Consider the following 1050087-nt stretch of genomic DNA (forward strand, 5'->3'; position numbering starts at 1 on the left):
ATCTCTTTCAGGATAGAAATATCATCTCTGATAGGTTGGTATCTTGTCTAAAGGAGTGTCATTAACTTCTTTGAGAAAGTAGTATTTTATGGGGGCTGGTTTTTGGCTCTTGGTATTACAGTCTATAATTATTAATTAATTTATGACTTGCAGTAAAAATCTTCCATAAATATTCTATGTAGAAGACAAAAGGATCTAACATGAATGTGGTTCAAAACACTGTATGAAAGAGGATGTAACAGCATGGTAAAAAGAAATAGCATCATAAAGCTGCATTCCAGAATCTGTGCAAATGTCCTAAGCAATAATAAATAGGATTTTGTGGCCGAGGGATGGTCATTGTATCCTTTTTATCATCTCTGAGAGAAATGAGCTGTTTCTGCAATTATCTTGCCTATTTCATCATGCCTGTTAAAACAACCTTTCATTCTGAATTTTAAGAATGGGTTTTGGCTGAAAGAAAAGGGCAGATTTGTGATTATCTAAATCATGAAAAGACATAATATTTTATTAGCAGCCTTGGCAGCAGTACTCGTGTATGCAAGCCGTAGCACAATCCATGGTATTTGTTACAGTAAAATCTAATTAAAAATTAAACTAAGCTGGTGGCATTCAGACTGCCATTGGAGAGGGGGGACTGGATTCTGTGGGTCTCTTTGTGCATATGTGAGCTGCTGCCTTTCTGTGGTGTGGCAGCCAAACAGCTCCTGCCTGAGCTCAGCAATCTCAGCAGTGTGTGAGCCTGCAGTTGGCTCGTGAGCTGCTGTCAGACAGCAGACACACAGCCTGGCGTTTGTGTGATCCTGGGTAACTCCTGTGATCCTGGACAGCATCCCTGCCCAGGCATTTCCAGTGCTCCAACACTGGAGCCCTCTTTTGCTCTGCAGTTTTACTCAGCACCGTCTTATTGGAGGTTTAGGCATGCAAAATGGGGTTTGTGGGAGTTTCCTAGATAAGAGCTCAATCAAAACAGCTGAACTGTCGGTTTCTCGGCTGTTTGGGTGGCCTGGAAAGGCCCGGGGTGGCCTTGGACAGCCCGGTGCTTCAAAGGACGAGGAGAGACTTCTGATCTTTTCTCGGTCTCGGTGTTTATTAATTGTTTATCTACAAGATTTTCTTTCAGCCCAACAGAGGTCTGCACAGCAAGCCAGCCATGAGCACACTGAGAGCCCCTGGGGCGGTCACCTATCTTTATACCCGAAGTTACGTATACAATATTTATCATTTTTCCCCAATACCTTTTACCCTTATTAACCAGTGCACTTCTAGTAATAACCAATCCCAAAGTGCCACCACCACCACAGAAGATGGAGGCCAAGAAGAAGAAGAAGAAGAAGGACAGGACACGCCCCAATTCCTCCATCTTACTTCTTTAGACTCCCCTGTACAGAAATCCTAAACCCTGTGTCTTACACTCTAATTAACTTATCCCTTCACCATTCACCCCAGTGAAATCCTCCCATCCTCATACAGGTGTCGTCTCCTGTGTAGGATCAAAGTCCAGCCACCAGACACTTCTGGCAACGTTCCAGGACTCCCGAGCCCCCCAAGGGTGTTCTTGGCCACTCTGCACCTCCATCCTGAGGTGCTGAGATCCCACACTGAACCACCTGCTCCACTCCAGGTCACTGAGAATGGCAGTGGTAAATCTCGTGTTTCATTTTTGCATATGAAGAATGACAGCTCAGTGCAATGTTTTCCTGTGCAACGTGTTGGTCTGGCATATAAATGCTCTTCTCTTCTTGAGACAGGATTACAGGAGCTGAATGCAGAGCAGGATGTGCCGTGGTTTGCTTGCACTGACAAATGTGGCTTGTGCTGACTGTCAGCAGGGCTTAGAGAAAGCTACTTTTTAAGTCAGGACTCTCACACATATATAGTGAGCCACCTGCCCTTTTGAAAATTAAGTTATTCTATGCAAGTTTCCGTGCTGCCACTTTGCTGGATTCAATTCCTACACTTTGGGCTGGATGTGATCAGGACCTTGTCCATTTCTTTCTCTGTTTTCTATAATATCTCTTTTGAAAAACATACCAATTAGGGTGGAAGGTCTATTTCTTTGTGATGTTTATTCCTTTTTTTTGATATTTAACCAGAGAAGACTAACCCAAATATATGAGATGGTGAATTCCAAATATTAAGTCAAGGTAAACTGTGCAGAAAAATAAGTGAATTGGTAAAGGATAGATTGCTCAATCATTTTATGTAGGTGCTTACCACACTTGTTTTTCTTAATTCAGATACGTAATTGAATCAATTAACACTTTTTTTCTTATTTTTTTCTATGTGTAAATCTTAGAAGGAAAAGAAAAAACTGTAAAAATTTCCATGATTCTATTAAATTCAAAACACTGTGGTAGTGTCCGTAACATTGTTTGAATCTCATATCCCTGGTTTCAGTATATGTAGAGATACAAGAAAAATAGTGGTTCTGTAGTTGGTGAAAAGTGTCCTCTAGACAATGAAAAAGTGAAGATTGACCAAAGACTTGGAACAGTTTTATACCAGGGATATTGTAAAGAAATAGTGAAATGTTACAGGCAATCTCTTTTTTTTTTTTTTTTTTTTTTTTCTGCTGTGATTGTCTCCACATCAGGGAAGTTTTCATGCTACAGAATTCTTAAAGTGTTTTCATTCAGAGTAGGTTTGTGTTTAGATTTTAATGTTTTCCTGTGCTCTATAATATAATAATGGTTGTAATAATTAGCAGTATGATTGGGAGCAGACATGGAGTCTAATGGAGTTTAATAAAATTTTGGTGTAGCCTGAAATTTCTTTTCAATGGAAACAAATAGAGTGAAGTTCTTTCTGGTGTCCCACAGGACTATCTCCTGTGATTTTTGCATCTATTAAGGTGATTGGCAGCATTTTCAATCCATTTTCCAATTATCTCTCCAAACACTTTGGAAAATTCAATTGCCTAAAGCTCCTTCCCCTCCCTGTCTCTGCCCCCCACCCTCTTCAATTTATGCTACTCCTTATATAAATAAATTGAAGAAAGAAAAAAAAAAAAAGCTTGGTAACGTTTGCTATGGAAAATGCAAGAGGTCAGATTCGTATGGTGAATAAACTGAATTTGGTGAAACTATGAAAATACTTTTCCAGTCTTAATATACCTTGATGATTTTACCAAAAACTGTTATGGAGTATAACATACTGCTGTGCTCTCTTGCACTTTTTCACAATAGAGTGCACTGACAGTTTCTTGTGCAAGAGACTGTTGTATGTGTTTTGAGTTGAGAATTCACATCCTTAATATTTTAGAATTATTTACTTCATATTACTTCATACAAAGTAGAAGTTATTATTTACTTCATACAAAGAGGAAGTTTTGTAGAGAAGTTTCCTCCCCCTCTCCCTGCTAGGACTTAATTTTACATAGACACCCATGCTAATAGTCACTGAAAAGTTATTGTACTTAAGGAGAAATAAGGTGGTTGGGGTTTGTTTGTTTGTTTGTTTTGTTTTGTTTTGTGTTTTTTCCTTTTGTGGATGGAAATGAAATTCATAACTTGTTAATATCTGTTTTATTCCCTCACTAATCACCATTTTCCACCCTCCTCCCTGTCCATACGATGGTTAATGGCTTAGCTGCAAAAATTGGTGGTGGATGGGAAAAGAGAACAGAGACATTAGTAAATCTAAATATGTAAATGCATTTCAAAAATGATCTACATAAATCTGTAGAAGATCCTCACTCAGTCTTCACATCATGCTGCTGCCCAGCATCCTACCTAAGCCTATTACTGCTCATACTTGCTGCCAGAATATTCATTAGCTCTTTAATCTTTTAATTCCTATGTGACAGAGAAATAATGTTTGGCTGTAATTATGTGTGTGCACATGGATTGTACGCCCATGCAACCCAAATTTTATTTCTGTTCTTCCTTTTGTTGATGTGCTTCCCTTTCTATGTCTTTACAAAGGGCACAATCAAACTTCTGATTCTGAGTCTTGACACTGGGCAAACAGATGTGCTGCCTGGAGAAACACCTCTGAGGCTTTGGCAGGTCATCTGGGAAGGTCCCTCACCTCAGGAGATGTTTCTCTCCATCTTAAATGTCCTGTTGTCTGGTGGACACTGAAAATAAGTCCTCACTGTGTCCTCAGCTGGCAGGACACTGGGCCAGGATAATGAACTCAGTCCTGGGGATGTGGGGAAAACAGCAGAGTGTAGAACTTCAGGCTAAAGAGCCCAGTCAATGCTGTCTCCTGTGAGCTGGCACCAGAGCTGGAGCATCATAAGATTGCATCATAAGATGCAATTCCATTAATCACAGACTTTAAACCCAGTCTTCAGGGTTTAAAAGATTGGTCCTACAGAGCACAAGAAACCACCACTCCCAGTGGTCAGTAGCCAATTACTCTGTGATGAGCAGTTGTATCATGGGAGAAGTCTGGCCAGAGTCTCCAGAAGACATCCACAAGTCCACAGTGCTCAGAGAGTGTGTGCAAGTGCTGACTGCACCTCTGCTCCTCACGGTTTTCTGAGCTGTGTACTGAAATTGTCCATGCCTGGACCTAGCCATGACTATTTGGCCAGCCAAATGGGCTTTTTTTGTATTTAATTCTGAAATGGAATCAGATTGTTGTTGCCTTTCTGTGAGACACGATGTCTGTGACAATGTGCCAGCAGCCTCTATGGATGGCTGGATTTGAATGTTCCTTTACTGGCCGAGCTCTTCACACCTTTCTCCCATGCAAAGACTAAAGACATCTATTTGGAAAGTGATTCTGCTGTGGCAGCCTCGTGACAGCCCATTCCATTTCCCCAAATCCTCGCTACTCCATTACAAAGAAAACACCTGCTTGCTAAGGAGAAAAGGCCAAAATATGATTGGGAGAATCTGGTCAGCAAAACTGTTCAAAGGAAAACTTTATTTCCTGCAAGAGCCAGCATGATTCTCAGTATGTGTGGAATTGAGCAGAGACAGGGCACAGGAGGTAATGGGATGTGTGAAGAGGGATACATAAAAATAGTGTGTGAAGCAAACAGCAAAACACAAACATTTCCATGGCTGTAATGACCTGGCTGCCGCTTCACCTTTTTTCCATTGTGTATAAAATACTTTGGGATGCTGCATGAGGTCAGCTGTGTGTGCTGGAGCAGAGCTGCAATTCCCTGGCTGTGCTGGGCTGCTGTGGCTGTGCTGTGCTCTGCCAAGTGTTGTCCTGACTGAGAACAGTGAGGGTCACTGTTAGGATTGCTCAGGGCTGAGCTTGTGGAGTTACCTGCGGTGTAGGAGACCCCAAAGCTCCATTAACTCCATTAATGTCCATTTTGGATTGACCAACAGATGGCACCATCAGCCCCCTTTTCTCCTGTGGCTCAGAAACAGCTCCTAATGCAAACTCTTGTCCAGACCTCTCTGCTGCTAAATCCAGTAAATGCTTTCTAATTAATATTTCATTTGAATTTCTGGTGTCTTATAATAGCGCTTATGATCTGTGCATGCCTACATGTGCAGTGAAACAAATTATAAGGATACACATTTATAATTTAACCTGTAATATTCCTGCTAGGGTATTAAATGACTCTTGATTTTCAAGGGGTTTCTAAGTCAATGCTGAATTTGAATAATTTAAGCAGAAAAGGCACAGATGCATACAGTAATGAAGAGGTAAAATGCTCTTTGAAAATTGGTGTAACGAGGTAGATTGCATGAAAAGCATACTGCGCTGGTTTCTGGAAAGTCTATCTTTCTCTGCTGTCAGATTTACAGTAACTTTTTGTTGTATTCTGCAGCTTTAAGATACATCCTCAGGGTCTGTAGAGCACCCCATCAACTGATAACAATAATGACATAGCAGCTACCTTTTCCTGTATTATCTGAATTGCTAATTAGATTTTCAGAACGAGACACTGCTGAGAATGTGTCAGGAATAAGAGCTGCTTGGAGAGAAAGCCAAAAGTCACAAGGAAACAAAGTTCAACGTACGATTTAAGGAACCATTATATATTTTTGAAGGGATAGATGCTAAGCCATGCAGATATCCAGCTTTGATTAGGTAGTGTGGAAGAGAGAGAAAACTCAGCTTATGCTGGGTTTACCATCCTTGCAATGCAAAGGGTTTTTTACTTCTGTTTAAGTGAAATTTCCTGTATTTCAATTTGTGTTACTGAGAGGTGTCTCCTCCATCACCTCATTTTTACACATTGATAATATCCCCATTGAGCATTCTGCAGCCTGAGCAGTCCCAGCTCTCACAGCCTCTCCTCATAGGAGAGATGCCCCAGTCCTTTAGTCATCTTTGCTGGGCTTGAGCCATGTGTGGGGAGCTTTTATTACCAGCCATGGTATAAAGATGTTTATCAGCCTGAGTGCTTTGGAGAGCCCAAGGTTGTCTTCCCTGCATGATCCATGCAAAGAGCCTCTAAAGCACTACTACTGAATTGCTTGGGTTCACCAGTTGTTGGCTGATTATCTACAAAAATATGTGACTAAATAAAATGTCTGTAAAATTTGGACCCAGAATTTTTTCTTCTCATAGGAGAACAGCAGTGTTATTCCAATTTCTTTGTGGTGACTGAGTACAAACACAAGCTTAAGTTGCAGAACATTAATGAAAACTCTGCTGTTAGGGTGCAAAAAGCAGAGGGAGGGTCTAGTAGTAAATGTAAAGTGAACTTCCTTTACACTCAATGCTTCTTTTTCCTTTATTTCCTGGAGGTATTTTTATCACCTCAGGTATTTCAGTTATGTTTTAATTAAGCTGTATGATTATAAGTGCTTGTCATTGAGGATATGTAGCTGGGTAATTAGAATAATAGTGTAAGGGAGAATTGGAGAATATGAAAAGTAGCTAAAAATGAGTCTGTTGTGATGCAGCTGAGTTCTGCACAGCTGCTCTGCTTTCCCCACCTCACTGAGTTCTTAAGTCACTGGCTTGCTGTCCATTCACACTACATTACTTTAAACTGGATTAGGGAAGGGTTTGAAGTGAAAACTTAATAAGATGGAAATCCAGCAGGGGTGTGAATGGGGGGACAGCAATCAGAACACCATCCAAAGCCTCTTGTGGATCATAATGAACTGTGTTCCACAACAGACAAATCTTTCCTCAGCAGAAGTGAAATAAATATATTGTTCCATAATAAATCCTGTTTAGAGATCCCCAAGGCCTGTGTCAAGATGCTGCTTAAGCATGTGCTCAAATCCAGTCTGATTTCATCAAGTACTTAAGCTTTAGTCAGGCTAGCTTATGTGCAAGGAAAGGTTGAAAAATCAGAAACTGTTAATAAATACCCACTTTATCAAGCTAAGATTTGTTAGCCCTTTACCATCAATGCTTTGCTTAGATAGAGTTTGATTTAAAATTATAGATATTTTGTTTGACTTTGTTTCAAGCTGCTGGAGATCATCAGTAGTGCAGGAACAAATTATTCTTCATTTTAGGTCTGATTTCAAAGAGACAATGAAAGCTGATGGAATTTTTCCTCTAAGTCAACAGGGAGCAGCATCAGGCCTTTGCATTCTTAAAAGTTTTTCTTAGATTTCATTCAGCACACACATAATTACAATTTGAGTCCCTAGGAACACCACTGAAAAAGTCCAAAAGGAGTGAATGTGAATCCAAATTTTTATGCAGAATTCTGAAATCTAGTACTTCTTAATGATGCTGTTCATGGAATAAAAAGCTAAGGGTCAGAGTGAAAGCTTCAGAAAAAGAAACATCATTTCTAAAATCTAGAAGAAAAAAACCAAAACCCAAACTTTGCAACTCTCAGTATATTTTGTAGGTTTGTGAGGTGTCCTTGATTTTTATGCCACAGCTCTTTTCTTTAATGAGACCTTTTGAGAAGGAAAGAAGCCAGCAGTTCTCTTGCCTGCACTCCTTTACTATTTGAGAATATTTTGGGAGAAAAAAGGTGCAGCTGTTCTTGTTCCTCTGAATCTAAAGGAAAGTTTCTGAGTTAAGGGCTTGCTTTGTAACCCCAGGAAGGCAGGGGTAATTTTCTGATTAGCTTTGCTGCGTCTTACATGAACTTCATCCTCTATTGATTTATGATGAGCATAGATAATTCTATGGGATACAAAAGATTGTATCTTAAATTGTGTGCTGGAACCTCTCTATAAATTTGTTGTCCAAGATGTTTCCCTTTCATAATTAAATTGCAGTACCTGGTTTTATTGCTGTTCCCAGGGATAAATCTCTGATCTGAGAGCTTTCACACTCTGTGTCTTTATTGCTTTCATTTTTATTACAGGTAAGGGATTATTTTTTACTATCTTCTTCATGATCTTGACAGAAAGTTAACATATATTGGTCTGTTCCTTTTAATTTATTCATTGAGTGGAGAAACCTTGTATTAATAAGGTTTTTACATATTGCCCCATACTCCTATGTTCTCATGTTATGTGCACGTACCATCTGATTTTCTATAAAATTTTTAAGCTTGTAGGTCTCTGTTCTTTAGGACACCCATTTTGATGGGTGTATAACTGCTGTTGCAATTAAAAGAATGTGTGTGACATCATATATAGTAACAAAATCAGAAATTCTGGAAAGCAGAAGATTTTAGTTATAGCAGCAAACCCTGAACCCCCCTTTTGGAATTTCTGTCTAGACCATATGGGGTTTTTAGAGCTTTTCCAGAGAAGAACTTGAGTGGCTGAAACATTTGTGAAAATGCCATCATAGCCTTGTCTTTAAAAATAAGATGAAGCTCCAGGTGTGGTAATTAGAACAGAAGATGAAAGCAGTGCACAAGAATTAAAAACAGCATAAAATCTAATTGCAGCATTTAACATTTATGCTGTAATGTCATAAATGTCAACCAGTGGTGCCTTCAGCAGAGATTAAATGGCTTCACTTCACCAGTGGGACAGGCATGAGTAGTAAGAATTCCAGTTGTTCCTTGTGCACAGCTGTCCCAAGATCTCTTTTGGCAGAGAGTCCTACCTTTGCTACCTTTGAAATGCTTCTTTTGGGATTTGTCAGAATGTTACCCAGTATTTATGTAAATTGGGGAGCCAAGGTGTTGCCATGGCAATCTCATCTGTTTATAGCTTTTTTGATACATGAGCACCATTTGTTGTGGCACAGTTTCTAAAAATTTGTATTAGGAACGGTTAAATACATGATGGAGGGTGCTATCTTTCTGCTTTTGCAGGAAAGGAAAGAATACATGAAATCTCATTTCTCAAACACCTTAGATTGTATAAACAAAGGTCAGAGTGCACCTCTGTGCATTAAAGTATGGTAATGTTTAAATGCGTCGAGCTCCTGGCCAGACTTTGTTGGGTTGGATCACATTTATGGAGCTGGAGACACTCCCTCTGGTGGCTCTTGTACCATTTGGCATTTCTGCATTTTTAAAAGCTGTTCTTGGTGTATTCTGGTGGGTGAAACTCTGACAAGTGTTGGCTCAAACGATTTTGGAAATGCAGCAATGTATTTCAATTTACATTCAGCCAACAGTGATTACTGGGCTCTGTTAGAGGTGCTGTGTCAATCGTGCACAAACTTTATTACAAATTTGCCTGCACATCTCAAACATAGGCTTTGACCCCTGAAAATCAAGTTGGCCATTTCTTGACAGGGATTGCTAACATTGCTGAAGTTTAAGAAAAGACTATTTTTCCCATACTAAAGAAGTTATTTTTATTATATATGTTTTTTCATCTTTGAGCAAAAAGTAAGCACTATGTTTATTTTATGTTGTGAAGTAAAGGGAGAAGCTGCATATCCTTTTGATTTAGCATATATTTTATCACATTTTGTGATGGGGAAAAATACTATTTCTAGAAGAAGCAAAACAAAACCACATGGATTTCAGCAATAAAGGCTCTTAACATCATCTCTTGTTTAAGACCTTTGGAGCTGAGGGTTTCATTCAGATAAGACATTTTTATGGACTGTCTACAACAGTGACTGGGCATTTAGGAATATATAGGACTTGCAAGGAGGTTTTCCAGTATTTTGAAGCGGCAGTAGCATTTTCCTTTTCCCATTCCAAACAGTTGAATTCAGCATAATTAAAATATTGTCTCTATGAGGTGTAACTTAAAAAGAAAGTGTAACAGCTTATAGAGCTCGTAGGAAGGATATTTTCAGGGATATTCAAGTTAGTTGGAAAGAAACCTTAATTTCATATGCAAATGCAGGTGCTCTGGAAGCAGTTTCTCTAATAAGTGATAAGTCTGGGATCAGTTTTCTCTAATAAGTGATAAAAACCACAATATCCAATGATGTCCAGCTTTTGGCAGAGATAGCCTTGTAATCAGTTCAGTCTCCCTCTTGTGATTTGATTGACATGATGTTAAATCTTTGATGGTGTCAACTTGTACTTTGTGGAAGCGTTTATAAAACCAAGTATTTTAAGTTCCCCCAAATCTGTAAGTGTTCTTTTCAGCTTTGTTCCTAAGTTATGTGATTTGAATGTTTCCCCTAAAGGCTCTGGAATCAATAAATTGCACTGAGAACATTGTATTTGATTAAAGTTAAATACTGTAAGATATAAATACTGTCTGCAGTCTGCCTTTGCAGAGGAGCTCTTTAAATATTGAATAGATTGTGTTGTGTTGATTCAAAAGTCAGAAGTGAAAACTCAAAGCTAAAGAATCACAAAATTCATGACATTGAAACTTGTCTAAGAGCTTTGGAAGCTAGGTTGCTGTTTTTCCTTGAATTTCAAAATAGTGAGATTCTGAACAACCAAACATCTGCTGAAAATAAAAACATGTTATGTTTTCAGTAACCAAGAAATTAACTGCTCCAGAAAGTGCTCCAGTTAGTTTAGAAATGCTTATTGACCAAAAATTAATTTCTTTCCTGTTTTTGATGAAATTCCATGCCTCTACTTTCAGTCTTAATGAATGTGTGTTTTTTTATCTGTCAAGTGAGTGACAGCATTCCAAATTTAATCTTTTCATGTGCTTGGTACTTCTAACTATGGCCATTCAGAAATTAGGTCTTGTTTCTACTCCCTTTCCTGAGGGAAATTGGTCACTTGGCCGTACTATTATGATTTGAGAAACCAAAATCTATTAATCTTCAAAAGTCAGTTTGTTTTTTAAGGGCGTTTTTGCATTTCTTAGTGATAGAAACTTCCTTTTCATGTGGCAAGAAATACACATAGTTCTTAATGTTCTGATTCAAACGGTTAAGTATCTTGTTAGATTTATTTAAAAAGCCATGCCAGCTAGGAGTGATGTGCAGTTTCAGTCTGTAGTCTGGTTTTCTTATTGTCCTGGGACAGTCGAATAGTCTTTCACATTTTTTTTGCACAAAACACTGTTAGCCCGATGCAACCTCTGCATTCCTGATGGTGAAAGGCCTTGGGGGAAGCTGTTTCAGGAGCAGCTGAGGGCACTTGGTCTGTTCTGCCTGGGGAAGAGGAGGCTGAGGGGAGGCCTCGTTGTGGTCTCCAACACCCTCATGAGGGGAAGAGGAGGGCAGGCCTCTGCCCTGTGGTGACAGTGACAGGACCCAAGGGAATGGCCTGAAGGTGTCAGGGGAGGTTTAGGTTGGATATTGGGAAAATATACCAATATCACCCAGAGGGTGCTTGGGCACTGAACAGGGTCTCCAGGGCAGTGGTCACAGCACCAAGACTCACAGAGCTCAAGAAGTGTTTGGACACTGCTCTGAGGCACATGGTGTGACCCTTGGGGTGTCCTGTGCAGGGCCAGGAGTTGGACTTGGTGATCCTGATGGGTCCCATCCAACTCAGCATATTCTGTGATTCTCTGATCATGTCTGAGGCTCCTACCTCATGTTTTCAGTCTATTGTTGACATTAACAAATTTTGACAAAAGGTTAGATGTTTCAGAATCTGCATATTTACAGTTTCCAGCTTAGCTTAACCTGAAGAGAAACCTGAGCTGTTCCCAGAGAGAAGAGGCCATGCATTGTGCTTCCTCCTTTATGCTGCTCTCACAGTCCTGTGGCTCTGTGGTCACCAGAGCCATCTGCTAACCTGGGTCAAAATGAATCATTTCTAGGCCAGGCCAACTCAGATGTGGATAAATAAGATGAATATGTGGCCACAAGTTTCTTGTCATGGCCAAAGAGTGACAACAAGCAAGTAAGAGCGAGCTGTTGGGGACACTGGCAGGGAGGAGGACAGGGAGTTGGGGATTGCCTGGTTCATTATGAGCCAGTTGTTAGATTGAACCACAAATCTTTACAGGGTCAGGCCTCCTTGGTTTGATTTACACACAAATTTACTTGGTTTTCTGAGCTTTGTGCACCATGGTAGGAGCAAAGATAAAAAGAGGGCTGGGGAAGCATCTCCAAGTGCAAATTTCCCCCTTGTGGACTATAACTAGGAGATTAATTTTTATTGTTCCTTTTTTCTATTATCTTTGCATTCCCACATGAGACCAGCTCAGTGAGGCTCATGTAGCAAAAGAATAAGTTGCTCTGAACTATGGCCTCTTGTGCTTCAAGAAGGAAGGACAGTGTGGAGGAGGGATGAGGAGGAGAAATCTATAAAACAACCTTGTGCCTCAGTCTTATGTGAATTTTTCTTTAAGTATGCAGTAGGCAGCATAGAAATGTTTCCCTGATGCTCAGTGTATAACTATGCGCATGAAAGCAGCCTGTAATTTAATTAAACAGATTAAAAAATTAATTCAGACTAACATTAGTGGTTTAAGCATTCAACTTGGTTTTCCAGAAGTCTCCTAGAGCACTTTATAGTGCTCTATATAGAACTGTCTCTGTAGTTTCACAGATTGTAGAGACACTTCAGGTTCAATTTTGATTTAATAAGTCTTCCAGCAAAATAATAGCAGTAGAGTAGCAGAAAAATTGCCTTACAAGGTGCCTTTCACTGATAACACAGCATAAGCAGCCCTGACTTGCCTTATATAGGGATGTTAAATTTCCTTGTCCTATAAAGAGCTTCAGCCTCCATAGAAATGAATGTGTACTTCCACTGCCTGACTACTCCTGTGAAAGGAGACCTCAGAGGGTAAAAACAAATATTGTCTATTATACAGGTTTTCCTTTGGTTTAGGCACTCAGAATCCATGTCACAATGAAAACAAGTCTAAATTGATCCATTGTGAAAACTTCCAGACTGGAAGAATGTGTCTTTAGATGTGCATGTTGCCTTTTTAAAATAATATTTTATATTCCTTCAGAACTTTTTTCTTTTAAATGGAAAAAAAGTCCCAATAACTGAAGTGTTATCCTTCATGTAGGTCACTGAAGAAATCCTTCTGGGTCATGGATACCTGTGAAATTTTGAATTTGATAGTTCTCTACCTATTGTGGGAAATTTATAAGGTATTTTTGTGAAGGTCCCCAAGCAAACATCTACCAGCCTTGCCCATGATACCTTTGGTTTTTTGCTTTTTCAACTAAATCTGAGCCTACTGAGGGCAGCTGCTAAAGGTACAGGCAAAGGCCAAGATTATTCCTGTTGTATTGGCTTATTGTAATTGAGGATGAGGTTGATAAATTCAGCTTAGCAAGCAGGCTGCTTTGCTTGTGCACTGCTGGGAAGTATCCAACTAAACTGCTCAATCGAAGGCAAATATTTCTATTCATTTGGGCACTGATTGCTGTTAACAAGTGCCACACACAGCTCCTTCTGTTTCTTGTGATCTCAGAATCACCTGTACTCTCTTGTTCCCACAGTGCTCAATGCTGCTTCAGAGCTTTCCTAGGGAATTTATTGTGGTCACAGATATTTGTGCATAACTTTTAAATCTATTTATGGCTATCTGATGATCTTAAAGTATTTGGAATCTGCCATTTGTTAAGTAGTGACTAACTCCAAAAACATTTTTGCTGTTGCATATCTGAGTGTTGCGCAGCAAATGAGAAAAAGTTTACATGTGTTGTCTTACAGGCAAATAAAAAGGGAGAATTTCAAATATTCTTTTCTACTACTGCTGATGAGTAACACATGTTCTGTGTTTTTAAACCTCTGCACTTCAGAAAAATAAGAGATCCTTGTCTTCTAAAAGTCACATGCTTTGATTTTGTGAATAAACAGAATGCACAGCACAAATCAGTGAAAATCTAAGTGCTGAGAGAACATGCAAGGAGGTGAAATAATCCTTGTTATAAAATTTGAACAATTAGTAGCAATTAGATGCTGCATTGAATAATTTATTATGGTTCTTCTTTCATATCTAATGTCTGAAAATGACAGACTGATCTGGGTCCTTGTGTAAAACATGGACGTGTGCATGTGCAGAATTGCAGAGGGACTTTTTACTTGCTCTGGACTTTCTCTTAGGCGTTTTACTGGATTTGAATTTTGGTTTTTGAAGGCTCAGCACTCAGTAACTGATTTTGGTGTCTTTAATAAGCTGTATGAGGAGACAGAATGCAGAATAAAAGAATAAGAACATGACAAATGTATCAAGAAACTAAATATTTATTCTTAATAATCATGAATATATGCCCAAACCACCCTTCCACTGGTTCTAAGGCTTATCCATTATTATTGAAGGGACATTTTTATACAACATCTCTTACAGTAAACATTCTTCTCATTTGACTGTAGATAACTTTTTGCCTTGATTTTACCTGTTATTCAGAGGCTGATTTAAAAACCCAATTCTTCTTCTAATGCTGCGAGTCTGAAATTAGCATTGGAAATTGCTTTTTTTTTTGTTTGTTTTTTAAATAAAAATTGCTTTTTGCATAATTTTCCTGTACTTTTTCTCAGTACAAAAGAGATGAAGCTATGGGAGAGAATCCAGTAAAAGGCCACTTGGATTAAGGATCACCATTCTGTGATACTTCTTCTGTACTTGTACTTTTGTGCCCTTGTTATGATTTGGACTAAAAGCAAATCCTGCACAAATTCACATTTAATCGGTGCCACTGCAATTCCCTTGCCATCCTGCATGGTGACAAGCACATTGATAGCAAAACTTCATTTTCTTTGTGGCATCTCTTGGACTTAGATGGCATATCCTTGAAAATACTAATGAGCTGGATAATAGCAGTTTTTGGATCAGATTTCTGAAGTTTGGTCACTTAGCATTAGATATTTTATTGCAAAGACAACAAGTAATAGGTCAACTCATTATTCTGAAAATGGCCTCAAAATGGTTGCTGAATAGAGCAAAACTATGCCTGCAATTACTTTTCTGTGTAAAATTTTGTATCAAAAATTATCCATTATGAAAATCAGACCTTCTAAAAAATACTGTGAATTGGTAGGCTACTGTACTAGGAATGGGAGGTCCTTAATCCAGAGTGTTGTATGGAGAAGAGAAAGTATAACTCACTCTGTCAAGCATTCTAATTTGCAGGTTCCTGTTCTGTTATAATTAAGGGATAGGAGCAATAAATAGAATGATAGCATTCCATGAAGGAAAGAAGATAGAAGAATGAATATATCACTTTTACTTCTTCTGTAACTTCTCCTCGATTTATTTCTGTAATTTTGTTTTTGAGAGATTGTTAGTGTTGATCACCCTCTAGCTCAGATTTGATAAAATAATAAAGAAAATATTGTTCCCATAGGTGCTATTACTACTTCCATATCACAGACATCACTAAAAAAGTCCACCTTTTTCCCCCCATAAATAACGTTTAAGACACAGGGTTCTTGGAGTGGAGAGAGAAAAGAGATAAGGAGGAGGTTGGCCAGTGTCACTTTATTGTTGTTTAAGTGTTTTGCATGCCTCCAGTATGCAAAAGATAATTGAGAGGAAGGTAATGTTAATAGATGATAATGCTCAAAGATAATTAAGAGGAAGAGATGTCTGGTACTGCCTGAGACTGAGAAAATAAAGGCTGGTAACATTTTCAGATGGACTGTGCATGTTTATAAATGAGAAGGCAGGGCAGGTATAATCTTAGATTAAGATTTTTGATGTATGAAGATATTTGAGGCATCACTGAGTTATATAAACATGCTGTGCATACAAGGGCTCATTATACAATATGGAAACAATCTCTTGAAAGACATAAATGGTGGAAAATTTTAGGATCCTATTTTGTATTCAGTATTTTCACTCCAGTGACGTTATTCTCTACCTCCAATCTGCTGATTTTATACCAACAGCTCAGCACCCTGTAAGTCACACCACTATTTCCAATTTCTGGCTATAGGTCTCATTGTGATGACAACTCCCTCAACCTATTCAGGTATTGCACATCCAGAAAACAAAGGGCTTTATTGGTAGTTATTCTCCACCAGATGAACGCACAGCATGTTGGATAACTACCTACTCCTCCAAAATGAATATGTTGAAAGAGTTATATTCAGAATGTATTTTTTTCCCTCTTCTGCTGACAAATTGTTGAGCTGGCTGCTCGTCACAGCAAGCTGTCAGCCATATGGATGCCATTCAGCCATTTTTGCTCCTCACAATGCTGTTGAGCAGGGCCCACACAGCCAAATGTCCGTGAGTCCTGCGACTCAGAGTGACTCAACAGAGCTGAGAGAAAGGCCACAATTTTCTCAAGTGGCAGCAGGCACCTGTGTCTCTGCTTTACTCATCTTCCTATCATAAAAAAATAATAAAAAAAAAATAATTCCAAAGGGCCCTCAAGTACATAAATTTAAGTTCTTTCTGCTGGGCCGCACAGTTGCATAGCTGTCTGCTTTACTGATGTGGCTTTGCAGCTGTAACAGATGAGTAATATTAGATAAGATGGATGTAAAAATAAAATAAGAAGAGAATGGCAGTTTGCAATAACCTTGGTCATGTTGCAACAGACAGGGGAAAAATAAAACATGTGAAAGTTGTCAGCTGGTGTGGAGACGCTGTTATTAAAATAGAAATGGTATGGAAAAATCATGCCTCAGATGAGGCACTAAGAGGTTTTCAAGAAGCCATAAAAATGTGCAGTTACATTACACTAAATGTTAGTTTACCATTAGACTTCATAACAATAATAGCTGCTAACCAGCAAAATCTTCCTAAATATGTTGTCATTGACTTAGTTAGGCAGAAATGCCCAGGGAGTAAACGGGCTGCTCATGATGGCTTTTTAAAGTTGAAAGAGGGGACAAAGGGACATGCACTGTGTCCCTTTTACTTTGATATCATGGTCCTGAATGCTTAGAGATTTAGATCCTAGGGGATAAAGGGAAACGAGCTATGTAAAAATGAAACACAATTTTGAATTTTCTCATTAGATTGACATTTTCTGACAAGGTCCAATGCAAAGAGAAACACCAGCCCCGGTTTGATCCCTAATCCTGGATCGCATGGTTGCTCTGAGCCCTCTTTGTGTTTTGGCCGTCCATTGGCCTCCCTCATGACAATAAGAATATTTTAAACCATTCCAAATGATCACGGCTTTGCTTGCTGCCCACACTTTGCCATGGTTACGCGAAGCAGTAACTCCATGACACATGGTTGGCATTTCTGGAGTTTGTTTGTTTGTTCGAGCTCTAGGAGGGTTATCAGTGATCCACATCCGAGAGAGGAGGCTGAGTTTACATCCCTGCAGCCCCCAGGCTGTTAATTTTAACAAAGCTGCCAGAATTTGCACATTGGATGTGTTTGGGGCGTGCCAGGGAGGAGGTGGTGCAAGGGGGATGTGCTACCAAACAGCAGGTGAAGGTGGCCTCACTGCCATGGGAACCAGATCTCCTGAGGGGAAGGGGGCACAGAGAGGTGTTGTGTGGTAGCTGTGTTTATTTTTGAATTGTTTGTGGCATGGAAATGTCTCCAGTGAAGGCTGTGGCTCTCAGAGGCCTGGCAGTGACCTTGGTTTAAAGCATCTCCAGCTCTGCATTGGCCAGGATAACCCTTGCTGAGTTCCTGGCTGAAATGTTTTATGTTAAAATTGGTGACCTTGTAGATATGTGTTCTTGACAGCAGCTTCATCCACTGGGCATTTCACTGGTGGATCCTGCCTGAAAAACTAGGCCTCAGGAACGTTAAGATTGGATCAAAGGCTGAGCGTCTTTGGTGTTCCCCAGTCCAAGCTTGTGTTGGCCTGTAGCTCCCAAACCAAAATGATCTTCTGATCATCTCTGGTCTGACCCTTTCAGTTTCTTGAGTATTGGGATTTGGCACAGGTGAGTTACAAACATGATGTCTCCACACTGCGATGTCTCAGCTGTGACTCAAGCAACAGTGCTTGCACTGCAATAAAACCTGCAAAGGTTCAACTTAACTCATGTTTTTACTGATGATTCTATTCAATCAGAAGACTAAAATCAAATAATAGTTCTAAACTTGCCTTGATCATTTCTCTAGTAAATCTAGTCAAGTAGGTTTCCTCTCTCTTGCAGCCATTAAAGATTTCAATGGAAATTGAACGAAGCTCACTAAGGGAAATATTCAATGGGAAATATATTAATATTTTAAAAGAAATTATGAAATACAGTAGATGCCTTTTGCCTATTTTTTTCATTTAATTTTATTAGACAATTGTGAATGGCCATTGAGAATCACCAATAAGAACATTGACCACTGAAAGGGTACCAGCTTGACTTCATTTCCACCCAATTATACATTCATTCAAAAGTGGATTCCATGAAAATGTAGAGAAAACATTGAAAAATAACATCAAATTTCTAAAACTTTAAAAAGTGCTGTTGAATTGCAACTTCTTTGCTCTGCTTCTACCCCAGAGGAAACATTATATGTGATTAGTAAACAGACATATTGTGGTTTACTGTATTTGTCCATTTTCTGAATTGACAGAACCTCTTACTACAGTTTTTAGAGTAAAAAAGAAACTAATTTACCAATTAGCTCACAAATTTGTATGAGATGAGTATTGAAATAATTGCATTAGAGGAATGTTCTTTACACCGGGAAGTGAGGCAGCTGCTGCCAAAACCTCAGAAATATCACTTCAGTAAAGTCTCAGTCTACTTAATGACTTTGCCCATTGATGCTGAGGTTTGGCCTATAACACAAACATGAGCTGCTCAAGATGTTAAATCTCAGTTATGTTTTGAGAATTTGAATAAATTTTGTTAAAGTTAGAGCTTAATGTATGTTGTCCTGCTTTAAATAAAATAAATAGACTTATTCTATAGGAAGTATAAAAGAACACAACAAATTAAAAATTAATTTATACAGCTTTTGGAATTTTGAATTATCTGGTTTTGCACTTTATTATGTTTGCAGATTTCAAATGGCATTAGACTGGGCTTTGTGTACGCCCTAAGCCAGAATTTTCAGTGACTATTTGTATCTATGAAAATACAGATGAAATCCTTGTTAACAGAAGGAAATTATTTTCAGATTTTTAGTAGGACTGATAAGATAACATTATTGCTTTCCAAGTTACATGGAAGAATTTTTCAGCCAAGGACACAACTGAAAGCTAAGGACCTATGGCAGAATTATCTGATTTTACTTGGCATTTGTTTAACTGTTGTGTGTATTGCTGAAGGCCATTTACTCTGACAAGAAATGTCAAATAAACCAGTAATAAATCAAAACAGGAGATGGAATAGAGTTCTCTTTCCTTTTTTCATACTTTGGCAAGGTAAGGAAGGGTTTAGAGACTACTGAAATTCAAAGGATTGCTCACATATGGAAAAGTATTTTTTCATTGGGACAATTCTGTAAACTTAAGCCTCTGGAAGTGTTACAGAAGTTGTTCCCAATTACATATTTTAATGGTATCTAACTAGTAGAATGTACAGTCTTTTGTGTATGACCAGCAGTAACTATTTCTTTTAAATAAGCATTTCTCCCCCTTCTCTAGTTCTCTAATACAGTAAAATATGTGGCATGAGAAGATATATACATCTGATGCATGTGCCTTTTAAAATAGGGTACATTTCCCTGCTATAGATTTTAAAAATAAATTCTGGTCAGTAAGTGGACTTATATTTATAAACCCTGAAGCTTGTTGGTGCCTGCAGTGGATGATGGCCACTTTACATCAAGGAGAGTTAATTTTTTTTATTACTAAATGTATTTATTTGAAGATTACTTGCTACCTTTTGTTGCCCTTCTTTCCTTTACCAAAATAAATCTATTCATCTAAAGACTAGAATAACTATTTAGAAATTGACTTTTTTCAAATCCCTCTTTACCAAGGGGGCTGTGGGATTCAGTACAGGATAATTCACAGCTTTCACAATGTCTTATTCATAAGGAGCAACATCCATAGCAAGTTAGAGAAGATGAAGGAAAATGAATCAACTGCTTAAAAATCATCAGCATTTTTGATCTGCTAATAAGATCCTGAATATTTAAAAACCAGAGAGGAAGGATTAATACAGGTGGAACAGTTCAAACAAAGGCAAGAAGTTTTGGAAGTGAAAAGTCATCCCAGCCTCTAAGCAGAAAAAAAATCAACTTTATTTAAAATGCAAAACGAAAGAGAATCCTTTAAAATATATTGATGTAATAAAACTCTATGGGAGCTTTGACTCATTTGCGTATTTTAATGGTGTTTAGGGTTTTTTGTGCCAAAAAAAGGGAAATGCACAGTAGCTTGAATTTTGGAAGGAATAGAAAATTGAAGTCATATTTAGCTGAATAGAGAATAATAGACTCTACAAATGTCAATTAATAATATCAAGTCAATTTTTATATTGTGGTTTGTTCTGGTTTTGGGCATTCACTTTTCATAAGCAATCATTTGTTTTTACCTCAGCTTTGTCATCTATTTCTGTGTTGATTAACTCATGTATCATATAAATACATTTTTAATTAAGTAATTTTTGTTTAAAATTGCTGATAAATAGTGGGGGCAAAAAACCCCAAGAAAACATTTCTAAAAAGCCAATTCTGTTAATATATAGTTTTCATCATATATTTCCATTTGGTTTTAATTACTGAGTACATTTTCCTGAAAATTATGAACCCTTATGGGTTAAAGGTTGCTATGCTCCTGCTGCTTATTTCTTTCACACAGACATCCTTCCCTGTTTCTGGCAGCCAGACTATCTTTAAAGCAGCACATGGTAACACTGAAAACTCTGGCTTCAGTGAGAAACAAGAAGCTTTTGAACAACAAAAGCCTGGATCAAATCTTGAGGTAACTGATTCAGTTCTGACTTGGGCCAGACACTCAGGTTTCCACTATCTGAGCATCTTATCTGTGGATATCTCCACATAAAGGTCTGCAAAAACCATCAAGAGGTAAAAACTGAAAATACTTAGTGGCACAATCTCTGTAAATAATAAAATCTCAAGCTTGCCATACAGCATTCCTTTGGCTTTTGTGGTCAGCTTTGTACATATATTATAAATATAATGAGCATACAAGATGGGTTTCAATGAGAGCAGGATCTGTGTTGCGTGAATTAACAGTAGTTTTATCAGGGCTGAATGAAATCTTCATCCAAAGAGGAATGCTGCTCAGCTGCATAGTTGTGACCATGTCATCTGTGAGGGAAAAATGTATTTTACTCAACAATGCTAGTAAGTCTGGAAGGGAGAATTAAAGCATCTTCACTCATCTATAAGATCTATAAATTATATTTTCCACTTAACTTTATTAATGTCTTCCATTTCAGACTTTAAGGTAGTGTTATTAGAGAACAAGCTTTCTCCCAAAATAAAAAAGAAAAAAAACAAAGGCAGTAAAATGATTTTCAGGACAAAATGTTAGGCAATGTTAGGCAGCCAGCTTCCCAACTTGCTCCCACTGCTGTGGCACAGACCTCATCCCTTCCTTCAAGCTGTTTGTGGGACAATCCTGTGACCTGCATTAAAATAAAGCAGAATAGATGATTTGAAATTGTCACCTCACCACATACTGCCCTGCCAGAAAGTGACCATGCTTCAATGGCAATCTTAGGTACAATTCAGAAGAGGTGAGCCACATGGTGCTGCTTTATTCTTTATCAGCATCCAGTTAATTTGTATCAAAAAGCTGCCTAGATAGCTGGGAGTATTGGGAAGCCTGTATGCTAATTGCTTTTAAAAATAAATGCATCAGAGCCACTGGGGCATTTCTGTTGTGGTTTTAGATTATTCATTTAAATTATGAGGTTATCAAATGCGAATGTGAAATTGTCGGGCATATGCTCAAATATCATCTTCCTAAGCTGTGCAATTACTCAGGGTGTCATCTCAGTCTTCAAGCAACCAGAAACTTCTGCTTCCACATAAAACATCATCAAGGTATTACAAAGCCTTTGGCAATAGAACACAATTAAAACTCCTCAAGCAGTGAAAGCCATTAATATAAAGCAGGCGAAGTTCAAGAGGAGCGGTTCGGGCGTGCCTCCTTGGCAGTGACAGGAGCACAGAGCCCTTGCAGATTAAATCTCCCTGCTGAGGAGCCAGGGCTCTGCATTGTCGTGTCTCTGCTGCAGTGCCAGAGCTGCGACACTGAAAGATAATTTGGGCACCTCTGTGCCATGCCTTGGTGCCTACAGGCAGCAGTGGTCCTCCTTTTGTGAGTTCCAATCATACTAAAGCGGGAATAGCCCAGCATAAGACAGATGTTTGTGTTACTAGCTTCATCTGCAGCTGGGTTAGACTGTCCTATTCTCCTCCTGAAACCCTCTGGTGCTGTGGCCAAGTCCTCACAGCCCATCCATGAGGGCACAACCAGTTTGAGCAGCTTGGATGCAAGCTGCCTCTGCTTGGACACTCAGTGAAGTTATTATGGGGCCAAACCTGCTCCAATGTGTTCTGCAGGACCAGTGAAACTGAGGAAACATCCCCTCAGCCCACAATTAATCATATCCTTTGAGACCAAGAATGCTCTGTCAACACTGTTTTGTTACAAACACAAATTATACAGGCAGCTTCTTAGCACTTATGCAGTGCTTTTACAGCAAACCTATAATGTTTTCATCTTTTCAGCATTAAAAGAATGAGGTTCACTGCACCATAGTCAATCAGCTTTCCTTGCAGACAGTTTGCTATGTTATCTTCATAGGTGTTTTTTGAAAATAATAGTTAAAAGAGTTTAGAATAGTCACATAGAAAAATTATGTGCTGGAAACTTTCACTTCACTGTTACTGCATTTACACAATGTAGAGTTTACATTATGCACATAAAGAAAACATCTGTATTCTCTAATTATAGAAGCTTTAATAAACACCAGCTTTGAACCATGACTTTCTCTCTATCCATACAGTCCCAGTATACACAACTGAGAGGCATTTCCCTGTGCTACCTTTCTGATGCCCCCAAGCAAGTACCTCTGTGCAGATAAAGCTGGGGTCTGCATACAGTTACTTTTTAAACTCTACTGAAGTTGCCAGCTGTGAGGATTTCTGTATGGCAACACCCCATCCTTGGAAAGAGAAAAAATTAATTTATGTAAGCATGTAAAGAGCCCTCAGATGAAAATCACTCTCAGTCATTGCTTGTATGGCCTGTCCTTGAAAGGATCATCAGTTTTCCCTGTTTTTATACATCATTACTGAGTTACTCATCTCTCAATTGATGTACTGCAACCTTAAAAAAAGGGTGGGCCATATCCTTCATCCCACTGTAATCCCACCTGATGCCACTCTGCTTTTCAAGAGGGCAGCATCTCTTCCCACCACAGCAGTCCTGAAAAGGTAGAGCTATCAGTGGTGCTGTCCAGATGTACACCCTACAGGTTTGCCAGGCAAGCAGTGCTACATTTCCTTTTCTACTGAAATTTTGTCTTCTAACTTAGAATTAACTTTTCATTTTTTTCTGCCAGGGGTGTCTGTCTGCTGTGGGCAATCCAGTTATTTTTTTAAATGATCACTCTAGCAATAATAATTATACCCATAAACCTTCCCTCTGCTAGCTTCTGTCATTAAATGAAAAATATGTTTTTACATATAAAGGTGTGATTACCTGTACCAGGTACTTTAATGACATCAACATACAATATGTGCTATGCTTCCATTTCATAAATTTTTATGATTCGTTCAAGTACTTAATCAGGGTCTCTGGCATGATTTATTAGCTGCTTAAAATTCCTAAGTGTCATTTCCTTTAAGTGGTTACAAACTTTCTCATTAATACCTGTACAACCACCACCATAGACATTGCACACCAGGTGACACTTGCCAAAACCATCCTGCCCCCTGTACTGTCACCTGGCTCCAGACTTGCACTGCAGTGAATGTTCTGGAAGCTGCCTCTTCCATCCTGATTCCTTGTGCCCTGACTGAGGGCTGACATCACCAGCCATGCCCTGCAAACTGCTTTGTAGTGGTCACTGTACAGGTTTTGGCTCTTTTAAATTCATCAAGTAATTCCTACCCATCCATTTCTACTAAAAGCATTTCATTTGTAAAGTGTGAAGACTGACATGCTAAATAAGCAGTATAATAAATGAATGCTTGAAATAATATGGTAATGATTTGAATGGCTCAAAACTCCTCTCATGATTTGTATGCAATCTATGTGGGAAATAGCATTTACAGCTTCACTGAGGAAGGTTTCTGTTTGCTTGAAGGCTCTCACTGTTTGTCCCAAAATAAACTCAGGGAAAGAAATTCATCTTCCAGCACGTTTCTAGGAATCTAGAAAACATTTATGCTCCTGTGTCTTCTTTATCTTGTGCCACTCCTTGACAGAGCCCTTGTCTTGCAGGTTTAGCTCTCAAAGCTGGACACCAGGCTGCCTGCAGCAATGGAATTCCCTGCTTCCTAACCTGAGCAGGGACAGAGGTGAGCAGGAGGGGAAAAATGCTTCTGGCTAATCTCTGTGAATTGTAAACTTTCTTTGTAGCATTCTGGGTTTGTATTGACTGAAATCTGTTGCTTTGGTTGGAATTTGTTCTGATTATATAAAAAACCACAATTATTATGATGCTTAGATTTGTGAAAGTGAATAGGAAACTGCCACATATCGTTAAAAGTGTGTCATTTTAATTTTATGCTTGCATGATCTCAATTTGGTAAAAACACTGATGCTTAGCAAGTACAGCAGAGAGTAGAGGATAAAAGGACAGGGTGTGAATGCTTTGTCTTTGTGTCCTGGGTCCTACAGGGAGGATGACCCTGAGCCCTGAACTGCATTTAGCCGGACTGGAAATGTGATTGGAAATGTGTGATGGGCAAGCAGATGCCCGTGGCAGGGCAGCATTAAACACACAAGTATTTACAGGACCTGTGCCCTAGGAGGCCTCAGGCTGGAGGAATGCTTGGCCAAAGCAGCCCCTTGCCAGCTTGTTTTCAGGTGCTGCCACACAGGCAGGAGCAAGCGAGCTGAGCACGTGAACCAAATCTGTGCTTTGCTCACAAGCCAGGCATGCTCCATCCCACCCATGGAATCATTCCATGCACTGAGAAAGTCCATGGGAAATCAGGCCCTGCTGTGTGTGCATGGCAGGCATGGACACAGCTCATGAAAGAAGGCACTTAGGGCCCTAAGTGGCCCTGTGTTTGCAAAAGCCAGTCCACAGAGGGCTGCGTGTGAGGGGAATTGGTTGCTTTATACTCCTCCTTCCCACATAAAAACGCAGCTGTGTTGTTGTGCTCCCAAAAGGCAGCTGAGTTCTTGTGCATTGGAAAAATCAGCTGTGAAATGACTGGGAAAAATTTAATTGTGTTTCCCAAAGGCAAAAGTAGTGGTGTGTTTATACAGTGTGTTTATAGACTGACTGGATCCAGCACTTTGCAGGGCTTGGAACCAGTTGCATTTTGATGAGGAATTCTGTTGTTGAAGGAAACATTTAATTTCTTTCAAGATATGGATTTTTATGATTAGGTTATCACTGACTAGGCTATGATGAACTGTATGAAAACACAGCCTGTAATATGTCAGGCAAGGTAGAAAATTGTGCTCTCTTCCCCACAAAGGACAGCTCCTGTCACTGATATCAGGTAAGTAAGGCATGCACACCACAGGGAAGCAAAATTCATGAACTAATCTTGAATCTGCTGTTGATGTTCTGCTTGACTTTTTAGAAGACTCCTCACATCTCCTGGGTTCTGTAAAACAGAGTGATAATGTGATAGGCTTTGATCTTGTGGATTTAAATGCTTTTTGTTCCACCAAATCCTTTAATATTTTGTTTTTATGCAGTAAATATACTACCTAACTTCTTTAAAACCACAGCCAGCTGACTGGTTATATTCCTGCCAGGGTTAGTCACTAGCCTGACTTATGACTTATTACACTTCTGACTGATCTCCTCTTATGTGCCACTTTACCTGAATTCCTCTTCTGAAATTGCCATTAGTGCTTAGGTAATAAAAGCCCAGCATCCTGTACATACTTCAGTACTTCACATCACTCAGGAATCTACCTGTCAGGATTGCCATTCTTCTCAGTAGCTTTTCTACAGATAAAATTAGCAACATGGTAGAGGCTTTTATCAACAATTAGCTTATTGTAGAGCATATTTCATAGACCAAGAAATGTGTTGTGTGCCATTTTGGATTGGTTTTGTGGTTTCATAACATCCTGTCAGCATGTAGGCACTGCAGGATTCTGACTTTGCTCTGACTCTGTGCTGGAATAGCTCCATTGCTTCAAAGGGACAGAAGTGAAATCACAGTCAGGTTCAGTAGAGTTTGCTGATGGGCAAAGCAGAAATTCCAAGAGACTGGACAATTAATGGTTAATGACTCAAAATATTCTGCGCTTCATTGGCAGCTATAACAATTCTTAAATCTGCAGGTAAAATTTAATTAATCTTCCTTGCCCATAAATGTGTTTGTAGGCCTAAAGTTTTCTGTGTGGCAGAGTTGTTGGGTTCCAAGTGTCCTCTTCCCCAGGACAGGAAAGTGAGGAGTGGCACAGTCCCAAACAGCACTCTGCTATTTCATGATGTTACTGCTGCTCACATGGCTTCTCCCAAATTAGCTTTTGACTAATTGCTGGGTCCCTCTAAGAAATAGCTGCTGCTGCACAGAGCCCTTGCAGCTGCCAGGGAGGTTTGGTTCCTCTCCAGCTGAGATCCATGCCCCTGCAGCTACACAGCTCTTACACCTGACCTACTTACATCACTTTGGGCTGCAGTCTGGCCCTTTTGTTTAGGGTAGATGGAGTCTCAGGTCCAAGTGCCTATCATTGCTGTGCAAAATACAGTGTTACCCATGTGCTCATCAATTTCTATGCAATTATTTGCATAATGTCCTCTCTGTAGTATGGCTAGTGTTAAGTCTTAGTTAATGAGATGATTCCACATTGGCAGTGGTTCACAGGTATTAACTTTTTTTTAGAAATAGAAAATCTTGCTTTCTTAAACATAGTTTTTAATTTTGTAAAGAATAGTGATGTTGTATATACTAAGTTTTTATGGGCTACTCCTCCTTTCTCCTGGCTAATCCATTGTATTATCCACTTTGGGCTCCCACTCTGCACTTCATGGAGTCTTGTAGACCTCATCAGAAGGAACAACTAACACTGCCATGAGGGTTTTGAGCATAAAGTCTGACATAGCTTTTGACATGTCTGCTCACATCCTGAGATTCATTCCCTCCCTGCTGTCCCTGAGCCCAAACTTTTGGGTTTAGGGATATCAAGGGAACATTCCTGCCTGTTCCTCTTATTATCCATTTATGGGCCTGTTGTCCATGATTTATGTGCAGCTGCTTTTTGAACCTATTGATACTCTTTGTTATCACAAACTCTCATGGCAAGGCTGAAATGGAAACAATCAGCTTAAATACCATGGTTACACAGAGAATGTTTTTTGAATGTTTTATAAAAGGGAATTTCTACCATAAATATAAGTCAATAGTTTGACTTTTTAGTGTAGCAGATAGCTGAAAACATGAAAAATAGGAAAAGCAGAATGGTACTTCTCTGTCATAAGACACTGACACACAAGAGAGGCAGAAGTGGGCCAGATAAGGGTATGACCAATTGTGGTTTTCATTCAGTCACCTCTTTCCAAGACTTACCTTGCTGCTTAAGGTAGATGATAAGCAGAGGGAACACCTATAATACTACTACTTTTACAGCATTTTTCCAAAGGTTTCAGTGATTTGGAATTCAAAGATCCCAAAGTCTTTGGGTTTAATAGAAACTTGTGGTGGTTTTCCTTCACAAAGTTATCTAGCTGCTTTTTGAATCCCTACAGTCTCAGCTCCCAAATCACTTTGTGACAGCCTGTTCCCTTCACAGGAATTCTGAAGCTCTGATATTTGCATGGGGTTGCTGTGAGCACCTTGTGTGCATGTGGAGAACTGCACAGACAAATGCAAATGTATTTCGAGCAGCAAATTCAAAGTGTGTTTATGAGCTGGGAACAGAAAAGAGAGTTTGATTTGATTTGATTTATTCACTTGAATTTTTTAGTAGGGCTATTGGCATGATGGGCATGGACCTGCTGCCTGGTTCCTGACTGTAATAATGAAAGACAAACAAAGGAATGAGTGGTGTATGTAACCAGGCAAGTTGTATAAGTTGGGAGCTTACATACTTACACATATATGTGGAATCAAAGATCATTTTTATAGTCAGAGCAGCTTGTTTGGGTGGATCCAAAGCTATAGCAGCGCACTAAACTTCTGAGAAAAACAGTCCTGGTTCTGCTGGGCTCTTCAGAATGTGATGTTTTAAACAAGGCCTGCTGCACTCCATGGTGTGGCTTATCTCACAAAGCCAGGCCCGAGCCTTCAGTCCCAGCATTGGGCTGGAGCATGCTGGAAAAGATGGGAGGAGAGGGGAAGGTTTGTACCCAGCTGAAGTGGGGCCTTCTGGGTTTAATGTGTTCCATAACCAGTTCAAACAGGGCAGCAACTGAAAACCCCAGATGTCAGAGTTACACAACAGCTCCTTCAGGAAAGCAGCTTCAAGTTTTCAGTGGGCTTTATAATAAAGAGCACGCATGAGATGTTCACCCACAGAGAGTGAAGTGTTTGCTTTGCTAGCAGTACACACCCACCATCGACTCTCAGCTCATCCTTTCATAGGGGGAGAGAGGGATCTTCATCCCTAATGCATGTTTTTACATTACCCTTATGTTACTGTGTGTGGGCTGTGTATAGCAGACTTAATGCAGCAATCTGTGGACCTGCATCAATTTTGTGCCTTTTTTTGTTCTTCAAGAAATGCTGTATTGAATGCAAGTTTGAGGCTTTTTTTTTTCCACCTATGCTAAGGTTGAGTACTTTGAATGAAAGAGGGTTTATTTTTGAAACTTACAGAAGTTTGGCATTTTCTATTCATACCTGTATCTTCATATCCCAGCAGTGTTCAATTATATCAAATCTATTTTAGCCACCTACCATAGGATGTGAGTAGCTACATCCTACAAGCAACCATTTCTCCCCTCCTATGAAGGGAGTCAGGACTGCAATCTCTTGTACTGAAGCTGTTTAAAGAACCTCATTTCAGCTGTCCTGGTTTTAAACATTTGATATTTCTAACATTTTCTTATGGAGCTCTGCAAATTTAGTGTTTCTAATGGTCAGGACACTTTCACATGGCACTTTTTTACCATTTTATGGGGGTATAACAGCACTGTTATTCATTTTTCTGTCTTGCAATGCCTGAATTTAAAACCTTCAGTCTTTTTAAGCAGAAGATTGTTTTCATTGTGAGGAATGACTTAAAAGAGCCAACACTGACCCTCTTCAGGCTGCCTGGAAGGGTTTGGCACAGTCAGGGCTTAGCTGAGCACTGTCTCACCTGCCTTGATTTGTATTTCTCACTGGATTTTCTTTCCCCCTCTTTGACTCTCTCTGTCATTTACCATCAGCATGCTGATGTGTTCCCACCTGTGCTGAGCAGTCTTCTCATGGGATCAGAGTAAAAAAGATGGAAGTTACTCAAGGTGTTCCATCTCTCATTCTCACACCTCAGTGTTTACCTTTACCTGACCTCTGCCTCACTAAATAAATATTATACCTCTAAACAACTTTTCCACCAGAAAAAATCTTCTGATGAGAACTGTCTGTGATTGCTGACTCATCTCCACTGGAGTGCTGTAAGAGGATTTTAATAGATGTTTTTTTTTCCTATCAGTGCTTGATCAATAAGGCTTGACTCAATATTATTAATGAGGTGTCCGACTGTTTCATAGACTTTGTTTTTCATATTATACTCAGTGTAGTACCCTAAAAAATGAGAAGACACATCAGATGCTGATTTGAACTTATTGTATAATTATTTCTTATACATTTATTATTTATGGTGATTGTCTTATTATCTTACCTTATTTTTCCAGAGAAGGAGAAAAATAGAAAGAAATACAAGTTCTGTTTCTTCAAGTTCATTGAATGATGATTTCTTAGGTGACTTTTCACCTTCCATATTTGATCAGTGGCCTGGATTCAGAGTGGGAAGAGCAGAAGAATCTAATCTAAAATCTGTTCCTAGCTAGCAACAAACCTTGATGTAACAGCACAGGAGGAAAGCAAATAGCTGGGACCTGTTCCTGCAGTGCTCCAGCAGGTGAGGAGGGTGCAGTAATTCCTGCAGAGGCTTTCTGAACCCTTTTTTGGTGTGTGCTGGTGTGAGGCCATTCACTGGGGTTCTCCACAGTTTACTGGGTCCTACTGCATGCCCATGCATCGACAGAGGCAACACAGCAGGGTGAAAGCTCCTCTGGGGACTTCATGGCACAAAGTCAGAATGAGCCTCTGCAGCCCACTAAAACTTCACATTTTTAGTATAATGAAAGGGCTTCCATGTATTGCAGGGTCAAAATCTTGTACTGTGTCATCAACAAAATCCTACCCATTGACCTGAAAATGTCACTCATTTGGGGACTGAATTTAAATTGAGTCTGTCAGTTATCCAGGGATGATGCAGAGGCTGATGAAGAGTTGCAGAGGGGGTGATGCAGTTTCCTGTGTTTAATGTCTCAATACCTCGTGTGCTTAGAACAAAATCATCAGTTTGTACTTGCAGAAATGAGAAGTCTCTAGCACAGCCCAAAGGGTGAGCCTGGGTGAGGAGTACCCAAGTTATCCTGGCTGCTACTAGGAAAACCATGAATGCTTTACTTGTTTTCAATGAATTTTACTTATTCTATCATCTCTCTTTCCTACTTCAAATTGTAGCAAATAGAACATAGGTAAGAAAATTTAAAAGCAAGTTCATTTTTCCTCCTAATAAGACCAATAATTTTTCTGTATAGAGTTGCCTTCAGTGTCCTTGATGCAGGAATGTGAAATGTTTCTTTTGGGTAGCTTGGTTTAGCTCAGCACTGTGGTATCCTGATATGGTGGGTGCTTTTTCCTGGTGGTCAGAACCCCCTTCTCTGGAGGAGACTTGTGACAGCAGATGATGCTGGTGTAAACTTAAAATTATTGAGAAATGTGATGAGTTGTCCATCCTGTTCCCTCCCCTTGTCCTCTGGGCAAAAGGCTGTGGTGCAGGATGAAGCAGGTCGGTGCACTACATTTTATTCCAGTCCCTGTTGGCAAGGTCCAAATGGTCCCTGCATGAAAATTATCCAGACATTCTTGCTCTGACTGAACTGGAAGAACTTCTTTGCTGGAATAGAGATAGAAGTAGGCTCGGAGTCACTTTTGGTTTTGGACAGCACCTGCCTCTTCATGCTGGGGCAGTGTAGATGCTCCAGCATGTTTTGAGTGCACAGTCCTTGTGCTGAGTGTGTCCTCTTCCATCCCCTTTCAGATGGGAGGGGCAGATACACTGAGTTTGTTGCTATTACATATTTTTCTGGTGACTCCATGATTTATCACAAGCTTTCTCTCATGGTTTTTCTCGTATGGAGAGAGCTGTTTAATATAACTGCAGGAATGACTGGATCGTGGTAAGGAGCACGTAGAGCTTGCACCATAGGGTATTTTGAAAGAGTGGACTTTTCCAAGAACTCCTAAAGGTAGTGAGGACTGACTTGGCTCTGACTTTAAATAATGTAAATCTTGTCTTTTGTAATAATTTTCTGATAAGCTACAGCCTCATTCAGTTAGCATGGTAAGCAGTCCTATTTTGTGAACTCTGTATTATTTGAAGGTTCAACTTTCATGTAATTATGCCAAATACATGAAAATAGCATCCTCTCCTTATTAGCATGCAGGTTTCTTTTTTTTTTCTTTTTTTTTTTTTTAATTTGTGTGAAATAGAAATAGAAGGTAAAAGAAGTGACAGAATTAATGTAGTACATAACTCTGGAGGCATCACTATCTGGCGGAACATTTCCTAATGAAATCATCATTCAAAGGAAACCTTGCTCCTAGTTACAGAATGAATATGAAAATGATAGATGAATATGCTTAAAATAAAAGTAGGTAAATAGACAGAAGGCATGATTGAATAAGATGCAGCTAACTTGGGTAGTTTGCATTTCATTTTGTACTTATAAATCCACGTTATAGATGCCTAGCAGAGACTTGGTGTTTTCTCTGGGCTTTCCATCACTAATTCATCCCTGTGGATTTCTCTGCTGCACCCTGACTGATGTCATATCACTGACTGTCCTGTGGCAACTACTCCCCAGCAATTTGGCATGCCCTTATCACTCACTTTTAATCAGATAAGATATTTTCTTCAGCACCTGCTCTTATCCTCAGTAGGTTTTCTTAATCTTGCATGAATGTTACTGACAACTGATTAAGGCCCAGTGTGGTTATAGAGGTGTCCCCTTAAAAAAAAAAATTATTGCAATGTACAATAAAACTTACTCACAGTTTCAATATTTAAGAGACTTTTTTATGATCATATTTGATGGGATCCATCAGGAATTCAGATCTATTTCAGCTGAAGTGACTTTATCTCCCTATGTCAAAGAAGGCAGAGACTCATTTTTGAATTCTGCTTCCTCCTGCAATTCAGGCTGTCTTATCAAGGCTGAAATCAGACAATTTTCAGGTGTTTCCTGCAGTTTTTCAGAGAAGAATACTTTAGTAGTTCGCCTTTCTGTGTTTCTTGTAGTTTCTGTGCTCGCAGAAAAATGCAGTTTTGCCTTGGGAGGCTGAGGAGTCAGGATCAATTACTCCACAGCTCTGCTGGACTCTGGGGTGTAAGGTCACCATCTGAATTTCTCCTCCCATGATGAGCAACTTCCTCTCACCAAGCATGGAAAGGCATATTCAGTATAACTCTGGACCAGAGTGAGGAGTGGTATTTCTATTTCCCTTGAGGAACAGTGGTCACATAACCCACTTAAAATAGCCCAGGTTTTGGTTTTTCATTCTAGAAACAAAATTATTTATAGCTAGCGTGAGTTATGAAAGATTTACTTTGAAGAACAATACAAAGCTGCTGATGGAATTATAATGAAAATATTAAGGTAAGGCTATAGCATGAAAAAGGAAATATAAAAGCAATTTAATTTCATGAGTTTTGGAAGTCTTGCCCTTTATCTATTTAAGATGTAATTTTATTAAAATTTTGCAGCCTGGATGTTAATTCATTTTTAATGCATGTTTGTCTATCAGAGTATTAATGATTTAAGCAGCAGGTTGCATGACTGTGGTCTAGAAACAGGAAGTGGTGTGCACAGTATTTATATTTCCTCTTCAAGGAACAAAAATGACCTTTTTGTTAAAGCTCCTTGTTTGGTTTTTTTGCAAACCATGCTAAATGCAGGTTGGTTCACTAATGAATTGTCCCATGATCCTCAGGATTATGAAGTTTGTCCCACAAAAACCAGCAAGTGTCCCCACAGGCATTGTGTTCTTTTTCCAGCCTGCTGGCAGAGCCAGAGTTGGGCTGAGAAGCTGCTGAGCACCTTGCTAGAAAAAGAGATTTCTCCAGTCAGAGATGCTCTGTGGTGTTCCCTAACAGGGAGTTCAAACCAGAACCTGATCCTGAAGGTGGAAGTAGTAGTAGTAGTAAATTTTCATAAAGTGAATTTATCACTTCTCTGATCCTGCAGTTTTCCATGTGCTGCTGTATTAACTCATTCCTACCTCGAGCCTGGCCTGCATTTCCATGCTGCTGTTGCAAAATGCCCCTTTCAGAGGTTCAGTGTATTCCAGGATTTCTTGGAGAAATCCACTGGTGAGTTTAGTTCTGATTTTGAAATCAGGTGGCACTGAGATTCAGACAAAACTAAGGTTATCTTGCATGTTGTGCAAAAGGGACTTTTGTAGCTCAACCCTGGGTTTAGAAATATATTTATTTAGAAATAATTCTTGCAGGGCTATACATTTCCATATATTTACCAAAGAGCCTGAGTGTTAATGCCAAATATGAACCTCAAACATTAAGAATATTTGCTTCTAACAGTTTTACAAAAAAATTTTATTCTTGTTTCAAATCACACAACATTTGCTGGGTTTGCACATCTATTCTTTGAGTCACATTATTTGTTTTTTATATTCCTTACTTTTTATTTAAAATGCAAATGAATTTTTTTTTGTCACAGTTACTGAGGAAACATCACAGCAGTGTTTTCCAAATGATCCAACCCAAATAAAGCTCAAACCACAATGAACCTAAAGGCTCAGAAGCCCTCAGAATTCTAACAAAAAATTCAGATAGGCTCAATCTTAAAAATAATAGTTTAAAGCTCTCCATTTGTTTTAGGAGACATCACACCAGAAAAGATTCCTGAGAGACTGAAATGCATCTTTTTACTCTTTACTCAACTAGATCTTGCTGCCTAGGAGATGGACAACTGGCATATGTAATTGCAGTGTACCTGAGCTGTATTTAAAAATAGGAGCCCTGTGAAACAGAGAGGTGAAAGCTTGAATTAGCATGATTAACAGACAGCTCTATATCAATTTTATTTATGATGAATAATTCAGAGCATCCCAAGTCCCTCATCAGGTTGGCTACCATAATCCATGGAATGAAACAGGGATCACAGAACAAGCAAAAAATTACAATATCCTCTTGAAAATGTCACATTGTTTTGAGGCCATCTAATCAAAACCATCCCAAAGTGTAGTGCAGGACCAAACCCAAGTGTTGGACTGCCAGGAATGGGAATCCTGCTGCATTTCACATCCCCCCCTCATGCCAGCATGGAAAGGTCGCACTGTTGATGCCTGTAAGCTGCAGTCCTCTCTTCTCCCCGGAGCCTCTCCTCACTGGTGCTGACTGAGCTGATCCATGTTCCTGAATCCCAGCCAGCACAGTGATCACTGTCTTCAGCTGTTTAACACAAGGGCAGGAACCTCAGAGTAACTGGAGCGTGGTTGTGAGTCCTGCTTTGATGGCCCTGAGTCCTGAATGTCCTGCTGTGTGTGTTTTCTCCCTCAAGTACCAACATCAGGCTGATTTCTTACCCAGTGAGCTCTGCTGGCCCTAATGCTCTGCAGAACGAGTAGAGCAGCTTCCCCAGCCATTCACTACTCTTAACAATTGATGGACAAGACATTTTCCTCTTGTGCTGTTTTGTACTCTTGCTAGAGCAAGGAGCTTCCTCTGAAATGGGAATCTTTACCCAGAAGCTTCATGGTTTCCATCTTGGCAATTGTCTGTGAGAAATGCTCACTGCTCTCAAGAAATTTTAATTCTAACAATGTTTAAAGAGTGCTTTAAACAGAGAAAATAAGTAAAACCCTACTCAAGGTGTCATTTGGACATTTCAAAAGCCAAATAAATAGTGAGATAATTGGTAAGTGATGTGTTGGTGCTTAGCTATATGCAATGGATTAACTTCTTGATTTGACTAATTTAAAATTCATTATGTGCACTCAGCTTTTTTAATTTTTTGAGAGGAAGCCAGGAATGAATGCAACTTCATTCTCTTTAGCACATTAAAAATATAAATTACTGAAGTTAATACTAGTATTCATAGAACACCTTTTCTATTCCTTGTATACAGAAATATAAAAATGACAATAATGTCTGAGCAACTTTCAGCTGTGCATGGTGATGGTTTTATTCCCTTTAAAGAGGTAAAGGTGGGGAGGGAAAGAGTTGGTTGAATTACCAATATAGCTATATTTGTCTCTGTGAATGTTTTTGAGAAAACAATTTCTCATCTCTGATGGAATCATTATTGACATTTGCAAGGACTCTGGTGCAGCCTTTCCCCTTTTTATCTGCAGAAAGTTCTGTCTTCTGTAGAGAATTTATGTCCCCTTCATTCTGGAGCTGTGGGAGCTCTCCCCTCACTCTGAGGAGGCAGAAACCTCATGGCACACAGGCTTTGCTTCCAAGCAGTTTTCATTATGCAGCAGTAGTATTTCCATTATCCTGGAGTCACCTCCAGGCACTGGCCATGACAACAGGTAGGACATAGAACAAAATGACTCCTGGACCCTAAGAATTATTTTGTTGTATTTTTTAGCTCTGTAGATGCTATTCACAACAAGGGGAGTATCTTTGTCAAGGTTAAATATTCTGAGAACAGAGAAATTACCTTTAGAAATACTGCAATGGGCCTAAGGGACATTTTTTTTCCTTACACAATATTAATTTTAAAAGTAATCAAATCTCCTAGGAGAGCAATGCCACATGAAGTTATTTAAAGTGTGTCAGAAGATGAACAGAAAAGTTAACATCGCCACTTCATCTCTGCCATTCTTTCTGTTATGCCCAAACTTGACAGCATCCAATAATGCATGCAAGAGATCTGGCTGGCTGACGTCTGTCCGTCCTGAGGCACAATGAAAGGAATCAAGAATAGAGCAGCTGCTTGAGCTCTGAACCATCTTGTTTTTATAGGCTCTTACATAAGCCTTTTTTCCTTCTGACTCGGTATTTACCAAGTCAAGGGTCTCTCTCATTGTTCCATTAGCGCAGTACCTGAACTTACAGCAAAGCAAGGAAATATGGCAATAAATCTTATTAGCTGTTGTTGTAGATGGAACACAGTCCCAATGGCTCTCCTGAGTGAGCTGCATCCCTCTCAAGCAGATATCATCAAAGAGAATAAGATTATGTTCAACAAAAGAGAACAACAAACTTTTTTTCAAAACGGTGATTTCTAAACTGCATGGCACGAATGCCATTCTTTGGGAAAGCGAGGTTTTTCAAATGATCTGTGTATAGAACCACTGATAGGATATGTGAGAAGAGGGGACAAAGTGCTCCTGCTCTCATTCCTGTCTCTCTCTCCACGTTCCTGGCAGCAGCCTGAGTGGGCCAAGGCTACAGGGGCTGCCTCATTGTTTTCAGACCCCACAGATGATGAACTTCAAATATTAGTCTGACTTCAATGCAACTCATTTAAAGGATCAATGTTCCCACAGTTCAGTCTGAAGAGAGAAGTTGCAGTGTTTTAAAAGCTTGTTTCTTGCTTGCTATGGATGAAGTACCTGGCTCATTTGTTCCTCATAAGTTGCAGCTCTGAATATTTCTGAGAATATTGAGATTGCCTCTCTGCTGCTTTGTTTTCCTTTGTGTACCTGCTGCATCTGTGATGTGTCTTTGAGCAGGCCTGTCTGCTGGCCACATTTTAACTGATAGTTATGTTGAGATTATTTATTCAAGAGACACAGGTAGGCTTTCAGGTGCTTCTGTCCACCAGCTGAATGTTCATTGGGACTGAAACCTCTTGGGTTGCTCCTGGCTCTCAAGAGGTTCAGCACTGAGCCAACGCGAGCTTCCTCAGCACTGTCAAGAATGAAATGTTTGTTGGCACATGCAGGAGCTGAATGTTGGGCACCTGGAGAGCTCTAAAATTGAAACAGACACCTACTTAGGTTTAAGAGCCTTCTGAGCTGGGCAGCAGCTGAACAGAAGTTTTTAGTGTCACTGTTTGTAATTGCAGCTGACTTCTGCCTGCCTTGGATACCTCAATACCTTTTTGGGATCTGGCCCTAAATGCGTTAAATAATAAAGGACTGGCAATTAAGAAGTCTTGCTTAACTGGCTCAGCCTCTTGAAGAGAGCTACAAATCAGCCTTGTTTCCTCCTCCTGAGAATCATTAGATCATTTGTTACAAGGGCACGGGGAGCCTCTGCAGTGTTTCATGGCAGAAAGTGCACAGGGCTGCTCTGTGGAGTGCTCTGTGCTGTTGTTTACAAACCCAGTGTGCCGCTGAGCATCCCAGCTGCATGTTTAGTTTGAAAAGCAATATGTCAGTTGCTATTTAATTAGGACCCTGCAGCCCACCTTTCTCAGATGCAGCAGCTTATTAAAGCATTCCCTGATTGGGAATATGCAGATGCCATTGATGGAAGAAATAGCTGCTTTTAGTTAGAGTGAAAGGAGTTTGCCACCTCTAGCCTGGACTTAGAGCAGCACACTTGGACCCCAGGGTTTAGGAGTAAGGAGGAGACAAACAGGCTGCTATTCTCCTTCCAAGGAAAATGATGTTGGAAAGGGTGTTGCTGTGCTCCCTGTCCTGGGAGAGGAAATTCTCCTCCCCTGCTGCCTGTGTATCCTTCTCACATGGCTCTCCTCTGCAAGAATTTCCACAACAGGTGAGCAACTTCTCTTTACTGCTCGCTCGTTTGGGCTGGGATGGAGGGCAATAGGAGGCAAAAAAAGTTGGTGCTTGGAACCTCTGGGAGAGGCCTGCAAAGAATAAGCTGCTTCCAGAAAAAGAGCATGGCACTGTTGAAGGCCAGGCTGGATGGGGCCTTGAGCAGCCTGGTCCAGAGGGAATAGGAGATCTTCAAGGGCCCTTCCAACCCAAGCCAGGCTATGATTCACCAGTGTGCAGCCTTCTCTCATTTGGAAGGCAATTAGTTATTCTTTAAATTAAGGGAATTGAGGCTGCAAAGAGACTCCCCAGTTAGCTCTACCAAAATTGTAAAGATAACTAAAATAAACTATAGTGTGCTATTCAAATGCTGGGTTTATTCTTAGTGTTGTTAACCACTTCCCATTTCTCTATTGCTGCAAGCTTAAAAAAAAAAAACACCCAAACCCTCAAACTCACCAAAAACTGATGGTATGTATGTGAACTCTGGTACTGATACACTTGGAGAATTACATATTTTATTTATGCTGAGCTACAAGGGTTATTCCAGAGCTCTTAGCCTATTTGTTTTTTGGTTTAAATGTACCTTTCCAGAGGTGATAATTCTCTGTCTCACTTTGAAATACGAAAGATGAGTTTAGAAGAAAGTGTTTAATATATTTTTTTCTTCTACAAAAGTTTACAGTAACAAAGTATCCATGTCCTCCAGAGAACCTTTGTCTGTACTTTTAAGATGGGCACAGCATTTCCTGCAGATGTTAATGTGTGTGTGTATAGAGGCAAGGGCTGTTTAACTGGTGAGAAAATTCCATTATGGAATAAGAAGATGGAGCTCAATCTTCAGCTCTCTTACCCCTGACTTTGGGATTATTATCTCTATTTGATAGTGTGCTCTGGCTTTTGTTCAAGCAAAATTCTCCTGCATTTCCCACCTCCTCTGGCTTTTTGTGAAGTGACAAATCATTGTAAGCAATATCTTCCTTCTAAGTTAATTTTTGCGGTTTCACGATGCTGGTTTTGCTCACTTAAAGACTTCCTTTTTTTCTTGTTAAGGCAATCACATCCTAAAGCACAGAGGTACCCATAGAGTAGGAAATAATCATGACAATGAATCTTGCTCCCTACAAGAAGCTAAGCAAGTTGCATGATTGAAGCCCATGCCTGAATGACAAAAAGTTCTGGCCATGATTTGAGCTAATTAAGCCCACAGCTTCTGTATGTCCAGCTCTAGGAGAAAAAGTGGTGATAGCTCACCACGGTAATTGTGAGAATTAGTGCAATTATATAAATATTTTACACATTTTACTATGCCACATGCTATTTCACCTAGGAATGAATGACTTGCTTTCCCACTGTGATGGGAAAGGAACAATGTCACAGAAAAAAGAGAAGCAAGAAGAGCTGGCTAAGTGTTACTGATGGCTGCATTTTATTTACCAAGAGATGGGTATTATTCTAGCAATGTATTTCTAGCCTTTTCCTTCATCAAACACACAAGTTCTTTTGATGAGCAAGGAAAAGCTAATGAAAAGCCTATGATAACAAAATCACAAGAGCAATACGAAAAGAAACGGGGAAATGCTGACAGTCTCAATTATTATAATTGTGATGGTGTTTACAGGGTTTTAGGATGAGGGAAGAGATGAGAATGTTGACTTTATGTTTTAGAAAGTTTGAGTTATTATTTTATGATATATATTATATTAAAACTGTACTAAAAGAATAGAAGAAAGGATTTCATTAGAAGGTTAGCTAAGAATAGAAAAAGAAAAAGATAACAAAAGTTTGTGTTTTGGACAGAGAGTCTAAGTTAGCTGACTGTGATTGGCCATTAATTAGAAACAATTACATGATACCAATCACAGATCTTCTTGTTGTATTTTACAGCATCAGATAACTTGTTTACATTTTGGTTTTGAGGCTTTTTAGCTTCTTAGGAGAAAAAATCTTAAGGAAAGGATTTTTCATAAAATGTATCTGTGACATATAATAATCTAGAATAGAAGGAAATTATATTATTACTTTAATACGCACTCTTGGCAAAAGGAGTAAAAAAAAACCACACCCCAAAAAACCACCAAGCAATTGTTAAATTTTTAAAGGCATTTATGAAACTGCAGCAAAACAACTTTTCACTCCCATTTAACATCTATTTAGAGTTGGGAAATGGTATGTGGTATTAAAAACATGGCAGTGTTCCTTGTAGTAAATGCTTTCTGTCCTGTAAGCCAAAGAAAGGGTTGACACTGCCCTGTTTCTGCAAACCAGAGTGTTCATCAAACGTTTCTACAGTCGCTGCTCACACCCAATAAACCATAAGGAGGGTTATTAGCTGAAATATTATTGAAACCACTTATGTCAAGCAAAGGGGGAAGGAGAGGAAGTGAAGTGAATGCAGCTCCACTGGACACAGCACTGCAATTCCCTTGTTTCGTGAGGAGTTACTTGGGAAGGATGGACATTCAGTGTTTGGTGACAAGCTGTTGGAGTGTGATATTGGTCTGAGGGTGAAGCAGGAATGAAAAATCACTCCTGTCCTGAAGACTGCCATGTTGGAATGCAAGACAGGGGCGGGGATGGTGTAGGAGGGACATTTAAATACTGTTTGACCATAGGGGAGCAAGACTCTAAGACTGTGAGTTTTTTTTTTCAAAGTAAGAATTAGTCCAAGATCAATATTTCACTGCATTAGTCTTGGTTTGTACTGCTGTCTCTGTCCTGCTAACCATTTAGACACTTATGCATAAAACTGGCAGACATTCTGTGTCATATTCTGGCTACTCCATCCAGAAGGTGTCCATAAACATCATTCCCCAGTTACAGGGCTGTGCCAAAGCCTGGAGGGGTTGCTGGGATATTCTGAGTGGCCACACTGACAACAGGACTGATGCCAGGTGTCAGTCAGTGCCCTGACTGATCACCAGAGCAGGAAAACCAGTTCTCCCAGGCTTTTCAGCAGCCAGGAGCTGCTGGGCAGCATCCTCAATCCTCCACATCCACCTTTGCTGCAGCCTGAGAGCTCCATCAGGAAAGCAGGGATGGAGTCTGTGCTCAATCTGTGGCCAGGTAGGGAGCAGAGAAACCCTTGGGGTGACTGTGAGCAGCACTGAGGCTGCCCTGCACTGGGTCAGATGCTGCTACTGCTCCAGCTAGAACTTTTGGGATCACCCCAATGTGATTTTCTTTTTCTATGGGGAGAAGGATGGAGGAGAGCAGCATCATCCAGCATATGAGGGTTTCAATCAGTTTTCTGCTTCTCCTTCAGTTACTTTCCAGCTGCTTTGCACTTCCCTCTCAGATGCAACAGGGCCCCAGATTTCAGCTGCTGAGATGGAAATATGCTTAATAATAGATTATGAAAAAGACGTGGTGAAAAATTCCAGTTTAGATGGAGGATTTTAGTGCCAGATTGTGCCCTGGGATTCCAATGCATATCTTCCATTAAAGCCATTAAAAATGTTTGCATTTTAAGGAAGAATTTGGACTTTTGACACAATTCCCTCCTTTTCTTTGGGAGCCAAACATTTTCTGTGGTAACAGAACATATTATAACAAGAATAAATATAATACATTCAGGCATTAAAATGAATAACAGTCCTTGATCTATTTGCTGAAGATTACAGGCATGAAATGTGAAAGCTGTTAGTGGTTTGAAGAAAGATATTTTGCTGTAATTGGCACTGCAGCTTTGGTTTTATTACAAAATATGAAGGAGCTGACCAGAGAGGTGTCCAGATCCTCACATTCTGTGGAGAGATCACAGTGCATCTCAAGTTCATAACTTTGGCCAGCGGTTTGTGCTTTTTGAATCAAGAAATCCTAAAATCTCAGGGTAATGTGTTTGTCACACACAAGCTGCTGCCTCCTATTCCAGTGTGATCAAAACCTTGGTGGTGAGGGTGTATGGCTACAGGTGTAAGGAAAATGTTTCCTGTATTCACGAGGTGCTGTATGAATTAAAATGGCTTTGCACGAATGGAACACTTTGCTTTAAACACTCAACCCTTCAGTTTCTGTATAGCTTCAAACAGGAGCAATATAAGGATGTACAGAGAGAAGGTTTGTCCTGCAGCATGGAGGTAACTCTCATCCTTCTCTCCCTCTTCAAGTGTTTGAAGCAGGCTGTTTCCATTCCTTTCCTTCAGAAATGAAAGCAAGTGCCTACAACTTGTGCTTATTCCTTGGGGAATGAGGAAAGACAGAGCTCAGCCCAGGAGCTTCTGAGCTCTCTGTTGCCTCCTGCTCTTGTGGGAGGCTCTTCTTCTTCCCTGAGTCCTGAGGTCAAGACAGACTTCACAACTGGCCTACCCAGTACAATGCAGTTTGGTGTGAAACCTTTAGAAATTTGTGTGATGGTAGATTTCACCAGAAATTTAACTTGCTTTACAGACTGTTTGTTTTTTCCAAGATTGATTGTTCTCCACAAAAAAAATAAGCTGTTTCATCAAAGTTGACCTCTTGAAAAAAGAAAAATCATTGTCCATCCCATCAGAGAATCCCCAGCTAGCTGTGAACAAACATTGTTTTTAACCTTATTCCTTTATACATAAGGCATAAGTAATGCCTAGTGTGAATTTCCTTGGCATGCCATGTGTATCTTCCAATTTGGTCTCCTTGAGGAAAAATTAGTACGTTATATTTTTGGCTGTTGGGCAGGCCATAACAGCAAAGCCAAGGGGATTTGCCTGCAAACACCAACCACAGTTGGGGTGTGGTTTCCAATGATTTAAATACTTACAGAATGCCACCAGAGGGTGAAACAAGGAGGAGGGGGGATAGGATACAGCAGTGGAGGGGTTGTTTTGGTGCCTGTACCCTCTGGGGGACTGCTCACTGTACAGAGCTGTCTCCTCAAATAAATATTTGGGAATAACTGTATAGTGGTGAGAAGAGAGGGAAAGGCCCTTACTGCTTATATTGTTCAAAAGGTTTGAGATGCTTGCAACTGTTTCCAGAATTGATTTAGACCTCTAGATAACTTTTCTGATCTGTGGAAGGGGCAAGGGCACCTCTAAATGCAACAGTAAAGCTCATCTGGGAGCAGACAAGTAAATGAATGCTTGAAGAGCCTGTGCAGATTGCTTTGCCTCGTTGCTGTGCTACTCCTCTCTCCTTCAGATCTCCAGAGTATCAGACAAGCCATTTTCCCTTGATGCTACAACCCACATAGCTGCTGTACCAAGCCGTGTTTCGTGGTGGCATTTGCTGAGTGCTTTCTGAGGCTTTTCTGGTCTTTATTCCTTCTGGTTACTCTTAGCATCACTGAAGTTCAGCTGGTCCAAGAATCAGTTGTTCCCTGATGGATATAAGAAGCCAGAACACACAGCAAACATGAATGAACTTTATTTAAAATAGAACCAATCAGTCCTTTTCCTCACTAAAGAAATAGACTGAGGCAGAAAGCTGGGATGTTTCTGTTCTATAAAGATCTCACACCACTCATACCTTAGCTGGTTCCCCTCCTCTTCTTTTGTCAGTGTTAGGCATCTGCATTAGCAAGCTGTGCTTTTCATTCCAGAGTGATGAAAGGGAACAACAATAAATTACAATGCCTTTTAAGAAGTCTCCAAATCTTATCAGATCTCACATTTCATCCTGGTTGCTTTTTCATGTCATTCTTTTACTGTCACTCTAATTGGCACTCAAAGTTTATTTTGCTGCTGTTGTGCACCTAGCACTTGCAGCTACTGTGGAGAAATATTATGGAAGCAGAAAGCAGGGATCCTCTCTCCTCCCTTTTTGTAAATTCCTGTTGCTTGTGAAATTCCCAAACTCCAACCTCCCAAGTTTCTTGAAAAGAGTGGCCCTCTATGTACTCTGAGGTATTGTTACACTGTTAAAAATGGAAATCTGATGCAGCTTCTTGTGGGGTGGAGGGGAAGGAGCTGAGAAAGGTGGCGCTTTCACCCCAGCTGTCTCATGATGCTTGAATGCTGGGAGTAGAAAACAATATAACAAATACCTGAAAATGCAGCCACCTACCACTCCTTTATATAAATTTGTGAGCCAAACTCACTGTTGACATAAGCAGATGCAAATCAAATGAAGTCACTGCAGTTCCTTCTGCTTATGCCAGAGGTGAATTTGTCCCTATTTTTGGAACGTGCTGGTTTTGTGCTACAGCACTGGCACACTGTATCATGTCAAAATCCTCTTGAGCAATGGCAGTGTGCCACTGGCTGAGTAACATGATGCATGGAGTCAAACATCTGCCTGATAATGGTCCTGATCTGCTTTTTGACAGGATGCATCATGCCACTGTACCATGCCCGAAGGCATCTGATAGGAATCCTGTCAGGATCTGATAATAAGAAATGTGTGCTAACTGAATATTGGAGGATTTCAGCATTCTGTGGAAACAGTGATCTCTGTGTTAGTGCATTTATAAATCTCTTCCAAATGCCTCATGTACTTGGGTGAAAAATGATCACTAATGTACTCCCACTTCAATGTGTCACGTTAACATAATAAACGATAAATCATTTTCTATTTTAGTCCATTATGCTTTAAGGACCGATATTGGATTTTTTCCTAAAAATGATCAATTGGTATTGAAAGAATTTGTTTCTATTTGTGATTTTACAGGCTTGTTTTCTCAGTGTTATCAAGCATAAGAGGGATTTGTTCTGGGTTTCTCTAGCAAGAACAGGCTGTCAGAGTGCTGGTTAAAAAGCATCCAGCTACCTTAAAATCTGTATGCACAAAACATGAAAAAAAAAAAAAAAAAGAACTAAACATGTATGCAGGAAATTGGATCATTGCTCACAGTATTGCAGTTTGAATGTTTTGAAGATACACTTTCTACAAACAGGGGATCCTCCTGGGGTCAGACAGAGCTATTTTAAACTTGTGTATTCATCTAACTGTTCTGGCCAAGGGGATGTATCTGTGTTTGTGTGTATATATATGCAAAGAGAGGGAGAGAGTATAAATGTAGAATTTTTGATCAAAAGCTTCAATTTCTGGCCACTATTAAATATACGTAAACTTCAAAACAAATTTTGTGAAAAAGAAAAATCAGATAATTCACTTTAGACCTGATGAGAAGAATACAAGAGCAAACAAGTGTAAATCCCTCCCAGGCTCATAAGCAGGGATAATGCTAACAAGGCATACTCTTTTCCATGTGAGGAATGGCATCGAAAGCCTCCAAGCCCAGCACTGCAGCAGAGCAGCTCACTGGCAGAAATGTGCACACAGAGGTAGGCCAAGAAAATATTTGAATACAACTGAAGTCATTACCACCAGATCCAAGTCTTCCATCTATTTTTCAAGCTGAGAAGTACACTTCAAAAAAAAAAATTTTTTTTTAAACATACAAATGTGGGGAGGGAAGAGACACTCCGGGCTAGTTCAGCCGGCATCCAACACGCTCCTGTGGAACACGGAGGTTCCTCCTGTGGAACACGGAGGTTCCTCCTTCCTCCCAGAAGAATTTCCATGCTGGATGCTGGCGAGCTGGAGCGCGGCCCGTGCAGGTGGCACCTACTCCAGCGGCCCCGGCGGAGCTCACCGGAGCGCCCCCCGCTCGCAGCCGGCAGCGCGGGCAGCCCGCGGCTGGGGCTGGGGCCGGCGGCGGGCGGGGCCGGGCAGGTGCTGCGCGCCCGCGGGCCGGGCGGGCGGGGCGCGGAGCCGTCCCCGCCCCGCGGCGCTGCCGCCGCCGCCGCCGCGGCCGCCGTGGCGCCCCGCGCAGCCCCGCCGCGCTATAAGTGCGGGCGCGGGGCGCGGCGGCCGCCGAAGATGCGCTGGCAGCCGGGGCTGCGCGGCGCCCGACCGCGGCCGCCCCGCGCCGGGGAGCGGGAGCAGCGGCAGCAGAAGAAGAAGGAGGAAGAAGAGGAAGGGGGAGACGGCGGTGGCGCGGGGCGGCCGCGGCCATGAGCTGCTCGGACGTGGCCATGCAGCAGCCCGGCGCGGCGGCGTGCGGGGCGCCCCGCTATCTGGCCGCGCCCGCGCAGGTGAGCGGCGGGGAGGGCAGCGCTGGGAGGTGCGGGGTTTTTTGGGGAGGCCCTCCCTCAGCGGGTGCATGGCGCATCGCCGGCTGCCCTGGGCGGAGACCTCCGCTCCGGCCAGCCCGCGATGCGCTCCGCAGCCCCCGGCCTGATTTGGAGATGCGGGGAGCTGCTGAGGGTGCCCCGGAGCAGCGGAGCCTGGTAAGAGCTTTCCTAACCAGAAAAAGGCATTTCCCCCTCCAAATTCTTGCATCTGGCAGATGGATGTTGGCTCGCTCAGCTGGCGTGGGGCAGGAGGGAAAAGTTATTTCCTTACTCCTCTCTACTTCTGTCCGCCTTCCTTGCTGGGTCTCCCTTCTCGCCGCGTTTGCGGGCGCGGAGCGGCGCTTTAGCCCGGCCCGGCCCGGCCCGGCGCGGTCCGCGGGCGCGCACACCGGCGGAACCCGCGCTGCTCCCCGCGGACCGCGCCGCGCCGCCGCTCATCCCCCGAAGGATCGTCTGCGTTGAGTTTCCACCAGCTGAATTTGGTGATCAGATGTTGTCTTTTTTCTTTTTTTTTTCTTTCTTTTTTTTTTTTTTTAAGTGAATCAGGAAATTCTTATCGGGCTGACAGCATTTTTAGACTATGCAGTGCGTGGGTGAAGTGGGACTAATATTGACTTGGCCCTAATGTAGTCATCTGAGAATACATTTTTTGGTTGTTGCTGCATTCCATAAGGTTTTATCATTATTATCCATGAAGATTGTTTTCTCCGTACATGGGAAGTGACCCCTAGTATCAACTTGCCTGGGAGACACGAGTATGGGCTAAAACATTAAAATTCCAATCGTCTGTTGCTGATTTTTTTTCTTTTTTTGTTGGGAGACGGAGCCCATTTGCAAAAATGATACCCCAGTGAACTTGTCCAGGTTGCTCATGTTCACTCTAAGCTCGAGCTCTGGAAAACTTGTGAGCTCTGCCTCTTGAAGAGTGCCTTTGCTATTATTTCTTCTCTAATCTTGGTCAGAGCTTGCAAATCTTCCATGTGTGCAGTGATTTTACTTAGGAAGTTTGTATTTGGGTATCTGGAGGTCCAGTTCACAGCCTGTGTGCTTTGGAAGGAAAATGAATAGATAAAAACGAATAGCCTGATTCTCTGACTGAGAGACCTAGAAGTAGAAAACGGCAATTGAAACTCTGGTGAACTTCCTGACATTTAACTCTGAAAGTGGATTCTCTTCCAGAACTGTAGAACACTTAGTATGGGGAAATCTCTTAAATGACCGTGTCACGTTCAAGTGCTGTGCTTTTTATTTTTAAGCAGAGGTATGAAATTTCTTCCTCCAAAAGCAGGGCCATGTATTAAATGTTCTAGGGGCACCCTAATGATCACTGAAGTTTCTTGAAATTTTATTTTAAACAGGCTGAGTTCTTGGGGGTTATGCTGTTTAAGAGGAGGTAGATAAGCAAGGCAAGAAACGTAGATAGCTCTGATAAGCCAGTGCACGTCCTGAGCTGGCCATATATCACATTTCCATCTAAAAGCTTTCTAAACATGGCTATCCTAGATGTTATTGACAATTTAATTTGATGAATCCTGGTTGCACTGGTTTTCCTGACACACTTGGAGCTGAAGGGTCTTCACAAGCTGCTCGGATGCCAGACTGAAAAGCCAAGCTGTTGTTGCTGAAGTGTTGCACCCTCTGCTTCTAACAGCTGCTAACTTTAGAGTGGTTTGTGTATTTTTTCTGAATCCAATGTTTTCTAAATTAAAAAAAAAAAGTAAACATACAATGAACTCCTCAAGCATCAAAATTATTGTTTAGGTAACGAATGACATTTTGCAAGTCTCTGTTCCTTCAGAATTGTCCTGTCAGAGATGCTTAATCAACTGGTAGAGAACGTAACAAAAAAAGATGAAGGATCTGTTGCCAGGTTTTTGGTTCTTACACATGTGTTCAACATGTAGAACGCTCTTGCACTCTTTGTGAGGATGATGACCATTGTAAAGAATGTTCCTCTTTGCTGGAATTAAAACTGTGGTTTAAAAATAACAGTGAGGGAAGATGAATTAGTGGGATACCTTAAAAATAAGTCTCTGCATTGGGGATGATAAAACGGAGCTCATCCTCAAAATATCCGAGGACTCCACCAAGGCATTTTTCAGTGGTATTGTACTACTCTGGTGTCTTTCAGTTTGTTTTCTGAGAGAGAAGGCTCTTCCATGCTCTGCTGCTGTTGGCTTGCCTTTTCTTCTCATGGCAAGGAGGTGTATGTGTGTCACTCTAACTAAAGCCTGTGCATCTCCACTGCAGGTATTTGTAGTAAAGCCATCTCAAATGTGTAATTGGTTGTGCCTTGGACATCAGTTTTGTGAGCTTTAAAGAGCAAAGCAGCTCTTCAGCTGTGGAGCTCAAGTGTCTGGGCTCTGGGATCTCTCTGGAGAGCCAAACCCATCGCGTTTCCTTGGGTCAGGGGAAGTGCCTGCAGCAGGACAAAGTGGGTTCTAATGCTTGTTCTCCTTTTTTATTTTTAATGGAAAGTCTCAGACTGCTTTTATATGATGAACTAGCGTGCACCTGGGTTGTGCAGGTGTTGTAGCTTTAGGGGGTGGTCCATCGTGCCTTTTTAAATTTTCCCCACACTAAAGTTATTCCCGCGTTTCTGTGTCTGTGTTTTTTCCGCCCTTAAAATCAGCACGGGATTGATTTTTGCCTTGCCCAGAAAGGCAGAATTTCTGGAAATGTAGCTTTCACCCATCCTTAGCCAGGAAAGGACTTACTGGCAAATTGATTTAGATGGGTTTTTTTTTTTTCTTTTTTTAAAGCTCTTAGTGGACTGAAGCCTGAATTCCTCTTGAATGTTAATGGGAGCGGAGGCTTAGCACCTTAGCTCTTTGAGATTGCTCAAGTCCAGGGTGTTTGCTGGAGGGAAGTAAGCGAAACACGGATATACACATGTTCATATGGTGCCAGAATGAACTGATGGAAATGGGGTGTGGCCCTGATTTTACAGATAACTCGGGATTTCCGTGCTCCTTTGCCAAAAGACGGAGCGAGCGTGTGCCGGTGTTAGCACACGAACGTGTTGCTGTGTCTGGTGGGGAGTGTGCAGGCGTCAGGGTGAAACCCTGCATAGTGGCACCATTGAAATGCTCTTTGCTGTCCACTCTGCTGAGGGGCTGTGCAGCTGGAACAGTGAGCTTCGGCTTTCCTGTTGGGTGAGGGATGGGTGTAACGGGATTCGGAGAGGCTGCGGGAACACATAATTGGAGCAGAATCCCATCGTGTTCCCGGCACACAGGGATGGCCTGTCCTGTCACAACAGGCTGGGCACAGCAGGCTGCAGGGCTGAGGCTCAGGTGGGGCTCAGCCAGGCTCACTAACACACTGCCTTTGGAAGGGGAACTTACACTAAGTGGTAGTTTTGGAATTTCTCCATGGTATGTAGAGGCAAGCCAGCATCTAAGCCAAAGCTGTCCTTGCTAAATCCAGTCTTGCATAAGGAGTTGTGATATGCTCAAGTCAGACTTTCTGCTGGCAGTGCTGTAGACAGGCTTTGTCCAGATAAGGCCTTGTCTTCATTAGCAATTTAGGTCACTAACTGGGCTCTTCCTTCCAAACTGACAGAGTTGCAGACAAGGACAGGTCACATTTGATGCTGTGTCAGCTGGCTGTGGCTAAACCCCAATTCATATACTATCACTTGTTTTTTCAGTGAAATTCTTTGCACCATGTGTCCCCAGCTTTTGAGGATGGGCTCGTTATGCTGCTGCTTATGTCTGCAGTGTCTAATGGCAGGTAACAGCAGAGCATGGCTTCACATCCAAGTTTTGCAGTTCAGATTCTTTCTCAGGGCTGTTCCTTTGCTGTTTGCTCTACTAATTTCTCTGGAAGCTGTATAACCTATATAACTCATCTCCTCTCACAGTCAAAGGGTGTCAGACCTGGGTTAGGTCCTGCCCTATGTGTGAGGTTTTGTTGGTTGGTTTTGTTTGGTTCAATCCCACAAGACATCACTGATTTAAAAAGTTTGGCTTGCTTTACTCCATCATTCTGACTGGGACCAAATTCTACTTGATCTTCCTCTAGCTACATAAAATTAGATTTATGGTACACCTCTGTTTACATGTACAGCAAAAGGTGTATAAATTCATTATTTTTTCATCACCTCCCTCCATCAGCACAGCACAGCACAGCAAGACCTCCAGGCTCTCTGCCTCTACAAATCCAGTGGCTCAGCTGAAAACAAGCTCTCACCTTGCTCATTTATGTGGGTAGAAGTTACTGTTTCATGTTTTTAGGGCAGTGCCACAAACACATCTTTCAGGCCCAGCATTCAGTGCCCTGATTGCTTGGAATTGTCTCCTTCCTTGAATACTTTCTGTGTTATCAGGAGGAGCCTGCTTGGCAGACAGCTCCAGAAAAGGAGGGCTGTCTGAGGATTTGCCTCGAGTTTGTTGCTGGAATTCCTTCTCAGAAGCTTATGTCAAATGACAGCCTTTTTCTCAGGGTAGGGTCATATAGTGTTTCCTCAGCGTAGTTGTTCTTTATTTTTGGTTCCTGTTCTTTTTCTCATAATGGAAAATCTGTAACAGGTGGCCACAGGCACACCAGACTTTCATGCTTGGGAGCATAAAGGACCATATGCTGTATGGTGGCATGTATGGAGATAATAAATTGTAGGAAAAGGCAACCAGTTTATGTGAAAAGTAAGAGCTGGCCTGAATTTTTGATTCAAACTTGGCTGAAGTAAAACCTTCTCTGCTCTCAAAGTATGGTTGTTTTTATGTTGTTGTTTTGCTGGCTACTAACTGGTCTGTGCTGGAAGTGAATTTTTTTGGATTTGCAAAGAGGAATGTTCTGACATTTTTACCAGACACTCTGGGTGAGACCCGGGACCCTTGAAGTCACTTGGACTTTTGCCACAGGCTTTAATGTGGCCAACATTTCGCTGCATGAGAACAATTTTGCTTGGTTCTGGGTAGAGTATGTCAGAAAATAACAGGAATCTTCAAGGCAAGGATTTTGTGTGAGATTTTGGACAAAATGTTTTCTTGTTTTTTCTTTCTAATTTTTTCTTGTTTTCTTGCTCAGAAAGACAGGATTATGATTGTTTAGAATAAACTTCCTTTTTAATATTCCCATATCAGCAGTGGTATGGTGTTGGCCTTCAGTTTCCTTTTGTTGTACAATTTGAGGTGAAAGTTTTAAATTTTCTTTGGAATTGCTTGTTTGTGAATATATGAAATAAAAATAATGTAACGTTGGTTGAAGCTGAATTCAGCCTGGGCTGTACAGCTCAATTTATCCAGAGATCGTGCTGTTTCAGCCATGAACTAGGGTCTGTTATCTAAGGTATATAGACACTGGATTTCCCTGTTTTCCACTTAAATTCTGTATTCTGAATTTAAATACTGTATCCTGTGTCTTGGGCAAGAGAAGATTTTGGATGTTTGTTTTGTTTTTCAGAGGCTATTTAATATCAGTCTCTAGTGTAAGGGAGAGGTGTATTTCATGAATATATTCAAGTACTGAACCTTGACCAGAGATAACACTGTGTTTGGTCAGAAACACTTTGTAAACAACTTACATATGGAATTGGCTGCTAAAATATATGCTAGAACTGTTCAAATGAAAAAGTACAAGTTAAACTGGGCTAGATGAGGTTAGTGACCATAAACCTACCCCGGTGTTTGTGGGTTTTTTTGTTTTTGTTCCCTCACACCCCATGATTGTGGGACAAATTCATTTCGCAGCTGATGGTCTTGCATAGTTTTCCACTCACAAAACTGCAGTCAAAAATACCGCGAGAGGGTTATTCTTAAGGTCAGAACAAAAATTAGGGAATTTATATGCAAACAGAGTATTTTAGGTGAGTTGGGGGGAAAAAAAACCCCTCACATTGTCAAAGGATGTATACAGTGTAAAGAATGTATTTACATTGCATACAAGGAAAACTTGTTGAATAACTTTCTCTCACTGTAGTGTCTCACTTAAAGAGTTTTGCAATTACAGGCTGATAATTTCTTCCTGAAATGCAAATTAATTAGATCTGTGTCTGATTACAGGCTTGCTGTTTTGAAAAATCTTTTAATTTGGAACTCTCATCCTTTGCTGCAAACCACAACTTTGCACTGTACATAATCCTCACATAAGGCCTTGTTCTTCTCCATCAGTCCTATCTATTTTTTTTAGTGCATTAGAAATTTTTTTTTTACATTAAAAAGGTCAGATTTGGTGGTTTTGAAAGGAGCAAGCGCTCAGAGCATCTTGTAATGACTGTCCGTGGACTGGAGGGGAGGGAAGAGAGTTGAAATGGAAAACGAATTAGATTCTTAAGCTGTGGAAGGGGGAACATTCCTGCGCAGAGAAGCCACTCTGGAGATAAGTTTTAATTTCCTGAGCTCCAGTCCCTGTATAGGAACATTGGAAGACTTCCTTCCTGATCACCAAGTCAAGCCAGGGGCTGTGTTAGCGGTGTGTGTCTGTCTGTAATTGCGTGCCTGTGTCTGCATCTGCATGACTGCAGCATCAGTGCCAGCACCTGTAGGGATGGGAGTCAGCTCCGAACCTCTGCTGCCTCCGTTCGGGGTCTGGCATGTCGAGATTGCTCTAGAGGATCTCTCTCATACTTTGTCTATACTTAGGAAAAAAAGCCTAAGAGAAACCAAAAATGAGAAAATTAGCCTCCCCAGCCACTTGTCCTGCATTTTTAAGAGGATCTGAGTGGTGGTGCAGTTTCAGGAATGGCCGAGTCGCCGAGGTGGATGCCTTGCAGGTTTCCAGTGCACGTGTCTGCTGTATGTGCAGTGTTGCTAGAACTGTTTTTGTCTTACTGAGGTCTCAGGGGTCTATGATTACTCAGGCAATACCATGAAGTTCAATTTGAGTGATATCCTAGTAAGCATTTGGGTAACAAATATTAGGAGAACTTTCCTGAGATGTTTGTTTGTTTACAGGAGGCACGAAGCACTTCCAGAAAAAGCATAGGTTACCCCAAATTCTGCTTTTTCAAAAATATGTTTACAGCCTCAGACTGTTCCATTTTAGCAGTTCTAGTTTTACTAGAGACTGCTTTATTCTGCTGTTTCTGTATTTTTGTTTATTTTATTTACTTTTATAAGTGAATCCCAATGGTTCTCCCAAAAGTCTAAGTAATATTGTGCTAAACTGAGCCACAGTATAACTTTGCTTTGTGAAGCACAGATTTACTGGAAATCCAGGCTATTGCCTGGGTATCCCCAGCTGAAATGAAATTTCATGTGTCCCTCACTGCAGTTTGTGCAACAGCATCTGAATTAGTGGTATCACTGAGCTGCTTCACATTTATCAGTTAACCCATTGGAATGTCAGATACGTTGCTTAAGTTGCCTTGAGCTTTAAGTATAGTAGATTTTAATTCCACTTGTCAATAGCTCTTTCTTACAGTTATTTTTTAAAATAACCATTCATAATTAAGACTTTGCCCCGGAGCATTTATTTTGTACTGCAGTGAGAGAATTTGTGTCAGATTGTATGATTTTTAGAAAGCACTGAATTTAAATGTACTGATGGTACACAAAGTCAGAAAATTACTTTCAATTATTTCTAAATTGTACAAGCACATTTATTGTAAAAATGAAACTTTATAGAGTGTGTAGTTGTTTGACTTTTTCTATACAACTATTTCAGAAAAAGGGTAAAAAAGCCATAAACTTAAAGAGATTCTGATGGCGCTAGAGTGTTGCCAAGCAAGCCATTAAAGATAAGTCAAACTGTAATTCTATAGGAATGCTATGAAATACTTCTGCATATGGACTGTAGTTGTTTTTGGGTTCCTGAAAGTGCTTGTGTGTAAAGTCAGCTGTGGAAATGGCTGGCTAGCTAAAAGCTATGATTGCTGCAGCTTGACTGTTGAGGGGAGAGGTTTTTTCCCTGTGAAAACAGTTGTAAAGTGGAACATCTGAAAAATATGTTCCATGCAAAATGGATCTTCACACACATTTATTTTGACATTTAGGTTTGATTTGAGAGAGAGAGGGAGAATATTCTGAAATAGCCATTCACAGATGGCTTGTGAGGGTTTTAGTTTTTTTATATGCTTCTCTGTGTTTTTGGTTTGGGGTGGATTTTTCTGCATGTGTTTGCGGACTTGTCAATCCCCCTCTTCCCCCAGATCGCATGTTTAATTTTTTATGACTTGAAATTTTTTTTCCCTTTTCCCAAAAGTGGGTGTTAAAAAAAAAAAAAAAAAGAAGAAAGAAACCCTTTCCACCCCAACCTCACCACAACAACAAACCACCCCATACCAACCAAGAAACCAAGTTCTCAAATCCTTGACCAGCCCAGCCCCCAGTCACCACCCCAAGCTATAACTTCCTGTGATAAAATTCTGTCGTCAGTGAGTGAAAATTTATGCGTTTTGTGGATTTTGGTGATACAGTAGAAAATTTCTCAGGAAGCAGGAAACTCTCCCACCTTTACAGCTTCAGCAGTAAGTGTGGGGAACCCAGAGGGCTCAGCTAGAGGAGTGTGCCCAGAGAAACCTGGTGCTTGCCCAGCTGGATGTGTGAAATGCACATGCTGTGTATCTGGCCACTCTTCCGCGGGGCTGGGCTTGATCTCTGCAGCCTTTATTGATGGAATATCCTCCCCAGGTGGGAATCAGGAGGGAATTGTTAGAGCCTGTCTGCTTTCTTTTGAAAGTATTGAGTGAAAGCTGGTGCTGATAAATTGTGGCTGTGAAACGTGCCTGAGAAGCAGGTCCATCTGTGTGAGAGGAATAGAGACTCTTAAGTGGGTGCTGGTATTCTCTTCTTTGTGAAATGAGAGTGTGAAGTATCCAGGTAGTCCAAATTTATTTACAAAATGAGTAATCTGTGTATTCAGTTATTTTTTGTTAAGGAAACTATAAGTTGAGCTTCTGCTGAATGCCATGGCACTGATGCATCTCTTGTTTGTCTTGTTTCTAATGCCAGAAGAAGTTAGCTGTGTACAACAAGATGCAGGAGTCTCTGGAAGTGAGCCTTCCCAGCAAGCAAGAGGAGGATGAGAAAGACCAGCCTGCCGAGATGGAGTACCTGAACTCTCGCTGTGTGCTGTTCACTTACTTCCAGGGGGACATTGGTGCAGTGGTGGATGAACACTTCTCCCGAGCTTTGAGCCAAGCCAGTAGCTTCAATTCAGAGACTGCCCTTTCCAAGAGCAAGGCAGGGCTGAATCCTCTGTGGAGAGGTAAGAGGGGCAGGAACTCGCTCTCTGTGGCGCGGCTTACTCGGGCTGCATTGCAGTAACACACATTGCATTGCAGCTGAAATTCTACTGCTCTCTGGAAGTGGAAGAGCTTCTTGGGTTGAGTGTTAAAGGGGAGAAAGCAGCCAAAGGCATGAAAGGAGCAGGCATCTCCAGCTCCTGCCATATCCTGTCTCTGCCAGGGGCTGGGAGGGAGAGGGCTTCACAAACGTCTGCTGCAAGGTTGGAGGCTTTATTTTTTTTAGCTCCAAGTGTGAAACTTGGCCTGTGAGGCAAGAGCAAAGCTGTTTGGGGTGCTGGCCTTGGATGTGAAGGAAACCTATGCAGCCTTCTCGAGTGGCTTTGCCAGGTGATCAGGATTTGTCCACGGCTGCTTTCCAGGCGGGGAGGAGCCAGCGCGCGATGGAGTGGGCTGGGGGGCAAGCCCTGGCTCCTGTGGCTGCAGCCATGTGGTGTTTTCCTTTGCAGCCTGCTTGTGGGAGAGGTACAGATGATGTTATGGCTTGCTGGGTGTAAAATGGCCATGACATTACTCTGCCTCCACGCAGGGAGCAGAAATGGGGTAGGTTCTGCGAGGCATTTACTCGCTGTCCTAACACAGTGAGTAACAACGCTGTCCTCTTGGTATGCACGTAAATGCTTAAATACTTTATATATATTGGTGTGACAAGAAGCAGAACTTGCCAGAGACAACTAGGTAGCCCTTACAGACAAGACTTCCAAATTGGAAAAAGCGTGGCAATAAGATGCTGTTTCCATTTTGTTGGATGTGCCAGTCTGGGTGTTTTTTAAAATCCCCACAGCTGCATTGTTTCTGATCACATCCTTACGTGGACTGGCAGAGGGGTGCTGCCTAAGCAAATGAGTAACGGTGAGCAATGGCCTTACACTGGGTTGATGAGAGAGGTACTGGTGGGTTCTGAGCAGGAGCAGTGGTGTTCCTAATCAGTGATGTGGAGGTGAGACTGCACTGATGATAGCCACAGATATTTAAGAGAGATGGGATATTTGGAAACAACTGTGAAGAGAAAAATAGCACAGAAGAACTTGCTTTCCAGAAGGATGATGACAAATCCGAGGAAGTTTAAGCAAAGGTCAGCACAAGTGGCTGGGGAGCTGGAGGAATTTATGGCTTGAGCTGGGACCATTAACGTTAATGGGAAATTTTCCGTTGACTCGACTGAGAGCAGGATTGAACCTATACTTACTAAAAAGGAGATTGGAGCGTTTATAAATGGCCCAGACAGGCTATAAATGTTTTAGCAACAGGATCAAGGCAGTCCCCAGAGACCCCATGCCCACAGCAAGCCCTCCTCAGCGAGCCTGGGGATGTTCCGTGGGTGCGGTCGCGTGTCTTCCCTTTGGCCTCAGACGTACCCTGTTGTTTTTCCCTGTCCCCCTCTGTGGTTTCACAGCCATCCCCAGAGGGCTCTGAGTGGCCTGGTGTGAGGATTCTCCAGCCAGGCTGCCCCCTGACCCCGTGTGCCCCATGCCCTCAGTGGGGAATGGAGGTCGGCATGTCCTGAACATCTTCTGGGAATAGAGTAAGGAGATAGCCCTGTGCCATCCCTGCACCTGCTGGAGGGGCATGGAGGTCCCTGGGAGGCTGCTGGAGCTGACAGCATTTGCTGCTCCAGAGGAGAGAAGCTGACAGGAGCTTTTGTCAGCCCCAAATGGGTTTCTGAAATATTCCTGCTTGAAAGCAAGGTGGAAGGAGCAACACTGTCAGCTTGTTCTTCTGGTTTATGCACAATATCAGAGATGCTCAGTTCCAGCACATGAATATGAGCTTGTGTCCCATTACCTAAAGAAGTTAAATTACCATTAGCTTGAGGTTTGTCCATAAATAACCTTCATGGGTAGGCAGAATTGCTGTCAATTTCTTACTCAGAGATAAGCTAGAAAGTATTTCATTTTGCAATAGCTGTTTTGGGAGATGCGGGTTTCAGTGGAAAGTGTGTGAGCATGAACTGGCTCCCCAGCTCACTGCATTTTCTCCTTTATCTATAAGAAAGGAGGGATTAGCAATGTTTTTGACTTTTTTTCATATTTTTTTGTTTTCTTATTTATTTTTAAGGTGTTCTGATAAAAATGCAAACTCTGATTTTATCATTAAGGCGATATTGCAGGGGGGTTTTTGCTTGTTTTGAGGAGGGATTTTGTTTATATATAAAAACAGAACCTGTTGTTCTGAAAAGAGGGATTTTTTATCATTTGCATGTTGATCAGGCTGGGCTAAAATTATTTTGAAAACTGATTTTTTATAAAATACAATTCTATATGACAGGCTTGAGTAATGTGAATTTGAATTTTAGGTGTAGCTGCCTGAATTCTTGTGCTGGTGCTAATGATACCTTGACACTAATATTACTTTAATGGTGTTTTTATCAACATGATTTTCCTTGCTGAAAGTGTTGGGTTGTTTTTCTATCTTACTTTCTTTCCTCTTGCCTTAAGTGAGAGCTGATGTTGTGCTACAGAAAGCTCCATGTGTTGTCTCCTTTCCAGTGTGTGCGCTTCTGGTGTGTTTTCAGTGTGTGCTGTGAACATTTGGGTCGGCCACCGTGAACATTTGCATCAGCCACAGCTTTGTGGTCCCTGGGATGCTGCCTTGTCCCTGCTTCCCTGTATTTGGGGTAGGAAATTGTGGTGACTGTTAAATGCAGTATTTGTTTGCAGTATTCGACTGCAGTAGTTAAATGACTCCTGAAAGGCCATGGAAAGCAGAGAGATTTTTGAATTTTTATTTTTTTCTTTCTCAAGAGCAGTGTGGACGTGGCTGTTTCTCCATGTTCCATAGAGGCCAGGTATCCCTGGGCACTTGGGGTGGGTGAAATTTTCCTGCATGTTTGTGTGACATGAGCTGAGCCTTTATGTGACATGGGCTGAGGCTTTGGGACTGACCTTTCCCAGTGGGAATGGCCACACTCAGTGGTGCCAGGGGGTGCTGGCCCCTGGCAGTGTCAGGCAGCAGTGATGGCTTTGTGAAACATGCACGGGTTTGAAAAATGGAGGTGACCAAACCTGTTTGCTGTGGCCTGGACCTCCTGCATGACTGGTGAAGCCAAGCTGTTATGCAATCTGGGATGAATTCACGTTGGCAGATTCTGTGGTTTAAAGTGCTCTCTCCTGTTACTAAAGCTGTCCTGCAGATACTTTGTGGTTTTCTGTGCTTTTTTGAAGTGCAGGGCTTTGGATTTAGGGCTTTTCCATGCAGATAACAGCCAGATAGTTTTCAAAAACTCGATTACAGAGGTTAATTTTCCAGAATACTGGCCGAGCATTGTCAGGCTATGCTCTTCTGTTAAGTAGTGTGGAAAACAACAGACTGGACATGAAGTTTGCTTTTTTTTTTGTATCAGCCCTGCTGCCAACAGCACAATCCATACATACTCTCCATCTCAGTGTAATCCCTTTTTACAAGGAATGGTTTACAAACAAGGAACAATACCAATTTTGGAGGAGTGCTGAGGCTTCTGTAATATGCTTGAAGCTCTCTGTAGTCTTCAAGCATGAATTGCAATAAAAATACATTGCTAAAAGCAGCCCAGCCTTTTGAAGAAACCCATGGAGTGCAGCTTGCCAGATAAGTTTGCAGCCTCTGAAGCATTTTGGCACGAAGCATCCACAACGTTTGTCTGTGGTATGTTTGCAAAGTTTGTTTCCAATATCGGAAGTTAATCAGACTCAAAAAACTGCCTAAATCAAAGCCAACTGATGTGTGGAAAAATTTCTATGATTTTAATGGATTTTAAAACAGAGACACGAGTGTCCTAGTGATGCAGTCAGAAAACGCTTTCAAGTTTTTTACTTCCAAAATATTTTTGTATAAGCAAAGTTCAGAGGCAGGAGTGTTTGAAGAATCTGTTCATTCTCAATGGTGTCTTCACCCAAGTCTCATTCCAGCTGCTTATTAAACAAAGCAAAACAAAAGGTGATTTAAAAAAAAAAAAAACTCTTACAAAAGTTACGAGGAACAGAGGATTCCTCGCCTCATCAAATGCTAAACTTCCCTGGCTTTATTTCTCCATAGGCTGTTTTTATGACTGTTCTTTCATCAGAGGTGAAGTTCTGTATTTTTATGTTTCCATCTTTCACTAAAAAAAAATCCTATTGGAGTTGAGAAATATTGCATGAAGCAGTACTTTCTAGCATGAGCTGGCAAGAGGATTGTGAGAATGGAGAAGCCAATACTTTGCTACACATCAAAAACACTAACTGCTCCTTCAAAAGAGGAATTTTTAGAATGTGATTTCATAATGTAGAGGTATTGGAATCCATTTAAATATAGTCTGAGCCCTAGCTGTAAGAAGCAGCTTTTAGTTCTTTTAGTTTTGTCAGAACTAAAAGAAGAAGTCTTTTAGTTCTGACAAAAACCTTTTTGAGCTACTTAGATGGTTCTGCTTGTAGGATCCTATTGGGTAGAGGGCGTCATGATATATTCTATGAAGGTATAACATAAGCTGTGTTAGATATGACCTTTATCCCATCAAAGCATGCAATTAGTTTGAGAAAATCAGGTATTTTTTAGCCAAATGTTTCCTGTTCTGCAGTGTGAGCTGGTTCTCTTTCCTCTGCAGCATTTGCAGCCACAGCGGCTGCCTTTCCAAATGATGTGCTCTAGTCTGGGCAGGAGTTAGCATCTGCTCACAATTTCTGTACCAAGATCCTCAGAAGGCTCTGACTCTACAGCCTGAAGAAGAAAAATCTTCTTGAGGGGGGAATCTTATGTATGTGAAAACCTGATGGGAGGGAATGAAGATGGGGGGAGCCAGGCTCCCTTCAGCAATGCTTGCTGACACAACAGGAGGCAATAGGCCGAGATTAGAAAACAGGAAATTCCATCTGAATACAAGAAAACTTTTTGTTTTGTTGGATTTTTTAGGCTGGTTGTTGCTTTTGGGGATTTTTTTTTTTTGAAAGGCTGCAAAAAAAAAAATCTGACTCGACATGGTCCTAGACAACTGCTCCACTTGAACATGGGAATTGGACTAGGCAATCTTTGTCACTATAGGACATGAAACAACACGAGCATACACACCTCTGCTCTCAAGGTGAAGGAAAAGGGATGTTTGTTTTCTGACTCCAACATTTATAGATTTCCAAAAGTGACAGTGGATTGGAGGGTGACAGTGCCACCTCTCCAATGACACTGGACAAACCAACAGTCCATCGAATTTCTCCTCCTCCATAAAAGAATGCAAAACAACAAGTTATTTCCATGAAGCATGTGAGAAAGTTCATTACAAGAATGTAAACATCAGAAGGCTTAGAAAATCTTAAAAAAATCAGAGCGACAAACCTTCCTACCTCAAATGTCCAGTGATTCTGTATTTACTTTAGAAAACCTTAAAAAATCAGAGCGACAAACCTTCCTATCTCAAATGTCCAGTGATTCTGTATTTACTTAGGAAGACTTAAAAAATCAGAGCGACAAACCTTCCTATCTCAAATGTCCAGTGATTCTGTATTTACTTAAAAAATCTTAAAAAAATCAGAGCGACAAACCTTCCTACCTCAAATGTCCAGTGATTCTGTATTTACTTAGGAAAACTTAAAAAATCAGAGCGACAAACCTTCCTACCTCAAATGTCCAGTGATTCTGTATTTACTTGGGAAAACTTAAAAAATTGGAGCGACAAACCTTCCTAACTCAAATGTCCAGTGATTCTATGTTTACTTAGAAAATCTTAAAAAATCGGAGTGACAAACCTTCCTACCTCAAATGTCCAGGGGTTCTGTATTTACTTAGAAAATCTTAAAAAAATCAGAGCAACAAACCTTCCTACCTCAAATGTCCAGTGATTCTGTATTTACTTAGGAAAACTTAAAAAATTGGAGTGACAAACCTTCCTACCTCAAATGTCCAGTGATTCTGTTTTTTCTTAGGAAACCTTAAAAAATCAGAGCGACAAACCTTCCTACCTCAAATGTCCACTGATTCTGTATTTACTTAGGAAAACTTAAAAAATTGGAGTGACAAACCTTCCTACCTCAAATGTCCAGTGAGTCTGTATTTACTAAGGAAGCTTGAGTTCAGCCAAACTTCAGAGAGCGGCAAATCGTTGTGGGGTTTTTATTCTGGGGTGTGTTGTTCATTGTGGGGTTTTTATTCTGCGGCGTGTCGTTCAGCTTCAGTCACGCTTCCCTTCTTTTCTCCCCACCAGAGAGCTCCACGATTTCAAGCCAAAGGAGCGGATTCCCCACCTCCTTCTGGACCAGCTCTTACCAGCCTCCTCCTCCCCCCTGCTTGAGCGGCGTGCACCCCGATTTCCCCGTGACTGCACCAGGCACCTTCCCAGCAGCAGCAGCAGAGCCCGGCAGCTGGCCGGGACACGGCCTGCACCAGACTGCCCCAGCCCCTGCCCCGGCCGCCGCCGAGGCCTGGCCCTACCCCTTAGCGTCTCAGGTGAGCCCCTCGTACGCACACATGCACGACGTGTATGTGCACCGCCACCACCCTCACCATGCCCACGTACACCACCATCACCATCCTCACCACCATGCCCAGCACCGGGAGCCGCGCTACGGCTCGCTGCTGGTGCCCTCGGTGCGCGCCGCCGCCGCCGCCAGGATCCCCGCGGCCCAGCCCGACGGCGCCAAGGCCGAGCCCGCCGCTGCCGGTGCTACCTCAGCCTGGGCCGGAGCCTTCCACGGAACCGTGGACATCGTGCCCACCTTTGGGTTTGATACAGGTAAGATGGCTTGGGTTTTGTATTTTTTTTTAATTTTTTTTTGTAATTTTTGTTGTTGTTGTTGTCATGGTCTGTGACTTGTTTGAGCAGACACGAACTCCCTGCAGCTGAAGCAGGGCTGGCTCTCAACAAGAAGACATCTTCAATGATTAAAGAGCCTCTGAACATGTTTTATATAGCTGAGGGATATCCCAGTTTTTCCAGTCTGTAGAAACAGGGACAAGTGCATGTGAAATGGAGGAGAAAGCACTAAACAAAAACGTGTCCAAATGATTCCCACACATGTGGGAATCCCTCCTGTAATTGCTGTCAGGGCAGCTCTCCCTGCCTTCTGCTGAGAGACCTTGGTCCCATTCAAGCTAGATGAGTTGTGGAACAATCCACAATTTTTTTTTGTTCCTTTCTATTTAAATATTGTTGGAAAATGTTAGTTATGCTTCCATGAGGAAGTTCTCAGTTTGTTCAGCTGGTTCATATGTGCATCTACCAGTATTTAGCTCCAATGAACTAACAACTTGCAGTGCATGAGGACTGCATCTTGAGGTGGAACATCTCGGTGTTTCCTTCCAGTTGTCACATGGAGAACAGAGGTGCTGATTGAGCTGAGCTTTCCATCAATCTAAACATCTTTCTATAGGGTGTAGGCAGAGGTGTGTGAATTAAATCCTTTTTACTGCAGAATCTGTAGTCTGAAGTGCAGAGCATGAACTCCATCTGTGTCTGTGAGCTTTGAGTGGCAGTCTCTCGCCTCAGCATCTGAAGCAGTCTGGCAGCCCTCAGGGTTTGAAGTTTCTGGCCATCAGGTGACTGACAGTTCCCAGTGCATCCATCCTGGACCTCATGGCCCCCACTGAGGGCTCCTTTTTCCATTTGATATTTATCTCACCAGCAGCAATCCTTGCAGATCAGTACTTCTTAAAGACAGTATGTTATCTGATTAAAGAAACACTAGGTTTGTATCTTAGTTCCCTTTTCCTTAAAGTATCTGTTTGTCTCCATTTTTGATAGCTCTCTCTGACTAGTTCAGTGTGTGAGAAGCACTTCTTTGCCTGACTGATTAGTGGGCAGAGGAGCAGATAATGGATGCATAAAAAGGGCTGTTTCTTAAAAATTAAATACTATGAATCTAATTCAAATCTGTCTCTTCCCTTTAAAGCAACTTGTAACCAGTAATCTCATCTAAATACTACCACTTGCTGTGTTGATGTCAATAAAACTAAGAAAAAGCTTATCAGTATTCTTAACAATTTATATATAAATAACATTTCTAGCTAAACAAGCAAAACAACAACAATTATATTTTATGCTTTTGGGTACAGAATGATAAACTAACCAGGCTGGGATCTTGAGCTTTTCCTTTGTGACAAACCCCATAAGGGGAGTGAGCTTCTTTCTTTGCAGAATGAGCAGTGTCACTGTCACTGGTGTAAGGGACAAACCCTCCTGGACCCAGCCCACCTGCAGGGCCCTGGTGTTTGGCTTCACCTTTTGGGGATGGAACAGAGAACTGTGTGAGGAATTGTTAGTCAGGAGAAGCCTCTGCCTGGCTTAGGTACAAGTCCAGCCTAGACTGTGAGTTGTTTTTTAAGAGCAAACACCTCAAAAAGGACTGGGTCCTAGCACTGCCTTAGAGAGCAGACACAGCTTTGGCTTGGTGCTGCCTGCTCCTTGTGAAAGTCCCTGTGGGGGGGTACAGTTTGGTGCTGATTTTGTCAGGATGCTGATTTGGTAGTGCCCTGCATGTCACTTGGTTCCTCAGTGTGGGAGACAGTGGGAAGGATCTGAGCTGTTCACTTCTGACCTGTGCTTGGTTGTGTGGGTTTTAGTCTGAGTTCCTGTGGGGGGAAAAGAAAGAGGGGAGATGTGTGACTGGTTTGAAGAAACAGAGTATCTCAGCAGACCACTGTCTCACTAGTTTGAACTAGTTGTTCCAAAGGGCCACAAGACTGAAACACAGCAGCAAAACCCTGTTAGGCAGCCCCAGTTTTGGAAACAAGGGTGCAAGCATTGGTACACAGCAGGCAGTGGAAACCTGTGACATTGCAATTACTTGCTCTCTTGCCCTGCACACTCATCTTTCCCATGCTTTTCACCCTTTGCTGGGAAGGGCAGGAAGGCTGAGCTCCCCTTTCAGCCCTGCCTTTAGCTTGTGCAGTTGAGACAAGTGCTTTGGTTACAGGCACTCGAGGCTGTGTGGAGAGAAGAGGGAGCTTAATTGCCTCAGGGTTTTGTGTGCACATCCAGCAGAGTCATCCCAGGGAAAGTGTGGGGAGAGGAGGGGTTGCTCGAGTGCCACATGGAGTCACATGCAGCACTTGCTTCATGTGCACTTGAGGGAAAGCAGATTATACTGGATAAATCTCCACATCACACAGCATTTCATTACATTCAACTCCAATGTCAAAGAGCAATCTCAAGTGAGAGGGTACAAACTCAAGAGCCTGGAAGAGTGAATTGGCTTTTAGTGACATAAAGTGCTTTCTCCAGAGGAGGGTAAGGACATAGTGGCAAGAATATGTCAGTTCTGAAAGTGTTTGCTCATATATCCCTGGAGAAAATAACCTGTGGAGCTGTCAATATGTCAGATTCCACGAGCTTCAGGTGATTTATGTCAAAAAAGTTCATTTGGTCTATACCTGGACATTGCCTTTTGGAGTCCTTCACTCACAAACTGATTCTCCCTCTTCTTACCACGGGCCACATTTCTTGTGCTACTGTCACATGGATTGTAGGAACATCTGCAGAATTCCTCACGTTGAATTATGTGGCATGATGGTGTTGGGATCAGGGCAGGCTGGCTGTAATCTTACCCTCTTCCAGCTACATTGTTGCATCTCTGCCCTGCCAAGTCAAATAATCCATCTCAAGAATGGATGATGCCAAATCACTCCAGAGGTTAGGAGGAGGTTCCCACTGCATGCCCGGTGTAGTTTGGGAATTTATGGCTCAGAACACATTGTGTGGGACATCAGCACAGAGCTGACAAACTATTGATCTGTCTGGCACATCTGTTTGAACTTACATGGTCCTGTTTTAGGGGATGAAGGAGGATTTAGCTACCTGATTGCCGTTAAATGTGGCTTAATCCTCACGTTGTAGGCTGCAAATTAACCCTTTGGGAAGCTTCTGTGTCAGTCCAAGTGCAATTAAAGAAAGTGCTGGTCTGCATCAAGAGCTGTTAAAACCTGCTAGGTTTGTGTCTGCTGGTGTGTAGTGTCTTTCCAAAGTGCACAAGCTACAGTGCTCAATAAAAGAGTACATTTCATGTCAAGCATTGATATAAACATGTTGGAATAAGCAGAGATTGTTTGGATTTATACCTCAGTTCCTTGTCCTGCTGGTGTGAAGCAAAGCAAGGCTGGGCTGTCCCCAGCTCAGCCTGTGGCTCAGGGCTGCAGCTGTAATGCAGTGTCGCCACTAAAGCTTGTGCCAAAGCCACATCCAGCACTTCAGACCTGGGGCTGGGGAGGGGAATTCCTGTCTCTCAGTGCTGCTGGTGGTTGTAACCATCAGTGGTTCTCTCAGGAGCAGGTGGGAGGTGTCCTGCACCCCAGGTGAGCAGTGGGGTTTGGCTGTGCTGCAGGCAGCCCACGGGAGGAGAGCAGAGCATCTTGCCTTGCCAGGGATATCCTGTCCTGCTGTGGGACACCTGTGCTGGAGGAGGCTCCCTGCAGCCTCAGCACACTAAAAGCAGAGCAAGACTGGCATGAGTGATGGCTGTAAATCTATTAAAATTGACGTGTGTGTTCTTCATACTAGAAAGTTACGCACACTGCGGGGAATAACTTCAAATTTAGGTGAATTAATCAGCATCCTTTAGTCCTGGTTTACTGGAAAATCCCCCTTTGGAAATGCCTGTCAGTGGCATGTGTTGAATTTGGAGTTTGAGGGGCCTATCCAATCCCCTCTGCCCATTTGTCTGTGTTCACACACATCCCACAAGTTTGTCACAACTCATTAAATTTGCCTAGATGTTCCCACAGAACCTGCATAATGTTTGTGAACAATTAGCTCTGATGTAGGTGGTCCAGGGAAGGGGATTTTGCTGGAGTGGCAGTGCTGGGTCATGCAGTGCAAGGGAGGATTTCCTTGCTGAAGGGAAAGCACTGCAGGTGGGAGCTCTGGGTGAGCAGCCAGCCTTGGATTCTGTGTTAGGACTGCAGATGGCCTTGCCTTGAAGGAGATGGGAATATAGTGAGGAGAAGGCATGGAAAGTGTTCCACATTCAGTTCTGTAAATAGGACAGTTTGGTTTTTTGGATTGTTTTCTCTTGCTTTTTAGAGTCTGTAGCTGTACCTTAAATCTCCTTGTTACAGCTATTTGTGCCTTGCAAAGACACCTGCCTGTTCAGCTAGGCATTCCCTTTCTACCACTTGCTGTTGTCAGGTGGAAGATCTCTTAAACACGTGTGTGTGTCATTTTTTTTAAGCTGCTGGGAGCCACATAACCTGTTCCTCTTCTTAGAGGCTTCCATGGCCTCTGGTGTCCTTTAGTGGCCCACTGGTGAACTTAAATGGCTTCTTTATGCTCTGAAAGTTTTCTGCTGTCTAACTTTTTTGTTTGTTTTTCCTTTTTTTTTTGGTGGGGGCCATCTTTGTTTAAAAAAATTGTAAGTAGCAAGAGAAAAATAGCTCCAAATTGTCATCACTAGCTTTGAGGGAGCTTTGAAGGGAGCAGCAGTTCATTGTGACTGTGTATGATGCTGCCAGGGAAACAAATAGCTCTTAAGCAACAAGGAGACATCTTCATTGAATAAAGAGCCTCTGAACATGTTTTTATAGGCATGCTCTAGCTGAAGGATATCCCAGTTTTTCCAATCTGAAGAAACAGGCACAAGTGCACACAAAATGGAGCAGAAAGCACTAAACAAGGTTTGGGCACCACAACTGTGGGCTCTGCTTTCCCTTTTTCTTCCCTGCTGGACACACAAGTGTTTCTACCCTGCTTGGGAATCCTCACAAGGATAGAGCCATATGCTCTCATTTTTTATGTGAGTGCTAATTGCTGTGCAGCTCAGCTCTGAAATGTTGATCATCATTAAGTGTTTAATTGCTTATAATCTTAAAGCAAGGAGGTAGTTGTCAGATCTGAACCCTCCATGCTTGCCTGTAAGTTTTCAGAAAACTTATGGGTCTTCCTTCATATTCAGTGAGTGATTGGATTTTGGAAATGAGATCCATGCTTAGCACGTGGTTAAACATCATATGAACACGGAGCTCTGGTGGTTACAACATCACAGAGCACCTATTTACATTAGTGGTGAAATTAACCCAAAAATTCTTAGCAAGTCAGGTGTCTGGGTACACTGCATAGCAAGAATGATGACTTGTAGTGGGAAATGTGCCTTCAGTTCATGGAATGTGATTTACTCCCCTCAAAACATCAAAGGACCAGTTTTAAATCATTGAGACTTGAGTGCCTTTCTACCTCTGAAAATATGTGCCTGCATCTCTGTCCTTTACTTTCCCTATAAATGAGCAAGAATGCATCTTCTTTGAGACATTTAATCTGCACCTGCCCTTCTGTTGTCTGCATTTGGGGTTTATGCCCTCTTAGGTGTGAACAGAGAGATTGGATCCCTCTGGAGCAGAGAAATCCCAGATTATAGTGCAGGTTCCAAGTCTATAATGCTGGAGCCACAGCATAGCACCACATTTATTAGATAGTCCTCACTTTTTTACAAAGGAAAATGTTAGAGGAACTCATAACAAATGCAAGCTGAAAACCATTAATTTTTCCCATGTGGAAGCACTAGCCATTCTTGGCTGGAAATCTTGCACTCTGTAGGTGAAATTATTTGGGATTTTTTGCCTGCTGCAGGAACATTTTCTCTCTCTCCTCTGCGAGGTGAAATACCACAGAAACTGTGAAATCCTGAAGTGTCCCAGGTATTTTCTAGAGGAGATGGTGTCTGTGGCTGGACCCTGCCTGGAAATTCTGCTCTGCTGCCAACTGGATAATTGATGCAGACCTTTATGGGGGGTTTGTTCACTCCATGCCATGTTCCACATGAGCTCAAGCCAAGGAAGCGCATGCAGGAATTTTATCACCATTTCTGAAATGCTTGAGCCAGAATGAAACTTCAATATGGTTTAATTTTACCCCTCATAAACCAAAAGGCTTGGAGCAGTAACCCTGTTGCTAACAAGTCCTTTAAACTGTTAAATTGTCATTTGGTGGAGTTTGTTTGTTTTTTTTTTTTTTGTTTTTTTGTTATTTTTTAATTCAAAACTTGTTTTTCTTTAGTTGCTTGGGGAAGGGGAAGAAGAAACCATCTGATTTATTAATCTAATATTTATTGATATTAATTATTTTCTTTTTCTTTTCTGCAATATAGGTCTACAGCATCAGGACAAGAGCAAGGAAACTGCTTGGTTCTGAGGTGCAGAGAAATTCAGACCAGCTAGAGCTGGAGTCAGCAGAGCTGGGTGGGTGATACAGCAGTGGTTGACTCCTTCTGCGTGGAGCAAAGGACACACATGAAGATGAAGAGCCAACTGTTCTGGTTTTGCTATTGAGCCTTTTATTTGTAAGGCTGTTTATGGGTCCCACAGAGTTGGAAGAAAACCAGAAACCTAACTTTTCTTTCTTTCCTCATCTGAGCCTGCTGCAGCTGGGCAACCTAACTCCTTTCTGCTCCTTTAACAGTGTTTTGTTTTGTTCAGCTTGATATTTTTATGAACAGTCTCAATAGTCAGGAAAAAAGACTCTCCCTTGACTACAGTGCGCCTTCTTTCAGGAATACAGTATTTTGTAGCTCTTTGTGCATCTATTTTTGTAGAAATACAGAAAGTTTGGGTAAGGATCGATGGGCTATTTTAGGATGACATATTTTTTTAAAAAAAATTGTAAAATTGTTAAGTTCTGTTTAAAGAACTTGCTCTCAGAGAAGCACTGGCAAAAATGTATAAAATGCTATTTTTAGATGTCTGTGATGTGTTTGTGCATTTTGGTTTTTTTTTTTTTTTGTTTGTTACCTCAAATGTCTATCTTTCTTTTCTTTTTAAAGAGCTAAACTCCTTTGTTTCCACATTACTAGATTCTGATGCTTTTGTCCTTTTTGTTCTAGCTTAAGCAAGTATAATTCTCACCTGAAGTTTCAGCCAAATATTTTTTTCCTGGTGTTAGATTGTAGTAAAAGTGGTTCTGTTTTTCTTGCTTCTGCAGGTGGCTTTGTGCTGTGCTGACTGTCAGAAGCTTGCAAACACCTTTAGCATAGAGCAAAGCTTGAGGTTACAGCAACTGCATTTCCCACCCATCCATTCTTTCAAAATGGACCAAATACTCTTAAATCAGACACGAATATGGGCCTCATCTATGATCCACTGAAGCTGTTGAACACAGTTCTCTGTGGGTTATGGGGCTCATAAATATCAGTGAAATCTTACAGGCAGGACTTTCAGCTAAGCCATTTCAAGGTGGTCACTTACAACATCAATATTCAGGGAAAATGAACAACAAAAAAAAATAAATCCAGGTTTATAAAAATGTGTGGCTTGTGGAAACAAAAGGTTGTCACAACAAGGAGAGCACAAGGAGAGCTCCTGTTGCTTTCAGGCTGTGTTTGCCTGGGCTGGGCTGTGCCGTGGGGCTCGCAGGACCCAACTGCAGCCTTGCATTTCATACCCAGCTGAGCCTGCATGCACTGGGGCCACGTGGAGCCACAGCCCCCCTGCTTGGGCGCCCCCCTGGCCTGGGCCTTGGCTCTGACTGGGTAATAAAGGCTTTGGTTGGAGCCAAGGTGGGTGCCATCAATCCTGAGTGAGGGTGGTGAGGGCGCCGTGCGCCCCAATGGGTTCAGTCTCTGTGCCCAGCCCTTGGGGACTCCAGCTTAGGAGGGACTGAGGGGGGCCCAGGGTCAGCACCTGCCTTGTTGGGTCCTGGCTGTGCCTTGGAGATGTTGCCCTTCTGCTCTGTGCACCAGGGTCCCTGTGCAGAGCCTCATTTCCTAAGGCTCTTACAAAGCATTATGTTTATGTCACTCAGACATCCCTGTTTGAGAGACACGCTGGCCAACAAGATACAAACACATGGCTGAGATAAGAGTTTAATTTTAAGGCACTGAGCATTGTAAATGTAGTTTGGTCAGGTGGAAACCACATGGATCTGTGTGTGAAAGGGGAGGGGGGTGTTGGGAAGTGCCTGCCACTCCGAGGTTCCCTGCACTGCTGCTTCCCTCCAGGCTGTTTGAACTTGATCCTACGAGGTGTTGAGCATTCTCCCTTGTCAAGGGAGAGGGCTTGACATGCTGGCACTGGAGGCATTAGGATTATATCACAATTTGGCAAGACCCTTTAGTCTCTACCTTGCTGATTTGAAGTTTGAGACAGTGTATAAATGCTGAATGGACTATGCTTAAATATTGCTTCAAAGTAATAAGGTTGTAGTCTCTGTGTTGGGATGATGAATTAAATGTGGTGGGGTTTTTTTCCTCATCTTTGTAGTCCATCAGTATTTCTTTCTCTCAATAAATTTCACTCTCATGACAGTTCTCTATATTATTGCTGCTCTGGTGGAGCTAGCTCCTCAATTTGCCAATAAATTCATAATGTATGGGAGGGAATGGAGTACCAGCTGCCACAGTTCACTTTCTTATGAGGACAGTACAGTTCAGGGAATATCTCAAGAAAAAGAGTTCTGACTTAGGAATGTTGATAGTATTAGAAATACTGGGAGGAAAAAAAATCTTAAAAAAATCTTAAGGTTTTTTTTTCTTCTTTTTTTTTTTTCCTCTTGGACTTGGCAAAAGTGGAAATTAAAGAAGACAGTGTGTCCTCTTTGAACTTCAGGGATGGAGATTCTGGGTGGCAGGGGATGCAAAAGAAAAGACAGCATTTCTTTTTGAGGTGTGTTTGACTTCCTGAAATAGTTTAAAGCCTAACCAGAGCGGTCTGCTCACTGCCTTCCCCTTCACAAGCTCACACAGTGAGGAGCCTCCTCTGGTTCCCTATAGATGTCAAAGCAGAACAGGACAGGAGCAAAACAGGCCCACAGTTTGCACTGGAATTTCTTTCTGGATTGTATCTCTGAGTTGTTGGTTAGTGGGGATGAAGAAGTGGGGAAGCTGTTGCCTCTTCCCCTCCAGGACTGCTGTTCTGCACAGAGTTTCTGCTGCTGAACCTGGGACTGAGCTGGTGGAACTTCTGCAAACTCTGGGTGACAAGTGCCAATAAAAACCTGCTGTTGTCTGTAGCCATCCATGCACCAGTCTGTCAACTCCAAAAAAAAAGTGAAATAAATTCTTCTTTTTCCCCTAAGTCACTGGTTGTCCCCTGTGCTAACAAGTGAGAAAGGAAAAACCAAAGTGTGTAGCAGCAGCCCTGCTTCTACAATTCGAGGGATGGAAAAGGAAAGAAAAAGTTCTGCAAACTCTGTGTGACAAGTGCCAATAAAACCCTGCTGTTGTCTGTAGCCATCCATGCACCAGTCTGTCAACTTCAAAAGTGAAAGAATTTTCTTCTTTTCCCCCTCAGTCACTGATTGTCCCCTGTGCTAACAAGTAAGAAAGGAGAAGCCTAAGTGTGTAGCAGTAGCCCTGCTTCTACAATTCGAGGGATGGAAAAGGAAAGAAAAAACCAAACCCACCCTTCCCTGTGACAAAGTTTTGAGTTCAATTCAGCAGATTTCCTTCTCTGCCTCTCTGCCCTACACGCACACTCACACACACGCACAGAGGTGCTTATGAGAAGCAGATGCTGCCATGGTTTTGCTCTTGGAAGAGGAGAGGAGCGCTCGCCTGCGGTGGTGGGGGATCGATGGCAGCCAGAAGGAGCAGAAAGGTTGAGCCTGCTCGTGTTTCTGCAGATAGGAAAAAAAAAAAAAAAAAAGGCCCTTGAAATCAGGTCACAGATAAGTTGTGTGTCTTAATGCATTACCAAAGGAGTTGTTTCATTCTTTTTATGTGTGGTGTGTTCTGATGCTGTCCCAAGAAAGTGGATGATTCATTTTGAGAGGGCTTATAAAACATGTTGTACTCTGTCACTGTTTCTGGGAGAACATAGGGAAATTATTGTTTTATTTCAAGAAACTCAAAATACTGACCTCCTTAAAGTTGTCCAGGATTTTATTTTATTCCTGTTAATGTTGAGAAATCTGACATCAACTTTTATGTCTCCATTTGAAGACTGGAAGGGTTCAAGTTGTCCACCAGTTTGTCAGAGGCAGATGCCAGTTTTTTCCAATGGCCCATTTCCATCCCAACAAGAAGATGGAATAGTGCAGCCCAGGAGATTGGAATTTTGGAATTTCTGGAGAGCTGAATAAGCTGCACTTGGCAATAGTAAAATGGACTCTGTTCTGATTCCTTCCCTCACTAGCCACAGTGAATGACAGCTTTGTCTCAATCATCCACACCTGCATCAAAACATCTGGAGATCAGATCTCTCATCACAGCATGCACAGGGGGAAGGGAATGTCACATTTCCTCCAGCCTGCCCTTATAGGATTGCCTTGCCTCACCCAGCCTTTCTGCTTCCAGGCTGTTACATGTCTTGCTGTCCCTCTCCCAAAATTCTTCATGTGTATGGATATATTTCTTCACAAATATATCTATGCACATTCACATGTAGCCACACCTGGTTCCCTTTGTTCCACTTTTGTGCCTCGAATGCATGTTCTGTGAAATGAAGTGAATGACTTTGTCAAATCTCATCTGAGATGGAAAATGTAGGCATTTTATTGCATCTTATTCTCTGTTAACTCAGGAGTGAATTTTTTCCCTACTTGTTAAAAAACCCGAACACAACAAAACACATTAAAAAAGCCCTTTCAAATCACCTGATTTGTATCTAAAAAGATGATAATGAAATCAGCAGTTATGTGGAGAGGTGCAATATATTGTTTCTGCAGACAAGCCTATGTCTGAATATGATTATTTTAATTAATTTCAGGTACAAGCTTTTGCTCCATATCAATGGACCGGCAACATATATATTTCCTTATAAACAAATTAGAAATACATATATTTTTCAAGTGGAATTCTTGGTTTTAGTATGTCAGCCTCTGAGCTTCTAAAGGGTATTTGGATGATAAATATTGTTTGTGTGTGGGTTTTTAAAAAAAGTTGATGCATGTTGTTTGGAACTAAAATCTCATGTAAAGTGGGAAAGTATTTAAAAATAAATTCTGCTTTTACATATTAGCCCTATGGGCACCATCTGAGAGTTGTGGTGCAGGAAGATTCCCCTTTAAAAATTGAGGTTGTCTTGCTTGAGCAAGTTCAAAATCCAGGAGAGGTGGGAGTGGTCTTGGAAAGGAGCTGGTGGAGCTGAGAAGATCCTCTCCAGAACTGTAGGTACATGGTTGGGCAGTCACTGCTCAGTACACTAAATTTAGGCTGTGATAGCAGGTTTATACTTATGGGGTGAAATGGTTGCCAAGGGGAACTGTAGATGTCCCTGGAAAACCATGTTTTAGCCCTTTTAGCCATGTTTTAGCTGCCCTTGGTCTGCTCAGTGCCTGTGACCCTCTCCCACTTCTTGCTCTGCAATCTCTATGCCACCCTGTGAGACCTCTGAAATCTCGACTGGAATTCCCTGGGAAATGCACGTTGTTTTTTTTTTTTCTTTTTTTTTAACTCCCAATAAAGAAAATTTAGGTATGGGGGTCATTAAAACACTCCAGTTATTTCATGCACCTGCTCAGAGGCTCAGGCCTCCAATATAAATCAGCTGTGCCCTGTGGCTGTTTGCCTGCAGAAGCCTGGGTGCTGTTTCCTCCTCTCAGTGAAACCTCCAGTGGCATTGGGATGGTTGGGAGCAGCCTTGGATGCCTGAATTTCAGTCCTGTGGTGGCCAGGGCTGGTCCAGCCTTGATTCAGGTGAGCTGGGGCTCAGGATTTTGGTACTATAGACAAGCAGTGTTTGTAGGAGTTTGAGGTTTACAGTAATGAGTGAAGGATCTGCAGAACTGTCCTGCACTTTCCCTGCTGGCTCTTTGGAGCTGTTGTTTAAAACCATCAGTCAAATCAGGGTTCCTCTTCCCCCCCCCCCCCCCCCCCCCCCCACCTGTTTTACCACCTTGTTTCCCTCAAAAATCCATTAGAACTGTTTCCCCTCTCATCAAAACTGATGGGGGGGTTTGTGGGGAGGCTTTGTATAAAGAAAAGTGTCAGTGTTTATTACTGAATAAATAATTTAATGTGAATTTTACTGTTATATTTGTTATGTAGCATTTTCAGTTTTGTCTGTATTTCTCAACAATTAGCTAATTCTTTCTTTTTATTCTTATGCAACTAAAGAACTCATAAATCTCTTTGTAAATTCCTGCATCCTGAGATTCTATAATTTGCATGAGATTAATTTTTAGAGCCAAGGATTTGTCTTCTGTTGAAAATGTTGTAAAACAAGTGTTCTAAACTGGTTCTGTACTAAAATTAAACAGAGTGAAAGCCTTGCATTGAAGGGATTTCAAGCAGAGATCTCATGAAGGCACAGGTTTGCCTTCTCAGACACTGTCAAGTGCTTGTGCTACAATGTCCTATTTAATTCTTAACATCTTTCTTTAAATTACATTAATGCCATTTTACAATCAGACCTAGTGGAATCACAACCTTAGTCTACGACCCCTTTTCTTATTTTTATCTTTTCCTGGCAGTTTTGACAGTCATCAGATGGAAATTTTCCAAGCAATTTATCTACCTCAAATTGATTTTTTTTGGCAAAGTTCAGCAATTCCCACTAAGGAGGTAACTGCCCTTGCTAAAATTATTTTACAGCTGTTTAATTAAGAAATGCTTGCATGTCTGTATTCTGGCTGGAGGGCTGAAGGTTTGGTGTTTTGGTCGCAGATACATCATTTACTGCTCCAGCAGTGGGGGGAAGAAAAACCTCCAAGCTCTGGCCAAGCACTCAGCTTTTGAAAAATTGCCACTTGCACGCAATCAGCAGGGAGCTGTTAAGAATTTAGTTGCAAAACCCTCTGAAGATCCTGACCATATGGGATGTACTGTGTTTCAGAGCACAGGGGGATGAGCAGGGTTTTTCCCATACGTCCTGCTCCGGAGCAGACAGCGAGCAGGGCTCTGTGCAGAGTCACTGTGTTCTTCTCTCTCAGGCTGTGAGGAAGGGATGGAGAGAGCTGGCAGCCAAAAACTCCAGGAGAAGGAGCCCAGGAAGGGGAGAGAGAGGGTTCAAAAATCTTGGTGTAGGAGAGAATGGGATTGAGAGCTCCTGGGACAGGAGCAATCTCAACAATGGAGATGGAGATGGGATGTGGACTGCTGGAAAATAAGCAAATAATGCCTTGTGATGAATGATCCAGAGTGTGGGATGTGGCAGCTATCAGAAAATACCGGAATAATGTGGGGACTTAGAAATTTGGAAGGAAAACACAGGATAAACATTGCAGAAAATGTCTTGCTTTGAAGTAAGGTGTGGTTTAGTCAGTGAGAAGAGGCATGGGATCCCTTTGCTTTAAGACAACCACCCAAAGAGAAATGTACTTAAGGAAGCAGGAGGGTGTTCAGCGGGGGAATGAGATACCTGAAGTGCTTTCTCTTCTCCCTGTAACTTCTGCTCCAGCTGCACTGCCCCACACCTGGCTTGCCAGGTGCTCACAGGGGTTATTTCTATGCTCTCATTGCGTTAAGAAATGAAAGTAGGGGAAGTGATACGTTGTTTTGTGACTGATTTTATTAATGATGATCCACGTCCTCCATTAATGTGAATCACTGGTGCTCCGTTGGTTTTAGTGAATTTAACACCCATCGAGAATCTTACCAGTTACATCTGGATAAATCGTGTTTTGGGTGCTGTCAGCTGGAAAGTGGGTCCCAGATGGGTGCGTGGGACTGTCCCTTTTAGCCAGGGTCTAACTGGGCTGCTCAGCCCACCTGGAGCAGGGCAAGGTCACAGAAAGGAGAGCAGTGGGGCTGCGCTCTGTGCTGGAGGAGCAGGGACGCGTGGCCTGGGGCTGGGGCTGTGTCTGGGTGTCCCTGGTGGCACAGGGGTGTCACCAGCCTGTGCTGGACGCTGCAGGCGTGGCGGGGCTGGCCATCCCAGCAGGAGCTCAGGCTCGGAGGGGTTATGCTGCCTGCGTGACGTGGGAGGCCGGGTGGGGACCGAGACATCTGGTGAGAATTCCTCACGGCTGAGCTGTGCCTTGGGCTGGGATGCCGAGTAATTTAGCTGAGTTCTTTTTTGGGGTTGCTGGGAGGAGGAGGAGGGGGGGTTTGGATGCCACAGCCTTCCAGTAACTGTCTCTCCTTCAAAATATCACTTTTGCTTTCTTTGAAGACAAGAAAGAAATTATATTTTAAAAAATAGAACAACAAACCGGGAACTGCCCCGATGTGTTTGCCTTGACAATAACTGTACATCTGCAACAGTTTATCACTATGGGAAAATGAGTGGGTAATAAAGTTTTGATGTCGGCTGTTGCATGTACAGAGGTATCACAGGCTTTGAAAATGATTTGTTATGTGAATGCCCATAGTAGCACCGAGGTTCAAAGGGAGGTGGTTTGTTTTTTGTGCCCATTTAGTTATGAATAACACCAGCTCTAATTTCCTCCTCCCACCAGCAAGAAGAGAGTCCTGCATTGGAAGCCAAATATAGCAACAAAGATTTCTATCTCTGGCCAAAACCAAAAAAATCTGTTCCCTTTTAAGAATAGCACTCCATTCTTTTCTGAAGGAGATGGATAAAGAGAAAAGTCAACTTTAAGGAAGCCAGTTTCTCAGTGGGAAACTCCCTGGTCTCTCTCAAATGGCCAGTGCAAAAGGTATGCACTTATTTTTTGGCATCAGTGTAGAAGCCAACGAGGAGGCTTCTGTAGAATGCCATCAGTGAAGCCCTTTTGGGGTTGCAGTCTGGGTAAATCTTCCCTACTTGCTGGTGTGTTTTTCCTGCACTGCCCTGTCTTGTGAGCAGCAGGGCCCATGCAGAATGGGAATGCCATGAATTGCACAACTACCCCTGCTCTCTCTGCACCCTTTTCTTCCTGGTTTGCTCTTGTGGAGAAGTTCATCCCTTGGCTCTGAGGGACAGAGCCCTGCTCCACCTGACAAGGCAGCTTGGGGAGGTAATGTGAGAAGTGGCAGCCAGCCCATGATCCCTCCTGCCCCCTTGGTTTTCTCATTTGGGAGGATGTGGGAAGTCATCCCTGTGCTGTTTCCCGTGACTTCCCAGCTGTGTTGTACCCTCAGAGAGTGACTGTGGCCTGTGGGGCTGCCCAGAATTGTGGCTGGATGGGCTGGGAGAGAAAGGATGCTGTGAAAACAAAAAGCAGAAATGTTTGTGGTAAAGCTCTTCCTCAGGTGGTGATGTGACCTTTTCTGGATGGGAATTGATATTCCCTGAAGATGAGCGTGCACATGGGTGTCACTGCCTGGTTTTAAGTAGGATATGGTTTTAGGAGGAGGCACACACCTACACCCACACACCCTTTCTGATCTTGAACTTGGATTTTTGTAACATCTCTCCACCATCTGAGGAGGGCTATTCAGCCTTTCCTTCGAAGGACTCATTCCCATTCCAGCCCACCCCCACCACCCACCCGTGAGCAGCTGGCATGTGTGACATGTGAGCAGAAAAAGCCCTTTCTCTGGTGGAGCAGCTGTCCTTGTTTCAGAAGTGTTGCTTCATTCATTTGCAGACTGTCTGGCTGAAGGCCTTTGCTGTAAGGTGAATGCTGAAGGATTACAGAGTTAGCTCTTCCTCATTTGGAAAACCGTGACTCCTTTTCTTTTTGTTTTTTTTTTTTTTTTTGAGCCTTGGACCCCTAATGCATTTTAAGAGCAATGCAGGGAAGTGTCATCCAGTAAATATATTTGCACTGGATCTGTTCTACCAGACATGTTTCTGATGGAGTTTTAAATAAACACAAGGATGTTTGGAAATATCTTGTGTATGTAAATATGTAAAATATGCAAAACAAAGCTGACAGCTGTGGGGTGTACTCATTGCTCACGTGAGGAGGCTTTTTGTAATGTTTTTTTCCATCATCCTGTCTTCTCTTTGAGCATCTGTGTCTGTTCCAAGACAATCTGTGATTCCCCCTGGACAGAGAGGGAGGAGGCTGGATGGGCCGGAGCGATTGCCCTGAAGTCAGCCTGAAACCCTGTGAAGAACCTCCTGGTGAACAGTGGAACTGCTTTCCATGGAGCAGCACACAGGAATCCCTTCTCCCTGGAGGTGGGACAGTGCTGGGTCTGGCTGGGCTTGGCCCTTGAGGGGAGAGCAGAGCTGTGTCAGGAGCGTGACAGCAGCTTTAGTCACTGTGATGGTGTTCACAGGGGTTCTTGGATGAGGGATGAGTCAGACAAGGACCTGACTCCATGTTTCAGAAGGCTTGATTTATTATTTTATCATATATATTACATTAAAACTATACTAAATGAATAGAAGAAAGGATTTCATCAGAAGGCTGGCTAAGAATAGAATAACAAAGAATGATAACAAAAGTTTGTGGCTTGTCTCTCTGTCCGAGCCAGCTGACTGTGACTGGCCATTAATTACAAACATCCAATGGGGGCCAATCAAAGATCCACCTGTTGCATTCCACAGCAGCAGATAATCATTGTTTTTATTTTGTTCCTGAGGCTTCTCAGCTTCTCAGGAGGAAAAATCCTAAAAAAAGGATTTTTCATAAAAGTTGTCTGCAACAAGTCACCAGCGCACCAAGCTCCATTTCCTGAGCTGAGCCTGTTGCTTAGGAAAGGATGACACTTTTGCAACCTCAATTTAGCCTCTATTTAGCCAGGGAGAGCTGAAGCCTACAACCCCATGTCAGGCATAGGGAGCACTGCAGTGAAAAGGAAAAAAAATCACCAAAAATCTTAAGATATTTTCTTTAATTTTAATTGAGCGTTATGCTGCTTTTTAGACACCCTTCCCGAGGGTAATTCATCCTCTATGCGTAGTAATTGTACCACTTCCAAGTTCTACAGGATATTTGGTGTGACTTAGCCACCTGTTGTTTTTGCTGATATTTTTTTCCCTCCACCTCTTTCCTTGCTCTTGTTTTCCAGTCCCACTGCTTTAAGGGCAGTGTTCCAAACTCCTGGCTGTGTGCCACTGTGGATGTCCAGGCCCGTGGGGCAGCAGCTCTGTGTGCACACTGAGTTTGTCCTGTCCATCAGCTGGGAACTTGGATGTGCAAGTGTCCAAAGGTGTAGAACAAGTGCAAGCTCCTTCTGTTTGCGTGGTGGTGTCACTCCCAAAAAATGGAAGGGCTTGGCAGGAACAGCAGCCTGGGTGAGGGACAAAATGGAAGCACAGCAGCTCAGGAGACCTTCTGGCTCCCTTGGGAAAAGTCTCATTTATTCTCTCCAGGGAAATAGCTTGAGCGCATCAGGTTTGCGCTGCTTGTTCTCCTTGCTCCCAGGCGGTTTTTGCTTTGCCGTTCCTGACATTTCTCTGTGAGCATCCTTGAGGAGATCTGTGTGAGATCTAGCACTGAACCTCAACATCACCTGACTGGGTTGTGGTGTCACCTTACCTGTGTCCCCATCACCGTGGGGATGGACACTGGCAATCTGTAGCAATTCTTCATTTTTAATGCCACGTTCTCATAGTTTAGAGTTTTCAAGTGAACTCATTTCCTCATCTCTTACCCCAGATAAAATCTCCCAGTGACTGCATATATTCCACCTCCAGTTTCACCTGGAAATGACCAGAAATTGCCACCAGTCTGGATGATGCAGAAGAGTCTTTGAAATCACTGTTAAAATCTGTGGCTCACAAAAATGTTAATGCTTTCTTGCTCGTATGTGGCCAGGTTTTCTATTCTCATCTGTGATAGAAAAGTAGTTGCTTTTGCATGAAGGTAGACACCAAAAGACCAGAATACCCTACTTGTGCCAGGTTTGGGTGAGCCAAACAGAGAGGCAGAAACACTCAAGAATGGGACACTGAACTTCTTTCTTTCCCCTTCCACCCAACACCTGGATGTTGTGGTGAGAGCGGCACAACAAGACATGGCATTTCATCCTTCCTCCCCCCTGCCCAGATCCTTGGACAGAAAGGAATTTATTTTATTTGCTTTGTGTCTGTGATACTTTGCAGTGTGTGCTGGTCCTGTCAAACAGGCACTGGAACCATTTGGACAGTGCCTGACCAGCAAAGCCTTGATGTTCTTCATGGACAAACTCATCATTCACAGTGGGCACTGGAAAAACAGTGTTTGTGGTGCAGGGAATTGATGACAAACTGGCAATCATATCAATGTTTTTATTTGGATTTGAAACATGGAGAATTTTAACATTGAAAGTGGATGGGTTCCCCAAGCTTCAGATCTATGCCTTAGAAATTCTCCTCTAATATCTTGGGCTCTATTTCTGTGGTGCCTAACAAAAGTTCTCCCTAGTGAAGGAGAAGATGCAGCTGTCACCCATGACAGACATTGCTGGTTATTTTTCATGTTGCTGTTTGCTAGTTTGCAGAGGTCTGAGAGAAAGCATAGAGAACCCAGATCAACTGATAAAACCTCCAGTTCTCCTGTGCAGAGCTTAATTCACCATTACAAAGACTCTTATGCAAATCTTAGACCCGAATTTTCATGTGTTCTTTATATGAAATCAGTAATCGTTATAATTTCATTTCAGCTGGAATATTATTTTTCCTTTTTTTTTTTCTTCTTTGCTGTTTGATGGGTCAGATTTAAACCATCTGCAGGCAGATGGAAAGGAAAAGTGGAATTATTGTTTTCACCAAAAAATTTTGCAGCTGTCAGGGTGTGTTTGACACAAGCCTGATGGCTAAAAACAAAGACAGGACACGTTGTCCCTGCTGGATATCAGAGAGCGCAAGAACTCTCCATGGCCAGCTCTTACTTGGAGAACTTGGGGCTAAATGAGGTAAACAAGGTCATTATTTAGCCATACTCAAGGGCTTTTCAGAGGGAATTATTCACTGAATTATGTGCTGCTTCTGCTGGGGCTCTGTTGGTTTTGGCATGAGGGGGTGGCTCCCCAGCTGACAGTCACAATTTGTCACCTTGGCAGGGCTTTGTGACTGTCACACCCCATGCCAGGGGCTGCAGTACCTGTCAGGATGCATTGCTTTTATAACCTGGGTTAATTTGTGGCTCCATCATTGAAAAAGGGCTGGAAGCAGAGCTCTTTAGGAGGGACACCAGGAGCTGTGGCTCAACCCCTCCCAGCAGGGGTGAGATTGTTGCCTCGTGTCCAGCGCTAGTGGCTCCTCAGGGATACCAACGCTACTGCTGCTTTTTAAAGCAGTCCTTCCCACAAGGATTCAGCCTGGGAGAGCTGGATCCACCCCTGCTGCTGGTGCTTTTGTTGTTAGCCTTTGTAAGAGTGGCATTTCTTCTGCTTGCACCAAGCAGGGAATCTTCAGGAACCATAAATGAGTTCCCAAAATGGTCTAAAACTCAAATCTTCTTACACACACGTCAGTGTGTTTGCATGAAGAGTGCAATTCTTTGTTGTCAATGTGAAGTTTATGGCTGCTAGGCCTTCCTGATATCTGGGTTTTTTCCCATTTAATGGGAGATTTCTGCTAGGGTGGTGTTTGTTGTTTGGGGGTCTTTCAATATCAACGTCAGCAACATGGGCTAAGACAGTTAAAAACAAAGCTTTTGTCCTTTTCATCATCAGTTTTGTGAGTGCTAATATTATGTAGTCATTGGGAGGAGAATTTTTCTGCTCTGAAGAGACAGCCCTGTATCATTTCCACCTCCTGTGCTGACACTGTCATGTTGGTGTTTACCCATGTTGTATTTTTTTCCCCCCAAATAATTTGACTGTGTAGACAGAATGTTCTTGAGCAGAGCTAAACCTAAGAGAATCAGACATTTGTGAACTGTGAGCTATTATCCATCATTAAGCCATCTGAACCCTTGCAGTGCACAAGAATTGAGTTGCACTCTTGTTATTCTGTGGTTACTGGACATGTTGTACAACAGCACAAATTGGAAACAATTTTAGAAATGGTTCATGGATACTTGTCCTCCAAAATAGCTCAGAGGATCCAGCTTTACATCCATCTCTGGACTGAGGTAAAATGGAGCTGTGCTGCTGCAGTTGTCATAATTTGGCTGCTGTGGGAGAAGGGGAAAGGTCTGGAGATGTTTAAGTTGTTTTGGGTTTTTCCCCCTCACCTATTTTGGGGGCCAAGATGCTAAATTCAACAAGAAACCCAGGAAATCAGAGCTGTATTGGCAATGTTATCACAGGGAGCCTGGAAAGCACAGAACAAAAAGAACAGAGGCCAAATCCAGCTCTTGTCACTCTCATTAATCTGGGATGTACACTCCTGTTGGAAAGAGTGAAAAAGATTTAGGTTTAAATGCATCAGAACTCCCTCTCAGCAAGGGATTGTTCAGCAGGATTGAGTGAGGGGTGTGCTGTGCTCCCTGCTCTGCGCTTTGCACAGTTCTGTGCACCTGCCCCACGTGGGTGTGAGATGTTCCCACTCAGCGCTGGTTATGCTCATTCTCACTCACTCAACGCTGAGGTTAAGGAGCCTGAAAGTGGCCAAAAGGCAGAAAATCATCCCCAGCATCCTGCTGGCTCCTGGGGACAGACGTGCCATTGCTGTGGATCACATCCCTGTCACCTCCCACACTGAGCAGTGTGAGTGAGGTGAGGGAGCTGCATCCAGCCAGCCCAGCAGGACACCTGCTTTATGCACTGCTTCTTTCAGGGTCTGAAAAAAGGAAAAAAAGGCCAATATTCACTTTTATTCCTTTGCTGCCCAGCTATCTTTGTAAATTTTAAATTAAAAAAATGCTCTCAGTGAGGTGAGGCTGGCCTGGTCTCTCAGAGCCATAAGTTTTCATGTGTTTTTCTGCTGTTTGTAGGTTTAAGGGATTGATTCCCACATGGGAAGCAGCAAGTGCCTTGCTGTGATCTCTGAGCAGGTGCATCCCTAGCATTGCCTGTCCCTCCCTGAAAGGAGCACCACAGGCTCAAGGAAGGAGAGAACTTGAAATAAATCCCAGAAAAAAAAAAAAAAAAAGTGGTTTAAGAGAGAGCAACTTACTGAGCACTGAAATGATATTTTAAGGAGAGAAAAATGTGATACCATCCAAAGGCAAATGGTAAAGGAAGCGTTGTGGGATCCAAACCCAATTTGTGTCTGCTACAAGCAGAGCTCAGCCTCTGGAAAAGACACAGCTTTACACAAGCCCTGCACAGAGCCAGGAGCTGCACAGGAGGGCAGCTCTCTCTGTCAGTGCTGCTCCTCAGCCACATGTGCTTCTCTCCATGTTCCTGCCCCAGTCATGGCTCATAAAACTTCAAATGGGTAGAAAAAAGCAGGTTTTAGATTATGTTTTTTCCCCCTCAGCCCATAAACTGACTCACTAAGGGGAAGCTGTCTATGAAATCTTCCCAGAAGTTCAGCAAAACAATTCCTCTACTTTGTTCTTTCTGTCCTATTGTGGAAGTGCTTTAATACCCAAAAGTTATTTTAAAAAAATATCGGTACCACCCTTGATTCTGGCTGTTTTGTGCACATCAGAGCCCTGAAACAGGTGTTGCCTTTTTCAGTACACAGCTGAAGGTGGACAGACTCCTTAGCACCCTGATGTAATGTCTGCAGGGAGGAAACACAGAGTGAGGGATGCTGCTCTGGTTTTGTAGGTGTTGGCTCACTGAATGAACGTTAGTCAAGGAGAGATCAGTTCCAGGATAGAAATTAACATTGTACTTTGTGAGCAGTGTATTATAATATAAGGAAAAGCTTAATTTTTTAATTGAAGGTCAGGGTAATTACAGAGAAACATACAGCTGAGCTGACTGCTGACCAAGTTGAAGGAAGAGACAAGCAATTTAATGGCATTTCACCTGGGTCTTCCTGAAAAGTGCTTACAACTCAGGTAAGTTGTCATCTATTTTTCACCAGTAAAATTGCCTTTGTTTTCTGTAGGGTCTTGTCAGGAGCACTGAAATCAGCTAAAGCTGATAAGTGGATCTTATGTTTTCTGTGGTTCTGTTGCTGAAGTTGATGTTCTTTGGCTTTACAGTAACTTTCCAGCTGATTTAGTGAAACTTTTGAAAGTTGGCTGAAATTGTTAAGTAGGAGGAAGCTTAGAGGCATAGCATGATATGTTTCATGTATTTTGTTTTACTTATGTGTGTAGTTTCTTTACTGAGGGAATTGTGCAGTCTTGTGGATTAAAGGTTCTCCCCACCATTTTTGGAATGTTTTTTTTTTTCCTCTGGGCAATTTTTAGAGAAGATTGTGTTTGAATTGAACTCTTTAAAGGGTGCAGTCTTTTATTTTGTTCGATGCACAATAATAGGTGTGCTTCTTGGAACTGAGATAGCACAAAATCTGCTGCTGCCAGAGTCCTTGAGTAAAATTATAGCTCAGCTGAAGGCAAACATCATTTTGATATCAATTTTGATCTGCTTTCTCAAACTACTCCTATCTAATTGTGAGATGTGTGCAGATTCTGTCCACCTCTTCAGAAAACACTACACAGAACTTAAGGCTTTAAGCTTGTTATGGAGATGAGTGTCTATTTTTTTTTTTTCATGTGGACAACATGTACCAGTTACCTGATGATATATTTTATTTATATAAAATATATAATCAAGCAACTATATATATAATAATATATATATTATATATAATATTAATATATAACATAATTATATATTAGTATTTTATTACATATTACATATTTATATAATATATTATATAACACAATATATAATATATTATTTATTTATATATGAATTCTATATATTATACATTGTATCTATAAATTATATATATAATTTATAAATTTATATATAATATATAAATATATATATAAATAATATGTACATTATATATTTGTATATAATTTTATATATTATAGATAAATTTATATATAATATATAAATTTATATATAAATAATATGTACATTATATATTTGTATATAATTTTATATATTATAGATAAATTTATATATTATATATATAATTTTATATCTATATATAAGTATAGATATATTATAAATATAATATATAAATATATATAATATAAATATAACACATATAATATATATAATATAAATATATAAAAGATCTTATATTTATATAATTATAAATTATATATTTATATATATTAATATATTTATAAATATATGTTTATTATTAATATATTATAATATATATATTTATTATATATTTAGGCTATTAATAGTGACTGCACAGGCAAAAAGGAAGTTTAAATGCGTCAGTAGATGATATTATGAATTAGTTCTCAGAGTGTAGTGGTACATTTAGGGCTGCGGTATGCCCAGAGTTTCTGTGTTAGCTGCTGCCTGTAAAAGCAGTGTTTTTGTGCTGGGAAAGCTGCCCAGAGAGCGGCTGGGAGAACAGGGACGTCCCCCTGCTGTCCGCGCAGGTGAGCACAGGCGGGGATGCTGTGCTGAGCCTGGCAGTGCCCCGTGGGTCCAAAGCCTTGCTGGCAGGTGAGGATGGATAACGTTAATTACGAAGGCAGGAGGTGTAAACCGAGTGAGCAGGTTGAAATCCTGAGAAGGGGTTGTTTAGAATTTACCTCTGTCAGTTTTTGTGTGGATGGTTGTGATTGTAACCACCAGGCACAGCCTGTGCAGCAGCTTGGCTGTTGCCATTTACAAGCAATTATTAATAACACTGTTAAATTACGAGCTAATTTCCTCTAAGGCAGCTTATGCTTGAAGCTTCTGTGATTTAAATGTGAAACGACCCCATTATTCCTTTACTTGATTGATACTAACTGAGAATAATTAACATACAAAAGTTAACTCTGCTTTAATTAGAAAACCCTTGCTGCCACCTCTCTAATTATTATTGAAGGCATTTTTGCTGAATTTATTATGAAAAGTACCTGTATAACCACCGTGAAAGGAAATGGCTTTAGACTGAATAGAAGTTTTGTCTTCATTTTTTTAAGGTATATATTATACCTTAGGTATAATATATAATGTAATATATACCCTAGGTATCATATACACCTTCATTCTTTTAAGGTATAATAAATACCTATAGAGGTTTTGTCTTAATTTTTTTTTAAGGTTTAGTGATTTTAAACTGTAGATCTACCATTAAAAACGACGTACAGGCTCTCATATTTACCAGCTATTTCAAGGACACCTGTGTTTGTATTTAGCTTTCATGGTGAGCTATTACGGCAGGCTATTTATCTGTCCTTAGTAGAGGAATTAAGATTGAGCTAATTCTCCTGAATTAGTATTTGAATTGACACAATTCAAAGTTTCCTTCACAGCAGAGTAAATCTCTCCAGCTTTTTATGAACTGGGTATGAGCAGCTGGTCTCATCTCAAGGCAGGGGAAAGCTGTAGGGCAGGAGGTGAGAGGGACAGTGATGTACCTTACAATCAAACTGGTCGTTCAGCAGAGCTGTGTGCTTTACCTCTATCTGCTTTTACAGCTCTCTTTGGTTTGCTCTGAGATTTTGTTCTTTTAACACTGCAGAATAAATGGGTGCTATTATAACCAGCTTGTTATGCTGAGAGAGGTGCGCGGCGCGGTCTCAGAGGTGCCCTTGAAAATGAAAATTTTTATGTTGGTCAAAAACTGCATGTGTGTGCAGGAAGGGGAACACAACAGGGGAAAGAAGGAAAGTTGTATGGCTTTTCAAGTGAGAGGAAAGCTTCCCTGAGCTAGACCTGCACACCAGGAAAGGCGCCTGGGAGCGGCTTGGGCACAGCTCTGCTGCTGCTGCTGGGGACGGCTCGAGGGGCAGCTCAGCCCCAGCGCCGTCATTGTGGGCTGTGGGTCACCACCACCCCTTGCAGGTGCTCTTTGAAATATCAGCCTTTTCTGGCAGAAGTTTTGCAGAATGTGTTCAAACCCTCCCTACACTGTCATTTCTATCGGTGTTGTTCTTCTGGAAAGATCCTTATTTGAGCCTCTTGATTGGCTGCAGCACTATTAGAGAAGGCCAGCAGACCAGATTTCCTCTCTGACGTGTTTTCTGTGTTGTTGTTTTTGGTTTTTAATCTTTTTTTCTTGCATCTCCATCTGTGTGAAACAAGTAGAAACCGTGATTTAACTAGTTGCATGGAAATATCTGATGTATCAGTCCACCTCCAGGAGGTTTAGTGGAAATATCCAGTCCTGCATGTTTGAAAAGAGGAAAAAATACCCTTTGCTTATCTGTCTCTTTTTGAGCCTTGCATTTTGTTCATGTTGGGCAGTAACCTCTTGCACCAGGGCTTGGTTTGGAGCTCAGGAAAGGCTTGTGAGCCTTTGGGATGGAGCATTGTCTCCATTGTCAGGAGACAAGCATTTTCTGTTTACACTTTAGATTAAAATTATATGTCATGTGAATATCTGCTTCAGAAGCAGCTTCCTTTGCAATCAAGGCCTTAATAAGACCAAGGTATCTTTTGATAAAGGAAAGGGTTTTGCTGCTGTTCCCCACAAATCTTTTTTTGTCAATCACTGTCACAGCTCTGCATGGGAGCAGGAAAGAAGCTGCAGAGTGTGGGAGGATGCAATGTTGGTTTTTGACAGTAATTTCAGTCTGTTCAGTGGAACAGTTAATGGAAAAACTGCATTAACTAATTGACTGCTTTCACAAGCTGGACTTGCAAAAGCACACGGACTTGAACCTCACAACAGAAACTGGAAAGAATGTTGCAGTGTAGGAACACATCCTGATACGGTTTGAGATTCTTGCAGAGCTTTCTGAGTGCCTGCTGCAATGTTGGAAATAATAGGAAATACACATTAGAGCAGTGTCAAGGAAGCATTCTCCATATGCCTATTATGTGCAATGGTAAGAAAATAGTGAGTCATTAAAAATTAATGCTCTTTTAAATTTCTGTGGCTTCTCTCAGGAAATGTCTGTAATAATTGCTGATATAAATACAAAAAATTTGGTGACCAAAGGTATGCCATGAAGAGAAATGGAGCAATTGAACATTTGTTCCATGCTAATAACTGGTGAGACAATCTAACTGATGGGGCTTTTATAGCATCTTCTAAATTGTAGCAGGTATTCAAGATGACATTCTCATCTCTTTATACCTTCTCTCTTTTAATGCAAATACTGAAAGCACTGAAAACAACCCTGTGCACCTTCAAGAGGCCATTACTTTTGATTTTCATTGCAAGGCATTCAAAGATGTGTGGACTTTATCATATGTAGACAAAATGGAGAAGGAAGTTGAGTGGAAAATGGGAGCCTTAAAGAACTGAAGGAAATGTTAGTAGAAAACTCAATTTGATTATTCCCTATACATTTTTTCACATGTATTTGAGTATAAACTATTAAGTGTATTTTTTTTTTCTGCAAATTCACAGCTTTTCAGCCCATCATCTAAACTTGGGACAACTTTACAGCTTATATGAGTGCTGATATTTAGACATGAGTCCTTGGCTGAATCAGGGTCTTTGCTCTTAAGTAAAGTTGGATTGAGCAACTGAGTAACCAATCAACCCCCAACCAAAAAAGATGCACCTCTCCCATCAAAAGCTATGTTTCTAAATGCTAAATTAAAAGGAATTTTTTGGGTATGAGGACAAAACTCCTTGCATGCCATGTGTGTTTATAGATAAGTGGTTCTAGCTAGAACCATCTCCCATTGAAATGGGAGACAATACCAGCAAAACCCTTCCTCCAGCTGAGGCTCTCATTGTGCTGCTGTCATTGAGCAGAGCTCCTGGGTACAAATAACCTCAATGGAGGGGTTTAAAAATAAAAAATATGCCTGTTCAATCTTGGCTTTCTTTGAACTTCCTAGGCAAGTCTTGTCTGTGGAAAAACATTCTGTGCAATTTCAAAACAGAAAATTGAATTGCCAAGTATTGTGGAATAGACTCAGACAAGCACCAAAACCGAGATCTGAAAACATTTGAAAAGCTTTATTTGCCTTCACTTAAATGAGTTTTGAATTCACATACTATTATGCTTGTACATTGGAAATGTAATTTTATTTTAAAATGTCAACAGCAGAGTGGTGGAAAAGACAAGATATGGAAGCTACAGAGCAGCAGCAAAAGAAATGCAGCAGAGGCAAAAAGCCCTTTTCATTACAGAGAAAGTACTTTAGGCCAAATCCAGCTGCATTGGAGTGAGGAGAAAGATGCCCATTAACCTCTGTGCAGCTGGATTAAACTCACCCTGGGATAAGTGACTTCCTTAGTGGAGCGTATTCCACATTTCCTTCTGTGTGTTAAGCTTTTTCATGCTGCCTTAAGTAACACTGATCAGCATTACTGTGTATGTTATATAGTTTATATATTTGGGGTTTTTTCCTGAAGTGTGAAAGGTGTCACTGAGCCTGAGAGAAAATAAATTTTCACTGTTGGTTAGAGGTTGGATAAGTGTGTTGTAAAACTGTCCTCTGAATGCTGTGGCACGTGGATCATTCTGTTCAAATTTACACAGAACCACTGACTAAACCCCTTCAGACTGATCATGAACTTCTGGAAATCAGAATGTTCTTCATTCATCATCAGGAACTCACTTTTAGGTTCATGACAGGTTTTGCGTGTTTATAGAAACCAGGGGATATAATTGAAAAAACAGAGGAGAAGTGTTGACTGACAAAAAGATCTTTAATTTTGTTTATATATCATGAACGTGACCTAAATAAAGTTGCTGTAGCTAAAGGAGGCTAGATTTATTGTAGGGGGAAAAAAAAGAACTTTTATAACAAAAATAGGCCTATATCCCATTGCTGAGCAGTCATTAGTTTTTATAAGTTCCTTCCTTTTTCCAGGTTCTAATTGGTGGCCTGTTGGGAGCCCTGAGTGCAGAGCTGTCAAAGCAACCCCCCTTTTCGACTTTTTTTTTGTCACATTCCACTATAATTAGAGAGATGATTACAGTAACAAACACAGTACCAGCTGTTTGAAGCTTAATACTATTTAAGTATTACCATGCCTTTATTTAAAAGGTACCAAAACATATGGAAATCATAAAGCATTTCTCTCTCTTTTCTCTGTTAAACTAAAGTTTTGTATTCAGATGCTAAGCCTGTGTTTGAAGAAAGGGGAGGGGGGGAAAGAGAATATTAGAAAGGGGGAAGAAAGAGAGAATATTTCTGAAATACCCTGCAATAACTCCAACTCATCTGTACCATTCATGCAACTCCAATTCCCCTTTCTGTTCCTTCTCTGTTCTGACATTATTTCTCTGGACACAGAAGAGTGACAATAATACAGATTAGTGCAGCTCTGACAGCTTCAGAATCAATTAATGACAATAAAAATAGCAATAAAACGAAAAAAAATATTTTGAATGCTTCTTTCCTTAAAAAAAATCCTTGCTTTTAGGCAGATATATCCTTTCTAGATGGGGCTGCTTGGGCAGCTACTGGAACTAATTTCCCTCCCAGGATTCAAATTTTCTGTAGTAGAAGATGTTTTCAGACAGATAATTTTTTTTCTCACTTCTCCTGTATGTTTTAGAAGAAAGCTCATATAGAAAAAAGAAAGGGCCATGCACCAGTAAGTAATTTAAAGATACATAAAAAAAAAAAAATTACAGCCAAACTTGCCCTGTGCAATATTACTCAGAAATCTGCAGAGCTCTTCCAGGGATTAAAGTAACCACAGAGCTTGCATTCTTGGTTATTCAGAGCTAGCTTTCTGCCAAAGCACTTTAAGACTTTGGCATCTTTTGCTTTCATGTCGTGGGGTATTGGGTCCTAGGGCTTTATCCCCTGCACTCAGAGCCCTGCTCGCAGAAATCCCCGGGCTTTGCTCGTGACAGGAGGGAGGAATGCGTGCAGGGAGGGTCCAGGGATGAGCAAAGCCAGGGCTGAGAGCTTTGGAATCGGCTCTGGCACCGCTGGGACACGGAGGAGTCCCTGTGGTGGAGCAGAGGGATGTGCTCAGGGTGATCCCACTGCTCCCATCTCCCACAGCAATTCATTTCCCGCTGCGTGCGAAGCCCGTGGGTGATTTATTCTCCTCAAACACCATCCATGCTCACGCAGGAGCCAGGAAAATGTCACTGCGCTTGGAACTGAGTGCCTGGGCTTGTCCGCAGGGGTTTTGTGGCGCAGGTTTGGCTGCACCTTTAGCAAAGCTGCCTTTGCCCAGGCCTGGGTGACAACACGGGCTGCACGGCTGGGAATGCGCAGCAGGAGCAGCCGCTCCTCATCCTCCCAACACGGCTCTGGTTTGGCTTGAACTGGAGTCAAATCTCACTGAATGATCTCTGTTTTCATTTCTATCAGAGTATTGGGAGGCTAAGTCTGGTTTCTTTTTAAATATAAGCTGAAAATAAGCGTAGAAGCTGCTGCTGCTCCAGTCAATGCAGAGCTCAGCTCCTGCTGGCTCTCAGAGGAGCCTGGATGCAGATGGTGTGATGAGCATTGCTCCTGTAAATTGTAATTAAGCCTGATTGTATCAACAACTGCTTTATAAACATTAGCCAGGAAGATGAAAGAGAAATTCAAGATAGCAAGAAAATATTTTGCTTTATTTTGGAGGTAAAGAAGTTGTCAGTGTTTTCAGCAGAGCATTATAAATGGATATTGGCTGTGAAAAATTAAGTGGTTTTTTTCTTTTCTCTCTCCTCACCTCCTTATTACTTTGGGTTTTTGAAATTAATCCTTTCCATGAAGCTGGTGTTTTTTGGTTTTTTTTGATGTAAAGTCAGTAGACAACTGAGCTATTTCACACTTGGGGAGCCAAATTTTGTCTCCTATTGCACATGTTCCAGCGTAAATTTGGGCCTCAGATGTTTCAACAGGAGTACTGCAGGCACAGGGTGTAGAAAATTACACTGGGGCTTGTGTAGGTGCTCTAGGGAGGTAATACTTTCCAGAGTGGGAAATCATTTCACCTTCAGTGACTCAGTGACTTTTTTTGGAGAAATAAATCTGTTTAAAACATCCAACCGATTTAGAGCACAGAAGATGTGGTTTAATTGCTTAATGGAAGGCTGAGTGGAACTTTTAAAGCCACGCTCTTCAAAGGCAAACCAAGGCTCTGGCATAAATCAGAGCAGCTTAAAAAGTGCTGGAGTTGTTGCTGAGGGTCACCAGTGTCCCAGTGTCACTCCTGTGCTCTGGCCTGGCCCTCCCTTGCCCCCAGGATCCATCATTTCAGGATGAGAAATCCAACTCCAAGCACCATTTCAGGATGAGAAATCCAACTCTTGCTCCACAGAGACAGAAATGAGGGGAGGCAGGGAGCTGAGTGGGGCAGGAAACTTTCAGAGATTATGTATTTATGGATAGTAAATTCATGAATATATTTGAATTCATGAATATAGATGAATTCTTGGATTTAATTATGAGCTAAATGCCTTTAAGTTGTAGTTTGGCCCAAAGCAGCCACTTTCATGGGGGTGGTGCAGAGACACCTTTCAGACAATTCCATCTGTCCCTTGGTGCTGGGCAGGGCTCATGCACAGCCCAAAGCAAGCAAGGAAATGCTCTGGGGATGCTGGGGAGGACCCTGAGGTTTTCTCTGCATAACCTGGCTCCCACCAGACAGCATCCAGCAATGGATGAATAGATGGACCCCAGTGTAAAGCTTTATCTGGGTAACAGTGCCTTTGCCAGCTTGGAGGGTTTTTTTTTCATTTTTTAAATTATTTTTCGCCTTTTATTTTATTTCCCTTGAAGCTTTTCTGCTAGGAATAAGACGGTCTCCTACTGGGATGATTAAAACCAGTTGGCTGCCTCTGAAGTGGGCACACCATATAGTGCAGCACAAGACATGAGATGCTCTGAGAAAGCTTTTGCTCATCTATCTGCTCTACTCTTGCACCAATTAAAAAAACAAAGAAACAAAAAAAAACCTGCAGCTCCCCCTCCCCAGCCATGTTGACCTGGAGAAAGCCATGCTGAATATTGAAACTCTTGAATTTTTTAGACATCAGTCTTAAAGCTCAGCTGTGGTCATTTTGGTTTGGCTTCTTTCAATTGTGCTAAAATATTTTTTTTTGTTGTTATTAAGGCTTAAAAATCAAAAGCAAAACACAGATTGCAGAGAGAGGATGGATTTTAGTCCAAGTGGACTAGAATGGTGACTGTACCAGAGGAGTATAAGATTCAATATTTATTTATTTACTTTAGAAAAATTCCTTGTTTTGAGGCTCTGCAAATTATAATTTAATAACAAATAAAATAAAAATAAATATATAAATAATAGAATAAATATGTATACTTATATATAAAATATATATATAAATATCTATATAAATATAAAATATATAATGTAAATAAATAAATAATAAATATATTGTAAACATATATTATGAATATTTACTTATATATAAATATAGATAAATAAACAAAATATATAAATAAATAAAAATAAAATATAATCTCCAAATTATAATTACTACACAAATCCATGAAGGACTGTACTTGGAGTAATATCTGCCTATTAAAAGTAAGCAGACTGCACATTCTCTCCTTCTGGAGCTGAATTCTGGCACCTTTTACTATGGAATGGAGTGAAAATCACAGCCAGCTATTCAACACTAGGATTGCAGGGAGATGAGGTGCCAAAACAGAAGTCAACGCCACGTGGTTGATGCAAATACTTTTAATTAAAGTTGTCCAATGTCTCCTTGTGAGGAACCTTTCAAAATGTGACCTGTCTGTATGAGGGGGATCAGCCAAGTGCCTTGTGGCACCCCTGACTCTCAGGGACAATAAATTATTTCCAGTTTGGTGCACAAAATACAAAAGTCATTGCTGCTTGCTTGAGCACCCAGCTGCATTTGATGCTTTAGGTTATCTTATGGAGGATACCTGGGAACTTAAAAAGTATCCAGGCCGTTTTCATAGCAGGAATTGCTAATACCAGTGTGAATCGCTCAGCTTTCTCTTACTGAAAGACAGAGGCTGGGTGATGAACCAGAGAGACCAAATTTAGGTCTTAAATATGAGCCTAAGGGGTTAAAATCCCCTCTCTGGGGGCTGATCACTATGTAGTCAGGGCACTGGAAGCCCCCCAGACTGGTTTAGTGGGATCAGGTCCAAGTACCAGCGAGTTTTGGCCAGCACTGAACTCTGTGATATTCAAATATCTGTACCTGAGATAATCTGCTTGTGTTCTGAGCCAGCACATCGTGCAGCTGCACCTGTTTATTGCTTGGTTTGAGAGGAAAACTTGACCTTTTAAATTTGCTTGGAATGGACTCTGGTCAGAACTCAGAGATGTTTTCTCCTCTCCCTGTCCCTGAATGCTGTTAAAATGCATGATGTTGTGCATAATATAATGCTATGAGCATGATGATAGAATTTACTATGAGGCTGTTTGTCAGACATCTGAGGAGAGGCAGCAGTGCAGCTCTTCCATTTCAAAGGTATTTGGAATTTTCTGTGGATTAGCTTTGGTCTCAAAACTCTCTGTTTAAAAGACCAGCATGGTTTCTTCTCTGTGCTTCATAGCATGACAATGGCTCATAACACAATATATTTTAACCACGAGAGGAAAGAAAAAGACCACTTTTGCTACGCCACAAGCATTTTGTACAGAGATATGTTTTGATTCAGCTTCCTTCATCCAGCCCAGACCATAATTTGCTTTGCTGCAAGCTCTGTAGGGCTATGCACAACATGTGTATATTTTTGGACAGTTATTTCAAAACAATCTTTAAAGCTCATAGGAGGCAACTTTGAATTTTGGTGGGGGAGAGAAAAAGGAGACAGTGATTTGGAAATAATCACAGTACATGCCCAGTTAATGCTTTTGTTCTGAATATTAGAGGTGGCTCCAAAGACCCATATGGACTTGGGCTAAGTCACTTTTTCACAGAATGCTTGGCATTAGAAAGGAGCCCTGAATGTCACCTCGCTCAGCCTTCCTGCTCAAGCAGCATCCCCTGGCCTTGACTGCTTGGGACAACTTCTGAATATCTCCAAGGCAAAAACCTCCACAACCTCTCTGGGTTGCTCAGATCAGAAGGCAGCTGGCCAAGGTCTTCTTTATTTTTCCAATGTTTGGGGTTTTTTTTCTTTTTATTGCTTTTAAAATGTGTCCTTCTGTTAGGCACTCAAGCTCTTCCTTACTCTTAAGGAATGTGTCGGAGATGCCCATTGTGAGGCACACAGGCCATATCCAGGAGTAGCATCAGCAGTTCAAGTCTCTGTATTTAATAGCTGGTGGTTGTTTTCTTTTTTCTTTCCCTTTTTTTCCCTTTTCCCCATCTTTTTTTTTCCCCATCTTTTTTTTTTCCCCATCTTTTTTTTTTCCCATCTTTTTTTTCCCCATCTTTTTTTTCCCCATCTTTTTTTTTCCCCATCTTTTTTTTTCCCCATCTTTTTTTTTCCCCATCTTTTTTTTTCCCCATCTTTTTTTTCCCCCATCTTTTTTTTCCCATCTTTTTTTTCCCCATCTTTTTCTTTCCCCATCTTTTTTTTCCCCATCTTTTTTTTTCCCCATCTTTTTTTTCCCCATCTTTTTTTTTCCCCATCTTTTTTTTTCCCCGTCTTTTTTTTTCCCCGTCTTTTTTTTCCCCCGTCTTTTTTTTCCCCATCTTTTTTTTTCCCCATCTTTTTTTTCCCCATCTTTTTTTTCCCATCTTTTTTTTTCCCCATCTTTTTTTTTCCCCATCTTTTTTTTCCCCTTCCTTTTTTCCTTCTTTTTTTTTCCTTCTTTTTTTTTCTTCCTTCTTTTTTTTCCTTCTTTTTTTTTTCCTTCTTTTTTTCCTTCTTTTTTTTCCTTCTTTTTTTTTCCTTCTTTTTTTTTTTCCTTCTTTTTTTTTCCTTCTTTTTTTTTCCTTCTTTTTTTTTCCTTCTTTTTTTTCCTTCTTTTTTTTTCCTTCTTTTTTTTTTTCCTTCTTTTTTTTTTCCTTCTTTTTTTTTCCTTCTTTTTTTTTCCCCTTCTTTTTTTTTCCTTCTTTTTTTCTTCATTTTTTTCAAGTCCTGACTTTGTGGATTAGCAGAGAGCCCTTGCAAAGGGGAGCTGGAGGGCTCTGTGTGCATGCTCAGGGGTGATGGGCACAAATTAGGAGGAGTGTGGGAAAGGAGGGCCCCGACCAACAGCTGCTGTGCCATGTGCATGGTTGGGCTGGGAAAGGGGAAGGCAGGTGGTTTTCTGATCAATAAATGCTCTCCTGGCCAGAGCCATCTTGTGGATGCACTTATGGATTATGTCCCTTTCACATAATGTGAATTTATGCCTCTATCCCCATAGGAGGCTGGGGCTGCAGTGAATTATGCTTGCATAGCTACAGTATGGTTCAAATTATCTGAGTAGACAAGACTTATTTCCAGTTTTTAATGAAACAATAGGGACAGGTCCAAACCCTGTCAAAATTAATGACAGGAATCCTGTGGGCTCCTTTCCATTTATTCAAGAGCCACCTAAGAGGGCACTTTACCCTCTAGAAGGAATTTTAAATATAATTTTCTATGACTTGTGGGCTTATTTTCCCTCCCAGGCCAGTGGAGAGGACCCCTATTATTACTTCTGGGAGGGGGTTCAGATGCTAGCACTGGATGTGGATTCTTTGAGAATCTAATTAGGAAATACATCACTTCAGCATTCTTTTATTGTAAACATACATCACTGTAACATGGCACTGTTATGAGATAAATACCCCATATTGTGGAAATATGGAACAATCCCATTTGTTTTAAGAACAGAAGGCAGGCAGCTTTTCCTCAGGATCACAGAAATATGCTGGAAGCATGCTTTGCATTGAATTCTAGAGCCAGTGGGTCTGTGCCCAGGGATGTGGAGCTGCTGGATGTGCAGCCTGTGGAGATGGCAGCAGTTCTGGCAGCCTGATTAATGTTACAGAGAAGCAACACCTTGAGAAGCAAAGCCATCCTTTCCCCTCACAGTCTGGTAGATTCTCTTTTTAAAGACATCTGTACAACTTGCCTGTGGGCAGTGATTTGTCCTACCTGTGTGGGTACTAGAAATACCTTAATAACAAGTGGCCTTTAGCAATACCTGTCCTTGTCGTGTCCCAGAGTAGCTGATAATGTTGCTGGTGCATTATTTGCTCTCCATAATCTGGTTTGCTGTTCCAACCCCTTCTAGTGCAAAAGAAATCACTGCCCAGGTCAGGAATCAATGGCTTTTTGCATAAAGGCTTAATTGTCTGTCACCCTGAGTCCTTTGGTGAGCTAGAAGTTTAAACTATTATTTGCCTGACCTGAGACTCCTTGAATCTGAGTGTAGCAGATTTACTTGACCTAGTGTTTCCTCTTTTGCTGTTTTTTGCCTCTGATTTTCTGCTTTTTGCTTATTTCAGTGCTGGGTACCAGTGTAGGAATTATTTCTGGCAGTGGGTCCTGTGAATACAGTTCTGCACAGCTGGTGGCTGTGGTCTCCTAGAAAAGGGTCATTTGTCAAAATAAAAGCACTTAGTAGAGATAAGTTTCAGACCTTGTTGGGGGTGGGTGGGTTGTATAGCATTTTTTGGCTAAAATACTCAATTTGTTTGCCCAAAATACACATCCACAATTTCTTTCTTCTTTCCTTCTTCCCTTTGTTAACCTGTCTCTAATTGGAAAAGTAGTCACAATTCAGCATAAGTCGGCTTTGCTTGAACCAAATGAATATTTAATTCAGATGGGGCCAGACTAATTATTTTCAGGATTTCCTTTTTGTGAAAAATTGGATTTCTTTCAGTCTAGAACCCACACTAATGGCCAATGTCAAAATGTTTGATCTGACATGCATGCCAGCTTCTCTAGGTGCTTTTTTTCCCTGAAAGCCATTTGTCTGGTGCCATGGTGATTCACTGAGGCAGCAGCCAGGCTGGGATCCTGCACAGCACAACAAATGGTGCCCTCCACACTGCCATGACAATGGATGGCTGCAGAAAGTTTGGGAAAAAACACTCAAAAATCTGCTCCTGTCCACTCTGGAGCTCAGGTGGACTCAGGGATGCGCATGATCCTGGAAAGGTGTTGGTTCAGGCTGTCCTACAAAACCTGCTGTGGCATCTTGCCTGGTGCAGAAGGATGTGCTGAAAAGTTGTGAGACCCAGCTACAAAAACCATGTGGTGTCCTGTGGTAAAGCCACAGCCAGGACACTGTTTCCTGCTGAGAAATTGCAGATTATGGCAAAAACCAGAGCTGTCTCGGGTTGTAGCCTCAGCTCCTGCATGATATCTGAGCACCAGCATTTCTGGGTCTGCCTCCAGGCTGGTTTTTTTTCCCCCTTCTTTAGGAGTAGGATGAGGCTCAAAAATGAGCAAAGAAGGTGAATTTATTCCTGATTTAACTCCACACACAGTCTGCTGGGCAGGGGCACACATGGTGGTAGTGGCCTTTGGTCAGGAGAAAGGTTTAAATGTAACCACAGCCTTTCCCAAGCACTTTAAAATCCCATTTGAAGTGAGGGTTATCACTCAGAGTGTTAGGAACTCTCTTGTGCCACCTCCTCCTCTTGCCTCCTCACTCTGCAAAAATGGGAGAATCACAGGGCAATGAAGAAACAAGTAAATGTACAAAGTGTTTCTTCCCCTGAGGGGTCATGTGTTGGGCAAAGGGGCCACACTGAGATTTCCAGAAAGCAATATGGAGAAAAATACATTAAAAAATTCCCCTCTGAAGTGACAGATGAGAATTGAGCTGTACAATAAAGCAACTGCACAGGTATCTTAAAATGGTGTTTGGTTATAGCAGGAGTGGTTTATTTTTACATCAGTCAGTCCCTCACTTGTTCAATCCATGTGCCTTCTCATTAACTTGACTATTGTGGAAAAAAGAACCCAAACAACTAGTGCATAGTTGATTCTTTCTAATTAATTTTGGGTATGATTTTTATATTGATTTTGTCAAGGTCCTTCAAGTGCAGGCTTGGAGTCCCCGCTTTTTGTTATGATTTTCTTAGCAGCTGGAATTTTTAAAGCAGTCAATTGGGAATTAGATCTTCATCTTCCAAATTTACAAATAAAAATTCTTGGGATCCCAAGGAAGTTCTTTCCTGGAATATGTGGTTAATGTGCATTCTTTTCTTCCCAAGGCCTGTGCTTTAGGGTGGGTGAAAAATCTGTGTAAAGATTACACATTATTTTATTATTTCACACATGTTGTACAGTCATGGATGCACCTTTACTGCATGTATGGCATTGACAGCTTTGTCAGGCAAATCTGACTTTTGTTAGTGGTTCCTTTGTGCTCTTAAATCTCAGAAAGTGAGCATGCAACAAATTAAACACTGGAGTCCTGGGTTTCTGCTGCCACCTGCTATGAAATTCCTCAGAGAAACTACTTGGTGTTCAACAAAAATAATGTGATTCAGCCTGACAGGCAAGCACCTGTAGTTAAAAATCCTGACCTGTGCAATGTCTTGTCTTTGCCATGGAAGCATCTGAGTGCTCTGCCCTGCTAGAGATGAACCAGATGACCTCTGTCGGTCAATTTAAAGTCAGCACAGTTGATAAAGTTCTGTTGCCATCTCTTTCCTTAGAAAAGTTGCAGAGGCATTTGCTTACCTGATTGTTCAAGATCTGGCTGTGTGTCTGTCCAGACCCACCAAAGTGTCAGTGCCTTAGGGCTGACACTGAATTCCCTGGAATTTTGTCCTCAGCCTGGCAAATATGAAGCACCTCTATTCCAGTGCTGTCAGTGCCAAATAGAATTTCTGATGGCAAATGAAAAACTCGAGTGCATAGGAGGACCCAGGCCTAACTGTGAAGGCTGTCACGAAAGGGAAGATCTAAACTTCAGGATTCTTGGAGAAGCAACAGGAGGCAATCTCAGGTTTTGCAGTTTGTTTTGAGGTCACTGATTTCTCGTTCTGTTAAATTCCACATCTGTAGTGTTGTAAGGGAAGGCAAGAACGGGTGTAATTGCAGTCAGATCATTGCTGGTGAGGAGCTGATGGGCTCTCTGACCTTCCATGGTCTCCTGCAGGAAGTGCAGGAATCAGACAGGAATGCAGGTCCTGAACTTGTGTTCTGTCCTTCAGGATCTCTTGGTGCACGCCCTCAGCCACAGGGTACAGCTCTGCAGCAACTGCTTCCCAGAAAGGATATTCTCTTTCTTTTGCAAGCATAACGTAATTTCTTTATTCCTGCTTGGGTTTGATTCTGGCCAATTATTTCTGTTCATTGTGATGATCTCAACCTGGCACCTGTGGGTAATGGGGATTAAACTCTGAGCCAAGGCGCTGCAGAATTCCAGTAACATCCTTGAATCACTGTTCTTCTCCCAGTTCCCCTGAAACAGAGCTGTAAAGTCATTGAGGAAACCAAGAGGGGCTTTGAGACCTCATTCCATGGCTCTTGTGATCCTGAACCAGAGCAAAATGAGCATGCAACAATCTGCTCCTCCTCCTCCTGTTATTGCAAAGGGAATAACTTTTTGCAATGCTCAGCCATCCTCTGTGGTGCAGGTGTTATTTAGGGACACCAGAGCAAGCCAGAGTTACTCTATTGGCTGCCCACATTTTAGTATGTATTTGCATTTCAACCCTGCAATTAACCCAGGATTAACCCAGCCTTAGGAGCCAGTTTTTTCCACCTTTGCTCATGTTGACTCGTATTTTGTAATATATAGGAACTACTCAGGAGGAGGAAATTCAATAGAAACAGGTCTAGCTATCTAGACACAGTAATTTATGTGGGAGATTTGGCTTTAGGCATTGCCTGTGTCCTGGAAATGTGAAGAAAATGCTTGCTTTCCTTTAAATAAAAAGCATGTTTATCAATTACCGCAGTTTAAAGCCAGTCATTAACTTTCCCTGGGATCACAGAGGAGCAGCTGCTTGTTTTAGACTGATTTGATGGGAATTCTGAAAATTGTAGCTGCAGAGCAGGAAGGAAAAGGCAGGAGGTGGTTCTGCCTTTACTGGGTTAGCTCCTGGTTGCTGCTTTTATGTTGGTATCCTTGAGTGACATTGCTTGTTATGTAGGGATGTGTAAAATACTAATGAAATAAAGTAAAATATTCATATTTCAATGATAATTTTTCCCATTGTAAGTGGTGAGATTCCTGGGCTGAAGCACCTGGTACAACTCACAAGACTTGTTTAATGGAGACATCTTTTTTTCTTTTTTTAATTTTAACTAGCAGCCAGTCCTTGGTATGTCCATCAAAGAATTACTTCCCTTTTTTTCCCTGATTCACTGCCACCACACAGGAAGAATAGATGGTTCAGGGGACCAATAGTGACATCTTAAAAATTAGCAATCTTTCCCTAGCCTGTAACTAGAGACCACAGTGGTATTAGAGACAAAACACTGCTTTGTCTAGATCTAAAGTTTGATGCTTTTTGGCAAACCAGACATCTGTCTGAAAGAGCTGCAGAATTTTTCTCTGTATCATCTCTGCTGCATAAGTGGAAAAGATTTTGCAATAATTCTTTTTTTTTTTTTTTTCTTTTTCCAATGAACTAGGATAACTAAGTTAAATACTTTTGGGAGAATATTTATTAATATTGGAAAGAGTGTCTGGAAGTCCTCAGGCTATAGTATCCACTTGCATTTTGGTAAGAGATTCTTCCCTAGCTGCATTGAAATAGTATTCACTAAAAAGGGTGAGTCTGAGTAGTAAAGCTCATTACACCAGTGCAAGAGAAGAATGGGTTTTTCTGGAAACCATTCATATTATTCCAGGCTACAAATCTAACAAATTAATATAGGATCTACAAGGTCACGTGAAATTTAGGGCTTTTAGAGAAGAAAGGTTTACTTTATGGTATTATAAAGTAAAAAATTTACTGTCACTTTAATATTCTGTAAAAGTAACCTCAAGATTTACAGCAGAATGAAAGTTAAATATTGCCTTTGCTTATAAAATATATATAAATATGCATATACAAAGGAAATGGAGAAATTGGTGTTTGGAGTTTTTTAATCAATGCGTGTGTGTTTAAAGATTACTGTGGGATGGGTATACATTGTGTGCATATGTGTTTTGATACATATTTTTAAAAGATATTATCCCCAAAAGCATTTTTGAATCATGTTCTTATACTACTAACTGGTTTTCTGACTTCTGTAACTCTCAGGATTAGTTTTGATTGCTGAGAGTTACAGAAGCCAGAATTTGTGGACAGCTAAAAATAATATGGAGAATTCATAGCTCCATAATGCCTCCAAATTATAAATACAGGAAGCTGAGTGTGGCCAATATTGCAATATGTAATATTACTGTATACAAAGACCTTGCAATAATCTGATTTGCAATAATTTGATATATTATTTCTTGACAAATGGGAACCCTGTAGTTTTTATTCACCCAAACTTTGCACACTCATTTCTTGATTTGTCTTTCAAGAAATTTCACCTCTGGAATATTAAGACAAACTTAAACCGTCACATATCTGAATTGCTCTCAGTTCAGAAGAATTGTTGAATATATATTCAATCAACGTAAGCACTTCAGGAAATTTGGGTTAGGTATGCTCACAGGGTTTGGGAAATTTTACTTTTTTCTTCAAACTGTATGCCAGCACCATACAGTGATGGTCTAGGATGACTTTTTGGTAGACAAGAGTTGCCCTGAGTGCAGGAGCTCCTTTGGAGCAGCTCTTACCCTCTTGCCAGACCTGGACACCAGCAGTGACATTGCCCAGAAGTGCAGTGCAGTGAATGGGTGCTCTGTGAATTTGAATGGTTCTAGGAATAAGGATTATTGATTTGTTTTTGGGCTTGCTCATACCATGGAAACATTTTGCAGACCCCAGCAATTATTCCCTCATCCTTTAATCTGCAGGGATTTACTCTTTGTTTGTCCTTTATGCTTATTTCCTCTTCAATCCCCTACTTAAACAAGTGCTGTAGGTTCAGTGGCACTTTTTGGTTACAATTATCCCAATCAGAAGACAAATAGGAAAATAAGAATGTGGAGTGGCTCCTTTTGTGCTTATGAGGACTTGGGACTCTCATACATGGAGGCTTGTCCGACTCAGAACAGGTCACTTCATGTTACCAGATGTGTTAAAATAACAATCTCAAAGATGTTTATTTAACAATCAAAGTTAGTTCATTATTTTGGGTTTGCTTTAGTAAGTCCTTAAGTAGTCTTTACTTTTAGTGGGTCTTTAAGCAAGCCAGGCTGCTTATTTTGACTAAAGTATCCAACTTTCACCTCTCCTTGAGAGAATGAAGGGCAATCATGCTGCAGCAACGCCAAGCAAGGTCACAATATGCTTTCAGAAGGACTTTGTTATTTAGAACATTTGGGAACAGGGTCTGAGCCAATGTTTAGTTTTGCTTTTAAAGTGCCTGTCCTCAAACACCAGATACTTATACAAATGATTATAAATACAGGAAAAATATAAATAATGGCAAGGCCTTTCAGATTACGCCAGATTCCCAAACATGAGTAACCAGCAAGAAGACAAATCTCTTCTAGCAGTTTTATGATTTACCTTGTTTTCCCCCCAGTTTTCCTCTTTCCAAGAGTTTTAGCAGGTGAAGTTGTTTGGCAGGGTTCCTTGAGAGTGGATGGATTTTGGTGAGGACCTGGGTTGGCTGAGGAGGGGATGAGTGACCCTGGATGGAAACAGCACCCCTACCATTGTCCTCTCTGCAGCAGGCACCCCAAAACCACTGGTATTCCAACCTGTTTGGACTGTAACAGTAACTCCAAGATAATTTCACAGGCTGCCAAGCTCCAGATCACAGCAAAATTGCCAAATCACATCTTCAGGGTATGATTTCATCCCCCAGAATTTTTTTCCTGTGTTAACCCTGCCTCTGGAAGGGAAGAGAGTCCTCCAGATATGATTTGAAGCATTTTGTACTGGGAGGTTTAACTCTGGCTGTTGTCACAGGGGAAAGCCAGTGCCCAGGTAGTGCAGTCTGAATATGCAACAGCTTCAGGGTGAAGCACCAGTGTGTTACCTGATTCAATCCATGTGAAATACATCCTTCAGCAGTGAATTTCTTCCTGGTTTCCATGGAGATGGATGATCTATCTTCTTATTTTTAACTGCAACTCTTCCTGAGAGGGGGAACATGAACAAAAATGCACAATCACCACGATCTTATTTTTTACTTAATTAAAGAGATGTGCCCTGTTCTTGAGACAAACTCAAGGGATCACACTGATGATAAACAAATCATGGCAATGGTTGTTTTCTTAATTCTGAATGTGCAGCAAAGGGCTAAGTTTGTGTGTCTTTCCTTCAATGAAATAGTCACAAATTGTGATTGTTGGCTCCACTGAAGTCAGTGGCATTGCCCACAATGGGTGGACAAACTGCACTGATGTCACAGCAGTTGGGTTTTGCCCAAACTGCAGCTCAAGGGATTTCTCACAGTGAACCTGAGGATGAAAATAAACATCTCCCTGGTGTGTCTTACACTTCAAGCAACCTCTTTGAGGTGGATCAACTGTGATAGGGCTGTGAAAGCCATCTCAGATGTAGAAGCACTGAAATGGGAAAAAAAAAAATCACAATGACTTCCTCAGCAGTGGACTTGCACATGTTGTCTGTATTCAGTAATAAGGCACAGCAAAAATACACTTTAATTTTCAGCTAAATGAAGTTGTGCTTTAAAGTCTTTTCTTTCTGGGTTTCTTGTCCTTTCTGAACCAGGAAAGTCACAAAGAGTTTTTTATAATTTTGGACAGCAATGTATATAGTACAAATTTTCTCATACAATTACCACTGAGTAATAGCATCTTGTGGTCTTAGTATTTCATGTCACTTGTGACAATAAAAGTGTGTTTATAAAGATCAGATGTTTTAGGATGTAGGTCATTGAGTTGTTTGTCTGACAAAGTTGAGAAGCTTTGTTAAAATTGGCAGTTTTCTGGTTAGTGTCTCTGGTCATGGAATACAAGAATTAGATGTGGAGAATATGGATTGACATGCTGAATTCAGGTAGGAATCTTATGAAAAATAAATATTTTAAATATATTTTTTAATTTATTATCCAAAATACTAAGGCAAACTTGGGATAAAATGTGCCTTTAGTTTTTGCTAACATTTCTCCAAATGACAAATTAGGCAGCTTAATTTGTGAAATCTGCAGGAAAGCCAAGGCTCTGCAACCTTTATACCTGCTACTTGAGCCTCACCAAACCATCACCTACAGCAATGTGGGATGTTCATGCCTGCAAAGCTGGCAGGGAGGTTGTCTATATTTACAGTTCTGAAATATTGACTTAAGGATCTTCATTGGTTTTTTTGGGGTTTTTTTGGTAGTTGTTCATTCTGCGTGTGAACGTGTATGACTGTTTCTTAAGTTGAAGGAAGCAGATCAAAATTAGAAAGGAAAAGGTGTTTTTAACTGCAGCAGGGAGATTATTTGGAGGAGGAGGGGGAATCCCTCATTCTCCTGGGACAGGGATGGAAAGCTTTGCTTTGCCAGCCAGTGAAACTGTTTGTCTATTGTGGCTCTCCTTGGAGTCAAGCACCTTGCCCTGTTTCCATGAGATCCAAGTAAAAAAAAAGAAATGTAATTGCATGGTTAAATTTCACTGCACCTGACGTGCTATTCCTGTGCTATGTGAAATGAAAATTCTTTGACTGGGACAAGGCAGGAGTTCAGCATTCAGTAGTAGGGACCTGCCAAATCTGAAACCTTAGAAAAAGGGAGAGAGGAGAGAAGGGAGGATGATTTGTTCCATCTCAATAAAGAATTTAACCATATATAACAGTTGGACTACCTATGCTTTTTTGCACGTGGATGTGTTCAGACGTGGCCAGAAATAATAAAGCACTTTGGGCATTCAGTGAGAATAAGAAATTTTTGCCCAAAACAGTAAAGAAGGAGGGGAAGCTACACGTTTTTTTTTAATTGAGGTTTTGCATGAAAATACTGTCCCAAACAGCTACTGCATGGCAGCAGTGACAAACTAATGCTAGGGAACAGCCATTGGGAGCATCACAATAACCTCTGCAGGTGCCAAATGAAATCTCTGAATCAGCTTCTGCTTTCAGAGGCTGTGCGTTCCCAAAAGGAAAATTCCCACTTCTGCCCTTCTCTCCTGCTCCATCTTCTTCTACCTGCCAACAGCTGTGAGGGCTGGGGAGCTGTCTAGAAGGCTCTTTGCAGCCTAAATTAAAGAAGCATGTTGATTTGGGAAGACTTCTTCAAAATTTGGGAGGTGGCGGAAATGCCATAATTCTGTCTCATTCATGTTCTTCTTTCAAAACTTATATATGTTGGGGCATAGCTGGTGGGCCAGGGTTGATATATATTTTTTCTCCTGTTTCCCAGTCTAATTCCCTATTTTCTGACCAGATGCTGGCAATCTGGCACCCAGGATTGTACTGATGCACTAATTAATTTTTCTTTATTTTTCTGGCACATAGTTCTATTAAGAGCATTGAAACAAAGTAGTTTTAGAAAGGTGGGGATGGCTGCTCCCATTTGGGGGAATATGTCTGGAGCTGGAGAAGGTGCAGCCAGGATGGGAATGACAGTCCTTAGTGAGCAAGAAGTCCTCTGGGCACGATTTAGAGCAGCCTTGACATGGTTCTAACCTGTAGCATGGAAAGGTAAAATGTCTTCCAGCTGTCTGCTGGATCTGGAATCAAGAAACCTCAGCAGCCTTCCCCTGTGAGGCCCTGCAGAAATTATGTGCAGTAGCAGAGAGAGCAGCTTAAAGGAAGAAAATATGGAAATTAAAAAAAATGTTTCAGAAATGAATTGCTTTGGGTTCTGAGGTTCAGAAGAAAGCAAGGGATGGAAACTCTTTGGGAAAAAAAAATAAAAATGAAAAGGGATCGTGCGAGCCTCAGTTAACTTTCCAAAATTACAGGGCCTGCCAGGGAGGTCTATGCAGAATTGCAGACCCAAGGGAGCAACAAACCCAGTTGGATTAAACTGGCTTTCCTGCCAGCTCACTAAGACAAGTGGGAAGTCCGAGGTTTGTAATCTCCTTTCAAGTTTTCTCTGGACTTGAGCTGCTTGGAGCTTGTTTGCTTGTTCCCTTCCCCCTGCCTTCCTGCCATTTAATAGGAAAACCAAGGTTAAAACGCTGAGTCTCTCCTCTCCTATTAAAACACCCCAAAACAAGCATGGAACAGAGCAGAGAGAAATAACCCCAGTGACCAGTGGCCAAAACTCACAAGCAGTGTGTGCATATCTGGAATAGTTGGTGCGCTCGCGTAGGAAATCGCTGGATATTTTACACCTCTTGCAGCGGTTTAGTAACTGGCTGTGGAAGCTCATTCCCCACTTGAGAAAGTCATGAATTATACAGTTTTTACATCTGTTGAGCATGTTGTGCTTCTCAATCATCCAGCTATACTGAGCCCTGAGTTTTCAGCCTTCACAATGAGATCACTGTTTTCAAGCACGTTCTAGTGGCATTTTGTCAAGCCATGTGTGTTTTCAGCATGGGGGCAGGGAGGGAGGAACAAAAGTATGCTGCTGTTTCACAGAATTGCAATCTACTTTGCAGCCTACATAAAACTGTGGCTGACCCATCAGCAAGAAATATTCTTTGTTTACTACTTCTTCCCCCTTGAAATAGTCTGACTTTTGTTAACAAGAAGAGTGTAAAAGGGAGGAATATATTTTTCACTTTTGATTTCAATACCTGAATATCTTAGAAAAACACCAACCAAATAAAACAATCACCATCAAAAATAACACCCAAAAAACAAACAAACAAACCAAAACCAAAAACCACCAAACCAAAACCACAAACACTGTGCCATCCTTAGTCTTCTTCTTAATGCATTTATTTCACTCTGTGAAGATTCATTTCTGCTTCAGCTGTGTGTTATGAGTTAAACTCTGCTATTGAATGAGAGCTGACCATGCTGTCACTGAGAATAAGGGAGATGTAGCATTTTAATTTTGTTTAGGTATAAGGAAACCACATTCAGTAATTGGCACATGTTAAATCAAACTACTCCAGGTTGATAGTAGCAGGAGGTTGATTCCATAAGAATAAACAGCTTGGGAAGGGCCAAGGAGGGAAAACCTCTGCAGAAATTATCCACAAATAATCTTTCCAGTAGAAGCAAAAAGAGAAATTAATACATCTATCTTCAGTCACCCAGGACTCATGGAGACCCCTCCAGGCTGAGCAATTCACAGGCAGACAGTAATTCCTTGCACTGAATGCATTTGATCATTGCTGTATTAAGATTCTTTTTGAAGTTTTTTTTTCCTGGAGATGGTCACTCCTCACTTAAAAATTGGTCAACCATGGTAACACTTCTGGTTTAAATTCAGGTGCAAATAACACAAAACCAATTGATTTAATGAAGGCTGATCACTTGGTGCATAGGGGTAGCTTAAGATTTATGCATCTTTTGTACCACTTTTTTTGGATTTGGAATAAAATCCAGTTGCTTGTATAGTTTTTACATTGTTTGAAAAATATGAACAGGCATTCCTATCTAAGTAGATAACAAGCACTTGTAGAAAGGCACTGAAAATTATAGCCCCATGTAAAATAAGCTGGACTAGCAGTTGGATCAAAAATGTTCTTGCTGAGAAATGACGGGCAGAGAAAAGCACTCCAAAGGCAAAACTGCTCTAAAGCACTTGGACCCTCAGTGCTTAATTCAGGTAGTCTGAGTGACTGTAACTCATCTCTTTTCCCAGTGCCGTGAGCGTGCAGGGCCAGCTGGGCCCAGCTGGGCTGTGGGAGCACGAGGAAGGCAGGAAAAGCTCTGCTGCTCCCTGCCGTGTCCTGGGACAGATGTCAGACCTGCCTGATGGTGCTGATGCTTTCCCCACTGCCCAGGGCTGTGCAGAGCAATGGGCAGGGAAGGAATTGGGTTAAACAGGACCAAGGACGCCGCTGCGCAATCCCCATTCCCCCACTTAGCCCAAGCTGCTTTTCCCTGAGTGTGCCCTAAGCCCCTCCTGAAATGCCCAGATCAGCTGCTGCTCTGTGGCTCTGCTAACATGCCCAGAGAAGTGTCCTGGCTGTGAGTTTAATCTTGACGGGCTGATCTGGCTTAAGTTTGGCTGAGCAGAGCCCACATCCCCTCCTAAACCTGACCCATTTCATCAGTTTTCTCCTTTAAGCACATGATAGTCCTCACTCTGCATAGACTGGGGAAACTGCACTGCCATCTCTTAGCCCATGCATGGAATACACTTAATTTGCTCTTCTTTTTCATCTCATTATTGTAATTTGGGTAAGGTCAGCAACATCTCAGTAAAATTTTTAGGAGGATCAAAAAATGAGTTGTCTGTGCCCTGCTCTGGGAGGTGATTTTGTGACCCTGAGATGGGCTTAGCTGGTTAGAGCATGGTGTCAGTAACACCACGATTGGGGGTTCAGTGCTGGCCTATTCACTTGTGGGTTGGACTTGATGATTTTTGAGGGCTCCTTCCAACTCTGATACACAGAGGGTCCTGGTAAACCATGTTATTGACCCTTATAGAGACCCCACACCAGCAGTTTCCACAGAAGCCCTAAAGAGAGGTGACTTTTTATCACCCAGTATTGTTTCTGTTGAAGAGCAAGGGCAAGGTATAGGAAAAAAAAAATCCCACTTTGGGCACAATATGGCTGTGGTTGATGTTCCTAAAAATGCTCACCCGCCTGCAGTTAAATGCAATCTGCATCTTTTTTATATTCTAATTAAATAAATCCCTTTCCATCCAGAACATACCAAGGCTGAGGTCTGCTGCACCCAAGTGTCCTCAAGCTGGGTTTTTAAGTTTTAGCTACATAAGCTCTCTAAGAGACTCTGATTAAACTTTAACATCTGCAGGTGCCTCTGTCCCTTCTGTTTAGATCATCACATTCAGTGTTTCCATTATATGTATGGACAATACCCTGACCCTTGTAGGATTTCTTTACCTGCAAAAAAACGTTCTATGCAGCCAGTTTTGCCAGGATGCAGAAATATTATTAAAAGTAGGGAAGAATAGTCTGTGACTGGAATTCTACTTGGCACATATCAACTGAATGTAAATGGATGTGTAAAAAAATCAAAGCTGTCTGGAAAAAAATATCTGAAAGGGGATGAAGCTCACCAAAGAGAATTGTTCACTATGAATTAGTAAACTATATTTTAATTTTATGGTGTTTACGCTGAGCTCAGTCACAACAGAAGTTAAGAGAAGGAGCGCAGACTGGAGGAGGGCAGCTTACGGGTTAATATTAGCTGCACTGTTTGCTTCAGGACCCTGTCCCAGGGAGGATGAGAAGCTGAAGCATCTCTGGTATCAGCACCTGCATGTTAAATGGGATTCCCTCCTTGAAGATATTTTTTGCGTTGTCAGAGGAAGGAGGCAGCAGCTGCGAAGCCGTGCTCGTCTCACGCCGACCGCAGGGCCCGCCCCACCCCCTGGAAATCTATGCCAGATGCAGCAAAGAATGAGCAAGGGTTTCAAAGTGGACACTCAGCATATGGCAGGGAATATTTTAGCAAGCAGAGAGCCTCGGATAATTTCAACAACTCCCGGTACTTGAAGCGGTTCTTGAAGACAACGCGGCCCGAGTCCCGCGGTTGGGTAAAATAAAGAGCTGAATGACTTCTTCCCATCTATGTGGAAACCAAGCTCGAGAGCAGGCTGCTGAAAGCCTCTTTTGATACGCTGTCTGCATGCTTGCTCTGAAGCAGAGCTGCTAAGAGCTGGCTTTGGAGGAGCAGCAGGCTGAGGCCAGCAGGGATCTATGAGAGTGCAAGGATCTTTGGCCAGCCCCTGAGACAATTTGGCCTTTTTGGGCTCAGTGTCTCCAGAAGGTTCCTTGATTCCTCAGCCCAAAGGCCTAGCTCTTAGAACTGGGATTGATTAGAAAAATGGTAAGAAAATGCAATGGAAAAACTTAGGAAATGCTTTGCTTGCAAATATCAACAGGTTCAGGGAGAACAGATGAGCACTGAGAAATCCAGCTTTATTTTCCAATTACTTTAAATGTTTCCATAAAATCCTGTCTTTTAGGAACGCAGTGGAAATATTTTGGGCTCCTTTACCTATGCAGAAAAGAGAAAAACTGGAACAAAACATGTCTCCAAAAGGAACCATTTCAGGAGAGGCCTTTCCCTTCTTTTGCAGAAAAGTGCTTTGGTTGAACAAGTGCATTATTGAACTTTCTATTGAGTATAGAAAGCTCACAAAGGACATCTTGGCTCTCTTGGTGAAAGGATTCACTCTATCCCTCACTCTGGACCAAACCCACCCAGTGAACTCAGCCTCTGGTGTTTTGCACAGCCAGTAGTGGATACAAGTTGAAGATGAAAAAAATGGAACAGGAGTATAAGGAGGCAAAGAATAAGGGCACACATTGGGACAAGGTTATAGATCTGCTGAGATAGAAGATGATTCTTCAGCTGGGATCAGCAAATTGCAAGATGAAAGGAGAGAGAAAACAAGTGTATATTTTCTGGTTCCTTCCTGGGTTTCAGTAATAGACTTGGGTTCTCTGGTCCTCCACCACAGCCATGTTTTTAGAGCCTTAATTTCTTGAATCACTAACTGAAAAACATTTTAAAGACATAATACTAGGGATGTTTTCTGAAGAGCTTTTCAAATTTTCTATCTTCCAATGTTGTAGCAAATTGCAGTTATTTAGACACAGCTGCTGCCTTCTCCAAGCGTGTTTGTAGTGTCAAGGTAGGCTGGATGTTCAAATCTGAAGGCTGGGTCAGAGAACTCCTGCCATCAGTAATACACTTGTTTTTCTCTTGTATGATGTGCACCTTAGTCTTCTTCATGAATAATGGGTTGAAGCTATACCCTTATTCCAATTTACGTCAGCATTGGATGTAAGTGGAAATATTATATATATATACCATTGTGGGTTGAGACATTAATTCTTATATTTGGTCATCTGTCTTTCATGGATATATTTCATATCTGAGCTGAAGACAATATAGGGAATTACATTAGGAATATCTCTTTCCTTGGGTTTCCCAAGGGACACCTTTAATCTTTTTCTATAAACCATACCCAGGGCTGATCCTGGGCACTCAGAATTAAGAGGGTATTGCAGCCCTCTGGTTGCAAAATTTGTCTTCACAGGAAAATTTTCCTTTGCCTTTCACAGTTAACAAGGTCATGGACTGCTTTTCTGAAAATTGCCCAGTCTAAAATGTGTATTAAAAACTCTTGCCCAAATAGCTCCTAACAGAGTTTAAATACAGTGCTCAGCAAATTGTGTTTGAACTCTAGTGCTGTGTAACTTGCTCTAGTGCTGTGGCCTGCTGGCTGAGAACTGCACTCCCAACAATCATTTCAACAGAAGCTTAAACAGAGGCATTCCCTCAGTCCAACACAAAAACATTTAATATTGTAATTATTATAATGACAGAAAATGGTGTGCAGTCTGGGGAAAATAGCTGTGATCATATGTTTGAGTGCATTAGTGAGCATTAAGCATTTAACTTCTCTGCCTCTCCTTCTCTTTGTTGCCATGGCCATTTCTAATTTGGGTTGTACTTGGTACAAAACTTTTCAGCACCTTCTTGTGGATCTGTGGTTTTGTGGATCTTTGTGGAGCATCGTTGGTCTTCCTTCGGGAAAACTTAGTTCTGTAATGTCAGGTGGTGGGAAAAACAATAATACCAGCAACTAATCTGTAAAGAGTGTGTTTTTAAAAGACAGAAATTTAAGGGCATCACATTCAGGATTATGCTGTTATTTGATCCATTTTTTTCTCAAGTCCTGTTTCTTCTATGTCTTTTGAAATCCCCACTTTGTTGTCACAAGGCTGAATTAAGGGACAAAAAGAAACATTTTTTTTTTTCTGAGGAACTTTAACCCTGCAAGATCTAGGTTCTGGAAGTAATAAAAATTCTGCATGGAAACAGTACAGTAGTATAACAGTACATTTTGTTATATCTAAATATTGTATTTCTCTGAGTCTTACTTATTTGACTCTCAGATATAGAGGACAAGGCAATTAAATTGAAGCAATGAAAGGTCTAGAAATAAAGACTGTGTTGGACCAATAGCATCTAAGTATAGAATGATTCTAGTAAAAAAGGAGAAAGATATCCCAGAGAAAGAGCTGTTTCTCTTTATTTTTAATTCTTTGAGTTTTCTCTTTTTTCCCCTTTTGGTAGTTTTAAGTACAAAAACTTAATACCTTTTGCAGAAAAAAAATACACAATATTACAATAGCAAAAACACCATGCCCTTTATAATGGAACACCTATTCAGGATATCAATAAGTTAGATGAGCCTTTCATAAAAGCATAACAAAAGAAAAGGAGAGCTGTGCTTATCATCTATAGGAACACCTCCCAGCCAAATTACAAATAAGGGCAGCTCTGATACTGCATTCCATTTCACTGGCTTCTACCAAATATATAGAAAAGAGTGTTGAGCATTCTCATGATCTGGATTAAATCAGGAAGGTCATCTAAAGGCACATTTAGATCTGAGGAGAACTAGGATTCAGAAAATTCCCTTTAATCTGGCCTCTGGTACTGTAACAGCTTTATAAAGCACGTAATCTGAGTGACTTCTGAATGCTGCTGATCAGGAAAAAAAACTTCTTTGGAGTTCTTTAATTCTGCTAAGAGGAGTGCCCCCTTCTTTTTATTAGATGGTTTAAAAGAAAAATTGTTTTGCAAACCACAGCCTGTAGGCGATAGAATATTTCCATGAAAACTATTCATGGAAAAAAAAAAGACAATTTCCATATTCTTACTTCATTCTCCTCTGCCTTTAAGAGAAAAGGAAAATCTCACTAACAGTCTCTGATTTAAATAATTCTTCAGGGCAAAAAAGTAGATTCTGCATTGAAGGAGGCCTTGCATTACTTTTAATATAAAAATTGCATCAAATTGTGACAGGGATGGAGTAGAGACAGTGAATTCAGCAGATGTAACACTTTTTCTTGGACTGAAGTGATATTTGGCATAAAATCAAAGGGCTGGAAGTTCTTGTGTGTGGTACTAAAACCTTGAGGACAATATATTCAAGTAAAAACAAATCAGAACCAAAACCCAGAGCCCAGAACAAGCTGGAAGGGTTCTTTCAGTCATCAGCTGGAGGAAAGATGGTCATCGTGATCTGGTTTGGGTTTTTACCCAGTTGATGTGTAATTAATCCTCTCTGCACCTCCTTGCAAGTCTCCCTTTTCAGGATACTTGAAGAACATGACAAATCAGGCCAGGTGGAAAGCAGACCGCTTTCTTCACACTCTGCCTACAGAGTTACTCCTATGTGTAACTTCCTCGTGTGTGACAAAATTAACCTTCAGATGGTGAGCTGAGCTCTCTCCATAGCCCTCCATGGCACTGCAGTGCTCCAGATGGAGCTGTGTAGGGCCCAAGGTTTTGGTATCACTTATTTCCTCTTTACTTCAAAACACTTCTGAGCATTCCCACTTTTGTGTCTGCATTAATGTCCCAGGAATCACTTCTGGCTGGAGCCTCGTGCTCAAATCTCCTTAGCTGTGGGATCTGCTCTTCAGCACGTTGGATTCAGTGTGAAATAAGCACAAACTGAAGAGCTGCTATGAGTGGGCCCTTTTCCAGAGGAGAGGCCTTCCCTTAACATCCAGAGCAGCTTCTCTAGCTGGCCCCTGTGATTATTCTCTGAGCACAAATAGCTCTCCTTATAAAATTGCCAAAATCGTGGATAGCGCAAGTTTTTCCTCACATACTGTTAAATCAGTCATGCAAGTGAAACTGAAGTTCTGCATTCACATCTGAAGGAAGTTCGAAGCACAAACTGAATAGAACTTACTTGGATTTAGATTTTCTTTTCTTCCTGGTCTTTTGGACTCACACGTGCTCTCACGTGTGCCATATGGGTATGGCAAAGCAGAGCAAACATTTCAAGTGGTAGTTAGTGTGCCTTTTATTTTTTCTGCCAAAATTGAAATTGTTTGGCCCAACACATGCTTACACAAGATGTTACAGCTTTTAGTTTAGGTCCTCATTGTAGTAATAACTTATCTCTGATAGATAATTCATTTCTGAGGGTATTGAAAGCAGGACTTCCACAGAGAAATGGTCTCAGTCAGAGGAAAGGTAAAGGGTTGATTTAGGAATTAGGTGATGCAAACCTGTATCATCTGTTAGCCTGTGATGAGTGTGAGATGTTCAATGTGTTTTCTCATGTAAACAGCAGTGAATCTATGCAAGCAAACTCACTTGCATTTGAATTTTACATGTCTCAGTCTTTGTATTTATCCTGCCTAACTAAATGCTGACTTTCTGTTAGAAATGAAACAACTTCATCAATCTGCTGGCAAACTGCTGCCACATTTTGATTGTACTTGCACTGGTAGCTCTCCTGAGGAATGCCCCTTAATACCTCACAGGGTATTCTCTCTGTTTAAACTTTAAATGATAATCACCAGGAAGAACATCAAGTGCTCCATTAACAACACTGATTCAACTCCATAAATCCTATTTCCCAAAACCTTCTGAGGCTACCTGAGGGTTTTTACAAGCCTCATCAGGCTCCAGATGAACCTAAGCAGGTTTTGATCTCAAAAAAGAATAATACCAGTCAAAATCACTGTATGACCCAGCTACCTTTCAGGTATCATTGGTGGGCAAGGGGAGGGACAGAAAAGCTGTCTGCTTCTTGGGCCAGCTGAGAGCTTTAATTAGATAAATATAATTTCTGAATTATACTGAAAAGTTGCGCTTTGTAACACCCTTGGTGATTTCACTGGAATTAGTGTGTTTTCATTAGGCATCAAATAAGTTGCTGTCTTCTATCAGCATATTCATCTCTCAACAATATCTCCCCAGCAGCCTCAAACAAGTTTTAGTTTCACAGCAAAGGTGTTTTAAAAAGGAGAAAAAAATCCCACCCCACAAAGGAGTACTAACTTTGCTAAGACTGGCCTGGCTGAGGGGTAAAACTTGATGATCAATAACAACAGAAAACACAGAGTGGGGGGAAAAGCATGACACATATCCCAAGAGGAATAAGAAAATATGCCCTGCTTATATGGTTAATCTTCTCTGTAGGCTTGCTCTGCAAATTTAAGGAAGATTAAATTTCAGATATGCTGTTTCTTGTTTTTTCTGGCAACAATAAACTTAAATTTGAGGGAGGTGGGGGAGGGAGAGGCTGAGAGGGGAGAAAGAGCCACAGTAAAGTGTCTGCTGTCCATGTAGTTTTGCCAGACTGCTGTCTCAATTGAGAGCTGTGATCGAGATTTATTGGGCTTAAAATATGAAACAGACCTTTCATGTTGGAATTCTAAATATCTTCTTAAGCAGTAGTGAGTACCACCAAATGCTTAAAGGCAGCACACTAGAGTTCAAATCCACACAATAGTTTCTTTTCTCTTGTGAGCCAGCAGATTGTAGGAATCTTGCTCCATCTTACATTTGAACTGGGCAAGGAGTATGTTGAATGTTATTATCATTGTCTGAAAATCACTTTGTCTTTTTATATTAGATTTTGGCTCAGATGGTTGAGATTGCTTGCATTTGAACATGTGCATTGAATGGGCAGGTTTATCACTTAAGTTAATAAAGAAAACGCTTGAATGCGTGCAAGATGTTTGCATCTTGGTAGCACATTTTATTAAACCCTTGGTTGTGCAGTGGGAGCAGGAACAGCTTGGGAAAGGTCTGGGCTGTTTGTTTCATGCCACTTTGCCAGCCTCCTGTTCTTCTGTTATGCCAACAGCGATGTTCCATGGGAAAAACAAAGCTGCCTGCTGGAGAAATAAACCCAGAGCCAAAGTTTCCTCTGTGGACCTCAAGGCTTGGAGAGCAAAACTGCCCTCTCTCAGTATCATTATGTTTTATAAGTGCATTCAGAACCATCTTCTTTAGTAGGAATTTGTTTAGTTAGGAACAGCAATAAGAATATATTTAGGATTGTTAGGCTGTGAAGCATTGTTTATGAGATCTGACTAGGCTGCAGGTCAGGTAGAAGTTACATTGAACTTCTGGTACCAAATATTTGATTATTTCAGATTTAATATTTGAATGGGTTCCAATCAGCAATTAAAGCCTGGCCAACAGTTTTTTAGTAGCATGTAAGAAATGGATCTTCAGTAGCACCCCTATCAATGACGTGTGGACCAAGTGACCTGTTGAGTGTCCACTGCACCTGTGCTCATGGTTTGCTGCAGAGTAAATAATAAATAAATTGCAAAGAAAAGGAAAAAAAATAGAGAAAACTCCATGTGTGCTGGATTTATTCTCTGATTTGATATGCACAACTGAGTAGCTGGTGGTCCAATTATTGGGCCAAAATGTTAGGTCTGGGATAATGAACATACTTTGGACTCATTGCATTCCCCATGCAATGACCCTGATCCACTTCTCATTTTTGTGTAATGTATGCTCGTGGCACTATAGCTCCACAGTGGTCTGGCATTTGCATTGGCAGCAGTAGGATTCCTGGATATAGGAAGAATGACAATAGCCAGTGTGGGAAGGAATGGGTGACAGTCAGGACACCAAACAGATGTAAAATATCTTGTCATTCCCCTTAACAGCTGTCAATCACAGGCCCTTACTAAATCAGACACCCCTGAGGGTGAGAGTCTCTGTTGTCTTCTGATTTTCACAGAAGCTTCTCAGCAGGAAGCATGGTGGGGCAGCTTACCTGGGAAACCCAGGCTCCTGCAACCTATATCTTTTTTAGACAAGTCTAAAAACAAACAAGCATGGAAAGTGGGAGCTCCTTGCTCTTTGGGAAGGCCTCACTGCAGGACTGGGCACAATGGAATTAGCACCCAATTTGTATCAGTTCCCATTAGGGTCAGATCAACTCGTGTTATCCTGTTAGCTTGCAGCAGCTAGAGAGACACACACAGATGGGGCTGTGTTCTGAGGACCAGGACAAAGCCTTGTTATGCTTTTTTTTCCCCCCCCTCTCCCCTCCAATGGGATTACAATGGTCCCTGTTGTCTGCCTTTGTTTGGGCACTCCTTGATTGACAATACCCTGGGAGATGTCACTGTCCCTGCTCCGTGCATTGCAATAGCCTGGAGTGCCAGGGGTGCTTCAGGACCTTGGTCCCCTCCTTTTCTTCAGGTGTTGTAAACATCTGTCACTGCTCCACAATGACGACCTCTTGTTGAGCTTACACGTCTGCTGCTCTATCACTCAGTGTCTGAGGAGGATGCAAGAGAAAACTTTAGGTAGTGACATGAATAGAGGGCAAAGAAATAGGGCAACTTTATTATGGACTATCATCTCAAAGTAGCATGCGTGGAATGTCAATTTAATAATAGAATTGACAGCTTTTCTCTGGTTTCCGCCATGCCACAAGTGTTTCTTTGACAGTTTAAAAAATAGGCCCTTTGTGGCAGGCAGTGAGTGGCACCACATACATTTGTGAATGCCCTGCATAACTGAGATTCCCCCAAATGCCACTGTCCTCAGAGCAGCCCCAAGAATCCTTCTGCATTGACTCAGGGAAGCAGTGCATGGCAATCTGGTGAAGCTAAACAGTGTAAAATATATATGGTGTACAGTAGCTGGGAGGATTCCGGCCACCTAAAGAGATGCTGAGTTCCCATTCTGTCAGGAGGGGGTTTCTAAATCAAAGAGGATGCATGTGCCATGGCAAAAGTATTGCTAAATAGCTGGCAATAAATTTTTGGATGATTGGTGACAATTTTTTTCCAATTTTTCATTCGATGAGCCTTCAGAGAAAGCTTTCAGTTTCTTGCCATAGAAAAATACTAGTGACAAAACTAGAGGTTCACAACTTTTTTCCATTTTTCAACCAAAAGGTGAAAGAAATAAAAAGGCAGAAATTTACATGATTTTTCTCTGGTTTGTTTTTTATCTGGGGAAGAAATTCCAACTAGTTCCTCCAGTGTTGTGTTTATGAATACAGCTGTTCTAGAAAACAAGGGACACAGTCTGGGAAATAATACTGCTCCTCTACAGGCTGAAAATACAAAAATAAATCAGAGATCTCTCTTTTTTTAATGTCTTCTTTTCAGTGTTGGATCTGACATGAATTATCTTAGCAGAGTGCAAAGCACACTCTGACTTTATAATTAATTTTTTTTTGCCTCAAAGTTTGGACAGTTTATTTGTCTGTAAATCCCAGGAGAGAGCCATCCAATTAGCTTTTACTCATTTTCATGTAACAGTTTTCCAACATTTACTGACAAATGTATGGGAAACTTATAACTATACGAAAAAGAAAAACCCCGTTTCCTCACCTTTTGGTGCTTGTAAAATTGGTTCTCCTTCAAAGATGCAATTTACAGTGACTGGTGGAAATTGAAAAGAAGCTAAGTCAAGGGAAACACATCAAAACGGAGAGCCCTTATACCTCCACACAGCAAAGCAAAGCAAACAATCTCTGTTTATTCCCTGTGATGTGTTGGGAGAAAGCAATAATTGTGTCTGAATGAAAATTCATTTGTTCAAATGATCTGCAAAATAGCCTTAAGTTTTCCTCCTGTGGCAATTTCATGAGGAAAGCAATTACTTGTGTCTGTTATGAGATTTGTCCCATTTCTCAAATGCCAGACACGTATACTCTAAATCAGACTATTTGGTAACTTTTAAAATTTTGAATTGAGCAGCATTTGGACTTATGACAGAAAGATAGCTCAAGGATGTGTTCATTCTTCTGGAAGGAAGGGATTTTAAGGCTCTTGTGCTGTCAAAATTTACTAATAGGTGCATTTTTTTTCTTTATTTTGTGTGTGAAGGTTTTATACATTATGAAAGAGAAATTTTCCTTTACCTGGTTCTCAGAGGTTAACATGAATGTTTCTTCTCAGATTCTTTCATTTATCATAGTTTAGAATTAGATCATTATTGAACTTGTAATTTACAAATTTGTTTCCCTTTTAAACAGTCAACATCTTTGAAGTGAAAGTTCAAGTCAGACAAGCTTAGCTCAAAAAAAAGGCATAGCTTTACAGTGCTGTCACTACAAGGAGCTGAACCACAGCCAGTTTAGGCAGTATTATATCATTGGAATTAAACTGGTTTCCTGTCCTCTTGAGAGAAAGTCTTTAAAAAAGAGAGAGGAGAAGAAAACAATATTCTTCTTGTTTGCCTTTTGAGCTTTATGGCCCTGTGCAGCCCCCTTGTCACTTCCATTACCCAAGGAAGCATGTTTCTTTGTTTGGGCATCCAGGGCTCCTCGTTGGATGTGGTCTCTGTTGAGATCTTTATGGCTACATTACATGGGGCAGTTGTGATGTGTTTAGAAGGAAACTCATTCCCACATAAGGGGTTCTGTCACTGGTGGAAGCAAACTCCCTCAGAGCAGATTTTTTTTATTTTTTTTCTTTTTTGCTTTTTCCTGGGCCATAAAAGTTGGTGCAGAGTGTGCGCCCAAGCCCAACCCAACGTGCTCGTAGCGCAATCTATTCCTGCCAAGGGGTTAAGATCAAAATGCCCTGTACTGTCTGGATGGATACAAATGCTCTCCAAATACTTTTTTATTTTTTTGAGTCTAGAAAGACAGAGAAGGCATGAATTAACTTTTGGATCTGATCATGTTTTGGGGGGCTGACAGGACAAAGAAAACCAGACAGTCTAGCCCTTACTCATTCCTCTCTGGTCACAAAAAAAATCGGTTTAAGGAACAACTAAGAACACATTTTTGAGAGTTTTAGTCTGCTTCCTGTGTGTAAACAGAAGAAAAAGGAGACTTTATCAGAAATGTTGCTCACAAAACAGTTTGTCTATATCTAATTTGGAGACAAGGTTTCAGTCAGCCTGACCTCACAGTTAAATAAGGCTGGTGGTCTCAATCTGACACCTAATTAGTATTTCCCCACCTTGCCATTATACTGCTTGCAGTTTGGCACGATCTGTGATTTCTCCTCAGGAGACCCCAAGTTGTGCAAGGCTGAGGCTCCTTTGGGCTGGGAGAGGAAGCTCAGCTGAGCTCCAAAGGGTAGTTTACAGAGCCTCCATCCACACTCAGCCACCACCATCAGCCTCATATTTTCACCACTAAACTGGAAAACAGCTGATGAAAGCCTGGAGCTTGCAGCTCAGCTCCAGTGAGAGGGAACACAAGAGAAATGTGAGGAGCTTCCAGGGTACAGCTGCTCCCCCAGCACCCATTTGTTCCATGGGAGGTTGCTGGACCCCTCACAAGTGTAAATTGGAAATGATAGCCCAGCAAGCAGAGCAGGGAGCTTGTGCTTTTGTAAAGCTCTCCACCAGTGCCACTAAAGCCACTCTGGGGTAAAGGGCTTGGTGTCCCAGTTTGCAGAATTAATTTTGCACATTTTATCTATGGGGAGAAAACAAAGTTTTCCAGACTAAAAGTAGTGTTCGTGACCTTATTCTTTAGTTTTTGTGGGCTTTTTTTCTTTTGATTTTATTTTAACCTCATTCTTTTTCTTTACCTGAGTAAAATTTGAGCTTTTGCTGAAGCATAAAAAATTCTCTCTAAATGCTTAAAAGTTGTATGTGGGCAAAATGTTAGCACTTGTCACTTCGTGATATAAATTTGATATAATGAATGAAAGGAAAAAGTCTCATTCAAATAGAGAAATTTCTGTGATCTATCACTAATGGGCTTGTATAGTACATGTTTCCGGCACAGGGTGAGGTGATGATGATTGGAAGTTATTGGGAAATTAGAGAAAAGCTTACCTGAACTAGCACAATGAACAAAATAGTCACCAAAGGCTTGCAGTTCTAGCCACTGACTAGTCAAAAAGGTGCTGTCCCTGATTCATCCAGTCTTAGCCCTTGTTTCCTGACAAGAGGGCCAAGAAATCATCCCTTTTGGCCAGACTCAAACAGTGATCATTTTGTCTCAGAGATTATAAAAATTTTGGTCATTTTTACCCTGAAAGAAACCTTTCCTGTCTTATCCTGCATTCCCTCTGCTGTGAGGAAAGCCATGCTCAATTCTTCCTTTACCTTCTAGGCCAACATGAATTCAGTTCTTTCTACAACCTTGGAAAATACACGCTTTCTGTGCAGATTCTGCCATTATATCCCTTAAAATTCTTCTTCTCCTCTTACAGATCTTCTAATCTCTTGCCAGTAATATAGAATCAGAGTTGTTTAGGTTGGAAAAAACCTTTAAGATCACTGAGTTCAATTGTAAACCTCACATGGCCAACTCCACCACTAAGCCGTGTCCCCCAGTGCCATGTCCATGCTGGTTTTGAGCACTTCCAGGCCTGAGCCTCCTTTACTCTCCAGATTAAACACCCTCAGCCACTCCTAATCAGATTTGTGCTCCAGAGCCTTCCCCAGCTCTGTTTCCTTCTCTGGACTCATTTCAGTCCCTCAAGGCCTTTCTTGGCCCAAAAACAAACACAGGACTTGAGTTGTGGCCTCACCAGTGCTGGGCACAGAGGAACAATCCCTGCCCTGCTCCTGCTGGTCACTCCATCCATGATTCAGGTGTCAATCCCTGCCCTGCTCCTGCTGGTCACTCCATTCATGATTCAGGTGTCAATCCCTGCCCTGCTCCTGCTGGTCACTCCATTCATGATTCAGGTGCCATTGGCCTTCTAGGCCACCTGGGCACACTCTGGCTCATGGTCAGGCCCTGCTGACCAGCATCTCCAGGTCCTTTTCTGCCAGGGAAAGATCAGGTCTGACAATTTCTAGCTGGTGTTATCAAGAGACAGCAGATTGAAGATCCAACAGGGCCACCAGGTCACTAAACCATCATGGCCTGACTTGTCATCCAAGGTCCGTGAGGGAGGAACAGGCTGGGGACACACAGCACTGTCCTCACAGCAGCAAATGCCTTGAGCAAGGAAGATCACCTCTTACAGCTCATAAACACTCACCTGCCCTGTGCTCCCACTCAATCCCTCCATGCCTTTTAAATCCCTTAGGTTGGAAACCTTGAGCATTTGCAGACACCGGGCCCTGTTGGCAGCCAGTGATCACCATGTGGCCTTCCACTGTCACCAGATTCGCTCCTTGCCTCTGACACTCCCACTGGAGTGTGATGGGTTATTTCTGTCTGCTTTCCTGTACCCTTTGCTGAGACCTCAGCTGTTTTCCCCCTCTGCAGCTGATAGCCCAAGTGCTGGGGGCACTCCCAGCTGGGGACATTGCTGTGTGTGAGGAAGGCCAGGCTGGGGTGCAGCCCCTGCCATGGCCACGCTGCAGAGCCCTGTGCCTCCTCCTTGGGGCCCTCCTGCAGCAGGAGCAGCTGGTGAGCAGATCACAGATGGGAGAATCAGCATAACATATGAGGTTAGAGAATGAGAGGGTGTCTGCCTTGCTGCAGCACGAATGCTAAATGCCAGGATGGCTTTTTCTGAGGGAGGAGGGATAAGATACTTCAGGTGGTGATAGGTGAGGATGTCTCTAGAGCAACACATATGGTTTGACACAGACTTTTCTTGTACCAAATTCTTTGGAAAGAGGTGCTTATCTCTGAAAATTAAACCCTGAGCAGTGTTACATGTGCAAGCCTCTTGCTTCTGATAAATGCTAAATCTTCTGAAGCATCATGGAAAACAACTTGGAGGTAGAACTCCAGCAATGTCACGAAAAACTAACCAAGATGATGAATTCATGTACAAACTCTCCTATATAAAACAGGGCATACCAGTGCAGTAAAACAATTTGTCCAGTGGCTGTGTAGGGCTCCTGTACTTGTAGCAAGTGCACTGTGACCCATGGCATGTTTATCCTCAGAAAGTCCCCACAAATTATTAAATGCTCACAGAGGCTCAGAGAGTCAAAGTAAGGTACCAAATTTGGCCACCTGGTAACTTGGTGCTTTGTGAAAATCATCTCCCCACTTCCCCTGGGCTGGTATTGGGGTTCATCTCACACCATGATGAGTTCAGGAGATTCTGCTCTCTAAACTGATAGAAATGTGTTCCTCTCTCTCCTGCTTATTGATTTTCTGTCAGTGGGGTTCAGGAAATAGCTAGGGTGAGGGCAAGAGAGGTGATGGCAACTTGAAGCAAAAAATATGCAAGAAGTGGGGATATTTCTGTTAGAGAAAGTGAATCTTCGTTTAGTAACAGGTAATGATTTTCTGAAGTGGGCCTTTTCTTAGCAACACTCCCACTTGTTCAAAAGAAAAAAAGGAAGAAACCATGCTGCAAAACTTCTCCTGAAGTGCCTTAGCTCAGGTTACAGCAGGACAGTGGCTGAACAGAAAGGGTTTGAGATTGAGTGCAAGTCTTGAAGGGTGAGGATGACACGATGACACTGTACATTTGGGATCATCCTTCCTCCCTCTCCTAAGCTTTTGTTCCATTTTGTTGTTCTGAATTCCATAAAAGGAGACTACAGGAAGAGAGAATTTTTTGATTATAGTTCCATTAAACACACATGCTCCCAAACATACTCAGTTCCTTCTACAGTAGTGACTCATCAAGCATTACAGTAGAAAATAGTTATGTATTACATAGGGCTGCTGTGGAGAGCAGAAAAGAATGTGATTGTGCAATTAAAGTCTCTGTATTCGAGCACTTGAGATGGGGAGCTAAGCTAAAATTACATATAAACCATTAATTTATCCATTTCCTGACTATAATTCTTTGACTGTCCAAGCAGATGGTTGCATTAACATGGGGTGGGTGGGTTTTTCTCATGTAAAATAGCAATTTTTAAGTTGTTCCTAATAATTTGATTATTACTGTATCCTTAACCACAAATAATTTCATTCATTAACTTCAGTCTTGTCTTTCCCTAGGGTATGATTATTATGAAGTAGATAATGTTTTAATCTGGTCAAATGTTCTGCACATTAAAATAATCTGGGTATTTGCTTACAATATAAGTTATAGGTTTGAGTCAAATTTAAAGTGACTTATCCAAATTTTCACATTTGGGTGAGATATCCATGTTTTGGGAAGGAGGGAGTCTGATTTGAGAGCAGCTGTTTGGAAATAAACACCCTCAGATGTTGTCTAATCAGAAATTTCTGCTCCAAGACAGGCTTCTTTCTCACTAAAAGAAACATATTGTCTGAAGAAGAATTTTTCTTAGCAACATTGCCATTTGTTAAAGAGCAGAACAAAAATATTTAAGTGATTTTAAATTAATTTCACGTTTACCTAGACAAAAACTTCAGCCCAACCATCTGCAGGAAAAGGCCACTATAATTCACGTTTCTATAAACATGCTGTGATGACAGGATTTTTAATACTGCACCTGAAGGAGAAAGACAGTGTACAAATGTAGTGCACCTGCTGGCTTGGGTGTTTATATGATCAGCTAAGCAGGAGCTCTTAATACTTCCCAGCAGATCTCTGCCAGTGGGCCTGCTATAAATCCCTCCACAGCCAGACAAGTTGGCCTTTATTTTTTTCATATTGCTCTGGGCATCTCACATGACATTCCCAAAAAAGGAATTGTACTACAAGCCTGCTCTGATTGCTAGTAATGACTTAACTGCAGAGGAATTATAACAGTATGAATAACAGTGGTTTGCACTGTGAATGCCTGAGCTACTCCAAAAATGCCAGAGCAACCAATATAATGTGCTTCTCACTCATAACTTTGAAATGGGGAGAGAAAGTCAGGGCACTTTACAACTGCTGCTAATCTGTAAACATGGGTTGTTCATTCAACAGCAGGAAGCAAAAACAAATGGAGAGCAAATAATATTATTCGCTGTTGTTGGGTGTTATGGCAGCAAAATTATGCAGATAATTAAATTAAAATATATAGGAAGGGAAATAAAAATCTATCCCATTTAAAAAGGACAATTTGAATGGACAGAAAGTTTTTCTGTGCATGTAGATCCTATTAAAGAGCATTAGATTTTTGACTCCTAGCTCCAAATAAACCAACACTGTTTGTGTATGAATGACCCTGCAAACTCCCTGAGGACAGAATCCTGCTAATTGTTTTGCTTTACAGCATGTTTAAACTGTCCTGTAAGTTTGGGCTGCACTTGTAAGCTGTTTCTACAGAGGTATCTCATAAAAGATACCAACAAAAAGACTATAGGGTTGAAGTATTTAAAAAGGCAACAAATATATGAAAGAAATGTAACATGTGGGTCTCTTCAGCAAGGCCAGTGAATCCCATGTAGAGCAGGGAGGTGCTTACAAATGGGCACTGCCTCTCAGTGCTTGTTCATGGAAAAAGCTGGAAATTGCTGATGTGTGTGGAGGGGACCAAAAAGCAATTTGTGAATCGAGCACGGGGAAGTAAGGAAAGCTTGGGTCTAAGCTCAGCAATTCACAAGCAATTTCAGCCACTCTCCAAGCATGATTTAAGCAAATTCTTTGGAAGGGTTTCACCTGCAATTGCTACTGTGCTGGTAATGAGCAAAGCAGTTTCCCTAGCTGTGCTGGCGCTGCCTGGCAGCTCTGGAGGAGCGAGAGCCAGAAAGGGCAGAGGGACAGAGAGGGGATTTTGGAAAGGCTTTGTGGGACTCTGAGGTGGTTTAGAGCTTCTTGTAGCAGCATTCTATCTGGTGGGAACTGTGATGGGCCAGTGATACCCAAAACCAGCCCCCTAAGGATGGGCTTGGCCCCTCTGGCAGAGGATGATATGTGGTGCTTCCTGCAGCACAGCGCAGGGATAAATCACCCCGCTGAGAGAGATGGTGTGCCTTGGTGAGCAGCTCTGGGCCTGGCAGGAGCAATTCTGTCCCTGCAGGGCTGATTCATCCCCAGGACAGCTCCATGGATGGTGCTGTGGCACCCTGGATAGCCCTGGGGGCACCTATCCTGCCACCACGGAGCTATGCTATTTGGAGCTCCAGTGAGAAACCAAAAGAATTCCTCCTTCCATGCTATAAAAACCTGCATTCCTTCCTTTGGGCAGAGCAGGCTGGATTGCTGCTCGTCTGAATTCTCTGACTTAGCTGTGCAATTTGCCAAGAAGTCTGCCTCCCTGGAAAAGAGCAGCTACCACTGATTGTTTTGCCTGAGAATCACTCTTACGAGTTGTCAACCAAAGCTGCCTCCTGGCAGCTGCCCAGGTTGCCATAGCTGTAGACAAAATGAAAATTTTATTCAGTGAGGCATCTGTATCAAAGCTAGGGTTGATGGAAATATCAGTCAGCAAAACCTGTGATGTTCTGCCTGGGAGTGGCTGTGCCTCAGTGCTTTACACCATTGTGAGAATGGTGCTTGCAAAGAGGGTGAAACTGTGAGAGAGAGCTGCCCATGGATTCATAATTCCATATAAGGAAGAATTCCATTTTTCAGATTTTGTTTTTCTCAAGATGAAGCGTGCCCTGGGTTAGAATCACTGTTTTCTCATCTACTTGCCTACCTGAGCAGAAACACCAGGGAAGAAAGATCAATACTTCATAACTTACACATTAGCCTTCAAAAACTTATTTCTTTGGAGATTTTATCAAAGCCCCTAAAATAAAAATCTTTACTGTTATGAGCAAAAATTAGAAAAAAGAAAGCTTGCAAATCTGGGAAGTGCCTTCTCTGGGTGACACTCTGCTTCAGCATTTTAAATATTGCCAACTAATTGCTAAGAATTTTTAGAGAAGTTCACCATGGTGTGGTAGGATATTCGGTAACTTGATAATTTTGCCTTTAAGAAAGGAAAATTACTTCCAAAAAAATCCTCCTGAAATGATGGGAATATTTTCAACATTAAAAAGCAATTTTGAAAGGAGAATACAAAGTTGAACTTGGATTGAAAAATCTTTTTTTTAATCACAGAGGAAGATCAGCTGATACTCCTCTTTTTCACTGTGGTGATTTTCTTTCTAATGGCTGACATGAAAAGCATTTTGCCAAGAAAAAAAAATAATTGTGATTTAGTGTAGTTTGACTCTTGGTGCAGCTACACATTATCAGAGGAGAGAAGGATGGGCTGAGTTCGCCTCCAGCTCACATCCAGGATTCTCCTACAGCGTACCCATGGCCACATTTCTGGGTTTTTTGCAAGGCAGACTGGATGGTTTTAGTCACCTCCTTAACATTTAGGACTAGGAGATTCTGGGCCCTGTGATAGAGTCACACAGATGGGTTGATCTGTGGGTGTTGGAGGAGTGAGAGCTCCTGGTGAATCCAGCCAGTATCCAGGCCTGTGTGCTGGGAACACAAAGAAATCATGGGTGTGAGGGAATGAGCATTGTTTGTACATTTGTTTTTTATTTTTTTATAATTAAAATCTGGTTTGATACATATGATCTTTGGTACTTGTTATTATTTTGGTGGTTCCGTGGTTCCTACATCTTAGTTATGTTTCCTGCCATATGTGAAATAATAATTTATCAACCTTGTGCCTCACAAATAAATTTTGCCACAGCTTCATCCCTGAGCTGGGCTTCTTCTTCTGCTGTAGGTTATTGTTTGAATGATGTGGTGTACCTCAGGATTTTGGACTAGAGGGGAAATTGTACAGTGAATAAGACACTCTTAGTTGGATGCTTGCATGAGTAGGTAAACCTTCTAATAGCTCCTAGGGCCCAAGACAGCTCCACGGCAACTCTGCAGGCTATGAACATAAAGTGATAGAAATATTTTTGATCATATCCAGTTGTTTATAAAAACAAAATTGAAAAAAAATGGTAATTCCCAGTCAGTTTCTTTTTCTGTATCATTCTTGCTAATCTGATAAGCATTTCTATCTCTCTCTAGAATTTTACTATTTTTTTTTCATAATAGCAATTGTGTGCAGTGCAGTCACAGATAATTTGCATTTGGGTTTTTCGATGTGCATTCTTCAGAGTCCCAGGGCAATAGTGGGATGCAGAGCCTTGTTGGACTATTGGCTTTATTATCCAGCTCATGATTCACAGGAAAATGTTGTAATGACCTCTTACACCAGCAACTAATTCTTTTAAAAGATGAAAGTTATTTCTCCTCCTGGCACAGATATCAGAATCTGCCTTCAAAGAATGATATGGCATTAAAAGTACAAGCTGCCCAACACTTCTAAAGGAGTAAAAACAGCAAGAGCATTTTTTTTTTCAAGTGTATACACAAGCCAGCTGTACTTTTTTTCATCCTGTGCTTCAGAGACAGAACTGTTTCCTCCTGCTACTCAGACACAGCACATGTTAGCAATAAGTGAATCATATTTAAGATGGAGAAGAGAAGAAAAACAACTCTGAACAGAAGATTGACCCAACTCCCAAATCAAAATTAACCTACAAAACTTGGATTTGTTCAGAGAACTTTTCACAACTATGCTGGCTGTTCTTAACACAAAAGAGCACAGGCTCTTATTCCAATCTGGAGTGTGCCCCCTAAAAGAGCACCTAGGCAAAGAAATTTTTTTTTTTTCTGCCATGGGCATTCATGTAATTTATCTCTTTTATGAACCATACTACTGTAATTTCTTCTCCTGAGTGCTTTTGATAAATACTTCCTTCAAATTATCACTTTCCTTGTGTCTTGACCTTTTTCAAGTTTGTTATAATTAATTGATGGTCTTCTAAAGCTTATGGGGTGATGCTGCTCCTTAGCTTAAATGAGTTTCCTTCTTCCCTGGTGGTTCTACTTCATCAGGATAGGCAGCAAACATTTCATCTTAGCAGGCCTAGTGAATCACTCTGTCCTGCACATTTTCTGATTATAGAGCCAGTGGTCCAAGAGGTTTACAGCCCTGTTTTGTTTTGGGTTACCTTGATCATGGTTCAGGTTTTTTATATCTGTAAGAAAGAGCTCAAGAGTGTTTTGTGCTTTCTTATTTCTGTGGGAAATGTAGTCTGATATGTCATATTTGTCCTTTCACAGGGGTACATCACTGGTGGATTCACCATTCTCTAGGGCTTCCTCCTTCTTGGTCTATTTTGGTTCGTGAGCTTAAATTTGTAAGAAATATTCTTATCAAATGCTAAGTGAATGATCTTTGATGTAATTTTCTGTTTCATTTCACTTACGTCAGTCCTGGAGTATTCCATACCTTTTTGCATTTGACAATTAATTTTATACATTTTGTGCTTGTTAGACCAGATCCAAAAGACTGAGCATATTTGACTTAAAACAGCTCATTTTCTGGTCAAACTGATATCTTAATAAAATAGAAGTTGCTTATCAACAATAACTTTAGTGAACACATGCTTCATTTTCACCCTTTTTGTTTATCCCTGTTTCTCATTATCTCCTGCAAGACTTTTTCATAGCTCTGGAATATTACTGTCCTTTTTATAGGCAGGTATTATTGGCCCTTGTTTTTCTTAAGCTGCCTTTAGTCTGACATCTTTTAAAGCACCAAATCCCATCTCTCAAGCCCTTTCTAGAGGATCTGGGATTTCAAACATAAAATCTGTCAGCATTTTAAGAGGAAGGGATCCAAGCCTTCTGATGGGAATGTGTTGCATGGCAATCTGGCAGTCTTTGGCTTCTCTATTACACAGAATGACTTTTCATCTTGTTAGCTCCTCATCTTGCATTCTGCATTACAATTACTTCATTGAAAATGGAGGCAGAATATTAATCTTTCCTTAGAATTTGAGTGGATTAATTTATGTTTTAAACTCTCCCTTCTGCTATATGATAAACTTCTTTTTAGCAGTTTTTCCCCAGTGTACAGCTACTGAACCATTTGTTTTTGCTAGTAATTTGCTTCATAAGTTCTGATTCTACTTCTGGAAATTCTTGCGTTGTTCCCTCACTTAAAGGTCTCCCTAGTGATTAGTTTCTTTGCTGATCTTCATAGCTGTATCCTTATTTCTGCTATCCCAACCCTTTTCACATTTTGGTGGTAATTGCATTTGGTCCTGTACTGAGTTTACACGAGGTTGGGGCCACATCACTGATCCCCTTCCTCAGGGTGCACTTGGTTAAGTTCTCAGTTACCTGTTTGAGTTTTCAGTCCAGGTGAATTCCTTGACTTTTTAGATTTGCCTTTTTGAAATAATAGGCTTGGTTATATGATCTATTATGTTATAAACTTGTGGTTGCCCTATTCAGGACCATTTTTATAGTCAGGTTTTCTCTGAGGTCCATGCTATGCTACCTTTCAGAAATGTTTCTAAACCTGCATTATCTTAACCTAAAACATTGTTTCCTTACTGAATGCCCAAAGATCACTTCCCATTATGCTCAAATGCTTTTGAGCATTTTATTACTTACATTTGCTCTCCATTCTGCCTAGAGGAAGCCAGTGCCTTTTAATGATAGAATTTTAACTATTGTCTCTGAAGTTATGAGGGAAGTTTGTAACAGACCCTAACCTATATTATCTTAGATGTGCAACACATTGCTGATCTAGCACGAGGGATCCACACTTTTCTGCTTTAATGCCTCAATGTGGCAATATAGCATTGTTAAAACCATTCTGTATCTGAAGATTTAATACACTTAATAAGCTTAATACACTTCTCCTAAGAGGAAAAGGAAAAGTGTTGATCTTTTTTCTTAAATATTTTTTCTATGCCTGTAATAGTTATCAAACCTCTTCTTTAATATATCTCCATTATTTTTTAAGCAAGATGTTGAAACCTACGTAGCACAGGCTGTGTCAGTTCAGGATAAAATTGAAGACTTACTGTATGAGACTATTAGAGTTTCTGTTTCTATATCTCAGGGTTTGTTTGCTTTGTTTGGGGAGTGATCTTGTTTTGTTTTATTAGGTAATCTGCTCTAATACCAGGTCATCTTCACCAAAGCTGTTTCCTGACCAGTCTCCCATCCTGTTTTGTGTACTTGCTGCTCCTTGCCCAAACACAACGTCCTGTGGTTGCCATTTGGAGGAATTTTGAAGTTTTGCACTGCATTTTGAAGCTTTCCCCCTCTGCCACTTGACTTAGTGCCACTTTTATATTCTTGTATTTGAAGTCCTTGCAAGGGTGGTCAGGTTCCAAACTAAGGACACTGTCTCACCTTATTCAGCTTTCTGTAGATAACTACTACCTGCACCACACCCACACCAGCTCCCTGCACAGTCCTTTCCCCTCCATTTGGAAAATAAATCACTGATAGCTCTTTTAAGTGATTTGGTTGAGGGATTTTTTGTGATTTTTTTGTGTTTCTTTTTTCTTTTTTTTTTCATACACCACTTCAGACCTGCCACTCAGTTCTCATTCCCAATAAGAAGGTGACCCAGGCCACCATTGTGTCTTTCCAGCATCCAGACACAAAATTCCCTTCTCTGAGAGGGCAGTTAGCTGGGGCTGATATGGTTTGTTCTGTACCCAACCAGGGAGCAGCTGCAGAGAGCTCTCCCATGGACACAAGGGCTGGGGGAACTTCAGATGTGGCCACCACTCCTGTGCTGAACACAGGTTAATTTATGGGCTCTCTGCTCTGCTGGAGTACTGAAATTGCATGCTTTTAAAGTTAATGGCAAAGCAAAACAGTTTACCCTTTAGTGCATCCTGTTCTGATGCAAGTGGAGAAAATACTGCAGAGACAACACTTTTGGCTAAAAATTAATACTTCATGACCTCCCTCCCCTCTGAAACTGAGTTTAGCTACTGGTGTCATTAGGAGACCAAAGCAGCATAGTCTGAGGCTGAGCTCTTGTCTTCCTAAGGATCATTAGTAAATTAATGATAGGGAAAAACCCAAGATTTTTAATATTACAGAATATTAAGACGGCTCTGCCTTTGCTTGGGATCAAAGGGCTGCACTGTGAGCATGCAGTAAATGGCAAACACATCTCTGTGCACTGCAGATCTGGCACTTCCAGAGCTGCACTCCTCAGACAGCCCAGTGAAATGAGAGAATTAAATCCATCTGATTAGCAAAGCACCAATGATGCAATAAATGAAGCATCTGATGACCTGAAGATGAGGCTGGGCTAGGGAAAGAAAGTTACAACTTCTGCTCTGGATGTCAGGCTTGCTGCCATCTCTGCCTTCCCTGCCTCTGCTTTTCCCCTCTCACAAGTGCTCAGCACTGAGTTTTCACTCTGGCTGTGAAGCATTCCCAGAGCTGAGGAGTGGGAATCCACCTGGATGCTCTGCTTTGGTTAAAGTTGTGTCTCCTGCCCTTGTGACCTCATCACACCCAGTGCTTCTGCCCGTGGATGTGCATAAGATGACCAGCAGGATTTTATTCCTGTTTCCCAGGATGGATTGTTAATATTGAAGGAGATAAAATCTGATTTCAGGGCTGTTGTTCCTAAGCTGCATTTTTCTGTTGTTTTGTGGGTAAAGCTGACCCTGCAGTGCCTTGGTGAGGTCTCTGTGCCACCTTGTACCTGTCGTGCAATGACAGAGGTGCCAGCACTCCCTTTGACAGGCTACTGGAGAGCTCAGCAATTCTGTGAACTACACTGGAGGGAGAACCCAGGGAAATTCCTCATAACTTCCCTACAAAACCTCATCTTTCTGAAGAAAATGCCTTTATTTTGTTTTAATTCCTTTTCCCCAAACTGAAAACGTGAGGGGAATGTTTGAGAGAATGCCAGGCAGATGAATTCTCCATCATTTAACTTGGGTGAGAGTTTCTAATTGCTAGGGCACCACCATCTAACAAGTTTTCTCTTGCAAGGGCACACAGAAATCTGCAGTGGAGCTCTGTCACAGCCTTCCTGTGGCATTCTTTGATCTGCCATCATAGGAGCTTGATATTTCCTAAGGCTTTTGGCTTCTTAAACTGCTCTCTGCGCGTTGGGGGCAGCGTTTCTGTGCTGCATGTCACTAAAGAGAACTTGTTTGCTTCATGCTTCTTCTTCTGCTGTCACATGCACACCACACTATCTATGCTTCTAGAAACAAACAAAAAAATTAACATCACTTAAATATCTGGTAAATATTAATTTTAAACATTCTCATGCCAAGCTGTCCATTTATGGGTTACCAACTTATATAAGGCATTTTTCTGTGTAATTTTTTTTCCTCAAGGCTGGTATTTTGCCTAAATTTGAATAATTTCTCTAAATTTGCTTATTGTTCTACTGGAGCAAGAAAAAAAAAAAAAAAGTGCTGCAAAGTCAGAAAAGTTGATTCATTTTAATTAGTGGCTGGTGTCTGACCAATATAGACATCCCAAGAGACTGGTCCTTTTTCTCGTGCACAGTGGTTGTGAAAGGAAAGGAAAATGCACTGAGTGACAAATAGGGTTTGAAGTAATTAAAAGAGGATGAACAAAGCACAGATTCTAGGAAATATGGGCAGAGGCTGATTTTTGCATTACTCATTCTTTTTATTTTTAACTCAAATTGGGGAATGGCTTTTTCTGTACCAAATCTAGTGTTGTGGCTTGGGCTCCCCTTGTTGCTGCAATGTGGCTAAATATAAAAGCACTAATGAGGTTTCTCAATAAAAATACTTGGTGTTCCAATGTTCCAGCTACAAAGTGTGAACATCGGTGATGGATGGTTTTCAGTTGGGCCACTGATTTTTCTTTTTATTCTCTTTTTCTTTTTTGTTTTGTTTTGCCGCTGGATTCCTTTAAATTGTCTCCTTTTGGGTAAATTGAGTGTTGCAAGAGCTCTTTCTGTAGAGCGGAGCAGAAATGAAATTGGAATAAAAATGAAATTGTACTCCAGGTATTAATTACAGCGCTGGAATGCTGCTGCAAATTGGATTTCCTTTAAAATGCAGTGTGTTTATAACTGGACAAATTACCCAGGCACAGATATCAGATTCAAGGGAGAAATAGTCAGCAAGAGGCTTTTCTGTTTTTCAGCAACCAGACTTTATTACCTTTCCTTGTGGTAACTCCTGGCTCATCATGGTTCTGTGAATTAGGGCACGACAGGAGGGGTTGGTTAATATTGGTTAACTTCTCCTGCCACCTTCTGGACGAGGCTCTGAACAGCTTTTCCCGACCTACAGATATAAAACCTGAGGCAGCACAGCCCTCTCACTTACAGCCATCCACTTGTGAAATTGTCTCAGCCTCCCTGCTAGCACCTTTCCAGCATAAAGTAATAAGAAGCATGTCATAAATTACGTTTCTTCCCCAGGAAACTTCTCCCAACCCCCTGAGTCGAATATCAAAAAGTTAAATGAAATGTTTTAACTCCTATGAAAACAAAGTCCCTCAGGACAAGGCTTTCAAGGCTTTCAAGTCTTTCAAGCAAATTTTCCAGCTGAGATAGTGCTGCCTTTCACTGGTACCAGGGTAAGGGAAGAGCCACATAGACCTTGAGTAGTCTTTGTAATAAATATCTTAAATGTGGGGATGATCAGGTTTTGAAACACATCCTGAGTGTGTGTTTGGCTGTAAATCCTTCTGCTGATGTTATTTGCAATGGCATCACCAGAGATACTCTGTGTTCTGAAGTCACACCAGGAAATAAACAAGCACTGTTCCCTGTGCCTTCTGAATGCATTGATCTTCTTGGTTTGAATCTACTTTACTGAATTTATCTACCTCAATTCCTATTCACATTTTCTTTTAAAATTTAAAATTCCTCTAGCATGATGGTTTGCTTTGTTTAAACTCCTTGATGTGTGTCTCCAATGCTGTTATATTCCAGAAAAACAATTTATTGGTTCGTACCAGCAAAAAATTTCCCTATTTATCAACAGGTTACTATGTAATTTAAAAATTGTACTTTCTAGTGCTTAGCTTCTACTAAATAGTGAAATGTAACCAGTGGCTGCCTTATCTTCTAGAATATTCCCCTGGTTTGGATATTCTTAATTTGCATGGATAGGATGTTGCCTTTTGTGACAGACTGGGTTGACAGAAGCTTTGAGAGTGAAACCTGAAATGAACTAACATAATTGTTTTATAATATTTTATGTCCTGTCTGACTCAGACCATAGCACCTTGTAATTCCTTCACCAGACTTGTAATCTATATTTGAACTGTGCTCCATCTCAGAGAAAAATAGCCAGACATGAGTGTGGAGCTTTCCTTTGTCCTGTGTCCCAGTGACTGATGAGCTTTGCTTCAGGAATATTGATAGAGAAGTTGATTCGCTTTTAGGCCAATGTATCTACTGCTGAGGTGGAAATGGAGTGGTGGAAACTGCATTACACAGAAATGGTAGATTTACCTCTTAAAATTGCTGCTCTCAGAGCAGCTGAGTACTATTTCAACTCAGATTAAACTTGGTAAATAGTTCAATGGCAAAGAAAAGCCTGAAGTTCTCTTTATGTGATACTGCCAAAGTGAAAAGTTACAATTCTTCCTCATGAAGATTTTTAAAGGGCAGGAACAAAACTCCATCAGATTTTTAACTAATCTAAAATTTTAGTTTCTCTTTCAGTAAGCAGAGGAGGGAAGTAACCTATTTTCCCTCCATTCTTTAGGGACGTGACTTCACATTTTTTCCTGTTTCTGTAGCATGTAGCAGTTTTACACGTGGAAGAGCAGTCACCTGTACATTCAGGCAACTGGGAGGTATTCTGTCAACTGGGGAGGTTTTCTACAGCTTCAGAAACACTACTTTAGGTAGCATTCCACTTCTTATCCCTCAGTGGGTCAGTTTACAGGCTTTGGTGTCAAGCACTCTCTTAAAAGAGAGTTTGGCCCATAGTTTAATGGCTCACATCACGAGAATTCACTTGGTGAAACACATGGGAGGAGATGTGCTGAGCAGAAGTGACCCTCTTCATGAAGCATTTCTAAAAGAAAAACAATTTTGAGGCACAAAAAGGAAGTATCAAATCTGCTTTCCTCATCAGGACACAGAGATGGGCAGTGTGGCAGAAAAAGGGAATAGAAAAAATACTGGCTGACATAAAATCAGAGAGGAGTGGGAGTGAGCTTGAAACCCATCTCAGATCTTGATTTCTACAATTTATTGGTTCCTTTGCAATTTAAAGGTCCTGCTTCAGCATCAGACCCTTTATATCTGTCATGAGGAGCCCCAAGCACAGTTTTGTAGCCTTTTATACCTTTCCACAACATTCCTTAATAAACTTTTCTCTGTCCTAATGTTCACATTTGTGTGAACCAAGCCTTGGCACAGAGGAGAGGGAAATTCCTTTTCTGGCTTTTAGCTGTCAAGAACAACTAAAGAGAGACTGAGAGACTTCCAATTCTGTCATTAGAAAATTAATTTTTAAATGAAATCTATAACTTTCTCTTTGTGAATACACTGAGGTTAAGAGTTATTGTAATGACAATAAGGGTTGTAATAATTGTGATAACCAGTGTAAGGGTGGTGAACCTGAGCATTTCACAGTACCTTGGAAAAAATCACACTTGGGGGTTACAAGGCCAGAACTGAACCTGAGGGACTGAGAGATACCCTGAATTCTTTGCAGTGCTTTTAAAATATTTTTCCCCTCTGTAAGATATAATAATTGCATTTTTGTAAGAAACTGATATTTAATTGTGCAGCAGAGTTCTTTTTGATATATGTTCTGTTTGTGTTGTATCATTTGTAGCAGTAATACAGAAATTAATAGAAATAATATTTGAAAAATGCCAGATTGCTGAATATTTTTGTGAGATCAAAACTTGGGGCAGGAAAGAAATAAACTGGAGAATTCTCAGGAGGTCATTAAAATTTTTATCAAGTTAAAGTTGCTTTTCTCTGTGTAAAGATAACCTTTTTTTGCTGGTTCCCCATTAATTTACAGAGAAGTAATATGAAAATGGTAGAAATCACCACCATCCTTGGCTCTCCCTCTGAATCTGCAGTCTGGGTATCTGCACTGCTCATATTTAACTGTGCCACATTTAAAGAATCTGGATTCAAAATTTCAGTTTCTACTGAGGCTGGCATCATTGCTGGCTTCCACCTTCCAAATTTAAATTTTCTCACCTCAGATGAAATGTATTTATTGCCTTGGAGCTTTACATCCCCAAAGCCTCCAGGTGCTGTGCTCAAGTGCTGTGAGAGAACATGTGCACTATTTTAGTGTGTGGCACAGTGCCCCAGTGTCTGTGGCATTATCCTGTCACCACATAAAATTTGTCAGAGTCAGTAAAGAAGGAGACTGGGGAAATGTTCCATGTAGTTGGGCAGGTTTAGAAGATTTGTCTCCCAGCAAGAGCCGCTTGAAATTAGAATTGAGATTTACAGCTCTTCCTTTATATTGAAAGCACAGAAACCAAGATGTACTTCTTAGAAACACTCTGAGATATGAATTTATAACAGCACTTGGTCTTAAAATCAGACAGCATTCCAGGTTAGGTCTCACCTGTGAATATTTAGTGGGTATGAAAGGTTTGTTCAAGTAATTAAAAAAAAAAAATCACCTCAAATTTCCAATTATGTCTATTACTTGTACTGTCTACATCTTTTCCTGTTTTACAAATATATTTGTAATGTACTGTGTTAGTGTAACTGGAAGAAAATACATGGAAATCTTTCAATATTCCAGTAGCCAGTATGTTGGTACAATTCTTGTGCCAATTCACTAAGATGTTTTGTTTACCATAGCTTGGGTTAGAGGAATTTCCAAGGGGCTTGGGTATGGATTATTGCAGTTAAAGGTGTTGGTTTTTATGGTTTTTGATAATGCAGATAAAACAATGCAATATGTCAGGGGTATTTATTATACCAGTCTAGAAATGCTTTATTTCATTGCTCTTAACATACTTGCTGTGTTTTACTGCTGCTTTTTGGAAGCCAGTCAGACCAGGTATTGCCAAATCTGATTTATCTGGGCACCACGAGGCAGGCAGTCCCTGCTGCAGCTCCAGCAATGGCTGTGTCACAACCTAGCAATGTAAGAAAAGGCTCCACTTTTTCTCCCCTCTCATCAAATCTCTCCAGCAATTCCAAATCAATGGCCCTATATATAAAAAAATATACTCTCTCTCCCTATATATGCACACACACCTATGTAGAGTATATTTATTAACATAAGTAAGATTGGGATTTGATTTGCCATGGGTGATGGAGCAGCAAACCCCAGTTTTGTTTATTCTTTATAATTTTACTAAAATATCTCTTTGTCCCGCTCTACTAGCTGCAAATTTAAAGTGTAATATACCTCCCTTTTCCCCCTTTTCATTAAGGGCAAAAGGAGTTTCTCTTATTGTCCCTAACAATAGGATCTATGATAGAAATTCTCAGGCTGTTGCATGGATGGCCTCCAACTTCATTTACTCTTTCATCCCTACCTGAGCCTGACATTACCAACATCCTGCATTTCCAGTGCAGCTGAACAAAAAATAATCTCAGTGCATTACTGAGCCAAGAAATAAAACTTGGAGGAGCAGGAGAGGGAGGGAAGGAGACAGATAAATGCAGGGAAGCAGGAAAGGGGAGAGAACAGACAGAGAGCAAGAGCCACCTATGTCCAGGTCCTGTGTTTTTTCCTGATAGCACCTAAAGCAGTGCAGAGCTGGAGGGGCAGCAGCTCTGTGCCCTCTAAGAAGTTGTAGCTGAAATAGCCAGGTGGTTTTGCCCAGCTCTTGTACTTTATTTTTTGGCTCTGGGGTGATCCAGCTGCTCCTTTCTCTTCCACCACTGACTCCAGCACAGGTTGTGGCAGCAGGGAAGATTCCCCCTCTCTGTGTGCTTCCAAATGGTGGCTCTGCCATCCAAATGATGGCTCTGCCACTCCCTTTTGAGTTTTCCCCTCCACTTTGTGCATTGTTATCCTTGCTGTGGCTGCGTTGTTTGGCAGCCGGTGAACTCCATACCTGTATTTCAGAATGTCCTGAAAGTACACGCCTCTTCTCCTGGGGTGTTGCTGGTGTAGTGACCAGCAGAAGGAGAGGTCAGACTGCTTTTAATTATGATTTTCTAATAATTTTAAGTATTACATTGTCCTTTTAATAATGAGCTTGCTTAGGGAGATCCGTTTTGAATGGGTTTTAGCACAGAAACCTTTGTTGCCAACCCAAAGGTTCTTGGAAGTGTCCCTCCTGTTCAGTGAAGTACAGTGTCCCTTGGAAGTGTACCTTGGAAGGACTTCTAAGTTGGTACCTACAGAATGCAGCTACTTTTTATTAATGTTTATGCCTCAAGGGATCAAGGAGGGAGAGACAGATTTTCAGTTATGTGTTGCCAGAATGCCACATGAACATGTACTGAATGCAGTTAGTTTCTTAGATTAGCAGCATTTGATAAATCCCAGTTTTCATTAGCTATCTTGGCTGAGGATGGATTATTGCACATTTCCTGTGAGCAGCTTAATTTTTATTGTTATGTGACATTCCTTGCTTAGCATAAAAAATGAAAAACTGAACGGCATTTTCAAAAGCTGAGAAGCCTCATCAGAAACTGTGGGGGAGTATTTCAATCCTAACATGACAAAGATGCCATATACATGAAATCATCTGGAATTTTTTTCCATAAAACAAACTTCCCTCCAACCAATAGCTTCAAGAGCCACTATGCTGCATTAAGGGAGAAAAATCCTAAGGGGACAGTGATTGGAGAGAGAGACACTATGTGATTCTTTATTAATATAATGAGCCATCTATAAAAAGGAAAACATCAACAGCTTGCTGTTCTGCAGCAAAAGGAGGCATAACATAACCTTTGTGGCATTGATTTGCTGCTCTGGATTAGCCTAGAAGGGAAAATAATTCCTGTTAAAGTGCTAAGAGAAACTGTCCTTTTCCTCAGAAGCTAATCTAAGATTACAGATGTCCCAGAAGTTTTCTAACTTGTGGCTGACCATGAAAGAATAATATACTTTGTTTGAAGTGTAATTACTAGCTAAGAAAGAAATATGTAGATAATCTTATCTCATCTCATCTCATTTCATCTCATCATGTTGGACTAGTTTTTGATGTGACCAAATAAATCAGGGTGAGAAATGACTCACTTTGGCTTTTATTTTTCTGCTTGTGGTATACAAATGGCCAGGTCAGATTTTAATTTACTCTTGTTAGCAGCATCTGATGGAGATGGTGAATTATTTTAATTGCATTATTGTCTAAAGACAGTGCAGGGGAAGCGTCACTCTGTGCATTATCTGCAGATATCCCCTACTTGTTGCCTTCAGAATCTGCAGGCTGAGCAGATGGATCTTTGATCTGGCCTGGTGTAATTGTTCTTTTTCTCTTACATGGCTGTGAACAGAGTGTATTTTACAGAGCTTAGATAAATGTGCCAGAATTTCTGATGCATGAATAAGATTTTCCTGTTTTGTCTGCAGGAAGTCTTCTGGAAGGGGCACAGAAAGTTGCACTTAGTGAATTTTAGTAGTAAAATTAAATGAAGAGATTCATCTTTCTTTAATTTTCCTTCATTGAGAAAGAAAGAGGAAGAATTGCAATTCAAGGAAGCTTAAACTGTGGCGTACATTTTCCCTTTGTAAGCATTCTGGCCAAAATACCCCACCCCAAACCTGTTTGGATAGATGTGACAGTTTAAGCTTTTCTCAGAATTATAATCCTCATGCCAAGTGAGCTGGATCCATGGATTTTCCCACTCAAAGCAAATCCATTTTCAGATGAGATAAATTTTCTCACTCTTCTTTGCAGGGAGTGTCTGTGAAACTATTAAATAAGGTGTCCAATAGCAACTTGTCACCAGGGAGAAAAGATGAATAAGAAATATGTTTGTCTTTAACATATTCTAGTTCTTAGAAGAGCAGAATATAGAGATTCCACCTCTTAATGAGCAATCCCTTATACCCATGTTGATTTTACTGGTGTTAGGAATGCTCTGTTTGACATAAAAAAAAATCCATTTGCACATATCTCTTTCCAAGGAATCTGTTTTAGAGCTGATTGTTTCATTAGAGAAGGGAGAGGGAAGGAAAAAGAGTTATTGGTGGCTTATGGACCAGACCTGCTGTTCAGACAGCATCAAATTCACAAAATCTAATTTGAACAGATGCTGTCTGGCTAGGAATGTGAAGAAATGCTGTCAATTACTCCTTTTCCATGATTCTCTTGGTCCCATTACTGGGGCATGTGGATTAATCTGTAACCTTACAGAGGAAGGTGCACTGAAATTCCCAGCTGGAATTCCCAGCTGAAGGAGGTGCAGACATAAGGCAGGAGCACCCTTGGAGGGCAAATATTGCAAGCAATGTGTCAGGAATCAGGATCCCAATGTGGGCTCCTTTGCTGCCACACTCAGCCTCTTATGGACTCAAATTCACACTGAATTAAAGGCTGCCAGTGTGGTGGAGGTAAACAACAACAGCATCAACCAAATTCTAGTCTGGCATTTGAAAAATACCTTTTCTTTCTGGTTGTTCTGTGCAAATGAAAGGAAGGCAGAGTGCTCCTGTTGCACTCACCTTCCTCTGTGACCTGTGTATATGAGAATATAATTTAGGTATTTGCTTTGCTTATTTTGACTGTCTGAGTTCAATCCTAGTTTTGGTTCTGTATCTGGACCTGTGGTGTTGGGCCAGATCCACCAGTGAGTTTGGGAGTAGTTCTGCTTGTAGGAATCTACAAAATCAAAAGGTTTTGGGAAAGATGCAAAAGGCAGGTTTTGATAAAGTAGAACTATGATTAGAGCTAAGCAGCTATGAGTTAGGTGAGCAGAAAATTTATTTAAAAGTAGAAAAGCAAGGGCAAATAGAGCAATGATCTGTGTATTAATGCTTGTCTAGAATAAACCTCTAAGCTACAGAAAAGTTTATCTAGCAAGATATTAAGAAGTTTGAAGCTTAATAATGGAGCTCTGAGTGTTGTGTTTTAAGGCTTACAAGTAGGTATTGTATTCAAAATAAGCAAGGACTGTTTAACCAAAGGTATGTGTGCTTATAGTGATTGGATCAAACTACTGTCAATGTGCTTTTTCTTTGTGTGATTGCTCAAAAAACTTATCAAGTAAGTTGTAACATTAAGTTCATGGTCTGCTGCCTGGGATGTGAGCTGGTGGCATCTTCCCATTGTCATAGCCATGCAATGAGACTGATGCTGGAAAATGAACCAGCTCAAGGCACGTTCCACAGCAGCCCTGTCCCGTTTGTGATTTGTACATAGCCCCCAGCTGCTGATACTGCTGACTTAAATTTTAAGGAGCCAAAATTCCAGGAGTGAAATTTGAAACAGCTTCATGCAGGTGCTCAAAGTGCACAAGGGCAGGTTCTTGCCCCAAAGGACAACTGGGGACAGCTCCAGACAGCAGGAGCAGGCCAGGCAGGGAAGTCCAGCTGTGCATTCTGTGAGTGCAGGAAACATGGCCCAGGTGTGTTCTGTGCTCATGGGTTTATTTTCAGGGCAGTCCCAGGCTGTGTGAGCGCAGCAGCATCCCAGGCAGCTGGTCTGTGGATGCCAGAGCTGGGGAATCTTGGGTTTTCTCCCTAAAGCCAAGGAGGTCGATATTTCCTGGTGTGTGGTGCATCACAAGTCACCTGCAGGCTGTGAGCAGAGTCTCTCCTCTGCAATTGCCAAAAGTGGCACCTTCAGTGCTTCTCTGAGGCGCAGTCCTCACTTTAGTCAGACTTTGGTTCACTTGTCCATAAAGAGTACATATTATTCTCTTATTCTTATCTCCGGGATCCCAGGAGCAATCTAGGAAGGATATTATATATAAAAAATAATTTTTATTTGTTCACCATCCTCCCACTTAGAAAAATACCAGATTTAGAGTTGTTACATTTTTTAAATGCTCAGTACAAGAGATGAGCCTCCTTCCAGCAAGAAAATATGAACTGCTAGGGTAACCAAACAGTTTTGGAGTGTGCAGTTTCTGCTGTGGCAGATTGCCAGCGAGTGATGACATGGGGTTGGCATGGTGCTCCTGACTCTGGCCTTTTCCCAGACCTGAATTTATGCTGGGAATCCTGGGCGGAGGGGTTGCTGCAAACTCAAACAATTAGAAAGGCATACCCTGCTTCACTCCAGCAGCTCAAAAAAAGGATGATTGCCAACATTTCTTTCATCGCCAATTCCCTCTTCTGCAGTTCAAACCAAGAGTTTAAATCTGGTTCCAATACAGCTAAAACAGTAAAAAATCTTGAAGCAAAAATTCAGCAAAGTAGGAAACCAGGAACTCAGTTTGCTGAGAGGACATTGAAAGGAAATGCTCTGTGCTGTGCTGATGATGAGGAGGAATCCCTCTATCTCCTCACAGCCATCTGTTTTGTGGCACATCTCCCTTGCATTCACCTACATGACAGGGATTTAAACTCTGTGACTTTACCCAGCCAAACCCTTCCCCTGTGCTCCCCAAGGCTTTCTCTACCCAGACAGACACAAAAGCTCCAGCTCTGTGCTGATCAGGATGTGTCACTATTGTTTCCTGCCCCTCTGAAATCATGCATGCACCAGTCTGTCCATCACACATCAAAAAATCCTAGCTAGGTTAGAGCTGTAGGGCACTTCCAAAGCAGTGAGTGAAAATAAAATACAAGTGCTGATGAAAACATAATGGAATAATTTAATAATTTTTTTTCAAGATTTGAGTTATTGTTTGCTTGCTGTAGAACAGTTTACAATTAGTTTACAATTTAAGCAATTGTCTTGTTTAAGCCTCTCCTTAATTTCCTCTCAGCTGTCCTGAGTCGGAATCCAGGAGGTCATTGCATCACTCATATGAGAAAGATGTAACTGCAGATTCTTTATCACACATGTGCTTGTCCTCCCCCTGTGCCCATTTTGGCTCTAATTGTTAAAAATACCTGTCAGAAGGACTGTGTGTTTTGATGGGGTGGATTCTCAGAAGCTGTGTGTGAACTGTTCTCTGGATTACTGCTCATGAACTTCTGCTAAACTCAGCTGGTCTGCACTCTGGGCAAATAAATCCTTTTATTTGGCAGACTTTAAAAATAGAGAAAGAGAAAGGGAGGGGGAAATAGAGGCCATCAGACTTTTCCTGAACAGGAACATTCAGAACAGTAACAAAAAATGTTGCTGCTGCTTTGCACAATTATTAGAATTGCTCCCCATCAAAGGTCAAAAGCATTAACCACGTTGGCAACATTTATAAATAGACCCTTTATGGAGCTTTACCTAAAGTGGGATGGAGAAACACTTTGACTCAGGAAGACCAATTAGAACCAGTCTTTTAATTTAATAGCTGCATTAGGCAAGATTGAATGGATGTTGGTACAGACATGGAACACCAGACAATTTCACTACTTATGGAGTCTGAAATAAAATGCAATTTCAGCTCCATCACTGAAGGCCACAGAATGAGTGGTTCTGGTGTGGCCATGTAAGAGAATGAAATGAGGGAAAGTTCTTCTAACCCCAACAGGGCCCTCTGACAAGCCTTGCAACTCTTGCCATTAAGGTCTGGAGTGCTGATCTCTGGCACATCCAGTGGGGTCCAGCAAGAGCTGCCACCACAAACTCCATGTGTGGAGGCCAAGGATGCCTGTGACTGAGTGCCTCCTGCAGGGCCAGGCTGCCCTGAGCCTTTTGGGACACCCAAGATCCCCCATGGGGGATCAGGCACAGCCTGCACTCCCTGATCCTCCAGGTCTTTTCCAGCCTGAATGGTTCTGGGGTTCCAAGAGGTTCCTGGGGAGCAGAGGCACGGTGCAGGTGCCCAGATGTGAGTGCTGCTGCCCCAGGATGGCTCCAGCAGCTTTCCCTGCACTCCCCAGCTTTGTGCACCTCTCTTGAAGCAGCCAAGGGCAGGGATGGTCCTGGCACCCATCAGGAGATGGAGTTTGTGGGGCAGGGGATGTGTGCAGGGCCATGAAGCGCTGCCTGTGCAGTGTCAGGCCTGGCACCCATCAGGAAATGGAGTTTGTGGAACAAGGGATGTGTGCAGGGCCATGAAGCACTGCCTGTGCAGGGATGGGCCTGCACCCATCAGGAAATGGAGTTTGTGCACCAAGGGATGTGTGCAGGGCCATGAAGCGCTGCCTGTGCAGGGATGGGCCTGCACCCATCAGGAAATGGAGTTTGTGGAACAAGGGATGTGTGCAGGGCCATGAAGCGCTGCCTGTGCAGTGTCAGGCCTGGCACCCATCAGGAAATGGAGTTTGTGCACCAAGGGATGTGTGCAGGGCCATGAAGCGCTGCCTGCCCAGCCCTGCCTCAGGGATTTCCTCTGCTGGGCTCCCCACAGCCAGCAGGGCTTGTGTGACACCCCAAACCTGTTTGCACGTTTGGAAACCCTCCCCATGGCAAACTGGGTGAGCTCTGTGCCCCACTGCCTTCACAGGGCACTGCAGGCCAGTGCCATTCACACACACAGAGCCAGAACATCCCTGCAGCCCTGGGATGGCACAGAGCCACAGGGATGGCAGGGCTGGCACAGAAATGCTCTGGCTGTTCCCCTACACCCCGAGGAGGGTGAAGTCAGGGGTTACTGCAGCCCCTGGAAAGGTCCTTGCTGTCACCAGCTGATCTTTAAGGGTCACAAGTGTCAGCCCCAGTTGGAGTTACCCTGGGGCAGCTGCCAGGAGCCCTGGGGATGTTTGGCTGCTTGTGAGGGGATGGACAATGCCCTGCAGCCCTGGAGATGTTTGTGAGGGGATGGACATTGCCCTGCAGCCCTGGAGATGTTTGTGAGGGGATGGACACTGCCCTGCAGCCCTGGAGATGTTTGGGCACAGACAGAGCAAAAAGGCAACATTGCTTGCTGTGTGAAATGCCGGCCAGAGGTGCTGAAAATCAGGTATAAATCCAGGGAATCCGGACAGGGAAAGCAGTTTGGCACAGCAGAATTAAGCTTCCCTAACATGTCCTAGACATAAATCCCTTAGAGGTGGGGGGTGCAGAATGAAGTTTTGTGCCTCTGAAACAATTCTATTCCTGCTTGCTTAGCGTGCATGTGAAACATTGGAACCATTAAAACATTGGTGGATGTAGGTGTTTCCCAGTGAAACCAGTGACTGGAGGAGCCTGACCTTTCCCAGGGTGGGCAGGGATTAGGTTCAGGTACCCTGTAGCACTCTCCCACAGGTGACTGCCCAGCCTGTGACAATGACATCAGGTGTAGGGGGATGGAGAGGGGATGGCAGGGGCCAACTTCACTATGTGGAAAAAAAACCAACTTTGATTATGACAATGTGAATTTTGATGCTTTAAAAAGCACCACCCAAAATCAATTGCATCTCCCCCAGGTATTTATGAGTGTAAGTGGAATAAGCCCCTCCTCTTACCTTCCCCAAATCCTGTCCTTCTCCATGGTACTCTCCAGTCCCTGAAATGCAGCGTGTCTTGTTCTGCAGAACTGCAAGATTAGGTGGATTTGAAGGTATTTTGAGAACGAAGTTGCTTCTCCCTTTGATGTGGTGCTGCTCTGAACCATTCCTGGTGGATTGTCATTGCCAAGTGAGAGATGCTGTTAAACCTCAGCATCTGTTGGTGATCACCTGCATGTTCTGTTTCTATCCTTGGAGATGACTTGATTGAAAGGTTCATTGCTTAAAAGCTTGGAAATGATAAAAGCAAACCAAAAAAGAGTTGTTTTTACAATTAACTTTATTTTTTTTTAAACTAGACCCAACTTTTATGCATAATGCACTGACTGTTATTGTCCTGAATATTTGCTACCTTTTTTTTTTTTTTTTTTTTTTTTTTGAAAAAAAGCAGAGGAAGAGACTTTTTTGATGAGACTAGAGCTAGAACAAAATAAACTCTGCATTGCTCTGTGAAATAAACTGTCAGTATTCCCCTCCAGTCTGTCATTGTTTTGTGTTATGGCACTACACAGAGACTACCACTGCCCAATCCAGAGAGTTCTCCCATGATTTTCTGTCATGCTGAGCAGCTCATTTTAACCCCAGAGGTTTAAAATCCCTGGGAGCAGTTGGAATCAAGAGCAAATCACACAAAAATCAGGCTGGGAGAGAATATGAAACCTTCCAGGGCTTTACTTTTCCTAGTGCTTTTTTAATTGAACACACAACCCCTCTCTTCCCCTTAGACCCCATATCTTTTAACTCGGTTTTTTTTTTCCTCAAAAATAATTTTCTGCCTAGGCTGGGAAAAAAACCCCTCCAAATTATTCAGGGGGTTTGGGATGGGTTCAGTTGGTCAGTACGAGCAAAAAATTGGCAAGAAATTCCTTATCTCTTGGGTTCAGCGAGAGGCTCAACGTGAACACGAGTGAAAATACATTAAAAATAAAAATAAGAATAAAACAAATAAAAATACCCAATAATGATATAAACAGTAATAAAAATAAAATAAATTTTAAAATAAAAATAAAAATTAATTTTATTTATGGAAGCCCCAGTCGCGCCGCAGTCCCGCCGCCGCCCACCGGAGGGCGCTGCTCTGCACCGCCGCACTGTGTCCGCCAGGCGGCGCCCGCGGGGCTTGGCGGGTCCCGGGGCCCCGCCCGTTCCCAGCCGCGATCCCGGTCCCGATATCCCGGTTCTGATGCCGGTCCCGGTTCTGATGCCGGTCCCGATATCCCTGTTCTGATGCCGGTCCCGATATCCCGGTTCTGATCTCGGTCCCGGTTCTGATGCCAGTCCCGGTTCTGATGCCGGTCCCGGTTCTGATGCCGGTTCCGATATCCCGGTTCTGATGCCGGTCCCGGTTCTGATCCCGGTGACAGGGGAGCACGGCACAGGAAGGGGGGACATGGCCGGGCGCCATCCCTGTCCCTGCCGCGTCCAAGCCCCGGCCCTGCCCACCCTCACACAACGTCCCGTGCCACCCCGTGGCCGCCTTCGGTGCCGGGTTCCGAACCACGGCGGTGGCGTCGCCGGCGGACGTGGTGAAGACGCGGTCCATGAACGGCAGCCCCGGGCAGCCCCGCAATGCCCTGAGCTGCCTGCTGGCCCTGCTCATGCAGGACGGCCCCGCCGGCCTCTACAAGGGGTGAGTTCAGCTCCTGCGGACCGGCTGCGGTCACCGCCCGGGCCGCGGCACGGAGCCCCAAACACCCCGACCCGCGGGCAGGATTTGGGGGATCCCCGCTCTGGGGATGTCCCCGCACGTCCCCTGAGCCCCGCTTGTGCCGGCACAGCTTCGTCCCGTCCTTGCTGCGGCTGGGCTCCTGGAACGTGCTGATGTTCGTGTCCTACGAGCGGCTGCAGCGCCCGATGGTGCTGGCACGGCCGGCGCTGGCCTGAGCCCCGGCGCCCCGGGCCGCCCGGCGAGGTTCACACCGATTACATTCATCGCATCCATTCTGTTCATTGCCGGGGAGCAGCGGAGCCGCGGGCCCGGGCAGGGACGCGAGGAGGAGGATGCTGCAGGAGGAGAAGCGCGGGAGAACAGAGGTTTTCAGAGAAGAGTTTTGAGGGACGGAGGAAAAAATGTTTGTTGGCTTTCCAGCCGGGAAGAGCAGCGCTTCCCGAGGGCGGTGGTGTGGGCAGGCGAGACCAAGCTGAGCGCCGGGGAATTCCCGTTGTTCCTCACTGGCGCTTCCAATAAATCGCCCCTGTGGGGTCTGATCACAGCGTGGCTCAGGGTTTCTTTGCCTTTTTGGGGTGTTCAGGGTCATTGTCCAGCTCTGCGTGTGACACAAGTCCAGCACATTCTCTGCCATTCCTGGTGCACTGAACAACTTCCCACTGATCTCTAATTGTTCAGGCCATTGTCACAATCACCAACAGCAGCTCCACCTTCTGCCCTGCCGAGGCAGCAGATCCTTGACCCACGGCAATCTCTCTAAAGCCTCAAATGGTCCCTTTATAGGACAGTGAAGATGTGTATCCTAAGGAGGTGAGGACACAGAATTCCCTTCCCCTGTTTCCCAAGCAAAAACGCTGGGAATTGCTTTCTTCCCATGGTACTGGCAGGAACAAGGTTCCCTCTGCTGTCACTCCATCTTTAGCACCCTCATTTGTCACAGACACTCAGCTCTATTTCAGGGACTCCCGTCAGACACCTGCTGGCTGTGATCAGAAGCAATTCCCCAGGCGGGTTTTACCCCGGGAGCAGCAGGAATGACCGAGGACAGCTGCTGTCCCGGGACAAGGCGGCCGGGCTGCGGTTCCGTGCCCAGCCCCGTGCCCGCCCTGTCCCTGTGCCGCAGGGGATCGGGACAGTTCCCCTGGCTCGGGCAGGGACGGTGCCCTCGGGTGCGGCCGGAGGGGACAGGGGCGCGCAGGGTCCCCGGGCGGGTGGCGCCCCCAGGGCCGTGTGTGCGGCGGCGCTGCTGCCGGAGCCGCTGCCGGGCGGGCCGGGTCTGTGCCGGCACTCGCGGCTCGCTGCGATCCCGTTCCATGGAGCGAAACCCGCGCCGCGCCCCAGCTGCGGTGTGATGGGATGGGCTCCGCTCTCGGGAGGCAGCGGGACCGGGGTCCCTGTGCCACCCCACGGGTCCCAGAGAGAAGCTGCTCCTGTGGCCGAGGAACAGCGGGGAAACTGAACAGTCCTGAGGGAAACCGATGGAAAAACAACTTTGGTTTGGGTTTGGACTTAACATTTTCCCCCTGGCCCCCGCCTGATCCGGGTGTTTTGCCTTAGGGAACAGGAGACAGAACGGGGAATGGGGCAACAGATAATTTGTTACCCCAAAAGGGACGAGCTTATTTCTGTTAATTCCCGAAACACCTGGAATGATTTGGGTCTGGGAAGCACCTGGGAGCCTCCCTTTGAATCCTGGGTGGAGCCGTGGTTATAAAAGGAGGAAAGGATGGAGGCAGGGGGGGTTCGGGGGGGAGAGGAGCAGCGCTGCCTTGCGGATTTGCATCTGGAAGCGGCCACCAGTTTCCTGCTGGGAATCCTGGAAGGAGAACTCGGTGAGAAATGGGAATGCTGCAGCTGGAGCGCTGAGAGGGGAGAGTCTGCAGGGAATGTGTCTGGTGAGTCTCCTCATGCCCCACATCTGATGCTGGGCTGGCACCAGGGCACCTCATTCCCATTGAAACTCTCTGGAAATGCACTTCAATTACAAACTGGACTGCACAAGGCACGTGGGAAGCTTTGCGTGCCTAAGGGAATGCTCTGGGGCTGTGCAGCCTCTGACCTGCACAAATAACTCCTGCTCCCACAGAAACCTGCTGGCTCTGGGGCAGGAGTGCCAGCAAAGTGGCAGCTCCAGAGCCACCCCAATGAGTGACTGTCCTTGGGGCTCTCGGGGCCGGGAGGGAATGCTGTCCCTGCCCCTCTGGGAAAGCAGGAGCAGGATCAGCGCTGCAGCCGGGCCTGTTCCTGCTCTCTGTCTCCAGGGTGCCCCGGAGGGCTCTGGCTCGGGATAATCTGTGTGTGAGAACTTCCCGCGCCCGTGCCAAACCCTCTGGGGACAGAACGTGCCCAAAAGCTCCATTAACCCTTTCTCTGTGTGTGAGAGCTTGCCGTGCCTGTGCCAAACCCCTCTGGGGACAGAACGTGCCCAAAAGCTCCATTAACCCTTTCTCTGTGTGTGAGAGCTTGCCGTGCCTGTGCCAAACCCCTCTGGGGACAGAACGTGCCCAAAAGCTCCATTAACCCTTTCCCTGTGTGTGAGAGCTTCCCGTGCCTGTGCCGAACCCCTCTGGGACAGAACGTGCCCAAAAGCTCCATTAACCCTTTCTCTGTGTGTGAGAGCTTCCCGTGCCTGTGCCAAACTCCTCTGGGACAGAACGTGCCCAAAAGCTCCATTAACCCTCTCTCTTCTGCTGGCAGGGCAGCGTGTGAGCCCAGGCCCTCCTCCCTGGAGCAGGGACGGCTGAGGATGAGCCCCAGGGACTCAGCCATCAGAGCAGGTGAGGATGGATCTCTTTGTGCTTGGCAATTGCTTTTTTTGGCTTTAATGTCACACTGCAGGGCTCCTCCAGCCCCTGTGCCCTGCAGCAGCACCCACAGCCCCTGGGCTGGCCAGGGAACAGCTCTGGGAGGGAAATGGATGTGTAGGAAATTTCCAGAGTTTGACAGAAGGCTCACATAGTGTGGATCTGTATGGAAATTCTGAGATAAGAAATGCTGACTTAGAAATGCCACGGAATAGGACAGACATTGCTGAGAGAGAACTGGAGCTAGAAACAAGTTTTACAGGATGACTTTGTAAATAAAACTGGATACCTTAGAGAAATAGAACTATGAGAGATGCATTGTAATAAGATTCACAAGGGGTAATTTTAGATGATTGGCTTTAATGCATTTACAGCATGGTGTGACAAAAGCTGATAGGCCAAGAAACACTTACAGTGTATTGGAATCAGGAAATGGTTGGCTGCTGATTGTGATGGTGAATTGTAACATCTGCATTGTCTCACCCTTCACATGAGACTGAACATGGAATCCAAGTTTTTAAAATGCCTCAGTTTCTCCATGCCTGGGTCAGAAAGGAGCATAATCTGATAAACTGGTGCTTTGTGTGAGGAAGATTTATCAGACTCCTCCCAACCTTCTCTGGGGTTTTTGTGCCAAAGGGGCTCTGACCCCAGAGCCACACAGGGTGTCTGTGCCTGCATAAGTGTCAGTGACATTTGCCAAGTCTGGCAGGAAAGCAGAACCATCCTGGGGCTGTTTGGCCAGAGATGGAACATGGAGATGTCTGTGCCAGCAGGGTGTGAGTGCTGCCAGCCTGGGCTCTGTGCTGCCTCTGTCCCTCAGCAGTCAGGGCAAGGGGGGAAGCTGCAGCTGAGGCAATTTTGGCTCTTTCAGACTGCTTGGGCCAGACCTGGCAGCACTGGAGGAACAGCTTTCCTCCTCCTTTCTGTCCATCCCTGAGCAGAACATTGAGATGGTGCTGCACTGAGCCCTCTCTTTTGTGGTTGTTGTTTGGTTGGTTTGTTTGGGTTTTTTCTGTTTTTAATGTATTTCTAAGTGGTGCAGTGAGGAGCAAGGTGCTGGTGACATGATTTCTGACTGACACATGACAGAAATGGGCACAGGTCAGTGCATGTGCTTCCTGGCACATCCAGTGTGCAATCCTGAGTGAGGATTTCCAGCCCCAGCTGCCCGTGGCACAGCTCCTCACTGCTCAGTCACTGTGAACAGCTCCCTCCTTTCCTGGGCACATTCCTGGAGTGGGAGCAAAGTCCCCTGACCCTGCAGGAATTCCCCGCTCCTCTGGAGAGGGGTGAGGCCAAAGCTTGGGGGCAAAGGACAACAACCAAACCAGGCCATTGTGTCCCTGATGCATCCAGGACAGCGTGTTCTCCTTGTTCCCAGCACTGGTGAATCTAAACAAGATTTATTTTTGACAAGATTGCCTGTTCTTCACTTCTCCAGCTCTGCCCCACACCTGGCCCTGCAGCTGTAGCTCACCCTGCCCTGGCTGTGGCTGATAAATTATCATTTTTGTAGCAGCAATCCGTTCTTTTAAAGAGCACAAAGAGTGTACAGTGCAGAAGAGACTTTGGGAAATCCATCCAAATGAGGGACTCTGCCTTCCTGCTGTTCCTGTAGCTCTCCTTCCTGCTTTCACCTGGGCTGGCAGGATGGGCAGGGCCCATATTTATCACATGAAAGTGCTGTTACTGAATTTGTCCAGAAGCTCTGATTACAGACACTCATTTTCTGACAGAAACCATTTTCATTTTGCCTTTCCCCTGTTGTTCCCAGGTGCTGCCCAGGCTGTCTCCCTGTGCTCCCAGGAGGAAGGGCAGCCCCTGCCTGGCCTGCCCAGCCCAGCTGGATGGGACAGGGTTGTGTGGCCTGGCAGGGCAGGAACAGCTGGCTGTGCTCTGGAGTGCCTTGGAACCTTGCCCTGGCAGCTTTGGAGGGGTTTCTCTTTGGGATTGCTTGTGATGCACCCTCCCTTTGTACAAAGCCCAGTGCTAAAGGACTGACAAGTGAGATGGGAGATAAAAATGGTTCTGTTCAAATGAGGCAAAGAATGCAACAAGAAAAATGAGCTTGCTTTTAATGTCTGAAATAGTTAGGAATGAAAATGCTGGCAAAGGGCACTGTTATGTTTGTATTGGTGTCACCTCCCATGGATAAAACCCCACAGTGAGCCATCAGAGCAGAAGTGAAAGCTGGATCCTTTGACTTCCACAGTGCAGTATTTTTCTTTTCCTCCTCTCTTTCAGGCCAAGAAAAATCACCAAACTCCTGCCACCTTTGCCAAAAGCTTTGGTGTTTGAGCAGCCACAGGCAAGAGGCCCCAGCACAGGCTCTGCCCTGGAGGGCTCAGGCCCTGCCCTGCTGTGGGTGAGTCAGGGGCACACAGGGCTCCTCTTGTCCTCTGTGCTGCATTCACTGCCTGGGGATGCCATTGCTGCCAGCCCAGCCTGGGACTGCTCACAGGGGCCAGGGTGAGGGAAGGGACCAGGGTCTGACTCCATGGTTCACAGGGCTGATTTATTATTTTACTGTATATATTACATTAAACTATACTAAAAGAATAGAAGAAAGGATCTCATCAGAAAGCCAGCTAAGAATAGAATAGCACAGAATGATAACAAAGGCTTGTGGGTGGGACAGAGAGTGTGAGCCAGCTGAGTGTGATTGGCCATTAATTAGAAACCATCACAGTTCTACCTGCTTTATGTATTATTTTCCTGTTAATGCCTGTGTGTTGTATTTTGACATCAATCCAAGCTTCTTCCCAGGCTGCAGATCCAATCTTTGGGTGTCTCTGGAAGTTTCTGGTTTTCCAATTCCCACATCTCCCCTCTCACTCTGTATTAAGAAATTTTTATTAATATATTTATATGGATAATTTGTAATTGGTATATTGATTAGGTAAGTAAAGAACAGATTATTTTGAGTAGCGACAAATACAAAGTATTTCAAATTGAAACTTTATTTGAAGTTATTTAAATGTTTGGTTTAGGCTGGTTAATTAGTAAAGTTGTATACTTAAAAATAAACAAACTAAATAGAGGCATAATATTTGGTTGAATTTTATATTTTTAAGTTATTATGTAATAAGAATTTTATACTATTGATTTTTATATTTATAAAGACACTTAAAGTTAATAGTTTTTGGTGGGCATAATACAAGATGTTAGGTGTAAATTGGAATTTCTGTGTAATTTCCATTTGTATTTCCATTGATTTTTTAGTGCTGGAGTGGTCAGTGTGGTTGTTTGTGTGATGTTGTTTTATGTTTTCTATTGAAACTTACCTGGGTTTTTGTACCTGCTGAGATGTAAGTAAACTTTATGTTTTCATATGAGAAATAAACTGTTGATACATCTTGGTTTATAAAATTGCATAGAGATTTGTGAGATACTTATTTAAGATGCTATTATTATTATAATTTTTTTTGTTATAAGTATGGAGAAATATTAGATTAAAATAATGTATGCCGTAAAGAAAAAATAATTAGGAATTTTTTCGATTATATATAATTAGTAATGTGTGAAATTATATATTTATTAAGTATTAAAATATTGTATATTATTTTAGAGTTAGTAACAGTTGATAAATTTTAAATTAGTGGAAGGTTACACAATAGTTAAAAATAGGTTAAGTTGTTATATTGATAAAGTTAAATTGTTAAGTTAAAACTATTTGAAATTTATTTTTGATATAGCAAACATTTGGGATTGTTGTTAATGATTTTATTTAGGTAGTGCTAGTGTTTGATTATAGTTTAAATTGTAATTTCTGCATGTTACTTAATACATTTTTATGTAGTGTTTTTAAAAATAGCAGTTATGAGTAAAAAATTTAGGATTAAAGATTAATTAAATCATATAATAATTGGGTTTTTAAAAGTATTTTTAGAATAGAGATGTTTTGAGTACAGTAAACTTATTTTTTAAAGATTTGAAAGTGGTTATAGACAGGATTGTGAATTTGGATTTGGATATTGAGAGTGTGAGGGTGGAGGAAATGTAGTTGTAGGGGAGAGGCTGAATACTTAGTATGGAACTTAGAAAAATAAATTAATGTTGTAGTCGGATTTTTTTATAGAAGTGTTTATGTAATAATAACTGAGGAAAGTTATAAAATTAATAGTTTGGAGGAGGTTTTTAATAAAGTTTTTTTCACTTTGAAAAATATTTAAAATTATGAGATATGTTAAATTACAGTTAGTGTAGAGATTAGTTAGGGAGTTCACTTGGTTTCAGAGATGTATAAGTAAAGAATAAAAAAGTGGGATTTTGAAATTATGTGGTTTTGGTAATTATATAAAGAGATGGTGAAGTATGTGAAAGTCTGTTGTAAATACTCTAATAATATGTTATAAATAATGTTTATTATAAACTTAATTTTTTATAATTAGTCTATTAGTACTAAGTGTTTGGAGAACCTAAGATAACTTTCTAAAAAGATTTATGTATTAGGGAAATAGGGTAAAAAATTTAAAACAGTATGATATTAATAGTAATTGCTATTTTTTGGTGTTCTTTATAAAAGATAAAAACTAGACATTGTAATGAAGAATAGATTTTTTTATGAAATGGATGATGTAATAATGAGTAGGTGTTTGTTAGAGTTTTATTGTAGTTGTTTTAATTGGAGTTGTTTTACTTTTTTAAGAAAATTAACTACATACTTTATAGTTTGGAAAAATTATTTATAATAAAATTTAGGGTAAGTTTCATTAAATAAGATTTAGAATTAATTAATTCTGATAGTAAGGAATAATAAACCTTATTTTATTAGACCATTACAGCAATAAAATGAAATTTAAGACTATTTAGACTTAAATGTAGTGAAATTTAATTGTGTTTGATTTCATTAATACTTGAGTTACTGAAGGTTGTTATTTATAAATATTGAAGTTTTGAAAGTGTTTTGGAGAAACCTTAGATTGTTGGGTTACTATTACTACCTATATCTTTACATGGTGGTTTTATTTATTGGGAGCTATGTTTCTTGGTAAAAGATTTTTATTTATGTTCTATTTAGAATGGTACTAATTTTTAAAGTGAGTTTTTTTTTTGTATTTAGGATATTGATTAGAATGTTCTATATTTTTGTGGGCTTTGAGTAATATTTATTTATAGGTTTTCAATATTTGAATAATTTTTAATGGGTTTTGTTACTTTTTAAAGAGTTTTTGATTTAGAATTTGAAGAGTATTTGGTCTTTGGAGGAAATAAATTTGGAGTTATTTTTGGATATGGTTGAATTATATTTTTAATGTTAATAATGTCTACTTTTGGTACATTAGTTTGATTTTTTTGTTTCATTATGGGGCAGGTCTCTTGTGTAAGCCTGGGACTGGTGTTAGGACTTTTGTCTAATGTTTTATGAGTCAGCTAAGGAGGAGGTGTTGTTTTAAGTTCTATAAAATGTACTGAGAATCAGTTAAAATCAAGGAAGAAACATTATGGTAATTGAAGGGTGTTGTGTTTAAAGAGTTCTAAATCTTTTTTAATAACTTGAAATAAGGTGAGCTCAATCTACTTTTTCTGCCCCCACGGATGGCATGACCTGTGCCCATTGCTCACGATTCACTCAACCAAAATCAAGTGCAAATGTTGGCTGGGCTCTAAGAACCTGAAATAACTTATAAGCAAAATAAATCACATTTTTCTCCTGTGTTTTGTTTTTTCCTTCAGATGCTGGACTTACCTCTGTGGACGTGCGCTGAGCTCTCACTGCAGGAACCTGTCAGGCCTCGGTGGCTGTGAGTTCATGTTCTTCTCACTGGGGAGTTGGAAATAATTAATTAATTGCAGAATTAATTAAATTAATGACCCCTTTCCCCTTTTGTGCCCCGCTGTGTGGGACAGGGGCAGAGAGAGCGAGCAGAGGAGCGGCCGGGGCTGGAGAGGGGCAGGAGAAAGGCAGAGGGACCTCCCTGGTGTCACCAGGGCACTGTGGGGAACAGAAGGGACACCCTGAGGGCAAGGGCAGGTGAGCAGGGGACAGCCTGGGGCCAAACCCGGGTTCACCTGCAGGGAAATGAGTCAGGGATGTTTTGGAGGGAAGAGCTGAGGGGATGAGTCCGCCCAGCTCGGCCCAAGGGGGAGCAGAGGTGAAGGCCAATCCAAAGCCAGCCCTGCTCAACCCCGGAGTCCCAGAATAAATACTACAAACTGCCCATTGAGGGACTAAAAATACATAAAAACAGACCCAGGAGCAAACTAGAAGGTTCCTGGGAATCCCATTACAGTGTTGTCACAGCCTTTTTAACAGAATTTTTATCACAACACTGCATTTCTCTGTTGGGATCGTTCACTCTGTGGGCTGTGGGGTTTTTGGGTCTGAGCTCCCTCACGGTGGCCCTGACACCCTCAGGAGCTGGGAGGGAAAGCAGAGTCAGGGCTGCTGGCAGGGCAGGGGGTTCTACCCCAGAGCAGACCCAGCAGCTGCCCCCCAGCCTGGCCAGGAGGGATCTGCTCTGGCTCCTGCAGGGAAGGAATGTTCCCAGCTGATTCAGCCGGCACTGCAGCGGCCTCATCTCCCGATTCAGGTGACATTCCAGCGGCCTCATGTCCCGATTCAGGTGACATTGCAGCGGCCTCATCTCCCGGCACTTCCCCATGCCGCTCCCACCCCTCCTGCTCCCAGCCCCTGCCCATTCTGAGGGGAATTTGTCCCACCAGCAGCAGGGGAAGGACACCAGCTGCCACCCTGGAACTCGGATTGTACGCCTGGGGAATGCTGGCTGCTGGGATTTAGAGCATTTCATGTATTTGGCTGCTGAAATTTCCCAGCCCAGGGGTTTTAGCTGACAGGGCAGCACAGAGACTGTTCTCTATGTGGTGTCTGGATTTGGGGTTTGGTATCAGCTTTGCTAGTTCAGGTGAGTTACACCCACAGCCCCACATTCCCTGATGAATTCCTCCTGGAATAACCTGACAGCAACTCATGGAGAGTGGAAATTCCCACACAGAGCTACCACTTTTACACCAGCTGTATTAGGAGCCAGCAGAGGTTCCAGGGAAGCTGAGTGGGATCAGGACAAGGACAGGTCTATATTCCATAGAACTTGCTGTTTAAAACCCTCATCCCCCAGCTCCACTGATGTCCCTGGGGTCACTTGGCAGAGTTCCCTGTAACCCAGCTGATTTCACCCCCCACCCCTGGAGCTCAGGCTCCAGCTGATATTTTAAAGCAGGACAAGGCAGTGGCTGGATGCACTCCCAGCCTGTGCTGAGGCAGCACACCTCTCCCTGAAAAAGCCCAGCTCTTTTCAGAGCTTCAGCAGCAGCCTCTGCACATTTTTTTCCCTCAGGAAAGGGATGCACATCCCTGCCTTCAGCACACCTCCAGTGGGACCCACCTGCAAAAGTTTTCCTTCACTTCTGCACTTCAGCTGGCTCCCTGGGAAGTTCCAAACTTCATCCTGCTTGAACCTCTGATTTTGAGGCATCTCCCAGGTATACTGCTTGGGATTCAATATCTGTGAGGGAAGATGGCTTTGGTGTTAGCGCTGCTGAGGAACAATGGCCTCAGGCTGGAAAGGAGAGAGGAGATTTGGGTTGGCCGAGACATACCTGGGAGCTGTGTGGGAGCTCTGGGAGGTCAGAAACGGGAACTGCTGTCTGAGCCCCTCTGCAAACGGCCGGTGCCTCCATTCCAGGCAATACCCACTGCTCCTTGGGGTCCTTCTGGGCTGTCGGTGGTGTCTGTCCGGGCTGAGGCGTTTCCACATACCTGTTCAGAGCAGCCCCTGGCTGAGGGGCCACAGGCAGCGCTTTAGCCGTGTCTGTGCCAGCGCTGTCCCAGTACCCCGGTGCCCACACCGGAACGTGTGTTCGGCACGCTGCAGGCACAGCTCCTCCCGCAGCTCCCAAGGGGTGTGAGGGCTGCCAGCCCTTCGGGGGCTTCTGGCCTCCTCCAGGCCCACACCGGGCACAGCCGCAGCGAGAGCAGCGGCCCCAGCGCTACAGCCCCGCTCGTTCGGCGGGGATCCCCCGGGGATGCGGAGACGGAGCGGGGGGATGCGGGCGCTGTGGCTCTCACAGGGGAGTGCGGTGTCCCGGTACAGGGGAGCGCGGTGCCCGCGGTGCTGCCGGGCCGGGCTCGGTGTCTCCACAGGGCTGAAGAGCGGTGCCGTGTCCGCCAGGGGGCGCCCTGCGGGACGGGCGGCGGCGCTGAGGGAGCGGCGATGCCGATTCGGTCACTGGGCTGCCACAGGCGATTCCCCTGCTTTACCCGTTTCCAGCCGTGATCCAGCAGCTGCTCCAGGGAAGCGCCGTCTTCCTGGCGGCCCGGCACCACCAGAGCCCCGGCTCCCCACGGCCCAGAGCCCAGGCGGGACCCCAGCCCCGCACCGGCCGGAGCAGGAGCGGCGGCTCAGTCCCAGCCCCCGTCCCAGAACAGCTCTTCCTACCTGTAGCGATGCCGGTCCGGTCCTGGTCCCAATCCTACCGCGATCATTCGGCCCCGGCGGGACCCCAGTACCGCACTGGCCGCAGCTGGAGGAGCAGCACCAGGCACGGTCCTAGCAGCCATACCGGAGTGGCTCTTCCCACCTGCAACGATACCGGTCCTGATCCCAGCCCCAGTCCCGCCTCGACCATCCAGCCCCAGTGGGACCCCAGCCCCGCAATGGCCGCAGCCGGAGTGGCAGTGCCGGGTTCGGTCCCAGCGTCTGTCCTGGAGCGGCTCTCCCTACCTGCAGCAATGTCGGTCCGATCCCGGGCTCAGTCGCGCCTCGTCCATCCAGCACTAGCACCCACACCCTGCCTACCTCCCACAGCAGACACCGGCAGGACCAGGACCCGAGCCCCCGGACCCAGATCCCGATTCCGGTCTCACCTAGCACCCACACCCTGCCCGCCTCCCACAGCAGACACCGGCAGGATCAGGACCCGAGCCCCCGGACCCAGAGCCCGATCCCGGTCTTACCTGAGCACCTCGGGCTCTACGCAGCACCAGCCCCCGATCCGGATCTCCTGTAGCGCTCCGACCGTCGCTCCCGCAGCATCCCGAGCCGAGCATCCCCCGAAGAAAGCGGGACAGACGCGGATTGGCCGGCTTTTATGGGCGGGAGAGGGGGCGGGGAGGAGGTGTGTCCCCAGGGGCGGGGCCGGCACAGGTGTGAGGGGCGGGGCGTGCACAGGTGTGAGCGATCCCAGTGCGGCTGCGCGGGGCGGGGCCTTGGGGGATTTAAGGCGCGGGGAGGGCCGGGCAGAGCCATTTGTTCCTCGGAGGTCGGCGGGGTAGGTTGCTGTCGGTCGGCGCTCTATATCTCTGTTCCTCTGTATTTTTTCTGCATTTCTTTTCTTTTGTGTTTCTGTTTCTCTACACCTCTCCTTTCTCCCCTCCCTTCCTCCCCTCCCCCACCCCCCCACACCCACCCCCCCCCCCAACCCCCCCCCCCTCCCTCTCCCCCCTAGCCCTCCCCTCCCTCCCCCCCTACGGCCGCCCCTCGCCCTCTTCCTCCCATCCCACCTCCTATTCCCCTACTCCCCCCTACCCTACTCATCCCTACCTTATCCTACTCCTCCATCGTTTTCCTTCCCTCCCCACCCTGCCTTCCCGCCAGCCCCGTCCCCTGCTGCCCTGCACACCCCGACCTCTCCCCGCCTTCCCCTCACGTACCCTCCCGCTCCCCTATTCTCGTTCTGTATTCCCCGCTCTCCTTCTTTCCTCGCAGCCGCGGGGCGCGGGGTGCCGGGCAATAATAAAGCCCTGAGGGCCGGAGCCCGGCGCCCCCGCCCTCGCTGGGGTCCCCACACGGGGCCGGAGCCGCTCTGCGGGTCCCCCCATTGCAGTTCAATGCACCGCCCCACACCGCCGGGGTTCCGGCTGTCCCTACATCACACTGGGGGGTCCCGGGGTGGGGGTTACAGCGGCCCCCTCATTAGGAGGGGGTCCTTGGGGGGTGGTGGGGGGGTTAGGAAGGGCCCCCTCGTTAGGAGGGGGTCCTTGGGGGGGGGGGTAGGTAGGTAGGGCCCCCTCCGGAGGAGGGGGTCCCGGGGGGGGGGCGGGGCGGGCCCCCTCCGGAGGGGGGGGGTCCGGGGGAGGGGGGCGGGGCGGAGGGGGCATTCCCCCCTCCTGGCCCCGCCCCCTCCCCCGGGCCCCCTCCTCCGGACGGGGTCCCGGCCCGGCCCCCTCCCGGGGACCCTCTCCTCCGGACCGGGGCCCGGGCGGGGAGGGGGGCGGGTGGGGTGGGGTGGGGGGGCCGGGCGGGGAGGGCGGTTCGTGTGTGTGTTTTTTTTTTTTACACGTGTACATGAGTTTCACGGCGCGGAGTGACGTGCCCCCCTCTGCTTCCCCCCCACCCCACCCGCCCCCCTCCCCCCCTGGGCCCCGGTCCGGAGGAGGGGGTCCCCGGGAGGGGGCCGGGCCGGGACCCCGTCCGGAGGAGGGGGCCCGGGGGAGGGGGCGGGGCCAGGAGGGGGGAATGCCCCCTCCGCCCCGCCCCCCTCCCCCGGACCCCCCCCCCTCCGGAGGGGGCCCGCCCCGCCCCCCCCGGGACCCCCTCCTCCGGAGGGGGCCCTACCTACCTACCCCCCCCAAGGACCCCCTCCTAATGAGGGGGCCCTTCCTAACCCCCCCCACCACCCCCCAAGGACCCCCTCCTAATGAGGGGGCCCCTTCCTAACCCCCCACCAAGGACCCCCTCCTAATGAGGGGGCTCCTTCCTAACCCCCCACCAAGGACCCCCTCCTAATGAGGGTGTCCCCCACCCCGGGACCCCCGCCAAACAAGGGGGTCCCCAAACCCGACCCCCCATCCCGGGACCCCCTCCAAACGAGGGGCCCCCGTGGGATGGGGGAAGCGGAGCCCCGGCGGCGCCCCCTGCGTTCAACAATGGAACTGCATGGGGACACCAGCGGGGCTCCAGCGGGGCCGGGGGCGCCGGACTCCGGCCCTCTGGGCTTTATTATTGTCCGGCACCCCCAGCCCCGCGGCTGAGGGGAAAGAAGGAATGGACAGAACGGGAAGAGAGGAGGAATAGCAGGGAGGAAAGCGAAAGGGAAGGGAAAGGCTGGAAAGGGACAGAGGGACAGCGGACAGAGAAGAGAGAGAGGGGGAATAGAAAGGAGTAGCGGCATAGGGACAGGACAGGAAAGAGGAGAGGGGGGTCAGGTTTAGGGGAAGAGGAGGGGAGGGTCTGGGGGACAAAGAAGAAGAATACGGGGAGAAGAAGGAAGAGTAGAAGAGGGCACAGGAGGGGAGGCCGAAAGGGGAGGAGAAGGAAAGGGGGCAAGAGAGAGAAGGGAAATACAAGTAGGAAAAGGAACGGTAGAGGGAGAGACAGGAGGGGAGGCCGAAAGAGGAGGGAGAGAAGTCGGCTTTGAGGAGGAGAGAAGAGGGGAGAGAGAGAAAAGCAGAGAAAGAAGGGGAATACAAGCAGGAGAAAGGAAAGGTAGAGGAGGAAACAGGAGGGGAGAAAAAGCTGCGGAGCGGGGACAGCAGCCACCCGTCCGCAGCGTGCTCCGAGTGAGCAAATGGCGGTTAACGAGATTACCGGATCTTAAATAACCTCGGCCCCGCCCCGCGCAGCCGCGCTGGGGTCCCGCACACCTGAGCCGGTCCCGGGCCCCAAGCACGCACACCTGAGCCGGAGGCAGGACCCGCCCCTGAAGTTCCACCCCGGCCCCGCCTCACGTAGCTTTGGTCCCGCCCCCGGCCCCGCCTCACGTAGATTTGGCCCCGCCCTCGAGCCCCGCCTCACGGAGATCTAGGCCCCGCCCCTGGCCCCGCCTTACGTAGTCCCGCCCCCGCCCCCGGCTCCGCCTCACGTAGGCCCTGGTTCCGCCTTTGAGCCCCGCCTCACGGAGCCCCGGGCCCGCCCCGCCCTGCCCGGGATGGGGGCGGGGCCATCGCTCGCGGCCCCGCCAGTTCCCCCCATACCGGCCCGGCCCGTGTCCCCCATACCGATCCCGCCCGTGTCCCCCATACCGGCCCGGCCCGTGTCCCCCATACCGATCCCGCCCGTGTCCCGCATACCGATCCCGCCCGTGTCCCCCATACCGGCCCGGCCCGTGTCTCCCACACCGGCCCGGCCCGGGTCCCCCAGACCGATCCCGCCCGTGTCCCCCATACCGATCCCGCCCGTGTCCCCCACACCGGCCCCGCCCGTGTCCCCCACACCGGCCCCGCCAGTCGCACCGGGCCGAACCGGGGCTGCTCCCGGCGCTGCGCGGAGCCCCGAGCGCTGAGGCGGGGTCGGGATGGGCCGGGGTTCTGGCTCGGCTCCTGTCGGTGTCGGCTGCCGGGGGGTCCCGAGCGGTGCCGCCTCTCCCGCGGCGGGCGCGGTGTGGGGCGGGGATCGGGACCGGGACGGCCGCGGGCGGCGGGAGCTCCAGAACGGAGAGGCTCCACACGGACCGAACCGGGAACCGGCCGGGGCGGGGGGAGCCCCGTGCCGGCCCCAGGACCCCCAGATCCCGCCGCTCCCCCGGTGCCACGGAATCATTTCCCAGTGTAGGCCGAGGAGTCTTTATGAGAAAACTCAAAACTAAAGGATACGGGATCTGAGGGGAGGGGAGAGATTCTGGTATAAATTCAAAACACATTGTGAAAAATAAATCTGTGGAGCAGCCCACGTCCTCTCCCAGCCTGGTTTCTGTGTGCTCGTCTGTGATTCCAACTGCTCCGATGGGATTTGCAGCCTGTGGGGCTGTAATGCCTTGCCCGGTGCTAAGCACGACAGGAAACAATGGGAAAACCCTCGGGATCAGGCCGTGGAGCCTCTCAGTCACCGTGTCCCAAAAGTCTGCAGTGCCCAGCGCCTCTGGCTGCAATTTGAGGGGTCCCAGCACAGGGCCTCGGGCACAGGGCCCCTTGCTTCCCCAAGTTCCCTTAGCCAGGATGATTTTTGGGGTAGGAACACCCAAAGCCAGCAGAACTGGCCTTCACCACTTTTTGTGAGACCTCTCCTCTCTCTTCCTCACCAAATTCCCACTGTCAAAAGCCATCCCCTCAGTCTCTGCAAGGAATTGGGCTTGGATTTCCCAATCCAGCAGGGCAGAAATGCTGCTGTCCTTATTGTATATCCTAATTGCAGTAATTGCTTAAGAAATTATTGAAAGGAATTAAAGGAATGAAGAGAAAATAAAGAAGAGATGCCAGCTCCATCTAAGGGATGCTCAAGCCCCTTATCAATAATTTGCTTTAATTAACCAACTCAAACAAAGTCATTCACACCACATTGATACAGTATGAGTCTTTTTAATGGAGTTACAGATAAATATTGCAGAATGTAAAAACCTTTATAAAGCCAGAAACTCTTTTAAGAGATAGACAGTGTACAGCTGCAGAGAGTCTTGGGATTCAGGAGAAAAATCCCCAAGTTTTCAGTCTTTAGCATCTTCCACTCTGTGGTCACTGACAGCAAACGTGGCTTCAGCCTCAGGAAGGCACAGGGAGTCAGGGGTTTCACAGATCCTGGTGTCACCTCAGCCTTTCAGCACGTACAGTCTGCAGGGAGAGAGAACAAACGAGTCAGAATGGACAGCCTAATTCCAGAAAATCATCCCAATCCATACAGCACTGGGCAGAGCTGTAAGAACTTCTCAAAGGTTCATTTCCCTGAGGACTGAGGGCTCCAAGCTAAAGACACAGGCTGGACCTGCCATGGACAGACTACAGGAAGCCCAGAAGGAAAAGCTACTGGGCCAATTCCATCAAACATTCCAAAATCAGGCTCCTCACCAGCAATACCGAAAACCACTCTGGGGCAGAGCAGCAGAAAAAGCCACCTCTGCACTTCCCAGAGATATAACAGGAGAGCCCTCAGTGCAATCCTGGGGCTGGCACACAAACATTCTGTACTCACCTTTCAATGGAGTCAATAGTGAAACAGAACAAATCTCTCTCGTAGTCCAGGCTCCTTGAGATGCACCTGTAGATGCTGCCGAGGCTCTTTGAGCAGCCACAGCAGAATAAGGTTTCCACTAAGCTGTAAGTGAGAAATAACATTGATTCAGGAGAAAAGAAAAGGAAGCAGCTCGCCCCATCCCTTTCCTTAAAAAAAAAAAAAAAAAACAAAAACTAAAAAGAAAAGCCCCAAACAGTCATGCATTATCATTTTTTCAGGCATTCATTCTTGCTTTACACAGTGTAAATTATGAGCACTCATCTTTCAGCCTGAATTTGCAGCAGCTCCTCAGGATGACTGACCTCAGCAAGCCCAGAGCAGAATCACTAAAGATCAGAATCACTAAAGATCAGAATCATACAGATCAGAATCACTAAATTGTGGAAGGGACCTCAAAGCCCATCCCATCCCACCTGTGCCATGGAAGAGACACTGCCACTGTCCCAGCTGCTCCCAGCCCCAGTGCCCAGCCTGGCCTTGGGCACTGCCAGGGATCCAGGGCAGCCACAGCTGTGCCAGGGCCTGCCCACCCTCACAGGGAAAACTTCTTCTGATACTGAATCCAAACCTGCCTTCCTTCATGCTGAGGCCATTCCCCTTGTCCAGCCTTGCCTGTCCCTGTGAGGAATCCCTGTCCCTCAGGCCACACAGCACACCCCACACAAATGAGAGTTCCAGGCCCACACCGGCACTGCGGGCCCTGCACCGGGGCTGTCCCGGGATCCCCCGACCTCCCCGGGGCTGTGTGAGCAGCAAAGGCTGGGTGTGCGGTGTGAGGGACAGGACAGGCTCTGGTGTGCGGTGTGAGGCACAGGGACAGGCTCTGGTGTCCGTGTGAGGCACAGGACAGGCTCTGGTGTGCACTGTGAGGCACAGGGACAGGCTCTGGTGTGCGGTGTGAGGCACAGGACAGGCTCTGATGTCCGTGTGAGGCACAGGGACAGGCTCTGTGACCGTGTGAGGCACAGGGACAGGCTCTGGTGTCCGTGTGAGGCACAGGACAGGCTCTGGTGTCCGTGTGAGGCACAGGGACAGGCTCTGGTGTCCGTGTGAGGCACAGGACAGGCTCTGGTGTCCGTGTGAGGCACAGGACAGGCTGTGCTGTATGGCACAGGGACCATTTTTGTGTACCCTGTAAGAGATAATGTGTCACCAAAGCCTGGCCTGACACACAAAGGGTCTCCAGGCCTGCCTGCAGCTGGAGCTGACAGCTGTGGGCACACCTCTGTCACCCACAGCCCTGGGCTGCTGAAACAGCTTGGACACAATAAACTGCATTTTGGAGAGCTGCCTGGGGCCCTGCATCCCTCATTTCAGCTCTTACAGCACTCATCAGTGAGATTTGCCAAAACCCTTCCTGCCTGTCCCTCAGTGCCCGCTCTGGACATGCATGTGCTCCTTTCTGTGCCTGCCCCTGGCCCCCATGTCCCCTCTCCTGTGTCCTGGGCAGCCTCAGGTGCCCCGTGCACCTCCAGGTGCCAGCAGCACCCAGGGGAGCTGGGCCCCAAACTGGGGGCACCAAACTGGGCCAGGCACCCCCAGCCCCTCCGGCCACAAGCTGGAGCTGGGCAGTGCCAGGGTCCCAGAGAATTCCCCACCTGTCAGGAAATGCCACAGCTTTGTCCCAGAAAGGAGAGAGTCCTGCAGCTTTAGTCCAGTAAAGGGAGAGGCACTGGGGAACGTGCCCAAGGGGTTTTTCCTTCTCCCTTTCTTTCTCTCCCTCTCTCTCCTGGTTTTGTCTCTCATTCTCTCTCCCATTTTTTTTCCTCTCTTTCTCTCTCTCCCTCCCTCTCTGTCCCTTCCTCTCTCACCTCTTCTATTTTTTTCTCTCTTTCTCTCTCTGTCTCCCATTTTTTCCTCTCTCTCTCTCTCTCTCTCTCTCCCATTTGATTCTCTCTTTGCCTCTCTGCCTCCATCTCCCTCAGTTTTTTCTCTTTTTCCCTCCCTTCCTGTCTCCTCTCCTATTTTATTCTCTCTTTCTCTATCTCTCTTCCCCCTCCTGTTTTTTTTTTCTCTCTCTCCCTTTTTTCTCTCTCTCTCCCTCCTTCCCTCATGTTTTTTCTCTCTTTTTCTCTCTCCCTCTCTTTCTCTCCCGTCTTTTTCCTTTCTCTTTCTCTCTCTCTCCTGGGTTTTCCTCTCTTTCTCTCCCCCGTTTTATTTCTCTCTCTGTCTGTCTCTGTCTCTGTCTCTGTCTCTCTCTGTCTCGGTCTGTCTCGGTCTGTCTCTGTCTCTCTGTCTCTCTGTCTCTCTGTCTGTCTGTCTGTCTGTCTGTCTGTCTCTCTCTCTCTCTCTCTCTCTCTCTCTTTCTCTCTCTCTCTCAGGGCTGCAGCCTCCTTTAATCCCAAACTCCCAAACCTTCCCAAACCACCTGCCCCATTTCCCCCCTGACTCCTCTCAGCTGCCCTGAATTGCCAGAGGTGATGAGCCCGGCAGCACCAGGGACTGGCAGGGCAATGCTGCTGCTCTGGAGTTTCCAAAGGCTGCTGGGGGCAGGAATCACCTCCAGAGCCCAGCAAACACTGCCTCACACACTGGCACATCCAGTGGGGTCCAGCAAGAGCTGCCAACACAAACTCCATGTGTGGAGGCCAAGGATGCCTGTGACTGAGTGCCTCCTGCAGGGCCAGGCTGCCCTGAGCCTTTTGGGACACCCAAAATCCCCCATGGGGGATCAGGCACAGCCTGCACTCCCTGATCCTCCAGGTCTTTTCCAGCCTGAATGGTTCTGGGGTTCCAAGAGGTTCCTGGGGAGCAGAGGCACCGTGCAGTGTCCAGATGTGAGTGCTGCTGCCCCAGGATGGCTCCAGCAGCTTTCCCTGCACTCCCCAGCTTTGTGCACCTCTCTTGAAGCAGCCAAGGGCAGTGATGGTCCTGGCACCCACCAGGAAATGGAGTTTGTGGGGCAGGGGATGTGTGCAGGGCCATGAAGCACTGCCTGTGCAGGGATGGGCCTGCACCCATCAGGAAATGGAGTTTGTGCACCAAGGGATGTGTGCAGGGCCATGAAGCGCTGCCTGCCCAGCCCTGCCTCAGGGATTTCCTCTGCTGGGCTCCCCACAGCCAGCTGGGCTTGTGTGACACCCAAAGGTCGGAAGTGTCAGCCCCAGTTGGAGTTACCCTGGGTCAGCTGCCAGGAGCCCTGGGGATGCTTGGCTGGTTGTGAGGACAGAGCCCTGCAGCCCTGGAGATGTTTGGTTGGGGTAGACCTGGAATTCAGTGGCATTCCTGATATCCTCATGCTCCTCCCAGAGTTCATTTCTGTTGGAACACCTTGGCAATGTGTCCATCACACTCCATCTCTAAGAAAGATAGCAAAACTGTGAGCAAAGATGGAAATGTTTAGCTTTAAAAGGTTAAATGTGGTGCATGAAGCTGCAAAGCTCACCTTTGAAGGAATGTGAATATAATCCCCCTACCCCCTGAGCTTTGTTATGGATTTTCTTTTTTTTTGTATTTAGGGTGTGGAGATGCCCAGCAGGGATCAGGGTTTAGTGCTCTGGGCACAGACAGAGCAAAAAGGCAACATTGCTTGCTGTGTGAAATGCCAGCCAGAGGGGCTGAAAATCAGGTATAAATCCAGGGAACCCAGACAGGGAAAGCAGCTTGGCACAGCAGAATTAAGCTTCCCTAACATGTCCTAGACATAAAATCCCTTAGAGGTGGGGGGTGCAGAATGAAGTTTTGTGCCTCTGAAACAACTATTCCTGCTTAGAGTGGATGTTTCCCAATTAAAATATTGGTGGATGCAGGTTTTTCCCTGTGAAACCAGTGATTGGAGGAGCCAGACTTTTTCCAGGATGGGCAGGGATTAGGTTCAGGTGCTTTGTACCACTCTCCCACAGGTGACTTGCCCAGCCTGTGACAATGACATCAGGTGTAAGGGGATGGGATGGCAGGGGGGATCCAGCTCTGCTCTAGTGGTGGCTGGGTTTTGAAAGGCTGAAATGTAGAGGTGAGCTCCAAACTGGAGGCAGAGCATGTTCAGACTGATTTCTTTCTTTTTTTTTTTTTTTTTTTTTTTTTTTTTTTTTTGAGTGTAATTTTTCCAGGGCATGAGTGGAAATACTGTGTTCATTAAATCCTCAATCTTATGGCTGAAGTTTTTGGATCTTGATGTGAGAGCCTGAGTCCCCTTCTGGGGGGGGGGGTTTGGGAGCAACGTGTTGGACCTGTGTCCCATTTCTCCTCCTTCCCAATCCAGTCCTTCCCCCGGTGCAGTGACTGTGTAGCTGAATGTTGTGGTGTTCTTGGGAAGTGTTGATTTTGTTATGGTTTCTTTCTTTTGTTTTCCCCCATTCCCCTTTTCCTGGGCAATGAAATTGTAGCTCTGATGCAACAGGAGGCTGTTGGGAGAAGAGAAGCTTGCCCAGGAGAGGAATTCTCGCTGCTCTTCCCTGCTGAGGTTCAGAGCCAGGGAAGGGCTTGCACTGGCTCTGTCACTTGGGCACCTGCTCCTTGTCCCACCCTCCTTCCCCAAAGCCTGACTGCTCCATGGGGAATGACCTTCTTGCAATGTCCTGCCAGACTTTTGAAGGCAAATCCTGAGCACTGGCTGCAGATTGGTCTCTGCTGGCAGCAGTTCTTGATTTCCATTTTTTTTCTCTCTTCTCCCCAGGCTGGGCTCTGCTGGGATCTGGCTGAAGTGCCTGCCACTCCAAGGGGCATTTGCAGTCACTCCTTGCTTCCCTTCTGGGAGAGGAGCTGGTGGTGCACTGGGAGCTTCCCTCTCTCTGGGCTGAGGAGATGCCCCTGGGTGAAGAAGTTGCAAATAGTCTGGAAGGCAAAGCAGCCCTGGGATATAATTTATTCCTGCAAAGAGACCTTTGCTCCTTGCTGTACAAGCAGGATCTTTAAAGCTGCACACTCATGTCCTCCAAAGGAGGGATGGTCTTGCAGCAGATGCTGATGGGCTCTCCAGGCAGAGGCTCCCATCAGCAAGTGTCCAATGCAAAAGGCTTTAACCCAAAATCTTACATCATAGGTTAAAAGTGAAAAAAAAAAAAGGTAAAAAATGAAAAAAAAAAAAAATAGAGGAGAATGCAGTCTGGGGAATGCTGATGTACATCACATTCCACACCTAAAGCCATGAGAGAAACAGCCCTGAGCAGTTTCTTCTTGTTTTGGAACTGCTCTGTCCTTTTAAGCTGAAATCCACTGGCATTTTGAAACCCTGAAGTTTGGGCTTAGTGTCTAAGAGTTGGGGGCAAAAGTGGCCAACTTAACCAAGTGAAAAGAACATGTTGATAATGACAGTGTGAATTTTGGTGCTCTAACTTGTTTTTTTCATTTGTAAAGTTCATCAGCAGGAAAATCTGTCTGATTGCCCTGACAGAACAAAAGCTTCCAGGTAAAAGCTGCATGTGCTGTTCCCACAGGGAACTTTGCCCAAGAAAACCCCTTTTCCCTCAGATGCTGCCATCCCTGGAATAAACAAAGAATAATATTTATCCTCTACCTCCCCCAGCACCAATTTCAAGTGAAAGTAACCCAAAAGCCTGCAGCTGGAATCTATATCTATATCTTCAAGAAAACTGAACAATCTTCAGTATTCTCTTGAGTGAGTTTTGATGAGTGTGGTGCAGTTACTTTAATACTTCATTGATTTTTAATATGCAATCTCACATAACAGCCACACATTCAATATACTTATCCCCCTTTTTTGGCCATTGGAAAAGAAATATTTTACAGGAATGTGCTCAACATCTGCTGAAAACTATTTGGTTTGTTTAAAAAGAATCCAACCAGCAAAATGTTTCTCCGGAAAAGTTTTATACAGTTAAAATATACATGCTTTAGCAATTTACATTCAAGGTCTCTTAAGTACAAAAGCCTGCTTTACTTTGTTATGTAACACTGAGACACCAAGTATGATTTAGTCATTCTTCACTTAAAAAACTACAACTTTTTACACAGGCTTTTAAAATTTCATATGGAAAGTCACATGCAGAACACTTGATGTACTGACTTATATGGAAAAAAGCTTAACAAGTGCTTCAGTTGAAAAAATATATACATACATTTGAGGATCTTACTCAAACAGCAGATTTATGATAATTTTAGAATGTAAAATAGTAGGTGCAAGTAGATTTTTCTTTTTTAAATAGTACTATATAGACCTCCATTTCATACAAAAATAGACATCCATATATTTTATTTCTGTGGCAAACTTAGAGTTATGTCTTTGTTTGGGGATGATCCTGTTTGAGTGCCCAGCAGGCACAGCTTTTGGAATCTCAAATACCTGTCTTCAGCTAACCTGAACTCTTTAAATAGTCCTAGAAATACATGCCCTGAATGTACAAATGCTGGAAAAAATGAAGATTAATTTAGTGCTGCTGAAGCTGGGGAGCTCAGGGACTTCTCTTCCCCATCAGGAGTTCACAGCCTTCCAAGGGGCTGTGGCTGAGCCAGGAAAATCTTTTCAAGCACCACCTGCAGTCAGTGAGGTCTGGCTCTGCTGGAGCAATGGCTGTGGTTGCACAGTGTGGAAATGGAGGAGAGCCCTGGCACTCCAAGCTCTGCCCATCAGTTGTCCTTGGTGCCACCACGGTGCCCCTGATGTCCCCAAGCCGCTCTGGGACCGTGAAGCCAGCCCTGGAGTGCAGCTGCTGGCACCTTTGGCAACACATGCCAAGGTGAGCTGGTTTTGGTGCTGCTAAAAGCAGAGAAGACAAAGGCTTACCAGTGTCACTTGGGGGGTGAAAGGCCCCTGTATTGCCTCATCTCACATGCTGAGCTGGAATTCCAGTTCAAATGAACTTTTTGAACAAAACTAATTGCATTTTGATGAGAGACATGATTCAGGATCGCTTGGAGCCTAAACAGTTTCACTTGGGACACAAAAGCCCAACTCAAGTTCCTTGAAGCTCACCAGTGCATTCACTGCTCAGTGAGCTTCCAGCAGGGTGAGAGGAAGGCAAAGACAGCATTTCTGAAGAGCCCTTCCCCTCTTATCTCCTGCACTTCCCATGCTGCAGATCCTCTGCCTGCTCTTTTGCATTGACCTTTCATACTTCAGAGGAAGAGGAATGCTGACTTTCACAGGAGCAGCCCCTGCAGAATCAGCTTTCCTGCATTGGATCAACCTCCCATCTTCCAGATTTGTGCAAAATTCAGTTCTTTTAGGAGCCGGTGCTTGGCACGAAGGAAAATAGAGAGGAGTTGCTGCTTATGGTTCCAGTGGTGTGTGACTTCAGTAGTTGGGTTCTTTTTTCCCCTCTACTTGTTGGTAGCCCACAAAAAGTCCATCTGTGGGGTGAATTTTACTCACAATATTTCAATATCCCATTTCTGTGAAGGTCTGTTTTCTATTGGCTGATTCATAATGATGTGATTCTTGTCGTAGTAATTTCCTCCTTAAAAACAAAAGAAAGTCATGAAGGAAAAGCTTTTGAAAGAAATACTCATAAAAATTACATACAAGCTTTGAGAAGTGTTACTAAGTAGAAAAATCAGCTGAAAAATAGGAATTCCATGAGGTAGGGGGCTGGTTTCTGCAACTGAGCAATGACAATTTTAACCAGCCTTCTTTTTCCAACTCCTTTTCCCTTTCTGAGCTGTTTTGTGGTTGATTTTCCTTCACCACTTTGTCTTCTGTAACTTGCACTCCTTGCCATCGGCACTCCTTAACTCCCCAAAGCACAACAGTTCATCTGATCAAAATAAACCTCTGGAATCCAAAGAGAAAGGTTCCTCCCTGCCCTGCTGTTTCTTGTCCCACTGTCAAGCAACTGGGCAGGAAATGTAGGATTCAGTTTCTGACCTTAAGTACAAAGGGGAAAAAAAAAAGCTGGACTATGGAAGTTAACCTTAATCAAAAAACCCACTTAAAACCTGTTAGTTTGAGAGTTTTTGTTTTTAAATAGCTTCAATATCAAGCACCAGTTGCTCACTGAGGTATGCACTGATGGTTCCATCCTCGTTGAGCCTCCACTTTTGCCTGTCCCTCCCGTGTTCTGTCTTGTCCTGGGTTGACTATGTGATGCTTTTATCCCCAATCATCTCATTCTGTTTATGCTGAATAATAAATTTTGTACCTTTAAGAGCATTCCAGAGGGTGAAGGTGGGGAGAGAAGAGGCAGCAGTTGGTTTTCAGACACTGTACTCCACTCCTCCACATTCCTGCTCCTGACTGTGTTGTCTGTGGACAAACAGACAGCGGGACAGAGCTCTTCTTTTGCTTTTTAGTTAGTGTTAGCTAGCTGAGGCAAAGAAGTTCCCTGGACTGTTTTTTTTTTTTTTTTTTCTCTTTTCTTTGGACCTCTTGAAACTGCTCTGGCCTGAACACCCAGGGGAGCACCGGCAGCTGCACCTGAGGCCCACCAGGCCGGGCCTGGCCTGTGACAATTCCAGCACTGAGGGAATGATCAGAGACTGAGTGAGCTGAGCTGCAACCCGGGGTTTTCTCAGTTTGTCATCTCTTTTAGAGTGGCAAGGGGTCTCATTGTTTGATATTGTTTTGGTTTTATTGTTTAATAAACAGTTTTTTTCCACCTTTCTCCAAGGAGATATTTTTTCCTCCCGGACCAGTTGGGAGAAGAGGCCGATTGGATCTGCTTTTCCCACCGGAGCTCCTTTGGGGGATTCTTCCCCAAATTTGCTCTAAACCTGGACAAGGCAGATCAAAATGTTGAACAGTGTGGTCATGGTCCAGAGACACAATTATCCATTAACATCAAGTCCACCACCCTCCAAATTATCTTTTTAATATTTTTTTCTTTGAAAGAACTATGCTAAAGGAATATGCAAATTCCAGGTGACAACCACAGCTTCTAATTGAATCATCTAAAAGTTTTAATTTTTGAAGTGATGCTGAAAACCTTTCAGACACCACATATTAATTTTAAACAGTGAATAAATTTTTTTGAAAGAACTCTGTTTTGAGTCTGAAGGAAAAAAATATTTGTTGCCTTTTTTTTTTGTGTGTGTGGAAATGATGACTTTTTTTTGGGTCAGTGCTGGAAATGATGACTATTGAGTGACATCTAGTGGATGTGAAGATGCTGAACAGCAGCTTTTCAGAAGCACAAAACCTTTTGGAATACATCAGAGTTGAGGTGCTCGCAAAGGGACCGCATAATTAAAACGTTGTGCATTGTAAAAAGGTGTAGGTAACAAGTCAGAGAGACAGATTCCAGCTCTTCAAGGAAACAGAAAATTAACAAACCAAAACAAAAAAATGTCAGATTTCTCTTTTTCACATTACTCCAATTCTGATGTAAAAAAAAAAAAAAAAAAAAAGCCCCATCCTACTGCCTGCTCATTGTCCTGCTTCCAGCTGTACTTTATAAAACCTCTATACAGAGAGCATTTACCAGCACACTCCCTGGAAACCACAATCTGTCTCACAGTAGCCCTGGTATGATGGCCAGTGCTCCCTGATATGTTTTGGATGGATATTTTCCCTTTTTCATTTCTGTTTCATATTTTACAATTGAACATCTACTTATCCTTGAGGCTTACTGGCCACAATAAATCCAGAGTTGCTTTATAAGTGAGTCAATGACAGAAAAATTGTAGTTTTTCATGAGAGATTATTGAAGCAGAATACCTGAAATGCTTGCCTGCCTTAACTCTCTTTTTGGGAAAATGTATTTCTGAGAAGACCACATTTAAGAAGCTGAGATACAGAGACTTCAATTTTTGGAGCTGAAGGGAAAAAATGTCAACAGAAAGCTTTTATATTCCGAGGGCATGATGCATCAGGTGTCTTAGAGTACATGTAAATTTATTGATCTTTAAGTGTGTAATTATGAACTCTGGATTTTTCACTGTGACCATAGAACCTCCACAGGGCTCTGTAGGAACTCTTAAGCTCCCACTTATTGTTTCCCAAGTTCATAAATGTAATTTCTTCTTTTTTTCTTTTTCTTTTCATTTTTATCAGACACAATTTAAACAAGTCCCTGGGTACAAAAATCCCCACTGAAAGTCTATTGATAAGCTAAATCCAAAAGTCTAGCCCAAAGCTTTTTAATTCTCTTCCTCCTGCTCCTCATCCACCCCCTCCCCAGAAGAACTACAGTGGCAGTTTATCTTTGAAATTGATTTTATTTGATTTAATTTTGTCTTTCCACATAACCTGCACTATATTTCCATACAGATATACCTTTTCATATCTACAGATATATCTTTTCACCTCCTGGTTTTTCTGTGACAGTTATGCTTTTGTGTAGGCCAGGGCTATACTTTTAATTTAGAAGAAATTACATTTTTAACATTCAAAGCTGCTTTCTCTCTCATTGCATATTATGTTCAGTTCACTAAATAGCTAAACTTAGTAACAAAGAATAATTTAAGTTGGAACAATCTTTTTAAGATCATCAAGTCTCATCTTTGACCTGTTATCAGCTGGACCACAACACCTGCTGCCCCTCCCTCTGCACTGACCTGGCTCTGCAGAGCTGTTCCTCTCACATGTTCTCATCCTGCTCTTCTCTGGCCACAATTACATCTGTTCCACAACTTATTTCTTCTTCTCAAATCTCTTATCAGAGGCATTCCCACCATTCCTGCTGGGTTTAGCCCTGGCCAGCAGCGTGCTCATCTTTGGAGCCACCAGGGCCTGGATCTGCTGGACATGGAGAAAGATTTTGGCAGTTCCCCTGCAGCCTCCCTGCTACCAAAACCTGCCCCTGCAAAGCCTTCTGGTTCCTCTTGGTGCTGCAGCTGAAATGCTTCTGCAGTGTTTTAATGAAATAAACCTGGCAGAACTAATTGAGCCTTTCAGCTCAGCCACACGACGTGTCCCTCTCAGACTGCTGAGCTTTAATGGCAATTTCATTCTTTCTCTCCCTTCTTCCCCTTTCTTTCCATCCCAACATTGAGCTCTGGAAACCGACAGACTTATCAGATATAAATCTGATAAATAATAATAACAGATATATCTGTTAAATATATTTTGCACAAATGGGACAGGACTGCTGGGATAAGTTCCTTGAGCTTTACTGCAGCATCAGCCTCATTACAGGATTGAGACAATTGGAAGATGGCAGCAGCTCACCTTCTACCAAAGATTTCTTTGTTACAGAGCATTTTTAAAACTTTCTAGCCAATAACTTATTGTTAAGCTTACAGACAATTGTTCAAACTAATCACTAAAGGTAAAAGTACATTGTTTCACACAATACTTGCTTGTATGCCTTCTATTAACAATACACAATACTCCATTATTAAGCTTAAAACCTTCTACTACCTTGCCAGGCATATTTTTCTACAGTCTTAAGGTCTATCTTAGCCAAGCCTAAAACTCAAGCTATTGTTTCATGGCCTTGCTTGCTGTACTATTGTAACTTCCCTGCTTTCAGACATTGCAGCTCTAAGTTCCCTGCTCTTTCTGTTTGTCAGGCCTGCTTTCACAGCTCTCTGAAAGTCTTCTTACCTTTTCTATGCTTCCCAAAATTCCCCCTCTTGGTACAAATACAAAGAAACTCTCTTAACTCTCTTGTTTATTAACTACTTTGTGTTACATAGCTCTACTATAGTACATATTTCTTTATTTAGCAAAACAACTCTAGCTCTGCTATAGTACATACTTCTTTATTTAGCAAAATTGTTTTTCTAAATAAGTTTTCTACACAAAGGCACATCAGCAAAATTAAAATCTCCCACTACTCAATGTATTTCTTTTTGCTTGTTTAAGGCAGTTTTCTTGCTTGCTTTAAGGGTGGCTATTTTACACTACAGCAATTTAGAAAAACCCAAAAATCTTTCAAAAGAAAATTATCACAGCAGTTTTCATTTTTCTGCCACGCTAGAAGGACTGTGGCCACAGCCACTGCAGCAGAAAGCACAGTCACATGTTTGATGGATACTGATTGAAAAACACTGCAGAAGTTCACAAAATAGGATGAGTTAAGTCACCTTGAATGACCATCTTTGTATGAGGCCTGCAGAGTTCATATATACAAATAAGAAGCAAAAACTTAAAGCGTTCATTCTATCAACAGATTCGACTTTGTAAACACAATGATCAAACTTACTGAGACAATGAGACTTCAGCATTTGAACTTTAGCCTTCATTCTGCGTTTTGATTTCTGTATTTCTTTTATGAACCCAGAATTCTGACTACTCATGTAAGGTCTGCAAGCTCATCAACACACATAAAGACACATTTCTAAGTCATTTACTTTATTGCTTTAAAGTTTACCCAAAAAAGCAAATGCCTTGGAACCTACATAGCGTGTATATATATGTTTTACTGCAATTGTTCTGATTTTGAGAACTCCACATATGTGGAGACATTTCTGCTCACCTGGGGTTTGCTGAGCCCTTGGGGCAGGAATGAAGCAGAGGGCAGCTGTGACCCTCAGGGCTGTTGGATCCTGGGTTTCCAATCAGAGCTGCTGCTGATTCCAAACCTGGCTGCGAGCTGAGTTGTTGCACACAAACTCTGTGTGAGCAGTGGGATCCTGCAGAGGAATCATAAAAATGCAAATAAAAGTGCTGCTGCCACGAGCCAGGGCAGCTGGGTGCCAGCAGCTCCTCTTGAGCTGGGAATGTGGAGCTTGGTGTGGGGCACAAAATGCAGCTGCAAGGTAAAGGACACCAGCTTGGGGCTTGAGCACATGTTTGTGGTTGGTGGGCTGGAGCTGACTCACAGCTGGAGAGCAGGGAGTGTGCAGATCTGCTGTCAGTCTGAAAGCATCTCCTCATTGCTCTCACCAAGTGTGTGCTACCAAATTAACAGTGTTCAGTTCCCAGGAACAGTCCAGAGGAAGGGCTGAAACTCCAGCCTGAGTGAGGTTTGCTGCAGGGTTGGGATTTTTTTTTTAAATTTTATTTAAAATTTTTTAAATTGCTATTTTAGTAGCCAGTCTGGACACTGACTGCAGATTTTTTAACATCCATCTTTGTTTGTTAGATTGGTCTGACCTGGATCCCAAAGCCCAGGAACCACTCCTGAGGTTGGGCACTTTTTCTCCAGCCATGCATGCTGCTGTCCTCATCAAGGAAAAGTGACAGAAATCTTTTTACATGGCAATTGTATAGAAAGGATTTCTTTTGTTATCAATTTTCTAAGCGTGAAATTGTTAACTTTGCAGATAGTTTTGAAGTTTAAAATGGTTGGGCATTTGAATTTATTTATTTATTTTGAGGAATCAATATCTCATCTACTTCAAATACTGTTAGACTCATACTTGTCAAAAAAGTTTCCACTCCAAATCTATTTTTTCTCTGCATGCACACAAAGAATTTCTACTTCCAGCTACTGATGATTCAGAATAATTTTTTTTTTCTAAGCCTGAAATACCTGTGGTTTTAAGTTTTGTCTCAAATAGTGCACATGAATCAGTAGCCCAATTCTCAATATCCCAGTGTAGATTTGTGATGGGAAAAATACTCTTAATGTGACAAATTCCAGTGTTCAGAATGGGAATAATTGTCATCTTTCTTTTCATTAGGCACAGTTTGGGAAGCAGAAGTAGATGAGCTATAAAAAAATTTCCCTAATCTTAGTTTTTTCTCTTTATTTTTGGTCAGAAAACTCGGATCCTATAAATGAAGCATTGCAGGAGAATTCCCATTGCTGTGCCAGTTCTTGCTAGCATTAAAACCAGAAGTTGGTCACCCTTTTCTGATTTTAGCAAACCTACCTTTAGCTGCAAATGCTTTGTTAAAAGCCACTTTTCTAAATCTCAGGACCCCCCCTGGCATTGCTGAGCTGAGCTTTGCAGGTACCCAAGCACACCCAGTAGAACACTGAGAAAAATATTGCCCACCAAAAATGCCACGGGGGCAGCTGGTGCAGGGTTTGATTGTTCTGCTGTGCTGCTTTCTTTATCAATATCATCATGACCTACACCCACAATTCCAAAAAAAATACCTGAAGGAAGGAAGGGGCTGCTCTTGAAATCCTGACTGATCCCTTATCTGGGGGTCACAGAAGGTCAAAAACCTCCTCCCTTTCACTCTCAGTGACTGGGGGGACTCTAGTTCTCTACAGGATGGAGAATTCTTGGAAAAATTTGATACCTAAAGCCAAGAAAAAGCCACACTTAACCAGCACAAAGGATAATTAAAAAAAGCATTAATATTGTTCTCCCTATGAAAGTCAGAAATATTTTCCTTATTAGTCAGTGAAAGGTATCTTCTAGTGAATGTATTTATGTTTTGTGGTACGGTTTTATGGTCTTTCAGTGGTTACTCAAGTGAAATCTTCCCATTTAACTATGTTTTACAAGAACATAGTGACCATTTCTATTTAGCAAGGGTCCATGCAAAGCAAGACAGGCCTGTAAGACCTGAAAATGAGACAGAAGTTAGTAATGCTTGTTTTATTCTGTACAAAATCTTTGGAGAATGCTTCTTTCTTTCATTTCAATATACTTCAAAAGGTCATCATTCAAATACCCAAATAAAACAAAGCTGGATATTTTTGCTTGTTCATGGTAAAGACTCCTTGCTCTCTTTCAAAATTTTACTACAGCTGCAGGTCAGGCAGGCTCAGACCCTCAGCTTTCTCAATTATTAATAAAAATAGCTTGAACATCTTTTAAAATGTATGCCATAAAGAAAAGGAGAATTAGAAACTTTGGGGCTGAGCTGTACACAACCATCCTGGTCCCAGTTCAAGGTCTTGTGCATGTGAATTTACTTACATGATTTAATTGGGTGGGCAAGGCTGCTCACAAAGAAAGAGAATTTGCACTTCTGGAGCTGTAGTTCTGCACTGCAGAGAGAAACAGAAAAAGGTTGGTAACTTTGGCTATGGCTGTAAAAAGTGCTAAAAGCAAAAATGTGTTATTTGCACCCTGATCAATGATAATAAATCATCACAAGAAAATCAATTGTTTCTTTGAGTCAGGATTAAGAGCAGCTAGAGTTACCTGCAAAAGTGCCATGAGCAGGCAAGAAACACCAACAGCATAAGCAGATGAACAAATTAGCATCAACTCCTGTAACATCCTTCCCCTCTTCTGATGGGCAGAAAATAAAAGTGCAGGAGCAACACAGCAACTAGTTTTTCTGTGTCATGCCTCCCCAATGTTTAAATTAGGTTCATAAATTAAATTAGACATGTTATTCTATACTAGTTGCTGTTAAAATCGAATGCTGTTTACTGCTGGTATCAATATATTATCCAATTCCATTTGCAGCTCCACCAGTGGTCATTAGTTTGCCTTTGGCACAGCCTGCAGGGATTTTACACAAAAGCTATTTAAAACATGCACCTTTGCCCATAAAGCCCAGCCATGAAACCAGTGATTTGAAAGCCTAACACGACTGAATTGCTTTTAAGAATAGTGTCCTGAAAATTTACAAGCTGTCAAGGTCAAATTACAAAGTTGCAATAAATGAATGTGGGACTCGACGAGACACTGTCTAGTGGAGGGAGAACACTTGCACATCCAACTCCCATCCATATGCACTGCTCTGGCACTCACTGCAGCTTTCTCCACCTGGTTCCCACTGTGATCTCCAGGAGATTCCATAGGAATTTATTGCAGCAGTACAAGGTGATCGTGGGAAAAACTCCATGGCAAATGCCTGGCTGCTTTCCCTCTTGGTATTTTGGCAATTTTCAGAATGGTTGAAAAAGTTAAATTGCTATAATCAGAATTAAAAATAAAATAAAATAATAAAATAAGCAGTTTTCTTGCTTGGCTGTATTTACTTTTTCCCACTTTCCCTTTCCTTGTCCTCTTCCTTTCCCCCTTTTTATAATTTCCCCCTTTCCCTGTATTTTCGCTTTATTCTTTTACCCTTTCCCTTTTGTCCTTTTCATCTTTTTCCTTTCTCTTATTTTCTCTATTTTTTTAATGTTGACTCTTTTCCCTTTTCCTTCATTTACTTTTACCATAGCAAAGGACAAACCAAATTCTGGGGGAGAGGCTGTGGGATCTTTGTCTCTTGTAGCAATGATCATCAAGGAGGGAAAGTTTCCTGCAAGGACTCACACTGCAATTGATGAAGGTTGGCGAGGTATTGGCAAAGACAATCTTTATCTTTGGCATTCATTATTTAGTGAAGTTAAACATGTTTTAACAATGTTAAGCAAAAGGTTAGAGGTTAGAAAAAGTTTCTGATGTTAGAAAAAGTGGGCAAGGCATATAAAAGGCAAGGGAGTCCATCTAGGCAAACACACACTTAACCATACACAGTTTCTTAGTCCAGACAAAAGGCATAGTTAAAGAGGCAGCATTTTATTTCATTTTATACTTTAGTTTAGCCTCCTGCTTTGCTGAGGTTCTTGTAACAACTTCACCTGCATTGTTTCTAGACTTCAAATCCCTGCATATCTATAGCTGTGATTTTTTTTCTCTCATCATTTCCTCAGGGGAAAAGAACTCCTCAGTATGGAGGAGTATTTATTCAAGTATATATTTTTTGAAAGGTCTGGAGTCCATTCTGTGTTTATTTTAAAATGTATGTGTTTTTGTGTATTTATGTGAAAGAAGGCAAGGACAAAGAAAATTGTGGGTTGCATTAGCAGCACTAGATGGTGCTGTGAAGAAAAGGATCCAAGCAAAGTCTCAGCAGCCTAACCTGGGTGCTGAGATTTGGACAGGCACCTCTGTTAGCTGAACAAAGCAGGGATGCATCACTGGTTAGGATTGCACTCTGTTCCCTTTAGGATTGCAGAGTGGCGGGAGCCAACCTCTGATCAGCACATGGAACAGGTCAGGTCCTCCAGGCAAACACCAGAAAATGGAGATGTCTTGTGTGACCTTTAGCTCAGTCCCAGGTGGCTGCTGAGACCTTCTCAGATGAGAACCAAGGGTAGGACAGGACTTTAAAATCGATGGGGCATCACCAGAGGGAGGGGAGCAATGCTCCTACAGGTCTGTAGCAGGCCAAAAGATGCAGAGCACTGTTCTGAACTAATTAAGGCATCAATGATTTGTTACAGAAGCTAGGAAAGTGGTGCTTACAGTTGTTGCCAGCAGAGAGTTTCACACCAGGAGGGAAAGCACTCCCCTAGCCATGTTTTATCCTCCTTCCTGACTGATCTGCTCAGATCCAGCCTCTGGGCTTTGTCTCCTTTTGAGATGTTCCCTTTGTTCCACCCATCAGCAAAGGGAAAGGTCTGAAACTGCAGCTGGTGCTCCTGCCTGGGCTGCCGTGGCTCTGTGGGCAGTGGTGCTGAGTGCCCTCCTTCCCCACTGGAGCCAAGTGCTGCCTCACATCTTCAAGCCAAAAACCTTGAAAGTGACCCAGTGCTGATGGCTCCGGAGATGTTTGTACTCACCACTCTCAAATTTGCAAATATTCAATTCCTCAATTTACCCAATCAATTATTTTTCCCCCAGAACAAATGATGAGACAAGGCTCAACCCCTCTGTCACTGTATTAGACATTTCCAGTGCCACTTGTCCCTTCCTCATCACCATCCCTTCCTTCAGAACAATCCCCTTTTACTCTTCCTCTCCCTCCCTCGCCAAAGTCCCAATCCATAAAAATGAATTCACACAATTTTATTTTATGTTGGTGGTATTCCTAAACTTCAAGAGCTGTAATTTATTTTGCCATCTTTATGGTGTTCCCACTTATTCTTAAAACACTTCAAAGCACGGCAGATATACAGAAGGGAACTTGAAGGTCTGGTGAGTGGGGTTTTTAAGTTAAAATTATAGTATTTTAATACTTCACATGCAATGATCTCTTTGTAAAGTTTTCATAATGTCAGAGAAGTTCACAGAGTAAATTAGTTTGACTTCACTCAGAGTGCTAACATTTATAAATCTACAGTGCTGCCTTTCTGAATATATTTATTGCTGCAGAGAGGAAGGGGGATCAAAGGGCTCTAACACTTATTTCTGCCATCATTTCTCATCTCCAGCACAGTTTGAATTTTGTATACATAGCAGTTTCTTGCTCCAGAGATGTCAGAAATTACCTGGAGACTGTTTACAGGACATTAGAATAGAATATGGACAAACCTGCAGAAGAGGAGATGCTGCATGCATTAAATATTAATGGCCCCCATAAGTCACAAATCCAGATTTGCTTGCAGATTTGTTGTGTGCTGTATTTTGCAGTGTGAGCAGAGGAATAAAACTAAAGTCTGTCTTTTCTGACTGCATCTCTCTCCCACATATTATTTTAGCCTTGACAATAATAAAAGCAGAGAAATAAACAGTGCAATATTAGTGATCAAAAGCATAAAAACACACGAGGAAAATGTCTAATTGTAAAAGATCACAGAAGTAACAACAGTAATTTCTAGTTCGGCAAGGACTAAGGACTTGAGATGTTAAATTCCCAGAACCTGGGAGGAGTACTGAGTTCTCAGCTTATCACACCTATGAAGCACCAAGCCACCCAACAATATGCTCTTTTTCTCCTCAGCAAAAAGGGAACAACTTTTTAAATTTTTCAGAAGCATGGCTTATTCTAGGATAATGCTGTTTGAAAAGTTCCACCAGACTGAGTTACACAAACTCAGGAGAACTTCATGGTTTTTATCAAAAATGTTGATGTGACATCTAGGCGTTTAACCCCACCACCCCAAGCAAAAAAAGAAAACTCACAACTTCTGAACTGCTGTTTCTTGGCATGGAGTTAATAGATTTTTTAGTATTTTGGGATGGCAGTACCCTGGAGCCTACACCTGAGACATCTCATTGTCCCAGTTATTTCCTGTGTGATTGAACAAACCACACCACAGCCATTTGAGGAATCACAGATGCCGTAATCTGGGTGAGAGGGGATGGATTGAAGATGTGCCAAACCCATGGTGTCTGCTTTTGGGCAATATTAAGTACATCTGTAGTATAACAATGAATAAACAACTGCTGTGATGTATTCTTTGAATCTGGAATTGTTTGGGATAATTGCAGCCATGGGGCTTGACCTTTTCTGTAGCACAGAACAAAAATCTCCTCAGGAGAGATATAATATTCCTTCTGGAACATAGCTGGCCTTGGCTTAAATGCTTCCCATAGTTGCACTAAAAAGGACAAATCTTTTAATGCAATTATTACCAAATGCTATTAATAACGTTAGAGATCTAATGGCAGGAGTGAGACCAGGATTTTTGGGTTCCTTTGTCTTACAGCAAGCTTGCCTGCAGATGTCACTCCAGACAGCTCTGCCTGATCTGTTTCTTTAGAGATTTCCAGTGCTGAAGGCTCCATAGCCTCGACAGGAATGTGGCACTTAGGACAGAGTTGGGCCCTGGGGACAAACAAACCTTCCACTTCTATTTTTTAAATGTCAGAAGTCAGTTTCACCTGAGAATGAACTGGGGGAAGGTTTAGATTGCAGCTTTTTCTACAGGTGTCCTCCATTTCTATGTTTCACAATGTCTAGAAGTACCCAGTCCTCTCCAAATTGTCTAGTTTGCTGTAATTGAGGATTTCTTAGGAAGTGCATTTCTTAGCGTGGCTAAAGATTTTTGTAGGAATCAGAACTCAGTCATCTACCAGAATGTAAAATTTGCTGTTTCCTCAAAGCCAGAGAAAGGGTGCTCCAAAGTGATCTCAAGATCTATTTTCTTTTGTAGGAGCTATGGAATAGAATTGATGCAATCACCCACACAATCAGCTAAACTTTTTATACTACAAATAGCTGTTAAACAAATGTTATTTGCTTTCCTCTGACCTTCCACAGCTCTGAGCTGCCAGTTTCAAGCCTTCAGTCAAAAGAGGCCACCGGGAAAGCAAATGAACAAAGTGTGGGTACTTGTTGTGAAAATCATGTTCCAGAAAGTCACTGTGCATATATTTGGGGAGGTGGGAATTTCACTTTCAAGCACAGCTCCCTGCACAATCTGGCATTGTCAGGGAGCAAAGGAGATATTAGGGGTCGTCTCACACAACTGCTACGTTCCTTTAGTCACAGAAGTACCCACAAATCAGCAGAACCCTGGCATTTACAAGCAGCCTACCACCTTCTGTAGTGCTGTCCTCGTTAGCAGGGAAGGCAGAAGTGAATTTGTTAATCCTCAAAAAATGGGGGAGGCATGACTTTGTAACTAAAATTTGCAGCATGAGGAAATCAGCAGATACACTTCTGAAACTGCAGCATGGTGGGGTTTGTTCCTTCCTCTTTTTAATTTGCCTTTTTATTTTGAGGTAAATTTTGACAAGTAATTAAGTAGAGCATTCTGATTTTTTATTTGTTACTGAATTGTGATCCCAACAACAGTGCTACATCATCATCATCATCATTATTATTATTATTATTATTATCATTATTATTATTATTGTATTTTCCTTTATCTTCATGACCACACAATGCAGCTTCTGGATAATAAGTGAATGCTGGCACTGCACCAACAGCAAAACAAATACAGAGAAGCGTGACTAATATTTAAACATATTCACCTATTTTCCATGCAACACTTTAATACCATTTGCTTTACTGCTTTATGTGGCAATTTTATTTCCACCCACTGATAATTTAGAATTGCTTTCTACTTGGGTTTTGAAACTCATCCTGAATTATGCAACTCGAGTCTGAGATCACCAGTATTCTCACTTTACAGTTTTACTGACACTTCTTAAAATATCAACATATTTCCAAGGAAGGAGTATGAAATATTTACTTGTAACCTCACTTGGCACCTTTGGGAAAGGAAAGAAAGTAAAAAAAATATAGAAAAGTGGATAATATAAAAAAAAATGCTACCAGGAATATTGCTGTGGCTAAACAGCCATACAGAGGAGACTGGAACCACTAAAATGTGAAATTTAATATCAGAATTGTAATTTAGTTCTGAAAAAATGTTTCTCAGTCTCTGGGTATCGGGAAATAGTTACCAAGCAACACTGTAGATATTGGTAATGCAGGCAGATCTATTCAAATAAAAATGATTCCAAACATTGTCATTATCAGCAGAGCTATGTTATTGCTGGATTCATAACCCTTGGTATCTGGACCCTTTCATATTCTATTTCTTGAGCAAAAATCTGCTTTTCCCTAAAGTTGCCTCTGTTAGATGAAGCTTGCCACCATCTGCTGTGGTTGCACCTGTGCCTTGCTGGGCTGAATGCAGCAAAATCTGCCAAGCACTGAAGGGCAAGTAGATGGTGAGTGCATGCACAGTGTGTGTGAGGAGCAGCAAAGGAATCAGAACACTCTTTCAGCTTTTGAAATGGGATTTCAGCGAGAACCTTTGCATTGAATTCAAATTGTTCAGCCATTCCTCAGGAAAACAGCAAAGAAATGGTTTAAGATCCAAAATTATCTCCCTGTTACCCAGAATCAGCCTACATTGTTTAAGAAATAGCCAGCCCAGCCAGGTGCAAGGAATTGCCATTTCCTTACCATATGGCTTTGGGGACATGCACCACAGATGTTGCTGCAGACTGGGGCAAAATGGTGGGAAAGATCATTGTCCTGGGCTGCAAGAAGCTCTAGAGCAGGCAGCTGAGCTAATTGTCATCTCCAGAGGCCAGGAAGGAGCCTCATCCCTGTTCAAACCAGAGATGTGAGCACCTGGAACCCCGCTGGCCAGAACAATGGGCTTACATTTCAATTCTGTGAGGAGCTGGAGTGTTTGGGTGACACACAGACATCACAGGCACTCAGTGATTGTTGTACCAGCACTGCCCAGGTGTGCAAAGTGAGTCTGGCCCAAGGAAAGGCCCTTTCAGAAAGGAGATTTGAGTGTATGGTTTTCAATTCCCCTAAAGAGGTAGAAAAGAAGACCTTGCCTTTCCTTGAGAAGGTGCACAATTATCTCCAAGTTATCTGATGCCCTCATCAATTTCTTCTCCTGGGTGAAATAGACTGTGAGACCCTGAATCTTTGCTTGACCACTTGGACCAAGCATAGAAATGGTCCTGAGACCAGCGATAAATGCAGGAAAAAGTGTCAAGAGCTCAGGGCAGAGCTGTAAAGAAACAGAAGCTGCTTGGAAGGTCTGATTTACAGCAATAACACCCATTCACCTCAACCTGTGCTCTGAAGACACCTGGAGCACTCTCTGCACCTCAAAGGAGGCCCTTCTGTGCAGTGCTTTTTTCTACATGAAATGGCACAAGGAGTTTGGGACATCCCATCTCCAGCTGGCATCTGGCTCATCAAAGCAGGCACTATCTGGCACAAGTTAGAAAGAATTGAGTTTGAGCTAAACCAGCAAGGTGGAACTGAGAGCTTCTGCCAATTGTTTTGGGGGACACTCATGAAAGGCTGGGGGAGACAAGAGGGGTGTCTGCTCTGCTCTTATCAGACTCCTGATCCAACAAACCAGCACTGCTGGACCTGCCTCAGAGGTGCAAAAAGCAGAAAACAGCAAAAGCCAGCAGGGCAGGGATATTTGGTTTCTAGCTCCTCTCTCCTGTGAGGACAAAGGAAGCTGGGGAAGCCTGCAGCCTCTTAGTTCCACTTTTAAATTTAGGCTTTTTAACATGTACATCTTCTCAAATGATAGTGACATCTTTCCTGTCTTGGTGTAAATTCTTGCAAAGCCGCACTTGTTTAGCTGCTCAAGGATTGCCTGCTGTGGGCAATTAAAAGGTTCTGATAAACATAAAGACAATCTTTTATCCCAGACACCTCTCTCTTCATAGGCAGTGGTAAGAGTATCCTTCTCAAGGGGTGATAAACATTCTGAGCTGATGATTGCAATTTTTAAAGGCAAACCCTGTGACAGAAAGCCACAGTGCTGATCTTATCTTGTAAAGATGCTACATGCTGTATGTTTCTGAACTTCTGTCTGTGCCTATCTTCTTATAATGTAGAGAGAAAATTATTTGTTACAGTGTTTGTACCCAATTTAATTTAAGATGAGAAATCAGTGAGTAGGAGGAGAGGGTGGAAGGAGGGGAGCAAGACCTGCTCCATTTACAGCTCTTAAAAATAGCATGTGAAGCCAGAAACACATAGAAAGCTGAACTAGCCCCATCCACACGCAATGCATTTCCAAACAGAGGAGATCTACAGTGCTTCCCAATTATGTTCAGTTCACTGCAGCAGGTGACCCCAATTTCTCTGAAAAATCTTTATAACAGTCCTTTTTCAGAAAAGCTGCATGGGGTGCTCAGAATAAAAGCCGAGGCCATAAGAGTTTCACTTACTTGGGCTTCCTTCAGATGGAAGTGTGTGCATTGCATGACCAGGGGAGAAAGCTGGAGGAGGATGAGGATGTTTCTCCTGCACGTGGGCACTTCAAGCCAGGGGCAAGACGAGCTGAAGACCATCAGAATGAGAAGCTGAGACATCTGTTGTGTTCACCTCCTGCAGGATCTCTGCTTCCTTCTCTGGCTGCTCCCATGGGCCCGGTGGCTGCTGTGGGTTGGCCCTGGCCATGGCAGCCAGGTGGGGTTGATGATGCTGGGTCACACCAGAAATGGGGATGCTGGTGGATCTGTAAGGGTTGGATCCCAGCTGGATCTGCGATGGCCCTTGTAGGGATGTCTGTATTTGGCTAAATTCTCTTCCTGCTCAACATCCTTGTTAAAGGAATGGACTCGCTTTAGTTTCATGTTAATAATTTCCTGGTTTGCTGTTAATAAAGCAGTGACAGAGCATGTCTGGTTTTATTTTATATATATATATATATATATTTAGGTCTGGTTTTATTTAATATATATATTTTTAATATTTGTTTTAGTATTTATTTCATGGCCACAAAGGGCACAAATGGAACTGGCTGATGGCACCAGGAGGAGGCACCAGTGTAAAGAGAAGTCCTTGTAGGGATGTCTAGGATGTCTATACTTGGCTAAATTATTTTCCTGTTCAACATCCTTGTTAAAGGAATGGACTCGCTTTAGTTTCATGTTAATAATTTCCTGGTTTGCTGTTAATAAAGCAGTGAGAAAGCATGTCTGTTTTTATTTAATATATATATATATTTAATATTTAGGTCTGTTTTTATTTAATATATATATATATTAATATTTAGGTCTGGTGTTATTATATATATATTTATTTATTATTTAGGTATGGTTTTATTTAATATATTTTAAAATATTTTATGTATATACATTAAATATATATTAATATATAGTATATATAATATATAATTGTATATATTAACATACATATTTATTTAATATTAATATTAAATATATATTTAATATTAATATTAAATATATATTAATATTTAAAATTAATATATATATATTTAATATTTAGGTCTGGTGTTATTTAATATATTTTTTTTAATATTTACGTCTGGTGTTATTTAATATTTATTTATTTATTTATTTATTATTTAGGTGTGGTTTTATTTAATATATATTTTAAAAATATTTATTTTAATATTTATTTCATGGCCACAAAGGCCACCAATGGAACTGGCTGATGGCACCAGGAGGAAGCACCAGTGTAAAGAGCATCAGGCTGGCACTGGAGGAAGAACTGCATAGCCTCAGGGGGAAAAGTAATAGAAGTGGAATTAAATTTTATAGTGCAGAGGGTAAATGGGCTCGGGCTTGGGGACCATTATCACTTTTCTGCTCTGTAGTGGGAGATCATTAGCTAGGGATGGCTGATGCTGAGAAGGATCAGGGGGTTTTTGCCATGGGACAACTGAGAGCCACCAGAGCTGTGAAAAGGCAATGACTGTCCAAAAATGCCTCTGACAGGTTCCTTGCAGGAAGGATGAGGGAGAGTTCATGCCATTTTACTGCTTAGACCTCATCTGCAATGCTGTCTCCAGTTTTAATCAGCCATAGCTAAGAAAGATGAATTCAAATATGAATAGCAGTTTGCTATGAAATGTTAGAATGTGTCCAAAAATGAAGGAAAAAAAGTGCTTTAAAATCATCATGCTGGAGGAAAATGCCAATCTAGCATGTTAATTTGTTACCTCAGTTTTTTTTTTTTCTTTTAACACTGGACATTTAAACACTAGATAAACAAAATACAATTTGCTTTACAATGGAGAATGACTCCTCTACACATATGCAGTAACAAAAGTGTGTAGCTTTGTGCTAAAATGGCCAATTTAAATTGGATTCCAAAGCTATAGTTTGGTCATCAACTGGCAGTTTGTAGTAATATGGGCTTGAATATCTAAAATAATTTCCAGTGGTGCATAAATGACTTTATGGCATTTGGAAGTGTGTACAGGAATGGCTCCCAAGCCGGCAGAAGTTAATGAACACAAAATTAAAAAAAAAAAAAAAAAAAAAGAGGAGAAATTATGCATTTTCATTGCAGCCTTAATTCATTGTTATGCTTACTAGAACATCTACCATTATTGTGCAGCCATGGTTGTATTTCATCATCTGTGTTATGCCACCACACACTTTGTGGGTGCTTTATCCCCTTTTCCATCTGCATGGCATGGTGGGCTCCAGGAAGTTGGACCAGCACATCTTGGCCATAAACTGAGCACCAGCAGGACCAGAGCAGCACAGCTGCCTCCTCCCTCTGCCCTGGGCCTCTCGGAGGGTCTGGGGCCAATGCTGGTGTTGGGAGGGGTCCCAGCAGTGCCCAAACCACTCCCCAGCTGTGTTTAGTGCAGGGCCTGGGCAGTTTATGGCTGTGCCTCTCATCCCCAGCTCCTGCAGAGCCAGCCTGGGCTGTTATCAGTGGGTGATGCTCAGGTGTTCAGCTCTGCTGGATCCAGGGGCCTGGGGGCAGTTGAACTGTTCCTGCTGCCTACACTTCCTATTTCCTAGAACTTCCATCCATTTTCCATAGGCTGGTTGAGGAGGGAAAGTCCCTGAGGATGCTGTCACTGTTTTCCTTTTCATGGGAAGTGTGAATTTCACTTTTGGCACACAGATCCAAATTTGGAAAGTGGATGCACTCCCTTCTAAATTAAGGGAGGATCTGGGACTGGGCCATCTGTTTAGGATAAGAAAGTTAATGGATAATAAATCCATCTGTGATCTCTTGGTTTCCCCAAATTTGCATCCCCCTCTCTCCTCACCAGCCTTGGAGGTGAGTGATGGTTCCTGTGGGACACATCCCAGTCACTGCTGCTTTCACTTATGGACTAAATACTGTTCTTTAAAGGAAGTCTGGGTGATTTTGATGGAAAGCCTAAATAAATGAAAGGTCTGAAAGTTTTATTAAATAAACAATGCATGAGCAAACATTTTCTTACAGGCATCTCAGGTCAGGGAGCAGGCTGCAGCCCATGAGCAGCCCCATATCCAGCTTTCCTCTCTCCTTTTCCAAAGGAAAACTCACAGCCTCTCCCACTCACATCATCGCTTGATGAACACCAAAATTTGGATATTCCACTTTTGTGACAGGTAAGACCATGGTTATTTTTAAGAATTGTCAATATGCTTCAAAGCATGTAGCAGATGTTATCACCTGTCCAGGTGCCCAACCCAAAATTGCTGGGGTATCAGCACATCTGCAGTTAGACCAGCTAGAAACTGATATTCTCTCCTTTGAGAGAAGCTTGGAATAGTCAGACAATCTTTCTATACCTTCTTACCAGAATATAAACCCTGTCTCAGTCAAAATGTTGGGCTCCAGTGGCCAAATGTGACAGCACTGCTGTTTGTCTAAGACAGAAAAAACCTTTCAAGGCTTTAGCTAGGGGATACATGGAAATATTTGCATTGAGCACCACTGTGCAAAGACTAGAAAGCACCTGCTGCAACATTTTGTAAAATATACTTTGAGACTGAAGGGACAAATGATGTAGAGATGTTAATCAGCTAAACCCATCAATATCTGTTTTCTGAGCATGGGCCAGAGAACAGTATCTTGGATACAGCACAAACTGACAGACAATATTATTGTCAAGCAGAGAAACTATCAGGTCATACTGTAATTCTTCTCAGCTGTCCAGGGAGTTTATTTAATCTCCAGTGCAAAGGGAGGATTCACAGATATATCTAGCTGAGGCAGAATAGACGTTGTAAAGGCATATTTAATGGCATGTTGTTAAGATTTTATCATGCCCACATGTGAGCTTGGAAATGTGGCAGGTTCAACCATTCTTTTGGCACAGCAAAGAAGATACCCTTTTTAGCATAGATTTTAATCTGAAATATATAATCTTTACTGCAGATAGCATCCTGAAGATTACTGGTTTTATCTATGTCTTGATCAGTTTGAACTCTTTTTTATAGTCTGTAAAAATACCTGCATGCACTTTTGTACATGTCATCCAAGAGAGCTTATAAAGTGCAGGTCTGCTTTCTTTTTTTTTTTTTTTTTCCCTCCTCATTTCTTCAGGGATGCTTCTGTACTACCAAATGAGTTTAAAGTGGTTCTAGTCTGAAGTATCCCCATGTAACCAGGCTCAAATAACCTCACAGATGGAGCCCTCAGGAAAATATGCAGATGCCAAAGTCTCAGGCTGCAGGCAATGCCAGAACCTGGCAGTGGCACTGGGCAGCAGGAGAGATGAGGGCTGTGTAAGATGTGAGCAGGTGAGTGATGGGGGAGAAAGGTGAGGCCAAGGAGAGGGACCAGTGGAACAAAGCTCTGACCTCCCCAAACAGCAGCAGAGACCAGGAAGAAGCAGCCCACGAGTCTCAGTCATTGACCAGGATAGCACAGAACAGCTACAACAAAAAGTTTACTTTCAAGTAGTTTGAACTCTGCAAATTTAAATTTCTGTCCCTTCTCACATAAGAAGGGACAGAAATTTAAAGTGTGGCCTTCTGGATGTTTCTCTGACTTGGGCTTTTCATTCCACCCCCGTGCAAGCTACATCAGGTGTAGCAAACCCCACAGTTCTAAAGGTGTTCTGTTAGCACTTTTTATTTAAACAATTCCAAAGGGCAGGCATTGCTTGGTATTTGTTTACCTGTCTAGGTTTGCCTGTTTGCTTAAGCCTTTGATAAAGCATCAAAGGTAGGATGGGCAAGCTGCTGTCACTGCTCCCCAAGTCACATTTGTTACATCACTTTTTAAATCAGCAGCACACTTACCACTGTTACTCTTTCTTTGCCTTGGAGGTGATTATCCAAAATTTCAACTCCTAAACCAATGAAACAAGTTAGCCCATCTCATACTCAGTTTAAATTTCACAGATTCTTCTTGGCTAAAACTAAAGAAAGAAACCCCAACCCATATTCACAAGAATTTTATCTATGTCAAGTCATCATGTTAAGCATAAATTGTTTCACTAGCATCTCTAATAATTCACAAATCTCAAGAATTATAATGCTAACAAAAAATAAACTAAAAATTAAAATTAAAATCTACAGACAGCACCTTTGTGGGGAAGCCAAGCCCAACAAAAGTCATGTGTATTTGAGGAGTGCTCCCAGACCATAAGCAGGACCAGCATTAAAGCTGGGTGAGACAGCATTCTCTCTGCTTCTGTATTTGTTAAATATCTGATGTGCATACAAAAAAAAATATATAAGGAAAAAATAAGGTCACAGGTGACAGTGCTATTGTGCTGGCTTCTTTCTCAAATCCTTGTGCTTGGGGAAGAAGAAAGCACAGAAAACACTGCTGACAGTTCCATTGCATAGTACTGAAAATGCTGTCCATAGCCTTTCTGCAATCACTTTTGCCTTTAAACGTGTGATTTAGCTACAAATTATCACTCTGACCACAAGCACTTTCTCCATAAACTCACTGAAAAGCAAATTAACCTTTTCTCTCTGGAATGAACTCTCCTATTAATATGAAAATCAATTCAGTCCTTTTTGCTTTGGTTACCCCAGCCTGTTTGCACTTCCCAAGCTGAATAGTGACTACCCAGTTAGTCGCTAAAGCAGAACTCATTTTAAGAGCCAATTAAAAAAACCCCAACCCAATAATACAGTAAGTGATCTTCTGGAAAGCTTTTCATTACTGTGTGGTTTCTAATTGAAAAACAGGATGTCTAATTATTGCCCTGATTCTTCCTTGCTGACCTTGGAGCAGCTCCACAGGTGGTGAACACCAGTTCAGTTTAGCACAGCAGCACAATTTAACAGCAGCCCATGGCGCCCACACAATTTCCAGCTGGCTGCAGATCCAGCATGTTCCTGGGCACGTCTCTGAGGTCATTTGTCCACCGGGTGACTTTATCAGGATCAAACATTCATTTTCTCCTTGTAACTATTATTTAGCACCTGTTCTGAGGGGGTACGCGTAAAATCTTACTCGTAGAAACGCGTGGGCTTTTTATTGCCCAAGGAAAGGATTGTTCAAAGAACAGAAATCCACCAAGATCAAAGAAACAAAGCCTTCACACAGTGAAGACAAAGCTGCAACAGGATCCAAGTGCTGGATGGACACACAGGGCAATGGGAAGGGATGCACAGGGTTTTCCTTTGTTCTCACTATCCTACAGTCACAGCAGATGCTAAGGAGTGTTTTCTCCTCTGCTTGTCAGGCTATCATCTCTCTCACCAAAACCCAAATAGGGTTAGTAGGAAGATATTTCTGCTTTCTGGGCTCTCTCTTTTTTTTTTCCTAGACTCGGTGGCACAGCTTTGGTTTTCCTATCCCCACCACCATCAATGTATTCTTCTTTGGCAGAGAAGAATATCTACATTCTGCAAGATGCAGCCATATCCAGTCTCACTCAAGAATGGGCTCTGAAAAGTTAATGTGTTCAGAGTTCTGATTGCAGCAAAATAATTAAATCTGCAGTAAAACACTGACTCATGTGGTACCTTAGCAAAATGTCAGATTTCATGGTGGCACAGCATTGCTCCTGTCCCCAGGCTCTCAGGAGTGTTGTTTCAAACTCTTTGATGACTCAAAGGAGATTAAAAGCATATGTTTTTAGGACGCTTTCAGAAACATATAAAAGGCAAAAAGAAAAAAAAAAAGCTGAGATTCTGTGGCAAAGGCTGAAGGCTCCTGCAGTGAGAAATGCTGATGAGAGCTCTCACACACAACTCCTGCCCACGTGCAAGCTCAGGGACATGATCCAAACCCACATCCAAGAGCAAACCCACTGATCAGCATCCCAATTCTGGCCCTGCCCAAACACCACTGGCAACTTGCTCACCTCTCTGTAGGTATATAAAGAATTGCTGCATTTCTCAAAGGCTCAAAGCAGAGCTCGTGTCAGCTGGGGCATAGAAACAAAACCTCTCTCCAAATGAGGACTGATCCGTGGGTCTTTGGAGGGCATGGAGAGGATATAGAGGCAACAGGTGGTTTTCTTTTAAAAGATGGCCAAAGGAGGAGGTGGGCCCCCTTTTCACATAGCAGCCTCGTTGTGTGGGCAGCCATCCAACAGCCAAGAAAATGGGAGCTGCTCCCAGGGCTGTAGCAGTGTTTTCTGTGCTTTGGAATAAGCCAACATTGGATAAACACCCTTGGAAATGAGGTGCCTTGTCTTTCTTTTGCGGCCCATTCTGCACCTTGGGTTAATTTAAGAGAAATGCAGCACACATTAGCTTTTGTGTCTGTGACCCAGCAAATATTTAACTATTTCTCACCCAGGGAAACGTGAGATCTCTTCCATTTCTCTGGCAATAATTGCCACATTGCAAACCCAGCAAAATCTTGAAGACTGCAAAGAAGAAAAAGGAATTGTGAGAGCTCTGCTGGTTCCTGGGGGATAATTGAAGAGCCCAATACTCACGTGGGCTCATCCTGGCTGCCATCACAGGTTCTTGCTGCCAAGGACATCAAACACTGCGTGCATGTAGGTCTGGATCAATTTACCTGGTGGTTGGGAGAAGGAGAGGGAATTTAGGTACAGAATGGAAAAGTTAACAGAGGCAGGGGAGGGGCAAAGTAAGGAAGAATTTTCCTGCCATTGCACATCCACATGCTGCAGAATTTTGGGCACAAATGCTACTAACAATGTCCATCTTATAACTGTCTCCTGAAAAAAAATCAGCCCATCTATGCACTGCTCAGAAATTAATCTTTACCTTTTTGCCAATGTGTACATTGAGAAGGGAACACAAAATACTTCCCAGAAGCATAACGTTAGTATCTGTAAATGTATTGCTGACCTCTTTATCTTCTTGTTCTAGCACTTGCCATGTGCCCCAGGCCAGTGTTGCTCTAACAGCTCTATTGAGTAGTACAAGCTGAGCTGGAGCTTTGAGGTATTTTTTTTTTTTTGTCTGTTCACTTGTTAAACGTGTGCTCTGCTTTTTCTAATGGTGTTAAACTGAACTCCCTGGATTAAGCAGTTAATACAGGTCAAAATTAGTCCTTCAGGGCCAGGCCAGCCTTGGCTTGTTGCTTCTCTCACCTGCAGAGAGAGGCTGTGGTGTTTGTCTCCTCATGTAATTTTGTGGTGTTGCTGGGTACTTCCCAGTCATTTCAAATACTGGTGGCTTTGCTAAAATCATCTGTCAATAAAGCTCCTTTTAAATAAGCTGCTGCTTAATTTCTAACTTTTTAAATGCTGCTTCAGACCTGCTTTGTTAAGGAATGCCCACATATTGCCTTTGCCCTGAGGAATGGAAATGCCTCCTCAAAGCTTCCAGAGTACTTAGCTGCCCTGCACAGTGTGGTGAAGAGGGTGAAATAGAATATATTATGAAATGTCACATCCGATTCAAACCAGATGAGCAATTAAGGGAATGAATAATAATTTTGCAGCACTGTTTCTTCATCAGAAACCTTTAATTTGGACATCAACAGGCATCATACATATCTCAGTGTGAAATAACTTTATAGCTTCGGTGGGTCCTGATGACAGCAGTGCTTAGGAAGCAAAATAGAGGCATCTATGGCACTGTTAATGGAATGATTAAAGCTGCAGATGAAAATGCACAGGAGAAGAAATGTTCTGTTAGCTAATTTGCTTTGTACTTTTACAGTGTCTCCTGTGGGAGATTGTGGGATTCTAGGCCTGGCTGCACAAATCCAGAGTGACTGCCAGCTGCACTCTGGTTGTGCTGGTCTCTGTGTTGCCACTCAGAATTGCCCTGACTCGTTAGGCAGAGTTTTGTGAATTAACCCTGCTTGTTCTAGGTTAAAGTTATTACAGCTCCTCCTCACTGCTTCCATTCCTGATAGCTGAAATTGAAAAGCTTTTTTAGCACCAACACCAACTCCTGCATTGACCTTCCTTGTTTTCTTTTGAAATAAAGAGAAAGGGGACTTTGTCCAAGTTTAAAGGCAGTTTAGCTTTATAGCCCTCAGTACAGAATCCATCATTAAAATTAAGCATGTACTTAATTGGTTTCCTGAATACAGATGGATTTAAGCACATGCTTAAATGCCTTGCTCACTTGAGGCCCTAATGGACCATGCAAATTTAAAAGTTCACTTCTCATTGAGATAAATGGAGTGGATAATCATAGATTCATCAGAACAGAAGCTGCTGCTCACTGTATGTGTTGGCAGCATCTTGCAGTATTGTCCTCTCCCTCTGCCTGGGATTTCTAGAACTTGCTGAAGGAGAGAAGTAGCAAGAGAATAAGAGCTGGTTTTCTTCACTCAGAATAGGTCACAAATACAGTATTTTATGGTAAGATATCTGTGCATCTGCCACAGAGAAATGCTTTCCAATATGAAATCTCGTAATTAAAAAAGCACTGGAAATTAGGTGGAAGCAAAAACCCCAAGGAAACAGAAGGGAAACTTGAGACTGAAAAGTCCACCAGCTACTTCATGGCTTTGCACTGTCTTTCCCAGTCATTTTTTTTCCATCTGGATAAGAGCTGTTACAATGGTTAGCACTGAACACTGCCCAGCAATCCATCAATCCCAGCAAGATGTGCCCTGAGAACATCCCAGCCAAAGACCAGAGAGATGCAGATTTGTGCCTGTTTTTTTTCTTGTATTTGATGGCATTTTCTTGTGTTTTATAGGGACTAAACCCATGTTTCCTCAGTAAGAAATTAGTAGTTTCTGGGGTGAGTTGCCCTGTTTTGAAATAGACAAAGTATGGGAAATAGTCCAAAAACTTACTGGAAGGAGGAGGAAACAGATGAAAACAATGTATTCATAGAGATACCATGCTTTCAAATGCCATTATTTAGGAAATAAGAGTATGAATTTTCATTAAATCTAATTGTGGTGGACATGTGGATAATCCAGTGATGGGATCTGGGCATTTGCTGCTTTTTAAAGTGCACAGAAGAGTCTCACCAGTTGTTGCCTTTACTTACACAACACTCAGCCCCTATCAGCTTTTCTATTTCCTTATATGTTACAACTTCTAGGTTTGTTTTGAGCCATATTGGATCACAGAATTAAAAATGCTAGAACCTAAAATAGCAAGAAACACTGTCTAGAAAGGTGACATCCAGGAAATTTAGCACCTTGTCCCTTATGATGCATTTCAGCAAGCTATGCTTTTTACATTACATAACTACTTTGTTATCACTGTCACTTTACTGAAGATCACAAAACAAAGTAAAGGATTTATGAGAACTGTTGAATTGCTTGGGGGGTGAAATTCATGTTTTACAATTAAAAGCATAAAGAAGGTAAACCTGCTTCATGTCTCTAAGAAAAGTGAAAGGATATTATGTAAGAACATGCTGTCATTATATAGATCTGTAATACTGCATTGCTGTGGCCATAAACTTTGCACTGAGTCTGCCAAGTGTCAGGACTTGCTCTGCCTGAACTTTCCTTGACCTGCCTGCAGCCTTTTCTCATTTGGTTTGGTTGTGACAGGAATTTCTCCAGCTCTTTAGGACTTCCTGAGGGATTTGCTTTACCTTTGTTCATCTTTCTGTGGTGCCACCATGGTTTCACCAGTTCTGGTCAATGTGGCCAGGCAGGATAAAGGAGACACAGAGTTCAATGTGGAGGGGCAGAGATTTGGGATGATGGAATATGGAACACAGACTTGACCCTAAAAGCCCCACAGCTAAAGCAATGCAGGCCTGGAGCTGGGCTGCTCTGCTCTTTAGGATAAGCAAGCAAAGAAAGAAACAGAATCCAGCACATGTAAATCGGCCTTTAAAAATGGCTGTAACTCAGAGCTGCAGGTGAGTGAAATAAAGCCTGGCTGTAAAAGAATGTTACAAGTGACCCCAAAAGAATCCAACACACTGATAGAGGAAAACCTCAAAGTGAACTTTGTATTCCTCCTGGCAAAGGATTTTGGGTGCTGACAACTCACTGGGAGCAAAACCACCATGAGAAATAAACCCCCAATCCCAGGGGTAAGAGGGACACCAGAAGGGTAAGCAGAACATCAGGAAAAGTGGCAGAAACTAAGTGCACGTGCAAAAATTTAACTGCATTATTATTATTATTATTATTATTATTATTATTATTATTATTATTATTGTTATTGTTATTGTTATTGTTATTATTGCTATTTTCATTCGTGAATATTTTCTGCACAGACTTATTCTTTCTCTTTCCATGTGGAATAATAACAATTCTTGGATGAGACTCTTAGGATTTCAATTGTACTAATGATAAATTTTGACTTTATGTATAAGGTATGTTTTCTCTTTGCCTGTAAACAAGATTTTAACTACTTCGGGGAGAAATTTTGAAATCATACAATTTTTTTACATTACCAGAAAGCAGTCTATTGAGATCCAGTGGTCAGAACTCGATATAATGAAATAATTTTTATCTGCTGCCAGCAATAATAAACACATACTAAACCAAAAAGCAAACTGTGCAAAACAGGAAAATGGGAAACGTTAAACAGGAATGTGCACACTGTTTTGGCTTTGTCCTTTTGCCAATGGCAAGCTTTAGGCAAGAAGGAAATAATACTGCAGTTCATGAGGATAGCCTGCCCTGCCTTGTACTGTTGCTGGGGTGTTGTTTCTGCACTGGCTGCCAGGATCCCTGTTTGTGCTCCCAAAATCTCTGCAGAAGAAGTGTGGCTTGCTCAGGCTCGTGGAGGTTTTCCATCAGGAGAGCAGAGCAGGATATCAGCTCCCTCCACGCTTCTGAACTACTCAAGCTCAGAGTAAAAAAAAAAAAAAAAAAAAAAAAAAGCTCCTTGCAGTCCTCACTGAAAGACCTTGGCTTTTCAGGGGCTTGGAAAGATGTACACAGAATAAATTTTTACTGCCAAAATGGAGCTTATTATTTGGAGTGGTTTGGGCTACATTTGTACAGCGTGGCACGTAACTGTTCTTTGGAGAGCGGCGGCGGGGTTTTATAAGAACATGGAATGGAAGCAAAGAGGTCGCATTAATTTGTGCTTTCATAATGTTGGGACTGTAAGGAAATATATTTTAAATAAGAATTGACATAGGAGACCTTCATGATAACAGCTTATATTGAAGGAAATCATTCTTATACAAAATATTTCTCGAGGCTCATAAAAGATAGCAATAACAAACACCATTATGCAGTATCTGGGAAATTCTATTTACTTAAAATGCTTTCTACTTTTATTATTATTCAGGCTTGTTCCTTCAGTGGAAGTTCTGATTGAAGCTTGAGCAATGTGTATGATCTCATTACACCAGGGCTGCATTAGAAAATCTGATAGTGATAGTTCCAACAATGGCACCTCTCACTTATTATCTGTCACTTGGCCACAACAAGAGCCGTGCAAATTTCCTGCCATCAAACCCTGGCAGGTGGCTGGAAACCAATATAATATTCCACATGCACCCTGTTGCACTCAGGGGGAAAAAAAACGTGTGTTCAATATCCTGAGTGTGGCTGGTTTGGAGGACAGGCTGCCCCACGGGCAGTGCTGGGTCACAAGCAGGGTTCTGCTCTGCTGGGGAGGCTACAAAAGGCCACCATGTAATATGGATGCACATCAACAGGAATCTGTTCACTGTACACCTGCAGGTAAGTCACAGACAGCTTTTAGGGCTGTCATTCATTGATTTCTAGCAAGTGATTCCTTGTCTCCTCATCGTCAGTTTTCTGCTGCATGCACATGCCCAAGGCCAGCTAGATTTTTGGATTTGAAAGATGCAAGAGGCTGGGCAGTGTCACTTGGCTACACATCTGCATATAAGCACAGATCTGCTTGCAGATTTTAGAGAAAGGAAGGGAGGAAGAGTTTCCTCTCCTTGTCCCTGTGCAGCCCTGCTAAAGTAATTCAACATTATTCCTTACCCATCCTCTGCTTTTGTGGGGTTTGTCAGTACTGGCAGCTACAACTGGTGGGGTAGGGTTACCTGCTCACAGGACCTGCACCTTGAAATGAAAAGCAAACCTTTCCTATTAATCTCAAATTATTAGTTTTGTACCCTTTTAAATTAGGATTAATTATGGGGAAAAGTTCTGAACACCTCACACAGAGTAAAGCAAGATAGCGGGCTGAGCAGGAAAAATTCAGAACCTTAAATGTGAGGAATAAAATATATGAAAAGCTGGAAAAGAAATATTCCTCTTGAGAAGCATGGGTCCTTTTCTCTGGGCTTTCTTTCAAATTTTTAGCAACTTTCAGTATTTCTGTGTTTGAGATAAAATGTCCCCTCCCCTGACTTCTCTTTGGAGTCCTCAAGGCCATTTTCTGCCATTTCTGAGGTTTCCTGTACATCTGCCCTCCTCTGCAGCAGCCTCTGGCTCCCTTCAGAAATTCTCCAGCACTCACTCCCTCAGACTTTCCCTGCTTTCCTCTTCTCCCACCACCTGTCCTGCCCTTCCCTCCAGAGGAATCGGGAGTCTGGCATGTTAGGATGCTCTAATGGAAGATGCAGCTCCCCTTCCTCTCTTATTTCTGGGGTGTTTCTCTCCAAACCACAGCACAGGCTCCAGCACCATTCTTTGTCTCTGCTCTCCCTCTTCACAGCATTCCTCTAATGGTATCACATGAAATAAATTCCATGTGCCATCGTGTAAGTGCCTGCTGAGGAACTAAAGCCACCTTAATCAGCCTGGCCTGCTCTAAAATCTGTTTTTGTGGCAAGGGCAGCACAAATCTCTGGCTGAAATGGGCACATTGTCTCCTCCCCTGCTCCTTTCTTACCTTTTCCTGGTTCCTGGTTCCATGATGTGGGGTTTTTCTGACTCATTTTGTCGATAAATCTTGGTGGAAGCCTCATGCTGGCCATCCTGAAGACATTTTCTGACAATCTGGTAGACAGGCTTGCTGAAATAGAAAATTTCCATATTGAGAACGTTACTTTTTCTTTTTTTTTTTTCCCTGAAGGACTTAAAGTATCAGAGCAATGTTGCTAAAGAAAAGCCAATTGCTTTCCCTTTGTTTATAAGTGCACATCTTGATGAAATTCTGTGACTAGTTAGCTGCCAAAACCACTTAACATTATGAATTAATAAACCCATGAATTTTGTATAAGATGTTTTCTGGATTGCCTTTCTTGCTGCTGATTGCCATCTTTCTTAGCAGAATAAAGCCTCCTGCTTGGGGTTGTTGCTGACACCTCAAAGTAGCTCATTTATCCAGGCACTAAAACAGATTTAATGAACCATGGGATACACAGGATTTTTCAGAAATGACCATAATGACAATGGTTGGTGGATAATAACAGGCTATTTACCTGTGCCTGAGTTGCTTCAAATTTATTTTCTTCGGACAATTTCCTAACCCTGGCCACAGTGACAATGTGATAGAGCTGTAGGTGTACAAGCAATTTGTTAATTAAAATTAATGCTGCCTTATTGAGCTGTTGCATTAAGCAGATAGGCCTTCTGAAGGAAGCATGATCAGCTAACCAAGCAAATCTGTGGCTCTGAGCAGTGTAAGAGATGAAGGATTTCTCTCATAAAGTGCCCTCAGCCTTCCTGGTGGCTGTGAGCACTTAGAATCAGCATTTCCTTGGGATTATTGATGCTCCCCTGTAAAGTGTAAAGCTTGTTTCTCTTGATGCCCAGGTCATTGGACTGATGTGTTTACCAAAGGGAATAAGAAAAAGTTCTTAGTTCTTATGTGAGCTAATCAGATTTACATTTAATCAGTTGGAGTATGATGGATTAGAGGGGTGGGTGATTACTGGAGATGGAATCAACACTTTTATGGATGACAAATGCTTCCTATCCAGAGTTACTGAGCTCCAGGAATGAAAAGAAGTTAGGAGTTTGGCCTCAAAACTTTATCAAAATTTGATTTGCCACAGAGTACATCAGCAGTTATGGGGTTAAAAATGCACACATGTAAGGAATATAAATATATATATATAAAAGTAATCAGGAAAAAGCAGTAGGAAACAAAATCAATTCAGCAGAGGCAGTTAGATTTCCTGGGTAGGTTTTATGTGAGATTTAGACATTGAATCCAAAAACACAATTCACAAAACCCTTTCTTAACTTTGCTGGCATCCAAAAGGATAAAGATACTTGGATGTTCACCAGAAAGTTCCCTGGTGTTCCTATCCTGCATCTGATCCTGCTCAGGAGTGACAAAAAGCAATCTCCCTCCTGATATTCCCTCCTGGATGAGGATTCTCCTTGCTTTGAAGGCTGTTTTGTGGTTTCATTTAACTGCCACAAATTCAAGACATGGGCTGAAGGACTGTGCTCCATTTTCTGTCTCTTCTCCTTGTCACCAAAATCAAATTCCTTTGTAACAAAATAGGTAGAATTGTCCATCTATAGATGGCAGATTTAGGTACCTAAATCCTTGACAATACTTGGGTGCCAAGATAATTTTATCATCACAGACCTTGGAGGGCTCCAGTGTCATTGGCTTTCATTGGGCAGGCAGGATTTAACCTTGGGCATCGCTTAAGTGCTTTGCTAATTCCTGTCTTAGATCTAATTATGGACCTGTGTCACAGACAACTTTTATGGAAAATCCTTTCCTTGGGATTTTTCCTCCTGAGAAGCTGGGAGGCCTCAGGAACAAAATGCAAACAATGATTATCTGCTGCTGTGGGATGCAACAGGAGCATCTGTGATTGGTCTCATGTGCTTGTTTCTAATTAATGGCCAATCACAGTCAGCTGGCTCAGACGGAGAATCCAAGCCACAAACCTTTGTTATCATTCCTTCCTATTCTATTCTTAGCCAGCCTTCTGAGGAAACCTTTCTTCTATTCTTTCAGTATAGTTTTAATGTGATATATATAATATAATAATAAATCAAGCCTTGTGAAACATGGAGTCAGATCCTCATCTCTTCCCCCATCCAAGAACCCCTGTGAACACGGTCACAGACCTGAGTTTGGATTTAGTTCATGTTAATATTTTTAGGTAGCACAAACACATGCATAATACAGCTTTCTCAGACAAGCTTGCATTCCAAAATAAACTCCAGCATCTACATGAGACAGAAGATGAATTCTAAGCATTTTGAGGAAACAATTTTGGCACTTGTGTAAAGAAAGAGAGGCAGGGAAAAGAGTTGCAGTGATAATTTCCGAGTAATCTCGATACTTTTTTCACGTGCATCCCACACCTTCAGAAGGACACATTCAGCCTCTTCTGTGAGAGGAGAGTTTTGAGATGTGCAACATTTCCTGTGTAACAACATATCAACTTCGGGTTGTGATGAGAAAAAAATTGCTTTCAAATATCACGAGTTCAAAACTGCAGCTGAAATTTGAAAGCATTACTTTCACATTCTGCTTAAGAAAAACTGTGAAAAGAGAAGCAGAGAGGAGACTGGGGATAAAATTCCAATAAAAATAAGATATCTATATCTAGCCAGACAGTTGGTATTATATATATCTATATAATACTGTGTGCATGACAAATATGGTAACAGAGCATTAAAGCTGCATGGTTAGGCAGTCAGAAGTTTGGAAACAGCCTAGTTAAGGTTGCTTGCTGTGCTGCTCTTCTCTCTCACATTGTGAACACATTATGACTTTTTTTTTTTTAACTCCAATACTTCTCTGCATAGTCTTTTTCGGATAGAATAAATATTTCTTTTATATAACCTCAGGAAACTTGAAATGTTGTTTATTCCTGTAAGCATTTGTGCATTTTCATTATTGGAGTGGTGCAGAGAGCAACACAGATGCTCAGGCTGTTTTTTAGCCTTTTGTACCATTCAGATGGCACAGAAGGGCCATAAAGCAGACACCACCAACCCACCTCCCCACCCTCCTCCCATATTTCCTTCTGTTGTGTCTGATATAGACGCTTTTCTTCTGCCTCCCTCCTTCTGCCACTTTTGCATTAAGTAAAATGAAACACAGCAGCACAGCTTTCCCCTCAAATGAGGGGAAAAAAGCTGGCAAGAGCCTTCCTCCATCATCACTCCCATGTATTAAAAGAGGTGCAAGGCACCATCCCCTGCAAGCCTCCGTGTGATTTTTCCTTGTCTGTCCCTCAGGCTGGGTGGAGACTGAGGGAATCTAGGTCTGACTCGTGTTTCAGAGCAGTCATGACCATGTTTTAACCCTCCCATCCTCCTCCTCCCTCAGACACATGGTGTCCTCTGTTTGGGAGCACCACTGTACCTGCAGGGAGCAGCTTTTGCCCGCCTGACTTGTGAGGTGTCCCCAGCTCATTGCTGTCAGCCAACAGGAAAGCTCCCCAGCTTCTGTGCAGCCTGGAGCCAGCTCACCTGAAAATTCATCTCCCGGAGAGACACACAAGCTTCAGCTGCTGCTCTCTGGATATTTTTTGTGGCACAGAACTGGATCTCTGAATTTGATTCCTTTCATTTTCACACTGGTGGCCTGTGTGTCTTCTAACCTCTCAATCTTGAGCCAGAGCACAGCATTGTAAACCTTGTGCCCACAGGAAAGGGGACAAGCCTATTTTCTCCTAAAAAAACCCTGATATCAATGGTGTCACAACTGAGTTGTGCTGATGAGAACCTGGACTATGAATTTCAATGACCATCTTATTCTGAGGGTCCAAATATTTGCCAGAGCGTCTGATGGAGAGGAAAAAATATTTGTGATAAACGTAGAGCTATCCAGTGCATTTGTGTTCTACACTGTCAGACAGTCTGGAGGGCAAGAGATCACAGCTGCCTCTGCATCCCTTCCCTTTCCAGGCAGGGGTGGGCAAACACCCAGTGCTGGATGTGGTTAAGGACTTTACTACTCCCAGAAGATTACCAGTTACTCCTGAAACTGAAGAACATGAATGTTCCTTCATTCCTTCTTGGAAAAAAAAAAAAACACAAGGTTATTTTGCATCACCCTCATCACCTGTTTAAGCTAAGGTAGAAATATCTAGGGGAGGAGCAGCACTTTCTACCAGGATTTTTGTCTGTGGGCAATGGTCAGTGGAAGAGAAGGGAAAGATGGGGAGGGGAGCACAGGCTTGCAGAGGAAAGGCATTTGTATGCCTTTATGGTGTCTGCTGAAGGCTTCTTATTCCTGTATTTATTTACTCAGAGCTGAGGCTCCAGCACTGCCCTGACTCTTACATGCTCTCTGTAATGAGTGTGCAGGGGATTCAAACCCATTTTACTGCTTGGCTGACTAACAGACTGAAGCAAAAGGGGCAAAATATAAACTGTCAGCATGAGGTGGAAGCAACACATAATAAAAAAAAATTTGTACTGTATCTTTTCAGCTTCTATTTCATTTTGGAAGATAGCATAAAATTCTTACCTGAAGTGATGTTTTTAAAGCTTAAGGAACACAATGTGATGCTGTTATGTGACTTCATGATCTTTTATAAACCTGTGCTTAGCTTAATAGATTTCTATTCTAAAGTTATGACAGGACAAAAAGAAAATATAATGTGTTGAAAACTCAGAGCAAGATCAGCAAGCTGTATGAAAGAAAGAAAAAAATGTTTAACTGGGAAAGTCAGCAACTCTTCAGCAATTTTATTACGAATAACTCAATTATATTGTATAATTCCCATGATTGCCAGAGACCTCATTGATTACTCACAATGGTACTGCATTAGGCTGCTCATAATGAGATGTTTATTTTAATAACTATTTTCTGTGTGGATGTACTAGTTTGCAGAAGCACTGGGTTAAGGATACTTCAGTTAAGTGACTCAAGAATGAATTTAACATAATAAGAAGGACAGATGGATGGGCTTTCAGCTCCACAGCAACAGTAAAGAAGACATCACTGCAGCACAGATCCTCTCATGCTGTTCTTTTTGCAAATAAAATCTACTGACATCGGCTATTTCTGCTTAGGCTGGTTATATCATATAAAGAACTTAGAATCTTAATCAATAAAGGCTCAACAGTTCTGACACTTGTGTTAAGCAGCCTGGGAAAAACAATTGTCCATGTTTCTTTGACACATACTGTAGTATATGGAATTGCACTGGGAACAAGATAATGGGTACCTTCAGCAATGGTTTCAGATCCTGGACTATAATTAGTGATGAAAATTATGGGGTTGGAGTTTTACTAGAACTTCTATGAGAAAATAGCTTCATTTTACCTGCTCTGGTTTCTGTGTAATCCCCATTTTGCAGGCCAATCTAGGTTCTCCTTGCTGCTTCCCTAACACCTCTTTGGTGAGCACATTTCAATATGTGAGCTATTACCCTGTGTGGAAAGCTCTCCTGGGAATCCAGCTGCAAGTCCATTTCTGTGCTCCAAGTCATTATCTCTCTGGCATGATCCAAAGGCATTCACAATACCTGCAAACAATCAGGGAACAGCTAAAGATGCAGTCTCAGCAATTGGAATTTGAAAATCCATTTCAAACACAGAGGCACTGTAATCTGTACAAAATTATTAGATTTCACACAACTACTGAGATATTTTGACAATTTAGTCCTCAAAAATCTGTACCAATAACTATATTGCAAAATACAGAGGCATCGGCACAGCGTGATGCGAGTCTCTGATCTCGAGTTAATCTTCAACAATAAAATGACCTAGAAAGAATTTATTTTTGTTTCTTATGTGGCTGAGGGATTTGAGCTGCACTCTGCAGACAGGAGAGGCCTGGACAAGACTTCATTTGATACTTCTTTTTGTCATTTCTGTTAAAGCTCTGCTTACCCTCATTAATCTCGCAGCAGACTCTGCCCAGCACCTTCCCGTGTAAGCACCACTTCCCTGCTGGGAAGGCTGAGCAGATGCTTGGTAAAACTTCCAAGATTTGGGCCAGCACATCCTATGTTATGGATGGAAATGTCTCTGGGCAGGTATCAGGGGTGTAGCTGCTCCCACTGAGGGCATGGCAAAGCCTTTTGGAGAGAGTGCCCAGGCTCCTGTAATCCCGGCTGGATCTGCACTGGGGCTTCAGGAAACTCCAGACTTTCCCTGCCCAGCACTCCCAGCTCCAACAGCAGAATGGAGCTCCATGGACCCTCCTCTTTCTGTTTGATTCACTGGTGCATGGGTGTACCCAAAGAAAGGATTGTCCCAAGAGTCTCATTCTATATTAATCAGTTTCATCCATCACAACTCCCTCTTAGACAATACAGCTCCATCCCTGCTCTGGATAGATCTGTTCATAATCCAGAAGTAATATTAGTTCCCAGCAGCAAAATTAAACAAATTCATTGAAAAATACACAAGTAAAATGTGATGTGTGTTCCTGCATGTGTATGATTGACACAGTGAAGGAAATTAGAGAAGATGCTGCTTTTATAAACTCTTGTGTCCGACAAACAAAGTAACTGCCACATTTGTGCCTCTCCTGTTCATGGAAAAGGGGTTATAAGGATTCTCTTCAGATTGCTGCAATCTGTTATGATTTCACATAAAAAAATGACACCTAACATAAATGGAAGTATTTTAGTGGATCTTTGTCACTTTGAACCCACTTGTCCATAATGCTTTGCAAACACAAGCTTCAGTACAGGGAAATGTTATCATCTTCTCTCCAGAAAAGATAAAGGAGCATTAAACCAAAGTTTGTGACAGTTCATCTTCTTTCACAAAGACAAAGGAATTAAACTGTACAAGGACTATTTCAGGTTCATGATATCTATTTTAATAACCCATGATCAAGGCTGAAATTTCAGTCAGTTTTTTACTTTGAGTTCTGAACTTTAACAAGTTCCCCAGAGACTCCATTTTAACATGCATTGTAGAATATAAAACATATACATGTATATATAAAATACTTAGTTTTAATAATTTTAACTGAAACTAATTGTCTGTGTCTAAAATTTTCCCTCCCTTTTGTATTAGATAAAAGCATTAACTCTTATTTGCTATATAATTCCTTTTAATCTCATCTAGGTCTTACTTTCTAAGATTAAGAATCCTATGGGGAGACTGGAAATCTCCATTTTAATCCATACACAGATTTGCTTTTTACCATACCCAAATCTCTCTCTCATTTGCCAGAAGACACTGTAGTGACAATTTTCAGGCAAAAGCACTACATGAAAAGTAAGGCTGGTTTTCATACAAGTTTAAAGGATAAGATACCATTTGTATTATTTATTAAAAATATTTTTAAAAGAACAGGGGAGACCAAATATAATTAAAAAAGCAGAAGCACCCGAAGAAAAGAAAATTCATCACTATTTTGCATAATTCCACATTTAACCCTTTAACAATGTTTCTACACAAATTTAAACTGCTTTGATATCTCTCTTCTATCTGCCTTCAATTTTTGCAGCTGTAGGTCCCTTAACAGTGAAATGAGAACCACAACACTTCTCTGCTTCACCAACCAGTCCAATTATTAATTACTAAGGGACAGAAAAAGACTTTCTAACTTTATGCCCAATATAATGTGTAAACATTTCTTCCCAGAAATTCTTCTTCACCTGAATAAGGTGAATAAGGTGAATAAAGTTCCTTGAATGTTTTCATCAGCCCTGCTATTATTTCCACATTTTTTTATAGTCTCCACAGCCAGCATTTTAACAAACACTTGAGCACAGAAAATTCATCCTCCATGGCCAGAAATATGGTTTAAAAAAAAGGTAAATGAAATTTATACTTGCCTCCCATCCTGCTTTCTGTACACCCCAGCAAGTGTGTGACATGGATGAGCGCATGCAAACAAAACTGCAAAATGAAATGGCTCCTGAAAAGTAGGAAAAGAAACTGCTTGGTGTTCACACAGTATCTGAAAGCTAAAAGCAAATTTGCCCTTGAAGAAAAGAATGGAAAGGAGAAAGATACTGGAAGAGATTCAAGCAGCTGAGTCAAAGTTTTCTTTTTAAGTTTCAACTTTGTGTGAAGCAGAGTTTGACTCTCAGCGCTGCTGACACTGCAGAAAGTGAACCCACCAGTGAGGCTTAGATGAAACCTGTGTAAACAGCAGCAGATTTCATGCTGTTCTAATACAGACCCCTGTGAAAGCACAACTGTTCAGAAAAATATGTAATATACTTGGAGTGTGTGCACCTACAAACCTCAAGAGGCACCACTGCAATGGTTCTGGCCGAATGACTTCTAATTTGACACTGAAGAGGCAACCTACCAAGTAATAACTGTGAAAACTGCACAGGGACAATAATTCAGCCACCATAGATGTGTTTTAAGCACAAGGAGTTCTTGCTGTATATTAGTGCTAGCCTCAACACAAAGCTTACGTTGCCATCAGATTATTCCTCTGTGTTTTAATGTGCCATCCAAACCAAAGAAAAAACCAAAAATCATAGAACCTGCAGCAGAGCACACACAGGCAGGCTTACTGGCCATGTGGCATATATTGGTAGAGGAAACAGAAGTATTTGCAGTGGAAGAAATAACACGAAAAATAGAATAATTATCCATCTGAGACAACTGGCAAACTACTCAGGATTTCACTGGACAGGGCTGGTGGTCTCACCTTAGCCAAGAATCATTACTGAAGCCCTGTTCCATTACAGCCACAAACCTTTCTTCCCATTTAGCACTTCTACACTCAAAAAACTTCCTGGGCAGTACCCGGTCAGCACAACAGCTCCATGATGAGTGCAAGTATTGTGCCCATTTCCCAGAGGCACAGAATTCAGCAGTACCAATCCAGGCCTGAGCAGGAATTAAAGATCAGGAGTTGCTTGTAGTCCCCCTGAATCTAAAAGTAGACATTAAAGGGGAGAATAGTCATTTACTGATGCTGTTCTGCACCAGTGTTCATAAGATGCACGCTTAATTCCCAGCCCTGTGCTCTGCAGAGACCACGAGCACTTAAACCAGAACGTCTCATCCCCTCAGCAGTGACACCTCTGGGGATCTCCAGTGTGGGGCAGATGGGCCACAAAACCTGAGAAAGTCACTGGGGCTGCCTTGCGTGGTGAGAACGCCGACTCCCTAAAATAGGAGCACAAGAAGCTGCTGCAATGTGGTGCTATTAAATTCTGAAATGAGGGTTTGTGAAAGAATATGGGGAGATTCATTAATCACCTCCACTTTGGTTTGGAGAAATCCTTTTTTTTTTAAAAATGTGAGACAACACGGGTGTGACAAATTAAGATGTTTAAAATAAAATAAAATAAAACAAAAATAAACAAGAAAATAAAAAATAAAATAAAATAAATATAATAATAGAAAACCAAACAAAAATAAAATAAAATAAATAAAAATAAAATAAAATTGTATGCTCTGCAACAACGTGGCACTGTTAAATTCTGAAAAGAGTGTTTATGAAAGAATATGTGAGATTCATTAATCACCTAGACTGCTCTGGTTTGGAGAAATCCTTTTTTTTTAAAAAAAAAGTAAGACAACACGGGTGTGACAAATCAAGATGCATTAAAATAAAATTAAATAAAAATAATTAAAATAAAATAACTAAAAATAAAATAAAAATAAGAATTAAAAAATAAATAAAATAAAAAATTAAAAATAAAATAAAATAAAAATAATTAAAACAAAATAACTAAAAATAAAATAAAAATAAGAATTAAAAAATAAATAAAATAAAAAATAAAATAAAAATAAAATAAAATAACTAAAAATAAAATAAAAATAAGAATTAAAAAATAAAGAAAAGAAAATTAAAAATAAAATAAAAATAAAATAAAAATAAAATAAAAATAAAGTGAAATAAAATAAAATAAATAAATGAAATGAAATAAAATAAAGTAAAGTAAAAATAAAATTAAAAATAAAATTGAAATAAAAATAAAATAGATTAAATTAAAAATAAAAAAGATAAAATAAAAAATAAAATAAAATAAAGTAAAATAAAATGAAATAAAATAAAATTGTATGCTCTGCATAGAGAAAGGGTAAGACATAGAGCACAGAACAGAGACACAGCAAAACCCAGAGACGCCTCTCTAGATAAGCGCTTTGCTGACCCAGCCACCAGGAGCGATGGGCGCTGTCCCCGTTTTGGCAGGGAAGTGCCGCAATCCGCTGGGCACCGTGTGCCAGCCCCGCGCTCCCGCCCGGCACTGCCCGCGCCCGCCGCTCCGCGGAGCCACAGGGCAGCGAAACGGGGAAACCCATCCCGCAGCCTCGGCATTTCCCTCGGACACCTGGGAAACTTCGGAAACGCTTAGCGCCTCTTGGAAGTCAGGCAAGAGCGTGTTTATCTCGCTAGGGAAAATCTGACCTGTCCTGAGTGCAGGTAGGGAATAATTTAAAACCCTGTTTGAGATCTGCGAGCATCCTTCAGCGATGCAGCAGCGCCCATCCCGGTACCCACCCCCGGCTGCAGCCCCTGGGTGCGGAATCGCCCCTGGAGGTGCTTTGTGCTCCTGCCTCTCTCTGCTGGGGCTGAGGAGGCCACAAGGGCCAGCTGGGCGAGCAAACATCTCAAACGGGATGTGGGGAAGGGGAGCAGCTCTGCCAGCTCTTGCCTGGCACGGCTGTCGGGCCACCTGGTGCTCGAGGGCACTGGAGCAGATCAAAAATAAAAATGTGCACCTGTGTATTCACCAGCTGTGACCCTAAACCGAGGGTTGAGGCAGCATCGTTGGCCCTCTCCTCAAGGAAATGATAGAAGGGACCAATCCCTCTATTGACTCTTGTATCAAAATCCCCATGGATTTTGATACAAGAGTCAATAGAGGGATTGGTCCCACCCTATAATTTGGATAGGTGGCTGTGGATCTCTTAGAATCAGCCCTTAGTCTGAGGAAGTTTTGTGCAGCTTCCATCAAAGACTTTGAAAATTTTCCCTGAACCCTGAGGTTTTGAGCTCTGGTTCTCTCAGAGGTGCCAGGTCTGTGCTGTGGCCGGGTGGGCACACAGGTGCTCAGGGTTTCTGTGGCTGTGCCATGCAGCTCTGAGGTGCTCAGGGTTTCTGTGGTTGTGCCATGCAGCTCTGAGGTGCTCAGGGTTTCTGTGGCTGTGCCATGCAGCTCTGAGGTGCTCAGGGTTTCTGTGGCTGTGCCATGCAGCACAGAGGTGCTCAGGGTTTCTGTGGTTGTGCCCTGCAGCTCTGAGGTGCTCAGGGTTTCTGTGGTTCAGCCATGCAGCTCTGAGGTGCCCAGGGTTTCTGTGGCTGTGCCATGCAGCTCTGAGGTGCTCAGGGTTTCTGTGGTCGTGCCATGCAGCACAGAGGTGCTCAGGGTTTCTGTGGCTGTGCCATGCAGCTCTGAGGTGCTCAGGGTTTCTGTGGTTCAGCCATGCAGCTCTGCTTGCCCAGGCCGTGTTTGCTGGATCTGCTGAGGGTGAGCTCGGTGTGTGATCCATCCCTGGAACATTTTCCCTGCTGTTTGTGCACAGAACAAGGGTTTGGCACGGAGCTGCACGCTTCTGCCTGGGAAATCCCTCGCAGATATAGAAGTGTGGAAAACAGAGAGAGCGAGCAGGATAGCAGATGTAGCAGGGAAAACAAAGCTTTGAAGGCAATTTGCCCCAGAAGGATGACTCAAGTGTGATGATTTCCTCATGTTTTCACAGATACTGTGCAAAAAGACCCAAACTTAGGAATTGGAGTGCAAGCCCCTCTCCCACACACACCTGCACGTCTTCAACACATACTTTCTATTATAAGTAACAACAACACCTTGCTTTTGAGGCAGAATTGCAAATAAAATCTCTCCTAAAACCAGCCAGCACTTGCAGACAGCTTCAGCCCCCTGCAATCAATAGTTTCTGGATAAGTTGATGCATACAGTCTGAAGAAAATGAAATTAAATGTACTGTGTCAGTTTACGTAATCCAAGAGCCCATAGCCTTCATTTTCTGAGCCACCAAAACCAAGATCTAAAATAAGGAGATTTGGAGACTGGAGTTTAATCTCTGCATGTTTTGCATGGTTTCTTTTTTCCCAAAAATGTCTCAAAACCTTTTTAAGGGGGGAAGAAACAACTTAAAGTGTCAGAGTGTTTTAGATACAGGCTGAGAAAATGATGTAAGTTGGGAAAAAATGCTGCATAAACACCTTTCTTTCTGTGTCATGCTGACTGCCTGACATATTAGATAAGTCAGAGAAAGGCAAAAGCTTTCAGGATCCATCATCTGAATTTGCCTCAGGAATTCAGTTTTCAAATTTATTTATGTTCCTGTAGCACCCAGAGAGAACAGGAAGGGAATCTTCCTGGGACGGTGGACAACAAGAGCCAAGCCCACGCTGGAAAATCGTGGTCTCACAATACCCTGCTCTCTCTGCCTCTGTGGCTGCTGCTTGTACCTGTGCAATTGCAAAATGTTTTGATCAGGACAGCTCTCCAGGAGCCCTTGTTCAAGCACCATGATTTCCACAGGCAGGTGATGCCTTCCATGGATCCTGTCATCCTCAGGCACTCGTTATTCACCTGAACGTGCACACAGGCACTCTTCTGTGTAGGGCTGGATGCATAAAACATTGAAAACTATTCTATTAAAGATGCAAATACTCCTTGTTTATGGTTTTCATCTATTGTTTGAAATAAATTTCTCTCAAGGGTCAGTTTCCTCCCATGGAATGATTTCAGAGAGTTACTCTGATAATGATTTATCAGATGCACGTATGCAACAGAGATCACTGGCAGCTACATGAAAAATAACTTAAGAAAAGGTATTTCCTATTAATTGTCACAAATATCATGGCAACTGCCATATGAATAGTTGTTTAAAAAGTATGAGACACAACAATTTCATTATTTTCAAGGAAACAAAAGCCACAACAAAACAAACCAGATGAAAACTTCCAGAAAAAAAAAGAAGAAACATGTTGTCTTTTATGCAGACACTCATTCCTTTGTTGAAATATTTACATATATACCTTTGCATTTGCAGATTTTCACATTTACTTTTTGCATTCCTGCACAGCTCTGCCAATTGCCGCGATTTTACAAGATGAAATGAAAAGTGTAAAAGATAAGGATAAAGCAAACACTACAAAATCCCTTGGCTTGAACACCAATACAACTGATTATTATTTTAATCTAGTGCTTCTTGGGCAGTATGTACTTATTATTTAATATTTTTTATTTAATATTTAATATTTGGTTTCATTTAAACAGGTAAGACCTCTAGAGAATGGATGCTGACTTGTCTCTTTCTAGCCCTGGGCATCAGCCAGGTTATCCTAAAGCCCCTAAATTTTCTGCAGGGTGTTGTTAGAAACCCTTCCCCATTGAGTGCACCCTAAAGAGATGGATGTCACCATTTGTGGACCCTGTGGCAAGGGCAGAGGACCTGCCAGGAAAGCAAAGTCAGGGTCTACATGCAAGGCCCACCTTCCAACTCCATGCAGCCAAGGTCTGGGGAAGAGGGAAGTGTTTCAGAGTAAATGGAAATATCAAAACTGACAAGGAGAAGTCAAAACAGAGCCCTCTGCAGCAATCAACGCAGCAGCAATTACTCTAGAGCAGGATCTGCTGCTGGTTGCTGGTCAGGGAGATAATGCATGCCCTGTCTGTCCTATTCTCATCTCCCCTGACAGCTTGGCCCTCTAAGTTATTTCTGTACTACTCTGTCTCCTTGCTTCAGTCTTCACTCTCCAGTTTTCATCACAGCGTCTCCCTGGAGCCTTTTCCTCATCCTGGGCTGCTAATCTGTGGTATGATAAACCCAGGAGACGAAGCTTTTTGTGCAGTAAGCTACATTTTGGGTTTTTTTGTTCCTGCTCTGTTTGTTCTGCCATTCTTACTGATCTCTCAAACACACGGGGCAGAGGACAGTAAAGAAGCACAGAGGGAGAGAAGTGTAAGTGAAGTTATTGCCCAATGCAGAAGAAGGCTCGAGTTACAACATCTTCAGATGGAAAAACTATCAGAAGTAAGGTTTTAGAAGACAAAATGTCTTCCCTGCTGACAGCACCGTGAGGAATAGCTGCAGGGCAGAATTTTAAAAACAGAGCTTGTCTTGACCTCTCTCCAGCCTTGCACGGTGTTCAGCATGATAGATCAGGGGGAAAAAAAATATTATAGTGGGTCAGACACAAAGACACATCACATTGCAACAGAGATGCAGCAGCACCCCTGATTTTTCCATGGCTCTGGATGACATGAACCAGGACACTGAATTTAATGAGACTACAAGGTTTGGAAAGAGAGAGTTCAGAAAAGAGCAACAAAATAATTAAGGGGCTAGAGGGATTTACCTGTGAGGAAGATTAAAAGAGCTAAATAAATATGTCTAGTTTGGCTAAGTGATACCTAAGGACAGGCATTCCAACCATCTACAAATATTTGACTGACAGAGACACTAGGGAAGGAAAGGAATTACTTAGCAGGAAACAAGCAGGGAGCAATGGGATAAAATTAAGAAATAGAGAATTGAGAAATCTGAGGCAAATCCTCCTGAAAATGAGTTCTAATAGTCTGCAGAAAACATATCAGCATATATGCAAGAGGGAACAACCTTGCATTGGTAAGGAGGGGGACTTAAGTGACTTGCTGGGCCTTTCCAATCTCAAATATTTATGATTTTATAATTACAAATGATTAAATTTAATGACATGTGCCAGTTTTTTTCTTCAGCAAGTTCTGACTGTTGCCTCAGGTCATAAGTGTGCAATTATTTCCTAACTAAAGGTCTTACATTTTGACTCATGCATCCTTATGAAATTAACTAGGTTGGTCTCTCTCTCTTTTTTTTTTTTTAACTTAAATTGAATTTCTATTAATGCATTTTCTCTTATTTCCAACTAGCAGCTATCTCCCCCTGCTCACAACTCATAATTCCCTCTTTATGCACACTCAAAGCTGGGTGGCTCAGTGCCTGAACCTGCTCAGCCTCAGGTTGGATGCCTGCTGTGTTCAAGGGAAATGCTGTTCCCAAGCCCAGATGAGCACAGGAGCTCTCCTTCCTCTGAGGATGAACTGCATGCAATAAAGGGGACAAAATGCTACATAGTATTTTCAGCTGAGAGCCGTTTGCAGGGCTTTGAAAGCAGATCAGGGCCATGTGAAAAGCCTCATGTCACTGCTCACCCCAGTGCCACAGCACCACTCAGCAAATGGAAACAGGTGTTGTGTGCTGCTGCCCAAGCTCCAGGCCAGCAGCACAGCTGGTGGGCAGCAAGCTTCCTCTCTCTCTCCTTGGCAAACTCCTGGGTTTTGATGTATATGCTTGCTTGTGCATCCAACACATGCTCCAAAACATCCCCTGAAATGGGTACAAACCCAGGGAGTGGTCACAAGGTTGTGCTCTCATGTGAGCAGTCATTTTGGGGATCCAGGTGTTTTGTTCTGCTCTGTCTCAGACAGCAGGTAGCTGCACAGCTTTTGCTGATATTTTACCATTGGCTCTGTTACATGCACAGCCCCTCAAGAGAGCTCACACAGCCTAGTTCTTTGTGAATTATAACCTAAATCTATCTTGTGTCCAGGTAAGAGTGCAGCTCACCTCCCACTGTGGAAGGCAATCTGTGATGCCTGTTGCTTTTGTGATGCATTCTTTTGGTTTCCCCCTGTGGTGCAGCTGCAGACTGGGCGCCCTGTGTCATCAATATCTGACACACTCACACTCCCTTCATCCTTGGCTGCTGCTGAAAGCTCCTTCCCATTGTGTGTGCCATTCTCCAGCCTCAGCAGTGGCAGTAAATGACAGCTGAGTTTCATCAGGATGTGGTGATGACAGCAGTGCCTGCAAACCCTCAGGACAGCAGCATGGGATCCTCCTGAAACAGGAGATAGGGCTGAAACAGGAGATGGGGCTGCACAGAGAGCCCCATCTTTGCTACCTGATCCTCAGTGAAAGGTGCTGGGTGCTGGAATCACAATATTCAGAGCACTAATTACCAGGAATCTGGCTCCCAAATCTTTTCACTTTCGAGATAACACTGCAGCAATCAGGCTGAAGTGGGATGATTAAACAAAGCACTGCCTCCTCTCCTCTCCCCTCCTCCCCCAGTCACTCTGCAGCCCTGTCTGTCATTTCCCAGCACGGAATGATAGCAAGATGAGATGCCTGATAGGAAAGCTCAGTTGCTGTGTGAATTTTACAGGAGGTGTGGCTTCAGCACAGCTTCCTCACCAGCAAAGAGCCACAAGCAGCCCTGGCTGCTCCTGTGGATGGTTTATCACTGAGCTGAGTCCAGCCAGAAGCAGGTGAAAAAGATGTAGGCAGAGAAAGGGAAGAAGGAATGAAAATATTTGCCCCTTTTCCCAAAGCAAGAACAGGCAAAATCTCACTCTCTTTTTGAAACCCGCTGATTGTAAATCCAGTTTTGGCAGCTGTGACAAATGTCCTGAAGCATCTAAATACTTGGGGTATAAGAACAGGATTACTGCCTGTCAGAACGTGTCTATCTTTTGAATATTCTGCCCAAAGCAGCAAAAAATTGAGTAATAACATGGTACTGACAGCTTTTCATTAAGGTACAGCAACTTCAGCCATTGCCTTAGTCCACAGTCTTCTCTCTGTCTCCACAGCTTACTAAAACAACTTTAAATGTTGCAGTTTTGGTCTTAAACCAAGGAGAGGAATTGTTCTTTTACATCTGACCAGGAAATAAAAGCATCCTTCTCCAGATTTGGACTTTTCAGGAAAAATATATTATATACGGCTTTTATATATACACACATATATACATATACGTATACCTTTCCCATTTGAGCAAGTCTTTGAGAGTATGTGATACCGTGAATGCCAGTTTAACCCATGTATTGCTGGATAAGTGGAAAATAAACTTCTGGTTTTAGATTAAAAATCTAAAGCCAAGACTTGTGGCTCCTGATTTCTTCAGGGCTTTGTATGGAATTTTATTTTGTGCGCATTTTTACATTCAATAGCTAGGATCTTTTACTTCCCTAAGAGTTTTCAGTTACAAAATGCTTTTCTGTAGAACTGTCCACTAGTCCACTGTGATTGTAGATTGTCCACTAGATAATCTACATTTTCACCCTTATTTTAGGCCCTATTTGCTTCTTGCACATGTCCAGCCCCTGGGAAAACAAAACTCCCACGTCACATATTTTTCCATCATTCTGCTTATCACTCACAGAAAATAAAGAGGGGGAAAACCACTTAGCATTTCCCATGTATTTTCTCCAGGCCGTTTGCTAAACATTTTTCATCAGTTAGATTTTTCTGAACTTCCCTGTGGTGGCTATTGTTCTTGTCTCTCTGGTTTGTTGATCACTTCCATAGCTCTCAGCATAGACACTGTTCAGAAAAAACAAACACACAAATAAAACCCAGCCCAAACCCCAAATATAAAACAAAGAGCATTTTTTCTCAGCCTTCTGAACTGTGGGTCAGGCACCCTGCATAGTTACTTTACAGAAGTAGAGGTAGTTAATATATTTGCTTTCACCCAGAGTTTCTGTTGAACAAGAAACAAAACATTCTTCTGAGGATGCACAAGAAGAAACAGCAGCTCTGCTTATGCACAGAACACAAATTACCTGTGGGTAGAATAAGAATATTACAGTCCAGGATTGATGTGGTTTTCATGTTATCTTAAAGAATGATGTGAAATCTTTCCTCTCTGCACTTTTTCTTTAATGAAGATGAGATAAAACTGCACCTCTGAGGCACTCAGATTCAGGACATTTGCACATCCTGTGACTCCTGGCTCACTTCTCTGAAGGTAATTTCACTGTGACAGCTGTGAGATAGCATCTATAGATTGTTCTGCAAAATGTAACTTTCCATTAGGAGCCAGGGGGACCATTCTCTAGCAATCAGAACCCTTTGATAAACATTTATTTTTGTCTTTTTTCACCTGAACAAGACTCTGCTACAGTGCTTGGAACAGCTGCCAGAGCAGATCTGGGTGCATTTCTTGTGGCTACTGGAAATCCATGCAGTGGCAGTGGTATCAGTGGTCAGACAAGCATTGCCATTCCTTAGTGCTCTGTTTGTATATCCCATCATTTCCATTCCTTGGTGTCCTGTTTGTATATCCCATCTCAGAGGGAAGCTTTTGTCTCCTCACTGCTCAGGCCTGGCCAAGGACAAGGGGACACATTTTTTTTTGGCTTTTGTATGACTTCCTTATTTATATCCAGGCTTACCATGACAGCAGTATTTTTTTTATTTTTAATTTTTGTGGAGTTTCAGACTCCATAATTTCCATTCTTCCCCTGCTGTTGCCTTTCTGCAGAGCAGCTAATTTTCATGCCAAGGATGGTGCAGAGAGCAGCCCGCCGGTTAACACAAGAGGCAGCCATCTGACAAAGGACTGGGAAAGGACTTGGGCTTTCTGTTCTAATCATCACAGGTGCCAGTAACAGGACAGGACGAGAGGCTCAAACAAAAATAAATTAATTAGCAAGGACATTATTTATGCACTGGGAATTCCTAGTGTATGTGGTGTCTGCTCCAATAACCTGTGGACAAATCACCTCCCTCTGCTGTGACACCTTAGGGAGAGGAAGGCAAATGTAAGATCCCATCTAAAGGGAAAAGGATAAGAAGCAGCTGGAAAATCCGAGGGGAAATGCCCTGCGTATAAAGAGCAGAGAGATCCATATGGACACCTGCCCCTCACCACAGCTCCTCTTGCCCCTGGCTAGACATGCTCCAGAGTGATCTGCACTTAACACCAACAGGATTGTGGCCCATGGGGGTCTGAGCATTCCAAGCTTGCTGTTTCCAGAGTGGTGAAACAGAGGTGAGCACAGAGCTTTTAGGAGAAAAGGAAAGAAATTTGAAAAAAAAAAAAAAAAAGAAAACTTTTCACAACACTTTTTAAAAAACAAATGGAACCATATAATTTGTCTTACATTGCAATTACTTCTCTGTTTGAGATGTTCACTATTTTCTGCCATTGTAATTTCACATACTGGATAATTAGCACCCTCTGCACAGAAACAACAGGAATGGCTGGGCAAGCAGGAGAACTCTTCCTGGATGCTGCTAGAATAAAATATTGTCTCATTTCTTCTCAGCTCATGACTCAAATCCAGGTGTGCAGAGGAGTAAAACTGAAAGGCCAGAATATTAAGTTAAAAACCAAAGAAAGATAGTTTGTTGAACAGTCCAGCAGAGCAAAGAAAAGCCATACTGTATAAAATTGATATGAACGTGAACATCGGTTCAAGAACTGATATGAACGTGAGCATGAAATTGGTGTTTTGAAACAATCCCCTGCAGATGACCCTTAGAATGCAGCCATTGACTCCATATGGAGGGAAAAGTCTGCCTCTTCTTCTTTCTGAGGCATCAGACACAGAAATTGAAATGACAAATCTGTGCAAGAGTATTGCCTGAAATACCGATTGTTAAACACTGTCTAATGACTCAGTGAAAGAATATCACAGCTTTATCCAAATTCCATTTCAGCTCTATGGAAGCAGGATATGATGTGCTAGGAAACAAATATTCAGGTTTCCCTCCTAAAATAAATCAATTGATTGAGAATGATATGACAGGATTTTGAAACTCTGAAGTGAATACATTGATATTAAGTTAGGTGACAACTTTAAAGCATTCATTAAACTCTGCTTTGTATCAGGCTTTAAATGATTTTACAAAACTCTGGGCTAAAAGCTGTTACACATATTCTTTGATATCATTGTAAGTTTCAGTTTTAAATAGGATAAGGAATTAAGATGTATATGGTGTGCCATTGCTTCCCTGTGTTACAGAATTTTTATAGCAGTGTGAACATGGGAAATATTGCCAACAGAAGATAAAAATGCTTCAGCAGGACATGGGCTTACTATGATGACAGAAAAATGTATACCAAGATATTCTTTGGGGAAAAAAAAGTTTCCATAACTTTTGAGTGATAAAATTTGCATTTACAGATCTGAATGGATGCCTCAGTTCTTTGACAAAGGTGCCTTTCACTGAGGTTGTTATAATTTTACTCAGTGTTTTAAACTGGGGCAAACACCTTTCCTCAAGGAATGCCCTGTCTGCTAAAACAAATGGCAAGGAAAATCAAAACCAGGCTATTCCTAAACAATATTATTGTTAGGTGAAAAACTTTTACAGTCTGTTTTCCAAAAGTAATACACAACTCCAGGCACAGGGAGGCAACAGCCCAGAATAGTAACTACAGCTGATCTCAGCCAAATTTGAGAAATAGTTTCTTGCACATAGCCAAGAGGAAATAAAAATTCCTCAAATCATACCAGCCAGAAATGGTACAATTCAGTCTTCTATGTGGTAAAAATCCAAATAGTAATATTTAAATGCAATGTTATTATCCTATTTCTAGGAATAGAATAATTTCTAGAGTTCATTAGAACATGATGAATTTCACTATATTGAAAATCGTTTTGAATTTAAACTGCAAGATAATTCTCAATACAAAGATAAAACCTAAAGAGGAAAAATAAATCTTACAGAATCCTCCTAGAATTAATATTGGATTCTCCAAGTTCAAATTACAATAATACCATCATCAAGAGGCTCCTCAATTAACCTCATCTGACATTCCAAGCAGAATATTTTAAGGGTTGTGAAGCATGCAAATAGAAACTTCAATTAAAGACAGACTTCATACATTGGACAGCCTGTGAGAATAATGTGAAACATTATGTAACCAACCTGGCGCTTTGGTAAACACCCACAGATGATGGAGAGGAGACTGCAAAAATTGAGGATCAGCATGCTAAATCCTTTCTCAGGTAGAACCTAGAGAGATTAAGAACTTGTTTACACAGGGGAGCAGGGACTCCCTTCCCATTCTTTCCCATTCTGCTTTCTGCACGTCTGGATGACCTGCATTCACACAGCACAAATCTCAGCACGCATTATCTGCTGGGAGGAAATATATTCTGTGCTTCTTCTGGAGCCGGGGTGGATTCAGAGCGCATTCAGTGACAGCATGCCAACATTCCTGGGGTGCAGCTGGGCCCCAGGCAGCTCCTGCCCGTGCCTCCCCACCAGGAGCTGCTCCCTCTGGAACGCTGGAAGGAGCCCTCGGATGGGAAACACAGCCCAGGCGTCCCCTTGGTGGCACCCCCAGTCCATACGGGCTCCTCTGGCACATCTCCTGCAGAGGAGAGAAGGGGAAGGTTCGGGCTGCTGGGTGAGCAAACCTGGCTCAAGGCTCTCTCTGCAGGTGGCTGATTTGCTGCACAAGGTCAGTGCAGGGTTTTTCTGCTCTTCTGCACTCAAGTGAGAGCCCAGCACGAATCTTTTTGCACCACTGGTGTAAAACCTGTCATCACTTTGCATAGGCAGCTTGTTAGTACCAAGAAACTGAGCTGGGCTTGTGGCTAATTTTTTTTCCTTTACTTTTCTTACTTTCAACTTTCCTTATGCTTCTATAAGTTGCAGCAAATATTAGATATTTTGACACACCTCCAGGACCTGTTTTTTCCATGCATCTGCTGGAGACTTGTAGCTGTTTGAAGTTTTAACCTTTCCTCAGTGACTGTGGCAGAGAAAACACTACTTAGACTCGCTGCTGGTTGTGTGCATTTAAAATTTCCTGCTCCCACTCTGACTATCAAATGGGTGTTCGTAGGGATTTTCACAAGCCCTGTTTTATTTCATGCATGATGATAACCCTTTCCCCTAAATGCTCAAAAGGGTAAGTATTTTCCCTGTTCAAACCCAGAAATAATGGTTAAAAAAAAAAGATTTTGAGAATGTAGTAGCTCAGTGTATCTCAGCTATCCATCTCTCAACTGGTCTGTTCCCCCCTTCTGCCATCTGACATATATTTTCTCCTTCCACTCATTTGGCTTCTCCCAGCAGGAAATCTTCTCTTACCAGAGCAGTTTTAAAATGTGACTGCTGGCTCCTGCTTTTTCATGCAATTAAAAAAAAAAATATATATATAAACACTGTCTCCCTACCCCCAAAAACTATTAATAGAAGTGTACTTACTGTGCACAGTTCAAACTAAGAATAGTGTTAAGTACTATATCCTAATTAGCAGAGTACAGTAATGCTCTCATTTTAATCAATGGGTTTTGAAGTTCCAGCTTTCATGGGAGGCAGTGAAGCACATTTCAGGATGCAGCACCATGCAGCTCCATGTCATATTTCATAGGCATTTTCCTCCCCAATTACAAAGGGCAGAATTGCTGTAGCAGAAACACATTTTTTTGAGGCTTTTTTCCCAGGATATAAAACTTAGCAGTGCAGCTGCAAATCAGCTCTGCATAAGAAATGCAGGGACTGGCGGAGCAGTGAGGCAGGAGGCTCCGGGCATCATTAACCCCTGGTGTTCTGACACTATTCCAAAGCACATTTGCTGCCCCTGTGTACCTTGTGCCTGTCCCTGAGAGGTGTGACACGAACTGTGTTGGACAGCAAATCCAAGGTGAGAAGGAGAAGAGTTCATGGCAGCAGGAGGTGTAAAGGCTGCACCTTTAGCGCCTTTTTTCTCTTTTTGTTGGGAATTGATCATTTTGAAATGTAGCACCCTTATGGGCCCCTGTGATCCTTTTTAACCTTCAGTGCTTTCCTCTGGAAAGGAGGCTCATCCAAGGAAATTTTCTCTCCACCTTCATATGTCTGTCCTTCCTCCTTCCCTTTCCACAGTCCTCAAACTGAGAGTAGCTGAAACAGGAAGGTTTCAAAACATGAGGTTTCAAAAATTGCAGCCAAATCTGACAAAGAGCATGAGGTTTCAAAAATGCAGAAACTTTGGGAAAATGCAGACTGAAACATGCTGGAGGACAGGGTGGCTCAGCCCACAGCCTTTGGGAAACCCAGGCTCATTTCTACCCATGGGTATGGAACAACACGGTGGTTGCAACCTGTGTAATTCTGCACAGTTTCTTGAAGCAGTTACATCTTCTAAATTGTTATGTCTTCCTAATTCTGTTTTGCAAAAATAAGTATTTTGTTTAGTCATCTGAGATGTGTCTTTTATGAGGCTCATAATAGTAGCTGCATAAAAGAAGAAGTACATTTCTCATACTTTGAACTTTTTCATGGTCCAATAGGCTAATATTAAAAGAAAATGGGATAACAGTGGGAACATAGCCACATTACACACAATGAAAACAGTATTCCCCCACTTTTAAAGGTCTTTTAAAGACCCTTTAAAACAGCCTGTGAACTCCTTAAGAAATAATGTACTAAAGTTTGATCAAATGCACAAGAAAATGCTGCACACAAAAAAGCAAATGAAAAGAAAAGGAGGGGAAATCATATAGATCTGAATTTTTTATCATCCTCCATATAGACCACAAGATTAAGTGATTGAGTGTCCAGGGAAAATGTGATTTTGAGTAAGGAGTTTCTCTTCATTTCTCTGCTTTCATAGCTGCTCACTCGACAGCTTTTTATTCAAAATAGCTTGCAAAGCCACCAAATCACCAAATGGGCAGATCTAGGAATGGATATGTGTGAATTTGGTCCCAGAATTGCAGTTGCAGACAGGAGGATTCACAGCACACCAATGAAAGAACAAAAAATATCACAATGCTTATCGCCTACACACAAAAAAATAGCTCAGAGTGGGTGGAGAGGTGGAAGCAAGTGCACAGAGACAGATACAGTGAAGAACTGAATGTGCAACTGCTAAAGGGGTCACACTCTTGTGCAAACCAAGCAGGTCATGTAGGCAGGCCTGGGAGAAGCTATTTCTGCTGATATTCAAAGCCAACTGTCCCTTTTTGAGCATTATTCCCTTGCTCTTCCCTGTACCCATTTGCACAGTGACTCTTCTCTCTCTTGTACTTGCGACTGTTTATTTTTTGATATCATCTGCTACTAACTAGAAATAATAATAAATTGAATGCATTGATTAAAAAGAAAAATCCAGAGTCTAAAATTTGCCATTTTAAATTAGGTTAAGAAGAAGGGTTCAAGATAAAGCACATTAGATGAAAACCAAGATGAAATCTCTGCCCAAGAGATTGCATCTACACACCAGAGAAACAAGAGCCAACTCTCTTCCCCAGATGAGGAATCAGCTCTTATGCAGTGGCCAATACCACAGAATTCTCCTTTTATCTGTCTAGTTCTGAGGAAGATCCTCACTGCATCCCACCAGGCACAGATGTAATCAGACAAGTTTTAATCTTTTCTTGCAAGCCAGTCCCCTCAGCAATCACCAGCACTGCATTTCTTTGATTTCCTTTCCAACTGCTCTGCAGCTTCAAGGTGAGGGCTTGTCCAGCCCCAAACTCTGTGTTTCAAAGGCCAGCTCCCTTCTGCATCAGAGGGACCCAAGGGCACTTAGAAGAAATATTAAAATCTTGCAGAATCAACTAAGATTTTCCATTTCACCATCCTCGAACAGAACAGAATTATTGTTCCTTCCTGAGTAGGAGTATGATGGTTTTTCATAGGCAAACTGAAAAAAATAGAAGTCAAATAAAATGCAAAAATGGCTGTTTTGCTGTGATGCTGCATTGCAGATTCACATCTAATTTCTGCCAATGTTATCCACTCAGTCTTTTTCAACAGTGCTGTTTTCCAAATTTTTCCTCCCACTGAATCTGTGTGTTTGATTAATGTTTTCCCAGATGTCTGAACCTGGGGAAAAAAGGCACTTTTGGTCTCATTTTGTTAAGTGTTAGGAATCACTTTGATGATCCATAACTAATTTTACTGTACTTGTCACAAAGCAGATGTGTGGCAATAGTCCCCCAAGCACGCTGCATTCAATCATTACAAACTCCAGAGTTCCCCTTTCTATTCCCCCCCCTTTTTTTGTGCTTATTTTTTTCATTAGTAATTAACCTTCACAGTATATCATATTCTCTTTCAATGGCTTATTGAACACATTTGACACAGGAGTTTTACTTTTGTTCCAAACACATTTCATCCTCTCTTTTTAGTTTCATCCCTTTGAAGAATGTCAGATTAGGATGCAGCTTGAGGAAGACAATTCCTCATTTTGGCTGTTTTGTTTCAATCATTTAGCACATTAACTCTCCCTATTTCTAATTTACCTGAAAGATTTTTGCATTCAATGGATGGAGAGTCTTTAAATATTAAGAAGAAGAACAACAAACACGAAAGTTTAAAAATTTCCCACTTTAAGAAGGAGTACTCTAACTCCACAGCCATAATTTGCAACAGCTTCACAGCTAATCTTTATTTCAGCCCTCTCCCCTGGAAAGGTAGAAATCACCTCTGAATTGCCCCTCTGATTTCTGATAAGCTCAGCTATCACAGCAACAGAGAGATGACTGATGCCATTGAATCTGACAACGGGAGGAATTTATGCAACAATCTAAAAAGAAACTACCCCTTTGTGGCTGTGCAGAAAACACAACTGTTTATATCCACAGAGCAGCTGAGGCTGGAGGGCATCTCTGGAAATTGTCAAGTCCAGCCCTGTGCTCAAAGCAGTGTCACCTACAGAGGCATTGCTTGGGGTCATGCCCAGCTGGGGTTTGAATATCTCCAGTGACAGAGACTGAACAGCCTCTCTGGGCAGCCTGTGGCAGTGTTCAAGCACTCCCAGAGGGGAAAAAAACCCAGAAGTGGTTTTCTTTTTGTTTAAAAAGAATGTTTTATATTTCAATTGGTGCCCGTTTACTACTTTTGAAAGTCACATCTCATTACACTCACAAAACAGACTTCTTGCCAAGGTATATTCTGCAGGAAAAATAAAACAGCTACAAAGAGTGCACCTGTTTTTCCTCAGAAGGTGACAAAGTGAACTTGTCACATCAACCTAGATATTTATACTACTGGACATATCAAAACCCTTATGAAACAAAAATAGCGTCTTATTCACTTTAATGAATATGACAGATACACCATCTATACACAGAAATAAAGGAATTATTTGCCAATGAAGGTTGAAATAAAAGCCATAGAATAATTGATATCATAGTGGATATTAAGAGAGAAATTACAGTATTGTTCCTGGGCCTTCTTCTAAAACTTTAGGAGAATTTACTTGTTTGGTTCCTACTCTTGGACTCCTTTACAGTGAGAGGTGTAGATGCATTTGTGTAGAGCTGTATCCACATTAGGTCTCTGGAAAAAAACACAGGTGAAACTTAGAAGAATTTTGTGTTCAAGTCTCAAAACTGAACACGGGAAAACCCAGGAGGAGTCTCTGGTAGAGCATTTGAACAGGAACATGGTATAAACTACCAAAAGATTATCACACTCAATAATGGCAAAACTAAAAAATGGCAAAACTAAAATTTGTTGAACGTCCATGTTTCACACCCATTGCTTCTGATCCCTTTCTCAGAAAGTCCTTAGGGTCTAGCTGACCCTGCACCTGGTATTCAAGGGGTTCTTTTTCCTTTCCAAAGGAGTTCTTCTTCCTTTAATGAAGATGAAATACAGAATACTGACCCCCTGTCTAATGAAGTGAATTGTACCTGAATTTTTATCCTTTTGAACTTCAGCAGGTGGATTGCATTGGGCAGATCTTTTGCAATAAAGGCCCAGAGACCCTGCTTGGTCAGAAGGTAAAGTTGGTTTTTATGTTTAAGCTGCAAGAGTTAACAACTCACTGGTCTCCCTGGGGCTGAATACCGATATTTGCTTCCATTGTCTGCAAACCTTTCTCTACCATGGCTTGTAAAGCTGTGTCCAACCTGGGGAGCACTGCAGCATTTCCAGCCCTTGGGGCTGACTGCTCCAAGCCCCTCATTTGGGTAATCCAACGTCCCCATCCTCTGCACACAGTGGTGCTGTGCAGGAGAGGAGCCAAGGAATACTGGCTGGCTTTCCCATCTGGATGACCAGGCAGGAGCTGGATTTGAAATATTTTAACATGTCCACCTTCCCTTCAGCCCAGACATAGCACTTAGCTGGAAATGAGTAATTAGTGTAATGGGCAATTTAATTTTGGCACCCAAAGTTGTTGCTCTGACAGGGACCAAGGTACCACCTTCACTTTGGAGGTCAGTCAGGTGCAGGATGGAATTTGTGTTCCAAAAAGGAGAGGCAAGCCCACAAAAATGGAAGAGGTTGGCTAATAGATGCTACCTTTTGCCAGAGAGCCACTTGAATTTTACCCTCATGATCTAAAATGTGGTTCTTCATGATATTTCAGAGATTATGACCCTCAGTGGTGCTCTGAACCTTTTAGATAAAACAAACCTTGAGAGGACATGTGGAAACAGGAGGTGTTAATAGGTTTTGCTGGTTTTCTTTCTTTTTTTTTTTCTTTTTCCTGTGGAGTTTGTTTTGTTTTGATTTTTTTGGCTGTTTTTCCCACCCATTTCACAGTGGGTGGAAAATGGCGACTGAGACATTGTCACAATGTTGAAGCTCATCTGTCTGGAAGGGTGTAACACCATGTGCTGTGGGAGAAGGAGATGGCATGAGGGAGGCAAGAGGAGAGAATGAGGTGCCATTCCTTGGATTGGAGCTTTCACAAGCTTCCAGGAGAGAGGAAATTCAGATGTTTAGCTGGCAGCAGTTGGTGGTGAGGGAAGAGCCCTGGCTCAGTTCCTTGCTGGGCTCAGGGAGCAGTTTCCCTCCATCTGTTAGGAGCTTCTGATTAGATGAGCTAGGTTAAATCCTTTTCCCCTCCGCTCTCCCTTCCCAATGGTTGGGAAATCACTTATTTGTGCTGCTGGGAGAAAAGAGAAGGGAAATGAAACCACAAAGCCAGTGCAGGGATTTTTAAACTCTTTGCAGGTTGCCGAGCTGGAAAGGGATGATTAGAGTGATTGAAGATTGATGAAGTGATAAGATTGGTGAAAGGGCACAGAAAGGAGCAAGGAATGATGTGTTTGCTTAATGGGATATCCATCTTAAGTTTCTCTGTCAGGCTGCCTTGTTTACAATCTGTTTAATATTTGCTCTTCTAAAAATGGTGGCTTATTGAACATTTTCTGAAACTATTTTCAGAGAGGGCAATTTTATATCTCCCAATGTGTGTGAATTGGTGCAGAGAAAGAGGAGTTGCTGCACACATTCCATGGGCCAGTGTGGCTTGTCTCAAGGCCATGCTGAAGTAAAACCAACTGCATCATGTTACAGTGATGTTTTCCACCTACAGGCACTTTCTGAGCTGACTGCCATAGTGATTAAATTGAGATTGTACAGGATTGGAAATAGAGGCCAGGACAAGCTCTTCGGGCAGCAATGCTCTGATATCAAGTTCTGGCATGTTTTAGAGCAATACAGCAGACACATGATTACAAAAATTAAAAAAAAAAAAAAACAAAAAACCAAAAAAACCCCCAAACAAACAAACAAACAAAAAAAAAAAACACCAAACAACAACAACAACAACAAAAAAACAAACCCCAAAAAACCCAAAAAAAGAATACTGGCAAAAGCTCTCCAGCAAATCCCAAATATATACAGGCACACAGGCCAAATCGAAGAGACAAAAAATAAAAAGGAATAATATTATTTCTGAAGGAAAGAAAGAACCTTTCTTCATTCCTCTTCTAGCCTCTTTTCCCTTTTCACCTTCTGTGACTATTCTTGGATTCCTTACCTCTCCTGCTATGATATTGATCCATCTCCTGTTAGGGCATTAAATCCCACAATAAACAATACAGCAGGCTGCTCTGTTTGTGAGGCAGCCCCTTGTTGATTCTCCAACCATTGTCTGGCCTGGCCAGACAAAACAGTAAAAGAAAAGACAGCCACAAGCAGCATCCCAGAGCCCAGGGCAGCCTCTGCTCTGCCAGCCCTGCAGTTGGCATTGCTGGCTCTCCCTGCTTCATCCAGGTGCCATCCCAGGAGCACAAGTGGCCGCAGCCTCTTCTCTGCGAGAGGGAAAATGAATTTTGTGATGTGGATTCCATATCACTAAACCAGCTTTCCCACTGGGGGCTGACCAGAAATTAAGCTGACATTATGGCCCAGTAAAGTTGGTTGCTTTTTTCAATTCAAATTTGCTATTAGGTTTTTTTTTCTTTTTCTTTTTTTTTTTTTTTTCTGTCTTAATCAGTGGAAAGAGGCAGCTATGAAAAGCCAAACATTTCTTTCTTGCTACCATAGAATCAAGGAAAATTTTGGGTTAGAAGGAGCCTTAGAGAGTATTCAGGGGCACCTTCCACTAGACCAGGTTGCTCAGAGCTCCATCCAACCTGGCCTTGGACACTTCCAGGGATGGAGCAACCTCAACTTCTTTGGTCAATCTGTTCCAATGTCTCACAGTAAAAAAATGTCATCCTTTCATCATCATCACAGTAAAAAAATTCTTTATAATATCTTATCTAAATCTACCTATTTCAATTTAAACCTGCTACCTCTTTTCCTATCAGCAGATTTTCTGATAAACCATCCTTCCCCATCCTTCCTGTAGGTTCCTGTTAAATACTGGAAGACCACCAAAAGGCCCCATAAGGTTTTTAAAATTAAATACTCCTCTATCCACAGGACTGGAAAACCAAGATGGCCAAGAAAGCTCCCATGAAGCATTTTTCTAACATGCTCATTTATAACCCAAAATACCTGATTTACATCTCAATTTGCATATATCCCACAGTGCTTCATTCCATTGATTAGACATCAGAGCATTTACATTTCCATCACTTCCACATAACAGCGGTGGTAGGTCACAGTGACCTTACAAATATCTTGTCAAAGCCTTTTGTGTCAAAACAGCACAACCTCAGAAATGCACTATCAAAACATCCCCATCATCCAGTGTCAAAACAGCCTCATCACGGAGCCTGAGCACACTCACATCCAGCAAATTAACATATCAAGGCTTTATGGCACTAATATCCAAGTAATAAACAAAAACCTAATGTCTTCCCTGAGAAAAGAAAATTGTTCTTGCTCCCATTTCCCACTGCTAATTAGTTCCTCTCTACTGGGGTGTCTCTGGGGTGACTTTTTTTTCATTTCCTGACACTGTCACTAAAGTGACCGACATTTTCATTTAGTCAAGCTCGCAAAAAGTGGCTGGAAGAAGTTTCTGGGAACTCGGCCTCAGTGATTGTCAAGGCAGTAACATTCCTGCTTAGGTACAAGACTATTCAACAAAGTGAACATCACAACAGAAAAAATTTTGCAAAACAAAGCCAATACACAGTTCTGGACCATCTCCTGTCGCATTTAAATCATCTCATTGTTCAATTTTCAGGCCAGACCTATCTTAGTGCTTGGTTTCACTGCAAGGGACTAAATAAATTGGAACACACTATTTTCTTTTTGTTTTTTTGGTAATTTTAAGGAAATCAGATAAACTCCAAAGGTTAAATCTAACTGTTTAAAAATCACAGTCTCAGTGCTTCCCTTGCCCTCCTGCCCACCTGCATACGAGGCAGAAAAAGTATGCACAACCACACAGTTTCACACCAGTGCAACTGAATCCATGTGAATCCCATAATTTGAAGTTTAAAGCCTCTCAGTCTCTGCTTTGTTTATGAGGGAGGTTTTTAGGAACTCATCCCATCACTGGACAGCATGCTTAAGTGTAAACATAAGTAGCATCCAAATATATGGGCAGTCTAATTCAAGAATCCAAAAGTATTGGCAGTCTAATTCCAGAATGCACCAAACAGCAATGTTTGGTGCATTCTTGAATTAGGACATGCACAGACAACCCACTGAAAATGCAATATTGCACTCAGCTAATCTGGTGAGCCAGCACTGCAAATATTCCTGTTCGAGCAGCACTCACAATTTCAGGCTATGACTTTCTTAATCGGTAAAACATTCAAATACAGAATAAATAAATATAAATCAGCTGGTTGCATCCTTTCCATTATTTTTTCTTCAGGACGTTAGCTAACAACCAAAGCAATTAAATTTGCAAGAAAGGGGAAGGTTAGAGGCACTCAGCTCTGAACTGACTGACCTTGTGGTGGAGACACCAGGTCACAGCCATCAGCACTGGGGCAGGGTCTGTTGCATTTTCTCTGTTTCCATGAGTCATCTCTGTGGAAGCACAGGGTGAGACCATGAATTCAGATTTATCGTATCAAGGCAGAACAAATCAGAAGCAGCAGTTGCAAATTTGTAGTGGTGCATTACTGTAACCTCCAAGAAAAGCAGCTGGGGGCATGACCACATACCTTGATCTTGTATAAACACCTTTTATTTAATTTTTCAGATTTGGCTAATTCCAAAATATAAATATAAATATAAATATAAATATATATATATATATATATATATATATATATATATATATATATATATTTCATTATACATGTACAGAAGTTCCCAGATAAGCTGCCCTTAAAAGTAAAATCTCAGTATACAGGAGATATTCCCTCTATTTTAAATGAGAAGACTTCTTCAGAATTCATGAACTTCTTGAGTGTGACAGATGTGATGAGACAGAAAAAAACTATTCACTCTGCTATAATTGTGGCCTTTAGTTTATACTTGACTATGCTTCGATGGATTGCTGCATTTATTCATACTTTACTTTAATTTTCTAAAGAGTAAAGCAGTGACTTGCAGTCTGTAGTCTGAGGACTAATCTCAGGATTTCTATGACCAGTACCACAGCAGTAAAATCTCTTAATGTTAATGCTTCTTATTTTCATCTGCTTCTCCAAGTTCTTCACTGAAAATAAGACATGCAAAACCAATTTAAAGTCAAGGGGGGGAAGTTATTCAGATCTCTCTGGCAGAAGCTCCTGGAAAGGGAACAGGAGCTGTTTTCATAGGTCAGCATGACCTGAGGGAGTTGGATGAAGTGACACACAGGTGTGTAAAAATTTATGTTGAGGAAGAAGAGCACTGTGGGGTGCTACAATTACAGAAGGGAATAGGAAAAAAAAGAAGTGAAGTGGTTGGGTGAGGAGTCAGAAGAGAGACATGTGTGAAGGAATAAATGGGCCCCATGAAATATAAAACAGGGCCAATTTGTTCCTACAGAGCTTTGATTCCACTCGGTTTTTGCTATCCAGAGAAGGATGGCTGAGAGATCTGAGCAAGCTTGGCAGGAGGAATGCAAGGAGGACACAGGGCTGCATCCCCAGGACTTACAAGGAATGAGGCTGAAATGGCTGCTAATGGTGAAATGCCAAAAAGCTGCTGATATCATGGGAGATCCCAGAGAAATACTGAGAGAAAACTGGGCAAAAATCCCCCTGGACAAAACCTCCATTATTAATAGATTTGGGCGAGAAAGAATATCAGGGACAGCAGAGGATGAGAAACATATTCAAAAATTACTTGATCACCTAAATTGTCAGCAAATACAGAGCAGGAACACCAGTACCCCTCTGGACCCAGGGTTTCAGCACTGTGGGAGTCACTCTGTCACAGCTCTGAGGCTGCTGCAGAAACATCAGCTACTCACTGGTGTAGAGTGCAGGATGAGTCATTGACATAATAAATCCTCTTGGCAGCAAGGAACCCGTGAATTGACGAGATATTTTCAGCATTCCTGCAATTCATGGCACAAATTACTTCTACCAGAGTTCATTCCAAGCAGCTGAAGGGTTCTAAACACAGGGCACCTGTGTGTGGCCCAAGGTGAGCATCAATGAACACTTTGGGATTTATGCTCCAACAAGAGGGCAGCTGCCTCTGTGACATTGTCACCATGACCAGAAAATGGGAAGTGACTCTCAGAATAAATGAACTTTCAAGATCCAGTTTGGGTACGTTGGTGCAAGCCACAACAGCTCCTTGATTTGATCATTAAACTGGAAACATAGCTGAGAAACTTGGTGCCACCTCTCTGACCATGCCATGGGAATTATTCCAGTGGAACACAAAGTTGAGCAGAATTCCTCATGGTAGTGGAACACAGTCCTCTTGTTTAGAGGTGTGCAATGAGCTCTTTGCTCTGGTTGGAAGCAGCAGTGATGACATTTCCACATGGCATCCCCAGCATGGGGAGCTGTGCTCGTGTGTGCCACTCTTGGAGAGCAAACCACACTTCACAAAGTCCCAAAATACTGGCAGTGGGGGACAGAGGTAAACTCTTTGGACTGTGGTAAAAAATAGGAAAAAAACCCTCAAAAACTTAAAACCTGAACATGTTCCAATGACATTCTGCCATTATAGCTGTTGCAGGCAATTTCTCCTCTGGTTTGATATTTCAGCTCAGCCTGCTTAAGTCTTCAGAGGCTGCGCTGACAAGCAAAAAGTCTAATTACCATGTTTAGTTTGCTCCTTTTAGCATGCTCTGCAGGCTCTGTCATCATTTCACTGTGACAAGAAGTTGGGTGGTTTTTTCCTTGTAGCAAGTTCTTCACTATTCTTGTTAAAGAAATACCGCACCAGAGATCCCTTTGATGGTTTGGTTATGTTTAACTTGCCATTAATGCTGTTCTCCTTTGAAACCTCCTCATCTGTGTTTACTTTCATACATCTGGTGGAGAAATATATTTGCTTTTTTTGTGCTTGTTTATTGTCACACATAAGAGAAGCATACATAAATCAAATGCTTTGTCCCTTAGGCTTTACTTGTCTTGTCTTTATGCTGTATCAAAAATTTCAATAAAAAAAGTTAAGTAATAATGCCATAAAGACATGAAAGTGCAATGTGGCACAGTGACAAATTGCTGGGACTTGTACATAAAACAATCTTTTGGAAAAAGAGATGAATTCCCATTTTAGGTAATTTCTTCCTTCCTTATTTCTTTTCCAGCTTGAAGCTTAAATAATTTTGATTTACAGAATCATAATGAAGAATCACAGTGAAGCAGAATCTCTTGAACCATGGTAAAGATGAATAAAACTTGTAAGGAATGTAAGAGACCCAGTTGTATCTAACATGTCCTCATTTTGAATCTGATTTCAGTTATTTCTTCTTATTGTTACAAAAGATATGACTTTTAAACATGGATGCTTGCAGTGGCAGTAGACAAAAATCATCATAAGACAGATATCTTACTACCAAAAAAATGGAGTAAAAAGTCACCTAATTGTATATTATTGCAGATTGCACATCAGTGGGGCACAGAACTGCAGTATGCAAAGTATTGTAAATGGAGAAAGGGATGATAAAGAAGGGAAGGAAGCAAAACAATCCTAAACTTGTAAAGATATGATGTGAGTGAGGTGGGAAATGAGAAGCACTGAAATAACTTTGCATTTTCTGCTGTGAAATCAAAAGACCAAAAGCCTAATCACATTGTCAGTCAGTAACCAGTCTAGTGCAACAGAGAAAATAAAGCAGAGATGAGAATGGAAACTTCAACAATGGCACAATATCTTCAAATTTTTGGACCCTTTCAATTCATCCAACTTTCACCTGACCCTGCTCCTTCTAGTGTCTCCCTTTTTTGGGGGGTGTTTTTCTGTGTTTGTAGGCATGGATTTATGTCATCCTGAGCATTTTTGGCTGAAAGGTGACATGGCTTTTCTACCCCTCTGTTGTCTTCTCCATCCTCTGCCTGCATCCTGTCTGCACAACTCCAAATTCTCTCCCTCTTTCATGGAGCACTGCGGCAATGGCTGAGGGTGACTGAATACTAACAGAGCAGATATGGTAATAGTGGTACTGGTGTTGGCCTTTGGGATAACAGCAACAAACCTTGCAGAGCTCCTACAGATAAATCCAGCCTCTTTTCTGTGATATTAAAACCAGAGTTGATCACCTGGTTCCTCTTTGTTTTTGTGTTCAGAGATAAAGGACTGATACCGAGATATTGTACCCTATACTGGATATTATGGGAACACTGGCTTCTTATCACTTCAGCCATGCCTTTGATCAAAACACTTAGATTTGTCTCAGTGTAGAGATTCTTATAAACTCCACATCTATTGCTTTACTGCCATGCTATACTCTTTGAAAAAAGGACTCAGCCAACCATAAAAAGGAAGGTTTGTATGAAAACATCTTGCACTAAATATATAAACAATCCAAATGCAACAAGAAGCTTCTAAGCAAAGTCACTGAATAATCAGCACCCATGGCTAAAAAGTTCTCACAAAATTTCACTCAGATATTTGCAATGAGTTTTCACTGATTTATGTATCCTTCTTTTTGATTCTCAATAGCAGGTAGGGGAAGTCTTTTTGGGTTTTTGATTGTTTGTTTGTTTTTAAACTACTAGAGATGTCTGAAGAGAACTCCCAAGTCCTCTCTGCACTGCTTGACACAGTTATTTATGGATTTGCTGTTTTGGATGTTTGCGCTTGGAGCGCTTGGTTGGCCATCCAGTTGTCACCAACAATGCAGTAGGAATAAAGTGTCAAATTCTCAGAAAGATTCATGTGTGTGTGTGTGTGTGTATTTTTAAATGCCTGAAATCTTATTTTTAAGCTTTCAGCTTCAAAGATCCACTTACCATTCAATGGTTGCATTCATATGAGCACAGTTTTAAGCAGAAGGGCTCATTCCTTATTTTGATGTAGGATCAGTCCTGCTGTTTCATCTAAACCTTATCCCCTGTCATGTAGTAGAGCTGACAGGATGACAAAAATAAAGGCTTTAGTGCTAACAAACTTTGTTTGTTCTCCCTCTTGACTTCCCGAGTGCCACTGCTATTTATTTAAAAGGAGAAGAGATCAAGCACATATACGATATTTAAAAATAACAAGCCGCAAAGAAAAATAAAACATACAAACAAACCAACCAACCAAAACTCCAGCAAAAGTGCTATTTGCAGCGCTGCTAAAGAGCAGGGATTCAGCTGGGCTGACCCTGTGCTGCTTGCAAACACCTTTACCCCATGAGCTATGAGGCTGGGCCTCAAAGGACAGCAAGGATAATGTGCAGTGATGGTGATGGGTATGGAAGGAATCAATCCCTGTTTCACATCAGCACTGCAGACTGGGGCTTACCTTTGGGAGCATTTCCTTTATTCTGTCCTAGGCTGGTTCAGGCTGTGCAGGCAGGCAGGCAGTTCAAAAGCAGAGAGTTTTACCAGAAGGAAAACATCCCATCATTTGTAATGTTACCTGTGATCTTAGGCACAGCTCCCAAATGGGAAGGTTGATGGCAGGAGCTGAGGGATGAAAGAAACTGCCACTAAAGGGGAAAGGAGCAGCTGGCCTTTTGTGGCTGGGTGCTGCAGCTATTTCTCAGGGCCCATTTTTCTGTACTTCACAGTATTTGAAAAGAGAATACTCTGAAGTTAATGGAAGTTTTGCCATTGACTTCAATGGGGCCAGGACTTCATAAATATGTTTGTTTCTCCTGTTGACTAAATTGTTATTATTGCTTTCAGCAGGGCATCTTCAGATTGATGCCTGCACCTCATAAGATTAAATTGGCCTCTGCATTGTAGAGAATACAACTTCTCCTTGCTAGCCACTCTGCTCTCTGACACTGATGATCAGAGGAGCAAGTCCTACTGCAGAAACTTATTTTGCCCAGAATAACTTGGCAGGATCTTATGAGAGAAGAGATTTGTTTTATCGGGGAAAGTGTTGTAGCAAAAAAGTGATCAGATTGTTAAAGTGCATAAGCTCTTCTGCTCTGATGAGAGCAGGTACCTCTCATCTCCTTAGGCAAAGATCATCACAGGTATTTACAAAACCACAGCATATAGGACTACACTCAGGATGGAGATGGTCCTATTAAAAAGTCCTATAATCAAATCACTGTAGATCTGTCAGAAGAATAAAGGGGGTAAAGTAGGGTTAAGATTGTGGAAAGGCCTTGCAGTCAGAGAAGTCTTAGGCTTAAATCTGTGAGCTGAATTTGGAGATCATCTTAAAGAGAGGCAGAAGACAAAGCAGATTAACCCTTAAATTATTGCTTGCTGTGAGGAGCAGTCTGCAGATCAAAGACTTCAAGTCACTGGAGAAGTTTTCTTTTGCAGACAGCCAGAGACTGAGACAGGGGTGAGCTGGTTCTAGCCCTAGTTAGCTCCAGTTCCCCAAGAAAATTGCTCAGTCCTAAGGACTGAGAGGCACTTGGCAGCAGCAATCAATATGATGCAGTGGTTCTTTGATTGCCAGACAAAAGTTCAACAACTAAACTTTAATGCAGAATCTCAGAGCAAATGTTTTAGAAATTCCAATTGTGCTAAAGAGGATTAACTAGAAACATTGCCTTAAATTTTAAAAGCACAGGTATGTAGTGGTAGGCTGGAATGTAGCTAAGTCAATGTTATTAAAGCTGCACTTACAGGCCACCCATTTTATTTGAAAATATTTTTGTGGTGGGACAATGTCCTAAGACACAGAATTTAATTACTAAGACACAATAGAAGTTTTCAATTTGCTTTTCTCTCCTATTACTCATATTATGTCTAGAACACAAATTGATTAGGCATTAGTATCAATTCCTGGAAAGGCTCAGATTCCCAATGCAGTCAGATTTCTTTAGCAGACAATTTATTACTTTACCTATACTGAGCATTAATATTGTATTTGTACCTCTGTGTCTACCAAAGGAAGTCCTCTCTTTTGTTTCTTGTACTTACTGGGGTCTCAATTATTTTAATGTGCTTTCTTTACTTTTAATAAATCAAAGACAATTGTCTACAACCACTAAACCCAGAACAAAGTCATCACCTTGGCCATTTCACCACCCATGCTGCACATTTCAACTCTGCTGACTTCATATTTGTTTCCATGGAACTCTCCCATGAGGAGAATCAAAAATTCCAAGGAAGTTATAAAGTAATAATTTATCAATAGTAAAAATTAAAATTTCCATCTGTGGCACTGTGCATGTCATGAAGTATTATAATGCCCAATAGTGTAATGTGATTATATTTTAAAGTAATTATATTTAAAACTTTTCATCTTTTTACCATCCTAACATGCTGCTGCTATCTATTCTCCTCATAGCATGGAATAGAAAATGACAGAAATTATTCCAGCTTTAACTGGTAATGATGCCAGCACCAAAATCAAACATGACTTCCTGCAAATCTAGGCTGAAATTCATAGCTGGATCTGTGCAAATATTTCTGCTGAAAGTTGATAGGAACTCCTTACAAAATAGTTATCCAAGAGCAGATTTTAGCCCCGGTATCAGTAGCTGTGCTGCTTTCACTATCTGGATTCTAATTAAAAGTTCTGCCTTTAGTTTCAGCCAATCTTCAACCTGCACAACATTTCTCATTTTTTTTATGTTGTCATCATCCTATCACTTAACATGAAACTTTCCAAACTGCTTGTGTCTCCTTTGGACTAATTTTTCATGTGGATTTGCATCTTTGGGATATGGGTGAGGGGATTTTCAGGCAAATTGCTTTAGCTGCTTTGAGGGGTTGGATAAGGCTTTCCCACTGTTGGGTTGAAAAGCTCTAACTTTTATTTGCTCTGCAGAAACTTGGCAAAGTGACAGCAGCAGCAGATGGTACAGAATGGGATAGGAGAGACAGTCACCTTCATGTAATGGGCACTTCAATGCTATTCCATGAGAAAGATTCATAACAAAACTTGTCTAGGTTTTAACTTCTGAAAAATCTCATTTTCATATGCTAGATGAGCAATTTTTGAGAGGATACAAGGAAAGAAAGCAGCAATAGAGACAAAAAGAACAAAGACCTTCAGAGGAAATAGCAGATTTTGGGTAACAGTGAAGACAGGGACAGAGCCTGGCAGCATGATGTCAGCACAGCAAAGGAGCACATACAGATTCTGAGAATCATCTAACAGCTTCCTTTAAAAGAATGAGAGAGCCAGGGAGGGGAACCATGGGAGGTTCTGCTGGGTGAGCTGTCTGATACAGGAAGGTGTGGATGAGATCACGTTTTACGGCCACATCCATTTGTCCGTGACTGATGCACCAAGTGGTGCAGGAGATCTCAGCATGGGAAGAAGCAATGCTCCTGAAACACCTTATCAAAACCCAAGTTTTCTGGTCTGAGTGGGAGGGAGATGTCCTCTGGAGTGTTTCAGTGCCTGATGACTCCTCTCAGCACACTTGATAAATCCCCATGCCCACCACACGTCTCCTCAAAGCATGAACACATTTTTGCTCCAGACAGAGGGACTGTTCAAATACCTCACTTTCTGGGCTCTGAACTTCTGTCCAGCTCCATCAGGAGCCCAAATATCTTAACAGGGTTCAACACTCTCAGGCAAGAGATCTGACATCTTGGGTGAAAAACATTGGAAAGGCTCCAGAAAGGTTTCCTCAGCTTCTACAAGCAATATAAACTCTATGTCCCGTGTTAAAAAAAGTGACAATATAGGGACTAATCAATCACTAACAAAAGTGACAATGTAGGGACTAACCACTGACCTTGGCAGCTTGATAATGTGCTGTACAGCACTACAGGACCAACTTTTGCCTGGGAGAACAGAGCAGCTCCCACCAACATGGTGTTTGCAGTGCTGGAAACCTCTGAAAGACACAGGCAGCAGTGCAGGGCTTTTTCTGCTTCATTTCATGTCGCAGACATTTTTTATGGAAAATCCTTAGGATTTTTCCTCCTGTGAAGCTGAGAGGCCTCAGGAACAAAATGCAAACATTGATTATCTGCTGCTGTAGAATGCAACAGGTGCATCTGTGAATGGCCCATGTTGAATGTTTCTAATTAATGGCCAATCACAGTGAGCTAGCTTGGACAGAGTCCGAGCCACAAACCTTTGTCATCATTCCTTCCTATTCTATTCTTACCTAGCCTTCAGATGAAATCCTTTTTTTTCTATTCGTTTAGTAAAGTTTTAATGTAATATATATGATAAAATAATAAATCAAGCCTTCTGAAACATGGAGTCAGATCCTCGTCTCTTCCCTCATCCTAAGACCCCTGCGAACACCATCACAATTTCCCTCAGTACCTTATAAGACCTCCTGGGATGCTCTCACGTGCACAGGTACCTGTCTCTCTTCCAGAAATCTTGCTGAAGACACAGATGTAGCACCATGAGATCCAAATGGCAGAGGTGCCTGAAGTCAGGCCTAAGGTTCTCCTGGAGCTCCTGTTCTTGAAGTTGAAATTGATCATCTGCTGGCAAGACTTCATGGTGTGCACTCATTTTTGTGCTATCAGGAAGTACACACTAACATTCGGTTATTTTCTATTAGCTGTTGATGTGAGGGATTTTGATTACACAAACTACTATCATTGTGCTGAAACCAGATATCTGACTCAATCAAATAAAACGCTCTTTCTGTTGTCTCTTAAAATGCAGGTTTTCCATTGCTAATTTTTGCTATATCTTTTCTCTGCTATTTTAATTTCCCCAAAAGCCAGTTTCTTGTAAGCGTAGCTCTTTGGGGTTATTAAAGTGGGACTTACCATTCGCAAATATTACTGTTAGAAGCCTTACAATAATATTTTTCAATATTATGGCTATCAAGTAGACTGAAATGGCTTCAAAACAGTCTAATTTACTTCCAAAAGAAGTTTAAAGTACGTTTTCAAACAATTGTCTGTGATTTTGTTTGCAGAATAAAGCAATAAAACCATGAAAAGAAAGCACAGAATCACAAAGCAGTCTACATCAAACTAAAACAGTTTTTAAGAACAACACAGTGAATTTCTTCCTGACTTTGAGTCCCAAACATGTCTCAGTGTTATAACTTTGATAACTCCTATCCATGGTCTGACTGTCATTCTTTGATAAAATATTAGTGTTGTACTGTCATTACACCTCTGTGGCAAGGAATCACACGTTGAAAAAGAGAGAAAAATGACATTATCAGGAGCCACTATCTCAGAATCTGTTTCAAATTTGTATACAAAGCCATTCTGACACCCTGCTCTGGCTGGTGCAGTAATGTTTTACAGCACAATTCCATCTGCAGATGTTGCCAAAGGACAATATTCTGCTACATTGACTAATGCATTTCCCTGTAAATAACCCTCTGATTTTTGTGGGACCTGATGCTGCCTCAGATGCCATTCAGCATGAATAAAGGTGTCAGAATATGGCCTGGAGTTATTATCTGTATAACCTAAACCTCAGTAAAGCAATGAGATACCCAGATTAATGGCTAATGCCTGGGATGATATTCCTATCTTAACCCTTGCTGTCTGACCAAAGTGAATAATAACATGCTCATGGTGTATCATCAGCCCCTGAAATGCAGTTGCAACAGCATGAAATTTCAGAATAAATATCTGCCTTCATTCTTTTTTATTCCCCTTGTGGATTTAAGTCAGTTCCCTAAAATATTGTTTAATATGATTTTAGAGATTTAATAGCATCTATTGACCAAGAAAGGACAAAAGTCAGTTCTCTCCCAGCTTTTTCTCTGTAGGATAAATTTGTTTGAGAGCACTTGTTATTTTTAGTCTTATGTTAAGAAACTTCTTCTCAATTATCTTTGAAACGATCAAAGAGCTTTTCCTCGTTAATGGAAGGTCTTTAATGATACCTAACAACAACATATTCTATATACTACTTTGGGATGATTTGAATATAATTGCATTACAACAAGCTGGATTGTATTTTTATTCAGTCTTGTATGGTTTTACACACAAGCTGAATTATTAATAACAACAAAGTCTAGCTCACTTATACACACCATAAAAAGAAATTAATAATAACTGATAATTATGTTATTGTATAATGTTATATGGTATAGGGACATAAAATAAGAATGTATTTAATGATTCCATGAAGTACTCCAGAATATTACTGAATATTCTAATGGAAAAGAGAATGAAATTAACTTCCATTCCTTTGGTACTTTGAGGTCTTTCACCATTGTCTCTATGGCTATTTTTTTCATGTTTGCATAATTATTTAATACAGCCCAATCAAGTCTGGCAGAGATGATGACCATGTCCATAGCTCAGCAATCTGGATTTCTGATTGCATTTGCAGCGAATGTGTGCAGATAAAAGGCCAGAGCAATCTAGTGCCAGATTCTGTGGTCATTAATTCAGTTTAGGGCCAAAATTCTCTCTTAAGTGAATAAAGACAACGAGACTTCCACCTAACAGGGAGATTCACAACACCCCAAACAGCACAAGTGTTCCCAAAAGAAATGTGCATTTGAAATGTTGATCCACGGCTATAGTCTGTACAATCTATATGGGAAATGCATTCCTGCATGCAGAACTCACACAAAGTGAATTTTTGAGGAGGATGACTGGCTTTTAGGACAATAGGATAACAATGCAACTCATAATTGCTAACCTACAATTATGCCAAGATAAAATTACCTGAGAGTAGAAGTACAATTCCTGATCTTCCTTGGTCACAAGAAGTTTAAGTTCACAGCTTTGCCCTTCCTGTGTGATGCTCTCTGCAGAGAGATGTTCACTGATCTGAGGAAAATAAACACTTCATTGCCACCATACTACAAAAATATCCAAGATTCAGAGAGCCAAACAGCCAATAAAGGGGAATTGAAGACAACTGTGATTCTAATAATTAATGAGGATGATTATCTTGTAGGAAAGCAATACAAGGTGATATTTAAGAAAGGAAGTCTTTCATTTCCTAGATGGGAGATGCGTTAAGTTGTTCAAAAATTAGAGACTGGTTAATTTCCTCTGGTTACGGTTTTTAAAGCCACTGCTGGATTGCAAAGGCAATACTCTGAATTTGCCCAGCAGAACAAACTTCTCAAAGCATAGAAAATGGTCCTAGGGCGTGAAATTGCTGCCATTAGCTCAGGTGTGATGGCTGCTGGCTATTCACAGAACTCAAACAGCTTAGAAGATAAAAGTTTGGGTGCCAAGGGGGTCTCCAGACTGAAATGGACATTTGGGGATTTGTGGCTCAGCTAACAAACGTTCTCATATGGCACTTGAGCCTGCCCAGCAGGGTACATGGCCAAAGCCAAAAGTACATTAAAAAAATTGTGAAGAACTCAAGAGAGAGAAAAAAATGAATTCACCTTTGAAGAAATGCGCATGTTGGCTCCTTTTCTTCTGCCACAAGTTTACAGGAGTCTAGCTCATGCAGAGGCAACTGGGATGTTTCCTTCACACTGGCTTAAAACCAGGGAGAGCTGCACTCAGGGGCTGAGAGTTCTTCTTTAAATATGACAAATATGCTGCAATAGGGTAAGCAAAGTGATACATCTAGTAAAGAGACATGTTGGAAGCAGAACCTTACAGATAAATAAATATACTCCATAATTACAAAACATAAGCAGCTCCATTGAAGAAAAAGAGCCAAAAATTTGCTGAATGTTTCTCATGTTGACAACAAACACTTGAAATCGCTCTTCAATTGAACACTACAGTAGGAAGAAAAATGCTCTTACACTGCAGATTTTAGCTACATCTGATAAGATCTGTAAAGCCTGAGGTGCATTGACAAGTCAATACCCTTAATTTGGTGGGAAAGTAACTCAAGGCAGTCTTCATTGACTTTTGCTCTAACACATTAATCACAGAAAGGAATATTTGGGGTGTCTGGGATCAATTTTTATGACTCCTCCGACTAGCTGGGATCACTGATTTGTTAGGGAATATTTCAAGTTTTTGGTTCCTTATTGTTATGGATTTTGAGTTGTTTGGTTGTTTGTTTTTTCTTTAATTGACTGACTGTTTGACAAGATAGACTATTCCTTGCAATTGAGATACAGAATGAGCTTTTGACATGCAGAACTCTGAGGTCTTGTTTTAATGTAATTATTTATCTTTTACTTGAATGACACTCTGTGAGGGATTATGGAAGAAAATCATTATAAGGTTGCACATCAGTCAGGATACTTTTCTGCCCCTTCTCTTTGATTTAGACATACACTGCCAAACAAATCAAAGATTACACTTGGGAGCTGCATGCTGCTGTGATGGATCTCTGGAGAGGAAGAGAGAAAAATGAAGTTTAAAAAAAAAAAGGTGAAAGGAAACGTGAGGAATGAAAAAAAAGTTACAGCAAGTGTTGGCTCTGCTGTCAGTCAAATGAAAGAGAAGGGACAATTTGATCTATTGCAAGATCACAGCCAAGGATAAAAAAGTAGAAGTTCTCCCTGACAGAAACAAACACACACACACATTAATTTTGATTCACTCAATTTTTTGGGTTTCATTGTTCTTTGATAGACAAGAGCTTTTCCCCTGTTCTGGTGACATGCCAATGCACCAGTACAGCCTCTTAAAGACATAATGCACACATTCCATGACACAAAATTATATCCTGATATCAATAAAGCTGAGAAATTAGAAGCAAAAATGATGTTTTTCATTAATTTCAGAGCTATTAAAGAATATAATCTCTTAATGCCTCAAAAGACTTAACTATAAGCACCATTAATTAGAGGTCTGCAGTGCCTGATATGTCTTCAGAGGAGAAAAAAAGAGTAAATTTCACAAACCAGCTCATTAAAACTGTGATGCTGGCTCACTGCAAACAGCTGTCAGGATGGGTAATTTGGGAGTACATGTGGGATGAGAGAAGAAAAGCTGCTGGAAATGCAATCCAAAGCAGGGGATGCATCAAAGCCAGCCCAGTGATTTACAATAGGGCGAGTTGGTGAAACTTCCATAGGTGGAAATACAGAAAACAGGCAGGACTCCTTGGGTCAGGAGTCACCTCTGATAATCCCATGACATTTTCCCCTTGGGTACAGTTTTATAGAGTGACAGGACAAGCATTAGACCAAGTTGTGCTCTCACAATTAGCTGACTTAATTGTATTGAGACTGTTTTTACCTGTGAATGTACACAGCCTAACTTGTACCACCCTCACCACTAAACGTTTCCTGCTGGAGTGAAGGGGCTGAGGGACAAATACAATTGCAGTCATTACAGTAGACTCAAAGCAAAGTTTTCTAGAAGGTATCCAAAGAACCTTTACAAGACCAAAAACTTTCATTAAATTACATTCCAAAACCAAAGCAAAAAACCAAAATGCTGTTAAAAAAAAATCTCTAAAAGTTTACTTTGCCCAAGTAGAGTTTGATGTTACAACATGTTCAGATTTATGGTGGAAGCATCTCAATTTAATTTTTAACAGGCTGCCTTATGTAAATCTCAAAGTGAGAGAACTCATTAAAAATTGTAGTGGAGAAAACTGTGGAATTAATCTATGAACTTTTATTCATGACTATCTGGCCCTAGAAAATTATTTGACATTGCATATGGATGTCAAATACTTGCAGACTGAACTCTGCTGGCTGCAACTCTTACTCCCAGCTTGCAGCAATGACAGGCTCACACTTGAACTTCACTAGTTCATTACATCTGCTCTTACATCTAATATCCCTGAAAAGTGATACATGCTCATAAATATGCATCAATTATAAAACTTTACCTGAGTACTCCTCACCTTGGAGATTTCACTCTTTTAGGTGAGATCTGTAGGATCCCTGCTCGTGAATCTGCAGGATTTTGTCCCAACAAAGGCTAGAAAGTAGGAAAGGATAAAACCATCGGTGCTTATAAGACATTCTGTATTTCCTGACTCCTGTTTCTCTCTCAGGAAGCCTCCCACCAGCTGCAGTCCCTGAAGAGTAGTGAGAGCTCCTGATGTCATACACCCTCTGAGATGGGTTGATGCATGAAGTGAATTCTGTCCTGAAACTGCTTGATGGCCACTTAAATTTAACCAGAATCTACTTCCTTGAACACAGAAAGTATATTTCTTCTTTTAAAATGAAAGTGAAAACTAATTTTAAAAGTTTCCCTTAAAAAAAATCAACTTGAGACTGTTTCCCACCCCTCCCTTTCCTTCTACCATAAAAAGTGAAGATTTCAAGAAGAATTTATGAACTTAGATAGTGTGCATTCTAATCTGAAGAAAACATTAACCCTCCTTTTCCTCAGATCTAGTCTGCATTCCTTGTCTCCTCAGAGGCATGGCATTGCACAGATTTGCTTTCTTTTGGATTTACAGTGACTTTTACAAAACTCAAATCAGGCTGGTAGGAGCCTTCTAGGAACTTGACTGGGATTTTAAAATGAGTTTTTGTTATTAATTGGCAGGTGTTTTGTTTTCATTTTTTGAAAGAAGATGGGGAAATACAATCTTACTATTTCTCCTGCATCTAGAAACAAAGTTTTTAGATATACATGGACTTAGCATTCTATTTGTTCCAACTAATGTCAGTAATGTGCAGATGTGAAAAAATCTATTTTACACATTTATATACATATAGTCCCATCTCTTAAAATAAATTTTACTGTGATTTATGAGTCTTTTCATTTTTAATCTAGTTTGCATGGAACAAAAAAGAACATTAGCTATTGATAAAAAGAGATTCAATCACATAAACATTTTATCTAAAAAAGCAGACAATTGGGAGCATTTTATTTACCAAATATGTGGCTTCATCACCAAAAGAAAATATTTTTCTTAAGATATCTGCATTGATTTTAATTAGGTCAGATCAGCATAAACCAGTTCATTTTCAATAGATACTGACGTTCCAATATTCCACATCATATTGATTCAAAATTGTTTTTTGAGAGTTATAACGAGAAAAGAAAATGCAACAGAGGCTTGCAATACAGCCTGCTCTATGGAACCAGGTAAATCACACTTTGCAAAATCATTTTCCCCTCTAATAGAGTCAAAAAATGGTTATTATTCTTTAGGGTTGCTGCACTTTAATTTATTCTTCAATTCCCAACTGCCTAAGCAGTTTTTTCAGACCTTGCACAGTCCATCATGTGTTGCATCTATTTTCTGTTTGAGAGAAATTGTCTTGATTTCCATAACAAAATAATACTTTGTGCTATTGTGATAACAATACTGCAACAATCTGAGATATCCACTAACATTTCCATCCCTGCCTTTGTGCCCAATAAACTGAGATTTCACCAGCACCATCTTAATCCGGTAAGCTTGGATTTGGCTGAAGCACAGGTCAAGCAGCATTTTACACATTAGCAATGATATTCATAAGATAATAATGCTAATAACAGAAGGAATTCTTTCCTTTTTGCACCAATAAAATTTTAGATCAGAAAGATGTGACAACTGATCTTGTAGGATTGGGCTGCTGCTCACCAGCCTAGAACAGCCTGGGGAGATTGTTGAGGCAGAATCTCCAGTTATTTTTCCCACTATTGCAGGGACCCTGTACCATTAGCTGGCAGCAAAGTGTTTTTCTGAGTTTGGTGTTGCCTCAAAGCTTGGAGTTTTTGTTGGGAGCTGAATCCCTAAAGTGGCCATCTCTATATCTCCCTAGCCAGACCTCTCCTTTGTACTCTGCCAGCCAGACTTTCCCCCCTTCCACTTATTTCTGCTGAAAACCTGCAGCCTCCGAAACTCCATCACCTTCTTAGGAACATCAAGTCACTTGGCAGGCTAATTGCTTTTCTGCTCGAAGAAGTTATCAAGTGAGTACACTATTTTCTGTAGTAATTACAGAGTGACCCCAGGGCAGACTGTGTACAACAACAAACCTCAGTGAGAAGGCAGATCTTTGCTATTGTAAGTGGATAAAACTCCTCCAGTGTCAATGGGGTTGTGGCTCTTTCTGTGGGCAGATAATTTGGCTTGCAATAGTTGGCTCTTGGTTGACCTCCTTTGTCTTTTTTAGGAACTATTTCTGTATGAACTCCACCTATAATTGCAGGAAAGCAATTACACCTCTTTTACCTCCAAGGTTACGATGACCAATAGTGTCTTAGAACCCAGAGTAGCAAATTTAATTCAAATCATTTTCTCCTTTGCCAACACATGGATCAGGCTGCTCACTTTCATTTTAGAATATTTCCAAGTGCTGCTCGATAAAATCCCCAGATGGCAGAGCATTTAGCTTTCCTCTCCCAGTCAATAACCAATGCATGCTCCTTTCATTGTCTCTATTAAAGAGCTCAGGTGCAATTACATCATGGAAAATTTGGTTCTCTTTTCCACATATTCAGTTAAAGATGAAACTTCTCTGTGTCCATTGCTATAAGGATTTTAAGGATAAAGACCACAAGGAATGGATCAGCCTGCTACTTGTTCAGACTTGACTGCTTGTACCAGAGTGAAGCAGTAGCTGTTACTGGCCATGAATATAGAAGGAACTAAAAAAAAAATAAAAGGAAGAGGCTAGAGGGAAATATTTTAAACAATTAGCCAGGAGCTCACAGCATGACACGTATCTGAAGACAAAGCAGGAAACAAGGTCTCAATTGTTTCACAGCTATTTACCTGCTCTGTATCATGCCTTGTTTAAAGATGCTTGTTTAATCATCTTGTTCTTAGCTTCAGTGTTTTTTTTTCCTTGCAGTTATTATTTCCTTACAGGAAAAACACTCGTGTGCTTTATGAAGGCTGCCATTAACTCTGTCAGCCCCGAGAGACAGCAGCAACCGCAAACAGGAACCTAAATTCAGAGTTGTTAAGCTGATTATGGCAAGGGGTTTAATGCATAAACTCATCTTCACAGCAATGGATGAAGGCCACGGGGATAAAGGAGATTGCTGGTGGTCAGGTGTCTGAGTGAGATACCTTGGAATAACCACTGTGGGAAGTCAAACACACAGTTAACCCTGGCCTGGTTCTATTTTTGAAATTCTTAGGAAAAAAAACCATCACCTGGCAAGATAAATGATGACAGAGCTGGATCTCAAAGCCTCAAAGTCATAATAATCAAATTAACCTTGTCATAACAAATAATCAAATTAGCTTACATGTATCTGTCTAGTTTATCTCCAGAAAACTGGGGAGTGCTTGGAAATCCCATGAGTGAAAACAGGAAGATCTGCTGTGTGAGCTCCTAGGCCTATAAACAATCAAATCCACTCCCTGAAGAAATAGTAGCCAATTCTTAAAGGGAATATGTGCTGACTGAGAGACCTGATGTGGCAGCATTATCACATCTTTTTTGGCAAGAACATTTAGAAAAATATAGCACTGCCAAGACAGGTCCCTGTAGTCACCATCAGAACTCTGACACATTCACACTTTGATGCTTTTTTTTTCCTAAATAATAAAGATAGAAAATAATTGCAAGGAAGACCCATGGCCTTATGTGAGGGTTAAACCAAGAGGTAAAAGAATCTTGGCTACTTGTGTTAAAAGAAATACTGAAACTGCACTCGTACATGTTCAAATCCATATTGTTCCAAATTCTAGATTCCACAGTATAGCTCTCACTGTTAAAAGTTAAAAATTTCCCATGTGTCAAAGAAAAGGAAATATTACTCCTGGGTGCTTGTCATTATATCTTAATATTGAAAAAAAAAATTGCAATTGTTTCTAATTATCAAGAGTAACGATTCTAAGCATTGTTTCAGAATTAATTTGTTGTAGTCAGCTGTCTGCATTTCTGTTCCTCTAAAACCAGGCCAAAAATAATCCTGTCATATTCATTTGTTTATGTTCAAACAAGGTTTCTTTTCTGTTCCACAAGGCAGGTGATGCTTTGTTAGTTTTATCTGCAGCATGTGTGATCCAATGCTTCAGGTGTACTATGTCTGTCTCTTTTTCGTTTTTAATTGGGATTTTTAAGTGACAACGCATTTTTATGCTGTGCTTGGGTTTTTTAAAGGTTCTCATGTCATTTATCTACTCTGTGGTGTTGCTCAAAGAAAACTGGCATTTATTTGGAAAGAAATGAGTCACTGTCAGCTACCTGAAAGACAAGTGAATCTGCCATCACTCTGACCAGACTTATTTGTTTAATTGCTTACACTTCAAGGGCCATCAGAAGTTGCAGATAAGTTTACAGGAAAAACACAACCATGCTCACCAGGAATGACAGAGTTTTAACAAGCACAAGAGAACATCAACAGCAAATCTGAGACTTGAGAAAAATAAAACAAAAAGGTGAGGAGAGAGACCTGGTAGGTTACCCAGAGAGCCAAATCCATACAGGAGGAAAATTCAGACTGCTAACCCTTGAGTTCCCATTGGCAGTGCCTGGTTTCTTCCCTTGGGAAGATAAATACTTTTACCTCAGCATTCCAGCTGCCTGTAGTCATGAAGTTAAAATCTGGGGAATGATTTGGTTGTCCACACCAAAGATTACAGCAGAAAATGAAGACAAAAATTGTGCTTACCAGAAATCCTGATGAGCCATCTTCAGAAGTGTGTTTCCACCATTTTTACACCTCCTTGACAATGTTTATAACATCAGAATCAAGTCCATCTAGCCAGCATACACATGCATTCATTTTTCATTATCCTGAGGTCACCTTCTAATCTCCAGGTCCTTCACCGCTCTGTCCATCCTGCAATGATGAGATGTTCTGAAAGAAATACAGCAGAGTATTTACCATTTTAATTTGGATTTTCTAAATGAATTTATTCATAAATAACCATTTTCTCTAAGGTATAAATACGTGGCTAATTAAGTCATGCTATGGTTTTTATGGTTTTATAAATACAAGGGTACCATGCCTTGCTATGTTGAAGCAAGCAAAGATTTCCAACTTGCCAATCACCTTGCAAGTTTTTAAGCATCCTCTGTAGCAGTATCCTCAAATATTTTGCACCATAAAGCATGTGTCTGTAAGCAGCACCTGAATTCCTAAGCAAAGTTTTCTTCCTTCCCCAGGGTACTGAAGCTTCACTTCAGAACAGCAGTAAGTCCTTTAATCTTAATAAACAAAATAATAATATAAAAGAATGGTCTAAATGGTTTCCTGCTATTTACATTAACCTTTGAAAAGGTCTTCTGTTTTCTATATTACTCAATACAATTTTTACCCTTTATCTGAAAAATTCAGATTGATACTAAAAGCTGCATGTTTCCAAAACAGCCCCACTCCTCATAAATTATCCTTTTCCGACCATACAGCAGTTTTAAAGGAACTGAAATTGCAGGAACCTTGCCATTTACACAAACCCCCCAAAAAACATTTTAAAAAAGAATTTGAGACACTGCAGTTACCAATATGTATATATCATGCCATTATAACTTACTCTTTGTCTCACCATCTACATTTAGATACAAAAGTTCCTGACAAAAATGCATTTGGGCAATATTTGCTTTCAGACTCCTGGGTTTAAAATGTGTCTGAGAGCAGATATTCCAGCAGATGGATGTAAAATTCAATTCGGTGCAGTCTACCATTTTGGAACCTGGGAATAAAATGCCTTTGAAGATTTTATCCATAATTTTTTGTTTCCACACTGGCCCTAATTCTGGGTCCATGCTTTTTTGATAGTTCTTCTTTAATACATTTCATACATCCTTTCCTTTTATTATATTCTTCCTGTTTTGTGTGGTCAGATTCAGTTTTCAGTAGAGGCTTTAGAAAATGCTCCTTTGAATAACAGAGACAAAAGAATGTGATCCTTAGTCACCTCATACATTTATATATATACATATATAAAAACATATTTATACATATGTTTGTAAAAGGATGCTCCAAGCACATGAATTAATTAACATTGCCTCATTATTGATTAGCCTAACTGCTTCTGAGATAGCGGACTCTTGACTTATCAAAACCTTGCAAAGAATTTAATTTGTATTCTGGTGCTCTCCCTACATGTCTAGAAGCAATTTCAACTTTTCCCTCTTATATCAAGAAGGAAACTTGAGCCAGGAAGTGAAGAGTGTTCAGAGTAAAAGGCATTACATCCAACACCACTTTAAAAACATTACACATGCAGTGAAAATGAAGCTTGGAGAGAGAATGCATGCTTTGAGCAATTATAGGTGAGAGATTTTTTTTTTTTTTCAGATTGCACTTTATTTGTGATGTCTCATTAAACTGACAGTTTCTTAGAGAGTGGAGAGTAATTTGAATTAATACAGTATGCATTACATATATATTGCCATATGGATACTGCAATTCTTTAATGAAATAGAATTAAAAATGTAAGTTATTTGTGGGCATAGCCAAAAGTGTATTTCCAGGGAGATGAATACATAGCAAATCCCTGTAAATTCATGAGATATCAGTGTAGGTGTCAGCAAGTAAGAAAACACATTACCAGTAATAGGAAATATTTTGGCCCACTAGTAATTAATTAAAAATTTTCATAGACTTCCAAGTGTCTAATGTGAAAGTTCAAGCATCAAAGTGAAATTTCAGTAATTAACTTGTTTGTTTTAAGAATGAAAGTAGCTTCTGTGGCCAGCACTAAACTGAAGTATTTAGACACATCTTCCAAAATTTGATAACTTAATTCCTTCTTAATTTCTTCGTCTGAATATACAAACTTCTGAAAAATGTCATACATCATGCTAATGTCTTACCTAATGTATGTTTATGCCATCATTTCTTAATTTTTTTACTCATTGTAAGCCTTTCCCTTCTGTAATAAACTTTTGTGCAATGCAATAAATTCCTGAGAAAAAGAAGAAGGTTCATTGTTACTTTAACTAAAATATGACATGATTTCAGAAGGCATGTGTCTCTCAGGATTCAAATGACACAGTTTTTAATTAGAAAAATCCCAATAGTAGTAGATATTATAGGCTAGAGGAAGAAGTTCATATTTTACCAGGATGTATTCACTAAATCTGTTGGAATACTAGGATGGAATATGCTTTATTTTTAACTTATTGATATGTTTTAAAGCAACTTCGACCTTCAGAAATAAAAGTTTAGGAAAAGGCCCGGAAGATCACAAAATGATGATGATGCTTTGAAAAAAACTGTGTTTAAGTTGTCTTTTAGTCTCAAAAATTCAAGGCTTAAGATGAGATGAATGAACATTTATAAAGATCAGCCATGTTATCCTTACATCCCTGCACACTCCTAACATGGAAATATTTTTAATGTCTCCAGAGAGGTCTGCTATCTTTTTTATGGAGGAAAAGTTAATTGGTGCTTTTTCTTTGTCAATCACACTAGTTTTGCCAATGTTCTTTTTCACAAGAGGGATTCCTCACTGGAGCATTGTGAGTAATTGCTGAGCAGGCCCTGCACACCCAGAAACTGTACAGAAGGTTTTGGGGAAGATCTTTTCCCTTCTTAAAAAGCATTATTTTCCCCATCTAGCCACAAGCAAACGAAATAATTTCACTGTTTTCACTTGGCCTCCTCTGTCCTTTTCTCTTCCATTCTCACACCTCATTTTTCAGTGCTGTGACTCCACTTTCTGTACTTCCCTCTCTGCTCACTTTCTTTATTACTCCCTCTTCCCATTTATCCCAAACCAAGGCAGGTGCTGTGTAACCCCCCAGGAGCACATTTCTCTATTCATCTTTTTCTAATAGATGTTTCTATCAATTCCTTATTTCTGTGCTGGACTTTCCCCATGTCAACAGTCCCACTGAGTTTAGTGCAGCCACACAAGCAAGAAAAGTCAGAAAAGAGGTTTTGAAGCTTTTGCTGGATGAGAGCCTGCAAGCAGACAGATCATTTTAGTGGAAATTCTTTGGAAATTTTGTGGAAAGTAACTGTGTTCCAGTCACTGCTTAAATATCCAGAGAGCCCACCCCAAAGTAGGGTTTGCTGGGCTGAAGTGATGCACAGACCTGTCCCAGGCCCTCTCTCCTTACGAAGGAAAATGGCAGGAATTGTTGAGCTCTGAGCTGTGCTTCATTGTATTGGAGTGAAAGCAATAATGACTCAAATATTCTTGGGCAAAATTTGTGAAGATTAATTCAGGACATTGAACATTCATTTATTAAAATGATAAAAAAGTACCAAAAATTACAGAAGTATGTGGTGCTTCTTTTTCCGTGCACTTCTGACGCATAGCATTATAGCAGAAAAGGGAAAAAGAAAGGGATAAGTTTTGCCCTTGAGAGCAATAATATGATTACAAGAAGACAGTTTCAGACCTATTGAATATTTCAAACCATACATTTTAATGTGTGTTTCATTAACTTTGGGGTGGCAATGAAAAGGAGGCTCCTTCATGTTTTTTTTCTCATACTGTTCCACTTCATTATTAAGCAATGATGCCAAGCTGTTCACCAGGATTGCTGCTAGCAGGCTTGAACAGCTTCTGCCAAGTGTGATTAATGCAGATCAAACAGAGTTTATTCAGTGGAAGAGATTGGCAGATAACATTTATCATCTCTTAAGAAAGTTGGGATTTCCAGACTGACGTCAGGCTGGCGATAAACTTAGAGGCTGAAGGATGTTTGACCAACTAGTTCTGCATATCCTTTAGAAGAAAGTTGAATTCCACTTTGATTAGATTTGAAACCTGAAGAGAGCCTCATTTACATGCAAAGCTTCCTCCAGTGGGTAACTTTGTTGTGGAAAGGACAAGGCATATCGAGAGGCTTATCAGTGACTGTACTTTTTTTTTATAAGTATAAAGACTATGTGTCACTCACCAATGCAGAGCAGCTGGCACTGGCCAAATCAGCATCCTCAGGCTGCATGGAGGGTGGGGGAATAACCCAGCATGGATTTAATTCCTGCTTTGTTAGCTGGAGCAGGCAGTTCCTTCCATTTTTTTTTTGTTCTTTCTGTCTGCTTTGCAGTATAAACTTTTCAGAGTTCAGAGGAAGTCTGAAGTACAAAACAGTATTTTGCTGTCTTAGGCGAATATCTTTCTAAATAATGAGAAGATTTTAATGAGAAAACCGAAAGTTATTTAGTCTTTACCTTTCTCAAAAGCCATTATCCTTAGGTTGTTTTCCTGGCTGCTGAGCAACACAAAAGCTGTGCTGAGAAACTCATTCAGTTTTCTAAGATCTATTGCCTGGCCTTGAACCTCTAGCACAGACCTCTGCACAAAGATCTTCTTAGAATAACAGTTTTCCACTTCCTCCACCTTCCCCACCAAACACAGCCCTAATGGCAGTCAGCATAATAAAAAGTCTCCAGCACAAGAAAGCAAGTTCCTAACTGCAGTCAGCTAATCTCTGAGACACCCTGAGCTGTCTCAGGTGTTTGGAGGCAGCAGAAAGCTCATTAGCACCAGATAAATCCCATCCCCAGGCTCAGCCAGCTCATCAAGGGGAGGTTATTGCCCATATAAAACTGTCTTGGGCACAAAGACCTTTGCTTCCCTCCCATTTTGCCTCGCACTGACATAACCTCTTCTGCCTGAGCAAGAATTTCTCTGCAGTGACAAAAGTCCCTTTTTGATATCACTGTGACCTACCTGAGGCCTCTGTTTGTCACCACCAATTCCCACAGACGACTTCTTTGGAACGTGCTGTGGTTCCCAAGGCTCCAAATTAGAAAGTTTACTTGGTTTGTCTTCTTACAGAAAGGATGCTTCATAAAAATAATAGTAATTGTTTATAATAAGCAGTTTTTTCTCTATGCAAGAAAAGTAAACTGAGAGATTATTTTAAAAATTTCACTCTATAGTTACTTTTAGCAATTGCAGGTAGTATTTTTTAGCATGGTAGTTTCCTCAATGTGGCTCAAGCCATGGCTCAGATTTTGCATCCCTTAACAAAAACCTCTTAAATGTGCTCTTTTATTTATTTGTTAATTTTCTGAAGCATTCTTTGTACATTCTTTGTACCCCTTTTGTACTTAGAAAAATCTGCTATTGCTAACTCACTTTCACATGGATAACACAAGTTTGGAAATATGTTCTCCCAGAGACACTGTGCTAGACATAATTACTTCATCTGGATCTTCACCCTCAGCACTGTCTTTGGCAAAGATTCATGGCTTTATAGGAGTCCAAACAGCAATTTTAAAAGAAAATAGCAACAAAACCCAACAGCCCAACACACATAATCTGACGCTGCAGCTTATGCCATGGCTCATCTGGCAGATGTTCTGAAGTGAGTGCCTCTGACTCTCAGAGCTCTGCTTTCTGTTCTGTTTGCAAATGATCATTTCTGCTTTCACTGGTGGTTCCATGCCAGATCCCTGAGGGCAGTGGCAATATGTTCCACTTAATTTCAGCTTTCACTAGACCAATATATTTTTAAAGTAATAGTAATTCAGAGTTATGACCAGAGTAGTAAGGCTGTGCCCAATCTATCCTTGGGGTTGTTTGCAGACGGCTTAGTCTGGTGCTTACTGCTGGAGAACATTGGCTCTGAGGCCTCCTTAGCATCTTCCCTCAAGCCAAACTGGAGGATTTTCAAGCCTTGTCCTCTGCCTGCCCTGCACAGCAGCAGCTCCAGGTTGCTGGCTCAGGCAGCACAAAGTTACTCACATTGCTTTGCAATGCTCATTGCTCTGCTTTACTTCAGACATGCTCCAGAGGCAGGGGGTGTGACTCTGGGCTGCCCCAGGAGCTCAGAACACAGCAATGCCAGCCCTCCACAGCAAAAAACCATCTACTTCTGTCTCATTTGGTGAGGTCCTTTCAGAGCTTGCAAATCGAATTTGCTTCTCCTTAGCTCTGTGCGATGCCACTCTGAGAATAGCTGCACCTCCTCTCTCCTCTGGAAAGTGCCCAAAGCTCCACAGTCCCCCTGAATCGCTGTCAGCTGCAGCAAAGCAGCTCAAGGATCTTCTGTTTGCACCTCAAGGTACACCTGGAGCCAATCCAGTTCAAGGCTGCCCAGCAGCACAGGCAAAGTCACTTTTGTCACCTGAAGAGTGAGTGACACGAGGCAAAGGGGCAGTTCCTGCTCTTGGTAAGGACAGCTCCCAAGGCTTGGGCAGGGAGGGGGTGTTAACCCCTGTTCTCTCCAGGGATTAGGGCATGATTGCCCCCCTGTCACCATCCCAACCTCTGCTGGGGCTGCTGGAGCAGCATCCTCCTCAAAGGAGGGAGCTGAGCCCATGACCAGCATTTGCCCCTTCCCTGCTCACCCACAACCCAGGGAAAGCCTGGTTCCTGTGACAACAGCCATGCCAAAGAGTGAACATTCCCCTCCCATCACTAAAGCTGCCCTCAGCCTCACCCCTCCTAATGAAAACCTGCACTGAAAGGCAATTTGAGCATTCATAATCTCCTATATCAGGCTCTCATGCCATTAATGCCACCAGTGCTGTGACCTTTTAGCAAGATATCAGGTACTAGCAGCAGGCTCAGAATTGCAAACTTTAATTAAAAACTGTATTTTAAAATAAAACTCGGTTTAGATGCACTGATAAGTGATTTTCACTATGTGAAATTTCAGATTTGCTTTCCTGGGGGGAAAAAAAATTCATTGCAAGCTTCCTATTAATTTCTGGCTAGCTGGGTTTCAAGGACAATTTTATTAAAAATGAGCAGAGCCTTCTGTAATAAAACCTTTGCAGTTGTTATGACCACCTGTGCTACCTCCCACCTTGATCCACCACATGACACAGCACAGCTAATTTTCCCACATCCTAGCAAGGAAATTGAGCTGTTACAATTTCAGACGATGGGGCTCACATACACATATTTTAGACTTCATTATTTTTCTGTTTGACATGCCTGGACCTGGCAGAGGTTGCCTAAACAGCTTTAAGATCTCTTTCTCTATGCTGCGCGGTATAAAAGCTCAGATAAAATCATTAAAGTTTCTGATTTGGTGCAAAACAAGAAACAAGAGGAAAATAAAACTGGGTTCCTCATCGAAGTGCAGAGCACTGACTGTACAGGAAAGGTCTCAAAGGAGATGATCTTAATGGATTACTGTTAATAAACATTACAGTTTATTAAACAGTTTATAAAACAAACAACAGGGTGGCACTCATCTGAACTGAAACAAACAGGGAAATGATGGCTCTTGAGGCTTACTCACCACAGATATATTGCTTCCTGCTCTCCCCGCAGCCCTAGGTCTAAGTTTTATGAAAACACTAATTGTTCCCCACTGCCACTCTTAACCACCGATGACTCAGTAGAAAATAAAAACAAACCTACAAAAAACCTACAAAAACACCCCATCCCCACACCAGCCCGATTGGGTCCCCACAGACCAGCCTTTTTTGGCTGTGCCCGTCTCCATTTAATTTCAGAGGGCAAAACCTCCTAATCTTAGCCACAAAGGAAGGGCAGGAGAATTCATTCTGGGGAGAGAGAGTTGGCAAGCTGAAAAATGGAAAGCAGGGGAGGAGATTATAATTAATGCATATGGGTAGTTTACATGCTGTCTCCTCTCCATGGTGAGAATGTAGCAAGCTGTCTAATTGGAGCCTGGTTTTTGGCTCCACTTAAATTCCTCAGAAAGCATTGCACTCCACAGGCTGCATAGTTAGATTTTGTAGGTTTTGGCCACAGCAGAAGCCTAATAAAAAATACTGGGATGAGGAGGGCAAGCTATTTCAGGCATAACATTCTGGAGCAATGCAAAGAGGTCGCAACTGGTGAGAATCTGCATGAAATTGCATTAGGCACAGATGAAGTGTCCGATCATCTTTCTGCCCAAATTCATAAATATATTAGCACACACAACCATCAGAGTCACATCTTGTTTTTATATCCAGCAACCATCCTCTTCACTGGTCCCTGACAATTCTGATAAATTGCTACTGCCCTTCAAAAGAACTTTTGATTTCCATTTCAAATCCTGCCCTGGGTGTTGCCAGCATATATGTGTTTAAAAGAGTGCAGTGACACTCTGGAAAGAGAGTGGATGCAAATCTTTCCTGCATTTGCTCAGAGACTTTGCAAGCCCTGTAAGCAAAAGCTTTACTGCCTAAACATTTTTGTTTTCAGCTATTAAGCTTTTCTGTTTTAAAAAAGTCTTTAAAAATTTAATTCCCATTATGCAAAAAATGAATGTTAAACAGCAACAATGCCTGCTAGTTTAGGCAAATAAAGTGGATAGCTATCCAGTAAATTATGCAGCAAATTGCAAGCTGGCTGAATCAGATCTTAAAGGTGCAAGTCTTGAAGCCCCCAAAATTTCATAGCTGACATCCAGGAGAGTGAATTTATTGAGTGAGGACAACACAGATGCCTGGCAGGGAAATGGAAACATTAGCCTAGAGCGGGGCATCAGCCCCACTCAGCTCATAAGTCTGTGCCTGAGGTGCTGCTGTGGCCAGCAACCAGTGAATATGAAGAATTTAAGTAAAATATAGACTAAATGAAAACTTCATATTTCAGTAAAATGCAGTAAGATATCTATTTCAACTCCAAAGGGATGCTTTAGCTAAGTGATGTGAGTTACCACTTTTAATTGAAGTTAGAAAGTAATTACTAATGAGGTTTAAGGAAAGACAATTTAAAATAAAATGGTGCATACAGAAGGGCAAAGCTGCAGCTTCCAACACTAATCTGGTAACCTGTATGCTCAGAAACTGTTTACTGAAGTCCCAACACTTATTAACTGCATCCCATTCCTTCTAAAAGACAAAACTCAACTACAAATTATTTGGAAAGGCCAGACTCCCTACATTAATTTACTGAGGCTTTCATCCTTCTGCACAGCACTGTATTTTTAATACTGCTCAAAAGATATCAAGTACCTTCTCTCCAACCTATTCACCAGCTCTAAATGGGATTTGACATTACGAGGTCAGCTTTGCTTTGCCTCTTGGATGACTCACAAATTTGCAGAGACACAGGTTCACTGTTCTCACATGGATCAATGTTCAACAGACCACTGGCTCTGATGGCAAACATTTAACTTTCAGCCATTAAGTAGAAGAGGAAATTCAGGGTGTAACAAATTACCTGGCATCTAAACAATGTTAAAGTTGTCCATTAGGAGTGCCTGTAGACAGTGCAACAGCACATTAGTTTTAAATTGCAAAGTTCAGTCAATGGAGTGATAGAGTTCAGATCTGAAATGTTTTACTGAGCTAGTTAAAGGCCTGAGCAGAGAAATGTATTTCAAGTGAACAAGAGCAGAATGGAAATACTTTTCTATGATCAGAAGAAGATTGCAATCCCCCCTCACAAGAGTAAAAAAAAAATCTGAAAAACACTGTAAAAGATAATGGTAGTAATAGGTGATTTTTCTATAAAATTGCCATACGAAACTGATTTCATTGTGTTTTAAACTGTGTGGACATCCTGAACAAAAGATATTTTTTAGCATTATATTACACTTTTTTTTTCCTACCCACTACAGCTCTTTCCTCCTGTATAGTCATGTGAAATGTCTGTTCACATCAGCTTCCCAGTTAGGAGTGTTTCCCACCTTGAACAGCACTGGAAACCTAAATAAGACAGAGGAACAAAAATAAGGAATATATAAAAGAGAAAGACAGATAGTGGTACTGTTTGGGACAAGGGTGTAGAAATGAGATATATTAACCCTTTGTAGTTTAAAAACGTTTCATTGGAAACTATTTTGGACTATGTGTCAAGCTCTATTTACCAGCTGCCTTTTACTGCATCATGGATGAGGAAGCACAGAAAGTATTTTCCTCATGAAAAGGTTGGTGTGAAAACAGTTAAAGATGCTGGTGAGAACAAGCTCCCATTCCAGATGGAATATGGGTGTGTTAGTGAACTATCTGGAAATGTAGGGAACTCTCAAACCTCTCAATCAGACCATTTATGGGGTTTTGTTTGGTTCTTGGTGTTTGCCTCCTCAGCCTGACTCCCTGCTTTGGGTTTCTCTACTCTGTACTTTCTTGGCCCTCAACAGAAATGTTTTGTGTTTATCTCCAGTTTAACCTGGATTGCAGTTCCTTGAATAATCACATCCTTCTGCCTTACCAGGGATCCTAAATGGAAGCAGACCTGAGTGGAGATGAATCTGAGAGGTTTTAAAACATAAATGGAACTCATAAAATCTGCAGAGACAGTGACAGTAAATTCTGCTTTTCTGTTTCTCATTGTATATGTTGAGAGTGTGTGCCCTGAGAAAATGATGGTTAAACATACAAAGGCTGTCCTTGGAGGAAACCTGAGAGGTGCAAAGGAGAAAAGAGACTGGTGGAGAAAGCCATTAATAAATGTAAGCTTTAAAAAGAAATGAAGGAATGGACCTCAAGGAACTGGAAGGACAGGCACAGCAGGAAGGGGAAACAGATTAAAGAAATCTGCGCAATTATTTATTTTATACTGATATTTGGTCAGCCCATCTAAACTCTCTTTAAATGATTCCACTTTGCTCACAAGGATTGCTGCAAATTAATCAAAATACTTGGGCAATATTTGGCTTATAGGGCTGATTACAGAGTGTTTTTGTAATAACCATCAGACATGTTACTTGTAAATGCATGAGACAACCTCTATGTGCTTTCAGTACTCAAGAAAACTGCCTAATTTAAAAGATATTTCTTTCAGTCATGAGTGTATGGATAAACAAATATCAGGCAAACAATTCTGTCAGCTTGGAAGACCAGGGGAACTCTGCCTACCTTATCACTGTTCCTTGTTGAGATTGTTAATTCTCCAGAATTATTTGTAACTCAGTAGAGAAATTTATTCATCTTCACGAGTCTAAAAGCCAGAGGAAATGAGTACCACTACTACAATCTCTCAATTTACAGACCTCATGATCAATTTCTACAATTGTCACGGCAATCAATGCATTAATATTGAAAACGTTATCATCACTTTAGATACCCAACATAAATGTTTATCGTTTTTGGAAATCAACTGAAAGAAGCTGCGTAAGAAAAAGAAAATTCTTAGAAAAAGAGAAGCCAAATGAGCAAACTCCAAGCATCCAAATGAGCAAATTCCAACCCAAAACATTAAAATTGAGCACCTTTTTAACACCTTTCAAAGTGAGTCAAAATAAATCCAAAAATATTCAAAAAGTGCAGCTATTAGTCACTGTGCTTGCTTGATATATTATCTTGGAGCATGAAACACTTCACAAAGAATGGCCATAAAATACTTACCTACAGGAAGAGTTCTGGCTCCTTACTGTTTGTGTGGGACTTATTGTGAGAGAGGGTTCTGCTCTTTTCTTGTACCCACTGAGGCAGTCAGTGCTGTTGAATTAGTGCTGTTTCTTTATGAAAAAAAAAAAAAAAAAAAGTTGATTTTTTTTCAGGAATGAGAACACAATTTCAAATTTAATGTATGTTAGCGCTGACCAACTCCTAACAAAGTAGAAGTAAAGGGAAATATACATCCTGATATCCCAAAGCTTCATTGCTATACATGAAGTCATTATTATTTGTACTTCATTTTTGACATTAAAAGATGATTAAGACATTCTTATTAAGATTATTTTATGCAATTAAAACAAAACCCATCTAACCTGAACGAGGCAATTCAAAGATTTTAGAATTATTAGCACAATAATGCCTAGAGTAAAACATAATCATGTCATGGACCAAATCAATGATCTGGGGGTTTTTTTCTGTATATCAAGTATTTTAAATAAAGGCATAAATTTTTTTCCTCTGTTAAAGCATAAAGTCAGAGAGTCTTCATAGGAATTTATGCTGCTATAAGCAGAAAACAACAATATGCCATCTAAATGGAGAACCGCCTGTATCTTTTTGTACTTGCTTTTACATCAATATCTCTCTGTTTATTCATCCTGGGCAACGAAAACCAAGGTTTATCACTATGAAAACCATAGTTTATCACTATGATACAAAAAAAAATGTACAAATTTTTATCAAATTTTATCTTGTAATTCTACTTTGTGTGACTTTTGTTTATTTCCCAATGAGTTTAGGATTTTCTACAGCTGTTTTTTAACAAGTAGCATGAAAACTATACAGCATTTGAGGTGAATAGCCAGCACTTACTAAGGGCATAAAACACTTTTCTCTATGTCACCAGATCTGTTTTCCTTTCCATATTTCTTAAGTCTTCTTATGATCGAGCTGTTCAGAAGAGCACTGAGGTCTTTTGCCCCAGTGGCTGCAGGGGAACAAGAAAGTTTAAAAGATTCTGGACCGTATTAGGATGTTCAGCAGAGAGCAGATGGACTTGGCCAGACCTGTAGGACAATTCTTTCAGACCTGTTCAAGGTCAGGTCTTCAGTACCTTAATTTTCAGTATAACTTTAAGTTATACTTCTGCTTTAACATTCTAGATAATGACACCATTTTCTCAAGAAACACTCCAGCAAAGAATGGGAAAACATTCACTGATTTCAGGATTTTTTTTTTCTTCATGTCTCCCTGCTCCACAAATGGAATTAGCATCAGTTCTGTGCAGAAGGTGGGAGCACTAAAGTCCTGGACTATGTTTTCACAGGTGATGCCAGTGATGAGGGAGAGTGATGGTAACAGATGCGTCAGGGTGCTATTTTTCCATCATACCTCACAAAGGTTGCATAAATTGGAGTTGTTTGACAGAGTGTTGTGTTGGGACTGGGTACATGACAGCCTGAGTGCTGGATCAGCTTTCACCTCCTGTTGTAAAATTTTAAGTTCAGTCTACTGGAAAATGTTGCCCTAGCACTTGAGAAATCACAGTTGATATAGGAGTAAAAACAACAATAACAACAGCAAAGCAAACATTTCTAGTGTACAACAAAAATGAGGGGAAAAAAAGACATCAGTAGTCAAAATCAATCAACCAGCAGCCAACAGGTGAGTTAAAGAAATAGCATATTTTCAATAGTACCTCAAGAAAATCTTATTTTTGCAAAGGCAGGGATGTCTCACCTGGAAACTCATCCCATTGCAAAAGTGTCACCAGCTAGGCTCAAAGTGTTAAACTTACCTTTAGTGACCTTGCTATTTGCCTTTTAAAAAGAAAAGTTGTCTCATATAAGAAACCCATTTTCCTCCTTCTCTTAAACTTTACTTCCCCTGTGGAAGCTTTATACCATAGCCCACTTTGACAAAATTTTCCACAGATATTTCAGCAAAATATCAAACATCGGGATATTTTGGTGGAAAGTGACATGGCATCAGTTTACAAAAGCCAAGGCACGAGCAACTTACTGAATAACATTAGCAAAACCCAAATCCCTCCGTGACCCCAGGAAAAATGCCTGTACTTGAATTTCTTTGTGAGATTTCTTATTTAAGCCAGTTGTTAATAGATTTCATGTGAGTTGGAGTGGGTTTTGTGCAGTGCTAACTTTCACACATAACACAAGGCCATATGTCAACTGTTGTGACAGCCCAGTGGGAAACACAACTTTTAAGAAACTTTCTCTATAATACAAGCATTTCCCACAAATTTAAAGTCAACCAGCTAAAATAAAGGAATATAATTTACAGCAGAAGTCTTTAGAGGTCAAAACTGACATTATTAGCGGTATTACCAAAGAAGCCAACACATAAGTAGCATAAACACCACCAAGCACTAAGTAAGGATGCAGAACTGCACAGCCAATATCTATTCATCATGCATCATCTTGAGAGGACAGGTGATACTTCCAGAAAAGCCTGCCAGGCTGTCACCTGTGTTTATAACACTCTTGCTTTCCTCACATATGCACTTTAGCATGGAGCATTATAGTTTTGCTGCTCAGCTTCAGAGAGAAATTCATCTAGTACACAGTGGTGCTGTCTCATCTGAGCTGAAGCCATATGGTGCTTCCTTACAGATAATAAGTTGTGCTGTCAGGAAGACAAGCCTGTGTAGAGTGGGGATGCACCTCCATTCCGTGAAGTCTCTTAAAACTTACTTGGATATCAATTTAAACCCACCGGGTTAAAACATCTGTGAGAAATTACAGCTGTAATCGATTGTCTTGGCTAACATGCTGCTGCCATGAAATCCTATTGCTCCTTTCCAGTGGAGTAATGCCTTCCAAGGAGAAGCAGAAGGGTGTAATGAATGACGTGACAAAACTATCAATGCTAAAAATCCGAAGCCGGCAAATAATGGGTTTCAGATTCCTCGAGCAGAAATGCACTAAGTTAAACCAGGATAATGCCAATATACTGGGAGAATATGTACAAAAGGAACATTTGACATGGATGCCTAATATTTAAACAGCATGCATTTTTGTCCTTCTGAAAAATGCCTGTGTTCAGAGATACAGAACAGTTGTATTTGTACTCAGCGTTAATCCAATCAAAAATGTCAGGAAAAAGTATAGTCTGCCTCTCATTCTATAAATCAGGACCTATACCTCAGCATGAAGTCAGCTGCAGTTTTAAATTCAATCCATAAAATAATGCATCTCCAAGCCTGAAATTTTTTCAGCTTCTGAATAAGTGTTTGAATAAATAACTCCTTAAACTGATTAGGTAGCTTGTCTAAGAAACACAAATGCAGGCATTTTTATGTCAAATACCATTCATGTTTATATACTGATATATTTGCAGGACTTGAGATGCAATAGTGTAAAAATAATTTTTAGAAAACATTTAGATGAAATGTCCTGTTTTGACCTGTAATAAAATAAATATTTTTTCCATAATGTCTCTCAGGTTAGAGAGAAAACTAGGCTGGGTATCATATCTTTCCTTTTCCCTGAAGGAGATGCCTAAGGAATGTGAAATGACACTGGAAAATGGTCTCAGTAACCCCTTAGGTTGTCAAACCTTTGGCTGCACAAGACTAACAGCTCTTTGTAAAGCATCTGTCTCAGCAACACTCCTGCAGCCCAAAGGCTCAGATCAAAAACTTTTTAAGGGAAAAGTGATAAAGGTTCATTAATGTTGATAAGCTGCATTTTGGTCCAGAAGCAAGTCACAGAACTCATTAGCAGGTAGAATTATAAAGATAATGGATGAGGACTCCTGCAGCTTGGTAAAATGCGAGCCTGAAGTATTTAAGTTCATTTTGCTTTATTACAGGTTTTATGGTAGTTTGCAGTCATGGTCTGAAGTTTTCCTTCCTCTCAACGCTGTTTCTCTGCAGAGAAACTAGAGAAAGGCACAAAGAGACAGAGGATTTATTTGAGCTCTCTGAGTTTAAAGCAGGAGTGACCATTCTATGTCTCACACACCACAAGGGATGCTGTACGTGCTCAGCTGTGACAGAGCTCACGTCTCAAAGAGAGAATTAGAAACCAGTGTGGCACCTCCAGAAAACAAATCTGTAAAAGAATAGAATTCAAGTAGAGAAATGAAACTAAAAATTACCAGTCTGCAGTCGTGAAGACACCCACTGCTGGAAAGTTCTGCATGTAGTCAAACAGGAGCAGAAATCCTGAACAGGTCTGGCACTGCAGAGTGCAAGGTTCACCTCATCTGTGACTGATGATGCCACAGAAAATTATAAAAGGCAAAAAGCCCTTGGAGAATGCAGGCAGGGTCTCACCTTCCTAAGTCCAAAAGTTACTTCAAATTTTGTTAGAAGTGGCTATATTGTAATCATGAACAGAAAGATCAAAACATCACCAAAATAAAAAAGAAAAAAGGATGATGTCACAGCAAGGAGTAAAATATGTAAAAGTATGCAAAAGCCATGTCTTATTTACAACATTTTTCAGCCTGTTTGGTTTGTAATAACACACTCACAAAGAGGTTAAATACAGGCAAGCCTTTCAAAGAACTCACAAAGAAATTATTCCACAGCATCTTGGCAAATGTGTTATGTGATCATCCCTTGTGCCAGAAAGAACAACAACCACACCATGAAACATTAATTTGAGGTTCATTCCTTCTGTACACACAGATACACACAGAGATTCTCTCTGTATAGATACTTCTACACACACACATGTATGTGGATGCAGAAATATAATGCATAGGATGCATACACACAAAGACAAACCTGTATGTATCATGCATAAGAACATAAAATGCAATATATGATGAAGATGACATGAATGATGTACATTGAAAAAGCAGATAAAAATTGATGGGACTTTACTTTCACATAATGGTGAAAAGAATGTCATGAGCTGCCAAATGATATATCAACTCAAATTACTTTGCAAGCAAGTGCATATAAATAATTTTCCCTTACATGTTATGAGATTTGTAAATCTATTTTACCATAGAGCTGAGTGGTTCTGCTTGCTGCATGCATGGAAACTTTATTTAAATTGAAGAACTGGCTTTCCTCGCTTTCTTCTACCAGAACTGCCCAGAGTTTTTTGAAAGAGTTGAAAAAATATCCCAGAGATCTGACAGCTATTGGAAATGGTAGACTTGTTCAAATGGGGTACCTACCTTCACTCTTGTGCTGTCATGCTAGAACATGCAAGGATAAATATTGGAGCTGCCAGAGAAAGATTTTCAGATATTATCCACCTAAAAGCCCGAGTCAAGGACTCGGCACCATTTGCCCATTATAAAAATTCAGCTCTTCACTGCCTCAGCCAGGCTGGTGCTCCTTAAGTCACCAAAGCTCTCATAACTGCTTCAATGAAGAAGAATGAGGCAATATTTTATTGAAGTGCTCATTGGCCGCAACAAAGTAAAGCCTTGCAGAGATTTCAGCTGTATCAGGCTAAAGTGTTTGTATGAGATTTTTGTAGGCTCGCTCATTAGCACTGCAATTAATTCAAAGACAAGAACTGCCTAAGCTTTTCTTACAAACTCATCTCAGCAGACTTACACAGTCATTGAAGCTTGGATATCACCACAAACACAAAAATCCTGTACTCCATTGATTTCTCTACACTGTAAAATCTTAGGTGAAGAAACACTGAATAGTTCTTACTTTTTCTTATATCTAATATTTCTTCCATAGCATTACCATGTCTTTGGAAGATTCATTGCCTTTCTTTCCTTCACTGTATTTTTTGGAGTAAATTATGTTCACACCTTAGTCTTTTTTTTTTTTTGACAGCATTAAAGAAGAGAAAAACCTCAGATCAGTACATCTTTCCTTCCCTAAAGGGAGGCATGGCTGGACATTGTAAAACAAAAAAGAGGGTAGATAATTGCAGCATTTTGGAAGGAATTCCAGAACTGTGTCATGGGTTACCTCTCATACATAGAAGTTAGACTGTAGATTCTGACTTGAAACCAGACTGCTGAAAGGTGAAATTGTCCAAACTGCTCTCCAGGCTCAGAGTGATTTGGAATATATTTTACAGAATGTCTTACAATAGCATTTTGGTTCAGGCCAGCAATTAAATCTTGGCATTTGCTGTTCACTGTGCCTTGGTCTGCATACCAAAGCAGACTCAGCGTGCACATTTCTGCATTCTGGATCAAATTAACCAAAGGACTGTGAGCTCTCCTTACATGCTTCAGCCACAGTGTTCAGTCCACGGGATCAGCCTGGAACCAGACCAAAGGCAAACACAAGAATGCTGAGTCTTCAGCTACATCTGCTTTGCCACACTGAGCTTCTCCATTTTGTGACTTACCCTGATAAAACACACACAACTTTGGGGAGGACTGTAATTTTCTGCTGTGCCTAAATGCACCTGCAGAGAAATGGGACCAGCTCCCAGCTGCAACTTGAATGCAATCCAGACTATGACTGCAAATCAGTGGGACAGCACTGGCTAGAATGGTTCAGGATCATCAAGGAAAAGGATGAAATTATAGACTTGATTCCGAAATATTGTTTGATTCTGAAATAATCAGGGGATTAAATAAGGACATCACAATGAAATCAATGGAGTTAAAGTTGACTATGCCATCTGTGAAGTTGGCTCACAGACTCGTATTGCTTGTCGATGTTGGAAATAAAATTGCAATGCACTAATTACCTGCTTCTTAGGATCCCCATAAACACACTGCATTTAGCTACAATATGTTTAAGCCCTTAGTCCATAGATAATATCAAGATAAACTATTTTCAGTCAGCTCTGGCTCATTATGGGTGTAAAATAGTTGTCAGCCCTGACAACCACAAAACATTTAAAATTTATGCCAAGTCCATGTGATTTAACCATGCACAAAAATTCTTAATTTAACCTTTGTCAGATTATTAGCATTTTCCATAATATTTTCAGAGGATCTAATCAAACTATTTAGTCATTAAAGTCATTGATCATAATTTTTTTTCACTGTGGACACTTAATTTGCAAACTTGGCAATTCTAACTCACATTTTAATAATTTTAATTATAAAGCATGGCAGATTAGGTTTTGCCAAAAAGTTCCAAGATTGATAACGGCAGAGTTAAAAACAAACCCTGTCACTTATTTCATTGCAAACAATACAAACAGAGAGTACAGACAAAATCATACTGTAGCTCCCATTACATTTGCAATGCCTCTAAAAAATAATTAGTGTTACTATAGAATTCAAGGAATTCCAGACTGTTGAAGTAACAGTGATTGTTTGCATTGAAAAATGAAGAGCTTTGTGCAGGCTAACCCTGCACAGCAGAAGGGTCTCACATTATCTTGTGGATCCAGCCAGCTCTTTGCTCCCTCCCTAATGTGTTTCAATCCAGAATGCTCTCAGCCCCCTCCATATTTGGTCTCCAAACCTTTATAGTGTTTGGGATGTTTCAAATACATCATTTCCATTCCATGGGGCCCACACTGCTCTGCCAGACTGAAGGGCCAGGGTAAACACATTTCCAATTTCAAAGCTGTTTGTTTTGGTAATTCCAGATAGAGAGGTTCTGAAATTGGTATACACTCATTTCTGTGTTTACCAGAGGCTGTTTCAGATGAGAGTTGCTCCCACAGCCCTCTACTTGCCAGAGCCCACATGTGTAGCATAATATCTAACAAGGAACCAAATTGAGGGACTCAAAATATTTACTAAAAAAAGAAAACTGAGAAAAATAGCGTTGCAAATCCACGAACTCCATCCCACTTAAGAAACAGCTCTTGCTGTATAATCATTTAATAGGAGTGAGGGGTAAAGTGTTGTCTCAGAGGTAATTTCAGCAAGAAAATTGAGAGAAAAAGGAGCTTTTGAGCTGTACAGAATGGTGATGGCTTTACTGTATTTTACATGAGGAGAGCCCTCAAACTGAAGGGCATTTGAGACACAGCGCTTTCACGTTACTGTGGTAAACTGAAGCACAATCAAGAAGGTACCTTGGGTTAGATATTTTGGTTACAAATTTTCAGGGCCCTGTCACGAGTTCTCTGAGGTTATTAATGCCATTATTAACTTGCCTGTGTGAGAGTGGTGCCTTGAAGACTCCGACGAGATCGAATCTGCTGTGGGCATTTGACGAGTGCTCTTGTACTCTCTGTCACATAAATACCAATGAAATGGAATGAATGATCAAAAAGGAAGAAAAGTGACAGAGAACTGCAGAAGTAGTTGCTGTGAGGCCATGAGCAAATATTTTCTGCAGAGCAGGCTTGGGCAGGCTGAAATCCTCTGCCCCCCATGCACTGTCAGGGCACAGCCTACACCCATGGCAAGGAATGGAAAACTTTGGGCAAGTGCTCAAGGCTCCCCTCTCACCAAGCTCCAGGACAACAGCAAGGTCTGCAGCTTGAAATGGGCTTCTCTCCAAAAAAACCTTGGATTTGAATGTCTTCTAGGTCGACTATCTATTTCTGGGAGAACAGCCAGAATGAATAAACCCAGAATGAATAAACCCAGATCCCTCTCAGCCCAATAAGCAACCATCCAGAGCACATTTTTTCCCCCAATAAATATATAATCCAGAGAAATTATTATCATAGCTCAATAACTTCACCATTATAAGGGAGTGAATTAACTCCCCTTCCAACATTTTTACATTATCATAAGCTCGTGCGAGCAGTTGTATTTTAGAGCTAGCAATATGAAATCTTCAGTGGGACCACTATCTTTATAAAAGTTATATACAATAGAAAGAAGTTTCATTCTCCAGGTAATTCATGTGTGACTTACAGTTTTTATCATCTCTTGGTAATTATTTTCCCTCATCACGATAAGTTTCACTGGGTATATCATGTATGATATTTTAAATAACAAATTTTAATGCATGATATCCAATACCATATTCATTATTCTTAGTAAGACCAGGGAATCTAAAACAATAGAGAGTCTTATTTACATCTGACTTGAGCACAACCCTTTTTAGATGTGAAAAGCCTCATCTGGTCTGTGAAGGCACATATAAGATTACTCATATTTGCATGATGTGCAAAACTACATGTAATAATTGTGTAAAAATATTGAGCTTTTCTGAGGGTACCCAGTTCAGCCAACACATGCATTTGCCATCAGCTGTGATCAACACATAATATAAAATTTAAAGATAAATCCTAAAACACGGTCTGAAATATTTTATGTATCTCAGATAATAGTCCAGTCAGTTTTTTCTGCAATACTTATCTCCATTTCTGGAAAAACAGAGCTGCTCATTTTAGTGTGGGAATCCATTAAGAAAAGTCATTTTTGCTTGCTGTTCATAGACTGTGAGCCTCAGTACAAGACATTTTGTGAGCTTCTCTCAAAGTCCTCTTCCACCAAAAGATGAAAGGTCTAACACTACTTCCAAAAGCAACTCAGAGGTATCCAAGTTCTGTATGAAGGAGGAAAAAGTGAACTCACTTCCTTTTGGATGAAAGGCACAAGATCAACTCAGCCACCTGTAGGACCATAAATTCCAGCCTTAGGCTGAATTTCCCAAACTTTAGACTCTTTTCTGTGTACTGCAATCCCCTGCCCAGAGTGAGGAGTATATGCAGGATGTTGGAAAAAATACACATTTATGCTTTTCCAAGACATACAGTGCATTATAATGAGCTGCAGAGAAGTATCTCTCTGGGATTAAGACTCTTTCCCTCATCTTGGAATTACAGGTGTCCAGATCTGCTGTTTGTCACAAGGTTGAGGCTGTGGTAATGGCTGCTCTCAATTTAATGATTGCATTTCTCTGCCAAAGTCCACCAGATCATCTGTCAGAGTCTTACACATATTTAACTCCTTGCATATGCAAAGTGAGGTTTTGGGCACGTTGAGAATAATTTTGCTTTTGAGTCAAACGATGCAAATTTTTTTTTTCAGAGAAATTATTTTCCATCCAGCATAACCTACGGATTTGGAACGTCTGAGCAATAAGTCTGGATGCCCCAAAGTGCCAGACAAATGCCACTGTAGATTCAGGATCAACTCAGAGCAAATGTGCTCTGAGTTCAGCATGCCTTAGACATGCTGGATGCCACACAGATGAAATCTGACACATTCTGGGATTGCTGGGCTCAGCAGATGCACAGCCTGGTTGGGTCTGCAGACATTTTCAAGTTTATAAACAGAAGTAGGGGGAATGCCATTTACGATTGTTTGAACTTGTATTCTCTAGCTTCAAGGAAGGTGTTCTAGCAGTGAGTGACAGCTATTCAGGAGTGATCAGAGGAGCTCACTGTCAGTACCAGAAATAGTTCAGTTTGTATTGAATAAATAACTAGGTCTGAAAGAGGGAGGGACAGAGGAAGCCTGAGAGGATGTTACTTTTTAGCCTGATAGTAAGAAAAAATAAAAAAGGAATAGTTTGTCTGCCATGATCTGCCATCTTTTGTGTAAGAAGGCTTCATGCAGATTTGCTTTGACACACAGTGGATTTGGCCACTAAGGCAAGAGAATGAAAAAACATTTCTTTGTTCAAAACACAGCTGATTAGAGCTAAATCCTCATCAGGATTAGGTTCTGTGAGGCAAGCTTGTAATAATCTAGACCTTCAATGAGCCATTCAATGCTTTCTGAAGGGCTCTACACGCACCTTGCTCTTACAAAAACAAATATGAATACAGAGATGCACAAATCCTGGTGACTATTCATTCACCTGAAAGAACAGAAAATTTCTACAGCTGGGACAGAGCACGGAGCTCAAGTGACTTGAATGCCAAAAAAAGCCATTAAGCAAGAGAACCAAATTATGGATCATCTCTACCTTTTGTAGATGGAGAAATAAATTCCAGGAACAAACAAGAACAATTCAGATTATATAGAAAAATTTTTAAAATCACACAATTTACATAAAGTGGCATCTACCTTAAAACATCCATATTCCCTGCAGATATACTTTGAGCATTTAAAGAAAAAAAAATCAATAGGAGTTAGGTGATTAGGTGCTTATCATGATATTAGTCTCTGATCCATAAAAGTATTTATTTTATCATAGACTTAAGTATTTTTGTAATTATTGTATTGAATGAAGATATTTTCCTAGAACAGCATACTGGTTTCCCAGAGACAATTTGAAGCCAGCCAAAACTTCCAGCCATATTTGGCTGTACACACCTTTTTGATCTTTTCAGTTATATTTTAAATCAGGCTAAAGATGCTGTTGTAAGAAATATTAGGGGTTGCAGTGTGAAAAAAAGGAAAGTCAAAGAGAATAACCTTAGGCCAGTTGTCCTTCCAGTTTTCCACAGACATGTGGCAGCAGGCATTTATAGTAGCTGCCCACTATACTCTGCATATTTAGCAAAAGCAGACCCACCAAAAGCTTTAAATCCAAGGGAAGAAATATAACAAGGGTAAAGGGAATTTTTATTCCCTTTCATCTGTCACATTTCTTCTTCACTAAAAATTTCTCCCATGATAAAAAAAAATTGAGGAGTAGGTTCTATACTGCATGTCAGTGTCCTGAAGAGACATCTCTGTAATTAGAATAAGCGAGTAGATTTTAGCAAGGGGATTTAACACATCATGCCCTATTCTTTTGGCTTTGAGCTATTAGCTGAGATCTCTGAGCTTTATTCCATACCCCACTTAAAAACTTATTTCACATATGAATCACTAAAAGCTGGATTTCAAATCTGATTCCTCCCTCAGCCTCTTTCACAGATGGGAAAGCTCAAGGCTTCTCAGCTACAAATTCAGCTTTGTCCTTCCAAAGACCCTTCAAGCAAATTCAATTCAGCAGCAGGAGCGCCAGGCTGGATGTGAAGGAGTCACCTGCTCACAGGGGTGTGTGTGGTGCTGAAGGGCAGTGCTTGGAGGGCCAGCAAGGGCAAAAGGAGCTAAAAATTATATCTATGTGGTAACAGGAATGCAATAAAATGCGAGCTTCTCAAATGTGGCAGGAAGGACTGCAGGTGAGTGAGAGAGAGCTGGATAAAGGAGAGGCATGGAAAGGTGGGAGAGTTCATTCTGTGTGGAGAAGAGTGAGTAGAGTAAGAAAGGGACAGAGGGTTGTTAGTAGAAGAACCAGATAATTGAGGGGACAAGAAAGACCAGCTTGGGAATATCACCTTCAACTTCTGTTAGGCTGTTCTTACTCAAAACCCAAAAAACCCTCTCACAATCCCTTGCCTACTGCTCCTCTGGGCCAGTGAGGAGGTGCAGAGCAGAGGTTCCAGGGTAGTAAAGCACAATCTGCCCTCAAACCTTATAGAAATTGGTGTCACCAGAGCCTGAGACTGTAGGAGCACATCCCCCTCATCCTCCAGTACAGTCAGAACAGCCTTCTCCTGCTCCAGCCTGCCTCCCCAAACTGGTGCCTGATTCCTGTGCCTTTGCTGCCTCTGCTCCCAGGTGTGAGCTCCAGCATCCACAAATAGACCCTCTGCAATCAGTGAGACTGCTCATGTGAGTAATGGCTCACAGCTGGATGCAAACAGAGCCATGAGCTCCCTGCATTTTTAGTTTTTGGATGTTAGTATTTTTCTTGTGCTTTTTTTTTTTTTTTCCCTGAGAAATTGGATAAGAAAATTGCTTTTCCTAAAATCTTCTGCATTTAGGATCACAGTGATCAGCACAGCTAGACAAGTAAAAAGGAATCTTAAGTGAGGTTATCCCAAAGTTCCTGCAACTCATAGATTTTTATTGTTGCTCTATAAAGATCTTTTGCTGATATGGTTTTTAAAAGCAGTGAACAATTCCCCTGTGATTTCAAAGCATCCCCAAGTCTAATAAACCCAGTTGTGGTAGTCAGAATCTACCAGTTCAGATAATTTTTGTGAGATCATGCTGAATTTACTTTTTACCTGGCATCCATTTCATTTTTGGTAGGATGGGGTTTGGGGTATGTACCAATAATCTCTAGTGGGAGTATTATCCCCTGAAGTCCCTGGGCAAAATTGATAATATTTCCTTAGCTTCTATTTTAATAAATTTGAAGTAAAAAAAAATCTCAGGAGAAAAAAGGAGATTGTTTTGGTAAGGAGCTGATTTTTATGGTGTGACTATTGCAGGGGACACTCAAAACCTGTTCGGTGTCCAACTATTGCATCTGCAAAAAATGATGACTTTGAGAGAATTCAAACAGCATGCTACTGGCTACTAAATTGATGCCTAAAAACATTTCAGATTCTCTTGAGATCTTGAATGTCAACAGGCAAACTGTCTTCTAAAAGTCCTTGTACTTCCTACAAACTAGGAAGTCACAATACTCCTCCCTCACAAGGATGGTGCAAGGAGCTTCCCCTTTCATCCTTAAAATAAAGCAAATATCTAAAGTAATTCTATCTGATCTGAACCATATCTGGAAAGGTATTTAAGGAAATCTTATTTTTACTGAATTCCTACTTAAATTCTTTAAACAGACATACTGCTTTGTGATTTACTTCTGTGTAATTATCTCTCCATCTTCCTTCCCCTCTGTGCAGCCTCCTCTGCCCAGCAGCTCTCTGTGGCTCTGGGTTGTACAGCTGATTATTCATCACTATTCCTACTGCTAAGGCTGCTCTTTGTCATGCAATGGCTACAATTCATCCTCATCCCACTTTCCCTGCTCCTCTTCTCTCCCTGCCTCCAGGACAAGTTCACATTCCTTCCTTGCTGTGGCTGTAGCAAGGCCACAGCCCTTTTCCCTGCTCTCCCTCTCACCTGTCCAGTTCATAAACTCTGACCTCACATCTCTATAAAGCTCCTCCTCTGTCCAGACTTCACCTCTTCTTTCCTTCTAGTCTCTTACTACACTTCAAGTTCAGTGAAAAACAAAGAAAACCACAAAGGCTGCACAGGACAGTCCCACACTGATTTTCAACCCTATTTTTGCTGGCATCTCCTATTTCAATGACTCTCTATTTCTGTCCAAAATCTGTTTGTGCCATGAGAAGTTTGATTAAAAAAATTTTCATCTTGGAAGTCCACGTGAAAAATTTGATTTGAAATTTGGTTTATGCCAATAAATCCACAATAAATCCATAAAACCCAAAAAGCATCTCTTGACAGATTCCTGAGCAAATGAACTTTCTGGCAAAATATAATGATGACTTTTAGATTTATCAGGCAGAAAGGTGACTATTTGAAAGTCTTGTGTCTGCCTGAGGAGGGAACATGTTTGAGGAGAGGATGTCCATCCAGCTGAAGACAGAGGTAGTAGTGTACCATAAATTCATTTTTGTGGCAGCCTTGCCACATAAAAAACAGGCAGGGTAGGCATATTGGCAGGATAACAGCTACCTTCTTTCAGAAATTGCCTGTACATATCAGGACTGTATTTTTGATGAAGTGATAAGGAAGCACAAGCTGCAAAGTTTTGCCCACTCCTTCAGCTGAAATAACTTCATCTTACCAATGCTTGGAGAACTTCAAAAAACACCCCAAAAGTATTAACACAAACATGCAAAGATCAGTTGTACTTATAAACTTATGTCATTTTCTCTAGACTGTTGGGTTTTTCCTTCATTTTTGTTCAGGCACAGCAAATAGATGTGTCAGCTTTTTGTTGGTTCAGTAACAGAAAAATCTCTCGAATCCGATTATCCCTATTCATATATAGACTTCAGTTATTTAAAAATAAGTAGTTGGGAGATTTAGTTTTGCTTCAGAAGGTAAAGTAATCTTATTGTTCTCTAATAAGTGTAGCATGAGTCACTTCACTGCAATAGTCCCTCCACATTCCAGTCTTTATTGTCTCCAAATTAAGGAAATTGTTAGATGCATCTTACTGTGAGGAAATGAATATTTCTGATCCCTGCTGCTAAATAACACGGCAGAAAATTCCTCTGAATGTACAACAGACCTATTTGCTAATATGAAAACTGTCCCTTGAATGCATTATTCAGTCATTTTTAATTTCAGCAATTATTTATAATTTGTTAAACCTGTAGACTAACATCACAGACAAAAAGTGAATGTTACTTCTTTATCAAGAGGGGTCCCCATGAGCTCCCAGCCTTCCTTAGTTCTTGACAGAAACTTGATTGTGATAATGAAGCATTATAGCCACAGGTCTGTTAAAAGCCCTGCTTTTGTTTTTGAAAGGAGTTGTGACAATTGCCTCCCATTTGAATCAATTTTGCACAACCCTCACAACAATTTTTTACTCCGTGATCATTTATTACACATCATTACCTGAGTGCTCGGTGACTCCCAGCACTGAGGAGGACTCAGCCTGCTGAGAGCAGCAGACAAATTGATGGGCAAACAGCCCTAAATATTCTCATTTAAGGCTCTGGAGAGGGTGTGGTGAGGACAGAGGTGCTCCATCACCCCACACAGCAGCCAAGGGACGCCGGGGCCATGAGTGTGGCACAGCCCCGGTGCTGATCCAGAGGGGCACAGGGCAGGGATGCTCACACTGGGCACCAAAGGAGCCCCTTTACACCTCCCACTAATAATTAGAGAAGGCAGGAGAGCCTAGCAAGGGTGATTCACTGCCCTGGGAGCAGGATTTGCACCCCACGCCAGCACAAAGTCAGACTTGGATGCACAGAGACTTTCACTTGTTTCAGTGGTGCAGGAGGGAGACCTAGATCTTTATGCAAATCCTTCTCCTCATTTCAAAGAACCCTGCTTTTTTGACAGGTTTTAAAGAAGAGACATGTTTTTCTTACATTAATGCAGTTTCCACCTCAGCAAAGCAATGTAGTTTAGGAAATGTCTTATTAAAAACAGGTTCTGTCTTTAAATATCTAAGAAACCCTGCTTAACAAAGCTGTGCTGTGTGCAGTTTCTTGTTTTCTTAGCTTATTCTGCATTATCTAACCTACCAAATATTTCAGAAAGATTCTTTTTATGTAAAACCTGCCAACAAAAATCAATGCATAAGTAGCAGAAAAGTAATTTTGACTAGTGCCTGCATTACCTCCAACACATGAAATTTAACCAACAGAGCTTGAATTCAATGAAAAACATACATATTAAAAATTAAAAATAGCAAGTACAGAAAATTGAATTGAATCAGGATTCTCCTGTCACTTGGGAAAACATATGTAAAATGGTTTATTGCACAGGAGAGTCCAGACAAAATTGACCAAGCTCCTCTTGACTTTCTCTAAAACATTTTTTGCATTAAAAACAACCAGTAAGAGCAGTGATTTATTTCTAAATTCCCTGTGTGTTCAGAGAGCCACAAAGGTCCTAAAACTGCTGACTAAGATAAATTGCAGGTTGGAATGTATTTAACAAATGATAATGAAAAATGCAGAAAAATATACAGAGGAACAGGAGATAGCAGTGGAATGGAGTACATGACCTGCCTGAGAAGTTACTACACACAGCCAAAGAGCAGATCCAAGTGCAGATAAATTCCCCCAGCTATCAATACCTACAGAATTAAACTGCTATTAAGAGAACACAGTGAATCCTTCAGCTGCTTAGCAAAGATGACTGGGAAACTGGTATTACAGTGGGAGAATCAAACTCCTTTTTTTTTGAGGCTAAGTTGGGAGAAAAGAATGTGCCAAAATTAAATTATTGAGTTGGAGAGAAGGAGTAGAAATAGAGAAGGAGCGGAAAAAGAGAAGAAGCAGAAAAAAAGATGAAACAGGTGAGTATTAATAGTGGCACCTCCTGCCAGCATGGCTGCCTGCTGCACTGTGCCTTGTTCCACGCTTTGGAGCATCTGGTGTTGGCTGGGATTTGGGGCTGGGCACGGGAGGCGATGGACCAGGGGTCCAAGAGGGCAGGGCAATCCCTGCCATCCTCTTTTGTACCCAGGTGCAGCCAGCCCTGGCTTTGCTTGGTCTGTTTGCTTTCCAAAGCTCCTCTCCCTGTTTCTCTCTGCAGGGGAATCTCATCCAGCTGTCCCTGCAAGGCCCTGGCAGAGCAGGTCCGACCCTGGGCCAGGGCTCTGCAGCAGCTACAGAGACTGAGAGCAGCTCATGGAGCAGAGCAGGTGAGAGAAAGCAGAACCTGCCACCCCCCTGAACCCACCTGCCTTCAGGATTTTCACTGTCCCTGCTCCCAGGCACTCCAGACACGAATGAGATGCACCAAAAATTTCCTCTGTCCACTTAAGAAAGAGCCAATATCAGAAAAGTCCAGTCCAGTATCAGAAAACTGACATGGAGAATTAAGAGGGGATATTAAAAGGGAACTTGTCTTTGGTGGATAGGAAATAAATTTAATAAAATCTTCATGCTTATAAATTAATCATGTCCTGTTGAGACTCCTTCATGGGCTTAATGTTGAATTGTTTGTATGACACTACCACAGTGTGGTGCACAAACACTGGAGATGGAAATAACTCCACAGGGAATTGAAGGAATTGTTCTGGACTGCAGACCTCAATTCACCACCACAGCATCCATGGTAAAGTAGGACTAACACCATTTTAAAAAACAACAATTAAAAAAAGAAACAGAAATATAATTTTATCTCCATGTGGGAACTGGCTTTACCATCTGGGCTGAAAAGAAAGGGAAGACACAACTAACTCCATGATGAGCAGATCCTTCAGGAGACAGGTTTCAATATCCCTCTGTTACCACCATCCTCCTAATTCTGCATATGACCTGAACCCCTACTCCCTGTGTCAGCAGGGCCTTATTATTTTCCTTCCCTGCCAAGTCAGCCTCAGCTCTTCTCCTAAGCCCTGGATTTACTCTGAGAAGAGGCCACCAGGCCAATCAACTCTTGACCTGCTGCTGTGAATTTTCCTCCACAGAAGCAACGACTCCAGTTTTTCTCCTGAATGAGTTTTCACAAAATAGGACTCTCATCTTTGAGATCCCCTAATCCATCTAAGTCTTGGCTGAACTGGGTTGCTGTTTCAGAAATAAGTGGAAGCAACACTGAGACAGAACAGGATCACATACTCTTGCTTGCCTGGAAAATCAACACTAAATTATGTGACTCTAAGCAAAATATATATTCTGAAATGGAACTATTTAATTCAAAGAAAACTGTATTGATGTCTTCATTCATTTTTCTATTTTTTCTAACTATAACAATATATATATAAAATCTGTTTTCCCACCCTGGGGAGGTTTGCTTTTTCCAAGGAAATCAGATGAGGAAAGGCTTTCTGATATCTCATCAAGGAAAAAATAACCAAACCAAAACCAATCCTCTATACCTAGCTGGATATTGCCACTGACTCATAGGACTGTGTTCCATTAATCCTCCTCTTTACTCTTTTTTTTATTGTGCTAAAAGAATTAATATTTTTAGCTAATTAAAGTCCCCATTTAGATGTGTCTATCATCAGATGGGAACATTCACTCCCACCTCACGATTTATATTTGCCAGGCTCTTCACCCACCCACCCACCCAGCAGACTGCCAGCCCTGCACAGCCTGCCACAAATCACAATTTCTGACTTGTTCTGCTCAGCAGTGACCCACTGCACCCCTGAAACACAGAACAGAAACTCTGCTGGTCCCCATCCCAAATCAGCTCTAATCCTGTGACAGGTGAGCACACAGAAATATTAAAGGCCAAGCTTTAGATTTGGTTCTGGTGCACAGCTGTATTTAGAAGGGCATTCAGTCATTTAAATCATGTTTATCTTGCTGTACTGAGTGACTTGTGGTTTACACCCCTCATATTACCCTGCTTAAGCTGGGCTTAACACCAGCAGCTTTATCTTGGCAGCCAGAAGGGCATCCAGTGGTGACATCCAGCTTTGCTTTTTTGGGACAGCACTAACAGGGATTTCTATGAACTCCTGGTACTACACAAAGCACTGTGGTGATGCTGTAGCCCACCAAAGGGTCTCCTCAGGGTGCCTGGCAAATACAGCACACACAAACTGATGTGTGATGGGGAAAGAGAGAAAAATTTGCGAGGATGCTATGGACTTGGTGGTCTCAAAGGTCTTTTCCAACTTAGTTCTGTGATTCTGTCTGCCTTCATCCCACAGATTCTTCCAGAGCTGCCACCTGATGGGTCCTTTTGCAAGGGAGAGGATGGGGTGGGGGTGGTGTGTGAAAATTTTGTGCTTCAAACCATGTCTCTGTTTTGGAAGAGGCAGAGACCAGGTTGGTCATTGTTGCACAAGGCAACTACAAGAGCTCTGCACTGTCAGATGGACATACAGAAAAACAACTGGCCTGCTAAAGGTGGGACACCTGAAAGCAACAGGATGAGGAAAAACAACTCTAAAACTACAGAAAATCCTGAGCTAAAAAAAAAAAAAAAAAAAAAAAAAGAAAAAAGAGAGAGGTCTGGTGAGATTGCTCCTGAGATTTTGATGTTTTTAATTTGAGCTGTACAGCCAAACAGTTTTCCCCACTACCTGCCTTGTTTCTAGATGAGTCATCTTTGTGCTGCCACTGCTCTCACCTCCTTCCTTCCCCACCTGTGGCATTTCTTCCATCCATGGTAAGATCTGCTATTATAATGCAATAGCAATAATGTAATATTGCTGTTACATTAAATATTACAGTGTCTGAGCAGTCCCAGCAGCTGATCAAATAACAGATTATGAAAAATAATCTATAACCAAAAGAGGATGCTAAAAACTACCTTGGTTTTGCTTCTCCCTCCTCATTTCTTCAAGCCTGTTTGCCTAACATGAACACCAAGGCTTCCAGTGCTTTTTGTAAAAGACCAGATCCTGGCTGCCTTTGGCAACATGCTAAAGAAATACTCATTATTTATTGGATATGACATAGCCTTTCCTACATCCCTGAGTCATTCTTTGATCTCTGCTGACAATTTATTTTAAAGAATTTTGCTATCTTAAAGGATTATAACTGGTACATGGTTTCCTTTCAAAAGGATTTAAGAAAAAAAAAGGAAAAAAAAAAAGAAAAAAAAAGCCTGAAACATCATTTATGTTTTTTCTACTTTTAAAAAGTTCAGCTAAGTTCACATTCACCAGTTAAGAACTATTTTCATTTGTTTCCTTTCCCTTCAGAAGCAAACCAGCACTGCCTCATGACACCATCATTACAGCATTTGTGAGTGAGTTTGTCCTTTCATTTCTTTGATCACGAGGCAGCAAAGTCCCTCAGTGTGTCACCTTGGGGTGCTCTGCATGCACTCTGAGCAAGGCCAGCACTTCCATTTTCCTGTACAAAGCCAGAAGGAAGCAGCTTCCTGAAGGGTGGTGCAGTCTGAGATAGGATCCATATCCTAATGAGATTTTTTTTTTTTCCTCCCTATGACTACATAAACAGGAGAGCTGTTAATTTTATTCAGTTATGTAAGCACCTGTCTCAAGTGGGAACATTTCACTGAATCTCTGTGCTGGCTGGTCAAAAGTGGTGTATAACACCACCTTCACATCCTTAGAAACATAAGTCATTTTCAGAAGATGCAAGTGAGAACCTTTTTTTTCTTGTTTTCAAGCTCTCCATATTTCCAAAATTGCAATATCAAGGGCAATTTTAGTTTTTGCTTCTCTCATTTTGGGCCCACAAAAGAGATATCTGAGTAATACCACAAATATTCAAAGATCTGGGAGCATGCACAGATCAAATTTAATACATTTTTAGCTTTCTGGAAGGATATTTTAATGTGTCTTGAGTCAGACTGATATTAGCAAAGTTAATGTTTCTGATTGCTGTGTACAGTGCAGTGAATCATCTCTGTAAGCTGAGGTGACAATTAGCAGCAGAGTTTAAAATTTCATTAAAACTAGAAAATTTTCTTGTTAGTTTTCAACATCCAGATACAAGGGCATTCATGAAAATTTACCAAGAGTCTGCTCAAATCAGAGAGGCCCTACAAGATCTTAAGAGTATATCTGCTACTGGACTGCCCACTTTTTTACAGTGTGATGGCCAGAATACTGCCATTAATTGCTATATAAACAAATTATATCAAGAGTTTGGGTACTATTTGAGCACCTACAATTCTGCTAATGTTTCTTAATAAATCTAAATATCTCATGGAAGGCAAGCATTAGAGGAGGAAGTGGTGCAAACAATCCACAACAAACAGGAGAAAAGCAATATATTCTGCAGATAGTAATTCATGACCTCACTGAGGACAGCACAGAGCTTGTACAGCATGATTTAGGGATACAGGGAATGTCACAGTTTTCCTGATTTCTCACTGCCATCCTTTTGAAATAGAGAAGGATGATGGACATGTATGTAGTACACAAAATAGAGAAGGATGATTGACATGGTAGTACACCCCAAAGAAAAGTGGTGAGATAATGGCTTTAGCTGATTTTAGCCCACAATAATCTGCAGAACTTCTATCCAGCACTTAAGAACACAACTTTTTTTTTGTCCCTTACCATTCTTCCCTCTCAGGCCAGCAAGAGTCTTTTCCCTAAGCGGCCTCTGGCTCTTGGTGAGCCTGACAGAAAAGAGAGGAGTTATTCCCTGCCAGCCCAACTGGGTAGAGAAAACACAAATTTTTACATTTCCATGGAAAGGAAAGAAAGCAAGTCCTAAAGTATTTTCTGAGAAATTATTTGAAGAGAAAGCAATTTTTTGGAACGTACCCCAGGAATTTGTCATGTCAGAGCGATGCCACAGGAAGGCCAAGCGTGCAGAGCAAAAAAGAAAATTTCTCAAGGGGCTTGGGTTATGGGGGGGACAGAAGAGAGGATCCAGACATGGAAATCACTCCAGACATGGAAATCACTCCAGTCATGCTGACTGGGGCTGACATATTGCTCTGAGGTTGAAAAAGGCCTGAGGAAGGCATGAGGGCCTCACTTTGACTCAGCTATTTGTGTGAAGGCCCATAGGAGCTAATGGAAAGATGAAGGAAGATATCTGATCAGGATGAAGAAAAGAAAACCTCTCTTCCCAGAAACCTCAGGAAGGGCTTTTGAGCTGTCTGGAAAATGATGATTTTTAACATGAAGCATAAAAGTGACATTTCTGTACACAGGAACACAGCTATCTCCCAAAGAAAGATGGGTTGGCCTTGGCACATAACAACAGAAGACAACAAAGCAGGAGACACGTATAAAGTACACTGATATTGCAACTGCTCCTTTACCCCTGCCAAAGTGCAGTGCAAGTGGGAGACATTTGGAACTGGCAAAATTGAATTTCTACATGGGACTACACCTTTCTTCACTTTTACATTTTCTGTGTTTGACTGGTTTATGAGAATTATTCTTAAAAGCTGGGACCTCAGACTGAATGGTCACTGCTGTTTGTGAAGCAGGTCTTGGTACAGCCTGTTTAATTACCTAGATCTCTAGATTTGTTTTTGTTGCCATGACCTTCATTTTCTGATGTTGTGGCTTTATGACAGCTGAAATTCTATCACTGATATTAAGATGTGGTGCATAACTAATGGCTCTAATATTCTCCTCCTTTATTGCTAGGCCTTTAAATGAAAATATTTTCAAAATCTACGCCAATACCATTGTTCATGACGTGAATACCATCTTTTGAAAAGTGTTTCCAATCTTTTTTTTGCTTGGAAAAATACTCAAATGTTTTATCTCTACGTTAACTTCTTCATTTATTGGCCTTTTTCTGGCTTTACTGTGTCTGAACCTGCTAAATTTCAGAGCACTGCATGTGCCTGAGAGATCCATTGCATAAATCCCTTTTCCTGGTCTCTGGTGATGTTACCTTTTTGTGGTACATTGGTGCTTTTATGGCCATGTCCAAGAGAAAGTATGCGTCTCCTTTTGCATGCAAGTAAATGTAGAGTTATATGTAACATATCCCTTGTTCACCTCTTTATTTATATTTTTCTATATAGATTTGGTAGGGTTGCCATAGACCTTTCACTTTAACTTGCTGCTACACCTCCTGTCCCTCATGGCCCTTGACTACTGCCTCTGCAATGCCATTGACCTGAATATTCCTGTTTTCATTTCTGCCTGGTGCAAACATCTGCTCAGCCCCTCAAGCCACGCAGGGAGCCTGGTTTCATTCAGGTGTCAGAAAGGCAGCAGGATTAAACCACTTCAATGGGTGGCATGCAAGCACTGACAACTTTTAGTGGAATAGAATAGGGAATAGGAATTAGTGCTTGGATCATAATGCTTTCTGTGCAGGCAACCACAGACCTCACTACCAAAGGAAAAGTGTTTGATATCAGGGCACCAACTGTGCATTCAAAATAGAAAAGGCAGCAGGCCTTCTCTTGCTGAGTTTAAGCATTCAGGGACACATTCTGTCTCCTTTTGTGCTCACTCTGATTAGTCTCTCACTTCCTTTATATTCCTGCTGTAACTGGGAGGGCAGAATGTGAGTTATACAGTAGTGACATGGATGGCAGAATGCAGTCTACAATAAGCCACAAAAAAAAGTACAATACCCCAAAAGAAAACAAAATTACTGGTATGGCCATGAGGAACACTGATGCTGCATAATTAAATGGCAGGATATTGGTTAAAAAAATAAAAATTAAAAAACCCCAATATTAGGTTACTATATTTATCCTTTATTTGCACTCCATTATTTTGCTGCACCTCCCTGACACATTTTACTTCTTAAGATTTTTGGTTGAAAGTGTAGATAAATAATCTCGATTTTATCACTAGAGACACTATTATCACAATAATAGAGACCTGAATTCCCTTTTCTTGTCTTCAGTGGGTGGCACAGAGTGTTTCCAAAGCTCATCTTTTCCACTGTGTCCCGTGCTTTTTCAATGCTAAATCTTTTGTTTTAAACACACAGAGCTGCATTGCCCAACTCCTGCACTGCGTGACTCAATGTGTTTAGGTCTTATGAAGAAAGAATTCTCCAGACTTAAGTTGAAAAGACACTTGCCTGAGTCTTGCCCAAATCTGCTACGAAATCATTATATCAAAATGGATTAATGTGACAAGAATGTGAATATTCAGGTCAGGGGGTGAGTTCAAACAATTTTTAAAGCTCACTCCAATTTAAAATTGTGTGAAAGTAGGTTACTCTCACAGTGACTAAAGCTAGGAAATACTGCTGTCCTTTTAAACATCACAGGGGATGGATGCCAGCGTGGCATCCCAAGGAATGGTAAATTCTTAATGTGAGGAATTGGATAATACATCACCTCCAAAGGTTGGGGGGAGAGATATGAAAGATTGAAAAGCCTTAAAGGACACAGCTGAAAGCTGGCTGCTGCCTATCCTTGAGATGCTCATGCAAGGACTCTGTGATGTACAACGCTGAAAGAAGAGGCAACCGTGGGCTCTGTGGAGACGAGGTACCTCTGTCAGTGTTAATAAAATGTCAGGTTATCTCACTGCCATGTTTGGGTCAGAAAAACACTGGAGCTCCTCTGAAGACACATGGCTAAAAAGATAATGAAAGAGCTGAAGAGCTACCACTTTTCACACAGCCTTTCCTCAGAGCGAGAAGATTAATGGTAGGCTGATATCACTCTGGAAGCTTTGCTAAGGCTCATGGAAAATGAGGAAGGGATTGGTAACTGCCAGCATGGTGCCACTAAGGGCCTAAATCATACCTGCCAAATTTAGTGGCCTGAACCAGCATGGGTGGGTAAATGAGGAACTAGAGGTGTCATTTACCTGGAGTTGTGCAGAACCTTTGACAGTGTCCTACATGACTGTTTGTCTATAAACTGTGGAGGCTTGGATTTGAACAATGGACCACCCAGCGTAGGAGGAACTGGCTGGATGGTTGCACCTAAAGTTGTGGTCAACAGCTCAACATCTCTGGAGGGAAGAACTCATTGTGGCCCTCCAGTGCCTTAAGAAAGCCTACAAGAAATATGGGGAGGGATTTTTCCACCAGCATGCAGGTTTAGATTAGCTGTTTGAGGCACTGGAACAGGTTGCCCAAAAAAGCTGCGGATGCCCCATCCCTGGAAGTGCTCAAGGACAGGTTGGATGGGGCTCTGAGCAACCTGGTCTAGTTGAAGGTGCCCTCCCATGGCAGGAGGGTGTGGAAATGTTGTATGTGGTCCCTTCCACCCAAATCATTCTGTAACAAATGGCATCTTCATCTCAAGAAAGTGACAAGTTCTCTTTTCTATTTCCCTTTTTCCTTTCTCTGTCTTACTTGCTTAGAATTCAGCCATTATTTTAGGAGACTGTAGAACTTTCTGATCTCATCAAGAACACAATCCTTATGGAGATGTGCAGTGTCCAGGCACTTTAAAATAACACTGTTTTTAAAAATCTAAGAAAGAACAACCCATCCCAAAACTTACATGGCTAGAGGGCTGAATTTAGACTTATTCAGGACTGAGGTTTCTGGTTGGGTCAAACCTGATCTCCATAAAAAGCATGTGCTGATGGCCCCATGTGTTTTACTATTATGTTTTTTACCCATCCTTACCCGGCTTGACAGTGATTTTTTTCTCTCTGAGCCATGGAAACAGCAGCATGGGACACAGATCAGTGGCACATTGCCAAACTGATACTTGGATGATCAATATATGCATAGTAAAAGAGAGTGCCTAACCCTTACAAAAGAAAGATGGTAATGAAGAAATCTCACAAGAGAAAGAGAGAGCTCCTAGCTGCAGCCACAGTCCAAATTCTCTCACTCACCATCCCAGCCAAAGTCCAAGATGGATACAGAAATTTTATCTCCTGTTCCCTCTTCCATCTCTCCTCCCAACCTTTATCTTTAACCTCTCTTCCTCCAGTCAACCAAAGAGTCAGAAATGTTTTGTTGCATCAGTCAGATACAGTTTTGCTTTTCTGAGTTTTTTGTGTTTTGTTTATCTCTGGTATTTTTCTGTTTTGCTCTGACAGTGTAACCTGAGGTTTTGTTTTCACCTCCTGACTTTGGTATTTGATCTGATCCAAGCCAAGACACAGATCATGATTTTTGAGTGGGATATAAAGGAAAGATGACATTTGCCTGGTCCTCTATTTCTGCCCACTGGGACTGGCCTTTCTCTCAGGGGACATCTACAAAGCAGAACAAAGGTGAAATTGGAATAAGTGTCAACATACACACCCTTGTGCAGTGACTACTTCTTTCAGTAGGATGTAAAAGTTGCCAGAGATTGGTCTAGTCCCTCCTAAGTGTCTTCAAGCTCCTAAGACTTCAAAAGCAGCACATTAATTCCTTGTCTTTTAAACCAGGGAGATGTTCAAAGAGAGTCTCCCCATAAACCTTTCACGTTTGCAATATAGCAGTATTCCTTCCTCAGCTGAGTTTCTTCTTCCTCTATAAATAATTTGCCCCTTATTTCTCTAGCTTTCCCAGTTAATTTAACTTAACAGGTTGTTCCTTGTCACATTTTCCTTTCTGTCACATTCCAAATTGCCAATACCCATATTCTACACATCCACAGAACTTAGCTGGAACTTTTATCCACCTGGGAAGATGGAGATTAACCATCCCACCTTCTTACTTGATTGCCAGTGGCATTATGCTGCCTTTTGCCTGATAAGCCAAACAATTCCTAATCCTCATTTACACAGTCAATAAACTCCTGAACACTTCCCCTTCTCAGAGTCCTCCTTATATTTCTGCATCTTCCAATAAATTGTGCTTACTTTGCTATGGCTGTAGCCCAGCACAGACTGGTAGTTTTAGCCCACAAGCAGGGAGAAGAGATCAATTTTTCCCCTCATTCCAGAAACATGAAAAAACATTTTAAAAAACATCTTCCTTTTTTTATTTTGGCTATGCAGTTTCAATCTGGTCTCTGAACTCAGATGACAGTTTCTAGGAATCTATTAACTCTTGGAACCTCCTGTTAAAATGTCTCCACCTGATCCAGATCTTTCTTTAAGCAAGTGCCCCAAATTCAGTATAACCCTTTAGCCCTGAGGCCCAGGGATCTTCATCAAAGTGCAGAGAACGGAATCAGTCCCTCAAGTGCCCTGCTGCCTCCCAGCGTGGCGTTTGGATTCACCACAGCAGCGTGACATTTTTAACTCATGACTCAGACGTATTTGCTGGTGGTTCAGCACAACCCCTGACCCTTTTCTGTAGAACAGCTTCCCAGCCAGCTGCTCCTCATACTTTATTTATGCAGTTGACTCAGCTTGCCTGCGTGAAGGATCGTGCACTTCCCCCTCTTCCATTTCAGCTCACATTGCCCAGGCTGCAAGGATCGTTCTGAATTCTGCTCTGGCTGCCCAGGGCACTCAGCCTCCTCCCTCCCAGCTTGCCCACACCTTGAGGGTGGGGATCATTAATGAAAAACCACAAGCACAGGGCAGCTCTAACACCACTCTTTTGATAGAAAATCTGGTAATTGCCTTCTGTGCAGAAGTTTCAAACAATTTTACACACACAGAGATGCTGTCACAGATCTCTGCAGACTGTGCTTTCTTTACTTTTGAGGATATCAGGAGAGACAGAGCCAGAAAACTTCCCAAAGTCAAAACACAAGGGATTCATTGCTTCTTCCCTGGCATGCTGTAGAAGCAAAGTAGGTTGGTGGAAACACTTGTTTCCTCCCAAAAAATCCATTCTTTAAATGCAACTTTGGTCTAACATCTTTCAATAATTTTTTTTTCATAGGCTCCTTCAGTTCCCAAAATAGGGATCTTGGTGTCCTTCATGATAACCAACATCTCTGATAACACCACACTGATCTCATTCCCACAAGTGGATTCAGATCTTGGATATTCTCTGTGGATTCACTTAGAGAGAGATTATCTGCAACATCACCTCAAATTATTTAGGGAAACGATACATACAAGTCTCCAAAATTACAATTCTGACCTGTCAGTAGTACTAGGAAACAGTGGGGAAAGTCTTGATTCCATGTCCTTTAATTAAAAATATTTTTTAATAAAAACCCCCTCAATTTCAGATGTACAAATCATCTCAATTTTTTTCCAGTTGGCCCCAAATTCATTATTATTATCTTTGTTGAAAAAAAGAGTTTTTTTAAAAAGTCTACCTTTAAGAAAAAAAGAGTGCCACTTTTCCTCTATCCTGCCTAGTCTCAGCACACACATAACTTAATTCAGCATGGATCCACTGTACAATCCAGGCCCATCAAGACAACTTTGCTCATAATGTGATTTTCAGTGTTTGTGAGAATAGGTTATTGGTTAAACAGATGGGGGAAGAAGGGAGCGAGGAGAGCTTTTGAAGTTATGAGATCATAGAAAATTTATTCTGATGGTCGAATCAAGGGACTTGAAAACTGGTGATAAAAAAAAGGATTTTGCAATTTCTCATGTCTAGTTAAATTTGTATCTACTCAGGGCATTGCCCTTATACTGCAGCTGAAAAACCTGTAAGACATCCAAGGTTATACTGCAGCAGGGCACCTTCCCTGGCTTCTAATAAATTTAAATTAAGAGAGCCCTGAGTTATTGAGACAAAAGCTGAAATAGTCTTCTGTCTGACAGGCTCAGAAAAAGCAAATGATCCCACCTGAAAGGATGCATTTTGCTGAATAGGCACTCTGGAGTCACTCTGCTAAAATACACTTAAAGCGATGTCAGGATAAATATCCTTATTTGTGTTTGCAATTATAATTTATACTCAATATACAGCACCAGATAGAACAGAAGAAAAATGACCTTTATAACACGAGGTATTCAGGAACAACAGCACCAGAGGATAACTAAAAGGTTCCCATCAGTTAGAAAACAGCTCAAAAAAGTAATTTTTTTGATTTTGACTCAGGAGCGTGGCAATAGGGATTTACTGGGGCTATCCATCCTTGAATCTAAAAACCTTTACAGGGATCAGCCCCACCTTGGTGTCCTGGCACAGGCCAAGTTCCCAGAGCAGGGACATGGAACAGGGACATGGAACAGGGACATGGGCATCACCCCCTGCCCTTAAGATGCTTCTGTTCCCCCTGTCTGGCTGCCCACCAGAATCTGCAGTTCTCTGACCCTGTAAGAGATGTCCTTTCTGCCTCAAAAGCTGCAGGGACTGATAAATTGCCTTTCCTTCTCATCCCAAGGATTTCTCTTCCTCCCCTGGCACACAGAACATAATTTCTATCATTCTGCATCTGCAGGAATTCTCATTAAAACTTCTGGAGCGCTGTCCTTGTGATTATCCTGTTTTTCTAAAACCGAGGGCACACTTAGGGGAAAACAAAGAGCGTTCGTGACTTTCTCAGAGCAATGCAATACATATGCAAATAAACAGATAAAACTCCCTCAGTTTCTCAGAAAATTTCCACAGCCCAAATGGGCATAATTCTACTTTTTTGCCCCCAGCTACAAGCAAAATGTCCCCTTTTTTCACAAGTTCAGTCTTCTGTTGTCATGAATGTTACCTAGAAATAGAGATACTGAAAACCAAGCTGCAGTTTCAAAACCACTGGTATATGCCAATAAATTTGCTTGTCAAAAGGAAGAGAAAAGGGGCTTTATAAGAGATGTAGAAGTTCAGTATTCAAATGCTGCTCTAGATATTTGAATAATTAAATGAGGAGATACATTATCTCCCTTTTATCATTTCAACAATTTTGAAATTATATTTCACCCCACTTCAAAACCCAGACTTGCAAATTTATTTGGCCTCACAAACCACCGGCCCAATGAAGAGCATCATGGACAGGACTTGCAGGTTGGGCAGGCATCCTAAACCAAACCTACAGATAAAACTCCTGCTTCTGTCCAAGGGGGTCACACCTCTCTGGAGTCTCTTTTTAGACAAAGAATTCTCTGTCTTGCAACCACAGCTTCACTTGGCCACACTAGCAGCAAAATAACAATAACAATGATAAAATTCAGCAAAGCATAAAAACTTGTAGAACAGCTATAGTGATGCTTCTGCCATTTTTATGGGGCACTAATCTGGTTGCCTCATATGGAAGCAGATTATGGGCTCATAAAGCAGCGCAAGGGATCTGGGGTGTAATGACTTTAGTACGTACAGCAGCAGCTTTGCTACAGCTCCCCTCTTGACAAGCTGTATGATGCAGGATGAGAAGTATAAATATAAAATCAATCTAAATTTTATTTGATTGTGATTTCCACCTTATCAGGACAGAAAGAGATCGAAGGAGAGCACAAAGTAGCAGAGACAAATGCAAAAGCCCAACCTATAATAAAAGCTAATGCTCTCTCAGCTGCCTAACTGTAAAAATATTTCTGCAGATGCACAGAACACTAAAAGTATTTACACAATTCATACAAATTAACAGGTTTAGAAGCAAGTAATCAGCTATACAATAGGAAAGAGTAAAAAAAAAAGGCAGAATTAAGTAAATTGAGGTATCCCTCCAGAAGCTGTCATTTGAGTTACATCAGCTCGTTTCATTTGTATGGAAGAATATCAAAACCATACCTCTGAAATGACAAAATTGTGCATTTTATGCCAGCCTAGAAAAAAAAGGTAAAATGATAATTTCGCTTGATTGCATATTTGTTCTGCTCTGTTTACAAAGGAGTAATTATACATATTTCATTTTACATATTCATACAAAATGGATACTAACAGAATAAGACTCAGCAGCTACAAAGTCTGATAAGACAGAGTGGCTGTATGTATCCAATGCTCAAAAAGTCTGCTGAACATCTTTTTGCATCAGCTACCAATATAATATCATAGAATTGTTTCTATTTCTTTGTGTCATTTTGAATTTAGAGATGAGACAAGGACCTGTTTTTATTTTAGTTGCTGTTATTTAGTGTGTAGCAGCATGAAATCCAGGCCTGCAATTGTAGCAGCTCATTTCTAAACACCACTGCACTTCTAAATAAAGCCTGAATCTCTCTGATCATCCATGATAGAGCTGTGAAAATGAAGCCACTCCCATAATATTTTTTTTTTTTAAAAAATCCTATTGGACTTCCAGTGTAGTTTCAGAACAGTTTGGACAGAAAAGTTGTTTATGTGCCATACTTCAATAGCAGTGCAATTTTTGACAGAGCCTTATGATGTACAATCTGGAGGTATTTGAATCTAGTTGCAAATTCAGCCCTACCTGGTTCCATTTAAATGCTGCTTGGGGTTTTGGACTCTCCTGCTGTCCCAGGGACTTGCTTGGACTCTCAAGGATGCCCCAGGGTTGTGTGGAAGGCCCTCATAGAAGATATAATCAAGAAGACCTCTCCACTCCTCCACACTGCTAAATTACTGCTGGTGTTCCAGAATTTAGACTTTCGGGCACCAGAAGAACAAATATCTGCTCTCTGGAGTCTGTAAACTGAAATCTAACTTGTGCAAATGTCCAGTGTATTTCTTGTTCACAAACCTGCTCTCTGTAAAGTCTCTCAAACCTCTGAAAGTGCTGCAAACTCTCCCACATATTCTCCTCCACCTCATCAGCCCAGAAACTCCATGAGTCAACTGTTACCTTGTCTGCTTTCACATACACAAGCAAAAAAATAATTCACCATTTCCCCCTCATACTGCCTGATTCTGTCTTCTGCCACAGGACTTTTTTTTTTAGTAGCAGCATGAAATTTTTCTAATAAATTAATTGAAACAGCAATCCAACAAGTGCTTTAGCTTACAGATGTTTGCAAGCCTTGCTTCCAAGTCTGTGTCTCCAAAACAGACACAGGCATACAGGAAGGAACTTGTCAGATATTTTGAGGGTTTCATATTGAGTAGAAAGAGATGTTTCTGGTAAGACTGGGGTAATGAAATACTTCTGTGTTGAAAGTGGGCTTGGTAACAGCTGCACGTGCAGACCTGGTGGAACATTATAAAATGCACCCCGAAAGTAAAGGCCAAACATGCAGGAAGTTAAAATGCACATGTCCACCAGAATCAGAGAAGTAAATAAAGGGATCTGTTTGCAAATAGAAATCCAGTTAAATGTGTGTAATAAACAAATAAAAATGTACCTAGAGGTCTTTGAGTTTCAGCTGCTGGATTGTCTCTACCCCTCAAAGAATGCCTTTCAGTGTCCTTCTCTTTTACATTATCACAAGTTGGGCTGTGTGGCCTGGGCAGCAAAATGCTATTGCAGGGGTTTGCATCAACCAAGGAGCTGTCTAGCACCAGGATAAACTGCCACAAAAGCAAAGTTATCTTACTTTTATGTAAATTCCATCTTTGACCTGCATGCAGCTGACGGTGCATATTTTATTGTGTTCACTGGGTTTTCATTAGACTCCTTGTCATTTGCTGAGAGGTTTTTTAACTTCATTTAAATCTCCTTGTGCCTCAGAAATGTCAATAAATGTCATTGTTATCATCAGTTTTGTCCTGGGTTGACTTTTCTGAGTTTTCTGTCTCTGGATTTGATTAAAATTGGGAAATAAATAGCGAATAACATATTGATTGCAGGCTGGGAAAGGTTGCAGATAATTTATTATCCGTGAGCATGATATCAAGGTTTTTCTACCACAATCTTCAGACTAACAAAATTCATTCTGATGGAAAAGTGGGGTTTATAGCTATTCTTTAGTGCAAAGTAGTTTTTCAAGTCTTTGCTTGGTCATCTATAGACCATAAATCAAGCTAAGATCAATGGTAGTTACCTCACACTGTTAGTTTAGCAGACCTTAAAAAGGAAGCTATTAGAGATTATTAAGCCTGAAATCACAATGCCTTTCTTACAGGGGAAACAAGAAAAAACAAACAAGGAAAACAAAAAAAAAAAAGAGAGAAAAATCCCACCAGACATTGCCTGTGAACATTAATCTAAACCATAATTCACTGTATTAGCAGTAATTTCATTATATTGCTTTATCCAGTCTTACAGAAGAGTAATTATTTGGAGCTATATGTCCTAAACTGACATTTTTACAATCTCCAATACTGCATCACTAGCCAAGAGAATGAAAACTTAACTCACCAGCATATGCTTCTGCACTTTTCATCATACCAATGAGCCCTCAAGAATGTTCCTGCTTTCAAATCTTCCCATGACTGGGAAAATCTGAGCATAACAATGGCAATGATTTAGAGACAGCAAAATGAGACAAAACCAGATAAGACATCAATCAGGCCCTTCAGTCTTTGCTGTTTACCTCTCAAAGAGTACCTGATCTAATGCCCACTTAGTCTGGAGGAGCTCATTTACAATTTCAATTGTAATTACAGTCAGAGCCTTTGCCTCTGACTGCTGTCACAAGAGGAGACTGCTGGTATTACAGCAAACTGAATTAATAATCAGAAAACATATTAATGTGTCTGCTGGGCTGAAGAATCACTGTTATATTTTATTCCCCTGAAATGCCAACAGTGCTGCTGTTTATTAAGGACAGCTCAGGTAATCAACTGTTCTATCACACACCAGGAAAGAATTCCAGAATGTCCAGAACTCCAGAAAACCTACAAGGAGAGCAGAACTCTTGGTGGAAACTGGACCCCAACAACAAACCCTGTCCCCACCTTTGGCCTGTCTGTGTCTGTGCCATACTTCAACATGAATTGAATCTCTGTGGCTCAGGCGAACCTGCAGACTGGATGCCAATGAACACCACTAATGCCAATTCCCAGTAGCACAAAAAAAACTGTATTACACTTTTCCAGAACCTTCTGAGACACCCCATTTCCATCATCCCTAAATCCCTGACAGCCTTTAATCTGCTCATTCTCACTCTGCTGAAGGGAAGGAATCCACATGTTGCCTCAGATGGGATCACTTGCTAAGCAGGTTAGAACTGGTGCTGTGATTACTGCAGCATCAAATTCAAAAGATCCTGAGTTATTCCAGCAGTTCTCTGGATTGAACAGACCTGGCTCCCTGTATGGCAAGTGCAGAGCAGCAGCAACACACAAACAACAAACTTATTCAAGGGCACCACCTCAGCAATGTTAGTGACAGAATACAGGAATACAGACTGGATACATTAATCATGCCATTTAAGAGACATAAATGAGCATTGATCAGCAATACTTGTACATATGTATGTACTGAGTATATATTTTGTGTATATATATATTAATAATACAATAATTTATATTATACAATATATAATAATACAATAATATATATTTCATACATATTTATGTATTATGTACATACATAAGTATATATATTATATATATTATATAATATATACAATATTATATATTATATATTACATGTATATTATATATATACAATATATATATTATATATATACACACACACAAAATATATATTATTATGTATGTACTATGTACCTACATAAGTATATATACAATATTTGCTAATGCACACACCTGCCCCCAGGTTCAGATCAGGTTTTCCATGTATGTCCACAGTCAGGAAAGCTGCCACTCTTAAGTGACACTGTCAGTCAAACAATGTATTAGCAGATGATTACTATTAATACAACACAAACCATTCTAGCAGTATTGAAAAGCCAGAATTTAGTACCTCTGGCTAAGAAAAAAAAAAAAAAAAACCAAAAAATAACAACCCCAAAAAACCCAATAAAAACATCAAGTGGCACGATATGAGAGGATTAAACTCGATATTATCTTCTGGGCATTTTTAAAGAGTAAACTTGTTCTCTACCACACTTCATTGTGAGCAGTTGGAGGACAGTTACCATTTATTACAGGGAAGGACTCCTGTAAAGAGAGAATGAGCCAGAAGAACTGTCTCAACAATAACAGAGCTGGAAATGAACTGTCTAGAGACAAGATGCCTCGTGTAAGGTATTGAGCTACACACACTTTGTTCTCTGTCTTATTCATTTGTAATATCAGGGGTCATGGTGCATTTACTGAGGGCCCAGATGCTGGTATTGCTCAAGCTATTGCTTTCTTACTAATGTGAAAACAGAAATATGAAGCATGCAGGAGAAATAGCCCAGGTCTGGAGGTGAGCAAAATGGCAAACAGAGCAGAGAGTCATCCCTGTGCTTCCATTTCAAGCTGAACCCTGGAATTAGCCTGTGAACCTTGCTTTCCAGCCACATTCCCTCTGTAGCCAGGACCCCTCTTCCACCAGTGACTCCTAATGGTGTTGCTGTAACAGAAGAAACACTCTTACGTAATTTACACTCCTATGGGGACAGATCCTATGAAGGTAAATGAAAAATAAACATTACTGCAGTTATTCTGCTTCCTGCCCCAAATTATTCTGACAGTGCCAACGACCCAAGCAGCAGAAGACTACTCATTGTCACTTGCAATAAACGTGAAAAGGTAGACTCTGCAGAGTTAGTTTGCATAGAAACATATCTAATGTTTAGTATTTCAATATTTTTAGTTAAGCTAGAGATGGATTGTCAAGAATTTCTGAGAGATTTCAGCAACATAAATTCCACTGAAATGAATGGGACTTTTTCTCCAAGTTGCTTTCCACTCTCCTCATTAAGTCCAAGACATTATTTTTACCGTTTCTCTACCTTTATTACAAATGTCTGCAGCATTTCCCAATGTACAATTAGACTGGTAGCTTCCTACACTGCCCAAATATTAATACAATCTAGAAGCTTGGGAAGATTAAGTTCAGCTGCAGCAGTTTCATGCCCTGCACACTGAGCTGCCCTCAAGCATTTGTCCATGGGAGAGGGATGTGTCGATGCCTGTGAGAATGAAACCTCCCTGGTACAGGCAATACACCTGGCTCATAAGAATACAGAGCATCATCACTGGAACCTCATTCCATAAAGCTCACCCATATCTGGAACTGCTGAAAATTAGTGTAGGACCCCTAATTGAAAAGATAAGCAAAGAAAAATCTTGGAATAAACACTTTTTAATGTATTATTATTCTGTTTCCACAGCAGCTTTTCATTGCTGTGTTTCAGGCAATGGCAAACCCTTTCACCTCAGAAACAATCAATGAATGGGATGTTTGAAGTGGTATGGTGGGCAGAGGGATGCACACATACAATTTTTTTTTCTGATTTCCCTGGTCACCCACTTACCAGAGATTCCACGACACCCCATCTGCACACTGGGCAGCATCTGTGCTTTGAGCTGCAGCACTGCATCCCTGCAGAGCTGGGATGGAATGCTCCCTGCACTCAGGATTCTGTGCTAATGCTGCTGCTGACACCGAGGCAATGCCCAATCAACCGCCTGAGCCAAGTGTTGACAGACCCCAGAGAGGCTCCTCTGCCCCCGCCGTGATGAGAGGGCAAAAGGAGAAGGAACAGAGTCCATTAACGACTGGAGGGGGATGTCAAGGGATTAAATATTGTTCTGAGTTTAGGATGAGATGTGGAGTGACTCACAGCTCCAGCTGATCCGCTGGGAAGGGAGGAGCAGGCTGCACACACAGATAGTGAGGAAGAGGCTGCAGAGGGAAGGTGAGCAAAGGATGCAGCACAGAAAGAGCAGAAATTTTGCCCAAACTTTGAGGTACAACCTCTGCTGAGAAGAAATATAGCTGTGTTGTCTCACACACTCTCCTGAGGCCTTTGAAGGATGCAATTTGTACTCTTGCAGCTGTCCCTGAGCCCAGCATCACAGAAGGGATGGATCAGAGATTTCAGTTTCTCCTGGTTTTCCTTTTGCCTGCTGCCAGAGGAAATACCCAGAGCATGGAAGGGCAGCACCTGCCCTGAAAGCAAAAGCAGAATCCATCTGCCCAAAGCCACAACTCAGTTCCTTGTGACCAGCTGAAAATTGATGTTCATCTCAGAAAAGGGATCTGGAAAGTCCCTCATCAGGACATTCTAAGGTCCACGTGAGACAGTGAGCAGAACAACTTTCCTAACACATTTCATTACAGTTAAATATCTAGTTTTTAGCCCTTCTCTGCCTCTCAGACCCCACTGCATCTTTTCATTGTTCATTTTACTAAAACACCTTATTTTTTCTTAGATAAATCACAGTTCAGAAAACCCTTCTGCAATTCTGAGCATTGTAAAGTTTGCTGAAATGGATCCAGTGCATTACTCGAGCAGAGAAAAACACATCATTCCTGTGCTGTTGCAGTGAATGTCACAGAGAGTGAAACAAAAGAAATGTTTAATTACACTGCCACTAAGGCTTACTCAGACCCCCACCATCCTCCTCATCCCAGTACAATAGCAATAATCAAGCTAATCAGGAAGCTGGTGTTTATAAATCAATTAATACATCAATTAATGCACTGCTTAATGTGCTGCCTGGAGCAGCTATTACTGGCAATACATGCCAGCTAATTGCTTCCTTCCTACTCCACGGGCTCAGTGGGAATCTGCTGGCAAGAGGCACCTCTTGTGCTCATTTTCCTGATACTGAGGAAGATGCTGGACCCTCACATCTGTGTGTTGTGGCATGCAACAACCCGGGTGCCTCTCTGTTCCTCTGCCTCAAGAAAAAGCCTTCCTCCCAGAGGCAGAGGAGGGACACACTGCTTTGCAACAGGAGATGTGGAATCAAGGACTCTGCACTGCTCTGCATCACACCCAGCCCCTTCTCCCCTCGATCCTGCACCACCTAGGCCCGCAGAGGGACTGAATAAATCACAGAGCCAGCCTAAAAACTGATGCTCTAGGATGTATGTGACACACATCAGCAGGGACCCTACACCTTTCAGAAACTGTTAAATGAGTATTTCGTGCAGGAGCTGTGAATAATTGCAACCTGTTTCGCCTCAGCACAGCAGCACAGCACAAATCAGAAATTAGCTTCAGAGGGGTGGTCACACAAGTCACAAAGAACTCGATGTTACAGGGAGGTGAAGGTGCTCACGTCCATCAGTGCCCTGCTTTAGCCCTGGTGCTTTTCCTTTAAAAGTCAGTGCATAAAACACAGACTTGCCTATAAAGAGCAAGCTTGATTGCTGCTGAAACTTGGCAGTACACCTTGGAAAATTTGTCCCTGCTATTTCCCATCCTTTCCCTTTCTCTGGTGCAAAGTACAACAATAACCTGTAGTTTTAACCACGATAGAAACAGGCTTTGAACAATGTATTTTTCACACCACCACACACTTGATTCTTCAGCCTGAGTTAGGGGAGCTGTCAGTGCCTATTAAGTACAGCCTTGCATTAAAAATGACACATGAAGTGAATTATCCACTCAGGTGACAGCTAAGGTTTTTGGATTTGGTTGCATCTTGGGCTTCAACTAGAATATTGGGGAAAAAAAATAATTTTTGGATTTTGTTTGGGGATTTTTTTTGAGGGTTTATGGTTGGTTTTGGGGGGTGGTTTTGTGGCTTTGTTTGTTTTGGTTTTATCTGTCCATGCAAACAGAGAAAATAAACAGCACTGGATAAAAAGAGATTTCTTGAGTTCAAATCTCCATCTTCCTTTCATTTTTTCCTATTCTGCTTTCCCTCCCTGAAATGTGAAAAAACCATCTTTACTTTCATTATTGCTTAAAAAAGGATAAATAAGAGATTTTTTCTGTTATGAGAGGTTATTATAGACTAGCAATCAAGTTCTAATTCTACTTAGCTGCATAATTGTTGTAGTTAAATTGTATTACTTTGAGTCTATGACATATCAATTCATTGGCTTTCTATACAATTAGACTGCAATAAATCAAAGTAATTTGCTGCCATATTACATGCAGACACTTATATGAGATCTCATTATCCTCAATCTGCCACAAAAGGTTTTGTATCTTTGTGCATGCAGGAAAAAAAATGGAAATAATTTGCTGAATTTTAAATTCTGAGACACTTGAGGTATCTGCACAAACCTTAAAAGAGTTTATGTCTTTAGAGATAACTGTTCAATAAAACGCAGCAAGTCAGAGACAAACATAAAGCAGAGTAGCAATGATATATTAATGCTGAATGTTCACCACAGAAAACCAAAGAAAAAACCTCAAAAAAGGAACCTCCAAACCAGCAAATGCAAAGAAGATAGTGAAGTTTAAAAAAATCAGGCCAGAAACTTCTCAGGTGTGGAGAAACCAACTCCAGTCATCATCTGATGAGCTGCTAACTCTGAACATCTTCCTTAAATAAGGCAACAAAGAAGATAAAGACACAAAAAAAAAAAAAAAAAAAAAAAAAAAAAAAGGGAAAAGGAGATATTCTGGAGCTGTGAAATGGTGGTAAATTTGGAATGGATGATGTGGATGATGCTTTCAAAGGCACTGTATTGACTGAGCACTGCCTCAAGTGAAATGGAAAAGGGCTCTCAGCAGCTGAGGGAGCTGAGCTAGCTCAGGGCTCAGTGCCTTTGAAAAGTTTTCTGTGTAACTCACAAACCCCAGCAGCTTTCAAGCCAACACACTGTTCACACAAACTCTCCACATGGTTGGGGTTCAGCACTGGTGCAGTTTGCAGCAGCACTCGAGTTTTTATTGAGATACCTGACAAAGAATCCTTTTTTTGTCTCTGGTTAGCCATGTAAATACAAAAACTTTTAAAAACCCAGCAGCCTATACAACCTCAGCACTGCAAACAGGGGAAATAGTAAAAAACTGAAGGATCATGAAGGATCATGCCATTCCCAGCTGCCTTGTTGGCCAGTTGATAGTTGGCTTCAGATTGCAATATTAGAAAATAGCTATAAAGCCCCAACACTCACTTAATAATGGGGAGAACTCCCTCTCAAGGATTTTTTTCCCTTGGCCACAAAAAACCAAGGTTATTTTAAATCTAAAATAAAACTTTTTCACTAGAATGGGCTGGTTTGTGTCATGTAGTTTAGTTTTCAGTTTCCAAGGGATTTAAAAATGGGAAGGAAAAAAAGAGTCACCTTTTGGAAATGCACAAGACATTTAAACAATATAAAAGCATCCCTCTGTAGAAAACAAGTCACAGCTATCCACGGATGCACGGCTTAGAGATGCAGAGTCTCAGGGGTTATGCTACCTGCTGTACAGTCCTGCTAATTCAGTTGAAGTATAAGTGGAGAAAAACATTACATAGACTTGCCTTAGATTTCTTGACCCTCTGACCATGTCTAAAAAAGAGTTCACTGCTCTTAAGCATGTGATTCAGCACAGAAACACAATCCTCTGGAGCACAAGGGAATACACAACCAGAAACCCCCTGCTCCTCTGTGAACTTTTCCTTAATGGACTTCATGGAAACAGAATTTGCCAGGTCTGGACATGTCACTGATACTCAAATACAACAAAGATTTATAGGCAGGGATTCTGGCATGATTCACCGTTTGCCTCTGAACTAAGATATAGAAGGCACATTTCTGGACAGGAATGTGAAATAGTGCTAGCCAGAGAGTGATGGAGGAGAGCAAACAGAGGAGAAAAGGAATTTCCATATACTATTTTTTAGGAGAAGGTGGAAAAGGACAGGAAAAAAAAAAACAAAAAAAACAACGAGAAAGAAAACTACATCCAGCAAGTGGTGAAAGAACAATAATCAAGGTTAAGGAAAGAAACAAAGAATAGCCACACTTAGCATGATTATGGACACCTCTTAGTACACCTGCCAGGAAGAGAAATGAAGGGACCATTAACTTTTTAAAGAGTACAGCTTTTTGCCACTCAGGGTTTAAAATTCACACATAATGCAAACAAGAAATTATTCATGCAGAATTTAGTCTTAAAAATGCTAGTGAAAGCTCATAATTTTATAAATAAAATTTATAAGAGAGTAAGAGATAGTGTATGCAGTAAAAAGCAGACTGATTGCTGTGCTCCACTGAGAAAGGGTCTCAGTGCTGAGGACAGGAGAAGAAATCACCAGACTGAAAATGAATGTGCCAGTTCCATACAGGAAAGATTTTCAGAGTCATGGACCATTATAGTGCCTCCTATGAAGAGAAGCTGAGATTACACTTTCTTATCAAGAAGAAAATGTACTGCTCTCCTCACTGAAGTAATACATTACTTCTGAACAGCTCCAGATCCTGCTTCAAATCTACCACATCCTTCTTACCAAGCAGCTCCAGATCCATCACAAGTTACCACTCAAGTGTGAAACCACAAGAGAAGTTTGTTGGTAGAACCCAGAAGACAGAAAAGAAGAAAAGAGTGACAAACTGAACTTTCCATTCACAAGAACCAGTCAACATGTTTCTATAAATGACTAATCCGACATGAGTGAAAAAATACTTCTGGTAAAATGGATCAAGATAATCATACAAGGTTATGACACTGCAATATTGCAAGGGAAAAAAAAACCCACCAAACCATCAAACAAAATAAAACACAACAACAACCTGTATTAACACTATCCAGAAGGCCCATGGGGAGTTAAAGACACTTTTATTAATACAGATTGTTCAGTATTTAGTGATTTATGCTTGTAAAGAACTTTATAAAAAGCTAAGAATAGATGACTGGTTGACTAAACTTTGACTATACCAAATTAGGTGGTTTTTTCTCCCACTCTCTCCTCTTACACAGGTAATTATGCAGACATGTTCTTCAAAAGTAACATCACCATGTCCTACAAAATGTCAGTTGAGCATGTTGAAACCACTAAACACTCACTATTACAATTGCCAGTGGGAAAAAAAAAAAGGTTTTTTTTCCTAGTCATTCTTATTACTTTTAATTCTCCAAGTATTTCTTCATATGCAGAAAGACACAAATGGGAACTCTCTCTGTACTTTTTATTATCTGCTGTTGTAACAAGTGCTGTGAGGATGTAAATTAAAGACTTTATAATGCCCCCTGTCCCTGACCAGGGTCATTAACCCAGCAGAACACACATTATCCTCTGTGTCTCAGAACTCTATTTTGTGAAGTTTAAAATAAAACCCTTAAAAGATCCTTGAACAAGGCTGCCTTTGACATCTTAATGCAATCTCTACTGTTAAGCCTCCTAGCTGATTTCCTATGTAATATGTGCAAGATTTTTATGCAATGCCAAGCTTGTTTCCTACAATACATAAATGACAGAATATCTCAAGTGCTATGTCTGCTCCGTGTAAGCCACAAAGTGTTTTTCAAGTAATCATGGAATCTAAAGTGGGTTGCTTACCATGACTGAGTAATGTATTTCAGAGATAGAAGTGCTTTTGTATATATAACATTATGATTTTCCCTTTGATCTCAGCTATCACATTCAGAAGTATCCTAATCTTGGAGTTTTATAGATCCTCTTGAAAGTTTATCAAACAAAGCTTTCATGAAACATACACATATTCTTGGGTATACCACATATTCTGATTTCTTCCTTTTGGTAATCATGAGCCTACTCCTCTCCATGATATTTTTGAGCAGAGGTCACACCTCTTCACTGTGCTTCATTTAGAAAACAGCCACTATCTCCTTACACTGTTGCGAATTTTTGAGTTTATTTAAGGTAATTAGCCAATAGGAGTAGACAAAAAGTATCCCCAAAAATATGACACATACTGCAATAAACTATGTGTCTCTATAGAAAACAAGATATTTACAACAGTTTCAAAATTTAATTGGCTCTAGAAAAACTAGATTAATTGTTTTTAATGAACAAAGCCAATGTCAAAAACATGGAAAATTCAGAGTGGCAGAATCCACATTTCAAACTTTTCTCTCTACTTCTTTTTTTAATGATAATGAGTTGATTGACATCCTCCCCAGAGGGGCAGACTTCTGAACACTGATAATATCACAAGCAGCTGAGCAGATTCTTTCACTAACCATTTGAAATTGCTGGGTATTGTAAGGTATTCCTCTGCTAGTGCTGACAGTAATGAATACCTAGTTTTGCACAGCTTCAACCACATGGGGGAATCACATTTTACTGTCTTCAATTTTCAGCTGGTAATCTCATACACCAGCATATTTAATACCCTTCTGATTTATAACAGAACACCCACTAATATCTTCTCAAGCACACATTTTCAAATCCTTGTACTTGAGGACTTCACAGGTGGGGGGTAAATTGCAAGGATTTGCCTTCTGAAGGTTTATCAGGAGTGCTGTTACCCCCTACCTGTGTGCCTCTCTGTCCCTGCCATATTATAGACCCAGAATTGCAGAATCCACCATAAATCTTAATTTTGTGGGCTTCCTCATGGGAACAGATTTTACATCTGGAATTGAACACACAGCTCCCTGCAAGAAATGAACATCTTTCCCTTCCCACCGTGTGTGTGTCCCCAGAGAAACAAAACAATTAAAGCTCACAATATCTAGGTGTTTAGCCACTCTCAAGTGTTCACTGCTGTTATCAATGAGCTGCCAGTCCAGGTGATTTTCAGTGACATTAATATAATTCCATAACGTCCCTGGAACTATGGGCATTCCTTTCTCCCACAGAACTGTGACGATGGGCTCTAGGATCTAGGTGACACTTTCAACTCCTGTCAAATCACCTTCAAAGAAGTCATGGGGTTTTATCCATTTCTCCAGATCTGTTTTGACAGCACTAATGCCTGATTGTTGCTCTAACTATCCACATAACATGTCATAACTCTGTTAGAACATCTGTTATTAATTTACATTGCTAAAGAGCCAGCAGGAGCTGCTTTGTTTATTTTCCAGCAGTTCTTGCTGTGGGGATGCTTGGGAGAAATGATGCAAACACTGCTCACCTGGTGCACGTTCAGGCCCTTTTCAGTGGCTGAGCTGAGAGTGTGGAAAGCATCTAATAGGAGAGGACAGCTCTGCTTCTTTAATTGCAGGCAACACGTGAAGCACACTCTCTGTGGAAGCAGATGGGTTCTGACAATAATTTTTCAAACCTTGCTGAAATGCCACGCTAGTCAACACGAGTGAGGTTGTGATCATTCAGCTTTCAGAACAATCTGACTTGTTCAGCTCTCTCTTTTGCAGCACAAAGTCCTGGTCTGATGTTAGTTGTGTTTGAAATAATTTCTATTGTCACTCAAGACACCGTGGCCCTAGAAGTTATGAAAGATACATCAGAAGCTTCTGATGTGCTTTTGGCCTTTGATTTCTATCCAGGCTCATAAAACATTTGCAAATGGTTCCTCTTGGGAATGCAACACTCGGACTGAATTTTATAGAGAAGCATGTAAATGCTTTTTTTCCATAGCTGAACAGAGAATAAAACACAGCCAAGGGTTTGTCTTTGTGATCAACTTCACAGTCCAGCTCTAAGTTCTGGTACCCTGCTTTTCCAAACTGAACACAAATAAATTCAATTCTAGATTCTTGAAGTCAACCAATCAGTTTCTACCAAAACAAAACTAAGTTGTTTCAAATATTTTACTCCAGGGACAGTTACCTGCATTTTATTATTTTATTATTGTAGATAAGACTGTGGTGCTTTGGTTCTCCTCACTATGTGTAGTCCTCCAATACTATATCACAGTATCCACTGCATCCTAAAATCTGCCCTTCCTGCTGTGCTCCAAAGCATGCAGTGCACACTTTTGGCTCTCATGCTAGGAAAAAACCAAAAATAACTTCATTTATAGTCTTTCACAATATTTCAGGCATTCTGAATTAGGCAAGAAGCCACTCACATACAAACAACCTTGTTTAAGGTGCAGCTGTGGGACCCAAGGGAGGTCTGGATCAACTTCTAAGCAGTGCTGAGACACTTGCCTTCCAGAGCAATCCCAATTCTTCTTTTCAGAGGCATCATTACTGCACTGCTGGCTTTTGAACTCATGTTGCCATAGCAAACACTGTGCATTGTCTCGTTATTATTTATGCTTTGAAGGATTCTGTAGGCAATTATTTCAAAACAGAGGTATTTGCATTCCTGAGGCTGAAACGAGGCTGTGCAGCTTGGAATTCATAATGCAGCTAAATCAGTGCTTGCATTTGACCACTGCAGGGTTATGCAGCTGCCCTGGGATGCTGCTGTTGGCAAGATACTGGAGGGTCATTTTTGGATAGGAGAGATGATGGGAGCTGGGGTCTCACAGGCCACTTTTGACAAAGAGCAAGGAAGGAGCTTTTGTCACCTCTGAGTGACAGCAGGAAACCTTGGGATATAGAACTGACTTGGTAAAAATGACTAAAACACAAAACAAAGGTACCCAGTTCAACGTTCACACAAGTGAACCCTCCTTAGCTCTGCAAGAGTCAATGAATTTAACAGGGGGTCACATATAATCAAGGGCGTTATCATCTGCTGAATAAACTGTGAACAGTGAAAAGTTTATCTGAAGCTCACAAAACTGCACAGATTTTAATGGCAGCAAACAAATGGGGGGAAAAGGGGGCTGTGCTTTAGGCTTCACTAACTTTCCAACTTGTACTGTCTAGAAAATTGTCACATTACCTTGTAGAGAGCCTCAGGATCTGCCAATTCTTTGTAACAAAAACATGGAAAGGTCTAAACATCAAGTATTTTCACCATCAGTGTGTGTTCATCTCCCTCAAATAGCTCTAATACTGAGAATTTTTCCAGTTACTCAACACATACTGTATGTACCACAAAACAAGTGGTCTCCATACATAAATGACAGCATAAACCTCACCTGTGTTTTGTTCCTGTAAATTGTGCTGTATTGAGCAGGAAAAAAACTTGGATCATAACACCTACATGCTATTTTCCAGAGCCAGACAATACCTTAGAGATGAACACAAGGCTGGGAAACAACATTTTTTCCCAATTCAGTGGTTTGGATGGTGGTGTGACACTGACATCAGATTTAAATACCAACAGTAAATTCTCCAAGAAGTAAAAGTGAAATCCTATCAGCCTGAGTTTACACCATGCATCACAGTAAAATCCTTTAGATGCCCTTCACTCTTTTTTTGGTTTATCTCCAAATTTTACCAGGGTGATTTTTCTACATAAATTGAAGTACAAACCCTATTTTTCATGACTGGATGTGGCTTAGGAGATATTGTGACTTTAAAGAACATCTTGCATTTTATCTTAAGTTGTTCATCTGATGTTCCTGGCTATTTCTGGAGGGATATTTGTTACACAGCTTTGCAAGTGACCCATAAGCATTTGTGTGTCTATCAGGACATGACATGGCCAAATGAAATTGCATTGACAGCTGCATACAAACACATTTTTTTGGCCTAAGAATGGATATATAAATGCCTGGGAGAGGTCATTAGTTGAATATTTATTAAAATAATCTAAATTATTGAAGAATTATTGTGGCGCACAAAAAATAAAGCTGCCACTTACAAACACTTATCAGATTTCTGGACAACTGAGAGTGAGATTTATTTTGTTATTGTATCTAATTTCTTGCTAATATTTTAAATTTAAATAAAGATACCCTTGCAGTAGAAACACAATTGCTGGGATTTTTCAAATCCTGGAAAGGCTTTGATGGCACTGTGATTACTTGAGTAGCCATAGAAATATGGACAAATTGAAGGCTGGTAGGCAACAGGAATAATCAAAGAAGAACAAAATAAATAACTCCTTAGCACTGACAGATTATTTGTTGGTAAAAAAAAAAAAAAAGCAAAGATATGGAGGGAAAACACAATTTTAATAGAAGGTTAGTTGAGTGCACTGCAGCAGGAATTTGAGAGCAATGCAAAATTGCATATTGTTTCACTTGGCTTCCACATGCTTTCCTGCCGTGCTAATGAGGAAAATGTCTTTAAAAGATCAACAAAGAAATATGAGTTTGTACCAGAGAATTAGATTTGGACGCAAGGTCATAAAATTTAGGTCACACAGTCCAGTGCACAGAGCAGTGCTGATAAATTCTGACAGAGGTGGTAATCAGTTAGGATGAAAGGAAAATAAAGAATTAAGGAAAACAACAGTTTTCACACGGCTGTGGTGCACTAAACAATTTCTATACTCAGATGCAATACAAATAGCTTGAAAGAAAAGGCAACCTGTAGTGTGATAGCCATTTAGCCAAATGCTCTGAAAGCTGAAGGGCAATGCTCAAATCCTTTGTTTTAATAAATAACACTGGTATGAAACCTGGGACAAAGGAGATAACCAGACGAGACCCATATAGCTTAAAACAAAGAGCTCAGATAGAAATCAAGTCACCACATTTTAGACTGCAGAGTTTTCAGAATTCAGAGGGTGCCATTTTCCATTATCCTGCCAGAGTCAAACTAAGACTGCCAATTACCAGAAAGTACATCTGAATTAAAATCCTCTGTAAAAATCTAATACAACTCATGTCCTTCTAATATTTTCCTTCCTTGTATGAGTCTTTGTCTTCTAGCCCTACAGCCTGGTCCATAGAAACTTAAACAAAATGCATAATTTCATGTGCTTATTAATGTATAATATAAGAATATGATGCAACATTGCCTAAAGCTGATGAAATTTTCCTCAAATAAGGATACTGCAAAAGACCAAAGTCTCAATCAAAACAAATATTAAAACCACATCATTTTCAGAATGAAATAACCACACATTCAAGTAATTCTAGTCTTTTAAGGTAATTCTTGCTAAGGAAGGGGAAAAAAGGAAGGGGGGAAAAAGGAAGGGGGGAAAAAGGAAGGGGGGAAAAAGGAAGGGGGGAAAAAGGAAGGGGGGAAAAAGGAAGGGGGGAAAAAGGAAGGGGGGAAAAAGGAAGGGGGGAAAAAAGGAAGGGGGAAAAAAGGAAGGGGGAAAAAAGGAAGGGGGAAAAAGGAAGGGGGAAAAAGGAAGGGGGAAAAAGGAAGGGGAAAATTAAGAAAAATTGTTTCATATTAAAAAAAAGTTGTCAGTGTGAAACTACTTTTTTCCTTTTTTAATCACGTAATGTAAGAACCTGTTGGGTGTTCACCATTGGCCTGTTGGCAGTGCACAGAAGCAAAGAGGCTGTGCTGAAGGCATATTTGTTAAATCCTGAAGTGATGTGATTAGAAAACTCAGCATTTTGATAGGGCTTAGTAAGACAAACAACAAATGCTCTCAGCCAGGAGTTTGCTCATTTTAGAGCTGGAATAAAGCTCTGCCTCAGTTTTCCTCCTTGCCAAAACAAGTTGAATTGGCAGGTTGTATTAAATGTCTCTTTGAAATGCCTTTTTCCCTAAAAAGTTCCATCAATTTTTATTTAATAGGCTTGGATGGAATTACTTACTGTTTCCAGGATCTAATTTGTTTATACAAAATAGAAGCTTATTTCAAAGTCAACACCATTCCGTGTCTATCCCTATTTTCATCAGTATCTAAGTCCCCCAAGGGTTGAACAGCTCCTGTACTCTTCACCAATCCTTCACAATCCTTTGGGAGCCCTTTTCAAAAACCTATTAAAAATGCTTCACTCAGAGGATAAACTCTGTGTAGCTTGTTTTTATTCCACCATGACCCTTCCAATTTCCATGTGAGGTTGGTATCTTCCCTGAATGCCCAGGGGTCTCTTATTGTGCCAGTGATTGAGATAGTCAGTTTGTCTTACGTGTACCCATAGGCACTCTGCCAGCACCATGAAATCCTCTCCTCCCAGACATCCACATATCCCACTGTGTTTTTCTCTCACAAAAATATAGCTTGAAACAGCCTGGCTGGTCCTCAGCTTCCACTATTCCCAGAATGGACAGGATACTCATTAACAACATTCAAATATCATTGCTTTTTGTAGCAATGATTTGGTGAACGTGTTACAGATCAAGCTGCCAAAAAAAAACCCATGATAAAAAGAAAAAAACAATATATTGCCATATATATATTTTAATAGATATATGGTAATACATATATATGTATTATTTTATATATATAATATATATTATTATATCTATAATATATGTGATTGTGTATATATAATATCTATTATTTTAGTATATTAATATATATTAATATACATATTTAAAAATATATATATTATCCATGGGTAAAGACATTCTGAAGTGAGTTAAATACAGGACATTCCCAGGGCCTGGAAACTGGAAAACAGAGGCCAAAAGTTTAAATGTGTGTTGTGCCAGGCAGCCAGCACTGGCCATGAATACAGCCAGGCTGCTGCCTTATTCTGCCTTGCCTCCTGCTCAGGGGGTAATTTCTGACACAAGCTGTGACTCACTGCAAAAGGTGCTATTTATGATAACTGTGTGTAGGAGACTGAGGATCCAGCTTGAATAAAAAGTCTGATTTGCATCTTTAATGTATGATAGTTTATATTTTAAGTTATTAATGAGTATGCTGATCTGAAGAAAGAAATTTGCTAAATATTTAATGTTAAACAAGCTTTACTTAAACAAACTGGAACGGAAGAAATTTCTCAAGTTGCAACCGCAGCATTTTCAAGCCACGAGTTTATCAATATTCAAATACTTATAGGAGATGTTTGGGAATCTAAAGCCACATAACAATCTCACATTTTTACAACACCTTTAAATCAAAAGGATGTCAAAGTGTTTAACAAACTGCAGGCAAGGATCATTTCACCTACAATTAAAGCACAGACATGGCTGCAATGAGCTTTGGAAGAGGTTTGGCAGCACAGGGGATCACTGAACAACAATACAGGAGAAGAATAAAGCTGCTGCAACTTCAGAGACTCAGCATCAGTGGGGATTTAATCCTCAAGGCTTATGAATTCATATCAGCATGTCTGCAAAGTTAGGTCCCCACACAATTAAAGAAAATAAAATCCATCATAAATTAAGCAGATTGAAACCAACTAATCAAATATACAGAATATTGTGGCGAGCCTACAAGTGTATTTTGAGCAGCAGGATGAGACCGAGCTTAATATTTCTTTATTGAAATACTGTTTTTTCTTCTCTGCTGAGGGGCAGCACCTTGGTTACAGACATATTCTGTGGTTTTGGTCACGGTGTAAAGTAAATAATAACCATCCAAAAAAATTACGCCTACCAATCATCAGCAGCTGGTCTCTCAACCATTTTTCCCCACAAAAAAAAGGGTAAAAAATTTGGAAAAAAATTTAAAAAATTTAAAAGAAAAACAATTTTAAAATAAAAAACTTAAAAATTAAAAAATGAAAATAAAATAATTTAAAACTAATAAAATATAAAAATTAAAAAAATTAAAATAAAAAATAATAAAAAAGTAAAAATACTAAAAAAATAAAAATGTTTTTAAAAATTAAAAATATTTTTAAAAATTAAAATTTTAAAAAAATTGGTTCTCTAGATCCCAAGTCCTGATGGACCAATGTCCCTTGCATAACAGTGCATAAATACTTCATTGCTCAGTGGCCCTCTGGCCCTGAGGTGCTGGAACACAGTCCTTAATGTCAGCTGGAAAAACAGGGACACAAAGGGCAAAGCCAGGAAGAACATTCCCAAACCATTGCTCAGAATGACTTGCACTGGATTTAGCTCAGTATCTAATTTAGTTTTTCCTTTCGCTGTTTGAGGTATTTTTGATCTTCACTGATTGGCACTACAGCTCCGTCTTTAAGGCTAAGTGGATTTTAAAACCACAAAAACACAAACCAACAGCAGTGATGAGGTAAAAGCACCCACTCCTTCAACCCTTGCCTCAAGGAACCCTGATGGGAAACCAAGAGAAGGCAATCCATCATAACACACTCCCACCTCAGTTGTGATTTTGGTCAGTCTATTTTTAACCTCGTTTAAAACAGGTTCAAGCAGAGCCATCCCTACTTCTCAGCATTGTAATTGGAGCAGTTCATGCATTTCACTCAATGATGCTCAATTTGAGAAATTCTGGTGCAGAAATTCCCCTGGGCACAGAGCACACCCCCAAACAGACTTCTGAGAGAGACCAGTCCTCACCAAGTTGTGATGTCGGGTCACTGTTTTATCAATATCTTTCCCTAAAATCCTGAATCTTTTTGTGTTGCATCCTGTGTCCCCTGCCTCAGGAGAACAAATTTCATGCTCCTATCTCAGCCCAGCTTCCCAAGTGCTGCCTTGTGGCACTCGCAGGAGAGCTAGACTGGTGAAAAATCATTCTCTTCAGGCTGAATTGGCCATGTAAGTGCTCTAAACAAAGCATTTCTTCATCAAATGCAGCCCTAACAGAAATCTGTCCATCTGCACACAGACACTGCCTGGTTCTCAGCTCGAACCAGCAAAAAGCAGGCAAAAACCATGTTCCACACTAAAGTTTTGTGAAGTTAAATGTGGTAGAGAACAGGAATTGTTCAGACACCATACCAATGATTTAGAGAGACCTACAGGGTTGTTCTTCCTTCTTAACTGCACACCTTCCTGTTCCAACTGGCAATGCTCACCAAGTACAACCCACGAGAAGGGCAGAGAAAGTGGCTGCAGAACTGGAAACAGGCAGCCCCCATCCTGCCCCCAGGTTTGTGATTTCATGATGAATTGGCGCTTTGGGCAGCCAGCTGAGGATGAGTCAGTGCTGTTCCCTAAGCATGACCTCGCAGGAAGCCAGAGTGAAGCATCCTGATGCAGTTTACAACTCAGACAGCTCAGATAAGAGTGATTCAGCCTTTTGCTCTGCCCTGCTGGGAAAGAATAAAACCAAAAAAAACAACCTACCAAAGAGTCAAAATGGAAAATTCCTTCCCAGCTGCACGCATGACTTTAGTTTTGTCCTTTACACAAGAAAGAAGGGCCACGTTCAAGTGCAAAATTCCATGTGTTGTTCCCAGGTGGAAAAGGGCAGGTCTTTCCTTGTGTGGAGATTTCTCATGTGTGTGTGCACACCCACATGTGCTCAAATGAACATTCCCAGGTGCCGGAGTGGCATTCATTATTGAAACTCTCAAAGGAGAAGAGTAAATTAAAGAGTCCACTTAGCCAGCCACCACTGGAATTTCACTGGAGGGCATCTTTCTCATGAAATTAAGGCCTCTGATGGTGATAGGTATTGGCTGGGCTGTTTATAGGATTTTTTACAGCTTTTAATTAGCAGGGTTTCTTTATAGGAACTATTTTACATCAGTCATCTCCAATGATTCTGTAGATTGCATATTAAAATTAAAATTTAATAAGTAAAGCTGTCAGACCTGAAAAGACCACCATATTTCCAATGGTTATCTCAATAGATTTCTGGCTGTAATTTTGAAAATCATTGCCTAATATAACAGGCTGATCACAAACAGATCCTCTTCTCCCAGCTGAAAATGTGTGACTTCAAAAAGTGCTTACTGATGTTGGAACTTGATCTTTCAGCAACATTTTTCCAGCATGTCAGTGATATGGTACAATTAATTCCTCATCAAAAAGAAATACAGCATCTCAGCCTTTCAATTTTGCTATTGCAAGGGTTTGATTTAACATCCTGAATGCCTAAACACTGCCAGGCAGCTGGGAGAGAATGGGATGCATTGAGATCTATCCTTTTTATTAAAAGCATATTATACCTTAAGGGAAGTGTGTTTTTCCATGGGGACTGCTGCACAATTTAATTACAGCAGACTGTGCTCTCCTTTTATGAGGTTTTTGGAGCTCAGGAAGCACACTGTGATTTGTATCAGCACATCCTGCCCTGTCACACTGGAAGGGGCAGTTATGCTCTGCTCAGAAAAATAGTATGGTTGGCAAAAACTCTCTGGACAAACTGCACAAATGACAGCACACTGTTGCCTCCACAAGGGAACATACATCATCCCACTAACAAACTATTACCCACTAGAAACATCTCAGAAACGTGGGCTGGCTGAGGGAATGCAGCACTCACTATATCTTTTTTTTTTTTTTTTCCCTATACAAGCCAGGCAACAGCTCTAAATTTCCAAAGTGGCGTTTCATTTTTTTTTTGGGTTTTCTGGGGGGATTATATTTCACAGAAACGCTCAAGACACCCTCAGGAGAAAAGAACCCCATGCATTTTGTATACTCAATATGCTTCTTTTCAAATGTCTTTAAACCCTTTAGTTGCATAACACAATATTCTCATTTTAACACAAAGAGGGTTTAAATACTGCTGGATAAACCAACACTTAGGAAATCAAACTACTGCAGCCCTCAACTAGGGACAGAAAATAGACAATTTAATCTCTCAGAAGTGCAGTGAAATCTGGATCAAAGTTTGTCGTTGCAGAAAATGTGCTTCTGCTCATCATGGCATCCCCATCTTATGAAAGGGAACTGACTACAGACTTATCTAAGTCCCAAGCTCATTAAGTAGAGCAAGGAAAAAGGGACTGGCTGGGAGTGGTAAGCAAGATTTTGTTAGTCACATGCTACTTCAAACAGTTGCTAACTAAAAAAAAAATCTCATTTTTCCTTTATTGCTGGGCAACACTTTCACTAAGACAGCAAAAGGTTCCAGAAATGTAAACTGAGAGGACTCGGGCAAGACTGACAATCTTGGAGACTTGGTAGTCTCATGGAGACCTGATAGTTCTGTTCCTCTTGGTTGGTTTTGTTTTTACCCCTCCAAGTGGTCCTCAGTGCCAGCATTATCTGAATGTGTGAATATGTCAGCTATCTTCTTTTCTCTAAGACAAATTTCCAGCCAAAAGATTTTTGAGAACAAGAATAAAACTCAATTATCATGCAAACTAACAACACAGAAATGAAGAGCAAAGAGAAAACAAAACAAAACAAAAAACCCCAAACCTCAAAGTATTATTTTTAAGGTATCACTCATGCTTTATGATATCCTCCAGATTTTTTAATACTTGGGATGTGTAAAATTGCTCATTATCTGCCATGTCCTATTGTCAGCTGTTTTTATTGTCAAGTAGTCATGTGTCAAGGAGGACTCATGTCCTTGCTCAAGCACATCACAGCTGACAGATGCTGCTGTCTCCCCAGCAATGGTGCACAAGGAAATGCTCTCCCATCCTTGCTTTCCTCAAACCAGGAATCCTTTCCTCAAACCAGGAATCCTGCAGCAGGATTGCAGGAGGGACTGCCTCTGCATGTCCTCCTTCTCCACACTGAGCACCTCAGACAGCATTTTAAGGAGGAATTGAAAGGAAGAAGGGTAAATGTGAGCCCCTCAGAAGCTCCTTCTGAAAGAAGAGAGGGTGCAGGAGGTTCCTCTATGGGCAGTGTTGGCATGGACAGTAAACAAGTGCAGAACATCCACAGTGGGTGAGAGAAAGCCCTGCTTACCCAGAATGCACACACATATTGTATGCCCTCAGCCTAGACACAGAAGGAACCCATGAACAATCCCAGTGTCCTTTGGCAGTGGGACACAGGGTGGATGGAGGAATTATCAGCTCAGAATTGTCAAGCTCAGAGCTTGTGACTGCCCTGACTAGGCCAACCTATCAGGTTAACATTACTTTCACACATTTGCTTCCCTCAAAGGACAGATAATGCCCAAAGGCAATCTGACAAACTTTTAAAGGCATCCTAGAGAAGAAGAGTAATTCCTGCTGAGAAGCTCCCATGATTTCCTTCCATGCAATAATAGCACCACTTCTCTGTATTGTTCCATGAGGGCTATCTGATCTGGATTCAGGTCTCCAAACAATTAAACTGACAGAGGAATAAATGACGGGGAAATTGCACACACAAAGAAAGGGAAACCTTGTGTCTGAGCAGCTGTGCTGGCAGCATAGGTGTTGAGCCACAGGCTACTCTCAGTGAGGCCTGTGACATGGGATTTCTCTGGGCAAAGACCATGAAATTATTTATAATTTAAACTTGCATTATTAAAAAGTGGCTTCTAAATAGTTGTGTCTATCAGTTGTTCTCTTGATTTTACAAGGTACTGGCCTAGTTGGAGGCCAAGTTATTAAAAAATAATCTTTGTTGTTGTAGTTATTGAACTGATGCTATCAAAAGGACTCTGATTTATAGCATGTGTCTCTAGGGAGGCTTTAGTCCATTTTTTTTTTCCCTCCTCTTGATATACATTGAAATTTGGCACTCAGTAAGATTCCATTTCCCTCTTTCCCTGTGTGAGTGCAGATTTTTAGGGTACTCTATTCTATTAACCCTATTCTCAAGTGAAGACATGTTGTCATCTTACTGCAAAAGTTCCATACCTTCTCAGTGATTGCTCATGGGCATCTCCTCACAGCACTGGCTCCTCCTTCTTCACAGCACAACCAACAAACTCCAACTCTCTCCTTGCCCAGCTACCCCACCCTTTTATAGCACCCTTGTTATTGGGTGCTAACAGCTGTGGCCTGTTAAGGGCCCGTCTGTTCCTAGTCTTTGGTGATTGGTACAGCTGCAATTCCTCAGGTGTGAGACTGCCTTCTGCACTATTTTCTTACTTTCTGTCCCTCCACAAAGATGAGTTTAGGCTGTGGTGCATCCTTCTTTCCTGTTTGGAATTTTCTAAGATCATTTTCACAATCAGCACTTTGGCCACAACACTTCAGCCTGGAAGCACTCGTATTCAAACTGCATGGCTGGTTACACAACATTCTGAAACTCTGAAAGCAATATTTGAGTGCTCCTGGATGTAATTGTGCCTTGTTTCCCTTTGCCATTCTGTGGGAATGTCACCCACAGCTGTGCTGGCACTGGCTGCTTCAGGGTCTGCAGCTGGAAACAGAATGACAAATCCTATTGGAACTGGAGAAGTTGGTTGGTCAGGGCACCTGTTACAGCCCCTTGGGTTTTGGGATCCTAATTAACACCTTTGCATGGTGCCAGCCAACATGATAGCTTTTTAAATCTTGCTCAGGATGAGGAGTGTAAGGCTGTTGAGATGTCCAAAGAACCTCAAACAACACATTGCATCCCCTCAGCCTAGATGCAGAAGGAGCTCAGCTGTCGCAGACATCTTTTATGGAAAATCCTTTCCTTAGAATTTTTCCTCCTGAGAAGCTGAGAGGCCTCAGGAACAAAATGTAAACATTGATTATCTGCTGCTGTGGAATGCAACAGGTGCATCTGTGATTGGCCCATGTTGGTTGTAATTAATGGATAATCACAGTCAGCTGGCTCAGACAGAGTGCAAGGCACAAGCCTTTGTTATTCTTTCTTTTTTTATTCTTAGCTTAGCTAGCCTTCTGATGAAACCTTTTCTTCTATTCTTTTAGTATAGTTTTAATGTAATATATATCATGAAATAATAAATCAAGCCTTCTGAAACATGGAGTCAGATCCTTGTCTCTTCCCTCAATATAAGACCCCTGTGAGCACGGTCACACTCAGCCTTTTGCAACCAACCTCAGTCTGCACTTGAGAGCACAGCAGGACTTTGAGCCAGATCAGGACCTAAAACACCTGCAAATTCAGCTCTTGCAGACCTCCACTTTGTTCAACACACACCAAGTAGAGAGGCACAGGCTACATGCTGAGAAAGAAAACAAACAAAAAGTATTAAACTTTTCCGGGAGCACTGCATTTTGAGGAGGAGAGGAACATGTGCAGAAACTCAGAGGGAGTTGCTGTCTCACACAGGCACAGGCAGGTAAGAGTTAGGGGCCTCCTGGGCCCGTCTGGGCACAGCAGAGACGCTGCCCAGAGCGCTGGTGATTAACAGCATTTTGCTCTGCAAGGGGCAGCCCCTCCTGGTTCCTGATGAGCTCCTGTACCTGGGGAGCTGTTGCCTTTCCTGATGGAAGCTGGCATGTGCTCCTGTGCTCCTGAGGTTCTTGTTAAACTGGTAATTATGCCCTCTGCCCTCCCCCCTGACTGCAAGCACAGATATTTGGCAATGGAGCACACCCTGATACAGGTCTGCATGGACATGGAATATTCACACTCAGTACAGAGAAGCATTTACTTCCAGGATGTGGCGCCTCTGATCCAGTTTCTGTCACTTAGAATGAGTCAAATAACTTCTTACACTGACATTTCTCTCCCCTGGTGATAACTGGGGTCTAGAAAACTAGCACAGATCTAGATACTGTAGAAATCTGCAATTTGATGAGGTGAAATCCTAATCCTCCCAAGCTTCCTACATAAGGCAGTAGAAAAAGTCATGCATCTTAAAAGAGTTTCCAAGTTAGGCTCATACACTGCCAAGCACAGCTAAATATTTCTATGGGAGGAAATAATCCAAGCCAAAGGAAAAAAAAGTGAAAATAATCTTTTTGGAAGGAAAACAGAAAATAGTATTACAGAAAAAAGTATTACAAAAAGAATAAATACTGCAAAACTATCAGAGCACTGTTAGCTCTGAGCCTTAGGAAGTTCCTCAGAAAACATTTTTCAAATAATTCTTGTGTCTTTGCCCTAGCCCCATATCTCTTAAAGTGTTACTGACTTAAAGACAAGCCCAAGATACCAGCATGAAAAGAAATCTCAGCAGCTCTTGACATATCAACAATTAACCCTGTAAACTATTTGGTTCAGATTTTCAAGATCAATTATCTTGATTAGAAACAACTGACTCATCCTGAAGATTTGTGTTTTAATCTATTTCATGGTGCTTGGAAATGCAGTGACTCTATGTGAAGCAGGGACCAAAACTTTTATCTCTTTTCTATCATGGAATGCCTAACAAATAGGCTGTACATGTCATTCTCTTCTTCTGCGTGGTCTAAGAAAGCTTCCAGTGTTTTCTGAAAATTGGAACAGCCTCACCATGAAGAGTATAGTGTGATATTTTTTTTCCCCCCAGAACAGCCTGTAATTGACTCTCCTCAAGGAGATGGGAAATACAGAATTGAGTTTGTTCAGGCTGAAACAGAATTGAAATTCTTCTACAAAGATGACAAAGCTCAGGAAGAGGTTTCCCAGCTTTCTTTGCTTGGGTATCACTGGCTGCAGCATGTTACACCATCACTGGCAGTGCTCACCCCCAGCTCTGTGTAAATGTGCAAAAAGGCAAACACCAGACCTTTGTTGCCTCGTTCTCTTTTTCCTACCTCACTTCTTCACAGTTCCTGCCACGATATCCCCTCTCCCTCCTGTTACACCCCACAGTGTGGCCCCAAGCTCACACCACCTCCTGCAGCTCAACTTAATTACATCCTGCTGAGAGGAGCTGGACTTCCATGATCCCCATGGGTCCTTCCAGCTTTGGATTTTGCACAATTCTGTGATTGTGAGCCATCATAGGAGAAGCCACAGAGTGAGGTGATGCTGCAGCCCACAACCAGAAAACAAGAGAAGTGCCACATAGATACAGCTGCTCTGGGGTGCAGCATTTTGTCCATAACACAGAGGAGAGGCTGAACAATGTGCCTGTGCAACAGGGATATTTCAGGCACAAGGGAAGTTTCTGCATGCAGGCAGATGCTTCCACAGTCCCCGACCCAGCACAGACAAAAAGAAGCTTCTCCATAACGCCTACAACTCTGAAAAGAAAATATTACAGCAACGGTAGGAGGCTGAGAATGAAAACCCTACAAAAGGCAGGTTTGGGCTTCATCAGTGAGAACCAACCCTCTCATCTGCTCAGTTAAACGAGCCCTGAGAGAGCTCCCATCCCTGGGGGTGGGTGAGGATGGGGAGAGCAGGGGCTGGCGAGGGTGGGGAGGTGAGCGCTGCCGTCCTCCCGCTGCGCTTTCTTCCACCCCATTCAAACCCCAGGGAACGCTCCCATTCCTGTGTGCCCACAGAAGCTGCTGCAGGAAGAGAGCCAGACTGCTCCTCAGCAGGAACTGTCTCTAACAAAGGCACATCTTCTCCTTACAATGCTCTCGCTTCAGGGTTATTTTAATCTGAAGCTTAACAGAATATAGAAGCTGTTTTGGTTAAAAAGCCTCAATGGACTAAAAGCACGACAAAGGACCCAAGAAAGATTTTTTTTGTCTCTTTGCTTCATCTAAAAACTTTTAAGCCTGCTTTTTTTCCTTCAATATATGTTTTAGATACCAGTGTCTGTATCTGAGCTATTAATAGTTGATGGGTTTGGGCTGGGTCCAAAACCTATATTCCTTCTCCTTGCCTAAGGTGAACAAGAAATCCTCTTCATACCAATTGCTCCACAGCAACAGCTTCAACAAGCTGATGCTAAGCTCTAATCAATTTAAATTATTAAAACAACAATTCAACAAAACCTAACAGAGTCTATTAAATATTCTTAGAAAACTCAGAAGTTTTTCAAAGACAATGTGGACAAAAGGCTGCTTGCAGCACAAAAATGATTTGTTATGCTTAAACAGGTTGTTTATGTTATCTGACATTGTAGAACTTGCAAAGAAAACCCAAACATGAGTTGTTCTTTATGTTAGGGCTTCCATAGTGACCTCTCTAAAATAATGGATGCAAATGGGCTAAGTACCACCTCTCCTTTCCCAACTAATTATTAAGTCTCATTTCTATCTGAATTAAAAATGCATTCACTACTGTGTAAATATATTTCCCCACCCTGTCATTCACAACAGCAGACAGAAATCACAAGGTCAGCACCCAACCCAAACCATTACAATTCATTGTTTTCAAGGAAAATTCTGATTTCTCTGCCTTCATTCTCTGTGTGAGCATGGCTGAGTGCCAGCTGAACCACAAGGATGCCCAGGAGCCAGGGAGATGCTGTGGGTAAGGCACGTACTGCAGCTGTGATGATATTCAGGAAGGGGCTGGAGCATGCTGAGAGTCACTTCTGCCACACAGGAAATCAGCAGAATAAACAAGCATCCTTTATCCTAAACTCTGTAAACCCACTGCTTTCACAGAGATTAGGGAATGGTTCTTTGGTGGGGTGGGGAGAGAAATCAGTTCATTTGAAATCAGGCCTGTCTGCATCATTTCTGGAAATATTTCTTGCAACAAAGCAGCTGTGCACTATCAGCACAAATCTGCAAAGCTTTTTTCAACAATCGTTGTATTTTTTCATGTTTTAAACTTTCTGATTTTTCCACTAGCACCTTCAGCAATGCATTGACACACTGAACAGGGAGCACAAACCCTCCTGTGGGTTTGTGAGCAGGAGGGGTGAGGGTTGCCCCTGAGAAGACATTCATCACACCACAGCTAATAAATGAAAGCAGGGGAGCTCTGAATACAGCAGCCACAGCCCACAAAGGGCCTGAAATGCAGGTACAGTGCAACCTTTCCAGGGGCTACAGGTGGCTGCTGGCACCTATAGAAGGAAACTCTCTGTAGAGAATCCACAGCATCGCTCACCACTACAAGATGCACCCACTAGTACCCAGGCTGAAGAAAAAACCATAGCTGGAAAAGATCTTTACATTATGACATTCATAAAAAGTAGGACTAAATTCAGAGTTGCCATTCACCATTCATTTGAAGGAAATAAAGATAATCTGAGCAAAGCTGGGAAGTTGCAAGACTTATGTACTAATGAAATGCCTAGCTATGAAAGATTCAGTCTAATTTAGCTGTAATTAACACTTATTTTGAAACAAAAATGATGCAAAATAAATAATTGAAAACCAATTAGACAAATACTTTTGAAATGCATAATACATTAAAAATTCACCCAGAAAGACACTTAATTTTGGATGAAGTTGCCAAAAAACCCAAAAATACATATATATATCTATCTCAGTCTCTGTTTTCACTAAGATTTGAGGAATTACTCATATGTCATCTTCATCAGTAAACTGGGCTGAGGGGGCATCTCAGTAGCCACGTTCTTGTAAAACACAAACATAGGGAATATTTGAATTAATAATAAATAGAAATTCTTTTGGAAAGAGGCCACACCTAGCCTTTAGATCTATGTTTTGAAGCTCTCCATTACACCCAACTTTGAACACTTTGAAGAAATAATATAGTGTAGAAGGATATAGGATTCCTACATTACAATAGAAAATTAAATAGCTACACTTTTAAAACATTATAAGCATCTATACTAATTATTGGACAAGGGCATAAACACTAGAATCTGCAGAGCACAGAAGGATTAATGGGTAACAATGAGATGCAGCAGAGTATTAAAGAGTGAAATGTAGCTCTTGGTTAAACAAAAGTCATCCATTAGTGTATATTTAAATCAGCCAAAAATTCAGAGTAATACCCAGATATGTGTACTGCAGGATGAGCTTTAAACATTTGGGGATCACAGCCATGAAAATAATTATTCAGTTGAAGATGAGGTCAGAGATTGCCTGTTCATTAACTGTGAACACAATATTGCTGCTAAAAGCACTGATGAAGTCCTTGGAGACAGGAGAAGATGAGTGGTCCCAGCATGGGTGAGGCAGCTGTTGGAATTCCTGCACCCAGCCCCAGTGCACTCCTCATGGCAGACACAGGAGTGCTGGAGAGCTCACAATGAAGATGTGTGGCTTGTGTGACAACCTCTCAAATTAACTGGCTAATGTGCTTCAAAAAGATTAATTCTTGAAATTTCTATGAAAACAAGGAAGCAAGGAATGCAATCCTTCTGATGATCCTGCTGAAAGGCTGAAGTTTGGGTTCAAGCCACAGTATCTTATAAGAATTCATATCTCAGTACCCCCTTATTATAGAAATTGTTAGAACATGGAAATCAAAGGATATGTGGGTGGTCAGAACAGGTGATAAAAAGGGATCTTGACTTCTAGCGCAGACCCTGAAGAAGAAAGTTCCAATGGAGCTGAATAAACCATTTGCTATCTGAATCTCTCCTCTGCTAAAAATTAACTAACTTCCTGGAAATTTACAAGTTTCTACTCACACCTCAAAGATTTGCTACAGAGTTCTGACACGACTGATATATCTGACAGATAAAAGTGTTTTGGATCTATAGGCTATCTTGAACTGCATTTTAAGATAAAATAAAAGCTTTGCTTGTTCTCTGTTCATCCAGAAAGTACCTGCTGCAGTGTTAGTGCTTCTCCACTGCCTTTATTTCACCAAGAACAAAAGATTGCTGCCCCAACAACAATAATAATAGTACCAGTAGTGATAATATTTATAGTCCATTAAGTTTCAGTTCTCAGGATGATAGATACTTTTTAATAATTACAAAGATAAGATTTTACTCCTCACTATTATCTACAACAACACAACAGTGCTTAAAGCTTTTTCCTTACCAATTTGGCTTCTCATATTGGATGCACACAGTGTTTGTTCGTTACAAGAGAGCTGCTCATTAGTGCTGAACTGTTGGCAATGATCACTGGAGCATTTGTGTTTTTACCAAAATAAATAATTAGCAACTGTGCGGAAGATATTGGATGGAGAGGAAAATGGAACAAAGAAGGATCAATATGTTAAATTTTTGAGAAGCTCATAGGCTGGTGAATGACCTCAGTGGTACAACACCATTAATTGCCTTATAATACAGTTTACACAGATGGGGACTTATTTATTTGTTCATGAAGAGAAGGAGCTTTTTAGGAGGGAGGAGCCCATACAAAGTCATGGACAAGTCCCCTTTAGCATTAGGCACGCCATTAATCAGACAGTGCTTATTTCTGTCATAAATATGTATGTCCTGTTTTCAGAGATGACAGCAGTAGTTTGAAATACTGTTTTTAAGATTAGCAAAACAAATCTCTTGGATTCATTTTCCAGCCAAATGTGTGAGATATGAGCTGAAATCAGTGCTGAGCCAAAGCACTGCTATACCCCAATCTATTTGTTTTAGATCTATGCTCACAGAATCACAAAACAGTTTGGGTTGGAAGGAACAGCAAAGATCATCCAGTTCCAATCCCCCTGCCATGGGCAGGATCACCCTCCACTAGATAAGGTTGCTCAGGGCCCCATCCAACCTGGCCTTGAACACTTCCAGGGATGGAGCAGCCAACAGCTTCTCTCTGCAGCCTGAGCCAAGGCCTCACCACCTCTGAGTAAAGAATTTCTTCACAACATCTAATCTAAACCTGCCCTCTGTCAGTTTAAAAACATTACAACCACTATCTGTCTGTTTAAAAGGTCCTTCTCCTTCCATTTTCTAAGACCCCTTGAGCATGATTTTCTAGACATGCACAAATGTAGTGTCTTTTCCTCCATTCAAGCCTAGACACTCCAATCTCTTATCCTTCTCTTTGCAACTGATAAGGAGCACAGTGTCCTCTAATCATATGCCAATCACCACAGCGATTCCCATCCACACCTCACTTAGAGGAAGCTTAGAAGATTATTAATCAATGATTATGTGTGCAATCTCCACATGAAAAGGAACGTCAATATTTTGGGGCTAATCCAACCGTATCCAATGATCCTTTTGGAAGGGGAAAGAGGAGAGCAAGTAAAAACTGCAATACACTGAGGCAAAGAGGACAAATCAAAGTCCTCTTAAAGAAGCAGAGAAAAACAAAGAAAAGGGAAAGTCAAAGGGCCTGCAAAGCAACTTTTTAATCCTTTATTCAATGGAAACCCACCATTTGGAAGCAAGTGAATCCATTTAGTTTTCTCAAAATAAGATTCCAGTACGTTATGAGGGGCAGTGTTCACAGGACCCATATAGCAGGTACACTAATCCTAGTAAGATTTAATGCAAGAAAGTTCAAAAAAAGACAGGCCACTCTTTTGATCCTGTATGAAAAGGAGCAATTTCCAATTGTAATTTGACACTGAAGATGTAAAAAAATTAGAGAGAGAGAGAAAATTTAAGGTGAAATATATCTACGCAAGGTTTTAATCAACTCATCCTCCAGAAGCAACCAGCAAGGCTTCTTGGCTATGATTAGTCTACCAGTCTTTCCTTATCAACAGTTTGTGTGAAGGTGACATGATAACTTTCTCCCACCCCTTTTCCTCTGCCACATCTCCAAAAATTTAGATTAGAATGAATGTGAAACTTGTTATATTTTGCTGGAGGAGTCAGCAAGCAGCTTCCTCTGAAGCCCATCAAGAGGCTGGGCAGGGGCCTACGTTTGAGCACAGACCCAGCACTGCCAGTGAAGCCTCAGAACTTGATTTTCATTGCTTCAGGCCATCCCAAAGCACGTGCATCCTGCCAGGCATGGGAGCCCCAGGGCCCTGCTCCAGCTGTGCAGCCTCCTCCACCAAAGCAGGGCTGCTTGCCAAGCTGCAGTGCCAGCAGAGAGCCCTGTGCAGAGGAGCTCTGGTGTTATCTCTGCAAGCTGCCAATTCTCTCAATTCATCATTATCTACACACAAAATCCAGTGGGTGCCTAATGCCAGCTTAAACCACAAACCAACACAGCACCAGCAACAGGGTGAGTAGGTGCCCTCAACGTATGCAAATACAGCATTGTGGGCAGGCACCTGTTGGTGCTACTGCACTTTTATTCCTCTTTTGCAGCTTTTTATTAAAAAAAGTTGGAAAATTCAGAGAAATCTCCTTTTCTGAGTAGAAAACTGACAGCCTGCCTGCTGCTGCCCCTGCACAAGTTGCACTATTCGTCTTCCAGACAGAAGCACCTCTCCATGGTATATTAATTAATCTTATGCTTCATATTCTTCAGGAGCTTTTGGAGCGCTCTGTTAACTTGAATAAATGTGGAATGACCTCGTTCTTTAACATAACCTTGCGAGAGGACTTTCCATTGAAATGGGACTCGCGCTTGCTCCTGTACATAAAGTTCCAAGGCACGTTACTCCCCTGGGTCTCTCTCCAAGCTGAATTTCAGCTCTTATCTCTTGAATAGCAGAGGAGGGAGAATTATTCTCTATGAAATATCTATATTTCTTCTGATTTTACAGTTCATATATGCACCCATATGTCTTAAAAATATATGTCCTCGAGATTAACCCACAGAAATGTAGTATACACACATACACAAGGCTTCCTTTTACCAATAAAATAAAATCAATGAAATGCTGTATCTTGTTCTATGTCAGCACTTAACTGGTGTTCACTTCACTGACTGCCTTGCGAATGATTTTGCTTGTCTCTGCTTGTCTTGCTTTCCTCATTTTACCTCATTTAAATTTTCAAATATCATAGAATCATTACAGTTGGTAAAAAACCTTAAAGATTATCAAGTCCAATTATTCAGCTTGCACTGCAAAGTTGCCACTACACCATGTCCCCAGGTGCCATGTCCAGTCATTTCTTGAACACTTTTGGGTTGGTGACTCAACCACTTCCTTGGGCAGCCTGTTCCAATGCCTGACCCTCCCTTTCAGTGGAGAATTTTCTTTTCCCCAATGTCCAATAGAAAAATTCCCCAGTGCAACTTGAGGCCATTTCCTCTCATCTCTGTCACCTGGGAGGAGAGATCAACCCTCAGCACACTACATCTTCCTTTCAGGGAGTTGTAGAGTGATAAGATCCTCCCTGAGCCCCCTTTTCTCCAGACTAAGCACCTCAGAATCTCCAGCAATGCATGGGGCTGCTGTTACCCAAGGTATGCTCCCAGTGTTCTCATTTGTATTTTTGTGGGTTTTTTTTTACTAGAAAACTTTGCTACTTCTTAGCACTTCTACTATTTAGGCTTCTAAATGATAATATTGCAAACGGAGAAACCCAGGAATGATCTTTCCCACAGATAGTTGGGAGAGAGAAATTAATAGCCTTGTGAACTTAACCAATGAATACCTATGTTTTTTAGGTTTTTTCTCATGCTAATTTAAAAGTTTGATACTAATGATGCTTAGCTTTTCTTCAGAGAGAAGGAAAAAATGCCCTGATAAGAATTAATTTTGATGTAGCTAGGACTAATTAAAGCCTCTATAGTTCAATTTGCAAAACTCAAAACACTTATAAGTGTTACTACACACAAAAATAACCCCAAAAAATTCAAACCAGAGTTAAAAAATGAAGCATTATGGCATTTAAGTATTCCTCAGCTGGGAGCTGCATTAATGATCTTTAGCCTTCTCCCATGTTGCAGAGGGAACACAGCAACAATTGACAATATTCTGCATGGGAATCTAACTCACTGCATGCCTGAAACTAAGACAATTATGTCTATTTTTAAAGGTGACATTTTATTAACAGGGCAGACCTGCTCATCCTCATGCCACAGTCAAAACTTTTGCATACCTGGGGGCTCATTAACCAACCTGATCCCAAAATGAGTGATTGATGCCATTGGTCACTCTGTAGAAGTTTAGGCATTCACTTCTCATTGAGTAATGTCCCTGTTCACAGCTTTCTGAGCTACCTTTATTCTGTTTAAGAGAAGAAGTCCAGTAAATGAACAAACTAAGCAAATCTCAGGTTGTGTTTGTGGAAGCATTTATATCTGGATTGAAAGAGACCCTCTGGATTTCAGATTTGTCCATTCAGATTAGGCAGGACTCATTAATTTGATTTGAGAGCTAAGAAGTGTGAACAACCAGCTCCTCTTTGAAGTGCTTTTCTGAGGGATGGCTGCAGATAACATGGGGTGGGTGCTGTTACCACATCCCCTCTCATCCCTTTCCTCATTAGCACTGCTGCTTTCAGGACTCTTGGCCCAGTTCTGTGTCTCTCCTTTGCCAGAGGGGATAGGAAAATCTTCCTTTCCATTTCACTTTTCCCTTAGCCCATCCCCTTCACAAGAGCTTTTCCTAAACCTCTGTTCCCACAACCTTGGGCTCTAGGGCTGCTTCCCATCTCTCTTCCCTGTTCTCTCTTTTGGAATCAAAATCAGAACACAATCCTATTTGCATTCCTGATAAATCATGTATAATTTCTGTAACTGACAATATAATGTGAAATTCCAATTGGAAATGGCCTCCCAAAACAGAGGGAAAGGCTGCCCACACCATGACCTCATTACACATCACACACCATACCAAAAACAATATTCTGTGGAGCTGCCAGAGGTGTTGAATAATTTTTCAGTTGTGACAAGACAGGAATTTAACCTTGACAATGTTTATCCTCTTTTCATCTTTTTTTTTTTTTTTAAGTTGCAATGAGATGGGTAAGCAACAGAGGGGGAAAAAATAGCATTTTGACTCTACTGAATTCTTACAGAACCTGCACAATGTTCAGGTTTCCATACATTATCTCCTGTGGGGGACCCCATCTGGAATCCCTCATGTTTACAGCAATCATAGAAGTCTCTGTGGGTCTCCCTCACTGAATAATTTCCATATCCCTTTTCATTTAAAGCTTGTTTATATACTGATTCAAATTAACAAGAAATCACCTGATTAGAATTCTAGATACTTCTCACTGTAGCTCTACTACAATTGGATTAATTTGAAAAAATACATAAACACCACTTATATAGAGGCTGCTCTATATATCTGATGAAAGAATTAACTGCTTGGGCAGATTTTGTCACAGATTACTCAACAGTCATGGCAACTGCATTTCAAGCAAACTGAACATCCCAGCAAGTACATAAAGTTTTCTGGAACATATATAAACCCTCTTAAAAAACATGTCTAAAAGAGCAGGAAGAAGGCAGTAGGGTTTGAGATAAGACTTCCTTCAAACAGGCTGAGCCCTGCTAATGAAAACACACACTCACACAAATCAAAGTGACAGACTCAATATAAACATGCTACAAAAATTAATAATAAATCCTTCCACCAGCAGGGAAATGAAATGAGCAAAATGACTGCATGACCAATTAATGATAAGGCAACAAAAAGTACATTCAACGAGGGTGCAAACATAGCAGAGAAACCAAATTCATTTTTAACACTGCCATTAATGTGGAATACACCCCAGACCACCATGGCCAAGTCCTTTTGACTGTGAGACTTGTCAGAGGGTCCACATGAAATTGGAATCATTGCAGAAAAAGTCAAGACACAAATGGACAGCATGAGCAGGAAGGGCTCACCTGGAGCAGATGGTGTCCACCCAGGAGTTTCAGGGGAACCTGAGGAGGAAGCAGACAAACAGTGGGTTATATTGTTATATAATTTAAATTGTTATAAAACTGTGCTAATATGTCAAGATAAAAATAGGGTGTCATTAGAAAATAAAACAAAATTAAGGCAAATAAAATAAGTTAAGGGAATAAGATGGGAGTTTGATGCCTGCACATGGCCAATTAGTAAAAACCTTAATAAAAGACAGGATTAACAGAGACTTGAACAAACATGATCTACTTGGAAAAAGGCAATGCATCTTTTCAAAGAGGCAGTGCCTTAAAGACCTTTTTAGGTTCTCTTTGTTGGATTTCAGCAGAAATCTAGATAAAGATCATATATGACCTATTTAGCCTTGCAAAATTTTTTCCAACAAAGTCTTTGAAAAAAATTTTTGATAACTATATGGACACATGCAAGGGAAGAATTCCTGGCTCAATAATAGGGTTAATGATGGGATGAAGAAGATGTAATAGGGCTGGGTCTCAAGCAGTGAAAGAAAACCATCAGTGAAATTTCCCTGGGACCCCTGCTGTTCTATATGGCCATAAATGCAGCCTCCCAGAGGGGGCCAGCAGTGAGCTGACAAAGTTTGCTGACAATACTGAGTTATTAAAGTAAGAAGGACAAGACTCATGAAAAATTGCAGGAGGATATTATGAGACTGAGCTGAGAAGAGGCCGAGCAATAAAATGTCAGATGCTGTTCAATATAGGTAAAAGTACAGTTAGTCAGACAGGAGAAAAATAATCTCAACTCCACATTTAAAGTGATGGCTGCTGAGCTGAGCAGTGCAGCTTCAGAGTGTGATCTTTCAATTGTGATAGACAATGCCCTGAAAATGCCTGCTCAGTGCTCAATAGCAGTTGAAAAAGACAAATCATAGTTACAAACTATTTCAAAATGGAGAGAGAATGAAATGGAGAACTCCATTATTTCATTGTATAAACCCGTGGTATCGCCATATCTTGAATGTTGGCTATTCTTTAACCTCAGAACAAATACAGTAATATGAAATGTGTGGAGGAAAAAAAATCAGCAGAAAACCAAAGGTGTAGGTCAGCTTTTGTATAGGGCGCGTTTAAGGTAAGAATCTCTGCCATGGAAATTAAGTGACTGAGGGAGGATATGAGAAAAATTTATACTATCATTGCTGGTAAGAAAAGAGTGGCTAGGAATAAACTGTTGAATTTCTTCTTAACAGAATCAGAACTAGGGGCACAAAATTAAGGTAGCAGGAGATTCCTCACACATGCTGTGGGATGGAAAATCTGGGTTCAAGAGGAGATAGACCCTAGAAGAGAAATCCACTGACAGCTACTAAGCAGAAGGAGATAGACTTGGCATACAGAGTTTTCTCACTGAGAACAATTCAATCAGAAATAGGGAATGAAAAAATTCCCCATCTTTACTCTGCTTTTACTCTTCCCTAAACATTCACTTAGAGGCTCCGACAGGGTCAGACTACAGAACTTTTGGTCTGACCCACTGTGATTGTCTTTATGTGTTTATGGCTTTAGGCTACAAGGCATGGAACCTGAAACATATTAATATTTTCCCCTGTGCATTAAATGTATCGTAAGTGAAGAATGAAAAGTTGTTTGTAACTCCCTACCACTCAGTATTGGGGTTTGTCCCATATCCAGTGCTCAGCCAGAAGGAGCACTGATCCCATCTGTTGGGCTGCTTTATGCTATAAAACCTGCTATATTTCTGTCCCAGAAACCTTAATAACACAACTGTCTCCATTTTTACAAGTAGCAGGAGCTAAATCTTTTATTTTTTGCATGGAGTAGTCAGGATGTTTCCTTTTGATTTTTTAGATAGTGTAATGGTTGTTTAGTACACTGCAAGGAAAGAAAATGCTAGAGATTATGGCTGAACTAGTTTTAAAAAACAGATTTGGACAAATAAAATATTTACATTGAATAGATTTCACATTGCAGTGCCTGGGAATTGGCAACAAACATTACAAATCATGAGCAATATAGAGAGTACAGAATTTAATTAACAAAACTAAAGATGGAAAAGAAAGCACACTGATATATGGAATGTAGCTCTCAGCTTCAATATTCAGCAATAATATAGCAAGTCAATGCTCCTAAACCAATCTGAAATGAGTGAAAAACAGAAGCAACATAGTTGGAAGGTTATATTTCAAAATGCAATTAGTGTCAGAATATTTCAGAACTACTAAAAGCAAATAAGTCACCAAGTTCAATAAAAAGGGAAACACACATGACAAAGAAGTAATTTAGGGAGGGAAACAACTCATTATTTTTATTATTTAAATCTAATCATCATTAGATTAATTTAGAGGAAATTAAATGAAAGCAAAATACTACATCTTCATATTGCCAAATAATTGGTGTCAAAGAAATTTTAATTTACTGGAAACAATCCCTTCTGTGCAATTACAGGGAAAAAAAAATCTTATTATGTATGTTAAATAGCAGCTTTCGCTGTAAAATATAGCTCTCCAAAGATTAACCATGGTTTAAATGAAGGACTACAGAACAGAATTTCCTACATTCTATTTTCATGAAATTAAAAAAGACTGAAAAAAGCCTTACATGTATATATTCAGTAAGAATACAATATTTTATCTATACTGTATTTTAAGGGATCTTTTGGACAAAACCAGTATTTTATTGTGCAAAATACTGGGACGCACTCCCAGAAAACACATGTTCCAGCACAACTGCCAGCTGGCTGCTCACTTTCCATCAGAATCCAGACATTTCCATGGTGCTCCCACAAAGCCACAGCGCTGAGTGTCACCAAAATATCATTTACAGCACTGAGCAAGAGGCTCCCCCTCCCCTGGGCAGTGACATGCCAAGTGCCTCCTGCATCCTGAGCACGTGGAGAACTGGCAAGGGCCCACATGGAAAATTTCAGTGCTCCAGCCTGTGATGGTGTTCACAGGGGTCTCAGGTTGAGGGAAGAGATGAGGGTTTGGCTCCATGTTTCAGAAGGTTTGATTTATTATTTTATGGTATATATTACATTACAACTATACTAAAAGAATAGAAGAAAGGATTTCATCAGAAGGCCAGTTAAGAATAGAATAGGAAGGAATGATAACAGAGGTTTGTGTCTCAGCTCTCTGTCTGAGCCAGCTGACTGTGATTGGCCATTAATTAGAAACAAGCACATGAGACCAATCCCAGATGCACCTGTTGTATTCCACAGCAGCAGATAATCAATGTTTGCATTTTGTTCTTGAGGCTTCTCAGGAGGAAAAATCCTAAGGAAAGGATTTTCCATAAAAGATGTCTGCGACACCAGCCCTGACCAACCTCCTCTACAGAAAATTCACAGACACTTCAAAGGAAAATCTGTCAGGGGTGGGGACTTTTCTCTCAACTGCTACAGGTTGAATATGATAGAAATGGGCAAATGCTCACATTTTTTGATGGGTGCTTGGGTTCAGAGTAAAACATTTCTTATCTAGAAACCTGTCTGGTGACAGAGGGACCAAATGATCCCTTTCTTTCCAGTCAGCCAAGAAATGCGCCATCCTTCCAGAGTCTTTCAGCTGTTCTGCTGCAGCTAGGAACTACAGACAAACAGCCAAGTGTAAGAATGAAAATAATAATATAAGCTTTGTATTGCTTTGACCATTCCAAATTCAGGCTCAGCTGCAGGACTGTGCACAGTCAGACCAGTTGCTGTTTTATCCAAACTAGCTCACCCATCTCTAACCAAGATGCTAGCAAGCAGCTGCATTGATCCTCTGGTATTCACACTGCATTTCTGTGATGCCTGTGAAGGCTGACCTAGAGCAGAGGCTGGACAGAGTTAAAGAATAAAGCAGGTATTTATTAGAAAGCCTCAATGGATAGACCTTGGACAGCACAAGAGCCCAGCCAGGGCTACACCCAAGGTGAGCCCAAAATGGTCACAGAATGGATGACTGGTCCACGATGACCAGATCCAGGTCTCATCCTTCTATAAGCTCTGGTCCACTAGCATGTTGGAGTTAATTGTTCAATTATGACTTTAACTTATGAAATCCCATCCTTGTTGTTTTTCTCTCTTCAGTCCACAATTGTTTATGCTCTTAAGCCTGAAATACATAATTTATCCTTAATCCCCAACTAGAGAAAGAACTGGTTTATCTACCTACTCTGTGGAGAGAGCTTACCATCCCCTAACATAAAGCTCGTAAGTATGCACTAAAGCAGTACAGAATCTGAAAAAAATACAAAAACTAAAACCTGAGGCATCATCTGTGCTCCACAGCTCATCCAAGTGGGTTTTTCCATCAGGAATCCACAGGTGTGAGCTCCTTGGCTCAGGCTGATGGTGCATCCCTTGGATGCCCACTCAGACCTGCGCAGTGCTGACGACCAGCCCTGTGTGCAGCATGGAGCAGGAGCAAACTCACCCAATGAGCCCCTCATGGTTCCTCCTGCAGTGACACCTCCCTAAGCACTGCTCCTTCCTTGAGGCTCAGCCTGCACTTTTGCTCCCAGGAGTGAAGGAGGGACATTTTCCCACCCAAAGGAGTCATTGCACGCTCCTCTCCTCGGGTCTCTCTCTTCCTGACCCTCCTGGGAAGTTTTCCAGGATAATTGAGGGCCAGTTCCTGTCCCAAGGCTCCAGACAAGTCAACTGAAGGAGATGAGTGAGAACCTGGGAAGAAGAGGAGAATCCAGAACCACAGCCTGTTCCAGTGTCCTGGGGATTTATCATATGGGTGAGAACCTGAGCAGAGCACAGCATGCCTGCCATTTGCTCCAGATATCCACATTTCTCTATTGTTGAGAAGTATTCAGAAGAACACTGCACACAGAGCCACAGCAAGGAGAATGCCCTCTCCCCCTCACCCTTGATTTAGGCTGACAAGTCTGGATTTAATGAACTACCTGGCTACACCTCACAGTGGAAACCCATCATGGATTCCCAGTCCCTTTGGAGGATGGATCAGGGTTTGCTTTGCTCTTGCATGCACACACACAGTCCTCTGCAGAAAAGGAAAATAAAAAGTCCTTACAACTTCTCTAAAATGATTCTTTTAGAGTTGCTGTCAGTAGGTACAGCAGAGTAAAAGGTGACTGTGGCCTCATCACCCTTTCAACTACAAAAACCAAGGCAAAGTTTCATTACCAGGCCTTTGCAGGAGACCATGCCACAGAAATGAAGAACTTGTTTGTTTTGCATATTTACACTGCTACAAAATTTGCTAAAATAGGCACAAAATACACTGATACAAAATTTGCTAAAAAACCACATTTCTTAGCAGCTATTAAGAAAACGTGACTATCAGAATGGTAATTGCCACAAAGCAAACGAGGCCAGGGGCCATGAGCATAGCTATGATGTACATTTTGTGATGGGCACCTATAATACAGGCAGAATTGCCAAACAACAGTAGATTAATTTTTTCTTAAAACATTAAAAACCAGAGAAGCTTTTCCAGGAAATATGCTGATGAAGGAAGTTCCCAGAGCTCTCACTGCTTGGTGGGATCTTTATGATATCTCCAGCAAAAGGATGCATTGCTTTAGTGCAGGGAAGATGGAAAGAATGAAAAACCAGGAAGCCACAAGGCTTCCTTGGAGATACAGACTCTCTGAAAGCAAAACCCTGGTGCATTTTCTGTTCTGCTGCAGAGCCCAGGGTGGATCTCCACTTGTGTTTCATTTACCTGACTTCATTTGGATGTCACAAGGAGCCCCTGCCCTCCAAGAGAGTCCATGTGACACACAGACCTGACAGCTTCCATGGCTGTCTGAAACTCATCCTGGAGCTCAGGCTCCTCCAGCAATTACACTGTGATAAGAAATCATCTCCTGTAAACTTCAGCCCCAAGTAGCTGCTCACAGTCCGTTTGTGACAGTGTTTGTTTTCCCTGCTGTAATTTTTCAGACACTGTCATACTCTATTTACTCACATTGCTGTGGCTTTTGGAAGATTTAGTTCTAATTGATATTTTACTGTTCTAAGGTAATCCTACACCATTATTCAACTAATGTATGTGCACACATTTCTGTTATAAATATCTTGTCAGATACATGTGTTATAATATTGACTCTTCTTGAATTAATTTTTAATGACAAAGAAACTACTAATATATATTTATGGATAGAAAGGTGGAGTGCAACCTCCACCCACCCAAAATAAATCATGATTTGTTCCTTAAAACCATCATTCTCCAACATTGCTGTTTAATTAATCACTCAGTGCCCATGCTCTGGGGATACATGTATTTCTCTCATTTGATTAAGCTCTGAGACCTCAAACAGTTTAGCACAACACCAGTAGGTGGAGTAATGGTAAAGCAAATGTCTGCTTCAGCTATTTATATTTATAAACAGCCATTTTTAATATCTTTTGCCGAGATTTGCATGAACTAGTAGTACATATATATATTTATATCTGCCAGAAACATCTATACATAGAAAGATACATTACTTACATGCACGTACTTAAAAACATATAGATTAAAAGACAATACTTAAGCCATGAAGCACTTCTTTGTCTTAAATCCAGCATTCTGTGCAGTTTCCTTTAATTTCTCTGTGTTGGGCGATGCATTTTGTGAATTGTGCCACAAGAAACCCTGCATTCCCACACACTCAGAGAGAGCTGATCAGCGCCTGGAGGGACTCGCTGCAAGCTCTGGTATTGGGGTCAGCTGGGATGTGAGAGACAGCTCTGGTTAACAGTGTCATGTCCTTGCCAACCTGAAGCTGTGCAGCGTGCCCAAAGCCTTCAGCACCCTGCACAGGAGCATCATTAGCAGGACCTTTGTCCCGTGCCAGGGTGGAGGGTGGCTCTCCTTACATGAAGTAAAAGTTTCTATGGATGCAGCTGCTATTTCTTTCCTCCTCTCCATTGCATAAAATCCTCCCAGCTACTCCCCAGGACTTGAGATAAACACTAGAAACTTGCAAGATTTCAAGTAGGCCACAGAGCAGAGCCTTAACGAAAGCTTAAGAGCTCAACAATCGCTGCAGCAGCAGCTTGGTCTCCTAGAACAGCAATTTCAAGCCTCAAATTAAAGCCACTCCCATAGGTGCTATCAAAATATAGATACTTCAGAAAATGAAACCAATGTGCACTGAAAGAAATCGTCTCATTTATTTTGGCTGCAACCTGTAGTTTTTGCTCAGGCAAAATTCCTACCAGTCAGTTGCAGGTGTTTTTTGGTGTTTTTTTTTGTTTTTGTTTTTTTTTTTTTTTTTAATTTTCTTTCTGATAGAACAAGCAGGCACAAGTCCCTCAGTCAGTATAAGAAGAAAACTTCTCAGTTATTATTAATGTCTTTTCTGAGTCACCACATTCAGATAAGAAGTGCAGTACACTTCTGTACAGCTGTCTCAGAATGATGTCTAAGATTCCCTAATATCAGCAGTCATTTTATCAGTAGAATGACTGAAACTGAGCTTTGATTGCATGCAAAAATTAAAAACTTGGTCAGGTTATCTCCATCATTCTTCAGCTAGGAGATTCACAAGAAAAACATATGTGCAGGAGTCTAATTTTGCTCTTAGTGATCATAATAAATTGCAAATACCAACACAAAGGGGAAAAAAAGGACAAGATTTCCTCTGTGAAATTAATATAGGTCTAAAGAACTGTAAATATCAGTCTCATTATATGCACTAGCAAGTATTGGTAAGGTTATTTCCCCTACCACCATTTGTTTTATGGAGCTATGTGGGGATTATTAATATTAAAGCATCTCATGCTCCCCACGAAATTCACAAGTTCAAGAAAACATTTTCTCACATTAATTTTAAAATACTGAATCCATCTGTGCTATCTTCTCTAGGATTGCTCAAGCTCATTACAATTTTACTCTGATTCTGTTTGTAAATTACTTAAGATTCATTTGGGGGTTTTCAATCCTTCCTGTATGCAGTATTCAGTAAACCAGGAGTACCTGTGCTCTCGCCCCTGCTAATGCAAGCACTGCAGTACAATCATCTTCCACCTCCCTATTTTCCTCAGGGAGAAAAGGGGGATGTTCAGAATTACAGATATTTCAGACTAACCACCCATTTTCTGTCAGACAAAATACAGTCATACCCCTGAAAACAAACATAACCTCGGCTTATACCAGAGAAAGCAAGTGAGCAAAAGATGAGGGTAAAATACACCACAATCATTCAATAAAAAGAGCTGGAATATTAAGGGAGTCAGGAATTAGCATGTTCTCAGGAGATCGCGCTCAAAATATCTGACATGTTTTGACACGTATGGGAAGAGCAAATGAGCTTGAAAGTTAAAGTGGGAAGGGTGGCTTTGCAGAGCTGATGCCTCATTTTAGGGGCTGTATTCTTCAAGCTCCTGTGCCCCTCTGGGAGCTCCTGCAGGGTGGAAGGAGCCAGGCAGGGCTCACCCTGCACAGGAGGGGAGGTGCCCTCCAGCACTGGCCCCCTTTGGCAGCCAACAAAGGAGATGACAAGAGGAAAAGCCTCCCCAATATCCCAGGCAGGTGCAAGGCAGCAAGGATGGGGCCAAGATAGAGGTGGATGTGCTGCACAGGGTTGTTGTGGCCTTTTCTCAAAAGCTAACCCCAGCTCACCCTCTGCACTGCTCCTTGCTGGCTGCTACGTTGGCTCTTCATTCCTTCTCTCTTTGAAGCAGCAAAAGGCATGACTGCCTGGGAGAGAAAACCCCACCTTTTCTAGCAGATGAGTGCATGAAATTCAGCTCACATCTGAGCATTTGGAAAAAGGGAGTGCAGAAGGGGTAAGCTCATATCACACACTGGCACTTATTCTTCTGCACATCCCACACCCCTGGCAGAACAGGACCTACTACCTGAGTTTCAGGCTTGTTTTTTCAAAAGAGACAAAAATGTCTTTCTTCTTCTTCTCCCTGTGTTTCCATCTTAATTGAGAGCAAAATTGTTTTCTGCAGAGGCTTTTATTCTCATCTCAGGAGGATTTAGACTGAACAGGAATTCCCCCAATTTTCAAAACGATCACCTACTGTTACTCCAAGGTTACAAATTGAGAGCTCAAAAACCAGAGCTATTTTGAGAAAAATCATACTATCTGCACTAATTTTCTAATCAATCCATGTACTTGTCCCAGTTTCATTTCTTTTATCTTCCCCTTTCTTTTTCAGGTAGTGATTTTCATAGATTGTGAAAAGGGCATTGACCCTACTGTAATCTCCTATCTTCTCCCAGGGAATCCTGTCCATGGGGGAAAAAGAAAAAAAAAATCCTGTAGCATTTATGGCAAGGGCCTTCTCCAATGATGACAGAAAAGATGAATCAGGTCAGTTTTACATTCCCTTAATCTGACTACAGAGTTTTCAGATTATCTCCTACCTTGCCATTCAGAGTTATACACAGCATGAGGTTGGGAGGTCTGACATGAGGAGCTAGGGGATGATTTAGTGTATGTATTTGCCCTTTTGATTTGTTTATTGATGTCTCCAAGTCCAGGGAGCCTCTTTGCATAAATCTTATCTGATATTGCCCAGAAAGGAAAGCCCACAATACAGCAGTTCCTTCTGCTGATGCTATTCCATAACGCTGCATCCCATTTCCGTGCCAAGAGGGGCTGGGTCTCTGTGTCATGATTTGCAGCATTTCATACATTTCATACTCCCTGAGCTCAGAGCCATGGAGAAAAGAGAGTTTGGAAACCAGAAGGGAAGTGGGTCTTAGTCAGATTTTCTATGAGGCAGAAATCAAGGGCAAAGCTCTTGGCAGAAAATGAGACGGGAGAAAGTAAAGTGGTGGCAGAGGGGCATGGATAAAGACAGACCTCTTCTGAGAACTTGAATATACTGCAGGTGAAATCCAACACTTAGCAGAAATATTTTTTCTTTCTTAAAAGAACTGTAAAAAACTAACAGAGACCTGCATGCAAATGTTAGGCTTATAGATTAATTCAGGTTGGAAGTGACCTTGGGAGGTCATCTGCTCCAACCTCCAGCTCCAAGCACAGTCACAACTGAATCCATTCCCCCTCTGCATGTGTGAACAGGCATGTAATAAATACCATATCCTCAAGCAAATGTCCTGGTCCAAGAAAAAAAAAAAAATCACATCCTGAAGTAGCTTGACATGTGCAAGGTAAAGGATGCATGCAGCAGTAGCTAACATAGGTATTCATTACACTATCACTTCAAAGCACAGCTTCCACATGTTAGCAGCAGCCTTCTTACAGCTTTGCCTTATCTGCAGCAGCACAAAATCTTAAGTAACATGCAGAAAAATGAGCTACAGCAATGCTTCAGTGGTAGGGGGATCAGAGGAAACCTCAAGAAAGATGTGAAGGAAACGTCCTTGGAGTCCTCCTAAATTTTCTATATAGAACTGCAAAATATGCTATAGCAAGAAGCAAGATTCCCCACAGAGCTCATGTAAATGAGAGCTCTAAAAATGTGTGCTAGATACCAGAGGATTTGTTCATTATTAAACTTATATTGTGTTTACCTGTGTAGTGAAGATTGAGGAAGACTTAATTGCATGCTATGTCCTTGCCCTCTGACCTTCATGTTAATTACATTTTGCTGTAGTGAGGAATAGATGCACCATTTTCTCTTATTTCCCTAGGACTGAGACAGTTATTAATTCCTAATAAGATAGCTTTGTCCATCTGCACAAGGCTATATTTCCTTTTCACTGCATGCACAGTACTCCCAGAAGCTTTTCATTTGCATATATTGGAGATCACTTCACCCATTTAACACTTGCAAAGTAAACTTGCTTAGAGCCACTGTGTGGCTCTGCTCTGGGGTTTAATCTCTTCCTGGTCTGTAATTATAACACCCACAGAAATCAGCCAGATGAGGATGTATGTGTATGTATATATATATATATAAATATATATATATATTTAATATATATATATAATATTATATATTTTATATATGTGTTATAGTATATATATGTGTTATAGTATATATATAAAATATGTAATATATATATGTCCTCACACATATAAGAATGCATGAGAAGCATGGCTGCGTGATGCCTTCACTGAGGTTCATTTTTTTGAACCGTAAAATGTAAAGACTGATCTTTAACATGCTTCCCACTCTTCCTGTGGAACTGTTATTGCCATGTCCTGTGGCTTAGTTTCCAACAAAGATGAGGCTCTGCTCTGCATAAGTAAAATTTCTTTTTTTTTTTTTCTTAAATCTTTAAGAATATTCTTTTTATTTCAGATGGGATATTAAATGAAATTATATTCTACTCCCATCTTCACCTACTAGCTTAATAGTCATCACATTGCACAAATTATTTTTAATACCTTGAAAAATTCATTAAGTGAACAAAAGATCCTGACATAAGTCATAAGATTTTTTTTTTCCTCAAATGTGAAGTTAATAAAAAAGGACTCTAGAATATTAAGGTCTACTTCTTAAGCCAACTTTCTTCCCATTTTAAAGAAGGGTCTTTCTGCTTATTTCCAGCAAATTTAGACACTAAGCTCTGACCAAAGATAATATTAAATCAGAGGATTTTAACGTGTGTGGGCCTTCCAGCAAATAAGGAGATTTTCAGAATGAGACTTGTTTTCTCTGTTAAGAGGCTGGGCACAGGAGGCAGCAGTTAAGCTCCTTCTTAGGTTTCAAGCAGGGAAAAGCTGCCATTTATGAGAGGACTTCAGTGCTCAGAAAAGTCTCTGCCACAGATGCAAACAAAATTGGATGGAGAGGCAAAGAGAAAGCACAGCCTGTGCGGTGCCAGGGGAAGCACCATGCCCTGCTGGAGCCTGCAGAGGGGCTGAAAATCACTTGTTGCCACCAGCACAGCTCATTTTCTCTGAACTGCCAAGCATGAAGGACATATCCTTGTTTTCCTCTAAGTTCAAGACGGTGCTGGTGTACCCAGGTGGGTTTATGTCCTTATGTGCTCTGACTCAGCACCCCAATGAACCAGAATTATCATCAGGCTTCCTCGTTGATAATGAAACAAACAAACAAACAAAATCTAGCAAAATCACAACCCCAAAAAAACTTTATGCCTTTTTTTTTAATTCCTATTTCCCTCACCTTACAACTCCAACAAGATTTGGCATTTGAAGGAATTGATCCAGTGAAAACCTGCAATAACATGGGTTTGGGATGAGAGGCAATTTGTGTTTTGTGGTAATCACTGAGAACCAAGCAGCAGGGCAATGGACAGATGCATCTATCCTCCCTCAAACCTATTTTCTCCAAGTTTTCCCGAGCTCAGAAGGTCATTTTTACATAATTTTCCACTCTCTGGTCAGTAACAATTCAGCTTGCCTTGCCAGGAGCTGTAGGGCAGGAATGGTGAGGGCAGGAGCACACCACACCCATTGTCACTACTCAAGGCCATTGTGAAATTACCAACAGGAATTTAGTCCATGCTAACATTTAACAGACTTGCCATAGCACAAAAAAAAAAAAAAAAGGGAATTACCTTTTTTAATGGAAAGCTCTTTCCTTTTACTGTTAAATCTGGTTTTGCATGCAGTGTAAATATCAAAACTGGTAGATGTTTACTTACAAAGCATTGGTTTTTTTCCTACCAATTTGGGATTTTCAAATATAACCAGATCAGTCAGAAATCAATAGAACTCCCCACAGCTGGGCATGAGTAACTCGTTATGTCATATCTTGCTTTTTCTCAAGTTGCTCTACATTCATACACTCCATTTGACTGGTGGGTAGAATTATCCTTTCCAGGGAGCCAGGGGGCAACTGGAACAGAAAACTGCTCATCCTTCCCAGGCTTGACTTGGAACCCAGTGGGACTGAGCCCATGTGTAAGTGCTGTTTCATGTGAACTGGCACCCTTCATGGCCCTTAAAGTTTCATGAGCATGCATTTGTCTGACTGTGCAGAGCAAAAGTGGTGGGAAGGTTAAATAAACCAAACACATCTGAAACTTCTTTTCCCTTGCTGCATTTCACTGCAACCAGAAAATGCCTCCACTTAGATGCAACCAAGCCTTTCATAAAAATATCACTGGTCGGCTGATTCTGATACAGCTGTGAAAATCCTTCTACAGCTCACTTTAGTAAAGGGCCCTCCATAGTTGAGGTATTTATCCAGCTTTGCTAAACATTCCTTCTTAACAGCAGCGGTTGATTAATCAAAACTGTTTGTAGCACAAAAACATAATAAATAATAAAAATAAATAATAATAAAAATTACTACTACTACTACTAATAATAATAATTCTACCCATCCCTTTAAAACACATGACCTATGTCAGGGCTTTTTAACTATTTGACTGCCTTATCCATATTTCATACTGTAGAGGAGCATCTAGCAACCTAATGTGGTAGGATCATGAAAATTAATTGAGTCTTTGGTCTTTCTACTCTGATTTCCAATTACTGTCCAGTGTAGTGATCATATTCTCAAATATGACTGAGGTAATTCACTATTTTTTCCACTAAAACAAATTTCTGCATTGCTAATCAAACAAGGTACACTATTAGCAATTTGTTTGGTTTAGCCCGAAGTCCATAAGATCTCTGAAAGATTTAATTCAAAAAAATTCTAATAGTCCACATAATTTCATCAAGGAAAATAAGCTAAAGCTACCAGTCCAAATAGGAAAGAGAAAACCACCAAGTTTGATATTTGATACAACAGCAGAACAAGAAATGAACATATTACACACTACTACCTTCATCATCTAAGATTTCAACCTTTTTTCTTGGCTTGGAGCTGGTTTTTTTTTAAATTCATGGATGGCATCACAAACTTTGCAGCTGCAGGCCTCAACACCAGGTTAAGAGCTGCATAATAAGTCCAAAACTGTTTCTACTTTTGTCATTTGGTGCACATAGCCTTAAATCCAAACAGGGTTGTTAAAGATTAAAAGCAAAATAAATGGTCTTAAAAAGCCAGATAAGCTAAATTGTTACAGATTATCCACGTCTCAGTTCAAAATCATTAATGGCTCTCAGAGCAAGAGATTAAAAGACAAAAATAACCTAATTAGAAAAGATTTACAGTGGGGAGTTGAATTATTTGTGCTCAGAGCAAGGCAGGATTTGATCTGAAGCACATGACAATGCATTGGCAGTGATGAGGATGACCAGGAATGTTAACTAGCACAGCTCTGCCCTAAACCAATCAAACTGTGTGGAGAAGAACTGAAAACAGTTTGGATATGGCACCTTGCATATAATGTCTGAGAACTTCACTCACTTTGCATTGTCTGAACAAAAGGAATGTTTAATTATGAGCTTTCAGAGATTTCTTTCACTATACCTGTAGTATGCAGAGCAGTGAATTTCAACAGCAATTTTCAACAAAAGCATGTATATTTATAAGCAACTCTTATGCTATATTTGTGAAGGGAATTCTGAATAAAAGGTAGCTACACTACTGGTGTTGGATGATTTCTTAGCCATCAGCAGGGAATCTGCAAAATAATTTTGACTGAACTGAGCACTCAAGGGTAAATTCAGATTTCAGTTACCCGTGTGTAATGCCAGCGATTTGCATTCAAGAAGCTGTGGCTAGAATCTGGCCTCAAGGAAATAGCTTGTGTTAGTGCCATAACCTTTGTTTTACAGGGAGTACAGCATTTGGCCCAGAGGAAAAATCCGCCTCTTGTAAACCAGGTAAGCAAATGGGCACAAACCTGCTCAAGACGCCACCAGCATAAATCAGAAATAATCTCATTTCCATTTAAAAAGAAACTAACACTGTATAAAAGAGAAGCCTGCATGGTTGTTCTGATTTTAGTATTAGAGGGGGATTTTGGATTGTACTCCTTCAGTGGGTGACTAAGGTCTGCCTTTTTCATTCAAATTCAATTGTAATTTACCCATTAGATGCTGATGGTTGGAATCCAAAGAACTTATTTCTAGATTTCTTCAGCTATTAAATTTTCCTGTAATCAGCTTCATCCATTCACAGCTACAGCGACACTGCTCAATACTAATATCATCAAGATCTCTGCCTTGGTTAAATACCTCAGAGTGGGGCCAGAACTTTGTGCCTTCCAACTCCTCAAAAATACCAAATTGTGACCCTGACAGACAGAAAACACTCGGGGAGGAGAATATAATATTCCTAAGAACAATGCATTAAATTAACAGATGTATTTTTACATCCTTTTTCAGTGCAAGATTGCTTACATTTCTGGTAGTGTTCATGCTTTCATTATTATCCTAATCTGTATTTTCATATGTTCGGTGGGTCACTTCCTGCCCAGCTCATATCTACTGCGTAAGACAATGCTGAGAAAAGCCTCAAGACCAAGGCTGAAGAATTTCAGTGTACTTTTTGCTCCTGCCAGTGGCCACTTGCTGGTCACAGGACAGCCAAGCTGCATTAAATCTATTGTGTATTTGTATTGCTGGTTCTGGCCAGGGGGCCCTGCATGAAGATGACACCCACTGCCTTCCTTAGCCAAGCTCCATTAGGAATGAGTAACAGAAATATCCCCATGGGCACACTTCCCTTTGCTAGCATGCTGCATAAAATTCCAACTCAAAATTTAGCTGGTATCTCTGTATTTCTCACTGTTAACTACAAGTGAAATGCTTATCTAATTATGCTAGCACTTCTTCTTTATTTCCTGTGGTTCAATCACCTGTAAAAAGAAGTTAAAAATAATTTGCTTATAATTTCCTAGTTTATTTTTAACACTGGTAATCTGTACAAGCATATGACTTAACTGCCACAAGGACTTTATGCAGCCCTAAATGCTGCTGTGAATATTTCTCCTCTTTCCCAACTCCTACCTGATCGACAGGTAATACTTCAGGTACTAACACAAGGAATAATTTGGTAACCCATTTAAAACACAAAGAGGATTATAACTTTTTCAAAGAGGTGTTACATTCAAACCAGTATGAAAAGAGTGAAAATAAATCTACAAATAACATAATTATTTTGTTTTAGAAACATCTTTGGACAGCAAACAAATGGACATTCTATATTTATAGAGATGGACAGCCACAATATAACGAAAAATAAAACCACATGAATTTTAGTTTAATTGGTCTCTCTGGACTACTGCATTAAAAAGGGAAAAAAAATAGACCAAAACTAAAAAGGAAAAAACCAAAACCCAACAAACAAAATATTTCCAGGCAACCAAAAAAAAAAAAAACCACCAACCAAAAAATAAACAACCCCAAAAAAACCCCCAACAAACAAAAAACCCACAAAAACAAAAAGCAAAAACTCCAAACCATAAAAAGCATTTAACAAAATATCAGTCCTTCTACTACAATGCTAGATAGAAAAACAACAGGGTATTTTTCAGTTACATTAAAAAAGACCCCAAACTCCCTCTGTTTCCATAGTACTTGTGTCAATATGACCACGAATGACTGAACTTAGGGTAAACAGAAATGAAGTCTGCATTTCAAAATCAAAACTAAAGCACAAAACAAATTTTGCATAAAATTTCAGCCTCAGAGGCTAAGTAAATGCATCTTCTGCTAAGTTTCATTCCTGAGCCAAGGACACATCTTGCTTTCAAACTTAAAGTACAAATAAGAAATATTTTTAATGAATTCAAATCATAACCATCCACTCCCTGAGGACTGGGGAAGAATCAGTTTTGTCTGGTTTAGTCTATTATAAAGTCATATTATTCCCATTTGAAGGGGATGCATGATCTGCGAGGACTCCATCTAGCTCATCCTTCCAGAACATGAGCATCTTTCCATTTTCACTAAGTTGCACAGTTTCTCACATATGCCATGTAATACATTTCCATGGGGGTTGGGGGGGAAACCAGAGACGTCTACCACCAAGAATCCTGTCCTGCTGACATGGTCACCTGTGCTCCACAAACCAGAGATCCTTGTGCTTGCAGAGGTACATAATTCAGCAGGTTTTCCTTTTGTGTACCTCCCCAAATCCCACACGCTTCACAAGCAAACAGAGCCTGTGGAAAACACTGTTTCAGCTGACAGGAGGGCTGCAGCTCACCAGGCTGGTCCCCTCAGCACACAGCCCTGATCCCTGGGTAACCAAACGTGAGTTTGGCTGCAGAAATGTCTCCGTGTGCAAAGAGGAAAAATCATGCGCTCGCTTTTTCCAGAGGGCCAGGAGCTAAATTAAACATTCAGTGCTCAGCTCCTGCCTGGAGAGCCCAGCATGGAGATGGCTGTGATGGCACACCTCAGCTCACCTCCTTCCCTGCTCTGCTGAGCGCTGGAAAATAGCAGGAAGTGGAGCTGGGTAACCTAAAACCAGCAGGGTACCTGTGCAACACACTCACTCTGAGCTCTGTGGTTTTCAGCATGGCTGCTCTTTCTCCATCCTGGTCATTGATAGTTAAGTGATAATTAAGCATGAGACAAATCACTTCAAGACCAGAAAGGAAAGCTGTATATCACTTTTATCCAATACAATAAATACAATTAAAAGGAACTACTGCTGTCTCTCTTAGTTTTCCTCCATATATATCAGCTGTCATTCCTTGAGCTTTAAAGTGCTTGAATAATAAACCTGCATGGAATTGAATTACTTCAGTAGCAAGTTGATTAGTTCCCACATCCAATAAAATGTCTGCACTGTCTCATATATTTGGCATTTAATGTTGTAATTAATAAGTCTTGATCATGTGCCTCTTACAGCCACAGGTCAGTGACAACAGTGACATTCCCCTTCTCAGCAGGAAAATGAGCCTCCAAGACATTTTCCTAAGACACTTTCAATTATGATAAATTGTCAGATTTGCTTCAGTCATTTTGAGAACTACTTGAAGTATATCTTTCCAGGTAAAGGCAGTGCAAAGATAGAAAGCAGAGCTGGTTGGAGTTTGTGCAAATCACATTTTGGGGAGTATTTCAGCTTTTTTTTTGGATCATTATAGATTCCCAAGTGAAAAGGTGTGCTTTTTCAAGTACGTGTCTTTCCAACTTAATCTAGCATTTCCAATAGAGTGCCAGGTACCAAATTGCTTTAAATCTGTGTAGCTCCATTGATTTCAATGGTACATGTTCAATTTATTCCATACAGGGATTTGTTCCTTTAACTTAATATGTTTTAAAGGCAATGTTCAAAGTCATTTATACTCCCTTTCTTTTTAATGATGTATGCAAGATATTATTTTTAACATTATTTTGTTAAATATCAGGTTGTTATTTGCTCCATTTTTCCAATTATGTTGACAGCATGACCATGAAAATACTGGCGGACATACAAGGATGGAGGCATTTTTCTGAGTTATCATCTAAAACATGTGAGATCTAGTCCAGACAGAGGGCTGGGGAAAAAAAAGAAAAACAAAAAGCAATGCTACGAAACCAACATTACTACAGCTACTTCTTTGGCACCCACAGTAAAGATACACTGTTTTTTTAACTATTTGCAAGGTTACCCAGGTCATAAAGATGCAGTTTTAAAATAGTGCTAAGCATATCAAAAAATGTAAATACTGAAGGCAAAATAAGCCTATGAATTTCTAATTGCTACTAAGAATAAAAAGTTGCATTAGAAAAGGAGAGAAAATATTGCACTTAACACCTCGGATACAATAAGCCAAGGGGATAGAGAGCCAGAGGGAAGAGGAGGGGGAAAAAGCATCCTTTGTGTTGCTTCCCTTTCCTGGATCTTTGTTCAGTTACACTCTCTGATCGAGAAATGCTTCCTCTGAATTGAAGACAAATTGCTGAGAACTCTCTAATTATCAGCCTGGCTGCACATACTTAACATTTACAGTCCCACCTTGCTGTTCATGTTTGTAATGCTGCCAGACCTGACACACACACACAGCTTAGACTCCCAATGTATTACTGATTTCAAGAAGGAACAGAGTTTGGGTCCTCTTTATTTCTGTCTAGCTTTTTCTTTTAGTCTTCAGGGACAGACTTTATCAAGGCTTCTGTTTCCTGACAATCAGAAGAGCTAGAAACTTATTTCAGCTAAAGCTGAAATTTTTATACAGCCATGTGTCTGGGATGTTAAGAGAAAAAGGAATCTGAAATATCATGAGACCTGGTGCTACTGCAGTAAACACTAAGAACTTACAAGACGGTCTGATACAACATAAAATAGTAATTTTCCTCAAAAAGAAGAATCCCTCAAGCTTTGGGAAGCTTGTTTTTTGTCCTCTAAGTTTTGCAGGGCTAAAACCTCAGGATAGTAACTCACTGCTTTGCCCAAAATCATGGAGTACATTAAAAAAAAAAACAAAAAAAAAACAACAACAACAACAAAAAAAAAAACACCAAACAACAAAGAAATAATAAAAACAAAACCCAATGGAATCAAAGAATTTTAGGTTTATCACCTGCTGAGTGGGAGTGAAAATGCTGCACCTTGCTTTAGACCTGCAGTGGATATTCCCTGAGGAAACCCTGTGTTTGTTGCTTTAGGAGGGCGATTGTAGGCATTGGAAATCCCAAGCACAGAGAAATGGCAAGGGGTGGAATCCTTTCTAGCAGAGAGAGAGTTCCTGCCCCTCTGCAGAGTTCTGAAGGACCTTCACACCCTTCTCCTGTGACCACCCCAGCAAGGTGTGCTGTGAGGACCTTGGAGTGTCACCTGCTGGTGGCATCAGCCCCAGGTGGCAAAAGCCAGGCTGGACACGTCAGCTCGGGCTCAGGGGCCATTGATCATTGCCCAGGGGACAAAGCTGCTCTGCTCTGGGCACGGGGCAGCACACACAGTGCTCCCCATCTCCTGGAACTTTGGAGCTCACCTGTGCAGAAGCCACTTGTGACAGTGCAGGTGTGTCCTCAGAGGGCACTAACATTTAACTCAGCAGCACCTATATTACAACCAGGGCTTATGCACCACTGAATAGAAAACAAAAACTTATTTCAGACTGAAGAGTGTCACCACAATTTCCTCACATGCTAAGTACAGGCAAACCATATTTTTTCCTGCTCTCAAGTCCTTCTCTCTATTTAAAACACTACACAGTGAAATTTGTTTTGATGCTGTGCTCTAGCAAACAAATTTAGCAGTTCTGAGAGTGTTTAAGATGACCTCTTCTCTCCTCCAGATTCCACAATATATTCACCCTTACTTCAGAGAGGCTGTCAAGGCACTTTATAAATGTGAACAGTAATTTATTTTGCAAATTAAAAAAAAAGTAAGTAGTCTCACAAAGCACTTTAAAAATAATTATGTTTGTATTACAAATTAGTAAGAAAAATCCGGAAAATTTGCGGGAGACTGAAACTAATTATCTCCTTGGAAACAACTAGTAAAGACCATGGACCAACATTAAATGATTCCAAAGAAATTAAAACAACAACAACAGGAATATTTAGGAGGACAATTGTTCAAATAATTAAAAAGGAAATGAGATAAATACTACAGAATGAATACAATAAAGAAACAATAAAGAGATGAAATTTAAATAAGGGTAAAATAATGCACAACCTATTTACTATAATAGCAGAAATACATGAAGCACCAGTGAAACCCTGATTCTCACAGGTAAACAGCCTGACTGATAAGATTCTGCTTTTCTTAACTGTAGGAATTGCACCCAAAGGTGCAATCAAAGGATTTCCTATCCTCTGGGTTTGTAATGTGCTGCTTCCTAATTTGTAAGGTTTTTATTAAATTCATATGTAATTTGAGCTTTTAATACTTTCTCTTTGTAATACATAGAACCTGGGAAACATTTTTTCCATGTAACTGAGAGAGTCTCTAGCAACTATCTGTAAGTATACTAGCTACCTTTTGTTTAAAATTAAAAAAAAAAAAAAACACCCACAAATAAATGATTTCTTGAAAATAAGAAAAGCCATTATATCAAAATTCACAAGGGTTAAAGTAAGTGTGGGAAGGAGCTACTGAAAAATATGAGCAGTCAAAATCTTTCCTGGCTGTTCACATGGACTGCCCTTTTTGTAAAAGAAAGGTTCCTGGTACCTCTTGGACAGACATCCCTCTCAAACAAACTTTGTCTACAACAAGTCATCTCGACACTCATTTCACCCACACCAGAGGTGCCTTCATCACACCAATCTTCACTCCCTGCTCTGTGATAAAACCCCAAACTCACCCCTATTCACCTCACTTGTCTGACTCACTCACTGACTATCAGGAACTCAGAATTTTAGGGTGACAAACCTATTCCATGGAAATCAAAGTGTCCTGCCTAACCCAGATGCTTTAGACAGGAAAATCTTTATGAAGTCAGTGTTTTATGTTTTCTATTTCAGGATGGAAGGAAGAAAGGAGGACTTTGGAGACAATTTGATCTGAAACAAAACACTGTTGTGTTTTAAACCAAACCATGCCCCTTCATTTTGGATTCACCAGTATTTGATTTCCCAGAGCTGCCAGGACAGCTCACCAGAGAAATTTGCTCATTCTAGAGTTCACCTTTTCCCTGTAGGTACCTTTATTGAGCTCCAGATACATTTACACACCACAGCAACCCCTCCAATTAAACTCTTAAACGCACTGTCTGACTCATAAGACTTTAGTGCCTGAGAGAGGATGTAGTTTGAGCCGAAATCTGAGCCAAAGTAGGCAAGGAGCTGAGTGTTACTAGTCATAAGGTGCTGGCCCTGCTCAGGCAAGCACAATGTAACATCCAGCCTAAAAACTTTTGCAAGTACAATTTTTTTGGGGCTTTTCCACTATAACAATAATAATTTCATTTTCCTCTTAAGCCAGGAAAAAACCAAGATTTTAAAATCACAGTTTTCAAGCTCCTTCAGATCACTTTGTGTACCATCCAACTTCTATGCCCCTATAGCCGTTCACAATGTCACCCATCCTTAACACACCCATTCTTTTCCATCCCTTGATCCTCTCCAAATGCACCCATCATCATGCACCATCTCTCCATCATCTCTCCCATCCCAGCAGGAGCTCCTGAGGCTTGAAGCAGCCACGGGAAGCAATGACAACTGCATCTCAGCCTGACTTAGGCTCTAAATCAGATATAGAGGCACAAATCTTGGTCCCAGCCTGCTGGGAGAGAAGGGAAAGCTGTCCCCCCGTGCAGATTTGGGAAGATGAGCATAAAGAAGGAGCTGGAGTGAAAAGCAGAGTTGGGGGGACTCACTCAGCAGGGAAGCAGATGTGCTTGGGGCTGAACCTCAGCTGGGTGCAGCACGAGGAGAAACCGGCACAAAGGAGAGGCAGGAAGGATGAAGTAATTGCTGATCTTTACAAGCCCTATGTAAAATACCATTCATAATGGTGATGACAGTCACTTTCTGCAGACAGGCACAAAGGGCTTTTTCTTCCATGGCACTCTGACAGTTGAGGCAGGAAGAGAGAGGTGGCTAGTGGAAGCAAATTGTCAGCGATCTGTCACCGAAGAGCAGATTGCTTTTCCCCTCCCGAATTTTCCCTCCTGAGTTGAGATTAGTCTCTATTGAAACCCAGGGTTCTGTTCATCGCTGGCCAGCACCCACAGAGATGAAATTTCTTTATCAGATCTCTCTAAATAACTAGTTGAAGCTCAAATCACTCTGACCTTAGGAAGAGGAGGAACGGTTGTAGCCAAATTCCAAAGAACAAAGCACGGTGTAAAATAAAGCTCCATAGCAAAAAAATCATTAAAGCTATTTTTCTGCATGCAGGCTGCTGTAGCACAAATTCAACCCAATGCAATCAACAAGGGAATTAAGGAAAATAAAATTATTGTAAATAAATTACTATACTTAAAACCGCTTCAATTATTCTATATTTAGCCACATGTCAACAACAGAAATTAATCTGAGAAGAAAAGATTCAGTTACACATGAAATGCTGCTGCAGAGTACCAGGAGTTTCTGAAAGCAAGGGAAATTCTCCTTTGTTTTATTTGACTTTGTTTTGATAATCACTTTGCTGTTTACCCAGGTATAATGTCAGCTTCTTTGCAGAATAGTGAGATCCATGTGGAAAACAGAAATGTCTCCTAATTATTTCCTTCTAAAAGCAAACAGGAGACTTTCATATCTTGTGTAATTGAATTTGAAAAATGCCAAGAAAGTTTGTTCTCTTTATAGCCGAAGTTAAAACAAATTACTTTGGTGAGGGCTGAGATAGGGGGTAGGAGGAACACAAGTTTCCATTTAATTTCCAGGTGCACACACACTTTGTCTTTAGCTGTCAAAAGGCAGCTTTTCCATGAGAGGCTACAACAAGCAGATGAAATAAAAGCAAATCCTCTGTCACGGGGGCTCTGCCTTTGTTCTGTATTTGTGCAATGCCCAGAACACTGAAGCTCTGGCTTCGAAGCCAGATATAAATAATCATGGAAGGAAATGAAAGAATAACACGAAAGAAATCAAATACATGGGTAACTTGAAAGAAGGGATAAAACTGTATTTATGCTGTTTAACCCTTGCTTATCTAGCTTGTGATGCTGCCTTAGGGAAAGAAGTTATTTTATTACAAGCCAGCAATATTTACAATGGTATTCTTTGCAGCATGTCAAAAGTAGCACCAATGGAATATTAAACTCATATATATTTATATAGCAATCACACTGCTGCAAAACAGCTCAGATTCTCCCTGTAGAGCAAGGCCCTCAGAGAGAGCCCTGTTCACACAAAGAGCCCTGTTCAATATGTAGATCAATATATTGACATGATCAAAATATTGACATGGTGACCATGGCAGCCTTTGATATCTATAAATAGGACCCAGAAACCCAAAATATCTCCTTGATCTCTAGGACAAGAACAGAGCAAGGTGCCAGCCCACCTGCAGGTCAGGTCCCTGTTGGTGGCCCATGAGCTGCTGCTCACCAAGCCCAGCCCATCAAAGGCTGTGCCTCAGTGCCAGGACCCTGCAAAGCTGGATCAGAACCTCATAGCACAGCACAACAGGGGACATCTCTCTCTCCAAAAAGTTACAGTTCTTATCCCTTTCAACAGAACCACAGCAGGCACCAAAGAAAATGCCAGCAGTTTTCCTGGATTGATAAAGCATCAGCAGCAGGAGCAGTGCTCTCTGGGAAGTGATCCACCACCCATGGAAACAACATTTGAACTTGGTGTCCTCTGTGCAGAGGTATTTGAGTGGTGCATAACAATGTGAGGCATTTAGACACAGCACTCAAGCACAGATCTGTGCAGTCTGCTCACCACAATGTGTGGTGATGAGGAAAGGAAAAGGTGCTCTAAGTGCAGTCACTTCCTTCCCATTGCACAGGGAACATCATGAACTGAACAAGATGAACTGAGTGAGATGGATAAACACGTAGTAGATTTGTATTTATTAGACTGCCACATCTCAATTGGAAGTAGCAGAAAGAGTTAATAGGACAGCCACAGTCTTCTGCATACTTTGTACCACAAGCAGCACTTTCAGACCTTGCTGGTGTTTTGCAGCTTTGCAGGAGAAATAACATGCAAAGGTAGACAAGAGAATGAAAGCTGGCTGCCTTCAGAGGGATGTGTAGACATTTTCTTGAAAGTACAGCAGGAAAACTTTGCCAGGCAATTGTACCAACATTGCTCAGAGCAGAGCTATAGAGTGAAAATATATTGGTATTGTGATGTTACAATGTCATGTTCCCTGACTGAGAAATGCATTCATGCCAACATGCAGAAGACAGGGAAAGAGACACAGTAATATCTCTGATTTCACCAGATGACTGGAAAACTACAGAAAGCAAAGGTTAAAATGTCACAGTGGCTATTCTTAATTTTTTTTTCCCTGCAGAGGAACCTGGCAGAGGCACCTCTTGCTGTTGGTACAATTGCTGATGTACAACTGACATGAGGTTCCAATGGAGTTATTCCCAGATCATCCATGTGCAAAGAAAGCATCTGTGTTCTGTTTCCACGAGCCCACAGCGTGAGCAAGCGAGACGCCAGAGGAAGGAAATGCTACAGCATCATCACTCTGCACTGAAGACAACAAGGCCATTTCAGGAGACAGCAAGCCTGATATTAGTTCATATTATAATCAAAACAAATCAGGCATGGGCCATTTGGATCACCTCACCAGGCTTTAGACACGCAGGAGGAAAATTTGGTGGTAGCCGGTGGTAGTATAATTCTGATGTGCTGTGCTCAATGGCTAAATTTGTCATTTAGCATTCAGAGTTCCCAGACTCAAATTCTGCAATGCCCTCTGATTGCTGATTGTTTCTGGAGAAGTAGTCAACAACTTAGCTAAATAAATGATAATACAGTGGCTTTTCAATCTACAGTTTGTATTGGATTTCAAGCATTTGAGATGGAAATATCAACCTGCTTGCAGCTGCTGCACTTGTTGAACAGCAGAGATCAACAAAGAATCAACACTGCCACTTGTAACCACACAGTAACAACACAAAAGTGAAGACATCCATTCAAGTGTTACATAAAAACAAAAGTCCTGCAGAAATAAAAAAAAGCCTAAAATTCCTGAATCACAAGAGAGTGCAACACAAATGGCTACATCAACACAGCCAAAAAAATCTGTTATATAGGAGAAAAAAACGTGATAAGTATAAAATATATGTGTCTGCATTGATCCCAGATAAAAACAAAGAGAATTAGATAATTATTTTTTGACCTATGTCTAAAGCATAAGAGTCTAACTAATCACAATAAAATAATCTATGCAAGAAAAATAAGTAGACCCAAGGAGAGAAATGAAGACAGGCACATAATAGATGAAAAGAGGGTGGTAAATGCAAGAAAGGGTAAATCAAAAACCCTCACACAAATCTTTTAGCTCAGCAAATTTAATGAACATCTTGGAATTTTCTAAATTTACCAAAGAAGTGCTGCTGAACATCTGAGTTGGAAAAACTCCTAAGCTGAGCATAAGAAGTATAACACAGGCCCAAAGAGTTTGAAGGAAATAGGGGAGGCAGCCAACAAAAATTCAACAAAATGCAAACTGAGGAGCTGCTAAATGGAGCTGGAAGCTTGATGAGATGGCTGTAGCACAGGGGCCTTAACCCATATTTGCTGATGCAAGTCTGGAATTCTGAGTGGTGCAGTGTCAGACTGTTTGTCTGGCCCTTTTGAAATTCCCACTGCCAGTCTGTGAGCCTCTGGTCAAGCAGGGAATGGCATTTTTCTCACTGAATCACTAAGCCAAAGACCCATCATCCTGTCAGGGGCTACTGCTGATGGAAATGTGTGTTTGGATTAAGAAACCCAACTCAAAATAGATACATTGGCCCACATGTTCCAGCTAAGTGCGAGTTCCACTGAGCTCTTCCTACCACGATTTTGCCTGTGGTTTTAATTGAAAGCTGTATTGCTTACTGTCCATCCTAAAATATTGACTGATTCTGCTGTGCCTTGCTGGACAGCTGCTGTGCTATGGCCCAGAGGTAATTGATGGAGAGATCCCCCATTCTCCACACTGCCTGTTCCACTGGGGAGCAGAATGTCTTGCTTAATGCCTGCAGAGCACTCTGAGATCCTTAAATGAAAGGCATAAGAGCACAAAATACCATCATCATTAGCTGTAAGGGCCACTGCAGAGCAATGGAAAAAATAGTCTTTTTTCCCTGCCCATCTGGGGTTTTGCACAGTGCCTAAGCAGAGCTCCCATCCCCTGCCAGCTCAGAGAGCAAGAGATCAAATCTGTGCCTCTGGCATAACAGTGCAGAGTGCTAATTACAGAACTACCATAAAGCATCTGCTGCAATGCATAACTGTAATTCCTTGGCATGCACAAACACAGCACCTCTGTGCTCAGAGAACGGTGCTGGAAGCAAATCCTGGGGCCCAGAGCATGAGTGGCCCTCCAGGGAGTGTCCTGGGCCCAGGTGAAGGGAGGCAGAGAGCAGGGAAAGGCACCAGCCCCTGCTGCATTCCCTGAGTGCAAAAGAGTCACCAGGGCAGGCTCTGCACTCACAGAAATGCAGCAGCAAAGCCCTTGAAGATGCCACCTCTCCCTTGCCAAAGCAAGGCCAGCTATCCAAAAGGGAAGTAAGGTTCTGCTGAGGAATGCACAGAAAAGAAGCCTTCGTTTAACAGCCCAGGGTCATCCAGAATTAATTGTTGTGGGACACTGTGGAGCTTCATCCTACCAGTGGACATTCAGAGAGGTTGGATATGAATTTTTCTTCCCCAAGCCACAACCTTTCTAAAGGTTCCCACAGCCAGGCATTCCTTGCTGCCACTACACAGATGTGAATAATAGGATGTCTTTGCATCAAAAATAAATGCCCTTTGCATCAGCAAAGGGCACATTAAGAATTAAAACAAATCTTCTGTTCATTGTTTGGAAAGGGATACTTCTCATTCATGCAGTTACTCAACACAAGAACCAAGAGTACTCATTCATCAAATATGATGTTTGCTTGGTTTTGGGATTGGAGGGATGTAGATGCCATCCTTCCAATACAGCTCTCTCTTTGAAAGGACTTAGAAGGCCTGTCCAAAAACTCATCCAGTATATCAGGCTTATAAACTGGAAGATGAACTCCATCAGGATGGAGTCTCCAGGAAAGTCAAATACTCCCTTATTCTCAGCTGGTGCACATGGATTTGAAAAAGTGACACAGAATGGGCTTGCACTCTGCACCAGGGTCACAGGCAGAAATTATCTGCTGGAAGCTTTTTGTTAGCATGGAGCTTCTCTACAGCTGCAGCCCTGATGTGTCACAAAATATGTGCTTCAGTGCCTGCAGGAAATATGTGTCCCAGCCTATTACATCTCTCTTTTCATCAAAAAGGAAACACTCACAGCAGTCATTGCTATTATTTTAAAATAGTGTCACATTTTAAGCTTCAACCAAACCTGGACTCTGCTTTGCAAGAAAGTAAGGGACAAATGAAGACATTCATTCCACAATACCAGATTATGTGTTGACAAAAACAACAACAACAACAACAAAAGAAGTAGTCCTATGAGTAAGTTCTATGAAAAATGCAAAAGTGCACCACAGCCGTTCTGTTAATATCTTTAAAATAAAAACAAGTGTAGTCACTTATCTATGCACAATGGCACATGAGGAAATGAATATGAAAATTCTTCAGCCTGAAATGGATAGATGGAGATCAAACACTGCTTTTGATGAAAGGTGAATCAGAGAAATTGGAGGTTTTTTGTGTGCTGAGTTTCCTGGATTTTTTTTTTTTTTGTCTGCATAGAAGCACCTTTAGTAATTCAATACTAAAATAAGAAGATTGCTCACAGCCAAAATGAGTATCAAACAAGACTGGCACCCAGAGGGTGGTTGGGCATTGGAAGAAGCTGCTCACAGGAGTGGTCACAGCCACAAGACTCACAGAGCTCAAGAAATGTTTGGACACTACTCTCACACATGGTGTGACCCTTGGGGTGACCTGTGCAGGGCCAGGAGTTGAACTTGGTGATCCTGATGGGTCCCATCCAACTCAGAATTTCTTATAATATGTTCTAATATCTCTGGCTGGCTATAACAGGTTTATCTGAAAAGTGTAACTACAAAAAATTCTGCCTACAAAACAGGAGAAGCACACCAGACCATTCTAACTGGATTACAGTATCAGTGCATTTGGAAAGGAGGCATTGTGGGAAAATTTCAGTAATAGGTTGAAACTGAATAAAGTAAAAATCAGCTTTCTCTAGTTGCTACAGAATTGTTTCTTATTTTCATTCTTGTCTCAAATTTATTCTCACTTGGGAAATGTTAGGTTCTCTTTCTCTTTGTACAAGGCAAAAAATATTCTTTAATAGGAGCTCTTTATCAATATAGAAAAATGGCTCTACTATACATTTCTACCATTGAAATCAAAAGTATCTAGAACAGACACCATGTTCATTAGGAAAAAAAAAAGCTGTAGCATTAATGAATCAAAGTCAGTAACAAGCATTGGAAGAAAATAATAAAACACAAATAAATTTTTCTGCTTTTCTCAGAGAGGATTATTGGTGCTTCCTGAACACTCCTCAGTTTATTCTGCTGACACAAAGGTCCTTCCCTTCCATCTTTTAATATTAGATTTTGGGAAATTCAATTGACCACAGTGCTCCATTGCCTAAATCAGTCAGCAACATAGCATGAAAGAAGTCAAAAGAAAAAAAATGTATTTTGAAAGGTGTTACTTCTATAAAATCCCGAGATAAAGAATTTATTACTTCTGTCCTCATCACTGACCCGATTCTACTGAAGACTGCTTATGATGACACATGTGTGTACTTGAGAAAATCAAGAAAGCCGAAAGATCTTGTCTTAGAAAAATACATGTGAGAAATGCATCTGGAAATGGTCTTTGGGATAATTTAGAGGTGTTTTGGTGTTGCTTACTCTTTTTTAAATTCATCAGTAATACAAAGTTTTTCCAAACAGGCTGGGGGGAGAATGGATTGGGAGCAGCCCTGACTGGGGGTGTTGGTGGGTGAGGAGCTCACATGAGCAGGCTGAGTATGCTCCCAGCTCAGAAAGCCAAAACAGCCTGGGCTGCATCCAAAGCAGCGTGGCCAGCACTTTAGGGAGGGGATTTTGCCCTTCTGCCCTTCCATGAGTCCCCACCTGCAGAGCTGCATCCAGCTCTGGGATCCTCACCACAGCAAAGTCATGGAGCTGTTGTGGGGGACTCAGAAGGGATCAGAGGGTTGGAGCACCTCTGCTCTGAACACAGGCTGAGAGAGTTGGGCTGCTCAGCCTGGAGTGGAGAAGGCTCCATGGAGACCTCACTGCACCTTCCAGTGCCTAAAGAGGATTTACAGCAAAGCTTTTCCCAAAAGCAGGCAGGGATTGGACAAGGGAGGGGTGGCCTTAAGCTAAAAGAGTGTGGAATTGGATCACATAATAGGAAAAAATTCTTTCCCATAAGGGTGGTGAGGCACTGGGACAGTTGGCCCAGAGAAGCTGTGGATGCCCCATCCCTGGAAATGTTCCTAGGCTAGGCTGGATGGAGCTTTTGAAACTGCTCCAGTGGGAGCTGTCACTGCCCGCAGCAGGAAAATTGGAAGTAAATAACCTTTAGGGTTCCTTCAAACCCAAACCATTCTGGGATTCCATGATACGAAAAAAAATACACAGGGGAGAAACAAGAACAGCATATTAGATGGCAGTGCTAAAATGAAAAAAAAAAAAGAAGAGAAAAAAGATATAATTGTTTAAAGTATCACAGAGGATCTTTGCTTGGCAACATGATGGCAAAGCCTTAAGGCCACAGACCATATTTTGCTTCAGGTCTTTGGTATTCTTCCAGACACAAGGAATTTATCAAAGCCTGCAGAAACTGTATAAGCAGCTTGAGACTGAATCCTGTGAGCTGCTGAGTATTAAGGGAGATCAGAACACTCCTTAAAGTTACTTTTGAGAATTCTTGATTTTCTTTACAGAACATGGAGAAAAGTTGAGTGATTTAAATGCAACTCTATCCAGCAAGAAAAAAAAAATCCAGATAAATAGAGAGTAATTTGAGGCTGAAAACTGAAAAATTAACTTTTCTTAGAAACATAGGTTTTGAAAAGAACAAAAAAATTAGCATAGTAAATTTTATAAAGAGGGGTAAAATACTCAGAGAAGTGGGAGATAATGCACTCACAGGGATGAGATAAGCCTCAAGAAATTCTAGACAGCTAAAAATTCCTTAAAGAAATAACAAAAACATAAAACCAAGCTAACCCAGTATAAGGAGGGACAGAAAATTTAATTAGACCCCTGTTATGTAAATCAAAATTCTTCATTGACTTCATTTTAGAGGAAGCTACACAAGATTATTAAAGCTGGTAGTAAAAGAAGAGCTTTAATACGTAGGGGGAACGTGAAGCAGAGTTTACTAGGCAAAGAATGTAAAAGGTAACATGAAATCATCCTAGAATACACTAATACAAGGTCAAAAAAAATAAGAATATTGGCCTTTTCGTAGTCAGAGAATGCCCACAGAGCTGAAGCACTGCATTCCTTCTTGGCTGTCAGTCTTCACCAGAAAAATGATGCACAATTGAAGTAGGCAGCAAAAAGCCAGAAAAGGGAATAAACAGCTCAGAGAGACTTATGATCTGTTTTCAGACTCCATAAGCCTGATAAACTTCATTTTGGGGAATTTAAAACATCTGAAAGTTGGAAGAACTTTCCCATTAATGGCTGTTCTTTCAGGAGCTCTGGGAAATGGCAGAACTCTAGAAAAACCTGAAGAGATCAAATATAAAATGTATTTCTGAGATGGAAAAGAAAAATGGTAGAAATTATACCTCAGTCACCTTAACCTACTACCTGAAAACCTATCAGTACAATCAAACAACTTTTAAGACCTTGCAAGGAAACAAGAAGAAGAGAAATTGGGAAGAACAATTCTTATCAAAATCTATCCAGCATCTTTATCTCGTGATATAACAGATCTTTTAACCTTAAGTTTTCTGTGACAGAAAGACTGGTAAGTCATTCACTGACTCTGTGGAGCTTATGGGGAAGGCACAGGAAACACCAAGAAGATATTTTGCATATATGTATATACACACACACAGATATATATATATATATATATATATATATATATATATATATATATATATATGAGGGCCTTCTTTGTCCCCTTTGAGAATAGCTTTTTACACAGAAAGCTACAGCTCAAAAAGAGTAAAATAAAAAGATTGCACAAGCTCAGCCTGGAGAGCAACTGCTAAAAGCCAGACAAATACTTGGTATTACAGTGGATCACAGGAGGAACATGAATCAACAATGCCCTTCTCTAGCACAAAAAGGGGGACATAGAGGCAGGATTAGAGACAACAGCATAAACTGCACTGCTCTGCCTTCCCCAGCTCTGCTGGAGCAGTGGGTTCAGCTTTGGGTATCACCCAACCATAAAAGTGTGGGTTGCTTGCACGGATTCCTGGGGATCAGATGTCTAAGACTCATAACCCGCCAGGAAAGGCCAAACAAATCAGGGTTGATAACTGAAAAAGTCTTCAAGTAAATCACAGGCTTTTGAGGAGAGAGAAAGAAAAATTTATCCTCTATGTCCATGAAGGAAAGAAACAGAAACAGGTTGAAACCGCAGCCATGGAAATCCTCTTTCCATCACCAGATTTTTTTAAGAACAGGCAAGAGAAGCATTTTTCAGGAAATACAGACAAACTTTGTCTTGTAATTTTCTGCACTGTCTTCCCTCAGGGCATTCTGAAATCCCTTTAAAACCTATAATCTATTATTTGAAGTCAGTTCCCTGCCCATTCAAAGAATTTACTAAGTCAAAATATTTCCTTTTGCTACCCTGAAAAAAAATGTGATGGAAATATTTTTAAAAAGCTATATTTTTTGGTAACTGCTCCAATTAGTATGATTGTCAGATATGAGTAAGACAGGATTTGTTGGAGTGATTTGGGTCATGCTCTGTTTACAATGACGCTTTCCACTTCTACTGTGACATTTACCAGCTGACAAAATAAACTTCATAAAAATAATACTAATGAAAAAGATAAGTAAAAAAAAGTATCATTTTTCCAACATTGACACTATTGGCCTCTAAATGACTTCTGTTTTACAAAAACAAAGTACAAAGTTATCTGTTGCAGGAAATAGCTTATGATCAATGAAATTTCTTATTTTTCTTATTATTTAGATGATTAAAATCCCCTGTATTCTACCTTGAGGTAATCACCAGACAGTCCTGAATATTTCAAGCAGTCACAGAGATATTGCCTGAATGGGAGAATTTTTAATCTTTCCTGTCACTTAGGTTAAAGCAATACCAAAGTGTTTGGTTTTGATTTTGTTTGGTTGGTTTTCTAAAGCTATTTATGCACAGAATTCTAAGACAGGGCCACCCAGAGCATACCACTACTGGCTGTCAAGAGATCTGGAAAACAGAACTAAATAAAATTTACAAGTAATGGAAAACAATAAGAAAAACCATGCCAAACAGTCTACTAAATTACTTACCAGGTTTCCTTCTTTGAAATGATTCATTCATAACTTCTAAATATCCTAAATTTCCTCCACCCTCCCCTGGAGGTTGTCTCATTATACACTCCGTAAACATCTCAAATATATATACAAAATAATTTTTACCTGAATGAAAATAACTTAAAGAGTTGGCTTTCTACACAAGGAGTAACTTCCATACAAGAGCAGATACCATGTTTGTGTTCCTAAAGAATTCCTGAATCTAAAGGTTTGGGACAATTTTCTCACATGCAATGTTTCCTTTAAAGATAAAGAGAATAGACAACCAGTAACATCAACATGAAACTCTTCCTAATTACCTCCTTCCCTAAATGTTATAGAAATACGACCCTTACAGTTTATCAACAAAAACACAACATTGCAAAAAACAATTTGTACTAATCTGTGCACAAAATTTACTTGAAACAATATCATTGCATAAACTTCCAGAAGTACTTGAACAAAATCAAAAAATCCCCTTTAACTGTAACAAAATATTTTGTCCAATGGAAATGAAATTTATTCTGATGACCCTGTCAATTATTGCAGATATACAAGATAGCTCCATGATGGTGCTCAGTACTGGGAAATTTCTTGCCCTCCCAATACTGAAATACAGATTTTTTGGGGGGGAAATCCTGAAAATGGTGCACTCCAAAAGATATCCATTCCTTGTGACTAATTTTTTCAGCTGGTCATGCCTACCAGAGCAAAAGGACTATCAGGATTCAGAGACTGTGCCTCCTGCCCACAGCAGTACTGCACTGGGGATGTCTTCATCAAAAAAAAGACCTGAAAACCCAACTCCATCCTTCTGCTATTGCTGTAACCTCATTGCATCTTATGGCCCAGAGTGCAAAGACAAGAATATGAGCAGGACTGCAAAAAGGTGCTGACAGCTGGACTGGCATGAGATAATGCAAAAATTTGTGAAACCAGTGAGTGAGATGTGGTGGAAAAAACAGTGGGAAATTCTGACAGAAGAATATATTATCTGAAAGAGTGTGCTTGTTCAAACAGTGAGTGACAGGATTGCCAAGGAGAATCAGATGGCTGGGTCACTGACCAAGCCAAGGGAAAGTTTCATGGGGATAAGGTTGCACATTACTAATGGGGATGGGAATGGAATTTGCTCAAGAGGAACAGTGTAAAACTAGCAGGAAATTATGGAAAACAGCAATGGCACACACCTGTTCAAGTTTCAGACTGAGAAAAACACCAACCAACAATTTGCTACTTGTTTATTTAGAAGATGAAGCCAAAAAACCCAGAGACACTCAGAGGAAAATTTGTAATAAGTGTCTGGTCTCAAGAAACTGTAGATGACAAAGAGATGAAGATTAATCTGAATGCTTCAATAATGTAAAAGTATTAAACAGAAAAGGGAGATTAAAAAATATCAGACTGAAATGCTTATATACCTCTTTAGCACAAACCACTACCAGTTGTACCAGAACATTTATGGGCTGTGGAACTCCACTGATTCCTGCAACAATTCCATCACTGAGACTCTCCTGTTAGAAACTTGATCTGAGAAAGAAGCAGAGATCCTGGTTTAGCAGCAAAAATTAGGCATATGAGAAATAGCAAATACACAAAGAACCTGTGCTGGTGCTAAAGGTGGTTTGATTTGTTAGCCCCTCTATGATGGAAATGGTGGGTGATAGCAGGGAAAAAAAAAAAAAAGTTGAAGCAGCTCAAAAAAAGATGACCAGAAATCAAAATGAAGATGAAATGTGACAAGGGAGATAGCAGAGAAAGGGAAAAAGGAGGTGAGGAGAACTGACAGCAAAGAGCTACTTAGGATCATAAGTGAGCTTCTTGGAAAGCAACGTGGCACTCACTGGGCTGGAGCCACTGAATTACAGGATTATACCCCAGAACTCAGCACCACAGAGGCCTCTCCCAGCTACCCAAGCAGCTCTAGATTTATTACCCTCTACACCTTCCTGCCTTTCTTGGCTTGTCCCTGTAGAAGCATTGAAGTCAATGCTGAATGGAAGATTAACCAAGCTCTCCCTCATCTTGTCTTTTCATTTCTCATTAAATTAGAGAGAAAATGTAAATGTTATTTTCTCTCTCACTTCACTGGTTATTGACAAGCCAGGAGCCAGCAGTGAGAAGACTTCATTCAGAGCTTTGTGCTCGTGCTTCTGGTGCCAGCAGCTTTCACAGATGCTGCTGGGAACAATTCAAACTGCAGCCCCTTTTCATTCAAGGAGTGCTGCAACCCTTGAATGCACCAACCACAAGGAAAAAGTAAAAATGAAAGGCAGAGGATGCTTTCTGACAGCATTTCTTTCCAGAGTTCAGAAGTGTTTCTATGCTAAATTCATGCAAGGGCAAACCTTTCTTACAACAGTTTTGAAAACTTCAACACGTAAACTCTGGAAACAGAAAATTGGCAAGGTTGTAGGTGAAATTTGCTCCACATAATTCAAGAAAAACCTTGGTGGATGCTTCAAGATAGTGAGAACAGGGTTTGGCTTACTCAGGCTTCAGTAGGTTTCTTTATTTTACAGTGTTGTTACCGAGTGTGACTAAAAATACTAAAACTACTCAAATACAGAAGTCAGATGGTTCTAGGTCCGGTTATTGAACAGAAGAGATACAGGAGAGATACAATTTGTGGAACACAAAGACCATGCTCATCTGTGCTTCATCTTGTTTCTTTCTGTATTTCATCATGTCTTTTGTTACAGAAATGAAAGAAACAGACACCACCTGTTCAGCTCTTCTATTTCAGTATATTTTTGAAGCAGGAAAAATAATGGTCTGAGACAGAACATTTCATTCAGCTAGCTACCTCCATTTTCACAGAGGTGGGATCATACATTTAGGCATGTAATTTCAGACCAAGCCTTCTCATATCCATTTATGGTTTTAAGGAATCTAGGATTTATTCAAAGTCATTACTCTCAGCCTCAGGACTGAGGTTTGCATGATGGCCTTTACTCTCTCTCCTCCTTCCCTCAAAGAATCACACACTACAGAATGTTTTAGAAGAGCTAAAATGCTCATCCTTCCCAAAGCAAAATTCAACTCTTACAAAGAAGTGCCAGATTTGATTTATTGGAGTGCAGCCTGAGTCAACCGCAGGGCACAGATTTCTGCAGCAGGCTGTATTTTAGCAGATATGGTTCTTGGCTCTGCTGTTGTCTCTCTTTCACTGCGCTGTGCTTGAAGTAGTTCATACAGCTGTGGCAAATTATACTTTTTTAAAATGAGTTTTAAGTTTAGAACAACCCCTCTTAGAATTCAGCAGGAGCAGGTGAGATCCATCACCTCTTGCTGTCTCACACCAAGGATCTTGGTACCAGGTGAAGTTCCTGATCCTCCACCATCATGACCCAACTCATCACTGTTTCTGCAAAACATTTCCCTTGGCAGAACACTCCCAGGGAAAACTTGGTTTCTGTTAGAACTCTGAGTCTGCCTTGCCTAGCATAGGGATGTTACTCTTACATCTCTGAGGACGCTGAAAAATGGGGCTAAATCCTCCTGATCCTATTGCCAGCAGGGAACTTCCCAAAGTGATGGAGCTGGGAATATCTGGGTGTCGCTCTGTGCTGGGCAAGCCCCCTAAGAATGATTCCTGATCTTGACTAGAAACTAGGGGGCCTTTTTCTCTCCTACATAAATTTCTCTTCCCCTTATTTCTCTCCACAGCTCTGGAAGGTCTGCTCCTGTGAGGAAGCACATGGCGTGACGTTCTGCTACCATGGAAGTCAACAGCAAAACTCTCAGTTGTTAACTAGAATTGGCACTTAGTTTAACTTTTTTAGTAGAGAGTAGCACTCTAGTTCTCCAGGGAGAGGGAGAGCAGGGAACACAAACCCCCATGTTACAGATAGCCTATCTACATACTGCACCAGTTTGGCAACAAGCAAGACTTAACTCCTATTTTCCTTCACTTCACATTCCATCATTCCCTTCAAATGTATTCAATCTCTTGCTGCTTTGGGGGGTGGGCTTGGTTTTTGTTGCCTTTTTTTTCTTCTTTTTTTCAGAATGCCAAACCTTTTCAAAACAATCATAAAGACTCTTGAAGAGTGAGGCCCTTTATTTTTGTACAGAATTAACATAGCACAGGTTCCTTTCCTGTGCAGCTGGAGGCACCCACTTGTAAGTGAAAGAGTGGCTCATTCCCCTCAGCCAGCCAATTCTCAGCCAACAATCTAACAAAGGCAAATCATTCTGGTGTTTGTCTGAAGTGTTATTCCCCACGCTGCATCATCTATTCATGTTACTGTGTAAGACCAATAGAGGACAAGCCCCACCCCAGGGAAGTAAAAAAAAAATGTTTTCAACATTTTCACCCTCTCTTCAGGAATTGCACACTGATTATTACAGCAGGTGAAAAAAGAGATTGATGGCAGGGGAAGGACAGGGAGTGGGGAAACACTGAGACTTGTGAGATAAGGAGCAAAGAATAAACTGAGTGAGAATAAGGGGAAAACATGGGTGGGAATAAAGCTTTTGAAGAAAAAAAGAACAAGAAAATTATCATGAAAACAGATCATGAAAATGTTTCAGATTGTCAAGGACTGCTCCTAATCCCACCCATTTGTCCCCATTATATTTTCTGAAAAATCCCCTTGCCAGGATTTCTTCTCCTGGGAAGCTGAGAAGCCTCAGAGAAAAATGAAAACAGGATTTGCTTCTCCTGTGTTTTGGAGAATGCTGCTTTGGAATGTGGCTGGAGATTTTTTTTATCCAACATGTGAATTGTTTTTACTTGATGACCAATCACCATGCAGCTGTGTCAGGACTCTGGAAGAGGTTTTTTCATTAGTATCTTGTTAAACCTTCTGCAAGTATCCTTTCTTGAGCATAGTTTTAGTATAGCATTCTTTAATATAGTATAAGTACTTAAAATAATAAATTAGCCTTCTAAGAACATAGAGTCCGATTCATCAATTCCTCCTTTTTCCTGGGGACCCAGCAAATACCACACCCATTTCTTCTGGTTGTAACAACATTATTACTGGAGGAAAAAGATAACATTTGGGAGACTGAGTGGGAGCAAACTAAAGACCACAACATATTTAAAAAAAAAAAAAAGAAAAATTAGGATGGGACAAAATAGACCTTTTTCAAAAGCAAATAGGGAAAAATAAACTGGTGAAGTGCACCTGTGGTCCAGGACTCTTTTTACCTTCCCTTTCACTAACTATAAGCATTTAGGCTCAAAATGTTATGTGCTATGCAGTGGTTTGTGTGACAGCAGATGCTATCTGCACACTAAGGTCCAAGAACACTAACATCAGCTCCCAGCTGCAACCATGCAATGGAGAAGAATTTGCGTGGTTGAAGCAGTGACTTGAAAATGTTGAAAGAGCCGTGATGGGTATCTTTATACTCCATTTCCTAGGGGCTAAGAGCAGTATAGAGATGCAGAAGGGAATTTTCTCTTTAACTGAGGGGGGAAAAAAAAAAAAAGCCCAGAATCCAACAAACAAAATCAGTAGGAAAAAGATAATCCACTGTGAATTTTCAGCTCTGCTTGTTTTTGGAAAAAGCAGAGTAAATAATTTCTGTTCTTGAGAACAGCTTTAGTCTGACTCAATTCTGTCTCAGGTTGTACAGTCACACAAGGGAAATCAACCTCAAGCTACCTGGCTTATCAGCATGTTTTAGAAGAGAAAAGAGCACTTGCTGACTGTCCCCTTTGCATCCCTCCTCCAACTCACTGATGAAAGCAGCTGAGCAAACAAGAGTTGGTGGAAAAGTTTGCAATTTACTTCACTAGGTTAAAAGTAAATTCTTACCCACTCCAAACAAGCAGGATGAGCAGGGATTCAGAGAACTGTCTAAATCACAGTGACTTCTGTACCTTCTTAGTCATGCACTATTCCAAGCTATCCCTAAAATGCTGCTATTTTTTGCTCAACATCAACTCCATTGCTGTTCTCTCAAGCCAAGATGGACAGATATGTTCTTTGATTTCTTGACCCAGGCTATTATCTTGTATAAAGAAACACTATATCCCCTCAAGCTGTGAATCTGAGGTCATTACTGAGATGCCAAAAGGAGTTTTAAGAGATTATTGAACATGTATCTTTGCCTTATTTTTAAAAAAGTAAACAATTTTCCTACGATCCTTTGCACAATAAGGGCAAAAAATGCCAAATGCAGTAGCAAGTTTTGTTCCTGCTTAAAAAACCCCAAAACACTTTTTTCTTCATTTGTCCTATGCATGATTAAAATTTCTTCTCAAATTCTTGCTATTTTGTCTTGAATAAATTTTTGATCTGTTGTTTTACATAACATACACTGTTATAAGTGACCTCTACAGGTAGATGTCCTTTAAAACAAGAGAAATCAACAATCAACTACAATTAGAATTATTAACTAAGCTTATAGCAATGAGTCTTCACAGCCAGTTAATGTATGCCCTGATGACTTTTTGACAAAATTTTTAGTATGCAGTACAATAGCTTGCTAATGCTGAGTGATACTTTTAAATATCAAAATGTATATTGAGATGACAGATAAAAGTGTTACATGATGTTTGCCCTTGGATTAAAGGTCCCTTATTTGTTTGCAGTGACATGAGAAATGATAATGGCTTTGGAAAAACTGATATTGTTTGTCATGTCACAGGTCCTCTGAGATCTCCCTCTTTTCTGTTACTTTTAATACAAAGGGAGGCCTAACATTGCATTAAGTAAAATCTTAGAGGCTTAGCTTAAACCTTAACATCAAAACAGCTGACATAATTCTTGATAAGTCTTTAGATGTGGGCAGAACGATTTATAATAAGCAACAGGTTTGGAGCTTGTATTCAGCTTACAAATTACTTCAAGGTGCAGTCCCATATAGAGCACATTAACATTTAACCTTCAGAAAAAAAAAAAAGCAGAAGTCTTATTATTCAAAATCAGCTCCAAGAGCAAACATGGCAGATGTCATCTCACCAGGCAAAAAGAGAAAAATTGTTACATTCAGCACGAAGAATTCTCCCCCTCCTAATCAGCAGAAATATATGCTTGAATTTCTATGCTGGGAAGGAATGCTCCAATTGCATTAACACTGGCAGAGAAGCCTGGCAGTGTCTCACCTGAAAGACCTTCAAGCTGCAAAATATTCACCAGGTCTTTTCTTTTGCGGAGGAGTGAGACCCCTTTGCCATTTCCATTGTGCCCCCAAAACAACAAGCTAAACCAAATCATGCAGCCAGGCTAATGAGAGCAAGGGTTTGTCCCTCAACCTCTGGAAACAGAGGTTAGGGTAGAAGCATAAAAACATTCTTGCCTTTTGCACAGCCATGGCATTTAATCTTTAAAAACAATCAATAAGTCACAGTTGGCTGGAGTCAATGTGAGACCTCCATCGCTGGCACTTTGCTTGGAGGTCCCTTCCAAGCCAAGCCCTTCCACGCTGCCATGAAGTCAGAGAGAAAAGAGATGGGCTGACAGACCAACCACATTAACAGTTCATAAAGAAAGAAAGAGATAAACTGACTACAAAGAAAACAGAACAAATTTCTTCAAACATCCAAACAAACTTGTATCTCTTAACAGTATAAATATCAATAACCAGAATATCCTATGAAAACAAAAAGAAAAAAAACAACTTATGCAGCAACAGTAGCAGTGTTATTTGCATTGTTTTCTAAGAACATTTTAATGAAATCAGCCACACGATTCCACAAGCAAAATCTCATCTGCTTTGACCATATTAGAAATAGTCAGCCTTTGGTTAAATGTGAGCATGCACACACTAATCTGAAACATTTCTGCACAATTAGAAAAAAACCCCTGTATAATAAAAGTCAATCTGGAAATGAATTATAGTTACAGCAATATATATTGCAGGAAAAAAATAGCATTGTACCTGGTACTAATTGCAGTTAGATGAAAAGCCTAGAAACAGGAGATCCCTAACCCATAATTCCACAAAAAAAATAAACCTGTCAAAATATATTTTTCCATCCTATATATTATGTTACACACTATAACAAAAATACCCAAACCCAACTCCAAATAAAATTTCTTTGGCAAGGTGGAAAAAGTAATCTGTAGTTTGAAATTTATTTTTGATTACATTGACATTCTGGAGGTTCACTACTCTTGTAATTACGATTCAGGCTGGTAACCTCAGTTTCTGGAAAAGAATCAGAAATTAAGTGTATCGTTATGATTCCCAAAGTTAAATTTTTAGGTTTAAAAGAGATGAAATCAAGTCCTAGAACTCAGAGGGGGGAAGGGAAAGAAATAATGCAGCAAAAAATCTAAAGAAAAGAATCCTCAGAGAAACAAATAATATCAAAAGTCACTTTTCTTTGCTATTACCTAAGTATTTCTTTTTAATGTTGTTGCCTGAGTATGAATTAAATAACTAAAGGAATGTAACTGTGATGTAAGAGATCTTTCTAAAACAGAAGGAACTACTAAGGGGAGAAAAACCACCCAGAGAGTGATGAGCAGCTCTTTATCAGTCTAACCTGAGAAGTTACTTTCATTTGCTCTCCCTTCCTTGTTGAGGGCTGTTGGGAGCAGTCCTGGTTCGTGCCCAAAATGTCCAGGACCCCAAACAGATTCTTGGATAACTGAGAACAGCAAGAATACACTAACAGAGCAACCCAGTCATCTTCCCTGCTGGGGATGCAGAGGAATGCTGATATAAAAATGCTTTGGGCTCGCTGCACCTGAGCGGCACAGAAAAACATACTCCATGCATTGATCTCAAACAAAAACAAAAAGCAACAACAAAAACAAAAAAAGCAGCAAGCTAGGAGGCAAGTACAGAAGGGAGAGTGGGCAAAGAAAATCAAGGCATTCTCATTCAGACCCATAAAGTCCAGGAAGGGACTTGAGGAGAAAAACCTTGTTGAAATTGGGGCTTGATTGCTTTGAGGTTTTAAGCACAAGACACAAAAAGTTTCCTTGCCTAAGCAGTAAAACAGACTAAAATAATGGGGCAGTTTCTTTGCTCAGGTATTACCAGACTGAGCAGCTGGTTGTTTTTGTTCCAGGAAGGTTCTGCACAGGCTTGATTTCAGAGCCAGTGGCAAGGACCCTTCTGCCATCCTTTGATCTTTGCTGACTTCTGAGGGGACAGTGTTAAATATTCCCACCCATGAGCTGGATAACAGGGGACTGGCCAACAGGAAAACTCAGGGAGTTTAACAAGGACCTAAGGAAACTTCTACACCTGGAAGAAAATAACTCCAGCCAGCAGCAAAGCCTGAGGACAGAGAAGCTGAAAAGTGGCAGAGCAGTAGAGGCAACTTCCATTATTTACATCATAGCAAGTGCCTCTCCCACCTACTATCAGTTAAAAAGCAGGGCTACTTCCTACAGTGGCCTCAACTTTTCATTCAATTGCACAGGCTAAAAATAAGTTGCAGTAATCTCATAAGGTGTCAGAAAGAAAATGAATATCAGAAGGAAAATCTGTCACAATACAGAATAGAAGTGACTAGAGCAATACATATCCTTGATTTTTTTTATGTCTCTTGAATTCCAAGCCTGGTCATCTGAGCTAGTCAGAAAGGGGGATGAAAAGCAACAACCCAAGAACAAAAACAACAAAAAAATCCAATGATTCATGATGATCAGAGGGATGGTGAACAAGATGCGAATGAAACACTCAGCAGATGCCAAGTAGCAGACATGCCACATACTTACTTCAAAACAGGACCTTATGCCACGTTATTCTGTTGAAACCATCACTCTAATAACTTATTATTTCTATTAGACATCCCTCTGTGCTTGCATTTTACTTCTCATCTCAGAATGTTTAATCAACATTGCAGTTTAGAGATAAGATGGGGCTGACCGCTTTGCGGTTCACAAGTCCTACTAGGTTTCAGTAGAAACATTATACAAATTTATACATATATCACACTGAATTTTGCATGCTAGACAGATTGAGCTCATGTTCTGCAAGTTTTCCCAAAAAGCAGAACTAACATCAAAGTAAAAAAGTGCCCAGCTTCCTGTTCGCTTTGTAGTAGGTTTGCATTTTCAAGCATAGTGCATAATCATAAGTGAAAAAATGGATGGAGTCAGCCAGAATTACTTGTGTAAAACAGCAATTTATACACAGAATTTCCACTATAAGGAGAGAGGGGAAAAAAGGGAACAGTAAGGGGGAGGGGGAAAGGAGAGGGTCTCCTTATTTTTGAAAAATATATTAAAAGAAAAAGTACAGCAGAAGACTTTTTAAAATTCATCTCTATGAGATTTTAGAGTAACTGTGGTTATCTTTATAAAATCCATCCTATCAAAAGGAAACAGATTTAGAAGTGCTGGGAAACCACAAAAAAATGGCTAAAATGCAGAGCAGAGGCTCTCGCAACTAAAATTGATTTTACGTGTTCCCCACTGTAAGTACCTGTGCTTTCCACTTGTTTACAAGCCCAGTAATTTGAAACTTGGACACCATCTACATTTGAATGGGTTCAACTGCCTGGATGAACCAGCCCAGCTCCAATAAAGTAGTAGAGCCAAATGAGCTTAGAGCCACTGGGGACTTGGCCTCATGCTGTGACAATCAGGAAAAAAGGTGTTTTTGTCCCCCCCAGTTGCATTTGAAGGCTTGACCATGCCACCCTTATGAATATTTTTCCAGAATTGTTTGGTGACCTTTTTAGTTCAGGTAGAGGCTGCCCTGGGGCCTGGCAAATCCCCAGCCCCACAGAGGCTTTGGCCAGTGGGGATGGCAGAGGGATCTCTCACCAGCAGGGCAGGGAGCACTGCTTGCCCACAGGCTCTGCAGGTGCCAGTGCAGGAGAGCAGAGAGGAGAGAGCTGACAGCTCCTGGCAGGCATGACTGGCCATTCCCTTCCTCCCCTCCCTCTCCCTTTCATGCCCCATGTGCAGCTCCAGGAGGCAGAGGTGGGAAAGAACAAGTTGATTTTGTGCGGCACAGTTGCTCTAATCAGCCCTGCCTGAACCTGGCATTCCCATTTCCAGCTCCCCTCCCATGCTGTTAACTGGGAGCAATCAGCCCCCAGTGCAACCTGCTGCAGGTTCAGCTCCCAGGGCTCGAGAGGCAGACATCTGAACATAAGCTGCTCTTGTCTGGAGCATCAGCCATAGAAATCAGAAATTTCCCCTGAGTAAACCCAGCAGGTTTAGTCCTTTTATCATAGGGCTTTGCAGCTTCTCAGTCAGGCTCTCATCTTTAACTTATGTAGAGAAAAACAAGGTGTTTTTTCCTTTTTAAGCAAAATATAGACCCTCTGAAACTTTTAAATGCAGTCACATACATTTATCATTTAAAACACACATTTATCACATTAAAGCAGATGTAGGTCTTAGAAACCTTTTGTATGGCTCCTAAAAACAGAAGTTCTATGCAAGTTATAACAGAAGTTAGAAGAAGTTAGAAGTTACAGGCTTTTGTAGCATCAAGGCATCCGTCCAGTTGATGGGCAGACTCCTCAGAAGTGCCATCCCTTCCAGCTTACTTCTGTTTCATTTCAGATGTGTTGGGCCAAGCCACATTACTTCAAGCTTCCATCACCCATGTCAATTCTTACTCTCACATCTGAACAGTCCTTTAAACAAAAGCAAGCTTTGCAGGCCCAGACACACACTGAATGTTTAGGAATCAGAACCAAGGTGGGCAAAGCCCTGCAGGCAGCTGGGGAAGCACAGCAATCCCCTTGCTCTGTGTTCAGAACAGGATTTAATAGAACAGCAGCCAAAGTGCTCCCCAAGCACCGCGGCCACGAGTGAGCGCTCAGGGCAGCGCAGAGCTGATGCTGCATCTCTGCTGGGATCACAGGAGGTCAAGTTCCACCAGGCAGCCACTTCTGTGGTCTGTGCACCTCCCAGTCCTCAGAGACCCTGCTCTAAGGGCCAGGTTCACATGCCCAAGTCATGTTTACTGCATGGCATCCTGGCTGCTCTTGCCTCAGGCCTGTTTATCTCTGCTCCTTTCCTTGCCCAGGCATTCAGATTCCTTCCCCAGTAATGGGGCTTCGGAGAGCTTGCTTTCAAACAACTAATAAAATTCAAAACAAGGCTTCCTGATTTGTTTCTTTGGTTCAGTATTCCCTGTTCAGCTCCTGCCAAAGCTCCCCTCCCCAAGGCAGGCAAAAGTTTCTTCCAAAGCATCTTCCTCCCACATATTAATTAAGCATTACTCCCAGATCCTGCAGCAGGCTTGCTTTTCGCTGACCACAAGGTAATTGTAGACAGATTTCCAGCCAAGCCTTGTTGCTGGCTTGGTTTTTTTCCTCCACTTAGGGAGCTCAAATTCACAGAGGTTGTGCTGTGCCTACTACATTATAATACATGCAGTACACTACAAATATTCTGCTACAACTTCAGCACCATTAACATACATAATTAGGAAACCCTCATATTACCATGTTGTAGAATCAGCAAACAACATGTAATCCAAGGATTTTGGGTTTTGTCTGGTCCTTTTTGCCCTCTAGGTGTGGCAATTAATTATACCACTGCTTTTTTTTTTTGCAAGTATTATTATAGTTAATGATGATTAGTGTAGATAATTTTGTTAGGTTGCTGTTTTCTAGCTTAGGGGTATCACTTTCATTCTAAAGTGTTGATTGTTTCTTATCTAACTTTGAAAATGAGATTAGATGTTTCTTGTATTGTCAAACTATGTAGATTTATATGGTAATTTAAAATCTGATAAGCTATGAGTGGCATAGGATTGTGTAATAAAGCAATCACAGCAGCTGACACTTCAGAGGGAATTAAATTGAGTCTTGCTTTAAAAGAGAGAGACAAAAAAAATAAAAAGCACCACTACATGCAGGGGACCAAAGCACTGGGGGATGCATTTAGGGCGAGAGAATCATTACTTAACTTACAAGCAGTGGCCTCATTTTCTCTGCATGACTGGACAGGTGCATCCATTATGTGTTATTTCAGGAGGAAGAATAAAGGAAATAAATGGCCAAATACCAGGAGCTGCCTGGAACGAGACAGACTGGCTGAAGATTTCCGTGATGGGACTTGGATTACAGGCTTCTCCTAATGCAGCTCTCCTCACATGCTTTTGCAGAGACATGGATGGGAGAACAGTAAGGCAGGAGTGACCTCAATCCAGTGGATGCAGTTTTTTCTAGAGGAAATTTAAATTCTCCTTGCAGGTGGGGCAAGGAAAAAGTAACCCATTTGCCTCCAGATTTAAAGACAGCTTCTAAATCAACACTGGAAATTGAATTATGCATAAGAACTCTGCACAGAAATAGGCTTTTCAGTATCTATGAAAGTGAAACAAGAAGTCAAACAGATGCTTTTAGGAAAGATGATGCCCCTGGGGACTGTTAGGGAGGCACATGATTTTGCAGCATGGGAGGCTGCCTGCTGATTCCCTTCTTACAAGGAGTCACCCCAGGGTACATTCTTAGGCTTGCTACTCAGAGCTGTCGTGCTGCAGGACAGAGGAGGCTGAAAGAACAGTCCAGAACGTGCCAGGAGAAATGTCTGTGTGAATATGGCTCTTCCACATGGCAAACATGATCTTGGAGCCTCCAAAGGCTGCCCTGAACAGGCCAGAGCAGTGCAGTGACACCAGGCCATCTTCCTCTCCCAGTAAAGGACACAGATCCCTCTCCTCCCCAAATCACAGCATCAGAGGGAGCTGCCACCAGCAAAGAGCCCCCTCACCAGTTTGCCTATGGCACAGCCAAAAGATGTCATTAGGAGGGCAGACTGGTGACTGGAGAAGACACAGTCACATTTCAGGACCTCACCAGAATCCATATTATAGAAATTTAAAAGCTGGCATTAAGATGGTGGAGGAAGGGATGGGCTGTGCCTTATAAAAGTGATCTCATTCCTAGCAAGAAAGTAGAAAAAATGCAGATACTTATGTCAAGCTACTGTGCATTCAAGAGTAGCTGAGTCTCAGTCTGAACTGAGCTGTGATCTACTTGTTTCAGTTGTGCAATCCATATTTTATGACCAAATTGTGATCAAACACTGTTAGAGCTATTGTTCTTGCAGATATTACATCTGAATAGTAGACACTGCTGTATCATCAGACAGCTGACACATCCCTTTCCTGGATGCAGAGCAGGAGTGGCTACCTGAAACAAGGAGGATACAAGCCCTGTATCAAAGGTGACGGCAGAGATCCTTTATTTTGGAATATTATCACTCTGAGTTAACAAGCCAAGAATGGGGAACAAGAGACAAAAATCACCTTTGCTTTTAGGATAATATTTTATGGCATTTCTCACTCTTTTTCACTCCTTAAGTCTCATGCATGTCTTGAATAATTTGGAAATCACCTGGAAAATGTACCTGGACTATGGAATGCTCCAGTGTTTTCTATTTGCTTTAACTCAAACAAAAATTAATATAATATCGTAAATGTGTCAAGAGATAAATTAAGAAAAAAAAATGTGTCTTTTCTCTGCCTGAAGGAGCTTAGATGCTGCAGTGCTGCTATCCTCAGTTAGCAGTTTTGAGGTATGAAAGATTCTCCTTAACAGCAAGTGCTAACAGAATGTCTTATCAGAGCAAGCACTACCTTTAACAGCTCAGATCTGCCAGTGAGAGACTGGTTAGCAAAAAGAAAAACTGATTTCTGAATTTTCCTGCACTCTACATCCTCTTGGGCTAGGGTGCAGGCACAACTGTGTTTCTGCTCCCCTAACTAATATCCTTGTCTTTATTCTGCTTTCTTCCTCTGGCCACCTCTTGCTCTGCCCCCTCCTTGGTCCATCTGCTGCTCACTGCAGTGAAACCAGCCTGCCACCCTCCCCCCAAAATCCACACTGGTGACAATGAGCCCCTTCCCAAAGCACAAAATAAAGAGTGAGCAAATAAAAACCATAACCTCCGTCACAGTCCCAAATAAGCAACGAGCATCCAAAAAATGAAAGGCTTCTAGAAGAAACCCCAGAGGAGAGAAGCAAATGCTACTCAGAAAGAGATAAGCCTGTGCTCTTAAATCACTTAATGCCTTCCCTCAAGTCACAGATCTACCGTGGACCAGAGAAGTCAAATCTTGTCTGCTCCAAGGGATCAAGGGGCACTACAGGCAGGACTCAACTTCCTATCCTGCCCTTTCATCTTCAGCAATCCTTGTTTCTCATCTGACACATCTGTGCAATAGGCTGCAGTGACTTTAATACCAGAGATTCATGGAGGATTTTCCATTGTCAAACCCACAGCAATGAACAATTCTAACCATTTCTGGAGAACCTTTTTCCATCCCCCTCCATGCCTGTCAAACTACCTTAACAGTATTGGTTCAACAAAGCTGCATAAACCCAGTCTAAATCAGCTGGTGTGCTCTAATCCAGGCTTGTAACTCTTTAACATTATTGTGCTTTCCTACTGCTTTAACTCAGCCAAGCAGCAAGTTAGTAAAAAGGCTTTATTTCTGAGGTGCTCCTGGAACATCCCTGCATAACCAAGAGCAAAAACTGTGTCATCCCTTCTTTTGGCAAACAAGCAGCCAGGCAAGATCCTTAGCCTAACCAAGGAGTGTTCACGTGCTCAAGAATATTCATAATTATGCAAATATTTTTGGCCCATTGACTGAGTCCCTGCAAGTGAACAATTAGTTTCTCCTCTATAAATTTTAATAAGCATAAGCATAGGGCAAACCATCTATGCTGTAGCTGTGAGCTTTCTCCTCATCTCATTATAACAGAGGAATCCATTTGGCATTTGTCAGCTTTCTCTGTATGTCTTCAGGAGAAAATTGTTCTTGGTATTCAGCAGCTTCCTTTTTTAATACATTGTCATGAACAAAAGCATGCATTCATTGCTTCTCAGATTTCTCTACAGGACTCGAGAAGAGAAAGTTTTGTTTGTCAGTTGTCATACTTCAGGATATTTTTCATAAGCAAATCACTCACCATTCATCAGCTTGATGTGGTTCTACTAAAAAAAGCAAGTGCTTGCTCCACTTTTCAACACACAGATGCAACCTCATTATAGGTCCAAGGATGAGCAACTCTAGATGCATAAACTCATAAGCAATTAGCATTATGGGGAGATCTTCTGTACTTTGAAACAATTTTTTGTGCAAGTAGCTAGGGAAAACTTCCCTGTGGTTATTAATTAGAGTGGGTAATTTAGACTATTAATCTTACTGACTTTTTTCCTTTGAATTCACAGCAATTTAGTTAGGAATAAATAATTCGGATATTTTTGACAATTCTTCCAGCCTCAAACAAGTTATTCCTTTTCAGAAGGACAGCTAAGCATGGAAAGTGCATTCTCTACAACCACTACAAACCACACATGGCAGAGGGGAACAAAGCCCAGTTTGAAAATCTGCATCAAAGACAGCTGAGGGCATTTAAACTGCACCTGCCACAGGTGAGCAGAACCTCCTCACTGCCCTCACATGCACACTCCTCTGATCCCAGGCTAGACAAAAATGACAGGTAAAAGGGCAAAATGAGTAATTCCCTAATTTTATTGGGGTAGGGAATAACCTGAGACATAAGCCCACTATACTGACTTTCTATCCTTTAGGTCTGCATCAGCTGCACAGGCACAGAATTCCTGGTGTTATGGCAGTGGCTGCCACAGAGCCCTGCTGCCAGCTTTCCAAGAGGCTCACCACTGGCTTGGTTTATGCATCTAAAGGAATATTGCAACAGCCAAAGGCAAAACTCCTTTTGCCATCTTCATTCAGCAAAACATCCCATTTGTGATTTTTTTTCTCCCCCCATACAATCCTTGCTCTTCTGTAATGCTTAGCACCTTTCAGGAGCACACAAAGCAGTGTCTGTCACAGCCAGCTGTTTCCTTTCTACACCTTCCCAAGACAGCCCTGAATGGGAATTTCATTAGCTGGCTCCAAAAGCAATAGGCCAGGTGTGGAGAGTGTATGGCAGCAGACACTCACCAAGTGCTTTACTCAGTAAGTAATGCAGAGAAACAAATAAAAATCCTACAATAATGCAGCCTTCTGAATAGAACTTTGTTGCTGGTACTGTACAGGCAGGGGGTGGCACAAAGAGACACACAGCTGTGGTATAATTCCTGAAAAAAGGACTAGGAAACAAGTTTGGGCACAGGACCCTGATCATCCAGGCTGGCTCTTTTCTATCTGGTTTGGGTATTTCAATTATCCACATCCATCACACTGCCCAAGCACATCCAGGGATGGAGCTCACTCCAGAGGTGACAAAGATGGCATTCCACAGGCCTTGGATTCTTTTCTCTACAGTTATTTACCAGTGAGAGGGTTCATGACAAAGAAAACCAATTTTCCAGGCAGCTGCAATTGGATCTGACAGGAAATGTTTCAGACTGAGAAAGCCACACAAACTGTTTTGTAGCAAAGCAGTGCTGGGGATCCAGAGGAATCCCAGGTCCAAGGGCCACCTTGTACAGATTTGGACATGAACTAGGGGGTGCACACAGCCCTGGGGTGAGGGACCAAACCCTCCTAGAGCTGTAGATGCTCACACACCACCAGGGTGGATGAAAATTGTTCACTGCAGATGTGCTCAGTGCTTTACAGATACCATTTCTAAGGCTTTACACTCTGAAAAGCATTTAAAGTTTTGAAACACAATCCAAACAGGCCTAAGGCAGCCTAATTTTCCTTTCAAGGAGTTATGAATTTATACTTAGTCTCCTTCTTAACAGACCATTTTTGACCCAATGGCCCATGATCTCCTTCAAATCCAGCCACAGCCTATCAGTCAACCTCTGTTTAGTTCACAGATCATCAGTGCAATGGAATTTAACAGCTGCTCAGGAGTTATTATAGTCTTTCATGTCAATCTGACTGTAAAGGGTGTAAAACAAATGTCAAAAATCCTCAAGAATAATTTTAATTGATATTTACTGACCATACACAAGTAGTAAGCCTTTATGCCCTGGCTTTTTCTCCAAAGGGTAAAGCCAAAACTCCTTATGACCAGAGCCTTAGAGCTGCCAGAACAAATTGGTCAACACAGTAAACATCAGATGTATTCTTAAGCTGTAGGAGCTTAACAGCACATTTACTCAATAAATCCCTGCTCTTCCTTTCATTCCTATAAAATAAAACTAGCTAAACTTCAGAAAGAAGTTTGGAAGGGAATATTTTTTTATTAAGACTTCACATCAGGCTTACTGTAGGTCTTTTGTGCACTTAAAATGCAATCCTCAAAACATCATGCATATATGAAGGTTCAAGAATTTAAAAACAAAAAAGTTGTATTACACAGAGGAACAATCTTTATAAGGCAGAAAAAACAAACCAGTTTGTGGTCAGATATATCTTTCAAAGCATGAAATAAACACGTATGTAAACTAGTTACTAGGAAAGAGAAAGCCCCAGTGAGCAAACTGAACATTAAAATAAACCAAAATCAATCTCAAACTGTAGACATGAAATTCAGCCTTGAGAAAGCACCTAAAGCATTAGTCTTCATTTTCTTTAGTAAAAAATGAAGTCGGGGGAGAGGGAGAGAGGCATTTAGCCAGTGCTAAAACATTTAAAGGGTCCCACACCTTTTTGGAGAAAACACAACCCAAAAAAACCCCAAAACTTTGAGTCAAGGAGAAGGAGCTACAAATAACCAGTCTTCTGTGAGTTCAGAGATGAATTCACATGTGAGCAAGGGGAAGCCCATCTGTGCTCCTTAGCAGAGGGAGAGGAAGGTGATGAATGATTTGTCTCTTTCAATAATTTCTCACTAGAGTTCTGTACACCATATAATACACCAAAACCAGCAAACAGCTGCTGGCCACAAGCCTCAGTTTTTCCACTTCCAGGAAACATTCTCACACAGAGTAAGATAGTCGTTTTCTTTTTCTTCCCCTGTCCCAAAGGATTTTGGAGGTGCGTGAAAACGAATTAGAAAAGGAGAGCAGTTACTAAAGCAGCATTCAGGGAAAAGGTAAGCATCCATTCTCATTCCCTCAGGCAGAGGATGAAAGTGCACCCTAAATTACTAGATAATAGGAAGTGATACCCTCCACCTCCTCCATACCTCTTCCAGTAAATGCCTATTAGAGAGCAGCCTTAGTCCGGAGCTGTAAACTAAAGGTCTTAGGAAATGGGACTTGGTGGTTTGCATTCAAATCATCACTTTTGCTCCATGTGTCATGGGAGGGCTTATCACAGCCTCTGAGATTTCCATTTGCTAGCAAAAGGCAGCTGGATGTCCAGCATGACAATTTAAAGGGGCTACAAAATGCACACCTTGCTCTTTCATACCTTCTTGAAAGAAGGCAACCCTGCCTGTGCACCCATCATGGAGTTCTAGATTATAAACATATTCTCTCCTCAGCTCTGAATTTAATTCTCAGGTGTATCAGTTATCTGTTTGGTTTAGCCTCATTTTCTTTGTGAGTAAAAAGGAATATTAGAAATTAAAGTAATTGCTGAGACACAGCATCCATTGTAGAGAAAGTGAAGATTACTTAGGGTAGCAAGGCAAATTTATTAGGTGGGAAGTGCAAACTCAGTCAGCATTCTGCAAAAGGACAACTCAGAAGAATAAAATTAATTTGTATCAAAAGAAGAGAAAGGAAAGGGGAAAACATGCAGATGAGAAAGGCAACATACAGGAAAGCATTATATGCATTTTTATATGAATAAATAACTGATACATAGAAATAAAACCAAACTTTTAAGGCCAACACTTTTGCTGGTTTCAAGGTCAGAGTAGATTTTCCCTCACATTCAGAGGCAAAACTAGGATGACACATTTAAAGCCATTTAAGACTAGGAAAGAACATCAACCCACTTAAAAACATGCCAGCCAAAACCCACAAAATATTAGCCATTAAAAAAATTCTGTGTGTTTCTGTTAAAGGTTTTCAAAGTGTTTGTTCAAGTAGTTCAATTGCCAGCCAGGCATGTCACAAAACTGTTGCTCTAGATAAATTGTCCTGTTCACTTTTAAAATGTGAAAAGGGGGGAAGTTCTACACACAAATTTTTTTTCCTCTGTTGTGTTGTTACATTCAATCCAGGAGGCAGGAGAATACTCCTGCTTTAAGCCTTTTGACTGCTCTTCAAGCTTATTCTTGCATAAAATTTCATCCCATCTGAAACAACTCTGCCCAGAAATAGAGATCTTCTGAAATGCAGAAATGAATGAAGCAGATTGATCTTTTCAGTGTCAAATCAAGGGGAGAAATAAATAAGAAATAAACAGCTGAAGACTGAGTAAAAGCTCAGCATTTGCACACCTGTGCACAGGTGGGTTGAAGCACTGAGCACCAGGCTGCTATTAAATCAGAGTAATCAGTGAGACACATTTACAGAAATCAATGCAAAAAGCTGCAATGTGCTTTCTGCTTTCACCTCTGTGAAATGGGGGTCTTCAAAACTAGCTGAGCTCCCACTTTTTGGCCTGATAGTATTTTGAGAGAGGAACTTTTGTATATCCCTACAGAATTAACAGGATCCTCTCATTGTGCCATGTTTGCATCCTTTTTTCCCCTAAAGGAGCAACTCCCTGGGTGGAATTGAGGGGTTTTGTGCCAGCCATTTGTTCCACACTGGCCACACTACACTTGTCAGGCAGGAAGCAGCTTTGATTAAGTTACTTGTATCCCCAAGAGGCTTCCCTCTGCCTGGGCTCACTCTGCAATCCTCTAACCCGGACCAGGAGCAGCTGAACAAGTGACAACAGTCCTGGCTGGTTTATGCCATTAACACAGAATGCCTGTCTCACCAGCACAGAATACACTCAACTGGTGAAGCCAAAGTTTTGCTGCTCTTTTCATTACACCAGTGTACCAGAAAAAAACCAAGCAGGTTTGCAGGGACAGCTCTGGGTCACAATCAGAAAACCTCAATGTGATTTTGATTCCTAAACTCCCACAGGTCCCAGGTGTGCGCTGTTCCCTCATAACTCGCTCTTGGCTTTCTGAGGTACCTCCCAGCTGAAAACATTTCATTAGGGTTTTATGGCATGGATCTGTACCCAAATGCATAAAACTTGAGCTGGAGGAGACAAAGCATCAGAGAACAGGAGTTCCTCTCTGAGCAGATGGAGACAGGGCCAGGCATCAGCCACTACAAAGGGACAAGGACACAAAGTGCCTGCATGGCTGCCTAGGACTGACTGTGGCTTCTAAGGCTGCCTCTCCAGAACCCCACCCTTCTCTCACTCTCCAACTTAACCGGGTTAAAAATACTTCCAGCTCACCCTATTTCTCTTTTCTGCATCATTGTGGCTAATGAGTGCAGCTGAGGAAGGGTCTTTTCAAGTGAAGAAGCAAAGAACTGCTCAGTGTTCTGATACAAAAACATAATACAAATGTATTTTTCTCCCTCATTACTCAGTTTAGGGGTTCACCCTGAGAGAATTTAAATTTAATCAGAAAACAAGCAAATGTAGAAATTTGATGAAGCAGATATGTAAGCATATGGCACTTTTATGCAGTCCTGTGTTTAACTACTTTGAAAATACAAATCTAAAATAATTTCCAAAATGCCTTGACTTTTTCCTTTGTCATTCCTTTCTTCAACAGGGAAAATAATGAACAAATATTATTTAAGCTCGTGATACATTCAGGGCAATTGATGATTCTGTAACCCATTACAGAAAGCTCTGAGGCAGAGAGTAGGATTTTACAACTGCTAACCATTAAAAATATATTTTTAAGTTTCCCTGCAATACTTTTCAAAAGAATTTTCAAATATGTCATTAAGCTCATTATTTCTTAAACATTACAGATATTAGCATCATCATAATACCACCATTCATACACCTGCCTTTTTTCTGTCTATTCCTCTTCTAAACTTGCTGTCCTCTTCAAAGCAAAGTTCTTTCACTTAAAAAAACACCCCTCTCCCTTGCCAGCAAAGCACTCTCATTTTCTTCCTTCAAATCCCTCCATATAACCTACATTTCACTGAGATTGACAGTAGTGCTCTAAATGCTGTCAGTATCACACCCTATCTCACAATTTTACTCTTATCCTGTGTATCATATTCGTCTGAAATCAGATTCTAAATTGCTCGGGGCTCAAAGTTGCCTTTCTACTTTTCTTTATCTCAAATCATTCCAAAGGGCCAAGCTCTTCCCACCCTGACTGGTTAATTTGCAGGAGCTTTGTGGCAGCCAGAAGTAGAGCCAACATTACTGTGCCCATGAACTGGGAGCCAGCTGAGCACAGATTATTGCAGCTCCATGTTTTCCACATCAATGGGCTGTGTCAGTGACATAAAAACAGGGTACAAGGCACTTGGAATGTACATTGAGTTCAGCTGCTGCTGCTCATTTTCAGCAATGTCTTGAAAGAGCTGTGCCTCTATTTTAATTAATTTCAATTTTTATACATGAATTTTTTTAAAAAAATCAGGTGGCTTTTAATTATGATTTTTCATATTATTATGTTCTTAAAATGATACCATGAGGTGAAAAGTATAAATGATAATCATGGAATCCCAACCCCAAATAATCTATTTGAGGCAAGTGAGCTGAGATTGTGGAAAACAAGATGCTCTCTTATCTGTGTAGTACCAGAGTGCACACTGATAGTACAGCAGCAGAGTATAGCAAGGACTACACATTCAATAGTCCAAATATAACGTGGATGTCATCAGAAAAAAAATTCTGCCTTCTTATTAAAGGTGATAGAATGTTAATCTTTTTGATAAAGGAGAAAAACCTTTTTTCATGATAATTATATGGATTTAATGGAAACTCTCCCTGTCAAAATATTAAACCAAACTCACCCCAGGAGTCCTGACCATCTAAAACATACATCTTTCTCTAGTCCTTTTGAAGTAGCAGTATATACCAGTGAGCTTTCTAATTGACTTTTTTTAAAATATAGAAAGCCTTCATAAACATAAAATGAGCCAATTTAAAACATTGATGGTCTTTGTACTCAAGTGCTGATGAGATAAAAAGCACATCTGAATTACAGAAAGCACAGGCTTTTAGAAAAGGTACCTCTAAGAAATTATTAAAATAATTTTTGCTTAGTGATTTTTCTAAGCCAAGGAGAAAAAAGCCATTTTATACAAACTTATTTTGAACACTGCAGTCTTATCATTACAATGTGAGACACACAGGCTCATTGCAAGGGGCAAGAGCGGTGTGGCTCCAAAATATCCTGCTGGGGGAATGGCAGAGGCCAGTGGTGCACAGGTGGAGCTCCTTGGCTTTTGTCCTGTTCCTAACCCAGTGCCTCCCAAAGGGAAGGGAGACGACCTTGGTGCTGCTGGGGGTTGGTGTCTAACCTGTACCCCAGGCCAGAGAGGTGGCACAGGTCAAACAGGAATCAAAATCTGATTTTTAGTTTTCATAAATTGGAACCGACAGGAAAGAATCCATTGTTTGGTATCAAAGGAAAAATACACATCCAAGTACAAATTAAAAAATGCAGGCCATCATTTCTTTCAGTTGAAAGACACAGCAGAGGTGATAAAAAATAGAAATATAATGGGAGGATGCTGTTTGAGGGAGAGAGAATGGCTGGAATGCTGAGCAATGCAGTGAGCACAGATGCCTCAAAGCAACTGGGCACTCCAGAGCCCCAGCAGCCCATTGCAGGACAAGCTGAGCATGCACAGGAGAGTCTCTGGCTCTGAGTTCAGCTCAGACTCACAGGAGATTCCAAGCCCTGACCCCCAAGAAGTGCAAGCTCTGAATCCCAAATTTCTCTAACACAGATTTTATCAGCCCTGCTGTGGCTGAGCTTGTGCTGGGAAACCTCAAGTGTGAGAATGCTGGGAGATCTTGGAAGCTGGCCCAAAACCACAAACCTGTCACCCTTTTCCTACAGAACTCAAAGGCTGTAAAGGATCGCTCATAAAGTGCCCAAAGCATGGACTCTCTGAAGCTTGATAGGGCTTTTTGCTATCTCATCTTGCTTTTTACTCATCTGCTCTTTTTAATCATGTACTCCAAGCAAAGCTGCACTTCTGCAGCACGGAGCCTTCAGCTCCTTGCTGTATTGGGGAGTTATGAAGCTGCAAAGACATTTTAATAGGAATACTGCAGCACAGCATAGAGGCAGGAAAAAAGCTAATCAAGACACTACACCTGAGATGAAAAGTTACTGCTTTCTCCTAAAAGTTACTCATTTCTCCTAAAAGAGAAAGTAAGCCAGGAAAGTTACTCTTTAGCATTCTCTTTGATCTGTGTATGAATTCTTCATTTAATTTGCTTAAGCTTGAAAAAGGTGGACAAGGAAGAGAAGAACTTTTTATGAGAAAAATGGTTTCACAGCAAACCAACTTCATTTGAGAGTTCTAAAAATGCATTAACTTATATATTATAAATCCATATTCTAGACCTTTCCCACAGTTCAACATAAAGTGAAGTTAAAAAAATTAAATTTAAATCATCACATTGTACAGGAGATGTGTCTCACTAAAGGTAGAAACCTTTTGAATATGAGAACAAATTTACACCTTATTACTGAAAAATTTACACTTAACATTTGCTACGTATTTATGATTTTTGAAACAAGCAGGAAATGGATGCTAGATATGGAACAATAACAATGTGGACCCCTTGAGAGATACTGAAAAATGCTGTATAATAGATCTGGATAGTGCATAATGCTGTCCAGAGGATTTTCAATGCCACATGGAGACAGCAGCTCCACAAGCAGCCTGCAGGTCAGAGGATTTGGATGTCTGCCTAAAATGGGTGACCCCATTTTACTGCCTGCACCACACAGCTTTGGGATTGATAAAGGGATTTAAAACTGATGAGGTCCCTCTGGCTTGTCCAGCTCTCCCATCTCTCACACATCCTGGGAACACCACGTTCCTCACTGTGTCACCACTGAGCACAGATCAGCATCACAAGGGAGGTTTGCCATTTGCTCTAGAGACTGGGAACTCACCACAGAGTGTTTGTGCTTTCTCCTGGCCAGCTTCCCTCAATTTGGCTGACTCCTCAGGTGAGGAATGGGCCATCCCCAGTGGGGCAGGCACTGACACTGTCCCATCATCATGCACCAGTTACCCCCAGTGCATTGCAGAAGCATTATGCACCTGCACCTGGGGTGCTCAGCTCTCTCTTACTGCACATCTTTACAGAGGAAATGACCAAAAACACCCATGTTGTCAACTATTTCACCAAATATCCCTTCTCTGGACTAATGCCAGCACAACTGCTGCTATGAACATTGGAGAGGTATAATTTGATCCTCAAAGCCCCTTGATCCCTTTCCCTCCTTCAGCTTTGCAGATAAAGAGTGCATCATGAGGTGCATTGTGTGCAGTTTTGTCAGAGGAGGCAGTAAAAGCTGGTCCCATGGTCACATTAAATGTCCCTGGGTACCTCTTGTTAGAAGAGAATGAGGACTTTTTTTGTGCTTTCTTCAGCCAGCTCTCCTCCCAGGGTGATGTACTAAGTACCTGCCAGCTGTTTTACATTTGGCAGAGGGAGCTGAATGCTTTTGAATGCCTTTTTATTTTTTTTTTTGCAATGAAGGCTGCTACATACATGTAAGCTATTAATTCAAAGACAAACAGGTACTTCTTTGATGGAGAGACGTGAGTCTGTGAGGCAGAGATGGGTTAATAAATGTGAAAATGAATCCTCTAAGGATAATGTTCCACTGTCAAATAGCAAAACAGCTGAAGCACCGTTCTGACATCTCTTCAGGACACATGATATTCTCATAAAACATGGGCAGGGGAGAGACTTTTGATGTCTGGCCCTACCATTTATATTTTTAGAAGGCTATACAAAAATACTCTGACACCCTGAGGTATCTAATGGTTCAAGAGTCCTGTACAGTAGGTTTTGCCTCCTTTCTAAGGCACACAAATCCATAAACCTTCACTGACCTGTGGTCTCAGTGTGTTCCTGCCTGCAGCCCTTTTTTTCTGCTGTGTTAGGAAGCCTGATGAGACTGCTTATTGAATTTCTTCCTTTCAACATCAAAGATACCAGTCATGCTCTCCAATTATTTAATAGATTCTGCTACAGTGGAGATCACCGATTCATTTTCACCAGAGATATCCAGTCATTGTAAAGAGCAATTACATATAATAACACCCTGGCTGTTCTCAAACATTCTTTTATCAAACACATAGTCCAGCGATTACCAAGATGAGCAATGATCTGATATTGATAATAAAACAATGTTTTTGGTGTTAGATTTACCAAACTATCAATGGCTTTGCTCTGCAGACCCCAGCACTCAAAATGCAGCAGCAATGTTTGGATTGCCTTTTGCTTTAGCTGTTAAATATTTATTTCATGGTCATGCTCTTTAAGCCTCACAGAAAGGTGCCTCTGATTCAGCTTTTTGCTGCTTGGCAGTGCTGTCTGGGGGAATGACACAGGGAGACAGGAGATGCTGACTTCTAAAGCCACTTCTGTTGCTGGGCAGCCTGAAGCAAGATGCTTTGTCTCAGTCTCCCCAGCTGTAAAATATTCCTACTTAACTGTGCACAGGGGCTGAAGATCAATCTGTTAATGGCTGTGCATTAGCACTGTGCCCAGCTCTTTGAACATATAATATGTCCTAAAAATACTAACCCTCTTTGCCCTTATTCACAGATGACTTTCCAGACCAACAGATTAAAGCATTCCTTTTCCAAAACTTTCCCTGAAATAAAAACCTCCGTGGTAGCTACTCACTGAGCCTCATCTCTCAGTGCCTCTGAGGTGGCAAGTCCTCAACTTGAAGTAAAAACTTTTTCTAACCCTTCCTGTTACAGCTGTGATAAAACCAGAAGCAAAATTAGAGCAGTGAGGTTCACAGTGCTCGGCTGACCTCGAAGCATAAATTGTGAAGAGCAAAATGAGAGCATCCACCTTCTCCAGACTCATTCTGAACCCAACCAGCTGACAAAGGCTGCAGTGATGAAGATAATCACTGTCTTGAGCAGGTGGATGGCAGAGGCAAGTGTAAAATTCCCTGCCCTAGAAAGCTATTATGTCCCACAGGCAGTTCTCATGCATTTCCAAAAAAATCCATATTTTAGCTAGACAACATGATCCTCTGTCTCTCATGTCTTATCCTTTCTCACTTGTAGGGCTATGCTAGACACACATTTTCCTTGGCATGTTCTCTTTTTCTGCCTTACAAATCACCTTCAGGCCAGCTGTGGCCATTTGCCTGCTAGGCAGGACACGAGCACAGCTCCTGCTGGGGCAGGGGCTGCAGCTACCACAGAGCCTGCCCACAGCAGCTCCTGGGGGCCACACAGCACAAGGATGGCATGCTTATGCATGAAATAAATTTACATAAGGCACTTCAGCTGCCTGCAGCATGTTTCATTCATTCCACCCCCTGGATATGGGAACTGCTGGACATCTCCTTTCAGAATTTACCAGGCTGAAGCCTTGAAGAGATGAGTTGGCTGAAAGGCAGCAAAGACACATAGGTGCATATTGGCAGAGGGAGAAGGATGAGCACTCTCCTGGATGGGTGGATGAGTGTGTGCAGTTATTCTGCCACAGGAGCTGAGACCTTGCACCCAGAGCAGAGCCCCACAGATATCTTTTATGAAAAATATTTTCCTTAGATTTCTCCTCCTGAGAAGCTCAGAGGCCTCAGGAACAAAACGTAAACAATGGTTATCTGCTGCTGTGGGATGCAACAGGTGCATCTGTGGTTGGCCCATGTCAATTGTTTCTAATTCATGGCCAATCACAGTCAGCTGGCTTGGACAGAGAGCCAAGCCACAAGCCTTTGTTATCATTCTTTCCTATTCTATTATTAGCTGGCCTTCTGAAGAAATCCTTTCTTCTATTCTTTTAGTATAGTTTTAATGTAATATATATCATAAAATAATAAATCAAGCCTTCTGAAACATGGAGTCAGATCCTCATCTCTTCCCTCAGCCTGAGACACCATCCCACTCCACACAGTCTGCATACCAGGTTATTCTCTGGCTTTAGGATGAAGCAGGTCCAACATGTCAGGAAGCCACAGCATGGGAGGGGCTGACTCACCATATTCTGCCTCTAAAATCAGCAAGAGTTTGGGGATATTCAAAACCACAGCGTGGCGGTGCAGTTTTGTTGACAGAATTGAATCTCACAGATCAAGGGGATTGCAGGTGTGAGCAGCAGGCACCAATCCCTGTGTGGGGACTTTTTGTGGGGTCAGGGACCCTGCAGTGATGGAGGAGAAGCACTCCTCAACTCCATCACCCCGAGTTTCAGCAAAATAACTGGCCTAGTTTGCCTCTTGCTATCAACTGCTGCAGCTCTCACTTATAATTGGAATTCATACCCGGCAAAAGCTAGAGCCTGCAGCTAACAGACACAGCAAATTATTCAGCATTAAGCAGCATAATCTACACTGGTTTTCATGCTGCCTCTGTCCCACTCCTCCCCAGTCACTTACAAGCACTCTGTGGGCAGAGAAGCACATGTGGAACAGCCATAGCAGCTGGGAAGGAATTTTTCTTGTGCACATGGCCTCTCTACCTCTTATTCCAATGCCACATCCATTCTTTTTCCACACCAGGCAGCTGAGAGGCTTTGTTAATATAGCACCTGAAATCTATTTTCATCTAGCATTCAAAACATGACTGTAAATGGTTTATTATTGTCATACTTTTAGATTACTTTAACTTTAGGAGCAGTACATTTCTGCTCTTCATTTTTCCTGGCAATACACCCTGCTTCTGTTCCCTGCAAGGTGAAAAGATCTATAGACTGCTAGTTGTCAGTGCTTGCAAGTAGCCATTTAAAAGCAGATATTTTTTGTCAGCGTTTTTATTTGTGAAGCTTCTATGACAGATTTGGAAATTGAAGCCCTTGATTTATCTCCAGGCTGAAAACTAGACAGAGGGAAGGACACCATGAGCCTTAGGAATGAAATTACAAACATGTCATTACCTCCTTTAATCTGCTCTTGTTTCTGTGAAATTGCTCCAGACAACCCCAAAAATCCATGTGCTTTTACAAAAAAACCCAAAAAATTTAAAAATCCTCATTTCAGGCTATATTCCTCCCATATTATTTCAGTCTTCTCACTGTTGACTTATGTTAAAACAAAGGCTAGTAAATATACTTATTTTTAACTTGTATAGGAGCTCAGCCGACAGACCCAACCAACATACAAAACAGTCATGTCTAAAATCACCATTCCCCTCCTTCTTTGTATTTCCCTTGAGGTTCTTTTTGTTTGTCTGGATTTTTTTTACATATTTATTAAATCCTGTTTGTCTCACAGGAGAAAATGGTTCAATAGTGAGTCACACTAGCACTCAGTTCAGGCCACATTTGGCATAACATAGCATCACATCTGGCACCCTGAAACCATGACTGACAGACTCTGATCAAGATACACGTGATGGGAGTAGCAGGGGTTACTGCAAAGCAGGAGTGAGAGGCATGGGAGGAACTGTAGTGATAAAGTGGCAAAAAGCCCAGCTCCCATTTGTCTGCTCAAGCATTTCTATTAGCTCTTGTTTTTCCACTGTGCTATAGACCTACACAGAAACCAAAAGAATGAGTTTGTGCTGTTACCCATGTGACAGCATCCATGGGGGACTGAAAAGCCTCTGCTGTGATCAGAAGGGCCTGAATGGGGGTGCAAATGGATGTACAAAGCAGAGCCCCTTTCCTGAGCCAGTGCCCAGGCTGATGCTGGCACTAGTGGTAAGTCCCAAGTGGAAAATTGCAGCTTGCCTCAGCTGGGTGTACAAAACTCCCTTCTGGGCTGCCTGGTGTCTTTCCCATGTGAGAAACACTCTGGTCATCCTTAAACTATTCACAGCTGAGACAGATGGCAAGAGAATGATAGCCTTGTCCTTTGTACATTTTATTGTGGTGGTGAACAATGGTCAGGTCTCATTAGGTCTCAGAAATCAGATAGAAAGCAGCAGCAACAACAGTGCCTTCTCACTTTACATAGGTCTAAGTGGGTAAAGAAGTCACCTGCTGTGAAAAAGGTCTCATTTTGCTTCAGAAAAGAGCTGGGAAAAGATCAGTCTACCTGGGGTTATTCCAGCCTGCATGTTCAAGCTCCTGCACCACAACCACAGAGCTGAAACAAGCTGGACTGGCAAAGAGGAGGAGGAATGTGTTTGTTCCCTTCTTTCTTAGGTGATGTGACTTTGAAAAAGAATGGGTTAGGTCCCTAGCTGTTAACCTTAGGAGCTATTCTCATCATCATTGACCCAATAAAGCTGTGCTTTTATTCTTCTGAGAGTTAGCAGGGGTGACAAGCAAACCCTGAAGCAAATGTGGGCATCTCTGCAGCCCTATCCCTTCACAGAAGAACACTCATGCCAGAGCTGAAAACACTGACACCAGGGACCACACAACCCCATTACCCTTCCTGGTAGCGTGCTGTTTGACCTGCTTTCTGGAAGAAGTTCAGGTAACAGGTGCCAGCACTGAGCCCAAAAGAATATCTGATTTATGATACACTCAGCTAACTTGGCAAAGCCTCAGAAAAAAGGTGAAAGTTCAGAAATATCCCCTTTTGTGAGCATCTCATGCCATCCAACTCTCCACAACTATTCTAAATGCATCCCTTTTCAGTGGGCTAAGCAGCTACACCCTAGACACCCAGATCCATGCCCTAGGCATCCACACAGATTTGAAACAGAGCTCTGGACTCTGCTGTGGCAGAGAGGCACCAAAGGCTTGATAAAAAAACAACTTCAATCCTTAAGCCCCTTTGCCAGTACACCTCTTTGTTCTCAGATTCCTCTCTGCAACATGAAATCACTACCCACCCTTTATCACAGATGTCTTGGGAGAATAAAAGCAGTAATGTCCTAGAAAATTTGGATGCTGTACTGAATAAAGGGTATTGGTACTCACTGCCATGCTGTCTGCCTGCAGAAAGGAGAGCTGGAAACTGCAGAGAACAGCATTTGAACAAGAGTGGGCTGTGGGTAGAGGTAAGAAAAAGGCAAACTGATTTTCTCTCTCTTCCCACACCCACTAAATGGCCACAGCTGAGGCCAATGATAGCCAGGTGCCACACATCAGCAGGGCAAACCCAAAACTGAGTGTCCTGAGCAGAGAGGTAAATCAGCCCTATCAGCAAGTGATGAGCAAAACCTGTGTGCAGGAGGCAGCTGGGCCTCACCAGAGAGAGAAATGGTGTCCCTCTTTAAAATATAACACTGTTGCCATTACATCAAGCTTCTTGCAATCATCAGAGGAAAAGAAAGCCATATTTAATCATCCAGCATTAACAAAAGCCATGTAATCATTAGCCACAAGCCACCTTAATGGTGATTCCTATTAGGTGCTCAGGCTGCAAATTACCTTCACACAACTTCCATCATTGTGATATCTTTGTGATGAATGCAAAGATTTGTTTCATACCTTGACCATAATAAAACATAATTCTAGGTTTAAATTACTGTTTACATCTTTCACTTATGACAAACACATTTTATGCACAATATAAATAATTTTCCATATTGATTATGTAGTGGCCTTTTTCTACGGGCACATAATTTTGTCATTGATATGGCATTTCACATTATTTGGGGAGAGGTAAATTTGAAACACTTCGTTGCATAATCTCCATTTTGGAGGAGATCTTTTGGGATAAACACATCAGACATCAGTGCTTGGTGCTAAAATTAAATCTTCATCTGCTTAAATGTGTGGGTTATGAGTGCAGCAGAACCATTTGCATGTCAGTGAGATGAGAATCAATTCTGCAGAATGGAAAGATTACTTAATCTAAGATATATTTTCTTGTTTTAGAACTTGTGATTGACAGACTACCTTATTACTCTTCCTTTTTTCCTTAACTTTAAGAATATCTAATGAAATTAATCACAGCCTGAAGGAGACAGTTTGAAACCTGCTAAGAATTATATATGTCAGAGCAAGCTTTACAACTCACTTGGACTAATTTGCTGCTGGCAAATATATCATTGTCACACACTTCTGTAAACTTTGCATTTGCAATCTTTTGAACTAACCACACAGGCTGAAACACTACTTTTCAAGTTTTAAGAGTGTGATAGAAGTGTTGATGCAGGATTTCTAACTTGGCAGTAGCTCAAATAAGAATGCATTGTTATAATCCCATGTTTTCTAATAAGTTGTTTAGTCCATATCAGTAAGAGTACTAAAAGAGTACAGACAGAGTGGAAAACAATTATTCTGTGATTTTTAAATAAAGCACAGAAAAATGCAGAGCTAAAGTCAGAAACTGGAGAAATTTGTCTGTACAGGAACTTTACGCAATTAGTATCAGATAATATTTTTAAACAATTAATATTATTATTATTGACTCACACAATAATTTATCTTTCTTGAATGGACAAAGAGGGTTGCATTACCCTAAAACCAGGCTATGCAAACATTATATAGAGGCAGCAAAAGTCAAAGGGAAGTCTCCAGCAGGCTTTGTCTCTTCAATTCCTGTCACTACTGTCAGTTCCCTGTAAGTTCCTGATTTCTGTTTGAAGCAAATACCAGGGAAAATATCTGTGCTATTAAAACTCCTGCTCTAAAGCAAAACCTTAATTACACCCTCCTATTCTCTTGAGTGGAGCTGCTGACACATCTGCCTGTCACACAGCCCATCTGTTCCCCAAGTTGTGTTGCTGCGCGCTGCCGCGGGAGCCGCGCTGTCCTGCGGAGAGCTCTCCTCTCCAGTGGCAGCGTGCAGAGAGCCCTGCTCATTGCCAGACTGGGTGCTGCCACTCCAGCTCTGACAGGCATCTGAGCTGGGTTTATTAGCAAACTCTGTGCACGCTGCTCAATTCAGTTTATTTCTACATCGGTGGCTGTCACAGACATTTGCTCCCCTGAGACCACCCAAGTGCAAATCTAATGGGATTTCTAATACATGTTAAACTAACATATTAGTGAGAGGCAAAGGCTAATTTTTAACATCACAATCTTTGAAGAGTTTTAAAAATGTGCCTTAAATATTAACTCCATTTCATACATGGAAAACATGGAATGGGTACTGCTCAAAAAGCAGTACAACCTGGGCAACCTGATATTGATTTTGCTTCTATCAGCTAAAGGGATTTGGGGAAGACAAAACCCCCTAAAGTAACTCCTCCTGACCCAAACACGTTGACAACATAATAGATTTGTACTGACGCAGAGAGTCAGGAACAAAAGATGCCTAGGGATAGGAATAAATATAGAGATATCAGTATATATATACACCTCAAACATATTTGGAGATCAGATACAGATCTGTATTCTTTGGCCACATTGTTATGGGACTTTTGGTTAACAAGAAGCCCAGGCACACTGTAAGAGAGGCAATCCTTGACCTCACTCACCACAGATCAAATACCATCTGAAATGCTGGCTTGCAAGATATGTTTCAACTTTCTGATTAATTACAGCAGGAAGCAGTAAGAAACCCAGGTACTTCCAGACTGTGTTTGAAAACAAAAAAAAAAAAAAAAAAAAGGCAAAACTTTGAATACTGTTTAAGCCCTACTTTCTTACTGTTGTCATTATCTTACAAAGGTTCCATATTGCCAGAGTTTCATACCTCCTTGATGTTTCTTGTAGGCAGCTCCTCCAGGCACTGACTCCTCCTTGTCCTCACAGCAGCCAACTGACTCTAGCTCCCCTCAACCAACCAATCCACTCTTTTATAACACTCTTCTTATTGCCTACACCTGTGGGCCATTAAAGTCAGGCCTGCTCCTAATCTTTAACAATTAACCCAGCTGCAACTCTTCAGGGAGTATGATTACTTTCTATACTACCTTTACTTACTTATATTCTATCCCCCTATAATACAAATAAAGCAAAACTTTGAATACTGTTTAAACCCTTCTTTCTTACCCATTTTTCTTGGTTTCTATTTTGTCCCCCTTTCGATTATCAGACCTTTGCTAAAGAATGTTACCTGGTAAAAAAATTTAGGAAGGAATAGGAAAGTTCAAGAAACAAACGGATCATCTCAATCATGTTTTCAAAATTATTATTAGTATGTTTTTATCAATTAATGGGAAAAGGCAAGTCTTCTGATGAGAAATGATTTGCAAAGGGACTTTTCACACAGCAGTCTCACAGAGACACTTCTGCTTTTGGTTTAAAGCCCAGTTCTCCACTGAGGAAATGCTGCTATAGTCCTGTACCAGCCAGATGAAACTGCTGGATCAGTCCCATGAACAAAAAACCCAAATCAGAACAAGACAAATTTTTAGCAGGTTCTTGGTGCCAGCTCTGTACCAGCAAAGGGGTTGGTTTTTCACAGCAAGCTGAGCACTAGAGTGAGTGTTTGGCCAGCAAGGAGCAAGGGGATGTGGGTTAGTCACACTCTACCAGGGGCTCTGCTCCTTTAGAAATGAGTCATTTGCATTTCTTGCAGCTTAGCACAGCTACTGAAAGCAGCTGTGCCCTGAGAATTTTATGAGGACATTTAATTCCCAGGCCTTTCCCTGAAGGCTCACATTTCACTCACATAACAATTTCTTAGGAATATCTGCTCATGGTTTTCCCTTATCATATTTGACAAGTCCTCCTGTAGCCTTTTGCAAAAAAAAAAAAAAAAAACCCTGCAAACAACCCTATCCTGCATTCTCATGACTGCTAGTAAATATATAGGCCTTCAGAGAAAACAAACAAAAAGTAAATACTGAGTCCCTGCATTATTTTCAATTTTTTTTTTTCTGTCCAACTGTAATTGCACATTTTCTAACTTGATACATGGGCAATTCACTAGCAGTATATGGCTGTGCCAGACACTGATCCTGCCCAATATCCTCCCACTCCAATTTCTATGCATTAGCTCAGAAACAAGCTGTGGAGCTGTCCCTGCTTCTTGGGAGAGGTCAGTGCATTAACATGCATTTTTACAGAGGCTAGACGAGGTTTGAGTCACTACTGTAACACCTCATGCAGTTTTTTTGACATCTCTGGTGCTGCCTAATGAGAACTTTGGCATAAGAAGTCATTCAAAGAGGAAAAAAAGAAAAAAAAATGAGGAAAGAAAAAAAAATGGCTGAAACAAGCCTTTCTTCATTCCTTGCCCCAGCATGACACTGCATTCAACATTTTGCAAAAACAATAATTGGGTTCTGTGCTTAAGCACTTCCAAATGAATCAGGAGTAATTTCACAGAGATCTGGGGGAGTTAGGCTGATTTTAAACTGAACTAGCTTTGGTATAACTCAGCCTTATTTCTATGGTTCTCAGTTTCACCTTGTTTCATACATAGGTGATGTCTGCCAAATCACTGTTGGTCATTAGGAAAACTAAACCCATAAATTAGCTGGCTCGTTAGGGATATAGGGCAGCAAGGGCTTTCCTTTATATTCTTATATAATGATCCCTGCTTCTACAGAGTACTTAATTTCCATTTGCAAGAGAATTTCATGGCTTGTACAATGAACTCTGCAGCTCAGGAAACCCTGACAATGGTCTTCACTCCTTTCTTTTGGTTAATTGTAACAAATTTCATTGGCTGGTTATAAAGGAGATTATTTCTGGGAAGGAAATTCCTGCCTGAGGTATATAAGGAGGTGAGAGATTTCCAAGTTTTGTCTCTTGAGCTTATTAATAGTGCCTCAAGGTTTAACCTCTTTCAGTATGAATTTAACAGAGAGGTTTTTTAGAGTTCCTTTTCGCTGTGAAGGAGTGAGAATGCCACTGCCATTGTCAGGGAGTAACTGTCTGTCATTCTTTTTTGCAAGCACCCGAGTAAGTGGGTGGCAGCTGGTGACAAAGGCTGTGACTGCACTTGCCATTTTCTTCTGATAGCTGGAGCAGAGCTTTGGCCTGAAGCAGTTGCTGCTGACTTTCTAGTGTCTCCGGTGGAGCTTTGAGAGAGAGTGATGAAGATGTAAATATTTATATCAAATATTCCCGTACCAGGTGAAGCTGCTGGTATACTTTTACCCCAGAAGAGTAGGGAATGCTTTAGACCACATCATCATTTCCCATTAGTGATGGGGAGAAAGCTTCTTGTGGCTACAGGAACCTCAAGCTATTCCCTTTTGCCTGATTGTCTCCTGCAGATTTTAAGCTCAAGGTGTTGCCTGTAGGCAATCTGCTCTCTCTTGGGCTCCTGAGCTCATGTGGGTTTTTAGCAGGACCCTTTGATCAGCTCCATGGCTGCCTGTGAGTGACAGTGGAAGTCCTTTCTGTTGGGAGTCTGATGTGATGCCTCCTCAGTCCCAGCTCTGGGGACTTTAGGGCATCTCAGCAGTGTCAAAGTGACATTCTCTCAGTCTGCCATCGTCCTCTTCCAGAGGCCTTTTTCTCTCTGGGGCTTTGCTTTGAAATTTCTTTCATTCCCTCCCTGAACCCTTAACAGTTTTTGCTGTTGTATCTGAATCTTTAGCTATGCTCCTCTCCTTTGACTGTGAACCTCACATTGACAATTTAACTGTGAGACTTTCAGTGCTGGGAGAGGTATTGCAGCATTTCCTCCTGCCAACGCCTTTCTTTTTCTCACTTTTGTTGCATTTCTCATTCCTCTCCACCCCACACAGCCTATATAATTCTCTTCCTCCTGTTCCTAGTTCCTTACAAGTTCTGTATTGTTAGCTTTGAGCATCGAAGGGAAATACCATTTTGTCTGGTTTTGCCCTACAAAAGGGCACAATGATCATGATTCATTTCCTGAATGAAAATGTAGATTCAATGCCACAGGGGCACTGAAAAAACTTGGCTATTTGCCTCCCACTCTGATGGAAATAAAGAATGGTGGCAGAGAAAAATGTGTGATTTGGTGGTCATATAATGCCCTGATCTGGTGCTTTTGCTGACACACACACTCTGCCAAACTGCAGCACAGCCAAAACCAGCCACACACCAGCTTCAATCATCCTTGGTTTACCTTCAGGAACTGATGCTGAATCTCCCTCACACTTCAGTGGACACTGCCTAGCTGTACTGACTATAGTGGGAAAATCCATAATATTTTCCACTGTTGCCTTTTTCCCAACCTGGAAATGAAATGCAAGATAATTTTAGTAAAGAGGTTTTTATAGGTTTAAGGAAATTAGCATAATTGATAAGAAGCACCAACTAGGAGGACAAATGGTGATGCAATTCCCCCTCAGGTCAAACCCCTTTGGAGACCCCCATTCAGCACTGGCTTTGTCCATGAGAATGGATCTCAAAAAGTTGTTCTCAGCCTTGGAAGAACAAGATAGCACAGAGCCTTTCACCTCCTGGGACTTGGGACTCTGGAATTTGTTTTATCTTTCTGCCTAGGGAAAAACCATGGAAAATTACTGGAGGGAAATCTAGCTATTAATAGGTGACAGAGTAACAAATATATGTGTGAAGAATTCAGAGAGCACATAAAAGAAAAAAGGCAAAAACCAAATGGCATCACCACCACCCCCTTTTTATATATTATGGCTTCCCTTAGAAAGGCTCAGTATGTGTCCTGCTGAAAAACTTACAGCCAAACCTGTTGATCAATGAGTAAACTTAGAGTTAGTTTGCCTGTGCCACACAAAGCATCACTAGCAGCTGTGCAGGTATAAAACAAATAGGAAAAAGAGAAAGCTGTGTCCTAAGAGACAACGGTAGTTACAAAATTGTGAACTTGGAGGAGCAGAGAATGTAGAACTTGTCTGCTAGGACAAGAAAAAGGCATAATAAAATATAGGAAGTGTTGTGCTTGTGTGCATGCACATTTCTGTGCAGCTGTGCCTGCTGTTCATGAGCTCAACTTGAAAAATAAACCCCCTAACTTAGAGCCCACCAGTAATTCCATGCAGAACCAGGAGAAGACCTTGTATTAATAATTCAGTAATTCAAGCTGTTCAGTCCTATGGGATTAACCCTTTCATACATCATCTTCAGCTTCCATGTGCAGACAAGGTTTGGTCACAGGCACTGCAATCCTGTGCTACCTGCATGAAGAGGGCACCAGCCTCACCTGTGCCCAGGTAAATAAAATTTAGGAATGGGTCTGCTCCCAGAGAATGCCAAAACCAGCCCCACACAGACACAGAGACATTGCTACACTCCCAACAGGAGGATTGCTTCCCTCCTCTCCAGGAGCTGTGACTTGTTACCACCTTCAGGCAATAAATTAATGTGGAGCTGGTGGCAGCAATTCATCTGTGTCACCTCTCAGGTGGGTGAGAGCTGTTCAGGATGGCTGGCCATGAGGAATGTCCCATTGCACCCTCAAAGGCTTGGAAAACTTGGATGCATCTTCTCCTTAATAAACAAGCTCAGCCTGCTTCCCACAGCCTATATCAGCTTTACAGAATTCAACCCAGGTCCTGGAGTTTACTTTAAAGGCTGGATTTGAGTAGAGTTAAAAGTCTTGCTGAAGATCATAAATTTAGACCATCATCAAGAAAAGTAATCCTCTATCCTGCTGAAGTCTTTACAGGGAGAATTTGCTCAAACTGGAGCATTGAATCTCATAGGAAGAAGGAACAATCACAAACTGCGTTGGTTTCATCTTCAAGTACAAAGTGATTTTAAAAATACAAAGTTCTTACATAAACATTGGGAAAATATATAAATAAATAAAAAACTAAACCACAATGCTTCATTGCACACATATTCCTTCATGGGGTGTGGATGAGGAAATAGATATGACAGCTCTTAGTCATGTTCCTTACTGCTATTCTGGAGGGTAATCTCATCCAATGTGAATGAGTGCAAAATAATGATGTACTTTAACTGGATCACATCATGGTGTATGTGCTTTTGTCCCTGAGGTTACCATTAGATGCTCCAGAAAAAAAGAAAATACACTGGAAAAATTACAGAATTATATAAAATATTTTGTTTGTCCTGAAACAGGGCAGGCTAATGCCTTCATACAGGACTAAAAGCCCTTGAAAATGGTATTATTTTCTTTTCTGTTACTTGCACTTTCTGTCCAACCTTATCTGTCAAGGTTCCGATTCTGATTTTCTCCTCTTTTCTTCTTTTCTTTTCTTTGTCTTTTGTAAATTCCCACCTGTCTCTAAGTTCAATCAACTCAAAGTCCTTGAAGTGGGAAGCACTGCTTGCTTGCCAGGTGATGGCATCAGCATTTGAAATGTTTCTTGCTGTTCAGTGGCTTTGCAAATCTCCTGTTTGGATCAGGTTTTTTGCACCTCTAGCCATGAATACAGCCTGAAAAGAAAAGCCACAGGCTCCCCCTTTGGTCCTACTACTAGAGAGAGACAAACCTGCCTCCCATGTTGCTGGCATGTGCAGTTTTCCTCCTCTCTCTGCTGCCTCTCCCCTCCACCCAGCTGGCAGGGCCCAGAGGATGTCCTCCCCCTCAACACTCCAAGCAGGGATGGTTGCTATCCTCACCAGCTGACATCAGTGCTAATTTCCTGTAAGTTGCCACAGAATAAAGGAGAGGCCTCTTTCTAAAAAATCTTTCCGGCTTGCTTAAAAACACTCTCTTGTCTTCTTTTCTTCCTGTGTGCAGCTTGCAGAATCAATAAGGCCCAGCTCTTAGCCCTGAGCAGCAGAGAAGCTATTGCTGCAAACTCAGCAGGAGGAAGAGCTAGGGCAAGCAAGGAGCCCAGAGATAATCAAAAGTGCCCTCCCATGGCTCAGGATGTTGCCAAGTGCTTGGAGCAGGACCAGAAGGCAGCACACTATGACTCTTTGTCAAGCAAGGAATCATCTTCATTATCCCCACTTAATTATCTCTGAATTTCACTAATTGCACTTACCTTTACCTTACACTTACCAAAGGGGCTGGGCCAAGTGTTCCTCTGTAAAAACACTTTTGAATAACTCTGTGTATCCTCATGCAGGTGCCTGATGGCTGTTAAAAGGGGCAAGGAGCTCCTCTTACACGTCAGTGTTTAATGTGTATAATACCATGACAGGCTGGTTCAGAGACTCTGCATTCAATGAAATTATTCTCAGTATTCAGTGAAATTTCAGGCAGCCTTTATAGTTTAAAAGAAAGCCTGTTTGTTCTCCCTTTTGAAAAGAGACAAACAAGCAAAACCCCACAAAACTCTAAACTAAGAACCAACCAAACCAAACACAAACCAAATCAAACCAAAAACGCATAGAAAGAGGGACTCTCATTGTTTATTACAACAGAAAGTGGAAAAGAGGGCTGGCTGTTTTGCTGTTGATGAAAAAAAAATAATCTATTAGCAGCATTTACAGATTTAGTATTCTTTTTTTAAGGGAACCATGTAAGGGACATACCAGGTTGAAGTGATAACTGTAAGAATCTTCTCTCAACCAGGGAAGGGCAAAGAGCAAAGTGCAGTTATCTCTGGGTAAGTTTTTGTTTGGTGACAGAAATGAGGACAGTACTAAAAACTATTCATCCAGGGTGGAATGCATAGTTTGCTGGACTGTGTAATTTTTTGGATTGTGTCATTTTGCTAGGGTACACTGTAGACTTCCAGCATGCTTTGTCCTGAAAGTCATGGACATGTGACTGAGGAAAAAGTGAAAATCTGTATTGCTGCTTTATTTAAAATTTTTCTTATTGCACTTTAAAAATTGGTGAAGAGGACATCTTTTCATTTAGTGAGAAGAAGCAATAAAGATAAGAACAAATCCACTGAATCCAACAGGACTCTACATTTGTCAAAAGTGTGCTTAGTTCAGGTCACAGGAAAACTGAGATGTACAAGAGCACTGTAAATCCTCTGCACAGGGGTACCAGTCTGGGACTGGTTTCTTTTTCAGCAACACAGACACACTCAGAATTTCCTCTTCCCTCTGACATTTGTCCCTCTCCCGTTGAGACTGGTGGCCCTCTTGCCCTTTACAACATCAACTCAAACATGGTAAGTGGTGCAGAAAACCTTGCATGAATTCCATAGCTCCTTCAAGAGGGCTAATCCACCATTTAAGTCCCACAGGTTTAAATGCTTTTCATCACTTGACCTCTTCACAAGGATGAGTTTCCCCCACAGTGAGGATGGCATCCGACAGTTGTTACTTTGTCAGTCAGACAAAACTATAAAGCAACACGCAATAAATATTATATAAACATCAAATCAAATAATAGAATTTGTAATTATGTCTCACAGATTATTTCCTTGGTTTACTGTTTAAAAGCTCAGAATTAATATTTTAAGAAGAATATGATTGATTGCAACAATTCTACTGCAAACAGCAAAATCTGCTCAGTGAACACTCTGTTGTACAGCCACTGGTCTAAATCATCTCCACTGCCAAGCTGGCAAGCACCAGGTAATGTATCAAATGAATAGACAATTCAGAAATGTCCAACAGATAACTAAAATTGAAATTTTATTTTTTTTTCAATAATATTCATCAGACAATTTTCTGACAAGACTTTTCTGAAAGATGAAGTGCAAATGGGAACCCTGTAAGAATGTTTAGAAGAATTGTACATGACATTTTTAAGCGCCACCAAGTACACATTGAATACTTTGTAAGTATATAGGCATAGCAACATGCAAGTGTCATGTACCCAACATTACAATATGCATTTTGTCTGTTTAAAGTTATTAATGAGGAAATAAAATGAAGTTGATGTGTCTCATCATCAGTGCAATATGTTTAATTCCCATGGATTTATTTTTTAACAGGTTAATGGTTGTATTTCCGAACCATTCAAATTTATTCTTCTCAGGGCCATAAATTGTCAGTGTAAGAGCAAAGTACACCAGAGTTCCTAGGAGAATACACTTAGACTGTCCATCAATAAGTGAATTTGTTATAGTCCTTTCACAAATTATGCCTTATTATTTATTCTAGGAAACTTCCTGGTGAACTGAAGGGGTTTTGTAGTTATAAAATATCTAGGCTAAAAGTAAAGGATGCACAAGGACTGCTTTATAATTCTTTTGAGAAAGAGCTAAATAGCAACTCAAACATGTGCATTAAGGACTTGAGCCTTGTTCTTTTGAGATCAATAGGCGTACTGTACTCAATTTTGATGGAAGCAGGACATATATGAATCCAGTAATCCATGATTTTCCTCTCTTGGCTCACTGTTTTGGCAGAAGCAGATGACTATAGGTTATATTTGCATATTTCCATGAAAGCTATATAGGGATATAAGCAAATCTGCATTCACTGAAAAAGGACAACATGTGCAACTGCATATTTACTAACATTAATCAATATGCATAGAAAGGAGAGAAAGAGGAAATGATAAAGAAATCAGCCCAGCAATTAAAGACTATCCTCCTCTTTATAATCAACATAAAGAGTTGATGATCATCCTCACAATCTTATTTACAAGCTATTACTTTAAACTCCCTCCCTTTACACCTATTATAAAAACCCTTCAATATTTCATTTTAGAACAAGACTGAAAAAATTACTATGTTTAGAAGAAAATAGCATTGGTGATTTTCAGCACTATGCATAAGGGCAGGCTAAGGCTGTCTGTATTTGTGCTGAAACATGAGATCAGAGCTCACACATGAAACACTGCTGGCTTGACCCTGAACACAGGGAAAGTGCTAAAGTGCTGACCCCAACAGGCTTGGCTTTGCACCTGAAATCTTAAAAAAGGGAAGAAACAAAAACCCTTGAACTTTTCTTTAATAGTAGCACAGACTGCTCCTTTCAGAGGAGATACTTTTCCTTCCTCCTTTCCAATTAGACCGCTGCTTTTAGCCCAGCAGAGAATAAATGACTTAAGACACAGAATGTGGAGGGCAGACCTGCAGTAAACACAGAAGCCATGAAGTATTTAATTTTTTAAAATTTTTTTTCCCCATCTACTGCAAGGCTCTGGAAGCCCCTAGAACTGCAGACTCATTCCAATTGGCTTCACACCTTCTGTCTGGCTGTGAGTACATTAAACATTGCTGAGGAAAATGAACACAACTTGGCAACAGGATGATTCCTAGATGCTGGAAGAATTCTCTTAAGGGCTGCTGGAAGCGCACGAGGCTTGGAGCATCCTGAGGATGTGGAGTGATACAGAAGTGTGCTGTTCAACCATGTTTGTACCCTTATTTTCTCCTGAGTTAAAAGAAGTGCAGAGTGCTGGGTAGGATTCCTCGACAGCAAGAAGGAACTGTGCTAGCTTCTCTTAATGCCAAGTAAACAACCTCCACATGTTTTAGAGGCCTTAGGTCCACCCTGAAAAACCCCTGTAGGAAGTCCTACTCTCAAAAGAGTTTCTACTCTGTTCTGTTGACATCAAAGGCTTCTCTATTAATTTAATTTTCTCCTGCTGTTTGCAATAGTCCTTCTCTGCTCCCCATGCATTGAGTGTTTTTAATGTAAACATGCCCTGGCAATATTATGTTTAAATAAGTGAGAGACAAGTCAGGATATCTCAATAGTGTTGATATTGCATATTTAATTCAAAAGCTTGCATGTGCTTTTTAAAGTTTCTCTTCATACGTGCATGTCTTACTTGGAAGAATTGTGTTGCAGTTGGATTGCAAATCATTATCTAGAGCTGACTAAATATTGATGTGTTATAGCAGATTATTTTTAAGCTGCTTGGGATGAATCCCCAGCCAGCGTAAATTGGCCCACATTTAAGGCAACAGAGTGAAGCTGATTTATACCAGCTGAGGCTGTGTCCCTATGCCCTGTTAAAAAGCTAAAACTATACCAAAATTAATAAGAACAGGGCAAGATTTATGAACCCAGAAAATATTTTTACCTATTTTTTAACAGAAAAAAAAATAATACAGTGATTTCATTTCAAGACTAAAGCAAAGATTCAATAGTATTTAAAATGTATACAAATATCTCATAGCTAGTACTTAGACTAAGAGGTAGATGTCATATTCTAGGAATAGTATAGTGTGGAATGATGCTAATGGCAGTTGCTAAATACATTTATTTGCCTGTTACACAGGACACAAAGGAGGGTGATAGCAATGGCAACCACAAGAAGGCTTACAAAAAAATTCTTGTCTTCTTTTGCTATTCTATGTTATCTATCTTTTGGTGCATTTCTTCTGGAAGGGCACAACAGAAAAGTGTCAAGAAGGAAAAAGATCTACAATACAAATCTTCACATTTACAAAAACATTAGCTTTATCATCTAGGGCATCCTCTGTACTGCAATGGAAGCATTGTGTACTTACAATTTATGATTACCTGGTGTTACTGAGCAAGCAGTGGAAATTCCAGGTGAGGTGATTCAGCAAAATAGGGGTCAGAAGAATGCAGCTCTCTCTCTCTTTCTCTCTCTCTCTCTCTTTTTTTCCCTCTCTCTCTCTCTCTCTCTCTTTCTCTGTTGTTCATGCTAAAAATACCAGGGCATATGGCAGCATCTTAACATACTAGGCTCCCTTGAGGACAGAAAAAAAGATGAAACTTGTGCTATTGAGCCAGCAATAAGATTACAGAACAGTGTTGCCAGACATTCAGAGTGCTGGCAGCAAAGCCACTAGAGGAGTCAGTGTCTTACTTTGCCAAAAGGTGTTTCAGTGTTATTTAATGGTGCTCCAAGAAATGGAAAGCAAAGCTGGTGAGAATGAGGAGCAGTATTATTTATAAATTAGTTGTCATTGCAAGTAGAGGAATTACACATATTGCATTAGGATATCCACTGCTTGTAGATGTACCTTCCACTTTTCCCCTGTGACTGTTGGGGGTCACCCCTTGCTTGAAATAATCAAAATGCATATTATAATTACATGGTTTTCCAATATCCATACACAGCAAGTACAAGATACTTACATGTAAGTACACTGTATTTACCTATATTTTTGCATAGTTTTTAGTGTGTACTTTGTGCCACTTAATAAAAAGCATTACTCATCATTTTTGTTGTTGCTGTTTTTCTTTATTAGACAGCTTGTTCAATTAAAGTTGGAGTAGCTGGGATTTTTGGTATGCTCATCACAGATTACCAGTCCCTAGGAGTGTAGAGATTAGACATTTGGAGGAGTCTGGGTAAGCCATGGGGGGAAGCTGCAGTGTGAACATGAGAGTTTTAAATCATCTCCTTAATTAAGAAACGCAGTATCAGATTTAATGATGCTAATTTAATAAACTTACCTTTAATTGGAACGGAATTCTAAAGGTAAGAAGTCCGTTTTCCTTTTGGTAACACTTTACAATAAGTGGCACTAAATTACACTAGAACTGCTATGTTACAGGGAATTACATGTAACTACACTGTAACTGTTGAAAGAGCTACTGTACATGTGCGTACATGGTAACTTCAGTGCTGTTACAATCATGAATTACATAATTACAGATGATTCTGTCCTTTCTTTTCATTGAAATAGCTATATATATATTTATATATATATTATACTGCAATGAAAACACACAAGATGTTAACTTTCATGTCTCACTCAGAAAAGTTGGTTTTCTTCATGTTCCTTTAGAGAGGGAGTCTCAGTGCAAGACGAACCATCCTTAAGTAATGTGGAAACTTTTTTGAGATGTTCTAGCTTAAACTCTGAGCCTCAAGTTAAACATCAGGTTCCTTAAACTGTCTCTTGGTTTGTCAGATGACACTAAAAGAGTGGGATGATGCACCCCTTGTCTTCTGATGCACCGCTTTCTTGTTCAAATCATGAGAATGTTCTTGAAGCATTAAAAAAAACCAACACAAAAAATTAAAGTCTACATCAAAAAGTTTAAAAATAATCAGCAATCGACACTGTAAACAGTACACTGGCAGAAACTAGCTACCTGGTCTGGAGAAAACTACTCTGCAAGTGAGTGAGGGAGAGGATGTCACATACATTTTAGTGAAGGTGGTTCCCATTCAGAGCCTCCTTTTTACACACTCGCTGGTGTCTCACACCATCATAAAAACTTTTATTTTTCTTTTCAGAATGGGAACTCGGGCAAAAGGAATGGACAACTGGCTTTTAGCCTACTTAATGTCATTAGTGTTGAGCCATGACTCTGCTGACAGAAAAGAGGGATCTTTACACCCAGTGTAGTAATTTGAACCCGTGAAGACCAGACAGGCCTGCAAAGTGCCATCCAGGTAGAACGCTCTGTGTGGGGCTTTTCACACCTGCTGTGCACAGCTGCAAGGGACATCACCAGGTGCAAGACAATGGAAGATCAAATGGGTTAAAAATGAGCATATGTGAGCAGTTGTAATTGAAAGCCAATGGAAAAAAAAAAACCAAACAAACCTGTCTTAACAGTACAGTTTATATCTGTTTTTTTGCCAAGTTGAAATGCTGTCTGTATGCAACTGGAGAATATGGTTTGAAATGGTTACCACAAGGCCAATCCTGCTTTTGAAGGCCCTGCCTGACCTTGGCTGGGTAATGGTTCAAGTAACAACCCTACTATTCAAGAGAGCTGGAGCTAGGAAGGATGAAGAAAGGCGTAAACACCACGCTGGTGGGGAATTCCACTGGAGAAATAAGGCCCTCATCCGGGGAAGCACTTCGTTTTTAAGCATGTGAACAGTGCCTTACACTCCAAGGGAACTCCTCTGATGCCTGAAGCTGACCATGAGCTTAAAAGCTTTGTTGAGCTGGGCCCCAGGTCCTGAAATAAAATTTTGATACTGTACTACAGCTAATGTAACTTACTGCTGTGACAAGAACCCATATTTTTGGTATTAAACTGAATGACTTCCTTTGCCAGCCTTTTACATGTTTATGTTTTGAAAGACATGAATATCTTGTAAACCTATACTAGTTTTCAATGTGTCTAGTAGCACCTACCTGGTTCTCTCAAACTACCATATTATATTAACATATTATTGCATTTTTCCACAGATGGGTATGGAGTGAACTGTAAAAACAAGCATGCAATCACATCAATGCAGACTTATTTCTTTAAAATGTCATACTGTATATGATTTATTATGTTAACACTCAACCACATCATATTATTTATGTCTGTATATTTTGAAAAAAAGTGCTGCTTTGATTGACGTCACCCTTTTTTCTTAGAAAGTAACAAGATAGATGCTTCAACAAAAACAATTAAAATACTCTAATATTGTCCTTAAAAGGTTTATATTCTTCTGATAAATAATCTGTCACAGCACCTTTATCTTCCATTTTACCATACCACATGATGTCTTATTCCAAATTCTCCCTTCCCCACACAAAAATAAAATCCCAGGAGAAAGTCCTTTACAGCAGACCATCATGCTTTTATGCTTCACAAACACATCAACCAGAGAGAAATACTTCTTTTGTCAAAGGTGCAAAACACAGGAGCCAAGCGAGCTCCAACTAGACTTAACTTGCGTTCTCCAGTGTAGAATCATTTCCAAGACCTGTTATGGCAACCTTTTCTTTTCATTGGAAGAGGAAATAAGCCGATGGGCTTACAGTGTTTTGTTGTCATATTTAAGAGCATGTGATTTTTCAGCTGTCAATTACACAAAAAAAAAAAAAAAGATAAAATTCAGAAATAATCCAAACAGAGACCTTCACTGTGGAGCTAAAAGCATGGCAGGAATTCTCTATCATTCACGGTGACATAAGTTTGTACCTCACAAAATGCATAGACAGGAATTTAATATAAAGAATTAGTCCATTTACTGTATACACAAAACATATATCTTTTGTTTTAACACTTCTATTTTTTCTTTTTTTTTCCCTTTTTTTGTTTTTTTTAAAGTTTTTTTTGTTTTTGTTTTTTTGGCAAACCAACATAGAGAAGCAGCTCTGGAACTGCCAAATTAAAATTGAGAATTTTAGCAACTCAATAGTACTTTTTAAGGATAGTAATCAAATGTGGTTGTAATTTAAAACCTGAGGCTGTGCACTGGTTGTTAGCTTAAAACTACCTTTCCATATAACATTGTGCTTCCATTGTATAACAAAGAAAAAATTAACAAGAACTAGAAAAGTTTGCTGCTGAACAGTGCTAGGACATACAGACAAAAAAATACTAACACATGTTATCTACTCAGAATATTGATTTTGAGGCATATCTAAAGGGATATAATGGACATTAGAAAATGCTTACTTGTGACTGACTTAGCTACCGCCAAAAAAGTTGAATATGTATCAAATAATGTTTAATTGAATTTATTATATGCACTATATACAGATACTAAAATGCCTTGCAATTGTGCCCCATGAACACATCAAATTTGAGTAGGCAGGTGAGTTCATGTTTAGCAAATAAATTATAAAAACATAAATTACTCAGAAAGTTCTCTAATCTTTGTGATCCCAAAAGGCAGTAAAAGGGCGGGACAAATTGTTTCAAAAGAAGCTCTATTACCTAAATTTGCAGAATCTGTATAGCTACTCACATGGTTTTTCCCACTAAACCATGGCACTGTTGTCAAGATACCATTTAAATCATAACAAAACAAAGCAAAATACCCCCAAAAATTCACTGGACTGATCTTTTTTCCCACCAAATCCAAACATATGAGAAACTATACTAAACCAATTTCAATTTGTGTTTCCAAGGGCATATGTTTCAAAAACAAGTTGCTTTTTGCATTAAAGATAGGTATAAAATATTCTTTGTAAACCTCTAATCTTAGACTTAACATTTTCTGTAAGTAAATTAGGACCTTACCTAATAGTACTTGTTATGAATTTTGTTCTATGACATACTAATAGGGACATGATAAAAGAAAACTGGAAAAGAAAGCTGCATAACACTTAAATATGTAGAAAACTTGGATTAAGATGATGATTAACATTGTTAAGGCTGTATATTCAAGCACTGTATGTTAAGAGAGCAGTGGATATGATTTTTAGGCAATAAGAAATGTCCTGTTTTATGCATGATACTGTAATTATAGAATGAGGATGTCAACAGCTGATTGTTGGCATAAACTGGCTACTTATAGCAGGTATGCGAGTTAATAAAGATAGCAGAAGATGGCAGAAATGAATTCTGAGAAATGATAGCCAGTTTTCTCCAGCAGTCAGCCTGATAAGTAAAACTCCAAGATTCTAGCTCTGCATCTAAATGAAATACTCTTTTTTCTCCTCTGCATTGACTTGGCTGCCTTCTGCATTGATAATGGCTGTGTCGGCATCAGGTGCATCTTCAGCTCCTTTTGCTTCATTTGTTAAATATGTTCCTGTAGGAATCAGTACAAGAGAAAAGAAAAGAAAAAGAGAATGATTAGGGTTTTTTTTTTTACACTGTATTATAGGAAGTGCATTTTAAACAATGTACTCCAGTTTTTCAATTAATGAAAAATATTTTTACACAGTTTTTAGTATACATCATAAAGGTGTGCTCAACTTTCTAATTTGCTTAAGAAATATTTACACTGATACTTATACTGGGAAAGGCATATATACAAACTATAGTATATCCACAACAAATTAAGGAAATATTTTAATAAAACTCCACTTTATCTAACTCCAGTAAATGCAATATATTTTTCAATTATAGAATAAGTGATAAAATCTTGGTTATTTCATGAAATAGCTATCTATCAAAAACAAAGCAATTTTGAAGAACTAGAGATTAGTAAAAGTTCTTTTTTTTATGGCCACTGATCATTTGTATTTCAGTTTTATATTGATCATATCTATGCTTTAATTTTACAGAATTGTATCATAAAAAGTTCCAAGAATTACAAAATTGAGGCAGTTTTATTAACTGAACTAACTCATATTATACTATCACAACTATTTTTATGCTCTGGAAATGAATGAATGAAAAGAAGAAATGTGCACAATAGTCAAATTTCCCTTTGTGAAAATCATTATTTATGGTGGCATGAGATGTACAACTGTTCATTCAGGAAAGTAAAACAAAAGAGACACACTTTCACTGGCTCATTAAAAAAAATTCTGATTTTCTCCCAGGTAGTATAATCCAATTTTAAAGATGTTTTTTATCAATTTATGTTTGCTAGGTGTATGATTATCCTATCTAAAATGAGAGTTACTGAATTAATAAATTAATACCAACACTCATCCTCTCTCTTTTTTCTTTTTTTTTTTTTTTTCTGGGTTCTAGCAATAGGCCTACAAGCTGTACAGAGGTTAAATCTCAAGGTGTGATTTTGGAACTAACTAGGTCAAAATCAAATCACAGAGAAGTCAGAAGTCAGCATCACTCCATTCCTGCTATCTTTAGTGGCAGAGGGGGCTGAAAACGAAGGGACCAGAATTATTAAGGTAAAACCACAGAATAAAGTAAAGCTAGCTGCAGGAATTAACTCCTTATTCCAGCAGGATCATTGATTTGAATACTCAATACTGGAATCCAACATTATCTTTTAAACATATACTTGAAATATTAGCAAAATCCATTAAAATGTAAATTTTGTTCACTCAGTGCATATATATTCTGCTGAACTGAGATGGTAGTTAAAACTATGAGAACATGATGAGAACATGTAATCAAGCATCTGGAGTTCAGATCCAAAACCAAGGGGCAATCTTACCCCTTGGTCTCCTAAATCACTGGTTTATAAGATGACTTTGGGCATGCACTAACTCCATGGCCTTTGCCTTGGCCAGCCCACTGGAAAACTGCTAAAAATTCACGGGGACTTTACTTGTGACTGGACTGAGAACTATTTTTTGTTCTAATCATTTTGCAGAGGGGGGAAGGTGAAAGGGAATGGCACTCCCAGGTGAAATCATGCCTTGCTTCCAAGAGTGACTGAACTTCCCCTAAACGTGTCCTACCTTTATGTCTTGCCAGGTATCGCCCAAGGAGAATTATAGAACATAGTGTTACAAAGACAACTACAGCCACTATTCCTCCTATAAGAGCATGATCGGGTCCCGTCTGTCCAGCCAAAGCATTTGGATCTAGAGGGAGAGACAAAAAAGAAAAAGTGATCCTACACAGAGAAAAAAAAAAAAAAAAGACAGAAAAATTCACAATACCAAGTTTTATAGTGATCATCCTGAAAATAGGGCATTTCACTCTTTAATATTCAGCACCGTTATTCCCACTTTTACTCCCAGTATCTTATCAACAGCACAGTGCTGCTTGTATTCCCAGATTGTTAAAACCCTGAGGACATCACAGTTATGAAAAATATTACCCTATTCTTCTTTGGCAGAGGTTATTAAACGAAAAAGGTTCCTAGCTTTGTCCTAGTCACTTTACAACTGAAAACCTGGCCACAGCTATTTATAGAAGGAAAAACAAGGAAGTAAGAATTGGGGATCGGATAGCATCAGCAGAATAGTGTCTGCATAATACATAATTTATAGAATTGATTCTCAGTGGGGAACCCTTATATGTTCTTTCCTCTCATTCCTACCCTCTTGCACCAGAAATAAAAAGGCAGATAAAGTGCAGCCGGGCCAAGTTCCTCTGCACATGGCTGAGTCTGCATGGATTTGGTTAGATAAAGGTATCAGGCAGACTGAAACTGAGCATTCAGACTCAAGCATCAGCTTGTGAATTTTCTACAAATGCTCAATTAACACACAGTGTGTGATATCTATTACTCCAAGCTGTAATAGATATCACAGAATCATAGTCAGCTGGGATGGAAAAGGCCTTTGAGATTGTCAAGCTCAACCAATGAAGTGGCATCACCTTGTCAAGCAGTCCAGGGCACTGAGTGCCACATCCAGTCACTTCTTAACATCTCCAGGGATGGTGACTCCATCACCTCCCTAACCAGCCCATCCCTATGCCCAGTCACTCTTTCTGTGAAGAAATTCTTCCCAAAGTCCAACTTAAACCTCCTCTGGCACAGCTTGCACTTTGGTGGTGTTAAACCTCATGCTGTTCTACTCAGCCCATTGACCCAGCCTGTCCAGGCCCCTCTGCAGAGCCCTCCTACCCCCCACCAGATCAACACTCCCCCACAACTTGGTGTCATCTGCACATCTGCTAATGGCAGAGTGAATCAGCAGGCTCCATTTTCCAGTTCAGAGCACTGGGAATACTGTCAGATTCAAGTGTTCTGTGCTGGTCATTTGCCTGTTCTGTTGCCCGATGCGTCACAAAAGTTGCAAAGAGACAATCGTGGGAAATAGCACAACTTTGGGGTGAGTAATTCTTCAGAGCTTTTAACAACAAACCAGTAACCTGTGACTGTTGACTCAACAGATAAATGCAGAAGGCAAAGTTTTACTCTGAGGATCATGACATGGTTCCTATTATAATGAAATGCCTCTGCTATGAAGTAATAGTAATTCTCTGAAGATGTTATTAGCATGTTCTGTATGCTGCAATCATTCCACTCCCACTGCTTCAAGGGCATTTCCCTTGTAGGAGCTGTTTATGTTCTTCAAATAGTTTGCAAACAACTTCTTTGCTTTGCAAAAGAGAAAGGCAGGAACAATATTTACACATAAAAGAGGGCAAATCTGTGAGGATGATAGAAAGGGCTCTGATGATGCTGAGGAGGTGTGATTCCATAATACCATGATTACATTCTGCTGACCAGGATTGCTATATGGCAGTAGGATGTATGGAGACATCTGGTATGGGAGTCTCATGAGGTGTAACAAGACCAAGTGCAGGTCAGGGCAAACCCTGTTCTCAGTCCAGGCTGGGGGATGAACAGATCCAGGGCAGTCTGGCTGAGAAGGACTTGGGGATGCTGGTGGGTGAGCAGGCCTTGTGCTCTTGCAGCCCAGAAAGGCAAACGTGTCCTGGGCTGCACCCAAAGCACCGTGGGCAGAAGCCAAGGGAGGGGATTCTGTCCTTCTGAGCCATTCTTCTGAGACCCCATCTGGAGAACTGCATCCAGTTCTGGGGTTTCCAGCTCAGGAAGGACATGGAAGGCCACCAAGTTGACGTGAGTGATGGGGCACCTCTCCTATGAGGAAAGGCTGAGAGCATTGGGATTGTTCAGCCTGGAGAAGACATGGCTTTCAGGTGACCTAATTGTGGCCTTCCAGTACCTGAAGGGAGCCTGCAAGAAAGATGGAGAGACACTATTTACAAGGGTTTGTCATGATTGAACAAGGGGAAATAGCTTCAAACTAAGAGTAGGCTTAGAGTAGATTTTAGGAAGAAATTTTTCACTATGGGGGCAGTGAGATGGTGGCACAGGTTGCCCAGAGAAGCTGTGGCTGCCCCATTCCTGGGAGTGTTCAAGAGCAGGTTGGATGGGGTTCTGAGCAAGCTGGTCTAGTGGAAGGTGTCCCTGCCCATGGAATTAGATGATCTGTAAGGTCCCTTCCTACTCAAGGCATTCTATGACTTCAAGATCTACAAACACACATGTATATAATGTTCCATAGATGAAAGAAAAGAATCCTGTTTTGCCTTCCTTTTTGCAAACTGTGAAGCATTCTGCGACTACATTTTCAGGCCGATGGAGCACAGAGTGGTGTGGCCACTGGTACAGATTCAGTTCTGCTCATAACAGTCACTGGACTCATCAGGCAGGAGTTTGTCACTTATTGCTGGCTTTCTGAGCTCCCAGACAGACTTTGGGGAAGCTGGTCATAGCACTTCTGTGGAAATGATGGCAAATGATAGGTATTTGCCCTCAAAAAAGCTAGAAACACCTTAAAAAGTCAGCTCTCCTGCATCCTCTTCCACCTCCACATCCTCCTGGCATGGTGCTGCTGGTGGTGGCACCAGGCTGAGTACACAACACCAGCCCAGCAGGACATAGGTTCCATTTTGGTCATTAAATCTGACCCCAAATCCTGGGCACCAGCAGACTCACAGGGGAAAGCAAGAGTGCTGAAGCACTGCCTTCCAAAAGCAGGAGCTTGGAGCATTCATCCATCCTCTCCCTTGCCTTGCAGGGCTTTTTTTTCTGAGCAGAGCAAGGAGGACATGGGTGCTTGCTTGAAAAGATGGAAGGTGACAGCTTGCTGCAGGAATGCCAGCTTGCTTGAGCCATCTAGAAGATTCCTCCTTTTTCGCTGCCTGTGGCAATGTTGAGTGAGGCTCCTCCCTGCAGCAAAAGGGCAGGACCCATTTGACCTCTGAGGACCACCCGTGTCCCCAAGCCTTGTGTGTGACCTGCAGGAGATGCTCTTTGGCAGCACTGGGACAGGAGCAGCACGAACGTGTTTTCCCACTAAAAACGGGCTCCTGCTGATGTGCTGCCAGTAACAGTGAAGAATAAAAGGAGATCTTTTAAGGGATAATATACTTCCTGATGCAGGGCATAATCCAGAGAAGGGTTAGCACAGAACTTTATCTACAGGCATTTTTGCAAAGCTGATTGAAGAACACAGCCTTAGCTCAATACCCAGACGTACAACACGTGTCCTCTGTGAGCTGTAATAAACATTACAGATAAAAATCCTCACAATACACTGAGATAAATACATCTCTGTGTTTTTATCCTCCTCAGAGTAACTCACTCCTCCTCTGACACACCTGCTGTGACTACAAGAAGTGACCCAATGCCAGCCTCAACACAAGGTTTCCACCTATTACTGTGGATTAATGAGATTCCGATACTTCCATAAGCTGAATTTTTTAAACATTAAAATTAATGTAGGTACTCATTGGACTGCAAAAGTAGCAGCATATTTTTTGCTCTAATTTCAACCTTGCTATCAAAACCAGATTAGATTGGTTGGTATCAAACTAGAGGAGTTTGTCCAAGAAAACCCCAAAACCTTATACATAACCTATTACTACTATATTATCAGTGAACAATTCCTTTGTTAAAAAGGAAAAAGGAAATGAAGGAGAGAAAGGAAAATATGGAAGCAAAGGAAATAAAGAAAGATTCTTAAAATTGGCCAACATTTTCTTGGGAAACAAACATTTTTTCCCATCTCAAAATGAAAATCTGCACGACATAAACAATATTCTGAACAGGAAGCATACCTCATGAATAGTCTCCTCATATAAAAATAATGCTAGCATTAAATATAAACATGCTCTACATTATGCATACAGAGTAATGCACTATACTTTTGCCTTTCATGAAATGACCTAAACCCCATGAGTGAATTATAGATCTGGGGCTTTCTATCGTGGTATAAATAATTACTATTTCAAAATGTGCCCCAGCAGTATCTGAAAGACAGAAATACAGGGATTTGGAAGCTACACTTTTTTGTATTTTAGGTATTTATACAGTGAATGTGCATAATCATTCAAGTGTTCTGGGCACAAGTCTTAGCAGCTGCCAATAAAGTTTCTGAAACCACTGACCACTCCACAGTCTGTTTTCCAAAAAGCATAATAATATTCAGATTATTTTAAGATTCATGTTTTAAGCTTAATGGACTTTGCCAAGTAAATCCTACCCTGCCATACACACAAATCCAGCAAATGAAATATTAGGTATACAATTGTGCAATAAATACTTATAATTCAGCTGTTTCTATAAAAAAAGAAGAAGAAGAAGAAAAAAGATTACACTGTTAGTGTTTTAATACATACTGGTTTTTACTACATGAGCACAGGCAGCTACAGTACCCATGGCCTGAAACAATGGAATTACAACTTTGCAGTCAGACTAGATCTTCAGAGATCAGTTATCCTTTGATAAAACTAAGAAAATCTTATAAAAACATAATGACACAAAACCTCACTCTTTTATTTGCTCTTTCCCCCCCTGCCTAAATTTAGAAAGCTTCTTCAAAATACTGATTGCCAGTGATGTGAAAATTTACCCATTTTCAGCTTTTGGGGTTTCCCTGTTACTGTTTGTTCACAAACTGTGAATACACTTAAATTAAACAACACACATTTAAATTAAATAACACTATTAAAATGACTAAGAGGAGAAAAAAATCTCTCATTTTTTAAGAGATAAAACACATCAGATAAACCTTAGACCCAAGAAATAACTCGATATGCGCTTTTCATGACCTGCTGACAAAGTTTCAATGTAGAATATTTTAATATGAATTCACACTTTAGTTATGCAGAGAAATTTTGGAATAGTTTTTCATGCTTTTGCATAAAGTGTATGTTAATTATTCACCTAATTTCACTTTCTTCATGCAAAGTTTCCTTCTTATTTATGCAGAGTTGACTTGACTGAGCAGGCTGCAGGAAAGGGTCAGATAACCCTTTCCTGAGCAAAGGCAAAACAAGCACATTTGTGAATGCTGAAATGGCATATTTGGGGGAATATGTGCTCAAGTAGCCCTCTCTTTTGCAGAACTTTATCAATATGTATTTTTGGCTCATATGGTGAAGTTTTAAAAAAATCACTCTGAGCATGAGATGACCTAGGTTTTGAGGAATCCAAAATAATAATTTGTTTTGACCATTTCTACTATACAAAAAATTGGAAATATCCCAAATTGCTGTGGAGCTTTAATAGCATTCACAAAGTGAAGAGTTATTAATATATGTATAATTCATAAATTACTGTTCCTTAAGGCTGGGAAAAGAAAGGGCTGTCCCATTTCTCACAGAAGTATTGAAACCACCAGCCTACAGTCACTTTTACTTTTACTTTGATTTAATGAATAATCAAATGCTGCTGCAAAGTAGAATTGCTCCTATAAGGGCTCCTGTGGCATGGCTTTGTGTTACAATTTATATGGTAGAAAAATCTCTTAAAATAACTGCTGATTATTTCTACATATTCAGGGACTTGCTATAACCCTCAGTACAACTCACTAATATTTAATATTTTTACAAAAAGCTATTGTTTTAAGGGCATTGCCCTAATCAGTTCAGTAAAGCAAGGTGAATTTTAGGGTGGGAAACCCCAAAAAGTACAAAAATTAAATTAAATTAAATAATTAGCTCTGTCTTATTTGAAAGGCTGTTGAAACAGCGCAGGTGAGCATGAAAATGAGTGGTGGGAGACTGTGAAGATTTTTGGAGAAAATCTAGCAGGGAGCCTCAAATCATGAGATATTTAAACCTGCTTTGAAGTGCCCTAACCAGCAGAGACCAAACTGCAACAACTGTGGGGGGAGAGCAGTAGGAGGATTTCTGAAGTCCATCAGTGAATGTAAATTACATTAGAAATATTCCCCAATGAATTTTTTCTTCATATCAACTTAATTTCCCAAGGAGACAAGAGCTTGTGTGAATATTCTCTTTCACTCTGCTCAAATTACTTATGAAACGTGGTTCCATTACAACAAGTTTTAAGAGACAGTAAAGAACTTAAGAGTCTTGTTTTCTTATAACTAACCTGAGAGGACAGGTTGCAGCAGGGGCTCAGAGCTTATTAGATATCAGACAATGTGTAGGAAGGATGCCTTTATAAAAGCTCTAATAGAGACAAAAGCTTCTGTGAAAATCTCTGCCCAAGAATCAATTTTTCATTAGAGGTTTAACTCCATTGCATATACTTTGGTGTCCAGTGGCACAGATCCTGTTTCAAGTTTTCACATGGCTAGGTGGCATTTATAACCTCTGAGCCCTTGCTTCCTCACCTTTTTCTCCTTTCCCCAAAGCCCACCCTTCGTGCTTCTCTTCCTTCTTGTCTCAGCTCACACTGCAGTATTTCCATAATTTAGTTAAAAAGCCACAAGGCACAATCTCATGGAAACCAGAGAAGATTTCTTTCTGCAGCTTATGGCAAAACTTGGGCTCTGAAATGTATTCAGACTAATGTCATTGCCAAGATTTAGCCGTAGGGTTCATAAAATATTTAATTGTCCCACCAAGGCATGTTTTGGGGGAAAAAAAAAGGTAAAACTTAGGAAAAATCAAAGCAAACAAGCTAAAAAACCCCCAACCCAAAAACCTCCAAACAAAAACATCAAAACAGAACCTCAAAGATCTGGTTTTACATCAGTAGGAAAAAAGACTAAAGCAGGAATTGTACCACATTATGGATAGAAGGTCAGACTGAAGTGATAGCTGACAAGGTATTTGCCTTAGGAAAAGTGGCAGAAGTGCTGTCTGTGATAAATGCTGCTAAGTTAGAATTTACCCATTTTAACACCTTAATTTGGGCACCCCAGAGTTCAATTTCTCTTGCATGGCCTGGAAGGCTGAAACAGGTGTTTTTAATCTCTTTTTGTAATATACTACTAACCACTAAAGTACATGTACACCAAACTTGTGAAACTATTGTTAAGTGGGAAAAGAAAGAAACTTTCTGCACCTTCATTTAAATTGCAAAGAGTAGCTGCCCAAAGGGGCTGGTTGCGAAATTTGTTGAAAATGCATTCTGTTATTAACCAATTCCAAACTTAAAATATGTGACAAGCTTCTTTATCCTTCAGTGCCTGAAGCAAAGAAGAACAAAACATTGCGCTAATATACAGCACATACAAACTGCTATTTTAATAGTAGAACATCATCAACCATAGCAAAGACAGGCAGAAAAAATTACTTCTAAACCTTCAAAGGAATTGATAGCCTTTTCTTCCCATGCTACTGCAGTGGCACATTTGGCCCATTTTGCCTTTGTTTTCTTTTTTTTTTTTTCACAGTACTGAATTTTACATACATTCCCATTAAGAAGAGCCTATGTGCCAGTAAGATAAAAGCCCTACACAATATTTCAGCAGCTGAAACCAGAGCTCCTTTTCAAGAGCTCCTGTTGTTCTCATGACGCCAAGACTTCTTTCAGTGGACAGAAAAATGTAAATGTGTCCTGATATATATTTGTGAGCAGGTAGCCCTTGTCAAAGTGAATAAAAGCACTACCCATACCTATTTATTGTGCAAATGTATTTTATTTTAATGCTTAGAAGAGAGCTGTATACCTACAATATTAAGATGAAAAGTTTAGCAATATTTTTCAGGGTCGTTAGAGCCTTTTTCCATATTTTGTGCCTGTGTCATTGACACATTTTTTTTAAAGATTCTTTTTTCCTTTCTCTTTTTTTTCCTTAATGCCACTGTAAAAGCTCCAGTTTCCTGAAGGGAACAGTTCCTCTAATTAGAGTACATAAAAGACTTTTCTTATTGACAACATTATATTTTTGGCTGTCAATAAACTCATTAATTGCTTCAGACTTTGTCTTAGGAAAAAAAGAACTGAAATCTGCAATGTTTTGCCTTCCTCTTATTTTCTGTAGAGGATAATTAAGTCAATTCTGGGTTTGAAGAAATACTTGTCCATCCAGCTATAACTTCTGTAGGCTGTAGAAAAGACACAAATGGCATAGATGACATGAAAATTTCCCTGTTAAGTTGAATGAGTCAACTGTTCCAGCATTTTAATTTTCATTTTCTTGTGAAGCTCCAGAATGCTCAATGCCTTCATTGCAGTAAAAAAAGATTGAACTTTGGAAACATCCACCTATTTGATACTTAAAAAAAAAGAAAAAAGGAACAAAGAAGATCCTATCTCTATCTAGAAAAATGAGAATCATGACTTGCTACTTTGGGAGAAAAAAACACATTTCAGAAGTGCCATTTTTCTTTTGATATCTTTCCATCAATTAATATAGAAAGATCCTTGCTTTTGGTTTTCTTTGTCAAAAAAGACCAGAGACCAGATGGGGTTAGTGTGCACACAGCTCCTTCTCCTGTTACCAGAAGTTAATTATTTATATAAATAATAAACCATTCTCTCATTAATACAGAAACTGGAGGTGCCAGTTTCTTCTCCCTTTCTTAGAGTGTCTTTAATCTGTGGCTTTTGGTCACTTCCCACAGCCTTTGATTTGCTGTAGCAAACATGGCCAGGACGTGTGGGAAGGGAGCGTGGCACCTGTGCTCTGCAGAGCTGGCTGAGCGTGGGCATCTGCTGCTGGCTGCCATCACAGGGGCTGGGGCCAGACTCACATGGTCCCTGGCAGCCTTTGCATTCACCATTCAGGAGAAAGCAACTCATTATCACCACAATACACTACAGGAATTATGGGGAGATTGCTGAGACAGTGATCATTCAAAGCACCAAAGGGATCACTCAAAGCTTCCTCCTCTAACTGGAGGAAGCCCCAAGAGCTGAAGCCCACTGGAAAGTGGCATAAATATTTCCACTGTGGCTTTTCTGCCATCTTGTTTTCCATGCTGTTACATGAACCCCTGCCCTGATTGCCTCTCAGAGCTAAGCAGCATCACTGCAGAGCTCAAATAATAAATACCACCACAAGTAAACAGTGGGAGAATGACACACTTTCAGTCAAGAAATGGCATGAAACAAATGGATGAGGAGGATCAGTAGAGAGAGACAGAGAGAGAGAGAAACAAAGCTGATCCTGATGGCAGAAAAACTGGGGAGGAGAAGTTTTGTCATCAGTAAGGCAGAGCCACACATGTAAAGTAAGTTAAGAACAGGTAAGGATGGGTAAAGATCAGAGAGGCAGCAACAGATTCACAGTTGTACCAGGTACATTGTACTGAATATGTTCATGAGAGTTTTAAAACCAAGAAGGGCAGATTTAATTTAATTGAAGAACAGCTCTAATTAAAACTTAGTTCTGTGGTGGAAGAAAACCTATTGTTCAAATGAATTCTTTATGCTTGTCATACTAATTTTTTTCTTACCAAATCAGATTAGACTAATTATAAGCCTATAATGACATCAAAACACCCCAGTAAACCAGCCACTTACAGCCAGAATCTGACACCTTATTCAGGCTGAACAGCAATTTAATCTGTCATGGGACTACTCAGTGAGAGTAACTGTAATAGAAGAGCCTCTTTGGCAGTTAATAGTATATTTTATCTGTCAGTGTATCTCCAGATTAGCCATGCATACTTGTGGTTAGGGTAGTAACTGATCCAAAAGTGGATGTTGACTGATCCAGCTCATCTCAGAAAGAGAGATGTGAGAGTCATTAGCAAAGATAGCCTTCTGTAATGCACAGAGTAACAGGAGTGAGGGGTAAATTATTTATAAGCTCAGCACCACCATTAATATGTGAGGCATCTTCTACAGCTGCCCTAATTAGGGCACAAAATCTTATAAAATTCTTTGTGACAATGGCAACATCCATTTGTGAAGTTCCTGCCCAAGAGATAAATCTACCTTCAATTTGTTTGAATTTTTTCCTTGTGGTTTAATTGAATGCTATCCGTTCTTTATATGCCAACTCTGTACTAATGGAAACAACAATATTTTCCCCTTTTAATAATGACATGCTTGATGGAATTCAATATCTTAACCAAATTCTCCTCTGGGAACATTAAGCCTGTTGTTTTCAGATGCCTTTAAGTTAAATACCATCCAGCTATTAGTAAGAGAGTGTTTGCTCTTAAAGCCATCGATTGGTAATGGGTTTGCTAAGAGTAACATTGGTCTTTGCTTTCCTAAAGGCTTTCTGTATTAATAAAAAAAAATAAAGTTACACAGTCTTTCCTTTATGGGCCTCTTTTCTTTTTTTTTAACTTGACAACATGCATTAATTCCAGCAGCAGTAGCTGTAACACACCCAGATTCTACCAAGGGGGTCACATCCCCACCAGCCTGCAGCTGACAGATTCATTTCCTACCTTCTCCTGAGACAGCGACGAGGACCGAGAATCCAGAGGTCCACTGTAATTACTATGTATATTTCAGATTAAATAAATGTGATAAAAGCCTCCATCTGGCTGTTGATCAAATGTGCAGAGGCAGGCTGATTTTCAGTGACATATTACAATATGTCTCTTGTAACAGTCCCTAATGCCAGCCTGTAAATTACTTACATTTGGGATTACTTGACGACGGCAGACAGAAATATTACTCACTGTTAAAGTGCTGCCTACTGGGAGCATGGGGGACGTGGTCTAATCTTAAAGCTGTTAAGCAAGGCATTAGGAAATAATGGGACCATGTTTATTTTACTAAATGCTGATTGTGCTCACACTGTTTGAAGATGGCAGACCCAATTTAATAGCAGCCTGAGATTGTTCCAGATGCTGGAAAGCTGTAGAAAGTCTAACACTGGGGAAATAAGTATCAGTTGTGTTCTAGAGTAAAACTTTAAGTATCAGAAAAATCCAGCAAAATATGCCAGTAGTTTCAAATAAACACTATCTTCAGAAAAAAAAAAACAAAAAAAAAAAAAAAAACAAAAAAACAAATAAAAACCCAGTAGTTCAGGGCCTTCAATTTAAGAGAAATCCCAACCAGAAACTTCAAAAATAAAACAACACAAATTTCATGGAAAAAATAGACAATGAAGCGGCCATTTCACTATTTACTTTGCAGCTCTCCTTGCAATGGTGGCTGCAACATGTAGGCAGTCAAAATTTAGTACATTACTGAAGGTCTTTTAAAAACTTATGGTAAGAAAGAAAGGTTGGGGAAAAAAATGTCTGAAGGATATTTACAGAGCAACTAATTGTGGTTTGAAGGGCTTTTTTAATGATTTACAGTTTCTCGAGCTTTATAGCTCACATATCAACAAGAAAAATAATTCAGAATTGAGAATAAAAAGCTTATTAAAAAAAAAAAAGCCAAATATCATCTCCTAGTCAAAGGATGGATATTCTGCTCTACTCTATTACATTGTCATGGTTCTTATTGCACATTCATTCTGCCCAGAAAGTGTAGCAGGACACTCTGTATAAATCAAGGAGAGTATTGGCCTTGTAAATTCTTGCTCTAAAGTTGAGCAAAAACCCTTTACTGTTGTATAGCTCTTCAAAGAACAGCATCTTTGTACTGCAGTGGTTAAAATTTGTTTCCACCTAGACATATGTCCAGAAGAAAGTTCTGGGAATCATTATGAGCCTAAGAAAAATCTAGAAATATTTTTCTCATCTCCTATGTGATCATTCCAACAGCTTTTCCTTTCTTTCCCTACTCAGTTCTTATTCTAACTGCATGAGATTTGCTATATAAACCCTTCACCTTAAATTGTCTCATTAGCCTGCATCACTTAGCATCCACTCTTACTTAACTGAAGTGGTTCATTAAATGACATTTCCTTTTAAAAGACCTCTAAAAACTTAGTCCTCCCTTTAGGAAGTCAAGAAGACAAATGGTGAAAGTAGAAAATAATGTGCTAAACAAATCTGGAATTAACACAACTTTTTCAAATGCTACAGCTGAGAAACTTTTCTCCTTCCTTCCTAATAAGTCTGTTGCCTTTACATTACAGCTATGTAAGGGAAATGATATTCCTCTCTGAAGTATTGTGAATGCTGAAACTGATTAAAAATAAAGATGCCCTTCAAAAACATGATGACACCCTCTTTGACGCAGAAGCTTTTGTTCGTCAGTGAAATTTTGGCTATGACTATCAAACCAACATCTCTAACCATACCATTCCTGACATGCAAGTAGCAGACACTACATTCAGCTGAAAACCAGAAATTGTTTCTGAGAGCTGTGAAGCCAAGTCTGGGTATTTCAAGGGTGTTACAGCCCTTGGTTCAGTAAAACACGTAAGCATGTTTTGAGACTTAAGACATGATTTAGTTCTTTTGTTGATTTGGAACTGGGCTGTTGAGCCCCAGCTCCAGTTGACACTGGCTAGAGGAGACACAGGCAAGTTAAAGAAAAAGCTAAGAATTCTTAAGCTGTGAGAAGCAGTGTTTTTAGCCTTCCTTGCCTTCTGGAAACCTTTAGCAGGCTGCTCCTCCTCCTGTGGAGTTGAGATTCATGAATTCAGAGCTCATTGTGACAGCTTCTCTCTGACACCCGCACGTCTGGGTCTGGTGCCAGCGGCAGCGGCGAGCCCGCGGTGCTGGGCAGAGCAAAATCACAGAGTCCCCCTTGCTGGGAGCAGCCTCTCATCAAAGCCCTGCTCCTGTCACCTGGGCCAAGGAGGCAGCACAGGGCCTGTTCCTTCAATATCTATTTTCATACTTAAGGTGGAAGGGGGTTTTTGCACCTCACAGCTGAGCAAAATCATGAAACCTTGTGCTTGCTGTGCTTGGTCTGCTCGCAGCAGCGCCTAAGGCCCAGAGGGTGGGCAGGCGCTCCTCCAGGACATCATGCTGGTGGCACCCCTTGAGAGCAAGGTTTTTCAGGGAATAAGCATGGGAAATCAGATTGAAATCCTTGCCATTCAACAAATGCCTTGACATGCACTTTGGCAAAGTGTTCTCTTTTTCTCTGAGCCTCAGTTCCTCAGAAACAAAGCGAGGCTCAGGAACAATGTATTACCTTGACTCACAGAAGGAATTATAAAAGAATGATTTTAGATATCACAGTAGTATCGGTAAGGCAGGCACATCACCCGCCTTTACACACAATATTCTATATATTACTATTTTAAAACATTTGAAATTAACTGTGCGTTTAATTTTTACTAAGCTTTTTGTTGGAAATATATATATTTTCCTTCTTGTATAAAAGGAAACTGAGTATCTATCATTATGATTTTGTGTAATGAAGGAATTAAAAGCTAAATGCTTTTATTTCAGAGAGGTGGGACTGAACAAGACAGCCTCATGCAGCTATGCCACTGGAAGTAATTCACACCAAATAACTGAAAAAGATAAAAAAAATAGAAATATGGGAATAAGCTAGAAATAGGATGACTCTACTTTCAGATTATGGAAACAAACAGAGAAGTATTGGGAATGCTGTTAAACATTGTTAAACAGGTCAACATGTTACCCTGAGTTCATAAACCACCTTGAACTTAATAGGAAAGGATGGTCCATTTTAATAATTGAATCATTGAAGATGTATGTCAGCTGATACAAGAAGGTACCATAGAATTAATATTTAAAACAATGAACAGCTATACTCTCCTGGCTTCAGTTTTCTTTTTCATCCCAGTAATGTCTACCTTCCCACAAGTGCTAATAATTTATGCATTACAATTAAACTTAGAAAATGATGATTAAAACATCTTTCTATTTAGTTACACAAAGTTACCTAAAATCTCAGGGGCGCAATCAAATATTAAATACTTTATTTGTATGCTAATCAAAAGCAACGACACAGTTTGGAACTTTAAAATTACATGAAGCGATCAAACCTCCATCTAGTGGTCAAAGTTTGGACAAGTGGAACAATAAGGTATCCTTGCCATTTTTGTCATCACTGAGGAACAAAAGCAACCACAGCAGTCACAAAAAGAGCCCTAAAATGTTAATGTTTCAGAATAATGTGTGCACAGGTAGAGTGACTTCTCTCAATAAGTAACCATTCTGGCATGAATAAGTTATATATTTTTAGAGACCATTATGCCCTTCATTGCTGCCACATGGTTAAATCCTCATGGATAATCTTCATAAACCACTATTGTTCCAAACCTACCACAACTCTACAGGTATAAGCCAGAATACAATATATTTCACACAATGAATGAGGAGGTGCTGGGAGAATTACATGCTGAAGGAGAGTTGAAGGAGGAAACACTCTTGCTGTCTTCTACTACAGGGGAAGGAGAAGAGATGGTGGAGCCAGGCTTTCATTAGAAGTGTGCAAAGAAGAGAGGCAGTGGACACAAGCTGGGACATAAAAAGCTCAAACTGTCAAGAAAATCTTATTCACCACCAGGATGGTCAAATGCTGGAACAAGTTACTCAGAAATTCTGTGGGCTTTCCATGCATGGACATATGAAAAAATTCACCTGAATGAGGCCCTGAGCAATCTAATGAATCACAACCCTGCTCTGAGCTTGGATCAGCTGATCTCCAGAGGTCTGTTAAAACTTTTATCATTCTCACTTCTAAGAAATGGGCCATAAGAACCAAAATGAAGAATACATTAAAAAAAATTGCAGTTTTCTGCATCCTAAAGTGAACAGTTAATAATAAACCAGCATCCAGGAGGATGCCAAGATCCTGCTACTGCTTTACGCCATGCTGTTCTTTTTGTGTTGTCTTACATTGCTGCCATCACTGTCATATCCATACTGCAAAAATTCAAAAGGCTCCAGAATTATTTTTTTTCCTATATTCTAGTGATGGGCACAAGATGGACATGAATTAGGGAGCAGGAGCTCACATAAAACCTTACAAATTATAACACAGAAAACAGTTGTTTCTTAGTAGAGGAAAACTCTATGTGATATAAAGGGCCTTGTCTTCCTGTCACATTTTTTTTCTCAAAATAATCTGGTTTTAATCTTATAAACAGGGTCTCAGAATTCTAGGAAAAAATAAAGAACAAACCCAAAGCTAATAAACTGTAAATTCTACACCAGATTATTTCAGAGAATGTTTTGCACAGCATTATACATAATGAGAATGTCAGAGATCAGCAAATTGTTCCAATGGACTTTCCATCAATTTATGTTTACAATTACTGAGAGGTTAGATTTGCAAAGAAATGAGCTGACATTTCAGCATTCTGTGGCAATTGCAGTATTTTCAGTCAGGATTTCAGTTTTATGGCCAGCTTGACAAAACTAGTGTAATTCTGTTTTCCTCAGGTATAGCTAGGTTTATTTATAGCGAGGTCAACTCATTTGAAATATCTTCTATTGCTTTACTCAGTAGAGAAATTGTCATGCAAGTAAAACTCTGGATGGTGGTGTCTCTCTGTAATAGCAAGGAGTAAGAACCAACAACCACAGAAATTGCTTCTCTGCCTGTCAGAGTTGATATTCAATGCACAAAACATTTTGTAGATAAAAATATACTGAATCTTATCTCCATGTAATAACAGTGAGCACGCATTTTTCAAAGTACACTGCAGACCCCAAACGCAGCAGGGGCTCCGATGGAACTGCCACATGGAAGCCCTCATCTACAACTAAATACATGGTCCAAATCTTCTCCCCAAACCTGAGGAGATAAAAATCCTGCTGCAAAAATTATGGCCTGAAATTTCTCTGTCCCCTGAGTTTCCTGTGGGAACACATTCTGGAGAGCATCAGCCATCTCTCTTTTCCTTCCACTTTCCCATATCCCTTCCTCTCTGGTGAAATGACTTCAAGGAGAGGAAAGTTTCACAGAACACCTGTTAATGATCCTGTGTACCAACTCTATCTAAGAGTGTGCTTACACACAGTTTTCTGTGTCTCCTGCCTTCCACAGCTCTCTCTCACCACCCTTTTCCTCTGCTACTTTTCAATGAAAGATGCTCATGCAGCTTCAGCAATGCTGTCATTTAAAATTACTTCACCAGTGTCACAAGCATCTCCACAAACCCTGTTATTGGCTTATTATTTTGTTTCTGTTACTTTCTGCTATTGTTTTGGAAGTGAAGAACCTTTCCTGGTCCCACAAAAGTAAGCTCCATGGGACCCCCAGCAATTTTTTTTCTATTCAGTGTGAATGGGTACTCAGAATGAGAACCAATGATACATTTAAGTATCTTTAGTACATCTTCAGCCAAATTTGAGCAGCAAAGTCAGGAAGAGTGTTCACAGAAGAGTGGCTTAAGCCATTTAAAGGACAGCAAGACAAATGCATCCCTGAAAATACATCCTTGGACAACTGATAAGCTGTACAGCACATGCCTAGAGGCAGCATGCCTTTTTATACACCTGTGGACCTGCCTGCCCCAAAAAGTTGTTAAAAAATTCACAAAGTAGGTATCTCTAGCCCTAAGTTGCCTGAGGGCCCAAGCAATTTGTTTTACCTCAAGAGTGTTAAATACACACTTGAAAACACTGAATTCAAACCAAAATGTCCTAACCACAGTTATTTTATTCAGATGCAACATGAAAGGGAACAGAACCATTATGTTTCACTAGAGATGTGGAAGTTAGAAAAATATTAATATAAAAACAATTATTCCATGCACAAAAGAGGGTGAAACCCCCCGAAATCTAAGGGAGCCACCACAAAAAAAAATCACATGAGAATTACACTGATATTACATGATGAGCTTCTCACTAAGAGACAGAAATGCAGTGAAGCCCCCAGAAATGGATGTCCCCAAACAGTGATGTTTTGGGAGAAGTAGGGCTTTGTGACCTTAATTAAAAAAAAAAAAACAAACCCACCCCTTTTGAGTGGAACTGTCTTGGAGCATTGGATAAACACAGAAGTCACTGTTGGTGCCTAGAGAGCTACCTAGAACAGAGGCTAGACAGAGTTAAAGGAATAAAGTAGGTGTCTATTAAAAAGGCCTTTAAAGGATACACCTTGGGCAGTACAAGAGCCTGGCCAATGGATGGATGATGGGTCATGAGTTTTCATGCTTTGATAAGTTTTGGTCCATTTACAAATTGGGGTTAATTGCTCAATTACAGCTTCAGGTTATGAAGTCCCATCCTCACAGTTTGCTCTCCTCAATTCACTGCTGTTTACACTTTTTGGGCTTTTTTGATACTTGCAATGGCATCTTTGGTTCTCAGGCTGAAAAAGAATTGTTTTGTCTAACTAAAGTGTGAAGAGAACTTTCTGACACTTTATATGTAGTTCAGAGTCATACATTAATGCAGTACAGAATCTGAAAAATATGAAAGCTAAAACTTAAGGCATCCCTGTACCCAAAGGCCTCTTTGAAATGCCTCATTCAGCACTACCTCCCTTTCTCTAGCTGGCTGCCTAGCATCAGGCACTGAATGTCTCCTTGCCTTTGCCCTTGTTTGACTGGTTGCACCTACAGAAGCAAATTCCTCCTGGGAAAATGACTCAGAAGATGGATGCAGTGACACATCCCCTATCTCATCTCCCTTTGGTGCATGAGCAAGTGCACACTGACCAGCAATGGCGTGATTTAGCCCTGCCCATGACCAAAATGTTCCAGAACTCTTAACAAGAAATAAAGTACAGCCAGCAGAGTGGTTCCTTAACAACAGCTCACATGTGAATGAAGTGGAACCTGGAACTCTGTATTTGAAGATATCCCATGTAAAGCACATGCATCATCAATATATTCCTCTTCTTTCTGTAATGATTAGTTTGATGCCTCACTGTGCATTCAGGAGAATACACTCAGTTAAAATCCTCCCTCTCTCTCCATCCTGCATCTCTTCAGGGGTGAGCATTTCTGTCACAGCTGTTTATTTAAAACATGATGTTTGAAGCATATGTACATTTAGTTGATAGGGTATATGACTCATTTGCATTCACCACTATTTAGTTTAAACAATTCCCTTTTAGCATCTTATGACAGGAATTTATGGTTAATTGACTAATTTTCTGTACTATTAACATCCTAACACTTTTATGAGAACACAGAAGAAAGCAGTGAATGTGAATCCTTGGAAGGTTTTCTTCTAAGCACTGTTTTTTCACAGAATTTATCTTCCAGTTATTAACAGGCAATCTGTAGAAGCCAAGATGCAGAGTTAAATGTAAATCACATTGTCTAGTGTTGCTTAAATTTGTTCTTTGAAACATCTGCTTTTCAAGCTGTATTTACCTGTCTGCTGAGAGTCAGACAAATTACAGCAAGATTTTTTTGCCTGAAGAGATGTCTGTCATTTCACAGAACAGATGCAACGAAAAGAAGTTGACTTCCCTTTTTCTAAAATATGCTGGAGAAAAAAAATCCCAAAAAACCTTGCCCAAACAAAACAAATAGTTTAGTTTTCCTTCACATCCAAAAGGAACTACACCAGCCAACCCTTTAAACAAATGCTATTATGACTGAGTCCCTCATCAGAGGCTTAGCACTGAACAGTTTAACATTGTGTTTGCTTCATGCTTGCTTTACTTTCAGTATCTAAGGATGCAGTCTTGTCCCATCTGACTCAATATACGTTTCAACCTTTTAAATATTTAAAGCATCTTAAAACTACCACTAAGAGCTGTTGGCTGACAGAGATGGTTTTCCAAATCCAAACTACTTCTGGGACCTTCTTAGTGTGAAGTGCTCAGAGATGTGTTTCTTTGTGTGGAGAATACAATCCCCATTCTGCAAAGCACCGAACAAGTATTTTCCTCATGCACATATTGATGTGGTTGCCTGGCATGTCTATAAACACAGTGCCACTGAGAAGGCTTCTTGAACCAGATTTGTAATCTTTAATGAAAGTCTATCTTGTTAGAGAACAAACTCCTGAATTGTCTCCAGCCTGGTGGCAAAGAACCACCTTGTGCTGGTAAATGCCCAGGTCTAAGCAGTACAACTTCAGGAAGGATCATATTGATCATTTCAAATCACATATATCTTTGTATAACTCCTTCTTGTGAACTAGTGATTTTTAAATTTTATTTTAGAGACAAGCTTTGTAATCATCTATTGCAGGAATCCTTGTTGAAAAGGCTGACACATAAAAGAAAATTTAAAAGAAATAATAATTTTTTAGTCCCTAGACTAACACAGAGAAAAAATACTGAGACAAGTGACAAATAAAATCTCTCCTCTTAATTATCAGTTCCCAGAATCTGACTTCAAATTATTCCATCTCTTCATGTGCCAACAGGATGGATAGGGTTACTGGAGGACTAAAAGAACTCCGGAGTATGGTCCTTTAAAAGGAGCAACAGTGTAGGAGATCCATGGCACTACAAAAGTACACGTTCAGTGGGTTGCTTAAAGAGAAAAAGTCTTGTGAAGCACTCCAATACAACACTTTGAAATGTCTCGTATGTGCCTTCTGAGGAAACACAAAAAATGATGGCTGGCATTGCTTTTTGGTAACTGACAACAGCATTTGATATCAGATCTGGCTTTTTGAGGCAGGACCTGTGTGAAATAAGCAGCTGTGCATCAAAACCAAAATATTCTTCCAAGGAGCTACAAGAAAGGCCCACGACATAAAAGGACTGATAATTATAACAGCACAAACATAATGAGCTCTGAGTGTAATTGATGGTGAGTTGAACTGTTCTTTCAAAGAAAAAAAAAAACAAACCATCAAACCACTTTCAACATGTTTAGGGAGAGTTATTCTACTGCTAACATTTTTAAAGTATTTTTACACCTATATTGCACAGGAACCTTTTATTCCAAGAACACCCTGAAAACTGGATGACTCGTATTAATATGTTACACCTTGTGACACATTTTAAACAAACTTGAAAATCAATTATAACCAAAGAAATGTTACACTGGTTGTGGAAATTTTAGAAAAAGCAAAGTAATATTCTCTTCCCAGTATTTTGTGCTTTTTTTTCTTTTTTTATACAAGAACATAAAATATTTAAAGAGATTTTAAAGAAACAGAAGAGACTGGAAAGACTATGAAACGGGAAAAGAATCTGCCCTAAGAATGCAAACTTGTTTCTGTCAATTTTTCCTCACTTTAGTTCATAAACATTGTTGAGTCACAGTGATGTAACCGTGACTTTTGGTGCTTACTACATGACAAAAAGCACTAAAATTCAGCAGAAAGACTCACTGTACCCTTGTGGGTGAAACCAACCAGGACCAAGAAAAAGTACTGGGTACATTTGTTCTCTCTTTTTGCCAGAGGAGGGGAAAGGAGAGGCAGATTTTCAGAGGTTCCTCAGAATAATGAATTAAAATCAGCTGTTTTAGTTATTGCTTAGTTATTAGTTATTGCTGTTGGTATAAGCAGCAGAAGTACCAGTTTTATTTAATGCATATAGCTCTCTTTATCATTTGGGAAAAATAGAATTAGAATTATAAATTGGCCTTCTGCTTGCTTCCTCCAAATGCTGCCCCTTTGCCCACCATTTAAAATAAACTATGAGGGGTTCTCGAAATAGTGATAGGAAATAAGACATATATCTTTCCCTGGTTTGCACTACTGCCCCTTTCTATCCTTAATGCGTTTAAAGACAGAAGAATACCGACAAAGAAATAAAAAATAAAATAAAAATAAAAATAAATAAAATAAAAAAGAAATAAAATACAAGGAAGAACAGAGGCTCTGCTTTGAATTTTCTGTGTGTGTCTAAGCATTTAGTATTATCAGTAAGAGGGTGCTGAAAAATGGAAGACAACATCTCTGAGAAGAGTGAGGATGAGAATAGCTCCAATGGTCAAACTCAGCCCCTATTAGGCCAGCAAGAAACTTCAACCAGCAAAAACAGGTTTCAAGGCAGAATACCAGTCAATGCTCTAGCACGATTAGCAAAAAACAGGCGGGTAAACAATACATATTTTAGGATGCTTTCCCTTTTTTCTTCTCTTTTTTTCCCAATTAGCTGGTTGCTTTGCTATTGCTAAATTCCTTTTGTTTTCACAGAATTTAATTTTCTGTCCACTGAAGCAAAACTGTAGAAAAGAAGTGAGAAAATGATGGGGCAACTAGGCAGGTAAAATCCTTGCAAATCCTACTCCAAACTGTTTAATATTCTGAATCCCTACTTCAGGGAGATAAAAAACCCTGTTGGCATAGTCTGAGTTGCACTGATGTCTGAGTAGGAAGAGTTTACTGTAGATTTGGAAGCTTTGCTTTTGAAAAAAATGAAAGAAAAAGCAAGAAATTAAGATTCTTCTGTTATTCTGGGGTTTTCTAAAACACAAGCCCCAGTGATAAAGAGAAATATAAACAAACAGAAATTAGAAGCATTAGAAGTGGTCACAAACTGCTGAAGGTCTCCATTTAATTAGCATTCAAACCGATAGCGAACCATCTAGCTCATTTTGATTCATTATGAAACACTACTGGAGAAACAGAAAAATAACATAATTCCTAATGATTAAGACTGCCATTATGTGTATTTGTATAGGCATCAGACTCTTTTCAAGTTGCTGGGACCAAGCCAGGATTGCAATTTTTGCCTGAAGCAGGCGAGAGACTGTGCTGAAATGAAATGTTAACATCCCTATTGCAAACCAAAGTGTGCCTTGGAGAGTGTGGGCTCAGTTCAGTTGCCTGAACACACACTCAGGCCCAGAGCCTTCTCTGCATCACCCAGTGGAGGAGGAGTGCTGATAAATGTCTGCTATATATCCTTTAACATACCTCAAGCACGCTGTGTATTAGTACAGCTGCAGCACTGCATTAAGCTGATAATTCACTTTTGAATTTTCCTTAGCACCAGGAGATACAATTGGCATACATTTAATGGATGGGTCCAGAATCAACTCAATACCTTCTTCACCCACATACCCTAACTCCCCCAAACTGTCCAATCCTGAATATTCCCTTTATATATTCAGTGTAATGTGCACAACTTTACACATGGAATATTTTATACATGGAATATTTTATGGATTTACTAGGTTAGACTCACAGGGCTGGAGCCCTCTAAGCCACTGCTCTTTAACAGCTTTCAGTGATGTGTACAAGCTAAGAGCCTGTTCAGGGTATGTAAAACCAAATAACTTGGATGAAAATGTCTCCACAGACCATGAACTTCTACCCATTGACACCTCTCTAGCTGTTTCCTGTCATTTTTCTCTCACTCATAAATGGGTGAGCCTGGACAAAAAACAAGAGTAAAATCCACATGGTTTTACATTGTCAGGGCTAAAAGTCAGTGTTTCTGATTCATGACTGGCTGTGCCTTGTCCTGCCTCTGTAGCAGAGGGAGAGGTGTGACTGACTGGGATGTGGATCCTGCTGGCAGCTGGAGTTCCACACCAGGCACTCCAGGAAATGCAGGGTCAGAAATGATATTCTGCTAAGAGGAAAGAACCACAGCAACATCACAGCTGGTCTCCAGAGGGATCTGCAGAGCAGCATGGCTCTCCTTTCTCTGACCAAAAACCCAAGCACATCTTCATATGTGCTCCATGACCTCCCTGAACACAAAAAGCAGCTTGAATTTTATGTGTATCACCAGAGGAAAAAGACCAAAAAAAGGTCTCTAATGACACAGCCTATTTTCCTAAAGAAAAACCTAAACCAAAATCAAAACCCAAAGAAAACTCACAGTATCGTTTCCTTAAACCCATTATATAAAATTCTGATTTTTCAGGTTCCATTCATGTAGTTTGTAACTTCTGAATTTTGAAAAATGCAGAGGTTTTTGGCAGGAAAAACAATGCATATGTATAAATTATTCACAATGTACTTAATGATCTTATAAATCTTTCTCCATTGAGATCATATAAATCTTCCTTCATGGGTACTATGCTTAAATTTAGATTTGTCTAATAGTCACCAACTTAATCTGATTCTGTAAGAACTGTACCCAATTTTTTACCTGTGTTTGCTGTGTTAAATGAACAGTGACTTACACAGCAGCACGTTTACATGGTTTGTACATCAGGAGGATTTTAGCAGTAAATTATACTGCTAGAAGATTTAGGTTAACTATGTTGGAATAAGGTAGAGGGTTGTAGCAGTTGTGATTTAATCATCTCACAATATTCCGTATTTTTATCTGTGGTTATAAAATCTGAATTTGTATTACCCCTCTCTCTGCTTTATGTTCCTTATTCCTACCATTATTGTAACAGATGCTCTTTGGGTTTCCCCATCACTTCTGTTAATTGTGGAGCCATTACTGCTATTACAACCTTGAGCCACCCAGACAGTATTTCTTTGCACACACCACCAGTGCAATTGCCAAATAGTTTGATAATCATTTTACCACTCAACTCACACAGTAGCTGGCCATAGAGAGAAATTATTTTTTCCTTCATAGCAATAAGACTCACATTTGATGAGCATTCTCATCAGATGGTATCTTTATTTTCACTGATAAAGTGAATTATATTGTAAGATGAGTAAATGCCTTTTTCATCTGTAATTTTTATTTGCATTATTTGGAAGGAGGAAAATTCATAACTTGGTTTTATGATTTTACAATGTCTTTGAAGCTGAGTGACTTGGCAATAAAGAGTCCAAATTAGTAATTCATTTTGTTAAGATGTGTTACATCACTATTATTTACGGCAATAATGGGGGGATTAAGCTGCACTCTCAAGCATCTCTGTCTCCTTCACAACCATTAGACTTTTATTTAGCTTACAAATGCAATCTTAAAATTAGGGGGAAAACTTGCAAATTCTGTAACAGCAAAAGAAAACATCCTTTATTCAAAAACATCCTGTAAGAAAGCAGAAAAGACTTTTATGACTACATGCATAATGAGTTGTCTGTGTACTTTTATGTTTTCAGGGTTGAGGCCTAATTAAAATACACCATGGTACCTTTGAGAAATTATTCTCTGTGAAAAGAAGTTCCAGCATTTGTTATTTTTCAATCCTCGCCTTGTCCCACTCTTTAAATTTTACACAAGCAAATAAATGTAGCTTTGTAAAAATAATCTTTCAAAATTATGCAGACTACTTAAACAACCTAGCTTTGCTGGTTTATAACAAAACAGCCTCCAATTGAGACTGCAATTTTTTTTCTTTTTACAAGACATTTAGGAGAGAAATTGTTTTAGTTTAGAGTTCCAAACAATGTACTGAGGGAACATTTTCCAGGTAGTGCTGGAGACAGAGTGGGCAGGATAACAAAAATGTTCCCATATTGCATGAGGATATTTCTCTAGCATCTCTCTCTCACTTTCTTTGTCTCTCCCTGCTAAACCTCACTTTGCCAAAAAATGGTGGAAGCCTTTAAAAAAATATCCTAAGCAAACAGAAATTTCTAAAGGGCAAGTTCATGGAAAAAAAAAAAGGGAGTACACAGTGGTCTTTAAAAATGCTGATGATTTGTGTAATGATCACTGCCTTGGTCTGACTTTTTAAGACCTGTATCAAATGGTTTTGACCTGTGTTTGCTGTGGTTTGTGAACCCTCCTATGGATAGCAGCATATTTACATTGCCTGTACACCAAAGATGCTTTAATAATAAATCATACTCTTACAAAATTTATTTTAAGTAGACTGGATGAATGAAGAGGTATATTATGGTTGGGATTTAGTCATCTTGCAGTTTTAAGTAGTTTTAGCTGTGGTTAGAAAATTAGTAGATCTAAATTTATTTTTAAAAACATTCCAACAAAAATAGCCTTATAGTCTAGTTATTTTAGTCTACTTTTGGAAAGGCACGTTTTGATTTAATAATTGTATTGTTTCAAGTAGTAATTAAAGCCATGATTTCAGCTTGTTATGTTTTTCATCATTTAAATGATGGCAAATAGGACATTTTAATTTTTTTTCCTGTGCAGACAAATCTGAGGAAATAGGAATGTCTGTACTAGATGGGTAAACACCACCATCTAGTCCAATTTAATTTACAACCAAATGAAAAAGGGAATACTAAAGTTTCCCTTGCTCACTTCACCCATTTTTAGACTCCAGAGTCTAGAAACTTTCTGCATTGGTGACTGTATTCACATCACTCACTTTTTTCATGTCATTTCTAATTTAATTTAACTGCTGCCACCTCTCTCTCCAGCTCTTCTCCAAGGTGAAGAGTGCTGGTGTGTTTAATCTCTTTTAGCACAGACACCATTTTCAAAGATCAGCCATCTTTCTCACTTTTTTTTCCCCCTCATTTTGATCACTTTTTTTTTCTTTTTTTTTTTTTTTTTTTTGCTGCTGGATGAGCAGAACTCCACGCTGCACTTCCAAAGCAGAGGCGCAGTATTTCTAAAGCACACCCAAAGGGGCACTCCTTAAGGTCCACCCCACATTTATGAAGTGGCAAAGCAATGATTTCTGTTTGGGTTCATGCCCCATCCTCTCTCCCCAGCAAAAGGCAAGAATGCTGCAGGGTCAGGTGAGGGTGACAATGACACTGTAGAGCTCTATCACTTGTTATAGTGAAATAATTAATACCACTTCAGGTGGCAAATGAAAGATTTTTACGCTCTTCACAGTCCTGAAATATCTTCAGTCATTTTACAAGTGGTTTGTGAAAATTTCCCTACTGGGCAGAAGGGATTAGGGGGCATTACCCCCTTTATTATGAGAAGGAAAAATATGCATAATCTCTCATAGATTTTTATGCATACTTTGACTCTGAAAATTATGCACCTTTCCAAATTTAATAAATTTTACATGAACTGCAAAATAACCATGCCTTTTTGCTAAATACTCTCACTACATTAAAAAAAAAATCAGTGGAATAAAAAATGGGAATGTTCAGCGTATGAGTAAATTGTTTTGTTTTAAATTTCTGTCTTAAAAATATAGTTGTACTACTGCTTTCTAGCAGCAGTAATATTTAACATTATCTAGTATAGTACTGCAGATGTTCAGATATATATTTGGAAAATGAGTAAAAATTTGAAGTCAAATTACTTTTTCTTTCTTTGAAGCAGGTTCTGTGGACACTTCAGACAGAAATTGGGTCTTATCTTAATATTCACACCTTATCAAAGTTGTGAAGTGCTACATAAAATGAGCAAATAGAGTAAATGCTTGATAAGTACATAACAATATAAATGCTTTAAGCTTATCATAAAAATTATTTATCTATAATAACACAGACTGGGTGCCATGAAAAAAAGAACAAACCAAAACCCCTCATTTTCTCATTTTTTAGTATGCAATGAGTAAGTGGAAAGCAAAAAAGGAAATTAATGGAAAATTTGGGCATGACTACACCACGGTGCCTTCTAGACAACCTTCCAAATAAACTTTCTGAAGTAAAGTTCAAAGAATGGGATTTTTATTTTATCCCTAATGTCAAGCAGGGTCCTAATGTCCCACAGACACACATGCATTTGAATTAAGAACCAGATGTAGCTCCCCTGATTTCCACAGGATTGCTGACAGAGCACCATGTGGGCGGGTTTGCAGGATCAGGGCAGCATCTGCAGCCTGACTACTGCCCCTTGTCCAGAAGACAAGGAATCAGGTCATGGGAAGGCACTTAGAAAACTGTTAATGTTAAGGATATTTTGCAGTTTTATGAAGTCACAAGCTAATTCAATTAATATGCAATCCTAATCTATGTTGAATGTCATGTAAAGCTGACAAAATGTTCTTAAATTTCAGTACAGGCCTGACAAAATGTAAAGTTCAGGCTGAGTAACTCTGTGCTGGACTGCAGGTGCCTTTCTTTGCCATGCTCTTGCCCTGCTATGTATGTAAGGGGTGCTGCCAATGCAGCACAGCTCTGCTGCTGATACATCATTTTCCTTTTGATTGCTGAAAGAAAAGCTGTGGAATGTAGTCAGAATTAGCTCACATTCCTACAACAGGGAGTGGGCATCACGTGTTTTTCTGGGACTTGCCACCTTACAGTCTCAAAACCCCACTTTTTCAGACCTATATCCTTTCATTTTTAGGTTTTTATCTGCATTTTTCTTTCACTAGAATACAGGCAATGCAAAAATAATAATTATTGCTAATGAAATATCAGCAGATAAAACTGAGATCTTAAGATATAACATGTTAATGAAAAGAATAAACTAATTGACATGGGCCAATCAATTACAAAAAAAAAAAAGAATAGGTGCTTTTTTGGCAGAAAGTGTTCGTTCCATTTGGAAAATTCCTTTTACTACATTTGCTAATAAATAACTAATCCACAGTAATTTTTGACCTAGATCTGATGTCTGAAGTTAAGCTTTAGTTGGAGCTCAGGGCTAATGAAGCCAATTCTTGGAACTCTCAACTGACCAAGACTGAGATTATTTGACTGCCATTTTCCTTTTTCCCTTTTCCAGCAGCCATCCTTTTAACATACTTTTAATATTGCAATATGGCTAAAATAACTGCCCTTTTCCAACACTGGTCTTTTGAACACAGTACAAAAGACCCTCTTCTAACCCTTATAAAGAGAATTAAAATAGCTTTTTCAAGCATTAAAAAGCCATTTATTGAAGGGATCCAGCAACAGATGGGGAAATGTATGATTGTAACCCTTCTAAACGTTTGTGTGCCTTTTAAAAAATTACATTATTCCATACCTTGAACCCTTTGATTATAATTTATTTGGAAGGGAAGATGACCTAAATTTTCACATGTGATATTAAATGTAAAGCTTAGATCTTTCCAGGAACCTCTCTCTACTGGAGGCTTGCGAGTTCCAGTGCAACCTTAGGCATCTGCTGTGGCTGCCATGATATAAATGCCAGGGATGAATAGAATACAATGGAACAAAATAGCACAGAACAGAAAAGCCATGGTGAAAGAGACCCACAGTGATCATCCAGCCCAGCTGCCTGATTGCTTCAGGCCTGACTCAAAAATCTTGATTGATGGCATTGTCCAATGCCTCCTGAACACTGACAGGGATGGGGCATCTACTGCCTCTCTCTCCAGGAAGGCTGTTTCAGTGCTTGACCACTCTCTTGGTAAAGAAATGTTTCCTAATGCCCACTCAGGATCTCTCCTGGGGCAGCTCTGAAACATTCCTGGCACTGGATGCCAAGGAAGAGATCAGCACTTCCCTCTCCACTTCCCCTCCTCAGGATAAGCCTCTTTTTCTCCACACTAGACAAGCCCAGAGTTCAATTAAATGGATTAATGCCAATTCTGACTCTTAATGAAGAATGAAATTGAAATATGGCATGTCTACAATATTACCCTGAGTACATTCCTGTTTAAAATTAGTTAATCAATAGTAAAAGTGAGATAAATAAAACGTGAATGATAAAATGAAAAAGTAGGAGAGAAATATGAGGTTGAAATGGGCAACAATAGGGAATTTAATGTTACAATGCAGAAGAAGCCACTAATTTTCTTTTATCCAGCTTTGTTTTTCCTATTGCCTTCCTAAAGCATCTTGGCCAATGACAGACCCATTGAATTTCAGACACTTGTAACTTTAAATATTCTTTAAGAATTTACCCTGGATTCTTTATAAAGTTTGTGAAAGCATGAAGAATTAGCAGCATCATTCTGCAGCCAACAAAAGACAGAGAAAGGTTTAAGACACGTCCAATCCTACAAAACCTAAATCAGATGACCCCAAAAGGAATTAAGACTATTTTATATGATCTCTGCTTAAATGCCAGGTGTTGAGTATGTTTAATTTCATTTACACTGAGAGACAAAAGTGTAATATAGGATTGTGTTTGAATACTGAACTAAACTCAAATACTGCCAGGTATCAACCAACTATAGATTAAAAGAATTCTTTACAAAATGGTTCAATATGGTAGGATTTTGAAAGCTGTTTTGTCTAGAAACCAGGACAGTTACTAATAGGTTTAGAAGCCTATAAAAAAGGGAACATATTGTCAACAGTAAAAAACAATTTAAAAAAAACCCTCTGAATGTATTTGAGCAGCATTAACTTCCAAAACCCTTGAATCTGCTCCTTATGTTCGGTCTTCAGAATGTAGCTTAACAGTTCATCACTTTTTTAATAAAAAACATACATTTGAAAATGTGTTTTAGACTGACCCATGTGTTGTTCATATTATGAGCATTGTTTTTCTGTTATTATATACAAGTGCATGAAGGCATTGCCTAAATAAAAAATGAAACCAAAAAAACCCAGAAGAAAAAGTCTCCTGCCCTTGAACTTTCCTGATGTTCTTAATTTCTCCATAACACTGCAAATATAACATGAGCAAGATGTTTCAGACTCCATACAAGCCAACTATTTTATTATAGGGTTGAAGGCAAGCCCAGACTACTGTGAATTTCTGTTGTGTATGAATTATTCCTCTGAATGCTTGTTTGGTTGAGTAGAATTATGCAGAAATCCTATAGTCCACTCACATTTCTTAATAAATATAAAGAAGCACATTCTGCATGGGAAAACAAGACTGAAATATCTGTGTCATAGTAGTAATTTGAAGTAAATTTTTCACAGAAATTATTTGGTAAGTATTAGTGAATACTACTCAAAAGGCCCAGAAAGTAAAAAGGTGAAAATTTTAATCAGACAAAAACAATTAACACACTTCCCCACAGTCCTGCTATGATACAGGGACTTACACTAAAAACAATAAAAAATCCCACAGGGACTGGGAATACATAAAACCACTCACAGATTACTTGGCACAAGGTCCTGTGGTGGAGGAGAGCCAACCTGAATGCAATATAAGCCTAATTTCTTAGTGTTGCTAACTCCAGAAATATTGGGAACAGATGCTTCTGAGATGAACTGGAAGGGGTAGGGCTCTGGAATTAGGCAACCCTTAAAAATGACCTTAAATGACCCAGGGCTGCTACTGTTTCCAAAACCCCACAGTTTACCCCAAAACCCCACAACAACAGTCTGACATATGGATGTCCACACACACAATAGCAACTCAGCATTCACACTAACAAAACTGCATTGTAGGCGATAAATGAGTTCAGGATTGGTGGCAGTAATTGTGCCAAAGAATCTCAAAGTGTGCCTAATATGTGCAATCCAGCCCAGTAACAGAGTGGATTCCTGCACTGGATGCAGTAATTGAAACTCAAAGCTAAATATCAGAAATGTTCCTCTGCACAGAAAACTGCACCAAAAAAAAAAAAAAAAAAAGCTTTACATATTCATTTTCATTTTCTGTGATATTCCCATTGTATAACAAATTAATATAGTTTTAAAAGCCAGCTTCTGTCAAGTATGTCCAGGGACCTGGTCCAAAGTCAATGCTAAAAGTCCATTACAGCACTTTGAATTCATTAAAATGAAACTTGTCTCCTCTCTGTTGGGTGCTGAATGCACTTCATGACCTGATGTGTATACAGCAGAGACTTGTTAGCCACAAGAAAAGAAGCATACAAAAGAAATAAAATGTCTTCCTCAAATTGTCAATCTAGGGGATTTTTCTATCTTTTCTTTTTTTTACCCTTTTTTTGATATATTCCCAAAAAGATTTATATTCTGGCCTTTGTTGTCTGGGATCCTTGTCTCTTACCCTGTATGACAGAAAAGGAAATTGTACATTAAGGTAAATTGCTACTCCTGATACTTCTTTCCCTTGACTGATGGTTTTCTATTACAGGCTTGCAAGAATTCAGGCTGGAAAGAAACCCAAGCATCTTGATTGAAAAGATTTGATACATTCTTTTCAAATTCATGCTATCTAAATCACAGCAGGATGACTTGTAATCAAAGTTTTTCAAAAAGAACATAAATTTGGGGAAAAGGAAAAGGCCATTCAGCCCATTGCAAGTCATCCTGGTTAACACAGTTCTTCCAGAATAGTATCTCCCTTCTTCTTTAATGACCCCAGTGCCTCCAATTCCAAACTTGGCTCAGTAGGCTATTGAAAAATTGTATTTCTTTTTGAGTGAAAAGTACTTCCTTGTGTTGGTTCTGAATTTCATTTTTTTCAGTCAGTTCCAGTTCTGCTTCCCTGTTCGGTCTTTTATAGTCAGCCAAACAGTGAGTCAAGTGCTACTGAATAAGGTTTTCCACCCTGTATTTCTCAGAGTAGATGAGTTTGTAATTCTCTCTTTTTCTCAATTTTGCAGCTACAAAAAATGAACTCAGCTGTGATTACGAGACTGTGGACTTCAAACCAGTCTTGTCTTCCACTCCTTTCCTTTAAAGGTGTGTTTGAAGCTAATCTTTTAAAACACTGGCATTTGATTTTTGTTCACCTGCTTGCCTTTGCTGACTGCTGACACACACAGACACGTGCCAGCCCCTCCAAGCACTGTGGCACCCCCTTTTCTCCACAGTGCACTCCCTGAATCTGACACAGAAAAGACATCTCAAATGACTAACTCAGGAAAAAAACAACAAAACCAGGTGTGTGATTCAGCAACTTATTTCAATGCTCTGAAAATGCTAAAAAAAAAAAAAATTACCTTAAGAATACCCTTTTTTGTATTCACAGTCTGAATAACTTCACATGCAAAAATTAATAGGTCGGGTTAAATAATCTCCAAAGTCACTCTCTATAGATTTTGCTTTTATTTTTTTTTTTTTGTTCTGGGAATGCTATAGCTTCAAGTTTCACCAAGGTCATCTTTCATCCAAAAAACTTAATATAATTAGTATCAATTCTGCATTTTGTGAGGCTCACACTGGAAGTTATTAACTGTGTTTCAAGTGGAGTGTCAGAGAAATGAAGGGCAGAGAGAGTAATCTCTTCAGCTTCAAAGGCACAGTTGATGACTTTAGCTCACTGGTTAGTGAGAAAGACGTGCATTTTTTATTAAAGGTGTTAGCAATGCATTTGAAACTATAAGCATTTTTCTCTCTTTTTTCTTTTCTTTCCTCATTTCTAGAACTTGGCACCACTTCAGTCTTTTTTTAACATCCCACATAGCACTGGAACAGTGGCTTTAGATGTCCTTGTTGTCAGCTATAACAATATTTAGTTGTATACTTTTGCTTGTAACAGTGAAGCACTTTATCAATACCCTGACAGCACAGAACTTGCCAAAATCTGCCTTGCCCAGTAATAAATATTAAAAAAAAGGAAGATATCAGTTTTTGTAAAAGGAGTGCCTTTAAAATACCATAAACACCTCTCTAAATAAAGTAAAACTAAGCTTTGTGATCCCATATAAATACAGCAACAGTGAAAGACATTCAACAGCAACCATTTGCTTAATCTTTCTCCCTGCTGTAAAAAATCCAATATATTGCCCTTAAAACTCAATATTAAAGTTGTGCTTGGCAACACCCTTAAAATAAACCAAATCAAAATCTTAATAAGATCCTAAAGATCATAGATTCAGTTCTTTCAAATGAAATTCAAGAATCAATTTCAAAGCATGTTTGCAGAGTCTTCTTTACAATAAATATTTGCTTTTGAGAAGAAAATGCATATGGAATGTGAAACCTTCAAGAATCAATCTATGTTTGTTAACCTCAAAGACACTGAAGTGAGAAGCAAGGCTCAAGTTTGCAACAGTGAGAATAACTAAGTGCTGAAGAGAAACACCAAGGGGAATCTGTTTCCTTAGGTCCTAAATTAAGTCTACATATGTCCTGGTGCATGCTCTTTAATAAAATAAAAGTTTCTCTGTCTCATAAATCTATGAGACAGTCAACTATACAGGAATTTAGGCTAACTGACCCAGCAGGTCCCTCTGGAGTGAGCAGATCATAGATTATATCTGTGAATAACACACCAAAACTACATACAGTCTCACTGAAAATTAATGAGCCTATCAATTGGTAAAGTTTTACTTGGAAGAAAGGAAAGTACAGCCTATTTTTCTGTGGAAGAAATGGTTTGGATGTCTGCAAGCCATTGTCAAGCTTATGGGGCAGCACTGACAATGCACTAAAAATTGCCTGTCTCTCTTTGGACTGGCAAATCCAGATACATCCACTTCAGAGCTACCTGCGAGTGAGATGGGATAAATTCATTTAACCAAACTGCTTGTAGAGATGTAAATACCAGGTCACCAAAATCTCTTGAAATCAGTAGAATTCCAGCTTTTAAAGCAAGAGGTACAAAAACCTACTATTTAAAAAGTTATTATTTTGAAAAGCACATTTTAAGCTGAAGAGAGCAGGAAGTTAGTATGAATAATATAGTTTTCATATCTTGTTTACACATGAATGTTGAAAACCACTAACTTGAGGTCAGCACCCAGCTAGAGGTCTGATGAAAATGGTCAGTGTGACATCAGTACACGCTGACTCTGGTGTAGCACTTCACACAGAGCTGGTGACATTCATGACTTCAGTCCTTCTTCCCAGGGACTGTTTTTGGAAATGCCTGTGCTTCCCTGCTAGCTGCACGTGGGGGCTGAGCAGAGAGAGAGATAACACCTTACAGCCTGTGGCACCTGAGGCGAGGTCTGAGGCTGAACTCAGAGACAAAGGATGCTCTTGGCAGGCAGTAAAAACGCTTCCAGCAGAAGGGACTCTTAATTTGGAGAACTTCTTGCACTGCCAGCTTACAATAGAGACTGTCAGACTGCATAATTCATAGAAAAAAAAAAGAAAAAAAAAGCCGAAAAACCCCCAAGTGTGATCAGAGCTTAGGCTGGGAATGTTTGAATTCCTGACACATTGCTGAAGCCTCTCTGGAGCTCAGCTATATAATGGAATCTTTATCAGACCATCAACCAATTGTGATACTTATCTGCACAGCCTTGCATTTTGGGTTAAGTGATAATCCATCAAGGCTGGAAATCATTGTGTACTTTTTAAGTTGCCTACTTCATTACTGCAAGCTGACAGCTGGATGGATTTGTTAGCACTAGAAATATTTGTCCTAGACACAAAGAGCAGGTTCCTAATATATGATATTATGATATTTTCTTTCATGTATTCAGCATGCCTGGAGCTTAATCTATGTCTCATTTATGATATTCATTTACTTGGCAAACTATTCAGATCATGAAATCTATCTTTATTTGTTCCAGAAAGCAACAGCCTCATTTCATGAATAATATGACCAAATAATGTGTAATAATGACGATGGTCTTCATCTTACATCATAATGGCTGTTAAGCAGAGAAAATTGCCATGTTATAAATGGCACAGGTCTCTGCTTTGGTTTGTAAGGTAAAAATTGCAAAGCACAAGTACTTTTTATGGCAATGGAGGTTACTAGCCTCATGTGGATCATGTTGCCAGAATTTTTTTTGGTGGTTAGACTGCATGAGTAATGTACATGTTGCCTTGAGGATTACTCTAGGATTGAAATTACAACTATAAAAAATCTTTTAAAAGTATCTGAGAACTGGGAATTCCACACAGAAGCATTTAGGTTTCATTTGGGTCTGCTCACAACAGACATCAGGGTATTTCCATTTCCATTTTTCAGCATGTAGTGATAATCCAGTTTTATATTTAGCTTCACACTGCATGAAAAATTTCCTCCTTCCATAACCACATTCTGCTGCTACTTACTGCCCTGTTGCCTCTGAGATACAGGAAGATATCTCATGTGCATGCACCAACACCTCCAATTCCTAGCCTTAAATTTTTAAAAGAAGACTATTTTCATACTATATTTGTAGAACCTGTTGCTTGGAGCTAGCATGGTTTTGGCCTGTGATCACCGTGCATGTAAACACACAATGTTTGCCATTATTCTAATTCTATGGAGACATAGAAATCTGCAGGAATCCAGCCAATAAAGTATGAAACTGCTTGAGAATATTTGTTTTGTTTTGGTTTTTTTTTTTTTTTTTAATCTTGTTGTTTGTTTTATGTTGTTTTTGGGGGGAGGAGTGTGGGGAGGAGGGGTTTAAGGTTTCTTTTTTTTTTTTTTTCCCCAGATTAGAAGAAGGTTTTCCTGGCTCTGTATCTATCAGACCTGAAAACCAAAGAGCTCTTTGAGTTAGAACAGATGCTACAAGCTCCTCTGTTGATCTTAAATCTGTGAGCTTTGAGAATTCACAGCACTAATTGCACCACTAAGCCTGACTAGTGGAATGAAACCCTAATTAAATGTTACTTCAGAAAAGGAACAAATGCTGTGCAACCCCTAAAACGGGCACTGCGGATGACTAAGCCTCATGAAAAGATTGCTGTAGAACTAAAGAAACTCCAAGTCCTGTTCACAACAGGTATATTTTGATATAAAAATATCCAACAGTTTGGTCTACTAGCTGGCTGCAGATGCCAGGTTAGATTTTCCAGCCATTACTCAGCTGTAGCTTGTGGATGTTTCTCCTGGGTAACAGCTCTGACCAAGACAGCCCTGTTCAGAGATTTTGAAAAAGAAGGCTGGAAAATGAGTTTGAGATTTCATCATGGTCTAATATAGGTTTATCGTGATTTTTTAACACACCATCTATACAGTTGAGGAACAAGTAAATTGTAAAAATAATAGTAATGAAAGAAATCAGTATAAAATCAGGAGATGGCAGTTCTTGAAAGATGGATGATGAAGACTTGAATGTCTAATGGAAAAAAAAATTTAAGGCACTATTGCTTGAATCTCAAATTTTTCATCCTTCAGGCAAATCTAGACCTTGGGTAAGCCACTAGGAGACTAGTGCAAAAGTATGGAGAAAGAAGAAATAAAACCTATAAAGTTCTACTTTTCCTACACAGTTTGAATAAACCCAGACACAAATTAGGTTTTATGTTACTGCTACAGCTATAAAGTAGTATATAAATGAACTGGCTTTCAGCTGGCTGTCATAGGAAAGAGCTTTTAACGTTAGACAAAGATTATTTTTATTATCAGAGTTGAATGCAAGTAAGCATGCACAACTATATTTAAAGTGTAAGTCTACCCTTATCTCCTTTGCCCCTCACATATTCTATAGCTTTTCCTTGCTTTGTTGTTTCTCTCTTTGTTAATATCTCAGCTTGCCAAGTTATATCAATCAGATTATGAGAAAGAAAAATAAAACCATAAGGAAATAACTGGTAATGTTTAGCATTTTTTTGATAGGAAAAAGTATGAGGACTACAAGTACTGTTCAAGTAGTTTCTGCATTTAAGCTGCCTATAATGACACAGTTATTCCATTAGGGTTGGGTTTAGGTTTTTTTTTTTAATAGAGACTTTAAGGTAAAACTAGGGGAAAAAAAGAAAGTAACATAATTTTTTAGCTAGGATGGTCACCATTTACACTATTAAATAGAAATATTCACACTTAAAGTCACAATAGTTTTCAAAATTAATACATCCTCAAACCCCTCCTTATGCCACTGTCTACTCATAAGTTTAACTCCACAGATTTCCTTTAAAAAATCTTTATTTTACACCAAAGCTAAACCAAATAAAAGCAAAGAGGATTATAATAAGCAGAGATTTCACTGATATATAAATGTGTGCATCTTTTGGCTTTGTGGTCACCCTGACAAATAAACTCTTGATCTCCCCAGTGCAGCTGCCTGGGAGCAGCATCGTGTCTGTGCTGCACACACCATCTTCTGGAGATGTTTTCAGGCGTTGCTATATAAAGCTTTGAACATTCTGGTACAGTCACCACCCCAGTGAGTCAGCTGAGCCTGAGTCACTCTGATACGTGCCATCAAACTGAAAGGATCGGTCTTTTGAGATTGGGTTTGGCATTCTTAAATTTCCACCTGTTTGGGTGGTGGAGGTGAGGTTTCAGTCTTCAGTAATAAGTAAAAATAAGCAAGTTTTATAACCTCTTTGACTTTTTTTGTTCCTTTATAGAAATAGGATTTAAACAAAACAAAACAAAAAAAATACTCTGTCTGTGTGTGTGGGGGTGATTAACATAATGACAGCCCATGGGAAGGTTTTATGTACATTTGTGTGCACAGGCTTTTTCCCTCTGTGAATACAGAAACACAGAGCTGTTCTGGCTTGAGGTGGCTTCTCCTGCACTGTTAATCACACCCCCTCTCCCCCTACAGGACTTGGAAAGATTGGCACAGCACCACCTGTTAACTTTACACTAACAAAGAATTTCTCCAATGCAAGCATCCCTTGTTTCACTGTTGGGGCAAATCCACAATCCTCTTGAGCCTCTTCCCAATCATAAAAGAGAAAAAATGCAAGGATTCAATGCACAGCTTTCACAAATAACATTACATAAATTTGATAGAAAATCTGATGTACCTACTCATACAGTGTATAATTATTCTTTCAGTAGTCCTCCAGATTTGTTTCTTCTCCTCATACATTTTATTCTCATTTTGTTGTACATTCCTCATCATGGTTATTAGGCTTTAAGATACCCTTGACAAATATATAAAGGGCAATATTCCTCACTGGCATCAAATTATGTTTAGGATTTTTTGAGTTAGTAGGTAATGTACCAGTAAAAGAATAATTAATTCCTGAAGGACTGTGCACAAAAACAAGGATATGTTTTCTGAGAAAGTGAAAAGTTTGACTTAACAGAAAGTTTATGAATTATCATGCTGTCATCCAACTGGATCAGTAGCCTTTTTCATGTTGTTTACTAAATGCCAGAAAAATCAGGTCAGCAATGAATCACATGGTCCCAGAATTAACTGATAACTTTTGGAGAATTTTCTTTCCCATGAATTAAGGCTTTTGGTAAAGAGGAGGTACAATAATCAGAATGCAAAATGCCTTGGATTCACAGATTCCATTGGCTTTTTACACCCCATGTCTTATGCCTGCAAAGACATTTCCTGTGACTGGAAGTGAAACAATGCATACTCAAAGTGGACTATGTAAAAGTCATGCAGAACAGAGGACTGTCTTGCAAAGCTTACCTGAGGAGATTCTTAAGTATTAACCACTAATTTCAAAACAAAATTAGTGAAATCTGTCTAGAAAGTTTACTCTGCCAGCTATGGGAAACCCAGTTTAAAGATATTATCAAATAGCATACACTACTACAGTCTGTGGAAAACGTGTTTCCTTAAGACATGATCCAACAAAGCAAGACAAATAGAAAAAACAAAACAAAAAAGGTTTGATGTTTGAGAATTTATGGATAGCTTCTCAATATATTCTTTCATGTCAAAAATCTTATTGTAATACGAAGCAGAGGTGTCAAAGGAAAATATGTTTAGGTGGTAGTTTTTGCTCAGCTAGAAAAAAATGGTACTGAAAAACCTGATCTTCTCTGCAATGGCTCTTGTGTTATTTGTACCTCTGTGGGGTGGGTGCTCTGACATTGCAGATGAGGTTCAGTCTTGTATTTCAGGATGGCAGAACCCCACAGCAGGCACTGAAAGTCTGTGAACATTATTTGTTTATGGGTCCAAGACAGGTAGGGGATGAGGACACCCAAGGAGATGCACCTTGTCCAATTTCCTCTGCCATGGCAATAAAGCACTTTAAAAGAAAGTCAGGATGAAGCAAGTTAAACTTAAATAGCTGAATATCTGAAGTAATTGTCTCCTATGCATTTACAGTGTTTCTGCTAAATGTCTTTGCCAGTAATACAGGGAATCATTTTCTCCACTGAACTTGGAAAATACCTCTTCATCAGAGTCATATTGACTTCTGCTTTGAAAGCAAAACCAAGCAAAACTAAGAAGCCTTCAGCTTCTTTGCAAAGCATATCTATAAGTTTGCTGTCCTTGTTCTTTGATCTGTCTCCCTTTGTGCTCATTTTTCACTGTGACATCCCCTCCTACCCCCATTAGAAACAGCACTTCAGTTGTCTTCCACTGTTGGCTAAAATACCAATTACTTTGGCCTTGTCCTCATAATTCATTATTAATTTCTGTATTTATGTTATTCATCTAGTGTATTTCTAAACACTTCTGTTTTGTTAAATTTCTCACAACTTGCTCATTTCATTTTGCACCCAGTTCCATACCCGTTTTCATGTTTCTTCCACATTGATATATGATTTATGTTTATAGTAACCTTGTTTTTGTGTTTTACTGAAGTTTGATATCTTAGACTGTTAAGAAACCTAATTTCATTAGTTTATTTCATACTTAGTTATATTTTATATATTATTTTATACCTACATGTACAGTAGTATAAAATAATATATAAAATATCTTCTCTCTGCATTGGGATAAACTATCATTTTCCTTTCAATACAAGATTTTGAGGAAACGTACTTCCCACACTCATTTGTCCCTTTGATCATCTCTCCAACAGACTCTATCAACCACTTCTTGAGATTGAAGTGGTCTCATCTTTTCAGCCATTTTGCTGCATTCACTTCTTTCTTTCTGGGAAAAGTGAGTGCTCATGTTTCAGCAATTGATCACCCAATTTCCTTTCTTTTACTTGCTATTAAAGCAGCATCTCTGTAAGTGTAGCATCAAATTGCATGCATTCTCCCATGTGTTAGAGCTGAAACTTAGAAGAGAATTCCCCTGTTTCACACTGTTCTATTGATGCTGGACACACAAATAGGGAAAAAGAACACTCCACAGGAAATAGAATGAGGCCCTAAACCACACTTAGGAGGTGAGACAATGCATTAAAAACATCAGTACTACCATAACAATGACAGAATTATGACCACATAACAACCAGAAGAAAACAATTCATGAAGGGCAGCAAACTTCAGCACAGCACACCAAGAGCATCGTCCTTCCAAGATGTGGGCTCTCATCATCATTGGAAGCTTCTGTGCTTTACACAAACCACTCTTATAAAGACAACTCCTGTAATTCTGATCCTTTTCAGGAAATGTTCCTCCTTCAACCTCTTAGACCCATGAATACTGGGCTGTTTTCCATGGTCTAAGTTTCTCTATCTGAAGGAAAAGGACAACTACAACACTTCCTCTCTCTCCATTAAAATAACAGCAATTATTAAAATATCTGTGCCCTGTGGAGGAATAATTTAGGTGATTTGATACTATGACAATTTTTATTCTTGCTAGTTAGGCAGGCCACTACAACTGACTAATAACAACACATCCAGAAAGAAAAGGTGTCATAACTGTCTTAACTTTCCTGGCCTATCTGCACCTCATCATGTCAATACTTGCAGTGTGGTAAAATAATATAATTTCCTCTCTTCTTGGGCAATGAAAGCTTTCAAGAGACCACATAAGAACCTTCTGCCATTTCATTTACCACAAGAGATTTGTAGTTACCCAGAAGATGATAATCTGCAAAACCTGCTGCACACATCTTCCCTATTTAACAGTTATCTGATCAGCCACTGAATAAAAGAGTAAAATAACCTTTATATTTTGCTCATAAAGAAATGAAGCATTACTAGGAACATATGAAAAGCTGTAACAGAAAAAACCCCAACAGATGGGGGTCAGGGAGGGGAGAGAGAACTTTTAGCTCATTTACTCTAGCTCTAGTGAGATAACAACACCCCTAAATAAGGAATGCCTTAAGCTGTAAAGGGCTAACAAGGGTGATACATCACAGTGCCTCTTTGTTATCAAGCAAAATTTCATCAACAGAAATTCCAGTGCTGAGACACCTAGCTTGTTTTAAATGGTAGCACCCAAAATAACCAGCCTTAAAAAGGTCACATTTATTTAAAAATAGCTTGCTTGCATTTTACATTAAAGTTAATTTACTAACCTTAAAAAATTAAATGCAAATGTAGACAAATAATTTAAGCATCCTGTCAAAGTTCACATACACACTGCAAGAGCAATGGCAACATTCAAGGTCATGTGAAATCTTAACCCACCTATCACCCTTTGGATTATTCTGTTAAATATATACTGAGCTGAACACTTGCACCCTCTCTGCAGCAATTTCTATCCTTGTTAAAATAAAAAAAAAAATAAAAATCAAAGCTCTAGTTTCCTCTTTATCATGTGCTTCCCAGGCCATAACAAAGAAGGATACTGTACCTCTGATGCTGGTGGCTGTTGCCGATGTGGTTGTGCTGGCTGTTAAGGCTACATTGGTTGTGACTGTTGCAGTGGTAAGGGAGGGGATGACAGTAGTGGGAAGCAAAGTGTTGAAAACATCTGGTGAGTGGAAAAAAAAATATAAAATAAAATCATATCATGCAAACAAAGGAGAACCATAACAGTGGTTTAATTTGTAAATACAAGTATGTTGAAAATGACTAAATTAAAACATGATTAACATAAATTATTACAGGTACAATAGGGTACCTTTAAATTCTTGACATTTATCACTCTCAATTTTTATAGTCAATCTTTGAGTACACAAAATTTAAAACTCTGTTAAAATGACCACATTTCCACAGAACAAGAGAGTGACAGTTTAAGTGACAAGAATCCATTTCTTCGCTGAGCCATTTTAAATGTCTCACGTAGTAGAAACCATATACAGATGAAACATGCTGTGTCAGAGAGGGAGATGATAAAAAACAACACCATCATGCTAAAATAAACACACACATGTTAACGAGAAATGGCTGTATGTTAAAACACCCACTTTCAGACAGACTCAATGAAGGGAAAAAGGGGAGAAAATTCTACTAACTATAAGAGCTGCTTTTTCCGGATTGCTTTTCTTCTTCCCACACATTTGCTTAAGACACAGTTGTCTGCTAAGATCCAGAGCAGAGTATATTTCAAAATCTTTACCCTAATTTGCAGGCACAGTCATCTTTCAGTCATCCTTAATGCTTACAATTTATTGTTAGCACACATCAATATTTTTATAAAACACCTTCAAATGAAAACTAAGAAATGATAACAATAGTACTGATAAAAAAGCATGCATGCAAGCCAGAAAAACTTCATACAAAAAATGATGACAGCATCCTATAAAACCGTTCAGGTTTTGCTAAAGCAAGTGCAGGAATGCCAGGATTGGGAGCATGACTGCTTCTCTGCAGAGGAAGCAACAACACCTGATGCAGAATGCTCCAGTACAGATCAGATCATAACCAGATGTACACATAGAAAATATTTTGATTACGCTGCCAAAAGCAATAAAGACCAATAGTACTTTGCCTATAAGGTGATTGCAGGTTTTAAAGAACAAAAAACAAAAGCTCTGAAGAGAAGTAGAGAAAAGCACTTCTGAGAAGACAAAAGCATCTGACATTTTTCAGATTATTTATATGGCAGGCTTGAAAGGGAAGGACTCTTTTCTCAGCAGTTGATGGTGAGTAACCCATTCCATACTGATTTCACTGAAAATATTTCTGAAGGGTGCTATTCAGTGCAATAAAAGAGCAAAAGTCTGACCCATAATCTGTCTTCCCTTGCTTTGGAAAGAAATGCAATTGGTCCCTGAGTACCATCAATTCAGACTGAAATCAATGGAAGCTGAAGTAGCTCAGAGCTTTTCAGTATTGGGCCCTACAGAACACACTTCAGACACAGAATCCTTGAGTTCAGCATTGCTTAATTACTCTCTTAAGGCTTCAAAGTAACATGCTTACCTTATTTCCATGCTGGATGACAGATCATTTTCCAAATTTTAAAGCCTCCTTGTTAGTTACTCTGTAAGTCACCTACTATTTTCTGTATTCCTCTAGTTTTGATAAAAAATATCACCATGCTCTCTGGAATCTATATCTGTGTGATGTTCTACTTCTGAAGGCATCAGAAAACAAAGATACATCTTTCATCTCTACACTGATTTTTAATCTAATGTACACTGATATTTAATCTAATTCCCAGTATATAATATTCTCCAGACAGAAAAATTAGAACAGGCTTTTTAAAACCCTCACAGTTGTAGCCATATTAATCACCAGGAATAATGATAATATTACCTGGAGTGTGAGTATCACAATAATGAAATAGAACTGAGTATAACAAGCATTAGAAATAAATTAACATGTTAAAAAGATACAAGTCACATGTACTGATGTATGCAATTTCTTCTCATAAAGGGAAACTCCTTCCCTGATAACTATCTGTTAAAAATTAAATCAAAGAGAAAAGACTCACCTACTTCATAAGGAGAGCAAAACCTTGCTTATTAGGAAAGCTGTATACATCATTCTTGTACATAAAACTAATTAGTGTGACTCATGGTTCCATTCATTATCTTTCTTAAATATCAATTACTTAAGACTGCAATGACAAGTTATGGTTTTATGACAGAGCTATCCAATCTGCAATCATGCTGTTTACCTATTTTACCAAATAATAGCTTACATGAATCACTGGTTAACTTAGAACTTTCTGGTTTCTCTTGAGATTGAAACATTTCAAACAAGATTTCTTATTTTAAATTAAAGCTACCTAGGAAGCATTCTAGCTAACATGAACTAGGATCTGCCAGTGTTTGAGTGCAGATGTGATCTCATCAGATTAAGAGTAATGAAAACTTGTGCAGATATTAGTTTCCTGATGAAAGTCATAAACTCTGATGCCAAACATCAAAATGGAAGCCTGGCAGAAGCCTCAAAGAAAATATGTTTTCTCAAAAGGGATGCGAAAACAAGGAATAGTATTTGGTTTCTTTCCTTGCAGAGTGAGGTGAATTTAATTGTGCAAACTACTGCAGTCTGTGTGCTTTTCTCACAGCAATACCAGGACTTGCTCCTAAAGACCCTAGCATGAGGAGAAACCAGGAATCAGCAGCCTGAGGAGCATCACATTGCCCAGGCAATGAAATTTAAGTCTGTTCTGGACTCTAGAAAGGTTTGGTTTGTACCAGCTTACATTCCAGGCTCTGCCCAGTGGAATACTCCATTAACAACATCAGAGTCTGCAACAGAGATGTGCAAAGTAACCAAAAAACTCAGAGCTCTCCAGACAGCAGCCCAGATCCAAGCATTCTGAAATGATCCCCACATTGAAAAGACCTGTGTGTAAGGCACCTGCTGAGTCTGACAGAATGACTCTTATCAGTTCTTCCAAGATTTATGGATTCTTGTGAAAACTTTGTCTTTGCATTGAAAAGGCTTTTGTGTAAGAGAAAACAGAATATGCAGTTCAAGAAATAAACTAGAAGCAATGTCCAGTGTTCCTCAGTCTCTCATTGCAGGTGTAGGAAGTAAATGGGTTTGGAAGTTCCCAAAAATACACGGACTGCAGATAAAAAAAAAATGATACTTAACAACAAAGCTTCTGTTTAAGCCATAAGGATCACTGCGCTTTATAGAGGGTGTGCTGCTCCATGTCACGCCAGAAAAGAGAATTACAATTTGACCTGTTTCCAGTCCTGCAGGATTTTTTTTTTTTTTTTAATGCAAGGCATTACCTATCTGATTTCACTAGTGAGGCACACGTTGTCACCCAGAGCTCCCTGCTGGCAGCTGCTCAGAATATGCTATCATCGGGACAATGTAGATTTGTCCTCTTGAACTTTCTGTTAGGGAGGATCTTAGCAGAATGGATTTGCAGATTTCTGCCCAAGAAATCTGTGCTGGAGTGAAACTAATATCCACTTCCTTGTCTTGCAATTTCTGAATCTAGTTGTACACAATGTTCAGCTGAAAATGAATTTTTCTTTATGCCTCTCATGCCACTAAATACTAAGGATCATTATGACCAAGAGACCTCGCAGAGCGGAACTTTTTAATTCAAGTAGCCATACCCAAATCACTGTGCCAGATTGCTATTTCAGTAATACTAAGGTATTAATCCTTAGCCTCCTGTGAAGCAGAAAATAGCTATATTTTGCAGATGGGGAGCCAAAGAAGATAGAAAAGCCATGCTCAGGAGATCTAGAAGTCAAACAATAATTGTCTCCATTAATTTTGAAACCGCACTTCTAAACTGGATGTTTGTTGACAGACAGATATTCAGTCAAAAATCCAATAATGTACTTAAGTTGGTATTAACTTCATCATCTTGCCAGCTCTGAAATGTAAACAATTCATGGAGAACTAATTGTTTCTATAAAAGCTGTTGGAAATAGAAAAGGGGTTGACCTTCATGCCAAGGGACTCCCATGGACTCTTTGTCACTTCTGTTCCATAGGTTATACAGGTGAGGCTTGAACTGGACACTGAGTAGGAGAGATGGGCTCCCGACCTCTCTCTGGTGGCACAGGGAGGTTTGAGCTCAGCTGCAAATGCTCACCCAAGAGCCCTCATTTCAGTGAGGAGCTGGCATAATGCCAGAGCTGCTGCAGAGAGCGGACTGAGCACAGCCCTGGAAAGGTGTTCCTCGTGGCACTGCTGCTGCTGACACACCACAGGCAGGAGCCAGGGGAGAGCAGCCAGCAGGCACCCTGAAGGCTTGGAAAAAGGATGGTGGAACTAGGAGGAACAGGAAACTGGGCTTGGTGTGGGAGCTGCTCTTCAGCACAGGCACAGATGCAAATTGCTTAGGAGGGGCAGGGCAGTGCTGGACCAGATCAGCTCAAAGCAGTGTCGAGCCCCACCTGCTCAAAATTTCCTGTTTGCTTCTCCTTCTTGTTTGAATTGATGCCGTGTTCTCTTTGCTAAGGCAGAAGACATCCATCCATTTAAGTGAAGAGAGTCTGGATAATTTACTCTCCCTGCCAATTTGGCCCTGAGCATTTTTACTCTCCATTTCCAAAGAAATGAGAAATGGTTCTGTTTGGTTTAGCAGGCTTATGTGAAAGATAGATCTGACCTATTGAAAATATTTGACTTTTTTGGTAAAAACACAACCGATATTTTGACATGACTGAGCACAAATCAGACAACAATAGCTGCAGCTGATAAAAATGTAAAGGCTTTTGTTTCAAGCCTGACAAAAGCTGACGGAAAAATTAAAGGACAGAGTGATAATGATGGATGGTCCTTGCTATATTTTGACTGAGAATGAAAGAAATTTTAAGTGGTAAACTGAACTGAGTGATGACCTACCTGGGAAACAATCTCACTACTCTGTGAAAAATTTAATCAGTCTGTGATATGTAGCACTAAATAATTTAGCAAGGTTTTAAATTCAAAGGGAGCTGCATTTACCTTGCTTGAAGAAAATGGGATTGAACAAAAGGAACACTCAGCTTGAACATCATGTGCCAATAGCTCCTTAGCACTTAGACTGAATGATCATGAATGCTCATGGACACGAGGTCAAGGGGTTCTTTTTACTAATTGATTCAGATTTATGAAACTCTGAAATGGCAATTATGTGCTTGACATTTTTGCTCGCAAATCAGATGTCATTAAAAGTATCCAAACCCTTTTAACAAAAGCTCCTTGTAGATCTATATCTTTAGTTATACCAATAAAATCTTCGAGTGGATGAGTTCATATTGCAAGACACACAGTTGGACTAACTGGAAAGAATAATAATTTTTTCTTCTTATAGAAAGTTTTGTAGCTTGCTGGTTCATTTGTGGTTTGTTTTTCAGGTTTTTTCCCCTATTTCAAAAGCAAGAGGTTTCAGTAGCAAATGAAGGAGGATGAAGTATTAAAAAATACAGCAAAAAAAAGCCTGTGTCCTTCTATTCTCAAAGAGTCAAGCAAAAACTTCGAATGCACATCCCTGGCCCAAATTCTGTCCTTAGAAAGTTAAGAATATAACTCAGAAAAACAAAGCACATTTTAATATTAGTATTTAGTACTGGCAGTATGGTGTCATCCCAAATCACTTAAAATGAGGGCCTGATATCACACTGTGGCACCTTTTACAACACACGCTCTGACCAGAATTGCTTATGAAAAAATAAAAAATGTGATGAATATGAAAAAAACAAGGTGTAGTAGCAAGTTATTTCTGATTATGCCATCTCATTTGACACTGAAATATGAAGAAGTTAGCTGCCCTAAATTGTCTAGAAAGAACTCCTGTAGCGAATATCTCATTTATTTTGTGCACCAGAGCAACAGCAGGACTCACAAAGACCACAGGTGTGTGAAAGGCTGATTTTCCACAAGTAAAGCCAGGTCAGGCTCAGGACAGATGTGAGAGCTGCCAGAAAAAACCAGCTGTGGATCTCAGGCAGGGGAGAAGGAAGAAGCAGGGGGATGGAAGTACCCCAGTGTGGTAGGAAGGCATGGCAAGGGAGGACAAGTTGCAGGGCTGAGAGCAGTGACCAGCATTGACTTCTCTCCTCCCTGAAGGTACATCTGCCCAGACCCAGGCCAGCTCTCAGCAGAGCTGTGGGGCCCTGGGCCAGGAAGGCAGGAGAGGTATTTAGGATATTTAGGTAAAACCCAGCTCTTCCACCTTCTAGGGGCACCCTTGATGCCTCAGGTTTTAGCTTTTATATTTTTCAGATTCTGTACTGCTTTAGTGTGCAGCTCTGCACTTCATATTAGGGGATGGTGAGCTCTCTTCACAGAGCAGGGAGACAAAACAATTCCTTCTCTAGCTGGGGATCAAAGACAAATGATCCAAACTTCAGGCCCAAGAGCATAAACAGCAGTGGACTGAAGAGAGAAAAACAAGAAGGATGGGACTTCATAACCCAAAGCTGTAATTAGACAATTAACTCCAATATGCAAATGGATGAAAACGTATTAAAGTGAGAGACCTTGTGCCTGGTTGTGCATTTTGTGACCATTTTGGGTTCACCTGGGGTGTAGCCCTGGCCAGGCTCTTGTACTGCCCAAGGTGTATCCATTGAGGCCTTTTAATAAATACCTACTTTACTCTTTAACTCCATCTAGTCTCTATTTTAGGTCAGCCTTCACAAGGCATCACCCTAACAAGCAGAATATGCTGAGTAGAGGCAGTGCCCACCTTTTGCTTGCACAAACAGAGTCTAGGATTTAGTAGACACTGGGACTATGTGCTTCAAATGCTTGTGGGTGCTTGCTGAAAATTCTAAGAGTAACAATAAACACTGAAAGGAAAGGTCTTTTTTTATTTTAATGGATATTAAAACGTGACCTTTCTGCACAGCACCAGATGTTGCCACAAATTTGGCTTTGTCACCTGGGGACTGGAGCAGTCTGCTGCACTCACAGCTGGTGGAGCTGCACAGAGGGACCCCAGGAAACCTGAACAGAGCATTTCACAGGAAAGCATCTAACATGAACATCTGAGAGATGCACTGGTGGCTCATGGCTCTCAAAATGTCGGCTCTGGCCTTTGAAGCCCTCAGTGCTTACTTTGGGGATGGTTTTGCTCCCCACAGCACTCCACTGAATTTGCTATCAGCAAAAGCACTCTGGCTGCAGCTCCCTTGGAACAGAGAGAGGAGTTTGCAATGAAGGCCTGGAGATGCTGCAGCACGCTCCCATTTCACCACCCGTCACACTCATTGTTTGTCACCAGCCCAGCCATTTAAAAAGCTCCCTGTCCCTGCTCCCAATGAAGCAGAAGAATAAAATGTGGCACAATGTACTGTCTCACAATATATTTACCTATTGCTGCTCAGTTTTGGGGGGGGGAAATTGCGTTATCTGCAGCATTTGTAAGAAGCTAATAAGCTGTAATGCCTCATTTCTTAATTTCTAGTTATGCTAAAACCAGGTGACACACACAGTCTTCTTCAAAACGATAAATTTAACAAAATAATACCTAATTATTTCAATAATGAGATCCTGAAAATTATTTTACTGCAAGAAAAATTGAAATTCTGAAGTAGAAAAATTATTAATACTGAAGAATCTGTTTTCAAGCCCTCTAAGCTTTACTTTATTAATGGTTATTAGTGCAAGATTTACCTCTAAGGACAAATTAAACCAACTATTCAACATAAACATTGAGCTTCAATGTTATGGAGTAATATGAATATAATACATACAAATTTACTCCTGGAGCACTGTAAAACCTAATTTTTTCCCCCAATCTTAGCACAAGTTTTGTCAGCAGTTAAAATAAGTCCTTTCCAGTTCAATAGTAGTAATAATAACAAAGCCTATTGTTTAAAAGGAATCAATCTGTATTGTATAAAAGATCACTATTCTCATTAAAGTAGCTACAAATACTGCACTGAAGCTTATGCAACTTGCCTGAATTTGGTAATTCAACACTTTAAATAAATAAAAAGGAAAAGTTTTAGAGCATTGTTTGAGACCACTGCCTCAAATAAAGATATCTTACTTATAAAAAGGCATATATACATATACATATATACACACACACATATATTATATATATATATATATGTCTTGATTTTATTCACAGTTCTACATTAACAAATATAGAAACAGTAAAGAATAGACATCTGCCTTGATAGAAACAGTAAAGAATAGACATCTGCCTTGAAGACCTGTAAGATAATTTTTTGGGCAGTGCAGATCAAATTTAGGAAAAAAAAGACAGTATTATTCCCATTTCACAGGTGGGGAAATGAACACAGGAGAATTAAGTGGAATGTTTTATATTTTACAGACTTCTGAGCCTGACAGGGGAGTTCAGAACAGATCTCCTGAGGCTCATTTTAATACTCTGCTAAAAAAAAAAACCCAAAAAATCAAAACCTCCAAAGAAAACAAATTGCATTTAAAAAAGCAGCTGTCCTTATACCTGCAGTGCAAATTTCACTGCATTCAGGACAAAATGTTACCACAAAAGCCACCAAACATCTTGTATGAATAAAGCCAGCACAATTTTCTCCAGAAGCACACCATTCTATCACTATTAATATGGTGTTCTAGGCCCATTGCCACTGCTTAAAAATCACATTAAGGCTGTGATGTTCATTTTTATTCTTTTTAAGTGAGCAGACAAGCCATATTTCCTTGTTTTCCCAAGCCATAAAATAGAAGTATTCAAAATTAAATGAAATAAAGTACTGGCATCTGGCCCTTGAAAACCTATAAGGAAAAGCTAATGCACAATACAAATTCAGGCACCCAGCAGCCTTGAACAAAGATGACAGCTTTCTCATAATGACACTTGACTCTTTCTGCACACACACACACAAAAAAACCCAAAAAAACTTCAAAAAGCTCAGCCAGAATTGCACTGAGAAGAAAGAAAGTAATGAGAATTTTCCAAAATTTCCTTATTATGGGGACATGTTGAAACTAAATGGAGGTAAACAGATTGCTGATCTCTATTTTATTACAGTTCTACTTTCATATCTCTGAGAAATTCAGGGCAGATCACTGAAGTTGCTTTAACAACTCCAAACTTATGGCAATAATTCTAAGGTCAGTAAAAAGAGATAACAGGGACTGTAATTTATTTTAAATAAGTTTATTTCAAAATAAAATCAAAGGGTCCAACACTAATCTGAAACACTTTATCACAGTGGGATTGCTGTATCTTATTGAAAATCACCTTGGGAAAGTGACTGGTGCTGTGCAACCTAAACCACAGATTTTTGCACTTCATTGCACTGTCTCTGACTAATACACTTAATTCTCACATTCCTATCACCAAAGTACACTACCTGAGAAAATAAGGCTCTGTCTTTCCAGCTGTCAATCTTTTTGCTCTGTTTTTTGGGGGCCTGGGTTTTTTTTTTGTCCTCAAAAGAGTTCTATACATGTAGTTGAATTCCTAGCGTGATTCTTTGGTTTTATGCAACACAAAGCTATGAATGCTGGGATCCATGGAATATTGTCAAGACTTAATTTTGTTAAAACTAACCAGCTTCCCTTCAGGGTGGCAGACATTTAGTACCTTAACATTTATGCCATCAAGCAGGATAGCTCACCAGTGGAAATCACAAGGGTTTTTAAATAGAGAATACTTGATCGTATCTGCTAACTTATTTTAAACAAAGTGATAAGAGATTTCAATTCCTGCTCCAAAATGATGAAAGCCACCCAAAGCTCTCCTCCATCAGGCCCTTCAACATGTCAGCATCCCTCAATCCTCCCTGCTTCCCACCATTCAAGGGTTGGGAAACCTGCAGAAAATGTAAACTACAAAACCACTGGAGGGAAACCAAACTCACTGGTGCAATGATTCACAGTAATATCTGAAGAATAAACACTTTGCCCACTCCTTGAGTTTTTCCCTGCCAAACTTTCTTCTGTCCTTCCTCCTCTCCTTTGATTTGTTTGTTTCTACACTTGCCATGAGGATTAATAAGGGCAGTTTCAGCTGGAAGATGAATCTGCCTCAGGCATGAGGTTACCAAGGAAAGCATTTTTTTTCTTCAAGGGAGTAAACAAGCAGTGTGGATACCAGTGGAGGGAAAGCAAAGGGTCCTGATTGAAAACTCTTTGGGTCCCTGTCACAAATTCATCAAGCAATTAATAATTAAAAATTAAATAGCAAAAATAAAATAATAACTACTAACAATTTTTCATATAAACTTATGGATGTTAGAGATATTAATGGTTTGAGATAAGTTAATTGCCTACTTTATCTGAGCCTCCATGCTCATCTTCATATGTGATCAAGAAGGCTCAGATACGAAAGTTCTCAAAACTCACTAAGAGAAATTCATATTTGCAGAAGCTTTTCCCTACCCCTCTCAGCCTCCAAGACATTTGCATCTATCTCCAAGAGAACTCACAATCTCAGTTAGAGCAAAGCACAGTTCTGATGTATCACCTGGTAAGACCACTGGTCATTTTAAGCAGTATCAGTTAGATCATGCTCTATTTTATTTCCTGAATGGAGTCAAACACTGAGTTCCTCAAAAGCAAGGTAAGTTATGGAAGCACCATGTGAGAAAGACAGAGACAGGACACCCTCATCTGCATTCCACCACCTGGTGGTGCAGAAAAAGCTTCAATTTAGAAAAATCACTAAGTCACTTCAATATTGTCTTTATGGCTTGAGTTTCCTGAATAATAAATGATCTAGATGGAAACAGAAGATAATTAGCAACTGTTAGACCATAATTTTATCATCAGTCTAAAATGAAATCATTGAGTTAATATTTTCTTCATGAATATTGCATATGATGTTCATAGACATAGTGATTTTACAAGCTGGAATCTCAAAGAAAAAAAAGGGTAAATTGAAGTAAAGTTCAGGAAAGTTGTGGGTACAAGCAATAGCAAAGAGTGAAAAATTAGACAGCAATCATTGCCACTACATCAAATCAGTGATAATAAATTTAACAGTACTGAAGGTCAGTCAAAACAGTCATAAAAGCAAGAGTGACATAATTGGTATATCCACACAATCTTTTCATTTTCAGAAATCCCATTAGAACTATCATATCACATTTCATGTGCACATAGAAAATCAAATATTTTCAAGAGTTATGTCTTATAAAAGGCATTATCCAAAACCACAAGTTTTAGAACACGTACAATATGTATTCAAATAGAAAGGAGATTTACATGTTAAAATATATTGTTAAAGGTTATATTGATATATTGTGTATTTTGTTATTGTTCCTTTGTGAAAGCGCTTGGGGAGAGATTTCCTGCTGCTGAAGTAGTCTGCATTCAATTTCAGTGATTAATCCAACACAAAATTTAAAAAAATCTTTTATATATTGTATAAAAAATCACTTCATTTTAGAAGTTTTCTTTAATGAGAAACAGTATTTTAATATAAAAATGTAGAAGTGCCAACCATATTCCTCAAAAGTATTAGTGTGGTTTGGAATGTTATTTTCTTGACCTTTCCAAAATACTTTTAAGCTTATCTGGAAAAGAAATTTGTATCTTATTTTTCTAAAGTCACCATAAATGAAGAAAGATCAGTTCATACAGCTAAACCATACACCCCACTATTCAAGTATTTATCAACAAAAAGCAATTTCAAAGTAGCTGCCTTGAGAGTGTTCAGGCATAATAGCTGGACAATTCATCCATAAAATTAAGCCAACAACTCCACCACAAGTTTCTCGACAGACTTCTCCTACCTGAAAATGTCAACTATACACTATTCTTCTTCAGCCCAATAACAAAAGCTCAATTGCACAATTTCTTAATTCATCTGACTGCAGGAAATTCATCTGCATTGTGCTTTAAAATCTGGACCACCCAACTAAAAGTCAGCTTGAATGTTGTGGTAATGATTTAATGCCTTAATCTCATTTTACAACATTAATGTAAAATTTGAGTATTTCAACACAATTTGATGGGCTATGCTTTGAAGAAGATAGCTTTGGGGGAAGGAAGACTTTTGAGACTGAGCAAGCACTCATGAGCATGCTTTTATTTATTTACTTTCTGACTGAAAGCGCAGGCTCCTTTTTTCTACAAGTTATCTTCTGTACTTTTAAATTTATTTTTACTTCATGTAAAATGGGAATAGTAGAAACTTTTCACTTCTGTTTTAAGGACTCAGTACTGAGACTTCTTTCTTTTAATTCAAACAAAGACACCAAAAAAGAAGAATCTCCAAACTAAAAGGCACACATAGTCACATACAGTGAATTTCTAATTAAGTCTGAAGAAGTCTTCTGAGTCTCACATTCTTGAGATTGCTGTAAGGGCAATGTTGGGGTTATTCACCAAATTCCCCCATAACTGCAGCTATGAATGTTATTATTGTTACATCACACCGTGGCTCTGCTCAATTCTCTTTTTGCAAAGCTCAAGCTTTGTTCACATAAAGGCAAAACATTCCCATAGGCAAAGAAAGCCTGAGGTGTGTGTGTATAAATGAGACACTTCAACTCAGAAAACTTTAAAGGAGGAAACTTTTTAAAAAGTCCAGTCACCTCAACTTGTAGGACCTTAACACCAAAACACAGAACAGCCAAGATTGCTGATGAGTGTGCTGCTCCACAAGGATGCTGCCTTCCTTCCTTCCCAAAATTTTTATGTGGCTTTTTTTACATGTTTATAAAGGTTATTAAATTGTCCAAAAACACTGTGCAAGATTTACCAGAGGTCTGCAGTGAAAATATTTGCAAACCAAAAGATCTATTGCCTATTCATTTAGCTTAATTTTGAAAGAAAGCAGAATATATCCTCACCTCCTCAGGTTTTTTCAATTTTCTGCTCTATTCAGTTTCTACCTTTACAGAGAGACATGCACAAGTGAGTTCAAGAAATAAAGGAAATAGAAGGCCCCCTGTGAGGACATCAAAACAGAAATGAAATAGAATAAAAAACCTGATTGCTGGAAAATGAACTGAAAAAGACAAAATAATCTATAACAGATAGAGGTAGAAGAGTTTGTTTAATTTCATGAGTTTTGGATTCCACAAAGTTTCCACCAATTTTAAAAATAAAATCTTACACAGGTGTACAAGTGCATGGTGCTGGAAGTGTTTTTAGGCATGAAAGGTGAAGATCTATAAATATATTTGGAGGTAGGATTTAATAAACTAAGGTGTCTGGTGCAGATTTAACATAGTGATGTTCCAGATATGCAAGTCAGTCGCAGAGATTTAGAACTAGAACAAAAAATGAAGAAAAAAGGGGAGAAAAAAAAAAAAAAAGACCATGAAAGAAGGAGAATGGATACATGGGAGAAAATGGCAGGAAATGCAGTTTAAGATCACAATTATTGAGAAGTAGAGACCAATGTGGAAATACTTGAGAATCTATTAAAGGGAGTAGCAAATTTAATTCTAAATCCAAACTTGAAGCACAAACAGCAAAAGAGGCCAAATAACTTGTAAGGTTGGAAAGCGAAGAGATCAAGCACCAGGCTTAAACAAACAAAAGAGGATACTTTTCCCTCAAAGCACATAACTAAATTCAGAATCTTGTTGCCACAGGTTACTGTGGAAGCTAAGATGACAAATGTTTTGAAATGGGACTGGACAAGCAGCTGGAATATAATGCTGTAGTTAGGAAAGGTGCAGTGGGATTTCTGGTCTTACACATTGTAGGAGATCTAATGAGGTTGTAACTGGGTCTTTCAGTTGCTTTTATTTGCAAAATATTGCTTGCCCAAGAAAAAAAATACAAAATTGAGAGGCTGAAGACAAAGGAGTATGTCATGCCACTTCTTATTCCTCAGAGATCCTAAGCTGCTCAAATGATTTCCTAGTTAAAATTTGGACAATAAGAACTGCCTTGACCATCTACAGCTGCTGATTCATGTTCATTTCCACACTGCTCTTCCATATAATTGCTGCACAACACATTACAGTTCTGAATATTTCAATTAATGTAATGCCTGGCTGCAGATTGGCATATCAGGATATTTCACCAAGGTGCTCTGTTTCTAACAGGGTTGTAAATGATCAAGTGCTGCTGTTTGCACTAAGGAGGTTTCAGTGATGTGGACTTCTGTCACTCCCGCCAAGGCAGTGCTGAACTGAGCCTTTGGCAGTGGCACCCAGAGGTGCTGAACTACTCCTCCAAACACAGCAGCTGTGTCCTCAGGTTGATTATGATGGAGCACCTCCTTCCTCCACTCCAGCTAAATCACTGCAGCTGTTACTGCAGCTCTGCAAGCAGAGTCTATGTTTTTGAGTTGAGCAACACGAGTTTGACAGTTTGCTCTGTTTGCTGGTGATTAATGACTAGTATTTGGACAAAGGTAAACAAAAATTCTTAATAAATTGGAAGAGAGTGAAAATTGCCTGGGGCCCATTACCAAAGAAAGGGTGTAATATATCCAGCCAGAATGTGCACTTCTAAAGCACTAAGCTTGCCAATTAGAATACAGAAATGACAACAGCTACAGGCATTAAAGCCTCTGCCTTTGTTACTGCATGAAAAAAATGCTTGAGCAAACGACATGTCTTGCCTTTGTGCTTCTGCCTATAAACTCTGACTTTGTACCCACCTTCCTGCTTCACAGAGTACTTTTTGACATTTATTATTAACAATAAATGTTAAGAAAAAGGAAATTAGCAGTCACATTGATTCGGCAAAGCAGCATGAGCATATTTAATAGCCCAAGCCTTTAACCTTATTCAAATAGATTCAATTTCTCTGAAGTCTGGTTTCTTTAATTATACAAAAAAATTCTAAAAATAATTTTTATGTTGTCAGATACTAATTTTATTGGACAGATTTCTATTCATCTGCTAACAGCAATATTTATTTTCTCTGCCACCAGTTAACATCAGAACAGTATTACCTCATCATCACCCCTAACAGTGGAAAAAATACTACTCTTCTGTATAATTTTGTGTTTAGATCAGTCCAGTTAAAGGCATGAGACACTCTTTGCCTGGTATGTAAAATTAATATATATACATACTTTCTTACATCATATATAATTAAGATAAAATATATTTTCCATTTCTGGTCAATGTTGTCTCTACTCTAAAGCTGCCTAAACCCTCTCTGAGTTAGGAAGATAAAGAATCGAGAGAATTAGTAGATGGAGTATCACTGAAAGGAGGATTTCTTAGGGGGAGACAAAAAAAAAAAAGAGAGAAACCAGATGAAGCTGTTACACCATTAACACACAGAAAGAGATAAAAATCAGTTGAAGTGGAAAATAAAAAGGAATAAAATGCATGGAAATCACAGTACATATAAGAAAAGGAAAGCTGTGAATCATGTTGCCCTTCCCTGCCTCTGCAGAGGATACCTTCCACTGATGTCCCCTGTTTCCTCACACAAGCTCCTGTGGGAAATCTGGCTTGTACCTTGTCTTAGAAACCTGATATTTTAAGGTAAGAAGTCATATGATTAATGAGCTCTAACAAAGGAGTAGGACAAAAAATTACGTCAACACATTAAGCACAGGGGAAGGGATGAGAAATCAAAGGATGCTTCCAGATATATTTAGGAAGATAAAAAATACATTCTCTATTAAATAGAAGGATGCATCTCAGAAAATGATAAAAAGTAGGTTTTCTAGCCCCCAGAGAGAGAGAGAAAAAATATTGTATAATTTTAGGAGGATTATGGCTCACTAGAGACATTCATGAATGTAATGAGCTAAAGAAGGGGTAAGGCTGCTTAAATTTATCTATACAACGGATTGTGCTACACTTGATAAAATAATTGTGTCAGTCTCCTTTTTACTTAAAATTAACCTTACAACTCTGAACCCCAGTAAGTTGTTAAGTACTAAACATCATCTCATGCTCTGTCACAGAACTCTGATTGTTTCAGAAAGCTGGGAAGCACCTGACATTTACCTTCTCTAGTTCCAGCGCTGGAATTGCAGAAATGCAATTAGGAAAACTCAGGTACTCATAACAGAAAAGGTCAGCAATGAGCAAGCTAAACCTGGTAACATGCCTAATGTGCTGCCAAACATAACAAAATGCCTCCCTGATAATGAATGATTTTACAGACTGCCAGGAAGTTGATGCAAGATAATCAGATCACCAGGGGAGACACCACTGTGCGAGACTGGGAACGGTGAAATATTCTTTGATACAGTTCTATTGCAGAGTCACTGCTGATGGAAGAAGATCCCCCATTATAAAAGGCCATATTTTCAGAAATAATGACATAAATAAATTGGGCAGAAAACACAAATGACAGAAGTTTCAACACATGCTAAGTGCAGAAGCTGTTACCTCACCAAAGGCAGAGCACTTTGTGCCTGCAGCCAACAACCACCACACCACTGCCTCTGGGATGCAAAAGACAATTTTTCTTTTCCTCTTTTTGTAGCAGACAACGTAAATAGAGGTTAGAGGGTTTAGTTTTTCTGTTTGTCTTTAATGCAGAAATACTCACGCAGCAGTACAGGCTCTGTGCTCCTCATGGAAAGAACTCCTCCTTATTTGTGTCACTCATCCTACATAAACTATGGTGAACTTCAAGAAACATGAAAAGTAACCTAAGTGCTTCTTTTGATAAATGATGTTTCATCAACAGTGCCAATAAATATCTCATTACTGAAAGCAGCACTTACTAGAAGTTTTATGCCAAATACCTAGAGGCAGGTAAATCTGTAGTGAAAAATGTTTCTGATACCTTACAACCACCAAGGAAATGTATTCTTGTTGTAACTGAGTTCATAATGAGCAAATAAAATCTACATAATTCTCTTGTCTATTTAAAGACTAAAATTTACACTAGATTTTTTCATTTTATTTTGTCATAGTTATAAGAAATTGCATTAAAAAAAAGAGGAGAAAAAGTATAATCATGAACTAAAGTGAAGGTCCTGCCTCTATATTCTCTAATATAAAAATTCAAATTATGGAAATGGCAACCTTCCAGGAACTACCTCTGATAGGAGAACACCATGTTTTGAGGCTCCTAGATCCAAATTGCTAGGCTGTATTAAAGGCCAATTCTAATTTTATATTATAGTTTCCCCTACAGCTGAGTTATATCAATCTATTTCCTGATCATGGAATCCTTTCATGGAAGGAAGCTTTTTCACATGACACATATTATTTATTAAGAAAAAAAACCCAAATCAATTGTAATTTATTGTGAACTTTGATATTCTTCCATTTTATTGGAAGTAGTATAATGCATTTAGGACATGGCAAAGTTTTTTGAGGTGTGACTGTAATGATGGGCTTGGTGATATCAGCTAACTTGTATGAGCTGAATTTTCTCAGGAGCAGAATCTAACTTGTGTGAAGTATTCAATGTCCTGTCTTTGCTGTTCTATAAAAAGCTAAGCAGAAAACCTCTAGCACACATCTGTCTGTTATTTCTCTTCATATACCCTTTTGTAACCAGCTTTATCTGAGCTGGGCCTGAGGCAAGTATTTATGAAACAGTACCCACAAACTGCAAAACACTTTCACAGGTGCTTACTTAGCAAAAAGTTCACAGCAGAAGTGAATACATTTTGTTTAAACTGTAAGAAGAGAGGCATGTCATAAAAGAAAGACAACAGGCTCCCCACAGCTAGATCATAGCATCAATAAAAGTGCAATTATACACCCACATTTTCTTGCTATTCTTTCCATCATGACCATAAGAACCTGATTGTCTCAGCTGAAATGTTCAATATGCATGGAATGCACCAAGGAGAGCACACTCACCATGGACTATCAGGACATATTCCGTGCTGTTCCGGCCAATGGGATTTTTTGCTTCACATCGATATGTGCCATTGTCTGTTTTGTTTAGGAAGCTGATGCTTAGAACTCTGCCATTGACAACCATCCTCTCTGGATCTGGTAGTTCTCCACCATCCTTTGTCCACAGTACTGGTTCTGGCCTGTTGGATCAAAGTGTGGCATTTATTTGGACACGTGAAACACATACATGCAACATGTACAGTAGAAATAACATCATCAGCAACTTATGAATAGTCACCTTCCACCCCAAGAATATTTGAATTACTGGATCTAATGAACTGTCATTGTTACAACCCTACCATCCTGGATATGAACTGCTAAAGAAAGTGAATGAACAAGCAGAGAAATAAGAAAGAAGAAAAATACAAAAGGAAGCAGAATGGTATAGCAACAGGCTAAGATCTTTCCTAAATCAAAAAAATAGTTCTTGTGAGGTTTCAGGGCCCACAGGTGCTTGGCAAGGTAAGTGCAAATAGGATGATGTGGGTGTAAGTGGTTTGAAAATGGATTCTTAAATTGCTTAGGCCATTCATATTCACAAGTGAACTCGAATGCACTGAGTATTTTTCCTGAACCAGGCATATCAGTCCAAAGTAACACGTTACACACAACCTCAACTTGTTTGTCTTGCTGCATTGTGTCACAGCCCATCCCTTTTTCCCACCTTTTCTTCATCCTTCCCTTAAATAATTCCTTGTTTCACATCACAAGCAATGTAAGATTTAACTTGAAATCCTGGATTTTCTCCTCCTGTGAAACCTTTCCTCTTTTGCCTGATGCACTCACATCAAACAGGCCAAAGGCAATGCCCTGGTGATGGTAATCCCCCAGGCAAGGTAAGGGCACCACAAAGAAGGGAACTGGCAGTCCTGAAGGTTCATATACACCTTCCCTCAGGCAAGGCACACCTAACTCCTTCCTAGAGACTCTCAAGAAGCTGCACAGCCCATGAGATCTGCCTAGCAGCCAGCAGGATGCATTTATTACTGGCACACAGCCTTTACTTACATGTAACAAGGTATATTTCCAAATTTACATGAGGGAAATCACCAAGAAGACAGGACTGTAACTGGGAATGCAAGGTTGGTTTACTGAACCTTGTCTATGTAAGGAGCAGACAGAGCATCTCAGGCCCTGTTACACCAGTCACTTCAGCAGGATATTCACAGCCTGGGGATTCAATGCTACCTTGCTTGTAGCTTTGTGCAGCATAAGCCACATATCAATCTCTATCCAAACGTGCCAGTTGTGTGACTCAGTAATAAACCAAAATATAATATACTGTTATTAAATTAGCAGTTGCCAGGTTAGTCACTAGTAGCACTTCAGAAACACTTAATTTCACTAATTTGAAGCAGGTGTTTAAGGCCTATTATATATAATAAGTGCTAAGAAAAAGAATTTTGCCAAAGTGTGGCCTCATAAAAAGAAAAATAATTGTAATGGCTGTAATGACATGATTTCGAGTTAGGCAACTCATGTAAACAGAGAGAATTTTTCTGAAATGCACTTCTATAAAATTCAAAGTAGTCTTTAAAGAAAAGTATTTATTCTGAAATATAATAAATTTACGCAGATTTTAGTAATATTTTGGATGACACCCTGTTAAAGTGTTGTCAAACTTAGTATTTAGACAGGCTATACTCCAGAGTTTTGATTTTTTCCAGAAAATCATATGCTCAGAAATGAAAGCAAGGATTAAGAGCTGATAGTGTGATGGGCCTTATTTATGCCTTACCATAAATATGTCTTAATCCTCTTCCTAAGCTCATTTTTATGAACTGGTATCCACACACACGTGGTGCACAATGTACACACTTTCTTTCTGTTTAATGCAAGCAGGGAATCCAGATGTCCATGCTGATGTAGAAACATTGCCCTGCAGAGTTCCCAGCATTAAGGTGTGATTTGCTGTGATATTTTAAGGTGGATTTGTTCAATTTTCCGGCCAACTCCTCATTGTTTCCCATTTACCAGCTTACTGTGGCTCTGCAATCCCAGGAGTGGGGACTCTGAAACACTTCTGCTACAATGTGCACCATTACCTGCATAAATGGCGTGTTAAAGCAACTTCTGTGCAGCTGTAATTTATGGAACTTAGGTTTTAAATTGAAACTAGATGGCATATCCTAGGGGAAAACCTATAGGATAACAAATAAGTATGAAATGGAGGCATAGATATAAATTATTCAGCGAGCTCTGTCACATTGTAATACACCAACTCTAGTCTTATATAGTGCACTTAGCTGTGGTTGCAAAACGATGTGTGGCAGAAAAGCCAGGGCTTAGAGAGAGGCAGATCTGCATTCTCTGGGTGTTAATCCAGAGTGAATATTCAGCCATCCTGTGCTGTATTTTGGCAGCAGCAGAGCAATTCCTGGGCAGCAGGCCCAGAGCCAACACATCCTGGTGGCCGGGCACCGCTCTCCCTCCACCTCAGCACTGCCTAAAGCAGCAATTCTGTCACAGCCACGGAATTAAATTCTGCCTGCACTGCTGGGAAGCTTTGAGACACTTGGTCTACACAATTCACTGGTTAGGCAGAAGTGAGCTAAGAACATGAGACATGCCCATGCACCCTGGCCATCACGCTGCCGTGGTCAGCAGCAGCAGGATGGCTGTTTAAGGGAAGCATGGGAGTCCATCCATTTTGTGCTGTCCATTCCTCCTGCACTCTGCCAGGAACAGCAATCATCCTGCCAGGGGGGCTGCAGGGCACATATTTTGCTCTCTTTTGCATACACTTATTATTTAGACCTGTGCCAATGAATGTCTCTAGTACCTTGTAGAATCTGCTTATGATGTCCACCAACTATACCTCCTGTAGCAACTAATTCTGGGAGTTCCCCACCTGCCATGCAAAATGGTATTTACTTTTATCTGTTGTTCACTGATCTCCTAGAAGTGGCAATGAATATTGCAGGACATGGTAAGTAGCACTCCTTCCTGTTATAACCTTGTTGTAACTTATGAGAGCCTAGAAACTTAGCAGGCTTGTCTCTCCCCTTTTTTTCTCTTTTAGAATTTGATACCTTCTGAGATTATCAGCTGGGAAAAAATTACACAAAAAAAAGGGGGAAAGGAATCTTAACTTTAGAGCACACTGGTATTCTTTCATAATTGCCTTAGTACCTTCATTGTCCAAAGCTGAAACCCTGAAACAGCTTTCCTTCTCTGTCAAAAGGCACAGACAAGTGTGAATTCCCCACAGTTTATCCTACTGAAACCTGCCCACATCTGCAGACCCAGACAGAGTTTCTTCTCTTACCCAAGATTTTGAAAGGCATACTTAGGTTTGACACGCTAAAACACCTGGCAAACATGTACTCCCAATATTGCACATTTTTCTCTATTGCATACATCCCTAACAATGCAGAATGTAAACATTTTTAAAATACTAATGACTTGCCCCAACACTATCAATGCTTGTTTGAACTGGAACAAACAGGTATATTTGTACAAACAATACCTTCCATTTGTGCATTCAGTGAAAGCCATAGAAAAAGGAACAGGTTTTTAGTATTGAAATCTGAGTTTGCTAACTGTCTTCATGTCAGCCTCAAAACCTGACACAGAACCAACAAAATTTGGTATTCTTTTCCAGCAGAATGAAATAGAATTGAAATCAAGGTATAAAAAAGTTGGCATGAAGTTCCACAATGGTCCATGTTTTATATTGTGGTACTTTTCTTACAAGTAACGGAACAAAGAAATGGTAAATACAGTAAAACTATTTTCTGGCCTTGAGAGTAGAAAACCCTTTCTTTCAAAACCAGTCAGAGAGAAAGGTAGGGCCAAACTGAAAGATGTTGGAAAAAAATAATTTAAAGCTCTTGATTAGAAAAGAACACCTAGGCACTGCCTTACATTTTCAAGAAGTGTTTACATAATATGAAAGTCAACAATTATATTTTTCCACATTAATATATATATTTTTTTTTAGCTGAGGTCTTTGGAATTACACAGGAGTATTTTAAGACAACATTGGCAATTTTCTGTCTCTTTCTCCACTCTCAACCCAAGGACAGTGATTGAGTGCTTTCTTACAATCCTCCTCTCTAGTGATATCTTTATATATAACTATAGTAGTTAACTTACCCTCCATTTAAAAATTATACATATATCTATATGTTTTATATCTATACATATTGACATACATTTTCTTTTTGAACAAAGTGAATTTAGGCAATGCAATCCATTTTCACTTGAAACATCTTGGCTCTATGCATTTTTGTTGCCCTTTTCTAATTTTTGTGCACAGAAAGGTCATGTACAAAGTGTTCTTCACTGAGTCTTTAATAAACAACACTTAGACAACTTACTGACCCATTATAATAGCACAGAATAACCTTTTAATTTCCATAAGATCACACTCAAAAAACACCAAAAAACCCTGACCAACCCAAACAACAACAAAACCCCAAAGCCACCTTTTTACAATTTCACTGGGGATATTCTCATCCAACTGGGTATGTAGGCATCCTGTCAAAATTTTGTAGCCAATGCGGGTAAAAATAAAGATAGAAGAAGAATAAGAATTTGAGGAACACTAACAAGATAAAAATAAATTCATATTTTTAAGTAGGGCCCTCTCCAACAATATCTTTTAGTTCTCCAAACAGGGGTACACTTGTATTTACTGAAGTCCATAAAAAACAAAATCTAGTGCATATGCTCAAATGAGCAGTGGAAAAGGTATCACAAGATTTATCAGAGTGTTTCTTGTTGAAAACCTGGTGCAGTATTAAAAGTCATCTAAGGGAATGATTGCTTCATTAACTTGAAACTTATAGTTCTTTTGTATCAAGAAATTGGATTTTTTAGCTTTGTCAGTTAATCACCCACTTGAAAGTCTCAACCCTGGGGGAACCTCTTGTTTATATAAAGTCTCAGTCTGAGGAGTCATATTGGGATGAGCTGGTTTGGAGCATTACATCTATCAAAAACATCAATATCCACAGTCTCTAACCTTTCATAAAAGGCTTGGATAGATGGATGTTATTTTATGAGATATGAACTCTCTGTGATTTTCTAGTTCTGCAAAACCTGAGTAACCTTCACAAAGTGTTTTTCTCAGCAGTAGAATTAGTAAAGAATATCCAAAGTACCTTTCATAAAGTTCCCTTGTTTTTTTTAGAAAGAAGCTTTGAACATCTGAATTGACTATTATTATATTTTCTTCTACTTTTCTCTTTTAAGCATTCTCAGCAGGCATAATGTAGCCTAAGAATATTTATAATGTCCTATACTAATGCTTTCTAAATGGTCAAGAATTTAATTACCAAAATGTGTTAAAAAATGAGCTGTCACTTAAATACAAATTTCAACTTTTTATATCATAAAAAATTGAAAGGATTTTACAGCTACAAAAAAACAGGAACAACAAGAGGTATTGAAGACAGCTGCAGTGTATTATGTGAAAAAGGTGCTTAAATAATAAACAAAAAGAGGTAAACAAATCTCAAATGGTGCTAATATTCATCATTTATAGGGAAAAAAAAGAGAACCCTAAAAAAAGAAAAAAAAAAGAGAAAAATATAGCAGTAGAGGAAAGCAAGCAGTCGAACAAAGAAACCAAACCAGGTAAAGCCCAAACACTCTTCATTCCTTACCTTTTGTCCAAGATAGAGAAAGAATTGCTTTGTTCATCACAACTTTACTTAGGTGACAGACCTCCCTGCCTAGATCTTGCTTTGGATAAATCAGGCAGTCCTCTCACCCTTGCGGGATTACAGGTGCTAACCATGCTGATATGACAGACTAAATTTGCAGCTGAAAGTACTTATCCCTCAGCAGACTGTGACAGCAACTGATTAAATTGCATCACGAATCTTTTCAAAGCAAATATATTTATTCTTCTACCCAAAGATACAAAGTATATCATGTTAGAGGGTAAAAGAGTAATTTCTCATATTCATATTTCCTCCTATCTACACTCAAATATTTCCTTGCAATTGGTATTAAGATTCCTTTTAGGTCTAAAACCTTTGCCTGTGGGAAGTTGACTGTTCTGTTTCTGCATTAATTCTATTTCTTTTTTGTGTTTCCTCTCATCAGGCTGATAATCCATTTCCTTTTATCCTTTAGTACCCTTAGAGTCCAGGGCACCCTTGGACATAAGGCTTTCCACCTTTAACACAACTGTGCAATGCTGCTGCTCCCTGTCTGGAGAGATTTTCCCAACTGATCAAGCCATTATAATTGTAACTTCTTTGAAGCTACTTAACTCCAGTTTTTCCCTTTGTGCATATCATGTACTCCCTCCCCACCCCTCTCCAAAGAAACCTCCATTTCCTTTGTTAGTCATTTTCAAGAAGGCAAGGCAATATCAGATCAATATTCTGAAAAGTGCCTAATCCACATATATATGTGTAGCTTCTTACCTAATTCCAGTATTATTCACAATCTTCTCAGAGAAGTATAAAAACCCTGCTGTGAATAACATTTTGGGGAATGGCTTTCTCATAGTCATGAGACAGATCAACAAGAGAACTTATGTGAAAATCAGAAGACAACTTATCGCTGAATTGCACCAGAAATATCCATTGTATTCTACTATTGCAAGCAGCAGGAAGGCTAGAATGGACAAAAACACTGTCTAAAAAGAAAAAAAAACAAACAAACCCAGCAACAAAAGCAAACCAAACAAAAGTTTGTGAGGGAGATGCCACAGGAAGGAGTTGCCATCCTATAACCTATAATCTGTCCTTCTGCTATTTCGCACAAATCTCTCCCACATTTGTCATGCATTACAGCTGATGTCAAACTTCTGGTGTCTCATTTCATCCCCCCTCCATTTTTTCTTTTATTTCTCTAATCTGATCATCTTCCCAAACAAAAAATTGGGCATTGCTGTTCTTTTATTAGTTATCCAGAAATTTCTACACCAGGCAAGCAGTTGTATCCATGAAAGGGAAAATTTGCTGAACTAATTAATTTATGCCTCCCATCACTTATGAATCTAGAAGCAAAAACTGGAGGAGGAAGACGTTGCCATACTTTCAGATTTTCAAGGCCAGGCCACCACTTAGGAGCAAACAAAACTGAAGAATACTGTTAAACTTATGTATACCATAAAGAAGATGGCTAATCCTCTTTTAAATGCACCATCAGGTCAGGGAATAGGCACTGACTTTTTCATTTTTTAAATTTTTTTTTCCACAATAAATCTGAAAAAAACCCTGGGCATTTCAATGCACTTTTAGCAGTTCAAATCAAAATGCCAAGTATTTTGGAACACTTTCAGTAGGCAGCTAATAACCACACTTTTTCTAATATGTATTTTAAAGTTTGACAAAACATCTTAAGTTCAGAGGGAACACTATAACCTCTACAGTTTGTGAACAGCTTTAATAAGAAGTCTGCTTTAAAACCTTGTCTTTAAAAAACAATGGTATGTATGGCTATACTGTTCATTTTATGTCACCAGTTTATAAATAATTTATATTCCTTTTAAATTTTAACCAAGAAAAAAGAAAAGTCCTCCGCAGAAGTAAAACATGTCTTTCAAAAAGATTCCTGAGGCTAAAAAGGCAGGAGGAGAGGTGCAAGACAGTACAGCAGCAGGACAGAGAAAAAATAAAAAATAAAATAAACACCCAAAACCAAGCAAGCAAAAAAACCCAAACCACATTAAACAATCTTACGTCATAAATCCTGCCTCACTTGCTGGGGAGCAGAGGCCTTTCAGAAGTGATGGCCACTGTGAGCTAACTGGCAATAGCTCAAGGACAAAGCAGTAGGCAACACTTCACAGGAAACATCTGCAGGTTGGCCTGCAGTCGGCCACAGATTAGATAAGGTGTTTTCCAATTCCTATAAAGCAGCAAGGATGCTGGTTTTGTATCAGAATTGTTGTACTGAAGGCTGATAGGGGTGTACTGCACAATACTGCACCTGTTCAATGGGATGCACAATGCATTATCTGCCATGCAGTCCTTCAGCAGCTCTCACAGGCAGTGGATAAGACACACCTAAATGACATATCAGTAATTAAAGAAAAGTGACAGCCTTGTTTTCAGGAGGCTGTGCAAGAAAGCAAGGGGATAGAGACTTCTAGAAGGTGCATCTCCTTTATTGCTGTAGTAGGGGAAGGCACCAGAAGAACTGTGAAGCTGCCCCCTCATCCAGAGAATGGAAATCCAGCAGAGCCAAGTTCCAAACTGATGGCCAGGCAATCTCACACAGGGAAAGAAGTGAGGTGCACTCACAGAAAAACAATGATGCCTTGAAAGCTTCTGTAAAATTCTGGAGCTGAAAGTACTTTGGATCAGCACTGGAGCACATCAATAATATACGCCCTTCCCCTGTTCTGCCTGGGATTGGTGCCATATATTGATGTGCAAATTACAAAGACAAATCCCTTTCAGTCTCAGAAACTAAGACCTACACTCTCAGATAAGAGCAGGGAAGGGAAGAGAGGAGAAACTATAAACAGATAAGTGAATATTAAAGAATAATTGTCAAACCTTCCTTAAATATTTTACCGCTGCTCCTAAAGGCTTTTTCTTTCCTGTCAGACTACAGCCAAAATGATAAATGGCATGTAACAATTTTATTCACATGAAAAATTGTTGATTAAATATTGAAATCTCAATAGCCTGGTTTCACTATAATTCTAACTCTATATGTTTCTAATTATTCAGTCAGTATTGAAACAGCTAAATCTTTGGGCTTTCTATGCTGCTGTTTACACCTTGTTGATTCCTTCTTAACCTTTTAGAGCTATTGAAGAATTAGTAGATTATTCTTTTTCAACAGTTGCAAGTACAGCATGACTATAAGAACAAAGGATGATGGAAACTGCCATGGATTAAATGGACAGTATCTGGAAAAATGTATTTCAAAGACATGCAAATGTCAGCAGTATTAAGATAACATGGTGCTCAAGTGGATGCATCAGAATGGGTGCTGAAAATTACTGGGATTAACCAGGAACTATGTTCTTAATGAAGTACTGCTGGGGATAGGAATGCTGCAGCAAAGCATAATGATAGGATGTGCACACCTTAGTTACTATGCATGTCATAGAACAGAGGAAAATAACATCTTCTCATCTGGCACATCTTCAGAGCTGTTTCTAGCACCGTGTCTCCTCACAGCAGTTTACAAGCATGCTGCATCCCCTGCCAGGGGAGCAAGCACTGAGGAAAATAGTGATTTATCAGAAATAAAAGAGAAAAACATAGCAGAAAGAGCTTCAGCACCACTGATTTTAAATGCTTTGCATTTTCAAGTCACAGGATTAAGGTACATTTTTTAAAGATAGCCTGGTTTACATAGGTTATGCTGAAGTGCCACATAGAGATAATGGTTGGGACTGCAAAAAACAAGAAGCAGGCAGTAACTGCTGTCACACCACATTTTCAGGTCCTTTTTCATTATGTCTGTTGTCATATCCTCAATTCCAGCTGAGGTATGAAGGGTATATAATGGAATTAATGAGCACATATTATTACGAGGGTTTTTTCCCCCTTTGACAAATCCTGATTTTCAGCTGCTTAGATATTTCAGGCTGCCACACTGATGGATGTTCACATGCCTAATTTGCACTGTTTTGAATTTGCCTTCACTGTGTCCCAACATTCACAAGAAACTTTGTCTCTGTTATTACAATAAGCTGAGAAATCCCATCTAAGAAACGCCAGCTGCGTTTTCTGAGTTAAGGTCAAATGCTTGCTGGCATGAGAATCAAAGAGGAAAATGAAGAGTGGCTGATTCATTTCTGCTTTTTCCATTAAGTAAACAGTTGAAAATCTCATTCACAGTTATTTGCTTGTCCAAATACTACTTGTTTGAAATCATTTGCTGTTGATGTAAGACACAGTCAAAGGGAAGCCTCATTAAACTAAAATTCCTTCCTGCACTTGAGGTGCAGTGACGACACCCAGAGAGCTGATAAAAGCACCAGTGCTGCGTCTTGGACGACAAGCAAGGACTTCAGAACCAACCCTCATTAACCAAGGTAGGCACTTCTTGACTTTCAATGAATGTAAGAACATCATGAAGTCTGGGAGATGAAGCAAAATATCTTCTTTTCACCAGATAAGAAACCATTAATAACTAGCCACAGCAATGACATTTCTAAGATCTTCTGTTGAATTATGTCCTCTCAGCAAGTAAATATTTGTTGCTATATGCAACAGTTTATAGGAGCACCACAGGAATGAAAATATACCATAAAATTTTTGTACCTCAGTTATTTTTCCACCATTGTCAAAAAAAGCTGACGTTGAAGCACATTGTATTGAACCATAATGAATAATAAAATGTTTTATGCTTTCAAGATAATGTAACAATAACCTAACAATAATACACTGTGAACTCATGAGTATTTGTATTTCAGAGCTAAGTTCTATACCATGGTTTGTGTCAATTTCTTTTGCATTTAAAAATAACTTCTGAAATGGTAATACAATAAAGGGAAAAAGAGACAAACATTATTTACTTAGAGAAGTTTGTTTTCTTTTCCCAGATGTGTTATTATCTCCAGACAGAGGGGAGTGCTTTAGTTCACACAAACTTCTCTCACACAGAAAATTATTCATTAGTACCTTCATGGTAATAATTTTAGCACTGTAAAGGAGATATCCTCAAGCTCTCCATGGGCTCCAGCTCCATTAGCATCTAGTCCCAGCAAGCCACAACAGCCTATGTTCAGTGCTTAGCAGAGAAGCAGCAGCTGTACTGAGTCAGACAAAAAGTTCAGCTAGCCCAGTCCCTTATCTCCAACACCAGGGATAAGCAGATGTCTAGGGAACAGGCCAAGCACAGATCTCAGGCATTTCTGATACCAAGCACAGTTTAAAAATACTCTGTAAACCTCAAGGACTTGCCTTTTCGTGAACTTAGGCAGTTTTCCCTTGAATTACTGCAAATTTTCACCATCTGTCATATCTATCGACAACAAATTCCCAAAGTTTACCAGTCATTTTATGAAAAATTATGTCCTTGCTTGGCAACAAAGCTAGTTCTTATTAGTTTGACTTACACTTAAACATTGCTATTTGTAGAGAGAATGAACTAGCAGTCCTTAACAACTACCTCTGTACCATTTACAATTTTGGAAAGATCTGCAATGTTTCCCTTCTATACCAAATAGGCTGCCACAAGGTGAATTTTATGGGTTCTTCAAGAATGGTTTAAAAAATGTTTATAAAATGGACTTTTCCCTCTGCAAAAGGAATTTAAACCCCATTTTTTGTTTGTTTTATTTTTATTTTTTTTAATTCAGATGTCTGCTACTTCTAGTCCTTTTTATCAATTTTAGGATTTGAGATGTCAGTTCTATGGACTGTGGGATCTCTCCTGAAGCCTTGTTGTCCTGACCTAGCCAGGTGGTGTTAAGCATTAAGTTTCCAGTCACAGTTCATAATTCATCAATCTCATCCTTGAATTCCCTTTGAATGCTGGGGTAAAACCTTCTGGTCCTGCTGACTTCCTACTGCTCATTCTGCCTGTTTGTTCCATAACCACCTCCACAGCCCATTTAAATCTTGCTGGTGAGCACCTGAGAAAAGAGGGAATCAGTCTTTGATGTACCCAGTTTCCTCTGCCACAGAAAACATGGATGTAGCAAATCCATCTGGCTTCTCGGTAAACCTTGATTCTCAGTTAAAAATGTACTGAGAATCTTTCAGTTATTTAATTTTAAAAACTCCAACTTTTACTTTCAATTTCTTTTCTAGCTATTTGTTTAATATTCCTGGGTTTTTTGGTGGTTTGCCTTACTGAATTTTTGTATTTAATCTGCCAAGATCTAAGAATCTTTACTTTCCTTTGGAAAACAATTTCAGCTTTTCAAATTATAGCTTTTGCCCTTATTATTACTTTGATTTCTCTTCTGTTTAGCCTCACCAACTTCTTCTTCTCAAGGGATTCTGCTAGGTGATATGTATTGACCCTGTGGTTCAAAACTCTTATTTTTCTAACATAGTCCTCAGGCTGCCTGGAAAGATTTAATTCTCTTAGTTGCCCCTTATAACTCCTTTTTAACAAGATTCTTCACAATTATGTAGTTCCCCTTTTTGATGTTGATTACCATATAATTGCTCAGACTTTATTTTTTGCCTCTAGGTGCAAACAGCAAATAAATACTTTTTAAAGAATGAGCTGAATGAAAATGGTGCTGAGAGCTCCCTCAGTCTGTGTCACCCTTTGGAAGATTCTAGAAATTGTGTATACAAGGTAGAAAGGTAGGTTAGGAATATTTGAGGGCAATAGAAAGTAAAAACAAAACAAAAAACAAACAAAACCCCCACAAACAAACAAATCCAACAAAATATCATAATCAAAAAGCAATAGTAAGTAGAAATACTGATCTGACTCCCACTTACCTCCCTCCTACCACAGGGTCTCACAGTCCCTCCTCTCAGCACTTCTTAACCCTTGGTAAACCTTTACAATTCCATCTTAAAACTGACCAATCCACTGTTCCTAAGCAGGAATAAACCAACACAATGGAATGAGGTGATCCAGGCGCAGGAGCAGGGGTTGTCCTGCAGCCCCTGGAGGAAAATACTCTGCAGCAGCATTTTCCTGTGCACGACTGCAAATCTCAGACTCAGTCTTTCCTCAGCTCTTAAATAATGTAAGTTTTGGAGACAGTTTACCTTAGTGCTTAGAACAGTATGAATGTGGAAATTTTTAACCAGCCAAATTCTGAGGTCTGAGAAATCTCCAAGGTCTGAGAAATCTCCAAGGTCTGAGAAATCTCCAAGATCTTCCTCGCAATGCAAAGACTAGCTCAGCCAAACAATTAATAATTTGCTACTCTAATACTAAAGTAACCCAATCTATTATGTCTCTTACCTGTTTACTGTCATGCCTGTCAGAACCACAAACACTTTTATCTTGTTTTCTCCATATTTTCTGAGATTCTGCTCATCAAAGAGCAGTGTTAAGCTCCTCTAGAAGGAGGGTGCTTTATCCTGCTGGCTTACACCACATACATATTCTCAAGGTATTCTGCTGTTGTAAATGTGGGGTAAAACATAGATATTCAATGAGCAGGTGCTCCCTGTGACATTAGGTGGTTCCACATAGAATCTGCTACACAAATTCCTGAATTGTGAAACATAATCAGTATAACCAGCATGACTTACACTGAAAGTTACACTAATGTGCATTTTTGTGTTCTACTGCTAGTGGTTGATACAAAAACTCTATAATTTTATGTGCAACTGTAGCTAAACACTTGTCTACAGAATCTAAGTGTCTAAAAGGCCAAATGTCAGATCCTTTCCCAAAACTTCTTTCTCATGTTTCAACTTGCAGTCTAGTACTTAGAATTTCCTTCTCTGTATTTCAATTTTATCTATTATTCTATTCCACAGGCCTTTTATATTTTAGCATGTGTTTCCACCTGAGAGCAAGGAAAAGAATTATTTCAAAAGCCATACACATGCAAAATGGATTTAACGAGCACTAAAAATGCTGCGTGCAGTTGTTTTTCATACTGTACTTTCTGCACTTTTATGGGTAAACACTACAAAAAAGGGATGCTTAAAAAAGAGGAAAAGCAATTATTGAATTGAGCCTATTAAGCAATGTGATCATTTTACAGAACACTAAAGGGGTAGTTCTTAAGCACTGCAGGAGGCTTTATTGTAAAGTGTAATTTTCAGACAGCCACTAATGCTCCCACCTGCTTCTTTTTGTGTCACACTTTTTATAACACCAATTTCCCTGCTTTCTGCAAAATACTGGGGAAAAGAAAAATTACAAAAAAGTGTAGAATATCCCAGCTGTGAAGAGAAGCTCCCAGAAGGACAAGATGTTTAAAACAAAATGAAATTTAATCTATTGAATATACATACTGTATCTCAGCAAAAATGTTACCTGCTTCATAATATGTTATCTAGTACATCATGGTATAATTCTACAGTGGAGGTGTAACATCAATGAAATATTGGTGTAGAAAGTCTAAAGTAGAATATTCACACAATCCTTTAAAATAACTGCCTTTACCTTCAAAGACAAACTACCTGTGTGGAAAGTTTCACCAAGTAGATTTCTCCCTACAATTGATGTGATATTCTTCACAAGATTTTAGAACATTTTACTGAAAATGAGCACTCATTAAATGTAATGTATAATAGATGTGCACTAAATCAAGGCAGGAGATATTAGCATGAACTCCTTCAAAAGGACAATAATTCAAAAATTGGTCAACATTTCTCTGTGGGTAATAATAACCACAGGAAACAGAGTGGTTAACCTCAGCTGACATGGGATGTATCACATCAGATCAAATTTACAGGAGGCTGGGTTTGAGTTAACAATCACCTACTCAAACACAGTAAGTTCCTTTTGGAGAAATAGAAGCTCACACTTCTCCAAACAGGAAAAAAAAAAAAAAAGCATACAGACAGCCTAAATGGGATAAAGATACAGAGATGAAAAAGAAATCTTAAAAAAAAAATTCCAAGTAAGAACAGACAAAGGACTAGGAGAGCCTGAGCTATCCTGAGAGCTGATCCCAGTGACAAGGAACACAGGGCTGAGAACTGTGAGGAGGGTTTCTTCTCCAAGTCTGTATCCACAGATACAATACCCTGTCCTATATATGCAAGCATTTATTCAAGCATATATTTACAGAACCTTGCCCAAAGCTGTGTGTGAAATGTGTCCCTGGAAACTTCACTGGAAACTCAGAGCAATCTGGAGGCATAAATTAGATAAAGATATTTCAGCTAATGCTAGTTCTGACAACAAGGCAGAGATCATCAGGGAGGCCCCTGGTTAGTTAAATGCACAGTACTTTTGTTCAAAACCATCCACCTTTCTGCTAAGACAAAGAGCTAAACATAAAACAGTGAAACTCCAGTACCTAGTAACTAAATTCACCTCCCCCCTTTTTTTTTTTCCACTTACTTGATTTCACTTGTAGGTGGTCCTTTCCAGAGAAACCAGAGAGTCTTAAATTCAGGATTTCTTATGTACAAATGTGTGTGAAGCTTAAGGGAGAAATACTTTGATACCACATTCATGTTTTACAAGAGTAATATTTCATCATGGGTATGGACAAATCCATCCAATTTTCCAAATCATTAATATTTATTGATACTGCCTGAACTTCCAGTTTGAGCTGTGGATTCATTCTGCACAGTGATTTATAAACACAGAAACATGGATGCTTTTCCAGATTCATTATGATAATTCACATAGGCAGAATTGATACCAGCATTCCTTTCTAGGCTGCTAGGTACTCATGGCACAAACCCAGATAGCAGTGAATAAAATCTAGGTAAAAAATGAGATAATTTCTTACAGAACTTGCATCTCACCAGCCAGAGAGGCCAAGAAGTGCAATATAAAAACAGGACAGAAGAAACTGTCCATGGACAAAAGGCTGGCCATCAGAGGGTAAACCTGCCATTAGGATGCAGTTTCAAAGCAATATTGGCAAACTGCTCACACCAAAACGTTAATGGCTGAATGTCAAGTGGGCTTCCACAATTTTCTGCCCCAGATTCTGATTTCACTCTCAAGCACAGGTTTGTAGGCGTGCTAAGAACTCACTGTTACGACTCAAACCAAGGATGAGCTATCTCCTGAGTGGGATGCTGTGTCACTCCAAAAAAGTCTTGGGAACATAGGGACTGTGATCCATGTGACACATTAAATATACACCATCTATTTGTCAATTTTGAACTTGGGACTTTTTGCTGCTTCAGTTCCCAGCCGTAAATCTGAGGTAAGTGAATAATCTAATCATGTAAAGGTGTGGTCAAAAATAAACATTTAAATATTTGCTAAGTTTTTAGATACTATGGAAAATTAAAACAAAAATCCAAAAAACAAAAATACATATGAACAGTATGAAGGAACTCTAATTCTCTCTTCTGAGGGTATACATCAAATAAGACATACAGATCATTCATAGCTACAATTCATAATAACTGTTTCACTGAAGGAATCAAGAATCTTCTTCAAAGCAAGAGGATCCTATCACAGTTTTCAGGAAGAAAATCATTATCATGTTTGGTTTTGGTTGTGCTTTTCTCTATAACTTTCATGAGCTCACAAATAATGTTATTCTAATGAAGGATACCTATGTGAGTTTTCTGAAGTAAAAATCTTCCCTATTTACCTCAAACAAGGCCAAATATTCACTTTAAAATAGTCAACCAACTGTACTATGATTCCCCTGAGGTGCATGGAATGGAAAGACATTTCTCTAAAGCACACAGGAGACAGCTAACTTTCTCTTTGTTTCCTGTGCCCTAATTATTCCATTATATTTTGACGTCCTTTCTCCTGACTTAAAAAACTCACATATTCCATGCATGCTTTGATGAGAGTATTGACTAAGGATATGAAATATTGAACCTTTCTTTCATTATGGGTCAGTTTTTGAATTTACTTTTAGGGCAGTTTTGAGTCACTAGACTATATTGTTAAGACACAACAGTGTATAGAAGTTACAGCTTGCAATAAGAAAACATTGGCTTTTAAACAATTTTGTAAGCATGGATGACTGTAAATGATCATTTTGTTCTTTACTTTCTATATTTTTTACAGCTGCCTCATGTTTATTTTAAAATACTCAAAATACTGTCAGGCAATATGATTTCAGAAAAGTCTAGACATTACATAAAAAGGATGTCTAGGATTTCTGAAGTTTAATTACATTTCCTTCTTTGGAAAATAAACAAAGTCTCAGTAAAACCATATTATGCTATAAGAAGAAATAAATTAAGATGCAACAACATCTTACATATATATTAGGCAAGCTCATTGATTAAAATATTACAGACTGACAGCTGTCCAGGGATCCAGCCAAAAACAATGGAAAAGAAAGCAGTACTAAGAATTGAAAAGGGAAGAGATTCAATTTGGTTTGAAACTACACAAAAGTACCTCCAAAAAAGGAATGCTGCTGAATAGTCACATTAAGTACAGAGGGTCTTGACCTTGGCTATTCAGAGAAACGACTAAATACATTTGTACCTGTAATTTGGAGAAAACAAAAAAAGCCCAAAACACAACAACCCTGGACATCAATATTAACAAAATTGTCAACAGCGTGAAGAAACCAGCGACTGAGTCTTGCAAAAGGAAAGACTAAGCTAACAGAAATACACATATTCAAAGTTTTCCAAAAGAAAACTCTTAATTTTTTTATGCCAACTGTGCATTTATTAATTGGACAAAAGCCTCACAAATGCTATATCTCAAGATCTCTTACAATATTGCACATAATAGGGTATACTCCTAGAGTGAGTCATGTTTATCTGTAGTAAACTGATGAATATGTTTCCTTTTTTCCTTTGCATTAACAGAAAATTTTAACTGAAAATGTCACAGATTTATCCATACAATATTCCAAACACCAGCCTTCTGCTGCTGTTTCTTCGAGCTGGTGCCTGAAGTGCTACACAACAGGGTGAGAACATCACCAAATACACGTGGCCTGCCTCTGCAAATCCCCCACAGAACAGGCAGGCAGGAAGCCTGGCCTGCTCCTTTTATTGGTATCATCCCACTTCCACAGCAGCAACACAGTGGTAACCCAAAAGAAGGTCATTTTCAGCTCCTGCCTCAAAGTAACAGAAATTAGCACAGGGCCTGACTGGAACCAGAGCTGCCCTCATCCTCCCCGTGATGAGCAGAGAGGTAAAACAGCACAGTTACAGAATTAGTGCAGCCTGTCTTATACCCTCTTATGTTGCCTCACTGAATCACAATTCCATCTTCCTCTCCACCCCTCTCCCATGCCCCCAGCTTCTCCCCCTGAGCCCACTCTCAGCATCCCTGTTCCAAAATTGGGATCTCTTTACCAAGACCACGAACCCATCCACAGCAAGTGGGAACCCCAGAGGCTGGGATAATCCCAGCCCACCTCACATGCTGTGACAGCTGATGCTGCTGACATCCAAGGATCTGAAGACATTTTTTCTCCTGTCCAAAGTCATGGCTAATGACTGGACAAGAAAAATTCTATACCCTAAACTGTGAAAACTCAGCAGGGCCCTAGATCTAACCCTTAGTACAGTTGTTCTTCGTAGTTGTTCTCTGTCTCTCTGCTGTATCCCTGAAGGATACTGTTTCAGCAAGAGATGCAGAGTGCAGTGGATTTCCCAGGCGTTTGGTTTCAGCAAGTCTTCCCTCCCATTTCCTGCTACAGGACTGTAAGTTAGGAAGGGCTTTCCCTCAGGACTGTTGTAGATTGGAAACACAGCATCGAGGTAACAGTGGTGTGTGTGGTTTGAGGGACAGAATCCCCTTGCAGGGAGGTGATCCACCTTTCAGGGTGATGAGCTCTAAGATGGTGCATGATACTGCAAGTATCGTACTTATGATGTCTGATGCTGTAAGTACATTCCAGCTTTAGCCTCATCCTGCTTTTCCCCTTTGGAAAAGAATTCCTCAGTAGCAGCTATCACTATTATCAATGTCACCACAGCCACCACCTGACTTCACCCCTTCTAAGTTTTCATCTCAAATGCCACTTGGAAGCTTGTGAAAATTGCTCTGGGATGCAAGAGAAATACACCTCAAAGTAAGTGGTTATTTACTGCTGCCTGCAGGAAGCAGGAGAGACTGTGCCATAAAGCATCCAGAAATTAACCCATGGTGTGCAAACGGCTGTGAAGGACCACGGCTGGCCCTGAGCTCTCCATGAAGCTCACAATTCATCACTTACCTTGTGACACTGACATACCTGGGCTCAGTGGACCTCTCCAATTCCTCTTTCTCTCCCAGCCAGAGGTACTCACAATGCAGGTTGGGAGCATGACATTCCTGTTTCTCAAGCTAAGCCACTGCAAACTGCTCCCAGGAGGATGCCTATTTATTACTGGCCCTGTGCCATGAAAGACTGACCTAATGAAGCAATACAGAGCAGCTGAAGTTGGCAGTGCCTGTGGCCTGGACAATTAGAGGTGCATTTATTGGCAAAATATTTGTGCCCCAAAGGCTACCACATACAGGTCCCCTGTCTTGATAATTCTGTCATGTGGAGATTTTTTTTTTCTTGCCCTTTCAAAACCAGATGTAAGTTTTGCATTTGAATCATTTAAGGACAGAACACAGCTTTAATTAAAATAAATAAACAAATCAGTAATACCTTAATTGAAGTTCTCTTTAATTACTAAGTTATAACTAGTGCCTCCTAATATTTAAAGTATGTCCAGAATATAATGCATACCAAATAGAAAATATTGTGTGTGCCAAGGTATCTCACTTTTACTCCTCTGATTCTTTCCCTGATCTTGCTGTGAGTGTGGAACTGAGTGGGCCTAAAATGTCTCAAGCCTATTAGCCAAAAAAGAGCACTTCATCTGTTAAGTCATAAGGAAAATACTGAGATAAGGAAAATGCTAAATATCACCCAGCCAATGGTGCACTCAGTGCAATCAGTGCTGACCTCTTTCCTAAAATTAAGCACTTGCACATCTTCAGCAGATTTTGAAAATAAGGGGGAAACAGACTCTATCTCTTCATGCTCGGGGGAATGTTCAAGGGATATGAGATAAAAGGATAACTCCTTCTCCTTCTGGTATATTATAAAAGCAAGAGAGGGCTCACAATGGATTTTTGTGTTACTGACAGAAGCATTTTTCTCAGAAACACACACCCAAATGCATCAGAAGTACACAGGTACAGAAAAGACCAATTACATGGAGCATCAGACTAATTAGATGGACTTCCAGTGTTTTGGTCTCAAGCAGGGAAGAAGCATGATCAAGGTGCTCACCCAGCCAGATATGGATGAAGGAGTTGCTTTAAAATGATGCAGGCACATAATATTAATAAAAAAGTACCTATGGAGTTTAAATTATGCCAGGCATAACTCAGAGCTTTTGAAAACAGAAATTTTGGACTTAAATGCCTTACTTGCTCTAAATCTGACTTCAGGTTCCTACATAAAGCAATTCCATTAAGTCACTAATGTTACACCAGGGAGAAGTTCAGCCATAAGTGACATGATTTTTGTCATGCAATTTACACCTTTTCTAGGTTCTAAATATTATTCCACTACCATTTTCAAGACCATTCGAAATCTGTGTATCATCACAACACTATATATTGATCTTTTGATCAGAAGGTCAATATTTAGAAACTTGATTGATAATGACTTAATAGTAAGCAAATGGATTATTGATATATATATTTATGAGTAAATATATAACAGCTCCTCTGAGCAGTTAACTGTTTCCAAGAGTCAAGTCTATTTAAGTAGTAGATTCTGTGCAAGGGTTAACCTCTGCACATTTGTCTCTAAAGATATTAATAGTAAAAGATGTTAATTCCCAAGGAAAACAATTTACATTTTTAAAGCAGGCTACACCTTTCCAAATCCTGGTAGGAACAGGCAGCCAACTTGCACATATAATTAAACTTCAAATTCCCCTGTAAATGGCAGCCAAAGTTCAATATATTTTTTCTGAGGCTGGTTGATGTAGGAAGATTTTCATGAGATGTTTTCTCCTCTATCATCATTTAATGATGTAAACAGAGATAGATTAAACCTGCACACCTTTCAGGTTGATATACCTGACAGGAAAAAAAAAAATCTCACAGCTGGAATTCTTCCTGAAAACTCAAATAGATGACAAAGTAAAAGAGCAATCTTCCATAGACACTTAATGAAGACAGGCTTCAAGGGGTTTTCTATACCAGAGAGTACTTTACACCCCAGGAGGAGACAAAGCCAGTAGATTTCTGCAGCTGAGGATTGCAGTAAGAGCAGAATAAGTAAAATAACAAAAACCATATTACTTGTTAAATCACTTACACTGGTTTTCCTTTGGATTCACAAGTCAAAATTATAGATTGTCCTTCTTCAGGCCATGAATTGGAAGAAATGATTTTAACTAAAGGTGTATCTAGGAAGAAAAAAATAGACAACTTGTTGATATACACAAAAAAGATTTATTATCTAAGAGTACATTCTTCTCTATTTACAACAGACTAAACCCCAGATTTAATTTACACTTGGAGACAGTTTCATATGGAGCCTTCTGCAATTTTCATTGTCTCCAGGAAGGCAATAAAAATGACCAATGTAACTAAACCAGTAACTTTTTATATCCCTAGGAGACACAGATAGAAAGCATGTGTATACTAAGAGAAAGCTATTTCTTATTTCTGTATTTGATGCAAATACTCCATATGACTATCCAAAAGTCTGATATCTAACAAAAAAATAAAGAAAAAAAAAAAAACATCTAGGATGAATAACAAGTACTCCATGCAATTGTTTGCCTATTTTTAGGCTGATATGATGAAATGCTGCTATTAGAGGAATGAATGCAATAGTGTACATTTGAATAAGAACCCTTTTGTTGTTGCAGAAGCTTGAAAGTCATAATAAGAAAGATACAATGGGCTTTCAGATAAAATACCTTGTTACAGACATTTTACAGGATATTATTTCTGAAATGCAATAAAGCTGCCCCTAAACCATAACAATCTTAAACAGAATTTGCAAAGAGAATGTTTCAAATATCTGCAAAAAAGCACTACAGAAGAATCTGCAATCTGTCCAAGGTGATTGGATTAGTTTTATAGTTTTAATTGCAAAAAGATATACAATAGAGCTACTGTGAATTCATGCCAAATAAAGCATTTGAAGTAGGTCTTTAACTTTTAAAATATTTGGCACCTGGCTTGCAAGAATATATTTTCATAGTCAACATATGACTTAGAGGGACACCTTTATAAAGAACAAAAAAAGATGATAAATAAAGGACTGTAACACATTTTTTCCTTAGGAAGAGGAAAAAGTTCATTGTCACAGCAGAAAAAAAAATCAGATTGAATAGAAACATTTCTATTTCTCCTCATAGTTTCTTTGTCTATAGCTTCCTAATACAAACCCCTTTATCCTGAAAATCTAGGATACCTAAGTTTTGTCTCACTAAATTTGCAGTTGCTATTATCCTTAGCAGTGACATCAGTGACGTCCTGTCATTAAGCAAATGTGAGAGAGCATGAAAATATGACCCCACAAAATCAACGAAAAAAAAAATATACTGTAACAATATAGCTTCTTACTGAGATGCCAACAGTCCTGCTGAACCCTAAACGACATCTGAACAATTAAAATTATGGAAAAAAATTCTGACTTTTGATTTTTTTATTTTCGCACACCACAGAGTAACAGCACAAGACAAGAAGAGGGAAAGGCTTAGTGCAGACTCTCTGTAATTTCACTGAAAGTATTTTCAGCATCATTCAGCTTTCCAGAACAGCTGCTCTAACCTTACACCAGTAGCAAATCTGTTCCACAAGTTCTTATTTTTAAGGACCCTGCAAACCATTATGCAGGTGACTAATCCTTTGGAGGCCAGGCTGGCTTTTGCTTCATTTTTAGCACATGCTTAAGGCACTGACCTCAAGTGCCTTAATAAATCAGGGCATCAAGTACTTCTGTGATTTCAGTGCTGCTGTTGAAGATGAATAAATTACTCTCTTGACTATACATGGAACCAGAGGAGCAAATTAGTATCAGACAGGAATACATGAAGAATTTAACTGAGGGAGGGAGGGAGACAGACAACTAATGCAATGAGATCAAGAGGTTTCCAGAGAAATATGAAAAAGAGCAAAACTTTGATGGAAGTAATCCTGACAGCCACAGATGAAGGAAGAAATTAAAGGGCCATCTAGCTATTATTCCTGGCTTAAATATTTTAAAAAATTATCAGCATTTTATGCAATACTGTAAATGACCCAAATAAAATTGAAGAGAGGATTTCAGACAATTAAGCTTTCATCTGCATGGATCAATGCAGTGCTGCTTGCCCCTGCTTGAAGTTCCCATTCCTACTTTAATCCACCAGGCAGCTCTCTGTTCTCCACACACTTCTAAATGGAGCTTACTAACACAGAAAGGTCTTATATTTATGTTTCACCCTCTAAGGCACAACAAAGGGGTGTAGGAAATACAGTCCCTAGTGGTTTTCCCTGCTAATTGACTTAAACAGTAACTACTTGTTTCTCTAAAGCAGGCAACACGGGGTTTAATTCAATACATAATTTTTAAGTAAGACAACAATGGAAAATTTTTGCATTTTATTAATGATTCTTTTTCAAAAACTAGATATTCTATTTTGAGTGCTTTATTCTCAGTATTACTATTTCTATTTTTTATTTTTAGGCCATGTTTGATTTTGGTCCAGAATTACAGTGTACATTTGAAAAGGAAAAACTTTTAAGATAAACCTGCCCTCTATCTTCACATTCATACCAATAATTTAAACGAAATCTTCAGAATTGAATCAAAACTAACCAAAATATCTTATTTTTACAAAGATGATAGAACCCTGCTGACTGGTGCTTTTCCAGAACACAAGATGCTATTACAAAACACTACCTCCCACTGTGACTCTCATTTTGGAAGAACTTAAAAAGTATAAATGTACTCTATCAATACTGTGAGTTTTGACCTGTCACACTTAAAATATTAATCATAACAACTGGAATATCACATGATCTCAAGCAAACACCAACATTAGAAAACAGCCTAAAGAAAGAAAATCAAGAACTGTAATACAGAAAGAGTTGATTTCTTTTCAGATATGTTTATAAGCTTGTTATAAATAATGTAGATATATATAAAAAAATCTTATTCTCCAACAAGAAAAAAAGGAGTAGAGTCAAGAGAATTGTGGGTCAGATCTTTTCCTCCTCCTCTAAACTCAGTAGAAAAAAAACAATGTATACAAAGCTGAACTTACCTGAACTTTAATAACTTGCACATTTTTTAGTATTTAGCCCAGCAATTTCATGACAATAAAATACCATGGGCCAGTATTCAAAGCAAAATTCTTCTGAACAAGGGAGGGGTGACTACATTTTCTTTACAATATCCACAAATATGTCCTTATCCTGAGTTCTAAGAATATTATGGAGGAGATAAGTATTCCAAAAAGAGTAAGATTTGGGAAAGTCCAGTTCTATAAAAAAACCAGTGGTTTATGTGGGTGTAAGCACCACAGCAAGTTTTCTCAGTAAAAGGAACACACTGCTTTCAGTACCCAGTGGCTTTTATAGTTACATCCATGGCCCTCCAGTCTTTAGTTTGAGTCATGAGGTACTTATGAGCTGCAACTGGTTGCTACCACCAGCCTGAACTGAGGTTCAAACATGTCTTTACATATCTGCTACCCTCCATGAGCACAGAATCTGCTAGTTTGTTTCTGGCCATACCAACTACAGATAAGAATTATGACATGGCACTTTTTTTTTTGTATAACCTGTCATGATTCAGCAGACCAAAGGCAAAAGTTCCACTGAGTGATTCTGCTTCATCCATCTTTCTGGGATTTGGGCTCATCTCATCTTGCAAGCCTGGGAAGCCCATTCCAGAGCTTTGGGAAGATTTATCTGTTTTTGATCAGGCTATGTCAGCTTCAGCAACATACAAAATCAGTAAACATATGTGGAAAATTGATACCAGCTTATACCAGTAAAAACCTGATTTGATACATGAAGAAATTAAACACTTCAACACTTGACTTTTATTTTACTTTTAGTACCAACTAATGGCAACATTCATACCTTGTGGAACTGCATAACTGACTGATTTAATCCCTTTGAAGCTATTTTCAAAATAAAGGTGGTTCTCATCAGTCACTAGACCTTTGCTCTTAAAAAGATCTATGCTTAAAGGTGTGTTTACTTTCAGAATGTACTTGTTGCTTTTACACTGCTTGCAATAATACTTCAGTATATATTTATATTATTTTATCACCAAGCCCTTATAAGGTTACATGCAGGATTAAATTCCTTCACATAAACTTACTCATATAAAGTAATCACAAGAAAGCTGCTGGAAAAAATCCCTCATGACAAGTTATGTTATACTTCATGTGCAAACCCTCGACAAACACAGTGTAAAAATGGAAACCTGAATTCATAAAAGCAAACAAATTTGCTAGGATTGTAAAACAGGCCAACAACAGAATCAAACAATTAATCTCTACTAGTTTCTTCTTAGTGCCATGATACTAAAAGTGGAATTTGGTCTGTTTTTCATATGTATCTTCAGAAGTCCTTGGTCCCATCAGTTCTAAGCAAAACCTTTCACAGAACTCACAGCTCTGGCTGGATCACTAAATCAAACGATAATCCTTTGCATTCTAAGGTATTAATCAGCAACAGGTGTGTAGGAATAAGCACATGAAAAATCATTTTGTCAGACCAAGTGGTAGCATTACCATGAGGTTATGATAGGAACACAGGTTATGATCCTGTTTTATCAAGTAATCCCTCCCTAATGTAATCATCTTCAGTCAATGTAAGTACAATCCCAGAAGCAGAAAATAAGACCACCTTTCTTCTTGGGCAGATGACTAGGAATATTCATAATCTTTTAGTCATCAGAATTCCAAGAGTGCTGAGAATGCACTCCAAAGAACCATGCAGCAGTCTTTCCTCTAGGTGATTTTAATATATGTATTACTTTAGCTGCAAAATAAACTCCTTGGCCCTAGATTTCTCTACACATTCTGTTAAAAGGTAAATCTCAGCCTCCATTGGGGTTCCAGTGAAAGGAGCATTAACAGAAAAAGTCTTAGTGGTTCTCCTCTGCAGAAATTTACACAGGAATATTGCATCAGATGTACAGATCCAAGTCAGGGTTCCTAATCTGCAAATTTTTCTGCTGAGTTATTGATTAAAAAAAAAAAGAAATAAATGCAATAATTTACTATGAAGTTTAAGCTTAGCACCCCAAATATCTTCCAATGTGGCTGAAAGCAGAACAGACAAGTTCACCTCCTTCTTTTCCTTTACAAGGGTAGAATTACTAATCCCAAGGGTCCTGTGCTTCAGCAGTCTACATTTAAGAGGTCTGCTCTACCTCCATGACTCAGGAAGCCACTTCTACACTCCCTCACTCAGACATAATTTGATTTTTGTGAGAAGTGCTAATCAATCCATCAAGATCAGTTATTAGACCCCATGCAGTGATTTATGAGTAAAAGAGGTTACTTACTCCACTGAGTACTGAAGTGCTCACTCTATGTTGATCAGATTCAGCAAACTACTTATTGGCAGTAATTTAGAGATTAGATCATTCAGCCTTTGGAGTTCATGGATTAAGATTTTGGTCTGGTTCAGAGTGCAAGGACCTCTCATGCAGTAGCAGAGGTCAGCCAGGAATGCCAAGGTCTCCCTTCCAGACAGATTTAAAACTAAGATTTCACTTTGAATCTGAAAAGGCTCTTTTTCCTACCTATTTCCTAGTTTGGATAAATCAGGATATTCTGACACATTAAAAAAAAACAAACCTAGGAATTGAAATTTTTTAGCCCAATACACATCATGAGTTAGAATTCCTCGAGCAATTCAGTACTGTGCAAATTACCTCTATTTACATTCACTGCAAACATAACACGGAATATATCCTTCATTTAATACTTAGAAAAGTTTTCTAGAGCCAGATTAAGATACTTCTGAAAAGAAAAACTCATAAAACTTTAAAACTCCCCACCTTTTTCCTAGAAATGTGTCAATCTGCAGCATCTTTGCACAGTACATTCATTCTTGGGCTTCACAAGCAAAAAAATTACTTAATTTTTTTTTAAGTACTTTTTGATCTGGTGGCCTCAGAGCAGCTTTCTTATGTTTCAAAGATGACAACATTTTTGAATGTTTAAATAAGAATTTTTTAAAAATAAATTAAGTAAATGTAAACACAATGCCATAAGCAGATCTTAGATATTATACTAATACCAACACAAACTTAGGAAAACCTTGTCCAAACTGGTAACAAATATATATTCAGCTAGGGCAATTATATTTCCACACTTATTTCATAAAAAGTGCAATAAATAAACCTGTTTATTGCATGAAGTCTGTGATTCCTACTTCCCAAGGTAAAATGGCATCACAGAAGGTGTGGTTTCTTCCACATTTCAATTAAAATCTCCTGCAGTATTATCCATTTAGGGTCTCACATGCTATACAGTAATTTTGCCAAATGTTTGGATCTTTTTGTACATGTTTAGCATGATTTTCTCAAGATTAATGCAATCCAATAATTAATATTTAAAACCAAAAGATTGTATTTACTCTTTAAGTAATAATCAATTCATAAAGTAGTATTTGTCTCAACTTTTAGTTTTGGATAGGTTGGTTCACATCATTTTAAGGAAATGGGTGATGGTGGTGGATTAGTCAACCCAGGACACTGTGTCAAGCAGAAATCACATTTCTCTTGACTTCCTCTGTTTTTCCCTCACCAAAGAAAGCATTTTTTTCTGGTTTGTAGAATATTTAAAGACCTGGCACAGAAAAAAATTACCCATTTGGTGACAGTAACATATAATGTTCAATATATACAAGGTGCATAGAGAAAGATAAATCTTTTGAATTATTTTAGTTTATGAGTGATTGGGGTTCAAAAAGAAAAATCCATTGGTCAGGTTCTTTCCTGTATGCATGGCACACATCAGTGTGATATATGCTGCCTAAATCTCTTTTTCTTAAAACTTGAGGGATTCTGTGCTTATTTTCTCTGTCTTTTTGCCACAATGTCCTATTTAGTCTTGAAATTCGTAGCGAAAAGGGCTAAACCTTGTGAAAACTGTAGAAAAAAGGAGGCACAGCTGGTCAAACATTTGCATGTGATGAACAAAAACTTAACAGCTCTACACAACATAGCTCTACAACAAACACATTAAACCTCCAAAATAAGGCTCTTCTAACTGATTAGTTTCCAGGCAGCCAAATTGTCAGGTGTCTATCTCAAAACCAGGGCAGAAACAATCCTGTCCCTAATTGTGTCATAAATAATTGAAAGCAGCTCATTAACATCATTTGACCCAAGCCTCTGCTGGAATACTTTGATTCTGCTGCATCTTTCCTTTAAAAGTGACTCTCTCTCTGTAGTTTATGTTATGAACGTCTCTCAAGCTGCAGCAAGAAGCTGAGTTTGTTGGAATGAAACCTGTGATCCTTGCTGGACTTGCTGTTTGAGTGCAAATTATGTTAACAGCAAAAGGAAAGACACAGGAGAGGTCCAGGGAGGGGCAAACACTTCGCTGGCTGCGTTTGTCAGGGGAAGCAAGTGCTCACAATACATCAGGCTGTGCTACAAGTGTTACTTTCACTCCTCCTGCTAAAAGCACTGATACCACCTCCTTATTTCATCTTTTAGGATGATGAGTAGATGGTTTTAATTACCTTTTGTCACTAGAAATTTTCTCCTATACTCAATGATTTAAAAAGCCTTAAAAGCACTGCTAGTAAGAAAAGGCTTTGTTTAACAACCTAGCAGAGCACTGGATCCAACAGGGTGGAATATGATGAAGGATCCATTCAGGAAGAAAGTTGTGCTTGTGTGACAGAGCAGCTCTTCCCACTGTGACCACTGAGCATCCCATGGATGCCAGGTTTTACCTTCCTGGACCCTAACAACACAGGGAACATGTCTTATTAATTACTTGCCAGTTCAGGATACACTCAGCTGAGCTCCAGGCAGCCCAGATAAAACACACAGACCTTTTCTGTGGTGTAACATCCATGTCATGGTTATCCTTTTCCTGCCAGGTCATCTGGCAAGGAAAGGGATAACCCCCACCTTCCTCCCATTACCCACTGACTATTTCCAGAATACTCCAAGCTCTGAATTAATCACTTAATCTTGTGCAGCAGCACCTGCTGCCTGGATCTCTAATACTCAGATTTACCATGCTATTTTTAATAAATATATTTACCTTGTTGTTGTTTTTTGATTTGAACACAAACCACCATTTTCTATTTGTATCAGATTGCAAGTTACTATAACTGGTTCATTACAACACATTTTTCTCCTTTCAGGTTTAGCTAAATTATGAGCTACCAACAGCATGTCTTTACTTCATGGTTTTATTTTATGACTGCAAACCTTCTGAATACTGAAAAGCTTTCATAAATTTCTCAGATATTTTAGTGTGGCAGTGCACAACAACAGTTCTGGTGCTATCATTTTAAAAAATGTTATAAAAATCTAACAGTCTGATAATAAAAGATTATTGCTGCCTGGTAATAAATGGCTGCCAGATGATAAGATTTTAAAAGTTTTCCTGAGAGACTAATTCATTTATTGTCTACCCATGTTTGTCTGTTTTTCTTCAAAATGCATGTTTGTGAAATCTATTTATGTCACAGCCTTCTACATTTTTCATTGCGCTTTTTCTCTCTCTTATATCTTTGGAACCTTTCCATCATTTCCAGATGCAAAGGTAAAAAAAGCAGATATCTCTGAAAATGATGATATATCTACTTTCTAAATTAATTAGCACTGGAGTGAGCACAGGCAAGTTTCAGGAACTTTTTTTTTTCCTTCAGAAACCATGAGATTATAATGTTCATACATGGATAGCAATTACAAAGCTCATTGAAAATCCTGTAGTGCTATATAATTTCATTCCTATTTCTAAAAAAATGTAAGAAAAGAAGTTTAGGAAAGAAGAGACTTTAAAAGTAAATTCCAAGGACAAACCACTCCAGCATGCACAAAAATAAGCATCAGATTGGATATCCTAAATGAGACAAGAAAGAGGAGAGAGGAGCACTTTAAGCAGTTCTGTGCAAGTGCTCACCATTTTAATAGCTTTTACACTTACCAGCTGTGCATCCTACAGCTGTGAATCAGCATTTCCACAAATTTGGCTAATTTTGTAAATGGCAAACAGCATGGCTTCTGTCTGTGCACTGCTGCCTTGAATAAGCACTTAGGTGCAAGTTTGCCTTGCTAACTTCACCAAAGTAGCCTGGTAGATGCAGGAAGTTTGATACTCTGCTTCAGAAAAAAATGAATAACTCATTGCTTAAATAGATGAGAGAAAAAAATCAATATTATGTATCTGAAAATTATTCAATTAGTAATATTTGTGGGTGAGTCAATATCATTCAAGCAATTGTGCCATTGCAATGGCATTTGATTTCAATAAAAGTATTCAACAACACTGAAATTAAGCCTTATGATAGTACTTCAATACTTAGGTTGGACAGAAGTGAATACTTGGTACCATATCCAAATGGATATTCCAATGTTTTATTTTTGTACTCCTTTAAAACTGCTTTACAGTTAAGCAGGACAGAAACAGCATATGGTCCCTTTGTTACCTGAGATTCTTTGATGAATTCTGTTGTGTCATCCTTAATCTCATCTGGTTTATTTTAAAATTATGTTTGTTGTAGGAAAGAGTAATAACAGCTTGTAACAGAAGAGTGTAAATGCACTCTCCTGGATGCAAAACAAGAAAGTTGATGCCAATGCGGGCGAAAAGAAAGATTGATCAGTCAAATATTCCCTCCTGACACTCATATTACATGAATGCCTCAATTTGAGCACCAACCTGGCAGGAAACCATTTAGGTTACTAATTCTGTGGGCACTGATTACGTGGTACTTTGTTAAACACATCCATTGGACTTGTTTCAGCACCTCACCTGCTGCTCGTGCCAGGCTCCTTCCCCACAATTACTGAAACACAATAAAGGATGTGAAATGTGCTAGTACATAACATGTGGCTTGGGGTTTTGGGAGGGGGAAAAGAAGCTGGAAGTACAACACCAAAGCTCACGGTTTCCCCCTGCACCACTTCAAATGTTTACAGCTTTACCCTGCCTTTGTCACGTAATGTGTTCTTTGGTCATTCTTACCTACTTTGTGCTTGGCCTTCACGCAGGCAGAGATAAATGTGAACATACCAGTAGCCTGCTGAATTCAGTGGAGGACAGAGTGGCCCTGTCACCCCAGTTCTGAGTGTGTGCCACACACCTCCATGGGGATAGCACCAGACAACAGCCACTCCCCTTTACATGGCTTTGCTGAATGGGTCACTGGTTTCTGAACTATGCAATAAGTCCCATACACACATGAATGATTTGGTAGAAACAATATTTTCTTTGCAAATTACTTCTGTTTTCTCCAGTGAATGCAAGTGATGAAGCTTGTTTTTACAACTTTCATCGTGTTTAATTATTTTTGTCATGCCGCTTTTTCAGAGTAAACAGTAAAATCTGTTTCATTTAGCATCTCCATTGCCTTATACTGTGTTCTCTCAAACTTATTTATGTTTTATCTCACTTTGGCTGTTAAGAGAAGGAAAAAAAGAAAAGACAAAGAAAAGACTTCTGCCTAAACCACATTATAAAAAAATGCTGAACTTTAAGAGAGTGCATGGCCTTTCAGTGTAATTTTATCTTCTGCTTTCTCAGATTCTTTTGTTTAAAGTCTTCATTGTTCTGTTGTGTCTGACTTAAATTATCTTGAATATGGTTTAAGAACTTTAGAACATCCATAACTGTTGGAGGAGTTAAATGAGAACTCTGGATGCTCAGCATTTCCAAATATCTCTTCAGTCCTTTCTCTGACATTCATATCAGATATTAGACACTATAAACGTTTAGTCTATACACAAATAACTAAGCAGTAGCATCAGGATATGAAAATTTGATTTTCTTGAAAATATTCATTCCACCCTCGTGAATGGCAAACTGCTCTTCCTTGGGAGGTTCTGGTAATGATCTCTACATTTGTTTTTTTATCTTTTCCTCCAGAGTGTCTCACCTGCTTGCTAGTCTTTCCTACTTTTAATATTATTAAACCCTCCCCCCCAAACTGCCTTTAAAACCCTCTGGAGCCCTCTCTTAGTCACACAACAGGCACATGGAATATCCTCCTGCCCACACCAGATTTTAAAGTTTTTATGCAGAGTAGACAAGCTACCCTGTGGATTTTCTACATAAGATTTTACAGAGAAATAAATTAGATTATATTTCACTTGTAAACCATATTTGAACATAAACCTCCAGATGGTAAAGGTCAGGATTGTACATTAACCCTTTGAACTGGATATCCCCTTTGAAAGATGAAAGTTTGGCAGTAAATGGACTTACAAGTTTATGAATTATTTTGCATTTAAATAATGGATTTCTTATTTTCATCCATCATTAACCTAATTGATCTCATTTAAACATGCAAATTGTAGCAGTGAACTTTTCTGTTCACAGATATCATCCTTTACTGTGTACAGTGACTATCCTTTAAGTTTCATTTGTTTCAAGCATTCACCAGTATGAAAAGTTTAATAAATGTAACTGTATTAATTAACAAAGTGCTTACATAATTATTGAGCTATATAATTAACATTTTACTTAATTTTCATTCAATATGAAGAGATGTAGAGTGCTGAAACTGTAGCTTTAAATTGCATTCTCATTATTACTCTTTTTATCTGCATCTGACACTGGTAACTATAGAAAAATCCCTCCTTTAAGGGAGATAGACCAGCAGCTGCTCCTCAAAGTATTGTATTGAGATATATTTATTTTCCATATTAATATTCCCAGGAACAAAACCCAAAACAAAAGCCCAACCTGTGTGGGTTGGTTGAGTATCACAACATGGGTGAGTCTTGGGTGGGAACCTGAATGTGTAAAAAGGATAAACTTATATGAGAGTCAACTGGAAGACACCAGAACTGTCTCCTTCTCAAGGTCACAGCATTCCAGCAGAACATCAGTGAAAGAGAAAAGCAGGAACAGTGCTCAGAATCTCCTTTCAGATTCAGGGTCCCATTTCTGAAAACATCCAGCTCTTCCTGATGAGATTCTGTCCAGGAACCTGAACAGCTCACAGGTTTTCAATGAAAGTGAAGGACATCCCTGCTTGCTCAGGCTTACAGAGATCAGAGGCTGTGATCAGAGGCTTGGTGAGAAACCAAGGTCCTGTCTGCACATCAGACAGAAAATACAGCCCCCTCTTTCTTCTTAAGCTGGAACAAAAGGTGGCTTTAATCAATAAGATCAAGCATCAAATATTGGCCTCCTTCCACAATTTCCAGAGGTCTCTGAGGTATCTCAGCCCTAAACCACTCAAATTATTCCATGATAAAATGGTTGTAGGAAGAGAGAAAAACAAGCTAGTTTGAAAAAGAGAACTGCAAAGCCCTGGATGTGCAAATCTCAGGTGAGGTTTTTTTTTTTTTGGTGACCCTAGGGAATTATGTGCCTGAAAAATCCAGGTCTTTTCACTGTATCAGAAGATATACAAGAATTGTGTGGTTAAACTCATTGGTGGAAGTCATCATCACACAGACATTTTCTCTCTTGGCAACATCAAAACACGTTTCAATTCTCAGAAGAATTGCAACTATTTTCACTCCTGATTCAACACACAGGCTATTTGTTTGAGTTCATCCAGTACTTTGGGGCAATGTTAAAAATAAAATCTAAGAAAAATTGAAAGGCTATGCTATGACACCTTATTATCCTAGTTAATATAGCATTTTCTGACTCTGGGGATGCATCTCTTGCCAGATTGTCCATACAAAGATTGTGGCAGTGCGTAATCACACCAAATGTTACCAGATTTTACTTCTAGCCAGTGTGTCTGTTGGGGTGCCACAGAGTATAATGAAGAGATGGTCACAAGCAAATGAGAATGACCAACAACTCTGTTGACTGATTAGAAACCAAAGAGATGAGCATCAGTGAAAGAAATTTCTTTCAAGTCTCAAATTTTCTTCACTTCAGAAAAACCTATCCTCTGCCTAGGGAGTAAAAGCTACTTCCAAAAAAAAGGGAGATGTGCCCTATTCCTAAAGCATAGGTGTCACTTAACTCTGGAAGAGTTCTGGGAACATATACCACAAATCAAAAGGGGAAAAAAAAGCAAATCAGAGGAGATATGCCAAAGTGCACAAGCAATGTTGTTTTTTTAAGATCAAAATTGGGGGAAACAGCAAAAGTAAGTAAAGAGAAAGGAGCACATGAAGAGAAAATTAGAATCAGCTTTGAAAAGACAAATGGCCACACAGCTTAAAGAAAATGAATGTGTGACACATATTTTACTCATTTACAGTACAGAAGGACCATATGTAGAGCACAGAGAAAAGTTTTCCTTTCCTCTCCTATTTTATCATAGCTAAGAAGTATTCCATTTTGTGTGCTTTTGCATGAGCACACATCTGCCCTATCTGAGCTACAAAAAGTCAGCAAGTTTGGGTAGAGACAGGCACCTTGAAGAGCCACTAACACATTTAACATGTGTCATTCAAGAACTGACCATTAAGACTTAAGAGAGACAGGGTTTTTGTCTCTGTATACTGTTCTGATGGGCAGCTCTGAGTCTTTCAGGCATTCATCACAGACACAGAGTCTAGCATCCAACTATTCACGACTCTCTTCTTGCCTGTTTTTAGAATGCCTTAGTTCATGTAGTGCTATATGAAGGTGCAGTACATTATATACTACAATTAATTTTTTTTATATATATTCACACACATTTTTTACCATTTTTGTTAAGAATGTGTATTTTAGAAACTGTGTTCCAACAAAAACTTGAAAGCAGCCAAGCAGAAAAAATGTGCTAAAACCCTCCTAGCAAACATCAGGGAATTCTTTGGTGAAATGACTCTGCTTGCACCAGCAGAAATTCTGGACCCATCTTGCCATCAGGGAAGCCTCCATTTGCTGTTACACCAGGAGTGAGAGGGGCAGGGTGCTGTCAGACACACGTGCACACACAGACACCTCGTGTTCTACACGGCCGCACCAGCGCGTGGCTGATCCGATCCACAGCCTGCTGCACTTCCAGGGCTTGCTTTACTCAATGCAAAATCAATACCTTTATTTCCAGGACAACAACTCCAACATTCTCATGGAATGGCTGCCTAATTTTAAAGTCAAGTCCAGATGTTCATTGCAAAAAAATCTAATAACGGCTCACAAAAGAAGAAGTGTGCCTATCCCACAAATATGTTGGAATAGCATGTGGAAGCAAGTTAGCTGACAGCTATAGATTTGTCAGGCCGACAATTCACTGCACATCTGTGTCTGCCAATGTGGAATTTACTCAAAATTGCCTCTCTAGACACTTCTTTACATAACACATATTTAGCTTATTAGTGCTGTCATTTGGGAGTGTGGTCAGCTTTTGAGCAAAATCTCACTGAGTCCATTAGCACGGATCACATCGCAGCTGCCATTTTAGAAGCACGATGATTAGGTTTGAAGTTCAAATGATTTGATTTCACTTTAAGGCTTCAAAAGCAGCCTCTGGGGTAGATTTACACAATTAATTTTTACTGAGGTCTGCTGGGTAATTTACTGTATTCAGAGAATCTTCACTAAGGTAAGGTAATTATCACTGGGTAATTTTATGGCACTCCAATCAGTAAGAAGCAACATGTTGGCTGTTTTCTGCTGAGATAAGACTTGGAAAAAAGAGAAGATGCTTCTTTTGGGAATCACAACATGTCTGCAACACTGAGGAGGGATGAGGAGGATTCACCGACTTCCTAGATGTGAACCAGAAGTTGTACATGCCCTCAAAATGTCTTTTCAGGAGCGTGCATAAGGACTTAGACAATCTCTTAAAAATTGTACTAAGAAGCTTTCAAAACTGAAGCACCGTGCCCGTCATTCTTTAATACAGGAACAAAGAATACATTCTTTGTTTAGTCTGAGCACAGAAGTAAACAATGAAATTAAGTATCCCTTTGAGATTTGTATTTATCACTTACAAGAAGCACTTGCTAATAATCAGTGGCAGCTGGGCTGACAAGCAAACTTCAGAGCAAAGCCAGAGGGGATACAAGTATATTTTAGGTTTGCTATTGACAGTAAGGGTCACAGGAAAAATAAACTCAGCAAGCAGTGTCATGCTACCACAAACCTCTGCTGGCCAAGCAGAAACTAAATTACAGCCCAACCTTTCAGCACAGCAGAAAGACTTGGGCAGTTGGGCTGCCCTGAAGTGCACAGAGCACAACATAGAGATGAACAGGATTAAGCACAAGTGACATATAACATAAATTACAGACAAATCAAAAGATTGGAGGAGCTAATTATCCGGTAGTCTGGAGTGGGGGTATGCTATGCTTTCCCCTATTATTTTAATATTTTGAGTTTGCAAAATTAACCTGTGAAGCCCTGTAAAAACAAGGATTGACCACTCTCTCCTTCAAAATAATAATGCAGACAATCTCCACTGTCAGACTGAACTATAAGAAAGAAAGGAAACAAAGAGCAGCAGAAGGACTTAGGCACTATTTCTATCCCATATACATAAATATGAATAATAGAAAATAAAAAACTTTGAGTGTAAAAGTTTAGTCCTCACCTTCATTTCATACACTGTAGCACTACTGGGAAAGCTTATTTGATTTCTCTATCACAATAATAAAACATAAGATTTGTGTAAGGGGAAGATGAGGGAATAAACATATTCTATATCTGATGGCTTTCATTTTGTTAAGTTGACTTCCTACTAAAGTTGATGATAAAAACAGCTGTGTGGACTCATAAGCACTTCTATCTACATCTCTCCATGGACTAATTACAAATATCTGTGTCATGCAGTCCCAGCATCTAAGTCAGATTTAATTTTGTTCTATCTTTCACTAGGCATATTTCATAACCTGTCATTTCATTTCATTTCATTATTTTGCTTTCTTTTTTCTCTACCTATCATCCACTGGATGCAAACACAGCCCTGCCCTTTCTACTGTTCTCTTTTATTTTCCTTTGCTTTTTGGTTTGTTAGTTTGTTTGTTTTGATAGAGCCACAAATTTTGTCCCATGTCAGGGGCCAGTTGCTTAAAACAAAGCAGGCTTTTCAACTTTCAAGCATAATTATACAGGGCAGAAATGCCTAGACAAGTTCTTATTGCCCTTTCCTTCTAACTGGTGATGATACACTGATAATTCATGAGGAGCATCCATGTTTTAACTTTTCAGATTTTAAGGAGTTTAAAACTCAAGAGCAGTTCTAGTGAGTGATGCCTCATATTTGTACACTCATTCGCTGCCAAACTGATGCTCACCTGTGCTGTTCTGTTTGACATTTTTGAGACTTGCTTATTATTCTCTGACAGTTGTCTGCTAATTTTATAGATCTCTGGGATACTAAGAGCATGTGGCAATGCCACACTAACCTGGTTGTGGTTTTGGAGCCTAGAGGTTGTCAGATTTACAAATTCTCCTGACTTTGAGGTCCCATAATTCATCAACTTTGCCAGCAATATTTTTGCCCTGCTGCAAGGTGGCATTGAGGATTTATGTTGGATCAGCTTCCACACAGGGTCCTGTGAGCATGATTCTTGTTGATACAAACAGGATGTCTTTTATATGTTTGAAATCTTATGGATTGACAGAAAAAAACCCAGCTTCCACTGGCTGCAACAATATCCATGACAACAGTGAGCAACACAAGGAGAATAAAATCAAGGAGCCCAATTCCAGTGTAATGCACTCCATTTGGAGTATTTGGGATTGCTCCTGTGAATAATTTCACACCTCTTTTTCCTTTAAGGCTCTCTGATGAACCATATCATCAGTTCCTTGAATCTTCCCTTTTTGTAAAGTTTCCTTTCAAAATTTGACCAGCGTTACAATTTCTGAGTATGCTGACCACGGAAATGAAGGCGGCAAGGACAAGGACAACAAAAGACTGATCTTAGTCTTCTTGTCACCAAGAATACTTTATTCTCCATAGCTTTAAATGGTTCCTCCACTCTCTGTCCTAAACTTCAGCTTCTTTTGGCACATTTATTGCTTCTCTTTCTATGTATAACGACTCCATAGCAGTGCTAGAGAGTATTAAATTGATTGGTGGAAAATTAATGAAGCAAGCAGGAATGATAGAGAACAATTACTTGTGCATTATGGCTTTTGATAAGCTGGCAGTCTGAGGGGGCACTAACATAAAGCACACCAGTAATAGAAATGCCCAGTGCAGTCTGACCTTGTCGGAGAACTTCAGTAAGTCCAGAGAAGAGGGAGAAAGGTCTTGTTCAAAATTTGGAGAAACAAGCATTGAGGAAGATGCACCTCACTGCTATTTAGCAAGCAAGTGCCTTGCTACAAGGGTGCAAACTGGAAGGGAACAACAAATATTCAGGAAGTTTTATATACAAGAGGCCACCAAAAGGCTTTTTTGCCTTATGAGGCTCATGCAAACCAGGGCCCTGCCTTTACTTTCAGGCACATTTCACTACATTGCAGCCATTTGAAACTCTTTTTAGCTGTCCAATTTCTGCATCTAGTGTTCCATTAAATTCGGTTCATCTCCTGTGGTGCCAACATCTTGAGCAAGGCACTGAAGAAAGAGCAAAGAATTAGGAAGTGAAGACATGGGCAAGTTCAGTGGCTGATGGCTGTGCAATTTAGAATTCAAGGAAAGGAAGTTGTTAGGGATTCATGTCTCCAGCACAGATGCATTTGAATATATTAAGAGAGGTGTTTAACAGCCATTTGGCGAAGAAAGGCCCTGATCTCCCTCAGTAAAATGATGGCTAGAATGCTTCAGAAAACATTTTTAGCACATATGCTAATCCTTCATTTTCAGAAGGATTATTCTCTTCATTTTCAGACTTTTTTTTTGCAGATGGCATTTTTAGCAAAGTTGTCAGCTTCTGTGTACAGAGTGCTTTTGCCATTCCTGCATTTTACATGTGCTGCAAGTCTTAGATGCTTCTAGAAATATCCTTGTTTATAGAAATATCCCTGTTTAGAAACAAGTTGCATATGGCAGCAATCCTTGACATGGCTCCTCAGGAGCTGGTTGCAGTCACTGAACACTTGCCTGCTTCAGGGACAATTTTGTCTGCTTTATAACAGGTTGATTGTACCTGGTCTAGAAAGAAATTCATGAAAGTTCTGTTGCCTTCCCTTGGTCTGTATTTTGCAGATGCCTGGTGTTGCTTGCTAGGCAATGAGATCTACACATATTCTCCCAGAAAAAAAAATAAATAAAAAACAGCTGGACCCTGAAAAATGGTGGATATAATAGATGTGAATATGAAAATGTCAGCTGATGGTGTCTCTCACAGTTTATAAGACACAAAAACCCTCCGACTCAAAGAACAATCTGACTTCAGAGAAGGGCACGCAGAAAACAGATTAATTCAACTTTGGGACAATGCACTTTGGAAAACATAATGTCCAGAAATGCTGTTTGAAAGAAAAAAAATAACCAATATATAAAGATGTAATACAACTGAAGTTTGGATTACCTAGATTAACAACCTGTGTGTGCCAGGCCTAAAAATAAATCTTAAAGAGCTTTTCTTCCTGAGTCTGTGCTATTAACAATGCTAGTGAGTTTCTTGAGCAGGATTCAGTGTCATTGAGGCAATCTGCTACCAACTTTGTTTATTTATACCCTTGTTTCAAGTTTCTAGAAACTTTCAAGGAAAACTGTGAATTAGGATGCTCTTGATGTTAAACAACCCATGTACATTGCTTCAATGATAACCAAAAAAGACAAATGTATTTTCTTTCTTCTACTTCTCGAATAAAACCAAGAACTCAGTCCCACAGTGCTCTCAATGTTAAGCTTTCATTAAACTTTTTTGAGTGACTCTTGTAAAAATAAAATAAAAAAACACACCCCACCAACCAAGTACCAACCACAGAATTCAGCTAAAAGAAAGGTGTTATCTATCTGCTCAATACCAGAGAATTTTGCTCCAACAGACACTGAAACAAAACAAAACTATAAAAGCAAGCATGTATAATGTGCATTACTTACAGTGTATTTCTAGAACCTGCATTGCTATCTGAGGTGTAGAGTTTAGGGACTCATGATCTACTCTGCAACTTACAACTGCACCATCATCACTGCGGTCTGCTAGGAAATCCAGCGTGCTGCTGACTGTGAACGTTTTACGAGCTGAATCTTCTTCTTTTACATATTTAACATCTGAAAGAAAGAATAAACAGTTAGTTATTTTTACAATATTTTTTGGAAAAAAGTAGTCCAGCATTAGACAGGCTAAATTTTTTATCACAGTTACTGGAAAAAAACCCCATCTTTCATTGTTGGTTTTTTTAATATAAAATTAATTAGACTGCAGTTATTCCTCAATTTGCTCTCATTGTCAGAATAGGAGATACATATTGCAAAAGAAAATTTTAAAACTGGTTCCATGATACAGCATTCAAGCAGAAATTCCATTCATTGTTACCTCTTGAATGTTTAGGTCCATATTAGATATAAATGTCCTCTGTAGGTCATCAGAAAATGATTGTGATCTTGTCCCACCCTCATCACCTTACATATTCACAGTGCCACTGAACATCAAATTTCCCCAGTTCATTCTTATAGCCTCTCACAGTAATGCAATACATGGATATTACTGAAGCCACTTGCACACAGTCAGATTCATCCTGTGCTTACTTTATTCATTGCTTATTCCATTGTTTGGTTAGAATTATGCTAAATTACTGATAAAGCCAGGTATAGTCATCAACGGTAGTAAACAACTGTAAATAGAGCATGCAATAGTATTTACTGGAATATACAAATGAGCCCCAAGAAGAACAGAAATAAGATTACTGCAGAGAACTTCACTCACTGCTTTACACCATTCTAAATTGACTTGATACATGATACTTGCAGATCCAGTTAAAAATCTGAGTTTTCAGCACAGACATTGCAGTGGAGGGAGTTTTCAGCTACGCTTAGGAAGCATCATCTCAGCTCAAGGTTAAAATTCACATTCAGAGCACTTTGTTGTAAAAAATACATGCTAGATCAGAAATGAAGATCCAAAAGAGAGAGCATTCGAGTTAAAATGTCTGAATATATTAACTGTAACATGAGATCTTCTTACACATACTTTAGAATTGTTTCACTTGGTTCCCAACTACTTGTGATACTTATTGATTTTATTTTATTTCAGAAAAAATGGTAAGCTTGTTATATTGATTTATTGCAGTGAAAGCTTGAAAAGACATCTATAAATACTTAAACATATATAGTAAATTACACTGAGATTTCATATGTCCTCTGTGCCCTAAAAAAGTGAGAGGTTTCAGTTTTACAAATTATACTAAATCCCATTAGAGAACAGAATGACCTAAATAAAATTTCCATGAAATATCAATTTTAGAAAGCAAATCTTCAATGGCTTAAGCTACATAGTTTTGGATTAAAAATACCTCTGACTTCAGAGAGGTGGTCTTTATCATTGTCTCCAGACAGACAAGGACACCGTGTAGTTATAAAGTTTCCATTCCTCACTAAAAATAATTATTTCTTGCATACCAGAATTTTTCTGCCTGTTTGCTGCTAAGCTTTAAAAGATTGCCATTTCTGCCATGGTCACTATTAATATTTTGGGATTACTAGGTAAGAGACATATTGACCAGAGCTAAAGCAAAGTTAGTATAATCAAACAACAAATGTCTTCACTGATATTTAAAGCAAACACATGTGATATTGTTCCCAGAGTTAGGTTTCCATATTTAATAACAGGCACCTATATAGGTAACATTCTGCTTATAAGTAATGTGCACATCCCTTTGCTGACTTTAGGTGGTGGACAGAAGGCTCCTGAAAACATCAACAACTTCAATTTCATAGAAAAATTGTGGATTTTTAATCCTTTAGAAAAACAAAAGCAGGTAATTTCCTAAACTGATGTTGAGAAGCCCCTCTCTGGTTATTTATTGTGTGAAAGAGTTCAACTCAGAATTAACTTCCTCTGCAAAAAGGGCAGTGATAAGATTCTACAAACTGTTAGAATCCTCACCAACAGAATTTTTAGCTTGTCCTCCTTTACCAGCTGTATTTTCTTAGATGTTTCTTCATGGCAAATGAAGGTGGGATTGTAATATGTTCCAGCTGAGTGCAAATCCAACTGGATGTAAGAATGGTGGAGATCAGCTACTGGGTACACACCATCACTCAGGATATTTTACAGAATTTTTAAATATGTCAGTTGTAGCCTATTATCTCATTTGTTTTCTTGCTGCTCCTTTCTCTCCAAAATATTCCCTTGAAGAAAAAGTTGAAAAGAAATCCAGTACACAAGCATTTTGTGTGGGAAGCACTGTAATGGAAGAGGCTGAAGGGATACAGCTTTATAAAGGAGGTCCTATTGGTGTTAGGACATGTTGAATATAAGTGCACAGAGTGCCCTTGCAGGGCTGAAAGCTAAAACCCACTGCCATGCATGAGTAAAAGCACAGCCAGAAAGTCAGGGGAAGTGATCTTTGTCTCTTTGGCACATGCATGTCTACACTGAGAGTACCAGGCCCAGTTTTGGGCTTTCTGAAGAAAAAATGTACTACAAACCTGTTGAAAAACACTGTGGTTGGTGGAGCTGTACAAGGACATCTTAAGAAAGTTGCTATTATCTAACCTGAGGAAGAGAAGACTAAAACCAGATCAAACTGTTCCTTTAAAATACATAAATTATGGCCATAGAGAAAAAAAGCCAGAACGCCCTCAGAGGAGTACAACAAAAGCTCATGGGCAACAAACACAAGTTACACCTAGACAAATCTGGATTATGTATCATTAAATACCTACAAATAATGAAAACACTAAACAAGAGGGCTTTAGAATGCTGAAAAATCTAGCTCAGACAGAAATGTTGCTATGGAATCTCTGTCCTGGGAGACCTTTCCAACCTGAGTTGGAGAAGACCTTTAGCCACTTGATTTAACCTTGGAAGAGATGTTGGGCCAAATGAAACCTAGGGATCAGCTTCAGGCTCACTTCCATGACTTTCAGACAGGTGCACACACAGATATGGCTGTATCAACTAATACAGGGTTATATCTCATAAGTGTAGAGGTTTGATAGGGAAAAGAATAAATGGAAATGATGGAATGTCCATCATCCATTGCTCATTGCTATTTATAAAAGCGTATACCTATAACACATAGAAATACTCATCTTTTAAAAAGACAGTTTTTCTGGTTTTACATGGCAGATAGAATTATTGTTTACATTTAAACTCAAGTTCTGACATGAAATGGCCTTATTATCAAAAAATTAAAAAATCATCTTTGCTTTAGAGGGATCTCAAGACAATGATCAGTGCCTCTCTGAAATCTTTGTGTATAAATTAAAGGAATTTACTCAGATTATCTTAACCTTGCAACAATAGTTGCAACAAAATGAACTTATTTAGTTTTAAATTCTAGTCTACCTAGGAAAAGAAAAAAAAAAAAAAAGGAAATCCATTTAAAATATTCCTGAAGCTGAAGAAAAATTCTTTATATAATTTTGTTGAAAGAGCATGTAACAGATTTTGTTGGAAAAGATAGGTAATTTCAAAATGAAAAATTAGAATTTAGCTTCTCTAGTATTTTTGTTCTTAATAACCTTCCAGAAATGTCACCAGAATGCTAAACTGCAGATCCCTTTGTTAAATTGGTGCATATATGAGTGACAGTACAGTAAACTAAAAGGTGTGGCACCCAGTGCTTCACATTCAGTCTCCCTCATTACTAACACTTTATCAAACACTATTCCCTTATCAGATGATGATTCCTTTTTTGAGTCATAGCAATGGAGCTACAATTTTAGAGTGGCTTTTTCCCCTTTGGTGCAACTCTGATCTCAGTGCATCATTTATATTCGTTTGCAGCATGTATAATACAGTGGAACACAATTGGATTTACTGGTGCTAGACAGACGAACTTCTAACCTTTAATGTCAGCTGCATTAGCATATCATTTCATATCTATTTTCTCAGATTTATCATTTCACCTTTTGCACTGCACAAAGCTAATGTAACTTCTGCTGATGCCACTGCAGACTGGTTAGGTTATTTTATTTCTAACCTTTGAGAAATGGCAATGTGCTCTTCAGAAGACCTAGAAAACTGAACTGAAATGAATGTGCTCAGTACTTTCCTCCTATTTCTGGTTGTCAGGGTTTTCTTCCACTTTACTGTTCTTTTTCATACTCCTTTTATATTCCTTTCTTCCCCATCCTGTTTTGGTTTGGTGTGTTTTTGGGTTTTTTTTAATCCTTTTAGGAACACTTCAAAAAAATAATGAGTCAAATAGTTAAACAGTCAAATCAACAAATTGCTTGCTGGCTTCAATTACTTGTCAGCTGAAGGAAATGCAAAGGTATTAAATCAGATTTTAAACCATAATTTTTAAAATAACATATTTTCAAATTTCAAATACCATATTTTTAAATAACATATTTTCAATATGGCCTTGCTGTTAGGCCAACTGTATCAGTGTTTATTTTATAGTATTGACATGGCTTGGAGTTATTTCCAATCTTAACATGCCTTTAATATGTATATTCATCATGCCATCTTTTCTGGAGGACACAATCTATGCTATGCCATAGCATAGATTGTGTCTTAGCTGTGCTGTTTAATTCTTCTTTTTACTTGCTTTGATAAGATGTTCTATGTCTTTCATCAATTTCCTCAAATTTCCCAATACTGAAAAGAATTATTCTCTGTTTACTCATTTTCTATCTTTGTTACACATTTCAAAATTTTCCAGACTAAAATGCTTGTTCCTTTCAATACTATTCTCATTTTCATTAGAAATGTAAGAACACCTATAGAATGAACAGGATTCTTTAGGCAATCATGTACAATCTCCTTTATTCACCAATTTTATACCAGAGCTCTGCTTTTACACATTGAACTTGGAAGAGAATAGGAAGGGAAGATAAATGTTCTGTAATTAACACTGTAACTTTGCTTGAGGCAGTTTATTGAGCTAATGAAATCCAAAATATAAGACAAATTAGATAAATGAAGGGTGGTTTTATGTTTGTTTTTGTTTTTTAAAGCTGCAAAGAAAAGATGGATTTTGAATAATTTATTCATCTGGTCTTATAGCAGAATGAATAGAGATGACAGGAATAAATACCAATACCTCATCCTTTTTATCCATTTACTTTATAATGGGCACTTCAACTGGCTTGGAGGTGTGACAGCCTTCTGCATTAGGAATCTCTCTTCACTCACTCATTCACCAATGAGTATTTAAAACTATTCCATCATTTTTAAGAATATGGAGTAGAAAACTGAGCTCTAAGCAAAGAACATACCAAGTGAAAGAGAAGATGGGAAGGAAATAAACAGCTTTTTGTATGCAGCTCATTCCTAGCTCGCTGCATCCTTGAAGGCAAAGCCTTGCTGTCAGCTTTGGTTTTAGTCACTCAATGGCTTTTTGGTTACAGCAGACTTTGCCCAACTCCCCCCAGCCCCTGTGAAGTTTTCCTGATCCCCTTTAAAGTCCATTTTCTCCTCCTCCTCACTGCAGACTGTCAGCATCCTTGCCTCAGCTGGAGATTTCAAGTTTCCCAGCTGAGATTTCCTCATTGGCTACATCCTGGCTCTCCCTCACCAGAGCAGGCTCCATAGCTCCCCTATGGGAAGTGCATTCTCCTGTCTGCTCCAGGTGGTTCTGCCTCACCTGGTCACATTTTTTAGGGGAGTGTAACCTAAATCTGGGAATTAACTAAATCAGACATACCCCATGCTGGAATGGCATAAGAGAAATGAAAAGGGAAAATATCAGGGATGAGTGGTCTGACTGTGATAATAATCCAGAAAACATTTCTCTATGAAGCCTCACAGTTGAGTTTATTATACTGCATTGAGTTCTGAGCAATCCAAGAAACCAGTTTTTACTACTTGAAAAAACAATAAAAAGATGGTTATATGACCACTACAGTAAATTACAATCAATTCTTCATCTATGCACTATCCCCTACTCATTTCATGACCAATGGGAGCAACTTTACAAAGTCAGATTAAAAAAAAATACAATTCTACAGAATGGATAGTTTTGAAAATTGGATCAAATGACACCAAAATCCTTTTAAATACCTTTAACTTCTTTGTCGTTCTTGAACCATCTGATATCAGCTGCTGGCTTACTACCAGATGTCTTGCAAGTGAGCTGCATCCTCTCTCCCTCCATAACTGGTGAGGTAAATCCAGTAATTTGTGGCTTCTCAGGAACACCTAACAAGCAAACAAGCAAAATGTCTCTGATATCATCAGCTGCTGCCACAAATGCACGACCAACTTAAAGATCACTTCTTCACATGCTCTAAATTCTGGAAACAGATAATTAATTCCTTGTGCCTTGTCAGTTAAACCTTTTTCCTGCCATAAATTATCCATCAATCTGACTGGTAGTTGATTCTAAATAAATAAAGAATGCAGGAATGACCTAATTTTCTAGAGAAACAGGTTGAATTTTAATAAATACCTATCTCTGTATATTCTGCATGCAGATCTAGTCTGATTTGTTACAATATTTAAACTGCTCAGCACAGCAAGCAGGATGACAAAGCACATTAGAAGCGCAGCTGTGAAAATTAAACATTAAACTGGCAACAAAGCTGAACTGACCTAAGTTGAAAACAGATATTTACACCTAAATAATGAAGACTTTAATAAAGAAAAAACAGGGAAAAGGGAGGGTAAAAATAAATACTGGAGTCACTTTATCTTCAGAGAAAAAACCAAAATACCAAGAGGAATAATCACAGCTGCACCAACTGTGGAGGGTCCTCTGCTGTATACAAGTTCTTCAGAGCAGATCATATGATATGGACATACCATACACATAATATTCAACATGGAAATTGCTGGTTTTTAATGAACCATGGAAGAGATAAAAGCAAAACAAAACAAAACCCAAAACAAACAAACAAACAAGAACAAAAAAAGAAAACAAAGAAAATTGGGAAAGTTTTGATCACTGCATGCATGCATAAATCCATTTAACTTAGGAAGACACAAGAATAACTTACTTTAAAGTAATACTGATGACAGTAATTTAAAAATCTCCAAAAATGTCAGTTATATCTTGCAGCTACACTGCTTTGGTGCATTCACATTTGTGGCAAGATAAAGGGCTCGGTCACAATAATTGATCCTGTGCCCTGTATTTATAAATTCAGTTTTTCTACATCTCTTTTACAAAATGACAGATTATGTACATAAAAGCAAAGCAGCATCACCTATTGCATAGTATATCTCTTTAATAAACCTAGTCCTCTGTTTCAGGACAGAATAATGGAGCCTACTACAATAACTGGCCACTTAAATTTTCTAATTGAAAGCAGAGCAGTCAATAAAGAGATTATTAGTACATAAAAGGATAGTTTATCTGATTAAAAGATGCAATACACTTCAGTGGCAAAGATCCCCTTCTCTGGCAGAAAATATTTTAGGAGTTTAAAAAGTTCCTTTGAAATAGGAAATTACAAATACAAAATGAAAAAAGGCAGGAATCCTAAACTGTGCAGTTTTCTCTCTTGGAAGGTAAGTAACGATGTTGGGAAAACTTCATGAAACTCTCCCCTAAAATGAAGGTAAAGCTTAAAGGACTGTTAAGGATCAAGCTACTTTTATTAATAAATATTGGCTAGATATTTTGGGGGTTTTCTTGTCTTTGTAACACCTTTCTATGTCTTTCTGCCATTTAAAAGGTCAAACTGATGCACTCCTCAATTGTTTAGATCATGAAATGCCTCTCTACAGAAGGAAGATTAGGCACAGGCAGTTGCTATTCCAGAATATTTTGCTTTGAGTGGGTACTTTTTGTCCTTAATGGCAAAGTTGTGAAGATTTCTGGAAAATAGTCTCACAGGGACTGAAAAGGAGATGTATTTCATATCCTAAGCACAAAACCAATTCCCTGGCTGTATTAATGTGAATATTACTGCCAGAGAGAATATCTTACATTAGTTCTATTAAATTCAACTGTCTGCCCATCCACATATAAAAATAAAACAAAAAGAGAGAAAGAGTCATGTTCAGGGACAGAAAAAAGGGAAAAAGAATAAAAATCAATCTCTAAAATCATATAGCCTCTTAGGTTCGCAGGTGTGTTTTAGTGAACTATAGCAATTTTGGCTGATTGGGCTACTGACATTCATAGAATCACATAAAGCTTCAAGCAGAAACTTTATTTCCTGGGCATCTCTTGAAATCTATTGCTTTTCTATGTGTATCTATAACCTTTGGGGAAAACAGCAGAGCACTTAGAGGATCAAGCATAAAAGAAGCGGCAAACCCAGTGAAAATTTGCACTTTATAGACCAAAAAAAAAAAAAAAAGAGAAAGGAGAATGAACCAAAAAAATGCACAGCTAAGGAAAAATGATAAAGCTCTAAAGCCCGTTTTTTGATTTCATGCTTTCTGATTTTCTCCCCTTTGCCCTATCCAATAGATTGTCAGGAGATGAACACATGCACCTTCTGTGCACTGGTGGTGCTCGGGATGTAGAGGTTATGTCCATTTTATGGAGCACTCGTTCCGTGGTGTTTGTGTGCTCCCTAACTCATTATCCTGCCATGCTGCAAACAGTAAGAGCCACGTTATTTTTCAGCCCAGCAATATGAAACAATAAACATCAGGGGAAACCAGATCAGACGCTTACATTTATCTTCTGCCAAGCCTTAGAAAAGTTCATTCTTATCATAATTTGCCAGAGCCTGAGGAGTTTAACACTTGCTTCTTTGTGCTTGGCTCGGTGTGTGCTTACCGAGGACGGTGAGGAAAGCCTTGGAAGTTTTGACAGGCATGGTGAACAAGGAGCAGGTGTACTGCCCTTCGTCTGACAGGGACACGTCGCTGACACTGATGCTCAGCTCGTGCCACGACGCTCGCACCAGCTCGATTCTGTTGTCCCTCAGAGCTGAAAAACAACAATAACAACAAGAAATCGACATTACTGTTGGATCCGGCATGTGAACAAAGCGTGGGGTGTTGTACAAGAGGCTCCATGAGGGTTCCTAGAGAAACCAGGCCCTAGAACACAGGGGTGTGGACACAGTTGTCTATGCAGAGCAGTTTGTCTTCTCTGTGGAATAAAGTGCAAGAGTTGAGCAAGATTTTGAGGGATGTATTGAATGATTTTTAACATACATAAACTACAGGACTTGAGTTAACTCCAGCCTTCCTCTAAAAATCCCAACAACAACTTTGATTTCTGCCCCCCCCCCCACAGCCTTGTTCAGTGCCTAAAATAAATCCTTTCCAAAACCAGCCTGCTTTTACATATTTACATATGTTGAAAATCCTGTATCTAGCCCTGTATAGTTTGTCTACAGATTTTTCCCATGTTCATTACTACTAATATTGAACTGGACTATCAGATTTCTAAAATTCTGTAAATAATTATTTATTTTTACCAATAGACTGGAAATTCCACTTACACACGCATATGTAGTACATTTAACAAGTTGAGGTAATTGAATGTAGTGGCTTTCCATTTTTGATTATGAATAAAAATACGATCTCTTCTGTTTGCATGGAAGCAATGAGGGAGAAGGAGAATGTAGGTTCACTTAAATTCAAAAGGTCACTTTAGTTAATGATTTAAAATTTAAAGTATTTTATAGCCTATACTCAGATTAACCTCCATTTTCTATTGAAAAACTGTCAAAACATTCCCAAACATTCTATTTTTCTGCAGCAAAGTTGCTTCAGGAATCTGCAGATATTATCCAAGCCTTTCCACAGCATAGGAATACTAATATCATAAGTGAACAAACACTGTAATTCTCCTAAGCAAAGAGTAAGAAAGCCTCTGTAACTCAGGAAGTTTAGATGTATACCTCTAGATTGAAATGTCTGGCCTGATAGTGTGTGAAACTTCAGTGAGTCTGTTTTTACAGCAAACCTCTGAAAGTCAAAAGTAAAATGGGACTATGGTGTTTGTCAAGACAGTTGCACCTGTATTTGTGAGAAGAACAAAGGTGTTCAAGTCCCTAATGCTGTTCTCTCTCACTTCTTTCTAAAGTCTCAAAAGACTCTTAGATTTGTCTAGTTTACCTTTTCTAGTGATTAAAAAAAAAGAAAGAGTTTGACTGTGGTTCTTTTTTTACTAAACCTAGATGTTCCTGCCGAATTGCCATCCAAGTTGATCCAGGTAGATTTACATCAAAATAAGACACAGTGAAGATTCAGCAAAAGCATCACTTGAATTTATATTCTTCTAAGACTGCCATTTAAGTTTGTTCTCGCAGGAAAATCTGAGCAGAATTTGCTGATTATTTCAGGGTAGGCCAGCTAAAGCTCAGCTGCTTCTTCTGCAGGGTCTGAGGACTGAAAGGTGGCAGCTTAACCATGCCTAACATAAAGGCAGGCAATGAACTTCTTCAAGGCACATCAAAGAGACTGAGGTTGTGTGTAATGGACACATCCCAAACAGAATTGAGATGTCATACGGCCAGCCACAACAAGAAAAAAATCCCACAATTATTTATTTTATAATATCAAGTCTATGTAATGATGAAAAGAGGAGCAACTTTAAAGGAAAAAACAAGTAAACCAGAAGTCACAAAATGCAAAGCTGACAGAACAACTGAGAACACCAGCTCAGAAAAAGAAAAAAGCACATAAAGAAAGCATCTACCAACCCTAAACAGCAGCAAAGCTGATCATTGTGGCTTTAGCAGCCTAAACTCCTCACAACAGTGAAGCTGCTGCTATCTTTGACCAAGTAGATGGGGACTCAGAATTCCTTTCTCAGCTTGTCAATTCTAGTCAGATGCAAACGAGCAGACATAAGAATTATTGCTTATTTCAAATTAGTGACTTTCCCCCCCCCAAAAAAAAAAATTCAAATTTTTCCAAATGGTTTGATCACCACACCTGTTTATATAATTTGGCAACAGCAGAAAAAATGGAAAAACAAAACAAACAAAGACACCAAAACCAAAAAGCATCTCAGTGATCCATAATTTGGAAGTGGCATTTTTTTTTCCTTCCTGTAATCCAAAATTATTTAAAAAATAATGTACTATAGCATCTTACATGGTAATTTTCTTTGTTATAATTTTCAGTTGTTACTGCCTGGTGATAAAGATTTTATGTATTTGTTGAAATATTTTCCTACAGATGGGACAATGTGTAGAATTTCATGCCCTGAGAAGAACAGTAATGAATTCCACTACAGCACAACTGGCCTACAGATGCCAACAGCACATCATTTTGATCCTACAGCTGAAATACAAACTGTTTCCATCAACTACATTCCTACTGCTCCCCTTCCTCACCTCTTCCCCTCCACACCTTTTTTAACCTTTGTAAAATATAAAAACCTCAGCTCAGTCAATTTTGTGGAAAGCTGGTAAAAACAACCACAGGTCAAGAGATGAGATCAGATCTTCCACGTTTCATTAAGGAGTGGATTTTTATTGAAAGAAGTGCAAGAAAGTTTTGTAACAGAAATATCAACCCAGCCTTTGCAATAAATGCTGCAAAGAGCACCAACATAACACTCCTTTGCAGGAAAGCTGTTGGTCAGAAGCATTTTTGTAAGTTCTGGGTCTAAAAACAATTATCTGTTCCATCATTTTCAAATCTGAATATTTCTAAGTTTACTGTCTACGCAGAAGACAGGCAACCCAAGTTTTACTGCTATGGCTTAGACCAAGTAAGCACTTACACAGAGACTTTTTAGAATCTTATTTTTAAATTGTATTCCTGTTTCTATATCCTCATCTGTTAAGAAACACACCAGTTTCTCTTCATGAAACTGATAGCCGTGATGGATGCCAGAATTGGTTCGTTTCCATTTTCTGTCTTAGGTAAATTTTGCTTAGAAGGGTGATGGACACAAGAGCAACAGTGGAGAAACCAGGGGCAATTCTAGCAACTCGTGATGTCCAGGCACTGTGAGTGAGTGGAGCAGGGTCTTGCTCATGGCAGAAAACCTTGCCAAGGCTGGCTGATGAAGCAAAGCAGCCCACGGAGCCTGGACAGAAGGCAGCTACTGAAAGGTACCAAGTGGCAAGCAGCTCCACCACAGTAGTTCAAATAAAGCTCCATAAAGTAAAATACAAAATGTTCTATCACATTTAATTAGCACTTTTAACACAAAAAAGTAGAACACTGCTCTTTTGGAGCCTTCTTAGAAACTCCTTTAACATTTCACTTTGTTAGAAGCTAAACAGACCCTTCTGGCCTCTTCCTGGGGATTTTAACCTGCGCTGCTTAATCATTATCCTACCCATAGTTTGCATACCTACAGAGATACTAGAAAAATGATAAATAAACAGAATATTTATTTGACTTCTGGGAAATACACATATGCCAAAAGCAGTAACAGAGAATACCAGCACTGGCATCACTTTGCTGGATTCTCATGTTGCAAGCTGTTTGAAAAATACAAAATGCAACAAGAAATATAATTACATAGTAAATTCCAATATGCCCTAGGTACATTACTTCAGTTTTCTGTAATTCCCAGGCACATATGATGTAGTTAATTTGCAAGGCATGAAATAATTATGCATAAAACACTTGTTCCTAAGCAGACACACTTCATTTATTTTACCTGTCATTCTCTTTTCCTGTGGAAAAGATTTCCTTTCAAAATGTTCTCTGACACAGAAAAAAACAACCTTGATAATTTGTATAGTTTAGGTAATTATGAGTAAGAGATACAGTCATGTATTTCAGCTGCATTAATTAGCAATTATTGAGACTGATGACCATCACAATAAACTTGTTCACAATCAAACAAAGCTGTACTTTATTTTTAGGAAAAAAATACTAATATAATTACCATATGTTACCAAAGAGAAATCCTGCAACAGGAATTATAACAGAAAGACAAAGGAACAATATAAATTTGCCAAAATGGAAGGAAAAAAATGCACATTTCATACAATAAGGCAGTTGGACCTGTTAGACATCGTCGCTACACAGCAGCATCTCTAATGTCATTTCATCTAAAATGACCACATCTTTGTAGTATTTTGAGTGATATATTTGAGGAATGGGGAAAAAAACCCAAACAACAAAATCCCCAAATTCTCTAGAGTAATTTGCTGAATTTTGAGAATACTAACTTGACATATGCTGCCATCCTGGGATTCACTCAACAAAATTTTCTTCCTTATGTTGGAGCTGTTCCCTCTCTCATGGGAATAACATAACCATTAGCTGGAACCAGAAGGATTTCTGATACTCTACAGGTCACACTAAACTCCCAGAATTCTAGTATTTATGAAACTGCAACGATCCCTCTGATTTTCAGATTACAACTTTCTGAATGCTGTACCACAATCTGAAGAAGATTTAAAGGGATTTAAGCTGTGTTTCTGGATATACTTGAGAAGGCCTTTTTTCTTTGCTCCTAATGAATTCAATACACCAAGTTCCCCATAGGATGATCTACAGAAATTGCTTATAGTTGTGCCTCAACCACCACCACCAGAGGAAGAATAAAGAAAGACAGAACAGGAATAAATGGAACAAACCAACCTAGTACTGATATTCTGTGCCTTCTAAACATTCATATTTCTTTTCAAAACATTCACATTTCCTTAGAAAAAAGAAGGGCTGATACACAGTTATTCTATTCATGCCTAACCCATCTAGTCTATACTTGCATGGTATCTGAATTCCTAAGACTTTAAAACTTCTCAGTTGTTTTTCATGTGGAAAGAAAATCCATTTCCTCCCTCTTTCATTTCCATTCATGCAAGTTGATTACCTTCGTGCAAGTACACGAGGGTGGCAGTGTGAATTTTTAGTAATCCCATGTTTTCTATTTCTACTTTGGCATGTGCTGAGGCTGTTCTTACCTCTCAGTGGAGGCAATTCTTACCTGTCCACAGCACTGCATTTGTGAAGCTATCACCTTTTTCCCCCGGGACAGAAGTCCTCAGACTGAGTCTACTTTCACCAGAAATGCTAATGGAAAAGGGGAAAGAATTAGGATTATCTATGCAACCTGTCAAATTGGCTGACATATGTGCCATTGGTGTCCTTTAAAGGTGGCATCATTTATAGGTAAAATCAGTGGAAATCACATAAACTGAAGGTTGCAATACTGTGGAGGGATCTTTGGCTAATTGGCTGTGGAACAGTCCGATCAATTTGCAGATGCATGATGGCTTTTCCCCCATTAGGAAAATGATTAATAACAGAGATGAGTTCAAACAGACATTCCAAACAGTGTCTTTCACAGTTTTCAGTCACTTGGATGCTGAGAATACTCCAATATAACTGAATTTTTAAACCAATTCATGTACTTAATAAAATTGGGGCATCACTGAACTTCATATAAGGTACTAAATAAAAGTTTGGAAATTGAAAAACTATGTAAGAATCCTTGGAGATAGGTTTTACTTTCAAAGTATTTGGTGATCAAAAGGAAGAAATAATGGGATCAATAGAAATATACTTCTTCCACCTGTCTATCTTCTGTTTTATGGCGTGGCTTGCAGTCTAATAAGAAAAGACTAGACTGTTTTCAGCAGAGATACACAGCTGAAATCTTTGACTATGTTATTTAGAGAACAATGTTCAACAGCAAGCTGTTTCCTCCTTTTTAAATTTTTCAGAATTTTTGCATGTTGCATAATGCATCTGCCAAAGACATGCAGCAAACTCCCTTCATCAGGAGAGGTGCTGACAGCCTCACTAAGAGGCTTCTACTCTGTGCTTGCCTTGAAAAGGCCAAAGCACTGGGGACTCAGAACCTGCCTGTACAGCCTTATCTATTATTTATCAGGGCGCAGAGCCTTAGATGCTTACGAGGAAAACCCAAACAGAAAGGTAATTTCTTCACTGAAACAACAACGATTCTCCATTTCCTGCAATCTGGATAAAATGAACAAGTGTTTAAGGTGACTTACAAGGACTTATGATCTCGAGCACAGCTGCTGAGCTGAGCTTTCACCAACTGTTGCCAAGTGACAAACGGAGGCCAGGATGACTACGTGCCCTTCATGGATGGAATAAAGAAAACTTTCCTGCATGGCAGATTTTCTGCACTGAGCTACCTTTTCTCTCACAATCATGTTCTGTATTGGCTTCTTTTTCAGAGCACTCAAGAAATGTGTGCTCTGAAGAAAAATGAAATCTTGCAACATGCAAAAAGAGAGGAAGAACTTGTCACCTAGGGTGTCTGTAATGCCTGTTTCTTGTATTAAAGAAGCAGTGAACTTATTTTCTTCTTGTCTTTTGAGAATCATAAGGATGATATTTATTGTCTGAGAAGGTCTGAGGCCTGACTCTCTTTCCCATAAGAAATTAAAGTTTCAAATCTTTGCAAAGCACACAGACTTTGAACTATAAAGATGCTTTACTGTTTTACTGTGTTAGAATAATATTTAACTGTACCTCCAAACAATAAAACAAAAATCACATTAGTCAGGATGAAACATTGTCTTACAAGGTCTGTTCATGTGGTTCCTTGTTCAACAGGGAATTACAAGATTTCCTATTATCCTAATGCAACTGGACATGTACCACAGCCCAGTAGCCTAGAAAATATCTAAAAACCATACTTCTCAAATATACAGCTGCATAGCTTAAAACTGCAAAATGATCTGGCAAGGTTAGAGATGGACAGAATTAAAATAAATGAGATTCAATAGATAAAAGTAATTGGTAGTCTTATGTACCAAGTTGGAAATGAATGTTTTGAAAACAGTAATGCAGTAAAGGAGCCCTGAGGATTATAGAGGAAATTATTTAACTATATGTTCAAATGCATCACCACTCTAAAAAGATGAATCCTATTCTGGGTTGTACTGATCCTTGCAATTATGGTAAAAGAAAATGCTACAACATTCCAAAATAGCATACATCACGCTGTGCTGTATATTGTAAATTACAGACAGAAACAGTCTCTCAGTTGGGAAGAGAATTTCTGAAGGTCTACTGATGGACTACTGCTGCAAAAATAATACTAAGAAAATGAAAATAATACAATAGAGAGCTGTAATAAGTCCACATGTACCTAAGGAAAGACTAACAGAATTCAGAATTTTTTTTTTTCTATAGGCTTCTGGTTAAATGAGACTTCACTGTGAGTGAGAAAGGTTAGATAATGACTTTATTGAAGTAGAAGTGAGAAATAAATACTAACCCTCTTGCAAGCCAAAACAAAGCTTCACAAATTTCCAAGTCTGTCCTTCTGCAAAGATCAGACCAGGCAGTTTTTCCTCATGCTACTGATGTTGATACTAATCAGTGTGTTAAAGACTCCTGACCAAGGCAGAGTTAAGCTTATGTAGGTATTGAAAACTGTCTGGCCAAAGAGCACAGAGCTCTACCAAGGCCATCTATGTATTTTAAAGAACATCAGTTCTATAATACTCCTTCTCCTTGTCAAGAGACTGCTCTTCACAGTCACTGCTGGTGACCTTCATGCACTGGCTTTAGTCAGCTTTGGATGAAAGGATTCCTAAAGGACAGGAGGCACACAATAACTCAGAATTTACACTTTTAGCACTGCTGCACAACCAGGTTCTATTCCAGCCTGCCCAAATGCAATGCATTTTTTGTGTGGGTCTCCAGCTGACCATGCCTCAAGGAAGCTCAATTTCCCTGACCTTGCAGATGGTGACATTACAGTTCTGCCCATTCACTAGCTAAGCTTAATGATCCCATGGCACTGGAAGATTTTTTTAGTGGCATGAATGAGTGTTACTCATAGTAGAGTCATGTTTACGGTTCTGCTTCATATTCCTTGGAAAGTCAGAGTCTTCTAATTTTTAAACATTGCAGTCCTGTTCAAACATATTTTAGCAGAAGATGGAGAGACTTTCTCACTTTTTGATGCTCCAAAAGAGATTTTTCTCTACCTGAGAACAGCTATAAGATGCCCCTGTTCTTCATGCACTTATTGATTGGGTAGATACAGAAATGAACATCATCCCTCCTGTAGCAGATGGTTATTTTGGCCACAGATGCCAACAGAGGAATGCTCATTCTTCCTAACTACATTAAGCACTCAGGCTCCCTAAACTCCTGCTGCAGCCAGTGGAGCAAGTCATCTTCCTCCAGTGGCCAGTTAAGAACAGGTCACTGCCTTGAAAATATTACAGACCCTGGACAAAACAGGCAAGAAATCATCAATGATTGATGAATGTATCTGCAATCGACCTAGCAATTGATCCCAGTACCAATGGAGAGGATACTAATGCAAACATCAATACTGAAGATATTAGTGCTGTTAGGGGTGACTCACACATCTCACTAGGAGGGAATTGAAATATGGAACGAAGTATCAGGAGAGATCCAAAATGAGTCTAGTGCAATTCCAGAGAGGATTCCAGAAAGCTCTTTGATGGCTGCAACATCTTTTAAGATAGAGCCCTTAAAGTTTTATGATGTCTCTCACACAGCTGAGCAGCAGAAAATCTGAATCTCTACCACAAGAACACAGATGCTCTCTCTTTGTGGGATTTGTCTTAGTTTTCCAGATGCAGATGTGCTGTGAAGGAACCTGTTAGTGAAAAATGGTGTCAGAAACACATTACAAGTTGAGGCTAAGAGACTTAGGATTGTTTAACAAGAAGATTAGAGAATCCCGGAGTTAATTCAAAAGAAAAAAATTGCCAGAAGATCTAGATTTCTAATTTTCATCCTTGTTCCTTTTCTTTGAAATCTTGCCTGATCACACACATAAGTGGATCTTGCCAATCTTTGGAATAAACTGTCCTTTACTCCAGTTTTTTATCCATCTAGTCTTGTCCTCTTCTCCTCATCAATCTTTAATTGATAAAAAAACCTCTATTGTCACCTATATTAATAATATTTTTTTCCTATTTTCTGTAGTAAATAATTTTATTTCCTCTGTGTGCTAGAAAGGTTCTCTGCAAGAATGAAGCCACTGGAGAAAAAAATTAAAGAATGGTCTAAACCAATTACATATAGAAAATACATCAGGAATACTGATCAGCAACTCTTTAAAAGTGAAGAGTACATCAAATTAACTTATTACTTTATATTTCCAAATATAAACTCCCAAGTACATTTTATCTGTTGCAGAAGTTCAAAAATGTAGCAATTGTAAATTTAAATTACTTTACACTTATCAGCATCCTGAGCTGTATTAGGAAGAGCATTGCTAGCCAGTCCAAGTAGAGGAACCCTGCAGCCTCCTCAGCACTGGAGAGATCACAGCTCAAGTGTTGTGCCAATTCTGGGCTCAGCCAGTGGAACAGAGCCAGGTCATACTGGAGCAGGGCCACAAAGGCAACATCAATCATTTTGGTGGGACCTGAGTGCCATCCAAGCATCTCTATCACTCCCCTCCTCGACTGGACGGAGGAGAGAAAATATAATGAAAGGCTCAGGATAAGGAGAGATTGCTCAACAGTTACTGTCATGGGCAAAACAGAATTGACTTGGCAAAATTAATTTATTACCAATCAAATCAGAGTAAGATAATGAGAAATAAAATCAAATATTAAAACACCTATCTTCCGACCCCCCTTCTTTCCAGGCTTAGTTTTTCTCCCAATATTCTCTTAACTCCTCTTTCCCAGCAGCACAGAGGAACAGAATGGTCAGTTCATGTGATGGGTTCAGTGCTGGCTAATCACCAGTGCACTCACTAGAATGTACTTTGATTTGATGCTGTGATATAGGATTAGGAGAAAGGTAAAGCAGGTTCACAACTTTAAAAGGGTATAAAGAAAAATTATTAACAGTAACTACAAGAAAGAGCAGTAAGAATCAGAACAAAACTTTCAGGACCTTTCTCCCCCTACACCTTTTTCCTTCCAACTGACCATGTAAAGAAACAAAACCTAAAATTTCAGTCAGTTTACCTCCTCTAAAACAGCCTTTCTTCAGTTCATTTAGGGAGAGAAGTCCCTCTTGTTATTGTTATGGAGTTCATCACTCAGTGTTTGTGCTGCTGCTTCCTCCTCAGGGGGAGGGCTCCTCACACACTTCTGCTCCAGCATTGGAGAGTCCTCCACAAACTTAAAACTTAATCACAGAAAGAACTATGGCACTGTATTTTATTGCACAGGATCCAAAAAAGGTGTGAAGTCTCCAGCTTTACATACTCAAAATCTGACTGGACATGGTGTGGGGCAATCGGCCCTGCCTGATCCAGTTGGACTGCATGATCTCCAGAGATTCCTTTGAGGATTCTCTAATTTTTAGAGCTTTTATGTGTTTTATAATACTACAGAAAAATAAAACAAACAAACAAAAATTTGTCAGGTGTTACACACTACCTTTTTGGCATTGAAATTGCTTTCATATAATTAAAAACTGCTACCCTGCAGAGTGCTCTGCTGAACTGTAATAAAGAAAACTGTTTGAGGAGTATCCATCCATAGAAATAAGTCTTACCTGCTACAGGGAAAGTGTTGACAGATTAATGTGACCAACTGTGGAATTTAGTGCTGTTCTGGGTAGGCCTTCCCACAGACATGCCTTTTTCCAGAATAAAAAAGAACTTTAAAAACATTTGATTGAATCAGTGAAAATCTTTCCAGATAGAACAATAGAAAGTGAGAAGGTGAAGGAAAGGGACCCTGATATTTGTCTGAGTACACACAGGTGAGCTCTCACATACTCCAAGATCCTGTTCTACGGGGTTGTAATCTGCTCTGAGCTGCTTTTGGCACTTGGATGATAGCACAGGCTTGAGCTTCCCAAGAAATCTTCTGCATCAACACTGAATTACAGTATCATGGGCAGAAATAACAACCACCATTGAGTTTTGGAAGCTCTGGCAACTTAGGTCTTCAAATGCCGACTTACTGAATACATTTTTGAGCCCCCTATGCTTGAATAGACAAAAATCATAATGCATTATTTTTATTTCCAAGATGTCTATTCTGAAGTCAGGAAAATTAAAATTAAATCATACAGAACTGAATAAACCCTTGCTTAAAAAGCTGAACTAAAAAACAAACAAAGAAACAAACAATAATTTTACAGAAAAATGCTCAGAGCTAATTTCTCTAGTATCTCCTACATTTTAAACTTCCTTCACAGATTTTGTCTAGTTGAATCCTAGAAAATATCACCAAACATAGATTAGAATTAAACAATCTACTACCACTGCCACCAATAAAATAAAATAACATAAAATAAAATCTATAAAACTGTTCTTGCAGAGAAAACTTCAGTTCTATAAATTTAAGAATAGCAGCAGATTTAACTTCACACACAGGTGAAGGGTAATCAGAGCCATATGGATTAACACTAACTCAAAGGCACTCTAAAGTTGTATAGGAGACCATGGGGAGCTTCCTACTGTAAAATCTCCATCATGAGTTTTACACCAATAATTAGAAGAGTCTGCAACCAGGTTTATCTCTAGGGGATGAAGACAAAATTTTATCATCAATGCAAATCCATCTTCCTCATTCTGCCAGCAGACATAAAACAATAAGTGTATTAAAGCCCAAAAAGGAGCAAAAAATGCCTTTGTCTCCCCCAACAGCACTTTAAAGGAAAAAGTTCCTTGGAGACTGCTGAAATTCAGAGGAAGGGGAAGGGAGGGGGAAAGACTGTGGGACTACTTGAGGACCTGGTCCAGGTGTGTCTCTCTAGATGCAAGACAGACAGCTACAAATGAGGCAAGATGAAACATTTCTGACTGCAACAGACAAAGTAGGATGGGAATGATGATTACACTGCTCTGCAATGGGGATTGCAGTAGCCAACTTCTCTGAATGTAGGAGCTGATAATCCATTTTAAAATTAAAGACATATTGTTCCCTGTGAAAATGAAATCAAGGACTCGACTCTGTTCTCTCCCATTACAGAACAAATCAGGTAATGTAAATCAAGTATCATCTTGTAACGTGATCTCTACTGGAATAAATTTGACAGCAGTGACAGACGTGTCAAAAAGCCACTACAGCAATACCTAGGAGGCTCAATGGCCCTCTGAACCATTATTTGGTCTCTGATATTTCTAGCAATTTATTAAAGAATGGCACCTAGCTCTAGCTGGGGATGAACTTAACACGAAAAAAAAAAAAAATCTTCAGCAAACATCAGAAACATGAATCTTTGTGCCTAAGGAAAACCTTTGGGCTCTGCTGAAATTCTTCAATTATTCAATGACAAGTATCTAGCTGAGTTGCTGAGCTCAAGTCTCTCAGAAGGTGCAAATGCCTCCAGGCAACTGCCTGAATTCTCCAGGGTCATTTAACTGGATTGGGAGTGCTGGATGGATCCTATTTCTGCACCAGGGCAACTCCCAAGAAAAGTGCTGTTCCACTGATTTTATCCAGGAGCTCACCCACCAGACATCCCCAGAATTATTTGCTGGATCTCCTCTGGCAAACTGTGATTGTCCCAAACCTGCCTGTGTTTGTCCCAAACATGCACTGCTACCCACAAGGGGTTAGACAGCCCTGCTCAGAAGGGGCAGATTCCAGAATTTCCGCCTCACTTGACCATCTATTTGCATGCCGTCACTGCTGGACTTTGGGGCATCTGTCATTTAAAGTCTCCTTTGAAACTGTCCTACTTTGTGTGAATACAGATATTACACATATACATATAAATACATACTAATTGAATTAAAGCTTTAAGCATTTTCTTGTGTTTCCTACCTGCTAGTTTTTTTTGGGGTTTTTTTGGTTTTTTTTTTTTTTTTTTTTTTTTTTCCTGCTTCCTACTGTGAATATTTGCAGTGGCATAGCTTCAGTAGGTAAAGGTGTGAGCAAAATCCATCAAGTACAAGGCCCAGATGGTTATAATGTTCTCTGAGAAGACTGGTGGTCAAAAGGTCTTATTACTGGCTTGCATTAGGGACTGTGACAACTAAAAGTTTGTCCCTTCCTTCCCACCCCTAAACACTGACTGACTCAGCTATCTGGCTAGCAGCTGGACTAAACAGCCTCTTCTCTGTGTCTGTTGCAGCATGAGCAAGATCTGACCTGTACATGTTACTTTTAGGGGAAAAGTGGAGAGTCCCAAGAAGCACTGAACAGAATCCTTTAGGTTAAAGTTAGTTGTCCAGGTTTTGTTCCTCCTCATTAGGACTTCATGATTTTTAGTTTCTTCTTAAGCTTGCTATCTTAAGAGTAGTCAGCTCCGAATTTTTCTTGCTGTTTTCAGACACTACTCGGAGAGCTTGAACACAATCTGAGGCACATACTTCCCATAGGTACCTCTGCTTTTTTTGAGGAAACGGCCTATGGCTTCCATTGTGAGGAAAACCAGGACTTTCCACATGCTACAAAGTCATTACCAAAAGCCAGTGCTAACTCTTCAACCTCCCATCACACCTATTTGTTTAAAAAAGACAAACCTCAGCTAAGATTCTCTTTTATTTCATCCATAAATGATACAACTAAAGGCAGGTACTGAGCACCAGTCATCAATGTACAGGGCTGAAATCTACAGAGATTCCACAGCAGTTATACATAAGGAACTTTCCTAAACATAGCCTTAGCAAAATAAAAATCTAAGAGTCCTTGTTGTTTGTATATTAGTACAAATAATGTTTGAATTTATGAGTAATGACAAGGGTCTGCACAGACCAGAACTGATGGAGTGCAGAAGATGCTTCTTTTTCTAATTTCTATTTTGCTGTACAGGAACAAAAAGGGTGACATTTCTATGGCTGAAGTTAAAAACACCTCTCCTCTCAAAAATGGATTCTGGTAACATCAACAATATACAATCTATACAGGGAATGTGTATCAACTGAGAGGAAAAAAATGAGGAAAACAATCTTTAAAACAAACAGCAGACTAAACTAAACCTGACAGGCTTGAGTGATGACATAATACCCTCTTACTCTGTGATGGTGACACAAAAATGCCAAAGGACACAAAGCTGTCACTCTTGTTGTTTATCTTCTATCTAGGACTAATAAAAGGAGGTTGGAGAGTGACAGAACAGACACAGGGACAGTCCTAGGCATTCAGTTTGCACTCTGAGAAATGTATTGATGGATTTAGGGGTGGCTTATTTGTTATTGCCTTTTTCTGCATTACCTTTGTGAGCTCCCACAAACTTTTGATATAACTTTCTTTTTAAGCTATCATTGCTTTTTCAAATGCAGCAGTTATATTTGCTGATATTGCAATGCCATAGTAATTAGGTATCAGCTCCTGGACAATTGTCCCACTTAGTTGAAAACAAAACTAAGTTTTGCATAGCCCCTTAGGTAGCATCATGGTGAATAATGGAATATTATCAAACAATTTTATTTTTAGCTGTCTCAGAAAACAAAGCCTAAATGCATCCTGCCACATCAGCTCCTAACTACTAAAAATGGTAAGTGACACAGGTCTCTGTAGAGCACAACACCGAAGCAGCACCATTTAATTTTAGCACATAAATCTTGTAAGACAGGTAAAACTACAAAGAGAGGAACAAGAAACAGTCTACACAGTGAAGTGTTGGTGAAAAAAGTGACTTTTCTGGTTATTGCCCCATTTACTTAGTAAGAAACAACTAGTTGAAAATACTCTGAGATGAACCAAGTATTTTTCAGAGTTCTGCAGAATAACTCAAAGGGGAAGTAACTCTCTGTTATTAAAAAGACAAGAGACAGCATTTGCAAAATTTTCCCACACAAGAATACAATGCCAGTGAAACTCAAATCACTCTTCTTTATTACTCAAGAAGATCATACAATTGAAGGAGGGACTCTATATGGCCACAGTGCCTTACAATTCATTCCTTTCACTGGAGGGCTTGCTCAGAGTTATACTAGCAAGGTTCACCTTTAAGACTTGCAAGAGATATTTTCTCTTCTAAAAGCAAATACCCAGGACCTTTAATTTCTGATTCATCCACCTCTCATATAGAAACTAACACTGAGAGGCACAATCCTGAGGAGTGAGCAATCTATTTCCCACTGAGGCTGGCATGTTCCTCTCCAAAGCACCAAATATGCTCCTGAGAAACACTGAACTGCTTCTACTTTGGTTCCTGGTCTGTGGTTTGACCTTGTCTAGAGTAATTTTTACCTCACTGAGCCCATGATTTCTAAGCCCATGCAGTCACAGTGGCCTTTCCTTCTATCTACACATTTGCTGTAAAATGTTATTAGGGAAAGACAAGGTAACCAAGAAAGGTGGAGGGAGATTCAGCTCTCATTCCAGAGTGAGCTGGAAAACATTCCTTTATTGACACAGAAACACAAATTGGCTGAGTGTTGACAGCCCTGTTCATCTCCTGGTTGCTGAGTGCTGGGGCAGCAGCAACAGGAACAAAATGTTTGTCTGGAATAGCTGAACTGAACAGGCCTTTGAAAACCCCTTTAAGTCCCACTGCTTTATGTCCATGTGCTTGCTACTGAGGCATTTGGGATAGATTCAACTCCATTCTCCTCACTGACTACAAACCAGTGCATCCTCCTCTCCCTTATTTCAGTGATTTTGACTGATAAAGTTCTTATTTTACAACCTCCAACAAATCATTTTGCTTTAAGGTTGTGCTCTAGCACTATACTTAACACTGGTCAATGCAAGCAGAACAATTCATAAAGTGCAGGACAATCACAAAACTCCCCTCTCTTTCCTGCACTGCACCTGCATCACAGTGCAGTTATATATATTTTAACAAGATGTGTCAGTGTGCACCATTGTGCTACAGGCACATTATTGCAGCTGTTGAAGTTATTTCTCTCTGGCATCACAACACAGTACCTGAAAACCCCAAAGCTCAGAAATGCACACCCCATCATGTCTCATTACTTCAGGAATGCAGGAAACCTGTCTAGCCACTGAACCTGGCAGCAGCTAACTCCTCCTCCTCCTCCACATCTTATTCCTGCTTACATGTTTCTAGTGACAATTGAGGATTTTATTGTTATTTTAGGTGCAGGCAGCAGCCAGAGTCTCAGCCATCTTGTGTTCCTCAGGAAAAGGCAAGAGGAAAATATGTGAATAAAATACCCAAATGCAACAAAGGAGTTTTTAATTTACTGAAGTGTGCATTAGCTGAACTGCTTCTTCCTACTGTAGCACAGTCATTAACCTTCTTAAGAGATCAGCAGCTCTTACAAGCACATCCCCAGAAATTTAATGGAGAGACTTCTGCCTTTTAATATAAACATCTGTCCTTATTTTGTCTGCTTTTTTTAAAATATGAATAGGTACTTGTTATTTTTAATAGTATAACAAAGAACTTCCTGATAACACATTTCAGTCTCCTTTTTTTCCAACAGAAACAGGATGCATGTCATTTAAACATACCGCCACAAAACTGTTTACTTCTTTTCTGCTTTTCTGTCTGTGCCACACTCCACAGTGAAACTTAGCAACAATTAAATTAATGCATTTAAACAAACCTATGGTTTCAAGGGCACCCTTAAATATTGCAGGAGAGCCTCAAAGCATGATGTCCTTTACACTCTGATGTCAGCCTCCTGTCAAAGCTGCTTTATTCTGACTATGAAAGAATGTGATCTTGACCAAAATAACAATGAATGGAATCACTCAGAACTACTCAGATGTAATTCATGCTCTAACACATTGCTCACCATAAACAGATTCTCAGATGACATTGCATCAGTTAAGTTCCTAGCTCAAAATTTTAAGTGCTTTCCTAAAGTAACAATAACAACTTTTACAATATCAAATGGAAATTACAGCCATGTGCAACATGTAAACAAACACTGGTACTGGGGTACTGGGAAGGAAACAGCTCTTAACTGGTCTAAAAGGCTTTGAGAAAAATGAGGCATGAACAAAATGCCTAAGAGGTAGGAATTGCACACTCTTATGTAAAAATTTTTGCCAGTCTCTAAAGTCTTTGATAAACCTGGGTTTAACCTTCTATTTCTATTTCAGAAAAGCAGATATGTTCACTTGCAGCCCATGAGATACCAGGTCCATTAATAGAAAAAAGAGGAAAGAGCTAAAGCAAACATGATTTACTGTTATAACCAAAAAGATAAGTGACATTCTATTCCTGGGAGAGAATATATAACATAAGGCTCATGGGTCAGGATAAGGGCAGGGAGAAATGACGCAGCAATTACCATCATGGGCAAAACAGGCTTGACTTGGGGAAATTAATTTTACTGTCAATCAAGTAATCTGAGAATGCATTTAAAATCAAGTGAATTAGCAAAACCAGACTCAAAGTAGGGAAAAAAAAATCATAACATCACAACTATCTCAGTGCTCTACAACTTATTATGTCACAGGGTAAAACCCACAACAATTAAAAAAAAATCACATCAAAGAAAAAAACCCATCATAATTTAGGATATTTTTAAGGACTGGTAGAACTGTATTTTTTCTAATAAAAATTAAATCAATTTCTAATAAAAATTGAGAGCCATTTCCAATGCCTGGAGCTCCTTGGGGAAAATCTGGTCATTCTGGATATTCCATTTTTCCATGGCTCATACCTAAATATAACTACAAACTGCAATTGCCACAGATGTGCATGGTACTTTTGAACCAGAACAACTCTCTGGACCAGCCATTCCCTGCTCCTCAGCCACACGAGCAACATCTTGGATATGCACAGTCCCAGAGAAGAGTTTCCTTCTTTGTTTGGGCATACCTGGCATCTGAAATGCTCAACAGGATGAGAGGGAAGCACTTGTAGAGCAGTTTATTATTGTCTTTGTTAGCTGGCTAAAGCAGGTACCATGCACAGGAACAACACACACACTGCCCGTGTGCAATGTCACTGGACACAGCAGAGTGCCACTGCATGGGGCTGGACTAAAAGAGTACCCTAAAAGATTTAGCCAGGCTAAGCTGTACACAGAAGTGAAGGGTAAACAGGATGTAATACACAATAAAAATGTGTTTCTGCACACAAAGGTACTTCTTGGTGGTTGTGGCTTGAGTTAATGACCTTTGGAAGAGCCTCAAAGTAAGGTGCAACAAAGAATGCATCAGATATAGGAAGGAACAGTACAGTACAGTCCCCACCAAGGCTGGTTCTGCAGTGAAAAATGCAGTACCACAGGAGGAATATCAGAGCCACATGCCACTAATGGCAGGGTGCAGAGGGATCTGACACCAGTCCAGTGATGTGGTTATTCCACACCAAGTACCTGTGCTGGTAATTCTGCACAGTCCTGTCCTTGGCTGCCTATCTCAGCTGGTTCCTCTGCCTCCTGACTGACATACAGATATTTTTCAAGGCTCTTTGTAAGGCTTTTCTTTCACTAACACAGCAATGTTGTAACTCACTGTGGGAAATTTCCAAGTTTTTTCCTATTTACTGGGTTGAATCTGATTTTACTGGCACATTGATTGCTGAAAAAACCCCACAAGACAGAGAACTGTTTTATTCTTGTAACTAATTATGTGTAACCTTCATGTTAAGGAAACCTTTTATTCTTCAGATGCTGTAGTATGCCATTACAAAGTGGATTATAATTGTCCAGCAGGACTAGCAAGAGTGCATCAGAATTCACAGTAACGATTTACAGGACCATTAATTGCCTAAATATTTGATCAGTCTCCATCATTCATCTATTGCAATATTTATTTTAGATTTAAGTAGTTTTCTTATGCTCGTTATATCAGCAAATCATATTGGGAATAGTTCTTCAAATAAGTTTTTACAGCATAGAATAAAAAAGTGACTCATGTCTATAACCAGAAAGATAAAGCAGAAATTATTTTCCATTTTTCATTGCAAGGTGATGCTTTTGCTAATCAGACCACCTGAGCCAATGCACCATAAAAGATCGTTTGGCACAGAGAATATACATCACAGATAAGCTTAATTACTTTGCAAAGGGGAAAGAAAACTGCTCTGTGAAATAGCAGACAGGTCTCATATTGACCTGACACGAGCAGAGCTGATTGCTACTGTTCTGCAGCTCAGACATGGTTGGATTTTACAAGACTTCTGCCAGGCACAGGCAAGTTACCCACGGTAGCAGTGCTAGAACCAGGCTTCTTTTCACTTTTTATTCCATACTGGATCTGGGTTCTAGTGGGGTTCTAGAGGGCTCAAGTTCACTTCAACATCTTCATTAATATCCTGGATGTAGGACATGCAGGAATACTAAGTTTGAAAACAATTCTAAATTGGAAGGAGCTGTCAACTCTCTCGAGGGCAGAGAGACCTTAGAGATGAGTGATCACCAACTGTATGAAGATTTACAAGGGCACCTGGAACAGGACAGCCCTTGTTGAATGAGGGGCTGGAGAGCAGTGTCATGGAAAGGGCCCTGGGGGCCCTGCTTGGTGCTAAATCTGAGCCAGCAGTGCCCTGGCACCCAGGAGGGACATCCGTGTCCTGGGGGCACCACCATCACCAGCTGGGCAAGGGAGGGGATTGTCCTGCTCTGCTCTGGGCTGGGGCAGCCTCACCTCCAGCTCTGGGGGAGTTTTGGGTGCCACAACATAAAAAAGACATGAAGCCATTGGAGAGTGTCCAAAGGAGGCCATGGGGATGGTGAAGGGACTGGAGGGGACAAATGGCTGAGGTCACTTGGTCTGTTCAGCCTGGAGGAGGCTGAGGGGAGACCTCACTGTGGTCTTTAACACCCTCATGAGGGGAAGCAGAGGGGCAGGCACCGCTCTCTTCACTCTGTGACCAGTGGCAGGAAACAGCATGAAGCTGAGTCAGGGGATGTTAAGGTTGGATATGAGGAAAAGGTGGCTGAACCAGGGATGTGGTGACAGCATCAGCCTGTTTGACTTCAGAGAGCACTTAGACATGCTGCTGAGAGCACATGGTGTGACTTTGGGGTGTCTCTGCAAGGCCAGGAGCTGGACTGGATGACCCTGATGGGTCCCTTCCAACTCAACATTTTCTATTGTTCTATGACCTGATGGGAGACTAAGATCACTGAAAGCCCTCTAAAACTGACACTAAACATTTCCAATGAAACCCTCTTTCAATCAAAGACAATCTGTCACTATTATTCACATCAAGAAGCATCTTAATCAGCAGGAAGCCCTGCTGCAATCAATTACCAGGCAATTCCTGCCTGTGGCAGCCTTTGGTCCCAGTATGTCACAGTTTGACTGGGAGGGACACCTTCACTCACCTCCTGCTCCCAACGGGAGAATTTCAGCATAACACACATCCTCAAGGACTCACAGCTCAAGCAGCAGATCCTTGGGCATATTAGCCCCATGGCAGGTAGCTTTGTGCAGGATTTTTGTATCCTAGGGTAGCCTAACTCACAGAGAAGCAGAGACAGGACATGTTTACTTAGAAATTACATTTAGGGGAGCCCATATAGGTATTCATTTAACTGCTGAGATTGTTTTCTCCATTTTTGAGCCAAATGGAAGGGAAGAGCACATTGAGAGGACTGCAGCATTTTTACTGAGGTTGGGATAAGGGCATAGTTTTAATGAATTATCATTAGATTAACTGGTGAATCAAGAGAATTTGCAAGATCTATCTAGTTTTTATCTAAGATGGAGACCTGCATGATGTAAATGTTCTGGGCCACTGAGGAAGACAGTGCAAAGGAAAAAAAAATCATAAACACGATATTATCTTTCAAACTCCAAGGCACAGTACACATGCAATCTCTAGGATGGATATATAAATACATAAAAAAACCTCAAGTACTTGTAGATGTGCTCAAAACAACTTTTTGTTTTTCCTTGAAGTTAAAATCATGACTTTCCTAGTTCACATTAAATATTGGTAGCACTGATTTTGCAAGAAATAGTCTTCAAAACACATCTCAAGGGTATACTAGACTATATTACTTTCATTGAATAGGAAGTTAGTGACATAAAATCTTTCATCAATAATCTTAGAGTAGTCCTGTTCTATTCCAATGCAATTTATGCTGCTCAAAAGCTTTTGAGGTACTTTCTCCTTGAATAATAATGCCTCTTCTTTTTTGCTCTCTCTGGCTGGCACGCCATTTTAGATTTGATAAATCAAGCCTTAAAAATTTTATGATTATTCCAGTTGTTTCAAGCCTCCTTTGCACATGCTATTTTCCTGCCTTATGTTTTCATTCTCTTTTCCTTTCTTATGTCACTTTACTTCACAAATGTGCTTTGTTTTACATGGTTTTGCTAGCCTGGTTTTTATTGTGCCTCTTTATTATTATCTTCTGCTTCTTTTATTCCTTTTGTTTTCCCTTTATCTACTTTCATGTCTCTGCACTGTTAGAGTGTGCTGAAGTACAGAGTAGGAGCAAAGCCACCACGCATTCTAAGGAGGGTGTCTGAATTTAGAAGCAGAAGGACTCAGCCCTAATCTGGGCTTTTTTCTTTTTTGTAACAAGGTCATTACTCAATTGTGCTTTTAGTTTAATTACACAATTATTACATTAGCCTTTCCATTTAATAGTCATTGCAAGGTTTGTAAAATGGTGGTGGCCAAGACAAAGATGGCCATGTCTTTCCCACAATTTAAATACATTGCACACTGCCATTTGATCACACTGGAGTGACAAGCACATTAGGAGAAAAGACAACCCAAAGGAAACAAAATAGTAAATAACTGCATGTTTTCTGGGACCCTTGCATTAAAGACATTGGAAAAGCACATAACCTATCATGACTCAGATTCCCTGTCTCTCTCTCCTCATATTTTCACATGTTCTTTTTTTGCTTTATTTCAATAATTATATTGAAAATACAAATCCATGGAAATATCTTTTAACAACTGAAACACTCTAACAACTAACTATCCATGATTTTAAGTGGAATATTTCAGATGTCAATCAAATTTCTTGTGGTATGGCGCAGGAAGGAGATGAAACAATGAATTCAGAGCAATGCTGCCTGCATGAGACACAGACACAGCGACTGCACAGCAAGGGAAGATGTCCAGTCTCCTCCTTTATATAAGAATATGTCTGGAAGGCCTGTGTTAATGCTGAATTTCCTCTTTAGATACCTTAAAAAATTAGTTTCCTAAACCCACTTCATGTTCTGAATTTGCAAAAGACAAAAATTTCCTAATTAGCAACAAGAACAGGAGCAAATAATTTCAGGGCAGGTATTTTAAGGAATCTTTATTCACTCCTGTTTTTCTCCCATCTGTTTGGGTTTTTTTTTTTCCTGATCCCTCCTTCCCCCTGCAACATATTTCTGTTCTAAACTGGCTGTTTTTACACATAAAAAACTTGTGTTCATGAATCTGACCCCATGAGTAGAATACTGAGTGGCAAATAATTCACTTCTGTCAGGCTCTGATTTCATACTTATAAATAAAGTAGCAGGGCATTGTTCTGATTTTTTTTTTTGATAACACCATCTCAGAGGTACAATTCTACAATCCATATTCAATATAACAAATAATGAAAAAAAATAGTTTACTATTTCAATTTATTGAACCATTTCTTTTTATTTTTTGTTTGACTGAAGGTTCTCAACTCTTACCTCCTTTTCTAATGATAATTATTTTGCTAATGCTATGAATCTATAGTTCCATTAGAGTACAAAATAACCATGGGAGGCAAAGTCCCAGTTCTCTCTTACATTTATTAATTTTCTTCAGTCTTTTCAGTTACTCTCAAAATGTTATGAAAATTGACAAGTTTCCTATTTCTGATGATACTTATACTCGTAGTCTAATTACTTCTTCCTGTTCTGTGACTGTTATGCAATTATATTATGCCATGAAAACAGCATGTTCTGTCAAATTGTTCTTTTTGTTTCTTCATAAAATTTTAGTACATTAAAAGTAAGAGGAAAAACATTCTCTGTAACAAAGCCACAGAAAAAGTGCTACCTTTTTTTTTTTCTTTTTTAAATATTTATAAAACTCTTACTAATTAATGAGACCTTCAGTTCACTGGAAGATATTGAGTGTATGAAAATAAAATCTTACATCACAATACACAATCTCTGAGATGTTCCCTGCCAATCACATTTGATTTTTCTGATATTCTCAATCAGGCACAATTTAATCAGAAATAAATTAAATGTCCTCTATTAGAATAAAAATGCACACTTGATTTTTATTCATTTTCTTATCATATTTCTAGTATCCACAACTGTATAAGGATTAAGGAGCTCAGTGATGCATTTTCAGCTTATCCCTTGGTCTGCTCTCCTAAATATCCAACACACAAGACACACTGTGTGATAATGGATGCATTTCTGGCTGATGACACTGGGATTGTAAGAAATGACAAGCTGATAACATTTCTTTCACTCCAGCTAGAAGTCTGTTCCTTGTTTAGGCTAACCATAGCTAAAATGGGGGCTATTTTCTGGGATGAACTACATCTTTAGCCTAAGTAAGAATAGAAGGTTTCCTAAATAAAAGAAATGAGTTTGGCAAGAGAATATTTCTGTAGAAAAACACCAGATGATGTTGTGTGGGTAAAATCCAAAATTAAACTCAATAAAACACAAGAAAACTATTTCCAAAAAAGAGAGAAAAATCTTGAACCGGAAAGGAGGCAGAATTCACTGAAGGAAAAGATTAATTATATTTTATGAATACCCAGATGTCATATTTTTGTGGGCAAGGCCTTCAGGCTCACCAAGGCTGAGTCACCATGCCTGGAAGTGTTCAAGAAATGACTGGACCTGGCACTCAGTGCCATGGTCTGGTTGGCAAGGGGGTGACTGGTCAAAGTTGGACTTGATGATCCTGGAGGTCTTTTCCAACCTAAATGATTCTGTGAAGATGGTTTTGGCTTTGTCCAGCCTCAGCTAACATCAGATTTGGCCTAAGGTTATCCAAAAAAACCTACTCAATACATGACACATTTCCCTGAGCCTAAAGCTCTTGAAGTAAGACATCACCAAACCAACAGTATAATCCATGGAAATAAGGTGGAGCTGAGAATAAGACTGTCATGCTCTCAGAAGAAATGTGCAGCTGATTCAGGTCACACAGGATATGGTCACAGCAATCTGCATTGCGCTATTACAAGCATCTATCAAAAAAAAAAAAAAAAAACCCAAAAAAGCAGCAAAGAGGGGCATCCTTAGATGTGATTAAAGAAAACACTGGGATCACAGAACACTGAATGAACTGCTGTCCTCTAAAATTGTTTTGTGATGAGCCAGCCTTGATTCATTCCATGTCAGCAGAAGCTGTCAGATGAATGACACACTTGGGCATCGAGCATTCATGCTTCACGCTGCCAAATGAAAGAAGATGAAAAGGTCCATCTCCATACATTCAACCCTTTCCCTAATGGTTTACCTAATGATAAGGATTATGCATTAAGCAGACTGGAGAATTGAAACAGAGGTGACATTTGATGCATATGTTAGCATCTCCTCATTTGAATTGCTCCAAAAAGCAGGTAGAGAAAGAATTAATTCTTTTCATTTTCCCTAAATTTAATTCCTATGTGAGAAATCTCCTTTCATACAAGTACTCTAAATGAACAGTTGATTTGCATGGGACTGTAATGAGGATTGTAATGCAGAAGCTCACAGTAACTTGCATAGCTTCCCTTCAATAAGTCATTTGGATGCTTGGTCCTCAACTTAAAACCTTTTCCTAGATACTATCCAAGACCCAGGAATTCACAACACTCCACTGATGCAAAACCTGTGGAAGATTTGCTACTGTCCCATAATCTATATAACAGCACTGTTTTACTGCACTGAGCATTGCAAAGTATGGGCATGTGACTTCTATGTATTTATAGCAGCCCTGGCTCCTATTTTTGCTATTAAAAATTGTTACAAGAAAAAAAAATGTGAGTATTTGGACTCATCATTTTCTCCTTAGCCTTTACAAAAATTAAGATGGCTACTGCAGATTTGCTTCCAAAATAACAAAAAAATGTCCTCTTTTATACTGCTTCTTCTCACAGAGATGAGGAGAGCTCACCAGCTAAGCTGTTTATCAATTGCCATTGCAGTTGGCTGCCATTTAATGCTTTATTTCTCTGAGGCAATGAGAAGGCAATTTTACACAAATACTTTCTATCTCAGATGCTCTCTCATGCAGAGCCCTGCTCTCTTTCAACATATCTATCCATCTATCTATCTATCTATCTATCTATCTATCTATCTATCTATCTATCTATCTATCTATCCATCCATCCATCCATCCATCCATCCATCCATCCATCCATCCTTACAAAAGGTGAGTAAACCCTTGATATCTTGCTTAGTTTAACACCTGCTATGAAGTGCCCCACCTGTTCTTCCCAAAAGGGCATAAAGGTATAAATCCTGTATTTCTAACTCCAGGCAGGTAAGCCACAGGTGACTGCAGGACCCTTCAAAGAGTACTTGGATAATGCCACAAGGATTCTGCCTGTTAATGGAATGGATGGGGGCTAGCAGACTTTTGTTTTTGAAAATTACAGTCTGATTGTGGAAAAAACAATAAAATAGGGCTTTTAACTTGGCCTTGAGCCAGCACAGAGTTTGTTATAGATGACAACTATTCTAAAATTATAACTCAAAGATTTGAGACATACATTTTAGAAGTAGTTAAAAGAGGTACCAGTATCTTGCTGATGCAGAATATTTTTTTTTCACTCATCTGTTAGTCAGTCTCCCTCATTGGAAATATTCAAGGATTCTCTGGACATAATCCTGTGCAATGTGCTCTGGGATAACTCTGCTTGAGCAGGGGCATTGGACCAGATGAGCCACTGTTGTACTCTCCAACCTGACCCATTCTGTGATTCTGGGACTTTGAGAAGTAGATAAAAAGGTCTGTCAATATTGACAGGCCCATTTCTGAAAAACAGGGAGGGGAGTTCTTTTTACATTTGCAATTAATACTAGGCTGCTTCAGTGCTTACTAAAAAAGTAGAATTCCTAGATTCATGTATGATCCATTTGGATTTTTTTTTTCTGTAAAACTGTAAGTCTATCCAAGTTTTGGATACCCAGATGTTAAAAGCATGCTTAATTTCTACAAAAAGGATAAATGAGGGTTCAGCGTACTAAAATAATGGAGGGAACAATATAAAATATTACTATTTTATCTGTATTTAGAAGCAAAAAAATCCATTATGACAATGACTGCTATATTTTAAAGTCATAACGAGTCACGCAGGTTTTATTAATGCTCAACATAAATTTTTTTAAATACATCACAAAAATTAAAGTCACTGCTCCCGAGTGGATCACAGAACCATATTTTTAACTGAAGTACATTAGGACCATTCAGAGAATGGAAAAAATGAAGCTTTGTAAAAGCCTATGAAAAAGCCTTCCCTTTAAATTTCAGTCAGCTGGGAAGCAGATGTTTTAAAAGCTATTTAATGGCAGAGGATAAGGTCCAAGCCAGCTGTGCCAGTTTTTCTAAGCACATCATGCAAACACTTACTCATATGGATGACATCTTATCATCACTGTAAGAACATTAAAATGGGCACATAAACTTGAAATGTTAAAGTTGTAGAAAAAGCCCTACCCCAGGATGGTGAGTCACAAAATCCTTCTGAGCCCACGGCAATTCTTATGTCACTGTCACTACTTTTGAAAGTGACAATGGTAACCACATTTATGAAAAAATAACTTAATAAAGGTGAAACAAATATAAACAACCTTCTGTAAAGATAAGCAATATTATGACAACAAATTCAAATTTGAGTTGTAAACTTCTCAAACATTGTGCTCTTCTCAAAAGAGCACATCTTTGTTGTATTGTTGTATTACTTTCTTTCATCTACTTGAGTAAGCGTCAGTAAAAATGTTAAGGAAATGCATATTTTAAGAAAAGAAAATGGTCCATACAATTATGAAGCTTTCATTAAAATATTAATGAATATAAAAATATTATCCTGTTTATATGACTTAGTGGAAAAATAGAACAGTGACTCATTCAGTAGACAAGCAAAGCTTCATCATCTGTAAACTGTTGGTACAAAATTTGAATGAGTATTTTGTAAGGGGAAATGGATAGGATGATAAGATGAGGCTTCTTTTAACACTTCTATAAAAAGAAGTTCAGAGGCAAAAATTGCATACACTTGACTATATTCTGTCCTTATTTGAGTTGACAATTTATGGAAATTCAGAATTCAAGAACTGCAATCAAAAATACACCAGGATTTTATCAACTAAGTTCTCAGGGTTAGGGTATTAATGTGTAATCCTATTGATTTTGCTGGATACAATTTCCCAACAACCTGATGAAGTATCCAAAGAATTATTTAATATTAGAATTTAACTAAAAATTTTTAAGTACCTACAGGATCATTTGGGCCTCCCGATTTTCTAAAAAAAAAATCAACTATTGACTTTTAGAAAATGTATTGAAAAAAGTAATTATTTAAAATATTAAAATGAATACACTATAAAAAAGTTCTAAAATAGTACATTCTGATGAAGAAGGGAATTTGTCAACATAAGAAGGAAATACACAACATGTGCTTCAGTTTGTGGAACTGTCATCTCCTACGGATTAATTTTTTAGAATTAATTAATTCATTTATGAATTAATCCCACAAACAACAGCTGAAAATACCAGGTGTTTGTTTGAACCCTGAGATCCTGGAAGTGAATGAAGAATGAAGTTTAATCAGTTCCTGAAAGCTACTTGATCTACTATATGCCCTATCATATTCATCCTCTGGTTTAGAGGATGGATGGAAGTTTATCACCAGGGCTTTTTAGAGAGCTCTTTTTATAATTATATATATATTAAAAATTATTGAAGACTAAAACTTTGGTGGAAGTTTCAGAACTACGAGCAATCATGGATCGCAACCCTGAAAATGTAAAGTTCAGGAACTGGCCTGAGGCTGGCAATTGTTGCTACCACAGTTTTGACTGAATGAATCATTTGACCCTAAAGCACCTGTCCAGCCAAAACCTATCACAGAATGGTTGACAACAGCTATTTCAGCAGCATTTGTAGAGGCAAGAACACACCAAGAGTCAATAGTGAAAGTAATAAAAAAGGATAAACTTTCCATTACAAATAAAACCCAGGAAAATCTTTCTGATCCTGTTTGTACAAGAAATTGTATATAATGCCAAAGCTTAGAAGTGGAGGGGGAAAAATAGACTCCACACATTATGACTGGTCAAAGGAAGAAAGGATGTCATGATAACCCCCAGAAATAGCCTTCAGGAAAATAAGCACATCTTTGTTTGTGTTAATACTTTTGCTACAGTATTTACAGTTTCTTTGAGCATTTCCTATCTCACGTTATTACCCCTCTCAAAAGCATGAGAGAAAAAAAACCAAATCTGCCTAGGAAACCAACTAGTGAGAGTTCTTTCAAAAGTACATTTGAAATTACATAATAAACATTACTCCTTTCCCCCTGCCTTTTATCATTACTTAATGATGCATTGTTGAAATTGAGCTCTCTGTGCAAACTTCATGTGAAAATTTTAAACCTGGTGATGGTCTGACAATATCAAAATTCTTGGTTTTTAATTTTAGAATTAAAAGGCCCAAAGAACTAGGATTTTAAGTTATGGTTTGGTATCTCAGGGATGGCAATATCAAGAATTTGTGAAGAATGCTATTTGTTTTTCTAACCACATCATGCAAATGTGTACAACTTGCAAGTAAGACAAAAAAGAAACCTCCCTAGACCACTGCCTTTCCACTTTTTACCCTGCTTGGTGTTTTGTTTCTTTTTGGTTTTTTGTTGTTTTTTTTTTTTTTTTTTTTTTTTTTTTTTTTTTGTTTTGCTAAACACCATAAATAATAATCCCCAAATATAAGATAATAATCCCCAAATATAAGAAATATACACCTTCAGCATTCAGCTACTACTTGATTTGTTTCCATCAAACAGCAGCTTAGCCTATAACCACCTTACTTACATGCGACCTGAAAATTTCTTTTTACCTTGGGAAAATATTTAATATTTGCTTATAGCCAGATCTACAATGCCTCTGGAAAAGAAAACATTGATCCTATATATATATATATATATATATATATAAGAAAAATCTCTGGTCTGGTATGGAAGCAGCTGTGACCTTTAACATCTGCTGCAAAAATCACAGGAAGCATTTCAATTAACAACTTTAGCAAATTGCTGCATTAAAATTGCTACAAATTATTTACTCAATTTCATTAATGAAAGAGAATTTTTGTGGCACAGCCAAAATACTTCTGAGGAAAAGACAGCATGCTGAGTCTGGTCACGGGGCAATTGAGCTCATTTAACGCAGGAGGGGAAAACAGTGGAAAGCAAATGAAAAGTGCCATGGCTGAGCCTGGAAACCTCACTGATGGGAAGTGATCACATTTCAAAAGGGTTGTTGTGATAGAGAAACCGTCATTAAGCAATTCCTCTGTGGCATCAGGAGACATTAGGAGCCAGAAGCCTGGAATTAGAATTCTGAGAAGAAGGAACTTTAAACACAGAGTACTTTCCTTTTTTTTTTTTTTTTTTTTTTTGCCTTTTTTTTTTTTTTTTTTTAATTCTGTTATTTACATATCTATTGTGAATTTTCTCCTACATCTACTGGTCAGCTAACTCAGGAAGAAACTACACTGTTTCACTGCTTTTAGGCAGTGTGAGGTCAGTCCCATACCTCTGATTACTCCCTGACTTGATTCATAGGAGTGTTGCAAGACACATACTGAAAGCTCCTGTGGACAATCCATTCATTCCCAAGAGAAACCTGTAACAAAATGCTCTTGGACTCTGGATGATAGAAACTCCAACTAAGTTTCATGGTAATAGTGTGACTTCTAAAATTCCAGTTCTACACCTTAAATATTGGGTCTTGTTGCCATTGTTCAGAATAAGTCAGAAATTTAAACAATGGAGATAATTCTATATGTGATGCTTCTAAGGGAAAGACTGAAATGGAAACTCAAATTCGCAAGGAGAAAAGCTTACTTGTAAAGCCTTGAATGTGAAATAAAGAATCTGCCCTCTCTGAAACTACAGAAGCTCTGAAAGAACCTTCATGTGGAAGATAACCCATATTATCACATTTGCTGTGGGTTATCCAATATATTTACACACTTTCCACTTGAATAACACAGAGCAGTCTCAAAGGCAGCTGCAAGGAAAACAATTACTGCTTGATCTGGTTGTTACACTCTACCTAAACCCACACCTTTAATTTACAGTCACACAGTCACTGGGCACTAACAAAGATGACGATACCCTGCCCTCGAAGGTAGAATATAATAATTATATATATATACAATTATATATATATATATATATGTATGAGGCAAAGCAGAGAAAGAAGGATCAGACATTTCAATCCCCCAAAGCACAGGCATCAGACAGAAGCTGAAAGAGATTGATGGCCATATTTGCAAAAGTGCTTGTTTGACAAAACAAAACTCTCACCTGACCATCTCTCTAGACTTCCAGAGAGGCAAGGGTTCCTCACTCTCTGTCAAATCTCCCTCCCCAAAAAAACCCTCATAAAAAAATCCTGAACATTTATTTTCTCTAGACCACAAGTTCATAAGGGACAGATGCAAAGAGCATTTGTTACTGAAAACAGAAGATATTTTTTATACAGAAGTGATCAAAGCCCTCAAAATCTTTTATCTGATGGTTAAGGATATTTTCTGTGTGATTAGAAATGTAAATTCAGAGACTTTCAGATGGAAGATGGCATTGAATATTAAATCATCAAAGTAGGATTTGTTTTAATGCTGATTCATGTTTGAACCAGAGAAATGCTGCAGAAATATGGCTAAACATTACTATTGCCTTCATTAATACAAAAAAAAAAAAACCTTAAAAAATAGGTGAGACATAAATACTTCCATCCATCCTAAGATGGATGATAGTCCATCTTATTTACCAAAGGCTATATAAAAAAACTTTGATTGAAAGAGAAATCAACACCAAATTTCATGACTCCTAACCCAGTACTTTGGATACAAAAATAATTTTTCCATAATTATCAGTTTCCCTCAGCCAGCTTCTGCCCTCTCAGTTTCTTACTGAGAAGTCATTCTGCTACTGATACCTGAAGTACTACAAAGAGATTTAAGATGATTTTTTTTTTTCTGACAGTGTTCTTTTAGATATTCTTCTGATCTTTGAAGCCATCTATGTTCCCTCTTCATTCCCCATTTTTCTTCCCAGATATGGCTTTTGACTCCCTTTTCTCTTTGAAATCCCCACCTTCTTCTACAGACAGAAGGAGCCTAAAGAGGCAGAGTACAGAAATCTCACCTCCTGATGTTCTTTGAGGACCATTTGGACACTCCCTACTTGAAATATTGAGTCTTACAGAAATATTCAGTGAAACTTGGCAAAAATGAAGAGAGCAACAAGGAGTACAGAGACTTCCAGATGATGTGAGATTAAAATGAGTTAAATGGAGCTTGGTGAGAACTAAACTTATCCATAAAGTGATGAGTTAGAAAAACTAGAGAATGACAAGAATCTAATTCCAAGTCTATGCATTTGAACTTAAATTCCTTAGGACTAGAACATTAGGGTGGCAGTTGATCTCATGAAATATCCTATCAGTACCACCAAACATGGCCCTCCAAAAGCACCTGGATATATTGAAAGGATTATACCATGAGCCTATCACTGCCACAGGTTAGTGAACATGCAGTTCCCTTGCACTTTTCAATTTGATGGCATTGCTTTCCTTCTGAGTTGTTTAGAATAAACAACTTGAAGTTTACAGCATGAGTGTTTTGGGATCAGGAGCCCAAGAATTCTGCTGGCTGGTGCGCTGTGAGAATGTCACTGCAAATGGCACCAGTGTGCAAAGCCCTTTGGTGACATTCCTGTGACACACTACATTCACCAGAACAACCTGGTGAGACAGGAGAATTCTCATCGTTCTGGAGAGAGACAGGTCCAATGATCAGAGGTTCTAAAATCTCCTTTAATCATCAACATCAGAATCAGTGACTCAGATGTATTCAGAGCAAAAAGCTGTGGGGGAGTTTCTTTAAAAAGAGCAAGCAAAATAAAGTAAGCAAAGCACAAAACTAATTAAACTTGATGCAACAAAAAACTCAAGCATTTTTGATGCAATTTATTAAGGAGAAAAAGCTGTGAAATTAACAGCAATCAAAAACTAATTAAAGTTGATGCAATAGGAGCAGCCAAAGAATGCCTGATAACATTTATTGAACCAAAGAAACATGGCTGTCAAGCTAAAAGAAATCAACCAAACTCTGTTTTTGAATAGTTACACAAAGATAATTATTCTCTGGATGACACTTACAGAATAAGATTCAAGTCATTACCTCAAAAGACAAAAGGACTGACATGCTGCGTTAAACTGCCTGTGAAAAAAAGGGCCTTAATACAGAAACTTCCTAAGTAATTTCTAGGTCTTGCATATAAACAAATATGATTCATCAATCAAAAACAATGCATTGCTACTGTTATATCTATTACTTCTATAAACTATTGAAAAATATTTGGGAGAATACCTTGTGCAACAGAGTACTTAGAAGGCAGGGACTCCTGGTTTTTCATCCTGTCTTTGAAACTCATTGCCTCGGTGCCTGGGGCAAGTAATTATCATCTAGGAGTCATTTGTATCATCATTTGTTTTAGGATTAGGATGCAAAACTCAATTCCTGATGTCAAGCACCATTTAAAGTATGGCTAACTGCCAGAAATTCTTTTCCTGAAGAAGGTCCTGGTGGGGAATAGTGAAGTGGATCTGTCTGCAGTGAGAGCCAGGCACTTCAATTTTCCCAATGTAGTTGTACATCTTTTGTATCACCATCTCAGATTTATATTTAAAAAAAAAATTCAGACAAGAATAGGTGTTCACAGATTCTAAAGTATGTTAAAAGCTTTCTGTTTAACTAAAATTGCACCTTGTCAATGCTATAGGAAAGGTCACAGTCAGGGTCCCAGGAATGTCAATCTCATACAAAATACTCAACTTCTAGCACCTGTATTCTGAAATAATAATTTAAAACCAAATTGGGTTTTAAATTGGTGAGCTCTATAGGCTTTCAAAATTCTTGCTAGTAAATCTCCAACATTATCATCATCATTCTCCTCCCAAAAACTATCACAAGTCTCCCGTTTGTGCAATGATCAAACAAAAGTCTGTCTTCTAAAACATGATATCACAGCCAAGTGTAGCACAGATCCAAAGCAAACAATCACATTTGGTTTGTTAACTTAACCTCAAAAAGATAATATCCTCAGCTGAGGAGTTACGTTTCCTATAATTCATTTAGTGCTTTTAGGTTCCCACTTCTTATGCTAGGATTATAATAATAATAATAAAAATAATAATAACAACAATAACAACAAGGACAACTACCCATTTCTGGTGTAGGACAGATCAAAAAGTGATGCCTGAAGCCTGGTATTCAATTCCAAAAAGCTGCAGTCTGGTATTAGTGACATGGCTAGGGTAGGTTTTGATTCTTTTTAAGCATAAAATAGCGAGTTAGCCTGTTCAGTGGTTCTGATTTTCTATTTTACTCCCAAGGACTTTTTAGCAGTGGGTGAAATCCTCATTACTTGCACAGTCTTTCAACTGTACTTTTTTTTTATATAAGAATGCTCAGCCTTACGTTTTCAAAATATCTATTTTACTTTCAGAGACAGTTTTATCATTAACGTGGATATGTAATGGATCCTTTTTTCCTAGTGTGTTGTGAAATTGCTTTAAATTTCAGAAGGAGAGGCAAGATGTTAAACTCTTCTTTATCTTGGAAATAAACACTGTCTTGCAGGGAGCACTTGTTTGTATTCACTTCAGCAGCAGATGAATAAGGTTCCAGCAGAGCTCCAGTAAAGAGAACATTTTCATGTTTGTGTATTACAGACTTCAGCAGCCCGCTGCAGAACTTCTTTGCACTTAAAATTGCAGCACCATGTTGACTCCTTGCACAAGCAAGTTAAAGCCACTGCAGAGGGCAGAGCTGTATCTGCTACTCTGTGTCATGATTTGGTGTGTCACAGACAGGACCTGCCTATGAGACAACTGTTGGGAGTGATAAATTATATTTTAATTTCTTAAACACAGAGAGTTTTTAAAAAAACTAGCTCTTTCTGATTTTTTTAGTCAATTATTCAACAAAGATCTTCTAAAACATGAAATTCCAAGAATTCACACCTGTCCTGTCTATAGTAATTTGTCCCTTTTATAACACATTTCAGCTTTTTTCTCCATCTTTTCCTGCTGCGTAAGAAAGAATTCAGACTTACCCTTCTGGTCTAGAGCTGCCTCACTCTCTTCTCTCAGCTGCCTGGTCAGTCTCTGCCTCTTCAAGTAGAGAAGAAAAACAAAATTCTTCCTGCCTTTCTTGCAGTGGCAGAATATATTTAGATCACTTTTTTTCATTTTCCTAATACCCATGAATTTGTAGATATTTTACACTCACACTTTCTTTAAAACAGATTGGAACTGGACAACATAATAATAAGGGAGCATTTTGAAGAAGAAATTGTGAGTTAAATGATGGTGCAATCATATGGTACAATTCACTAGGAACACCAGCTACAAATGTTTTTTCTTCCAGCACTTCAGATTAAATGCCCACTCACAAAATTCCTGAACTAATCTGAGAAAACTGCACTGACAGTACAACCCTTGCAGGAACATGACTTGAAAATACCTGATCATTTCTAGCTACTGAGGAAAGGAAAACCTTTGAAGATCCTCAGATCATATTGTTTTCAGTGCCACATAAATTACATCAATTCAATTTCTATTACCCTCTATTCCAGGCCTATTAAATCTTTACTAATAGGTCTCATTCATGTCATGCCTGTAGAGTGAGATGCAAGGCCCTTTTTATCATAAGTTAAACCGTGGTAATGGGGGGATGGCTGGGTGACATACTGCTCTCAGACAAGGAGAGTAATTTGCACATTTTAAAATAAGAAATTAATCCTTATCGCCTCCATAACAACTTGAAGGACAACTCTGATCCACTTGTGCCTTGATCAGCTTGATGTAAAAAAATACCCATTTATTGTTGTAGATAAAAGAAGGAAAGGAAATATGACTGCTGGAATATCTTTCTTCGAAATTGCTACAAAGCACATAAAAATGAATAAGGACATTTTCATATCAATGTCAATTGATCTTTTCCTTTGCTACTCTCTCCCATGTTTGAAAACACAAACACAGATGTAGGCTGCTTGACTGTCTTAGGAGAAAAGGGAAGATTCTGTCACGATCAGAAAGAGAAAATCTATATTAATAAGGGTGTGAGGTTAGCATTTTTTTATAGCAAAGTGAGTTTATTACTGACCCGTGTGAAAACCATCCTCGGAGGAAGCTGCAGTGCACTGATAGATTGTACACAGACCCCTTAACTTACCTCCTTGCAAATTGACATCATCATTGCCAGCAGATTTTGTTAAACACGGATGAACTGCACCTCTTAAAGCCTTCAGAAGCAAGGCTGACATTTTTTGGACAGTAAATCCTCTCATTTTTGAAAAAGCAATGATATACACTTTAGGACACATCGATCTGGAGGATGAGTCCGAGCTCATCCAGGCTTAAAAACCTTGGAAATAGCACAAGCTGACCTGAGTTGCATTAACTTTCCAGAATTCCCCTACAGCCCCTCAAAAGGAGTGGTTCAAACATAACATGATAGGAGAGCATTTACACTGTCCTCAGGAGCCTCTGCATTGTGTGCTGATGTGGCCCTGCATCATCCTGGGATGATGAACTCTGGCTCGAGGAGCAGAGGCAGAACAGAGAGAAATATGGTTGGAATAAACTTTTCTTACATCACCTTAACTGCACTACAGTCAGACAGAGAATAATGTGAGTAATAAAGCAAGGATGTAGCTGGCAAGAATGGGTAAAATATGTCTTTCTGCTTAGCACACTCATCTATAAATGGGTAAAAGTATGCATGTCCTTGGTAACTTCAACACTCAAACCAAGCTGGATTTTAAAAGTCTAACTCACTACAGAAGTGGATTATTTTACACAAAGCCACATGTTTCATATCATAGTTTTCATTTCCTTGGGAATTGAAGTACAAGAGTTCAGCAAAAGAGCAGGGCACCAAAACAAAGATACATTTTGCTTTTTTATCCTCCTACTTTAGAAGACAGGCATGCACAGTTTTTCATAAGCAAGGAAAAATGTTTAAAGGAGTTGTAAACTGTACCTTTCTTTTGTCCCCACTGAGGCTGCTCGCTTTCTGAAAATAAGCATAAAAAAACTCAAGATGCCCCAGAGAGAAAGCAGGAGACATCTTTTCTGCTTGCTTCTGCTTCTCCTAGGAACAAATCCCACCAGAAACTGGCACAAAAAAGAAACCAAAATATGCTCTAATATTAGAAGAGCTTTCTTTCCACAACACAAAGCAATGCTATTTAGCAGCACAGTACCTTGTAATGCTGCCCCTTCACTTTCTGCAGCCAGGCAGTCGCTGGTGCCTTAGCCCTGAGCAGCTCTGTGATGGAGCAGGGAATGAGCTCACAGCTCTGAGCCAGGGCCCTGATCTCCCCTCTGTCAGAATGGGATGTTGTTCTGACACTAAGGTAATACTTGAGGGGAAGAGTCATTCTAAGTTTGTGCTGGTGGTGCTGTGCTCTGTAGTGCCAAGGTTTATTGTTCCTATTTCCCAAGAGACTGAAATTCAGTTTTAGGTCAACTCTTAAACATATGAACCTGGTTCTTGAATTAGACCTTTCCACGGTTCCAATGTATCTCCCTTGTTAGGGCATGTGAGGCAATAAAACCAAACCCTAAATTACATTCAGTTTTCAATCAGAGGCTCTTGAATAGAGCCAGTGAAAGGAAAGATGCTTTATCAGTGATCTGTGCAGATAGGCTGATGTTATTCACACAAAACTGGCAAAAAGCCGACATTGACAAAACCATCTTATTGAGAAAAACACTAATTAATTAATGTAATAATGCCTCATTTCTTACTTTCTATTTGAAAACTTTCTTTTAAAATTGCTTTCCAATTTTTAAAAAAATAACCATGATGCTGGAATGGTGTGCTGGTTTTGGCTGGGGTGGAATTAAGTTTCTCCATAGTGGCTGGAATAGGGCTGTGTTTTGTTTCTATGCTGAACATGGATTGAGATTTTAATTTAGAACAAGTTTCCATTCCATACCTATAAAGCTGAACTGAAATAAACACTTTAACATTTTTTTTTAAATAATATGTTTACATTAGGCAATTTCTTTCCCCTCCCCCAGATAAAGTTTGATTCTTAATGCTACATTTTGAAAAGAAGAATATTAAAATGGTGACATTTCCTGAAAACCAGCAAATCCAGATCTCACTGCAGTTCAGTTCTGAAGGAGAATAGCTATAAAAGAGACATGAAGTTTTCATTATTAACACTCAAAAGCTTCAGTAAAGAAGCTTGTTAAGCATCAATGCACAGCTATGACTGAAAGACAAACATTCTGATGACTAAGGATGCTAGTTATAGAAAGTGTGGGTACAGTGGTCTAATTAATACTTTTTTCAAATATTTTCTGTCTTTCACTGTCAAAAATGTTGTCTTTTCATAGTGTTCTCCAGAAGTTAATTCAAGGTGAAAGATGAGGCAGATGTCATTCATGTGAAGCCTTGATACTTTATTTACAAAAATTTCTTACTGTGACCGGTGAGCAACCAATTTACCTGGAAAACACACAGGAGGGATCCTTGTCAGACAGAAGGACCTGGCACCCATGAGGTCTCTCAAACACTTCCCCAAGAACTAGTGAACAGAGGCTGCCACAGGTATTTTAACAGGAACACCTCAGGTGGCTCAGCCTCCTGGCTGAGAGGAACAGCATCTTGCATGATTTCAAGGCTCCTGCTTGCCTCAGCTCTAAGGTGACCCTCCCTGCTGAGTGCAGGAATAATTCCAGTACGAAACTCTACACTGCAACAAAGGAAAAAAGGAACGAGCCCTCCCCTTTCAGTGCCCCACCACCCTGCCCACCCTGACAGATGCTCATGCACTGGAAACAGACATTTAAAATTCAAAACATTGACCAGGCAGCATCAAGGCACTGAGGAAGAAAACGATAAGAAAATGTTTCTATGCTAATAAGGGGAAACTGAAGCCTTCAACAGGTCAGAAAAAAAATACCCATTCACAATCCTGGCTTATCTGCACAGAGAGAAAATTCCGTGTGTGTGAGTCAGTTGCTAAGAAAGCTCTGACTAATGCAGATACAAGTCTGACTTTTTAAGTTGACATTTCTACTTTTCCAGTGGATCAGAACTGTCAGGAGAGTTCCCCAGGCAGAGCAGAGGATTGCAGAGCAGAGCTATTCTGTAGCAGTCTGAGTTGTGGCGTAAGTGCTTTGATGGAATTAGTAATGGTGGTTTAAGGAGCAGCCTCGGATTCTATTCCCAGCACTAGCAATTACCACTCCCATAACAGAATCAGAACAAAGGAACAAAATCAGATAGAAACGAGCTGGCAAAGAGCAAATTCCCTTCTGCTGCTGCTTTCACAATGCCATTAAATAACATCTGGCAGTGGGGCAGGGCAGACAACTGGAGACAGGAGCATTTTAAAGTGCTGCTGCTGAACCTGCCAAGAGCTCAGCTGTACAGAGTCCTTCATGTCTCTTCTGCTTTTCTCACAAGATGGGACTGTGATAAACATTTACCGTTCAAAAATTAAAAATGATCAAAAATGTCTTTTATCAACTACATCAGCAGAACATACTGTGCATCTGTAGACAGATTAAATACAATTTTGCTAGGTAGTTGGAGAGAAAAGTCTTTAAAGACAGCATTTGGCATGGGTTAATCACCTCTTTCATTAAAGAAAGGAATACATACTGAGAACATCTTTCTGCCATCCGATTAAGCAATGAGCCAATACAATTGTAAATCTTCCAGAAATTCCCCATGGTTCAACTCAACAGAGGCAATTCTTTACTTCTCAGACCATATCTCTCATTTTCAGATAAGCATTGCATTAATTGTGTACAAAACTTTCTATCATGCTGTTAAAAGAAATGGAATGTGACTGCTCTGATTCTCCTTAGCAACCTTTGACAATTAAGAGATTGAATTATTCATATATATTTTTAATAATATAATAACATTTTTAAAGCTTGCTCACCACTCAATTGCTCAAACAGCACGCAGACCCAAAATTGTTTGCTTCCAGTATAAACAGTGCCACTGTTTCCTTTCTGCTGTTGCTGTGGCTGACACAACTTACTGTCTCAGTAACTGAGGTAAAAAGGATTTAAGGGTACTATTCTGAGATTCACATGCTATGAATCAATTTGCAAGTCATTGGAATTTCTTCTTCCTTTTAATGAGGCAGATTTTAAGCCTTTTCTGCACTTATTTTATTATTTACAATTAATAAAAGTACTAATTCTTTGCACTCATATCATGTAAGTCTGCTCAAGTTTGACTCATTTTCTGAACACAGTTCAATGCAGACAAGTTCTCTCCTCTGTGCTAATAAGCAGCACAACCATGATATTAGAATAGAAAGAATGAGACTTGCACTGAGGCTAATGATACTTTCATTCAGGAATGGGAAGATACAAATGACATCTGCTTTATTTTTAGGCAAAAAAAAAGGAAAAAAAAAAAGAATGGAAAAATCTGAAGAATGTCAGGAGACGAAACACATCCTGCATGAAGAAAAATAAATACACATCTGCTAAGACTATACACTGCATCCTACATTTTATAAACTAAGCTTTTGTTTACTGGAATAAATTAATCATGACCAGATAACCCTTATGGGAAGGCCCATCTTGTATTTTTTGCTTCTAAATATTATTTTAGATAATGAGAAATTCTATTTAAGTTTCTTTGCTTCCACCTAACACACACGTGAGCCATCAGTGTAATTGTGTGGCATTATTACTCTCTTAGGCTGCTGCTGGGCAACAGAACTACAGACAGAAATAAAATAGTAACAGCTTGTGACAGGTTACACTTAGAATGTTTGATCAGACTGATCAATGGGCTGTGCTTCCAAAGCTAAGCTGAGCTCCAAGGAAGGAAAACATAATGGTTGTTCCAACACTTTGGATGCATCTCAGTGAATTTGAAGGCACTTGGGATGCTGCTCCAGACTTAATGTAGCTGTCACATACAAGAAATGCTTTTTACCATCTTGGACTCCATGATGGAAAATCTCATCTGCATTTTTTCTTTCAAAAACTATTTCTGTTGCCATCTATCCATTTATACAACGTCTTGATTTTATTTTAGATTTCAGATTTTATTTTTTCTACCCAGTTTTGTAATTATTTTATATTATCTAAACAGCATACTGAAAACTTATTGATATTTGACAGTGAATATACTAATATCAATAATTACCTTTTCACTACTATTGATTAACTGTTACATGCATTTTAATTATGTTTTTACGTCTGCTAATATGAGGCTAAACTCTCTCTGCTAGTGGTTTGTTGGTTTGTTTTTTCCTCTTTTCCATTTACACAATTGCCTTTTGGTTTTTGTGTTTCCTCAAGCTCCTTTTGCCCGAGAACAAGCCTCTGAAAGTAATCTCATTCAGGTTGATTCAGTTCTTGTTTCAGTTAAATTTAAAGTTATTTTCTTTGGCTCACAGCAGAACATTGCAGAGTCTCTCACTGAGGTATTGAGGATTTTCACCCCATATCAGCAGCTCATCAGCAATTACTTTTCTGCACACAGATCCTTAAAGATCCAGGACACAATGATTTGTTACAATTTCTGTGCTGAAACAATCATGTTCCTCAAATAAGTTTCTACCAGAAAGGGAGAGGAAAGATGAACACTTGTAATAATGGGAGATCCCATGCTTCCACCTGAGAAATCGAAAACAGGACTATTTTTAGGCACATCCAGGCACTATGAAAGCATACATTTACTGCCTTTATTTAAATCTTTGGATATATTATAAAATCCTCAGTTTGCCTGACCTTAATACCATGATCCTCCTGTAAGCTATTCATCTGGCTTTTGGATTGGCTTCATAATAGCTGATGTTAGATTTGGTAAAAATTGCCTTTAATTTATTTCCCACTTCTGACAGATATTTAAACCTGGTATTCTATTTTTTGCTAATAGAGCAGAATTTCTATCCACATGATAAGGTGTGAATCTAATGCACATGAGGCATTCAGAAATTTCACTTAGATTTAGTACACATCTTTTACAAATTTATTTCAGTGGGTATATTATACATGTGTTTAACACACCTAATGAAAAGAGACACAAGGTGTCCTCATCCTTGCTAAGTGTGTGGAGACAAGCTTGCTACAGAGATGTTCATACTCACTGTATTGCAGCCAGCTCTGACTCAGAGAGGATTTATCTCCCTGAGCCAACAGGCTCCCAAGCTTTGCTAATTCAACACTGTGGGACAGAACATCTCTGGGATGTCTGCACCCTACTTGCCTGAGCAAGATGGAAATGTCCCCACAATCTGGCAAGCCTCCACCTCCCCAGAGAGGCTGTAATTTCAGAGGGCACAGGGCTGAAGCCCACAGGTAGAACTCTGTTATCAAACCAGGTTCTGGGGTGGGTTTGGAATCAATCTACTTGTCTCAGGCCTAGGTAAGGCAAAGTGGGAATTCTGAATCATGCTGATAGAAGAGGCTTTTCCTATTCCACTAGTATTTTCTTACCTGGCAGTCACTGTCCTTCAGTCTAATATGCTTTGGAGTTCTTTCCCATCCACTTGGGTATTTCTCTAAAAATGTGTTGTTGAATCCCTCTTCTGAACTACATTTCTCCTTGACCTGCTGTGTTTTTTATTCCTGCAACATTTACTGACTGTTAATCTCCACGTTAACCCTTCTAAAAGCAGCTGGAATGGCAGTGACTGTACCACCTGCTGTTAGTGTAGGACTGCTGAGATTATATTGCATTTCATTTCAGTTCCTGTTTCAAAGTCAGCTTTTGATTGACTGCTTCCAGTACCACTACCCAGGGTGGTGCAGAATCTTAAATTTTGAATGTGTTAAGTTACATCTGTGTCTGTGAGCCATCCTAAAAATGTTATTTTCAGCTGATCTAATTTGCTTGGAGAAGCCCTGTGGAATCTGGAGAGACCTGTGTGCAATATCTTAGCCAGCTCAGATGTCTCTTCGTGGCATGTTTTCAGGAGTTTCTGCTTTGCCCTTGGAAGATTTTTGTCCTCCAGATGCAAAGTTATGATTACACTTGTGGTGTGATTTTTTTCTTATTTCTGTATCCAACATCACACATTTCTGTCTGGGGAATATCTGAATGCTCCATGATTGTCTTTCCCTTTTAATCATAAATATTCCTATGCTTTTATCCTAAAGCCATTGCTTTATATACTGATATGTCATTTCTAAATATTTGCACTTCATTTTCCAATGCTGCCATTTTCCTCCAAGAAGCAAAATTTTCACCAGACCTGAAAATATCAGGTGAAAATCCAATTTTCAAATTCAGTTCTTTCTGTTCTCCATAGTTCAGTTTTCTTGGATTTAACAATCATTTATATGACAAAACATTCATGTTCTGGTCTGTCTGGTGACCCTCTTATTCCTATGACTCCGCTATACTGAATACACTGTGATATAACAATCAGCATTCTTGCCTGTCACATAGTTTCTCCAAAAAAATAACCTTCACCTTCCCTGAGGAACACTTCTTGCTGTTCTCCTGATTAAAAACAAAATGTCTTTTTTCTGCCTACCTTCACGTTTCTTATGATGTACAACGCTGAGCTCCACTGCTCCGGGATCTACCGCTTATCATCGCCAGTGTATTGTCCCACTTGCCCTTCCCTGCACTCCAATTGTTCCTCGCTATCATTTGCTCTAAGAGTTGTCTCAAAAAACCCCAACAGGCTCAGAATTTAATGTAACAGGCCCATTTTCTCCAGAAATCCAAGGAAGTTTGGCTCATCCACGTAAAAAACTAGTGCAGAGAGTGCAGATATAAGAAATCTCTCTTTGCATCGCTTTTAAACTTTTTCCACCCCTCAAAAAAAAAGGAATTCTCATTCATAAAATATTCTTTGCCACTTAAAACAAAAATAGCCAGCAGCCTGAGCATCATGAAACTTCATTACAGAGTAATCTGAGCAGTGTCATCACAACTACTGCTTCAATTCATCATATACCAATGTATCAGCTTCATTCTCCATTTAGCTTGAGTGCTGGTAAACTCAATTTCTGCACATACTGACACTTCAGCACAATATAATGCAAACTCCTACACTTTCTAACCATCTCTACAATACAGCCATTTACTCTCTTAATTCTGCTAAGAAATGGAAAAATAAATGCTCTAAGTGGGAGTAGTTCTACTAATTTATTGCAATGAAATAATATTCTAATGCATTGTAATACATTTTTAAAATGTAATTTTCATATTCATGCAGACAATAGCTGTCAAGATATTTTAACAGACTCCTGGTCCCTTTTATCACTTTATCTTTTTTAAGACGTGTGAACACAAACAGGTTTCAAAAGTGGCAACTGGTTTAGAAACATGGGGTTTAAGGATAAAGTGAGACACTTGATCTCAAAAGCTCTAAGACAGCTTCTTTCCTTCCCCAGAGCACTATGGAGCTACCAACCAAAATTATTTAGACTTGTTTACTATCCATGAGCAGAGGGAAGCTGTACTGGGCTTGGTAGGATAGAATTAATTTTCTTCATAGCAATCTGTATGGTGCTGTGTTTTGGGTTCATGACCAAAACAGGGTGGAAAACAGATCAGTGCACAGAATATCACTGAGCATTGTCAAGGCCTTCTGTGTCTCTCACTCTGCACCCACAGTGAGAAGGCTGGGGGTGGCCAAGAAGTTGGGAAGGTACACAGCCAGGACTGCTGACCCAATCTGACCATGGAATAGTCCATAAACAGAGCAATAAAACACTTGGGAGTTGTCTTCCCCAGGTAGGGACTGTTGGGACTGGCTGGCACATCACACTGCTGGTGGGACAGAATGAATGAAGGTGGGGCAGCCTTTCCATTACTCGGAAATTTTTATTCCCATTTCCTTCTCTTATTAAATTCTCTTAAGCTTGATCTATAAGTTTTTCCTAGTTTTGACCTTCTGATTCTCTCCCCTACCCCCCTTGCAAGGGAGTGAGAGCAAGAACCCATTAGTAAGAAACAAATTTGCAGCTGAACACATTAACCCAGGTTATCTGTCCCTATATGTCATCCTGTGGGTCTCAAGGAAAGATAAGACCTGGCCAGAAAGTCACTGATATTTGTCTGGCACAGATGTGAAATCAACAGATCTGACCAACAGAAAAAGATGATCTCAACTACATATATTGGAATGACTACTCTAAAAGATTTTTATGGAAAAATCTATTCTCATTGTGAAAATTCTATTGCTACCTCATACAATTTTTTTTGTTAAGTGCAAAAAGCTTCCTAAGTATTATAAAGCATTTACAGACTATTACTATTCAGGTCAGGGAGAAAAAAAAAGAAGATAAAATCCTATCCCTCTGCACTAACTTCTCCCAAAAATAATAATCCTTCAATAATTATCTGTATAGTTTTCTTGCATCTTTCCCATTGCTTTTCATGCTATTTCATAGGTTGACTACAAGGTATTCTCTCCTTGAAAGGGTCTATTAAACTCTAAGTAACAGTGAATCTAATTTATATGTGTACCCTAGGATGGGGTTAAGCTTGGTCATCATCTCCTGTCTGATACCATCTCCACTCAATTATGTAACAGGAAGCAGAGCATGCGAAGGTGGAGACGTAAGTCCATTCATCATCACTACTCGATTTCACATTACCTAAATGCTAATGCTCTCCATCCTCCCAACAATGCAGCTTGTCTGCCTCCCTGTCTTGCATAACTAATTTAAACAATGTATGTTCTGCTTTCCTTTCTACTGCAAAAAGAATCATTGTTTTCTTTGCTTCTCTGACTCATGTTTTGTACAAGCCTATTCCTTTTGCCTACACGCTCACCTACATCTTAAATTCAACTGCTTACTAGAATCATTAAATGTCTACAAGAGGTAAGTTCATGATTCCTCCCCAGTCAGAAATATCCTCAATTATTTTTGTAACTCACAAGTACCTCTGCTTGTTTATGCAGATTAGAATCTGAGGCTGAATCACCAGAGAATGGCATAGATTTGGTTTATACTTAAATTCAATAACTGGAGCCTGTCTGCCACCAAACAAGTCAAAGAATAAATACAACTATCTAGGAGGGAGTTCAGCATCTATAGCATCAAAAAGACAGGATTTTCATACCTGAAAGGACCAGCCTTTTGGATAACAATTCAATCACCATTTTAATGTTATGGTTAAAAAAAAAAAAATCTCTGCACTAACGAATCTTTCTAAACTGACATACATGCCACTGGAATTAAAATCCCATGCCTTGTACACAGTGAAATTCCATCTCCCTCTAAATACCTTTCTATTGAAAAAGAAAAAGGTCAGGAGTTGTTTGTATGGAGCTGATAGCACATCCCAACAGTCACAATAGTTTGATTAGAGATGCGGCCTAAACTCTCTAAACACACATGCAAGTTCCAACACAATACTGCCAGCCCTGAGAGGGAGCAAATGCTGAACCTCACAGGCTGCTGCTGTACCCAAACACGTCCCCAAGATCACCTGAGGCACTGTGCCTATCAGGGAAGCTCTCAAGGGCTTTGCAAGAACAGTGGCCTCTCACAACCCTTGTCTAGTACCCCACTATCTCTGAAAGGTATTGAGATGATGGAGAGCTACATAAATGCCAGGCACTCTTACACGTGAAAAATCAAAGGTCATCTAAAGAAACATATTCTGCTGCTGAGGGATGAATAATTCTGAGGCTGGAATATCCTTTCTAATTTTTCAGCAAGACATGGAAGTGCTACTACTGATGAAAGCACAGGGGACATGTACCCATCTACGATTAGCATCAGGCACATGTCTCATCAAAATCTGTGTCAGTTTGTGGCAAACTTGTCATGGTCAATGTCAACACACCCTTGTTTTACTATAAAGAGACCTGAAAACTTCCCTGTTAAGGTGGAGAGCAGATATTTTACACTTGCACTTGCCTGACTGAGCAAAACTGTTTGGTCTGTACACACCAGGTACAGATTCTCCTCCTTTTGATAGTCCGATTACATGTTTTTATACTGAGGAGATTAAAGACCTTTGATATCAACAGCCATTGTTGAGTTGTTCATTCCTCCTTTATAACTCAAATATCCTGCTACATATTTATCTACATTCCCTACTAAATGGGAATATGAGAAGATGGCTGCTATAGTAAGTTGCATAAAGGTTCCTTTCAGTCTTCTCTTTATCAAATATCTCTGTGTTTCCATGCTATGGCCTTTTTCTTATAGCTCTGCATTCATATTTATGTCTCTCTGCATTTATTGCCCTCTCAAAATCCTTAAGAAGTAACACCAGTGAAGATAAAATAAAATAACCTATATTAATTTAAAATAATATCTGCCAGTTCTACACTGTTGCACATTGTACTTCTTCCAAAGGCAGCTATGCAATTATAGGTACTTGGGTGCATAAAGTGATACGGAGGTTTCTATGGCAATTATTCATTTTAATTGAAAATTGTGTAGGGAAAGACTCATTTCAAGTGCAGCACACAATTTGCATTTGCTTCCAGAGAATCTGGACTTCCTTAGAGTTGTGAATTCCTAGTTTTCAGGAAGACACAATCTTTAAAATTCTCTTGGGGCAGCAGGGGTGGGACACCCAGGTAAGGTTGTTAAGCTTATTAACATTTAGGAGCATGTATCCTTATTATATATATGAATAAGTATTATATAAATACTTATTCAGTACAATATTTTTCACTGTCTGGTAAAGAGCTGATCTTTTAAATGAAAGTGGAACAATTAAAAATACATTTTATACACAATATCCTTGAATCTCTGAGGTAGAGGAACCAGAAAAGGACAGAAGTGCCAAAAAGGACAGCAAGGAGACAGGTCATCAGTGAGACCAAGTCCACTAGATCAAACATTTCTGTTTTCATATATTTTAGCTACTCTGTGTTAGAAGAATAATGAGGACAAAGTTATTTCAGATCTTAAGATATTTTAGAGTGTCAAAGAAAGAGTTGGAGAGAAGCAGCAGTTTCACCTTGGTTAGACAATAAAAAAAAAGCTATAACTTAATTTCCTGTGGGAAAATAGGATTTCTTTCTCCTCCTTATTGCCATCACCACAATGAGTCAAACACATTTTAGGCCTAAATTTACAATGAAAACAAAGTAGATGTAGGGCAAGTGATGAAGACCTGGAAACAACTTCTGAACTGTAATTTCACATTCACTAAATTCAGTGTTGCCTTTTCTGAAAAAAGGCTCACCTGATTTGTCTATATCATTTTAAGGCTGTATAGGCCAAGTGCCAGAAATGTCCCAAGTTAAAAATAGCTCTTGTCTCCTTCATAAATAATAAATAGATATTAATCTGATGTGAAGGTTGTGGGTGGAAGTGTTCTTTACCAGCCACACAATCCTCCTAACTGAGAAAAAAACCTCTTAGAAAGAGGTGGCCAAAGCAGAAGAGTAATTTTAATAATGTGGTTTTGGGACTAATGTGCCTGGCTCATTGCACTTCTGTACTTTAGAATATCTAGAACAAAAAAGGAAGAATGACTCCTAACTTCAATGTCAATGATTGCATCACTGTTCAGAAGAATGCAAAATTACATGAGTGTGATTTTTATAATATATGTGTCATCCATTTTTAATCAACAGGAGACTAATAATTAACCCCTTGTGGAAAGGCACAGAAATTTGAAGGTCATATTTCTTCCAGGTGACTGACTGGTTTTTCCTTTTTCACCAGAAATTCTATTTTAGTCAGAAAATGGCTTTGCAAGATGGGAACCAACTTGCTTGAGAAAGGAGCAGGAGCATGGAAGGGGTCTTGTCAAGGACAATCCAGCAAGGGAGTTTTTCACTGCATGGAAAATTTCCTCTATTTTTGGCACCTGTTCTGCCATATGGTGGTGGTCCTAAGGTCTATGGATGGACTTGATGAGATATTAAAGGCTTTTTCTAACCTTAATTATCATATATACTGGTAGTTCTCACCCCCTTCATATTCTACTGGACTCTCAACCCTCTTTTGACACTTACATTCATTCCTTCATTTTACTATTTGACTCTCTCATAATTATTAAAATATATAGCTATCAAAAAAAAGGTTTCTTCAATTTGTTTTATGCTTCCAGACAGAAAAGAAATACACTCTCACTCCTACGTGTGCCAGTCGTATAAATAGAAAGTAACCTATTGAGGGGAAGTGAAGTTCAAAGTAAGCAAATTTGATTTATTTCCGAACATGGCAACACTCAGAGTTACTCAGCTCCGATGGTGATGAAAGGCTGCTGGTGATGCTGCTTGTCTAAGCTTCTGTTTTCCAACAGAATATAACCCTGTAGCTATTCAAGCTTCCATTAATTTCCAGGGTTTGAGAAACACAGCTATTAAAAAGCAATGTTCATGGTGCTGAAAGGACAAGTAAGACCTGGAGGTTGGTTTTGGCTAACAATAAGAGATAGGTTTGAATAGACTCTGGCAGAGGCACTGCTGTCAATAAATTAAATGCAATGACTGGTTCTAGTAGAAAGCTGTTTTTTTATAGCCAAATTGTATGCCTGGCTCGGAGAAGTGGGAAACAAGGAAAGAAAATAAGAGGAAGCTTATACAGCTTCACTTGCCATCATTTCCTGACAAAACCACTAATAAATATCTCTTTCCATTTTGGCTCAATAATGCAACCATCAAAAGAAGGTGAAGGAAATATATTTCTTACTTATAGGAACCCATACATATACAAACAGGAAAAATTGCCAGTGGAAGCTGTAGCTTCCTTCTCAGAAGTGGCAGAATGTTTTCCATGCAGTTATTGGACAGAATACTTGAGACTGGAAGTATCACACAGAGTGCAAACCGCTGCTGACATAAGACTTAACATCTCCAGCTAAAGGATCTGCAGTTTTTCTTCACCACATGAAGACATTTCCATGTGTAACAGATGCAGAGTAATTCCTCCATCAAATTAATCCTCAAATATTCCTTCAAGTCTTGCGACGAGCTAAAAGTTCAATAAAGACTGTGGTCCCTTAAATTCACACACTTGAGCTCTGCACATCTCCTGTTGGGAATATAAATTGCTTCTAGTACTTACTACTCTGCATGCCATTCAAATTCTGTTGCTTTAATTCATTAAATTCAAAACTAATACAAACTTCAATTATTTGTTGTAAAAGTAGAGATTTTGCTAAAGCACACAGAAAATTCAATTCACACCAAAATGGCTACCCTGCTAAAATTAATGTATTTGCAGTCCTTGCACGTCTTTCTCAGCATCCTTTAAAAGGCCACTTATTTTATAAAAGATATAGATTTTCTGAGTATTGATGTGCCCTATCAACAGACAAGGTGCCTCTGGTTTTAGTTGTGCAGACATTACTTACCCACCCCAAATCACTAATGATTACAGCTCAAATGAAGGGGTGCATGTGATTTTAAAGTACCTGCAGTCCTCTTTCTCAGCACATCAGCCCTTTTTCTTAGCATCCTTTAAAATGTCACTTATTTTATAAATATACAGGTTTTCTGAGTATGAGGTGCCCTATCAACAGACAAGGTGTCTCTGCTTTTAGTTTTGCAGACGTTGCTTACCCACCCCAAATCACTAATGATTACAGCTCAAATGAAGGGGTGCATGTGGGCAAAGGTGACAGCACAGGACTTACAGCTGGAAAGTTTGCACCTTATAAAACCTCTCATCTTCAATCCTACATTCAAAAGGTACTTATGATTTCAAAGAAATTGCAAATCAAATGATTACACGCTACAGGAAATTAGGTAAAAGAGAAAGGAACCACTTCAACACCATCAAGAGATTCTATTCAGCTATTATATTAATAGTAAAAAAACATATTTTGATTGCAGCTTCTGCAGGTATAAAATGACAGGTTTTAGATTCTCTTTTATTGAAGTGCACAGATCCACAAAGCGTTTTTAGTCCTACAAGGTATTTTAAACTCTTATAATCATTCAGCAAAGCATTTGGACAGCAGTCCTTTAATTTTGAGCAGAGTAATAACTGCTCTTGTTAAAATATGTTCTAGAGTATGTAGCACCTTTCAAAATAAATACAAGCACCAGAATTAACTGTTGAACTTTTGTACTACTGAAATCAACACCAAAGCTTTTACATTTTTTAAAGCCAAGTGATGAAGTTATTACTCCTAACTTTAATTTCTTTATAGAATGTACTGCAATCTTGACATTAACATTCTATTATGTAAAATGCAATGCTTTTTCAGTTCAATTCAATGTCTACAAATATGCAGTACTTTAAAATAATGTCCTCATTTTTTTAAGGAATAGATGTTTTCTGGTCTTTTGTTCTTCACTAATTTAACTTAAATGTAAAAATATCTGCGCATGGAAACACTGGAAACATCTGGACAGAAAATCCAAGCATTTTTTATTAGCTGTTAAGAACAGCTACCACAGCAACTGTGCATTGCACCAGCAAGCAGACTGCTGTGCACTAGTGGCACACTGTGGGATTATATACATAAATGTAAAAATATACAGAATATTTATGCATGCACTCATAAAAAAGTGTCACAAGTTTTATGGGCTACTACTTCTCCTGCCACTCATAAATGCTCTTCCAATATATTTTTCAACAATGCAAAATTATCTTCAAATAAGTCTTTCAATGCAAATTATCTTAAAATAAGCCTTTCAAATCCTATTCTTTTTTCTTTAATAATTTAAATATAATATAATGTGCAAGAGAGTATTTCAGCGAACCCCAGTCAAAAAAATAAAATAATCACATAATAATTAAAATGGAAGACATCAATTCCTAGAATATATGGGAAATGCATTCACATCAGAGTAAAAAAGAGAAATGGTTTTAAACTTTTCTTTCTTATAAAAAACAGTGCAGAAGTATGAGTTCAGGAAACAATTTACCTTTCTTGTCATCGAAGTACAGCGTCTGTTGAGCTGGATTTGACCACTGGAGGGAGGTGTTATCATTTTGATCGACCCTGCAGGTCAAATTTGCTGTTCCACCTTCAACAACTGTGACGTTCTGTGTGAGTGGGAACTGCCCTTGGCTGCCTGAGGAGGGAGGGAAGGGATGCAGAAAGGAAGAGAAAAAAAAATTAAGTTGCAGAATTGAATTTATTGCAGCAGCTTCCCACAGATGATAGACCTGGAATTCAATGTGATCTAGTCTGACCAAAGAAATAAATTTACAATAAATTTTTTAAAACTGCATTTACAATATATTCCCCATAACCAAGAAACAGCTGGATGAATTAAGAAATAAGGGTTTCCCCCCTTCTTTGTCCTCCTCTGTGAGTCATACTATTTAATTCCAAAGAAATGCTCAGCATTTTTGTCTCCTCAGGCATACCAAAGACAACTCAGCGCAGGCGGTACAGTTAAATCATTGCTGAAAACATCACTGATAAAATAACAAAAATCCACAGAGTTTTTAACAGAGAGGGATGGGGCAACCTTGACTCTCTGTTTCTTTTTTATGCATTTTAAAGGCCTCTCAGGATGATCCTTTCTGTGTCAGGGTTGGAAAGTTGGTGGAGAACAAATGTAGTGTGAATCTAACACTTGATGCATGCTTTGTTAGGGGAATACAATCTGATCTCATATGAAAATGGAAGAGGTGATGTAGTAGGTCTCTTTCACATCTGTGGTTCTATCCCAGAGCACTGTCAATCACATGAAGTGCTTGCTGAGAAGTCACTGGGAAGGTTTCCAAATGCCTCTACACAATGGAGGAGCAGTGGCAGTCAGGTTCTTGAATCACAAGCATTTCCAATGGCATAGTTAGTGCTTATGTAGTGTTATAGCACACCCCTTGTCAAACAGCACAACACATTCTGACAAAAAGGGACAGCAAGAAGGGTGCACAGAAAAAAATGGAAGTGGTTTTTAACATGGGGGGGGGGAAGAAAAAAAATAATCAATAATCATCGAAGCAAGACACTTTATTGAACATATGATTGTTAACTAGGATGATGTATTACTTATATTACTTATTTGAGGGTACAATGCAAAAGAAAGACAACCTAATACTCCAAGTGAAATATATGCTTCTTTCTTCTCCTGCTTTTACAGAGATTCTATTAAAAGAAGCACTGGAGAGTAGGTAGAGATGCTTGCATAAGAAGTGTAATGCCAAGATTGACACTCAAGTGGGATGTGTCAGAAATTAAAAACCTCTCCACAGCCCTACAGGAGGGAAGAAGCTCATAGATGTGTCACAAGCACATCAAGGAAATAATATATACAATATCCATTAATGATACAATACAAAATCATAAAACCTTCAGAGAAAAATTCTATTTTAGTGGCTCTTATCAGATTGGTTCCCAAGTAAGTTAAACTGAGGTATGTCCTCTATACAAAAGCATGAAAATATGAAAATTTATTACCTAGGATAAAGGTTTGCAGATGACCAGAGTAAGGAAGTACTAAATAAAAGATTAACAACTCAACTTCTATTTGACCTACTGATATTGCACAAACCAGAATCCTAGCCAGATTTTGATTTCCCTACATAAAACAATCCTGATGGCCTTAGCCGTGGAACAAAATCACCCACATCAGTGATAAAAATATTTTCATCAAAATGCAGATCTGAATAACTGGTATAATTTTTGTATAAATATAAACTACAGCTGTCTAATGATCAAGATTTACCATGTACTGATATTTACCCTAAGAGGGTATTTACTATCAACAGGATAACAGATATAGTAAAAAAAAAATAGGAATACTAAAAATACCACAGCTAATTTAAATGATGAAAAAAATAAATGCCAAAATTCTCCTGACATCCTCTGTATCTGACACTTCATTAATCAAACCCTGCTTCTTGAAAACCACACAGTGAGAAATATATGATGAGAGAAAAATCATAAACAAGGATGGAAAAAAAAAACCAGAAAAGATTTGTAATTTCCTTCCACTTCTCCTCTTTCAATTCCAATGTGTCAAGGAACTTCAAGATATTGCATAAATTGCTTATCATTTAAATTGGAATTTTTAAATCCAGAAAAATGCGCACAGCCTGTTATTACTTCCACTAAATTACAGGCAACTTACCAAAGGAATAACCTTCTAAAGTGTGAGCTGTGAATAAGAGGCTATGTGGGCTAAAACACTTTTTGCCCACAAGAAGCATTAAACAGAAGCCAGTGCCAGAGATGAGCACAGTGAAATCTGTCACTTCCATGAAAGAAGTGCAATGGGAGGTAGTTTAATAAAGAACCTGCTGTAATGATTCAGGACCCTATTAACACAGATGAGGAGATCTCCCCATAATTACCCTGTGTTCTCTGGCTGATATTACAGCTCTTATCAAGAAGGTGTCAGTGTACGTGCACTCCATCATTTGTTAATGACTGCCAAGTCACAGACTCATCTCTGGGCAAGAAGTAAACTATTCTGATCAACCATAGAAATGCAAACTGTAGATGCCATAACCTGAATAGGTCAGAAGAATTTTCCTTTCTCTGACCAACCTAGTGATTGCTGATGATTTGGAAACAAGAATTACTTTAGAAAGTAAAAATAAGACAAAAACATTCATTGTATCTCTTGCCAACAGAGAATATGTATGGTTCTGGAGAAGATGCACAGAGCTTCATGGGAAGCTTGGACTGGAGAAAGAGGTACAGAGAAAATGAGAGAAAATTGAATATGGAAAGTAGCCTGAGTAGAAAGAAAGGAGCCTTTGCAGGACAGATAAAACTATATAAAGCGAGTCCAAATGAATGGATACTGCACTCCTCTTAATGAAGAGGAAAAAATATTAGCAAGTAATGGGAGAACTAAGACAAAGAAAAACATGAGATTTACTGTCGCCCTGGTTTTTTGAGATTTTCTAAGCCTTCTGATGTTGACATTCTTGTAGTGAACTTTCTCACACACTTTCTGTAAATAACTCATTGTTTTTCATTCCTTTATGGAGGAGGAGAGAGTTGATGGACTGTTGGATTGACCTGTGTCATTGCAGAGGTGTTACTGTCACCTTCCAATCCACTGTAACTTTTGTAAAACTATAAATATTGGAGTCAGAGAATAAAACTTCCCTTTTTTCCTTCACTTGAGAGAGGTGGTGTGCTTGTGTTCTTTCGTGTCCGTCAGCGACAATTTACTTTACTGTTTGCATCTGACTTGGGATACTGAAGTAGGGCTGGAAGGACAGGAGAAGATGTAAAGCCCTGTATGAAACAGGTGAACACTAAAGCAAGCATCACCATCCTGCCCTTTTACTGCAGTAAAAGTGTGAAAGAAGTGGATTATGCTACTAGAGACTCCTTACGGTTTTTGAGCATCTGACAATATTTTGTGGCAGAGGCCTTGTTTCTGTTAATGTCTCCTAACAAATAAGCATTCCATCCTGACTTAGCAAGTCCAGTAGTGGAAAATGTAGTGGCCCCTTCAGTAACTTATTTCAGAGAGTAACAATCAGCACTGTTCAAACAAAACCACAAAATCTACTTCTGCTCTGCATTTGCCTTGCTCTAGCACCCAGCTTCCACAAGCTCTTGTATTTTTTACCCTGCTCTGAAGAGCCCTCTCTTATCAAATTTCTCTTGTAGGTACTTAGAGACTGTGATCCTATCACCCATTAACCTTCTTTTGGATAATCTAAATAAATTGAGCTCTTAAGTCTTTCTGCAGAAATCTCATTTTTCTAATCCTTTAATTAGTCTGTGCCTCTGTGTGCCCTCTTCCATGTGTCCTCTTCTTTCTCAAGTGTGCAGCCCAGACCTGGAAGCGCCCCTGCCGCAGTCACAGCAGGCAGAAATCCAAAGGGGGTGCCACTTTTCTGCCAGTTTTGCTACTCTTGTTTGCACATTTAAAAGAGTCCCTTGGCCCCATGGTCAGACCCAGGTGTAGGTGAAGGTTTACCATGGGGCTGGCATTTTTCCTCATACACCATTCCAGTTCTCTTCACTGCACTCAACACAGCTTTTTAGGCAAATTCAGTAGAATTTACTTCCTACTTAACTATTAACTGAGATGACTGACAGGTATAATTGAGATAATGGATATGACAGGGATGCTGACCATCCTAAAGACAGGGCTACCCATCCAGCTTGCTTGCTATCCTCCCAAAACATGGCTGGCAATGAATGACATTCCTAACTTTCACCAGTAGGTCAATCAAACACAAATATATATATATTCACTACAGTATGTAAAATTACATTCTGTTCCAAAATCAAATCTAGAGGGAGGACCAACAAATTTTATTGTCTATATGGAATACACTAATAAAGATTTAAAAAAAAAATACTGGTAGCCCACATTAATAATTCCCTTGCATCTGAAAAGGAAGAAACTACAATGTTATGCAAAGGTGAACTACAACAAGTAGTGATATTACTGCAGAAAGGAGGCTGCATCAAGAAATCATTGTCATCATGTTGAATCCCAGCCCCTCTGCTCATTTTAGAAGCTTTGCTAGCAATATTATTTCAACTTTTTGGACTAGATGGAGCTATGTTTGAATATATTCTACCACAGGTTGTTTCTGCCATGCTTTGTGGAGGACCAGTTCTCATATCTCATTAGCCACAAGCTGTTCCCTGTCAAGAAAGGCTTTTTTTTTCCCACCCAGAAATCATGGCTAAACTGTTTTTACATTTAGCACTGATTTTTATCTCAGTATGTGTCGAGTCTATGCTGAATAATTATCATTATTTGGTCCAGTTTGTAAACATTAATCATGTGAGTTTGCCTCATGTTTTTTTGTTTATGCTTGGGTTAGGTTTTGTGCTTGGTTTTGTGGCTTTCCTTTTGGTTTTTGTTGTTGTTTTGTTTTTGTTGTTTTGGGGTTTTTTTAACTTTTTGCAATTACAATGAAAGCTCTTAATGAGTTTAACACTCCCACTTGATGCTGAGGTGATACATTCTAATCAATTTACCAGGCTAATTATAAATGTGACTAGGCGGCTGTAAGCACTGAGAAAACACAATTCTCTCTTTAGTTTTGTTTCTGCAAAGGTCTTTTTTTGTAAAGTAAACAGTTATGTCACAAATGAAGAGCATTTCACATTATCAGGGCAGCAAGCTTTGCCACTCTGTATCAAAAAGGCAGAAAGAGAAATGGTTTTAGTTAGAGAGCATGGCCTGGAAAAGAGAGAGGCAGCAGTGAATTATCAATGTTTTGCCACATTGGTTCTACTTTTGAGAGCCTGGCAGACCAGCGTCCCCATGAGGTAAATTAAGTTTATCAGCATGTAAGAGGGGAAAAGCAGAGTCTAAAGTTTTACAGGAGATATTTATCCTTTTCAGTCTTGCATGAACCACAAGGCCATGGGCTTTTTATTTGGTACCTCTATAGCATGGTGTCAACCAAAACCAGAGGCCACAAAATGCAAAGGATTAGCAGAGGAAATGAAAAAAAAAAGCCCAAACTTGAGCAAATAAATTTTAAAACAGTCTGATTTTTAATAATATTGTTAACAGGACCAGACCCTAAAAATAAATATTTGGGAGGGAGAGAAAGCAGCTTACTATTTCAAATAGCAGCTTGCATCTGTAGGGAGACTAGATTAATTTTGGCCTTCTTTCTTAGTAAAGAAAGAAAATATTAGGGGAAAAAATCCATTATGATGAAATATCTAATATACTGAATCACTTTTCTGGCTTTCTCAATTTATATATGAAATAATGCAAACATCTCTCCAAGGAGACAAAGTGTTATTAGCTTGTCTTTACCTAATTTAAAGAGCAATGATATTGTGAATTGCATTTCAGCAGGAATAAACAGAGATCTGCATTTCTGTGCAACTGTGGGCTTTTTCTGACTTTGCAAAGGGAATGAATCTGCTTCTCTGTTTTGTCAGCATGGAGACCAGATTGAAGGTTCATGTCCTGGAAATTCTGAAGGAGGAAACTATGCAAGTTGTTGCCCTTACTATTTTTAATTTTTTTTTTTTAGAACAGTCCTTAGGAGTGTGGTAGAAATATTGATGACAGATTAAAAAAGGCAGTTTAACTCCTGATGCAGAACTACCTGCTTTGCTTTATTCTAAAAGAAAATACAGCCATGTGCCTGCATGCTAAACTGCACTCATACAGCATTTTTAAAGAAAAAAGATAGCCTGAGCATTATTTGATAGACATAGTCCTTGACTGGATGAATTCCCCTTTCTGAACTTGCTGTTTTAAATAACAGTAATTTAGTTCTTTATCTGGATGGTAAATACTTGTTGAGTTTATACAGTTATCCAGTTGAGTTTAAGTTGTTTGCTCACTGAAGAAACATCATTTAAAAAAAGAAGCAAACCAAACAAAATCATGTCCTCCAATAAATGTTACATACTCCAGTAACAAAACCTCTTGCAGAGAACACAGGAATTAATGAGAACACTGCAGAAAGTTACTACAGAAGGAAAGGTTTAGGAGAGAGAGAAGAAATAATGCAGAGAGTAACTGTTAAGCCCAGATTGTGCATTCAAGGTCACTGAGCCTTTTTTACTGTTTCAGCAATATTAAAATAATGCAAAGGAAAAGGACAAGAGTGCAGTCTCTGATTTCAGACTATGAAATTTATGTCTGACAGCAAAAATAGAAAAGGAAGAAGCCACTTGTTCCTTCCTTCCCTCCATGTGTGTCAGGTGTATGTTTCCAAACCAGCAGTTAACTCAAAATATAATTAATTTGGACTATATGACAGTGAAAGAGATTGCAGATATAAATTGGAAAAAAAACCCCACATTGTAGTAAAATTATTCCACAATGATAAACAGGAAAAAAGTATGAGAGAGATAACAGGGGAAAAAAAAGTAGGCACAAACAGTGCTGTTTCCTAGGAACCTTGCCTAAGTGCCTATTTTTTACTCTTTTCAGGCTATTACCATGGTATTACTAGCTTATAAATGGAGAAGAGCATCCAGTGATTTTATTCAGTTATTATTTATTAAAAGGAATTCTCTTCCAGCACTCTGAATTCCTGAGGAAGTCATAAATCCAAATATATTTGAAGTGAACCTCATCTTTCCCCAAAAGTTGTAACAAACTGATGAATTTTCTGGTTCTCATAATTGTAAATATGGCTCAGAGCTTTGTGCCACTTGCCACTTTAAAGCTTTATGCTCAATTATTTGTGCCTTAACAAATTGAAAAGTCATTTTTCCCTAAAAGCAGGACAGCATCCAGTCCTGACATGAAGAGTAAGGAATTAGACAACTCAATTTCTTTCAGGATCTGGGTCTCACTGTCACCATATTTCTATTCCTAATCTGTAATACATACCAAGGACACCTTTGCTAATCTCCCAATTATTCAGAAAGCCAATCCCAGCCTTTCCCACCATTCTCCTCTATTTTAATCCTGGTTTGAAATACTTTGGGCAAATTGCCCAGAGTAATTTCAGAGAAAAGATAAATATAATTTAACATCAACGCTGGGGGCAAATATTTTGAAAAATAATACTTTTATTGCAAATGGGTAATGTGTAAAAAATGTGGAAATTACTAGAAATTCCAAAGTAATTAAGAAAATTTTGGCTAGAAGAAAAGATGAACTGATATAATTAGAAATAATAACTTTTCACAGAGCATTAAAAGAAAACAATTTTTCTTGAGCAAAAATCAAAATGTTTTTGGTTTGAAATTTTCAAATCAAACATTCCACTGAAAGATAATTACATAAAAAAGAAAAAATATATCAGTAGATTTGATTCATCTTTTCCCTCCTCAATTTGCTACAATCCTTTTCATGAGTTCCTTACTCTCATTTGTGAAAAATTGCAAATCTCTTGGAAAAAAATGTTCTCTTAGGCTTTCCAGCTATTGAGCTCTATTAAAAAAAATATATTTGCATCCCTTTAGGAATACACTTTTCCTCCTTCCTTCATCCTTAAAGACAAATTATGGTTTTTCAAGTCCAACATGTAGGTAACCCACCTGGCAAGGACTTTGTTATAGTATACCTATTTATCTTTGTTCTCTGTTTGACCTTTTTTTCTATCTGAGCAGAACACAACCAAAGTTTAAAATCCTTCCACTTTTAACTTTGTTTCACCAACTTCTGAGATATCATTCAAAGAGAAGTTAAAAGACAAAGAGGCAGCTACACAAATCAGCTCCAAGTAGTGCTGCTGTTTGGATGTTTGGGATCTCAGAAGGCATTCAGAGATCCCCCAGAATGCACCCCCATAACTGCACTGCTCATTCTTAGTTACAAACACACAGAGCAAGAGCTCGCTCACCAAAGGGAACCTCCTGTGTTTAAATGGAAGTTGAACTTTTCACTGTATCGAACAGCTGAGCCAAAGTGAAAAATAAAACTGTTCTAGGTTTGCCTGAGTATTTGCTCACACAGTAGCTTTAGTCTTGTTAAAAAATTAGAACTAAACAGGTGTTGTACATATTTACACAGAGGGGAGTGAAGAACAGTGATAAAATTCCTAATGAACCCCAGCTTGTTTCTTCTTTTTACTTCATTATATTTTACTTAGACTAGCACAGCACTGATCTTACCACCCCTGGTTTGGAAACAAATATGAATAAGAATCAGCTGTCATTGCACCAGTGCACTACATAAATCTTTGCTACCTGGACTTCCAACATTTCACTGCTCAGTTTGCTTCAGGTGACATGTCATCCTCAGAGGTAAATGAAGAAAAGAGCAAAGGTGGAGAAAAACGAATTTTGATCAGAGACTTCTCTGTTCTGTTTACTAAATCACTGGTGGTTTCCAGTGAAATACTCTGTAGCTGTAATTAGTACTGATAAAACTATCCTAGCAGTAAATGGGGATCAATATACAGGGGTCAGATCTTTGAATTCTGTCAATGGAACAAAATATGGACAAGCTTACTTCGATACTTTTGAAAAACTCCCCTTCATAAATATAAAAACTATTCTGAAGAGTTGTGTTTCAACACACAAAAGAAACTCTGTCTTAAAGGTAGGAAATAAGGTGCATGCAGTTTGATCTGAAGAGGTACTTCCCTTAATGACCTTGTGTTGATCAATACCTGAACACATCCTGGCCAGCTGGGAATGTTGCCTGAAGAAAGCAGTTCTGATTCTCACAAAGGAAAAGTCAGAATGATTAATAAAGTGTTTTCCACTTGTGATCATCTGTATATTCACAAAGTTTTCACTCCTGATGAATTCCCCATCCTGTCAATATCTACCTTCTTTGATGTTTGACTTTTTCTTGTGCAGAGGACATCACAGCTCTGTTTAAGCTCAGAAAGTTCAAGTACAAAACAACAGTTTTAAAACTGACTTTGTACTTGATGGGTTGCTTTCCCCTCTCTTGGTTTACACAATAAAATAAGGCCAGGAATTGGTCTGGAGAATAACTGTTTTCTGCAATTCTAGCAGCCTTTTTGAGCCTAAGTGGCACCAAACTATAAACAACAAAATTACTTAGGCCACACTACACTTTTAGGCATCAGAAGCCAGGCTTGACCTACAAAATCAAAGGCAGTTTACACCAAACAAGGATGGATTTTCCACTCTGCCCTCTCCCCTTGCTGCCTCAACACTTGCTCTTTCTCTCTGCTGTGTGTCCCAACAAAGAATGGCCCTTTCCCTTCCAACAACACTACTTGTATTTCAGAATGACAGAGGAGGCTTCTTCCTGTGCTACCTTCTGAGTGAAGAGAAGGCTTTCTCAGGTGATTGCTTTTTGGCAAATTTCATCTGGGAACCAGGTGAATTGTTCCTGTTAGCAGATATTAGAAGATTAGGATTGGATTCTGCTATTCTTTCATGGACCTGTTTCCTTAATGAGTCTTGCATGCAGATCAGTTGTAGCCTTGGCTCTAATTTTGTGCAATTTATATATCACTCCATGCAAAACTGCATTAGACTTGGGTGTAATTTGAAATAAAATCACTTACTCTCTTGACTTTCTTTTTTCCTCCCCGTGGTGTCTGAAATATCCATTGAAATGGCAGTGCTGATGTGCAGCAGTTCTCCCTGCTGACTTAGGCCAGCAAGCTGCTCATGAATCTAGCAGATGTTTCAGTTGTCTAGGCCAATGGAAACCTTATGGACCCTTTTTTCTTCATCTCCTCCCAGGAGCAAATGTTAGTACAGCAGATATCTGGATGTGTGCCACGCAGCAGCAGAGACAGGAAAAAGCTGCTGTGGCTTCACTGAGCGTGGTGCTATATAATGATTGTATTTTTTTTCCAATCCTCTCCAAGAGTGTTATTTACAAATGCCACGCTCCTCACGTGGAGTTAAACACAAACCTGGGCTCTTTAAAAAATCCCCTCAACTTCCCCTGTTGTGCTATTGAACCTTAGGTTAATACATAGATATAAATTAGAAACATATGTTCATATGTTGGTCTGCTATTTCCCTGCCAATATAAATTCAGAAATGCCTAAATGCAAGCTGCATTCAGCATCATGGCCCTAACAGATTGTACAGACTGTGACAATGGAAACTGTCAAGGGAATTTAGGACATAAGCAATTTAAATTTTTTAAAATGTAATTTAAAATATGGAACAGGGTGCCCAGAGAAGCTGTGGATGCCCCATCCCTGGAAATGTCCCAGGCCAGGCTGGATAGAGCTTTGAGCAACCTGGGATAGTGAAAGGTGTCCCTGCCCAGGTTGGAACTGGATGAACTTAAAGGTCCCTTAGAACCCAAACCATTCTCTGTTTCTATGATTATATGGTAATTTAAAGGAAATTATATTCCTGAATTCTCGAGCTGTCCTCAAAAAACTGCTTTTTGAAACCTTATGTTTTCATCACTTGACCTCCCTTTAGCAGTGGGTGGTAGGAACAGTCTCTTATTCAAAATCTCCAAGTTCTTATTCTAGAATGTCTTTTTTTATTTTGACCTTTGGATCCCTTTTATTTGTGAGAATTCAACATGAAGTCTGTCATTTCCACTTGTCTATGAATAAAAAGCTTCAACCCAAATATCATATTTGCTTGAAATTCTTGCCCTTACTGCTCTAAAAGGTAATAATTTAGTTTAACAATAGGGATCAGCCAAAAAAAAAATCCCAATTTCTTTACTCTATGCTTTTATGAAAAATATTTTCAGATATAGGCATTCATTATTCCTCTCTCATGAGACAATTAAATTGTGACTCCTCAGAAAGTACAAAAAGGGACAGGATAGGGGCACCTATGTGAAGTCGGTGGCAGAACCAGGAACTCAGAAGTGACTTCTGAATTTCCACAAGTAGTATTAGCATTAGCTTCAGTGTCATCTGGGCTGAAGCCTTTATCTTTTTTTAACAAAAAACTCTAATTTCTATCCAACAGGCTGACAAAATAACTCTATTCATCAATTACTTTCAATTAGAAAACTGCATCTTTCTTAGGAAATATTTTGTCTTCCTTAAAATCATATTTAGGTATGCCCTCTTGCACAAAGAATCCCTGGAAGGAGAATCACACTTAAATTAACTGTATTCAAAAAGCAAAGAATCAAATTAATCAGCTCCATATAAATACCCTGATATCTGTACAGCTAAGTTCAATTTTAAAAAAAAATAAAAAAGGTTAACCTAAGAGGCTACAATAACTCTATAATTGATTTAATATAAAATTAGTGAATTATGTAATACGTGGCCCACAAGGGCTTTCAACAATAACAGCTTTGCAAAGTAATATATTTTTTTTAAAATCCAATCAAATGTAAGAAATAAGCAAGTAAATTGATATGTGCATTAAAGTAATTCTCAAGGTCATTGAATCAATGTCAGTAATGGTTGACTAGATTTCTTACCTGGCTGTAAGAATATTTTAGTTGAAGCCTTTTATTTTATAATTTACTGAATTATTATAAAGGTTATTTGGCACCTATTATAATTTTGTCTTCTAGAAAAGAGAAAAAATTCCCCAAAACATTTAACTCTCTTCATGCTTGATAAAATGTTTACTCTGGTAAAATTTGCAGGATAGACAAAAATTCTGCTCCTGGTCAAACTAACATTACCTCACCTCCTGTATTTTACAGGAAAAATTACATGGTAGAGGAGGATGCATGATAAAATTTAGAAAACTGATATCCTAGCTTCAATATAGAGATTTTAATCTTTTTTTAAACAGTTACAACTCATACCCTAAGCAGGGAAATATATTTCCCCATTGGGGAAATAGAAATGTCAAAGACCATATTTGCATATCAGGGGAGGGCAGGAGAGGGGAGGAGGAGACACAATGACTAACATCTGTTGAGCAGATTGAGATAACAAGACTTTTTCCAGACAGCAGAGTGCATTTCTCAGGTGAAAAAATAAAAGAGGATTACAGTGAATTAATGTGTTTCAAAGGGGAGTAATGTAAGTTAAATGGGAGTTTCTGAATTTAGGAATTTTAAGGTTAAGTTTTGAAAATACATAACATAAAACAGCTCTTCAGAATGAGCATAATAATTGTAGTAACTTTCAAGCACAGCCTGTCCTGTATTTGAGTAAAATATGTATTTTTTTTTTTTTTTTTTTTTTTTTTTGCCAGCTGGTCTTTGTTATTTTTTCAGACCTACAGAGAAGAAAATGCAACATGCATATTTCCACGTCTTGTTGCCTGCTTACATTCAACTAATTTTTTCCTCTCAGTTTGCACAAAGCATCTCATTCTTGGCATTCTTCCACAGAGCTATCAGAATCCCTGCTTGAAACACCATATATGAGAGGAAGGCAAGAGAGGTGATCCTGTTCACCAAGTGCCTTTGTTTTGAGTATCAAGATTTCTGTATTCTCAAGACCATGCACTTGTTTATGAACACTGACAAAGCAAATGAGCAAGTGCTCAGAACACAATGTGCTTGATTAACACTGCTACTGCAGATTTTATACCCACACACATCTACGTGTTTGTAGATGCAGACTGCCTTGCAGCCATTGCAGAGGAACTGGTTTCTTGTGGAGTAAGCTGAGATTATAAAGACATGAAAAATGTTTTTTTTTTTTGAAAGGGGAGCTGATAATGTAGTGGGGATTTTCTGTGATGATGCCGTACAGCTTAAAAAGAGGGCACAAAGTTCTACACCTCTGAGCACGGAGCACAGCAAGCAGCAGAAAGGGTGACTTTGCCCATCATTCAAATCTCTTCTCAGTCAATACTCAGGCTGGAGGCATCTGTCACACTTGGACTCTTTTTTTCTTTTCAGCATGGTAGTGCAGTGCTTAGTGTTTTCTCTTCAAAACAGGCAGTGCAAAGTGGCCACAGGACAAGTCCTACAAGGGTTCATTTATCTGTTTCTCCATTTCTGACCTAGAGCAAGCACAGCTATCTCCACACTATATCCCAATTCACACTGTTACCATCACTTTTACTGATCTTCCTGACTTTCTTTCAACAGAACCACAAGAAAAAAGCATCATATCAACTAAATTATTGAGCTAAGTTAAATTCCATCACCAGTGTACATCTTCCACATTTCTCCTTTGGGCCAGGCAGATGTGGAATAAAGTTTACTGTCCTCTGCAAGATCATTATATTGCCTTTTTTAATCTTAATTTCAATAGTTATGTATCCCCCACTTCAAGAATGTACAGAAAATCCATAACAAATTCTTTCCAAACCCTTAGTAAAAGCCTAGCTTTCAAGTGCTGTTTTACTCACTTTTAGATGTTGCTCCTTCTGCTCCACTCTGAGAATCAAAGGAACACAAAGAATGACAGCAGTGACGACATCTTTTACTCTCATGCACTGTATAAAAAGCCTGAGCGAGTTCTCCTGAGCACCATGGAATTACAGGCTATTACATGCACTCATAAATCTTTCTTACAGCATTTTTTGGGCTTCCCATTCTTCAGCTCTCCCAGAATGATGAACGTGGATTTATCAGCACAGTAATGCCAATATGAGTCAAAACTTGGAAGTGTTGCTGGCTGTAAAATAATCCATGTCTAAAAAATTCAGAGGCAAAAAAGAAAAGTTGATCTTCTCAATCAATTTGATGTGTAATTAAATCATGTCTAATTTAGACATCCTCCACTAAGAATTTTTATTTTCAGACATAAAAGGAATTGCCTTGAAGCCTTTTGTCAAGCATGCTCCTCCTGTATGAGAGATTTGGATTGCTAAATCTACCTTCCTCTGTCACTGGCAGCAGAGTCTGGAATCTCTCTGCTGCTTCCCTGCAGATGCTTATTTCCCTTGCCAAAGGCTGCTTCCACTGCCCTGTCAGGCTGGCCAGAGCCTGAACTCAGTCTGTGAAATGAGTGGGATTCACTGTCCCAGGCTGGATGGCAGAGCTGAATCAGTGCAGCCCAGCTCATGGGGACTGGCAGGAACTTCTCTGATATCAGCTTGTAAGAAAGAAAATCATTACTGAACCACACATCTGTGATTTCTTGTGTGCAGGAACTACTTATATGCAAACAGATGCATGGGGCTGAATAACAATGCAGCAGGATTACAAAAGATGAGTCAAAATTTGGCCAGAGTTCTCCTAAATATTACACCAAGTTCACTTACAGAAAAAACTCACAATAATATTTCACAAAGGGAGTTTACATATTTAAAAGGCCAAGAATAATTGGTTAGCTTTCAGTTACACATAATTCTGGCTCTGTGTTTTCACAGGCAAAAAACAAACCAAAACAAGGTAACTGTTATAATCTCCAAACAAGCCAACATTGCAGAGTCTGTTTCACTGAAAGGCTCTAACATGATTTCCACTGCTTCTGGGAAATTATTTCAAAATAATAACTTCACTGTAGCTGGAGCATCTCATTCCCCATGCATACAAACCTTCTTTGCTAGGAGTATGTACAGGTTCTAAGATGCCTTCTTTAAAAATAACTTTTGATGGCATTGTGTTGGGATAAGAGTGGAATAAAAAAAAAAAAAAACCAACCCAAAAAAACCAGCTAGACCCTCCTTAGGTTTTCAGCAAGAACCATTTATATACAGTTCTTGTAGACCTGCACTAGACCATAAAGAGTATATTCTTTCTACTAACCTTTACTTTAAAATAGGTTAACAGCTCCATCCAAAAATGCTATCAAGAAAAAAAAATATTTTAAGCAAATGAATCTGCTCCAAGAAAGGATGAAAATAAGGTGGCAAAACCAACAACTAAAATTATGATTTTTGATTTCCATAAATATTTCCAATTTCCTTTGCAGTGCCATTTGGGAAAAAAGAAATATTATCCAGCAATTCTGAGACCTGGAGTTTTAATTAAAAATAAAAAAAAAGGTAACACCAAACAACATGAAACTTGTCACAGAGCAGCAAGACAGAAGAACTGCCTTTTTTGGATACAAATGAAAATGTGAAAGAAACGACTGCATGTTGTAATGCTGCTGCAATCTGATTCTTCTGTTCCAAAAGCCACATCAAAGGCACTGAGATGCTGGCACAAGGGCAAGGAAAAGTCCAAAAGTTCTACCCCAGTCTGTGTTTGAGAACTAGCACCATGATGCAGAAAACTCACTTGTTTTTGACTGCTCTAACTACTCTTGTTACAAATACTCTTGCTTCAGGCTTCACACACAGAAGGCCGGCATCATGGGGAAGAAGGAAAAGAAAAACAAACAAATGAACAAAAAATCAACAAAAGCAGCAACCCCTCTCACTCCCCAAAGCAATATCACATTTGTTTGGACACGGGAAGTTCTGTTCCAATAGATTGGAACAAAATTTATGGCAAACCCAGTGATTGCAGAAAGCCCTTGGAGCCCGTGCAGCAAACTCTGCATGAATAAATGCAAACACAGGGATTACTGCAAGAGAGAGATTAAATCAAAGTTTTGCTCCACAATTACAGAAACTGCATCCATTTATTGAAATAGATCATGACATCTCACAACATCTGTTCCAACACAGTTATACAATGAGAAACTGCCTTCCCCTCACTGCTACAAGCAACTTTTTCTAGCTCTGCCAGACAAGAAATTTCGACAATAAGTAAATTTCTTATTTGTTCTCCCTTATACTTACAGATGAGTCAGCCAAAATATTAAAATAGCAAATGGAGGTAAAAAGTAGAAGGTAGCTTTCCTAGTGTCACTGTGCTATTAAAGATGGACTAGAAAAGCAGTGCCCATTCTCCAAAAAACACATTCCTTTAAAAGTAAAAAAAAAATTTTTGGTCTGTGATGACACAAAAATTCGTAACTACAGAAGAACAGTCAAAAGGAAGGTAAAGAGGCTTACTCTACCCCATTTTCCATCTTGAATTTATGGTGTATATGTAGGCTTCATTTAATATCACTAAAAATAGCCAAGAATCCACATTATGTAAAAAAACCCAAAAACAACAACAAACCAACCAAACAAACAAAAATAAAAAAACCCCACCCACCAATATTTAAAACAATAAAATGTAACAGCAGAAAGTAGGGAGGGACTAAAATTTTGTTATGCCTTGAAGATATCACTACACAACTTGAATCTGAGGCAGCAAGGGTCATAATACTGGACTAGTAGGAAGAAAATAAAAAGAAAAAATTGAACTGCAAACAGAGAGAATATTTAAATCATTCCTTTGGGCAGACTACCTGCAAAGGACTGAAACATCAGAAACTGGAGGGGGAAAAAAGCTTATGACAAGAAGCCTGAACAGTGACAAGCAACTTTAAATCAGCCTTTAACATGTCTAACTTGACATGTATAAAAGGGACCGAATTTCCAAAGGGCAGGTCTTACTATTTGCTGAAGAAATGAAAACCACTTAGCAATTCTGAAATTTTATAGCTGAAATAGCTTGGGTAGGAAGAAGGCTTTTAAAAACAAAGAATGATAATAGGTTATAGTATAGCAATCACTAGGAACAAAACTCAACCAAACAAAACAGTGAACAGGACAGGGAAAATTGCATCAAGAAGGAGAAAGATGAAAGAACAACTCCATCAGAAAATGCTTAAATGACAAATTGATACATGCCACAGAAATTCATCAATTCTAATGATACTCTGTTTAAAAAAATCCCCAGACTTTACAGTCTTTAAAATGCAAAGAGGAGCAATGAGAATTTTCATTTAGATATGCACAGTTAGTTGTTCTTTTGTTTTTTAATATTGCTGGAAACGGAAACATTTTAAACTGCCTCTTTGTTTTGTTTTTTACCTTAAGAACTTACTGAATTTGAAGAATGGAATTGTCTCAATGAGTTCCAACAGGTTCATTTACACATTTATATACAGTCTCTAGCTGTATCACAGCATTAAAAGAGGGATTCACAGAACACAAGGTCTATCTACATTTTCCTCCTACAGGTCACAAGAAATAACAATAAATTCTTTAAGCAGAAGCACAGAATAGGCTATACTAAGGTTTCTAAACCAATTTTCATTCTACTTCAAGTTGTGTGTGGAGGGAATTGGCTAATAAAAAGTCTTACACACAAAATCCATTACAGGAAGGCTCATTTCCCCAAAAGTGGGTCAGAAACAATTTCAGCCTTGTTAACGGGATGGGGAAATGACGACTGTTCAAACAAGCAATGCAAGAAAGAGATTTTAAAGTCTTTGTTTTGCACCCAACCCCTAAGTTGAACAAACAAATTTTAAGGGATCAAAGCTAGCCTATTATGAAGCATAAAACTATCTCTGCTGAGAACCATAAATTATGTATGGAGCAGGCATATTTACCAGTGCTGCTAGTAATGCAGAACATCTCTGAATGAGCACTGACTGCTGAATGCCTCATGTTCTTTTATGATGAATTATGCAGGAAGCTCCAACACAACTGTGCTAAGGTGCTGGAGTTCATGTACAGGAGGGCTTGAGAGCCATTGAATGAGTAGGGGACAGAAATATTACCGTTTTTCTTTCCTTTTTCCTTTTACTCAAATCCAATATTTTGTGAAGAGTAATTGCCACTAACACAAAAATGAATATACTGAAAAATTAACATAAAATTATTGTCTTTTCCATTTCCTTCCACTTTTTTTTCTTCTCATCTACCTCCTCCTTGATAGTAAAAGGGTTTAAAATCATAAAATTCAGGGAATTAGAAAGAAGCTAGACTTAGTGGGGCCCTGGAAAAATGTTAAAAATAGACTCTGAACCTGTTAGGCTTTGCGTTTGCCAGATCATGTGAAATTGCACCTGTGTAAGGAGTATATGATAAATAATATAATTGTTAGATGTGATGATTGTTTAGTAATTAAATATAATTATTGTTTAATCATAAGAAGAATCATGAGAAACTATGTTAGAAGTTTGAGGGGGACCACGAGGAGCCCATGCTTGGATGAAATATATGTATACAATAGAAGAATATAAGTTTAATAATTAACATGAAGTTATATAACGATAGAATATAAAAACATGTTCATCCCGAACCCATGTTGGAGTCAGATTTGGGTTTGTACCCCTGACACTCTGAGCTCTTCAATAAAAGCACCTGCATAGAATGATTCTCATGATTACGTGTTTCTGAACACTAACACCTTCACCACACAGCCCTTCCTCAAGTGATGCAGCTACATAAAGCTTTGAAATACTGATTGCAGTGATGCACTAAATGTCATGAACAAACACAGGCATTTGAGAATTCAAGATCCAGCACTGTATGTCAATTTGATATTCCCTCCATCATGGACAGGTACTACCACACCTGAGTGGGTCGCAGCTGGTGAGAGAGAGACGGTGAATCTTGTATCTTGATCAGAAGGCTGATTTATTAAGATATTATATATATAATACATTATGACTATACTAAATAGAATATAGAGAGAGGTTTGCAGAGCTGCTAGGCTAGCTAAGAATAGAAAGAAAGAATCTACAACAAAGTTGTGTTCAAGGATTCAGTCCCCTAGCTTGCACTGGTGATTGGCTCTTAATTATAAACATAGGAAATGAGCCAATCAAGGTGTTCCTGTTGCATTCCACAGCATCTGATAATAATTGTTTCCCTTGTCTTCTGGAGCCTCTGGCCTCCCGAAGACACAGAAATCCGAAAGAAAGGATTTCTGTGGAGAAATGTCTGCGACAGACAGGTAATTTCCAAAAAAAACCCTTTTGCTTCTTTCAAAGTAAGGATGGCTTCAGAACAGTGAAGTGTGGGGAATATCTGTGTGGCCCAATGAGGCACAATGCAAGAGCTCTTCCCAGCTCTGAGGCAGTGAGATCCAGAAGCCATCTGCTGCTCCTCTATCCGTGTGCCCAGACTGCTTGGATGCACAGCTCTGCCCTAGCTGTGCTATTTCTGATTCCACACCTAAGTTAGCATCTCTCTCTGGTTGTCTCACTGAACTCCACAAGCTGCAGTCAGAGCAGGGAGTTTTAGCAGGCACAATCAAAACCAAGAGCAGGTTTTCCCATCCGAATTGGAAGCACATAAGGACACAGCAGTCTGTCATGTGGCTCGTTCCAGGAGATGGGAAACCAATCTGAAACCCCCACATGCAGAGTCACTGTGAGCTGCTTGGTTACCTGATACACGTGTGGACTCGTGGTTGTGAGCACTTTATTGTTTCCTAAGACAGAGGGATCAAAGTCTGTAGGGAAGCCATCAGATTCAGCTAAAAATACGGTCAAATACACTTGATACTCAACCTGCCTTAATATGACATGTCAGGAAAATACAAAGTGTAATTTTCCCCCAGGTACTCAAAAGTGGTTCTGATTCCAATTCAAATACCATAGAATCATACTACAGAATGTTTTGGGTTGGGGGGAACCCTAAGGATCACCTGGTTCCGACCCTGCCACAGGCAGGACACCTTCCATCAGATCAGCTTGCTCAAAGCCCCATCCAGCCTGGGCTTGAACACTTCCAGGGATGGAACATGCTCAGCTTCTCTCTGACAGAAAAGAATTTCCACCCAACATCTAATCTAAAACTACCCTCTTCCACATTAAAGTCTCATAGATATTTCCTTTTTTTTTTTTTCTAAAAATGAGGGTTATATTTCCTTTTTTTTGCAGCCAGTGGGAACTTCACCACCTGGCCACAACTTCTAAAATATAATGACTGAGCCACTTCATCTGTCACTACCCTTAGGACCCATGGATACATGAGAGTATTTTTCAGTCCTTGTGCTATTTGTGCTACCCAAAGCCTTTTCTATTTATTTAGACCTATAGAGAAGTAAAAGTTTATAATCTTCACCTTCTTTTCAAAGTGAATACACTGGTTTAACACAGTGCATTTTATTTTAACTTCTCATTTAAAGCAGGTGGTTGAAATTTTCAAATCTTCAGGGACAAATATCCATTTGGGCTGAAACTTTATCTGTCTCAATTCAGGAGAGAGGATTCATTTTTTTTCTCTTTAAGAAAGTTATAAACCTCATCTTGAAGTCTTTGAAGATGAAATGTATTTTCCCTATGCTCCTAACTTCAGCAATGGCCTAGAGACTTAACAGGAAAGTAGGTCATTAGAGTCCCAGATACTTTCTTTGACACAGCTAAATGACATTTCTTCTGGAATCCAAATGTCATTTTTGCCCTTTATTCTAAGAAAAATAGATGTCAATCCCCACTAGAAAACACTGTGATCATTACTTTTTGATAGAAAATTTAAACCAATGGAAAATAAAAAATGTTGGAGGTTCTGCTTCCCTTCAGCTTCTGTTTCATATCAATTTTCTAGGCTTCCTGGGCTGCCTAAGCATGTCTCAGCTGCCAGTCTCTCCTGTTCAAGAATGAATCTAAAGGTATCTAAGGCAGCATCTGTGCATTTTGGAGGCTCACAGAGTTCAAGATCCAAAAAATTCTGCTTAGTTTCACACTGATTTAGGAAAAAAAGCAAGCCTATTTTAGTGGAATTTCAGGCTACAATCTAACTCCACACTGTAACACATCCAACAGCCTCATCATTGCCATACTGCGGGTAAGGGAACAGCAATGGCTGAAACACAAAGCTCAACAGGTTGTAAGTCTAAATGGCTAATTTCAATCACAAGGCACAAGTGGAGAAGCCTTGTCTTGCCATCCTCCTGTCCCCAGCCCAGATCCCTCCTCCAGCACAGCAGTTCCTCTGCTAACAATCCCCACTTGTCCCACACACATCTTAAGCACGGCTGCAAAACGTTTCAGACTGACTGGTGATTTGTGCTTTTCTATTATGCTCCCACAGGATACACAATTTGTGTCTAATAGAAACTCACATCACACACTCAAGGAAACAAAACAGAGAGAAACAGGGAAACAATGTGTTTGTAAAATAATTTGCCATGAACAACCCAGCACGTTCCATTACAGAGACCTCTTTAGCCACAAGGCTTTAATACTTGAGAGACACAAGCAACAGAACACTGAAAATGGAAAAAATAAACAAACCCCAGAAAATCCTTGGGAGTGGGAGACCATGGGATGACTTAGCAGAAAAAATTCTGAAATTCAAATCACTATGCAACCTGGGCAGTAGAAATACGGTTTAGTTTAACTGATATGTAAAATTTCTGTAAACATTTAATTAAAAATAATTTCCCACTTAATTCAGCGCCATCTTCCTCCTTTCAGGAGTTCCTTCCTACCTTCATCCTTTGCACTGGCCTCATGTACATCAAATTCTTGTTTTGCCTTCTTTTCTGTAAAAGGCTTTGACCAGAATCCAGGGAAAGGGTTTGGACAACCCTATCTCATGAAAAAAATGAGCAAGATACAGAAACTGTTTTCCTAGGAAGTAACTTGAGATATCAGAAAAGGAACATCCAACTAGTGAAATTCTAAGACATTAAAAGACCTCTTTTGTGCCCCAAGCATGGAGAAAGCATCTTAAAGGCAGTCCAATCAGAAGAAATGCTATGTCTAGATCATAACAGATTCCTTTATTGCCAATGAGGGAGGCAGACTGACTCTGTTACATTTATACTGCAACTCCAAACTATATTATGCCTCATACTTGGTTCCATAAATTCATAAATTTATGTTTTCAGGTCCATACACCCTTTCAGCCATAATCTTGCACTCTGACAAGCCCTGACACAGAAAATGTTAATCTCTGCTGGTCACTGGAACAGGTGTTGAGCTCCCCAAGCTGCTGACAGAGTAACAACTTGTGCCCCTGCACAAGTCTGGTACTGAGTGATGCTGCACATATTCAAAAAGAAAAAAAAAATCATTGCCTGGCTGTCATGGATCACTGCAAAAACAAGGAGCATGCCTGAATAGCAAGAATTCCCAAGGGAAAGCATTTATAATGTAAAATAATGCCAGGAATGCCTGGGGGGAAAAAAGAAAAGGAAAAAGAGAAAAGATATATAATAAAGTCCATCAATGAGGTACTGATAAGCTAGAGAATGTAACCAACAAGTAAACGGGATCCATGGGATATGATTTACAATATCTGCAGCAGACTGGAATGCTCTGCAAGACAGACATAAGACACTTCAGGAATTAAACACAAAATGGTGCAAAAACCAGCAAATGTCCAATAAAGTCTTCAAAGGATACACAGCTAGTCCAAATACAATTCTGCTGGCACAGAGCACAATTATGTAATGTAATTAGGATACAGATGAAGTAATGACATGACTACAAAGTTAATGGAAAAAATGATGAGCAGAAAATTATGGTAAGAAAAATACAAAAAACCCACCCATCAGAAAATTATTACCTATGTAGTATATATATTTTATGTGAGATCAGAAATTTTTTTGCTGCTGTTGTTTTTGTGTTGTATCTCACTGCTTGCCCTTTTACCACCACTTAGCAGCATTACACTTGCTAAATATCCATGTCTTGACCAAAAAACCCCAGCAAAAAAATCCACCAGCAAGTCACCTTGTGTAGATTGGGAAGGATAAGTGAAATTGTTCCCTGCAAATGAGCAGGAAGAGGTGAAATCTAAAAGTATCATTCATACAGAAGAGGGCTGATACATCTCACAGAAAGTGCTGGACAACCTTTAGGACTGCAGTAATAGAAATGAGAAAAAATCCCCATGCACTTGGGGATTAAAAATTGAAACTTCAGCTATACCCTAGAATCTCATTAGCTGGGAACAACCGAGCAAGAAGAAGACACATTTTCTAATTTATCACTGGATGAGTATGAATGACCAATATGGAGCAGCTTCAAGGGAAGCAGTTATAAGACAGTTGAAGTATTTCTGGTAGATGTGGGAAGGCTAGAAAAGATGCAGTGAATCCCAGGTAAAACACTGGAGAATTTTCTGCTCACTTCAGTCAACAGCAGGCAATTTACATCATTTGGAAAAATATCATCCTAGAAATAGAAGAGACTGAAAAATATCTGTCTACCAAAATGATGACTGGGAGAAAAAATGATAGATGTGTATTACTCTCAGCAATAAAAAATTATATGTGAGAAGATGCTTATAATTAAAGATAATCTTGACAAAAGAAAAAGTTAGATGCTTATAATTACAGATAATCTTGACAAAAGAAAAAGTTATGCGAATATGCTGCTTCTGGAAATTAGAAATTACACCTGTCACTGTAAGGGAAGGGTTCAGAGTTTCCCTAATGAAATTACCAGTTGAGGAGGAAGACAAACAGAAATCAAACCAACCAACCAACACCAAACAATAACCAATAAATCCTCAGCTTTTCAGAAGAATGAAAACAGAGGAGGAAATATGTGATACTTATAGAGATTGGTCTTGATCAGCAAGTACCTCCATAGCTGTTCATGTTCAACCTGCATTTCAGAAATAGCCAAAGGGCTTGAATATTGTACTTCAAGAACTCAACCAAACTCACATCTTTTGGGAAACATGGGAACATTTTTCAGGTAAAACTGACAGCTTTACAGCCAAAACCACTGATATGACATCTTCTTTGGAGTAATTGTGACAGGAAATAACACTTTGCTCCTCACAGAAGCACTAAAGAAAGTACAATTTATTTTTAAAAAAAGTAAAGTTATTAAAATAGTTGTCACTAACCTACACAAATGAATGGATATATTTTGGAATATATTTAGATCAGATCAAGATGGCAGGTGAATAAAGGAAGATTATTTACAAGAGCATGTAGAGACAGGACAAGGGGAAAGGCTTCAAACCAAAGAGAGCAGGTTTAGATCAGATATTTGGGAGAAATCCTGGACCTTGATCACTGCTGGTGTCCCAAACCCCAGGAACTTCTCTCAACAGAGCTCCAAGGCCCACTTGTCCTCCTGGGCTTTTGAAGAGTGGAAAAGCCAAAGATCAGAGGAATTCTACAATGTCTGCTCTGGAAAAGCATTTTTACTAGTCTGCCTTTTGGGGAATATTTATTGTTGGAGAGGGATGGGCAGTCCATTGCAATAATCATTACAAAATTTGAATTCTGTAAGAGAAGCCCAACCATGGTAGGGAAGCCCATTCATTCTATTCATTTCTGTACATAACATTATCTGAAAAGACTACTGAATTATTAGCTCATTAATGTTACATACTTTTAAATTCCTAAAATGAAATGGACATTAATGCAGGGATTGATATTCTCCCTTCATTTCTGAGCTTCTATTTGGAAAGCATTAGCTGACACACTTTACATTTCCAGAAATCAATGATGAATAAACAAAATAAATACTGCTCCCCAAGACAAATTAAAACAGCTACTTCTGAACGGAAATTAAGTAATGAAACAAAGGTTTCCAATGACAGGGAAACTCCACAAAAAGCACAAAAAGTTTTCTACCTTGAAAAACTCATGTAAACTGTTTCTTCGTCAACTAAACTAAATCTTTTTTCTCCTGATACGCCACACACAGCACATATAATGTATGCATAGAAATAAGAATAGCTATTAGAAAAAAAATAAGAGAGTCACCCTTCACAAAAGAAAAAGGACTGAAGTATTCTCAGTACCAATGAACAAAAGAAGAGTGAGTCTGAGGGAAATGAGTTGGAAGCATTCTATGTGCACAGATGCTGACACAAATCAGGAGTTTGCAGCCTTATCTTTGCTTGCATACTTTAAACCAGATTTTGGAAAACTGACCCTGACTTCTGTAAGGTACATGGGACCTGCAAAGCCTAGGAAGAACCTCTACTGGTGGCTTCTGCAAAGGCCAGCTAGACCATTTCTTTCCATGGCCTTCTTTCCAGTGTTTCCCTCCCTCACGACAACTACACTTAATTACCCCTTAATTCTCTTTCTCATTTCCCTTTAAATGATTTTTGTCAAGTTTCATCATTTTAAAGATTTGTATCATATTCTTTAAACTTAGAAAACTAAGTTGGAATCATGACTTATAGCTAGTAGGTCTCTAGGGAGCCAATGAACAGAATGCTGAAACAACAAATGAAAAGATCCAATATTTACAGTGTTTTGGGTGCTTTTTAAAAATTACTACATGTTATTAATCTGTTAGTTAATCTATTTAGCCTCCAGATCTGATTTCATAGAATCATAGAATCATAGAATTAGGATCCTAAAAAGGAAAACCTGAGGTTTTTTTCTTTCCTGGGATGCTGGTACTGACATTGAGTTCCAGCAATCTATGAAGAACACATTCATCTGTTTGGCTTCCTGGGAGCCAGCAACAGCTTCCAAAACATAAAAGGCAGAGGTTTCTTCTGAAATTTGCAATTATTTGTGATACTCTGAACAGAACTCTGGTTTTTTCACATGAGCTGAGAAGACAATGTGATGTTGCCAGCTAGTTTTCATAAGACATGAACTTCACTATCAGCTTAACAGAGAAGGAGTTGGGTGCTCTGCAACAGGGTGAGCAGTGATTGAGGGTGTTGACTCAGAATCAACAATTTAATGTGCATGGTAAAGAAACACTGAGTATTTTTCTCTCCTTTATCTCTAATAATCCTTCAGACCTTGTGGTCAACAGGCCAGAATAAATCAGCCCACAACCATCTCTAATCACAGCTTTTTTAAAATAGTAGCATATGAACAGCACAGGAGCAAAAATCCCTCCAAAGGACACTGCTCAAGTGCTCTCCAGTACCTTTCCTTTACCTGCAGCCCATAATTAAAATGTGAGGAGGACCTTGAAGTTATGAGCCATTGAAAGAATCCCAGGGAATGCTGAGCATAATGCTTACTTACAAAGAGCTAGAGATCCCTGTGAAACCACAGCAGCACACATGAAAAAGCCTTAGCTGATTGAGGCCTTTATGCTTCATCTGAGAAACCAAGACAGAATTAACATAAACCACAAATGGCAGCAGTGGTGGTGAATCCTCAGCCATTTAAACACCGTGTGTTTCACTGACCACTAAGGTAAAACAAATTCTCTGAAGATCTGATCCCATACAGAGATCTAAGGAACAAATCTTGAGATCTGACCTAATGTGGAGAATCATTATAAGTCCTCTGGTTTTCAAAAGACAATTTGAGGAAAAAATTCCTTATGCTTAAAGTGCTTTTTTCACTTCTTTTTGTTATAAAAGCACATGGAACAAAACCAAGCCTGAAAGAAAAGTCTGTATTTTAAAAAGTGTCTATATCTTCAGAAAAATAAAAATCATGGGTTTAACCTGTACACCAACTGTTATCTTTTCTCCTGTATTTCAGAATTATTACCTGATGTAATTATTATTATCCCTTTTCCCTCTGTGAAATTTTGAAAAAAAACAAAAATCTCAAACTTTAAGAGAAGTTGAGAAAATTAGATATTTAGGCCAAAGAAGTTGACAACCTGCCTCAGAGCAGCAGCTCCAACCAACTGCCAGATATTAGGCACTGATGCCCAACAATTCCACAGGACGTAGTAAATATGATGAAAGCATCTTGGGAACCCACTACATCCTTTTGATTGTGCCTAAATCAACAGCCTAGACTCTGAAGCAAAGTGTTTTGTCTGACTGGAATCTGACAAATTACTTAACTGAGCCAGCACACAGCAATATGTGTCTGAAATGCAATGTGCTGCCTTTGGAAATTCTTTGCAGAGAGTCATAAGGGCTCAATGCTCAAAACCATGACCAGATTTACAGCAGCACATCCATTCAAATAGCAAATAAAGCAACCACATTTCCAGCAGAGCTCTATTCAACTATGGCAAGCTCTCCTAATACACTGCTTTTGACAGTCCCACAAGCTTAACACCCAAATGAGCACAGACAAACTGAAAAAATAAAAAAGGCAATCAGAATTTGTATTAACCATTGTGGAGGGAAGAGTGGCCTATGTGAAACCTGGGGAATAAGAACTGACAAAATGCTCTAGTCAATGGTTACAGGTCCACCTCAGAATGGAGCATCCTCCTAGAGTCCCTCTCCCACAGCTGTGTGGCACTTCACAAGCATGAAAACAGACATTGTCCTTATTCCATCCCAAATTCTTCTGCACTGACTAAAAAAAAAAACATTTAGTCAATAAATGACTGACACATTGGCTCAGTGTAGATGCCTCTCAAATAAAAAGGACATGTTGACAGTAATATCCTGCCCCTACAAATCTCACTTCAGGGGGGGATTGTACCTTCCTGTGCTATTTCTGTGCTGTTAGAGCAGTTCTAGTCCATAAAAACCTGCAACTTTAGTGAATGATATATGATCACAACTGTTAATACTGGGTTTTTGCATCTGTTCTGGAAAACAGAATAAAATGCATTAAAAGCAGTAAAGAGGACACATAGGCTCATCAAACTGCTGCTTCCAGAGCTGCTCCATGTAAAAAATTAAAAACTGATTCATATTTTTTTGGTCTCCTTATTATGTAGCAGGACTTGGGAACTTGAATGGCAAAATAATTCTGACAGAAACTACAATGGTGAGGATTTTGACTGCATACACATGACATCATGTGGAAATGTCAGCTCTCTCAACATTGGAAAGATCTTACAGATGTCAGGGCCAAGTATTTCCATAGTATAATTACAAAGAGTAAAGAGCAGTCAGCAACTTTGTTAGAACTATTATCATCATTATGATTCCAGCTTTTCCCCCTGAGGATCACTGCTGGAGTTTGGAGGGAAGAGAAAAGGACAGGAAGGTATTTTGTGATTTCTCTAAAAGCCCTCCAGAACTCAGGCAACTGGTTTCTCTCCCAAATTCTAGGACAAATATATATGATATAATAAGTAAATTCACGTGATTTTTTGAGACATAATTATAATGTCTTACATTATCTAATGGAAAGCTGAACCATGAAATCATCTAGTGTCTTGATCTAATGTGAATTTTGCATTCAAGAGAATATTAAAAAAAAAACATTCAACAAGACCCAACACAATTTTAAATTTAAACCTTCACAGTCCCTCTGCACTCTTTACATGGCCATTTTAAAAACTTTTTCACTTCCAAACTTTTCTGGCTTTTTGTTTCTCTGTGGACTGTCTTCAAAGACAAGCATGAATTTTGGTTCTACATCACCACTTTCTTCCTCATCAGAAATGCTGAATATGAGAAAACTCTGACCCTTAACTTCCATAAGAAATCATGGAGGAGAACTGAAATCCCTATCTTTCAGCCTCACAAGTTTAACCAGTGGACAGAATTTACTCCTTGGAGGAAAGCACAGCCTTTGTAAGCTGGAAGCAGTGACTAAACTACAGGGGAGGAAATACCAAAGAGACAGTAAAGGAATGGTTATAAAGGCTACATTGCCTTTGTTATTCTCTCTGAAAGTACAATCACTTACAAATACTAAAGGTGCTTTTAATACCTTTAAGTGACATATGAAAATTCTACCTTTAGAAGTCAAAACTGTACTTTGAATAAAAACATCACAAGATTTTACAAAGCAGAGCTCCTCTACTTCAATAGCACTGGAATATCTGAAAAATTTCAATCAGGTTTCAAATCCCGCTATGCTACTACAACAGTCTTGGCAAGCTTTTTGTAATGACCTTGTAGTAAGGGTGGAATATGACAGGTTTTTATTTCTACTTGTCTCAGGGGTGAAAGCTTATAACCATAAATAAATGCACTTCCAAACTACTGATTTATGGAGTTTCCCCAGGCTCTAGATTGGATTCACACTTTCAACATCTATACACTTCCACTTGTCGGCAACTTTTGCCATCATATGTTGCAGAGTGTCATTTTTGCAGATAATGCACTGAGTTAGCTATTCCTCAACCAAAAAAAAAGAAAAAAAAAAGAAAAAAAGGGGGAAAAAGAGCACCAGGAAAGCTAATTCCTAACTAATGTCAATAACTGAATAGCTGAGAACTTTGTGAAGATAATACAAACAAGAAAAATAGTATTTTTTGGGTCTCTCTGTGTACATTTATTTCATTCTGCTCCTTACATGGAGAGCTGCTGTGTTACTGACTTAATTCTATGATAATTGTCTGCATGAGAAATATGCTTGGCTAATTAGCTAATTGCATGTCCTAAAGAGAGGACTTAAACTGGTAGGTTTAGACAAACTGGTAGGTTTAGACCCTGTAGGTCTTGCAATTGTGTTGACCAGTTCTGGCCAACACAATTTCTCCTGCTTTGCATGGTTTTCAGTCAAAACTCTGGTATGAATGAAACCTCTTCTTTACCTACATATTTACAAATATACTTATGTAGAATATACACAATAAACTTTATCATATGATGTAAGAAAAATCAAAAATGGCTGGGTAGCACATGACCAATGATGATCTGGTGAACTCCAGTGAAAAAGAATTGATTCTTAACTAAAAGACAACATGAGGAATTGCACAACTATCCGGGCAGTAACAGAGTGTGTTGGTTCAACACTCCTCACACCATCCCTCCTGACTTAAGCTTCAAATAAGCTGATACCAATTTCATTGACATAATGAGAACAAACAAAGCAAATCAAGTGAATAAAGTCCAGAGTGATCTTTGCCTCCTGGATAAGATGCTTTCAGACAGTGCATCAACTGCTAGGATGATCTATATTACAGACTGAGATGTAAGCCTTAAGTAGCATTGTTAAAGCTAAATTTAATCTTATGTTTCTGAAAGAGAATCAGTCTCTTCTTTTAAAAGTAAGGCAGAAACAATATACTTGTTAATTTGTAGAAGAAATGACTGAAAGAACAAAAATGTTTTCCCATGGTTCTCAAAAATAGAGAGAGGTTCTTTAGGATACAGATGCAATACAAGTCAAGAAAGAGTCACAACTCAAAAATCCCCCTGGATATCCCACCAGGCTACAAAAAACAGTCCTGTTATACCCAACTTGTGAGGCAAGTGAGATAGATTTCAAGGTACTTACAGTACTTAAAACTGTAATACTAAAATAGAAAAATAAGTTTGACGGTATCTCCCAATGAAAGGACCCCCCCTAAAACCATCAGAAATACAGATTTCATGCCAGTTTTTGAGAAAGAATATAGCATTGTGTGGGTACTACAACAGAACTTTGCTATGAGAAGCAGTGGCACTATGATATGAATGGGATTGCCCCTGAGAAAAAAGTTAAAAATAGAGCTTCATACACAGCTAAAATGGGAGAAAGAAGCATGTCAGAAATAGCTACCAATCCAGGTTTTTATAAAGATTGGATGGTATGAATCCTGCAAAATGAAAGCAGTCACAACTTCCCTCTGCAAGAAAGCTCTTCTTGGGGACTTAGGAATCTTCCTGGGAAATGTCATCATTTCTAATCTGTGGGCAGAGGAGATTTAGGAAGATAAAGAAATGTACTTCTAAACAAGGTGATAAGAGATCTTTCTGGAGGGTTTGCTTTCCCCTCTCGCAAGAAAAATTGTCCTTTTAATTTTTTTTCTTTATAAAAAGTTGCCATAGTCATCGTCAACAACAATGAAAAGTGCCATCAAAGGAAAAAACCAAAAAACACAACAACAAACCCCACAACCAAAATTATCAGAAACACTGATTTATACTTTGAAGGGTTAAAAGCCAATTGCCTAACTTCAGGAGGTTTGGGACAGACCTGACAAGAACACTTAACAGATACCACTGTTGTTAAACTCTAGCAAAACACGTCACCTTCTCTGCTGCAGTGCTGCTCAATGTCCACTTTGGGACATGGCACACTTTGGGACAGAGGCCTAATGCCGAAATCCAAAGGCCTCATGTCCTCCAATTGTGAAGCCATTGGTGCCCCGACGCCAAAGGTGTCCCATGCCACCCCCCATCCCTCATGTAAGTGGGTTTTTACTCTAAATAAGCCAACCAAAGCAATCTACCAGGCCGTGAAGAGTCTTGAAGCCCTCAGAGCACACTTCTGCGCAGCCTGAAATGAGGCTGTGAGGCATCATAGCCTTGAGGCTACATGCACCTGAAGAAGAAAGAAAGACTGATAGCACTGAAAAAGTGTTTTCAAGCTCACCTGGAAATTGCCTGTGGGTCCCATGAAGACAACAAGCAGAATTGCAGCAAAGAACGTGACGTGTTTTGCCAGGTGGGGGTCTCTGTGGGCTGAGGGCACCAGAGCACCCTCACAGGAGCAGTTGCTGCCATGAAGGCTGGAACTAAAATGGCGGAAATCGCGCGAGAGTTCCCTGAGGCCAACGTCAAGTGGGCGCCTGGCCTCAGAGATCTGAGACTCCTGATTGGCCAGCAACCGCAATTTTGAAACTGAAGCCTATGTGCTGATTGGCTCACCAGGATGAGGCAAGAGCCGTTGGGCCGCCTCCCAAGGCGGTCACAGTCCCACAAGGCCCAAGGAGAATGGCGGGAAAATGGCGGGAAGGCCGTGACGGGGAAGACAAAGACACAGCAGTCATGGATGACTGCCATGGCTGGCTCCTGTTCTGTGAGCTGCTCCAGCTGACTGACTGCTATCCACATAAGGTCCCTGTAAATGGAATTCCTGCCTTTGAGGAATTCACAAGCAAGAAGATCATCACGAACAGCAACAAGATGGCACACCAGTGGTGTGGAGAGCAGTTCGACATGAGGGCATTGTACAGACAGATCAATAGTCTTGTGGAGAACAACAAAATAAGAGACACGCCACAGATTATGTACAAGCAAACATTATTCTTGATGAAAACAGTCAAAAATCCCATTTCAGGTTAGGAACAGGGAATGGGATTTGCTATATATTTGCTCTATGTTCTCTGTTTAGAAGATGGGATGGACGATTGGGCAGTACAGGCCTTATGAGGCCTGGGTTAAATCGATGGGAATTGGACATAGAGAGTCTGTAAAACAGATCTAAGTCCTTGTCCTCATCCTGGGTCATGCTCATTGGCCAGCAACCAAGTCTATCAAAGAAGTGAAAATGAGGAGCACAGAACTCCATTTCTCAACTAATTGCATTTGAATGAAGACATTTGGCCCTCTCTTCCACTTGCTGGCTGAAAATTCACAGATCATTAGCAGATCTGGTAAGACCGTCCAGGATGGAAACCATTGTTAACGGCTGCCAGAAAAGATCTGCAAGAATATTGACCCAAAATTGTCCCAATAACGCTCCTTAAAAGGTCAAGGCAGTCTTCAAACAGCTGCTCTGCTAGAGGAAATGTTCATTTATAGAGATCAAGTTAAACAATTCTCATCTGGTGCATTAAGAAATAGTCCTCAAAATATTCATGCACTGAAGAAACCTCTGATAGCCTGAGATTTTCAGGTGGCATTTGCAGTTTCTGCTTCACCAAATTAAGTGCCATAAATCCTTTCTCATGTTTCATTTTGCCCCCTCCTCACCCTTCCAAACCCTTCTGAACTAGATTTCCTCGAAATGTTCCAAGTATTCTGCCCATATGCATCCTATGGCAGCATCTGCCCAGAAGTCGAAACGCATTACAAAATCATAAGGTTGGAAGAGACCTTCAAGGTCATTGAGTCCAACCTGTTCCCTGACACTTCAACTAAGCCATGGCACCAAGTGCCACATCCAGTCTTTTTTAAAACACATCCAGGGATGGTGACTCCACCATCTCCCTGGGCACACCATTCCAGTACTTTAAGAAGATATGGCCTGTGCAAAATCCAAGTATTTACCACAAAAAAAAAACCCCAAAAAACCCAAAAAAACCGCCCAAACTTCTAGGTCACCAAAAGTCTAAGCGAGAAAACCATTGTAAAATCAAGCAATCATAGTGCAAAATCTATCCTGGAGCTGTGAAATCCTTGAGATACTTCAATTTGACTGGAAGGCTGTGCGCAAACAGATTTAAGTGGGTTTCACTTACAGGGTAGCTCAGTCCAAACAACCTGCAGACCAGATGACCTTCCAACCTAGATTGATTCTAAGTGCCTCAAGGCAAGGCTAAAGTAGAGAGTTCAACAGCTGCTTTACAGCACTTAATACAAGCAGTCTTTGACAAAGACTGAGAAAATACTTCAGGAAATAGCATTGAATTCAATGTTTGAGAGCAAAGGCTCTGTTGTTCAGCTTACAGACAATGCCACAAGGAGGGGGAGGGAAGTGGAGACCAGCAGGAGTTTTGCCATGCTAACAATGCACAAACAAAAGACAGGTGATCCCACAGAATATCATTTAATAATGGGCTCTGGAACTCAGATCTTAGGGTATGCATGAGGTCAACTGTGCCTTGCTGAAAATGGCAGCACAAATTCCAGACTTTCAGAAAGGAAAGATGAAGACCCACACATGAGAGCAAAGACATAAAGGACTGCTGGATTTCATATTATAAGTGCCAAAAGAGAAACTCCTCCTGAGAATTCTCTCAGTTGTGAATTGATGTTTCCAGTGGTGTATTAGAGAACTGTTTTCCAGTTAAGTGTTAGACTTGAAAAGGACGAACAGACCTTTCTTTACTGCTTAGACAGAGTAATGAGGAAAGCAGTAAGGCATCATCTACTTCATGTCTTCCACCACAGGAGATCATAAAACAGATCCTATGCTTTTGGTAAAAGACGGAGCTGAATTCCTTGTGGATATTGGGTGCTTTCATCACAGGGCTGTTCAGCTCCAAAGGAAAAGCTGAGGACTTGAAGACACTGTGCAGCTGAGCAAGAGATCGCCAAAGATAACCAGATCACAGTGTCAAACCTCTTTCAGGATACAGAGCTTCAGCTGTGCATTCACTATGCATGTGCACTTCTGAAATAAGGGTGTGTTAATGCTCACAGATGAGTGGTACCCGTGAGTAATTCTGACTCATCCTACAATTCCTGTGCCTCCAGGGCAATTTCTGTTTTAAGGGCAATATATGGAAGTAGCTAATCACTGAATACTGATGAGATTGTGTTCATTTGTGCTGAAAAGTCCCTTCTGTGGATGTTGCCTTGGTTTGGGCTTTTTTTCGTTAATTATGAAGTTCTCAAAGTCTTGACCACTGTTACACAGCACCACAGCTGAATACATAACAGTACAGAAAGGAGTAAAGCAAATTTTAAAGCATGCATAGGCAAATAGATGAATTTCATTTTGTTCACTCCCCTCATTCATGTCACCCAATGCATGCAAAGTTTCTGAGAAAAAGAACTTACAAAAAGCCATGCAAGGGTTTAAAACAAAAATACAAACCTTAGCTGTATTTTAATTATTGGTTTAATTATTCTAATGCATAAACACACTCAACTGTATTTTCTTTGATTATTATTATTGTTCTACGACCTCAAGCTAAGCAATGTATGGAATTGAATTTTGCAAACCTTGTGAATCTTGACTTCCAAAATACATTTAAACTAGCAGAGATTGTTGCCTTAAAATCTGGTGTTTAATTATCAGACAACTCAAATTTATTTATCAGAAATAATATAAAAATGATAGTAAAATACATATTCTCATGATTTTCTATGCAAATATATGTTCATACATATAAATGCACATGCATCTGTATATATAAACATGAATGCACTGATTTATGTGTATCTGTAAGTCAGAATACAGCCCTCAGGTTACATTTGCTACATCACTGCTTCGTTGAAATTCAGGAAATGGTTTACAGCACTGCTGACCTTACATGATTAGTTCTGAAAGGTTTCCTTCTTTGTCACACTGATTTGTGGCAATCACCTTGCTGCTCTGAAGCCATAAATCTCTGCAGATATCATAGTATGCCTTTCTATATATTGGTATGCTATCAGGAACGGTGATGATCATTTATACTAGTGTGAAAAGACAGAAAATGCTTAGGAGACACTTAGGAGTTCATTGTTCTCTGTTCAGATATGTATGACTATGGCTAGAGATAAAAAATATAAATTAAATTTACATATTTATGAGCATTTTTATGCAATATCTTCATTTCGATTAAAATGCCATCAATATCCCTACATTACTATAATGAAAGTCAGAAATCTAACTAAATGCACTTAGTTTTATCTTTTTCCTGAAAACTTCCCAAATTAAAGCAATTAACAAAATACAGCATGAGCAGTGCTGATTGATAAACAATGCATTTAGGTGTAAATTCAAAATTGTAAAGAACTAATCTGGCATACCATAGGACCTAAAGACATTTTTCTTTGTTTGGAGGAGCAGAAACAACCTTGGGAGAAAATGCGTGGGCTGCAGAGCCATGCAATGCAAATTGAAGGGTGCAGGCAGAAACTCACCTCTAGCTCTGTTCTTTGTAGCAGCCACTGGAAGCAAGGAAAAGATTGCACAAGAAGAAGAGAACAAAGATAGATTAGACAGAAGTTTGAGCAAGCAAGAACACAGAGAAACTTCATCACTATCGATTCAAGGCTAACAAACACCATTTCTAAGATTATTTGACCTATTTATTAGAGACACTGCTGTGCTCTGAGAGAGTTCAGATCTATGATTCTGTCAGAAACCCTGCATTGAGAAGTTGGAAAATACACTAAAATACACATTCAAAAAAAGCACAGTGAGGATTGCAGAAAAATCACGGATCATTAGTTACAAGTAGGTGAGAACACATGCACACACATTAGTGAATTCTAAAACTTAAAGCACCATTTGGCTTGCCAAAAGTACATTCTTCAAACCTAAATCTTATGTCATCCCCTTGCTCATATTTCTTAAAACATAATTTTTCTGTGAAGGTAATGCAAATAAGCAACAGTTAATCTGCAGATACTCCAATGATTTACAATCTGCTACACGATCACTATTTTTCTTCATTGAAACCTCTAACTTCAGATTGTTCTTGCACCCTAATGGAACATGCAAACCAAAAAGAACGACAATATTTGAACCAACAGTAGCCAATGTTCAAACTCACAGAAAGTAGGGACAGACATTACAGCCTTCCTTGAGTATCCTGAATCCACACAGTTTCATGCTGGTAGTATTTCTTGCCCAGCAGGGTAACAAAAACAAACATTGTAGCTTAAAATGTTTCACTAACGACCACACTATCACCAAAATAAACAGAACCATGTTTTCTGAGGCTCAAGAAGAAAGTTGTTAAAATAAAATATTACTCAGAGTTCAAAGTTAGAATAGAATCACTCTGTTAATGAATTAAATTAGTCCAAAAGATGCCATCCAAACCTCTTTAAGTTCTCAAGCACACTCTGAAAAGGCATTAATTCAAGAGCATCACCATGAAAAAAACCCCAAAATATGTAATTCTTCTTCTGCTGGCCCTTCTTTAGGGCAGAACTACATTAACAATGCAAAGACAGCTATGCCTGAGACCAAAAGACATGAAAGAAAAGGAGAAAGACTAAACCCTTTAAACCCTTTTCTGGTGGCTTTGCTTCTCTTGGTTATATCTAAAAGGCTTGTCTGCTTGATTTGCTTCTTGTTTTTAGTCTGGTGTCTAACCAGTCAGTCTTTATTAAAATGAGCAAGTAGTGCATAGCAGTGAAGACCAAGTTGCTATATATGAAGACATTGTTGAAAAGCTGAAATTTTTAATTTTATGAATGCATCAAAATATCAGTTCCCTAGCTACCTTTCTTGTTTTAGATTTTTTCACTGATCCCTCCTTTATTTCCAAGTTCACCATTGTAACTTTTCAACATTCTCCTTGCAGTGAAAACAACACAAAAAATTCTGCTTTGGGGAGGTACAATGAGCACAGATGCTTCTGCAGAACTCTTTCCATAGGGCTGTTTAATAAGACATATTCACCTGCAAACTGCCCGTAAATCTTACACATGCTAAAAATTGCTTGTGTAGTAAACAAAATTAATGATACCATTCTAATTTTATAAGAATTGAGCAGTTTCTCCTTCATGCAAATCTAAGTTGATAATGAATGCACTGAGTTCATCAACCTGTTCATTTTATTACACTTCCCCCTTTTTTTTCCAGTCCCAAGAATTACATCTACATGAATGTATTATCACTTCTAGCCAGAATAATCACATAAACTTAACAAAGGTCTGGAGAAAACACTATATCCCTGTCCCCACCAGAAATTTAAAAGACACAGGAGAATTTGTACTTAATTAAACAGAATAAAAAAATATGTTTTTGTATATATAAACACATATATTAAAAATATATATGTACTTAAACTCCTCAGAATATATATACACACACAGTTATATGCTTATGTAAGTGATATAATTTATGTGTATGGACACACATATGCATGTATATTAAAAGAACCCACACATTCCATGATGAGACAACTTTATTTTGGAGCATGTGCACTGGACAGAGAATTATTACCTATCAGTAAATAAAGAAAAGTACTAAATGAGATTGTACATTATAATTGGAAGTAGGACAGGTTACTAGGCTTGTTAGGCCAATTATAACTCTCTGCAAACCCACTAATAGAGGACCAGATGACAGTAACCTTCTCAAAAATGTCATGTTCAATACTTGTAAATTTTCCCATTGACAGCATGGTCCAATTATAAGTCAATTCATAAAGTTCAAACTACACAACAGCCAAATTAGATGAAAATGGTCTTACAAAATATAATTCTGCCCACAGAAGGCAACTAGCTACAGCTGATTCCATCTTTCTGATACTTAGCATGAAGGAAAATTCCCTTTCATTGCTATCATTGAGGTAAGTTTTTCTTTTTTTCAAAGTTGAAAGAACTTTTCTCTCTTCCCTTTTTACTCACCTTGTCACACTGTAAAAGGAAGACAATTTTCAACCTATATACATTATGTTTGAAAAATTTTACCCATCCCTTATTATTACATGAAAAGCCATAGAAGACAAGCATAGACAAATGTTTTGAAAGTGCATCATCAAGACTGAAATTTAGCAGAGGGAAGTTGAGAAGCTGAGATTTTGGCTGGAGCATCAGATATGGGAAAACTCAGCTTTTATGCCCCATGTCAGTGACAAAAGACTGTAGGTTTCAAAAAACAACATAACAGTCAAAGAATCCACTTTTGCTTTAAATCTTAAGCAAGTCAGATGATTTACCCACATTTCACATAACACATTCTCTTTTTACCCACCTAGACTTCCTTGCTTCCTGACAAAAAATAAAACTCTTCAAGGCAGTGAGTCTACCTCACCTTAAAGTAGTATATATTGCTATCTCAGGACACTGATTTGAGACTTCTGTAACATAAATCAAATTTGTTTAAGACTGGCCAGTAATTATTTTTGGGCATAACATAACCTAAAATCTGCTCTATATGTCTGGCATACCTTCTTGGTCTAAATTAAAAAGCCAATCAATAAATGGATAAAAAGGAATGCCCTCTGATATTTCCCTGTGTTCAGGGATATCTGTAAAAAAAAAAAAAAAGAACATTTTTAAGGGCACTTTTCTTTAGTGACCCTGTCTTGTCTTTCTTGGGAAAATTATTCTGGACAGGAAGGCATATTACAGAAAACTGTGACCTGTCACCTTTTTAGAACTTAAGCAAAATTTTGGAAGACTAGGGAAGAAATAAAGACAAAGCAGGTGTGCTGGTTTTGCATTGGAGCCATTCACGGAAGTGACTTTCTAAGAGAAGCTAATCTCAGTTTCCTCTGCATCTGACAAAAAACCAATTAGAAATCAGCTTTGAGAATTGACAATCTGTTAAACCACTGAGAAAGCTGGACATGCCTCTATGTAAAAGATGAAAAAACCCTAGGAAGCTCTCTTTTCCTTCCTGCCTGAGAGCAGGTTAACAAGGCTGGCCCTGCTCCCATCTCAGACACAACAATCTGCAGGCAGGATATTAACTCTCTCAATGCAGAGAAACAGTTATAGACCTTCAATCCTCCCTCTGTTGAGAGAAAAGGACAGAGTGAGAACATGGAGAGGAACAACATGAAGACACCAAGGTCAGCGAAGGAAGAGTCAAGTTGCAGCTAGGAGGGACAAAGAGATGCCTTTATTCTTTTGCTGAAATCCTCTAGAAAAGCTATCAAGAAGAAGGTAATATATCAGATTCCTTTTCCCTGTAACTCATTGAAAGTAGGGGGTGATGAAGTGTTCAAATTGTAGATATGAGCAAAGGCCTCCTTGCTAAAGTAAGCAGATGTTGCAGGAGATGTGATCTCATGAGAAGTTTGAACAGAGAGAGAGAGAAGAGTGATGAAGACCCTTCTGCCCCCAGGGAGAGAAGATCTCTGTTCTCAGAGATGAAGATGATCTCAGAGATAAAAAAAACGTTTGCTCTTGAACAGCTCATCTTTAAAATTGTACCCCATAACTTGACATGGCCCATAAACACAGCTGTGAGAAAACTGTGAAAGATGGGAGGGACTTCACAATTACAGATACCTGGGCAGCTGTTATTTGTGGAAATTGAAACCATGAGAGAACTGTTTTCTTGTGGAGAAGTCTCCATAAACTGACAAGAGGAAATCCTCTCCTTAAGTGAACCAAAAAAAGACTATTCTAGAAGTGATAATCTTACTGAATTGGTTCTGTACACTGTTAGTGTGAAAGAAAAGGTTGTAGAGGGGAGGAGAAGTGTTCTAAAGGTTTTATGCTGATTCTTATTATTCTTTCTTTTAGGTAATGCTAATAAACCGTTCTTAATCCTCTTCTAAAGTTTTGAGCCTGCTTTGCCTTCCTCCCAGTCCTATCTCACACCAGGAAATGAATAAATAAATTCTAGTGGGTGCACTGGAGTTTAGCCAGCACTGAGCCCACCACAATAATTGGTGCGTTGGCCAAGAAATCTCAAATTAGCAAACCAAAACCACTACAGTAGGAACAAAGACCAAATTATCAGAAGTCAGGTTGAAAGGCATGACAGAGCTATTAGATTTCTAGGTAAGGCTGAGAAATAAATCTCCTCTATTTTCTCTAGCAAGGTTAAACAGTATTGTATTTTTCAAGGCTCTTGTGGTCACAGCATATGTAAAACAAAAGGACTGGCCACCAGGGAAAGGTCTGTGAGTGAGGGCATGACAGAACAGCAAGAATTCAAGGTCAGCAATGTCAGGGGAGTCCCACTATGAGAGATCTGGAAAGGGGAGGCAAACTGTACAGCTAAATTTCACAGAACAAATGCTTTTAGGGCATTTTTAAATCAGAAAAATAATCCTGCTGTAGCTGTGCTGCCAAAAGGATCTTTTAAAAAATCATTGCCTGAATGTAAAAACTTAGATTCAAATTTCAAAAACCTTAATATACCCTTGCTCTCAAATATCAATAATATATTGTGCTTTATTTTCTGTGATACATCTTTCTGACTTCTTGCTTTTTGTATGCCAACAATTGTTAAATTACATTCTTTGATAAATGGTGGCTACAAGTTGTTCAATATTTTCTCCACACTCAGCCGCTCCACACTGTTCAATTTTGTAGACACTTTTAGACAGATTTGATATAGCTTTTATTTTATTTTTCTCTTATATGTGATTTATTATTCGATTTGGAGTTTTGTCTTTTGTCTTTGGAGAAAACCACATCCGTCCAATTACTTCAATAGCTCAATAAAATAAAAAAAGGGAAAAAGCATTTCCCCCAGATATCCAGCTAACCTTTTTATTTCAAAAAAATAAGGGGAAATAAAAAGTAAAGCGAAAGGATTGAGGTCAGTCTTGTTCTCATTTCATCTCATTTCATCAACAGTAAAATATTTCAATTTTATAATGAGTAAATACTCTATTCAAGAAAAACCGAGATGAAAGTCACATTCATGAAGTACATTGCCTTAATTTTCTCCCAAATTCAATAACCCACAGTTCCAGCAATTCTAGAGGTCCTCTATTCTTCAATAAAAAATTAACACATTACAAGTCACATGGATGCATTTATTCATCTCTATTTTTACTCCAGCCTTAAAATCTTTTAGGATCATGAAAAATGATCAGAGAAGCACCATAAATAAACATTCCCCACTCCACAAAGTAGGAGGAAACAACAACAACAACCACACAGCCCAGTTCTCCAAAACATCCAACATATAATTCAGATTACTTAAAAAAAAGAAAAAAACACCAAAAAAACTACTTATTTTTACACTACTGACATTTAGAATTTTCTTTTTCATTTTAGCATGATGATGAGGATGACAACAACTGCATTTTTTCCCTTTGGATAAACAGACGGATTATCACTGATCATTTAGGTCACCTAAATGCCAGCTCTGAATCTCTGACTGGAAAAGCTCCTCTGTGTGACAGAAGGCCTTAGCAGGATCATTTCCTCCAGAAAATAATGCAAATTATTGGGCTCTCACAGACTAGAGACCCATTCAAACGAAGATACCCACAGGTGCTGCAATGCAGAATCCTTCCCACCCTCCTTTTCAGAACCAGCATTTCCCAAAAGCCACTAGAGGAGAAACAAACCACCACCATCACCTGAAATTCATGATGGGAATTTGGGTCTCCTGCACTCAGGAAGACATTGCTGCTCAGGAAGACATTGCCCCTCAAAGAGTGGCCAACAGATGACACAAAAACATGGGATCTATATTTGTTGGCTTCTAATTTTCTGATCTTTCCTTTATTGCTATGACTTTGCATTTTATAGTGAATATAATTTTTATACATAAGTTTTGCACAATCTTCTCATGGAAATTCCTAAAAAGTCACATGGTGGCATTTGCATGTATAACCAGAATCCATACATTCCTAGATAAGCCTTCCTCTCTTTGTGTATACAACCATTAAAAAACTGTGCTGTCATGCATATGTAACTAGATAGAATTCAAACACATGACCTTCCATTATTCTATTTATTCTGTGCTCTCTCTCTGCATCATTGTATCTACAACACAAGTTCCAAAATGACATCAGGTAATTTCCCTCAGAATCATAAAATAGTCTTGCAGATACAACTGAAAAAGGGGACAAAAATGCAAATGGGAAGGATTCTGAGGATGTCAGCCACTGCATCCTGTGGTTTGAAGCATCATGACTTATCTTTGGACCCCTCATTACAGATTGCCTAATATAGTGTTAAAACCTTTGGTGATGGGGACTTCAGAAGCTCTCCAGATTACCTCTTTCAGTGCCCAGCTGTCTCTCTCAACAGTAAATTGTTTTGCTGTTATATAACCTAACCATTACATGTAGGAGACTGGTACAATTCCTTCCTCCTTCTCACACCTTCCAGGAGTGCAAATTACAGAATGCATACTTCTTAAATGTAACTCTTTGCAAACCTGAAGATTTATTATTCCTGTTGTATGGTTAAAAGTAATCTAAACTTCCTCAAGATAAGTTTTCCAAATAGCACTTCATTGCCTTCCTCAGTTTTAAAACTGTGACTAGATTATGACATGCAACAACATTTATTATGCAGTACTAATCACAAAATACTGAAAAACATGCAGCTCCATTTTCTTCCTGAAAAGTAGAGTATAAACATAGTAATTTTGTTCTCAAACTCATTATGACTGGCATGATGGAGATCAGCAAAGCATCTTATAATCTAAACATCACTAGAGTTCAGGATTCCAGCTGTAGCTGATTCACATTAGCAGCTGGAAACACATCACACAGTATATTACAGGATAGTAAAAATAGAAGATTAATATAATCATGTCCTAAAGGCCCCTCTTAAAAATATTGAGTTAAAACTATTTGCCCATCCCAAAATGCCAGCTTCTTGCATGTTTTAATGCAGCTGGACGTGTAACTCCTACAAGCAATGCAAGTTGCTACTAAGCAATTTTATCATAAGCTGGGTTTACATAAAACATCAAAGAAATTTCACTTGCAAATCAATAATTCAACTCATGAAGAAGAGAAAATACAATTTTTATATTTCATTTTACCAAGGTAACAGAATGCTTTAAGAAGTATGTATAAAGACAACTCTGGAGTAGTAGAATTAAGCACTGCAATAGGCTGTAAGCTGGGTTGTATCAGGCAGAGATACAAGTGCCCAGTTCTGCTCTCAGATCACTTTCACAGTTATTTCAAAACTTAAACCAAATATTTGAAAAGCTTTAATATTCATTCATCCATCCTCTCAAAAAAGCTATGAAAATTGTTAGTAATACAGAATGTGTGTGCACACAAACATGTCCCGCTTCTGTGTTTTTGTCAGGTTTCCAGAGTAAAGAGAAAGGAAAAGATCCTCCTTGGAAAGACTTAGCAAAGTATTTGCCTGCCATCAGGTAACTGTGACTGGGCACAAGCAGCTGTAAGCAGTGAGCTTTTGTCTCTTCACATCTGCAGATCAATACATACAAAACATCTCCAATAATGCCTCGTCCATTTTACCCAATCCAAGAGCAACCTGTGACATTAATATCTCACATAGGTTTGGTTTTTGATGAAGTATATACCATCCTACATTATCACAAATAGAAATTTCCTGGGTCTACCATGCTCATATACATTCCTTTCTGGTCACAGTCCATAGGTCTGGTAAACCACAAAAGTTTAAAGTCTCTTCTATCTGAAAATAAGCTCCTATGCAACCTGCATGAAACAAACAAACAAAACCAAACAAAGAAAGCCAACAAGAAAATCCAAACCCAAGCAAATGAAAAAAAAACAAAAACCCCAAAACAATAAAAACCAAAACAAAACAACAACAAAAGCAAAAAACAGACAAACAAACAAAAAACAACCCAAAAAACCCATCTAGAGCAAGGAGCAATGCAGGCAGACAAACAGCTGGGGTTCTCCTTATATTACCTCTGCTTACAACTGAATCATCTACTGAAAGCTCTAAGACGATTATCAAAAGGCAGCTGGTGGTTTTTGCATGGTTACTGTCCCTATTTATTTATTTATTTCAAATTATAGGCATTGGTATCTCTGTGTAAGTGTTATAGTACAAACATACAGATAATCTGTATGAAATGCTTTTTTAATAAGGTTAATCTATGTATTAAGGACCACTGGGGCAATGCCTGAAGCATGTAGAAACAAGCACATATCTTAAAGGGCAGACAATTAAAACCTTAAAAAGAAAAATATTTTTTGTATTCCCCAAATATTATCCATTTAGGCTTTTCCAGATACTAAGAGACAAGCTTAGAACAGTGACAAGATTGATGAAAGAAATATCATAATTAACACAGTGCAGAGCTCAGACAATTAGGTTTTCTTAGGTTCAGATGGACATCTATGACCTAAATCTAAGTACTTCTATAACTGAAGAAATGGAATTTCATATCCATCAGCAAATCATATATTTTTTCAGACCCCTAAATACAAAATATATAACCCCTTACCCCAAAATAGTACTAACCACAGTCAAATGACTCTCTTTCAAACACACACATTGTCATTTAACCTTATAAACATGGTAGGAAAAGATATTGCATTCTATATTATTTATTTACAGTATATATCCCAGTTTAGATAATGGAGAACATAAGGTGAATCTCTCAATTCTGTCAAAATGCTATTAGGAAAATAACATTAAAATAAAAAAAAAAAAAAAAGACAGAAAAAAAAATCAAAACTCTTGCATTTTTCAATGTGATTTCCTGTTGTTTTGTTCTATTTTTTCCTAACAGTTCATGAAACACAAATAAAGTGAAAAAAAAAAAACCCCAAAAAATTAAGACTGCATGCCATACCCAAAGTTCAAATATTTAACTGCAATTTATTATCTGCTGCCCATAATCATGCAAAAAAAGAAGGATAACTACTATATTTTTCCTTTTATGTACCTTGAAAAAGGACTTCAATACTGGAAACAGAAGAGTCATAACACCACACCATTTTGTCAGCCAATATCAAATTTGATGCCTTCTTGGCAAGACTTAATAAGCAGAACTTTTGTAGATTGGGAGAGACATGTAAATGAGGAATTATTTTTATAGAAATTCACAATCCAGAGATAAATTTCATCCTTACTATTGCACTTTTTGCCCTGACACCATTTTACATGCATATCTGAAATTTCAGCTTAGTGATCAATTACTCATAATAAAAAACAAAAAAAAAATGAACACTATTTCATTTCCTGTATACAGTTCTAATCTTGTCCTAAAGTTTTAAATATAAATATATATGTGTGCTGAATATATAAAGTAATAGAGTTACTCAGCTCAATTACTCATCTACAGTTGCTCAGCTACAATTTTCTCACAGTTATGAAAAACACAACTGAAAATTCACAAATCAAATTCACAATTCAAGACTTAAGATTTCGTGCCCACTTTTTTATATAAAGAAACACAAGCCAATGATTACAATGAGATGGGTGAATGACTACTAGATTCTACAAGCCTATACCTGCACATTCAGAATACGAACACTCATAAAACAGCCATTATGTTTGTCAGAGAGGAAAAAAAAAACCAAAAGAGTACCAATTCATAATTTCAAACATTGTTTAGAAACCTTAGAAATTAAAGTTTTAAAAAAAAGCAATAATTGTTCTACATATTATACTTTTAATATTGACAAGAGGCCCATTTTGATTTGCTCTGAGCATTCAACATATTTCTATTCCTCCTTGCATTATGCTGCCACTGTACTGAAATTATTTGTAGGTAAGAGTTATTTATGACAGATCAGTTTTGCCAGAGAGTCATCAAAAAAAGGATTTATTAGAGAAGATCTTTAGCAGGGTGTGTATTCATAGTGAAAATGTAGTCAGCACATGCAGCTGGCAAAGAGACACATCAACAATGGTCCATGGACCACTGTAGATGCAGCACCAAACAAGAACTTCTGAGTGACTGCTAGAAATAAATGAAGGGAGAAAAAAAAAAAAACATTCTGCAAGTTCTGCTGCTTTGGTGGAATGAAAAAGAAAAGACTGAGGATTTTAGTTTGTATGTAGCACAGGTTTTTAAAAACTGAGTCTAGGACAGGTGGTGAGTTAATACACTAAGTGGAAAATTATAGATGACCAAAAAAATAAAAACATTTCTTCAAAGCCAACAAGAAAAATTAAAATACAGGGAGGTAAAAAAGAAATATATACAGTCAATTGAAAATGGAAAAGGATAATTTGGAAAGATGACAAGATGAAATACTTTCGAGAAACTTTTGAAAAGTATCACAAAAAACAGCATTTTAGGAAATTAAAGTCTAAGTCTAGTCAGAGTGATTCTTCAGGTAATCCTCTTAGTTAAGACTTAGGAACTAAACTATTCTCACTACTCATACAATGACAAATGTGTTATGGTAAAGAAACAATTTGTGAACTCTGTTTATTTCTGAATTGTACAGCAGCTGCATTTGAGTCTTCACTGTACTTTGACCCCCAATGTGAATTTTATAACGTGCCTGAAGGACATATGCCAGACAAATAATTTCTCAAGGTATTCCTCAGCAATACAGTCTGAAATCCTACTGGAGAAACAAACAAACAAATTCTAAAAATGGATACACACACAGCCCCCATATCCCTCACTCCCCCAGACACCAAACTAGTCTGCAAGGCAAATAAAAAAGACACTATTGGGTATTTCTAACTCGTTCCTTGACATCTCTGCCAACATGCATCTTCTAGACAACATTATTACACAATTACACTGAGCTAAACAAGCACACAGACTCCCTTTAGAGCAGAAATAGTGTTTACACCCAGTGTTTAGCTTCAATCATCAGTGGAAAGGGAAGAAATGGTACCTGTTTGTAGCACAAAACTGCACAATAAAAGATAGTGAGCGAAAGAAGGCAAAAAGGAGGGAGGTGTTGCTGGTTTTGCCTGGCTGTCAGGGCACAGCCCAAAGACATTTGTAGTTCTGTGAATGAGTACAGAACAAGCTCTGGCTGTTAACAAGTGCCCTGCAAGAGTCAACCAGATCCTCAACAACTAAGTGCGTAGCTCAGCAAATATTGCAGGCATGTTCTTGCCTTGCACACCTCTTGGAGCCCACCAAAGCAGACAGGAACAACAGAACATCCTCACAGTTATCCCAGGAAACTAAAGACGCCTTTCAGGACCATTTCTGGTCACTTCAGCCACACAAGTCCTTCCCATTCAGCACAATCCTTGCAGTTCAGAAGGAGTTTGCACATGCAGTCAGCCGCCGCATAAATAGAAACTGGCAACACAACTATGACTACTCCTCCTTAAAAACCTCACACGCCTTCTCTTCAAAGAGATTTATGAATAATAGGAACTAAATAATTCATGGCACTGCAGATGCCAGTCCAAATAGCCTCTTCCTTTTTAAGGTTTCAGTTTGTAGATGTGTGATCAAAAGCCTTCATCAGTCATGATAGTGGCATTTGTACTCAGTCCAAACAAACCGTATTTGCATCTGAATGTCTTCCATTGAAATGAGAGACGTAATATGCAAGCCAAGTTCCAACTAAAAGGCGTTTTATGCTATTTAAATTCAGTCAAATTAAAGGCTGAATGCAACCTAAAAGGTCTACTCTCAGAACAGTAATTTGACACATCATAAATAAGACGCGTGTTTTTGTTAAGAGGGCCTTAGCGCTTGTCTGAAAATTTTACACAGCATCCTAACAGTGCTGCCTCCTGAGGGATAATAGAGGAAAATCCTATATAAAAAGGAAGGAAGTAAACAGAAAACCCACTGGCAAGTAGTGCAAAGGTTCAATCTACTCATACACAGCTATAGGAAATCACAAAACCACTTAGACTGGAAAAGACCTCTGAGATCATTGAGCCCAACCTTTAAAATCAAGCAGGTAAAAGCAGTTGTTTTGTGAAGGCAACACCAACATGAAAGATCTTGCCACTACATTTTTAAGCAAATAGGTACAGCTTGGACACCAAATTTTCCCCCTGTTTTATTAATCCTATTGATTAGTAAAGCGAGGATCACTGTTGCCAGGTCCATTGCTCAGGTTTGCTACTACACTGAAAACTACCACAAGAATACCTCAAAAGAATTTAAAAAACGGAAAAAAAACACAGTCCACAAAGATCTCAATTAGCAAATGGAGAAGAATTTTACGTCAGCAAGGGAAAAAGCTGTAGGATTAGATTAAAATTCTTGCTCTTGCCAAGGGGAAATATATACAACTCTCATAAATTGAGGTCAATACTAATTTTAAAAAGACTATTAAGAGCCTAGAATGTCCTGAAATGAACCTTAGTGGGGATAAACAAGATAATTCTTTTAAACTGTCATGGGGGTTTACTGTAAATCCTTTACATTTTTTCTAAATTTTTGTGAGAGGCTCTTCCTATTGTATTTAATAATGACATGTTTTGATGCAAGAAAGAAGCAAAATATTATGTATGATCTCAAACTGAAACATGTCTCAGGTCAGTATGTTTATTTTAAGTCCATCTTATTTGGAGTTTTTTCCTGTTTGATTGGCTTTACTAATTTATTTTTTTTTTAAGGAAAAAATATATCTTTTTTATTTGAAGATATGAGGACCACATGAATCAGTAATCCAAAATATATTATATTGAGGTCTTAATTTTAAAGTCCTTACATTTAATTTAGTGATTAGTATTTGCACCATGCATGAGACACACTACAAGGAGCCCAATGATGCTCATGTTAAATAATACACAATATTAATTAAAGTACTTAAATACTTAAGGTAACACTACCTTTGAAAGGAAGAGTTTATGTGAGCAAAAGGTAATAGGAAGAAGAGGAATTTACTCCAGGAATGAGACTATTCCACAGGTCCTCTACAGACCTCTCAGGAAAACAACAGGGAATGGCTTGTGGCAGACTCGCACAACACAGCACCAGCTCTGTGAATGCTAACGAGCAAAGCCAAGGAAAAATGCTGGAGCATCAGATATTGGAGGATGACACTGATGGGGGCAGATGTAGAAAAATGATTATCAACTTCAGACCCCCTAGAGCAGCATGAATGAAATCACATCCTTGTGTTCTGGGAAATAAAACAGGCAACTTGGATAGAAATAAAGACAGCCTTTAATTATCGAAAAGTAAATTGGGAGCAGCCCATGATAATTCAGAAGTGGAGTTATTATAGGACACAATGCAGAGTTAATTCAGAAATCAGTTTGTTCAAAAGCATCAACAGCTGGCTTTAATAACAGACACAATGAAGAAAAGCTCCAGACAGGAGATTATTGAGCAATTTCAATCACATTATTAGATTTACAGCTACACAGTGGCAAAGAATCTGTAAGTTAGAGTTATTTAAATAAAGGAAAACAATACTTTGGATTGATGAGCTCCAAGAGTGTCAAGAAATGAACTTTTACAGCATTATTTTGTCCAGTTGTATTTCAGAGATTACTTATTATGCTTTTACCATGCCAAAAGGCAACTTTCCCATTGCTTCATCACTTTAAAAATAAAACAAATGCTGTTGTGTCACAAGACCAATATATCATTTGAATGAAAAAAAATGCTTTAGCACCAGAAAAGGTGCCACCTTCTGATGTTCCTATTTATATTCATTTAGATTTCCTTCAGAAAATTCTCTTATTGTTTTTTACTATTTTATAATTGAAGCATATGATAATAATTGGGAAAGTATGGAAAGAGCACAATCAGGTTATCAAAGTATTATAGCCAATACCACTAGCAAAGCAAAAATAGTGGATGACTTTAAGTTTAGTCAGAATGACTGAATAATTTATTAAGTGTTATAAACCAAACTTTGTGAAACACATGACAAATTTTACATATAAAATAGGCAAAGCAAATACTGTAGTGCCATAACTTGTTATGCATACACCAGAAATTAACAGTTTAAAGTTGGTTTTTTTTTAACTTGTTTGGTTTGCTTTTTAAAGGAGAAGAATAAGACTCTGTTGTTCAGGCAAACTCCTGTCTTCCATCTTTCTAGTTAACCAGGAATCTTTACAGCTAAAAATACCTTTTAGAAATATTCTTTTGTCCATCCAATTTAGTTTTTGGTCATCACCTTAGTACAACAAGTACAAGACAGTGATATTCTGAAAACAGACAAATAATAATAATGTGAACACCAAACACTGGTGTTCTAAATAAGTGCATCAGGCCTGCCTAAGGACTGACGGACAAAAACTAAATACCTAAACCAAGTTTGGTGATATTGTTCTGAAGTCAGGGAATGGATCAGGACAGACACAGCAACTTGACACCCTGCTGGTTATCACATGAAAGACAAATATTTCTAGTTTCTCTCCTCATATCACCATGAAAGCCACATAAACACTTGGTTAAACTGTCAGGCAGCACATTAACAATAAAATACATTCTCATGTATTTTAGTACTGATTCCCAGTAAGGGAAAAAGTAGCTCTAGGATAAGAAGAATAACATGGCAAAGATGATGCTTCAAAGCACAATTTCTGAATCCTACATAAACATTATCTGAAGACTATTTTATTCCACCTTCCTTCTCTCTGCTTTAACCCACAACTGAAGTACACATACAGAAAAGAGAGATTACCATGGCATTTTCCTTGCGTAAACAATATTTTGACAAGTTTCAGTTCATAACAATACTTTCAAAAAGAAAAACAAAAGAGCTTCTACAGTCAGCACATTGTCTACCAAGCTACACTGAGAACCAAGTACTCTAAGCTGAATATTGTTTCAAACTGCAATTTCAAATTAGATTCCCTTCAAAGAAACAAAAAGAATGCTGACAAAAAAGTGTCACTCAAGGTAAAATGCTGGTATCAGTTCTGTGAGAAGCTGTCAACCACAAAGTAACACAAGTATAAATATTTGGGCTCTAAAACAACTTATGGCAAACATATAAGTGCTAAATCCATATCAGACTCAGGATTTTTTTTTAATTCTGCATTTCTAATACTGTAAGGAACAGAAATATCATTCGCACAGAGACAGCACTGCATGACCTTCCCTATTTCATCACATGGCAAACAATGCCAGAGATATTTTCGCTACCAAGCGTTCCTCTGCATAAGTTGAAATATGTAACATACGGATAAAGTACATATCAACAACAGTTGATCAGAAAATTTATTGGAAGCCATGAAAAAATCCATCTACCATGAATCATATTAATACATACATTTATTTGTTGAAAACCAACTTTTTTAGTTAACACAGGTTTTCCTTCTACAATTCTAACACTTTGTTTCCTTTAAGGATCTAAGTTTGCTATTCCTTTTTGTTTTGTCTCCCAAGCAAAAGAAAACCACCAGTCTTTCAATGGATTTTACATGGTTTTCAATCAGAACTGTAATCTGCCATTCAGAGAGAAAGGGTAAGAAGGAAAATATTTGGCCTGTGTAACATGAATGAATGAAAAAGTATTTTAACAAAAAGTATTCATGTAAGAAGCAAATTCAAGCTAAAAAAGTCTATTACCCACTGAATATGACAGGGATATTTCTATTGACTTTAGTAAGCTATGAATCAAGCAATAATTACAGCATTAGATCACTGAAAGAAAAATAACAGTGATTTAGAAAAAATAAATGGAAAAAAGGAAATAGCCCTAGAATAACCCGTATAATCTGATATCAACCTTGGCTAGGTGAAATTGCATTTTTCAGCATCCTGTAATGCTGCAATTATCAGTAGTCACATGCACATATTATTATATACTTAGCAGCCAAGATGGATGATCATTGTACGTTATAGACTCCTGATAAAATAAATTAACCGAGAAATGTTATCAGAGAGAATATTCAGAATAAATAAACCAAATTTCCTCAAAGACTTGCTGCCCAGACAAAGTGATGACTCATAAAAGAAGATCCAGGAATCAACAGACAACCAACACTGTCACAGCAAACAGCCACCTCCCAAAGTTGATATCAGAAAAACATAATAAAATGGGATTTCTAAGAAGCAGAGCAAGCAGCCATAACATTTTCTGTCTCTTGACAGGTACCACATGTAGCTGAGCTGTTGCTCACATCAGTTATTCTGGAAACCAGTTTAAAAAGGGAACCTCCAGGAAGGTGATCACTGGCTGTCAATGCCATGATTTCACTCCCCAAACTGCCACGTGCCATTTCATACTTCAACCCTAAAACCCAGGAATGCATTTACTAAGAAGTGGCATGCAGCTTTTTCAGGGAATTAAGTTTCTAAAAGCTGTGTTGTTCATTCAAGCATAGAAAACTCTTTGCTATGCTGGATTTTGGGAAGGGTTAAAGCACCAGCTTTAGATGAACACAGGGTCTTTTGTATATATTTAATTATAGGTAAGAAAGACAGATGAAGGTCCTCTTCAAGCTTAGTGCCACACTGAGTGCACAGTCATCAAAACTCCATGAAAATCTATATTAGCAATAATCCCAGGTAATTTAAAAACATGAAGCTCAAAGCACTGGAGATGATATTAGAGACATAAAAGTATAATAGTAATAAGGAGCATTAAATACCAGAAGATAATCACCTTGACATCATACATTTTTTTAACATTAAGCCTTTTTACATTGGGACCATTTTGAATTAAGTGACCACAAATGTGAATGAATGTTCCTTTCCTCTATCCAAACCCCAAGCAGTTGTGACTCCCCCTCCCCTTTTATGCCAGTACATTTCAAACTACATGGAGAATTTAATGAAGAAACTAAGGTAGCTGAAACCCATTTCTTTGCATTTCTGTTGTGGCTTCAGTTCTCTTTTTGAATTTAATCAGCACCTAAATTTCCTTCATTGTACTTAACTATAACTGAGATGCACTTCACTCTCACAAAAACACATCTTAACCTGGCCTCACATCTTGAACCTGAAAATATTTTATAAAGTGCATTACAGTTAATATCAGGGATAGTGAATAGCTCTCAGATATAATCTACACTTTGTCTCATAAATAGAAATTGACGCTAACATGAGAAAAACAAATAAAAATAGCACACAACTTGAAACTTTCCCGCAAACAGGAGATGTTTAAGATGATGTTAATTAACTCAGTGAATTTGCTGAATTTGATTGAAGGCTAAATTTCAAGTTTTAGCTTTAGGAGAACAAATTTTTGACAGATCATAAATATGGTATCATTAATATAGTGACTTAAGGCAGATCACAAGATTAGTGTAATTTATAGACTTTTTGTATATTGGGACTGAACTGGACCATAAAGAATGTGCGAGGCTGGGAGGAGGAGGGTATGGCAGGATGGAGCCCACTTAATGCAAGTAATTGGTCAATTAATTTATCAACTGTGAAAAAAGTATAAAAAAATAATGAAGGGCCTAGTTAAACTACCCAATTTCTTTTGAACTTTATTCCCAGAGTGTGAAAAATCTGTTACTATGAAATCATGTTAAACTTTCCACTGCAAAAAGGAGCCAATTTCCAAGGCAGTGTTTAATTAATTTATGGAGTTACTGCTGTGAAAGTTCATTGAGACAAATACTAAAGCTGTTTTTTAAGAGGGTTGGATAATTTTCTGATGATAAACAACAGTGGCAGCTTTGTAAGCAAAGACAATGATTGTAAGAGTAATTAAATCTCATGCTTCAGGATACAAAATAGAATCCCTTTATTCCAAGTCCAGCATGAACTATTAGTGATAGCATTTTCTTTAACTCATAAATGTTAACTCTTAGGTCAGCTGTGTTGTTTGGCCACCTTTTAACCTGTTAGCCAGTGTCAAGAGAAATCCATGGGTTAACTCAGTACGGAAGTGGCTGTATTTCCATTTTTAAAAATACATTTGGGCGCTACAGTGTAATATTCATGCATTATTTCCTGCTGTAATATTTCAACATCTTCCTCTCTGCTAAAAAAACTTGAATAAACTAAAACTTTAGAAAATGTGAATAAGAGCCTTTTATCCAGGAAAAAACCTAACAAAAAAACCAAAAAAACCAAAACAAACAAAAAACCCAAAAAAACAAAAAAAAAACCCACAACCAAAAAACAATAAAAAGGAGGCAAAGTGGAAGGAAGGACACATATGTGGAAAGGAATAAAACTGTTCAAAATTTGACTGTCCTTTAATTATCCATGTGTTTAGCACAAAAAATAATGAGTCCCAACAACACATAATACTTCACAGCAAGTGGCAAGAAAAGAAAAGACAAAGCCAAAAAGTTAATAACATCTTGTACTTAGTTATAAACAATTGGAGAACTTCAGAATTTCATCCAAAAAAATATAATGCCAAATCTTGATCACTTTTAGGCACCTACTTTCATGAATATACATACTGAAATTAAAATAGCAAAAGCAGTTGAACAACATTGCTTGAAACCACTAAGCCCTAGAAGTATACATTCCCAAAAATGGCAAACACCACTCCTGAAGGAAACGATGAGTGAAGCAGCAAAAAGCAAATAAAGTAGGTAAAGCCCGTGCCATACTTTGTGATGAGAACTTTTCATACTTTGCAATGCAATAATTCCAAGGACAGCCTGCAAAGAACTGCAACCCACTGGCAGCTGACCCACGCCTGAAATCCAGGTGGCTGCATTATTGATTCTTCCCTCATCGCCAGCAGTAAGACATTCATCATTAAGGAGTCAGAGCTGAAAATCCCCGACTCCTGAGATGCCACTGGGCTGTGTCTGTGAGGCTGCTCAGAACGGGCGCAGCGCTGTTTCCTTTCCAATTACGGCACAGAGCAGCCAGGAGAGAGCTGCTCACTCCGAGGGCAAGGCCGTGTGCTTCCTCAACCTCTGGCACCGTGTGCTCTCACAAATAAGTGACAGCAGCGCCAGCGACTACAGACAGTCGGCAGAACCCCTGTAACAAGGGCCTGAGTAAATGCATTTCAAGTTAGATTCAATATTCTCCCATGTCCCCAAGGCTTTCAGAAGTTGCCATCTGTAGCCACATCAGCACAGTGTGCCCGAGTTACTCTGTCTGCAGTTTCTGCACTCTATAAATCATATCTATATTCAGAGTTCATATAGTAAAAAAAAAAAAGCCTACAAACAAACAAAAAACAAACCACCTACCAAACAAAACCAAAATACGAACTCACATTCTTCCTGATGAATTTTCTACTCAACTATAGAAAGACAACAATATTAAAAAACTAAACCAAGAGGTTTTCTGAAACAGTTCCTCCTATTCTTTTACTCGAGAGTTAAAAGCAGTTATCTACAATGACAACAAAAAAATCTAAAATCCCATCTCCCTCTTATTGTTGAAAGCAATAATAATAGGTTTAGTTCTAACAGATTAATAGTTATCCTATCTATTTTGGGCTTAAGAGTGACCTTCAGAATTTTTATCAGATCTACATAAAAGACAGTTTTCAGCAGATAGCCAGATTCAGAGATTTGTTCACGCCATTCATCAGACTGAAACTCAGAAGCTTGGTCAAAACATTTTCTGTTATAGCAGCTGATTATTTCATTTTATTCTAAGGATTGTAAATTAGTTTTATGTCAAACATAGAAGAAAAACATATATATGCTTATTTTTAGTGTTTAATTTCATATATCTCTGACAACAGCTGCATAACTGAAAATGTTTTGACCAGGAATTAGACCAGATGATTCCCAAAGTCTATCCAAATTTAAACTGTTCTGTGACTCTGATGAAGTTTCTGTTACAATGCAAGAGGAACTTCCTCCAATTTGTAGGTAGAGGAAAATCTTCTTTAAAATCAGTTTGTAGACATGGAAAAAAGTAACATGCATTTACCATTAATAAAAAAAAAAACAAAAGACCAGGAAATAAAAGTGGATCAGTAAAGTGGGGATAGCTCAGAGTTTTCACTCTTGCTCTTCCTAAGGCTGTGAGGGATTTGAAAATAAAATCAGCGTGCTGTCAGCAGAGTGTGGTAGAATATCCAGGCTGTGCTGTGGCTCATAAGAAAGCACCATCATCCTTTAATCTCCACCTGAGTTTTATAACTCTTTTTAAACTCCAAGCATTATTTATAAACTCCAAGCTCACTGGCTGAGAGCATTGGAATCATCAATGCTGGTTGTTTTTCTTTCATAAATTCTACACATGTGCCATCATGGGATCCTTGGCTGAGAGAGGAGCTGGGTACTCCAGGCAATCCTCACCTTAGAAAATGTCATTATCATGGGCTGTTCTAGCAGCAAATGAAAACTTTCTTGATGAGGGTAGCTGAACAATGAAACAGGATGCAAATGGGACTCAAGAACCTCAAGTTTCTCGGAGACACTCCATTTTACACACAATGAACTCATCTTCAACTCTTCACCTTGGGTATTTTAATAATTAATTACATATTGGGTACATTGAGACACTAATATGACTTCTGATCACAGTAGAGAAAGAATACTTTATCTCCCTATACAGTTACAGTTCTAATATTTACCAATTGTCATGATTTGTGAACACTTTGAGATTAAAAAAAAGCCACTCCTGAATTATATTAGGATTTAGAGATATTATTCTTGATGGAATTAAGATTTGAATAGGCACAGAATCTCAAGTGGGGTTGCATATAAAAGGAATTTTTCCCCCTCTGGTGGCAAATTAAGAATTTTTATAAGAAGCAGCCTTTTCTCTTGCATTACAAACAGGTTATTAGACAGATAATACAGAGTTTCAGTAGATTAGAAAGAGATAAGAACAGTATTTGCTTCATTAAATTGTAATTATGTTCTCCATGATTAGAACTTTTAAATAGTTTATTCATTTTACACAAAACCACAAACTAGTTTATGTTGAGGGTGATTTTCTGTACTCAGCAAACACTGAGGCATCTCAAACCCAAAAGTTTGGCAATCTGAAGACCCAAGAGACTGAACAGTCTTGCAGTGCCTATAGCATCAAACTGTTCCTCACAGTAGCCAGCTATAAAAGGGTGCTAGCAAGCCATTTTGGGCATTGGTAATGGAGAATTCTGCTAGGAAGATGGTAAGATTTAGGCAGGAGAGCTCTACAGCTACAGAGACTTGAAATAGTTCCATTCCATAATGTAGTAAATAACAAAAAAACCCAAAAAACCAAACTCCAGCAAAGCTTACCTACTGCCCCTGCTGTAATTGTTAGACTGTCACAACAGCACGCTGTCCACTGCTTCAAAGGCTGACTCGATCCACCAGAGCACCTCAGATAAACCAGAATCCCTTCTCACGGCTCATCAGGAACAGCAGCAGCCCAGAACACAGCATTGCTTAATATTGCATTTTATTAGCAATTTTATAGGAGCTTATGCTCATCAAACTTATGCTCATCATCAAACGCCTCCATAGTATACGTGACACAGACTACTCAAGTATTTCTTAAAGTTTCTGTCAATGCTTTTACTAAAATTCATCAATGTACTTAATTTCCATAGGCACTAAACAAGGTCCATGGTATTGAAAATGTCATGAATTCTCTCCCTGTTGCTCCACTTCTCTCTAAAAATACACTCTTCTGACATGTTCTCTCTCCCTAATAAATAACATTCAAGTCCCTGACCTTCAGGGCTGAAAAATGTGCATTGCATCAAGCCACATGCTAGATTACAGGTAGCAAGACTGTGTTTGTCTTCCTATGTATTTGCAACTAAAAAATAAACCCAAAAAACAACCAGAAAACCCCCAAAAACTTAGTTTTAAAGGAATTTATAAGAGCAAGAACAAGATCAATATTTTACATTTGAGGTTATTAAATTTCTACTAAAGACCCTATTCATCAAAAACATCTACACATGTATTCTTCCAATTTTTAATCCACTAAGACACATATGGCATTACGTGAGAAAGTCAGAGAAGCAAAGAAAAATATCCCTGGAAATGGTTATGGGTGGCAGTTTAACACTGATATTGATTAAGCACCTGGAATATATTGGAACCTGAACAGAAAAGTCTCCTGGCTGCAGAAATCGATGCAAGATGAATCTGCTCATTTTCTTTGCAGATTGGGGAATTGCACTGTTGGGTGCAAGGGCAGGATTCCAGCACAGAGCACACCCCCAGGGTGTCTTTAGGGTTGTGCTTCATCCTTGTCCTGCTTCTTACTCATCCTCACCCAGTGTAACTCTGGCTGCTCTGGAATGAGGAGCCAGGCTTGGAACCTTGTGGGTGAGCAGGATGGAAAGATGAGGAAAGGGGAGCGTTGCGCGTTTGTGCCACTCTAACTCAGCCTCCTCACTGAGATACCTGACTTTCAAAACACTAAACAAAACAAAAATGAACAAAATCCCAAAAAAAAGAACATGTCTTACTCAGTGGAAAAAGAGTGTCTTAGTTTAGGCTTCCTCTCCAGCTTGCCCTTCAGAAGAATCTGTCTCTTAGTCTATTAAGGCATCTGTCAAAATTCCTCCTTCTCATGGAGAAGTGACATGGATATTTCCTCAAATATACTTATGGCATTAAAGGGTTATTTTTATTTGTTTTTTTAAGACATTGACCATTTTAAGGCATCCAACATTCAATACCAATTTATAGGAAAGCAGAAAGAACTTGCAAAAATGCCTGCCACATGGTCTCCACATCAAACTGCAAGAAATGCACGCATGCAGCTGAAGTGGTTGGTTAAAATAGGCTGCAACTTCTTGATTGTCTTTAAAACAGCAACAAATGGCTGGGCTGTAAACTGGAATTTGGATGCTCGCTTCCATGTGCAAAACAGCAGAGGGTGAGGATCTCACCATGGCTCCAAATCTTACTACAGTGAGCACTATACAACCATCAGGGCAGAAAATGCCTGTCCACAGAACTGTAAATCCCTGTTAAGAACTGTCAGCACTGCCCAAGAGAGCCAAGTCATCAAGAAAGTTCTGCAGGCCCTTAGCACATGTTTGTAGCAGAATGTGTGACTGGGGCAATGAGAAGGGTGTTTCTGAGTAAAAGAGGAGCAGAAAACAGCAGAGGATTGCTACAAAGCAAAGCACAGAACACAAGAGGAGAGAGAAAATTAGCAGGATAAATATGGCTGAGGATATTCTGGTAAATGGACTAGGAAAAAAAAAAAGAGACTCAATATCATTCAGACTCAATAGCGAACAAAAAAAATGAGAGTTAATAAAAACTCTTAATGAAATCCTTGACTTGGATTAGACTGAATGATGTCTGGAATAATGACTGGAATAATGTCAGGCTCCAGAAGCTCATCCCCTAACCATGTTCCTGAGAAGTCAAAGCCTCTTGAGTCATTCTCAATGTTTTCCCTTTATTCGTGCTGGGAGGAACAAGGGTATACATGGTAGAAAACAGAGGCCTGACCAACATGAAATAATTTCCTACACAGTTTTTGCTTCGCTTCCTGATAATGTCTTCAAGTCTTATCAGAGGAAGACAGGGCAGTATCAAAGCATGAAAACACCAATCATATGTTTAAATATGACCATTTCTCCGTGTTAGTGCAGTGATTTGGACACGTTGTACAAATTAATCTACTGAAGAAGGGTCATGGGATACTTGAAACTTCTGAGAAATTGTGCAAAAATAATAACTACAAATGTAAGTGATGATGAGTCCATATTTTCTAAGTCACTTTTCACCTGGCCCATGTGATTAGCCTAAAAACCGCAGCCAGCATGCCCTTACTTAATTAGGTTGCTACTACAAAATTATCCAAAAGAACAGACACAAGTTGATCTCTGATACTCATCTGCCATTTAAAGAAATGTAAATGCAATGCTTTGTCATCTCTTCATGAACTATCTTTTTTTCTTTTTTTTTTCCTATGCCCAGCAAAGGAAAGTTGAGCAGAAACTGGGAAAACCTCAGGAAACAAGTGTATGTTTTACCTCTGTAGATGTTTTGTCTTATATAGCAACTTGTTTCCTCTAAGACTGCTTTAACCAGCTATTACTTGGGAAAAAAGTATTCTATTTGCTAAGAAATAATATAATAAAATTGTGCAATAATCACCACAAGTAAAACACTCTAAAGACAGATTTGTCAAGTGAGGAGGCAAAGGAAGAACCTCCTTGCAAAGATCTACACAGATGGTCCCTGAGACCAATTAAAGGTCACTAGTCCCAGGATTAACAACAACTGAATAGAAGCACATCCCCATTTTGCTGCTCATACTTCCTTTACTGCACAGCAAGCCCAGAGGCTGAAAATACTTAAATGCATTAATAAAACTTAAGATTTTTTTCCAAGTAACACATAAGAGGGAAAAAAGAAAAAAGTATGCTTGTCCTAGAAATACAAAATATTTTATTTAGATTTTTAATTTAAATATCTTTTCTATCAAAAAAAAAAAAAAGAAAATGTAGGCCAACAAAGGCCAGGATTACCAAAGAGCTCCCCTTTCTTTTCAGCTCTTTTTTAAGGGCTTGTCAGTTTTTATTGTACTCTCACTCCTCTTTAAACTCCTACTTGTATTATTTAATTTTTCTGCTGGCCTGTAGATAAGAAATCTGTTGTCAGCCTGTCTGCATATGTCCATCAGATATGCACAGGGAATAAAATGTTTAGAACAGGAGACAAAGGGCTATTCCTTTTCTCCTGCCTGACAAAAATCAGATTCACTGGAAGCCGAAGCCAGCTATACCGCTTTCAGTGGCAGCAGGTTGAAGAATGCTTTCTATTTACAAATATTATTTGTACCATAGAGGAACATATGTTCTATGATGGATCTTTCTAACTCTAAAGTGGCTAAAATAAGCTGTTGCACTTAGAAAAGTGTAATCTGCCAAATCCGATATTTTAACTATCCACAAGAAGGAAAATAATATTTATGTAGGGGAAAAAAAAAAAAAACCTATGAAAGTAAAAATGTATTTAAAACCATAATTGAATTTTTTTTGCATTTCTTTAAAGAGCTATTCAATGACTTCTTGGCAAGGCCTGCAACATGGAGACACCTGGAAGCTCTGCTTTATAAAGATGAACAGTGAAATTCATTGGACCTCCAGTGACTAAAACACCAATGCATTCATTAAATATCACTATAACTCTACAGGTGGAAGCTGCTCTCACTTCACATGCAGCACTTAGTGGGCAAGATTCAATCAAAAGCTCTCATAAATATGCTTGCAGTGACATTCAGCTTTGTGCTTTCCACTTAGTTTATCTCCCAGCCTAATCAGCATTTATAATGCACTTCTGCCACTTGCATGAACACGACACACAGCAATAACACTGACCATGATTGATATTTCTTCATATGGAATTGCTATTAGTGCAATTATTTATTTATGATATACTTTTATGAAAATCACTATTTCATGTATGAACATCCCTAAATGATCCCCATATGCAGCAGTAATTATTTATGATATTTTGAGGAATTCTTTAATATCTGCACTCAGCCAACTACTTTTTATGATTCAAAGCTCAATGCAATATGCAAAAAATTGGCATCCTGAATTTGTCAACTACACTTAAATGATTGCAAACTACAATAACAAAGATATTAGCTACCAAAACCACAATATTCAAAAGCTGTTAAATCTGAGGAAAACTGCATATTCATAAATACTCTCACTGACAGACATTTACAATACAATTTAAAGATATAAGTAAGTGGCACAAATTAAGGGCCACTTACAAAGACACTAACAGGTTATCTATTCAGGAAAAGAAATCTATTATAGGACTACCAATTTTCAGACTCTGAAGTTTTGAAATTTCAAAGTTATTCTTACTTCCTTAAAACCACATGATCTAGGAATACATCTTCACCATTCTTAAGGGAGAAGCTAGGATATCTTTTTGTTTCAATAAATAGGTAGAAAATTTATTATCCTCAGAATAACTACCATCAGCAATATTTATGAAACCATATTCTGGATTGGAAGGCTTTACATGAAAGAAAAAAAAAAGCAAAAGAATTAATTTAGTAGCTATAATCACAGTAAGCACCCAATTCCATAATTTTTTAATATATCCCCATCTGAAAGAGCAGAGTTCCAATTTGATCAGAAAAATGTAGGCAGGCATGATAAGAGAGGCACATTATGGAGCAGCAATGAGGGAAGAAATAAAACACAGGAAAAGCATTTGCTGCTGCCACCTGTAAGCCATGAGACCCAGTTGTCCCCACTGTGCTACAGAAGCAAACAAAAGCTCAAAGGACTGGTTAAGAACAAAGAATCATCCAAGAACTTTAGACCAGTAAGGATCCACTGAAGTTAAAACAGTTCAGATGTCATCTAAAACTCACTCTCTTCATTTATATAATTGGACTCTAGGAAGTAGGGCATGAGATTCAAAGGACTCAGGGCTCAGTCCTTAGCAGAAGTCCTTGAGAAGAGACACAAAACATTCAAATCTAATCCTCTGCAGAAAACAACAAATTGATCAGGGAAAATTTTGTTTGCTGAAACTGTCATAACCCATCATGTCATCCAGATGATCTGACAATACATGTTTGTACAAAGGGATGTAAACAGTTTAGCTCCTTTGTCATAAGTGTTTCAAAGACAGGTTGGGAGTCTTTAAACTCTTCTCTTGTTCGATTATGGTACTCCTGGTCCTACTGACACCAAACTCCAGAGCTGCCTTTAGTGCAGAAGGGCCAGAGAGCTGGATTGAAATGACAGGTTACACTTTATGTTTCTTGTCAGAGATGCTCTGTGGAGAATAATATCACAGACAGCAAAATGGGGCATGAACAAGTGCATGCCAATTTCTCATCAACCCCTCTGTGCCCAAATCTGCAGCCCAGCTCGGGTCTGCCAAAATCTGTGCTCAGCTACAGCAGGCACTTCCACCTCCAGGGAGTCTGTGGGTGTTCCATCACGATTCCACCATGCAATAAGGGTAAACCTCTGTTGCCCAGATTTTAGCAGCTGCCTATATTCTTCACTTTTTGGCCTTACTTCAACATCTCCCAAGAAAGAATAAAACAATTTTTAAAAAGTTTGTTCCTTTCTTAAAGTCCTTTTCCCAAGCTGATTTTCGGTGTGTTAAATATGAAAAATAGTAGCTCTGCATCACTGAAGATAGGACACCAGGATTTTAGACAGGAAATTTTATGGGTTTTATGAAAGGCAGGACATTAATCAGTATAATGATGACATTTATTCAAACAAATGACCATAATACAAGGCAAATGTATTAGCCACCTTAACAAGTAAGATGAAGGACAGCACCAAATAACCAAAGATATGCTTTGTTCTTAAATGTGATTGCAGGGTAAACTGTTCTCCAAGGAAAAGACAAATTGATGGATTTTCCAGATTCTGGCACCATAATCATCCTTTGTACCTTGTGTCTGAAGAATGGTGAGATGGGTTGACCCCAAACAGCACCTAAGCCTCCATCCAGCTCACTCTTCCCCAGCAGGATGGGGGAGAGAAAAGGACAGACAAAAGCAAGAAAAAAAAAAAAAAAAAAAACAAAAAAAAAAAAGTGCATTGGAATAAAGAAATTTTAAGGAAGAAAAACAAATGAACAAACCAAACTCCAAATGAATTGGAGCAATGTGAAAAAACTGCAAACCAGGCACTGCCCAGCCAACAAACTCCTTCAGTCACAAATCCAAGGCACAGCACCACAAAGGCTGCTATGAAGAAAATGAACTCCATGCCAGTGCAAGGGTTTATCTACAGCCAAACTATAAATCTTCTGTCAAGAAAAAAAAACAAATGGAACTAAGAATTACTAAAACTGGTAAAATATCAGAGCCTTAACAGCTAGGCCCCAATGAAACTTCTCTAACAATAAAAGGACAGGAAGCAAATTAATAGCTTGGGAAGAGATTTCATTGGGTAAAATTTATCAAAGGAACAGGCTATGGTGGGAGGATTTCTCTTCTGTAGAACAAATAATAAGTAATCTGTCATAGTTCCACCTGAAAAATTCTGAATGGGGAAGCCACAGTGTGTATGTTTTTGGAATATTTAGTATGGTACAGTTAGGAGAAGACCAAAAAATATTCATTACTGGAAATGAGACAAAAGATACTGATGCACAAATTGAAGGTAATAAATCAAATTACTTATTGGCATTGCTCTTGCTTGTACAATGTAAAGAGGAGGAAGATGAGAATATAAGAAAAATATAAGGTAGTAGTAGTTTAACACTTCACAAGTTAGTCACTATTGTATAAATCCTGAGTAATATGAAATGGTGATGCCATAATTGTCTAATATTTCTCTTCACATTTAAAGTCTGAGTATGTCTCACGTGAAGCCAGAGACTGCCAACAAGAGCCCAAAATCACTTTTTAATTTTTCAACACTGATGCACTGTGCAAAGTGAAAAGCCTTGGGATCAGTGGAAAGAGATGTGACCCAATCTGCTCCATGAAGACAGCTGGGCTCAGAATATTGATTCTGCTCTTTGCTTTGCCTGTCACTGGCACGAGGAAGCCACAAAGAATGACCTTATTCTAATGGCAATATCCACACCCTGCTTGCACCACAGTTTAACACAAACTCCTCTCTCCCTTGAGGTCAAAGCCTCCTTCCAGGTGTATGAAATCTATTAAAATCATAATAAATTCTCACCTTTATCTCATAGTCAGGCTGTCTATTTAGTTATTCAAGACATCACAGAATTATGCTTCTGATTTCAGCTCCTTACTCAACTCTTCCCAGTATTTCCTAAGAGATTCCTGCCTTTTCTTCAGTGCTATCCATTTGTGCCCACACCAGAATTCCAGCCCCTTGGCACTACCTTGTACACAGATCTTTAATTATTCCATTACACCAAACATTTAAGAGACTTAGTAATAAGCTGCAGGATATCTTTTTCAGCAACCAGCACCTGGTCACCAAAAATTTTTGCTGCTACTGATTTTTGTTCTTGCAGATCTGAAAAAAAGAGATTTTTCTCCACTTGTACTTCTGGAACACCCACCAGTAGAAAGGCAGCAAAATTTCACTGAGTGTAAAACACATACAAAGCTCAGAGTTAGTCAAAAGGTGATATTAAATGGCTTCTGGCAAGGGAGCCTTGCATAGACTATAAAACTGATCCTTTTTTTTTTTCTGAAAGACACTTAGATTCAAAGCAGATTTTAATAATACAAAATGTTAACAACTACTTGCACAGAATAATCACAGAATTTAACAAAGATTGCAATATTATGGTATACTGTGAATTATCTGGTTTTTTTCCTCAGTAAATTGACTACTGATATAAGAGCTCCTGTCACTTGATTATTCATTCTGTAAGATATTCCTGAGAATACTATTACCATCATAACCTAAATCAGTTTGCAATGAACATTTAAAAAAAAATATTTCTGTTAAATATTTAAAAATATTTGTGAGGAGAAAAAAACCAAAACAGATTTAACCACTGATATTCTCACCATTGTAGTCAAGGAAATTGAAACACTAATTTGCAATGGCACTATCATCTGACACGAGGAAACACAATTACATTTCACAAAATAAAATCCATCTCCACCAAAGACCCAATATGATGGCTCTCTCTTTTCATACTGCATTAGCTCAGGGACTCTCAATCCAAAACTATCAGATGGATTTGTTAAAAGCATCTACAGATAAGTTTGCTTTTTCCTTCTGACATCAAAATCAACAGGCATGAGATTTTTCTGACTAAGCCTGACATTCCTGCTCAGACATCCAAAGCAAACTTTTCAATAAGAAGATACACTGATTGAGGATACCCTGAGGAAAAAAAATATTTATGAGTGACAGGAAGCCAACTGCTGAAAACGTATATCCCGCTCTCATCTGCATGCAAACACTTCAGAAGCTAGAGGGAAGCTATAAAACCTAGTTTGGGTATTAATTTTATGTTTTCTCCTGCAAACTAACTCCTCTTTACAAGCTTAAAATAACAAGCAGGATTTTTTTCTTTTTTTTCCTAGTTTCTCTATGGCAACCAGGATATGAAGTCCTGGCCAGGCTTGGGCTGAGGGGTCACAAATGACCCCAACCTGTTGTTTGCCCACCAAACAAAAGGATTTTTCCATTCTTCAGTGGCCTGGTTCTGCGCTCTAACAAATTCCCTGCAGGAGCAATGTGCTTGTAATAAAAGACTTTGAACTTCATACTCAGAACTAAAGAAGGATTTTTCAGAGTAAAAAATTTTCATTACCTGCAAGTTTCCAAAGCCAGTATGAACTTTCACTAACTGAAACCGGAATATTTAACCACCACAGTCATATAAAATGCATTTTAACGGACCCCTGGAGGAATGAATCATAGCTCTTTGTTTCCCTCCTCTAAGTTGGGGAAAATAATTTTCTTGGAGCAGATCCATTTTTTTCTCCACTGACAGAGAAAAACTTAACAAGGGGTAAAGGAATTGGGCAAACACTCAGCCTCCCTCTACAAGTGCAAAGAGAGAGAAAATCAGGTTTCCACTCCCTACCAAAGGAACAGCACCTGCATTCAGCACTGGTGAGTGAGATTGTGTTCTCTCCCTCTGTTAAGAAAACAAAATTGGAAAAGGCATTTAATTTAATGGTGTGTCTTAATCACACCATGCTCATTAATAAAAAATAGGGTTTGTGCTGATGGAAGGAAAAACTGACATTTCCAGCTCCAGTACTGAGCAACTGGACACATCAGCAGATGATGACTTGCCTCAAGACAGCATTACATGATGTAGTAATTTTCATGCCCACACATTAAATTTAATTTGCAAATGGAAGAGTAAATTAGGGGGGGTAAAAAAAAGAAAAAAACAACTATGAAACCAGAAATCTTGGTGACCTGATAATATGGTAGTGATAACCCTAAACTACTGAAATAGCTGGAAAGCAAAACACCAGCTTTGAGAAACGGAGAGGTTGGGATAATACTTTAGACAAAGGTTTTGACCACTTTATAGAAGTAAAGTAAAACTCACAAATATTTACTGTTAACATATGAAGCCAAACAATGACTTTAAAACCATCAAATCTGTCCCAGAAACTCTGATCTAAATTGCTGTCAAAATCTCAGGTAAACAACTCCAGATGCCGTTATTTTATGGAAAAAAATGTTTTCAGTTCTAAAAGCAGGAGTTTCAGGAGAACAAGGCTTATGTAATGCTGGTTGTATTAGGGTGGTGGAAAATATTTATTGTAACCAAATTTGACATAATCATACTTGTTGCCTTGTCTGACATGCATTTTGGACACATTAACACAATTTATTGAATTAAGTGCATATTAAAAATTCAATCACTGTCATGCTTCAAATTACTTTTTCCTGACAGATGAGAACAACAGACATCTTACATTTATTCACTATTTCATCTTTGTCTTCTAAAATCCTCACTTTTTAATATCTGTTGTATTCCAGGTGGCAATGCTGAAACAATCACATTTGGGAGGCAAGTATTAGCATGACAATCTGATATTTTTCTCTGCGGTCTGTGTCTTTTGAACGTGACAGACTTTTTATGCATTCTACATATATGCATATATTTATGTACAGATATGTTTATACATAAACGTGTGTGGCTCCAATGTAAAGTCTTGCAGTTACAAAATTTTAAGAGCTTTCAGAATATTAAGTCATGAATTCCTAGGTGAACTTTAACAAATACTTTGTAAAACAAATTCTGGACTTCATTATTATTGATGGGTTTTATGAAGCCCATTAAAAAGTGAATAGGAAAAAAAAACAAGTGAAAGCTTTTTTAATGTTTGCTTTATATTTATAACCTATTAGATATCCTATGAGCTTACACATAAATTGGCAAAGCCTTGTGCAACTGAATTTTAAGAGGTTATTTAAATGAGTGTATCAGGAAAACAAGCAAATTTCTTATTAGTTGTAGCCAAGTTACTTAGAGAAACCCTTTCATTATATAAGCAAGATTCTCTACAGCAGTTAGAGAGGCTGTGTACAAAATAAGATGCTAATAAAAATAATTATGGAAATTTATTACAGGTATATAAATATTAAATTCAGAATAATAATTTTGCTTCCTAAATCAAACAAACCCCAAGTATTTATTACTTTAAAAACATGAAACTCACTCCCAATCTTACAGAAAATCCGTCTGTGGCAGGGCCTTCATTCCTTACACATTTATCTTGAATTTGGAGGGCCACTGAAGAGCTCCAATTCTTGCCTCTGAAAGAAGCTATTTCCTATCTGTGGCCTTTACAAATAAAAAATTAAATATTTTAAAAGAAAAAAAAGAAAAAAAAGGTAACTACTCAACTACTGCCTCTTCCCATTTTGTTTTAATTCCAGATGCACCACTTTTCTCCAAGTTTTTGAAGTCTAGATAATCTATATTTCAGGAAAAAAAAAAATAAAAAAACCAAAACAAACTTTTGTCACGCCTTGTTTATTCATTGCTTCATTTCTGTGTTCCATTATTTTTGATTGACCTTCATCAAAGCCTCCTTATTTCCCCCGAGCTCTCAGCAAGATTCTCCAAGCCCACTGTACTGAACAGAGGTCTCCTGTGCATTATCCCACCCAGAAACTGATATAACACAAGTGAATGTAGCAGCTTTAACTACCTGTCTCACCAATCCACCTGTTTACTCCCTCTCTGTTCTACCACATCCAAATTAAAATCTCATTAGCCCCTTCCTCTGCCCTTCTGTTATGGATGTCTAGCATGTATTTCAGATATATTACACCTCAGCTAGAGATTTTAATTCTGCACCATCTCTTCCTCTCCACCCCACTACTAAAATCTCTTTCATGAATTCTTTCTATAGTAATAATAATTCTTTCTATAGTAATAACCTGCATCTCAGCCTTCTAAACTTGACTTAAATTACTTGTTAAACCCTCTGCTAAGTCCTTTGTCATTTTGGTCCACAGATGCTTCTTGCATAACATCTCTGAAATACAGCCCTTCTAATCTTTTTGGAGAGAGAAAAAGGAAAAAAAAAAATAAAAAAAGAAAGCAAGCTCATTCGATCTTCTGCATGGCTGCATTCCTTGTTTTGGCCTAAACCAATGCAGTTTTGCTTGGTTCAAATCTGTTCCAGATGAGGCTACCACCAGAGAAAAGATTTATCAGTGCAGTGAACACTGCAGTGTCCCATTAGCAGTGTTAGTCCTCTGGATCACCTCAGGGAAGCAGCACACTCCTGCATTCTGAACCCCACTACAACTAAGTAGAGTCCCAAGCAATCTCACCTGTGCATCAATGCATTGGAAAAGACACTTAGTTAATTTTCTTTAGTTTTTCTTAGTTAATTTTCTTAGTTCTTCTTTGTGTAAATGGAAGTTTTTTTCATTTTCTCATCCTTCTTGTCCTATCCCCGTCTCCACCTCAACACTGATACCAATTTCTACTTCTCAACCAAAGCTGGAAGGCTCCAAAGCCCATTTTAATAGAAAGGGCAGTTTCAAACCTAAAGTGTTGGTCTTCTTGAAGCAGCCCCTTCAATCCACCTTCCCCATGCTGCCAGGATCACAACAAAGGCTCTTACACACTCAACCTACAGCCCACTGTGCCAAACAGGACTGCAACACCATTTTACTGAGGCTATTTCTCTGTTTGATTTTTTTTTTTAGCTAGCTTTTCTATTCTTGCATGACACAGACTATCTATTACCTTTTTGTGTTTATAGATCAAGTAGTACAGCACAGTCTTATCAGTTGCACAGTGAATGAATGGAAAATAGTAATGTAAATTAACTAAAAACCTAACTGTGACAAGACCTTTCTTAATCTCAATAAAAATACAGCCAGTCTGAGAAACAGCTAGAGCATGACTTACATTTTACAACCTCTTTTTAAAAAATAAAAGCTTTATCAAAATATGAGGCACAATTATATCAGAAAGAGGCAAAGGAGGGCGGGAAGGGGAAAAAGGGAAGAATTTTATAAAATTAGTGTTCTTCTGTAGCAAAATGATTCTTAAATATTTTCTCTTAAAAGCTATGTCTAGCTGACAGTCAGCAGTTAATATTTATGCTCATAGGAGAACTTTCTATGCCAAGGAAGAAAAGAAAAAAGTTCTTCATAATGTATTTTATATTCTGGTCTCTTGATTATTTAGACATTCAGCATCCATAAACAAGCAGTTTATCCATGAGATCAGCTATGTGACGCTAAAATTAATGGACTCCTGAGAAATCTCCTTCACAAAAAAAATATAAAAAAAAGAAGAAACAAAGTTGATTAGCATGCTTATACGCGGCTTAAAGGAAAGGAGGGAAATTTTGGAAGAACACAAATGTCTCGCAAGACCTCAGTTTTTGCAATCATACGGATGAAAGCAACACTACATTTTTGGTAGCTCTGCTGTTTCACAAAGTACTGCTCATTAAAGATACAAGCCTATGCCTAATAGCAGTGACAAAGGAATTATTTCAAATGCTGTAACTGAAAAAGAAACAAAAATAATGCAGCAACTTAAACCAGTAAAGGACCAATTGATTCATGAGCCAAAATACTGCTTCACAATATATCAAGACACAGCTTCTCATTGGCAGTGCCACCCTTTTACAAGTCTAACTAGACAGAGAGATCTAAAACCACGTCTATCTTCAGCCAAACTCTTTCTCAAGTCATTTAAAACAGCAAACATGCAAAGACCTTGCAGCAGGCTTACCCTTTCAGCTTGTCCTCACTCAGCAGCCCAGAGCTCTTCATGCCAAATGGGACATGGCTTTGCTTTCAAGGGGTACCCTGATGGATTCCTTTCACTTTCCTGCAGATTTGCTGCTAGAATTTATAAGCAGCACTTCAAGCCTTTTCTCCCCCTCGTCCACACTGGTTTAACTTCTTTATGATGGCAGATAATTGTTTTGGCCTTAGGCAAGGAATGTGCTCTCTGCTTAGGAAGAGGGCTGCACAGCATCTTTATAAGGGAGCCAAATGAGGAAAAATGAGGTAGTTGCAGAACGTTACATTTTTTTATATTATCAATTATTGAGGAAACATTCCTGTATTTAGTATGTTAAGAATACTAATAAGAGGTCAAAATATAGTATAGGGCTCTTGGTATTGATGGGAATAAGAGTCAGGATTAGCAAAAATTCAAAATAAATGTTGTTTAATGAATATGGTAGCAAAACTAGGACTGAACTAACACTTAAACTACAGAAAACAAGCATTGCTACTAAAAGAAGAAAAGAAAACTGAAATGAATCCAAGTAAGTGAAAAACTGAGGGAAGTCCATCTTCTGTACAATCTATATCTTCTTACTTACTGAACCATAAATGCATCCTATTTTTAACTGCAATTAGTGCAATCTGAGCTGATACAACAAGAAATAAGTTTATAGAACATATAATGTGCATCTATAGTGAAATGGTATCCTGAAATTCATTAACAGGGACAATAACCTAATTGATTCTTGAATTCTGCATATCTGAAAAGGCAGGCTTAAAGAATTTTTAATCAAGGGAGCAGATACTTAAAACCTTCTTTCATAAATGAAATTGGAGGTGGATTTTTGAAAGCTGAGAGGTGAGGCCTCTGTAGGCAACCCAAAGTTGTGTACTACTTTATTTTGCTTCCTCCTCCCCTTTTTAATATGACATCAATAATTGTCAAAAAAATTGGATTTTCTACTTTTTTTTCTGTGTTGAACCCAGAATGGGGGAAAAAATCCTGATCACAAACTAACACAGAGACTGAAATCCCATAAAGGATTTAAAGCACTAGAAAAGAAGCAAAGGCAAAGATAGTCCTCATCACCTTAAGCAGTCCTATCATCACAGCCATAATTCTTTTTCCTATTTCCAATATAAGTCTGTGCCTCCCAAGGACAGCAAATATCATTACAGGAATACTTGAGGGAAATCTCTCCACTGATACTAATGTTTTCATTCTGTAGTGGAAGCACCAAAACCTAAACTTTGCAATGGAACATTAGAACAGAGACAGCCTTCAGCTTTCCTCTATTTCCATTATTTTGTTGTTCCCTTTAATGCTTTTTTTCTCCATTCACTCAGAGCTTAGAGCCCCTAAAGTTACTAAAGAAAAGAAAAATCAGTTTGAGTTTACTCATAAACATGACATTAGCAGAGATTTTCGAATTCATTTCCAAGTTTGTAAAAAGTACTTATGAATAATGGTGCGCATGAAAAGATTAGTCAAAAATTCATTGTATTTGAAAATAATTGGGGCTATTATTAAATCTCTTGAAAGCTTATTAAAAGCCTGGTGGTTCTTGTCATGTACTTGTATGTTTTCTCTGGTTTTAATGCAGAAGCTTTTAAATATAAATGCTGGAGGCTTGATTTTCAACAGAATAGAACCCAAACAGGTCACTGATAACACCAGCTCTTCTTCTCAAACCCTTTCTGAACCTTTTCCTATGGAGACAAACTGGAAAACACCACACTGGCAGCAGCTGAGGAAGCAAACATGAGTGATCCTTTGGAGAATTCTGGCAGCTGACTGCTCCATCTATTTCCCAGCTTTGTTAAGAACACAATATGGCAGCAACAAAACAAAAAGTCAAAGCTGTGGTTTTGCTGATATCTCACACTGAATATTTAGGAAATCTGGGGTTTTTTTGGATTTTTTTCCCAGAGAAATTTGGTTAACAAGTTTCAGACTGGTATTTAAATAGGTATCTCTGGTTTAGCTCTTGAGAAAGAGACAAAGATATATAGAATTCCTGCAGTTCAAACTTCAGACACCTTCTCAGTCACATACATCAAAACTATGATATACCTGGCATATTTACAAGGGTTTACACAATTTTCATTAGTTCCTGAATGGCTGCAGAGCAGCTCCAGTGTTTAACAGAGGTATACAGTGAAATCCAAGTGGCTGACATATAAACCTCCAGAGGCAGCACTAACCTGAGGCTGGCAGGCATCTTCTCTTCTGCCTTGGCTGAGTGACCTTTTCCTTGACCTACAAGCACGAGTATCACTCAGGAATATCAATGAGAAGTACAAGAAACCAACTCCCTCCTACACTGAGGCAGTGGCTAGTGCAGAAGGCAATGTTAAACCCAAAATTTACACTTTGCTTTCTGGATATTTGCATTGGTCTGCCTAAAAATTGACAGATTTATCCCCTTCTGCCTTATTTCCCCTTCCCTCCAGGCTTTCTTTTTTGAGGTCAGGTTCTTCTAAAACTGCTGCACAGAGAAACAAAATATTGCCATGGCTGCCAGATTGCCATGGAATTACTCCATAGAGGAGAATTCTGAATTAACATTCAACATCATTCTAGCTTTAATATTTTGTGGTTCAGTCACTAGAACTTGCAGTTTATTGCATCTGTGAACTGCATTTTCTTCTGCCAGAAAATAACCTTCTGTTTAAGGCACTTGAGGTTGGGTATAAACAAAATAAAAAAAATCCTCAAACAGATTTCATTAATTCAGGCAAGAGAAAGTTAATATCCCATGACACAGCCTATTTGTTTGTAGGGGTGTTAAATGCATCATTTCCCTAATAAACTAAACCACCAGAGGAACGTGTAGAAGCTGGTGTTCCTTCCCTCAACCCATAAAATAGCAGCAGTGTCTGCCAGGTAAACTCTGAGGAAAAGCAGTCAATGGATCACACCCTGATAAGCCTTTTTGGGTGAGGTAAACAGACTGATATCTTGATAACAGGAAGAAAATATTCTGTTTGGAATCTTTTGAATGGTCTCTTCTGCAGGATCCAGAAGCACATTTACGGTCCCCTCAAAAGAAAGAGCCTGTTCTAGCAGTTCATTACCTGCATTACAGCTTGAGCATTCAGAATCCCTGCATTTCCATGTTTGGAGGGATTGCTTGACAAATATGATTTCCATCTTGCTGATCTTTATGGAGTTTCAACTTATCATCTAATCAATGCTATAAAGAAAACAAAACCAGCCATCTGAACAGCACAGATATATGGCATGACAAATTCAGCCTGAAAAAAAAAAGCTGGCATAGATAGAGCTGATAAAATTTGCAGAAAAGGATGCTCACTGACTTATGTTTTGGAGATGTGCCCTCTCACCTTAACACACCCCAAAATAAAACAGATTAAATTCTTACTCCACAAAATGTCCAATTTAAGAAACACCTCCCCTCCTGCATGCCACAGATCAATTCACTTCTGAGCCATCATCACTGCCCAAGAGCAATTTGAAAGTCTGAAAAAACTGAAAGGTTTCCCAGCTCCTCCTATTTGTACATTTAATCCCCTGAGGACTCTTTATTTGCTATCTGGCATGGAAAGTCAAACATATTTGTTGGAAACAAAAGCCTATAAACCAAAAGCCTTGAGGACTGCACACATCCCAATTGTTTTTCAAAACCACTGTCCTTGGCCCTTTTATTCTGACCAGCACATCCTCCTGAAGGGAAGATCACAGTCCTTCAGAAAGCTGAATAAATGTAAGATGAAAGCTAAATGTTTTTGACATGTCAACACACATTTGAAACATATAATTAGCAAGACAATTGCCTAATGGATCACCATGAATGTTAACATTGTGACTGACAAAGATCTCTGCATATGTCAGAGAAATGGAAAAATATAAAGTTTTCTGTTATCATCCATCTTATCTAGGGAAACATAGATATAAGAACCATCAGCCTTCTTATGGTCTTATGCAGTCCCTTCTAATGAATAAAGAAGCAACCTAGACCCTTAGATTTTACTGAAAAACAGCTGAAATAAAAATTTAGCTGCCTAGCCAACTCTCAATTATTTTAAAGATGTATGTATCACTGCAAATGCCTATAAAGATCCAAATCATCTGCCCTTACATATTCTTACATCACCCTGAGCAGAGGACTGGTCTCAAAGAAACAAATAACTTTCTCTTAGATAAGATTAGACTCAGGAGCTATTCAGATTCAGACAGTGGAATGGGCATATTACTCAAAAATCAAGGGATTTTCACCCACAATATTATTACATTTCACATGTCCTGACTTCTGGACCAATGTGTACAACAGTAATCTGTAAGTTTTTAGGGAGCTGGACTGGGAGGGTTTACAAATGAAACAACAGAAAGCCATGTAAAATAACATAAAATAAAATAAATAAGTAAATAAAAAATAAAACAAAATAATGATAAACTAAAGATTTTCACTAAAATGCACAAATGGGCATCATATTCAAAAGAATACTGAATTTTACTTTTCTCTCTTTGCAAGGTACTTTACTGAACCAAGGGATTCTGGTATCTCATGATTGCAGGGACTGGACAGATGCTTGTATACACATCTGAACAAACATTTTGCTTTTAAAATATGTATTTATACATGCTTTATGAACACTAGCTGTGATCTGCATCTAATCTTTAGCTGTATTTGCCCTCCTTTCACCTACATGACAATCAAAAGAATAAATTTATCAATGGTGTTGTAAACCACTAGATATTCTGAAAGGAGTGAATTATTTAGCTGAATCCTAACATAGTTGCCCATGGAAAGTGTTTGACAGAACTGTACGATCTGCAGGGCACCAATCCAACTTTTAATACTGCTGTGTTACCCAAGCCATAAATATTTTTCTGACACTGTAAGGTTTAATATTCAGCTCTGCTATAATTTCTAACCTAAACCATGAACAGTTTAAAGGATTTGTACTCTCTTAATATTTCATCTGCTGTAATTACAGTTGTTTTAATGTGCTATATCAGTTTCTGCAATACAGTAGTAGGGTTCTTGTTCTCTGGGAAAAAAAAATAAAATGAAATTCTCGCACAACAAAACAACTAATGTACTTCAAAGCACAAATCAAAATTGCTACATAAATGAAGTAAATATTATTTAGGAAACTGCTGCCTCCAACAGAGGAGGACAATCACAACTTGGGAAAAAATACTTCAGCTTCATGATTATTTCAATAACCACTATTTACCTGACTACTACAACCTGTATACTGTGTTAAAAAAAAAAAAGGCAATTAAACAGCAAGAAATGCATCAGACCAACAAGCTTAATTGAAAGTGAGGAGATGGAAAAATCTAATTAACTTTGCAAACTAGTTTTGCCTTTGTCAATTACCTTAATTGTGCTATTGGAGTACAGGTTATGATCCTCACTAAAATTTGAATCACAAGAACATGTCTGAAATCTCTGCGAGAGAAACAGCCTCTGAATGCTTCTTAATTATGGCAGCACACAACATGCAGCAGCATCACATCTGCTGGGACACAACGTTTGTGAGGCTGAAACACCTCAGACTTTTATCTACCTCCTCAACTGCTGGCTCATATTTGAAACTTGGGATGCCGTTACAATCAGTCTTTTAATGCAATACTTATAAATGGGAGTTTGGCACTTCCTTAAGCCTGGATTGCTTACCAAAGAATCATCTTATTTCACAGAGAATTCCCACTGAAAGCTCAGAACAGGGAGAAGGTACCAGGGAGAAGGAACCAGAGAATTTCCACAGCACTGCTGCAGCAGTGGCTGCCTGAGGGCCAGCAAGAACAGATCAGAACAGATCAGACTTTTTCTGCCCCTACAATCTCATGGCTGCAGCTACAGCTGGTGCTGACTATGGATGATTTTCTGATGGAGAGCTCAAGATTACACCCTGAACTTCATATTGATAACATACTAGGAAAAAAAATAAAAAAAGTTGGAGTCTGAGGAAAGGACCGGGAGCTTCCCAGGGATTTCCCCTTGGGGGCTGTGAGTGCTTCCTTTAAGCCAGCCAAGGAGAGCAACTTCTTTCACCTCCATCATTTCAGCAGGATCCTGACCCTGCCCAGCAGCCAACCACCCACCCTGCCTCCTGCTCACTCCACTCTTTTGTGGGGTAGGGAGAAAACAGAAGGAAAGCAAGAAGACTCGTGGAATGAGACAATGGCAGGTTAACAGGGAAAAGCAAAAGCTGTGTGTGCAAACACAGCCAAATCCCCTGCTCCCCATCAGAGGCAGATGTTCAGCACCTCCCAGGCAAGCAGAGACTCAGAGCACACTAATGGCTGTTAGGAAAACCAACACCTTAACCCTGAGTGTCCCTTTTTCCTCCTACCCTGAGCTTTTATGTCTGAGCACACCAATGATGGGATGAAACAGGATGGAATACCCCCTTGGTGAGCCAGGTCCTGCTGTCCTGTGTCTCCTCCCAACCTCCTGCCCATTCCCAGCCTTCCAGTCTCTGTGGGGCTGCATAAAACCAAGATTTTGCACTAAACAACAACAACAAAAAATCACTGTTTTACCAACACTGGTTTAGTCACAAACACAAAGCACAGCACCATATGAGCTGCTCTGGAGAAAGCTACTTGTCCTAGTACAAATTTAATGGAAAACACAGTCATTCCACTCAAAAAAGCCACCTTTATATGAAAACAATGCCAAAAATCAGCCTGAAAGATTGCAACTTTCTGTGATAGAAACATCCTGAACCAAGCCACCCATGAGACAAAAATATTCCTTAGATCTCTTAATGCCTTTCAGACCTCTATCACAGCCTATAAACCTACAGCCTGGAAGAAAAGTTGAGATCAATTTCAAAGCTTTTCTGACAATCTTTTTATTTTAATAAAGTGAAATTAGCTAAACTATACTTTTTATTAAAAAAAAAAAAAAATCAGTAAAACAATGACTGCAAACAATGTAATTCAGAGCAAAAGCTGTAAGCAGTTGGAAATGTAAATAAAATTCTGAGAGAAAATAACAGCAAACAATTTTGGAAATTAGTTTCAGTTACATATTCCTCATTTTCATTGTCAAAACAATATCTTCTATTCTTTGACAAATACATACTTTTATTCAATGTTGCTGTCTCCCATCACAACGCTTTCAAGCAATAAAACAAACTCCACACGCCTTAAAATGAAAACTCAGTTTTCTGTAAGTAAAATCAGCCTTGACAGCAACACAGTTGCAACAGATCCATTGACTGTAAATAAAAAAAAGAAAAAAAAAAGAAAAAAAAAGTGTGGTTTGGTTTTGTTTTTTGGGTTTTTTTTTCTGCTTATTCCTTTAAGAACTTAATCTGAAAATTATTAAGTGAAATGTCCTCCTTCTAAGTGTACAAATTCTCTCAGCTTGAAGTTCCAGCTATCAGGCCCCTGAATTGAGCATTGGATGGGACATCAGAGAGATCAGCTTAATCCCTCCCCTATCTCAGCACACATCACATAAATCCCATTCACTGAGCTATCAACCATCAGCTCTGCCTGTCAAGGACCCCTGCTCCTCTCGAGATCTGCCTCCTGCAGCAGCACATTCCAGCTGGAGGTGAAGGAACTGTGCTTCCCTGAGTGCCAGGGCTGCCCTGGAGGTGACACCCTGTGACAATCCCTGTGAGATGATGGAGGGGACACTCTCCAGCCCAAGGGGAAAAAGGTTTCCCTATCAGCAGACGCAGGAAAAGACAAAATGCACCAAACAGCAGGTTGAGTCCACAGGAGGAAAGGAATCAGGGAAAGTAAGTTCAGTGCAGTTCCTGAGAGCTCAAGTTAAAAAAAAAAAAGGTTTTGATAAAAAATACACAGCAGTTCATTTAATAGTCTATACAAGTTGGAAAGCCCAAGAGTAATGTTTAAAGCTACCCAAGTCCCCTAGAGTAAGGAAAATTTTATGGATTAAATACTTAATCCAAAAGAGAAATAGATCAGCTGCCCTGCCACAACCTTGCAGCCTGAGGCAAAAATACTCTATATATTAAATTGCTATATAAACAACCCATGTCTGAAAATAAAGTGCCCTAAAAACTAAAAGAAAAAAGAAAAAGTCCATTGAAAAGAGCATCCTTTTTTTTTTTCTTTAACTTTGCTGGAATGTGCTCTGAAATGTAGACTACATGAGAAAACCATTTGGCTCTCAGATATACAAACACAAGGAAGATTCCATTTGCTTTAATCAGTGTTTCACACCTAGCATTTAAGAGCAGAATTGGGCTCTCTATCAGCAGTTCTGCAATATTCCATACTGTAATATCACTAGGCTTATCTCTCTAGTCTTGTTTAATTAAATTGTACTTTTTATTTTTAAGATATTGGCACAGCGGTTCCAGGGGGAAAAAAAATAGCATCTTGCACTGTACTCTGAATTTGTTTTAAACCTCTTGCTTTTCAATAAAGCTACCTCCAAAAAGTGCAGATTTTAGGTACTTCAATGGGATTACAGCTTGCCTGCTAATTCTGCCATTAAATTAATTCTGAGAAGCTCTCCACTGCAGTTACTTCAGTAACAAATAAGACTCAAGTATAAAAGATGCATTAAAACGTGTCTTGGTCCCAATGTAAATGCAGAGAGCATTACAGCTATGTAATCTCAAGAAGAAAGCAGATGAGGAAGATTCTAATAACTGAATACTCGAAAAACCAGACATAGTTTTGGTCTCATGAAGATAAAAATATAATATTTTGTATTTGATTTATGTAGCTAGAGAGGTGCCTATTAGAGCATTTTTGATTATATTTTGATCATTTATTTTTCCATCAGAAACTCAAAGTTCAAAGAGGCAAAAGAACAAAGCATATGGCACCTGCCCCACAGAGAGGAAAACCAGAAATTAAGCAAAGGCAAATATCCCACAACCAGTAGGCGACAGAGATGAAAACTGAATTTTCACACTGTCAATACGAGTTGTTGTCACTTTCAACCTTGCCTGCATTGTTACAGCATTATATGCATCAATTAGATAACTTATTCCACTGCAGTATCACATGCACAGGTTTCCCACTTTAATAACTGTGTGAGAGCACTGAGGCACTTCACGAAGGAAGAAGAGCACTGGCAGTGCAAATTCAGGTTATCTGGGTCACCTGCATCCCAAGCAATTTTCCACAGCTGCAAAGGGATGAAGCCTTGGCTTCTCCAGCATCACTTTCACCCGGGGATTGGTGCTGGGGAGCAGCAGGTGAGCACACAGGCCACGATCCCCTCTCCTGCTGCCCTGGTACGGAGCGGTGGGATGCAGGCAGAGGAGAGATGCATTTCCCCTCCCCCATCGTTTAAACTGCATAAACTGTAATTTTAGTAAATCAAGCAAAGAGCTAATCAAGTTTTGATTTGCTAATTACTTCTCAATTTGATTAGAGCTGGCAGCTAATCATCCCTGGAAACGTAAAGTCAATCTTTCACTCACATTTGCAAATGGGGGCTTTAGTGTAAAGAAACTGATATTGTGCATTACATCCTCATAATTAATTTTTTCATATTTCAGTGCTTTTAACAACAATCTTAATTTTCATTATTGTGGCAGCACTCTGAATAAAAACTCCATAGAATTGTATGTGGCCTGAGAGGGAACGAGACATAGATAGAAGTTCTGGTACCACTAACATTAAAGTTCAAGGGGTATGTAATGTTACATTAAACAAATACAATGCAATTAAAAAACATAAGTACTCATAGAAAGGAAAAAAATGGAAAAGTATAAACAAAGCAACACAGATTTTTAACAATCAATTTTCAGGGTAAACTTGTAGAAGTAGGGCTTCATCCCATGAGGAAACAAAAAAAGGAAATTACATTATGTAGGATAAAGTTCAAGCAGAATCATGAAATTCAGACTATTTCTTTTTTTATTTTTTCTGAAATAAAAGAGAAATAGGTAAGATAATTAAGTTATTCTCTATTTTATTTCTGTGAAGTTTTTAGTATGCAGTACCTACCTGTATTTTTCTTTATCTGATTCACGAGCAGCCTTCTAGACCCACTAACTCTCTGCTGCTCCTCACTGCCTGACTTCTGCAGATCCTTCCTACATGAGTTTCACTAGAGATGGAAAGCTAATGCCCTGAAAAAATACATCATTACAGCTACCACAGCAGCAATTTCTGACCAGAGTAAAGTCCAAGCACACTTTGATAGACAAAACTCAGATTAGGCACATCCCTGCAAAATCCCTTCCCTACAAAAGAATCACAGAACCAGCTGGGTTGGAAAAGGCCTTTGAGACCAAGTCCAACCTGTGACCTAGCATCTCCTCATCAACTAAACCATGGCACTGAGTGCCACATCCAGTCTGTTTTCAAACACATCCAGGGATGCTGACTCCACCACCTCCCTGGGTGGATGATTCCAGTGCCCAATCACTCTTCCAGTGAAGATTTCTTTCCTGATGTCTGACCCAAACTATCCCTGCTGCAGCTTAAGACCATAATATAGTTTGTGTTTCCTTGTTCATGCTTCCTCTGGCTTACATTGCATGCATCCACCAGACTGACATTATTCAAGCCATCCTTTGCCTTCAAGGATTATCACTCCAGACCCCCATCTCCCCCCAGCCATGTATTTTATGCAGTTCCTTGTGCAGTGCAGACTCCCTTCTGTTCCAGCACAACACATGAGGAGAGCACAAGCAAGGGAGCATCAGCAGGGGATAAACAGCAGCTTAAAATCATTTGGGAGGCATTGCAGAAAAGGGAAATTATTGTACTCAGTGAAGAGAAATCCTGAAGCACAGCTTGCCTCTTCCTTCCCATCTCCACCCTTCCAGACCTGCAGGTCTGCACCAGGCAGAGCAGAACCACAGCAGTGGGAAAGGACAAAGAGGCACAAGGTGACACTGCTGCAGCTCCCTCAGACAGGCAAAGGGCACACCAAGAGTCATTTGTACCTGATTTAATAAAAAAAGTGTGGTCTAAATACCCTGCTGTGGTCTAAACACCCATAACATACTGGGAGAGAAAAAAAGAGTCAGAAACAACTGAGGCACAGTCTTAAATAAAGCACAGCTTAAATTAGTAAAATAAATGGGTTGATTTTAAAGAAAACACATTACAAAGAAAAAAAACATACTCAGAGCCTATCAAAAACATCTTACTTGGAACTTCTACAAAATACTTACCTTTTTTCTTTCACCATTACTTCTCATTTTTAAACATCTTTGCTTTGTATTATAGACTTTTGAAAGATGGCATTAAGCCCAAAAAAAATTACTATGATTCCTTGCAAAGAAATTTTAAATACTCCATCTATAAATTATTTGATGAAGAAATTCAAATCGTGAGGCTTTGTTACAAACTCAAATGACTTTTTTCAGATCCCCCCTGAAATAAATTATCCAGCCAGCTGCAACTAGCAAACAAAAATAGCTGGGATGTAAAAAGTGTCTCTCCTGCCTATAATCTGTCTTTGTCTCTATAAAATTTTCCTAAAATTTCCTGATTTAATTGAATTGCCATTAATTCTTTGGCTTTTTTTCCTCTCATCTATCCATTCTGATTTTCAGTTGAATGCTGGAATGTTACAAGTGGAAGGGTTTTGACAGAGGAAGGTAAATCCTAAAGACACTAACAGTGCCATCAAATCTTTGGTGTCACGGATTTTCAATTTTGAGTAGCACCCTTGCTCTGGAGTCCCTCATTACAAAAGTGACTGATTACTCATAACCATTATTACTGTCAAAAGTTTTACAAATTCATCATCAGTATAATAATTATAGAAAAAAAAAGGAATTGCAGCTTCAGCAATATAGCATTTGTTAGATCTTAATAAAAATCAAAATCTAAAAGGTGAGGAAATCTCTATTCTCTTTACCAGCTGCCATGAAATCATGGAAGCACATTCTGCCTGCCTGTTCTTTAATTTTCCTCTGTAAAATAATTATGCATAAAATGTATTCTTAATCTTCCTGAAGTTGAATTTGGGACAAGAAACTAATAAAGGTAACTCTGAAACCTTACAAAACATGGAAATGCAGACTTTGTGACATTTGACATACCCTATATTATATTCTACACCAAAAACACAAGCTAGTTTCAAGTGCAAGTGAAATGGATTAAACATTTTCCTTCTGAAAGAATATTAGAGGTGCTGTCCATTACAGAGTATTGAATATGAAAATTATTTTTAATCAAGCGCATGTTTCCTATCTAAAGTTCAGAACAGAAATACCAGAAGCTTACCAAAACACCCTTAAAAACACAAAATTAAAGGACTTTGGAACCAATACCTAATCTTTAATTTTGCTGTTATCACAGGCACAGTCTAAACTTGGCTATTTGTGATTTTGGCAGTTATTTCAAAAGCACAGTCAGAAAATTATTAAGGCATTTCAATGGAATCCACATGAGAAAGCACCACTTAGTTTTGCCAGCAGTGCTTTTCAAGAAATATTGTTCCCATGAACTCCTTTGCTGTGATTCTATTGATGAAACATTCTGCATTCACCTTAACTTCCAGGTCTAAGCCAACTAATGAAAAAATGTGTCTTTTCAAATATAAGTTATACTATAAATTAGATGTACACTGAAAGTATAACTTAAAAACCTAATTCTTACTGAAGCAAAACTTGAGAAAGATTTTTCAGAAATTTTCCAGAGGGGGACACAGTTTTCAAAGCACTTGAAACATACAGTTGAGATGATATCTACTAAACCAGCTACTTTTCAAACATCAAGGAAATAAAACTAAAGATCGTATCTGTCTGAAATTAGAACACAAGCACTCTTGTCCATCAAAGAGGAAAACAACTCTACTATTCAGTTTCAATATTAAGTGATCAAGCGCCAAACACCAGCGGTTTAACTCAATCCATCTATTTGGTCTCTGCAACTTTAGTCCTTCTTTACAAAAAATGAATGTGCTCTGAAAAACAAGGACGTACTCTATGAAGAAACTTAAAAAAGACTAAACAAGAAAATCTGGTATCAAACCAGAAAACCAGTAAAAGATGAGGCTTATGCTTTTTTCCTTGTAGAGAGCCAGAATACAACAGAAAAGCATGGGTTCTATTTCTTGGGGAAACAAATTTTGCCAGCCAATTCAATTTATTTGTTGAGAAAAAACAGTTCTCTCAAGTCTTCGTTCTAGCCATTGCTCCAATAATTGCCTCTGCCAGTTCACATAACAAATCACTGGAATGATTTGTGTCTATAATTTAATACAAAAATCATGACTTAAATGAAGTGAGGAATCAGGATGTTGACAAGCTTACTTGTGAAGAACAAAGAAATTATGCTAAGGAAAGATATGAACTTCAGACTCTTTATCATGAATTATACATCAGATTTCATAGGAAATTTAAAAGTAATGAAGCTTGATATCATTCCCTTACCTTCAAATGAATACTCTACTTATTAGCAAACAAACTGTAGTGACTAGAAGTTTGGTGAAAATTTAGTTTTTATGCATCTGTGATCATAAATATCACAGTGGAACTGGTTTTAATGTTACTGCACATTTTTTGATACATTTGTTGGATGAATATTTCTGGTGGTTCTGAGACTTCACCTGGATTTAACACAAAATCAAATTCTTCAGTGCCTCAGGTACTTTCTCACATTACTCTCCATTAAACACTTGCACATCCTTTGAGGCGAAGTGACTTGTTCCATTTTTCAAATTGAAATTCTTGTTTCCCAATGAATCTTTTTCAAATCCTAAATTAGTTAAAAACGAATTTCCCATTAACAACCTAAACTCATCAAATGGAAGCTCTCTAGTTTAAGAAATATATTGGTAATATGCAGTCAGAGGCATGCAAAAATTCATACAAAGCCTCTAAACCTAATCTATAACATTTCCCTTCAGGAACTTGGAGGGAAAACCAGAGCATAAAGTTGAAAAATATTAGGAAGACACAAAAAATTATTTTGCCCAATAGCAATCAGATTGGTAATGATGAAGTTATGAGCAAGATTTGAACAGAGGTAAATTAACAATCTTTACACCTTTTACCGGGTTGTGGGTTTTTGTTCTACGTATGGCAATTCTACTCAGAAATCACAGGTTCAATGTAGCAGGAAATTAGGGAGAAAACTCTAAATGCTTTTGCTTCTAGTGAATCAGTTATTTTCCAATAAAATCTCATTCTGTTCTTGTTTACCTGTTCTATAGTGTGGCAGAACATGATGCTGTGATATTGAAAGCAAGCTGAGGATCTCCTCCTCAAACAGATCTTCTCCTCCTTTCCAAATTAATTTTTTAACACACTTGTTAACACAGTAAGTCACCCAGCTCTTAGCAGCTGTATAAATTGCTTGCTCACATCCATGTTAATCTCTCAAGTATCTAGCAAGATGCGTCATGTCAAAACAATCTGATGGTGTAATTAAGTCCTGATCAAAAATATTATCGGAAATCACCACAAATATTTTAACTTCACGGAAATATCACATCTTTGCTTTTCATTTAACAGAACATGGAGATCTGAGTAATCATACCACAGCAAAATAATTGTCCTAATTAACATGTGTGAAGATATTCTGAGCTGAAACCTGCTGTAATTATTCCTCTGTATATGAAATATGTAAACAATTTTTGAGACATAAATTAAGAGAATGGAAAAGTTTCCTCATTTTGCAGCTAGTGGCACCAAATCAGAAATTGCAACAATTTCTGCTTTGCTGATTTTTATCTGCAAGAATGTAGAAGGTTTAAGTGAAGCTCACCCAAGCTAAACATACTTGAAAACACAGTAGACAAGAGCTACTTCTGAGAGAACACAGATTATTAATTACAAATAGGTTATAAATGGACAAAAAGTAAAAAAATAACTACATAAAAAAAAGATGGAAACTGAAATCTCATCTTAACAGTAAATATCAGTAAAAAAATTCTGTCACAATCTATCCTGCTAAATCCCACACATACCTATACTTTCAGTGGGAAGGTATTTAATTGCCTTCATAAAATGTAACATGAATATCAACTCAATATTACAATGCTGTCAAAAATACCCTGTATTATTTCCTTTACATTTGGAATAAGCAGCTGAATAAAAAACCCTCAACCGTGCCACATTCAATTAATGATTTATGATATCAGTGTTTTCTTCTTGACTAGTAATGCAAACAGAACATTTAAAAATCTGAGTAACATAACACAAAAGTTGTCATGGAAACAAAAATCAATGCGAATAGTGCTAAATACATCTTATATCTTATTTCTCTAAAATTGGGCTATTACCATTATTTCTTTCCAGTTTTGTCTTTTGATTGTTTGTGTTTTTTTGTTTGTTTGGTTTTTTGTTGTTGTTGTGTTTTTGTTTTTTTTTGGGGTGAGTTTGGGGCTTTTTGTTTGTTTTCTTGATTAAGAAGCAAAGATGTTTTAGAGCAGTGTATGGAGGGTCAGGGCAGCCATCACTCAGATGCTAAACTTGTCATTTCAGGAATACAGCATGTGGTGTGATCTCAGTAGAACTAGTCTTGCTTATCAAGAAGGATTTGAAAGACAGGTGAAATCTAATTTCTTAGTTCATCATTCAACTATTTATATTTTTCACTAATTTGTCTCTCTGGTTGCGTAAGTTGGTACAAATTATGCAATGTAAAACTGCCCTGGTGGTGCAATAGTTTATAAACAGCAAAGAGTATATCAGCCAAAATTCAAAGTTACTTTTCTTCTTCCAAATGTTTCAAAACAATACATGTCTCAGGAGAAAATGTTCCTTTATGCTGATATAGTTTCACATATGACACTGGTGTTCATATATTTCAGAAAATTTGGAGTTAAAGGATGCAAGAATTTTTTAAATACTTTTTTTTTTATATGACTTTATTGTCCTTTGCTCAGCACTTGAGATAAAAAACCCCAGCAAGACAACTGATAAATAATCACATCCAAATAAAGGCTTTGCTACCCATGCTACTTCTACAGACATTGTTCTTGAGGCTGGATAAATTGTTAAAATCACAACAGAGGAATGAGGTACCAAAAAACCCTTGAAATACATTGTTATGAGAGTCTGGTTTATTTGCGCTGAAAAGTTGTCTAGAAACTGAAACAAAAAAGAAAATTTTATAAAAAACATAGGCAGGTCATCGTAAAAACAAAGTAGTTTTAAAAGTTCTGCCATCAATTGTCCTTATTCAACATAATGTTAAATATGCTTAAAATACTGAAATGCTTATTTTACTGTATATAGAAGTAGCATCTGTTACTTCACAAGTATGAGAAGAAAGAAATCCAGGATGGAACAAGAGCTGAGAAAATGAAAGATGATTACCCTTCATGGGTGACATATTTGATTTATTCCACTGAGATTAATTTCCTTTGATCATAAATTATACTGTTTAAATAAATATTTTGAGTACTAAGTACAGGAGGGGACACGTGGGAAAACCTACTAAGAGAGCTGGCATGAGATACAACTGTCAGTGAATGACATGAATGACTTTGTTTATCATTATTCCATTGGGTGAGTTGTTACTTTGATATAATCTGATCTCTTCTACTGTTTCTGACCTCTTCTTCCCAACAGCAGGCATGCAACCAAGAACGTTTTTGCAAGAATCCTTTTTTGTGGACTTGTTCAATCTTTTTTTGTCGTTACAGAAGTCTGATGTCAATATTATCAAAGCAAATATGTGAAAATCCAGTTTTAAAAAGAATGTTTTCAGATCCTTCCTCTCCATTCAGAGAAACAAAAACAAATATACTCAGCTTTAAATCTGCCTCTTTCCTGCAACAGAAATGTATTATAAATTGCACATGACAGCTGAACACCCTAAAGAATCACTCTGGGTGCATGACAGCTGAGTTACATATTAGCCAAATATGATAGAATTAATTGTCACTTTACATTACCTTCAATAAAACTGATGAATAGATTAAATTAAATAAAAATGCAAAATCTCAGTGAAGTTTTCATTTACATTGACCAAAAGCAGAAATGCAATGCTGACAATGTTAGTCTGCTCTTTATTTTTTATTTTTTAATTATAGCTGCTTCTAAACGCAGCAAAACTTCACCAGTAATTCATTTTGCACTGGAAGTGTGCATGTTCATTCTGTAAGAACACACACTATGCAGTTAAAAATGAAAATATCATCTCATTACTGTGTCACCCTAACAAAACAGCAAATCCCTACAAGGCAAGGGAAAACACAGCCTGGAGATCAACAGGGATTCTGAAGTAATCAAAGAATTTCTTGGTTACTTCAGGCCTAAGAAAATCTTCAGTGGAGAGGTTTACCTGAAGTTTATAAAAAGCATGTGCTGTAAAAGAAGAAAAGCAGGTGCCAAACTTTGGCAACTCATTAGAGAAATGCACACTAAAAGCTGTCAGATTTGGAGCTAAAAGTACCGAGACTGATTTAGAACTTTGAATTTGTAGAAGAAATATAAAGACACGCTTTGAAAAATTATGAAGCAGCATGCCAAATATTCTAGTTACACTAAGAGTGGCAGGAAAAGGCATGATTGAGCATATTTTGTAACTTTTTTTTGCCATTGTATATTTCTTACCCTTGAAATAATGATAGCCACACGGAAAAATTATTTTCAGGCCCTCACAAACTACTTGAGAACTTTCATTAGCAAATATCTGGAGATAAAACAAATGACATGAAGACACAGAATCCATGAAAGTTCTGAAAGCCCTATGCTTCCCAAGTTCTTTGTGGGTTTTTGTGTCCTGAAAACACCTAAGCTGATAGTGACACAAAATGTTTTAGTGGAAAAAAATTATAGTAACTAAAAAATGTGAAATACCTGATTTTTGTCAGAAAGAACTTTCACACTGAACAGAAATTTTAGACTTGAACAGAGGCACTAAGAAATTTCTCTTAAATACCTCTCTAATCATGTTCATTCGAGATTTCAGTAAGAAATAATGACTACTTAGATTGCATATAAATACATTTCTTAAATTAATAACCTGTACTGTTTACTGGCTCTCCAGTGATGCAAATAGAAACGTAAGTATCAGTCTGCAATACTGCCACAAGATGGGAAGTTCTACCAGAGACCCAGAAAGAGTCTGAACTTGTTTTGCTATTTCCACGCACCTGCCAAAATGGCCAGACAGGAGCTAATTTTAACTGCTTAGATATGCAACAGCTGGACAGGTCACACTGCCTTCTGACTAGCAATAAATCACTGATTTTGGTCTTGTCCCTCTTATGCTGAAAGCCTGAATGAAGATTCTGATATGGAAATGAATTCAAAAGAGAAATCTGGCTCAGTGGCACATCAGGTACACATATATATGAGGGGAAAACAAGTTTATAAGAAATATATCTGTTTAAGGAGACTCCAAGAATAAGGAATTTTACTATAATTAGTTTTACACAGAAGTGGCATCTACACATAGAAAAAGAAAAACCCTAGCATTGCCTCTAAAAAAGTATGTTCACACAAAATGCTTTACAGACAGAAGAAAAGCAAAAAAACTAAAATAATTGAAATTGGTGAAAGAAAAAATAGGCAAGATATTTGTGGATAAGTATCCATGCTACATACACCGTGCACTTTTAATCAGGCAGGTAAAGTTTGGAATTGAGCATACTGAAACTAGCAACTAGCGTGTCTTCAACCAAGAAATTTCAAATTCAATAGGCTGGCATCAATCATGACAAAATTACTGAATCTGATTTGGATTCTCAAGGTAGGAGTCAGCCTTAAATATTCTTTATTCACAGCTTGCTGACTGTCCACTACCATGTGCAGCAAAACATGTACAAAACCCTTTAAATTTGTCATCTTCTGACCAACACAGCAGATATTCATTCTACATGGTATTCCTTGAAGAACATATTATCTAAACTCAAACGTAAACCTACACAGGAAAAAAGTTTCAAATTACACATGCATCAAAATGCATGATTTTCAAGAAAAGGTAAAGGAAACCTCTTTTTCTGTGTGTGTGTGTATCTCAAAATATTTGCTTTTTGGACTCAAAGGTTCCTGATACACAAATAGTTGTGAGAACAGTTGTTCAGTTCTTTGCCCTTTCTCTGTGGGAGGGCACAAAGAGATGGACCTGGTTTGCAATAAAAGATTCCCTTTTTGACTGTCTGCAAGACATGAGAAGGAAAACCCATCTATAAAAGAACTACAGTAATCAAAGAGATGATCTGAACCCACTGCACAATCTCTCTTCCTGAATGCTCTTGACAACCAATATAAAGGTGCCATGTTTATGTAGGGGGTTAAGGTAAGTAAACACTTAAGGCACATCCAACTCTTACTTGTTGTGATTCAGGAAGAGCATCCAGGTTTGGAAAAAAACCTCAAATAAGACCAACAGACTCACACCAAATACCAGTAACATTTGTTGTTAGAAAAATGAATTTAGTCTTCTACCTCTATACCAGTGTCGCAGACATCTTTTTATGAAAAATCCTTTCCTTAAGACTTTTCCACCTGAGAAGCTGAGAGGCTTCAAGAACAAAATGCAAACATTGATTATCTGCTGCTGTGGAAATGCAACAGGTAAATCTTTGATTGGCCCGTCTTGGATGTTTTTAATTAATGGCCAATCACAGGCCAGCTGGCTCAGACAGAGAGTGCAAGACACAAGCCCATGTTATCATCCTTTCCATTCTGTTCTTAGCTAGCCTTCTGGTGAAACCTTTTCTTATATTCTTTTAGTATAGTTTCAATGTAATATATATCATAAAATAATAAATCACACCTTCTGAAACATGGAGTCATATCCTCATCTCTTCCCTCATCCTAAGACCCCTGTGAACACCATCACATACCAGGATTAAAAAATGCAGTAAACTAACTTTGCCATTTCAGTAGAAAACGCAGGTGGAGAATGCACAAAACATCCCCTTTGATTTCTACTGACTTATTTTGCACCTTTGTGGGTTGTTTTTTCCCCCCAATCTGAGTTACCCACACCCCATTAGAATTCCTTTTGCGTTTCAATTGCTCCATGGTGTGCTTATTTCTCACCTTGTTGTTTACAGCACATGAAAAGCTGAGGCAGGTGTTGCACATAAGGCTGACACTCTGTCAGCCATAAGCTGCTCTCTGGTCAGCAGCTGCTTTTATATATGCATGAGGTGAAGTATTACTGGTAGAAGAGCTCTCCGAAGAGATTCAGAAGTAAATTAAAGAAGCTACCCAGCTGGTGATTTTAATGAATAGGTAAAAATAATGAGAAAAGAAGGAAAAAAAAAAAAATCATCAGACACAGAGCATGATTTCACTGGAAGTATTTTCTTAAGCACGTAAAGTAAGCATTTTTTAAGGTTAAAAAACAAACTGTTGTCCAGCATGAGCTTAAAAGTAATTTACTGCTCCTGTGATCTAAAACAGAACGCACTGTAATGCTCTGTCATAGTTTACATCCACACTGGGGTGGAAGAACATTAAAAAAAAAAAAAATCTCCCACATGCCTGCAGGTGACCGCTGTAGAATACAAAATATGTTCCACCAACAAATGGGTAGAATGAAATTTATCAGAAATTTAATTAAAACAAGTCAAATGTGCAAAATTAAAAAGAAGAAATACAAAATCTGTCCAAGCTCCCTTCACCGAATTAAAAAAAAAAAAAAAAAAAAAAAGAGAGAAGTGATGTCATTTTTTAATATTTCCTGTGTAAGAACAGCATGGGCTATTTTTTACAATGGATCATTTTTTAGAATTCTAGAGAATTCTAAATGCAGCTAAGTGAGCCCACCTCCCTATGTGAGGCCACACAAAAATAGTCCTTAAGTCTCCCAGTATAAGGAAGACCCTGGAATGACCCTCAGTGTGGGATCATCACACTGTGACTGTGAGCAATGTGACCTAATGAGATACTGGGAGCAGGAACTTGGACTTCATGGCATTGGGAGGTCCTTCCAATTTAAATTATAACTACCCTTCTCCTAAAAAAAAACCCCAAAAAAATTTTCCAGAGGGTTCCAATTCACTAAGGATTTAAGCAACTTTTCTTTCGAGAGAAAAACTAACTGTATTCCTACAGCATTGTTTTTTCTTACTAAATCTCCTTGCTCTGACATGGAAATTTCTTTACCCACTGGAAGAGAAGTAAAACACATGCCCTGGTTAGGCAGGAGCTGATTTTCTACTTGGGATATTTATACTGACACCAGTGAGGCGGCTTCTTTCCAACAAATAATGATACAAATAATAATTCTTTTACATAATAAAAAATAATAAAATTCTTTTCACCTCAGCCATAATCAGACACTACAATTTTTGTGCCTTTCATGGTATTCTGAGCAGCATTTTGAAGACCTCTAACCTTTTTGTCAAACAATTATGAATCTTCTGACTCATGCAATCCCAGGCTGTTTTAAAAACAAGCACCCATTCAAACCACATCACATTACATCCCTAACTTAAAGAAAATAACTTTTCCATTATGGAGGAAGGGAAAGTCTCTAGGATTACCACAGGACTGAGCAAACACAAGTCAATCAGCTTATTGTAGATCCAAATGGAGAGCCATGGGGGAAATTCTGTGTTCTTCCTCTAGCATGCTATGCTGTTTCATACATACATGCCCTATATATATATATATATATATATATATATATATTAATATTAAGGTTTACTAAAATAAGTCCTATCCAGTTATATTTTTCCATTTCCCATCTATATGTGGCACTGTTACATAACAGTCACTGGCTGGACAACAGATTATTTCTTCAGCATTTTGGAAGTGCATAAAACCCTTTTTCTTTGGAACTCATCTCCCTCAGGAAAGAAGGACATTTTCTGACAAAAATACAAAATATCTCCTTTGCTTTTAATGTTTGTCTTGCATTTCTATTGCTCCCTGTATTACTGGCACAGTTTTCTGGATTCCCAATTTGAAGAAAATAATTTTCAGGAAAAAATTAACATATAGGCCCCCCCAAAACTTTTCAAGATGTTCCCTTTGATCTGAGATGGCCATTTCAACACTGAGAAGTGTTCACTGAACTGGAGATGAAATCTTTTCAGACTCCTCCACCAGCCACAGAACAGCTTTGCTTTGCTTTCCCCAGAAGAGGCAAAGGGAGACAGATAATTCATGTGGCAGCTGGTCTCCCTGTGGGCAGTGTGCTGTGCAGACACTTGATCATCAGGCTAAATGAATATATTTGATTTTCACATGATGAAAATTGCCAGTTCAGAAACAACCGCTGTCTGTTATTATTTTATTTAATAAAACCCTTAAAAGAACAACAAAATATGGAAAAATAAGGAGCAAGTCTGAGCACCATATTTGAAAAAAATAAAAATACAAGTTTAAATTTTTAACAAATCTCCATTTTCCTGACACAGTATTAGAGATATGTATGATGATTCCAAAATTACCCTTTTTAGATATATTTATTATTATTAATCTGTATTTGCCTCTACCCACAAGTTTCTCTAGGATTGTTTCCGAGTCCCAGTGCCACTACCATCCCTTGCAATCTGCAGAAATAAAATCTTTCCTAAACAAAGATGAAAGAAAGATTAAATGGACTACAACAGCCATTTACAGTCCTCTTTTTTTTCCCCCATCATGTAATTAAAAGCTTAAAATGAAAATGCAAATTTTCAATTTTTTTCCCTATTTACAAGCTACTCTTCCATTTTTGGGGGCTGAACTTGAGGAGTTGGCCAGGTTCATAATTAATATCTGCTACATTTTTGATATAGTATATCATATATAATTTGCCAAAATTTATTACTTGCTTAAAATTAGTTTTTACTTGCAACAGTTGTGTTGATTTTTAAGCTCATTGTGGATCCAACAATGCACAAATTCTGAGACCTGTGTATGGTAGCTGGGTTCAGCATAACTGCAGCAAGAAAAAAAATCACAGGAGAATTAAATCCACAACTTCAAAACAATCTTCTGGATTCAAAATGCATTTGATACACATGATGAGGTGACTGACACTTGCAATTATATGAATATCTGCTGGCTACTAATATTTTATTCTTTTTTCAAAAGAAAGAATAATACCTTTTAAAGTGCTGTGGAAGTGATGATTAGTGCAAAACAGGAAACAACACTTGCTGGGAATGAAAAGGCTTTGATGTGTCAAAATTAAAAACTTTTAAATTTGCCACATTTTTGTTTTGATGTAAGTCAGCGTATTAATATCGGTTGTTGTAGCTGTTTTAAACCCACAGTGTGTGCTATTTTAATAACGTCACACTTAATTTCTTTAATCTTGTTGAAAAAATTATATAATAGGTCATTTGCTGAGCAAGCTCAAAATTTGTATACAGGGCCATATTTCTCTTGCCAGATTGCTTTTTAGTACCAAAGATACTTTTGATGCTACTTTTGATGCTACTTTTGTGCTTTTCAGTTTTCTTTGAAGACTGAAGAAATACCAGGATCTTCTAATAGGATCGGATTAAAAATTCTTTTAGATACTTTTGTTGCTGAAATATATTCTGTTATTCTTCCATTAATAGAGATCTATCCACTAAAGATAATCTTAATTTTAATTCCAACAATAAAAAATTTGGGTTGTGGCTATTACAGACCACTGATTGAAGCAAACACTTTATCTCTCTGTTGATATTTGTTCCTTCTCATTTCACTGCCCTCTTAAAATACTCTGTCAACAAAATAAACAATTTCAAGCTGGGATTGCCTGGTGAAGATGATTCAAGAAAGAAGATTTAAAGTGAAAGTTTCTTTTTGAGCAATGAAATCATGCATCACAAATTGCAAATTCCCCTCCTGCAACAGCTGTTTAAATCATATTTATTTTGCAATTAATGGAAAAGCACAATTTACCTTTCATAAGTAAGAACTTTCAAATGCAGTGAGACTAGTAAATACTCATTTCCAGTTCTGACTGCTTGCAATTTTTCTTTTCTCTCTAAATATTTTTTTTTTTTTTTTTTTTTAGGGAGAGTTATTGAAACCCTCTTTATGTTATTGTTATGTAATCTTTTTTACACTGTTGTTTTGCTTGCATGCAGAACTTTACATATTATAAATGCATGTAAAACATACAATTTATGGGTATTTTTTTGGAGTACAGAAGACTTAAATTTAGCAAAATCTCTCCTTTCCTGGAACTAGGTCGATGGAAAAAAAGATTTCCCATTATCATTATATGGAAGAGGTGGGTCAACAAACAATCACAAACCAGTTACATTAAAGAGGGCTTTTAAAAGATTATTCCTTCTGAACTACTACTGTTAGGTAAATCTAACAGTAAATATCAGGTTATCTGTTCATAGTCATTACACATTTACAAATTTAGAACTTGAGTTATCTAAAAGCAATGATCACCTCAGAAGTTGCATTAAAAACAGCATCAAGAATAACTCTCAAAGTAAAATGGAAACCATTTTTTACTTTCTAATTCAGCTCATTCTACTCAATTTTTTGGTAATCTTTGTGCTGTTCTCAAAAGATGCAAATGAATGTTTTAACACCATGAACTGCATTGCAGCAGGATAACCAAGTTCTGCAGTAATGATCTATACATAAAAAACTAAGCAAAGTAATTTTTTTTCCCCCAGAGAACCAAGATAAAAATGAAAAAAAACCCCTCTGGATTTAGATTTTCTGACTTTTAACTGTCAACAAGTTCTTAATAAAAAGAGCACAGAGCACACTCGGATGTAACATCTTTTTTATCTGGGGAAAAGGAAATGCATTCCTCATTAAAACAACCACCATCTCTAACATAACATTATTGAAAGTCATAAACAGTCAGTTTTAAGTCTCAGCTAATAAAATTGTTATCAAATTCACCAGTAATTTATTGCATCCTCTAAAAATTAGGAATAAACATGGGGGCAGGGCTCACTCCCCCAATAAATAATTTCTTTCTGTCCCTATGACTGCATTAATCTCATTCTCTTACACTTCTTCTCAAGCTTCTACAGCCACAGCTTGCTGCCTACCTTTTCATGATTTCCATGCTGATGCTTAAAGAGCTGAGAGAGGAGGTTTGAGGCAGAGATAACATGAAGAAGCAGTTCCAGGGGAGGAGAAGGGGAAAGGAACCCTTTGGGCTTAAGATATATTTTTAGCTGGAGCATTCAGAACAAGCCTTTTACTACAGTACCTTTGGTTAACTACGTATCATTTTCTTGTCTTTTTGCTGTTCTGCTATGGGGATCATCCTTTACACTTCTGGTTTTATGAAAGACTGTAGTCCTACATGGATGAACACAGTGTCCCCCCTCAAACTTGACTCTCAAAGGAAGTAAAAAAAAAAAAAAACATGTTTACGGATCCTAACAATTGAATAAACTAAGATTCATCTCCCAGCAGATGATGTTGGATGTTGGGTTTTTTGCATTTTAGATTTTTCTTGTTTACTTTATTTTTATTTAAGCACTAAAACTTGGACTTTCTAAAACTTGTATGCATACACAACTAATACATACACGCAATATTTATTCATCTATGTATGCTAAACATTGCTATGACTGACAAAAACCCAAAAAATTGCTAATGAAGAAAATGGATGTGATAGCTCTTTAGACCTTCAAAGCAGTGACTTAATAAGAATGCCAAGGACTATTAATATAACTACATTACATAACTATTTTTTCTTTTGTTTAAATGAAGAAAGTTTTCCTTTGCTTAAATGCATAAAGTTATTTGAAACAGGCACTTTATAAATGCCTATCCCTCCTTGGAGTGTAATTTCCACCACGCACATTTTCCACATCCTGTACAAGCAAGAGTAGCAGCCAGTGAGAAGTAACTAAGCACTGAGCTACCAATAGGGTGCTGCTCACAAGATTTCCAATGCCTGAAGTTTCTCCATATGTTGCTAAATCATCTTATAATGAGGATATTAATTTTCTGAAATCTAAACTGGGTATTAGTCGGTATGGAGTAAATATACTAAATTTTAAACTTGTATTTCCAGAGGACTTAAAGATGATGCAAAGTTGGATCTTCCTCCTCCTCCTCCTCTTTTGCAGTTCTCATTTCTCTCCCTCAAGAGCTGTCAAATAGCTGGCAGCTCATCCCAGTCCTCAGTCCTGCAGCTCATAAAGCTGCTCTAATTCAGAAGTGCAAAAAATACCCAACACAGTGACTCTGAGAAGGAAAACTCAGTGGTTGTGTGACAGACACAATCATCAGCTTTCTCTATGATTTTTTCCCCCTGACTTCCATCATTCAGATAAAATGCCATCACTAATTTGGCAAGCAGGTCTGAAGGAACACACAGTAGCCAGAGATTTGCTGTGTGACCAGGGGAAAGGGTCAGAAAGGGAATCCAGCGCTGAAACACCAGCTCATCAAACAGCACTCTGTGGAAGCTGGGTCCCTCTGCCTCCTCTATTTCACAGAAGGTATAAATAAGTAAAATATATTTAAAATAACTTTTTTCCATTTGAGTTCTCATCCAAAATTTCTCTCTCCCCTCTGCAACCTTTTCTTACTTTATATGCAGGTTTAATTACAGTGCAACTATTGGCACGTCCTGCACAATCCCACTACAGTTGCAGTGGTACAAACAGCCCAGGTGTCAGAGGGCTTGAGGAGATTTTGGGGCAGGACTTGCCAAAGAAAATTAGAACCTCTAAATGGAAATTCTGCAAAATCATACTGCCTATTTGAGATCCCACCTAGATAGTTTCCTGTATACTGAGCAACTTGAATTAAAATTTAAAAAAGAAATTTAAAAAATGCAGTTAATATTTAAATTATCTGTTCAATAATAAGCACTGACAGTCAGGCTCTTGCAAGACATCTGGTTATACAAATACTATGCTGGTGCTCCTGAGAAAGAGGATGTAAACTTCCAAGCATCAGTGAAACAAATTAACCAATCTTTTTCCCATCAACAATTACTATTTTTACCTTTTCCAACAGGAACACACACTTACAAGAATCAGCACAGAAAATAATTGTCAGTAAGAGACAAGAGCTTCTACATGAACCAAATTCATTTTTCAGAACGCTCGAGTTTCACTCCCTCTAATTACTGAGAGTTCTTTGTGCCATTAGAGAGAACTATCAGCTGAAGACATGCATGTCTTAGATGAAAGTGAAGGCTTTGGTGTTAGTTACACTGACACCTGAAATGAATGCTGCTTCTAACAAGCTATCCCTGCACTTACATTTCATCTGTTACCCCAACTTTACTCCATCAGACAGGAGATGGAAGCGAGTGTGCTCAGGAGAAGTGAATTTATTTACCACTCAAACTTTGTGCTGATATTTTCACCTAAATTTTAACTACCTTCAGTATGGATAAGCAGGACTCATTAGGATTTTTCAAACTTTCTTCTCTGGATTTGTCATAGGAGAGTTCTCAAAACACAGTTGAACCAAACAATTAGAGATTAGAGGAAGCTAGAACAAGCTTTATTAAAATTAAAGTATTCCTAGCAAAGATGTGAGTAGCTCCTCTGAATTTACGTTTAAGATGGTAAACACACCTCCACAAAAGTTGGTAAAGAACCTCTCCAGCTTCTTCCCTCCCTCTTAAGACATTATGCAGACATGAAAATTTTAAATGAATTTGACTGCTGACTTTCACAGTGGTAACATGGAAATTGCAGCAAACAGGCTAAAAAGAGCACACTATTGCTCTCTGGTAGCTAATCTGAAATATTTGCAGCTCTTGGAAGCTCTTCCTTCTAAAGATGAACAACGAGAGCCAGTAGCTTCCCCTGGCAGGCTCAGAGACTGACTATCACAATCTTATCTTGATCGAGATATTTCCTGATGGAGGGAGAGCCAGATCTCTGGCAGCTCCCACAAAGCACATTATCTGGAATAAAACCCTTCCCCTGGCTAGCAGGCACTGCGCTCCCCTCCTTGCAGCTGCCTTATCTGCTCTAGATTGTAAGGAGCCTTTCATGAGTTAGGCATGGAAGCAATTTGGAAGCTTTCTCAAAAGCTTGAACTTTTAGACCTACTAAATAAGGCTTAATGTTTATAAATGACATGTCAGAGTAACTCAGGAGACTGTGGAAGAAGCTTTCCTGTCTTTTTTATTAGAGAGACAGTGCCTTTTTAGTGCCTGGAAACACACACAAAAAAGTTATCAATTGACTTCACAACCTGGAATGGTTACAAAAAGGAGCTGCAGCAAAGGACAAAACCCTCAAATATATGCTTTTATTTTAAACATAAACCCCAAATAATTTTTGCCACTCTACTTGAGTTACTACCTCAAAGATGTTCTCAAAAAAGTAAACCACAAGATCTTAAAATTGTCACTGAATTCAAATGTGTCCTCTGAGGACCACAGCTACCTACCTTTAGAAAAAGGTTTTACTTGGATGGTATTGCCCAAAACAAAAAACCCAATAAAGCAGGATCAGGGCCAAAGCTAGGCATTAATTTCTGTGAGCAAAATGTTACAGCTTCTAGCACATTTCCTTTGATAAAAGCTAATTTACCCTTTTCTAAGCTCAAATCAAGCTTTTAATACACAAATACTTGGAACTGGAGACTGGTATGAACAAATCAATCTTCATAACACCCTTGAAGTGTGGTATGGGGTAACAAGGTCTGTTTGTTTAGTATTCAACATCATGTGACTTCAAGTTTTTTGGATAGGAGATGGATGAACACCAACATCTACAGCGCTCATATCAACTCATGATAGAACACATCAAAATAAAGCAACTCACCACGCTTCCCTGTATCTAACCAATTCACTAAAATTCTGGTTCTCTGTCTCAAACTGGAAAAAAGCACTAGAACTTTTCTATTTTGATTAGTATACAATAATTCTAGTTATTATTTTATAATACTTATATTAGGAAAAAAAATGACAACTATTTAAAAATATTAATAAAAAATATCCCTAGATAGTAAAAATCATTAATATTGCCTAACATATTGCAAAGTCTTAGCTTTCATCGACCAACATAGTCCAAAAAAGACCCAGAAGAAATTTTTCACTCCCTTGTTGAGTTTTTTTACAGTATGGAAAATTATGTTTTCCTGAACTCCAACCTCTGAATATGAAATGCTGCATGTCTCCTACCTAATTGTACTATTGCCAAAAACATTTTATGGTTCATATTTGTTAGTTCTAGATGCTTACTCAACATGCATATTCTGCCCAAACTGCCCACACTAAGTCTGAATCTGCTCTTACAAATCATCTTCTAGTTATTCCCAGTTTTATGTTATGTACTGAGTACTAAAACATCTTTTCAGAATTGCTTGCCACTGTTTTTCTCATGTTCTACCAGAACCACTGCTACAGTTGTAACATCCTGTAAAACACAAGGTTGTTATATCACAGTTTTTTCCTTCTTTACCCTTTCCCTTTGCTTCCATAAACTATTTGATCTACGTTTAGTGTTTGGAAGGACACACAACCAATTCTCACCTCAAAGATTAGAAAGCAATTACAAAACCCAAACTCCTGTTTTCTACAAAACAAGGATAACACCCTAAGCAGGATAATTTTACACAGTGCCTCAGGTTTCCTCTCATGAGGTGACATCAGAGGCAGAAGAAAGAGGGAAATTGCTGGGGATGGTGATGGTCTAAATGGCTACACCAGAGCTGGACTTCTAAAAGATTTCCAAAGTATAAACCCACAACGACAAAGGGGTTTTATACTTGTTTGTGGGCAGCATTCACCTGTTTTTACTCACAGCAAGACACTGCCAAAGAAGTGGTCACATCCAGTACATTCCAAGAGTTTTTCAAAATAAAAGTGCCTAGTTTGTGGATGTTTTTTTATTTTTACCTGCATACTGGATGTTTGTTCGGTTTGAAGTGTTTTCAAAAGAGATGGGGAGAAAAGCACATCATAAGCTTATAACAGGCCTTTAGAATTCTGCTGCTTACCAAAGGGCATAACCCAACCCTCCCCATCTCCTTTGGTTATCTTCAGTAGTCCAGGTGTCACTTCAATTGCTTTAGGCTTCCTACATCTCCCAGTATTCCTGGTATCATCTTTTGAAAATAAGGTTCAGGTGCATTTCCTTTTCTTCTTTTGGTAATTCTGTCCATAAGGTAACTCCAGAACTGCTGGATGGAGAGATTATCAAATAGATAAAAATCTATGCAAGTAAATCTACTGGTTATTTCACTGAAGGAAAAAAGATACAGTTTAAATATGTTTTAAGAGTGCAGAATGATCTCCAGCAGATTTTCTGTACCAACTATCAGAAGCTTTATAAAAACCCTCTAACTCTGCTTGCTGGCTTGGAATAAGAACTAAAAGGAAAAGAGAGGGTTCAGTCCATTAACACAACACCATTTTTTGCTGCTTTTTCAAACTATTTGGCTCAATCCTTTGTTTTGAACTGCTGCTAAATGCAAAGGTTGCAAAAGTTAATACTGATTTAGTCTGATTTTCTCACAGAGCAGGCAAAATATTGTCCACAGTAACATGATCTGTTATCCACTATCTCTGAATAAAAATACTGAGCTATTTTCTAGACACTGCATTCTCCATCCTTGCCCCAGAATGACTCGGTGCTGCAGTGTGGCAAGCTATTCTAACCTAGATTAAAGAAATTAAAAATTAAAAGAAATCAAAAATAAATTGAAGTCTGCTAGGAGCAGACTTCTTCAAGGGGCAAAGCACTGGATGAATTGACCTGAGCACTTTGCAGAGCAAGGCAGCCCAGACTGAATCTTTTTCTGTTCAGGTTAGGTGAATACTGCACTCCAGTAGCTCAGGTCTATACAGTGACAACTCCCATACTTTAAATATCTGGTGGGCACCTTCAATTTGGCACCTGTTAACATTCCTGGTCTCAGTTTCCACAAAACTACTTTCCATCATTAGGTGATGAATTAACTCCATGTAGATAAACCTCACATCTGAAAAGCAATAAAGTTCATAATCCCCAAAAACCAACCAAAGCACTTGCTGGTTCATACATGTTCCATGTTTCCTTAGTTTCCAAATAAATTGAGATTGATGTTTGCACACTAATGCACTCAGTAAGGCTTATTAAATATTTGTATTACTCCACCTGAACAGCAAATCCTCTCCTGCTGCACTGTTTCTTTGTGCTGAAACTCTTAAAGTGGCTACAAATAATTCCTGCTTTCAGATGAATACTTATTGGTCATATTTAATAATAATAATAGCCAGTACCACTATTAAACAAATAAAAGCATTATAGAAATCAGTGTGTTAAATAGTAAAAAAATCAAAGGTTTAGCTATCAGTCTCAGGTTCTCTAAATACACAGTAAAGACAAGTGGGAAATTATTGTCAATATTGTCAATACTGAGGCTATATTAGGTAACTGAATTCAGATTAATGAGTTCTGGGGGTTTAGCTTGCCACAGTTTTGGGGCTTTTTATATTAAAGTTTGTTAATGATTTAAAATGCTTTAACAGCCTCTGAAAGGGCTTGAGTAAATAACAAAAAGCCACAGAGCAAAAATAAACCAACAGAGCTCCCTCAGACACTCTGAAACCCAATGTGGGAATGCATTGTTTTTAAAACAAGAAATTCTTTGGTGCCAGTATGAATCCAGCCTCAGCTTTCTGCAGCATGCTTCACTCACCATACATGCAGAATGCACTTTAATTTCATCCTTGGGTTGTACACACGCATTCCTGGTATTTTTAGAAGCACTTTAAAAGTATAAAATCTATTCCCTATGCCCTCATCAATTTGAAATTACCATTTTAAGGCTGATTAAATAAGGATTAGTGCCAATGTTCTACTTATTAGTCTGTGTCTTCAGCTGGAACTGATGATGTAGTATTTGTCAATAACTAGTTCACAGCCTTAAATTCTGCAAAAAGAAACCTCTGCAAGACAGTCCATCTGTCAGAAGATTTTGCAGCAGGCTCCCATGTAGAAGAAATCCATCTATTATGGGATGATACAAGCTTAAAGTGGCGTGTATCACAGCTGTTTGATTACTACTGGGAAGATGACTTGCATCCCCCTCACAGCCCTGCATCAGAATCCAGCAGTGATGGATTCAATTTCCCTGGCTTTAGGGGGATGATGGATTGCCTTGGCTCCATGTGCAGCAAAGGTAAAGGAAAGGTCCAAAATTAACACCATGGCTGGAAGATGCTGGTCTGAGGGCTGATTTCCAGCACATCTGAATAGCTGACAAAACATTTTGAGGAGATTTGAAAAAGTCAAAAACTGTGAGATTGCAATCTGGGATTTCTCCATTGGAATAGAAGACCCTTTTTACATGAGCCCCTGGGAGACACAAATCAGGCTGCAGGTTCAAAAATTTAATGAGTTTCTTCACAAGGTCTGACCTCAAAGACACTCTGCTGTCCAGACCACCCCATTCCAGACACTTCATGCAAACAGCACATCCTGACTAACAAAATATCACACTATGAACTGAGATCCACATTGCTCTGTTGGTCTACCAAGCAGAAAAAAGGATCAAGTTTTTAAAATCTGTGTTACTACACCCAAAAAGAGAAGCAAGACAACCCCCAATGATTTAAATCTTGCAGTGAAACATCTTGCTTCAACAAAACTATTGTCAATATTTCACATTTAAATGCCACTATCAACTTCAGTATGTTCCTTCAAAACAGTTTGGATTGCAGTCTATTTTTTCTTTGTATTTTGAGGTTCTTGTTGTAATGGACCAACATATGTTATTACAATACAGAAAATTTTGACTGGACTCCATTCACATAGCACAATTAGCTAATTTAAAATCTTCTTTAATTGTTTTCCATTATATTTTGTGTCATAACTTGTCATAATATTTTATGGCAGTTACCAAGATTTAGAGGTAAGGTTCAAAGAACAGTGTGCATGAGAGGTTCAGATCTTGATTTCATCTTTAAAAGAGATTTTCAAAGAGAGAAAGCCAGAATGATTTCCTTTAAAATACATTTCCCTTACCTCAAATACTTAAATTCAAGAAAAGAGGTAAAAAAACCCAAACAACACAACTTAAACTTGCTATCTTGTTTATGCTTTCCTCACTTCTATTCAACTATTTCACTTTCATGTATTCTTATCCTCAGAAACTAAACACCTCTAGAATCCATCAATGCTTGCACTTCAATGAATTTTCCAGTATTTTTTCCTATACATTTATTGCTCTATGTGTAAAAATTTTTCACTCAAGCTTTTTCATACCCTTTCTTAATATCTTTTGATTTCCCCCCTTTTGCTTTCTGCATGAATAAAGAGTTCATTTAACATTAGCCATCCTCCCCTCAAATACATAAATTTCACTAAAACACCCATAAAATGTATTCATTTTCAGTCAGCCTCTTAATCTTTCTTCATAAATTAAATCTTTGAAGCCTGGTAGGATTTTTTTCATTTCTTCTCTTTGACCACTGAAGAGAAATTATCTAAGGATCAGCACTGAAAACCTCAGCCTGGGATTTGATCTACACATTGAAACCAAAAAGCTAAGGATTCTATCTTTTGAATGTGCATAAAGCTCAAACACCTTTTTTCCTCTCTACTTGTAGTAATAAGTTCTTTATACAACCTCATGCTGTACCAAGTGGGCAATGAGGAAAAAACCTTTTTTTTTTGAAAGTCTGCAGCCCATTATCTCCCAGTTAACCATCTTATGGGAAAGCAAGATTTTAAAACAGATCTTCATCCATAATTGTCTCTATGCAACCCTGCCAAAAAAAATAATTTTGTTCTTATGGGGAACCTTTGTTTTCAGAACTCCTTGATTTCACCTTCAGGGAAGTTCGTGTATCCCAAGCCACTTCCACAGAATGTAAATATTACTCTCTAAAAAGTCCTAATGCAGTTTTGTTGAATAAAAAACCAGCTGTAAGGTGACATTTTCCCTGGAGCTTTGATGTGATGACACTGAATTAGAAGCTCCAGTTGAGAAACAGTTAAGAGCAAAGGAATTGTCTGCATGCATGTTAGTACAACAAATCTTTGATCCTGATCAAGCCCATGGGCACCATCATTACATAAATATTAAATTGCCTCCACAAAAATCATATAAAGAAATGGTTGCTAAACAAAATATTCAAAAGGAGGAAATGCCAGAGTCAGGGTAGCCTGAAAATTAAAAAAAAAAAAAAATCTTGTCTACTATAATATAATTTCTAATTGAAGAGCAAAATATTACCTTTTGTCACCAGGACTCCTGCATATTGCAGTGAAAGAGATCCCTACAAACTTACTTTAACTCTTTTGCTCATTGAGCAGTCCTGTGCTTAAAATCACAAACCTGTATCTACTACATGGAACATTAAAAAAATATTTTCTTTGTGAACGTTCTGCTGATGTATTTAAGAACTTCACAAACCTCACAAATTTATTTTCAAAAACTCTTTTTTATGAAATCAAGCATTACTCTTGAATCTGTGTTACAGCTGTTCTCTTAGTCCCAGTTTCTGGCAGGCACATGGAACATCTGTGGGGTGTCCTGGTTTCTCCCGGGATGGAGTTAATTTTCATCCCTGTAGCTGAGCTGCATTCTGAATTTAAAGTAAGAATAATGTTGATAATATGCTGATGTTTTAGTTGTTAGTAAGTAGTGCTTAACCCAAGTCAAGGAGTTTTCAGTTTCCATGCTCTGCCAATGAAAGATGGCACAAGGGGCTGGAAGGGAGCGTGACCATGACCAGGGCAGCTCAGCTGTCTGGGAGGGAGCAGTAAGGGGCTTTGAGGTGTTTGCTTGCTGGTTGTGATTAAAACACTACAGAGGAAAACTCACCTGAGTCCAACAGTCTCAATTCTACACCTATTCAACACCGCAAACCTCCTTTATATGAGCCACAGCCACCCAAAGTAGAAACCCTCCATGTCAGTGCCTGTCAGACACCTGCATGATTAACTGTTTATACATGTTGATTACCTCATTTTGCCTTTTATTCTTTCTCTGTCTCATTATTTAATTGCAATGTCATGGATGATTTCATCCTGTTTTAGATCAAATAGCATAAAACAAAATAATTTCAAAACATAGAACACTGAAAAATTAGTTTTACAGCAGATATCTCTTAAGTTATACTCTGGATAGTAAAAATAAAACAAAAAACAAAACGCTGCTTTGGTCATAATAAATAATAACATTTTCATATCAATTCAGAGGACTCCCTTACCAAGGGATTTTAAATATATTTCAAAACTCCTCAAGACACAGCTACAGAGATAGTATATGACCTTTTGAACCAAAAGAAGCATAAATACACACCATACCATTGTAATTATTATTACTTTCACACTTCACTTTGCTTCAATCACTCGCATTTGCAATGCAGCTGTTTTGACAGAACAAACAGAACCACCTTCTGCCTATACTTCAGTTTGTCCATTTTCATACCATTTTTCAACTAATAAATAAGTAATAATTTTAAAGGACACCAATATGTGAAACTGTTTTATTAAAGAGCTTCTATTTTGCTCATATAGCAACAAAAAATGCACACTTATGGGTACAGTGTAACAAGTCAGCCACTGCTGGAAACCAGTCAACAGTTCTAAACTCAATCACTGCAAATTCCATAAAGGGGATTAAATAACTGAATTTTGGCTATTGACAGCACTTTTAAACCTGCTAGTAGCATTATGCCTTTACAGATGTTTAAAACACATTAAAAGAAATGAAATGAACAGCACTCCCTTTCAAGACACAATGAGGGATTCTCACCTTCCATTAGCTTTCCTCTTCCCTACAGTGCACTCAGGTTTTACACAGATCCTGAGTGATTCCATTTGTGTGACTGAAGGGGGTCTTGCTCACAAACAGAAAGCCTGGAGGAGCATGATTGTACAAAAGAAGCACAAGGGGATGTGAATCTGATGCCCAAACTGAATCAGCCACCTCAATCCCCTGCAACAGGAACCCCCAGAAAGAGCCAGCACAGCTCCCAGTCTTTAGTCACGATATCAAAACCAAAAAAGGTTTGTCATGGTACACATGGGGGGGTACACAACATAGGGGCAACAGATGGAGGGGAAAAGTTCCCCAGGAGAAAAACTGAGTGGACACTCTGGGAAGTGTTCCTGGAGACACACAGAGGGACCAGCTGCAGTTAAACGTGGGGATATCTAAGATTCCCAGGGTACACAGAAAGAATAAAAGGGACTCTGAAAGAGAACAAGCAAATGGGCATGGGTTGAAATCCAGCCCCGGAATCAGGCTGAGCATATTCTGGGTAGAATCCTCACGCTGACACACTCAACTTCTCTGCCAGATCATCTTTCCCACTGCAAGGCATGGAAATCCTTTAACTTGGAAAAGTCAGCACATGCAATCCAAGTGTTGGCACAGTCTCCATTGAAGTCTCCACATTTCGAGCAATGTGTCCTAAACCACATCAGCAGCACACACCTCAGAACACATGGGAGGTCAGCTTTTAGTTGGTGAGCCTGATTCTAGAGGCCATCCATTTCCACTGCCACCTCCCCTACAAAATGAGAAAATGCGACTTTACCCCACTTGAATTAGTTACTCTTTCTTGCAATACCTCCACCTGTATGGTAAAAGCACATTTCATGTCCTGCAGAAGCCTTTGCTCTGCCCCAATAATCACTCTCATGTCTTAGGGGTGTGTTTCAGATACAAACATCTGGCAAGTTTCATTTTTCTCAAGACAGAGATTCAGCTGGCACTGTCATGCAGCTAACATGGGTGCATTCCCTGTGGATTTCAAGCTGTCCCTGGAGATCAGTGTGCTTCTAGGCTCCACTGTTTAGTATTACCACCCAGTGAGACTGACTTTCTGCAGCTCCTCCAATCTGTAGAACCAAAATGTGAATATTAGGCCTCCCTGGAGCAGGCTCGGGCTGACAGCTGCCTGCATTCTGTATTCAGATTCAAATTTTACACTCTCCTCACACAAAACTCTCATATTTGAAGATGTAATTGGAAGGAAACCCATTCTTTCTGAATGCTTTGGGTAATGCATTAAAGAAGATTGATTTTAAACTTTCCCAATATTATCTCCTCTCAAAAAGAAGCCTGGTCCAATGATACTGAAGTCACACATCAGTGGCTGAGCCCTATAATCAGAGGAAACAATTTCCCATCAAACTGAGGCCCTGAGAAATATCCCTTACATTATCTGATCCCTGGGTCAAACATTACTTGGAACAATCCTGCCTGAACTCAGTTCCTGCCCCTGGGACAGGGAAACTGGGAGAAGATTCTTCCCCCTTATACCATGATTCGATGCTTCCACAAATGTAACCAAAATTGGATGCAAAATATGGGAAATGGTAAAGAAGGCAGAAGACTCTTCTTCCCTCTAATAATCTATTTCTGCACTATGTAAACTGACACAGAGTACAGGGGCAGCATTTTGGCTTTATCTAGTTACACTGCCTTTGAGATTTGATACTTATTCCAGGGGTAAAAAATCCCACAGAATAATTCAGAAAAAAAAAAACCCAAAGAAACAAGCCCAAAACCACAGCATATTCCTCGTAGCAAAAAAAAAAAAAAATGTTGTTAATAATAAACAGAGAAGAAGAGGGGAGAGGAAAAACAAAGCCAAGACTGAAAATAAAAAATGGTAGAAACAAAACCAGGTAAATTCAAATTATTCAAAGTTTAAAAATGCAAGGGGAAGGATAAATTTTAGATTTCAGCAGACAGGAGGAATGGTTCCCCAATTCCATCAGGACTGTGAAAGTAAAGCCCCCAGAACATCTGAAATAGGGCCAGCCAGCCACCAGGACAGTTTCCTGGCATTTGAAACCACAGCAGATGGGGAAAGGGCAGAACTCATCCCTCAGAACAAGCCTCTCAAGTCAACAATAGTTCACAGTTGACTTGGGCAAAGTCAGGCTTCCCTCCTTTATTCTGAGCTTCCTCTGCTAGCTGCTCACTGAAACACTCAATAGATTAGTACAATTCCTCTAGAAGTGGTCTTTATCGAAATGGGCTGAGAAAATGTTCTGGCTGGCAACCTGCTTCCTTCAGGCAGAAACTCAAACTCAGGCATTCACTTGTTTGGAAGAAGTTGCTTATAATTTGAATACAGAATGGCTTAGAATCAAATCTCATACATGTCCATCTCTGGGTGAGCCCTATGCAGCTGTGTTAGTTTATATGAGCAGCACTTTCTCAGGACAAATCTGAGCATTCCTACTTACAACTCTTTGGCGTCACAGACATCTTTTATGGAAAATCCTTTCCTTAGGATTTTTCCTCCTGAGAAGCTGGGAGGCCTCAGGAACAAAATGCAAACATTGATTATCTGCTGCTGTGGGATGCAACAGGGGGATCTGGGATTGGTCTCATGTGGTTGTTTCTAATTAATGGCCAATCACAGTCAGCTGGCTCAGACAGAGAGCCGAGCCACAAACCTCCGTTATCATTCCTTCCTATTCTGTTCTTAGCTTCTGATGAAATCCTTTCTTCTATTCTTTTAGTATAGTTTTAATGTAATATATACCATAAAATAATAAATCATGCCTTTTGAAACTTGGAGTCTGATCCTCATCTCTTCCCTCATCCTCAGACCCCTGCGAACACGGTCACGCTTTGGTTCACATCTATCAGCATTCCTAAATGGCACAAATAGATTCCTTGAAAATGAAACTGAACTGGAAATACTCCATGAACACCTGTAGTGCTCCCCAGCCTCTGAGAGATGCTCCAGTCCATGCAACAAAAGCTTTCAAAAAGGCACAAAGCAGGTCCTCAGTACCAGCCCCTTAAATCAACTGTCCCTTTCTCTAATCTCACTTGATAAGACAGAGATGACCTTGGAGTTCACAGCAATAACGTGCACATATTTTCACACACCTATTTTACGTTTGGCCTTTCCTATACAGTGCTAGAGAAAAGCTTTCCAATTTCCACCTTCTCACTTATGTCCCGTGCATTGGAGTTCCTCAAGTACATAGCACTGGATAAATGGAAACCAAGGCTTGGTGATCACCAAAGAAAGAGCCATTTCCCCAAATTAAACTAGGAGCTGGACCAAAACGAACTTTTTAATACAATTAAGTCGCCTTTGCTTATATTAAGAGGTTATTTTTTATTTCTGTCCAGGCATTTTTCTCAAGACGCTTTCAGTACAATTTAATTGCTAAGTAGAGTATAGGACAAGCTATGAAAAGGAATTCTAACCAATATGCATTAAAGCAAATTAATTCAAACAAATAATTTAAGTACATTTTGAAGTTTAGGAAGCTGTCAAATACCTTAAATTCTCATAGCCCCCTCAACTTCACCTAAATGACTGCTTTTACCTATTTATGCCAGTTTCAACCTAAGAAAATTCTTCCCTTTTCCTCGTGGAAGATCCATTACAACTGCTACCCAGAGACAAGCTCCTGAAATCATTCATCTTAAAAACCAACAACAGCAAAACAAAAACCCAAACAAATAAACAAACAACACCAAAAACCTTTTATTGTCTGCAGTTCATGACTGATTTTTGCACTTGAATCAAACCGTGTCCACCGTGACACCAAAATAACTATATGAAAATTGGTGTACTGCTAACATACATTCCACTAGTAAGTCACTAAGAAGGTCAAGCTACCTGACCTAGGTAGTAGTGCAAGTGAACAAATATTAATTTTTCAAACTCTGTATGAGAGAGTGAACAATCATCAAGGAAAAACACACACACAAAAAAATCCTACCTCTACATTGTAAGACTGAATGCATCAGTTGTATTTAAGAGAAAAAGAAAGCAAATCTGAATCATTCTTCCCCCATGCTCTGCTACTGGTATTTGTTACCTTCTCATGTATATTTGTATGAGCAATGCTAACTGATTTCTCATTGATCATATTGATACATTCATTTGTATTTTTTTATAATCATCTCACTGACATTCTTTTATAATTTGTTTTGCATTAGAAATTAGAAGAGGAGTCAAATAAAACTTAGTTTAAAAATTCCCTGTGGGCAAGTTCTCTAGAGGGCATTATCTTCTCTGTTTTCTTACCATGTATAAACCTCAGACCAAAGACGTGTTTTACAACAGTCTGAAGAAAAAAACAAATTTGCAATTAGATGGACAAACACAGAAGAGACGTGGCAGAGTTGACAACCATGCCTTCATTAAAAACAAACATGCATTTTGCTTTTTCATAGGATACACAAAGAGATGGTTACTGCCAGCTCATCATTTGACCTTTGCTGCTGCCATGTCAAGCAAAGCAAGGAGGCATTTCAGCCAGCAAAGAATCATTTAAAATTCCACAGGTTTCAGGCAACATCTTGACAGAAATCACAAGCACTGCCTTCCAGCGACTGAGCTCATCTGGCCTCTTTGGAAAACATGGCTAAATAAAGAATTCATTAAGTGCATTTTCACATTTACTATGGGAAGGAGGAGGAAAAGGAGGAGGAAAAGGAGGAGGAAAAGGAGGAGGAAAAGGAGGAGGAAAAGGAGGAGGAAAAGGAGGAGGAAAAGGAGGAGGAAAAGCAGGAGGAAAAGCAGGAGGAAAAGCAGGAGGAAAAGCAGGAGGAAAAGCAGGAGGAAAAGGAGGAAAGAATGAATCAAGAGGCTGGGCTGGTTTAAATATTTATCTCAGCGAGCCTATGATTTTTCCATATACAAAAAAATAATAACTTCAATCTGCATTGTTGATTTTCCTTAGATTTGCCTTCCTGATACAAACCACAAACCCCTCACATCTAGAAACATTACCCATTGACTGCTTCAAGTTACCAAGGGCATAAATACTTCTCTCTGCAAAAGCCTCTAACAACCATTCAGGAGGATGAAACAAGCTAATAGCCTTATGGTGTATACATCATTTGGCCTCTGTATTTGAGAGTAAAGGGAGCAAACAATTGAACAAATTCACAGGAGATTCTAGCAGTAAGAGTACTTTTTCCTGCTGTACGGTCACATTTGCTGATTCTCAACTATCAGGTGAAAAAATAGTGTTCCTCCTCCAGATTGCCTGGTAAAGCATGACTGAAAAACAAAAAAAGAAAAAAAAAAAACCAAACCCAAATCTCTAGATAACTCAACTCCAAAGAACTTTTCATATAATGACAAAACAGACTGATCAAAATGGAAACAACTCCACAAGGTGTCAAAATTTTGTTTATGTACAGTCTGCAGTAAAGACCCTCTTTCTGAGCAATATTTCACTGCCTTGCACTTAATATTCCCATTAGACTGTCAAGACATTCATCTGGGAGAGGAACAGGCATGGATATTCCCAGAATTGTGTTCTTTGCCTCAGACTCCCCCCATCTGCAGCAGTTATTTGCTAAAACATGTTTACCTACAGCAGAATGCAGGGGTTCCACTGACAGCCAACTGATAGGTGACAGCTTGCCAAGGCAAAGATGCCTCCTTCAGCCAGCTGTGCTTCATGGTGTTTTGTGAGTGTCAAACTAAAGTTTCAGGGATAACAGAAGGTAAGCAAGCGGTTGCTTGTTCTTTTTTTTTCCAGTAACTTCTGTCCACACACACTGGAAGGATTTGAATACATCTATATTTCAGAAGTAAAATGTTAGGACATGGTTTTAACAGATTATTGCAGTGGATTTTTTTCTTGTGCTTTTTCTAAGTTAGGTGTTTTTTTTTTTTTTTGTCTCTGGTTTTGTTTGTGGTTTTGCTTTTTAAGGTTTTTGTTTGTTTGTTTTTATTTTTATTTGGTTGTTGTTTACTCAACTCCTCTGAACATATTTATCATTTCTAACAGGAAGACACTGTAAGAACCACAGGGCTTTAACAAGCCACCCAGAAAGTACTTTGGGCTTTTGTTTTCAGGCTCTCAAAGGAAAATTTTCCAAGATACTGAAACGTACTGGCTCTGCAAAAACAAAGGAAGAAAAACCCCTAAAACCCCACTGGTTCTGTATAATACAGCATTACTCTTCAGATTTTCAGTCTCTCCCAAACTATGGCCCTATTATTTCAATTTCTGGAGTGCAGATAAACTGTGGCAGATAGAAGGCCTTCCCAAGAAGGGGTTATCTTTATTTTATGGCTGATATTTGATTGTCAAGGACAAAAATAACCATTTTTGTTCAGCAATAAGGAAATCCACATTAAGTGTTACAGCTCAAAACAAACCCAGAACATGGCAGCATTCTCTCAGGTCACCTGCACAGACCTCATGCCCAAGGTATTAAAGCATCTACACTTACTGGTGTAATTTTATGGAGCCTTGGAAAAAAATCCTCTGCTGTACCCACATTTTATAAGTAATCCCAAATTGATAAAAGGCTCAGTCTCTGTCTTTGTTCATGGAGGACATTGTAACTTTAAGCCAATGGAGGATGGAGAAAACCAGAAGATGAACAGGAATGATGAAAGAGGACTCAATTTCAAATATCCTATGGACCAATAAGGAAGAGACACACCTGATGGACAGCACAGACAACATGAAATCTGGTTTTTTTTTCCCACAAGTAGATCCTGAATTTGCTATTTTTTTTGTGGTAGAAAGTTCAGGAAAACATACTAAGAAACAGGACTCTGATGGGAGTCTTTGCATTTTACCAGAGACCAAAAATAATTCTTTAGACCAGTGAATAGGATCCTACCAGGGAATGGGCACTTCATTTCCAGCTGCATTGCCTCAGTTAAAAGAGGAAAGGTGGAGATAAATCACATTTCATCTTTCCCTCCACCCTCCTTCCATGTTCCTTTATTAAACCAATCAGAGCTAGTTTGAGTGTAAAGTCAGTGCAGTTCTCAGAAGGGATGGGTTTTTTTTGGATGAACTAATTGTTACTCCAAGGCTGACAAGAAAGAAGCAGCAGCAAGTCCTAATTTCTTTTTGCATTAGGGAGTGCAAGGTACTGATCCCAGAACTGCTGAGCAGGAAGACTGCAGGGGGATAGCAATTATAAATATTATAATATGAACTATATTATTAAATATATTATTTATATTTAATTGAATATAAGTTATATTATCATATGTTATTAAACATTAAATGTTTTATTAAATACTATTAAATTTATTATTTATATTATTAAATATAAATATTATAATATGGACATTATAAATATACAAATGCCTACGGTACTGACATGTTCTGCAGCCACAGGGCCTGAAACTCCAGCACTTTATTGACATGTCTTTCTGTGTAATTTTTTTTTCTCCAAAATATTTTTCAATATAATATGTCAAATATTACCCACACAATATATATATGGTACAAACACTAAACACATAAAGCTTTATATTGTAAAAGGCTCCCTGGTGCAAATTTAGACTAAGAATAAAAAAACTAAAAACTAAGCCATATCCTATAATTTGATAATGCAGTTAAACAAAAAACCATAAAAAATACAAAACAAAATAAACCCCAACAAACATAAAACCAAACCAAAAAAGCACCATAACCTTATATTACGATCTCACTGTGTGAAACACAGAACAGTAACAAAGGCAAACATCAATGCCAAGGTTGTGGGATAGTGCAGAGCAGCATTTAGCAAAGAAATAAATGCAGACCCAAGTGTTTTACTAAAGCTCATCCCAGATTTTCTTTGTTTCCTGGCATGGACAATTTATTTTTAGTACATTAATTCTCTAGAGAAAGAAAATGAGCAAGCCCATGGTAAGTCTTCCACTTATCCCAGCCATGGAGGAAATCAACCCAAGAGTTCCAGACCAGCCACAGAATTTGATGCCCAGTTTACTTTCAAACTGCATCCCATTCTCTTTGAGAACTGAGAACAGAACAGCTCCAAAAGAAGAAAATCTGAATAGATTTATTAGTGCTGTTTTTCTGGTTGGGCTGAGGGGTTTGTGCCTTTACATCCCAATAATTATATTCCTATAACATACATAAAATCATACTGGGAGAAATCGGCTCTCCAGAAAAGCAATTTTTCAATAGTTTTGCAGTACTACGGTTGTGCACAAACATAAGCATTCATGTAGAGTTTGTGAATTTATTATTTCATCTCCTGGCACCCTGATTTCTTTCAGCATAAAGAGGCTAATTTTCTTCAAATAGGACTTTATTGTCATTCACCTAAAAAGCTGAGTTGATTTAACAAACTCTACTTAATGAAAAATTAAATTATTCAGAAGGGCAAAAGAATATATAGAGTACAGGTTCTATTCCTACATCAGCAGCAACTGCACCTCCAGCAAGGTCAGAGAACACTGTTCCAGAAAACAGAAGTTACATTCTAAACCCTTTTCTAAGAGTACGCTGATTATTACAGATGTATTCAGTATCAAGAAAAAGTGTCTGACAGCAACTTCATTTTCTTCACCAGTGACATTTTCAGAAATGGAAACACAGTTCAGTGAATAAAACTGAATTGCTGAAGAGAGGTAAAAAAAAAATAAAAAATATGCTTATTGAAAAATAATAATTTCTCCACTTATTTGACCCTACTTCCTTATGTTGGTGGCTTGGATAAATTGATCCTTAGTATTTCCTTCCACATATGGGTTTTGGTCTTCTACTGGGACAAGCACGCATGTGATACATTTGGTAGGTATAAGATTTTCTCCCCAAAACTCAGCATTGTAGGTCTGCTGATCCTTCCTTGACAAACATTTCTCTTGTTTGGCATTTTATCACTGGTTAAAACAAATTTTCACAGTCCCAGAAGTCTGTGATACTCGTAGCCTTTTTGCCATTGTGTCTTTGCACCTTGTGCAGACATGAACTCAAAATATCACAGGTAAGATTTAATTCCTTTTAGAAATTAATCAGTTTTTGGTCTTCTCTGTCACTTCAACCAACAGCAAACCAGAATACAGCTTAAAACTTATTTCTTCTATGGATGAAAGAGCTTTAGCTGCTAAATATTTGTCTATTGAATAGAGAGGTTACCTGCTTCTCCTGTTGTATCCTATTTCCCCACTTAACTGAAATCAAATTTACAGACCTGCATCCTGCTAAAAACAGCTGAGAGGAACCTCAGGATATCAGAGTCTCAAACCATTAAAATCTATTACCACACCATCACAGGATAATAAAAGAGAAAGAAAGCAAACCCAACTTTGCCAAGCCACACATGGAAAAAAGAAAACCCAAAAAAGAAACCATGACACAGAAATGAATGGTAAGTAACTCGACCTCACTTTCCTCCAGGCTCATTTTCTGCTGTGGGGAAATAGCTGTCCATCTATTTGGAATTCATGGGAAGATCGGGGCCAAAACACTCCACAGCCAAGGCAGAAATGGTAATTCTATCCAACTCTTATATATCATGCACAGTTAGCAATTGTTGACTTGGCCTTTACAAACATGCCTGACTACAAAATAAAATTAAAAAAAAGAATGAAAAATGAATAAAATTAGTTTCTGGCAAACATTTTGGACTCAAGAGATCCAGTTTATTTTGATTAAAATTAAACTTTAAAGACCACCTCTTTCCAAAAATGAATCGGTTTCTATGAAGGCAAGGTACCTAGAGGGATATCTTTGAAACGACAAGGATACAGATTGGGGTAAAGATGCCATCTGTACACTACATGAGGCACTGTAAATATCTTTCAGTTTAATTGTATATTTTACTGCAAATAATAAAAATGAAGGCCTTATACAGAATACTAAGCCTACTGAAACAGATGAAAAAAAAATCTCCTTTATCCAGTTGTATATTTTACATGTTTTGCTTTGCCTTCTCCAAAAATGCTCATACAAACTATAGTCATCTAAAAGTTAAAAAATCCAATCAAACAACAAAAACACAACACAAAACCACCCAAAAGCTATAATTGAGAGTATGTATCCTTAACTTTTAAACTCTTAAAATTACATTTAATGCTAGGACAATGTGTTATAGCAATACTCTACTGTGAAGCAAAACCAGAGTATAGGGCAGATTACCAACTTCTCTTTGATGATTTGTTTGTTGCTATACACCCTTGCTGCTTTACAGTCTGGAAAGGTAATATCAAAGTATTCAACAAGTAACCTATATTACAGAACATGGGTAGAGAAAAAAATAAATAAATTGATATAAGTAAAAAACCCAAACAACCCACACTTATTTACCAGATTTCTTTTCTCCCTGTCCCTTGAGGTTTACATGATTTGTGCAGTCAGTAGCACATTATGGAACTACATAAGGATAAAAAAGCTAAAATATCAACCAAATGGCCCATATTTCAATAGGCATATTTCCTATATTAGGCATATTTCTTGAGCAGTGATGAAGTGTATTCATGAATAAAACCTTTGCTTCATTGGACTAAGTTTGTTCTTGGAAAGTAGGTCAAAATTTATTCACATGGACATAGAGCAGCAATTTTCTAAGGCCGGAAATGTCAGTGCCTGTCTTGATTTGTAATTCTCCAGGCAAACCCCTGTGCATGAACAGGTATCAAGGCCTTTCTGTGAATTGAGCAGAAGCAGTGATACATTCCAGCAGAAGAATGAAATGTTAAACTAATGCATTTCTGCTATGTGTGCTTGTCCCTTTACTTTTTGTATAAGGGACCATGTGAGGCGTATATTGTCACCAAAGCATAAAATAATAACAATAAGTAATCTTTTCATTAAGTTTGGACTTCACTGCTTGAGAAAATTTATTATTATTTGTTTATAATTATGAGTATATATGTTTTCAAGCATGAAAATAAAAATAGGAAGTTAAAGTGGACATGGGATCATTGTACTCCTATTTACAGGCTGATGAGCTTGTCTCATTTCCCACGTCCTTCCCTTCTATTTCTCAATATACCCTAGCCTGTTTTCAGTATTTTTCCCTTCCAATATTTTCCCTTTTCAACTATCTGACCTTATTGTTCACACAGCGGAATCTCACATTCCAAGAACAGTCACTCCACATGACATGTTAATTTTTTACGCTTACTAACGCAGCTCTTTTTCGATCCAGAAAATATTTCAAATGGGGTAAACAAAAAATCAGTTTGAGCACCTTCCGCCCCCAAAAAATCAAACAACCAAAAAGCAGAGAGTAGTTACAGTTCTCACTAACTTCCTAGCTTTCAATACAAACATGATTGGTACAAGAGGGTGCCTAATTTCACTTTACTCCCAATTCACCTGGAAAAGGAGGCATGAGGAAGAGAAAGGAGGAAAAAAACTGCAAAATATTTAAGTAATTTACTGGCTGACATACTTTGATAAATGCACTTCAACTGCATTATTTCAGGAAAAAGTTAGAAAGACGGAGAAGAGTGCAAGTGGGGAAAATTGTCAAAATCTATTACCTCAGGCAACATATAATAATTAAGGATATTTAATCAAGCAAAGGAAGTGGTAGCTACAGATTGTGTGGATTTTTTTTGTTGCTGTTTTGTTTGAAAAAAAAACTTACTTTGGTAGAACTCTTAAATCCAGTTTAGGCTGCTTATGCATTCATAAACTGAGAATTTCATACAAAGTGAAATCTTAATTGCCTTAGTGTGTCCTGTGTTTAAGTGCCTTTCAGTACATTTAAAGAGTAATTCCATAAAGAATAAATTATATCCATTAACTGACTTTATTGGAGATACTTGAAAGATAATATGATTGCTATAATTGATTTTCTTTTTTTGCACAGTTTTGATGAAAGCCAATTTAGTATTGAGTTCTCTCTAGCAGAACTTCCTGGTTTTAATAGTGCACATTTTGATAATTTTAAAAGCAGTACTCATTAAGTCCATTTGTCTAAGATTTTAATAAAATATGAGGAACTACATCAGCATGATCTATGTTCATTGCATTAAGTGTCATTTGCATTCTGGACATACCTACAATGCAATACTCATATTTATGTTCAGTAGCTAGTGTATTCTGTTAAGCTGGGTAGATCCACCTATTCATTACAGACAAAGTGTTAGCCCAGAATACACAAGAAAAATAATATTCAGGTGGTCTCTCTCCATCCTGATATCCCAGGTGGAAAAAGTTATAGAAAATGAAAAAACAAATATTAAAAAAAAAAAAAAAAAAACACAAAAAACCTCCCAAACCCAACCAAATAAAGAAGCAAACAAAACCCCAAAAAAACCTCATAAACAAAAAACCCCCAGCAAAAACCCCAAGCACAAAATGAACCAACCAGTCAAAAACCAACAAACGCCCAAATCATTTAAGTATGAGTCTTGCTAGAGCTCCATAGGTCTGCTGCCTTTCCACATAATGATTTTAGCTGGTAACTTAACTTGTCAATCTAACAGAGACTTGTTTTATGCTGTGCTTCTGCTGAATTAGAGTTTGAGAAATACATTCCACTTTCATGATACTCAAAGTTGTAAGCAAAGCCAGTTGGGCAAAAAAAAAAGTAAATAAAGTAACTTTCTGCAGGATTTCATTGTTCAGCAGCTGAATGGGCTACAGCTGAAATTATAGCTGTCAATTTTTGTCCCTGTGTTGTCAGACAAAACACCAGTGTCCTTAAATTGATGAAACTCATTGAAACCAATTTTCAGCTCCTATCAGTCATATCTGGAGCTGCACTATTCTGATTCTGGGCACCCAAGTGTAGCAAATAACTGGAGATAGGCAGAGAGTAAAAAATATTTACTGAGCCGATAAGAACAATTGGTCAAGCCATTAGTAACATCTCAATGAGACTAGGTCTTGGTTTTTATTAAAAAACTAACTTAAAATTAATTCAAACTTAAAATTTTTAATCATTTAGCACTATGCAGTTTTAGTTGTTGGCTAATAAAAGTAAATGCTAAGCTCTGTTTTAATACGCCTTGAAATTCTTCAACATAACAAGCAGGTTAAATTTTTGTGGGTTTTTTTGTTGCTGTTTTCTGCTGTTTTGGTGGATTTTTTTTTTCATCACCCACCATTCCATCCAGCTGAGATTGGATTTATTAAAATACTCTTCTGTGTACAGTACTATCAAAATCTCAGAATGCAAGACACATTCAATATGAGCACAGCTTTATCCCCTCAATTTTTCCTTTATACAAGTTATATTTCAAGTTAAAGACTTGAAAAGCTGAAAAACACATTGAGGGAAACAAAAATAATTTACTTATTCACTCAATATCTTGCTGAGAAAAAAGGCCTAAAAAAACCAACCTGCCTACCAGATTAGATTCTGCCAGTGCACACAGTTCTGCTCAGGTCCATATCCTGATTGTGCCAACAGATGCACAAACACAGACTCATCCATCCCTTGAAGGGCCTGGGATGTGTTGTAAGAGCAGCACATGGTCATAAATAAACCCAGGGAATTCAGAACTAAGGGAGCAAGGACAGGAAGGACAAGCAGTAACCACATATTTGCACAGATGATGACGCAAAAAGTCATTTTTCTTATAGTCCGCTATGATTAAAAGATAGAGGAAATTAATACGCATTAAAGATCACTTTCATGGAATTTATCATCTTTTGTTCAAGAAGAGAAGAGAGAGAGAGAGAAAGAGAGAGAGAAAGAGAGACAGAGAAAAAGGAGAGAGAGAAAGAGAGAGAGAGAGAAAGAGAGAGAGAGAGAAAGAGAGAGAGAGAGAAAGAGAGAGAGAGAGAAAGAGAGAGAGAGAGAAAGAGAGAGACAGAGAGAAAGAGAGAGACAGAGAGAAAGAGAGAGACAGAGAGAAAGAGAGAGACAGAGAGAAAGAGAGAGACAGAGAGAAAGAGAGAGACAGAGAGAAAGAGGAGAGAGAGAGAAAGAGAGAGAAAGGTGTTCACATGTGGAATCAGACAATCAGACCAAAATATGTAAGTTGGCAATCAGGCCAGAAAAAACTGGAGGCAGAGGCAGCAGAAATGAAGGAAAACTGACCCAGTCAGAAACTCAGCTGCTGAGCAGAGAAGCAATGAGGGAGCTCTGAGAAACCAGACATATCCAAATAGAAGCAAGAGCTCAAGCATCAAGCCCAGCATTTTCTTGCTTGTTAGGTTGGGAACAAACACTTATTTCAGCCAAATTTCAGTTAAATTGGTAAACAGTGATGGTCTCCAAGACCTGACATTCTTAGGCCTCCCACTGGATCTCCCCAAAGAGTTCTGGGCATAACATAAGCCAGCAGGTAGCAGACACCTGGATTCCAAATATAAAGGATATCATGGCCATTTCTCAAGGCTATCTTTGTCAACAGACATGACTTATTAAAAAAAAAAAAAAAAAAAAAGCAAAAAAACTCACTGAAATCTAAGTGTGAGTACAAGAAAAAGGCATGACCCCATCACTAACCCCATAATTAAAGATTCTGCTCAGCTATCATAGCCAACAAAGACACACTTAGCACCCCCAGTGACTTGGCCCAGTACATCATGAGGAGCTCTTAGAGCTCTATCTTAGTAAAAAGGGAGCCCAAAATAAAAAACAAATCAATAATAACAATAAAAGTTACACAATGAAATTGCTTTCAATGGCCTGGCAGCCTTTCTTAGCATGAGAGAACAGACTCCAGAAGCCCCAGGATGTCAGAAATATCACAGGGTAACACAAGCAATTTCTGCTCAGCTCCAACTCTGGGATCAAACTTGTAAGAGTAGTCATCAAGTATAAACTATAAGATTAGTTCCTATTCTTAATTTGGAAAAGGGCTTTCCTCTATTTATATTTACTTTAAAACAGCATTTTCAATTAACATCTCAATCCAGAAACAAAAGACTCACAGTTACTTGTCAAGCTAGATACAAACATTTTAACAGCTTCAGCATTTCAACATTTATAAATCTTGGTTTGTTATGAGTTTTACATGAAGTCCAAACGCTGAGGAATCACTTTGCCAACCCATACAGGCTATAGAGCCTTTCCTCTCAGTTTTTCCACACAGCCTCTGCAAGCAGCCATGCCTACCTGTGAATTCTGTCAATGACAGCCAGCAAGGGGAGAAAAAACAAAAGTTTATTGTTTAGAAAATTAGGCCTTTTATTTGATGGATTACTATTTTCACTTAGAGCCCATCATTTGATAGTCCACATACATCACCTGTAGAAGTGGGTTAGGCAGACCAGCTTTGTGCCTAAGCTAAGCATGCAAAATCTCTGCATATATCTCTAAATATAAACCAATTTAGAGTTACAAAAAAATCCTAACTTGACATTTACTGCTCCTTCTGCCTTTATTTTTGGTTTAAGCAATAAGCAAAAGTAATGTGCTGTACGTGCAACTGACAAGTTAACTCCTACAATATGTAATGTATTCCTCTAATAATAATTGTCTAAACAATAACTGTCAGCACTCAAATATACAGTAATGATGCCTTGTTACTATATCACTGTATTGGAGAATTTTTCTGCTCTCCTGAGGTCAGCAAAATTCCAATTCAATACAGTTAAAATAGTGTCTATTATTTTAGTTTTCCTGTGTTTACTATAGCAGAGACATCAATACTGTGGCACCTATAACAAACACACAAGTAACTCCAAGTACATTAACACAGATGTGGATAATTATTCTTTAACAAGTTCATTGATTGCAGCTGATAGATTCTGCTCATTACCAAAAGGAGGCGGCCTATGGCAGAACTAAAATAAAATAAATGTGTGCCTCAAAATTCTTCCACTTTCAGTGCTGTTACATAAAAGTTTAATAGTATAAATTGCTTCACCCACACACATTGATGTGTCCCAGCTTACTTCAGGAAAAAAAAAAAAAAAGTTTCTACCCAAGCCTTACCTTTGGCAGTCATTTCTAAAATGAAATGGGAACCTACTTCATAAATCTTGCAACAGGTGCCAAAGATTGAAAACCTGCTCATACAGATTTCAGCCCCTGTGAAAATACTCTGCGAAGTCCTGATGAAAGACTTGGTTTTGAGGGAAAATGCTGGCCTTACTTCAAAAATATTTTATAGATTTTTTTCCCCTTAATATAAGGGGTCCACACAGTTTCAAAGAAACCATAGCTAATTTTAATTAAATTATTTGCAATGGCATAGATCTCATTTATCCAGTTATGAATTAGGATTTGGACACAGGCAGGCAAAAAAGGAAGGGCACTCAGAAAGCTGAAATGAGAGGTAGGACTGCAGGTGAACATATGGAGAGGGACTAGGGGCCAAGGAATAAAGAAAAAATCTTGCAAGACAGGATAAATAAAGCTCAAAAAATAAAGAGTGGAGAATATTAAGGTCCACATTTCCCTCTCCTTGGTGGACAGACACTCAGGCCCCTTCCAGAATAGTTAACTGCATCTCAGTTTTTTTCCCCTTATCAATGAGGAGCTGTGAGTCTTTAACACCCACAAGTAACCACCAGGGCAGGACTGTAAAAATAGCACAGTTTTTTAGAAGTTTGCACACAGTCTGAGGTCTAAGGAGTTCCCAGAAAAAGGAACAGCTTTTTCTGTTATGAAACCCCTGGTGAGTTGTTTGTGCTTCCTTTCCATTATCTGTGGGGTTTATATTTTTTTCCAACACAGCCAGATTTTGACCATCCACAATACTCTATAGCAACAAGTTACAATAGTTTTACTTTAATCTGAAAAAAGTGCTCTTTTCTTTTTTTCCTCATTATCAATTTCGTAGATAACCAAGAAATTATCATTCAGCACCCAAAGTAAGCCATAAAGTTTAATTTTAACATTACTACTTTTTCTTAAGGACTCTGTATTTTAACATTCTTCTTTGTTAAAGCTTCTCCCTCACTCATCTCTCATTTCCAGCATACTCCACAGAAAATACATTTTCCAAGTATTTTTCCCCTTCTACATCTTCCTTGCCCATAAGCACATAATCCATATAAATCTATAATTTCACTTACCAAGCATTAAGCCTCCAGAAAGCACAGATTAATTGCTAGAAAGCTCTTTAGAGGACAGCAAGCTCAGCCCCTGGCCCAACACACACAAAGCAGCTCTGAAAATGAGCTAATAAATCTCTTTTAGGGGCACACACCTTCTTTGTAGTGACCACACAAAGCACCATCCTCTCATGTGTTTCCTACCACATCCTGATTTGTCAAACCGCTGCAACTCCCACCTGGAATGCAGAGCTGGATTGCTCACAGGTGCTCCCCATTAACTCCAAGAGGCATAGGATTAAAGTTAGGCTGATTTTTGGTTTTTTGTGGGTTTTTTTTTTTTTGGTAGGTTTTTTTTTTTTTGGTTGGTTGGTTATTTTTTACTTTTGCCCTTGTATTTCTTCCTGATGTTGAGTTTTGCTGAACTATGTCCTGAGATGTGATGCAATTAGGCAACATAAACTCTGTGCTAGTGAAGGCTGAGGATAGCATTTTTGTCTGGGGTTATTCTTTTGGGGGTTTTTTTCTGGTTTTTTTTTTTTTTTTTGGTTTTTTTTTTTGACAAACATGTTAAGAAAATTTCCATAGGGGGAGTTTTTGGCCTGTTTGGGGTGGAAAGGAGAAAGGCTGTACAGTCAGCTTGAGGGAACTGAAATAACCTGAGAAGGCAACCTCCAATTATTATTTTTTTTGAGGTTCCATGGAGGGAATAACTTTTCAAGGTATTACTGCATTGATTTAGCTTGTAATGTACCAATTTGAATCAAAACAAAACAAACAAAAAACCCAAAAATTGAGGCACAGCAGACATATTCATAGGTTGACTTGCTATCTAATGTTTTCAGAATGGGATGGGAACTAACCTAATACAATCTGAAATTCCAAATACAGAATAGCAACACCAAAAATTAGAAAGAGGGAGGAGGAAAGATTCACAAAATTACGTGGTTTCATGATGAAATAATGCGAATAGCAGTACTGAATGGCTACATTGGCTTCAAGTCATGAAGCTCTCTAATCCAGTAAAGTTGTCACCACTGCTGGGTGACTTTGCAAGGACATAACAGCTTTTGTCTAGGCTTGTTTTAGGCTCACCTAAAGCAATATTTTAGCATAATAAACAGTGACAGCAATCCTCTCATTGTCAGGTAACTCCAGCTTGATTTGGTTTGGCTTTGTACAGTGGTGGGGTGTAAACCCCACTGTTATTGATACCCTGAAATATTTTCAGCAATAATGCAAAACAGTAGCAAGCTGTTAGTCCTCACCTAGCAAGTTATTTATGAATCTAGCATAAAAATGCAAATAGAGGAGTGAAGTCATGAAATGAGACCAAAGTCTTTCAAAGTAGAGACAGAATATCTAGGATTGTAGAAAAAAAATACTTGGTAACCAATTACTGGTCACTAAGAGAGGCAACCTTGAGATTTGGATCATAAGAAAAAAAAGAACAAAAATACAATATTTGTAAAACATCAGCTAGGATGTAAAGCAGTGGAAAAAGGTATAAGGTGATGCAGCAAGAAGTCCTATCGCCAACAAAGGAACTCCAGTGAGAGGGGGAAATAAAGCATTTATAACACACTTGTCCTAGTGAAGGGCACAGAACGCTGGTGACTCACTGCAACCCACTCTTCCCTCCATTCCTGCCTGAACCTGCCTCATCCCTGTCCCCAGAGGGAAAGGGGATGGCAAATGTCCCGTCAGAGCACAGCAGAAGGTGTAGGAAGTGTCACCACTTAACACATATGACTGCTGAGACTGCAATGCAAAGCTCTCACAACAAATTGCCAGAGATAATCCTGATTTAGAAACAGCTGCTAGACACTACCTGTGTCTCCCAGGCTTCCAAGAGCAGGGGAACTTTTTCTCCTCCTTTTTCTCTCTACCTTTTAAAGAATTCTAAGCTCTCTTTGGCATGCTTTTGCCTGTAAGCTGAGCCATAGGATAAACAACTTTCATTTTAGCTCAACATCTCAGATTGAACCAAGTGTCTTTAAGGTCAGAACACTCAACGCTTAGGTCCCAAAGCAAAGCAATGAAATGTAAAAATGCTTCATTACATGTGGTATTTTTGGGGTCCCCCGTGGCAGAAAGGAAAAGATGTACCTGACTCCATGTTCTTAGAAGGCTAATTTATTATTTTATGATATTATATAAAATCATAAAACTAAAACTATACTAAAGAATGGAGAGAAGATACAGAAGGCTTAACAAGATGCTAATTAAAAACTTGTGACTGAGCAGAGCCTTGACACGGCTGGACTGTGATTGGTCATTAAGTTAAACAATTCACATGAAACCAATGTTTACCAGCTGGCCAAGGTTTTAATGGCCAAACCACATTCCAAAGCAGCAAAACACAGGAGAAGCAAATCAGATAATTATTGTTTTCATTTTTATCTGAGGTTTCTCAGCTTCCCAGGACTAGAAATCATGGTGAAGGGATTTTTCTGAAATTATGATGATGACAATTACACCCAAGGGATACATCCAAGTGGCTACCATGAATCCAGACCATGACCAAGCCAGGCAATACTCTTATTTTAGTAGCACTGTACAGATGTCCTGAGAAGCACTACACTCATTTAACAATCCACAATTAGAAATAATAGGCCTGGGGTTGTCCTTTGGTTGTTTGGGATTTTTTTTTGTTTTGTTGCTTTGTTTGTACTCCTCTTGTTACTGCTGTTCTGTGCCCACTCACATCTCAAATAAATGCAGTGAAACAGATTTGTAAGAACAAGGCAAAATATAACTCACTCGTGCTAGCGGGGCAGCCACTGCAGGGGTAAACTAAAGCCATCTGTTTGTTACCATTCCTGCTGCTGTGAGACCATGCACATTTCATTGTTTCCCATGCACGAAGCACGGGATTATCAGAAACGCTGCAGCACCTATTTTTACTTCTGCAGGAAGAGGAAATCCTCTGTTGGAGCAGGGCATGGCTGAGAGCAGCAGGGGAACACCGTGAGCATCCGTGCCCTACCTGGCGTGTGCAATGAAAGGCCCTTCATTTTTCATCAGCGTCTTAATCTGCACAAGTGTAATTACAGCCCTCCTCAGCAATGGTAAATACAAATTATTCTGTTCTGCAAGAAGAAGATAAGCTCATTTTCTTATGTTTCAACAAAAAAAAAAAAATGAATGTATGATTGGGATAAAGAGATATTTATCCCAGCTTAAATGTTAGGATTATGTAACAACTTTAAAAATGCCTGCACAGAAATGGAATGTTTTCCAGTTCAGCATCCTAACAATCATCTTATAAAACTACAATGGAGAAAAAATAAAGGCTTTTCTAATTTATTACAACACTCTTTAAAGGCTCCAAAAGGTCAACCATAGGTCATTTATACTGTTTTATTTCCATTATAGCATTTCCTTTGGACACAAAATTATTTAAGTGTCTTATAATTTACCATTGCAACCAACACCTTGGAAGTCTTCACCATAATTTGAATGTGTGCGTTGAAGACAATAAATGACAATCTATTTACTAGCTTAATTAGTAAATAGTTCTGCTCATAGGTTCTTGCTTAATTACAGTCTTCTATATCACTGTTTAATTATAAAGATACACAACAGAAATATCTGAAGTGTCTGAAATTACCATGTTAGAGATTGGAAGCCTTCGGTATTCAAGACAAAGCAGCCTGTTGCTTAATATTTTTATTTCTTTGGAAACAGCATGAGTTTACTACTGCTAACCCAGCTAACAAGTGAGAAACTTCTGAATTTGAAATTCTTGAGTGTCATGCTTTCTTCAAGAATTATTAAAATGGAGATTTGCTACAGTTTACAGTTTGTAAACTAAATCCTAAGGAGTCCTACCTAATCCTCTTTTTTTTTCTTCTATAGTTAGCAAACAAGTTTCAGTCAAGGTAATGTGGTTACAATCTATTTGTATGTATTGTTTATCACAACAAATAGCATTTATAAGAATGCACAGAGCAAGAAAAATACATGTTTTCACTAGTTTTATATGTTTATTCTTCCTGAGACAGGAAGTCATTTACTCTGCCTTGCAGAACATTTAATCCCTTTTACCATTCAGATCCAGCAGGATTTAAGGATGTACAACATCTCATGGGGCAGGGCCTGAGAGCATTCCAAGACAAACCCCATTTTAACCAGCTTTACAGCCCCAGCAGGCCTCCACTTCTGGGATGATTGTATCTGTTATTTTTAGAACTGATAATTACTCATTCTGCCATACAAATTTCTAAAAATTGGCAAAGAAAACTGACAAGTATATTTAATATTCTATTAAAAATTAGGAGAGGGATAGGATTGTTCCTCTTATTTTTTAATGGTATATCAGAGTAGGACTGTATTCTACAGAGGACAGTATTTCTTCACCTTTACTAGTTCAAACTGTCAGAACTATATATAATATATATGTGTATAAATATGTTTATATACACATATATTTCATATATATGTATATATAATATATATACATGTATATATTATATGTATGTGTATATGCATATTATATACACATATGTATATACATTATATATATACATATATATTATACACACACACACACATATATATATATATATATATATATATATATATATATATATATATAAAATTTGCCCTTAGTGGACTTATTCCTACTTCCTTGGCTCATTAAATACCTTGAAACTTTTTAGGAGGTTCTCTGAAAAAAAAAAAAACCAAACCAACAAAAATACCAAATCAACCAAAAAATCCCAAAAAAACCCCAATAACAAAAAATTCACAACCCCGAAAAAACCCCACCCATTAAAAAAAAAAAATTTTAAAAAAATCCCAATCTATCTGTGGGTTGCATTTGATATGAACCACCCACTGTGCACCTCCTGTTTCAAAGCTTTGGTACAGGCGTTGGTTAATTCTCTCTCTCGTGTGCAGTTTTAGACAATATTCTATTTAAATTGGATACATAGTTCTGTATTCAGTTTTCTAAACCGTAGCACTGAGTACATTTAATTCATCCTGATTTTAATTTTTCTAAGGAGCAGATGTTTAGTAGGCACAGGCTGCCTCACAAGAAGGGGAAAGGAGGAGAGTCAAAGTCGTTTTAGCTCCCTTGCTGAACTGATCAACAGAAGAAAAGAACTGAGCTAAAATACGGAGAAAAATCAAAGTAAAAATCCTGGTGTAACCTCAGAGAATCAGCAGGTGCTTAATTGCTTAAAAAGAATTAGGAGGTGACAGACAACAGGTTTATACTAGACTTTCCCAGTGTGGCACTGAAATTTGAAGAACACCTTGATCAAATCTCTTGTGTTGGAAAGGCCAACATTAAAAGGGGGAGTGTTAAAACCTGAGCAGATGTAACAGGAATACACAATCCCTGCTCTTTCAAATGTGCTCTGCCGTAGCAGATGCAGATGGAGCTGCTGCATCTCCATCCCATAAAGGTCATCCCATCACTGCCTGAGCTCTGGACTCACACATTTACTGCTGGGGAGTCATTTGTGAGAGGAAGGAGGGCAGGAAAAGGGATCGGTCTGCCCACACACAGCAAGTTTGCACTCCTCTGTTTGCCTTGGAAAAACACACTGCACCTGTACTAATCTATCAAAGGATTGGGAATCTGGAAGTGACACATTTCAAAGGATTATTGACCAATAGTTCACATGAAAGGGATTCAAAACACTGCTCACATTACACTGTACTTAAATTATTTCAGATTTCAAAGTATAAATAAATCTGCCTCTTTTGACACAAAATCTCTTTGGCTGAGACTTTTCATTCCCACCTTCATGCTTTGTTTGCTCATCACATTAAAATTTCAATTTTTTTTTTTACACAGAAAGGCAAAAACAAAGCATAAAAGATATTTACATAATACTTTACATAACAAGCTCCTTTTGAGAAATGAGAATATTAAAATTTCAAAAGTACAGTCACAGCAAGTGGTAGGCGAGCAACGCAGATAAATCAAATCCTATTTCTTGCCATGCTGTGAAAAGACGGCTGGCTTTTAATCATCATGATGTGCCATATGTAAATTCCATCAAAGAAGAAGTTTGGTAAATGTTATATTTCATAACCACAGGGAAGGAAGCTATTTATAAACACCAATTAAATGATATAATATAGTCCAAAGCCATTAATAATAAAACTATTAATGTAGGTAGACATTACTTTCACATGGAGTGGTTTTTGAAGTAAACTTTTTCAAATGCATATTTAACTAAGGAAACATTGCATATTTTCTACTCAAGGTCATTTTAACTTATCATATTTTCAGTGATAGAAGTAAGTTGTTCAAGAAAGAAAATAACACACAAAACACTCAAACCTAGAATCACTTTCTCAAAAACTCTGAGATGGTTTCAGCCAGCAGCTGTGTTTTATATGTGGTTAGAAATCTCTACATGCATGTATGAAGCTTAAAGGCAAGTTCATGTTGGGTTTGGCCAGTCTCAGGAAACATCTGGTGATAAAAATGTCAGAACAGAAGACTGCAGTGAGGTTTAGCACCACAAGCCCCCAGTGGAGTAAAGAACCCATCACAATAATACTATTACCACACTAGAATTGTGCATCACTTAAAAGTCATTATGTTTCACAAAATTCCTAGAAAAGCTGTAATAATTTATGCCATAGTAATAAAGCTTTGGAGTAGTAAAAGCCACATAGTAATAAAGCTTTGGAGTAGTCACTCTGCCCTGTCTCAAACCAGTATGGAAAATTGAATCTAGATGTTAAAGCTCTAAATACTGGACTAAAACTTAAAAAATTGTTTTCTTACAGAGAAGATGCTGAATTCAAGTGGTTGTAAAGAGAATTCTACAGCAAAGCATGAGAGATAGCTAATGACTGCTGGGCTAAGCCTTCTTACAATAATGCATCTGACAGGCTACCCACTGGATACCCCAGCAAAGACACAAGGATAGAGTATTTCACTATATAATAAAGACACAGAGGAATTTCTTTCTTCTTGGTAGACATCAAAATCCAGACACAAGATTTCTAAAAAGAAACAACAAAGCATCAACATAAAAAACTCCAAATCAACAATCTCCTCCCCAGCTTTCCAGATCTTCAGTAGTTCAGGTATATTTTGCTTTATCTAAAAAACCCTCAAATCTAGTCCACAGTCTCACCAGAAAATTTATAGAATCCTGTGTTTCTTTTCCACGAGACAGAAAAACACATTTTCAGTTACAGATTTAAAACCAAAGGTTTTATTCTAATGAGTTTTGTAAAGAGAGCTAAATATCTCCATATTTTCAGCACACTCAGCAATGTCTGAGTGCATAAACTGAGACCTGTCATGTCTGTCTTGTGATTAGGAGAAATTTAATGCTTCACCTCTTTGTCATATTTGTTGTTTTGTCAGAACTGGCATGTAGATTGAATGGCAGATGACATTTCCAAAGATTTAAATAAGGTAAGGAATTAATGAAATTAATATATTCACTTTCTAAAGTATAATGAGTCATTTGCATAGAAAATGTAAGAGTCTGTAAAGATGAAATGAGCTCCAAATGCTTGAGGACATCATGAACTCCATTTCTTGTATTTCTCTGTGTATGTATGTGTGTGTGTGTGTATATATATATATATATATATATATCTACACATACACACTCTGAAGGGAAAGATTTTAGACCCCTGAATTTCTTGCTCCATATAAGAAAGAGACAGAAAATTAACACATCTACCAAGAATAAAGAACAAAAAAACACTGTCCAGGCTGTGTTAAAATGTACCACAGGAAAGTCACAAATACAAATTAAGCAGTAAGAGTTTCAAGGCTACCAGCTAATTCCAATTTAATGATGCTGCCAGTGTGTGAAACAATACAGTGAAGGAAAATAAGCTGATTTGGTCAGTCAATAATTGAAAATCTATTTGCCTGATGTTGATTTACAGTGCAACAGGATTCAGCTACTGAAATTTGTAACTGGTGCTCCTGTCAACAGAAGAAAGGGCAGCCTTTAATTTATGAATTGAAGAGAGCTAGGACTAATTAAAGATGCAACATAAAGCTGGGAAACAGGAACTCTAATATGCAGCATGAATTCACATAAATACAGACATTTTAGCCAGCTGGAGCTGAGCTATAGTGCTAACTGCAGCTCAGCTTGGCTTTGCACAGGGGTTTCAAGAGTTATTGGTGTTTTTGCTCACGTGCACATTCCCAAGATGCACACAGGACTTCTTTACAAGTCAAAATAATATTGTCAGAAAGTAGAAAAATGAGTAAAGAGGTAACAAATACTACAGGGAGGTAGAAAAAAGAAAAAAAGAAAAACAAAGGCAAGTTTTAGGTTGAAGAATAGCAGGCAGTGCCTACAAGCACAGGACACCTGCAGGAGACCTGGTGTTTCAGCATCACTTGTAGATCTTTTGAAAAATTCTGTATTTTCTTCACAACAGCATGCACAGCTCCTCCTGCAGACACTCAAGTCTGCTCAAAATAAGACCCAAGTCTATGTAACAATTTGCCCCACAATTCCTCTGCTTCAAAATGAGCAACCCTCATTTCCCTCCTTGTGGCACAAGAGGATTTTGCCCTGTAATTCCTATTTCTCAGCATGCCAGGGACACTACTGGTTTAGTAGAATCAATTCTCACCAAATTTATATCATAAACATATTCTCCATAACGATATACATTTGACAACCTGTGTCAAACAAGGCAGAAGACTGACAAACCCCATTCTAGAATCTCCCTTATCACACTGAAACAATACAGGGACACAAAGCAAATGACTTTAAATGCCCCATGTTGGCCTGTTATGCCTTATAAATATTCAGAATTTGGCTAGATACACTAGGGAAGGCACTTGGAAGTTGAATTCCACACTTGCTTCAGAATGGTTACAGGAGCAAGACCAAATTTAGTCTCTCACACAAAACTTCTTTTTAAGACTACTTTAGGGGTGTATGTATAAACATAATATTTGTGGATGAGATTATCCAACAGCTAAAATAAACATTGCAAACAGTAATTGAATGTACAAGTGTTTAGGAATTTGCTGATCTATCTAAGTCAGACTGTCAGTGAAGGTTTGGGATCTTCCAGACAGTTAATGCTTGAGGGGAAGCTGAATATCCAGTCACTACTTATTTAATACAGAAGTCATTGATATGTACAGGGAGCCTATGGAAAACTCTTTTGTCTGAACCCAACAGGAACCTCACATTTGGTCTTGAGAAAACATGAACATACCAGGAAATACTAATCTGCAGAACTGTTTTAACCCGCTTACAGTAATGTGTACCACTAATGGTACAAGTGTTCCTGTGGCACTTTGACAGGCTTCTTTAAGTATTTCTTTCTACTTATTTCCTAAAATTTATATTTCTCTGCCAGTAGTTTCCCCTACATGTCCATACTATCCCACTGTTACCTCCAATTCATGTTTTCTGCATTACCTACCTACATTTCAGCTATATACTTTACAGCAAAGCTCAGTTTAATTTCAGACTTCTTTTCAATGAGGGATAACTGACTCTATCTTCAAGGAGGTATGAGGCATGTTTACTCTTTACCTTTGTCTCTACTATTTCCATTATATTTCTTTTAGTAAACACAATTTTGTATACTGCTTGCCCTCACAGAGTTGTCCTTGAAGCCTACAAAATCCTCTTTCATTTTTAAGCATCACTCTTCCACATGCTTGTTTGCGAAAGCTAAAATATTTTCTATTATGATTTAAATTCTTACAAGAGATACACCACAATTCCAGCATATCTCTATTAACCCAAGGAAAAAGACATTTTTTGAGAAGAAGTGAGTGCAAATAATGTCTCTGTGAAGAGACAGGGGGAGAAAAATAGTTATGTGTCAGCACAGAGGGGATAGAATCTACAACTCTATTAAGCTCTTAATACAAGTACTTAAATTAAAACACCCCTTTGAGTGAAATTGTGCACTAATGTATGTTACCTGAGACTTGCCCTGCCTCCTGTCTCTCATGCCACCACCGAAGCCTGGGACACACTTTACCCTCCTGCAGCGCAGCCAGCGATCCATCCGTGACTGATGGACCCACGGCACGGGGCAAGCACACCCTGCGGGTCACAGGGATGCACCAAAGGCAAACATGAGGCACTGCATCTGTGCTTGATGGGCAGAGGAGACAGAAGATTAGAGAGGAGATAAGGTGGATAATAGGCTTGGCTCCTGACACCTCTCCTTGTGAAGGTTCTGAAACCAAAATATTGTTGGGAGCGCTTTCCCGTTAATTAAATGGGGGCTGAGGGGATATATAACCTGTCAAGGTCTGAATAGCTCAACCTCCAACAATTTCTTCCACAGAAAAGTCTGACTGAGGAAATGAAGTAAACATTCCCATTAAGCAGAACCCTGTTTCCTTCTCCCTCTCCTTCCCCTGGAGCACTCACAAGGTGCTCAGCCACCCCGGGTACTTCAACAAGCAGAGAGAAAACCAAAGAGCCCTCAAGAGCAAACACCATTCATTACCATTAGAGGACTTATCACTGCAGGAGTCACTTTGTTGTACTGAACAGACATGCTAAATCTGCTATTACAAAGTCACATCATTTTTTCAGAGAACAAAGTTGCTGCTTTAGCTGCACGCACCTGAGTTTCTTTGATTGCTCACCTTCACTTTGCTTTTATCACTATAGCCTGGTGCCAGCCTTAACACAGAAACGAATGACCTAATGAATGAGGGCTGAGTGCTATAAAAAGAGGCAAATTATTCAGTTGTGATAAAAATGTGTTCTTGAATGTACGTGTGCACTTCAGAACAGTACAGACAGTTTCTCACCCAGTTCCACTTTTCAGGGTTAAAAGGGTCAAAGAGGCAGAGTCTGGGCAAGAAAACACAGAATAGGGAATATGTGTGTCCTGCATGAGCACATGGACACTGTATAACCAAAAGAAGGCAGCAAAAGCTGCAAAATATAAAACTAATTTTCTTTATAAACAACAAAAGTTCTTCTCCCAAAGCTAGGACTTGCAATGCGTTAAATGCTCTGCATGTGAAGAAATTATTTCTTTAGTATTTCCAGAAATGGAAGGATGTCTCTTAGGTCAAACATGGAAAGAAGCATCAACAACAAACAAGTCTGGAAAAACGAATGACAAGACAGACGGCCTCTGTTAAAGCCAAACAAAGGTATTTACTAAAAAAAAAAATTACTAAAAAACACAGCCCTTGAAGTCTACACTAACTTGAATAATGAAAAAAATTACTGGAGTGAAACCTCTGATTGAACCTAAACTTGTTTCTATAAATGTAGGATCTAATTTGTATTCAGGACACATCAATTTTCTCTTGTTTTCAAGAGAAACAATTCATTACAGAAGTTTAATGAACTCTACTCCATTTTTTATCAGGCTTTACCTTTAGGGGAGGAACAAAAGGCACTAAAGACACAAGGTACTTGATGACAAAAAAAACCCCACATCAGTAGGATCTCTAAATTCATTTCTTCAGAATTACTTACCTGCAAACAAGAGAGACCTAAATCCTTTAAAATTTCTTAGAAATTATAGCCTATTTTTCATGTTAATATATGATTACCTTGTAGTTGACAACTACTGCAAAAATCATAAATTAGAGGTAAAAATCTCAGCTGAGAAACACTTCAAGATACAGATATCCTCCCAGTGAATATTGCAGTTTTATAGACTGTAACCATTTCTCTCACTGTTCACTGAGTAAAACACAGTAACAGTAAAGTAAAAAAAAAAATTAAAAAATTAGCATCAGAAGAATCCTCTGCATGCTTCATTTTGAAGGCAAAAAACTAAATAGCTTTATTTTTGTCTACTGATCTGTGACTGAAGTACATTATATCCAACTTTAAAACATCAGCAACACTGACTGTGCAGAAAGAGAAGTGACCCATTGATTTTTATACAGCAAGTTGCTTTGTTAGATTGGTTGGGCCACACCTCATGCTGTCACTCATTCTCTAGCTTCACTTAGGCTGTGCCAGTCAATAAAAACAGAAACAGAGATTTTCTCCTTCTGCAGTGTTTATGATACGTATGTTTGGGAGATGCAACAGCATTCGAAAGATCTACCAGGATTTTTGTGGAATTACACAAATGTATAAACTGGGGAAAAAAAAGTAGTGTTAATGATTTTATATTGAATTAAGAGGCCTTGCAAAGCTAAGACAATTATCATTGAATATAGTACTTAAACGATGAGGTTTCATCTCAAACACTTTTAAATTAAAAAAATTATTAGCATTTTAAAGAGCACCTTGAGAGACAAGAGCCTTCTGTACAATTTAAGGTGTATAACAAATATGACAGACAATATACACAAATGTGCATGACAGAGCAAGTTATCACACTGTCATGTGCACAGTGCTCTTTAAAAAGAACATTATTCTTTTGACAGATTTTTATTCTCATGTTTCCTACTGCTCCCAAAGACTCATTCCCTCTTTTAAGATAGTGGCAGACGTGGTAAATCCTCTAGATTTTGGCAGAGGTTTATCTGCTAAGTCAAAGAGGTAAAAAAAAAGAAGGAATGGGAATTTGAGGGTCTCTATTTGAGGTTGTCCATGCCATGGGGAGAATGAGCAGGTCACAGGCATCAGTTTATGAGCAGGCACAGGGACAACGCTGCTGCAGAGTTGCTCTCCCATGGTGACCATGGGACTGGCACCATACTCAGCTTCTAACTGGAAATTATGGGATTGTTGAGGGCAGAAATGCAAGGTGCAGCGTGATGCACAACCAGTAGGACAGGTGGGATAGTCCCAAATAGACTTCCCTGCATCCACATGTACAAACTGACCACCACTGACTCAAACACAGAGGACAGAAGGCATCACACGAAGAGCCTGAATTTGTATTGCTGATGGTTAACAGAATATGCTGGTTTGCATCATTCTGCATTTCCAATAAAATTTAGAATAGTGAGTGGTGGTAGACAATCTAGATTTCTTTGTCTTCTCTTTCTCTTGATTATTTTTCATTACTGATTCTTCCTACAGCTAAGTCTCAAAGTCGTGGCACTTTGTCAAACTGCATATTACTTCTGAATCAACTTAGATGCATATTCTACTTAAATAGAGCACCGGAGGTATCTTGGTGTACTTTCTTTACACATATTATTGTTATTTGAATTGTTGATGTGCCTGTGAAAACACGATGAGAAGAGAATCAAAGTAAATGGGTCAAAGCAAAGATTTCACAAATGGGGACAAATGTAGATCTAATACATCACTCAGGAAAACACAAATCATTTGGTGCCCGTCATAGGCTTTTTTAGTCATCTAGAAAATCAATTTTCAAAAATAAGTGTTAAAAAGAACTAACTATCCACATAAAGCCAGGTAATGATAAAGAGAAGGATCTCTGATTTCAGGCTTATTTACTAATCTTCTAACTTCTGTCAGAATACCAAAAACTATGCAATTGTGTTTACTGTGACCAGCTTTCATCCTCTGATGGTTTGCACTGTTAACATAAAATTTACTTCCCTTCTACCTGTTATCACTAAATTGAACTACAGCAAAATTAAAATGACAGAAGAAGACAGAGCAAGGGAGCAATACACAAACATCTGCTGGAATTGTGAAAGAACAATGAGTGCCACAGAAGTAAAAAAAGACAAAATAACATTTTATGAGCTACCACTCTACCAGGAGATACTAATGAAGGTTGTAGAGTTATATGACAAAAGATAAAATGCAGATAATACATCTACAGACATATGTAGGCATCTACAGACAACGTGAGGCTTCACTGTGAGCGTCCACAAAATTGAAAAGTGGCCAAACCTGGAACAGACAGCACGGACTCTGAAAACCTTCTCTCATCACCTCTGGGCCAGTCTAATGTAAAAATGTGGACTTAAATTACTGCTGGTTGAATTTAACAAGTGCCAGGTCAGTGCCAGACTGCCTCACTGTCCAAAGGCTCACCCTCTGTGAGGATAAGGGGACATGAAGACAATGAAGAAGTGAGTAGCAGGGACTTGCACTGAATAATCCTTATGGGTTCCTTCCAACCCAAAATGTTCAATGACTCTCCAATCCTGTGCTGGCCCACTGAAGCTCATGGCTTGTAAAGCAAAGGTTTTAATTCCATCCTCACTACTAGACTGCAGCTCAGGGAATCTCCTCAGCACCCTGCTCCATCCCTCAGAGGACATCAACACAGGCTGGTACCTCCTCTGACCTTGAGGAGAGGATGAAGCAAATGCTAAAATGAATTGCTGCAACAGAGCCTGCCTGAAGAAAACACAACAGGAGAAACCTGGGTATTTCTCAAAGAGTTTTCCTTCACAAGCTTGATGTTGCCACTGCCAGGGAGTGAAAGGTAATTAGACTGATTAACTGAAAATCATTGAGGAGCTGTCATTGGCTCCTTTGTCAGCGCTGAAGCTGCACAGGGGCCAGGATCACTCTGCTCTAAAATACCAACAAAGAATACTAAATGAAGAAAGGTGACTGTAGAGTGGAACTATTTACACAATGTAAACCACAAGATAAAACGTTTGCTATTAGTTCTCAATGCATATTTTTCACTATAACAAGTAGTAGGCACTTTCCAGGTTTCAATTTCTTGATATTTCATATTATGCCAGAACTCAATTCTTTTAAAATTAATTCCTTCCAAAGAGAAATGAAGAAATTAACAACGCTTCGCAGAACAGTTTTCAGCAGAGAGTCTTGCTGGGATTTTTAGAGCAGAACATAAAAGAATTAAAACACAAAAAAAAATTTAGAAAATTTTTTAAAATCCCCTTTTACTTCTTCAAGTGGTAATACTGATAAACTCATCAGATTTTCTTCTGACAATACAAGAATTACTGATAGGTTTCCTTGAAGCTTGATATATTTCTGGTCAATAATTTAAATACTTGGCCAATTTGTCAACATAAATAGCAAGAATATTCTGGAAACAAAAGCTCTGGGTATGCAGATTTAGATACTGAAATATAAGATTCAAAAGTTATGGGTTGGATCTCTTAGAGCATTTTATTCACCTATTTGTAAGTCATTTTATTGTCCAACTCATCTCCCATGTGAGTAACAATAATTGTACAGAAAAACAACCTTAGACAAGGCTGCTAAGATATTTTCCGCCTTCATTCACAAATAATTTTGCATTGATCTAAACCCAAAAAACACCACAAACATTACGTGTTTGGCTTGAGCAGTTTTATCACAGATCTGTGCCTTCAATCCCAGTGTCACCTGTGTGGGAACATCCAGCAGGCATGAAAAAACACACCATGGTGTTGCATTTTACCACACTGAACTTCTTCAAACAAAATTTTTAAAAAGAGGAAAAAAAGAGCATAAAAATTATGACTGGGTGAGAGCAACTGAATTTTTGAATAGTCAAATCAAGGGGAACAAAAAGAGACTGATGAAAAGTTGAATTACTCAGATGAGGAAAAATTAGTTGACTGCATTCCACTAGAATTTGCTTTTTGATTTGAAACTCTATGATCTGGAAAGCAACATATTTGCATTTACTTTTTAATACATTAATAGCAGCTTAATTGTGAAGGTTTCTTCTTAAATAATCTCATTAAAAATTAACTGGTGTTTGATTGATATGAAAACAGTTTTGATTCGGCTTTCTAGCTTTAATTCTACTAAAATTGTACAGTTTGAAAAGTAATGTGTTTTATTATCACAACAGTACAGTAATTTTGCGAGCTTTTCCACTGAATAATTTGATCACTGTAGAAATGAGCTTTGCTTCAGCTTGATTTTGATTTGTGTGTACATGCATTAGTATTTTATGGTCTTTCACTAAAAGCTAAAATGGGACACGATGTCTCCCATGTCAAGGACAATGCAATGGGGCATTGCTCTTGGAGGAATTCTGGCTGAGGATGTGGGGTTACCCTGCCAGCAATCTAAGGAGCAGAAAAACCCTTCCAGATCACTGCCCAAAAAGGAGGACAAGGCCAAAATGTTTTTGGTGGTGCCCAGCAACAGGGCGAGGAACAGTGGCCATAAAACAAAACAGCAAAAGCTCCATGAAACACGAGGAAGAACTTTTCTAGATTGAGAGCTGCAGAGCACTGGGACAGCCGCCCAGGGAGGGTGTGGATTCTCCCTCTCTGGAGACATTCAAACCTCACCTGGACGTGTTCCTGTGTCACCTGCTCGAGGTGGCCCTGCCTTGGCTGGAGGTTTGGGCTGGGCGATCCCCAGAGGGCCCTTCCAACCCCAACTATCCTTGATTCTGTGGAATACACTTCTGAAGGATATGATTATTTTTCTCACTGTAACTGATATAATAGACAATTTAGAATTTTGTTCTTTTCCTTTTTAATTATTCACCCTATGTAAGAAAACCTTAATTTGGCGATCGATTTAAGCAACGCGCACAGGAACCACCATGCAAAATGTTAAATTGTGAAAAATGAAGTACAAAAAGAAGGTTTGCAAAAAGAAGCCCCACAATTTCCACATAATCTTTCCTGTGATACTACATGCATATTTAATACAGGTGTGTGCTTGAACAATTTAATCTTATATTAGTGTTTCTGCACAACTCCCTCTTCATTCACGGCACAGGCAGTTTACAGGAAGGGGAAATTCCATGTGCTTTTAACCTCATAAATCTGCTTATAGTCCTAAATTTCATTTAAGCCCTGCACTGGCAAGAAATCTTATAGACTGAAGGTAATTTATTTCACTTGTGAATTTAAGTCTTATATTTAATGACCTTTTCCTAAACTAGAGATGCAGCTTAAAGGAGGAATTATCCATTATCCCTACCCGTTTTCATCACAAAGAGACCATACCTCCATTCACAATAGGTAGACACACAAAAATCCAAGTTGCCCTAACATAACCTCACCTATAAAAACAGTGCTTATAGCATAGTTGTATGTGAAAATGATATAAAACCCAAGAATCTCTGCTATTCATGTAACAATTTACAGCACAAACTGTTGTCACAACTTAAAAGTGACTGAGAATTGCCTTGGAAATAATGGCTAATGGATTATAATAGTCTTTGTCACAAATTGTCCTGAGTAGTTTTGGTTAAGCATCATGTAGCTTTATATAGCATTATACTGCATTAATATGCTATTTCATCAAACTGCTCAAAACCACTATTAATCTTAATGGACCCAAAGCAAGAGATCTCCTAAGAAATTTAATAACATCTCTTTTGGTATAAGTGTGCTGCTCATGGCTGGAACAAAGTTCATTTATTCACAGCATCCAGCATGGGGCTGTGTTTTGGATTTGTGCTGTCAGCAGTGCTGATAATGCAGGGATCTACTCTTGCTTGCATCACTTGCCTTCTTGGGGGTTTATTTCTCTGTCTTTGTTATTTCCCTTTTACTTACAAATAATTTGATTATTATTACTGTATAATAATTTCAACGTTTAAACTATTTTTATCTCAACTCCCATGAGTTTTCTCACTTTTACCCTTTTGATTCTCGCCCTCCATTCCTTCTGGGAAGGAGTGAATTAATGAATGAATGACTACTTGGTGCCTAGTTGCTGGCTGGGGTTAGACCACGGCATGGTAGATGACTCTTTAGCCCAAGAAGACAGACCCTAAAACATAAATATCTACTTGACACTGAAGCAGAGTTAATATCTGTCAAAGAAAACAAAAAAAGCCCCAAAAACGCAAAAAAATCCAAACAAAAAAAAAACCAAAAAAACAAACCCACAAAAAACAAACCCCATATACAGCCTGGACTGAGCTACCTACAATCAAAGAAATTCTAGAATTTTCTGCTTCCCCACAGAGCCCTAAAAGAGCTCAAATTTTCAAAACAGGAATTGCAAATGTACTGAGCAAAGACTTCAGGGTGGAGAAAGACACAGGAAAAGGAGCTCCTAAATTGCCTTATAGAGCTTCTTGCACTCTCTTTGGGTAAAACACAATCCTGCAGAGTTATTATGGCTAAAAAATATTCAGCCACCAAAAAAATTTCAACAGGAAAGTAACTTTAGGTTTGTCAATGGTGAAACAGCCAGCAACATCCAAGGAAACATCTACAGCAACCCTTTTTTTTTTCCTGTGCTTGAATGAAGAATTTTAACAACATTCAGCAGATGCCATCATTATGTGAGACTATCTTGATTGCTGTAACTCTGCAACAGAAAACAGGATTTGCATACAAGTGGTAGCAAGCCACTCCTTGGAAAAAGGAAATGGTGCTTCCAAGTGGACTTGTTAACACCAAGAAATATGGGATGCCTGCTGTGAAAACTTATTTAAGAACATTGCATCGTAAAATATTCTAGTTGAAGTGTTCCTGCTGGAAAAGGGTCATTTTTTTTACCAAAAACTTTTTTTTTACTACAGAAATGCCTGGTATCATCCCCATTTGATCTTAAATAAATATGCATTATCATGCATTTACATAAAGAAGGAAACACTGATTATCTAAAAATGATCTTAGTCTAGACCACTTGCCAGCATGCTATGTATGCAAAGTCAATTAGGTCACAGATTGGAGCACTTAACATTTCTTTCATTACAACTCTTCATATGGTATGAGAGGGAACAACAGTGACAAATTTGTGCCTGTGCAGTTTCATGAATTCACCAGGAACAAAAAAAAAGGATGGGGCAGGGAGAGATGGAAGGGAGAGAAGGAAATAAAAAGAAAACACGAAAGCACAAATTGCCCTACAGTCGCAAGGATTCTGCATGCCAATTAGAGGAATAAATCAGAAACTGCTCCAACTGCCACCCTTATCAAACTTAATGATGCTCTGCACAATTTACAGGTATCAATCTGATCAGAGATACACAATCCATGGTTTCAAACTTCACCTCAGCTTTAGTACCATTCATCTGCCGCAGGTAACATGCTCCAAGATTAAAACAAATAGCATATTACATTTAAAGCAAGAGCATCTGCTGGTAGTACATTACAGAACAACAGATGTTGCTACACCAAATGATGATCAATCTTGTGCTGATCCAGTGGCACTGACAAGGCATTCAAAACGCAGCTGGACAAGGAAAGACCCTCCCATCCCAAAGTTATTCATGGAACCCTGGGTGATTTAGCAGAATAATCTTGAAACCTCCGGACATCCCAGCAAACCTTACCTTTAAAAAGCCATTTAGATTCATCACACCATTCTGTCTAGCAGTAAAGGATTTATGTTGTTTACTTGTCTTTGCGTAGCTGCAGGATTTTATGTATCCCAGTATCCAACTGTGCAGATACTGGCAGCAGCAACAACAAAAAAATCAGTGCTCAAATGTGAATACAACATTATTAAGGATACCCCAGCACTATCATTCATTTTAAGTTGCATTTTTAAAGGCAGGATGCAATCAAGGAAACAAATATTCCTCTGAAATGTTCCAGTTTTTTTCAAGAGGCTCAACTCTACTCTTGCTGGCAAACAGCCACATCGAGGACCACAAAAGCACAGGTTGATGGTGAGGGAAAAAAACATGAAACAATTTTAATTACATTTTCCAGGGGACTCTTAGAAAGCTGTAGATGACAAAGATTCTAGTAGTGGATCTTGGCTGAAGCTACTGGAATCCATTGTATTTTGTGTCAGTAATCACAGGTTAATAAATAAATGAGGTTCAGTTGTCTATCTAAAACACAAGACTCTTACAGAAGTAATATCCATAAATCTTGATTAACACTCAGGGTGTAAAAGGAAACCAGGCTTGTTTGGTTTGTTTCCAGAGTTGTCCATATCCAATATTAACTTAAATTGAAATAAAAAGTATTTTGAATACTTGAGCACATCAGTCTATGCAGCACAGCCAAGCCGTGCCAATCCCACCTCTTAGCAAAATGTCAGCCTATAAATACTGTCTACAAGCAGAAATGAGTATGAAGCATCCTTATGGCACAATGGTATTTCAGGAGCTTTTGACATTAATCTTGATATTGTGAACTACATGTGAAACTCCATACTTTGTTACTATTTGCATCAAACAATTTTTTTCCTCCTTTTTTACTTTAAATTTTCAAAATCACTTCACAAAGTGACAATATTGTTGTCTTATCCTTGCTTTGTAAATATATAGACGTACAAAATACATCCAGTATGGTAACAATATGAGCTAAACAGTTTTCACAGAAGAAAAGCAGAACAGTAGAACATATTTATATTTATAACGGAATATATATATTTATAAAAGTAGCTACATATATGACACAGTAGCTCAAAATATATTTTCAAGGTTTGTTAAATATCTGCTAAGGTTGGCTATTTCTCCTTTGGAAATCAAATATTTTACTGATTCAGACACTTTCCATCTGGAAGGGAATCTGATGGTCACTCACACACACAAACAATTATATTCCCATCATAGACTTCAAATACCTGAAATGTGTTACCTTGCTGTAGTCTGATTATAGTGTGAGAAACCTGATATTCTCTTACCTAGAACACAAAAGAGAATTTGTTTTAGATTAATTCATAGCATTGTTCAAATCATACATTTTGCAAATTAAAGAAAAATAAACTACATACAACCAACAAATTCCCTTTTGACTGTATAGTGGTAATGATCTTTAGTATTAAATAAATCCAAGATATTTGGCATCATCTTCTTTCACAGCTTTGTCATTTTCTCTCCTTACATTATTAAAAACTCAGACTTTTCCATCAAGGAAGGTGAAAAGCCATGTAAAAATCCAAGCTCCGTGTTCACATTTATCTTGGTATGATTCAGGTTCTTATCTTTCAAGCTTTGTCCAATGTGCACCACTTGTACAAATGTAAATGCATATACATGGGGTTTTTTGAAAGTAGAAATACAAAGGCTTCTATAAACCTCACTCTACAGTGGTTTGTTGTTTTTTTTTTTTGTTTTGTTTTGTTTTGGTTTGGTTTGGTTTTTTTTTGTTTTTTTTTTTTTTTTGTTTTGTTTTGTTTGGGTTTTTGTTTGTTTGTTGGGTGTAATGATATTATAAAAAAAAAAAAAACAACACTTTGGTTTCATTTTATCTTCCACTTTCTTTTTCAACAATGACAAAGGTCCCTTAAGTTTTTGTCAGCAGTACCTTGAAGCTAAAGGAATGTCTGAAGTGGTAGTGGCACTTTCTGTTTTTAAAGTGGTAATAAACTAGTAAATACATATATTTTGAACCAATTTAACCTTTAAATTGTATACATTCTTTTAAGCAGAGTAATTTCACCTTAATGATGCCAACAACAAAGAAATCACAAGTTCTTTCAACTGCTTGAACTATGGAATACATGGATTCCTGGAACAACTGAAAGTTTCTTCCTACAAGTTATTTATTATCACTTGGTTGGATTACTGGAGTCTCAACAAAGACTTTAATTTTCACAAAAGTTTTCCTTATGACATAAAGGAAACAAAATATCTCTTAGTTTAGAGCTGCAGCCATAAACCATCGGCTATCACACTTATTATTTTAAATTTTAGGTTTGACATTTAGTTTAACTTCCCATGAGCAACACAGCAAAAATGAACACAAACTCAGCCAACTTATTATGTCTTCAGCACATCTGAAAACAAAGGTTTTCAGATGATTTAAAATCCACCAGTTAGGGTATTTCTCACTGGTCCTGGCCCAGTATCACTGACACATCCAGAATGCACAGGCTGGGTACATTTTTGTTTTCCAGCACCAAGAACTGTGGATCTGCTTCTCCCTTTCTCCCCCCAGATGCTGCAGTTCCTTCATGCTCTGTTTGTGCAGCCATGCACTGACCCAGAACTTCCCAGCGACATTCCCCACTCTAAACTTCAAACCATCTGAACTGGAAAAGCAGTTCTCTGTTTACTTTCTGAACTAGATCACTTAGACAGGTCTGGGTTAGTTTCTGGTAATAGCAATGCTCGAAATTGCACAACAGAGATTGTGACAACTCTCAGTGGAGAAAGCTCTGCTGGCAGATGATCCCAACCTTTCCTTTAACCTAATTCTGTTTATCCATTAGGAAACCTGAGTGATTTTCTCAGTGAACAGCTATGGGACAGCAAAACTAACCTTTTTTTTTTCCTCCCCTGCTATTGAAACCTGTGGAACAGAGCTTTATTTGAAACCAAATATTTTCCTGTTCCCTCTGTTGAGCTCATTGTCTTTTTAATAACTAACTTAGCTATTTTTGTAGATTTTCTTTGATAATTGTGACTCAGTTGGGCTGAGTGATGGTCTTGGGACAGAGAAGAGGGGAGGAAAAAAGGCAACATTCCCAATGGTAAATGGCTTCTAGTGTCTATCAGATTTTATTCCAGAGAAAAACTGCTTGGCTTCATCCTAACACCTTCCAGTAAAGGTTTTACTACACTTGAAGAATCATAGAATAGTCTGTCAAGAAAATGAACTCTTAGGTTTTGTTAAACAACAAAGTATCTATATCTTCAAAAGTTAATGTATTTTATTTAGAGATTGTGAAACACTTTGAAGAAGGACAGAAAAGTGCTGTCATCTGAAAATATTTCAAGATTTTAAACAACAATTTGGCTTCCATCAGGGCAAGCCAAGAGGGTTCTGAGAAAGGAAGACTTTGCCATGTGGAAGTTCTGCTACTGCCAATGTAGTCACAACTCTAAAAATCCTTCCTATCCAGTGGCCATGCCATTTGTCTAAGACAGAAAAAGAGGACTTAACAAGTCAGACGCTTTCTGTTGCATCCCTCTTCTTGTTCCTTTCTCGTCTTCTCATCAATCTGCAGAATCCAAAATGTGTTTAACTTAGGATTTATGTGTATTATTCTGCTTCTGTTCTGTTTCACAAGGGCAGCCACCAGCATGATCTCTTTCATGTCATGTGAGAGAAAACTTAAAATTGTCTTTGGAAAAGAGAAACAGATTCTAAGGGTGAACCCAGGGATTTATTGCTGTCATCTGAAATGCCAAAACATCTGCAGGCTTTAGTAGCTGGGACATATGTAAGAGAAAAGAAAAAAAAATAGAGTATAATATAATACCCTGTATTTTCAGCTGTGAAAATGAGCAGCAGATGTTCATGAGCAACAAGTGATTTCAATGTAATAATTAGTAAAGAAAGTACCTTTAGTGTGGGAAAGCAGAAGGGCACTGACATGCTCTGGTTTGATACAAAGGGAACAGAGAAAAGTAGACCAAATAAGAATTCTGTGTCATGTACACTGAAGAAACAGGGAATGGCCTAAGGATAAAGCATCACTGGAGATTTTTATAAAGCTTTAGAGTTCATTTCCATATGATTTAGAGAGATCAGAGCTTTACAACATAGGTGTAAATTGAAAGTTATATGTTTTATGATCAATGAACCAGGAACAAGCTGAGTTCAACAAATATCTGACCAGTTAGAAACCAACAGCAATCCTACACCAATAGCAGAGTACAAGAGTAGCCTTGAATAAACAGATACATTGTTCTAAAAACCCAGCTGGGAAAATTCATTATAAAATAATAAATTAAAAAAATAAACATATAATACTTAATTAAATACATAATATATAATAATAAATATAAAATAACACACAGTACTGGTAAAAACTCATGATTGTGATCACTACTAATGAGTCAAACTACTAAATTACCTTCCCTTAAAACAGATGACATTTAAAATTTTAATATAGTGATTTCTGTCTTAACAACCTCCTTCATTTCTTACTATAAATTAATCCTTTGAGCTCAAATGTAGAATACAAAAACATAAATATTTACATCTTCACCACAATTATTCAGACTGCACAGATCCAAGCCTTGCTCACAGCTCTCAGGCTGATCAGGTCTGCTTGCATTATATGAATTCTCCTTGAGCTCGACTTTGAGTTGACTTTGAAGTTTATGAGCTGAAAAGCAGCTAAATTAAGCAGAACAAAACAAGCAAATGACAGCTAAAGAAGCATTAGACCCAAGTATATCCGTTCAATTAATTTGCAGTTTTACCCACTCTTCTGTTTAACTGCTTTGTCAAAATTTCAGCATAAGCGCCATATGATTGAATTTATGCTACACACGTCAGTAAGATAAATATCTGAAATAAAGGACAAAATAAATAATTCTGCACAACAAGACCTAGCAAAAACAAACAAATTCATTCAATTTTTTTTCTGGTTTTCTTTTAAATGTATGCATTTGCTCTTTACTGGCAATTTGAAATGTTATTTTATAAATATATGTAAAAAAATCCCCTCATGAAGAGACTGAAAAATATTCAAGAACTAAAAGAAGGAGCAAATGTATAAATTATACAAGTCTTCCTGGAAAAAAGGCACAGGAGACCTTGCAGGAAACTAACAATTCTTTTTTGTTGTTGTACTCTGACACAATTCAACCCAAATAATGTGTGATCCCAATTATGATATGAAATCAGTCCTAAACAGGGTAAAGTGCTGCAGTTTTGTCCTCAGATACATCAAGAAACCCCCACTTGCCTTCCCTATCTTTCAATCTAATTTTTCACCTTAAATGTTGCTTGAGATACACATGGATCAAAAAAGAACACCAATCAAACGTTTGTATGGAAACTACAGAACATTTTAATTTTCAGAAAGATTTTTAAATTACTGTAGATATGTACTAAGTTCTCAGTACAGATGAGAGCTACTGCAACTGTGCTTTTCTAACCAAAGAATGCAAGGACTCACTTCTCACTTCACAAAGGTACCTAGAGCAAGAGGAAAAGGATTAAGACAAAACATGGGTGAGTCTAAAGAAGATGATGAATAAACTTTTAGGAATATGTTTATTTAGAAGGGTGATGACCAGTCTAGTACCTTGTGGAGAAAAAGATACTTGGCTCTTTCCTTTTTTTTTTTTTCCTCCCCATAAGGAAAAACCCAATGTGGTTTAGTAAACACTTTCTACTTATGTTCCCACATAATTCCTTATTGTTGTGGAGACATTCTCCCAGTAATCAAGGTAGCTTAGAAAAACCTGTAGCTTGTCACTTCCTGAAAAAGGTGACAGGTGCTAATTTCCTCAGAGGCATCATATTCCTGCAAAGTCTGGAAAGATACTCATGGGGATAAATAAATATGTATCTTGATCCAAATATTGTCCCATTCCCATCCTTTAAATCACAGAAACGTTAGAACAAATCAAAGAAAACAATGAGAAAAAATGTGTTATATCATCAATGCCGCTCTCAAAATTGCTGACTACATCTCCCATTAACTCTATTATTTTAATGTAATCAAGGGCATTAAAGTTTGCTGAGCACTTTATGTACTCAGTATTGCAAAGCACATGCAATAACAAACTCCTATTTTCCACAATTGCCGAGTAAGCATTAACAGAAGTAATTCTTCTTTATTAAATGATTTTCTGACGAGTTTTGAAAGCTTGGATGCAGATGTACTTATCTGTCCTCTAAAGCTAAGATAAACTCCAGTGCAAGCTTTTTTCTTTGCATGCATGCATGGTTGATTTTCAAATCATTCCTTGGAACAAACTAATAATTATATATAACTAGAAACATAGGAAAATGCCCCCAATTCACACTGCTGGCTAGAAAAGCATTGCCAATGACTAATTCAGAGCAACAGTAATAATATATCAAGAAAAAAACACCAAATATCAAAGATATAAACATCACAAAAAAATGTACCTTCAGTATGTTAATCAACTTACTATGGCACAAAAATGGTAAGAAGTGTTAGGAGATATCAGAACCAGATATTCTTTGCTTAAGGATTAACCAAAACAAAAAAAGTTGAGAATGTTTTAAATGCATATGCCAAGTTAAAAAAAAAATAAAAATAGTAGAGTCAACCCAAAATATCTAACTGGTCAAAAATACTGGGATTTTTCTCCATCTGAACTTTACACTCCTCTTACATAGATTCTGTGTCCTGACAGACTGGATTGTAGCCTTGCTTCTCAAAGCCAGAAGGGCCAGATGTAGGCTCTCAACCGTAATTTGGGGTAACAGCCCAATTTAAACCTTTAGAGAAATCAAAGCTTAAAAGCTTATTTGCAAACTCTTAATTCTGGAGTAGGATCTCCACTACTTTCATGCTTAAATTGTGAGGTAGGCAAATTGTGAAACTACAGGTTAGGATAGCTCTCTAATAATCACATATTAGGTCCTATGCCATGAGTTTCTTCTGAAATGATGCAGAAATTAAAACAGCAATAACTATTGTGTCCCATCTATACCAATAGACAAACTTCAGTTGCTTTAGGAAATGATAGCTAAAAAGTCTGAATATGATCCTAGATCACACACTTTGGCTTATGTTAATGTAGAAACACCTGGAAAACAATAAGAGGAAAAAGGTGTGTGTTAGATACAGGCCTGGATTGAGATGCAATAGCAAGACACATGAAAAGACAGAGAAGCTGTGGTGAGGGGACCTTGGCTGGCTGCCAGCTGCCCACACAGCTGATGATGTCCAAAACAGGACAGGGAGGAAAGAATACGATGAAAACGCTCTTTTCTCCTCTTTTTTGCCACAAACAAAAAAACTCAGGGAAAATTAATTTAATTTATTGGCAGTTAAAACAAAGACAAAAGTCACAAAACACTCACTTCTTCAATCCCAAATCCTCCACCTCCCCCACTGGAGCAAGGCTGGGGAATGGGAGCTGTGATCAACCCACAACAACTCCTCTCTGCCACTCCTTGCTCCTCATGCTTTTCCCTGCCTCCAGCATTGGGTTTTCCATGGGATCTGCAGGGGAACACGGATCACTTGCTCCTGGCTCTCCCAGGACTCTTTGTCACATTTTTCCTCACAGTCCTGGCCGTGGGCTCAGCTGTGCCCTGCTCTGGGTCAGCTGGCTCCTGCTGTGTCCAGCAAAGGGCAGCTCTGGCTGCCAGAGCTGGGCACCTGCAGGTCCCCAAAATGGCCTCATAACCAAAATTCTCTGCAAATTCTCTGGGGAAGCCGGGCAGCACAGTCAGCTGTAATTTGTCATCGGGCAGATGACAAATCTCAGTTCCTCTGTCAGTCTCTGTACCCAAGGTAGGTACTCTGAGTAAGTGCTGTGGCTGTTAAAAAAGCTAAATCTTTCTATTTATCCAGCATTTTGCTTTAAGAAGACCTCAGAGTCAATTATAAAAGTATGTCTATGTGAAATTTCTATCAATAACACTAAACAGATGAAGTAAGAAATAACACTATGGGGGACATGAAGATTATTTTCTTATTGACATACACAATAACTGATTAGGTTTCTCAGCTTCTGTTGCTAGGAATTCTGATGTATTACACTTAGGATTACCAGTTAGCTTCCATTTCCTTTCAACTTTTGCCTCTGGATAAGCTCAACTATTCCCAAGAAGAAACACTGATCAAATACATTTGTCATGCGAACAACTATAATAAGGTAATTCATCATAGTCTGCTAGACTCTTATTCCAGGAAGACTGCTGCATTTTTATCCTTACTTAAAAATCTGCTGTCACTCCTGCTGGAAATTTTGGTAGACACTTTGGACACGTTTAAAAGCCCTTCCAAACTGATAGTGGCAGATAATTAAGTTATCAGCTATCAAAGTCCCTTCTCACTCTCTGCAATGTTTATGACACCATGAACCTTTCTGTCTGGTTTAATCTGACCTGTTCCGAATGTCTGATCCCTTGTTCCTTCCCTTTCCCTTTCCTACTGGTGGCCAGTGACCAAAGTAATTCACTACAACAAATGAACCTCTTCTGGAGGGTCTAATTGAGCAATTTTGTTTTCTTTTCAAGGTCTGAACTCAACCACATCCCATAATCTATTCTTCAGCACTGCAGTGGCAAAAGCTTTACTTGAAGGCAAAGAGAGCTAAGATTTTAGGCTTCCAAATGGAAGAAGAATAAATCAATGCTGGTTCATAGTTGTGTGTAGGTGGAAGTGTGAGCTGCTATTTAGGCTGTCAGTAATACCATTTTTTTTGTATATTCTCTAGTCAAAGCATATTTTTTTATTTATTGCAATCTTGGTGCTTCACCTCCATGCTGAGTGTAAAACTTCATGTACTCGTCCTGTATTTTCTCTTACATTTTTCTGGTAGCATTCTGTGGTTATAAAAATTCTCTTTTTCTTTTAAAAATCTGCTTTTTGTTCACAAAAAAAAAAAAAAAATCAAACAACAACAACAAAAATATAGGGCATGAAGTTTTACCACTGGTGAACAATCTCACAGATGGAAATGCACTGAAGAAAAAAAATTCTGAAAAAGAAGAATTTTCATCTTCCAGAACAGCATTAACAATAGCAAGGAGAAAATAAACTCAGTCTTGCAGATCTATTGCCTCACACACAAACAGGGCATAGTTTTAATCCTTGCACCTCGTCCATCAGCCCCTTCTATCTGTGGTTTTTCAATATAGCGACTCAAACCTAATGACGAAGTGATCTTAAAAGCTAGAATCAATTTCCACTGCAGTCAGAGCCATCAGAAAGATGGGGAGAGAGGTTAGATCTGATAAGCAAAATTAAAAGTAACATCAGTTAAACCCACAGGTAGATACATAGGGTAGACTGCTAGCAATGCCATGCAACGTGTGCGCACTTGGTTTATTAACAGCATTTCATTTATGAAAGAAGCAGCAGCATGACACAAGATTTATCCTGAAGCAAGGCTTCATCAAGTGTGAAAGATGGGGATTCAGCACCACAAGATAAATGAGCGCTGCTCCTAACACTGGAAAAGGGAAGGAGCCCTGAGAGCTCTGGGTGAAGCAAGGACCATTCTTAACGCTCACTTCACTTGTATTAATAAGTCTTCAATAAAAAAAGACAGATATTACAAATAAGAAGTCTAAGCATGCAAGGAAGCAAGTTGGTAATATTTCAGTCTTCAAAATACTCCACCTTCTGAGCTTTGTATGTGTCTATATGAAACAGGTGAAATGAATTTTAAAAACACAGAAATAGACTTATGCACTCAGAGATTCTCATGCATTTGGAATTAATAACATTTGTAACCATTTCACTCGGATTTAGAATTTCTCAATTCTGGTCCCTGAGAAGGGAGATTCAGAAGCTAAAGTAATCATTATTTTCAAAACCAATATTTAAGTAGTACCATGCTTAGTTCTTTTCCCTAGACTTTTCACATTAGCTAAAAAATCACCGAAACCAGATTTCCAGTGGAGATCCTGAAACAATTATGTTTTGAAAGAAGCACCTCATATTGCTAATATAAATTCCAAATCAATCTAACTACAGCACCCAACACTTAAAATTTGAGGGACAAAATTCACCTCAAATTATCAACAGAAATTGATATTTTTGTTCTCCCATCCCTAGTTCCACAGCTGGATCACTCCTTGCCCACACTGTGGTTCCAGGCTTGAAGCAAACAGATGTGCCAAACAAGATGTCCTGAAAATTTTGGCTGTAAATTGCAGCTCTTCCCTATCCCATGACCAAATGAATTGGCATACATTCCTTATAGGTGAGGAAAAAGTTCAGAAGTGCAAATGAAAGCAGCCCTTGACCATGTATGCTGGCCTTTGCCCAACATATCCACCCAAAAATGGCAGAGCCTCTCATTTTCAATTCATAGGGGTATTTTGGTTGGTTTTATTAAGTTGCCCTTACCAACCACACAGCTTGCCCGAGCTACCAGCAGTGCTAAGAAACAGAATCAGCAATTTCAGGGAAAGATTTCAAAAGTCTAAGAGCCAAGTGTTCATATTCCACTTGAAGACAATATCTTATTATAATTCCCTCATATTATGAATAGAAAATCTAGAGCCAAGACTTTGTATATGTGGAGCGCTATGATGCAATTATTTAGTATTATAGAAAACCTTATTGCTTATATGGCTTTTATGAAAATCTTCCCAGAGTCTAATGAAGGTAAAACTGCTGGAGTACATACAATGAGTCAGAACTGCAAATAATCCCTATTTATGTTTTAAAACAACATTAATTTTTGATATAAAAGCCCTTTCAAAGTTAGAGCATAGAGAAACATAGTTCTTATTGCCAAAGGGACCTGGGGACCATGACAACAAATTTCAGGATGCTGGATTTTAAACTGGAGGCACTCCTGTCACAAAACAATCATTCTATCCAGGGAGTTATAAAAACAGCCTAAACAATGCAAGGCCATAAAGTGTTTGACCTCTTTCCCACGAGCCAATAAATCAGGGTGCCAAAGAAGTACCAAACCATCAAACTGATGAAACCATGAGGCTGATGAGAAAGCCTCCAAATTCAACTGGGAAGAATTTCATTTCAAGTTTCCAGGGGGAATTCTTGATGCCAGATAGACTGAATTCCTACTCAACACCTCTCTGTCTGTGGCGATCATCAGTTTTAATTATTTCTGACATTTTGTCTATCATACTGCATCCCTGGAGAAAAGTAATGAGTCTCCTCGTGTGAAAGGTGAAAAGAATGAAGATCACATTAACATGCTTGAAATAAATTACCCACATGATCTTGCAAATATAAAACCCCAGAAAGGATCCCATTAAACCACTTGCAACCACCAGTGCGACCACAAAAATCTCCCCGTTAGCCATAAAAGTTAACTAGCGACATCTTAATTCTGGCATTGCAGCTTCATTTGTTGATTGTGTGTTCTTGTTCCAGATTCAATAACAGCAAATATCTGATAAGAATGATCATGCCAGTACCAGCCAACCAACAAGGGCTGCTCACCTGAGGAGATGAGCACAGCCATTTCTCAACCGTTTCTTTAGGAGTGCTTGGGAAAGAAGTTTGGGAAAGTTAACTTTTCCCTGAAGGTCGTGTTTGCACTGTAATAAAACTTACTCAGCCTTTTTTTGCAAAGAATATACCAATCAGCTCAAATCAAAAGCACTGGAAAAGTACAAATTACATTCTCTCTCCTCCTGGCTTACTGGGAGAAGCACTGTGTGATAGTCTCAAGGAAAATTAGGCAAAGAAGTCCAACAGTCTGTATTGTCTTATCTTAATAGAATTTTAGAACAGCAATGAATGCCTTCGAAGTACAACTAAGGAGAAAAGCTAATTGGCAGAACATTATAAATTATATTTTCACACTCAACAAAATAAGTATAAGATAATTTATTATTATATTCAAAAGTACAACTCAGTGGGTAATGGCAGAAGACTGCAAAAAAATAATTTAAACCACTTTCCTCTGAGAAAGACTGTTTTATGAACTACTAATGTATCAATACATTTTTTAAAAAAACACTGACACATTAAAATAGTCTATTTTCTCCCCATTTCTACACATAATGCATTTACTAAGCAATGCTGTGGATATATGCACACATCGATACAAAGTAGCATAAAATAAGCAAATAAGTACTCAATTTTCTACTTTATGAAGTAAATTATCTACCTTCTCTTGGTAATATTCATAAAATACCTCTTTTCTAAGGTGCATAAACACGCATCTCAAGGTAACATTTTGTGCAGTTCTGCTGACTGGCAAATCAAGTTCGGTCCCAGACACATAAAAGATGGTAAAAAAAATAAAATGTTACAGTAAATATCATCATATTTCTAGCTGACAAAAGCTTCAGGATCCCAAGAACGCCAAGTTCATTTTCTGTGATCTTTTACCACCTTTAACCATTCCTAAGTTTCTTTAGCAGAACTCCTGCGGATCTTTTTGTCAGAAAAACACATTAAGCAAATCAACTGGTTGCATTTCTCCTGGGGCCAGGAGCTACACCATATATTATAACGAGGTGATTATGTTGCCACTTTGTCATTGCTGGACTTTACATTAAGTGTTACTTGACATATGCTACCATGAAATGAATTAAAATAACAGGCAGTTGAATACAGGCAGCAGAACAGTGGTGACTTCACGTGCTAATTGTGACTGCAGCACACACAGTTCTCAGATAGGTTTTATTTCTGCTGTCAGACAGAAAAAAAAAAAACTTATCAACAATTTTAGATGAGTAATTAATACCATGCAGACAAACACGAAATAAAATTCTAAGCTATTTTATATTTTCCTTTCTTATTCCCTTATGCTGTCAATGGGCGTTTGAACTAAATTTTTACAAATAATCATCCAGCTATTATTGGAAGCAGTTTATAGGAATCTATGGAGTCCATAACTACATAAATAAATTAACTTAAAAAAGTAAATTTGAAGGACTTATTCTGCAAATTCTCAGGTAGAGGTGCAGCAGAGCACTGTAGAATAATTTAACTATAAAACTAGACATGCACAAAAGGTTTGGGTCTGTATAAATAGTTCTGACCATTTAAAAAACCAAAACAAATCCATAATTTTGTCAGCCACAAAATTAAAACAAACCCATAATCTTGTCTTCTTCAGCAGAAGAACCAAACTCAGTAATCAGGTTTGGGTACATAAGAACAAAAATCAGATGTCTATTCTAAAATGCGTCTGTTGCCTTGCAGCAGTCTTGAATTATAAACAAAAAAGATACATATATAAAAAATAAATGATCTGCAAACAGGAAGGGAATAAACCATTGTGAATATATTTCAATTTTATATCATGTTTAGCAATTGCTGCAGTGCTCATCAGATATGTTACACTAGTCACAACTGGTAAAGTCATAAGCCATGATTTTGCAAAATTTCCCTTTCAAGATCTTTACTGAAACTAAATACAAAATCCTACTGACTTTACACTGACACAAACAAATCTTCTGGGTTAGCAAGCACAGTTCTTTGTTGCACTAACTCCTATTTACACTGTTCTTAAATCTCACCTTGAATAAAAAAGGAGTAGCTATTCCAGGAATAACAACTACTGTTGCTATTGAATGTGCTGGGATATTTATTACCATGTCTCTCATCACATATAACTATGCAAAGCAGTTATTATTTTTATCATCTGCAGTTATTGAACTTCACATTCACCATCATAGAAGCTCATGCTTAACTTTAAGCTGGTTTTAAATATTTTTTTTAAAAAAACAAAGAACTTTTCGTAATTTTCCAAGTTTCAGATACTTGGGAACTGCATTTTACTTAATAAGCTGGCCTTGGTGTCACTTCTAAAATATGCAATTTGCTTCCCCCCCCAAAAAAAACCACCTCAAAACCAAATTAAATAGACATGTTAGGCTTTCATATATAATTATATATGTGCAAAAACATGAAGAGCATTACGTCTTTTCATTTTTGAGAGTTATTACGAGGGGCACTCTTCAGATGAAAGCAAGAATTAAAAAAAAAAAAATCCTAGTTATTTCAAAGTATATCACCTCAAGATGTGGAATAGCAGTTAATAAAAGCAGAAAAAAACCCCTATAATATAGTTTATTTAGTGTGAATAAACATCTAAGTGGTTTGATTGGAAAAAAAGGATCAAGTACCTCCATTCTTTAGACTTTCCTCTTATAGAACAGACTAGCATTCTTATCGAGCTGTATTTCATGATCAGAGGGATCTTTATTCCCCAAGTTGTAATTTAAGATAAAAATATCAGAAAGAAAGAAAATATCAGAATTAACCCACTCATCTGTAAAGATACTGTACACAACAAGGTGCTTTACCTAATGGTAAACTGGTATTTTATGCTTTGTGCTCCCAGCATAGGAAATGGAAGAACTATAAATCTTGGTTTTTGGGAGAGGGAGAGACATGGGCTGGAAGAGACACTAAAGATTATCAACTTCTAAACCCATCCCACCAGACCAGGTTGCTCAGAGCTCCATCCAGCCTGGCCTTGGACCTTTCCAGGGATGGGGCAGCCACAGCTCCTCTGGGAAACCTGTTCCAGAGCCTCACCACCCTCATAGAAGAGAATTTGTCCCTGATAGCCAATCTGCCCTGCTTTGGCTTAAATGGAATTGTTTTAGTAGTGGTTCCGGAATAGAAATATTCCTTGAATACAAATACTCCTCTTCCTTTTTATTTTTTTCCTGAAAATGGATTAGTGGTGAGTGGGAACAGTGTGGCTTTACTCTTGCTTTGTATCGACTGGCAAGATGCAACTCTGCCATTTTTCAGAAATAGCTGGTGCTATAGTGATTAATGGAAAAGGGACTATCTCAGTTCTGATGCTTGATTCATCCTTCTAAATGCAACTTCTAAATGCACAAGGAACTCACTCTGCTCACTAAACTGAGAGCTGCTGTCCTTTCACAGCACAGAAAATAAGACCACCATCTGTTTCTTTGTAAATGTTTTATCTAAAGAGATTGTTGTAGAAGCAAAGTAAATTCTGAGAATAAAATAGGAAAAATGTAATTTGAAGTTGTCACAATACAAACAAATAGGAGATGACGATGGATGAGGAGGATGGATAGAAGCCTGTCTAAAACCATATGGCCTGATCTGAGACCTAAGATACAAATCAAAATTTTGTGGTTTCCTAAAGATATTTCAGTTACAAAGATCCTACGTAAATCATTAAAATTGCAGAAACAGAGTCCCATTGTTACCACTGCTTATAGTTCTCTTAGTTATTTACGGGTATGTAAGTTTGTTATTTAAATATTGTGACATTTGCAAACGCATTGTATGTTACCACAAACTCCAATTTATAGCAACACAAACTGCTTCAAGCTGTGCTGGATGGAGCAAATGGAAGCTGCAGGTGCCTAAGGAGTAAATGGATGCCAGCTTGTTAGCTGAGGTGAGAGGCTGAGGCAACGAGCAGGCTGAACTGGCATAATGAAGAGCAGGTTTCAGGAAAGGCTGAAATTCTGCAGGCAAACGAGAAAAAGAAGCAGAAGTAAAGACAATTTTTTTGTTTCTTGAGAGGGTCTGGACATATTAAGGTAGAGCAGGAGCTTATGGTAAGAAGATGGATTTCTGGAGGCACTGGAGGAGGATCACTAGAGCTGGTGAGTAATTAGGCAGAAGCCAAACACCTCAGAAATACATGGAGGTGGTTTGGGCAGCAGGCAATGAGGAATCATGGATAACCCCCAGTAGCAGATTGCCAGACCACAGAACAAGAACAGTTTCAGCATCCTTTAAAAAGACAGAAAAAAGCAAAGGCTAACAATAGACTACTTAATATATTAACAAGCCTTTTAGTGTGATGGCTGAAATTGCTCTTTCCCCAACTAACTCTTCCAAAGGGGTTGCTGTTCATATTTCTTCTTGCCCCCACAACACCACTTTGTATCAAAACCAGCACTTGGGTGGCTTCACTGGTATTCAATAAAGAACTAATTCAGCTGCAAAGCAACCTTGCATTCTGCTCACAACCTCACCACATAAACACTCCCTCCAGCTCAAGGCAAGTCCTTATGCAGGGATAGGGCGACTGAGGCAGCATCACTTCCCATGGGTCAGGAATATAGTGAACTAGAGGGTGTGCAATGGTTTGAAAAAAAGCCAAAAACTCTGAAGGAGTCAAACCTCCTTCTGCTATCCAGTAAAGCTGGCATAGACTGCACCTTCTTCAGGACCAAAGCAGAAGTGACCACAGACATTCAGCAATTGCCAATTCTACCAAATATTATTCACAACACAAGCTTGCTGAAAATTGTCTGTTAACTCGAAAATTACCATCATGAGATTCAAGGACCTATCCACAATCAGCTTTAGAGAGGAAGCTCTCCAATTTCTTTTTTGTCTTATACCTGTCTGTGTGTAAATCATGGACCAAAAGTAAATGAGAACTTCCACTCAGCAAGAGGTACTGGGTTTAATAGGAAAAAATACCTTTCCTTCTCAAAATACTGTCCTTTCAAAAACAGTACAATCATAAATCTTTGTTTCAACCTTGTGTAGTCTTGTACATCTAGCAATCTCTACTATAAAAAGTGTGAGTAATTTTCAGATACAAGAGCCTGTTTTACCACCCTACCATTAACATTTTACCATTTACACAGTTCTCTTCACAGGATATGTGAAGCTAGCATTATGAACAGTAGGAGGAAATAAATGCAAAACAAGCTCATTCTTTGGCTCTTGCCCAGCTAAGTCACAGAATCCCAGAAGCTCACAGTTCAATCTTATCAGATTTTTACCACAGGTGAAATGCTTCACTTTTTACTTGTGAACTCTATCATATGTGCAGTGCAAAAAATGTATAAATAACAGGAGACAAAATGATCTTGGCACCCTCCTTTCGAATTCCACTTTTCCATCCATGTATTTTTTTAATGAGAGATTTCATTGGTGGCAAGTTATTACAAGAACTCTAAAGCAGTATGAAGAAAAAGGGAGAAAAACTCAATTTACATATTCAATTTGCTTACAAAAGAAATTAAGACTTTATTTCAGATACTTGTACTCTCCCTCACTTGAACTAAAAACATGCTTAAAGCCCAAGCTGATGATTTCTTTGAGACAAATTAATGTTATCTTTACCATGTGGCCATTAAGCACTCAGTCAGTGGTGACTGGAACCCTCTTGAACTTCAGTTGTACAAAGTGTCAGCTAAAGCACAAGTTCATGTAATGGAAGTGCCCTCTTGTTCTACAAGAGCAGACAGTGCTCAGAAGTTATATCTATTTACTTAGACACTTGACTGTCCTTGCTGCTTGTCGCTGTCACTGAAAAGCATCTCTGAATTTGGCATTGACACTCCGGTGAATTACATCATTGTGTTCTCATTTATAATTGACCAAAAAAAAAAAAAAAGTGATGCAGAGAAATACAAAATACAGGGCCTAAAGCTAAATTCCTAAATCCTTATGTTGTTACCTGTGTATCAACAGACAGACCACGTGCAGTTCTCATTTGCTGAAATGCAACCTGAGCAGCACCTCACATTGTCCTTTCCAGCACCAACCTGAACAAACCCCAAACCATTAAAAACGATCAGGTTTCTAGTTAGAGCAACTAATTTCAGTGCCTTAAATTTTGAAGTACTGGCTGAAGCACCTTAAACATTAGGAGGAGGCAGTGCATATTATTAAATTAGTGGCATGACAGAGCCCTTCTCGGAATGAAGGATGCAGATGAATTAGTGGCCACGTAATTAAAGCACGGAAGGAAGATCAGGAGAGAGGTCCCAGAATAGCAAGTCCACACAGCACTGCTGGAAATGATCTGTCCTGTTCTGGAAGCAGCCTAGCCACATTAGCATGCTGCTCTGCTGTGCCAATAAAGCTTTTGAAGTTAGAATGCCCTGAGTGTAACTGGATAAAATAAGTGACTCAACCGGGGTCGGGAATCGACAAGTCTTAAACAGTGTGTTTCGGAATGTTCTGTTCCAGAGCTGAAACAAGCAGCTTAATTCTGCCTCTCTCTGCCTGACATTAGTTCTAGTAAAGCTTTCCTGTGATTGAATCTGGCTGTGCTGCTATGCTTGTGTCCCAGACAGGATCCAGCTACTGCTAAGCCTCCTCAGTGTGAAAAGAGATCAGATGCCGTCTCTGACTTCGGGATTTACAGAGAAGTTTTTAAGAAGAAATTCTCATGGAAAAGCATGCACCAAAAAAAAAAAAAACAACAAAAACCCCACAGAGTTTTCAGTTTCTCCCAGTATAAAAAAACCAAAACAAGACAAAAAAAAAAAAAAATAGCAATAGCTTTTCTGGACTCTCATGTACTTAATTACAAACCTCAGCAAACTAAGCATCACAAGTCAGAGCTCTGAGTTCGTAGCTAAATGCTAAATTTTCTAAGCCTCTACAACACAAAACCAGTAATTTTCAGATGTTCTCATTTCAGTTGTACTTAATGCAGCCCTACTGCTCAGATGTGCTCAAATCATATCACATCTACAACTGCTTCCTTGGTGTCACTCATTACCTCTGCCTGCAGTGCAACATGTGGTCAAAATCAGTAAATGTGCTCACTCTTCTCATTTTGGTGCAGATCCCGGCTTCTCTCCTAAAACAGGAGGATCTCTTAGCACCTCTGCTTGCGCCCAGCATTCTCCCCTCCCCAAACTGTGGGTGTCCAGTCCCTGTCAAACAACCTGGCAGCCAGTTTTGTTGGAATGCCTCTTGTCAAGCACGCTAGATGAACCCTCAGCTGGTCGCTGGCCCACTTGGCAAAGCTGCTGCTCTGCTTGGCCAGCTTCTTCCCCATATCCACCACAGTGCCCAAGTGGACCCATTCAAATGCCAATGAGCTTTTTTAACCTCTTCACTGTCCCTAGCCAGGTACTGCCTGTCATAAACAACACCCATGCAAATAGTGAACATCACAGGAAAAGGTTAGAAGCAACACACATACGCATAAAATAACCAGGTAAACCAATTCATGGTGCTTCATAAAACTAATCCAAAAAACCTCCCTTGCTTTTGAGGCTTTGGTTGTACACAAGGATAAAAAAAGGACGAAAATCTGTTGTTATTCTGTAACAGAAAACTCAGGCGGCTTTGTGTACCCTGGAATAAAGGAAGACATAAAACTTCTACATAAACTCCTGGGATGCTATAAAACAATGAGTTTTCAATTTCTGACCCTGAACACTGTCAGTAAGTATGCCCTGCTTGCTCAGCCTATAAATTTTCAAGGTTATTTTGAAAGTGAAGAACAAAAAAACCACAAAAAAAAAACCAAACCACAAAAATCTTCTACTCATGAGAAAAAAAAACTCATATCAACAAGGAAAGTTTTTTAACTCATCCAGACATTATTACTGATACAACTTAAAAAGTTAAATAGGCTAAGGCATGATGCATATTGTATTTTTAATATATTTAAAATTCAGTTTGATTAAAGTCCAGCGGGAAGCATTGTGGGATGTAGTCATAACTTCTGTGGTAGTTTTGAAAGATGTTGGTGGATTTGAGCTATGGAACCAATTAGAGCTCCAGTTCAGTCTAAGGAAAAATGAGTCTCCAAAAATAGAACACTTGTACCACATAAAAGAAAAAGGAGATATACGCATAAACCCAAACTAGAACACCAACATGAAATGAAACCAGATTTTCAAGGAAATGTGATAAAAGAAAATGAAATACCTGCAAATACATTGTGCAGGGAATTTTACACTGAGCATTTCAATTATCCAGCATAGGCATGCCAGTGAGTGCTTTACAGATACAGCTGAACTGCCTGGTACCAGTATAAAGATGAAATTAAATATCTCTCAACTCCTTTCACTTCATTTAGACACTCAGACCCTTAAAACAATTTACATATACAGGCTCTCTGCTTCTATGCAGCCCCTTTGAGCGAAGAACGGACAATAGAAAAGAAGGCAAAAAGACTGAATCAAAATTTGGCTTTTTGTTGTTTCTGAAAATATAACAATGTGATGGTGCTACAGTGAACACAAGAAAGAAAAATTAAAATGGTGATCTGAATGCCTCTGGATGGAATTATTATTCTCAGTTCAGCTACCTGTTAGATCACTTCTCTCAGAGTTATGACATGTTATGCTGCATCTTTTACTTTCATCAATTGTAGGACTCCAGCATTCTACAAAGAAAGAAGAATCATTGATGTTCTAATCTCTACTTATTTTTCTTTTAGCATTTTTAATCCTTTTCAGCTTCTTTTGAGGTACAGCTTCCATCCATCACACAAAGAGGGCTAATGACATCAATAGACTGCTCATGAGGGCACTTGTAACAAAACATTTGCAAAAGAATTCCAGTGCTTTTGAAATAATTCAAAATTTTTCAGGAGAAAAAACTGAGCTAGACTCATTGTCCACCCCCCTTCCAATGTAATTTAAAAAAAATACACACACACAGAGATTTTGTTGTGGCTTTCTGAAACATTATGAAGAAAAACCTCCTGCTTGTCTTTGTGTTGATCAGTGAGAATGAAAAAGACCTGCATCAGGTTGGAAACAAGTCAAAATGCTCTTTCTGACTTGTTAATGAAATCCTTCTTATGTACAAAAGGCATTTACTCACCACCTTAATAGCCACACTGCAAGTAGATTTTATCTTGCTAGAGATTGATTTATTTCAATGAGAAACTAATCTCTTTTGTGGGATTCATATAAAGGGATTGAATTTAAAAATAAATAAAAGGAATTGTTTACCTGCAGTAGGTAATAATACCTTTGGAAATGCCATCTATGGATATTGACTATGGATTCGTGAAGCATTAACCTGGCACACTTAAGTGAGTTCATGCTGCAAAAATGTAATGAATCTATGCTTTAGACCAGCACAGAGCAAAATGAAGACAAAATTAAAATTAGATTCCAGCCGCACTCAGAAAAATTAAGGGGAAAACTGTGAAAAACAACTTTCAGAGAACGGGTTTGGAAAAGTATGTAAAAAGCTGCTGTTTGAAGCCTTGCAAATTGCATTTGAAGGGACTGACCTGACATAAGCTTGGCAATGGATGCAACTGGAGCTTTAATTGACTAAGCTTGGACATCTGTCCCGACTGTCAATCCTCCTAACCATGAGACTGATAGATGCAAGCTAATCACCAATTACAGGCAGCTCCCTCAGATCCAGGCTGGGGCTGGAGAATCTGGATGAACTCACACAGAGGTGGATAAAATGAGTGTGCAGGGGAGAAAAAGAGAGAGAGATTTCTGTCTGTTTCTTTCCAGGAGATCATCTTAGGCTGAACTCAAGGAGCAAAGCAGCACAGTAATGAATAAAAGGGAGAAATGCTGCCTCCATGACTGTGTGACCAGCCTCCACCTCCTCTTAAAGCACTTGGGAGCAAGCAAAAACCCAGTAATGTTTTACTTGCACAGCCATTAGAATCCCTTACCTCCTAGAATGCAAAGAATTTCAGCAGTGTGTAATGTGACTGCATTAGTTGTCTGCTTTTCTTCCTCCCCCAAATGCAAATGCATTATCTAGTCCTTGTAACTCTTCCACATCCTTCTTAACAGGTTACTATTTACAATAAAAAACCATTAGGATTCCTTTAGCTCCTAATATGTTTAAACTCCATCTGGAGTCCTTGCTGGCTGCTGGTTAAAGACTATGTTCTCATTTTCTCTATAAATTTACTACCATTGATAGCTTTGGATATACTGCTTTTAGGAAAAAAACTCCTTTTTCTTCCTAGTTTAGCAACTGATTTGATTTTTGGCTTTCACTGGCCCAGACTTTTAAAAACATAGAACCATAGAATACAGTGAGTTGGAAGGGATCCACCAGGATCATGAAGTCCAACTCCTGGCCTCATGCAGGGCACCCCAAAAATCTGACCATGACAATGAACCTTGTCTCTTCTCTCCCCTTTCCCTCCTCCAGATTGTGGAATTGTGGAATTCTTTGTGAACACAGACTGTGGGTTCTATAGTTTAGACTTATTGATATTTGGCATTCACATGTAATGCCACCATGATACACCATGAGAGCACTTTTATGAACTATAATTATATTCAGGATACAACAATAGTGCAGTGAATTTATTCTTTTTTCTTTCTCTTCTCTCTCCACTGTTAAAAGTTTGTTTTTTCTCAGGACACATGCTAGTTTCTTTAAGTATTCCTTTTGTAAGTACATCTGCACAAGTACTTAGATTTGGATTTATGTGCTTGAAGAGGAAAATTGTTAAGAAATGTGGTGGCTTTTTTGGGAGCAAATACTCGTTTCTATTATAGTTTATCTCCCCATTCTAGCCCTCAGGTTGACAGAAACTGCTCATGGAAGAAGCAGTTGAGGTTATAACAAAAGTTGCTAGGTTTGAAAAATAACAACTGGCAGCACAAAACCCCCAGCATGGCATGGACACATCTGCCACCTAATAGTGCAGTGCTTCTTCCCCCAGAAAACCCTAAATGGTATATCTGGGGTGATTTAGCAGCATGGAATAGATACTGAGAGGTACACCACATTAAATGATCCCTAATATGCTTTCAAGCTAATCTACTTCTAACTTGGACACATATAGCAACCACACCAGAATAAAAATAAAGTTTTTTGGGTGCCTCATGAGATGCTTTGCCATTAACCATTGGAGCTAAGCTTTTTCCAGGAGCAAATGCTTATTAGGCATCTCTGTGCATCCAAGATTCTCTGTTTACTGTTAAAAATGAGCATTATTCAAAATATCTGAATTTATTCTGCAATGCTTAATAGGGAACTAGTACATTTGGGGAGGGGGAAGAGAGGAAGTAAAAGAACTTAGGCTTGCATTTTTATATCTCAGTGGTTAGAGAAGTCTCCACCTACCTAAAAAAGCCAAGGAAGTGACTTCCAGATATTTATGTCTGCACCAAATAAATCCTATCTCTGGCACACAAATATTTTGCAGTGGCAGCTGACTGTCCTGCTGCTGGCTGATAATGGAAATGCCAGAAATACCTGACGTCCCAAGGGTTAAATAATTTCTGTAACAATAATGATCAAGCCATTAAATGCACATGAATATTTAATTTCAGCTGCACTTAGTTCCAGTCTTAATTGTCAAAACCACTTTGCTAAAAATATGCAAATAAATTATCTATCCTGCTCATTTATGCAACATCTTCACCTCCAGATTTAGGACAAGGAGCTAAATCCACCAGAAAGCCATTTTAGTGACTTATTGTGCCAATTTTGTCCACTATGCACAAGGACTCTGAACCAGGACTAAGAAGAGTTGTGCCATCATCCAGTCTCCTTCACCACCCTTTCTTTTTACCATAATTTTCACATGTTTCTCTTGATCTATTGCAAATAATTCCTCAACAATGACTTGGCTTTATCTCCAATGTTTTTAACTTGGTCCAAGAAAAAAAAACTCCACTGTCCAACTTCAGGCTTTCAAAACAGGCTTACATTCAAAGTGTGGGAGCAACTCAGGGTTAAAATCTGAAGTGTGGAGTGCAATTCATTTTAAACATAAAATTATTTTAATGGCACTACTGAAAGTGCCCTAAGCATTCTCCAGAAGCTATTAAGCCATTCAGTGCATCCTGCAGTGCTAGAAACTCCACATTCTCTGGCCCAATGTCTACTCCACGTGGATCCTTTATCTAGAAGAGCTATATAGCAATGAGAAACAGCAGTGACTGGCACATTGCAATAAAAAAAAATAAAATATATGGTTTGTTTTTAATTAGTTTGACTGAGTTTTTAGAGAAAAATGTCTTTTTTTCTGCTACATTTACTTTGTCAAGACACGTAGAGATTAAAGACTTATAATGGTATTACTTAAATCACTGGAAGAAAAAAACTAGGCAAATAAAGCTGGACAATCAATAACTGTTGGAAACAAAACTTTAAAAAGTAAACTTGAAGTTGTACACTGCAGCCATTAGTAAAGAAAAGACCAGAGGATTAAATGACAGGGCACCTAACCTTAAAGACAGGCAAAATGCACACCTAATATTTGTGCCTTGAGGCAAAAAGTCTCAATTGAGTGACAAATCCATTTTCCACTGTTGCCTGCTAGTGGCCAAAGAGCATTTTCACGTCATTTTTTATGACTCAGCAGAGCAGCTGACTGCTTCAATTTAGTTCTTTTTTTAAGAACACAAATGAAATTATTTTTTCTGTCATTGGGCAAATTTGAACTTTGCAAAGCCTAACTAAGAGACATTCATTGTGTTTCATACAGTGTCTTCAAAAAGATGTGTAAATTTTAAAATAAAATACAGCTGCAGATGAGTGTGACAACATAACTGAATCTTTTGCATGAAGATCTACTGTAGACAATGGGGTTTTATTATATTTGAAGGATTGAATTTTATTAAGCTGAATGAGTAGCAAGAAATGTTTTTATTAGGCTGGCTTAGGAATGTGATCAAATTTGGAATAATTTCATCAAGGTCAAGTGTGCATCCCAAAAGGAAGATGAGAAGATCAGGCTCTTTCACCCTCACCCCACACAAGTATCTACTAAAGAAAACAGCAGGTGGGACAAGCTTCAAAGGGAACAATATTGATGGGAAAGGTGGAAAAAAACCACAGCCCTAGAACATATTTGTGAATATATGAGTGCGAATGTTATGTTTAAGAAAATCTGTTTGTGCATTAATTCAATGACAAACAGCAGAGGAAAGGTTTTTTCAGGAATACTGGACTTCACACAGTTTCTTTTTTGTTAATATTCATGTCTAACTGTTACAAGGCCACACTACGACTTTCCATTTCTTTTGAATCTCAGAGATAAAGTGAAATTAATTCCATACAGAAACATACATTGCCATGAACTATTCCTTCATTTGTTTTGTGATATTTTTCTAAAGTAAAGCAGCAACACAAAAAGACACTCCCAGGTTATCCAACTAATGCATTGTTCCCCAGGAAAAACTTTTGAGCATTGTCACAAAGTTTATGCAGAATTACCCTGCCCTATTTGCCCTAAAGTTCCTGCAGCAGATTCCATACAGGCAATCAAGCTTTCAGGCAGTCTGCCACTGGCTGTCCTCTTTTGAAAAAGAAACTACCATCCTAAAATCTAAGTGTGAGAAATCAGTTCTTGGCCAAGCCATCACATCTCAACATCTTACATTTTCAAGCTGTAAAACAGCACAAAATTATTTATGCCCCTCTGCCCACACTAAGATATTTCATGTGTTTAACATTCCTGGTGAAGAGGTTCACAAAAACAAAAGGTAGAATTGCCACAAGTTATTTTGTAACTTTTTCTCTAAAATCAAAGGAGTTCTATGAGCTCTGGCCTCAAAAATAAGATTTTCTTTTTTTCCTTTTGTTGAGATTTTTTTTTTAAATTTTGCAACACCCACTGTGTTAAGTAAATGCAAATAATACCAGAAATAAACATTTTCTGTAGGATGAAGTTTGTTACTGTAAAATCACTATTAGTCAGAAGCCTAAATATAAAGTCTTGGTTCATAACTCTTGGTATCTATATTGTTATGTATCTATATTTTACTGGCAGCATTAAGAAAAAAAAATAGCATGTACTCTGGAAAACGATAGAAATGAGCATTTCCTATGAAATGTAACTTACCTACTGCAGCTCTAATAATGCAGGGAATAGGAAGGAAGGCAAAGAGGAAAAAAGGAAAAGGAAGTCTTCAAATTGGCTCTTATACGAGGAATGGATAAAAAATATCAGAATCTTCTCCATTTTCTTTTTTTCTTATTCTACTCAACTCTTTTTCATATTTTCCTCTTCTACACAGAAATATAGGTCTTATGCACTACTCTGAGCTATACTTTATTGCTCAGCACGTTGACTCATTTTTGTCCAAACTACAGACTCTCTATTGTCCAAATTCCCCCTCTAATGTGATAGAGTTTACAATATCTTTATGTGGCAAAGCATATGTTTCATCCCAGATATGATTAACGCAGAGAATTCCAGAATTCTCTACTGCTAAATGTGCATTTTAGCATTCTATTTTCTGATTTGAGATATACTGGCCCAGAACAGGAGTAAGGGTAAAGGCAGACATTTATATGTTCCTAACCACAGGGAACATGCAGATCATGTAGATATAAGAACATGAAACAAAACAAAGCAGGAGATAATTTGTAAAACGGTGGCTTCCTCTTTTTCTCCACATATACTTAAAGCAAGAACATGAATCTCTCCCTCAACAAATGATCTTCATCTGCCTCCACACAGGTATGTTAGAAAGCTTTTATTTTCTCAAAATATGAGCATGAAGCTCAACAGGAAAAACTTTTTTTTTTTTTTTTGACGGCACTTTCTTTATACCCAACTCCTCTGCTTCTCCATATATATGTAAATTTTCATATGCAGCAGGCAATGATTTAAGTTGGGGAATTAGAAAGCTAACACAAGCCAATTGCCAGGAGCTGAAGTACGAATGTTCCCAAAAGCAAAAAAATAAACCCAACCAACAACAGTGGGTTGCATTACCAGAAGCGGTGCTATGAAGAACAAATCTAGATTTTACTTAAGTGCCAACAGCTGAAGCTCTGAATAAATTTGGATAGAATGCCAGATAATTTCTCTTGAAATCAAAAAATCTTCATCAGCGTGAAGCTGTTAAACACATCTTTATTTCCTATATGCAAGCTCAGTAAAGTTTCTAACATTATTAATTTCTGAGTGAGCAACTGTTAGCCCCTCACATGAAGATAATTTTTATTAAGCATGATACCCTTATACTAAAGGCCAACAATTCTCTGCAGCAACTGAGCAAAGGTTAGTTTTCACACCTTTCTGGATCCTACATGCATTTCATTCCCACAGTAGATGGAGGAATTTCCAAAGCTGAAAGCTATTTTGAGCAGCTTCCAGAGCCTCTCTTTGTAACACCTTCTTAACTGTGATTTCCTAATCACTATGCAGAAGATTTCACTGCCTAATTAAAGGACTGGTGCAGTGATGAAGATAAAGAATACAGAGCAGGGCTGCAAGCTAATCTACAAGCAAAACACAGGAGCTACTTGTCAAGAGTAAGGGCATATTTTATCGACAGCTGTGTCCAATAAGGATGAGTTATGCAGTGAAGGTTTAATATTAATGCATTTCATTCTTTCCCATTACTTACTCGTTATACATACCTAGGGCATTTCCAATTCTCTCACTCTCCCTTCTTATTGTAATGCAATTAACATTTTAACCCCTCTGAAAATCCTTGTTTTTACACCATCTCAGACTTTTCTAGACAGTGCTTGACAGAGCTGTAAGGCTCAGCAGTTATGTTTTTGGCCTGTAAAATGCAGGTGGAGCTGTGTAAGTCTTGGTGATGAGTGCATCTTCTATTTGCACCTTTAAAACTTTTCCTTTAAGTCTGTGTGTCTCTCTCTATATACATTGAAGTATATAAATCTTTTTATACAATTTCCCCCCAAAAGGATACCAATAATGAAATAAAAACAGATTACTATTATACACAGAAGACATTGCCTACTGTTATGTAAAACACCTATTTTTAAACAATATGTGGTTATGGACCTAAACACCAGGACTGTGCTCCTTTGCATAATCCTGTTTGGCTCCTTTGAGAGCTGGACTGCCTCTGTTCAAGCCATCCATTCCCTGCATGGAATTCTGCCCATTTACAGCAGAACTATCACCTGGGAAAGATTGAACTTGTACCATCCACATGGCATCCATAAGGCAGCTCACAGCTGTCCAGTGAGGAGGAAAAAAGCAATAACCATAGAAGAGTAATATTATGGCTGAAAGCAGCAGTCTATTCTACCTCTACACTGTAATCAAAAAATATTAAATCAAAGTCCTCCTCATGGCTGCTAATTGTCCATTTTGTATTTGGGGGCAATTAATTTGGGACACCTGGGACATAATCTGCAGACACAAACACTCATAACTACACCACAAACAAAGAGAATGCTGCTATCAGCCCATAAACTTCTACACATATGCTGGGAGTGTCCAAATGAAGACCCAACTGATGCATTTAAATTGCTAGAAATACATTGTCCATGCCTGCATTTGCCTTGCACAATTTAAGGACAACATTAATATGGCTTCAAATCACAGAGGAACTTCAAAAGTGGATTTGCCAAATGGACATTTTACAATAAAATTTTCTTGCAACAGAAAAGCTTGGGTTTGAATCCTAGCAAGCAATGAAGTGCTTATGATCTCTCCTTTCTGACATTTTGAAGATTTCAGGGGGAACAAAGCTGTCAGAACCCCAAGTGCATTTCACCTCCTGGAGCTTTGTCTAGCTAGACTCAAAGCCAACACAAAGCAGAGCTGGTGACCTTGGAGACAGACACTGTGAAGAAAGAGAGAAGAAACCTCAGCTGGGACTGCTCCCCATTCCCTTGAGAGCTGCTTTTATGCTGAGCCTCTCATCCTAGATCCCTGCCTGCGCTGTGATGCCACAGCCCTGCCAGCTCCTGCCCGTGGCTCCTGCTGAGCTGGACCCTGACTGACCCAGCTTGGCCCTCCTGGCTCCGACAGCCACAGCACACCATCAGGGCCCTTGGCTGGGTGTTCTCACCACCCCCAGGCCTGCCCAGATGGCTGCTGTGGGACAGGGCCGAGAGCACTGCCCTGCCTGCTGGGCTGCTCCCACTCCTGGGGCTGTGACCCAGCGCTGTCCCCCAAGCCCAGAACCATCAGGCTTGACCCCAAACACCCCCCCAGACCTTAATCCCCAGCCCATCTCCACCTCTGTTGCTGTCCCTCACCTACCACATTCCCAGGCTACAAGTGATGCTCAGCCCCATTCAGGTTCAGCAGTGGTCTCTGGTGGCACCTAGGAGGTGTTGGCAGGGTTCCCATTCCAACATCATCTGGTTATTACTAACAAGATTATTCCCAAAAGGCTCTACTTGCAGATAGGAAAGCTCAGCCAGAAACGGTGAGAAGTAAACCTTGGTGTCCTGCAGTTTGTGCATCTAACTAGGAGCCAACATGTAAGGGGTGAGCAAGGGGACAGAGGTTTTAACATCCCCACAGGAAAAGAGCCAGAACCACCCTCATTTCCTGCAGAAATGGAATCACAGAATGTTAAGGATGACCTTAAAGATCATCTAGTCCCAATCCTCTCTGCCATGGCTGGGGACATCTTTCACCAGACCAGTTTGCTCAAGGCCTTAAACAATTTGGCCTTGGACACTGCCGAGGCTGGGGCATCCACAACCTCCCTGGGCAATCTGTTATACAAATAAAAATTTTAGGCAATAGAACTTGGATGTATTATCCCTCAATGAGCCAAGAGTAGCTAAAGACACCTGAGTTCAGACCTGGCACATAGAAACATTCCATATACCAATGGTCAACCTATGCCGTAATGGATTGCCTCCCAACTCCTCAATGGGCACCAGGAGCTAAATCTAAGGATGGCAGAGGAAGCTGGATGTGCGCTGACGAGCCTGCACCAGTGCAAGCATTCCTGTCACCTCAACCCAGCCAAGGATTCCCTGCTCTGTGGAAAAGCCTGTGGCAGCAATACCCTGAGGTGTCCGTGCGCTGAAAAGGGAATTTAAGTCAGGGTTGTACAGGCTAAGCAGAGAGCCAGACACCTACAAATTAGGCAAAACACCTCTGTCCCTTTGAGGATCTAGTTGTAAGATACAAAAGCTGAAATACTTGGGAAAAAAAGCACACGAGGAAATCAATAATTCCGTCTGTGTTCAGTGTGAAGGCTGGGCTGAGTGCTGTAAATATTACATGCAGGAAGCAAAGGGGAAGCTGGGAGGAAATTCTGAATAGCAGCTCATGCAGTCCTCAGCAGAAGTTAAACGCTGTGAGGTGACACCAGTCTGTGAGCAGGTAATTAAAGCCTGAATTAGTGTCCCTGCCTGCAGGGGACAAATCAGGGTTGCATAGGCAATCCTCATCAGTGTTTCCTAGGCTGCCAGAGCTTGCCTTGCCACCTTGAAGTAGCCTTGGCATATGTTAATTTTCATTCCTTTTAATGTCATATTATATAAACAAGCCCTGTATAAAGATTGACTTCAGATATTTGTATTAAAAAAAAAAAGGAATTATCCTCTTTGTTTTATTTGAAGGATATATTATAACACCTTCGCCGCTCAAAGGACACACTGTAATTAAAGACTGAATTTTCTCAGGATTTTAACTAAATCTGTCACTTAGCTTATGAATTAAACATAATTAAACACAAGGTCTCATAAGAATTACGCTTCTGCGCTTGCTCACTTCTGTATTATTTCTTTCATTAACAAATTGCTAGTTTTCCAGTGTTCTGCATAATTAGAAATAATTAACTTAGTAAAAATAAAATTAAAATATTTTCTTCCTTATTATAGTCAGAATTTTGACTTTCTTGAAATTATAGTTATTCCACTCCTGTCTATGATCAAGGAAGGCAATAGCTTGTCCACAGGCAGCTTTGGCAGGGACTAACTGGTCCCTACCAGATGATAATATCCTTTTTATTTCTCCTAATCTCTCAGAAGACACAGAGAGCCTTTGGGAAAGAGAGCTGCCATCTCACTGAAGCTTGGCATGGTGTGAAGGTTACCTGTGAGCAGCAGGGGCTGATATTCCCACTTCTGGGAGAGGGGCTGCCCTTTCATTAGGCAGTTTCACAGAATAACTCAATTATTAATCAGCTCTTTGATTTCACAAAATAAATTAAACATACAACTTTGAAATTTTATAATGTTCAGTAAATAAGATAAAATAGATCAATGCAATATCCGCCCAACACACTTTCTTACCACATGAGTGAAACTCATTGTTTCTGCATTCATTCTACAGATATTTCAGCATATTTAACCCATATTTGTTGCCATCCCTGTTACCAACAGGATTAGTGAATGACCTTACACCATCCACATCGCAAGCCCCAGCTCCTCTTGGCTGCTACTATTTCCCTTTCAAATCTCAGATATTCCAAGCACTTAATGGCTGATTCTTTGATTGACTAATAGCAAAAACAAAACTCTAACAAAAGAAGGAAAAAACATGTAAGTTTTACAGAACCACAGAATATCTTCGACCTTTGGAGGTCATCTGGACCAACCCCTTGCCTCGAAAAGCATCACTTGGGACTAATTGCTCAGAAGCATGTTGAGATGGCTTTTGACTATTTCCAAGGTTTGAGACTACACAAACTCCCAAAGAATTTCAGCTTTGCTTACAAAAAAAAAAAAAAAAAAAAAAAGAAAAAAGAAAAGGAAAAAAATAAAGAAAGGAGTATGCTGGCAACACATTAATTACAACACTCTTAACCCACCACGCAAGGTCAATTCTGATGATTTACCAGTGTCTATAAGGTTGAAATTCAGCTGCGTGTTGCTGTGCAAGAGAAGAAGTGCTAATGCCAGGAATATATGCAGAAGTACAACATAAATGCAGGTTTCACTTCTTCCCAGATATTAATCTCGAAATTGCTTATTTATAAAAAGTACTTAAAGATTCATAACCACTTGTGGCTCCTTTTCTCTGCAGCTGACAGCAAAAATTAAATACGAAACATAATTCTTGCTCAATTTTAAAGATTAATACATATGTCTGCCATCATACAAAGTATGCAATTAGAAAAAATATGGAATTCTGAGTGTTTGAAAAAAGATAACACTCTTCAAAAGCGGAATTTATTTTTCTGTCAAGTGCTGCCTTAGTTTAGAAATGCAGTTCATAAAAAAGTCATCCTCTCTATATCTCTGTTCTTATCTCTCTCATAAGATGAGTTAATGATGTTTTATGGCAGCTGCACTAACTTTTCCCTTTCCTCTGCTAAAATAAGGCAGTGAAGTAGAATGAGGAGAAAAAGCCCTGCCTTCCTAACACTTTATGGCTTTTGTTTGGTTTTCATTTTCACTTTATCGTGTAAAGATTTTCCATCAATTTTGCATATGCTTATACATTTCACTCCTTTTCCCAATATAATTACTTCCTCTTTCCTTAAAATTGCTCTCCCAAAACATGAACAAAAGTTCTTGAGGCAAATTTATTATGGTTCAAAGCTCATTTCTTTTTCTGACTGTCTTTATGAAATCGAAATAAACGTAATTACCTTGGGGACCTGCAGCCCTCTGTCAAATTTGACTGAAATCAGCCGAAAGCTTTGGGTCTTTTCAGAGGAGACAGAGCCATGCAAAGTCACAAACACTGAAAAGTTGTACAACTCTTCCTTTAAATACCAAATCCTACTAAGAAAACCCCAAACCAACCAGGTAAACAAAACCAGTGTTACCTTAACAAATAAAATGGAAACTGTCTTGCCTCTGAGCTATGCTTCAGAAGTATGAAATTCAAAATTCTCCTTACTCCAGGAGAAAAATTCATTTAAATTCAGTCAATTTTAATGAGCACTATGAAGTCTATGTAGAAGATTCATTCTCATAAACCAGTCTGAACTTCCAACTTTTGCTCATGATGTTCTATTACTTTTTAATGTTATTTTAATATATTCCTTAAAAAAGAAAAAAAAAAGAAAGGAGAAAAGATAAAAAATGGCACCATTTTGGTGGCTCTTTAAACCAGACTAGAGGTAGCAATTTTCAAAAAACTTTCTTCTTTTAGCAAATTCAAAGTTCCTTATTTCAAAGTAAAAATAATTTGGCTGAAACTCCTCCTAAGATTAGCTTTTGTTAGAATCCTAGAGCTCATAAATGACAGAAAAGTCCCAAAATCTGCAAAGATAAATCTCATCTTTTAAATTACTGAAAGCCTTCATTAAGCCTTAATATATGCTGTCAGTTTCAAACTAAATAATAGATGAGATTTTAACATAATCAGAAGGAAACTGCTGGTACCTGCCTCTGTTACTGTCACAGTTAAATTGACATGGTAATTTTCAAAATAATGCCTTCTCTAAGTCAGTTAAGGAATGACAAGCACTCACCATTTAGAAAACTTTTCTCCACACAGAAGGAAGCCCCTTACTATGAATTCAGTGGCATAAATGAGCAAACATCTCTTTTGCTTTGTCCCCTGTGGGAGTGCAAATCAGTGGCTGGGTGAATAAAATAAATCTGAAAAATTCATACTAACACTTTTCTCTCGGAAAAAAACATATTCTCTTGTTGAAGTACTTCTTCAATAGTATTTTATTATTTCTTATTTTGTTATTCACGGCTGCAAGGTAAAATCTATAATAATTCTTATTAAATGTGGATTTGGGGATTAGATTATAGACTGTGTTAAAAACCTACACTTACAATTCCATGTGCTGTGAGGATAAGGACTGCACAATGCAGGCAGATAAAACCCTGGGTCCCCCTACATGTTACCTGGCATTCCAAGGGCCATGTGCCATCCATAAAAGTTTGGTTTAGGAAGGGCTGCATTTCTCTTCTGGAAGGTCACCCTTGATGGCTTCAAAGTCTCTTTTAAGGCAATCATGTTTGGTGCCCATCAGCTGTCACTATTAGAGACATTTCCAATCCTATCCCATTTCACTACTTTAGCTGCAAAAAGGATTAAAATGGGATGTAATCATTTCAAGTGCTTCACAAGTAGCTCAGAGTTCTAGCTCCTTGATCACTTGATAAAACCAGAGAAAATATTTGAACACTCAAGGAAGGCAACAGCACTATGGATAATAAAATGCTGTGACTCAGAGCCCTTTCTCAGTGTTAGGATTCATTTTCTGGTATTCTAAAACAAAACAAGAAATTTACAACTGAAAACACCTGCAAAGATTGCGACCCCTCTGGGCTGAGTCGAGCTCGCCTGGGCTTTGCCTACAGAATCTGACCAGACCTTGACACCTGGAAATTCTTTCAGGTCATCCAAACATGCCTGGCATCTAGGCATGAAGCTATATAAAAATAATTTAAATAAAAACAAACTCCACCATCTACCTATGAAATGAAATTTATTACTCCATCCTCTCGAGGATTTATGGGTGATGACAAAACACAGCACAGGCTCATTTCTCTTTTCAGCTTCCAAGCCAAATAAACAGGACAGACTAAGTGAACAGGAAAAAGAGAGCTGTAATTCAAATTGTGGGCTTAAGGTGTGGATGTTCTTTTACATCCAATTGCTCCATGAGCTTAAGAAGCTAAACTCACCATTAATAACCAAGATTGGTCCATGATTAGAGAGCCACATCATCCCCTTTCAGTAAGGGAAAAAAAGCTTACTAGGCACTGAACTCTTCACTGATTTGACTGACAGAAGTGAGAGCCCCTCTGTGCCCCTGTATTTGTGCATTCCTTTGTCCACACACAGGGGTAAGAAGGGAAAGCCTTTCACACTTCGTTTCTAACCCATTTTCTTCCTTATGCAAAGGTGAGATGGAAGCTGCTCTGCCTCTGCTTTGGCCTCCTCCTACCCAAGCCTTGATTATTGTTGCTGCTTCGTGTCACATCCATCCGTGTGGCACGCACTGCAAATATCCAGCATGAATATTTCATGAATATTGGGGAAGCAATTGCAATGTGAGACACAATGCATATTTCAGATGACACATGACTGATGTGTTTAGAGATCTGGGTTTATTATGTACTTGCAACATTCATCTACTAGCAGAAAGCTGGTCTTTTCCCCTATTGCACTGAATAAAGTCAAAGAAGGAAAACAAATGTGCATTTTGAATGTATCTGATCTTTTACTGAAACAATGAATTAAGGTACTGTCATGTTTGTTTTCCACTTTCTTTCCCCAAAGACAGAGCACAGAGATAAAAACAACACCCAAGCTGCTTTGTATTTGCTTTAAAACACAAAAAGTTTCATTTTAAAGAACTTTGCATGCTCCACACCATTATTATGTTTGGATAAACACTACATTTTTTAAAGTAGGACTTCTACTATAGAAACAATTACATGATTTGATTTAATACCTCTGATTTTCTAAAGATTAATCTGTTATATCTCCAAATGATTAACAAGTTCAAATTTAAAAGGGGAGACCCACATCTAGGCAGCAAATAAGCAGTTTTTTAAGACAGGAACTTGGGTGAACATTTGTTACTATTTCTGCTGTATGAATTCAAAGTTCCAGCATGGGATTTCCTTCATTGTCTTGCTTCAAATCAAATCCAAAACAGAAATTACTTCCCCACCCATAAACTCATACACATGATTTTGAAAAGGCTTCATTTGTTCCAGTAACGGAAAAAAAAATCTTTTTGGAAGCTCATTAAGATTCAGAGTGAGGAGTTCTCCTCTCTATTCAATGGCTCCTTGCAGCTCCTCGCCCATTTGGAGCCTTAGGAGCTCCAAGGTGCCACTGAGCTCAGCTCAGAGCCTGCCACACCTCACTCAGAAATGCACAGAAAATTGCAAGGGAGCTCTGAGACAGCTCTGAGTTAATTTATGAAGCTGATGAAGAAATGTGAGATCAGATTTCGTCTCACATTAGCTGTTCCTTTCAGGTACCAACTCAAGCAGGTCATGCAGCTGCCGTACCGGACCTCCAAGTTTTCCCTGCACTAAAAGAGAATCTCACCACCTGGAGAAATGCTTGCTTGCTAGAAAATTCTTTGGATCTTAACAAATCACTAAACATCAAATGGAAAAATGCCAGCAACAACTCAAAACCAAACAAACATGTTGTAAGTCAGTTGATCTAACTGTGCAACTCCCTCATTAGAGCTTCCCAAACCCACCTGTTTCCCCTCCAGTGCCAGAACTGTGGACATTTCAGATACTGCACCTCCATTTTTGGCCCTTATTTAAAGGGTTCACATTTCATGAAAGAAAATGCTGCATTTTTTCTTTTCCTTCCTTTCCTCCTTTTATAGATATTGCAGTGAGCAAAACAGAAAGCCTATAGCCTGTTTATAGTTCAATGTATATACTTACTATATTTTATATGTGTTAATTCTCTGAAATGAAACAATTCTGTCACAAGTGCTAATGCTTCATGGCCTGAGAAAATAAAGGATTCAAACATGCTAATAACAAAAAATACATCTCAATTCATGCCTTGCCACTGAAAAAAATCAAACCCAAGTTCAACATTCAGAGAAAAAAGTTTCTTAGTCCCTCAAAAGCAGACCTAGTACATGATTACCATGCATATATATATATAATATATATATATGTGTATTATATATGTATTTTGATAAACAAAAAAAATTCAAAAAAATTACATGATATAACCACACATTAGCATTTGTAGAAAAACAAAGGAAGTAAATATCCTTTGGAATTGGGAAGCACTTCCCAACAATGCAGCTAATTGCAATTTCAAGTGGTGCCACAGGTATTAGCTACCTAAAAGCCTTCCTGTGTGGCAGCTGCTTGTTCACTGGTGTTGCTGGACAGTTCATCCCATCAAGGGGCTCATCACAATCATTGCCTTTGTTTGGCAGTCCTGGTGGAAGCCAAGAGCTGCAGGGTCACCCCTGCTCCCCCTGATGAGCAGCAAGATGATGAGCTCTGCTTCTGCCTTCTCCAGAGCTCATTTTAATTCCCCACCCTTTGCTATCCAGAAAACCCACATTGCTCCCTTGGAAATATATGTTCCTGTCCAGCCTTGTCTGCCTCAGGTAATCACCGTGGCTCTAGACAGCAACCCAGTCCTTGGAAACGAGGATGGGAGTCAGCAAATGGCTGGTGTCACCTCAGAGGTCAGAATTTGTTAGGAAAAACAATGTGGGATGGCCAGCACTGCTAAAAAAGAGATGTGGAGATATTCTTCAAGAAAAAGCACCAATGAATCATCTTGGAACAAGTGTCGTGACCACACAGAGCAGATAGGATTTTCCTAAACAGAGATGCTGTACATCAGTGCAAACAATGTTAAGGGAAGGAAGGGAGGAAATTAAAAAAGCTGAAGCCTTCCTCCTGCCTTAATTCAGGAATAGAACAGAAAGAATACTGCAGCTCAGCCTGGAGACACAAATCTTTATAAAGGCTGACTGATCCCTAAAAGTCATTATAGTGACTTTTAACGTCACTACAAAAACAACACTCTTGCTTTTCTAAGTGCTGGCATTTAATCTATTTCTGATGCACATTAATAAAATAGTGCACACAAACTTTTCATGCACACATACTCACATATATGCTTTAGAGTAGCATATGAAAAATTGTGTTATTCCATGATCTTGACCAAGAGTTATTAATTTCCTTGCCTTCAGCTGGCATTCATTCTTATCTTTCACATCATTCTACTTTCACTGCAATCTTCAACAAAAATCTAATTTATGTGCAAGCATAGGAATTCTAGGCCAGTCTGTGTGTGTTCTGCTTCATATGGGACTGCCAGCCATCACTTAAAGCACTTCTGATGTTTTCATCATCAGAACATCTCCAATAGACTACAGGCCTCTGAATCAAATAAATTAAATATAAGGAAACATTCTTCTGTGTTACTACTCTTTCAGAATCAATGAATTATCAGAATATTAAAAGCAAACAACAACAATAACAAAAAAGCCTAAAAAATGCATATAAAAAAGTAGGAAATACACATATATATGTATTCTAGCCCAGTATAAAGGATCTCAAGCCTTCACACCTGGCAAAGGCAGCTGTAAAGATGTTGATTCCCTCTCAACCTCATGCTTCTCAGACAAGGATAAAGCATCTATACACTCAGAAACAATGTGATGAAAGAAAATTTGGTTGCCATATCTGAATGCTTGAAATACATGAGGAGTAATTAAAGTGGTTAGTGTTGCTCTGGTGAGCCTTGATTTTCCATACAGACAGCTCTGGGGTACACTTTCTTGTTAATGCTACGTTTTAATTTACTATGGTGCTTTTGGCTGTTGCCTTCTGAGTCATTTGATTGTGTTTAAAGACTTCCCATGATAAGAATACTTCAGTGTATTTACAATATTGTGATTTTCTATATGTTAATTTGGTCAGTCACCACTTGTGGTAATTGACCATCTGAGATGGTCACAATTCTAAGCAAGTATCCTCAATGAAATTGCATTGCAATAAAAAAGCAATGACACTAATCAGCCATATTAAAATACAAATAAATTCAACTTAAAATATTGTATTGGGAAAACAAAGTAGTCTGTTAATCCCTTAAAGCATTAACAAAATGGAAAATTACTACAAAGATTAGTTTCTGTATTCAGTGTGTGGCACCCCATTTTAGGGGATGCAGTACTTTGGGAAAAACAAGGCTAACAACTTTTAAAGGACAAAGAAGTATTTTTTAGGCAAACATAAAGAGACAAGAGAGCAGGACTCAGACTGTCTCCTTAACTGCAGCTTGGCTTTATGCTCACTGAACCCTTCCTCTTCCAGCTATTTTCTCCTCCTCTGTTTTCATCCATTCACCAAGCAACTTCTGCCTCTTTTTGCCTTTAGCTTAGACTACTTTTAACAGATTTCTTCAATCACAATCCCTTATTAAAAAGTGAACTTTCCCGCCTGGTGAAATTTTGTTGTAACCTTCCCATCAGTAACTCAGCAAATTTTAGCGAGATCTTAACTTTCCCGACTGGCTCGACAGCACAACTGGTACCCAGAGAGAGGGGAGAGGCTTTGCAGATTTACCACTTCAACTGGGGAACCCTCCCCACCTATTTATCCCTCTGCTGCAGCTGGTGATGGATTTTCCAGCAGACACTTTCCCACCAGACCCTGCAGGTCCCTCACAACCGAGCCAAGGTTCTCAGCTGTCAAAATGAAACACAGAGCTGGGCCATTCCTGACAGCTATCCTCTCTGGTCCTTTGACAGTGTGTCCATCCAGCCCCTGAGGAATTTCACTTCCCCAAAATTGTAAAAAATCCCCCAGCCCTGCTGACAGCCAGGGTGGAGGTGGTCAGCTCCCAAGCTTGTATGGCCGCGCAGAGCTGAGGGCCCCAGGTGTCCCAGCAGCCTCACCAGGGGACTCGGGACCAGGAATCACTTCATTTTTACAGAAAGGTTTTCTCTTCTTCATGCTTTCCCTACTCTAAGAATTACTGGTTGTTTTTTGTTTTTCCTTTTAAGATAAAACTTGAGAAACAAAACCCGTGGTGAGCGGCCCTGTGGCAAACCAACCATGACGGAAAACAGAGAAGCCCAGATGGAGGAGAGGAAAACTTTCTGCATTGCACAGCTTTGTATGACACCTATTTATAGCTAGAAAGAAAGTGCTATCTCTTCCCCTAATCCTCCCCACACCCCTGCCTGCTTTCAATAGCCAAGCCTTAAGTGCATGAAGTTGCTTCACTTCCACACATCTGTTAGCAAATCTGGACGGCTGTCACATAATTACTGCAGGTCAAAATAGCAGGGCTAGCAATAGAGATAACAAACTAAAGCTCGTTTGAGAAATCTCTGTATTCCTTCTGTCATGCAGAGTCAACTTTATCAGTCATTAGCTTTGTAACCTTAGCTGCTTTCCACACCTGTGGGCTTTCAAATGAAACCAAAGGAGTTAGTTCTGACCTTTAAATGACTGGAAAAAGGGTACTTGAGGGGCATTTACTCTGTTGTGTGATTGTCTGCAGAGAAATTTATGCTAGAGTTCTGTCAATCTAGTCAAGTGGGACCTCCTAGAAGGGCATTCACTGTTAAAGCCCTTTGACTCAGAAATTGAATGCCCCTTTAGGTCCCCAGCCTGGATTTATTGACTCTTCTGTAATGCTATTAGGTTGCCTTCTATACTAGAAAACTGAAGGAAGCTTTTGAATGTTAAGATTTGGGCTGATATTTTGAGCGGCTTAAATAAGACTATTCCTCTGTAATTCTTACAGGCAGTTGAGCCCATTAAAAAAACAAAACAAAAAAACTGTGATACAAAAATAAAGTACAGTAACATTTTATGCTATTCTTTCAGACTTCATAAGCAGAAAATATCCACATGCAGTTAGAATATAATTGTTTAGGTTGAAAAAACCATATCTTTGATTGTGAACATTGTATGATAGAGACCTAAGTGCAAAGCTACGTGTTTTAAAGGAACTGAAACAAGTCCTGCTGCAGGTTTGGATTTTGGGTCTAAGAAGAGATGATGTTTCTCATTAGAGAAACAGCAGCAGAAGTTCCTGTTGATGAGGCAGTCTATCAAGTGGTGTGTGAACTAGCAAACCACTTTCTAGATGCTGTGACATGTATGAGTATCTGTCCCCCAGGTCCCTACAAAGTAAATGCCAGAACAAAATTGCTTTAAGAGCCAATTTCACGTTGCTCATTGCTTGCAAGTAAACTCTGCATCTTTGCAGCAGAATGAGATGCAGGCAGGAGTTTCAGGTGTAAGTAGAAAGCAGTAACTCAAGCCAGATGAACACAAAATTGCCTTTCTAGCCAAGCTACTGGGAGTAAGGCTAAATCAGCCCTTCTAAAAACTTAGTGTTAGGTTCTCCCTTCCTGTCTCCCAAAACAGCAGCAGATGAAGCAACCTTTAATCTGTCAACCAGCTTGACAATGACTCTCATCTGGCCAGGAGAAAGCATTTGAATCTTACAGGTTAGCTTCAAATTAACCATCTGAAAACACAAAATCAAATTTACTTTTAGGTCTTATATTTGTAATTCTAAACTCTGCTACATTTTTCAAGATGATCTGCCTTTGTACCTCCACATTTATATTTCTCAAGTGATGTTTTTAGGGATGAGGTTTAGCAGTGGACTTGACAGTGTTAGATTTACTTGGACCTGGTGATCTTTTTCAACCTAAATTATTTTAAATCTGGCCTAAGTGATTTTAGGTATAGGTTTCAATTTGACAGCTGAAAAAACTTTTGCTTCTCAGCTTATAGTTCCCTCCTTTCTGGAAATGCAAACAATGGCACCTTCTTAAAGGACACAAGAATTCGGCAGAATGAATCAGCTGCTTCTTCAAGACAATATCCAAATTAGATTTTGTCACCTTATCAATTACTAAACTGAAGTTTAGTATTTGATAAGGTGACAAATATTACTAAAATTGTTAAAATAATAGGCAAAATAAGGAAAGATTATCAGATTCTCCTCTAAAATAATAAAAAAAAAAAAATCACTGAGACAATTTACACTCTCCATGTAGCCGCCAATACTAGCAACTTCATTCTGTTAGCTAGCTGGTCTTTTCAGAAATAAATTAAAAACAAAAATCTGAAATAAGCAATGGCTTCAGTTAGATTTAAAACTATTTGTCTTACTCAATTTCATGCAATAAAATGCACACAGAAATGTTTATGTCCTAAACTATTAGAAACATCTCAAAGACTTTTTGACACCTCAATATACAGAACAAGTTTACTCTCAGAAATGTCTGCTAAGGAATCCACTGAGCCCTTACAGATTATTATCTGGAAAAGATGAAGGAAATGGAGAATCATGGTCATTTCCATACAAATGGATAAATAAGGTATTTTTTTCATTCACGGTGTTTTAATTACGTAGGTAGGTATAGAAAAGAGACATTATAGTGTTCATTCCACTACTTATGTTTCATTCTGGCTGGAATGCAGGTAAAACACAGTTTAAAAAAAGACATTGTTTTTTTATCCACAGTAACTGAAACTTCACCTAAAACAGAAATTACAATGTTTACATTCCCTACAGCTGGAAAGTGTTGAAATACAGTCAGTGCTTGGCTGAAATTCAAGTGTTTCCTATTGTACATAAATATTACCATCAGAAAAAAAAAACCCTTCAAAAATTATTCTGTAATTCAAAACACAGTTTATTGTACCATTCTACAGTATTTTCTTGGTGACTCCAACTTTACTCTATAAAATAAAGACAGAAAATTCATAAGGAGCACTTAAATCTTGACCCAAAACAAACTTGGAAGGCATTTTGAAATTATAGCTGTAAGCAGGTCTCTGTTTAATACTGTTTCATCTGCAAACAAATCGAAAACTTCAATTATAATTTTAGATCAGATCAAACTTAGGTTTAAAAGTTCTAATTTCTTTCTTCTCATCCTAACCTTTCCAAAATATAGACTTATCCCTTCCTAATACGTTCCAGTTGATATGAAATTAAATGTGAAAAATGGAAGCAAAGGCAGTTCTGGATTCACAAAACCAGAGAAAGATGATTTGAAGTATCTCCAGGGCTGGGAAAATTAAAATCAGACACAGTTCTTGAACTTGGCAGTTAAAATATAATCTGAAAATACCACCTCCTATTTCTTTTCTTCTCACCACTCAAGAAGAAATATTACTTTTGCTCACCCTAACATACATATCATCTCTCCCCCTCAAAATCTCTGGTTTTCCTACTTGATATGCACCATATTCCTTATTCCACAAGTGGACAGTGTGAGAACAGCTCAGTGAGAATGCTGTGGGGTTTCCTGTTTATAGAGGTCAAGGTTTGTGAAATAACATGCATATATGAGATAGACGCTTAGTGCAAAACCATCTCTAGTTTCTCCTCAAACAACAAGAAATAAAATACAACCACAGCTTCCACACTGCCCCCAGTTTATGCTTGTTTTACCAATACTTTGCAGCACTCTGAGCTCCTCCACATTAAAACTGTTTGTAGACTTCCCTGAAGGCACATCTGCACTGAACAGAAAACGTGTCCAGAAGTGACACTGAGCACTGAACCACCCCTGGTCTCTCACACTGCTTGTTACTTTCATCCCAGACTCTCTTCTGGAAGGAACAACTCCGCTGTTCACAAAGCAAAAGCTCTGCCCATTTCTTTTTTCCAGACAATTTATTCCCAGCACTGCTCTCAGGACACAGCACAGCCAACATCAGAGGCAACTGCCTCCCATCACCCAAGAGAATCTCTCACAACCAGCTCGGCACATTTTGTGTCCTTTGACTCCAGCCACAGCACAGAGCCTCGCACACTTTGATATTCACACTACAAAATGGAAAGCTGGTCAGTGCCAAAGAGCCCGGATATTCCATGCAGTGGGACCTTAGGTAGTCAAAAACCAGCTCTGTCTACAGATTCAGACTCTGTAAATTGTGGAGGAGACCCAGAGCAAAGTGACCTGCAGTGTGTACCAAAAGGCCTTTCCTGGTTTTTGAGGGTCGTCTTCTTCTGCACTGTGAGGTGTTATTTGTGAAAGCGCTTACTCATATCTACTTATTCTTCATTTTAAAATTAAATATAATCCCAGCTAGCAATCTATAAACTACTGTAAAGATTTCTAGTTAAGTATAACTTTTTTTCCCCCTCCCAACTAGTATTATTATATGCACTTTGGAATACAGTTGAAAACATCTTGTTTAAGCAACTATTCATTACAGCATCTATTTTATATGCAATCAGACATTTGTGACAAATAATTACCTTACATTGGGTAACTTAATCTAATCTCAAAAATCCATTGATAGCAAGCACCCTTAAACTCAACAATGACATGTTACCATACCATTATCTTTCAGCACAGACATAAGGGAAATCTTCAAGAGTTTTCATTTCAAAGAGTTCTACTTGAGATTGCAGTAATAGTTTAATGACAGAGATTTTAGAAAGAGAAAGGTGGAAAATGAAATAAAGCTGTCCTTAAAGACTGAAAGCTCACAGAATTTTGAGGAAGAGTTCAGCAGTTATCAATGCCAATAGAATTTAATGGAGTAGATACAAAGCAAAAGACAAAATCAATACCAAGGTGTTTGTGCTTCATTTCTTTGTAGTTGTCAAACCTTTGAAGTTGTTAAATAATGACTTATAGACTAGGAATAGATGTCTACTTTGACATTTCCTTAATGCCATGTCAAGAACCCATCTACTCACACTCAAAAAAAAAAAGTTTGTATGATACAGAAGAGAAATTCAATCTCAGAACCATGTGATGTGAAATTTACAGCACCTCAATATTTATATTGTCTTTGTACAATACAAATAAAATAATTGAGGAAAAGAAAACCAAAAGATTGAATTTCTAAACAAATCTTTCTTTCAGACACACTCAGCATGCATGTAGAGAACAAGAAAAACATTTTGTCAGCTTAAGTCATTCTACAGCAGATAGAAGATCGTTCCTTAAGGATTCTCCATTGACCCGCTCCTCTGAAACAGGTCTCACTCAACCGTGGCAGGCAGTCAATAACCTAGTCACAGTTGAAAGTGGCCTGGTCACTGAGGAAACGGCCTCAAGTCGCACCAGGGGATGTTCAGATTAGGTACTGAGAGAAAAGTCTTCACTGGAGGGTGATCAGCACTGGAACGGGCACCCCCGGCAGTGTTGGAATCACCACCCCTGCAGGCATTCAACAGATGTGCAGATGTGGTGCCTGGGGATGGGACCGAGAGGTGAACGTGGCAGTGCTGGCTTCTGGTTGGACTCAATGATTTCAGAGGCCTTTTTAAATGTAAATCTTTGTGTGATTGATCACCCAGAAAAGCACTCCAGGAGAACCCAGAGCATTCAAAACCACGGCATACAGACACTGTTCCCTTCCCACTGTGTGCTGGTACAAGCTGCATCCCTCTCTCCTGCAGGACTGGAGTCTGGCATGGATGGCAGCCTGGCAAGTTGTGCTTCATGAGGGAGCTGCTGCTCCCTGAGCCAGGAACTGGTACTGTGGATCTGGGGCAAATCCACCCAAGGGTGTCAAACAGGAAGGCTGGGTGAATGAACCAGAATGTAAATGAGCCCCACTTGCCTAATTGCCAGGTGAGAATCATGAATCAGAGCTCTGTGTTTCTGGTTCATGACTCGTGCCTGATTGAATTGCAGCAGCTTAGAGGTTACTGTCCCATCCCAATCAGAGAGTTCAAACAAATGAAGAGGATCCAGAACTTAATTCCTTACCTTGTTGCAGCTAAATCCTGCAGGGACAGTGAGTCAGCCCTCTCAGGTGCCAGGGCTCACTGTCTCCCATAGAAACTGAGATGTCCCTTGGTTTACCTAAATGCCACCACGGCTCTGGAGCAGAATTGTCACTGTCCCCTCAACCCCACTCCTGGAAAAGAACCTGCCAGCAGTGGGACAGGAAGGACAGACACCAGCCAGATCCTCCTCACCTGCTCAGCAGCAATCCACAGAGCTCATGGCTCACAGCTCTCACTCTGACCCACAAGCACCTGGTCTAGCTTGGGTTAATCTACCTTGGAAATGCAGCATGGATGTCAAACTTGAAATTCACCTCCTCACTCATTCTGTATTCACACCATTATGCAGAGATCCAGTTAAAGTTTCATTCATCATTTAAAATCTACATCACAGTAAAAACAATACTTTAATCTTACAAATACTACTCTTTATATTAGCCATTAAAAAAATTAGATAGGCATTGTGCAAGACTACCAAACAAAAGGAATTTAAACATCACTAAGATCCAACTCTGAACCATCCTGCAGAACAGATCAAGGTTAAAACAAATCCATTCATTCCCTCAAAAAGCAAAGGAAGCAGCAAAAACAAAGCTCCAAAACCTCCTTGCTGGCTGTCTATGTGCTTTTAGTACTGCTGGAAGGATCTCATATCTCTGACAGCCATTTTATTCCTTCACATATTTATGGAATACTGAGGAGAACAGATTAGGCAGATTTATTTCCTTTCAAGGTCACTCCTTTAGTGATCTGAAGCTAAAACAAAAGCTCAGATGTCCAGAGTATTCTCATATTCTAATATTTCAATATTAAATGGATTTTAATTCATTAAAAATAGGCAGAAGTTTGGAAGAAAATCATCTTGTTGGGAAGTCAATCTGCTAACACTGGAATTGTGTGTATGGTGGAACCTTGGTAGGCCAGGGTGGGACTTCCTTACAGGCACTCTGCAAAGGGTTCATCAGACATAATCACAATTATTCCTGTGCTTTCTGCAGCCTGCCTGACCTGGGATTTCCAAAAACTCTATTACAGAGTTCAGACAGGGATACTGAAAACAAAATTGGCATAATGGAGATGAAATGTGGGGCTGGTTTTGCATTTTGGATGCCTTGAGTATCATTAGGACAGTTCATTTTTTCATGACAATACATAATTAAAACAAAAAAAAATTCCAGACATTGTATCAAAGCTGGTTTGCTTTTTCTTCTGCAACTGAAGTCTCATTTTCTTTTTAGGAAATTTTGTGGAAATACAAACTGATGGGAAGGACACTCCAGAGACTATTTTGTCCTCCAGTAACATGTATGGATGAGATGACTTGCTGAGCAATACCTTGTTAACAACTTTCAGGTTTTAGGGAAAGTGGGGAGGGGGTTAGTTTGCATGCTGCTTGCTTTAAGAAGTTACTGCATAATCAAAACAAGATTTCCCACAGGAGGGATTCTTTAGCAGCCAAGGAAGGCAGGCAGGCATTACCCCAGACATTGAAAATAGAGGATACGATAAGAGGAAGAAAGAAAAGGACAATTCAACATCTCTTATTCTTACTGTAGCTGTAGAAAGGGCTACAAGGACAGGCAGCTCAGAGGCAGGGACAGAGGCACCTGGCACAGGAGATGACACTGAATTCAAGGCACACGTCCTAATCCCAGGTCACCCACTGTGGGTGAAGTTTGGGAATATTCCTCTTTCTCAGCTGGTAAGGACAGGTCTCTATTCTATCCCACGGTAAACAAATTATTTTTTGCCACTATCAGCTCTTCAAAGCTCTTCAATTTCATCCCTGCAGCTTCCAGAAAACACCCCAATACAAATCATAACATAAATAGAGTGATCTCCAGCTTCAGAGAAAAGAACACACAGTTCACGGCCATGAGCACATAATGACAATTCCATACTGTTTAATTTCATCCTTTATCTCTAGAACTTTGTTTTCCAGTACCAATTTTTGGTCCCAATCAAGAGATTGGCATACTAAGAGTGTGTGATGATACACTTGACCATTTAACTAATCCAGCTCCAGTATTTCCCATCAGAGTCTTGAAAGCCATTACACATTCAGGGATTAAAGGAATACAATTACATCAAAACAGCTACACATCAGACTTTTGGAAGAACACAGAAAGCAGGGCCAAAAGAGCTGATAATTTTATAATTTTTAGAGAAAGGAAGCAACCTCATGAATCCCCTGTTAGGCTGTAAAGCACCAAAAAGTAAGGAAAAATATTTTGAGTCCTAAAGTGATGTACAAAATTCTTGTTTACCAAAGTTATTAACAGAAATAAAGCAAAATTTTGACATGCTGTCTGATCTCTTGCTTTCATCACTGGCTAGTAGCCAGTTAATTACAGCAAATTATTAATGTATTAAATTCTGTTTGCTGAAGCTATCAACAGTTTTCACTGGGCGTAAATATTCAAGTTTTGTAGAAACTGAAACAGATATGCTTTATCCTCACCTTGTACCATTTGCAAAGTGAGGAACTGCTTAATGTAGTGTGGCTATATTGTATGGAAAACCAGAACAAAAGCAACCCTGGCACAATGTCAGTGACAAACTTTAATCTGTGCCAATATCACACTTGAACTTGCACATTATAACCAATACTTCTGTAATGCCACAAATAAAAGTATTCCCACAGCAATTTTAAGAGAGAGGCATCTATAATGATAGGTAATTTGCCATTGCAGACAAACAAATTTTTTTTGTCAGCCCGGCTGTGACTGAGAACAGTGAGTAGGAAATGTTCTCCCATAACTGTCCTCTGAGAAAGGTTTTATATATCCCCCAAAGGGCAGAAAATTTACAAATATGAGAGTTACTGAAAAACCCAGAGGACTCTTAAGGAGAAAGCAAGTTAGGTTTCACAAGGAGTTTTCAAGATAAGGATATCATCTACTCTGCGGACAGGACAATAGATATTTTTTCTATGCATACTTAACTATTGTTCAAAAACACATGCAAACCAAAACACAATTATATGGCATAATTCAGTTCCACAAACAAGCAAAATAATTTGATTCTGGAATGTTAACAGTTTCATTTGTTACTAGAAATGTCTAAAGAAATTGCATCATGCGAGGTTTTTTTTGTCTTAACTTCCAGGGACCTCCACCAACTTTTCACCCACTCTTTTTGCACCACCTCCTGATGGGGTGAGAATTTTATCATTGAATTTGCATCTTCTTTTTCGTTAATTTGCTGAGGAACCCTTCCATCTCCCCCTGCCTGCCTGCTCACCAGGCTTTTGGTCCTGTCCCCACTTTGCTCCTTTTCCATCCACAAACTCCCTTGGCTGTGAAGCTGGCTACCACATCCAGACCAATCACTCCCAAGTGCACCTCACCAGTTCTACACAGTCTGATATCTCCAGCTGCCAAGCAGAAAATGTGCATTTGATGATGGCTTAAAGTGTACCATTATTGTGTCTCTGAAGTAAGGCAGGGAATGCTAACAGTCTTGCTATTTTATTTTAATGCTGTGTCTGTATATTCAAAAGTCTCATTAAGCAGTGCTGCACTTTTCCTTCTAGAAGGATGCCTGTGCAATGCATTTTCCTAAGGGTGTAACAAAAATGTACATGAATCACCTTTATTCATGAGATTATCTCCAGGATGTTCTTTGTACACTGTAGGTTTAGGAAATAATCTACATTTCATTTTTGGAGATCCGTACTCCACCTGACAATAAAAAGAATAACATAAAAACGCACAAATGCACTGTTTATCTGCACTATTTCTGTTGTTTAGGTTTTTTGTGTTATTGTTTGTTTGTTTTGTCTCTTTTGTATAGCATTACAGACCTGTGATACATTTGGGGCAAAAATTTTGGTGATGTATGAAATGAAGGCATCTCTAAATATTAAGAGAGTTCTTGACATGATCTGAAGAGGGAAACAGAAGCTCTCTGCTAAGATGAGGAGACACACCTTACTTTACTCTATGCAAGTTTATAGCCACTGTAGCATCATAATAAAGCTACTTGGATGAGTAGCTGGGGGAAAAAAGAAAAGTTTAATTTACCTTATTATTCTTTTATACATATTATTACTAGGTGGGTGAACCTCATGCTCAAGCATATTTGAGAAAATGTAAAGAGACATAAATTTATTGTCAGAGTTTCAAACTAAATGCAATGCACTCGTTTGTCACTTCTGTGTTAACTCAGCTCCTACCACCCAAACAGTTCCAAAAGCTCATGTTGCGTTACTGCTAAGTGTTAATTACCTTTTGGACTCTGTCTTTAGGACCAGCAGGTGATAAAGTGCAATCACATTTATCCAAAAGCCTTAAATCTCTTCTTTTATTTCTCAGCACACCAGATCAAAGTACCGTGGACTTCAATTTTAAGACAACTTCAATACTTTGTGTTTCAGCTTCTTTATCACCTCAGTGATCCAGATCTGGTTTTGGAAGAAAATCTCCACCTCTAATCACAGACTCCACCTCTCTGATACCTTTCCTGATGCTGCAGTTTCTGCACAATAGCAGCATAGAGTGTTCATATCCAAATCATTGAACTGATTTTAAAGAGATTAAAATGGATCAACAAAGCAGTGTCTCAAAATGGGATATTTTTGAATAATGAAATTTCCCAAATTCTCTAAAATAACATGATGCATTATCTTGCTGCAGTGGATATCACGGAAAAGCTTTTTCTGAAATCTATTAGATTTTTCTTTAAAATATTTGTATCTTTTTAGCTGAGTTTCTCTAGAACTCTGTATACATTTGAAATCATGCATGATATCTGTCCCTATGAGCTCTCAAGTCACAAAAAAAAAAAGTGACACCCTATGGCTAAAAACTTTAATCATGTCCCTCACTCTTATGCAGAAGATGTGGAAGTCCTGCACAACACACTGGAAAAGAGGCAGGCTAAAACTTTGCTTCCAAAATTAGTGCTGTATATTCCAGTAACAATATTTTAAAATTAAAAATATGAATTCAAAATTCAGGTTTACTGCAGAAATTTGACAAGCTCATTACAAAACCCATTTCTCTGTATCGTCCACACTATCTGATAATATTTACAAAACCAGTACTTATAAGGAAGGCACCATTGTATTGTGGTTTGTTTTTTTTTTCATGAACAACAAATACGGGTTGAGGATACAGGCATTATGAATCAAACTAAACTCACAATTATTACCACTTCTAGAAAACAAGAATGCCTGAAGAAGAAAGAGTTACTACTAACTACATAGAGAAAGAAACACTTAATTTGACTAATTTTGTTTACACCTGCAACTCATGAATGAAAACTTGCATCACAGAGTCAGATTGTCACAGAAAACATGTCAACTCTGGTATATTCATATCCTTAGATAAAGTAATCTGGAAAAAATTATTTCCATAATGGGGAAATACTGTAGAGGGATTTGTACATGGCAGTTTTGAATGAAACTGTTCAATAAACATGGTCAGCAGAAAAGCACAGCTTGAATATCATAACAGCTATAATTTGAATTTACCTGACATAAAGGGAGGAGGAGAGGGAGGGAAAGAAGGAAGGGAGGAAGGAAATAGGCTCCAAGAGCAAAAGGCTACAAAGGGAAGTAAAAACCAGTTTATGAATCCACAACAATCTCATGACTACATTAGAACTAATGGAAGCTTGCCAAGACTGGCACAAAATTAGTAATGTTATCCTCCTTCTCAGTAGTGGTAGCCACCACAAGTAAGAGGTGATGAGAACTGGAAGCCTTCCCAGAATTTCATTTTCTCGGGAAAGCACCCAGTAGATAATTTAATTAAATTCTAAAATGTTAGAGAAGGAAAAAAAAAAAACAATCCCAAGTTTAAATGGCATGTCTGGATAGGCTGTGCAAGGTGATTTATTTCTTTAAATAGGGCAAAACAGTGAAAGAAAGATGGTTTAAGTGCCTGAGAGCAGTCATCAAGGGTCTCAAGAGACAGAGGGGGAAATGGAGCAAATTTGGGTTCAGCATTCCCTTCTGCAACTTGTAGTGCTTTTCCCATTTAGAGGTAGTTTGTTTAGGAACAGTGAGGATAACTTACGGCTAAAAGATGCAAATTCTTATTAGAAATGTGTCAACTGGCCTATTAATAAATGCAATTTAATAGGAAAGTCCTTAATATGCGCTAGTAAAATAAAATCAATTGTATTTGCAAGTCTTAACCAAACCCACAGTTTAATTGCAAGATGTAATACTCCAGAAGGACCCTGCTGAATTTATTTTGCCACTTGGTTCTAACTTTAACAGGTGGAAACCATTTAAATGGAACTCAGCATTGACTAACTCCCCTCTCTATTTACCTTTATATATTTGTGCCTGTGAGGTGTTCAGGAACCCCTTGGTAAGCAACACAATGTCAAAGCAAAATATCAACAGTAAAAAGTAAAAATTCCCATTTCTACTGGCAGCAATCAGGTCTGCTGTGAGCTTGGGCAGCCATGAGGTGATGGGGGATGCTTGGAAAGATTTCTTTCTACAGAATCCATTATAGGTTATATTTAGTGAATAAACAGAAGTTAGGAGGAGATGAAGTTGCTCAGCTTTGAATTTTTAAGAGCAATGTATTTATAAACCAGCAAAAAAGTTCTGCATTTTTGAAATCAATCTGTGACAAAAAGCATTAAAAGACAACCTGGTAAAATCTTATTTTCTAAAGAATGCACCGAAGTTTTTGTTTTACACAGTCATTTACAGCACACAGGCTGTAAAATTTTTTTCTTTGACCAGGTTTTGATAAAATGATCTCTTCAAATTTCAAGTTCTGATCAATTATACAGAAAAAGTGATGAGGAAATGGCATCTTCAGTAACATATAGATGCAAATTCTGAAAGTACATAGATGTTTTTGCTGCAATGTGCCTCTGTAAAAAGCACCCCTATAATTCAAAGAAAGTCAACAGGTCATTTTTTCTAACCAAGTATTCATCATTAATTAAAAACTTGGGGTTTTCTTTCCCCAGTCAAGGTATAAAAATTCCTCCCTAAAATTCTGTTAAAAAATTTTATTTTAGTTATCATAAATTAAAATTTTAATTTACAAAATCACTAGGGAAACAAATGTTCTAAGGACTCTTCCGAACAACAAACAAACAAAGAAAAAGTGTTTTTTTTCTAAAAGAACAACAAATATTATTATTTATCTATTTTTTTGCCCAGAGTGGACACCCCCAAATGCATTAAGGGGAATACTGCAGAGTTCTAGTTCCCATGGTTACTGAAAAAGACTCTATTTGCTGGCAAAAATGTTCTTTATAATTTTGTGTTCTTGAAAGTGTTAAGACTGACAGGATTAACTACTTCTTCCATCACTGTATGCTTTAATTTTGTAAAATGTGCATTTGGGGCATGTGTGTGGGTGGTGGGTGCCAATAAAGTAATTTTAAAAGGTAGGGAGTGCTGTTACTTAAAAAACCCCCAAAAAACAAAAACAAACAGATTATTTGTTTCAATACTGAATTTTGGAAGACCTGATCTGGTTATTACTTGTCTACCTCAGCCTATACTAAACCTAAATCCTAATAGAAGGAAAAGGCAAAGAATAACCTTCCTTCCTTCCATGACCTAAAGAATGTAAACATGGAAATTAAATGAGAAAAGGTAATTCCATTAGCAGTATTTTCCTAGAAAACAGAGAAATAAAAATATTGTAATTCATAAAGGTGAAATTTGCACCTTAATAAAACCCGCTATATAAAGATTCCAAAAGGTTTCATTGGCATTAATTCAATATTTCCCAATAACCTTGCCATTCATTATACAAGAACAGTAAAATTTGGCAAAGCCAGTGTAAGCCACCTGCGCATTTTACACCTTAAAGAGAGGAACAAAATACTGACATTGACAGAAAAAATAAAAGATGAAACTTCCTGGAGTTTTCCTCTAAAAACACCTCTATTAAAGAAGACCTGGGACAATGGAAACTTGAAAGTGTCTAATGTCAACTGCCAAAAGCACAAAATTTTGTGCCAGTCTTGGCAAGCTGAAGAGAGAAAAGAAACAGTATACTATTAAGAAAGCCAATGCTGTTATTCTTCTGTATCTGCTGCCAAATTGCCCAAAAAGTCTTTAGAATGCTGAGTTGTCATACAATATATAGATCAGAAAAAATATAATTTTTTTCAGATATACAAGGAATTATGAAATATATTACATTGTTCCTTAAAAATTCTAAGGGTTAGAGCACGGCTTATCGCACATAAGAAAATGAACACTTGAAACACCTCAAAACATGCTTTAAGAAACATTTTCCTACCTGAATAAAAAGCAACAACTTTGAGGATCAAATTAGATCTTCTGTGCATGTGACACTTGGGTTTTATCATCATGGGGTTGGGGGAGAGGAATAAATGATAAATCACCCTTGAGCAAAGAAAGTTTTCATGCTGATTTCTGCTGGGCAGAGAAAAGTTTTCCATTTAATTCTTTCTAATCACTTGCCTTAGTTAATGCTGTTTCCTGACCCTTTACCACCAAAAATTGGAAAAAACAAGTCCTCTTGCTGCCAGTGAGTAAAAAGCAGCATGCACAGCAGAATACCAATTCAGCCTGCAAAGCTGGTACCATTCCCACTTGTTGTGCCTTTCTTTTTCTGCTGAAGTACATCATTAATGAAGAGCACAGAAAAGCACAGTAATTTGTTTCTCATGTTAACCTCTTCAGCTCACAGCCATGCACAGCAAGACAGGCTGCAGCACTAGCAGAATGCTGGCATCAAAATTACCCCTTTTCCTGCATGTCTGCTCATTTTGACAAAGTAATGACCTGCAGACAACCAATAAAGGGTGTATTTTTTTTTCCCAAAGAATTGATGATTGAATCTACTCTCGTTACAGTTTGCTGGGAGTTCATATAGAATTACAATTTAAAGAAAATGCATCCAACAAAAGCTCCCTGCAGCTGGACCCTCTGTATAGCGTTGTAACAATCTGAATTCTAGGGTTAGAACTGCAAAGACTGATTCATCTGCTTTGTTCGACATCCAATTTTAAATTCCCTGTATTCACTGCCTTAAACTCACTTTTCCATAATGGCTAAAAAGAATGATTATTAATTACCCAGGCAAAACTTAAAGATTTGTCCTCAGTTTTGAAGGAGTTGATAAAGACTTCCTCCTGTTTAATACATGTTAAACTTTGCTTACTTTTCAACTTACCTAATAAATCTACCCTCCAAATTGCAGCATAATTTTGAATTGCCTTTGAAAAGCAGAAGCTAAATTAGTGTTATCATTCCTTCATATTCCTGAAATAATCGAGTGCATTCCAGAGAGTGCTCTCAATATTTACCTTTCTTCTTTTTTTTCTCCCCCTTCAGGTTGAAAAGTTGTTCTGGTTGATTTCTTTTTGAGCTGAATTCTTTCAGGCTCCTCCATCAAGCAGTGTTGGTGTCTGGAGAACTTTGAAGCCCGAGCTGGGAACTGACCTGCATCAAATCTATCAGCTCCTGCAAGACCTGTCAAACCATCAGCAAGCCCTCCCTTGTCACAGCCGACAGAGCTGAGGGACAATATCTCCTTCCTATCATTTTCATGGCCTCTCTGCAGCCTGAGGAAAGAGGGAGATGGACTTTGCTGGCCTTGCAGTCTGAGCTGATCTTTTTTTTGGAAATTGAACGTCAGCAACAAAGGGATTTTCTGGTGTCAGCCCCAGGGGTTGTGGGGCGTGCACATGTGGAAGGATAAACTCTGAAAAGGCTAGTGGTATGGAAGGGGAGATACAAACTCTAACATTCATGTCATGGAACTGTTATCAGGCTAACAACCACCTTGGTCCAGAGGGAAATAAACAAAACACAATAGAAACTTAATGAGAAACATCTCTCCACCCTTCCTCAGATCTGTGGAACAGACAGGAGAGAAACCTTTGCCCCTCACGCCTAAATTATATTTCTTCTTGTGATGATTCCCTCAGTTCTGAACACAATCTTTGTAAACAAGGAAGAACTATTTCAAGCATAATTCCTATGAAATCACTACCATGGTTTTTTCCATGGCAATGATTTTATATGAATTATGAAATCATTGCCAAAAAAAATGACTTTTCAGGGCACAGTTGTGACAACATGTTCTGGGGACCTGAGGTGCTGAAGCCAGGAGCAATCACTCAGTTGGTGACTACAGATCCTGGCAGTGGTGTCTCCAAGGCCAAAGTGACAGAGGAATTATTGACACCTGCTGTTGATAAGGGTACATTAGGTTAAATAACTTAATAATCAATACAAAAGTTACAGTTTATGAAAATAAAGTACAAGGCTAAGAAATGCCCCTGTGTGTTAACCCAAATGCCAGAAAGATCCAAAGACTGAGACAGAGAAGAAAGGTTTGCTTAGGTTTGTCTATCATTTTTCCAGGAAGAAGGATTGCTAGCATTTGTTAGTGCAACAACATTAAAATGGAAGGCACATTAAAGATACATAAAGAACCTTTTTCTCTATTCTGTTAAAGGCATAAACTGTATTATTAAAAAAAAAAAAAAAAAAAAGGAGCAGGGCACATTTTCGTAAGGCTTTATGCAGATATATACAGTCTTTCATACTCATGTTCATGGGCTATTTGCACTGAATTGACTAAAGATGCCAAGGAGAGATAGAATATTCATTTCTGAAATATAAATCATCAAGGGATGAACAGTCCCTGGCACTCCCTTGGGTTTATACTCTTTGCTAGTTGTCTGTCTCAGCAGCTCCCTGAGACTGATGCTCAAACAATCTACTGCTCCCTATGTACTTCCCCAGGCTTGCTTCTTCAAAACCACATCTGAAGGTGTCAGAAATTCAGTTTATTTTCCTCATTTTTTTCATTCTGCATGAGAAATCTATTGTGCTTGTTACTCAAATACTTTCCAAAAGCAGAACTGATCATTTGACAGAAAATCAGGATGACGGATATCGTGCTCAGCTGTGGCAGGGGAAATTTAGGTTGGAAACTAGAAGAATTTTTTCACAGAGAAGGTGATCAGATATTGGAAGGGGCTGCCCATGGAGGCGTTGGAGTTACTGTCCCAGGGAATGTTTAAGGAAAGACTGGATGTGGCACTCGATGCCTTGGTTTCACTGGCATGGGGTGTTTAGCCAAGGGTGGGACTCTGTGATAATCTCAGAACTTTATTTCAGCCTAAGTGAATCTTTGATTCAATCTGATGTAATCTATAAAATATTCAAGCATAGGAAATAAATTAAAACCAAGCCAAGCCAAAGTAAAAAAGGTGTCTCCAAGAGACACCTTGAAAATTAAAGCTCCTGGGCCTGGTTACAAATAAGAGTGAAGGCTTTTGTAGGAAAAACTTTAAGAGTCAAACATGTTTCTGGAATCTCCCTGCTCAGGCAGGTGGATAATAATCACTATGCATAAGGCAAACCAAAAACATTTTCTGCAGAAACATTACACTTGCAGATAAAACAGAAAATACCAATGTTTAGTAGAGGAATGGTAAGTGGTGCAAAGCAGTAGGTAAAGAATAAAAAATACACCTTTCTATTACTTTTTCCTGTTCACTGTTATAATTACTCTCTACAGATAGCTAATTAATTAACATCCCTTGTTATTTGACTGCACATAGTGAATGAAGAATCAACAAAACAGAGAATATCAGGATACAGAGTGGCCACAATTCCTGTTGCTCATGCACATGCATGCTGGCTCTCACATTCACGTCTAGACACAAATACATGCATTTCTCTCTTAAAATAAATTAGAAAAGTTATAATTCATGTAAAGAAAAATATTGCTTTAAACCAGACTTAAGTCTTACTTCTTTCTTCTGAAAATAATAAAATATTAGGGGAGGACACAATAAGTTCTGAGTAAACATGGAAGCTTAAAACTTCTGTAAGAAGATATGTCAGCCTTCCAGTGAACACTACTTCATCAATATTTCAATATAATATAAGGGGAAAAGAATATTTTAATTTTACATGAGAAACAAATGACAGTTATTAGACAGAGAACAATACCTTTAGAAGAAAATGTTTTGGGGGAAGAAAGTGCCAGGCTTAATAAGAATTATGCTTTGTGGAACTGAAAAACAGATTTAGAATATATTACCTGTAGAGGGGGGCTATCACATTACCAAACTCTGAGCTGGATTGTAGTAGGACTCTCTTCTAGGAGAGAGATAGCACTCAATATTTAAAATATGATTTCTTCCTAAATGTTTGTCCAGACCCAATTACACATGATCAGGCAGCTCTAATTCATGTGCCTCCCTGATTTTTATGTGGTGAGAGACTGCTCTGACAGTCATCTGTCTGACACGAACATTCTTTCATTTTTTTTTTTTCTCTTGCTCCACTACACCTAATGCAGATGATATATCACTTCCCATGTAAACAGACATTTCTCACATGTCTAAACTGCCAAGAAACTTTAAGATGCTTTCTAGGACATCAAAAATATTAGTGCTAGGAAAATCTCTCTCATTTGAAAGTGCAATAGTTCGGTTTTGACACTGTCAATTAATGAATGAACAACACCATTTAAAAAGCAGCAGCACAAAAACTGCCTGCAAAACTCAAAACACATAAAGTGGACTAGGATTTTTTGGGAAGCTGCATCTTCACAGAGGTATTGAGGAACTGCTGTCTGATAGCAGAACACATCTTAGGGCTCATCCCTTTTGTTTTTTTTTTTTTTTTTTTTAGCAAATTCGTTATCCCCATCACAGGGAGCACTATAATCAGCTCATTCAAGTTTGATACAATGCTTGTTGTGCCTTTCAGTCCTGCTAGTATTCTTTTCAACTGTGTGTTTTCTTTTATCAGAACAGCTTCCTCTATAGCCCTCGTTTCTGGGAAATCCAAAGACTTTCAAAGCTTTTTTAAGTTAACTCTGAGACTACAAGAAAGTGAACGTTAGACCATATGTTAAAAGCTGAATTAATTTAAAACCACACATATTACTATTTAATATTCTGGAAATTAAAAAGCACAGATTACACAAAGGGTTTTCCAGTGGTTGAGTTATTCTGGGAGTGGTTCTGCTGCTCAAACACAAGGGTCCTGTGCCATAAAACAGAGCCAGGGCTATCTTGACCAGACAGTCTCAAGCTTCACAAAAAAGTTGTGCTACGTTGATCTACTCCAGGTACATCTCTTGGCTACATTAAAGCATCTCACGTGGCATTGGATACCTTATTTTAAGGAAAAAATGTTTAAATTAATCCTGCCAAAAGAGAATTCCACAATCATTTTCTTCTTTTTTTTGAGAGAGAATATATAAACACTTACCATATATTCCCCTTAAAAAGCAGATTATTTAGTATTTAAGCATTTTATTTATAATTTTTCCTCACGAATGTAAAGCTTAGTTTTTGACTTTGACCAACCACATGATTTTATTTGTGATACATTTTGCAGTGTGGAAAATCTATTTATAGGACTCTCGCAGTTAGGAATAATTTGTTGCTAAAGCAGGCTTTGTGCTTGATGCAATCATTTATACACTATTTCCTCTTTTCTAAATTAGAGGTTAGATGAGGATTTTTCTGTTTTCAAACACTGGTCAAACAACAGAACACGCTGGCAGAAAAATATTCATCTCAGGTTAAATTTAATCTGGTAATAAGTGCACAAATTGTTTATAACAAGAAAAAAAAGCCCTACAGAAACAGGAACAGAGGTGAAATGATGCCTTTTTGCCATACGTAAATAGTGAATCAAAGGACATTATAAATCTAATAAAGTCTTCAAAGTGCCATACCTTATCCAAATCAAGAGAGGAGTAAAAGGGAATTGCTTGCCTCCTCAGCAAGGATTTATTTCTCACTTGACTTGGTCGAAATATAGACAGGGAAGAGAACAAGATCCTGAACTGATAGACATCCTTAGAGCTCCACTAAAGCCAAAAGAATAAACAGATTTCGCAGCGTCTGAAGATTAGCCCCCAAGAGATCAGAACTTAACAGGTTTTTTATTTTTTCCATCCCTGAACACCCCAGCCCTCAGCACCTCTGCAATCTGCTCTAGTGGGGCTCCTGCCCATCCAACAGATGGTGCGATAGAGTGTCACAGTAAGCACTGGCTCAAAAGAACAACCTCTCCCTTGCAGCAGGCTGATTCCTCCCCCATTCCTTAAACTGCTCACTGAGACAAACCAATCAATCAGAAAAAAAAATTTTACTTCGGGGGTGCTTCCTCTCCAGTCAGGAACTTCGCGGCTTTTCGAAAAGACAAAAATTGCAAATTCTCCCAAAAGATTTCACAATAAACTTTTTGAAATCTTTTATGCAGTGCTACACAAACAAAACCACTGAATAAAGGTTTGCTTGTATTGGGATGGAACAACTTCCACCACAAAAAACTAATCCTTTATTCAGGGAAATTTGCAAGGAGTCTGAGGCTTAACAGCTGCTTCATAAATTCCCACTGAAGACACAGGAGTGTGCTGATAAAGCACATAAACCTATCCTGATTCACGACATCATTTACAATGAGGAAGATCCATGAGCCACAAAATTGCTCTTATTTTAGTGTGGCTGTTGCATAAAATTATCATAGAAGAAATTCTGAAAATACGTATAAAATTTTTTGTTGTTATTAGTTTTTTTTAATTATTTTTATTTTTCAAATAGTTATTTTTCTTAATTATTTTTTTTACTGTAGCTTCCTTTTTCCTGCTGTAATTAATAGATTCTCAGGGAAGCACACTTTCACCTGAATGTCCTAAATTGAGCCCAGCCTCACCAATCCAGTACTGGATGTAGACAGAAGCACGGGCTGCCAAAGAAAATCTAATGAGCTCAGGATGAGAAGGAATAGGAACAGAGTTACCAACTGCTGGTCATGCACAAGCTAAAAATATAATAAATATATTAAAATCTTAAAATATAATTAATTCCCCTAGATAGAAAGCATTCAAATGTCTGAAACGAAAATGTTTACAAAAATAAGATTTTACCTCAGGTTTTACAGAATGTTCCTTACTAATACATTATTACAAACAAGTAACCAAATAAAAAATTCTCAATGTAAAAATAGCTATTATCTACTCCTGTTAAGAGATTATTACATTTTCTGATTCAAACTCCACAATTTAAATAGAGGGTGTATTTATATTTTATAGTCCCTTGGTCATTACAAACTAAAAGAATTCAAAAGAGTATTTTGTTTTTGGTTTATACTGGTTATGGAGAAATAGCAATACCTTAAAAACTACAAAATTACATTTTTTCCTGAAGTTCCCAAATCTGCCAATTTTTATCAGGCTGTGAGAGAGCAAGATATGATTTCCTTGTCATCAGTTTACCTTCTATCTCTAAAAACCAAACAAGAAATTTCTTATGGCTGAGGATACATTTTGAAATGTCAATAAAACCCTAAAACACAGCCCCACACAAGTTGATCAAAAGCCAAATTATTTCTTGAATGGACAAAACACACAAATGCTGTGCACTTCTATTCTCCTTGAACACACACTGTTCCCAAGGCTCTACAAACACCACCCCAGCTCATCAAGATAAAGCACTCAATGCAATGCCTTTGAAGAAAAATGTGAAAACATGCTCCACCTATGGTAATGGGACTACACCCAGGCCTTTTTTGAGTTGGTTGTGTTTTGTTTGGTTGGGTTTTGTTTTGTTTTTTCTTTTGTTTTTTTGTTTATTTGGGCTTTTTTCCCCATTTTGATTACTTCCTTTGCATGAGTAGCTCATGTGAATTAGAGAACTAGAGACAGAACAACTTTGTTATCTTTGGTACCTTTGGTACATATTTTAGAGCTTGCACATTAAGGATTTCCACAGGTCAAACTGAATACTCTTCTATTTTGTTCCACTGTGGGCAGCACAACCCTGGGCACAGCATTGTATCAATATTAACGTGATTCTGCTGGATTTAATAATTGTGATAAAGGTGCCCATGACTCACAAAATGACTCCTCTATAGAAACAACTGTGCTGTTGTTTTCTGGAAAAAAAATTCCATGGCTGTGCTCCCCTATCCTACAAACCAGTCTCTGGGATGGCAGCATCACCTGAGCTCCTCAAAGTGCACAATTAATCACTTTGGGGTAGAAAACCCTCCTGGAAGGACTGAGGTGACTTAACCTGGCAGCAGCTGAACATCCCACACTCAGAACCAGGGCACAGCGGTTTATTTAAACTGCTAACCCAAAATACAGAGGGATTTCCAGCTGAAAATGGGACAAGGAAGAGAAAATTGCAATTTTCTTCTGGCTGGATATAATAGCATCCAAGTAATCAAACCTTTGTTACTAGGATAAAATGCAAACCCCAAATAAAATTATTAAAAGAAAAAACAACACAAAAAAACCAAAAAAGTACCCTGAAACTTAGAAGAGTGCTTGATGTTTTAAATAAATTTTTGCCATGACCCACCAGCATATTTAATAATCCTCATTCACAATTATGTAAAAGGAAGCTAAATGTTGGCTAGAACCTATGAACTGAAAAACTGCATTGAAAGTCTTCAACTAATACAACAAATAAAAGTACTTTGCATCTACTGTCCAGATTTATTAGAAAGGAAAATGACCAAAAATATTAAACAATCCAAAAAGTTCTACTTTTCAAAGCTAGGAGCAGCAGCAAGATTGTTTTGACAGCTACACTGTATTCCTACTTCAGATAATGTTCTTCACAATTAAGCTTAGATGCTTAAGTGACATCAGATTATTATTCCTGATTCACATAGAATATGAAAGAACTGATCAAAAATAACGAGTTACTTACATTTACTACATTATTCTTTAGAGACCTCTTGCACCTTTAAAAAGTTGTTAAAATATGAAGTACCTCATTTTATCAAATCAAGAAGAAAATGAAACTTTATGATTTATAACAACACCCCTCTAAGTTTCTCCAAATTAAATAGAGAGAAAATCTTTACAAGTCTCTAGTTCAAGTAAGATGATTTCCTATCATCATCAGCTCATCCAGAATCAATGCAAAATGAACACAGTTCGTATATTGTTTACATGTAACAAAAAAAGTTAAAAATGCAAGGCTTTGAATTTCATAAGATTCATAATGAATTAGAGAATTACTTGAGAGGAACTGAGGTTTTTTTCCAGTGCTTCCCCTTAAAGCCAATCATATGTAAAAGCAATGCTGATAAACAAGATAAGGATGCAGAGTAAAGAGAGTAACAATAAATGACCAAATCAAGATGAAGTATCAAGTAAGTTTAGTAAGAACAAGGATAATGTACTAAAATATGCAGTGCCACTTATACCAACAATCATTACTTTAAAATATATAGGCTTTACCTGAAATTATAACAGTACTGAAACTATCCCTCCTGACACATCTTTCTCTGCTGCAACGCATTTTTCAGCATAAATACTTTTTACTGGGTGAATTCTTCTCTTTGCCCTAAAACAACATCCATTTGAAGCCCATTTCCAACTCCCTTTCCTGGTGGTGGAACTCTGTTTCTTCCCAAAGATTGCCCCTCAAAGGATTCAGATTGATTGTTTCACCAAATACATAGTGACAAAGAGATTTTTGATCAGAACAAGGACAGGCAAAGACATCAAGTGATGTTATTTCAAAGCCAGAATGCATTTTGGGTCCTAACAACAACCTCTGGTGAGACACCAGCCCAAAATGTAGTCACAATTTGCTCTGACATTGTTTCCCTACCACAGCCCAGCCCTTCATTTCGTGTATTTAATAAAATTATCATTTTATGCCAGAGCTCAGCATTTCATGGAGAAAAATATGCCCCCCTGACCAAACAAGCAGGAAATGTGGAGAACAGCCTTGCACAGCTCAACCATAAAGACAAAATTCAAAGCTATGAGGTTTTACATATTTTACCCTCTGAAATATGGGCAAAAAAGTAGCAGCAGTCAAATTATTACTCTTTGTACCCAAAAGACCAAGTGAACTTTTTACAAAGTTAATTCTATAAGAGAAAATATGTAAAATTGAGTGCTATGGTATTAATTCAATTTTGTAATTTTATTTCTGTGTGAAATCCTTTCTTTGGGCAGAATTGTCAAAGGGAGAGATGCAGGATGCTTCTTTTGGGGAGCACAGCTGGAAATCAACAAAATCAATCTGATCTACACTTTTCCTTTTTATTTATTTATTGATGTAGAATTAGCTTCTCCTTTTTCTAATCCTCATTCATAATGGCTAAAGAAATAATTATCTCTTTTCAATCATTCCTCATCAGAGCCAACATTTAATAATTCATTTATACTTCAGGAGACATGTTGAGACTGCTAATTAGTTAAGAGATGGATTTTATGCATAATAATTTGCAGATGTGTTATAAAATTCCCACTCTTAAAACCATCATATGCTCTAGCAGCTTCCGTGTAAATAGAATCAAATTAAATACAGACTAACATAAGGTATTTTTTTTTGGACAAGATTTCAAATCAGTTTAGTTGACATTGCTTAGAAAGACTTTGTAAGACAAATGGACATATTTAAAACCACATTTTGACTGCAAAAAGGAGGATTTGTTCCAAATACATTAATTATAAATTACATTTCTATTTAACATACAGCACTAAAATGAAGCTATGTCAGTTATATTAAAGATATTTCACTTAAAATATTTTGTTTAAAAAAAAAGTGCTGATGAGGGAACTTCAGGAAGTTATTTCAAATAATAGATGAGAAGAGACTACCATTTTTCTTTGGGCTGGTGTAGTTTCCCTCTGTAATTATTTTACTCCCGAGTGGGTCTCATGACAGTGCAGTGAACACTGGAATCACTTTCAGAGTTTACATCTCAAATGTTCACAGCCTGCCTCTTTCCATGACCAAACTCTTTGGGGACTGAAAGCTGCAAACACATTTTGTTCTCATGCATGCCTGTTTAGGAAGAACCACCTCCTTCTCACTTTTAATTAATTTTATACTCCCATAGTCTTGTATTCTGAGTTTTAACATTAAGCCTTCTCTCCTGTCAAATATCCATGCACCGTTTCAAAATGCATTTTCATGTATAGCAGCTGTCTTAACAACTGCCAGAAAGATGGATCTGAAGGAGTGTGACTGTCTTGCTTTTCAAAAAATATTTCAGCTTTTCTCTAAGTATTTACACCATGATTATAATGCATTTGGAATGAACACACTTTCCAAATATTTTTCCCCTTATCTTTAATTTGTTTTCTGCGTTGATGGGCATAATCAATAATTCATCAATTTGTGAATCCATAAGTATGCCTTTTGCAATGTATTTTCAAAGTTTTATTTTCCTGACATGATGAAATGAATTCCTATCACACTAATCAGCGTACCTGAAAGTTCTCCTGCTCTCCGTTTCAAAGCACCATCTGTGTCTCGGGGTCTCTTCAAACGAGCTGCTAGGACCAGACTTCCCAGAAAGACCAGACAAGATTACCACTTATAAACAGAATTTTAAAGCTATTTTCTTAAAATTGGCATGTAGGAAGGAATTTTCATCAGCTCAGTGGAAGGTGTGAACAGCAGCGTGGGAAATGCTTTGCAGAAATAATCAAATTCCATAAATGAGGCATTACGTTCCTTTGACTTCAATGGATCCTTGGCTGATGCCCTCGACTCATGGTAAGGTTTAAGTGCTGTTGGGACTTTAGGCATCAATTGTTAAAAACTCATAAATGAGCCAAGTGGGGGCTCATTTTAGCCCAGGGTTCTGCTCTGAACTTCGTGACTCAACAGGACAATCCTCCTTATTTCTTTTAAATCCTTACCCTTTACTATCCTTTCTATTGCCCCTTTCCCACTCAGAGTCTACATTGATTGCTTTGGGTTGATTTTGCGTTGGTTGCAAATTGCTTGTTTTAGGATTTTTTATTTTCCTACACACAGAGGAGGAAGCTGAAGGTGGTGAGTTCCTTGGGATTGCAGAAAAGGAAAAGGAGAAATGGGAACAGGAGTTGTGGTGACAGGGGATGGTGGCTCACTTGGCACAGCAGTGGAGTGGTAAGGAGTTAATAACCCTGTTTTACTTTAAAAACTCCCTCTTGTAATGGAATAAGGATTCATCCCCACCAGCTGAGGGGGTCAAATTAAATTGTGACATAAATCATGCTAATTATCATATCTCCTTTGGTATAAAGAAAGACATTATCTTGTGTTCTGAATTGGGGATATGCTACTGTCACATGGAGACACAGAGGGAGCAGCAGGACTCCAGATAGGAAGAGTTGTATGCCTCTAAGGAATCCTGTAGGATCTAGCTTCACATACTTACAGAAACCTTGATTCTAAACTTCATTTAAGCTTCTCTATGTTATAAAATGCCACTGATGGGGATCTAAAGAAGAGAACTTTGAAATAATGTAACTAAATGTCTATGATAATCCTAATTGAATGTTGCTAATTCACAGCATTGCAGTCAGTTGAGGACACTGGGGTGTGAATTTATGCTTTAATGCTATCTTGCCAAATCCTTTCCCCTTTAGAAATCCTTTGGGAACAATTTTTGCCTCACATCTTCCATTCAGCTCAATGGCCCCCCCTCGCTAATGAAGTAAAGTTGAGTGATTTGGTCTCATGCTTTTGGAAAAAGTTATAGAACATGAATGCAATCAGTACTGCCAAAAAAACCTCATGAGAGACCACTGGGGACTGTGCATTTCAGAGGACCCTGCTCATCAGCCCTGTTCTACCAGAAGGATGCTGGTAACTTCTGCTCACAGTCACCAGTGAAGTGGTGATGGCCCAGTGGTGAAGCAGGAAGGAAAGCAACCTCAGCCTGATCCAGAACTTTGATGCAATTCTCGTGTTCCAAGTTTCAAATAACCTTTGCATTACTGTTGGAAGGTTCTGGGTGAGTTAAAGAGAAAGCACTCTGCAGTGGTTTCACAAATGTCTGAACTCATAAATCTGCAGGGTCTTTGTGAACATCAATAGTTGCCATGAACTAGACTTAAGGAGAAAAAGGAGGATGGATAGCAATGTCAGATTCAATTCACTTTAGACTTGTGCACTGCTTTGCTTTTCAAAGAGGCACAGAAAAAAATTCATGAAATAGTCTGCCTGCTTTTCAGGTTCAACATTGTTGTGATCAACTTCTGGATGCACACCTAGCAATAACTGTTATTGTTTTTAAAGGGCCTAAAACATACTCAAAGATCATGCTTTACATGATGAGACATGCCTTAAGAAATCATGTTCTGTGCTAAGCAGCTGTCATGACAGAAAGCTTCCTCTTGGTTCTTTAGATTTCCACAGCACATCTTGACACTCAAAGTTTTCTTCCCTGCCCCAGCACTAGAATACTGCAATTTGCTCTACGTATTGAATCCCTGCTCTTGACTCCTTTAAATCATGCAATCAGAGGTGACCCCTGTCCTAAAAGAGACCCCAATATTGTAGCTCAGAATTTTGACTATGTTGAAGTCTGTGTACTCTTCACAAAAAAAAAAAAAAGCCTTTCCTGTCTTTTTTTTTATTTTATCCTAATGATTGATAAGTTGTAGGTTGTTAACATAGAAACCACTGGATAAATACACAGGTAATTCATGTAAAACAGAATTACTGCATTATTCTATAAAGAAGAAATGGGATATTTAAAATTGATACACACTTTTAAAATTGAACCCATCCATCTACAGGTCATTTACAAGATACTATGATTGTACAAACATGACAACATCTTTCTGTTCTGTGAAAATTCACACGACATCTGCTGTGTACATTTGTTGCAACCGAGTAACTTGCTGAAATATTCTCTGCTTTCCTGCAGTGAATTAGGATGGGAGGGACTGTGCTGCGTTGTAACCATCAACATGAAAGATAATAATAAAAAGACTTTACAGGTAATATTCTTGAGATGAATTGCTGGCAAACAGCCTGAAGCAGTACCAGAGCCTGAATTGCAGGCACCAAGCACCCTTTGCCTTGCCCACACCAGCCTGGGATTTGCCCTCTGCTGCCCATGATAAAAGGACTGTAGGGAGCTCTCACCCTTCCAACCCTTCCAGAGAAGCAGCCACAGGCCAGGTGAGACTCCAATGAAAGCTTCAGTAGTCTTCGTTCAAATCACAAACACCCCCCTAAGAAATATAACTAAAACCAGTTTATAAAAACAAGTATAGTTTGATGTTTTTACTGTCTCCCTCTCCAAAATGGCATTTTTAAACGTCTAAAAAACTCCCTCTCATCTAAAAGAAAAATAATCCATATTCCTCTTAGTTTTGTTGAGTTCTTTTGACTGTCTTGCATAGTTCCATGAAGATCAATCTCTAGAATTTCATTTTACCTTTATACTTTTATCAGAAACCTTAAAAGCCTCTCCACTGATATTGCAAACAGGATTCTTGTAAACGGTATTATATAGAAAGATAATGGATATGGAAATTTTAGCAGCATTATGAATACAAAAATATAAGAGTTTTATGAATGTGGTCTGTGAGACAACTATGAGACTACAATGAGGCACCAACACTTTTGGTTTAAATATGTTATGCTAAAACAGTTGGGATGCTCACCATATGCCTATAATTCTTAAAATGAATGCAATCTGCTCAGGAAGACACTGCCACCTCTTTGAAGCCAAGCACAGATTTGAAAGACGGCATCATTTTCCTTAGCTACATATTAAACCAACAAGTTTTGTTACATTGAAAGCATAAGGATGGAGAAACCTTCAAGTACACAAACCCTTGTGAGGAAGGAGAATTACATTTCAAGGGCATTTTTGTCAATTTCGAAAAAGAAGAGCTGATCTGAAAAAACACTGAAGGGAAGGGTGTAAAAATTTAAGACATCTTGAGATGAGAAGTGTCACTTAATTCTAGTTATATTAGCTATCCAGCTACCCCTACAGCCTTGAATTTCAATTTCTCCAGATTCTTTATGCAGTAGAGGTCATTGTTTAGCTGTTGGTGTCTGTACAGACTGATTTAGGATTCCTTGGTTTCCCTTGTTTTTTAAGATATGTTTTCTCCAAAAGAATTTATCTTACTGATACATGGTTTGGCCTTTGAAAGAGATTTTGAGTTAATGCAACCCTTCAGAAAGAAGCAGTCCTGACCCAAAATTAGATTTTCTGAATATGTTCTGCATAGTACATAAGGACTTACAGTCCAGGGAAAGCTGGACTGTGATTTTACTGTGAGAAATGGGTGGTTTATGGACACGTGAAATTGGGAGGACTCCAACAAGGACTGCAGCAGTCAGGGAAGCAAAGGTCATGGATCAAAGTCACACAACTTCCTATTGCTCCAGAAATCACCACCTGTCACCTGGAGCTCTGCAACTGATGGGGTACAAGATCTCATCCTGTTCCAAATGCAAACTCATTCAATTCAACACTTAGAGCAAGCAGGAACAAAAGCACAACCACTACAATGGGCGTTTGGTACTTTGCAAAATTGTGGAAATTCTCATTTGCTGAGTCTTGCTGAAGCAGCACTTATCCCAGGAACAATGAGAGATGATGCCACTCTTGAATACAAGTAGATTTTCATATAAATAATGGCTGTCAGCTTTGAGTTAATCACGCTTTTTGCTGAGATCACCACTATCTAAAAACAATGCATAACAATAATGAACCAGATAAATTGGTTTTTCAAAAATAATCAAGCATGCTTCCTTTACACTTAGCCTTCATAGGATGAAGGCTTTTTCATTTCAAAGCCTGGTATGTTTAACATGGCTTCTTTTATTTTTTTTTTAACATTTTTAATGCTAAATATGGCAGAGTATATCATCTTTATTACTGAATGAGTAAATAAGCAACTCAGTATTGCTCACAATGCAAAACTGGAAACCACTATAAGAAATTAACAAGTAAGGGAGGGTTACTGCATTCACTTAGAAACTGTGACATCTTTCTCTCCCAGAGAGAACATTTTTAAATATGAAGCTCCCTGTAACAATGTATATAATCATGTATTTTATATATATATACACACACACATATATCTAATATATATTATAATTATACAATAATATTATTCTATAAAATAATACATCGCATATAACATATAATATATATTAATATATCAACATTAATACATATCATGTATAATATTATTATATATAACATAATATGGTATATTGTGTTATATTATTATATAAATATTATAGAATATATATTATTATGTATTATGTATGTATATAATATATATATTATTTTTATATAAAACGTCTCTTATTGTGTATTATATTCTAATTCAGAGGGACTGCCAGTACTTATTTTTCTTGTGTTTTTAATTGTTTTGGTTAGTCTTTAGACATGCATTCCAGAAAACACACAGCAATAGGTACCATAGATCCATAAATATTGTTCAAGATCAAATGATCTGAATCTAATTGAGAAAAAATACACACTGAACTCAAATTCAGTATAGACAGCTAATAGATCATCATGAAAAGCTAGGACAGTTTTTAGGCTTCAAATGAATGAACTAATGTCAGAGAATTATAGCTGTTGGCTTCACCCAAGATATATCATGACCCTATTATTAGGAGAGAAAAAAATGGTAGCTTGGCTTTGTTTCAACCTACCCACACCCCAGAGCAAAAACCCAAATTCTAATTATATGAGATGCCTTCTGCTTCAAATATTAAATAACAATTAAAGTTCACAAACAATAAAACAATCAATAAAATTACCACAAAGAATTGGAAAAAACAAAATAAACTGTGTCTAATATGATTGTGATAAAATCTTCCCCCACCATTTAGCAAATAAACAGCAGTTTCATTCATGAGTTTGTAAATGATTTTTTTTTGTCAGCCTAATCTCATTTAACTCTATCTACCATTTGATTTCCACTAGGAATCCTACAATGTAGTGAAATCTCTGAAATGTTTACTGTCATTAAAATAATCATTTCTGCCTCACACACCAAAGCTTTCTGACATGGAAGGACCAGCCCATGAACTCTAATGAACCAGTAAAGCTCTTAGCTGTACCAATACAAAATAAAATATACTGAAAGACGCTCCTAAGTGGTTTTAGAGGGTGTATTTTTGGTCATCAAGAAACTTGAGGAAACAGTTCAAAAAACATCATTCCATTGAGCAAACAGAAATCTACATCCATAGGTTTGTAGTCTATACAGTCTCACCAAACATTAGAAGAGCATAGTACAATATTGCTTTTCCATATAAACACACAACTAGCCAAACAAAACAAAAAAAAAACCAAAACCACAAACAAACAAACCAACTAAAAACACCTCAAGCAGAAAAAAGAAAAGCCCCAAACTCCACTTGTCCTTAGAAGTGATTCCTGTATTCTTCACTTGTACATTAAATAGAAAGACTTTCAAAATGAGATTTTTAAATGATGATGATGTTTTTTGGTCCCCCTCCCCAACAGGCATCAATTTAATTGAGGAACTCCATCTAGTAGTGAGAAATAAAAATCTCTTATGAGGACAGTCAGACAGTGAAGTGTGCTACCCAAACAAGTTGTACAGTGTTAGATTTTCAAGTCCAGACTGAAGGAACCCCTGAGCAGCCTGGTCTGACCCCATAACCAACCCTGCTTGAGCCAGAGATTTAACTGGAAACTTCCTGAGGTCTCTTCCCCCATCCAACTGATGTTGTTCTATAATCTTTCATTAAAATCATTAGCTATATAAAACATCAAATAATGCATTGGTATCAGCATCTGAAGAATTGCACGTCACTAAAAATTTATTTAACTTTCAAAACACAAACCAATGAGTCAGCTTTGGTTATATATTAATTACTGGCATTCCCAATATAGTCTCATATACCTAAAAGGAGTTATACTCCATGCAGACCAGAGGATTATGGTCATTTATAAGTCTTCATCTTACATCCAATTCTGCAGTTTACTTTCATCAAGTGGTTGATGGCTCTGAAAAATTTTTGCTTCTTAACATGACAAAGTCAAATACATGATATAACCAAATCAAATATAATTATATCTTGAATCACTTAATTTCATGTGTGCTAATACAAAGTCTCCTCTAAATGGTAACTTTGAGAAAATCACAAAGTATTTGATTTCAAAGCACATTTTGCAAACAAAAAAATCAGCATCCACAACTGGTTGAAGCTACTCAAATCTGCCATTCAAAGTGATGACAGGAATAAAACCTAGATCTCAGGTTTATTCTTTGATCACAATGTTGCTGACTGGCAGTTTTATACAATCATTTTAAACAAAAGGTATTTACATCAAAAAGCAGCTGTGTTTGGGCAATGACAGGTTCAAAAAGATGCAGAGGGGAAAAAAGAAAAGATTCCCTCTGAAGAACTCTAATTGGCATTCTGCTAATCCTGTGCACAATGGAAATTGTTTAAAGTACTTAACAGAAAAATAAAGTTCACCATTGTTCCAAGAGTATGCTGGGGAAAATTATCAGAAAAAATGTGAGACACTTGTTCAACATGGAAGAAAGCTTCTTAAAGAGAACATATCCTACCATAAACAGCAACAATTTGGCAATTTTGTACCTTCATATATATGATGCATTTTTCTCACTGAAACATCATCTTCCTCTCCCATTTATGTCCAAAAACTTAACAAAAACCCAAACTACCAATATCTGATTGTTGACAGTCCTTTTCCTCCTTCCTCTCCAATTCCTTCAATAAGTACTGCAGTCAGCTCCCATGAAAACATGAGTAAAAAAACTATCTTGATAAAACTGACTTGACTAACAAGAAACTTCCTTAGGTTCCAGCCCACAAATGATCCTCTATTTATCAGCATTTTTTAATGAATTTTAGCTAGGCAATCATTTATATCAATAGCAGCTTCTTGGGACAGAAGAGCTTTGCCATGTCCCCCACCGCAGGGCAGTGACCTGAGCAAACACACCAGGGAATGAGCGCAAGATTTTCCAGGTTAGGTGGCAGAAGCTTCCACAGAGCCTTCCCTAAAACAGCTAAGGAGCAGCAGGCTGTTATTTGTAACACCTCATGCAAAGTAGAGATTCAGGAAGTACACTAAAAGCACCATATACCTATATTCAAAAAAAAAAAAAAGACAGTATGAACTTCATCATGGCTTTGAAACTCGTCAAAAAAAGGAAAACTGACTGAAGTGTTCCCAAAAAAAAGCAGAAGTAAATAAGATTAAATACTTCCTACAATGGACGGCCAAAGTGATTGCCAGATGAAGAAATGAGATCATTTCAAGCAAAGCAGCATAAGCTACATCTTGGTTTCTCTATGGAGAAAGAGTAGGCTGGTATTTAAATAAAAATCTAAGTACCACTTTCATAGCACTGATTTTTCTCATATGATGTAGAAATTTGTTTTTGAACCATTGTTCATAATCCTGATTGTATTAAAAATAGCATAAAAAAATGTAGAAGCTGAGAAGCTTAACCATCAACTCCCTCCCTTGTCCTTGCTGAATTAAAATTTGCTTATATTTGGTTTAGGGTTTAAGATGTTCTCAAGTCATAAACAAATACAGCACACTGAAATACTAATTGATGTTAAATTATTTCAGCCCAGACCTTTCTGCTGCTCACTGTTACTTGAACTGAGCATCAACAACAATCAATCTATTACTGGTGGTAACTGACATTAAAATTTCATTTAATTCAATGCTTTCCCCTTATGTATCAATTTCAGGCATAACTAATATAGCATTAGCACTGACCTTAAAGAATTCCATTCCTCTTACCATTAAATTTGGCATTACCTAGAATAATTGTTATCTACAAATCCCCCACCAACCACATAAAGTCTTCTAAATTAGATTAGAGCAGAGGTAATTTATTAAAAAAAAAAAAGCTTACATAATTAAAGTCCTTAAATCCATGTTACAACAATGGAATATAAAGTGATTAAAGAGTTCTACATGAAAACCAAATTACTAACTTTTTTCCATAAACCCTTTGGTCGTATGACTGAGCAAAGTTTAGCAACTTAGGTGATTGCCTATGTTGGAACAAGGAAAGAGACAAAGATTGATTTGCGTGGAATAGGGAGGTGAAATACACAGATTATGGACATGTTTTATAAAATAATTTCCCTTATTAATCCTGTTCATTGGCAGAAATAGAATCAAATGTTTCCATATTACAATAGAGAAAAGAAATTGAGACCAGAGAATTATTCTCTTTTCCATTTACCTCTGCTCTGGATGGTAAAATACCTGCAATCTTTGGCAGCTAAATTTATTGTGGCATATGGGTGCAGATTTTTATCTTGAGCTTAATGAAAAATATTTGTGAGAAACCGCAATAAGACTATGCTATATTTTCTTCCAGATGGGTATTTCATATTATAGCTACAATTAGTTATATGAGTTATGAAGCAAATTTATTACATTTATTTATCCTCAGTCAACTCAACCGTTTTCTAACTTGCAAATGCCAATAATTCACTTTCCCGTCAAAGCTCAACAAATTATCATAATGGTCTTTTAATTCTTAGCCATTAGGAATCCTCAGTCCTCTTTATATCAAGCAAAGAACAGAACATTCTCTATCAATACTGGCCTTTTCATGCAAGCTGAAGGAAGTGGCTGAGGTGACCAAAGGTCCTCTACCACTTGGAAAGAAATTACTTTTGCTGTAGGTACTGGATTCGTGACCCTATGAGTCCCCAATTGGGGGTACTCAAAAAAAGATTACTGTGACTGAGATTTTCCCCCTCACCTCCTGTCTAGAAGAAGATTCAGTGCGAAAAACCAAACTGCAGAGCAGTATAGGACTTTATTAACCTCAATCTTTCATTCCTGGCTTATTAGACAGCATGAAATAACACTGCAAAGAGATTAAAAGGAATACAGATGATGGCTTAGCAAAAAAGAGAAACATTGGAAAAAATCTCAGAAATCAAAAGAACCAAAATGAAAATCAAACTGGAATTTTCTACAGGAAAGCTGACTGAGCTGAGGTGCTCATTGTAAAAGCTTCTCTTAGTAACATCGGGTTGCCTTGTATATAAAATTTAGACAATTTCATATTAGTGACATGATCATTAAAATAGGCTTTCCCTTGATATTCTGCTCCTCCTGCATTAAAGATAGATTAAAGAAAAGACTTCCATCTGCAAATACTTTAAGACCTTCTTTGCAATTTAATCTGTCCATTTAGGTAAGGCTGGTATCAATTTTTCCCTTCACAGAAGGGTCATTTGGCAGTAATCCTACAGGTAAATGTCCAAGCTCAGAATATAAAGTTTTTTGTCTTTCTGATTGCCTTTGTAGTGATAGATTACTATTCATGTAAATGCACTCTTGGCTTTACATATATTTTATCAGCCTTAACATGTTTTATCAACATATTTCAAACACGTAAGCATCGTTCTCTCCTTGGCTATGAGTTTTGAATACAGTGACAGGTTAACTGAGCTGTCTTCCCCAAAGGGAAACAAAAAACCAAAACACACAATATCCAGGTGATGGCACAACTCAAATATTTCAAGTAATTCAGAAGAGAAGCTTCCACTTCACCACTGACTGCAAGAGGAGTGCAGGAAGTGGCATTCTTGGTGGAAATGAGCTTCTGCAAATATATTTTTGCTTCTTGCCTAAGCTAACCTTACATATAATGTAAAAGTTGGAAGACTGCGAAGAAACAAGAATGTTTAACAGCAAAAGCAGGAAAGCAGAATAACTCCCAGCCCCCCAAATAAAAGAATTATGTTGTCTAAGCCAAGACCAGACTTTAATTTATGGCTGTAAAGCTGGAAAGCTTGCCTCGCATCTGCAGTTGGCGTGGGATGCACCAGAAGATCACTCAGCCTGATTTCTACCTTGTCAAAGCCATCACAGAACAGGCAATTAAAACATTTACTCTTAAAATATTGAAGCAAGAAGAAGCACTTTGAAGCAAGAAGAAATGAATACAAATTATCTGTAATAATACAGTACATAAGCAATTATGTTTTGGTGTGTATTTCACTCCATACCTCTCTTTTGCAACACTGATTATACTTTGCCTTGTGAAACTGAGCTGCTACAAAAAGATCTAATATTTGGTCCTTAAAGTTTGTCCTTCAAAAAAATTCAGAAATATTGTAATAATGTAAACTGGCAAAAAACATTACTATTAATTTTCATTTTTAAGTAGCTGCTGCTTGATATATCACTAAATCCTCCACCCCATGCATCACTTTAATTCCTTTTCACCTTGACTATCAAAGCAGCTACAGCCAAGCTAGACACAAAAATTTTGCAGGCAACTATACATTATTTATGTGGCTAAATAATTCATCTGTAATCTGTTTAAAATAATTAGGAATAAAAGAGCACAAAGCATCCTCTGGATTATTATAATCACCAAAATATAAATACTTGTAAGTCATCAATGCTTGAAGCAGTTGCACCCAGAAAAAGAAGGATAACTATCACCAGAAACAGGTACTTTGTACAAAAGGGGTCTCATACCTTGGCACTTTATTCTCTGAGCTGATAGGAAAGGCCCATGGACTTTACACAGGTTTATGCTTAGCTTTTGGTAAGGAGCTCAGCTCAGAACATTTCCTGTGGATAGCATCACCTTTTATCACCTATATATCACCTTTTATCTTTTTGCATTACTGTGGAACCAATAAAATATCCTATTCCTCCCAACATACAAGTAAGGATCACAGCTAAGTTATCAGTCTGTACCTCCTTTGGGCAGCAGTCTTGAAAGATTGACTTTCCCTCTCCAAATAAGCATTTCTGAAACAGCTAGAGGATTGTTTTCAAGTCTACATTACCACATATACAAATTATGCAACTCTTTTTATTATCCAAGGTGGTTTTGTTTTTTTGGTGTTTTTTTTTTTTTTTAAATTACAAGTTTTCCTTTGAAAATGAGATCCTACAAAACTCAGAGAGACACTTCACTTTGAAATGGAATTTCAGGAGTGAAATATAAGGCTCAGAAAACATCAATTTTTCTGTAAGTAGAACTTTATGATGAGACTTTTGCACAACAGCAGTGTTTATCATCTATTTCCCAGAAATGCACAGTTAAATATTGGGCAAGCTGATGCTGAAACATTCTGCATGGAGTTGGAAACAGAAGAAATGCAAGGTGCCCAGACACGCACATACAAAAGGAGTTCTGAATATGAAGGTTCATAAGGCACATAATTTTACATGGCATTTTGTCTATTTACAAAAATAGACTCCATTGCAACAAGTTGGTAAAATTCTTAGTTGTGGTGTGAGATGTAGAGTTGAAGATTCTAAACCCAAAACCACTGGAAGAATAGGTAAAAAACCCTGTCATTTTTGCAAACTCTGAAAACATTAACTTAACCAAAAAGAAAATGAAGTGCTGATGGCTATTTTTTCCCAAGTACATCAATTCATAGCCTGTCCAGTTGTACAGTAACATGCTTTTAATTAATCTCCATCAACAAGATCAGTTTACCTGTGCTCCTGTCTGTGTGAAACGAATATAAATATTACAATATCACCTATGCATTTAAATCACAGAGCTCATCAACTTCTGCTGGCAAGGTGAAAGATAAAAGCTACAGAAGGTCCTTCCCAGCCTCTGTCACTAATGATAAACAGCATTAACTGCTTCTGCAGACACTAATGCTGCTATCTTGGGAACACAGGCAGCCACCATGAGAACTTCACAGCTTCACTAATCATACTCTTGTTTGTCACAGAACACCAAATAAAATCTCAATGAGAAAAGGCAATAAATATTAACAGCCATGAACAAAGGAAGGTCACATTAATATGTAGATCTTTAAATACAAGATGCTTTCTTCATTAACTAAATAACTTGTTCATTATTACAGTGTCAAGGGAGCATGAGGGAGAAAACGCATTAAAAATATTCCCTGATTGAGAGGTTTAATATATTATATACTCAATATCTAATATTTACAGAATAGGGATTTTTGTTTGGAGTCTTTTTAATTCAAGGTTGAAAGATATTTACATCACCTATTTTATAACATACATATGTCATTCAGCTTTTGCTTTACCCAGAAATTGATGGGTAAAATTTGGTTTTGGTCTGCATTTACCCCTATAACTTTTTTTTCTTCTTTTTTCTTCTTTTTTTTCTTTTCCCTCCTCAAAGTTTTTTTTATTTTTCCCCCGAGGGCATATCAGGATACAACTCTCATTTCTTTCTGATTCCAGAACCACAGTATTGCCCTTAATATTTTTGTTTTTCGCTCAAGAACTAGATCAAATTATCCATCCCATATTTATTCCCTGAAAACCACAGTATTAGATAGACTTGACCTTCCAACAGTGTTTCAGTGTCTATGTGGACATGTGCTTAGGTCTTACACCTCATCTATACCAACAATACTTTTGTTACACAAATTCTTGGCAAAGGATCAGCAAGAACAAGAAGAACTGAGTCCATCACAACTCCACTCTCTTGAATAATGCTATAATTAATCTAAATTCAGTTTTCCACCCAAGTAAACTGTATTTTTACCTTTAGTTGCCTTAAGCCCTTGAGAAGCTTTTCCCACCTTCCTTTCATTTAGCAGCCATCTCCATACCAGAGTTTAGGGTTTAAGATATTCTCAAGTCACAAATGCAGCATGATGAAATACTAATTGACATTAAATTATTGTAGCCCAGACTTCTCTCCTGCTCACTGTTACTCGCACTAAGCATCAACAACAATCCATCAATTCCTGGTGGTAACTGACATTAAAATTTGACTTAAGAAAGGAGAAAAATAATGCCAGAGTAATGACTCCACCACTATTACAGCAGAAAAGGTGCAAAGGATAACTCCGAAGAGATTGTGAAATTCATCAGAAAGACCATGGATGTGAAGCCTTTTGGTGGAGCTCCAGCCTGGCCCCAAACATCTCCTTCTTAGCAACCGTGGCATCACTCAATAGCACCTCAGTTATGTGATCCTCCTTGTACACAAGCACTGGAGATAAAATGAGATTTTCAGGAGCTGGTGGCCTGTGAAGGGCACAATGGTCCTGTCACAGCTCAACAGAAGATTTATAAACCCTGACTGGAGTGCAGGTGAGAAACCTGAACAGTAACAGCATTCAAGACATGTGGTTAAAATGAAAAATTGTGTTTTAATAATCACTTAAATATCGTATTAGAAAGTCAGAATTAAGATGCAAATACATTTAGGGATACATTCAAATTGATCTTCAGTTGCATGATTCTTTTATATATATTAATTCACGCAGAATAAATTAAATTAAATCCATTTTTACATACTGTACATAATGTAAATAGTTAAATTTTTGAATAATTTGTTACTGTTTTATTTTTGGAACGTAGGGAACACAAGCCAGACTTTATAGTGATGCGAATTGGTCCGTGTTTAAAACTTATCACTGAAAATTCAGCATGACCACTCCCACCATCATTGCAAATTTCTAGAGGTACAGAGGGAGGCACACCTGAGAATGAAGACAATGACTTTTGTTTGAATAAGAATTTAAATTTTAAAGCTTTCCTAGAATTTTCAGGTATCATACACAAAGATGTCACTCCAGGATACGCTGTGCTGGTGTTTGTATCTTTCAATCTAATGGCTCAGAGAGTCTTTTCCCATCTCTAACTCAACTGCTGCATTTTTAACTTACACAAACTTTTTGACACATACAAATTCCTGCAGCAAGGAGTTGCTCACACCAGCGTTGTGCTGGTTTAAAAACAGATTTCTGCTGTAGAGCTGCAATTCAGCATTACTTCTATAGCCCATGTTGAGGCAGGAACCTTCCGGAAAGAGGGAGATTCCTGAGGAAAAGGCCAAGTTAGAGAAGTCCATTATCCTATGGCCATTTCCCCTTTGATTTTCCTGGTTATGGAGTCTAACAGGCTCATGCTTTCTGTCATACAGGTATATTTTCTAAACATGTAAATCCTTGACTGCATGCATACTTCATAAGCAAATCACACAGAGGTTTTTTTTTTACCCTCCTGAAGTGAGGGATTTTAACAGTGAAAGGCTCAGAAAAAAGCAAGTAAAAAGTCAGTCAGCCATTGGCATAGATATTCAATCCTTCCGTGAGTTCATTTAAAGCCAAATTCAAAGAGAACAGCAGGATCCCAAAATGGTATTTCAGACAAGACACTTTCAAACAAGACTGTTGTTTGACTTTCAAGCAAAAGACTTTTAGAACTCATTCATCAAAAGATAAACAAACATAAGAGACCTTATCACACAGGTGCAGTAGATGTAACAGAAAAAAGGGAAAAAAAAAATCACACCTCTGACAAAATGGGAGATAAAAGTAGATAACAAGAAGCAAACAGGGAACCAGATTAAAGTCACTATCTTGAGACCTTGTTACAACTCAGATCCATTCAGCAGAGATCTACTTCACAGCAAAATCTTCTCTGGCTTTCAGGAGACATCACAAAGAACCTGCCATTCCAGAACAGATGTTCAGGTAATAAGTGAATGCTCTACCCCATTATTCTGTTAGGAGAGAAGATTTTCATCAAAGCAACAGAAACACAATTTACTTTCACTAGTCTGATCGTGAAGTAAGGGTAGGTCTCACACTAGTAGTAAAACTGAGAAGAAATAGTTGTGAATACAGAAGCTTCCTAAAATCAAAACTTTGCCTGTTCAGAGCATATTCAGATAATTCTGGTAACAAATTATCAGCTTAGAAAGCACTTATTTCACAAGGAAGGAAACTATTAAAAGTCATAATGATGGGTGACACTAAAAGGGACAACTGGATAAAAGCCACGTGCCTCAGACAGAGTCAGACCACAGCAGTGGCTTCCTCAGGGGGAATTCATTTCTTGGGCCATTCCTTAGTGAAGAGAGACTGGTTCTTCTAAGGTCTGACCTAGAGCAATTCAGCACCCTTCCAATTATTCTTGTGGGAGAAGCAAATTTTCAAGTTAGCAACACTGAAAAAATCAAGAAAAGTTTGGGAAACAAGCCTAGGAACATTAGGCTCTCATGAGGGGATTTTTTTTTTTCAAGAACGGAATGTGAGAAATATCTTGTCAATCTCTTGCATTAAAAGCCAGAGCTCTTGGATGATTATTAAGTAACACAAATGGATTATTCTAATATAGAGATATATTTGAAAAAGTTGTAGATCTCAGATGTGGTTAAGTGAGGCCAACTGTTCAATCTATATTGTTTTTTGACCTAAAATTCTGAATTTCGACTTGGCAAGAATGCTCGCAGTGCAAACTCTTCGTCATATTTTCATCAAGTATCAGTGATTTCAGGTGAGTTCCAGCAAGAAACTCAGTTAAGTATCATAAATAATATTATGGCTCCATGTGAAGGACTTGCCTGAGATTTTGAAGAGTGATGGATTCTACTACATGACTAATACAGATCCACTGGGAAGCTTGATAGATATGGGAACTTATTTCACCACTCTTCCAAGGGACACATCCTTCCTAGTCAACTCAGGATGCGATAAATAATTTAAATCCATTTAAAAGCTCTGTTTGGGATATAGTCTATGGAAATGAGCGGCACAACCAGTAACAACTAACTCTAACAAATTTAAAAAAATTATTTGCCTTTCAGAGAAATGGGTCACTTGATTTATCATGTATTGGGAAAAGTCTCTCAGGCAAAAAAAAAAAAAAACAAAAAAACCACAAAACAAAACCAAAAAAAAAAGGGCACAGAAAAATCATCCAACTTGATAATATATTTCAGGGGTAGGTTTTGGGTAATTTTTCTTCTTCTGATTCCCTCCCAGGGCAATCATGTGTATTCCTCCTCAAGGAATATTTAAACATCCTCAAGGCATGTTTACCCTGTTCTTATTGTGTCAGTATTCCCTACTGAAAATTAACTTTAAGAAACATGCAATTGATCACTTATTTGAGAGCAGGAGCTACAAGTACCTCTGAAATTATGCCATACCCTAGTGCTTACACTGCCAATGGCCTGATTCAGGGGCTACAACGATGCCAAGAGGAATCAGAGGGATTTCAGAAGGAGCGCAGCACAGCTACATGATGGAAGAAGCTGTCACAGCAGGAGGAACAACAAACAGAGGCACAGACAGAGGCAATTCTTCTGTGGCCAGCAGGCCCACTAGGAATATGCCAGAAGCAGGGAAAATTTCCTGCAGGAACAAAGCAAGAACCTGCAACAGCTGCCTGCAAGGTACCTTCGGAATGTGTAGCCAACAGACAATAGCAAAGGCATGGGATAAAGCATGTTAGAAATTTAATCTGGCCAAGTTTTACCTATTTAGATATAGTTCCAGTGAAGTAAATCTGCTTACTCTTGTGCTTTAAGTTAAACATCTGCACATTAAAGATCATAATCAGAATCTAAATTGTTAGAATCAGCCAAAATGCATCTGTATTCTTCTTTAAATCTGTTCTAGAGCAATCTGTCACCACTGGATAACACCCCTGAATAAACCCTGGGTAACCCAGGAATTCAACAGGCCAGAGGATAAGAACTGTACTTTTATATATGGCAGTTAATAGGAAAACAATCCTGTTCTGCTCTAGAAAAACACTGTCACTCCCTGTCAAGGCAGCTGAAATGGAGCAACGTCTTCTCCAGAACATCTTCTGAACATTGTTTTGTAAATTTGCTCAGAAATTACATTGAGAAGTAAGTTTTGATAAACTAATTCACTTAACAGAGCAGTACAGATACTGAAACTACAAAAGATGGCAGATTCTGTTTGTGTCGCTGAGCACCATTCCTCTTTTCATCTTTTAGTAGTGTCATTTTTGTCATATAAAATCCAATATTCTCATATGCAAAACTGCTGATTGTTTAAAAGCATAACAGTATATAAATAAGATGCAACTCATCTATCTTATCTCAAATGGAACCCTTGTGTTAAGTAGATATTAACATCTAATCGTAGTGAATTTTAATTTTTCTGCATTTAAAATGCATGTGTCACATATCTCATAGCTGCATTTCCTTTTTCCTTCCTTCACCTTTAAAACAGCAGACAGATACAGAAACATTTCTTCCAAGTGAAACGATCACTTCAAAGTCCCAGATATTTTCTCCTTCAAGTACTATCATAGGTGATAAATTACAACAAATTGCAAGCCTAACAAAACAACACTTTAAACTGCATTGTCATATTTATTATGAAGTTCCTGGTTCATTGCATTTTGGCATTTTATACAACTGGTTCTGACAGTGATTAACATGGTTTGGGCTTCTGCTGTTTCACCCAAGAGAAATAAAACACCAAAATCTCTGCAGGTGTGTAATGGGCCAGGGATTCACAATCTGTTCTGCAAAGTCAGACTTCAAAGACTTCAAAAACAAAAATACTAAAGTTGGCATTGCCTCTGTAATAATTTAAAGCTTTTTTGCATATTTCAAGGAATTCTAATTTCAGTGTTTTAATCAGCACTGTTATTCAACAGATTTCTGCAACAATTTAACCAACTGCATGACAAATTCTCCATTAGCTCTGAGTTTCACAAACCAAAAAACATACCAAGAATTAGATCTGAGAGTTAATAACAGAGCCACCTAAATTATTAAGTACTTACTTCAGCTTGAAAAGGGGCTTTCACTTATTTGAAGCACACTGTACAATTTATCTGATGCATATGCGCGGTTAAAATTATCCAGTAATTACAAAGCAGCAATCACACAGTTGCACCTGCAGCACAGGAGCCTCAGGACAACATCCTAATTGTTTCTGTGATTACCTGTCTAAAAGTAGCACAGAACATACTGAAGGAGAGGTAAACTTCAGGTTACAATTTCAAGTCCTTTACAACTGAAAAAAAAAAAAACAACCTGAGGGAAATCCAAAAATAATATTATTGATTAATATTAATAAATTATGATTTATTAAATAAATATTTATTTCTATTGGTGTTAATAGAAAATTCTATCATACATGTTATAGAAATTTCAAAAACATATTTCATGATTAGATATGTCTATTAAGAAATAATGAAGACAATCACTCTGTATGACATTTGTGGTTTGTTTTTCCTTGAAAGTGTATTCCCTTATCCACAATACACTGTATTTTATAAGCACTTTGAGAATGTTTTGCTCCCTATCCCAAGCGGCACTTTTCTTGACCTTTTGCATTTAGTTTGAAATTCAACTTCAAAAGCATAGTTTCTTAAGTATGGGACCAAATATTTTGATCTTAAAAGAGGACTGAAGTACTACCCTAAACATTTCTATTTTCCCTTGGAAATTATAAACCTAATTTCAAGGCTCACTTAAAAACCTGATATTCAAAGCTTCAAAATACTCATCAGAACAAAATGACTAATTGCAATACAACATAAACCCATGGAAAACACTTATACCATTTTGCTGAATGCTCAAAGCCATTGTTCTAGAGCAAAATTAAAATCATCTTCCTGATCATAATAAAATAATGTTACCACAAAGATAAAAGCATAATCACAAAGATGAGCAAAAGCCTGGGAAGTCTGGCATGTGATGGAGTGAGAGAACTGGGTTTGAGCAGCCTTGAGACAAGAAGGCTTAGAGGAGGCCTTGGCACCGTGCTCAAATGGTGCCTAAAAAGAAGAAGGAAATTCCATTTTACAGGGAGTCCCATGGAGAAGATGAAGGGTAATGGATGTTAATTACTTCTGGAGAGATTCTTGTTGGGCACAAGAGGCCAATTATCCAAAAAGAGCCCAATCAGCTACTGCAAAAACCTCCCCAGGGAAATGCTGGATTTCCCAACGCCAAAACCTTGAAATCCACCTGGACAGAGGCTGGGCCAGCATGTCTAGGCTGTGCTTTTGCCAAAAATCACTGAAGCAGGTGAGGGAGGCAGTGGAGTCACCACCCTTGGATGTGTTTAAAGACTGGATGCGGCAATCAGCGCCATGGCTTAGCTGAGGTGTTGGGCCATGGGTTTGACTCAGCGTTGGAGGCCTCTTCCAACCCAGTGATTCTGTGCATTCTGTCAAGATGATGCTCCAAGTCCCTCCCAAACTGGTGTTCTATGATTCTGAGATCATCAGAAGGATTAAACCAAACAAATGGACCAGAAGAGGAAGGTTAGAAGGACTGCACAGTCTTTAGCATTGCTCTTTGCTAGACAAGGATTAACTAAGCAAAGGGTCTCTTAGAAGTCTTTTTAATTGCAAAGCTGTTGATGATTTAATAATTAGGTGTGAGTGAGTCATGCAGAGGAGCATCACCCTGTGTGCTGTCCTGACTTAGCCGAGAAATAGATTGCTGCCTTGGAAATGCTTCTCTCTCTTTAATTCTATCAGCTTCAGCACCAGACCACTGAACAAAAAAACAACACCTGATTCTTTATTAAGAATTCCGTATTTTTCTTTCTTTAAAATCGTAGGACTTTGGTGCTCTACATGAACTCTAATATTGTCAGTCTGAGGGAATTTAAGAGAGAGCCAAGCTACAAAAGCTATTTTACTTGTTACTCTTGGAAATCCACAAACTTTGCATAAAATTGCTGCAATTACACTCCATGCAAGGATTTAATTAATACTAAGGAACCAGTGCAGTTAAAATACAGCACTAAACATGTCTGAAACAAAAATAACTCATCTATGGAGACAAACTAAAATTCATAAAAAAGCACAGTAAAATCACAGCATAACAGGAGAAAAGGTAAAAATCATGCTCTACATAAAAAAGGCATTTGAAAATCTACCTAATAGAGGCGGATTTCTCCAGTCTTTCACAAAGAAAAAGATTGCATAGATGCCTTACAATGAGAATTTCTTAGAATCTCAATATAAAAACTTTGAAGTCCATTCTTCCAAAGAAACCTCACCCATCCATTAGATAACAGCTGGGAAACTAAAATGCACATGATTTTGAGAAGTAGATTTTCAATATATCATCACATACTGACTTGCTTCTAACCACAGATAGTTCATAGCACTCTTAGGAGTGTTACGGCAGCCATTATTTGCCATTATTTTTGATGCTGACAAAACACAACTTTAATATATGGTCCCAACTCTATTGTTTGACTTCTGATGTGGCCATATGAGAGAGCCCAGACAGAAAAGAGCAGACAAAATCAGAACGTAAAAAGTTGTTGTGTGCCATCAAAAGAGAACAAAATCAATGATTTAGTATAACAAAACACAGAGGAAAAGCCAGGTGATGTCTACCTTCAATATGTCCTGTTTCCACATATAGTCTACTTGGAGAAGTAATAATTAAACAGGCAAAGTACTTCAAAAGTGAGTTATTTAAATCGGGACAGCAGAAATTAATAACCAGAACTCAGTAGAATATTCAAGTGTCACAGATGCAAACATCAGAGAATGCAAAACACAACAAAAATATGCTAATCTCCCCTCCCAGTTAAATAAAAAATATTATTAGCATAATTATCAGCTAAGCATGTGTGGCAAAATATTAACTTTCTTCCCTAATACTCACAGAATTGTGAGACATGTAGGAGCTCAATAAATAATAAACACAGGCCATTCATAGCAGGTTTGGTTTATTGGTTTGGTTTTGTGTTTTCTTCTTTTTTAATCATCAGGCATCCAACCACCGAACATAATGTTAGCCTTCCTTCCAGTACACAGATTCCACAACTGCAAAGTGAAAGGCAACCTTTAAATTTCTGTGTGTTTTCCAGAGCTGCAGTCTCCTGACCCCAGGTCTGTAACACTATCACTTTCTCTCTAAATTATAATAAACATAGCATACAATAAGGATGCTAATTTTTCACATTAATTCAAACGTTGTAATAAAGTATTACCATGTCTCCTTGATATGAATGTTCCGTGATATTATTCCTATGATTATTAATTCCTCTGGCATACACCCAGAACTATTTATACTGTATATAAATTAATAAATTATGCATCTAGCAGTTAGCTGAAGCTGCTCATTCCAATTTCTGCTAATTAATAATGTGGCTGTCATATTAAATCAGAGGATTTGTGCTAAAAAAAAGTTAAACTATTACCTATCAAATTCTAAAAATGCTAATCAATATGGTTAGCCTGAAGACACTTTTGGCCTTACTTGGCATCACTTCTCCCAGACAGTTATTTTGTTTGACCTCAAAAACTTTCTCTGCAATGCTTTGTTTTCAGAGAAAATGAGAAGCTGGGGAGAGCAAAGAATTAATGTAGAAAGCTGTTTGGTATATGTTAAATAATATATGTATGATATTGAATAAAGCAGAACTAAGACTGTAGAGGCAAATGACTGCAAACTATCCAAAGGCTGTAAAGATTCTTGGCTGATAATGACTCATATCCCTGGAAGTTTCATTTTGACAGATATCTATGGGATTTTTCCATTGATGCTACTCTACTGAGAAAAGACAATATCTGAATATGCAGCTTCCATACAGGTTTTGATGCTTAAATATTACAAATGCTTTCCATATTAAATTTCAGAGTGAAAAATGCACATGGCTTAGCACTACAATATGTACTGTATTTCATTTTGAGATGCAGATAGTAAAATTCCTTTCCTGCAAGTAACACAATTATTTCATGGCAAACAGAAATGTTAATCCTCACCACGAATGTCAACCAGAGTAGATTTAATTCTGTCAAGACTTGCAGGTTACTGGGTACCCCAGATTTCATACAATTACAATTTCCTTCCTATGCAAAACATAAGACATATTTCTTAAGCTTAAAAGTCTTCCCTCACTGAAGACACAAACATGGCCCCCTTCAAAAAAAAAAAAAAAAATCTAACCAGCAAACCCCTACAGAAAATTATTTATCGTGGTATGGGGCATAGATTGAGTGGGTGTAGTTTGAAACTAGAATGGTTCAAGTACTGGATTTTTTAAATAAATAGATTGTTACTAAAAGGAGACTTTTTTTCTCTCTTGATGTAAAAATTCTCTCTGTATATCCTGCTAGTTCTACAAAGTGGCTATCCCTGATTTAAAAAACGATGAGAATTCATTTTAGAAATAACCTTTACATTAAAAAAATGTACATAGAAGACATGATTTCTCATGAGTTCTCTTACAGATAATAACACTAGTGGCATAATCAGATATATAATCATATACCTATCTGTTAGAATTCTCTCTTACTGAAGTTCATGTGGTGTTGACTTTAGTGCCCCACATGAAAAGGTTTTCAAAACACCTGGAAGTCACATGCTACCTGATGATCATGACAATGACAATTGATGTGGCACTCACAACAGTGACCACACCACTTTCTGCTGGCTGGCTCTAAAACTTTAAAATAGCTAAACTCCAAGAGGGAGTCTTGAAACTCTGAAGGAGGCAGCCAGTAAATTACTCTGACTATGCAAGCACCGAGAAAGTTGTCAGCTAAAACAAGACCAAGCTGCTCCATCCAGGAGCCCAGAGCGAGCAACGCCTTGCCAAACCCACCCAATGGCCACAGCCCGTGCAGTGCTGTGTCCACGCTGCCCAGACACCTCAGGAGTGAAGCCCAGGCTCAGCTGAATGGTGACTTTCAGACAGAAAAGAGCCGTGGCGGCTCCCTCACAGCCACGTTTCGATTCTGCCCGTGACGCCATGGCAGCACAGCGGGTTTAACGAGAGCACGCCGCCCGCTCAGGAGAACCATCCCGTAAATCTCATCAGGAGGAGCTGACCCGAGGCCACCGCAGCCCCACGGAAACTGCCTTTAATCTGGCTCAACAAGCATTCAGGGCTGGCTTCTGATGTCTCCCAGCAGACACTCTAATGTAGCTTGACCTGTAGGATGTGCAGGAGGAAAAGAACAAACAGGCGAAAAAGAAAACAGGAGGTAGAGAAGACAGAGTGAAAAAAAAGCATCCAAGAGATTTTACAACTTCATGGTTGAAAACTGCTCTGTACTCTTTTTTATAAGCAAACTTGAGGTACATGAAGAATGGAGCCTGAACATGCTATTTCTAAACTATCTACAACCAGAAGAAAATGCCCAAACTATTTTTTGTTGAACAAAACAGCATCAATACTTAAATTTTAGCATGAGCCACAAATGTTCATGATTCATTTTTAGGAGACTGGAGGGCAGCCACAAGACTAAAACATTATTTTGAAATACTTCTGAGTACTTCTACCATAGACAGGAAATGTTGGGATGAAACCTGATTAGGATTTACATTTCTTCTTCAACTTTAATCTTTCTCGAGTATAGAGAGGCTGTTCTATAACCCTGAAATTCCACAAATTTTTCTAACACCTTTCATTTTTGCCTATTTTAGCAATATCTTTCTATCTCAGCTAAATCTCAAAAAAGAATGACCAATGTAGGCATTCTCTCAGAGAGAATGAGAATTCATATTGTTATGTATATGCTGATATGAAGCAAAAAATGATTTAATACTGTTCTAACTATTCAGGGTCATAGATATGTTACAGAAACATAGACTTCATTTATACATATATGATGTAAGAGCACATTAAATGTTTATTTATCCTATAGTCTACTTATGCTTGCAAAGCTCTGTGTATCAGCTTAAGCCTCATTTCTTTTTTTTCTTAGGCAAATTTATATGGTCCTTATGTTTATAAAACAGTACATAAATAAATAGTAACACCTGAGAGGCAATGACACACCAGACTTGGGAAGCTGACGGAAGAAAATGGAAAATGTGGCAAAATCCTGAGTTTCTTCACTTAATCTAAATTTGCTCACCCAAACACCCCCCCAATAAACTGGCTTTCTAATGTTATACTATTATTTATTTCCTTAATTCTAATGCTGTAATACAGACTCTAATTTTTTAAGATAACCCAAACTATCAAACAGGGAAAGTCCAGGAGAGAAGAGACAATTGGATCATTCTTCCCAGAACAAATTCCACTTCTTTGTAAAGAAGATCCTACTCCCCAGAAATGACGATTTCCCAAAGCCCACAGTTTGCCATTTTTGTAAAACTAATGATGTCTGCTCTTTTATAATTCCTGACACCAAAAATTTAATGTATTACATATGTGATAAGAGTAAAAAAACCAAACAAACAAAAACAACAAAAAAATCCCACATTGCGCACGTCTGGTATAAAAACTTCAACTATAAATATTTCACAGCCCATTCTCATGAAAAAGTAAAAATATTTCTCATCCATTTCTTATGTGCATTTGGGGATGTAACATGTATTTTTGAAAGCACTGTCTGAAAAATAAAAATTAAAAAACCCCAAGCCTTTCAAAATGGCTCAAAATATATTGCATTAAACACAAAAAAACTACAAATCTTTAAAAACTATGTTTAATTATTCAAAAATTAAATTTCAGGTTTGAACACAGTTCAAAGAAAAAATTACTGTAATGGAAGAGAGAAATTATTAGTTAATTTAATATCTCTTCACAGTCATAATAAATTAATAATGATTTCTCTTTTAGATGATACAAGTGAAGACCTGAGAGAAATACAGAAGTTTTTGTCTTAATCTCTCAAGTTACAAAGTATTTATCCTTATAAGAGAAAAAGCACCTGAATATATTCGGGTTTTGTTCCCAAAAGATTTGTTTTTTTAACATACTATCTCACCAAAGTCCCTGAAATCAATATAAGAACAGAATTTTAAAACTTCTGGATGGATTTAATTAGTGGTAAAATTAATTGCAATTTCGTGCAGCACATTTCAGCCTTTCTTTAAACTCATATTCTGCCAACACATTTTCAGGAGAATAATTGAATTGATCCAAGGGTGAGGACACCTCCAGCAAAATCTCCAGCATCCCAGAACACACAAAGGCATTGCAGCACCTTATCCTCACCTAAAGTCTCCCACTCAGTGATCACCATTGCACCAAATAAAAAATTCATCACTCCTATCCTCCAGAACACACCCACATCATGATACTTAAACATCAAAAGGGTACATTTACAATTTTTACCTGGTAACATATACTTTATAATACATATTATTTTATAGTTTGACATTTTATGCATCCTACATGGTGAAAAGAACACGCCATGGCACTTATGAGTCTTTGTTCTTGAAATTATGTGGTTCTGTACCAAGATTTTAGTATTGTAAAATGACTCTTAAATGGCTATAAAATGGCATCTTATTGGCATCACTACCAAGTCAAACCCTTTAATGTAAGTTAAAATTAAAAAAAGAAAATTGAGCCTACATTCTGCATCTTGTACTTTAGACAGTAAATCAGCTTCCTCCCAAAACTTAATTCAGATCTAAGAATAAATCCCACCCTTCTGCAGGAAAGATCTCATTCCTGCTACAAAGTACTCTATCGGAAAGAGGCTCTTCATTTTAGACCACAATTTCTCAAACAAACAAAAAAACCCAACCTAAAGCCAGTAACAAATGCCTTTTTTTTTTCTTTGGCGTTCTATAATAGACTCTGGCATATTGATTTCACTTAAAAGATGCATTTCATTTAGAAATGCTCACGTCCTAATCAGTAGAAAATAGGTTAAAATACCATCATCTAATGATCCATGGATTTGGCATGGTTTAGGCTTCTGATGTCCTCTACATAAATACAGAGCCACAGGCATGTTTGAAAGCCAGTTTGCCACACATGCTGAGTCACCCTGGCTTTCCCTGAAGTCAAAGGAATTTATTAGGCACTTCTTAATGAATATAACATTTTGATACTACCATAAGTAACGCTCTGAAGCGGTATCTGAGTAATGCTGCAAACAGTTTAATATACTGAAAGATGTAGAAATATTTCAAACAACCTCCTTCCTTTTTAGCAGAGGCTAAAGGGAAATCTTTTGGGAAATTAAAACCCAAAATCAGGCCATTTATTTGGTAGGTCACTGACTATAAACTTAGTTATTTAACAGGTTGGTTAAGAAGCTGGGATACCTTCACACGATGAAGCAACATTCTTGGAACAACAGTCCCCCCAAAAAAAAATTCCTACTCAAAAGTGTGCCCTTTAACCAAATAAAAACGTTTTTAAAATTAACAGAAAATGCAGCCAGCTCTATTTTAAAGCAAACAAAAACTTGTCACTGCGGAAATCCAGCAGTACTGAATTAAATTCACAAAGATACCAGTTGAGTTTGCATCTAACTCCAAGCACGAATAAATGTCTGCAGAGAAATGCAGTTAATCCTGTTCATTCAGTTGTGCCTAAGTAGCTTGTTGTAGAAGGACAGTGACCCTGTGGTGTGTACTTCAGTGCGTGCACGTGTGAACTTCCAGGGAAGACACATTTTGGGCAGATGGTTAAGAAAAACCTCATCACTGAGTTTTTCACAACTCTCCCAATTAGTGATGGAATAATGATGGGGATGGGGGTTGGAGAGAAGCTCATAAAACCAAGCTCAAGACCAACATATGGATATTTCTTCCAAGTGCAGTGAAAACAGAGTAATTTTCAGGCCTTGTTAAATAAAAACAAAATGTATTTAGAAATGCCATCAGTGGAGAATACTGGCATTACTGACATCTGTATACTGTGCTACTCCCATGGCTTGAATTTGCACACTGAACGTTTTCACTTATAATTATTCTTCAAAATACCACCCTTTACTTATGGCAAAAACAAAAAAAAAAGAAAACAACTAGACAAATCTAACTAAATTCTGCTGAATGAGCACATTTTGCAAGGTATTGGTAAAGGAGTAGAGTGGCATAAAAGCAGTAATATATTTTACTAGAACACTCTTAGTTATCATGCCTTATTTCTGACCCACAAGCAAAACAGGTACTCTTCCCTCTGCACATGGACTGATCTTCACCAAGGTGAAATGATTTTATGTATTGCAACAGCAAATTTAATTGTTATTTATGGATTTTTTTCCGCTGTATTTTCAATTACATTGACAAAAAAAAAAAGATTGAAATTGCTCAGCCTAAAATTCATGTTTTGACACAAGTTTTTCTGAACTTTTTCAAAGATACTTGACATTTATTGTGTTAGTTAAGACCATTACAGAGGATTTAAAGGAAAGACTTAAAATCTCTTGAACACATATGGAGAAGGGGGGAAGGGGAAGAAGTTGTGAAATTATAAAGGAAAGAAAAACCAGCAGTGCCAATGCTATAATTCTTGAAATTTCTGAGAGTTTTCAAAAGTAGAATATTTAAGATATTGACATATAAAAATCTGTTCTGCATTTATTACCTAAATAACTAAGGAGAAAGCTGCCATGAGTCCAGACAGTACTTGTCCAGAAAATAAAATGTTGTTATTTATTTGTACAGTCTGTGATTTTAATTTTTTTATATTTTAGATATGGTAGAGTAGAAAAAGAATATTCTTTTTTGTTGTTTGGCTTATTTTTCTCCAAGAGCTGAATCAAATATACCTCAATTTGAGCAAAAAGTTTCTTATTCCTGTTTTCAGTTGCGCTGTGGCGGCTTTACTCCTTCACTCCACTCCTTTTTTACTCTGCTCATTACATCCCTCACCCTTAAGTTGATGAAAATTCCTCATTTGCTTGACGCCTCATCCACCCAGACCTGGGGAGCAGAGCCCTTGGTATCTGCTCAGGAGTGCAAATCAAGCATTTCATGCCCAAAGCTATTACACAGAAACGACTGTCTGGGGTTGCATCATCAGCATTACTGCTGTAGCATGAAGGAGAAAAACAAAACAAATATTAACGGGAGAGATGGAGGGACAGCAATGAACACAGAGACTGGTTAAATCACTGCTGCTGATTTTCCATGGCCTCCCTGCTTAAGGGAGTTAAGCAAATGGAGCCAACTATTGACATGCAGGTGTTTCATCTCACATGGACCATCACAGCACCTCAGAGATTCCAGGGGTTTGTCATACTCGGCTGAGCCAGGTAATTAAACTATTTGTTGCAATTAAATAGCATGAATACTGTAGAATCTACTCCTTCTCTCATTCTAAATTTCCAAGAGAAATTTTGAAGTGCTTTAAAAGCAAAGAAATCGACCACCTTGCCCAACACATGGCAAAAAAATTCAGGTTTTCATTTGAAAAAGGTCAAGTAGAAGTCTCAACAAGGATACAGCAAAATGTATCTGACATGGACAGCATAAAACCTTCTAAGAGGTTTTCTGTCAATGATTTGTCAAAAACAGATTTTATCAATTCATAGCTTTAATACAAACCTTAGCCATGAGAGTGTCTCATGGCTGTACAGCTTTCCCTTTTTATTTCAGATTCGATTAGTACATATTCCACAAAACCTAGATCTTCGCGAAAAAAGTATTCTAAGAAGTGGTTTCAGTGAACATTTATGATTCCTCTCTTTTCTTTTTTTTATTAAGTTTGACATTTTTGAACTACACTGTATTACAGGCTATTAGCCTAAAGCAATGATTGGGTAGATTAGATTTTTAGCGAAACACCGAATGAAAAATGCGTGAAAAATGGAAATTACAAGCTTGCATTAGTAGGTTCTTTTCAGAGGGCAGCTCCACCTTTGTTGTACAGTGAAGCAATAATAATTTAGACCCTGCAGCTTACATCAGTGTAAACTGAAAACCATATCCAACATGCCATGACACTGAAGACATTGTCCTCTAAGAAACAGCTCTGTTTAAGCAAATATCAACAAAAATATTTTGATTTGGGTTTTACTTCTCCACTAATAATGGATACTGTTTCTCAGCCTCCTTTTTCCTTCCTAAGTCTGGTCCACCAGCACCAAATTCAGTTTCCCAAGGGGAGCTGAAACAATTTCCCTGCCCATGTGGGACTTGGGGCAGTACCTGCAACCTTCCTACACCATTCAACCCTATGGTGGCAGGACAGCTGAGCTCCTTCACTTTGTGCACTCGAAGAATTTCCCCTTCAAAAGCTCAACAGATTAAGCTCAGAACGGTTTCCCAAACAGCCCATTCTCTGCAAAAACTCTGGCAGCTAAATCTTGCTGCCTTTCATATCTCTCGCACTAAGGAAACATGCTAAAAAATCAGGAATACTATATAATATACACTACAATAAGCTAGGATAACACAATACCCACATTTTCTGATTGTAAAAAAAAACAACTCTCTCAGCAGATTTTTATTTTTTTTTTAATATATCAGTGTATTTTTTTTGCATTGTGTCTTTTTAATAAGGAAAAAATTAATCTGGAGCTGATAGATGGATAGCACTTTCAGAAAGTCGATAAGATGGCAATGATACAGCCACTGAACCATGTCTCTACCATCTCATAACTATTTTCATTATAAAACAGACTTGCTTTAACTTCATAATGGACATAACTCTTCTGGACAGAGTAAAAACGAAGCTCCAGTACTTTTTAAGTTCCAAGTTACAAACAGCAGACTTTAATTCACTGCATTTACTCTTTTAAATTTTGAACTTAAAGTCAACCTACTTTCCACCAAAGAACAAAAACCTCTACTACTTGCAGAAGGTGACAACAACTACAACAACTCCATGTTCTCCTTTAATCTGAATTGCAAAGAATTGGTCAGCCAGGCAGAGTCAATGTGAGGATGTTGCCCTGGTGGACAGGAGACAGCAGATGGAAGCTATAGAAGTACAAGGCATCGCATCTATTTTCTCAAGCAGGGCAATTCTTAATTAATCTGCAATTTATGAAACTCTCCATGCTCCCAAGGAGTCTTCCCAGGGAGCCGTTGCTTGGCTGGTCACTGGGGAGGTGAAAAATGCCTCCCTTGGTGCACTGTGCCTGTGGCATGACACTGAGGGCTCTCTACAGCACAGAGGCAAATAAGCACATGAGGAAGAAATTAATACCTAAAGCAAAACATCCAAATAGCACTGGGCTAAAAAACTGAATAATAAATTCTAAAGGAACGTCAGAATAGGGAACCTGAACAAATGTTGCATGGAAGGGGAGCAGATACACAGCACTATAATGAGGCATTTAGCAAGAAAAGCTCTTCTCTAAAATCAAAGGCAGCAGCTGGCATTTGCTTTTAACTAAAAAGCCTGCTTTCCTTGACACAATATTTAGCTCTAACCTTTGCCTGAGCTAGTTATAAGGTATTCCCTAGAGTTGGTGGTGTCGCTTTAAACAACATCAAAAAGGAATGGGGAAGATTTTAGGCACTAAATATAATTTTTTTATATTCCTTTCAATTAATTTTTGAACTACATGCAGTTAGTCAAATATAAACATTTTGCTTTGCAGAGAGGTTGCCTTGAAGAAAAGTATCCTCCAACAGAAGGAAGAATCACCATCCTGCCAGATTAGATCCCTGGTTCACCAAATTACCCATGAGAGTAACTAAAACCCCACACAATGTAGTGTTTTTGGATTTTAATCCATAGAAAATCATCTTTACATCTCTCTGATCACTCAGGACTGAGCTTCACTATAAATTCATCTTCCGTCTTTTCTCCCAGTTTTGCAAAACTTTATTCTCCCACTCTGGAATTTCAGACTGTCCTGCTGACTCACTGCTCCACTCCCCTACTGCTTAACTGAAATACTACTTTCAGTATCTTTCCCTGAGATCTGATTAAAGCATGTAGAGAATACTGTCACTCCTTTCCCTGCAACAACAGATCGAGTCCTGGACTATTCTCACTTGGATTCTCTTCACTAGCCTCACACTCACTGTTTATTTCTCTTTTCATATATTTCCACCGTTGCCAATACACAAATGTGTCCCTCTGGATGAATGCCATCTGGAACAGCCTTTTTGCATTGCTTTGCCTCATCAGCCTCAGCTTCTATTAAAATCTCCTTAAAATTGGAATTTTAAAATATAAATATATTTAATATGAACATTACAGTGCAATTAAGGCAATAAACTCCCTTTGCTTCCTTTCCAAAAGTTATGCACCATTAATTCCAAAACCACGGTCAAGCTCAAAGTGTTCAAATGCAACAATCTAGCAATTCTGAGTTAGTAAAACTCACCAACAAGAAAATGTTGATTGCTAAACATTAAGTTTTACCTGGTCTGCACATACATGGAAGCAAATATATATATTTAGGTACGAGTGAAAGGGAAAAGCAACCTCTCCCTCTCAGGAGAAATGGGAACCAACAACACAACACACTCTGCTCCTTTTAAATGTTTCATTTGTCTTAGGCTTGTGAAGAATGCCATGCTAATAAATGCTGATAGCCTGTTTTTGCAGAAGCAATCTCCTGGTTCCAAGTGAGCGGCTGGAACAATATTTTATCTCCAAACAGGAGGCAGGAGATGTCACTTGGACTGCTGGAGTCAGGGATGATGTTACCCAAAAGCTCCAACAGTGAAAAATCTTGAAATAATTTTTGAAATAATAAAGGAATTATGTAAAAAGGACAGGATATTCTGTATTTTACTTGTTACTAATAGAAGGCAGCCTGCTAGAGCTGGGTTTATCTCTACATCTTTTTATATCTATGTATCTGTTAGCTTCAATCTGGACTGAATTTACACCTCACAGAGTGAACTATGATGGTAACAACTCTGGAACAGAGTAATTTTCTTTCTCATCTGCATACTTCTCCATCAACCTATTTTCCACCAAATTGCAGTCCAAGTTTCATCTGTTTTTCTTAAATGCATTCCTATCTAACCATGTGCAAAGCACTCATACACATCTAAATAAATGCACCAAAATCAGTGTACAGATGTTTGCCTGCTTTACTGAAGCAGAACTGAGATGGAGCTTTATCACAGATGTTTTTCGTTGCTGTGGCACATCCTCAGAAATTTCTGACAAATATTGTACTTCACACAGCCTGCTGCTATTTCAGCTGCTGTAAATTTCCACAGAGAAAGAGGTTTGAAAAGAAATTACTATAAGGAAAAAATCATTAATAATTTTAGTTGCTATGCTTTAACCAGAATTGCATTTTAATACATGTGATATTTTCCTTATAAATTAATGACATGTAAGATGCCTAATGAGATCTGACTAAGGTTTTAATTTAACAAAACCTGAACAACACGTGGATGATGCACTCATGTTTTATCCAAATTCACTTCACAATAGAACTTGGGGTGGGGGGTGGAAGAAAATAGTCTGATCCATAAAAAATATTTTTTAAATGTAAATACCCACAGTATATGGAGACATGGAACTGGTATCACAGGTTGAGAAAACACGTTTGGTTACCTTTTAATGTACTCAACAAAACATGGGGAGGGAAAAGTGCTGGGGCGGTTCAGCATCCTAGGACAGTGTGAGATGCCTTAAATTTAAATCACTGGTGTGGCAGATTGCTCTGTAACAAGGCTCCAGTCTCAGCTTCTCCCGAATTAAAGGCTCCCAAAACCAAAGGCTCAACCAAGGCTCCCAAAACCACAGGAAAAGTCCTGAAAACATTGTCATGAAACCTTAACAAATCTCACTCAAAGTTATGAACAACCTCATCTCTCTGTCATCCAGCGTTTGGTACCTTCCAGTTCCAGGTGTTTCTACAGCTCAATCAAATTGCATCAGTTTATCCAGACAATAAAATAACGAATATAAAAAAAAAAATGCTCTAAACCAGAAGCCACAAACTGCTTCAGTATGGCTCGCTGGTGGTTCCACTGCATTGCATTTATACAACCCAACTTCCCACAGAAAACAGGACAGCTTAGACAGAAAAAAAAGTGCATTTATAGATTGGGCTAAACACAAAGTACAGCTCATCCTCACTAAAAATCAGATATATTGATACTGTACTGCGTTATTAGACACAAAATATGCCTACACAGATGGATCATTTTCTAAGTTCTCTTTTTTAGAAAATCACCCCTTTAAATCAAAGACAACACGTTGATCCAGCCTACGGGATTTCTGTCTTGTTAAGAAAAATCCAGATATTTTGTATACCATGCAAATAATCCAGTATTATATGGCCCATAGAGTTCAGAATAATGTTCCTGACACAGATTTATTACAAAATAGAACAAGGGGAATTCTATATTTGCCCTTATTCATGTGTTCCTAACCAGACATATGCACAAAAATCTTGATCTAAACAAGACACCACAGTTTGACCTGGCATCGTAACAAGCCAGGTACAAACAAACACCCCTAAAAAAACCCAACACCAACAAAAACCCCCCAACCAAACAAAACAAACAACAAAAACAAACTAAAGACCAAAACACCAAAAACCACAGAGTAACTAGTTAGTAACAATTAGAAATTACAGAATTGTTTCTATTAGTCAGAAACAATTCAATCTTTATTATTAGGCCATTAAGGATTAACAGCCCCAGCAATTTGGGTGAATTCACCCTGAATCAAGGGCATCTTCACTATTCACTCCACTCCTGTCAGAGCAAGCAGAGAATGAACAACAGGGAAATTTAAGCTCAGCTTCATGGATGGAATATGCAGCTGATTTTGTCTTCACTACAGCAAAAACACAAACCCAACAAACCACTCAGCCTTCCACCCAAAACTGCAAACAGAAGGAAAACGCACAACTCACAGGTCTGCTCTGAACAGCGCCAGACTCTGCCCACCCAGGAGAGTCCAGGAATTGCCATGAACCCCACAGCTGAAACTCTCAGTACCAAGAGAACACAATGATTTTCAAAGGGTCTAATGGAGAAACCACTTTTTCTTCCCCCTCCCCAGTCTCTGGAGCATCCCTCTATTCCCATCACCCTTTCAGGAATAACAGCTTTCAAGCTCTTCTTTCCTTCTTAGGAGACAACTAGAGCAACAAACTGCTCAGCTATCACAAGAACAGCTATTCAGAAAGACAAATTGAGTTAAACCCTGAGTGCAGATAAAATTTTATTAAAGTCCCAGTTATAGACCAGTCTTTATGTGTTTAAATATAAATTTTCATAAACTAGCAGAAGCTACCCACAGATTAATGACTGGCAAGATCTTCTATAGAATGTCCATGTCTCAGAAAAATTAGTACTTGTGCATTAATTATTAATATTTATAGAATGTGAACTTGAAAATGCTAGCATAATGACACTTTTTTGTTTGAACTATTTTTCTTATTAAAAAAAAGAAATTAAAGCTCAACTTTTGGTATCTTTTTGGTAGGGATCTTTAAAGTAAAGATCACTGTAAAAGTTTTAGCAGATGTACAAAAAAATCTGTGAGAAACAGCCCCTCTGACCAATGCCTTGCCAGGAAAGATTTTTTTCGTTCCTGCTCTCTCATCTCTGAATTATATTTAGGTTTTAAAATCTGAAAGTGGAGCACTTCCTTGACCTTAATTGTTACACATTTTTAGCTATGAAATCTTTGTGATATTTTCATTATCGCCTGTCTAATATCACCTCACCTATCCGGCTTTGCAATGCAGCATTGTCTACAGCCTCTGTGCCTTGGGGAAGGATTTTTCATTTCATATTGTTTGCTCAGACTTTAATGAGATTCTTAAAAGAGCAATCCCTTGGATTGTAATAGAATCCCACCATAGATCAGTGGCCAGTAGGAAGTGTTTTGACATGACTGCTTCTGCAGAGAGGGAAATTTATGTTCACAAAAGTAAACTGGATGATGAAAGGTGGAAGGAAGAGAAAAGAATGAAGCAGCAACAGGCATCTAGATTATATTGTATATATCATCAGAAGATATTCAAAAAAGGAGGAAAAAATGCAGAAATGTTATTAGGAGTCACACTTTAAAATAAAACTGCTTCTCCCTCTCTCCTTCTCAAAAGATTTTTTTTTTTCCAAAATTACTGATAATGACAACTAGAACATATAGGAGTCCACAAAACAAAAATGGCCAAGTTGGTTTGAAAATCTGCTAATGAAAGTTGTACTAATGTCTAGAATAATACAATTCAATTTTAAAAACAAGAGAGTTTTTTACCATCTTATCTGAAATAAATGATTCCCCTTGTAAGAATCCCATGGTTATGGCCAGAAACTGAAAACACTTTGTACAGAGCAAATCTCTATATCAAAGGAAAATAATAACTTGGCTCCCCTCAATATAAGTTTTTGGCATGTTTAGTTTTAGACATGCTTTTGAAAATTTAAGTATCTTTTGAGGAAACAAATAATTATCATGATGTTGAAAATAATCCACAAAATATATCTAATTACATTATTTTATGCATCCACTAGTATAAAATATTGAATTTGGAAAAAAATGAAAACTGTCCAGACTTTCAGGCCACCTGTGGATTCAGCAAGACTTGGCAGGACAACAGAAACCACCAATATAAACATTAACTGCTGTGATCAGCCCTGTGTTTAATGTCTCATGGTACTCCCAAAAGCACAGAAAGCAAAGAAAAATGAGCAAATCACTCTTAAAGCTAATGTTCCCTAAAGGCAAGAGGAAAATGGTAGCTGGAAGAGAAGCTGGGGAGAGTAAAAATGATTATTTGTACTTCTTAACTAGTAAGTTCCAGCCTTTTTTAATAGTGCATTAAAAGAAAAATAAAATTAATTTTAACATAATTTTAAGCTTTTTTTATTCTCCTCTAACTTATCTTGGTTTTAGTAATTATTATTAGGCATCTAAAATAATATACAATATTATTTTAGGACAATAATAATATATTGAAGATTTTAAATCATTGATGGAGCAAAAGATATCCACTTTCATCATCTCTGCATTACTGAAGTAATGCAATGTGATAATCACATATCCTCTAAACAGAGACAGAGTTGTCTCAGGATTTTTCTGGGAAGCTGTGAGAAACTTAGAGATAAGAATTAAAACAATTTTTATTTTTCTGTAACCATTATTTATAGATAGAGTTCTCCAGAGTGTACTATTCATAGTTCACCAATAGTGTAACAAGTTTTTACTTTGAGACCAATCAAGTCTCACCTCAACAAGTCACATTATAAAATTACCTACTACTCTCATTAAACTAACCTTCAGCCTTCTAATTCACCTTTTAAAAACTAAACTCTTTTATTCCATCTCTAACTCAACAACACCAATGTAACACCATTATTTCTCTTCTCTCTATTAACATCCAAAGGTGAGAGCTGCCCAGTTTACCGAAGTGGCAAGATAGTTTGTTCATTTAACTGAGATAAACTTAATTTCTGAATCACACATTTACTGAAGTAATAAACTACTACAATATCAGAAGGGTACGTGGGCACGTTAATCCACACATTGGGCATGGTATAGCAGACTGCAGGTGAATACACATTTACTTTATTGATTTAAAAATGGTTTGGAGCAGACAGCTCATGGCACTATCCAGATCAGACATGAATTTCAGCCTCCAAAACGCCTCAAACATGACTAAGCAACATCAAGCTCTCCCAGCTAGACACAGGCTTGGAATAATTACAAACTAGCTGGTAATTAGGCGCTGACCAGACTCTCCTTGATCCCAGCCCAACCTTCACTGCCCTCCCAGCCAAGCTACAGACTGCCAGCAGGAGCAAGGGAAGGCACCAAAGAGTCTGAGATGGTTTCGTGGTGTTTGAAGGCGTTTTAAAGCCCCCTCAGTGCAGCAATATCCACGGACAGCTCCCCTGGACCACGGACAGTGCGCGCCGCAGATGCTGAGCGACCGGAGCTGGCAGCGCACAGAGGCAGCCCTGCAGCAGGAGGAGGCTTCAGCAGAGCCCTGGGCAGATGCCTGGGCCAGGTCAGCGGCACAGCTGCTCCTGGCAAGGCTTCAGCTGACTCCGGGGAGCCCCGGGTTCCTATTAGCCTCCACTTAATCCCAGGCAAAACCTGGCCCTGCAAGGCGACGCACCTGAGCTAATAGGCTCCTTCTGGATCCAAAGCACAGAGGGAAACAGGGGGATGAGCCAGCAGGAGCCAGCCTGGGTCCTGCTGGCATGGAACGGAGCCAGCACTAATAAGCTGGGCCCATATGACAGCTTTCATGCTGGGCTGTGCTGCACATCCCAACAGCGTGGCTATTTTCAAGGTTTTTTTATGCTGTCCGCTGTTTTCTTCCTAGCTGCCTGGCATGCCACCACATTAGTCTGGCCCTAAAACAGCCAGCTGTGAGGGGAAAATATGGAAAGGTCTCCTACCAATATAATTTGGCTGCTCCTGGCATTGAGGAAAAAAGATTTGGATGATAAAAACAAGTGTGGTTTTTCCTGTGATTGCATATTTGAGAATTTTAGAAGTTGCTTCTCATGCTTCTGCATGCATTTAATACCATTTTAAAAATGTGTAATACGCCAGTGTTTGAAAAATTTGAATGACATTTTCATTTTATGTTGAGCTTAAAGTAATCCCTATTTTAAAGGAGTTTATATAAAATATGCTCTGGTGAAGTAAAAACTTTGTGAGGAAATACAGATTTTGTAGAAAACGTATCACAATCCTCTTATTTCTAAGATTATAAAAAACTGTTAAAAAATCTTCCACAACTTCTGCTTTGTTTTTACTTTGGGGGAAAAATAGTGTGTTTGCTTTACTGGAGTACCAATCTTGAGGTAAGTGCACAAGATATGCCAACTCATCTTTTAAATCTTATAAGCCTCTATCTGAGCTAAAAACTTTTTTTTTGTTTCTGGTCATATGGTGAATTTAACTAATTAATGCCTGGAAATCCAATTATTCTTACAATACATTTTAAAACAGATATACTGCTTTTGTAAGTCATCTGCAGCTGAGTTCCAACTTCTACTTTTTTCCCAATATGAAATTTCTGTACTGCTTCACTGCTCAACACATTTATTTTCATCACGGAGTGGGGCTTTGGTAACAAACAAAACTAAATGGTCTCAAGAGGAAACTTAGGTAAAAATTTCTTCACCAGAAAGGTTGTTAAAAATTGGAACAGGCTGCTAAGGGAGGGAGGTGAGTCATGAGATCCTAAATACCAATCCTGAAGGTATTTAAAAGGAGGACAAATGTGTCACTTCTGGATGTGGTTTATTGGCAGACATGGCTATGACGGGTTAATGGTTGGACTCAATGATCTTAAAGGTCTTTGTCACCCCACATGGTAATAAGGCCCTGACATTTCCTATTTTTAAAGGAGACTAATACAATCTAAAAACAAGTCCCTGTGGAGAAGTATTATAGAAATATAGAGCATATGCAATGTCCATTTTGACTGAAGACTTTTTGAAAGGCCTCACACGAATCACAAACTTGAATCTAAAATTCAATAAAACTGAACTCTTAAGGGTTAAAAAAAAAATCAGTTGTGTTTTCTTTGCCTTGAGTGTTGCATTAAAAATAATCTTATATGCAAAGTCAGCAAATTAAAAAAGGAATATCAGCTTATAAACTGCTGAAGAAAATATATGACCATTTATGTGCAAAAATTGAAATGTTGCTGTTAAGGGTAAACAACACAGCTCTGCAGAAGACCAGGGAAGCAGATGAGGAATGACAGAGCAAACCTTGCAGCTTCCAGCCCTCTGTTCACATGTTTCTTATTCCAAAGTTATTTCATTTATAAACTTATAAGCACCTCTCCTCAGCCTTCAACAGGCAATTTCTACACACAAGGAGAAGTCCACTTTAAAAGTCAAGAAATACTCCAGATAGTTTTGTACGAACTCTCCTTTGTGCCACAAGATCTTTTTGAGTTCAATAAAATTCAGAAAACCTTAAAGCCAGGGGAGACAGCTGCAGTCTACACAGACAGCACCACAGAATATACAGAACAACTATTAGAAAAGGGTTCTTTTGTTCCCTCCCTTGATAAACCAAGTACGAAGTTTTCTTAGACTGTAGTGGAATGAATTCCATTCCTGAAACATCCTGTTATTCTATTCTGTCACCTTTCCAATTTCTTAAGACTTTTAAGAGTAGATACTGAAAAATAAGTTTATTATGACAGTAACTGCTTCAGCAGTTCCCTGCGAAATCAACATTACCTTCCTAATTTCTATCTACCAGCCTTCAACTTCGACATCATTCAGTTAAAGCTGGTCAGAGGCCCACAGTGGGTTATCCAGCAGAACAGTAACAATCTGCCTCACTGAAAGAGATTCCTGATGGAACTCCACGGTGCTGAGTAACCCAGAAAGGAATGAGTAAACTACTCAGCCATCTGAGCAAGTTTGTTTCCTTTACTGTCATCTTTACTCTTTATTGACAAGCCAGGAGGAAATCCAAGATCTGGCCTTTTTTTCTTTTTTTCCTTAGCAATTCTTACAGTAAAATGCCAAGATAAAAACCTTAAATTTCTTCTCAGGTCTTCTGTGTCTCTTTTCTCCCAAACCCCTTTCAGCTCTCCTTGAGGTGGTTCACACTAAAATGGCACCACATCAACATCACCTCTCCCAACTCTGCTGTTGTGAAAGCAAATTTCAAAGCCACATCTGGCACCTGAGGGTTTCCCCAGAGCTGTGGAGCATCTTCCCAGCTCGTGTTCCTGCAGGACAGTTCTAATGTGTGTCCCTCAAATCTGCACACTTGCAGACCACAACAGCTTGATGAGGATGACTTCCCAGTCTTGGCTCTCAATATTTTGTCCTTAGAGTTGTGTGGATAGATTGTTCCATTGAGATTTGCTTCCTCCTTGGAGCCTGAGCAAATTTCACATGATCCTGGGGTTTTCAGCAGCAGGAAAAACCTGTTACAGAAATTACTGATGACAAACCACAAGGGCCACGTGGCCCATCAGTGATTCGATTTTCAGAACATGTTATTCAATTTGTAAGATGGTTTTGCCTTGATAGACCAACCCAAGACTTCAATCTCTGTGATCACCACAAATATGTCAAGGTTTCCAACCTCTACAGTAATTTCTTACCATTTTAATTCTCATTTTGGTTTACCAAGTTTTCTAGACACTTTTATCATCTGTGAGTATTCGTAATTCAGGCTATTTAAGAAATACAATTATTCCATCAGTAGCTTTGAAATATCCATTTCTGCCAGAAATAAATGCATCGTAAAAGACCCTGACTGACACATCACTGAAAATTAACTGTGTGATAGTCCATTGTTTTCAATCCAGCCAGCTTTGATTTCAGTGCCATACCTGTTTCTGACTAAGCTAGAATGCTGTGTATGCTATGAAAACAACCCCATGGCATGAAACACAGTGTTTAAAAAGTAACAAACCATACTTAGCATAAAAAAAAAATTAAAAAAATTACCACCACTTTCTGATTTGCTGAAAGTAGATATACACAAACCATGAAAACACATGCTTCCACAAGACATGTAGAACAATATTATCGTATAATTTGGAGGAAAAAGACCTGACTTTCAATTACAGCATATTATATGCAGGAGACTACTGACAATGCAAACCCCTGCAGGGAGGGATTTGTAAAATTCCCATTACAGCCCATGGCGTACTGCTGTTCACACAGAGAGGGATTTCCTAGAACTGACATAAAACTACACTTACCTTTGGCTGCCACTGGGGTAAGTGCTAATTCAACATAAGTGATGGTTTTATTTGTTTGTTCTGTTTGTCAGAAAGGTACAGGCACACCAGTTACACTGTGAAATATAGGAATTACGCTTCCATTTTACACACAACTCAAGGGGACATTAAAGACCATCTAGTTCCAATGGAAGACAAAGACATAAATAACAGTTTTAGTGCTCACTGTGAAAAGCTTCAGAACCAGTTCAGATGACAATGAAGACCTAGCCACTCGTTTCTGTTCTAAAAGATCTTATTAATATGGTAATTTGAGGTACACAAAATTATTTTTGATACACCAGGCACTGATAAGTGCACAACACTGAAATCACAAGCTATATTCACTGTGGCCTGGTCATGTATTTTCCTGTTGTCAGTCGCAGGACATTTGAATTTGACCCAAGCGCAAAAAGCCAAGCAAATATTTTATTATTTTGCATTTGCATTAGTTGAGTGCCTGGGAAACAGGCTACTCTGGCAGTGTGGCTGGTGACATTCAGGTGACAGAGGTGAGGGCAATATAAGGATCTCTGCAGACTGCAACGACAGCGATAGCACATAAAACAGACCGAGCAAAACAGAAAAATGGATCCATCAAGGCAACAGAGCCTCTTCCACCAATCAGCCTGCTAATAAAGTAGCTCAGAAAGCTCAGAGTAAGTCTATGCTCTGTCTGTGTTGGAAATTAGCAGACTGACCTTCTAAGCCAGGACTGTCAATGCAAAACTAAAGTGTCACCAAGGTCAATAATTACACATATGCACAGCAGCTGCATTATCATTCTTAGCATTTGTTTCCTGACACAGGAATAAGTTGAACTATCCTGTAATGTGAGAGCTGCAGAACTGTGGGAAGCAAAATTAAAAAAACCATAAAAATCACTTGTTTTCAAAGCCAAAAACAAGCAAACAATTGTTGCATTTTAATTGTACAGCAATAAATTGGTTATTTAATTTATTCCATATATATGTTTTAAGAGTTTGATATTGAAAATAATGAATAATTAACATAAATGAAGTAGCAATTACTATTTTCTGCCTTTCATGCTTACCATAATAATCTATTATGAGAGTCACCACTGAAAAGCAATAAATATAATCTCACTTCATTTTGCTGATCAACAGCAATCAGTTAATGGGTTATCATATGAGATACAATCGATAGAACAGGAAATTTAAAGAGAGATGTTTATTGCTACTTAGTGAGCACTTCTATTGATATTTTAAATTTATAATTAGAATAACAGCTCATTTGCCTTTCATCATAAAAGCAGAAAGCTTCAGTCCTTGCTTTTAGACTTCCAGATTAAAAAAACCCATCATTTTGTTGTGACAGAACTTGTAGGAAGACTAATTTCCACACCTACTTTAACACAACAAAATGCTCCAAAATACCACCATTTAAAAAGTGTTCACATTAAAAAATAGAGATATTTCAACAGTGCCAAGCAAAGAAATAAAATGCCAAGTACTAAATAAAAAAGTGATCTCTCATTCATGCAGGAAGGATTTCAATAGGATTTTTACATTATTTTACATACCATGGACTTTATTCAGGAAGATATTTATGCATATTTCTAATCTTATTAAAGGCTTACTCACTGATGAGCTCATTGTATTTCAAGATGGGCTTTTTTTCTCCTGCCATGATTCCTTTAGAGTTGCACTTCACAGATAAAATATAAAAAACACAGTGTAAGAAGCCTAATAGGATGCTCCATCTGTGACATTGACATAATAAGGTGTTTCAGAAGATATAACAAAGTCTCAAGGGGAGATTTCTTCCTAACTCCAGGCACCTAGCAGATTTCATTCTTTCTCTCCAAAAAAAAATTAAAGTCAAATTATCTCATTTTTGAAATTTAACGTGTTCATGTCTGCTTCATTTTCCCTTCAAGACATTTCCTTTTGAATATTGTTCTAAAGATGATCAAGTTTAAATTCTAGCAGTTAGAACTACCAGACTTAAAATGTAAAAAAAAAAAAAAAAATCCAAATAAAACCATAAACCCCAAAAGAATTCACAAGATCAAGATTTAAGAAAAGCAGAAGGGCAAAAAACCCCCAAACTACATTTTTGTATTCCTTCTGGGAGGGACAGGTCTTGGCCTTCCTGAGGAGTATAAAGAGCTACCATAAATAAAAGTGGAAGAACTCTGTAGAAATTGCGTAATTTATTGACATGGCATTACTTAGGTAGCAATAAGCAGAAAACAATATTAGTACTATTGAAGACACAACTCAGAAACTGAAATCTAAACTAAAGCTTGAAAACATAATTTAATTTTTTATGTCACTTTTTAGCCTACTTCTTGAAAGGTTTAGTTGTTTACACAGCTCCAACACCTTCTGCACTCCTTCACTCCATAAATACAGATGAGCGAAAATCAAAGTTTTTTGTACAACTAGACCACCTGTAAACGTCAAAACTTTTAAACACCAGAAATTCTACAGCAACCTCCGTATTATACACTTCAAATTGCACTGTTGAATATCATTCACTAGATGAATCAAGAAGATTTTCCTACAACTGTATGCAGCCCATGAAGCATAGAAGCGAATTCCTTATCTCATTTACCACCATAAGTTTCGATGTTATTTTCTACTGGCTCTAACTTGGGTTTCCCATATCAATTCCAGTCTGACTCGACTTTTGGAAGGCACTTAGGAATGACCTGTGGAATTACCAGTACCACACTAGAAGGAAGTGTGAATTAAGGGACCCTGGGAGGAATTATCAGTCACAGAGAAATTAGAGGAGCCCTGGTGACAGGAAGCACACGGTGTAGAAGAGCTGTAGTGAAATGAGCCAGGGCACATAAAACATCTGCCTGTGGAAGCTGTGATACCTCCCAAGCCTTGCCTGTGAGCCCACCCAAAGAACTCGAGCAAAGAGGAGCATGGCAAGTTATTCATTCTCATTTGACCTACTTCATCTTCTAATTAGCATTTGGTAATTGGCTGGAAAAAAGTCAAATTTCTTGCCCAGTAGATGGTTCTTCAGGTATGCTGATTGCATTGGGTTAATGCCTGGGAATATGGCAATCTGTGCTATGTGATTTAGGAATTGAAATTTCACCATAATTAAGTAGAATCCAAGTACCTAACAGTTAGGGATTTTTAAACACACCAAATGCTACACCACATTGTAAAGAATGACATGAAAAAGCTGCCAGTGTAACTCCAAAGAAGGATAAGTAAACAAAGGAGAGAGATCTTGCTCTCTCTTTCTGCATTTCAGAACTAACAGACCATCAAACCTGAAAGAGTCAGTAAATGTTTTACAGAGAGGGGAAAGAAGAGAACATAAGTGCACTTAAAACCAACTGCAAAGTACTTTTAAGAATAAGTTTTAACTTCAGGTAAAATAGCAAGAACATTCTGAACAAAGACCAAACCAAAACCAACAAGGATAATGGAGAGGGAAAATCTAGCTAGTGCTACAAAACTGCTTGACTGGCAACTCAAGCCAAGCTATCCTGCTGTTTTTGTAAACAAAGCAATCATTTACCAAACTGTCAAACGAACTCCAACATTCTACTCTGCAAATCTCAGTCTGAAGGAGCATCCCCAAGCATGCCATCAAATCTGAAAAAGCTCCAGTTGAATAAAGCCTCATCTGACCCTGGAGAATCAGCTCAGATGAGGAAACAATGAAAAATACATGCAAATATATATTCTGACACATTTTTTTCAAAGATGGGTGATAGCTTTCATTTTTTTTTTCCACAAAAAGCATCCCAATGCTTAGTCACAATGAATATTGTAGGGCACCACAAGAACCTTCACAGCAATGTTTCAGTCTCAACAAGAAACTGGTGATTAAGAGCAGTGTGGATGCTGCACCCCTTGAACTGAACTGAGGTAGGCAGCATTAACTGGTAAACAAGTAATTGTATTTTCACACTGAGAAGGAGTAAGAAGTCTAAGAAGTCAAATAACAAGTGGACTGCAATTTCAGTGGTACCAGTCATGAAGTTTGAATTTCAGTGAAGGTTGATTTGATAATGGAAGGGTAACTGCATCATTCCAGTTTCATTAAAAAATGTAAAGAAAAGCCTTTCTGGAGATAGAGAAGTGTTTTCTACTGAATCTTATCTACTGCAAAGTTCTTATTAAGGATGAGGATTTGAGGTCAATCCTCTAGTTTCAGCAAGTTAATCGAGTGATTAAGCTTTGACTAAAAATTTCAGGGATGAAGTTCTTCCAACTGAGCTTAACCTCAGCATGTGTGATGGAATTAAAACTTACTAAATCCTCACTTGCCAGAAGGACTTGTGTTGGAAACAAAACTGATGAGTTGTTGCTGCCATCCCAACCTTGCACCGCATATAATTAACACAATGACAGGTTAATCATATTCGATGGCTTCTCCTGTTCTCAGTGGCTGTTATACAATATTTGGAAAAAAAAAGCCAATTTGGAACCTGCTTCTGCAAGTGCAAATGTAAATACTCAGCTCTGATCTGTTTTGCTCTACAGAGTTTAATACATGTGTATTATCCTACCCACATGCATCCATTTGAAACCAAGGCCAGTAATTAGATGTTAAATGTGCCAGGAAATTTGAGTTTCAGTCATGGGTTCTGCAACCAATGTGTGATGCACTAAAAAACCTTTGCTTGAAAGATACTGAGTGAGCACAAAAAGTAATAGAGTCCCATTTAATACCAGCTAATCAAAATTTCTGAAAAAGAACAAAAAAAAGAAAAAATGAAGACAAATTTGGAAGAATTTACCAAAGCGTAAAAACAAAATGTTCCTTATATATCCTTCAGACATTTCACGTTGCTTTCAAGTGCACTCCCAATATTACTAGTGACTCAGTTATAATCACTCTACATGCAGACAGTTATAATGTTAGGTCTTCACACTGTGACCCATAATTACTGGTGTTGCTGCGGTTCAAAGCAGCGAGTGGGGAGAGGAGGTTCTGTCCCACAGGGGCAATCACAAGCCAGGCTGCTCCAAGTGAGTCACTTCACACACACAAGTCCAAATCTTGATGCAGGAGCAGCTTTTAGAAAAAGCTTTCAGATCACATCAACATTGAAAAATGCTAAAAATTCTTCTGCTTTAGAAAAAAAAAAAAAAACCAAAAAAAAAACCAAAAAGACAAACCAAAAAACCAAACAACAAAACTGTTAAGGAAACTTCCCAGTATGACCATTATGAACATTCACAGGACTCCCTGACGGCCACACTCCCAATGTCACAGATTTTCACTGCTAGAACCAAAGCCCATTCACAGTGGTGGCCCCAGTGGCCTGGTGGGCTCCCACAGGTCTCCCCACTCACAAAGTCAGGTCAGGTTTCCTCACCAGCTTGATCCCAGGTTTCTCAAAGCAGTTTCACATGACTCATTCCATAAAGCTGCAGTAAGACAGAAACAGCCTGAACTCGTTCCTTTGAGGAGGGATCTCAAAGGAACCCCTGGGCTTTTATCCCCTCACAGTCCAAGCTTGCCATGGTCTTACTCTTCTTCCCAAGTTCCCTTTTCCTGCTCTATATCTCCCAGTGTCCATCCACCTGGCTGGGACACCCATCTTTATGCCCTCTGTTATCAAGGCCTTTGTCTTGGGCTCCCACACCCAGAGCTCAAGCTGCACTTCAATCTGCAGTTTACAAATCATGTTACCAGCACCAAATACATTCCCCAGCAAAACCAAATACCACAAACACGTTTAAATGCTCCTTGATCACAAACGAAGCTTATGTAGAGCTGGTTGAAGGCACAGATTAACTGCAGTGTTTCAGCCATGCACGCCTGAAGCTGAACAAGCTGGAAGTACTGAGCAGAACCACACAAGACCTTTTCTCCTCACTACTTCTAACACAAAGACCAGATGGATGAGCTGTTCCTGTGCAATGTCTTATGCACAGAGTTGCTGAAGTTCCTGTGGATTGCAGGCACTGAGTGGGTGCCTTGTGCCAATTCAAGTTCAACTCCCACACAAGTTCTGCAGGAATGGTCAGGCCACAGCTGATGCCATCTCCCAGTGCTCTGAGGAGCCAGCAAGCCTACTTAGTTCAGGTGCTACACCCATAATTTTGTCTGAAGATAAAATGTCTGAAGATACAATGCCTCCAACTCCAAAGCTGTCTCACAGAGTACAAGATTGCTATATTAAGCTGTTCCCCTGTTCAATCCTGAGCCTCTTGGCATATTTCCTGGCTGTGACATCTGCCTATCAATATTTGACAGGAAAGAAGTCCAAAAGTAAAACTCTTTTAGGCCTCCAAGACCAGTCTTGACCTTATTTCTAATAATAGACAAGAATTTCTGTTCCACATTGACTTTAGATTCAGTGTGAAAGAAAACACAATACCTATAAAACCCAGTATAGCTTTACCTAGTAGCATAAAGGAATATATGAACCTAGAAAAACAGCAACACAAATAGATGTACCAAATTATCACCTTGCAACTAAAAAAAAAGAAAATTCACATGTCATTTCTTACTGTTCTAGTACATAGTTTTCCTATAAACCAATACATTGCAAAGGCTTCTCAGAACTTCAAACTTTTCTTAGCACAAAATCTTCCACCCCTGCTTTCCTCTTGCTGACAGTTCCCTGTGACTGCCAGGAGCCTTTCCCATATTCTGTGCTCTTTCTTCCTTTGCCATGCTAAACACCAGCGAAGACATTTGAGAGACCAGATCAAAGGTGTGGTTCCCTTTAACAACAGCATGGCTTGAGAAATGCCGGCAAAAAAAATATTTTCAAGGCTTTATGTTACTTTGTGGATGAGTGTCTTCTAACAGATCATTGTGGTTGTCAAGTGAATTGTTACTGGTGTGTCCCATTCTATAAAAGCAGGAGCAGCAGAGGATTTTTTTAATAGATTTTTTGGATGAAAACAAAGCGTAAACGCGGCGATATTACATCTGAGAACAACTTATTGAAAAACAAAAAGGGGGTAAGTGTTCCTACTAAAGGGGGATAGGAAAAGGAGACAAGGAGCAGAGAGAGGAGGAAAGAAGACAGGGACAGCATTATCACAAGAACCCCAGCTCTTGATGGGCATTGACTTTTACCTCATGTGTAGCCTTTGTTGAGGCATAAACACGTGGGTCCCTCTCATGGTGTTAGGAAAAAAGATGTACATGCGATTAGTCTGTAACAATGACACCTTATTCAGGCTATCAGAAAACCACATCTTGAAGAAAACCTGGAGATTTAAGAACAGATTTCCCAAAAGTACAAACACCAGATGACAGCAAAGGCCATGAAAGAGAGAGCACAGGATGATGGCAAAGCTGCCAGGGCTCCAAACACTAATCAGAAATGGTCAATTATAGTTACTACAGGAGCATGGGTTTGTGAACTGAAGCAAAAAAAAAAAATGGTTTTACAAGTCAATAAAGATCAAGTTAATAAACTGTGTTTGCCAAACAATATAAATGAACCAAAGCAGATTCCAACCGTAGAGGAAGAAACACTAAGTCAACACCCCACTCTTCCTAACTAACTGAAGAAAGAATGATCAATATCAGTGATTTCTGGGGTAGAAAGTGAGGTGCTGACCATAACACCATACGGCTTTTCTATTGAATTATCACCATCAATCTTAACACCGAGACTTTTTACGAAAGGTAAGGTTAACATGAGAGAAAGGAATTGACATAGAATGTCTGTTTCTATCAGTTCTGATTGTCCCATTATTGGGAATGACTTCTAACAGCTGCATAATTTGGTTTATAAGAATTACTATCATTATACCAAAACAAATAATTCTCTGAGTAGACTTAAGACTTTAATGAGATTAAGAACAAGTGCCAGTTTTGCATTTACAGTGTGTTTCTTTAGGCCACATTAACACAGGGTGCTTGACATGTACCCTGCCCTTAAAGATTATAGTTAAGAAGCAAAGTTGTGGCTTGATAGGAGATAAACTTACCCAGAAGACTAATTTGCATCTTTAACCTTTTGACCCCACAAATTAATGAATTAGAAGAAAAAGCTGATGGCTGCTCTCCAGAACACCTTTCTTAAGAGGAACAGTGACCAAGAACTACATCTCTTCCCTGATGGAATCAGTAATGCAAAATTGAACAGTTTCAACCAGATCCAACTGGTTCTGAGCAGTGTCAACAAGTTCAAAACGGTTCAGACTGTGTTTAAACATGATCCAACCAGTTCAGTGCAGAACAAACTGACTCTGAAATCTGGTTGAAACCAGTTTAAACCAGATGTGACCATTACTTACTGATTCAGACAGGTTCCAACCAGTTCAAAACAGTTCTAACACGTTCAAAATGGTTTTGATCTGTAGATCCAACCAGTTCTAGAGGTTTGGCCCAGATCTACATCCAGCCAGTTCAGATGACATCCAACCAGTTCTGAATGATCCAATCCAGTTTTGACCAGATCCAACCATTCAAATCAGTTTAAACTGGTTTAATTTGGTTTGTACTAGTTTGAAAAAGATCAAAATTATGAATAAAGGCAGTATTTTAGGTTTTAATGACCATCTGTAAATGTTTCAGCCTCCTCATCACCTGCTCCAGGCTCTTCTGTCACCACAGTACCCAACTCCAGAGGGGAGGTCCTGGGCAGAAAGGTCAGGCAGCCCTGTCACCATCTTTGCAACCACACGTGGCTTTTCAACCACAGAAAAGCTCCCAGAGTAAAATGACTGTAATAATGTTGAAATAAAATAAAATGGCTGTGATAGCAGTTTCAGAGAACATAAAAAATGGCAGTTGCACCTAAAGATGACAAGCTAATTTGTACTCATATTTTGGCATTATTGACAACAACACAGGAAAATTAATCAATATCTAAGCTATCTTATTTTCCTTTAAGTGATGAAGCCCTGTCTCAAGTGGGTTTGTATTTTATTAAGGTGGGATTATTAGATTAAGCAAGCAAAGCTTCTTTGCAAATGAAAACCTTTTAACATCACTGTCATTAGAAAAATACTAAACTTAATATGAGTTACAATATCATGGGCTATGCTTTCATGGGAGGCTGAAACTTTAAAATCTCCAATATGAAATGAGAAATAGCTTCTATGAACTGCCATTGATAATGGAGCACAAGAAAATATTACACATATTTACTGATCTTTTAAAATAGCACATGCATAATGGGCAATAATTTATCTAAATGGTGCACAGAATAAAAATAGGACACAAAGTTGCAGACAATTATCCTCAGTTTTGAGCCAGAACACCTGCAGCAGTTTCTACTTATTTGAAAGTTTTGTACTAAAAATGTAATATTTCTAATAAAGCATTTAATGAATGAACATAATTAGAATGCTGGTAAAAAAAACTACAAACTACACCTAAAATGCATTAGATGAAAAACTGATGAAACAAAGTACAATAACACCACATGAGAGAAACCAGCAGCAAAAGTGGACCAGAATATTTCCAGCTACCTAGGAAGCCAAAGAAACAGGAGAGGATTTGTATTCAGGATTTCAGTGACACCTCATTTTGTGTAAGCCTATACAGACACTGAAAGCATGTTTCCAGCTAAGCAGGCACAGGAAAATAAAAAAAGTAAAATTAAATTTAAAAAAAAAATTAAAAAAAACTAAAAAAAAAAAAAAAAAAAAAAAAATATTAAACAAAACAGGTGTTGCCTGTGGTCATATGTAAAAGGAGAGTGGGGAGCTGTAGAGAATAATTGCTCTCTTCTTGTCCCTGTCATGGAATAATTTGCATCAAAGTTTAAAAATTTTAGCATTTGTGACCAAAATTTAGATGCACACAATACACCTGATATATTCAGAAGTTATAAAACTGAAATATAAAGATCATCAAACAGGAGGAAGAAAACCAACAGCAGAGGAATATTAAGAAAATATAAAGAATGCAACAGTGATATATTCAAAGAGAAGGCTCTGAATGGTTCCCCAAGACTCAACGCAGTCTGAAAATCATAATAGTTTCAAGAATGTGACAAAAAATTGCTGAACTCTTCATTTACTTTTTGGTCATCACATCTTCAAGTCACATCTCTGCTCCAATTTGCTGGAGCAGCAAGCCATAAGAAATAAAAGAAATAAGAATGTAAAAGATAAATAATACTGAATAAAGAATCAACTCTCTTTTTTTAAGGCCTTTAGGCCACCAAGAAAGAAATACAAGCAGCACTGCTAAGCATTTTTTAAAGAAAAGCAAAAACACAAAGGTAAAAAAAAAGATGGTGAAAATTAAAAAAAATGTTAGTAGAGAGGAAATAGATTTAAAGAAAAACAAACTATATTTTAAATTCTAAGACTGTAGCACTTTTAAATTTCAATCTTGTATTTGAAGCTGTACCATGACACGATCTAAACAAATCTCTTGATTTATTACATAAGATTTCTTTTAATTTATGAAATTATGCCTGTCCTTGGAAGGTTGCAAAGTTTAACTAGTTCATATTTTATTTAGTACTTATGATCCTAACAGCAGGCTGCCTTGGGCCTCATTTCCACTTAATGCAGAAAAGCAACATTCCTTATTCATGTACTGTCTGATCAAAGGTTTACATTTAGCACAACACACTAAAAAAAAGAATATTTTGAGTAGATTTCTTACAGCTGAGTAAGAAAGTGAGCCCAGCTCATTGAAAATTTATTAGTTCAGGTCATACTGGTTTTGCAATTTGTGCACAAACTTGTCTTGCCAAATTTAAAGCATTCAAAATCAAAAAGAATAAAGGAATGGTATGATATGGATACATAATGGAACAAACACAGGCATAACAATAAAGGAATAGAAAAAAAATTGTGGTTAGGCTTCTTTTCTTGAGTGGTTCACGTTTGCATTTATTTACATTATTTGCATGCTGATTAAAAGCACTTTGGGCAGAAAGGAATCCAGGCATGCACATAATTGCCTTCCTGCTGATGGATCTCTGGGCCCAGCAGCCACAAGACTGAGCAGTCAGAGGGAAGTGCCAATTACTTTGCCTTGGGTATTTTGGGCAGATTGCTGGTACTCAGACAAGCCTGCACGTCCCATCAGTCACCACCTGGCAAGGCACACAGCTGAACTTCCACTTTAACCACTGCGGTAGATTAAAGTCAAGTCAATCACTTTCATTTTCTAGGATGGTTTAAATACCTGGTACACCTCATACAGCCACCAACAAAACAACTAAATGGTCTGTGCAATTACAAAAATTGTGACCTCTTAAATTCTAATTCCCTTGAATTTGATGTGATGGTCTAATTGATCTCTGATACCCTCTCAGAAGTTTTGCAATCCAGATGCTTCATTTCCCAGCAGTGCTCATGGTGGAAGGAAGGCAGAACACAGTTGAAGTGTTTCACAGCTAGCCACCAAAACAAATTCTGGCTGAGCTTTTGTTCACTTTTCTGTGCTGAAACTAATATGCAGATGCAGATTTATCTGGTCAAAGACACAGGCAAGGAGGTTATTTTAAGTTCCTGTGAACAGACAATGCTTCTGGACTAGAATTAATGTCATGGAGCTCAAGACAAGCACCATCCTGGCTTACACTGTTCTGGTGCCAGCTTTATTTTACTTGAAATACAAGTTTGTTATGCTTGACAAACTGAGTGCGACCACAAACACTTCATTTGTTACTTCAGCTGCTGCAGAGGAGACGGGCACAAAAGCATTCAATCTGGTATTGAATGAGTTTGGTTTGCTTAATTTCTTACTTCTGTTAAATATCTACCTGCCTACAAGGAAAGGAAAATGGCAACACTTGTAAAGTTTCAGGCTCACACATGAAAAACAGGGAGAAAAATAAAGAAATGCTTGCAATTATTTACATTTTAGATTTCAGTGATGATAAAAAGCAGTTACTTTCTCCATTTTAGAATGCTTTCAACTTTCTGCTTATTAAATGACTATCTCTCCTAACAGTCTGCTGTCTACTTAGCAAAAACAAACATTTCCCTAGATATAACTCTAAAACTTTATTTAAAACTATAAATTTTGACCAGAGGTTCTTTACTCTGGGAATTTCTCTTCTTTAATCATCATGAAAGAGATACTGGCAGAGCTTAAATTAAAGAGAGAAATCTGAAGGAGAAAATTTGGATATAAATTATCATTTGTTCTTGGAGCTGGCCTTACAGGCCTTCCAAAACATTTGTCCGCAGATCCCCAACAGCAGGAGCTGGAGCAATCTGTGCCCTTTTTTAGTCAAAAGAATGGATCCCTCTATCCAGATCCATTTAGACCTCTAAGTACTTTGCACATGCATTGATTCTTTGTCAGACTTTCACTGGTTTTGACTGAGATTCTCTTTTTCCCATGTTCAGTGTATGTTACAGTACCAATTCTGTTAGTTCAGAAAGTCCATTTCACTCTGGCACATTGTTAACTACCCCTTTTTCTTTCACTTCGTCCAAAAAACTAAGTAACATAAAAATACTAGGAACAACAAGCTGGGTTTTTTCCCCCTATGAAAGAGTCATTAAAACCCTCTTATAAGGTCTTATTAAGGAGAAAAAAAAAGGATTTCTGAACAACAACAATGTATTGCATACCTGGTTTTTTAAATAACATTTAGCTACACCAGTTCCCTCCAAATCAACACAGCATTTCCTCTGGACAAGACAATTTCCTTCTCAGGCTTCGCTCTTTGACTTGTGTTAATCACAACCCTCTCAAGTGTTGCTTTCCCCCTAATATGCCACACATGTTATTGGATATATACTCTTTCTATCTCCATGACCCCCAAGTTGTTCTCCCTCGGGTATTTCCTCTAGTTTTGAATCAAGTTTTTTAGATTTGCTTCTCCTTCCTGTGTTTTGTTATTCCGCTGATTTCACATGCTAACTGAAAACGGAATTAACTTTCTGGTTTGCTTTCTCAGTGAGGCAAATTGAATTTGTTACCTTCACCACAAATTAATACAATGCAGCTTGGAAAAATATATTTTATATATACTTGGAAAACTTGTAACACACTTCATGCCACTAGTTGGTATATGAATAATTCAGATTCAATTACTCAGTGACAGAGTCACTAGACAAACTGCAAGAAAATTAATTGTTTATTTCTTAGTGTGAAGGAAGACAGTCCTCCATATTCAGCATCTGAAATTGTGTAGTGAGTAGATATAGGAACAGAAACTTTTAGGAACAGAAGGACAAAAACCATGTTTTTTTTCTTTGACAGTTTTGTGTTCCTGGCATTACAGCTGGTCAAAGTTTAAGCCGTAGATGAACTGATGATTTTACCTGCAGAGTAGCAATTTGATTTGACCATCATCCACAGAAAAGGCAGTCCTTAAAAGAGGAGGCTTTCCAAAATAATTGTAACAAAGCAAACAAATCAACCATCAATTTAATAAATGAACATTTCTTTGGCAAGAGGGCTGTCTGCCAACTTTTGGGAAAACCTGGGGACCACAGCATGGCAGGATACCTCAAGCAGATATTACTTTCATTAAAACTGATGGAAAGAAACCCAAAAAAACAACAGCAAAACAACAAATAAAATAATTTGAATCTAAGCACCTACACCTCAGTCTTTGCCAAGGGAGGAAGGAAAGTTGGTGGCTGCCCTTCAAGGGGGAAAGTAAGTTGACACAGAAGTTACTGGAAAATGGTCAGTCAGTTTGAAGCAGAGTTGCCAAATCCATTAAATACTTAAAGAATGGACACAAAAATCTCATGTTTTCATATTAAATTTTCTTTTCAATTGCCTAGTGAAAACATGCAAGCTTAGAAATTTAAACATCGAATACTAAGGAGATAATAAAAAGGTCAGAGCTTCTTTGGAGTCTAAAAAACTAACTTGGGTTATTGTCTAATTTAATTTTTAAGAGAGAAATAAGACTTAGCACAGGTATAGGAGAAAGATAAAAGAGTGATAAGTGTACCCATGCTATCAAACTGCAGAAATTATAATTATTTGTTACCACACAATGCTGAGTATTTAGGCAAACAAACTTGGATTTACCCCAAGGCAGTCATTTATCCATTTGGAAAGGGTTGCATTTCAATTGTGAGGGTTTTTATTTCTTTTTTTAACCAAACAAATATATAGTCCCTATATAAACCAATAAAGGTTTGAGGTTCCCTTGATATGGGGAAAGCTCTTTCTAACCCAACAACAGACTAATTTGAACTAGGTACTTTAAATTAATAATGGGACATAAAAGAGTGATGACATGTACATGGAAAAAAAAAAAAAAAACACACACAAAAAACCAAAAAAACAACAAACCACAAAAATACCCCAACACAGCCCTATTTTTGCCCCTCTCAGCAGAAACAATTCCTGCATGCTTGGACAGAAGTCCCTGTTGGTTCTTCTGAGACAGCTTGCCAAGAGAAATGCACAGACATTAGCTGTGATGATTAAATGCCACAAGACAACACTTAGAGATAGATTTGACTTTAAATTACAGATGATAATTTAGCATATTTTACTTTTCCAGTGCATAGTTCTTCAGTGAAAACTGAATAGTCATGTATTAGGAAATTTCATTTCACATTTAAATTCAGTTATTTCAGAACTTTATTAACTTTGAGACTGAAGCAAAAGCTTTGAATCAAATGTTCAGTAATAAGAAAAAGCATTTGTTAAATTGTTAAAACTCTATTAAAATAAAAGGAACAATTTCACTTTTAGAAAAGAAAAATATCATAGAAGTGATATAAGTGATAGCAAGACTATCCTAAAATATGTATTAAAATAATTCAAATTACAGCGAATTTTTTATAGCTAAAAGTATGCTGCCATGGGTAGCATGGAACCATATGGGTTTTTGCTTTTAACATTCTGTTAGTGAACTGCTCCCAAATATCCTAAAAACAACAGTTCGAAGAAAACACGGTTTATTGTGAAACAGTGATTGATTCTATAAGCTGCAGAAATAAATACAAAAAAATCTTGACTAAATATTTTTTAAAAACTGAGAAGACGTGGTAACAAAACCAATTGTCAATAAAAGCATTGCTTGTGCCATGGCCAAGATTAGTCAGACTTTGTCTCCTAAGAGGTGATTTTGGTAGTGGTGATAAATTCAACTAATACGTGATTCATGCAAACTAGAATTACATGAGCTGGATTACCTTTAAATTGGAATACATCTTATTTGTTATTTCCTCGCATGCAAAAGCAAAGATAATGTTTTGAAAGGCAAGGACATCATTACAATTTATTACTGCAGGACAGCCACGACCTGCTGTACAAAGCAATTACGCAGCTGCAGAAAAACCCTTCTTAATTATCCTTCCTACTTAAGGTTCCTTCCCAGCTCCACTGCGCAGCCTTGGCTGCACCAACCCCAAATTGTCCAGTGTGTACAGAGACAGCAGCAACCACAGGGCTGGGTTTGCAGTGGTACCTGCAGAGGCTGCAGACAGGTGTGAACTGATCCCGTTTGTCAGGGCAGGTGCTAATGAAAATGCAAAATAGTAACGACTTAAAAGTCAGCATTAATTGTTCCGCCGCTGAACGCGACAGAAGGAAAAAGTGACTGGTGAATCTCTTGTTATTGAGTGCAGCAGCAAGGAGCTGCACAGTGGATGGAGAAGGCAACGTGATACCTCTACCAAAGGCTGCTGGAGGTGGCAAGGAGCAATGAATCATTTCTCATCTAGGGTTCAGAGTATTAATTATCTTACTCCAAAACACACACAAGAGGAACAGACATAAATTTACAGAACTGCCTGCTGTGGCATGATGGGAGCAATGGAATCAATGAAATAAAGACATGAAGTAACAGAAATTATTTCCTCCTCTTATTTACAGTGCATCGGTTATAGAATTACGTTGGTACGGACCACCAAGGGCTAGAGAGCAGCCATCATCCAAACAGGTCACAAGTCACAGAATCATAGAATGGTTTGGGCTGGAAGATCAAGATCATCTACTTCCAAACTCCACTGTCGTGAGCAGGGACACCTTCCGCTAGACCAGGCTGCTCAGAGCCCCATCCAACCTGGTCTGAACACCTTCAGCGATGGGGCACCCACAACTTCTCTGGACTACCTATTCCAGTGCCTCACAGTAAAAAAATTTCTTCTTAATAATTAATATAAACCCACCCTCTTTAAGTTTGAAAACCTTACCTTTTGTTTTATAACTACCCACCCTCATAAAAATAATACAACACCCTGTAAAGTGAATGAAGCACAAAACGCTAGACTTGCCCCGGTTCTCCACCAACTTACATCCAGTTTCATTTCACGATTTCAAGCCTAGGAGTATTTAAGATGCTTTGTTCTGCTGTTTGCTCACCCCTGGGAGCAGCCACCTCTGGCACAGCACAGCTCCCTCCTCCAGAGGGAACCTGGACAGACAGTGGGACAGGCCTGGTGCCCCTTGGTCCAGCAGCATCCAGGAGGTAGCAAACAGGCTGGACACTAAAAAAGAATATTTACAATCCTTCCTGCATAAACCATAGCCTGAGCAGCCTATGGAAAACAGGGCTGTCCACAAGCTATCCATGTGGGTAACTCAGATTGTTTTTCAAATGTAGCCATCATTTTTTGTCAGGGTCTTAATTGTTATTTTGAAATACCACTTAACCTTCACATTCTCGACTACTCTGTAATAAAATTCCACACAAGGTGCTATCAACATTCAAATATCCCACTCATTTAAATAAGGTACTGTTATAACACAGTGAACACAGCATCACATAATTTCATAAAATTTTTTGTAGATACTTAAAACTGATTACAATTTTGAGAAAGGAATTTGTGCAGAAGCTTCATCCTGTAAGCAATATCCTTGGCTGAGATTACATAGTCCCTTTCAAACAATGTGTGGCAAATTGTTGATTATAGTCAATTAAAGGATACAATATGAAGTGGTTTTATGCTACACAGTTCTTTCAACCATAGGAAATTACTAACAAATGCTATCACACAGCAAAACCTAAGAAAACTTGTTAAAAGCAACAACACACCTTGCACACAATGGATGAGTCAAAAATTCCTTAAATCCAAAACCATTCCAGCATTTGTTGTGCCCACAGTACAATTCCTCACATAACAGAAATTATCAAAGCAGAGCTCTATTGCCAATTTCAGCTGAAGCGATTGTCAATATTTTGCTCTTCCCTTGAGGCTTGATGTTACCTCATGTTAAAAAAAAGGTGGGGAGGGAAGCTTTTCACGTATATAAAACTATAAATATCCAACCCACAAATACAATGTTCCTACCTCTTTGCAGGGAAAAGAGAAAACAGATGGTGTCTTTTCCAGTGATAAACTAAGTAATCTGTATTCCCTTCTAGAGATGCCAGTCTTTGTCCTCTTATGTTTTATTTTATCTGGCACATCAGTTGCAATATCATCCTGTTTTCATCACCAGTTCTCCAGACAACCACCAATGTCTGGCACACTCCTTTGTGAATTAAATGCAAAATCAGATGGTTGAACCTGCCTTCTTCAACTCTGTAGTACAAAAGAGAGTTTTCTGAAGAGATCTTGCACAGGGCATCATCTTAGCTTTATTAGCTTTACGTGTCAAAGTGAAAGGTTTAAACAAACTCTTCAGATTTTACTACTGTAAATGGAAACAAAAGAGAACAAGATAATCAACCACATTCAGCAAAGAACTGATGGAACAACAAAGAGCAACAAGTAATAAATCAAACAACCATCTGTGTTAATTGATTCTGCCAAGTGCCTTTTCATTAATACCAGGTCACACTTCTAGAGTGTGTCAATAAGCATAAGCAATACACAGTCTTCAAGAAAGAGCAATCACTGCTGTTAACATGCAGAACATTCTAATGATTGCTTCCTTGCTTAAACACCTGGATAAAAAACCCCTCCACTGGAACAGGAATAATGACACTGCATTTCACTGGCTGTCTCTGACCTGCCCTGGGTAACTTTAGTCCAGGATGAGGCTCCAGGGCAGGAAGAGCTTGTGGTGCACTCTGGAGGGTGCTCCATCATCTTTGCTATCTGTGATGAGCGCCAATTCTCCTCAAAACCAAAGTGAGCCTAGACCAACCTGAATCAGGGCACAGGCTTGAATCCAGAGTCAGGCAAGCTCCAAAACCAGGCAATCTCAAAACCACACCGTGCCAAAGTAAGCTTAGACCAACTCAGGGCTTAAATCCAGAGTTAGACAAGGTCCTGGGTGCTGTGGCGGAACCTCACCCTGTCTGGAGCTCAACAGTGGGACTGTACTCACTGCTTTCCTCACTGAGCTTTTGAAAGGATTAGATAGCTAGTATTTTAAAACCTTTAAAAGATTAAAAACTTCTAAAAGACTTGCAAAGTGACCTTGCAAGTTTGAGTTGTTTACAAACTTCACTTCACTAACTCAATTGGTTTATGTTTACAGGTGTGACAAAGATATACTTCAGTCTTTGGAAATTAGCATGCATATTATATTTGTCCCCTCAAATATTGTAAATCTATAATACTACTGCACACATTAAAAATACATAACCAGAACTCCATTTTCTGATCAAAATCTAATTTCATGCCCAGCATTTTATTTGCTTATACCGGTACTACAGTGGAATAAATAAGCTCATAGATCAAGTAGCCTCACAGTTTGAAGTTAAAAAAATTTGGTGAAAAAGTATATATGCAGATTTGCATCTATTTAATCACAAATAAAACCCATTGCATTTTCTTGCAGTCTGGAACTGTACCATGTTACCTTAATCATCAACAGAAGGCAAAAATCTATTTCACAAATGTTTCAAAAAAGCACTCAAAATGTAGATTTCAATGTGCTGACTAAAGCTGGCGCAAACTGCTAAGCAAATAAAACAACTGAGCCTTTGTTATTGATAGAGGGCACTCGGACAGCCCCAGGGTTCAGCAGAATACTAAACAGATTACTGGAACCACAACCAACACCACCCCGAGCGGCGCCGACTTCGTTCGCGGGGTTTTACACAAGATGGAAACTTCTGCTACTTTACAAAGAGCTGATAAATGAGTTAGCACTAATGGTTTTTTCCCCTAGCATTTGCCTCTCTGTGTTCTGTTTGCTACTTCTCAATAATGCACGTGTTAAAAATCCTTAAAATTACATCCCTATACCCCAAAAAGCCTCAATAGAGGCTACACATAGAGATCCCATCAGAGGTGACAGAGACACTTCCAGCTTGTCCTCAATTAAATAACAGTTACAGGAGACAATCTCTCTTTGAGGCCATACCTCATGCATAACCATGCTACTAAACTGCTTTAAAATTTAAAAAATTGTTACTGTTCAGACAGATCAATTTTCCAATATATTTCACCTTTAGTTCCACTAACAATTAAGGCAGTAAAGGTTTCCCAGCCTGTCACTGCTGCTTCAAACATTCTTCCTGAATAAACAGCTTCAAAATCAATGCAAATGCTGTTTCCAACAATGTGGGCTGTTTGGCCATGTCCAGAACAAGAAGTGTGGGCCAACTGGAAGCAAATATGTAAGAAGAAACAGCTGGCAAAGAAGATCTGCTATCTGTATCTCACACATTTCCACAACAAATCTTGCCTCCCCTGTTGGAAGCTGGAAAACCACACTGAACACTGCTAAAAAATTATACAGATTCTTGTTACTGCAAGCCAACAACTTATTAGAGAGATTCTTTCAAACAGAAATCAGAACACAAATATTTTTAAAAGACTTATGCAATTGATTCCTAACATAGATGGGTTTATTCTCTGATTAAAAAATGTTCCAAATAAGGAGAATCCAGAATGCTCAAACTTTTGGGGAGTTCTGTGAGAGAAAACAAGTGGTCTGGAAAACATTCCTTAAACATAACTAAGAAAACAACCAGCAAGAAGCACCTGCTCCCATCAAGCAAAGCACATTGTCAGTGTGTAAGCAAGCTATTCCAGCTGGAAACAAAGTAGAATTGCATTTCAATTTTAAAAAAAAGGTCTCAAATGAAGACATTATTAGTTAAATGATCAATTCAGATATAATAATTTATATGGTTTTATATAATTGAGCCTCCAATACACTATGTTATTTTTCCCAATTCTAAATACTTATCTTACAAATATGTAGTAAAATAGAACAAAAGCTGCCTGTCCACACTAGCAGAGTAAAAGTGGGGCGAGATATTTTCACAATACAATTTTAAAGACTTGTAAATTGGTAAATTGCAAGTGAAGATTTCCAAAAGCAGCTCATTAGTTGTTGAGGTGATGATCTGAATAACATATATAGAAAATAAATATATTGCTTTAAGAATTAAGTATGTCATGTAACCATGAATCATTCATCATTTATTCTGATATAAGAAGTGTTTATATTTCATTTAGAGAAATATCAGATTCTTGAGATCTCAAGATTGTTTAGTTGCTGCTCTATGTGCACGAAATTGCTTTCACTCCCAGGGGTATCCAATACTTTTGTATTTTCCATTATTTATTTGTGATTTATTACTTGAAGATTCTGCAAACACTTACCCATTGGTACTTCAGGAGTAATAATTTCGCTCCATCACTGTTCAGTACTAGCTCAAATGCTCACATTTCACAGCTGCAATATTTAAGCAATGCACACTTTAGAGCATCATAGCAGATCCAAAGAACTTTGGAAGAAAACACATAAACAACTAATCTGTCATTTTATGGCTATTCCCCTCTGAAGCATTTACCAGTTGCCTGTTCTAACAAACGTAAAAATTCCAAAGTAGCTGTAGCTGAGAGCCCAACCCACAGCCACAGGGTCTCCTGTGCTGCTCCAGCTGCCGTCACCCTCCTTTGCCACCCTCTTACATAGTTCAAGCACATTTGGTTTGCTGTTGATTACCACTCCTCCTTTCAGCCTTTTGTTTTCCCCCTACCTAACTGCTTCCAAGTTTCTTTAAGTGTGTTATCCATCTTCCAAATTCTCCTCCTGAGATCTAATTGCACTGCATCTCCTTGAAGCTGAAGCGCACTGTGGTACTTGTGCAGTGTTCCTAATCTCTCTGTGGACGTGGCGTAATTTTTTTTCTTTTTTCTAAACTTTCAAGTATTTCCCTCTCCTCATAGTTTAGCATTACACATTAATTCTATTAGCATGTTGTTAAACACTCTCCCTGATCATTAATAGAGACATTAAAAATGACTGGTTCTAGCAGTGATCCCTGAGGTACCCTCAACATACCCTTTGTTTGTGGTGTTTCAGCCAGCTTTTAATCCACATGACAGTGCTCTTACCCAAGGCAATTTGAATTAATTTTGCAAGTCAGGCTTAGCAAAGCAACAGCCAAGCTTTTGTAAAAATCCAAAATTACTACACCGATTTCTTCTGCATTCGCCTCCCCCAAGTATATTGTAGGTTTTTGAATCAACTAAAAGAGTAAGCTTTATTCACCAACTTAATTAACAGCTATATGCTGTGTATTTGTTCTATCATATCCTTTGGAATTTGTACACAATTTTTAGTGCTACATCTGCCTTTTTTTTCCTGGTGTTCTACATTTCCTTCATAGCTTCTCATATTTTAGAAGTGATAGGCAGTGCTGTAGTAGACACTGCCTTGCCAAGTACTGATCTGATGACTAAAAAGTGGTAAGGACTATAGCCTCAGGCTCTACAGAGAAAGCAAAAGTAGGTTTAGCCAGGAATTTCATCTGTATGACCATTGCCAGGATTTCAGAATAAGTTGCAGGATACTTTAGCTCTATAGGACTGGAGTTAAGATCAAATTAATTCATTTTCAACATAAATGAGATCCAGCCTCCACAACAGTAATTGTAAAGGTAAATATCAGAAGCCATAATACATATCAATTGCAAGAACCTTCCTGTGTGACTGTACATGTAGTTAAAAGGCATTTTAATTTATTCAATTTCTTGCTTTTTATCTGTAAATTATGAATTATTTTACAGGATTTTAATTTACTAATTTTCTAAGCATAAATTCTTTTTCTCAGTTTGCCTTGTCAAAGAGACTTAAAACTGATTTCAGTATCCCAGGCAAGTGATCTCCTGTATTAAGTAATTTGTCTAGATTTTATGTGCACATGCCTTAACCCATAGTTGTAAAATGGATTTGTGAAGATTTTTAATTGACTTCACCTTCTTGTCATGTTTATAAAACACTACATCTAAAAAGCAGTGATAAGACTCATAATTTATCAATTTCTTCTAGAATATACATTTTACTATTCTCACATGCCATAAACTCCTTATTTCTAAAATTCTTCCAAAACCAGTTTCTAAACTTTGATGTCCTTGTATTGCTACATTATTCAAAACCACCCTGCATTTTGATGACGGCAAATAGCATTCAGTAGCTGCAAATACACTTTAATTTTATACAGGGTTCTAAGAAGAACCACAAGAATCAGATATAAAACTCCAGTCTCACCATGATGGACTATGTAGTTTTATTCACTTGAATAAAGCAAAGGTCTGATATTTTATCTTGATACACATCAGACTCTCTCAAAAATAATAAATTAATGGACATGAAATGCAACTACTCTTATTAAAAGCAACATGTTTTCCTTTTCAAGAAGGAAGGAGCGAGTGGGTTTTTTGGTACTATGGTAGTTAGAGATAAGTGAGGAGGCATGATACGGAAATGTTTAGTTCTGTGCTATTGGAGTCAACACACTTCATGAAGAACAACATAAACCCTTCTTTATGAAGTGCTCCTCTCTTGTCATCAGCACACTCAGTACCCCATTATGAAGAAACTATACTTAATCTTGAAGGCTGAAGATGTCAAGCTTACTTGCTTAATTTTACTAAATGCCTTCAAATATCCCTTTTTTAAATCTATACTAAGGTTCTTAATTACTGCCTGCTTAATTCTTAACTCAAAAAAGTTTTCTTTAAAAGAAAGGGAATAAATGAGTTTATAATTTCTGCTTATCTGTGAGCTTCTCCTGGACAGCAAGCACCACTGTGCTGCTGGCAAACATCTGATCTGCAGATCACTTCCTATATTTCTGGGTAAAGTGGATGAAGAGAGACCATTTCACTTACTGCAAAGAACATCAGGTACAAACATATTGCAATTGTAATTTTTTTTTGCTCTTCTAATTAGCAATTTCACTTTGTGCTTTTATACTGCCAGCTACATCCACAGGCATATCTGTACTTGTTTTCCATCACTGACCTCTATCCAGAATATTTTGATTTCAGTGCTCTTTGGGAATCTGATTCTATCCCTTCCTCCCTGTTTTCTCACATCCTATTCCAAGCCTACATTGCAGGATCATGCCAACTGCTACTCAGTCATGATCTTGCACAAACAACTTATATAAAATCAAGAAGAAATAGATTAAATCATCAGCATAGAACCAGCAATGTGCTCTCAAGGGAATGGCTGTTCTCCTGGTCTGGTTTTTTACCCATCTCCTGAGCCTGATGCCTGTGCTACACCTGATAGAGGAACTTGTGTGGGCTGAGAGGTGATAAGAACAAGATATTCTAGATCTTGGAGATTCTCCTTCTCCATGACTACGGCCACAGGCATCTTTCCCACTCATTGAAATGGAGGAAATGAGAACCTGCTCCTTTTTGATTCCTCAGGATCAAGCTCTAGAGAATGAGGGTCTCATATACAGATTTATCTTTCCCTCCAACAAAATAAAGCAGTTCAAAGCCCTTGCTGTCAAAAGTTCCTTTTGTTCTCTCTCTTCCTCAGGTTATTCTGGATCAAAAGTATCTTCCTGTACACCCTTAAAAAGCAGCTATTGCACGTGGGAACGCATTCCCCACTGCTCACACTTAATAAGCATTTTTGCATAGGTTTCATGCTCAAATTTCAGGGATTTTTTGTCAAGCAATTTATGTAGGTACAAACTCCTTAAAGTGTCCGCTGGGGACATCTGTCTTCCCAATTTCATCATTTCAAGTGAACATAATGCCCGTGTCCCCAGGTAAAAGCCATGATGCAATTCCATCAGACAGCTGCCGTACTTTGCGCAGTGTGGGTGTGAGAGCTAATTTTGTCCTTAGATTCAGAGGCTTCATTAACAGTCTTAACACATTCACTGCAGCTTTCTAAATCCTTTCAGGCTTTAACACTTAGGCTACTGAATAAAAAAAAAAAATTAAAATGGAAGTTCATATACAGAAAATGTTATTTCTCTAACCCAAATAAAGCAGATCTTTTAGATGACGCTAAATGCCACATTACAGCACATCATTCCACTGAAATGAAATTTGTGGGAAATAAATCATAGCTAGTAAAGGCTGTAAATCACTACTTGGGGCAATTTATCCTGATATAAAATATGTGAAACTCTGAATTGAGATGCATGGAGAAATAGAATGAAAATTATGTGTCTATTATATGAAGGCATATGAACATCAACATAATGCATATTCCACCACTTTGCTGTTATGCCTTTATATTCTAAGGGTTTCATCATGTTACATTATATTGACTACAAAATTCAATAATTAAAGTATGATGGAAAAAAAAAACAACCTTTTTTCCCCTTAGACAGGTATTTTCTCCTAGTTTAATGTTTCATACAGTATGGGAAAACTCTAGCCATTTTCTTAAAAAAAAATTAAGAAAAAAACAACCCTGAAAATGTCCAACTGTCCACAATATTTTTTTCAGTATAGGTCACTTACAGGATGAGGAAAAAAAAAAAGATAAATTAGTCCTTTTTGTGAGTCACAAAATACTTCCATAGAGAAAACATATTTTCATCAACTGATCTTGCATGAGAGAACCTGTCTCAATTATATTTTATTCCTTAAAAACTGTCTATCATATCAAATTATAATACAGATAACTAAGCTTTTAAATACTGCTGTTTTAGAGATAGGAGAATTAAAATTCTGCATCTAAATAATACAGAATCCAGCTATATTTCAAATTAATGTAAAAAGTTACAGCTATATTTACAACTTCAGTAAAAAAAGGAAGCTTTACTGTTAATCCCAATATAATTTGTTGATTCATTTCTGCTCCTTTTCATGCTCACTAATCCTAACCCAAAGGCTGCTTCTTTTTTGATTCCGACTTTATGACTGAAGTAATGCAAGAAATTTTGAATTATGGATGAACTTGAGTGCAGTTAGCCTTGCTCCACACAAAATGACTTCCAACAGCTGCAAAACACAACTTTGTTTCCAGCAGCAATGAGGGATAATTGGTCTAAGAGTCATTTGTGAGAATTTTGCTTTCCACAAACAGGAATTCATCTGGATGGGTGTCTCCCAACAGCAACACCTCCTTTTTTCAGGCTGAGATTTTTATAGAACAAATGGACCCAAACTGGCTCAAGAACCAAAGCTGTTAACTGGATGACACAACACAAACATTTTCTAGGTGTTCCCACATTACTCCTTGGGAGCAGCAGCAAAATCTAAAAGCAATTCCAGATGAAATTTCTAAATTTCTGTCATAACCCAAAGACCCTTTCTTACAGTGAATCACTCCTCTCTTAGGCTTCATTATCAAGGCACTGAAAAAGGAGAAAAAGGAGAAACTTGCCCCTCAGGCAAACTACAGATATTTTGGGGATGAACAAAATGTTTAGTGAATACAAAGCTGAAGCCAAAAAAAAAAATAAAAAAAAAAATAAAAAAAAAAAAACAAGGCAAAGAGAGTGGCAAATTCAGATTCTTGTTTTGTTAAATGAGCAAAACTATGAGACAGAAGAGAGAAAGAAGACATGAGACACATTCATTTTTCTAGACCACAGAACAAAACCTGTCCGGAGTGAAACTTGCACAGGAAAAGGAAAAACGCATAATTTCTCTTCTAGTCTTAAGGATTTCTGAATCAGTGAATTTTCATTATTTATTGCCCTTTACATTAAAGATGATCTATGATTACTTCTGTCCTGCAAAGTTGGAATTAATACTTTTCCCTACTCCCTGCGAACCAGGTATCTGGAAGCACCTGCTGTATGTGATCTGACATTTTTGGGGATGCACCTCTAGTTCATGTGCAGGGGTTTTACTTCACTGATGGCAGATTTCAATTCAGGAAACAGGTTTTCATATTCTCCTAATCAGCTAAAATGGTCTAAATGCTATTTTTGCCTGCATCTCAGGTGTTCTTTTGTGCCATTTTCTTGTCCCCCTCTCTAGACAAGTAAAAATTTGCTTTGAGTGAAAGCTATTATATCCATATAACATCAATTTTATTTAAGAAACTTATCTTTGATTAGAGAGATTACAATTTCAGTGTACATAATGTAAAAAAACAAACTTTGAATGGATCTTACACATCTTTTTCCACACTCACTGAAATTAAGTATATTGCCAAAACGAAAGTAATTTTGATTAACATTTAAATTTCATTTGAAACTGCATTCTATATTTCTAATTTTAGTATTTTCAGATTTTTGAGTTTCTAAAAACATTGTATCAATTACTGAGTAAACATTCTATTACAAAGAACTTTTCTTCCTAGGATGAACTACTGCAGTCTAGGTAAGGTACACATGAACACAAATGTATGAGTCACCTTTGGTGACTCTTCTCTCACTCATGTTAAGCAAAAGGAAGAATTTAAGACAAGCTGATAGCTCTCACATAAACAAACAAAGAACATGAACAGCACATACACTACCACTTCTGGACAAGCTGTCTATACTAAAAGTGACTCTGTTTCATATTATTGAATGACAATATTTCAAGGTTGTTTTTTAAGTTCTGAGAAACATTTTTAACACTGCTTCTTGCGGCAGTCTACAAACATTTTTAAACCTTTCCCTGTCTCAGCAAAAGGGAAGGATAAGCTCCAATAAGAAAAGCAAACTGACAGTAGTTTATTTCTAAAGGGTTTTCTTGCTCTAAAACAACTTTTGGGTAAAGAATTAATCTCAAGGCTAGGAACTACATTATGTTTTGGTAACTTTTCTTTTTACCACAAGCTTAGTAAAACACAACAAGTGAATGCCAAGTGACAGGTTTGCAGTCGGAGCTTTTAGCCCTCCACAAGGAAGGATGGTGCCCTATCAATAGATGTAGGGCAGCAAACTCACCTGGTTTACTCCAGCTTGCAGAAAAGAAGGGGAAAAGCAAAGTCACAATAGAGGCTTAAGCTTTGTTGTACAATAGCAGCAGAACTCAGCTAGTGAAAAGGCATTTATTTCTAGTCCCAGAGTGTTTGGAGAAAAGAAACACTGTTTAAGTAAGTGTATTCAGAGGTGTTTTTTCCCGTAAAGGACAGCTTTAGTCTGAGGTGGTAGATTGAGGAGTCAGCACAGGAAGGCAGAAGCCCACAGGTGCTGATATGAAACTGAGTGACAGAGCTCACAAAGGCTGTTATCCAGAAACCTCGAGTCTGACTCAGCAAAGGCTGCTATCCCTTAAGAACTGCAGGATAAACACAGGATGAGCTCCCAAAACTCACACTGACTTGGCTTTGTAAAGATGGACCCATGTGCTCATCTGGATGGCTTGGCACAGACTCTGAACACCTGCTGGCTGGTGGGAGACTCCCCACTCTCATTGATGTGGGCATCATTCCTAAGGAGCTTCAACGCGTCTGGATAACCCACAACATCCCAAACAACGAGTGAAGGAACATCAGAAAACTTACACATTGTCTTATATGAGGGCTAAAGAGTGATATAACTTCTGTTCAGACAGATTCTGATAAAAAGTTGGTTTCAGATCCTTAAAGGTGAAAATACATGCTTTGAAAAAAATTCAGAACTCAGCTTTGAAAGTTGCTCAATGAAAATTATTAATTGCTGGATACAAGATCAATGCACAGGAATCCAAAGGGCATAAATAAGGACCCTGAAAAATATTACGTATAAATACTTAATTTCAAAAGAAACTATGGACTGAAAGCATCATCTATCAGCATAAGTTTCTGGATGCTAATGTATTTTCATATTAATCAGGATCCCACTATAGAGACGCTCATTGCAGTAGCAGTATCAGTTACACAGAAGAATATTCTTTCCAATCTGAATTCATTTGCCACTATAAGTATATGGAATGTAGACAAATTGTCTCTTGAAAACAGAAATAAATGAATTGGATCACCTCTCCTCTGGTTTCCTGTGACACATGCTTTTGCACACCAAGTTTGTCCTGGTTATAACATTTTCTTTTTATCAGTACTTTCTAATGACACAACTAAAATCAATCATTGTTCTCTCTCTGTTGCCACAGACAGAGAGATGAATCTGCCACAGCTTGAATTGCTATTACAATGCACTTAGAGTAAATTATCTACTCAGGAATGACAGAAATCCTGCCAATTAAACAAAGTTATTCTGACCTCTTAAATGTCATGAGACTATTGTTAGAATCATTGGCACACTGGATTTAAATATTTGAGATTTAGAAAGCTTAAGCATGTGTTCTGCCCCTGGAACACCTTGGTATACAGCTTGATTCTTCATAAATCCAAGTTGTTTCAAAAGGCAAAGATCAGACGACAAACTGCATGGACTTGCTGTAGGACACTTAACTTGTGGTCATTAGCATTTTCATCACCCACATTGTCCCACTAAACCACTACCACTGTCAGGATGGGTTTTGCTTCTGGGCAGCATTTCTCTCAGAACACAGCTTTTTCAAATTCTGAACATCCTCTTTGTGCCACTATTAAACCATTTTGCAATAGCAATATTTCTGAACAAAGCACTCTTATCGTTGGGTAACCCACATTGCTGAGGGTTAGATGACCTTGGTGGTGCTGCAACATTTGTAATTCTCCAGCACAATCAATTATTTCATGATAACGTCTTTTGTCAGAGCATATTGTGAAGCAATGAGAACTGGATTTTTTTTTTTTTCCTGTGAAAGAAAAGATCTGCTTTGACTGGTATACAGAGATGCTCATACATGGGTCACTGACTGACAAGGGAATTGTAAATTACTTGGTAATAAAAAAAATAGCAGACATTTATATAGCATTGTACCTCACACACAATGACCTCCAGGCTCATTATAATAAGTATTATTTGTCAAAACTAAATTGCAGTGCCCATCATGCCTTTCAACAGTTTTTATTTTAAAATAAGCCATGAAGGAAATATTAGATTTCAAATAGTCTCAATCAGCCTAGCATATTATAGCAGGTGTACAAACCACTCAACAAATAAAATACAGATAAGAAAATAAAAAAACCTCTAAAAGATTAAGTGTCATAAATTAAAATATTGGAGAGGAAACTTTCATTCAAACTTCAAAAATTATTAGCAGGGAGGAAAACTGCTGCATGCTAAAAGGTTTAGCTCATGTTTTTAAACTTTTCCTCAGAATTCCATTCACAATCACAGCAATGAAATGACAATGAAGCAAATCACTGGAGTGAGACAACAATCCCCTCAAAATTCACATCAGCCTGACAAATATATAGCAGAATTAAAGGAAAAAATGGTTGAACTTCTCATGTGTAAATATTTCCTGCATTAAACAATATTTTTCCATATAATTTGGAAAACATCTAGAACTGAGAGCACTTGAGCACTGACCTGGACTAGATGAATGATTCCTGTGCCAGCTTTTGCTCTTACTCTTACTGACAGTAGTACAATCCTAAATTCCCTAAGTATTTTGGCAACTCCCTGGCCATGGAGAAGATGGTAGACTAAACTGGAAGGGACATTCAGAAGTTATTTGGGCCAAAGTCACACACAGCAGGAGTGACTGCAGTCATGTCAGGAAGTTAGAGGGCTGTGTCTTGAAATAAACCCAAGTGCAATGTCCTTTCCTGCAAACAGCTTTTTCTAGCCTTCAGAGCATCCAGTAATCACATTAAAAATGGAAATTCGAAGAAAAAATATTTCAATTGTAGCTGATATTTTATAACTTCCAATCTAGTAATCTATCATCTCACAAGTAGGGCATGATAACCATCAAAACCAAGATATCCCAGTAAACGTCACAATAAACTGCAATGAAAGAAGATGATACATAAAAAGTGATGGATGACTGCAGTAGGGAAACCACAAATTTTCAAAGCATAGCTATACTGTCTTTTAACTAAGACAGTAACATCTGAGAATAATAACAACTAATTAGCAATATCTGCGGTACACTTCATGTTTAACTGGCACTGCTTGAGGAGAATTAAGTCCTAAACCTTTAATATATCTGATATCATTGAAGATGATTGAGGGCCTTGCACATAAAATATTACAATCAAGAGCATAAATAAAATAAATAAGGAATCACCTTTATATGTTCTAAAGACATTTTTTACTTTAGGCTACAAAAAAATACTTCTATAGCCTTCCAGCCATTTAAGCATTAGGACACAATATGTATATTTACATATACATTTGCACATGTGTACACTGAGATGCACAAACAGCACAAGGAGAAGTTTTCCTTCAAAAACTGCATAAAGAAACCTAAAAATCCCTGCAGCTTAGATTCATTTTCTTGCTGTAAATAATTTTGAAATTTCACACACAGTAATAAAAAACCGATGAGGAATTGTCCTAAGTTTCTCACGTGATATTTCATCCAAAGTAAAAATCAAGCATATAGGTTAATAAAATTAAAAGGAAAACCTCAAACACAAAGTCAATGGATTTCAGAAGTCTGGCTTTTCCTCTAAGGATGTTGCCTAACAGAGAAAAAGCAATATTGACTCTTCTCTCCAGCTCCATACCACTTAGACACATGTAAATCAAACCACTTGCGGAAAACAAAAAAAAAAATAAGTAGCAGCCAATTTCTAAAGCATAGCACAGGAAAAATATCCAGCTACTAAAACCCTAAATTGCTTCAAAAACCTACTGGGCTGCTCTACTGCTCTAGCACCAGCTGAACAAGGGTTACCTCCCTCCAGAGACCATAAAAGAGAGAGAGAATCGTAACAAAGGCTGGGCTGCTTCAACAGAACCAAAATCTCTTAATCTACAGATATAACTCTGGAATGCTTAATTTCTAGGAGAGACCCATTTGAAAATATGTTTAACTTAAAAAGTTGCTAGTCTTAAATTCAGATTCCACTTTTTCCACAACAACAACAACAGGTTTCCATATAAACAGAAGGGGAAAAACATCCTCCATAATGAAGTTTTCAATGTTACCAGGTCTGTCTCAATTGACACAAAGTCAGCTTTCCCTCATCATAAAATGAAAACCAAAAAGACGACTTAATTTATTGATTGATTGATTTTGTGGTACATTCAGAGAAGGTGGAATCCAGTCCACAAGGGAACAAAATTGATACTGATCAAAGATTTCTCAGGTCATCTGTAAATATTATAGTAGAATGTAGCATCAAATTCAAACAGAGAAAAACATACAATTGATTCAAGGAATATAACAGGAATCACAATGCCTGTCCATGCAAGCAGTAAAATGAGTTTCACCTGGGTTTCCTCCAACCCAAGTGAAATATGCAGAAATACAAGCTATGTATCAAATCAGCTGGTCAGAAACAGAAAATATACTGGTAAAGAAAAAAAAAGGCAAAGACTCAGAAGTGAGCTAACACAAGCACAGAAAATTAAAAAAAGCAAAACACCTGTTATCAGAGCAAAGAGGTTACTCAACATTAAAATATTTTTTTAAACTTTCAAGATAAAAATAACGAAGAAGGCAAAGATTAGGCAAAGAGACTCTCTTTTAACACTTATATGTGATGACAGAGCACATATTTACAAACTATATCGTGTATTACTTTGTACTGATCCACTGATAAACTGATAGGTTTATAATATGGCACTTCATAATCAGAAAAGTTTGAAATTTCTGCAAACACAGTTCAATCAGAAAAGGGCTGCAATAAGTTTGTGCTACCTTTAAACTCACTTTTTATATCAGTAATATGAAGTTAAATGCATCTCACCACAAAGTCACTCATGCATCAGCCTTGCTCTGAACCCACATAAAAACTATTCCTTTTTAATCCACACATGAATGAGAGCCTGCTTATTTAACTGCAGAAATCAAAGGATGATCACAGCACTTTGCTCTCCAATAGCCCCATAAAAGATTAGCATGCCTTGGCTTCTCATGTTGGGTGAGCCATTCAGGCTTAGAACAGACTTCTGAAGGCATCATTTTAAGTGAAACAATTTAACAAAGTCTTACTTACTCCCTTCTTAAAATGTTATTTTTGGAATGAATTGCCATTGAATGGAATTCTATTCCACCATCCAAAGCCTGCAGTCCATCCAAGCTTCCCAAACCTTCTCATGAGCCCTGAAATGGAGTTTCTTTATCACCTTGGTTCTGCACACAAACTGACTGGACATGCATCCAAAGTAGTTTTCTTGCAATGATTTTTTTCAATGCATTTCCCAAATATTTCATTTTCCTTACTTAGTCTGCCTTGAGAGCACTGCTTTATTATTCTAGAAATATCTCTGTCCTCATTCATCAACACATTTCTCCTTTCCTACTTGTCCCCCAGGGTCAACCTTAAATATCTTAAAATAGATCTCTTACAGGTAGTAACACCAAAATACTTTTTCATGCACTTTGTTTTGTTTATAAGCTGTTTATGATAGGATAGAGCAAATTCTTAAAAGATCCTTCAAAACCACAGCATTAATATACTTCTAGAAGGCACTTAATGGTTCTATGTAAATGCATAGTAACAAAAATAAGATGTTGCTCACCACTGAAACACAAAGGGAGCGATAAAATTGATGTGAATCACTTGAATTAGATGCATCAATAGTTTAATAGCATTGACAGCCCACAGCTATTTGTACTTCTCCAGTGGATTCTTTAACAGTGAGAAGTACCTGGATGCATTGTGTTTTCATCCTAAGTTGTCTAAACTAGCAAATAAAATCCATGCCAGGTTTGGGAAGTTGAGTAAGCATCCAGACTGTGCCAAAATTGCTTTATTGCTTCAATTGCAATCTAGCACAAATATCTATGCCATGGGACTAGAAATTAATAAAATCCCTTCTAATGAAACTATTTCATTACAAAAGCTCACACAAAACCAATGTTTCTGTGTTATAGTTAAAAAGTGCAAAGGGAAAAGAAGGAAGACAGAAAAGATTTGGGAGAAAGAAGAAAGTGGAAGAAAATTGAAGTTACTCCTTCCAAATTAATAGATGGCTACATTAATATTTATGTAAGGCACCTGAAGGACTAAAACACCAAATTCTCTGCAGAGTTAAATCCTGCTTCAGTAAAAGCCTAATCTTTTAGCATTATGTATTAACACTATTATTTATAAACACATAATTATATGCTACATGTTCAAGTTAAAATCTTCAACTTACATGATGAAAAAATGCACCAAAGATAACTCATGGCAGTAGAAAGACAGATGGATTTTATTCTTAAACATAAAAGGATTTTTAAAAAGCCCTGCCAATTTAGCAGTAACCTCTGGGATTCTAAAATTGTGGAGGAAAGGTAAGCCAAAAAGGATAATCATTGTGACAGATATAACTTCTATTTCCATTGGTGGCTTTTTTTTCTTCTGTTCAGAAAATATGTTTTGACTTCTAAGAGTTGGCACAAGTTTTGATTTAAAGAGTACTTACAACTAGCTGATTAAATATTTGTGGTACTCAGCAGTAAAAAGAAAAATATAAATGCATAATAAATGAATTAATATATCTGTTTTGCTGATTCTATTAAAATGTCACATGAATTTTATGAGGGAAAATTCTTGGAGTCAGGAATGCACCCGTAACTCCAACCCAAGAAAATCCCCAAAATCACTTTATACCCACAAAATACACAGATCCATGAGGGACTTCAGAAGTTTTCCTGATAGCTGAATCTTCAGTAAATACAAAAGGAAACTGCTGAGCAATTATATACAGCATAAGGTGCAATTAAGCATTTATTGGCATTTAATTGTTATTAATTGTGCCGCTTTCTGTAGTAAATCACCAATTACACACAATATGCTGAGCTTAATTGCTGCGCATAAAACGCACGTGTGTTTGCACATACACACACATACACACACACATTTTCACAACACCAGCTATTCCATCTCATTGTTCTTAATTGAGATGGAAATCAAAACCACTATTAGAAGCTTATTTCCAATTTCATCTATTGGAAAGTGGAAGATAAACTTCCAATAGGGTATTTATAGAAAGGAATCAATACTTTCATAATGAGATTATTATTTTGCCCTCCTGCCTTGCACTGCTTGTGTTATTAAAAGGAAATACATTCCTCCTGAAGACTGTGGAACTGACATTCATCACTCCTGGACACCAAAATACTGTTGATTCTCATCAAGAGAGCTTGGGGAAATCACAGAAATTCTCCCAAAAAACAGCTCCAAAGTGCCCCAGCAACATCCTGGAATGCTGGATTGTCCTTGACCTCTTGCAGAGCCTGCTGGAACCAATGCCAATTACTGTCAGTTCTGTTGGTTACTCTGCAGTGTAGGCACCTGTAGACTCTGAAATCAAACAGGATTGCAATTGCTTTCACCCAGGTCACCACACAGCCATCAGCTGGAACAACTGTCACTCATCACCCACTGAAAATCTGATCAGATTGACAGCACACACATGAAAGCCACCTCTGCCCTCTCCTGAAATCCAGACTATCAATTCCTCACATGGAAAGGAGTCAGCCCTTTCCCTTCTTCAGAAGTTTGTTTTGCTACCCAAATCCATTAAAAAACTGCCCTTAAATCCATGTCTGTACTATATTAAACTAGTAGAAACACAAAGCAATCTGCCTGCAACAAAGAATGTTGCAGGCCACTTGTTCCTCAACAACACATGAAAAGAGCATTTACATGTCCTGGGCTGGAGAAATATTGGAGGAGGGAAGGGAGAGAGTGAACTTGTGTTCTGGCAGGGTAACAAATTCAGATGCTGGTGGAATTGAGACAGAAAAAGCTCAAGTCCGATGTCTCTCACAATTGCCCACTGCTACCAGCATTTTCTCAGTTATTTCAAGAGGGCCCTATCTCAGTCACCTGTGACAATATAAGGCCCAAAAATACAGCAACAGCAAATTTTAGGTAATCAGTCTTTATGCCAGCTAATAAAGGAACAGTTCAAGTTTTATGAAATATTCTGCTAGCCTAACTGCCAAAAAACAATTAGGTGGAATATGCTGACAAGTTCCCCCAGAAAGGGAAGTTCAGCTTACACCAAGATTGGTGCCAAGGAGCATTTGTGACTAGCCACAAGAAGCTCAGGACTTGACAATTGCTCTGCTGAACATCACAGAGCTAACTTGTCATTATTCGTCAGGAAATCACTAAGCTCACGTAAACAGCTTCCTTTTGAGCTATTGCCCCAGGAAAGCCCAACACATCAGGACAGAGACATCTCTTCATCCTCTAAAAATGTTCTTCCCCATGCCATCTTCCCCATGCCAGTGAAACATTCAGGCTAAAAATAATTTAATCCAATAAAGATCATGGCAGGCTGGTAAAAGTCCAATGAAAGAAGATAGGGTAAGTGGAAGATGAGAGTCCAATAAAATACAATTGGTAGTTTATAAAACCCATCAAAACAAGACAATCAAAAAGAAAAAGTCAAATGACACCTTAGTTAGTAGAGATCAGCAAATGCATTTTTCACCCCATTTCTTAGAAACAGATGAAGTTCAGAGATCTCAGAGAACAAAGTGATTGTCAGAGTGGCCTTCCCTCAAATCGAGGGGAGATGCTTTAGCAGTGAGAAACACTGTGAGTATTACGTTGTAAAAACTCTTACAGAATCTATTGTTAACGACTCAGTACTTCCCTCCTCTGGGCAAAGCTAAACAAAACCGAATTCACTAAGATTGTCTTCCTATTCCTGTGTTCCAAATACTTTTCCTTTATACCTATGTAAACGATATAATTTTTCATTTACCAATTCAGATTTAAGATTGTCACAGGTGTAATGGTCATTGCAAGCAACAGACACACTATACTCAGACTACCATAACACATTATGGCTGCCAATAAAAGTCATTAAATTGATGAAAAAGCTAATATTACCTCAAGAACAAAATTGTGTTACTTCTTGCCCCCATTTCTCTCCCTGTTTTTCTGTTTCTGGCTGTTTATCTTACTGTTAGCAACTGAATTAATTACCAAATGGCTATCAGAAATAACAAGTCCCCTCAGTTACACATTGAAAGTCATCCCTTCTTGCACACTGAAAAATTACAGAAAGTTGAATCTTTCTATCTCAAGGACATCAAAATTAGGCCAAGTACATAATAAAACATAATTTTTTCTACTATACTTTACTCTTCAATATATGTTAGTACTCTAAGAATACCAACTGCCATCACTGATGGAAACATTATGAAAATTCCAAGGAAGTTATTAAATGAAAACAGCTCAAATAGAAAGTATTATTCCTTAATATATTTTGCTTTTTTTTAGTGGGACATGAATACCTTTTTTCACAAATTAGGCTTACATAAAGGTAAACCTTATGAATCTCCTGCAGAGTAACCTTCAGTGTAGAAGGGACATGCTACTAAAGCAAGAGATAAACAAGACATAACAAGGCTGAAATGCATGAAGGTATTTAAGAAAAAAATAATTTCATAAATCAAAAATAGTGGATATTCCTGGCTAATACACTGGATCCCATTACTATATTTCCACTTGTTTAGTATCTCTATCATTTCTTCAACAAATATTTTGTCCCATTGCCATGATTCATAAAAATGCTTAAAAGGCTACAGAATCTCAGTGCTTATTTTACACTTAAAATAATTTCTTCTCAAGTAGATTTTAGATACAGGAACTAATTAGATTTAGGCTACTAATTTCTTTCATTCCATGAACATAAATACAGATACCCCAGCAAATGACAAAACACTAATTAATGGGAATACATAAGACAGTGAAAAGCACGATAGGAAACAAGGTTTTTACCCTAACACAATAATTTCTGTTAAAATGAGAGATTTTAATAGAAAATTCTGTCCTTCTGATGTTTGCATGATCAAGCTATATTTTAAACACTGCTTGTTTGCAGTAGCCTGAATCTTATTAGAAACATTATATTTTTCAGTTAAAATTTAGGGAAGAAACCCTACGAGTTGAAATATGAAAGCATGAAAACTGTTGTAAAGTTGAACATCCAATATTGAAAAAAATACAGAAAAAAAACGCATACTTGAAGAAAGGAATAAAAATAGCTGGTCCTAAAAAGAAGGAAATAGACACTTGAAATTGCACCTTTTGATGGGTAACAACTATTTGAAGTGTGCTGTCAAAATATGATTTACCCAAAGGACGTGTTTTCTCAATTAATGGCAGGCTAAAGAAGAGAAGACATCCATGAAACTCCTCTGACAATCCACCTCTCTCCCTTATTTCCTCCAATGTCAGATGGAAATGAACAAAATAAAAATAGATCCACTGGTGAACACAGTAACAAACTGGATTATGGAAAATTTTGCTTTCTCCTACAATTTTTAAAAATCTTTTCATATTTAAGAGGAGGACAATGACAGAAAAGAAAGATGACAAAAAACAGCTGATCTGTATCCACTAAAAAACCCAATAGTTCAGAAAAATCACAAAAATTGAATGATTCAACTTTTATTTCACCCTTAGATCACTTGCTGATGATTTTTTTTTTCTTTTTTGTTCTTGCTGTTGTTTTGTAGTTTACAACCTTCTCAATTTAAAAACAGGTTTTGGTGAAAAACTCCTACTACTACCTGCAATTGTCTTCTAATCTTGCTTCAAGCCCCATATCCTTTAGTGAAAAAAGATAACACTTTTCATAATACTAAGGTGGTTTTCTGTTCTATTTACACACCAACTCACACAGTTGCTTTTTTTCTGTAGAAGAATGCATCCCAAACTGATGAAATCTGCACTGTGTGACTCACAGAAATTCTAAGTTATTCTCAGCTACAGCAACCACCATTTCAATTATAAGGAATATTCTTGACCCCAGGCTAATAAAACCAGTATCAATTAACGGCAACTTAATATTTTGCAAATAATCTAAGTGTGATGCAGGAACAGCAAATTCTTGAACATGTTACAGCAACAGATGTTCTGATTGCTTTTTTCTCTGTCATTTGCTTTTAGATGCTCTGGCTCCAAGTCTTTGTGCTCCCACGTTCTTGTACAAAGCCTTGCAAAACCCAGTCTCCTGGACAACCCTAAACTACAAATAATGAATACCAAGGCATCATAAAAACTGAACATAAAATGCCCCAGCAGGTAACCATAATGACACTGCTTGAAGATTATAGTACACTAAAGCTTCAGAAGGTTGCATAATAAAATTGCTAAGTGATTAATTTAATATACCAATTGCTGCCACAGTGATTGCAGAGGCAAGGTACGAGCAGCTGTAGAATATGCAAATGTCTGGCTGGTACAGCCAGGTGTGAAGTACTGAAGTGAATCCTGACATCCCCACATACAGAACCACTACGAACTGCTACAGCTGAAGTGCAGGTTTATTTTGTGGTATTCTGCCTTGCAATAAGGTCAAAGCAGAAATATGGAACCATATGTTTTGCACTAGACCATTTATTCCATAAATGTTCTACATTTTATCAGTGCTGCTGCCTGCAGCTTATTGCTTTGTATTATCACCACTGTAGTTACTACCTGCATTAAAGTTCCATGTTAAACATTTTCCTGATGTCTCCACACCAAAGGATCAGCTTCATCTAACTACATTTTCCAAACTGGATCTCCATATTTGTTCAACTTTCTCTTTATTACCTTCAAGTTCTGACCTAAGCCTAAAGCACAGAGGCAATCAATGCTGAAGAATGACCAGAAATGGTTTCTTTATTCCACTCCTCACTGAACAGAAAGTTTCCATTATCTCCCTCAACATCTTTACTCTATCAATTTGACAGGGGCACATGGTTCTACACTCCACTGCCCTCAGTCCAGAACTGTACACAGCTTTTCTATCTTTTTCTAATAAACGCATGATAAATGATATTGTCTAGTGAAAACTACTTGTCTTCTCTCATAAGTGTCATCTTCCTTCTAATTGCTCTATACTTTACCAAAATGCATATTAGAGTAAATATCCAGTGCCAGTCAAAACTTAGATGCATGAAATACAAAAGCTTATTTGAACAAGCAGAAAATGGAAATCATTACAGCACAATAAATGCTAAACTAGTTAAGCCAGGATGTAAGACACCTGTGATAAAATTTACACTATGATATCCTAACATTTTTTGACAGATCACTGTACCTGAAAAATATTTGTCTTACAGAGAAGCATTATTTAAGATGCACTGTGCAAAGATAATTGGAACAAAATGGCAAATAGAAAAATGTTCACTGAAGGAAAGATTTTATCAAGCCTGGGACGGCAAGACAGCACACGGCCAACTGTGAAAGCAAAGCGTAGCAAATGTCCAGGGAAGTCCTTGCAATTACAACTGTACATAAACTGGGATCTCCTGCCTTCCCTGTGGGTCTGGCAGAACAGACTCACCTCCGCAGATTTGTTTGGTCCTTGCTAAAATGAGCTCTGATTTGCCTAATGGCATCCTGGTTCTGCAGGGATCCAAGATACCAATGATGGTATTTTGTACCTTTTCTCTTTACTATCCCATTACATTTCTGGTTTTCAGGATTTAATAAAGTCGATCGTAGAGCATTGATGAGCTGCGGTATTGTCTGGTGACATGTCCTGTGAACCCTTTTAAACCTATCACCTTTTACTTGTTTGCTTGTTGTGAGATCCTTGAGGACTTAAGCTTCCCAAATCAAAGTAGGCGCAATTTGAAAAATTATACTTCTTTAAATTCCTTAAGTCATTGTAGATCAAAACCACCTCAAAATTAAGAAAAATTCTGAAGAATTTCAGGAGGTGCATGGTATAACTAACTTCATTGAGCAGTATAAAAAAGATGAAGATGAGGTCTTGACCAAACATTGTACTGAATAGTAAAACTGAAAATGTTTCATACTGCTGACCTCTCCCACACCACATCCCCCTGTTCATCACATCCCACCCTCCTCCCACCTCAGGAGTTCAGTCCCCAACACACAACAGCTGCAGAGGGACACAGCTCTGAGGACAAACCAGGCAGGCAGTGGTGCCCGAGCAGCGCATCTGTCTCCAGCCCCTCACTGCAAAGGAGAAGCTGCTGCAGAAATTACTCCAGGCTCGATTACAGGCAAAAAGAAAAGGAATCAGGCATTAAAGGCCAGATATTGCCAGACAGGGGCAATTTAAACCCAGGATTAGCACTGCAGTTATCTCAAAACTGCAGCACAAATCAAAACTATTAATGATAACAAAGCCTACTATCAGAATTCTGATACTACATTGCTATTGCTGTGTTACCCAGTGCTTTCTTATATGGACAATAAAACAGGCCTCTTTATATTAAATTGCACCCTTAAATGTGAACTAGATCTATATCAACTTCTGTTATCTCACCATAAAAGCTAAAAAAAAAAACCAAAATGAAGCACGAGCCTCCTCCTCTATGTTTTATCAAGCCATTCTACAAGTAGTCTTTTTCAAACAGAAAAAGTTTAAAACTCATTCATAGCATTCTTCAGACATATTCTACTAAAACCCAACTGAGAGCTTGCCTGGCTGTGCTGCAGAACTCTAAGTCTGTGCTTTTGGTATCACAACTGTTCTTTTGTACCATTTAGCAGATGATGATTTTGGCATTTCGGTTGTATAAATTGAAGTATTTACCTAGTACTGTTTTATTCTTGAAATTTGTAACCAACCAAGAGATTCTACAAAGCAACCACTTCAATAGCTTCAGTTTGCTACTTGGTTTACCTTTTAATACAGCCCCAGATAACAAGTAAAGGCAGTCATTAACAACGTAAGTTTAAAAAACACTCACCTGTGGCTTTATTTATCTGTGCTGCATACTCACTTCATCTGCTTGCCACTACTGCTCAATACTGTGTGCACAACCCATATGGTTACTTAAAGCACTCCCACAATAAATGAACTGAAAATTCAGAAGAGAAAAAAACCCCACAAAGTACACATCTGACTTATGGAATAAGGTATTCCTCATAATTTTATAACAAGAAGCAAATTGAAAATTATAATGGCAAAAATGAATTTAAAGTGTTCAATAAATCCAGGTATGCCCTATATTTGCCACATCAAACAGAACTTAGATGGTAGAGTCCCTTCTCCAAAAACTAACAGGATATAAATTACTTTTAATTAAAAATTATAGTAACTGAGCTTGAAAATACAGTTTGGATGCAGAAAACAAAAATAAAAATTTTTGAATAATAAAAGAAATGTTTCCCCATTAAATCCTTTCTCGATGGGAAATTATTTAACAGAGCAGGTGCTTAATCATTCTCTCCTGTTTTCACCCTTGGGCTTTACTTCTGAAGCACCATAATCAAATACAAGGTTACAATGAAAAGCTGCTTCAGTGCCCCAGTGCACAGATCACATTCTCTTATTGAGCTCCCTGCCCTTTCCTACCTGTCCTTCCTCCCTCCCATCTTCAAACAAGAAGTACAGCTTGATCTTTTCCTTGATCTTTCTGTAAAAAGCAATCTATAATATTGACCTCTAAGAAGCTGCTAGCAATTAGAATTCCCGAGGGATTACCAGGGTGAGGCCAGTGTTCGATGACTCAGGAATTGCAAAGTATTCCAGGCAGTTTTCTGAATAAAACTCCTGCACCTGGAATAGCTGCAGAAACACCTTAGCTGAGCAAGAGTCTTCAATCTACCTCTCCCTACAACTCCAGTTATTGCTTCCTGTCAATCCACTCTGGAACAGCCCTTAAATCCCACAAATATCCCCCAGCCACATTTTCCATTCCTTATAAAAGCATTCTCAAGTATGGGCACAGGGAGATGGGAAATTTGCCTTTTCATTCCTTGATGGAAATGAGAACTGCAAACAAAAACACCACCCAGAACAGCTTGGGTGTCCAAGAAGCACAAAAAGAGCAGATAAAGCCCTGCCTACTCTCTGCATACAGAAATAATTTTCATTGCTCAATAAAAGCATAATTATTCTTTAAGAAGAGGTCGCTCAGCCACTTGAGTACTGAAAAAGTCGTACTCTTATACTGTCTTCCTTGTGAACAATTATTTATTATATATCACATCATAGGAGCTTAAATTACATTCAGTAGCCATCAGAGGTAAATATTTCTAGAGAAATTTCTCAGTTGAAAATTATTTCCCCACATACCCAAGCTCTGCTGTTCTTTAATAAGTTACTCTGCAAGAACAAGATAATTTGGCTGCTTTCCCATCTTGGGAGGAAAATCAACTCTTGGGGCCAGATCAATTTTTGCATGAATCCTTTTTGAGGCATTTTTTGAGGGATTTTTCCAGACAATTTTATCTCCCAAATACTACAACAAAACCTATTCAAGAGACAGAATCAGAAGACCTCGGGCTGTCCTAACATGCCCTTTATTTTCACAAACTGAACCATAGGCCACTGAGGTGTGTATTGACCATGATGTTTAGAATCTATAAATCACCTGGCCTTTGAAGCAAGTTTCTTTCAGATGATTAGTGAAAAACTGGTTCAGTGTGTAGCCATCAACATACAAGCCCTCTCACAGACACAGCAAATAATGTAACTTTAATACCATAACAGCACCAACTCATCCAAAACTGAATGTGTCCTGAAGTCACTAAGAGGTCTCAGACATATATTTGTATTTAAAAAGTTTGATTCTGGATGGATGTGCCAAACTGCTTGATATTTTTTGGGGTTTTGTTTCTTTTTTTGGTTTTTTATTTTTTGTTTTGCTTTTTTTTTTGTGTGTTTTTTTTTTTTTGTGTTTGTTTGTTTTGTTTTGTTTTTTTTGTTTGTTTGTTGTTTTTTTTTTTTTGTTATTTGTTTTTTGTGCTGGATGTTAAATGAAGAGACCTGCAAAGAACTTCAGTGCTCACTGTGTGCTGAACAACCTCCCTGGGTGTAGTGCATGGAAGTGCTTAAAGGAGGAAACCACTTGGTAATTGTTTTCCAAGCTTTTTAAGTAACTGAGAACTCCAAACAGCAATTCTTTCATGTGATGGAGTAGAAGTACAACTGTGATTTTTTTTTTTTTTTTTGCAGCTACAAAAAAGTTTTTTTTTTTAAATCTTCTCAACACAGCATTGGCAAAATCATCCAATTTCATTCTCTTTCATTCACTAAAAACAAAACCAACCTCAATCAACATAAGTAGTGTTTTAGTTTAAGTTTAGTACACCAAATTAGGAGAGAAAAAGAAGGGACTAAAGAGCCCCCTTTCAATAAAACAAACTTTGTATTATTCATTATCCATACATACGCATCACGGACATGGGTTCATAAGTAAAAAACAAAAGCAAAAAATGTACACCTCAACATTTTTCTGTCAGTGATAGGCTAAATTTGGTAATTGCCCGATTTAACAATATTCATTTCCCTCACATTTGCAAGTCTAGTGGAATTCCTAAGTAAGAATGCCCCAGAAAATTGAGATTTTTCCAGTGAAAGGCGACAGTGCAATCAGAACAGAACACAGGAGCACAGAAACGAGCAAATTTATAGTAGGCATTTGTACAAAATTTAAGATTGAGTCAGGTCTTGATTATATAAAGCATGTTTATGGTATTTCAAACAGTGAATTATTATTAGATAAAACACCCCAACTCAAAAATAAAACAAACCCACAGGAAAAAAAAAAAAAAAACCACCAAGAAAACCACCCACACTAACAACAAGGACTGAAAACCCAAACTGCTGAAAAGCCACTTGACATCACCAACTGTATGATGCATTAGAGACTATTTACTGAATACCTAATCCAAAACAGATTCTCAGAGCATAAGAGAAATAATCTGCTTAAAGAGTTCACCAAGGCATGGAAAGCATCATGCTTCTTTGACTTTATTTGTGGAGTAAATCTTGATTTAAAAGGAAAGGAAGGCAAGAGAAAGGTATCATTTATCTCTGGGAATGCCACATGAGGTGAATGCATGATCATGTCAAAGCTGGTAGAGAAAGTCACTTTACAGGGAACAAGCATGGCTGCTTTTAACCTGCACTATTCACTTTTGCATTCCTCAAAATTCTCTATTAGCAATCAGAATTAAATCATGATAGATTGAATTTTTCCTACTGAAAAACCATAGAGTTTAACAGAAAAGTAGTTGCAACAAAACCAGCATACTAGCAAAAATACTAGCAAAACCCCACGATCCAAGTGTGCAAAAAATGTGACTTAAGTAGGGAGTGAAGGGAGGAAGGAGTAGGATGATTTTTGCAGACTCTGAATCTGGCATTTTGTCCCAGATGTAAACAGAAAAAAATTACTCCAGGCTGGCACTGATGAAAACATATCTAAAATGAGGAAGCCCCTCAGTCATCTTTTGGGATTTGAGGAAGAGCTGTTCGTTCTTTGGCATTTTTGTGCTCGTCCACATCAAACAAACCAGAGGTTTTCAAAGTGCTTGAAGCTCCTATTGATTTCTGCTCCTTTCTGAAACTGATCCAGAGTTTAACACCAGCATTTCTGCCCTCTCTCAGATTCCCCTTCATTTATCTCTTCTCTTTTTTTTTCCTTTTCCTCATCTTTTCATTCCATGACTAGCTTTGCGAAAAGGGTTTTGATTTAGCCAGTCAGGACTTTCTATTGCAACACTGCCATGAGTCAATGAGCAAAAAGCCCAGGAAAATCGATGACTAAGGGCATAGAAAGATGAATTTTGGCACAGTGAGCTGGGATGATTGAAAACTTGCTGCACCAGGTGCTCATTACAGAGTCTGGCCACTTCAGCACAAAGTTATTTGGACTTTGCTGGGAGCTGTACTCTGATTTGAGGAACAAAAATTCAGACAGCCTGTTAATTCAGCTGCAAAGGTGCTAATCACCAAATCATCAGTAAGGTAGCAGACATCTTAATGAAAAACATTTAACTTCGAGAGAAATAAGCAGTCTGCACCCTAGAATGGGTTGAGCTTGGCAACTGTGTGCCTTGGCTTCTAGTGAGCAGTAGAAACCATGGGTTAAGCTGTGGCTACCTAAGCAAATCTGCCAATAGATGACTGCATGAATAAAAACAACATCATCTTGTTGTAATTTTTACGAATTTGCCTTATTCTACTTTCAAGGAAACAATCATTGATGAGAAAAAAAGTTTTCAACTCATAGTGACTAACTTTTTCCACCCAGAAAACCATCAAAAGCAAGACTTGTCTTACATTACAGAACATCAAACCCAGAAAATTATCACCTCTCCCTCAAAAATGTGTTGAGAAACATTTCAAGATAGATTTTACTTCCCAACTGTCCCAATATTATTGTTGCAGCTGAAATAATTTTTAAAAACAGAGGTATGACAGCAGTTGACATTGGACTAAGGAAGTTAATAATTAAGAATTTAAATGTGATCTTTAGTGTTAAAACAGTTAAGATTTCAGCACTAGTTAATCCATGAAATAAGTGTAATATTATGCAGCTTTTTTCTGTACTGAGTCACTTTTCCCCTCAAATAATGAGACAACTGCTTAATACAGGTTCAAAGTCTCAATTACTTTTCCTCACTGTCTGCTGAAACTACAAAGCAGCCTAGAAAAATAAAGCCACCATGTATAGAAGAGGAGAAAGGAAAATGAACATTTGCAAGGGAGTAATGATGAATAAATGGCAGAAAGAGCATTGTTGCAAAGCATGAAAAAAGGAACTCCAAAAGCCAGGGAAGTAAGTTTCAGAATTTGTACAGAGAAAATAGAATATAGACACTGGATCAAGAAGCTACAACATGTCACAAGAAACTATAATTGCAATATATAAATTTATAACACCGCATCAAGTGCTGTCAATTGAAAGACAAAGACGAAATAGTGAATGTCTAAATGAAGAGCCAGGAAATGTCTAAAATAATTTCCCTTACAAAGAGCAGTAAAAATAATTCACTTCAAAAAGAACCTCCTCCCAGTAAGAACAATAAGTATATGAATATAATAATAGAAATTAATTACAAACTGGATGTACATGGAGTCACTTGGGGTTTTTGCCTGTCCCACAAAACCTCAGGAGTTCATTAGGCTGAATCCAGTTCAGTAAATGCATCTGAAGCTATGTCAATGCTTTTATTCAGCCAGATTGAGCTCAAGACAATTTTCTTGAGTATATTCACAATAAGGGGGTGACATTTTATTAATAAACCATACATAACATTATCAAAAAGGGCCCTGGTTTTCATTCTGCTTAATGGACTATATTCAAGAGACGACAATCATATCTGAAACCTGTTATTACTTCCCTAAAATAGCAGTAAGTGAAACGATGCCATTCATACAGGTTATTTAGCAGGGAAAAAAAGAATCAGTAAAGCCACCTGACACACAGCAGTACAAAAAAAAAGCCAAAAACCACCAACAAACCCATGCAGGACTGTAGCAGAGAAAGAAAATAATTGACCTTAAACAAGCCTGTTGCACATGAGTAAAAAACATAGGTCTCTTTCTTTTAAATACTGGATAGTGATTTTCTTTATTCTCTTTTCCTGGAAGTTCTACAAACCTAAACAAGAAACTTACATAACATGAATAAGCCATGGACTGGCCAATAAATTAAAGCTCATCTCACTGATTATGGTTCAACAGTCATGCTTCTAGATACATTTTAAGTATTTAGAACAAGACAATGCCAAGCTGCCTTTTAGAAAAAAATTGTGTAAGAAATCAGGGACTTGAATGACACAAAATTAAATTACTTGCATTTTTCTACTTTTAGCTCATGGTTGCAAGCCTGCAAAAAAAAATCCAACGTAAGCCACGAAAATGGCATGGAAAAGTCTAAAAAATTTTTAGAGTAAAAATATTTAAGAAGTGTTCTAATGTTAAAAAGTCACGAGGTATGGAATACTCCACATACTGTATCTATAGTACAGTAGGATAGGAAAACAGACTCCATGCAGAATTGTACTACTGTTGTTGGAATAGGAGAACTGAATCAACCATGAATTTTTCATTAAAAATTACTATTTATTGAACTCCAATAATTTTTACCACTTATTATTTGGAAAATGTAGCAGTTTGAAAAATATTTCTCTAATTAAAGCTAGATTTGGTCAGTTTCTGTCCAAAAGCACAGACACAACTACTTCACACCAGCATTAACACCATGTTGATCTTGAATTTTGGAAAACACTGTCCCTCCTATGTGAGGGACACAGGAGGGCATTAAAATCTCAGATGTTCACATATACACAAGTTGCCTGGAACTGCTGACTGTTCTCTGAAAAGCCTCCTTCATTCTCATTGAAGCACCTGGCACTTCCTAAAAAATTATATTTGTCTCAAAGTTTCCACACACAACACAAATAAGGAAACTACTAAACTGTTTATCTGACCCATCTTCCTATGTGGCTTCACATGATTGTAGCTATGCAAGAAGAGAGGAGACTTAAATTTCTGGGCAGAAATAAAACTAGAGTATTTTCTCATTCCTTGCAGAAGAGATTAATTTATGCTTTCTTCCTTTAAAAAAATCCTTCAAAACAAAGCAAACAAAGCCGAGTAAATAATGCATATAAACTAAGGCATGGGAGGCAACTGAGAAGGCATAAAATGGGTTTTACTGGATGAAAGTTAAAACATAACAGAAAGGGCCTGGAGTGAGGAATGAGAGCAAATAGCTCACTCACCATCACTGAACCTAACAACCACAGTCCCATCAATCAGACAGTTTGGCTTTGTACCTGTCTCCATTGCAAAATAAAACTATGAGCACCATGGAAAAGAGCATGCAGGTAGCCAGAGAGACCCTCTGGCAATGTCATTAATCAGCAGTTTTCATTCTACCCTGATAAATAGCACAAACAGGACTAGAGTTACCTGCAAGAACAAGCAGCAACTTCAAGATGTTCTGTGGCAGCTTCATTGCTCTGCTGCCTCTGCTGAGCTAACACAGGGACCAGGTTAACATCTGTCTTTTGCAAGATGTGTAACTTCTGAAATAAAAATCACCTCAAGGATTTTCCCTTATTTATTTCTTTAACATCAAATCAAGAGTTCTTCTATCAATACACACTTTCAGCTCCCAATGAATATCACCTCACTTACACTCCCTTCCCTGGCTTCTTTCATCTCCTACCCTGCATCTTGCAAGCTGAAGGAAGGACAATATACTTTATTTATATTAGAAGTCACATAGCATGTTTTCTGCACTGCAAGCAATCAAACAAAAGCATAACAAGATGTTCAATTAAGCTGCAGATCACAGACAAAGTACATCATGCCCTGTAGCAGCACCTCCCATTCAGTGCACAGAAAAATGCTGCAGTCATGACAAATCTTGGTGAAGTTTCTCTTAGTAACCACCCTGCTTAATTCATGCTGTTGTTTCGTGGCAGCTTTGATATGCAAAAATATTTAGAGCTGCACTTAGCTGTTAACCTGCTCTATTCCATGCTTCCCAGGCTAGTGTGACTGCCTTCAGTCATTTACACCACTTATATCATGTACATAACACACCAGAGTCAGCTTCACAAAAATAAGGGATACTACACAAACAGCTCGTCCTTGCCACTGTTAAAGGCTGATTTGTCACCTTCCAGCAGAAAGCCACAAAACCACCTGCAAGCTGAGGTGTGTTAGTCCACACAGTGAATTACAAGTGCTACAATATTCTATCTGCTGTATACACAAAACGCATCAAGATAAACAAACAAGAAGAACGAAAGAAAACCACGCTAAACGCACAAAGCAGCAACTGAAAGGAATAAAATCTGATTTTAAGCACTCTACAAAACCCCTCTTCTGTATATGCATGTACTAGCAAAAAGGCTTTTAAAGAACACAACCAAAGAACAACTTTTATTTAGGGGTGCCCAAACAAAACCCATGTCAAAGTTGTCTTTTACAGAGTAAATAAAAGAGAGAAGCTTCAAACTGATTTTTGTTTCAAAGGACTTGCAGAGACTATTGAATAAATAATTTGGTTTGTAATTGCTGAGATCTCAGAATTGCTCCACAAGTAGCACTTGCATATATAAAAAAACCCTATCAAGTCTGAAGTGTTAGACTTCGTATTGTATACTTTCACTTTGAAGTACAATGCAGGCATTATAAAGAAGTTGCTTGCCCCAGGAACACAAGGGGGGGGGGGGGTGGAGGGAGAGTCTTTGTTTTAAATGCACAATGCACATTTGTTTGAGAAGGGTGGGGGGAAAAAAATCTCCAACCAACCAAGACACAAAAAACCATCCATGAACAAAAAAAAAAAAAAAATAAAGTAAAAAGAATCAGCAAACAGCTAGCTCCAAGAGGAAAAGAAAAAGTAACAGGTAATCAAAACATTATTTCTGCAGTTTCATTTCCCTTCAGTCAGAATACAACAAGGCACAGTCAAAAGCCTATTAAATTCAAATTTCATCTCAAACTGAGGCAAATAATGAAGTATTAAAGTGACCTGCAGATGGGAAAACCCTTTATCAAGGTATATTTAAACACATCTTATTTGTTAGACATGGTCCTGACTGCTCAAATTGTTGAGGTACTTGAGGAATTGTGCAGTTTGGCTGCACCTTGATTTTGGAGCTGCATGGGAGTCAGCAGGAATGCAATTCCTCTGGGTTTTGATAGTAAGTGCTACGCCTGCTTCCCTATCAGCTGAATTTTACATCTGCTCATCAAAAGATTTAGGAAGATGCTCCTGTTGTCATCAGTTATTCTCATTTTCAGTCATTTTATGGTTCAATTAACACCACAAGCCAAGCCTAAATGTCTAAGGGAGGAGGGAGAATAGGAACAGTAGGGTGGAAGGATGGATTTGCGCTGGTTTATAGAACCAAAGAGCCAAGCAGCGTTAACCACAAGCCAATAAAGGCTTCACATCAAGCTTTATGTAAAATAGATAGAAATAGCAACTTGGCTACAAGAATGGGAGTTAGAACTTTTTTTAAGTAGTACAATCAAATGTCTCCAACACTTACAAAAGCCATTACTGCTGTAATTAGTAACACAAGTCTACTCATAGAAAGATAAAAAGACCAATTTTAGTACGCAAGCAAAGCTGATGTAATTAATCAAGGTGTCAGAGGATATTCCTACAGAAACACTTAAAGATGGCTATTATTTTAAAATGCAACTCAGCTTACTTATAAAATCCTGCAATTGGATTATACACAGTATCCATCCACATTTAGTAGTTATTTAAAATGAAAATGGCATTGGTATTTTGCAACTGATTTGTTCCTAATAGTGTTTATTAGCATATCTCTGGTAAAGTTTCACTGTATTTTGCTTGGATTTTCAACTTGATTAAATGCAATTCACATTATTTTGATACAGCATATAAGATCAATACAGTCTCTTCTACATTCAAGAGGTATAAGGCACCAATATTTGGATCAACTCTTATACTATCAGAGGCTTCTCCAGTAGCTAATTAATGCTGACATAAAAATTCCAGGTTTTTTCAAGTCTGGCTTTTATGTTAGCAGTTACTCATAGAATAAGGAAGATTTCTGTTCCTTATTAGTTTTCTTATTCCAGGACTACCATATTCAAAGCTATGCTTCTAAATGCAATCCAACCTAGAACATAAATCAATGGCCTTCATATTTCCTTTCATGAACCTGCCTTAAGTTTCTTCATAAGATCCATGCAACTGTGACTAGCTCCCAAACAGAACTGATAAGAGAGCAGACAATAAATCACACTTTAGTTACTTCCTTTGGTAGCTTGAGATACCCCAGAAGATGGCAATTATTCAAAAACACCTTTAAAGTCTATAAATTACTGTTACCTTTGGTCCAATCCATATTCTCTCAATACTGTCAATATTGGTTCCATCCATATGCTATACATTTTAATATTAAAGATTCACTGAATGAAAAATAAAGAAAATAAGAATGAGAACTACTGAATAGTTTCCTATGGGATGAATTACTGACCCTCAAAAGCAAGATTTACATACAATTCCACAAGCTTATCACAGGCTTCTCTGTATTTCAATTGAAGCAATCAGTTTAAAATTTGATAGTATAAGTTTCACAAAAACAAAGTAATCAAATTACAGGAAAACACCACTTATTGTTTCTGCAATTCATCTGAACTTTGAGGTAGTTTTAATAGTTCTTGAAAAGCTAACCTGCTATCCAAGAATATAAAACCAGACAAAATATCTCTATAACATTTCTTACACCTTTTGTAAAAGCAGTTTTTAAACATTTAAAGAAAATTTTAACAGTTGAGTAAGTCATGTCTGTGACAAAAAAATGGTAGAGCCCAAACAAGAAAGCCATAACAAAGTGTCAATCTGGCATCCTGAATTTATCCCATTCACTATGTTTTTAATATAAATTCTCTGCCTTGAGGATTTGATTGTTGAGTGCTTCTGTGCTCTTTGCTCTACTCATGTATCCCTCTATACACATGACATGCAACACATGGGACTACTCAGCATTTTTTAAATAAAATTCTAAGTTTCCCAGGTTTTAATCCCCCCTCAAAAGTCTCATTTCCTAGAAGCATGCTCTTTTTATGTTTCCTGAATATCATTGTACAGTTATGACTGAATAAACCCTACTCAGTTTAGAACACGTATCAGGCTTCCTAGAGAATCTGGAACCTTGTCTAAAGAACATTTTAAACACTTCCTTCTTCCATCATTTAAACCAACTGGACATTTGACAATTTAAGCATCCCCATTGATAACACGCTCTCAGACAAAAAAGAATCACTACATTCGCATAAAAATATTCCAATCTCACCAACTAAGCATTTTAACGAACGTTTAAATAAACACCATTTGAAGTCAGAACTATTTTCCTCATGTGAAGTCAGAACTATTTTTTTACAAGTTTTCCATGTTTGAGTGTATTTTTGTACAGCTATGTTTCTATTAATTTTAATTTCTGACTGATATAACAGACATTTCCAATGAAAGCTGCTGCCCCTGGAGTTGCTGTTAATGTTGTACAATGCAATCCAGTAGGGCTGGGACTACAGCTAAAGCCTTTTACTGCCAGTTTTCCCATCATACCCTCAGTTGTTGACAAGAAGTAAATCCAGCAAAGGCAAGCCACTTTGTGTAAAAGTCTCCCAGAAAAAACTAGAAAAATAAAAACTTTTCCAACTATAAAAAATATAAATGATGCAAATCCAAACGAAGAAATCTGTAAGTTGATATTAACATAGAAACAATTTTTTTCCTAATAACTTTTGCAGAGGAAATGTAAGTCCAAAGCATAATGCTAAACATTAATTAAATTCAAAATACAACACATTTATTCATAAGTTTTGCAGCCACAAGCCCAAAAGAGTTGTCTAAATCTGTGAAATAATTTTCTGAATTAGTTTTTATGACTGTGAATCTTTCATGGAACACTTGTTCCTACACAAGCCATTTTCACACCTACAATTCTCAAAGTTTGCAAGTCTCCCCTAAACACATATTCTAAACAGCAACAGAACACCACAGTCAGAAAACTCCATGAAACTGAGTATCCAATCCAAGCAAATTCCCCAAGCATCCAATTCCCCATATAAAATATATTTTCAAATCTTTCTATGACGCATTAACGTAGCAACCAACTGTGACACACACCAATAACGATTAAAAAGCCATTGCAGGAGTTATTATAAATCATTCATTTTTGCTTGTGTGCTCATAAAAAAAAAAAAAAGAACCAACAAAATAAGAAATGGTATCTTTCTTACTTACCCACCACATACTACAAAAAAGCAATGAGCATTGTTGGCAAGCAGGAATTCTGTTAACCTTCAGTTACTCACCTAGGAAAGAGAAGAGCAAGGGATAAGCACACTTGGTGGGAGAAACAACATGACAGACTTAATTTGGCAAGTAAATTTGTTCCATGTTCATGAGATTTTTGAATTATAATATCTTTGAATCCAAGTTTAAAGCATGGATATGGAAATGTTTCCCAGAAAAGTGGATCACAAAACAACAATTTGGTAGAAGTCACATTTGTGTAAAATCCAAGCAGCTCATTCAGCTGGAGCACTGACACGATTCTGTTCTGCTACAACAAGAGGAGCGCCAAAATCTTTGAAAAACGAAACGGATAAAGATTTTGAGTTCAGAACACACTGCCTAAAGCAACATTTTAACAGAGCACAATTACAAAGGTAATTAATTTTTGTGACTACCGTATTCACTTTCAAGGTTTTCAGTGAAGCTGGTGGAAGATCTGAAGTTTTGCCTGATAAAATTAAGACAACTTTTCTGAATTGGCACATTTACATATTTTAGTGTATTCTCTCTTTAGCAGAACACACTGTGCTTTAGGTAATGCCAAATGAGTTTTAACTATGAAATGTTCTTCCAGAGATTTAATGAATTCAGCATTTATTAATGAGTAACATCAAGGGAACGCAATTATGAATATCAGAATAAAAGTTCTCTTCATCAGTGTGTACACACGCTACATGTGCTAAAAAAGGTCTAGGATCTCAAATGTTTACAATAGATAGAAAAAATAATCAGCAAAACCTTTACCAAGAACATTAATATCTTCCTATAGTATGCTACACAAAATTGCATTAGCTTCAGGAAAGGCTGTGCCATCAAATTTGGGAGATTTGCCAACGAATTAAACTTCAAAAGGATGTAATAAATTGGAAGTTTCTAGAAACTGAGCATATCTGAAAAACCTAACTGCAACACATTAGTAGAACATGTAGTCATCACCATGGGCAACCTAGAACGTAGCTCTTCAGAGATGTCACTCACAAAGCCCCAGAGCATCCCAGCTGCCCACTCAGGGGACACTGGTGACACACTGCCACGTTGCAGTGCATCTCACAAATCTCACTTGAGCACCCCGACTGCTGAAGGCAGAGTGAGATGCAAAGCCATCCAGACCAAGTAGGATTACTCGGTGCTTTGCATAATCCACAAGAATTTCCAGTGGTGTGGAGAGGACTGTAAAAACTGGTCCTGCTGTACCCCTGCCATCCTTCACTGCACAAACACAGTTCTCTTGCAGAAATTCCTCAGCAAAAAACTTGCCAATATTATGAATATAAGGTTAGACTGTCTTACTGTGGAAAACCTAACAAAATTTTATATCATAGCAGCTCTTAGATGCCACTGTAGGCTCTTACACACCCAAGGTTTAGGAAAAGCAGTTTTCTTTTTATTTTACATTTTTCTAGAGCATAACTACTGAGTGGAATAGTGTGCAAAAGTACATAGCATGTTTCATGACAGACATTTTAAATACTCCTGCAGGCCAACAGGCATTCTTTAAAGAGGTTCATTATGATGAATCTCAAGATCTAAAACCTAAGTACATAAGTTAGGTCTATAGTGAGATCAGATCCACATCATTCCACTGTATAAGGAGAGACTGCAGAAAAAATGCATGGCTAAAAGCCCAAAAGACAATCAGGGAATCATTATGGTTGGAAAAAAAGCTCCAAGATGTCAAGTCCAGCCTTCAACTGAATACCACCACGACCACTGAACCATATCATGGATTGCTGCATCCACTCATTTTTTGAGCACTTGGTGACTCCACCACCTCCCTCAGCAACTTGTTCTAACGATTCACCACTCTTGCAGTGAAGCAATTTTGCCAAATATCCAACCCAAAACTCACCTGGCACAACTTCAAGCATTATTATTAAGTAAATCTTAAAAATGCAGGCAATAAAGTCCTGAGTATCTCACTTCAACAGGTAATAATCCAGTTAAGCACAAAACTTGGCCATGTTCAGACACAGAAAATTAATTTCTGCCGATGGCTGTGGAGCTTATAAATGTATCAGGTAACTAAACTAGCACACATAAACCATCTATTTAGTCCTTAAACCCTGTTTAATACTATGTGGAAGAAGTCCTTCAAATGCTGTCAATTCCAGCATAATTGTGGATTCCTCCAGTTTGTATTGCAAAAGTAGCAATATTTGTAATCTAAGTTTGCAAGGAAAATGCTTACTAACTTCAGAACATTAAAAACTCATGGCAGCTGTATAAAGCATTAGTGAGACAAAACTTTTTCTTAAACAAGCAACTGAAAAACAATGAAAATAGCATTTAAAATATTTATTCACCATTATCACATGGCTCAATGTTATACATCAAATTTCTATTATGAAACCAAACTATGAAATGTGCTCTACATTCACTTTCCATAAGGGCAAAGGAAAAGTCACTCACCAGCAAAGAAAGGGTTTGTGAGGTTCTAATATATGCTACATTTCTTTTGTTGATACAATATTATTATGAGGAGATACTTTTTTATTGTTTTAAATAAAAACCACTCTTAAAATCAACTGCTATACAGTAATTTAATTTAGAGACAAAAACCCCTCTAACTTCTTTCATAAAGCCCTTCAAATTACATCAGTGCTGCAGTGAAAAATCTTCTAAGCAATGCATTTTCCAACATTATGCTTTTGTGATTTCCCAGTGTCAGACTATTAATGTGACAGCAAATTGCAGTCATTAGTCAAAAATAGTGAATAAAATGGTTTACATGCTTAAAGTGACCTTGAGACTGTCTTGTACCATATTGATAGCCAAAACAATTGCTGTTTCATGATTGTTCCTGGCTACATCAAATCATACTTCAGTTTAAAAATTGAACTACATCACAAACTTTAATTTTCTTAAAATTCTGTACTCACTTTTAACTTTCCAATGTGTGTGGGACTATATATGAAATCTGAACTTAAGTGTAACCAGAGAGAAATATTCACAAAAATTAAAGATCATCAAGAAAATTTATCATGTTACTGGTGTGCATGTAGAGCATTGCTATAGTATGGGATAATTATACATTAAAATTTTAACTGTCCACACAAATTTTAATTGGAATACTATATAAAAGCCTTGTACTTCCAAAAGCACTTATCACAGAGAAAAAACTCCAGAGACCTGGCTCAACTTCAGTCTTCTTAATCAAAACTTCAATTCATGGTGTGGCTTAGTGTGATGGGGGAGGAAAGGGGACACAATATGACACAAACCACTAATTTTATTTCTTCTCTTCTTTGGCAAGTAGGAAAACAGGCAAACGATTAAAAAAATTTGGTAGCACAAAATTGTGGCTGCGTTACTTTTCGGAGAGGAGAAGTGCATTACATTACTTCTCTGGAAATTTTTGGGGTTTTTTGGGCTATCTAGCAGTTCTCTTTGTGTTCCTGTGTGTAAGTAAATACTACTTGTCTAATTTCACCGAAGGAAGAGACAGATATCTACAGTAACTCTTATTGCCATAATGATAAATTCCACTCCCAGAGAGCTAAAATTGGCTTTCAAATCAAAGGCTACTTAAGCTAAATATAACTATTTCCTTAAAAACACATTAAAATAATTTTTTAAAGGTCACCATTAGTAACTGCTGAGCATTTAAAAGAAACAGCAGAGGCATATATCTAATTCTAATGACAGTTCATTTAAGTTTTACATGACTACTTTTATCTAAAAGTAAATGTATGCAGTGTAAAAGTGCAACACTTGAAGCTTTGATCTTAAAAAAAGCTTAAAAAAGCACATCATCTTGAAGTATAGGATTTTTTTTTTTTTACAGGTACCAATCTGTAAACTTAAAGTTTACATAAAGTATAGAGGCAGTTAAAGAAGTCATTGAAGGACTAGAGTACCTTCTGTAAAAATCTCCTCAGTGCAAAAGACAGAAAAGTTACATACTCAACAGATGATGCAATCTATGTCAATTTAAACAGAAAAAAATAAATTCAATCTATGAAAATTTAAACAGAAAATACTACATGTTATGTGGCCTTCAACTGTAGAAAAATCTACAATTTAGGTTGAGGTGCATACCTAAAGCCAGTATTCAGCTGTCTATATATGAAAAATTATGTGACAGTTGCATATTAATGGCAGAGGTTAATTCGCAAAAACTTTCTAGTCAATTAGATATTTAAGAAATCATTTAACTAATTGAACTAAGTTCTTTATAAGACTGCGAAAAATTGTTAAGAGGTACATTTCTTTTCTAATTATCTTTGTACAGACTCTTCAAAACTTCCAGTGCAATTAAGCTTAATGAAAACTTTAATGATTTAAAGACAAATGAACATCATTTTAGTTGTCCTAGATAACATATATCCTTCACAAAAGGCTGAGCAGTGACATTCTTCACACAACTGCCACACACCAATGCACTTCCAAAATGGATAATATCTCTTGGCATGTCATCTTGGGTCAGGCATAATTTAACTATTGATTTCATCCGCTTGTAACACTAATTTTTATGGCAACAAGGAGCAAGGATGGGATTTTTTCATTAAGTGTTTTCCATCGAACACTAAGCACAGAATTTTGAGTAAACAAGAGATGTTTGCCATTACAGATGTAGTGGCTCTTTCATTCCTGCAAGAAACCTGGTAAAGCACCACAGCAGCACTGCTGTCATGCTTTATGGGATATTCAGAATCCATAGGAATGGATTCTGAATATCCCACAGGAATGACAGAGCACTGCCCTGAGGAGGAGGAAACCCCCTCAAGCAGGAGCTGAAAGCCTGGCATGCTGTGGCCATGACAAACGAGCTTTATTTTGGTGATCTGCTTGTGATACAAGAAGATGGTGCTTAATGACAGAATCACATCAAGTAAATTCATTACTTAGCTAACTCATTCTTGTGGAAAGCTCATCTAGGTTTTGCAAGGTGGTAGGACAAATCAACACACAACTAAAAGAAAGCTCCAACTTCACTCTAGTTAAAACCCATTCCAAGTTGAAAATTTTGCATTTGCGCTACATTAACTCACTTTCTAAACATTCAAACTCCATCCAAGAATTGCTTAAAAGCAATAAGAACTATTTAGAAATATAATTTTTGTGAATAATTAGCTCTTTATATTTTGCACAATGATCTTCAGAGATACAAGGCTATTTTGTGCTGTCTTTTCCAAACACAATGTGCTTCTTTCATCTATTACACAATATGGATATGACTATACTAGAAAGCAATTGCAATTATCAAAAGACGAAATATATGATGAAATTAAAGTATTGATCAAAGCTTTCACATTTTTGTCAAATCTATTTGGAAACACACTCTACAATGCAAAAATAAAAAAGAGCTCATGTATATTCAGACACAGCCAGATGAACACACACATCAGCTACAGAGGAATTCTTTAAAACACACCAGATCTGATACTTGAAAGATCTCTGTATCACTGAATAAACCTTTAGTCAGTGACAACCACAGTGAGATCAGCATCACACCAAAACACAGAGATTCAATCGGTTTTGCTCTCTGAAAGTTGACAGCATTTAAAGTCAAAGATTAAAAGGGAGCTGAGGTTTCCTTCCTAAGTTTAGTATTTACCATACAACATTTCAAATCAAGACACAAAAAAAAACCACGTTGAAGTCTATGGGTGGTGGCTCTTGAAGTTTCATCTCCACAGGTTTATTTTTTGACACATCTCCAAGTAAAACAGCAAACCTCCTGAAGTAATCCTCAGCTAACTGGAGGCCTGACACATATGATAGCTACACAAGCTTACCTGAGCTGAGATGTGTCTAGTCATTATTAAAAAATACAACAGATAAATATCTTGCAGATAATATATTAGACCTTTTTTACTTGCTGCCAATCAAAACCAGGGGCAGTATCTTGAGATGAGATGCTGGAATATGCTATGCTGCATCATGCTATGATAACAAATTCACACATCATTACCGAAAATGTACATGTTTTTTACAAATTTAAAAGTATTTAAGCATTTATAAGATATTCTTTATTGCATTACAGACCTTAGAAGCCTCTTATCTTTTCAATAGCAAGATTAAAAAAAAAATTGAGTTAAAAAATAAATTTGGAGGAGGATTCTTACCATCACCTCCTGCAACCAGAGGTGGTATGACAATCTTCCAGATAGCAATAAAACCTTCCTCCTTTTTTTTTCAGACTCACTTTGGGCTCAAATTTGGGCATTATAATGTAACACATTGAGGAGCAGATTCACCTGCAACCACCACCACTGCTCCAACATCTGCCTTTTTCTGGCTCATGACAGCATAGACATTAGACCTGCACTCCTGTAAAATTCCTAAGGCTTTCTTGACTCAACTTTCCAACAATGATCAATTTATCCCACTGCTAACAGGCCAAAGGGGGAATAACAAAGGGGGTCTACATATTTAGAGTGTTCTCTAAATACTCAGATATCTTTTTAGGAGTTATGTGTAAACTCTAAGTATAGGTTTCTATTTTTGCCTATTGATTTTCACAGCGCTTTAAGCTTCAGTAAGATGAGTGAGATTGCTGAGATAAAACAATGGGCAACAAAGTCGTATTTACAGATTTATGTGAGATTCCTGGGCTCCCCAGGGACGTGGGCACAGCACCAAGCCTGACAGAGCTCCCAAAGCACTTGGACAATACCCTGGGGCACATTATGTTTATATTATATAAATATAATATAAACATATAAACAAAATATATAAGAATATTATATATTCTTGGGGATGGTGCTGTGCAGGGCCAGGAGTTGGACTCCATGGCCCCTGTGAGTCCCTCCCAACTCTGGATCTTCTGTGATGCTGGGATATTTTTAAAGCACTGTTTGCAAGCTAAAAACCAATATTCCTTCATTGAGCTCTACATATCCACAAAAAAAATTCCATAGCACATACGAGTTACCTAACTGATTGATATATTCATTTGAAAAAGGCAATATTTTAAAAATCTTGCTGTTGCTTTTGAATCACACAGTTCCACAAATTATCTTAATTACATGGGGGAAAAACAGGGAAATTTGCTTTTCACCACTTTAAACAGCATTTCATTAGTGGAAAGATATTCACCGACGCCTAGGAATGTCACTTTTAGGTAATAAGTTATGTGCTTGGTGTTAGAACTTCTAGCACCTGGCAAAATTTGCAGCTGAGAAGGCCTAACAATTTAAAAATAACTGAATCAAAGGCTTATTTTTAATTTCAAATAAAATAATCACCTGTATTTTGCATTACACATATTTAGACAAGCTGCCTGTCTCTGTTCCCAACCACCTCTTTCCCTCTGTCATCTCCAACTTGTCATTTTTCAACTCAAATATGCAGATTTTTTTTTTCCCCCCTTGGATGACTTGTCATTGAAACTGTCAAAAACTAATTATTTATGTATAGCTATTTATTATTAATCAAGTAAAATCTTCCCAGACATCACACTGCTCCTGTTTGCTCATGTCATCCTGCTGCCAGCCCTGGGTTTCACTGCTGTTGGTTTGACGCCTTTTTACACAGATCAGCCCCAATTTCCTTGCTGACCATTCCCAGATATGCTGGCTGCTCTTCTGTCTGTGTTCACTTCTCTTTTTATAAAGTCCACACCCTTTAAAACATTTCCATGCAAGACCACAACAGCTATAAAAAACCCAAATGATAGAAGTGTTTTAATTCAGAGAAATAGCTTTGACAGATAAACATTTGGATTTTTTTTTTCCCCCAACATTGGGAAAAACTTAAATTTCGAGGTCCCTTCTTTCAAATGGTTTCACATATGCATAAATTTGTTTCAGTTATGCACGAATTCTTGAAAAGACATGACTAAATGGGTTCAAGCTAACTTTAAAACAAGATGAAACAAACAAAAAAAAAAAGCAACCAACCGCCTGCCTTTCAGTTGAATTAATTTTCTATTTTGTGCACATATTGGTGAGCCAGCTAGTCGAAAAGGTAGTTTCCTGTGTGTGAAAGTGACAGGTATGCCTGTCACTTAACCTTTTACTCCTTATTCTCCAATTTAAAACATTTCTGCACCTTTCTGTTGTCCAAATTCTTGAGATATCTGCAACAACCCCTCCTCCTCCACCCTCCTATTGTTAAAAAGGGGTTCCAATCACTGGCCAAGTTACTTTTAAGATTTTTTGAAGATCTTAATGGGTGAAATGTAAATATAAATAAAACAGAACAAGAACCACCACAGATTGTACATGATGACTTGAGAATAACTATGGCATATCTTGTGAATTTTCCAAAATAAATTTGTTGGAATGTATGAGTTGGGCTAACAGATTTAATTGGCAATTTTTTTTTTTCTCTTCTTGGTATGTTTACAAGTCTCTATGTTCAATGGCAAGGATTTAACATCCCACAAGATGAGCACAGGTGGAAATAAAAACCTCCATCTCAAAAGCCCAAACAAGAGAATTCCCAGGAAAATAAACCAAAGTTACAAGAGAAAGAGAATTGCAAAATCTTCCACTCAGGAAGGAGGTTCTGTCCCCCCACTGCCTGTCACAGCTCAAGCTCACCACTTACAAGCAGCACATCATCCTCTTTTCCTTTACTTCTCTTCACTTACATCTAAATGTAATAGGAGTCTAAAATTTAGTATTTTCTTCTGCAGTTTTAATTATTTCAACCAGGTTTGACACTACCAGCACACTTACTGCACTCTCATATTATTGCTATAAAAACTCCACCTTTTTTTCCATTGTATTTGCAGTGACTATTTGGATCAAACATCTGATTTATTCTCTGCTCCACACCTGCCTCTCACAAAAAGCAGCCCAGTTGATTGTTTTATTTAATTTTTGCTTAAGCACATCACCTTCAAAAATGAAACAACTCACTTGATCTGGATGCATATAACACAAACAGTGTGTGTACAACATACAGTCTCCAGATCTTGAAATAAAACTCTTGAAAGCCATTATTGTAGGAAAAAATAGTTTAATAATAATAATAGAAAAGTTTCAAGAGTCACACAAGAGACTTGGAAGCCTTAGATTAAATCTATGAACCTGCTACACTGCTTCTGGCTTCTCTCTCAGATGCCTTTGCTCATGGTTTGTTTATTCCTCTAGAATTTTCTTTGGATGGGAGAAATTTTTGTGGAGTTGGGGATGGCAGCTTTTAGGCTAGAAACTTTCAAATAATTTTTTCTTTTTTTTTTTTTTTTTTTTTCCAGTAGCACACAGACAGGGGAAGAGCTCAAAGCTTTATCTTCATGACAAGTCCAACAAATGCTGTCCAAAAGCCACACTGCATGAGCCACGTGCCCAGTTGGAAAGTCCTCAGTACTGAAACCAAACTGAAAACTTCTAAGAGCTTATTTATCACAGATAAAATGCAACTTGACATAACCCTCAGGTTTCTGCCACGCCAAACCAAGAAAAAAGGGCTGAAATCAGTTCTGCAGGCTTTGTTTTGCAATAGAAAAATACTCATTGTGAAAGGTATCAGAAAAGTAACAAAAGAGTAAGCACATTTTCTAAGCTTAAGATGCTGGGCATTTTCACATCAAAGGGCTGAAAGGAGCCACTAAAATATCCACGTGGAAAGGCTGCTTGGCAGGATGGCTGCCTCACTGAATGGCAAAGCACAGCCCAAAAAATGTAAGACGAATTTAAGACAATTACTCTGGACATATTACTCAGGGTTGAAGTATAATCAAGTGTCTGAACTCACAGCAGGCGAGCTACACCACCCTGCACACGTAAGAATGGCACAGCTGACCTCATTCTGAAGCTACTGTTGAGCATGCAGATGTTTAAATTTTATGTCTATTATTCAACATACAGTCCAGTGAACTACTAGTGAAAATGTTCATTAGATTTTCCTTGTATTTATTGTTACTGAATGAGCTGATATATTGCCTTCAGAATTCCATCATGTTTAATGACATTTCAAGAGTTCTAGACTGTCAGAATAAACATATTCAAGTGGGTCTCAGTCTTGGGGATTTTCTTGAGGGTTTCTTTTTATTTTAGTTTGTTTTCTGTTTTCTTTTTTATTATTTTGGGTGAAACATTGTGTTTTGGTTTTTTTTCATTATTTTGGGTGAAACACAACAGGACAAAAAGCTATAGGGTGGATTCATGCTGGAAACTCAGTCAAACCTAAAACACGATCATGACTTCACATTTTATCAAATATTTTCCTACATGGGAAAATTATTAAAAAGATGCAAAAGGGGAAAAGTTAATCTAGGTCTTCAGGGTGAGTTTCTAAAACAATGAAAATTTTAAATATATTGGAACAGATCCTATGCTCTCAATCACTATCAACAGAAATCTTCTAAAATTCCTGGACTTGTAAATCCCTTTAATGAAGAGTTAGTCAACAAGGAGAAAAATATTGACTGATAAAAGGAGTCACCTGAGAGAAAAGTCCACACCCTGATCACACTGAGGCTCAAGCAAAGCACAAACCTGGAGTCAAAGAAATGAACAAAAAAGGAACCAGCTGCCCACAGCTGGCCAGCACATCATCTCTGTGGTGCTCTGCCAAGAAGCAAGCCAATATTGGGAAAACCTTGGCAGTCACAGCTCCTCTGACTCAGAATTCCAAGGGAAGAGCTCCAACACCCTTATTAGTTCTGGTAAATAGTGCCTTACAGGTTTCCTTCATCTATATCACTATACTTTGACATGACGGATCATTCAAACATCATCTTCATAAAGACAGAGGAAAAACTTCAGTTAAAACAGAACATCAGAACCACCATTTCAGAAACTGGTTCAGGGTCCCACCTAGGCATGAAACAATGACATGATCCCACATTTACGAAGGGAAGACCTCATAATTTAAGACCCTCAAGAAACCTGAGAACTAGAAATAAAATACATTTTGTTCCTTGGGCAGTTACAGGACAATATTCAGAACACAATTAGGGCAGCAATTTAAAAGCAACTGTCTCTTCCATGGTTTCCTACATCTCATCCCAAGTTATTTATAATATTGTGCCACCCACAAAAAAAAAAAAAAAAAACACACAACACACCTTTGTCAAGAACTGAGAATCTGTAATTTCAATAAACACTAAAGGAATTTTCAGACTGAAAATATTTATGCATGTTTGTACATATAAAAAGGTACTTTAAAAACATAAAGCAAGAACGACAAGCTTCCATTCTGAAATAGCTACATGTATTCCAAGAAAAAATATAGCTAAAAATCAAAGACAGTCATTTTGGTCAAAAAAGTCGTTAAATCAGGGTGGAATTGTGCAAGTGGAACATCATTAAATACTGTTAGCTCTGTGCCAAATTCATTGAAAATTGTGACAAATTTGAAAATCCAAATTGAAAATTCCCTGAAAATACATAGACACACACACAAAAAAAGTAAAGAATCAACTGAATTAGTAACCATGCACAGTTACAGGAAAACAAACATTGATGCCAACTTCCTATAATCCCCAACAGTTCAACCACGAAGTAAAGCAATAAATTAATCACTGCCTTCCCAATTCTCATTTCCTTCCACTATTTGAATGGAGAACTAAAGGCCATAGGGGAAGTTTAAGACTGAATGGGTTTGAATCACTGAATACCAACAAATTGATTCAAGTGGACCAACAGTAATTCATTGCCCTTTGATTCTAAAGCCACTTCAAGTTAACTAAAAAAAACCCATGGATTTTAAAAATATATTTTAGTCTCAATTTTGATTTTTTTTGCTTAATATTTCTATAAGTTAAGATACTCTATGATTCAAAGGTAACAAACATTATAATTTAATTTTATGAATAATGAAGTCTCTGCCAAAAGAAGTCAACATTTTAAGTACAAAATAAGTGCAGGAATTAAAGCACATACACTAGTTCTTAATTCAATGATATTTGAGGAAAATTAAAGCATGGGATCAAAACATGCAGAAATATTTTTACGCACATTAGAGCAAAACAACATTTCTGCTGCTGTTTTCTTAACTTTATTTTCCTACATTCCTTTAAGTCTGAATTTCAGTGGAAAAGGTTCTACTCCTTTCACAGGATTTTTAGTGTCTGCAGTTACACTTTCACACACCTGAACTTAGATGCTGTTCTCAATTCTATACAGGAACTGTAGAAATACCAAGTCCCTAAAAACTTCCCTCTGCAGTTCCAAGTTTGAAAGAAATTTTTCTCAACCCAAAAAGGTAAGCTGAGCTTTTTTTTTTTTTTTTTCCTTCATAGTATTCCAGATATAGATTTCTAGCCCTGTCAACAGCTTCACAGATTACTTTTTTTTTTTTTAATTTACTGTGTTAAAGAGAGTGCACAGCAACTGCAACAGAGCAAAGCTGATGTTACACACCTTCTGCGCACCTGTGCCTTTCATGCAAAGCACTCACCATGCTCAGGAGTCAAACCCCATGAATATCATTATCACAGAGTCTTTATGCCATTTAGCATGCAGGCATTTCATGTATTTCTGCTTTAGTAACTACAACAGGTGAGAACAAGCTTGAGTAAACACATTTGTTTGCCTTCAAATTAGAAGTTTAACTGCATTAACATACTGATATGACAGAGATAATTCAAAGGCTCATCACGCCTAAAACTAAATTCATACGCCTTTAGAGTGCTGGGATTAAAAAAAAAATAGTTAAAAACTATTCAATAATGAATTATTCCAACTACCATGCATTTATGTTTTATACAGGGAAGGAAAAAAGTGCTACCAAAATGGTAAACCTTCAGTTCCTACAGGGGACTGCAAGCCATAAGCACACACCAATGCTTCCAGAAGCACAGAAGTAAAACTACCTACAATAAGCAATTTTAACAGGCAAATTACCATCTGAAATTTTCTAAATTTCAGAAGTGAGACAATACTTATCACTTCAAATCACATAATGCTGCTGATTTTGTAGGACAGTCAGGGGAAAAAAAGCTGAACTCACATTTTATAAATTGTCTCATTTTTCTGCTAAATTACACAAATAGTGTTATCATAAAACTAAGACAATAATTTTTAATGAGTCTGAAAATATAATAAAATATCTTTTGTGTTTGGACTAGTAATTAATCACGTAAAATTTCTATTTGTAAACTGACTTAAAATACTTTTAAATAGTCGATTTTACTTGTACGAGTTTTTTTTTTTGTGATTTGCTTGGTTTTGTTTGTTTGGGTCGGCTTTTTTTTCCCTTGGTTATTTTTTGTCGCTGATGGGTTTTCTAGATATGTAAAATCATCTGATATAGCCTTCTTCTTGCTCCCAACTTCTCTATTTGTGCTGAAAAACAGCTATACTTCCTTTTATGTCAAGCTACTGGTTTAGTTGATAGGACTCAAAATATTAGAGAAGAAAATTCCATTAAATTCCATTCCATTAGGTTGGGCAGAATAATATTAAGTAATGGGGTTCACCAGGCCCTCCACAGTTTTACCATTATAAAACCACATAATATGTTAAAGAAATGTTATTTTCTCCCATGTGCAAATTTCTCATATACAAATATATATAAGTTGATAACACAATTGATTGTCCATTACCACCAGAATTGGGCACATTATGATACTGAAATACTTTTACTGATCAATATTTTAACAAATAACTCATTTTGGTTGTGTAGTTTTGCCTGAACTACTAAAAAGTACCAAGTTGTTGACTTGGACGACCCTTGTTTCACCAGGTCTTATATGTAAAGGAAAATTCACCCCAAATTTCTTTTGTCATGGGACTTGGTAACCTCTTATCTTCTCCACAGACAATTAGTGACACCTTCCACCCCTTCAAATTTCCAAAGCATTCTTTCTAATAAATTCTTCATTTACATGTATATCATGTTCTAAAAGATTAAAACACCCAACTCCAAGGAATCCAACAGGGACTGAACAAATCTCTACTGTGGTGCCTGACAGTCGAGCAGCATGGAATTACAATGGACATTTTCAACTTGCTGTTGTAGTTCAATTAACATAATGTTATCAATAGGGGTAAAGCAAACCCATATAGATTATATAAATATAAATCAATTATCTAATATTTATCTTTAAGCACTAGTTTTCTTATACTTTTTAAAAGTTCAAAGCTATCTAATTTCTGAGATAGGGAAAAATCCAGAAGTTTTTAAGAAAACAAATTATTGAAGTTATTTTGATATCAGCTTCATGGTTCCTGTCTGTAATGTTGACACTAATAATGATGAATCAATGTCACAATTTTCATAGTGCTTACTTCTGAGAAATGAGCTATTTTGCCACCTTCCATGAGGAAAAAAAAAATGCAATACAAACATAGTTTTACATTATGAAAAACTTTTTTCCTCATAACTATTAGAGAAGTCTTGAATTGAATCAAGATTACAGTTGGGTACCTGGAATTCCAACACGGTGAAGCAACGAATAAAAGTAAATGAGAATAATTTAAGCCCCCCTGGCTCGACAAATATCGCAAACATGGTTCTGGTGGATGTACACACTGAGGGATTTATCAGAAGAATGACAGTGCACCACCAGACACACACAAGTCTGGTGAACACACAAGAAAGGCAGGCCCTGAAGAACAATGTCCCACCCAGGCATCTATCCCTCTAAGTGCCTTCCTCACCTCCCTGCCCTCCTCACCTCACTCTTCTAACCCTTTTCATACATCCCTCCAACTTCCACACAACTCTCCGTAAAGAAAAAAAGAGAAGCACCCAGAACTCCAAAATCTCAGGGCTCTTCACCTGTTTGTTTGTCCAACTGAACAGAGTAAAAGGTATTTTGAATCAGCTTCCAAAAGTGACCTGGCACTCTGCACAACGACAGCTGAACTTCAGAGATGACACCAGAAACACCCATGAGGCAAGGGGTGAAGTGCTTGGGTAACAAAAGCAGCTCCTGGCAGCCCAAAGTCTCCATTTCTTCCATTTTTCTCCCAAAGTTACAAAACAATCTTCTTAATTAAAATGAGCTAGGAACGAGTGTTTTAGAATGCCCTGGAATGATCAGTGATGGTAATGCCTGAGAAGACAAAAAAAAAACCAAAAAAACCCACAAAACAAAAAAAACCCCAACCCAGTCATCAACAATAACCAAAATTAGAACAAGTTATTTTTCATTCATTTTTAGAATACATTAAACAAGAAGTTTTACCAAAGCATTTTGCTGAGGCCCACTTGATTAACACTCAAAGAGATACTGAGCAGCACAGAATAAGATATTTCTGGAGGTTGGTTTCAGGTTTTTGCAAGGCTTTGGGTTTTGTAGCTATTCCCCGCTTTTTAAAAATATTTTTTCTTTGCTTTGGTTTGCTTGTTTGGGAGGTTTGTTTTGTTCAGCATCTATTTTTAAGAAGTCGGTATTATCTCAATTGTCCTAATTACCCTTGGCCAACGAGGGGACATGATCTTTAATTAATAGTATGTTTACTGACAAATTAAATATATTCTGCTCCAATGGCATTTCCATATATCTATTAATCTTGGGGAAAAAATTAGTATTATTTCAAAAGATAGTGACTGAAAATTTTGTATTAATTTACTATATTGAAAAGCATTTTGCATCGTATTTTCCTGAAAATTGTATGTAGGTATGTGTGTATGCATATATAACGAAAGATAACTAATTTTACAGCCTTTTTGTAAACAAGGGGGGATGTTTATTGAATACAAGATATTTTGGAGCAGTGCTTCTTTTGGAATTATATTCTAACATGATATGTGACTGCATGTTACAATTATGAACAAAACACTGCATATTGAACAAACATTTTAGAGCTTTCTGTGTGACATGGATATTTATGTACAACGTTAATTTTAATGAGCGATTCTGTCATGGAAAATAAACATGTTTTCATGGTTCAATAAATGAGTCTGTTGATTAACCAAATCTGACAGATTTTAATCTCTAATGTTTTAATCTTCTGCCTCTATCCACAATGCAACTTCTGCTAAGCTAAATATTTAAATGTGAAAGAATAATTTTTGTTTGCATCATCTAGAAAAAACCTTTACGGATCACCTTTTGCAAATTAAGACACATTAAAAATTTATAAAACAAATTTAAAAACATATACTAAAAAAACTGCTAATCTATATAATTCAACTTAATTAATTTTGTATTTTTTTAACAGGGACACATTATACATTCCAATTATCAACTACAAAAAACCACAACACACTATCTCCAGAAATGCAGGGATATTAAAAATACCTACAAAGTCTTATCAGCAATAAGTGAGAATTTGTATGCATACCAAAATGCAGTCACATAACTCCTTCATTCTGATAAACCTATTAATTTTTCTCACTTTTCCCAGTTTTCAACTAAAGAGACCAAAAAGAACAAACAACAACAAATTTGTCTATAGTGCAGCATATCACATCTGCTACCAGTAGTAGGTATGCAATTACTGGGATTTTCATAATATTGAAAATGCCAAATAAACTTCATGAACATAAGTACAGGTTTGATTTGTTAGAACTTCCCACTATCATAAAGGCTGAAGATGAAATCTTAAGGCCACTGAAACTGAGAACATCATTTACCACTTTGAAGAGCTTTAAAATCCGTTAAATTTCCTCATCCTTTAATTTATTTCTACCTCCATTTTAAGAACTTGGCCACAAGTTTAATTTTACTCTTGTGAACCCTACTGAGTTGCATAAGTGCCCTTCTACAACAAGGTAAATACATTTTTAAACTACTTGAAATGAAAACAAATTTTGGTCTTGTCTTTACATGGAGAGTTTTGCTCAGAGCTGCAGGAATTCAAAAAGTCATACTTCCATTTCTCTTTTCTTACCATCATCATAGTAACCCAGGCTAACAAAGCAGATGCTAAAACATCCCAAAAAGTACTCCACCTACTTATTCTTAACACCTTACTCCTAGCCTTAAAAAGTTCCTGTATTCTATTAGGCTTTTTCTGATCACTTAGAAGGGCCAATGTTATTCAGATATTCATGTTTTAGGTTTTATAAACATGCTGATATCACCAATTTTTTTCCTTTGTTCATTTATTAAGGAATAATAAAAGAACAAAGAAAAGATATTCATCTATATTCAGGAAGAGGCTTTTCAGGATCTGTAAAAGCTATATACAAATAAATAATAATTTTTATAAATACATAAAATTGAAAAAAATAATGATGACAGAACCCCATGCTCTACCAATACTTGAAATTCCCACTCAGGAAGGGATTTTGATGCTGCTGATAGCTGTGCTCTGTACCAGCACACAACAGCAATGCTGTGTTTAACTGAAGGGCTCTCTATTTTTTCATTAGCACTTGAGGAAGTGAAGCTGGTTCATAGATAACATGGTGACCTTTCAATTGAAAAAATACTTTGTAGAGCTGAATTCATGAAGAGAAAGATGCAGAAACAATTACATAAGCTCAGACTGACGGAGCAGTTAATCTTGTACTATTTTATATAAACCTTCAACAGTGCATCAGTCAACTAAACAAGTGCAGAAACCAAACACCTTTTCTCCCCCAGCGCACAACATTTTGAGGCAAACTTAGTGCCAATGATTGTTTTCTCTGCTTACTAAATGAAATTTTCAATTTTTCTTTTAACTGCAGCACACTTTAGAACTATAACAACGACTGGAGATTTATCGAGTACAAGAAAAACAACTTACTTTAAGGCTCATTAAGCAATACTTTGAGGACTGACAGTCCCGCTCACCAGGTTACAACTGAATGATGCTGTTCATATACTATTTTGCCTTGGGAGTTTAATAACTTTTCTCGAGTTTTCTTGGCTTTCCTGCACAGAAAATTCAAGCACCACAGTCCTACAAAAGCTGTGAATGTATAATAATGGGCAGATTTTGCTTTTGAATAGCTACCAATCTATACTAAGTGGTCAAAGTATGGGTGAAGTGGGAATTCAGAGCAACACTTATTCTTCTTAAGTAGCATAATTTCCTCTACAAGGAGCAGACGGAAAACCAATCTCCACATTCTCAATCATGCCTTGACAGGTGCCCAAAGAAGAAATAAGCTAAAACACTGAAGAGTTCTTTAGTGACAGAGAGCTCTGAATTATCCCCATTTAAAACAACTTATTGTTCAGTTACACACATGTAATTGGTATGAATACTCATTAAGCAGATATCTGTGTTAATTTCTATAATAGCTTTCTGAGTTTGTGTTTGGGCAACTGTATTATTCTGAATCTGTGAAGTTCACAATAATTGCTTAATTTGTGAATAGGCACTTGTAAATTTCAGCCAGTTGCCTGAGATTTTATTTCTATCATTGCTATTGTTTTGTGATTAAAATGTCTTTGTTTCTCTTTTCCAAGTAGTTCATAGTTGCACACTAATGTTACACCCTTCTCAGGTGTCCCTCTTCCAGGTCATAGTGCACACCAGCAGTAGGTTTAATCTCACCTGAAATGGAAACCTTTCCAAAATTAACATCTTCGTTATCCTGCTGTGCACAACTTGCCTATTTTTAATTTATGACTTTCCAAGATAGCGTTGCTCATGAATTTCCAATGGTGTACTGATCTTTCCTCACTTGTTCTTGATTCCATTTCCCTTTTGAAATTCAGTAAGGGAAGCTAAACACTATGCTGATGTTTTTGAACAACTCTCTATAATGTCTGCATGGAGCATTCCCTCAAGTAATAACAACAGATAATTTAGGGATTGTGATTACTACAGTACCTTATTATCAAGCTTACTTTAACATGATTTTTATACCTCTCCTTTCTTAAATATGTTATCCTAGATATGCTGCCACTCTTGCTGATGGACTGAACCTTGGCCAGCAGTGGGTCCATCTTGGAGTCACCTCTAAAATCAGGCTTAAGGGATCAAAAATATCCCATTGAGCAAGTGTGAGTTGTTCCAACATAAGTAATATAATATTTTAAGATTCCCATAGTCTGATAATTCTGCAGTTTTCCCAGTAGTTTTACTTCCTTATTAGATTAAAAATGATAAAATTCCAAACCAAGCAATTTTTCTTTTGAGTTCTGAGTCATGTCCATTGTTTTCACGATTCTGCCTTAATGTTTTACTACATACCCAAGGTCTCAACACTAATAGAATTTAGTTTATCACACAATGAAACAGTTTCCCCCTTCACCTTCAGAGCTGTGGCATTCAGAGAAAAAAACTCCAGTTAAAAATATCGAAGCAGTTCTGCCTGTAATTGACCACTCCCTTGAAGTTTATAATTCACACACAGTTTGAAAGTTTTTGCCTCTGGAACAGACAGAAAAATCCCCTTCCAAGGCCACAGCCAGAGTCCCATTTTGGTATCTCTGGCACATGCAGGTTACCTCTCACCCAAACTGCCTAAATTATCCCCTGCTTGGTGAAACAAACACATCTTGGTCTTTTATTTGAGTTAAACATTGGAGGATATTTAAAGGAGGAATAGGTATAAGCAGTCTTACTTTTCTACTTTGCATGAAACCAAGACTTTAAATCCAAGCTGAAATAAGCAGCTTCATATTTGTGACTTCCCTTCAGAACTAAGGGTTCCTCTGGTAAATCTCAAGAAAGAGAATTAGAAAGAGTTTTGAATGCCTCTGATATGAAGACAACTCCTAGAAAATTAACAATCTCAAAATGAGGAAAAATATAATCTGAAACATAAAGGAAACATTAATTAAGAAGCAGCAAGGAAAAGTCATCCAAAATCAATTCAAGGAAAATTAAACAAAGAGAGATGGAAATTCAATGTTTACACTAGCGTGCAGTGGTAGTGTTCTAGAATGATTAAAAATATCTAGTCCCTAAAGCAAGCTGCTTTTAAGTGAGCAAAGTGTTACACTAATGTACAACAGATTTTGACAGTGCCTGACACAGAACATTGAAAAAATCACATTTGACTTAAATAATAAACCCATGTAATATATGAAAAAGTGAAGACTGCATAAACATTGTGGCTCCACTTCTGCAGCAACCTCCATGCAAGCAGCCACCTGCCACTGTTCTGATGTCAACTCTGCTCCCCAGTGGCTTATGGCTCTAAAAGAAGAATGGAGGCCACATTTGGCATTATTAAACCCTCTTCCAAAAATAATCTTTGTTTTCTTTTTCATTAAGGCACATGGAATATGAAAAAGTCACTAAATCAAATAGGGACAACGCTAATACATCACACCTACATCCATAATTTTAATGGCTTGATGACACGAGAGGGGTTTAAAAAAAAAAAAAAAAAACAAACCAAAAAGCCCACCACACAGCGTGCAATTTCAAATTCTTGAAATTATAGGGAACCAAGTATTAGGCTTACAGAAAGAATAGTACAGAAAACTATAAGTTATGAAAACCACAATATTAAAAGTTATTATTAAAGAGGCTGGTTTAAAAAAAAAGAAATCACTGTGTACAAAAGTATATTGTTCTGTTCCCATTGTATTTGATGTACTGCACACAACAACAAGTGCACTCAACTACTGCTCCTGTCTGGTGTGGATTTGGCTGTGCTCCTACTGAACACCTGAAAAGGTTTTCAAAGACACTGAAAGGAAATAAAGTCAAATAGGATGTACTGTTCTACAAACAAAACAGCTACACAGCTTCTCAAACAAAGCCTATTTGAGTCAGGAACCCTTTTATATTCAGGTAAAATACTGCTAATAAATTCAAACCACATATCTGCAAGTGGTTCAATTTAGTCATTGCCTTGAACACCACACTGGCAGACAATAGTATGGATGCAGTTGAACTTAAATAAGGTACCACATGGAAGCATCAATCAATAAACAACCTACTGCTAATCCATCCCAGCAAGAACTCTTTCCATCCTCTTCTGCAGCTCCTGGGCTCCACTTTGATGGAGGAACTAACAGGTCTGCTTTAATAGATCCAAAATTAATCTCACAGGGAAGGGAACACAAAAAGGGGCTGTTGCCCTCATTATACCCATCAAAAAGGCCTTGTGTGCTGGTTTTGGCTGGGGTAGAGTTAGATTTCCTCCCTGAGGCTGGTATGGGGCTGTGTTTTGATTTTGTTCTGAATATAGGGTAGACAATATAGAGATGGGTTTTGCTGTTGCTGCGCAGGGCTTGCACAGGGCCGAGGCCTTCTCTCATTTTCATACTGGCAGAGAGGCTGGGGGTGCTTGGGAGGAGACCCAGCCAGGACAGGTGATCCAAAGGGATATTCCAAACCATGTGGCATCATGCTCAGTGTATAAACTGGGGAAAGAAGGAAGTGGGGGACTTTTTGAGTGATGCCATTTGTCTGCTCAAGTCACCCTTACGTGTGATGGATCCCTGCTCCCCTGGAAGCAACTGAACACCTGCCCAACCATGGGAAGTGGGGAATCAATTCTTTATTTTGTTCTGCTGGTCTGAACTGTCTCTCCCTGTTAAAATGCCTTTACCTCAACCCATGAGTTTTCCAGCTTTTCCCCTTCAGATTCCCTCCCTGCTCCCACTGGTGGGGGAGTGAGCAAGTGGCTGCCTGGGGTGAAACCACAATGCCTCCATTAAAACAAACCATGCAAAAGGAGGAAATGTCATGTACTGGAAGAACACTGCTGTTTGGGGTTATGAAGAGCAGTCTTCCCCCACTGGTTAGTTTGCTGCACTGATAAATAAAAGCTCACAGGATTCCAAGGTTTTCCCAAGATTTTCACAAATCAAAGCCTCAAAAACAGGAGAAGGAAAGAGGGAGAAGCAATTTCACCTCGCAACACTTGAACTTCAACAATACCTACTGTAAAACCCCAGATTGGTGTCCTCCAGTCTTACCAAGTAGGATTGTTAAGAAAGAGTTTTAGAAAGACTCCTACTGAATCAATAGCAGGCTTGGTTTGTTTCAGAGATTTCTGTCCCAAACATTAGCAGTTTTCCTTTAAGGCCTGAGATGTCTTAGTATTGAAAAAAACAGAACATGCAGCCTCATGATGAAAAGCTTTCTGTATATCAATAAAGACAAAAGAATAGGAATTAATTCTTTGAATTAATTCATTGTTGATGAATTCATTTAATTCATTGCTATGAATTCATTGTTACATATGAAATTCTCCATTGGATCAAGCCAACAGCTTAGCTAACGCAATTCTGTCAGCAGTAGAAGCACACCAACTTAACCAGGGTTCCTGGTTTTTATACTCAACTCCTCACCTGGAAGTGCTCAAAAACCAAGTGACCACAGCACTTCACAACATGGCTTTACATGCATGGTGCTGTCACAAGCTGGACTAGATCTCTGAGATCTTTTCCAAACCTGATGATTCTGTGGTGAACTACAGGTATATACCCCTGCCTGGGCCTTTTGGTATCCCTCTGTGCCAAATGCCCACAAAGTCATCTGATAACTTTTTGAATGTAGTGGTACCATTTCCCACAAACATCCTGTGACAGCAACTTCCAGAAGGGCAAAAACCAGTGTAAATACAAATAATTTTTTTCCTATCTGTTTCACACATCTCTTCTCATTTCATCAGAAGTCCCCAGCACTGGCATTATTTCCCAATCAGCTCTGCATTTGCCTTACCACTTACATGATTTAAACAAAAAAAAAAACAAAAAACCTTTAGTCCTATCCCTCACTCATTTAAGACTAAAATGTTGAGGGTCCTCTCTTCACTGGCAGCTACTGCATGCCCTTGATATTATTACCAGCTTCCCCCCATTTTCTCTCATTTCACCATCTCTTTCTCAAAATGAAGAGGACACTACTGCACATTGTGCTCAAGAGGATTTTGCATGAGTTTTTTTTTAATATTCCTAAAAAACAAAATATGGCCTACATTTCCTTTTGAGAAAACACCCAATGAAAACCAACAAAACCCCCCACCACTTTCCAAAGGGTAATCTAACCTGACTCATGTTGTCATTGATTGTCACTGATAATTGGGACAAAGGAATCAGAATTCATATGAAGCATATCAGAGAAGAGAAGGTTACTTTGGCTAGACTGCTTTCTTACTTCTAATTCCTAGTAGGCTATACATTTTGGGAGAAAGGAGACCACCATTCTTAAAAAAATTATGATTAATTTTTTTCATTAACAAAAGTAAAATAAATATTTGATATAACTCCTCTAAAAGCATGTAAACTTGAGAAAATCCTAATACTGCCAGTTATTTCAGTTCTGCCAAGAAGGCTCAAACCAAGGCGTTGAATACAAACTATTTTAAAATTTCAGAACACATCCTGCACAATGAAACACTAAACTTTCATCTTTTTTAGATCTTGTCACCTTCTGATGTATGATAAAGATGCAGTTTTGTAATCACTTACATTTTCTACTTACTATGAAATTTAAAAGAATAAATCTTGTACTTTATGCAGTAAACAGTATTTGAAGTTGCATTCTATATCACTACCACAAGTGTTCCCTTATAAAGCTCTACAGCAAATGGCTTTCTGTGTTTATTGTGTGTCCTAAAAAGACAATCAAGTAGATTGCATGGGGATAGAATCAACATTACTGAGCCAAAACAGGTAATAAAGCAGAAAGTCATTGCACTGGTTGCCTGCCAATACAATTGCCTTTTATCAGGCAAGAATATACAGTAACATATCAGTTGTCTTCTTTTTTTATTCTTATTTCTGAAAAGAAAGGGTTTTCCAATCAAAACTCTGTACACAAAAATTGTTAAGGCCCAGAGAACTTCACAGTTGCACTGAAGCAACACAGCAAAGACAATAGAAACAACAACCAACAAGTCCTGACTAACCTACAAAAAAAAAAAAAAACAACTAAAACTACTTCGAGGTTTTTTCTTACCCTGAAAACATTGAGATGTGGTTATTATTTTCACTCATATGAAAGGCCAAGATGAAATAACTGCCTTTAATATTAGTATTTTGTGTAGCTGCACAAAACTTCGTCTACAGAAATGGTGGATAATACACAGTTTACGCTGAGTATCATAATCCATTAAAAAACTGAAACTACATACTGCTCTAAATGAATCATATGCTACAGACATTATAAATATATTTACTTCTCATTCTTATAACTACCATAACTAAGTTTGTTTTTTATGGTGGTTCAAATCACAAAAGCCCATAGAATACTTGACAAGAACGTGTTTTAGGACATATTTGAAGTGTTACTGTCCTGCAGGTGATAAAAGGCAGGAATCATCCCTTGACAGATGGGAAACCAAAAAAGATCAAGTGGCTTTTTCCTAGTCACAGAGACCAAATTGTCCTCATTTACAACATATCAAATCAGAGTGACTTTACCAGATCAAAGCAAATCATCTTAACATATCTGGGCTAGTTTGTTTTTTTTGTTCCCCTCTTGCGCTTAAAGTCACAAAAAATAGAACAGACTTGACCATGAAAGAGATTCAGTAAAAACTTAATGTAGACAAAATTGTCATTAGAAAATTAAAAAAAAAAAAAAAAAAAAGATCGATCTCTCGATCTTTTGCTTTGGCCAGTTTGGTAGATTTTTGGGAAAGAAATGCTATACCAGTAGTTTAAGCATACATAACTTCTGGTGTCTTCAAACACAGAACATATACTCACTTGAGTTTGTAGTAATGAGACCTAAGAAAAATAAGTTCCTGATTGTCACAACTAGAATATTATAGCAAAACAGATTCATTCAGCAGCACAACAAGGTAATGATAACATTGCTGTGGGTTTTTTTAATAGCATGAGTTCACCATGATCTATGAGGTAAATTTGAAGTTTTCAGATCACAGTTTGAAGAAATCAGGAAAAAAAAAAGTGGTCAGATCTAAACACTTGGCTGCAAACTTCATCAATGCTTGTGATTTTTGTTCTCTTCTCCCCAGATAAAAAAATCAACAGCAATTCATATTCTATATCATGGCTGACTATGAATACACTCTAAGGATAAAACTGAGAACATACCCTTGAAGGCTGCCATGAAGTCAATAAAGACTGCCATTTCTTCTATAAATTTGACTGATTTATATTAATACAAATATGATGTAATTAGAGAGCAAACTGAACACACTGTCCTCTTTAAAGCTCCCCATGCTATTCATGCTTATGTTCTGTACCTCTCACTGCCACATATTTATTAGAAATTAGACATTATGAAGAGTGCCCAAACTGTAAGACGCCCACTGTCACATAGACTTTGTAAATTCTCCAGAGGTACTCCACAGTTCCACCGGAGTGTAAAGCACCAAAACATCAAGCTGAGCAATCAAACTGAAGTAATTCAGCCTCTGGATTTGAACCATGTATTTCCACTTAAAAAAACCAACAACAACTTCTACGAACTCTTCCACCTCAACACACATCATTCCCACCAGCTTCCACGTCACCCATGTCTCATTCATCACTCATAATCACACCCTGAACTGCAGGACCAGCTGTTTGCCACAGTTAACTCAAAAATACAGATGTGCTGAATCATGGAGAATCATGGATGCAATTAGCCAGCAAAAAAAAAGCAGTCAACAACTATGATCTCTTCTAAAACTAAGGGGAGTATTTATTTTCTCTAAAATTTACTCCAGTTCACTAGGCGACCAAAAAACCCAAGCAAGGCATGAAAGGGAAAGGACTCAAATAGCTGAGTTGCATAAACTTCACTTCCAGAGTCATTGGCAGATAAAACTGAAGAAAGAACAAAAACCAGCAGAACTAATTAATCTTCTCAGACTTGTTTTAGTAATAACAAAAAAAAAAATTCATCAGGAAAACCAGTCTCTGACAAATTCATGTAATAAAGCCTGAATATAATCAAAATAAGAATCCCCCCCAAAACTAAAAATATCTATAATTACGGACATTCAAGTATTATTCTTCCATTTAGTACTTCTGCTTGTTCACTGAATTTGTCTCTATGAGCTGCAACCAGACCACAAGCATTTAATGAAAAGACCCTCAGAAAAGTCTCAAACCAATATGATTTGTAAAAAAAAAAAAAGGCAATAATCTGTATCCATGCAAGCAAAATCCACACAACCAAAACTCAATTAAAACCCCCAAAAACTGCAACTAAGCACAGTCAGGAAATTCTACCTCCCCCATACTCTGGCAAAACATAATTTATAGTTGCTTCTCATTAAGGCAGATGCTTTTAAAAGAAAAAAGGGCAAAAAAAGCTTGTCATTGTATGAAAACCTCCATTTCAGGAAGCTAGGACTCAATTCCCAGCACAAACTCACACATAATTCAACACTAGATCAGCTTCTCAAATGTAGTTTATAGCATTATGACTAAGGGGTAGTTGAATTGATTTTCAATTCAAGTCAGAAATCAAGTTAACCTCCACCTCCCAGCAGACAAGTACATTCTAGTAAAATAGTAGAAAAATATCTAAAGGTTTCTGTAGTTAGCAGAAAGCCTAGTTGCTAATGTAGCAAAAGAAAAAAAAAAAGATAGCAGTGTAAAAGTACAATCTGCCTTCCAGAGATTCTGCAAAAAAAAAATTTTTCTGGATGAGTGTGCATTCCCCCATGATGAGGATCCAGCTATGATTTATTTGCCACTTTCAGACATAATAATGCAGTAATAATAATAGCAAATATAAATAATACTGCAACTTAGGTAAAGCAGAACCAATATGTTTACTCCTGTCTTCTCACAGTCCAGCCACCTCCATCCTTGATGGGTCACCTGAACAGAGTCACAACACATCACACATCACAACACAGAGTCACAGGTCACATCTGACCACTCAGGCAGTGCAAAGTCCTCAGCAGCATCACCCACAAGGCCACAAATGTGTCACACCCTGACTACAACTCAATGGCCCCGCTCAATTTTGCACTGGGACTCGGCAAACAAACAAAAGGATGGAAAGCAAACTACAAAAAATATTAGTGCTTTCTACAGATTCAATATGATTGTGGTTATGTAAGTGTGGCTGTGGAACAAGCAAAACACAAAGTTAATAAATTAAAAGGATTTACTTGCAAAACACATCTAAAATTGTTCTTTTGATGCAGCTTATCCTAGGCAGCAAAAGATCCTGCACAAACTTTTTCTCCTCTACCTACACATCTCTTAGGAAGATCAGCATTAGCAGTGAATAGGAACTTCAATTAAAGGTCCCATTTACCTAAGAAGTGTGAAAATCACACTGAAAATTTGTATGTATTTCTACGTAAAATTATATACACAGAATAAACACTCTTGAATTTCATAGTGACTAGACAGAGTATGAAAACAACTTGAAGGCCAGGCTATTCAAAATATTAAGGTTCAGAAAAATCCAAAAGTATTAGTGGGCTTTCCAATATATTATTACTATTCCTGTTATTTACCTGAGGGTTTTACTCCTCTTGAGAAAATAAAAGTCAGACTGTGTCTGAATCACTTAACATCTCCCATGTTGGAAGGTTAAACCTCTGCTCAGAAACAAGGTTTTCACATAGAAAAAGAAAAAAAATCAGCTAGGAAAAGGACTTGGATTATCAGTAAAACATCTCTGCAGAATTAGCTGAATGGTTCAGAAAAACATGCTCTGAAAATTGATTTTCTAAGCAGAAAAATAAAGCAATCAAGGAGACTGAGATTAATGCATTCTCTTTTTCAGGGAATCTACAACCCAAGACCCTAACGTTAAAATGACTGCTGTCTATAAAAGCTTCCTAAGTTGCCTGATTCAATCTAAATGAACACAGAAATAAATGTTATCTTTACTTATAAATCATCAACTGATCAAAAACATTTTTTATTATTTGGTAGCAATTACACCTTAAGAGATTTTCCATGAATGAACAAGAGCTATATAAATGAACAATGCACTGAGTGCAAATGTTTTAAAGTAATGTTCCAGGAAGGATTCAGTAACATTCTGCTTCAGAGTGGGAAAATTGGTTAATTATTGAGAAAACAGAGCAAAGCACCACTTCTTTTATACATACTTAGATAATTTTTTTCAATAGCGCATTTTCTTCCTCAAATGAGTGTAATCTCTACTGAAAGCAAAGACATTTTATTGAAAGAACAGGACTGTAATGTTGCCTATGACATAACAAATAAAGATATCTCCCAGGGTAAAACAATATTTTTGACCTTTACCTATCTTTTGAGATTGATAAAAAGCTACAAACACAGCATCACTGTGTTGTGGTAAGGATTGGCAGCTTGCCTTTTTCTAGGTAAACATTTTCATTTATTAAAGTTTGGAGACATTAGAGAAGAATATAAACAAACATCATTCATCACCTTAATACTACTCTCCTCACCCACAGTAAAAACTCTAGAAATCCAAACACAGACCACAGCAAATTAACACAAACCCTCCCCAGAAACCAACACATCAAAAAGTCAATACAGAATTGAATCACATGAAAGACTCTGTTAATTTATGGTACATTTCAACACGTGAAATATATTTCAACTTTTGGGATTTGAGGCTTTCTTTGATAGGGTTTAGTACATAATAAAGGCTTGGTAATGACTCAAAGCAATTGACATTTCAGGGAAACAATTAGGGAAATAAGCCTCTACCTGCTTTTTTTTCCTCTTTCTCTAAAAGACAAGCAGCCCTAGTTTATCAACATTATCTGAAGTTGTTTGTTTGCTTATACCATACCTACAGCAACATTACAATGAAGTCAGTTCTTGTGGGCACTTGAATTTTTTTTTGCATGTCTATCTGATTGCTGTTACATAGGTGAAGCCACATACACAGAATATATATGAGCAGTTGTCTGATCTTTATACTGGAAGGTATAACGACAGTAACCCAAAATTGTGTCCTAAAATTTAAGCAGAAACATTAATGAAACCTGACTGGAATGGGCAGATAACAGAGCATTCAGAGTGCTACCTGATGGTTTCTTTCTCATCAATGTATTCATAATGTTAGGAATCTTGGCAAATGATGTCAACACAGAAGAAAAGAAACACATAGAGAAAACACCAAAATATATTCTGAAGCTCCACTCCACAAAATAGATTTTGACCTGTTATGAAAAGTTCTAAAGCGTTTTTCTTCACTGTTGCCTAAAGACATCTTTTACTACAAACAACCTTGTTTTGAAACAAGAGGCAGGAATTCTTGGTTTTGCCTGGTTTTTTTTTTTTTTGGTCTTTTTTTTGCTATTTCTACAGCCAGGATCCAAAACTTGCTCCTCCTTTTTGCATATACACCTATATCATTAAGTGCATTGCCAGCACTGCACAATTTCTGAACATTCCTCAGGGATTGTACAAATTTGGAAGATCTGTTTTACTGCTTTTGCCGACAGTCCAACTCCATGCAAAAGCACACAAACATAGAACTGGTTGCTTCTGTGTCAATTCTCCAGTCAGCTTTGCAGGAGATCTCCTTACATTAATCCCTTAAAAGCTGCTTAGGCAAAAAAAGCACTCGCTCGCCTCGAGTTGTTTCAGACAAACGTAAACACAAACTCCAACTCCGCGGAACTCCCTACAAGCAGCTTGATTGTCATCCATTGAAACTCGTGCTGTGACAAGAAAATTTCAGTTCAACATTGCAAGTCAGGTCCTGTAAAACATGGGGCTGATGTCTATTGTGAGCCATACAGGAGCTGTTGTTCCTTTTTAAACGATGCTCAGCAGCAACATGGAAATGTGGCAGAAGCAGGATGCCACCTCAGCCTCCCACCTTCCTAGCTACAAGTGTCAGATAACAGCTTCAACTACCTCATTTTCATCTCTGTGTGATACAGCCTACAGGACTTAAAAACAGTAAGAGAAAGTTATACACTTTTTCATCAAAGACGTATTTTTATCAAAATTGGTTTTGTTCAAGTACAGCCTGAAAACATTTTCTGAGTTTCACAACACTTGACTAGTATTTCTTAGTTTTGCTAAAACTTTACTTTTCTGGTTTTCTGTTTGAATTTTCATGTATTTCAGTCTATAATGATTTGATTTTTTTCAAAATTAAATCAGAATGATTCAACATCAGTTAGTCAAAAAGACTTCAAAACACCAAAACTGAATTACTGGTGTATTATTTCCACAGTAAACAAAATTTTTGCTGTGAATTTGAGTGGCAACTAAAAAACAGCATTTCCTATTGGAACAGATATTATTTCCCAACTTATTTTGCTAGAAACAATCAAAGACAAAATAGTGAGTTCCTTCTCTTCCCTCTAAAATCTGCTCCCAGTCATTCATTCCTATCATCCAAATGTCATTTTTGATTGTGTTCTTTAGAGCCTCCCAAGAGCATCCACATTTTACAAACTGCTCTTGTATCTGTGGCAACACTCTTCTGAGATGCCTGCAGCTGAAGTGCCCCATCATAACCTTTTGTTTCCCCATCCTTAGTTAAGTGTGCAAGACAACAATTTTGCCACCTTACGAAAGTTACATAAAATCATTTTGGCTTCAGCTGAAAGACTTCATGCTAAAGGACCAAGAGAGTGGAACATCACCTGTACTTGACCTAAAAATAAACAAACAAAAAAGGGAAAACAACAACTGAAACAAACAACCCCCGAAAGAAACAAGCTGAACAAAACAAACACAACCTAAAAACACTAACAAATAAAACATCACAAGATAAAACAGAGTATATTAAAGCTACAGCATGAAATTTGACACTTCCTTGTGTAAACACATAATATACAGATATAATTCCAGGCAGCAACAAGCCTCCCCAAATACACTAACAGTACAATGTTTTTAGGTCTTTTTGACCCACAATTACTTTGAAGAGCTATGATTATTTTGTGAATGCTTGTATGACCCTTCTGAGTTCAGAACCATGAAGACAGCAGCACTAAACCCACAACAAATCTCATATTAGGAGGCTTCCTATCCAAAACATCCACATTGAAGGGTTACTGTAATCAGCAGTGCACTCTTCAGTCTCACTGAGGGCCCTTAACTTATTTACATTTAATATATTTCTATCTATATATAATATAGATATATATAAAAAGTATCTATATATAAAATATAATTTATGTATTATTTTATGGTTATATACACTATATATAATATAGTATATATTATATACAGATATATATATAAAAATGTTATGTATATTATATATATATAATATACCTATTTTGAAGTCCAGAAAGGACTACCAGATCTGTCCACTCTGAACTCCTACAGAAAATAGGAAACAGTTTCACATAGAGAATGTCAATCCAGGCCAAATTGATGGAAGGAATAACCAAATAAAAATAAAGGTCCTGGGCCAATTATATCTTTATCACAGCAAGACTCCATCATGCACCTCCCAGTCTGAGAGCCCAATGACCACATGGCAGCCCATCCATTTTTCTCTTGCTCATTCTGGTTCCTTCTCTTTCCCCACCCTACTTTCGACCTACCTAAAGGTCAAAATTTCTTTTAACTGGCTTTTGCTGATGCTATGTAACCTGCTACCAGCCACTTTCATTTTCTGCCTGGACAGAAAAATTGATACTTCATATTTAACTAGTTAACAGCTAGATCCGCCCTGGGGTACCAGGCAAGAAAAGGCCTTCCCAAGCCTGAAGAGCTGGGTGGTGGCACACAACAGCCCTGGCTCTACAAGTCACTGTGCCTTGCAGGTCTGAGCTCTGTAAAGCAAGCCTGCCACTCACACTTAGAGAAAAACCTTCACACCCTTTCACCTGTGCTTAAAAACACCACCTCCGTCTGATCTCAGCATGCATTGCCTCTTTTCATCTCTCCTTTTAAAGCACTGACAGCACAGGAGTGTACACATATTCCATTTTCTGTATGGGGGGGTTTCTTTCCTGGTATTCTGAGCTCATGTCTAGTAATAAATTGGTATTTATATGCATTAAAAGAAGAAAGGGCATATAGTGTCCGTGAGAGGAGTTTGCTGTTCCTTAGCCTGACACTGTGCTCGAGTCACTTCATCTCCCCTTCGTCTCAAAATTGGGGACTATTTTGACAAGTGTTGGTAAACAATTTTAGACATTCAGCAAGCCTGAAAAAAAACCAACCAACCAAAAAAGTTTTATTATTGAAAAAAGCGATGTCAATAAATGACCATCATATTAAAAATGAAAACAGATCTGACAATGAAAGCATAGTATTGCTTAACTAATCTGATTTACTCGGCTCTGAAATATCTACATGAATGAGTAGGAAGAAACAGCTGCAACACAACATTCCCTTTACATGTGTTGTCCCGTTTACTTAATATTGAGTTTATGGGGGGAGGGAAGAGATCAAATTGAGAACATTGCTTTCCAGACAAAAAGTAATCAAGATGGTGAGAAAGGAAAGGGATTGACCTATCCTCAGTTTAAAAAAACCCCACCTCAACAAACCCTCAGTTTGTTGCCCCAAATCCAAGAACTACCACTGCAAATTCCTTCAAAGCAGGCATGTACAAGAATGTACAATGTTGGTTTGTGTTGTCAGACTGGAGCCATGCACTCAGAGGAGCTCCAGGCAAGCCTAGATCTGCTTCTTCTGACCTGAACACTTCAGGCTGGCTCAGTGAAAGGTGGGAAGGCAAATTAAATCACCATCTGTACTGACACACACATGTCAATCGATATCAAATTAATTTAAAGGAAAAATGTGCTAAGCCTTAGATGAAGGAAGAAGCAACCTGTTGCTTCTTTCCCCTAGAACTCTTCTCCACTTTTAAATCATCATGGGATGGGAAAAAAAAACCAAAACAAAACCAAAATTCGGAGGCACATTCTTTTCCCTCCAGAAGCCTATGAATGGTTTACAACTGTGATTTACAGCTATGAGCTAAGAGAGTGTTTCCTGCTATTTTATTATAAACTTAGACCCTTGGTTTCTTAATCTGATGCCACAAATTTGGTACAAATGTTCCGGTACAAATGTTCCATAAAGTGATTGCTGAATGAGGAAACTGCGCTGCTGATGTTTTTCAGCATATCAGAACTAATCTCTGTATTCAGCTTCTTACTTGTAAAAAAAAAAAAAAGGAAGTTTTCCAATCACTATTTCATTATCAAAACAATGCACAGCATGGAAAATACACAGGTCTGTAGTGTAACAGTAAAGGCACAGAACCAGGACTTGACAGGTCTGCAGTTTTAGGTTTCCCCCACCTATTTTCAAACATCTGATCCTATAAAAAGAAAGGAATAATTTGCCAATATGACTGTCTCGCAAATGAACTAATTAATGTTGACTCATACTCTCCATGAGTATAAAAGTCACAGAATTTAATTAAGCATTATTTCAAACTCCTTCACATGTTTATTCACACATTTACTTCAGTGCTTCTGGGGTCTTTTGCAGCTTCTCAAAACTTCAATACTGAAAGACTAAGTACTTTCAAGTGAAAACTTGTGAGATTAATAATAATTAAAAAAATACAAGCATTAAACTAGTATTTGTAATTTTAACAGTGTAATAGTTCTCAAAAACTGCTAATTTTAGTCTGCATCCACTATACGCACATTAGAGAATTCACTTGATTACTTCATTATTGAAACAGAAAAATGAAACCTCAGAATGTAGTAAATTTTGAAAGCTTAAAAATTAAAAATAAAGGCAGGGAAGGGATAGGAGCAAGGACAGTCTAACTCTGCTGGGAAATGACTTAAAAACTGCTAGGCCCACTTTTCAGCAGGATAGAGAGAGAGGACAGTGTCTCTTTTTCTTTACTTCTCCTTGCTCATTGTAATGTCTAGTTTGGCCAGAGCTGAGACAATCTGAGGCTTACAGACTACGTAGAATTGGAAAAAAAACAGTAGTATAAATGAAACTAAAATAAAAAAAATGAGTAAACTCAAAAAAGAAAACAACAGAAAACAACAAGCAAAAATCTCAACATCCCCCCCCCCAAAAAAAAGCCAACAAGAGCAAAACACCCACAACACACTATCATCAAAAACCAAGCAAACTACAAAAACATACTAAATGGTGACTTGCTTTCTTCAGAATGAGCTTCAAATTTTCTTACTTAATTTTTAAGCTGTTTTGCTACTTCCTGAATCAAAGTTGTCCACACAACACATAGGAATCCTTCCAATACCTAAAGTGTTGTTTGAATCCACTACAGAAAGATCATTTACCTTGCACATCTTGCTAAAAAATAAAACAATTAAAAACTTATTAAAAGAAATACATTGGACTTCTGTATATTTTCAGGGAATAGAAAATGAAATTAGACTGTTTTCAGTGTTCTAGTACCTTAATTTATGGAGTAAGAACCTCAAAATATGTTTATCACAGAAAAATTTATAGTGTAATTGAGCAATTCAGGATTCATGCTGAGCACTGGATCTATCTTAGCAGCCACTATCACACTTTCACACTGTAATAAAAAAAAATTTCTTCTTCTTTCATTCATCAGTCACCAAAGTGAGGGAGGAATATTCTCGTACATGTTCACATTTGTGGGCATTTTCCAACACTCTGTAGTCCCTGACTGAAGCAATTTGCATACATTTACTCAGGTAGATATTATGGCCAGCCATTACCAACAGAAGCAACTGATGATGTCTTCTCCCAATTAATTTCTATTACAAATTCTCATGGGATTATAAAACCCAATATTCACAAAAGCTTCTGAACTGGAGCCAGAATTTCCCTTTACAAGCCCTACTCTCTGTTTAGAGCTGGTCTTCACTACAGCCTTGTACCATTTCCTCCTCATCTACCTAGGAGTGATCTTCAGACTTAATTACATCACCACAAATCACATTTTGCTGGTGTAGTACCATATACACTGAGTCCATGAAAATCCTCCCATCCTCTGCTATCTCCTTCCCTCTCCTCCCTTTTTTTAAAAAAATAACCTTTAAACACACCCTACATCTCACAGCAGACCACATCTGATGCTTCCCAGGTAAACACATGTATGTTGAAGCAGGGTGTTACAACAAACTTTTAGAGTATATTCAACAAATTAAAGGAGGGTTGTTGTTTTTTTTTTTTTTTTTTTTAGTTTAGACTGGGTCATTCCCCCATCTCTTCAATATTGGGGTGTTACCCTTGCACCAATTTCCTTCTCATGAACTACAGATCATTAGAGAAGCAGGAACTAATCTTGAAGCGTGCCTTTTAAAGGAAAAAAAAAAAAAAAAAGATAAAAATACAACCAAATAAAAACTCTTCACAGTTGGAAAAAAGCTTTAGTAAAATTACACTCCCAAACCAAGACCAAATCCAAACTCAAAAAAACGCTGACCAAAATCCAAACTAATTTACCCAGGTTTGGTTTTTTATTTACTTTTCGTTTTTTGTAGTTTCTGTTGAAGCAAAGCCTTTGTAGTAACGATTCCCTTGGATTTCAGTGTAATGTGTGCAATGTGTTTTGTAGAAGTTATTTTGAGTAATCTGGGTACATTCCCCACACTTATCTCACTGGCAATCCCAACTCGCACTCCATGGACAAGGAAAGAACTAAGCATTAGGAACCCGAAATGCACTGGTAGTACTCATACCCAGCATATCTGCTAAGCAGAAAAACTGAGATATATTATTTCCATGTAGAAATTCCTTGACTATAATGTCCATTTTTGTGTATATTGTCTGCAGAAATCATTGCAGAAAAGAGCAACTAAAAGTTAGCACATTCAGAAGCACAGGACTACATAAGAATTCAGATTCATTCTTTATGAAACAGATAGTTATAGTTGCAAGAATCTGAAAATTGTTTACATTTTCTCTAGACAAATAAGAAACTTAAAATCTGTTCACCTGGACATACAGTGGAAAGCCATTCAAGATTTTTTTGTGAGGCATATTAAAGATGGGTAACAATTTTTTTTTTTTTGACTCCACAAAACCAAAGCAATGCTTATAAAAAACAGCTTGATAGATGTTCCTGAAGTACTCCAAGTTCTCTGTCTGGTTATATTTATATGTAACTAAATAATATCAGCTTGAGGTCTGTACAAGGAGTAACCTAGAAAATCTTGTTTCCCTGAAGAAGTCACTGTTCTGCACAAGGCAGGGAACATTTGTGGGAGGCTGAGAACCAAGGAAGCCACGTACTTGACACATTTAGAACTTCAGCTGAGGCATGACAGAAGAGAAAATCTAACAGAGCTTCAGAAAAGCAGCTCTTTCCTAGGAAGAAAGGAGCAAGGACCATTTTTTGTAGCAATGGTGCATTCTGGACCCTTTTTCTGGTAATTTCTAGCACACCAGCTTTTAAGATATTTCTCCAAGACAAAAAGCATATAGGCATTGAATTTTTATGCCTGGCTTCCTCCCAGTGCTCTGAGGCAATGTCATCATAACTGCATTGAGTTTAGTGTTTTTTGGTTTTTTTTTTTTTTTTTTCACTCCAAGCACTTCATTTTACTTCCATTTTTAAAGGCATTTCTTTCCGAAGAGCTGCCTGCTGAAGCAACATCTGTTCTGAAGCACAGCAGCGGCTGACAACCTTACCAAAACACAGCCTACAGGGTTTGTGCTTGCTGTGCCTTTGCTACAACAAGCCTCACAACTGTTCTTAAAGACAGCTCAATGGCAATGTGGACACAAGAAAGAGATCTCTGAAGAAGAGACATCAGTGTATGTAAGGTAACATGCTAAGAGGTGATTTGGAGCAAAAACCAGTAATTTAGGAGGAGGAAGATTATGCACCAAACTAACAGCCTTATTGTGACAGTGCTCACAGGGGTCATATGATGAGGGAAGAGACAAGTATGTGACTCCATGTTTCAGAAGGCTTGATTTATTATTTTATGACATATATTACTTAAAACTATATTAAAAAGATAGAAGAAAAAGTTTCATCAAAAGACTAGGCAAAGAATACAAAACAATGAATGATAACACAGGCCGCTGTCCCTGACTCTGTCTGAACCAGCTCACTGTGATTGGCCATTAATTAAAAACATCCATGATGGGCCAATCACAGATCCCCCTGTTGCATCCCACAGCAGCAGATAATCAATGTTTGCATTTTGTTCCTGAGGCCTCTCAGCTTCTCAGGAGGAAGAATCCTAAGGAAAGGATTTTCATGAAAAGAATGAAAAGATGCCTGTGACACCTTATTTTCAACATGTTTCCCTGTAATACTCTAATTCCCATGGAAAACCATCCAGAAATTAAGGACAGAATTTATAATAACTTTTTGGATTAAAGGAAACGAGAGGCCTGAGCTCACAATCTCCTGTAACACACATACCAGATAAAAACACAAGCAAATAAAAATCAGCAAAATTTCTCAGTTGCTTCAGAATCAGAACTTTCTTTCAAATGGGCCCCTTAGCAGGACTCGTTCTGCATCTGGTTATCACATAATGACATCCACACTCACAGAGGACAATTCTGACCTGAAAATGCCATGACAAAGGCATTGCTCCAGGTAACCACCTGCCTCCATGGGGCAGTAAATACAGACCAATATCACACTGACATGATGTGAGCAGCTCCCACACAAGATTTGTGCTCCACGGGAATGGTTTGCAGGCTACAAACAAAGGTCTAGATCCCTCCAAGCTGATCTAAAAGCAGACCAACACAAAACGCAGCTAAACAGTGCAAAAAAAACAACTTACAAAGCGAGTTTCACAAAGGCACTGCTACCCAGCAGTTCTGTGTTCTAACCTCCTCTTTTAAGGCACAGTGGAGAGACAGGTCAAAGGAAAAAATAAAACAGCTGACTGTGCACAAGTGTCAGGACTTTGCAGACAAACATGCTTTGTTGGCTAATAATACACACTTCATACTCCGGAGAGAATTGCTACCTATGCAGAATCCTTGAGAGTCAAGATCAGCCTAGGAGAAACCCAAACAGTGTCAGCAACAGCATGTGCAGGAATCCAAAGGTCACATCACACTCTAAACTGTGAAAAACACACGTGGAAAGGGACCTGAAAAACCAAACAGCACTGAATTTCTGTGTGCCAGAGACCTCTCAAGGAATCCAAACCAAAGAAAAGTAATGCAGTCACAGCATGTGAGTCACCAGCCCAAAAACCCTGCCAAAAAACCATTAAAACACCACTAAAAATTTCAAATCTCACTAATCATATTAGCATAGACATTAGAGACTGTCAATGGGTAATTAAATATATTAGCAGATTTTGCAGCCTTAAGTGCAAAGAACAGGCATTTATCCAGGTAACCAAATGTTCACAGGAGGAGGCATCAGCTTTTTCACTGAAATATCTTTGAGTAAAGCTGTTTCATACAGCCAGTTAGCAGCAAGCACTCTTTCTCACCCCTTGTGTGCTTTGCCATGAGTCCTTGCATGCTTTGCCATCTTCTAGAGAAATAAAAAGCTACTTGGGTAGGTGACTTGCTTAAAAAAAAAAAAAAAAAAAATCAAAAAAAAAAAAAACCCCAAAAACCACCAAACTGTTTATATGAGGAGAAAAGAATCCAAACAGTGAACACAGTATTTTCCATGTTTACAGACTGACACCTCAGTTCTTAAAATTAAACAAGATTAACATACAAAAAGTAAAAGCACAATCATCATGTTCTTTCTCCACAGTTTTTTAACTGGTGTATATCAACTATGAAAAGCACTAAAACATTAGTGTTTCTGTTTATTGCAAAACACCATATCTATTGTTCTCAAGGAAAAAGATTATATTTTCTATGTGCATATTTATATCTTCTTTCTATGTGCATATAATCCCTCCTGGGACTCTGGTTTTGCTTAAATGTGCATCTTTCTTTTCTCTGAAAATATTTTGTGGTCGACTAACAGAAGCTGTTTTTATTGTGGCAATCAGAATACAGTCTTACTACAATGTTATGATCAGCATTTTTGGTGTAATCTAGAGCTTAATGTCTTGCATAATTGCCTTAAACTCTCACTGAAGTGTCCATTTGAGGTACATCAGTGTTTCTGCTTCACAGCAGATCTGACCAAAGAAAGTTAGTTTGAAGATGTTAACAACATATAACACACTGAAAATATTTTACATAGAGAGGAAGTTTTATCCACACACCAAAGTTTATTGGAAATATTTATCCAGTCAATGGCACACACCTAGAAGGGTAAGAATGATGCCAGGAACTTCAAATACAGAAATCATGCCCAACTTCAGCAAATTACTACAAAAAAACAATGCTCAACAGAACCATTGCTGAAAAGCTTTTCCTTTTTGCCTTTGACTGCAAAATGCTTATTACTGAATTACACAACAACACTAATACTTATTTCAATGTGAGACAATAAGTAATCAATTACTGATAGGCTGCATACAGTTCTCAGTAATAGCAAAAACAGCAAGAGAATATTTAAAAGAGAAATTGTTTGACTCAATAAAACTATTTCACCATCAAATGAGTAACTTAAATTCAATGCTACTTTACCTTTAAAAATATGAAGGAAAAAGACTTCTGAAAAAGAAACAAGAGTACAAGAAGTCTAAGAAAATTTAACTGGGTCCACGGTATCAGAGAGGATTTGCTGAAAAACAGCCATGTATAAAAAGTAAAACCGCTTACAGTCAAACAGAACAGACTAAAAAAATAAAAAAAAAATTCCACTTGTAGATTGCAGTGGAACTTAATAGAGATTCTGATGGTATGCATTGATCTAGTATGGGCATAAAGTTCTACTCTTCTGCCCTAAAATAAGTTTTGTCTGAAGGCATCTTCGACTCGTTCACTTTCTATTTTAAACCATAAGCACAGAAAACAAAACCTGTATTTGCTATCTGCTCTCAGTGAGTCTTCCATTTTTAAGTATATCTTTTGTCAGGTAGAAAACCTGCAATTAAGGATGTTTAGATTCCATAAAACAAGACAGCTTGAGGAGAAAGCGACCATAAGCTACATTAACACTTTGGAAGCAGCTCTGACTGATAAAAAACAATTCAATAATGGCATTGTTGGTCATTTTAAGTCAAATACGATGACATTAGTACTGATAAATATACTGGAAATAAGGTAAGAAAGAAAACTAAGCAAGCCTGAGGCAGTTTGAGGCAGGTCAGCATGTTCATCATCCCCTTCTGTTTTTAAAGGTAACTCATGGCTCATAACAATGTTGTTCTCAGCCTAGGAGTTAGACAATAACAGTATAAATGGGAATGAAAAATTTTTCCATCTGGACCTCTTAGTCCAACTGCCTGACCAGCTTAGGGTGACCAAACCTTAGAACACATTATTCAGGGCATTTTCCAAATGCCTCAAACACAGACAGGGATGGCATTGACCACCAGTGTTTGGTCCATGGACTTTGAATTTAGGCAGCCACATTCTTACTTCTGGCTTGGAATATTATCTCAGCTTTTTTCACCACAGAGAAGAAGGTCAACTTAATGGTGATCTAGCTATTTATGCATATAGATAGAAGCAAAAAAAAGAAATAATAATAAAAGAGTGGGAAAATAATTACACTATGTAGGGTACATCAACCAGTCTCCCAAAAACATGAAATAAAGGACTCTGAATGAATTTAGCAATGGAATTACCTAAAACACAAAAACACATGTATAACATCGACATCATGTGCGCATCTATATTCTTGCTCTTATCAAAGACTTGAAATAATGTTCATTAAAAAACCCAAAGCTGTTATTAATAACTTAAATTTTTCCTATCTAATTAATTCTTATATTATTTATTGTATTTCCATCTTCAATTGTCTTTCAATTTTGCAGCCTTCTCATCATTAGATAAAACAAGTCTGCACAATTCTAAGCAGCAAAACCAAAGAGTCTGAGTTGGCAAGGGCCCTTGCTTTCCTTTAAAGCCTAATTTTCTCTTTACACCAGCCATCACCTACTTAATATATTGATATATTTTCATTACAGCCCATGGTCCCTACAGCAGCAGAATTCTTGTTTATCATAATCATCATTTTAAAAACCTATCTTCAGCAATAGATTTCTCCTGCCTTCCTTTAAAGGACAGAGAAAGAAACAAAGCTTATACTCTCCTGTGGCTTGCACTGCATTTGAGGACTAAATTTTTTGCAGACATTTCAGTAAATGACTTGCCACTGAAACTCAAGACCCATTTTGTAAATGAGCTTAGCATTAAGTATTTCTTTTCTTTGTGAATGAAAACTAATTCCAAAAAATAAGGTATCAGTGTCAATAACCAGAAATGCTGCTTTAAGGTATTTTAATCAGTGAATTAAACAAACACTCGAAGAATGTCTCAAAACTCCAAAAAGTAAAAAGAAAAACCCCTTGTTCCTTCATTATAAGCTAAATTATGAGATTTACGCATAAGATACAGAATATTACATAACAATAATTACTGGAAACACAAATGATGACTAAGGTAGTGCTTCATCATCACCGCAGAAAATAGTTAATGTTATGTAAATGTTACAGTCAAATTAATTTCAAGTGTAATCAGGAAACCACTGCAAATACCCAATTATCAGCAAGAAAGAATTTAACCACAGATAAGTTTGGTGTTTGATATTTATTTGGATATTGAATTTATCAATTTTGAAACTTTGTCCATTTCATTTTCTCTTTCAGAAATAAAATTGCTTATGAAAGTGGTCAGTAACATGTTTTTTTTACCATATGCCTCTATGAAAAATATTTAAATATTAATGCCAACTAAACTCTAATTTCCCTGATTTTTTTCCACTAACATCATTAACAGCTTTTTGATAAAAAAAAGGCAGACTTTCATACAAAGCTTTACCCCAATGTGACACTGATATAGGCTTCTTTGCCACACAAAATTAAGAATAAGAAACAATTATTAACCACAAATCAGAGCCCATCAAATATATATTCATTTACACACATTATAATTGTTTGAGAGCCCTAGTATTGAAGAGCAACAGAATAGAAAAAGAAAAAAGCCTAAAAACCAAACAAAAAAATCCAAACCATAACATAAACAAACAAAGAAAAGAAAAAACCACAAAGTAGAAAGAGAACTTCAAGCAAAACTGAAGTGCAAATACATCTGCACCAGAGGAATCACTCTGCCTAAGCTGAGGTCACATTAAACCTCATTTAACCAGAGAGCCCAGCTGTTAAACACAGAAATTTCACCATAGATCTATTCCCCACAGGCCTCTCATCTATTAAATTTTTCTTTTCCCAAGAAGTATTTCTTTCCCTCATCTTGGCAAACTAATAGAGTCTCTTAGTTTTTATCAACAATACACAGAATTATTACAATGGAAAAGGCACTGAGACATCCAGCTTGGGTATGTGGTGTGGTGCTGGATGTGGCCACAATTAATAATAACCAGGCTTTGCTTAGACAGAAATGAGGTGATGGTGAGACACCTTAGTTTCAAGCACTGTTTGGATATTTCTCCATACCCACTATTTTGGTGCTTCCAAGTATTTTATTTCTTCCAATACCTTGGAAGGAAAAAAGGTATTTTGATTACTTACATCTCCATGTCTCCCTCTACCCTTTGTTTACTTTCCTGCTGTCTCATAAATTGAATTTTAGAAATTATTAACAACTCCAAATTCTATCATCCTGCCTGAAGTCCCCTTGGATTAAGTTCAGCAGAAGGAGCAGCCTTCAGCAAACTATTTCCTTGGCAGTCTGAGGCTTACATTCTCCTGGCACTTACTGATATTAATCACGATGGCTGATCCTTTTGAACCCTTCTGTTACCTATCCTTTACTAAAAAAGCCTCCTCCATCTCCCTCAGCTTTTACAGAGGAGATTGGTTGATCACATCAATCGATTACTCTATCAAAACATTTCTCAAAACTGCCTCTAGCTATAGACAACCGATGTTCTTGCCCTCCTAGGCACACAATTAAACACAAAGCTCAAACCTAAATTTCAAATTAGATTGGATATATTGATCAAAGAAGCATCAGGTTTCTCTGCAACATATCTCAAGACATCACAGATTTAAGAAAGGCTTTTGAATTTTAGAGCAAGTAACTGCCCAGTACACACCCAGCAAAGTCCAGAACCCAAAAAGCAACATGGATAAAAACACACATTACTCAGAACCTAAATTATTTTTTAGCTTTTTGTGCAGAAACCAAACCAATGCTAGAGAAAGCATATCCAGATTTGCATGTGTTACTGCACATGTTGATGTATAAAACACAATGAGTCACTCATACCTGATATCAATATATACATTTTCAAACTTATCTATAAAAACAGTGGCAATTTAATTTGCCACATTTTAGGGGAATAACCCCATACTCTCTCCATGAGGACTACGTTGATGTTGATAGTTCACTCCACAGGTATACCCTGCAAAGTTACTAAACAAAACCATCCTCTCCTTTCTGGTGAGCAAGACAATTTGAAACAGTGAGAAGAGTCTTTAATACAAACACTCTTTTTAGCAACAGTAAAGCTGGATCATATCTTTTCCCCTGGGTATTATCCAGGCTGACAGAAAACTATAAATGTTAACAAGTGCTCCATTGAAATAAAAATTAACTTGGTCAGTTCTGTTAGTGGTGAAATATCCTTCCAGTCTAATAGATCTTTGTTAGCACAGTATGAGGCAGAAGTGTACTACAGCAATATAGCAGGCTTTCTTTCAAGTTTTTTTTTTTTTTTTTTGGTTTAACAGCCATTCTTGAGTCAGAAGGAAAAATAGCCAAGTATATATTCATTTTCAATGAAAGCAAACTTATCTGATAATAAATGACCCATTAGTTTGCTCATAATTCTGTCAGAGTTATTACAGTTTTTAGGTTCTGAATGACTGTAATTTACTATAATTGGTTTGCAGGACAAGAGATAAATTTGACTTGCTCAATTGCAGATTCACTAAAATAATTTTGAACACTGAAATTATTTCAGAGCATAACAGTCATGACAAAAATGTAACAAAACCAAAGCATTTTAATAGAAGAAATGCTACATTTTCATTTTTAAAAGCAGATTGATTACTGAAAATTACCAGCCTGCCTCAAAGTTGATTCCTAATATTATATAAATTTTGTTTTGCACATAAAACCTCCCAGAATCAATCTTTACACTGATGTTTAGAAAGAAGAGGTGGCTGAGAAGAGATACAGCCTCATAGTTCAACACATGCTACATGGATACAAGGCTTTGCTGAACACTTAACCTCTCTCAAGTACCTGGATAGTAAAATGTTAACACAGAAGAGACAGAAAGCTGAAGTTTGCATGGGAACTTAAAACCTCTTTTTTTTTCCATGTTACATTTCAACATTTGTCTGATTTTCTAACAGTTCAGAGGCCTTCTAAATGTTGAAATCGGAAATAGTTTACTTGTATGACTTGTTGGTCCTAATGCAAACTAGGAAATGGTAAGCAAAATAACAACAATGGTGGAGCAGAGAATAAGAACAACATCAGAAATATTTTCTTAAATTTCATCTTACAACTATAGGAAAAAGAAAAACCAATCTTAGTTTGCTGCTAATCTGATATTTCAAGCGCAAAATGTGTTACCATCTTCACTGCCTTGACCTCCCTTTCTGTTTACTTGCCACTCAAATAGGAGAAGCAGTGCAGTGTCTATGTTTACCTTCTTTTCAGAATCACAAAGCACTTCAGTCTCATATTTCGTGCTCCTTATTCTCCTAAAATGTTACAAATCAAAATGCTCTTGTGCATTTAAGTACAGTAGTTGTTTTCTCAAGAAAAATACTGATTGTTATGGACTTCACTGGTTATTAGATGCTCACTCCTGTGAAAGGTTTTAAATGACCTATGTTGATATCAGAAACCTTCAGCCAAGGAAGTCAAATGTTCTAAGTGGCAAATTCAGTCTTTCACAAGTGGTAAAGCTACAAGGCTAAACTAAGTCCCAGATAAAAAAAATAAGAGTATTGTTTCCAATTTGTTACTGTGGTCAAGTCAAGCTCTAAAGATCGAGTCTTGCCACCTTAGGATCTGGCTCACAGTGGATAAGGCTTAGATCAGAATCCGCAGCGATATCCTGAATAGGATGGGTGAAACAAAAATAAATAAAGAATATATTTTAATGTCTGCTGATTTCAGCTGGAGCTAAAAGGCATTGGCAAGCCTTAAATCAAATTTCCTCCTACTTGTATTTGAAATCTGAACCACCCAAAGATGCATCTTAACTGAGAGTTTGTCCTTCCAGCAGGTGAGCTGGAAATATACTTCAGATTAACAAGTTACCAAATTATCTATGTAGAATAACTGTGACTCTTCAGCCTGAAAAAGATATGATAGACCCAAAAAGGCCACCACAGGAGTCTGAGTTAAAAAATAAATAATCCAATTGCTTTCTCCCCATAAATATGTAGGGTTTGGAAAATTGCAAAGCTTCAGATGAGGCCTTCTTTTGACAGCTACAAAATGCAACGCACTTTTTCTCTGACAGAGCCTTACAGAAAAATTAAAACACAGAGCCTTGTACACATGGAAAATACTCCTAATATACTCAGGAAAATTACACATATCCCTTTCCATCTTCACAGTAAACGCATCAGGGAGTACTGTTCTAATGAGAATGAAGGTGTTTGAAAACTACAGTTGGAAGCACGTGTGCAGGCACAGGAGCTGATGCCCCATGCCACCAAATTCACAGGAAACCTGCAGGGACACAGTGTGGTTATCATGGCCAGAGCTCCCAGTTACCTGAACTGAAACAGACTAAATGTGCTTTGAAAAGCTAAAATACAAGCAACTCCTGAAAATTCTCTTATACAGACAATTCTTCCAGCAAAAGCACAAAGTTTGAGCACAGCCATGCTTGCTGGGCATTTGTTTGACAGGGCATGCAAACATACTCCTGTTTGTGGGGAGAAAAGAGGGAAATCCTGGCAAAAGTAAAAGTTCCTTCCTTAAAATAAGCTCCATTTCACAAAATACCACAGCCCCTTCCTTTATTCCATTCATTTTCCTCAAACTTTTTAACAAAGAGCAGGTTAACAACAACTCTGCTGAAATCAGTTTGTCAATACACAATGGTATTATCACTTGGAAACAAGGCCAGTGATTCAGAAGACAATTTGAGAAAAAGCAAAAATCAATGATAAAAATAAGCCTGAAACAAGGTGAAAGGTTAGCTTTGATTTTTTCACACTTCGAAATATCAGGTTGTAAGTGCTTTTCATTTAATTAGAAGAAAATTGCATAGAACTGGTTAAAAACTTAACTAAAGGTCATCCTCAAGAATTCCAAGCCCCTAATAATTGAGCAGCTGATTCCATGTAAATATTTTAAATTTTTCATTCTGTTTCATTGCTTTTATTCTCCATGTGCTATTGTCTATTGTGCTCTTGTTCCAACTTTTTTAAAAAGAGTTGTGAATTTTATATTAAAAAAAATAATTTAAAAGAAAATTTGCAAACAAAACTTCCCCAATTTTTCACCTACAAGCAGGAGGTTATATACTTCTTCTCTAAATGATATCAAAAAGAAAACTATATGGTACCATAAAAAAGTATACATTCATTTAATGTTCCCTTTACAATAATGGCATATCATCAAGCCCAACTACCCATCATCAAAATTTTCCTTTTTAATCTCAAATTTAGAGAAAAAGTTCTTAAAAAGGCTTAAACCTATTTGTGTTATATATAACACATTAATTGTTAAAAATCTAAGACTATTGCATAAGAAAACCTTGAGAGTTCAGACCATAAAGTAGACAAACCTTACAATTCCCCTCATCCTTAAATGCATTCCTGTAAATCATTTATTGAAAAATAACTGTCTTTCTCTGAATTAACCACTTGTGTTTATCCGTCTTCAATATATCTCAGCCATCTAGAAACAGTTCACTTATTTATGATTTATTTTTACCAAAATTTCCCAATAGGTAAAGGTATATGTTGATATACCTTTCTTCAAAGATTTGGAAAATAAAACATCACAGTATATACTGAAGAACATGTTTACAGTGACCCATTAAAATTGCTGTAACCTCACAGCCACCAACTATCCAAATATACAAACACTACAGAGAACATATTTTCTGTGTTAATAGCAAACCTCTTCCTGGATTTACCTTTTTTTTTAGAGTTATGAACACTCTACATGCATTGGGTACATTTCGAACACTCAACACGCATTGGTACAAATGTGCTAGCATCTCTAAAAATTTGCCAAAGGCATTTGTGAAGGTCATTTCAGGAAGATTTAACAACTGCTTGGTTAGTTACCAGGTACTTTTCCACACACTACGTAAAAGATAATTTACAAAAAGAGAGAAAAAAAACCCCACTCTGACCAGTTTAAACGCAATTTCACAACATGCAACATTTACAGTCCACTCTTACTTTGCCTTCCTTCTCATGCTGGGATCTCAGCCCAGACACAGCTCGATCCAATTCAAGCAGTATTAGATATGGGTGGTGAGGAAGGGTTTTGTGTTTCCATTTAGCATGGCATGACTTGTCCTCCAGCCAGAAAGCCTCAGAGTGATGGGATCCATGCTGGAGAACCCAGGCTCCAGACTGTCAGTGTTCTGGTTCTAGAATTAGAGCCAAGAAATGGGGCTGGACAGCCCTGGGTGCTTCAAAACCTAAAATTTTGGCACAAAAGCACAACTGCTACAAAATGCCAAAGGGATATCAAGAAATCTATTTTTAATACATAAATACAACTTCTTATCATGCAAATGCAGCTCATGCCTAAGTCTGTCACTGACAAGAAGAGTCATTCTATCCACCATTTAGCTTTCATGCCACTCTCTCGTAGATACATTTATTTCACAAGGAGGACAAAAACATCAAATATCCTCTACTATTGAATAAACTGGGTAGTTAACAGGTGTGTTTTCTCATTTCCTTCCTCTGGATTTATATGAAAAAGCAGCTCAAGGACAAACCAGCTTAGAAGAGGATGGGATACACTCTCAAGTTTCCTTCAAAACTGATAGGAGAAAAAAAAAAAAGTAGTCACAGTTCTGATCTAGAAATCTCTGAAGCCCCTTTCCCTCTTGAAGTAGGATATGGCTTCATCAGCATCCCACAAGTTTAAGATTGTGATACCAGGCACAACAGAGCACCATCTGTAGCTGTGAGTTCAAAGAGTTTTCTTCCTTCAGATATCCAGTGAAGTAACTGAAGACCTTCTTCCCGTACTGGCGTGTCTGGAAAGCCACTCCAAGACACTTTCCAAAGAAGTGACAAGATACTAAAGTCACTTTTTTGAGCAAAGCTTTGGAGACACATGAAAAACTGGTTTAAACAGAATAGGAAGCAAAATAAGCTTTAGAATAGGAAGCCACGAGAAAAGTGATCTGGAAAGATTTACATTGGAAGACCATTATTTTTCTTCCCCCTAATTCATCTGTTTCATTCACTACATGACTTTATTCCTACACCAAGCTAAGCAGAAACCCTAGAGACAACAGCTTCATTAACTGTACAGCTCTCATTCTCCAAACACCACCCATTAAACTGAGTAAGAATCCAATGAAAGACAGTGTGTTAACATGTAATTAAAGACAATTATAACACACACTCACAGGGAGAATGGGGGACAAATTAAAATTGAAAAAGTCACATGAATGCTGACAGTCCTAACTGACAGAAGATGATAAACTGCAGCAGCTGTGTGAACCAGCAATAGAGAAATGCAGCAAGAGAGAAATGGTGTTTGCTGTCAGTGGATTTCATGGCTACTCGCCAACACCTGACCAAGTTTAACACTCAGGAATTCTGGATTTGCTTCCAGATTCTTCAAGCAGCTCAAAACTTTTTGCATCTGCCCCTCCTAATGAAGATTATCACTCCCAAATAATAATCTTGGTTCAATTCCTAGTGGCTTACTCCCTTCTGTATGATGTTCCCTACTTCCCACTTCAGCTGAGCACAACAGGTCCATTTCCTCACCCAAATCAGAGCATCTCATCACCTAACCTGACTTCAAACATCAAACCAGCCCAACAGCTTCCTCTCCTCAACATACAGCTCATAGATGGCTGAATTTCTTTACACATCAATGTGGCATCTTTCAGCAATCCTAATAACATTTAAGCATTCAGATCAAGTAAAAAGCCAATCCCCAAAAACAAGAGTGTGCAGGAAAATAAAACCCAGCTCCTACCATGCTCACTGTTTATAATTCACATCACAATCTCTTAGGAAACAAATTAGAAAAAGATAAATACTTAGTTGTTTTGTTTTTTTTAATTTTACCTGAAAGCCTAATGGCACAACAGAGACAAAATTAGAATCTCAGTTCCCATAACTACAGTAAGCATCCTTATTAATGCACATGATTACAGAAGGTCTTCCCCTACATTCAGTGGCATCTGCTGCTTTCTTTATAATTTCATTTACCTGTGGCAGTAGAGTTCATAAAACACAGACCAGGCTCCTACTATGATGCCTATTGATTTAACACATCTCCAAGAAAAAAATAAAAAAAAAACCTTAAAAAAACCAAAAAAAAAGAGACTGTGCCTGAGAAGCAAACAGAATATCAGGGAGAGGATTCAGTGCAATTTCACAGAAGCTGAATAAAGATGTAATGACTTGAGACTAGTCAAAGGCTGTTTTTTTCCAGGAGCCACTGGAAAAGGATTTTACTTATCTGCAACTGAGAGCAGAGCTGTGAAGCAGCTGGCTGATGTTGATGGAGAGCTGCTCACACACCTGAAGGACAGTGAGGGAAAAAGTTTATAAGTGCAAACAACCAGGAAATGGAGCTGGCTTACTATAAAGGACAAAGAGAAGCCTTGATACTGAGCAGGAACAACCAGGAAAAACAACCTCAGGGACTTGAACAAACTAAAGGGAGTATGTTTTATTTGACACCAAGGACAGACACCCATGCCATAAAGTTTCTAAATTACCAATTTGACAAGTCTAACCCCAGGGTTTATAAAAGCCAAGTTTATAGATAGCAGTAAACCAAAATACACACAAATGATCTAGAAAACGGGGGACAAAATATCTGCCATTACTTTGAACAGCAAGTACAACAGGTAAATGAAGTCTTGAAAGTTCTCTTAATGAGAGATTGTGACTTCCAGTCAAGCAGTACATGAATTTCAGTACCAGTCATTATACGCATGGCAAAAATCCTCAACCTCATGCTTGCACTTTTGGAGACTGAATTGACTATTTCCATGCAGGAAAGAGGCTCTTGTATAATGCTAGATAATGCTATAGAAATCAAGCCAATTTTTGGGGTTTTTTTTCCTCCCAATAAATTCAATGCTAGTAATTATTAGAAAAACCAAAGAAAACAGAGGTAATGACTGGATTATAGTCTAAACCAAATTTGTCAGCATCCTAGCTACTTTGCTAAGTCCTGATGAGCTCATCTACAAGGATACAGGGGGGGGGGAAAAATAGGAAAAACTCCATAAGCAACAGCAATGACAAAATCATGCAACAGCAGCAAATTCATTTAAAAGCCACGACTACAACTCTCCATAGTCACCCATGGCACAGGGAGCAGTTAAGTATCACTGTACACTGTAATATGTTAGCCAGCACTTATCAACATGAATTTGTAATTTAAAACAAAAGGAAGCAGTTTGCTTGCAATGGGAGATAAACCCACTGTAGTCCCTGCGAAAAAGATAAGCAAAAGCTCAATATTACACTGGGGGCTAGGCAAGTTCATGGAATAACAATCAAATGAGGGTAGCCAATTATGTAAACCCCCACATGTGGCTCTAGAAACTTATGAAATTAAGATAAGGATATTAAGGGAAGTGTCATAAATACTTGGGCTAATGTGTTCACTGCTGGAAACAAGAGAATGATACATGGTCCTTAAACCTGATTCAGTCCAGACACATTCTTCTGTATCTGAGTTACAAAGTTTTCTGTACTTTGGTACTTTCTATGTACTTAGGAGCACAAAGCAGGATGAAAAATTTAAGCTGTAAATCAGCATCAGCTCCTGTCTCAAGTGAAATGCAGACTGATGTGCCACTTCAACCACAAACTGCCCTACATGAGGTAAATACCAAAAAAGTAAACAATTTTCAGCTTCTGTAGTTTGCTAGTATTTACAAATCACCAAGCAAAAGCATCCTTGAGCACCATGTGCTTTCTTAGTCCTTGTCAACAAACAGAACCATTTGTCCTAATCCAAAAAAAACCACACAATTTTCAGACCAAAAAGCTTTTTCTGATCTATCTGAAAAACCCTACAATTTTTCTTGAACCATATAAAAACAGAGTTTGTCAGTTTGCTTGCCTTCTGTTTTAGAGGCTCTTTTTTTGAAGTGAATACTGAATTACTCCAAAACATTGTTGATTGAAAGGAAAGCCCATCAACCTTTCTTCCTTAAACATTTAAGTTTGCCTTGAATTCTTAAGTCATCCTGACTACTTCAGACCTGTTTTATTGGTTCTCTGGAAAATAACAGAATGTAGAACATTCCTATGACAATGTAATATCTCTTTAGGTCAAAACTGTATTTAACAAGTCCTACTTTCCCATCTTCCAAATAAAAGTAGGTCATCTGAATTCTTCTTCTCTAAGCAGATGTGGAAGGGCTGTGCTGGCTTGATAAAGTTCTTGATAAAACTCTGGGATGAGTTGCTGAAGGATAATTGCAGTTGAATTGAATCTTTGCATTTCTGCTTCCCTTTTTCCTGCATTTTTGTGTAACCTGGAAACACAATTGGAACTAAAGACATCCTCTGTTAAAGTTTCTTACTATTAGCTCAATATAAGAGAAGAAAACACTTATGGACACCCCAAAAAGAAGTGGGAAAAATGAATAATAGCATTTTTGACAACTCTGTAACATATTCCTAATTTAGATGGTATTGTGACCATATCAATTCAGATAAAAAGGGATACTTCAGAATTCTATATTCTTTAAATTTAGAAACTACTTTCAGTACTTAAAGCTTCACTGTATCCATACAAGTAGTTCTTCTAGCGGATAAGCAAAACCCAATATTTTGATATCACACCTTAACATCTGAAAACTGAGGAATCAGAAATAGACTGCACTGCCTCATTTCACCCAGCAAACCTCACTGCACGTTCTCACAGGTTAACCCTGTTATTTGCCTCAATTGCTACCTGCTGGGAAGTTTCCTTTGTTTCAGTCAGCTGAGACAATCTCTCATTAGGCTCATTTCTTTCACAGCAAAACATCTGCAATCTTGGCAATTGTTCCAGACATTTTCTGTAGCTGCAGTGCTACAGTAACTTTTTCAATGAGCATTCCCTAGCAGTCACTAATTACATCAAATGAGCTTTCCTTTCCTTCTGCTTAGAATTTCTCAATGCAATTCAAGATCTAATATCATGCAGCATGGTTAATTTATGAAGAGTCCCCACCCAGTATCTCAGCCGTGATATTTTTATTATGACCTAATCATACACACAAAAAAAGAAAGAGTATGACTTCTTTCACACCTTTTCCAACTGGGACAACTAATTTCATAACTTCAACTTCAAGCCTTAAGCACACCATCACTTTTGCTGCGCAACAATAATCAAACAATGGTGCACATTGTTTGTTACATGTGAAGGAATTAGAATTTAGAATCTTAGAATTTCTTTCTAACCACTTTCAGTCAACATTCATGTTTTTAGTCAATAAAACAAATAACCTATCAGGAAGGCATCTTAAGCATTATGCACTGAATTATCCAGACTGAAATTCACCATCTACAATTATTAGCAACAAGTCTGATCAGACAGAACACAGAGACACCAAGAGTCTCCTGTTTTCATCTGAGCATCCTTGCCAACTAACTCCATAACCATTATCTAAATAGTAAATGGTCTAAAGTCCTCTACAGAGATTTGAAGACACTAGCCTTTGCTGTGAAAGCTAGCTCTATGCAATTGGACTGATTGATGTTTTTTGTCATTTTTAGTCCAGTAAAACAATGCTGAACCTGCTCTCCAGCATGCTGCAGCCCCTCATCAGAGGCAGTTTTACAGAACTACATGCTCAACACTTTGCTTGGTGTGACTCACTGCAATTTCAGAAGAAGCAGCAAGTCAGCAGCTGCCTCCAGGTTCCAGCCCTGTCAGTGCTCCCTGTGCCTGCCTCACAGACTGGTGCCAGCAGCACTGATCTGATTTCCTGCGCAGCACAGTTGCACAGAGTACAGAGCTTGTTATCTGATGAGTAAACAAAGTTTCTCTGCACTTCTCCACTACCCTGAGTGCTTCTTCTCGCCTAAACTATGGCTGCAGGCTAACAGCCAAAAAAAACCAGTGTCTCTGAGCACCAGAAGCTAAAAATTATATATTAAATACTCTTTGCCAGCTCTCCTTTACAAATTCAGTATCTACACTCACTGATCCTGTTAAGTTTTAAGGTTCAGAGTGTGATGCCACTGTCTGGGTAGATACTGGTCATTACACATTCTTTCACAAGTCTAAATCCCAGCAAGTACTGCTCACTGCTTTATAAAAATAAATTCCAAATCAGCATAATATCACCCTTAACAATATTTCCTTTACAGCAAAGTTCATACACAAGTTTTATTTTGAGAACTCTCTACAGCTCAAAAATCCTAGCATTTCCTCTGCTGATCCCTGTTATTTCAGTTTGCATAATTTATCTTCACTTCAGAAATTGAAGCTCCAACCTGTGCACCTGAACATCTGAAACACACATAATTCAACTCATTTTAACTCTTTATTTTCTTCCCCAACTCACACCACTGCTTCTGCCATTTGATCTCTCTCTTCCAGACCATTTTATTCCCTTTGAAAATAATTTCTAATAACTACAGAAATTAATCTGCATACTTCCTATTTTTCTTTCCTTACTAATACTTCTTATTCCAGTATTAGAATTGAACTTTTTCTTTTCTTTAACCATTGACTGAAAACACGACTATGGTACATAAACCCACATGAGTATTAACGTTTTTGGGAAATGGTCAAACTATAAAATGCAGGTTTGCAAAGTCAAAAAACCACCATAGGAACAAAAAAATCCCAAATACTTGAAAGAAGAAGAAAAAGGCTCAAACTGAAATTAACAAATATTCCTCTTACTTTTTTATATTGGTGCAAAAACAAAGTCAAGAACTAGCAAGATCTATTACTTATTGAGAGTTCCTTTATATCCTGGTGACCTACAGAGAAATTCAGAACCATCTGGGTCACAACAGACAGGAGACATAAAGCTTTTGAAAGGCCTGCCACAAATTTAGTAAATTATTCTCCTAAATTATGGAGGTACAACAAGATTCAGATCCCACTCTTATATTAATTCTGTCTTGAAAGAAGTAGCTGCCACAGCTGTCAAGGGATTCATTAGAAAAAGTTTGATTAATTTCACATAACTAAGAACCTTAAGGCACAACATACCAACTAAGTTAAACCTATTCTATCAACACTTTCAAGGAATAAACAGAAATAGACATGGGCACAGGTTTCAATTTCATTTTGAACTGCTTAAAGAAAAAGTAGAAACACTTTCTCCTTTTTTATATCAATATGTCTCTACATTTGACAGAACAGGGTTTCTTCATCATACCCCAAACCCTGTTAAGTTTATGAGTTTTATAACAATAAACCCCAAAATTACACACATTTTACATTTTATTTACCTAAATTTGAGCTAAAACACTCAACTTTAAACTGACCCAACAGTATCCAAACAAGGTGTGGTCCCATGAAATAACATCTGCATAGTAAGCCACACACTGAAATCCAGTCAAATTATGTTTTGTGGGTGCAGACTGACTGAACCTGAGCAGCTACCCAATTTGTGTCTGAATGTCTTATTTCCATCATTCTCTCCTCTCCCCTCCAACATGGATGTGTGTTGCACTGAGCTGCAGCTCTCAGGCTGCTGCCACATGCAGCAGCACAAACCATCATTTGTTATGTCCATAAATTATCAATAAAAGCCAGAATCACTCAATCCTCTCGGCCCCAGCCCATAAGTGCAGCATAGAAACTGCAAAATAAAGCTCATTAAAAGAGCTGCAAGATGAAGATTCATTTACCACACCAAAACCAAATCCACTGCTGTTTTTCTGATATGTGTAGGCTACTGGTTACATGGATACAGATGAAGACAGCATTTACTTTTTATTTTTATTTTCCTTTATTAATAAGGTAGTTTGAATTATTAGACTGCTTAAAATATCATCAGGACTAACAGTAAATTCTTGGCCCTACCTTCACATAGTGCATCCCTTTTTGCCCACAACAAGAGACAGCACAATAGAAATAGGGCAAATAAATCATTTCCAATTTCAACATGATTTAGCTCCTTCTGAAATGCATTTGGAATTGATCTTTCTGGGGAAAACACTGTAGGTAAAAACACCGTAGGTAAACATGTCAGCCACACAAAGGTGGTAGTTAAGGATGTCTGCTGCTCATTGCAAGGCTTGAAACGGGATGAACATGGAAAGGTTCTCACCACAGAGGACTGGAGTTAGAAACGCTGTAGTTATGTAGAACCAGCCTAGAGAGACAAGTGCACCTTCTGTCACAATGCCATCTCATGACATGAAATTTAGACAAACAGGAGTAGATTATATTATTATATAAATAACAGATTATACTATAGATACAGTTCATATATAAATACAACCATACAATATAAATATGTAATTTTATATTAAATTTCTATATGTATAAATAACTATATTGTATATATTATAATATAGTTACTTATACATGTGTAAATTAATAATATACATATAGAATATATATCATAATAGTACAATGTTATATACTATATAAATATTAAATACTATATTTATCCTATATATATAATATACAAAGAAATATGAATATCCATAACATGTAGATTATAGAGAAGTAATATTTTGAATAGATTATAATAAAATATAAATAGATTATATGATTACATTTTAATATTTAAATATATTATTGACATTTTTATAATTAGAGTTTTACAGGTCTATGAACTCTATCAGATCCCCACTCATGAGTTCTCTAAACTAAAAAGCTGCAATGATATAATTTCTTTTTTATCTCCTTGAGTCTTAAATCTATTTTGGGATTAAAAAAAAATTAGGAAAAATAGCCATTTAACTAAGTACTATGAGAGCAACTAAAGACATGAAATCAGATTACCAGACAGCATTCAGCATCTCAGTTAGACCTGCATTCTATGAACACAACTAAGTTTCTGAATTAATTCAGAAGAAAGCCGTATAACAAAGGACAAAAATTAAAAAGAAAAAAGTACCACCTCAGGTCAATGAAGTATGAAATCATCTCATCATTCATGCTCTTGTGTAGTAGTATCTTGTAGACTTTTTGCTTAAAAATACCCCAAAATTAGACAACGTTCTGTTTAAAAAGGATGTAACCATAAAAAGACACCAAAAAATGTCTTTTATCACTTGAATTTTACCACATTTCAGAAGATATTCACAGCCAAATTTATCATTCTGCTTCAACTGAAGCCAAAGGATGATTCAAAAACTGTAAGAACATAAATGGGGCCAACCTCACCATGGTAAGCCAAATTTGTTTAACAGCCTTTTATATACATGAGGTAACACCTTAACACATATTTGGGAGGAGAGAACTTAATGTTCTTCACTATCTCACTCTTCACATACTGATCATTGCAATAAAACCCCAAGAACCTCTTTGATAAGGGAAAAAATCACTTCAGAATGTGACAAACAGATTTGCTCACTATAAATAGTTTGGGAATGCTGTAAACACTGTGATCAAGGGCGCAGATTAACATCAAACACCTCTTAGCAGAGGGTTACATTTCACAGCTCTAACAGGAATCAAAGTCATCAAGAGGAAAGGAAATGATGTTATTTAATTTTGCCTTAAAATAAAACTCTTTAAGGATCTACCTGGGGACCATAAACAGCATCATGAATTGTGAAAGCCCAGAGCCTGAATGCATTCTTATGGCAGATGATTCTCCACACTACTCAAAATAAAACATTAGACACTTCCCAAAGTGCTTCCCAAACAGCACACTTCCTCCTCAAAGAGCAGCCTACCTGCTTCCATGCAATTCAAAATTAACAAAGTTCCCATTAATTCAGTAAGGGCTGCAGAAAACCCAGCAGAGCCTCAGCTCCAAAATTATTCATCAACCTCTTTCATCTCAAATTTCAAAGACCTTGGAAAGCCCCAACAAGTACATCTCCTCAGCAAAGCCAGATAGTACAAATACACTTTTAGCAGGAAGGTCTGGCAAGATTAATCACTCAGACAGATGCCTCAGCTATTATCCAGGATCAACCCAAAATATGCAAAATGCGCACCAAAGCTTCTGTGAAAGTGTGGTAATAAACCACGACAAACTTGTGCCATAAAACTATTCTTTCAGGATAAAACTAATCAGTCAGAGGAATGCTACTAGGATTCCTGTGTAGAAGAGTAGGTTGAGTTGTAATGACTACAAGTGCCATATTAGCTTTCTTTCCACATAAAATATATTAAAAACCTTTTCTTCAGGAAGTGAAATCCACATCTTGCTGAGCATTTAAGCAAAAAATATCCCAAACCCTGAAAATCCTCTCAGGTGGGCATTTCTGTCCAAGACAAGGGCTGACAAAGGAGCAATAAACATTCTTAGTAACTACAGCTCTTATCCTTGATCAAGAAAAAAAATCAAATATCTATTTTTAAGCCAATACAGTAATATTTTTTTAAAGTTATTTGAAGAACTTAAAATGAAAAATTATCTTTGCCTGAAGTCCTCTAACATGGACAAAGTTAGTTCTATGCTTACAGAAGCACAAGGCTGGTTCTGTTACCCAGTAAATCTGTTGCTAGCATGAAGGAAACAAGTTTTAACATCTGTGAAACTACTGAACAATGTAAAAAAAACATGAAAAAAGCCCACATGCATGCAGTTCAGCTCAAGACTTGAAAGGAGGCAGAATACATGGCAACCTTTACATGTGCTTTTTAGACCAAGACTAAGTATTTTTGCTTTGCATCAGATTATTTTTTCCCCACTAGTAGTTTCTAATATGCTAACCTGTATTTTCTGCATCACCTAGTTAGTCATTTTTACAGAAGCGGATAATTCTGTAGACACAGCTCACAAGGAATTGTAAAATATTAACTTGCATTACTTCTAATTAAGTAGCTTTTAGACCCATCCAAAACCCAATTGTATTTTTCAACTACCTGAGAAGCTTTTATTGTTCCTAGTCTGCGTGCATTTTGTCAGCATACTTTTCTAAGTCACAGCAAAAAAAATAGCGACACATCAAGTACCTCTAAAGATATTAGCACTATTATTTCAAATGCTGTAGCAAAATTCAGTTTTAAATACCTTTAAAATAACCAAAAAAGCAATACATTTAACACTGCCTAATGACTGAAGAAGCCTTACAAAGGCAGTGTGCGTGTCAGAGCTGCTCACAAATCAGAGAGACCTTTCACACCACAGAGCTTGTTCCCAATCCCAGCACTGACAGCCTGCCTGAACCAAACACAGCAGGACAAACAATAACTGGGTATCTGCTTGCATATTAATGGCCAATATTCCACCTGCAGAAATCAAACTGTGTTATTTCCACCCCAGCAGCAGCTGAAGTTGCAGTGTGTTTGAGGGCTGACACTTGGAGCAGCTGCAGAACAGCACCAACGCTGCAGACAGCACGGAGCACGCTGGCTGGCACTGCTGCACGTTGCTTCAGAAGCCTCAGAAAACATCCCCAGATAATGACACATATTTTCTCCCTGCAAACTCAAACAGCTGGTTCCCACTGACACACAGCTTTGTCAGTGCCAGGTTAAAGAAACGCTGCACATGATCACAGGGAAACTCTGCTTTCACCGTTCTAGTCAGGAGCAGCCAACAAAGAAAAGGGAACACACACACACACACACTTGGGAGTTTTACCTGCCACCAACCACAGAATGCTCCCAGTTGGAAAAGACCCACAAGAATCATCAAGTCCAACTGTTAAGTGAATGGCCCTTACAGGGATCAAACCCACAACTCTGGCATTACTAGCACCATGCTCAAACAAAATGAATCTTTTAAGATTGGCCTTCCCTCAGAGTGTCCCACTTCCACATGACATACCAAAATTTCCCTAAGTCCCTAACAGAGCCTGTAACTTCATCAATAACCACTAAAAACAAACATTTGAAAAGCATTAGAGTTGATCTACAAAGAGATCATTAAAACAAAATGTACTAACAATATTAGATTAGGCACTTAACACAGGTTTTATTTCATATGGACTAGGGGAGAAGCGTCCTGTTGTGACAATGCCACTGATGCTTCTGAAGTTGAGAGGAGCATGTCCCCCAAGCATTGTTCCTCTCATGTTAATTTCAGAGTAAAACTTAAAGTACATTAACCACTAGGAAAGTACAACCAACATCATCTCTGACCATGACTATCACGACAGAGAAAGAAGACAGTGACATCAAAGGCTTTCATTCCATATAAAAATCAGTTATTTCTTTTGTTTCCCTTTCATGATGCTGCAGCTACTTAAGAACAAATAAACAGTATTTTGGTTCTCCATGATCTTGAATACACAGAATCAATTTAGTTCCATCCATCCACTGCTTCCTCTAACAGCCTTTTGGCAGCATTTCTTTACAACTTCATCAAAATCTCTTTCATTGACTTTGGAGTTTCTTTGACTGACTTTAGGCCAAAAGAAGAAATAGAGAAAAGGAGTTTCAGACTGCAAAAACCCATCACTCTCCCTAGGTTGTAATCAGTGTTTTTCCCCACTTGGAATAATGGCAACTTTGAAATAGGCATTTCTACTTTTCAGGGGGAAGCACTCAATTACCCCTTGCTTCACCATGTCTTTGCCAGCAAAAATTTTAGTTTTGATGACATAAGCAAGCTCATCCCCAGCTCTCCCCCTGTTCTTCATAATGCAGAGTGGCTACAGAACATACAGTATTATCTGAAGCAATATTATTTGAAGCAATTATTTTTCAGCACACTGGAAAAGCCTCCCTTGCACTGGATATGGTACAAGTTAATCTCTAAATAAGGGAAGACAATGAAGGTGCAGAAAATCTGGTTATTTTAGAACTCCTTCCATCTATGCATATTGAGTGCATGCATCAACTTATCAAGTCAAAACCAGTATGCCACACATATTTTACAAAATAATCTTAATGGGAATGAGAAAGCACAAGCTATTTAGGATGAAACTGTAGAAGAAGAAATTACTTGGGATTCCATCTATTGAGTTCAGTAGTCTTTTCACTCATTAATGTAACACAAGTAAAATAAGTAGTCACAAATATTTGCACTGAAATAAAAGCATCTGGCTATGATAAAGTGGATTTATATTAATCTCCCTATCCCCTTATAACTTCTCTTTCCTTCACTGTGTGGTAACCTACTAAGAAGCAGGTCACTACAAAACAGGAAAACACATATGAGCACTGATGCACGTGAGTAGTGAAGTCCAGAGATTTCTTTCACATGCATATTAGCATTCCAGACAGAACATAGGAATCCTCAGCATGACCTGTTGTGTTTTTATAATCCTCTAAAAGAAAGCAGTCAGCATTTCAAGCCTTTCCAAAAGCTATTCATAATGAAATATGCCCAATATCTTAGTAAATTTTCCAGCTCTTTATAAAAATTCTTCTCAACAGTGCATACAGTAAGCACATCAAAGACAACATTTAGGGGTGCAAAGGTTTTTTTGTTGCTTTTCTTCTCAAGGCTGTATTTTTTTTCCCCATTTATGAATTTTTCCTGTCTGCAAATTAAGCCTATGATCTAAAAGCTAAAGAATCAAAAGGCTCAGATTTTTCTATCAGGCTTTCTTACAAACATCTGCTTAGAAAAAAAAGGTTTTATTTGTTTGGCATCAATCAAGTGTTCAAAAGAAAAACAGCAACATTTGCTTTGCAAGGTGAACCAAGTGCAGGGTTTGCTAATATCATTCTGAGTTTTAGAGAGCCAGAAAGTTAAGTTGAAAATTAATAAAATTGGCCTTAAAACCTTTGGAACACTGCATCTGTGTGGAAACAGAGCACAGCAAAGGTAATGCAGTGGCATAACTGTGGGATCAGAGTCAGATTAAGACTCTTGGCAGCCGCCAACAGAAATAAAATGCCTCTTTCAACATAATAAACCAGCACATTAATCTATTTCCTTAAAACCAGGATATCTTTAATTAACAAATTCAATCATATCTCTGTGAAAAAACAAAGCAAATTTAAATTATGGCAAAAATAAATTTGCAAATCATAGGAGATTGGGCTATTTTTGAAAGCTGTTTCCCTTTCAAAAGGCAAGCTGATCAAAAAGAAAAATGGATTTTTCTGTGATATCTGTGTGATGATGAAGGTGATGCTCTTTAGCAATTGGATCTGGACAAGGAACTCACTTCATGTAGGCCATTAGACAGATGGCCACAACTTTCAATCGTGTCCAGCCTCATGGCAGTTCAGACTCAGGACCAAGAGGTAAAAAGCTTTGTATGCCATTAATAATCTCCAGGCCATCTGTTCTCTGTAAATGGAGACACTCTAGGACAATTCTTAACATATTTTTTATTACAGTATTTATTTCAAACCTCTCCAGAAGCTATCTACCACATCAAGTTCTCTCCATTTGCCAAATATTAATTTATCTTTTTGGAATCAGCTATGAAAACACATGAGGTGCCTCTATTGAACAAACTTGAACTGGCATGGCACCCTAGAACTGAATGGTCTTTTCCATGCCTTAGCTGAAAAAGGATCTATTGTTCAAGAGCTTCTTCAAAATTTTCAATAAAACACCACTTACATTTTGCTGATCTCAGAGATATGCCACATTAGGACACACCAATTATGAAAATGCTTTAATAGGAAAGCAATTGAAATTAAACCCTTGTGCTAAATACCCTCAAGAGCACACATGGATTTTAACATCCTGATGAGGTGACCCTGGCCAGCTGCCAGGCACCCACCCAGCTGCTCTCATTTCCCCTTCCCACCAGCGGAGAAGATGAGATGGAAAGGCTCATGGGTTGAGGTAAAGACAGAGAGATCATTTACAAATTAGTACCACAAAAAAAATAGACTGTTCCCGAGGAAAATTAATTTATTAACAAATAAACTAGAGTTACACAGTGCGAAAAAGACCAAAACTAAACACCTTCCCCTCCTCATCGCTCACCTCTGCTCCCTCATTCCTCACTCCTATCTCCTGGGACAGCATTTAAGGTCAGTACCCAGCTCCTCTTTGCTGCTGCTTCCTCCCCACGCTTTTTTCCAGCACGGGACCCTCCTAATGGCTGCAGGGACAAAAATATTCCTGTGGGGACCCTCCATGGATGCAATGGGGGGATTTAATCTGCTATGGTCCCATCCAAAAGCTGCCAGGGAATATTTCCCCCCCCAATACTTCCACCAGGACTTACGGAGGAATTCCAGCATCTCCTGCTCTCCCTGTCCCTGTGTTTCTGGCTCTCAAAGCTGTTCCTCATTTTTTTTCCCCTTCACCATCAGGCAGTGCTGCCCTCCCTTAATCCAACTGTCCCTGAGGCATGACCACTGAAAATTAATGGATTTATAGTAATAAAATATATTTATTTTTATTAATAAACTTACAGCTCAGCTGTGCCCTAGGTGGGAGGGTCAGCTGGGACCAGCTGTGGCCAGCACAGGGCAACTCTGGCCACAAGCAGATGCCCTGGACACCCACACCCTACGCACTGTGGGTCAGACTGCTACATCTGACGTCACCAGCCCCACCTTCACTTTTTCAGCATTTCTACAAAACTTAAAACTCATCCCAATTAGAATGAAGTGATATTGAAAGTGCGGTGCTGATTGTTTCCTTTTTCCTGCTTTTCATTTCTCCCCAGGCTTCCGCACAAGTCCACCGTCGGCAGCTTGTTGCACGGATAGGAACAAATTTTCTGTCCAAACAAATTTTCTGCACCAAGTCTGAGGTGCAAACTGCTGTGCTGTTCCCAGGTGGCAGACAGGCCAGGCTGTCCCCAGCCCTGTGAATAAGTTGGGACTGGGCACCCAGCCTGGCAGTGGCATCTCCCCAGAGCACTCAGGGTCACAGGCAGGCAAAAGGATTCCAGGGCAGCTCCGACACGCACAGGCTCATCTGAGCTAAATACTGCACTAGCACAGGGTTTAACTCCACACAGCCTTGTGCTTTCTGCTGGCAGCGATCTGCAGCCCTGATAAAGAAGGCTGACAGATGCAAGTGCCATAAATCCACGGATGCTGGCGGCAAAAGCAGAGGTAGGGCTTTTAGGTAAACGCAGCCACTTCCAGATCTGGACAAGTGCTGCAAAGGACCCTCCTTCCCTACTTGTCTTTTGCCCTTCTTACCTCCTGTTATTCCTTAAAAAGCCATTTCTCTGCAATTTTAGCATGTTGAAAAATAAAACAACACTTTAAAAACTGTCAGAAGCAAATTTTAAAAATGAAAATCAAACCCCAGAACCACGCATCCAGTACAAACTGAAAAACTGCCCAGTAGGAAGTAGCTGAGAAAAGTGACAAAGAGGTTTTCTTGGATTCATCTCAAAGAAAGCAAATTACTCCCTATGACCAAAAGCAACTGTCCAATATGAATCAACTTCTGCAAATTTTATTTCTGGGTCTGAAATATACTTTTCTCCCATGCTATTTAATAATACTTAAAGATAATCATCCAAAACCAAATCCAATTCCATTGAAAAGGCAGGGAAACTTAAAAAAAAAACACCTTAAATTTCAATGAACACAATTGTTTTCCCAACTAATCTTACTGACTTCAAGTTAAAGTCCCTGCCATTTTTTGCCACAGTCTCATCTCACTCAGAGATGACTTTCATTGAGAAAACCTGTGTAGAACAATTAAGGCAATGCACTTTTGCATATATGGAAGAGTGGGGAAAAAAGTGATTTTAAAAAAAGTGCAAAGTGGTAGAATACTAGTAAAAAAATTAAACTCACACACACTAAACTTGACTTTTTATAAAGAAAAACTAGTATAAAATCTACCATTGAGTTTGAAAATGAAGCAGTGTGAAATATAACCATGACTGCTTCTATTTTAGGTTAGAGTTTAGCTTTTCAGAAAATGTAATACACAGGATAAATAAATCTCAACAATTCTGTGTGAAATCCAGACAATCATTTGTCATGATTTCCTCTTCTTTTTTTTAGAATGAGCAGTATAGCTTTTTGAAAAAGCTCATTTAAATAACTTTTCATAGTATTTTAAAAATAGGAGATATCTTCTATCTTGTATCCAAAATGCTGACAAACACAGAGAGCCATGGCTGTGATGCAGACATGGGGCCACAGTGCTGCTACACAGTCAAATATCCTATTACGAAGCAGCCTTACCAGGCAAAAGGAATGGAGAACCAGAGCAACACTACATCCTCATTAATCCACCTCCGTAACACCACTTGATCTTCCAAGCAGCAGCTGTGGGAGCAGTAAGCCTGCTTGTGATCATCCTCTGGGAGGATGGTGCAGCTTCAAGTGCTCCTGTCTGGAGCTCCAAGACAACAACAGTGCTCTAACAAGCAATGTGCACCCAATACTCTCACAGGAGACACAGCTCCTGTCCAGGGGCTGTGATAATCTTCTACACAAAACTGGTTTTTGATGGTTCTTCAGTGTAACTTCCAGCCCTCCTTCTATTTAGTATTTCAAGATTTTATTCCATGATTACAGTCACAGCAGTTGTTTTTTCTCCTGTTCTTATCATCACAGAACTCTGGTACAGACTCCCAGAAACTGTTGTCATTATATTGCAAAGGTTTCATGTTGTTGTCTCCTCAGTGCAAGAGTTTCATACCTCCTTGATGTTTGTCATAGGCAGCTCCTGTGGGCACTGACTCTTCCTTGTCCTCACAGCAGCCAACTGACTCCAGCTCCCCTCAGCCAACCAAGCCACTCTTTTATAACACTCTTGTTATTGCCTACACCTGTGGCCTGTTAAAGCCACACCTGCTCCTAATCTTTAATAATTAACCCAGCTGCAACCCTTTAGGGGGTAAGATTACTTTCCATACTACCTTTATTTACTTATATTCTATCCCCCTACAAGAAACCACCAAATATCCTTAGAAAAACAACACACCACCTTCCCTGATGTACATTCAGACCCAGCAACACTACCCACAGAAATGACTTCAGCAGTTTTATCAAGCTACCCCCTTTTGGAAAACAGCTGGCCAGAGCTAAGCAAATACCTGCCTGTGTTGGGCACCAAAACCATGGCAAGGTTTTGGTAGCCAGGGTTGCTACAGGTGGGACGAGCTGCCAGAACTTGTTCCCCCATGTGTGACAGAGCCAATGGCAGGCTCTGGTGAGTCCAAAGTGGATGAACTGGGGTCAAGGCTGAGCTAGTCAGGAATGGCAACAACTCTGAGGCAACAGATTTGAGAAGGAGAGGGAAAACCTGCACAATAGAAGGAGGAAAATCTTCACTGCACAAACCAGCGGTGGGAGAGAGGAATGAGAATGAGGAGCAGCTCCGCAGGAACCAAGGGAAGGAGGTGGTCCAAGGCGTCAGAGCTGAGATTTCCCTGCAGCCCAGGGAGGGCAAAGGGATGCAGAGATGCACCTGCAACCCAGGGAGGGCAAAGGGATGCAGAGATGCACCTGCAACCCAGGGAGGGCAAAGGGATGCAGAGATGCACCTGCAGCCCAGGGAGGGCAAAGGGATGCAGAGATGCACCTGCAGCCCAGGGAGGGCAAACAGATGCACACATCCACCTGCAGCCCAGGGAGGATCCCACACCAGAGCAGGTAGACCCCAAAGCAGGCAGTGCTGCCTGCTAGAACAGAAGAGACAATGGGAATAAGGTGAAATAAAGGAGGTCCAAACTGGCTAAAGTGAGGCTCTCCCTCCTGATGATGGCAGGCAGCCCAGAAAAGCTGTGCCATCTCAGTCCTTGGAGGCTTTCAAGCTCCTTCTGGAGCAAGAGCTGAGTAACCTGGTCAGCCCTTACAGCTGATTGTTGCAGACATCTTTTCATGAAAATCCCTTCCTTAGGATTTCTCCTCCTGAGAAGCTGAGAGGCCTCAGGAACAAAATGTAAACATTGATTATCTGCTGCTGTGGAATGCAGCAGGTAAATCTTTGATTGCCCCATCCTGGATGTTTATAATTAATGGCCAATCACAGTCCAGCTGGCTCAGACAGAGAGACCGAGACAGAGCCTTGGTTATCATTCTTTCCTTTCTATTCTATTCTTAGCTAGCCTTCTGAGATGAAGCTTTTTCTTCTATTCTTTTAGTATAGTTTTAATGTAATATAGATTATAAAATAATAAATCAAGCCTTCTGCAACATGGAGTCAGATGCTCATCTCTTCCCTAATCATAAGACCCCTGTGAACACTGTCACAGCTGATTCTGCTTTGAAAGCAGGGGGATGAATTGGACATCTCCAAAGGAACTTCTCAAGTGGAAGAATCCTATCCTGTGCTAGCATATTAAAAACTGTAGGTATAAAATATTTTCTCAATTGAATGTGTCTACCCATTATCTTGCAATACCTGAGGAGTAGGACATTTTTAGTATGACTAAACACAGTAATTTCTGATTTAAAAGTATTAAATAAACTGAAATTGCTGACTAATTGAAGGGAGTGACATCCTCTCTTAGTTAGTCTCATTAAAGTAGTGAAAATGAACAAGAAATATTCAATTGTCTCTTTATTTTATTCCCCAATTTTAAGTGGGCTGTTTTTCTGTTGTTGATTTTTTTTTTTTTTTTTGAATCAAAGTATTTGCAAATAACTATGACCAGGCCAATTTAAACTTCAGAACTCCCAAATTTAAAAATCAATTAAACTATTTTTTTTTTTTGTAATTAAACAGATTACAGTAGAAACATCTGCTTCAACTGGATGTCTTCCAGAGTATTTACAATTCAAATGCAGCTGCATTGTTTAAATAAAGAAGTAGAAATAATAAAACAAACTAATAAAAAATGCCAACCAGTAATCAGAGGAGAACATGTCCAAGTCTTTACTTATGCCTGAGTAAATGAAAACCTAATTTAACTGCAAGTATTAGGTGTTGAAATACACCTTGAGCCGATATTTGAAATTCAAAGCTGCCAGCCGCCCTTACCAAAGGAAAATTTAAGTATTTCTTCACAAATATTCAAAGGCAGAAAGAAATATAATTTTAAGGTGAAATGTAAGGCATTCCCATATTTCAAAAGTGTTGACTTGGCAGGTCAGATGAGCTCTTCTGTCTGCTTTACTTTGTAACTCTAAATCAACTTAGACACCACAAGGAACTGAAAGAAGGAATTCCATCTCTCCCTGTAATTCCATTTTGTTCATTCCTGTTGCTGTGCCACCTACACTGACTGCTGGCTTCTGGACTGTGGAAAGGATCCAGACACAAAATAACCTAGCAGAATGATTGGCTTTAATCTGCAAGTTCTCACAACCTGTGCCATCACAGAAATGCTTTCTGGCCTTGCTGTTGGAGCACCAACCAAAAATGTCTCTTAAAAAAAACCCTGTGTCTGTGATTGTAGTGAAAAAACACAACTTTACAGATAACATTTTTGCAAGTTCTCATGTTCTAACTCTGTATTTATTTGGATGGCATTTACTCTACAAAATAATGCAGAACAACAAGAAACATATATTTTTCCACATTTAAAACTTGAAGCATATATATAAAGTAAGAAATTTTCTCACTCAGAATTTGATGCTCAGAAAATTCAGTCATCCTGCTTGTACACACAGATATAAACCAAGCATCTTCAATTCAAAGAAACCACTGAAACAACTATCTATGATAGGTTTAAAGACCTCCAAACAAATTTCCAAGAGAAGGGGAAGAACCATTCTGTCACAGAAATATTTTATGAAAAATCCTTTCCTTAGGATTTTTCCTCCAGAGAAGCTGAGAGACCTCAGGAACAAAATGCAAACAATGATTATCTGCTGCTGTGGGATGCAACAGGTGCATCTGGGATTGGTCTCGTGTGCTTGTTTCTAATTAATGGCCAATCACAGTCAGCTGGGTCAGATTCTGTCCAATACACAAGCCTTGGTTATCAATCCTTCTTTTTCTATTCTTAGCTAGCCTTAGGATGAAATCCTTTCTTCTAAACTTTTAGTATAGTTTTAATGTAATATATATCATAAAGTAATAAATCAAGCCTTCTGAAACATAGAGTCAGACCCTCATCTCTTCCCTCACCCTAAGACCCCTGTGAACACGGTCACACCAATTAAAATAAATCCTCTTCAAAGACAGTATTTTATACCACAACAGGGACAGCCAAGAAACAATAAACATTAAATTACTTCATAATTTAATTTGTCTTTGAAGCAAAGGCAGCCAGATTCTAACCTTTTATATTTAGAGCCCTGAGCCATGCACCAAATCCAAACATGCATCTAAAGGAGCCTCCAATAAACATACACGTCAAAAATACAGGCTTTCATTGTATTGCAAAAGTTCTCATACCTTCTTGGTAATTTCTGATGGGCATCTCTCCTCACAGCACGGACTCCTTCTTCACAGCACAGCCAACAAACTCCAACTCCCTCCTCACCCAGCTACCCCACCCTTTTATAGCACCCTTCTAATGGGACACAGCTGTGGCCTGTTAAGGGCAGGGCTGTTCCTCATCTTCGGTGATTGGTACAGCTGCAGCTCCTCAGGTGTGAGATTACCTTCTGCACTATCTTTATTTTCTTACATTCTGTCCCCCCACAATTCCATAGCCACAGTATTAGCACGTTTTACAGTCTGAGATAAGTAGGAGCTGTGGCTCTCACTACTGAAGCCAAGCATGAGTTGTACAAGGTTTTACTGCACATCTAGTGAAATGCCCACCCATTAAAGAGGGAAGCTTAATAAACTCAGAGAAACAAAACAAGGTCATATTAAATAGTTCATGCTTAAAAAAATTATGTAAACAAATACAGCATCACTGAGTACTGACTAAAAATACTTCACTCATTAGCTCAATAAAGGACTAAGACCTAAAGAGCTTGTAGAGAGAAAGTATTTTGCAATATAATACAGTATTTTCAAAATCCCTAGCTCTACTGAATAATAAAAAAAAAATTTTGGGTGAGAAATCCCTTGCTTGAGAAGGGATTTCTCTACATCTGAAAGGAGGTGGAGAAGAATGTAGGTGATAGTAAAAAGGAGGTAGTGCCAGAATAAATTAAGACATTTCTTCACATCTTAGTGCAGGAAGTCACATTTTCCACTGAATTTCCCTAAATCTTCCACTGGCCTTTTATCAGAAAGTCAAAGCCTAGTCTGGTGAATGACTGAGAGCAACACCAGTTTAACTCCAGTTCCTGCTGGCAACTGAACCCTTAATAATTGGCACAGATTAATTCTGAGCAGCAGAGGTTGCAATGCAAAGAGAAGCTCTGACAACTACATGGGGAAGGAAAACAAATGAAAAGTACCCTGCTATTCTAAGTAATCCATTTTAAGTAATCCCTCTTGAAGTTTGACAGGGCCACAGTTAGAAAGCAATGTGAATTGCAAGAGGTGTCTAAGCACTCAAAAGCAGAGCTGTTCACGTGACAGGAGTGCCTACAAGTAGAAATAGACCTCACTTAGAGTTGCAGGGGTTTTTTTATTGTATTTCTTGAATTGTATACTTGCTTTAATACATTAATTTTCACTTTAAATTTATTCTCAGATTGATTTACTCCATGATTTCAGGCAAACTGAATTTTTTTTTGAACAGGGAACTCTTTTGTAGTCCATTCTTGTGGCAGTTGTGTGACACTCCTGCAAAATTTGCTCTCTTCAAAAACATCAACAACAAGCCTAAAACACAAAACTTACCTCAAAAACAGCATGACTGTAGGGTTACAGTACCCTGGACTGATTCACTACTTTTGAGAGCAACATAAGGAGACTGTTCAGTTCGCAATAAAAGATTAAATCTATTTTTAGCCTGCAACTACACCAAGTCCAGCCTGCACATTCAGCGAGGACGACTCTGCATTATTCAAAGCAAAAAAAAATTGTCAGAGAGCGAAACTTTGCTGGTGCCTGTGAAACCTCCCCCTGCAGGGAGCTGCTGCAAGCAGAGCCCAACAGGCAGCGCTCACACCCAGCTGGAGCAGCCGTGACAGACACCCTGCTCGCACAGACACAGCCCTCACTCAGCACAGAGCATCACTGGCAGCCAGGGGAGAAGCTTGGTACCAAGATGGAACACCAGAATTGCTCCCAAATTGAAGCAGACCTAGTTAAGCCTCAGAGAACTCAGGCAAAACTTTTGTCAAGCTAAAAATCTAAGAAATAGAGGGAAAAGGTAAAAAGGAATACCATCTTTGAATTATCTTCTACTACCTCTAATTCTTCACTTATTCAATTACAGAGCATCCAAGCTGCTCACCTGCAAGTTTTAAACAGCAGCAACTTTTTTCTATTTGCAGCTGTAAATGCTTTCCAGCATTTTCTGAACATGCACCAATCACGAGAGAACCCAAGCTTTTTTTAAAATTAGTATAGAAAGTATAAAATACAGAAAGTTACTCTTGACTCACTACGCATTGCCAACTCTTACAGCACAACTCAAACAGTCCAGCCTGGAACGGATTTTTGTAAACAGAAATGAGCATATTCCCTCTGAGAGCATTAGCTCTGCCCGCTGAGCAGATGGACAAGGTCAGACCCAAAGCAGTAATTCATGCTCAAACACAGGATACATCACTTTAAACATCCGTTGCTTAAACTGGGTTCCAGAGCAGGGAAAGTCCATCTCATCTCTATACACCCACAATATACATCATTTAATTAACTACACAACCCAGTATCGCATACCGAACACAGGAACATAATTTATGTAGTCTTGCCTGAGAGAAAAATATCTTAAGAGACACGAGTCAAAAACACTAGTGCTAAGTTTTAGGTAACTGAAATCCTTTCTAATGTGTGTTCATGAAAAGGAAAATCCCTGAACCATGTCCCTAAGCTGTGAAAAGCATCAACAATTTTCTGCACAATTCCAGGGACAAGGATCCCCCCCTTCCCTGGGCAGTCTGTTCCCATGTCTGACCAACTTTTCAGTGAAAAGCTTTCCTAATATTCAATCTAAAACCCCCAGTACAACTTGAGGCTGTTTCCTCTCGTCCAATAGCTTGTTATCTGAACAACCTAGAACGTAATTGCCTGTATGTGTGAGAATACCACAAGAACCTTCTCATTTATCTACAGAAGCTGCAAATAAGGACAACAAAAGGAGGAAAAATGAGAGCCCAAAACTAGAAGCTCTTGATAGAGGTCCTTGAAAGTGATACACTTATGATAAACTCTCCGTTAAATTTCTGAAAAAAATACATTGTAACAATGTTAAGACAAACCCAAAACGGACATAAAAGACTTCCATAAGAAAAATCAAAAGTATGCTAAGCTTCAGCACCCACAATGTGTGGGTGGGAAACTGGGGAAAATAAACTAATAAAGTCACAGGACACAGAACATTCTGCCATGGATGCTTTTTTGCAACATGCTTTTGCATCATTGCTTTTTAAGTTTATCTTCCTTGATAATTAAGAAGAAAAACAACAACAACAAAAAACAACAACAAAAAAAAACAAAAAAACAAACAACAAAAAAAACCCCCCAAAAAATAAAAAAAAAAAACACAAAAACAAAACAAAACAAAAAAACCACAAACACCTTTAATGGCAGTTAAATTACTTTAAGTATATAAAACTCACCAAAGTCACTGGCAGAAAGCAGCAATAGCTGGGCATCAGACTGAGAGCAGGATCAGTTGCCTGGGCTGAGCTTAAATGGAGCTCAGGGGCAGAGGATGAGGCTCCAATGCCAGGTGATGCTGCTCAGGGCAATCAAGGGCTGCCAGTGCCCTTGGGGCCCCAACAGATTTATTTTTTACCTTATTCCACTCACTACTACTTAAAGTGAGTTTTGACAAAATTTGTTTAAACGAGGACCTTTCTGTCCAGGAGGGTTTGATTAATAGTGAAATAAAATGCCATTTAAACACTACAACAAGCATTAAGCAGATGAACTATGAGGATTAGCACCAAAAGAGTGATTTACATATTTTTCTTAATCTTTTATCAACAATATTCCTGTTGGGCTAATTGTCAAGGAGCAAGAGCACTTGATAAAAAAAAAAAAATAAAAACAAAGCAGCTGAAAGGAAGCTCAAAAGAGTGCATCCTTGCAGATAGTATAGAGGCAAACAAACCCTTATATCTCAGTGAATTTGGTGTATTTTTTGAGTAGATTAATAGAAACTGTTATTAAAATTGAGGTAGAAGGTTTAATTTAATTTAAAGCCAGTAAAGGGGACTGGTACCTCAGAGAGCTGTTGGGGTCTTGCCAAGGTGTTAAAAAGCAGTGGACAGGGGTACATTTATACAAAAGGTTTTCAAAAATGCCCCTTGCCCAAGTGCTTTAAGGATCAAAGCTGCCACCAGCTGTAAAATCCAGCAGGAGAAAATACCTGGCTAAGGAACAGTGCAGTAGCTCATGGTCACAGCTCACAGCAAGGAGAAGTCAGTGGTGGAGCCCTGCAAGGATTGATACTGAAATTGGAGATATTCAATTAAGTGCTCTATGACTGTAACTGGATGGTCCATTATTAAATTATCTCAAAGAAGAGATGAATAGGAAAGCAATCAAGTTTGCTGATTAAAGTCGGCTATTGAAGATAAGACGACTGAACATGAACCAAACACCTAATTAAAGAGGAAATATCACCTGTAACACAGGTACTATCTTAATCATAATTTATTGGAGATTAGTATAATATCCCAGAGAAGTTTCACCAGAGATGTTCACCTTGCTTTTGCCATCTTTTATTTGCTCCTGTTGTGGGCACAACCAGTCTTGCATTCCATATGGAAAAGCCACCAACAGATTCTGATTAGGAATTCAGATTGGCTGGAGCAGAACAAATTCCCAAGTGATTGCCCATTAAACTCAGCTAGAAATAGGCATCCACGTTCAAGAAAGAAAAGAAAAAGTATTTAAAAGGAAAAATAAAGAGTCTTACTTTGGGCAAGGCAGGCACCTAATTGCAGTGAGACTGCTTTTGCAACACAGAGAATTTCAAATTGCCTGCATCATTTGGCTACTTATCCAATTCATTTAGACTGAGTTTGAACTATATATACTAGTAGAGAGGTCACATTAAATAATGGAGACAGCTGTTTTAGTTAGTATATTTACAAAACTGCTTCTGCTGTATTATGTTGTGACAAGTTTTGTGCTGTGAAGATTTCTGCTTCTGTAGTGCTTGAGCTGCCTGATGTGTTGACAATCTCTTCTGGTCTGTAAAAAGTCAGTATATCATAAACTTTCCTGTCCAAAGCACATTTTGTCCTCCCTTGGTCACTAATATTGGATAACTGCATCACATATTTCACCTTAAGCTTGCTGGAACAGCCCAAAGCTACTAAATTAGGATGGGAACTAATTTTTAAGAATCATATTTAGCCAGGATCAAATGAATGTCTTGATCAGCGCCAGGAACTAATAATGGATCCTCAAGTCAGTCCAAACTGTATTTTTCAGTTAAAAAAACTTCAAAATCCAGCAAAGATACTCCCATAAATTCTGAAGTTGGTATGGAACCACCCATCTAGCACAGTGCACTGCTTGCTGTGCAATACATCACAGCTTCCACAATAAAATCACATTTAAAATTACCTTCCTATCTATCTAAGTGGAAATGACAGTTTTTAAAAAAATTATTATTAAAAAAAATCTTTAAATTATTCCATGGTTTATTAAGGGAATTGTAGGTCCAAGATCCTGATCGCTACATCAGGCAAAATATCAAGGAACACAAAGAGAGCAGAGTTAGTAAAATGTGTGGATAAATGTGATTTATACTGGAAGAGTCAATGTGGGATTTTGAAGAAAAGCCTGGAAAAATAATGCAGTTTTGTGAGGAACAACAGCACAAGGTTAATGATGTTCCATCTAAGGAATTTACAAAGATTTTCAAAGGCTTTTAAACAAAGCCAAAATCATTCATTATGGGGTTTGGGTTTGTTGTATTTTAAAAGGAAATCAGGCAACTACCTGAGATAACAAGAAAGGCATAAGCCACAGATTGTAAATCCTCACAATTCATTTCAAAACATGCTTAAAAAGGTCAATCAGGAGCAGTCAACACGGATTTACAAAAAGCAAATCACGCTCAACCAACCTAATTTCCCCCTGTGACAAAGTGACTGTCTATGCAGATAAGGGAGGCAGAGTGAATGCAATGTACATTGACTTTTGGAAAGCTTTTGAATGTCTGACACAGCATTCAGATTTAAAAGCTGAGGAAGCCTTCCAGCTGACAAGTAAAAACTCTGAGTTGAGTGACTCAAGAGATTCATCTGGCATCACAAATAATATACACAGGCATGAAATATTCTATCCTATTTGAACAATGCATTTATTGCATTAGTTATTAAAAAGCATTCTGAACTTTGTGTTATAAAGAAGCAGTGTGTCTCAATGGCAAAAAGCACACACATGGCAGAAAGAAAAGCAAATAACTGGATATTAACCTGAGCATTAGAAGGCAGCACCAGAAGAGCAATCTAATTCAGCAATCAGATTAATAGTCATTATTACCTCTCTCTCTCTCCTGTCTAAAATCCTTCTTTTCACTTATTAGCTGGATGTAGTTCAGAAAGCTGCATGAAATGGAGGTGCTTGGGAGGACCCAGACTGGTGGGTTTGTTTATTTGTTTGACATGTTCCCCAACTCTCTGGGGCTCAACAAGAACATGGTTGGCTGGCTCCATCTGACACTTCACAAGAACCGAGGTAGCATCACAAAGAACAATGGCTACAGAGACTACATCAAATAGCAGGCAACCTGATTACCAATCTTTAATAAAGGTTAAAAACAATACAACAGGAGAGCACACTTATCAAAACAAAGTGTTTTGACAGAACCAAAATGTGTTTTCTTCTGAGAATTTGTCTCTCGGGCATTTTCCGTTTTCATTTGGAATGGACAAAACAAAAACAACACTTTCCCATAGGACAAAATAAAGCATAAGCTTGGCTATGTCTCTAATCAGATTTTTCAGCAATGAAGAGAAAAAGCCCTGATGTCCTTCCATCTCCAACTTCTCCACCATCAAAACAAAGTTAGACAGGGATTAAGTGATATTCCCAGAAGAGAAAATATCTGCACCACTTTTCCCTCAGTCCTGCTGAAGCTCCATTCCAGGCACTTCCACTGATCCCAGTTGCCTGGACAAACTGGTGTACTGGTGTCTGATAGCCAATTCCCTGTGCCATCCTTCTCTGCTTTGCTTTCATGTAAGTTAATTGTTTACACACAACATTGGCCTTTTCTGGTGCTAAGCACAGCTCCTACTTTCATGGCTAAACAGAGTTATTCTAGGCTGTGCCAAGAAGTTACAGCACGCTATTCAGTGAAATTAGAACAAACAGGAAAATTTGTCATCACATAAAATGCGGCACTAATTCATTTTTCACGACTGAAAAAATGTAATTATAGAGCATTTCTAATATAAAAGACTTTATTGCATAAACTTAACACACAATTTGCATGTTCCAACTAATTAAAAAAATATTTAGGAAGTGAATGGTTTTGGAATGTTGTATGAATTAAGGATATGAGAAGAGTGACAGACTTTTCATTCATATTTATTTTTAATCAGCCAACTGGGATACCAAGATATTGTTTATGAGGGTTCTGAATACATCTAGATCAAATGGAATTAGAAAATATATATAATTCTGAAGCCACATCAGTAAGTTAGTGCAAGTTACCCATACGAACACGTAAAAAAGACTTAACAGTTAGTTAAAATATTTCAATTGAAACATAGTGACAAATATTTATTGCTGAAAACATAAGAAAGAGAACAATAATGAAAATATCCTTGAAATAAGCCCTCTGAATTTGGTTCAGAAGTCCACTGATTGCTTCCTTTAAATGCCTTGGCTAGAGAAAGGGGTTTTTGTAATCAGGAGCTTCATTAGAAAAAGAATAATTCCAAAGGATAGGAATTTCTGCCTCTCAAAGAAAAATCATAGGAGCTCTTCTCTTTCTCTCATTTAGGCAATTTCAGCTCAGTGTCCTTCCATTGTGCACAAACCATGGTTGAGAGCTAACCTGTAGAGAATGAAGGTATTGAACCATGAAAAATTTCCCAGAAATCTCACTTAAAACTGGTTTGTAATTTTTAGGCTGCCGGCACCTATTTAAAAATACCTCTACAAGCAAATTTATATTCCAGTGAGTTAATCATGCTACAACACAAACCTGGAACATTCACTTTGGTGGTCAGAAGAAAAGACCTATACCCTTACAGTAGACTCTATGGAAAATTAATTTGTTTTTCCCAATACATCACAAGTGTGGACTGAATTTTCAAATGCCTTTCAGAACTGTCATTATCATAATTGCCCATTTCTCTTGTTGCTTCTCTCTTTGTACAAATATTACCTGGGGTTTGCATGGAACTGAGACAATTCTTTTCCTTAGCAGTGATGAGTAATCACACCACTTCATTAGGCAAGTATTAGATTTTCAGGAAAAATAAATCTGAAAAATGTATGATTTTGAGAAGACTATGAAGAACTTCTCAAGTTCAAACAAAAGAAAATAGTTAAAAACTTAAATCTTGCAAAAGTCATCTTCAATAGAGTCAGGTAAGTATGGTACTTCAGAGAAATGTTACTCAGCATTTACATTGCAATTATTTAAGTGTGGTATCCCAGTCAACAGGAAGGGTCCAATTTGCATAGAGCATTCAGAGAAAAGAGCAATTTAAGAGCAGAGGATGCAATTTACAGGGAAATATACAAGCTGGATGACAGCAAACACTTCATTTCATTCCACAGGTCTCGGAGGTTTAAGCATCTATCTTGAGAATCTAACATTGCCAAATAAGCAGGTCCAGAATTTGCCATCAGTAAAAATGGAATTGAAAAAACGAGGAATATTTTTGTATTTCAAATATCCGTCACAAAAAGCCAAAGGGAACAGGGTACTGCTGATCCACTGCCATTTAAGTGGGAAGTATGGAATCCCAAAAGTGCAGTGGTTTAAATAATCAAACAATGGCAAAGAAGAGAGTCACTGCTCAGACAGAAGAGTTTGAATCCATCCTGTCCCACCAAGGGAATATTAAGCTCTTTTAACAAGCGAAGTAAGTTATTTTACTTCACACTTTTATCAGAATTGTAACGTGGAGTAGCTCACACTTTATAACCTGCTGTTCTGGAGAGGGAACTCGTGGAGCAGCATTCTCCAAGCCCTGTGCTTGAAGCACTTATCTGAGACAGGTGACACCTGCCAGGAGCCCCTGATGCCTGAGGGGGGAGTCTGCTCTCTGGTTTGGCATCAAAGAGATGGTGAGATATCAAAGTGGTGGTCCCTTCTCCCGTACAACAGGAAATGGCTCGGAAGCTCATTTGGTGCACTCTGATTTTCCTCCATATCCAGACTCCTGGACAAATAACTACAGATCATCCCTCAGATGTTTCCTTCCTACACCAGTGTTGTTCTGCCAGTCCCACCTTGAGTTTCCTGCCCAGAAAGAGATGGCAGCAGACTAAACCAAAATGTATATTTAAAATTTCCTAACGACTTTCATCTGGCAGGAAAGACACTTAGGGAACCCAGACAGCCAATTTCTGTAATATTACATAGTGAAACATCAAAAGATGATGGCTGTAATCCTCCTTTACATCAACTTTTTAGAAGAGTAGCAGTAAATAGGGTTTAAAATGGTGACTTAGCACTCAGACATATTATTAAAAAAAAACAAAAAAAGGTTGATTATGACAGCAAACTCTCAGTCTCCAAAGCCAAAATGCAAGTTGTAACACAGAAGACATAGAATAAAAAATGCAAATTCCTTGCAATTTCCATGTAAATCCTCAGTGGTTAACTTTTATAACTCAATTGCCCTCTATCAAACTAGGAATTGTTGTTGTACTCATGGTTCTTTTCTCCCTCATTAAAAGAAAAATTAACTCAGTAATATCAGAGAAGGGAAACAAACAAGCAGATACTAAGGACCAGTTTATTATCTATAAAGCCAAACTAAAAGGGAGCTGTCAGCTGGGATTTTCCCCCTCCTAACCTGTTCTCTGGGAAAGATTAGCTCTTTTAGATTCTAAACTATGGATCAGTAGAAAAACTGAATGGCCACTGAAGTTGCTAAAAAAATAAAACTTAACTTTCAATGAAGCAAAGCTGATTTTTTTGTGGGTGGAGATTAGGAATAAAGAGTGTATGGACAGTAATAAACAAAGATACTTCAATTTGGGACAAATTTGTGTATTACTGTCCGTACAAATATGGACAGTAATACGCAAAAATACTTCAATTTGTGCTTCCCTGTAAGAACAGAAAGAGCTTTGTGGTCTATTACAGAACATAAGCATTCTGTAGCTAAATCATACATTAGTTTCTTTCAGACAAAAACTTATAAAATGTAGTATAGAAATTGTATTCCAAATTGGAGAGACAGGCTAGTACCTCATTTTGCACAGCTGTAATACGCTGCATTTCAATGCCAGTTCCAAACAGAGCTGCTCATTTTCTAATGGATTTCTGGAAAACGCTAAATGCTATCAAAATGTCTCAAAGCTCATTAACCTTTTATGAAATCAGAAACTTCAGGGCACACGAGCTGGGGAGGTTGCCCTTCCCATGTTGGCAGTTCCTGGACATGGTGGCATCACATCAGCAATTATTTATCAGCTCATGAGAACCGGCAGGGAAGAGCCTTTCTGTGCCCAAGGTGCCCAAATGCACTTGGGAGCACAGAAATCTGAGAGTGCCTCTGCTCAGGAGCACACGAAAGCTCAGAGCTGGAGCCTGGCATATGAAGGTTTCCAGCTCCTGGCTGAAGAACTGGGAGATTTCTAGTTTGTAGATAACTCTGAGCAAACTGCATTAAAAAGCCTCAAACTGCTCAGCACATCAAGTTCTTCCCATCTGCTGCACATCAAAATCTGCTATTCATTAAAACACTGACTGCTATCTCCTGCAGGTTTGGGGGGCTGTGTTGGCTTTGATTTTCTGTCTTTTTAAAGGTAGTTCCCATAATATTTTTTTCTTCAATTCTTGTTGGAGTTTTTAATCCTCAAAGCAAACATGGGAAAATATTTAATCTCAAATCGCAAAACCAAAACTTAAACAAAAAAACCAACCTTTTAAAATCAGCTATTTACAGTTTTACAAATATTTCTCATGAATTAGAAATAAGTAACCAGCCCTGAAGGCCTCTGATAAGACACAGTTACATAGTTTAATATCAATAACTCCTTTCATAGAAGAAAATCCGGAGACCTTGGCCTTTTCCCCCCACCTCCCAAGATGAAGACAGGAAACTTTGTTCACCCCTTCCCTGACTGCACTCTCTGTACTCACAGCTTGGCACCTTTTTGGGCCAGGACACAGAAGCCTTTCTGGCCCTGGGTGGAAACACAGACAGCATGTTATCCATAAAACCTGTCTGCATCCTAAATGACTCTCCACCATGCTCTGTCCAAAAGAGATTAATGAGACAGATTTCCCCTCTGTCTGCTGCTCTGCATGTTTGTGTTCCACGCTGAAATCATGAAGAGCTTCAGGGCAGAATTAATAAAAATTGATTAAAACAAACTGGATCTCTATTTTTCTTCATTTGCACCTGGAAAAATATGTTGATACATTGCATTAAATTTCATTAGTGAAAGCCACAATTTAGGAAGTGTTAAAGATCCTGATTACTATTATTTTTTTTTATTTGAGTATTTTCTATCCTTGATCTAACATGCAGATCAACCTTTCTTTCTCTTCCTGGGAATTCTAATAATAACTACACATTTTTAAAATACTTTTAGTACTGAAAGCATAAGGTGAAGGGACTGGTGAGGAGTCTTCCATTACAGCAGTGCTTTTTCTAACAAGGCACCCTTTTCCCCAAAGACATTTTGAATTTTATTTATCAAAAATTATCAAGCAGCATAGGCATTCTCCCTGTTCCCGGAAATAGCTTTGTCCCCTTTGTCACTTACAAATTCCTTACAGCCACAGAATGAAATTCAGTAAATCAAGCTACAGTTGTGAAGATGATCCCCATGTCAAGTGTGCACTTTGGTAACAAAATATTTTGCATAGGTTTAACAAATTTTATTTATTTTGGTGTTTAACTTTGTAATGTCAGAAAAGGTTCAAAATTCTTCTCAGTATAAAAATACACACATATAGTGTACTTTTTATTTTTATAAACATGTCAACACTGCTCTCATATTTATTACATCCATATTAGTTTACGTGGAAGAACATCTGTCCTTTAATTCCGCAGCCCAATACACTTTCAAATAATTCCAGCTGCACAGCACTCCAATCCTATTTTCTCCAAGCTTGCTGTTAATCTTCCATCCAGGATGATGTTGGCTTTCTATTGCAAAATGCAAAGAAATTTCTTCCCAAAACATACTCTGATAAAGGGACTACCCAGAAGAACAGTGATGCTAAATAAATTATAATATATATGTCACTTCAACAATAGACGTGTCCAAACACTACAAACATGCAAAATCTAAAAGAGAAAAAAAGAAACAAAACAAAAGCAAAATACAGTCTAATAAAAAACCTGTATAGATACCCAATAAGCAGAACTTATTTGCAGCCACATCAGGCATATAGAGAAGTAAGAGTTCTTTCCATTTAGTTTCCCAGACTAACAGCCTTGGAGATATAAACACACACTTGTCAGGACAACCTCCCCAGTGTGAAAGCCAGTTCTGCAAAATGTAACTGTGTATGCACCAAAGATTAAAAAAAAAAAACAACATTTTTTCAGGGTCAAGAGAGCTTTCAGGGCAAAAAGCTGCATTTACCTCATCTGAATAAACAATAAAGAATAGAAATCCATTAACACAGCAAGAAGATCCACATTGCATCAGTTTTCAGTAGACTGGACTAATCTAGACTCCATTTCTCATAGCTGGATATTCTCCATTTTATTGAAGAAATGAATGGCACATTAGGCAGAACCATATTTAGATTTTCATTGCAACAGAATGAAAAGAAAAGGTTGGTCAAACGGCAGAAGTAATAACAACAAAGTAAGAAAAATTACCACAGAATTAAGTTGCTAGGATACAGCACACTAATGTGAAATCAGATATAACAATTAAAGTAAAACTATACTTTCTGGATGTAAGAACAAAACCATGTATTAGTCTAAACCAAGTAATTAAATGGAATATTGAAAACAGAAGTAAATGGAAAAAAGCAACTCAAAATGCTGCATAGTCAATTCCATATCAAAAGCTGGAAAGGTGAATTGATGCACAATTACAGACACCAATTTGACAGTAGCAAGTATAGATCAGAGACCACTTCTGCACTTAACCATCAACATGATCTTCTGTTTTGGCAAGTTGCAGCTTAAAAATTTTTTCAGTGCTGCTGTGATAGCATAGAATAGTAAAAGCCAAGTATTAAATTCACAAAAAAACAACAAACCACAAAAGCAAACAAAAATACAAACAAATGAACTCTCTTGAAAACACTACAAGAAGAGATGTAACTGCTTGGGAAGTGGGATAAAGAAACTGGTTTGCACAGAAAACTCAAGATTACACAAAGTGTCCCTGTTAGTTAGTTTTTGTTTGCTTAAATACTACACCTGATGGGAAGAAATTCCTCAGAAGAGTGAAACTAATCAAGCAACCAAAACAAAACAAAACAAAACAAAACAAAAAAAAAAAAAAAAAAAAAAACCCAATGAAAATAAGGGAAGTTTTGAAATACAGAATTTGCCTCGAACTTGTAGATAAAATGAGCAGATCAGCCTAAAGCAATGATTTTTCTGGACTGTATTAACATCAGCTTGCCTTTGTATGAATAAGCAAATAGTTCTTGCCCACTTTTCATCAAATCAAGATTCACAAATTCAGCCACAATGATGAGTAATCAGTGCATATTCTATCATGCAAGAGTTTGTCTTTGACATGTTTCTTTAGGCACCTCTGATTTCTTAGGTTATGTAAATACTGACCTCTCTGTCCCAGACATGCAAGTTCCAGATCTGCACTAACTTAAATTTACTTGACTTTATTTTGTATTTTATTTGACCAACTGATGGCAGATTGAAGCACTTTTTAAGGTGACACAGAAAACCTTGAAAACTTAATAAAACCCCAAAACACAAAAGCTTAATGTCCAAAAAGATCGTCTACAACCACACTGGCTCAACAACAAAGTGTTTATTATCAAAGCTAATAGTGTTCATTGTCAATATACTGAATACATTTATCCTTACAAATATGAAGTATATTCTTACATAAAACTACTCTGCTGTAGCAGTTTTACTGTGCAAAAAACCACCATTCTCAAAAGACGATTTGAGAGTTTTCTAACCAAGTAAGCAGCGACATTAAAATTGGGTTATTTCACAAATAAAACTCTCCAGGCCCCGCATTACAGCCCAATAATGTGCTGGCACATGGAGCTGACAGCAGATGCAGCAGAAGGAGCACCAACACTTTCAGCATCAAAACATCTGTCTGCAAGGCCACCATGGGGCAGGACAGGGCCTGGGAGCTGCAGCTAAATTCCACACAATCCATACAATTCCTTACATCAGGGAGTGATGGCCGAAAATTTCTGACTTCATAAAACTTATGAAGCCGCTGAATCCTGATGCCCCGAAACTGAATAAAATATCTCAATTCTTCTTATGAAGGACCTTCAAGATGGTAATCATTTGCATATGGCTGATTTAGAGATTCTGACAACAGACCACGGCAAAAAAGAACAGAATCTGTCACTCCTCCTTTATTCCAGCCACAAGTCACTCAAATTTGCTTCTCCCCAATACCTGTTGTATTGCAGAAGCCTCTGCAGTGCTGCACACATCCAATTTTTGCACACAACATCCTCCCTGTCCAACAGCGGGCTCTGCTTCAAATTGCCATTGAATCAGGCAGTTCCTGCAACCCAAGACAACTTGTTGGCTTGTTTATGTCCAACAGATGGGCCATAAACTTGGAGGCAGCTAAAAGAAGAAATAAAACTGGCAAAATAGTTCTCATAAGCCAGGGGGAAGCCGCATTCACAGAAGGATGCATTAAGCTTCCCTCAGTCCCCTCCCAAATACCGCACTGATAAATGAGGGGAAAATCAGTGATGGGAGATTGCTCTCTCTTCTACTGTGGTATTTTTCACTTTCACCTCAATGATCTAAGGCATGCAAAAAAAAGGAAGGAGAGGGAAGCTTTGGGCTTTGGATTTTTTGGAGTTTTTGAACTTTTAAAATTGACAATTTCAGACAGGCTCCAAGGATGGATAAATAAAGAGTATTCTTAGCTCATGCAAAAGCTAAGATGAGAAAAGAGCTAGACAGAAATTCTTCCTGATTTCTGCAGGACGACTGTTTACTGCACAGTTTTAGAACATAAGGTCTCAGAATCTTATACAAATACACATTTATACAATTAATCTATTTCTATATATACATTAATGAAACAATAATATTGGTTTATTTTACACATTATATTCTTTCAAATTAATACAATATCCAAATTTGAAACATGTTTAATTTTAACTCAATCATATTTGGCACAATGCCAAAGTCTCAATTCAACTGTACTTCTCATTTACATGGAATTTTATGCAATGTGTGGAACAGCCTAAGCAATAAAATTCAAAATAAAAAAAAAAAGGAAGGACATACAGACATATAAAATTTTACCATTTCTAGTTAGGATACACTTTAGAAGTTAATGCACATGTGAAACAAATTCTATGAAGCTGTTAAGCTTGAAAATGGTGGCAGCTGTAAAACTGTTCTACCTAGGAAAAGAGACAATTTAGGATGTAAATTTGGAGCAAAACCATCAGTGTCCCAGAACCCTCTCCAAGTGTTGAAGACACACATTCACAGGACAACAGCAGGCTGGCTGTGTCCTGAACTCCAAAGTCAGGGATTAAACTTCCAGCAAGGCTGGGGTTATCTGGTGATGCTGCTGCATCATCAGAAGAGATAAAGGAGACCTCATCATCTTCGTGTGCTCTTGCTTGAACAACTTGGATGCTGATGACAACAGTGAACACACAAATGGAGCAGGGTTCTAACACCGTTCTGAGCAGGATCTGAGAAATTTGTTCTGCTTTTCTCTAAAGACACCCATGGCCATTGCTTCCTCCTCCTCCTTCTATTCCACAGAGCCTTGTCTCCTCACCACACCCTGCTGCAGCTTCTCTTCCTCTTGTCTCATCCCGTCCCACTGCCAAAACCTCTTCCATTTTCCTCTACTGCAGGCACCATTGTGTTTCCTCCTTCCTACACCTCCTCTCTCACCCTTTCCAACCCCCCAAAAGCAGCTGTGTCACCCTCTTTCCCGCTACTTTGCACATGGGCAAGTGGAGAATCCAAGGGACAGAGGTGGGGGATCCAGAGGGACAGGGATGGGGGATCCAGAGGGACAGAGATGGAGGATCCAGAGGGACAGGGATGGGGGATCCAGAGGGACAGAGATGGGGGATCCAGAGGGACAGAGATGGGGGATCCAGAGGGACAGGGATGGGGGATCCAGAGGGACAGGGATGAGGGATCTGAGGGACAGAGATGGGGGATCCAGAGGGACAGGGATGGGGGATCCAGAGGGACAGGGATGGGGGATCCAGAGGGACAGGGATGAGGGATCTGAGGGACAGAGATGGGGGATCCAGAGGGACAGAGATGGGGGATCCAGAGGGACAGAGATGGGGGATCCAGAGGGACAGGGATGGGGGATCCAGAGGGACAGGGATGAGGGATCTGAGGGACAGAGATGGGGGATCCAGAGGGACAGGGATGGGGGATCCAGAGGGACAGGGATGGGGGATCCAGAGGGACAGGGATGAGGGATCTGAGGGACAGAGATGGGGGATCTAAAGGACAGGGATGGGGGATCCAGAGGGACAGGGATGGGGGATCCAGAGGGACAGGGATGAGGGATCTGAGGGACAGAGATGGGGGATCCAGAGGGACAGGGATGGGGGATCCAGAGGGACAGGGATGGGGGATCCAAAGGGACAGGGATGGGGGATCCAAAGGGACAGGGATGGGGGATCCAAAGGGACAGGGATGGGGGATCCAGAGGGACAGAGATTGAGGATCCAGAGGGACAGAGATTGAGGATCCAAAGGGACAGAGATGGGGAATCCAAGGCACAGGGATGGGGGATCTAAAGGACAGAGACGGGGGATCCAAAGGGACAGGGATGGGGGATCCAAGGGGACAGGGATGGAGCAACCTGCTCCCTCAGGACAGCTCAGAGTTTCTCAGAGCTGCCAGGCACACAAAGGATGCCAGCAGGAAAAGCCCCACCGAGGCACGGGGCCAAAGCCAAGAGCTGAGCATGGCTGTGTGTGCTCCACCCTGAAGCAGCTTCTGGGAGCCAGGGCAGCTGAAGATGCTGACTAACAGTGCCATCCAAGCGAGCTGTAATTTCCAGAGTATTTAGAGCATATCTAACAGCTTTAAGTCGCAGAACAAATGCATCCTGGCAAAGTCAGAAATGATGAAAAATTTGGTCACTCTCCCAAGGAAAAATGTTTAGAAACAATGTAGGAGGATGGCAATTTTTCTGGCAAGTGGCGCTGTGAAAATAAACAACGAATCAGTCTTTTAATTTGTCATCCCCAGTTAAATAATTTAAATAAGTTAAGTGATTTCTTAAATGTGCACCTGGATTGAGTAAGGTTTAGCATGTGCCCTTTGTGGTAAACACAGCAAATAATGACAACTTTGAGCCTTTTTTAGCTATTGCTCCCTCATCTGCTGCAGCAGTAAAGTGAATCTTTGAAAAGAGTGTAGTGGAAATAGATCAGTTAGCTGATCCTATTGGCTTTTCTTTCTTCAGTAACTATGATGGAAATACATCTTTAACCATTGTCTATGTGCTTAGTGCAAGCACTGAATTTTAAATTGACTTGCAAACAAACATGAATCTGTGTGAATGCCACATGATGAGCACATCTCATAAGGCAGCTATTCGGGTGTCTCACTTGTCTTAGACACCTGCAGCTTCTGATGAAACACTTGAAAAGATTTGCTGTAATAGGCTCTGCAGAGGAAGCACTTCAGGAGTATGACTAAGCAAAGCAGAAACAGAAGACTGCTCCTGAATACCTATTAAAATAAATGCTCAATAACATGCCTGCAAAATATTCTAAGAGAGTTTACATATGTATGCACACTTCATAGCTGTATGCTACAGAAGATACACAAGCACTTCAGAGCTATTTAAATTATTTGAGTCCATTACCTGCTTTCTAAAAGTTACTCTTAATGAACTGTCATGAACTTTTAGGGGAAGAAGTGTAAGCCAAAACAACTTCAGCCTCAGTCACATTACATGAAACTGCTATGAGTAAAGAGATTCAAAGACATTTTCCTTTTTAAGAAGAGTGAAAATGAAAAAAGTCTAATTCAATATACCAGATATTCTTAACCACACACACATATATGTACCAGATTCATGCAATTTCTGTCATAAGAAGCTTTTATATAAATTTACAACTCAACTCTCTTTACACAAAACAACTACAGACGGTCAAGAATCAAGCTCGAAACTATATGTACTAAGAATCAATGAAATCTTGTTAAATGAATGAAATGCCAAAATAATGTTTCAGGTTAAGAGCTTTGGTTTTATAAAATGATTAAAATATATTAAGCAGTGATTTCTTTATTCTACTGTGAAATAACTGTACATGATATTCAAAAGCCATAATTTTGCAGGTCTGTAAAAGCCATATTTTAAAAAGTTATTCAAAGGCAGTTTATACACATTTTTACATGCTTATACATGTTTATAATTAATTGAAGAGTAAAATCAAAAAGCAAACTATTTTCTTTCTTTTCTGACTGCAACCCACAGAACAATTTTGCAGGTCCTGTAGAAAAGCTTCCTTTTCAAGTTCAAACTTTTGACTGCTTGCTGGGTTTGGTCTGTCAGCAGATACCACTAGAAATTAATACATTTTCAACTCTCCAGATATACATCCAAAAACATTGAGTACCAGTATTGGGAATATAGAAATCTCATTGAGATGGGATTTGTTTGTTGGTTTTTTGCCACAAAGCATCAACTAGAATTCATTTTATCTCACACATTGCTTTGTCAAGTAGCTAAACCAAAGGCCAGAATACATAACCTTGGACTGCACAACTAGAAAAACATTTCTGATGAACTAGAACAAAAAAAAAATCAAACTTGTCATTTCAGAAAGACAAAATGCAGACTTGAAGCATCTACAATTAAATGAAGCAAATAATCAGAGTCAGCACTTTCACAAGGGCTTGTCTGGAAAGACAATCATAATCCATGGGCAGAAACCCAAAAACCTATTGAGCAGCTTCTGACTTTAATGAATAGACAGCTTCATCAAGAGATCTCTCTGATCAATTTTCACCTAAACCTGTTGAATACATTACAAAAAATGTAATCATAACAATGAAACAAGGCAAGAATAAATTAATGCTTACAAGAAGGATGAAAAGAACAGTTAACAAGTAAGGTCTTGCAACAAATACACAAGGAAGACTGAAGAAGGAAAAATATTTCCATCTGTATATTTTTTTTATGCAATATGAATGAGATTTTGATTTAAATGTAAAGTAAATTTCAAGTTGTGTATCAGAAGACAAATATTTTTAGTGTGATAATTACAATGTTGGACACAGAAAGTCAAAAACACAACCGATCATTTTTAACACAAATAGAAGGTAAGAATCAAATATTCTCAGATCTTCCTAAGACAACAAATATCTCATATATGAAATGGAAATCAAACTCTACTAGCTTCTATTTATTTCTGGAGAACCTTAGCTTGATCTTTGGATAAAATTCATTTATAACATTCCCAAAAGCAACAATTATCAAATAGGTAGGACTGTGCTAATTGAATTGACTGCTGATACACTTGGTAGAACAACCAGTGTAGAGAAAAAAGCACAATTTAACATTCTAAAAAAACTTCATTACTTACAATACTGGACCAATACAGCAGCCTGAAATGAGAAGTAGTAGCTATTCAATCCTTATGCATGATATAGAGAGTTCCCTGCTTTATGTTTCTGGTTTAAGGCTTGGAAACCAAGAAAAAAAAACCCCAAAAAAGTAAACAAATAACCAAATAATGAAAAATGTGTGCTCCAAATATTACAGTTCCTGCAAATGACAAGCAGAGTAATCCAGCAGCAGTGGACATTAAAAATAAGGAAGGATTAGTAACAATGAATTCTTAATCTTATTTATAAATGAATTCTTGGTTCATAAAAGGGACTATAGCATGTGGCAGCTTAGAACAGCAGAATAGTGCTGATATATATTCTGAAAACTATTAGAATAGGCTCTGCTCATAGCAGGATATTCACCCTCTGGATTGAGGCTAGTCAAGCACACAGCATTTGGATTAGAAGCACGAGATACTTGTCACCATATAAAAACTGAATTGAGGAAGTCACTCAAGCTGTTATTCTGATATCAGGCACAGGAAGAACCAACCACAGGAACAAAAACATCATTATTAAAGAGATCCCACATAGAAAAAAAAAAAAGAAGGTGGATAAAAGAGATAATACAAATTTGCAAAATATTTTTAAAAGAAAAATCAATTCATAACCATTGGTATTTAAAGCCATTACACTGGTATTTAATATTGCACCCTGAAAATATTTCATTCTTTTATTACATAAAGTATGTGAAGCTGAAGCATGTTCAAGACTTGTAATTTCTTAATTCTAATGAAGAACTTGGAACACATTTTAAGTTGCGATTTGATTAGGCCTAAACTGTGTAGTGAGGCTGAACCAGTTACACATAGCAGGGATCTTTGTGCACATCTGAAATGATGTTATTTCCCTACAGTTTACAGCAGGCAGACCACCCCACATGCCTCAAATCAAATATCCTGTTCCTCTCCCGTCTACCATATTATTGTACATCAGTGCTAAACCTCTCCCTTCCACCCAGCATTTCAGAACTCTGCATTTCCCCATTTCCTTGCTCACCATAACATCCCACCAAATTGCTGTCATGCAAATCCAACTTTGTGCTGCCCAGGAGAGAGAAAGCCAATCCAAACCCAGATTCCATTGTAATACCATTACACTGGTACTTGATGTTTCATCCTGAAATGTATTCTGTTCTTTTAGTAGAGAAAGTACATGAAGCTGAAGCGTGTTCAAGAATGGAATTTCTCTAATTCCAATGAAAAACTTTGAACACATTTTAAGTTGCAATTTGATTAGGACTAAACTGTGTAGTGAGGGTGAACCAGTTACACATAGCAGGGATATTTGTACACATCTGAAATTATCTTATTTCCCTATTTTTTACAGCAGGCACTCATGTCTCAAATCACATGTCCTGTTGCTCTCCCTTCTACCATATTATTGTACATCAGTCCTGTCCCTCTCCTTTCCATCCAGCATTTCAGAACTCTGCATTTCCCCAATTCCTTGCTCACCATCACATCCCACCAAAAGCTGCAGTGTGATTCCAGCTTTGTGCTGCCCAGGAGAGAGAAAACCAATCCAAGCCCAGATTCCATCTGAAACCTCTTCCACACCAGTGCCTCCCAGCCTTGCAAACCCTGCCTGGATGCTTTCCCCACCTAAATGTGCACACTCAGCCCTGTAGGTGATGGAGATTAGCCTTAAAACCCCAGGATCAGCAAGGTGCTGCCCACAGGAGATCTGGTTTGGCAGCTCCCCTCACTGCAGCCTGTGGAAGCCAACAATAAATGCAGCACATCTGCCGCTGAAAATTTACTGGGTGCACTTCTCATGCACAAGGAAATTCGTGGTATCATGTTTTTTTAGATGCATCACCTTTTATTCTTGCTAGTAAATAGCTTAATCTTCTACAGGAGAATTACAGCTTAACAAAAAGCACTCAAAGAAAGAAAACGTTCATTAAACCACATTCAGTGTGAAACTAGAGGTCTTTCAAGTGACCTGGTGTTGCAAATTTCAGGTTCTTTTTATGAAAGAAGAGGTTGCCTTAACACTTATATTTGTTACCATTTCAGATTACTTTTTTCAGGGTTAATAAGCTCAACTGCTTGCAAAATAAGCAAAAAGCTTAAAAGCACTGAAAGTATTTATATTAGGTGTTTGTATTTCCATTTGTTCAGCCTCTCTTGGAGTCCATGAAATTGACAACCTCAAAATATGAACTCCTGCAGCTACCAACAGCAAAGGATTTAACCAAAACGAACAGAAATGGCTTCATTTAAGGAATGGCCAGCAGACACCCACCCATCCCGTAGAAATTAATCGTGTCTCCTCAGCGAGGAGCATCTGTTTCAGGAAAGTAGGACAAAGGCTGGAATGTAGCACAGCCTTTCACATCCAGCATTAACCAGATGACCCACAGTGACCTGGAACAGCATCATTCTGACTCTGCTGAACAAGCCAGCACCAGGTCTTCCATAACTCAGCTGCATTGGCATTAACACTTCAAAAAAAAAAAAAAAATAGTACATCTTTTTCATGTTGCTTCTATTTAGAGAGAGCAAAACCATACGTTTTGGGGGGATGTTTTCACATTTCACTTCCAGAACATTTCAGTTATTGCACTTAATTTGTCTTTAGTTTTTGGCAAGATTTTTGCCAGAAGCCAACTCATTCATGGACATCTAATTTATTAACTTTGAATGCAGTGCAAATCAAGTGATAAAATATATTATATATATATATATATATATATGTTTATAGAGTTAAACTTAGTCTAAATGTTTACATACAAATATAGCTGAAACTATAGGTAAAACATTAAATAAATGCAACCTCTATACCACGTATTTTTTCTTAAATAACAGAAAATGCAACCTGACTTTTTTCCAAACTTCTGAATATGAATTTCTACTAACCACAGTGGGTGTTGCATTTTTAAGTGGACTACATCTCACTCAAAATTCTGGATTTCAAGATGCATTTTTAGCAGTTTGCACCAAGACTAATGACTAGATCTAGTTTAATACAGCGCTAGGATGAGATGATACTAAAAATTCTCACTGAGAAGAATGGGACATGTATTAACAAAAAAGTTAAATTGTTGTGTTTGCAAAGAGAAGAGTAAGGAAAACCAGTGTACTGAAAATGAATTACACAAGGTTAATTAGCCCAGCCACATCCCCATGTTTCCAGCTCAAGGACTTTGGAGAGCTCCTCTTTCAGCCCCTTAACCCTGCTATAAGCTGGTATAATTGTAACTGCTCAAAAGATGCTCTTTATATAGAATAAGGCAGGCTCAACTCAAGGGGTTGGTGCAGAAGGGTGAGCTCAACTCTACTTGATACTTCATCTGTCATGGTATTTTGTGATGAGAAAGCCCCAAAAATAAAGATGTTGAAAGACACTTGCCAGCAACAAGACAAAAGATTTAATGAACCAATAGTGAAAAATATAGCCAACACTTTAGGTGGCTGAAAGCCTTACTTATTCCATCACTTTTCTGAACAAATTTTAGTACCTCCACAATCTCAGAAGACTATTTGGTAGGGTGGGGGAAGAGTTTTTGCTTTGCTGAGGTCATCAGGCAACTTAAAAGCGCATACAAGTGCAGACTGCAGAACAGTGGTACTTACTTAACAAATCCATTCTGGGATGCAGCTGCTGACAAATAGGCATAGATAAAATGGTCCTGTTATATGCATGAGGTTTCTACGTGGCAATTACTTAAAATTTACAGCTTATGCACTCAGCAAGTTGAGAAAAATGCCAACACACTTGTGGGACTGAATGACTTTTCACATGCTGTGACTGCACCTTTGAATTTTCACAGAGCAGACACATGGGCATATCTACAATTCCAACTGCAAAAAATCATAGAAAACACATAGATTACAGTAAAAAAAATCACCTTGATATTATCTGAGAACTGATACCTATTACTTATGTGTTACACAATGAAAATGAACAGAATCCCAAATAATTGAGTCCTACAGAGATGAAAAACACCATCATCTTCGCTTCAGCTTAAACAACTTGTTTCATGGTAGAAGAGCTGGACTTCAGAATTTTATTTGTATTTTTAAGTGTTGCTGGAGAAGTTTCGTGCACACTTCAAATTCTTCAGGGAAGTGGGGAGACAGAAGGGTGGTGGGCAAAAACGAAATCCCTAAAAAATTCTTTTCTGGGTACTTGGAATATTTGCATAGAGTCAGATGCATAACTGAATTAGGTTCATCAAATGTCATGCAATAATTGCCCTGCCTTCATTATCACTTATTTTCAGTATGGATATAAACTCAAGTACACAAACAATTCTTGGCCTATCTCATAATTTCCATTTAATTCTGCTATGTTTGCAATGTGATGCACAGATAAAGGTTTTCAAGATGACTTAACCATCACAAATACTATGAAACAACTCTGAAAAAAAAATTGTATCACTATCATGAGCCTGAGTGGCCTTAGAACTCAATTTAGCTAGTGTTAACTTAAAAAAGTTAAATTCTAAGGTTCTGAGATCACACTATCAAGGGATAAAGAGGAGTAAGCACTGTTTACTCTAAACACTAACTATTTCCTTTAAATTCCATAGTTGGAAGAAAGACTTGAGGTTAAATTCCCTCTGTTTACACATCTGTTTAGTTTTCAGCTGAGCTCTGAAGTGTGAGTTGTCTTGAGGTGTGCTGAAGAAACAAACCCGAGTCACACCCTACACTGAAGTCATACTAGAGAGCCTTGTTTTGACTATATTTGAAATAAAACAGTTACTCTGTGGCAACTGAAACACGGTGAAAACAAAGAGGAAGTACTTGTAAATACCAAGAGAAAATATCTAAGAACTCAAAAGTGATGCAAAAGCAGCAAAATCTGAGATATTGTTATCAAAAAACGAGGTAGCTCTCTATTGTCTCCTTCTTACAACCTTTCCATAGATACCATGGAAGTTAAGTTGTGTGCAGTTGTCTTTTTTACTAAATCAGATATTAATGTTTAGTATTACCCCATTATCCTTACTCAAATCCAAACAAAAGGAAAAAACACAACAAACACCAAAATAAAAAAAGCCAAACCCACACTACTAACAGGTGACAATGGGTTCCTCATGCTTTTGGCCCAAAACACACAGCAATTTCATGTTTATTCAGAATTATGACTCAGCTGATATAACAAATTTAAAATATCAGGACTTATTGCAACTGACAAAAGAACAAAACAACAAAAAAGTAAAAGCTCAGACGATGGAGAAAGAATAGATAGAGTCACAGATGAAAAGAGAAGAAAATCTGAAAGTGGAACACAAAACCTAAATCAAAGAATGTTGGAAAAAAATAATATAATTTCCTCACAAATAGAAATGCAAAGTATTTTATGGCTCCTTTACATTGTGGCATTTTCCTGGATTAGAAAGTAACCTTATATACAGTGTCATCTTGCACCTCATGTATAAATTATTCATTGCAATGTAAGCCAAGGGAAAAAACCTACTGTGCCAATCTAAATAATTTCAAACAGAAGTTACCTAAAACTCAGTACCTCATTCAGATCTCTCCTCATACTGGTAACACTCACTAGGGGGGGAAAACAAAAAAAGAATTTAATATTATTTTAATGTACTAAGAAAGCAAATCTGAGCTTTAGTGATCACAGAACCAGAGAATGGCCTGGGTTGGAAGGGACTTGATAGATCACCTATTTCCAACCTCCCTGCCATGGGCAGGGACATATTTGATGTTTTTGGAATCCTTGTGCTTCCCAGAACCTAAGCAGAACAAAAGAAATAAAGATGGTTTTTATCATATTTCCTCTATTTTGAAAAAATAATATTAGCCCCCTCTCTCTTCCTCACATCTAAGGATCAAGCAGCATCCATTTTCTAAAAGTTATTTTGGAGTGCTGCAGAATGTTGTAGAAATCACAGGACATTTTCAGAGCACCTGGCTTAAATCAGATTATTAAATAGCACCTGTAACTTAGAAAAAATCAATGAAATAACAGCAGTTCTAGTTCTAACACCTCACTCTTTCATAAATTCATTCTTAGCTTGCTTTGAAAAGCATGGGCTGGGATAGAAAGACTTATAAGTGGTGCATTTATTTATTGTCAGCCCACTTCCAACACAGTACATAAATAATAAATTTTAGTGGTTTTGAATCACAACACTTGAAAATTACTAACTACTTATAATAAATTCTCCCTCTTTCCAGTCAAATACTTCTTTAAGAGAACACTTGGACATAGAAGGACTTGGTTCAGGGGTCCAACCCTTCCTGAGAAAAAAGAGGGAAATGCTGTAAAAATTAAGTACTTGCAATAATTTTAAGTACGTGCTGATCTCCCACACTATGGGCTGTGGGAGAAAGTGCAAACTTCTGAAGGTAGCTGGTTTGATAATTTTAAATTTATAATAGACATTCAGAAATCTTCTGCACACTTGTACCCAATTACAGTTAGGAACACTAAATCTATTAACACATCCCTTTTAAAAGCAAATAGTCTGTTAACCCACGCGAATTGAACCACTGTCTCTGAGATGCCATTCTGCACTAAGCAAGCACTAAGCACTGAAGTAACTCTGGCAGTGAGTTTTTATTAGTAGCTTTTAATGGTAAAAACTAAAACCAAAAACACTGGACAAAGTCCATTACCACAAAGAGGATGATAAAATGTGACTCCTGCTTCAGAGCTAAGAATATTTGCTTGTCAGGAATAAAAACAGATTTTAAATTTTTGTGAATTGGAGTTGTTTTGGGTTTCTTTCCTGTTTTTCAAAACATCTTCCATTGCTTTTCAAACCATGGAATAGCTACTTTGGTGATGCTAAAATCTCACAAAAATCAACATAAAATGAATTATTGCTTTTAACATTGGTAGACACAAATTTGCAATTGTATGGGTACTATTTAGATATTTGACTAAATCCCTAATTTGAGTCAAGTAAAAGCATTTTTTGATGGTTCATTATTAAGCATAAAGTCCAAACCCAACTTTCTGTTTCAGATTCCATTCTGTATTGCAGCACTTCAGAAGCAATAGGGGAAACAAATTCCATGAAAAAGTGTTTTCACACTCCTCCATTAACAGCTGCAGCTTATTTTTTGAGTAAGTAATTACATACTTAGAGCAAACACATTTATAACTCTGACCTAGGCAGAGCACATTTTCATTTCTTTTTCAGTGCAGAAGTACATTTTCCCCTTGTTTCTTTATCTTCCATCTGTTCTTTCAACGTTTTAGTTGAAGCAGTGGTCAATGAGAGGCACTCTACAGAAGTGCTACATACTGGAGCTGGAGTCTAATTAGACATTTATTATTCTGCTGCAACACTGAACACTAATAAAACAAATCTATCTCGTTCCTAGGCAGTTCATTATAATCTAGCTGCAGCATTTCCTATTGCAGCATTAATGGCATTGAGACAAGACAGTGATTAAAAATTTATATTTTTTGTAAATGGAATAAAACTTAATAAATTGGTTTTCTCGTTTAATTAATTGTGGTTTATATAGTGCTACTACAGAATTACAACAAATTTCTTCCAGCAATTATTGATGATCTCATTGTGCTGTTAGCAAATTAGTCCCAAAGTGTTTAAGAAACCAACAGTGGAAAAGGATTAAAAAGGTTCACACAACTAAACAAGTTAAACTGATTAGAACAAATAAACCTAAATATTACACCAAGTATAGAGTCTAAAAAGTTATTTGAATTAGCTCCAAAGTCATTCAAACTGAAAATAAAAGGAAGTATATCACCATGCTGAATGAAACTACACCATTTGTTCAATGCAAAAGTTCTTTTCCATAAAACAAATTGTTCACTGAGAAATTATTAGCTGTTAAAGTAGCATTCTCAATGAAATCTGAAAAAATAACTTCTTCTAACATTTAAGACAGCTAAATTCATGAAAAGTAGTAGCCTGGTGTTCTCAGTCCATACTTAAGAATTCAGCTAAGCAACAAAGATGAAAGAACAGCACCACCTAGTTCTCTATTTAAAAGTTTTCAAATATCATCATCCATTGATTTATTTTTGTAATCTGAATTCACATATGCGTGTGTATTCTGCAATAAAATCTGTCACACTGCCACAGGAAACAATACTAACAAGTTTGTCAGGAGTTATTAAAGCATCTGATGTAGATGCCTTACAAGGGTGTGCTGTGAAAAAAAAAAAAAAATAAAATCAAAACCAACTTGCACACGCAAGGATGGCAGAGATTTGCAATAACACAAATCTTGCTCTGAAGCACCACAAACACTGGATGGATTGCTCAGCTTTTCTTAATTCTCCTCTGGGGACTATTCCCTAATTTGGCCAAAACACTGTATTTGTATTGATTCCCCTATACAACAGCCTGACACTTGATAGTGTTCCACATGTTCCAGACACAAAAAATATATTCACAATACAGACAGCCCCAATAATATGTTTAAAAACACAGTAATGTGTTTAAAAAATTTTTTGCCAGCTGCTTCACAGTTACTTTTCTATTCTGCAAGCAACAGAAGCCTTTCAGAAATGGGGTAGATATTTCAGGTGTTAGCTGAACTGAGAGTTTTCATGTGAAAAATTCCCCTTTTAGAGAATGAGATTGAGACAATCCAGAGGTTTGCCAGGAGGCAAGAGCAGCACCTAAGAAACTGCCTACTCCTTCTGTTCAAACATCTTACCCAAGTTGTAGCAGCGTGGCTGCCCATGTTTAAATTTGATAAGCATGTTGCTACACATGCAGAGCAGTAATTCCATTTTTTAGACATGCTGGATTTCCTAAGATCTCACTCAGATCACAAGGACACAACAGCAGTGGAAGTATATTTCTGAAGACATCTTCTGTTTTGACATTGACATTCATAAGTCAACTCCAATTTCTCATATCAATATACATTTCATTGAATCTTCTCTGTAAGCCTCTTAATTCAAACAGAGCACAAGTGGCATTGATACTTGGAGTATTCTGGGTCCTACTGCATTCTACAGTGAAATGGCTTGTCCTGTAACATTAGAGAGAAAATGGGAGTTAACTGCACATACCAAGTGCTTCAGCTGCATTTGAATGAGATGCTCAAATCAAGCAATTGATTTCTCTTAACTCAGAATGAGGAAAATTAAATGGGGCTACGCTGAAATGCTCTCATGCAGTACATTTGTACCAATCCGCAGAAATCCATCGCAATTCCTGGTTTTCCTGTGGTGACTTCTGAAGTATTTTCAGCTCTCATATTTACCCTGTCCTACTTATGCCTGTAGGAAGTCCTCCACGTTTTGCTGACATTAAAAAAAATCAGGTGAATGGACAAAAGAGACTGGAGCTTTGTGACCATCCCTATAAAAAGCATTTGAAACCAATGTCCCTGGCAGGAGGCAGGCTCCAGTGCCAGGGACTGACTCCAACTGGCTCTCCTCCTCACCTCTGTCAGCACACATTTGAGGAAGGCAGAGAAGTAGTGGGCAGAAAACACCAATAATTAAAAATAAAACAAAACCAAACCGAACTCTAGCAAAAAAAAAAAAAAAAAAAAAAAAAAAAAGAGAGAAAAATAATTCTAATCCTGCTGTCACATCCATCTCAGGCAATTTATCCTCAAAGTAGGAAGGTTGTCCTCTCACAGCTTCACAGCTTCTGCAGCATGCACTTCCCCTAAAATCTTGACTTGTTTCATTCCATTTCCTGCAGAGGGGAAGAGGTGGAAATTCACAGCAGGAGAACAGTGAAAAGTCCCAGTGAGTGCATCCTGCAAACCTGCAGTCATACAGGGATTGTTCCAGCCTGATCTTCACAGAGGTCTTGGCCCTGCACAGCAAAGGCTTCTGTGTTAAGTCCAGAGAGGGATGTTTTATTCCTAGAGAAATGGGCTGTCCACATGTCCTGTCCTCCATCCATCCATCTATCCATCCATCCATCCATCCATCCATCCATCCATCCATCCATCCATCCATCCAGGTATCATCCATGAAGAACACGCAGGCTCTGTCCTGGCACAGCTCACTCCTTGCAGAATTGACACATCAATGTAAACAGATTAGACAGGATCCAAATTTGAGGCCTTTATCCTCACAATCTTAGGAAAGCAAATCCCTCATGCATACAGAGCAGAGCTACTGCTGTTTCCCCACCATAAGCAGCAAGCAGAAGGAAAATAAAGATTTATTTTTGTTTTATTTTGTTTTTTTGTTTTTTTTTTTACTGGCAGTCATCCTGCACAGACAATGCCTAGAGGGAGATTAATCTGCATTTATCTGTGACCAGCTACTCACATATTTTGAAATTTATTTCTGAAGATATTTAAATTCTATAAAAAAGTTCAACCAATTAGAAGGAAAAAAAAAAAAAAAACAAAAAACTATTATATTAATTCTAAACAAAAACTTTTCATTTGTTTACTTGAAATGATAAAGACTACTAGATTTTGTTTTCCTGTTGGGGTTTCTGGTATATTTCAGTTTGCAAGAGACATAGTCTAAGGAACACTAAGTGCATCTGCACTTGCAAATCCTGTGCAAATCCTGATATCACAGTAAATGAAGAATATCCTTCATAGCACATGTTCAACTGCCTTCTTTATCCAGATTTCCTGTTTTTCCATTTTGCATCATATCAGGAAGAAATTGTTCTTTTGCAGAACAGAAGTATCACTTCTAACAGACAAAAGCAGATTTGTACAAAATCTGGCATAACTCTTTCTCAAAATCCAAAGACAGCTTGGGAAATTCAACAATCTCATTGTTTTCAAGAACTCTCCTCCTCCCCCTGTCCCCAGATATTGCTTCCACAAAACATATAAAAGTCTAGTCACTTAAACCAATGTTATATTCCAAACTATTTGAAACTACATTAATCTTATGTGCTAAGTATGTGAAAATCCCATAAATAGGTCGACAAGCCAGTAAGGTTTTTTTATCTTTCATAAATAAAAACAAATGGCCCATATATTTCTATTGATTATATGCTTTCCCAGTGGCTCCCAAATTCACCATTCAGAATGCAGCAAAGCAGTAATGATTTATAATTTGCAAAACAAAGATGGCTTAGGAAGCTGAAAATATTTAAATTTTTTTCTGGTCCAATTCTAAAACTCAGACTTATTTTGTGGGGAAAGTACTGAAATTACGTGAGCTTTGGACTATTATTTAAGGAGTTAATGAGTTTTATTCACTCTAAGAACCAATTTTGCATTTTACACACCAAAAAGAAGTATTAACCAAAAGTTGGTAAACCACAAACCTTACATTTACTGAGGAGAGATATGCCACATACTTGTCAAAAAAATCCATATAATAAGAAGAATGGCAAATAGTTCTGCAGAAGATGGGCAAATACTCATTTTAACGCATACTTAAATTACTTATACCTGTGTTTGAAACCACACCATCTTGACTGTGTTAATACAAGCAGCAGTCAAGATTTGCCCTAAGACATGTCAGGCTGAGCACTCCAGCCTTTAGAGAAAACACAGTCTTTAAAGCTAATTCACTGCTAATTTTATACTAAAACATGAGAGACACTCTTTTGCTATACAATGTCCTGTCAATTATCTGACTTGATATTTAAGTTCTGAAAAGCTTCTCAGTGTTAGGTGATGCCACTTTTGCTACAATTGGTTTTAAATTAAAATTGAAGGGATTTCCTTTTGACTGCACACATGTAATTTGTCATTGACCACAACCACCACTGAACAAGATGGCACTTCTATATTCCTCCATATCAACCCAAATCTCACCTATTTTTCATAGTGTTACAAAGCTACACTATACAAGATTGAAAACATCAGTAACACTATTATAAACCTGCAATGGAAAAGTTAAATAACTGTGAAGTTAAGAGAAACCTGCAATGCCAAGAAGATGCTTCACATGTCATTTAAGAAGTGGCGTGTTAGTTTAAGGTTTCCTCCAAAGACAAGAAGTTCTTTGATTCATTCTCACTACTATTATTCTTAGTCGCTAACAAAAGAATTCATATAAATAGAATATTTCAACATATTATACCATTTGATGACCTGTCACAGATTTGGGAAACTTTGTTAGTCTGATTAGCAATCAGTTTAGTAAGTAAAATTTATAGTCACTGCATTGATTCTCCAATTTGCAAATGGCTGCACTTCAATGTTTCTGTGTATTTGAAGACATGAAAAATCTCAATCAGTTATAGAAATTCAAGAGTGAAAATAAGTGTTTTCATTTATCAAATTAAGTCTCACTTTCTCTGTATAAATTGTGAAAATCAATGGAGAATTATTCACTATTCTCGAGTGTACCACAATAAAGCACCAACCAGCATGTCAAGATTTTAAGTTCACATATAAAAATATATTAACACTCAGGGAAGGAAAAAAAAAAACCTTTAAAAAGGATAAATATGAAATGAACTTGATGCTAGAACATACTTTTTACAATCTTTTAATTAAAATAAATTTGATTGCTTCTGCTTCAACTAGTACAGCTTTTTCCCTGGTTAGGGACTAACCAGAACTGCCTCCCTGCCTCGCAGCATAGCAGGAGTAAAAGCAGGTCAAGTTACACTGTTAATCCAGCAGATGTAGGTCAGTTTGGGATAAATATCTGAGCAGACAGAAAATACCACACTGCCCGTGCCTACTACAGCTGCTGCCGTGAAGTAATTTGGTCTTACTCTCTTCAGAGCTGTCAGTCAGTGGCAGTTCTTCAATCTCCAGTGCTGAACTTGGGGAAAAAAATGGGAGTTTTAGGATTCCAATGGGTCTGTACAGCTGCACTGCCTATGCAGCTTCTGCCAGAAGCAGCAGCAATAGTGCAGTGCATCATACATTGATGATAAAGGTGTAACTGTATCTCCAAAAGTGGTCACAGATATTTTTTGCATGTAGCAGCAGACTCTGGTTCCTTCACCTAAGGTTCAGTAATTGAATAACCATGATTAGAACCATTGTTTGATTAATCCTGTGGCATACAAGAGGTTTAAAACATCACCAGGATATTTTTACCTCTAACATAAATAACAATCTTTCCTGCACTATCCTTCCCAAAAAACTGTTTACACAAAGGTGATGATAGAGGGAATATCAAAGCTATTTAAACAACCTCCATACTGGATATGTGATGACACACACTGCTTTACAAAAAACCTAAACCTAGCCAAATCCATTCAAAAAACAGAAGAAAAACTGTAGAGTTGTTCAGGAAGGTACCTCCACATGAACAAAATTTATACAGCAAAATGTTCAGCTCTGAAAGAACTTTAGGTGTTTGAATTGAGGAACATACACTATAATTATTTTACTGAAACTAAAGAGCAGCTGTCTATGCACAGTTAATAATCTCTATCAGCTATTTAAGGAAAAAAAGATAAATCCAAATTGAGTATTAAAAAACAAAAAAAAAAGAAAGCACGAATTTATAGTAATGTAAAGCTATATTAAAACTGATTTGCTGCTACTTTAAATGCAAAAGTTACAAAAGCACTCACACTCTCCAAAAGACATTTGATTAAACTAGAAACCAGTAAACACAACTCAGTGTTGGGAGGAAATTGTCCTTCCCTCAAAAACCCTCAACTTGTCAAGACAGCAAAAGCATTCCTAAATAAGACTTACAAAGATCCCAACGTCTCTGTTTTGCAAATAAAAGGACAGCAAAGGATGCAAGTAAGATTTTTTTTTCTCACATTTACAGATTAAAGAGAAAGGAGATGGGAAAATAGGTAGAGAAACCACCTACATTGTTCACTAACCCCTCTGTAGCTGTTCTGAGTTCCACATGCTGGAAAGCATTAAAGGAGAGCACCAGAAGAACAGCTACAGAGCACCCAGTGTTCTGTCCCTGAAATAAATGTTCTCTCCTCCTTTCAACTCCCTTAGAATGCTATAATGATAGTGGCTTATGCATTGATATTTAAAGCACCCATCCTGAGCTTATTATGCATTAACATAAGAGAAACTGCAAACATTTGGGCTTTGTCTTTAATTTTCATTTATAAAATGAAGGGAAAAGATCCTGAAATAGGTTCAGAAGAAGAAAAAAAAAAAAAAACCACAAAAAAAACACAATATTAAGGACGCTTGCAAAGACACCCACAATCATTTTTGAAAATACTCAGTTCTTCCCAAAATGTTTCCATTATGTAGATGGATAATTGCTCAAGGGCAAATTCCTGAGAGAAATCATGATTTTACAATTTATTCCTTGCCACTGGAACGTGATATTTGCCTTTCTTCCTTTCAAACACACCTCAAAAACTCCTTGGGAAGAAGGGATATGCTCATTAAGATCATACTTAATATCAATGCAATCCCAGAGGAAGCACACACTAAACTGTGTCTAATAGTTTTACCATTCTGCATTTGTTTTGGGATCTGTATTTTAAAAAGCATGTCAGTGGCAATCTCTGTACACAAGACCCTGTATTATTTTGAGAGGCCCTAACTTTTGGGAGTTTCTGCCTGCTGTTCAACTCAATTAAAACAAAATTGAAGTAATCCTTCTTTCTCATGGAGAAGGCATTAAGAGGACAATGACCACATCTATTTCTACATTTTTAAGTGTTAGATGGAGAGGGAGTCGCTGTTCCAGTTCAGTCAACCACATTCTGGATGGTTATACTGCTCTTCTTTTTGGCAAGCACCTGATGTCCACGTCCATACCACACATGACTGCTGTTACCAGTTACTTAATCAACATTTGTAATGTACAGGAGAGAAAAGGAAGAAAAAAACCCCAAAACCACCTCAAAATCCAAGCTTCAATTTAAATAGCAATATTAAAAGAATAACTCCTATTAAGAGAATAATTCTTTGGTGGAAAGAATAAGGGTAATCTCATCCAACACATTTTGTCAATAGCAGGATCAGGCCAGAGGGATGAGAGAGCTAATTATGAGAACTAAGGCTTCTGTAATAATAAACTATAACTTAGACATTTGCAGTACATTATCATGGAATAGCAACTGACAAGTAAATTTAAAAGCAGAGGCAGATTCACTGTTCTACATTTCTGAAATATGATTTTTTTTTTTAAAAAAAAAGAAAAAACTAACAGGAAAGTAGAGGAGAAAAATGTATTTGCTTCAACAGAGGTGCTTCTGTTAATGAGCACTTCCATAGAGTTACATCTTTGGTGACAAACTTCAAAACTGTTTACTGCTCATTTCATGGTAGAAACTTGATAAACACTTAGAGTGCAAGAGTGATAAATATTTGAGTGAGTAATCCCTATTCATGTACTCCACAGGGAAGTCGTGGGCCATCATCAATGGGAATATGGATTGTTTAGTTACTTCATGTTTTAAACCTGAACTGCTATAAAATGACTAACAATAAAAAGCCACAAAGAAATCAAGCAAAATAATTCATAAAAGATGAACCAACCTGAGAACTAAGCAGCTAATAAGCCTACCAAGCCCTGGTTAGACTGATGGAAGTCATATAAAGACAGACACCATCAAGTAGAGTGAAAAATTTTATCTTTCAACTCGTGTCTAAAATATTCCACACAGAGACTGCACTAAAACTACTGTATTTATTATGCAATTTTGTATGCCCTCACAGCACCAACAGAATTAAAACTCCATGCATTTGACTTGCTGTACACTGTATTAGCATATGAACGCTTAGCTGTCAAGACAACCCCTGTGCAGGCAGCCTTGGGTTGCCAAGGCTTTGCCAACAGAAATCCAACTGAAAATTCAAAACAAACTCTAAACACACAAGATATCGAGTAATGTGTAACAACTTGATCTTAAATCAGCTCAGATGATCTCACAAGCAGTCATATCCATGTTTGTCCAGGTTTGTTTGCAGGTTTTTTATTCTGCTTGTAACAGATCCGGGCTAATGAAAAAGAGTCTCACCCGCCAGCAATTACCTGTCTCAGCTGATTTGTTGCATCAGTGGCCACAGTTTCTGACAAATTAAAGAGTCCCTACGTTGTTTTCATTAATAGACAGGTTGCAAGCCTTCGAAGAGTCTGAAGCAACCACACTGAGAAGATTTTCCCAGTGTTGGCAAAACCTTGGACGTGGATCGGGTGCTCCCACACATGGCACTGCCCAGAGCCGAGCGCATTAAGGCATTAGATGCCATTTGCATTATCACACAGCAGGGGGCTACAGCAGCTACAATTCCAGGATAATCCTAACCTGTATCTGTATCCTATGAATCCAGCAGAACTGTTTTTATTGTAGCAGTTTCTCACGTGGCGACTCTCAACAATAACGAGCTTACCCGTCAGGTTGCATAAAAGCAGCTCAGATGAAGCCCTTGAGTTATTCTAAAAACGTGCCTCCCCTACAACTGTTAAATTTTGTTTAACTACATTCACAAAGTCAAAAGACAATCAGAACAGAAAGGAAAAAAAAAAAAAGTAAGGTTTTCTGTAAACATAAATAACAGGTTAACCTCCTGGGACATGATTTACCCACTCCAGGCTCGTTACAGTGCTCAAGTTAAGAACAGCAGCAGCCAGAGATCCCCACTCTTTCACAGCAAACGCTGGAGAGGGCAGAGCAGGCAAATACCATCCCCAAACTCAGCTGACAAACCACTTCCCTGCTCCTCCACATGTTCTGACTCCCTCTCCCACCTCCTGGCTCCCCTGGCACAGCAAGCAGCTGACACTGCGCTCTTGCACTTCTTGTCTGCCTCCTCTCTGAAGGGACTGCTTGCTGCTAATGCTATTCCATGCACAAGCTGAGAACCATTATTCTATGTCCTCTTCCCTCAGCTGATGCTTCATCAATACTCAGGACAGATTCCTTGGGCAAATCACTCCACAGATCTTGCCAGAAAGGGAAACTTCCATACAGGACACACGTCAGCTTGACTCTTTGTCATCTTGTCTTTAATTAGCTTCAGTTCCACCACCAGAAACCAATAATTACAGTTCAGAAGTGTTTCAGATCCTCAGGACAAAGATGTTATTCCCATCAGAGCTGACAGAAAAACCTGCATGTCCCACAAACAGAAAATTTGAGGAATCTAACAAATCCATTGAGCCACTTGACTAGACAGTCTGGGGAAGTAAATCAAGCCAAAGGAAAAACTACTTTTAAATGCAGCTATTAAGCTATCAACAAGAAATGTGTCTAATGGTAACTGTGTCTGCTACTTCTGTCAAAATAAATGGCAGAAACTAACAAACAACATTTACGAAGTTGCACTTTAAGGTGGACTGAAGGAATTTGATATTCTGTTGCATACAGCTGCCACTGAGGACAGTCTTATGGAATGTATTTATTCATCTCCTCCATTCTCCTTTACCTCAGGAAACAAGGCTTGGAGAAATTACTTCCTCTCACTTCTGCCTGAGTGTTACAGGTTCTTTATATCCCCTTGAAAGAACACTCTGCTCAAGTGTGGTACACAGAGAGCCTAAGTATTTCTGACTGAAGTTTTAATCAGGAGCTGAAAAAATAATTTTGTGAGAAACCGAAGAGAGGGGAGGGAGATGTTTTACACACTCAGAGGGCAAGCTGGGTAATGTGTTAGGCATCACTTTCTCCCGTCTGCAAGGACAGGCCCAATCTGGTTATTTTCACACAGTCACAGTCAGATTTTTTGCACTACACCCCATTTCTTTGCAACACGTTTTTTACCTGATGCAGTTCACAGAGTTCCATCCTGCCTGGCACGCTCTCTAAACTGCAGTGAAAGACATCACTGTTTTTAATCACTGGTTTACTCTTAAAGCCGCGCCGCGCTGAATGCGGCTGATTGCATCTCAGCAAAGATCAAATCCTCCTCCTCCAGCAGCAGCCCCGATTTTATTGGTGACACAAAGTCAGTCCAGAGCCTTCCCACCCCCCAGCCCCGTTGCAGGGCAATGAATTGACAATTCAAAGGGAGATGTGAGAGGCACAGAGGAGCCAGCCCCCAGGTGCAGCGCGCCGCACATGCCCCCATAAATAATCCTGTATAGCACCAACACAGCGGCTCCTTGTGCCGTGACGTACCGGGCAACCCATCAACACCGGCAAAGAATGCAAATAATCCGCCCGACGGACGCGTCCTCCGCGGCTGCCCAGCGCTCTCCCTTCCCCTCCCATTGCTCCTCGGCCGGGAACTTCCCCGCGAGGTGGAGCGGGGGCACTCGGGGGGTCGGGACCATGGGGATGGATGGCAGCGGGGGAGGCTCCCAGATTCGGGAGCACGGGTGGTTCCTGTGCCCCCGCTCCGGGCTGCCAGCCGCGGCTCCCTCCGGAGAGCTCGCCCGACACATGACGCAGCCATGGGAAACGCGAAATATATTGAACTTGACGTGAAATGGCATGACGGAGGAGAGCGGGGGGAGAAATAAAAAAGAATAGAAAGAGGGGGAAAAAAAAAAACCCTACAAGGCCACTTAGTTTAATCGACTCTCCGCTTCTCCTTGCCACACCGAAACACCGAGGGAAGGGTTGGGAGATGCCCCGGAGGAGCGGGGTCCGCCGGCGAGTTGCACCGGGGTGGCTCCCCCGGTGGCTCCGTACCCTCCGGGCCCGGGGCCGCTCCCCGCTCGCCATCCCGGGAGCGAAGGGGAAACTCCCGGCGGCAGCGCGGCTCGGCGGCCGGCTCGGCTCCCTCCGGAGCGGGAGAGGGCTGGGGATGCTGGGGAGGCTCCCCGGCAGGCGGGCGGTCACCTCGCAGCGCGTCGCGGGGCTCCCCTGCGCGGCGGCCGCTCCATCGCGCTCGGCCGGATAACGGGAACGAGGGGGAGCGGCGGCGGGCGGGCGGCACGGAGAGGGAGGGGGATACACCCAGGGAGAGGGGGACACATCCAGGAAGAGGGGGACACATCCAGCCCGCAAACTAGCTGCAGGATGAGCCGCCTAGGAGCAGGATGGCGAAGGGATCCGCGCTCATCCGATTACCCTGCGCGCACATTCGATGCCTCGCACACAGACACGCACTCCCGGCGGCGGCGCAGCGAGGCGCGGGCACCCCCCCATCCCGCCGCCCCCCGCCGGGGGGGCACGGCTGGAGCCCGCACGTTTCCCCGGGATGCCGTGGCAGCGCACACGCCGCCGCTGCGGCCGCACTCGCACTTTCGGGGGGCACGTTCGCGGCGAGGAGGAGACGGCCATCGGGGGGGCGGCTGCGGGGGTCGGGATAGGTGGGGGAAGAAGCGCGGAGGGCGAAGGAGGGCGGGAAGAGGCTGGCGAGGGAAGAAGGGCAGGAAGGGTTAACAGCCGTGCGGCGCTCCAGCGCTGGATAGAGCTACCCGAGCGGGAGGCTGGGGGCGCACGGCCAGGGGGGCGAGGGAGGGAGCGGGTCAGGAGTGAGGATGGGGGGAAATCTGGGGTGCCCCGGGCCGCAGCGGTGCCCCCCCGGCGTCCCTCCCTCCCCACGCGTGGGGCAGGGGTGGGGAGGAGGCGGTACCTTGTACGAGGATCCCGCAGAGGCTGTAGAAGCGCAGGAGCGCGCCGGGCTTCAGCCGCATCCTGGGGGCTCCCCTCGGGCTGGGTGGGCGCCAGGCACGCAGATCCGCAGCCTCCCGCCGCTCCGCTCTCCGGGCGCTTCCTTCCCCCCGCAGGAGCCGCCGCCGCCGCCGCCTCCGCCGCAGTGTCTCCCTCGCTGTATCCAGTGGGGTGAGGAGGAGGAGGAGGAGGAGGAGGACCAGGGTCGCGGGGGTGGATTGGGGAGGGAGGAGGAGGAGGAGGAGGAAAGAGCGGCTCTCTCCGCTGGCTCCGGCGCTGCTGGGCAGGTTCAGGTTCCCACCGCGGAGCGGTGCCGGGTGCCCCCGCCGGCTCCCCTTGCCCCTGCCGGCGTGTCCGTCCGTCCGTGCTGCTCTCGGCTGGCCTGTGGCGAGCTGTCCCGTGCCGTGCCGCCGGGGCCGGCGGGGGGGATGCGCAGGGGCTCCGCTCCGCTCCAGCCGCTTCCCGGCGCGAGACACAAGGGCAACCTCCGCTCGCCCCGCCCCTTTCTGCGCTCGGGCCCGCCCCCGGGCCCGCCCTCCCGCCACACCCCGGCCCTCCCTGCGCCGCGGCCACGCCTCCGCGCTCCCTTCGGCTCCGCCTCCGCCGGCCGGGCCCCTCCCCTCAGGCCTGGCCCGGCCCCTCGGGCGGGCGCGTGACTGGCGCGCGGCGCTGCCCAATGGCAGCAGCTCGGGGCAGGCCCGGTAGCCAATGAGAAGCCGCGTTACAAAGCAAAGGGGCGGGCCCCGCCGCCGGGCCCGCCTCGCGCACCGCTGAGTGACAGCCCGCCCGGACCAATCGCGGGGAGCGGCGGCCGCGCGGCGGAGCCGCAGCCAATGGGCGGGGGCGAGAGCGGCGGGGGCGGAGCGGGAGCGGGCGCTGTCCAGGGCCGGTGCTGAAGCGGCGGCCGCGCCGGGCGGGACGCGGGCCCGGCCGAGCTCTGTGAGGGACGCGGGCCCGGGCCGGGCTCAGTAAGGGAGGCGGGCCCGGCCGGGCTCTGTGAGGGACGCGGCCGCTTCGGCCGGGGCTCTGTGGGGGACGCGGGCCCGGGCCGGGCTCAGTAAGGGACGCGGGGCCGGCCGGGGCTCTGTGAGGGACGCGGGCCCGCCCGGGGCTCTGTGGGGGACGTGGGCCCGGGCCGGGCTCAGTAAGGGACGCGGGCCCGGCCGGGCTCTGTGGGGGACGCGGCCCCGGGCCGGGCTCAGTAAGGGACGCGGGCCCGGCCGGCGCTCTGTGAGGGACGTGGGCCCGGCCGGGCTCTGTGAGGGACGTGGGCCCGGCCGGGCTCTGTGAGGGACGCGGGCCCGGCTGGGCTCTGCGAGGGACGCGGCCGCTTCGGCCGGCCCGTGCCTAAAGCGCCTTCGCCTCCCTCGGTTCTTCCTCCCCGAAAGCAGCGGATGGAAGAAGCGCCGGCTCGTGGCGACGAATCCCGTGCAGGTGCCCTGACCGCGGCGGCGATGAGATCCAACCCCGAGCATTGGCGATAAAGCTCCCTGGACTTTGGGCGGACTCTGCGTGGCGTGGAGAAAGTTTTTTTCTGTGGAGGGTTTCTCCTGAGGGTTGGTGCCATTCAGCTGGTGGTCTGGAATTGCTAATGTTCCGCTGAACGCCATGAGAAATGCAAGAAAGCAGGCAGCCACCTCACCTTTGTGCAGCTGGTGTTTAGCACAGCATTTTGCACAAGTGAAATCAGAATATCTGGGTTTGAATATGCTGGATCTGTCTGTAAATACCCCGTGGAGGAATTGTGTTGCCTTATCCCATAGAAAGCAGGATTCCCCTGCAGCCAGATAATGACCAGGCATTTCTCCAGGTCTGGTTCCATCCTTTTCCTGTTGAGGTTTTCTCTCCAACACCATACAGAATGTTTCCCACATTAACTCTCTGAATTGTCACCTTGATGTCCCAGGCTTTGACAGCACTTTGTGGAGATAAGTGGTGAAATAGTCTTCCCTACAGGAGAGGGAAGCTGTTTAAAAGCTCATTTCTCTGAAGGGGGAACGGTCTCAGATCGTCAAGGAAGTGCAATCAGTTGTCAGCTTCACCTTGAAGAGCTTGCACAGGAAAGTTATGCATTCTGCAGTCATATCCTCCACTTGGTTCATTAGCAAGTGATGATTATGCCTGGCAGCAGTTGAGACTGCATCAGGATTTATACCGAGTTCCCCCAATCTCCAAAAAGATGCTCACATAAAATACAGAATCAAATTAAAGAATCACCTTTTAAAGTGCTAGCATTCGTATGGTTTGTTAGCAAAGGACCATCGCATCCATCCCCATGCCTTTGGAGGGTTATGTTAACACTATAGAGCACTGGAATGTCTCCTAGGACAGGGAAGCATTTGTAGTCTTCCTCTAAAGCATTAGTATATATTTGCTTTTTTTTTTTCTTCTTTTCTTTTTTCTTTTTTCTTTATTTTTTATTCTTAGTGAAACAAGACACAACAGGCAAAGGTTTTACAACTGTTCTCTTAGGGTTCAGTGCAGGTGCAGCAGTAAAGAATGGGGAATGATTATCAAAATATTTTAGAAGACTTACAGAAAGGATCAAGTCATCATTTTTAAGGCAGCCCTAAAAATGTCAGCAAATGTTGGTGTGGGTTTTGTTTTTTTTTTGGTTGGTGGTTGAGGAAATTAAAAAAACAATTCCCACAAATCCTTCTCTAAGGCAGGACTGTAATCCATCCTAAAGTGCTTTTGCATTAATTATGACAGTTGATAGCTCTGTACTTTTGACAAGACTTACTTTTGGTTGTATTTTTGTTCCAGGAAACATTATAGGAAAGATGCAAGAGTCTTCTTAGCTTAGTGATTAAAAGCTGTAGGAAAGGGTCCCCTGGCAGGTTAGGAATGAGGTGCCTGTCTGCACATCGTGGGGTTTTCAAGTCTTTGCCATATCAGTACACTTGGAAAAGCTGATCTGAGTGTTTAGAAACACCAGCTGAGCTTTTCTTCCCAGGATTCACTGACAGGGACATCATGTCACCCCCATGTCAGGAGCATAACCAAAAATTGCCATTCTTTTCTGGCTCAAGTGGGTTTGAAATGAGTTAACAACATGTTGATAGAGAAAAAAAATCCCAACAAAAGTCCCTGGGTTTTTTTTACTAATTATACATCTGAAAAATGTGTGATTAAAATCATTCCAGCTGCCAGATATGATGCCATGCTTCTCCTGATTAACTCACAAGTGTTAATTTGATGGTTTCTGTAGGCATAGAAGCACATCTTGTGACATCCAGGGGCAGCTGTTATCTAAACAAGCTTTGCAATTGGTCTGTGGGGCAGCATGGCCAGAAGCTCCAATGCTTCCAGACCAAAGGGCAAGAGAGATTCTTGAGGAAACACACTTCAGAACAGAGTAAAGAGTAATACCCTAAAATACCAGTAAGAAATAACACTGAAATTCAGATGCAGAAGGCAGACATTCTATCACAAACAGAAAAATGTTCTTCTGCATTATCCTGTTATTCACCAAGCTGACATGTACAAATATTCCTGATGCTAAACAAAGTAAAATAGTTTAATCCCCAAATGTGATTCAGAAGGAGTCCTCAGATATTTCCTCTTACTAATTGGTAAGTAGCAAGTTCCCCAACTTATCATAAAATCACCCCAAAACAACAGCTGAACTCCACCCCTTCTACAGTACCTCCAGAGTTTGCCCTGAAGGACAAACAAAATCTGAAGGGATAATAATATTTTTTAATGATGCTCCTTGATAGCATCAGTCTTTAGGGAGGGGAAACCCAAGGAAAACATATATTATGCAAAATATGATGGTTTTGTTGAATTCATCAAATGGCGGAAGACGCGTAGAGAATTTATGGAGAGAGAAACTTCCAGAGTTACAAGCTGAGAAACAGCTCTAGAAACAATTGTTCTATGCTATGTCCTATAATACATATTTTAAAGTAAATTTCATCTAGAGCGTTGCAAAGAAGTAGTCACAATATGGTTGCAGAGTAGCAAAACCAACTAAAGAAGCCCCACAGGAAATAAGGAGAAGGCAAGCTGCTGGTGACAGGAGTTAGAGACAGATTCTATCCTGAGCTACAAAACTGCTAGCCACTCATGATCACATTTGAAACAGCAGTTTGGAAAGTAACATTTATTTACATGTTTCAGTAGGAAAAAATCTTGTGAGAAAACCCCCTAGCCTTGAAGAAATCTCTGGCTGTATAGCAGCCTCTTGCATTTGTCCTTAACAAGCGCTTAATGCTTCTTTTTACCCCACCATGAGCTTCCCTCATGTGGAGCATCCCTGGATCCAGGAGGGATCACAGGAAGTGCATTTCCCTGCCCAGTGCACCATTCCTGGCCCATGTGGAAATCAGAGCCCCAGAGTTCATCCCTGGAATCTGTGCATTTCCCTTTTGCACTGCCTTTTACCTTGTGTTTCAGCAGCTACAGCAGAAGAGTTGAGGTTTTGTTTGTTTTTTGTTGCTCTTTGGGGTGAGAAATTTTGAGTGGCTGAGGTAAGTCGCTGTTGTTTTTCATGGTTTGGGTTTGGTGGAAGCTGATTACTAAAATAAAAGAAAAAGCCCAGATAACACTTACTTACCAGATGCCAGCAAAAATGCAATGGTTTGAACAAATACTGTAACTACTAATTTAGTTAAATCTATCCAACTGTGAAAATATATTGGCGTGAATAAAAATATATAGACATGAAACGCATTGCACATTTTTTTTTTGTTTGAAAAAAAAAAAATTGGCTTCAGTAAAGAGCAATTGAAGTTTGAAAATATGCTCCAGAGAAGAAATGTGTTCATTTCCATAAAACATATTGGTGTGTAAATATACAGAATGTATCAGTTCCAGAGCAATATTATGAATTCAGTGAAATTTTGTTCTGTGTTAGTTAGTAAGATGAAGCAAGTAAAAGGAATTGCATGCTGTGAATACTACATATAAAATATGTGTGGGATGAAGTCCCATTTATAAAGCAATTATAAATGTGAGATATTTCACAGACTTTTGGAGTAGAAAAAAGTCTATAAAACAACCCTGTCAATGCAATGCCAATGCAAAGTAAACCAAGGTCAAACCTCACTGGTATCATTCTCATTGAAAAATACCTAATCTACATTTCGAGTTGGTGAATATAATTGCAGAAGAGAATTACCAATGATGAGTGGAAGCAGAATTATCTTATTCATTACCTGACCTCTCATCCATATAATTTGTGGAATGAAGACACAGAAAAAATGGTGCTGTTAACATGATTCTCCATAAATTCTAGTTAGGTCTCCCTCTTCCTAGAGTGTTTGATAATTAGCAGAAATGTGTGCTCTCCTATGCCTTCTCACCCTCAGCCAAGAAGTTACTGCTTGAAGAAATGTTACTTCCCTACCCAAAACGACAGAACTGGGGAGTTACACAACTTTAACAGCTTTTATAACATTATTTCCTTATGGTTTTAAAAATATTCCAGCCATACTGTTGAATGCAGAGTGGCTGGGCACTGGAAGCCCAGGGCAGTGGTTACAGCATCAAGGCTGACAGAGCTCAAGAAGCATTTGGACAATTGAGGCACATGGTGTGACTCTTGGGGTGTCCTGTGCAGGGCCAGGAGTTGGACTCAGTGACCCTGATGGAACCCTTCCAGCTCAGGAAATTCTCTGATTCTCTCATTCTATGATCCTTGTGAGGCCCCTCCAATGCAGGATATCCCTATGATTATGTGCAATGAATGTCACAATTAGCCCCAAAAACATATTAATACATGGAATTAACTAGACACTCATTGTGTTTTAAATGTGAACAGATTCGCACATAGTTTAGAATACATCCCAACTAATATCTTTGGAATATGTATTTATCCAATTGTCTAATCATTTTTTTTATTTCTAATATTTTGTAATTTTTAATTGCTTTGCTTTTTATTACTTATGCAGAGATTATGTGATATGTTGCACAAAACCTCTCTTGCACTCAGCTGAAGTGACAAAAAAGTATTCAAAAACTCAGTAAGAAGGGAGTTGTTCTTTCTGTAGAACATCATGTCATCCCTTTTACTTTCTGAACAACAGCTCCAGTTAGTGACACCACTACAACAATTTCCTCACATGTTCCACTAGTATAAAGGAGGCTCTGGATATTTATATCCAACATTTGGGTTTTTTGAGACTAAGATTTTCCTACTAGTGCATCCTAAATTGAAAATGTTTTCAAATACAAGTCGAAGTATTTTAACTGAACCAGAGTAAGACTCATAGAATTGAACAAATACATCCATTTGCCCATACTAAAGACTCCTAAAATATTTGTTCAAGCACATCAATGCTTTTTAAAAAACAGCTCTAAGAATTCAGAGGACCTTTCTGAAAAAAGCATTTCTTTTGCTGCCTCTATGAAAATTGGCCCACGGCATAAGCCTCGGGGAAATAAAAAAATGCACACAACTGACTTTAAAGATTATAGCCTTTATTATTTCTATGTATTCTGTCTCTGCTCAACAGTCTCCTAAGAATTAGATGATCTAGCAATGAAATACAGCTAGGCTGGGTTACCAGTGCCCTTTCCAGCACTGGGAATGAGACTGTAATTCTGTCAGATGGGTGGTGTTAGGTACCACAGTTAGGAGCAGAAAGAGCAGACTCTGTTTGACCTGTGTCTAACCAGATCTGATGCCACAATCACCCCTCTTGAAGCCCTGCTTTACTGTGTTCTGGCTTGCACACCAAAGAAACCAGGGAATATGAGAAATTGTGTGCTCCAGTTTTTGCTCTTCTGTTCAGTCAGGATTCTGAGGGCTTTAATAACCCCTAATGATCCTGTTCACCTGGGGTCTCTACCCACACTCGTGGGCTCAGGAGCTCTGTTTGAGCTGAGCTGTGTCAGGACAGTGCATGTCTCTATCTCAGTCCTACTCCTATTAGATTAAGGAAGATTTTCAGCCAGATTTCAATTGCTTGATGCTGTGAGCGCTGATCCCAACCTTGGCGTCCTCAGTGTGGTCTCTGACCTGCTCCTGCACTCTGATGCTGCCTCGCAGCCTGGCTGGGCTCTGCTGAAACCTCTGAGTCTGTCCTTGCTCCAGCACTGTGAGACTGGGCTGTGGGTGCTGGGCATCCCTGTGTTCCTGGCTCACCTTTCCTTCTTGTTAACTCCCAGCAGGTGTAGTCTGAGACACCACAGCTCCCAAGGAGCTGGAAATAGACCCAGGTCTTTGGTTTCAGAGATTTGTGTCATCTTTTGATCTGCTGACGCTAGGCAGAATCAAAAGGATGTCATGTGGTACAAAAAAAAAAAAAAAAAAAGAACAGAGGAAAAATCCACCAGGGAGGAAGGTAAAGTATATTCAGACAAATTATTTTGGGAGACTAGCTCTAGAAAAGTACAAGTGTGATGGAAGGTCAGGGTAAAATTAGGACTTTAAATTATAGGTTGAATGTATGAAAAAGGCTGGCATGAGGCTGAGGTTGAAATCTGAGGGAAGATAAAATGTTAGTAAGGACAACCAAGGTGATGAGAACATGTTGAGACCCCAGAATGGAAGGAGTTTGTGTCATCCAGGTGAGGAATTTAGGACCAGATTATCTAGGAAATAAGAAGGATAAGATAAATCTGAAGGCAGAGTAAAGCTTCAAAGAGGAACTCAGAATCCCTGAGTCCAGAAAATTGACTGAGGAGCTATGGGAGGGGGAGCATGAGTCAAGACCAGAAAACAAGTAACAAAGGCAACTGTGTGGTGATTAAAAACCAAAAAATAAAGTGCAACAGTAAAAAAGGTGAGAGCAGAAAAAAGAAGACACAAAGAACAGAAAGAAAAAAGTCAAGATTTAAACAGCACAACTTAGAAAGCATGAGCTGAGAAGCCAGAGGAATGGAGAGCGGAATGATAAAAGTAGCTACTGATAGATGAGACAAACAAGGAGAATAACAAAACTTCAGGCTTTAAATAAAAGGAAGAAATGTCGGTCTCCAGATTGTTTTGCAGGGCCCAAAACTCATTGTATCTCACTTTCATAATGCATCTGCTTTTAGTAAATATCTGAGACTCATGATCAAGTATTTATGAAGTTACTGTCTCCTCTAGGAAACAATAATTTTCTATACCACTCCCTAATTGATGAGTTGAAATGAAAAGGTGTCAGGTGGATTTAAAGGCTCTATGCCTTCTGGTGATCAGCATGGATATCAATGTGAGAACATTTTTTCTCCCTCATTCACTTCCATGAATTTTAGGGAAATACATACATTCACTGTACATAAGGATTTTACAGTTAGGAGATGGTCATAACGAAAGAAATGAACTTGTTAGTTATACAAACTTTATGTTGCTTTTGCATTTTTATACGATGAACTAAAACTGCCTGGCAGCTCTTCCTTCTGTTTTATTCCATGCCTTGTCCATCTGTTGTCCTGTTCCACCCCTCCTCCACATAACACAAGGCCTTGGGCTCAGTCAGCCCAAGAAAAGGCTCTGGGGATGATTCATGGGTTTGGGGAGAAGGGAGACACTGATAGATACAATCTCTAATTCATTAACCAGAGAAAAACCAGAAAATATGTATTCAATATGGCAGAGGTCTGAGAAAAGAGGGAAAGACAGTCTCAGAGTAACTAAATGAGGCCTTTGAGAATTGGATTATGTTTCACTATGCCTCAGAGTTCCTCTCTGATGTTAGGTAAGTCACTCAGACCAAATGTTTTTACAGTGCTAATAAATTGATATTAATGCTCATTTTCTCAGTTCCTAACTTCGCACCAAAGAGCCTTATCTGCAGAAATGTGAAGTACTGCAGACATCCCAAAGCCGGTGTGAACTGGACTAAGAACACGCAGAGCTGTGTAATGAAAATTGGCCACTTGGAATTAGTGGTTACCTTTGACATTAATCTTAATTAAATACTTCATTATAATGTATCTGCAGAACGAGGACAAATTAAAGTTGCATAGGCAATTCTGGATCCTGGCATTTCTTAAGCCTTTGATTTTTCAATTTTAGTGATGTTAATATGGCTTTGTATACCTATTGGTCATTTATTAGGATTCAGTTATTTACTTTTTTTTTTTATTAGCTTACTAGCTTTGATGTAGTTGAAATATTTGCCTAACACTTTAAATCTGTTATATCTCAGAAGCATAATCATCATGAATGAAGTCAGTGAAAGTTCCAGGAATTTTTTTTTTACCCTGAAGAGTGTGAATCTCTTGTATTAATCCAATAAATCACAAATGGACACAGACATTATGACTACTAAGATAAATAATGACTTACATTGCAGCTTGTTACTGGCTCAAACTATGGAACTGACTTCACCCATCTTTGGAAGAAAAATAGTGGAAATATATGGGGAAAGAAGTAAACCAAAAAGATTTGTGCAAAATGCAACAACTTGTCAGTCTGTTGAACTGTTGTTTCAGAGTAGGTGAGAGGTGTGTCTGTCGCTGTAATTGCTACATTGTTTTGCATGTAAATAAATATCTTTTTTAAAGCAGAATTTTTTATTCAAGATCACATTGAAATGCATGTGAATCACAGAAATATATGGAATACAGTGTTTATAAGTTTTCTAGATTTTTTTTTTATGAAATGCGGTTCTAGACCTGCTAATATGTCGTTTAAGGAACACGACATTTTAAGAAGTGAACATAGAATAGTTTTTAATGCTTTTAAAAGATAAAAATGCAGTAAAGTGATTTATTATATCACTTGCCATTATGATAAAGGACAATGGAATCAGAGTTTGCTCCTAGGTGAAAAACAGAACTAAGAATTTTAAAAAGTGTGTTGCAGCCATAAAAACCTATAAAACAGAAGGTTTAATGGATTAGCTTCCAAAATTCAAGTTTCTAAAGCAGTAAGATACAAGAGTTAGAAGGGAACATATTTATGACAGAGAGGCACAAGAAACCATAAAAAGGTTTTCAAGGTGCTTGCACTTGTTAAAGCAAATCTAAATTCTCTAATAATCACAAAATTGGTTTTTGGCAAGTGCATTCAGTTGCCATTAATAATTCAGGTGTTAGAAGATGGTACTACCTTTAAAATAATGACATGTACAGTAAGATATTTGGTTCTTATGGCTCTAAATTATGGGTCCTGAGGTTTTTTTATTAATATCAGGACTGTGTTGTAGCCTATTGTCAGTGATTTTTCCAGTGACAGATGATAAGATTAGAATGAGCTGAAAATTATCCCTTGCTAGAGGCTGTGTATGGAAATAGTGGTAAGTAGGCACACATACAAAATGTCATTTAAAAAATTCTTCTTCTGGATTTTAGTTGTCCAAAACTTTTCACTTAAAACAGAGATTTAACTCTGCCTGAATTAATTGGATTAAGCTATGTCTCCTTTTTTTAAGATCAGAATAATTTTTATAATACCAAACTATAGAAAATCACTAAACACAACTGTACTGCGTGTGTACCCTCAGTTTTTCCTGTGGAAGTATAAAGACTGAAATTAGCAAATGCTATCTGAGCAGGAGGCAATCCACTGGAGGCTGGTTTCTTGCCTACAGCAGAACTCAATTTGATTTGCTCCATATTTATAGCTTTTGCATTTTAGCGAGGTCAAAAAAGGTTAATTAAATCATTTCAATATTTCACTTTAACAGTATACAATAACTGTTTACTATATAAAAGGTAAGTTGAAGAAGAAAAATAAGAAACTTTATGTTCAGTTCTTATGTTCTGCTAAGACATCTTTTATATGTGGAAAATAGAAGGTAAGACTGGATACTTGTCCAGTATTCATACTCCAAGTAAAGCTTGGTGTATGAAAATGCTTCATCACATCAAAACTAATTATCACTATAACATTATGAAACACATGCTTAAACTTTTAAAAAAATAATTCTTTTATTTTAAATATTTAATGAAGATTAAACTGATGGAGTAGGGACTCTCTTTGTTTTTTATAATGGTTTCACATACATTTCCACAAGTGATGATAGATTGTGAATGGGAATGAAATTTACCAAATGACTCATCAGAATCTGGGCCCATGTGAGACATTACTTTTGTGACTCCTGTTTGCAAGCATACTCATATGTTAACAAAATACATGAACAAACCAAGACCAAAATCTCTGTTGTTTCAAGATAACCCTAAAGACACTGTAAGTGAAAGCATCAGAACAATCTTGGATTGCTGTTAAACTATGTTTTCCTGTAGCTGCTAGGTATAGTTTTCTCTCCTGGCTTAAGCATGTTCATGAATTTCCTGGCCTTCACAGCTGAATTTTTACAAAAGCATAAATTTTCATCTAGGTTTTTGTGCAGGTTATCACATCCAGTAGTTTTAGTTTAAGTACATCATTCGCTATTCTTTTATATTAGGAACAGTAACAAAATTAGAAAGGCAAAGGAGTTTCCAGGGGTTTGACCTTATGAGAGCTATGCTCACTGGTATATTTTGGCCTGATTTCTCCAGGGATTATAGGGATATATTTTCTGCATGAGGTTTTGCAGTTCATACTGTTTAAGGAATCTCTTTGACCTCTCTAGCCTGTGACTGTTGGACTCCACCACTTCTTTGAGAGGTCAGACAGTCTAATTTGATAAAAATATGTAAGGTCTTCTGACAAACTACAATTGTGATAGTATTCTGAAAAGAGACCCAGATGAAACTTTGCAAATTCCAGTGAGCATTAGGTCTTTGATTAATTCCATGAAACATTTTATTTACATTTAGCCAACACATTTATCTGAACTACATAAATTATCATATAAAGTCGGCTTAGTTGAAACTGTGATGTTAATGTGTTATCATTAGTCACTCACTGCTGGTTACAGTCATGAGTAAGGCTGAAGATTTACCATTTTTATTGTGTCATAGCATATGGAAATCAAGTGTCTGACACTTTGAATTGTGCCAATAAAAGTGTTTTGTTTGTCTTCAAAGACCAGAATTTGCACTTCCAAATGTGACCATGAAATGGCTCACTCTCAGTCTTTATTTTAATTTTGTAGTGTTTCCACAGTCTCATTGTCTGGCTATATGGATCAGTAGTACAAAGTAACACTTTTTTTTGTGTAGCAAAGCTGGAGAGTTGAAAGCTGTACCTACAGACATTCACCAGCAGAATGTTACCATTTTGAAACTAATTGTGCAGGATGAATTACCTGACTATACTCCCTGATGACTGTGCTAGACCACATGAGACTATAGATGATGAAAAAATGAGAAGTAAAATAAACTTATCTCCCTTATTCCCTGAGTGTCTTGAAATTCAAATATTTTGAGGTTGTGTGCCATTAACAATTTTGAGATAAGATTAGGGTGTTGCGATACTTGTTTTTATTAAAACCTCTCTCCTGAAAGTACTTCTGAACTGTAATGGAAATACAATAGCTGGGTAACTGAACATTCTACATAAATATTAAGAAAGGACAGGATGTTTCTGAATTTCAAAATATATAATTTAGGTTCAAATTCTACATGGGCTTGCAATGTAAAAACCATTTTAACCAACTGAATCTGTATTTTAAAAAAGCATATAGATATAAAACTAGCCAAACTCTTCTAAGACTATTGAGACCATTTATGTACTTAAAGCTTGCAGACCTTTTTCTAAATTCAGACTTTGTAGAAACATTAGGGTGTGCTCACCTTGGTTTGTGTTATTTTTGATCCTGTGTGAACCTCCAGATCATCCACAGTTACTGTGCTCTGTGCAGCTTCAGAGAGTGGTCTTGGAACTGTAAAAGCTGGATTTCTTCTTTATGAAACTAAATCACAATGCAAGCTTCAGGACACAGTTTACACACTTCACCACCTCATGGGTTTTTTAAAACATAAAACCAGACTACAGTTAGTCTAAGGAACCCCCCTGCACCCATGTGCTTATTTTCAAAATGAATGGTTTTGTTCTGCAGAGCCATTCTTATTGTGTTTTCTTGCTTGGTGGCATAACCTTATCCTTACTTACAAGGATTTCTTCAAATGAATTGAATTGTATAAATTTCATTATTGAAAGCATAATGGGGTTTTGGTGCTTTTTAGAAATTCAGGGGGGGAACAAAAAAAGCATTAGATTTGCAAAGATTTTTGTGGGACCTAGTAGGAAATTTTCTTTCTTCATTGTGAGTTGAACTTTTCCTTCAGAAGGTTACTTGTATTAAATTAATTTCTTTTCAAAACATGTTTTTCCTTGGTTTCTTATTTTTCACAGACCATGGTACTTTGCAAATGAGCTAAATGCCTCCTTATTTTCAGTACAGGAAAATCAAGAACCATCAGATCCTGGATTTTTCCGTGTAGCAGCTCAAATTCCTGTCAGACTCAGTAGGAAAACAGTTTGCTACTTCACCTAATGAAATTAGCCTAAGCTTTTCCCCTCTTCTCACTGTGCTGCTTGGGTCATCATGAGCTTGAAAGTTGGTTTTTGGTATTTTTTTTGCATGACCAAGTTGTGACCAAGACCTGCTTGGGACCCTCTTTAGAGAAAACTATCCCTTGACCAGAAGCAGAGTGTCTTGGAAAGCTGACTAAAATCCTGCAAACTGGCAAGGAGAATTAAGACTAATACACAGAATTTTAACAAATTTCACTTAGAGCAAACAAATAATAGATGTGTGACCATATTTTCCCAATAGAGGAAGTATTTAAAGCTGAAGCAAAAGTACGGAATATTTATAGGAAAAATACACATTAACTGATATTGGTTTCCACCTTGGCTTCTTCCCACAGGGAATGGGATGACCATAGCTGATTGTTGTGGGGTGGAAGCTTTGATATTGTGCCACTGAGCAGTTTAAGCAAAATACTTTTTCTTTAGTTTACCAAGGAATGGAGAAAAGCCCCGTTTTCAGTTACACTGGGAATTTTGTGATCCTCTGGCTTGGAATCTCATTTATTTCCTGAAAACTCTATCCAACAGGATCTGTAGCTCAGGTGGCAATTGTCTTTCCTTCTGTGTCTCTCATCTCTCTTTCTCTCATTGCTGCAGAAATTGTGACAGTCCTCACAGCAGGGTTTGACTGGCCCTCCACTGAGGAATTTACAAAATACTTGTTAGGGTACATATTCTCTCTCTGCTTCTAAATTAATTTCTCTTTCTCAGATACTCAAGGCATTGCCACACATTTGTGTCCACTTAGTGGACCAGCTGACATGTCCATAAATATTTTCTATCAAATCCAAACAAACCTCATTAAATCAGCAATAGAAAAACATCTTGGATTGCAATTTTTAAAATAATTTTAATAAGTCAAGATGTGGAATGCTTTTTTCTTTTGTTGTGGAAAATACAGATTTGTCTGGAAGAAAATCTAGCCTTGCGGTGTACATATAGTTCTTTTTCTTTTCACTTTTCAGATTTCTAAAAGCATGAATTTTGACATGAAAGTGCTCATACAGCAGTATGAAGTAAATTCATTGTCTTTACATATATTGACCTCAGTGTAGTATGTGGTTTATACTGAGAAGTTAAAAACTATAAAACTTTCCTTACATAAAAATAATAAAATTATGTTTGAGATATTTGAATTCAGTAACAAAAAATAATGAGAAGCTTTTACTGGATAAAATGTAATAAATAGTCCAAAACTGAGCAATTGAGTTGTTCTGTATGTCCCTGGTGATACTCCCAGTTTATATAAGTTAGTTCTGGGATATATATATATGTGTATATATATATATATATATATATATATATATATACATACACACACACACACACACATATATATACATATATGTGTGTGTGTGTGTATATATATATATATATACACATATATATGTATATATATTTTTTTTTTTGTGAAGGAAATAATTGCTATGGAAATGTACTTCTGGTTTTAAATGTTTAACATTTGCATTCTTAGGTGCATAAGGCCCCATTATTTCACATTGGACTGTGCAACTCAATTGTTTGTCTATTGTACTAACTGAGTAGATTTTTCTCTACAATGCTTTAAGAAGGGCCTCCCTTTTGAAGTGATGTCTCTGTGACCTTTTGCTATGGAAGAGTGTTGTTAAAGCATGTCCTGCATGTGGCTGTTGTATAATACAGCTGACATTTGCTATGTGTCCCACTTGAAAAAGGCTTAGCAGTACATAGTCAGCGATGCACAGATGTGTCATCCACCTTCCACACAATTTCATTGAGGTTCACGCTTAAACAATCAGAAATTTCACTGAAATTGCTAAGCTCTCTTCTTTTGGTGTACATTTGTCCATGATCAAGCTGTCATTTCCATTTCCCAGCTTCTCTCCCATCTGGTTCTGAGTATTTAATTACTTTTTTGCTACGAAGTTGCTCTTTTATGTTTCTTGAGAATTTCCTTGCTCCCCGTCTGAGGATCTCAGCATGTGGAATGAATGTGTTGTGTTAAAATTCCAGCCCTAGAAATGATGCACAATAGTGTTGTAGTCTGAAAATTCCATGTCGGGAAACTTATCTTGTTACTGTTCAGTGATAAAAGTTCCTGTTGCTTTTGGTACTGATTTTAATTTCCAAAGCTAAGAATAATAAACTGGGGCAAATTATGCATTTCTAAATCAGGTATGCAGTGTTTCTTACTTAGGAGCCCTACAAGTATGAGGGGGCTTCTCATTAGGAAGCACTGCATAAGAGTTAGAGTGGTCATGCAGTGGTACATGGCACAAATGGGATTATTAAAAGAAAATTGATGTGGTTTGCTATGACACTAGCTGATACTTTATTTTCTTGATTTTTAGTTTTTTTCCTAAGTGAGATGAAAATTTTCTCACCTATTTGAGTGAAAAATAGTTTTGATTCCCTGCACCCCATTGGTTTCCCTCACAACTTATCGGTTCTAGGTAAAGGCACAAGGGCTATACAAAATATTCGAGTACAGTTTTGAAATTATGCTGCTGCAGAGAAATTTCTTTTACGTTATCTGTGATGCATCCACGGATGTAGTACATTATTCAGGACACATTTTTTTCACTCACAGAATAGTGATCAGAAAGAGATTTAACAACTGTGTGGATGTGGCACTTGGGGACAGGGGTTAGTGCTGGAGCTGCTCTGAGAGGTGTCCCTGGGCTCAGGGCGAGGCTGGGGCTGATGCTGAGACAAAGATTTGGCAGAAGAACAGAGCTCCCAGGGCTTAAGTGTCGGGGAAAAGAAGGAATGCTGATTTCTGTAGCTGTGGGTGCTTCTTTGGAGTCTTCATCCTCTTCCCACTTAGGTGGAGTTCAAGCCCTTTGTACCAACCAGGCTGGTACTGGATAGAATGTAAGAAAATAAAGATAGTGCAGAAGGCAGTCTCACACCTGAGGAGCTGCAGCTGTGCCAATCACCAAAGATGAGGAACAGCCCTGCCCTTAACAGGCCACAGCTGTGTCCAATAACAAGGGTGCTATAAAAGAGTGGGTGAGCTGGGTGAGGAGAGGTCTGGACTTTGTTGGCTGTGTAGCTGGAGTCTGTGCTGTGAGGAGATGCCCATGAGAAGTCACAAAGAAGGTATGGGACTTCTGAACTAAGATGGCAACAACTATCCTTACTTTTGGGGCTAGAAATTGAAATAGAAAGATCAGGTTCTTCAACCTTTTGCAGATTAAGTTTTGCGTGTGTATTACGGCTGCTGTTTAATTTCATCCTGCTTAGTATTTTCACAGGAGTTGTCACAAACAGACTTTTAATTATGCTTAAAAAAAAGAGCTGACAAAAAGTGACTATATGGGTTTAATCAAAACAAACAAGTTGAATCAATTTTTGTCTTCTGTGGAAGTAAAGATGGTTTGTAAAGCTGTGTTCCAAGCTAGAGAAATTTATGACCAAACTTTCTCATTTGTTTTGCCTAACTGGAAGTCACTTAAGAAGGGAAAGCAAATAATTCCAGTGTTTGGATGTTCAGAGAGGAAGAAAACAAAGCTAGCCTAGGATTTGTTTGGATTTTTCAAGGTTGAATAGTGTGTGTGTGTGTATATATATAATTATTTACATACATAAAATAGTGTGTATATATATAACACAATATAAGATTCAGAGACCATTCAGAAACTTGGCTTATTACAAGACATGGTTACTGATTTGTTCCGTTTTAGAACGGATCAATGACTTCTATACATTTTACTGCATTCTTCTTGATTTTCTTAGATAAAGCACTAATAAGAGTTTAAAGTTATTTTCCCTTTTCTTCCCTGATTTTGCTGAAACATCTGGTTTTAGCCTGGTCTTATCAGAGCTGGACATTTCATAGGAGTGTGTTAAGATGACACTGAGGTTCCTTAATTAGCATCTAACAGAATCATCCTTAGCAGCTTTAAGAATCACCCTCTGGGCAGTTGTGCTCACTGTCTGGCAGTAGCTTGGCAATCAGGCAGGCAGTAGGATTGCAGGAATTGTTAGGGATCTGTTCTAGCTTTGCCTCTTCTGACTACTTTGAAACAACAAGGGATTTGCCACAGCATTCCCCCACCCCATCCTCCATAAGCAAATCATGACCATGGTTTGATTCCAGTTCGTCCTGCAGTATCCCACTTTGGTCTTTATTTCTGCTACGGTATTATTTTTTGGGGAATTTTTTTCTGCTATCTTCTGTCATTTATCTGGGTTTTTTATGGTATATTTGTGTGTATTTCTTATTGTAAACAATATTTTATTAATTTCCAAAAAACTGCCTCCTTTCCCAGGCCATATGCTTGATGTTCTGCTTAATATTGTGATAGATGTTCTGTGATATTGCGGTTTCTGTCAGTTAAATGACACATTCTTTTACCTCGTGGCACTTACCTCACATTTATTTTACTACAGGCTCCACAGGGAAGCCATCACAGTACTGAGCTGTCAGAGTTCAAAAACCATCTGGATGACATTCTTTTTATGATTTATGAGTTTGTGATTTACTTTTAGGGGGGTCCTGTAAGGAACGAAGGTTTGGATGTCATGATCCTTATAGGTCTCTTCAAACTTGAGGTATTTCATGATTCTGTGTGGGTTTTTTTTCACTTTTTTCATCTGTAAGGCAGTGAGAAGGTTTGATTTGAACTTCAGCAATGCTATTGAGAAACTGAACATTTAAATCATTTACCAGTATTTTGAAGGGGAACCTGTCGAATCCAAGAGTCAACATGTTTATATGTAAAGGGACTGCTTCACACTGAGACTTGATAAAGTAATGAGGTTCTTCACATTTCTTTGTCTATAAAGGTTTTCATGTGTCAGTAACATTTAAAAAAGATTGCACTTTTTTTCCTTCTATAAGACTAATTTTAAGTACATGATATGCATTATATAACCTCCTGTAATTACTAAGGAAGAAACTAAGGAAATATACTGTCTTGTGAAGGTATAAGAAGATACAACCTTAAAGAATGCTTTTATTTACATTAAGATATTGGAAATCATCTTATTGTGTTAAGAATAAATTGTTGCTAGAACCTCTTTCTGCTTTTGCTGATTTTTCTCTCCAGCTGTTTTGCATATTTATTAGTTTCTTATCAGAGATACTTTGAATATAATTTTAAAATTAGAAAATAAATATTTTCCTGCTTTTTGCATCAGGGTAGTCATAAGGAAGTACGTTTTCTGCATGGTGTACAGGGAGTTAGGCATGCAATTTCCATTAATAATGAACCATGCAAAAAAATTTGCCCTTGAGAGGTACATGTATAGACATTACAAACATTAATCATTAAAGTTGTTCAGGATTCCTGAGCTACTTTCTTATCCAAAAATTATAGGGTTTATAGGAATTTAATTTCTCATTGGAACAGTTGGAATTCATCTGGCTCATCTTGCATAAAGAAATATCTCTGTACAAAGTCAGGAAATCTTTGTTCCGTGGAGTTTAGTGGACAGTGAGACCCTGCCAATCCCTCTACATTTGCAGTTTGTTCAATTCTGGTGCTTACTTTCAGGTTCCATACATGTCCAAATATTAAGCCTATTATTTGTCTTGTCAGCGAACGGGTCTGGTGGTTTTTCAGGGATTCTATAAAACTTGGATGTGTCTCTATATGTTTCTCAGGAGTTTACTAGAATATGTCACCACTTTCTGTGCCTGAATGTGACTACAAGGCTGCTTGTTTCCTTCTCTCCTTATCTAACAAGTATTCCTCTGCAGGGTTAGTCAACAATCCTGTAAATATTTATGCATCTACTTCCCACTTCAAGAAGCATTATTCACTTCAATGGAATGCACAACAGTGAAATTGATACTATGTGTTAAAATTTGAGGGATTAGGGCCTTGGGTTTGTAGCAACTGGCAAGGTCTGTGTGAAAATCCTGTGAGCTTGATGGAAAATGCTCTATTGTTTCAGTGACTCACATTTGTAGGTTTCTCTTTACTGCAGCACTCCAGTAGAATGTAGATATAACCTCTCTTTTTTGGTCTGTTTCTAGTCGAAGTATCTTCAAACCATTTGAAGACCTAATTGTAAAAAGTAGTCTGCAGACTACATTGGAAGCAAAGCTGGTGTGTGCAGTGCCTGAAGAGGTAGCTAGAAAAATCTGAGTTTGGGTTAAGAAATCATGCTTTTATTTTATATTATTCTTGTTTTCTTTCTGTAGCTAAAGAGAAGATGGATGCAAGCAAACTTTTTTTTTTTTTAATCTGTCTTAAAAACTAAGCTTTCAATGTGCTTTGTGCAGACTTCCATCAACCTCCAGCTCTGGATGTCATGAATACTGAGATTTTGGAAAAAAAAACAAAACTTGCACGTATTTTTAAAAGTGGTTACTTTAATTATGATACTGAAAATGTGGATTTTTTTAAAATATATTTTACTATCTGTCCTAGGGATGTGACATTTGATATCTTATCTACAAACTATGGGTTCTGTTAGGCCTTATAGTTTGGTTGGCTGCTATCTTGAAAGAAAACAAGGTTTCAGTTTTTAAGAATGTTTCACATACCTTGTAGAGGAATTCAAACAGAAGCATGGATTTAAGATTAGGCATTGGATGGATTGAACATTTAAGAGTGATGACTTCTTACAAGTGTAATTTATTTGGGGAACAAATAAAACTTCCTAAAGCTTCTTAGATGAGAAGGGTGCAACAATTTCCATAAGTGCCCTCAGTTTTTAGAGATAGCACTTAGTTTAGCCTTAAAGCTATCACTGCTCTGCATAACTTTTATTCTCTAGTGTTTAGAGTTTTCCTTTGAAATACAGAGAAGAAAACTCCCAATATGCTGGTTTTGAATTGCACTGCCTTCCTCTTGGAATGCTGCTTTATTTGCAACTTGATTTGGTTTCGTTGAGGTACCTTGATTAATTAGCAGATGGTCACCCAGTTCCTTGAAGGAGATTACACCAGTCTTTCTGAAGAACTCCCATATGAATAGTGTTGATGAGATGAGCAGAATTGATATCCAACAGTTCAGATTTGTCTTTTGTAGGGGAATAGAATATAGGTAAATAAATGTAGTATAGCAAGTAATCTTATCCCTTTAAGGAGTTGCAGCTGAGCCAATTATTAGATTGGGAGCAAGCCTGGTTTTAACAGAACACACCTGTAGGCAATAAAAAGTGTTATAAAAGAGTGGATTGGGTGGTTGGGGGAACTGGAGTCAGTTGGCTGCTGTGAGGACAAGGAAGAGTCAGTGCCTGGAGGAGATGCCTACAAGAAACATCAAGGAGGGATGAAACTCTGGCAATATAGAACTTTTTCAATGTAAGGGCGATAGAAGTATTGCAATATAACAGCAGCCTTTAACCAGTACTTCTTAATTGACTAAACCCTGTCTTCATACCTCAAGAGCAAGCATATATTTGGAATGAGTAATGCCATGTAAGTTCTCAAATTCTGAGCTGGCCATTGCTGGGGGGGGACAAGAAATCTGCAGGTAGCACCATTATCAATTTTCCTGTGACTTAAGGAAAATTCTCAGGAGAAATGACACAGTGCTAGTGTTCCCCTGATAGGAGACTACTCTGATTGCAGTACCTCCTATTCCAGGGAGTTGCAGCACCTGCACGTGCTCCAGTGAGCCTCGGTGAACAGAAGGGGACTAAAAAAGACGGACGAATAACGTTTAGCAGTTTAACTGCCTATAATCTCAGCACAGTTCTAACAGATGGCTTTCATAGTGATGCTGTGCGTTGCTGAAAAGCTGGCATATAACCTCAGTTAAATTCCAGGATTGCATTCCGTGCCTGGTGTGCTCAGTGTGTGGGAGTGTGTGTGTAAACACGTTACCTGCCTGCAAGATATGTCATATGAGAAGTCAAGACTGGCAATTCTTGTGGTAGCATCATCACTCTCTTTGGTGTTCAAAACCAATGTGGCTTGTTAAGATGGCGTAGAAGCCCAGAAGATAAGGGATTTTTGTGTTTGTGTCAGGCAGCAATAGCTGGATGGCTGTGAAGCCATACAGGGTTTGTTGGCACCAACAGCCAAGGATTGTTGGGAATAGCACACAGTGAGAGAAGAGCAGCGTGTGGCTGGAGAAAGGAGCCACTGGGAGGAAGGGCAGTACTGTTCTGGGACAGACACTCTGTTCTTGTTCCTACAGATAAGCACAACACAGTACAGGCACAGGAGTGAGATCTGATGCCTGTGAAGGCTGACCTAGAACAGAGGCTGGACAGAGTTAAAGAATAAAGCAGGGATTTATTAAAAGACCTCAATGGAAACACCATGGGCAGTACAAGAGCCCAGCCAGGGCTGCACCCAAAATGGTCACAAAAATGGATGACTGGTCAGAGGGTCTTGCACTTTTACGCGTTCTGGTCCATTTGCATATTGGATTTAATTGTCCAATTACAGCTTTAGGTTATGAAGTCTCATCCTTCTTGTATATCTCTTCAGTCCACATTGTTTATGCTCTTGGGCCTGAAATTTGGGTTGATTGTCTTTGGTCCCCAGCTAGAGAAGAAATTTTTTTCCTCTAGTTACTCTGTGAAGAGAGCTTACCATTGCTTAATAAGAAGCTCAGAACTACAAAGTAAAACAGTACAGCATCTGAAAAATATAAAACTAAAACCTAAGGTATCAGATCAAGAAGTAGGCATGCACTGTAGGAGGGAATAAGACCACCAAAACCCCTTGAAGCCCTTTCTTACTCTACTCTTTTCCTTTTGCCCTACCCCTTTATCCAAACCCCTTATGTAGCAGCTCAGGGACTAACCTGCCATTTTCCAAGTGTGTAATTTGCTAACAAGACTTTGTGGGTTACTGGGAACCCTCTGACTTCTGTTTTCCCTTTAAACCCTGAGCTTCTAGGAGTCTTGACTGCTCCATTCCCCTTCAGGGTGGGACATCACAGGTGCTGACAAGGTGGCTGTCATCCATTTGTATGACTGCTTCTGGTTTCCTAGCCATGCCTCTGGCCATTATATCCTGAGACAGACTTCCTTCACTTAGAGAACAGGAGTAAATTTTTTGAGAATCGTCTTTCTGGTGGTCATAATGCTGTCTGTGTTTGTGTGTCCTCCAAGGGTGGTAATTGATTACATAACTGTTTAAATAAGGGTCTCCTGTCAGCAGCATATGTTTTGGGGTTACTCTGGTGGAGAGATGATAGTCCTGGAGAACAGTAAGGGAATAGCAGGGGCACTCACACATTTTAATGCAGTGACAGCAGTTACGGGTGTTTAAATCATCCCAAAGGTGGAACCTTTAACTTCTCTTATGGTTTCAAAAAGGGAACTAGAAACAGTGGATACAAGATCAAAAGGCAGAAGCTATCTCTGTGTCCTACAAGCAGAAAGGAAGAGTAACTCATGCTGCAATACTGTGCCTGGGACTGAGCAAATGAGACTAAGAAAGATTATGGTGCATGTGGGTAATTGGAAAACAGCTGGGATGGATATGGAGATTGAAAAAAAGCAATGAGTTCTTGTTATCTATTTTTTTAGTCAGTAATAAATACTCATTGTCTACCTTTTAATTAAATGTATATGTTTGAGGCAGACAGTATAATTGGTTACATGGAGTTATCAGTTTATTTGCATAGGGACACCTCAGGAAATATACAGGGGACTTCCAGCTCTTTTGTGCTAGTTTTAAGAGAGGGTTTCAAAACTTGTAAGCTGTAGCAGAAGAATCAAGGAAAAGCCTAAAGGATTCCCTTTAAAGAAATTGTATTGGAAATGTCCCCTAAACTTTGGACATCTGTGATTCTTTCCTCCAGCTCTGTTGCAAGCCAGCCCTGGCAACCTCTCACACAAAGCTGGCAGCCACACAGAGAGGCACAGTCACAAAATATTACCTGTCTTTAAAGCAGCTTGCAGCAGAACCAAAGCCACCTTGGCATCATGCAGACAAATCCCAGCTCTGCTTCCTTTAAAGGAGTGGCTGAGGTTGTCTTAGGAAGGCAGGAATCATCTCCCTTTTTTCCTTTAAACCCGAAGCTACATCTCCAGTATTGTATTGTTTCAAAAATTGGAGACTGAACTGATAAAATAAAAGATATCACGGTCTGGGAGCGCTGGCAGAGAAGTTGAAGTCAAAGAAGGATTATGTGGGAGTTGGGACACGCTGTAGAAACACCCAGAGAAAAACTGAAGGAGGAGATCATGAATGCTGCTGCTGCTCACGCTGCACTCTATTCATTTGTTTTCCCTTCTCAGAATTTCTCACTTGGTTTCTGAAGCACAGAAAACCATACCAACTTCCTGAAATGCCATCTTGATTTCAGTCCAGTGATGAATTTAATTGGCAGTAGTGTAGAATGATTTGAAGAACAAGTACAGCCCCAAAGCAAGTGCTAATACTGCTGGGGCTTGGTATATGCTGAGAATTCATTGCATGACGCTCAGCAAAAGATCAAGACTAAAATCATTAGTTAGGCTGACTTGGAGAATTTGGAAACTGGTTTTGCACTGACTGAATTGGCATGAAGCCTGCCCTGTGATATCACACATAGGCAGGAATTAGTTATTTGGAAGACTAGAAAATTTTAAAATTACTGGCTCACTTGAAAAAAAAAAAGTCATCTTTGTGCGAGAACTTACAATCCAGTGAAATAACCATAAAAGATAGACCAAAAGCCCAAACATCCCCCTTTTCTTTCATGTTAGAGTTTTTAATACATAAACTTCACAGCAGATTAAACCCTAAGTCTAAAACAGCTGTTTAACGTATTTCTGTAACTAGGAATGCCCCTAAATAAAAAGAAAGTCTGTAATGAATTCTATTGTGTTTTGCTCATGCAAAGAAGGTGCTGTCATTGTGGGAGAAGGGCTGGCAGGGATTCACAGGGGGAATGAAGGTAGGAATAAAGGAGAATAGTACATTCATCTATAGTTAAAAATCACATTTGATTTCTTTTTGATAATTCAATTGTGCTAAACATGAATTCTCACCTTTTGTGGGGAGAGAAAATTAGAAGCATAACTTCAAGCAGACAATAATGAAAAGAAAGCATTAATCATTCCACACTGACTAGAAAACAGCAAGAATAAATCAGACAAATCAAGCATTGTGGTAACTGTTACACAATCTCATGCCTCTTTATGCCTATTATTAATTGAATGACAATTCCTATTTATGATGGGATATCTGGGTTATTTGGCTTCAAAATAAAGGGTGCTTGAGATAGGACTTTGGTATGTTTTACTGAGATGTGTCCACTGGTTTAAGGAATAACTTCCTGCTGGATGCAGAAAGCTAGTTGCTCTTTCTTTCTGTCAGTCTTTTCTTCCTTTCTTTCTGAGTTATTAAAAACTGGTAAATGTATCTTCACCTCCACCCAGGGTTTTAGCTGCAATCCCAAAACCCACTGGCATCCTGAATGCAGCAGAAGTGCCTCAACAGGGGCCCTTTGCTCAAAGGTTTGGAATTGCTCACACGCGTTCTGGTGAACAAATATCCCCGTGGTGACGTTTATGAGCAGAATCTATTCAACAGGGAAAAAATCCAACCAAGTTAATAGTATGGCTGACTGAATGTGAATAGTGGTTTTAAGCCCATGTACCTTTGATTTCATTAGGCTTAAATCTTGAAGGATTTGCCGTTCTGTAACACATTGTTTGAAGGTAGCATAATTTTAGGTATTACATGAAATGTTTCTTATGTCCCCTGTCTTCTGCAGGCTAATTGCAATAGTGTTTGAGAATTTGTGAAATTTGAATATCATTGGACTGCTGAACCCACATGGCCTTATTGCTGGGAACCAGCATGTTTTTGGATGTGGTTCAGATGTTGTTTAAGGTTTGGCCATTTTTTGTGGCTACTCCAGCCCCTGCGAAGAGCACAGAGGCTGCTCATGCCCCAGTGCTGGTTGTACCTGCTCTAAGCATGCTGTGTCTTCTTTTGGTAATTATCTTACACATTCATAGAACATTCAATTTGACTTTCTACATAATACCGATAACATAATCCTTCACTCAATTGCTTCATCATCATATTCCAGAGAATCTTCTATACAGGGAAGAATAAAGCATTTGGTATGATTTGTAGTAAACCTACTATTAATCCATTTTTTCTCTTTCACAGTCTTGAAAAATAGCCTTGCCTCTGCAAACACTTTTGTTTCTTTTAACATTTTGCTTCCTTTGGGTTCAGACTGTGTGTTGACTCTGCTGTTCACTCTGGGTAACAGCTGTTCTTGCTGAATTGGTTGTTTTGGTGTCATCCTTCTCTGCACAAGGATGTGTTTGCTCTCTGCTTTCCTCTGGAGGCAAGGTCTTACTATGAGTACACAGATTATTACCAAGTTAAAAAAGGTGAGCAGTAGATTAAGATTTGGCTGACAAATAATTTTGTTTCCCAAATAAACAAATGATAATTTAAACTGTCAAAAATTGAGACTGAAAGTTGAGGTGTCTGCTAATGGAAATACTTATGGATTTATGGGAAATATATTTAGGCAGTAGTAAATAATGCCCTTGGAGGCAAAAGGTCATAAGGAGTGGATCAACTTGCAAACTTTTTTCAGAAATATGAGGCTTTTTCAGAAAGAAATGTGTCAAACCTACAAGTGGAGTTACTTATTAGTAATTTGATGGCAAAGAAAGCCATGACAAGTCAAAAAATGTGTTTTTAACTCTAATATAATCTCCATGTTTAAATGTATAGCTAAAAAGGGGAAACATTAATCAGTAGCAGAGAAAAATCCCCAAATATATAAATAGAAATGTGTTATTAAAAGATTAATTAATAAATGATAGGAAATGTAGCAAACCCAGAATTTCTTCTGGGAATTACACTAACATTGGATTCAAAAATGCTTCAAGAGATTATTTTAGTCTATTCAATGACAAAAAATTATCTAACCTGTCTCTGTGGGGTTTTTTTCCCAAGCGATGAACTTGGTTTTGTATTTCAACATTACTTGTTAGAAAATGTTTCTCCTCATGTCCTATGTACGCCTTTGCTGTGAATGAATACTATTCCTTGTTAACTCCCCCATCTTTCCAGAAAATGCTGATTATGAATCCACGCCTTTCCTTTGGAAGAAACTAAATTCTCGTCAAAATCTTTTTTTTTTTTTTACTGAAAAACACAATTTTCCCAGTTTTTATTCACAACCAGATGTTTTTTAAGGCTATCCTTAATGATGGGTTTGCTCTGGCAGATTATGTTAATCTCTATAGCCTCTGAAATAATTTTAAATCTATGGCACAGCAACTAATATTTCTTTTTGCAGTTACTAATACTGTGATGTGCATTGAAAAAGATTGAGCTTGTAGAATCCCATTAAATTAAGCAATCTTCTTTAGGGCTGACATATTAATCTATTTTCTTTAATCTAGGGAGCATAGGGGTTAAATTTAAAATATGGTAGAGATAAATATCATGAAGAGTCATTATGCAACAGCAGAATCCAAATTTCTGTGAATTTCCTGCCTTTGAAATGTTTTATACTTCTATACATTTGAAAAACAGTTGTAATAGTCTTTTCTGCAGGAAGAGCCTAACACAGCTAATTTATTCTAGGATTTCCTTTTACCCCAAATATACCAGGTACTTTGATGTCACTGTTACAGCAGTGCTCAGGTAAAAGTGTTATTTCTGCCTGCAGCCCTTGCTTTTGATACAATATGTAGAAAGAAGCAACAAAAAGTAAGGAGCACACACCTGGAGAGAGAATGATGTTCAATGGACCACAGGATACACAAACTGCTCAAATTCTAGGCATTAATTGAGTATTGATGCCATGGCAAATTTTAAGTTTTACATGACAAATTCATGTCACTGGGCATTTTTACACTCTCACAAAATCTTTTAAGAGTTACAGATGTGTTGGAGAATCTGCTGATTATTTTTCGCTTCATCTTGCTTTGGGTCTGATCTCTCTTTCCTAAAACATTTTTGAAGTGTGTGATTCCCTCTTGCTTTTTCATGAGTGCAGACTCAGCTGTATGCAGCAAACAATACTTTGAGGCAGGAGTATGAATTTTTTTGTTGTATTGCTGACTTGTGAATTTAAACTTGGGAATCTTTTCAGTCATGACTTTGACTCTGTGCAGTCCTTTGAGCACCTCATGTGCTTCCTTCTGGAAAAGCAGGAAGAAAATCTCCCTTTTCTTCAGAGGAGATGCAAAGGGCATTTAGAAGAACCAGCAGCTGCCAAATCATGCGCTGCAGGTTAGCAGACTGCTTCTCTAATCCAGTTTCATTTGCCAGTGCATCACCTGCTCACCTTATACACTGAATAGAACTTGAATGTCATATCACGGCAGCTCTTAGTGGTGGCTGTTGTATTCATACAAGAGTTTATTTATTAACACACTTAGATGCGTAAAAATATGATTTCTGTGTTTTGTTGGTTATGGCCATCACTGAGAAGATTGTAAAATACAAATCAGAAGGAGAAACCTGAGGGGGTCAAAATCCAAGGGAACATTTTTTTGTTCCTTTTGGTCAGAAGGAGGGGGTGCAGTGTAATCTGGCTGCTGTTGGTTTGGCACTGGCTCCTAGGGTCCTCTGTGCCTTCATCACAGCTGCAGGTTTCTCTGGAGTGCCTTGCTAAGGGCTGTGTGCTTCCCCAAGAGCAGTTGCAGTTGTGGTCAGCTGCTGCCCCTTTGCAGCACCCAGTGCTTTCCCTGCCTGCTGGTGTTTGCATTTTGCACGTGTCCCCTGCATCCTGGGACTGCTGTGAGCTCTCAGCTGGCCTTGCCTGACCCCAGGCTACCGTGCCAGAGGTTTTGCCAAGCACCATCTGTACCACCTCAAAGGAAAGCTCTTCAATTGTGCACCTGCACCTATTCTGAATATCTGAAGCATTTTTGCTGCTTCAGCGGATATTATGGCATAACCTGAATACTTTTTTTTTTTTTTAAATAGAAATTTATCAGGGAATTGAACACTTTGTGCCTTTTCTGAGAAATGAATTGCAGTCACCACTGTACTGTACCACTGAGCACACTTGACATCCATTTGGGTCGTGTAGTTTGAGTTTCACATTTAAATGCACCGAGCTTTGGTTGGCATGATGGTCTCCACTGCCCTGCTCTCAGGATTATTGATATAATTCTGTGCAATCTCAGCCCTGCCTGGTGCTCTGGCAGTGCCTCTGCCATGCCCTCTCTACTCCACAGATCTCTGCAAGGATGTCAGTCCCCGAACTTGCCTGTGGATTGAGGCTCAATTATATTTCTTGCCAAACACCATCTCTGTATGTTCAATTTCTGGAAGTTTGCTTAGCTGCATTCTTGTTTTCAGGCAAGAACTTGCTTTCTTTCAATTCTATAGAGATCCATTGATTAATCACTTGTTAATTATCATTGATTAATCTATGATAATTAGGCAGGTAATAACATGTTTTTAACTACTACTAATTAGCATACATGAATATTTAGTCTTTTATTAATATCCAGAGTAAATTAATTATCTGTTCTTTCCTGTTAACTCATGTAACTTGCACAATGCTTGCTTTTGACACAATACAGTGGTAGTATTTAGGCTGTAAACTTTTTTCACAACAAATACACCTTGTATCTATTTGCTTCCTTGCAGACTACTTTTGCCACAGAGAATTTCTCAAGATAAGTTTCTTGGTGTTTACTGGTGTTTTCTTACTGAAAATTCATAACAATCAATGTAGTGCTGTTCTTTTCTCTCTGCACTCCGTGTTTCCTTTTCAGACCTCTTACCTGCAGTAGTGTATGCTCTTCTTTTATTTTTTTCTATAATCTTTTGACCTTCAGATTATAATATTGGGCCTCAGTGATTGAAAATCCCTTCTTATATTTAACATGAGAGACTGTATGCTGTTGTGCACTTTCTTGGCGCTGCTGAAGCTCTTGGCACACAGCTAGGTCTAGTGAGGATACACTGACATTTCTGCTTTAGGGAAAAACATTTATTCTTCCAACACTTTGTTAAACTCTCTAGCTATCATGCTATACATAGAACAGTTCAATTTCTTTGTGTAGCTTTTCTTTTGGTTTTTTGCTGCTTCTTGAAGCTTGTTCCTCCATTGATGGAACTTCTGCAGCACCTTGTTTCTTGCCTTGTACCTCAACTCTTGCCCTTTCCCTTAATATCAGAACGAGTTCCAAGATCCTGGCTTTCATCCTTTCCTTACTGGGAGAGAAGTCAGTGCGCAGGATTTGCAACAAATCCCTCAATAATCTGTTTTTCTCTCCTAGTCTTGTGTGATTAGTGTACAGTGCTATTGCCTTCCTGCTCCTGCAGTCATCACCTGCCTTGGTTAGGACAATGGGTGCTATTATTGGGATCATGGTGCTTGCATAGTATGGAACATTATCTCCTCCCTGGATGAGAGGGAACTGAATGAATCAAACGTATGGGTCTTGGAGGATGAGGTCTATGAGTCACAGGACCTTATTCTTCTGTCTTGAACTTCTTAGCCAATTCTTTTTTCCTCCTCCTGTGTAAACATTTTACAAAATTTCTGTGCTGTTTTCCCTCTTGAGTTCTGTGATAGGGAGTTTATTTTTTAAAATAGTTCAAATAGTTCGGTAGTTTAAATAGTTCAAACAGTTCTTCCAAGATTATTTTATTAAAATCAAGTTGTAAATGTGAATCCACCTAAGTTAGTTATCTAAAGACAACAGCTCCAAACAGTGTATCAGTTCTGCTGTGGATGACTTCTTGTGTGGCTTTTTGTTTTGATAAGTTCCTTTAGAGTGAGTTTCCTCAGATGGAGGACATGTTTTAATTCTGAAATCATAGAAATATAAAACATTTAATCTAAACATGTATTATATGTAGACTATATGGAGGAAGCGAAGTGCTCTTCCTGGGACTCAAAAATAAGAACGTAATTTTATCAACAATACTATAATAGCCATCATATAGAAGTTTTTTTCTTGTGCCCATTTAAGTCTGCTTTTGTAAGATTCTATAGCAAAATAATGTAAGTGACTAAATCCATTAAAGAATATATTTTCAACAGGTCTTTTACAACTCCTGGACTTTCTTGGGTCCAGTGCTAAAATAAATTTTTCTTAGCTGTCAGTGTTAAATCAGATACCCAAAAAGTCAACGAATCCAAACGCGAACACCTCAAATATTTTGGAAGGCATTTGAAAAAAAGGTGAGATGTCTAGGAGATTGTGTAGGGAATCAGAGATATTTCATCATGTTTGGATTGGAAAGAGCACACAGTCAGTTTTAGTTAGTTTGAAGCTGGGAGTAACTTGTTTGATGCAAATTCTTATAAAGGCAGTGGTGGGTGCCAGAGGAGTTCTGGGATGAGGAGACACGTATCACTTGCAGGTGTGTGGTGTAACACTGTGGAGTGATGGTCAATGGTCTGGGATACAGGACAAGCAGCTGGGGAAGCACCCATGGTCACAGCAACAGCACAGCAGGAGTGGAGAAACTCAAGTGTGGGCATGGGGGTGGTGGAGAGCACAGCAGTGAGAGCAAACTTTGGGGAAAAAAGGTGGAGAGTTACTGCTGGAAGAGCTGAACTCTCTTTCTTTGGCCAATGTTCTGGAGAAAAGAACCAGGGTGTAACATTATCCAAAGTCCACTTTCTTGCCTTGTAGAATGGGAGTAGTTGTTCTTTCTTTAGATTTAGAAATTTTATTTTTCTTTCCCATATTTCTGTTGTTCCCTTGATTGGATTTTTTATTTAAATTATACAAAGGTGATTACGATCAATTCTGTTAGAACTCATTTACAGATCAAATGACAACTCATAATGTCTACTATTTATATTACTAGTTTGAATGGATTATTCCTGTACTTGGAGGAGATTTGTCTTTAAAGACCTGCCAATTTTTTGGCTCCTCTGCCCTTGAGAGCTGTCTTTCAGTGGATTCCACTTCTATTTTTCTAAATAAGATAGTAGCAGCTACAAATAACTGCATGGTTTCCTTGTTCTGTGCTTTGCTTTTTACATACTTTGTTACCTCTTTGTTGTTTATCACAGTTTGTGTGTGTGTCTTTTTGGTGTTCTGAGTGAAAATGCATGAGGTTTTTGCATGACAAATGACTGAATTTACTGAGTGGGAAGCACCATTAGTGAAGTCAAGAACTTTCACAAGCAAGGTACAGCAGTTTAAGGTACCAATCTTTTGCCAGCTTACTTTTAAACCTCCTGAATTTTCTAACGTGAAGTTCCATGCTGTTTTACATTTACCTAATTTTCCTCTCAACACTTTCATTCTGCAGCAGAAGCAAGACCCTACTTTTCCCAAGGAAAAATAGGCACTCCTCCATCCCACTTGTCCATGTACATTTTCTGACACCAGAAATCTGAGGCTTAGGAACTTACATTGGTAATAATAAAACACTGTAACAGAACAAGAGAGTAAACATCATTTTCAGTCCAACACCACTGCCTTTCCCTGAAATCATCTTTGCCAATGTAACTAATGACTTGGCAAAATAAGGGAATTCCATGAGACTGCACTTCATTATTATGTATTGAGCAGATGTAAAAAGTTCATGGTGACTTAGTTTGCTGTGGTTTATTTCTGAGTAGGTAGAGTTTGGGTTTTTTAATATAAAAACCCTGTGTAGCTGAACCTGAGAAACAACAGATTGTTCCTGGCCCTGAAGAATACCCACAGGAATGAAGAAGGCAAAAAGGGATTTGTTGCCACCTGTGTGTGTGACACCACTTCAGGCTGTTCTTTGTTCTTGCTTGCCTTTGATGTTATGGTTGGTTTGATTTATGGGGAAGAGCTGACTAAAACACCAGGGCATGATGGCATAAGCACACCATCTAAAAAGAACTGGGAACTCCTATGGAAATCAGGAAGGCTCAGAGTGTTTCCCACAAGAAAATACCATCTCATACCCCCTCCAGTGCAGGCCAATGCCACAATTTGCTTTTCTGCTTCTAATTCTGAACAAGTTGTTTTCTGTCCCTCCTGAGATTGATGCCTTGCGTATGTGTGTTCTGTGCACTGCTAGACTCAGATTTAGGCTCTGTGGGTGATCTTATGCCACCACAGGCCATTGTACATTCTGTAAAACACAATGAAACTGATAAAAGGGAAAAAGGGCGTCCAGGTGAATTGCCAGAAGCAGCCCTCAGGTTTCCTGAACTTCCTGAAAATAAGGCAGTGGTGAAAACACACTTTCATCCCTTGATGCCAGTATATCATAATGTTCCTATGCCTGAAATGCCTCATGTTCTTTATTTTCAGTATTAGTACTTTTTGTCTTGAGCTAGCTCTTAATTAGCTCTTATTGTGGGAATTCTATTAAAAAAGAAACACCATTATTGGCAAAATTCACAGTTACATTCCTCCTTACTTTGCTGTTTGAACACAAATGGTTTGCATGTAGCATTAGAGACTCTTCAGTAGGGGAACATCTATATGCTCAGACAAACTTGAAAAGGTATATGCATGTTTATTCCAGCTATGTTCCTAAGTAGATTTTTCAAGACAAGACAACTGCATAGAATTGCATCATAGACAGAATTCACAATGGAGAAAAGTTTGTTTCAAACTCAGCTCGTTAATTAAATTGTCTAAACAAACAAACTGCAACTCAAAAACCAGACTTTACAATAACTACAGCAGGGAGACAGTGCTCTGTTGCCTAGAGATTATTTCAAATGTTGATTCCTCATGAGGATTGCTCTGTGATACATTTAATATACTGCCAAATGTAAAATTTGGTTAAAATTTTGCTTATCTCATTGAAAGATTATTCATCTGTTTTCCCTTTGCTCAGAAGTAATGCTTTACTGGGATGACTTCGGTTCCATTTTTGCAAGTTTTTCTGTAGGTAGGAAATACTTGCTCAGGTAAGCAAAGCTTTTTGATTTAAATGGAAATAGCTTACTTGGGTAAATGACTGCATGGTTAGACCAATTGCTTCTCCATTTCCTTACTCTTGTGTTCTGTCTGCAAATTGTCAAACATGCAGCTGCTAAAGCTGAGATGATTATAGAAAGAAAGATGTTTCATTCTTCAAACTTGCTGACAGATTTTTTATGATAGGCCAGCCTCTGGTTCAGTGGGATTTCCAAATTTATGAAAATTCAGTATCCAATGCTGAGGGTTCAAGTCTTTACTGAAAGGAAAAGAAAAATTAAGTCTCTAATAATGGCTTAATCAATGTGGGAAGGACTTTCTTTTACTTAATCTGTGCACCTTGAATTTAAAATATTTTCAGTTTTCCTTCCTTTCCTCTTAGACTTTCTGTATTATCCTAGGTGATCAGACCTTGCTAGGGCTACATAAGCAGTGATGACAGCAGAAAATGCTTCAGAGATAACCCTTAAGCCCTCTAGAACATTTTGATGTGAGCAGGAATAAGGTGTAGCCTGGTTAAAGAGCTAAAATTACTGGGGAAAAGATCTCCTGAAAAACAGTGATAGAGGGAGGCCTCTCATCTTGGAAGTTGGGACCTGGAAGTAGCTCTGTGAATCAGAAATTTTTTAGAGGAGTATCTGGAAACTGTGTGAATGACAACTGTGGGAAGGTAGATTCCAGAGACACACAGAGGTACCACCAAGAGGTGCATAAACAAGGAACTGCAACGAAAATTTATCATCTGAGCAAGTGGGAAATAGTGGAAAAATCAAATTTCTCTGAAATAATGGAAATCATAATGATATGTTGCTTCTTACAGGTGAAAAATCAAAATTTTTAGCATCTATTGACTACTCAAAGTGGTGCATCCTACACCCTCTGGTGTTATAAAAAAGACTTAATTTTTATTCCAAATGGAGCCTTTTTCTTGGAGAACACCCCATGCTGCACATAATTTTCTTATAAAGTATGAATGCTCCTCAGGGGTTTTCTGTGAGAGTTTGGCTTGGTGACATGGACCAGCTCAAAGAGGAGGTGGTGATCTCTGTACACCCCCAGACTGGGTAACATTTGAGGTCCTGAGAACTGTGTATGATTTCTTGCCTGTCAGATTTAAATTCATGGGTTTTATCTTTTTAAAACCAAGTACATCTAAAGGAATAAGGGTTTTTTGTATGTGTGTGAAAAAAATCATAAAAATATAATGAATTTATTTTCTTCATTAGCAAGCTGTTCCTTTGATTGCTTTTTAAAGTATATAAACGAAGGTACAGGGAGTTTATTATTAGCATTATGTGACTCAAACTTATAAAGGATGTTTTTAGATATGATTTTGTAATACTGGGAATGGAAACAAGTGGTGAAACATTTAAGCAGCACTACTTTTCAGAACTTGTGTTCCAAAGTTCTTGGGAGATTCATTTTATTTTCCATTACACTTGAACTCTGTCCTTTTCACCATAACATTTTCACATCTAATGATTTCCTTAACCTATGAGAGGAAATCACCAGTAACTGTAAACCTTTCTTTGTGGCTATTTTCCCTTCCTTTTATTTGATTTGTTCTAATCTCCATTTTTATGCAAAGAAAAAAAATGAAATTGCTTGTAAATCTCCATCAATATCCATGTTAACATTAATACTTATTTTTCAGTCTAGAACTGAAAGACTCACTGTGACTGCAATCTGCTTACTCTACTTAATTTTGTTTTGTTTCACTTTCTGTTTTTTTCATTTTTTTCAGGCTTCTGTGGACACATTTTCAACTACAACCATCCTGTAATCATTTCCAAATTTTTATTTTTGGCAAATAACTGGGAACCACAAGTCATGTCAACTATGACCCTGATTTGATGAAGAGGGTATTTTGCTGGAATTTTTTGAATGGTGTTTTCAGGTTTAAATGAAATTCAGAACAAGGATACTTCTTTCCCTGTATGTAATGAGGTAAGTGAAAACCCTATACAAAGCAGGTTCTCTGGAAAAGTAATGGAAGATTTCTGCAGGGTCAAACAAATTACTCAGTTTTAGTCCTCAATTCTCTTTTATGTCCTAGAAAATATTCTTTTTGTAAGAGCCTTCATTAAGAAAAAAGAAAAAGCTAGAAATTCATCCAGGAAAGTGCTCAAGATGTATGTTTTTAGCACATGGCTCCTTTAAAAAATATTCCTGCTGGGTTGGAGAAAAATAGTTAATATTCTAAGATCTCTTATCCTACTCTTGTTTAGTGCCTTGAGAGTGTTATTATACTTCCACATATTCTTTATCCCTGTATCTTTGACTTGGCTTTACAACACTGAAATAGAAAGCATTTACAAACATGATCTCGTGTCCCTGAAAAGCTTGAAGAGAAGATGTGATCATATCACAATGACATTATCTAGCAAATAAAAAGGACAATGACTATGCAAAAAAACCTAATTTTCCAGTGGCAATCATTCTTTTCTTTTGGAACATTTTAAGCCAATGAACATTAGTGAGCTAGGTGGAAGGCAAAATTTTAAACGTCACCTCACAGCTAAGAAATCAGATTTCAAATTAAAGGATGATAAAATTGGAAGTTTTATCTGATTATTATTTTAAAAAATAATTCAAAGCTAGAGTCAAGCTTCTGCCAATAATCTTGGTTTATTGTCATTGAAGGCCTGTGGTAATAATCATAGAAATGGACAGTTAATTTTTTTCTACATATTTGAATCACTTTTTTTCTGAAATTAAGTACCATATTTTGTGAAGGTAGCTCTTTCTGTCTACAAGACCTGAGCTGAATGTACTATTGAAAGGCACTGGGCTAACAGCTATAGAAAGCATAATTCTCTATTTAATTAGTACACTGAACTTGAGTAATGACATGTTGGGGTTTTTTTTGTACTCTGTTCTACTGGTGAGTCTCAGGTCTGCTCTGGAGTAATTACCTATATCTCAAGAATTAAGGGGGGTTTTGTATAAGTTTTAATCAATCTGAACTTTGCTTTTGAAGGGAAAGTACTGTGTGAGCAAAGATAAACTGTCTGACAGTCTTTAACTTCCTCAATGGAAATGAAAGTTGCTCACAAGTTTTGTCTTTTTTATATAAAATTTTTAGACCAACAAACATGGGTCACAAAACAGGCATTAGAAGACTGTCCTGGTGGATGATGTTGTTGTTTCACTTTGAAGTAGTTTACCTGAAATGCCATTAAAGTGAGAATCAACAGGAACTGGATATAAAAAATATCTTCCCACAAAGATGGATGGGTTGACCAGCAAAGACTCCTCTGTTTGGTTCAGATGTTTTGGATGTATGTGGTATATTGAGTAGTTATCAATGTACATTTATGTTTTACATGCATAAGCTTTGATTAGGTTTTTTTTCACCATTTAAATAAACAAATTCTCTCTCATAATATGCATAGCAGTGTTTCCACTTCCATGAATATGGATTCCATCTTTATTTTACAAATAAATCATAACTTCTACATTAAGAAAGGAGTAGTATAACATTGCTTGTTTATATGCAGGCAGAAATACCTTATCTGTTTCTTTGTTTTTATTATAATGTTGTTTGTAAAGCTCTGGAGATTCTAAAGCTAATTTCGTTGTTGTTAAACTCCTGGATAATCTGTTCTGTGACTTTGTGCATTGCTGATATACAACATTCAGAATATTTTTTCCATGTTGGAGGCTGTTGTTTAGTCTTGCTTTCACTGAAGCTTGTTATAATTTATCCTGCTCATTCAGCTGCAAGGTTCAAACCCTGTCCACTGCATTTCCTTAATTTCCCATGTCTTTACTTGCCTGAAACTGTTATAGTACAACTTTCTATTCTTAAGTGGCATCACTTGCTTTTAGCTTGGAAATCCAAAATTTGATCATTTGTGAATGCACATTTGTAGCTCCTTTTGTTTTATGGTGTGGTTTTTAGGATTTAGGAAACTGAAAAGTAGAAGTGCAAGGGTGAAGGAAAATGGGAAGAATGTGGAAAAAAAATAGACGAAAGTATGGTATTTCTGGCCAAGATTTATTATAAAATTATTTTTTGGAAAACTAAATCAAGTGGATTTGTCTTGGCCATCTGTGCAAAGGAAAGTAGGGGAATGAGAAATTTCTTTACTTGACTGTGCAGGCATTACCTCATCACCAGCCCTGTCAGGTAGATGAAAGCCATGGAATCATTCTTTCTTCCACCTAAAAGGGAATAGACAAGCCAGTTCTCTATCCATAGACTCATATCAATCTGAAGGGCTGAGGTGACAAGCAAGAGGTCAAGATGGACTGGGATACATCATGGTGTGAACTGGAAGTTGTCTTTGTATACTGGGAAGAAACTGTAGCTTGGGGTAGTCTTTTTGGGGTCTTTTAAGGGGCTCTGGGTCACTGAAAGTTGTTCCAGAATTAGTATTGCATTCCACACTTTCTCAGTACCAGTAATTCAAGTGGGTAAAGTGGACATTGCATCCATGAAATTATCCCCAAGAAAGAAATGTCCCTAAGCAAAGAGGCACTTTATGTCACCACTGCGCCCATTTGGGCAACAATGGCCGAGGAAAAAAACCTCTTCTGAAATGAAACCCTGCATGGCAGAAACAGGAAAGGTTCATTCAGGTGCTCCAATTCCAGTGCTGAGTTTTTGAAAACTGAAGGCTGATCTGAGCTTGCACACACGCACACGGCTGCATCTGTGCACACAAATCTGGTATTTATATAAGACATCATTCCATATGTGCTTGTCTTTAGGAGGCAGATGTCAGTCTGCAAGAGTATATTCCTTAAAACCATTTTACAGTATACAACTTCTTGGAAAGAATGATGGTTTCTAATATTTTTTCAAGCTAAACATTTACTTAACATCCTTTGCTAAAATGGTATTTAAAAAATTTTGTGGTGAGATGGTCACTGTGACTAGATTCTGATTTAACTCCAAGATCTGACTGCAAGGTAATAGTTGGAGAAGATGGACTTTGTAATCTGACAATGCAGAAAAGATGAAGTTATACTGGTGCTTCTAAAATGGAAAATTGTAGTTGTTTCACTGTGTTTATCACAAATATATGTTTAATGCCATGCCTAGATTTATGGCAATTTTCAGATATCTTTGCTGTCAGGTTGTTTCGTAATGGCCAGAATATTTCCTGTCATATTTCACCTTTAATTTGTATGGCAATCGCTGCTGACTGTGCTTCTATGTTTTTCCATAAAATTATATCTGCTGAGTTTTGTGGGTTTTACATTTGATTAAAAAAGGCAGAAGCTTTCTGTGCTATCATCATCATTTGCCAGATGACCAGAAATGGCTCCCAGTAAGGGTTGAAGAGTTGTCCCTCTTCAGTCCTTGGAGCTTTTTGATTGAATTTAAGTTACAAGCTATATAAATATGAGCTATAAAATATTTTTGAGGTAGGAACTCTTACTGGTGCATCTTAGCATCTCTTTAAGAGATTAGGCTAAGGCTTTTGAGCTTGGCATTGGCCTATATGGAAACTTCTGGGCCCCTTTTGGGTCTCAGTCATGCATCCTATCTGAAAAAGCCAATGCTGGAAAGCAGAGGAAGATGATTAGTTCTCTCTGAATCTCTTAGGATAAATCTTTTCTGTCTTTTATCAGTTCATACTATTTTTATGTAATACTCGATGAGAAATGTTATAATATTTTTGAAAAACAGACATAACTGCAATTGCTACACCTTCTACCTATTCAAACTTCTCTTCCCGCTGTATCCAAGCTGATCTAGCTAAATAAAAAAATCAATAACATCCAATACTCTCAACTTCTTTGCTGCCTGTACATGCTACCAGCAGCAATGACTGCCTTTTGTATCATAATGGCTCTTGCTGCTCAGTTGGTAAGGAGCATGTGTGAGAATGGCCATGCAAACGTGACTTGCTGTTATTTAACTCTTGAACCAAAATGCCATCAACAGCTGCAGAGGTTGCACCAGGTGAAGCAGCAAAGCAGAGCACCAGGTAGGACAGGCTCCATGGGGTGAGCCTCACATGACAACATTTACACCCAGGAGGCTTTTTGAGAAGCAAATTGCTGTTGGAATGTTCTGTCTTGTGTTATTGCCAACCCTCTTCTTTTCCTAATATAGTAATAAATGCTTGTTTTTGTTTTTTGGCTTTTTTTTTTGTTTTTTTTTTTGTTTTTTTTTTTCCAGGCAGGGCTGTGCTCCTGTTAGTGCTGCTTAGGGTGCTGGAGGCCTTTTTTGGCTGCCAGGGCATGCTGCTGGCTCATGCTGATCTTGCTGCCTACCAGTACCCTGAAGCCCCTTTTCCAGCTTTTTAGGTGCCATGATTTAGAGTAAATTCTGTCCCAAACATCTAAAGGAGCATAAGGCTGTGCTCTTAAAAGGAATCAGTAAAAAAAAAAATGAACATCCAAATCAGTATTCATGAAAATCCCATGAGATTGCTTCCTGACACTGATTGTTTTGAAGTCATTTCATTATGTGACACAGAAGACAAAAGACAGCTTTTTATTACCCTGGAGGGTGATGATTTTCCTACCTGTTGGAATGAATTGTTGGGCCATATTCACATAATTTTCCATTTATTAGGAAATCCTGTTTGTGCTGTCTCCTGGAGAAAGACAGGCAGAGGTCATTGAAGAGCAAAAATGCCTAAAAAAAGCAACTACTGGACAAATAAGGGGAGTTAAAAGCAAAAAGGCAAGTACCCATCACTCTTATGCATATGGCTGCTGATAGTTCCAACATTTAAACACCTAATAAATGAACGGTGCCCTGAGAAAAGTTCTTAAAAAGCTCAAGCCAAACAACTGCCTTTGCCCAAAAATAAGCATACAGTATCTGCCCCAAGTAGCTACTAGATAGAACAAGTCAGAAATTCACATAACATTAACTAACTGGATGGAAACCACAAAATTTGGGTGATGAGTGCGTTGAATTTTCAGCATTTTTGAAGGACAGCATTATCTTGTAATTTCCCATTTTTTTTCCCTGTGACTTTCATGTTGATGGGTAATAAATGCACAAGTCTGGTTTAAAAATCAGTTGCTTCCTTTCCTCAAATCTCTCAGAAGCCTGACAGCACATATCTATTTCACATCACAGTAGTGGAAAAAGAAATGACACTCAACATCCCTCCCGCAAGAGACAAATTGGAAATGGAATTGGAGCTTACTTTGAACTGCTTGGAAGAACAAAACTGGTGGTGAAGTGAGTATGAATTTGCACTACTTTGACCTTTAGGCATCACTCTTGAGGGGCACAAACAGTGAGAAAGAAGTGACAAGAAAAAGTCACTATAAAAGCTGGTGGGGTAATAAAGGAAGTTTAACATCTTCAACATCTTTTTTTTTTTTGCTAGGTGTTTTAAACACTTTAACACATGAACATAGAGTCTAGAAATATCATCAAAGGCTTTCAATGGAATAATGCCCACTTAAAATAATTATTTTATTTTTAATTTCTAGTTTCTTCTCTGTCTCTATTATTAGTATTATGATACAAATTATATGTTGCCCTCAGTAAGTATTAATTGGTTCTTCTAAAAACATTTCATGGGTTCCACACAAAGAGCGGTAATAAGTGGCTTTTCCCCATCCAGACAGGTAATTCAACATGAAACAAGTGAGATTGCATATCTCTTCCTGTGTTTCACAGTTTTGGAGGGTTAAGATGCACAGAGCAATACAGCATCTTTCTCATGCAGAATTACTTATATTAAGCTGACCACTACCCTCAGTGTATAAAAATTCATAATTCAGCTCTGTGTCTGCTCATTTGTTTTCTCTCCCTTAAAACAAAAACCAGTAGCTGGTGAACTGTGTAGTGGATAGAAAGACTGAAGACTGAAATCCCATTTGGTCTGAAAGAATGTACTTGACATAGAAGGATACACATGAAGAACCAAAAGGAAAGATGTGTATCTGTTCATCCAACCAACACTTTTTATGCTACTCCCCTTTCTGCTCTTTTTTTGATATGCTCCAAGAGTTCAGTCTTGGGTTTTAAGTTCAATGCTTCTTTCTGTCTGAAGGACATAATGAGATTTCTTTTTGAAAACATGCTGTAAATGGGATAGCAGTTTCTCAGTTGTAGCCCATGAAAACTATTATTGCAGATTGATTGTTAACTTTTTTCCTAGCAAACAGTTCTATCTCACAGTGTGATCTTCTCCCCCCTTCACAGACTTGAAGTTAAAAATAAACTCAACTTTGCACAGTTATTATTTTTTCTCTTAACACATGACTGACATTTGGACAAAAAAAAAACACTTTTCATTCTCACTTTTATTCTTTTCCCAAATTTTTATTTTGCTCCTGAATGTTTCTGAAGAGTATACATTGTTTCTTCTTCCTTCTCTTCAATCCTTTGTCGCTGGGTCTTTTGAAGATATGAAGAGAACAATATTGCATACCTGTCCACTGATTTATGTTTTGCTCTACTTAATTATTTGAAAATAAGAGTCACCCACTTGTGCTGACAGGATTTGTTGGTCATTTGTTTAACAGAGCCTTGGGCTATTCAACCATTTACTATTCTAGCTGAAGGCAGCTCAAGGCATTTTCATCTGCCAGGCCATAATCAGTGTTGCCTTCTTCTGTGCTCCTTGTTATCCAGGCCAAATATGTTGAATTTGTGTATATGGAAAACCTCAAATGTTATTTGGCCTTTCAAACTGCAAAAAAAGAGTAAATACAAATAAAACAGTACTCCAACTCTCACAAAGAATATTTTTTTGAATTATTTTCCAAGGCTTTCGCGTTTTGGTGAAATAGGTATGAACTAGAACAATAAAATTTCTAGAGAGGATTCTGCCAGCTAGAAGCACAAAACCTGCAATGATTAGTCCTCAGTCCCAAACCAGTAATGAAGGAAACTGATTTTCAGAACTTGGCAAGAGTGCCTTAAACACAGCAAAGACAGAAATATGCATTCAATCCTCGGTACCTATAAACAAGATTTCACTCCTTCCTTTATACTATATTGATCTTTGTGTGAGGAGACAGTTTGTTTTGAAGCAAATGTCTCCGAGACACTTTGATTTTCTATGAGCTTTCAGAGGAAATGTCTGGAAACACAAAGGATAATTTCAGTTACAGTGAGCTCCTGAACGCTGCAGCCAGGCTGCTGATAACTTTGGAACAGCCCATTCGTATCTTTGGGTACTCTGCCATAACCTGTTTGTGGAAACGTGCCATTTTCAGATGCTTGAGAGCAAATGTTCCTGGTTTTGGGAGAATGAGGGCAGCAGAGTGTGATGCAGAAGGCTGCACCACTCCTTGTGCAACCGTGGTGCATCTGACGTGTGCTGTTATGGTTATTTACATCAGGTCTGTGGAACAGCACAGAACATCCCATGGCTTCAGCTCTCCTGGAAGTGCCAGCTCTTACTTCAGAATAAATTAGCAACCAGAAAGGAAATTCCTTTTTTACACATTTTACAAGAAAGGAAATTCCTTTCTGGTCAATTAATCTTTATGCCATTAATGGGTAAACCATATTTTATCATTATTTTCGCAGGTTGTGCTGTCCCCAAATTCAATATCGAGGAGAGATACATTCAATAAAACCTTGATCCAGCAACCAGACATTTTTAAGAAGCAGTGAATTTGGCTCTGAAACACCCTTCTCTTAATACATTTCTATAATTGTGCCTGCTGCTGCTGCAGACATTTGCTGTTGTTAAGAACAGTATGTAAACTTCAAATTGGACTCTGAATACTGAAAATGAAACAAAGAAACTTAAAAGCAAAACAGGGAAGATCATTTTGTACCCACGTTGGGATCTGGTTGGGTATGTAAGATATATTTATGTAACTGAGTAGATAATGTTTTGCATCCTGCAGTGAGAGCGTGGAACAAGTGATTTTCGCTGGCAATCCTGCAAGGCTGCATTTGTTTGAAATCCTGTAGATACACAATATCAGCATAGTAACAAACTTGCACAGAGCCTAATCCTGAGAAACAAAAGCTATTGTTATATTTTTGCTCCCTATGATAATGCCATTTGTTTAGTAAAAACGCAATTTAGAGTTTTTCCACAGCCACTTCTTTACTTCCGCATGGACCCTGTTCTTATCCGATATTTAGTACAATTCTGGTCAGCAAGGCACAGAGCAGTGAAAGTTGTTTTAGTGAGGAGACTGATATATTGCAGTTGTACAAAAGGTAGTGAACTGTGACAAGAGTCAAGGCAGCATAATTACCATTATCATTGATTTACCAACAGTGTTTCTGGTGCTATTATGTGCCCAAATTAATCTGTCTGAAAATAGCTTTCCTTGATAGAGCTCTATGAAATTAGCTTGAAGTATTTGAAGTATTTGAATACTTGAAGTATTCCTGCATTTGAATTAATGCAGTTTAAGAAAGGAACTTCAGGTTTCCTGTATCTCTTATAAACCCAACCTCTTTGGAAGTTGTCAGCCCCAGGGCTCCTGAATTCTAACTTCATTTGGAGCCACTTGCATAGCTCCTTCAAATTCCCCTGGAAATCTTTGTCCAATGAATTCCTTCTATGTAGCTGCCTTTTCATTGTTCCCTTTAAAATATGACAATATTTTTTAATTTCATTTTGATGTATCAAGATGGAAACAATTTTGAACTGTCATTTTGGAACACAGGAAAAAAAAAAGAGGTCTAAAATTGCTTTCTCCCATGAACAGGTTGAGTTTTGATAAAAATAGGTTATTTTGTGAGAAGTCTACTTTGACTCTATATATCTTTGGCTCTATCTATCTATCTATCTATCTATCTATCTATCTATCTATCTATCTATTATCTATCTGTATGTCTGTTGGTTTGTTTTTATCTAGGGTTTTTTTTTCCTTCAACATGGATCCAGATGGTTTAGGTTTTTCCAACTCCATCAGATTTTCAGGATGACCAGAAACAGTGCAGCAAAACACAATATTTGGTTTTCACCTGTAAATGTTTGAAAAGCATCCTAGTTCCTTTGTCATGAATGGCTGAATTAACACCCATTACAAAATGTAGTGGCTTGCTTTGCCTTCAGGTTTGTTTCTAATTGTGTGTTCTGCCTGTAGATTCCTATCCATGTCCTTAGACTCACTTATGAAGAAAAAACTTTGATCTTAGATATCCTTTCTCCCAGGAACATCCTCTGTGGATCTTTCAAAGTGTGCTTTTCCTTGAAGAACTATGTTTTGAGATATAATTGAAGATCTGCAGGAACCAGCTTCTTCCTGTTGGGAAGGATGCACAGTGCTCTTTCATTGTTTCCTAGACTTTTATTGCATTCTCTTACAGCATCTTCTGTCAGTTTTATTTTAGGGAGGATTTCTCTCTGTGATCCTCTGTGACTTGTACATGAGGCATAAGATGTCAGTTTTCTTAATTACTGTGGTCAGTTTACTTTACATCATGAAGAATCTGCCTTCACTTTTGATTTTCTAATTAAAATTAATACTGAAAATTCAGAACTGCTGTGAGTAAATATTGTATATTAATTTCACTGCATGAATTAGACCTGGTGATGGACCAGAATTGTTTTGGTTTGACAGTAGGTTAACACAAAGAAAATTCTGCACTGTTTGCATTGCTGCTATTGGTAAAACTACTCAGTGCAAGATAAAGAAATGCTCTCATCTATTTAGTGTGAAATTAAGGGTTAAAGAAACCTGAATTATTATCATATGTAGGATTTTTATTAGAGAACATGCGTATCTCCTGTCTAACATCTGTCCTTTTTGCTATATATTTTTGGTAAAAGCAGCTTAAAATAATTCAAAGTGTAACCAATAAATCTGTTTCTAACATGTAAAATTAAGCACTCCATTCTTCTCTAGTGCCCAAAATTCAGCCCAATAAGTAATCCTTTCTTTATAAGATAGAGGATAAGGATAGAGATATCAAATCCTCCCCAACTGTTTTCCATCAAGAAAGAGCTGTGGGCAGCCTCTTGCATCCCATAGATTATACAAGATCTCAAAATCTAACTTCTGAGAGCTTTTGGAGGAAATGCTTTATCTGTGTTACTCTGCACCTACTCTGGATTGTTCTCTCCTCTCTCATTCCCTTTCCCACACAAGTTATCTCCCAACAATTTGGGCATATTATCTGTCATCTAGTTAGGAAAATCTCCTCAAACTTTTTCTCTCTTCTGGGAAATGTCATTATCACCTCTGGAAAGTGGGTTCTAGATTCTCAAATGACAATATTTCTGCTGCTAAATGCTTTCTCACATAGCCCTGTTCTGGAAATACTTTAGAAGCAATTTAGAACAACAAAGCTTTTTATGTCCTTCTGATCTCATTAATTTTTGATAGAAGTAGAAGAAAACATAACTGCTGTTTAATGCCAGGCAGGAAAACAGCCCTGACACTCTGCAGCCTGGGAAGAATCAGCACTGCTTTTCAAAAGAGCTGGATTTGGACTGGTCACTCCAGTGCTCAGAAACCAGAGCAGGGATTCTTGGCACAAATATTTAATATTAAGGTTAAGTTTATGGTCAGGTCCTTTATTCACCTCTGACAAGGAGGAGAAAGATGAACAAATCAAAAAGATGCATGGATGTGATGCATACAAAGCAGATGTCAGCAAAACACTGGAGAAAAACATATTCTGTGCTTGCTATGAAAATAGAAAATATAAGGCAACTAGCCAGCATTCCTGAAAAATTAAGGTATAATTATTTCTTGCATGTGTTAAAAAAAGCTCTTTTTGAATCACTGTATCAGTTCCCAAGATTATGCGGAAGTTAGTTTTTTTTTTTTTTTGCATCAAAAGAAAGTACATGTGTTTAGATAAAAGTAAAATCAATAAACCCACAAGTCAGAATAGAGAAAAAGTTTTTATCTGTCTCTCCCCCTGCCTGTTTCTGCTTGTATAAAACTTGGAAATTCAATAATATTAAAAAAAAATAAATTGAAGTAGCATTATTGTTTTCTAAGTAGATACCGAAAAGAAAAATCCTGTTCTTTTTTTTTTTCCTAGCTAAGAATCATTACAACTGCAGTAAATCAAATGTCTCAGGGAATTTAAGTTTTCCTTACTTCTGCCATGCATAGAAGAAATTTGATTCCTATGCCGACTTTCTTATAGTTATTCTGATAATGTAACAGCTCACTGAGTTACTTTCATGAATTTCAAGACTCTTCATTTTTCAGAGACAGGTAAAGAAAGTCTTTGGTAGATACCTGCTAGGTGCTGAATGCTTTTTGGAAAATTAGAGAAATGAGCAGGGAGATTGCATTAGAACTAGACAAGAACATACAGCTGTGGGGGTGTCAGTCCTAATTGAGGAAAAACAAAAAAAAAGAATAAGATAATATTTTTAATGAGATTAAGCATTACACTAGGGCACTTTCAAAATCAGAATGTTCCTAATAAACTGAGTTTTTCTGGCCAGCAGTGATTTCTGGGAAGGGATTTCAATCCTCAGTTCCTTTTCTACTGATGACGGGTAAAGAACACCCTTTTGTAGCTGATTTCATCTGTCAGTTCAATCTTCTTCTCCTCCTTTGAAGTCAGAATTATCTAATTCCTCAGTTAAATCAAATGTCAGTTTCTGTTTTTATATTAAAAGGATTGTATAAGACACACTGAACATTCAGTGCTTCGCTGGAGTGTTTATCTTTTCGTCTCATTGATTTTGTAGACAGTTTTCCCTTCAATGTCCCTTTTCTCTTTGAGATGCCTACTGTGCTGCAGTGTTGGGGTTTTTTCTTCACAATGCCAAATAGCATCTCAGCAAGCTTTAAGATGTGCACTTTATTATAAGAGGAAAATGTCTCTCTGTCATGTACGTGATTTTTGGATTCTTTTGTTTTCAGAGGGATAATGCTGCTTGGGGAATGGGGGTCGGATCAAATATTTCACATCAAAACCTGCAGGTTCCAGAGACAATGCCTCGGCTTTGTCTGGCTTCCAGGGTAAAACGGCCTGTTAATTGAATGCAAAACTGAAATGCCAAATAAAAAAAATGCTTCTTCAAAGAGCCATAGATTATGGAGCTGGGTTTCGGCGCTGAGGAGGCAGTATCAACAGAAATATCACCACGCAACCCCCCAAAACTGCACTTTACTCTGCTTTTTATTACACTATGAGTACTCCCTCATCCTCTGGAAGTGTCGTTTCTTAGGTGCTTATCAGTGGTGTTCTGTGATTCAGAAATCACTGGATGAATCATTAACTCCACAAAGGACTTTTTCATGTCACACTAAGTACAGGAGTACCTAATCCATAAACAAAGCTATAATCCTTGGTTTCACAGTTCCCTGATCTAACAACTGAACCTACCCCTCTGAGTCAGGGTGCTAATGAGAAAATTGAATTGAAGCTCCACTGTTACTGGATTGAGTTGAAAATATTATTTCAGACACTTAATGAAAACTCTATTTTTCTCTCTTTTTGGATAAAAAGTGGTACAGTAATCCAAGATTAACTTGGCTCAGATTTGTGGTTCACAGTAGGATGGGCTCAAGGGTGTGTTTGGGATGTAGAGGAGTTTGGACAGGCTGTCCCAAATAGCCTTCCAGTTTTAAAGGAATGACGTGGGTTGACCTTACCTGTACGCCAGGTACCTGCCAAAGTCATTTTTTCACCCCCCCTTTTCACCTGGGGAGAGATACTGGAGTGTCTTAATTTTTACCTCATAAGAAACAAAACCACATCACCCACCTGGTATTGGATAAAAAACTTCCTGAGGTTTAAGCATCAGAGACTGGGATTATATTATATTTAAATCCAACTACAAATATTTTTATATGAACATCGTGAAGGATCTGTCAGTCTCCTGACTTACATCTTCATTTTAAGGCAGTGACTTTACCAAAGTCTTGTGTTCCTGTCCACTGTCATGTCAGCGTGTGGGTCTATGGTTGGATAAAGGGGGTTAGAAGAACTTGACAGGCTGAAAGAGCTGGGGCTGCCCAGAAAAGTTTGGGTGCTCCATCTCTGGAAGTTTTGAAGGCCAGCTTGGATGGGGCTCTGGTCTGGTGTAAGGTGTCCCTGCCCAGGGCAGGGGTTTGAAACTGGGTGATTTTTAAGGTCTCTTCCAACTCACACCCATGATAAATGCAGCTTTACAAATCCATGTACCAGACATGCTAAGAGATGACTGGTACAAAGAGATAAGTTGCCTTTCTCTTTCTTAAAGTCTAAAAAATGTTCTTGATGAAAGATGAAATTGATGAAAGTGAAGTGATATTTTTTAACAGATGTAACAAGCCCCCAATTTATAGCTTCAACTAAGAGTCCTTCAGAGAAGATGTCTTGATCTGAATTAATTTTTAAATTAATAATGGAATGTACTGAAGTGGCTTCTCCACTGAGAAGCAAAATGGTACTTTGCCATTAAAGCCCTAAAATGTGTTCACCACACTTCCAGGACTGTGACTCCTGCTAAATTTTTTGTACATTTAGGCCAAGGAAATGTTAGAAAATGGCATTGCAAAAAGCAGAAGATATGTCTCAAGAGAATGCAGCTACTTTGGGTGCAAGTCCTTAGAACTGTGACCTGTAATATAAGAACTGCATTGTTACTTTAACGGATAATCATGTAGATATCTTTTTACATGGAAAATTTCTTTGTTTTCAATAGGTTTGTGGAAAGTACTTTTCCCAGAAAAGCTTATCTAACACCCATTGAACTAAGTTGAAAAATTACTATTGATCTGGATGAGAATGAGATCAGCACCATACTGGGAAAAATGACACATACAGATATAGAATAGTTAATGTAGAAAAGTAATTACTTCTTGCTTTATAATATGGTATAAATTTAGCAATTAATCACCAAAAATTAACAATAGTTTCCAGAATTCTATTCTATCTTACATTTCAAAGTGATTTCATCATTTTTCTATATCTATCACACAGTATAATTCTTATTTTTTTCATAAAATGAAATAATTTCACAAAATGTTATTGCTCCTTTAGGTACTTTAAGGATTTAATATATAATGGTAAGAGTTAAAAGCAATTTTAAGCTTAATTAAAGAAAAGAAGAAGATATTATGCCATACTTGGAGTAAGAGGATAGTGCACTAGGTACATAAGGATGTGATTTAACCAAATATAAGGTGCTGCAAAGGTGACCAAAAGAAGTAAATGGCATGGTTTAGAATGCCTAAGAAGTATTTGTTAGTCCAAATCCAGCTGAATTTCTGTGCCTCCCTGGCAAACAGCAAGTTTCAATGCAATAAGCATTGCTGTACTGATGGAAAATTAACTTGTTGAATAGGCATGCAATTGTTGTGGAGGTAATCACTTCTAAAGAACATAATCTCCCTGTGTCTGGCTTTCTGAAATGGAATGAAATTAATTACTGGAAGCAAAACTTCACCATAAAAAATATGTTGAGGTATAAATCATCATTGAATGCATGTGATCTTTATTTTTTTGTGGGGTGCCTCTTAAATTTGAGTGCAATTCATGCAGTATGTCAGTCCTGGAAGAGAAAAGAGAAAGTCTGTACAACAAGAGCTGGATGTCTTCATATCTGAGGGGTTTCTCATCCTGGTAGGCTTCAGTGGGCATATGGGGAACAGGGCCTTCTGCCTTGAGAGCAGATAAGGAGCAGATTGTGCTGATGGCAGAGTTATCTGCCTCCTCATCTCCCATATGAGCTGCGACCCAGCACCGTGTTCCAGCAGCCAGCCAGGACAAAGAGGGATTAGGAAGGTCTGTGTTGTGCCTGCTCATCACCCACGGGAGTGACTTTTAAATCTCTGTGTGATTCAGCTGACTGCTGCACGGGTCACTCGATCTGCCCAAAAACCAATCACAACAGCTGTATAGCAGGAAAAACATAAAGCATGGAAATGTCCAAAGCACTGTGTGCTCAAAACCATTCCAAGTTTTGTCTAAAGCTGAAACTCTGCTTTGGAAACTGGCAAGTTTAATGTGATTATTTATGCACATTATTGAATTTTATCCAGAGGAGAGGAAAACTGATCTGATGTCAGCGATGACACACTGGAACTCCAGCTGAAAGAGAAGCTGAACACTCTGCAGGAATGAAGTCTTCCTTGGCTGGACTCTATGAGCAGCAAGCTGACTTACAGGAAGCTTTGACACACAGTCTAATCAGATTACCCTGGAGGAGAGATGAGTCCTGAAATGCTAACACTGACAAATTGCAGATCTGTGCTGATGAAAGCCACGCACCACTTGCTCTGTGCTGATCTTCTTGCTCAATATGGTACATGACACTGAAGATCAAAACCAGAGACAAAACCAGACAAATCCCAGATTGTGGAGGTATGAAAAGGTGTTGTACCTTTCAGCATCTTCTCTTTGTCAACAGATTCATCTCTTGAGGTGTGTGAGATACCTTAAGATATCTATTTTCACCTTAGGTAAGCTGCCAAGCGTATGTGAAATGAGCAGTGCAGTCGTGTCCATCTGGATAGCAAGGCAATTTGGGAGGCATTTCTTTAAAAAAACCCCACAAATAAAAAAACTGCAAAAAATCCATGGAATGATTACCTCATCTTTTTGCAGGCTTTTCCCCTGGCTGTGTGCTAGAATTAAATCTGCTCAATGGATCAGATGGGTGCTCTGCATACTGAAATTGTAGCAAGTACCTGGACAGACCTTGTTTTAATTGGCAGGTTGTACATTTTGTACAAAAACTCGTTCTGATGCACAAGCTTTTCAGCAAACAACTACTGGAGGCTCTGTCTGTGCCCGTAAGCACCACGTGTCCAATTGCAGCACCAGAGGGCAAGGGACATGACACAGCTTGCATCCCCACAGCCTTTTTCCCTCCCAAAATAGGGTTGTGTTGTCTGCACTGCCTGTGGAGATCCAGAACACACCCCAAAGGCTCTGCTGCACGAGCCAAGGTCGTGCCTGCTCCTCTGCTGCCTGCTCAAGGTCAGTGCTGGCTCCTCAGCCTTGGCTCAGTGTTGTGTGAGAGATGTGTCCCATCTTCCCTGTGCCCAATTCTGCCCCTCTCCCACTCAGCTGCCTTGCTCCCTCCTCTTCCTCATCCCCATTGTCTGACCCACACTGAGCTCCGGGCTGGCTGTGGGCGCTCCCACTCCTGTCCTGATTGTCCCTTTGCTGCCCCTCCTCTATGGAGCAGCTGGTGTGGCACACGTGGTGAAATTACAGCCCTTATCTACACACTCAAAACCTGTGGTTTTCTTGGTTTAGCTTTGCAATTTGCACACACACACACAAAAAAAAAACCCAGCCTAACTAGAATTTATTTTCCATAATATCTCATAAAAATAATGCCAGCAGGTAATTTTCTTAGCAACAGGCTATTAAAATAAATATCAGATTTCAGTATAGATTTTATGTTTTTTTCCTGTTTGAAAGTAATCTGAAGAATGTCCTCAATTTATTCTGCATATGGAAATTCGGTTGAATACAAGATTGAACTTTTTCCTTTACTAACTGTGTAAAATATAGCACACACTTTTTTTGTGAGCTTTCCAGCTGATATCAATGCTATTGCTTCAGGATGTAGAAACTGAAAATGGAGAGGCTTCCATATAGTTTTTATACATAAACATGTTTTTATATATATTTTAATACATATAATATTTCTATCTTCAACAACAGGAACAATAGTTCCTGTTGAAGAAATAAATAATTGTATCCAAGGTCATGTCATATCCAGAAAAGTTAAGTTATATCCCAGGGTTTTTAATATTTTTAAAAATTTTTCTAGGCCTATTTCTACTCAAGACCCAAAAGGGTGTCTTCATTTCTTTGCACAATTTAAAATTTGAACAACTAATTAGAAGAGAATATAATTTTTGATAACACCTCTGGATGGGACAAGGGTCAGAGAGAGCATTCAGTAAAAATGAAAAATCTGTCATTGATAATAAAATGGCTGCAAAAGAGAAACATTTTTTTTTGTATGTCAAAGTATAAAACTGTATCTTTAAGAATAGAAAATGTAACCATATATGGAGCATGGAAACTGCAAAAAATTTGCATTTTTGATAAATAATGAGTTGAACTCAACTCACGCTCCATTTGAAGCGTCATTGCTTAGAAAAAGTCTGAAAGAGATATCAAGTTGTATGAATGCCATCTTGGCTTCCTTTGCTTTTTTCTGTTTGCTTGTTTGTTGGGGATTTTGTTTGCTTGTTTGTTTGTCTTTGGCACTGAAGTAATTCTTCAGGAATAATTTTTTTTATTTCTCATTGATTCCAGTTTAAAAAAAAGTCAGTAGCCTGAGAAAATTTCAAAAGGAAACGAAGACAATGATTATAGAAGTGGAAAATGTACCTTAAAATGAAAGAGCTAAGGAATATAATTTACATATTTTATGAAAGAGAAGTTAAATAGCAATTTTATTACACAATTGATTCTGACACGGTCATACAAAATGTACCTTCTTTGTTCTCTTCAAGGCTTTGAGCAAAACTGTTGGCATAAGTTTATATTATTATACAAGCAATTAAAAAAATGCCAAGGACCCTTCTCAACCATGGGAATCTCAGCTGCCAGTGCTATTTGTAACCTGTCCCTTACAAGATTTTGGTGCTGTCCATGTAGCACCCTGGCATCAGCCTGGACCAGGCAATGTTCTCAAATCACACTTTGGAGGCATCCAGGCTGCTGTGGAGGCTCAGCGTGTTTAAAATGAGCTGCAGTGTCTGCTCCATTCCAGTTGGCCTTGATGCCAAAGCATTTTCAAAGATCCATAAATTACTAATGCACAAGTTTGCGTTGTCAAGGCCTTAGACCTGAAACGTCTCCAGATGAGCTCCCCGTGTCTGATGCTTTCCTGTTTTTACCATTTCATTATACAGGCTGACATATCTAGAGACCAATTAAAAACCGACATCAGATAGTAGATTGTTTAAGTACCGCGGTTAGCAACCAGAATTAGTCTTTGTTTTACATCCTAAATATTTTACATGCTATCTCCAAAATTGAAGGTGAAGCATTTCATGCTCAAGGCATTTTAGAGACACAGGCAATTTAGAATCTCAGAATACGTTTGGTTTATGTTGAATTTTGCTTTTTATTATAAAAATACCTCTTACAGCGGTCCAAAGGTTCATCACATTATTCTATAGATCAGAGTGAGGAGCCAACAGTCACAAAAGAGAAATGTGGCCTCTCTTTTCTGGTCTTTGCAAAGATAAAAAGACAAGCATATTTTACAAGTTTTTCAGACATTGAATACAATATGGAAAAATGAAACTGACCCAAGTCTGCTCTAATTTTTTATTGAGCACAGGAAATACCTGCTGCTCTCCTACCATGAATCTGATTTTCTTTGGATACCACTGTTAATATGGGTAAATGTAGCTACATTAGAATTTTGCCTAAACAGCCAAGATGAGCACTGCATTCCTAGCATATCTATGAGGCTCAGCATTGCAAAAACAACATTGTACTTCATGTCTTGATTAATTAAACACTCACCTAACCTTAGGAACAATAACTCCATTTAACTCCAAAATATTTTGCATGATACAGTGACAGAATTGCAGTTGCAGCCCCCTGGAAAATGCTTTAAAAAAATAAAATTGACTTTCAGTACTGTCCACTAAAAGTACTACATTTTTTAAAGTAAAAGATAACTTTTGATTTATGGAAACAATGTTTTAAAATTATTGAACTGAGACCAACAGTTTTTAGATAGGAGCTCTTCTTTTCCCAAATAATGTGCTGGAATAGTTGTCTCCTGATTTGTGACTGCTTAAAAGAAGAGTGGTAAGATAACATTTAGTTGGTATGAAACCAAATTTTTCAGCTGCAGTGCTTAAACAGGCCATGCTCGATTTGCAATATTGAAGTTGCTGTTTAAAAGCTGTGGAATGTGGTAAAAGCACAGAAGTTCCCTGATTCCTGAGCTGTTCTCTGCATGCCAGGCAGATTGTGGTGACACCACAGGGCATTGCTATGAAAAAAAAAAAAAAAGAATTTCAAAGAATGATTATGACAGGCAATTTCAGAGGAAACAACATTTCTCTAGCATTAGAGTGATGTGATATCATTCTTTATTCTGTTTGAACAGAGAAAGTGATGGTATCTGTTCATTACTTTGCCAGACTTGATTTATCAGGGCTTTTATCTCTTAAGGGATTATAATGATGGCTAATACTAATATATAATGAATTATGTATGTTTACACTGCACAAGTAGATTAGATAATCTAAATACATGTTGATATTTCACCAACACTTACAAGTATTATGCATTTGAAATTTGTGAGATTTGAAAAAATAAAAGTTTCGCTATTTGTGGAAGTGTCAAAATTTGCTATTTTCTTATGAGTTTGTGGTTGGCTTTAATAAACATTTAATAGCAACTTGCATTTGGAATGGAAAGCTTTGCATGAAACAAAATCTTAATTACTTAGTTAAAATACCTGCATTTTTCTATTTACAGCTTGATAGTCATTCAGCCATCCTTTGATATTGTTCCAGAGCACTTTTGACCACAGATATTGTCTTTGAAATGTTTAAACAGGAAGCAAACACAAAGGGTGAATGTTGGCAAAACGAGTATCGTAACACACATACTCAAAGTGCTACTGTTAGTAGTGCAAAAATGGATTTCTCTCAATGGAAGTAATAATAGAAGAGGTTCTGAGGAAGGGAACAGTGATTTATCAGGGGATAAATCACAGCTCGCCATCAGGAGAACACAGAGCCCCTGCACTTCCCTCCATCCCACAGCCCCTGGCGAGGCGAACCCTGGGTTCTGCACCAAAATATTTCCTCTTCCTCATTGCCAGCTTTGCTCTTGGCACCTGTGGCAGGGGAGGAGGTGCCTGGGCTGGAATCACAGCCGTGTTCAAGAGGTGAAAATGTCATCATATGTGGGAACCCAGGACACCCCTCTGGCTGTCCAGGACAGCCAAGGCCCCTGCCAGGGGGCTCAGAGACCTTGGCACAGAACCCAAAACCCCTGTGGTTTTGATTATGACCCATGGAGCAAATTACCAACTTTAGATGAAGATCAGCAAGCCACAACAGTCTAGGTAGAACACTTGTGAGGTTATCACAGGGTGGAAAAGTAGATTTTGGGGTTTTTGGAATAGGGGTTCAGGAGGCAAGATGGAGGAATCTGTGTGTGTCCTGCTTTTCTCCTTCTTCTTGGCCTCCATCTTCTGCTGTGATGGTGGCACTTTTGGATTGGTTTAGAGTAGAAGCTCACTGTCTAACATAGGTGATAGGTATTGGAAAGTAATTATAAACATTGTATACAGAATTTTTAGTATAAAGACATAACACTGCCCCAGGGGCAGGCAGAGTGTCTGGAACTGTCCTGCTGGATGGACCTCGGCAGGGCAGGAGAAAATTTTTTATAGATAAGACACAATAAACAACCTTGAGACCCAGAACTGAAGAGCTCCAACTCATTCTTCAAGCATTTGGGCTGGGAAAAGAGACTTTTAACAATCTCAGGGCCACTGTGACCCAGAAAGGCCCCAAGAATCACACTCCTTATCCATCCTCTTTGGAAGCTGCCTGAGCATGAGGGCATCTGAGGTACTGCCCAAGGAGCCAAAGGAAAGTACAAGGAGGTTCCCATTAAACCAGCCTTGAGCAAACCAGAGATTTAAATCTGCTTGCTTTGTTCCCATCTCACCCATCAGCATGAGAGTTGCATCAATTCAGGCTCCCAAGGCCTCGTTCTCATTTGTGAGAAGGGCACTTCACATCACTCTGGTAATAAAAAGAGGCATTAAAGCAGGAGTAATTTATATTTACATCATTTTTATTGCTCTGTTGTTATTAGAAGGGTGTAAAGTGGCATTAGGAGAAACCACCATCAGGCTGCTTAGGGTTTTTACTTCCAGGCACTACAATGCCGAGCCTAAATGACTCAGGGCATCTAAGTGAGGACATCTAAGAAAGGCATCTGTGTGATAAGGTACATATTGGAAAGGCCAGGAAAAAGTACTAGTTTAAATCTACTAAACTCACTCATAAACCCCTGGGAGGCAAGATCTGCTGGAGCAATGCCACTGAGTTATCTGGAAGCTGTTAACCTTTTTCACAAGGCTATATTGAATAAAATGTTGCTATCATCAGAAAGCTGTTTGCCAGCCCCTATGCTGTAAATAAATTTGAGATAAATACATTGCATACTGGAATTCATTTTATCACAACACCACGGAAATAGCAGAAAATTTGTCAAGGATGTATAATAGGCAAAAAATTGATGAACTTGGTGGCTGAACACTCTTCCTGCTGACCTGGGATGCACAGATGGAATAACGTTGGAAATGCCTAACCTCCTTTTATGTGTAACTTCTGAATACTTGCACAAATGCAGTATATTTCTGAAAGCTATTTATATCTAAAAAAAATAACACATTGATAAAAGTGGCCTAACTGTGCACTTTGGTTTTCTACAAATAATATTGCAGGATTAAGAATGAATTTCTAGATCTCAACCAGTACTAAAATCTCTGAACTCTTCTGCTATTTCTGTATTTTGTTCCCACAGAAAGTAAAGAACAAAATTTTTGCGAACACCAACCACTTTTACCTGTGATTTGCAGTGCTTGGTGACATGAAAAAACATTACTAAAACAGAATTAAACAAAAATCCACTTGTTTCTGCAGCTTGTTCCTATTCTTTCATTCAGTATCTCTGCTATTTATTTTCTCTCAGTATGTTTTACATTTGCTAAGGCCAAATTTTTCCTTGCTTTCAGATGATCTTTCTCCACTCTGTTTTGGTCACTTCACAATTTATTGTGCCATTATGTTTGTTTTCTGTCCTTCCAGCTTCAACTTCACACATATAATTAAGAAATAAAGAAATAATGGGAAAATAAAAGACAAATGAAAAATGGTAAAAGTAGCAAGAGGAACACAAGAGCTCAGTTCATGGCTTGGTTGAATAAAAATCTCCAAACCAAAGGACAAAAAAATCCTCTTCTGAAATCCTAAAAATAACTGGACTTTGGTATAGCTACATGAGCAGTCATCAAGCACTAATTAATCTCCTCTTTCAGCAAAAAGAAAGAGGAGATTTCATCATCATCTTTTGGCTATATTGGTCCATGGCTCATACCTATAATTTGTGAACAATATTTAAACCATGTGAAAAAATAACCCCCACAAGTCTGTTCAATAGCTGAAACTTGACACAGTCCTAGACAGACTTTCTATAGGGGAAAATAGTAAAACCAAATAATTTATTCTCAGTTTCTCACTCACATCTGATAGAAACCAGCAGCACACCCATGCACCTATGAAACAATAACTGAGAAAGAACTGACATTTTCAAAAATGTTTTAATGGTGTATGTACAGTTTTCAGTCACATGGAGGGTAATGTATTTCTGCATTCAAATTGCTTTCCTGAACCATTCCTATAACAAATGAAGACTGCAAAAGGGATGAGCCAGGCTCTGCTGGTGCTGGAACTGTGAAAACTTGGCTCCTCAAGGCTCCCTTTGGGGAGGGACAGCCTGAATGGTTTGCGTTCCTTTAGCAGCATGGACTTTGTGCTGCAGCCTGGTGGCTGCTGTCTGTGTGACTGCATTCTCTGTGGGACTCACCTGCGGGAGCCTGAGACAGCTATTCTCTCCTCAGAAAGGAGATAAGGATGCTGAGGTCCTAAATGCAATCAGGCTTTGGGCTTTCTCAGGTTCCCTGATGCTGCTGAAAGGAGCACACTCCCTTCAGACTTTGACATGATCCTCTGAACCTTGAACCTCCAGCTGCCAGGATTATGAGCCATAAGTGAAGACACAGACAACGCTGCTGTGCTTCAGGTGGGAGCAACTTTTCATGATGAATTCTTTAATTTTAAACTATTGCAAGAGGTGTTGTTCAGCTCCTGTAAATATCTGTCACGTTTCTACTTGTTGGAAGCTCTGGATGTAAGAAAACACTTACAACAAAAACCATCCCAGCTCGGCTGAGCAATTAATAAACTTGCTGTAGTTTTTTTCACTTTCAATCATTATCCTCCAGGGGATTCTTGGACTATACCACTATTCTCAGATTAAAAATTTAGGACAATAAAGAACTGCAAGTAAAGTTTATTTGCCTCTTGGGAGCAAGTAGCCAGAGATTGTTGTGTCCATCAACTCTCCGCTCACATCAGCAGACAGCTGAATGCTCCTAAAGTAGCAGAAATTGCATTAGCTTTGCTCATATCAGTGTTTCTTGCAGCTTCACAGTCCAAGGCCAACAGCAAGTGCTCACTTGGGCATTCATCATCCCTAGTGGTTCTTGCAGTCTATAATCTCAGCTTCAGCACAGAGATCTTTCATTTGAGACTGCAGAAACTGGTGAATTCACAGCACTGTGCCTGCTATTATTGCTTCAGGCTGATGAACATACGATTGTTTGCCTCCATTGCCAGATATTCGCGTCAAATTCAAATCCTTCACTGCAAACAAAGTGCCTGAAATTAAGACCTAGTGAAGTAAAAAGGCTTGCCACACTTCAGTTTGGGAAAATTTTTAACAGGGATGTGAGAAATATAAAAAGTTCTCAGGAGCTGTCATTTAGCACAATGCATGTTTTGAGTAAGTATGAAAGCATTTCTGGCAAAGTGTAAAAATAACTACTTGCATCATGTTTTTCTGGGAAATATTTTTTGGAAAACATAACCCTGTTTTTACCTGGAAATTCATTTTTTGTTCTAGAAATTTACTTATCTTCAAGTGAATGTATATAATTTAACTCACAATTTATTTAGTTCAGAAAAATGCAAAAAAACCCTAAGCTTACATGCTCAGCACTTGGGATGGTTTCTTTTACATACTAAATGCATAGGAAAGCACTTTTTTTTCACCACCCCTCCTCACCCCCAATTATTTGCATTATGCCCTTTTAGTGAAGTTAAATGGCATAATTTCACTTCACTAAAATGACATAATACAAACAATTGGAGTGGTGCAGCAGACTGGCAAGGATCAGAGCCAGCATAAGGTAAAAATGTGTTTATGAACAGGGAAAGGATCTCAACTTCTTGGCAGTTTTGAGAGAAGGTATTTTGCATTTCCTGGTGAAACAATGTACCAAGGAACTCGTACAGGTGTCAAGAAAGTAGATGGTGAGCTTCCTTGATAACCTGAATAAACAAGGAAAGAAACAGTAGAGGATGAATTGAAGCTTTTTTTTTCTATTTAGAAATTAAAGTTTTGTTGGCTTTTTTATGAACTGGTTTTTAATACAACTAAGAATCAACTATTGAATTTCATGTTGGTATTATTTGATGTTCTTCCACCTCCTTGTTAAGTTTGATGTTAAACATAGACCATATTTTAAACATTCCCAAAATGAAAATGGAAAATTATCGATCAAAAGGGAAAATGAAACACTAAAAGATTACTGGAGTTTAAGTTTTGGCCCACCCTTTTTTTCGGAGAAGGTGAGCATGAAATTGCAGATGGTTTCACACCTTAAAACTTTCCATTTTCAATGAATCTTTAACTGGTGTAAAAATGTATTCCCACCTTGTGTCATTATAGTTTACAATTGTACTTTGCCCACTAGCTTAAGTGAAGTAGATCCTTTTGCCAGTACCAGATTTTTGTAAAATAATCTCTTTGAAGTGTGTTGGCTTTGCAGTAGGTACCCAAAATTTGGCAGAGTAGTCATTGGGTCATGGAGACTTTTTCTGTCTCTAAGATTCCTTTTGATTTGGCTGGGGTAAAAACCTCTGAAAATCAGAATTAACCTGTGCTCAGTAGAGCATCATCAGGGCCTGATAGGATCTTTTTGAGCATTATATCCTCACTAAAGCTGCTGCAGTTCCAAAGGCTTTGGTACAGGCCAGAATCACAGAAAATGCTGCCAAACTCAACCAGGTTTCCTATGTAGTCTGTGCACAGCTAAATATTCACAAAGTGCATTCTGTCCCTCTAGCTGCTGTCCAAACATCATCCTGGTTAAGAAAATGACCTTGTGCTAGTCTTAAAATTGCAATTAAGGAATTGGAAAGATCTAGTGCTGCCCTATTTCACTGATAAAGTTAAAATGTGATGAAGTTATCCATGCAAAGGCAGGGAAAGGAGAAGGATTCTGATATGTCAGGACTTCTGCAGGCAATTCCACTGCCTTTCTGCATAAAAATTTTGGATCTCTGACCTTGCCTGCTTTACTCTAACTGTGAACATGACTCACTTCCCAGCAATGTCTTGGCTTTGCAAAGCAGGGCAAGGGAAGGCTGCATCACTGTACTTAATTCTGATATTTGTTACACAATCTATATTAGACCCTTATGCTTCTTTATTGAAATAATTTTTAAAATAGGATTTTTTTATCTGCAATTTTTGTGAAGGTGGTGAGGTAACATGAATCTACTTATAACAATAATGCAGATTTCAGCCTGGCAGTGATAATTCAGGGAAGAATACCAATTTTATATCCTTCTCTGTTAAGAACAATGGAGTTTAGTGACTTATTATTTTGTGTGCTATTCCTTAAAAATAGAATAATGGCATTAAAATTAACAAATCAAAACAAACCAAAAAACACATTAGACTTTCTAGCATTTAACTTCTTACAAACAGCATTTCTCTCCCCCTCACCCAGCTATATAATGCTGTTTAAAATGACATCTAGTAGCTCTCCAGACACATTTTTCTGGATACATTTCAGCTGCAGAGCTTCCAAAGAGTTCCTCAGCCACAGACTTCCCAGGTTTATGAATGCTGGCATTTAAGACAAGCTCCTTGCTCTGGATAATTAGGCCTCCTTTGCAGGAATTCAAACACCTGGCTCACTTCTCTCTCCGGACCATGGTTTGCCCTTCTGTCCTTTGCAAATTTATTCTCCTTGTTGTAACATTTAAAGTACCTTAAATTTGTATTCGTGGGGATGGATCCTCATGTGGTGAAATGAAGCCTCATTTGATGGATTGCTGGGAGCTGCTTCAGTATCCAGCAGAATTAATCTGCTTGAAAATGTTCTTTTTCCATTCTCTTGCTTAACTCATATTTGCAGAGAGATTCAGAGCATGCTTAGTACACTGGCTGGTCACCTGAAGAAAAATTCATCTTTTGAAATTTCCACTAATTCGCTTAAAATGTGTTCCTTTTTTAAAGCCTGCTAATGTATGAGAGCATTAATGGTGGCAGTAGTGTTGAGAGAGATACTGTGGGCCTAAGCAAGTTATCTTGTCACTGGGACCGAGTTCAAAAGTGCCAAATATCTGTTTATAAGGAGGAAAAATTCAGTCAAAATGTGGAAATTCTTTGGAAGACAGGAGGAGGCTCTGCTGGCAGCGCTTAAGATGAATAATATAATGTGCTCTAATGAATGTCAAAAAGCAAAATTACACTTGATTCATGTTCAGCTTAAAATATTCCAGTAAAATAATTATTTTAACCAAAGATGTGTCAAGAACCATGTTATTTCTCTGACAGTGACTGCAAAAGAATATCTCTGAGACAAAGGCCAAAAATAGGTGGATGCTTGTTCTTTACAGTAGGTTATTTGACCATTTACTCTGGGGACTTGTGAATTAGGAACTGTAGCTGGAGTGATGCAATATTTCCTACATTCCCTATTGTAGTAAACTTTATAGTACAGTATTATTTCCAGGTTGTGCCTTTTCAACACTTATTTGTTTATTTTAACACTTATTTTGCGAGGAAATACTACTGAATTGCTCCTGGGATTTCTCTTTTTAAAAAATTTTTCTTTTTTCTGTTAGAGTTAGAAACTACATTTAGTTTAGGGCATAGCCTTGTTTTTACTTTTATTTCCTCTATTTGACCCCTGTACACAACTGTGAAGCTATCAGTAAATTATTTTCTGCTTCTTCAAATAATTCACTGAGACATAGCTTTTATATGACTATGAACTAGTTTCAAATTAGTATGGCAACATGTCCTTCTTAAAAATATTTCAAGTTGCTGTTCAAGAAAATAATCTGAAAAATGAAACAAATTTTTGCTCTCTGTGCAGGTGTCCTTGTACCTTCTGTAAATATAAAAAAAACCTGTCTACTAGGTTTACAATGAGCATATAGTAATGTCTGGTTCTTTTCTTTTTTTCTCTTTTCTTTATTTGAAACTGGTGTTTGAATCAAAATCCACTTAAGGCAGCAAATACCATTATCACACTGCAACAATACACCTCAGTGCCATAATTGAGATTAACTTTCAATCACTACAATTTGTGAATCGGCAATTTCGAGAGGCTTCACTGGTTTTTCCGTGTGGAAGCAATCTACCCCCTGCTCACAAAATGATGCTTTTCTTTGGGAACATGGAAGACAGTGGAGAGGTTCTTTAAAAAACTGTTGAGACAGAACATGTGAAGCCAAATATAAATGAAGGAATTTATATCTGAGATAAATGCGATCCTTATTCTTGAGGCTTCATAAGCAATGCCTTTCTTCTGATTTCAGATTGCAAGGCAAAATATACATCTAAAACCTCTTTATACTTATACAAAAGAACATTTTTAGTAAAGTAGGTGTAAATTGCTACGTCTTCTATTGGCCTAGTTGAATTTTAATAGGTTAATATTACTGTCTAAGGATTTTAGTACTGATTTCAAAGCAAGTAAAGCTACAGCCTAATGTGAAGGCACAGATTAAAAATGTGGAGGTAAGATAGACAGATAAATAATCTACTTTTTTTACATAAAATGGGATTAGGCAGAGTTTCGTTTCAGACCTAAAACTGATTCAGTCCTTTTAGTGCAGAGCTAGATAGTAGTTAAATCTGCTCCTAACATAGATGTTTGTGACTCTGAATCCTGCAAGAGGTCTCACCTAGTCAGAATAGGCATTACTTGTGTGTAAAAGCTCAGTCTCTCTAGAAGATGTAGTGTCCAAACTCCATTTTTTTTCTTTCTAGGCAGTGATCTAATCACCAGTTTATATTTTGTTTCATGTCCACATGGGAGGGAGGAAGAGGGCAATTTCTATTCTCACCTGCTATGTAATTTTGGTTAGCAGAAGAATAGGAAAGATTTATTAGCTCAAAAGACATGGAATAAAAATTTATAACGCTCTTTTATGGGGTGGTGAGGGGTGAAGATCTGGACTTAAATATATTCTGTTACCTTACAGTGTCTTCCATATCTTGAATGTATTCTAAATATTGCAGCTATGAAAGGAGCTGGGAATGCTACCTCTTCCTCCTCTCATGTAATGCTGGAAAAAGGAATAAGTGCACAATTTTTATACAAATTTCTTATAAACTTATATTGTAACAATTGAATTATGCACCTAAATTGGAGACCAGCTTCTCCTTTCATCTTGAAATTAGATACTTGTAGCTCAGATGTGGTTGATGAGGAGTAGATATGGTAGCATTAAACTTCTTTTTTTATTATCTCCCTCGTCTGTTTCCTGAGTCAATTAAAAAGTTTTCCTAATAATGTTTAAATTTCAAGAGAAAAAATATTCCAAATAAATTGGCTTAGATACATTTCACCTACTGAATCACCTGTGAAATAATCTCAATCAATATTATTTCAAACTACTTTTTAAAAATTGGAAAATAATTAACTCTTGTAATAGTACTCTAAGAGAATGTAGACAGCCAAGAAAGATTATCCTGACACATTAAATCATGAAAAAATAATTTTGAGGTCTATAAACAAAACAAAGAGTGGCCAAATTATAACTAATATTAGACAGAATGGTTTGAAGTTTTCCAACAAGATGAAGTTTGATTCATAAAAGAAAATGTGTTAATCCAGTATTTGATTTTTCTGACATTCAGCTTGATACTACATGACATGAAAGTCCATAAGTTTACAGATATATACATAGGGTATTGATTAGATGGATTAAATACTTGATAGAAATCATGATAGAGCTGTTGAGGAGGATGTACAGAATCCTATCAACTGGAGTTCACAGCCATCAGGGCTTGTTTGCTGTGTGATATTTCAGTCATTGATCCAGATGATGCTGCACAATCATGGTCAGAGATAATGAAGAACCATGGCATAAGACTTAACATAAAGCCAGGAAAATCTGAGTCACTTGGATAGAGGACCAAATATTAGGAAACATCCATAATTTAGCCAAATGCAACTGGCACAGTTAGTCCAGGAGGATGGGAGAATCTGTTTTGGGAGCTCCAATGGTGGATACGTGGGTAATCCTGGGTGATTGCCTCAGTGTGAGCTCTCAGCAATTCTTATTAGCACACAGCTGACCTCATGAAAGACATTGCTGTATGAGACAATGGCTCACAATGGTTTAATATCTAGAGAGTGAAAACATTCATTTTTCTAAGAAACTGTTTTCCATATGTTTATAGTTGTTAACACGCCCATATGTGTGTTCTGAACCCTTCTACCTTTCAGTGGGGATTATGAGGTATTTCTATTATGAAGTTTGACTGTCATTAGCTGCTCAGAATGTGTAAATAAAGGACACTCAGTAAAACATGGTCTCCTGCAGTGCTCCAAATGGTTACAGCTATATTGATCTTGTTTTAAACAGACAATCATAATAGAAACAGTAAAGGCATAGATTCTACAGTATTTCACCAAGGCCTTCGTGGCAGAAGGGAATCTTTTGTATTTTCAAGTTCAGGTTCCTGGATAATTCAGGCAGCCATGATATAGAAATTATTTCAGACACCCTACTTAAAAAAAACCTCTATGAAATTCCTGCATTCACAAGAAAGACAAAACATCACAAATTAACAAATACTACTACATTGTAAGATTTGTTTAGCTGTGATCTAGGTTTTATCTGCATAACTACAAACTTTTACACTGGCCCATCTAGTTTGTAAATCCTTGGTTTATGCAAGCTTAATGACATCCAGTCTTGCCAAAGCTTGCATTTATTATCTGTTTTGAAAAATTGGTCATGAAAAATCCTAGTTTTTTCCCGAGACATCTAGTGTCCCTTTTTTCCTTGTGTATTCTGATTGCAGAAATGGTAGTTTTCAATACAGAAAAAAGCTTTTGTAATTCAATGTTGATTAAGTAGGGGCTGGTTTTTGACATTCTTCTATTGAGAGAGACCTTGTACCAGAGAGCTCTTATGAATTCAAAGTGTTACTTCAAGAATAAATTGTCAAGATAAAAGGTATCAGATGTAAATAATTAACTCTGTTAAGTAGGGAAAATAACTGTATGATGTCCTTGGTACTTCTCAGTCTTTAAACAGTGGTAAAGATGCAGAACATACAAGGCATTCAAATTTTGAGTGATGTTTTAAAATCCTCTTCTTTAGCTTTTCTGGTCATCATCTACTGAAATTTAGTGTGCTTAATGTATTGAAAATGCTAGTTGCTTTTTATTTCTACCTTTTTTCTTTAACTCAGGTTTTCTGCATAATTTCTTTCATATGATTTTAAAAGCCTTCCTGTGCTTGTAAGAGTTTCAGCCTCAGGGTATTAACCTCTGTTTGGCCAGGCAAAAGCACCTATGCTTACACAGAGTCACCTGGTGTCAACAAGCTCCACAGTTAGCTGGAAATTAGGGATTAATTTGACTGGTGTTTAAAAGAGTGTCAACACATGAAAGTAACTCCTGTATTTGTGATGCTCTAATTTTCGTGCCCATATAATTACATTCTGTGGGTTATCTTGTTAACATCCTTCTTTCCCTGGCTTTACTGTTTGTTTTGAGTGACTTCTTTTCATCACGACTCTCTTTAAACATCCCTCTGTAATGAGTCTGTGCATCCAGCTGCAATCAATCTCCTGTTAGATATTCACAGACTGAGGAACCTTGATGCTATAGGCTGACAAATAAATCCCCTTTTTCCACTGAGTGGAAGGAAAAAAAAAAACAAACCCTGAAACTGTAATGGTACGAACACTAATTCCCACCGATTTCTAAGATGTCTAATTCCCTTTAATTTGTTTGGCTCAAATGATTACTTCCCCATGTGTCTTAAAAGGACTGTTCTGTCAGGCAGTATTGACTGGAGTAGCTGTGCGTCTAACTGGGTTATTTACAGAAAGTGCTCCTTAACATGATTATTGTTAAGAGGCAAATTTGGATTAGGATTTGTGTGTGTGTTGTCAGTATCTTAGGTATCTGTTTTGGAAAAAAAAGCTGAGCATGGTCCATGAGGTTTGCAGACAGATCAGCTTGCAAAGATATCCCTCTAGACTGGAAGGGAAGATGTCTACTCATTACTTTAAGCATTGAGGAGGTTTAGTGTAATCAACACACTTTTAGCAGCAATAACTTGTAGCTGCTGTATTTTATTCTAGATGTAGACTAAATCCTGGCCTAACTATCTGTCATACTGCTCATACTTATGGTGAGAAGTGAGGGGGATAAGAAACACTACTTTTCTGTGGGTAATAAATATGATTGGAAAAATTTCCCACCAAATTAAATTATGAAAGATAAGCAGGTGTTCCAACACTTGTGAGTGTTTGCATTCTGAAAGGAAAGGCCTTGACAGAACGGACAGAACAAGATTGCATTTTTACATGATTGTATTTTAGCTGATTGTACTTAAAATGTATCCTTGATATGGTCCATTAGTTGATCACATGATTCTATGATATATGTAAGTAATCTTGCAATGAAGAGAAGTTGAAAAACTTGGAAAGATGCCAATGTAGGATTTTTTTCAAAACCAGACCTGTTCTTTTTCAAACAATAGTTCAGCTTCTGCATTGTGCAGATCAGAGCAGTTAGATATCAGAGAGATAAGTAAGATTGATAGGGGTAATATTCAAATTGTAATACATATCAAATTATTGAACAGCTGTTTTAATGAAGGATGAGCAATCCAAGGAAGAGCTGGTTGCATCCACAAATAATCTGCAATAGGTTACTGCAGGAATTGTTGTATGCTGTCCATCAGCTCTCTTTCAATGCATATTGCAGTTGTTGTGCTGCATATTTCACTTTTTGCTGTCTTTTGTTTGTGAGGAAAACATAATTTTATGACTCCAAAGCAGGATCTTCCTTACCCTCCCACTAAACATCCCCTTCCCAGCCCTGTGTGGCAGATTGCTTAGGTGAGAGCCAGCCTGGCACTGGTGGCAACTTGGACTTTTATCAAAAAGGGAAGAAGAACCATTAATCTGCTCGTATCTGATTCATTAGGTGACCTTTTTTTTTTAACAAAGCTGGTAAATTCATGCCCATTTGTGTGGACCTTTGCCAAAACAAGCTTGCACTTTTGTAAAGTTGGCAAATTTCCTCTTCTCTACGTGTGTTTGGCATTCTTCAAACTGTCATACCACTCACCAGTGGGAAGGGACAAGGCAATTGTGCTGAAATACTAAATGTGCACACACAAAACTGTTTTCACCAAAAAACATTGCCCCATCCTACATTCAGAAGGCATTTCTATTTATAGATGACATTCATAGATATTCAATATAAAAATTTTTTATTAGAATTTTTAACATGATCTTGGTTTAAAAATATTTTTTAAATAATTGCTGATAGAATTTCTTGCATCTGCATGTGAAAATTTTAGTGCAGAATTCCATGGTATTCAGAAAACTACCTTCCAGACCATACAACAGATTAAGTTTTCTTTATGCACCCTTAAAATAAAGATGAGATCAATCTCCATGTGGTCCTCAGGTCTGTCTTCCACTCTTTTCAAAAGCAGAACTATGTGAGATAAGCTGGATATTATTTCAAAGGTGTATCTCATGTTGAGTGTGACAAGCCAGTAGTTGTTTTCTCAAAAATGAAGATGTTTTGGAACTTTTAATTCCTGATTAACCAGTGGATTCTAAGAAAGACTGTCTGGAAAAAGAAGTGCATTGCTGACAAAGCCGCCCAGTGGATTCTTTTGTAAAAGTCTGCCTCAGGATTTTTGACGGGTGACTTAGCAAGGACCCTGGAAAGAACAGAGTTGAAAATACTGAGAATAATTAAGGGGAAAAAAAAAAAAGAAGATTGAGGATATGGACATCCAATAAAATAGTGTTGGAATTTTTGTGGACATGAATGAAGGATATAGAAGTTTTCTGAGAAGACAGGCATATCTTCCATGTGGGAACCTTCCCAGAGTTCCAGTTCAGAGGTCCAATGCTACGAGAACATAGGCCACAAAATTAAACCATAACTTAGAAACAATATAGTATAAAGAAATGCTGAAAAATCAGAAAAAATAAAAAGTCACCAGCTGTACTGAAGTAAATTTTTGCTGTCTGAAAAAGGAGGGTAAAAAAAAATTTCTTTAACTGCGTTTGCAGTTCAACAATGATATCAGAAAAAAAGAGTGGGATACCTCTGTCATAAACTGACAGTCAAGCTTTTCCTTACACCAAAGGATGAACCTGGAATCATAAACCAACAGAAAGCCTCTCAGAAAGGGAAAGTTTATTTTTTTTCTTGGCTTGTGCACTAATCTAATCAATAGAAAGTAAAAATTAAAACACATGAGGTACTGACAGTGGAAGGAAAAACACTGATCAGCAAGAAAAGAAAGGAGCCAATTTGTTTCATGTTGGATGATTAAAACCCTCACAGTCTCTTAAGGCGGCTGATTATGATAATAATGCAAGACCAGGAGCTTATGTTTTAAATTATATTGCATCTGCTTTTTATTGGACACACAAGAATAAGGTTCACTTTGAAGCCATCTCTGAAGGTGAAGGTTTTATTCCTTTTATATTTCAAAAATGTATTGTTATAGAAACACCATATTAATAATCAAATGGGTGATTTTACTTCCTCTCCTCCCTTCTGATCAAGGACCCATAAACCCATGCCTATGTGAAGCTGCTATAGTTTTTAATATTTATCATATCCTTATTTTACTGACTCAGGCAAGTGTGTATATTTTTCATCTGTCAGTTTGCTACCATAAGTCAGTGCTATAGTGACATCGAGATGTTAAAAAATCATTTGGCTTTCATGTTCTACAATTTAAAGCTGCAGTTGAATGAAGTAAATAATGTATGTCTCCTTTAAAATACTTACACTAATCTGTTCTTAAAATCCAAACCAAACTCTTATGCTAACAGAGAGGTGCAGGAGCACCTAATATTTTGCCTGCATCAGCAAGTTTAGACATGCATTTTCTAACTTCTATCCTCTAAACGTATATTCTTCACACTTTGCAATGTGTTTCTCTCTGCCTAAAATAGGGAAAAAAAGAAGGAAAAAAAAAAGCATGCCATAATTACAGTTCAGTGATGATCATTCATCCTAAATTTATGTTACTGTAACTTTTTCCTCCTTTTGATAATAGTGTCAAGCCTTTACAAAAAACCCTTAGTTTTTCATTGCCCACTTTTGCCCAGTTATGGGAGAACTTTCATTTGATTCCCATAAGTACTTTATTCTTGCCTTTTCATTTGCAAGAATGTCTTTTGGGCATACTGCATTTTCCCCCATTATTTTCAAACATCCCTGTGGCCTATACACTTGGAGAAACCTATTTCATGCTTTGAAAAATTATGTATAATTTGCTTACTGAATGTGGCAAGTGGGGTAGTTACCAGATTCTCGAGGATAATCCACCTGAGAAACATTCATGTATTGGGGGATTTTCTGTATTTTGGTTTGAAACACCAATCCATTATTGTTGATATTCTTTCCCAGATGTGGAAAAATTTGTAAAAATTTGAGGTGTGTGTGTATAGTGTATCAAATGCAGGTAACCATGACAATGATTTGGTTCACAACAGAAATCACAAATACTGAAATTAGCTAAACAGTTATTAAATTGCCAATTAAATAGGTAATGAGCAAGTGTAAATGAGTCAGGTCTTTGTTCCTGAGATCTCTTCATCTTTTGTGTGTTGCATTTGGACACTGGATCAATCTGATGCTTCTGGAAAGAGGAGTAGGATGGGATGAAGCAAGAGTTTGGAAATGGAGCAAAATAGGGAAATCTTTGTTTTGTGAGTCATCTTCCTTAACAATAAAATCAAGAATGATACAGTACAACAACTTGTTGAGCATGTGAAGTCAATGACAGGTGCTGGACAGGGGAATTTATAACACTGTTCCATGTGAATGCCACGTGTTAATAATTTAATAGCAGGATTTTCAGCAAAAAACTTTTAATTGCCTAGTCCATTCCATTGGGACATCATTAAAATCGGCATTTTGCAGTGCTGAAGACTAAAACCAAGTTCTAAAAAGCTCGTCCTCTGTCACAGTACAAATGGACAGTGTCTAACCCCTCCAAATCAACAAGGACTGAAAGTCAAGGCTGCTTATGACCAGAAGGTGTCAGAAAAGTAGATAAAAGCATTCACTTCCTAAGTGCTGCTGAATTATTTCTATTTGGTGTCACAAAGATACTGGATTTCAGCTTGGATTCCAGAGGATAAAAGGCCCCTGAGTTCTTTTTGTGTCCTTTAACAGCACATCGTGAGGAGCTGGTGAAATTCACTGAGCAGCAGCATGCAATGTAACTAACCTGTACCTTAGAGAGGGTTCTGCATTTCTCAGTTGGTTTGGCTTCACTCAAGTCAAAGTTCCCTTTAAAACATACTATAACTTGGCAGCAATCAGTGAGCTGAAATTTATAAGAGCCTTTAGCAGCACAGACAAAGCAGCAATGAAAGATGGGCTGTTAATCAGAATCATTTGGGCTCATAATTTTCTTACAACTTAAACTTGCCCTGCACCCCTCCTCCAATCTTATGCGGTTTTCTTTTAGGTACCTTCAGTTTCCTGGAGATGTTAGAAGTCACTGTAATGTCATTTTTGTGTGGTTATATGGAACTGTTTGCAGCAGAGTCCATATTCTGTTCCTTCACCAAGACTCTAGAACATGAACAGCTCCCTTTCTGACAGGCAAGCCAGGACTCTCCATTTCTTGAAACTGCAGTCTTTCCTTATTTATCCTCACACTCCTTCTGTTCCATAGTGCTTTTTCTGTCTTTCCATGCTTCATCTTTCTTCTTCTTCTTTTTTTTTTTTTTCCTTTCCCCAAATGGCTTGTTATAAAACATATGCAGTCAGTGATTTATGGTCTAATGTGAAGAATTGTCTTAACTGAACTCTTCCACCCTCACCTTCGACTGCTTGAAGATGTCCTCACCAAGTATTCTCTTATTTGAAGAAATGACAGTTTGTTGCATATTTGAGAACAAACAAATAGTTCCTCTTCATGTGGCGTGCATTTCAATCAGTAAGATTGTTACTCAGTTACTTTAGGTTATGACCGATGAATTGCAAACAAAATAAGCCCCAAGGAATCTGCATAACATAAAAACAAGGATCAGCCAGATTTTCCAAGGGTGAGAATGCAATTCCACAAAGTGCTGGTGTTGATGGATGTGAAGCTTTGGCATCATAACACATGTAGAGAAACTTCATATATTTTAAGCTGTTTGTGAAGATTTCCACTGCTCCTTGTGCAGCAAAGTGCTCCCTCAAGTAAAGACACTGAGCCTATATTTAATTCCTTTATTTGAAGTGCTCTTGTGGTGTTTTTTGGTGGATTTCCTTTTTCATGTGGATCTTCAAGCTGCTCCTCAGTTACAGTACAAATGTTAATGACACAGGGATTTCACTCAGAAGTACTAAAAAGAAAAAATGTGTCAACATTACTGAATATCTTGAGATAGACCACATGGTCTAACCTTTGCATGTTATATGGAAAGGTGGCTAAGGTGAAAGGGTAAACATTGGTTCTATTGCACTGTCCTAGAAATAAAAAATAAAAATGAAGAGGGCTTTCTTTTTTATTTTTTAAGACATTGCCATTGATCTTCTGAAATATGTGGTATTTGAAGATCAAATGCCACATCTGCTTTTGGATGCAAGATTACTTGAAATATCTACAAAGCACATTCTGGTCATCATTATATTTATCCTTGACTTTTGCACTGTTAAGACGTTAAAAAGAAATTAATTCCTGTACTGCGTGCAGCCTTCAAAGACACATATTTTCAATAAATACCAATATAAAAATTTGTATGTTTTCTGTTAAGTGGGTTCAGATGAATTCTTTCCTTTCGCTGCTTTGTGAAAAGCCTAGTCACTGTGAAAGGAGACAGGGAATTTCTGGAAATAAGGAGCAGAGTCTGTATCACTCCTTTGCCAGGTGGTAGAGCAGCTTGCTGCAGCAGTTAAAAGTCAGAGCCATATGGCTCTGATCCACTGCAACTGCTACAATGGAATGAGAAGTCTGGAAAACAGAAAAAGATGAATGAAAGAGTGAAGAAGTAGTCAGTTACTCTGATGAATGTGACAAGGGCTGCTCTGAGAAACAAAATAGTCTCAGTCTGTGGAGTTTGGTAAGTATCGACTTTGAAAAGAATAAACATACAATCTCTTCCAGCTCCAGAAAGAATTTTGGGCACAAAGACCCCTATGCCCATGTGACTTCCCATCAAAACTGATGGATAAGCAAGCTTAGAGGTTTATATAGCCAGTCTTGGGGAATAGGGAATAACCCAGCATGGAGTGCATGGAGGCTGTGGTTGGAGTCTGTCTTTGGCACATATCATCATGGAAAAGAAAATGAACAAGGTAATCATCTTATACATGCTAGGTGGATTGGATGGAAGTCAGAAGAATTATGTTGACCACACCAAATAAAGGTCTAGCCCAAATTCAGTATATATATTTAAATTTCAAAGATGGATATAGTTTAATATTAGTATCTTCCTTCCCACGTCCCCAAAGAATTTACAGTTTATAATTAACAGAAGACTATCTCTGTGCCATCTTGCACCATTAGAACAGTTCTCTGAAAGTCTTGGCAAACAGCTTAAGAGTATTTTGCTTCCTGGATTTATATTACGAAGGAGAGAGTCTCCTTGACAAAGTGGAAAGTGAAGCTAAAATATTATAGGAATAAAACTCCAAAAATTGTCAAACATGCAGCCTGGTGAGATGGGAAACTTGTCCCTGTTTGGAGATGAACAGAACTAGATGTCCTGGATCCCCAAGGATGACAAAAGAGCTTTTAAAATCAGGAGCTTTTTAAAGTCAGCTGTTGCTATAAAAATAAGTAAGATTTCAAATGTAAAATTGACCAGATCAGAGTAAAATGGGCTCATACTCTCCTCTCTTATCCAGGGTGTCTTCTTGTGGGTCCTGGATTTTTATTTTAGTCCTTCAGTGCTGCTGTTTTCTTCACTGTAGCAAACTCCCCAGTGTCCATGAGTTCTCTTGAAGGCAAGTTCTTCCTGGATCCACTGCTGGTGTTGGGCTCCTCACCATGGTTCTGTCATCAGGCACTGTCTTTGTCCTCTGACTCTCGAGTTCTCCACACCACAGCCTCCTCAAAACCCCCTAAAATTCTTATTGGTGACTTAGAATGTTTGCTATCAACATTTTTTTTCCTTCAGAACTCGTATACATGGAAATAAGTTATGCAGCACTGGCTGTGGAAGGTTTTGGTACTGCAGAAGTGTTGAAAACAGATGGCTCATGGCTGTGTTTGAAGCAACTGGCAAATCTTTTAGGTGAAAATATTCAGCGCCATTGCCTTAAAAATTTACTGGAAGAGGGATTTTTTGATTTTAGAGAACTATGTTTTCCAAAGACCTGGCAAAAATATTGAACATTCAAATTCCCTAGCTAACAAAAGTGTTGGTCTCTATTAGATAGCTCCATATCATAGTTCCAAAGTCATACCAAATTTACAATTTTATATCAATGAATTTCCCTAGGTCCTGAAGTATTCTCCCTCTTCACAAGGAAAAAAAACCCAACAAAACAACAAAAAACAATATTAAGGAGTGCATAGAATGAAGTAATTAACAGGTAAAAAAAAGACCAGCACTCTCATATGTTATATTCCTATGTCGTAGATTTTTAAAGTTTTAATCTAGACTTTTGAATGAATAATTAAAAAAAAAGTTCATAATTACACTGACTGTGATTTTTACAAGGTTGTCATCTTGCTAATATTCTCTCATTAATGTATCATTCATTTGAAAATTTTAACTACCTCTGTGGTTTATACTTTTGTGTAAAGCATATGCTGGATTAAGTAGGTTAAGATTACAGTCATTTTGATCAAATAAAATTTGAATCAAACCTCTTCAATCCAAATGTAAAAATTCTGATTCAACAGGTTCTTAACTTTTGGTTTTCTATTTACAAGATGTGATTGCAAGAAAAAAAGTGGGGTTTTCTGTAACAAAAACACTACAGTCAATTTTTTCAATAATGCAACATGTAGCTCTTGGGCCAATGTCGGAAAATTTGGGTTTTTTAGGTAAAAAGGTGTTGGAAAGGAAATGCAGTAACCTATCACTGATATAATCATTATATTGACCCTATTGAAAATCTCAGGTGCAGGAGTAATTTTTGCTCAAATAAGAACTTAATTAAAATTCAAAGGACTGTTTTGTTTTTTTTTTTTTTTTTTTGTTTTTTGGGGTTTTTTTTTTGAGAAAAATAGCCACTGGAAAGAGTTTTGTGAAATAGGCTACCTAAGATCCAAAAGTTTTGGAATATATAAGTCTCTCACTTTGCTAGTGCTTATCTCTAGGAACTGATGACTAATTAAAAAAGTTTGCAAGAAATACTACAGTTCTATCAAGCCAGGTACTATATGAAAATTACAGATGGTGCCCAAATAGATAAAATATTTTTTTATTAATATTTTTTAAACTTATTTTTAGGCTGCTTGCACATCCAGAATTAACATGTAATAATGCAAATTTTACATTTATATTTTCTATTAAATGTTCCAAAAACCTTCTCAGTTTGTATGTGTTACAAGAACTGAGCTTCTGAGCCTCTGTATAAGGATTAAATGAGAAAGTGTGCCTTGAAACAGCCCTAATGTGCTTTGCCTTAGCCACATTTATCTTGATATTGCAATTATTATGCAATGCTTAATCCTTTTAGTGCAGAGCAACAATTCAGTGGCCACATGAAAGGGAAGTGGGATGTGTTATCCTGTCGCTATTGTTGGAGAAGTAACATTCTCCTCAGCTGTTACACAGATGATTATTGTGGAAATAAATGACCTGTGCCTAATGTTTTACTATCCAACATAGCATAAACTGATGGAATGTGAAGGGCACCACAATGAAATTACTGTGTTATCCAAAATATAATTTGAGAGGAAGTTCATCCACTTAATGTTTTGTTAGGAATATTTTATGGAATATAAGAGAAGGAATATTTGCCTCACGCTTGGATTTATACACGTCTTTTCTCCTTCTCCTGAGGTCAGCTGCCTGACTAAATAAATGTACTTTCATAAAGCAAGGTGGCAGCAAGAAACTTCTGACAGAAAAAAATGGTCTAGCAGGCTCATTTTTCATGAGAGCAGCAAAAAGATGAGATACAAACCCTGACCACACTCTGTCTTGGTTCCTCCCTTCTGCACATTGTTTGTACCCATCCTTAACCACAGCACCTGCTAGTCTCAGTTAGTATTAAAATTACCAGATTTTCTGAAACTCAACAGTTTTTTACACTGAAGCATTTTAGCTCAGGTGTTGAAGAAAACCTCGTGGTTAATATAACTTTCAGTAACTCTTTCATCCTCTCTAAGATTTAAATCAAGTGTGTCTGGGGATGCATTTGTGGAGGGGAGATTGGATCATCTTCTATGTCCATCTAATGTGGGTAGTCTCTTTTTAAATAAAGTAATTTTTATGTCTCCTGGCCTTGCCAGAAACAGAAGTTTCTGATGGTGTCATTTACTTTAGCAAGAATGTAGATTTTCTTTTAACAGTGGACATCAGCCTATAGGAATTACTTTCCTTGGTATATTTTCCTTTTTAGAAAACAGTGTAGAAGTAAAAAGCATCTAGGAAACATCCTGAGAATAAGATCTCTATACCTGTGGCTGCTAGAGGGGAACTAAGCAGTTTCTAAAATAAAAATCAATAGGAAAGCTGTCAGGCACTGGCAACTTACTTACAGGAAAAAAATTGTCTTCCATAATTTCTTTAGTCTTAACTTGATTTATAGAGGTGAATTTTTGCTTTAATCTATTTTAGGAAACTACATCTCCTATAAGAATTTTGGGGGGTTTTGTTTTCAAATCTCTCCAATACAGGAACAAGGTTTTACACATATCAAAGATTTTCTAAAAATCCAATTTCCTAATGATATTTAAATCTTTCAGGTTTTGGCTTGGGTTTGGGTGGGGTTTTTTTGTGTTTTTGAGTGTAGGACAAAGCTTAAAGTATCTTATTCACTTTGTCTGTTCTAAGCTGACCTCTTTAAACTGTTTTGTCATGTTTTGCTCTTACCTGAAACTGCTGCCTCTGGGATCCCATCTTGAGACTTAAGAGAACTAATAGCTCTTAGATGATTCTGAAAATCTTCTTTTAAATTATAAGACCTTGTCTAGACTAGGATTACTGTTATAAATGTGTTTATTGGCTAATTCTGATGAGTGCTTTCATATCAGTCTAGATAAGGTGGCTGTGTCCTTGGTAATATTTTCCTGCATTTTTTGTAAGTATTGTCTTTTTTATTTTCTTTTTTTGTTTATGTGTGTGTGTGTGCATTTATTTGTATAAAAATCAGTATATCCCAATTCTACTCATTCATATGTATCACTTATTTTGCACAAAAATGTAAACTAGGTGCAAGGCAGTGAGTAATTAAATCCCTTGTGTGTGTGTGTATGTGTAGAACATAACTATTTCATCTCTGATTAAAAGACCAATAGAATAGTCATTTTGAGG

The 1050087-nt window shown here is 38.9% G+C and overlaps 2 protein-coding genes and 5 long non-coding RNA genes across 11 annotated transcripts; 1 reads left to right on the plus strand and 6 right to left on the minus strand.

The window, feature by feature from the left end:
- Positions 1 to 45872: 45872 nt before the first annotated feature.
- VGLL3 (vestigial like family member 3) lies at positions 45873 to 69343 on the plus strand. Of its 2 annotated transcripts, none has more exons than XM_058018536.1 (4): positions 45873 to 45955; positions 54889 to 55144; positions 61330 to 61857; positions 68195 to 69343. In XM_058018536.1, exons 1-4 carry the CDS (start codon positions 45875 to 45877, stop codon positions 68236 to 68238), a joined length of 909 nt encoding a protein of 302 aa, XP_057874519.1. In that variant the 5' UTR covers positions 45873 to 45874; the 3' UTR covers positions 68239 to 69343. The 2 variants fall into 2 exon arrangements, with proteins under 2 accessions (XP_057874519.1, XP_057874520.1); XM_058018537.1 differs by having other exon boundaries at positions 45875 to 45955; positions 54892 to 55144.
- Positions 69344 to 151025: 81682 nt separating this feature from the next.
- LOC131080323 (uncharacterized) lies at positions 151026 to 158423 on the minus strand. Of its 2 annotated transcripts, XR_009114155.1 has the most exons (5): positions 158201 to 158423; positions 157987 to 158106; positions 156330 to 156404; positions 153336 to 153476; positions 151026 to 151179 (listed from the first exon to the last, which is right to left on the minus strand). It is a non-coding gene; the product is annotated as an uncharacterized LOC131080323 (long non-coding RNA). The 2 variants fall into 2 exon arrangements; XR_009114154.1 differs by lacking the exon at positions 151026 to 151179 and having other exon boundaries at positions 152867 to 153476.
- Positions 158424 to 158663: 240 nt separating this feature from the next.
- Positions 158664 to 159642, minus strand: LOC131080324 (uncharacterized). The gene is made up of 3 exons (XR_009114157.1): positions 159558 to 159642; positions 159040 to 159181; positions 158664 to 158909 (listed from the first exon to the last, which is right to left on the minus strand). It is a non-coding gene; the product is annotated as an uncharacterized LOC131080324 (long non-coding RNA).
- A 17105-nt stretch (positions 159643 to 176747) lies between these two features.
- On the minus strand, positions 176748 to 187823 carry LOC131080129 (uncharacterized). Its single transcript, XR_009114136.1, has 3 exons — positions 187453 to 187823; positions 179086 to 179156; positions 176748 to 176895 (listed from the first exon to the last, which is right to left on the minus strand). It is a non-coding gene; the product is annotated as an uncharacterized LOC131080129 (long non-coding RNA).
- Positions 187824 to 188109: 286 nt separating this feature from the next.
- Positions 188110 to 202231, minus strand: LOC131080128 (uncharacterized). Its single transcript, XR_009114135.1, has 6 exons — positions 201616 to 202231; positions 201084 to 201206; positions 194841 to 194923; positions 194695 to 194768; positions 192232 to 192281; positions 188110 to 188177 (listed from the first exon to the last, which is right to left on the minus strand). It is a non-coding gene; the product is annotated as an uncharacterized LOC131080128 (long non-coding RNA).
- Positions 202232 to 245997: 43766 nt separating this feature from the next.
- LOC131080688 (uncharacterized) lies at positions 245998 to 254998 on the minus strand. The gene is made up of 3 exons (XR_009114188.1): positions 254859 to 254998; positions 250669 to 250857; positions 245998 to 246072 (listed from the first exon to the last, which is right to left on the minus strand). It is a non-coding gene; the product is annotated as an uncharacterized LOC131080688 (long non-coding RNA).
- Positions 254999 to 402339: 147341 nt separating this feature from the next.
- On the minus strand, positions 402340 to 974169 carry CADM2 (cell adhesion molecule 2). Of its 3 annotated transcripts, XM_058019105.1 has the most exons (11): positions 973680 to 974169; positions 604278 to 604304; positions 569047 to 569196; positions 518200 to 518352; positions 515526 to 515663; positions 509450 to 509620; positions 490707 to 490797; positions 469925 to 470103; positions 452275 to 452394; positions 411620 to 411745; positions 402340 to 410049 (listed from the first exon to the last, which is right to left on the minus strand). In XM_058019105.1, the coding sequence occupies exons 1-11, from the start codon at positions 973738 to 973740 to the stop codon at positions 409931 to 409933; spliced, it is 1335 nt and encodes a 444-aa protein (XP_057875088.1). In that variant the 5' UTR covers positions 973741 to 974169; the 3' UTR covers positions 402340 to 409930. The 3 variants fall into 3 exon arrangements, with proteins under 3 accessions (XP_057875088.1, XP_057875090.1, XP_057875089.1); XM_058019107.1 differs by lacking the exon at positions 452275 to 452394; XM_058019106.1 differs by lacking the exon at positions 604278 to 604304 and having other exon boundaries at positions 973680 to 974155.
- Between the last annotated feature and the right edge of the window lie 75918 nt (positions 974170 to 1050087).

Source organism: Melospiza georgiana, chromosome 2, assembly GCF_028018845.1.
Source record: "Melospiza georgiana isolate bMelGeo1 chromosome 2, bMelGeo1.pri, whole genome shotgun sequence".
In the NCBI taxonomy this organism is placed as follows: domain Eukaryota; kingdom Metazoa; phylum Chordata; class Aves; order Passeriformes; family Passerellidae; genus Melospiza; species Melospiza georgiana.

Coding starts and splice junctions, on each gene's coding strand:
- VGLL3 (XM_058018536.1), top strand. CDS start 45,875: ATGAGCTGCTCGGACGTGGCCATGCAGCAGCCCGGCGCGGCGGCGTGC. Junction 45,956..54,888: donor ATCTGGCCGCGCCCGCGCAG/GTGAGCGGCGGG, acceptor TTCTAATGCCAG/AAGAAGTTAGCTGTGTACAA. Junction 55,145..61,329: donor GCTGAATCCTCTGTGGAGAG/GTAAGAGGGGCA, acceptor TCTCCCCACCAG/AGAGCTCCACGATTTCAAGC.
- CADM2 (XM_058019105.1), bottom strand. CDS start 973,740: ATGCGGCTGAAGCCCGGCGCGCTCCTGCGCTTCTACAGCCTCTGCGGG. Junction 569,197..604,277: donor TACAAAGAACAGAGCTAGAG/GTGAGTTTCTGC, acceptor CTCCCTCCTCAG/GCAGCCAAGGGCAGTTCCCA. Junction 470,104..490,706: donor GAATCCAAAGGAAAACCAGT/GTAAGTGATTTA, acceptor TTGATCCAACAG/GCCAGAACCAGTACTGTGGA.